Consider the following 1,153,433-nt stretch of genomic DNA (forward strand, 5'->3'; position numbering starts at 1 on the left):
AAAACAACCGCCACACCCACGACTCCCGGCGAGTGCTTGTAGTGCGGAGTTCCTCCACCTCATTCTCTTCTTCCTCTTCTTCCTCAATCTCTACATGCTCACCCATATATCCCTCTGCAGGCCCTTGGGAAGGTGGTGGCGGTGGAGGGTTTGGGGGTGGTGCTGAGGCTCATGAAGCAACAGTAGCCATGGATGCCATAACCATTAGTTTCCTATTGGTCGCTACAGCAGTAAAGGCAGCACACCTCAATCTGCTATAGCCAGAAGCACAATGAAGATGCGCTCAATGGTGTGGCCATTTATAGGGGTGGGGGGTGCGGCTCATGACCATCTTGATCACTGCAAAGCGTTCCAAAAATGTAAAACAATACGTCCACAGGTACAGCTATTGTATGGGACATCTAAAATGATGATTTTATACTGTGAAATGATTTCCCTTGTGTGTATAAGTTCTTTTGTAATGTTGTGGAAGCACACAAACTGCGCAAATTAGTCCTCACGCTCAGCGTGGGTGCGGTTACATGATGACGTCCTGAACACATCCGCGAGGGAAATGGGTGCCTGCTGGACAGCAAATGCAGACTAACAAACGTGCGCATGTGGGCAAGTGTCCTACGGACAGTGTTCGGGTCCTCAAACTAATTAGAAGTGCAACACAAGTAAGACGGACAGTTAGGGACAGGCGCGATGTTCGCTGTACTTATGGATGTACTGTGCATGCGCATACATGATCTCCTGACTGTACGGACAGGTCCAGTGTCCTTAGGACACCTTCATTTTGTTTAACTACGAACATGCCGCCCACCGCGCCTGTTCTACGGACGGTTCCATCTTGGCTCCGGACGATACGGACAGGTATAGTGTCCTTAAGACACTCCCATTTTGCTTATTTACAGACATCCCGGACACTTGGTGTATTCTAAGAACATGATTTATCTCGTTTGTGAGCAGTACGGAGAGGTATAATGTCCTTAGGACACCCCATTCTGTTTACTTACGCACAACTTCCACAGATGGTGCATTCTAAGATCAGACCCATCTTGGATGGCATTGGTACGGGTAGGTGTATTGCCGTAAGAACATCCATATTCTATTGCTTAAGGATAGCTCGAACAGGCGCGCTGTTGGCGAACATTTTAAGTCTTTTTTAAAAAAGAAATTTGCCTCAAACTCTTCAACTACAACTAATATACAAAAACTTTCCAAATACACACACACACTTCAATCAACAGAAATACAGGGGAAAGCAGATACTGACATGAATATAGGGGAATTAGGATTCAACACGGGCTGGTTATGAGGGGATGATTTGTGAGGGGAAGAAGGGATGGATATTTCATCAAAACGCCTATTTTCTCCTTGAAGGTTTGGGGATGGTTCAGTAGGGAATGAAGAAGGGGGGCAGGTACAGGTGGGACAGTGATAACGTATTTTTCCTCTCACAAACTCCTCCACAAACTGTCTTAAACTGTTAAAATGTTCATTTAGTACGTCCATTTTCAGTTCTATTCTTTTCAGCCTGTCTTCCTCTGTGTCGTTTGTTGGCCTTTCTTCTTTTTTTTCCTGGCCGTTAAAAATAAATATATATATACTAAATGCCCATAAAATACTGACCATTACTTTGCTTATGCAGAGCAGTGTATACCATTATTATCGCCATCTTCTGACATTTCCCCATGCGAAAATTCTCCTCCAGCCACTCCAAAGTACTGCACATTTCTGTGTCCAAACAAGAGAAAGAAATATTTTTTCCAACCCCCCATACCAAAAAAGTACACACACATTTAAGAAAAATGAAATTCACTTACTATTTCCTTGTAATTTGCCTTCCTTTTACTGCGTGCGTTTTTATTTCACACGTTTAGGTTTCCATATTAATTTATTAGTACTTATCATGTCTTTATGTGTCCTTTTTTGTGTAAAACAATAGTACAATTTCAGATACCCCCTGACTGTTTGGTTACTGTTGACCTCGTCCGCGCCCGTTCGCAAACAGGCGCTCAGTCCGTGCCTTACAAATATCAATAGCAAGGGGGTTCTGTATGTTCTATGTTACATGTGTATAAAGTCACTACATCATACTACAAATCTCCCAAGATCACATGATAGTGTATATTCAGCAAAAAAGCTTTGTTAATGCAATGTTACGATTAAGTTCTCCTTCCAAAAACCTGTGAAATTCAGTAACAAAAAAACTTTGTTAAAGGGACATTATGGTTAAGTTGCCCTACTAAAAACCGTAATATTCCCTACAAAAAAACTTTGTTAAAGCGACGTTATGGTTAAGTTGCCCTACCAAAAACCTGTGCACTTCACTAAAAAAACGTTTCACGCGCCATTAAGGTTCAAAGTAAAACCGAAAAAACCCCTGAAATTCAACAGTTATGGTAAGCTAAGCAACCATACCTGCCATCACCTCTCTGCACTGCTAACACTATAACCCAGGACATAAAAGATGCCATCCCAAATGTCATTGATGACATCACTGACGCCATCACATGTTTAGCCCCTTTGATTTTCTTCACTGCCATATATATATATTTATATTCAGTAAAAAAAAAACTTTGTTAAAGGGACGTTACACTTCACAGTAAAACCGAAAAACACTTGACGTTCCATAATTATGGTAAGCTAAGCAACCATAACTCGTGCCACCTACGTGCATTGCTAAGACTAACACCCAGGACATCAAACTTTGTTAAGGGGACGTTATGGTTAAGTTGCCCTGCCAAAAACCTGTGCACTTCACAAAAAAAACTTTTCAAACGCGCCATTATGGTTCAAAGTAAAACTGAAAACCCCCTGAAATTCAACAGTTATGGTAGGCTAAGCAACCATACCTGCCATCACCTCTCTGCACTGCTAACACTATAACCCAGGACATAAAAGATGCCATCCCAAATGTCATTGATGACATCACTGACGCCATCACATGTTTAGCCCCTTTGATTTTCTTCACTGCCATATATATATATATATGTATATTCAGTAAAAAAAAACTTTGTTAAAGGGACGTTACACTTCACAGTAAAACCGAAAAACACTTGACGTTCCATAATTATGGTAAGCTAAGCAACCATAACTCGTGCCACCTACGTGCATTGCTAAGACTAACACCCAGGACATCAAACTTTGTTAAGGGGACGTTATGGTTAAGTTGCCCTGCCAAAAACCTGTGCACTTCACAAAAAAAACTTTTCAAACGCGCCATTATGGTTCAAAGTAAAACCGAAAAACCCCTGAAATTCGCCAGTTATGGTAGGCTAAGCAACCATACCTGCCATCACCTCTCTGCACTGCTAGCACTAACACCCAGGACATGAAAGATGCCATCCCAAATGTCATTGATGACATCACTGACGCCATCACATGTTTAGCCCTTTGATTTTCTTCACTGCCATATATATATATGTATATTCAGTAAAAGAATCTGCAGGACATCACTTTCATACACCACAGCAATACATTCCATTATGTATCTGGTAGGTCTGACCAGGGCCTAGAGTCCTGTGTACAAATTGAGTACATGGTCCACTTACAATGTTTATTCAATGGGTGTGTTCGTGATGTATAAGCGACCATGGATGTAATATGCTGTGCTGGTTGTGGCCAGGGCCCAGAGTCCTTGGTGCATGGCTGTAGGCCGTAGGCCGTAGGCCATAGGCCGCCATACTTCCTAGACTCTAGGCCCTGGCCACAACCACCTCTGCATGTCACAGCAATGGATACACCTGTAGTATTGCTTATGGACCGTACTACGGCACATCAATGACGTGGAAATGGGCAGGACCTGCAGTCTTCGGTGCATGGCCAAATGCCATATACTCAAGCAGAAACCTATAAGCTCTAAGTTTGTAAGCCAACATGAATTTCATCTAGTGCAGTGGTTGTGGGCAGAACGTACCCTTTGTGGTGCATGGCTGAAGGCTGTAGGCCACACACCGAAGAGTGTAGACCCTGCCCACAAGCACTCCAGGACATCACTTTCATACATCACAGCCATACATTCAATTATGTATCTGGTAGGTGTGACCAAGGCCTAGAGTCCTGAGTATGAATTGAGTACATGGTCCACTTACAATGTTTCATTGTTTGGGTGTGTTAATGATGTATAAGCGACCATGGATGTAATATCATATGCTGGGTGTGGCCAGGGCCTAGAGTCTTGGGTGCATGGCCGTAGGCCATACTTTCAAGACTCTAGGCCCTGGCCACAACCACTGCACACCTGTAGTATTGCTTATGGATCAGGTGGTTGTGCAGAGTGTGTAGAGAAGTGGGTGCATGGCTGAAGCACTAGAGCTTTAAGCTACTGCACACCCACACATTGAAATATCTACAGAAAAACAAATAAGAGTCTATACTATGGCCTCATCCACTACAACATACCACAACTATACATACACCTGTAGTATCACCCATCTCTCAGGTGGCTGTGGGAGGGCCTGCAGTCATGGCCATGGCCATGCACCCAACAGCACATTTATACATAGTGTAGTTACAAGCCACAATGGGTGTGATATGGTGTGGTAGTACATTACTCAGGTGGCTGTGGGGAGGGGCTGCAGTCATGGGTGCATAAACGAAGGCCATGCACCCAACAGCACAATTGCACGTAGTGTAGTTACATGCCCCAATGGGTATCTTATGGTGTGGTAGTTGTGGGCCGAACGTAGAGTTTTTTGTGCATGGCCAAAGGCCATGCACCGAAGGACAAAGTTACGCACACTGCAGTTGTAAACCACTATGGATTTTATATACTACATACCCCTACATTGAAAAATCTATGGCCTCACCCCCGAGTCTGTAGCCTGTGGCCACAACTACTGCAGCATATCACAGATATAGGTACACTCGTACTGTAAAACATCATTCAGGTGGTTGTGGGAGGGCATAGCGTTTTTGGGGGCATGGCCAAAGGCCATGCTCCCAAAACCAACTTTATACGTAGTGAAATTAGAAGCCACAATGGCTGCCATATGCTGTGGTGGTTCTGGCCAGGACCCAGATTCTTGGGTGCATGGCCAAAGCCCATGCACCCAAGACTGAAGTCATAAGCAGTGAGGTTATAAGTGAACATGGGTGTGGTGTGGTGCGGTAGTTGTGTGCACGTCCTAGCGTCTTGCGTGCATGGCTGCACACTATGCACCCAAGAGTAAACTTATAAGTAGTCAAATTACAAGCCCCATGGTTTTGCTATGCAGTGATAGTTGTGGGTAGGACCTATATTCTTGGTAGCTTGGCCGTAGGGTGTAGGTGGCAGGTTATACAACAAAGATGCTAGGGCTAGCCTACAGCCGCTGCAGCATAGTAGTGCCACAGATTACACGTGTAGATTCGCATATGTATGAGATGACTGTAATATACTCACTGTTTACTTTGTTCAGAATCCATTTATGTCTTACATGCCTTTAGTACTTGGCGGAACTATCCTTTTCAAATTTGTGTGATAAAAGAAAAAAACATGTTAGTGTTTGCATTTTATGAGGACTTATTACATTGTATAATAGGCAGTTTAGCTTTTTTTTACCCTCATATTTAGTTTACAAACCAGTGTACTGTGCATTTTGCTCAGTTTCTGTGTTTTTTATTGAAATCATTGGGTCTGGGGGAAAAATCCTTGTCGGATTAAAAAAAACCTTTATTTGCTATGCTACACACTATTTCTTTGTTTTCTTTGAGTGATTCCTTCTTCTTTCTGATTAATGTTATTTTTGTTGCCTTGCTGCTGAATTTTAGCAAAAGTTAGATACCTGTTGGCATATTCTAATTGTGCATTTATGGTTATGGATCTGTGATATTCATTCACCTGTGTCGTTGTTATACACGCTTGGGCAGTTAGATACCTGTTGGCGTATTCTAACTGTTTGTAGTCTTTCTCTTAATTTTTCAGGTAATGTTGAAGTACACATTAGTTATTAAATTTTGGCTTTAAGAAGATTAATTATGCATTTGTGAGATTCGCTGGCAATCTCTGCTTTAGAGGATTGGTGCTATCATTACATTCCAACCATCCACATTTCTTTTTAATGTATGCAGTGTAGTGACCTGCATCGGTTGTAGCTCCTGCATGGTAGATTATACCTATTGTTGTAAAGGTTTTCTTTCCAAGTGACACTTGACCATGTGTAAATCCAGTCAGCTTGCAGTTGTTTTTGGTACCATCTGCATTATAACGTAGAAGCATAACTATTATGTAGTTACTATGTGTATGTATCAGTAAGGTGGAGCTATTGTCTGAATTGCACATAGCACATAATCTGCCATGATTTGCATTCTGTGCAAGTTGCTGAAATGGAATGGATTCACAATTAGGTATGGATACGTGCACAAATCGCTAATTTGGAATGTGTTCCTGTATCACATTGCTACAGAGAGTGCATGTATGTTTCCACATGTATGAAATTTGGAAGATTTCATTTATAGGTATGCTTTTGTTTTCCAGTATTTGTAGTAAGTACATTAGAAATTCTTGTGGATCTTCTTGTGTGTTTATAGTGAATCTCACCATTCCAGCACAGTAGTCCAATTCTTGTCTTATCCCGTGAACACTGTACGTGTTGTCAGGGTTGTTTGTTGCATTTCTATGCAGGACTAACATTTGCAAACACAATTGGTCTGTACTGTGTAAGTAAATATTGTTAACAATTGGTGGCAATTGAAATAGAATATTCATTGCTACATTTGCATAGCAACTTACACCACTTTCATTTGAAAATTTGAATGGACCAGCTAGTTCTGTATCTGAGTGCATTTTTCGGCCTTTCTGTTCCTTCTTTGAAGAAGTACCTGGTTTACTTTCCCTAATAGGTTCTTCTTTGCTTGTGGTACTTGATGAAGCTTTACCTTCTTTTGTTTTCTTTGAAGGATTTGTTATCAGATTCTGTTGCATTTCTGTTTGATTTAGTTTCCTTTCACCACGTTTTACTTTTTCTGGAACAGGATATTGTTTCAGATGTGGGGTGTACAGTGAACGCAGTCTATTGCATTCTAAAATGCGAGGAATATCAGCGTTCACTTTACTTGCATCAAAGTTCATTAGAAATAGACTGTCAAGTGTACGTAAGCGTGATAGCGCTACGAAGCTCATGCCTTCTTTAAAGACTGTGATTCCTATATCTATCAATGCTTTGTCAAGGGTAAGACCATGGGATTTATGAATGGTGACTGCATATGCAAGAATTAGAGAAAATTGTTCTCTACGTACACAGATGTCTTTGAAGAGAAGGAATCGAGCAGTTGAGCGCCCTATCCTTTTCACTTCTGAAAGTTTGTTGACAAACTGAATGTTGTTGTCACGTGGGTATGCTTGAAAGCCAACAATTGTACCCAGTGCCCCATTAACTAGCCCTTTCTCCATGTCAAGGTTACATTTAAGCATTACTCTACAATTTAAGGATACTTTTTATTTTATATGTGTTGGAGATTGAATTTTCTAAGCTGCTTAATCTTGTTGTGGCTGCTCATACATGGGTAGTGTCATACCATGTATGTCTAGTTTGCCTGTGGCGCTAATTTCTATTAGTGGTTGCATTTCTTTATTTAACATTGGTTCATTGAATTTGAAACAGCTTGCAAGAGTTGGCATTAAGGCCATACAATTGACATTTTTGTGCGCTAATTGTTCCATAACATCAGTAGCCCATGCATTATCGTCATAAAGTGCATGAATGTGTCTGTTTTTCAACATTGCCTGTGCTTCTTGCGATAGTACACCAACTCTAATACTTTTTAAGATGTTGGCATAAGTGAGATCTGCAGATTGCTGCATGTTTTCTGATAATTCTCTGTATTGGAAATGTTGCCAAAGGTTGACATTTCCTATGCTGCCAACAGTTTTACAGCAGAGTTTGTGTCCTAAAGTTTTAAAAATAGGTTCACCTTTCACTGGTGTCAATTGTAGAAGATCTCCGAAAACGATAAAGTGTTTTCCTGCAAAGAGTTCCTCATAATTTGTTTTAAGTACTTCTTGCAAGCTGAGGTGAATCAAGGCCAACATTAAGTTGGAGACCATGCTCACGTCATCTATTAGTAGCATTTTCATTTGTTTTAATACTCTGCGTAGTTCCATTGCAGCTTCTGCAGAAAGTTTGTAATAGTCTAATTTGTTTTGGTGCTCTACTGGAAGGAGTAGTAATCGGTGTAAAGTGACACCGCCTATGTTGTAGGCAGCTAAACCTGTGGGGGCAGTTAAAACAGCTGACAGTTTGTTGTTTGTCAATTGTTGAAGGAACTTGCTGATGATTTTAGTTAAGAATGTTTTTCCTGACCCAGCTTCACCACTGACGTACAGAAGAATAGGTTTGTAATTTTGGCAGGTACTTTCTTTATTTTCGTGTTGCACACCATGTACAATTTGTTTTGTTACGTCTTCAAAAATGGTGCGCTGATCTTTGTTAAGTTTTGCTTGTTGTACAGTTAGGTCTTCTATATCTTCTTGATAGTGACACAGGGTGTTTTCCACTTCTGTCATAGCTAATTCTGCCTCATTTGCTATTAGTGGCTGTCCTAGTGGTTCTTGGCTTCCTGTTACAGAAGGTTGACCACTGTCGGAAGAGTCCTTATCTAGTTGGGCCTGCAGTTCTTCTTCGTATTGCTGCTCATTGTGTAAAATTGTTTTGTACTGCGTAAAGTTCACATCAGTGATAGCGCTTTCATTTGTTTTGAAAGCATCTTCATAGCAGTCATAGTTATCTAGTAACTCTTCCTCTTTTCTCCACGGTTTAAAAAGTTATAGCAAATTCAAGTAATATAATTCTTTTTGTTGAGGAGTTTTTAATGACAATTTAACATCATTAATTAAGCTTTATTTGGTAAGTTTCACTAAGCTGCCTTCACAATCGGTTACTCCATATCTACCTTTGCTTTCATCGGGTTTTACATTATTTTTGTATGCAAAGTTTTGAGCTATGTGGTATAGACACATGCTTTCCAAAGTGCCACTCCTGTTCGGATAGTATGTGTCCAGTAAATGTCTTGGCTGTTGGGATCATTTCTGGCAATTGTTTCTATGTCCTAATATGATTTCAGAACTCTTTTTCTAGATTCAGCAGGACCAAGACTTAGCCATACTATGTTGTCTGGTTTTCCATACAAAGCAGTACCGGTTAAACGATCTGCTGCTTCATAGGCACCACATTCTCTATGAGAGAGCATTTTTATGCCTAGGCTGTACAATTTCTGCGATAGCGTTTTGTCTGATTCTAGGTCATCCTACAGGTCTTGAAGCTCAGTTTTTTCTGCTTTTGTTAAGTAGGCTGTAACATATTGTGCAACAGCAGTAGAATTGTCTGCAATGTACTGCACATCTATGTTTGCATTCCATAAGAGGGCAATGATTGCATTGTAATCATTGATATATTTTGATTCTTCTGTTCTTTTTATGTAATACATGTTCTTAGGTGATTTATCTTTAACACTATGTCGAACTGAAGACATGAAGTTGTTCACTTGACCTGTTTCTGTAACTGGTCTAGGAAAACCAAAGCAACATTTGGTGTAGTACTTACCTTTGTTTTTGTATTTGCGACAACAATATTTGCCACTTTTGTGTCTTTGAAATTGTAAAATCTGCCCATGCAGGTCACTATGTGTCCGTTGTGACGGGATTTCACAAGTGACATATTTTTGGATGAACTGCAAAACAGTGACATCACTGTCGTGACCAAATTTAGGTGCACCTTTGATCCATAAAAGCATGTGAATATGTGGTGCTCCTCTCGCTTGATATTCTTTTCTCCAAAAGAAGTGCTGCACTTCTCCGAGGGAGGAACAGTTTATTGCAAATAAAGTGTAGCATAGCAATGAAACGATGATGGAAATATCTTGACACATTAACTGGATCTAGAGAGCAAAGTTCTCCAGGTGTTAACATATCTATGTTGGTTTTGTTGTTGTTTGCTATGCGTAGGAACTCATGCAAATCTTCCCATGCATATTCTGCACAACTTAGTGTCACAAACCAAGTCGGTGGTCCAAGGTTTCTGATCATACAACGTACGTCTCTGTGCCGTCAAAACCAGTATTCTTTTGTACCACGCATGTTCGCAAACAAATTTGTTATACTTGATTGTAAAACCTCATCTTTTTCCTGTACTTTTTGTATTAATTGTGTAGCTGACATATTTTGAAAGTGGGTTCCAGATTTCCAAATGTGTGCAACTCCGTAACATAGCGTTGCTAGTTCACTTTCAAAGAGTAGGTGAAATATGTACTCCACATTTTGTCTAAATCTGAGATCTTGCGAATACATTTGTAATGAGCGGTATTCTGATGCCGTAATCTGAGTGGGTCTATCATCGTATCTTCCACCTTTGCCAGCAGGAAATAGCACTGGAAAAGCACGTGCTTCTGTACTTTTTTCCCATATACTCATTGGTGAACCTTTGGTTTGTCACATTTGGTAAGTTTCTAGTGCCTCATCTATGCTTTCATTGGAATGCAATGGATGAATTGTGTACTGGTCCGAAAGAGTGCATACTGCAGCAGGATCCAGAAGTTTGAATTGTCCAGTTTCTGATGGCTCTTGAATTATTTCAGTTGCTTCCCTTAAGTTCTCTTCAATATTTATTTCTTTGTAGTACTCGTTATTGTATTTCAGATATTGCAAGGCTTGTCTAACTTAATGTAAGTCCACCAGTTGTTGCCAATTTTTTTTATCCTTTGTTGGAACACCATTTACCAAGACAATTAAAGAATGCTCTATTGAACGTTGCACTCCTAGAGTGTGTACATTTTCGGTTAGATCTAATGGCAAATAAACTACTTTGCCACAAATGCCTTTCACCAATTCAGAGGGGGGTAATTTTGCTGTTTTTGGGTGAAGGCGTATAATTGCTTGAAATGGGTGAACTGTTTGAATTATGATGCTCTCATACAAATTGAGTTGTTGCAGGGTTTTTGGTAGTGTGAACAATTCCAAATTATTTGTGATAGCACATGAAGAAGTTTGGTTGTTGTCTAGTTTTGTAGTGCAGTAACTGCAACAAATTAGGGGTTCTCTTATTTCATGTTTGTTTTCTGCTAAAAGGTACAGAGCTAATTGAAACCATTTGGCATCTTCATTGTCTTCTATTTTGTATGCTATGTCTACATTTTTTGTGTTCCTTTTGTAAAACGTTCTGCGGCAACACACACACACATGGTTTGGTACTTCAGCCGATGCACTTTTAAATTTTAGTATTTCTTTTTTGTATGTGTGTAATAGAAGGTTGCTATGTGCAGATTTGTTGCTACTCTGTTCTAAAACTATTGCATTTTGTGAGTGGCTTTCACTTCCAAAATATTTTCTGTGGATACGGTCAATTTCTTCTTGTAGGTGTTTGGGTGTACCATGCAGAAGAGGGTTATTTAAATTGGCTAATTCTGAAGCTGGACTTTTAGCATAGTATATTTTATACACTTACATTTGAATGATGTATTGATATCCTTTTAATATCATGGAAGGTGCTTTTGCAAATAGGTCCAGAAATGCAGGCTAATGAATGTCCTTGCAGTCCTGTGTATTTGCGCACTGGACAGATATCCATATTTTGCAGCACTTTCATTTTAATTTTGTCTTTACCTTTTACATACTGATTGAGGAACTGACGCAAAGATTTGAAGGATTTGTTAGGAATGGCACACATTGATGTGCACGGCCATTAGTATACTGGACGGTCTGGTTCAGTCAAATCGAGAGATAATTCTGAGTTTTCCTACGACTGTCCACAGACTTTTTCAAAAATGCGCAGAGGCCTACATTGGTCACTTGATAGTTCTATTGGTAAACTACGAAAGGCGGCTCTGAAAAGAGACATTTTTAAAAAAAAATTGTACTTTTCCACTTCACTGCTTTTGGCCACACGACACTCTAGGAGAGGAGGTCAAAGAAGAGTAAGAAAGGGACACCAACCATGGGGATAAGAAGGGGCAGGAGGAGAGAGAAAGATATGGGGTGAGCTTTACTTGGGTATGAGGCACTTCTTCTGGTGCTCCGTGACCGTAGCCTCAAAAGCACGTTGAAAATTCTCCCCCCTGCAGAGTACTGCATCGCAATACACACAAAATATTGTCACCTTCGAAAGGTAAGGGTCAACAGCATTGTGAATGGCTTGTGAGGCAGCTAGAGGGATGCGCTCCCACACAGTAGTGTCTCTTGGGGTGAGAGGATCGGACACAGAGGATGCTGTGGAGGAACTCAATCTACTTCGTTCTTCACATGGCACCACCTTGCGAATATCCGCACTGTGGAACGAAGTTAGGTGTCGCTTCACTGTTGTCGTACCAAAGCTGTACACACCAGGTCTCCTGCGACTCAGCACCAACTGGCACTGGTTACACCTCACCAGGTTCGCATGTGCTTTTGGTACGTTCCTACAAACGGAAAACAACCGCCACACCCCCGACTCCCGTCGAGTGCTTGTAGTGCGGAGTTCCTCCACCTCATTCTCTTCTTCCTCTTCCTCCTCACCCGTATATCCCTCTGCAGGCCCTTGGGGAGGAGGCGGCGGTGGATGGTTTGGGGGTGCTGCTGCGGCTAATGAAGCAACAGTACCCATGGATGCCATGACGGATACTTTCCTATTGGTCGCTACAGCAGTAAAGGCAACACAACTCAATGTGCAATAGCCAGAAGCACAATGAGGATGCACTCGGGGGTGTGGCCATTTATAGGGGTGGGGGGTGCGGCTCACGACCATCTTCATCACTCAAAAGCGTTCCAAAAATTTCAAACAATACGTACACAGGTACAGCTATTGTATGGAAAATGTGAAATGATGATTTTATACTGTGAAATAATTTCCCTTTCTACATATAACTTCTTTTGTAATGTTGCGGAAGCACACAAACTGCGCAAATTAGTCCACACGCTCAGAGTGGGTGTGGCTACATGATGACATCCTGAATACATCCACGAGAGAAATGAGTGCCCGCTGGACAGCAAATGCAGAGTTACAAACGTGCGCATGTGAGGAAATGTCCTACGGACAGTGTTCAGGTCCTGCGACTAATTAAAAGACATGTGTGATGTCATCTTTGATGTCCTGGGTGTTAGTCTTAGCAATGCACGTAGGTGGCGGGAGTTATGGTTGCTTATCTTACCATAATTAGGGAATGTCGAGTGTCTTTCGGTTTTACTGTGAAGTGTAACGTCCCTTTAAGACATTTTTGTACTGAATATACATATATCGGTATGGGAGTGAACAAAAACAAAGGGGCTAAACATGTCATGTCGACAGTGATGTCAGCAATGACATTTGTGATGTCTTCTTTCATGTCCTGAGTGTTAGTGTTAGCAGTGTATAGTGGTGATGGCAGGTGTGGTTGCTTAGCCTACCATAACTGGCGTATTTCAGGGGTTTTTCAGTTTTACTTTGAACCATAATGGGGCGTTTGAAAAGTTTTTTTTTTTTAGGGAAGTGCACAGGTTTTTGGTAGGGCATGTATATATATATATATATATATATATATATATATATATATATATATATATATATATATATATATATATTGCACAGCCACAGTAGTGGCCGTGTAGTTATGGTAAGTTGCTGTTTCCATAGGAAGAGCACTTTTTGGGCGGCTTATAACTTTGCTCCCCCTGGACGAATCCTCACCAAACTTTTTTTCCAAAGTTTGGTGAGGTTTGGTCCAGGGGGGGCAAAGTTATAGGGGGGGGTCCCAAAACTTCTGTTTTTCCCATAGACTGAATTGGGGGAAAAACTGCGCACTGGACGGATTTTCACCAAATTTGCAGCAGGGGCTTGGTCCAGAAAGTGTGCTTTTGTAAATTTGGTGACCTTCCGTGCAGTACTTTTCATTACAATGACCAAAAAGTAGGTGTAAAAAAATTAATGATATCTATGTCCGCTTCGCGGTCACACTTCCCTGTTTGGTCCACGGACAAGATACCGATTGGCTAAGGGGCTGGCGTCATGACCACGGACATGCAACGTCTCTGCCAATTGGCTGCAGCGAGAAGTGTTCTGCGTCAGATTGTTTGGATGCGCCCGACACCTTGGATCCGCCGATAGCGGAGTGACAACCAGCGGAAACATGCTATATTTATAAAACTCTTTTGCTGTGTCATAGAGCGTTGGGAAAGGTTCAGACAGTAAGACTTGGGTGATGAATGCATTTGTTCTGGCGGTCGGTCTTCATGATGTATTTTCTATGGCCACCTTGTATGCACAGAAAATGAGGGGTCTAATAACGGTAGTATTTCAGTCCATGCAGTGGACAGGGAACTTGTAACTGTTGTAAGGACACGCGTGGTGTTAGCGAACATTGAAATTGACAACATGCTGTAATTGCATCGCTTTTTCCTACGGATATTGCATTCATGAATACGCTGCCATGGGTGTGACATGCTACGGTGGTTGTGGCCAGGGCCTAGAGTCTTGGATGCATGGCCGTCGGCCGAAAGGCCGAAGGCCTTACTTCCAAGACTCTAGGCCCTGGCCACAACCACCGCAGCATGTCACACCCATGGATACACCCGTAGTATTGCGTATCGATTGCCTGGTTGTGGGGAGTGTGTACAGTCTTGGGTGCATGGCCAAAGGTCATGCACCCAAAAACAAAGTTATAACCTCTTCATGATGTATTTTCTATGGCTACCTTGTACGCACAGAAAATGCGGGGTGTAATAAGGGTAGCATTTCAGTCCGTGCAGTGCACAGGGAACTTGTAACTGTTGTAAGGACACGCGTGGTGTTAGCGAACATTGAAATTGACAACATACCGTAATTGCATTACTTTTTCCTATGGGTATTGTATTCATTAGTATGCCACCATGGGTGTGACATGCTACGGTGGTTGTGGCCAGGGCCTAGAGTCTTGGATGCATGGCCGTCGGCCGAAGACTTCCAAGACTGTAGGCCCTGGCTACAACCACTGCAGCATGTCACACCCATGGATACACCCGTAGTAATGTGTATCAATTGCCTGGTTGTGGGGAGTGTGTGCAGTCTTGGGTGCATGGCCTAGGGCCATGCACCCAAGAACAAACTTGTAAGCACTGGAGGTCCCAGCCACTGCACACCCATACCATGTAATATCTATGGACATACAGCTAGGACTGCAGTCTCTGGCCAGAAGCACTGAAGGATACCACACCTATAGAAAAACCCCAACTTCCACAAATTACTGAGGTGGTTGTGGGGAGACCCTGCACTTTTGGGTGCATGGCCGAAGGGTTCCATGTAATAATGTCGCCACAAAAATATCGCTATGCAAAAATATCACCGAAAAATGGTCATTTTTTGTGGCGACATTATTGCATGGAACATGCGGGGGACACCCCCGCAACCCCCACATTTATTTTTTGAAACATTTTTTTTTTTTTTTAAACATTTTTTTTTTAAAACATTTTTTTTGCCCCTGTCGCCATATATATGGTCACCCAAATAATATTGCCACAACATTTTCCCGGCGATATTATTTACGGCGACCATATATATGGCGCTATTAATACCTGATAGCGGCCGAAGGCCATGCACCCAACAACAAAGTTACACCCTCTTCACTTACAAGACAACATGGGTTTTGTCTAGTTCGGTGGTTGTGGCCAAGATGTATACTTTTGGGTGCATGGTTGCAGGCTGTATGCCATACACACAAGCATGTACACACTGCCCACAACCACTGCAGCTTATCACATTTATTCTTCACACCCACATAACCGAAGATGTATCTGGCAGGTGTGGCCAGCTCCCAGAGTTTTGGGTACATATTCAGTACATGCTACATTTACAATGTTTCCTTCTATGGGTGTGCTACTGATTTTTAAGCAACCATGGGTGTAATATGCTGCAGTGATTGTGGCCAAGGCCTACAGTGTTGGGTGCATGGCCGTAGGCCGTAGGCCAGACACCATACTTCCAAGACTGTAGGCCCTGCCCACAGCCACCGCAGCATGTCACAGCAATGGGTACACCTGTAGTATTCATTATTGATCAGATGGTTGTGGGGAGTGTGTACAGGCTAGGGTGCATGACCGAAGGCCATGTACCCAAGAAGAAACTTCTAAGCACTGGAGTTATAAGCTACTTCACATCCATATATTGAAATGTATGGACATACACCTAAGATTTTAGGCCCTGCCCACAACCACTGCAGCATTTCACAGCTACGGAGACACCCCTAGTATTGAGCATCACTCAGGTGGCTGTCGGGAGGGTCTGCAGTCATGAGTGCATGGCCGCAGGCCATGCACCCAACAGCACAGTTATATGTAGTGTACTTACAAGTATCAATGGGTGTGATATGGTGTGGTAGTGCATCACTCAGGCGGCTGTGGGGAGGGGCTGCAGTCATGGGTGCATGGCCGAAGGCCATGCCCCCAAAAGCACATTTGTACGTAGTGTAGTTTTATGGCCCAATGGATGTCATATGGTGTGATAGTAGTGGCCAGGATGTAGAGTATTTGAACAAAATAATAAGCACTGCAGTTCTAAGCAACTATGGATTTTATATACTGTATACCCATACATTGATAAATATATGGCCTCACACTCACGTCTGTAGCCTGTGGCTACAAACTACTGCCGCATATCACAGCTATAGGTACACTTGTACTATGCAACAACATTAAGATGGTTGTGGGGAGGGCATATGAGTACCATAGATTAGACGTGTAGGTTCGCATGTGTACAAAATGACTGCCAATATATTTACTTTACTCCTTACTTTGTTCAGAATCCATAAATGTTTTAAATACCTTTAGTCTTTGCATTTTATGAAAACCTACTACATTGCATAATAGAGAGTTCAACTTTTTCTTTACCCTCATATTTAGTTTACAAACCAGTGTACTGTGCATTCTGCTCAGTTTCTGTGTTTGCTTTTCTAATCCTTGGGTCAGGGAAAAATAAATCCATGTCGGATTAAAAATAAAAACTTTATTTGCTATGGTACTAACTACTTCCTGGTTTCCTTTGAGCGTTTCCTTCATCTTTCTGATTAATGTTATGTTTGTTGCCTTGCTGCCGGTTTTTAACAACAGTTAGATACCTGTAGGCATATTCTAACTGTGCATTTGTTCTTACAGTTCTGTGATATTCATTTATTTGTGCTGCTGTTATATCCTCTTGGGCAGTTAGATACCTGTTGGCGTATTCTAACTGTTTGTAGTCTTTTCCATAATTTTTTGGTAGTCTTGAAATGCACATTATTTATTAAATTTTGGCTTTAAGAAGATTAAATACGCATTTGTAAGATTAGCTGGCAATCTCTGCTTTAGAGTAATAGTGCTATCATTACATTCGAACCATCCACATTTCTTTTTAATGTATGCAGCGTAGTGATCTGCATTGTCGTAGCTCCTGCATGGTAGATTATACCTATTGTTGTAAAGGTTTTCTTTCCAAGTGACACTTGACCGTGTGTGAATCCAGTCAGTTTGCAGTTGTTTTTGGTACCATCTGCATTATAACGTAGAAGCATAAGTATTATGTAGGCATTATGCGATTGTATCAGTAAGGTGGAGCGATTGTCTGAATTGCAAATAGTACATAATCTGCCATAGTTTGCATTCTGTACAAGTTGCTGAAATGGAATGGATTCACAATTAGTTATGGAAACATACACAAATCGCTCATTTGGGATTTGTTCCTGTATCACATTGTTACAGAGAGTGCATGTATGTTTCCACATGTATGATATCTGGAAGATTTCATTTACAGGTATGCTTTTGTTTTCCAATACTAGTAGTAAGTACATTAGAAATTCTTGTGGATCTTCTTGTGAGTTCATAGTGAATCTCACCATTCCAGCACAGTAGTCCAATTCTTGCCTTATTCCATGAACACTGTATGTGTTGTCAGGATTGTTTGTTGCATTTCTATGAAGCACTAACATTTGCAAATACAATTGGTCTGTACTGTGTAAGTATATAGTGGTTAGCTGCAGCAGCTTTCATGTGGCACAGAGCCGGCGTAGGTCCATGGCGGAGTCCGGTGCAGAGTCCAGTCTGCCTCCAGTCCTTGCTGTGTTGTGCTACATTGAGGAACTGCACTACGTGTTCAGTCCTCTTTCTTTCTTCACTGGGCTAACTGTTTAAAAACCCCTCCAGCGTGCGGAGCGCGGCGCGGAGTCCGGTGCAGAGTCCAGTCTGCCTCCAGTCCTTGCTGTGTTGTGCTACATTGAGGAGCTGCACTACGTGTTCAGTCCTCTTTCTTTCTTCACTGGGCTAACTGTTTAAAAACCCCTACAGCGCGCGGAGCGCGGCGCGGAGTCCGGTGCAGAGTCCAGTCTGCCTCCAGTCCTTGCTGTGTTGTGCTACATTGAGGAGCTGCACTACGTGTTCAGTCCTCTTTCTTTCTTCACTGGGCTAACTGTTTAAAAACCCCTCCAGCGCGCGGAGCGCGGCGCGGAGTCCGGTGCAGAGTCCAGTCTGCCTCCAGTCCTTGCTGTGTTGTGCTACATTGAGGAGCTGCACTACGTGTTCAGTCCTCTTTCTTTCTTCACTGGGCTAACTGTTTAAAAACCCCTCCAGCGCGCGGAGCGTGGCGCGGAGTCCGGTGCAGAGTCCAGTCTGCCTCCAGTCCTTGCTGTGTTGTGCTACATTGAGGAGCTGCACTACGTGTTCAGTCCTCTTTCTTTCTTCACTGGGCTAACTGTTTAAAAACCCCTCCAGCGCGCGGAGCGCGGCGCGGAGTCCGGTGCAGAGTCCAGTCTGCCTCCAGTCCTTGCTGTGTTGTGATACATTGAGGAGCTGCACTACGTGTTCAGTCCTCTTTCTTTCTTCACTGGGCTAACTGTTTAAAAACCCCTCCAGCGCGCGGAGCGCGGCGCAGAGTCCGGTGCAGAGTCCAGTCTGCCTCCAGTCCGCCTACATCGCTGAGGACGCGCCGAGTTGCAACTCGAGTCTGATAACCACCGGTAAGAGACACCATGGTAACTGACATTCGTCCGCAGACGCGCCAATCAACATTAAATGCTCGGAATCGTGGTGCGTTTTCTTACTCAACCGAACCTGTGCTGCCAGCGGTGGGTGCCGGTGCTTCTACAAACACGTCCGCACCTCTCCCTTTCCCTCCCTCTTCCCTACCCACCCCGTCTTCCTCTTCCCTCCCCCCCATTACAGCTTGTGCTCCTCTTCCACCCCCTTCTCCCCCCCCTTACCTAGATCAAGCTGGGGTTGAAAGCCTTCCACACAGTTCCACACAACTTCACGCTGACAGCACTAGCGACCTTGAAGCAAACTTTGAAACAAAAACATCCCTCGTTTCTATCAACCAAGCTGTGTCTGCGGTCGACGTGATAGCTGCACATACTCACATAGCGCAAGCTCAACCTACCTTCACGTCCAACGACGAGACCTTAACTCTTGAAAGTGCTGCGGTAAACACAGCGAGTCCGCGGTCTGAAAATACTGCGCCACATGTTGTTGTTTCCGACATGGAATCTCACCTGCCGCCTGAAGCAGACGGTGATGAAACTAATAAAATCAATCAAGTCGTGTTGGCCGACAACTCGACACAAGTCCTTCACTCTAATGAGCTAGACAATGTGTGCCAAAACATCATGAAATCGCACACAGTTTTGGCCGAACCAAACTCACTCACAATGACAAACATGGTGAATGAGCATCTTCCTCCAAAGTCAAACGTGATGATCGAAATCGATACTGCTTCCTTTCTTTCGCCGTTTGACGTAACGGACACAGAACTACTGGCCCTGAAGATACCAAATGGACCCGAAATTCAAACAAATTTTTCTTTCATTCCGCCTATAAATAATGATATCTCAGGTGACTCTATAGTCAGTAGAACTGCCACTGCTCCGACGGCTCCTGCATTCGAATTGGATTTACAAAGACGTGAAATCTCACGTCCATCAGAAACCACAGTATCTCGACCCCTTTTACCTCCCCTGCTTATGCCTACTCATAAAAAAAGTCAAGGAGTGGACTTAGCGGGACGAGAAGCGCGGCTGACGGAGCGGCTGACAGCGGACTATCAGGCCGTAAAAAACAAACTAATTCATAGCTTCTCGATGGCTCCGCAAATCACACCAACAACTAAAGTAAAGTCGCCAATTCACAGTGAAAAAGACGCGAAGATCACTCAAAAGTCAAATAGCATGTTTAAATCCTACACAAGCACACCTCAGCAAAAAGACGTACCAAGTATTCGTAACATAGGCACCCCTACGACAAAAAAATCACAACCGTGTTCCTCAAAGGACCCAATGGAAAACCTGCGTTTTCACCATAGTTCTAAAGCAGCCTCCGATTCTCCAAGAAATGAAAGGAGCTCTAGCAAAAATGATGAACCTTCAATTTCCGAATCTGAGTCAATTCCTTGCAACAAAGAAAATCTATCGGTTGCAGCCGGGATACAGATACACAATAATGTTTTGGCGGCCTCATCTTTAGCCTTGATTCCATTTATCAAACTTTTTGAAACATTAAACGAGTCTGTAAAAGATCAAAATGCTTTATTGCATAATCTACTAAACAAAGTTTCATCATTGGAAGAAAATAACACTCATCTAATGACTAGAGTGGAACGTGAAGCGGAGATCTCCTTTCAATGGCAAAACCGACTAGGAGACCTCGCAATGAAGGACCACACAGATAAAAATGATCAAATGGATGCGATCCTAGAGATAATGAAGTGGTGTCGACACTCTCGCCCCCTGAACAATATCGAATTTGAAGGTCCATTGAAAGAGAGACCTCCTCACCGCGCAGAGATATCAAACACCATCTCAAGAAGAAAAGAAGATCAAAGCGGTCCAAATAACATTCCTAATTCCAGTACCGTCTTGGACAAGAGTCCTGGTACATCGCAACTCGACAACGTGAACACCGAAATTGTCGTGTCGTTGGAACCACAAGTAGCACCACCTTTGGGTGACCAGCTTGACCGTATTCATTCGAATAAAGTACAATCGAAACCAGACGCATTACCACAAAATTCCAACTTGTCTGCGGCTGTTGTGGATGAAGTTCAAACTACACAAAACCCTCCTGTACCACTCTCAAAAGGACCTGTAAACACCTTCGACATTTTCAGTGGAGCTGCAAAACTCTTTGTTCCTTCGTTCCCATCCAAACCCTGTGCAAAATCCACAAAAACCCCTGCCAACAAACTGATAGTAAATAAGCGGCAAACTAAGATGAGCAACGCTCGAATAAAAACGAAACAGTTTGTAAGAAATCTTTCGACACCACAAAAGCTGGGACTTTTCTCTCGCAATCCATCAAATGTTCATCAGGGTGAGCGAGATGATGTTCTCTCAAGAAATCTTGTGTCGAAAGAAACCTCTAAAATAAAAGCAGCCGAACCACCAAATCCAAATAAAAGACGAAGATGTGAATCTGATTCTGGTTCAAAGAATTCCGATCTAAGTGTCACTGATTTATGCGATCTTTCGATATACTCAGACAAATCTGTCGAATTGATGCAATCAGAACAGGCAGTTGAAACCCCTCGCCATGTTCTAATTCCTTCCCAAGGTCCGGGAAAAATTCATCAGGCGTTCAGATCTAAAAATGTTGAAACAAAGAAGACCCCCACGTGTGCAAATGCCAGCACCTCTGGTGCAGCCTCACAATCCCAAAATCGAGAACGCGAAAAGGCTGCTGCACAACATCAAAAAAAATTATTCACTACAAAGCTAAATCCCAGGATGACAGCTGCACAATGGGAAAAGCAAAAGCAACGTCATCCAATAGCAACTGCACCTGTGAAATCTGTACAGGAACAAAATCTCTGGAGATTAAGACTCGAGAATATTTTCTCAGACTCAAACGAGGTCAACCTAAACCGTAGAAATGTGATGCGATTACTACATAATTTTCCATCCCTAAGAACGATAACGTCCAACGACATAACCATTGTGGAATACATCAATGAAGACGCTCTGGATATGGTCTATCTGCATATCACCTCTCAGGCAGTTGAAAAAGCCTTGCTTGCAGCAAAAGACGAGCTACTGTCGTACGGCTTCGATTTGACATTAGAAACCAACCCACAAAGAGAAAGAAGAGGCAATGATGTGCCTCACGATCGAGAGCAAACTCACGAACAACGCCGTGAAGTTTTACGACAACAATTTAATATCAGACAGAGATCAGTCGGACATCAAAATGCCGTCTTCGATCGTACCTCACAGATGCATTCGAACAGGACTTAGCTATCGCAAAACATTAAGGACGATGTGAATGTCCTTTTATCATGGAACACCAGAGGATTTCGGCATCTGTTCGAAAATTTTGAACCATCTTTAGAAAATTTTTTGCACTATGCCTTCAGGAAACATGGTTGAGGGAGTCGCCGCACAGAGACGGGTATTCCATCGTTCTAAATCCAGCTGGGAAAAACCAGTTTGGTCGACCATTCTCTGGGCTCCTGACCATGATAAATAACGCCTCCGGATGGGAGATTTTGCATTCTTTTTCTCCAAATTTGTTCGTCCAGGGAACAATTCTTCAAAACAGTTGTAGACCGAGCTCAACATTCAAGCATCTTCTGCTCATTAACATCTATTGGAACACAGCAATGATTTCCTCATGTCATTTTATCCAATCGATAACAAAACTGATTGATGATTCCATGGAATTGCTGTCCGACCTACAAGTACTTGTATGCGGTGACTTGAACTTTTCGTGGTATGATGATACCCTGAAAACGATTAAATTTAAGCAGAAACCACAAACCTCGTGTAGAGGTTATCAATTTCAGTCAGCAATGAATGCTAGGAACTGTTATATGCTCAATGGTCATACAAAAGGAGATTGTCCCCCAAACTTTACATGGCAGCGTGGTGGAAATGAAACTATTATTGACTATGTTTGGGCATCAAAAACTATGTCTCATGACATCGTCCAGTTGACGGTTCTGAAGTCAAAATTGAGCGATCACTATCCGCTCGAATTAACACTAAGGGCATTTTCGCCACAAAATGAAGAGCTTTTCAACCAGCCGATCGAAGTAAATCAAGGAGGAAATCGACTAAAAATAAACACTAAGCAATTGAGAAATCTAAACGAAATGATGTCCTCTGAAGAAATAGCTCCACATGACAAATTAAATTACACTGCCTTGCTGGTAGACTTTCAAATAAAATCTAATCATTCAAACAGATGTTCATATTTAAAAAAATATGAATTTAGTCCATTGGTATCTCTCAAAAAAAAACAACTGCAACGTGAATTAAGGAAATTAAAGAAAAACTTAGACCCCAATGCTATGGTGCAAATGAAACATCTGAAGGTGAAGTACCGAAATTGGTTGAAATGTTTCAAAACAATGAGAGATCAAGAACGAGGAGAACGTATTCTGAAGATCATCATTTGTCATCAGACAAAGGACCTATGGAATATCATAAACCACAAAGCAATTTTCCATCAAGCAAAGATGCATCATGGTATTTCCAAGGCCAGTTGGGAATCATACTTTGCCAAGGTCTTTGGAACTGCGGCAAATCGGCCAACAGACCAAAGGTGTGAAGTGGTCCAGTCTTGGGATGTAATTGAAACAAGAGAGGACATATCATCTGCAATTAAAAGGTTAAAAAACTCTTGAGCAGCTGGCCCTGACGGCCTCTCCAATGTCACTCTAAAAGCCAACATTGAGCATTGGACAACTTTTATCTACCATCTATTCCAAGCGATAGCTATCACAAAGCTAATTCCTGAAACTTGGAACTCGGCTATCATAGTTCCTATTTTTAAAAAGGGTTGCCGAGACGATCCGGCGAATTATCGCCCAATTGCTCTGTTAGACATCTTGGGTAAGATATTTGCGTCCTTCTTACAACAGAAGCTGGCAAAGTGGGCTATTAGCTCAGGACACTCTGATATAAGACAGTCAGGTTTTACAAAGGGCGTGGGAACTGAGGTAAATCTAACCATTCTGAACCTATTGAAATTAAAAGCATTTCATCAAGGCAAAAACCTGTATATCGCATTCATTGACATGAAACAAGCGTTCGATTCTCTGGACCGCACAAAATTGTGGAAAAAACTGATTACGTGGTCGTGTCCGCTTGAATTATTGTGCCCCATTATGGCCCTCCATAATAAAACATCAATCCGAGTGCGAATTAATGAGGCTGGTGAACTCACTGAGAGAATAAGTACGAACAAGGGAGTAAAACAGGTATGCCCCCTTGCCGCCTTATTATTTAAACTATTCATAGCTGATATATCTGAAGCATTCTCTCAGACTCGATGCTTCCCCCCAAACATCGACAATAACAGTATCAGTTGGACAATTTATGCAGACGATATTGTCCTAATGGACGCAACCCCAATTGGTCTTCAGAGACTCTTATTAGCCCTTGAAAACTATTTGAGTGACAACTCGCTACAAATTAATGTGGAGAAAACCAAGATCATGGCGATTGGAAATTCCTCCAAAAGACAAATTAAAAACTTCAGATGGAAACTCGACGCATTACAGCTACAACTTGTACCATCTGTTCGGTATCTAGGCATCATTTTTAACACCTCAATCAGAGAACATGATTGGATGTCTGATCTCAAACAACGTATGTTGACCTTCGCGCTACAAGGGGCTAAGCTTCATGCTGAATACGGGAAATTTACCCTAAAACCAGTACTAACCTTCTATATTCAAAAGGTGATCCCTTCAATCACCTTTGGAGCGGAGGCCGGCTGGAATCTTGACTATCATCTGTGGCCGACCCTCGAAGGCTTATTTTGGAGACGCATCCTTAAGCTTCCAAAGGGCACCTCAATGATTTCTATAAGACATGAACTTGGAATCGAATCAATGTACAACATAGTTGTCTGGAAATCGCTGGCCTTGTTACGGAAAATGTCAATGACAGACAAGGCTCCGGCTTATCAAATCTTTGCAAATGCAACCAAACAGCAATCTTGCGGTATCATGTTATCGTGGTGCAGCGGTTTAAAAAAGATTCTAGACTCTGCAGATATAAAGTGGGAAACATTAATAGCAACCCCCCAACTTGCGAAACAGAAACTAAGGAAGTGGAACTGGATCCAAAACTTAGAACATAGAAATCGTCTGTCTTCATCGATCGACTTAGGACCATTAACAAATCGTCTAGATCAATGACCTAAATATCTCCAAAAATTTCCATCAAGAAAACATCGTAATCAATTTATGAGACTTCGGTTGAACGTTATTACTACTAAGGAGATCCAATGGCGACGAAGAACCAATACTACTAAGATCGAGAATAACCTATGTAGGTTCTGTGGAAACTCAATTGAATCAGTAAAACACCTGATCATTGAGTGCTCCAACATATCTCAGCAACGAACTCGCTACCTTGGGCCTTTTGCCCCAGCTGATGAAGACATGGACAGATGGTGGTTTTGGATCCTATCTGGTTCAAATGTTTCGCTCACATGTGCAGTATGTGAGTTTGTGGAAAACATTTTGACTGAGGATATGCTCTAACCGGAAATATGTTGGCAATATGTTGGCAATATTCATTTATTCATTTATTCTTTTACTATTTTATTCTCCTTCCTGCGAATTCATAGAATGTGTGTTTCACTTTGGTTGTATTGTTGTTTTTCTTCTTGCTTTGCTGTATATGTGAAAATTGGATTCTTCTTATTGTAATTGAAGTTTATTTATAAACTAATTGTTACAATTAAAATAATAAAAAAAAAAATAGTGTTAACAATTGGTGGCAATTGAAATAGAATATTCATTGCTACATTTGCATAGCAACTTACTCCAGTTTCATTTGCAAATTTGAATGGACCAGCCAGTTCTGTATCTGAGTGTATTTTTCAGAGTTTCTGTTCCTTCTTTGAAGACGTACCTGCTTTACATTCCCTAATAGGTTCTTCTTTGTTTGTGGTAATTTATGCAGCTTTAGCTTCTTTTATTTTCTTTGAGGGATTTGCTGTTGGATTCTGTTGCATTTCTATTTGATTTAGTTTTCTTTTACTACGTTTCACTTTATCTGGAACAGGATATTGTTTCAGATGGGGGGTGTACAGTGAACGCAGTCTATTGTATTCTAGAATGCAAGGAATATCAGCTTTGACTTTGCTTGCATCAAAGTTCATTAGCAATAGACCGTCAAGTGTACATAAGCGTGATAATGCTACGTAGCTCATGCCTTCTTTAAAGACTGTGTTCCCTATATCTATCAATGCTTTGTCTAGGGTAAGACCTTGGGATTTATGAATGGTAACTGCATATGCAAGAGTTAGCGAAAATTGCTCTCTACGTATACCTGTCTTTGAAGAGAAGGAATCGAGCAATTGAGCATCCTATCCTTTCTACTTCTGAAAGTTTATCAAAGCTAATATTGACAAACTAAATGTTGCTGTCAAGTGGGTATGATTGAAAGCCAACAACTGTATCCAGTGCTCCATTAACTAGTCCTTGCTCAACGTCAAGGTTACGTTTCAGCATTACTCTACAATTTAAGGATAATTTTAATATTTTTTCCAACCCAGCTGTGTTGGAGATTGAATTTTCTAAACTATTTAGTCTTGTTGTGGCTTGCTCACACATGGGTACTGTCATACCATGTACGTCTAGTTTGTCTGTGGCGCTAATTTCAATTATTGGTTGCATTTCTTTACTTAACATTGTTTCATTGAATTTGAAACAGCTTGCAAGAGTTGGCATTAAGGCCATACAATTGACCTTTTTGTGCGCAATTTGTTCCATAACATCAGTTGCACATGCCTTATCGCCATAAAGCGCATGAATGTGCCGGTTTTTCAATACTGCTTGTGCTTCTTGCGATAGTGCACCAACTCTAATACTTTTGAAGATGTTGGCATAAGTGAGATCTGCAGATTGCCGCATGTTCTCTGTTAATTCTCTGTATTGGAAATGTTGCCAAAGGTTGACATTTCCTATGCTGCCAACAGTTTTACGGCAGAGTTTATGGCCTAAGGTTTTAAAAATAGGTTCACCTTTCACTGGTGTCAATTGTAGAGATCTCCGAAAACGGTAATGTGTTTCCCTGCAAAGAGTTCTTTGTTGTTACTTTTAAGTACTTCTTGCAATCTGAGGTGAATCAAAGCCAACATTAGGTTGGAGACCATGCTCACTTCATCTATCAGTAGCATTTTCATTTGTTTTAATACTCTGCGTACTTCCATTGCAGCTTCTGCAGAAAGTTTGCAATAGTCTCATTTATTTTGATGCTCTACTGGAAGCAGTAGTAATCGGTGTAAAGTGACATCGCCTACATTGTAGGCAGCTAAATCTGTGGGGGCCATTACAACAGCTGACAGTTTGTTGTTTGTCAATTGTTGAAGGAACTTGCTGATGATTTTGATTAAGAATGTTTTTCCTGATCCAGCTTCACCACTCACGTACAGCAGAATAGGTGTGTAATTTTGGCAGGTACATTCTTTATTTTCGTGTTGTACACCATGTACAATTTGTTTTGTTACGTCTTCAAAAATGGTGCGCTGATCTTTGTTAAGTTTTGCTTGTTGTACAGTTAAGTCTTCTGTATCTTCTTGATACTGATACATGGTGTTTTCTACTTCTGCCATAGCTACTTCTGCCTCATTTGCTATTAGTGGTTGTCCTAGTGGTTCTTGACTTCCTGTTACAGAAGGTTGACTACTGTCGGAAGAGTCCTTATCTAGTTGGGCCTGAAGTTCTTCTTCCTGTTGCTGCTCATTGTCTAACATTGCTTTGTACTGCGTAAAGTTCACATCAGTGATAGTGCTTTCATTTGCTTTAAACGCATCTTCATAGCAGTCATAGTTATCTAGCATACATTCCTCTATTCTCCATGGTTTAAAAAGTTGTAACAGAGACATGTAATATAGTTCTTTCTGTTGAGGAGTTTTTAATGATAATTTTACATGATTAATTAAGCTTTGTTTGGTAAGTTTCACTAAGCTCCCTTCACAATCGGTCACTCTATATCTACCTTTGCTTTCATCGGGTTTCATATTATTTTTGTATGCAAAGGTTTGAGCTATGTGGTATAGACACATGCTTTCCAAAGTGCTACTCCTGTTCGGATAGTATGTGTCCAGTAAATTGTTTTTTAGAATGTCCTGGCTTTTGGGATCATTTCTGGCAATTGTTTCTATGTGCTCATATGATTTCAGCACTCTTTTTCTAGATTTAGCAGGACCAAGACTTAGCCATACCATGTTGTCTGATTTTCCATGTGCGAATAATGGCTGATTGTCAAGATCCGTGTACCTGATGAAGGTGGTCTCCATCTATTCATATACCACCCAAACGCCGACTAGTCACAAGTGATAACTGCAGGCTCTATTTTTCCCCTGCTCTTTATCACTGTGGCCATGCACGCGTTATAGCGGTAGGCGTTGTACACCCCTTTCAGCCTGTGTCATGATTCATGCCAGCTTATGTCAACCACTATAAGTGTACATTTCATTTTCACAAATTGTGTGACACTGTTAATATTGTTGTGATTTCTAACTAAAAAGTATGATATTGCTCTATACATAGCAATCATTGTTTAGAGCATGACCTATGCCATTGATTTAATCTAAGTCCAATACACAACACTCTGTGTGTGAATGTTTATGCTGATGTTCTTTTTAGCCGAAATGAGGCTCTATACACAGCATTCATTGCCTAATACATGATCTGTGTCATTTCTTTTGATTCACATTTCCCCTAAAACAAGTAAGGGTCGCCAGGGTTAGCTCCATCTCAATTAACTATCTTGGCATATATATTTTTTCTGCCACAATTAAACCATTTTTTCGGCAGCATGCATATGCTATTTGCATATGTATAGTTCATTATGGGGTTGTACCCCTACTTTCGCTATTTTTTGTATAAACTTTGTTTCCATTGACGGAATTGGTCAACCAGTGTTCTTTCTTTGTTTGTATAAAATTGTGTTGTCTATTTATGTATGTTTTTTGTTACATTATGTACTCATTGAATTGTTATTCTCTTTGCTATAAACAAAAAAATAAAAGAAAGTTTATTTTTCTATACTAGTGTACCCACTTTACCCTCATAAGGTTATTTTGACTGGTGAGATACCAATAAATTCAATACTGACAATCTGATATATACTGCTGTTTAGGCTACCAGTTGAATAATTACTGACAGCTATATAAATGATGTTTTCAACTTAGTTCGATCAGGAACACCCTTGTGTTTTTAGATAGTCTTTTGCTCCATTTAGTTCCTGAACGTGTGGGAGTTCCTCTTTTGTATATATTGATTTTCCATACAAAGCAGTACCGGTTAAACGATCTGCTGTTTCATAGGCGCCACATTCTCTATGAGAGAGCCTTTTTATGCCTAGGCTGTACAATTTCTGTGATAGTGTTTTGTCTGATGGTAGGTCATCCCAGAGGTTTTGAAGCTCTGTTTTTTCTGCTTTTGTTAAGTAGGCTGTAACATATCGTGCAACAGCAGTAGAATTGTCTGCAATGTACTACACATCTATGTGTCACAACCCTCGCCCAAAACCCCCTCTAGCAAACCCATTGGCCAGGTGGAGTCAGGACTCAGGCCTTTAGAGCCTGGCATCCTCTTCAAATCCCTCATGGGGCCAGTCCTGGCGCCTATGGCGCCAGGCTCATACACCATGAAAAACAATGTGCTTGGGAACTACTTTATTGTATTGTCAGCCAACATGGAGGCATCCATATAGCTTGGTTCGTAAGAACCAAGCTATGCAGTCTAGTGTTTTGGGTGTGGTAGCCTAGGGACTACTTTACCTGGACTATTTTGTTGCGGCTATTTAAACCACACCAGAGCAAGACAACACGCTTCGCGTTACTTTGCAGCTTGCAACATGACGCTCACCGTGTCCAGCTATTCCCTCGAACCTCGGAGAAGCAGAACCTGCAAGGAGACAAAAGGAACATCATTAGCAGCAGCATCTTACCTGCAGTCTTCATCTTTAAACACTGCAGCTACTGAGAACAGCTTCCTCGAATCTGCACACCTCCCTGACAGAGCGACCTGAAAGAGGAAGATAGAGGCAACATTAAAGAAAGCAGTAGAGACATTTACAAATTACGAACTGCTCAAAATGCTTACCTGGCTGGTCGCCTCTCGGCTTGCACCACTCCGGACATTCCGCTCGTGCTGAAGAACACTGGGACCTACAAGGAAGGAAAACACAGGTTAGCAAAGGCAAGACTTCGCAGCGCTGTGCATAGCGCTTACTTACCGCATCATAGCGCTCTTAATACACCATCATTTACCAGCGGGGCTCAACCAAGCCAGTTCGCCGCGCTGAAGCTCCGCATACCTAAGAGAGAAAAAAGAGACATTTTAAACAAAGAAAGGCATGCAGGATAGCAACACAACTAAAAAACAGCAATAAGACCTTCCTGAACAATATCAAACGTGCCGGCTTCAATGAAGTAACTGGACCGCACTCGCCCATGAAAGACAACGCGCCCCTGCAAAGAAGGCAGGACGGAGAGCACACCTAATTCTACCACAAGGTGAGGAGAGGGCGCCAGAGGGACTGAAATCATACGGGGGTGAAGGGAGGATACTTACCCCAGTCGGTCAGTCTTGAACACTGTCCTCCTGTATTTTCAGGCAGAACCTTCCGCACAGACCACATCAGGGCAAAGCTGAGAAGCATACCAGCGAGTAACCCGGCTGGGTGGCGTCCCCGTGGATACCAGGTGAGCATAACACTATGTTTGCATTCCATAAGAGGGCAATGATTGCATTGTAATCATTGATATATTTTGATTCTTCTGTTCTTTTTATGTAATATGTGTTCTTAGGTGCCTTACCTTCAACACTATGTCAAACTGAAGACATGAAGTTGTTTACTTCACCTGTTTTTGTAACAGGTCTAGGGAAACCAAAGCGGCATTTGGTGTAGTATTTATCTTTGTTTTTGTATTTGCTGCGACAATATTTGCCACATTCGTGTCTTTGAAATTGTAAAATCTGCCCATGCAGCTCACTATGTGTCTGTTGTGAAAGGATTTCACAAGTGACATATTTTTGGATAAACTGCAAAACAGTGCTATCACTGTCGTGACCAAATTTAGGTGCACCTTTCATCCATAACAGCATGTGAACATGTGGTGCTCCTCTTGCTTGATATTCTTTTCTCCAAAAGAAGTGTTGCACTTCTCCAAGGGGAGGAACAGTTTTATTGCAAATAAAGTGTAGCATGGCAATGAAACGATTATGGAAATATCTTGACACATTAACTGGATCTAGAGAGCAAAGTTCTCCAGATGTTAATATATCTATGTTGTTTTTGTTGCTGTTTTCTGTGCGTAGGAAGTCATGTAAATCTTCCCATGCATATTCTGCACAACTTAGTGTAACAAACCAAGTTGGTGGTCCAAGGTTTCTGATCATACATCGCACATCTCCTTTGCCGTCGGAACCAGTATTCCTTTGTACCATGCATGTTTGCAAACAAATTTGTTATACTTGACTGTAAAACCTCATCTTTTTCCTGTACTTTTTGTATTAACTGCGTAGCTGACATATTTTGAAAGTGGGTTCCAGATTTCAAAATGTGTGCAACTCCGTAACATAGCGTTGCTAATTCACTTTCATAGAGTAGGTGGAATATGTATTCCACATTTTATCTAAATCTGGGAACTTGCGAATACATTTGTAATGGGTGGTATTCTGATGCCCTAATCTGAGTGGGTCTATCATCATATCTTCCACCTCTGCCAGTAGGAAATAGCAATGGAAAAGCACGTGCTTCTATACTTTTTTCCCATATACTCATTGGTGAACCTTTCGAATTATTCAGTTTCTGATGGCTCTTGAATTATTTCAGTTGCTTCCCTTAAACTTTCTTCAATATTTATTTCCTTGTAGTACTCGTTATTGTCTTTCAGATATTGCAAGGCTTGTCTAACTTTATTTAAGTTCACCCGTTGTTGCCAAATATTTTTGTCTTTTGTTGGTATACCATTTACCAAGACTATTAAAGATTGCTCTATTGAACGTTGCACTCCTAGAGTATGTACATATTCGGTTAGATCTAATGGCAAATAAACTACTTTGCCACAAATGCCTTTCACCAATTCAGAGGGAGGACATTTTGCTGTTTTAGGATGAAGGCGTATAATTGATTGAAATGGGTGAACTGTTTGAATTATAATGCTCTCAAACAAATTGAGTTGTTGCAGGATTTTTGGTAGTGGGAACAATTCTAAATTATTTTTAATAGCACGTGAAGGAGTGTGGTTGTTGTCTAATTTTGTAGTACAGTAACTGCAACATATTAGTCATTCAGTTAGTTCATATTTGTTTTCTGCTAAAAGGTAGAGAGCTAATTCAAACCATTTGGAATCTTCATTGTCTTCTATTTTGTATGCTATGTCCACATTTTTTGTGTTCCTTTTGTAAAACGTTCTGCGGCAACACACACACACATGGTTTGGTACGTCAGCCGATGCCCTTTTAAATTTTAGTATTTCTTTTCTGTATGTGTGTAATAGAAGGTTGCTATGTGCAGATTCGTTGCTACTATGCTCTAAAACTATTGCATTTTGTAAGTGGCTTTCACTTCCAAAATACTTTCTCTGAATACGGTCAATTTCTTCGTCTAAGTATTTGGTTGTACCATGCAGAAGAGTGTTATTTAAATTGCCTAATTCTGAAGCTGGACTTTTTGCATAGTATATTTTATACACTAGATTTCTTACATTTGAATGATGTACTGATATCCTTTTGATATCATGGAAGGCGCTTTTGCAAATAGGCCCAGAAATGCAGGCTAATGAATGTCCTTGTAGTCCTGTGTTGCGCACTGGACAAATAGCCATATTTTGCAGCACTTTCATTTTACTTTTGTCTTTCCCTTTTGCATACAGATTGAGGAATTGACGTAAAGATTTGAAAGCTTTGTTTGGAATGGCACACATTGATCTGCACGGCCATTTGTATACTGGACGGTGTGGTTCTGTCGAATCAAGATGTAATTCTGCGTTTTCAGGGAATACTTTTGTTAGCAGTGTTTCTTGTTCCATGATGGTACTATTGATTTTCTCATACCCTTGTCCACTGCTATGGATGGCAATTGTGTTTGTTTGATTTTGTTTGTATGCTTCTTCATTAAAATATGGTACTCTGTGGTTGTCGTGTGACTCCATTCACCTCTACAAACATTTAAGAAATTATTTTTGTTCACATTTCGTTTATTGCTGAGTTTCTTTTGTAGTTTGGTACTTAGTTTTGTTAGTGCTTTCATCCTACTTAACACTAATATAAACAACTTCCTTTTGAGAAGGATTGCACTGTCCACGGGAGCTTGTAAAATTAACTTTCTACGGTAGGTTTTAAGGGGTGAGGATGATTTTGGTCCTCTTCTTCGTAGATTCTGAAGCACTGTGTGACGAAACATTTTTGCTAAAATACTTTTTTTACTATGGGTTCTTGTTACTATATCAGGATTTTTAGGAGCATTGTTGGCTGTACTAGTAGCCGATTTTTTGCCACGCTTTTTGTGACACATTTTGATGGAGGAGATAAAGTTTCGGTAGTTGAGGCTTCCTTCGTTTTGCTAAACGAATGCATTAGCTGGTTTGTGCCAACGTTCTCTACAAGCTCTACTACAGATGAATGCTTAGATTGAACACTTTTATTTGTATTTCCTCTACTTCTGCGTTCCTTTCTACGAAGTTGCTTTTTGGTAGGCATTCTTTAGTGTCTTTTGAAAAAAGAAGGCATGCTTTGGTCTGTTCAATGTATGTGTGCTGTGTGCATGCGTGCATGAGTCTGATGGGGAAGCTCTTTGTCATGGTGTGTGAATGTGCATTGGGCTCTTACAATGATTTGGTAAGGCTATTTTACTGTTTGTATACTACTACAATGTGCTTCAGATGAGAGTAAAAAGTAGCCTAGTGGTGCTGAGAAGTATTATTAGTAAACAAAATGCCATAAACTTGAAACAGCAACTTCTTTTCTAGAACTAACCTTCTAATGATTCTGTATGTTATTTGAGTTCCAAACACACAGGGATTTGTGAGCCATTCTGCCTGGTATTCTCTGTTTAATAAATGGGTATTTGTAGGTAGAATGGTTCAGAAATCAATGTTTGCTTTGGTGTACAAATTAATCAAATAACCCACAAAGCCTCTTTGAGGAATAGTTACAATATAAAGTTAGTACTGTGCTTACTTTTTTTTGCGAAATGACCAGGTTTCTGTCATGATGCCTACCCCGGGCATCCGGATCAAGCCCATCAGCCCCGGGAGCAGGCATCCAGATATTTAATAAAACCCCAGTAGCCCTGGCTGGGGGCTGTCTGAGTTCAGTCCTGGTGCCCTAGGCGCCAGGCTCATAATAGAAATCAGACCTGGCGCCATAGGCGCCAGGCTCATAGATTTTACTTACCTCATGCAGACCATGCTGCAAATGAATCCAAGCCAACGTGAGGCCTGGATGGGACTATTTTACTACAGGGACTATTTTTTACTTGGGTGTGGTTCTAGGGACTTCTTACCTGGAACTACTTTGGAGGCTATTTAAACCACGCCCGAACAGCAGCACATGCTTCGCGTTATTCTGCATCCAGCAGCGTAACGCTCACCGTGCCTGCAGTCAGCATCCAGTCTTCAGCCACGCCCGTCTCGAATGCAGAGCTCCTAGCAATAGAAGAAAGAAGAAGGAAAGTTTAGAACACAGATATTATTTCAATCCTTACCTGAATTCCGGATCCATCAGATCTTCGAACTTGAAAAGGACATTATTCTACACGTGTCGCATCGCCAGCTGCAGTGCCGCACCATACTCACCAGTCCTCACAGCATTTTTCGATCCAGCGCAGTCTCCATCATTTTTCTTCGCCGAATTCCACCATCTAGGGGACAAAAGAATCATAAGGTGAGCCGAGAGAGCCAACAAATACAACCTCTCCACCATAGACTTACCTGATTAACAACCGGAGGCATTATTCTGTAACAAACCACAACTTCTTACACCGCACCTGTAAGGAGCGAGAAACCAGCAATTTAAATACACGCATCTTTTACTGGACAGTGTTGGGTAATACAGACTCTTATCTGAACACCATCAGCTGCCATAAGACAATCTTCCCTTGGATCCAGCTGCAACACAACAAAGGAACGTACAAGAGTGAACATTGGACATATTGAACTCTTTGAACTTTATACTTACGGGTTCTCGCCTGGAACCTCGGAGTCAATATTCATCCGGAACTCTTCCAACGCCTTCAAACCAGTGAAGTAACTGGTATCTATGCGCCCCTGCATTCCACGCAGGATGGAGAGCTCATCATTTAAAAACATAAGGTGAGCTTACTGAAAGTGAATATCGGTGGTGATTAGTGGGGAGAACAGTGGGGAGCCATTACTAGAATCCACGGGGGGCTAAATCCCTCTCTCCACTTGCAGAAGAATACTTCTACGGGTCAAGCAGACGAGATTCGGCGGTCCAGTCCAGTCTGTCATCTCTGCACTACGCTTCACGTTGGAGGAGGTCGCAGCTGTCCGGGTCCGATTGATGCCCCTGTGGGAGCCAGGTGAGCATAACAGAACGCGAAGCCTATCTACAAATCCCCACCCCGGCGTTATGGAAACCTCCGAAACAGACCAACTAGCCCAATTATTAAGGGAACTTAGGGCGGAAGTGCACTCTGCGCGCCAAGAGACTAATGCCCTCAGGAGAGAACTGATTGTGTCAAAGGAACGCACAGATGATCTTGCTAGACATCTGCTGCAAAATCAAGCTGGGCAAACACCCCTACCTGGACTCGGGGGAAACCCAGATCCTGTTTCATCGAGCAATCCTGTGCAAGTAATCCTACCAGGGGCTATTCCTTTAGCTCCACCCGAACGCTCTGCTGGGGACCCAAAAAGGTTTGCAGTATTTATGAATCAATGCCGCTTGCACTTTTTATGCAGACCCGGAGCTTTTCCAAATGACCAAGCCAAAGTAGCCTTTGTACTATCATATCTTAATGGCAGCGCAGCTGACTGGTCAATTCTACTAGTCAACCAGGATGACCCTCTTCTTCAGGAATTTCAGGGTTTTCAAAGAAGCATGGAAAGACTATTCGCCAGACATTCACAGGGACAGGCCCTGGATAACAAACTTTTATCCCTACGACAGGGTAATCAGGATCTGCTAAGCTATATCGCAACCTTCAATAGGTTGGTGGTGGAAACCGGATGGCCTGAGGAGAAACGAATTACATTATTTCATCGTGGGCTTCGGGGAGAACTCAAAGATGTTTTGGCTCAAGTTGTGAACCCACCTCAGGATTGCGCAGAATATATGGTCCAGTTAGACCACCGACTTCAGAATAGAAAGGCTGATCGAGCTAAATTTGAGAGTCAGGTATGGGTTAAATCCAATGTTACCCCCAAAGGAACAGATGCATCAGAACCTATGCAGATCGGGAGGGTTAAAGGACCCTTAACTCAAAAGGAAAGAGAAAAGAGACAGCAGATGCAATTGTGTCTGTACTGTGGAACGGCAGGACATTTTCTACGGGATTGCCCTATAAAACCACCCAAGAAAGTAGTGGGATTTGCTGACAAAAGTCAAATGGAGCCTGATTCGGGAAACGACCACGCCCGACAAGCGTAGAGGTCCGCTTGCCGAGCTATAAGAAGGACACTCAGAACTCCCACCTAATTACACCAATGGTCCTAATTGATCCAAGGAAGCCATCACGTATGCACGCAGTAAGGGCATACATTGAGAGCGGGGCCGTAGGAAACTACATGGACCACAAATTGGCCTCAAGGATGAATCTACCCCTTTACAAAAAGATTGCTTCGGATGTCATCACCACAGTCGATGGAACTGAAATTGCCTCTGGGCCTGTAACTCATTCCACTACTGATCTGACACTGTTGGGTCAAGATGGGCATCGAGAAACTATTGTGTTTGATTTAATCAAGGCCCCGCAATTCCAAATAATTCTGGGAATGCCATGGTTGGAAACACATAATCCTTGTATTGATTGTCGAGAGAAGAGAGTAACCTTCCCAGATTGTGCACACACCTGTTACCCGGAACAAACCTTGAACAAAAGCCTGGCCACCGTCACTAATCCAGTTGCGCAGTTACCTCAGGAATATCAAGAATTTCAGGATGTTTTTCAAAAAGAACAGGCAAATACCTTACCACCTCACAGATCATACGATTGTCAAACTGACGTAGTACCCGGTGCACAACCTCCATGCAGTAGAATCTACGCCCTTACAGAACCCGAAAATCTTCACCTACGACAATATCTGGACCAATACCTTGCTAATGGCTTAATTCGTCCATCCAAATCTCCTGCATCCTCAGCTCTATTCTTCGTGCCTAAAAAGGAAGGTGACCTTAGAACGTGCATAGACTACCGCGCATTAAATCAGATTACAGTAAAAAACCGATACCCATTGCCTCCGATCCCCGAATTACTAGACCAAGTAAAGGATGCTTGTATCTACACTAAGTTAGACCTCCGAGGGGCATATCATCTGGTACGTGTAAAGAAAGGTGATGAATCGAAGACTGCCTTTCGCACCAAGTACGGGTTATTCGAATACCAGGTGATGCCCTTCGGGTTGTGCAATGCACCAGCAGCCTTCCAGTATTTTATGAACGATGTCCTTCGTGAACTCATTGACGTCTGTGTTGTTGTATACATAGACGATATTCTAGTGTACTCCTCCTCAGAATCAGACCATGTGAAGCACGTTCGTGCAGTCCTTGAGAAACTACGCCAGCACAAGTTATATGCAAAATTGGAGAAATGTGTCTTTCATTCTACAGAAGTTGAATTCCAAAAGGAGTTTGAATGGACTCTCGAAAGGTGGACGCAATCCTCAAGTGGCCATCAGCCAGTTCAGTTAAAGGGGTACAAAGCATGCTTGGATTTGCTAATTTCTATCGCAGATTTATACCTGAATTCTCACATATTGTACACCCCATCACAGCACTTTTGCGAAAAAACAAACGTTTTTTGTGGACTGAAGAGGCTGAAAGAGCCTTCCAAGAGCTAAAATCGAAATTCACGTCTACACCTGTCTTAAAGCATCCCCGCCCTGAGCTTCCATACATAGTTGAAACCGATGCATCCATTTTAGCCATGGGAGCTGTCCTGTCCCAGAAGGATCCCGAAACCGGTCAACTTCATCCAGTAGCATTCTGGTCAAGAAAGTTCTCAGCACCAGAATTAAACTATGCGGTTACTGATAAGGAGTTATTAGCCATCAAGTCCGCCTTCAAGGCTTGGCGGCATTATCTCCTCGGTGCCAGGCATACCATCACTGTAATCACAGATCACAGGAATCTGCAGTATTTGAAAGCAGCCAAAGCCCAATCATCGCGTCAACTTCGTGGGCATTATTCTTTGCCGAATTCGATTTCGTGATCACTTATCGACCAGGTTGTAAAAACAGCAAGGCAGATGTCTTATCCCAAATAGGGATGGGAGAAGTATATTTGAAGCCGGAACCGGTGCCTATAATTTCAGAACAAAGAATTCTTGGCATAACTACTCTACAGACTCTAGAAGACATTCATTTAAAAATCCAACAACTTTTCGATCCAGCAGCCCTGCAGGACTGGGTAAAGAAAGGCCAAGATTATTCAGTCATCAATGACCTACCTTACTATCAAGGACGTCTATTTCTACCACACAAGGAACTACAAGAACTAGTCATCTCCAATTATCATTATGCCCTTATGGAAGGACACCCAGGTATCGCAAAAACTGAAGCTAAAATTAAAAGACAATTCTGGTGGCCCACCTGGCGAAAGGACGTAAAGTCATTTGTGATGTCTTGTGGTATCTGCGCCCAAAACAAAGTCAGAAGAAAAAACCAGCTGGCCTTTTACAACCTTTGGATATTCCACCAACACCATGGCACACCTTGTCTTTAGACTTCATTACAGATCTACCTCAGTGTAATGGATTTAACACCATTCTAGTTATTGTGGATCTTTTTTCCAAAATGGCCCACTTTATTCCTTTAAAAGGATTACCTTCCACTTCGATTTTGGCCAAGGAATTTCTCGAAAACATTGTTCGAATCCATGGATTTCCTTCGGTATTGGTCTCTGACCGAGGTAGTCAATTCATTTCGCAATTTTGGAAGAAATGCTGTCAATTGGCGCAAATCGACGTAAGGCTATCAACCAGTCACCCCCCCAAACTGATGGTCAGACGGAGAGGACCAACCAGACTCTTGAACAATACCTACGTTGTATGCTACACCAAACCGAAAGCAATTGGAAAGATGTTTTATGGATTTCCGAATACGCATACAATAACTCTGTACATTCAGGAACCGGACAAACCCCCTTTTATACCATATATGGACATCATCCTCGAACCTCAGAACTCGATTCGCCTCAACACTTAGAAATGCCTGCAGTGACTCATCTGCACTCTACTATTACACAAGCCTTTAAAGAAGCAATAGAACACTTGAAACAAGCAAACGAGAAATAAAAGAAATATGCTGATCGACATAGAAGTGAAACTCCACAATACCAGATTGGAGATCAAGTTTGGCTGGCTACAAAACAAATACCTCTAAAGGGAACTCGAACTTTCAATCCTAGATATTTGGGACCTTACACCATTAAGGCCATTATCAACCCCGTGGCCGTCAAATTGGAATTACCCTCTAATATGCAGATTCATCCTGTCTTTCATGTTTCACTTCTAAAACCAGTTCAACCTGGGACAAGATTAACCAAACCACCTGACCCCATCCTAATAGATGGAGAACCTGAATTCGAGGTAAAGAATATCCTGGACTCTAAGATGGTTAAATCAAGACTTTTTTTATTTAATCGACTGGAAGGGTTACGGACCACAAGAAAGGTCATGGGAGCCTAGTGACCATGTTCATGCACCTCGGTTGGTGAAGAAATTCCATCGGAACTTCCCAGACAAACCAGGACCAAGGGGAAGAGCAACTTTAGGAGGGGCCTTGGGGGGGAGTGCTGTCATGATGCCTACCCCCGGGCATCCGGATCAAGCCCATCAGCCCCTGAAGCAGGCATCCATATATTTAATAAAACCCCAGCAACCCCGGCTGGGGGCTGTCTGGGTTCAGTCCTGGCGCCTTAGGCGCCAGGCTCATAATAGAAATCAGTCCTGGCGCCATAGGCGCCAAGCTCTTAGACTTTACTTACCTCATGCAGACCATGCTGCAAATGAATCCAAGTCAATGTGAGGCCTTGATGGGACTATTTTACTACAGGGGCTATTTTTTACTCGGGTGTGGTTCTAGGGACTTCTTACCTGGAACTACTTTGGAGGCTATTTAAACCATGCCCGAACAGCAGCACATGCTTCGCTTTATTCTGCATCCAGCAGCGTAATGCTCACAGTGCCTGCAGGCAGCATCCAGTCTTCAGCCACGCCCATCTCGAATCTAGAGCTCCTAGCAATAGAAGAAATAAGAAGGAAAGGTTAGAACACAGATATTATTTCAATCCTTACCTGAATTCCGGATCCATCACATCTTCGAACTTGAAAAGGACATTATTCTGCACGTGTCGCATTGCCAGCTGCAGCGCCGCGCAATACTCACCAGTCCTCACAGCATTTTTCGATCCAGCGCAGCCTCCATCATTTTTCTTCGCCGAATTCCACCATCTAGGGGACAAAAGAATCATAAGGTGAGCCGAGAGAGCCAACAAATACAACCTCTCCACCATAGACTTACCTGATTAACAACCGGAGGCATTATTCTGTAACAAACCACAACTTCTTACGCCGCACCTGTAAGGAGAGAGAAACCGGCAATTTAAATACACGCATCTTTTACCGGACAGTGTCGGGTAATACAGACTCTTACCTGAACACCATCAGCTGCCATAAGACAATCTTCCCTTGGATCCAGCTGCAACACAAGATAGGAATGTACAAGAGTGAACATCGGACATATTGAACTCTTTGAACTTTATACTTACGGGTTCTCGCCTGGAACCTCGGAGTCAATATTCATCCGGAACTCTTCCAACATCTTCAAACAGTGAAGTAACTGGTATCTACGCGCCCCTGCATTCCACGCAGGATGGAGAGCTCATCATTTAAAAACATAAGGTGAGCTTTCTGAAAGTGAATATCGGTGGTGATTAGTGGGGAGAACAGTGGGGAGCCATTACTAGAATCCACGGGTGGCTAAATCCCTCTCTCCACTTGCAGGAGAATACTTCTACGGGTCAAGCAGACGAGATTAGGCGGTCCAGTCCAGTCTGTCATTTCTGCACTATGCTTCACATTGGAGGAGGTCGCAGCTGTCTGGGTCCGATCGACGCCCCTGTGGGAGCCAGGTGAGCGTAACAGTTTCTTAGGATATGTCATTTGCAGTGTAGATGCTATTGATTCTCAGGAGTGTAGTCTTCACTACGATTGAAAAAAAAAACATGAATTACTTTGTGTGTTTACAGCAGTGATGATACTGCAGACATTAATTGTGCATCTTTTGTCAGAGCATTCTCCTTTCATATTTCAAGCCAGTGCACATGTGCATTTCACTTCACTGTGTGCTGCCTTTGTATGTTACTTGCAATAGGTTACTTGCAAGTCCTTCTGAATTGAGAACAATTTTAAGGTTATGGTAATGCCTTGTTTTTTAAAAGGTATACTATCTATAGGAGCGAGGTTTTTAAGCGATAGGGCATAATAGTAGATGGGAAATATTTTTCTACTTGCAAATTATAAGCACGATGCCGACACATCGAAAGAGGGAGATGTCACCACAGCAATCAGGAGCCCTTATTTTTCTCATACGATCACATTGCAAGTAGCATTGCTGTAGGCCGTACACAGTACACAACTCCAACATTTTCTAATGCAAAATCGAGTTTCGCCCTAAATAGGCATGCTTGTAAAGTATGTATAGGTTATGCGTAAGACAGTAAGAAGTCGTGCCGTTTGTGAATGATAAATCGGACATCTTGCACTTAAAAGGGGGAGCGTTGGTATGTATTGCCTATGCACATTTAGCGGCATTCATTTATTTAAATTACATCATAAGGGTTGCACATGTTCTCTGATTAAAATATGCATACCTGTACTCTATAGATTATACTGTACTCTTAGATCTATAGATTATCTAAATTTTGGGAGACTCATGGATACATTGGTTGAAGGTGCATGCAGAAAGCTGCCGTCTATCTGCAGATCTCGGATTTCCTCATGTGGAAGTGCACTGCATGGCGTGCGTGGAATGTGGTGGCTGGACTTGGTACCTCTCTGTGTTACTTTACTGACAGAGCGTCCTCCACACATACTTATCATTCATTACGGAGGCAACAGTTTAGGCCATGTCTCTGGAATTTCTTTGCAATTTGCAATGAAGGAAGGACTTGCGAAGGTCATGGACATGTTTCCAAATTGTCAAATACTTTTTCCCTGTATTGCACGAAGACAAATATGGCTGCGTTCTTCTGCATTTGGTCCACAAATGGAGAAAGCGAGACATAATGTGAATAAGGCTGTTTGTGCCTTTCTAAGAGATGTTGGCATGTCCTCATTCCACAATGAAAACATTTTGTTTCGCAGCTCTTTCATTTTACGCAGAGATGGAGTCTATCTCACATATGCTGGCGATCAGATTTTTCTTCGCATTGTACAAAATGCATTGCGACCTCTTTTGCATTCGCAATAACGTATGTGACAATCCGTCTTCTCCAATCCACAGTTTTTGACCCACACATCACACCACCGAAAGGCTCTTTTCAGAGCCACCACTTACTCCCTGCGTCCACTTCATTGGGTTTGCTCCGCTTGCACCCTCCTTTTTTGAGTGTCCTACGACTGTCCGCAAACTTTTTCACGAATGCGCGGAGGCCTACATCCGTCACTTGATAGTTCTATTGTTAAACTGAGAAAGGCGGCTCTGAAAAGAGCCATTTTTTAAAAATGTTTTGTTGTTTTCCACTTTCCTGCTTTTGGCCACACGGCACACTAGGAGAGGAGGACAAAGGAGGGTAAGGAAGGGACACCAACCACGGGGATAAGAAAGGGCAAGTGGACAGAGAAAGATATAGGGTGAGCTTTACTTAGGTAAGGAGCAGATCTTCTGGTGCTCCGTGACCCTAGCCTCAAAAGCACTTAGAAAAACTCTCCCCCCTGCAGAGTACTGCGTCACAATACATACACACTATTGTCACTTTTGAAAGGTAAGGGTCAACAGCATCGCAAATGGCTTGTGAGGCAGCTGGAGGGAGGCGCTCCCCCACAGGAGTGTCTCTTGTGGTGAAGGATGCTGTGGAGGAACTCAATCGACTACGCTCTTCACATGGCACCACCTTGCAAATGTCCGCACTGTGGAACGAAGTGAGGTGTCGTTTCATGGTTGTCGTACCAAAGCTGTACGCACCAAGTCTCCCGCGACCCAGCACCACCTGGCACTGGTTACTCCTCACCAGGTTTGCACGTGCTTTTGGTACGTTCCCATAAACGGAAAACAACCGCCACACCCACGACTCCCGGCGAGTGCTTGTAGTGCAGAGTTCCTCCACCTCATTCTCTTCTTCCTCTTCTTCCTCGATCTCTACATTCTCACCCGTATATCTCTCTGCAGGCCCTTGTGGCGGTGGTGGTGGTGGCAGGTTTGGGGGTGGTGCTGAGGCTAATGAAGCAACAGCAGCCATGGATGCCATACCGTTTACTTTCCTTTTGGTCACTACAGCAAAAAAAACGGCAGTGCACCTCAATCGGCTATAGCTAGCAGGACCAGGGGTGCGTCTCGTGACCATTTTCATCACTGAAAAGTGTTCCGAAAATTTCACACATCATGTCCACAGATAAGCTATTGTCGGGAATATGTAAAAAGATATTTTTAGACTGTACAATATTTTGCCTTGTGTGCATAGGTTCCTTTTGTACTGTTGCGGAAGCACACAAACTGTGCAAATTAGTCCACACGCTCAGCGTGGGTGCGGTCACATGATGACGTCCTGAACACATCCACGACAGAAATGGGTGTCCGCTGGACAGCAAATGCAGACTAACAAACTTGCGCCTGTGCGCAAGTGTCATAAGGACAGTGTTTGGGTTCTCAAACTAATTCAAGGTGTGACACAAGTGAGACGGACAGTTAGGGTCAGGCGCGATGTTCGTTGTACTTATGGTTGTACTGCGCATGTGCGTACATGATATGCTCACTGTACGGACAGGTCCAGTGTCCTTAGGACAACTCCATTTTGTTTGACAACGACTTTGCCGGCCACCGTGCCTGTTCTATGGACGGCACCATCTTGACTGCGGACAATACGGACAGGTATACTGTCCTTAACACACTCCCATTTTGCTCATTTACTGCCACCCCAGACACCTGGTGTGTTCTATGAACATGTTTTATCTCGTTTGTAAGCGGTACACAGAGGTATAATGTCCTTAGGACGCCCCTTTCTGTTTATGTACGCACAACTTGCACAGATGGTGCAGTCAAACATCAACTCCATCTTACATGACATTAGTAAGGGTAGGTGTACTGCCTTCACAACATCCACATTCCATTCCTTTCGGATAGGTGGAACATGCGTGCTGTTCGCAAACATTTTAAGTCTTTTTAAAAAAAAAATGTATTCCTCACACTCTTTAACTACAACTACTATACAAAAACATTCCAAACACACACAAAAACTTAATTCCAAAGAAAAACCGGGAGAAGCAGATACTGACACAAATATAGGGGAATTAGGATTCAACACGGGCTGGTTATGAGGGGAAGATTTGTGAGGGGAAGAAGGGATGGATGTTTCATTGAAACATCTATTTTCTCCTTGAAGGTTTGGGGATGGTTCACTAGGGAATGGAGAAGGGGGGCAGGTACAGGTGGGACTGTGGTAACATACTTTTCCTCTCACACAGTCTTCCACAAACTCCCTTAAACCTTTAAAATTCTGATTCAATGGGTCCATTTTCAATTCAATCCTTTTCATCCTGTCTTCATCTGTGTCATGTGTTAGCCTTTCTTCTTTTCTTTCCTGGTCTGTAAAAAATAAATATATATCTATTAAATGCCCATAAAATACTGGCCATTACTTTGCATACGCAGAGTGCTGTGTACCATTGTTATCGCTCTCTTCCGACATTTCCCCATGCAGAAAGTACTGTTCCAACCACTCCAAAGTACTCGTCATTTCTGTGTCAAAAGAACATAAAGCCATTATTATTTCTGCACCACATACCAAAATAAATACAGACACATACAAAAAAAATTACCTTCACTTACTATTTTGATGTTATTTCCCTTCGTCCTACTGCGTCCGTCCACTGTCGGTCCAGGCTGCAAAGTTTCTGTGAAGTACTTACGATGGAGGCATCCTTTTTTTTATGGTACCATCCATTTCATTCTCCATGGTTATTAAATGCATCATTTTAATTTCAAACGTTTAGGTTTCCATATTTATTTATTAATACTTATAATGTCTTTCTGTCTTTTTTCTAAGTTCAACATTTTTTGTGTAAGAAAATAGTACATTTTCAGATATGCCTGCCTGTTTGGTTACTTTTGCACTCGTCTGCGTCCGTCCGCAAACAGGCGCTCAGTCCGTCCCTCTCTAATATCAATAGGGAGGGGTTTTTGTATGTTATATGTTACATGTACATCAAGTACGTACATTATACTACATTTCTCCCAAAATCAAATGACAACAGTGTATCTTCAGCACAACACCTTCATTAACACAATCTTACGATTAAGTTCCCCTTCCAAAAACCTGTAAGATTCACTACAAAAAAACCTTTCTTAAGGGGACGTTATGGTTAAGTTGCCCGCCCAAAAACCTGTGAAATTCACTACAAAAAAAACGTTGTAAAGGGGACATTATGGTTAAGTTGCCCTACCAAAAACCTGTGCACTTCACTAAAAAAAACTTTCCCCCTCCCCACTATGGTTCCAAGTAAAACCGAAAACCCCCTGAAATTCGCCAGTTATGGTAGACTACGCCATCATACCTGCCATCACCACTGTGCACTGCTAACACCAACACCCGGAACATGAAAGATGGAATCACAAATGTCATTGATGACAACACTGATGCCACCACCTGTTTAGCCCCTTTGTTTTCGTTCAATGCCATATATATATATGTACATTCAGTAAAACAACTTTGTTAAAGGGATGTTAGACTTCAAAGTGAAACCAAAAAACACTGCATATTCCCTAATTTTGGTAAACTAGACAACCATAACTCGCACCACCTACGTTCATCGCTAAGACTAACACCCAGGACATCAAAGATGACATCACAAATGTCATTCATGACATCACTGATGACATCACATGTGCATTTAATTTTCACGCTGCACCTCCACTAGCGATTGTCATTAGAATATTGGCCGAAAAGTGTAACAGACCATTGCAGAACTATCATATGCCAAATAGTTCATTAAGCAATGCATTGCTATAAAATTCCATTGAAATAGTGCGTTCTTTCAATACATGAACGCCCTAAAATAAACATAGGCATTGTCTGCAGCATGTGCTACAGAGGTGCAATATTCTAAATCTTCCCTTGTCCACTACTAAATTGATATATGCTTCCATTACAGATTTTTGCATACTGTGCTACATAAACATCTACGAATGCTTCCCTTACTGCATAATTGCTGTTACTCACAAAACACAAGGAGACCACAATGTATACCAATAGAAGCATATGCAAGGACGTAACGTAGGCAAAAAAAACTACTGTATTACCAGAAACTATTCATAACCGTCCTCATTACCTTCATGCACAGAAAAAATTGCTGTGTTTCAGAATTCCTTCTTATCCTATGTATATGTATGATATTGTGCATTGTACCCTAAGGAAAGTATTTTAGGAACATATGAGAAGGCTTACACCTACAAATATATCACTTTTAACCTTTTCACTTCCTGACTGATAGTGAAGAAAGGCACCGGGCTTACATATGTCAGTAAATAAAAAATGAGGGAGATACACATGTCATGTCATCAGTGATGTCATCAGTGATGTCATGAATGACATTTGTGATGTCATCTTTGATGTCCTGGGTGTTAGTCTTAGCAATGCATGTAGGTGGTGCGAGTGATGGTTGTCTAGTTTATCAAAATTAGGGAATGTGCAGTGTTTTTTGGTTTCACTGTGAAGTGTAACATCCCTTTAACAAAGTTGTTTTGCTGAATGTACATATATATATATATATATATATGTATTTTGTCTTTGGCCTAGATCCGGCGGTACCTCAAACGTCTAGCCCTGTACCACATCTAAGGGACCCCCTGGCTCCCACATCGATTTCTGCTCATCCCGCTGATGACGCTGTTGCCCAGACATCTGACCAAAGAAAACAACAACTGGGGGCTGAATCCCCTCCTCCTCTGTCACCACTACTCTCACCTGTGCTACAAGACAATCCAGGAAACACTTCGCTTAGTGCTAAAAAAAAGACGATTCCAATCTCTAGCGAACATGATAAATCTTTAAAGCGTCAGCAAATTGACTCTCAAATTCCATCTATTGCTGATCGCAAAGACAACAGAAAATCTTATCAAGATCTTGAACCCTGCCCTGACATACCAAATTCCTCTACCCATTCCACTTCTTTACAAGACTCAAGTCGTAAGTCCACTATATCCAGTAAAGAATCATCATCAAAAAAGCCAGACTTACTTTCATATATGTCGGCACTATCCATTGCCCTGGTCCCTTTCACCAAACTATATGAATTGCTGTATGATACTCTAAAGGACCACACTGTTTTACAGGCGATGATGCATACCAAACTCATCTTCTCAGAAGGCCAAATTACTGCTCAAAACGAAACAAGAAACCCATCACCCCCAACCGCGATGGCCATAGACGCGCGCCTTCAAGCAATAGAAACTACATTGACCCGTTTGGAGAAAAGAACTTTTCTAAACTGCCCTACGAGCGCACTTACCATCACTGCACCTTCGATTGACTTGACGTCCAGTACCCCGCAGATCCCTATCCCTTGTGCCAAAACAAAACTGGCCCATAAAAAAGCCCCGCCAATATCATCTCAAACCACAAACAGATCGTCCTCTAATATTGTTTTGGTGATTGACGAGGAAGAAAATCAAAATAAAAAATTAGCAGCACAACCAGATCAACCGTATTCAATTTTTGCTGCGAAATCAATACATGCCACCCCACTGCTGACTTTGGAAGCACCCAATACAAAAGCATCTTCTACAAAAACAATGGCTCAAGTAGACAAATCAGTTTCTGAATCCCAAACTCACCTTACCCCCCAAACTCACCTGTCACAACAAGAATCTGACCTTCTGAACTGCCTTCACTCACTTGAGAACCAAGATCTTAAAATCTCAGCAAAACTCACAGAGGAGTCTGAGCCCATTACAGACCAGATGAACCTCTCAGGACACCATGGCGAAGCAATCTCCCCTATGCCACCAGGCCAACGAAACCCATTGTCAGACAACTCCATTGCTGCAGTGTTGCATTCAAAGACCTCTTCGAAGAACACAAGTCTTGAAAATAGACATCATCAGTCACCATTCATGACCTTAGAAGAACGTCGAAAGAAAATCGAACTGTCTACTTTAATCAGGACAAAGGCAGTCACAACAAAAAAAATAGAGATCAAGCTCTGTCTCAGAGTGATAGGACAAGCTATAACACCAACAAACCCGGCCTGGAAAGGCGTACTCGACCCTCGACAGACTCTCAACAGTTCCCAGATTCTCATGAAACCCCCCGATACCATTCACAAACTTCATCTCGGGATCATCTACGAGAGGACAGTCCTAAAGAAAAAAAAACATCATGCAAGAAAGTCCTCTAGTTCTAAGACAATCTCTTACCAAACGCTAAAAAAATCGGCCAAACCATCGGGGAGATGGATTCTAAAATTAGAACAATCTAGCGAAAATCGAGATAAAGTTACATTAAACAGAGGAGGCATGCTGACGCTGATACATCTTATACCTAAATTAACACAGATTTCTTCAGATGACTTGTGGATAGTTGAACCAAGTCACCACCACGGAAGAGCGGTTTGCCATCTCCATATTATATCAAGAAAAGTTAAGGACAAATTGATCGACCAAAAAAAAGACTTCCTAAGTCTGGGCTATCACCTCTCACTACAAACGATGACAACAGAAGAAAAGAGCTACGAGCCCAAGGAAACTACTCGAACACTCAACAAGAACTCTAAAGAAAAAAATAACTACCCAAGGACACATCGAAACTTTGATACTTCTCCGCATAGACAAAACTCAGATCATCGACCAGTTCAACCTAAGCGCCATCACAGCCCAAAAGTGACCTTCTCAAATAAGACCCAACATAGGCCGATTCAAACCTCACTAACATCTAATGAGAAATCTGGCGATCGGGAAACAGAAGATCCTGAAGACAAAATCAATTTTCGTAAAGAACGACAAAACAGCAATAGAAAACTTACTAAAACCATCCAACTGGAAGAAAACGCTCCTACAGCTTTGCCTGATAGAAATCCAACTTCATCCAGCTTTTGGGCATGGCTCCCAAAGGCCTTAGCATCGCATCGTTCAAAATAGCAGTCCAAGAATCTGATCGACGCTCCACCTTCGACGACAAACCAAACCAGTAGCGTGTTTGAAATTAAGTTAGCCAGTTGGAACACTAGGGGCTATAAACATCTTCCTTCGATCAGTGATACAAACTTGGGCTCCTTTGATATATTGTGCCTCCAAGAAACTTGGCTGTCTAAAACACCCACACTCGATGGATACAATCTTTTCCTGGCCCCGGCGACAAAAGGCCAAATGGGCCCCCCTTCCTCTGGTCTGCTTACCGGTTTGCGAATGGATAGAGGCTTTGCAGTAACTAACATCATCGTCTCAAACTACTCTTTATTAGCACTTTTGCTAACTTGGTCATCGCTATCATCAGACGGAGTTTATTACCACCCTATCTCCGTAGCGATTTTCAATGTATACTGGAACCCTGCAGCAATCGACCAAAAGAAATTCTTAAAATTGATCGAAAATACGATCGACGAGGTACGAACGACTTACAACACCTTGCATATTATAATATGTGGAGACCTGAACGCTTGCTGCACCCAAAAAACAATTAAAAAACAATCCCTGAGTGAAGACCGAGGAAACCAATGGATGAAATTGATGAACTCAAGAAACCTACATAACCTTGACGTAGTATACAAAAAGAATAATCGATTACCAACTTGGACAAACGGGCAACTTAAGTCAACTATTGACTATACTTTTGTCTCTGAACCCATCCTGCTGCTAACGACCTCCTTTGACGTTGTTCACACAACATCTAGGGATCATAATACTCTTCAAACCACTTTGAAAACTTTTTATTCAAATCCTGATAGGTACGAAACTGCGGTGGAACAAACTCCTCAAGGTACTAGACTGCGTCTAACAGCACACAGTATTCGAGACCTCACAAACTTATACATAGACTCATGTCCCACATCGACCTTTGAATTGGTCGACTACGCCCCTTTGTTGAATACCTATAGAATACCAAGAGGGAAATTTAACAAAAACTCGCAAACATCCCTACACTCGTATGATAAAGTGCTGGTCCAGAAACGAAGGGCTTTCAGAAAAGCCAAAATAAATGCATTGAAACTAACGATGATGGAAAGATCTAAAACAATCAAAGTAATTACTAGAAATTACAAAAACTGGGTGAGATCATATAGATGGAAACTTCACCAACAAGATGCAGAAGCCATACTAAAATCGATTTGTTCCAACAACTCAAAAGAATTCTGGTCTCTGCCGAACAAATCATCTTCATCCAATGATTTGAACATGGCAAATAGTATTAGCGAATTCACCTGGGCTGCTCACTTCAGTTCGCTCTTCGAAAATCCTACACCAAATTCAACAGCTTGCAGCGCCTCTCAGATGACGCTAGCCGTACCTAAAAACACAGGAACAATTGACTCCTGGACGCAACTTGACGACCTGGAAGACATATTAGACATTCTTAAGAAACTGAAAAAGTCCAGGGCCCCAGGCCCTGATGGGATTACACATTTCGATTTAAAAACCCATCTGGACGAGTGGGCTAAATTTATAAGAACAGTCTTCACCAGATGTGTGGCATCTCAATCTGTCCCTCCTTCGTGGCTTTCTGCCATAGTGGTGCCAATTTACAAAAAAGGAGATAAACAAGATCCAACAAATTATCGCCCCATCGCTTTATTGGACCCCATAGGGAAAGTATTTGGAACATTACTTTTGAAAAAATTCCAAGTCTGGGCTGCCAACGCACCATGCAACGACAATTTCCAAACAGGATTCAAAAAAACGTTGGGAACAGCTATTAACATCTTTACGATATCTATTCTGAAAGCTAAAGTAAAGGAGGGAAACCTGAGAATATTCATGGCCTTTATCGACTTCTCTAAGGCTTTCGATAAAGTTGATCGATCTAAACTCTGGGAGAAACTGACAACGTGGAAATGCCCAAGGGCAATCTTAAATCCCATCATAGTCCTCCACTCAGACACCAACATTAAGATACGGCTGAACCAACAAGGAAGCCTTTCCACCGAAATCGCCACCAAGAGAGGTGTCAAACAGGGCTGTCCTCTGGCCCCAGCACTCTTTCTTGCCTATATGGGAGATTATCAGTATACAGAGTCTTCGATCAGAACTTTTCCACCAAAACTGCGAAAACGAACATCAGCAGATTATTCTACGCTGACGATCTCATTTTACTTGATATGACCCCCATAGGCCTTCAACGACAACTTTCTAATCTACAAGAATATTGCTCCGAAAACAATCTGGAAATCAACATCGAAAAGACAAAGATAATGGTGTTGGAGACCTCGACCAAAAAACAAGAAAAATTCGACTGGAACATCGATAAAATAACGATTGAAAAAGTCAAGCATTTTAAATACTTGGGTGTTGTCTTAGACACCACAACAAAAGAGCTGGCCATGCAAGAATTTCTCTGGGACAAAATTTGTAACTTATCTACAAAAGGGAAAGCTATTGATAGAAAGTTTGGAAAATTTTCGACAATTCCACTGCTAAACTTTTACAAATCAAAGGTGGTTCCTACTGTGACATATGGCGCTGAAGCCATGCCCTATCTGCCAAAAACACTCTGGCCTAAGCTGGAAGCTTATTTTTGGAGGTCAGTTTTCTCTCTACCGAATTAAACTCCGGTTCCTTTGATTTGTCGAGAACTAAGTTTGCTATCTCTCCAAGGTACGGTAGACTGTAACACAATCATGCTCTACAGAAAAAGTACACTCCCAGACTGCACCTATATCCACGGTCTGATATTTAAAGAACGTCAAGCATCAAGCGGTAAAATGCTCACCCGATGGAAAAAAGAAAATTTAGATCTGTTGAAAACAATAGAGTGTGCTGAAGAAGAACTGATAAATAATCCAACAAGGATACTTAAGAAACTAAAAGAGATGGATTGGATCAACACGCAAAATCTATCGACTGATTATAAACTTACTTCACATCTTCCCCCTATGGCAAGGAAACTGAACTTTCTGCAAAATTACATCAAAAAATTTCCGAGCCGACCAGCGCGTAACTTGATAATGCGAGCGAGATTGAACTTGCTTGACTGCAATGAAATACGCTACATCAGAGACCTGTCATTATCTAACAGCTGTAGATTCTGTAACGAAGACAAGGAAACAATTCATCATTTACTGCTTTTTTGCCCTGCCACAAAGGAAATACGTTTGCCCTATCTGAAATTCCTTCTGCAATATTCGCAAACGACTGATGAAGACACATGGTGGGCACGGATGATCAGTGGCCATCGAACATCATGGCAACTAGCTACTTTTAAGATTCTTAAACAGCTAACAGAAAAACTAGAGCTCAAACGAATTGAACATAATTAAGACCTTGTTTTGTTTTGGATCAAACAAAATAATTTCGCTACGAGACAGCCAGAGGACTAAAGAGAAAAGAGAAATGATAACCCATTTTACAAAGAAAAAATGTATTTGATAAAAAATGTCAACAATAAAAAAAATATGGCAGTGAACGAAAACAAAGGGGCTAAACAAGTGATGGAGTCAGTGATGTCATCAATGACATTTGAGATTCCATCTTTCATGTTCCGGGTGTTAGTGTTAGCAGTGCACAGTGGTGATGGCAGGTTTGGTGACGTAGTCTACCATAACTGGCGAATATCAGGGGTTTTTCGGTTTTACTTTGAACCATAGTGGGGAGGGGGAAAGTTTTTTTTAGTGAAGTGCTATATATATATATATATATATATATATATATGAGAAAAGCCCTGGCAGATATATATATTACATGGCCCGCGGTAGCGGGCGCGTAGTTATGGTTAAGTTGCTAAACTCATAGAAAGACTTGTTCTGCGGCTTATAACTTCGCTCCCCCTGGAGGAATCCTCACCAAACTATGCAAAGAAAGCATATTGTCCGCTCTCAATTATTCCTGCAAGTTCGGTGAGGTTTGGTGCAGGGGGGGGGAAATGTTATAGGGGGGGTCCTAACGTTTTTTTTCCTATAGACTGAATGGGCGAAAACTTTGCGCACGGCTACAGGCTGAACTGCTGGGCGGATTTGCACCAAATTTATGGCAGGAGCGGGGTCTTGGGTCAGAAAGTGTGCTTTTGTGTGTTTGGTGGAAATCCAACCAGTACTTTTGTTGCAAAGAACTGAAATGTATGTCTCGAAAATGAGTGACATAAGGCTCATTGGCTTGCAGTATGCCGTGCTGTCAACGAACTTTGGACGTGGCCGTGGTTGGCTGGAGAGAAGTGTGCTGTGCGTCAAAGTTTTTGGGAAACGCCGCCATGATGTATCGGAGGACAGTGCGCCGTCGAAAGGGACTGACAAACATAATGTACAGCATGTGGTGGTGGTGGGAAGAGGGAATGGAAAGGGTGGGGGCGAGAGAGGCGGAACATATGATATATTTGTTCAGGTCGAAGAAGACGGCGATGTGCGAGTGATGTATGCGAGCACTGTGCCAATATGGCCGGGCCGGAAGGGGTAGCAAAACATTGTTTGCAGGATCGGGTGGGTGAACATTTTGGGGGAGGGAAAAGTGACACATATTTCTTCAGTTCGAAGAAAAAGGTGGAGTGTGAGTGGTGTACGCAAGCAATTTGCGGGTAGCTTATTAGGGGGGAACCGTCTGAGGCGACTGCATGGACGCTGCATTGGGAACGTAGACTGCATTGCAGCTGATACGCAGAAAGTGACAACGTGTTGTGCTCTTGCATAAGGGTGCCGGTGCTTCTGTTGACTATGTGGGTTTCTCTTGCAATATGGCAGTGGGTTAGGCTGTCGGTGGTAGTGGGACGTTTGTGAAGTATGGTACGTGGCCTAGACTTTTGGGTGTATGGCCGGAGGCCGTAGGCCTCCGTTTGTACCCAAGAGCCTAGGGCCTGGCCACCACCCCTGCAATGGAATGCCTCCAGGCATGGGAGAGCAGTGAGGCATTTTACGGGTAGCTCATCAGGGACTACCTTCTATGGCGACTGTGTGGATGCTCCCTTAGGATGGGGACTACATTGCAGATGATGGAAAGAAAGTGAGAATGCGTGACATTGCCACATGGAAGGATTTTCTACCATCACTAGTTTGCAGTATGGACCATTCACGCAGCTACGCACATATCCTTCATTGGCGGGTAGCTGCACAGGCGACTATCATTTTTTGGTGAATGCAGGCAGACTCCATTGGGGATGGGGAGTGCTTTGGAGACAATATGGGAAGTAGGTTTGAGGATGGTGCCTTGTTTGGGTCCGTTAGTACACCCATACGTACCTGTTGGCAGGAATGCTACGTGGCCACATGTTACCATGCATTGCTCTATTGCCTTCTAGTGGGTGTGTGCACGGACTAGCCTCTTGGGTGAATGGGCGGAGGCCCTAGGACGGTTCGGGTTCCCATTGTGTTGTGGCGGTGGGTAGGGGTGGTGGAGGCAGTGGTACTTGTGTCAAGTATGGTATGTGGCGCCATGTTCCGCTGCCTGCCTCCATTGCCTTGCAGTGGTTGTGGACAAGGCCTAGCCTTTTGGGTGCATGGGCAGAGGCTGTAGGCCTCTGCATGCACCCAAGAGGTTAGGCCTTGTCTACAGCCTTGCTTCAGGGAGGGCAGTAAGACAATGCCACATGAAAGGATTTTTTTACCATCACAGTTTTGCGATATGCACCTTTTATGCAGCTGCTCAGATAAACTTAATTGGCGGGTAGCTGCACAGGCAACTATCGTTTTAGGTGACTGTAGGCAGACTGAATTGCCGAAGGGGAGTGAATTGGAGAGAATATGAGGATATTTGCAGTCGGTGTACTATGTTGTCTTGTGCCTGCAAAGCCCCTACCTTTAGTCAGGAAAGCTACGTGGCCACCTGTTCCCATGCATGGCTTTATTGCCTTCTAGTGGGTGTGTCCACGGACTAGGTTCTTGGGTGCATGACGGCCTAGCCCTTGAGTACAATCCCTGCAACGCAATGCAGCCATGTATGCGACTTCTGTGATATTGGTATGTGCATTGCACACATCTGTAAAAAGAGTGCATTCTGTTTGCCTTAGCTCATTTGGATAAGTTATTATAACCATACCTTCTGACATCCCATAGAGTTTTAAATATGTAAGTGTCCTAACGTACTCACGTTTGCAGAATCATTGTGGAGGACATGTTAGAGGTCTTACAGCAGCAGTGGTGAGACATGGCACAATTTGCCTTTGGAATGGTGGGCCGTGAACAGAGCCTTGCTTCAGGGAGTGCAGGAAAAAAGTGGAACATGCAGGGGAGCACTGTCATAATGGTATCATGAGTGCACACATAGGTAAACAGAGTGCATGTCATTTGGCTCTGCTAACTTCAGTAAATTATTAAAAACATTCTTTGTTCCATCCGATACACTTTGCAATATGTGAATGTCCTAAGGTGCTCGCCTTTGTAGATTCATTGCGAAGGACATGTTAGACTTGCTACATCATCCTTCATTGGCGGGTAGCTGCACAGGCGACTATCATTTTTTGGTGAATGCAGGCAGACTCCGTTGGGGATAGGGAGTGCTTTGGAGACAATGTGGGAAGTAGGTTTGAGAATGGTGCCTTGTTTGGGTCCGTTAGTACACCCATACGTACCTGTTGGCAGGAATGCTACACGGCCACAAGTTACCATGCATTGCTCTATTTCCTTCTAGTGGGTGTGTGCACGGATTAGCCTCTTGGGTGAATGGGCGGAGGCCGTAGGACGGTGTGGGTTCCCATTGTGTTGTGGCGGTGGGTAGGGGTGGTGGAGGCAGTGGTACGTGTGCCAAGTATGGTATGTGGCGCCATGTTCCGCTGCATGCCTCCATTGCCTTGCAGTGGTTGTGGACAAGGCCTAGCCTTTTGGGTGCTTGGGCAGAGGCTGTAGGCCTCTGCATGCACCCAAGAGGTTAGGCCTTGTCTACAGCCTTGCTTCAGGGAGTATGTGGCGCCACGTTGCCCTGCATGCCTCCATTGCCTTGTAGTGGTTGTGGGCAAGGCCTAGGCCTTTGGGTGCATGGGCAGAGGCCGTGGGCCTCCGCATGCACCCAAGAGGCTAGGCCTTGTCTACAGCCTTGCTTCAGGGAGGGCAGTAAGACAATGCCACATGAAAGGATTTTTTTACCATCACAGTTTTGCGATATGCACCTTTTATGCAGCTGCTCAGATAAACTTAATTGGCGGGTAGCTGCACAGGCAACTATCATTTTTAGGTGACTGTAGGCAGACTGAATTGGCGAAGGGGAGTGAATTGGAGAGAATATGAGGATATTTGCAGTCGGTGTACTATGTTGTCTTGTGCCTGCAAAGCCCCTACCTGTAGTCAGGAAAGCTACGTGGCCACCTGTTCCCATGCATGGCTTTATTGCCTTCTAGTGGGTGTGTCCACGGACTAGGTTCTTGGATGCATGAGGGCCTAGCCCTTGAGTACAATCCCTGCAACGCAATGCAGCCATATATGCGACTACTGTGATATTGGTATGTGCATTGCACACATCTGTAAAAAGAGTGCATTCTGTTTGCCTTATCTCATTTGGTTAAGTTATTATAACCATACCTTCTGACATCCCATTAAGTTTTAAATATGTAATTGTCCTAACGTACTCACGTTTGCAGAATCATTGTGGAGGACATGTTAGAGGTCTTACAGCAGCAGTAGTGAGAAATGGCACCATTTGCCTTTGGAACGGTGGGCCGTGAACAGAGCCTTGCTTCAGGGAGTGCAGGAAAAAAGTGGAACATGCAGGGGAGCACTGTCATAATGGTATCATGAGTGCACACATAGGTAAACAGAGTGCATGTCATTTGGCTGTGCTAACTTCAGTAAGTTATTAAAAACATTCTTTGTTCCATCCGATACACTTTGCAATATGTGAATGTCCTAAGGTGCTCGCCTTTGTAGATTCATTGCGAAGGACATGTTAGACTTGCTACATCATCCTTCATTGGCGGGTAGCTGCACAAGCAACTACCTTCCGAGCCCATAGAGGATGGGGAGAGTATTGCAGATTATATTTGGACTTTCCATTCACTGTACTATGTTGTGTTGGGAGTGGCAAGCCCCAAGGGCCTTGTGTGCATCGCTAGGGCCCTTTGCAATGACAGTCTGGACACTGGTTGGAAGTAGGTTTTCCGAATGTTGCCTTCTTTGGGTTCGTTCGTACACTGATATGTAATTCTAGCGTACACTCTTGCAAATATGCATATCTCCTTTGGGTGCTCACCATTACAGAATGGTTGTGGAAGACATTTTGCAGTTGGTACACCACCAGAGGTGACGTGAAGTGCCTGCTCTTGCATATGGCATACGTTTTGGACTTGTTGCCAATCATGGACTAACATGCCACCATTTGTGTTTGGTATGGTGTGCCCCTGATAATACCCTGTGTTTTGAGAATGAAGGAAGATATGGCGACATGACACGAGTTACTAAGCAGTGCACATTTACAGTATGGATAATGTACAGACCGACCCAGATACATTTTCACCGGACAAAACCATCAACGCCGTCACGTCTCGCAATATACAGGACGGCAGGACGTCTGACTGTTAGCTTTGTTTTGCTTAATTGTTGAGATGACCAACAAACGTGGTGGGCGGTCCTATTGGGTGCAATTGTAATGTGTGCATTGCTTTCTCTACCTATACGTGTGGGCGGCATAAACCATCGCAACATTCACTGGCATAGCTGACTTTACAGACTGACCCACATACATTTGCACCAGACAAAACCATCAACGCTGTCACGTCTCGCAATATACAGGACGGCAGGCCATCTGACTGTTAGCTTCCTTTCGCGTAATTGTTCAGAGGACCAACGAACGCAGTTGGCGGTCCTATTGTGTACAATTGTAATGTGTGCATCGCTTTCTGTACCTGTACGTATGGGCGGCATACATCATCGCACAGTCACTGGCATAGCTGACTTTAGTTGTGGAAAGTCGTTGCGCATGCCGTGCACTCCAGGTATTTTTGTTACGTGCATGCCAAGCGTAGCGCACTCTGTCACGTGAGGACCTAGCTCCGGAAAATAACAACACAAACAAAAGCAAAAGCAGACACACACACAGAGCGTACGGTTCCAAAAAATTCCCATACTTTGCCAAATCATTTACAACTTCTGATTGCATGAGCCTTCTTTTCAAACTTTTGGGTTTCTGAGGAACAGGGTACATGTTCAGATCGGGTGTGTACTGTGCATGTAGTCTATTGTACTCTATGATGCAAGGAATGTCTGTGCTGACTGCAGTTGCATCAAAATTCATTAGACATAGTCTTTCCAGTGTAGGTAGCTGTGACAATGCTACGTAACACATGCCTTCTTTGAAAACAATGGTGCCAATATCAATCAATGCTTGATCTAAGGTTAGACCTTGTGATTTATGAATAGTTACTGCATAAGCTAGTGACAGAGAAAACTGTTCTCTGCGTACATACATGTCTTTGAAAAGAAGGAATAGAGTCCGTTGTGCGTCCTATCTTTTTAACTTCTGAAAGTTTGTCAAACTGGATGTTCACAAACTGAATGCTGTTGTCCCGTGAGTATGTCTGGAAGCCAACAACTGTACCAAGTGCTCCATTAACTAATCCTTGCTCTACGTCAAGGTTACACTTCAGCATTACTCTACAGTTGACATATAATGTTAACATTTTCTCCAAACCTGCTGTGTTGGAGATAGAGTTTTCTAAAGTATGTAGTTGTGCTATGCCTTGTTAACACATTGGTATTGTCATACCTTGTAGGTCCAGTTTGTCTGTGGCATGAATTTGCACGAGTGGTTGCTTTTCTTTTTTCAGCATTGTTGCATTGAATTGTGCACAGCTTGCTAGAGTTGGAATTAAGGACATACAGGTGCCATTTTTGTGAGCTAATTGTTCCATGACATCAGTAGCACATGTGTTACGCCCGTACAGCTCATGGATGCTTCTAGTATTGAGGGTAGACTGAGCCTCCTTTGTTAGCACACCAATCCGTATGTTTTTTTAAATGTTGGCGTAGGTGAGGTCTGCAGACTAATGCATGTTTTGAGTTAGTTCTCTCTATTGGAAATGTTGCCAGAGATGTACATTCCCAATGCTTCCAAGACTTTTACGGCACACTTTGTGTCCTAAGGTTTTGAAGATAGGTTCACCTTTCACTGGTGTTAATTGAAGAAGATCTCCGAAAACAGTGACATGTTTTCCTCCAAAGAGTTCTTCATAGTCTGTTTTGAGGACCTTTTGCAATCTGAGGTGAATCCAAGCCAACAATAGGTTGGAGACCATGCTCACCTCATCTATTAGGAACATTTTCATTTGTTTCAAAACTCTGCGTAGCTCCATAGCAGATTCTGCTGAAAGTTGATAGTACTCTAATTTGATTTGGTGTTCTACTGGAAGGAGTAGCAATATGTGTAGAGTGACTCCATCTATTTTCTAGGCAGCCAAACCTGTAGGAGCAGTTACAACAGCTGAAAGGTTGTTGTTTGTTAATTGTTGGAGGTATATACTGATAATCTTTATTAAGAATGTTTTCCCTGACCCAGCTTCACCACTTACATACAGCAGTACAGGTTTGTAGTTGTTACAGGTGCAAGTTTTACTTTCGTGCTGTAGACCATGTTCAGTTTCTTCAGTTACTTCTAGAAAAATGGTACGCTACTCATTGTTCAGTTGGGTTTTCAGTACAGCCAAATCTTCTGGAGATTGCTCATACTGAAACATGGTGGTGGCTACTTCCGTCATGGCTAATTCTGCCTCATTTGCTATGAGTGGCTGTCTAAGTGGTTCTTGGCTGCCTGTTACAGAAGGTTCACTGGTCTCAGAAGTGTCTACATTTAGTTGTGCTTGGAATTCTTCTTCTTGTTGGCGTTCATTGTCCAATATGCTTTTGTACCGTGGAATGTTTTCATCTATGACTGTACTTTCACTTGCATTGAAAGCATCTTCATAGTAGGCGTGGGTGCCTAATAACTCTTCATTTCTCCATGGTTTGAAAAGTTGCAGTAGAGCCATGTAGTACAGTTCTTTGTGTTGAGGAGTTTTAATGACAATTTCATATGATTAATTAGGCTGCGTTTGGTAAGTTTCACCAGGCTGCCTTCACAACTTTCCACTCTGTATCTACTTTCTTTCTTATCTGGTTTAATGTTATTTTTGTATGCAGAGTTTTGGGCTATCTGGTACAGGCACAAGGCTTCTAACGTAATACTCCTGTTCGGGTAGTATGTGTTCAATAAGGTGTTCTTCAAAATGTCCTGGCTGGTGGGATCGCTTTTGGCTAGTGTTTCTATGTCTTTGTATGATTTAAGTACTCTTTTTCTGGATGCACCAGGACCAAGGCTTAGCCACACTATGTTTTCAGATTTCCCATATAAGGCGGTGCCGGTTAAATGGTCTGCGGCTTCGTAGCAGCCGCATTCTCTGTGGGACAGCATTTTAATGCAAAGCTGTACAATTTTTGTGGCAGTGTTTTGTCAGATGATATGTCATCCCAGAGGTCTTTGAGCTCTGTTTTCTCTACTTTGGTTAAGTAGGCTGTGACATATTGTGCAACTGCAGTGGAAGTGTCTGCAATGTACTATACATCAACATTAGCATTCCATAGGAGGGCAATTATTGCATTGTAACCATTGATGTACTTTGATGCTTCGCTCCTTTTTATGCAGTATATGTTCTTAGGAGATTTCCCTTTCACACTGTGTCTAACCGAAGACATAAGCTGTTTACTTGCCCCGCTGTTGAAACTGGTCTAAGGAAACCAAAGCGGCATTTGGTGTAGTATTTTCCTCTTTTCTTATATATGCATCGACAATACTTGCCACACTTGTGTACTTAATTGCAATTTTTGCTTCAACTGTTTATTACTCACTGTATGTAACTACCTATTCGTGTAACCAAGCTTCTTAAGTATCCTTTGCACTGTTCTGTAACTAAGTTGTCAATATTCTTGTGATGTTCACGCCCAGCTACCTGAGGGTTTCGGTCTTGCGCTATATTAAATAAACAAACAAACAAACAAACAAAATGTGTGCGTGTAGGTCACTATGTGTACTTTCCGAAGGGATTTTGCAAGTGACATATTTGTGAATGAACTTCAAAACAGTTTCATCACTCTCCTCACCAAATTTAGGAGCATTTTTAAACCACAAAAACATGTAGATGTGTAGTGCTCCTCTGGCCCTGTTATTCTTTTCGCCAAAAGAAGTGTTCCCCTTCTCCGAGGGGAGGAAGTGCTTTATTGCAAATGAAGTGCAGCATGGCAAGCAAGAGATGATGGAAGTACTGTGAAACATTTACTGGATCAAGACTACAAAGTTCTCCTGGTGTTTTCATGTCTACACCTGTTTTGTTTTTGTTTGCTATGTGTAGGAAAGTGTGTAAGTCTTCCCATGCATACTTTGTACAACTTAAAGTGACAAACCATGTGGGTGGGCCAAGGTTGCGTAGCATGCACCGTACATCTGCGTGCCGTCAGAACCAGTACTCTTTCGTACCATGCATGTTTGCCAAGAGATTTGTAATACTTAAGTGTAAAACTTCGTCCTTCTCTTGCACCTTTTGTATTTGTATTTTAATTTTTATATAGCGCTTTACTCCAAAGCTCTTTACAGCATAACAACCAGAAACATCAAACATGGAACATAGAAGCAATAAAATATACATGATTCAAACCAGAAAAACAGCATGTGGAACAATTTGCATTTGGGGTGGAAGCGAGGAGAGGTATGGGATGGAGGAAAGGGAAAGGGAAAAGGGAGTAGATAGAGTAGAAGTGAGGGTGGATATCATAGGGGAGACAGGGAGAGATAAAGGCACAGGAAGATGGAGTGGGGAGGAGAAAGAAGAGGAGAAAGGGGAGAGAAGTCAGGCAGGGGGTGAAGAAGGAGGGATTTTAAGGAGCAATGGAAGGAGGAGTAGGTGGACATGGAGGGGATAGAGAAAGGAAGGGAGTTCCAATGTAGGGGGGCAAGGAGCTGGAAGGAGCGGAAACCAGATGTAGCTGTGTAGCAGACATGTTTTAGAAATGGGAACCTGTTTTCAATGTGTGGACAACTCCATAGCATAGCGTTGCCAGTTCACTTTCAAAGAGGAGGTGGAATATGTACTCCACGTTCTGTCTAAATCTAGGGTCTTCAGAATACATTTGTTAACAACGGTATTCTGATGCTGTTATTTGTGTGCATCTTTCATCATACCTTCCACCTTTTCCAGTCAGGAAGAGTAGAGGAAAGGCTTGTGCTGCTACACTTTTTTCCCATATACTTATTGGCGCTACTTTGGCTTGCCTCATTTGATATGTTTCTAGTGCATCATTTATGGTGTCTTTGGAGTGCAGTGGGTGAATTGTATAGTGGTCTAATATATTGGAGGCAGCACTAGGATCTAGATGTTCAAATTGGCCAGTTGTTGAGGAGTCCTGAATTATTTTGGTTGTTTCTTTCAGGTTTTCATCAACGTTTATTTCCTTGTAGTAGTCATTGTTTTGTTTAAGATATTGCAAGACTTCCCTAACGTTGCTTAAGTCCACTAGTTGCTACCAATTTCTTTTGTCTTTTGTAGGTATGCCATTTACCAGGATAATCAAAGATTCTTCTAATGGCCTTTGCACTCGTAGACTGTCTACATTTTCTTTGAGATCTAATGGTAAATAAACTACTTTCCCACAAATGCCTCTCAGTAATTTGGTCGGAGGTAATTTTGTAGTTTTCGGGTCAAGTCGTATTATTGCTTGAAATGGGTGCACTGTTTGGATTTTAATGCTCTCATACAAATTAAGCTGCTGCAGTGCGTTTGGCGGTGGAAATACTTCCAAATTATTGCTGATTGCCCGTGAAGGCCTTTGGTTATTGTCAAGTTTTGCAGTGCAGTATGTGCACAATATGGAGGTATTCGTTATTTCGTATTTGTTTTCAGCTATAAGTTACAGAGCTAATTGAAACCATTGGGATTCCTCATTGTCTTCTATTTTCTGCATTATATTGACAGTTTTGGTGCTCTTTCTATAGAAAGTTCTACAACAACACACACATACTTGGTCTGGCATTTCAGCAGATGTGATTTTGAACTTTTGTATTTCTTTTCTGTATGTGTGATATAAAAAGTTCATAGCTGCACTGTTGTCATTAGTGTTGTCTGACAATGCTGGAGTTTGTAAGTGCTCTTCAGTTCAATATCTCCTTTGGATGTGCTCTATTTCTTCGAGCACTTGTTTGGCTGTACCATGTAGGAGAATATCATTTAAATGGTGTAGTGCTAAAGCTGGACTTTTTGCATAGTATAGTTTGTAAACTAGATTTCTGACTGTTGAATGGTGTGTTGCTAGCATTTTGATACGGTGGAAGGTGCTTTTGCAAGCAGGTCCAGAAATAGAGGCTAAGGAATGTCCTCGTAATCCTGTGTAGTTGCACACTGGACAGGAGGCCATAGTTTGTAGTATTTTTCTTTTTCTTTTCTCGTCTCCTTCGACATATTGATTGAGGGATTGCTGCAAAGATTTGATTAGGCATTGGCGAATGTTACACATTAATGTGCAAGGCCATTTGTAGGTGAGGCGTGCTGGTTTGCTGGAATGGAGAGTGACATCTAAGTTGGATGGGGGTATTTCTGAATGCAGTGTTTCTTCTTCCATTAGGGTACTTTGTATCTTTTCATACCCTCCGTCCACTCTGATGTAAGGCAATTTGGTTTGTTTGTACTTGTTTGTACGATTCTTCATTGAAGTATGGCTCTGTGTTGGTGGTGTGACTCCACTCACCTGTACAGATGGGGCCAAAGGTGTCTATGCTGATATTGCGTTTGTTGCAAAGTAGTGCTTGCAATTTATTAATTAATCTTGTTAGTGGTTTCATTCTGTTAAAAATTACTTTAAACAATTTCCGTTTCACGATCATTGCACTGTCTACAAGAGCTTCCATGATGACTTTTCTGCAGTAGGTTTTGAGGGTTGAACGTGATTTCTGCCCTCTATTTATAAGGTTCTGAAGGAGTCTGTAGTGGAACATTTTTTGTAAAATTAATTTTTTGGAAACAAATTGATGTTGTGGCTTGGTCGGTATTGTTTAAGGCGACAAAATTTTACAAAAGAAAAAGAAATGAACGAAATGGAAATATTCTTGTCCTTTGTAATTTCTGATGTGTCGCGTCTCACTGAGTTGTGGTTTGAAAAGCCACTTAAAACCCCTTGGATTGGTATACAGTATGAAAGATACTCAGAAACGAGACTGCGCCAAGTTAGTATTAAAAAAACAGTTGTTGGTTTTATTTAAACAATTGCCCTTGCTTATGACACGTGTTTCGGCTTAAGAACCAGCCTTTTTCAAATCAGGGCATTATTATCACTATTTTGTTGTTACAGTAGATAATCATAATTACAAATGCATTGTTAAAATTTCACATTTTTGTAATTGAAGGCAGAGGAAAATTATAAATATCATGTCACAGAGAGAGAGAGGGGTATGGGATGGGGTGGATTCAAGAGTTTCGTAGAAACAAAAATATTTCAATTATATTCATTGATAACATAACAGTAAACATGAACAATTGTGCACCAAATATAAAGTAACACAGTTTTTTGGAGATACGCATAGGTTAGATAGAAAAAAGACAAAGAGAATAAGTATGGAAGAAGCAAAATAATAAAGGGACAAAAAGATAAAGACAGAGTTAGTTGAATGGTCATGGTATATGGAATTGTTCTGTATCATCCCATTAATTCACTATTCTCAAATCGTATGAGTCAAATGTGATTATCTTAATAGATTTTTATTCCCTATATGGAGAGTCAGGTAAGTCTCAAGCAGTCGATGGGTTTGATCCCTTTAAAATTAAATTATGTTCATCATCTTCCAACATCTCCTTTATCATTTGCACTTGGTGGTACACTGATGATGTGTCATCTTTGAATGTGTCGAAAGATGACACATCATCAGTGTACCACCAAGTACAAATGATAAAGGAGATGTTGGAATTAACATTCAAATGCAATATCTTTACCTTTGACAACTGTTACTACCAGCAAACCAAAGGCGTGGCAATGGGCACTAAATACGCCCCAGCCCTTGCCAATATCTTTATGGGTTTTTTGGAAGATGAGGTCATCTATCAAGATAAGGCATATAGAAAGCAACCGATACGCTGGATGAGATTCATTGACGATGTGATGATTATCTGGGCTGGAACAGAAATTGAATTTCAGGAATTTACTAATCGGATCAATCAAAACCCATTTGAAATCGAATTTACAGGAAGCAGCAATGAACGGACAATGAACTTTCTTGCTCTTACCATATATACAGAAAACAAGGAAATCAAAACACATAGGTTCAGGAAACCAACCGAAGCTATCTCAACTTTACATGCCAGTAGTTGCCACCGCAGATCCACGATTAACAATGTACCCTCCGGTGAGTTTATTCGAGCAAGAAGAAACTGCTTAACAGAGGAATTATTCGACAAGGAATGTACATTCCTAGAGAATCGATTCTTAGCAAGGGGATATACGGAAGAATCTGTGAAACGAGCAAGAAATAAAAACAAACTACTAACACAAGAACAGACATTGATAAAAAAAAACACAAGAACAGCCCAAAGTAGGGTTTATCACAAAGAACTGCAGCAATCATAAAGTTCTCAATAGGATACTCTCAGAACACTGGTACCTACTGAAATTGGACGAAAATATTAAGAACTATGTAGACTCCACACCGAAAATAATCTACAGAAGAGCGGAACAATCAGGAACAAACTAAGCCCTTCGCTCCTGCCAGATGTGGCAACGATGAAACACACCACCTGGTTACATCCGACCAGTGATGGTTTCAGGAAATGTGGAAGCTGCACAATGTGCAAGTATGCACACGATAAAACAAATTTATTTAAGGACTCTTACAATAATGAGATCAAAATACACCAATCAATCAACTGCAAAACTAAATTTGTTGTGTACGGTATCATATGTATATGCAAATTGGTATACATTGGTAGCACGATTAGGGAGTTAAGAACCAGAATTAGGGAACATGTGGCGAAAATTGGAAGCCAGGACCAAGGCTCCCACTCTCCTGTCATTGGCAGAAATATCATCAAATGGCGAATAATCGGAAATTAAATTCATTGGACTACAGAAAATAACATTGGGTAAAAGAGAAGGGAACTGTTACGCTCACCTGGTTCCCACAGGGGCGTCGATCGGACCCAGACAGCTGCGGTCTCCACCAACGTGATGCGTAGTGAAGAGATGACAGTCTGGACTGGCCCGCCTAATCTTGTCTGCTGGACTCGTAGAAGTATTCTCCTGCAAGTGGAGAAAGGGATTTAGCCACCCGTGGACTTTAGTGATGACCCCCATCAACTGTTCTCGTTCTCCCCACTAATTACCTCCGATATCCCCTCTTGGTAACCTCACCTTATGTTTTTAAATGATGAGCTCTCCATCCTGCATGGCAAGCAGGGGCGCGTAGATACCAGTTACTTCACTGGTTGAAGGTACTGGAGGAGTTCTGGAGGAATATTGACTCCAGTGTCTATAAAGTTCAAAGAGTTCAATATGTCCAATGTTCACTCTTGTTCCATTCCCTCGTTAGGTTGCAGCTGGGTCCAAAAGAATATTGCCTGGAGGCAGCTGATGGCGTTCAGGTAAGAGTCTGTATTACCAAACACTGTCTGGTAAAAGTTGCATGAGTTTAACCCCCTGTTTTCTCTCCCTTTATAGGTGTGGCATAGAAAGATGCAGCGAATTAAAGGATAATACCTCCGGTGGTAAAGCAGGTAAGCCTGTGGTGGCAAAGAGATTGTCTTTGTCGGTTTTCTCAGCTCACCTTGTTATTCCTTTTGTTTTCCCCCCAGGTGCTGGGTTTCGACGAAGAAAATGATGGAGGCAGCGCCGAGTTGAAAGATGCGGTGGACTGGTGAATATAACGCGGGGCTGCTGCTGGCGAGGCGACGCATGCTGAAATAATGTCCTTTCCAGGCTCGGAGATGTGCTGGGTCCGGAATCAGGTAAGGAATCAAATAATGCCTGTGATCTAACCTCTTCTCCTTTCTTTTCCTTTTGTCTAGGAGCTCCGGATTCGAGGCGGGCATGGCAGAAGACTTGATGCTGACTTGCAGACACAGTGAGCGTTACACTGCTGGATGCAGAATAACACGAAGCATGAGCTGCTGTTCGGGCGTGGTTTAAATAGCCTGCAAAGTAGTCCCAGTTAAGAAGTTCCCCAGAACCACACCCGAGTAAAAAATAGTCCCTGTAATAAAATATTCCCATCCAGGCCTCACGTTGGCTTGGACTCATTTGCAGCATGGTCTGCATAAGGTAAGTAAAGTCTATGAGCCTGGCGCCTGTGGCGCCAGGACTGATTTCTAGGATGAGCCTGGCGCCTAAGGCGCCAGGACTGAATCCAAACAGCCCCCAACCGGGGCTGTTGGGGTTTTAATGAGTATCTGGATGCCTGCTCCCGGGGCTGATGGACTCGATCCGGATGCCCGGGGGTAGGCATCATGACAGGAACAAAGAAAAAGCACCGAGACAAGCCGAGGCAAAGACTATCTGCAAACTGAACTCGACTCTCCTCAGACTGAATTCCGACAATAAAATGGTGTCATTTCTATAAATTGTATGTGTTGCGTGTTAAATATATGTTCATGTTTCATTTCAATGCACCATCATGAAAATCACTCACTGTCATTAGATTAGGTTACAATTACTGATCACCAATATAATTGCCCGCTTTCTGTGGGAAATGTCGGTGCACCTAATTTGACTAATTACCAAAAGACAAGGAGTCATATACTTGGACTCACGCTGCCACATTATTAATTAAGATACGTATAGTTTATTAGAACCGAGCTAAAAAGTAACAAAAATAAAGAAAGGACATGTTCACAGATTAGTCCATTGAACAACCCATAACAAGGTCAGGCACACATGAGTTTATACACATCATGGCGCGCCTCAAGTGTAATAATAGTAGACACTAACAAAAGACTCTGGTGAGTCGCCAACCGTGACGCCACACAGCAACAAATTATTTAATTGATTCAATGGCATCTAGCGTTTCTAGGAAACGACAGCACGCGATTGATCGCATTTATCACTAAGCAAAGGTAAGGGATCATCAATGAACTATAGAAAACGTGCTGTTTTAAGCTCTCGCATATTAGCGAATCAGACACACTTCGTGTTGACATGAATGTAAGATTAAGATTACCAGTCATCGGTCCCTTTAGCGCCAAAATGAAAACATACGCACCCGCTAAATATACAATTTGTTGTACACTAACTATAATTTGATACAACATGCATTAGATTATGAATTTAGGATGTGCTGAAACAGTGAATTATTTGTGAGATACTAAAAAGAACATAATTTAATTTTAAAGGGATCAAACCCATCGACTGCTTGAGACTTACCTGACTCTCCATATAGGGAATAAAAATATATTAAGGTAATAACATTTGATTCATACGATTTGAGAATAGTGAATTAATGGGATGATACAGAACTATTCCATATACCATAACCATTCAACTAACTCTGTCTTTATCTTTTTGTCCCTGTATTATTTTGCTTCTTCCACACTTATTCTCTTTGTCTTTTTTCTATCTAACCTATGCGTATCTCAAAAAAACGGTTACTTTATATTTGGTGCACAATTGTTCACGTTTACTGTTATGTTATCAATTGTCATGCCCGCGCCGCTGGTGCACGCATTGGCAACCATCATGGACTACTTGGTACTCATTTATCCTCCTAATACTCCTTGAACAACTCCTTTTCACGCCTTGGTCTTTTATTTCCATTTGCTCAACTTTGGTTCTTTCTTATTTTATTCAATTAACTACATTTACCATAATGCACCTGGCTGCAGTCCTCAATTCCTGGCTATTCGCATTCATCGTTATTGGGACCACAATCCCCAGAAGCCCTAGCGGCCAGTGCTGCTTCCACCTGCTCAGGACCAGAGAGGGAGGAGGCAGATTGTCTTCAGGTGTGCTGCTACAGGTGCTGTCAATTAGCCTGCCTCAGAACACGGCAGGGCTGTATATAAGCAGCTGCCTGCAGGAGCACAGTGTCTTGCATCTTGAGTTCTCCCCGCTCCTGTTTGCCTTGACCCTTTACTTTGAATGCTGTTCCTGTTGCTGCATTATCCTGTTTTGTTCCAGTGCCCTTTCTGGGCTCCCTGCCTTGCAGCCGATCATGCTCCGCTGCCTTCTACCTACAGCCCTTGTCCTCTGGGCTTCCTGTCTTGCAGCCTATTACAGTCCTCTGCAGCCCTCTACTGTCAGCGGCCTTGCTCCTCTGGGCTCACTCCTTGCTGCCCTGCTCCTCTTGGCTCCTTGCCCTGCAGCCTGCCTCACTCCGGCTGCCTACAGTCCTAGTCCTCTGCTGCCCGCCTTGCAGCCTGCCTCACTCCGGCTGCCTACAGCCCTTGTCCTCTGGGCTCCCTACCGTGCAGCTTGCAACCTTCTGCTGTCTCCAAGCCCTTGTTCCCTGGGCTCCCTACCTTGCAGCCTGCACCTCTTCGCTGCCTACAGCCCTGCTCCTCTGGGCTCCCTACCTAGCGGCCCTATTCTTTTGGGCTCTCTGTCTGTTGCCTACTACTAATCTCTCTCTGTCCTCTTCTTCTGGACTCCCTGCCTTTCAGCCTACTACAGTCCTCCGCAGTCCAATACAGTTTGCCTGCACCTAGTGCCACTCTTGACTGCAGACCTGCTTCCTACTTTGCAGCCTTCTGTTTTCCTGACTGCTGCTCCTTGTTCTCTTCCTTGAGTCCTCGGTACTCCACCTTAGGTTATCTATTTCAGTCTAACTGCCTTTCCTTCATTTCCTTCTGCTAGATTGCTTATTGACGTCCTTTTCGCTGGATATTTCTGTTCTTGTCTTCTCATGTGTCTTATGTAATCCCTTTGTACAGAGCTTGCCTGTTGGTTTCCGGCAGGCAACCTCTGCCCCTTCCTTTGTCGCGTTTTCAGTGTTACAGACACCCACTGCTGTTGTTCCCAGCCATGAGCATACAGCGTGGGCCTCTGTTATAGCAATCTGTGCAGAAGGCTGGAGTTTCCTAAGGTTCGTGGAACACTCTTTCCCATTTCAGCATACACCCCAAGAGGGAATCCAGTTTGTTTGTACCTTTGTATCTTTTGCCCCTTTTGGCTCACAGCTACTGTTTCCTACTCCTCTTTCTTGTTAAACTTCCTGCTGTGTGTGCTTATCTGCTACCTTACCTCAGCACAGCCACCCAAACCCTACTTGGGTACCCTGTGCCACTCTTGACAGAGTGCCATTCTTGACATCAATGAATATAATTGAAATATTTTTGTTTCTACGAAACCCTTGAATCCACCCCCATCCCCCACCCCTCTCTCTCTCTGTGACATGGTATTTATAATTTTCCTCTGCCTTCAATTACAAAAATGTGAAATTTTAGCAATACATTTGTAATTATGATTATGTACTGTAAAAACAAAATAGTGATAATAATGCTCTGATTTGAAAAAGGCTGGTTCTTAAGCCGAAACACGTGTCATAAGCAAGGGCAATTGTTTAAATAAAACCAACAACTGGTTTTTCAATACTAACTTGGCGCAGTCTCGTTTCTGAGTATCTTTCATACTTAATTTTTTGGAATGCTTGCTTGTGGTTACATTACCATTTTTACATGCTCTGTTAGTAGTTGTGCGCGTTGCACTGTTTTTTGTGCTTTTCTTTTCATTCTCACATTTTGACAGATGAACTACACTATCTTTACTGGTAGATGCATCCGTTTTCCTTAATGACTGGATTAGCTCTTCTCTTTCGACTTTCTGTAGAAGTTCTGCTTGCAGTGGATGGCTACTTTCTATGTGTTTTGGTTGCATGGCTCTGTTTCTGCTATGCTTTCTATGGAGTTGCAGTTTGGTAAGCATTGTGTAGTAGGTGTTGGCGAAGAAAGGAAAGTGTGGGTGTGCAGATTATCAAATGTTTATGTGTGCAATGTGCATGAGTGGGTCAATAGGAGGGTAGGTATATAAATGGAAGTGTGTCAATGTGTAATGGCCTCTAACTTTCGGTTGGGGACACTGTCTTACTATGTGCGGATTAGTCTAATGGGTGCAACATAACAAACACTGAGCACATGTAGAGGTGGCATGAGGAACAATGAAGTACATACTGGTGGATTGCTGAAAATCTTTATGCTACAATACTACAACAGTACACTCTTCTAGTACGACGTACAACAGTATGATGGTATTGTACTTACTGTGATACTTGGTGAAAGTAGGTTTATTGCAGGTTGTATTTTCAAGTGCCCACGCCAGTGGCTTTTCCGGAGACAGGTGGGTACTGCACCTGTATGATAAAATGGTAAGAAAATATATTGGCTAATGGTATAGTGCTTACATTTGTGCAATACATTCTTTAAAACTCTAGGGGGATGGCTTTTCAGGAAGTGCAAGTGTGTGTGTATTTATGTATGGCTTACGATATGACTGGGGACTTGGGAGCATAAGCATGTTTGTGAAGGCGGCAGGTGGATTATTTGGGATTGTATTGTATGACGTCTAATTGAACAAGTGTGTGTATTAGTGATGGAGTATTTGCTTTCAAAATGGAGTACTGCGCATTGTGGCAGGATGACAAAAAGGTGCAGAAAGCTGTACAGAGTGCAAAGCAGAATGTTTTTGTGTGTGCATTTGCAAGTACTCCTCTGCATACATATGCTTGCTACATGAGTGGACACAAGGCGTACGTTCATCCACGCGACGCCTTGGTATCACCATGGCAACCAATAAATACCGCTCTTGTCATTCGCGCTCGCACTCCTGCGGCAGCATCTGACATTGAAGGAGCGTTTCTGCTGAGTAACGGTAAGCGGATTCTTCGCGCTCGAGATCAGAACATGTTTAAAGATTGACTGCATTCTGATACCTTTTTCACATAACCTTAACAGGATTGATTACTCAGACTGGATTGGTCCATAACGAACATTAGTGTCCTATGGATTATAAGGTACATTTGATTGATTAACCCTATTTTTAAACGCTACACTAAGGATAGTTCTATTGCATATCTTTGATTATGTTTCTTGTTTCTTTTTCTTTCCACTCTGACAACCACTACTATATCGTTGGAACACTTAAATGCATCTTGGAATTGGTATCTGTGTCTATATACGTTTGATTTTGAATTGATTGTGCAATGGTTGTTCCTGCATTATGTTGAATCATTGTTTTGTAAAGGCGACAGATTGGGCATATTAAAATCATTGTACGGCCCTGACGAAGGTTAAAATATCCGAAATGTATTGGCTAACATACACAATATTAGAGTTATTAGAGTCAGTATCTTAAAGCCCATCCACATTGAATATAAGAATGAATATTCAGGAGTGATGAGAACATTAATAGATGTGCAATAAATATATTTTTGAGAAAACAACAGGCTATGTCTAAATTGAATTTTTACATAAATACAGTATTTACAGCACTGAATTGGAAAGTCCCTACCATAAGGGCAAACTGAGAGCACCAGTCTTAATAGAGTTTATCCACTCTATTTTTCTTTATTCATATATTTTGGTCCTTATGCCATAGGACCTTCATCAGACTGGTTGCCCCAGGCTAAAACTTGATCAATGATTACAAAGTGAATTATGATTGATTAAAAGTACAGTAACAGGACGTGGTGCCCACCTTCAACTTCTTTGTGTTTGCTACATGAGTGGAGCCATTGTTTCCGGTCTTTACTTTCCTTATGCGCATTTATGCATGTTAGTGCTGTCAATGCAGACATACATTTTTTTCTTTCGTAAGTAATGTTGTACTCTATGAAGTGTGAGAGGTAAGTGGCAGGAAACTGTTGTTATGCATCCAATGTATGCACTTGGCTTACTTTGGTGGGATACGTTGCCTGATACTTTTGTGTGCGATTTTTACATATTTGATAGGAGGTACGTTAATGGGGAAAGCATCGTAAAAATTACGGACCAAAAGAACAGAGTAGCCGTTTGCATATAACAATGGCTGCTATGGGCAAATGCCAACTTTGCAACCACCTACCACTGTAGGAGCTATTTAATGGTAGCTGATGGGAGAAATAACAGAATGAATGTCGAGTATGTTATGGAGATTCAGTGGCAGGTACCCTGTTGGTACGAACGTATAACACAGTTGCAAATGTACTGTAAAAAACAGTAGTAATACCTACAAGGTGGGGTGCCGGTTAGGGATGCCGATGTATGTGGATGCAGAACGCATAGATCTTTTTACAGTATTTTCCTGTGCAGGTACTTTTGATTTACAGGACACTTGACCTCTGCGTGTTTAACTGTTGGTATGGACTGTTCAACAGAGGTGATAGCATTAGATGCAGAATTCTTGGATGTAATTGGTGGATGTGTATGTGACCATTTAACAGTAGCCAATGAGGGAGTCCTGGGAAAACACTACTGGAAAGGGAGGAAGGACTGGCCTAGCTGTACTGGGGCACGGCCCTCGCAGTAGTTGGGGAAAGCGTGCGTGCTACATGCTGTCCTTCTTCATATGCTTGCCATGGAAATGGGACTACGGATTATCGAATCAGGTATATGACTGCTTTTCTGTTCCATGGTAGGATGTTCTTCTGTGCCCATGAGAACCTTAGTGCTTCCAGTGTGACGTTAGTCAGTGGAGTTGATATTTTTTTTCCATCTACTAAAATTAGTCTTCTGTTCTACAATGTATAATGTACGTTGCAGACACTTGTGTAATAATTTAAGGAGGAAAAACAAACAGCAATCCCCAACAACTACCACACAAAAAGTGTTTCTTTACACGTCGCTTTACAAAAATAAAAATAAAACACTTTTCACAACTACCAACAAAGTGCCCATTCTCTATCATGCAAGTTCCGATTGGTCAATACGATTTTGTGGGTGTGGTGCGTAGCAACAGATTGTGCCAGAATGTGTGTTTGCAAATAGGAGTGCAGATGGCTATGGATACAGATGTGCCGTTTGGTAGGTGGACTATGTGGCTTTTGGGCGACTCCTGTATGCATTGGGTACAAGTTTACGCAGAACGCTGTGCACTGGCAGCACACCTTAGGTTCCATAATGTCGATGTGCGATGGTACGGAATACGTGGGATGAAGTGGCTCCATGTTGTTCCTCTTTGTGCCTGTTTGATGACGCTCGCTCATCCAGACATTCTTATTGTTCATTGTGGATGGAACTGTTTAGGGCATGTTAGCTGCATCTCACTGCAGTTTGCGATGAAAGAGACTTTACAGCAACTCATGGAAATGTTTCCTACGTCGCACATCATATTTTCTCGCATTGTCCAGAAACAGATGTGGCTGCATTCTTCCTCGTGTGGGCCACAAATGGAGAAAGCGTGGCGCAATTTGAACAAGGGTGTTTGCGCTTTCTTGCAAGGCGTTGGCATGTCCTCCTTCCACAATGAAAACATTACGTTTCGTAGTAGCAACATTGTTCATTCCGATGGAGTTCATCTGACTGATGCTGGCAATGTTCTGTTTCTGCGTAATATCCAAAATGCAGTGCAGCACTTCCTGCAAGTTTATCAACCATTTTTCCTGTGGGTGTTCTTCACTTCGAACGTTGCAAACACAAACAGCACAAAAATGCTCTTTTTGGAGCCACAACTTCGTTTTGAGAATGCGTACAATGTTTTTGACAGCGTCCTGCCGTCCAGTGCTCAAAACCGTGTACGCAGCGCTCATAGGCTGCGCCACTGCCTGCATGCTTTCATTCATGTGCAGGTAAGGCAGTGGTATCTTATTTTCTCCATAATATGTTGTTCTACAAAATTTTGCAAGACGGCAAAATTGTTCATCAATTCATCCATTTTGGCATCTAGGCGGTCTAGTTTCATATTTACAAATGTGTATTTCTTTCCCTTTTCACACTGCGGCAGATAGCAATGGGGTTATCGTCCTCACTCCTTTCTTCATGCGGAAAATTCTCCTCCAGCCACTCTAGGGTGCTTGGCATTGCTGCGCACAAACAGAAAACATCATGCTTTCCTACTAGTGTACACTACAGGGCCTGTGCAATTATAACATAAACTTTAGTGTACTTACCACGTTGAAGTGACGTTTTGCTCGCAGTAGTTGGTGTCCCTAACTCTGCCTCTTCATCCTTTGTTGCAAAGTGAAGCAGGTGTGCAATAAGATTGCTGAACGCAAACGTTACTTCTCTTGTTGGTGCATTCCATTATGCTGAATGACCTATGCCTTTGCGCTGTTTGTTTCCCCAGTACAGACTTTGTGCAGCTACTGCATTTTCCCTTCCCATTCCCGCACTTGTTGCTGTTTGTATATGTTTCTTGTCTTTGCTGCAAGGTATCACTTTGTGCAACCCCCCCTCCCTTGTTCGCCAGTTTGGACTCTACCCGCTGTCCGCGAACAGACGCACTGTTTGCAACCACTGTGGCTATTAGTATAGAACCACCGGCTTCAGTATGCTGTATAGTACATCTATACAAACTAAGCGTATCCTGTTAAAGACCTATGGAGTTCATTGAAAAAAACATTATTAAATAGACGTTATGGTTAATTTGCGCTACTAAAACCCTATGTCACTCACCGTACAGGGGTGGCCTGGATTGGCGACTACGTCTGTATGGTTGGTGATTTGCTTGAAGAGCTCAGGTTGGAGCCTCCACCCGAGCCTCCTCTGTGTGAGGGATAAAGATCTTTTTAATGATATGGCCCTCTACTGGTGAACAGTACAAAGGACCCGATCACTCAAAAGAGCGGGGAGAACACACCGCCACAGTACCAGCTGCAAGAAAAAAAGAGACCGTGAGTAACGGGTGACAGGTAAGATGACATAAACTATAGCCTTGCTCTGGTGTGTACCTGATAAGTCCTCCCCCCTGATTAGTGGCTAGAAACACATAGACGCCTTCCCACCTAATGGTACAAAACAAAAGAAATACCAATGTGATAAGCTGGAATATAAACTCTTGATGAAGTACCCAAAAAGGATGATGTCAGATCTTACCAATGAATGTACTGGCTCGACTTCCAGGGAAACAACGACAGGTATAAAATTAAAAAAAGTAATTAGTGATTAGTAGGGAAACTAGACCCGGGCGGCACGAGGGGCGCTCTAGTTCTGGGTTGGTGCACAATCCGCGTAGCGTCCCAAGTGCACGTAAGTAATCATGAACAGGAGAAATGCCAGTACAGGTTGGAAAAGGGAAGTTTAGGATAGGCAGTCCAATAACAGCAATAAGTCACTAATTAGCGAGTGGAAAATGAATCTCAAAGACAGGAAAAGGAACACTCACATTACCGGAGGACCCAGATCCAGAGGATGTATAGTGAGTTGCTGAAGATGGGATGTCACGGCAATCGTTATGTGGTGCAATCCGTGAGAGTAGCCAAGGGTCTGGTACACAAGCTGACAAGCCAATAACAAAAATCGTAATCAGAAGCTTTCCGTGGGAGTAGCAGGGTCTGGTACACGGTTCGGGAAGTCAAGGACAGAATCGTAATCTAACACAGTCCGTGAGAGTAGTAAGAGGTCTGGTACACGAGTTGAAATGCCAGGAACAGAATCGCAAAGCAGGGAAGTCCGTAAACGAAAGCAGGAATCAATTTGGCGCGGAAGCAAGGAAGACCTGACTTCGGGGAGTAACTTCAAATAGAAGCAGCGAAGAACGTTTCACAGCTGCTTAAGTAGGCGGAGCTTCTCCATTACTAGAAAACATAGGTCACCTGACACAGAGATGTATTCCCAATACAGGCATCTGTTGTCTAGTGACACCGAAGACACCATCTAGCAAAAAACGGTGCAACAAAACGGCGCACACCATGCAGGATGGCCACAGTTCTGTGTGCAGTCCCACGGCGCCCGCGAGAGTGTTTATCCAGGAGCACGGGGAAGCCGAACTGCCGCATGTGCACAGGGTGAAGTGTGACAACCTCTCACCTTTACTAAAAAAAACGATGCTAAAGAAACGTTATGGTTACAGTCTTGTACTAAAAACCTAGGACAAAAAACGTTGTTAGAGGGACATTATGGTTAAGTTGCGCTACTAAAAACCTATGCCCTTTACTATAAAAACGATGCTAAAGGAACGTTATGGTTAAAGTGCCATAGTAAAAACCTATGAAATTCACTGGCAAAAAATGTTGTTAAAGGGACGTTATGGTTAAGTTGCCCTAAGACAAACCTACCAAATTCAATGCAACAACTACTTCAAAGAGACATTACAGTTACTTTGCACTAATAACAACCTTTGCATATTATGGTTACATGTAAAACCGAAAACCTCCAGAAATTCGCCAGTTATGGTAAGCTAAGCAACCATAACTCGCACCACCACCGTGCACTGCTAAGACTCAAATGCCATTGATGACATCACTGATGAAATCACATACCTGGGCCACTTGTTTTTGTTAACTGACATATGTAGACCAGGTGGTTCTGTTCACTGACAGTCAGAATATTAAAAATCAAAAGGTGCCATATATCTAGACGTTAACCTGTCATATGTTTGTAAACTACTTTCCTTAGGGTTTGGTTGTAGGTCATGGTGCACATACATGGAGCAATAAGCAGGCCTGAAACACACGATGCATTTGTATACATGACGATAAACTGTAATGTTTTCAACATTTCCGAGGATGCTGTTTCTTTCTGCCTTACTTTAGGTTCCCAGTATGTGCCTGTGATTTGTATGCATTATGGGTCTTCATATGTATTGTTTGTACTAGCACAAGTGTGTGGTGAATACAGGCAGCCTTGGTTACGGCACAATTGCTTGTGCCGCGACCTCTTACCGTGCTGACTGGTGGTACCTGAATACCAGATGGGGAGTGCATTGCAAAACATATATTACGCCATGTGGTGGTGGGAAGAAGGGATGGAAAGGGTGGGGGAGTGAGAAGTGACTCATCTGAGATATGTAAATAGGTGGACAAAGGCGTTGATGTGCATGCAGTGTCCTTGCGTACAGAACCAATTCGCGGGTCTCTGCACAGCTGCCTCCCATGTGTGCTACATGCAGGCAGGCTTCGTTACAGCATGAAAGCTGGTGCGGAGACCTATTTCCGTGGTGACTGGTGGGAGCTCAATTGCAGAAGGGGAGTGCATTGCACATGACATGCACATTATAAGATAGCGTGTACTCCGGTGTGTTGCATGGATGGAGGCCTTGCAGCGACAACTATGTGCCGTGGTTGGAATAAGGTTTCACATTGTTCCCGTCTGTGTGTGTTACATCAGCATTGTATAGATGGTTGATTGCATGGGTGCGGTGCTTCTTAGCCCATCCTACAGTGTTTAATCCATGGCTGCAGCTACTGGAGTGAACAGTTGTGCAGTGAGTCCACTGAGTGTATTGTTGCAATACTGACAGTATTGAAAAGGGTAGGGATGAAGTACACCTTCTATGTGCATGGATACTGCAGTGTGTGAATTGGGCGCAATTCTTCATTAGTGTGTGCATAGAAGTGGAGATGGACTAAACTGCATACTGCATCAGATTGCATAGTGTCCATTGCGCGGAGTGGTGACTTCTGTACTGTACTATGACATATTGCTTTTCTGTATTGAATAGAGAGCTGGGAGACGTACTATGTCAATGAAAGTGGGTATGGGTGCTAGAGGCTGTGTTATGTTTCCATGAATAGTTGTATTACAGTGTAGAGGTTTGGTAGTAGTGTCGGTGGCTGTGGTACGTGTGTGCAGTGTGGTACGTGAGCACATGATGGTTTGCATGCCTGCATTATGTTGCGGTGGGTGTGGGCAAGGCCTAGACTATTGGGTGCATGGCCAAAGGCCATAGGCCATGCACCCAATAGTCTAGGCCTTGCCCACACCCACTGCAGCAATGCAGTTTACACTGCATCTGTCACAGACTCCTCACCTTTACAGAATGTTTGTGGAGCACATTGTATACTTGATAGAGCAACAGAAGTCAGCTGACATGCAAATACTGTTGGTTGGTTGGGTTGGCAGTAACACGATCGTATGTGAATGAAAATGGTAGGGGTGCCGGAGGCTGTGTTGAGTTTTTAGATTCTGGTAGAAGGTGAATCTTTCTATGCATAGCCATATGATAATGCAGAGCTTGGTTAGAAGTGCCGGTGGCTGCGGTATGTGTGTGGATTGTGGTACATGATGACATGTTGCCATGCATGGCTGAATTATGTTGCGGTGGGTGTGGTCAAGGCCTAGACTATTAGGTGCATGGCCAAAAGCCGTAGGTTGTAGGCCATGCACCCGAAAGCCAAAGCCTTAACCACATCCACTGCAGCAATGCAGTTTTGACTGCACCTCTCAGAGGGTGGTCACCTTCACAGAATGGTTGTGGAACACATTTTACTCTTCATAGAGCACAAGAAGTGAAACTGCAGTATGACGTATTGCTTTTCTGTACTGAATAGAGAGATGGGAGACGCACTATATCAATGAAAGTGAGTATGGGTGCTGGAGGTGAAAAACACAAAAGCAAAGAAAAAATAAAACCTTTGCAGAGGGACCACTAAAGACCCAATCGCCTACTCTGTTTCCCAATCCCCCCCCTTCCTACGCCGAAAACTCTGTGGATTACGCTGTACTTTCATGATTAGACGTGCCACATCCTGCCATTTTCAGGATGGGAGGCATGGAAATGGGACTGTGGAGCGAAAGACACTCCTCTATGAGGTTTGTGGTTGTGGTGTGTATGCAAAAAGTGTAGTCGAAGGTCTCTTTGTACAAAGAAGTGCAGAAGGCTATGGTGGAAGTGGGCAAGGTAATGGCCAGGCATCCTGGGTGTATGCGTGAACTGTATGTACTTGTTTGAACTTCGTAATATGAATGCAGTGCTGTTTGTGAGCTATAATTTTTGAAAAGTGTGCAGTAAGTGGGTATTGCGAAGAAAAAAAACCTGTGCATTGTACAAGGTAAGTGGCTGGAATCCTACTGTTATGAATGCATTCTGTGTATGATATCATATGATGTGCAATTGTATGCTATGGAATGCGTAATGCGGCTATACACACGTTTGGCAAAGCACAATGAGACAAGGGATGGGGGAACAGAGGGGAGACAGAGACAACTAACCAACTAGGCCAGGTGTGACTTACATCACCCAAGTGCATGGTTGGGGCGAGGGGAAGTTTCAGTACATGGGTAGAAGAAGAAATGACAATAAGTAAAAATATGGTCCGATTGTGCTAAGTGCAAGGATAAGTGCACACATCAGGTGGTGCAGGAACTGTTAGGGATACAGAAAACGGTCCCCAAGTGAGGGGTTTGCAAGAAAGGCAGTGCAGGGGTTCACCTGGTGGGGGAGGTGGCATGGGCCTGACATCACAGAGTCGCCAGGTAACCAGTACAGAATCAGTTTACGCCAGGCAGTCACCCGGGGAGAGGAGGAGAAGAAGCAGACGCAAAGACACTGGCTTTGAGGTGCTTCCGGAACCGGCGTTGGTTCTCCTCAAGTTTCAGGGAGGCAGGGAGGCTGTTGTGAGGGAGGCCCAAGCTGAAAATAAACATCTACCACCAACTGGTTGCTTGAAGAAGCGATTGACCCTGAGGGAGTTGGAGGCGGATGACGGAAGAGCTTGAGCACAAAGATATATAGGGCATGATTCATGAAATGTTTTCCTATGGGATTGCACCATTATAGAACACTTCCATGAATCAGGCCCATAGTAAGTGAGAGTTGAAGGTATTGAGGTCCCTGGGCCCAGCAGGCCTTGTGCATAATGCAGAGAGTTTTCACCATATTCCTCGCAGCCACTGGGAGCTATTGCAGACATTTCAGATCAGAGGAGATTCCATCTCAAGTTGCGCAGTCCTCTTCTCGATGCGTTGCAGAGGGCGGAGAGTAGAAGCGGGCAGTTTTAAAAAGAGCCTGTTGCAATAGTGCAGCCTAGCCAGAAGCACAGCTGTGCAGAAAGTGACCTTTTGGAAACTTGCTTTAGGTTGGTAAAATACATGCCGTGCCGTTTTTGGTGGCGTATCTGTACGGTTTATGTAGGAGATGGGTTAGTTAGGAAAACATTTCATAGCATTGCCGGAAGGAAAGTAGAGAGCTCCTGTTTCCATATTACAATGTGTGATATGGGTAAATTAAAACGTTGCAAGCACGTACCACTGAAGTGCCACTGGTGATGGGGGATGGGAAAAAAAGACAGTATGCTTTTAAAGAACGTAATGGACGCTCAGTGGCAGATACGTGCGCAGAAGCACTTATAACACAGTGGTAAACATACTGCAGTAAAGGTTTTCATACCTCCATTTTATGGTGATGGGTGCGCATGTGGAGGCATTTGGATGCACATATCTTGCAATCCTTTACTGAACTTTCTACTGCACGTGCTTTTGAGTGACAGGACACTTGCAGGCTGATTTTGTAATGGTACCTATGAAGTGTTGTGCCAAACTGACAATGTTAGATGCTAACTTCTTGGATGGCATTGGTGGAATCGTGTGTGCCTATTCACCCGTACCCAATGAGGTAGTGGTGGACAAAAGATAGTGGAACGGGAAGAAGGACTGCTCCTGCTTTACTGGGGTACGGCCCTCGCGGTACTTTGGGATGCGCATGTGCCACAATCTACGCTTCTCACCATGCTGGCCAATGGACATGGGACTTTCGGGATTATCCAATCAGGTACTGTGGGTGTAGTTCACAGGAAGGGGCGGTCATACTGTTGTATATAACTCTGTGTAGTGAGGCTGGCTTACATGATGAAGCGCATTGTCTTGACTTTGGGGGATGCCTTTGTGATAGATCTGCACAAGTATGCCCTAGAAAGACACTTTGATGGCAATTTCAGTTTGGAAGGAGTGGATACATTGTGGAACGCTGTCAACGAGCAAAGTTTTGCCGACATGCATGCACTTTGCAAAGACCTGGCCACTTTTGCTACTGCCAATGTCATCGTCATCCACTACGGCTGCATGCATATGGTTTACGTGTCTTGTATATGTTTGTTCCGTCGACTGAAGAGGTTGCTAAATCTAGTGAAGAGGCTTTTTTCTTCTGCCAAGTTGCTTTTCTCATCCATAACAATTCGAAGAGTATGGAACGACGCTCCTGGATGTTGTTCCGAGCCAGAGGCAGGAAGGTGTCTCATCAACAGGAGCATGTATACTTTTTTGTCTGCTATGACTAATGACCTCATTAGTTGTGGAAATGCAGAGTTTTCCCTAGCAAATGGCATTTAGTTGTCGCCATTGGTAATGCTGTTTTGTTTGCCGGTCTGCAAGATGCGGTGAAGAGTTTACTGTAACAATGTGAGCACAAGAAAACACAAAATTAAAATAAAACCGAAAAAAGGCGTTTCTCTAGAAGCATCTAAAAAAAAGGCTCTTTTCAAAGCCTCCCCTTACAACAAACTCCCCCTACCCTGGTTGCAAGTTATTCCCCCGCACGCAGCATGAAAGCCAAATCTGGGGATTTTGAGGATGGCGGCCATGGAAAGGGGACTGTGGGGATTGTCCAATCAATTGCTGAGGGTGTGCATCACAGAAAAGGGCACCAATAGGGAGAAGGACTGCTCCTGCTTTACTGTGGCGTGGCCCTCACGGTACTTGGAGAAGCGCACGTGCGACATTCTGCGCTTCTCACCATGCTGGCCAATGAAAATGGGACATTGGGGATTGTCCAATCAGGTGCTCAGGGTGTGCGTCACAGGAAAGGGCAGCAATATTTGTTTTCATTACTGTGTGTAATCAGGTTGTTAGGCAGAGATGGAGAGACGCACTGTCTTCATAGTCGGTGATGGCTTAGTGGAAGATTTGTTCCAGTATGCCGTCGAAAAAAGCTTTCATGGCAATTTCGATCTGGAGGGAATGGAGACTTTGTGGTGCTGTGGCAATATGTGCAGTTTTGGTGCTGTGCTTGCAGTATGTCGACGAGTGGCCACTGTAGCTACTGCACTGTTACGCTCACCTGGTGTCCACGGGGGCACCAAACGATACTGGATGGAGGTCTAAGCGCTATCCTGGACCCCTCTCTGCTTGGTTATGTGCCAGACATTGGGTAGCACTTATAACAGGAGAATGGAGGGTTAAGATACTGGTTCTGTGATGGGGGACTCCCACCTCCCTCTGGTCCGAATCCCCTCCCTTTGGGGTTATTGCTCACCTTAGTTCCCTAACAATGTCTCTTTTTGTTTTCACAGGGATGGTTGCGATCTCAGAGTTGCCCCGGCGATGGCGAAGACATCAGTGAGTTATTGATGCGTGGAGCACTGCACTGTTTATTGGTGTTAATTGCTAACCTTTGTTCTCTTCCCTTCTTTGTACAGGTTGCGGTGATGTTCCGGAGTGATGAGCGATCGAAGCGCTGCTTGCCCAGGTAAGTGCTTTGTTAATGCTGACCTTGTTCCTTCTCCCTTGCAGGTTGTGGTAAAACCCGGAAGTGGGTGAGGTAAGAGACTCACTTCTTGCCCAGGTAAGAATTGTTTTTAATGCGGTCCTTGTATCTTTACCTTTGCAGGTTGCGGCGAACTACGGAGATGGGTGAGGTAAGCGAAGCGCAGGATGGATTCAAGACCGGTTACTTCATAGGTAAGTGTTCTTGCTCGCTAATGCTGTTCTTGTTCTTCCAGGTTAGTAATGGAATCCAGATCTAGGGCTTCAGGATCGGGCAGCCGGAGAAGCAGATGAGCAGGAGCTGGACACAGTGAGCATTACGCTGCAGGAGTGCAGAATAACGCGAAGCATGTTCTGACGTTTGGGTGTGGTTTAATATAGCCCAGGTAAAGTAGTTCCAGGCCAAGTAGTTACAGGCCCAGCCACACCCAAAACACTAGACTGCATGGCTTGGCTCTAAAGAACTGAGCTGTATAATAGGCCTGCATGTTAGATTAAGGTCCAAAACTGGTATTGCTTTATTCCTGATAATGAGCCGGATGCCAAAGTATGTTTCTGATGGAGTTTTAAGGCCCTTGGGGCCAGTGTGAGGGGCTTTAGCCCCACTGCTGCCAGGGGGTCAGGGGCATGGATCGTGACAGCACTCCCCCCTAAGGTCCCACTCAAGGTATTTCCTCCGTCTGGCCCTGGATTGGTCGGATGATTCCGTTGAAATCGTCTTACCAGGCGTGTCGCATGGACGTGCTCGCTAAGCTCCCAAGTCCTATCCTGAGAGCCGTATCCCTTCCAGTCCACTAAATAATATAATTGGACCTGGTGAGTTTAGAATCTAGGATGTCCTTGACTTCAAATTCGAGTTTTCCGTTAACCAGTACTGGATTTGGTGGTGTTTTGACCCGAGTTCCAGGTTGAACAGGTTTTAAGAGTGACACATGGAATACGGGATGGATCTACATATTTGGTGGTAAAGCTAGTTTTGCTGCCACAGGATTTATAATAGCCTTGATGGTATAGGGCCCTAGATATCTGGGACAAAATGTTCGAGTTCCTCTTATGGGCACGTGCCGAGACGCCAACCAGACTTCATCTCCGACTTGGTAGTGTGGGGCTTTTCTTCAGTGTTGATCAGAGAATCTTTTCTATCTTGCTTTGGCTCGGATCAAGTGTTCTGCCTCTTTTTTGAAGGCTTGAGTGATGGTCGTATGTAAAGTCTTCACAGCAGGCATTTCCAAGGCCATGGGGGTATCTAATTCGGAAGTACGTGGGTGCCTTCCATATACGGTATAGAATGGACTCTGTCCGGTACTGGTGTGTAGCGAGTTGTTGTAGGTATATTCGGCTATTCACAGCACATCCTCCCAGCTTTCTTCCACTTGATGTAACATGCACCGTAGGTATTGCTCTAGTGTCTGATTTGTCCGCTCCGTTTGGCCATCAGTTTGGGGATGGTGACTAGTGGAAAGATGAATATCGATTTGGGCAATTGCACAACTCTTCCTCCAGAAGTTAGACACAAACTGACTCCCTCACTCAGAAATCAGGATGGAGGGGAAACCATGTAATCGTACAATTTGCTCTAAAAACACCTTTGCCAGACTGGATGCGTTTGGTAGACCCTTAAGCGGAATGAAATGGGCCATTTTAGAGAATAGGTCAAAAACCATTAGGATAGTGTTGAACCCTTGACAGGGAGGCAGATCTATGATGAAATGTTACGCTCACCTGGTTCCCACAGGGGCGTCGATCGGACCCGGACAGCTGCGGTCTCCACCAACATGATGCGTAGTGAAGAGATGACAGTCTGGACTGGCCCGCCTAATCTTGTCTGCTGGACTCGTAGAAGTATTCTCCTGCAAGTGGAGAAAGGGATTTAGCCACCCGTGGACTTTAGTGATGCCCCCCCCCAACTGTTCTCGTTCTCCCCACTAATCACCTCCGATATCCCCTCTTGGCAACCTCACCTTATGTTTTTAAATGATGAGCTCTCCATCCTGCATGGCATTCAGGGGCGCGTAGATACCGGTTACTTCACTGGTTTCAAAGGTACTGGAGGAGTTCCAAAGGAATATTGACTCCAGTGTCTATAAAGTTCAAAGAGTTCAATATGTCCGATGTTCACTCTTGTTCCATTCCCTCGTTAGGTTGCAGGTGGGTCCAAAAGAATATTGCCTGGAGGCAGCTGATGGCGTTCAGGTAAGAGTCTGTATTACCAAACACTGTCCGGTAAAAGTTGCATGAGTTTAACTTGCTGTTTTCGCTCCCTTTATAGGTGCGGCATAGAAAGATGTGGTGAATTAAAGGATAATACCTCCGGTGGTAAAGCAGGTAAGCCTATGGTGGCAAAGAGATTGTCTTTGTCGGTTTTCTCGGCTCACCTTGTTATTCCTTTTGTTTTCCCCCAGGTGCTGGGTTTCGACGAAGAAAATGATGGAGGCAGCGCCGAGTTCAAAGATGCGGTGGACTGGTGAGTATAACGCGGCGCTGCTGCTGGCGAAGCGACTCGTGCTGAAATAATGTCCTTTTCAGGCTCAAAGATGTGCTGGGTCCGGAATCAGGTAAGGAATCAAATAATGTCCATGATCTAACCTCTTCTCCTTTCTTTTCCTTTTGTCTAAGAGCTCCGGATTCGAGGCGGGCGTGGCAGAAGACTGGATGCTGACTTGCAGACACAGTGAGCGTTATGCTGCTGGATGCAGAATAACACGAAGCATGAACTACTGTTCGGCCGTGGTTTAAATAGCCTGCAAAGTAGTCCCAGGTACGAAGTTCCCCAGAACCACACCCGAGTAAAAAATAGTCCCTGTTATAAAATAGTCCCATCCAGGCCTCACGTTGGCTTGGACTCATTTGTAGCATGGTCTGCATAAGGTAAGTAAAGTCTATGAGCCTGGCGCATATGGCGCCAGGACTGATTTCTATGATGAGCCTGGCGCCTAAGGTGCCAGGACTGAATCCAAACAGCCCCCAGCCGGGGCTGTTGGGGTTTTAATGAGTATCTGGATGCCTGCTCCCGGGGCTGATGGACTCGATCCGGATGCCCGGGGGTAGGCATCATGTCAGCACTCCCCCCCAAGGCCCCTCCTAAAGTTGTTCTTCCCCTTGGCCCTGGCTTGTCTGGGAAGTCCCGATTGAATTTGTTCACCAATCGAGGAGCATGAACGTGGTCACTAGGTTCCCATGGCCTTTCTTGTGGTCCGTAACCCTTCCAGTCGATTAAATAAAAAAGTCTTGATTTAACCATTTTAGAGTCCAGGATGTTCTTTACCTCGAATTCAGGTTCTCCATCTATTAGGATGGGTTCAGGTGGTTTGGTTAATCTTGTCCCGGGTTGAACTGGTTTTATAAGTGAAACATGAATGACAGGATAAATCCACATATTAGAGGGTAATTCTAAGTTGACGGCCACCGGGTTGATAATGGCCTTAATGGTGTAAGGTCCCAAATATCTAGGATTAAACGTCCGAGTTCCTTTCAGAAGTATATGTCTTGTAGCCAGCCAAACTTTGTCTCCGATTCGATATGGTGGGGTCTCACTTCTATGTTGATCAGCATTTTTCTTGTATTTCTCTTTTGCTTGTTTCAAATGTTTTGTTGCCTCTTTAAAAGCTTGTGTAATAGTATAATGCAGATGAGTTACTGCCGGCATTTCTAAATGCTGGGGCGAATCGAGTTCTGAGGTTCGAGGATGATGTCCATATATGGTATAAAAGGGGCTTTGTCCGGTTCCTGAATGTACAGTTATTGTATGCGTATTCAGAAATCCATAAAATGTCCTTCCAATTACTTTCGGTTTGGTGGAGCATACAACGTAGGTATTGTTCAAGAGTCTGGTTGATTCTCTCCGTCTGACCATCGGTTTGGGGATGGTGACTGGTTGATAACCTTACGTCGATTTGTGCCAATTGACAACACTTCTACCAAAATTGCGAAATGAACTGACTACCTCGGTCAGAGATCAATACAGAAGGAAATCCATGTATTTGAACAATATTTTCGAGAAATTCCTTGGTCAAGATTGAAGCAGAAGGTAATCCTTTCAAAGGAATAAAGTGGGCCATCTTGGAAAAAAGATCCACAATAACTAGAATGGTGTTGAATGCATTACATGGCGGTAGATCTGTAATAAAGTCTAAAGACAAAGTGTGCCATGGTGTGGATGGAATATCTAAAGGTTGTAAAAGACCAGCTGGTTTCTTCTTTTGACTTTTGTTCTGGGCGCAGATGCCACAAGACAGTACAAATGACTTTACATCTTTTTGCCAGGTGGGCCACCAGAATTGTCTTTTAATTTTAGCTTCAGTTTTTGCAATACTTGGGTGCCCTTCCATCAGAGCTTTATGGTAATTGGAGATGACTTGTTCTTGTAGTTCCTTGTGTGGTAGAAATAGACGCCCTTGATAGTAAGGTAGGTCATTGACAACTGAATAATCTGGGCCCTTTTTAACCCAGTCCTGCAGGGCTGCTGAATCGAAAAGTTGTTGGATCTTTAAATGAATATCTTGTAAGGTCTGTAGAGTAGTTATGCCAAGAATTCTTTGTTCAGGAATTATAGGCACCGGTTCCGGGTTCGAATATGCTTCTCACATCCCAATTCGGGATAAAGCGTCTGCCTTACCATTCTTACAACCTGGTCGATAAGTGATCACGAAATCGAATTCGGCAAGGAATAAGGCCCATCGAAGTTGACGCGATGATTGGGCCTTGGCTGTTTTTAAATACTGCAAGTTCCTGTGATCGGTGATTACAGTAATGGTATGCCTGACTCCGAGAAGATAATGCCGCCAAGCCTTGAAGGCGGATTTGATGGCTAACAACTCTTTATCGGTAACCGCATAGTTTAATTTAGGGGCCGAGAATTTTCTGGACCAAAATGCTACTGGATGAAGTTGACCGGTTTCCGGATCCTTCTGGGACAGGACAGCCCCCATGGCTAAACTGGATGCATCGGTTTGAACTATGTATGGGAGCTCGGGGCGTGGATGCTTTAAGACAGGTGCCGACGTGAATTTCAATTTCAGTTCTTGGAAGGCTTTTTCAGCCTCTTCGGTCCACAAGAAGCGTTTGTTTTTTCGCAAAAGTGCTGTGATGGGGTGTACAACATATGAGAAGTCAGGAATAAATCTGCGGTAGAAATTAGAAAATCCAAGCATACTTTGCACCCCTTTAACTGAACTGGGTGATGGCCACTTGAGAATTGCGTCCACCTTTCGAGAGTCCAATCAGACTCCTTTTGGAGTCAGGATAAATCCAAGGAATTCAACTTCTGTAGCATGAAAAACACATTTTTCCAATTTTGCATATAACTTGTGCTGGCGTAGTTTCTCAAGGACTGCACGAACGTGCTTAACATGGTCTGATTCTGAGGAGGAGTACACTAGAATATCGTCTATGTATACGACAACACAGACGTCAATGAGTTCACGAAGGACATCGTTCATAAAATACTGGAAGGCTGCTGGTGCATTGCACAACGCAAAGGGCATCACCTGATATTCGAATAATCCGTACTTGGTGTGAAAAGCGATCTTCCATTCGTCGCCCTTCTTTACACGTACCAGATGATATGCCCCCCGGAGATCTTATTTAGTGTAGATGCAAGCATCCTTTACTTGGTCTTGTAGTTCAGGGACCAGAGGCAATGGATATCGATTCTTCACCGTGATCTGGTTTAATGCGCAGTAGTATATGCACGTTCTGAGGTCACCTTCCTTTTTGGGCAAGAAGAATAAAGCTGAAGATGCGGGGGACTTAGATGGACGAATGAAGCCATTAGCAAGGTATTGGTCCAAGTATTGTCGTAGGTGACGGTTTTCGGGTTCCGTAAGAGCGTAGATCCTACTGCATGGAGGTTGTGCACCGGGTATGAGGTCGATTTGACAATAGTATGATCTATGAGGTGGTAAGGTGTTTGCCTGTTCTTTTTGGAAAACATCCTGGAATTCTTGATATTCCTGAGGTAACTGACTGGATTAGCGACTGTGGCCAGGCTTTTGTTCAAGGTTTTTTCCGGGTAACAGGTGTGTGCACACTCTGGGAAGGTTACTCTCTTCTCCCGCCAATCAATACAAGGATTATGTGTTTCCAACCAAGGTATCCCCAGTATTATTTGGAACTGCGGGGCTTTGATTAAGTCAAACACAATAGTCTCTCAATGCCCATCTTGACCCAACAGTGTCATCTCTGTGGTGGAATGAGTTACAGGCCCAGAGGCAATTTCAGTTTCATCGACTGTGGTGATAACATCCGAAGTGGTCTTTTTGCAGAGAGGTAGATTCATCCTAGAAGCCAATTCGTGGTCCACATAGTTTCCTACGGCCCAGCTATCAATGTATGCCCTAACTGCGTGCATATGTGATGGCTGCCTTGGATCAATAAGGACCATTGGTATGATTAGGTGCGAGGTCTGAGTGTCCTTCTTTAAGCTCGGCAAGCGGACCTCTACGCTTGTCGGGTGTGGTCGTTTCCCGAATCAGGCTCTGTTTGATTTCTATCAGCAACTCTGACTACTTTCTTGGATGGTTTTATAGGGCAATCCCGTAGAAAATGTCCTGAGGCCCCACAGTACAGACACAACTGCATCTGTCGTCTCCTTTCTCTTTCTTTTTGAGTTAAGGGTCCCTTAACCCCCCCGATCTGCATTGGTTCTGATGCATCTGTTCCTTTGGGAGTACCATTGGGTTTAACCAATACCCGATTCTCGAACTTAGCTCGATCAGCTTTTCTATTCTGAAGTCGGTGGTCTAGCTCGACCACAAAGTCTATGGGCCTCATCACAGGGTAGGCGGTAAGGGTTTACCGGTATCGGTATTTTACCAGTACCGGTAAACCCTTACCACCTTACTACGAGGTCCCTTTGTGGGTTGGGGAATTTAACACCTGCTTTTTGCAAGCATTAAAAACCAACCCGCAAAGGGACCAGGGAGCTAATTAGGGTACCGCAATTTGCGGTACCGTAATTAGCGCCTTCCCCATTCCCATAGAGCCCTATGGGGCAAAAATGGGAATGGGGAAGGACAATGGGGGAAGGGGGAATTACCGCCCCACCAACCTTGGAATAGGGCGGTAATTCCCCTTTACACCAAGGCGGTGCCAGTATTTTACCGGCATGGACCAAGGTGCTAATAGCACCTTGGTCCACCGCCATCTGTGTAATGAGGCCCTATATATTCTGCGCAATCCTGAGGTGGGTTCACAACTTGGGCCAAAATATCTTTGAGTTCACCCCGAAGTCCACGATGAAATAATGTAATTCGCTTTACCTCTGGCCATCCGGTTTCCACCACCAACCTATTGAAGGTTGCGATATAAGTTAGCAGGTCCTAGTTTCCTTGTCGTAGGGATAGAAGTTCGTTATCCAGGGCCTGTCCCTGTGAATGTCTGGCGAATAGTCTTTCCATGCTCAATTGAAAACCCTGAAAATCCCGAAGAAGAGGGTCATCCTGGTTGACTAATGGAATTGACCAATCCGCTGCGCTGCCACTAAGGTATGACAGTACAAAGGCTACTTTGGCTTGGTCATTTGGAAAAGCTCCTGGTCTGCATAAAAAGTGCAAGCGGCATTGCTTCATGAACACGGCAAACCTTTTCGGGTCCCCAGCAAAGCGTTCGGGTGGAGCTAAAGGAATGCTCCCTGTTAGAACCACTTGCACAGGGCTGCTCGATGAAACAGGGGTTGAAGTCCCCCCAAGTCCAGGTAGTGGTGTTTGCCCGGCTTGGTTTTGCAGCAGTTGTCTGCCAAGATCATCAGTGCGCTCCTTTGACACAAACAGTTCTCTCCTGAGGGCATTAGTTTCTTGGCACGTGGAGTGCACTTCTGCCCTAAGTTCTCCTAACAATTGGGCTAGTTGGTCAGTCTCTGAGGTCTCCATTACACCCGAGTGGGGATTTGTAGATAGGCTTCGTGTTCTGTTACGCTCACCTGGTTCCGACAGGGGCGTCGATTGGACCCGGACAGCTGCGGTCTCCACCAACGTGATGCGTAGTGTAGAGATGACAGTCTGGACTGGCCCGCCTAATCTTGTCTGTTGGACTCGTAGAAGTATTCTCCTGCAAGTGGAGAAAGGGATTTAGCCACCCGTGGACTTTAGTGATGCCGCCCCCCCCCCCAACTGTTCTCGTTCTCCCCACTAATCACCTCCGATATCCCCTCTTGGTAACCTCACCTTATGTTTTTAAATGATGAGCTCTCCATCCTGCATGGCATGCAGGGACGCGTACATACCAGTTACTTCACTGGTTTGAAAGTACTGGAGGAGTTCCGGAGGAATATTGACTCCAGTGTCTATAAAGTTCAAAGAGTTCAATATGTCCGATGTTCACTCTTGTTCCATTCCCTCGTTAGGTTGCAGCTGGGTCCAAAAGAATATTGCCTGGAGGCAGCTGATGGCGTTCAGGTAAGAGTCTGTATTACCAAACACTGTCCGGTAAAAGTTGCATGAGTTTAACTTGCTGTTTTCTCTCCCTTTATAGGTGCGGCATAGAAAGATGTGGTGAATTAAAGGATAATACCTCCGGTGGTAATGCAGGTAAGCCTATGGTGGCAAAGAGATTGTCGTTGTCGGTTTTCTCGGCTCACCTTGTTATTCCTTTTGTTTTCCCCCCAGGTGCTGGTTTCGACGAAGAAAATGATGGAGGCAGCGCCGAGTTGAAAGATGCGGTGGACTGGTGAGTATAACGCGGCTCTGCTGCTGGCGAAGCGACGCGTGCTGAAATAATGTCCTTTCCAGGCTCAGAGATGTGCTGGGTCCGGAATCAGGTAAGGAATCAAATAATGTCCATGATCTAACCTCTTCTCCTTTCTTTTCCTTTTGTCTAAGAGCTCCGGATTCGAGGCGGGCGTGGCAGAAGACTGGATGCTGACTTGCAGACACGGTGAGCGTTACGCCTCTGGATGCAGAATAACACGAAGCATGAGCTGCTGTTCGGGCGTGGTTTAAATAGCCTGCAAAGTAGTCCCAGGTAAGAAGTTCCACAGAACCACACCCGAGTAAAAAATAGTCCCTGTAATAAAATAGTCCCATCCAGGCCTCACGTTGGCTCGGACTCATTTGTAGCATGGTCTGCATAAGGTAAGTAAAGTCTATGAGCCTGGCGCCTATGGCACCAGGACTGATTTCTATGATGGACCTGGTGCCTAAGGCGCCAGGACTGAATCCAAACAGCCCCCAGCCGGGGCTGTTGGGGTTTTAATGAGTATCTGGATGCCTGCTCCCGGGGCTGATGGACTCGATCCGGATGCCCGGGGGTAGGCATCATGACATGAAATCGAGGGAGAATGTGTTCCAAGGTGCAGGTGGAATTTCCAGAGGTTGAAGAATTGTTTCTGGGATTTATTCTGAGCACAAATGCCACATGACAAGATAAACTGCGTAATGTCCTTTCGCCAGGTCGGCCACCAATAATTTCTTTTCACCTTGGCTAGGGTCTTGGCAATTCCTGGATGTCCTTCTATCAGGGGGTTGTGATAAGCAGAAATGACTTGTTCTTGTAGTGCCTTATTCGGTAGATATAAACGCCCTCTGAAATATGGGAGTTGGTTCTTTGTTGTGTAATGTTCACCTTGAGTGATCCAGTCTTGTAGAGCTTCGGTGTCCATTAGGAGCCGAATTTCCTTTTGGAGTTTGTCCAGAGATAACATTGGTGTAAGTCCTAGTAGTTTGTCACCTGGAATAATGGCCATCGGGTCTGGGTTTGAATATGGGTTCTGATCAATACCCTTGCGGGATAGGGCATCGGCTTTTCCATTCTGGACTCCAGGTTAGTATGTGATTATGTAATCATATTCCGCGAAGAATAAAGCCCATCGGAGTTGACGGGATGATTGAGCCTTTGCCGTCTTGAGGTATGGTAGGTTGCGATGGTCGGTTATTACTGTGATAGTATGTCTGGCACCTAGGAGGTAATGCTGCCAAGCCTTAAAGGCTGCCTTGATCGCTAGGAGTTCCTTGTCTGTTATTGCATAGTTAAGTTCAGGTGTAGTACATTTTCGTGACCAAAAGGCCACGGGATATAACTGGCCTGTTTCGGGATCCCTTTGGGAAAGAACAGCCTCCATTGCCACGCTGGCGGCATCTGTTTCCACTACATATGGGAGATCTGGGCGGGGGTGTCTGTTACGCTCACCTGATATCCCCAGGGGCGTCTGGAAGGCTCTGAGATCTGGAACCCTGGATGCGTAGTTGCCCAGTGCTGAATAATGAATCTGCAATTACAGAAGGGAGGATTTGTGATAACTGTCTGTAATGGGTGAATCTCCCACCTCCCTCTGACCGATCCCCTTCCCACGGGGTCTTTCTCACCTTAGTTATTTGTAGGGTGAGCTATCTGTCCTGCGTTTCTTGTGCAGGGACGCTTGACATTCGTTGGCGAGCTGCCCGAGTTGCTTCACTGGTGCAGTGCGCCTTCCTTGGGCCCAGGCGTGCTGTGACCCTGAATCTGCTGATAGGCAGGTAGGTCTGTTAATTGTAAGTCTTTGTTCGTTTATGGTGGGAATTCGTTAAAGTCTTTATCTCCTTCTTTTCAGGTGTGAAGGTCTTGATGCTGGCGTGCCGGATGGAGAAGAGCATTCTTAGGTAAGAGAAAGTGCGAAGCGCAGCGCCATGATTGTCTTTTAAAGCTAACCAGTGAAAAGAAAACTGACCCCTGGAATCCGCTAAGGTAAGTAAAGCGCTTTGCGGTTGTTTAATATAGAAAGCGAACCTGAATATGTCTCCTTTTCCTTTGCAGGGTGTTGCTGTGGTGCTCCGGATGGAACAGCGCGGCGTAGCACGATGGAATTCAGGTGAGACTATTGTTTTCCTGTTCTCTTTATTCCAGGTCACGATGTTCGAGCAGCAGCTGTGGTAGCTTGTTCTTGCAGGAGGATGCTGGAGACCAGGATCTGGACATGGTGAGCATCACGCTGCTAGTTGCAGAATAACGCGAAGCGTGTTCTGCAACCTGGGCGTGGTTTATATAGCCCATGTAAAATAGTATCAGGTAAAGTCGTCCCAGGCCCCAGCCACACCCAAGACTCTAGACCGCATGGTTTGGTTCACAGGAACTGAGCCATGCGGTTGCTTCCATGTTGGATTTAAAGGCCCATATACATAAATGGGACCTAGTTTGAACAGTTCCTCCTTACCATATATGAGCCTGGTGCCAAAGGCACCAGGACTGGCTCCAGGGGCCCTTTTGCAGTGGTTTTAAGGCCCCCATGGTTCTAGTGGGAGCCTGTTTTTGGCACTGCGTGTGCCCCCTAACAGTGGTCATGACAGTGTCGTAGCACCAGAGCTGAGGTAAATCTTTTCTTGAGTTCCTGGAAGGCCTTTTCTGCCTCTTCTGTCCATTGGAACAGTTTGTTGTTTTTTCATAATAAAGAAGTGATCGGGTGCACAATCTGGGAGAAACCCGGGATGAATCGGTGATAAAAGTTCGCAAAGCCGAGCATACTTTGGACACCTTTGACTGAAGACGGTAATGGCCAGCTAAGGATGGCGTCTACTTTGTGCATATCCATCCGGATGCCTCTGAGAGTGAGGACAAAACCAAGGAAATCGACTCCAGTGACATGGAAGGAGCATTTTTCAAGTTGGCGTACAGCTGGTGGTGTCAGAGTTTTACAAGGATGAAGCGAACGTGCTTGACATGGTCCTGTTTAGAAGACGAGTACACCAAGATGTCGTCCATGTAAACTAGGACACATACATCGATCAATTCCCATAGTACATCATTCATGAAGTACTGGAATGCGGCGGGAGCGTTGCAAAGCCCAAAGGGCATCACCTGATATTCGTATAGCCCATACTTAGTACAAAAGGCGGTCTTGCATTCGTCACCTTTCTTTACACCCACAAGATGGTATGCCCCCCTGAAGTCCAATTTGGTGTAAATTTGGGCATCCTTGACTTGGTCCAGCAGTTCTGGGATAAGGGGTAGAGGATAACGGTTTTTAACTGTTACCTGGTTTAGTGCGCGGTATTCGATGCACGTTCTCCCTTGGGGTTATTGCTCACCTTAGTTTTTGTGCGTTGAACATTCCGTCCTGCGTCTCTGTGCAGGGGCGCGTGGTTGGTGCGGGCGTTCCGTGGACCTAGTTGCTCCACTGGTCCGTGTGCCCTTATGTCGGGTCCAGACCAGCTGTGACTCCGACTTTGCTTGCTGTCTTCCAGGTGAGCTATAATGTCTTTTCCGTCTTTATTCTGTCTCTTTCTTTCCCTCCGTTTTCTCTGTCTTCTCGGTGTCTTGCTCCACTACGCTGTTCCCTAACAATGTCTCTTTTTGTTTTCACAGGGATGGTTGCGATCTCAGAGTTGCCCCGGCGATGGCGAAGACCACAGTGAGTTATTGATGCGCGGAGCGCTGCGCTGTTTATTGGTGTTAATTGCTAACCTGTGTTCTCTTCCCTTCTTTGTACAGGTTGCGGTGATGTTCCGGAGTTATGAGCGATGAAAGCGCTGCTTGCCCAGGTAAGTGCTTTGTTAATGCTGACCTTGTTCCTTCTCCCTTGCAGGTTGCGGTGAAACCCGGAGGTGGGTGAGGTAAGAGCAGTGCAGGGTGCTGCCAGGACTCGCTGCTTGCCTAGGTAAGAATTGTTATTAATGCTGTCCTTGTTTCTTTACCTTTGCAGGTTGCAGCGAACTCCAGAAATGGGCGAGGTAAGCGAAGCGCAGGATGGATTCAAAACCGGTTACTTCACAGGTAAGTGTTCTTGATCGCTAATGCTGTTCTTGTTCTTCCAGGTTATTAATGGAATCCAGATCTAGGGCTTCAGGATCGGGCCGCCGGAGAAGCAGATGAGCAGGAGCTGGACACAGTGACCGTTACGCCGCAGGGGTGCAGAATAACACGAAGCGTGTTCTGCTGTTTGGGTGTGGTTTAAATAGCCCAGGTAAAGTAGTTCTAGGCCAAGTAGTTCCAGGCCCAGCCACACCCAAAACACTAGACCGCATGGCTTGGTTCTAAAGAACTGAGCTGTGTAATAGGCCTCCATGTTGGATTAAAGTCCAAAACTGGTATTGCTTTATTCCTGATAATGAGCCTGGCGCCAAAGGCGCCATGACTGACTCCATGTATGTTTCTGATGGAGTTTCAAGGCCCTTGGGGCCAGTGTGAGGGGCTTTAGCCCCACTGCTGCCAGGGGGCTGTTATACCTGAGGGCGTCAGGGGCATGGATCGTGACATGTACATGGTGTGGTCGTTAATTGTGGAGCATTCCATTTTGGTCTCATGGCTTGTTCCCGTGTGTACCGCCAACTGAAGAAGTTGATGAAAGCAGTGAAGCGCATTTTTCCCACTGTCAAGGTGCTTTTCTCATGTATAGCACCGAGAATAGTATGGGACTATTCCAATGATTCCTGTTGCCAGCCAGAGGTCGCAAGGGGTCTCATCAACAGAAGCATGTGTGACCTCATGAGTGCTGCTGGGATGTTCTCCTGTGAGAATGAGAACGTTGGTTCTCGATATATACACCTTTTCAAAGCAAATGGCATGTCTTTGTCGACCAGTGGCAATGATATTTTGTTTCACAATCTACAGGCTGCACTGAAGACCCTATTGTAAGAATGTGAGCTGACGTACAAAACACAAAAATATTCATAAAAACCACAAAAAAGGTGTTTCTATGGAAGCACCTTTAAAGAAAAGGCTCTTTTCAGAGCCTCCACATCTAACGACGTCCCCAGCCCTGATTGAAATGTATTCCCCCACTCTCACGCGTGCACAGCACGAAAAGTCAACGGATATCGCAATAGTTGCAGGGTTGCACATGTTACATACGCTCCTTTTTCAGATGACAGCCATACAAATGGGCCTGTAGAGGCTACGGGATTGGTCAATAAGGTTTCTGGGTGTGGTTTGTACACACAGACTGACAGAAATGCAGATGGTGTGGTTATGGCTGTGTGTTTCACGAGCCAGAGCATACGGGTTTTGGGGGAGTTCTAAATGCATTGCTTGAAAGTGAATGGAAAACACTGTGCAGTGGCTGCTCATTTTGGATTCTATCATGTGGATGTGTACTGCTATGGAGTACCTATCTTGAAGTGACTGATTTTGGTTTGTCTGTCTGACACTTTGGTGATGCGCGATCATGCCAACATTATTGTTCTTCATTGTGGAGGGGAAATTGCACAGCATGTTACACGAGTTTCAGTGCTGTTTGCGATGAAGGAGGCACTTGCCCAGGTCATGCGTCTGTTTCCGATCTCCTGCATAACTTTCTCTCGCATTCCGCAGACACTGATATGGCTGTGCTATTTTTCATTTGGTCCGCAAATGGAGAAACCACGGTACATTGTGAAGAAGTCTATTTGTGCCTTTCTACGACATGTGCCAATGGCGTACTTCACACATGGGACTATGACATTTCACAGCACGGACAGTTTTCCCCATCAATAACGTTCAACTTACTATTCCTGCCATCCCGATTTCTGCACGCCCTATCCAAATATTTGTAGTAAGTGTTGCGCACTTAAACTCTTCAAAACGCTCTGCAACACGTAATGAAACCTCTTTCTACAGCGAACCCCTTTCTACCCGATTCCACTACCGTGTTTTGCACAGTGCCACGCCTCCCTTTATTCTGCGCACATTGTGTGGAGCGTATACGGTGCGCTGCGCCTCTCATCCATTCATTGACAATTCCATTGTTCAACTCTGAAAGGAGCTTTCTTTATTTCCCTTTTTTCCTTTCCCAGTTCATTGCTATTTATTTTGGTCTTCTAACACATGCCACAGAGGGAACGGTATGGAAGGGGCAGCACCTGCATGGAAAACATAGGGGACATGCAGAGAGAGGGAAATATTGGTTGGCCTTCACCTACAAGGGCGCCAGTCATTGTCATGCTCCCGGACGGACCCTTCCAACGCACTTCCAAGTATCTTCCCTCTGTAGAATAGCGCATTGCAGTACATGCACAATACAATGCCCTTTGCTATTTAAGGGTCTGTAGCGCGGCATATGGTCTGCAAGGATGTTTTAGAGCTCTGCTGCCCTACAAGAGTGCCCCTGTTGTTGGCCGCAGCAGATGTGGAAAATGCTGGACGTGAAATGACCCTACTGCATTGTTGGAAGGGCAGTACCCTGCCCACTGGTCCCTTGTGCTTCCATTTCAGTTTTCGTCACATGCAGTACAAGACTTCATGCTACGCCGTTAGCCGTAGGACTCGCATTCACGGAGATGCATAAATTCTGAAATACAAGAATGCAAAGAACCAAGCAAAACACAGCTTCATTACATGGAGCAGGAAGATAATTATTCAGCGTGACCCATGCGGCTAGAGTACTTTTCTAACAACCACTGACATTGTTTGCGCTCTGAAGATTATGCTGTTTGCTTACTTGCCTTTACATGCACTAGTATGTGCGTGACCAAGCCGCACCGGCTTTGCCATTTTGCAAACTCACTACAAACTGCCACACCTGCAGTTACATGTTTTCTTCAACTGTACGACCCGCAGGCGACCCCTTGACACTGTTAAGGATTTCAATCAGGCGACACCCACCTTAGTCTCGGCCCAGTATGCACCATGCGATTGAAATGCTTATGTTAGATTATATTCAATATTTAGAAGATACACCACTCATGTCACACCCCCTTTTCAAATACCCCGGGTCACAATGGACCATGAACCAGGCTGGTTGATAAAATATAATATTTATTTATTTATTTGAAATTAAAAGAAATCATACAATTTTTAATATGGGGCAGCAATCACCAATGGGGTTATAAGAGCAACAGGAATGTAAGCAATGCACCTATTTTAACCTTCTATTTACGCATCTACAAAACATCAGGAAATAGGAGCACTTTTTGATTTGAGGTAAGATAGCACTTGAGTTAGAATTTCTCCCTGCAAGGTTCCCTCAACCCGCAAATAATCAATTTTAAGTGAATAAACAGAATCAGCAGGTAATCAGGAATGACAGACAAGAAACAGAATTTAAATCTGACCTTCCCTGAGAGAGAAACAGATTTCAAACTTGGCAATGCTAAAATGACACTCTGAAATGGATGAATAAATGAATGAATGTGTATAACTCTTGAAACAAAAACAATTATTTACTGGAGCAACACTGGAAAGATACTAGCAATAAAAAGCAATGGATTGAGCAAAAAGCATACAATTCGAAATGGAATGGAAGATTGAGAACAGTTTATAATCAAAATGACACGTTGTAAAATCAACACACTTTTGCAATTCCCGTCTGAATTTACCAAAACGTTTTTTAATAAAAATGGGTGAAATATGGTGAATAGTGTTTTTGTGTTGGGGTGTAGCTATGGATCCTAGGTATAATATGAAATTGAAATGAGGTCTCTAGCTGGTAAATTGAGTGAGTTATGCAAGATCTAGTGAGGTGCGTTTTTGAGAAAATGAATGTGCAAAAAAGGAACAGAAATCAATTTTGACAAAGACAGTGGGCCTCATGATGACCCAGGCGCTAAGTGTTTAACGGTGCCATAAAAGGCTGTGGCGCCGTTAAACACTTACCGCCTAATTACGAGGTCCCTTTGCGGGACCCGACCTTAACGGCTGCTTTTACCAGCCGTTAAAGTAGGTACCCGCAAAGGGACCTTGGTGCTAAGTACGGTACCGCAATTTGCGGTACCGTAATTAGCACCTTCCCCATTCCCATTGAGCCCTATGGAGCAAAAATGGGAATGGGGAAGGGCCATGGTGGCATGGGGAATTACCGCCCCACCAACCTCGGAATGGGGTGGTAATTCCCCATTCTGCCATGGCGGACTCCGGCATGGACCATGGTGCTAATAGCACCATGGTTTAGCACCGGAGTCCTAATGAGGCCCAGTTTTACTCTACACTAGGGCATTCAGGCTAGGCTACCAGATTGAGACACAGTAAGCCCCGGATTCAACCCTAGCACCTCCGTGCCCGCCCTGGTGGACCCAGTCCGATCACTCCAAACAGGATTAATAGCTCAGGATTTTACAAGACAAAATTATTAAAGATGTTGGCGCTAGCACAAGGAATCAAAGGCAGGGTTTTAAGAATGATTTTGACAATATTACAATTATCAGGATAAGGATAGGATGTCTTAGAGATTGGGATGGAACAAAGCAAGGCAAGGTTTACTATGGTTCTTTGGTTTCTGTTGATACTCACAGTCCACTTTTGGTTTAGATTTTGGACAGTCAGCACTCTGGATCACCACACGGATCTGGTCTAACACTGGACAGCTGGACAAAATCAGCGGGACAGGGTCAGCTGGGCAGGGACTGGACACTAAACTATAATTCTTCTGGACTGGCAATTCTGGGTACTGGATATGATAGGGCATCAGGAGAGCAGGATAGCAGCAGCATGCAGTGAGTGGCAAGCCAGGTTAGTTCAGGGGGCTTCCCAAAACACCACAGCGTTTCCCTTGGTTATGGGGATTATTTTAGAATTGAGGCCTAGCTGAACCAAGATCAGCAATGCTTGGCCTTGTGGTTGGGATCTGGAGTTTAGATGGATAAATGCAAGATTAAGACAGGAACAGGCAGGAACAGACGGGAGCAGGACGCCGGCGTAGGAATATCAGGAATCAGTGTGTCTGTGTTGTCAGGGGCTCTTATTTATAATGCCAGGTGACATCATCACAGTGTATGAGAGGGGCAGGCTTTACTACACACACCCTTAACAATAGGATTAGGCAATGGTAGTAATCTCTGCCTTGCTCTCTGCTAGTTGGATTTCTAAGGGAATGATGTCAGGTTTATGAGGTGAGGTTTACAATGTCCAGAAACTCCAACATTTACTTTACTGAAAATCTGATTTTGCCAAAAACATACATTTATACACTTGCAATCTCTTGGCAAATTATACCCACAGGTTACATATGATGTGCAGCACAGATTAGTCCAAACCTCCAGTCTGTGCAACCTTGTTTTGCCTTTCTAACACATTTTGGTAATTTTTGCACATTAAAAATTTGGCCTAAAATTCCACAATTTTATACATAAATGCGAATTGTCCCCAGGGATGTATGTACAAAATCTTATGTTTGCCACATTAATACTTTCCTGGGAATTTGTCATATTTCGGAACTTCTGTTCCCCATGTGGCAATGAGTTCTACCACGTTTTAAAAGATGGCCCACAAAATTAGGTTTAAAACTGCAACCTTTTTAAGTTTTTGCTAATTCTTGCTACAGAAATAAAAGTCTTTAAAGTTTCTTTATAACCTAGTCTCTGTAACCAAAAGGCAGTCCCTTTGTTACTTGATCCTGGTTTGTTTTGTTCTTCCTTCAACTGCAAGCAGCTGTCATTTCATTCCAGGCAAGGGAGTTTCCCGTCTTAATTCAAGGTTTTATGGTCCCTTCACACTTGATTGGTGAGTGTCCCAGGACTGCTATTTTCCCAGCCTGGAGCACAGACGAATGTCTGATGACCATGTGAACTTTCATTGTCCTATCCCATTCAAGGTTTTTCAAGTTGGCACTTCGCACCTACGTGTCCTGGATTTAGGGTGTATCTCCCTTTCTTGGAGGAGTTTCAGGGCTGGCAACTGGAATAACAGGTATTTCTGAGAGCTTGCAACTCCAGCCTATGTGTTTTAAACTGTTTAATTTCTTACTTTGGGTCTTGAATTAAACCAACATACGACAGAAGATATCCTATGTGTGTACTGTCACCACTTACATAATTCCTTTAAATTGCTAAGTAAGCAGGCTTTCATTAACAATGGAGTTTTAAACAGGTCAATTTTTTTCTCTTCAGTCAGCACAGCCCAGTTTTCCACATGTGTTAAAAACCGCTATTATTTCTGTCTTTAATTCGGTTTGCAGCTCCTCAGACTGCCACTGTCTTGGCAGCTGTAGTCATTTTCCTTGCAGCAGGACTCTTATCTAAAGTATAGATACATTTATCCTTGACCTGGCTCGGAGAGTAAAAAAAATTCTTTGAACTGCTGCTCCTGCATACATGTTGTCAAGAAATAAATGCGTGTTCCTGTGCAAGGGAAAAATGAAGTTGCTTTTGATTTCCCTGAGAGTTGCTTTGACTGGGCCTTTTTACTCACAGTAGTTTCAGAATGACAGGTGGAATTGGCACCAAAGCAGCATTTTGAAAGGGTGAAAATGTTTAATTCTAAAGGGGAATTTTTGGCTTTTGCGGCAATGCAGTGCTGCATGTTTCACTTAATTCCAGTTATGTCTCAGAACACACTGGCATACTTTTTCAGTGTGTCCCCTTGTTCCATTTTGCTTGAAGTGTGTGAGGCCAGATGGTGCAGCCATTTTCTGTTGCTGACAAAAATGCAGTTTTGAAGTCTTGGTGCACACAGGAGCCAGCACCCCAGGTTGCTGTTTCTTGCGCAAATGCAGCTCAGTGATGTGGGGCAATGCGGTGAGTGGGTCAATATATACCACACATCCCCCCTGGCTTCTCCTGGGCTTTCCAAGTCGAGGGGGAGTCAGGCAAGTGGGATTTCTACACGAGCCTCCAACAGGATCAGGCAGGTATGAGTCCCTCTTCCATCAGAGAATGGTGCGTCCTGCTCCTCTTGTTGTCTCTGGACGGAACATGGAACAACACTCCCCGCTTTCCCTGGGATCTTCCTTTCATGGCGTGGGGCGACACTCCCGAATCTCCTTTGGTTTCTCCCTTCCCGGCCGCCGGGGCGGTCCTCCTTGGTTGTTAGATAGGCTCAACCAGTATGAATATATGACAGAAAACACAAACCGGTTACGACAATCTCCCACTAACTGCCCACCAATTGGGTTGACAGCAGTGGGATATAGAGGCATTTAATAATAACAATTCATAATGGAGAAAATACTCCCTGTTATATAATCAGATCTATAAATCCTATCGGCTCCCTTATGGTTCTTCTTTTCCTCATTCTCATGTTTCCGATGTCTCCTCTGTTTGATTCTCTCCGGGCTCTTCAATTTGTTATAAAGTGTGCTTAGGGTGGCAGCTCTTTAGTTGATTAATATGGACCGATTTCTCTTCTGTCAAGTCACCTTTGGGGATGCGGATTCTGTAGGCGACTGGTTAGATTTTGTCTACAATTTCAAAAGGTCCTCGCCAGCTAGGCAAAAATGTGCGCTCTTTGGTCTGGTTCCTTTGGAAATTGTACAAGTAGACCCAGTCTCCTACTTGTTATTCCTTTTTGGTGGTCTTTAGATCATACTGAGTCTTCATGCCCTCTGCAGAACTTTCTAGATTCCGTTGAGCATATGCAAGAGCAAGTTGAAGGTGTTTTCTTAGGTTCTCAACATACTCATGAGTTGTGGAGGGGTTAATCAGTGTCTGCTCCTGTGTTCTATAGAGCAGATGCTGAGGTAGCACCATCCTTCGTCCAGTCATTAGCTCAAATGGAGACATCTTAGTTGCAGAAGAAGGTGTAGATCTGATGGCCATCAGAACAAGTGGTAATTGAATGTCCCAACTTGGCCCAGAATCTGCCACAAACTTTTTTTAAATGCTCACAATGGTTGTATTGTACCTCTCAACTCCACCACTAGAGGACAGTGGTGTGCAATGTGAAGTTTTGTTTTTACCCGAAGTATCTCCCATATCTTAGTCATCACTTTGCTGGTGAAGTGACTACCTCGGTCTGACTCAATCCTTTGGTGCAGTCCAAAATGCGAGAAGATGTGACTGATCATCAGGGCAGCTGCTGTTTCTGCCTTGCAATTTGGGGCCGGGAGGCATTCCACCCATTTGGTAAAGAAGCATGTTACAGTTAACATGTACTTGTTCCCCCTAGAGGAGCAAATCACGGGCCCGATGAAATCTACTTGTAAATCTGACCAAGGCAGGGTCATCCCCCTCTTCTGGAGGGGAGCTCAGTGTGTGAGTGAAGTTGGATGAAATTGTGCACACACAAGACACCCCTTCAAATATTGGTCGAGGTCCTGCCCCATGTGTGACCAATATGCAACCTCTCGCAAGATTTCTAAAGTAGTGTGAAAACCCTGATGACCGGCTGTGGCCGCATTATGGGTGTGACTTAGCATCAGGCTTCGGAATGAGGTAGGGACCACCCACTGGTCACAGCCAGATATGGATCTCCTTACCAACAAACTGTCTTGGATTCAGAACATTTTTGGACATTTCATCAACACTCTGAGGTCCTCTTTCCCAATGTAATCGATATCCGTCAGGGGAAAGTTCTCAGGGTCCTCAATGTGTTGATAAAACTTACCAATAATCGGATCCCCTTTTTGTGCCGTGATTAAATCAGCATCTGGGGTCTCCTTACTCCATCGGGCAGTTAAAAGTTCATTGTGAGCATTTGTCTGGGACCTAGTGATAGCAGTGACCTGGATTTCTTCCAATAGATGGTCATCCTGCTAGAGGTGACCAGATCATCAATATTTTGTATTAGCTTTCCATGTTTGAGTGGTTTGTTGTTAGCATATAGCATGCCTCTGGTTTTCCAATTTAGCAGGTGCAACACAAACCCGTTCCGGACATAACCTGAATCAGTGATTATGACCAGTTGGTGGAGTTGGTGTTGGACAGCAGTTAGGATGGCTTGATGAACTGCCATCAACCCTGCCACCTGACTACTACGGGGACTGATTTTGTACCCAGGGGAAGGTTGTGGGGCATCATTCACCCAAGCATTCCCAATGCCGACCACCAGTTCCTTTTCCCCGTTGTCAACATGATAGGAGCACCCGTCCACATAGACTGTGGGCATTCCCTCGCACTTGTCTTCTTCATAGACTTTGTGCGGGGAGTTCAGGTACCCCTCCATGTTGTCCTGGGTTTTAAGACTTTCGTCCTCTAGACAGTTTTCTCTGGCACAATCATGCAAGTCAGCCAGACCTTCCGCGAGGGGACTCTTCTTGTTTTGGCCATATCTGACCTCCACAGGAAAGCCTTGCATTGACAGAATCCAGGAAGTAATTCTGGAATTACTCACATTTCTGGCCTGGATTCTGTCACTTTGGAGATATTGCAAAGGCTGGTGTGGAGTCTCCACTATGATGTGTTCCCCCTGGATGAACGGGCAGTCATTTTTCAATGCCCACACCGTTGCCAGGAGTGCCTTCTCACAATCGTTGATTTTTCCTCCACCGAGGATAAAGTCTTGCTTGCATAGGAGATGACTTTATTGACCTTGTCATGCTTTTGATATAATACTGCTGTCAAGCATGTATTCAAGAACCCTGTCACCAAGAATAACTCCTTGTTTTTGACAGGGTAAGCTAGACAAGGCGCTTGTGAGAGGCTTCTTTTGAGTTGCTTTACTTCCTCGGCTTGTTCTGGACCCCACTCCCACTTGACCCCCTTCAACAGATCGATCAGGGGTCTTGTGATCTCTGCGTAATCCTCAATGAACTTCCTACTATAACTAGTCAGTCCAAGGAGGCTCCTTAGCTCACGCAGAGTTGTGGGGTCTTTGAGTTTAAGGAGTGCTTCCTCTTTCTTTTCCTGGGGACAGAGACCATCAGGAGTTATCTCATGCCCCAGGAAATTGACACGGGTCCTGCACCACTGTTCCTTTTGAAAGGAGAGTTTTGCTACGGCAACCCTCAATTGTGTCAGAACATAACAGATTTCCGCTATGTGTTCCTCCACAGTTGAGCTTTTGATCAGGACATCATCTACATAGGCCAGGTTACCCCTTTCACCCAAGTCGGGCATGGCCTTATACAAGAAGATGTTAAATTTGTCGCTGGAGTTGATGTATCCAAAGGGAGTCCGGGTCCATGTGTACTGCTGCCCCCCGAAGGTAAAGGCCAACTTGTATTGGTCCTCCCTACTGACAGGCACGGTCCAGTACCCATTGATCTGTTCAATGGCAGTGTATAGCTTTGACCCTTGGATCTGGGCCAGTCCCTGGTCAATGTAGGGGAGAAGCCATCAGGACATATGGACCCACTTGTTCATCTCCCTCAGGTCAGCACAGAGTCTCCACTGGCCGTTGGGTTTTAAAATCCCCAGCACCGGATTATTAAAGGGGCTGTGGACTGGACAAATTATCCCATGGGACTCAAGGTTTTTGATAATTTTCGTCAGGGACTCCATGGATGCGAGCGGCAAGCAGTATTGCTTCACAAACACTGAGTCATGCCAGGGTCCATGGGAATTGTTGTTGTATGGATTTCGGTGTGACCACAGTCATATGAGTCCACCGCAAAGAGATCTTGAAAATCTAAGAACACCTGCTTCAACTTTTGCTTTTGCTCCAGAGTCTCACATCAGCTAGATTGTCTCTCTCTTCAACCACTTGCCTGAAGCCTGGAAAGACGTCCGGTTTGGATATTTCAGCGGCCTCCTCCAGCTGGGTGGAGAGGTCCCTGGTTAAAGTATTGAACTGGACAGAGGGTTTCAGGTAGGCGAAGCTGTCATGGGGGACCTGGAAGACCACATCTTCCTGTCTGATGTCACAAGTCACCACTCCCTCCCCGTAAGGGCAGGAAGAGTACACCAGGAAATTCCCCCCGTGCCGGGTGAAGATCCTTTCTGGTGGTACGTCATTGTCACTATCATTGTCAAAACAGTCATTGGGGATTGGCCCTATCAGTTCATTACTTAGATCCATGGAAAAATGTCAGTCATCAACCGCCATTCCAATAATGGTGCCTGCGCCAGAGTGATACTCCTAAGGTCGCTGTTATCCATCACTATTGGAATGGTGTTGTGTTCTACATTGACTAATGGTGTTGGGTTTAACCCCAACCCTTGCTGGTGAAGATGGGCATTGAGGTGAACATAGGCATCAGGATTTAGCAGTTTCTGTCCTATTTTAATTTTTAAGTCAAGTGGGAATAGTTGTGTCCGTCCTGGGATGGTGACCTCCTCTCCAATTTGAACTTCAACTGCATACGGCAGCAATAGGGCTGACCAAAATTCTTTTTCTGAATCGTCAAAGTCCATGGAATTACCCCCTAGTCGGGACCAGGCTTTCTAATTGATCAGGTCCAAATTAATGGCAAAACCATTGAGAATGTCACTGCCTAAATAGAATGCAGCAGTGACATCTCTCACGACCCAACAATTATGTACTATGCTTTTGTTGCCTATAGAAATTTGAGCATACACCTGCTAGGCAGGAGATGTTTGGAATTGGGAGTTTCCAGGTCCATTTCCCATTTATCAATCAATTTAAATGTGGGAATGGCTGGATCTTTTGGGAGTTTTCGGAACATGGCTTCGCTGATGAAGCTCTTACCTTTGTTCACGCACACTCGGGCGAGAACATATTCCTTCCCCTCATTTAACTGAATGGGGATGAGTAGCTGTTCTCTAATTTTCAGAATGTTAGCTAAGCTTTGAGCTGGTTTCTTATCACTCTTGACTATGGAATTGGGATTTTCAGATTGTGGATTGGTATACAATTTCCAAGTATTTCCTTCCAGTGTGGAATGCCACTTGAGACTGGAAGGAAGGTTGATTTTCAGAAATGGGGAGGAGTTCCCATTATCAGTTTGTTGTCCTACAGCAATTACTGTCACGTCAGGTACTTGGTTGTTCTGAAAATGGAACTCAATATGATCAGGTTTTTGTTCAACCATGTGGCATGTGCCATTTAAACTAACATGGTTGACACTATGGCCCTCATTCTGAGTAGGGCGGTAAGGGATACCGGGCACCGGTAAGGAGACCGGTGCCGGTAATCCCTTACTGCCCTACTACGAGGTCCCTTAGTGGGTCCCTTCCTTAACGCCTGGTCTGACCAGGCATTAAGGACGGGACCCGTTAAGGGACCTGGGCACAAATAATGGGCTTGGCATACGCCGGCCCCTTATTTGCACCCTCCCCATTCCCATTGAGCCCTACGGGGGCTCAAATGGGAATGGGGAATGGTTTGGTGAATGGGGACTTACAGGTACCGCCAAGGCCGGACTAGACCAGTAAGTACCCATTGCACCAAACTGGACACGGTACCGTTATTGGTGGCAGTCATGGCGCAAATAGCACCATGACTACCACCAACCTCGGAATGAGGGCCTATGTTTTAATTTTATTGGCCTGTTAGTCTGGGTCTAGTGGACCTTGTTCACACAGTCTATTAGGGGGGACAACCTACGCAGGATGTCATTCCCCAGTAGACAGGGTGTGGCCCCTGAAGTTACAACTATGACAGGGTGTTTCACCTTATGTCGCCCAATTTTTATTTCCAAATCCGCAGTCCCCTCGACAGGAATTTCATTCCTATCGAAGTTCTGAAGTTGTCCAGGAAGAGGGGTGAGAGGGATCTGGTATCTTTCCCCCCTTCCTGAATTCAGCTGATCAAAGGCCCTCTTTGATAGAAGAGTAGCTTGGGATCCAGTGTCCACCAGTGCCGAAAATGTACATTGCCCTTGCACTTGCACTGGGGCATACAATCTACCCTCCTTCTCCTCCAATGGGCATTCTGGGCAAGTTTGGTGGTCAATTTCCTTATTTTGGACTCTGACACAGGGGTAGATTGGTCATGATTCAGTGTTGGAGTTTGGGGATCTGAAAGGAGAATTTGACATTGGGATATGTGGGGAGTTTTGGCCTCCCCTTCTTCTGATTCTGGGCCACCCCTCCCTTTTTGGAGGCAGTCCCCAGACTTGGTTTGGACAGTTTGGTTTCCTTGATGCCCATTCTGGGGTTCAATGATGGGAGATTCTGACTCAGTCCCCACATTGACCCAGTCTTCATTTGGATCTCTTGGGACACATTTTTCTTTGGGAGGATTTTCCCCATCCCTGAAGGAGAAGATTTTCTTTCCAGAATCCTCTGAGGATTCCTCTCCTTCAATTTGGAGGACACTAACCTCCTCCACAAAATGGGTCATTTTGGGTTCTTTATTTCTCCTACACACCCTCTGTTCCTTGGTTGGCAGGTTTTTGGGGGCAGGAGATTTTGGTTCTGGTTCCTGGGTGTCCAGGGGCTTTTCACGGGTGAGGAAGGAAGCTTCCTCTACGGCTTTACAGCTCCATTCCCCCCGAGCCTCCTCCGCTGGAACCTGTGAGTTGTCGGGGTGCTCTCCCCGTCATTGTTCTGGAGTACCAGACCCGTGGTTGGTGGGGTTCTGAGATGCCATGTTCATCTGAGGGTTCTGTTGAGCCCTCAACATGTGACCCAGATCCTGGGATAGGTTCTGGACCTGGCGTTTCAGTTGTGACACCCGTTCCGGCTGGTATGGGGGTCTCTGGTCAACCCTAGGTGAGACACAGGAAGGGTAACTATCCCTTCTTCCATAGTACCGTGGGTATTGAGAATTTTGGGAAGCCTCCACCCTTGGCCTCCCCTCTCCCGGATTGGGCTGTCTGTGCTCCTGAAAGCGGGGAAAGAAAGGAGGGTTGTCCTGCAGGTTGGGGATCTTGTGGGTACCGGGGAAAGAAGCTCAACCCGGCAGTTGGGGGATTACTGCCCTCCTGAGGAAAGTTAGGAGGGAAGTTTCCTCTGGCGGTACCTACCTGGTTGGATCCCCCCCCTTGGGCTGGGTGACTCCATACATACCCCAGGATGGGTCTGTTACCCTTGTATCGGGGGCTGATGTAATCAGGGGAGTTGGTGATCCCATTTGTGGGATTACCTCCCTGACTACCACCTGTCTGGGATTGACCCGAGGGCCTTCTGGGTCTTTGATTGGATTGATTTGGTACAGGTATATTTTTAGGCTCCCCATCTCCAGATCTAAAATGGGGGCAACCTTCACCTCCGCCACCTTAGCAGCAGCAGGGGTGTTGGTATGGTCTGGGGTTTTTATTTGGATTTTTGTTATCTGCAGGTTTTTGGACCTCATAAATGTGGGTCGCATGTCCTATGACCCAGTCCAGTGATCTTTTCTCATGAAAGTCCCTCACCAGCTGGGTCATTATATATTTTGGGAGGGCATGAAAGAAAGTGGTGATGAACTCCTGACTATCTGTTCGCACCCTCCTGGTGGTCTGTGCAAAGGCGCGTTTGAGCTCCTGCACAAAATCTTGTGGGGCCTGATCTTCCCCACACGGCAGATTGTAGGCTGCCTTGCATGACTCTTGGGTGTTTCTGTGAGCAGAAAAATGTTTTAAGATGGCCGCCCTATAGGTGGAAATAACAAAGGGGTCCTGGAGACTCTCTGCCAGACATTAGTCCTGGTTACAAGAGCCTTACCCAGAGTCTTTAGCTCACTATCTTTCACAGTGAAGAAATATCCCAAACTTATCAGTCTTTGCCCTGCCCTGGGGCAGTCCAGCACCGAAATGCTAGGCAATTCTCCTCCCTATAGGTGGACCATCTGGAGTGGTTCTGATCCTCCAGTCCTGCAAAGAAACTGGAGTATTCAGGGGAGAATGTCCATTTTACATACTCTATGCAATTCTGGCTGTCCTTCATATGAAAGGTATCCATAATTTGCTCATATAGTTCTAAGTGTTCCCAAACAGAATACTTTTCATTTTTATGATATGGAGTTATGACACTCCTAATGGCCTTAATCTGTCTAATGGGATCTTTGTTCATAGCTCTCTTAAGTTTGTTTGCCTTCTTTGTTTTAATCACCCAAGTCCACTCGCCTTCAGACTCAGAGGTGCTGCTACTGGAGGTCCCTTCTTGATCCTCTAGGCACTCCTGGATTCTGTGAGCTTGAGAAGGGCTTGCAGAATGTTGGGGGCTAGTTTCTCTACTCCTGTGGTGCTCAGAATAGTGTTGTGTTCTACATTGACTAATGGCTCTGACTCTCCCCTGCTCCCAGGGTTGGTAGAGTATCACCCCCACTGCTCTAACTGGGTAGAGGTCCTTAGGATGCTCTTTTTGGGCCTTATTTCATTTAGTTTCCCATCAAATTTAACCAACTGGTCCCTTGGAAGGCGGTATTTCAGTGGATCTGATTCCCTGACCCTCCCCTTATAGGAGTCTTCCTTGTCAGAGAGATCAGCCCTAACATTGGGGTATCTGTACAGGGACGCCCGTCCATCAATTTCTGGGGGGCGCTGATCTGTCAGTCCCATCTTACCAAACCTATTGAATTCTGCCAGCCCCATGGCTCCTGGCTCATGTGAGCCAGTAGACATGAAGTTGGCAGTATTCATGGTATTGCATGGGTTTGAGTCTCTGAGTACAGAGGTCCTGATGATATGATCAGGGGTTGCCCTGTCCCTCTCTACCTGTTCAAGGTTCCTCCAGTTAGGATTTAGTCTAGCACCCTCTTTCTCCAACCTTGCTAGCTTTTCTTTTTCAGCCCCTATTTCCTGGTAATAAGCAAAGATCTGAGCCTTTTGTTCATCTATCAAGGCCTTACTGGTCTCAATGATCTGCTCTTGTGCTGCTACTTGCTGGTGGAGCCCATCATTCTTTACACAGAGAGCCTCATTCTCTCTCTGTGCTTCCTGTGTGGTTGGGAATATTGGGACAATTTCTGCTGCAGGAGACTCACCTCCTGAGTTTTAGCATCTTTGGTCTGGGTGTTCTCTTCCAGAGCACCCGCCACCTGTCTGGCGTGCCCCAGTAGCTTCCCATACTCTGTTTTTAATTAATTGAGCCCTTGGAGGGCTAACTCTCTTCCCTCTAACTCGGTTCTGAACTTGCTTATTTCCTGGTCTAGGGCGTCTTTCTCTTGATTTAGGGTGCCCCTGTGTTCAGCCAGGTCATCCCTTTGTTTTTTGATGGCATTGGATTCATGGCGCTCCTGATCAAATTCTGTTTGAGAGTGGAGGTCTCGCAAGATTAACTTATTTTCCTCTTTCAGTTCATCTATTTGATTTGCAACATGGTTATTTGTCCTGAGCAGACCCTGTTATAGTTTAACTGTTGAGTTAGCTTCTGTTCTCCTGACACTCTATTTTTGCTGCTTCTAGTTGGGCCTCTTGGTCTGCATAAGTTTGCTGTTGGCGAGCCAACTCCTCTTTTAATTTTGTGACATAATCTCTAGATTCTGCCTCCAATTCTTGTCTCTTCCGTAATTTTTGTTCTGATGAATCTAGATCAGTCTGGATTTTATCTAATCCATCAATTTGATTCCGTGCCAGAACTGTGCTTTCAACATGCATTTCCCGTATCACTCCCATGTGGAGATATAGGTAGGCCGCAATTCTGGAAATTTTGATTTGCTCCTCTTTCATTTTTGGGGCCATGTATAATTCACTCAGAGCTTGGTGTAATAGGCCATTATCCTGCCATATATCCAGGTTTATGGCGGTGACCTGTTGTGTGATTTCCTGCAGCCAGACATTTTCATCCTGTTCTGGCCATTCACCCCTGACAAAAAGCTTGTGCAGGAAGTACTCCCTAGCCATACTGATTTCTACTGGAACAGCCATTTTGGAAATGTTCTTTCTTTATTACTTATTTCGGGGTTGATTTAATTTTACTTTTACAGACCGGCCTGGTGTTTAGAGTATTTGTTTAAGGAGGTGCTTGTACAGTTTAACACAGTATTCACCACACACAAAGTATTACTACTCTTCAGGTTAGTCTGCTATGTTAAACTGTCACCGGTGGTAACCAAACTCAATCCCCAGACTCGAGCCCCCAAATTTGTTAAGGATTTCAATCAGGTGACACAAACCTTAGTCTCGGCCCAGTATGCAGCGCGCTATTGAAATGCTTATGTTAGATTAGATTCAATATTGAGATGATACACCACTCATATCACACCCCCTTTTCAAATAGCCCGGGTCACAATGGACCATGAACCAGGCTGGTTGATAAAATATAATAATTATTTATTTATTTGAAATTAAAAGAAATCATAACATTTTTAATATGGGGCAGCAATCACCAATGGGGTGATAAGAACAATAGAATTGTAAGCAATGCACTTAGTTTAACCTTATATTTACACATCTACAAAACATCAGGAAATAGGAGCACTTTTTGATTTTAGGTAAGATAGCACTTGAGTTACAATTTCCCCCTGCAAGGTTCCCTCAACCCACAAATAATCAATTTTAAGTGGATAAACAGAATCAGCAGGTAATCAGGAATGACAGACAAGAAACAGAATTTAAATCCGACCTTCCCTCCCCAAACAATAGAGAAAAACTGATTTCAAACCCTGGCAATGCTAAAATGACAGTCGGAAATGGATGAATAAATGAATGAATGTGTATAACTCTTGAAACAAAAACAATTCTTTACTGGAGCAACACTGGAAAGATACTAGCAATCACAAGCAATGGAGTGAGCAAAAGCATACAATTCTAAATGGAATGGAAGATTGAAAACAGTTTATAATCAAAATGACATGTTGTAAAATGAACACACTTTTGCAATTCCCACTTGAATTTACCAAAACGGTTTTTAATAAAAATGGGTGAAATATGGTAAATAGTGTTTTTGTGTTGGGGTGTAGCTATGGATCCTAGGTACAATATGAAATTGAAATGAGGTCTCTAGCTGGTAAATTGAGTGAGTTATGCAAGATCTAGGGAGGTGCGTTTTTGAGAAAATGAGGGCGCGAAAAAGGAACAGAAATCCATTTTGACAAGGACAGTTTTACACTAGGGCATTCAGGCTAGGCTACCAGATTGAGACACTGTAAACCCCGGGGTTGACTCGCGAGTTCAACCCTAGCACCTCTGCGCCAGCCTTGGCGGACCTAGTCCGATCCCTCCAAACAGGATTAACAGCTCAGGATTTTACAAGACAAAATTATTAAAGATGCTGGAGCTAGCACAAGGAATCAAAGGCAGGGTTTCAAGAAGGATTTTGACAATATTACAATTATCAGGATAAGGATAGGATGACTTAGAGATTGGGATGGAACAAAGCAAGGCAAGGTTTACTATGGTTCTATGGTTCCTATTCATACTCACAGTCCACTTTTAGTTTTGATTTTGGACAGTCAGCGCTCTGGATCATCACACGGATCTGGTCTAACACAGGACAGCCGGACAAAATCAGCGGGACAGGGTCAGCTGGGCAGGGACTGGACACCAAAGGATAATTCTTCTGGACTGGCAATTCTGGTTACTGGATAAGATAGGGCATCAGGAGAGCAGGATAGCAGAAGCATGCAGTGAGTGGCAAGCCAGGTTAGTTCAGGGTGCTTCCCAAAACACCACAGCGTTTCCCTTGGTTATGGGGATTATTTTAGAATTGAGGCCTAGCTGAAGCAAGATCAGCAATGCTTGGCCTTGTGGTTGGGATCTGGAGTTTAGATGGATAAATGCAAGATGAAGACAGGAACAAACAGGAACAGACGGGAGCAGGACGCCGGCGTAGGAAAATCAGGAATCAGTGTGCCTGTGTTGTCAGGGGTTCTTATGTATAATGCCAGGTGACATCATCACAGTATATGACCAGGGCAGGCTTTACTAGGACAAGGGCACGCCCCTAACAATAGTATTGGGCAAGGGTAGTAATCTCCGCCTTGCTCTCTGCTGGTTGGATTTCTAAGGGAGTGATATCAGGTTTATGAGGTGAGGTTTACAATGTCCAGAAACTCCAACATTGGGCCTCATTACGACCCTGGCGGTAAGTTACCGCCAGGGCCGTGACTTTACCGCCATGGTGCTAACTACGTTAACGCCATGGCGGTAAGGGGATTTACCGCCCCATTCCGACCTTGGCGGGGCGGTAAATCCCCAATCCCCATTTACCCTTCCCCATTCCCATTTTTGCCCCATAGGGCATAATGGGAGTGGGGAAGGCGTTAATTACGCCACCGTAAATTACGGTGGCGTAATTAACACCAAGTTCCCTTACCGCCATGGTTTTTTACACCCGCTAAAAGCAGGTGTAAAAACCGCCATGGCGGAAAGGGAACTCGTAATTGGCGGTAAGGGGTCGGCGCAGCTAACGCTGGCGCTAACCCCTTACCGCCAGGGTCGTAATGAGGCCCATTTACTTTACTGAAAATCTGATTTTGCCAAAAACATATATTTATACACTTGCAATCTCTTGGCAAATTATACACACAGGTTACATATGATGTGCAGAACAGATTAGTCCAACCCTCCAGTCTGTGCGACCTTGTTTCGCCTTTCTAACACATTTTGGTAATTTGACACATTAAAGATTTAGCCTAAAATTCCACAATTTTATACACAAATGTGAATTGTCCCCAGGGATGTATGTACAAAATCTTATGTTTGGCACATTAATACTTTCCTGGGAATCTGTCATATTTCGTAACTTCTGTTCCGCATGTGGCAATGATTTCTACCAAGTTTTAAAAATTGGCCCACAAAATTAGGTTTAAAACTGCAACCTTTTTAAGTTTTTGCTAATTCTTGCTACAGAAATAAAAGTCTTTAAAGTTTCTTTATCACATAGTCTATGTAACCAAAAGGCAGTCCCTTTGTTACTTGATCCTGATTTTTTTTCTTCCTTCAACTGCAAGCAGCTGTCATTTCCTTCCAGGCAAGGGGGTTTCTAGTCTTAATTGAAGGTTTTATGGTCCCTTCACACTTGACAGGTGAGTGTCCCCGACTGCTATTGTCCCAGCCTGGAGCACAGACGAATGTCTGATGAGCATGTGGACTTTCATTGTCCTGTCCCATTCAAAGTTTTTCAAGCTGGCACTTCGCACCTACGTGTCCTGATTTTGGGTGTATTCTCTTCCTTGGAGGAGTTTCAGGGCTGGCAATTGGAATAACAGGTATTTCTGAGATCTTGTAACTCCAGCCTATGGGCCTCATCACGACTTGGGCGGTAACGGTAACGCTATTAGCGCGGGCGGTATTAGCCCTACCGCCGAACTCCCCGGCGCTAATAGCGCCGGATCACAAGTTCGGCGGTAATGTCTATCCCCATTCCCCATTGAGCCCATTCGGGAATGCCCCATTCCCCATTGGGCTCAATGGGGAAATTTCGCGCTAATACCGCCGGCGGATTTCCCGCAGGCGGTAATAGCGCAAATTTTCGGCGGATTTCCCCCCAGCTCAGAGCTGGGGAGAAATCCGCCGAAGTCCTGCTTTGGCGGACCCTTAAATCCGGCGGTAATAGCGCTACCGCCGGATTTAAGGGTTACCGCCAAAGTCGTGATGAGGCCCTATGTGTTTTAAACTGTTTAATTTCTTACTTTGGGTCTTGAATCAAACCAACATACGACAGAAGATATCCTATGTGTGTTTTTCTCTTCAGTCAGCACAGCCCAGTTTTCCACATGTGTTAAAAACCGCTATTATTTCTTTCTTTAATTCGGTTTGCAGCTCCTCAGACTGCCACTGTCTTGGCAGCTGTAGTCATTTTCCTTGCAGTAGGACTCTTATCTAAAGTATAGATACATTTAACCTTGACCTGGCTCGGAGAGTAAAAAAAATTCTTTGAACTGCTGCTCCTGCATACATTTTGTCAAGAAATAAAAGTGTGTTCCTGTGCAAGGGAAAAAAGTTGCTTTTGATTTCTCTGAGAGTTGCTTTGACTGGGCCTTTTTACTCATAGTGGTTTCAGAATGACAAGTGGAATTGGCACCAAAGCAGCATTTCAAAGGGGTGAAAATGTTTCATTCGAAGGGGAATTTTTGGCTTTTGCAGCTATGTAGTGTTGCCTGTGTCACTTAATTCCAGTTATGTCTCAGAACACACTGGCATACATTTTCAGTGTGTTCCCTTGTTCCATTTTGCCTGAAGTGTGTGAGGCCAGATGGTGCAGCCATTTTTCTGTTGCTGCCAAAACGCAGTTTTGAGGTCTTGGTGCGCACAGGTCCCAGGTTGCTGTTTCTTGTGCAAATGCAGCTCAGTGATGTGGTGCAATGCGTTCAGTGGGTCAATATATCCCACAACACTTTCCGTCACAGTGCTCAGTGCAGAGACGGTGTGTCTGTTCTATGGGTCATGGAAAGGCAAGCAGCACATCAATCAAATTAATGAGACATTTAACACGCCCACGTTAAACTGGAGGTTGCTGTTCGCTAGGCGTGCTGCAGCCATACATTGGTAGGTTTGCACAGCCACCCACGTAGTTGACAGGAGTACTTGAAATGCGGTAGTCTACCATATGAATCCGTAGGGCTGGCGACAGGGGCGGTGTTACCATAGCTGCGCTCCCACAACTAATTACAAGTGCATCAGAAAATGTGGCCATGCGGCCACTAATGGAGTCCTACGGATACCTGCAGTGTGATTGCCAGGTGCAGTCTCCCTAGGAAATGTCCATATTGCTCACCTGCAGACATTTCGAACAGTACTGTGTGGCACAGATTCACCCTGCAATGTTAACTCAAAAAGAGAAACCACTCAAACACTCACCAACACTTACCATGTACATCTGTAATTGCTAAGATACACCAACACTAGTAGGAAAAGGAAGGGGTAGCACATAATTATACATACACCAGAGAATTTGGCCTTTCTACAAGTTCATCATGAGGGCAGCCAAGGAATCAGTGACAAACAATTGTTAATGGGATGTTATGGTTGAGTTGCAGTACCAAAAACCTATCATCTTTACAGGAAACACTATGCTAAAGCAACGTTCCGGTTACAGTGCCCTACTAAAAACCTATGAAATTCACTAACAAAAACATTGTTTTGTGCAGGCTTTGCATGAAAGGTAAATGCACATGTGATGTCATCAGTGATGTCATCAATGACATGTGTGGTGTCATCTTTGATGTCATGGGTGTTCGTCTGAGCAGTGCACTGTGGCGGAGCGAGTTATGGTTGCTTAGCTTACCATAACTGGTGAATTTCTGGGGGTTTTCGGTTTTACTTGTAATCATAGTATAGATAGGTTATTGTTAGTGCAAAGTAACTGTAAGGTTCCTGTAACAAAGGTTTTTGCAGTGAAGTTGCTAGGTTGTTCTTAGGGCAACTGAAGCATAACGTCCCTTCACCAATGTTTTTTTCACTGAATTTGATAGGTTTTTAGTAGGCCACTGTAACCAGACGCTTCCTTTAGCATAGTTTTTTCAGTAAAGGGAATAGGTTTGTAGTAGTGCAACCTAACCATAACTTCCCTTTGAGAATTTTTATTTTTTTTGTTAATGAATATATATGTATATATATATATATATATATATATATATATATCCTATATCCAAATTACTGTTTCTTCTGTAGTCTGTTGAAAAGCACTCCCCCAGTCAATTAATTTCAGGAAACCAGTATCAAAAAGTAGTCTTTATTAAATAAAAGCGCGCAACATATGGCTCATGAAATCCACTAGCATCGTGGTTCTCCCAAAACATACAGCCCTTGCATAGCAGAGTTTACGTGTTTCGCGGTTTCCTCACCGCTTGATCACAACAGGTGATCCATGTTTCCAAACATTTAAAATACCTCATGTGGCACGGTTTTAGGCATAGAAAGAGGACTAATTCTTGTGTGTGGTTAGCTGTCAGCCATCTCAGAATGGGCAAAACCAAACATGAAAGAGAGACTAATTACTTGCAATTGCATCTATTTGACCAAATGTCCGCCATCTTTCACTGTGAAACCTCTGTTTTAAGATATAGTAGAGATCTTTAATTATTGTTGTAAGCCCATTACAAAATTACTTAGTGCTTACTCATTTTGCTGATAGGGTAATACGTTGTGCCTGCATAAGTGAGCAACAATATGTTGCTTTCGATGTTGCTTCATACTTATATCTATTGACAATATTGTATGTATTATTTTATGTCTTTGTCATTATCATGCCTATAACTTAATTTGCAAAATAAAGTGCATAGTGCAATTCCAATAAGGTGCATAGTGCCTTAAAAGTGCAACATACTCATCTGCTTCCAGACATTCCTATGTGCATACATTAAAGTGCATAGTGCTCCAGATATTCCTATGTCCATACATTAAAGTGCCTAGTGCTAGCAGCTATAAGGGACACAATCATATACTGGTTGGTAGACACTGGGTTATAGCTACCCAATATATGCACCATTTACACAAAATATTGAATATTACTCTAATATACATGATGATAAAAGCTTGCAACAATGGGTTTAAAACAGAGGATCTACAATTAAAAGTCTCAGTGGCCATATTTGATTTGCTTGTTAAAATACATGAGAAAAAAGATTAGTTTGTATCCACACTTCCTCGTCACTGCCTACTCTCACCATACACATGTAAAATTCACCAAAAATAGTTACAAATCACCATAAGTGTACCACTATAAAAGATGAACCCCCAACCGGGGTCCTACAAAGCCTAAAATTAGCACCATATTTGTTTACCCTTACGAAGACTTGAGAAGCTCTGACCGAAATACACCCTAGAGGAATTGGCCTTAGAGGACCAGAGGGGTTATAGGTACAAAAATCAGAATATCCACATATAATAATAATATTGTTCAATAAACTACCGAACAAAGAGGGGAGAACAAAATCCTTATAAACAGAAAAAAAAAACAAAAAGGAGGGGCAGAAAGAGAAAGAAAAAACACAGAAAAAAAGCGATAAAAATCAAGATACATTGGGAACATTCTTAACACATGGATTCCTTAGAAATGTTAGCCAAGAAAGGTATACATCTCTTTGTCTATATTATGCCCTTTGGTTACTTGATCTCGAAGTCCAAGATGCAACATGTCTCTTTCTGGCAGAGTTTCTTTTCTCTATCTCCGCCTCTTGGATTTTGTTCAATTTTGTGAATGCCAAAGAATTGGAAACCCTCCAGGTTGCATTGATGACAGTCATAAAAGTGTTTGGCCATTGGATAGTTCGGATCCTGATTTAGAATGGCCCTCATATGTTGCTGAATTCTTATTTTCAGTTTACATTTGGTGCTACCTATGTAACATTTCTGGCATGTACATGACAGTACATACACCACGTATTCAGTCTCACATGTGATTTTGTCTGTGATCATAATTGAATCACCTAAAATCGGGTGTATATAGTTTAAACAATTCTTGGAATATTTACAAATGTTGCATCTTTTGCACTTCCGAAAGCCTGGCTTCTGTTTTGTCAGCTATGTTTCTTGTCCAGGCATTAAAACTTGTGCTAGAAAGCTTTGAACGAGAGTGTCTTTGAGAGAACAGTTGCGTCTGAGGCTGATTTCTGGGTAAGTTTTCAGAATGAGTGCAAGGTCTTGGTCAGCTCGCAAAATCTTCCAGAGTCTCTGTAGTATATGTTTGATTTCGGGTGTTTCATTGTTGTAGGTCAAAATTATTCTTGTTGCATCATTATCATTAGTGGACTCATTTGACAGGCGAGGTCCTATCAGAAGGCAAGATCTTTATTTTTTCCTCGCTTTGATGTATGTTTTTGCAATGACCTTCTTAGGGTAGCATTGATTCAGAAATCCTTTTGCTGCAATTTTGCTGTTAGAGTCATAGGCCTTCAAAGTTGAGCAATTCCTCCTGATTCTTATGAACTCACCATACGGAATGCTCCATATCAGATTTTTTGAATTGCCGCTGGTTGCATGCAAAGGTGTATTGGTACCAGTTGGTTTCCTGTGTAATTCCGTAGTCAATGTCCCATCCACAATTCGAAGATTCACATCTAAAAAAGTTTTTAAAGTTTTACTGTGTGTTTCTGTGAATCTTAAATTGTGGTCATTGTCATTCAGAAGCTTTACAAACATTATCCATGCTTTTTCCGACCCTTTCCATATTATGAAAAGGTTGTCAATGTACCTGAGCCACAATACAATGTTTTCAGTAGCTGTATGATTTTGGTCTGTCCAGACATCCGAAGCCTCCCATGCTCCCATGGTAAGATTAGCATAGGATGGGGCAAAAGTTGTGCCCATCGCTGTGCCTTGCACTTGTCTAAAATATTAATTGTTAAAAATGAAAACATTATTCGTCAGACACAAATCGATCATCTCAAGAATCGTCTTCGTGTGTTCTAAAAAGTTTGGAGATCTTGTGTTCAGAAAACTTTCACATGCCTTTTTCCTGTATTCATGCCCTATGGATGTGTACAAAGAAACAACATCCATAGTGGCCATGATGTAATTAGTTTGCCAGGGCATACTTTCAATGTGTGTCAGGAAATCCGTTGTGTCTTTAATATAAGATGGGAGAGAAGACACAAAGGGAAAAAGAGTTTCATCTATGTACTTAGACATATTTTCGAGGGCTGAGCCCATCGAGGAGACTATTGATATCCTTATGAAATATATATATATATGGTATACTCTCCTGCCAGGACTTCTCTCATGTGGGTGCTGCACACATTTACATTCTTCTCATATGTGTTCTTGCACTTTTAGTCTGCCCGGTATACTCTCATGCCCAGGCTTTTCTCATGAGTGTACTGCATGCACTCACAAACTTCACAGTCTCTTTTTCTTATGCTGCATTGCATCTTTAAGAAAAGCTATAGCTGGCATATGTGCTTCCACTCATGGCAAGCCAGCCGCGGCCTCTCTGGGGTTTGTTCTCTCACGCATCCTCTGCTTCTCTGCTTCTCCTGTGGCTTCCGTGCTTCTGCGTTGTGTCCCTCTGGGCCTCGGTGGCGTGGAGGCTACCTTCAAGTACCTGCAAATGCCGAGAATCCTTTTGCTTGCTTCTGACATTCTCGCAGCATACTCCCTCTTGTAGTTTGCTCCCATTTTTCTTCTTGGCTAGCCAGTTGGCTCCATGGATAGCGCACCAGCCCCACGATTCCTCGGTCAGCACCAAGAAATACAGCGTTCTCCAACCAGCGTCTTCAAGTGCCTGTCAGATGGTCTGCTGGTTTAAATCTACCAGTTTCAGGTTTGTTGCTGTAACAACAAGAGCACAGTGCGTGCTCCTGGCTTACAGCACTCTTCCTTACTCTGTTCATCTCCTTAGTGACAGTACTTTCGTTTTTTTAGGGCAATGATAGTTGGTTTTTGATGGATTTTATGCAAAGTCTGAAAAGATGTTTTCAGTGATCTTAAAAGGCGAGTCAGTTATGGAAGATTTGTAGAAAAAGATATTTTCAGGAGTCTTAAAAGGTAAGTCAGATTTTAAAGACTTGTATCTAGAGTTTTAAAAGGTGTTTTCAGGAGTCTTGAAAGGCAAGTCAGATTTTGAGGACTTGTATCCAGAGTTTGGAAAGGTGTTTTCAGGAGTCTTGATAGACAAGTAATATTTTAAGGACTTGTACACAGATCCTGTGTCAGCCTTTCCAGTAACTTTCCTAGGTGGGTGAGGGAAGTTATGAGAATATGCCAGTAAGGCATGGGGAATGGCAAGATTATCCTCAAAAGAAAAAGAAAAGGGGCTACCATGTCTTATCCAATGATGTCATGATCACCTTCCCCACCCCCCAAGGGATACCTCCTCCTATGTGATCCTCCCTCATGTAGCCACCCCCAGGGTCAGCATTAGTTAGCGGCTGCTGTCCCCTGGCTACCTGGGGAGTGGTCACCACTGGGAAAGAAGTGATGACACCATCGGTTTCATCACATACTGTGACGAGTCAGGAATGAAACTCAGACACAAGTTAGCCATGTTTTTGGTTAAAGACTTTTATTGAAAACAAAAAAGTTGGGAAAAGGCCTCTATGACCCAGCTCTAAGAGGATTTTCCCTACCTAAACACAACAATGAAGGATCTGTCTGACAGGATATCAAAGTCACAATTGTCCTTGTGTCCAAAAGTTCTATTATGACCCTCAATCTATAAGCTAAACTATAAGGTGAAAGGGGAAATGTCTTTAACCTTAGGTGATTGCAGAAAGAGTTCATAAATGAAAATGAACAGCTCCAAAAGAAAAGGTCTCGAAGGTCGAAGACCCTTGGTTCCAGAGGATGGTTCCCTTCCCCTGGATTCGTTCTCAATATTATTGGCTCTTTGTGTAACAGCTGTTTGTGTCTTTTTTGGTCCACAACAGTACTGTTATTTGTAAAACTGCTTAGCCTTGAGGTTCCAAAAAGCTCCTTCTTGTTTAGTAAGCACAGTTATATATATGTTCTTGTCTTCTTTGTGTAGGGTCAGGAATGAAAGCCGAACACACTTTAGACATGGTTTTGGCCAAAGACTTTATTGAATAAAGGGGTTGGGAACAGGCCTCATGTCCCTGTGCTAAAGGTGTTTCCATATCTAAATCAAAATGTAAGGGCCTCATTACACAGTAGGCGGTAAGGGTTTACCGGTACCGGTATTTTACCGGTACCGGTAAATCCTTACCGCCTTACTATGAGGTCCCTTTGCGGGTTGGGGAATTTAACGCCAGCTTTTTGCAGGTGTTAAAAACCAACCCGCAAAGGGACCAGTGGAGCTAATTATGGTACCGCAAGTCGCGGTACCATAATTAGCGCCTTTCCCATTCCCATAGAGCCCTATGGGGCAAAAATGGGAATGGGGAAGGGCAATGGTGGAAGGGGGAATTTACGCCCTGCCAACCTTGGAATGGGGCGGTAATTCCCCTTTCCACCAAGGCGGTGCCGGTATTTTACCGGCATGAACCATGGCGCTAATAGCGCCATGGTTCACCGCCTACCGTGTAATGAGGCCCTAAGGGTCTTTCAGTGTCAGGATGTCCAAAACAAAACTGTCCTGTGTCCAAACTACTCTTCTTTCCCTCAGATTCTAATAAAATAAGTGGTAATGTTAAAGGGGTAATGTCTTTGGCCTTCAGTGTTTCAAAAGTGTTCACAAAGAAACAAACAACAAATAACTCCAACATAAAGTCTCTTGTTGATATAGTTGCTCATTGCAGTGGGTGCCACCCTTCCTCTGGATTCTTCTTCACTATTTATTCACAATATTAACTGTGTTTTCTTCTTGTTCAATATCAAAGACAGTTCTGTGTCTATCGTTGGCCTTTAGATCATCAGGATACCTGGTATACTCTCCTGGCAGGGTTTTCTCTGCTTCTCTAGTTTCACACATGTTGGTTAACTGATGTACTTTCCGGCCAGGCTTTCTTGTTTCACACACTTGCAACTGCCTGGTATACTCTCCTGCCAGGACTTCATGTAATTGTCTGTCTCTGTGACTTCACCTTAGATAATTCATCACATTAGCTCCCTCAGCTAATTGCTTTGTTTCACACTGTGTTTCCTCATTAGCATTTTGCTCATACTTCCAATCATTCCCCACCTTATCATTGTGAGTCATTGTACGGTGTCCATTAAAGACTTTCTCTTGAGGCAAACATGCTTTTAACATCTTACTTTCAGTATCACAAAATGATTTCTTCTCTTTATCCAACTTGCAAGGTCTACTGCTTAACATATGGCGTGTTTCTGAATATGCCACGGTGCTCCCTCTGTCCCAGTGTGGACTCACCGGCTCTTCGTGGTGTCTTGCACTCTGTCTGTGGCTTGCCGAAATCAGTTACTGGACTTTCTCTCCTTCGCACTGCTCTACTTTCACGTCTCTCATTATGCTGACTGGGCTTTTCCTCTTGTCACAGCTTTTCAGTATTTTTCTCTTGGCATCCTTCCACTGGCAAAAGCCCAGGAGCAATCTTCTCGCTTTTGGTGTTCCTGTATGAAAGCTTCTGCATTTCACGTTGGATCATGCTTCTCTCCCTTCTACAGCTTCTTGGAAATCTGCAGCCCGCTCAAACCAGCAGTCTGCATTTCTTTTTTCTGACCTTCTTTTAAACGCCCTATGCACAGGTAAATGCTCACAACAACTAGAGCATTGCCTGTGCTCAGGGCTCCCTTTGATCTGCATTCCTACTAGGGGTGTACCGAACTTCGGCTTCGACTAAGTATTCGACTGAATTCCGGCCAAATACTTTCTTGCTATTCAGCTCTTGCCGAATACTTTGACATTCTCATTTTAATACAATGTAACATGATCTCAGAATCCCAAATATAGACTTCAGTTTGCAAAACTGAATAGAATTACACCAGACAAATTGCTATGACAGAGCTGAAAAATATCTTATATTGTAATCTTCTCTTAAGGGCATGTTTTGTTACAGATTCTTAGACAAAAAAGGTGTTCATCTTTTATACTTAGCCTGCAACAATACAGGAACATCTTTTCTTTTGGCGAATGTTTATATTTAGTCTTGGGAGGATAGCCAGGGGCAACGTGCTCGCCTTGGGAGCAAGACGTCACGGAGCACCACAGGTTCCATCCCCGGGTCCGTGCTTAGAAATCTCTGGGTATTAAGCGCGTTATAAATAACCTATCATATCATGCTACTCATTAACCAACTTGTGAGAGTGGATGGGTGTTATGGAAAATATTCTCCTAAACCAACACTTAAATACTATGAAGGAAAGCTGGTGCCAAAAATCTTATATGGCATGGATATTTACTTATTACCTCTTCTTGATTCTTTGCCGCGTCTGGAAGCTTTAGTCTGGCGGCGAGAGTTGGGAGTGCCAAATGTGATTCCCATAGATACCATTAGGTAGGATCTGGGTATCATTTCTCTTCAGACCCGGGCTAATTGGAAATGGATCCTACTGATAAGAAAAATCTGATGCCCAGTGGGTGGCTCTTTGCTCCTTGACATGAAACCATTCTTTGAGGAGAAAAAGAGCACGTGCTGAATAGTGTATTTTAATATGTTTGTAAAATTCAAAAAAATATGTATTCCTCCCTTTTTGAATTATGTGAAAATCCTGAAAAGGTGAAAAAAAGTTTGCACCAGTTGGATTGCATTTCAACAGTTGAAAAAATGCACTCCTTCTCTTCTCTAGATCACCATAGATTGAGTCACAAAAAATTAGGATGGTTGGCCCCATATCTAGCCCTATAGCCAGCAAAATGGGTTTGAATAGACTTTTTGTGATTTAGATGGAACCTTAGTCCCACCAAGCAAATCAGGGTGAGAAGAGGATTGTTGGGTCCGACATCATGGAGCTGTCGCTATTGCGTAAAATGTATCCATCCTAGAAAACATGAAACACATTTTTGTTGCTTGTCCAGCTGTATTCAAAATGAGGCAGAAACATTGACAAATGTTTTTGAGAGAGGGGGGCAATGATCTTATGGAAAACTCTTGGGCTACTTGTGTATCTGGCCACTCCACCTCGACGATAATAGCTGTCGTTACATTTGTAAAAGCCCTAAGAATAGAGGACCAGGACGCCAAATAATTATGAAGGGGCCTGTGCTTGCCGTTTTGTTGGTGGAAAGTATTTTTCTGATATGATTTTAAGTCTAATAAGTTATTTATTTATTTTTTGGATGCTGATGAACTGATTTGACTATTGTCTGATTTGATTTAGCATTAACAATTGAATACTATTTTCTTTTTTCTGCCTGTTGTTTTTTCTCTTGTTCAACTTAACTTATGGTTGTAAAACGGATGATTAATTGTTGTAATACCATGTAAAATATTTGGTTTTGTACTTTGTTAAAGGTCAACTTATTTAACCAATAAACAATAAAAAAGAAATAAAGAATATGTGCAAGAAATCATTGTAGGAATGGTTTTGGCATGTTCTGAGTACAAGTCCATGTTGGAGAGCTGGTTTGGAGATTTGTTTGAGAAAAATCCAGAATTCTCCTTTGAGGAAACAAGGAACAAACCTAAATAGGCTACTAAGATGTGTATTTAAGATTCATCCTGTTTGGGGAAAGGGGGATACCATGTCTCATCCGTGGACATCACCAATCCTTCCCAGAGATTGTCTCCCCCATGTGATCTTCCCTCATGTAGCTGCCGTCAGGATCAGATAGCGGTTGCTGTCAACTGGTCACATGGGGAGAGGTCACCACCAGAAAGGGAGTAATTATACCATCGGATTCAATACATCTTGTACATGTGCAACTGACTTGTATACTCTCCTGCCAGGGATTCTTGTATTCACAATTATGGTTGCCTGGTATACTCCCCTGCCAGGACTTCTTATGCACTCCTGATCTCCTGGTATACTCTCCCGCTAGAGCTTCTTGCATTCACAAATATGGTTACCTGGTATATTCTACTGCCATGGGCTTCTGGTATTCACACACACTTGTAACTACCTAGTTTACTAGCCTGCCAGGACTTTTTATATTCACGCGTTGTTTCTCTTTTACTTCCACAGTTATGCATACCCCTTTTGGTATAGGAGATCTCCTTGATACATAACTTGTCCTGGGTTCCCCACATATTTGTATTCCATGCACTAATTTATCAATGGGGTTCCTGTTTGCCATAATCTGTTTTGGGTTTCAATCCGTCTCTTTTCTTTCTCTCCTTCTTTGGCTTTAATTATTATAGTTCATAGTCCCGGTCAAGTCCTGCTTAGCCGCTGATCGCTGCTGACCACATTTGGATTTCTGTTGTGCTGTGTGAACTTTGGACTCTGTTTACTACAACGCCCAGAAGGCTTTGCTGCCGTTTGTGTGGGCGGTGCTATAAAACACTGGGAGCGCGCGCACCACGCGTGCCAACCGGAGCAAGTCCCGGTCAAGTCCCGCTTAGCCGCTGATCGCTGCTGACCACATTTGGATTTCTGTTGTGCTGTGTGAACTTTGGACTCTGTTTACTACAACGCCCAGAAGGCTTTGCTGCCATTTGTGTGGGCGGTGCTATAAAACACTGGGAGCGCGCACACCACGCGCGCGCACCGTAGCAAGTCCCGGTCAAGTCCCGCTTAGCCGCTGATCGCTGCTGACCACATTTGGATTTCTGTTGTGCTGTGTGAACTTTGGACTCTGTTTACTACAACGCCCAGAAGGCTTTGCTGCCATTTGTGTGCGCGGTGCTATAAAACACTGGGAGCGCGCACACCACGCGCGCGCACCGTAGCAAGTCCCGGTCAAGTCCCGCTTAGCCGCTGATCGCTGCTGACCACATTTGGATTTCTGTTGTGCTGTGTGAACTTTGGACTCTGTTTACTACAACGCCCAGAAGGCTTTGCTGCCATTTGTGTGGGCGGTGCTATAAAACACTGGGAGCGCGCACACCACGCGCGCGCACCGTAGCAAGTCCCGGTCAAGTCCCGCTTAGCCGCTTTGCCGCACTTTTCGCGGCGTCGGACGAGATTATTTACTCTGTATTTTTGTTGCCTTTTGATATTGTCGTTGTTGTCCGCTTTTGACTGAAAATGAAACGCAGCATTTCAACATTAAAAACAGGCATGCCCCCAGCCTCGGTTCTACATTTCTCAAATGGAGAAAATCTTGCTGAAAACCTGTCATCTGCCAAAATCAAGAAACCACGCTTGAGTTCCACTCCTCGTGTGAGCAACGTGAGTTTAAAATCTAAAACCAAAGCATAAATATTAGCAGGGATGGATATTCGTCCTTTTTGGTGTGACTCGAGTGTTCCGTCCCTAGCTATACCGACGAAAGCTAACAATATACACAATCCATCTGGCCGCTCGAATGATTTGTCTGCTGCTGAAAAAATGGATTCAGTTGTCCCCACAATCAAGTTGGTAGCGGAGGGAGGCTCAACAAAAGACTCGGTTGAACCCGCCTTTCCGGTAGCCGGCACCGTCAGCTTTGCTAAAGAAAATGTGTCTCTTACAGACTTATTAACTTGTATTGACAGGTACTGTTGTTCCTCCCGCTGAAATTCTTGAGTCTGCTGGCATTTCTATAATTGCCTCTACCTGCCTCTACGAAGTCGACAACATCTCCTACTCCAAATATGGGGGAGATGCCTGTAATTGATCTTGACTTCAATGCTACTGCTTTCTCATCTTGCACTCGTTCAGAAAATGTGTCCAAATCCCCCATACTGTTCACAAATATAAGTGCTGCTCAGTCTGTAGCAAATTTGCCATTCATACCCCCTACTCCGCGTAAAATTCCTACTCAGGGCATCATAGAATCAGGGTCGATTGACCCCTCCAGCGTAAATACAGGGATTGCCCTCATGTCTATGAATACTGCCATTTTAGCCATAGCAAAATTGTTTGAGGCTCTAGTCACAAAGGCTGATTTGCATTCCACTCAACTCAATCAGCTATTGGCAGAGCATCTGACGCTTGCTTCCAAATTGGAGAGCTTTTCTCCAGCTGATAGCCCCCTGAGTAGCAAGAGGTCTATAGCCTCTCAGACTTACCTCCCGTTTCCTGTCTCCTCACATGCTTACCAGACTATTCTTTGTTTTTTAAACCCCATAACTGATCATGTGAGTGGCACATATGACACTGCCCTGGGTCTTCCTCAAAAAGCCACATATCCTTTGTTTGATGGAAATTCAAACCCTTTTGATGTTAGTAGATTGGGGTTTAAAAAGCCTCCCCCCGCAAAAAAATCTAAAATCATCAAAGCTGTGGCCAAACGTCCTTCGCAAATTAAATCCTTTGTCAAAAATATCTCTATTCCAGCTGCTAATGCTGTAGTTGCGGCCAAAGTGATCGCTAAAAAATACTCTGCACAATCGCAGACACTAAAAGCAGGTTCCCTTCTGGTGGCGGTAGCCCCGGTGGTCGATCATAGTCCTTTAAATGACCTGATTTGTGTTGCTTCTGACATATCTAAAAACTCTGAGCAAAATCAGGCATCTAATGATTCTTCATTTAATGCAGCCCCTTCGATGATTTGCGTAGATAAAGCAACGCGACTCAAAGGATTAAGGCACGCTATTGATGAATACATGGCACTTAAATCTGTCCCTAAAAATTTGACTTTTACCTCAAATTACCCTACTCATGCTGTAAAGTTAGCTGTGTCTGATGCACAGTGACCGCAAATACCCTCACAGAATGTTCCGAAGTCTGCGCCTAGACAAACTGTCCCTCAAGCGCATCCTCTGATTGAACCCAATGTCTCTGCATGTGAAACTGGTGCCGCTGGAGACATGGAATTGCTGATCCAGTCCTCTTTGACCAAGTTTTTCGAGAAATCTGTTTTTTCTCAAACTAGAGCTTGTTCAGTAGATCAGCAAAATTCTAAAACTTTGCCTCGAACAGACAATAAAAAGCGCAGGACAGTAGGATTTAAGCGCCCTGCGGTTCATGCATTGACACTTACCTGTCTGCCCGCGCCAGCCAAACAATACAATCTCATTCATGCTTCTGTCCTGGCAATTTTCGGAGAAATCCCGGAATTGGATGACATCGGCACTATTGATATTGAACTTGTCGAATTTATTAACCAAACAAACCGCACGTCTGTCAATCTTTGGTTCAACGCGAGGATTGTGGTAAACACCATATGGGCTGTGAAAACGCAATTGTTTGAGCTGGGCTTTAAGCTCTAGACCATGTCGGACTCTTCAGACTCTCTTGTAAATAGTCTTCGGATTCCACACCCAAATCAAACTTTAAGTAAAAACCAGTTCTCAATTTCCAAAACATGTAAGTGTAACGCCAAAATTAGTCAATGCTAGAATCAGGTTTTGATAAAACCAGCTTTGTCCTTCATTAGTTGGAATTCTAGAGGTCACAGTCATTTGTTAAATAACAAGAATGTGAGGTTAATTGATCATGATGTTATTATGTTGCAAGAATCCTGGTTCATTAATGTGCCATCATGGAACAATTTTGATGTTCTTTTAATCCCAGCAGTAAAAGGATTGTGGGGTCGTCCCACATTTGGCTTGTTGACGGCCGTTAAGCAGTCCTCATCCTTAAAAATCGAGCCCTGGTATTCTCCAAATTCTTTTTTACAAATGACAAAAATCTTTGGGAACAAGCTTTCTTGTGCTGCTATAAATGTCTACTGGAATCCGGCAGGCATTTCGGATGATTGCTTCCTGGATTGTATGGCTAAAGCCCTTGATATTGTCATACTCGAAGGCCTTACTGACCTTCTCCTTGTAGCTGGTGACCTAAACCTCCATTGTCTGGGGCCTCCACGTCATCTTGAAAGAATGCGGCTCGAAAAATGGTTAACCTTTGTGAAGTCACGGAATTTGCACATGTTAAATGGAGTCTTTTCACAGGACATTCCGCCGAGGTCCACCTGGCATCGAGGTGGGTCCTCAGGAATTATAGACTTCATGTATACTTCAGCACACATGTTCAATAATGTCACAGCCTTTCAAATAATTCAAACAGAAGCAAGTGATCACAATATTTTACATATGATTTGGACCTCAAAGTCTGAGAGTAATCAATCTCATTCTGCATCCATCCGTTCTTTTAGCGTAAATTCTGCTCGGAACAGAGTGACATGGACTGCGTCTTCCCTAGCAGCATTTAGGAACTGCTATCACGCTGAGGTGATGAGTGGAAAGAGAGGTCCTGGTGCTGATAACATACTATATTATGATCTAATGCAATTATTTCAACCAGGGTCCATTGCACACAAACATAAACAAACTCCTCATCTCCACACTTATGATCACGAAATAAGAGCTAGGAAAGCTAGGCTGCGTGCAGACAAAAGAGCTATTGCCAAGTTGCCGCTATCTAGGCGTACTGGCGCCCTATCCAACATCAAAACTAAATATAGAAACTGGGTAAGAGGTTTAAGCGCCAAGCTCTATCAAATTGATGGAAACAACATGTTGAAGGCCTTGGCCACTAAGAATACAGCTCAGACATGGAACATCCTAAATCAAGCCACAAAGCAGGGCATCAGGTGGCCATTCAGATGAATGATGTTCCGGAGGACAGGTGGATTCAACACTATTCTGCCTTATTTGCTGCTCCACCTGTACAGTCAGGTTTATTTATACCTGACGCCTTACCTACTTTCCACATAGCATTTGACAAAGACGATATCTTGTGTTGTATAAAACAAGTAAGCAATTCCGGGGCCCCTGGCCCGGATGATTTGTCGAATAGACACCTTAAATGTTTTCCAGATATTTGGGCAGATATTCTTTTTCTTATATTTGAAACCATCAATGCCACTCAGAAGATTCCTTTGTTATGGAAACAGTCTATTGTTATTCCCATTTATAAGAATGGTGAGAGAGCCAATCCAGCGAGCTATTGTCCTATTTCACTCCTTGACGTACCTGGGAAGATTTATTCCCGAATATTATTGAGGAAGTTGAAAACCTGGGCAAACAAAGGCTCCATTGTAGATCCCCTGCAATCAGGCTTTGTCAGTGGCCTAGGCACTCTACCCAATATGATCACAATAAACATGCTTAAGTCTAAATACACCATCAGAAAACAATCTTTATATTTTGCTTTTATTGATTTTCGTTCAGCGTTTGACTCTATAAATCGCAACTTACTATTCCACAAGTTAAACGCTCTTGGATGTCCCGCTTCCTTGTTGTCAATTATCATGCAGCTACTTACTGAGACCTCCATGCGCGTAAGGCTCTCCATTGAAGGCCATCTTTCTGCATCTTTTGCTACTTTTTTGGGTTTAAAGCAGGGGTGTATATTGGCGTCAATTCTGTTCAATCTGTTTATTTTTGACATGGGTCATTCCTTTCTTCGAATACTTTCGGATGCTCCTGAACTAGGTGGCCAGAGTATCCCGTGGCTTCTTTACGCTGACGATCTTGTATTAATATTCCAAACGCCAATGGGTCTTCAGAATTTATTATCTGCCTTATCCAAATATGCTCTGGAGAACCAATTGATTGTAAATCTTGAAAAATCGCAGCTTATGGTCTGTAGGCCCCCGGGGATAGCAATCTTACGAAATACTGTTTGGTATCTACAACAAGAACCAATGGATATAGTTCTGGAATACAAATATTTGGGATTATTTATCCAAAATAGTGTGGTTGACTCTAGATACTCAAACTTGTTGCGAGCAAAACTTTTGTCTCTTACATCACAGGCTAAAATTCTTGTCTACAAGTATGGCAAATTTTCGTTAAAGCACCTGCTATTGTTTTACGAGCAAAAAGTCATCCCCATTCTCTCATATGGCGCCGAATCAAAACTGTATTCCAATGATAAGGCTTAGGACAAATTGGAGGCGGCCTTTTGGAGAAAGGTACTCCACTTGCCAAACTGTTTGCCCATGCCTATCCTGGGCTATGAACTGGGTATAAAACCATTATCCAGCAGGGTCAAACGGAGCATGTGCTCTTTCTTTCGTAGGTGTTTGCTTGGTGTCACTCACAATAACATATTGAGCACGGTTGCCAGATATTTGTCTTCCTCCTCTCTGACCTTCCCCTCGAAATGGCGAAGTGCAGTGTTGAATACTCTATTGGAAGCTGATATTTCCTTACAGTATTTAATCGAAAATCCATCAAGAGCCAAAGCTAAATATTATCAATGGGTTTGGATTCAAAACTATGATATCTGTTTAAAATATAGAGACTTTAATATAAAAACTTTTGGCATTAAACGGTTGGGGCAAGCTGCGGCTATCTTGTGAAATGTCCTTCGGCAAAAATAAGGAATCAGTTTTTACGAGTAAGGATGAACTGGCCCACGCGGGAAGTACTGGTGAGGCGAAGAATCATTCCTGCTGATCAAAAATGTTGTCGATTTTGTGATTCTTCTATTGCAATAGATATGTTGCAACATCTGATAGTAACATGTCCATACTTAAAGGCCATACGCACTAAACAATTCAATAATTTAATGAACCTACATTTGGCATGGGATGAAGGTGAGACATGGAGCATTTTAGTTAATAGTTCTAGATTCACGGTCATGAAGTCCTTGGTACATTTTTTGGAAACCATTTTACCTACGGAAATTTATTTTTAAATTACTTAGTGTCACAATTTTATGTCTATGTACTTATGTGTGTTATCTTGTTTACATGAGAATTTTACTTAAACAATGTTACCTGGTTTCCTCAAAAGGTCTAGGCATGCATATGTGTTTTTGTGTTCTCTATGTGATTTATTAAGTTGCTCCAGTGTTTTTCTTTTGTCCCTTTGTGTTCCAATGTGAAATTCGAAATGCTCATAGTTTTATTTTGTATAATTAATTATGTAATTTTGAAAAGTTGATTTATTTCAGCTGTATCAAATAAAAAGAAAATAAAAAAAAAATATAGTTCATATTTGGCGCGGTCGCCAAATCATCTTGCGGTCCCCACTATGCTTGGGTCGACTCACCGCCCCACCTCGGCTTTCTTTGACCCATTCGTGCTTACGTGGTAATGGTGTACCACCTGCTTTCCACCCTGGACTGCTTTTGTGTTGTTCCGGTGTCTCTCATGGCATTGCTTCAGGACACCTGTCTTGATCCAGGTCCCGGTAAGTGAAACGCTGATTTTCTCTGCTGTCAACCGCTGAGGAGACTTCTTTGCGACACGTCCTGTCTGCCTTGCAGTGTTTCTCTGCTTCCTCGTTGCCAATCGGCTCGGTTCAGCCACACCGGTTTGTGCTTCCAAGCTCCACAAGCCTTGCGCAGAGGTGAGACGACTTCTCCCAAACATCAGCAGCCAACACTAAGACTTTGATTTCGGTTTCTAAAGGTCCCACCCAGATGTGTATTCTGAAAACAACTAGAATTCTCATTGAGCTTGAGGCTCCTTCTGCTCTGTATTGTTCTTTCCTTCTTCCCCGTACCAGTACTTGTGTGATTATGGGAAAAGGAGTCAATTGATGTTGATTGATACAGATTGCTTGCAAAACTATTTTCAACTGTTCTGAATGATAAGTCAGTTCTATATGGTGAATAATTGGAACTGGAAAAGGTGGTCTTGGGGCTTCCACATTTTACACCAGGGATGGACGTTTGGTGAATAGGTTTTTGGGAAAGGGTTTCTTTATTTTCCCTAGAAGGGTTTGCAGATGTACGGCAATAGGCCATAAGGGTATTGGGTATAAAGGGGTCTTCTTCATGGGCATATGAGGGATACCATCACCCTCATTAGGACTCCGGTGCTAAACCATGGTGCTATTAGCACCATGGTCCATGCCGGAGTCCGCCATGGAGAAAGGGGGAATTACCACCCCATTCCAAGGATGGCCGGGTGGTAATTCCCCCTTTCTCCATGGCCCTTTCCCATTCCCATTTTTGCCCCATAGGGCTCAATGGGAATGGTCAAGGTGGCAATTACGGTACCGCAAATTGCAGTACCATAATTGCCATCAAGGTCCCTTTGCGGGTACCTACTTTAACAGCTGGTCCAGACCAGCCGTTCAGGTCGGGTCCCGCAAAGGGACCTCGTAGTAAGGCACTAAGGGGTTAACGGCGCCGCAGCCTTTTACGGCAACGTTAACCCCTTAGCGCCAGGGTCGTAATGAACCCCCATGTCTCAACCAATGAAGCCATGACATCTCCCCAGAGGCTGTCCCTCCCCATGTGATTCTCCCTCATATAGCCTCCCCCAGGGTCATGTTCATGTAGCGGTTGCCGTCCCCAGGCCACATGGGAGCAGGTTACCGCCGGGAGATCAGTGATGACTCCATTGGATTCATCACATACCCTTCCCCTAATGCTGCTGGTTCTTTCAGCACCGATTGGAAAATGGGAAAGGAAGTCCACATTGCCCTTTTCTCTTCCTTTTCTGTGTTCCACTGTAAAACAATAGGGCTGTAAATCGAAGAACCAGTGCATGATTCTTGCATTTGTGTCTTTTCAGAGACTTATCCATTCTAATGGAGTGCAATCATTGACCAGCCTAAACTTCCTACCCGTCGGACAGTATTTAAGGAAAGTTATTGCAAACTTAATTGCCAAAGCCTGTAATTCAATAGTGGCATAGTTGTTCTCTTGTGGAAACAGTTTTCTACTGATGTAAAGAATAGGGTGTTCAATACCATTGTGATCTATACCACTAGCCCCCGCAGCGGAAACAGAGAACCTGGAGAAGGAGCCGCATAGACAAGGAAGGCCTGCACAACGCTCCCGAACAAAGCAAGACTCCAGGAAGAACCGGCAGAGCGTCACAAAGCCAGCAAAGTTAACGGGTTATCATGTGGGAACCGGAAGGGACATAAAGGTAATTGGAAATACTGAGTGCAAGTTAACTGAACTTGTTGATACGAGTAATCTTCCTCGTGGCAGTACTTGGCAGGAGACTGAAACCAAGTGGGCCTAGCAAAAAGGGGAGGAAAGAAAGGGTTTGGAACACAAGCAAGGTAAGGGCCTGGGATGCAAAGCAAAACCAAGCAAGTATTAGAGAGAGAATCGTCCTCAAGACAGTGGCAGCGATAAGTCCACTAGCCACCAGGGAATGGTCTGGAACCCTATCCACAATCACAGTAGGGAAGAAGAGCCCACTGGCCACCTGGGAAGGGTCTGCGACCCTCTCCACAATTCCAGTGGGGAAGAAGGGCCCACTGGCCACCAGGGAAAGATCTAGGACCCTGTCTGTCGCAAACAGTGAGGAAGAGGAAACCACTACTGGTGATATAAGAAGGATCTGGGACCCCAACAAAGAGACATTAAAGCCAAGAGGAAATCTTCCTCAGCATAGTTGCGGAGATAAGTTCACTAGTCACAAGAGAAGGATCTGGGATCCTAAGAAGATTCGGGACATTGTTGAAAGCAAGTTACAAAGGCAAAGTGTGTGCCAGTCTAAAAACTTTGAATATCAATTGATACCATGAGAAGGGAGTAATTCTGGTAACAAAGCAGATGCAGAGAGATGCCAGAGGAAGGGAGTCATTCCCCCTGGCTTTGTGTGTCAAGATCAGACCAAGCGAAGGGAGGCCTTGACATAAAAGTCAAGTTGGTGCTGCCAGGAGAAGGGAGTCATTCCGCTTGGCCTTGTTGTGCATTGTATCAAGACATACCAGGGGAAGGGAGCCATTCCCCCTGATTCTGTCCCCTAGAGAGACCATTGTGTAAAGACCATTTTGAAACCTGCAAATCAGGGGAAGCAAGTCATTCCCCCTGATGGTTATGTCTGAGGGAACCTTTTAGTTAAACAACATTCCAGAAACAGGAGATAGGAGTAACTCTCCTTAAGGAAGGAACTTTGTGTTAGTTTACTCCTTAGTTTAATAGTGTGAAGGATAGAAGTAGGTTTTGACACAGGATGGTGGTTTATTCTTGGACGGACATCCTGACAGACCCTTTTAATATTAGTTTTGAGGCAGGGAAACCCCTCTAGCATGGACCTCTTTTCCATTTTTGAAACTAAAAGTCTATAACCAAAATCATGCCACCTTTGTGTCAATCTCCTTCTTCGACACCCTTACATAACCCCAACCAGAGGGGTCCAGTAACTGAGAAAATGGCAGTGAATCACAGCCACGCAGTGACCAGCTTCCTAGTCACCAACCTTTTAATATCATAGCCCCAGGCTTCAGTCGAGTAACTTACGCCCTATGGAACCAGCTTCGAGTTCTACAAATAGAGCTTCTGCGCCCCGTCCAATGAGTGAGGACTTAATTAACTGTGGATTAGCTCCCCAGCAAGTGTGCAACTTGGTGCTTAACAATGAACATAGTTTTTCTAGATTAGATGGGGGTAACTAGAAGTAATGAGCTTCAGTCCATAAAAGTCATTGCTATTTTCTGTGATGAATTGGACTTTCCCATGAATAGGATTTTGGCTTTACTTTAAGGGATCCCCTCACCGGCTGAGATATCTTCTGCAGACATTTGATGGGTTGAACCTGATGATGATGACATTTATAATGCATGTACAGTCCATTTCTAATCTGCTTTGATAACTAATCTGTTGCTATGTGCACATGAAGAGCTGACTATTGGAGGGTATGACACTTTTTGTTATAGACCATGTTCCTCTTACGGACTCTCGTGCTTCAACCCCCAGTGTTTCTAATACTTTTTTTTATAAATAAACAGTGATGTTGGCAAGATACGCTGCACAATGGGCAATTTAGGTGTGAGGCATTTCTCTTAAGTGTCAGATGTTAAGGACCTTAAAGGGAATTGGGACTGGCTGCCTGTTTCCCTGTCCAACTTCAGTGGTCAAAGACCAGGGAGCTCATTATGAGTGCCCCAGTAACTCGTCCGTAATTCCGGCGGGATACCAGGGAACTACTGTAGAGTCTCTGCCACGCGATATCTCAGTATTACCAGGATATCACGGGCCACAGGGACGCTGGTAACTCCCCATTCCATGAAGCCCCAAAGGACTCCATGGGATGGGGTTGCCCAATCACCAGCACCGTCCGTAACAGTGCCAGTAATTTAGGCATTTATCTGCCGGTAGGGACCTGATCTGCCATCAAACTTGTAGTTTGCCGTTCCCGAAAGGTGCTAGCATACGTTATTACCAGCACCCTATTTCCGAAACGGGAAACTTGTAATGAGCCTCCAGGTTTCCGATCATTATCTACTGAAATTCTTAAACTGGAACACACAGGGATTTAAAAGTTTTATGAATGCTGCTATGTTTTGTAAGGGTGCAGAAGTAAGGCTCGGATACACTGGTGGCATGTTTTTGGCTACAAAACCTTTCATAATGAAAAAAGTACCTGAATCGGAGGATTAAAAAGAGTCTTCCACCATAATGGAGATAGGAGCTGCCATGCACTGCTGCGACTGAGACTTTGGTAAGCAGTGGTTTACTGTTGGGTATTAAGGAAGGGAGGAAGGGTAACATAGACTCCAACCTTCATATATAGATTAACTTGAGCACTCTGTATTTGCAGAGTGGCATGTCAGGAACCCCCAAAGAGAACACTGAAGAAAAGTCTGCACCACTACAGCTTCATATCAGCAACACAAAAAACAAATCCTATATCGTGGGTTGCAAACACCTGCGAACACAACTGAACACTGCATGGTTTGTTCTTCAAGAGGTGTGGATAAATTCATGGAACAATCCCAGAGCTTCCCTCTTCTACGACATCTCAGGTGGTGTCCATCCGTCCCTGCAAGACACCGGATAGTCATTACAGCAGCTACTACTCTGGCAATACCATCTCCATATCTTGCTTCTGCTTCAACTTGATGGATTACGAGATGCTCTGGGAGAGCCTCCAAGGTACCCATTATTTTAATTGGAGCTGTTTTTTTTGGTAAGATCCTTGATCTTCAGGTGGACCTACTCTTTCTGGGGTCTCTCCAGGTAGTAGGTGAAAAGAAGAAAATATTGGTGTTGTGAAGAGAAAAATGTCTTCTTCAAATTTCTAGATACATTCTACCGTCTGTAAATGTCTACAGTAATCTAACAGCCGCGTCTCAATAGTTCTTAGGGGCTCTTCTTCAGAACCTTGTTTGGGACTTCTGGACAAGGTAGAGACTGATACAGGTTCAGAGGAGGTTTCTTTAGACTTGGTTTTATATCTAAACCTCCTACTGATGGGACGTTTTTATGTGGTCTAATAACAAGAGTAAATTATTGGTTGGGACCAATGGAGTAGTCAGAAAGACGACCTCATTCAGCATAGGGGCCTTCCCTTAAATGGGAGTTTTTGTTGTGAAATGGGGACATTTAACTTTGCAAGGAGTCACTGTTTAATCGTGTATATAGATTCTGTCGGTGAGACTTTCAACTGAATTTCTTTGCCCTGTAACTTCTTTATATTTATTAACATCGGAAGAAGAGGAACACAAAAAAAAATTTCGGGGTTCCTCACAATTTATCAAGTGGACCAGAATCCAATTTCTGACACCATATAGAAGGGTGTAGAATTAAGGCTCGGACACAATGGTGGCATGTTTTTGGGTATAAACATTTATTAATGAAAAAAGGGTTGGGAAAATGCCTCTTTATTCCTAAAACTAAGAGCAGTTTCCCTGCCTCGAAGGAAACTAGAGAAATTGTCAGGAAGCCCAAAACTAAATTGTCTGTCACTGGCGTGTCCCAAAATCTAGTTGTATACCTAACAGTAATCTGAAACACCTGTGCAAGGATGTGAGGTAAAGGGGCATGTTTTGAGTCCGGCGGGCCTGGTTTCTTGCCTGGTCCAAGAAACTACAATTCCCATGAGGACATGGGGGAATTGTGTGTGCGTGCACGTAGGCGTGCCTTCGCTCGCTATTTAACCTCCTCCCTGGCCTGTGCTGCTTGTTGGTGATTGTTGGCTTACAGGCACGGGCTGGAGGAGAACAGGATGGAGAGCTGGTGGACAGGAGCATAGGAGACCCATAAAATCTGGGGGGAACAGGGGACACCTTGGGACTTTGCTTTTCTATTTATTTATTGTGTTTTAGTCAAAGAACTCGACTTTTCACAAAATTAAAATAGCATTACGTATTAAATCACATATATCATCACTGTATAAAACAAGAGAAAAGAAGAAAATAAAACAGAAGAAAATTAAGAAAAAGAAAAGCAGTTCAGTGTACAAAATCCTTTTATTTGGCGTCTCGCTTCAGAAGGCGCAGTTCACGTAAAAATGTTACCACCTCCCAGGTCAAAAGGCTTTCATGGCCTGCGCATAGCTAAGTCCCAAAAAGATTGGGTGTTCACCCACCATTCCTGGCTTGTCCACAAATCTCACAAACTGTACAACCCTTTTAACGGGGGCTTTGCTGCAGACACAAACCACAGAGTAAAATGATCTGTGAATTATTTTGTAGTGCGTGATGATCATGAGGATTTGTCCAAAATAACATATATTTGTTCTGGCGTTCGGTACGCATGATAAATTGTTTTTCTATTGTTTGTATGTCCACCAGATCCATTATATCTTTGTGTATATTGCACACACAAACATGATTGAGTCTTTTCTGAGTCATAGTTGTGCCCAGCCACGTTTTCAGTCGTCGTAAAGCACTAAAGCTCCTCTCAGCCTCACAGGAAGTTAGTGGAACAGTTAGGAGGATCCGCAGTAGCTTCTCAACTTGTGCAAAGAAAGCTCTTTCTGTGGGAGGCATCCGTCGAAATATCTCTACCAATTCTGAGATGGAAGAATATTCATGGACGCTTGACAATGCTGTTAATTTTGCCGAGAGGAGGAGATATTAAGTTTCTGGATACTTAACAATATTTTCAGTGCTTCTGCCCGTTAGAAGCAGCTGTTCAATGTGTTTATACATTTAGATGCCTTCCTGGTCAAAACGCTGCTTAAGTTGAACAGAAACGGTAGCGAAAAGTTCAAAATACTGTGGTCTATAGTAGTCCTTTATGGTTCTTGGATGAACATTTTCAGCTAATCCTTCATCAATACGTTTTGGAATGTGGTGTCGTCTGGGCAGTTCTATCTCCTTCAGTTCATATTTTGTCACCATATTGTTATTGTACATCAGTAGACTGTCAAAAGATTGTTTGTTGCAAAGCTTTAGGATGGCACTGTGTGTGTGATTCACAGCTGCAAGTAATCCAGATACTGTTTGTTGGTTTCCTTGCATGGCAATATTCAAGCACTCAAGGAGCTGCATGCATTGGACAACAATCTGCAGGCCTAAGAAAGTTATTCCCTCTTGAAATTGTTTTAATAGGCTACCGGTACAAGCTGGCACATCAACCCTATTCTTGGAAGCTGCAATTTCTTCTAATGTTTCCAGAATAGCCTCATAATTACCCATTACTTTTTGTACAGCTTTTACCCGAACTGTCCAGCGCGTGGGACACTGCGGCTTGATTTTGGCAACCTTGGCTGGACCTTCAGTTGATTGCTGGACAATATCTGCAAATTTTGTACGGCATGTCATAGATTGCCCAAACAGATTACTAAGCACTTGAACATAGACTATTGCATCTTCCATTATGGGACACTGTTGTGCTGCAGCCTGAATGACTACACAATGGACATACAATGCAACTGGTTGTTGTTGCCGTATTATTGCTTATGTAGCATGTTACTTCCCTGCAATATTTGCTGCACCATCATAAATTTGTGCTCTAAGCATTGAAAAAGACAGACCCTGACAACATAAAACATCCTTTACAATGTTAGCAATTGATGCTCCGCTGGTATCATCTGCTTGGTACAGTCCAATAAAATCTTCATGTGGCCAAAGATCTTGGTCAACATATCGGATACAAAAACATTCTTGTTCTTGACCAGATATATCTTGTGTGCCATCAACTATAACAGCAAAGGGATTGTCTCCAATACTATTACGGATTATATGCAAAATTGCATGAGACAATAACTGCAGAACTTAATTTTGGATGTCTGGACTCAAACATTCAGCTCTGCTGTGATTCATTGTTTCAGACAAGGCACATGATCTGCTCGTGCATCGAGAACTTGCCTAAAATTCACATCTTTGTCATCATTCCCTCGCAGGGCAAGACCTTGGGCCTCATCACGACTTTGGCGGTAACCCTTAAAATCGGCGGTAACGCTATTAGCACTGATTTTAAGGGTCCGTCGGATCACGAGACCAAATACCGCCGGCGCCATTACAGCCGGCGCAAGTACAGCCGGCTGTCCAAGCGCCGGCCATAATAGCGCCAGGAACCATTTGTGCTAAAACATCAGCAATCACGAGTCCGGCGTAGGCGCAATTAGCGCCAGAAAAGCGGTGGATAATCCGCCGAAAATACCTCCAGCAAAAAGCTGGAGGTAACAGAACACAGGCCACAGCAATAAGGCCCCAGGTGGAACCAATGCAAGTCAGAGGCCTACAAAGGAGCCACCCATGCACAACACACCCTCCCCAACACAATTACACCAGCAGGAGCAGGGAGGAGACAGCAATAAGGGCCCAGGTGGAACCCATGCAAATCAGAAGCCTACAAAGGAGCCACCCATGCACAACACACCCTCCCCAACACCATGCTGCAATTTGGAGCCGGGAGCCTTGATGTTGACTTCTACCTGCTGCGTCTGGAGCTACAGAGGCCAGCCAACCAGGCACAGGTGCACCAGCTGAAGGGTCAATTCTATGCCATTGCCCAAGTCCCAAATGTAATAGCAGCCCTGGACTGCACACATGTGTCACTCATACCACCCCAGGCACATGAGGTTGCCTACAGAAACTGGAAACAGTACCATTCCCTCAACGTGCAGATGACATGTGGTCCTGGCCTCACCTTCAGCCACTGCTGTGCCCGCTACCCAGGATCCACCCACGACTCCATGGTCCTGCGCATCAGTACCCTGCCGGCGTACATGGAAATGCACCGAGGCCAAAACACATGGCTACTGGGTGAGTACAAATGTATACCACAAAGCATGTCAATCCACAACTGATGGTGCCTGTCATGGAATCCATTATTCCCAATAGGTAGCACCATTACTGCAGCATTCACATTCAAGCACCTTGCATGATAAACCTTGGGCATGTCCAACACAACAGAACACACCCATGCAGGATGCAAGAGAAATGTGGCGGCACAGTGACATATGGAAGCCCCACCACAATAAAGCCTGCTGTGTGAGTAGCACCATGGCTCCCAACACTGACACAGTACAGAAATCCCACCCTGGCCACCCGACAGTAATGAAATTCTAAACCATAAGCTGGCACATCCACAAATGCACCACACATAAGTAGGCTAAGTAATGGCAATGTACATCCCACGAACACTGTCCCCAGAATGGCCTAGCAAATGTATGGAGAACAGTACAGAATAGTGACAACCAGCAAATGAAACTGTAGCCAATGGATTTGAGTACTGTTACATCCAGAAACATAGGCATACCAAGTGGAGAGTACCCCATTGATTCAATCGTGCCCATAGGACAGCACACTCCACAATGTTATAGACCAACTGACAAATATGGCAAAATCACACTGATGACAGAGCTCTGTACACCCACTGGACTTACCTTGTCCCCATACCGTGTTTCTCTCCCCTGCAGGTGATTCTGGCTATCCCCAGTACATGTGGCTCATGACCCCTGTGCGTCATCCACACACGGCAGCGGAGCGGGCATACAACCTTGCCCATGCCCGTACATGGATCTCCGTGGAGAGGGCATTTGGACTGCTGAAGGCACACTTCCGGTGCCTCGACCGCACGGGAGGGGCCATGATGTATGCATCAGAAAAAGTTGGCAAAATTGTACTGACATGTGCCATGCTGCACAACATCTGCTGTCGCAGAAATGTGCCACTGCCCCCTGATGCACATGTGCTGCCACCTGAGGATGGTAGTGAGGGTGATGATGTGCCAGAAGGTGTTGCACATGCACAAAGGTTTGGGCTGAGGGAGGGAAGGTTGGCCAGACAGGGATTGATTGATGTATTATTTTAGAAATGGGTAGTGGTTAAATTGGAAATATGTCACTTCAACATTAAATTGTATTTGTAACAATCACTACTGTCCATGCATTGTGATTTTTCTAACGTGATTTATTTACAGTCCAACAAACCTCCCTCCCCCCAGTGAACACCCAGCACACAATCCCCCCTCCCCCCAGTGAACACCCAGAACAAAATCCCCCCTCCCCCCAGTGAACACCCAGCACACAATCCCCCCTCCCCCAGTGAACTACCCTCAACTTTGCAGATAGGCACATGTGTTTTATCAGGGCACCAACAACGATGCCATGCACCACTAGGATGGCCGTGGGTGCTTTCGTTTTCCGGGCCCCTCTGGTGTGCGTGCCCTCAGGTGGCGCATAGACCGGCGCCTAGGAGATGGCTCGAGGGAACCCTCTGTGGGTGTGGTCGAAGTCGAAGGGACTGAAGTGGCGGCCAGCATGTGCTGTCGCATGAGGTTGTTTCCCTCCCTTGTTTGCTCAGCAAGTGCTGAGACTGCCTCGGTCAACTCCCTCACTCGTTGCCCGAAGCCTGGCAGGGCAGCGGTACATTGTTCAACGACTCTGCGTGTGCGCGCATTGTCACGCGCTATGTATTTGCATCCATGCCGTATTGATGCACTAACGGTCTTGATGTGACGACTCTGCATTCCACCCTGGCCTGTTTGGCCTCAATAATGTCGAGTCGGCCCATCACTGCAGCCCCTGTGACGAAGGGCACCCCTGGTGTGTCATGTGCTGGCCTGCGACTTGTGCGCTGTCGGGTGGGGGGACTGCATGGGGACATAGCGCCAGCTTGGATTGGGCTGCCAGGCTCTGAGTGCCGGTCTTCTGGGCTGCCATATGATGGTGTATCCTCGTCCGGCTGTGCTGTGCGGACACAACGCACAGGCAGATGTGGGCTTTGTGGAAGCTGTGTGCCTAGCCTTGGGCTCCCCTGGGATGTGACCATCCCTTCGGCGTCACTGCTTCTGGGAAAGTGCTGTCCTCATGCCTGATGAGCACGTGGAGATGTTCCTCCCACGTCGGGCTCTGATCCACTGCTCTGTCCCTCAGCATGGGGGCTGTGACTGGTGGCTTCCCTGCGGCCATGTGGGTGCTGCTGCTGTCTGGTAGGGCTGTGTTGGGTTGTAGTGGGGGTTGGCCTGGTTCGTCTCCCTTACGTGTGGCCTCTTTGTGGGGTGGTGGTGCTGGTGGAGGGGCAGTGCCGTGGGCGCTGTGATGTGTGGCCTCCTCCCCATCATCTTCATCCCGTTGGGATCTACGTGTTCCTGTGGGGTACATAGGGTGTGGTTTGAGTTCAATGCTACATATATTTGTGTGATGCAGTTCATGCCAACAAGTAGGATTGAAGACAGTATCATTCACGCATTCTCCTTGCATTCTGTTCTGTCGCCATGTGGTGCTTGTTGTGAGTGGGTATGGAGGTAGACTGCATGGGAATGTCGGAGTGACAAGATTGCATGCGTGGTTGGGGTGCACTGTGCTCAGGGTTTTCGCGGTGTATTCATGCGCACTTCAACTCTACGTAGCTGTCCTATGGCTATGCATGTCTATCCCCTGCCCCTGCCATTCATGCACTGCACGTGCAGCGTCGTCTAGGCAGCACTACGGTTCAATAGATGTAGGGCTCACTTATGGGTGTATGCAGTTCCTCACACACATTTCATCCCATTCATTCACTTAGGTTCTGCATGTGTGGTTCTTTCAGCTGCATGCATTTGGGGGTGAGACTCACATGCAGTTGGATCGATGCCAGTGCCTGCCTCCGCTCCGCCAATGCCCTCAATGGTGCCAACATCTATCAGGGCACTCATTTTCTCCTCCCATGGTGTGAGTACGGGTGGGGGTGGTGGTGGCCCTCCTCCAGTGCCCCTGCTTGCACTCCTGTGCTGTGACAGGATGCCTCGGACTCAAACGCGCTGGTCGTTCAGGCGCTTGCGGCAATCCTACCCATCCCGGGGCACGCGCCCCACAGCAGTGACCCTCTGGCTGACGTTGCACCAGATTTGTGCTCTGCGCTGGCCACTTGTTTTGCACTGCTGCAGCTCCTCATGGTGTGTCTCCGCCTTCTCCACCAGTACAGCTAGCTCCTGGTCACTGAATTTGGGCTTTCGCACCCTGTCCAGGACAGTCTTGCCCCTAGTGCGCTCCTGAGACATGTTTTGGGGTTGGATGGCGTGGATGGCTTCCTGGGGCTGTGATATCCACCGGATTGTGATTTCCAAGATGGCCGCTACTTTGTTTCCCGTTCCGGCGGTGCCGCGTTTCCCACTAGCTCTTAGCGCGTGCTATGAGTGCGCGCTATGAGCGCGATATGGCGGTATCGCACGGTGTGCAGAATTTAAAGGTTTGCGCTATTTGCGATAACGCCATGGACCGGGACACGTGCATGATAAGTCGTGATTTGGCGGATTGTCCGCCGGGGACCTTGGCGTTAGCGCTATTTACGTCCGGCAGACAATCTGCCGCATTACTGCCAAAGTCGTGATCAGGCCCCTTGTTTTGCCAGAAGAGCAATTGTGTGAATTATCTTGTTAAGGCACAACCAAGAATCTTGTTGTTATTTACTTGTTGCCAAAGTTGTGAATCAATTGGTTTACTTCCTTTATGGTGTGCCAATTGCTTTACCGACTATGCATGAGCAGAACTATGTTGATGCTTGTTGAACTTTTCTATAGACTTTTTCCAATTGTTGAAACCAATAGTAATAAATGCTTGCTCGGCGTTCTTCGTGAGATCAACCAGTTTCAATGCAGCAGACTTTGCACAGGGGAAGCAAATAACTCCTTCAAGTTTGGTACTGTAGTGCAACCATGGAAAATCTTTGAACCAGCTTTCCTGAAAGTGCAATATGTGCTTCTTCTGATTTTGTGACTGCACTACAATGGTTTGAACTGGTATACATTTCACAGATGGGTGATTTGGAACCATTGCACTTAGAAGAGCTCCCTCATCATTGCTATCTGAAAGGCTGGTTGATTTTTGTTCAACAAAGATTTCACAGTTGTCCTTGTCATCTTCAGCATTACCTGTTGTTGTCCCAAGCATATGTTCTGCTCCATAGATCCTTTTGTTATATTCATTTGTGGGTGTGGCTGGCAAACCGTCATGTGAAGTCATTGCAATGCATTCAATTGGAACCTCGTCAGTACATTCAACTTCTGATCCTACCTGTTGGTCAGTAGACTGCAAAACAGGCATGTTCTCTGCTTCACTGGACTGTTTTGTAACAAAGAATTTACGAATGTTCATTCTAAAAAAGAAAAAAAGAAGACTACATTTGGAAAAAAGAAAAAAGGAGACAATACAGCTATAGCAATTCGGCCAGACATGGAATTGGCAATGCAATGTTACCATTTATAAAAAAAAACATATTTGTTGTGTACAGTACATTGTACCTATCCAAGATGCCCACTCCTGTGACTTCTGTGACTTTCTCACAGATATGTTGATGCCCGGGGTGGATGAGGGTTGGGGGGGTTTAAAAGGCACACTGAATGCCACAGTGAAAGTTGATATAGAAATGAAATAAAAACATCCACTCGCCAATAAACACTGAGAGGTTGATCAATTTCTTTTAGGGCCATAATCCTATAGTATATGTCATTGTGTGTGGTATGTGTGTGTGTGGGTGTGTGTGTTATATGTGCAAGTGGCTTGCCAGAAATATTTTCTGTGTCTCACTCTCCACACAGGGCCATTCCAAGGACTTCTGGAGCTAAGTTCAGCAATTCGAGTGTGGGAGTGGGTCCATTGTAATGTGTGTAGGGAGACCACAGGAAATGACATCAGGGGGAATTACATCACTAGAAAAATAAATTACTTACCTCTATAAACATAGTTTCTCAAACAAAGCAAGGTGCCCAGGCACCATGCATCCCCAACCCATTTCATCCTATTCCCGTGCAGGGAGGGAAGGGCAGCAGGGAACACAGATTAAAGGCATTCTTAATTGGGCATTGGCAATGCCAGCAGTTTTGGCTTTTGTGTAGGTATTGGAAAGGCATTTGCCAGGCACTGTCATAGTGGTCTTAACTGGATTCTAGCAGCTGCAAGGTGTTGAGAGTACCTTTGCATTATGGACATATAATAGCACTGCTTGGTGAATGCCTGATATTGATAAGCAAGCTGAAATTGTTGGCTTTGCCAATGCTTGTTGTTTTTAACAGGACTTCAGTGAAGGACATGCATGGTGCTTATAAATCGAGTGGCTGAAGGTAGACCTGGGTACATCATTTTTATTACACCAGTAGCGGGTTTGCAGCTGCTTTCAAAAAAACACTGACAGCACTTGAGTGCAAATTTTGATGGTAAGGTTTGAATAAAGCGAGCACAAACAGTTCCCATGAGAAGGTGGTGTGGGTAGAAAGGGAAATAAAAACAGTAATACTTCCAACCAAAAACATCAGTACACACAGGATCCAGACAAAAGAGGATTGCAACATGTATGCCATTCTGTTAATCAACTTTACTCACTTGTTATGCTGTGTACTGGTCTGCTTTCCTGTGTGAGGTTCGGCTGCTGCAAGTAATCAAAAATCAGCTCTGGTTTTGCTTTCCTCAGGCACATGCGCTTCACTGCTTCAGGGCTTCAAAGTTCCTTTTTGAACCAAGCACAATGTTAGATGCACACAGCACAACATTCTTTATGAAGTTTTGGAACATGCACTTTGCTAGCTTTCCAACACCGGACATTTGCCTAACCCTGCTACGGGCACAAGAGATTTCTCAGAAATATATATTGTCATTTTAGAGTGCTAGGCTCTTGTTAACATCTCTCACTCTAGAAATAGCCTCTCTTTGGAACACATTTCGCTCGCATGGACTCGTGAGCATGGATCAAGCGTTAGAAGAAGACGCATTTGTGACTGCACCCTTTATCTCGAAACACATGAGGCGAGGCACCTGCACTTTAATTTTAAACAGGGAACCGCAACCTGCCCAGTAAAGAGGGTTAGGGTTCACTGAATTGCTAATGCTGGCAGCGGTTTCATTCAGAGTTTGGGAGTAGTTTGTGTGCTCCAACGCTGCACCTGGGAGGGGACTCGGGGGAGGACTGAGGACACCTCAACGAGAGGCATCAGGCAGGGGAAATGTTGGTATGTTTGAACTAAATTAAATCCTACACACTACACATAAACAGTCATGTTTGGTTAAGGACCTCCCCTTTAGGCACTAGATTCATTTATAAACTGTCATAAAGCATAGGGTGTTTGAAGGTTGAAAAATGTTGAAAAGAAAAAGCCGTACGCCCCTCCGCCAAAAGAAAATAATGCGACAGAGTATTGAACACAAACAGAGGAGGAAAACTTGCAAAGAGTTAAAACGTGTTGGATGCTGGATTGAGTGACTAGTGTGTTTTATATCGTTTAGGTCTATACAGTTTACATAATGGGTCCAATCAGAGTCTAGACCATGAGCTGGAGTTTCGTTTGACAAAGAGGAGGGACAGCAAAGAATTTTTTCATGGTTCGTCATCATCAATGCATTTCAATACGATGCTCTGCAAGTGCTTCCCAGGAAATGGGGAGAGCAAGTAATCACTCACTGTCAGTGGCAAACCAAGTGTGAGCGTTAGCTGATGAGCTTTGGAAAGGTGCAATTGCAACATAAGGCTGCCTCACCCAATTTCAGCATGCCTGTGTCTTTCTTCATGACAATGAACCCGAGTCAGAAAATAACCACCAACTTTTAAACCATGTAGCTTATTTCTATGGTGTCTGCTGGTTTGACAGAAACTAAAAAAGGTTTGATTTTTTACCTCACATTCTTCCACATTGTGCACAATAACCAGCTGAAAGCCTATCTCGAACAATGACTACAAACAGGTGATATTCCCACACAGTTTTGTGTTTAGTTGTTGTGTGTCTTTAAGTCTTGACCTCACATTTTTGCAGAACACAGAAGAGATTCTTTAGCCTGACATTAATTTCCATTCTAGTACTTCTGTTTTTCCAATCAGGATCAGGAAAATAAAGATGCAATTTTACTCCTTTTACGTAGAATAAGGATTGATAAATTAGTCAGCTTAATTTATATTCGATTTTTCCACTTTTCAAGAATTCTTTCTATTAAATAGAGTATTATTTCAACTTGTTACAGCCGCACATCACTACACATGTGTATGAGCTACAGCGAGAAGATATGTGGTCAAGTGTCTAACGTCCAGACTGGGCAGAAATCCATTCCTCTCCGCTTTACTAAAATGTGTGTTCTTGGGCAAATACATTTTGTCTGACTGTGCCATAGGCTCCAAAATTGAGACGCTAATTGTAGTTTAGTGGTATAAGGCAAGATACCTGGTTTGGGGTTTACATTGTGTGGGGAGAAAGGATGCAATGTTTGGGTCTTCTGTTGCCGAGGGTGCAGAAGCAGTATGATTGGTAGGGGTCTGTGTTGTGTGCGGTTTGGAAGGTAGGAAACCACGTGGGTTTTGTGCTCTTGGCCAGACTGGCAGGAAACCAGCCACAGGTTTTGGATAATGGAGGGTGGTGAAGATAGGGACCATATCTGGTTCATGTTTGGAGGGGGTTGGGTGAGGGCAGGAAGTCAGGTGTGTGTTGTCCGAGTCTGGAGGCAGGATACTTCTTATGTGTTTTGTGTTGTTTGGCATGGGTGGCAAGAGGCTAGGTATGGGATTTGTGTTGTGGTTATGGAGGAAAGTTGTCACATATGCATCTCGTGTTCTCTGGTGTGTGTGGATGGGGCGGAGGTGGGGGGGTGTACGGCAAAGAACTGAGTTTGTGTTTTGTGGGATGCTGGGGCATGGGGGCAGGTATGGGGCAGTTGGTGGATTGTTTCACTTTGGGATCGAAGAGCCAAGCCTGACATCCTCACTTGGCTCTGACTCGGCTCTGCCTAGGAGTCCTCATTGACTGCAGAAAATAGTAAACTGATGGACTTCCAAACAATCTTACTTGCAGGCAGTCGTGGCACTGAAAATGTCTCTGGTTGTTTGGTACAAGTTCTATTAAGGACCCAAGGCCCCAAAGGGCATTTGGGTGTTCCATTTTAAAATGTTATTCTACTGAGGTAGTGTTATGGGGCTACACAGTGTCCAATGTATCCTTATAGAATATATTGACTTAGCAACATGTCAATCGTGAATGTGGCTTGTTTCAGTACTTTATGTAGTGCTAACATGCCATCCAACTGCTACTTCAGAGCACTTTGAGACTGCACCATGCTTTAAAGCCAAAAAGGAAAATCCAGGTTCAGACGTGCAGGACATTGACTGTGGTGGGGCCTGAGCCCCCGGGGAGGTATTGTACCCTCAAACACCCTGTTCTGTAGGCAGGGGCCCAGAGGATACTCAAGGATGGGAGTTATTTTGTTATTTGGCAAATGGCTCTCCTGCCCTTCTTTCCTGGAATACCTTCTAGCATTGCAGATTTCTTTTGGGGTTCCACTGATGTAGAAAGACAGGAGAGTTCATCATAGTAGCGCTGGAGTGCATAGCTTTCAGGAGTTAGTTTGAGAATATGAGTTTCTTTGGCGTCATACAAAATGGGCACAATAATCACACACAACCAAAACACAAATGGAAAAGGGTAAACCATTTCCCCACCTTTAAAACATACAAACTGTCCAGCCGAATTCTACAATGTTCTATAGAATTTCTGGCCTATATTAGCACCTACCTACTTATTTTTGTATTAGTTTGTCTGGGAGCTCCAGCCAAACACCTGAGCAGATACAAACGGTGGTCATCTGTGCTCTCACTACTCACTTAGCCCTTTCAATTCCCCAGGACTGGAACTAATTTGTGGCCTACCTGCCCCTGTGCTCCGTTCAGTTTATGTATTTCACAAATACGCTCATATTTCTCTTCTGTACATCTCACATTCAATTGACTTAAATGGTTTATTTTCACAAACACAATTATTAAATCACTAGTCTTCTGCCACATTCTTTTGAGCTTTGTTCAGTCTATCAATTACACCCTCCCACTTTCTGGCATTAATAACGGGCACCACAGTGTTTTGCTGTTTTAATTAGTTCATTATGTTTCGTTCTGGTTGGGTCTGCTCTGCCCTGACTGCCTTCCTTTGATTTCTCCCATTTTGCAGGTCTCTTCCCCACCCTCCTCCAGCTGATATTCATTGCCGTTGCGGAAGTGATGCAAGTAAAGCATGCGCCACAAAAACAATACTGTGTGGCTAAGCCCATCCATTCAACACTTTCACATAAGCGCCAGCAGGTTTCGAGTAGACGCGCTGTGCCTGTTCAGGGCCATTTACAAACAGACCTTCTAAGAAAGGCAAGTATCACTACTGCCACATCCTTTGAGCACTGCCACATTCATATTCAATGCATTCATTTTTGTGCAATAAAAGAACTACCGTTACCTTAATGTGTGTTTAGTGTAGTTAAATATAAGAAACAAAACGAAGACGACCAATTACAATTCTATTCAGATCTACTGTAGCTCAAAAACACCTCAATCTATTGAGTGGTGAGTGGTGAAGCCATACGGCCTCTCTAGGGCTGCTTTACGATGCCATCCTAAGGATAACTCTGTGATTTAGTAGCTGGCCCTGGGCTCTTTTCCAATCAAGACACACTCTGCTCTGCAAATCAACGTGAAAGGGGCTCTCAATCCTCACGCAATGTCGCACCTGCATGCCATACACAGACTTTTGTCGTCGCCAGACTCGCCGCCAATGTCCAACCTAACTCACCATTCACAGTGACAGTCACACAACCCCACCCCCTGCTTAACTATGCACTCGCTCCACTGTTCCCCAGGCACACAACACCGCTTAGCACTCCTCCCAGGCTCCCACCTCCCCATTCCAACCCAATGCGCCCTGCCGGCGCTGCGGCCCGACCTGCACTCAGGGGGGCCACTTTCTTGGAATTGTTGACTTACCTTAGCTAACTAAGTGGTCTCGTCGGGTCTCTCTGCCTCTCAGGATTCCAGGAGGTCGAGTCGGCCTGACGGCAGGCCAGGGCCGTAGGAGACACATAAAATCTGGGGGGTACACGGGACACCTTGGGGACTTAGCTTTTTTAATTTATTTATTGTGTTTTAGTCAAAGAACTCGACTTTTTAGAACACTAAAATAAAAATAGCAGTACGTATTAAATCACAAATATCACTGTATAAAACAAGAGAAAAGAAGAAAAGAAAACAGAAGAAAATTAAAGGATGCAGCAGCAAAGAACATGGGGGTCATTACGAGGTTGGAGGTAAGGGATTACCGGCACCGGTAAGGGTGCCGATGCCAGTAATCCCTTACCTCCGTATTCCGAGTTCCCTTTGCGGGTCCTTCCTTACCTCCTGATTTTAGCAGGAGTTAAGTACGGGACCCGCAAAGGTACCTCAGAGGTAATTACTCCATGGTTAGCTCCGAACCCGGAATGAGGCCCCATGTCTTTATATGTTGCATTTCTGGATTTGTCATCTGACTATGAGCTCATGGTAAGAGAGAGGAAATAACAATTACTTCCAGTGGACCACAGCTAGGACGCCAGCTCGTTAAGAGACAGATCACCTGTAAGTGGACTCCTGCCAAATAAAGGAGTTGCAGCCTTTTCTACCAACTGCAAGTTGCTACTTTTTTTGTGTGGGGCAAGGAGACGTATGTGTCTCTTGGAATGGAAGGGTGGGGGTTTCAAAGAAAGAGGAAATCTTGCTTTTACCTCTGAGTAAGCCCTGTTATTGGAGTAGAGGGACCAGGTGTGTGATGTTGATGCTTTGACTGTCCTACGGGGGGCGGGGGGTACAGCAAACAAGGAGGATGAGCGATCGCAAGCCCACCCCCTAATAAGTACTCCCCAGGTCCGCGGCTGGATGCGTCGGACCCGGCGGATGCCTAGTAGGTGGGGTGTATGTGGACCCAGGGGTTTGGCCAGAGGGGTAGCCCGCTATGTGGGCTGCCCCTCTAGCGCTCCTGGGAGGGCCGGGCCAGCCTCTCACGATGAGTCTGGTCCCTCTTATTCCATCTCATGCTGCCTTTAGAGCCTAGCCTTTCTTTGCCGTTGTTATTCTGAATGCAGAGCTGGACTCTGTTCCTTTTTCGTTAAACATTTGCTGCAATGCGTGATCTATTTGCTTCTCTCATATGTTACTAGGACGGCGGAGCATGGGTCCTCTGCCCTGTTACACTATTCAAAAAGCCCCTCTGGCCTTTCTTTGCCTCTCCCTTGCCCCACTGCTTGCTTACTTAATACATACCTCCTTGCTTGAACACTCAACATATTCTCTCTAACACAGCAATGGCAGCTGCAGTCTGTCTTAACTGCTATTTGTTCCGTGTCTTGAATTGGCCTCTTATTTCCGCTTTACTGTCTGCCGGGGAAAGACATTTGCCAGTCACTGCTATAACGGTTCTACCTGGCCATGAGAGGGCAACAGCTAGCCAATATTGGAAGAACATGGGCATATTATGACAGAGGCTGGCAACTGCCTTCCTAATGCCTATACAAGAGACACAACTCTTGCCTTTGTTTCTAACAGTATTTCAGTGGATGAAGAAACGCGAGAACACACATATTGCTTATAAATGAAGGGGATGATGTCACACTTGGTTAAGACATTTTGATCACGCCAGGAGCTAATTTCCAGCTGCAATTAAGCGATTAATTTTTAGATTTCTGGTTTTAAATAATGTTAGTATCACATAGAGAGCACAGAGGTTGCTCAACAGATTCCTGCAGCACGAGGGGGACCTTACGCGTGGGCATGGATGATTGGAGGGAATTCTTGCCCTGGTTTGGAGCCTGGCCCTTACAGCCATGATGGGGGAGGGGCCTATTTCTTTTGGTCGTTTGTACCCTTTGAGGGTGGGCAGACATTGCCTCCTGCTTTAGCCCACTAACAGCTCTGCTTTGCAACTTTATCACACACACCTGTCAGATGGCATGTAACTCAATGCTACTAATGTTATCAGCCTCAGAAGTCTGGAATCCTTTGCCACATCAACTAGGGTACAGGCTTGCCACCTGAGACTTACCCATGTCTGAGTCGGCATCTGTCGCCCTGTGGGGAAGACACACCCAGAAAGAGCAGAGCACGGTGCCCTTGTGGGTTTTTCACACTTCTTCCGCGGGGTGGGCACAATTCACTCCGCAGAGAAAGTGGCACATTCTGGGCAACATTCTCCCACTTTGACAATGTCACCCAAAGAGCTAAATTGTCCATTTTAAATACCTCTGTCGACTTATTATTGAGCAATCCACACTGATGGGTTTAAGCACCTGTTTAATGTGAGACGGCAATTAAGGGCATTTGCCAATGCACTCAAGAAGCACAGGATACCCTCTTACCAGCGACATGCCATGCTCACTCATTCTGATCATGACTTGCCATTTATCTGGGGTCATGTTAAATGTATTTATTTATTACATGTGTAGCATCACGCAAAACCCCCAAGCATCAAGGCGGAGAGTAAACTGTATAGAGTGGACCACTTCCATTGGCGCAATTTTTTACTTTTCCGCCACAAAATGGAAGATTTTAGCGTAAAAGGCAGGTGAAACCACATTGCTTTTCCACTCTGGAAGAGTGTAAATACCTTGCGCAATTAGCGATTGCTGGCGGAATTGACAATGGCTTCCCCTGGACTCCACCCGCTTTTACCAGGTTTAATTTACAAGGAGATGCCAGAGGAATCCCTTTCCTTATTTCCAGCATGAGAATCTATGCTGGCAGTAAGGCCGCATTTGTCTGGTGGAGCGGGAAATACATGGGGTCCTGGTGTGTCCACTCGGCTCCCGAACTCCACCCAGAAAATGCATGAAAATCCGGCCAATTAGAAAAAGCGACCGTAATAGTGTTTTCCACCACTTTTTCTGAACCAATTGACCTGGAAAATGCTGTGTTGAATCGGAAGCTGAATGCATTCACTCCGCATATTATCCCACCGGAAGATTAAGCCAGGTGCTGAACACAGGTGTTACATATTCTTGAGCACAATCTGCATTTGGAGCATTAACTCACTGAGCTACCTTACAAATTATGGGCCTCATTACGAGGCTGGCGGTAAGGGGTTAACAGCGCCAGTAAGAATGCCGCTGCCGTTAACCCCTTACCGCCTCATTATGAGGTCCCTTAGCGGGTCCCACTAATGCCGGCTGGTAAAACCAGCCGTCCTTAGCAGGATCCGCTAAGGGACCAGGGAGCTAATAACGGGCCCATTATTAACAGGCCTGTTCTTAGCTCCCTGCCCATTCCCATTGAGCCCTATGGGGGCTCGAATGGGGATTGGTATTTTGAATGGGGACTTACCGGGTCCTCCAAGGTTGGAATGACCCAGTAAGTCCCCATTCAAGGAACCCGGACACGAGTTTGGGGGCAGCTATGGTGCTAATAGCACCATGGCTACCTCCAAACTCGTAATGACCCCCAATATCTCTTCTGGGGCTTTACCGTCTTAACCCATTAACTGCCATGGGTATTTCTGACAAGGCCTTTTTTGGTGATTTCGGTATGTCACCATTCAATCCCTTGTAACGGTTTGTTACATATGATATCCCCGCCAAATTTGGCCATTTTCTTCCCCGAATGTAGGTGGTCGTAACATTTCAGACTTTGATGGGGATTGTGGGTAATAAATTCTGGGGCGATTTGTGCAAGTCAGACCTCTGTGGATTCCCACAGGTGTCCTCTTTTCGGAAATGCATGAGGTTCGCTGTTTTCCTTGGTGGCTTCGACACCCTAGGCCCAAATCTGTATGTTGTCCACATGAGCAAAATCTGCACTGCCGAAAGGCTTGGGGTTACCAGTGGGTTACCTTTTTCCCTTTGTGCGCAGGTAGGTGCACCCACACATGTGAGGTACTGTTTTTGTTGGGGCACCTGTAGGAACGCAGGATGGTAGGACATGTGTTGTTGGCAGCGTGTTTCGGTGGGTGTCCAGAGTGAAATGTCTGAAAATTGTGTTTTTTCCCACCAAATTTCAGAGACATTTCCCTCTGCCCACCCACCAAAACACGCCGCCAACAACAGATGTCCTACCTTCCTGTATTCCCACAGGTGTCTCAACGAAAATGGTACCTCATATGTGTGGGTGCACCTACCTGGACGCAAAGGGAACAGGCTAACCCACTGATAACTTCAATCTAGCAATCTGCCCCCAGGGAGGGCTACATGAGATGCCCCCCATCCATTTGGGGTGGGGGGATAGGGCCACCACCTTCCACTAATAACATTCATGGTGGTTCAGTGGCCCCCCAAACCCACCCAAAACAAGTTATCATTTGTTTTATTTTTGTTTTGCCCCTTTCCTAGGGGCAGATAGGCACATGTATTTTTTTCTTTGCCCCCTTCCCTGGGGGCAGATGATCACCCATCTGCCCCCAAGGTATTGCCACCATTACTATGTAAGCAGCCCCTCCCCCCACTTCAAAAACAGATCCCTGCACGACAGGGGGGGATAAATGACATTACACCCCCCCACTTACAATTGTGGGGTGGATTTGTCCACCCTGTTCCCCCCATGTCCTACGCCCATGCGGCAGGCGTCGCAGAAGCAGTCAGTCACACTCTCAGGAGCGGAGCACGCGTTGCTGCCTGCTGGACTAGTGGCTTCTGGAAGGTGAGGAGGAGGCTGCGCCCCCCTGGGCACGTGACGCTCAAATGCGCAGGCACGGGGGGAGGGGGAACGCATGCACGAGCGAGAGTTCTGGTTGTTGTAACAAGAATCCAATACCCGGGCCGCTGCTGCTGAACTGCTGCATGCAAACTTCAGAGTCTGAAGTTTGCATGCATCAGTGCACATGCTGCAGACTCAGAGAGACACACAAAAGACACAAAAGAGACACACAAACTGGGGGGGATAAATGCCATTGTATCCCCCCCTCTTAAAATTGTGGGGGGATTTGTCCCCCCTGCCCCCACATGTCCTACGCCCATGATTAGAGGCGCACTCATTTATGCCCGATCTCTGGTCGCCCATGCTCTAGACATTGCAGACCTAATTTCCAGCAATGACCTGCACTTCCTGGCAATCAGAAAGACCTGGCTGCACCAGGCCGCAGGCCCAGCATTATCACTAGCTATCCCAGATGGCTACTCAATAATAAGGAAAGATAGAGATGACAGCAAAGGAGGCGGAGTAGCATTCATTGCTTAAACGTCCCTAGGCCTTAGAGCCACCCCCGCTGCCAGCCCCCCCCCAACGGAACTACTGTCAATCAAGATCCCCCTCTCAGCGTCCCAAATAACAAATAACTTGAGTCCCCAGCACCACCATCGGAAACCTGTGTGAAAGAAGCGCTTGCAGACAAAGTTGCTATGCTCCAATCTAAAATGTAACAAAAAAAGAGCAGCTTGGCCAAGAACGCCAACCTTTTTTTTTTTTTAGTTTTTATTATTTTGAAAACAAATAAACAATACAAACCAAACTTGCAGCATTATTTACAACAGACTCGTGAACATCAATTAGTGTACATTTCTGCTCCCCAAATCCCTCCCCCCTCAAGAGCTTGTTTGCGTTTCTCGTTCTGTATCTGCTGCGTGTGGCCGGATATCGCTTCCTTCCGAAGCTGCAGAATCCATTATTGTGCCAAACAGTCCTGTTATTAACACTCTCCATGCCATCAGGTTACCCACTTCTTCTTCCCCGCACTTGCTACATGCCTCCTGCCATACTACCGTTTCAGCCTCCGCCCATTTTTGCAAATCCTGCCACCATACCTCAACCCGTGGCTTGTGGCACTGTTTCCAGCCCATGGCAATCCTTCTTTTTGCAAGCACATATGCCAGGTCCCTCAATTTCCCAACATGTTTAGTATTCTGTGGTCTGGGAAACCCTCCCAACAGGCAGGCCCAGGCCGTATCTATGTTGAGCGTGACCCCTTTATCTTCTAGTTTTTGTGCCACCTCCCCCCAAAAACCTTCAATCACTGGGCAAGACCAGAACATGTGTGTCACATCAGCGTCTTCTTCATCGCATTTTGGGCATGCTTGTCTTCCTGCGTTCACAAACTTAGATATTCTCTTCGGGGTCATATAGGCTCTATGCGTTATGTATAACTGTATCTGCTGCAATCTGGCGTTTCTGGACACCTTCTTGTGGTATCCCATAGCACGCTCCCACATCCCATCGGTCATCTGTGCCCCCACCTCCGCTTCCCAGTCCAGCCTCAAATGAGTCAAATCCTTCCCCACCCGGGTCATCACCATCTCATACAATCTAGAGATCTCGTGCCCTCCTTCTGATATGTCATATATTGTTCCTATTATGACGTCTGGCTCCTCCGCCAGTACAGTCTCTGGCCAGGTTTTACGAATAATCTGCACTAGCCTAAGATACGTGACATATTGGCCTCTGTGCAAGCCTGCCTCTTCTCCCAGTTCTTCGAAATCCTTAAAGATCCCCTCTTGCTATACATCTCCCAATGTGACCAGCCCGACCGATTCCCAATAGGTCCTGATTATCATTCTGAGTTGGTTGTCTCCCCCAGCCAAGGCGACTAGCGGCACCTGTGGGGAACACGGGTACGGGTTCTCCATCAGTCGGCATACTCTGCGCCACATCTTCCACCCAAGCAACATCATACCCGGGCGTTCTCTCATTTCAAGTCTAGGCACCCAGATAATCTCCTTTAGGTAAAACGGAGTGCAGTCCTGTCCAAATAGCCTAAATTCAGGAGTTACCTCATCAGAAAGCCATTTGGTTACATATTGCAACTGACCAGCTTGTAAGAGGATTCAATTCAACACTACAGCTAAGTCAACGCCTAGTCTATAATACTGAATGAAAACCCTTATTGATATATCTTTATGTCCAGTTCATGCGTTCTGGATGACTACCCCTATATAACACCCCTCTCTTGGAATCCCCCTGACCCCACTGAGCCAAGAAGTAGTTCTGTTTTGCAAGTTTAAAAGGTTTATTTGATAATTTAAAATATATATATATCACACTTTATAATAAATTAATAATTGAATAGCACACTTAATCTGATATGATAAAGATCAACAACGGAGAATCTGGCACTAGCACACTTCTTATAATCACTAATGAGTTGACATGAAATGGATAAGGTAGCACACTGGTAAATAGGAACAAAAGTATAATGTGGTAGAGGATGCTTTATGTAAGCTCAGGTGGATGCAATATTCAATGAATGCAGTACAGAAAATACTCAATATGATTTCAACCAAACAATGTAATCACTTTTCTCTGGCAATCCCCTCCCCCCCTTGATGCAAGGCAAGGAAATGGAAGGAAAACACACAGTTCTCAGAAATGCAATCAATGTAAATCAGTTCACCCCAGCAAGCTTACACTACAGAAAACAGATAGGAGTTTTGAAAACACAGGCAAAATGCTTTGATATGTGCTAGCAATGGATGAGAAATATGCTGGAAATGCTTTTAATTCCCTTTCAGAGGTTCAGGGTGAGTGGTATCTAGTTAATATTAGTCCAGGCTCACACTAGCAATGAGGCAGGGATAGTTAGCAGGTTAAACGAATTTCTGGCAAATGGAAGGCAAGCAGCAGAAGTTTTTACATGTGAAGAAATTTGCAAATCGCGGTAAAATTCGCGAATGCGTGTTCCGCGATTGCGGTAAAACTATAATGCGGTTCTAGGTTCATAGGAAAGCCACGATTCTAAGCTTTCAGATAAAAGTTACTGCAAGTCTCAAACGGTTACAGAGTTATGACCGATTTAATAGAGGTCGTTTTTGGTTTTGCAAATTTTAAAAGCTCAAAATGACAAGTGCAGCATGCAACTAGAAAATGACAAGTGACAGCTTTACAAATGACAGGTGACAGTTAGGAGACAGTTCTACTTAGATTAAAATAGGATTGAATTATATTATTTTAACTAAGAGATTGGTTCTGCACAGTTTTGCTATGTACTCACACTATATTCTTGAGTGAAATGGGCCTCGCCATGGATCTGGTCAGGTTTTAAACTCGCCTCTGGTCTCTGCACTTCACAGTGATCTGGGTCAGCTCTCTCTGGTTCTCTGGTCTGGGTCTCTAGTTCTGGATAGATTGAAGTCTCTAGTTTGGCTCTCTGGAGGTTTGATGGAGGTAAAGTATGGATTTTTCCGGCAGAGCTTCCAGCGGCAGATGGATTTGAAAGTCCCTATCTGTCCTGTCTGTCTGCTTTTATGTGTTTAGAATGTGGGTGTGTTCTAGCATCACTGACCCTACCTCTCTCTCAGCTTCTAATTGGTCAAACTTCCATTTATCATTTGATTGGGGAAGGAAGTGTGTGCCAGCGTGATGTCATTTTATAGCTTTCAGATAGGACACTCCTCTGTCAGATTGCACACATTCTATATTTGATAATAAAAGACATATTTCACAGTTACACAGTTGCTTGAAATTACATATACATGGTATGGCTGAATTTAGCCATGTCTCTGTCCAAATCTGCTGTTTATAAGAGCTTGCATTCAGAAATGGCACATAATTGACTTTTTAACTGATTTTTCAATTTCTGACATTGACCCAACTTTACATACATGTGCGCAGGGAGTATGGACATTAACTGATGAAGTTTCAGATTTTTAACATGCATACATTTAGAGTAATATCCACTTTTCCGCTAAAACCCCCCTGAACATACCACCGGTTCTAAAAACCTCTTAAACTGTGGGCAGAAAAATCACAAGAATTATGGTATCATTTATAAAATGTTCACATGTCCGCTCTATGAATGATCCATCTTTTTCTAAACAATATTCTGGCTACAAAGGGGTGTGGTTTCCTCTCAGCACAAGGTAGAAATACTGGTTTATCCAGTTCTGCCAAGCCAGCTTGCTCTCACAGGCAGTGCCCCTCCCCGCTTCTGCCAAGAGGAAGCTACATTTTACGACTGCTGTAATAAAACCTTTGCCTGAGTCAGAACAGGCTTTGTTCAGAGCTCCTGTAGAGCACAGGTAATTCAATTATCAGATAGATGGCATATCCTTAGTGTGAGCAGCAAAAGGGCAGCTAGGCCTGGGAACACAGCTGTGACTCAAGTTTCACTCCTGATGGGGGTAGTTGCCAGGCAAATTGGAATCTCTTTAAGCTGTCATTTCTGTTCCCCAGTTTCTGCATTCAAATAAAACTAAACATTTTCACATATGCAGCTAGAAGGCTGATTCTAAGTTTAAAACTATGACATTTAAACAATTGCAACCTATGTGACACTCAAAAGTAGGTCACTCAGTCAATTTAAACATCTAGATTTTTTTTAGTGTCTTTCAGTCCAAATTTACTTAAACTGCTGAAATCCACAGCGCAGCCAGTCTTGTTATAAACCTTCAAGTCACTTCAGAATATAACTTTACATTGGATCCACCTCTCAGTAAGTCTTTCTTTAGCCTGCTTTGGGTTCATTCATTCAGTTTTCTACAAAATCTGGTGGTTTTAAAACGCCGGCTTTTGGATAGTGGTGAGTACTGGTACTGCACCCCTTTTTGGGATTTAAGAAAATGAATTCCCAACAGTTATGGGTTTGCTTTTGGCAATCAGCATTGCCATTCCCAATGGTTTCAGACTACTGTGTGGGTAGTCCAATGGTGGTTTTAGGCAGTGTCCTTCTGTGCCCATAACATCGGCAAAAATGAGTGGCAGCCTATTCTTCATGCATTTCCCTGTGCATTTTCTGGGAAGCTCTGGCCATCATGAGGTTTTCCATGTCAGTACTGCACAGTTTTGAGGTAGGGCTCGGATGCATGGGTAAATACATCCCACAAGCTACATAATAGGCCTCAAAATTTGGCAGCTTAATGCCTCCTCTATCATGGAAGTTCTGCAGCTTCCATAGCGCCACTCTATTGCGAGTGCCATGCCATAGGAAGTCTCTGCACATGCTATTCAGTTTGACAAAAAACTTTTTGGGTATCAAGTATGGTATATTACTGAAGAAATGTAACAGCCTGGGCAGGACCACCATTTTGAGCATCGCCCCCCGTCCCATCATCGCCAGCGGCAACTTCTCCCAAAACTTCATACTTGTTCGGATTTTTCCCACAGCCACCTCGGTATTATGCAAGTGCTCCCCCTCCACCGTATGGTACACATCTATTCCGAGGTAGCGAAAGGAATCAATCGCCCATGGTACGGACAACACCGGCAACCGCTCCAGAGGGGCTCCTCTGTAGCTCCCCAATGGGAACATGTTTGATTTTTGCGGGTTCACCGCTATGCCGGACAGTTCTGCATACCTTTCCATAAACTCTAGAATATATTAAAGATTTTCCTCCGGATATTTCAAGTATAGTAGTAAATCGTCAGCATACAAGGATATTAGATGTTTCTCTCCCCCTACCTCAATACCTACCATGTCATATTGTTGTCTGAGGTACACTGCCAGGGGCTCCAGGGCTAGAATGTATAACATCGGGGACCAGGGGCACCCTTGTCTGGTGCCCCTGCTGAGTTGCCATCTCTCAGATATCACCGATCCTGTGCGCACCCTGGCCAGTGGTTCACTGTATAGTAATTTTGCCCACCTAACATAGCCCGGCCCCATCCCGTATTCTTTCAGGGCCTCCAGCAACCATGGCCACCTCACTGAGTCAAAAGCTTTGACTGCATCTAGGGACACCACCGCCATTTCCCCCTCGCTCCTGTTTCCCTCTTCAATCACCCGGTGGAGTCGCCTATGGTTGTGGGTTATATTTCTGCTGGGGACATAACCTGTCTGGTCCCGGTGTATCAGTTTGCTAATAACTCTACGCAGCCTATTGGCCAGGACCGCCGTCAATATCTTGCTATCCTGTCCAACATTGACAAAGGCCTATAGGAGCCGCAGCTATGCCCTGGCTTGTTGGGCTTAGGAAGCGGCACAATTAACGCTTCTCTAAGCGATTCTGGCAGCCGGCCCATCTCAAAAGACTCATTGAGCATCTCTAGCATAGGGGGGAGTACTTCCTCTCTATATGTTTTATAAAACTCGCCAGGGAGTCCGTCCGCGCCCGGGGTCTTACAGGTGGGTAGCTGCTTCACCACCTCCTCCAATTCCTCTAAGGTAATCGGTGCATCCAGCTCCTCCCCTTCTTCAGCACTAATCTTAGGTAATTCCATGTCTTTTAGAGTTTCTCTAATCTCCTCTCGATTATCCCCTCTTCTGTCCTCATATAATGTCCTATAATAGTCTAAGAATGCCTTGTTGACTCCCTCTTGGGTGTCAACCAACTCCCCGTCTTCTCTAGTTATTGTCCTAATCGGGGGCCTGGGGGTTTCGCTCTTATATAATCACGCCAACAAGCAGCCAGTTTTATCCCCACCCTCATGTTGCCTCTCAACATACTTCTTATAGTTAAGGTTGCAGAGCCTTTCCCAAAGCTCTGCACACCTCTGCTGTAGTTCGAGTACAAGTTCCGCATCCCCTCCCTGTCATGATGCCTACCCCCGGAGCACCAGGCCAGGCCCAGCACCCCCGGGAGCAGGAATTACGCCCCCGGGTAAAAGCCCAGCGGCCCTTTATTGGGGCTCTTTGGACTCTGTCCTGGCGCCGTTGGCGCCAGGCTCATGTTGGACATCAGTCCTGGCGCCATAGGCGCCAGGCTCATAAGGGAAAGTGTTTGGTGCACTTACCTGAAGCAGACCATGCTGCACACTCACCTGATGCAGACCATGCTGCATGAAGAACCAAGCCAAATGAGGCTTAGGAGGGACTATTTTTCTGAAGGAACTATTTTGTTACTTGGGTGGGGCTGTGGAAGAATACTCACCTGGAACTTCTTCCAAAGCTATTTAAGCCACGCCCAGACAGCCACACGTGCTTCGCGTTGTTCTGCATCCCAGCAGCTGAACGCTCACCGTGTTTGCTCCTGCACCTGGACTCCAGCCACGCCCGCCTCGAACCTGGAACACCTGTAAGGGAATAAGAGAAGAGAAAGGTGAAAACCAAGAACTTATTCAATCTTCTTACCTGCATCCGGAATCTTCACGCCAGCATTCCTGAAGGAAGACTTCCATTTAAAAGCACCGCGTTGCTCGTTGCAGCGCTGCGCTTCACTCACCTGTTCCCGAGACGCCGCCCGGCTCCATCGTGGCTCTCAGCACCGGTCGCCACATCTCTGCACCTAGGGGAGAGAAGAAGAGACAAAAGATGAGCAAGGGAACACAAGAGGAAAGCCGAATTCTCAGCCATATTACTTACCGGCTTTTCTTGGTGAACCATCCCACATCTCGGGTCGGCGCCACATCTTTGGCAAGTACCGCACCCCGGCCCCTATGGGGAAAGGACATTTTCAGCCATATTACTTACCGGCTTTTCTTGGTGAACCATTCCACATCTCGGGTCGGCGCCGCATCTTTGGCAGGTACTGCACCCAGCCCCTATGGGGAAAGGACAAAAGACATTACTGGGGAATTATAAAGACATTTAGAGGGGTCGCCCTCATCACTAACTCACCTGATTTTACCACCGGCAATTTAACCTCTCAACGCATTGCCTTAGTTCTGCACCTGAAATAAAGGACAGAAAAGACAACATAAAAAGAGGCTCACACTTGAACTTTTGCATCTTCATACTTACGGCGTATCGCTCAGAAAAGTCAAGTGGATGTGCCAGCGCCATTCTGAAAACCAGTGGAGTAACTGGACGAACGCGTGCCCCTGCACCAGAAGCAGGATGGAGAGTTCATCCTTCCAAACCATAAGGTGAGCTTAAACCGGGGGTTTTGGAGGAATCAGAGAAGAACGAAGGGAGGAAGGGGGGAGCAAGCACACTATTCGGCAGACAGTTAATCCCCTTTCTCATCTGCAGAAGGATATTCCTACGGGCCCGGCAAGCAAGATTTGGGGGTCCTGTTCAATCGGTGGTCCGAATTCTGCGCATCACACTTGAAGAGGCCACAGCAACCCAGACCAGACCAGCGCCTCCGTGGGAGCCAGGTGAGCGTTACACTCCCGCTCTGTTGCTTTCCCGTTCCAGTTTCCCTTCCGCATCCTCTAGCTCCGTTAGGCCCCACCCTGTAGGCCTTTTGATTTAGCAATAGCAGCACCCCGCAATACCACCTTAAAGGCTTCCCAGAGCGTGCACGCTGAGTCCACGCTGCCTGTGTTTACCTCAAAGTACTGTGTGATCGCATCCCTGATATCTTCCCTGAAGACCGGGTCCCGCAGCGCCTCCGCCCAGAGGCGCCATGTCGGTATCCGCGCCCTGGGGCGGCAGTACTGCCAACTCAGAACCAGAGGCGAGTGGTCCGACAGGACCCTCGCTCTATAGTCTATTTGGGTGGTCTCTATCACTACATCTGGTGTGGCAAAGAAGTAATCAAGTCTTGTGTGCAGTTGCTGCGGAGCTGACTAATGAGAGTACTGTGTTTCATTAGGGTGTTTCAGCCTCCAAACATCTCCCAACCCGAAGTCGTCTAGTAATATCTGCAATACCCTGGCTGCTGGGGTGGGTCTATCAATCTTATCATCAGATCTGTCTGCCTTTGGGTTGAGCACGCAGTTGAAATCCCCTCCCCAGATAACCGCTCCTCCCATACACGCGCCCAGATGAGTACACAGGGTTCTAAAATATGCCGCAGTATTTTGGTTGGGGGCATACGTATTTATAATGCACACCTCTCTATTCTCCACCAAAGCCTTTAATATGACCAACCTCCCCTCCGTGTCCACCACTTCATGTGTAAGTTGGATCGGAACGTGCGGTGCCACCCAGACCAGCACTCCCCTAGCGTAGGCAGAATACAGAGAGCCTACTACAGTACCTCTCCACTTCTTCCCCACCAGTTCCAATTTTTGCCTGGTCAAATGTGTTTCCTGCAACAACGCAATATCAATCTTCTGTCTTTTCAAGTACATCATGACTTTGTTTCTCTTTAAGTAACTGTTGATTCCCCTGACATTCCATGCTACGATCTTAAGGTCCCCCATGGCTCATGAGTGTCTTCTTGCCTTCCGTGTAGCGAATCCCCCTTGCCCACGCGATACAGATACAGCTCTCCATCTTTACTTGTAGCTTCTTGTACCAGCTCAAACTATCCATAACTATGTACACAACAAATTCCCAACTTCCCTCCCCTCCCTCCACCCATCCCTTCCCCAACACCACACACCCCAACTGTTGCCCAGCTCCGTTCTCGGAACTCAGACACCCCCACATCTAGCCCTGCAAGCACCAAACAATGCACAGAGCTCAGTAGGGTGAAGTCGCCCCAATGGCCACTTAACTAAAATTATTGTGGGGTAAAGAGATCCGCTCTGTAAGGCTCCCATCACTTCAATAATAATTACAGTGCTCATAACATCTAGTGCAATAGTCTGACCTTCTCTACTGAAGGCTGTGCAAATGACTAAAAAAAAGGGGGGTCTGGGAATCTCTCTACCAGCACAAACACAGCCCAATGACTTGTTCTTGGGTGAATAACCCCTGGGAGAGACTCTACCAAGTCTTTAGCTCACTGTCCTTTTCACAGAGAAGAAATTTCCCCGCATATCAGCCTTTGTCCTGCCCATGACTATATTCAAGTCCCACAGGTCCGTGCCGCGCCATCTTGTGGCACCTTCCACGTGCATTACTTATCTCTTCCGTGCTCTCTCTCCGTCCGAACTGCTGACTCCTGGGGACATCCCTGCGCATCGAGCCATCCCATGGCAGTTTTGTGTTTATGTATAACTTTCAATTTTGCCGGATACAGTAACATGTATTTGTGGCCCGCCTCTCTCAGTCTCCTCTTTACCATCCCAAAGTTCCTGCGGCTACGCTGCACAGACAGGGTATAGTCCGGGTAGGCCGTGATGTTTGCCGCTCCTCGTATAATCGTTCCTCCCTTGCGGAAGTGTTCCAATATCCTCTCCCAGTCCCGGTAATTAAGAATTTTGACTATCACCGGCCTAGGCGGGTTTCCTGGCGGCGGCCTCCTTGTTAGAGCTCTATGTGCCCTTTCCACCGCAAATCCTTGAGATAGGGCTCCTCCGGGTATCTCTTGCAGTAGCATGGACTCAATGAACTCCGTGGGATCGTGGCCCTCCAATCCCTCCGGCAGGCCCACGATGCGGATGTTGTTTCGCTGGGCGCGTCCTTCCGCCTCCTCCGCTCTGCTCTCCAAGTTGCCCACTCTCTGTATCAGGGCATGCAATTCGGCCTTGTGGGAGGCACAATCCGCGGTATCACTGATCACCTGTCCACAGCAGCTGCCTTCTCCAGCAACGCCTCTACCTGGATACAATAATTCCTGTCCAATTGCACTACTAGGGTCGTCGCATCATCTGCCTCAGCAGACCCAATTCCCATCCACTGCGGCATACCACAAGGCTTGTGTGTCTCGCCAACACTCTACAACATCTTTACTAAGCTCTGTTTTGACCATCTTGATAACCTGGGTGTCACATACACGAACTACGCCAATGACACCCAGGTTCTCATCACGCTATCTGGGCACTATGAAGATTATTCTAAACAGGTTAACGAGATATACTTGGAAATCCAGACGTGGATGGCAGACCACAGCCTTGGCCTCAACGCAGAAAAAAACGAGCTCTTGATCGTCGGCTCCCAAACACGCCTTAACAAATCAGACCCCTGCTATGCATCCATCAACATCGATGGAAACCCAATCAGAGTGGCCAAAGAAATCAAAACCATGGGGGTATACTTAGACTCTACCCTCTCTCAAGAAGCAAGTGAATGCCACTGCTTCTACCACGGCTTACACTAACAAGCTGATTAACGCCTGCAAGTCATTCCTCTCGCATAGTAGTTGCATTACCTTCGCCAGGGCTCTAGTGTTGTCCAAGATTGACTACTGTACCACCCTCTTCCTAGGCACCTCTGAACAGAACATCAACAAACTCCAGGTCCTTCAAAATAATGCCTTAAGATTGGCATTAAGCATCCCTAGATCTACTCACATCATTAACTTCAGACAGGACGCCCACTAGCTACCAGTATCGGATAGAATCGCCCTTCACATGCTCGTCATCACCCACAAATGCCTTTCAAATTACGCCCCCAAATACCTGGCAGATAAAGTCAACAAACGGAAACCACTTACTCAACTACTCACACTGCCTAACCGTTCCTAGATTCCACCTAAAAAAAGCGGGGGAGCAAGCTTCCCTGTGTTAGCTGCCATACAGTGGAATGCCCTACCCCTCAGACTTAGAATGGAACATTCATTTTGGACCTGTAGAGCCAAAGTAAAGAGCTGGCTCTTCGGTAAGAAACTTGAGTGATCAGCTATCTCACCCTTCAAATACTTTTCCTGCTTAATCTCTTTATGTCCTTTGTAACACTAGCAGCGTGGTATTGTAATTGATTCTCTCAACTCTTGACCCCCATGTACCCATGGTCAACCTGCACTAATTGCTGTTGTTGTTTTTCTTTTTTGTTGTTGTTGTTGTTCTAAACTGTCTGTAACTCTTGCATAAGCTCTGGCGCCCAGTTACCTGAGGGTTCGGTGCATGGTACAAATAAAGAAACTAAACTAAACTAACTAAACTTGACTGTATGGATCATTTCAGGTCTTCCAGCCATGCCACCCATGACAGTCAGGAAGTTATTGGTCTAATAGCGATTATTTGTCGTAAAACTACATTCTCCTGGCATATCGCTTGTACTTCAGCTGTAAAGTTTTACACGGCACCCATAAACTGGCCCTGTTCCATGCTGGAGTCAAGAATTTTGGGATTGGACACGTTGGTGCCTTAATATGTCAATTTCTCATCTTACCTGGGAATTGAGGCGCTTGGTCTTGAAGAAATGCGGTCGACTGTCTGAGGAAGCCATGCTGTCTGAAGGCAAAACAAAGGCAGTGCCCAATTGCAAGGAAAATCTCAAAGAGGAAAACCCTGCGGTGGTACGAGAAGGTAAGTGGTCCAGATGGATATTGTGATAGAATGATGCAAATTGCAGCACAGCACACCAGTCCAGCAGTGGGGCAGTAATCGGTACAGCAATGGGAACCAGCACAGGATTCAGTGTCGGCAGGGACTGGGAGTAGATGAAAAAGGAAGGGAAAAAATGAATAGAAAGGAAGGAGGGTTCCAGGAAAAGAAGGAACAAGAATGCAAGAAATAGCAAGACCAAGGCACAAACTCATGCATTAAGGCGCACCACTATCCTCCTTTGCCGCACTGAAATAGTGAGAAACTTCACCCGACATGGAAGCGTAATCGCATCATTTGAAGTTCTTGGTGCCATCTTGGAATGGGCAGCTTGTCTGGGCGCCATGTTGGAGAGGTCGGCAGGACAGGTGGCCATGTTGGGGAGTCCGTTAGATGGGATGAAGTGTTCTGCGGCACTAGCGAGCATTAAGCCCATGCCAGGACATGACAAAATCTTGCCGACAAACCCCAGAATGTGCAGCCTTATACACTTGTTTTGAGTCAGGAGGACCAAACTAGTCCCGATTCCCTGAAGAAGGCACAATGTGCTGAGCATGCCCATAAAATGCCAGACTACAGTAAGGAATGTATCCTCCAAAAAAGAATCATCTAAGGTTGGCCTGATAGCCATCACGTCCCAGTTGTATGACGGCCAAGAACACCTAGTCTTGTACACCAGCAGAACATTTTTGCCCATGAACAAAACTTTGCAACTGTGGAACTGGAGGCTCCAGCAAATAAATGGACCATGACCTCCCCGAGATACTATCTAACAGGAAGGAAATTCTGATTCTTTCCCGACCGCTCACTTTTGACGTGGATGTATTTGAAGAAAGACACCAACATCAGGGTGATGAAGTGGTATTTGGATCTACAGCCTTTCTGTTACATGATAAAACATCGAAAGAGTAAATAGCAAGAAAATGGCCAGCTAGAGAATGGCCTAAAGCCAGCGGTAGGGGTATGAGACAAATCCAGGGATCGTGTCCCCTCTCCCAAAGGGGGAGACACCCCCTTTGGGAGTAGGGTGGTGAACCTCCCAGGCTTAACACCCTCTAATGATTAGAGCTAGCAGGATCACACTCAGGGTGATCCCCTTTAGAGGATAGAAGCTTCATAGGAAGGGACAGCAGTTATCCTCCTATACCCAAGACACTAATGCTACCTTTCTTGGCTACCTGGGAGTTACAATAACTGATAATAATAAACCTTCTGTGAAGAATAAGTGCCCATCATCATTTGAGGAAGGAGAAAAACATTTTGGGGGGCACTGGAAGTACAGAACCCTCACTTTGGAGGGGGTGGGACACGAAGGGGGGCGCACGCCATGTATTCAGACCCAAGAGAGGACGAGGAATGTTGAGAGCCATACTGGACGTGGGGTCGGGAATGCCCGGTCAAAGACTCCAGCAGAGAGCGCAGCCTGTGCACAGACCGGTAGCATGAGAGGAAGGTGTCGTAGAGTAGTGCGGAGCTCATGAGAGAAAGGCAGAAGTCCCAGCCAAAGAGAGGGAGGCAGAGAATGCCAATGAACTAGCAACATCGCCACCAAACTTCCCCAGCCAGCGAGGAGCCTGAGGTGGGGTGAGAGGAGAAAGTCCTGAAGAAGGGTTGCCAGAAACCAAATCCCAAGGTGGGGCAAAAGAGACTCGACCTCAGTGTGGAGTGAGAACAACTATAGCAAGGCACAGTAAGGGATGCAGAACCCCAAGCAAGGCCCAAGAAAACAAACCCCAAGGGGGAGAGGAAAGAAACCAGAGCACAGGGGACAGGAGACATATTACGCCAATGTGGGGTGTGAGAAACCAAACTCTTACACAGTGGGAAGTCGTGGAGCTGTCTCACGGACAAGAAGGTTCAGAGATTTCTGGTAAACAGTACCAGAAACTGTCTCATTGCTAGAAAGGAGAAGGTGAGACATTTGTGTTGTTGTTTTGAACTGTATGATGAACACTTGAACTGACCCTTAAAGGAACGTATGAACTATGTATCAAAGCCTGAGAACCCTTAGAGGATAAACCTATCCCAATGGGAGTGGGGTCAAAAACCATCCAACATTCACCTATCAGTGTTGAGGACCAAAACGTATCTTTGTTTGCTTTGCATATTTGGTTGTAAGTGGTAAGGACAGAATCTAGGTTAGCGTCAGCTTATGGACTGGACTTTATTATTTGTAATGACTTCTTGACCAGCAACCTTTGAACTTTCTGTTGCAGAATAAGGCCAATATCCTAGGTCCAGTGACAAAATAGTGTTATCACTGTGAATAAAAGAAAGAAGACATAACGCTGCCTTGTCCGTCTGCTGATTCTGGCTTACCACACTCAGAACACACAGGTGCCCCTGTGCTGGGGACATACCAAGGACAGCCATTTCAGGGGCCTCCACATAAGGTAAACAAAGTGGAGCAAAACAAAATGGTGCATGTTTACCTTTTGTTCTGTAATAACACAGAGCTTTATACAACCCAGTAAGTACATATAGTGAACAGGAAATGTCTACCAGTTATACACATTTCACTAGGGAACACATATATATATTTTTTAAAAGGCTAATTTAACAAAACAAAAATTAATACAATGCAGATTTGTGTTCTTTTCAAATAAAATAACGTAATTTGGAATAATAAATATGTATCTGGCTTTTTTCCAAATCACATAGTAATTTCACAACATTCAATAGAGATATGGCACACTGTTTTATTGTTAACTAGCGGGCATACCCGGCATTTGCCAGACTTTAATTCCTTCATAGGTACAGGTAACTGTGCACAATATGGTGCAGATTGGTGAAACGGTGTGGAAATGTATAAGGAATAACGATTCGCAACGCAACAAACCCACAAACACATTTTCCCTTTTGCTGAAATCGGGGGAAATGGATGGGGTGTCCAAATGTCATGTAGCCAGCAGTGTCCGAATGGTCCTAACAGGTGACTCTGCAAAATATGGTGCAGATTGGTGAAACAGTGTGGAATTGTATAGGGAAAATACGTGAAGCCACAAACCCACCCACACATTATCACTTTTGCTGAAATCGAGGGAAAGGGGTGGGGTGTCCAAATGTCATGTAGCCGGTAATGTCCGGGGATCATAACAGGTGACTGGGCATAATTTGGTGCAGATTAATGAAACAGTGTTGAAATGTATCGGGTACATATACAAAGCCACAAACCCACAAACCCAGTGACTTTTGCTGAAATCCGGTGACATGGATGGGGTGCCCAAATGTTATGTAGCTAGTATTGTCTGGAGTGTCCTAACAGGTGATTGTGCAAAATTTGGTGCAGATTGGTGAAATGGTGTGGAATTGTATAGGGAATATACGCAAAGCCACAAACCCACACCCAAATGTGCACTTTTGCTGAAATCCGGGGAAAGGGATGGGGTGTCCAGATGTCATGTAGCCAGTAATGTCTGGAGGGTCCTAATTGGTGACTGTGCAAAAATGTGGTGCAAATTGGTGAAACCGTTTGGAATTGTGTAGGGAACATACGCAAAGCCACAAACCAATACCCAAATATGCACTTTTGCTGAAATCTGGGGAAAGGGGTGGGGTTTCCAAATGTCATTAGCCAGTAATGTCTGGAGGGTCCTAACTGGTGACTGTGCAAAAATGTGGTGCAAATTGGTGAAACCGTTTGGAACTGTATAGGGAACATACGCAAAGCCACAAATCAATACCCAAATTTGCACTTTTGCTGAAATCTGGGGAAAAGGGTGGGGTTTCCAGATGTCAGGTGGCCAGTAATGTCCAGAGGGTCTGACCAGGTGACTGTGCAATGTTTGGTGCAAATTTGTGAAACGGTGTGGGATTGTATAGGAAACATACACGAAGCAACAAACCTACACATTTTCACTTTAATATTTATTGAAGACCTCTCATTTTATGATGGTACCATCAGTCTACAAATTCATCCTTAGTCTTAAACACAAAAGTAAGAAGTTTCTCATGGGAAGGCTCTTCCAGAGTTTTTATCACAGTCAGGCACCTCTGCTGGCCCCCCTGCTTTTGAATTCCTCATCCAGACCTCACCCATGTCCCTGGCTTCTTAGACTTCATGTCAGGTTTCACCGAAGCCTCTTTATTATCCAACTTGAGCTGAATTTGTAGTCAGCACTTCTTGCGCGGCCATTGAGGTACATCTCCAACCTCTGCCCCTTAACTTGAACAGATAGGTATTTTTTGGACCTTGGGATTGAATCTAGGTCTTCTCAGATTCAGGTCTGTCCACCACCTTGCTTCTCAATGTTCACATGGGTAGGTATCACCACATTCAGGGTTTACAGCATTGCTCCCTGGTATCTCAGCATTCATTGAGGCAAATCGAGTCGTGACTTGGGGTTTTCAGCACTCTGTGCTAAGGCTTTCCCTCATCCTCTGGTAGACCTCACACTTTTGCATCAAGGTCTCAATACTAAGCAATTCAGCCAGCATAGTAGCCACGTTACACCAAGTGGCGGTCTCCCTGCTGCTGCAGGAAATGATGAGGAACATGTGTTTCTGGTCCGGGTGTGCTGCGGCTACTACTCCGACTGCCACCGCAACTGGGCTGACCCAGCCTCTTTTATAGTGTCTAGTGCTGTGAGCAAGACACTCCAGGCTATTTTGAGATTGAACGACAGTCACTGGTCAGGACATCTTTATGGCAAGCACTATTCTATACCATTGTGAGGTTATCCACCTCTCCCCACTAACTCGGTGGAGTTCACAAAGTTTGCCTTTAGGACACACATGGGCAAAACTGAGCATGGCTACCTACTTGACCCAGTATTACCTAAATTGACCTTTTACAATTGACCTTTTGCACAATTGACCTAATTATAGTGGTCCTAATTGACCTTCTGCACAATTGACCTTTATATTATTTTAATTATTTTATATATGTATTGGGTTGGTTTTGGATTACAAATAATACAAGGGGATTGGGTGGGGGAATGCAGGGGGTTTTGGACTGGGAGGTGGGCTGCGGGGGTTTCCCCCGCACATATGCCCTAAGTGACCTTCTAAATTAGGTCAACTCTCCCGAGGTCAATTTTGCCGAGGTCAATTGTGAAAAGGTCAATTAGTATACAACCATTTATTTATTTATTTATTTATTTGCATTTGTTAAGCGCACTTGCAGCCCATGAGGCATCGAGGCGCTGTTACAGAGGAAACACAGATTAAGATTAGATTTTTTTTTTTTTATTTTTATTTGTCTTAGTTACGTATTTATAACGCGCTTAAACACTCGGAGGTTTCTAAGCGCGGACCCGGGGATCGAACCTGTTTGACCCCTTACCCCCACACTGGGACCATGGTGAGGTAAGGCTAGTGGGGAAGTCTATTTTTTGAGAAATTATGGCTGACGTTTGGGATTGAATTTATAGGAGACACGTGGAGAGAAGCAACAATGCTATCTTTGAGCGAGAGTACCAACTGCTGCACCGAACCAAAAAGGGGAGATAGGAAACCATCCACATTCAAGCCAAATCCGGAGATCAAAACCACTGATACAAGTTAAAAGGAAAGTGAACACCCTGTCTGAATTGGAGAATTCCACCTCACCAATGAAACAGCAGCATTGGACACTAAAGCATTGGGCGACCATTTATATTTCACTGAAAAGGCCTACAGTGATTGGAAAAGAGATGTGGACACTGACTTGCCAGCAGACCAGTGCCACATACTTCTGGAGACTGCCAGACATGTCAGCATGGGCATGAAACGGTCTACAGGCAACAAAGAATACAGTTGCAAAACGATTGGACACCAGCAAAAATGCACAAATTTCCCCTGATGGACAATGATAAAACCTGGAGGTGCCAAGCAACGGGATCTGGCGACAAACATCTTTATTGACTGTCCCAGCATAGCTAAGTTGTGGCGGGAAGTAGTAGAGAGACTCCAGCTCGTGCTCCAGCTGTGGAACTTGACCCCACAAGCCTTTTCCTCAATGACTTGTCTAAATTGGACCTGCGGCAAAGAGGATTGCCAGTGTCTTCAAAGAGGTATCCCAGCATGCAAGACGCAGATCTTAAAGAACCGGAAGAAGCGATGGTCTTTGGACTTGTAACGCTGGATTCCGCGGATGTTGGACTTCACACATGGAAAGAATTAACCTCAAGATTTGAGGGTATGAGGATATTTTCAACAGGTTCTGGGACCTCTTTTTGGATCTCTAAAACGGATTGATCTAATGCCCCCTCAGGTCTTGTTGGTAGCGATGACTCTGAGCCATATCTAGGCTAGGCCAGGGCTTGTTCTAGCCCTTTTGGTGGAGGCTTACTCTCAATAGCATGCTGGGTGCTGACATGTTCTCTGGTAAGATTCCTATTTATTCGTATGAGCATATGGTATACATCTGTTGCTATGTGCTTCTTCTTTTCATACACAATCTCAGTCTGTTTGAGTGACTTCTGCCAGGGCCTCTCGGTGTCTCTGGGGTGTTTATTTGATGTGGGGGGTGGGGGTGGGGGTGGTCATGGAGGAGTGGGGGAAGGTTAGCAATTCTTGCTTGGTGAAACAGTAATTTGCATTTTCTACTCCTATTATTGGTAGGCTACTTATCTATATTGGCTGATTATTCTGTGTTTTCAGGCTTATCTCTGAACAATATTTTGGTATAAAAACTTGTGAATGGGCGTGCTATAAATAAAATATCATATCATATCCTACACAATAAAACAAACAATATTTCTTTGAAGAAAGCCCTCGATGCTGGTATGGTCGACGATATCAAACACCGGTGACAATTCTAAAATCACCATGGCTGTAACACAGCCGACATTCGATGCCATCGAATGCCTCAATCAGTACTGAATTGGCGTCCCACATTGGGTGGAATCTGCGCGGGAAAAGGTCAGGAAGACTGAAGAAAAATACAGAGGTTAGGAGCGGCAGAAATTTTCAGCAGTTTAGCTGGGGGCATTAGCATAGATATGGCGCCAACATTGGAAGCGACAGAAGGGTCAAGCAACAGCTCCTTGGACAGGAATAGCTGATTTGAGGCCATCCGGAGCTACACCTTCTTGAGGCTGCGCATTCACATTAAGAATGGTTGTCAAGAGTAGAACCATGGTATCTGGATGGCCTGAGAAGGGTGAACAGAAGAGGGTCCAAAGGTGAACCTGATTTCAACTGAGTGAGAAGAAGGGAAACCTCTTCCTGTGACCAGGAGGGAAAAAGATGTCCAAGAGACCAACAGAACCACAAGTCGGTCAGGAGGTGTAGCCAAATTTACATTGGACACCTTGCTTCCACAAATTCGATAGTCTTCCTGCTACGTTTGGACTTTAAGGTCATGTCAGGCAAGCAGCTTCAGTCGCCCTCTGCAGGTGAATTAGGACAGTCCTTTCTCTAGCCTATTCTTCAAGTCAAGTCGTTACCACCACTACTTCTAGGCGTAGTTTTTCTAATTGCATTCCTAAAAGCCTGCCCACCCCATCCAGTCAAGGCAACGACTTCAACATAATTCCGTCTTGGGTACCACACAGTGGCATTTTAGGTGCTTTTATAATTGTTGTAGCCAGTGATAAGCCGGCTTCAAAGTCGAGGAGAAACGAATCCTGGGGCAAAGTGGAAATTGTAATGACTGTGACAAGGAAGAAAAGGTCTAGGAGAAATGGTGATTGCTGGTAGGCAATCAAGATATCCCTGGAAGCAGATATTGTGAATGAACTCGCCAAATCTATTGTCATGTTAAAACTCGGTTCACTCGGTATTCTTATGGGATAATGTGAAAGGTATATTATTTGTTACGGGGTGCCCTCTAGGGGCCTTTGGGTGAACTGCTGCCTTAGACAGCGTTCACGCATATCTGCATCGTTGTACACAAGCAGACTCTTTCGTTTCGGCTATTATGTAGTACTGGAAAGTGAAGATAGGAGAGAGGTGAATTGTGAGGAGGGACACACAGCCTGTGTGTACTATTTGGTGATTCACCCACCCATTGATGCCCCGTGGACAAGCTAGTTCCTATGGCCATTCCCACCCAGTACCTGTCCCTCCGCCCCAAAACACATCCTTCTGGATTCTCTGTGAGTTTAGCTCTCTACTGTCTGAGCAGCCTTCTGAAAGTTAATGGCTTAATTGCAGCTATCTTTCAAGTATCTTACCTTGCATGCATACTCGCATGTACTATATGTGCTTCAAATTCAACCAATTCCATACCCTGGAAAGGTTTAGGCATTGGGGAAGTGGCAAAAGCAATGGCCAACAGGAGAACTGCCGCTTCCAGATATGAGAAGCACCAATAGAAACACTCAAGCACTCAGTGCTTGAATGCCCTCATTTCAGGGTGGCAAGAACAAATCTTTTGCTCATATTCACTAATATCTGTTTCGAGGATTCTCTTGAATTTCTATGGGCAACGATGATGGTAGGCAACTACAAGCCTCAGACTTTCGCTCTGGCACAGTTATTAAAAATTATAGAAGCCGAATTAGTGTTGGGTTTGTAACTACTTGTGAAGGGGTAGACATGTCATATTTTCATGCAGTTCAATGTCTTTCACCTCCTCCCTTAACTCCTCCTCACCTCTCTCTCTTCTGTTGAGTCCGTGGACTGTTCAGTTTCCTTCTTCTTGCGGAGTCTTCTTGTCTTTCTTATGATGCGTGGCTCCTCAGAGGCCGTCGCGACCGGAAGGAACCAGGTCCCGGAGAACCCCGAGGAGCCAGTCCTAAAACAGGGAAAAAGCCGGTTGGCAGAAAAAACCCTGCGAAAGAGGTCTCTTCCTTCTTGAGGAATGGTAGGAATGAGATCCAAAGTAGAATATGATAGCTGTTTGGACAAGGTACCTATTTTCTCCTTATTGTCGCGATGGGATCGAAACAGGTAATAAGGCTGAAGAAGTCTTTGGTTACAGGAGAAGAACAGCAGTGAAGTTCCGCCCTTGGCCGGAGTAAATGTAGCTCTGGATCCGCTGCCTGGCTGGTATGGAGTGCAGCCGCGGATCTCTGCCGCCTGGCCCAAGTGGATGCAGCCGGGCGTGAGGTAAGGTATCCTGCTCAATGAATAGGAAAGAGGGGTGCACCAGAGATGCGCGGCTTCCTCCGAAAACACGACAAGGTAAGTGCGCTAGAAAGACACGGAAGATAGCAGGAGGCGGAGGTATGATAGAGAAAAGGTACGACGAAAACGGAAGAAAAAGGGTAGCACAGATAGTAAACAGATAAGCGACAGAATAACCCTTTCCTCATCCGTGAGTCTTGACAGCTCTCGATATACCCGCACCCGGAAAGCGAGAGACACCTAGAGAGTGATAGGAGAACAGATCAAACAAGGATTGAAGAAAGATAGAATTAGGGTAAGTAGTTGGCTAAGTACAGGGAAACGAGCGTTAGAAGTTTCTTGCAAGAAAAAAAACGACGATACAACGCATCAGTGCGCTTGTTCTTCTTCTTGCTGATAGATTTTTATCCATCAGCGGGGATTTTTGGATACCGAGACTTAAGCCTCATTACTCCATCTTCTCAGGTTGAGTGTGTAGTCGTGGGTTTGTATTCTTCTTGGTCTGTGTGGTCTTGTCACAGTAGGGCTGGTTTCACAGGGTCTTCGCAGTGATGGGCCACGGGTAGCGGTCAAAGGGGTTTGCAGTGGTGGCAGTGAGTCTTCTGATCAGAGGGTTCGGGTTCTGATCCAGTTCTTGGCAGAAGTTCTTACTCAGCTTCGCTAGATGTTCATCCAACATCTCGATGTCCAGGTCTCTGTGAAGGTCTGCTATCCTTGTGAAGATTGGAGCTCCAGATGATATCCGCAGGGCCTTGTTCTGGACTGTCTGAAGACTCTTCCGGTGTCGCTCATGGCAGGTCATCCATGCTGGTGAGGCATAAGTCCGGGTTGGTCTGATGATCGCCTTGTAGACGTTGATCTTTGTCCGGAGGGACATGGACTTGCTCTTCAGGAGTGGGTACAGCGCTGCCATCTTTCCTGTTGCCTTCTGCTGAGTATTCTCGATGTGGCTTTCCCAGTTGAGTTTGCTGTCCAGGGTCACACCGAGGTAGCGGCTGCTGCTCTCCCATTTGATGGTCTCCCCGTTGAGGCTGATGTGTGGGTGCTCCTTGATCTTCTTTCTGGTGAACAGCGTTGCAGTTGTCTTGCTGGTGTTGAGTTCTATCCGCCAGTCGCTGTACCACTTTGCGATGGTATCCAATGAAGCTTGCAGGTTCTTCGCCACTTCCTTTTCGCTGAAAGACTGGGAGATTACTGCAACATCATCTGCATATAGCGCCAGGTTCGTCTTGTGGAGATCTGTCGGGATGTCGTTGGTGAAGAGGTTGAACAGGAAGGGTCCGAGGTTCGATCCCTGTGGCACGCCTGCTCGGAGGGGATGTGAAGAGGACATCTCAGACCGCATGGCGACATGGAAGGTGCGGCCTCCCAGGTAGCTTGCAATCGTCTTCACCAGGTAGTTCGGAAATCCCAGGCCAATCATCTTGTGCAGCAGTCCCTTGTGCCAGACTCGGTCGAATGCTTTGGCGACATCCAGGAAGACAATTCCTGTGGACTTCTTGATGTTGAATCCATGGCTGATGGTGTCCACCACTCTCAGTAGCTGATGAGTCGTTGCATGCTCCTTTCGAAATCCAAACTGTTCCTTTGCTAGTAGATTTCTTTCGGAGGTGAAGTTGCTGAGTCGAGCGAGGAGGACCTTCTCCAGGAGCTTCGATAATCCAGAAAGCAGGCTGATGGGGCGGTAGTTTGCTGGATCCCTCAGTGGTTTGCCGGCCTTTGGAAAAACGATGACCCTTGCTTCTTTCCAGGAACTCGGGAAGTGCTGGAGCCTCATGCATGCATTGAAGATCTCTGTGAGATGTTCCATTGATGCTGGTGGGAGGTTCTTGATTGCCAGGTTGGTTATTCCGTCGCTCCCCGGTGCCTTGCCGTTCGCCAGTTTTTCTGCAAGTCCTGCTACCTCAGAGCTTGTGCACTCCTTGATGTCTTCTGCTCCCAGCCCGGTTCCGTGATCTGCGAGGTAGTTCTCAACTGCTTCCTCCACTCCGTCTGAGAGCCTACTTACCTTGTTCGGGGTGAACGAAGCCTCCAGTGTCTCGGCAAGGACCTCTGCCTTGTCCTTGTTGCTGCATGCAAGGTGGGTTCGTCCCTGGATTGGTGGGCTTGGCTCCTTCTTCCCAGTCAGGCGACGAGACATTCTCCACACCGAGTTGTCTGCCTCCTTCAGCTTGGCTGTTGCAGACTCCCACTTCTCTCCACGGTGCTGTCGGATCTGTTCCCGCAGGAGTCTTGCGAGCGTGTTGTACTTCTGCAGGAGATCAGGTGTGCGGAGCTTCTGCCACTGCAATGATGCTTGTGACGTATATACGTCGCGGCGGCCATCTTGGATTAAGGCATAGACCGCTGAATGGCACTTCTCGCTCCATCTTAGGTGTGTCTCCATCGGCTCCATACCTTCCATGGCTGATGCATTACACATATGGTGGTTCATGAGTCGCACAGGCACATACTCAAACATTTTAGCACCTTGGGTGATGGGTTTGTGATGTGATACTGTTTGTATGTGAATTACTGTGCTTATCGATTTTAATGCAGAGAGCAGCTATTCAAGCTTACAGTAAAATGTAGAGCCCTTACATGAGGAAGCGCTGTATTGTGCCTTTTTACCATCCAAGGAATTAACATGTATGTAGTGATGATACCTTGAAATTGATGTATTAATTGACAAGGAAATGATTATTAATATGTATTTTTACCACAAATGTAATTTACAAGTTTTTATGTTTTAGACGCATGTACTTAAAATTGCACATATGTAAACTGCTTCTTGTTTTTGTAGAGGTTTATTTTAACCATAAACAATAAAAAAAAATGCAGCTATACAACAGCTAAACCAAGTCCTGACGTGATGAAGCTGTCTTAACCAAGCCTGAGACATTTGATTTATAAGCAGTATGGGCCTCATTACACAGATGGCGGTAAGGATTTACCGGTACCGGTAAAATACTGGTACCGGTAAATCCTTACCGCCTTACTACGAGGTCCCTTTGCGGGTTGGGGGATTTAACGCCTGCTTTTTGCAGGCGTTAAAATCCAACCCGCAAAGGGACCTCGGAGCTAATTACGGCACCGCAAAATTGCGGTGCCGTATTTAGCGCCTTCCCCATTCCCATAGACCCCTATGGGGCAGAAATGGGAATGGGGAAGGGCAATGGTGGAAGGGGGATTTACCGCCCCTCCAACCTTGGAATGGGGCGGTAAATCCCCTTTCCACCAAGGCGGTGCCGGTATTTTACCGGCATGAGCCATGGCGCTAATAGCGCCATGGCTCACCGCCTACCGTGTAATGAGGCCCTATGTGTGTGCTTGTGTCTTTTCCTTGCACTGAATTTTTGGTGGAAAAAACAAGCATTGGTAATCATTTTGCTTCTTGTATAGGGAATTTTCAAGCGCTGACATTATATTCCCAGCGAGTCACGTACCATTATGGATGTGCTTGGAAAAAGTGAATACCATGCCTTCCAGTCCGGAAAGCATCCTTCTATTCAGGAACACCCTGGCTAGAATGCTGATTCTTCTTCATCAAACCTCTTCTGAAGAAACCCCAATATAGGCCTTTATGAGCCAAACAATAGAAACTGATAGCACCGGGCACCACTTATTTCTAAACATGTAATAGTGTAGTCAATCTTTCAAGATGCTGCAGTTAACTGCCAGTGCTTATTAATTGTGTGAGGGTGCTTGCCACGGCTGAGCCTGGGGACATATTGGGCCTCATATCGAGTGTGGTGCAGAAAATCTGGTGTTACTGTGATGGCGCTGGCACCAGTTCTGCCACCGCAGGGCACCGGAAACAAGATAGGATTCTGCCTTGTCGGCTGTGCGCATTCCCTATCTGTGAAACCGGTCCCACCACCATTGTGGTAACACTGGTGGAGATGGACGTACCGCCACCAATGTTGGCGGTGCATCCGCCTCCGCCACATGCATGCCAAACGTAGTGGTGCTGCGGACGCAGAGCCGGAAAAACGGATCCGGAAATAACGTCATCACAGAACCGGAAAGAGCCTGGCGGCCATTACAAAAATCACTATCCACTGCAATCTCCATGTTCCTGAAGCCATCACCCTTTCTGACAGCCAGAAGCTATCTAGGGGCATGTCATCCAGGATTCCCCAAACCTGCCAGCGAAAGCCACGCATCGATGAGGCCGAACTGACTATGCTGTTCGACCACATAGTTGACAATGCCGGGGAGCTATTCTCGGTGGACCAGTGCTTTAGCACGCAGCTCCGGAGGAAGGCAATCTGGGTGGAAGCTGTTCGGAAGGTGACTGCTGTGGGGGTGACAGCATGCAGTGTGATATACTGCCATAAGCGGTGTGATGACCTCCGGCTGAGGGTGCGCAACCTTCTTGCTGCACACGGTAGACACAGCACAGCTAAAGGCATCGAACCACCCTCACCCATCAAGCTGCTGCCCTGGGAGGAGAGGTGCAGCAGTGTGCTGCATTTGGAGGGTATTAAGGGAGTTGGTGCAGCGGAGGTGGGAGCTGGGACACCTGTTTAGGCTGGTAAGTACACAAACTGCACACTCAAGCTCACACCTGCCCACCTGTAACATCAGTGCACATAAATGGCCATAGCACTGGCCACATCACCCTGGCCAGACCTAGCACTCCCATGCCCCCCCAGTGAATGTTGCGCAAAGCAATTCACATGCTCTGCCCCCATGCATGCCCCATACCCAACCACATGACAAGGCACCACACATGACTGTGTGTGCACCAAAACAATGGTACCTGTAAATTGACCGGCACACATGTCACAGGACCGGCAAACACCACTGGTGTAACAGGGGCCCCCGCAGCCCCTGCGGTGTGGGGGGCCCCGTCAGCACATGTCCTGGGAGGGGGCCCCACTTGGAGAAAAAAAAATGAAAACTTATGTTTTCAAAAATTGTTTTTTTTTCTTTTTGAATTCACTCTGCATTCAGAAAGAAATCATTTCTGTAACAGAAATAATGTCTTTATGAATGCAGAGTGACTACAAAAACAAACTTTCTTTTTGAAGTATGGGGGGTTCCCTATGACTTCACAAAGAAATAGTTTATTTTTCAAGTCATTCTGCCTTCATAAAGAAATGATTTCCGTTATGGTTCGGTCCTTAACAGAAATAATTTCTTTATGAAGTCAGAGTGAAGTAATAGGGCTCCCCTCGATCCCATGATGTATGCGTGTCTGAGTGTATGGTGAAAGGGTGCAAACTTAAATGTATAGGTGGCTGATGGTGTGAGTGTATAGTGAAAGGGTGCACACTTAAATGTATGGGTAGGTTACTGGGTGTGTGTGCCTGTATGGTGAAAGGGTGCACACTTAAATGTATGGGTGGCTGACTGGGTGTGTCTGTATGGTGAAAGGGTGCACACTTAAATGTATGGATGGCTGGGTGTGCGTGTGTGTATATGGTGAATGGTGTGTGTGCTTGCGTTCTGGGCACAACAAAACCTACATTTTGGGGGGCTAACACTTCAAATGTTGGGAGAGGTGCTAACTTCACGGGCGGTGGGGGAAGGGCAAACTTATTGTGTGGGGGCATCTCATTTCTTTACACATTTTAATGAGACTATTCTAGTGGAGCTTCAATGTAACAAGCAGTTAACTCTCTCCTTTAAGGTTGAAAGCACCCACTTATGGAGTGCTGTGAGAATGAGCGGTATCCTGTTCCCTCTCTACCCTTCCAAACACTCCCCTGACAGGAAAGTACTAAACCCAGATCACGATTTCAATTGCCTAAAGAATTTGGCATTTGACTACAGGTACTAACAGTGAAATGCTTTATGTTAGTAAATGCTGGGCTCTTGTTAACAGCAAAACCCTGGTGCAGTTTAACAGCAGTGTCCTGTTCTGTCCGGCAACTGCTCTGAAGGTCATCCAGGTCTAGTCAACAAAGCCCACAATTTCAAGGGGGAGGAGTGCTGAATCCCAGTCAACTCAATAGTGCTGCACCACTAATTGTGTTAAATGCCTTGATTACTTATTGGTAACTTCATTACTCCTAGCCCTATTCTACCCCGTTCCAGTACTTGTGTATGAGGCAGTACTTGTGTACGAGGCAATCTACCTCATACACAAGTACTGGGATGAGGTAGAGGTTCATGGAGGTAATGCCTGACTTAGCTACCTGCAATCTTCTTTACTCCTAATCCCACGCTTCCTTGCCCCAGTACTTACCTATGAGACAAGGAGCCTCATACGTAAGCTCTGGGACAAGGAAGAGGGACGTGGAGGTAATTCTGGGCAAAGGAGCTGATTTTGGAGGTTGGGGTGGGAGGGAGAGGGGATTTGTTTGGGGGCGGGATTGTGCGAAAAATCATGATGGTTGTCCATGACCAGGCTAAGCAGGCATGATATGTGGTATTAGTGGCTAAAGAGGCATTTTGGTGCAGGCAGTCTAGTAATTCCTCAGTTTGGTATCACTTTTTTAACTGGGCATTTATGATAAAGCTGTCCTGTTAAGTGTAATTACCTGGCTAGACTGGCATTTAGGTGCTGCCAGTCTAGCTGTTTCTTACTTGGCATCTGTGATAAAATGATATGATAGAGAGAGGACCAGACAAACAATCTTACTAGGCCTTGTGTCCTTCAGATTGTGCAAGTGTGAGAGTGAGAAGTGCAAGGGGAAAGGGAAGGGGGAGTGCAACAGAGAGGGGAGGGACAAATACGGCAGCAATGCTCTAGGTAGTGCAAGGAGAACAAAGGACTGTAGGGTTACAGTTACAGCCCCTAATTGCGTGGTAGGCCCAGATGCAGTGCAAGTGTGACTGATCAAGAAAGAGTCTGGACTCAGTTAGATTCAGCCAAGCAACCAGTCGGTACAGCAGACAGGTAGGTCAGGTAGATCAGCAGGGGAGGGAGAGAGAGAAAGCAGAGGAGAAGAGGAACATTTTGAGCTGCTTTCGGAACTTCAGGTGGGCCGGCTCAAGTTTGAGAGTGGCAGGAAGGCCATTCCATAGGGAGGCACCTGCAGAGGAGTGAGACCTACCCACACTCTCTGCCTGGAGAAGCGTCTATTCCTTAGAGAGTTGGTGGTAGCTGAGCAAAGGGCTCACAAAGGAAGGTATTTTGGAAGAGAGCGTTGGATGTAGTGTGGGCCACGGGCCCCGGGCCCAGAAAGCCTTGTGGACAATGCAAAGCGTCTTGAACTTGATCCTTGCCGCAACCGGGAGCCAGTGGAGAGATTTCAGGGCTGGAGAAATACAATCCCTGGGCTTAAGGTCAAAGATAAGTCTTGTAGTCCTGTTCTGTATTAATTGCAGAGGGCGGAGATTAGAGGAAGGCAGATTGAGAAAGAGGCTGTTGCAGCAATCCAGCCTAGAGAGAACCAGGGCTCTGGAGACAGTGAGCTTCTGAGGGAAAGTGAGAAAGGGAAGAGTATCTTTGAGGAGGAGCAGCTGGTAGTGGGACTTTTTGGCGACGTCCGAGATGTGAGGAGAGAAAGAGAGAGTGGATTCAAAGATGACACCAAGGTTTTTTGCCTCGCAGGAAGGCAAAGGAAGAGGGCCCAAGGCAGGCAGCCAGAGTTAGAGAGGGAAAGCAGGGGCAGGGGTCCCAATGAGAAGGATCTCCACCTTACTCGCATTAAGGCAGAGATTGTTGGAGGCGTACCGATCCTGAATCGAGGATAGACAGTCAGGAATGAGCGAGAGAGGAGAGGAGTCTAAGGGGAGCATGAAGGAAAGCAGAGTATCATCCGCATGACAATGAAAGTAAGAGGAGAAGGTAGAGATCAGGTGGGCCAAAGGGGTCAAGTAGAGGTTGAAAAACCAGGGTGAGAGGATGGAGCCCTGGGGAATGCCAGAGGTATAGAGAGATGTGGTGGATAGGAAAGGACCAAGTTGGACCTGGGAGGGGCGGTCCAAGACGAAGGAGGTCAGCCACTCAAGGACCTGATCCATCATGCCTAGGCTCTCGATTGATCAGGATGGTGTGGTTGACTGTGTCGAAAGCTGAGGAAAGAGCACGGAGGATGAGGACAGAAGGAATGCTGGAATCAAGGTTAGAGAACAGATCTTCACTGGTGTTCAGGAGAGCAGTTTCCATGCCTCTGGCAGCTCTGAAGCCAGACAGATTCAGTGTGGAGAGTAAGCTGGGGAAGATGGCCAGCTTTTCCAACAGTTTGCCCAGGAAAGGGGTGATGGAGTTTGGGTGATAGTTTGGATCGGCAGACAGCTTCTTGAGGTGTGGGTGCACAAGGGGGTGCTTAAGGGGAAAGGACAACGTTCCAGTGGCGAAAGATTGATTACAGAAGTTGGCCAAGGCTGCAGAAAGGGTGTCAATATGGTCCTTGATGGTTTTGGAGGAGCAGGGGAGCACCTGTTTGGATGACACTTTCATAAATGGGACTTGTCTAGAAACCTTGTCAGGTGTTGTCAGAGAGAAAGAGGAAAAACGAGGGGGAGAGGTAGAGATGGCCAAAGGGGGGAGAGAGAGGCAGAGGGAGAGGAAGAGGAGTGTTTTAGCAGAGAAGTGAGAGGACAGAGCCATACAGAGGGCCTGCGAGGGAACAGGAGAGGTAAAGACCGCAACAGGATTGACCAGTTCCTTGCAGATTTGAAAGAGTTTGGCCCACAGAGACGCAGGCTTCAATGTGTGATCTCTTCTTGATGAGTGTTATTGATTCGACTGGCATTTTGATGCAACCAGTCTAGGTATGTCTAAATGTGGGCTGGCATGGTTTACTGTAATATTATTATGTGTCTACACTGGTCACATTGTGCAGCCAGTTGGACGTGTTTTCATTGTTGCATGGCATTTTTAATGGCAAAGCATTAATGTTACTGGGCACTGTTCATGATTTGCATGTCTTGGATTGGAGTTACCCTACAAAACAATTGTATACACTCCAGCTTTTTAGCCAATTTTTCTCAGAATGTGGGCTGTATATTGCATTAAAACACATATTTATATGTTTCTCCTAGTGCAGTGTACAGCATACCCCTTCAGCAGCACGTTTGTGCGTATTGCTCAGGCGAGATACTCTAGGCCGGCCCAGAGTGTGGCACAACCTGTGATTTGTAGCCGAGTTGGGGGGGGGCCCTCAGGCTTGCTCGCAGGGGGGCCCCTACATTTTGTGTTACACCACTGGCAAACACATGATGATGCCCCATTACAGTGGCTGCCAGAGCTGCACCGCCCAACAGGCCTGTCTGTGGCGGGTGCTGTGGTCCTGGTATGCTGAGTTGCCATGGACACACCGGCACCGTCAACAATCTTGCTGCTGCTTCTGCCTACACACTCCCATGGATTCCTATAGGACTCAATGGGAATGTGTATCAAGAAGATTATGCCGCCTGACTTCCCGACACCTGGACTTGGAATGCACCGGGAAGTCAGTAAATGATCATTGTTAATGGGTCCGGCAGCAAGCTGCCGGTAGCACTGGCAGAGTTAACACCAGATCCATAATGAGGCCCGGTGTCACCTGCATACTGCATCACACACACCCTTGCAGGGACACCCATACACAGCTGCATGTACAACATGGTTACGGCGTAGAGCAATGTTGGGAAGGAACTATGGTCTTTCCGCACCCCCAAGCACTTTAGAATTAGGCAAGATTTCTTTTAGGTGCTATAAGGGACCAGGTGGCAAGGAGGGGCACTGGGAAGGCTCTTTCATGCAGATATAGTCACATGCATAGACATGGGCAGACACTGAAGAAGGACATGGACAAACACTGAAGAAGGCAGTTATTGTCTAAAGATAAGGCTAAATTAACTATTAGCTGGATACATTTGTAAATCCTATGCATTTGTAAAAATCTTAGTACAGTAAAAAGGCAAACTCCCCCTCCCGTCCCAAAAATAATACAGCTTGTGCTAAAAATGAACTACAGGCTTCGATGGTGTTCGCTAGCACTGGCAGCATGAATTCACTCACCAGCTGTCTACTGTATGTCAAAGGGCCCAAGCAGGCTAAAATGGAATTTACATGATCGGTGAACAAAATGCAAAAAATGCAACAGATTATGAGTATTAAGGATGGGGGAAACCTACAGGGTTCCGATAAAATGAGTAGAATGAGTGGAATACGGATAGAATGAATGAAAATTGTTTATAAATGTTTAGGTTTTCCTGGGGCTAGGCCTCAAGGTTTGTAAAAGTCTGCAGAGCTACAGTGTGTTTCTATGTAAGTTAGCACAATGTAGAGCAGCATGTTCTGAAAGAAACCGCTAACAATAAAGAAATGAAGGCTTTGGAGCATCCCTTGTATGGAAGTAGGACGAATTGGGATGAAGCCAAGGCCTGTATCCACTGACTCTGTACAGCAAGACTGGGCTACATAAACCCCTGCCTGGGCTACTGTGGCAGGAGAAAGGAATGGAAGAGGGACAGAAGAAGACAGTTCAGGCAGCAGAGTTCTTTGCTACCATCCTCATGTTTGTAAGATTAAACTTGTTATCCTTACAAGATAGACTTTTAGCCGTATTCCTCTAGAGGGGTGTTATTATTCTGGTGTGAGTGTAATTAGGGACACCCTTACAAGTGGTGACGTTCCAGGCGTAATCTCAGTCTTTCCCCCGTACTTTGCGAAGACCCAGGCCTAGTCACCAGGAAGGAGTCACACCCATCTATAGCGACCGGTTCCCTAAATCAAAAAACATGTGTTTCCTGAAACAGTTTTAGTAGGAGCCATTTTAAAAGAAATCCTCTCTGCTCACTAAAGCGGGGCATGGCTCCAGAGAAAAAGACAGGCCAGTAGTGGGACTTGGTAACAGAGGATACTCGAGTGAACACACATATGTGAGTATATTCTTGTAAGAGATAACAACAAGGGGACATGTATGTATGACGTTGGTACAAATGGATTTAGTATGAGGTCAATGGAAATAGGTTGAATAGGACTTTTGGTGATGTGTTAAGGAATAGATTGAGTAGGACCTTTGGTGATGTGTTAAGTTATAGATTGAGTAGGATCTTTGGTGATGTGTTACGGTATAGATTGGATAGGATTTCAGGTGATATATTAAGGTATAGATTGGATAGGAGGTGGGTAATGTTTTGAAATTGTCACGTATTTCTGTTTTTCTACTTTTTATAATGGAAAAAGGGATAACGACTGAGAAGTAAGGGATCCTCAGCCATAATAGGTTGAGAAGGTAGTACCACGCAGTATTCTATTATGACGATAAAAGCAATGGGTTCCTCAGAATATTAAAAAAGCTGGGAAGGTGGTACTACAACGGCATAAGGGAAATAAGTAGTGGCTCAGTCTAAGGAATGGGCCTGGATTTTAGTCAATTATTCCTGTATATTTTCTCTTGCTGTCTTTTGTGGTAAACAAGGAAGGAAGGTGGATGAGTCGCGGTGTGTGTGTGTGTGTGCAACACATGCATAGGGTCCTGCCACTGTATTGTGGGTATTGGAAACAAAGGAAGGCGGGATGTCTTGCTCCTGGCCAGAGCAGGGCTCCCATAACAGAAACATGCTAGAAAAACATTCCATCGTTTTAGCAGCAAAATATAAGGGGAACAAATTCCAAAAAGAAAAGAGATTTTAGATCTGTGGCGACTATTCAAGGATATGGAAGATCAGGAAGATAGAAAAGAGATCCAATGTAAGGGGATATAGCCCGTAACGCCTAAACCTGCAGTTTGGTATACAAATACAGTCTATAAGCCTCCAGTGGTAGAGACAGTGTCAACAACAAGATTATAAGGATTAGCAACTGGGGGGGACTGAAGAGCTTTTGCACCTCCACCTCCATATAACCCATCCACATGTGCTGACATGCCCGTAGTATCAGTGTACTCAGGGGGGGTCACACTCAGATATAAAAAACGAGGTAAGAGCATTGCGGGAAAGGTTGGTCAGGTTACAAGAACCTGAAGAAGTACCACCAGAAATAAGGGTACTAGTGCAGAAAATAGGGGATTGGAAGTCAGGAGATTTTTTTGGTTAGATTCAACCCTGGGGTAATAAGAAATGTTTGTGTCAAAAAAGATGATGGGGAGAGGGTATGGACGGCCCTGGGACAAGAAGAAGAACGATCAAGAGAAAATGTATGGGAAGATCAGGGTGGCAGAAATAATGAAGAGGCAGCGCAAGAAAGAGATCAAGGAGAGGATGCAGCGAGAAATCTGTCCCTGCCATAAGAGGCAGTGAGAAGGGGTAGACCAAATAGACCATAGACCAGATTTCATGGTGGTAGTACAAGATCAGAAGAATACTAAAAAAGGGGTAGAAAACAAAATAGACATGCAGATGCGTCTTATACACAAAGAAGCAGGGTTAACGCAGTATGTGCCATGGCCTCAAATGGACACAAATAATTTGATTAAAGCTCTCCCCTAGATTACAGCCGCAGCCAGTAAATGCATCTATGAATTTGAGAAACAAACAGCAGGGGTAGCCTTTGCACTAGGAGACCTTAAGAGTTTACTGGTCACCATAGTTGGGGACCAGGTTGTGCCCATATGGACAAGGGCTGTGTACTCTGGGGTAAATTTTACAGATAACGAACATGATGGAGCAGCCTTTAATGATGTAAGGGTATGGGATGCCCTACGAAAGATGTACCCAGATACACCTGACTTACATTGTTAAATGCAGTGCACAATGAGTGATGATGAGGACCCAGTTAAGTTTATTCTTAAGTGACAGGAAATGGGGAGAGTTGAGACAGGAGGGCAATGGGACCATTCAGTACCATTTTTATATTTTATCGTAATGAGGGGATTACCAAAAGAGGTCCAGAAGGCACTAGATAAAATTGTGGGAGTTGAAGCCAAAGGGTGGGCATAGATACAAAGTATAATATAGTTCACCATTGTAAGAGAATCAAGGAGAGGGACAGGGAGACATCCCAGAAGCAGCAAATGGATGAGGCAAAACTAGTGGAAAAGAAACTAAATAAGGTTGTCATCCAAGCACTGGTGACAGCACCGACTCAGGGGGAAAGGACAGGAGACACTCAACAAATTGTGAATGCCACAATTTCAGCACAATGGGGTGAAGAAGGACAGGGACAGTGAGGTGGGGGTGGGCAGTACCCCAACCCAGAGTGGCAGTATGAAGGAGCACCAAGGGGAAGAGGAGGATTTTGAGGAGAAAGAGCAGGAGGCTTTGTGGAGATAGGACCCCAGGTAGGAGGATTGGGAACATCACAGTGCTGGCATTGCGGGAAATGAGGGCATTTTACAATGGAATGCAGGAACAGGCCTGGGATGGGATTTCATTGTGGGCCATCACCTCCAGGACAGGGATTCCAAGGGCCTCAAGGAATGGGACACCAGCAATTTGGGCGAGGGGTTCAAAATCCGTTCCCTTATGAGGCTGGCAGGCAAGGGCAACAACCACAGCAGGGTGGGGCAACACAGTTCAACAGGATGCCGGGGGAACAGGCGCCCCGTTCCAAGGTGCTACAATGGCGAGGGCCCTTTTTTCCCCAGGACAAATGCATATTCTGATTAGGGCAGTCCGCAGAGAGCACCCTCGTGTCCAATCCTATTGACAACCGCACACCCTGAAAAGGAGCCCTTGGTGGCGATGGAAATAGGAAACAAGCATTTTAAATTCATGGTAGATTCCGGTGCAACTAAATCATGCATTATGAAGGGGAACGTTCCTTTATCAGGCAAAACTCTTGACATGCAGAGATTCTCTGGGGTTATTTCTACGATCCCAGACACTGAGGAGCTGGATATAAAAGTGGGAGGGAAGGTAGTATGAGCCCCCTTGTTATATTCAGAGAGTTCCCCTGTTAACTTGTTGGGTAGGGATCTGCTCAGTAAACTAAATGTAACTATAGCATTACAGGTGAATCCACATCACTTACAATATTTAACATATTTAGATTGGTCTTTTTGGATTCCATGTCTTTCTTAATTAGGTCTCACCCTAAGTTGCTAGGGGAATCCAGACGTGGACCCCTTGCTCACTATTCTTAGAGAGGCACAGCTACACCCTACTGATGAGGTTCAACCAGACCGAAACACGTGTCTGGGGTTGCTGTTGGTACTCTTGTTCAGAGGAGAATTGCCTAGCATTTCGGTGCTGGACTACCCCAGGGCAGGACAAAGACTGATATGTTTGGGATATTTCTTCTCTGTGAAAGATAGTGAGCTAAAGACTCTGGGTAAGGCTCTTGTAACCAGGACTCATGTCTGGCAGAGAGTCTCCCAGGACCCCCCTTGTTATCTGCTTTCTTAATCCGCTGCAGTTTATCCATCATAGCATCCTGGATTGATGTGCACCAAGTGGCATCTTTCACAGGGGTAACATTACCCTGCTTGTGGGGAGTTCCTAAGCTCTCTCAGGATTTTAAAGAGTTCCTTAGCTTCAGATTGAGAGTTGATTATCCTATTATTCAGCAAATCTTTCTTGGCAGCAATAATTGCTGTTTTATATTCCTTTACCTCTATTGTGTATGCCTCCAAGCTAATGGAATCCTGAGGTGCCATCCAAGCTTAGAAGTATTTGGTTTTGACCGCTTTAAGTTTTTGCAGTTCAGCGCTGAACCAAGTATTACCTTTCCTTGTATGACCTAGCTGTTGTTTTATTTGTTTTAAAGGTGCCAACTTTTCAGTAATCACATGCAGAGAGTATAGAGAGAGATGTGTGATGTCTTCAGCTGTCTCTAATTTGATAATCTCTGGAACTAGAGTGGAAAGCCAAGGTTTAAGAACCTCCAGGGGGATTTTCTTCAAGTTTCTTAGTAGAACATAGCTTTTTTCACTAACTCTATTCCTTATAGGGATTTCACTAACAATATTAAAATGGACAAACGAGTAATAAGACCAAGGGCAGGGTAGGACTTGAAGGTCACTTGTTCACATATTATGGGTAGCAACCCGATCAAAGGTGTGCCCCTTGCAATGTGTCTGAGTTCTAACAATTTCTTCAAAGACTAGATTTCTAAGTGAATCTTCCAGCATGGTGGCTGAAGTATCAGTGTGACAGCCCAACCAAAAATGAACATCACACAGAACTACAAATTCAGCATTGGGTTTAAGGATGGGTAATAAAAGGTTACACAAGTGTGTGGAAAAATCTATACCTAAGGATGGAAGTCTGTATATCTATAGCATATTATTGGTAGTTTCTGCATTAATACCTATCTTAATATGCTTTAATTCGGTACCAACAATAGTTTGAGCATTTACCTCCCAAATTTCCAAATGAGATTTAAAAAAAATTGAGTTATGGCCTGGTGGGTGGTATTTCACATAATTATTACAGCCAGAGCAATTTGATATCACACTTGTGCCAGCCCTGTGAAACAAGCACAGCTGTAATGTAATATAATATGGCATTTGTATGGTGTCTAGTACCATTGGTATGGTTTCAAAGTGCTGTAGGTGAATTCCCTTGGAGGACTGAAGTCTGAGGTATGAGAGATTGGTCAGAGGAGTTTAGAATGTGTGTTTGGAAGGGCACTAGAGAGCCCAACCAAGATGGCAGTCTCTCATTGAGCTCTGTATGGGGATCCAGCATATCCTGTAAAAATAATTGCTTCTGAGGCAGCATAACCACCCTACGGTTGTGACAACCTACGGACCCCTGGAATTCTTGTCAAAAAGTGGCTGTGCCCGCACACCAGCCTTGACAGAGCTGCCGGCGTGAGGGGGAGCTGGCGAGCAGCAGGAGGCATTCCGAGCCCGGCGTTGCTCAGGGCGAGATGAACGCTGATGGGCCCACTCGCGAGGGACACAGCTGGAGGCGTTGAGGGCGAGGGCCGAGGAGCTCCATGACCCGATCTGGGTGCGGCAGCGGAGGCAGAGCCCTGAAAGTGTGCGGCCAATCCGGGAGCGGAGGAAGTCGGGAGCCCGCCCGAGACCGGTGATACGGACTGCAGCACCCTAGCAGGCCGGGCGGAGTGAGGTGAGCGGCACAGAAGGGCACTGGGTGGTGGGGGGCGCTTCCTGGCCCCCACTGGAGAAAGACCACAACACCCTCACGAGGAGGGTCTGTGGCCTGGCAGGAATCTCAAGGAGTAGCGAGACACGTGCCAGGAGCAGAGGCAGTTTGGAGCCCACCCCAGGGCCCGAAATCCCTTAAAAAAAGAAAATCAAATGGCCCTTTGGATGGTCCTGGCAAGACCTGGTGGGTTGCAAGACTGAGTGCTGGAGGGGCTGTAGAGGGACAGGCAATCCTGGCCTAATGGGACAGCAGTAGCACCATAGCTATACACTGCACAGCTAGGGAGCAGAGGCAGTCTGGACCCTGCTCCTGCCGTAAAGGTGACTGGTCAACACAAGCGTTGACAAAGGATCCCAGAGGCGGGGATGCTTGGTTAGTGATCCTTCCTGGCACCTGAACAGTGCAGTTGGGGTGCTGCTATGAGGAGGTGTGGGGAGACGACACACTGCATGCGCAGGTGAATGGGGCAGACCTGAGTGGGCGAGGGTACAGAAGGGTCCGGGAGGACGGCACAGAGGCGGCACTGGGTCTGAAGCCTGAGCTCGTAGAGTAATATTGGATACTTTCCTGCCGATAGCGGATCTCTCTAATAAACCTGACCACACGCAGCATCTTGTTGCCCCCCTCCTGGAACAGGGGGCTGGTTTGGCTGCTTCCTTTCCCTGCCACCCGGATCTACATTGCGGTGGCAGTGGCAGCTACCGGATCCCATGAGCCCAACTGGAACATCTCTATTTCGATCTTGCTAGAGGGCACTATGCAATTAGAGTGCCGAGTGGGTGCTGAGGTAGGCAGCCGGACAAGCCCACCAGCGGCGACAGACCCTGTGACAGTCCCCAACTGCCCCAAACTCAGCCCAATTGCCAGACCACCCCTCATTAACAGTCCTGGACCCTCGGTGATCCTCCCGCAACATGGGGAAGACACATACATGCCAACCCTACCGATTTAGTTGGGAGACTACCGATTTTTCAGTGAAAAATATTGCTATTTTTCACGTTCTCCCATTTAAAATAAATCTTTGCCCTATGCATTCCTATGACACATAAATCACAACGAAAGCCCACCTTTCAGGGGGGATCCTCCTCCAAGACTTCCAGGTCACAGTATCCGGCAGAGCCGCTGGAGCCAGCAGCAGAAGAGACGACAGAGGGGGGCCACCATGATCCCAGAAGCGGACATCAGGGAAATATTGCTCAACCTCAAGGCGGGCATTGCAGGACTCGACTCCAAGCTGGGCTCGCTCTCCTCCAAGGTTGACCTGCTCCAACACTGGCTGGACAAACACAGTGATCGATTGGATGAGGTAGAACAGGGAGTGTCCGGGCTGGAGGATGAATCCTCCTTGCTTGTCACCTGGGTATCATCTCTCGAGGTGCAGGTGAAAGCAGTGACAGCCAAAAATGAGGACTTGGAAGGAAGGGCCAGCCGCAACAACATCCCTCTGGTGGGGATCCGGGAAAGGCATGAGCAGCCAAAGACGGAGGAATTTGTTAAAGCCCTCTACAAAGAATATTTTGGAGGGGCAGAGTTGTCTCCTCTGTTCATCTTGAAAAGAGCCCACAACATACCGGTGGCCCGAATGAGAGATTGCAGTATTCCGTATTCTATGCTATTCCCTACAAAACTCTGAATCCAGCTTGATGGGAAAACACAATTCTTCACATTACCAATTGCAGCAAGCTTGTTTCTAGATGAGGTCGCAGGTGCCCTCCCTGCAATAACCCAAGACCACAAGAGCATGACCGAGAACAGGGTTGAAAAGATCGGAGAGACCTGGGATGATGGGACCTGGATCATTTGAAGGGGTGGAGGGATGTGTAATTAGTTAAACGATGACCATTAGCACATTAATCTTTAAGCAAGCCCGCCTCCATTTTTTCATGTACTACTTATTGGTGGCGGAGCCCAGCAGGCCTGGTTGGGCACTAGCGCCCCGAGCACAGCACTGTATTGGTTTACGGTTGAGAGGGTGAGGGGGGACCAATGGGCGGGTTGGGGGTTGCACATCGGGGAGGGAGATCTGGGAGGGTAAGGTTATGGGGGGATGTAGGGGATGAGGGAGTTGGGTTGGTGTTGGTTGTTAGTTCGGTTCTCGTCAGAGCGTCTCACCACTATATCCTATGGTGCAGCCAGACTTCATTCAGGGAAATGGAACAGTGGATGGTGGGCAACCACCCCTCAATGCTTGGACACTTTGGTGATTGCTGGGGTTACGGGTAGCAACATGGAATATTTGGGAGGGGAATAGCCCCTCCAAAATCTGGAAGGTTGCGTAGTACCTTAGAAGGCACCTGATAGGTGTGGCCTTTATCCAAGAAACCCATCCCACCCCCTCTTCTGAGAGCAGGGTGGGCGTGACCTGGGGATGTCATAGATATATTTGCATTTGATTGGATCATGATACACTTAGAGAGATGTCAGGATGCCACCATTGTGTGGAGAAGGGACCTGAATACTGTGCTGGACCCCCTTCAGGATAGGACCGGGATGGGACAGGGTGGTGTACGGAAGGCAAGCTTACAAGCAAATGTGTAAAACATACGACCTTATTGACGCTTGGAGACATCAAAACTGAGGGGAGTGGGACTGTACATAACACTCCTGGGTTCACAGATCCAGCTCCAGGCTTGATTATCTGTTGGTGTCCCGGGAGATGGGCTCTAATGGGGCGACTGTCAAATTCTCCCACAAACTCTTTCTAATCATGCTCCTGTTTTGTTGGAATGTGGGTTGGGGAGGCCGGGGGTGGACACTCCTGGCGAGTAAACTGGGCATGTTGCAGGACTCAGGGGTTCTGCCAGGAACAGCAGGAGGAAATCCAATATTACCTTCAGGACAACGAGGGCTCAGTTACTTCCGCTGCAGTGCTTTGGGAGAGCCTTAAGTGTTTTACTAGAGGGGAATGTATGTCCAAAGAAAATGGGATTCTCCAGGGTATCAGGAGGGAACTCACGGTGTGGTAATCCAGGATCATTGAGTTAGAAGAAGAGTATGCAGCGACCTCGGACCCACGTACCCTGGCAAAGCTCCGGGAGGATCTTGAGGGGTTCAGAGCCAACGCTAGCTGGGAGATTCCGTTCTTGGCCCGCGGCTACCAAATATGCCAATACGGCGAGGGGCAGAAGCCGGGGGCACTATTGGCATGTCTAATAGCCACTGATAAACACCCCCTACACGTGGAAAGCGCGAGGGATCCCCAGGATAAATTTGTGAGTTCCGAGGAGGGCACTGCAGCGGTTTTTCAGACTTGCTACGGGGAATTATATAAATCAAAGAATTTGCTGAATTCAGAGGCACTGCGACGCTACCTAGATGAGGTGGAGCTATACTGAGTAGGGGCACACCTTTACAAACCTCTTAACCAGACAATGGCCCTCAATACGACCCAGGCGGTAAATTACCGCATGGGTCGTACCCTTACCACCATGGCGTAAACTACGTTTACGCCATGGTGGTTGGTGGATTTACCGCCCCATTCCAAGGTGAGTGGGGCGGTAAATCCCCATTTCCCATTTTACCCTTCCCCATTCCCATTTTCGCCCCATAGGGCATAATGGGAATGGGGAAAGGCGATAATTACGGCACCGTAAATTACGGTGCCGTAATTATCGCCAAGGTCCCTTTGCGGCATGGATTTTAACGGCCTCAAAAAAGCAGCCGTTAAAAGCCATCCCGCAAAGGGAACCTTGTAATCAGGCGTTAAGGCTCGGCGCCGTTTACGGCGCCGTAAACCCCTTAATGCCTGAGTCAGAATGAGGGCCAATATCTCTGGAAGAAATTTTAAGGGTAATTAAGGAACTCCCGGGATCAAAGTCACCGTGGCCCTATGGACTTACCAGCGAGTTCTATAAGGCTTATGCCCCAACACTGGCCCCAATACTCCTCCGAGTATACAAGGAATCGCTCACGGTTGGCACACTTACCCCTACATTGCGTGAGGCAAATATAGTGTTGATACATAAGCCAGGGAAATCACCTGAGGATTGTGCCTGATATCGACCAATCTCCTTAATCAAAGCGACAATAAAATATTCGCCAAAATCCTTGCGAACCGACTGCTCCCACTGATGTCTGGACTGCTGTTGGTGGATCAGACAGGATTTATTCTGGGAAGGAGCACCACATTTGGTCTCTGTCGCCTCTTCGGGTTCAAGGAGGCACTCGATCGCATATCCCAGGTGAATGCTGTGTTTTTAGATGCTGAGAAGGCCTTCGACTTCGTCGAATGGCCTTTCTTGTTTGCAGTGCTCCAGAAATTGGGACGTGGCCCCAACGTTATTAAATTGTTTTCTCTTTCATATGTCAATCCCTCAGTGAAAATCATAGTGGGGCGAGCGAGATCGGTCGGCTTCGAGATGGGAAGGGGGACCCGACAAGGGTGCCCTCTCTCCCCACTCCTGTTTACCTTGGCAATGTAACCGTTGGCAGTGATTCTTAGGGAGCGACACATCCAGAGAGGACTCAACCTCGGACTACACAGGTTGATCATATCTCTATACGCGGATGATGTGGCCCTTTATATAAGCAACCTGGAGGAGAATCTGTGTCCCGGGATGAGGGAGGTGATGCGTTTTGGGAAATTTTCAGGCCTGAGGATTAATCACAGCAAATCTGTAGTATTCCCCCTTATGGAAGGAACCGTAGACTTTGGAGACGAGTTTGGCCTCAGGTGGGAGACCACTGGAGTCCGGTATCTTGGGGTGCTGGTATCCCGTAATTGGGAGGAGCTGTTCCGTGAGAACTATGGGAGGGCGACCGGGAAACTCCAGGAGGCGGTGACCAGATGGCGAATGCTTCCACTTACGTTAATTGGGTGAATATCTATTGTTAAAATGATCCTAATCTCCAAATTTCTATATCTTTCTCTTAATGTTCCCCTACTGCTGTCGGCTGTCTTCTTTCGATGACTGTGGGGGCTTATGCTTGATCTGATTTGGGCTGGAAGACCGGCAAGGGTTGCTTACACAACATTGATGCAACCGACAATAAGAGGGGGCCTGGCTCTACCCGACCTCAAGAGTTATTACTGGGCGGCGCAGGCACACTTTCTGGGGCACTGGTATGCCACAAACTTTGTGAGACCACATGTACAGCTGGAGAGGGCACTAGTGGCCCCTAACCTGCTACGGGCAGTGGTCATTGGGGAACCGCAGGTTACACCTAATAGTCTAAATGTGGTCAAAATGACCTGCTCGGTCTGGAAAAAGATGGCAGGAGGTTAGGCCTCACCACTCTGGATTCACCCCTCCTCCCGGCACGACACATCCCTGGCTTGTCTATAACTGGTGAACAGGTATATCTTTAATGGACAAACAAACTGGGAATTGAGACCCATGTCGATCTATTCATGGACCGGGTGTTCCTCATGGCCCAACAGACAAGAGAATGAGGGGGCAACTCGGCACTGGACATTTTTCTGTACTTTCGATTGCGGCATGCGCTTAGGGGGCTCCTCATATCGCTCCCGGCACAGCCCTCGGTGTAGCCACTATTCCAAGGGGTGATTCAGTCTCAGGGGGAGGGCCGCCTAGTTTCACAAATTTATAATGGCTTGTTGTCAGAGGTATTGTGGAAGGGAGGCGCCCCGAGGAGGCGATGGGAAACAGCCCCGGGGAAATCTATTAGTGATGAAGACTGGATGTACGTGCTGAGACAAACTCAAAAAGTTTCCCTAAACTCCAAATACAAGCTAATACATTTTAATTTTCTACACCAGGTTTACCACACGCCAGCCAGGCTCCATAAGCACTTCCCCGCTACCCCAGATGCTTGTGTCAGATTCAGATGTAATTTCGCCCCGGCTGGTTTTCTCCACTTGGCGTGGGAGTGCCCACGAGTGTATTAGTACTGGTTGGAGGTGTTAACTGAAACCTCTCCAATTATAGGGGAATCACTTGAATCGGATCCTACGTTGGCCCTCAAGGATGAACAAGAGCATGCAGCCCGCGAGAAGGCGGTTGGTGGGTCTACTGCTTGTGTTGGCGCTCAGAAGGGTGGCCATGGTCTGGGGGAGGGGGGCCCTCCCAGCATGCAGGGGTGGCTACAGGACATTGGGCCTCATTCCGAGTACGGCGATAACCAATGGCGCTATTAACGCCTTGGTTGACGCCGTACCCGGACCGGCAGCGCCTTGGTGGATGGCGGAATTACCGCCCCATTCCAAGGTTGGCGGGGCGGTAATTCCCCATTCACCAAGGCTCTTCCCCATTCCCAAATGAGCCCCCATAGGGCTCAATGGGAATGGGGAAGATGCAAATAACGGTGACCGTTCATTACGGTCACCGTTATTGGCTTGGAGGCCCCTTTGCGCCCTCGACTTTAACACCTGCTCAAAGCAGGCGTTAAGGGCGAGGGCGCAAAGGGAACTCGGAGTATGGCGGTAAGGGATCACCGCCACCGGTCTCGTTACCGGTGGCCGCTATCCCTTACCGCCATACTCGGAATGAGGCCCATTGTCTATTGTCAGGATGTCGAGACGGCCTTCATTCGGACTTTACCATTGCATGCACGTCCCCCAGAGACGTGGCACCCTTACATTCATTACCTGATTGCCAAAACGGATTGACAATATGGTGTGCAGTACTGACGATTTTTAAGCTTCAAATTCTGTCAGTTCATAATTTCATGCTTGAGTGGGCGTTGAGGGGAATCAGACTCCATGTATGTTTTTGTTTGGTTGTTGAAATACAAAAATAAAGTATTTAAAAAAAAGGATGTGTGTTTGCATTTTAGCCAGTACAAAAGTAAGTAGGGGTGGTTAAGTCCCTGCTAGCGACCCATGTAGAACTGGCTTGTGGATGGGTGCTGTGAAGGCTGTCCGGATAGTATGCGAGTCAAGGCGATGTATTATGTGCCCAGCTAGACCAGGGGCCTCATTACAAGTTTGGGGGTAGCCATGCCCTTAATAAGGGCATGGCTACCCCCAAACTCGGGTCCGGGTTCCCTGAATGGGGAAATACCGTGCCATTCCGACCTTGGAGGGCCCGGTATTTCCCCATTCAGGGAACCCGGACCCGGTCCATCCCCATTCCCATTTGAGCCCCCATAGGGCTCAATGGGAATGGGGAGCATGCTAACAACGGGCCCGTTAAGGACAGGCCCGTTGTTAGCATGCTGGGCCGCTCGCGGGACCTGCTAAGGACGTCTGGTAAAACCAGGCATCATGATCGGGTCCTGCGAGCGGACCTCGTAATAGGGCGATAAGGGGTTAACGGCTCTGGCACCTTTACCGGTGCTGTTAACCCCTTACCGCCCGCCTCGTAATGAGGCCCCAAATCTTTATCGTGGGACATAGCTGAATTCTAGTGGCAGAGGTGATGTACAACATAAGAACAGGTAGCAGATGATTTCAGACCTATTGCAGGTGGGTGGATGTGCCTTGGCCAGGATATGGCCTCATTACGAGGTTGGAGGTAATGGAAAAACGATGCCGGTAAAGGATTACTGGCATCGCTTACAGCTCCGGTGTATTATGACCCGGCAACCCACTATTAGCGGCACCCTAAATAACGGTGCCTCTAATAGCGGCATGGGCGCGTACACGCGCCCCTTCGGGGAGCAAATACCGGCATGCCGGTAATAGGAGGACATCCCAACCCACGCGGACATACAAATACCAGCATCCAGAAGCCAGTAATCACTGCCTGCACGATGTCGGCCATACAGGCATCGCGGACCACCCACAAACAGCAATCAGCAATCAAGCCAACTGCCACAGGAGGCTGGGCCAGTATTAAATGAGCACACCCACACACCACCCCCCTTCCAACACCAAAATGCTACCACTAGCTGTTGCAATCATGGCGCTGGAGGACATGCCTATACTGCTACAACTACAGCAACAAAACCAACTATAACAAAAACTACAGCAGCAACAATAGGCAGCACAGAGGAGACGCAGGAGGAGAAGGAGGGTGAGACAGGCCCAGCAATTACCACCAGCGCAGCCAGCAGTGCCTCGTAGGCAGCCACCAATCCCTCGCATCAGACCCAGGCCATTCAACCTAACCCCTGAGCAGATCCACACCCTGTACCGGTTGGACCGGGACACCATCACCACCATAGTGGACATGACACACAACGACATTGCCGGCCTCATAGAAATATGCACTGCCATCCCCCCGCTACTAAAGGTGGTGTCTGTGCTCCAATTCCTCGCCACAGGCACCTATCAACACACAGTGGGCCAGCTGCATGGCATTTCACAACCACTATTTTCACGCATGTTGAACCAAGTGCTGGACCCACATATCCCTACCACGGACTGCCCAGGACATAGCCGGCACCAAAGTAGGCTTCCATGCACTGGCAGGCATGCCCAATTGTATTGGTGCCCTGGACTGCACCCATGTGAAATTGGTATTCCCCCATGCCATAGAGGCGGTGTACTGCAATCGCAAGCAATACCACTCCATCAATATGCAAATGGTATGTGACTCCAGCAAGACCATCACACATTGCTGCGCCCGATTTCCCGGATAAACACATGATGCCATGGTGCTGCGCAACTCCACGCTACCCCGTCACATGGAGCGGCATGCTGGACCACGTGCCTGGCTGCTTGTTGAGTTGCCCAACTGGCCCATGGCAGTGCTTTGGGGTACTGATGTGTTGAGATGCATACTCCACCTGGGTGGGAAAAGGGGGGGGGGTGCATACTCCACCTGGGTGGGAAGGGGGGGGGGTTCATACTTCACCTGGGTGGGAAAGGGGGGGATGCACACTCCACCTGGGTGGGAAACGGGGTGATGCATACTCCACCTGAGTGGGATGGGGGTGCATACTCCACCTGGGTGGCAATTGTCAGTGATTGGAGAATGTATGCAGAGCTAAACACTCCTGACCTGAACCTCCCAAAAGAAACATGACACATCACTGGCACACATTTTACCAATTATGCATATCGATGACAACAAGTAAGAGGCACAACCAGGCCACCATGCTGATGGCAAGCAATGCATGACTGAACAGGATTGCAACTATGCCAATGTGGCTAGTGTGACCATGCACAGTGTAGAATACACAGCATGAATGGGAGGCTAAACATTGTCGTACTACCACAGTACATCCGCCTCAGCATGCATTATTACACCCTGCATCATCTATTGAACGCCATCCAGACTACCACACCTCATAACAGTATAGTATGCATCTAGGTAACAATTTTGACATACGTACAGGGACATGTGCATGTCCACACCAAATAGCTGCGGCCATGACTGTGCTTCTTGAAGGTGCCAGCTCAGAGTGACGCACACCTATTTGTATTTGCTTGCAGGTGATGGAGGATATCCCTTGAGGCCGTGGCTACTTACCCCTGTGCGGAAGCCGCAGAACAGCCATGAAGAGGAGTACAATTGTGTGCACACCCGTACCCGTGTTGTGTTTGAGCAGACCTTTGGCCTGTTGAAGGCGCATTTCCGCTGCCTAAGCAGGTCTGGTGGGGCACTCCTATATAGTCCTGAGAAGGTGGCAAAGGTCACCATGGCCTGTGTCATGCTGCACAACATGTGCGTCCGGAGAAGTGTACCACTGCCACCTGACATTGACATGCATGCCCCGGGTGAGGATGATGAGGGTGGAGACGGAGGTGAAGTAGACCCCCTGCCAGTACGTGATGCATGGGATGGCCATGCTGTACACCAAGCACTGATTCACGAATACTTCTGAACCACAGGGACTATGATAAACATGTGTCAGTGACACACTGGCTCCATGTGGACATGCACACTGGGATTGTTGGGAGTTGGCCACTGAACACCATCACACATTAAATGGATATACACAAAATGAACAATGTCCAGCCATTGAATTTTTTTGCACACAACGGGTGTATTTTTTCAAACAGGGAAAAATGTGCCCACTACCCCCCCAACCCCCAGGGAACTCCCTAACCCACCCTACAAACCCCAAAAACCCTCAGTGAATTCCCTAACCCACCCAACAAACCCCCAAAACCCCCAGTGAACTCCCTAACCCACCCTACAAACCCCAAAAGTCCCCAAATGTACTCCATGAAATGGTTCCCTTCACCCACAACCATGCGTCCCACTCCCATTGTCTGGGCACTCTACTTCCTGGACTTTTTGTGGCATCTCTGAGTGCGGTGCACTCCTCCGGGTCAGCCGCACAGGGCTTGCGGGGCCTGAGGATGCAGGTGCTGTGGCAGTGGATTTGTCCGAGGCAGGTTCCACACCTGTTCCAAGGTGTGGCCGCTGCATATGGAGCAGGATGGAAGTTAGGACTTGGGATACTGCCCCCAGACAGTCCCTCATGAGCACAGACGCATTCACGGCAGCTGTGTTCGCTGGGATGGCCGCTGTGGTCCCTGCAATGGCAGTTGCAATGCCCCGCCTTGTCTCCTCCCCATCGGCAATATACTGCTGCATTAGTTCGAGCATTGCCTCCTGTCGTGCCTCCACCCTCGACACGCATGACTCCAGGCTGTTGGTGGGAGCTGGAGTGGTGGGAGCTGGAGTGGTTGGAGCTGGAGTGGTTGGAGCTGGAGTGGTTGGAGCTGGAGTGGTGGATGGTGCATGCACGGGCCTACATCCTGGGTGCTGTCCTCCTCGAAGGGGCACAGGTCTGAATCCCTCAAATCAGAGTCATGGAGGCAGGGATCATCACTGCTGTAGGGCTCCATATGGGGTGCAGGGGTGGGGAGGGGGCTTGGGGTGGGTGTAGAAGTCACTACTGTGACTCCCTCGGGGTCCACATTGTCATCCAAAACGTCCTCGGTGGTGGGTGGCGCAGGAAGGGGCACCCCTCCGACTGTTGTGGGTGTGTACTGCTGGTCCTGATGTGTGTCGGGCACACTGGCAGCAGGTGTTGTTGGCTGGCTTTCCACCCGGTCAGGCACACTGCCTGTGGGTCTGGCCTGTTTGTCTGGTTGGGGGGGTGGTGGCGGTGGCCCTTGTCTTATGGTGTGATGTGGATGCCCTTGCGGTCCTCTCCTGACTGGCATCTTCCTCATCGGTGCCTGGGGGCTAGAAGATGCAGGTCATCAGTGATGGTGTCACATGCCAGCGGCATACAATTGTGCTGTTCAATATTCATAAATTCCTGCATCCATGTCTTACAGGTGTGTGGCACTTGGTGGCATGCCTTTGATATGGGGTTTGTGTGTTGGATTACATGGGCACCGTCCTGGTATGTTGCCAGTGTGTTGTTTATGGGATTGGCACTCAGCATGCATTTCTGTGTGGCAGGGCTTGGGCCGCAATCTGGACTTGGATATTGCTACATCTTGATATAAACGTTGGTCTTTTTGGCATCACGGCCGAGTTTGCCGTTCCGCGTTTGTGAGTCCTTCCAAGAGGTGGCTGATCTTTCATGTCATTCTTTGAGGACCGGCCTAGTTGTTTCACGTGCTTCCCCGACGTTGCCTGCCGGTCATGTGAACGAATATAAGGGATCGAGTGCACTGATTCAGTGCGTCGCTACCCCTAGCCCAGACGCATCGTAAGTAATTGCCATCTAAGGATCTTTACTTTCTGGCTCTTACCTGAATTCTAACCTCTTACCTCTTGCTTGCTTCAGATTTGACTATTCCAGATATCAGGGAATCTTTGACTTCCGCCATCCGAGACTCCTTCCCGTCTTTCTCCGGACTTCTGCCTGGAACTCGTCATTGCATTCCGCAATTGACTTCGTTCAGTGGTACATACTTTCCCGACATTGCACTTCCTCCCAACTGTATTTACCATCTCTCAGATTATGCCATTCAAATATCTGTTACTATAACTGAACCTTTCAACCTTCTATTTAGGATCGTTCATCCCTTTCTTGCAGCCTTCCGAGTTACTAAACGCAGCGAGTATAATTGATCTGCATTAGAATATCCGAAGCGGATCTTAGGTGGGTGGCTGTTTTCCGTGGGACTCCCTTTTTGCTCCCTATTCTACAAACCTTCATACCTGTCCTTTCTCATTCGCAGAACAACTCCCCTGCGGAAATCGTATATCTGAATCAAAGACAAAGGGCCTCATTACAACTCAGGCGTTAAGGGTTAACTCAGTCGTTAACCCTTAACGCCTGATTCCGATTTTAACGGCTGCTTTTAGCAGCCGTTAAAATCCATGGCGCTAATCCGCCTTGGTGCTAATTACGCCACCGTAATTTACGGCTTCCCCACTCCCATTATGCCCTATGGGGCAAAAATGGGAATGGGGAAGGATAAAATGGGAAATGGGGATTTACCACCCCACTCACCTTGGAATGGGGCGGTAAATCCGCCATCCACCATGGTGTAAACATAGTTTACACCATGGTGGTAAAGTTGGCGTACTTACCGCCTGGGTCGTAATGACCCACAAACTCCTGCAAGATTCCTGCTCTTGAAGGCCAGACGACATCAAACTGCCATCTCCACTACACAGGTTTTTTTTTCCCATAGAGGGTTTCCCTGGGGGCGCAGTCCTCTCTTCTCCTGGTTGTTTTAACTGGGTAGGGAGTGACTGGGCTTGTAGGGGAACTCTCATATTCGTCTGTTCCATTGCCTTCCCAGTCACTGCTGAATGTTCAGGTTAGTGCTATCATCCTGTATATCATAGTTGTAGATATTCTGATTATACTCAGCAAGGCTCATAACTATAACAGTTAACAATCTAACAGATAGCGACGCCCGCTGAAATTAGGTAAAAATAAATAAATAAATAAATAAATAAATAAAACCCTTTTTTATATTCCCTCTCTTTAAGCATACAGCAAGTGACTATGGAACAGAAAATGCAACAACTCATGGCAGCCATGCAATCTATGTCTCTGGAACTGCAAAGTGTCAAACAAGACAATGCCCAGCTCCGTCAGCAGATAGCTCGTGTAGTTCCTGAAAATCCCCCTGTCCTCTCTGCCATCTGACAAGGATGATGGGGATCCTCATAAATTAAAAGAGTTTCAATTGCAATTTACGTTTAAATCACAATATTTCCCTACAGACAAGGACAAAGTAGGGTTCTTGATTTCCCACCTTTCTGGCCCTGCTTTAGGGTGGGCTACCCCATTAGTTACCTCGGGGAACGCAATTCTGGATTCGTATCCGGCCTTTGTAAATAGCCTTAAATCCATGTTTAAAAGGCAAGATATGTCGGTGGCCTCCCAGGACCGACTCCTCGATCTTAGACAAGGAAACAAGGACCTCCTGGCTTACATTACCCTGTTTAAGCAGCTGTCTTCAGAGACTAATTGGACAGATGACACTCTTCTTACTTTGTTTCGAAGAGGACTCACTGAGGAATTAAAGGATGAAGTGTCCAGAGTCCCCCGTCCAGCCAACCTAGCTGACATGATCACCATCACCATGCAAATGGACTATCGTCTCCAAGAGAGATTGGCAGAACGCAAAAAGGGAAAGGTTTTTCGTCCTCGTTCCGAGAACTACCCATCCACTAGCAAATCACCACAGACAGAAGAACCCATGCAGATTGAGGCAGCCCAAGGTCCACTATCTTTGAATGAAAAGGAACGATGTAAATCTCTGGGTTTATGCATGTATTGCGGTTCCTCCACTCATGGGTTACGAGATTGCCCGACTGTTCCGCCCCGAAGACCAGGCTCCCAAACGTCGGGAAACTCCAGAACCCAGTCGTAAGAGGAACCACGGCTGGTGGAAACAAAGGCGGTTCCTCACCTCAGATAGACATGTCCCATGCGTCTCTCCCACAGGATCTTTCCATGGTGGTTTTGTCTCTGACATTAGTGTTCCAAGACCAAGTAATTCAGAGGGTTCCCGCTTTAGTGGATTGCAGGGCAGCCGGGAATTTCATTGACGATAAATGGGCGGAAGGCAATGGAATTGCCCGTGTCTCTAAGACCTGCATAACGCCTATTCAAGGGGTGGATAGGAGTCCTTTAAGCTCGGGTCCGATCCGGGAGCAAACTAAACCCTTAACTTGTATAATAGCCTCACATAAAGAAAACCTCAGATTTGATTTGATTAAGGCAGCACATTTTCACATAATACTAGGCTTGCCCTGGTTACGGTTGCACAATTTGTTTATAAACTGGTCTGCTTGCACCCTTTTCCTAGGATATGAATACTGTGTGGCTCACTGTCTCTCTCATGAATCTGTAGGACTTCAGGTCCCCTCACAAGTTCCCAGTCATACTCCGATAACTACGATTTCACAGATAGGAAACATCCCTGTATGTTACCAGAAATATCAATCTGTATTTTCCACCCCGCAATTTCCTACTCTTCCTCAGCATCGGAGGGATGACTGTCATATAGAGTTGATCCCGAATCTGCCTGTTCCGTTTGGGCGCATGTATATGCTATCCCAGCGAGAGAAAAACGTCCTCAAGGAGTACCTTCACACCAATTTACAAAATGTCCTTATTACCGAATCCACCTCCTCTGCCGGGGCCTCTCTGTTCTTTGCTCCGAAAAAGGACATGGAGGAGCTCAGACCTTATATTGACTATAGGGGCCTCAACAAGATCACGGTACCAGACAAATATCCAATGCCCCTGATTCCAGATATTCTTGAGGCAGTACAAGGGGCCACCATTTACTCCAAATTAGATCTCAGAGGGGCGTATCATCTCATCCGTATTGCTCCCGGAGATGAATGGAAGACAGCCTTCCGAACACCTTTTGGACACTACGAATATCAAGTAATGCCCTTCGGCCTCTCTAATGCCCCAGCCATATTTCAAAGATTTATGGACCATCTATTTGCAGATGTTCTATTACACTTTGTCGTCATATACCTGGATGACATCTTCGTTTTCTCTGCAAACGAAGCTGAACATATCCGTCATGTGACGTTAGCCCTGGATCAACTTCAAGCTAATCATTTGTATTGTAAGGCTGAAAAATGCGAATTCCACAAAACTCAGGTCAATTATCAAGGGTTTGTGCTATCGGCTCAAGGTGTGTCTATGGATCCAAGAAAGGTGTCAGCAGTATTGGAATGGCCATCTCCATCGAATATTAAAGAGATACAACAGTTCCTTGGCTTCACCAATTTCTACCGTAAATTTATACCATGCTTCTCCAACATCATTCTTCCCATTACCAGATTGTTAAACAAGGAAGTACCCTTTTCCTGGGATTCGAATGCTGAAGAGGCCTTTGATAAGCTGAAAAAATTGTTTTCGTCTGCCCCGATATTGTCTACCCCCGACCAGTCCAAGCAGTTTATATTAGAGACTGACGCATCCCATTATGCTTTAGGAGCAGTTCTCCTGCAAAGATCAAGTCAATGGGCCTCATTACACGGACGGCGGTAAGGGTTAACGGTCACCGTTAATGGCAACGGTGACTGTTAACCCTTACCGCCGTACTACGAGGCCCCTTTGCGGGTTGGAGGATTTAACGCCTGCTTCTTGCAGGCGTTAAAATCCAACCCGCTAAGGGACCTCGGAGCTAATTACAGCACCGCAAAATTGCGGTGCCGTAATTAGCGCCTTCCCCAGTCCCATAGAGCCCTATGGGGCAGAAATGGGAATGGGGAAGGGCAATGGCGGAAAGGGGATTTACCACCCCTCCAACCTTGGAATGGGGCGGTAAATCCCCTTTCCGCCAAGGCGGTGCCGGTATTTTACCGGCATGAGCCATGGCGCTAATAGCGCCATGGCTCACCGCCTACCGTGTAATGAGGCCCAATGTGTGGAATTAACGGTTGCATATTTATCCAAGACCTCTAATCCCTCTGAAGTCAACTACTCGGTTCTGGAAAAGGAATTGCTGGCTATCAAAAGATCTTTCGAAGAGTGGAGACATCTGTTGTTAGGATCTCCGTTTCCTGTGGAAGTCCGTACAGATCATCAAAACTTGAAAGTACTTCAACATGCCCAAACCACCAACAGTTGTCAGGCACATTGGGCACATTTTTTTCTTCCTTATCGTATTTCTTTTACCTTTATACCTGGAAGTCAGAATCTTAGAGCAGATGCGCTTTCACGGAAGGACCACCCTACGGCTAGATTGTGAGCTGAAAGCCTGTTTCCCAAGGCTCAATTTTTAACAGTCCTGACTGATTTTCTCAAGACAATTAAGCAAGACAAGGCTCTACACTTACGGTCCTGCGAAGATCTTGAACGAAGCTACCACCTAACTAGGAACCGTGGATTTTTCTTTCATAGGGAGCAAGTACTTGTGCCTTCCACTACTCTCCAGAAGGAGGTGCTGTATATGTGCCATGATTAAAGAGCTGCTGGACACCGAGGATATCAATCCACGTTAGAACTCGTCAAACGTCATTTCTGGTGGCCAAATCTTCTCTCCGATGTGTGGGACTATGTTTCAGCTTGCGTTACCTGTCTGCAATCCAAAACACCCAGACAACCTCCTTTGGGTCTACTTACCCGAATGCCTATTCCTGAAAGACCCTGGCAATTGATTTCTACGGATTTTATAGTGGATCTCCCTTCATCCTCTCATCAAACCACTATAATGGTCACGATAGACTATTTCACGAAAATGGCCCATTTCACCCCTTTGCCTAAACTTCCTAATGCAGATCAGATGGCCAGAATCTTCATTTCGGATATCTTCTCTCGCCATGGGGTACCAGACACAATTGTGTCAGACCGGGGTCCCCAGTACATCTCCCTTTTTTGGGACAAGTTGTGCGCCTTTTTGGGAATCAGAAGAGCACTGAGCTCTGAGTACCATCCACAGACTAATGGACAAACAGAGCGATTAAATCAGACATTGGAATGCTATTTACGTTGTTTTGTATCCGCTGCACACGACAACTGGGTTGGTCTCTTGCCATTGGCAGAATTCGCTTATAATAATGCCATGCATTCGGCTTTGAAAACTAGCCCTTTCTACTGTACCTATGGTTACCATCCGGCTTATGTTCTGACCATAGCACCATCTGCTTCCCATTGCCCTGGGGTGGTCTGGGTGATTGCGGACATTCAACTGGGCCATCAAGTCGCTCGTAAGGCTCTTCAGTCTGCTCAGGATCGGGCCAAAGAGTATGCAGACCGTCATCGAAGGGCAACACCAAAGATAACAGTTGGCGACAGAGTATGGTTGTCCTCTCGATTTCTTCCCCGCCACTTGTTTCCTTCTAAATTGTCTGCCCGGTTCTTTGGACCCTTCAGAGTTGTTTCCCTGGTGGGCACTGCAGCGGTCAGACTCTTGCTGCCTCCTTCTTGGTCTCGAATCCATCCCATGCTTCACCTCTCTTAGATCAAGATGGGGGTACCCGATCGTTTTCAACGCTCCACTGTTTTTCATCCGCCTCCTGTTTCCACTGCGACGGGACTGGAATTTGAGGTAGCTGACATTTGTGACTCCCTCTACCACAGGGGTCGTCTTCAGTTCCTAGTTGATTGGAAGGGGTTCGCTCTGGTAGATAGGTCCTGGGAGCCGGCTTCAGGGGTTCATGCTCCTCGTTTGGTGCGCAAGTTCTTCCGGCTCCATCCCGGGAAGCCGGGTTCCCCGCCTTTGCGGAGGGGGCATACTGTTACATCTTACTATAAACGTTGGTCTTTTTGGCATCACGGCCGAGTTTGCCGTTCCGCGTTTGTGAGTCCTTCCAAGATGGTGGCTGATCTTTCATGTCATTCTTTGAGCATCGGCCTAGTTGTTTCACGTGTTTATAATTGATCTGCATTAGAATATCCGAAGCGGATCTTAGGTGGGTGGCTGTTTTCCGTGGGACTCCCTTTTTGTTCAATATTCTACAAACCTTCATACCTGTCCTTTCTCATTCGCAGAACAACTCCCCTGCAGAAATCGTATATCTGAATCAAAGATGAACTCCTGCAAGATTCCTGCTCTTGAAGACCAGACGACATCGAACTGCCATCGCCGCTACACAGGTTTTTTTTCCCATAGAGGGTTTCCCTGGGGGCACAGTCCTCTCTTCTCCTGATTGTTTTACCCGGGTAGGGAGTGACTGGGCTTGTAGGGAAACTCTCATATTCGTCTGTTCCATTGTCTTCCCGGTCACTGCTGAATGTTCAGGTTAGTGCTATAATCCTATATATCATAGTTGTAGATATTCAGATTATAATCAGCAAGGCTCATAACTGTAACAGTTAACAATCTAACAGATATGTTGATGTGGGTGTAGGGACATGCATTGCCTTACCTAGTCTCACTTCCACGTCACTTGTGCTACGTCATGGTTTCCCCTACAGGGATGTGCAGGGTCACTCACCTCCTTCTGGGGATGATGCCGCACCCATCTCCATCTCTCCAAATCCCTCAATAGACTCAGGATCGATAAATGTGCTGGCAGTCTCCTCCCAGGTCATCAGCTTTGCAGGTGAGTGGGGACCCCCACCTGTCGCCATGGCCACGCTCCTGTTGCTTGACAGGATGTTTCTCACCCTCAAGCGGAGGTCGTCCCACCTCTTGCAGCAGTCACGCACAATACGTGGGGTGGTCCCCACGGCTGACACCTTCCGGGCAACCTCCTGCCAGATTTCCTTTTTCCTCATCTGGGCATCACGCTTCATGTCATTGGCTTTCATTATGTCTGCATGTGCAGCGAGAGTGTCCGCCAGCATATTTAGCTCTGCGTCTGAGAAACGCTGTTTCTGCTGCCGGGGGTTCGTCTTCCGGGTGGCATTGAACTTCCTCAGGGTTTTTCAACACAGCACAACATGAATAGACTGGTGGTTTTGGAGGATTGCAATGGATTGTGTTTTTAAAGATGGCCGCCGGCCAATTTCCCATTCTGACGCGATGACGTTATTTCCGGGTCTGGTTTCACGAGCCCGGTATTAGCATGTTGGTATTACCGGGTCGGTATTTAGGGGTTCCTCCTAGGCGGTGCCGATATCGGCTGGTCCTGTGATGCTGCTATCTGGGGGTTGGAGGGCCTTTTGCGGCATGCCGGTATGGCCATTACTGGCATGGGGGCTCAGGCGCGCTCGCGCACTCGTAATCACCGGCTATTAGCGGCATCATACGAGAATGGACCCGCTCTTACCTCCATGCCTGTAATGACCTCGTTTTAACCGTGCTACTCGTAATGAGGACCGGTGTGTGATACGTACCCGTGAGACATCGCTGGTTACTTGTTTCATTTACAGAGTGCAGGTCCTGACATGTGCGTCTAAGGGAATCCCTTCTGTGTGTGCTCAGTATTTTCTTGGAGTTTCTTCATGTGACTCATCGATGGCCCGCCTAACTGTGTTAGGTTTAATTAGGTCCATCAGGACACATGTGAGAAGAGCTAGGTCTTGAGTGCCTTCCAGAAGGCGAGGTGATCCTCTATGCAGCGGATGCTAATAGGAACAGATTTCCATATTGTGGGTGCTAGGACGGAGAAGGATGATCCCCTATTGTGGCCGATCTGGCGGAAGGGATGATAAGGAGGAGAGCTGTGTCTGATTTCAAGTTTCTGTTGTGTCTGTAGGGGGTGAGTTTGTGTTGTAGTTATTCTGGGCCTGTGTTGTGCAGAGCATGGTGTGTGATGCACATAGCCTTGAAGATGGACCGTCGACTGAAAGGGAGCCCTTGCAGGACACAGAGGGCGGTGTGTTTTGCTCCCTATGGCCTAGGGCCAGGAGGAGCCTGGCTGCAGTGTTTTGGACCTTTTGGAGTTTTCTGAATTGTGATGTTTAGGCACCCAGATAGAGGGAGTTTGCTTAGTCTAGGTGAGAGAGAACAATGGTCGTGATTGCGGCCATTGTGTGAGGGTAGGTGAGGTAGGGAAAGATGAGTCAGAGAATGCGTAGGTATGGGTAGCATGATTTTAACACAGAGTTGATGTGTTGTGATAGTGTCAGATTTGCATCCCTGGTGCATCCGAGGTTCTTTACTGTGTTGAGGGTGTGGGGGGGCCTAGGGAGGACAGCTAAGGAGTGGGTTAGGGAAAGAGGGCTATCTTCCCGCAGATCATTATATCAATTTTTCCAGGGTTGAGAAGGAGGTAGTTACCCATCATCCAGTGCTCGATTTTTGTGAGGCATGATGAGAGGTCGGGGGAAGGGTTGGAGGTGTCCTTTGGGATCTTGAAGATGATTTGGGTGTCATCTGCAGAGTTGTAGCAAGAAAGGCCATTTGAACGGATGAGAGCTGGGAGGGGACTCAGATAGAGGTTAAATGGCTGGGAAGATAGAGAGGCGCCCTTTGGTACTCCGTCTGTGACAGGGTGCTTAGTCGAGAGGAGGCTCTGTGTGTGTAATTTGGGATCTGTTGGAGAGTGTGAGGAGTCAGACATGGGAGGCGGGCACATAGATGGAGTTTTCTCACAAGTTGCCATTTATTGAAATGATAAAGGGTGAGACAAACGCCTATTTTTCCCTAACCCAACAAAACCAGGACTAAAGGAAAATTACCTTGTGTCTGAAAAATGTCTATCCCTCACACTATTACATATACCACAATCAGGTAGAAACAGGGGGGGCTTAGAGCCTTCTTTTTTGTTGAAGGGGGGCCTGACTCAAAAAGGCTAATAGTATAGGAAGAAAAAAAAAAAAAAGGAAGAGTCATAGGCTACCCCTAGTCTGACCATATAGAAAGGTAGGCTGAGAGAAAGCAGATAGCCAGTGTATAAATGCTGGCGAAAGAGTAGAGAGGCTGAGGAGATTACAGCAAAAACAACAATTTATTTACACATTTTTAAAAAACAATGGGTCTAAACACAAAACCTATTTAAGGGTTTCTTGAGCCAAAACCTCAACACAACATTAGTATTGTTTTTAAACGTCACAGTTTGGAATGGGTGGAGGTTAGTAACATATTAAGTGGAAAAAAAGGTTTGCATTACTACTTTGAACATATAGTAGTATTGGTTGCCGACACATAAATATGTTTCCAGTCCGGGATGGAAATATGACTTCACTTGAGCGTTGTGGTGTAGTTTAGTGAAGGGTCCGGACTTTCATCAGGACGTGGTTCAAGGGGGTGGGTATCTACAAAAGGATAGGAAAGGTTAAAATAGTGTTTAGAAAAAAGGGGGGGGGGGGGGAAGGAGCCTCAAAAACTGCGAGGTCGGAGCCTACCTTGTGCAACATGAACGGTCAGAATGGGTAATCATTTGAAGAAGGCCTGCGTAATGAGCTAGGCGGAACGCTGTAGCCGGAGTCTACAAGGAAAATGGATAACGGCAAGTTATCTGAGTGCAGAGAAATCTACAGGATGGCGAACATATCATATAATTTAAAGGGTTACCTTAGTCAAAAGAGGAAATGCGAGGCTGTACCGACATCCATGGAAAACAAAATTGAACTTGTTTCCTTTATAATTGTCTGACACTGCACCGACACAATCCAATGCTGCAGCTACTCATCTCACCATTCTATTGATATCTATGTGTGAGAACCAACCACAATACCTGACATACCTTTAACTCAATAACACTTACTCCCCTGTTTGCGACTCTTTCCATCGCGCATGCCCCGCTGACTAGTATCATTCACCGCACATGCGCGCGACCAGCTTCCTTGCGGTCCGATTACGCGCATGCGCAGTTTATAGCACCTCCTAGCTCCCCCAGTCGGAGACAGCTCATTCTTCGTGCACCGCTCTCGTCTCACGACCAGAAGCGCTACTTTCATCTGATACTCAGCCTCAGTTGGTAAGTTCTTACAGCCCTAGCTTCACCAACCGTGCGTCCTGGCCCCTTTTTTACTCGGACATAGGCTCTAGTTTCCATCAACTAGCGCCATTTTTATTCATTCACCAGGGACGGCCTTACTACACCGCCCTTTATATGTTAGTCTTTACAACATCCCACTGCAGTGACTTAATAGTGCACTGTTTATTCATTCATTTATCAATTTCTATTTCTATTTTATTTTGACCAATATGTGTTCGGTTGTGCACTTTAGGACACTTTTCCCTTAAGTAACTTTGTCACCACCATTTTTTCAGTACCATCAACGTTTGGACACGGCATTCAACTGTCTCCGCTTTACAGCCTCGCATTTCCTCTTTTGACTAAGGTAACCCTTTAAATTATATGATATGTTCGCCATCCTGTAGATTTCTCTGCACTCAGATAACTTGCCGTTATCCATTTTCCCTGTAGACTCCGGCTACAGCGTTCCGCCTAGCTCATTACGCAGGCCTTCTTCAAATGATTACCCATTCTGACCGTTCACGTTGCACAAGGTAGGCTCCGACCTCGCAGTTTTTGAGGCTCCTTTCCCCCCCCCCTTTTTTCTAAACACTATTTTAACCTTTCCTATCCTTTTGTAGATACCCACCCCCTTGAACCACGTCCTGATGAAAGTCCGGACCCTTCACTAAACTACACCACAACGCTCAAGTGAAGTCATATTTCCATCCCGGACTGGAAACATATTTATGTGTCGGCAACCAATACTACTATATGTTCAAAGTAGTAATGCAAACCTTTTTTTCCACTTAATATGTTACTAACCTCCACCCATTCCAAACTGTGACGTTTAAAAACAATACTAATGTTGTGTTGAGGTTTTGGCTCAAGAAACCCTTAAATAGGTTTTGTGTTTAGACCCATTGTTTTTTAAAAATGTGTAAATAAATTGTTGTTTTTGCTGTAATCTCCTCAGCCTCTCTACTCTTTCGCCAGCATTTATACACTGGCTATCTGCTTTCTCTCAGCCTACCTTTCTATATGGTCAGACTAGGGGTAGCCTATGACTCTTCCTTTTTTTTTAAAATTTTTTTTTTCTTCATATACCACAATCATACAGGAACCATTTGGCAGTTTCAACTGTGTAACTCAACATATATTCAAATATAAGGAAAAAAGAAACTCTTATTTCAGGGTTTGATCCCCTTCCCTTGGATCTATTCAGGATAATGTAAACCTAAGTTAATTTCAGGAAAGTTCTTTTCTGTTGCCTAATTCCACTTCAGATGGTATACGCAGTTCTTTATCGCCAAAATGTTCATCACTTAGCAAAGTGATTTTCCAGTTCAAAAGGTTTCTCTTTCTTAGAAGAATTGTCAAAGCTGTCACTGGGCAGTTAAAAAAAGTAATTTTCTTCATACATCAATTTGAAAAGTTAATGTCAAAGAGATTCGTTTCTCAGGAGACCAATCACTTTTCATAACATTATGTTTCTTCACGTAACTCATTCAGAAGTTTTACTTCAGTCAGCATGGTTAGACAACAGTTCATCAAACACAGAAAGTGCTGCAGGAAAAGAGATCAGTTAAGTGCACCGCTGCCGCAGGTAAGACTTATGGGTAAAGGGGTGGATGGGATGGGGATTACGGGGAGATGTGATCTATGTGATTATTGCACGCCACGCAATTCAAAGTCGGAATTTTCAGATTCTAGATTGTTGGCGCTGCAATAATCATGTAAATCCACTCGGTAGTATCATCTGTTTCCAACTTTCCACACTTGACTTCTCAATAGGGAAAGTTAAAACAACAACAGCTTCTGGGATAAGTCTTTGGACTTGTAACACCATTGTCTTATAACTTCTTTCATACACATGCTTGACAGAACGATAATGATTCTTACATGCATGTATTTGCCATTGGCAATGCAGGTTACAATTCTCTCCCACTTGATCCTTTCAATAAGGAGGGTTTTTCTCCTGCTGTCTCTTATTACTTTCCACACAACCTATTGGTTGTTGACAATGTGATTTACAACTCCTGTGACTGTTACATTCAGTCTGCCTCGACATCTCTTGGCTTTGGCAATGCAGGTAATAATGTCCCTTATTTGAATATCCTCCTTTGGGAAAACTGTATGCCCTTTGTTTGATATTTGCCCTTCTTTGGCTTGTGATATGCGGTTTAGAACGTTCTCTTACTTGGTCTCGCTTTTCAGGCAAGTCACGTCCACTTTGTTTAATAATTGCCACCTTTTGGTCTGGGAAATGTGGGTTATAATATCCTTTTGTTTGCCCTCTCCCTTTTGGGTAATCAGATTCAATCTATTTTCTTTTAAGTGTTCGGTATTCAATAATATTTGCTTTCTTTTGAAGCGGTCTATGTAGGAGCACCCCGGGGTTACCTAGTTCACGACAACTCACTGGTTTCTCTTGGTGTCTCTTCCGGACCCACTTGTTATACTTTGCTGCTTGTCGAGTATTCCTTCGCGGTGGACAGCTACTGTCAGCCTCTTGCTGCACACGCTGTCTCTCGCTGAAGCTCACTCAGCTCCACATGCACTCCAGTGAAGTCCTCACCCCGTAGTGCGTAGTTGGACACGGAGAGCGTGGTTATCTTTCGGGGCAGCTGGTCACACCATCGCTTTTTGTTGTGCGTTCTCCGCATCTCCAGGGCACTATGACCTCCGACAAACACTCTGTACGGCGTCCCACTATCGGCCAAGCGACAGCACCGACCTCTACTTTCTCCTGCTGCTTCTGGGACTCCTGCTGCCATGACTTTCTACTGATCTGTACCTGGCAGGCCTTTAAATATTTAAAGGGGTGGGTCATTAGAACAACTAGACCGCTCACTATAGTCTAGTGACTCAGTGCCCCTCTTCCTTGTCTCATTACTAAGAGCATGGCTCTTGTAGTCCATAATGTTGCTAGTTTCTTTAATGTCTCTTTGTAATCCACTTTGTTTATGTTTATGTGACGTATATTTAAAGGAAGATTTTAATGGAATTACAGGTTCTCTTTTAGGTTTATTACTTGAACACTTGGGAGGATCAGTATTATTAAAGGTAGTAACATTAACTTCTTGACTCTGATGTATATCATCTTCATGTTTACAAAAAAGGTTTTTACACTTGGTACCTGGGATAAGTCTGGGAGAGGAGGTCCTACAATGACAATATGCCATTAAATAATCTGGCATGAATAAACCTTTATTCTCAGAAGAGGGTGAATACCACGTCTCTCCTGATAGAGTCACCACCACATCCCCTTGATAGCCTTCACCTCCCGTGTGATCCACCCATCTAATACTGTTACTCTCACCTGACTCCCACGGAGGCGCTGGCCTGGTTCGCGCTGCTGTGACCTCTTCTAAGGTGATGCGCAGGGTTCGGAAGACGGACTGGACCGGGCCCCCGAATCTGGCTTGTCTGGCTCGCTACAGTATCCTTCTGTGGGCGAAAATAGGGGATTAACTGTCTGCGGGGTAATGCAATCGGCCTCTTACTTTCCCCTCTCACCCTCCTCGAAACCCTTCTGTGATTTCTCGTAGCATCTCACCTTAGGGTCTAGAAGGACGAGCTCTCCATCCTGCTTCTGATGCAGGGGCGCGTTGGAATCCAGTTACTTCACTGGATTTTCGGATTGGTGAGAACCAAACTTGCTTGGCTTCCAGGTAAGTTTTTTGATAAGAGGTTCCCCTTGTGTCCATGCATTAATGTACTAATGTTGGTGTCTTTTTCCCCATAGGGGCTGGGGTACGGAATGCTGGGGAACAGGCACCGACCCGAGATGAGAGGTGAAATCCTTGTAGAAATCAGGTAAGTCTTTAATGAGCGTTTTTTGGTAATGTCTTTTCATTCGCTCATTAACGATGATGTCTTTTTTCCCCTTAGGGGCCGGGGTCCGGAAATGCCAGGATGCAGCGCGGACCCGAAATGAAGAGGGAATGAATCAACAGGTAAGTTTTAACATGGAGATTTAGCTTTCCTTATTCCCTTCTCTCTCTCACCGTTTGTTCTAGTATTTTTCTCCCTAGGCGCTGGGGCGTGACTGCGAATCCGGATGATCGCTGCTGAACATGGAGGTGCCCTGTAAAGGTGAGTGGAATGCGGCGCTGCAGCGATCGACGCGATGAGCTTTTAAATTAAAGTCTTCCTTTTCAGGATTGTCGGCGAGATGTCTCCGGGATGCGGTTTTTAGCAGGTAAGGACTTTTCCTTCTTCTGTTCTCTTCTTCTCTTCCTTTGCAGGTGATCCAGGATGCTGGCAGGCGTGGCAGAAGTCAGGATGCAGGAGCAGACACAGTGAGCGTCCAGCTGCTAGATGCAGAACAACGCGAAGCACGTGTGGCTGTTCAGGTGGGGTTTAAATAGCCTTGGAAGAAGTTCCAGGTATGTATCCTTCCTCCAATCAGGTATGTATCCTTCCCCGACCACGCCCGGATGATAAATTAGTCCCACAGTTAAAGTAGTTCCTTTCAGGCCTCAAGGAGGCCGGGATCCTGCAGCATGGTCTGCATCAGGTAAGTGCACCCAAGCACTCCCATAATGAGCCTGGCGCCTATGGCGCCAGGACTGATGTCTTTTATGAGCCTGGCGCCATAGGCGCCAGGACACTGTCCATAGGGCCCCTATATGGGGTTGCTGGGTCCTTCCTTGGGGACTGGATCTCTGCTTTCGGGGACGCAGGGCTTGAACCGGCTCCCCGGGAGCGGGCATCATGACAGCACTCTCCCCCAAGGCCCCTCCCAAGGTTGTTCCCTCCAGGGGTTTTGGTTAGTCTGGGAAGAGTCGGTGGAATTTCCTGACTAATCGAGGTGCATGCACATGGTCGCTGGGTTCCCACGACCTCTCCTGAGGTCCGTACCTCTTCCAATCAATTAGGTAGAACAGTTTTGACCTAAACATTTTTGAGTCTAAAATGTTCTTCACTTCGAATTCGGGCTCCCCATCTATTAGAATAGGTTCTGGAGGTTTGAGTAGTCGGGTTCCGGGTACCACTGGTTTCAGAAGTGACACATGAAAAACAGGGTGAATTCGCATACTAGCTGGTAAATCAAGTTTAACAGCCACTGGGTTAATTATTGCCGTAATAGAATAAGGTCCCAGATATTTTGGGTTAAAAGTTCGAGGCCCTTTGAGTGGTAAATGTCTGGTAGCTAACCACACTTGATCCCCAATCTGATACGGAGGTGCTTCACTCCGATGTAGATCAGCATTCTCCTTGTATTTTCTCTTGGCTTGTTGTAAATGCATAGTTGCCTCTTTGAAGGCTTGGGTAATCGTAGAATGCAGATGTTCTACTGCAGGCATTCCGAGGTTCTGAGGTGAGTCAAGGTTTGAGGTTCGAGGGTGATGCCCAAACAAAGTATAAAAAGGACTGTGGCCAGTTCCAGAGTGTACTGAATTATTATATGCGTATTCGGCTATCAAAGAATGTCTTTCCAGTTGCTTTCAGATTGCTGTAACATACACCGTAAGTACTGTTCAAGGGTCTGATTTGTCCTCTCGGTCTGACCATCGGTCTGAGGGTGGTGACTGGTCGATAATCTTATGTCGATCTGCGCCATTTGACAACATTTGCACCAGAAGTGGGAAATGAATTGGCTTCCCCGGTCAGAGATTAGTATAGATGGGAATCCATGTAGCCGAACAATATTTTCGAGGAATTCCTTGGCTAGGACAGAAGCTGAAGGTAAACCTTTCAAAGGAATAAAATGGGCCATTTTGGAAAACAAATCCACAATTACCAGAATAGTATTGTACCCCGAACAAGGAGGCAGGTCCGTAATAAAATCCATTGATAGGGTGTGCCAGGATGCTGGTGGTATGTCTAGAGGTTGAAGGAGACCGGCTGGTCTTTTCTTTTGACTTTTATTTTGGGCACAAACACCACAGGACATCACAAAAGATTTAACATCTTTTCACCAAGAGGGCCACCAAAATTGTCGTTTCACCTTTTCCTCTGTCTTGGCAATACCGGGGTGTCCCTCTATTAATGTATCATGATAACCGGAAATAACTAGTTCGTGTAATTCCTTATGTGGCAGGAATAAGCGTCCTTGGAAATAAGGTAAACCATTATCTATGGTAAAGTCTGATCCCTTTTGTATCCAATCCTGTAAGGTTGTAGGGTCCAGGAGTTGTTTCACCCTGGCTTGAATGTCTTCAAGCGTCTGTAACGAAGTCAAGCCTAGAATCGTCTGTTCGGGAATTATTGGTACTGGTTCTGAGTTTGTATCAGATTCTCCCATTCCAATTCGGGATAAGGCGTCTGCTTTGCCATTCTTGCAGCCAGGTCGATAGGTAATCACGGAATCAAATTCAGCAAAAAACAAAGCCCATCGGAGTTGCCGTGATGACTGAGCCTTGGTGGTTTTCAAACACTGTAAATTCCGGTGATCAGTGATCACTGTGGTGGTATGTCGAGCGCCAAGCAGATAATGCCGCCAGGCTTTAAAAGCGGACTTAATGGCTAACAGTTCTTTGTCCGTGATTGCATAATTAACCTTGGGTGCCGAGAATTTTCTGGACCAAAATGCTACGGGATGCAGTTGGTTGGTTTCGGGATCTCTTTGGGACAGGACAGCTCCCATGGCTAGGCTGGATGCGTCAGTCTCGACGACATAAGGGAGATCTGGACGCGGGTGTTTCAATATAGGTGCAGAGGTAAACTTAGCTTTTAAATCCTGAAAGGCCTGCTCGGCTTCTTCAGACCATTCAAAACGTTAATTTTTCCTCAAGAGTGCAGTAATGGGTTGTACCACGCGTGAAAATTCAGGGATAAACCTGCGATAGAAATTGGCAAAGCCGAGCATGCTTTGAACCCCTTTTACAGAGTTAGGTGAAGGCCATTTGAGGATGGCATCCACTTTTCTTGAGCCCATTCGGACTCCTTTGGGTGTCAGGATGAAACCTAGAAACTCGACTTCTGTGAGGAGGTAACGTGTTGGCCTGTTCCTTTTGGAAGACGTCCTGAAAGTCTTGGTATTCCGGAGGTAGTTGCATGGAGGCAGATGTTACAGATGCTAGATTAATCTTCAGGTTTTCTGGGTAGCAGGTTTGTGTACAATCCGGGAAGGTTATTCTCTTAGCTCGCCAATCAATTCGAGGATTATGTGTCTCTAACCAAGGGATTCCGAGAATAACCTGAAACTGTGGAGCCTTGATTACATCAAACACAACACCCTCCCGATGGCTGTCGGGACCAATCAGAGTCACCTCAGTAGTGGAATGTGTTACCGGTCCAGAGGCAATTTCAGTTCCATCGACTGTGGTGATGACATCTTTGCTGGTTTTAGGACGGAGAGGGAGGTTAATCCTAGAGACCAATTCACGATCCACATAGTTTCCAATAGCCCCACTATCGATGTATGCCTTTATTGCATGCAACCGCTTAGGCTGTTCTGGATCTACGAGAACCATTGGCACAATGAAATGCGAGGTCTGAGAGTTAGTTTTCAAGCTCGGCAAGCGGACCCCTACACTTGTCAGGCGGAGTCGTTTCCAGAAACAGAGTCTTCATGGTTTTTATCAGCGGCTCCTACCGCCTTTCGGGGCGGTTTTGCCGGGCAATCTCGTAGAAAGTGTCCAGAATTCCCACAATAAAGACATAATTTTAACTGCCGCCTCCTTTCACGTTCCTTTTGAGTTAAGGGTCCTTTAACCCGTCCAATTTGCATAGGCTCAGAGACATCAACTCCCTTGGGATTAGCATGGGTCTTGACCAACACCCGGGTCTCAAACCTGGACCGATCTGCTTTTCTGTTTTGAAGTCTGTGATCCAATTGGACCACTATGTCTATATACTCTGTGCATTCTTGGGGAGGATTTACAACTTGGGCCAAGACATCTTCAAGTTCTCCGCGAAGGCCTCGATAAAACAACGTGACTCCTTTATCCTCTGGCCATCCCGTTTCCACAATTAGTCTATTAACCCTTTAAGTGCCAAGGGCGAGGTATCTCCTCCTTGACAGTGCACACGCAGTGCCAAGGACGAGATAGCTTGTCCTTTTCGGCACCTTGTTTTGAGCGATCCCTGCAAAGCAGGGATCGCTCAAAACTGTAATCCAACCCCCGGGCTATGTGAGGGGGAGGTCCCCCCTCACTGCCAGGGGGCTGGATTACCTTCAGTTTCACGTCGGCGTGCGTAACGCACGTCGGCGTGAAACTGAAAGTAAATTCCCCGCAGCAGCCATTTTCGGCTGCTGCGGGGAAGAGAGAAGGTAAGAGACCTTCTTTGTCCGCCTCGATCTCCGGCTGTATTTCAAGCCGGAGATCGAGGCGGGTATCGTTGGAAAGGGGAGATTCTCCCCTTTCCAACGATACCCATTGTGTGGCATTGCTGCCCGCGGATCGGGCGCAGGGCGTACGATCCGCAGGCAGCAATGCCACCGGATCAATACAGATCCGTTTGTGACGCAGGGGGAGGAGGGGGCTGCTTACTAGGTAAGCACCCCCCCTCCCCCGTGGCCCCAAGGCATGGGGCCACAGCGGCAGAGACCCCTGGGGGCAGATGATCACTGCTCCCAGGGGTGAATACGGGTGGGGAGGGAAAAAAAAATCAGAGGGAAGGGGGAGGTGGGAGGGGGTTTGGGGCCCTGGGGCCCACTAGACCACCAGGGATTTTATAAAAAATGATGTCCTTGGAAAGGGGGGGTTCCCCCCTTTCCAAGGACACCACATATATGAGGCATTGCTGGTCACGGATCGGCGCAGAGCGCTCGATCCGTGACCAGCAACCCACTAGACCACCATGGATCTGTTTGTGAGGGGGGGAGGGGGCTGCCTCAAGTAAGCAGCCCTCTCCCCCCTCCTGGCCCCCAAAGCATGGGGGCACATGCATGAGAACCCTGGGGCAGATGGCTGACCATCTGCCCCAGGGAAATGAAAAAAAATAAATTGAAAGTATGTGGAAAGGGGGTGGGGGAAGGGGTGGGGGTGGGGGGCCACTAGCCACCATGGATTTTTTATTGAATGAAAGGGGGGGGAGGGATGCCCCCCCAACCAAAGTAGAAAGGGACACCCCTTGTAACCCTCCCTGGGGGCAGATATCTGTTCCTAGGAAGGGGCATCTGACCCCAGGGAGGGATGCATGAGGTGGGGCCCCCCCTATCTGCCCCCAGGGTGGGTTGCATGAGGTGGGGCCCTCCATTTGGGGTGGGGGGGTTGAGGGCCACCCCCCATTGCGGTGGCCCTCAGCCCCCCCTAAAAAGCAGCCTGTGAATTTGTATTTTGTTTTTTGTTTACCCTACTTTGCTTGGTGCAGATGGCCACATTAGTGTGGCTATCTGCCCCCAGGGTGCCCAAACCCTACTGCCCCATCTATTGGGGGTCCTGCCCCACCTTTTGGGGTGGCCCTCTCCCCCCTCACCCCAAATGGAGGTGGGGTGTACCTCACGCAGCCGTTTGGAGAAGGCCCAGGGAGGCCTGCATGAGGTGTGTCCCCCAGCCATTGGGGGTCGGGGGGGCACCCCAAAAGGTGGGACAGGACCCCCAATAGATGGGGCAGTAGGGTTTGGGCACCCTGGGGGAAGATAGCCACACTAATGTGCCCATCTGCACCAAGCGAAGTTGGGTAAACAAAATAAAATATACAAAATCACAGGCTGCATTTTAGGGGGGCTGAGGGCCACCCTAAATTGGCAGCGAATGATGTACCGCAATGGGGGGTGGCCTTCAACCCCCCCCCACCCCAAATGGAGGGCCTCACCTCATGCAACCCTCCCTGGGGGCAGATATCTGCTCCTAGGAAGGGGCATCTGACCCCAGGGAGGGATGCATGAGGTGGGCCCCCCCCCTATCTGCCCCCAGGGTGGGTTGCATGAGGTGGGGCCCTCCATTTGGGGTGGGGGGGTTGAGGGCCACCCCCCGTTGCGGTACATCATTCGCTGCCAATTTAGGGTGGCCCTCAGCCCCCCCTAAAAAGCAGCCTGTGAATTTGTATTTTGTTTTTTGTTTACCCTACTTTGCTTGGTGCAGATGGCCACATTAGTGTGGCTATCTGCCCACAGGGTGCCCAAACCCTACTGCCCCATCTATTGGGGGTCCTGCCCCACCTTTTGGGGTGGCCCTCTCCCCCCTCACCCCAAATGGAGGTGGGGTGTACCTCACGCATCCGTTTGGAGGAGGCCCAGGGAGGCCTGCATGAGGTGTGTCCCCCAGCCATTGGGGGAGGGGGGGCACCCCAAAAGGTGGGGCAGGACCCCCAATAGATGGGGCAGTAGGGTTTGGGCACCCTGGGGGCAGATAGCCACACTAATGTGCCCATCTGCACCAAGCGAAGTTGGGTAAACAAAAATAAATATAGAAAATCACAGGCTGCTTTTTAGGGGGGGCTGAGGGCCACCCTAAATTGGCAGCGAATGATGTACCGCAACGGGGGTGGCCCTCACCCCCCCACCCCAAATGGAGGGCCCCACCTCATGCAACCCTCCCTGGGGGCAGATATCTGCTCCTAGGAAGGGGCATCTGACCCCAGGGAGGGATGCATGAGGTGGGGCCCCCCCTATCTGCCCCCAGGGTCGGTTGCATGAGGTGGGGCCCTCCATTTGGGGTGGGGGGGGTTGAGGGCCACCCCCGTTGCAGTTCATCATTTTCTGCCAATTTAGGGTGGCCCTCAGCCCCCCTAAAAAGCAGCCTGTCAATTTGTATTTTGTTTTTTGTTTACCCTACTTTGCTTGGTGCAGATGGCCACATTAGTGTGGCTTTCTGCCCCCAGGGTGCCCAAACCCTACTGCCCCATCTATTGGGGGTCCTGCCCCACCTTTTGGGGTGGCCCTCTCCCCCCTCACCCCAAATGGAGGTGGGGTGTACCTCACGCAGCCGTTTGGAGGAGGCCCAGGGAGGCCTGCATGAGGTGTGTCCCCCAGCCATTGGGGGTGGGGGGAGGAGGCACCCCAAAAGGTGGGGCAGGACCCCCAATAGATGGGGCAGTAGGGTTTGGGCACCCTGGGGGCAGATAGCCACACTAATGTGCCCATCTGCACCAAGCGAAGTTGGGTAAACAAAAAGAAATATACAAAATCACAGGCTGCTTTTTAGGGGGGGCTGAGGGCCACCCTAAATTGGCAGCAAATGATGTACCGCAACGGGGGGTGGCCCTCAACCCCCCCACCCTAAATGGAGGGCCCCACCTCATGCAACCCTCCCTGGGGGCAGATATCTGCTCCTAGGAAGGGGCATCTGACCCCAGGGAGGGATGCATGAGGTGGGGCCCCCCTATCTGCCCCCAGGGTGGGTTGCATGAGGTGGGGCCCTCCATTTGGCGTGGGGGGGTTGAGGGCCACCCCCCGTTGCGGTACATCATTCGCTGCCAATTTAGGGTGGCCCTCAGCCCCCCCTAAAAAGCAGCCTGTGAATTTGTATTTTGTTTTTTGTTTACCCTACTTTGCTTGGTGCAGATGGCCACATTAGTGTGGCTATCTGCCCCCAGGGTGCCCAAACCCTACTGCCCCATCTATTGGGGGTCCTGCCCCACCTTTTGGGGTGGCCCTCTCCCCCTCACCCCAAATGGAGGTGGGGTGTACCTCACGCAGCCGTTTGGAGGAGGCCCAGGGAGGCCTGCATGAGGTGTGTCCCCCAGCCATTGGGGGTGGGGGGGGAGGCACCCCAAAAGTTGGGGCAGGACCCCCAATAGATGGGGCAGTAGGGTTTGGGCACCCTTGGGGCAGATAGCCACACTAATGTGCCCATCTGCACCAAGCGAAGTTGGGTAAACAAAAAAAAATATACAAAATCACAGGCTGCTTTTTAGGGGGGGCTGAGGGCCACCCTAAATTGGCAGCGAATGATGTACCGCAACAGGGGGTGGCCCTCAACCCCCCCACCCCAAATGGAGGGCCCCACCTCATGCAACCCTCCCTGGGGGCAGATATCTGCTCCTAGGAAGGGGCATCTGACCCCAGGGTGGGTTGCATGAGGTGGGGCCCCCCTATCTGCCCCCAGGGTGGGTTGCATGAGGTGGGGCCCTCCATTTGGGGTGGGGGGGGTTGAGGGCCACCCCCCGTTGCGGTACATCATTCGCTGCCAATTTAGGGTGGCCCTCAGCCCCCCTAAAAAGCAGCCTGTGAATTTGTATTTTGTTTTTTGTTTACCCTACTTTGCTTGGTGCAGATGGCCACATTAGTGTGGCTATCTGCCCCCAGGGTGCCCAAACCCTACTGCCCCATCTATTGGGGGTCCTGCCCCACCTTTTGGGGTGGCCCTCTCCCCCCTCACCCCAAATGGAGGTGGGGTGTACCTCACGCAGCCGTTTGGAGGAGGCCCAGGGAGGCCTGCAAGAGGTGTGTCCCCCAGCCATTGGGGGTGGGGGGGAGGCACCCCAAAAGGTGGGGCAGGACCCCCAATAGATGGGGCAGTAGGGTTTGGGCACCCTGGGGGCAGATAGCCACACTAATGTGCCCATCTGCACCAAGCGAAGTTGGGTAAACAAAAACAAAAATATACAAAATCACAGGCTGCTTTTTAGGGGGGGCTGAGGGCCACCCTAAATTGGCAGCGAATGATGTACCGCAACGGGGGGTGTCCCTCAACCCCCCCACCCCAAATGGAGGGCCCCACCTCATGCAACCCTCCCTGGGGGCAGATATCTGCTCCTAGGAAGGGGCATCTGACCCCAGGGAGGGATGCATGAGGTGGGGCCCCCCTATCTGCCCCCAGGGTGGGTTGCATGAGGTGGGGCCCTCCATTTGGGGTGGGGGGGGTTGAGGGCCACCCCCCGTTGCGGTACATCATTCGCTGCCAATTTAGGGTGGCCCTCAGCCCCCCCTAAAAAGCAGCCAGTGAATTTGTATTTTGTTTTTTGTTTACCCTACTTTGCTTGGTGCAGATGGCCACATTAGTGTGGCTATCTGCCCCCAGGGTGCCCAAACCCTACTGCCCCATCTATTGGGGGTCCTGCCCCACCTTTTGGGGTGGCCCTCTCCCCCCTCAGCCCAAATGGAGGTGGGGTGTACCTCACGCAGCCGTTTGGAGGAGGCCCAGGGAGGCCTGCATGAGGTGTGTCCCCCAGCCATTGGGGGTGGGGAGGGGGCACCACAAAAGGTGGGGCAGGACCCCCAATAGATGGGGCAGTAGGGTTTGGGCACCCTGGGGGCAGATAGCCACACTAATGTGCCCATCTGCACCAAGCGAAGTTGGGTAAATAAAAAACAAAATACAAATTCACAGGCTGCTTTTTAGGGGGGGCTGAGGGCCACCCTAAATTGGCAGCGAATGATGTACCGCAACGGGGGGTGGCCCTCAACCCCCCCCCACCCCAAATGGAGGGCCCCACCTCATGCAACCCACCCTGGGGGCAGATAGGGGGGGCCCACCTCATGCATCCCTCCCTGGGGTCAGATGCCCCTTCCTAGGAGCAGATATCTGCCCCCAGGGAGGCCTGCATGAGGTGTGTCCCCCAGCCATTGGGGGTGGAGGGGGGCACCCCAAAAGGTGGGGCAGGACCCCCAATAGATGGGGCAGTAAGGTTTGGGCACTCCGGCGCCAGATTGGCACATCAATGTGCCCCTGTGCACAAAGGGGAGTTGGGTTACCAAGGGAAAAAAGTTAAAATGTTGGAACGTTTTTTGGGGGGGGCGGTGGTGCACCCCAAAGGGTTGGGAAAGTTTCTAAAGGAATGGGGCATTAACCCCCCCCCCCACCCGCAACGGAGTGGGCGCCATTTCATGCAGCCCTCCCTGGGACCAGATATCTGCTCCTAGGAACGGACGCCTGAGCCCAGGGAGGAGTGCAGGACAGCCTCCCCCCTTATCTGCCCCTTGGGAGGGCTACATGAGATGGGCCGCCCCTCAAATTGGGGTGGTGGTGGAGAGGTGCAACCCCCTTCACGTTAGAAAATTCCACAGCGGTGTAGGGGGCCCCTCCGCCCCCGCAAAAGGGCAGCCTGCCATTTTGAATTGGGTTCTTCGTTTACTATACCTGCCTTGGCGTAGAGGGGCACATTGGTGTGCCAGTCTGGCGCCGGGGTGCCCAAAACGTACAGGCCAATGCAACAGGGGGGGCCAATATGGGTGGTCTGGTATTTGGGTGGGCTGACACAGATAATATATGTTTTGTTATTCCCTTTACAGGTCTTGAGCAGTTCAAGCTTCTCCCTTGTTATGTACGTATGAAATTTTGCTTATTCCAACATTTTATAGTGGGTGGAGGGCACATTGCTATTGGGATGGGGGTGAACAGGGCTGTTGTGAAGGAAGTGGGTGCTCTGGGGAGGTATTGGGGTGACCAGGAACACACTTGCCCGGGTTGCGGACAAAACGCCCCCCAGTGCAGCTGAACAGTGCTGTTTCCCTGGGAGGGAAGTTTGCCACTTAGCCATCTGTGCAATGTTTTTTTTGTGTGCTGGGGGTTGCCATGCACCCATTGGTCTTATGCCAGTTTGCTATCACTGTGCAGTCCAGCCTTCTGTGGAGGTAGATGACTGAGAAGTTTCATGTATGTGGTGGAAGGAGCTGAAAAATGTACAGATATATGCCAGACAGTTTGGATGTGTTATTGGTAGGCAAAGCACTGAATGTAATTCTTTTATGTTTCCGTTGCAGTTGCGGCTACTGAAAAGCTTATGCTGACTTATGTAAGTACCACATATATTACTTGGTAATGTGCGGGTGGAGGGTTACTGTGGTGGGAGAAACTCTGGCTGCAGTGTCAGTGGTATGGGTGAGAAAGGGTAGTAGGGCGGTTCGGGGGCCAGTGATGGGAGTGCCTTGCATTGAGGAAGGTGGCTGCTTTGCAGAAGGAAAAATTGGCCGACATAAGTTGCAGCTCCTTTTCAAAAATGTTGCCGGTAGTAATGCAGATGGTCATTTTGTTCTGAGCATGGTACGCGTACTTGATACAGAGAACACTACTTTTACTGCAATGGTCACCATTTCTGTGGTCCTTTTCCAGCAGTCGTCCCAGTGAGCCCCGCCAGGCTCCCCATCCTTTTGCAAGGGGAAAAGCTATAACGCAGGGTAGCTAGAGGGGCAGGAGGGGTGGGGGGTGAAGTCATTGGCCTTGGGCGTCCATCTCCCAGATGGATATTTTGTCCCTCAAAAGCAGCAGTGGGTGCAGAGTGCCCCGGCACGGTCCCCATCCCGCCCTAGAGGGGAAAGCTGCAGTGCTGGCCAGGCAGAGATGTAGGGTGGTGTTGGTTGATGTGTGTGACCTTGGCTGCCTCTCTGCCTTGGTAGTCGAATGGCCCCAAGTTCACCAGTACTCTAGGAGCTGCGCCCCAATTTCTCACAATCAAAGTGTCCAAATTTGCATGCATGTGTAATGAATGGCGCACATTCTGTCAGAGTAACTATATTCGGAGAGGTTACAAAGCACCCTTGCTGCACAGGTCATATCCTCTGTCAGACTAGTCACCCTGCCAAAGTGTAATGGTGTAGCATGTGGAAGTCACCTTACCACCGTGCAGTGCAGGCGGTGGGCCACAGGAGCAGACAACCTTTACTGATTACAATTGCGCCAGCACAACTGTGTTATTGGCACAAGGTGACATACTGTCTTCTTCACCTCTTTCCCACCTCCTTCCCCTAAAACACAAGTGCCAATTACGTAATGACCTACTGTAAATTCACATGAGAGGTGCATGTCCGAATGGGTGAAGTGTGTGTCTGGGATTGTTACAAGAGCCATGTGTTCACGCAATCATTCAGCTAGTTGGTAAACTGTATGTATAGGCATATTCATGGGGGTTCACTTGTTTCCATATCATAGTGACGATGAGGGTTGTGTAGATAATTGCCTACTCTTTCACCCAAAGGGCTGCACGATTTTCCGAGGGCCAACCACATCTGGCTCTCAAAGGGATGCCCTCCTGGTGCATTGGTTTGGGGTTAGGGGGAAGTGCTTTCACCAGCTCAGAGGAGCCATCAGCGATGTCCATGCAAAAGGAGATGCAACCCCCCACCCTACAGTGGTGCACCTGGGAGGAAAAGATTTAGCGTCTGTGGGAGGGGAAGGGATACATGAGCTGCTAATGGAGGAACTGGAATGGATAGCACAGATGTTTCCAAACAGTGATGGTTTGGTGCCAGATTTCCGGGATTTATTTATTTTTATTTTTTTTCTGCAGGATGTCATATGCCCACTTGTCTTATTTCCATTTCCAATCCGTGTGCAGTCTAGCCTTCCGTAGTGGTAGATGACTGAGAAGTGTCATGGAACTGGTGGAAGGAAGTGAAAAATGTACAGATAGTTGCCAGACAGTTTGGATGTGTTATTGGTAGGCAAAGCATTGATTTTAATTCTTTTATGTTTCCTTTGCAGTTGCGGCTACTGAAAAGCTATTGCTGACTTATGTAAGTACAACATTTATTACTTGGTAATGTGCGGGTGGAGGGTTACTGCGGTGGAAGGAATTGTGGCTGCATTGCCAGTGATAAGGGTGGGAAAGGGTAGTGGGGAGGGTCGGGGGCCAGTGATGGGCGTGCCTTGCATTGAGTAAGGCAGCTGCTTTGCAGAAGGAAAGGTTTGGCCGACATAAGTATCAGCAAATTTTAAAACATTTTTTCCAGTAGTTATATAGATGGTCATTTTTTCTGAGCATGCTATGCACACTTGTTGCAGAGCTCATTCCTTTCACTGCAAAGTTCACCATTTCTGTGGTCCAATTCCAGCAGTGGTCCCAGTGTGCCCTGTCAGGGTCCCCATCCTTTTGCAGGGGGAAAAACTGTAACGCAGGGTAGCTAGAGAGGGGGGGTGTCATTGGCCTTGGGCGTCCGTCCCCCAGGTGGATATTTTGTCCTCCAAATTCAGCAGTGGGTGCAGGGTGCCCTGGCAGAGTCCAATCCCTTCCAGGAGAGGAAGCTGTAGTGCTGACCAGGAAGCTATGTAGGATAGTGGTGGGTGATGGGTGTGACCTTGGCCACCTCCCTTCCTTGGTAGTGAAGTGCCCCCAAGTTCACCAGTGGTCCTGGAGCTATGGCCGAAACACTCACATTGAAAGTGTCTGAAGGTGCACCCATTTGTGGTAAATGTGGCACATTCTGTCAGGGTACCTATATTCAGAGAGCGTACAAAGCACACTTCCTGTGGATTTCATATCCTGTGTGAGACTAGTCACCCTGCCAAAGTGTAACGATGTAGCATGTGCAAGTCACCTTACCACCGTGCTGGGCAGGCGGTGGGCCACAGGAGCAGACAACTTTTACTGATTACAATTGCGCCAGCACAACTGTGTTATTGGCACAAGGTGACATACTATCTTCTTCACCTCCTTCCCCTGAAAATAATGTGGCAATTATGTGTCGACCTACTGTTATCTCAAATGAGAGGTGGTTTCCGAATGGGTGAAGTGTGTGTCTGGGATTGTTACAAGAGTCATGTATTGGCGCAATTGTTGTGTAATTTGGTAAAATGTATGTGTAGCCATAATCATGGGGGTTTTCCTGTTTCCATTTCCTAGTGAGGATGAGGGTTGTGTGGATTTTCGGCCACTGTTATATCCAAAGGGCTGCACGACTTTTCCGAGGGCCACCTACATCTGGGTCTGGAAGGGATGGCCTTGCAGTGCATTGGTTTGGGGTGAGGAATGCGCCTTCTCCAGCTCCGAGGAGCCATCATCGCTGCCCAAGCAAAAGGAAAGGCCCCCCCCCTGACCTTATAGTGGTTCACCTGGGAGGAAATGATTTTGCGTCTGTGGGACGGAAGGGGGTACGGGAGCAGCTCATGGCAGACCTTGAATGGATTGCACAGAGGTTTCCAAACACTGTCGTGGCCTGGTCCCAGATGATTCCCAGGATGGATTGGAGAACTCAAGAGAATAGAAGGGCCATCAACCGCTCGGTGTGGAAACTGAATGGCTAGTTCACTAGACTGACAGAGGGCAACACCAGAATACGGACCATTCACCATGGCAATATCAAAGGTGCTGTGATGTTTCACAGAGATGGGGTGCACCTTTCCATAACAGGCATGGAGCTGTTCATTGGAAACATAATGGATTTTGCCCAGACGCTATTTTAGGGGGGGTTTGTCCAGTGACTGATGGACGCACTGGAAGATGTGAAAAGTGAATAAAAATGGTAGTAAGTATGTTGGCAGTGAGACTTCCACTTTCTAGCAATTGTTTACATTCATGGCATGTCAAAGCATTCAGTATGTTTCTGCTACTTATTTCTTAGGTACCCATCACTACTTGCTTCAGCCTACATCAATTTGCTTGGCCTTGCAATAATTTTGTCCTTGTGAGTTTTCCCCTAACAATAGACACCCCTATGTGAATGAGCAGGTGTTTTTGTCAAAAGTGTGCCAGCAGTTGCCCGGAAGGGCCAGCCGTGTACTTTATTTATCTTCCCTTTCTGCTTCTTCATTGCCTATGGCTTTTCAACTCACCCAATCACTAATACGTTGCATGGTTCCTTCTCACCTCGATTTCCCATCCACAAGCATCCCATGGAGGAGGGTATGGTGCAAAGCATGTTGGCTGTTTCTGAATAGGTAGTGTGACTGAAATCCTCGTCCCCACGCTTGTATTTCTGTACAGTTTAGCGGAATAGTACATTGTCCATAGATTTTTTGTTCTCTTTCTTTTAGGTGCAGGTGTGTTGTAGCTGTCTACCCACTTGTAGGAAAGCAGTCAGCTGGTCCTTAGCATTTCACGTGAGTGTTTGCAAAGTACTACTCCGTTTATTGTAGCGTGCAGGGAGTGCGTCATATTGCAGAGGGCTGCTACAGTTTGTGAGCAAAGTCTGGACCTTTTGGTGTACTTGTGTGGAGTAGGTTTGTGGCACTGAATACCACTTACTGTGCTACGTTCCATACTTTCAGAAGCACACATACTTCTTGTTTCAGTCTTCATCTGGTCTTTGGGCAGTGAAGGGTTCCATAGCGAAGGTACTCATGGCTTCTTGGCGATCAATGTCTGGTGCGGAGGCATTAGCTGCAGTGATGGAGTCTGGCTCAGAGCAAGGCACAGATGTGTACATGTATTCTGAAACAGATAGTGCTTCTGAGGGGCAGGAGGGAAGTGATTGGGGAAGTGAGATGGCCATTGACGAAAGTCCCTCCTCCCACTCATCATCGTCATCATCTGATGATGAAGAGGAAGGAAGAGTGCGTCCACCTTTTCGCACACTTCCCACACGCAGGGGACCTGTAAGGGGGAGGGGACGTGCAAGACGGCCACGCAATGTGGCAGTTCCTGACATGACTCAAGAGTCACTCTGGGTGCCTCCAGCAATGGCTCAGCCTGTTCTGCCCCCTTTCACTGGTATATCAGGGTGCACAGTGAATACAGAAGGGTTTCAGCCTATTGATTTTTTCAACCTTTTTGTTGATGATGGTTTCATTGCAGATGTGGTTCAGCAAACCAATTTATACGCTGCACAGTTCATGAGGTCTAGGGGTCCCACTCTGAAACCCTACTCCAGAGCACAAGCATGGGTACCCACAAACGATGTTGAAATGAGACAGTTTTGGGGTCCCATTTTGCTCATGGGAATTGGACACAAGCCGTCTGTCGCAATATACTGGTCTACTGTAGCACCACTTTATTGTCTGTTTTTTTCAGCTACAATGAGCAGAAATCGCTTTCAAGCACTGCACCGTATGTTGCACTTCAATGACAACTCGGCAGCATTACCCAAAACGGACCCAAACTTTGATAGGCTGTTCAAACTGAAGCCATTTCTGGACCACTTCACTCACCGATTTGCAGAGGTGTATGTTCCTAGCCAGAACATATCCATTGATGAATCGTTGGTGTTGTTCAAAGGTCGCCTTGTATTCAGGCAATACATTCCTAGCAAGAGATCACGATATGGGATTAAAATGTACATGTTGTGTGAAAGTACCACTGGGTATGTCAGCAGCATGAGAGTCTACACCGGTAAAGACTCTACCCTAAACCCTCCGGGCTGCCCAGCCCATTTAGGGACAAGTGAGAAGATTGTTTGGGATCTTCTCACACCATGGCTCCACAAGGGACATCATTTGTATGTAGACAATTTCTACTTCGGAATTCCACTGTTCAAGGAATTGTTCAATGTGGGCACACTGGCATGCGGTACAATCCGCAGTAACCGCAAAGGCTTCCCCAGACAACTTGTGTGTAACAAGTTGGCCAAGGGACAATGTATGGCATTGCGGCAGGATGAATTGTTAGCAGTGAAATTCTGCGACAAAAGGGATGTGTACATGCTAAGTACTATTCATGATGAAAGTACTTCAACTGTCCCTCTGCGCAGGCAGACTCAGCAAGTGTTGAAGCCCAATTGCATTCTGGATTACAACAAGTACATGGGTGGAGTAGACAAAAATGACCAAGTGCTTGAGTCATACCACGCTGAACGCAAGTCGCGTTTCTGGTACAAAAAGTTAGCCACACACATTGTGCATATGGCAACGTACAATGCTTATGTGGTGTACCGTGCAGCTACTCCAGAAAACAAGCTCTCCTTTTTGGATTTTGAATTAGAAATTGTTCAATCTCTGGCTAATGTTCATGTACAAATTCCCTCCTTTCCAGAGGTCGAAGATGTGGCCAGATTGCAAGAGCGACACTTTGGTGATTATGTTCCTCCCACTGCCACGAAGGCACAACCGTACCGAAAATGTAAGGTGTGTACAAAACAAGGAAAGAGGAAGGATACTCAGGTGTACTGTCCCCAATGCCCTTCCCAGCCTGCCCTCTGCTTTCAGCCTTGTTTCCTTTTGTATCATACAAAGGAAAATTATTGGGAGATCGACTGATTTCCGAAAATGCCCATCATTCCTTGAAAGGGGCCCTTAGACACTGAAATCGTGCATGTCTTGTAAAGGAATGGCACTCTTGCACCCTGCCCTGGAGGTGTACCTTCAATGAAAATGCAACAGGATGTCAACTCACTTCACTTGATTTAGCGTGCATTCACGAGCATCGCTAGTCCTGCTTCCTCCACTTGAGGCCTGCCTTGGAAAGGCAACCACAGCCGTAGCTTTCCCTTGAGGCCTGCCAAGAAAATGTACATCAGTCTAGATCCCTCAGCTCAAAGCGTGACTTGCAAAGGAACGCTAATCAGGCTCCTTCCATTGGAGGCGTGCCTACGAAATAGTAATCATTATGAGTCCCTGTACTTGAGTTGTGCCATGCGGGTCTTTCCCCTTTGGCGTGCTTTGCCAAGCAATGTTAGTCCTGCTCCCTCCACTTGAGGCCTGCATGGGAAAGAGACATCACCCCCGGTACCTTTCACTTCAGGTCTGCCACGTAAGGAAAAGGCAGTCTAGCTCCCTCTGCGCGTGGTGTGCCTTGCAAAGTAACGCAATGCTTGTTTCTTCCAAGGCAGGCACATCTTGGAAAGAAATGCCACTCTAGCTCCCTCCACTTGAGGTGTGCCTTGGATTAGGTGGGGACAGCACTCTGCTTTACTCCCCTTTGGCGTGCTTTGGCAAGCAATGCTAGTCCTGCCCCCTCCACTTGAGGCCTGCCTGGGAAAGAGACATCAACCCCGGTACCTTTCACTTCAGGTTTGCCTCATAAGGAAAAGGCAGTCTAGCTCCCTCTGCGCGTGGTGTGCCTTGCAAAGTAACGCAATGCTTGTTTCTTCCAAAGCAGGCACATCTTGGAAAGAAATGCCACTCTAGCTCCCTCCACTTGAGGTGTGCCTTGGAGTAGGTGGGGACAGCACTCTGCTTTACTCCCCTTTGGCGTGCTTTGGCAAGCAATGCTAGTCCTGCCCCCTCCACTTGAGGCCTGCCTGGGAAAGAGACATCACCCCCGGTACCTTTCACTTCAGGTCTGCCTCATAAGGAAAAGGCAGTCTAGCTCCCTCTGCGCGTGGTGTGCCTTGCAAAGTAACGCAATGTTTGTTTCTTCCAAAGCAGGCGCATCTTGGAAAGGAATGCCACTCCACCGCCTCTAGTTGAGGCGGGCCATGGAGAAGAAGGGTGGAGCACTCTGGGTCACTCCCCTATGGGAGTGCAGCTTGCTCCTGTTCGGGATTGCCTTACAAAAAAAACGTCTGGAAAACCCCATCCGCTTCCGGCGTACTTTGGGCAGGAACCCAAATCTGGCTCCTTCCACCTAAGGTTTGGCAAGCAAAGAAAGGCCAGTTCCGCTCCCTCTACTCAAGCAGTGCGTTGTGGAAGACCAGAACACCATTCAGGTTCCCTCCACTCAAGGGGTGTCTTTTCAAAATAATACACGCCACTTTGGCTCCCTCCCTTGAGGTCTAAGTGTCATGAAAGTGGTACTTGGACACCAACTATATAGCAGCGGTGTCTTGCGTACCTCGTAAGATCCTGCCTTGTTTATTGTTTTACTGCGAGTAATGTTATGTGTGGTGTAAGTGACACGTCTTCTGTAGGAATGAATTGGATATGATTGGTGTGTGAATTAGGTAAAGATACAAAGAACATGCAGATTCAATTTCTGTGAATGGACTTTTCCAGCACTGCCGAAATGATTGTCATGTTGCAGGATGGCTGTTTTGTGTGGGTACGGTGGAACATAAGAATGTTTGCCCATAGTTGCTATGGGCATACTCAAAGCTGGTGTGGAAGATAGCGCCTGTAGGGCAGGGTAGTGAAGTCAGCCAGTATGCACTTGCTATCACTGTCCACATGTGATTGCCGGCACATAAAGTTTGCATGCAGACACAGTTGCTATGAAATTGATGCCAAATGATAGTTAAGATATTGCTAGAGACACAGTTGCATTGTACAAACATGTCCACGTGGTATAAGTGTGTAGATATGCTCATGTGTAGATACACTTGCTCTGGTGCTAGTGATTTGGTAGAAGTGCAACTGCTGAAATGGATGCCAACTGACTGCAGACACGAAAGGGATACGAATGGCCAGTGATCCGGTGGGTGCCTTGTCGTGGCATCACTGCTCACAAGGACAAACCTTCTTGTGCTACACAAGGAGGTTTGTCCTTGTGCTAAATCCCACCTTGCGTGTCTAACTGCATTGTGTCTGGTATGTATGGGAAGTGTGAGGAAAGGTGCATGTGAAATGGCTTACTACCAGTACTTTACTGTTTCCTAAGCGCACTACAGCGAAGTTACTATACAAAAGATGTACCCATTGTCACTCAGGTACCACACCTGCACACAAGAGGTCAGCCTCTCATTGGGACACGTGTGGCGATGCGGGAAGGTAGGCCACGTGTTGTTGGCGGTGTGTTTCGGTGAGTGGCCAGAGGGAAATATCTGAGAATTGTCTGCATTTCCAGCCAATTTCAGATACATTTCCCTGTGTGCGCTCACCGAAACACGTCGCCACCAACAGATGCCATACCTTCTCGCGTTCCCACAGGTGTCCCGACGAAAATGGTACCTCACATGTGTGGGTGCACCTACCGGGGGCGCAAAAGGAAAGGGGTAACCTGCTAGTAACCCCAAGCCTTTCGCCACAGCACAATTTATTTCATGTGGGCAACCTACAGATTTGGGCCTAGGGTGTCGAAGCCAGCAAGGAAAACAGGGGACCCCATGCAGTTCCCAAAAGAGGACACCCGTGGGAATGCACAGAGGTCTGACTTGCACGAAGGGGCCCAGAAGTTTTCACCCAGAACCCCAGACAAAGTGAACATTGTGTTTTTTCCCTACCAAATATCACACTGAGTCGGGGATTGTGGCTCATAAAAACTGGGGCAATTTGCGCAAGGCAGACCTCTGTGGATTCCCACGGGTGTCCTCTTTTGGGAAATGCATGGGGTTCCCTGTTTCCCTTGCTGGCTGCGACACCCTAGGCCCAAATCTGTAGGTTGCCCACATGAACAAAATGGGCAGTGGCGAATGGCTTGGGGTTCCCAGTCGGTTACCCTTTTCCTTTTGCGCCCCCGGTAGGTGCACCCACACATGTGAGGTATCGTTTTCATCGGGACACGTGTGGGGACGCGGGAAGGGAGGCCACGTGTTGTTGGCGGTGTGTTTCGGTGGGTGGCCAGAGCGAAATGTCTGAGAATTGTCTTAATTTCTGGCCAATTTCAGAGACAATTCCCTGTGTCCACTCACCGAAACACGTCGCCAACAGCAGGTGTCATACCTTCTCATGTTCCCACAGGTGTCCCGACGAAAACGGTACCTCACATGTGATGGGTGCACCTACCTGGCCGCTAAGGGGAAAGCCTAAAACACAAGTAACTCCAAGTCTGTTTTCAGAGCGAAATCTCAGACATTCTGCCGACTGGCACAACGTACAGATATGGGCCTCGGGTATCCAAGCCACCGAGGAAAACAGGGAACCCCATGCATTTCCGAAAAGAGGACACCCGTGGGAATCCGCAGAGGTATGATTTGCGCACATCGCCCCAGATTTTATTACCCAGACAACCCCGCAAAGTCCGAAAAGTCGGGGAAAAAACGCTTTTTCCGCACATTTCGCTCGACGCACCCATCGAAACACGCCCCCAACAACACATGGTCTACCGTCCCGCGTTCCCACAGGTGTCCCGATGAAAACGGTGCCTCACATGTGTGGGTGCACCTACCTGGCCGCCAAGGGGAAAGCCTAAAACACTGCTATCCCCCCCAAAGGGTTTGGGGAGGCAACCGACAGATTTAGGCCTGGGGTGCTTCAGCCACCAAGAAAAACAGGAACCCCCATGCATTTCCGAAAAGAGGACACCCGTGGGAATCCGCAGAGGTATGATTTGCGCACATCGGCCCAGAATTTATTACCCAGACAGCCCTGCAAAGTCCGAAATGTAGGGAAAAAACGCTTTTTCCGCACATTTCGCTCGACGCACCCATGGAAACACGCCCCCAACAACACATGGCCTACCGTCACGCGTTCCCACAGGTGTCCCGATGAAAAGGGTACCTCACATGGGTGCACCTACCTGGCCACCAAGGGGAAAGCCTAAAACACAAGTAACCCCAAGTCTGTTTTCAGAGGGAAATCTCAGACATTCTGCCGACCGGCTCAACGTACAGATATGGGCCTCGGGTGTCCAAGCCACCGAGGAAAACAGGGAACCCCATGCATTTCCGAAAAGAGGACACCCGTGGGAATCCGCAGAGGTATGATTTGCGCACATCGCCCCAGAATTTATTACCCAGACACCCCTGCAAAGTCCGGGGCACCCACACATGTGAGGTACCGTTTTCATCGGGACAGCTGTGGGAACGCGTGACGGTAGGCCATGTGTTGCTGGGGGCGTGTTTCGATGGGTGCGTCGAGCGAAATGTGCGGAAAAAGCATTTTTTTCCCTACATTTCAGACTTTGCGGGGCTGTCTGTGTAAAAAAATCTGGGGCGATGTGCGCAAATCATACCTCTGCGGATTCCCACGGGTGTCCTCTTTTCGAAAATGCATGGGGTTCCCTGTTTTCCTCGGTGGCTTGGACACCCGAGGCCCATATCTGTATGTTGTGCCGGTTCGGCAGAATGTCTGAGATTTCCCTCTGATAACAGACTTGGGGATACTTGTGTTTTAGGCTTTCCCCTTGGCGGCAGGTAGGTGCACCCACACATGTGAGGTATCGTTTTCATCGGGACACCTGTGGGAACCCATGACGGTAGGCCATGTGCTGTTGGGTGCGTGTTTCGATGGGTGCGTCGAGCGAAATGTGCGGAAAATGCGTTTTTTTCCCCACATTTCGGACTTTGCAGGGGCTGTCTGGGTAAAAAATTCTGGGGCGATGTGCGCAAATCATACCTCTGCGGATTCCCACGGGTGTCCTCTTTTCGGAAATGCATGGGGTTCCCTGTTTGCCTCGGTGGCTTGGACACCCGAGGCCCATATCTGTACGTTGTGCCGGTCGGCAGAATGTCTGAGATTTCCCTCTGAAAACAGACTTGGGGTTACTTGTGTTTTAGGCTTTCCCCTTGGCGGCCAGGTAGGTGCACCCACACATGTGAGGTACCGTTTTCATCGGGACACCTGTGGGAACGCGTGACGGTAGGCCATGTGTTGGTTGGGGGCGTGTTTCGATGGGTGCGTCGAGCGAAATGTGCGGAAAATGCGTTTTTTTCCCCACATTTCGGACTTTGCAGGGGCTGTCTGGGTAAAAAATTATGGGGCGATGTGCGCAAATCATACCTCTGCGGATTCCCACGGGTGTCATCTTTTCGGAAATGCATGGGGTTCCCTGTTTTCCTCGGTGGCTTGGACACCCGAGGCCCATATCTGTACGTTGTGTCGGTCGGCAGAATGTCTGAGATTTCCCTCTGAAAACAGACTTGGGGTTACTTGTGTTTTAGGCTTCCCCTTGGCGGCCAGGTAGGTGCACCCACACATGTGAGGTACCGTTTTCATCGGGACACCTGTGGGAACGCGTGACGGTAGGCCATGTGTTGTTGGGGGTGTGTTTCGATGGGTGCGTCGAGCGAAATGTGTGGAAAAAGCATTTTTTTCCCCACATTTCGGACTTTGCAGGGGTGTCTGGGTAAAGAAATCTGGGGCGATGTGCGCAAATCATACCTCTGCGGATTCCCACGGGTGTCCTCTTTTGGAAAATGCATGGGGTTCCCTGTTTTCCTCGGTGGCTTGGACACCCGAGGCCCATATCTGTACGTTGTGCCGGTCGGCAGAATGTCTGAGATTTCCCTCTGAAAACAGACTTGGGGTTACTTGTGTTTTAGGCTTTCCCTTTGGCGGTCAGGTAGATGCACCCACACATGTGAGGTACCGTTTTCATCGGGACACCTGTGGGAACGCGTGACGGTAGGCCATGTGTTGTTGGGGGTGTGTTTTGATGGGTGCATCGAGCGAAATGTGCGGAAAAAGTGTTTTTTCCCCCACATTTCGGACTTTGCAGGGGTGTCTGGGTAAATAAATCTGGGGCGATGTGCGCAAATCATACCTCTGCGGATTCCCACGGGTGTCCTCTTTTCGAAAATGCATGGGGTTCCCTGTTTTCCTCGGTGGCTTGGACACCCGAGGCCCATATCTGTACGTTGTGCCGGTCGGCAGAATGTCTGAGATTTCCCTCTGAAAACAGACTTGGGGATACTTGTGTTTTAGGCTTTCCCCTTGGCGGCCAGGTAGGTGCACCCACACATGTGAGGTACCGTTTTCATCGGGACACCTGTGGGAACGCATGACGGTAGGCCATGTGTTGTTGGGGGCGTGTTTCGATGGGTGCGTCGGGCGAAATGTGCGGAAAATGCGTTTTTTTCCCCACATTTCGGACTTTGCAGGGGCTGTCTGGGTAAAAAATTCTGGGGCGATGTGCGCAAATCATACCTCTGCGGATTCCCACGGGTGTCCTCTTTTTGGAAATGCATGCGGTTCCCTGTTTGCCTCCGTGGCTTGGACACCCGAGGCCCATATCTGTATGTTGTGCCGGTCGGCAGAATGTCTGAGATTTCCTTCTGAAAACAGACTTGGGGTTACTTGTGTTTTAGGCTTTCCCCTTGGCGGCCAGGTAGGTGCACCCACACATGTGAGGTACCGTTTTCATCGGGACACCTGTGGGAACGCGTGACGGTAGGCCATGTGTTGTTGGGGGCGTGTTTCAATGGGTGCGTCGAGCGAAATGTGCGTAAAATGCGTTTTTTCCCCACATTTCGGACTTTGCAGGGCTGTCTGGGTACAAAAATCTGGGGCGATGTGCGCAAATCATACCTCTGCGGATTCCCACGGGTGTCCTCTTTTCGGAAATGCATGGGGTTCCCTGTTTTCCTCGGTGGCTTGGACACCCGAGGCCCATATCTGTACGTTGTGCCGGTCGGCAGAATGTCTGAGATTTCCCTCTGAAAACAGACTTGGGGTTACTTGTGTTTTAGGCTTTCCCCTTGGCGGCCAGGTAGGGGCACCCACACATGTGAGGTACCGTTTTCATCGGGACACCTGTGGGAATGCGTGACGGTAGGCCATGTGTTGTTGGGGGCGTGTTTCGATGGGTGCGTCGAGCGAAATGTGCGGAAAAAGCATTTTTTTCCCCACATTTCGCACTTTGCAGGGGTGTCTGGGTAAAAAAATCTGGGGCGATGTGCGCAAATCATACCTCTGCGGATTCCCACGGGTGTCCTCTTTTCGAAAATGCATGGGGTTCCCTGTTTTCCTCGGTGGCTTGGACACCCGAGGCCCATATCTGTACGTTTTGCCGGTCGGCAGAATGTCTGAGATTTCCCTCTGAAAACAGACTTGGGGTTACTTGTGTTTTAGGCTTTCCTCTTGGCGGCCAGGTAGGTGCACCCACACATGTGAGGTACCATTTTCATCGGGACACCTGTGGGAACGCTTTACGGTAGGCCATGTGTTGTTGGGGGCGTGTTTCGATGGGTGCGTTGAGCGAAATGTGTGGAAAAAGCGTTTTTTTCCCCACATTTCGGACTTTGCGGGGCTGTCTGGGTAAAAAAATCTGGGGCGATGTGCGCAAATCATACCTCTGCGGATTCCCACGGGTGTCCTCTTTTCGAAAATGCATGGGGTTCCCTGTTTTCCTCGGTGGCTTGGACACCCGAGGCCCATATCTGTACGTTGTGCCGGTCAGCAGAATGTCTGAGATTTCCCTCTGAAAACAGACTTGGGGTTACTTGTGTTTTAGGCTTTCCCCTTGGCGGCCAGGCAGGTGCACCCACACATGTGAGGTACCGTTTTCATCGGGACACCTGTGGGAACGCGTGACAGTGGGCCATGTGTTGTTGGGGGCGTGTTTCGATGGGTGCGTCGAGCGAAATGTGCGGAAAATGCGCTTTTTTTCCCCACATTTCGGACTTTGCAGGGGTGTCTGGGTAAAGAAATCTGGGGCGATGTGCGCAAATCATACCTCTGCGGATTCCCACGGGTGTCCTCTTTTCGGAAATGCATGGGGTTCCCTGTTTTCCTCGGTGGCTTGGACACCCGAGGCCCATATCTGTACGTTGTGCCGGTCGGCAGAATGTCTGAGATTTCCCTCTGAAAACAGACTTGGGGTTACTTGTGTTTTAGGCTTTCCCCTTGGCGGCCAGGTAGGTGCACCCACACATGTGAGGTACCGTTTTCATCGGGACACCTGTGGAAACGCATGACGGTAGGCCATGTGTTGTTGGGGGCGTGTTTCGATGGGTGCGTCGGGCGAAATGTGCGGAAAATGCGTTTTTTTCCCCACATTTCGGACTTTGCAGGGGCTGTCTGGGTAAAAAATTCTGGGGCGATGTGCGCAAATCATACCTCTGCGGATTCCCACGGGTGTCCTCTTTTTGGAAATGCATGCGGTTCCCTGTTTGCCTCCGTGGCTTGGACACCCGAGGCCCATATCTGTATGTTGTGCCGGTCGGCAGAATGTCTGAGATTTCCTTCTGAAAACAGACTTGGGGTTACTTGTGTTTTAGGCTTTCCCCTTGGCGGCCAGGTAGGTGCACCCACACATGTGAGGTACCGTTTTCATCGGGACACCTGTGGGAACGCGTGACGGTAGGCCATGTGTTGTTGGGGGCGTGTTTCAATGGGTGCGTCGAGCGAAATGTGCGTAAAATGCGTTTTTTCCCCACATTTCGGACTTTGCAGGGCTGTCTGGGTACAAAAATCTGGGGCGATGTGCGCAAATCATACCTCTGCGGATTCCCACGGGTGTCCTCTTTTCGGAAATGCATGGGGTTCCCTGTTTTCCTCGGTGGCTTGGACACCCGAGGCCCATATCTGTACGTTGTGCCGGTCGGCAGAATGTCTGAGATTTCCCTCTGAAAACAGACTTGGGGTTACTTGTGTTTTAGGCTTTCCCCTTGGCGGCCAGGTAGGGGCACCCACACATGTGAGGTACCGTTTTCATCGGGACACCTGTGGGAATGCGTGACGGTAGGCCATGTGTTGTTGGGGGCGTGTTTCGATGGGTGCGTCGAGCGAAATGTGCGGAAAAAGCATTTTTTTCCCCACATTTTGCACTTTGCAGGGGTGTCTGGGTAAAAAAATCTGGGGCGATGTGCGCAAATCATACCTCTGCGGATTCCCACGGGTGTCCTCTTTTCGAAAATGCATGGGGTTCCCTGTTTTCCTCGGTGGCTTGGACACCCGAGGCCCATATCTGTACGTTTTGCCGGTCGGCAGAATGTCTGAGATTTCCCTCTGAAAACAGACTTGGGGTTACTTGTGTTTTAGGCTTTCCTCTTGGCGGCCAGGTAGGTGCACCCACACATGTGAGGTACCATTTTCATCGGGACACCTGTGGGAACGCTTTACGGTAGGCCATGTGTTGTTGGGGGCGTGTTTCGATGGGTGCGTTGAGCGAAATGTGTGGAAAAAGCGTTTTTTTCCCCACATTTCGGACTTTGCGGGGCTGTCTGGGTAAAAAAATCTGGGGCGATGTGCGCAAATCATACCTCTGCGGATTCCCACGGGTGTCCTCTTTTCGAAAATGCATGGGGTTCCCTGTTTTCCTCGGTGGCTTGGACACCCGAGGCCCATATCTGTAAGTTGTGCCGGTCAGCAGAATGTCTGAGATTTCCCTCTGAAAACAGACTTGGGGTTACTTGTGTTTTAGGCTTTCCCCTTGGCGGCCAGGCAGGTGCACCCACACATGTGAGGTACCGTTTTCATCGGGACACCTGTGGGAACGCGTGACAGTGGGCCATGTGTTGTTGGGGGCGTGTTTCGATGGGTGCGTCGAGGGAAATGTGCGGAAAATGCGCTTTTTTTCCCCACATTTCGGACTTTGCAGGGGTGTCTGGGTAAAGAAATCTGGGGCGATGTGCGCAAATCATACCTCTGCGGATTCCCACGGGTGTCCTCTTTTCGGAAATGCATGGGGTTCCCTGTTTTCCTCGGTGGCTTGGACACCCGAGGCCCATATCTGTACGTTGTGCCGGTCGGCAGAATGTCTGAGATTTCCCTCTGAAAACAGACTTGGGGTTACTTGTGTTTTAGGCTTTCCCCTTGGCGGCCAGGTAGGTGCACCCACACATGTGAGGTACCGTTTTCATCGGGACACCTGTGGGAACGCGTGACGGTAGGCCATGTGTTGTTGGGGGCGTGTTTCGATGGGTGCGTCGAGCGAAATGTGCGGAAAAGCGTTTTTTTCCCCACATTTCGGACTTTGCAGGGGCTGTCTGGGTAAAAAAATCTGGGGCGATGTGCGCAAATCATACCTCTGCAGATTCCCACGGGTGTCCTCTTTTCGAAAATGCATGGGGTTCCCTGTTTTCCTCGGTGGCTTGGACACCCGAGGCCCATATCTGTACGTTGTGCCGGTCGGCAGAATGTCTGAGATTTCCCTCTGAAAACAGACTGGGGGTTACTTGTGTTTTAGGCTTTCCCCTTGGCGGCCAGGTAGGTGCACCCACACATGTGAGGTACCGTTTTCATCGGGACACCTGTGGGAACGCGTGACGGTAGGCCATGTGTTGTTGGGGGCGTGTTTTGATGGGTGCGTCGAGCGAAATGTCCGGAAAAAGCGTTTTTTTCCCCACATTTCGGACTTTGCAGGGGTATCTGGGTAAAAAAATCTGGGGCGATGTGCGCAAATCATACCTCTGCGGATTCCCACGGGTGTCCTCTTTTCGAAAATGCATGGGGTTCCCTGTTTTTCTCGGTGGCTTGGACACCCGAGGCCCATATCTGTACGTTGTGCCGGTCGGCAGAATGTCTGAGATTTCCCTCTGAAAACAGACTTGGGGTTACTTGTGTTTTAGGCTTTCCCCTTGGCGGCCAGGTAGGTGCACCCACACATGTGAGGTACCGTTTTCATTGGGACACCTGTGGGAACGCGTGACGGTAGGCCATGTGTTGTTGGGGGCGTGTTTCGATGGGTGGTCGAGCAAAATGTGCGGAAAAAGCGTTTTTTTCCCCACATTTCGGACTTTGCAGGGGTGTCTGGTTAAAAAAATCTGGGGCGATGTGCGCAAATCATACCTCTGCGGATTCCCACGGGTGTCCTCTTTTCGAAAATGCATGGGGTTCCCTGTTTTCCTCGGTGGCTTGGACACCCGAGGCCCATATCTGTATGTTGTACCGGTCGGCAGAATGTCTGAGATTTCCCTCTGAAAACAGACTTGGGGTTACTTGTGTTTTAGGCTTTCCCCTTGGCGGCCAGGTAGGTGCACCCACACATGTGAGGTACCGTTTTCATCGGGACACCTGTGGGAACGCGTGACGGTAGGCCATGTGTTGTTGGGGGCATGTTTCGATGGGTGCGTCGAGTGAAATGTGCGGAAAAAGCGTTTTTTTCCCCACATTTTGGACTTTGCGGGGCTGTCTGGGTAAAAAATTCTGGGGCGATGTGCGCAAATCATACCTCTGCGGATTCCCACGGGTGTCCTCTTTTCGAAAATGCATGGGGTTTCCTGTTTTCCTCGGTGGCTTGGACACCCGAGGCCCATATCTGTACGTTGTGCCGGTCGGCAGAATGTCTGAGATTTCCCTCTGAAAACAGACTTGGGGTTACTTGTGTTTTAGGCTTTCCCCTTGGCGGCCAGGTAGGTGCACCCACACATGTGAGGTACAGTTTTCATCGGGACACCTGTGGGAACACGTGACGATAGACCATGTGTTGTTGGGGGCGTGTTTCGATGGGTGCGTCGAGCGAAATGTGCGGAAAATGCGTTTTTTTCCTAACATTTTGGACTTTGCGGGGGTGTCTGGGTAAAGAATTCTGGGGCGATGTGCGCAAATCATACCTCTGCGGATTCCCACGGGTGTCCTCTTTTCGAAAATGCATGGGGTTCCCTGTTTTCCTCGGTGGCTTGGACACCCGAGGCCCATATCTGTACGTTGTGCCGGTCGGCAGAATGTCTGAGATTTCCCTCTGAAAACAGACTTGGGGTTACTTGTGTTTTAGGCTTTCCCCTTGGCGGCCAGGTAGGTGCACCCACACATGTGAGGTACCGTTTTCATCGGGACACCTGTGGGAACGCGTGACGGTAGGCCATGTGTTGTTGGGGGCGTGTTTCAATGGGTGCGTCGAGCGAAATGTGCGGAAAATGCGTTTTTTCCCCACATTTCGGACTTTGCAGGGCTGTCTGGGTACAAAAATCTGGGGCGATGTGCGCAAATCATACCTCTGCGGATTCCCACGGGTGTCCTCTTTTCGGAAATGCATGGGGTTCCCTGTTTTCCTCGGTGGCTTGGACACCCGAGGCCCATATCTGTACGTTGTGCCAGTCGGCAGAATGTCTGAGATTTCCCTCTGAAAACAGACTTGGGGTTACTTGTGTTTTAGGCTTTCCCTTTGGCGGCCAGGTAGGGGCACCCACACATGTGAGGTACCGTTTTCATCGGGACACCTGTGGGAATGCGTGACGGTAGGCCATGTGTTGTTGGGGGCGTGTTTCGATAGGTGCGTCGAGCGAAATGTGCGGAAAAAGCGTTTTTTTCCCCACATTTCGCACTTTGCAGGGGTGTCTGGGTAAAAAAATCTGGGGCGATGTGCGCAAATCATACCTCTGCGGATTCCCACGGGTGTCCTCTTTTCGAAAATGCATGGGGTTCCCTGTTTTCCTCGGTGGCTTGGACACCCGAGGCCCATATCTGTATGTTGTGCCGGTCGGCAGAATGTCTGAGATTTCCCTCTGAAAACAGACTTGGGGTTACTTGTGTTTTAGGCTTTCCTCTTGGTGGCCAGGTAGGTGCACCCACACATGTGAGGTACTGTTTTCATCGGGACACCTGTGGGAACGCGTTACGGTAGGCCATGTGTTGTTGGGGGCGTGTTTCGATGGGTGCGTTGAGCGAAATGTGTGGAAAAAGCATTTTTTTCCCCACATTTCGGACTTTGCGGGGATGTCTGGGTAAAAAAATCTGGGGCGATGTGCGCAAATCATACCTCTGCGGATTCCCACGGGTGTCCTCTTTTCGAAAATGCATGGGGTTCCCTGTTTTCCTCGGTGGCTTGGACACCCGAGGCCCATATCTGTACGTTGTGCCGGTCGGCAGAATGTCTGAGATTTCCCTCTGAAAACAGACTTGGGGTTACTTGTGTTTTAGGCTTTCCCCTTGGCGGCCAGGTAGGTGCACCCACACATGTGAGGTACAGTTTTCATCGGGACACCTGTGGGAACACGTGACGATAGGCCATGTGTTGTTGGGGGCGTGTTTCGATGGGTGCGTCGAGCGAAATGTGCGGAAAATGCGTTTTTTTCCTAACATTTTGGACTTTGCGGGGGTGTCTGGGTAAAGAATTCTGGGGCGATGTGCGCAAATCATACCTCTGCGGATTCCCACGGGTGTCCTCTTTTCGAAAATGCATGGGGTTCCCTGTTTTCCTCGGTGGCTTGGACACCCGAGGCCCATATCTGTACGTTGTGCCGGTCGGCAGAATGTCTGAGATTTCCCTCTGAAAACAGACTTGGGGTTACTTGTGTTTTAGGCTTTCCCCTTGGCGGCCAGGTAGGTGCACCCACACATGTGAGGTACCGTTTTCATCGGGACACCTGTGGGAACGCGTGACGGTAGGCCATGTGTTGTTGGGGGCGTGTTTCAATGGGTGCGTCGAGCGAAATGTGCGGAAAATGCGTTTTTTCCCCACATTTCGGACTTTGCAGGGCTGTCTGGGTACAAAAATCTGGGGCGATGTGCGCAAATCATACCTCTGCGGATTCCCACGGGTGTCCTCTTTTCGGAAATGCATGGGGTTCCCTGTTTTCCTCGGTGGCTTGGACACCCGAGGCCCATATCTGTACGTTGTGCCAGTCGGCAGAATGTCTGAGATTTCCCTCTGAAAACAGACTTGGGGTTACTTGTGTTTTAGGCTTTCCCTTTGGCGGCCAGGTAGGGGCACCCACACATGTGAGGTACCGTTTTCATCGGGACAGCTGTGGGAATGCGTGACGGTAGGCCATGTGTTGTTGGGGGCGTGTTTCGATAGGTGCGTCGAGCGAAATGTGCGGAAAAAGCGTTTTTTTCCCCACATTTCGCACTTTGCAGGGGTGTCTGGGTAAAAAAATCTGGGGCGATGTGCGCAAATCATACCTCTGCGGATTCCCACGGGTGTCCTCTTTTCGAAAATGCATGGGGTTCCCTGTTTTCCTCGGTGGCTTGGACACCCGAGGCCCATATCTGTATGTTGTGCCGGTCGGCAGAATGTCTGAGATTTCCCTCTGAAAACAGACTTGGGGTTACTTGTGTTTTAGGCTTTCCTCTTGGTGGCCAGGTAGGTGCACCCACACATGTGAGGTACTGTTTTCATCGGGACACCTGTGGGAACGCGTTACGGTAGGCCATGTGTTGTTGGGGGCGTGTTTCGATGGGTGCGTTGAGCGAAATGTGTGGAAAAAGCATTTTTTTCCCCACATTTCGGACTTTGCGGGGATGTCTGGGTAAAAAAATCTGGGGCGATGTGCGCAAATCATACCTCTGCGGATTCCCACGGGTGTCCTCTTTTCGAAAATGCATGGGGTTCCCTGTTTTCCTCGGTGGCTTGGACACCCGAGGCCCATATCTGTACGTTGTGCCGGTCGGCAGAATGTCTGAGATTTCCCTCTGAAAACAGACTTGGGGTTACTTGTGTTTTAGGCTTTCCCCTTGGCGGCCAGGTAGGTGCACCCACACATGTGAGGTACTGTTTTCATCGGGACACCTGTGGGAACGCGTGACAGTGGGCCATGTGTTGTTGGGGGCGTGTTTCGATGGGTGCGTCGAGCGAAATGTGCGGAAAATGCGCTTTTTTTCCCCACATTTCGGACTTTGCAGGGTTGTCTGGGTAAAGAAATCTGGGGCGATGTGCGCAAATCATACCTCTGCGGATTCCCACGGGTGTCCTCTTTTCGGAAATGCATGGGGTTCCCTGTTTTCCTCGGTGGCTTGGACACCCGAGGCCCATATCTGTACGTTGTGCCGGTCGGCAGAATGTCTGAGATTTCCCTCTGAAAACAGACTTGGGGTTACTTGTGTTTTAGGCTTTCCCCTTGGCGGCCAGGTAGGTGCACCCACACATGTGAGGTACCGTTTTCATTGGGACACCTGTGGGAACGCGTGACGGTAGGCCATGTGTTGTTGGGGGCGTGTTTCGATGGGTGCGTCGAGCGAAATGTGCGGAAAAAGCGTTTTTTTCCCCACATTTCGGACTTTGCAGGGGCTGTCTGGGTAAAACAATCTGGGGCGATGTGCGCAAATCATACCTCTGCAGATTCCCACGGGTGTCCTCTTTTCGAAAATGCATGGGGTTCCCTGTTTTCCTCGGTGGCTTGGACACCCGAGGCCCATATCTGTACGTTGTGCCGGTCGGCAGAATGTCTGAGATTTCCCTCTGAAAACAGACTGGGGGTTACTTGTGTTTTAGGCTTTCCCCTTGGCGGCCAGGTAGGTGCACCCACACATGTGAGGTACCGTTTTCATCGGGACACCTGTGGGAACGCGTGACGGTAGGCCATGTGTTGTTGGGGGCGTGTTTTGATGGGTGCGTCGAGCGAAATGTCCGGAAAAAGCGTTTTTTTCCCCACATTTCGGACTTTGCAGGGGTATCTGGGTAAAAAATCTGGGGCGATGTGCGCAAATCATACCTCTGCGGATTCCCACGGGTGTCCTCTTTTCGAAAATGCATGGGGTTCCCTGTTTTTCTCGGTGGCTTGGACACCCGAGGCCCATATCTGTACGTTGTGCCGGTCGGCAGAATGTCTGAGATTTCCCTCTGAAAACAGACTTGGGGTTACTTGTGTTTTAGGCTTTCCCCTTGGCGGCCAGGTAGGTGCACCCACACATGTGAGGTACCGTTTTCATCGGGACACCTGTGGGAACGCGTGACGGTAGGCCATGTGTTGTGTTTGTGTGGTTTTCATAACGTATTGACCCATTTGCTGGTGCCCTTTGTCTCACAACCCTTTCTTTTCCCAAATGTGACCTACATTTAGTCGCTGCTTTAGCCACCATACACTTTTGTAACCTGCACAAGTCACCTACCCTTTAAAAGGTCTGCCTGTGCTCTTTCAAAAAATGTATGGCTGCCGTTCCTCACCACATTGGTTTTCCCAATTTACACATGCTAAGTGCGTCTGGTCAGGCTGTGAGCATAAAACTCCTGTGTACCATGGCTCAGTGTTTGGCTTGTGGTATTGCTTGTTTTGTAAAAACACTACAAAAATGGTATGCTCTCCTAACTGCAAGAGTCGGGGGAATGTAGCGGAGCATTGCTTTTCTCAAAATTCATAGAAGCCATTGCCGTACCAAGCCAACCATGTCCAACACATACCTTTTTTTTCAGTCATTTTCCCGCTTTTCCCCCATTCGATGGAAGTTTCCTCTACCTAGTTGTTGCCTGACCTATGCAAATCACCCCTTCCTAAACTTGGAATTTTGTCTACTTTTCAGAAATGTATGCCTTTCTGTCCTCCAATTTGGCTTTCCTGCCCTTTTCTTCCATTCCGTCCATGCATGTCCAATTGGCAAAAATGGCAAAAATCGCCTACCTCTCACAAAAAACGGTTGATAACCCCATGAAAATAATTTTTTTCCATTTCCACTCAACCTGTTCCTGAAAGCCAACACATTGGGGAACTCAGCACAGCAAACCATTTGTTCCTAGCTCTTACAAGGAAAAAACCACAGGCTTCTTTGTACATCATTTTATTGGCATTTTTTGAAAAAACCCAAAATTTTCGCACTTTTTCCTTATTTTCTCTCACCCCCCTACAGCAACCTGGGATTCCTGGGTGGCGTTACGACCGCCTACATGTGGGAAAAAAGGAGCCAAATTTGGCCAAGATATCTCATGTAACAAAAAAAGTTACAAGCCATTGAATGGCCACATACCAAAATCACCAAAAAAGGCTCTGGCACTGGGGAGAAATACCCATGGCACTTAAAGGGTTAAAGGTTGCAATATAGGATAGGAGGTCCTGATTGCCCTGTTGCAGGGATAGAAGTTCGTCATCCAGAGCCTGCCCCTGAGAGTGTTTAGCAAATAACCTTTCCATGCTTGCTTGAAACCTTTGAAAATCACGGAGAATCGGGTCATCTTGAGTAACCAGTGGAACTGACCAATCGGCAGCGCAGCCGCTGAGATATGACAATACAAAGGCTACCTTGGTCTGATCATTTGGGAAGGCCCCTGGTCTGCATAGGAAGTGCAAACGACACTGATTCATGAATAAGGCAAATCGTTTGGGGTCCCCAGCAAAGCGTTCGGGTGGGGCCAGCGGCATGTTTCCAGGTAGATTATTCTGCACAGGGTTACTGGAAACCACAGGAGCGGGGTTCCCTCCGGAACTGGGTAGAGGAGTTTGCCCAGCTTGACCTTGCAAAAGCTGTCTGGCCAGGTCATCAGTTCTTTCCTTTGATATTATTAATTCCCTCCTGAGGGCATTAGTCTCTTGACAAGCGGCATGTACTTCGGCCCGTAATTCCCCCAGTAATTGGGCCAACTGATCAGTCTCAGAACTTTCCATAGCGCCTGGGTGGGAATTTGTAGGAAGGCTTCGCGTTCTGTTACGCTCACCTGACTCCCACGGAGGCGCTGGCCTGGTTCGCGCTGCTGTGACCTCTTCTAAGGTGATGCGCAGGGTTCGGAAGACGGACTGGACCGGGCCCCCAAATCTGGCTTGTCTGGCTCGCAGAAGTATCCTTCTGTGGGCGAAAATAGGGGATTAACTGTCTGCGGGTAATGCAATCGGCCTCCCACTTTCCCCTCTCACCCTCCTCGAAACCCTTCTGTGATTTCTCGTAGCATCTCACCTTAGGGTCTGGAAGGACGAGCTCTCCATCCTGCTTCTGATGCAGGGGCGCGTTGGTATCCAGTTACTTCACTGGATTTTCAGATTGGTGAGAACCAAACTTGCTTGGCTTCCAGGTAAGTTTTTTGATAAGAGGTTCCCCTTGTGTCCATGCATTAATGTACTAATGCTAGTGTCTTTTTCCTAATAGGGGCCGGGGTACGGAATGCCGGGGAACAGGCACCAACCCGAGATGAGAGGTGAAATCCTTGTAGAAATCAGGTAAGTCTTTAATGAGCGTTTTTTGGTAATGTCTTTTCATTCACTCATTAACGCTGATGTCTTTTTTCCCCTTAGGGGCCGGGGTCCGGAAATGCCAGGATGCGGCGCAGACCCGAAATGAAGAGGGAATGAATCAACAGGTAAGTCTTAACATGGAGATTTAGCTTTCCTTATTCCCTTCTCTCTCTAACCGTTTGTTCTAGTATTTTTCTCCCTAGGCGCTGGGGCGTGACTGCGAATCCGGATGATCGCTGCTGAACATGGAGGCGCCCTGTAAAGGTGAGTGGAATGCGGCGCTGCAGCGATCGACTCGATGAGCTTTTAAATTAAAGTCTTCCTTTTCAGGATTGTCGGCGAGATGTCTCCGGGATGCTGTTTTTAGCAGGTAAGGACTTTTCCTTCTTCTGTTCTCTTCTTCTCTTCCTTTGCAGGTGATCCAGGATGCTGGCAGGCGTGGCAGAAGTCAGGATGCAGGAGCAGACACGGTGAGCGTCCAGCTGCTAGATGCAGAACAACGCGAAGCACGTGTGGCTGTTCGGGTGGGGTTTAAATAGCCTTGGAAGAAGTTCCAGGTATGTATCCTTCCTCCAATCAGGTATGTATCCTTCCCCGACCACGCCCGGATGGTAAATTAGTCCCACAGGTAAAGTAGTTCCTTTCAGGCCTCAAGGAGGCCGGGATCCTGCAGCATGGTCTCCATCAGGTAAGTGCACCCAAGCACTCCCATAATGAGCCTGGCGCCTATGGCGCCAGGACTGATGTCTTTTATGAGCCTGGCGCCATAGGCGCCAGGACACTGTCCAAAGGGCCCCTATATGGGGTTGCTGGGTCCTTCCTTGGGGACTGGATGTCCGCTTTCGGGGATGCAGGGCTTGAACCGGCTCCCCGGGAGCGGGCATCATGACAAATACCACCCCCAGGGTTAGGATCAGGTAATGGCTGCCTTACCCATGCCACATGGGAGGGGACTTTAGGCTGGGATTCTGTGATGGCTCTGCAGTATTAATCACAAGAGGAAGGTGGATATCCACTTCAAAGCTGAATCCCTGATACTGAGTGAGTGGAGTCTGTCCGTGAGAGTGCAGTGGTCAATGGTGTCAAAGGCTGCCATGAGATTGAGAAGGATAAGTGCAGCACAACTTTCTGATTCTGAGGTTCTTTTGAGAACATTCCAGATGGAGACTAGGAATGATTCAGATCCTCGTAGGCGTCTGAAGCTGGACTTGGCAGGGTTGAGGTGGAGGTTAGATTCAGTGAAAAGTTATAGCTTTGTGTAGGCTGCTCAGTCAGTTGGTTTGGCTATGAAACGGTTGTATGAGATAGGTCTGTAGTTGGCTGGTAGAAGGGGGTCAAAGGAGGGTTTTTTGAGCAGGGGTTTGATGTGGGAGGTCTTGAAAACTGGTGGGAATTTTCCTGCAGTGAGGGACGTGTTAATGATAGAGTGAGAGTGGTTTGAGACCATCCACATTCGCACTAGGCTCTTATGGTATACAGTGAGATAGGTTTCTCTAATAAGGTTTCTGAGATTTGGATTCGTGGGTAGTAACAAGTGTTTATTGGTTTTGCTGGCACGTGTTTCGTCATTTTCAAGGCTGAATATTGTAAGGGTTACAACCAATATTTCATGTATCACCAATGTGTTTGATGTCCCAAGTTTAGTCAGTAATGGCAGTGTTATACATACATTAACAAAAACAAAAATATTATACAAAAATGGTGGTAAACATAGGTAAGTGATATTGGCCGGTGGCATGAATTGAAGGGAGGACATATAATCAGGGCATACAGAGTGGGAGTAAGGAGAGAAGAGAGAAGGTGGAAATAAGTTAGGAGCATTAGCAAGATATCCCCCTTTGGAAGGGGCAGGTGAGGTTCTGAGTTGATTACTGGTAGTTCACCTGGGCTTACCAAGATAAGTTGTGGTGAGACTGGTTAATACGTCTCTTCGTGAGTAAGGGGAATGCCCCTGTGGTGGTTCTGGTGATTAATCCACAGCCTAGGGTGTGTGTAGAACCTGTCTGGAAAAGGGGAGGAAAGTTAGGACCCAAGTGAGTGGGTGCAGAGTCTGACCAGTAAACAGGCAATCTTAGGCCGGCTGGGTGCTGGCTAGCATTGCACCTGGAGCTGAGGTGCAGGGCCCTGTGAAGCAGAGTTGTATGACTATATTAATTGAGGCAGGGTACCCATGGTCCACGGGGCAATTCTAGCCGGGTTGTGCATGAGCCCAGTTAGAGGATAGGGTGAGGGCCACGGAATAAAAACGAATGGGTGAGAAGGCTGGGTAACCCTGCTACAAATTGCCGATATATAAGTAATATATTGATATCCATTTTCCTGGCTCGCGTGTGTCTGAGACACAAGGCATTTTGGCAAAGTGTGTGGGTTCCCTTAGGCAAGCATTTGCATAGGCTTGTGAGCTGAGAGCTTCGGTTCAGGGCACGGTGTATGCAAATCTGGGACATCAGACACACACTGTCCATGAGTTTGCAGAGCACATATCTAATTGAGGCGTGGCAGAAGAACGGGCAGGAGCCCAGTGTTGTGTATACCTGGCTGCACAAAAAAAGCCACAAGTGCACGAGTCGAGGGCCATACAGGCAAGGGGCTGGCCCTGTGTGTGAGCAGAGGCCCGGAGTATCTGACATAAGCAGGGGCATATTTGGGAGCAAAGTGTTGAGGCAATGCCTCCTTACCTGGTGAGACTCCTACTGTTTGAATAAGGGGTGGACTGGATTCAGTGATGGCCGCCATGTTTCCTACATTTCAAATACTACGTTGAACGTGACCACGTGATAATGTGTGTACAGACTATGTGCTGATCAGTGCATAGATGTATAATTAGTTGATCAGGGTAGTAATACTGAACGTGCTGAGGGGCAACGAAGATGTTCCTCATTGGGTGTGCCCTAATTGGCAGCTGAATGGTGTCTAATGGTAGATGGGTGAATCAGAATGTTAACTGACACCTAAAGCAATGGCGAGTTCCCCCTCAATTACGGGGCAGAATCAGATGATCAATGGGTGTCAGAGTTGGAGGGTCATCCTCTGGTTGATTCTGGAGTGTGGAGGCGTTCTTCTTCACTCACCTCGAGATGTTGAAGGAGCTACTACTCTTTTCACTTACTAACAATGTGTTCATCTTTCATGGAACATACTACAGACAAATGAAGGGGGTAGCTATAGGAGCCATATATGCCCAGGCTACCGCTAATCTCTTTATGAACAAATTTGAAAAGGTCCATGCCCTATCAAATGATAAATACAGCAGGAGCATTGTTAAATGGTACCACTACACCGAGATTCCTATTTAAATGCATTAAATATACCTCAATTAACGGATGAAGAAAGGGCGTCCCTGGAAGGGGAAATTAGGGAAGACGAGGTATGGAAGGCAATAAGAGGGCTCCACTTAAATAAAGCTCCGGGCCCTGACGGTTTCACTGCGGCTTTATTCAAGAAATACGCAGACATCCTGAATCCATTTTTAACAAAATTATTCAACACATTTAAGAAAGAGGGGAATGTGACCCAGTCTATGAATGAGGCCAAAGTACTGGTCTTCCATAAAGCAGGAAAGGACCTGACGCTCCCTAGTTCATACCATCCTATTGTACTAATCAATTTAGACTCTAAGCTATACACAAATATTTTAGCATCTGGACTCTCACCGCTTCTCCCCAAATTGATTAATAAGGATCAGTCAGGCTTCATACCAGACTGTCAAATCCATGATAATATTAGGCGAATAATCCACCTGGTAGAGAAGATTGGGATCAAGCAAACCCCAGCAATACTCCTGGCACTAGACGCCAAAAGGCGTTTGATCGGGTAGAATGGTCCATGTTGTTTCGAACCCTAAGAAGTATGGGATTTGGGGAACAATTCTTGAAAATGATCAAGGCCAATTATAATACCCCTCCATTAGAATAGCCATTAAGGGGGAAGTCACGGTCAGAGTGGAGCTAAGGAGGGGCACTAAACAAGGATGCCAGCTGTCACCTCTCCTTTATGCTATCTTCCTAGAGCCTTTGTTGATAAGAATCAGAGAGCTGCCCTCCATCGCAGGGATAGAAATGGCTGGTATGCAGCATAGGGAAGTAGCGTATGCGGACGATATGCTGGTCGCCTTATCGGATCCGGCTCAAACCCTTCCAGAAGTAATTCAGGAACTTATGAAATTTGGGGCGATCTCTGGGCTGAAGTTAAACAGAAACAAATTGGAAATTCTAATCCTGGCAGGGCATAGTGGGGAGATTAAGCGGGTGGCGACCTCCTTAAATCTAAAGATAGCGGGTAAAGGGATAAAATATTTAGGTGTAACCCTTACGGGCAGGGTAGATGGTCTTTATGGGGAAAACTACCTGGAACTCCTGGTGAAAGTTAAGAAGGACCTGGAGCGTTGGAATCCGTTGGCGATTTCCTCGTGTGGACACATAACATCGGTTAAGATGACCGTCCTTTCAAAGCTGGTATATTATTTTCAGGCTATCCCGATTAGAGTCCCCAAATCCTTTTTTAGAGCACTTACAAAGGCAATCTCTGTATATATATGGACAAAGAAGCACCCAAGGCTAGTCAGAGGAGTGCTAACAGCACAAATTCAGGAGGGGGGGTATGTCTCTCCCGCATTTCCATAGGTACTATCAGGCGGCGCAACTATGGGTTCTAAAGGAATGGATGGGGGAGCTGCTGTGGAAAAGGAAACATTATAGACACCCTAATTTGCGTATTAGTGAAGTTATAAGGGCCACACTAGACTCCTGGGACGACCAAACGCGGAAGGGCACCTTGACTGGAGTGCCAGCCCCGTTTACACCTATGTTTGGGAACCCAGACTTTCCGCCAGGAATGGAGAAGGGGGGGGGCGTTCAATAAATGGGAGTTGGCAGGGTGGACGAAAATAGGAGAAAGGATTCAGGACAAGGAGGTCAGGTCATTTGAGGAATGCATAAGGCAATTAAAACTTAAAGAATCAGACAGATACAAGTGCAAGCAGCTCTGACACTGGCTGGCGATGCCAACTATCAAACAGGCGGCCTCAAGGGATCTCACCTCCTTTGAAAAGTTCACCTTGACCAATTCGGGGTCGAAGAATCTGGTGTCGGCTCTGTACAAGTTTATCAATGTGCAGACTGAGGATATCAAATGGAGCTATATGTTAAAATGGGAAGTGACCCTGGGGGAACCTGTCAGTAAGCCACAGTGGAAGGAGCTCTGGGGGAGCATGCCTAAACTGACCCGCTCAGTACAAATGAGGGAAATGTGGGTTAAGGTCCTTACGCAATGGCTCTACACTCCAGAGCGGTTAAATATGATGTTCCCACACGCGTCCAAACTCTGCTGGAGGGGTTGCGCGAGAGAGGGCAATTGGAGGCATATTTGGTGGGACTGTAAAGGGATTCAGGGTTTCTGGACACAAGTGAAGAACCAAATGCAGGGGATGTTTCCTAATGTGGCCCAATTGGGTGAGAAGGTCTGGCTGTGCGGGATAAAAGACTGAGTAGCCAGGGAATACACAAAAGCACAATGGAGACGTTTTAAGGACCTGGGTATTGCGGCATGGGCAACTATAGCCCAGAACTGGAAGCAACGAGACCCACCACTAGTGTTTAGCTGGCTTCAGAAGGTGTGGACACTTGTATCAATGGAAAATTTAACTCATACTCTGCAAGGCTCGAAGGGATCCTTCACAAAAGAATGGGGGGGTGGTGCTGGAATATCTCCAATCAGACTATATGGAGCAATGGTGCCCACACAAAATTAGGATTTTGGACATATTTGATGCATGAGCAAACCCCACAGGAACTATGGGGAAGTCCTCCGGAGGTGGTTAGGGGGGTAAGAGCTGGGGAAATGTTATGGTTTTTTCAGTTCTATATGTGTAAACAATAAAAATATATATTTTTAAAAAATGGTATCGCTACATCGAGGACGTCTTCTTAATCTGGTCCGGTTCAGAAGAATAACTTATTAAGTTCAATACCTACCTTAACTCAAGTGCCTTTGGCATTCATCTCACATACAAATGCAGCCATACCACCATGGACATCCTGGATATCTGCATCAATGTTATCGAGGGACAACTAGACACAAGGACCTTTTGCAAGCCAACATAAGTCAATTCTGTACTTCATGCAAGCAGCTGCCACAAGAAAAGTGTGATTCAGAATATCCCTAAAGGGGAGTTCATAAGAGCACGACGGAACTGTAAGAATGAACCAGCATTCAAATAGGAATGTGAACTTCTGAAACAAAGATTCATGTCCAGAGGCTACCCAACTGAAATGCTATCGAAGGCAGAACTTGAAACCAGAGGAATTGACAGAATGACCCTCCTGACACCCAGAGTCAGAGCTAATAAAGTTGATGAAATCATAGCCAGATGTGTGACTACATATAATCAAGACAGCCATAGGATCCAAGAGACCATTAAAAACACTGGCACATACTCCAGATAGACCCAGATATCAAAACATGGGTCCCAGACATCCCACTATTCTCTTTCAAGAAAGCAACAACTCCGAAGGACATGTTAAGCCCCTCATTCATGACAGCCACAACAACAGCACAAACCAACTGGTTTCAGTCTGCCCGAGCCCAAGCATTCTATAAACGTGGGACCTGCTCTATGTGCCCATATACTCCATCAACCAACATGAGTAAATTCGGCGATACAGACCAAACCATAATCAAACAGTTTATCAACTGTCACTCGAAATTTGTGGTGTATGTCATTGGGCCTCATTACGAGGTATGCGGTAGAGGGATAACGGGGCCGGTAGAGATGCTGGCCCCGTTATCCCTTTACCGCCCCATTACGAGGTCTGCTTGCGGGACTCGCTAAGGACGCCTGGTTTTACCAGGCGTCCTTTTACCAGGTGTCCTTAGCGGGTCCTGCGAGCAGACCAGGATGCAAACAATGGGCCCGTCATTAACGGGCCCGTTGTTTGCATCCTCCCCATTCCCATTGAGCCCTATGGGGGCTGGAAAGGGAATGGGGATGTATTGGGTCCGGGTTCCCGGGAAGGGGAATTACCGGGCCCTCCAAGGTCGGAATGGCCCGGTACTTCCCCATTCCGGGAACCCGGACCCGGTGCCCGGTATGGGGGTAGCCAAGCCGCTAATAGTGGCATGGCTACCTCCATACTTGTAATGAGGCCATTGTCTGTGTTTGTGGGCGCAAATATGTAGGCAGCACAATAAGGGAGCTGCGCATCAGGATCAGGAAACACCTCAACCTATTGGGCTCACAGGACACCAAATATGCCCTTGAACAGCACTTGCATACCCAACACCAAATGGACGACAATAGGGACATACGCTTTGCAGGAATCAACATCGTGCCACCTGTAAGGAACTCATGGTGGCAACAGCCAGCTTTCCAAGCATGAGACAACAGTTTCAGCTTCAGCTGTCAGGACCTTTGGTGGTTAAGTGTCTTTTCTACAAAAGTCTCTTGCCTCCGAGGACATGATGTACTCCAAGAATGACAAACAAAAGTTCCTTTCGCAGATATGTTGGGTGATAGCTTTTCACCCTTGTATCCCCCTATTCCGGACTTAGATCCACAAACAATTCCTTTCTATATCAGGACCTTCAGGGGTTGACTTTCTTGCTTCTGAGGGCCTGATAGGTTTATATATTACAAACAAAAAGTTTCTTTCGGATTACACTTGAGGTGAGACTTCTTCACCCCTGGGTCCCGCTCTTCTGGGTGTAGATCCGTCTCGAATATCATCCTCCCACCCGTTGGGTTCACTCTGGCTTATATTCACAAAGATTTCTCGATTGCATTCATATGTCGTTGGGGTTATGGCTTCTCACCCCTGGATCCCCCTCTTCCGGGCTCAGACCTGTTCAAACATTTGCCTCCCTCCGTTGGGTTCACTACTGCCTTTTGCAAATATATTTTCACCTTGGCGTTCACAAATCTAAATGTCCTTTTACACAGTTCACCGTGCACATCCCTCTGCCGGGTTCACTTTTGTCAACACACTGTTTGTTGGGATTTTAGACTTCACCCCTCTTTATTGGCATCCCTCTCTCAGGTTCACTCTTGCCATTTCACAATTACTTTTGCTTTTTCTTGATGTGGGATTCACTTTCCTTCCATTTCTCAATGATTTTTCGGTCAAAGACTTTCAACTGTACAGTGATTTAGCTAGACCCCTGTGTGACCACTTTGACCTTTCTTGGCGGTTCTCTGACGGCCTTCTGTTATCAGTAGTTTCCTTCAATCACAGGATCAACCAGAGTCTCTTGAGTGAGCACCAACGTGGTGCTGGACCCCTCTGCAGTTGGTCTTCCCTAAACAATGTATAGTTGTTTGAACTTTCCTCAATGTACCACTTTGCGACTTTCATTCAACACCGTTCGGTTTCTTTATCGGTTCTCCCTTCAACTTACCGGCTGTCATAAACCACTTGGCTTTTTTCATATCAGGAGTCAAGGCCAGTTCCACAGTAGCAAGCGTCTCCCACTGTCCGGCTTATCAGCATAGGCACGCTCTGTGTACCGTTGACATGTGCTGCAACACACTTGGGCTATTGTTCACGGTCTCACAATTCCTTCCACGGAGGTCCCCCAATGTGATCCCAGCCCCCCTGTACTTGCCGAGGTATCCAGCCGATCTCTCCGGAAGGGCCGTGCCCACCTACAGCAAACAGCCCCAAAACCGCATACTTCCCAGTGGCCGTGCCAGAATCCTGCTTGCTCTTTGGAGCGGGTTCCGGCCCCAAGGAGAGGTGCAGGCCGGTGTTGGAACCCTGTGAACGGAGGAGTTTGGGTCAACGCACGCACGTGAATATAGCCTTACAAGGGATTGCATGTTGGGGACAGGTGTATGGGGAAGTGTGAATAGTGTTAACATGCAGCAAATAAAATTGGGAGTGTGGCATGCCTGTGGATTGCAATGCTTTTTGGTTTTATTAATTTTTTAAGGAGAATAATAAGGAAAAGTAAAATGGAAGATAGGGAACCTCCCCGAGTGAGGAGGGAAGGTGGTGCCACAACCATTGTTTAACAAAGGAGAAAAGAGGAAATACATAGGAACTCTGTATAGTTAGAGAGCTTGAAGATAGTAGTGGTTGTTATTTTAGCTTGTTATTTTAGTTTGTTTTATTCTTGTATTTGTATTGTGCAGGGAGGAGGCCCAAGAGCAGAGTCACATGGGTTGTGTGTGTGTGGGGGGCAGAGGGGTGCGAGGAGAGTGTGGGGTGTGTAATTAAGAAGTTCTAACAGGGAACAGGGGGCTGGGGGAAAAAGGGCAAGTATTGTTTGATATTTTGTATGGGTAAAGAGGGGTTGAGGGAATGGAACTGTGTTTTTTACAACATCTGCATAACTGTGGCGCATTAGCACAGGCGTAGTTCGACTATGCAGGCACACGGGAGATGGGACCATGCGGGGAGAGATGCCCATAGAGCAGATGTGCAAGGCCCTGCCATTGTACTGCGAGAAGATTAAGCAGTATCACAACCGGTGGGTGACGCAAACTAGGGAAGGGGATGCCATGCTCCGGGTCAAAGCAGGTGTCTTTTGACAGAAGTCCTTTGAAACACTACCTTTTTGACAGCAAGGTATAAAGGGAGACCATTGCAGAATAGAAGGGAAATATTGAACCTCTGGAAAATGTTCGAGGAGACAGGACGACCATAAAGGGGAGGGGCACACGACGATAACAAAAATACAAGCCCAGGTGAAGATGGGAAGGGCTTGGCAGGGAAGAAGGGAATCTATCCTTTAGTAGCCCGCCCTGGAGAGGGATACACAAACCCAACGCATGTGTCGACGGGTGTGAATGTATCAACACAAGCGACAGCACCACCTCCCCCATATGTTTCCCCTCTGGAGGTCACGGCACACACAGTATACAATGGTGTAAGCCAGAGAGATTTAGAAATAGCACTGGCATCAACACTAACATAGTTAGACAGTCTGCGGGTGGCATGTGACGTAACAAAGGCAGAGACGCTGTAACAGCCAGTGTGGGATGAGTGGAAGTCAGGAGATTTCTTATTCAGAATGGACAACACGCCCATAAAGACCGTTTACGTAGAGCGTGACGGCGACATGGACAGTTTGGGTTACGAGAATGTTGGGTCCAGTAGGGGAGACAAAGGGGAGTGGAGCGAGTTTGAAGAGGTTCAGGACGGTGAGGATGGGGAGGCAAAGTTGGCGTCTCAACGTACACCTGAAGGTGGAAAGTTTGTGGGATGGCAGGTTGAGCGAGAGGTTTGGCCGGATGGCAGTAGCAAGAAAAAGGGAAGTGCAACTAAGGGCGGAAAGAGCAAGATGAGAATGCAAATGACCCCAATACACAAGAGGGCAGTGAGGCCACAATGCATACCCTGGGCACAGATGGACATGAACAACCTACTTAAGGCACTCACGTCACTCAAGGCGGGCATGGGGAAATGGATATAATCTTTCTAAAAACACACAGCAGGAGTACCCTAAGCAATAGGAGACATTAAAAGTTTATTGGTGGCTGCAGTTGGGGATCAGGCTGCCGATGTGTGGGTAAAGGCAGGATATCCAGGAGTAACACTGAGTAACGACGCTCATGATGGAGCATCATTCAATAAGATCAGAGCAACATAACAATCTCATTTACAGACAGCGGCATTGTGTGCGCCATGCCAGGCATGTGCTCAACGAGGGTGATGCTCGTGATACACGCCATGGCACGTGACGTGGTGGTGCGAGGCATCCCTGTGGACCCAGACATGTTCATCTATGGCATAACAGTGCTTGCACAGGCAGTACCACAAATCACCAAAACCTATTGGAGAGTGCCAACCAACTTAATTTTCTGCCCTGTAGTGTTGCCAGAGTTAATGGCAGGCACCATACTGTCCCTAGATCTGGAGGGGTTGTTGGTATCAGCCAAGAGAATTGTGCTCCTAGGGATGGACACTCACAGATGCCAATGGCGCACTGCCCTGTGCATTGATCCCACTGTACCCCTAAAAGAGTTATCAAATTCAGAACTTTTTGAGGATGATGACACCGACAGGGAAATAATACTTGAGATTTGCATCCCCTACGACATCCCCTACGACATCATGGTGCAGTATAGGAGAGTGCAAAGCCCCTCATGGCCGTTGTCGCCCTGCCCCCACTCACCAAAGACGACTTACAGCATGTGCCAACACAGTTATGGACAACTAACCCACATGATGTAGGGCTACTAAGAGAAGTGACCCACCTGAGAATCACTCTAAAGAATGGAGTAGTACTACCCGTACTACCCCAGGTGAAACAATACCCATTATCAAGGGAGGCAGAATAAAGGATAAAGGACACAATACAGGCCCTGCTACTCCAAGGGATCATAGTGCCCTTCACCTCACCATGCAACACAGCCATATACCCTGTAATGAAGGCAATGAGGGGTAGTTGGAGAATGATCCAGGATCTCTGGCCCCTCAATGACATAGTACAGAAGGAATTTCCTCTTATTCCAAACCTGGCCTCCAACTTGTGCAGCATCCCCAAAGAAGTGACGTACTTCACAGTGGTCGACTTAAACAACTCCTTTTTCTCAATACAATTGCACTCAGACTCACAGTATCTCACAACATTTATACATGGCGGAAAGCTCTACGAGCACACTCGTTTGCCCCAAGAGTATTACGGAAGTCCTAGCATATTTAACAGGATATTACACAAAGACCTAGGTAACATCCATGTGCCCAGCACGGTCATCCAATACGTAGATGACTTATTGGTGTGCAGTGAAAGTGAGCAGGACCGCCGCAGAGACCCCATCACCCTCTTGCAACTGCTAGCTCGCAAGGATTACAAGGTTAATCAGGCCATACTCCAATACTGCCAGCTTGAAGTACTCTATCTAGGGCAGCTCATCTCAGTCGGAAGGCAAGCAAATTATACCTGACAGAGAAGCGACAGTGCGCGCCATGCCTAAGCCAGTTGCAGTAAAAGATATGCACAAATTGTTGGTGTTGTGCAACTACTGCAGGGCTTGAATTCTGGACTATGCAGCATACACGAGGCCACTCTTACATGGCCTCAAGGAAGCCACAAGCTAGAGTGGACAGCAGACATGGTGCAAAGTTTCAATGAACTGAAAAAGGTGATTTCTACAGCTCCAGTTCTCGCCATCCCAGACTACACATAGGAATTTTACATATGTTCACACTCAAATGGTACACTCATGACAGCTGTACTAACACAGACAAGCACAATGGGCCACAAGCCACTGGTCTATTACAGTGGTACACTAGACTCAGTAATCTAGGGACCATTTACATGCAAACAAGCTCTTGCTGCAGCTGCCTTTGCTATCGGAAAAAGCTCCACAATTGTAATGGGGGCGCTCAGCAACATTGTACGTGGAGCACTCAGTATTTGCAATCCTAGAAAGGTCAAAGTCCACTCTCACAACAGAGAGGGCATCAGCGAACGAGATCATTATCTCAAGTCGTAATATCCACGTTGTAAGATGCAAGACAGTGAACCCTGCCATGGAACCATGCACAGGCGAAGACTTACAGCAACATGACTGCACCACCTATGAGGGTGAGGAGATTAAATCCCCAAAGCCAAAGACAGTTCACTAGAGGCGGGTAAAGTGCTCTTTGTTGATGGGTCCGCAACAATCGACCAGGACACGGGACAAAGACATATTGGCGCAGCAGTTGTGCGCCTAGAGGTGGGGGAGTATGAAACACTAATGATGGATGAAAAGATTACCCATGCATTACTCAGCACAAGCAGCAGAGCTCATAGCGCTCATAGAAGCACTTCAAGCAACAAAGGGCCATTATGTAACCATGTATTCAGACTCAGCATATCTCGCCACAATGGTGCACACTGGTCTTTCACACTGGAAAAGAAGGGGCTTCAGACAGGCAGACGGTTCACCCGTGCGACGTGCAGAGTTACTTAATGCCCTAATATCTGCACTGGCAGAGCCTTCCGTAGTGGTGGTTGTCAAAGGCGCCACCCACACCAATAGCACTGACAACATTTATTTGGGGAACGCAGCCACAAACGCAGCAGCCAAAGCGGCAGAGTATCTCCCAGTGCCCACACCTGCTGAGTATGTCATACCTACCACTTCTATATGGCCACAGAAGGACCCATACACAACACTTCCCACAGCACAAATAATAGAGCTCCAATGTAGAGCACCAGGGGAAGAAAAAGACAGTTGGCTCAAGGGAGGGTGCGTACAATCACCAACTGATCTCTTATGGAGACAGCAATGCATAGGAAAGGCAGTAATGCCCACTGAATTACTGCACACTGCATTTGAGCAATTGCACTACCCCTCTCACAGCTCAAAACAACACACCACAAAAGACATCCAGGAGGAGTGGTTCATACCAAACCTCCAGGAGCACCTCTCACCCATTGTCGTACAATGCACAACATGCAAAGTATTCAGCACTGCAATATCACTTTGCATGTTATGAGGCACCTTGCCCCGCCGCGTTGGGCCTTTCTGCGAGGTCCATATTACTATTCAGACATGGGTGAGAGATGTAACGGAACTCAATACCTCCTTGTAGTAGTGTGTCCATTCTCGTGGTGGGTTGAGGCTGGCCCCTATGCCCACCCAGACGCCAAATGTGCTGCAAAATTCCTCGTACATGAGGTCTTTCCCCGATGGGGAATCACAGTGCAGCTAGGCATCAAGCACTGCACGTGTTCAATTTATCACCCCCAAGCAAATGGTGTTGTGGAACAAATCAACTGCCTCTCAAAAGTAAGCTTTCCACACTCTGTAACACCCTAAAAAAGAGCTGGATGCATTGTTTGCCCCTGGCCCTGTTCAATTTACACACTCAGCCAAGTAAGGACCACCACCTCTCACCACATGAGATAGTGACGGGCAGGCACTGGCACACACTCATCTCCCCAGATGCCTATAGAGCTCTAACAATTCTGGGCGAGGAGTTCAACGAATACTTGTCCAATTTAACACGTGCAATCAAATGCGTCTCATGACAGATCGCACCACCTCACCCGGACAGCCCCCAAAACACTACGATCAACCTGCTTCAGACACAACGCCCACCCAACTACTGTTGCCGGGGGAGTTGATGTATGTAAGGAGTTTTGTGCGCAAGTGGCACAATCCTAGGTTGCACAGGCCCTATGAAGTGGTGTTTTCCACCCCTCTCGCAGTAGAGTTGAAAGGGCTTTGTTATTGGATACACCACTCAGACATCTGCAAGGCACCACCAAATTCCTTGCCAGCATCCTAAAACAAGACACCTAATCTACCTCACCATACATAGCTTAATGTTGTCAATATAAGTGCATGTACAAGCTATCAAACATTAATTGCCGCTAAAAGCATAAGCTTGGACAATTAAAACTTGCTTTCTCTCTCCCCCTCCCTTCCCTTTTCCTACCTTCCCTCCCTCCCTCCCTCTCCAAACCTGTTTTTGTTCCCATTACAGGAGAAAACAAATGAATCGTTCAACGTCGAATTGTTCATTGCATAACGATAGAAATGCCATTAGTCCTACCAGAAAGTATTCTTATCAATGCAGCTTCAACTTTACTGCCATCTTATTCATCTTCCTTATGCTAATGTTGGGAATATTTTGGGGTTCATCTTTTATCTGGTCAAGCCATTTAAAAGAGGGGTGGAGGGAGATCCTGAACAAAAGAACACATCTCCTTAAACCTCTTCTGAATGAAAGTACACCTCTCAATATAACCGAACTGCCAAACACAACTGTATATATGTATATTATGTCTCAAGCAAGTAACACCAGCTCCAGTATGACCATATGTACGAGTAAAATGATTGAAATATTACTTCCTACTATCAAAAGTCTTTTGTGTAGCACAAATAGTAGTAGCACCACTGTTAGCAGGAGTACATCACCAAGGAGGTATATATCGCACCATGATAGGATGAAAAGTCAAGCGCGTAGGCCCAAATATTATGCATACCATGGCGTAGGCCTGGATGCTGTTGAAGAAATCCATCATCCTGAGCACTCAAATAGTTGGTATTCTGACATAAGTGCAGTGGGTAGATGAACAACCAATAATAGTTGCTATGTATGCTCATTGATAACGCACCCATCGGGGGCACCCAACTTTCTAGTACCACAAGAAGTACCAATTATAGAGGCACAATGCCTGATCCATTTTGTGCTATGTAGGCTAAAAGGCACCTTCCAGGCACACAACGTGCATCTACAACTTGTCGATCCATTTGCGCAGAAATGCAAAGCCAATCCAACAAACACAAACTGTTTAAAGTGACCATATTTGGTGATCGAGTAAGCAAAGTATGTTAATAACAAGTGGCAGGAAATGGCCTCCACTTGCCGAGCTGAAGGCCTCCTGGGATTTCGAGAAAGAATTAGTGGCCCTTGTGAAAGAACGTGCGCACAAACATGGACAGAGCATGTTACAAAACTGACATGGTGTGCAGCAATGGAGAAGCCAGTAAAAGTGCATCAAGAAAGAACTATGAGTTGTGCGTTTTCAGCGCCGGAACTATCTTTGTCGGCTCCAACGAGCGATGCACCAGAACATTGTTGCTTCTAGATCTAAAGAGAGGCACAGCAGCACTGATGGACTACTAACGGTTGTGTGGCCAACAAGCGTACTTGCACCTCCCACCTTCATGGAGGGGCTATTGTTCACTGTTTACGCTACACTGAGCACTACTAGTAGTCCCACAAGAACACCTGAAAGGGGGCCACTGCCCAACGAGGCACCGACAGTGTCCCCAACGATCGCAGAACAAAACACTCTGCCACCACCAGAGTTTCACATCCTCCCTGGAAAAAAGACATATGCACAACTGCGAAGAAAAAAGAAAAAGTCAAACTATCTATCCAAAGACTCATCCACACTGCTTGAAAAAATACCTCAGCAGAAACATTTTTTGCATCACTATTTCTACCTGGCGTACAAGTACGAGCTAATTCCAAATGGCTCCAAATTGTGCACTGGAAACTGATCCAGTTGGCAAATGACACTGAGCAGGCGTTCAACGTCATGAGGGTTGAGCTGTGCGCACTGAGGCTGATGACAATGCAGAACCGCTACATCTTGGATATGCTGACAGCAATGGAAGGAGGTGTGTGCAAAAAGATTGGGAGTTCATGTTGCACATTCATGCCTTCTGAAGATGCAGAGAATATGTCCTTGTCACACGTCATAGCTGCAGTTTACGACCTGGGGCAAAGATGAAGAAAGAAGCTGGTGTTCAAGAGGAGGACTGGTTTTCAATGGCTTTCAGCTGGGCCCTGTCATGGTTAGGAGCGCCGGTGAAGACGTTGGTGCCCATCATCGTGTTTATCCTGGTTCTTTTTTACACATGCCAATTGCGGCTCCGATGTTGTGCCAAAGCATTACCTAATAGCGCAATTATGATGGTTTCAAATGGCGTTTCAAAAGTACCTTATAATACAAAAGAGATAGAAATACAAACTGACCTCCGTATCCCCCACATGGTCCCCATGCCCTGCGGAGACGAGGTAGATAGATTATACCACACCATTATTGTTCCTCCACCTGACCCTGAAAATTATAAAGATGTTTGGGTATATTTGGCAGGGAATGGGGGTTGTATCTACATCACATGTACTCCTGAAGAGCATGCGTAAGCCTACGGAATGTGTGTAGGGCGTGGATGCCAATAAAGAGAACACCACCATATGAAGTTACGGTAAGGGGAGAAAAGGAACACAAGTATGCGAGGGAATTCATTACTGTAGACGTAACGAAAGGGGGGAATGTTGGGAAGGAAATTAACACTTCCCACCCCCCTAGGTGCTTTAGAGTGAGGCGAGTCCCATAGACAGACGTGTGATTTACCAGGGGGGTGGTCATGATAAGAGACCCTGCACGAACACAATATTGCATGAATTACAGACATATAGGATTAGTGCGTGCATATAAAGAGACACCATTTTGTAGTTATGGTAGACACGTTTAGTCCTTATGGCTGCGCGGTAAACGTGGGCTTGATGGAGAAACCCGAACAGGCCCAAACGCTGATGGTAGAAGGACCCATGCTGCTACTTCCCATAGAAGCTTCCCCTTTGTTCTTTAACTGTTGCAATTACTTGTTATCCCGAGAAGGAATGTGCCCTGCAAGGCCACGAGGCAGCACCTGGCTCCTCGCTTTGCACATTCATCACAACCAGGCCAAAGCAGGCCCCCGAACCCCACCCAACCAACCATGAGTAATAACACCCACAACTGTCCCAGCCCAAGACCCCTGAATTCCACGATAGTAGGTGACCTCCAGAACACCAACCATAAACCCAATGGCCATAAAGGATCTAAATGAACACAACCATTTCCCTTTACCCCATAAATACACCCTTTATAGTGCAAGGTACAGGGAGGAATAAATGATAGCTCAAAACGAGGGTGAAAGCCTTGGGTGCGTAGAGTGCGATATGAACCGAGCAGAGGATGTGTGGGTCAGCATGACCATGTTCCTCCCCCGTGCCAACCCCCAAAGTTCCCAGGTGCATGTCATAATGATGTTGTAGTGTATTGTACAATAGTAACCCTGGAACAGCAACATGTGAAAAGCCTGACCTTCAGTCCCTGGAGAGACGAGCCCAGCTGACCCCACATGAGGGGAAACAAGCGGATGAAACTGGAGCCAATCATAGCATGGCATGCCCTATGGAGCAGGCCCATGCATAGGGTCTCACCAACCAGCTGTGCAAATTCCAACTGTATGTAATGATGTCACTGATGGCGCTGTGTCCCCTTATAATGTGTTGCTCATGCAGTATCTGGCAGAACGATCTGGAGCAGCAGAGTCCTTTGCTTGCACCTTTACTTTTTGTATGATTAAAACTTGCTATCCTTGCAAGCAATCTCTTGGCCTTTTTCCCTAGTGGGTTGTAGTCATTCTGGCCTGAGCGTACAGGGGCCTGCCTTCAAGTGACAATAACACTGACTGGGTGATCCACTGGGTGGGAGGGGGTGTTTGGGGAGGGGGAGAAGGGGCATATGGGTAGATGTTTGGGGAGGGGGCAGGGGGTGTTTGGGAGGGGGTGTTTAGGAAGGAGGGTTTAGGGAGAGGGTTGCAGGATATGGGTGTATTCACGTTTCTCTCAAAGGCATTCTTTTTACTTGAAGCAATGAAAGGACATTCACTTTTTTCAAACAAGTGTTTACCGTGATTTTGCACGATATACATCTTCAGGCCTTCCCCTGTGCTCCTGGGGTTGCCCCAGGATGCATTTGGTGACCCTAGGTGGCCATGTCTGCTAATACACTGCCATTGCATTTGGGAGGGGTGGGGGTTTTGCATCCTGGTACTGTAGTGCATTGTGTGTGGATGTCCTCAGTGACTGCTACAGCTCAAGTCATCTGCTACCTCTGTGTGTTGTGGCCTGTCAATTTAGGGGTGTGCCGGTGGGTCCTGAGGACATTCATTTGTTACATTGTTACATCACCCCCAACCCCATTGCCTGTCATTGAAGTTGCAAGGAAGATGGGATTGTACATGTACTCACCCAACATCCAGGTCCTTTGTCCTCTGTGACATGCCATGTACGCCAGCAGTGTGATGTTCTGCAGCATCATAGTGTTGTGGGTTGATCCTGGGAACCGGGCACAGCAGTGTGTGATGGTCAGGTCAGCGTCACAGGTCACATGGACAGTTAGGGAATGGAGGGGTGGGCACCAGCTCAATATGCGTGCAAAAGAATGCTGCCACTACATTGGGCATGCCCGAAAATGCATAGAAATCAGCCTTGGTAGTGATGATTTGTGCCAGGGTGTTGGGGATGACAATTTGCCCCCATGGCGCAGGAGGGCCTCCAGCACCTGCACCTGCACTCTGGAGAATTCAGGCTGCGATGTGCCATGCAGCTGGCTCACAGAGTGCTTGAACATGCCATAGGCCAGGAAGTGCAAGACCGACACCAGCTTTATCTGCAGTGGTATGGCTGTCCTGATGCCGATCCTTCTCTCAATGTCCTCCTGGATGTGAGTGAGGTGTTATCTGATAGTCTCCCTGTCAAGGCGGTACAGGGTGAGGATGTTATGCAGTGAAGGTCCACAGTGTGGCCCTTGTTTGAGGGATTGCCTCTCGCCTCCTGTTCCTCCTCCTCCTTGCCACCTGCATCTCTATCTGCTGCATCCCCCTCCTCCTTCTCTCCCGGGCCTCCTGTCGCCACTGCTGGTACTCCAGCCCCAGCTGCCGTTAATCAGCATTGAGCACCTCCAGTTCAATGTTAGCAGCAATGAGTGGCAGGATGGTTGTGTTGGTACGTTTTTTGGAGAAGGTGTGACCCGTTAGTGTTCTTCCTTTATGCATTGGGTGCACCTCGATGGATTTGGTGCACCTGTGACCTGTTTGACATCACCTTGTCCATTTTCAGGTTGCTCTGAGATGTTGGTATCTCTGCCTGAGATTTGCCGGTAATACCGGCTCGGCATCCGGTTTTCCATTGCGGGTAATACCGGCAATGGTAATTCCAGAAGGCCCAGATCTGGCGTTGGTATTACCAGCAACAGTGTTTCCGCCTAATTGTAATTTGGCGAAACATTAAAAGTGCTGGTAAACGGAATTACCAGCACTTTTAACGTTCAGCAGCAAACTTGTAATGAGGCAGCCCAATGCCTTAATTGGAGTTGTCAACCCTCTAATTGTGTAATCAAAATGACTTAACAGGTCTGCCTTCAGCCATTCGATTTATAAGCAATCTGCACGTCCTGCTCTGAAGTCCTGTTAAAAATAAGCATTGGCAAAGCTGCCAGTTTTGGCTTGTATATAAGTATTAGGCATTTGCCAGTCACAGCTATGATATGCCCGGAGACTCCCACCATTTTACACTTGTTACTATCAGTGGCCAGTTAATACCACCACGGCTGTGCCTGGCAAGTGCCTTTCTCGTGCCTACACGAATTCACCAAAGCCCAAACTGTTGGCATTGCCAATACCTATTTTGTGTTGGATCATGTTTGAGAACACATTTCCTTAGCAAGGTTTAAAGAGGTTTGTTTTCTGATGGTATGAGGAGTCATGTTTTATCGACTTAGTTAGGGAGACAGTGGTTCATTGATGGTGGTTTGAGATGGGGTGATTTAGTGAGGTGTATGGAATCCCTGATTGAGGTGGAGAGGTCCTTTGCTGTTGGATGGATACGTAAATGCGACCGTTCTACTTTATACTATGGGCGGAGTAATCTAATAGGATCGACTGTGGCACGGCTCTTTTCGTCGTCATGACGCTGGCGTGCCTCCACGGCCCTGCCCCATCCATCATGGCGGCGCTCGTTTGGATGCAGTAAGATCAGCACCGAAGGAGCATTGCTGACAGGATAAGGTAATGGTCACAGGTGGCAGGGATGACAGGGTATCGCGTGCTGTGTTAGAGCACACCCAGGGCAGGGCAGTTGGAGCATTGAAACAATTGACACTTGTAGGTTTTGTGGTACTGGGCTTTTTGGGCAGCACTGAACCGCATGGGGGCAGCAGCTTCCCCCATCCCAGAACACTGCTGACCTCCTACTGGCAGGCAAGGACAGCGGTAGAGGGAGCGCCGCTGCTGTGACCAGGCATGCTCCATATGGCATATACTTAACCTTGCCTCTGTACAACTGAAGTCGCATGGCAATGCTGCCTGTGTACTATGCACAGTACTGGGGCCGCAATGCCGCTATTTTTGGTACAAAAGCGCAACGTGCAGCCCTACATGTGCCCTCTGCGAACTGCTTATTCACTTGTAGCCCCGTCTCTATATTGAAGGCACTGTACGCACTGATCACTTTCTGCATGCACATGTCGTCGTTGTACTTTTATTGGTGCATGTACAGCTCCACTGTCATCTGACGCTCACTAGAGTGTATGTACTAGCTTTACGAGTTCCAGGAAGCACTTGTGTTTGTACATCCATATATTTGTATCATTTGCATTCACGTTTGTCTGTGTGCTGGGACGCTGCACTTGCAGGCAATGCAGCACCGTCTTTATCCTCGTGGCACCCCACGTGCATCGTTGAATAGAGGTACTATCACAAAGGTTGCCTCTCAACGTTTCTCGATTAAAAACATATTCTTTGTCACAATTTGTGTATGTTTGCATTTGGAAATTCAGTCATGAGAATGGTGTGTCTCCTGTTCTTTACCAACAGCCTGAAAGAAAGTTGCACTTTCAAACTCTTTCCACCCTGGTTAGATGAGCTACACAGCCACTGCAAAAACTCATGAAAAGTTGGCAGGGTGGCGTATTATTTTTTTAAGTGTTTGTAAAGACATTCTCAGCCCATTTTATGTATACTGAACAACAAGGCCATTTTTTTACAGCAAATATTCCAACCACGTTTTATGTTTAGTCAGTAGTAAACTCCAATGTACCAATGTGTGTGGTAGATGTAATCCCGTTTTATTATTTTCAAGCTTCGTTGTGTAGACATACATATTATGAGTACTGCATCGTTATTTATAAGTTGAATGTGGATCCTGAAGAAGTCCCAGATAATGAATTCGGCAAAGGGCAATTGAAGGATTTACAAAGCTTTGCCACGCTGTTTTGGAAAATACTGTAGGCAGCGATAATGTGCCCCAGCCTGTAGTTGTAGACGGGCAACAACCAGAGAACGTAGCAAATAAATACCTAAAACATGCCAATCTTCAAAAGACGTGTGTTTTTGCGAGTTCTAACATTCTACTGACACTTGAAAAAAGCTGACCTAATGAGGCCCCTGTTCAATGTCAACCCGGACCAATTGTGCATCATTCACGAAATGAATACCATGTATGTATGCTCCGATAATAATTTAATATGGTATATCGTCACCATAAAAGAAGCGCCTTTACTGTTGACCTTTCAATTGACGTGACAGAGCACGTTATTGGTATTCATTTTCTATATACATGTAAAACATCTGTTTGCTTATTTATCTTTATTTTGGAATGCGCTCCATGGAATGGAACGTTTGAAGTTGCAGCAGTTTCCATGTGCGCAAACCTTGAAGAGTATGCCTAACGAGAAGCAGACTGGATGTTTGAATATATGGCACCAAATAGGTTTCTTGTGTTGTTGTAAGCACATTGAATACGTCTTGTGAAATGATATTGTAAATCGGCGAGGATCTCAACTAGATTTTGTGATGGTTGCGGCAGAATGCGTACTAGCAGGTCCGGGGCTCTGCTCCCATCTAGGGCCTGATTCAGAGAAGCGTTTTATAATGGAAAAACACCATTGGAAAACGCTCTGTGAATTAGGCATAGTGTCTTGGAGCAGTTTTTTTTCCGCCAGGGCCAAGTTGGTAGATGTCACCCTCTGATTATCCCATAGCATGTCGGCTGCATCTGACCGTCTGTAAAATAACAATAGAGGGGGCACACTGTCATTGGTACTAACATACCACAGCACTAGTCGTGAGTTTGGCACTGCCAGTAGTATCCCAATATTGTGTAACTAAATGTAATAAAATGAAAAGGTAAGCATAATCGAGCAAAAAGTAGTTTTGATAATCACATTAACGGTAACTTGGATATCATTGGAACCTGACTGGGGGGTATGTATGTACAGATGTAGTGTTTTAGCAACATGGCGTTTTCTCAGGGAATGAACCAAGTAACAACTCAGTGACTCCAGAGCCTACTCGCCAGCCAACAGACAGAAAAGTTTGGCTGCCTTGAGGACCAAACATCTTTGTCTGCTGCCATCTGCATATCACCTGTTTCCTAGGAAAGAAAGGTACAAGAAGATCAGAACCAGTCAGCCATTCAATAGAAACAATATTAGCATCTTTTATGACTATGTGCCACCAGACCCAGTAGGAGTTTACGATAAAACATTTTTTGCCAAAGACCTAAAACCAAGAATCTTTTTCAGGGCCAAGTAGTGTGGTAGGAAGTAACCTCTGTAGATACTTCTTCGGTCCTAAATTGCTGAATGATGCTAAATACTGCCGTTTTTTTTAGAGGAACATTTTCAGCGATTGCTGGTCAAGAATGAGCCTGCTCAGCATTCCCCAGTGTCCACTCGCAACATTTCACAAGTACCGTCCATTCCTCGGACAGGAGTGTCCAGGTTGTGTAGTAAGTAATCCTGTCTTCTGCCTTGGCCTATCTGTAAGGACAGAACTGATGGGTGACTTATCCCATAAAAGAAAACATCCATGGGACAAGCCTTCCCAAAGCCAGAATCAAAAGCCCACACCCCTTCTCTGCTACCCCACTGCTGTCCCCTACCTGAGTGGGAGGGAGGGAGGAAGGAAGGAAGGAAGGAAGGAATGAATCGGAGAAGTTTGATGGAAATACCAGACTCATCCTGTGCAAGAAGCCACCCACAGGAATACGTCTGTTTTGTTGCATTAGAGTATGGTTGGACTTTAAAGGTTAGGTTCAGGATCTTTTACTTTGGACCAATCCTTGGAACATTTCGTGTTTGCAAAGGTAACTTGGAGGCTATGGTCATGTTAAGATTAGGTGTTGGAACTTTTCAATGGGTTTCTTTTTTTGGGACTTCCCTTTGTGGATTAGGTAGTCTCAGTGAACGATGGGGACTTGCAAGGTCATGTTACCAACTTTATGATTTATTAACTAGAACAACTTTGGGCGTTTAATACTTAACAAAAAAAAATAAATCCCACTTTTATGTTGCTATTCCTTGCACACAGTTTACTTTAGGCTAACTTTAGTATTCATTGTTTTATACCTAGAACCTGTAGGCAATTATCCAACCTGTACCTGGAGTGTATCAAATAATGCCCGATGTACAAACATCTTACAGTCGGGGTTGCGTGTCCCATTGCTAATTTTTCCCCTTCATCCTAAAAGTTCCCTTCTTCTCACAAAAATGTCTCCTCAATCATTGAAGAGTAGTAGGCATTAGCGCTAGTAGTGCTGGCTCTATCTTCCGCCAGGTGTCAATGGCCCCTTGCCTGGGTTTCATTTCAGAAGCTGCACTGAGGTCCATTGCAATTTCTCTATGGAATGTTTGGGCATGTCTTGTTCAGAAGCTCCAAGAACCCAGGTCAGTTCTCGTCTCTAACTGCTACTACACATTGCCTGAACTGCACTATGCATGTCTCCATCTTTAAGCACTGCTGCATAACTGACACTATGGCAGGAAGTATCGCCTTTTGGCAAATGTCCCACCTTTGGCAAATTTCCCTGCTGTGTGACCTCTGAGAGGAAGTAGTCTGTCAATGGTAGTAGTGGGTTAATGTCTAAGTGCCTATTAAAGCATGAAGCCACAAGGGCAAAGAAAACCTGGGTTGTGTGTTGTTGGGACAATGAAGTCAAAAATCTGCAAGTACTGCTCAACAGAAAGCCAAATATGTAGTGCACGGAGGTGTCTGATGGAATTTTCATGATTACAAAGTATTTTCCACATAGTTGGTCATGCCACTAGGGCAGACGTTTTGTTTCCCTTCGGCATTAATTGAGCTGCCATAGACAGCTGTATTTCAATTCCTCTGAAGAAAAGCCTTGCCTGCTGGGCCTTCCCAGGATTATTTTCAACATGATCTGCAGCAGATACTTTTGCCGCTGTTTGAGGCGATTAATGCACCAGTGGTCATATCCATGGAGTTGGAAAACCACAGTGATAGTTGCCCTGTTCACAAAGGCAATCGATCTTCCCTACCTTATATTACGTTGTTGGGGAGTTTTACAAAAGTCCACCAAAGGTACGACGTTAGAATACTCACACTTGGGGCACAAGTCTCCAACTCTTAGTATAGGCTTGAACCGCACAAGTATGTTAGTAGTTCTTAGGAGGGAGGGAGGGCTGTAGGTGGTACAAAGAACTTTGAGCATACACATAGGCCCAAAGAGAAACTGACACACTTTAATGGTTTATTTGAGATATACACTAAGGTAAGGTAAAAAATAAGTACTATAACACATAGAAGAACCAATGCAATTGCACAGTAAGCAACACTTTTATATACTTTGAGAATGGCAGTATGCAATTTAAAAGGTAAGTAAAATACTTTTATGAAATAAATGTTCCAGGTAAAATAAATGAAACCAACACACGGCAAGTAAATACTTTGAAATCTTTTCACAGAGGTCTAGCACTCTAGAAGGCCATCCCTATCTAATTAGGAATGTATCAGAGTTAGATTAAAGGACAAAATAGATGGGTACAAGCTGTAGAAAGTTCAAAGGTTCCATAGGAAGTATTCTGTAGCAAGTAGGTAAGTCTTTGTTGAAAAAAGGGCCTGGGACTTGGGAGAAGGCTCCCTGCAGGCACACAGGCATTTGGCCGGTCTGAATGTGTATGGACGAACTCCCAAACGCACACATCGTCACTCCAGCAACACAGCAGCAACAAAACAACTCTAGCTAAGTTCTACCTTGAGTCTTGCAGTAAGTACCATTAGTGGATGCAGTAAAAGATCTGGTCACCAGATACTTAGTCAGGCAGACGAAAATAGGAACACTGGAGGGGATCTCACAGCAGCAGTCGAGTGAAGAGGCTTCCAGCAAAGGATTCTTTGGGGTTCTGTGATTTGGTACCTTTCTGGAAGTACTGTTGAGGAATAATTACCGCCCAAACTTTCGCCTTGCTATCTCTGTCCAGCACTCTGGTGAGCTGACTTCAAGGAGGGGAATCTTGCCTCTGCAGGCCTGGAAGGCATCCACCAAAGTTCTGGGAGAAGACGATGCACTGCACAGTGGCCCCAGGTCCCACTGTATTGGCACTTTGCAGCCTGTGAAGGTCACAGCTTGTCGTGGGATGGCTCAAAATGTAATTCGTCCCAAGACTGACTGATCCCACCAGTCTAAGGGTGCAAGTCGCCCTCTTCAGAATTGACACTTGGTAGGAGGGGGCGCACAGCAATTGTGACACAGAAGCCATGTCCGGTCATCTGTAAGTGGCTGCAGGTGTCGCTCTTCTTACCCGTCGTCTCTTCAGTTCCAGTGGTCAGCTTGTCGTCAGCCTAAGGATCCATGCCTTTTATGCAGGAACCCAGGCAATCTGCACCCATGCACCATTCAAACAGGGGGGGGGGGCGGGGTGGATCACAGACCACTGCTTTAGTTTGCAAATGTACTGTCCATACCACCTGTATTTCGCAGGGTGTTACAAAACTCTCAGTTGCTCCCTATGGTAAATATGAAGGGAAGGATCTCTGGGAATATTCGTGTTCATATTGTGAGTCTGGAATAGTCGAGACAGGGGAACAAAGGTCAAGTTGTAAGCTACTCACCAGCCATTAAGTCACTTAACATGTCAATTCTATAGCCTGATAGACAGCAGCACAACACTCTTGTTTCATACTTGCCGCAAGTCCCTTTATCACTAGCGATTGGCCAAAAGAAATGTTCCGCCCTGAACTCCCAACTTTGGGTTTTATACTACTGTTGACTTTATTTCTCTGCATGGAAATATTTTCTAATTTCTCTATTAAGGGCTGGCAAATTTCATGTGTGACCAAGCAATTCACTGGGTCCTGTGGTAGGTCAAGAGAATGAGATGGATCAATAGATGGCATTTCAACTGTTTCTTTATTCAAATGATAAGGAAAAGCCATTCTGTCACTTCTTCAGGTTTTCCCCACCTAACACAAAACTAACTCGGGTACTTGTTGTCAGTGGTGTAGTCCAAAGCAAGAGTCTGTCCTCCATCCAAAACTAGTCTATCCTGACCCTACCACTAAGCAAAACAACAAAGAAGTCCAGGGGAATGACTCCCTTCTCCTGGACAGACTTTGTCAGTTTCAATAGCTGAATTTGAAATAGTTTGTGGTCATTTCCTGAACCAGTTCCTTTGATTCTTCTAGTGGACTATTCCACCTACGTTTAACAGTATTGCTCCACACTTTAGGAGACTGCGCCACACTTGAATAATGCTAGTGAGGTAAAGTATCTTTATTGTATTGCCCTTTGAGGATAACAAGTGTTTCGACACACAAGTGTCTTTTTCAAATCAGGACTAGTAACGTAACTATATTCCAAATCGGCTGTGACATTTTTTGAATTGTAAGGAAAACCAGGCGCATGGAAAATTTTACCGTTGGTATAATACTCCTCCCCCTGATCGTGGCATATTCCACCTACGTGTTGCCCCCTTTTTCTTAATAAATCCATGGTTTCTCAAATTAGGGCTTTTACTTTTATCCACGACAGTAACTGGAGTGTCTCTAACTTTCTCTACTGGGATGTTGCAATCTGTTTTCTTCATTCTTCTTAGAACCGGGACGAGTATGATTGGCCCAGTATTTATCTTCTCTTCTTAGTACTGACACAAGTATGATTACTACACACATTATTCGTCTTTGTAACTGTGACCTGCTCAGTTATTGCAATGATAGTGTTTGCCCTTCTCTCGCGTCTCCCTCTCTCCCTGTTACCTCCTTTTGAATGGGGCTGTGTCACCGGTTCAGCACTCACGTGTGCTCTTGAGGCTCCAAAGAGCAAATGCTTCAGCAGTATCGGTGTAGTTCAAGGATAGCATGGTCCACCCTCTTGCGTCACACCACTGCTTCTTCTGACCTAGAGCATGCATGATACAGCTTGCTGCCCTCTCTGCCGGTTGGCAGAATCCTCTTGACTTAGGATCCCCCGGGTTTCCGTAGCTTCTGCTTCCTTGTATGTTTGAAACTTCTGGGCTTCAGATTCCCCGGATGTTAGTCCTTCTTCACTTTTAACTTGCAGTAGCTGGGTCCTCCCCATAGTAGGACCATAGTCCTCTTATCTTTTCTCTAGAGCACTCTTCATTACTTGCTTATTCTTTTCAGTATGGTTGGCTTCCAGCCATGTAGCAGTCTTTTCCTTCTTTACTCTTCTTTTCAATATTTTTGGCTTCAAGGTGTGTGTTGTGATAAACATTACAATAGCAAACAGTGGCCGTTTTGTATAACGGCCTGATGTTATGAAGGACTTGTATGAAAGATGGTTAAGGAGTACCTTGAACGAGCGGAAGCCTTTTGTCCCCAAGATGGGTGTATCTCCATGTGAGGTCCCACTTACTGCCACCCCTAGGTGGAATATCGTGTAGCAGGCTCACCTCCCTAGCCTCACAAAGATTGGTTCCCCTCTGGGGGAAGTGACGAGATACCGCAATTCGTTGCAGTCCCTTAAGCTTTTTAACAATCGCTATTGTGAGGTGGGATAGATTTTTGGACTCTTGAAAATGGAGTTTCTGTTGTAGTATTTCTTTTCTTCTATCCAATAGAATCCGAAAGCTGTAAGGCTTTGACTTCATTGATGGATTATGTTTTGGCCGATGGGATGCTTGTCATTACCTTTTTGTTTTTTATTGATTTATATAAAAACCAAACACCTCATAAATAAAACCATCAGCAATTTTGAACATTTTACTTTTTCTTCTCCATCGAAGCCCCCCTTTTTGCACTGAGACAAAAACTTCTAAAATGAAAGATTACATACACCAAGCATGCTTATGAGTGATCATACAATTGAGAAGGCTCCAGCAACCCAATATCAGATTACATAGGGGCAGAGTATTTAGAATGGAGTCCCCGCCACCCCCGATGGCCCCGCCTCTTGCAGCATGCCTTTCAAATATTTCATCTTAAAATATTCACATGCTTTATATACCCTTTCCCATAGCAATATGTCCCATTTCTAGGAGATTGTCGGTCAAGCAGGCCTTAGCAGCCATGTGCAAGAAATGGGACATCTTTCCTCCAGCCTGAATAGAATGAGCATCGGTTCCACCTCCCTCTGAATCCCCCCTATTTCTCTAATCCACCCAAGCACCTCTTTATAGTACTTATGCACTGTTACACAAGACCACCACATGTGCAGATAGCTCTAGCTCCAGGTTTTCTCCAAAAGAGGGGATACGCACCAGGAAACTTCCTCGACAACCTGACTTGGTCAAATTGACCTCTATGAAGAAGCTTACGTAATGCTATCCATCTTATACAGACATGATATGGATGTTTTCTGTGCACAGACACAGAACTTCTTCAAGGTCTTATCATCCAAGGTCATACACAGGTTCTTTTCCCACCTATGTACTCCTGGCGAGCAGTTCCCTTTTACCTGTAATAAGGTTCGGATACATCTAAGAAATCAAACCACTTGATCCCCATATGCATATTCAGTACTGCTTCTGTAGGCGTCAATGCTTTCTTGAGGTGTGACCTCCATTTATTTGCCAATAAGAATCCCCTTCAACTGTAAATGGCTAAAAACTGAAAGCTTTTCAATATTCAGACGAGACTCTTCTTGTAGGGAAATGAAGTCCTCCTTTACCCAAAGTTGGTTTGCTCTTTATAACCCTGCCTCAAAGTGTTTTGAAATCGCAGAGGATCCAGAAATTCCTCTCGAAGTGGGGGTGCCCAAATAGGGCTTAATGCTTTTGCTTCCTCAACAAACCCCAAAGCACCACCAGTCTAGGGTGTTCCATGGTCTGTGTGGATTTACGCACCCGCGAGACACAGAGCTATTCACCCATTGTGAGCACTTCAACGAAGAATTTTCCAAAGCAACCTGTTTACCTATATCACTCCCCAGGTGCGGTACCCAGGCTCTCATCTGTGTAGCTCAATAATAAATTCTCATATTGGGTAATCCAGCACCCCTAGACTCCCATGGAAGAGCTAGTACATTATAACTTATTCTAGGTTTTTCACTTGCCAAAGGAAACGAATCTGCTCAGGTACCCTCACAAGCAACGTTTGGATCAAATACAGCTCCCTCGGGAGAATCGCCATTTTTTTAGGGCATTGTCTACCCATGCATGGAACAGTGAGTTTTGCCCACTTCATAGGCCAGGGTTCCAAATTGAGGGGAGCTGGCGGCTCCTTGTTGAAACCCAGAAGAGCTTGGTTAACTTGACACCGATAGCTACCAGGATTCACCTTTTGACTCCCTAGGTCAAGTGATGCCAAACTAACACATCTTTAAGAATTGAGCTCTGCTTAAACTGTAAATGAACATTAGCAGACATGTATAAAACATACAAAGCTTGATGGGTGAGAGGCGTGGCTTGCATCCATGGTGTGAGCTGAATCCTGAGCTCCTGCCTGATCTGACGTAGATCCGATCAAATAGACCGGTTCCCTGCGCTCATTCTGCTTTAAATTGCAACAACAAGGCTGCAATCATTGTGGGTGCGCTCAGGCAAATTTACGGATTTAAAACCAGGAGGGATTGCCAGAACTAAGCTTTGCGCGCTACGAGAGCCCCTGACAGGAATGGACTCAAGATGGTGCTTGAGACTGTGATGCGGAGCTAGTGTGCTGCAAAAAAGGACTGGTCACTGCGGCTGGTGTCGGAGTGCAGCTGCACGCATCTAGAAACTGTGGGCTTATTAGAACACGGCCTCCATTAACCAGTGAGGAGCCCACGCCTGCAACCCCGCTCCGAGACAAGAGATCCATGTGGTGAGAGAGGGAGTGCTGACACATGCAGGGGCCCAAAAATCCTAGCGTTGGTGCCTCACACGTGTGAAGAACGGGGTAAATGAGAGGTGGCACTGGGCGACTGGTGCACCAATGTGCTAAGAGGGTTAGGTGCAGATAACACAAAGGGAGAAGACCTCCCACAGAGCGTGTTGCGCAAAACAGACCACAATATACTGAGATAGGCTCAACTTCCCTAGAGCAACGTTCTCGCTTTGTGATCTTCACTGTGGCTGACCTACGTTCAGCGTGAGGATCATCAGCTGCAGCCCACTAATGGAGTTTAGCTCCTATTGAACTCGGGAGAACGCCAAGGCAGCATCCTTTTTACCACTGCACGAAACTGCTGCATCTAGGAGAAACGCATGGGGCGCACCGTTCCACTCTAACTAGACGACCGGAACCAGCCGCTCATCGAAGTACGCAGAGTGCGCTAGGCACAATCTAATACTGCTACATGAAAGCGCACGTGCTGTGTACATTATAAATGGTGCCTACAACAGACTGGATGCCCCCTTAGGCCAGCAAGCTGAAAAGCAGCCAAACGCTAGATGGCTACACCAAGAATAAGAAGCTGCTGTCCACAGAGATATGGCGGTGACCCAGGACAGGATTGGAGACATAATAGAGATGCACAACCAGGTATTACAAGCCATCGCGGACCTGGAATCTTCCCTTGGGACACAAATGGAGGAAGTCGAGGTGGATGTGGGCCTGTTACTCCAGGATGTAAGGAAGCTTTCTGAACGTACCATAAGCCTAGAGCACCAAACCAAGGAAAAACGCAACACTGATCCAGGAAACGCACACAGATGTCCACATCTTGCAGCAGAAAGTCAAGCTGCTTGAAGACAGAGCAGAGGATGCAGAAGGCAGGACCTGGAGGAACAACATCCGTATTGTCAGCCTTGCGGGGGTGGTGGGGGGGGGCGAATAGGGCCCAGACCCTCCTGCATATGTTGAAAAGATGCTCCTGCAGGAAATTGGTGTGGGGAACCTGTTGCAGGGCTTCACAGTAGAAAGGGCACATGGGGCCCTCACCAGAAGGCTTCCACCAGGCGCCCCTCCGCGACTGATGATTGCAAAAGTTCTCAATTACAGAGACAGGGAAAAGATATTGTCCTACTCAAGGCAAAGGGGTACGCTGTGCAGAGCATCAATAGACTTGTGCCCGCCTCCCAACATGCCCATTCCATCCGGATTGGTCCCCATACCCCACTTCAAGGACATCCAAGGGCAGCCCTCTGCCCGGCAGCCCTGCGGCGAAGGACCCCGAGGCAAAGGACAGCCCCAAGATGTGTCTGCAGGTGTCCGCAGGGGACGCCAAGGAAGCCAGCATCTAACAGACACCAACAAAAACTGTGAGTGTGACATGGGTGGGGAGTAGAGGATTCACTGTACTCCAGAAAACCCCTGTCACTCTATCTTACCTCCCTTATTAGCATGTCCACACCTAGATAGAATTGTGAATATTAGCCTGCGTTGCATCTAGATGGAATTGTGAATGTTAGCATGTCCACACTTAGATAGAACCGTCAATACTCGCATGTCCACACTTAGATAGAATTGTGAACACTAGCCTGCGTCGCATCTAGATGGAATTGTGAATGTTAGCATGGCATTGGCAGATGCACTGGCAACTAGAGTCGAAATGGAGGATAAGGGGAGCTATCGGAGAGCATGTTAGAGGCGGGGACTAGAGGAGTATGGAACCTGTATGCCAGTCGGACCCAGATCAGGACAGAGCCGCAACAGGGAGACTACGCTTCAATTCAGGATAGAGACACAAACTAACCAACCCTACTAACAATTTCCCTTTCTGCATACACCTCTCAAACTCCAAACCAAACACAACCAAAACCTACAACACAACAAACCGCACAAACTTCACTACATTGCATCAACAAAACAAAAACACACATAGCCTTGCACAACAGTACACGACGACTACCGGCCGCAAACACCCCAGGCCCAGCCAACGGACCCACCGGGCTGAGGCCGCCAACAGCACATCACTGCTCTCTTGCACTTTTCCTGCTTCCTCCCACTAACTCAACCTCCTCTCCCCTCCTCTTTCAGAACCGCCAGAGCGCCAAGGGACCACTACGGTGGTGATAGTGCGCGGTACAAATGTCCTTTAACATTAACATTAACATTGGCTGTCTACCCAGACTACACATTTCAAGTACAGCAGGGCAGAGCACACTTTTCAGCAGTGAAAGCTCTGCTCAGGAGGGCAGGCTTGAAATATATGCTGATGTAGCCTTGCCGACTGAAGTCCTGCATAATAATCGCACCCTGTTCTTCGACCAACCGGAAGAGGCTCAGACGTGGATAGAACAAAAGGGCATAAGCCCCATGACTGACGAGGGGGTGGGGGGGTGCACCACCGCCCCAAAAGGGATCCAAGGAGCTAGCAGCGGGCAATGCCTAAAGTCAGACGCACAATTCCTACACCCTGTTGGACCCGAGACATTACTATTGTGTACTGGTTAGAGACCCCAGGATAAGCGGGTTGTTGACGGAACATGGTCACTTGTGCTTTCATTAGCTTTCTGAGGTGAGTTTGCTTACTGACTTGATCATCGCCATTCAGAAAGGGGAACTGGCCCACCATTGTAAGGCCGGCCCGCTCGCCCTCACGAAATTCATTTTTGGGGCACTTGTTACTGAGCCCACCTGCTGCGCACAAGCTCCTGGTTAATGCGCAAGGGGTGTCTTTGAGAGGTGGATACACCTGAGCATGAGCGGCAATTGTGCATAGTTGGAATTGTTGGGGAAGTTAAAGTGGAGGGTTATGTTGTGCCTGAAAAACACTGTTACAATAACACGGGGAAATGCCTGTGGACCTAGAATTTCGAAGGGGTGGCTGATGGACTCCTCCATATTGACTATGTATTCATGGCCACTAACGTGACCTTACTTACTGGAATGCCGGGGGTTTGAATGCTTATGTCAAGAGAAGGAGAGTCCATTTGTATCTGTGCAGGGGTAAGATCTAGCCCTGCTGCAGGAGACCCACTTAACAGCAGACAGATAGGCGCTGCTGGCAAAGAAATGGAAGAAGCATTTGATTGGCTCAGCATATGCCAGAGGGGTTTTAATCTGGATAGCGCCCACTGTGCCCTTCAAGGTGATCCAAATTAAAACAGATAATGAGGGGAGAATGGTGCTTGTTCAAGGGCTCTTAGAAAAAACGGACACTTGTCTAGTCAACACGTACACCCCTAATCGCAACACAGTGGAATTCTTCCAAACACTATATTCAAGGCTCTCTCCCCCCCCCCCTCTCCCTCCGCAAGTAGCAACATCATTTGGAGGGGGGATTTCAATTGCGTCATGGATCCACTGTTGGACAGATCTGATACCAAGTTGCACAAATCAACTTCCAGGGCTCCAGATAAGGCGAGTACTAGGCCTTTTTACGCCTGAAAATCTTGTAAATACGCCAACTTTATTTTTTTCCTGGGTACAGTTACACACAGGTTTAGAGCAGAGGGCAGTGCAAAGGTCAGGTTACTTGACAGAAACCAGAAGGCTTTTTGTGATTTTTATCTACGTGGATGTAATTGCAGGCCAACTCTGAAACAGAATGCATTTCTCTGAAGCCTTTCAAAAAAATAAACTGCAAACTGATAAAAGGAATTGTTTCTTTTTCAGCTTCAGAAGCACTGTGTATGTTTTCCTAGAATTTTAGGATTGTTTAATAAGATGGAAAACTAAGTTGCAATTGAGAATTATTATTTTTTTTAACAAGTTATGCTTTTTTTTCAGTGAAAGCAAACCAGTATTGCACAATTGTATTTTTCAGAGTTCCGGTGCTGTGTGCATAATCATGCAGAGGCAGATCATTTTTACACTTCTAATTTAATTTACAGTCTAATTATAAAAACAGTGTGTAAAATGACGACTATGCACAGTCTAGTTTACATCCATTCAACCTTGCAGTCAATGGGGTATATTACTATAAATGGTCAGTGGCAGCGGAGTCTTTGCTCAAGGGTGAGAAATTGTCATTACACTGATCACAGGTGTTGTAGCCTCTCAAATCTTCAAGACTACAAATAAAACATCCAAAACCTGACTCTCAAGAAAGTGCAAGTGCTGTTCAAAAGCAAACCCATGAATTACATTGGTAATTGAAATAGAAACTCAGCAAAACCTGTTCCTGTGATTATCCAGATAGGTATTTAACTTTTATGTAGCGTTTCATAAATGGTTGGTCATACATCTAGGTACTGTGATCAATATACCTCAGTCGATACTCATTTAACCAACCTCTGAAGGATGTTAGCCAATAAGATAGCTCAGCCAGTTGAGCACTCGTTGCTGCAATCTCTGCGTGATCTGTGGGTTCGAATCCCAGCAAGTCAACTCATCCTTTCATCCTTTCGAGGTCGATAAAAGAGTACCGACTTTGGTTTGGTGGTAATTGTGATAAATATGTTCTATGTACAGCGCTTTGCCAAAAGAGCTATATAAATAACTATTTGACCACTAGATTAGATATAGAATTTAGCATGGAGTCCTTGTCTCTCTGCACTGCTGTATCATAACATTGGCATACCATTAGGTAGTAATAGCTCCAGGAAATTAGGACTTTCATTAAACATCAAAAGACAATTCTGCTATTGAATCTCAAAACGCACAACACAAATTCATGTATGCTTTACTATATAATTGGTAGGTTTTTGTGATTTTAACATTTAAATATATAAAGGATAGATCAAATGTCCAGAAATAATGAAAGGTGTATTCTGCCGCAATGCAGAAAGCTGCATCATAGTAATGATTTCCATACAGTTTTTTCACACGTCGGCTGGATGTCGCATACATTTTACTCTCTTGCGAAGGAGAAATGTCATTTTTATTCTTAAAATCATATTTACTCTCAAAGTTGAAAAATGGAGAGTAAAATACTCCCACCTCAAAATCTTATCTGGAGCACTGCCAACTCTCATCTCCCACCTGCTAGGTCCCTACAAACACTTCTGGCATCCTTAGTTCTGATTGACATCTGGGGTACGCTCCACCTGAACTCCAGACACTACTCGCACTATTGTGCACCACACGCAGTCCACATTAAATTCGACTACTTCGTAGGAAAGGAAACGGCCCATGAATTTGTCACTGCTGAGTATATAGGGGAGGAATTTATCACTGATGAGTATAAAGGGAAAGTTCCGTCGGATCATGCCCCGCTCCTGCTGCAATGGCAATATGCACCCCCTAAACCCCCAATACCAACCTGGAGACTCGGGAGTGAATCATTATATGATGTCCCTTTCCAGAGCATATCAGAGACAGTATTCTTGAATATTTTGCACAAAACTCTGGTGGTGTGCCCAGCGTTGGGACCTTATAGGAGGTCCTCGAAGTGGTCATTAGGGGTGCCGCCATTGCTAAATCAGGTGGCATCCATGCTATGATTAATAAAGAGTTGATCTCTACGGAAGAGGAAATTCAAAGGTTGACACAGACCCACGCAGGCCAAGGAGATGACGATGCAGAAGTACTAGCGCTGAGGCACAAATGCTGGGGACATTGGGAGAGGTTAGGAATCTATAATTACTCGAAATATATTGAAAGACAGCATGCAGAGGGAGATAAACTGGGCAGGTTGTTGACATGGCTATACAAACGGGAAGAGAAACGAGAGCCCATCCGTTCAGTCCACATACAACAGGGCACCACGTGTCACACACAAGATACACACTGGGCTGAGATTCCAGAAGACCATGTATGGGAATGCACGGCTACAATTGATCCAACTATTTGTAACGCACAGAGCATACGTGACCCCATTGAGAATCTCAAAGTTCCCAGGCTCTGTTACGCAACGCTTCCCTAGATGTGCTGCCACTGAAGCTGGTATGCTGCACATGTTTTGGCATGCCCCTATGTACAAGAATATTGGGCAGGAATAGAAACGAGAATGAATTGGGGAGGGCTCCAGATGAATGTGATGTCCCCTCCTGCTTGACTGTTAGGAGATTTAGGCGCCCCCAGTCCTCATGATACATACATAAAAGAAAATACTTGGCGTATGTACTGGCCAAACGCAGAATTGCCATGGCGTGGAAATCCCCAAGAGGTCCCAGCATAGAAGACTGGTGGTGGAACCTGAAAAAGTGGGCGCCGGGTGAAACAGCTGCTTGGAGGTGGGCGATACGACTGAGCCGGTTGGACAGCAGGGATGATATCTCAGCTTGGAACGGCCTGACACAGACATTATTTGCACCGGGAAATAGAAGTGGATAGTGAGAACACACCCCAGAAAACATGGCATGGATTACTTCTGCAGTAGGCAGCATGAACTCATGATTGGTGCTAGTAATTGAGGCAGGGTTGGGGGTGGGGGATTGCGGGAGGGTAGGGTTAGATGAGCATTGTGGACTAGGTTTGGTGGTTAGGTTTTATTGTAACAATATTTGATGTGCTAAAATGCAAAAGTACTCTAATGTTGTATATGAAAGTTTAAAACCAATAAAATGTTAAAAAAAAAATAAAAAACAAAGCATGATGGGTCAAGGGACAAAATAAGTTTGCATTTTATGTGCAATGTAAACTTGTGGAACTCTTTGCACTAGCCCCTGGTTTTCCAGTGGTAGTCCCTGGTCAATGCTGGATACCAGGATCTTGTTTTAGCTCCTGCTTATGCCATCTCAATTTCAGTCCCTGTATGTTGAGAACATCCAAGGTAATTAGCCTCACACACACCATTTTATTTTATTTTTATTTGTAGAGCGCACTACAGGCATCGAGGCGCTATATCAGAGCTTAAGAAGGCTTCATTAAGGGTTACAAGGAAGCTACCCAAGAGTGCTTGTTACAGTTCAGTTCAGAGGGAGGTGCATATTGTCATAGAATCCATGTTAAAGCAGTCAAAGAGGTTAGTTTTGATGGCTTTGCGAAAGGCTGAGTGGGATTCAATTATCCTGATGTGAGGCGGTAGGGAGTTCCAGAGTAGTGGGGCGATAGCAGGGAAGCTGGAGCTGCCTGCCCGGTCCTTACAGGTTCCAGGAACCGATAGGAGGTTAGAGTAAGGGGATCTGGAAGGTCTGAGGGTGGCGTGTTTGGTGATTCTGCATGACAAGTAAGGGAGGGGCAAGGTCGTGAAGGCACTTGTGAGTCAAGGCCAGGGCTTTGAATGTGATCCTCTCCTTGACTGGGAGCCAGTGGACCAGTCTTCTAAGTACCGAGATGTGTTCTCTACGTGTGAGGCCGGTGGCGGTTCTGAGCGTGTTATTTTGAACGATTTGGAGTTTGCCGACATTCTTGGCAGAAGTGCTGATGAGTAGTGCATTACAGTAGTCAAGCCTGGAGCCAATTATGGCCATGGCGATGGTGAGGCAGTTCTGTTGAGACAGGAAGGGTCTAACTGCTTTGATGAGTTTAGAATGATAGGCAGATGAGACTAGGGCGTTGACCTGCCTCTCCATAATTAGGTCCTATTCGAATTAAACACCTGGTGTTTTGATGGAAGGTGACACAGTGATGGGGATGTTGTCAATGGAGAACGTCCATCTGAAGTCCTAGAATTCCCCCCCCCCTAAATAACGGATATTGTCCCACTGAATCGTTACCCGGAGCCACACTAGGCCCCTATATGCATTCTGATCCCTATCAAAGTGCAAGAGGATGGACTTTTGTATGTTTACTTTGAACTCTGAGAGAACCGCCATACTCCTGAATCGAGTCTAGTGGGTTACACAGGTGTAGCAAATTGTCATTCCTGTAATCCCCAATTTGAATTCTTCCTCCCTAATCCTTTCGTAATTCTCTTTTTTGATTTGAATGATTTGAGAGTATTTTAAATTGTTTATTCTTAATATCTGTATGAGCTGGCATACCTATTCTTGATGCGTTTTGATATCAAATGTTAATAAGCAAAAATGACTATTTCTGTTTTAACAGTGCACTAGAATAGGGCTGCACTGAACTACCATATGCAACTTATTTTATATTGCTTGTTTTATGTGTCCATATTGACAAGTTACCCGGGTGGAAACTGCCCAAGTTAATAGTCGCGAGTGAAGCGAGGACCCCAGTCATTACCACCCGGTATGGCCCTGGTAACTCGTCATTATGGCAATTAGCCCTCCCGATTTATGTCCTGCGGTGATAATAGACCTTCATTACTTAGAACGGGTCGCGAAGAGCATGCAATCCGTTATTTCAAGAAAATAATAGTCCAACACGGCCGACTTGGAAATGGAAGCAAGGCTCCAATCGGGGCCACTCTCCCATTTCAATAGTGACCAGCAGACATGAGAGGAGCGGTACCGTGGCACCACTCCCCTATTGTCAAAGCTATTCATGAAAGTGGGAGGGAAGGGGGAGAGAACAGAAGACCAGGGGCGGGAGGGGCATGGATGGTGGGGGTGGGCGCCAGCCCTCGTGGTTGCTTGGAACGCAGGCTTATACGGTTAGTGTGGCGCTGCCCGATGATGGGCTTACGCGGCGGCGTGACGTGTCACGCCGCCGCAGTGTGTATAAATAAAGGGGGCGTTCCCGGCTGCGGCAGAGCGACCGGGAAGCCCGAACACGAAGGACTGGTGCCCGTGTGAGTCCTTTATGTTGAGGGGCTTACGGGACCGCGTGGGGGCTCCGACCCGCCCCCAACAGTGGCGACGAGTGGTGAGGGAGACCCGGGCCCGGCGGTGAAATCCTTTGGATAAAATTTTTTCAAACGAAGCTTCATCTCGCTTCATGCCGGGTCGCGGGACGCACACGCGGCCGGCGGCCATTTTGTCTTGTAGGCCGTGAAACTTCACGAGGCTCCGGTTTGGAGCGTGAAGGCAACACGGGCCTAATTTTTGGAAACATTGATAGCAGGATGTCTACCCTGCACGCCCATGCCTGTTTTGTGTTTTTTAACCCAGTTTTGGGACTCCTACGTCGTGTGAAAGCCAGGAGAAGGACTTACATGACAGGGCCTGTCTAGGCCAATCCATCGCCTCAGCTCAATTTTTGGAACTCCCAGGTCCATTTGGACTACGGCAAGGTGGATCCACAGTATTCTTTGTCCCCTTCATCATCAGAGTGCTGTGGCTTCTTCTTTGTCTCCTTCATCATCAAGTTTGGCTGCTCTGGGTGTCTTATTCTTTTGTGCCTCCCTTGGTGCCCTGTCCGGAAGCCTCCCCCTGTTTGAACTATTCGTGTGCCCGGAAAGGAAGGGGTGAGTTGCACTATGATGGTGGGAGTTTGAGTCGCGGCCCTCAGGACAGTAGGCGGGGGGTGCCTGTGCGCTCAAGCCCATGGGTGACTCTGAGGATTCAGACAGTGGTGTTGCAGCTGCGTCAATCCCCCGCGATCGTGGCCAGGCAGCGGCTCAACAACAGGCTGTCCTACCTCCGGTGATTCAAGCCCCTGCAGGACCGCTACCAGGACTTCCCATCATGGCTCAAGCACGAGCACCCGCTGCCCATGCCGCCTTGCAGCCCATCCCGGAGTTTGATGCATCCGGCCCACCCTCGAGCATGGGGCCCCGATGGAGAAGATGGGTGAGTTGCCTTGACATGTATTTCAGGGCTGCTCAGGTGACGGATGACAGCAGAATTGCCACCATGCTGTACTCGGCAGGGCCGGCAGTCCAGGAGATATTTGAATCGCTTACACCTATTAATAACTCTTATGATGCGGCCAAGGCGGCACTCCTTGCACATTTTCTTCCCCTTGCAAATGTGGATTATGAGAGATTCGTCATGCTCTCGGCTAAGCAGAAGGAAGAGGAGACCCTGGACACTTTTTATGGTCGCCTACGCCGCCTCTCCCTCGGATGCGCATGAGGGGGATGCAGACGACATGATACGCACGATGCTGATCCAGGCATGCTCCTCTGGCAAGCTTAGGAGGCAAGTCCTGAGAGAGCCGGGCATCACGCTGCCCCGCATACTGGAGCTGGGCAGGTGCCAAGAGGTAGCAGAAGCCCGAGCCAACAAGATGGAAGCAGGGTCTCGGTCGGTGAGGTCGGAGGAGGTGTGTGTCGTGTGGCGAGGTGGCCGAGGAGTGAGACGCCCGGGTGGAGGACCCCGAGACAGGGCAGGAAGAGCCGGGGAGTCGTGCCAGAAGTGCGGGTACGACCTCCCTCACATGGCAGAATGCCCGGCGGTTGGAAAAACCTGTGGGAGGTGTGGACTGGCCGATCACTTCTCGAGAGTATGTCGTGCAGCCATGCCGGTGATGGTGCCGAGAGGTCAGGCACGGACGTGGACTCCGCGCCAGAGCCAACAGCCCAGTGTAGCCCAGGTAGAACAGGGTGAAGTCGAGTCCCATGCTGAAGGAGCCGAAGAGGAAGACGAGGAGAACATCTTTTTCGTCTCCAGCGTGGGAATACTCAAAGGAAAAAGCAGGAGACAGCCGAGATGTGTGGTGGAGATCAACCACTCCCCAGTCCCAGTGCTCGTTGACACAGGCGCCTCAGTCAATGTGATGGCCAGAGGGCATTATGACTCTCTCAAACCCCTCCCAGGTCTGGTCACACCGAAGGCCCGCATATTTGCTTTTGGGGGTCAGGAACCGATACCGCTAGACGGTGCCTTCGTGGCAGATGTGGAGCATGATGGCTCACAAATAAAGGCTCGATTCTATGTGACCCCGGTGAGCAGCTGCGGAGGCCTTGGGTATCGTCAGCTTTGCATACTCCGTCCACCTGGAGGACATTAATGATCTCCTTGACAAATATGCTGCACTCTTCAGTGGGATCGGAAAGATGACTGGGGAACCAGTTCGACTACACATCGATGAGTCGGTGCAGCCCATCGCATTGAAACACCGCCGAGTACCATTCCATTTAAGGGAGCAGGTTGATAAGGAGCTGGACAACTTGGTGAGCCTGGATATCATCGAGAAGGTTGAAGGCCCAACCCCCTGGGTGTCTCCGATCGTGGTGGCCAGAAAGCCCAAGCAACCCGACTCGGTACGCATCTGCGTGGACATGAGGCTCCCCAACAAGGCGATCAAAAGGGAGCGACATCTTACACCAATGATCAATGATATCATTGCTGATGTTCAAGGGGCTCGAGGTTTCTCGAAACTGGACCTCCGAGCCGGGTATCACCAGGTCGTCCTTCATCCAGAGTCCCGGTACATAACAACGTTTACCACCCATCGGGGACTGTATCGATACAAGCGGTTGAGCTTTGGAGTATCGTCTGCCGCTGAAGTGTTCCAAAATATCATCAGGGGCGCCCTAGCAGATCTGGAGGGCGTCCTTAACATTAGCGATGATATTTTGGTATTCGCCAAAACCGAAGTGGATCACATGAAGAGGCTCGATAAGACTCTGAAACGACTTCAATCGTTGGGCCTCACCCTTCACAGGGAAAAGTGTGAATTCATGTGCTCCTCTAATGAATTCTTCGGCTTCATATTCAAGGAAGGGGGGGGTGTCGCCAGACCCAAAAAAGGTCCAGGACATCAAAGCGGCGAAAGCCCCCGAGTCTGTGACGGACGTGAGGAGCTTCCTGGGGATGGTAACCTATTGTGGGCGGTTCATCCCGAACTTAGCCTCGAGATCTGAACCACTCCGGGCGCTGACCAAGAAAGAGTCACCATGGCATTGGGGCCCTCTCGAACAGGCCGCCTTTGAGGACATTAAGGGTGCCCTCACAACGGGGGACACCATGGCGTTTTTCGACCCCGCATTGGAATCGGAGATCGTGGTCGATGCAAGTCCTTTCGGGTTGGGAGCAGTGCTGACTCAAGTGGACCGCAACGGGATTGTTTGACCTGTGGCATATGCTAGCAAAGCGCTCACCGAAACGGAACAGAGGTACTCCCAGATCGAGCGGGAGGCCTTGGCGGTGCTGTGGGGCTGCAGACATTTCCGGCTCTGTCTTGGGACGTCCGGTGACGGTGGTAACTGACCACAAACCACTGCTTCCAATACTGGTGGGCTCCTCTTCAAAATCACCGGCTAGAATCGAGAGGTGGATGCTCGCCCTCCTCGAGTATTCCGTCACCCTGGTGTATAGGCCAGGGGCCAACAATGCCGCAGACTACCTCTCTCGTCATCCGGGAGTGGGTGGGGGAGAGGGATATGACACCTGCGGAGAAGAAGCGGACAGTCATGTACGAATGGTGGTGGAGGCGGCGACACCAAATGCGATGTCCCTAGAGGAGTTGGAGGCTGCGGCGGCTGAGGACGAGTGTTTTCGAATCTTGAAGGACTCGATGCGTAATGGGTCTTGGAAGTCCATCCTCGGAGCTGTGTCCGGGCGCACGCAAGAAGCCAAAACAGTACTGGAGCAGTTGTGGAAGGTGAAGGAGGAGTTGTCGTTCTCGGACTCAGGGCTGCTACTCCGGGGTGACCGGATTGTTGTTCCACAGTCAAAGGTGAGCGATGTGATCAGTCTCGCCCACCATGGACATCAGGGCGCCGCCAAGACCAAGGCGCGGCTCCGTTCGAAAGTCTGGTTTCCGGAGTTGGAGAAAAGGGTGGACGACTTTGTGGCGGCAGGCGTATGGTGTCAGGCGGCCTCTCCTCTGCAACGAGAGCCTGCCATTGAGGCAATGCCCCGAGGAACGAGGCCATGGGAGATCGTCCACGCCGACTTTGGCTCAACATCAGTGGGCACCCACTTCCTGGTAATAGTTGATGAACACTCGAGATACCCAGAGGTCGAGTTCGTTGAATCTGTGGCCTTTGAGCATGTGGTGGTGGCGATGGAGAAAATATTTGCGGCCCATGGTTTTCCCCACACTCTATGCTCTGACAACGGATCGCCCTTCCAAAGTGAGCGGTTCTCCGAGTTGATGGAGAGCTGCGGAATACAACACAGGAAGATATCCCCACTGTGGCCCCGAGCGAACGGGGATGCTGAGAGACTGATGCGGACTCTGAACAAAACCTTCCGAATTGCTCAGGGGCAGGGTCAATCATTACAACGCGCCCTCTATCAGTTTCTGCGGTTGTACCGCACCACCCCACATGCCGCCACGGGAGTGGCTCTGGCAGAAGTGTTATTCAAGAGGTGCCCCCGGGGGCTGTTGCCGGAAATTGGGGAGAAAGAACCTGGGGTCATCGATAGTCAGCGGGTGGAGGCTGAAACGCGAGTCCGAACTGAACAAGAAAACCTACGCAGGGGTCTCCGACCTCAAAGACTTGAACCGGGATATGAGGTCCTCATCCGCAACCGACACCCCCACGGGAAGCTCTCACTCCCCTATGAACCGGAGCCATTGGATGTAGTGGCAGTGAAAGGGTCCATGGTGACGGCCTTGGATGGACGATCTGCTGTCACCCGAAATGTGAGTTTCTTCAAGAAGCTGGGTGATCCACGAACTGAAACCCCACCTGAACCTGATCCACCAGACATGCCTGCTGGCGGAGGCCTCTGTGACGAGGTACCCGAATCCCCCGTCCGGGGAGAAGCGGCGGAAGGACGTCACGTGCCGGAGGTAGGCAGGAGGTACCCCCCAGAGGGCTGGGCGAGGGAAACCTGCCTACCTCAGCGAATATGTCGTGGGACACTTGGTTAGTGAACTGGGGTGAGAGGATCTGGGTGGATGACATTAAAGGGGTTTTGGGTGTGCAGTAGTGTTTATGATAGATGTGTGGTTTTCTGGTTAATAAAGTTACTGTTAATCTGTTTTGTTGTTCCTCCCGGAAAAGGAGGAGTGTGGCGCTGCCCGATGACGGGCTTATGCGGCGGCGTGACGTGTCACGCCGCCGCAGTGTGTATAAATAAAGGGGGCGTTCCCGGCCGCAGCAGAGCGACCGGGAAGCCCGAACACGAAGGACTGGTGCCCGTGTGAGTCCTTTATGCTGAGGGGCTTACGGGACCGCGTAGGGACTCCGACCCGCCCCCAACAGTTAGGTTCAGCCCGAATTCCGAGCGACCTGATTGGCTAAGGCGCCAGCCCGGGGTGCTTATGATTAGGAATTGTTTTTAAATATGTATTTTTTGTTTTCTCTGTTTACTGTTTGAAAGTTATGCCGCTGCATGCAAAACCCATAGGACGGCTGATAGATTTATTTCCATTAAAGGCCTTCAACTTAAGTGATCCTAGTTCCGCAAGACAAGGGGCTTCTTAACAACCGTGAGAGTAGAGCAGTGTTTGTTGAATCGTGGGCATATCATCATCAGTGTTGTTAGGTAGCTGAGACAAGCATCTGTTGAACAAGGGGGCGAAAGGGGGTGGGGGGCACGTAGTTTACCAGTTGACATGTTGGAGGAAAATATGATGATAAACTTCAAAAGGCCCTCAGACCACACAACGGCGGAAACTATAAAGGGGTAAAAGTTTCTAGTCGCATATAGTAATTGTGTATAAAGTCACTTGCCCCCTCAATTATCCATATGCACAAAACGCACCAATTTTGTACTTGCAAAGAGTCAACTATCATTTGCCAGTACAAATTTAAGTTATCATGTTAGAGCTGCCTTCTAGGTAACTTCTTTGCTACGTTAGTAGTCGCCGATTACAGCAAGTCCCTCTGTCCTTAGCAAAGCCTGAGGGGAAGGGGGAAGCGCAATTGTGCATGCAGTTCCATTTTCTGAAGGAGCGTGTGCCCAGCTTGTCTGTAGGGCAGCCTGACAATCTGGGTAATACACCTGTAGTGCAGGGTGCGTTTGTTGTTTTGAGTGTCTAGGCAACCTGGGATCTGGGAAGGTTGTAGACCTTTTATAATGCCCACAAGGCCAAAGTTCTGCCACTTGCCTTCCTGGCGGCCCAGAACAAACTTGTGTACAGTTTTCAGAGTCTTTGCTGCTCCCCAGCACGTAATCGTCTCATTCATCTCTAGAAGCTGGGCGATTCCCTTCCTGGGGGTTTGGGATGAGCTTCAGATGTGAGGAATTAAGAACCTCACCTGAGCGAGTTGCTGCTGGTGGGAACATTCTTGGTCCAACCATGGTACTTGTTCCAGTGTAGCATTGCTTTTTAAATGGGACTTTAAGGCATTTGTTATTTGACCTGACTGCATACGCAAAGGCATTTGGTCGGGTTGGGTCTGTTTGCCAGTTGCACTGCATGTGTGGTGGCTTAGGCAGAAGTCTGCAGGTACACTGAATTTGAAATGGGGCACTTCTGAACACCGTGTTCAGGTGGAAGATGATGTAGCACTGATTGAACAATGGGAATTTGATGAGCATTTGTCTCTGTGATCACTCTTAGCTCTGCTGAATGAGGTGTTGGACTGGATTTCTGCACCTGGCATGGTGGACACGTGTAGGAGGCCAACCTAGTTTGTGAGTGGTGAAAACTCTGGGAGCTGTAGCCAAACCAATAGAGGTAGCGTGGAGCGTGGTCAAGGCTAAGTCTCAAGAGGGGTGCCCCTGGTAGAGTGTCCACAATGAGTCCACACAGTAAGCAATCGGGGATTGCAATTAGACCAGTAGTTATAAAAAAATATCTGTATTTATGGCCAAAGAACACACTATGAAAAATGACTACTAGCATGAAATACTATGGCACAACCCTAATAATAAAATGGATGTATACAACCACTTTAACCAGTGCAATAAAATCACCCCCCCCCCAATCCACAATGTTGAAACAAAAGTCAGTGATTAGAAATTGCAATGGCAGTCCACAAGAATAACAGCCCTAACTTGCTTTGTCCAATCCCAAGTTGACTGGGGCCTTATGCCGTAAACGTTAGTTTCCAGAAGTTTTTGAAGCTGGCATACAGTTAGGAGGAGGGTCTTGTGGATGGGCAAATGGTTACAAAAGTCAGAAGAGGACCCATTCTTGTAAATCGGACATGCCAGCTTTTGGAGGACTTTCGGCAACACGTTTTGCCAAATCCAAACAATTGTAAAAGGTTTTAATGGTCTTCAAACCTTTAAAAGAGTGGAGATAGGGGGGCAAGTAAGTATTGCTACAATTTACCACCTGTACTCCGGTTGTTCTCCAGACCTGGAAGGGCGATGGTGGGTCACCTGAGGTAAGTTTTCCCACCTATGCTTCCGGTCATAGGTCCCTAGGAGCTGTGGGTGCAAGAATAATTCTGGTTGGGTACAGGAGCTTGATGCAACCTCTTCTCGACGAACAATACAGCAAGCACCGTGCATGATGGGCGACTGGGCACGGCAAAGCCAGTTACAGGGACAGTCATTGATGAATTGCGACAAAGGGGACAAGGGGTGTTGCAAGTCCGCCTCCTATCCCGGGTCCCGTTGTTGCTGGAACACCTGAAAATTTGCATGAGGGACTCTGAGGAATAATATGAGGATCCCCAAGTTCTGAGCCGAAATGCAAAACTGCAACGCCTCTACCGAGGTAGCCCAAACTGGAGTTGATCAGTACACAGGATGGTCCAGGAACATCTCTGAAACTCAAGATGTCGAGCTCAGAGACGTCGGGCATGGTTGGTCCACCACTCCAAGGGTCAAAGCTCTGCTGAAAGATTTCTAAATATCACCAGCCAGACAAGGCTCCACCGGGACTGAAGCAAAAGTTTGAGGACTTCTTATGACGGGTCCACGGATCTTCCAATGTCTTCACAGCTGGGCAGGATACTTGGTTCCTCACAGGATCCCTGTGGAATGGCTGCAGGACTCCTCTTCATATCCAGAAACTCGGTGAGCTCGAAATTGAGCCCACCCAATGGAAGATCTGCCTCTCATCCAGGCAGGCAGAAGGTAACGGGGCAAGATGGCCAAGGAACAAACGAAAAACATTGTGGCACGGCCAAGTTGGGGACACTAGCCACTGTAGTAGCCAAATGCGCTAAATGCAGTAAGGCTAACAAAACTACAGTAAAATCATCAAAAAGTAACTGCTGCCACCAGTATGTCTTTGAGCTCATCGAAAGTAACTAACAAATCCCTTTGAGTGTAGTCTAGGGTCATACAAAAGAGACCCAATTGCACTACAGTGTGCAATGATAAAAGGTTACCCAAGAAATAACGTGTTAAAAGAAAAGGGAAACCTAGTGTCCCAGTACTGGTAGCCTAAAAGGCTGGTAAGATTACCCATAACAATGAGTAAAAGTGCAGTGGTGTAAAGCTGCAGGCTATACTTGACTAGAAAAAGTCAGGACCGAGTACAAAAACAAAACGTTTGGGTGTCCATAGAAATGGACGCAAAGTTGCTAAAAAGAGCACTTTCCTACGATAAGGTATGCTTAATAGGGGTCACATTGATGTAGGATAAGGGTGCCAAATAAAAATGTAGTTTCCTCATTCTGTGGGTTTCTTGTTTTTGGACATAACATTCCAATAACTGAGTGAAGTATTATGTGCAAGTTATTGCAAGCTAGTTGATGCGTTTTGTCAGACGTTCTGCATGGTCCGCCTCCTAGTAGCACCATATGTGTTTGCTTCCTACTTGTGTCCAGTGTAATGCTTGGATAACTTACAGAAATCCTCATTGCTCTGAGTCCTACTCTTCCTCGTTCCAGTCCTGTGAGGTGAGGGTGCCCTGCACCCCCAAACGGGTACACTGCAGCCCAAAAAATGTTTGTAAAGAGTGGCAAGTGCACATTTGTAGCCCTACTAAGGAGATATTGACAGGCTTGGTTTACTGCTTTTAGCAAATGTCAAAATGTGCACTTGCCGTTACCATTTTTTACTTGTCAAGAGTGAAATGGCTGTGCTGTGTGTGGACAATTAAGGGACAAGTTACTTTTTCATGGCTGACTAATAGCTTGGAATTTGTACTCCCACCTAAGTTTGGAGGTGGTTTAATAGCAAGACTGGGATGAGGAAGAATAGATCTTGGAGTAATGTGGATTACCCCTTTGTCATCCCAGTTTTAAGTGTTTGGGATATGCAAAGCAGTTTAAATTGATATTGATGCCATGGAATACAAACACCAGCTTGCATTGCATCATGCAAATTCAGCACGGTTTGTATCCTGCCCATTGGAGGCCTCTTTTTTTTTTTTTTAAAAAAAAGCTGTTTATTAATTTTGACTGCCTCGGTGCAACCTAAAACAGGTGGGTTATAGACATTAATCGGGGTGTTTAACCCTCCTGAACTCCCTGTACAAACGCCACAACCCTCCCTCGTGTCAACTAGCTGCCCCCACATCCCCTGCCGGGACTTGTACTCCACCCCCCTGCACCACCCAGAACTTTCCATGCCATGCCCTACTCCTTCCAAGCTGCCTACCTTCCAGTTACCCCTCGCACCCTTTCAAACCACTTTACTGCTCTGGAGCCCCTCCCTCCTGTCTTCCAGGCCAGCTTTTTTTCTGCCCTCATCTTCCATTACGGGCTTCTGTAGATGGTGTTTCCTGGTTGGCCTCTTTTTCTGGTTGGTCCAGGAAACTCATGTCCTTGACTTGCAACAGTAAATTCTAGTTAGTTATTGTCATCATCCAAAGCTGACACTACCAAGTGTGCTTTCGACCATTGGCAGTTACTTCCCAGCTGGTGCCCATGTCACAGTAGGCAATGTATCCGACATTTGAGGCATGCTTTAATGCAGCATGAAGGTGCTTACATTTCCTGTGTGGACTTACCCCAAAGGCCCACAGACCATGGAGATGGTCGATGTAATCCACCTACTCATGGTGTGTCCTGTTTACCTATTACGTAGTAGCCAGACAGCCTAACCTGAAGGACTCAAGGAGGGAATCTGTGATGCAAAGGTTGTCTGTCTACTCTTAAGTAAATCCTAACCAGCAACCAATACCCCATTCTGCTGCTTCACCAACAATGGTGACGCTAGAGGACCAGCTCTGCAGCAGATCCTTAGTAATGGTGCTCTGTGCAAACATGACTCATAGCTTTTACAACAGCTATGGGGGGACTGGAACGGGCCAAAGTCTGAGAGTGGTTGGAGAGACGAGCCCCCTCCCCTCCCTCCCCCCCCCCCCCCCCACCCAGCACTGATCCAGAATAACGATTCGCTGGGAGCACTACCCAGTTGCCCGGGCCATCGGCCACAGTAGTGCGATCACAGCCGCAATGCAGAGACGGCGGCAGGACTGGCGGAGGAGGTCGGCAAGGCGGTGCCAACAGTGATTGGAGGAGCAACAGCCGGAGTAGCTTGCGCCCTGGGAGCTCAGCCGATACGGGACGGGGTTGTGGAGCCACTGGCTTTCCAGCCTTGGTATGAGGCAGGGTTGAAAGTGCTGCTCAACTGTGGGAAGGGGGTGGCTTTTATCTCTGTAGGCCGGTTTGAGGAGTTGCTAGCGGTCAGTAAACTATCAGTATTTCCGCTACTTTCAGTTGAAGGACGAGCGGTGGGGAGAGAACCTGTGGAGGGGAGCAACTCCTGCTCACGAGAATGGGCTCGAGAGGGCTTATCGCTCGGCTGTATTGGGCAATACTGTTGGTGGAGCCTAGGGACCCACTCGCTGCTAGAATCAAATGGGGCCATGACCTGGGTCGAGGCATCGATGACGCCCTATGGTCATTGATGTGTAAAAGAGTCTCTTCTCAACAACCTCCCTGCAGTATAGGCACCAGGCCCTGAAACTGCTGCATAGATGGCACTTCCCACCAGCGGTGATAGCTAAGATGTCCAAGGGATCTGAATCGTGCTGTTCTGGGATTATAGTCATGTGGTGTGTTTGCCCTAGAGTGCAAGCCTTCTGGAGAGAGGTCTTGTCAAGGATTGACGGGGTGGATGGGATTCATAGGGGGCTCTCACCATGGTTTCTCCTTTTTGAGGTGTGGCGAGCGAAGGAGGATGAGATGGAAGACTGGCACATGGTAAGGGTGATGCTGGTGGCAGCTAGATGTTGTCTCGCCCAGTTGTGGTAAAAGTCATGAAGTTGCCGGTGGAGTGAGAATGGGTAATGAAGATTGGAGCCATTTATAATATGGAGCTCCTTACACATCTTTTGGATGAGTCCCGGTCCAACATTGAAGGCATATGGGTGCCCTTTTAATTTTTTTTTTAGAAGTATGGCCGGTAAACTGCACAGGGGGCGTGCCGTGAGTTCGAGAGGGGTAGCATGGAAGGAGTGGGAAGTGGAATGCCAGCCACAGACAACGGCCATGGATGCCAGGGGAGAAAAGAGTACTCCTTATGCATTTGTTGCACTGCCGGCCCTAGAACCTTGACTGTCCTATCCGGAGGGGTTATCACCCTTGATATGATTACATTGGAGTGGATTGAAAAATGCTGCATAAAGCGTCGGGGGGGTGGGCTGACTAACTGTTGAGATGGTTGCTATTTTGGGTGTTTTTTTTTCGAGGGGTGGGATACTTTGGGCACTGTCTGGTATTGAATTATTTGAAAATGTTAATAAAGATCAATTTTGAAGAAAAAAAAATGATGTCCATTAAGTGGACACAAAGTTTAAAATATGTAATTCAAAGGACTGTCAATGCCGGATATACAACCAATAAATGTTTCAAAGTCTCCAACTTGTTAGGATCGTTACAGAACCTACAAAGTGTCCTCTATACAACTGTCAGATTGAACTTTTTCTGAATTTGCCTGGTTGGATGTAAATTCCACCTAAATCTTAAACATTAATTACGCCCAAATCTATTAGGGTAGATTTTCATGTACGAGGCAACTACACCTAGTTTTTGTGATGAAAAGCAAGATGACTCGACGATTCCCATCTGTGGAGGTCATCCAGAACAGTGGTGCTCCAATCCTTTTGATGCAACAAGGACTTCATTTTATAAGGAAGGGCGGCCACAAATCCCTTTATTCTCAGACCATTCAGGAGTGCCCCACGGGTTGGTTGTTGGTCTGTGGTGAATTTTCCATGTTAGTGGTGTGACCATTAACAAAAGTAGGAATAGTATTATGAATAGTGTTAAAGTATCACTGTTTATCTTTGCATTTTGCACAATGGAAATTCTGAGTGAGGCAGTGTTAAAAGTAAGAAACACTGGGACAATTTTTTTGACAGTACAATATGACAAAGATGGAAAGGGATTAAAATAATTATTTGACCAGTCAATTGCAACTGGAGTTGCACATGTAATAAGAGAATCAAGATGCGCTGTCCCGATTCTTTTAGGAACTCAACCATGAATAAGGTCCTATTTGGACACAAATGGCTTAATCCTTCTCCAAGAATCATGGCTGGTAGATACTTTCCAGAGAGATGGTTTTGCTACCTTGCATCAGCCCGCCAGCTACCAAAAATGAGGAAGGCCATCTGGAGGTCTATCACAATTTGTAATTTCCATTCCTCTGAGATGGAACACATTGTATCAAACATAAAAGGGACTACAGGCTGTGATATTAAACCTACAGTCAGATGCCCGGGAGAAACCAATAGTGCCAGTGAATATCTATTGGCACCCTGCCTGCTCTGATCTCATGACCTTTCTGGAATATTTATCAGATTTACATCTCAAAATAAAATCTAAATTTGGGTCAGCTGGGATCATCTTGGCGGGGGATTTCAACGCACAATGTATTAGTTCACAAGATTTGCAGGGTAAAAGGGTGCAGAAAAGAGTGACAGCTAATGGGGAAAGGTGGTTATCCTGCCTGAGTGGAATATGTTAATGGCTCCATTAGAGGGGATGTATCTTCAGCTATCACATGAAAGAGGGGCTCCTCTAGTTCAACTATTGACTGTTATCCTCTCACCTGTCCTCTTTGAGTAGTGCTGATCTAGCCTCCAAGACTGTGAAGAGGGCAATAGCGATCATAATTGTGACTGGTTCCTTCCTTGGGGTGTCTTCTAGGGTGTCATCAGGGTTGTGCACGAAAGTGGTGGTAAGCAATGTGAGGAATGGAGTGGTGAAGGTTTAATAGTGGGGGATGGGTCTCAATATAAATGTAGTCGGGCATTGTGAGGTATGTCTGACAAGGAGTTGGCCAATAAGTGTAGCCCACTGAATTTCTCAGACATTGTATGGGCAGCAGAAGCTGCAAGGGAGTCTGGCTATCAAAGGCGATCCAGGCACACTCATTTATTTGATGAGGAAATCGGATCGGAAAGAAACTGCTCAGAGAATTAAGATCGGTACCTCTGTATGGTGCTGATTAGAGCACGAGAAAAAGGATTCTGGGGAAGGAATATAGAAATTGGCCCCGAAGTCAGAGATGCCTTCGCCATCAGAGGGACGGGGAGTCGATGCTGAGAGCTTTGGGGAAGGGGAATTCTCTTAATTTCTGAGGACTCCTTAATCGATCAGAGGCCTCCTAATCTGGTTTGCTGAGCAATGTTCTGACAGAGACCGAGGTGTGTAATCACTTTACATGTGTGTATAGATAATATATATTCTAGATAATAGAGTTCTTCCTCCTTTTAAGGCTGCGGGCCCCAAGGGTAATGTCATCCTGTGGCCTCTGTACCCTTTTGGGGAGCTTCTTCAGGGGGAGTACTCAGGCTGATCCAGGAACTATCACCTGATCGCCATCCTTGATGTTGAGAGTAAAATCTTTGCAGGGCTACTGCTCCTCGGAGAGCTGGAGACCTGGACAAAGCAGAATAAGTTCTTGTTGAGGCTCTAAAATGGTTTCAGGAATGGCTTGTTCGACCTCCCTGAATGGCCTGGTTCTGAAATTAGTTAGGGAAAGATCTTGGTCTAAAGGGGGTCCAGTGCTGTTTGGAGCTTGGATTGATCCAAGGCCTTTGACATGGTCAGCAGGCAGAGTCTTTGGACAAAGTTAGAAGCCTGCAGGATTCCAAGATGACTACTGGCAATAATATTGAGTATACATGAAGACATCTTCCTGAGGGTCAGGCTGAATGTCTTTGGCCAACTTTCAGCTCCAGTGGGTGTGGAGAGAGGGGTGAGGCAGGGCTGTCTATTAGCCCCCTGCTCTTCAGCCTGTATCTTGCAGACCTTGAGAAGGCCCTAGGTTCATCGTCCCTGCTTAGTCCAAAGATGGGCTGTCTAACCATTAGGTGGCTAGCCTATGCTGACGATATCCTCCTCCTGGGCCACTCTGCAGTCACCTTAGGTCTTTTGAGTGCTCTGGTAAAATGTGCAGCGGAAAATGATTTCACGATCAACACAAAAAAAATTAAAAAATAATGATCTTTAAACAGCCGGGTAAACGGGTTCACTGCTTTAAGTGGGTGTTGGATGATTACCTGATCCCAGTAGTTAAGACGATGGTATACTTGAGATTTCAATTATATTTGTTCCCCACTGTCACTCAATTAGCGTTGGACCTGATAGGAAAAGTATCCCAGTCGGCCTGCCAAATGAAGAAACGGCTGACTACATATTGCAAGTTCTCTTTGGTACCGCTTGTGAGATTCTATGTAGCAAAGGTGCTTCCTGCCCTGCTGTATGGGATAGATACAAGTCCACAGATGGGGGAATACAAACTGTGCTAGAGTCGAGGGCAAATTGTGGAAAAAGGTCTTGTCTTCCTATGAGCCTTCCCATTGCTAGCCTGAGATTTGAATTGGGCCTAAGTTCTATGAAGATGTGCTTGGAGTGGTGGCTCATTTCACTATATAGGTTGATATTGGTCCCCCAACCTAATTCTCTATATGAGGATATAGCCATTCTAGCAGCACAGAAGCGTTCCCCATTCATGTCGAATTAAAAAAAAAAATGTTACTAGGATCCTGTCGGAGTGGGATAGTGAAGTAGGGACCCTCATTATTAATCGCTTGAAGGGGAAGAGATCCTTGATCCGTATGGAATGGATTTGCACCATTGATGGTATATGCAAGTGTATCCCTGGATATTTGGAAGGGTTTACCAGCTCAAAAGTGAGGTATTAATTTCTAAGAGTGCGTCTTAATCTGGTCCTTACTTGCAAAGTTTTGACTTATCGTAAAAAGGCCTGTGTTCAATTTCTGTCAGCTTTGCAAATGGGTCACAATGCATTGAGAATGCAGATGGTCGTGGGATGTAAGGTTGCAGTTTTTGCTGTGTTTTGTAGAACGAGAAGATGGACTGGATTTAGAAATGTTTTGGGACAGGTTGTTCGCGGAGAGGAAGTTTGTCTAACGGTCCACGTTATACGAGCTCTTCAGGCTTTGGGGTTCTCGTCTGCTAAATGAGCTTCTCCCCTAATGCACCTGCCACACCCATCTCTGTCTGACCCCGTCCCAATCTGCCCCGAAAGAGCCCGACTCATCGTTCACCAGACCCGTCAGTTTCTCCATCAAGAAAATATTTTTCAATGTATTCATCCAGTTGTTTTTGTTTGGGCTCATTGGGGGTTTTCCACTTTTGGGCCAGGGCTAGTTTCCCCGCTCACAGCATTGTCTCCCACATTCGGGGGTACCTATATGTCTCCGAATCTCTCAGCGATATTCCCAATAACATTGTCATTGTGTCATGTGGGATTGATTTCCCCCACAACCTCTGCCATCCACCCCCTTAGGTTCTCCCAATATGCCTGTGCCCGCGGACAGTGCCACCACATATGCCCTCTCAAACTAATCTGGCTGCAGGCACCTTAGATATCTTTAGCAGGTCTCTATGCTATCCCTGAAGTACTTTGAAATTATGTTCCATGTCAGCGGTGTAGAGGTTCCCATGGAATGCTATCTTATATTCCTTGCCCCACACCTCCTCTGAGAGGTCCTCCCCTACCAGCTCGTTCCAATATCATTGAAACCCTTGCCTATCTTGGTTATCGCCGTTATTCATGACTTTGTACAATTTTGACACTATCCCTTTGCGGGAGCTGGCTAGGTCCAGTACCTTCTCAAACAGGGTTAACAACCCTTGAATTTCTCACCCTCTTTCTGATCGCTCAAGAGACCTTCAACCGAAGGTGTTCAAATACTGTGACCCTACCAGCCCCCAAGACTTCAACCACTGCCTCATATGTTTGGAATTCACCTTCTAGGAACAACTGTCCCACCCTTTCCAGTCCTCTCTCAGACCATTCATGTGCCTTGCGGAAACCCCTATCTCCCAGTCGTATGACGGGACCCCAGAGTGAAACCATTGGGGAGGGTCATGATGATAGGTTCCCTGACTGTGTGCCTTCCCTCCACAGGGCCCACAGTACCCCCAGGGTGGTGTGCTCGAGAAGTCTGCCCGGAATATCTTTGTGGGCAGCACCCCTGCCTAGTACCTCTTGTTAGGTTGAAGGAGGCCATAAGTTTCCCCATTCACCTGTGCTCTCACCGTGAGGGCTCTATACATTGCTCCCACCCATTTTCTCATGTGTTCCACAAATCCCGTTTTCTGTAGGAGAACCGCCATATGCCTCCACTCCACTCCACTCTATCAAAGGCTTTTTCCGAGTCGAGGGAGAGCAGGCTAGCATTGAGATCCGACTCCTGCACAAAGTGCATCAAGTCAATGGTCTTCCGGATATTATCCGACCCCTGTCGCCCCTTAATGAAACCGACTTGGTCTCCATGGCCCAAGGTAGGCATAATCCCCTCCATTCTCCTACCAATTACATTTGCCAGAATTTTGGCATCTGTATTTAGGAGAGATGCACGTATTATTCGAAAACAAACAAAAAATGCACCATCTGCATGAGGAGCATTCTGTTGGATCTTTGCCCTCCTTTGGCAATACCACTATAATGGCCCCCATCATCGTTTCAGGCAGTTTTTCCCCTTCTAGAACTGCATTAAAAACCTTGGCTAGGTGTGGGGCTAGGGTGGAGCGATATAGCTTGTAAAACTTCACAGAACCAGTCTTTCCCCAGTGCCGTGCCCCCCCTTAATTTCCTTAATTACCTGCACTATTTCCTCCTCCGATATCGGAGCCTCTAGTCCTTCGGCCTTGTCCCTCGTTAGGCCCCGTAGGGGTAACCTTGCCAGGAAGTTCTCTATTAGGGCTTCATCTCTGTTAAATTCTGATTTGAGTAGCTGTTCATAATACTGTAAACCATATGGTTGCCTTGAATGCGTCCCACAGAATCTGTGGGCTGACCTCCCAGTTATCATTTAATTAAAAATATTGTATGTTCTCCAGCACCGTTTGGTCTATTGCCTTGTTCTTCAACAGGGCGTTTTTACATTTCCACCTCCCCGCACGCCGGCGACTCCAACCCTCTCCCCCTCAATGTAATCCATACTAGATCATGATCTGACCAGGGTACCGGGTCCACCCTTAGGTCTTGTGTAAATGCGAGAAGGGCACTCTCCACCAAGATGTAATCAATCCTTGACATTTTTTGTTTGTTTTCGAATAATATGTGTAAGGGGGAATCCCCCATGGCCCTGCTAGGGAGTGTGTCCATTAGGCCCAGATCTCTATTGATTCTGCAGAAACTTTGAAGTGGAGTCGTCTGCCGCTACAGGTGTCTGAGATGTCATTCTTTACCTTTCCCTCACCGGGTTTAACACCATATTAAAATCCCATGCCTCTATGAGAGACCCTCCACAAACAACCTTAATTTGTCCCTGAGCCCCTCCCAGAACAATCTTTGTCCCTCATTCAGGCCATAAATTGCTCCCATCGTGAGAGGGGTTCCCTGTAATTTCCCTCTAAGGAACATATATCGGCCCTCCTGTTCCTTGATTGAGGCCTCTGTTTTAAAGCCCAGGTCATTAGCCAACACAATCACCACTCCCCTCTTTGGATTTGTAAGAGGCATGGAACACTTCCCCTATCCCACCACCACTGATGCCCAGTTCCTTTCCCCTTAGCCAGTGGGTTTCTTGGAGAAAGAGCAGGTCTAATTTTGCACACCTGAATTCTCTGCCGAGGAGGGATCTGTATGTGGGCGAGTGTAGCTGGTCCGCCATTGCAATATATGTTGGCCTCTCTTACCCTCACCTTATCAAATATCCCTGGGATGACCCCGTGCCCAGTTACACCTTGCCATTGCCCTGTTACCGGGGCTTGCCACGAGTTCGAAATCACCAACACTGCTCCCACTCCCCCCGAGGTGGAGTCTAACCCCAACTGCCCCCCCCCCTCCTAACTACCAATTGTTTGGTCCCTTCCTTCCGTTTCCCCCCACCCCCCTAACGAGGCACCCAGCCAATAAGTTTAATAATTCTTGGTACTTGACTGGACCACCAGTTGGCCCCTTCTTCAGGGCCCTTCCTCATGGGCACCTCACAAATTGAGCCCCTGCCTCGTCATCCCGTCCCTTGATTAAATCCCCCCTGATCCCCTCCCTCCTCCGCCACCAATGTTTCTCCATTTTGATCGTCACTTTTCTAACTTACTCTACAATGCATCCCCCCCATACTTGCTGTTAGCAGGGGGAGCAAGTCCTCCCCTGGATTGTATGTCTGTGCTAGTTCCCGCGTCCAGCCCGTGCCCCTGTGGGTTGGTGAGCAGGGGGGTTAGGGAGTATTCAGTTTCTTGAACTTTCTCGATCCTATCTTTTGCATTCCCTCTCTGGGTTTTTGATCTCCTTGCCTTCGCGGTGGGCTGTCTCTGGGCCTCGGTAGTGCCTACATACTCTCTTCAGTGACCTGCCCTGATCTTTGGCCCATATATTCGACGGAAAGCGAGAAGGGATAGCCCCAGCGGTATCCAATTCCTTTTTCTCATAGGCATTGTGTCGGTGGGCCACATAGCCATCGTCTGGCCAGGGTAAATGCAGCTAGATCTTGGAAGATCGTTATTCTCACATTGTTGTACGTGATGGTGCCGGTCTTCCTGGCTTCCTCCAAGATTTTCACCTTCTCCACATAGTAATGGAAGCGCACGAGAATGCAACAAGGCACCCCAGCCCCCGCCCTATGTGCCCTATCTATCGTGGGTTCAATTGTTGCATCGTTTCCAAACAGGAGGCGGATCACATACTTGACCGCTCGACGTATGTCCCTCTCTCCGTCTCACCTTCCGCCTCTGGGAGGCCGAAGGAACCGCAGGTTGTTCCTCCTTTCCCTGTTCTTAAAATTGTCTATTTGCAGTGCGCTCTCCTAATGCTTCCTTTCCAGGGCGGTCAGGCTGGTGTCAATCTGTGTTTCCAGGATGTCAACCGATGTCTGGTTGGCCTCCAATTCTTGTAGTAGGTCCTCTAACCTATCCAATCTCTGGTCCGTTTTCTCCAGTCTGTGACCGATGTCCGCTCGCATGTCTCTCATATCCTGAAGTATGGTAGCAATGTCTTTTTTTTTTTTTTTTTTTGATTTAAAAAAAAATGTCATGGCCAGGGAGTCTTCTGCCTGATCTCCGGACTGCTCCATCTTTCTACCCTTGGCCGGGTCGCTTCTTGACCCTGTAATTCCTACAGCGCCTCCCTCCAACTCATTCAGCTTTTCCAGTCTTGCCCCCTCCCCCCCCCCCCCCCCCCCAGCTACTGGTGTTTCTGGTGTGTAAAGGCCGGCCGCGTGGGGTGGTTCCTCCCACCCCCTCTCTGAGGCAGCAGATCCGTCTCTCTCCACTCTCTTCTTGGTGAGGGAAGCAGCAAGGTCATGTGATTTGCCCACACCGAGGCAGGCACTAGCACCAGAGGCGATTCCCGTAGGCCCTCCGGATGTTTCACCTGGTCTCGCCTCCGCCCCCCCGCCCCCCTGGATCATCTCCGTCGCTTAAAGGTGCTTTTAGTGCTGGCCCCCAGTCCATGGACAAGGAACAGTAGGGTGGGCACACGCCCCAGGAAGGAGTCCCCAGAGCTCTCGGCCTGTCCGATTCCTCTGGACCCTTCGGGGCCACTGAGGGCACACAGGGAGGGGGGTGGGGGATCTGGTTCCTGCGCCACAGGTCGTCCCCCCTCCCCTCCCCACCCCAACACCACCTGATCCGCTTGGACGCACCTCGCTCTGTGGGTTGGGGCTATGTGGTGGATTCTCTTCAGGGCGGGCACACGCTCCAAGAACAACCTTGGGGGCCCTCACCTCAGTAGGTTTGGACATCAAAACAACCCCTCCCCCAACCCCTGGAGCAGTACCAGAGTTGCATCCAACCTAGGCTGTCGATCTTCCATCTAAGACAGGAAGGCGGGCACACGCCCCAGAACTGGGGACCTACACCGCCTCTCGCCGTCTGCGGAGGTCCGTTTCAACCACTGGAGGCCATGCAACACTGGCCCACACTTTATCTGAGCTGTATTCCGTGGGGGGAGTCTCAGTTCCGTGTTTATTCTAGCTACTTCCACTCAACTGTGTCCCCCTGCCCTGCTGTAGGACTTGTCCCCTACTGTGGTTTGCACCAGGCGGGCTCCCCCTTCCCCACCGAATTATGGCCAGTAACCTTGTACGTTCCTGTAACACCCACTTATTTGCACCATTGATATTTGGGGGCCGCTGGAGGGAGGTGGGGGGGGCTTGTTTCTCAGGAAGCCTTATACTGGTAAAGAAGGGCAAAGCTGCACACAACCTTGCAGTTATGTCACCACTTTACTGTTCATGTGCATCTGATCCTTTGTATGGGGGAGGTATTTGTAATGGCATGCGTGCCTCTCTAGACCCCTATGGCCCAGCTGTCGCCTCAGTCCGGAATGTTTCATGTAGAGGAGAACGCCCGTAGGAAGGAGTCATCCCCAAGGCATCTAATCCATGTGTATTGGGCCATGAAATGCGACCTGCGTAGCTGAGACCACCGTGGGTGCAGAGACTAGGCTTCACTATGGTCCTTGCAGTCCTATATTGTCCATATGAGGACCTGTCCCTTATCACGTTCGACCCTCCATAGGGGAGTTCGTACTGCAGCGCTTTTATTTATTGCTTCCGTCCTGAGATCTCTGGGGCCCTGGACCTCTGGGCCTCCCACTCCTCTGCCTGTTTCATTTCCCTGTAGGCCTTCCTGCTCCAATCTGGCATCTCATCCGATGCAGTGTTGCCCGGGGTTCGTGGAGGCAGGCTCCTCCTCACATATCCGCACTGCGCACAAGTCTCGTTCTCAGCACTGCGGGGGCCCCCGTGCCCAGGACTGCACCTGAGGGGGTCCTCTGGCGCTCTCCTCCACTCTGCAGCAGTCGGATTGCCACGGGTGGGTGGGGGTCATGAAGAGGGGGCTCTGGTCCCTTCACGGCCTGTTAGATCGGGAGCTTTGCACTCAGGCTTCCATCGCTTGCTAGCCCCGTGGTGGCCTCAGTTACTTTGCTTATTTTGCACATAACCTTGCACCTTGCACTTTGTACAAACTGCTTTACCTGCATTTGTCGATACTGATGTATAGATTGCCTAACTTAGGAGCACAGAACTATTGGTGAATGCTGACACGCTATACTCGAGGGACTGCAGTATTACAAGTCACATCAGTGTTTGTACTTGGAGTGTTGTTAGGAACATTCTAAAATGGTTAAAACGAAGGCTACTCGAACTATCTCCCCTGCGGAGGGCCATAAACTGTTATTAAAATTGCTCAAACCTATTGATGAGGTTAATGTTTTGATCTCTGAGATCAAAGGTTTCCTAAATGACATTGAGACAATTGACTCTGGTAACACTGTTGTTGCCGGGGAAAAGTGTCAGTGATATCCGAAAGGTGTACCACTGCCAATAAGTGCAGTTTAAAATGTAAGTTCAAATTGTAGTGCTAACCCCAATACGTTTGAGTTGATGTCAATCTTATCAGAGTTGAATGTACAAAAGATCCAGACCTCTACTAAAATAGTGAGAGGGAAAAAAGTAGCAGACCCGTTGGAGCCTTTCAAGGTAGCGAGCCATCCAGATCAGAGTGAAGGGAAGAACTATGTGATCCCAATTTCAGGAACAGAGAAGTGCCCAGGAAGAGGTCCTATTGAATGCCGCCAACACCCCCCGCCATGGCCCCCATTATTGCAAACTGAATTGCTGGATGATCCCACAAGGGTAGTTCAGGTTAAAAGTGGTAGCTTGGAGGATGCCCGGGTGGAAGTGATGGAAACAATCCCACTCCTTCTCCCTCTCCCAGTGGTCAACTCTGCTTTGGTTGCACGTGGCGACCAAGTTGGTCTTGTGCACCCACGTGCAGCTAATAAGGGCAGGAGGAACCTGATTTGATCAACCTGTCTGACCTAATAGTGTGCTTTTGATCCAGCAATAAGTGTATCAAATAGTTTTGAAATAGTGGATACAGTGGGACAGAATCAAGAGGTGGAGGAGCGTTGGATGGTAATGTTAAAGGACATTTGTACCACGCACTATAACCGCCGGAGTGGTCCCCTGGCGCTCTGGCGGCTCTGAAAGAGGAAGGGAGGGTGAGTTAGTGGGAGGAAGCTGGAAAAGTGCAAGAAAGCAGTGATGTGCTGTTGGCGGCCTCAGCCCGGTGGGTCAGTTGGCTGGGCCTGGGGTGTTTGCGGTCGGTAGTCGCCGTGTACTGTTGTGAGAGGCTGTGTGTGTTTTGTTTGTGGTTTTTTTTTTTTTTTTTTTTTAGAAGTTTGTGCGTTTTTATTTTTTTTTTTTGTGCTGTAGGTTTGTGGTTGTGTTTGGTTTGGAGTTTGAGAGGTGTATGCAGAGTGGGAAATTGTTAGTGGAATTGGTTAGTTGTCATCTCTATCCTGAATTGACGTGTTGGGCTTGCGTAATCTCTCCAGCTGGGGTGCGGGGGCACCCTGCGCCTCTGTCCTGATCTGGGCCCGTGCGGCATTCAAGGTCCCTTTCACATCTCGCTCCCACCTCCACCAGCCTCCCTCACAACCCCCACCTGTCCTCCCTTCCCACTTATATGGCCAGTGCACCTGCCAGTGTTCACAACTCAGTTAATGTGGTGATTGGCAATATCCCAAGGGCGAGCGAAGATGTTGGATGGGATTGGCTGGGGTTGTTGGCTCCGTCTCCATGGGTGTCGCCTGTGTTCCACTCTACCCGGCGTCACCCGCAGTGGGTGCTTCTCAGGCGGTTCTGGGAGCTGGTCAGTGTCTTTTCCTGTTTAGTCATTCTTTTTTCCTTTCTGTTTCGGTTTTTAGCTTGAGTCTGTGGTATTGAAGAGCCAGGTTTTTAGTAATTTTCTGAATTTTAGGTGATCTTTGGTGTTTCTTATTTCTTTTGGGATGTTGGTCCAGGTTTTTGCGGTTAAGTGGTAGAAGGAGATGCCTCCACGTTTTTTCTTAAAATATGGTTTTATTTCCAGGCGGATTTCGTTGCTTGACCTGAGGAGTCTTGTTGGCTTGTAGATTATTTTCTTTTGTAGGAATTCTGCTCCTTTTCCACAGATTGCCTATGCGTTATGCACATTGTTTTGAAGGTGATGCAATGTTTTACTGGGAGCCAGTGTAGTGTTTCTAGGGCAGGAGTGATGTGGTCTCTTCTGGATACCTTTGAGGAGTAGTCTGGCTGCTGTATTTTGGATCCATTGTAGTTTCTTCAGGAGGTATTCTGGTATTCCGAGGTAGAGGCTGTTTGCATAGTCAATTCTTGACATGATGAGGGCAACGATAGTGGGTGTTTTGTGCATGAAGGAGAGGAAAGGTAGGATTCTTCTTGCCGTGTGTAGGAGGAAGAAACATTTCTTGACTTGCATTTATTTGTGGTTCTAAGGTTAGGGTGTTGTCCATCAAGGCTCCCAGATTTGTTACTACCTTAGATGGTGATGGTGCGGTTCCCAATTCTGTTGGAAACGGAAGTAAGAAAGGGGGTGTGAGGAGGGGAGGGAGTAAGTTCACCCGTGCAATAGGGGTGCTGACCACTGTGCACACTACAGATAATGAAATTAGCTGGCAGAGCCTACCCTGCTGTATGGTAGGCATTTTGTGATGAAGAGGGTCAGAATGGAATTGAGGAGGTTTTGGGCAATGTTATGAATGAATTGGCAAGCCTGAAGAAAAAAACATGATAGATCTGCTAAGAGCGACCAAGGCAGTTGGTACGGTTCCAATGGAACTGGAGAAGGGAAAGGACAAATCTAATGACATTACCTATTGCAATGTACGGTGTTCAAACAACCACGTTCAAGGCTACCCACAGTCAACTTGCTGTGGTGAATGGTGATCTCACCTTTTGAAAGATGTGTAAAAGTCTTGGCAATTTTACCAGAGGGGTTGAGGGTACCAATATTAGTAATGACTCAGCCGCCAAGGTTTTGTTGCTGGTACGGGCAATCCCAGCTGACCAAATATATAGGAATAGCAGTAACCCACGACATCAAAACAGTTATGGGGGCTCACAGGGATGCCCATAAGCCAGTACATCAATCACCCCAATGACAAACTAGGAATTAACTTGCCCAGTGCCTGGGGACCCCCGGAGTGGGGTAGAAGCGGGGGATATATACCTGTATGATGTGCCATAATTAGGGGCCGGCTGTTTTCAATATTGGCCATCACTGGTGAATGAAGTCATATATTGGATACCGTAAGGAAATTATGGTGGCAACAGTAAAGACAGACTCAAGTGATCGCAGTTCAAGGGTGTTAAACTGTATGCAGGTTGGAAAAACGCCTAATCTAAACCTAGCTCTAAGATGGGAGCAAGCATTGACTATGAAATCAAAATAAGGCAGTCCTAGGTGTGTTGTGTCAAATAAAAAAGGGTCTAAGAAACGTATTGCCAAACCTTACAACTAATAAAAAAGGGGTGTTGGATGGTTTTCAAATAAAAGAAAAATGTTCACAAATAATATGTCAGGATGCAGTAGCTTTGGGTCTTCCTTCCCCACGTTTTGTGCACGGGGTAAGGCGGGATATTGGAGCATATCACACTCTTGAGCTTCCCCAGCACAAGACAACAGTTCTGTTGCAGTTTATCAGGAGCCTCGATGGCTAAGTCTTCTACTTTCAAAGTCTCTTGCCTCTGAGGGTCGGACGCATTCAAATAACAAAACAAAAGTTTGTTTCCTGATTTTACTTCGATTGACGATTCTTCACCCCTTGATCCCCTGGGTCCCCCTCTTCCGGGTGTTGACTGCTCTTTACTTGGAGCCTACCTCCACCGGGTTCTTAATGTCTTTTTAAACCGTTCCAGTGGACATCCGGGTTCACTCTTGTCAACACACTGTTTCTTATGACTTTAGACTTGCCGCCTTCTCATCAGCATCCCTCTTCCGGGTTCACTCTTGCCAACTTTACATTCACATCTACCATAAATGTTTATGGGATTCACCTCCCTTGCTTTCGTTGTAGTTCTTAGGTCAAAGGCTTTCGACTGTACAGGGATTTTGCTTGACCTCCTGTGTAACCACTTCGACCTATCCTGGTGGCTCTGCTACAGCCTTCTGTTATCTGTAGTTTCACTCAGACAGGGATCGACCAGAGGTTCTCGGAACAGCACCCACGTGGTACTGGTACCCTTTTTCAGCTGGTCTCCCCTTTACAATGTTAGTTCTCTGAACTTATCTCACTTTGCGACTTTCATTCACCACAGCCCGGTTCTTATCGGCCTTCCCCCTGACTCACCTGCTGTGATGAACTGCTTGACTTTCCGATTTACTGGAGTCAAAGCTGGCACCACAAAAGCAGGACTCTCCCTCGCTCCATCTTATCAGCGTCAACACAGTCTGGGTACCGTTGACATCTGTTGCAGAAAACTTGGGCTATTGTCCTCGGTTACAATTCTCTCTGCAGAGGTTTTGCGGGTCTTTGTCGAAGGGCAAGGTCGTGTCTCCTTCTCTCGATAATCGCAGTCTTTATCCTCCTCTTGAACTGCCGGGTCTGGATAGCTGTCTCGTCATGCGGTCTGCCTTGCTTGTACTGTGCTCTCGTGCCCCACCTTTTATCCCTGTGGAGAAGGTAAAGGGCCGTCGGGTGTGTATGATTCTCGTTAATTGCCTGACTTTGTCTGACCCTTGTATTGGGACATGTCAAGTAAACGGCTCTGGTGTTAGTCTGTTGTGTGGAAGTGTTTGTGTTAGGAAAAGGGGGGGGCAGTGTTTTCGAATGTCCTACGTGGTAGGATACGGAAGAGGTATTGAAGGAAGGGGGATACCGCCTCTCACCTGTCTGTCTCCCACTCCCGAGGACCCCACCCATCCAGGTGATCCTCCTTTGCTGGTCCACCCCAGGGACTGGATCCAACAGCGATTGCCGGGTCCTGGCCATCTGGATGACAGATCCCTGGAGATTAGCTAGGGAGACACCTTCAGGTTTCTCACAATGCGCAATGTCAGATTGTAAATCTGTAATCGGGGATGACATTGCTCAATGTGTGAGGAAAGTTGCCCACAGCGTAACAAGACTACATTCAGGTCACTCTGGTCAATACGATGTTGGTCGAAGGACTCCTATCAGAATTCAGATCATGCCCCCAAGCCCATACTAGCATTTCTATGCGCCCCAGACCACTGATTGGCAGACTTTCTGCATCGGGTATGCCTAGAGAAACTAGTACTTTGCTGGGCGTTGCATTAGAACCCAGCAAAAGCCTGGATGAAGTAGAATGACTGACTGAGGTCAACAGTTAACTCCCCAGTTTGGTTTCTGACCAACAACTACCAGCAGAGGTAGAAATGGGTTTGACCAAATGGATCAAGGTCCTCTCATGGAATGTTGCAGGGGTGCATAAACTATTGACGGACACAGAGTGGGTCCGTTTTATTTACCAATTTGATCTGGAATGCCTTCAGGAAACATGGGCAACTGAGAATGTGGGGCTACAAGGGTTTAGCTCGTATTGGTCATGTGCAACATTAGGCCCTAGAGGCACACCCAAGGGAGGACTCGCGATTTTAGTTAGTCCGACATTGGATCTGTCACTTAAGTGTTGCCATCAGGCTCAAATGACCTCCAGTGTTTGGAAGTAACTAAACCAAAGGAGAAGGTTACCCTGATTTTTAACATTTACAATAGATCAGCTAGGCGGGTACCCATGGAAAGTCTTAAGATCAATGAGGTCATGAAATAGCTCGGGGTGCAAATTTGTACTCTACACTAGCCGTTGTCTAGTGATCCTTGACACATGGTGAGAAGGAAATTGTTTGCTGTGTGTATTGTGACGAATCACAGGTATTCGTCCCTGCTCCCCAAGGAGGTGCCTCCCCCATTTTGGGTAGTGACGTCAGCCCACTCCACAAGACCATCCTGGGGTGAGGGGTCTTTTCAAGAGCAAGCTCAATGGCTGAGACTCCCCATTGGGGAACAAGGACTCACATTCCTGCAAGGAATTCCCTAAGCCCTCCACCATCACCAAGAAGAGTATTGCAAGGGCTAAAGACCTGGCTGAAGGCAAAACTGAATTAACCCATTATGTGCAAGAAGAAGAGCATGTATTTTTAAGAGGAAACACAAAAATACATGATTCGAGGAGGTTGGGAGAGAAGATCAAGATGAGCCAAGGCACAGTGCTTAGTGTAGGGAGAAGCACGTATGCAGGGGAAACCCCTTTGGAGGTTATGCCCCGAGGAGGCTGGGAGTGAAGAGCATGCTGCGCCAATGGAGAAGTGTCCCAGAGAGCCAGGGAGCTTGCAGCATTCGAAGGAGTCCTCGGCTGCGTAATTAAGTGGGAGCAGATCAGCATTCTCAGGAAGCAGGAACCGGATGAGAAACAGAGTACAACAAAGATTGTGGCGTGGCCACAATGAAACCATGGGAGGCAGTCCACCCTTCTTACAATGCCGACAACTCCCAATACGGGAGTCTGAGAGGTGCTCTGCGACACCCAGTCGTATGCAGTCTCCACGAGAAAGCAGATGGAGTGCAAGATACCAACAAGGAGGCAAAGCAAAAGAGACTGAGACCAAGAAGAGAACACCAGAATGAAGACCAAGCCTAAAAGCATCCCACTCCAAACACAGAGGTAATTGAGAGAAAGGGGATACCCGGAGAGTGCTGGGGCATCATTATTGCGCAAGAGAAACTAATCCCAGTGCAATTGACAAAGTGCCAAGCTTGGAGCAGTTAAAGTTATAGTTTAACTAGCATTCAGCAAAAAGTAGCTCGGAGCAGCCGAGGAGGCAACAGAGTGGATCAGATACAGGCAAGATTTAACTAGCTGCGTGAAGATTACAAAAGCAGAACTTTTTTGTTGGGTGTACATTTTCCATTTTGCATTTTGAATTTGTATAGATTAGACCACATTTAAAATGAACTTGATAACTTCTGTCATAAGGTATATGGGCAGCATTTCTAGTAGGTGGCTAGGGGAGCAGACATGCACCCCTCTGGTCTACATGGATTTTATGAGTCAACCGGCAAGGATGCCTGCCTACTCTATCCATTCATTTTTATTTAAGCTTTGGAATCATTAGCCCAGAGATACAAAATGAAGCCCGGATTAAGGAGTATATCAATACTGCTCAGTGCAAATTTGCATTATTTGCAGATTGTCATCCTATTTGAGTGATTCCTGCCTGACTCAGCCCACACTTTATGAATACATTATCAGCATTCAACAAGGTGACAGGCTTTTAAAATGAATTCCCAAAAATCACATGTGCTCAGTGTTTGGTAGAAAGACGTGTTTTATTCTGTTGACCCCATGTATTGTTTGTTGGCTTTTGGATTTTTCCTCCCATTGAGGCTTAATTCAAAGCCTGACTATGGCTGTTTTGACCTTTTCCTCAGCAATACTTATGACTCCTTAGGCAGGGTTATTCAAAGTTCCCAATGTGTCCCAGAGAAGGTACCCCTAACAAGAATGATATGATAGGTTATTTATAACTTGCTTAATACCCAGAGGATTCCAAGCGTGGACCCGGGGATCGAACCCGTGTTGCTCCGTGTCATCTTGTTACCAGTGTCTCAGCATGCAGGCTTTATTCTGCTGGCAGTTTTAGCCCAGCTCCCCGGTGGCAAATCCACTTGTGGTGGATAGTCCCATCCCCAGACATCAATAAACAAAGCTTTAGCAGTTTGCAAAGGTCACTGGAAATCCAGTTGAATTAAAAGATATCAAAATTGATTTTGTCAATCTCCCCATACGCCACTAAGGCCTAAGTGATGTATGGTTATATGTTGGTTTATTTCAAACCTTTGCCACACACACAAACAGGAAAGATAATGCATTACATTAGAACAATCGGCATTTATCAGCGTTGATTACCTTCATTAAAATCATAATAAAGGTAAAAAGAACAGAGAAGAATAAACGAAATGAAAAACCCTGATATAAAGAACAATAAATAGCAAGATACTGCTTATTAAGAAAAGAAAATCAAATATAATAGCAAGAAAAGGGGTCCTTGAATCCTAGGATATATATATATATAGTTTTTTTTGTTTTTTAAACCTTTATTTTATTATGCTTGACGTTACAATTGAAGGGCAAGCAGTGGGAGACAATAGACGATTACAGCAATAGCAATACAGTAAGTGCAGAGCAACAGAGGGAACCAGAAGGGTACCATAACATTCGCTAGACGTTAAGCATAAGTGGCAGGACATTCAGAGCCATCCCTCAAGTAGGATTGGTGCGGGGGAAGGATTGTACAGAGGAAGAACGATCCGACTCAATGGCTATAGATGCCAGATAGGAGCGGAATCGGGGCCACACATCCCTGGGTCTAGTTGTTGACGGCAATTGAGTCGCCCATGCCTCTTCCACATGAGGCCCGGGTAATGGCAGATAGCCACTGCGCATGTGTAGGTACCCAGGAATGGAGCCAGCACAACAGGATACATCGTTCTGCAAGTAGCATACATAAACCAGCAAGCTTTCGAGAGTCACGGGGAAGTCCTTGAAGAGGCATTTCAACGGGAGGGAGTGAACGCATGGTCTAGCATAGATGAGTGTGGAGCAGACCTCTGATCAGAATTGGGTAAGACAGGGGCAGGTCCAAATCATGTGAACATAGGTTGCATCATCGGACCTACATCTGAGGGAGAGGGGTCCGGGAGCATTCAGCGCAGTCAAAGTGGCGTGTTGTGGTACCTGTGTAGAATTTTGAATTGGATCAACGAGTTAAATGAGACTTCACGAGTACGGGCACACATACGTTTCCAGCATTGGTCGGTCATTTCCAGCCCCAGGTCACCGGCCCAGGATTGTTGCAGCGCATCAAATGTTGGGGAGGTTTTAGATTGTAGAATAGAGTATAATCTAGAAATTTTCCCTCTAGTGGTAATGGTATTCATTATTTTCGGACAGAATTGGATAATCGGGGGGGTATAATTGGGGAAACTGTGGTATCTATTCTTCAAGATAAGACGAAGGGCTGAGTACTGGCACCAAATGGGCGACCACCGCCGCAGGGTTATCGGCAGGTCCGCCCACTCGATAAAGTTGTCCTGGTCAAAGATATCCCGGATTACTTCAAAGCCTGCATCCGCCCAACTTCGCACCACCGACATGGGAACGCTGGGGACCCCAGGAAGGGAGTTCCAGAGAGGTAGGCAGCTGTAGAATGGATGAGAGTTGCCAGAGAGTATCCATATTCTTGTAAGTGCCTTAAATGTAATGCCTACCGGATCCAGTGGACCACTATTGTGGCTGGGGTGGTGGGGGGAGAAGAGTACTAAGAGGCAAATATCACAGTCACCTACCGCACAGCGTTCCAGATGTATGTGCGAAGGGGGATTTTTGGTGGTAAACCAATACGATGCAAATTGTGATTGGGCAACCAGACAGTATTTCTCAAAGTTGGGGGCCCAAAATCCACGGTGTTCCATGGAAGTAGCTAGGGTACCGTATTTGAGGCGGGCGGCTCCGGAGTGCCATAGGAATTCATTGTATGCGGTTCAATGATTGAAAAAATTCTCTGCCCAGCCACAGGGGAAGATTAAGAAAGCGATAAAGGCTTTGGGGGAGCACTACCATTTTTAGGACACCAAGTTTGCCAGCAAGAGACAGAGGCAGTTTGGCTCAGCCCTGGCATTTCTTTGTGAGTGTGGTTAAGTAATTCAGGTAGTTGGCCTCATACGCCTTGTCACGTGTGCGAGCAACTACTGCACCAAGATATGTAATTTCCGATTGTGCCCATGCAAAGCCCATGGGATCAGGGGGAGGGCGGGTGGTGTCAGTTAATGGAAAGTGTTTATTTGGAACAATCAACTTTAAGGCTGGAGAATTGTTCAAAATGTATAACGTCTTCTAGGATCGGGGCAAGGTTGTTTTCAGGGGAACTGACGAATAGTAGGGAGTCATCTGCATATAAGGAAATAATATCAGGTGCACCCAACAGTCGTAGACCCCGGTCGGATTGTGTCTGCCGTATTCTATCCGCCAAGGGTTCAATGCTAATGGCTAAGATTAGGGGAGAGAAGGGGCATCCCTGTCTCGTGCCTCGAGATACACAAAAGGGTGGGGGAATATCTGTCTTCAGTGTGGACCCTGGCTACAGGGGCAGAGTACAACAGCTGTACACATGAGAGAAACCGGGGCCGAAAGTTACATTTCAAAAGCACTCGCCAAAGGTATTTCCAGGACATGGAATCAAAAGCCTTCTGCATGTTTAGAGCTGCTGCCACGGCATGGCTGCTAGGGTCGTTCCTGCTGATGTTAAAGAGGCGACATAGGTTGAGAGAAGTGGAGCGGCCAGGGATAAATCCCGACTGATCCGGATGTATAATATGAGGCATGTAAGGGGTCAACCGCATGGCCAGCGCCTTACCATACATCTTAACATCACAATTTATAAGCGACAGAGGCCGATATGACCCACATTGGGTGGGAGACTTGCCTGGCTTCCCATAATGCCAAGAGGTGGGGAACCAAACGTGATTTGTACTGCTTATAGAATTCAATCGGGGAAACCGTTGGAGCCAGGGGTTCTACCTGAGGCCAGAGAATCAATGGACGCAGATAATTCCTCAGAAGTAATAGGCAAGTCCAGGGCGATGCTAATGTCATCGGAGAGAACAGACGACAGAGGGAGGCCATCCAGATATGGATATATGTCCGATTCCGGGCTAGTGTCGGTGTTCGTGTATAGGGAAGAATAGAATGATTGGAACTGTTCATTAATGTCTTGTGGAAGGAGGGCCAGAGAGCAGTCAGGCTTTTCAATAGCAGGAATGTGTGGCAATCCCGTCTCATGATGGAGGAGCCTGGCAACCACCCAGCCCAGTAGTTTGCCCTCACCATAACGTCTCGCCGACCCGGGAGCGGCTATGAATTTCCTTTCCCTTTCAGCATGGGCACGAAATGTGTCCAGATGCTGGCAAGGAGAGTTGGAGACTGGTGTAGGGCATATTGGGCCTCGAGGGAGGAGAGTGCAGATTCACTAAATGATTTAACTCTGTGGGTAACCTTGAGAATCCCTGACTTTTTTGAGATGGCTGTTCCCCTGATGTAGGCCTTGAATGATTCCCAGTGGGTGGCTTGTGTGAGGACAGAGCCGACATTCAGTGTAAAGTAGTCCTCAATAGCCAATTCTAGCTCCGTCTTGAGAGCCACGTCTGTTAGCAACTGAGGCTTTAGTTTCCAGGACCGATTTGTGCAGTGACCCGCACCCCAGGCGAGAGAGATAGTCAGAGGGGAGAGATCAGAATGGGTTCTGGGAAGTATCGACATGTGCGTGACATTCCTGAGTAGTGTGTCGGATACGAGCCATCTGTCTATCCTGGAGTGGGAGTCGTGTTAGAGTACATTCTGGAGTCAGGGTGCACCATTCTCCACACGTCAGAGACCTCCAGTTGTGGAAGGGATTCAAGGATAACTTTGTGTTAGGGAGAATTATCTGTTTAGGCTGAATTTCCTAACCTAGTGAGTCCCCCAGCAGCTTTGCTGGATTTTTGGGGTTTATTTTTTTCTCCTGCCATGAGTGAGACTCTTTTTTTTACCCTCACTCTTGGACATGATTTGAGTGCGTTTCTTTGAATTTAGATGTGTTTGATGGGCTATGGGGTCTTTTACTCCATAGGGCTTCATGTGTTTTTGTGATGCGTGTCACACAGCACCCTCAGTGCAGTGACACAGGGGTGTCGTAGTGACCCACCAGTATAGACTCCATACCCTGGGACTGACTGTCTCCCAGGGCATGTAAAGTCATCATTGACTTTACTAGTCTTAAATTCTGAACAGAACCAGTACAAACCATCATATTGTGGCCGTACTGGCTGGGACAATTCGATTGCCCCAGGGTCTGTTAGTCGAGGGGGCACGTCTCCGTACCCTCTGATCGAGTTTTGGCTGGTGGCAGTGGATACTAAATATTTTCCTATGGGTTTTCCCATTGTTTTAGGCTACTATCTTTATTTAATTATTTACGGTAGCCTCGAACATACAGCCGGTTTATTTAATTAATATTAATTCTCTGGTTGATATTTTTTGCCAAAACGTGATTCTAAAATGGCGTTTGTGTTCTCTTCTGTGACTCCAACCCAAGTTGAGCCCTTTGTTCCACTTTTTGGCGGGCTTCTCCACAGAAGCCCTCCAAAGTGGTGCCACTGTCTGGGGTACTTAGGAGGGGTGGAGGGGAATTTAGGCACCCTGGACTGAGTTGCCTAGGTAACTCAAGTCGCACTCCATCCTGATTGGCCCAAGTGGTGAGCCGGACTGCTCACCACTTAGCATGTTTGAGTGACAGCTAGGCTGAGTGAATGGGGGTTTGCTGCATAAAAGCAGGGCTTTGGGGACTGGAACTTCAGAAGTCGCCACAGGACCTAAGAATCCGACGAGGGAGAAGCTGAGCCGACCTGCCACGACACCACCACCAGTGGAGCCCTGCTGGACCGTCTCACCACTTTTCCCAACGACAGAGGAGATCTCCCGCCGGAGAGTCTTCTTCCTTTGACTGGTCGGGATAACCAGTTTCACCGTCTTTTCGCCTTCCCGACGTACCTCGTGGCCGCCTTGCCTGTGCCAAGCACCCCGGCAACCGGGATGCCACGTTTTACCACGACCGCGAAACAAAGGTACCACCTTTAACCGGAAAACTCCGCGGCTGGTTTCTTCCCTGGTAGTGCAACGACCTTCATCTTTCCTCCAAGTCGAGATCTTCTCTTCCCCTGGACGACGACGCAACTGGCACCCATTACCAGGAACAACTGCCACCGCTGGAGGATCCTTCCCACTTAAGGTACCGTGTCCCGCCTGGCTTCCCTTGCTACCGACTGTACGGGGTAGATTTAGTCCCCGGCTTTCCAATCTGGGTTAGCCTGGGACACCCTGGCTAAACTTTCCTAAGCCTCTCTAAACTCTTTTTGAACCCTCTGCAAGACTTTCTAAGCCTAGTGTAACTGTGATCTTGGGCGCATTTGAGCTCTGCTCTCTCTAAGAGTGGGCCCAGCCTTTGGACTTTGGCTCACCAGTGACTTTTGCTCTTCTGCCTTGCTAATAGTGTTCCTGAATCTTAGAGTGGTGTACCTTTCCATATTCTGTCTTTTTCCCTCCCTTTTCTAACAAACTTATTGGAGTGCCATCTAGTTAAGCGCTCACCTCTGTATGAAAATAAGTGGTGTTTTACAGTGACTTATCTGATAAGGAAAAAGGGGTGCATATATTACAATAGTAACTGTGTTTAGAATATTTTACAATAGGAGTGCTGGAGTGTTTCAAACAGTGTGTTTTTAAATAAATAATTATATACTTTGATACCAAAGCTCTGGTCAGTGTATTATTGTATCTGAGTGCCTATTGTGTATACTTTGCATACTGCCTAACTCTTCTTGAGGGAAGTCTGACTGCTCAGCCACAGCAACCAGGTAAATCTGGGTGGTACAGACTGCTACCAAGTGGGTTTACTGCTAACACCTGTAGTCCTAAATCTTTTGCAGTGTTCCCTAAGGGAACTGCACAGGTTTCTGCCTAACACTTTGGCAGCTCTGGAGAGTTGGCGCAGCCTGGTACCCGATCGGTCCCAATCGACATTGAGGATTGTGTTGAGGTCACCCCTCCCCCCTAAACCACCCAGAAGAATGGGAACCAAAGGAAATCCAGTGAGTGGTGTAGTAAGGTTGGAATAGAACTCGCAGTCATCAATGTTGGACCCGTACACATTAAGTAGTACAATCTCATTACCATGCAGACAACCATGCAGTAAGACATAACGTCCTAGAGGGTCAATGCCGGAGGAAATGGTATGGAACTTGACACTCTTATGAAGTACGGTCATGACACCCCTGTTCTGAGTGGAATAGTCAGTATAGAATCTTTGTGAGCCCCATGACTTTGCAAATTGTAAGCATCCCTGCGACTTTGCATGCGTCTCTTGGAGGAAGAGAATTTTGACACCATGGCGTTGCACATATAGTTGTACATTCCTCATCTTTCTATAGTTTCCCTGTCCCCTCGCATTCCAGCTCATGCAGGTCAGATTAATGTGAGCCATTGTAGATATCCGGAAAAAGGAGCATTATGTAGTAGCGAAGACACACACTGTGTGCACATTTCGATTGGTACAAGAAAGGTCCATCTAACAAATAAGACCACAACAGCGTGATCCCATGCACCCCCTTCTATAAGAAAATGCTTGGCTTTTGCAATGGAACACCCCAACTCGCCCAACCCCAACGAGATACCTCTCCCAAACAGAGGGGCAGTATCTATCTCGCCCACACCCACCCACATCCTTCCCCCAAACGGAAGAATGAACCACATCCCGCGTCAAACCAACTCAAAACCATTGGCAACTTTGCTGGGGGGACTTAGCGCCATTGGAACATAAACTCACTCGTGCTGGGTTAGTGACTAGATCACTAGGGCACAAACAATACTATCAATTCAATAGCTTGGTATGACTCAAAGGGCTCTAGTCACTGCCAAGAGGAACCAGTTCCATAGAGGATACAAGGCACAGGCCTCCCCGCAGTTGGGACCGTGGAGGGGAAAACCACTGACATAGTGGGTAGCCGAGAGGCCTTTCACAAATAAGAGCACATCAGTGTTGGGGCCCCTCGCCAAGGGGATGGACGAAGGGAACAGTGTGCAGAGCAGGAGTCTGGAGAGCCTGTAGAGAAATATGCAAAGGGGGGGTGTCCATAATGAATGAAGTGTTCCTCTATAAACTTAGTCGCTTCCTCAGTGATAGTAAAAGAGGATCCGGTTTGCGTGCTCCATCCTGAGCTTGGCAGGGTACAGCATGGTGTACTTCACACCTAAGTCGCAGTTTCTTCTTCACGGATAGGAAGGTTTTGCGTTCCTGCTGGACGGCAGTAGAGGAATCTGGATAGAGGTGAATTCTGGAGGATCCCAACAGCAGCTCACCCTTGGCTCTCTCGGCACGCAACAGGGCGTCTCTGTTGCGGTAGTTCAGTACCCTCACAATGATTGGGCGGGGAGGAGCCCCTGGTTTAGGTTGGCCTTGAGGGCGTGGTTAGCTCTCTCAATGGCGAATTGCGGAGACAGTTTGGGGGAGTCCAACAAGGTAAGGAGGGTTTGTTCAATGTTCCTCTATAGGACTGTCAATGTTGTTCTCGGGGGATGCCTATAATGTGGATATTGTTGCACCTGGAGCGCGATTCGAGGTCATCGTTCTTCCTGATGACCTCCTGGACCCTGCCGGACAGGGTGCTCACCTCAGCACGTAGGGAGGCAATGTCATCCTCAGCAGTGCCTACTCTGCTCTCGACCTCCGTCACTCTGGCATCTCTTCTCTCCATATGTGCTTTAATCGAGCAGATCGTCACACTCATATCGGCCAACTTGGGGTGGAGGGCAATGAACCCTTCACACATGCATTCGAACATTTTAAGAGTCATGGTTATCGGGGTACGATGCCGCAGCCATCTCGGGTTCCGGTCGTGTCTCTACCGACTTTTGCGATGCTTTTGTGAACATATTCATTGTGCTCCGTTTCTTATTGTTTCTGCTGGGCATGCTGCCCAAATGTGTGTTTGCCGACCAGTAGTTCGTTAGAGTTCACAGGGCACAAAGGGTTAATCTGTGATGGTTGGGTCGGGGGACCCTGCCAAATACACCTACACTGAGTGGGGTGAGGAGCGTGGAAATTAGAGCCTCCGGTGCAGGAAGCGACAGCAGTCAAGAGGTGGCCCATCGTGTCTGTATTGTATGACTGATATTGTAGAATGGGTTGCAACCTCCCATGTTTACATATTGGACAGGCTTTGTGCTAGTCTTTATCACGTATTGGGGCTATCGTGGCTCCCCTAACAGTCCCCTGCTGGGCGACCAGGCAGTTGGTTAAATTATGCTGGACACAGGAATCCTTGGCAGACGCTGGTTGCATGGGGTGGTGAGATCCATGTGCAGGCCTATCTGGGTATAAGAATAATATCTTCAGCGTGGGGAACGCCAGTTGGGCACTGCACGAGCGGAGGATCGAGTAATTTGCCTCACCAGTGCACCAATAAATTCACTGTGCGTCTTCACCCGGGACCACAGAGGGCTTCGGAATAGAGTTTGTAGATTCAGGGAGAGCGGGAGGTGATCTTGAATGTAGTGCAGACGCTGGGGGGGGGGGGGGGGGGGAGAGACGGAGAGGGTACATAGGGACAGAGTAGGCAAAATGGAAAAGGGATGGAAATGTGGGATGTCCTCGGGTGTGCGAATAAGGTACCAAGGCAGGCTATAGCATGTAGGTGTTACAGATGTGGGTTGCAGGGTGGGGCGATGGATTTATCGCACTGTTGATCTCCGCTTGTCTCTCAGCGTCCAGACTGATCATGATTCATGTACTGTAATGCCCGTCCATGTATCGACTGAAAATTAAACGTTTGAAGAACAAAAATGCAATTTGGTAAATGTACATGGAGTGTTATTTGTAAACATACCTTGGTTTGTTTTTATCTGAAATACATTAACTAATTTTAATTGTAAACCTTCTGTACCCATGAAGAAAAAAATATGTTCGCAAAGTCACCATTTTAAAAGCTTCCCCAGTTACCTGATTGGCAACTTCACATGGTTGACCTCTTTGGTTGTGCCCTAGAGAGCGATAAGGGGGGTGTCTAATTTACATCCTGCTCAGCAAGGCTGCCCTTGTGTACCTGTACACTTCTATTACTGACTGAACAATGTGGGGGATTTGTCTCAAAAAGAGTGCCCTATTCCCTGCTGATAACTGGTGGGTCGAATTTGTAGATTTATTTATTCAGCGTGGTGCGTGGATAGCCTCTCTGGGTAACTCTGCCCCACCGGTAACTGGTTTATTTATTTATTTTTTATTTTTATTTTTTACATTTATAAAGCGCTCACACAGCCCGCAGGCATCGAGGCTCTGTTACAGGAATAGCTTGTTTTTCTTAGTTGCGTAATTGCGTATTTTTTTTTGTCTTAGTTACGTATTTATAACGCGCTTAAACACCAAGAGGTTTAAGCGCGGACCCGGGGATCGAACCTGTTGTTGCTTCGTGTCGTCTTGCTTCCAAGACGCGCACGCTGCCGCTGAGCTATCCTCCCGGGTTTGGTGAGGAAGGAGATGTAGACTGTAGTGTTTTGGCTAGAGATCTCCACAGATCACAGGAGGCCCTTTTCTGTGGGGAATAGAGGCTGCTTGCGCATCCCACTGGGACGCAACACGTCGCAGAGCATGCGTGTGATAGGTAGGCAAGGCCGACTGTACACTATGGTTCTCTGAGGGTTAGAGATTGTGGCCTACCCTTACCGCAGAGTGGTCGGGTGGCCTCTGATATCACAATTTGGCTCCTTAGCTATGAATATTTGTGTTAGTTGCCAGCAACCTTTTTTTTTTTATTATAATCAAAGTAGTAGGGTAATATCAAGATCACCAATTGCAGTTTAGCTAGTCTTGTGTTTTTATGAGCCAATTTGATATTACCTACTTTTGGCACTGTAAAGGTTGTGTTCTGTTGCCATTTATGTCGGGGAGTGGGAGGGGACTACATTTTCCATCTGGCCAGGGCCGATTCCAAAGAACTCGGGCGCCCCTGATCGCCTGTTGACCAGGCAAAGCCATGGTTGGAGACACTTAGGGCATGGGTTTGCAGGCTCTGTGGTGTTGTGTATGTAGCATGTACTTGTGCCCTATTGGTTTGATGGAAGCCTAAAGCAGAGGAATCACAGAAGCCTCCCACCTGGATTTTCCAGTACTCCAGGCTCCCCTCTTAATTGCAAAAAAGGACTTCAGCATCGTTCTTCCCAAGCACCTTTGAGCAGAAAGTGTGCACCCTTAACCCTCCTGCCTTATCTGGCATATCAGCCCTCAGCTACTGCCTCCTAGAAAGGGGCTTAACTGGGAAGGGAAGGGTCACAGCCTTCAGTACTAGCAGAACACTGCCTGCTTCACAGAAGCAGAGGGAAGCCCAGCACCAGCCTTTCTGGCTCCTACTCGCCCTCAACACATGGAGAGTCAACAACACTGCCAGGTCAACAGCAACAAAAAGATCCATCACACGGGAAGCGGCTGCTGTGCACCATCAGAACAAACGCAAAAGACAGCCCTACTTTCCTCTGTCATTTAGCAGCCTTCAACAGCATCCACCAGACTGCCCAATACAGCACATAATCCAGACATTGCAGAATGACGTGTAAGCATGCCCTTTCTTCCTATTTTTCATCATTTGAGATGCTCTTTTTTTGGCTTTTTGTGTTTTTTGTTGTGCGTATTTTTACTTTAGATAAACAGCAGTTGAATTTTAGGTAAGGAAAGACTTTTTACAAGTAGGTTTTTTAAACATTGGATCTCAGTTAAACAAATCAATATATATATGTACCTTTACTCCTAAATTTGCTTGTTGACGGCTTCTTTTTCCTGAAATTGTTCCTGATTTCCTGCCCTTCTTTTCGTTGTGGTTTTTGTGGGTTGAATTCAATCCTATTTTAATTAATTTTTTCTTTCTTTAGATGACACTCACATACATAGGCAATAATTGTACATTCAATTCGAGATGCACTTTTATGTTGTTTTGCTACATCAGTTGAAACATGGAGATCCGACTGTAGCTACATAAGAATATTCGAGTTTTTGAGGGTTGAAATATTAATTTTTGCATGGTGTTCCTGAATATTTACTTTTCATGAACTTTTCATCAATAATTTCAATTTCTAAGATCATAGAGATACTTTTCCTATAACAATTATGGCAATTTTATTTCTTCAAATTATATATCCAGTGCGAAACCCTATAACCTAACATTATCACTTAGGTTATACTGACTAGTGATACATGACATCAAAAGATAGCTGGGGTAATGGTATGCTATGTTGAAATATCGGTTTTATTAAGTATAAGGCACTTGCACATTGATTGATGATGGAGATGTAATACTCTGGTCATCTAACCATGCTGCTATGAATGTTTTGCCCTATGCACTAGCACTTTAACAGTGGTTTTACTTCCATAGAACTACATAATGCCATGCCATACCATTACCAAGCACCTTTATATCTCAGTCTTATGGTCTCGCATAGGATTTAGAAAATGGAATTTTACTTGCGTGTATGCAAATTCGATTCTAGTACATTCAGTTTCACTAGGCTGACTATTATAATTCTTCTATTGCTCGATAAATTATGCTGGCAACATTGAAACTTGGATTTTATAAATAATTATAATATTTTTACAGAATTTAGATTAAATATATTGGATATCTTTCTGTGAAACTTACCAGTGTCGGAACAAATCTCTCTTATGTTGATACTGTGATGTACTTGCACTTTGCAAGTTATTCTTTTTGCACTTTCAAAGATGGCCAAATGCAAAAATATCATTTCTATAAATCACCTTTTCCATGTCTGTTGTGTCATGGGTTAAATGAGCTCCCACTACAGGGCGGAGTTACTGTGAGCAAGCCACAGGAGTGTGACGAAACGTGTCAGTTAGCCTCCTTTTTCTACTGGGAAGCCGCTTTTTACTGCTATATTTCTTAATAAAGCTGAACTTTTTAATGCAAACCTTTGCTGTGCAGTTTACTGCTGTTTGTTCTCTACAATTGAATTCCTCGTTGGACAACTAATGCAGGATGCTATTGGATTTCAAAATTGGATGGGAGTGCAGCTTCTAAGAAAACAAGACTGTGGTCTTTGTTTGCTTCTCTCTCTATATATATATATATATATATATATATATATATATAATAAAACATTTCTATTGATATGTAAATGTTATTGCTAAACTGTGCTACCATTAGGAGCTGGATTCAATGATGCATCGTCTGCACTTGGAGACCTGTTTGAAGTCTTGTTTCTTTCCCATCTATGTCTCTTTTTAAGGGTAACAGTTTTGTTTCTTACTTGAAACAAATGTAAATAGCAACCACACTTTTCAGAGGTTAAAGCGCTAATTTAATTATTAGTTGTCTGTAGCACTACTTCATCATCAAGCAAATCGCATACGAACAACTCTAATATGCGCCATTTACAATTCATATACTGTTTTTGATGGACTTCCCAGCAGAGCATCCTATAGGTCTGTATCCTTGGCATTACAAATAACAATTATTTGCAACCTATGAATTGCTGAAAGCTGTACAACAGAAGAAGTAAGATGAACTTTGTTCATCATGGTGCTAACTTGTAGATAACATGTTGCCTAAGTTCCGCTTTATCATTTGACAGTGAATGTGGACCTGTGTTGTGAATGTTTTATTTCAAAGTTGCTCCTAAGAAATTTACATCTTGAGCAAGGTGTTTAATTGCAAATTCCAGTTCACAAATAAGTGAGTCCTTATGTATATAAACCGACACCCACTGTATCATCACTTTCCAGCCAGGCTGCTCCAACAGACACTATCAGGGTATGAATCCATAACATATACCTAACATAAAATTCACCTGCACACCGAGAATACCCATGTATCCGCCTGCGTTCAATCGGCATGCATTCATCGAGGCATCAGATGAGACGAAACAAAATTCCCTGCTGGTACCCCAGTGCCTCCAGATCATATTGCTGATGTTTCATGTAAAAGAGTGATTAAATTAAAAACTGGACCTCTGTGTTCCCTCTGTACTCTTAGGTCTGTGTTTGGGATGGAGATATCGTCTTTTCCAGGTTTGTGGCTGCAATAGGGATGTTCTAACTGAACTCTAAGGAAATTATATTGTTTGTTAATACTTTATTATTACTGTACTGCTCTAAATAGACGTATTGAGTTTTCAATTAGTGAAACACTTTGTGGAGAGAACATGGCTTAGCCTTGCCCTGATGACTGCCCTCACCTTTGATGATCCAGTAAGGGGAGCCAATCTAGATTTGCACTGCATGTAAATGTAGTGAGCTGGTGCAGAGGCTAAGATTGCCTATAGAGTTATAAAGGCTACAATGGGGGTGAGGAGCATAAATTAAAATTCCTTGGCGTGTTCTCCTTCTTGTTTTGTCTTTTCTTTTTTATACTCTTATTTATATTTTAAATACAACTAAAACTAAACAATTAACAAGCACAAGGATGGATGGAGACATTATATATATATATATATATATATATATATATATATATATATATATATGAGGAGTAATAAAACAGTGAAAACACATACATACATAGACAACAAGACACAGTACATAAACCCACACACACAACACTCCACACTCGCACTGGTACTCCAACCAAATGTAAAATTGTTCCCTCACTACAATTCCGCCAAAAGCCTGCCCTCAGCCATATTGCTTATTAAAGGGTCCCCCCATTTCCAAATAAGATACTTCTGGATCTTGTTTCTACATCTTTAATGTTCTATGCATTTTCTGTAACTAGCGCCTAGATGAATCTGGGTTTTGCATGCTGAAATAAATGCAAAAATAAATAAATGTACTTCTAGTAGCGGATAAAGTTTATAAGTGACAAACAACTCTTCACCATTGCTTTTTTCTTGGTTTTCCTTACTTTCAAGATTTGCTTGGTCACCACCACTTGTGCTTTATCTATTCAACATCTGAAGATACGAGCCACATTACATTTCCCCTGTGCCGAAAGTAAAACCACTGAGGAAGGTGACCTCTGGAACTTCACACCTAGAATTGTATCCAACCTGTCTAACAATTCCTTCTGAAAATTAACCCTCTGCCAGTCCCATAACCTGTGTAATACAGATCCTCTTCCCCCGACATGTCTCACCATCTTGCGTACCTAATATTCGTTGAGTCTAACGCAAACTCGAGTCCATCTTTGACTTCGCGCCCACCATCAATAATCTTTCCCGTTGTTTGGCAGAATTATCCCTTCCTAACTCCTCAATACATGTCTCCTTCAATTTTCCCCATGATGCCACATGCGAATCCTCCATAGGCATAATTTTAAGGAAGGTTGAAACCATTTGTGGCGGAGCGTCAAACAAGTCACAAGCTGTCGGTTTAATCGAACTGCGTGCAGAATCTGTGGTCAAACGTGCTACATCCACAAACATTAAGGAGAGCATTGCTTCTTTTGGCATAATTGTGGGGTGGGGGCTAGTGAAAAAATGCTGCCACTTGTGCTCGTTATCACCATAAATTGTGTCTCTGTTGGAAACAAAAACCAGCCTTAACAGAGTGCGAGTGATTTTATTTTTTTATTTATTGCTTACAATAAATTGGTTATTGAACACCTTAGTCTCTTCCTAAACAACTTATTCGCCGCCCTACACTTTCAATCTAAGGCTGGGAAATGTCATTTAAGGTAGTGCAGTGGCTGTGATGCAAACATACAAAGGAGAAGGCCACACCAACGTAAACGCATGCAAACATATTTCACAAACGGTAATTTGTTTCTAGCTTCTTGTATCATTTAATTGTGCTCCCAGTTAGTTTTCTGGTATCAGCATGCTATATTTAGGTTTTTAATTGTTCTTGTCTCATCCTTGTATATGTTGGCTTTTGTTTTACTTCACTTTATCACAACCCACTAACCATTGTACGGTCATATTTTGCACTGGTTCTTACTAGTAGGGCACCCCTTCTTTTGGAAAGCTAATATATATATGCACATCCAGCATGTCACACACAATAGCCACTTTAAGCCGTTATTGAAACATGAAACTGTTAGGTTTCTCTATTTCCTCCATTAATTTCCTCCTCTGTATCAATGAGCCGGTCTGCTAAGCCCTCCGGTATGCAGTTTCATATCCTCTTTCACTTCCTGCTTCCCTTCCTATACATGTGCACCCCATGTGTCTCCTCCCATGGATTATTCAGTCATAGCATATTTTCTAAGAGCATTGAACCACTTTTAGTGAACAAACGCACACAAATATTTAAAATGGTAAGAAAAGAGTTAGGATGCTTTCCTGACCAACACCCTGTCCTCGTCCTCTTCGTGGATGCCCCAGCCCTTGCCTGCTCACACCTACATAGCAGTACCTGTAGGTTTTCAAAAATATGCTGATCTTTTTAAGTTGTTTACTTTAATTAAAAGAAATCGGGTTTGAACATTTGATTGCAGAAAAATATCTGTCTCTATTGGAAAGGACATGGCTGTAATGACAAAACTTCAATCAAAAGGGCATCTTTTTTTAAATGATTTTAATATTTTTCTGTAGCGTGAACATGGCTAGCTAGAGCATCAGAGTGCTTTACAAAAAACATATACAATATAGTACATAAAATAACTAAAACAATGCAATAAATACAAGTACATATCCTAAAAATATCCTATACCCTATCTTTTAGTTAAACGATCTCAATAACACATTTAAATAACCTATCAAAAATGTATAATGGAGCATTTCATGAAGACATACATTGCAGTCCTACCCATCTAAAAAGCCTGTACCCAGCACCATGTTGTTGCTTTTTCTTTCTGAACTTAAGGAAATTAGTTCCAGAGTTGAACGGCTGACCCAGAAAATAATCTTTTCTGGGTGAGCGATCGCTCAAAGCTTGGGCCCTCCAATTGCAAACACTCTGTGCTCCGAATCCCTTTTAGCCGCCCAGAGCATTTTTGTTTTTGTTTCACATACTCTGGGGAGCGAGTATGAAGTGCTTTGTGTACAATGCATAACTTTAAAAATGTATCCAAAAATCGATGGGTATCCAGTGCAAATTCATTAAAAAGGGAGAAATGTGATCATATTTTCGAGCCCCACAGATTTAACCTGGGCAGCTGCATTAAAAACTTTTAGTGGAATGGAAGCAAGGTATTTTTTTGGAGTCCTATTAACAAGGAGTTGCCTGTATCAACCTGCGAAAGTACCAGCATGGACTAATATACGAAAGTGGGACTTTGGGATAAAAAGCTTTACTGCTTATAAAATGGACAGATTTTACCTTAACATTTCTGTGCGTATAAAAAATGATGCACATTCAGATAAAAACCTAAGGCTTTTACTATGTTGCAAACTGAGTAGGGATACCTAACATTTTTACTTCCTGAAACTTTAAACAAAATGAGGGGTCTAAATTTGTATGCGTTATGCTGTTTTAGGGGATTCAGCTTTAGAAAAATAAGGCCATCCACTCTTCAATATCCAGTAGGCACTTGGCCAATCTCGTTAGATATCTGTTGGATGAGAATTTCAAGTAAAGCTGGGTAGCCACCACATTTTGATGCATGAAGACAGTGTGCCTCATTACGAGTTTGGAGGTAGCCATTGTGTTTTTAGCGGCATGGCTACCCCCAAACTTGGATCTGGGTCCCAAAAAATGAGAATTACCGGGCCATTACGACCTTTGCAGGCCCGGTAATTCCCATTTACGACCCGGACCCGGTACATCCCCTTTCCCATTTGAACCCCCACAGGGCTCAATGGGGAGGATGCTAACAACGGTCCTGTTAATGACGGGACCCTTGTTGGCATCCTGTTCTGCTAGCGGGTGCCGCTCTGTACATCTGGTCTGACCAGGCGTACAGGGCGACCCGTGAGCAGAACTCGTAATGAGGCGGTGAGGCAACAATGGCGATGGTAGCACTACCGGCGCCGTTGTTGCCTTACCCCCAGGGTCGTAATGAGGCCCATTATGTTTAGCAATGATATCCCCTAGATGATCAATATAGAGGTTAAAAAGCGTTGGTGATAAAATTGACCCCTGTGCTACTCCAAAAGGGATGGGATCTGGGGATGAGCGTTTCTGATCAATTAAAATTAGTTGCTGGCGATTTCTTTTTTTTAAAAATGACTCTTATACATTTTAAGTTCTTTGCCATTGATCCCCATTTATTCAAGAAGGACCTCATGAATAATGGTGTCAAATGCCGCTGTCCAGTCCAATAAAACCAATACACAATATGCCCCCTCATCTAGATTCCTCATAAGGTCTAAAATCTGCAGTGTAGAAGTTTCTGTACTGTGCCATGGTCAGCAGCCTGATTGGGAGGCAGCAAATAGGTCTTGTGATCTATTCCAATCATTCAACTGAACAGATACCAATTTTTCTAAGAACTTGCCAAAGAATGAAAGAGATGTAACAGGTCTATAGTTAAAGATTAGCATCTAAGTTGGCTCCTTTTTTTTAATAAAGGAGCGAACATGCCCAGTTTTCAAGGAGTCCTGGAAAACAGCCCTGTATTAGTGACAAGTATAATATCTGCATAGAAATACATAGATTGTAGTTGTGTTTTTCATATTGGGAAGAACACTCCAGCAAAGTGCTGGTTTGGCAAAGTCTATTGCAGTCTACATCCGGTTTTATGATACCTCATTCATTTTAGAGAGAACCGTCTAGTCTTTGCAATTGAAATCATAGAGATGCCTATTGGTCGCAACTGAAGTGTTGAAAGAGAAGGTTCTGTTTGGGAATGATAAGGTCATGGCTTGAATGAAACATGCATGTTAGCAATTTCTAAGGCCATACACATTATATCTACCAGGGTTCACCACAACATGCATGGGTGTTAGCACTCCTCTTAGCGTAAGGAAAGCACTAGCAGGAGGTAGGATGTAAACCATTTCACGACCGTACTAGAAAAGCCCATCCTGTGTGCAAGGATGGTGAGTAGTAGGATGGTTTATTGCGTCAAACTCAGCTGAAAGGCCCAAGAGGACTAGCAGGCACAAGTCCCTTTTATCGATTATAACTGAAGCCCATTGTCAACTACTTGGATAGTGGCTATTTCAGTGCTGCCTTTGGTGCAGAACCCAGATTTGTAATGCAATAGCACATGATTTGCATGATGTTTGCTAGTAGTTGCTTAGCATTTACGATCTCAATGACTTTGCCGATTTAAACAGGAGGCACATGATTAGCCAGTAGTTTGCTAGGTCTTCTGGGATGAGGGTGGTTTTTTATAGGAGTTGTGGAGGAGGTACAAGCCCTGTTCTTAGGAAATCTGGGAATGCAGCAATGCTGAGGGATGCGTTGACTATCCTAAGAAGAACAGCGAGGGCAGCACCGTCAAGTTGATCATGTTAATAAAGAAATTCATAGCATCGCATGCTTCTTGGATTATGGTACCTCCTGGGTCTGATGTGGGGTTAAAGCAATGTTTGCTACGAATATTGCTTTGCTGCTGTAAGAGACTGCACTAATGTTGGTGGTGTAATACGTAGCCTTGGATTCGGATATCGGGGTCCATGTTATGGAATGTAAGGGCTTTAGGGATAGACTGTCCTCCAGTTTGGGGCCTTGTGTCAGAAGGCTGTACTTGGCTCTTTGTTCACCCTTCTGGGTTTCCAGACTTAGGTCTGTGGTGGGTCATTGAGGAGCTGAGGTATGATTTCCAGCCCTGCCTCATACCAGTCCTCGAACCGTGATGGATCCATTATACTGTCACGGATTGGTGGGGCCCATATGCAGCTCATAGGCGATGGCCACGTTGTGAGCCCTCTCGTCTCACTCTTCCGCCACCATAGTTTCAGTAGGGAACCCATTGCAAAATGGTTGACACTTTTCGGCAAAGCGTTCTTTGGGGCCCATAGCCATTCCCCTAACGATACCGGCCTCATTTTGTGATTTTTCGATGGCCACCCATTGTTTTTGCTTGTCTCCACATAGGTGGGGGACTAAGGCCCTGAACTGGGCTGAACGATAGTACGTGTACATGTCGGGGAATCCCGCCCCCCCACCCTTTCCTTGGGCTGGGTCAGCCTAGCATATGATATTCTTTGCTTTTTTTCCCTTGCCACAGGAATTTCAGTAATATTTTCTTTTTCTGCGAAGTGGGCCCCTGGTATAGCAATGGGAAGCATTTGGTATTGGTACAGTAACTTAGGTAGCACTATCATTTTTACGGCGTTTAGACACCCCAACCATGATATTGTCATTTTTGCCCATCTGGTAAGATCCTTTTGTTATTTCAATCACCAGAGGAGGTATGTTGGCATCGTCCAATTTTTCGGGGGATCTTGTGATGTTGATACCCAGGTGTTGCAGGGTTTGCTGCGAAGTCAGGATGCCTCCAATAGTTGCAGTCTCTCTGTTGCAGTGTTCTGTGTCCTTGTAGAGGAAAAGGGTCGATTTTTTTTTTTTTTTTTTAATTTATATATTTTTTTTTGGGGTTTACTTTCAGCCCGGCCCATCTACCAAAATTTCGGATCACATTCAGTACCGTTGGGACATCAGTTTGCAGATTTGCCAGATAGAGAAGGATATCATCCGCAAACATCGCTAGCTTGTATTCAGTTGCTCCCACAATGACTCCTCTAATAGTCTTTTCTCCTCTAATATTGTTCCCCAGCAGTTCCTTGGACCGGCATATAGGAGCAGTGACAGGGGGCAGCCCTGCCTGGTTCCACGTGAGGGCGATTTCTCTCGACACTGTGTTATTGACCACCACCCTTCCTTTCGGGTTTCTGTATATGGCTTGAATTCCTTCTATCACCGTTCCCCCAAACCCCATGTTGCTCAGCACAGCCCACAGGAACCCCCATTCTACTGTCAAAAGCTTTTTTCAGAGTCCATACTTAAGAGGGCTTGATTACCTTCTAGGGACCTAGTGTGCTCCATAATGTCAAGAGTTTTCCGCATCGCATCTGTCCCCTGCCTGTCCTTTTATGAAGCCTACCTGATCCGGGTGAACCAGGTGGGGCATGATGTCCTCCAAGCGGGTCTCTAGCACTCTGGTGTATATTTTTGCATCTGCATTCAGAAGTGATATTGGCCGATACGATTTACGTGTAGTATCTCCCCCCCCGCCCCCTTGGGTATCACTACTATGTGGCCTGTGGAGGCGGTGGAGCATGCCCGGTTTTTCTTATGTGATTAAACAGAGCAGACATCTGTGGAGCGAGTGTGTCCGCAAACTGCTTGTAGGATCCCAAAGTGACCCCGTTCTCCCCTGGGGCTCCTCCTGGTGGGAGTCTTTTAATAGCTGCCTTGACTTCCTCGGTTGTTATATCTGATTCGAGAAAGGCTTTCTCAGATTCTGTAAGGTGAGTGGCCTGATGCCTCCAATGTATTCCTTCATCTCCCTCCCTCCTTGGTCACCCTCAGACGTGTACAGCTGTTGATAAAAGTTTGCGAACACTCCCGCTATTTCCTGCGGAGCACGGGTCAAGGACCCCTCTTCTGTTTGGATTACTTCGACCCACCTGTCCACCCTCTGAGCCCGTAGTCTGGAGGCTACCATTCTGTCGGCCTTATTCCCCTTTTCATCGAAGGCTTGCTTAGGAGCCTCAACTTTCTTATTACATCCCCCTCTCCCAGGGCCTTCAATTCCTCCTGTTTCCTTTTAAGGGTTCCCAGGTGTTCTGCTCGGTAGGTTCCCTGTGCATGCAACTTCCTTCTGTTTCTGCAGACTCCCCCGCCCCCCCCTCAGCTGGTCTTCAAGCAGTTTGCGCTCCCTCTTCTGCCTCGCCCCCTCTCTAATGAGGTGTCCCCTCCACACCGCTTTACCCACCTCCCATACCGTATTTGTGCTCACCTCCCCGTTATTATTGATTTTGAAGTAGTCCTCTATCTCTTTACAAAGCTCTTGTGCGTAATTTTTGTCCCGCCACAAAGATTCATTACATCTCCATCTTGTATTCCTATGGCCCACCCCCTCCAGTTCTAGGAATGTGACCACCATACCATGGTCCGACGAGGCCGTATAGTGCAGTCATGAACCCTGGATTGATTTTCTTTGTCGACCAGTAAGTAATCAATCCTCGTAAAGGTGTTGTGCACCTCTGATTTAAATGTATATCCCCTTTTCCCCAGGTTGCAATGCCTCCAGATGTCCATTAGCCCCTCCCTCCTGAGAGTGGCTGCAAATCTACCATGGTCTTCCCTTATAACACTTTTGCTCTTCACCCTCGTTTGTTGCCTGGTTTGTATGGTAGTCCGCCAATGTATTAAGATCTCCTCCCACCATTACCAGGTCGCTCCCCATCACCTTCAGGGATGCTAGTGCACCGTCATTAAATTGGCCCTGCCCTTGATTGGGTGCGTATACCGGCACTAACATTATTTGGGAGGCTCCCAATGCGCCCCGAAGTATTAGGCGTCTGCCTTCCGGCGAGTGCTCCACTGTCAGTAACTCTAGTCTGATTCTTTTACTAAGGATGATTCCCCACTCCTACCTTTTTGGTTTTCCCCGATGCCCAGAATGATTGATCCACCGATTTGCCCCAGAGCACTCGTTCCTCTCCAGCCTTTAGTCTGGTCTCTTGAATAAATAAGATATCGAGCTCCGCTCTGTCAAATTCTCTCACTACTAGGGATCTCTTAGCGGGCGAATTGAGCCCCTTTACATTTAGCAAACCTACTTTTATAGTGGTCTTCCCTGGACGGACCTGATTTCTTCGCGTTTCCCTTACGTTGGATCCCATTCCATCAAGTGATGCTGCTCTCTTATGCAAGTGTGCTGTTGGATTGTCCCTCCTTCCCGTTCTTCCCCTTTGATTTTTCCCCACCCACTGCTTCCCCCCTGTCCCCCATCCCTTGTTTCCCCTCCTCCCCCCCCCCCTTTAACCATGTAACTAGTTGAACTTGAGAACTGGACCGGCACCATTCCCGGTAGTACAGGTCCTTAATTTGGAGACACCCTCCTTTAACTGAGGGCCACCTGGGGTTGTAACTCTGACCTCTGAGGGTAAATTCTAATCCTACCTTATCTTTTACCTTGTTCTCATGACACTTCTAATGCAGCTATGGTTGAGGTCGTACCAGTCCACTCGCTGTGGTGCCCATGAGTTCTTTGACGCCTCTTGTCTCACGGGGGTTTCGTTGGTGAAATTGGGTTCGGTTTATAGAACTTTCTTCCACCTTCCCCCCTTTTCTGCCTCTGTGGCAGTCCTGCTCTACCGCTCTCTTGGAAAGAGTGAGGGCTTGAGGGGCCTGCGGGGAGCCCTGGTGACATTGAGGTTTTCCAAATTGCTCAGGAATCGTTTCGCCTCCTCCAGTGTTGTAACCCTATAGTCTTCTCTTTGTACTCAAAGGTCAAGTCAAAAGGATATCCCTCTCTATAGCGAATAGATTGTTCTGTCAGCCAGGTTGTAAGAGGCCTGCATGCTCTCCTTCTTGCTAGAGGAAAGTTTGACAGGTCTTGGAAGATTTTTATTTTGACGTCGTTAAAAATAATGTCTTGCTTCTGTTTCGCCCTGGTTAAGATTTCCGTTTTTTCTTTGCATCTCAGGAATTTCACTACTATACAGCGGGGCACTTTTCCGTACGCTCTTCCCCCCCCCCCCCTCCCTGTGCGCTCTTTCAATTGATACTTGTCCCCCCCCCCCCTCTTCTTCAAACAGTTTGTTTAGTATGTCCTGGACTGTATTTTTCAACTTGGTGGGAGGTTTCTCCATCCTTTTCTGGGAAACCGAGAACCCTCCGATTCAGTCTTCGTTCCCGATTTTCCATGTCATCAATCTTGAGCGCCAATTCCTCCTTTTTTAGCTCAATATCCGTCATTCGAGTATTTAGGTTCATTTTGATTAAGTCCACATTAGTTTGGTTATGCTCAAGACTTTTGACTTTGCCCTCTATTGTCTTGACTTTTCCTCGTAGTTCAGAAATGGAGGTTTGGATGTCAGAGCGCAGAGCTTTTATTTCTGCCAAGATTCCTGCTATATCATCTTTGGTGGCTGCTGTGGCCATTGTGTCTGATTTTTTTTTTTGACTGCACTCCGTGGGTGTATTGTCACCTGCAGTCTCTGTGGCTTCACTCGTGTGAATGACCACTGTTTGGATGAGCCCCTGCGTGGAGTACTGCTGCTCCCCTTCGCCTATGCCACCCAGTCCCATGTCGGGGACCCAGAATCTTTTTGCACGCCTCTGGCTGTGGGGAGGGGGGGGGTCGCATGCACTCACCCAATTGTTACTAGTGTTGAGCCTGCTCTTCTTCCTGGGGAACCCCTCCATGCTGCTGCTCCATTCTCCTCAGGGGTCGCTGCTCCTCCGTGGTACTTCTTCGTAATTACTCCTCCCGTCTTGACGGCGTAGTATGCTCCGTCCCCAGTTGGGGACCTCAACTCCCTAACGCTGCTGTGGAAGGGCAAGGGGCCCACCTCTCGTGGCTCCCCTGCCTGCCGGGTGCACAGACCAGCCCGGACCTCCTCTGGTGCTCGCGTCCGGCTCCGCCACCCCCGGAACCGCGGCGCCGACTGAGTCCGGCCCGATGCTGCGCCCCAGTGGTGCTCTTCTTCACTTGGGCGAGCTTCCACTTCCCTCGGGCCTCAACCGCCTTCTCGGCTATGGGGACCGGTGCTGCCCCCCCAACCCTCCACAGGGCAACGGCCTCTCTTCTCACTGTGGCCGTACAAACCCGGCTGGGCGTTCAGGTCCTCTTCCTGGCTTGGCTTCCGACTCAGCCTGCAGCGGAGCCCGCTCTTCACTGGTCCGGTCTTCTGCTTCTTTTCTTGGCCACACTCCACCCCACACCACCGCATTGCCCCACGGTGTGCCCCCACTGCAGGCCAGAAGGCGCTTAAGAGGCACCTCAAATGGGCTAGTTTCTGGTCAGCTCTCACTTCGGCATCCCTCAGGCCAGGTACATGTCCCTTGGATCACGTTTGCTGCTGGACTGACACTCTGGGGTACCACGGGACTGGCCGCACCGCTTCCCTCGTCTGCCACGTTTCAGGCCCTCATCGATGCGGGATGGGCTGTTGATCCCTGTCTCGGTTTTTCGCTCCTCTTCACTTATTTTTGGGCCAATCTCTCTCACAATGACTTTCTACGCTTATAGAGGGTATTTTTTGATAGTTTTCCTTTCCAGGATCGCTCTAAATCATCGCAATTGGCACCTCGAGGCAAGAGCTGAGCTTCAGGCAGTCATTGCCTTCTGCGTCCCCTGGTGGTCTCCGTATGTTTATTTTTATTTGCACAATGCACTTTAGTTTGTACTAGCACCTTTTTGGAATAGTTAAGGTTGTTTAGTGTAAACTGTGGAGTATTCTGCTGATACTGACAACAGTTTGATTCATGTTGATGCCCTATAGGACTAAGCACCCCCGTTCCTATTGTATGGATGACATTTATTTTGATTATATGAGTGGATCTTAACAAGAGTGTTGTAAATGTTTTAATGTGACTTTAATAGATTTAAATGATTGTTGTAAAATGTCCTATGTGGTTTATAATGATTTTATGTGATTTAACTGTGTAAAATGTGTTAAAGGTTATTGTTTTAACCATATAACAATATAAACAAAAAATATGTGATTGTATGAGTGAAAGGATGGTGTTTGATAACAAGGTCAGTCATAGTGTGGAGGAGGGTGTCCCAATAGTGTATTAGAGAGAGTCGCAGGGAGAAGGTAGCAACATTAAAGGGTGGAAGCAAGGCTTGGGAGAGAGGGCCATCAGAGGGACAGAGGATGAAGATGCAGGATGTGGAAGGAGATGAAGGTGGGTGGAGTTGCAAGGAGGTGATTTGAGAGGAGAGTGTCAGCAAATGAGGGAGAGGTGTACATAGGCAGGATAGAAAGGAGACCAAATCATGCATTGTCTCTGTACGGCACAATCGCAACACCTTTTTAGATTCCCAACCACTTGAAAGTCTAGGGGCAGTCTACAAAGTCCCTGAGCAAGCCTAGACAAGCAATGCTGTCGGCCTTTAGGTCATTATTCCGAGTAACAGTAATAACTTAAACATTAGAAAATATTTATACTAACCTGAGGAGAGAGTGGGGATGCCTGGGCTGGAAAGGATTTTTAATTTTTAGAAGCAAGATAGAGAGAGGGATGCCCCTAAGGCCCTGAAAAATCAAATGACCCTTACAGTCTCTGAGACTTGTGTATTTCTTCAGCCATCTGTGAAAAACATGGTGTCATCCTGGGATCCTATAGTCCCTGATACAGAGGTTACCCACTGCCATTCAAAATTGTAGTCTGGCTTTATCCCCCAGAAGAGTAACGCCAGAAGCATCACGTGTGATTTCAAATGGGGGAAATGAAGAAGTCACTATTCCTCCACCAAGGCCAAGCCATGTTTAAGAGTTGAAACGCTGGAAGGAAGCTATGCAAGAGTCTCCTTCGTAGCCTGGGTGGCCCACAAGTACTCCATTGAGGTCAGAGCAGATGTTTTTGACCAAGATTACTGGGGAGAAGTATAGTGTAAGGGTGCAGAAGACGGACTCTTACACAATGGTGGCATGTTTGGCGCTAAAGACCTTTTGGGGCTAAAGAGTTTTATTGATGGGTTTTCTCTTGCTTTATTAATCAAGAAACTTATCTTTATCTATTCCTAAGAGGTGTTTCCCCGCCTCAACTAAAGATCTAAGGTGACTGTTGGGATGTCTATTAAAGTAAGTCTAACGAAAGGAGGGGCACCTGGCTATTGCCTGATCATTCCAGGTACTCTATAATATCAAAAACAGTAGATCTGGGCGAAAGAAAAGTAGTCTACTCTGTCAATTTTACAAACCCAATTGCTGTGTATTTGTTTAACAATGTGATGAAAATAACATACATGACCTACCATACCATCAGGGTGTAGTGAGCCGAACACATTCCCCATAAAGCAAAAAGTTCCAACATATAATACATTATACAAGCATCTGGAGATTTGTACATACACAACCTTGTTTTTGTCAAGGGTTTCCAGTAATACAATATACAAAAAAAACATACAATGTCTTTTAGCCTTTTTGCCGGGCTAAAACATTCTGCATAATCTATTATATCAGCTTTGAATATAGACTAGTAGATGCCCCTCCCTCCCTAGGGGTTCTCCAAATAAGGATGACATGACTCAATACATGCTGAGTTAAAACACTCATTATATTACACACATCAACAACAGATATTCCTTACTGGATCTATACCGGTCTGTGACTAGGAACGGTTTGTTTTGGTACATCAGACAGTGAAAATGTGTGTGTGTGCGTATGTATGTATATGTAATTTTTAAAAAAAACAAATATTCTGCATCAGCAGACGCCCTCCCTCCTTTGTGTTGTCTTTTCAAATAAGGATGGCATAATTCAAAAACACATTCTATCATATTAACGCTGCGATAGCAGCTGTTCATTCATTCCTGTTTTTCCCCGTTTTTGGAATAAGAACAGTGGAGGTACCACATTAAACCATGCAAAAGCGTGTCTATCTGTGTATATATATTTCTGAAGCTTATGGAGTCTGCTTAGATCACACGCTGTGCATAGGGCGACATCTAGTGGAAGCTGTAGAGTATTACAGTTGTTGTTTTCGAAACTCGAAAAGGGATGTCGACAGGGTGTGCCAGTAATACGATCCCTAGTGTGTGACGTCCACTGTATCCATGGTCATTCAAGCGTTGAGGTCCCTCAGATTGTTTTTTTCCGCCATCTTAGACGGACGCTTATAGCAGAGTATAGCCATTTACCATGATCAAATTACTGCTAGTTTCTTCTTACTATCCTTTATATCACCTCTATCGAAACACCAGACGCCGGTGAAGGAAGAAACGACCGTCGAAAGACTCCAGCGACGGATCCGTTTCGGCCTTGGAAGGCCGCTATAGGCTTCGGCCCACACAGTAGGGAGAGAGGGGGCATGTCATTTTACAATGTATATGCCCCTTTTCTTACACTACATTTGCATAGCTGCCGTGTCTTTCCGTTATGGACAAGACCCCCTTTAGATTTTGCCCCAAGTGCAATAGGAAATTTCCGTGGGTCGATAAACACCTTGTGTGTAACCTATGTCTCCCGTGAGACCACATCGAGGGTTCTTGCGAAGCATGCAGATTCTTCAAGCCCAAGAGTTTGAAGGACCGATCTACTAAACGCGGGGCCCACTACGCCACTACTCAAGGCCATGGAAGTAGAGGGTGCCTTCAGCGATGGCAGCAACGCTGCGGTATCTGACGGCAAAGGTAACAGGGTTACTCGGTTACCCAAGCGCAAGCTCTCAAACCTGGAGGACATGTCGCGGCCTTGTTATGGGGACAACACCCGGCGGCGGAAGCGCCATCCCTTCATCCTCCACTAAACGCACAACCCACGGCTGAGACGTAACACACGTGTCGAGCGGACGGCAGCGCACAGCGTCTAGGGATAGGTCAGTTGAATCTCTGTGTTCTGGAAACTCTCGATCTAGATCGCCACATGACCGGACCCGTCGAAGAATGGTACGGATCTCACACGAAAAATTCCTACCGGGGGCCGATCTTCCGCAGACAAGGCTCTGGTTTAGCCCGCACCCGAAATTCAACTTTCTGCATCGACTCGGGTACAAAACCCAGTACAGTCTGGTCTGGCCCACTTAGTCAAAACACACTTCAGGGGGCCAGGGAAAGAGAAGGAGTACAAAAAAAAACATCCTCTAAGACCCCTCATTCTGTCTTCCACCCTGAAAAAGAAGGCTCCTCCTTCTACTTTACTTCCTCCTACAAGATTTAGGGCTCCCTTCTCAATCATTGGTCATCCCTAGTTCTGCCCAATGGTTGGCTGAGGATATAGACTGGGTCATCAGGAGGATGTCCTTCATGGCCAACATCTATGGAAAGGACCCTCACTATTTCACAAGCTTACACTCTACCCCCCCTTAGATTCCCCCACTACAGCACCCTCTGGGTCGCACATCCCTGCTCAACCCCCGGCTAAGAGGTCTCGCCACGAGAATCCAGTGCAAGGCACAGTCATTGACCTTTATAACCCGGACTCTGATCATGAAGACCTCTCTAGTCAATGGGCAGCAGACCCTTATTTACGGGGATGATGCAGCAGACCCTTATTACGGGCATGATGAGGACCCTGAGGTTGACCCAAAGACAATATGTATGTCATGGACTCTCCTGTTAATCCGTACCCTCCTGGTCATGGACTCACCCATTGACAATCAACCCCTGCTAAATGAAGTGCTTGTCAAGGCGGCAGAGCTTTTTCAGATAGCTACTCAGGAAGAACAAGATAAAGATTTTGTAGACGAAATCTTGGGAGATGAGAAAGCAGTTACTCAGTTTATCCTTCTCCTCAGGTCCATTCAGTGAAAAATACAACCATTGCTGGAAACCCCTAATCTTCCGTGGGCAGTGAACCCCTGCATGGAGAAACTGTTTAGACCTACCCCTTCTGACCCATATCATAGGGCAACTGAAGCCTGATTCATTAGATACTACAACAAGGAAAAGGGCTGGTACTGACCTAGCTTCCTCCGATGCCCCGCCTGACAAGGAAAGCAAGAGACTTTACACAATGGGCAGAAAGACGGCTTCCTCCATGGCATTCCAGACCAGGATTGCTACCAATTCTACCTTCTTGGCTAGCTACACCTGCCACAAATGGGATGAAGTCTCGGCCTTAATGTCATCGGCCCTGGCACCACTTAAGTCTCAGCTTGCCCAAGTGGCCGCTGAAGGCAGAGCAGTGTCAAGCTGCTTATTTAAAATCAATCTTGACGCCGCGGACAACGCAAGCAGGATAATGGCAGAAGGGACAATTATCAAGCGTTGCGCTTGTTTGCGCCAATCATGTTTCAAACCAGAGACGCAAGCTACCCTTATTAACATGCCTGTTGAGTACAATGTGCTTTTTGGCAAGGCTGTCGAGGATCCTTTAAAGACAGCCAAAGAAGAATATGATACTCTCAAGTCATTGGGCCAACTGACCAATAAACCTACTGGCGAGAGGAGAAACAGGAATTTTCGTCGCTCACGTGGCGAGGAGAATGACTCCTCTCTCCTGGTCGGCTTCTTCTTTGGCCCACATGGTTCACTTTCCTGCCAAGTGCTGCCAGGAGGAAGATGACTCTTATCGCTCTCTTGGTTTGGGTCCCAGACCCTGATTTCCATTTTGGTTTGGCTCCTGGATTTACTTCCCTGCCAAGTACTGCCACAAGGAAGATGCCGTGCATCGGTCTCTTGGTTTGGGTCCCAGACACTGGTTTCTCTTCTTTTTTTGTCTTTGTGGCTGCCTAGCTTGCCAAGTAATGACACAAGGAGGAAGGTCCTGCTTTAGGCCTCCTGTACCTTACAGTCCCTACCGGTCCCCACACCACTTGTGTAACCTCGCCTTTTCCTGGGGTGCGTGGCCGGTTCTTCCTGGGGTCCCTCTCCTACCTTGTGTGCTGCACGGGCATCTCCATGTCTTGGGGCCTTCACCTCACGGATCTCCAGCCCGGCCTTTGAGCTAACAGTGTGGACCCTGTACCTTGCATGCGCATCACCGTCTGCCAGCCTCCCGGGTACCGTCTGGAGGCCCTCGAGCAAAGGAGGGCCCATTGTCCTCTTGACTCCGGGAGCTGACTGCTCTCGCTACAGCCTGGCCTTCTCTGCGTCTTCTTCGTGCTGCCTGGGCTTCACGGTTTCTTATTCTGTTTGGGTGCCTCTCCCTGATAGGCAGTCCTTCTTTAGTTTTTATGGCGTAAAAGGAACCATGCCTCTGCAGAGTCTATGCCGCTGCAGTTCCTTATTGGTATTGCTCTTCATTGTTCCAGTGTCCCACCTCGTAGTACTTGGGTTACCTATGTTCCTGATGTTGTTCTTCGTCTCGGTACTTTCCAGAACCTTGAGATAGTCCATGGATAAGTGCAGACCCTCCAATCATTAATAATACAATTCATGCGTAAGAACGCCACACAGTCCCTTCCGAACAGTGACCCTATTTAAATGATATATATCTCAGACAAAGCAGTCTATGTGTTGGATTTTTTTTTCTTCATCAGCTAAATCTCATCGTGACAAAACATTAAAAAAATCACAAGAAACATTGACTGGTCATCTATTAAAAAAACTAATCTAGAAAAATACATATCGCACCAATCAATGATCACATCTCACACATCGTCTATCACATGCGCTTTCACGCCCATTCAGAGGTTAGCAGGAGAAGGAGAGGCTAGAGTGTGTGGAGGTCTGACATTCCTATAAGGGCTATACCGTAGATGGTCGTCTTTCTCCCTGGGAGGTGGGGGCAGGGGGGTCCCTCGCCATGAGATCCTCCTGCATTTTACCAACCTCACGGGGACTATCGGGTAGCTGCCTCACCTCATGGGAAAGGGTCCCTGCTGGGGAGAAGTGATGACATCGGGCATTGGTCACAATAGGAAAACTGGTTGATCCTCAAAAGAACTGCATACATTGTGAGTCCAGGCCAACCTATAGCTCACCTCTGAGCTATAATCCTGGTCCTAGAGAGCAAAGTAGTAGAAATGCTGGAACCCAAGTGCAGAAGTAGGGCTTGTGAAATGAGGCACGCATGAAGAAAGCGTCCAACTCTGAGGGTTCCCAGGCCATGCCTCTGAGTTTGCTGATGCCTAGAGAAAGCATCCGCTTCTAGAGCAGCCTCAGAAGAACTTGGTATCGGGAGCTGAGAGCCGAACACTGAATACGCCACATTTTACTGACCAGAAAGGACTCATATATCAAGTCGATGTTAATTGAGAAGGCACCAATTCTAAAAGAATATTTGTACTCTGGCAATTCCACCAGGCTGTATTGGAATTGGCACACTCCAACCTGCCTGAACGACATCTCGGACTGAAGAAAACACAGAAAACTTTGCTCTGCTGGTCTGAGGTATATCCTGAGGTCAAGCAGTTTTACACCTGCTGTCTGATTTGCCAAAACACCTCTCCAAATGATGTGCCACAACCCCCTACAGCCTTTGCCAATTATAGATGTATCTTTCTTCAGGATTGGCATAGATCTAGTCGACCTGTTGGTACCTGCCAAGTCGGGGAATCTATCTATATCCTGGTGAGCGTTAACTATGCACCCGATATTCCGGACATTTCCTTTGAGAAGCAACTCTGCCAAAAGTATCCCGAAGGTTCATATAAGTTTCTTCATGGAAGTGGGTTTTCCATCTGAAATCCTCAAAGACCAGGAAAGTATTTTTATGTCGAAACTGATGGGCGAGATGAAGGTGCTGATGAACATAAAGACCCTCTGCTCCACCGTTTGTCATCCCCGAAGGGCTGCCTAGAGAAGCGATTTAATAAAACTCAAACTCATCCTTTGGAAGCTGGTCTCCATGGATGGATGGATGGATGGATGGATGGATGGATGGATGGATGGATGGATGGATGGGTGAATGGATGGGTGAATGGATGGGTGGAATTGGGATGCCCAAATCCCATGGGAATATTTGCAGTCTGGAAAAGGCCAGTATCGTCCATCGGCCCCTCCGCCTTGAGTTGGTGTATAGCAGGATCACCTGTGACATACTAGACCTTATGTGCAAAGAATCGGATGGACTCCACCGACTAGTGACCACACAATGGTGAGAAACACTAGTGAAGAGAGGGTCCCAAGAATGCCCCTCCTCACCCCCAGATCTGACTGGACGAGGAGCCAGAAACACTTACAGCCACCCATCTTATTTCGGACTAATTCCAAGTGCACCAATGGCTGACATGTACACAGAAGGGTATCGGTATCCCATCAGCCAGCCATACAGACTGAATCCAGTGCATGTCTTCACAGGCACAGGGGAAGAAACGGAGATAGTGGCCTGAAACACCTTGATGGACAGTCTCGATTAAGCACCAAGAAGCCACGATGCTGACGTCACTGGTGACGCCCCGACATAGCGGCGTTAGTCATGAAGCACACTCGCAGTCCTGCACCGCATTACACGGACACACATTTGCATACATGAAGAACATGCTTACACAGCCCTACAGCTAGGGGACGGATACAAGGCAACAAGAGATCCAAAGCAAGCTTGCTGATGCTTAAAACCAATAAGCCTATGGACCTACAGGTGTATATATGGAGCCTGGTAGGACCATGTGTGACTAACTTATAGGTTACTTAGAATAACCCAAGCATGTAGAAGTCGTAGTAGAAGTCTATGGGAAATTACAGAAGGCCTCATGCCTCAGAGCATGAGATGAGAGCTGATTCAGGTTGCACAGAGCGCAAAGCAGGCTCCCAGCCAAGGGCAGAGAAATTGGATACATCCTCGTAAATGCAAGCTCAAGAGCTCAACTTTGTGGTCTCCAAGCACATGATGCAACCAAGCCAGACAATGGGTATTCACTCGTAGTGGGAAAGCAGAGCCGATCCCACCAGACTAGACAAGGAAGGCAAAAAGTATTGCAATGTAGAAGCGCACTCATAGGCAAAGGTGGTACACTACATGTTACAATACAGACACATAATCGTTCAAATCACCTTGAAGAGGTGAACGGAGGTCTGAGAATCCAGTAAGAGTCCCAGGCCTGGGGAGGTCGCTCTAACCAATCACAGCATAGAAAATCAGGGGTAGATGGCAAGGGGCGAGAACCAATGGGTATGCCGATCACTCTGCAACAATGTAATTGCTTCTTTAGATAGTTTCTTGGGGACGCGACAGGCCAGCCACCTGACATGAAAGGACCAGCAGAATAACCTCTATAGGGTACTTCCATACGTGTTACCACTCTAGATAACCCAATTATTTGTGGTGATATGTTTTCGGGGAAGGGCCCAGGTGATGACGTAATACTGTACAAAACTGGAGCGCACACCATGGAATACTGAGAAGTCCTGGATAATCTTGATTGTCTTAAATGATCCATGTTGGTTTTTGTAATAATCCGCAGTTCTGACCATTGGCTGAGTCCTGCGGTTATTCTGGGGAAGGGTGTTGGGCCCTTGGGTCAGGTGGACCCTCAGAGAAACTGTTATACCTTGGAGAATTACCCCAACACTAGAGCATACGTGGAGGAGGTGCGCAAGCTGGTTAGCACACATCTGCATGATACCCAGGCCATACGGGAAGTGCGGGGGGAAGCATTCAACAAATAAGCCAGACTAAGCATTTTCCAATTGGTACATAAGGTAAAATGGTCTTACTTTCACCCATGCAGAACAAACTGCTAGCAAGGAGGCACAACCCTTATGAAGGTTCAGAAGTGGTGTATCCCTTTACCTACAAGGTCCAACAAGCAAACTGACGGAAAACATCCTAGCTGTTTACCATATCAATAAACTGAAAAACCAGAAAGAAAACAATCAGCTGCTATTATTCTATACTAACAACACAAGGGAGACACCCTTACCTGTTTGAGTCCATGGGGGGATAGAAGGGGGTAACCAGTGGGGCAGTCCACAACCGAATACTAAGAATTGGCCCAGCCGATTGATGCTTAGATGTGTTCTCGCCAACGCATGGGGAGGGGGGGGGGAGTAGTACACAAGAACCAAACTCGCCCAAATACACCCCCCACCCTCAGAGTTTGGCTAAAACCCTATAGAAAACTGGAGGCCAGAAAACCAATGCCGAATGAGTGGTCCTCTCCAATAGTCTTCATCCTTGAGCCCAACACATGGCAATTTTGCATCAGCTTTCGCTGGTTAAATGAAATCTCCACCCTCGATGCTTACCCAATGCCACGTATAAACTAGTTGACTGAGAACAAGTAAATCACATCTTATTTCAAAACTCGTTTCAATCAAGGTCTACTGGCAAGTGTCAGTGGGCGAGGAAGCAAATCCTTAGACTGCCTTTTACACTTTTTTGAGGTCCTGTTTCAATTCACTGTCTTGCTCTTCAGTTTTTATGGAGCCCCAGCAACCTTCCAGCGGCGGATGGACCGATTGCTGGCCCCCTGATGATCCTTTGTTGTGGGGGGGGGCCTACTTCATTGTCACCCACAGTTCGTTGTTCACAGACAGCAGTCTGATGGTTTAGAAATTCTCTAGGTGAAAGACCCGCCTGGCCGCTAATCTGGCAATGTGTTAACCTGGCACAGTACTTTGTAAAATGCATAGGTTTCCAAATTGGCAACAGAAAAGTCTGCCCCAAAGGGTCAAGGTTGAAGCCATCCAAAACATTCCCTGACCAATCCCAAAGAATGGCATGAGAGCTTTTCCCTTGGCTAGTTGGCTACTATAGACGGTTGATACCTAACTTTTCAGAGAAGGCTAGACCCTTGAACGACTGATTGGGAAAGAACCACTCAAATATCGTCCAGTAGGACTACATTGCCCAAACTGCCTTTAACCAGCTCTTACTGATCATGCCAGATTTCTCTATGCAGTATATTCTACAGGCTGATGCTTTCGCCATTGGCCTTGGTTCCATCCTATCATAAGTACAGGAGGGGAGGAGAAACATATTCTGCATATCAACAGGAAACTATTTCCCAGAGAAAATAACTATCCCACTGTGGGAGTGTCTAGCGATCAAATGGACGGTTTTCAGCCTGGCTACTATCTCGCAGGCCAGCATTCAAACTAGTAACATTTCACTCTCCCTTATTTTGGATGGCAAGGAATTCAACCTGAGCTGCCAGCTTTTTGTGTGGACTATTTCATCCGTATCCTTTCAAATACTTTCGGCTTCACTCAAATATCCCTTTGTTTTTCTGTGCTATTCTGCATTAAAACTATTCATGTTTATGGCCCATCATTTTGATGTTTTTTGGGGAGCTTTATCCACCTTTTTATTATTTTTTTGAAACAACTCCTATGTTCCATAATGCATGTTTTCACTTTACTCCCCGATCTGTAGAGACTTCAGGTTTTTATACCTTTTACAGCTACTTTAGTGGAGCTGCTCAGTGGTGTAACTTTTTTAGCAGTGCCCATTAACCGGAATCCATACATTCCTTTGCATACATCAGAATAAAGCCCAAACCATATTTTGTTTTATTGGCGATTAATGTGGAGTTAACATTGTAGAGCACCAGACTGCATCCATGCAGTTGGCATGCCAATGGATTGCCACAGGTAAATACGTTTATGCTACATGCCTGGACAAGCCTCAGTAAGTCTATTCCCCCAGCCTCATGAAGTATTATTATATTTAATACAATCTGTCGCAACTATGGGCCGTGAATTTCATGGTCTTTAAGATCACCCCCATCTTGAGCAAGCATGATTCAAGTTATAGCATTCTAGTTAATTCCTTTTCAAATAATTACTACATCCTAAAGCCAAACTGCCAGTATTAAATACAGGAGTCCATCCCGGGCACAGCCATCAACTCCTTTAATGACTCGCAATATCCGTAATCGGAATAAAAATAGTGCTTAATGGTAAAGGACGCTCTGCAGAAAATCAGTGAGAAATGCAGGACTGCACTCAAAATTATACTCCTTTATTAACTATTCCTTCGTGAAACATCACTAACTGTCAATTCAGTTTAGCGTGATATGATACGATACTTGGCTCAAATATAATTATTAAGAACCTGCAAGGCAAAGAGTGTGGGAACATAGCAGTCCTCTATTTTATTGGTATGCCCACTTTTAGCATAAAGGATACCTTAATTTTAGGATGTGAGCCCCATCATCTAAAATAAGTCTTTTGAGAGAAACCCATATTATTCTGTTACTGTACCAACCCACCCCCAGCTCTACTTCTAACTTCATAGACCTCATAGCAGATCTCACTTCAAGCCTAATCTTATGCTATAAACATTTTACAACATTGGCCAATCTTAATGTCTGTGTCGACCAACCATTGGAGTTTACCCTAAAAAATGTGATTGCTAATCTACTGGCACCACAAACAGTAAGGGACACACACTTGGTTTATTAATTTCCCTTGCCAATCTTTCACTGACAGTATCTAGCATATTTACCAATGATTTGGCTTCACAATAGTTCCTTTGTAAGCATGCCCAGTTTAACTATTCCTTACTAAGAATCCAGGCATGAAAAAACTTTGAGCACAATTGGTGTTCACATGATCTACATAAATCATTGCCTTTGACTGCCCAAACAGGTGCTATTTCCAAAACTGGACCAATACTGTGACGGCACATTGAACAAATCAACATTGAACAAATCAACATTTTGATACAATTTATTAATCTTCCTTCAGATAGGTCACTCAATCCCTATATCTTGGAAACCAAAAAGGAATGAATGTTTAGAGGAAAAACAGTGTCTCGTCTACAAGGCAATGGCCAAAAAAAGTTGCTGTCAAATTGGCTATTTTAAACAGTTGATAAAAAACACCATAAGTTTTATAACCAGGAAATATGGCATCAAAGTTCTCTCAAATGTACATACAGGTTTAGATCTCCTGGTGGTCACTAGCTGAGCAATGTGATTAAAGTGGCTCAGTCTATTGGCATGGAAACACTAAACCCAGGGGGCGAAAATTCAAGTTGCAAGTTACTAGCCAGCTATAAAAATGCCACTTGCTACCTCAAATTTATACAAAAACACAGCGTACCATATTTTACTTGCCATTAGTCAAATATCACAAGTCAATTGCTAGTGGGGAGTGCTCATTTTTCACCCTGAACGTATATGAATATATCATTGAGAAACTCTCAACTATTATCACCTAAAAAAAAAAAAGTTCTCTGATTACAGAATTCTGGATGCAGGACCTAGAACTACAAAGCTAATTTCGAAAAGAACAAATAATTATAATTCCCCCCCCCCCCCTCCCCCAGACTCAGTGCCTTCCTCCCCCAGTGAATAAATGGCAACAGCAATGCTTGAAGTTCTTACCTACTCATTGGTAACAATGGAAGTCTCCACAAAAATGAAGAGAGTGGTAATCCCGTACTTAGGTGGCCTGAGCCCAACTGACTCTGTAAGCCTCTGTATCTTGAACTTCAGTTCACGTTACATTTAAGGTACTTGAATAGTGATTTCCTAGTTTTCACTTTCCATTAAGGGTAATGGGTTTCCTTTTTTAATCACGTGTTATGAATAGTACAGCATTGTAAAGCAACTTAATTACCATAGGGTAATGTAAGAAGGAATCACTCTTAAGTAATACTCCTGAAGCAAGGCAGTGCATTATAGTTTTGATGAGCAAGAAAAACCATCTGTAGATTTTAAGTGCAAAGGGCTTAACTGGAGGAATGTGTGTGTGTGTGTGTGTGTGTGTGTGTTCGCGTGTTCGCGCCCACTCTCAGAAGCACAGCTACCTTTCCACATTAAAGGTCTGACAATTAAGCTCTTTCCTCCTTTACCAAGATGCCAGTGATTTGGTCATTTTTACTTTGGGGTTTTAAAGTTACTCTTTCAATTGTGAAAAGGTAAGACGGCTCTTCAATCCAGTTCTTAGTTTGTTTCCCTTCCAATGTTGCTGAATCAATTTTCATTCCAGTCAATATGTCTTTTTATCCATGGTCACTCCCTTATTTAAACATCCTAGACTAAAAGCAATACATTGAAGAGTATTGTCATCATGGTATATGGGCAGACTTCACACCCATTGATCATGTGGACACAGAAAAGAATATTGTTTGACTGTTCTGCCTAACAAGGGTAATACATCAGCATGTGGAAAATCTGAGGAATGATGTGTTATTTTAGTGTGGTTTTCCGAATAATGGACAGTCGTCAGGTGTCTGAAAATATTTTGTTCGATAGCTCTCTTGGGAGAGCCTGCTCTTTCTTCCATCCTAAAGACACTTGCCCAGAAAATAGATTGCACCACTAGTAGATTGCACCACTAGTATCCTTGTAGAAGGCTAAAGGAACAACAAAGCCTTCCAAGCTCAGACATATGGGAATAATGGTGAAAAACAGTTGGGTAAGTTGCTGCGCAAGGAAACGCAAATAAACGTATGTTTCAGGTACACGCTTTTTAGATATTTATTCTATGTTCCAAATTGAAAAGTAGGTGCTATGAACCAGTTCTATTTCGAGCCAACATAGTCCTGGTGGTAGCACGTGCATATGTTTCCCCCTTTATCGGGCTTTGTCAAGGCATTGCATCATATATTAGATACTTTGTGCATAAAGTTTCATTTGTTCATGACGGATATCAATCCAGTATATGTTACAATCGTATCAGGTTACGGATTGTCAGTTGGGTACATATCATAGCACTTCAAGTGTGCAATCATGCAGTTGTTTTACATGGGTTTAGTACAATACTATTTCACTCAAGGCGTCCATTCATGGAACATTTTAGAAACAAATTAGGTTACAATGTTATCTGTCGAGATATGGAGGAGGGAAGCAGAGGAGGGAAATGGATAAGAGAAACCGGAGAGTTAGAGAAGCATGGGAATAGACTGTGTAAATAGACTATCTAGCCTTTCATAAGGTGCCTGGTGGTGTTGGATCATTTAGTATTCTAATGTGGTGTGTCCTATTGTGACAGGTCCTTATTGGATCTGTGTATCTTATGTCCATATTTTAAGACCATGTGGTGGTGGTATGGTTTAAATATAGTTTGGCTGCCATTTTAGGCGTGCCCCGTGTACAATGTAAAGATATTGTGCCTAGGATTATTTAAAATTGCCAGATGCTCTGTGCAGTATTGCTGTGTGAAACATCCCAAAGTGGTATCATATAGCTGATGTTTTACCCGTCGGATCTGTGAGAAATCTGAAGGTGTCTCCCTAGCTAGTCCCCGAGGATCTGTCATCCAGGTGGCTAGGACATGGCCATCGCTATTGGATCCAGTTCCTGGGGGTGGACCAGTAAGCGAGGAACCCCTGGATGGAGGGGGGTCCTCGGGTAGTGGAAGTGGGACACTGACGGGCGAGACATGGAATCCCCCTTCTTCTAACACCTTTTTCCCATCCTACCACTTACGACATTCCGAAACAATTCTCCCCCCCCTTTTCTACACGAGCACTTTCTCACACCACGAAGAACTACGGACTAACACCAGAGTCGTTTACCTGACATGTCCCAATACAAGGGTCAGGCAAATCAGGTAATTGACCAGAATCCTACTGCTGACACCAAGAAGTATCCATGCACGGCAGTTAGAGGAGGAGAAAAGCGGCGAGAACCGAAGGGGCAATAAGGAGGGAAGAGACCTTGCCCGTTCCGACCCAGAACTGTGAAGCCTCAGCAAAAGGAAACCTGAGGCTGCAGACAATAGCCCAAGTGAGCTGCAGCAGATGTCAACGGTACACAGAGCATGCATACGCTGATAAGCAGGACAGAGGTAGACTTCTGCTACCGTGGTCTTTGCCACCAGATACAAGTAAAGCCAAGCGGTTCAACACAGCTGGTGAGTCTAGGAGAGAAACAATAAGGAACTGAACTGTGTTGAATGAAAGTCGCAGTATGAAAAGTACAAAGAACTGTGAACATTGAGGGAAAGCGTGCTGCAGAGGGGGGATATGGCACCGTGGGTGCTCACTCGAGAGACTCTGGTTAATCCTGTGTTTGTTGAACTAGCGATATCAGAAGGTCCTTACAGAGTCATAAGGAGGTCCTAGGAGAGCTGCAAGGAAAAGGTTAAAATGGTCATACAGGGCTCTAGCAAAACCCCCTGTACAGTCGAAAGTCTTTGACCTGCACGTAATTGGAAAACTAAGGGAGGTGAATCCTGCATAATGAACTCAAGGAAAGAATTGGCAAGAGTGAACCCGACATAGGGATGCAGATAGAACGTGGCGATGTCTGAAGTCCCAATGAACAGTGTGTTGACGAAAGTGGACCCAGCAGATGGGTGTCCACAGAGAACTGTTTAAAAAGACATTTAGGATTTGTGAATGTTACAAGATGAGCTTGTTCTCAAAAGCCATAGTGAACCCGACGAAGGGAGGCTGAGATTCGTGAGGGGTCTCTGCCCAGAAGAGGGGGACCCATGGGGGGGACCCATGAGTGAAGTTATCACCCAACGTACATTTGGATCAGAACTTCCTTTGTCTGTTATTTTTGAAACCCATCCGATCCTCAAAGGCAAGAGACTTTTTTTGTATAGAAAAGAGACTTAACCACTGAGGGTCCTGATACGTGAAGGAGAACTGTTGTCTCTTGCTGGGAAAGCTCGAGAGTGTGCTGTGCTCAGGTGTTGCACCTTGTCCCATGTCCAAAACGTGCAGAAGGGAGAACCCCGGCTAACACATCCTGACTTATCATTTGTGAACCCTATGCCACACTATTTTTGTATTTAGCGTAAGGATTAGCAATAGTTTTTTCTCATTATAGGCCCTTTTATTTGACACAACACCACTAGGACTGCCTTATTATTCGATGGTTGTAACTTGCTCCCATCTTAGATTTAGGTTTAGATTAGGCGTTTTTCCAACCTACCTAAACAGTTTAATAAACAACCTTGAACTGTGATCACTTGTCTGTCTATTCTTGATACCATGCCTTCCTTACAGATCCCAGTCTGTGGGTTGCCTGAGCGCCACGTTTGTACGGCAAGATATTGTTATATATAGTTATCCTGATGTCTTCAATAGAAAGGAGTATCTGTGTCTGTGATGTTTCAGATACTTGGAGGACTTATGATTGGTCCAGGTTTTCTTCCCTGGTTGGATCTAAGGTCTAGTACTAACCTACATAGGATGACAAAAGGTAATTGCATCACTTCTCTGAAGAACCTCAATCAGCACCCTAAAGCAATCAAACTTTGTAACACTAACCAGAACTTTGTTCATTTTTTCTTTACCCAGGACCACTTGGGATAGCTATATATATATATATATATAACAATATCTGAACGTACAAACGCGGCGCTCAGACAACCCACAGACTGGGATCCAATGGGTAAAACACCAGCTATATGATACCACTTTGGGATGTTCCACACAGCAATACTGTACAGAGCACCTGGCAATTTTCAATAATCCTAGGCACTATCTCTACATTGTACATGGGGCATGCCTAAAATGGCAGCCACACTATATTTAAACCATAACACCACCACCTGGTCTTAAAATATGGACATAATTCACAATGCACAGATCCAATAATGACCTGTCGCAATAGGGCACACCACATTAGAATATTAAATGATCCAAAGTCACCAGGCACCTTATGAAAGGCTAACTCGTATATTTATATGGTCTATTCCTATGCTTTTTATATGGTCTATTCCCATGCTTCTCTAACTCTACGGTTTCTCTTATCTTTCCTCCCCCTGCCTCCCTCCTCCATATCTCGACAAATAACATTGTAACCTAATTTGTTGCTAAATGATTCCATAAATGCACGCCTTGAGTGTAATTGTTTTGTACTAAACCCGTGCAAAACAAATGAATGATTCCACACTTAAAGTGCTATGATACGTACCTGAAGATCCATAACCTGATGCCATTATAACATATATACTGGATTGATTTTGGTCATGAACAAATTAAACTGTATGAACAAAGTATCTAAAATATGATGCAATGCCTTGACAAAGCCAGATAAAGGGTGAAACATATGCATGCGCTACCAGCAGCTCTATGTTGGCTCTAAATAGGACTGGTTCATAGCCCCTACTTTTCAATTTGGAACCTAGAGTAAATATCTAATCAGCAGGTACCCAAACTGTTGTTTATTCTTGTTTCCTAGCGCAGCAACTTGCTTAACTGTTTTTCACCATTGTGTCCTACCCCCTGACTTGCTAAAAGTGAATATCGGTCTCTGGCCACTGCAACAAGGATCCAGCAAATTCTCACATACCCACCTATCTGATACAGAGTGGCGCACAGGCACTATGTCCGCTTTACCCTCCTATTAATATGGGAGTAATGGTTACTAAAAATAAGTTGTGACAGCTGGTATTTGGGTCTGGAGGGGAGGAGCAAATCTGGTAAGGGGTTTATGCGAACAGTGGTACGAAGAAACCGAAAGAACTGAAAAATGGCCAGTTTCCACAAGTCTTGCAAACAACTATGTGACCACTTATGACCACGGGAGGGAATTCTTAAGTGACTATGGCTTACACAGTACCGATCCCAGCCTTTTAATGATATGAAAAAACAGATAATGATTGATTTGGAGCTGTGATATCTTTCAGCAGGCTTCCACACCGTCCTTTGTCGGCTATTCCAAGTTAGTCCACTTAGGTGGCTCTGTAGATAAATGGGTTGTTTTAGGTCTGTGCAAGGAGTATTGTCTGAGTAATCAAAATCTCATTTTGAATTTCGGTGATGGTAAAACCAAGAACAAGAATTAGTTTGCTTGCAAGACCGACATATTCCCACCTGTTAATCCAGTCCCTCCTGACTAACCGGACCTGTTCTCCAGACCATACCCTTTATAGGGGATCGACAACCTGGTCATCGAATGTTCGGGAAGGTGTAGATGAGGCCTTGCAGCACGTTATTCCTGACGCCCTTCTTAAACAAAGGGATCATTTATGGAAGGTATTGGCCCTACCTCAGTAATGGTGGCTAGAAATGGCAACATGACAGTCAAGGGAGGGTCTGAAAACATCCTCCCCTTTTACCACTCTAGGCCTTACTGAATGCTCCATTATTGAAACCGGCTTCTGTTGGTGCCATCCACTAACCTTCGCCTAGCTGCGTTGTCCCAGTGACATAGGAGAGTAGGAAAGGCTCATTGTCAGATTTAGCATATATGCACAGTCCAGTTCATATAGGATGGTACCTGCAGGTACTGCAGCGATTGTTGAAGCTTGCAGGATAGTTTCTACACTTTGCAGAGCATCAAAGATGGAAATAAGTCGTCTTTGATATTGCAAATGAATGGTCTGTTGGATGCCATATTCACTGCATACAATTCAGCTCTGGTACCACATGGTTTTCAGAGAATAGTTAACCAAACAAAATGCATCAGTTTGAGTACTGTGATGCATCTGATGTCATCACATCTTTTCCAGGGATGGCCTTTCCTGATCTGGCCAGGGGATGGCAGCTGCTACCTGATCCTGACCCTGAGGGCAGCTATGCGAGGGAGGATCACATGGGGAGGCGACCCTCATGGTGGAAAGTTGATCTCATCGGACGAGACTTTGTATCCCCTTTCTTTTATAGGGATGTTGTCTTCATTCTTCATGCCTTAATGGCATACTGTGATAAACCCTTTCTACAGAACACAAGACCTACTAATGACATTTTTCAATACTCCTTGAGTAAGCTACCAAGAACTGCCTAATCAATCCCATATGCATAGAAAAACTGTGATGAGGAAATGAACGGAGTAAGGAAGATCAATGAGTCTGAGAAGCACATCAAGTGGTCTAGTGTTTGCAATCCTGTGATAGGTGCCGGGACATTTAAAATCCCAACCAGCATGGATAGCAAAGAAAAGCTGTGGAAAGCTTTGTCCTCTCGGTGACAACCAAGGGACAACCGGGCCACAAAGCAGACCGTGGAGCCAGCCAGCTCGGGGACAGTGAAAAAAGGAAAACTGCAGATGCTGGTTTGCTGTATCAGAGCAATGACAGGAAGAAGAGGGAACGTCTCCCTGGCGGCCGTGGGAGCCTAGCAGCAGTACCGAAGCCACCCGAACATGGAGGAAAGGGTTCCACAGCAAGACTGGACGTGCGAACACCTGAGCGAAGCCAATGAGCCAGTGAAAGAAAAGCGGGACCCTGGAACCCTGCAACTTGTTTACTCCGCCAGAGCTGGAGAACACCAAAGAAACCAATGAGCCCAGAGAAAGGAAACTGGGACACCGGGGTGCTCCAGAAACATTATCAAGAACAAATGAAAGCATGCAAAGTGAAGGGAATTTAAGACCTGATGTCTTCGGATTAAAAGTGAATGTAAGAAATATACAACAAGGTAAATGTAAGGCAAAGTCAAGTTTGCAAGTGTGTAAAGTGAATCACATGAGATGGGGTCAAAATTAAGATTAGATGAGCAGGAGCTAAAAGCAGCTCCTGGGTATCTGGCATCAACCCATGAACTTGAGATGCCACTGGGGAGCCAAAAGCTAGTACATGGTGTTCCGCATATCTAACTTCAACATAAGATTCAAACTTCTATTTTGCCAATTTTGAACCCTGCATGAGGAAAGCCCTGGCAGGAGAGTATACCAGGCAAAGCCAAGTCTAAGTTATTTTGTTACAAGAGAAGCACCTCCCCTCCCCCCCCCCCCCACTCCCTGCAGGAAGACTCATACCCATAGGAGTTTGTAAGTGTTTTAAATAGACCTGGGGGAAAAAGAGACTGCACCCCAGGAGTGAACTGCGATGCCAAGAGGAGGGAGTTATCCTTTTGGGCTATAATTAACTTTGGGTGTGTAATTGATTCATTACGTTGGTGAAGAGAAACCTGGGGAAGGGAGCCGTCCCCTGGAACTCTGAACTTGTGTTGTTACCTTTTTCATTTGATCTTGAACATTTGTGCACTTTCAAGCCCAGACATTATCACATTAGAGTTACTTGTAGAGTGCGAGGGCTAGGATAGAGTTTCAGACACAGGACATCTTGCTTTGGACATCTTGCCACGGGACAGACCCTTAGTTTCTGGTTGAGGTATGGAAATACCTCTTGGGGTAGGGAGGGAATTTCCAACCTCCTTTTATTTTTTTAATACAAGTTTATAGCCAAAACAATGAGCTCTGTGTCCACATCTCATTCCTGGCTCATCACAGTACAGTGTGACTGTATAGTGAGTAATATGAAATGCTGCCTTCTGCTTGTTAAATACTACCTCCAACACCTGGAGATACTTTTTGATAGCTGTTAACTTATTTTCCTCTGGAATTAAGTCTAATAGGTTCTCAAAATTCCTAGTCGGAAGGATGGGTCATATTTTTTGCTATCGGCAACATTACTGCCTTTTTATCTACTGCTGGGCAAAATGCATCAAATTGTCCGATTGTTGTCTATAGTGTGAAATACATATCAAAAGCTGGGGTAGACACTAATTCAATGCACCTGTCTTCTACCGCGAACAACAGTCACGCTTAGACCAATTCCTTCAGCTCTACCATCCCAACATAGCATGTTTCCCACTAATACCAACTATCCTTATGTTGGCTTACTGATATATTGAAACTATGGAGGTTGTTTGGCCATAATTTCCTAGTGGGACCAATACCTAAGCAAAAGTCAGAAGTTAACCTGGTTAACTATTTTGCTGGACTTCGGGAGGTCGAACTTCCCACACATCTTGCGTCACCCAATCCCAGTTGTACCTGGCCCATGCGCCTTGTGCAATTTTGCTGGTAGGGGCACATATTCCTTTCACTAGCCCTTTTGCCTTGAATGTGCATTCTTCATGCCAAAACCTCCATCCTTTTTATTGCCAAAGACCTCGCCCTGGCCACAGTTTTTTGGGTGCTTCAAATAATTTCCGATGAGTCTTGGCCAGCTGCTGTGCAGGATAACTTTGCTGAGGAGCTCAGAATTTAGAAAAAAATTGTACTTCTTCACGGCTGATGTCTCACAGAAGCTTCTATCCAGAGGAGACCACACCTTTTATCAGCTGTATCTCGGGTGCTTGAGCTGAGTGTCCCCGTAACCTTTATTCACTGATATTAGCGGCTGCTTTGGTAAACTGTGCCCTAGAGATGTCCTGTCGCTAATTCTAATCGTCCCATACCAATGTCCAAAGACTGGCCCTGATATATACCCCAAGTCATCCCATCCCAAACCCGACCTACTACTTCCCTTTTCTCTTTCAGCTTGAGGAATTTCCCTTCAAGCTGCTCCAGCGGTATGATTGTACATGATTTAGTCTAATCAGGACCCCTTCCGCCCAGTTAAGACTACATTGTGCCCTGAAATGAAGACAAGGAGAAGGTAATACATAATGTGACAAGGGAGGTGTTAAACACCACATACCAAAGCTTGGATCTATCTATCTACCTAGCTTGTTGTTTCATATTTAGGGAAATATATTTAAAGAGAAGTATGCACAGAAAGAAAAGTTCAAGTTTAAAAACTAACATGCGAGTTAGAGCCTGCGCACAGCATTTAAAAAAACATGCAAAGAAATGTGCAATGTTTGCAGTGCACCTATAATCAGAATTTATGGTCCGACTAAGCACAAACATTAATATTTTCCGTCGCATGGAAGCATCCAGCAAACTTTTATTAAAATGGAGAACAGTCCAGTCTGAGATGAAAAAGCACAGCATATCACAGGAAATATTGTATTTATTTCCTTACAGGATTAGGAATCAGTATTTTGAAACCTACAGATGCTGAAAATATGTCTATGAAAGGAGTGCTATTGCAAAGAAAATTATACATCGCTATGTGAAAAGGGGGGGCGAGAAAATGTAACTTTAAAAGCTGCAATTGTAAACACTTTGATCCCTTTGTTGGCTTCCGCAGCCAGGATGCAAATCGGATATTCCTTTGGCTCCCTGGTCTACAAGACGTGTGTGCATATAAATCTCTCACTTTCTGATACTGATCACGGCTTCCCCAGCCAGTCTATATATTGCTTGTTTCTGGTCTCAACGTCAGTTGCTTGATGCCTGGCCCACCACTGAGCTTTTGTGGTTGCTGGACCAGAAAAGAGGTTTTTGTTCCTGTCTAAGCTCCTCTCTGGCTCAGAGCCTCCCGCTTGGTGAGGGTACCTGCTGCGTAGCATCCAGCTAGCTGGCTTCTCCCCCGCCACCCCTGGCACTGCGGTTGTGCGTAGCTCATCCCCCTCCAGGATATGTTTCCAGAGGCTCGCCTCTGTGTACTGTGGATTCTCCTCCTTGTGTAGGAGTTGTGCATGGCTTCCCCCTCCATTCACAATTCTTATTCTGTGCATGTACATCATGGCCATTAGCATTATCTGAAGCCAATGCGGTGGAAGTAGGACTGCTGGTTTCTGTAGTAGACATTTTGGAACTCAGTTCTGTCCAGCCCCATGTATGCGGACAAGGTAGTCCTTTGCGGAAGGTCCTCTTTGGACTGGGAGCCCTTGTACCTTAGAGGGAGGTTCCTACCAGTGATGTCCCACATGCCCAGACCCCTAGGTAGGGTCTTGCAGAGCGGGCTCACCTCCCTAGCCTCACAGGGGGTGGCTCCCCTCTAGGGAGAAGGGACAAATTGTCCAGATTCGTCATACAACTGAACTATAAACAACATTTGTCGAGGAACCAGCATTCACGAGGATCATCAGTGCCCAATCTCTGAACTAACAGTCCACCTGGTTTGGGTCGGTGGAAAATTCCACTCAATTAGATGTCACCGCATGACAACATCCTACATGTACCACAATGACTTCTGAGATACCTACATGCTATTGCGAAACCTGGCCACCTCAAGGGCAAGAGAGGCCATAAGGTTAATTAATGGGCATGTTCTAATCTCCTGCTGGGTAGTATGCCGACATATAGCATGTGTCGCATTAGAGCACGCACTTGCCACTACCACCTCACTGTCATTCCTGTAAGTCAATGTCATTACTAAGAAACAATACAATTAAATAGGAGTATTCTAATGCTTTCATAGAACTACACTTTGATCTTGTTTTCTACACTTGCCTGGCACAACCACTCTGTGAAAGCTCACTGGTAAGTCTACTATAGCAGCACTGTCGCTTTCATTTGAGTTTTGTAACCTCATTCTCACCACAACCATTATAGGTGAATCATATCCATGCCATATGATGGTCGTCTTTCCTTATCAATAGTACAGATCAGAAACACGGGGAGGCTCAGTGTAGATTTTAGTCAGTTCAGTATCCGTATTAAAGTATTGCCTTTTGGAACTTTCTGACTGAATTTGGGGCTCCTGGACTTCAGGTTGTCGTCTAGGGCCCAAAAGTAGTCCTTGTCGTACATCCAATTCAGGAGGTCTTCAAAAGGATAAGGGATCCGTCCTGGTGCATGTTTAGCAGGTTTTTGAAGAAATCCTAATAATAAACCCACACCTTTCTTCCAACTGCCTAAAAACCAGCAGTTGCCCCCTGCCAGCAGACATTATACCTCTCGCGAGGAAAGGGACAACACTGAATCTCTTAGGTGGTTATCACCTGCGAGTTGTTAAAGCCTTTTTCTGTTCTAAATGGACTTGGAGAAACGTATTGTAACCCATCTAGAGGGGCAAAATAAGACAAGTTGACAAACGGAGGAACAAAAGAAAAACAACATTCAGTGCAGACATCCTTTTCAGTTAATGCAGGAGATATTCTTCTTACATTGGGGTGCAATGCACCCAGGTAAGCCACTCCTTCACTGCAGAATTGGTAATCGGGATTGCCTGGAAGGGTCCATTCCGACATGTAGCTAATGTTACCTTTGGCTAATGGATTGTCAACATAACAAACTCCCCCCCACTGTAAGGTGTTGGCAGGGTTCTGTCGGCTATTTAGGCAAGGCAGCCATTACTTGTTATTGATAAAACTGACCAAGCATTAAGGGCCTCACATAATCCAGAGGTTTTTCATCATTGAAGTGAAGACTAGCATCAACAAACCTAATTGGTGGTCATGAAGAAAGCCTTAAAGGGTGTCTATAGAAAATGTCATGCAAATTGAGCCCTGTCTGCTAAATGTGGTTTTTTGAATAGTAGGCAACACAAGGGAAGGGCAGCCGGCCACTTCAGCCCTGTCTCCTGGCATAGTTTTGCCAATATGTTCTTTATACCCCATTTCCCCCTCTCTGCTCCTTCTGCTGATTGCAGATGGTGCAGACATTGTAGATTGTGTTGTACATTCAAGGCAGTTAACATTCTTTACCACATTGACTAAATGAGAGCTCTGATCTCGCTATTCATGCTAACGGTAAATCTAGGCACAACATTTCTAACCAGACCTTAAACGACGTTCATGTTGTCCGCCCTTTTACAAGAATAAGACTCCAATCCGGAGAACATGCCCAATGCCACCAGGAGATATTGACATTTATTGCAATGGTGAAGCTAGAGAAAATAAACTTGGAGGGTACCAATCGGACCATAAGGATGTTGCCCCCTCGGATGGCAAGGACTGCCCTTCCCACATTCTTTTTAAGCACATAATGCACCTCTGACAATATTCCTGAGACTTCTTTACCAACTTTGGTGCAAACCAATATTTGTTCTGGGACATCATTCCACTCTTTTCCACATGTTCTTGGTCATGATTGATATATTCCTTTAAGGTGTGACAATAATATCTTTGGGGCGCCAACCGACCCTGGTCATCTCTCCACAGGGAGTCCTCATGCATGCGTCATCCCTTTCTCAACTAACCATCTTTCCTATTTGAGGGTGTGTGCTCCTGCATCTGAACTAAACAGCAAAAATGTATCCTTCCGGTATACTCCCCTTCGGATTAGGTTTCTGCTGCTAGCTTTGATGTTGAGTTTGAAAAATCATTGCCACAGGTTCTTATAATCCAGGTGCTGGTGAGCCACACATTTAATTATAGAAATCTTTTCTGGGAGCATTATGGGGTATAAGAGCGCTCTCACATACTGGATGTTCTTAAAGGAGAAACACGTAGGGAAAGAGCGGTAGACTCCTGCAGACTTTGGGAGACGGCCCGGGCACCCTCCCCACTATCTGGCCGATACAGGAGATGATGGAGCCGGCTAAAACCACGAAGGAGAGCTCAGAATGAGGGGACTCATCACTCGAAGGGGAGAGTCCAATCACAATATTAAGGCAAGACCTGAAGGGGGAGATGCTCACCCTGCAGACTAGTTTAACCAAGACGTTCCAGGAGCAATTCCAACTGATACGGGCGGACCTCAACTCGGCCTTGGGGGAAATAAAGCAGGAGTTGCGACAGCATGGGGAACGGTCTGACCTCCTGCATGGGGATGGGATAGGGGGTTTTGCCCTCTGCATGCCCCTTCAGGTGGGGAATAGGGGGGGGGGATCTAGGCGCCATAGAATATGGTCGGGTTAACCCACTTTCAAGTGGCTAACACATATGTGAGGGGACTTAATACCCCTCTTAAGAGAAAGAAATTAGAGCACTTTACCAAGAAAGAGAAACCGGATATTCTGGGGTTACAGGAAACGCATCTTAGACGAAGGGACCAGGGGCGTTTGAAACTGCAGGGATTTGATCAGATCCTACACGCGTCGGGTGAGGGTAGGACCGGGGGGGTGGCCCTGGTTATTAGGAACACAGTGGACTTTAGGGAAATGGAAATTATACGGGATAAGGAGGGTCGGTATGTCATAGTTAAAGGAAAGTACCATGATAGTCCATTTACTCTGGCAGTGGTGTACGCCCCAAACTCAGGCCAGGAGCAGTTCTTGAAGCAGGTCCTGGGTCGGTTGGTAGATGAGGCCTGGGGGCCAATAGTTTTAATGGGGGACCTCAATATAGCCTGGGAGAGGGAACGGGATAGGGCAGGGCGTCCCGTGAGAGTGGGTGGAGCGGTGATGTCGGCAGACCTTAAAGAAAGAGTGTACAGTGCGGGACTCAGAGATGTGTGGCGAGAACTAAAAGGGGATGAAGAGGGCTTTACTTTTCTGTCCGGGGTCCACGGCTCCCAATCTAGGATCGACTACATTTGGGTAACGTGGAGTCTGGTGGGTCGGATTCGGGAAGTAGCGACGGGCCCCATTGGCATTGCTGACCATAAAGTGGTCTCCATGAGGATGGATCTAGGGTATCGGGAAAGAGGGGTGTGGACGTGGAAATATCCAGGATACCTTCTCAGAGACCCGGTAATTAGGCAAGAGATAGAAGAAAAGATTAGGAATTTCTTTGAGATCAACGCACGGTGGGAAACAAGGGAGGAGACGAGGTGGGATGCTTTTAAGGCTACATTGAGGGGGGAACTAATGGCGGCAGCGAAGTGCAGGGAGAAGCAACTGAGGGCATTGGAGAGGCAGCTGGAGGAGGAGGTCGAGACAGCAAGGCGGGGGTGACCCCGACTAGGGCTTCCCCGAGGGAGTATCGTGGAGCATTAGGTCAACTGGAGCTCCTCCGAACCAAAAAAGCCGAAGGGGCTCTTGCTTAGTGTTCGCCAACGGTTTTATGTGAAATCGAACAAGGCAGATTCTCTCCTCGCTCGTTTGTAAAGGGGAGCGTTTGCTAGGAATGCGATCACAGCTCTAAAATCAGGATCGGGGGAAAGGGTGACAAAAGCAGAGGAGATAAGGGAAGAACTAGTTGAATTTTATGAGTCGCTCTATGCGTCACAGCACCCCCAGGAATGGAGACAAATAGAGTTCCTAGCCAGGGTGGAATTGGAGGAAATCAGGGAGGAGGCATCAGAATTTCTCGACAAGGAGATTACAGAGGAGGAGGTAAGGAGGATGATAGGAGAATTACCCTTGAACAAGGCCCCTGGACCAGACTGGTATACCGCGGCTTTTTACAAAACCTTTGCTTCTCAGCTAGTTCCTCACCTGACTTACCTCTTCAACAATTTTAGGCTAACGGGGAGGATCACCCCCTCTATGGAGGAGGCCAGGCTAACCCTAATTTTGAAGCCCAACAAGGACCCAGAGGAGAAAACCTCTTATAGGCCTATAGCGTTAATCAATATAGACGCCAAGATTTTCACAAAGGTTTTGGTGAACAGGCTAGAGGGTTATCTTCCGGACTTGATCCTCCCGGACCAGGCGGGTTTTATAAGAGGCCGACAGACGGCAGATGATATTAGAAGAGTGGCTCACTTGGTGGAAAAGGCACATAGAACGGACACTCCCGCGGTCCTCCTATCCTTAGACGCAGAAAAGGCGTTTGACCGCGTGGAGTGGTCCTTTCTATTTAGGGTTATGCAGAGGATGGGAATAGGCGGGGGGTTTCTGCATCTAGTTCAGGCCAACTACCACAATCCTACCATGAGGATAGCAGTTAATGGGGTCATGTCTAGGTCCTTTAAACTTAGTAGAGGCACTAAGCAGGGCTGCCCCCTGTCACCCATGCTTTATGCAATTTACTTGGAGCCTCTCCTGCAGGCTGTGAGGGAGATGGAGGAGATAAAGGGCATATCGTTTGGAGGGGCGGAACATAATATAGCGGCGTTCGCAGATGACATGTTATTGTCACTAACAGCGCCGATGGAATCCATTCCTGCATGCCGCAACATTTTAGAGGAATTTGGGAAAGCCTCTGGTTTTAAGATCAAGGGGTAGGAGCCCATACCCCTCCTGGGTCCCTCCTGCCACCATTGCAGGGCCCCATTTGCAGGCCCACCACCTTCTTTGACATACAACCCGCTCGCGCCGACATGATGAAAAACAAAATGTCGGGCGCGATGCGGGATGAAAGCGAGGCTTGGCCTCGTCTTAGTTGCTAAGCAACGCGTCCCTGATCCATACCTACAGGAACTTCCGCCGGCAGGCGGAATAGCCGGCGGCCACCTTTAAGGCCACTATAAGGCCGAGCTGCCCTGTTAGCCCCTGTTCGCCGCTGGCAGGCGCAAGGCGCTCGCCCCCTTCGAACCCTGCCACAGAACTTGCCTCTATCCAACAGTACCTTTGATCTAGGTCTTATAAAGTGCCGAGTGCCAGCTCTTATGCTCCTTCTGAAACTTACTTACAACATCCTGATTATGCCGGCACCTATTCAGGGTAAGAAGCTCAATACCAGTATACATCCCTAACCATTATTGCAACCGTATTGCACTGTCAATGTATGGCTGTGTGACCTGAGTATACTCACCATTTCCAAACTGTATTGTGCCTTATGGTCGCTTTCAGACCACATTTTTAACTGTGCCTTATGGTCGCTTTCAGACCACTTTTTAACTGTGCCTTATGGTCGCTTTTAGACCACTTTTTAACTGTGCCTTATGGTCGCTTTTAGACCACTCTCAAATTGTGTTGTGCCTTATGGTCGCTTTTAGACCACTCTCAAATTGTGTTGTGCCGTATGGTCGCTTTCAGACCACTTTTTAACTGTGCCTTATGGTCGCTTTTAGACCACTTTTTAACTGTGCCTTATGGTCGCTTTTAGACCACTCTCAAATTGTGTTGTGCCTTATGGTCGCTTTTAGACCACTCTCAAATTGTGTTGTGCCTTATGGTCGCTTTCAGACCACTCTAAACTGTGTGTGCCTTATGCCTTTGTCAATTTCTAAGTGCCATGCCCCACTATATTGGCATTTTTAGCCACGATTAGAACTTCCCAAGCCTGAACCCTTGCTGTAGCATATCCGCCTTACAGATACTAACAGGATCTACCAACCTAGAACGATAGTACATTTGCACCCCTATCCCCTCCAAACTCACCAAATACAAGCATTACCTCATCGCTACCACAATATGCACACTACTACCTGCGTCTCACACCCACGTGGGACCATAGCCTGGACTCTCCTAACCATCACCATCATAATGGCCCTCACCAACTCTACACCCTGCAACTTGCATGAGAGAAACTTGCGACTTAGAGCTAGGCTCCCACGACTTTATGACATCAAAAATAAGAGAACTAACCCACCAGTATCCACGCGCACCCCCACTACCATCAATCTTAACCTCCCTTGACCTTGCGACGATAAATCGTCCTCAACCACTTGATTACCCATACTACAAACAGAGGAGACACAACCACCCCAATCCCAGAACTGCCAAAGATAACAAGATAAATCCAACACTATCAGGAGCACTCATTAATGCTAGGTCCATTATAGCACACAACACCGAAATAGCAGATATACTGTCTTCGGACAATTTAGATATCCTTGCTGTCACTGAAACCTGGCTCCATGATGCAGCTGGCCCTGCCCTCTCAACTGCCATACCAGATAACTTCAATATCCTTAGAGTCGACCGTCCCAACACTAGAGGAGGTGGCCTAGCCATCATAACCAAAACACATCTAGCTGCCAGACTCACCCCACACCCAGCTCTCACATCATGCAAACTTCTCTCAGCTAAAATACCTATCTCAAATAACAGCACACTAACTATACTTCTTGTGTACAGACCACCAGGCCCACTAGGCAATTTTGAGGAAGACTTATCTAGCCTCCTCACCGACAGCCTCAAAGACTCCACTCAGCTCCTTCTACTAGGCGACTTTAACTTAGGCTTCAATGACGCTGAAGACCAACAAGCACAAGCAATCCAATCTATTCTAGCCAATCACGACATTACCCAAAATGTCCTAGCTCCTACACATATAAAAGGCCGCACGCTAGACTGGATAGCCAACCACAACTGCAACATCACCATCTCCAGTATCCTACCTCAAATATGGACTGACCATCATCTTATTTGCTTCACAGCCAACATCGAACCTCCCAAACCCAATAAGAATAAAATAGCACCCCCCATGCCAACAAGAAGTAAAAAAGAAATCACAGCTGAAAAACTACTCCTACTCCTCCTACCAACTCTCATAGCTAGTCCAAATGATTCCAACCCCAGTGAGTTAGTCGAATCATTTAACAACGCCATGACCAAAGCGCTAGACTTGATTGCCCCTACCAAACTCCACAAAAGTAAACGGGAAACTCACCTCAACTCTTGGTTTACCCCCCATCTCAAAGAAATACGTATCCAAAAACGCAAACTCCAAGCTATCTGGAGGCATACTCCCTCTGCCGACAATAGAACCACACTTGCTAACTTTGCCAAAAAATACAAAAAGGAAATCATTCAAACGAAAAAAGACTCATTCAATCATAGAATCAGTAAAGCCAATTCTAACTCCAAAGAGCTCTTCACTATTCTTCGTGAATTGGAAAACCCTATTGCCCCCACAGACAATGTCCCCAAGGATAAATCCTGGTGCACTAGCATCCAAAATGCTCTTGCAAATAAAATCATAACCCTTCAATCTAAAATTGCTGAGAAAAAAGCCTCCTTGCACCCTCACGGTACCCACACCACCCCATTGAAGGAGTCACCCAGCACACCCCCCCAAAACAATGATAAACCCTTCAGGTTCACCAACATCTCTATACTGGAAACGGAAAAGGTCATTCTGTCCCTTAAACCGTCAAATTGCCAAGGTGACAGTTGCCCTGCGCAAATCATTAAGGATGCAGCTAGAGATCTAGCACCCTTCATCTCGAAACTTATCAATGCCTCCTTTAACACGAGCACTGTACCCACCAACCTTAAAGGATCCTGGGTTCTCCCCCTCCTCAAAAAACAGACACTTGACCCAGCTATCCCCACTAACTACAGGCCTATTACTACGGTCCCATTCCTCCTTAAAATCATTGATAGAGTAGCCTACCTCCAAATCCAAAACCACTTGGAGACGCACCAACTATTAGGTACACGGCAATCTGGCTTCAGACCACTGCACGGCACTGAAACAGCCCTCATTGACCTTAAGACACAAATTGACGAGCTGAAGGACAAAGGTAATACAGCTATGCTCCTCCTCCTTGACCTGTCAGCGGCCTTTGACCTGGTGGATCACGCAGTATTATGCAACCATCTAGCGTCTGCCGCTCACTTCTCAAGTGAAGCTATAGCATGGGTACAATCCTTCCTAGCCAACCGTTCAATGAGAGTGTTCTCCCCTGTAGCAGCAGCGGACCCAATCCAAATCACTTGTGGTGTCCCACAAGGCTCATGTGTCTCACCGACTATGTACAATATCTTCACTAAGCCTCTCTTCGACAAACTTGACAAACTAGGGGTAACCTACACAAATTATGCAGACGATACGCAGATTCTCATACCTCTATCAGGCAACTTTGTCGAAGATACAGCTCTAGTAAACAAAATCTACCTCCTCATTCAGGCATGGATGGCCTCCCACGGCCTCTGCCTAAATGACGACAAAACTGAGATACTAATACTGGGTTCCGACTCCAACCTAAAAAAACTGAGCCCCAACTATCGTAACTTTAACATAGAAGGCAATACAATTAAGGTGGCTACCGAGGTAAAAACCTTGGGCTTCTACCTCGACTCCACTCTATCCCTTAAAAAACAAGTCAACACCCTGGCATCCTCTACAGCGTACACCTGCAAACTAATCAGGACCTGCAGACCTTACTTCTCTAAAACCAACTGCATCATGCTTGCCAATGCGTTAGTCATGTCCAAACTAGACTATTGCAATGCCCTCTATGCAGGGGCCAACAAATCCATCATAAATAAAATGCAAATCCTTCAAAATAACGCTCTTAGAGCTGCCCTTGACATACCCCGCAAAGCACATATCTCAAACGTTAGGAAATACCGCCACTGGCTCAAAATCAGCGACAGAGTCCTGCTCAAGACACTATCGCTTACCCATAAAGGGCTCAACAACACTGCTCCCCCCTACATCTCAGCCAGACTAACTAGAAAATCATCTAGGCACCATACCAGGGCTACTAACCACTACCTGCTCGAAACCCCTAGATTCAGACGCTCCAAAGCGGGCGGAGCAAGTTTCCCTGTCAAAGCTGCCCAGGCCTGGAACGCATTACCCACTGCACTAAGAGCCAATTTACCCTACTCCAATTTTAGACGCAAGGTAAAAAACTGGCTCTGGACAAATGACAACTAACCCCTGAGGCACCCATGATACCGTTGTCCATAATGACTTCTGTTCTCAGACCTGCACACTCCCTCAAAACTACAATATGCTAGTTTTCTTTTTCTTCTGCCACACGGCAAGTATTGATCTGTCTTACGGTACTGTTATGTTGTTTCTCGCCTATACTCTGTATGTAACCCAAGTTTAAGTAACCTTGTACCTGCTGCGCCCGGCTACCCCTGGGTTTTGTGCGCATTATCAAATAAACAATACAATACAATACAATACAATCTTAGTAAATCGGAACTCTTGAATCTGACTTTAAAGGCAGGACACCGAGAGCTAGTGAGGACGGCTTCTCCATTTACATGGAGCCCAGGTGGACTCAAATATCTAGGAGTGAAAATTACCCCAACTCTTGCAGGGTGGTACCAGGCCAACTATCCTCCGATACTAAAGGACATCAAACAGGATTATAGTAGATGGAAGGGCCTGAGAGTTTTGTGGTTGGGCAGGATGGCCGCGGTCAAAATGGTGACGCTCCCCCGATTGCTATACCTTTTCCAAGCGATACCTCAGGCAATTCCCGCGGGCTTTTTTAAGGAGCTGGGTTTGCTGACTAGAGAATTTTTATGGGAAGGGAAAAGAGAGGGGGACTCGCTTTGCCGAATTTCCAACAATACTATGAGGCCACCCAATTGCGAGTAATCAGGGAATGGCTCCGGGAGGGGGAGGCTGCGGAGGATAAAAGATGGGTAGCAATGGATAGAGCTGTAATACATCACAACCTAGCAGAGGTTTTATGGCTTTCGAAGCATCGTGGGCCTAAACATGTGTACGAGAGCACCATTACGAAACTGATGGTGGAGAATTGGGATAAGTTAGTGAGAACAAAGGGAATTACGACTTTTCCCTCCCCCTTTACCCCCCCTGTTCCGCAACAGAGATTCAACCCCTGGGTTGGAGATGGGGCATTCAAGCAATGGCAAGAGGGGGGGTTGCAAGCGGTTGGGTGACATGTCTAGGGGGGACAGAGTTCTCTCGTTTGAGGAGTGCAAGAGGGAGTTCAGGATTAAGGAGGGGGAAAGACTACGCTACGCGCAGATTCGCCATTGGGTTCTGAACCCCGCAATCAAGAAGGCAGCAACAAGAGGAATGACGAGGTTTGAGAGATTTCTGTCCACTAACGATGGATCCAAGGGCCTAATATCTAACCTATATAAAATCTTGGACGAGGCAAGTACCAGGGGCCAGTGGACATATATGCGGAGGTGGGAACAGGTCCTGGGAAGGGTAATTGAGAGGGAAGAATGGGAGAGGTTGTGGAGGAGAATCCCGAGATTGATCAAAGCGCCTGCACTACAGGAAATGTGGTATAAGGTCCTGTTTGGGTGGCATTACACACCTATCCGCCTTCGAGACATATACCCCACCACCTCTGGTAGGTGTTGGCAGAAATGTGGGATGGAAGGTACGGCACAACACATCTGGTGGTCGCGGCCAAAAATCGGACCCTTTTGGCAGGAAGTGGAGAAAGTACAGGAACAGGCATACGGAATGGGAAGTAACAGTGCCCCTGAAGAGGTCCTTCTGGGTCTTAGGCGGGACACCTTGGTGTGAAAGGGGCCCCTAGGGGTCCCTCGTGCTATGGAAACAAGGCAGGAAAAGGCAAAAGCAATTCTTATACTTGTGGCTATGACTGTTGTAGCGCAGAGGTGGAGGAGTAAGGAGGTTCCCTTGATGCAGGACCTGCTGCGAAAACTTTGGGAAATCGTGGCACTTGAGTGGGCAACATTTGCTATAAACAACAATATCCAAGCGTTCACAAGGGACTGGGAAGAGACCCTGGATTTCCTTAGGGACGACTTTTGAATTGGGTGGCGCCCGCAACGTTTGCATTTGTTGGACCTGCAATGATCACGGGCGACCAACCCATGGAGATACTGGGCCGGGGACTACATCAGACTGCTCTTGGGGGAGGGTTGGGAGGGGGGAAAGGGGAAGTTGGGGAGTGCAATTGTTATGTACGTAGGGGCAAGTGATCCATGGAAGTAATGGACCAAGGACATAATGCAGCTGCTTTCAGGGGGGGCGGGTTGTTGTGGGAGTTGGGAAATGTATTTCTTGTTGAAAATTAATAAAAAAGTACAAAAAAAAAAGAAACGCGTAGATGTTAAAAATCCTCTTTGGTTTCAGGGTAGATCAAGGTTGTGGGCAACCCCAAATGCATACTTGGAGTCAGTGCAACTGTTAACAGATTGAGCAGCTAGCTCGCAGGCCTGAGTGAATGCCATTAGCTCTGCAACCTGCACTGAGGTGACCTGAGGCAGCCTCTTGCCCTCCACCAGATCCTAGATGTAAACACTATATACCCAGACACCAATTGTGATCCCAATAACATGACCCATCCGTGAAATAAATCCGATCAGCATGAGGAAAAGGAGTGTCTCATAAATTACTTCAAGGTGCCAGTAGAAAATCAGTAATGTGGTTCACCATCCTGGGAAGCGGGTAGCAGAGATGCCAGATAAAACACTGTGCACCTAGTTAAAGTAACATTGGAAGAGTTTGTCAACAGTATCACATATTTGCTGCCATGTGACATGGACATAGGTTGAGTCTTGACAAGGAGACTACTGAATGCGAGACGGCAACCTCACAATGGGAACCCAGGATTACGCGGCTGCCTCTTTGTACTGCTAGCAAGGTGTATACAATTGATCAGGGCGACCCCGGTTTCACAACAGAACACACTTAAATTTGATAGTGTTTATCACAAAACTTCCATCTTGTGTAGTGATACAAAAAGGCTTTTTTTGATGAGCATTACATACATGGCATGAGTCGATGAACCCAACACATTCCCAACGAAAACCTACAAAACCAAGTGAAAAATCTATTGTACACCTTAAAACGGTCTAATGGATAACAATGTACAGACCCTTGCATTTGAAAGGAGATATTTCTGAACAATATTGAATTAAACGTCAAATATTTGATGCCCGGTTGGTGTGGCGAACACAAATCTACATAAAGAGTGGACACAATACTTTTTCGGCCTATTGTAATTCAGATGGCGTTGAATACAACGGCCTTCATCAGGACCTGGAATTGTGGTTTCGGTTCTTCACAGCCTGTGGTATATATCTATGACAAAACAAATGTGCAAAATTGAGTGTTCTTTGTCCGGGATAAATGTGTGCAAAAAAGCTTTATATGTAGCTTAAGTGTAATCCCCGGCGGTGAAAATGTACTGTGCTGAAGTATCACAGCACGTGATGTAAAACGTCCCATTACAGGTGGCGACCACGCAACTCGAAGAAGGTATATGTGTGTGTATACACTGATTTAATTGCTATTCACCCTGTAGGAAACACTGGAATGAAAAAGCTATAACTGTTAGTCATCTATATAGAGTAAACTAGGTCTCTTTCCCTGGCTTATTAATGTCGGAGTGTTACAAGGGCTAGTAGTAGGGGCCATTTATACCTTGTTTGTGGGGTGATGGTTTCAGAGGGTACTGGGGAATTCAAGTTCATTTCTTGAAGGGATCAACCATGATTCTACAGGTTTGACAGTGTGGTTGGACCCCAACTCGTTATCATGCACGGACCTCGGGGAAGGTGGCACAGAGTCAAATCAATTCCCTCATATGCCCAGTCTGCCGTCTGTCTCCTAACAATTCTCCTTATGGAGCAATCTGAAGAGTTGTTGGAACAAGTGCAGCGTAATTATAGGGGACACTCAATACACCATGCCTAGGGTGCAATATATAGTGCATCATAGCTTACGCAATAAATCTCACCTTAGTGAATTGACAGGAGCTGAGAGAACTAAGAGGAAGTCATTTGTAAAAGTTATAGGATGTAACATGCTTGTAACCGTTCCTCTAACTTGGTGCACTACTGCGGAGGTGAAGATTGCTACTATTCTCACTGTGTCCACAGACAATGGAGCCTCTTGAAAAGTAGCTGCTTTCAGAAATGATTTATAAGCACCTGTGTTCACCAAACACGAATACTGATTTTCCTTCTGCTTTGCATTGCACATACAGACCCTCCTGATCTTTTTTGACCAAGTCCCAATCAGTATTTCCTCTCCTGTATTTAGTCTGAAGGAGTGTTTATCAACCTGAGGAATCGAAGGGGGTCCAGGAATGTAGGCTGGCGCGCTAGGGTTTGAAAAAGGTGGGGGAAGCCTTCAGATTCGGGTTGGGGAGAGGGGCTGACACCACCTTCCCTGTAGGCGAGCTTGGAACAGGGTTCTGTCCATGAATTTTAGGGAAGAAAGGTTGCTGCTGTCTTTTGGGGGACACATTCTTCCAGTGGCTGCTCTGTTTGCAAGAATGACACGCAAAGGGGCCTGTCTGACCTCCCGGTGGACTCTGATACCCAAACTGTCTCTGCGGATCTTGCTGTCCCTAATATCTTTGCTGTTCACCTTAGCCCCGTGTGTAGTATTCTTCACCCCTACCTGCTCCCAAATTCTCCCCTAAAGCCTCCCCTTTGGCTAGTGATTTGCACCTGCTCTGATAAGTGCATATTTTTCCCCCGATCAGACTGTTTTCAGTTGCACCAGGGTTCTGGGTAATAGACCAGGTACGAATGAGTTTGATATAGCTTCCTGGCAGGTCTCGTTGGGTTTGATTCCTGAAAGCTTAGTAAACTATTTTCTGAGTCATTTATATATTCTTTATTCTGCTTGCAGTTTGCCAATTATCAGTCTTTCTGGGGAAAATCACAGGGATTGCTGCCATCAACTTATCTCTAGGATACCGAAGAGCATGTCCATGCCTGGATCCACTGCCTGCTAATCTGCATACTTCGTGAGTCGCTGCCTTACCTTTGGCAACATAACTATCTTGTGTTCTGATTCATAACAGCATAGGCCATTGTGGTTCGTCCCTAATGCTAGGAAACTCCTTAACCAGACTTCATAAATCCCGGTGTCTACTTAAACATGGACAGTGAACAGATGAGGCTGCTCCTCCGGCAGCCCTGATAGCATCTGAAGGATTGTAGTGTCCCTCCTGTATTCCCATCATCTATCTCTCTCTCTCTACCTGTGGTGTTCCCCAGGTGTCTAACCGCTCACCCTGGCTTTTCAACCAATACCTGGCATCTCTCGCCCACTGCCTTGCCATTTTCTGCTCCAATTTCCAGTGCTACGCTGATGACACTCCACTCCATTTTTAGGCTGCCCTCGGCCACCTCCTCTTCTTCTCTCATCTCTTATTGCCTAACTGCCATTCAAGATTGGTGTGCCACCAGTGATCTTTGTCTAAATGCCAACAAATCTGAGATCCTCCTCATCAGTACACCTTCACCATCCTTTCCCCTCACTCTATGGCTGGCCTCCCTTGGCCCTCCTACCCCTACCTGCGAGGCTAAGAATCTCAGGGACATCTTTGACTCCACACTTTCCTTCTCTGCCCACATTTCTGACATCTATAAAAAGTCAAACTTCCTACTGCACCTCCCCAGAGGTACTCTGCCTTTCCTCTCCTTCCCCCAGAAGCTCATTGTCTCCCAAGCTCTGGTTCTCTCTAGGTTGGACTTTTGTAACCACCTCTTTCTAAATCTACCTGCCTCTACTCTCCGCCCTTTACAACTAATCCAAGAACTGCGAGACTTGTCCTTGGCCTCAAGCCCTGGGATCGTATCTCTCCAGCTCTGAAATCTCTCCATTGGCTCCCAGTGGATTCAAGGATTAAATTCAAAACCCTCTGCATTGTCCACAAGGCTTTCTGTGGCCTGCGTCCAAAATACCTTCAACTATCCCTCTGTAAATACCTCCCCTCTCGAGCTCTTCGCTCCTCTTCCTCTAACTCCCTCCAGGTCAGTCGTTTTTCAAAGAAGCAAGTTGTGGGTTGATCTGTCTTTGGCTTGGCCTCCCTTTGGAACAGACTCCCTACCACTCTGAAACCTGAGGAGACCTATCTACGGTTCCGTAAGCACTGCAAGACCTTCCTCTTTGCTTCAGCCTTTGCCCCCTCCTCTCCCTTGCTGATCTGGTTCTCTCTTGGCACCGTTCACCTGGCCACCCTCTGTCCACCGGGTCCAGGTACCTGCTCACCCTGCCACCCTCCTGCACTGCCTTCGGGCCACCCCTTGCACTGGGTTCTGTATCTGTACCCATACAGTCCCCAACCCCTTCCATTTCTTTCTGCACTTATCAGACATACCCTGTCTGCTGCCTTAAACCCATCAGTTGCCACATGCTGGCTGCACTACCACTGTTCATTGCCTTTTATTGTTTATTGTTCATATATATTTATCATTAGTTATATATTTCTCCTCTGCTCTGCACTTTCCACTTCGCCACCCTTCCTTGCACCTTTCCCCTTTTCCTTTCCCATGCACTTGCGCGTTCTCAATGTCACTGGGCCTAGTAAGATCGTTGTTTTGTTCTCCCCTGTTCCCCTCCCTTGCCATGTCGCGCTCTGAAACACTTGTGTATGAGTGCGATATAAATAAAATATATCCTACCTCCCCACGTAATAGACTGAGTGTAAGAGGGTGATGTGCTGAGCCCCCTTGAAGCCAGAGGCTTTGGGCCCTGGCTGCACCAGTGTGGTTTTCACTTGAATTTGAGGCTGGGCTGCACCTTGTAACAGCGCAACCTGCCTGGCCGGTCTCCATCCAGATGTGACGGTGTGTATGCTAGAAAAGAAGTCTACAATATCTTTTGCAGTCTCATTATCTTGGTCTTCCTGTCCCCTTCCATCTTCTTGTCCACCAGTCAAGGGCAAAGAAGCATAGGCAGCCCTGCCATTCCCTTTGGCCGCCAGAACTTAATATGTCCATGCAGTTTCATTTGTGTCTTTTAGTCCCCTTATCTTAGACTCGTTCTACATAGATGTTGCCCCAACTGTCTGGCTCACCTTTTCTTTCTGCTTCTTCAATGCCTGTCTGAAAGCTCCCAGTTTATCCAAATTAGATGTCCCTTCTACTAGGAACTGGGTATACACCTGTTCCCCTGTGTCAGCCAACAGATGCTACAGCTCGAGAAACTGGCACTGTTGAAATTGGTGTACATAAATTGAGCAGGGGTGCCCCTCGCAGGGGTCTCCACTTGCTTTAATTGTTCTCTGCCCATTTCTGTCCCTTGTTTCATTACCAAATGCCCCATTCCAAATTGTTCTCTACCATCCACCCCTGTACCACAAACTGTGACTCCAATTCATTGCTGGCCTGAGAAGCGACGTTTTACATTTTTTTTCTCACTCCTTTCCCTATTTATGTTGTAGGTGATTCAGAACCCCTCGGTTTGTCCCAGTTTTATTCTCTATCACAACAGAAGCAGTCCTTCTCAAAGGCTCTCAACCAGTCCAGGTTCAAAATATAAAATTTGAGGGGGCGCTGCAAACAAGATGGCCCTGTTTGGCAACCTAATTGCTAAGGAGCCAGTGGCAGATAAACGTGGATATAACCGGGTAGCGTTTGACCCACCGAAGGCTTTAGCCGCCATTGGTTTTTTTGACGGGCAGCCTGCGCAGCGTGATGGCAGGTCCGAGAGATACAGGGATTGGCGGTATATGCAGTCCATCAGAGCAGCCACTTAATGGACTGATGTGTGGTCCTTGCTGAGCAGAGAAGTATGTATGGCAGCTTCCCTGGATTAACTCGGCTATGGGCTGGTTGGAGTGTAGGTTTCAGAGCAACCCCCAATTTGCCTCTGTCTGCCATCTCTGGTTCGGCTAGTGTTGGTCCCCCTTTCTGGTGCTGGCTAGCCTTGGCGAACGGAGTGCTTGGAGGGTTAATGCTTGGCCCTCATTGGGAAGATAGCCGTGGATGCCAGTTACTCCTGATGAATGTTGCTGTGGGTGAATGCAGAACGGTGCTCCTGTTGGAGGGGTTGCGGCTTGGGTGGGCCTGGTCTGCTGTAACCAGTCTGTCGGACTGACGCAGATCCTTGCTGTGGTGCTGTTTGGCATCGCCGCACAAGGTGCATTGCGCTGGGGCTGCTGCACAACTCAATCCTGCACAGAATGCTCCCTTGAGTGGTTTGAACACTAGTAAGCACACCTTGTGTCTTGACTAAGCACACTTTGTGACCCCACTGCAACCTTTGCACCTGTCTTGTGCGGTGGAGCCTTTCCACTGAAATAAGTTGTTAGGTGGATCCTGCTGCTACTGCCCAGGTGCACACTAGGTTATGGTGAGACCCTAATCACCCATCCACGCACAAAACAAAATAGCATTCCGGGGAGTGTCTGTTTCATGGAGTGTGTGATTTGGGTCCATTGTTTGCCAAGATGCAGTGACTAAATGAGCTAATTGAAAACAGGTCAGCATGGCCAATGTCACCAAGGCTACACCAAAAAACCCAACAAGATGCCTGACTCGGACTCACTGCCTCCCCCTGATGAAGGTCAGAGCTACAGAAAGTAATGGCATGTATGCAGGCAGGTTTTTCTGCTGTCAATGTCTGTGTTTAGACCAAATAATAAAAAATGCATATGTGATCAATGAAAACATCGTGAAATGTATAGAGTAACAAAGCATGTACGTGAAAAGAGCATACAGTAAACAAAAAATAGATCATTTAATGGTAAGAAGAACTTATGGCAGTATCACCATCATACTGGAATGCAGAACAAAGTCTTTGAGAAAACTTCAATTCATAAAAAAATGTCTCCACTCTAGTTGTGGTAAATGTTCAATTAATTACTTTATACAGGTCTGCCAACGTGTAGGTGTCTTGGCATAATTTTTTTGACACGCAAACTAACTTGTAGGAGTCTTAACATAATTTTTAGGCACGCAAAATACTGACAGACATCAGGGAAACGTTTTGGCAAATAAGCCACCTGTCTGGCATTTAACTTCCAAAAATTGCCTTCCTCCGGGTGAAAGAAACAACTGAACCCTGTGGGGAAGCAGACAAAAGAATATTTTGATATTTGGTGAAAACATATGGTTTAAATGCAGAATCCAATCACGATTGCTTGCAAAGTAAGTTAGAGCCAAGAGAGGGGGGCAAAGAAATGCCATAAACTCTGACTGTAATTCTAATTAAAATGGCCAGATGAGGAGCTTACTGAAATTAAACTGGGCAGAACATCTGAGGCAGTAGGCCAGAAATAATCTCAGCAGCGGGGCAACATCACAGTAGGCGTGGCAGTAAACGCAGCCACTGTGAAAGATAGTTGGATATGGACTATTAGTTGAAAATGAATTCAGAACATTTAAAACCTTACTGTTTGTTAACCGATTCCGTTAGGTCAAATAATAAGTAGCCTATCTGACTGGCTGACTGTGCTTTTTCCAGATGGATAAGAGCAAACTTGGTCGGAATCAGTAATTTTGGCAAGTATCAAAAAAGGTCGCAAAGACTTTTGACTTCCGTGTTACTGACCTTGAAAGAAAAGTAATGCTTTAATAATAAACAAGAGGTGCATGGAAAGACATGCATGTGTCATAATTGAATTTTTAATTGGAAAGGGGATAATTAGCGAATAAACAAAGCTGTGCAGTAGTTAAAATCTTCCTACCTTAGGTTTGGTATTTGCAATGCGAATGCATTCACTTTGAATCATCTAGAAACCCAGTTGTCATGGTGCAAATATTTGATAGAAAGAGAGACTCGTGCTTCTGTAACGGTTAAACCATCATGGAAAGGGCGGCTAGGCAGAAAATGAAACAACATAGCGTTTTATTCAAAAAAGGGATTACTAAAACTGCTGTCGGGTTTCAAAATTAAGCTATTTTCCTTCTTACCTCGTTACGCATTCGGAGTTGCTCGGTTGCAGGACGCGACTAAATCAGTCAGTTTGTCTGTGCTGCCGAGGAGTTAAGTAGTTGAAATGGGGCTCGATTGGTGGCCACCATTGATGGTGCGGCATAACAGTCGCGCTGTGATTGGTTGTGGTGAGACGTGCCTCCCCACGTTTTATTAATTGATTGGCTAATGCAGACCAACCTTACTTCACTGCCATTGGTCTATGGGCGACGTGCCTTGCAATGTCTCGTAGTGGAGGAAAAAGCCTCACTATATTGCCGTAATGTGAACTGCTAGCAATTATTTCGAGCAGCCATGCAGCCTCCGCCGTTGTCGGTATGAACCTGCTTCAACAACACCTGCACGCCAAAAACGTAAAGATGGCCACCATGCTTTTGCTACGTACAGAGTGGGTTAACCAGAGTAGTCCTTTGTTCATTGCTGTGTAAACACTCACTGGCTGCTCTCTCGCGCTTTACACCCATGTTATAAACTCACTGGTTGAAGGGGGCTCGTGGTTGTGTACAAGCGGCGAGTTGTTCCGCGAAACGCATGAACGTCCCCAACGCGCACCTTCATTTGCATTTTGGGAGTGCCATAATCTGGCTTTTAACTTTTTTTTGCCGAGTTGTAAGGCTTTAATAAAGACAGTTAGTAATAAAGTTTTACTATTTGGCATCCATACATCATTTCATTTCAATGGTCAATGGCTGTGGAGAGGTGCCCTAAAAAAAAAAAGGAGGAGGCGGCGGCACCGGTCCGTGGAGGGACAGTTGGGGAAACGTGCACAGAAGAGAGAAGCTGTGGCTAGGAGATACCCAAGCCACAACAAAATACTGAGAAAGATTTCTTACCTGGTGGTGGCTGGGGAAGAGATGAGGAGAAATCACCTTTTCACACCGAGTCATACAAGGAGAATGACCCCAAAGCGTGTCGAAGCAAGAAGACAAATCAAACACAGAAGCCATTCCGACAAGCCGAAGAGGAACGCCAAAGGCAAGTGCCAACCCCGTGATGCAGCCCTACTACAATACAGGTAACTGGTATAGCTGGAAACCCATGGGACAAGGCACAGATCAAGAGAAACTGAATACTATTGCGCTTATTAGTACCCGGCAAGAGTCGAGCAGAATGCAACAAGCATTCTAATTGGCTCTCGCCGGTTCCTTACCTGGCCGTGAATCCTTCGATTCTCAGCCACGATTCCAGCCGCCTTGTCCCCGGCAGGGGGTGTGGCAGCCCCTCAGCCAATGAGGAGGCTCGAAGCAGGGCCATCCCCGCTCCGCACCTCCACACGGCTGAAGGCTTCTATCGTCCCCCAGCGGGGACGCAGGTACGCGTTTTTTATTTATTTAATTATTTTTTATTTTTTTAGCACGTCCGCTCCCGATTGCCGTCATGGAAAGGGAAAATGGACTCAGTTTTCCCTTTCCATGGCGGCCATTTTCTTGGTCGTTTTCTTTTTTTTCTTTTTTTTTTCTGTCCCGAAACACCACAGCGTTTCGGGAAAGAAAAAAAGGCTTTTTGTGCCCCGGTCACGCACATAATGCGGGCCGGGGTACTAATAGCAATATGACCCGAGTGGCGGGTGCCTTACTGACTTGGGTAATGCCCCGGACCCCGGGGCATTACCTGAGTCGGTAAGGCCCCCCGCCGCTCGGGTCATATTGCTTAAGTAATAACCAACAAATATGATTCTTCCAAGAAACCTACTTGTCATAGTAAATGTGAATACTTAGAGTGGGAATCAACAGTAATTGAGCAGAGTAAAGAAATGTGTGGAGGCCAGAGTGCCTAGAGAGGAATTTGAAAGTACAAACTGAAGTAAAGAAGGGGAACTGACGAAATCCCTTGAAAGAACTGAACTAAGTGGTACAGGAAATGGCAAGAAGCTATTCGAAAATCATATATTAAGAGACATTTGCTGGCTAAGCAATTCCAGGAGAAGTCATTCTCCTGGCCTTTAGTTATTTAGTTTAAGTGGCAGGGTCAGTAAGGATTTGTTTTTGGCTGGAGGGCAGATTTGCTTTGGACTTTAGACAAGACAACGAGCACCCTAGTTCAGTTGTGTTGTGTAGGCAAACCCTTAGAATAGGGAAAGGTAGGCATTTCATTTTTTAAAATAAAAATCTTGACTTTCCCATAACAATTGATGAGGTGATCCGAGCTATGGATGATTTCACCTCGGGGAAGACTGCATTTTTAGAAGCAATACAAATTGATCCTTGTCTTCTCGAAGCAAGACCTTAGGAAAATGGCTACCTCTGGCACCCATGCGGGAGGCTATTCTAACTATTCTCCTAAAACCTGACAAGCATGCTGACTGTTGTGGATCATGTAGACCATTCTACCTAATAAATACTGATATTCAAATATTTGCCAAAATACTAGCGAATAGATGAATGCCAATAATTACGCACTTTGTTCACCTCAATCGCTTCTTTACTGGTCACTCAACAGCCCTAAATTTACGAAGGATATTCAACATGATTTCCAGTTGGATGCGGAAGTACAGGCTGTTGGGGCTGCACTGGTTGTGCAAAAGGCTTTTGATTTGCTTCCTGGCAATATGTCTACTCAGTTCTTACCCAATTTAGGTTTGGGGCCAATTTCATCTTACTTTCAACTGCTATACTCCTTTCCCGATCCGATATTCTGCACAATGGAATTCTCTCTGACCCAATTGCAATAGAGTGTCGTACCTGGCAGGGGTGTCCCCTCTCCACTTTACTATTTGCCAATAGAATTGAAACCCTGGCTGATCTCATTAGGTACAAACACTCGCATATTGGCATCAGGATAGCAGGTGTCCCCGATGTTCTATCTTTATATGCGGATGATTTTATAATGTTCGTCAAAAACCCTATGGTTAATCTCGATCCCATAAGGCAATATATATTGGCCTTCGGTAACATTTAAGGTCTCCGCATAAAAGGTAGTGAATCTGAGCTATTTCCAGTAACAAAAGCAACTCAGAAACCATCAAATGCGGTAGAGTTTACCTTGTCTCCAAATAGTATAAAATAATTACATGTCATAATATCTAGGGAACCAGGTACTTTATATAACATTAACTTTGATAACTACTTGTCCCGTTACACAGCTAGGTGAGACTCCTGATATCCATGGTGGGTAAAATGGCTCTACTGAAATGGAGATAATTCTGAAATTGTTGTACCTTTTTCAAAGCATCCCGATCTGGCCGGGTTGGCTGTTTTTCAAGAAAATAGACTCTTTGATCCAGCTCTACATGTGGCACTCAAGGGCTCTGCACCTGAAGTGGTCTGACTGAAGTAAACCGTATGATAAGGGTAGTTTTACTGGCGCAAATGCGCAACTCTACTGGATGGCGGCGCAAGTCCAATATGCAGCTTATGTGTATTTGGAGGATTCCCCGTACCCACATGTGAGGATTGAGAAATTTGCAGATCAGAAGAGTGACATTAAATCCCTGATACACTCCTCCGATTACTCTTGAGGAAATTCTAGTTTGATCGGGTCAAAATCCCCCTCCTCTCGTGGAGAAAAATCCGGATGTGGACTGGTTCAGGGCCACCATGCTGCATGGATATCCCTCTCTGCAACGATCTGTCTTACCCTGCCATAATAGATGCCTGGAGTAGATTGGGCATTACGTAGCTATGGGACTTGTTTTTTGATGGCCAGTATATGGACAAACTTGATCTTCTGACTGCCTCCCTTCGACGTAGGGCTCTTCCCTGGTTACAATACTATGGGCTGAATGCATCATTTCAAGGGATCTGGCAGGTTTTTCCCGGATGTAGCACCAACTGATCCCTGTTTAGCCTACATAACCCATGTGGGTAGTTCTGGAAAGTTGTGTCAACATTGTATAGGTTGGTTCTTGGTTTAATACCTGATAAAGTGGCTACTATCTGTTGTAAATGGGCTTGAGATCTCAACATCACATCAGCAAAATGGCAGAAGATGTGCAGGCTTACTTGTGACGTAATCCTTAATTCACGTTTTAGCTTCATTCAACTCAAAATTCTGACTAGGTTCCATTACACTCCTGCTTGGTTAGTTGCGTGGGACTCTGCTGGCACCAGTCCCAGGTGTGGAGATGGAGAGGCTACAGGAATACACATGTTGGAGTCTTCTCCCCGGTTGGAAGAATTTTGGAAGGATGTGTGATCCACGTTGTCTGCTGTTGTGGGAATCCCCATTTATCCAGATCCTGTAATATGTTTGATGCCAAAGCCTTTACCACCTGCAGGTTCTTAAACGTTAGTCTTTTATTAGCCAAAAGTTGTATTTTACAGAACTGGACTCAGGCGAATGCCACGAGTGAAGATCTGTGGCTTAAAGATTTTGTATGGGCCAACGAGAAAGAGGAACTTTGGGTCTCTGTCAACCGTTACCAGCCACCCCAGAGACATCTGGTCCCATTTCAGGGTCTACTTATCTACACTGATCCTGCCCCACCAGTAATTTGTGCTATTGCCCCAGTGCACACTCTATTTTGTTTGCCATCACATGACTTGATGATGCAGTGTCCTATGTTTCTCCACTACGATTGCTAAGGACTGGTCGCATGATATGCATTGGAAATCTGCACACTCTGTCATACTTGTTTATTTCTTGTGCATGTATGTAATGCCAAGTAAGTAAATAAAGTTAATAAAAATATATAAAATCAGAGCCAGAATACATTCAGAATCAATTATACCAGAGAACCAACTGGCTTTTGCCAAACCAGCCTACCTAAATGACCATTGCCAATATTATGACAGATCTAATTCAGGGTAGAAGTAAAATACAATTGTCAATACCAGCGCCGTAAAGCAAGGCAAAAAGGAGTACCACAACAAAATACTCAACCCAAAACTGCCACAACATATTTGCGTATCCCAGAAACCAATCTTCCTGTCATTTGATCATTGTAGCAAAACCCTTGGCTCCCTTGAGCGGATAGTGCAGGCCCACCACCTTCGGGCTTCTCCCGATTACCCCTTAGTGTTTTTAACTTGGACTTCTTTCTTCTTTCAGCGTGCACATGGGTCATTCAAGAGGTCGGTCACAGGTATGGTTATGCACCCTTGTTGTGCTGCAGGTCCAAATCTTGACGCCAACTGTCTGAGTAATCAGACATTTTCATCTGGAATTTCAGTGATGATAAAGCAAAGGAGATTTGTTAGTTTGCTTGCAAGATGGACAGCATCCTCGTTCCCTCCTGACAAACCCAGCCCACCCTCAAGAACAATACCCTTTTATAGTGGATCAACCACTTGACCATCGAATGTTCAGAAGGTGTAGATTAGGCCTTCTGGCATGCTTTTCCTGCCTCCTGCCTTATGCAAAGTGATAATTTATGGAAGGTATTAATCCTATTTCAATACCAGTGGTGAAAAAGGAGACCTGATCATAGTGCTTCTGGTTCAGCATGGCCGCCTCAGAAAAGTTCACTCTCGTCCCCTCAGGCGAGGGGTGTAGGGCTTCCACTCCCATTACCACTTCCGGGCTTACTGAACAGTCAATTTTTTGAACCAGTTATGCAGTGCAATCTACTGGCCTTAGTCCAATGGCCTTATCCCATTTACTCGGGACTATAGGAAAGGCTCATAGTCAGAAGCTGCGGCACACATGTGCAATCCAGCTCATGTAGCACAGTACTTGTCCATTGCAAATAGAGCTAAGGCTTTCGCCCTTCGAAAGTCTGCTAAAAGAGGAAAAAAATGAAAACCTTGCGACTGATGTAGGGAAAAGAGATGTGTAGACCAAAGGAAAAAAAAATCACACCCCTCCTCCAGCTTCCCCAATGTTCACTTCCTTATTATTTATTAGTGTAGTCTGAGAACTGTGCATTACCACGGAACCATCCGTGTTGATTTTTCCCACCCTTTTTTACATTGCATACAAGCACCATAAACTACTGTTGAGGGCCTGCCCCAAGTTAGGGACATATGTAAAGGTTCTCCTCCCCTTCCTGGGAGCCTCTCAGTGCTCCAGTTAGGGGCTCTGCCTGCAGGACTTGATCTACTAAAGCCAGGTTCACCAGACAGCCATGGCAATCCTTTTCTTAGACTTTATATCCTTACATCCTAAGGGTGCTGAATGATGTATGCCCTTCCCATACTGATGTTGTTGGGCTGTGCCTTCCTTTAAGTGCCTATTGATGTCCAGCTTGAGTTGTTACTGTAATGTAACATTGTGCTTTGGTGGCATTTGGTTGTCATCTCTCCCACCCCTCCATGCCACTGGTTCCTATTTTAAAATGTTTGTACATCCGTTTAATATGCCTTTCCATGTCCCCCATTTATCGATCTTTGACCTTCATCTGGTCACACCCTTTCTGGCAAAACGCCTACTTGTCATGTGCTTCCGCCTATTGTGACAGGGTCCAGGGCTAGACCCGACCAGGGGCAATGGGCCTACTAGGGCACAAGCCAGTGTACGCCCTGTCCCAGAGTTGGGGGTGAGATAGTAGGTAGGAGGGCACAGTCCCTCTTCTCCCTCCCACATGCCATGAATGGTTTTTATACTGGTACCACACGCTGTCGCACAATGCTTTCCATTTCTGTTTCTGGCCTCGCCTATAGCTAGTTTTAGATGGTAGGGTGTACCACAAATAATGTAACATTTTAAGAATTCAAGGACTGACGAGAACCTCTGGGGGGAAAAACAAATCACTTACCTTTTAAGGACCAGTGCGCTTCCATGTGAAATTTGGGCAAGCAAATAAGTCTCCATATAAGCAAGATTAAAACATCATTTGCTCATAAAATGGGAATCTTATTTAAATTGCAGCACCTTGCACTGCATGTCTGGTATATAGTCTCCCAATTAATATTGGCAAGCATGGTCTTGTTTTAAAGGTTTCATGTTTGCGTACTGCTTTTAACTTTTATCGGCCTGCATCTGGAATTCTTTTTTTGTTTGTTCACATGTTTTTGCAGTGAACAACTTTAGCTTATGGCACTCTTTATAAATTTTATTGAATATTTGTAAGACCCCTGTAAAATAAATGGTGTTTTAAGGCGCCACAAGACAAAAAGCGGTGGGGTACAAGGGAGAAAGATACAATAATGCTCCTACTAGGCCTTGTGAAATTCGAATTGTGCAAGTGCAGAACAAGTGCTATGGTGGGAAGAGAAAAGGGTAAGGGGCAAAGTGCAAGTGCTAAGGGGAGGGCAAGTGCTTGCGAATATAGTGCAGTGAAAGGGGGGGGCAGGTGGACTTGGTGGGCAGGGCCTGGAACCCTGTAGCACTGAGGGAACCAGGCAGCCCATCACTGAGGCAGAAGAAGGTGTTAATAGGGTACGGGAGAGTGGAGGAGGAGGAGAAAAAGGTCTTGAGGAGCTTCCAGAACTCGGAGATCCTGGCTCAAGCCTGAGGGGCAGGGAGACCATTCCAGAGGGAGGCTCCTGCAGAAGTGACCTCTAACCCCCATGCTCGAAGTGTCTGACTCGCAGAGAGTTGGAGCTAGCAGACCGAAGGGTTCTAGCAGGGAGGTATTTGGGGACAGAGTTGGGTGTAGCCTGGTCCAAGGCCCCAGAAAGCCTGGTGGATGATGCAGAGGGTCTTGAATTTGATCCTAGCAGCAACCGGGAGCCAGTGGAGAAAATTAGAGCTGGCGAGATGCGCTCCCTGGGCGTGAGGCCAAGAATATGTTTTGCAGTCTTATTCTAGATTAGTTGAAGGGACTAAGGGAGGATGAAGGAAGACTGAGGAAGAGGCTGTTACAGTAGTCGAGTCTAGAGAGGACTGGCGCTCTGGAGACATTGGGCCTCATTACACGGACGGCGGTAAGGGTTAACGGTCACCGTTAATGGTACCGGTGACCGTTAACCCTTACGGCCTTACTACGAGGTCCCTTTGCGGGTTGGAGAATTTAACGCCTGCTTTTTGCCACAATTTGCGGTGCCGTAATTAGCACCTTCCCCTATTGGGCAAAAATGGGAATGGGGAAGGGCAATGGGGGAAGGGAGAATTACCGCCCCACCAACCTTGGAATAGGGTGGTAATTCCCCTTTCCACCAAGGCGGTGCCGGTATTTTACCGGCATGGACCAAGGTGCTAATGGCACCTTGGTCCACTGCCGCCCGTGTAATGAGGCCCATTGAGTTTATGGGGGAAAGTGAGGAAAGGAAGAATACCTCTGAGGAGGTGCAGCTGATAGTGGGCCTTCTTGGCAAGGTCTGTGGTGTGGGGAGAGGAATCGAAGATGACACCAAGTTTTTTTTTGACTCACAAGAGGGTGAGGGGAGGGGACCCATAAAGTGCAGCTGGAGGAAGGAAGGAAGCTTGCTAGCTAGCTACCTTGGAAGGAAGCTAGCTAGCTGGGAAGGAAGGAAGCTAGCTAGCTAGCTGGGAAGGAAGGAAGCTAGCTAGCTAGCTGGGAAGGAAGGAAGCTAGCTAGCTAGGTAGGTAGGAAAGAAGCTAGCTAGGTAGGTAGGAAAGAGGCTAGTTAGCTAGCTAGGTAGGAAAGAAGCTAGCTAGCTAACTAGGTAGGAAGGAAACTAGCTAGGAAGCGATCTAGGGTCCCAATGAAAAGGATCGCAGTCTTACTGGCATTAAGGCACAGATCATTGGCAGTGCACCATGACTGAATGGCAGTCAGTCGGGGCTGAGAGAGAAGGAAGGGGAGGGAAGCTTGAAGGAGAGGTGAGGGAAGCTTGAAGGAGAGCTGCATGTCATCTGCATAACACGAAGTGAGGATAGAAGGAAGAGATCAAGGGGGCGAGGTAGATGTTTGCCTATGGAGCATAGTTAACAATATCTAGCATTAACTAAAGCCCTATGCATATATTTTGTGAAGAATTAAATGAAAGGCTACAGTTGGATACCAGCAAGAAAAACAGAAGTGTGTTCATGATGCTTAGGCTTGGTCCCAAAAGTGCAACCAATGGTAGTATTGGTGTAGAAGGTTGGTGTGGACTTGCACCCTTCCTACCCTTAGCCACAACACTATTTATTTTGTTCAGCTATTGGCCACTAGGGCTTTTTCGAGGAGTTTGCTGCATTGCAAATATTGAAGCTAAAAAGTGGATTAATTCAATTTCAAATAAGCTGGTGCAGCTGTTTTGTTGGTGTGTATGAATTACATTTATTTCCAAATTTCTTTTTATATCTGCTTTAACTTGCAAAACCTAACGGGAGGAGCCCCATACAGCTGTGTAGTTAACTGAACTGGGCACATATCATTCTCACTTTGGGGCCCATCTGGTAGTCATCTAATACCAGGTAGGGGTGTGGAGTGTGGGGTGTGGGGGGGAGAATTACACAAGTAATATCTGTATAGGTGGCAACCACTTTTCTGGCCCTCTCAACCCAGCGGACAGCCTTTGCTCGGCCAAAGGACACATCATGAAAATCCACCATACCTCATGCATCTCCTAATGCATGATATTGTCCGAACCCAGACCCATTTCTAGTCTGTCAGGCAGAATTAAGACTCGGTTCTCCGGGAAAGGTCTGTGTCACTGGCTCAGACCTAGGCAACGATTTAGGAAATCCACCATGATAAAAATGTATAGTTCTCTGGAGAAATCACTTTCTAGACCCTGTGTGGATGAGTGAGCACAACCCGTGGGTGCCTGGTACATAGTTTGAGGCTATTATATTTCGCACATGTCGGAGACAAGTCTCGATAGTATAGATGAAATCGACTGTTCCCCCATCCCTCGGCCTTCGACTGATTCCTACCTTAGAGTACCCTTTCAATATGGTATAACATATCCTGTGGGTAAACAAAGTGATTAACAGAACCCCAGACAGCTGTGATGCAAAATCTTGGTGTATTGTGGGCCATGTAGGGTTAAGATTCTCGATCCATAAAAAAGATCGCTACCCCTGGCCTCCTTCACTACACTTGCATACAGCAACCCTGTTGCCCACAATAAGATGTCTGCCACGTCTTCAACCCGACAGATCTGCAGGTGATACTTGCCCCTCCACAATAGCACCAGGCTCATGGTGAAGTCAGTGGGAGAGCCGCTGCTCTCCGTGTGGGCCCATGTCTCTTTCAGTCATCTCCCTTCTTTTGTGCTGCCGATGGCCCCTTCTTGGAGCAAGGATGGCACCTCAGTGCGTGAATTCCGCCCATGTGCTTGCACCGTCCCACCAACACTGCTGGCTCCTGCTCCCCTTACGTGGCGACAGCCTTACCTCGGTTGCCGTACGCTACCTATACATGTATAGGAGGGTCACTGGTCCATATATGTCGCTGGTGTAAGTTATCAGTGATGGGGGGGTATGCAGGCTCGGATGAGATGTTCTGCGTCACCGCCATCTTGGACATCTATGAATACAATTTGAATTGGAATTGGCATATGAATGAGAAGAACAAAGGTATTGGTTAAAAATAAGCAGGTTTTATTGGTGAACCTTGGGGAAGGCAGGTGGGGTGAGATCAGAGGTGAACAAGGAAAATATCATCCAATATGATGCTTTAGCCAGCGAGAAAAAGGAGTGAAGGAATACTTGGATTAGCCAGTGATATGTTGAGCCCAACAGCTTACAAAACAACCCTGGTTCTGTGACCAGCATTAGACAGAAATCTGCCCCCTAATTTTGTATTCCTTTGGTGTAGGTTGGTTCCAGCTCTTTTAATCAATATTTTTTATTAATAGGGTGATTGTTAAATGGCTCTGCTAAATTGTATGCTGGCTTTCATTAACAAGGGTAGCATAATGAAATATTTCAATGTTAAGAGGCATTCCCTGTTGAAGATAACAATGTATTAATGCTGCTGAAGATGTTCGTGGATATACAAGACCTAAGTTTTGGTAAACTTCCAGATGTTCTAGCAGTTAATATTAGAATAGGCAGCCTGTATCAAATGGATGTAGACAATACAGCGGTTATACTGCTAGATGCGTTGTGCTTCTTAGGGACATCTTTGTAATAATTTTTATTTTTTATTTTTTACTGTGAATAGGGTTCAATGTTAAAGTTGTCGTTGAGTTTTGAAATCTAAATAATGGACTTACTAGTTTTTGGCCTGACAAGACTTTGTACAAAAATACATTTTTGGAGCGTGGCATGTGTAGAAATGTGATCAGCATATAAATGTTTGTTTACCTAAAAATAGGGTGCATTAAGGTTTAAAGGCTTCATTTACATCACTTAATCAATGGATATGTTGGACTTCTTACCTTTGAAATCTGAGCTCTTGTCATGCCTCTGAAAGAGTTGTTTTTCCTAGTAGCATAAAGTAAATGGTCTTTTTGCAACATTCTTGTTGGTGTAAAGGGCTACTGTCACACCAATATGAACAAGGTCAGATTCTAACGCAGGGTTAGAACAGTCGAGAGATTTGTAGCTGGTGGTGGGTCAGTGGAAAAGGATGAAAGGCTCATGCTTTCAAGTCATTTTGGTCTTCATGGATTGCAATTGTGCAATTAATTGTGCAATCAATTGTGATAGATTTGAGGATGCGAGAAATTAATAGTGTGTTGAGGGTATAGGCATGACTGCCTAGACAAACTGTATACCCTAAAACCGGGGTCTGCAACCTGCAGCTCTCCAGATGTTCTGCACTGCAACTCCCATTGACTATGTTGGCTTGGGCTGATGGAAGTTTTAGTCCCAAACAGCTGGAGAGTGTAAGATTTTGGACACATGCCATTTAAGAATTCTGACTCCAGGGCATGTACCCCAGTGTATTGGTAATTGGAAATGTATGTTAATATTCTGCTCAAAGCAGGGTTTTAAATTTGAGGAAAAGTGGTACACGGTTAGCAACCAGATGTTATAGTGTCCTAAAATGAGACTGATTTCGAGGGGATTGGGTCCTCAGACGTATTCCATATCTGACAGGTAATGACCACAGCTGTGCTGCTTCTGAAAATCTTTGGCTCCTGCGTCGATGCGCCGTCCCCGAGGACCTCCTCCGACGGCCGACGTCGCCTGATGTGATAAGTAGGACGCACAACGCCCATAGCCTCAGTTCCGTTTTTTCCGCGAACGTGTTCGCTTCGTGAATCTCGGTACGCCTCGACTCGGAGCTGCTGTTTTCTATTCTCGGTTCGTTGAACCTGTTCGCTTTGTGGTGAAGTCATGTTCGTGGCGATGTCTTTCTCGTCTTCAACCCCGCGTCCGGGCTTCAAGAACTGCGGGGACTGTGGGTCCAAGATGTCAGTCACGGACTCGCACGACGCCTGCCTCTGGTGCCTCGGGGAGGCCCCCGATACAGACGACTGTGTCGACTGCCAGTCCCTCACTGCTAAGGCCTTGCGGGAACGCAAGAAGAAGCTGTCGGTAGGCCGGGTGTCTAAGCCCCGGAAGTCGAGGTCTGCGGGGCTTTCGACCGATGACTCAAGGGGTGACTCTCTGCGTTATTGTCGGAAGTCTGGTTCGTCTCCTTCCAGGAGTCGGTCTCGCCACTCCTCCGCCTCTTCTAGGCATTCCAGGAAGTGCCGGCATAGGTCGCCTTCCCCGTCCTCTTCCGAGGACTACGGCCGTCGGCAGGTCGCTTATCCCTCCATGCAAGCGACCCCGGAGGAATGGGCTTCCTTCGGGAAGCAGATGCTAGCGATTCTGGAATCGCAGGGCACCGGTCCGTCCGCGCCTCCGAGTGGGGTCGGTCGGCACCGGTCGAGAGACACCGCCCGTGCGCCTTCGGGCTCGGGTGGTCGGCACGGCTCGCGGGAGAGGTCCCGCTCGGACAAGGGTAGCCGTTCTCGCCATGCCCGTTCCAGGTCCCGGTCCTCGACGCGCTCGAGACCGCGTGATCCTGTGCCGTCTTCGAAGAAGACGTCGACGCCTGTGGCGCCGAGGTAGTAGACTATTTCTCTCGAGGCTCCGCCTCCGAGGGGGTCGTCGACGCTGTCGGCGCCCAGGTTGTTGAGAAACACGCTCGGAGCTCCAGCTGGCGGCGCTGCAGCTGACGTCAACACCGATTCGCTCGACGTCAGCGCCTTTTCTGTCGATGCCGGCACCGACTCGTTCGGCGCCCTCGACGTCTTTTGAGGCGGTGGTGTCGGAGGGGCCCCGAGGCACGGGGTTTGCCCCTAGAAAGGCTATGGCTAAGGTCCGGCACTGCTTTGGTCCGCAGAGGTCTTCCTCTCCCTGCCTGGAGTACATTGCAGAGGGTGATGAAGGCTCTGATGGCGGCCTGGTTCCGGTTACGGTTCCAGATGACCTTATCTCGGGCCATAGCCAGTTTGATGACCTGAGGCAGTCGCTGCATGATGTCAGTGGACTGGACACCTCTCCGGAGGTGGAGTTTTGTCGGCCGGAGCCTGGCACTCATGCCGATTCTTCATATCAGTGCCTTATGTCTCGGGTTACCGAGTACTTGGGTTGGTCAGCTCCCCCAGGGGAGTTTGTTCAGGATGATCTCACGGACATCCTTGATCTCGGTCCACCCACTGACCTGGTTTTGCCTTTTCATATGGCTCTGCAGAGAAGGGTGGCGGCGGCTTGGACTGCTCCGGAGAGTCTCCCGGCAGTGGGCAAGTCTTTGTCGCGAAAATACCATCCAGCCAGTAGCGACCCCTGCTACTTGTCTAGGCACCCCACTCCGGAGAGTTTGGTGGGGCAGACGGCTACAGCCCCGGCAAAGCAGGCGTCGTATCCTACCATCCCTCCAGATAGGGACGACAAACATTTTGACGGCTGGGCGAAGAAAGTGTTTTCTTCGGAGGGTATGGCACTTCAGGCGGCCAACTCCATATGTGCCTTGTCTCGTTTCACACACACTCTGTGGAACTGTGTTGCATTAGCGGCTGATCATATTCCCGAAGGGGACGAACGGGATGGTTTCCTTGCTATGGTTCAGGATGGCAAGGATGCTATGTGTGAGGCCGTCAGTCGGGTTTGGCCTTGGCGGATTGTGTCATCCGGTCCATGGCGGCGAGCACCGTTATGCGCAGGTTTGCGTGGTTGCGGAAGTCTGGGTTCGCTCCTGATGTGCAGTCCCGGCTCCTCAAAATGCCTTTTGACGGTGAACACCTTTTTGGCAGCAAGGCTAACGAGAGCCTTGAGAGGTTGCAGACCTCCAAAGCTGCAGCAAAGTCGTTGGGCGCTGCAGTTCGCCAACCTCTGACTTTTCGTCCTAGGGGACACCAATGGAGGGGTGGTTCCTTTCGCTATTACTCGTCCTTGAGTAAAGCGAGGGAAGCTAGCAGTCAAAGAGGCCATCGTAAGAGTACTAGAGGTGGAAACAAAGGTACTCGAGGTGCCAAGGCCGCTCGGGCTGTTGCCTCTTTGCCCTCAGGCAACGCCGCAGCCGCTACCACTCAGTCATGAGGCCAGGTCCCATGGTTCGCCGGTTGGGGGAAGGCTGGCGCAGTATCTTGTAGAGTGGCATGCCATTACTTCGGATGTGTGGGTTCTGGCGATCATAATCCACGGCTACTGTCTTCCTTTTCGGCAGAGGCCTCACGACAATCCACCAGGGAACCTCTCTTTGAAGTGACCGGATCCGCTCCTTGCGCAGGAAATTCAAGCCCTGCTGGAGAAAGGCGCCATAGAACTGGTGCCTGTAGCGGAGAGGAACAAGGGATGGTATTCCCCTTATTTTTTGATTTCAAAGAAAGACTGGGGATTGAGACCCATCATGGACTTGCGCGGTTTGAACAAACTCCTCAGGAAGGACCAGTTCAAGATGGTGACTCTTTCTCAAGTCCTCCAGGCCCTTCAACTTCAGGACTGGTTGGTGTCTCTCGACCGCAAGGATGCTTACTTCCATGTGCCGATCCATCCCAAGCACAAGAAGTACCTGAGGTTCGCGGTTGGCGACTCGGGTCCTGCCGTTCGGATTGACCTCCGCCCCAAGGGTTTTCACCAAGCTCATGGTGGTGGTGGCAGCGCATCTCAGGAAAGGGGGGGGATTCACGTCTACCCCTACCTGGACGGTTGGTTGATCCGGGGGAGCTCTCCCGAGCAGGCTTGGATCATCTGTCCGTCACCTGCCACTCCCTTCACAGGCTGGGCTTCTCCCTCAATTTAAAGAAGTCCCATTTGACACCAACGCAGCGGCTCCAGCACATCGGAGCAGTGCTCGACACGTTCTTGGGGCAGTTTTCCTCCTCAGGTGAGGGCTCTTCACATTCAGCAGATGGTGCACAAGTTTCAGTTTGCCCAGAATCTCCCAGCGTCCGAGTTCTTGAGACTGCTCGGCCTCATGGCATCCTGCATTCTTCTGGTGCCAGAGGCTCGTCTGCGGATGAGATCTTTGCAGTGGGCACTCAAGCTCCAGTGGTCTCAGTCCTCCGGCAGGCTGTCGGACCCTGTTCAGGTGCCGCCCTCGGTAGCCCGGGACCTTCTGTGGTGGGCCGTCGAGGGCAATCTGATCAAGGGGGCCCCATTTTGGCTGCCCTGGCCGGAGGTGACGATCGTGACAGATGCATCCCTCACGGGATGGGGAGCTCATGCCAACAAGTTGACAGTCAGCGGTCGTTGGTCTCTGTCGGAGTCCAGACTCCATATCAATCTGTTGGAGCTGAGGGCCGTCAGGCTAGCCCTGAAGGCTTTTCTGCCGACTGTGCACGGAAAGAGTGTCCGGATTCTAACGGACAACACGGTGGCCATGCACTACCTCAACAAAAAGGGGGGGGGAGAGGCAGGGTCACTTCCACTGTGCAAGGAAGCGATGCAGCTCGAATTCTGGGCCATCCAGTAGGAAGTTTCGATCTCGGCTGTTCATCTGGCCGGAGACGACAACGAGACGGCGGACGCTCTGAGCAGGCAGAGCTCGATCTCTCACGAGTGAGAACTGGCTCAGGAGATTCTCTTGGAGATCTTTGCCCTTTGGGGGACCCCTCAAGTGGATCTCTTCGCCTCCAGTGTCAACCGGAAGTGCGAAAAGTTTTGCTCGCGGGAATTTCCTCCAAAAGTAGCCTTAGGAGACGCTTTCGTAGTGGATTGGTCATTCCCACTGCTGTACGCGTTTCCTCCAGACCCCGTCATCCCGCAAGTGCTGCGGAGGTTATGGAGGCTCGGTTCCCAGATGATCCTCATTGCTCTGGCGTGGGCCCGGAGGACGTGGTACCCGGACCTTCTAGACTTGTCCATCTGCCCTCCACGTCGTCTTCCCTACGATCTGCTCTCACGGGAAGGGGGTCAGGTTCTCCATCCAGAGGTCAGATCCCTCAATCTTCACGCTTGGCTTCTGAAAGATTGAGGTATAAGGATTGGGACCTCCCTGAAGACGTGATGGAGGTGTTGCTCTCGGCCAGGCGGCCGGCAACAAAGTCTCTGTACCGTTGCCGTTGGAGAAAGTTCTGCGACTGGTGCAGAGTTCAGAATGTGGATCCTTCTGAATGTGACATTCCCATGGTTCTGTCTTTTTTGCTTTCTTTGGCCCACAGGGGCTTGCAAGTGGGGAACATTAAAGGTTACCTGGCGGCGCTGTCCATATTTAAGCGCTCGTCTGAAGAGTGTTCCTATTTTAAAATTCCTTTAATTTCGCAGTTTTTGGTGCCAGGTTGGGATTTGAACCTTGTTCTTAAGTTTGTTATGGGTGCTCCGTTTGAGCCTTTACATTCTTGCCCTTTGAGGCTGTTGACTCTGAAAACTGTGTTTTTGGTTGCGGTTACTTCTGCTCGCAGAGTGAGTGAGTTACAGGCACTTTCAGTTAAGCCACCCTTCACTATGTTCCATAAGGACAGGGTAGTCCTTAGAGTTTGTCCTTCTTTTCTTCCGAAGGTGGTTTCGGAATTTCATTTGAGCCAGAAGGTTGTTCTTCCGGCGTTCTATCCTCCTCCACATCCTGGTAAGGAAGAGGAGAGGCTCCATAGGCTGGATCCTAGGAGAGCATTGAGCTTTTATATCTCGTGCATGTCCCGGGTCAGAGTGGACGATCAACTTTTCATTGGTTACGCTGGAAAGCGTTTGGGACAAGCTGTGACGAAACAGACTGTCTTGTTGGATTATTTTAGCTATCTCAGAGTGTTACCGCTTGGCGGGTAAGGACCCTCCGGCTGGCTTGCGGGCCCATTCTACCAGAGGAGTGGCTGCGTCTACTGCCCTGCAGAGGGGAGTTCCTATTCATCACATCTGTGATGTAGCCACCTGGGCTTCTGTACATACTTTTGTACGTCACTATTCCCTTGATTCCATCAGAGGGCAAGATCTGGTTTTTGGCAAGGCAGTTCTCTATTCCGCAATTTGATTGGGCATGCTAAATTTGTATTCTAAATTCTTTCCCACCTCCTTGCTTGGTACTGCTTTGGGAGTCTGTCATAGATATGGAATACGTCGGAGGACCCAATCCCCTCGAAGAACAAGTTACTTTCTTACCTGGTAACGTTCTTTCGATGGGATGGTCGGACGACGTATTCCATATCGCTCCCTCCCTGCCTTCCCCGCTGCAGAATTTCTTTTACGATTGCAGCTTGCATTCCGCGAGGCCTTGTGTGTCTGACTGGCAGAAAACTGGTGGCACACGTTCTGGGAAAAAACTATAACTGAGGCTATGGGCGTCGTGCGTCCTACTTATCACATCGGGTGACGTCGGCCGTCGGAGGAGGTCCTCGGGGACGGCGCATCGATGCGGGACGCAGACGCCAAAGATTTTCTGAAGCATCACAGCTGTGGACATTACCTGCCATAGATATGGAATACGTCGTCGGACCATCCCATCGAAAGAACGTAACCAGGTCAGAAAGTAACTTGTTCTTTAAGAGCAATAGTAAGATCTTTGTACCTTTTCTCTGGAAGTGTGGTACTACTTATAAAGTCTCTAGCGAAGAGATTACAAGCACATAAAGTGGGTGTTATTGCATTTCCAAGTGTAAAATGTTTGAGGGATCTAGTGACTCATAAATGGGTACAGATGGGGCAGGTTAGTAGCTGCAATGCTGCTACCGCCACCCAGAAAACATTTGAGCCAATGTACTAAATAACCATATCTTAACACTGTAAAAGCTGCGTAGTGAGGTATCCGTAAGCTACACTTCTGTTAGATATGAACAGCATTAGCAGCCTTTTAGGGATGTCTATCCTTTACATTTTAGTTGAAAACGGCAATAACTGGTTTAAACTTAACCCTAACAGAATAGCCGGAGATACGATGTACACTTTTAGCTGAAGGCATTTCAATGTATGCATGCAATGGTACAATGGAACCATGCCTAAAAATAAATTAATAAGGACATTTTAAATGAAACGCGATGATGAAGCCTGGCCTGGATAATTGCAGCCCAAATGAGAAGAACTATTGACTTCACTAGAAAGCACTGAAAAAGGTCAACAATTAAAGTGCCCGCTGGTGTTTCAACTGTGCAAAAGTGGCCTATGCAGCCTGGTGGTTGTTTACAGCACGTCTTTGTACTGAGAAAGTTTCGAGTGCTATTTCTTTTACTACTGGGCCACTGTTTTTTTTTTTTTTATTAACACAAGCCTCATTAATTTTTGTCTTCTAGTGGACCACTCTCTGCTGCTCCAGAACCCCTTGCCAACTGTAAACATTAACCTCAATGGCGACCTCTGCAGCTGTGCCTGTAGGATTTCACTACGAAACAAAGCATGTCATTCTCAGTTATCTAGGGCTGGCTTCTCAAGATAAGCCTGAAGAGCATCATCCCTCTTCCTCTCAAGGTAAGGCCATAAAATTAACACTTGCTTTTCAACAATATTGTATCCACATCCGAGTGTGGCGTTCCCCTTGCTCCAAATTTAATTGAAGGGAACACCTAGTACAAGTTGACATCAAACAATGTTTCCCCCTAGGTATTATGTCATTCATAAGTGCGCCAATGTGTCTGTTGCATGTTAATTATTCTGACAATGTATGATGGATGAGGAACAGAATTACACTCTAGGCGGTAATAATACAAGTCCATCGACTGCCTTGTAACATTATGTAGGAAAATAGTCATGTTGTGAACGCTCTTAAAATCTGTGCCTAATCTGCAAAGTAGTGAGGCCAATGCCACTTGCTGACATGTGTTGTCCCTTGCTGCTCCCCTCCTCCCCTGCTCTCCACCAAGCCAGTTTCACTGGTATGATGCCACAGTTGTGTTTCCTTACCAAGCCTGAAAGGTTGCATTTATGTGAGCTTCAATAGTGTATGGTTTACTGTTTTTCTCAACATACTCTTTAGTTTTCTCGCACCCAATTCCTGCTGCATTTGGCCTGATTGACGGTGTGTGAGAGAAGCATAGTTTCATATAATACATCCTGACAGGGTTTCCAGGCATTCATTTGAATGCTGGCAACCATTGTCAGGCTTCCAAATGGACATGTACATTTGTTGCAGGATGCAGTTAGTGCTTTTATTTTTAGAGTGAAGAGAAGTAGCTATTTCTCTATATGTCAGCGTTCTTGTAATTGTTGGACTCTAGCTGAGAAAGGAGTGCACCTAAGTTACTACTGGAAACGGAAATATAATAATCCGCTCCTGGTAGCCAAGCCAGCATGGAGATGAATGCAGACCAATGTAGGAGAAACTGTATACCCGTTTTTCCTCCACATGTCAGCTTCAGCAGTTTTTCTCTCATTGGTAAAAGCTTGCCAGATAAAAACTTGGTTAGCAATCTGCAGCAGACTTTCCTGTTCACAATTCTCCTTGATATGTCCCCCTCACCTTCCTGACCTTTCCAATTTAGGGAAGTTTAGTAGTTGGTCTGTAATTGTATTTGACTAGGATGACCCAGTAGAGGCATTTTCATACTCTATTTTAGAAGATGTTGCACAGTTCAATACACTCGTATCTACTCCCTCTCTTCAGGCGTCGACTTTCCTGCCATATGTTGCTTTCTAAGAAAAAAACCCTTGTTTAAAGGAAACAGGCCGATCTGTTTGTGAACTTCCTCTGATTAAAGGAGCAAGTGCAACACCTTTTCATTTTTTTGGATATAGCCTGGTTTGTGCTTCCCCCGACAGGCCTCCGTTGACCTCCAACGGCAAGGTGTTAGTCTGCGATACCTGCTTCTCAAACGTTTCCACTCTCCTGCTTGTTGAATATTTAGCACAAGCCTGGTTAATATGCTGTCTTCGGTGGTACCATAGAGCTATCCTCCAAAGTAGCTGCATTGGAAGATTTTCTCTGAGCCAGTGGAGTCTGCAGCTGTTCTTCAACTCTGTTCACATGCATTATTTTCCTGTACTGGATCCATCTCGGGACCTGGATCTCCGCTTGTGCCTATGTGCTGCTGGCTAGTGCGCTTTTCCACTTAGTGCGTTCTGTATCTCTCCCCTGTGATCGCTCAAGGTCTGACCGCAATCTTGCGCGGTTGGCGATATTGTAGTATTGGAGACTGGTTGGGGTGCTATCCTGTCACATTGGTTGCCTGCCTTTGCTGCAGTAATGGGAGCCAATAGCTACTTCTCTGGCAAAATGTATCGTTTAGTGGCAGTTGGAAATTCTGCAAATTCCTTTGATGTGGGAGTTTGGGCTGCACCGCCCCTTGCCTCTTTTCCACATGGTGCGGCTGGCCCATTTCTGCAGATGAGCTGTTGCCTTGGTCAGGTGGGGGCAGAGGTCTGAAGTGTGGTGGGTCATGGCAGACTATTCTTTGCTTAATATACCATATTGCTGCTTTTCACAGGCTTAGAGCACTTGAGGATGGCCCAGCGGTGGCTCACTATCGCTCGGAGTGCCCTCATTGAATGTCTGTTCTGCACACATTCTGCCTTTTCACTACCTGGTCCATCCTCCAATCCCATCTCCCACTTCTTGGTGCATTTCCTGGTACTCACAAGGAGGTTGGGCTAACGGACCCTTGCTTTGTGGGGCCATCATGTTTGCCTTTCCATAGTTTTAATGCTTTCAGTGTCCAGCTTTAAAGGCCTGAAATTTGGGGGCTTGAACTGCTTTTTATCTGCAGAGTGCGCTGGAGGCATGAGAAGTGTCTGACCGACATTTGACTTGTGTCCATTTGTATGGGGGCCCACTGACATTCCGTTGGTGCATGAAAGCCACTACGTTGCTGCTTGATGTTCTTTCTGGACCCGGTTCCCTGAGTACTGTTTATTTTTCGGGGGACTGCTCTGGAAGCACACTGTCTGCCACAGCCTACATCCTGTGTGATTACCTTCAGCTGTTTGTTGTTCTAACTGGAAGGAAGGTGGATAAGCTTCAGGCATGCCTGGACTTGGCCACAAGGTCTGCTTCTTTGACCCCTGACGGCCCATAATACAGCACAGCTATATGGACTCAACCTGGTGCTGGCGTTCAGGGCGAAAGTGTTCTTGGATAATAATAATTTTAACAACTTGGTCTTTAAAGAGGGCACTGTAAGGAAGTCATGGTATTAAACAGTAAGACAGACACAAGTGACCACAGTTCAAGGGTGTTTATTGAAATTCATTTGGGTTTGAAAAACGTGCACCTGATACTAAATCTAAAGATGGGTGCAAGCTTTGACCATCAAATAATAATAATAATAATAATAATAATAATAATAATGCAGTCCTAGTGATGTCTTGACAAAATAAAAGGGCCTATACTAAAAAAAACGTATTGCCAATCTTTACTTCACCATATAAATGGTGTGGGAAACAAAGCTATTTAAGATATGCTATGTCAGGACAGTTGAGCCGTTAGCTTCCCTTCCCCACGTTTTTAGCACGGGACAAGGCGGCACACTCTAGCTTAACACATACTCTGGCTTTTCTAGCACGAGGATGCAGTACAAAATCTTAGGAGCACGGCCGTCTGTGCCAAGTCTCTTTGCCATTCAAAGTCTCTTATTTCAGAGGGCCTGATGCAACAAACATTCAAAGTTCCTTTCTCTTCAGGATTCTCCTATGCACATCTTCTCTGGTGATTAACTGTTCACCCCTGGTCCCACTCCGCCAGGTTCAGACCCACTTTTACACAAAACCTTCAATTGGTCTCCCTCTGCCAGGCTCGGACCAAATTTATCTCACTTTTCAAACTTTCTTTAATATTTCAAAATCGAAAACTTTCAACTGTGCGCAGGAATTTGCTTGACCAGTCGCAGGACCACTTCGATTCACAATTCTTTGTTCTCTTCTTAACACAACCCTTAAACTTTCACTTATACCACTTCTTAGGTGGATACCTTACAAAGACCTTTGATTGAGCACCCACGCGGTGCCAGGCCACTCTGTCAAGGGTATTGTATTTTGCTTCTCAAAGTTCAAACCCTCATCAGCAGTTCAACTTTACTTGGGCCTTTGATCACATGCGTCTTGAATGGTTGCCGTAAGCCTTCCCTTACTCACAACGTGCATCGTCTCAGCAGGTCAAAGGAATACACCATTGTAAGATGGCGTGTTCTTCCACTCTAGTTAAGCTCATTCTTAATTCTGCATATAAATTCTGCGCTGAGAGTGGATAAGGTGGCACAAAGCTGCATGTGCACAATGATACTCTGGTCATTGGTTCATGTTTGTGTATTCTATGTTTACAGGTGTGTGGGTCTGTTCTTCATATTCCCCTTGTCTTTTCCATGATGAGAGGAGGAGACTTGAGTATGCTGTGGAGGTCTTAATTATGTAGATGAGTGTTCCATACAGTGTTACAAAAACGTAGTCCTGCGGGTTGTGTAGGTCGGGCTGTGCAGCGATAATTCCCAATGACTTCTACTGATGCCAAACAGTGGTGGCCTGACCGGCTTTGTTTATGTGAGTTTGGTTTATTTTAGGGCATCCGGGGGTGGTCTTATCACTACAGATTGTGGGTCAACAGTGTGGGTGTAGCTTTGTGTCTGGCACCCAGTGCCAGCAACATCTTGGAGTATGCTCTTAAATTTCCTCACGCTGCTTAGTTGGCATGACCGCAAATTGAGTAACACCAGTAAAGCTAGAAATGTAATGAAACATGTGGACAGGCCAGGACACCAAAGTAGGCATGCTTCTGGAGTCTCGCCCAGTGCTCCAGATAAGATTTTGTGGTGGGAGTATTTTACTCCCCATTTTTAAAATTTGGGAGTAAATGTGATTTCAAGAGAGTAAAAAGGACTTTTCTCCTTTGCAAGAGAGTAAAATGCATGTGACATCCAGCCGACGTGTGCAAAAACTGTATGGAAATCATTACCATGCGGCAGCTTTCTGCATTGTGACAGAATACACCTTTCATTATTTCTGTAAGGTCTGGCCATTTGATCTCCTGTATATATTAAAATGTTGAAATGACATAAACCTAGTCAATTACATAGTAAAGCAAACATGAATTGTATTGTGTGTTTTGAGGTACGATAGCAGAATTGTCTTTTGATGTTTAATGAAATTCCTAATTTCCTGGAGCTATTGCTACCTAATGGTGTGGCAATGTTATGCTACAACAGTGCAGAGAGGCAAAAACTCCATGCTAAATTATAGAACTAATCTCATGGTCATATGGTTATTTATATAGCGTTTTTGGCAAAGTGCTGTACATAGAACATATTTATCACAATTGTCACCAAACTGAAGTTGGTACTCCTTTAACAACCTCGAAATGAACGACTGAGTTGGCTTTGCCTGGGTTCGAACCTGCAACCTACAGATTGCAGCAAAGATTGCTCAACCGGCTGAGCTATCTTATTGGCTAAGATCCTTCAGAGGTCAGTAAACTGAGTATGGACTGAGGTATAATAATCACAGTGCCTAGATGTTGGACGAACCATGTATGAAGCGTGAAGGGGTAATGCGCTATCTCCAATTTGATTTGAGCATGGTCCCTGAAGAGGGTTAGAAACCATACTAACCTTATGCACTTGTAATTCATTACCGGTGTCAATTCCCATATAACCCACAAATGTATGGGATGACACACACCCCTATCTAGGGATTGCCTGCCCTCTAAAGGGGGGGTGGGGCACACCAGTGGGATCCTGCTTGTCCTGTCCCCTAGGGGTTAAGCTTAGCAGGCTCACCTCTCCAGTCTCAAATAGGGTGCCGCCTCCTTGGGAAGGTGGGTGGTGCGGGGGCTGGGGGGTGCAAGCTCCCTGGATTCGTCACAGTGCACAATATACATCCCAGCATGGATGGCTCCCTCTGTGCCTCTGCCAAAGGTTCCATGAAGACCCTTGTGGTCTCTGATAATTCCCAGGTAAACATCTTGTTCACCTTTATGGAAGGTGAGTTTGAGTGACTCCCTTATGAGATGTAAACCAGTGTGTCACACTAGTTTTGGGTTTAAAAGTGAGATAAGCTATAACACAATTCTTATAAACCACAATGGTGTCCATGCTGTGTGTGATGTGCACGATGTGTATATAGGCACATGCATGGGTGCAGAAGGCAGAATACTTAAATACTCTTGCTTAAATTATTCTCTACGGAAAAATGTCCCCCTAATCTCGAAAATGACTGAAATCATCTGACTGCTCACTCTTGCATTTCATATAAATGAAGTGGAGGAGTTCTAGGCCACCACGAGTATGGACGGTAAACTTCTTGGCACGTCGTTTATTGCTAGGAAGTACAGTAAAGGGGGAATACCCTGGGAGAGCACTTGCCTGACTTCTGAGGCGAGACGGGTCTTTTGCTGCTCCAGATGTGAATGGTGCTCTGCACTCACAAGATGAGCTTTGAACGATTTTACAGAGACATTTGTAGCAAACGCAATGTTCCCGCCACCAATAACATGGATATGGTTCTTGCTGATATCCACTTGACATGGGTTGATTACTATTCGGGGAGGACTGAACGCTCCCTTAACTGTTCAAGATATTTTAAATTAATGGAGTGCTATCTGTGGCTCAAGTTCCGGAGAGTGATGGCCAAGTTTAGGAGTTCTGTCAAGAGTTTGTCTGGCTGGTTGCTCTTTACCTCTTGAATGCTTGTGCAGAGGCCCTGGAGAAAGGGGTATTTCCAGTCATGCTGGGGCAGCAATAATTCCTTTTTTAATCGAAAACATCCATGAACCAGAGGAGTTATGGTTCCTATAGGTTGCTTTTAATAAAGATGGCTGATAAAATGTTTGCCAAGATTCTTGCAGATAATTTGCTGAAGAATGGTTCTCATCCAACAGCCCCCCAAAACAATTTGAGCTTGTACTGGGTAGATCCCTGGCTTGAACCTGCACTGAGCCTGACATGCAAGTGGTTGCTGCTATTTTAGGTGCTGAAAAAGTGTTCCACTCTATCTTTTTGAACTTTGTGTTTGTGGGGTTGCAGAGATTGGGGATTTCTGGGTACTTGTTCTATTATCTGCTTTTAAATGATGACCCTACTGCAAGGGTCTGTGCCATGAGGTGGCAGTAGACAAGGTTTGCTATGAACTGGTGTACCAGTGAGGAATGCCTGCTCTCACCTTAGTTTTCTTACCTTTGATGTTCTGCCCCAGACAGCCAGGATGGGCATCAATATGCACAATGGGGTCTGGCATTGGGGAGGACACCAGGCAATCATTTCTTAATACCTTGATATATCTTATTACAAATCTTTCCATGGCCCTGCACCCGTTCATGTGTGAAGGTGTGGCATTTGGTTAGTCCTAGGGGCTCTGAATCATTTCGTCCAAATAGAACTGTTTTCTGCTGAGAATACAGTTTGCCCCACTGAACTTGCCGATTATAAACGAGTGCAGTACTCCCTAGTTTTTCTAGGGATCCGTTTTTGAGAGGAATTCAAACTATTGTTAGTTCTTTCTCTGACCAAGCAGATTTGCAACATAAGTAAAAGGTGGGTGGGCCTTCCCCTCTCAATGAATTGTAAGATTTTGCTTGCCAAAAGCTGGTTGCCCCCATGCTGCCATACTATTTCCTTGGCTTCTCGTTTAGCTCCGTAAACGTTTCTTTGGGCAGCAATGTGCTCTCCTAATCTTTCTGGCAAGGCATCAGAGATACCCCCAGAACCGTACAGGGTGCGATACCTTGGTTCAACTCTTTGATTAAGGCAGGGATGGCTGCTGTAGGTATGGAATTGTATATGCACTGTTGCACAGGTGAAAATCACCCTACTATACTTACCTGGGATTTGTTCCCTCATGTGTGTATAGAGCATGAGGGTCTGTCTAGCCGCACTCTGTTCCCTCCCCTGCTTTCAGTAAAGGCAGAAGAGTGCTTCAAATTATACCGAGAGACACCCAGTTCCGACATGGGTAAACGTTGTCTGGTAAGTCAAACAGGACACCGATAACTCATTGTGGCGTGAGGCAAAGACTTTTATTTTGGTGCAAAACCCTGCTCTAAAACCATTGCTCTAGTTCCTATACTAAAAAAAAGAAGAGTCTAAAAGAGTTTACTGGGGAGGTGATGGTAGTGGGGAGGAGAGTGTAGGTGAGAGTAATGGGGAGAAGAGAGCGGTGGGGACAGAGAGAGGGTTGGGCTGGAGTGTAGTAGAGCGATCCAGTGAATTCTTATGCTTCAAGAGCCAACAGATGAAGCAAAGAATGAGGGGGTGCCCCTCTTCTTTTAAATGCAAAATGTCCCAGGTGATTGGTCCAAAGGAAGCCTTCTGAAAGGGTCCCATCTAGGTTATTGTAACAAGTTCCCTTTGCTTTATGGCATCACCCTCATAGTACCTTGCCTGCAGGAAATGTAGTGGCAGAAAAATGAAGAGAGCCCTAACAAACAAAGATTGTTGCCCTTACCTCAGCCCACCTCTCCTCTCTGGCTACTTTAAATCTGCCCCCTTCCCATTCCTGCTGACTTAAAGGAAATCCAGTGATCACCCTGACGTGAGATGTCTTTGTCAGTGCTGCCTTTGAAGTAAGTTCCTATACCCTGAGGGAAGGTGTTACCCTTTCTGCAGAGGAATCGGAGGCAGCATCCTAGCCATTGTTCCACATAGCGGCTGTAATGACAGTCATGCCAGACACAAATATACATACGTTCTGTCATAAACTGGGCCCTGCTCACAGAGCTGACCCTATTGTGATCTCCAATTGCTGTGTACTCTTGGTAGTCATCATTCTACTACTAGGCATGGCTTTTATGCGCAGACGTACGTGCCACCGGACTGATTAAGGTATACAATTATGAGGATTTAGGTCAGAGGTGCAGAAGATTAAAGGGCCACCTGTGCCTGCAGGAACATTGTGCTCCAGCAGCAATCGGAAATGCATATGTCACCTCTGAACCTGCCCTGCGCCTGTATAGATCTGGGGCTGAGGTTGCATGTAGGTTGTCTTGGCAAAGCACATTTTTGTATTATCTTTTTGGCATGGAACATTCATGCAAAAGGGGTGCGCCTGATTAGCAGACTTTCCTTTTCAGAAACTGAATTACCCACTTAATTTTGATTTTATAAAATAAAAAAGGCATGATCTTCACACCCTCGCAGATGACAATCCATCACACCCATCTTATTTCGATCTCACTCCTACCACACCACACTCACTGAACTTCTATGCATTCTTCTTGCTGCCCACCCTTCCTGTGCTCCAGTTGACTCCTTTCCACCACCTATTGTTAAGGAACTTGTACTCTTCACCTCCACTTCTTCCTGGCCACACTCTCTATGCCCCTGCCCACGGCAACCTACACTTCGGTGAAAAACGTCAGGCACACTAGACACAAATCTATCCCTTTCCCAGCACATCAACTCTGTGTCCAAAAACTGCTTCTTCCACCTACGCATCCTCGGACACATCTTCCCTTACCTATCCACACTGAATCTCTGCCATCTTCACCATCATCCTCTCCTGCTTGGACTATGCAAACTGGCTTTACCTAAGCGCCAGCGTTCCAAATTAACAAACTCCAAAGAATCAAAAATGCTGCAGCCCACCTGCTCATTGGCCTCTCTCTGGAAGGGCACATCAGCCCCACAGTGCGCCCTTCACTGGCTCCCTATTGGTCGACAAACTACCTTTTTAAAGCCATGTCAATTACCCAATGTGCCTTCCACAACACCGGCCCAGAGTTCCTCCAAGCTAAACACACACGCTACCGACCCTCCAGGACGCTCCGATCCAGCACTGCTTTACTCCTAGTTATTCCCCAACATAACTGCACCAGACTGCATGGATCCTCGTTCTCTGTCCAAGCTCCCACCATCTGGAACCCTATGCACCTCCACATCCGCAGCATTGAAAATCACCTTGCATTAAAAATGGCCCTAAACCATTGCTTTTTCCTTGCTCCCCTTGAAATCCCTTTCCCACTCTGCTTTGATTTCTCCTAGCACGCAAATACTGGCCCAGACCCAACAAAGCACCTACACTTTCACACCCCGTGGATGTGGGCAGCGTTTGCAGTGGCACTCCGTGATAAACTCCCCCTTCTCCCTTCCCACAGACAATCGGTCATCGCCATCGATCACATCTATAAACGGTGCTATTAATCTGATCGCAACTTGCATGGTGACACAAAAGTGTCTGGGTGGAATTCTCATTCAGTCAGACCGCTAGAGTTTGCAACGGTAATGGGACCAGTTTGAGTTGGGGACAGGTGAGGTCATGCACTCAGTTGTATGGCCCTACCTAATTATCAAGGGGCTTACCCGAGCACTCGGAACACTCAACCCCTTGGTCCCACAGGGGGTGGAAAGGAAATGCACCAGTCCAACTTGGGCTATTGGGCATGGAACACATTCCATTCTAAACAAACGGAAATCTTGAAATGACCCGGGTAATGAACGGGTTTGAGGATGGGTTTGATATACAAGGTTTTGAAGGTTTCCGGGAAGGTTCCCGATTTGAAGGACTGGTTGAGGATTGAGCCTCAACTGGTTGAGGATTGAACCTGCCGTCGCAGGTTGATGTTTGGATGCTTTTGAGGAGAGTGGGCTGGCAAGGGTCTTGGAAATCCAGACGGATGGCTTTGTGCTAGGAGCGAAAGGAACTCCTGGTGTGAGATCGGGGAGAAAGAGGCAAAAGTTTGCATAGGGATGGAGTTGGGACAGGGGACCGGAGGTGGGTGGGGAGCGGGCAGGGGCATTGTTGCATTTTAGAGATGAACAGGTATGTCTGTCAATAGCGATCTTGTGGAAATGTTCAGATAAGGCATCTCACAGGGATTGGGAGCTAACTGGGGGAGGGGGATGAGCAACCTGGCAACTTGAATTCAGTGAGATTCTATTCAATTGCTCGCTTGGGTTGCGAGAGTTCAAAATTCTGCTCCTGAAGAATACTTTTTTCGCTTTTAGGATTTCTAATCTGTAGGCTCTTGTTAGTCTTGCCACAGGCATTTTGTTTAAAGGGCTTGGGTTGGTTCTCCAGGTCCGTTCTAAATGGAGCTTGAGGGTTTTCAGGGATTTGAAGCAAGTGTTGTACCATTTCGGTGTAGGGCCTGATCTCTGGGAGGGCCGTTCTGTTGGAGTGAAGGGCGTGAGGGCAGTGGAGAGCTAATGGTCAAAGAACTTGATGGGGAAGGGGGGGGTTGCCTCCCTGCAGGGATGGTACTGGGAGTTAGTTGAGGAGGGAATTGGCTAGATCCGGTTGTGATGACTACTTTGTTGTAGAGCAGGGTGGGGGTGGCGGGTGGTGATGGTGGAGTCGTTGTGTGGCCTTGGTAGGGTGCCGCAGGTGAAGATGGTAAGGAGAAGAATATTGCTGAATGATCTGTCCATGTTAGTCAGTGTGGGGGCAGAGTGGCTATGATGTTGGTTGCTCTGAACATCAAGGGTGTGGCCTCCAGTGTGTTTGGGCAGAGAAATGCATGGTCGGGTTGAAAGCGTCTAGGTTATCTTTGAGAAAGTAGGTCATGTGGTTTTAGGAGGAGTTATAGTGAACAGGGTAACTCTGAGAGATTAGCCTCCAAAAATATTTCCACCAGGCAAGATTCCAGAAATCCATCTTGACATCTGCCCCTTTTGGTCTGAGGGCCTGCTAGCTTTTGGCAATGGCATTCCCATTCAGTAAGAATCAATTACAATGTCCATGTTCGTGTGAGTGCTTTCCAGCATTAATGGAATGCCAGATTGACAACAGGATCGAATGTGAAGCCCTGGAACAGGTACCTGCATGGTCCTTGCAGGTGAGCACGTTGCATAGCTGAACCCAGTGCTCCTTGGTCTGGTGTTGGTTGCAACCATTGCTAGGGGAAACAGTCTGACCAGCATCTTGAATTACAGGTATGAAGCAAGATAATGTGGTCCTTGTTTCATGCATGCAGGCGCAACAGGGACTGGGGGTCATGCCAAAACCCACACCGCGACACTTAACAGGGTCAGATCTCTTACCTAGTAACTCCCCCCTGCTGGAGCCGTTTTCTGATGAAATGCCACCTTTTCTTGTCCACAGTCACCAGGATAGATCTACATGAGTTCCCTTGTTTTTGCAGTCTTCCTCACCATATTCTTCCTTCCTGGCTTGAAGGTGGTTGTTGTGGGAAGGCAGTTTGTTTTTGTGTTCCGTCATGAAGTTCTTCTTTAGCTCAGTGTTCAAGCAAAACAAAGGGAAACCAAACCGCTCTTCCAGGGGATGTTGGCCTTCCAGCAACACCAAGCCTCACTCAGGTGCTGCAGGATGGTCCTTGCTTTGATGTAGCTCAATTCAAACCTGAAAATGTATCCATAAGTCTCATCACTTATTGATCTAATCAACTCCTTGAACCACCTGTACTGATCAAAACAAGTCATAACTCTCCCAATCTAATGTCCCTCTGACCGCACTTGTGTCTCGTGTCTTGTAGAAACCAGACTGAGGTCTGAAAAATTGTACCTCTGGCATTTCCCTTATAAGGAATTGGAAACGTGTGTTTTCAAAATCCACAGGTCTCGAGTGCTGTCTTACACTTACTCAATATGGTGGCCATCTTAAAAGGAGAACCTCTGTTCGATGGCTACCAAAGAAGGTTTGCTTAATGTATCAAATAAACTGATTGTCATTTTGCCTTATGGTGTCAAATCAGATGAAAATATTTTTTTCATATAAACATTGATTTTTTGTCAATAGCCATCTATGCAAATCTCATGATAACTTCAACAATTGAAAAGTGCATTCAAGCTGAAAATATTTTTTATACTGAGCTGTAGTGGTCATTATATGTACCAAATTGTGTAAACCATAATCTTTCCAATTTTATCTGGCAATTCTTATTAAGCAAAATTACATATCCATTTGTCTTGATGGAATTGTTAAATATCTTTTGTAACAAGTACAGATGAGAACACATTAAATGTAATATCCTAGGTCCCAATGATATTTGGTGCTTTCAGAGCTAGTGAAGACAATTTACTAATGCATTATTTTATCACCTTGCCTCTAATTATCTCCGACTGCATTCCAGTGACACTGCTGCACTTGTTCTCTTTACTAATCCGGTAGGCCTTGGGGTGGGAGATCTTTTTTATCAGACTCTCCTTTTGTGTTCCCCAGCACTTATTCTGCATGCAGCCATTTCCTGTCTCCGACACATCCGTCAGTAGACTGATTTTTATCAGACCCCTTTTGGCTATCGGCAAGAGAGAATCCAATAGGGTTATCTGGTTAGTCGCTCCATCATGCACACACAACACAACATAACGTAACACCACCCCCACGCTAGGAAGAGCCTCCATAAATGTTTTGCTGGCCAATAAGTGAAACTCTCATCCCTTCTTTTTGATTTACATTTTGTTCTTGTCAAATCACTGAAAACTAGACATTACCCTTTTGATTACTAAAATAAGTCAATTTGCACAACTCACTGTGTATGGTAGTTCCTTCCCGAGAATGGTACATTGAATACTCAATTTTAAATGGAGCACCAAACTAAAACATGGTTTTATTTAATTGTTTTGCATGCCATGTAAGTCTGGTCATTCTCAAATATACCCTGCCTGGTAGACATGCATTGGATGTATCATTGATATACCTGACGAATGTGCATTGATGATATTTACATTTTTGTATTTATTTGCATTATGGTTAATAAATAACCTTTTGGACTTCCAAGTTGGCTGCTGGGGTGAGGACACAGTGAACGAGCATGCTCTGCATCCCCTCGGAAAGGGCCTGGGGAAGAAACTGCATCAGTTGAAGGCTGTGTGAATGAAGAGGTGCTTGGGAAGTGGCAACCGAAAAAATCGGAGGAGCAGGGAGGCCGCAATATGAGAGGCGGTCGCGGGAAGGAGGCGTAGCGGACTTGAACCCATCAGGGTAGGAAGACACCAAGACCAGGCAGCCGTGCTCGGTGTCTGCAGCTTGAAGGCACGGGCGCCTTAAAAGGGGAGACCTCCAAGCCCCACACAGCCCGGTCGGAGGAGAAGAAAAGGACCTGACTGTGAGCAGCGGGAGAACGGGCGGGGAAGCGGACCCCCCGCAGTTGAGCTCCAGGAGGGAGAGCAGGTCCTGCAGAGGAATCCACTCTACAGGCAATAGCCGGACCCCGTGGGGGAAAGGAGACCAGCTGGGTCAGCCCCCAGGAGGAGTCGGGGTCCCCACGGAAGGGGGGAAAGAAAGTTTGGAATCCTAAGCCTGGTCTACAGAACCACGGAGCAAGAGTGGCATTGAGGTTCTACCACCCCACTCAAAACACGAGGCAACGGCAGAATAAAGCAAGTCTGGGCAGGGACACTAGGGTGGGGGACAGGAAGCTGCAGAGAAGGCGGCAGAAGAACGGATAACTCCCCGCCTGGATACATCAAAACAGAGCAAGATGTCGAAAACCAGGGGGAAAGAACCCTAGACTCGGGCGAAAGGAAATAAAAAGGATTATGAAGGGGTGAGTCAGAAAATATGGAGGAAAGAGGGTGGAGCTCTGCCGGACGGCAATATGGGAGCAGGCAGGAGCAGGGAGGATACCCCACAGGAGGAAGCACAGGAAGAAAGAGGGATCACACAAAGATTTATGGAGCAATGCTTCGAGGACTTCGGAGATAGAATGGCAAACGTGGACAAAATGAAGGAGGACCTGACTGGGGCAATATAGGGAGTCAAGAGCGAACTCCGTTCTCTAGAAGCAACAGTGGATACCAATGAAAATGCCCTGCAGGAGCTGGCGGACGATAATCACAAAGTGGAGGACATGATGGAGCACCTTACTACGGTCACGCACAATATGCAGATCCAGACGGAAGACCTGGAAAAACAGGTGTAGGGGGGCAAACATCAGGGACAAAGCTTTTCCCCGAGACATGGTGGTTTCTCTTTCTCACCATGCATACAGTGGTGTTCGAGGAGGCCTTTATGTCAAAGATGGCAGCCAATTACCAAAACCCAGCCCTGCGTTTACTTATAAACCTGGAACTCTCAGAACAGGTCGTGGTTTCTAAGGGAACGAAACAGGAATGCCCCCTGTCTCCGCTATTATATGCAATACACTTAGAACTTCTCTTGAGCAAGATTAGAAACACCCAAGAAATAGTAGGGGTACCATTCGGAGGGAGGAAGGGAGCGAGCTTAAAGTTGTAGCATTAGCAGACGATATGCTGCGAACACAACCAAATCCAGAAGAATCCCTAAAGGCAATGGACAGCGTTCTCGCTCAGTTTGGCGAGGTAGCCGGGCTGAAAATAAATAAGGCAAGTTGGAGGTACTGAGTTTACAGATGTCGGCTGAAAGGGAAGGGGAGATGAGACCTAGCATTCCCTTTAGGTGGACTCCTAATAAACTAAAATATTTAGGAATATACATTACAAGAACCATAGATAAACGGTATGAGGTAAACTACCCACCTCTAATGGAAACCATTAAACATATGCTGCACAGGTGGAGCCCCCTGTCTAAATCCTGGCTGGGCAGGATAAATGCCATTAAAAATGGTGGTGCTCCCGAAATTGTTGTATACATTTATGGCAATCCCAACAAAGGTCCTGATGGTCTTCTTCCGAGCCGTATGCAAACACACACAGGCCTTTATCTGGATGCAGAAGAAACCGAGAATCTAATATAGGTTGATGCTACAACCTAGGAATAAGGGGGCCGTGAGGGGGGGAACCGGACCCTATTGCATACTATCGCGCTGCCCAAATTAGTGTTGAGGGACTGGACAAACGATGACCGAGGGAAAAGGTGGAGAGATATGGAGATATGGATAGGGCTGTGGTGGGAGCTAATCTAGAGAAGGTGTTATGGCTACCCCAGGAGGACAGGCCCTGTAACATGTATTGCAGCGAGATCGAGGCCCTGGTGGATGAACTGGTAAAACACTGTAAGATAACCACTTTCCCCTCACTGCTAACCCCGATTTCTTATCTTTTTTATTTTTTTTATTTTTCTAAGGAACCCTCCATTCACGTCAGGGTGGGATAGGAAGGGCTTCGTCAAGTGGCAGGGAGGGTGATGTAGGGTGATGTAGTGGGCTAAAGGATGTGTATGAAGGAGAAGAGAGAAAATCCTTCCCCCAATGTAAAAGGGACTTTGAGCTAGATGAAGGGGAGAGATTCCACTATGCTCAGTTGAGACACTGGTCCCTGAGCCCTAAGATAAGGCAAGCAGCGACAAGGGATCTAAGCTCACTGGAGAAATTTGTGACCTCCAACATTTGGTGAGGGACCTCTATAGGCTTATTGAAGGTTGGGAGGAACCCGGGGAGAGGCGGTATATGACTAACTGGGAAAAGGAAACCGAACGGGAGATAGGCCTGGAACAGTGGGAGAGCCTATGGGCGAGAATACCCAAGCTGGCACACTCGCTACAAATCCAAGAAATCTGGATCAAAATGATGTATCAATGGCACCTCACTCCCAGTAGACTGTCAAAAATATATCGGTCTTTTGGGAAATGATTAAAGAAGCAATAAGGGGCATATTGGGGACAGAGAAGTCACCCGACATGGGGCTGTTTTATATTGGTACTTGATGGAGAGCTAGACAAATTTACCTCTAAGGCTCAGCCAAAATGTTACGTGATATTGGTAATGGCCGTGGCCTTCCTAGTAGCCAGCAAATGAAAAGCAAAAGTGGCGCCCGCAGAGCATGAATGGGTGGGCAAAATAAAGAACTTGGTAGCCATGGAAAAGTAACTTCTACGTTCAGGGGAGAGCATCAGAAATTTCTAATGGACTGGGACATAGTACTACGATTTCTAATGAAAGACTCAAGGAAAGCATGGTGTCCAATAAGGATGCAGTTCTTGGGCCTGGTCTGAGGACCATCCCTTGCATGATTCAGGGAGATGCCTCCATTGACAATTCAGAGGATCGACAGGAAAAGGAGGGTTGGCTTGATCCACAGGAAAAGGTGGAATGGACTGCACAGTACCTGGGAAGAAGAGGGAGGGGGTAGTTGGAAGGGCGTGGGGGATTTAAGGGGGGAATGTACAGATGTATGTATTTCTGAGGCTTCTAGAATCTGCTTAGATCCCATGCTGTACATAGGCCGACATCTAGTGGAAGCTGTGGAGTATTACAGTTTGTTTTTCAAAACCTGAAAAAGGGCGTCGACACAGGGCAAGTAGAGACGCGATCTCCTACTCTGCCTGTAGCTACGGAGACAAACAGTTTGTCTGTTTTCCTTAGCGGCCTGGTCTTGTCTACATAGTAGAGGACCGCTCTTCGCACATCTGGAGTGTGTAGTTTCACCTCAGCGGAGCTTTTGGGTTCTTGGAAGAAGGCCGGAAGCTCAATGGACTGGTTAACGTGGAATTTAGAAATGAATTTAGGTGAGAACCTAGAGTGTGTTTGTAGATCCAGTTTATCCTTATGAACAGTAAAGAAAGGATCCTGCACTGACAGAGCCTGAATTCCACTGACCCTTCTTATGGATGTAATGGCTACTAAGAAGGCAGTTTTATAGGTCAGGTGTGGCTTTATGTATAGGTTCAAAGGGTGGGCCCATGAGCTTAGCAAGCACCACATTAAGGTCCCATCAAGGTGGTGGGTTAGAAATTGGAAGGTGGAGCCTCTTTACCCCTTCCATGAAGGCTTTAACCACTGGTACCTTCCACCACGAATCCTTGTGGGAGGTGGTGGAGGCTGACAGCGCTGCCAGGTGTACCTTGAGCGAGTTAAATACCAACCCTGCATCCAGCAGGTGGAGCATGTATGTGACAATATTGGAAGGAGTGCAATTAACTGGGAACTGGGTTGATTTGCTTATTCTGGCACCAGATAACAAATCTTTTCCATTTATCAAACTAACAGTGCCTCGTGTTAGCTTTCCTTGATTCTTTTAGGATGTCCATAAATCTCTGTGGTAAGTTGAGATGGCCAAACTCTGACTTCAGGAGCCATGCTGCCAGGTTCATTGAGCTGGGTTGAGGATGCACTGTTTGACCTTGGTGCTGGGACAGTAGGTTGTACCAGCACGGGAGTCTGATGGGTTCGCACACCGCTAGCCTGCGTAGGTGTGGGAACCACGGTTGCCTCGCCCACATGGGAGCAACTAGGATGAGCGTCATCGATTCCCTGTGCATCTTGTTGACCACCTTCCTCACGAGAGGGGTTGGTGGAAAAGCATAGGCAAACATTCCTGACCGGTTCATCCACAGGGCATTCCCCTTGGAGTCTGGCTGAGGGAACCTGGATGCGAATCCTGGGTTTGGCTGTTTTCGCTTGTGGCGAATAGGTCTGTAATGGGGAAACCCCACTGTGAGAAGATGTCTTCTACGACTTCTCTGAGTAGACACCATTCGTGTTCTTCCAGGAGGGGGGATCTCTGCTCAAAGCGTCCGCTAGCGAATTGAGATCCCCTGGAACATGTTGAGATGACGGGTAAATGTTCCGTCTGAGTGCCCATATCCAAATTTTCTGGGCAAGCTTGGACAGATTTGGCGAACGAGTCCCTCCATGTGAATCTAAGCAGATACAAGCATCAGAAATACGATTATGGTGAGTAATGTATCCCATACAGGATTTTTTAAAATGCCAATAAAGAATATGGAAAAAAAATTCAACTAATAAATATACAAATACATCATAAATACAATGCAGAAATACCAATGAAAACAATACATACATTGTACACCATATTTTAAATTGAATCAATATAGTTTAAAACTGTAATGCTAAAAGACACAGCTTAAGATTTCCATAAAATCTTCAGAAAATAACACATGGTCAATAAATCTTGCAAACATTTGCTTTCTCAGAAGTGTAAGACTTGGGCATGACTCCACCAGATGTTTTAATGTCTCCACCTCTGCATAGCAAAACCTACAAAATCTCATGTCTCAACACCCAATCTTGCGCCAGACACTCCTTTTGTTAAGAAAAGATTTAATGTATACCTTTTTAAAAAGTTATCTTTAAACGCACGGGATGGGTGTTTGCACAAATACAACGGTAGTACATTAAAAGGCCTATTATCAAAAATTGGACAATTAAACAGGTGGTATTCAGAGACGATGGTCCTGGTTGAGATCCAATCTAGTTCATATAATGTGTGTTTAACCTTAGAGGGTGAAACTAACGGCTCCATAGAGGTGCACCCCAAACCCTCTAAAATATGCACACACCTATTCGCCAACTAGACAGCACTTTACAATGATCAAGTTCCAGTTCTACCTTAAAATTTACTAGTAATGAGGAAGATGGAGGCAACAGCAGTTTTGAATATAACTGTATTAGTTACCAATTTATACTCTCTTCTATCGAAATCAGACCCATGAGTCTGTGACTAATCGGCACCCCCTGAGGAGAGTGCCAAGGTTTTTCTCCATACAGTTGCCTCAATCTTGGCCCAATACAAATCTCACCCAAATGTTTGAGCCCCATAGGTAATATTTGGAAGAATCGTTTGCTAGTAACACTGCACAAGTGGGAGAATCAAACCTCTCCCAATTTGTTTGTCTAGAAGCTGTGTTTGGGGAAATGCAACCCTGGCTTGCGATTGCGTATTTTCCATTAAATCCTGTTTGTTTGGAATATCTTGTTTTAAAACACGGTCTCCACTTTGACACTATCCACCCTAAAACCAAATGCACTACCGTTTGACCGAAATGTTTTCCTCACCATGTGCATTGATATATCTGGCGAATGTGCATGTAATCTGCATGTGATTTCATGTTATTCATTGTGCCTGTGTTCTGCATGTCAAATAAAGTCGGCACCTGATACCTCCACTGTTTACAGTTGCACTTAGTGTTAGTGGACTGATTTTATACTAGCCCCCCTTCCACCTTTATTGCATATGTCACATAGAATACAACTGGGTCCAATGAAAAATGTGGTACAGCTGTCACATAACTAACATAGTAATCAATGCCACGCCTGAACATGTCATTCTACTGCTATCATAATTAATGTAATAATTGAACAGCCTCTTGATACTATAAAAACTGAATGCAATATAATGGTTTCTTTCATGTCTGTTCAAACTAAAGTCTGCTGAAGAGCCATTCACTCCAGCTGTTTCAATCCATAACAACGGCAGTAGAGCAATATAATGCAAATTTGCTTTTGGAAGTGTTTCATGCAGTCTGGAGGTACAGTCTGGTTTCCTTTATCAGCCTTCCCCATTAAAACGGTCCTTTTCGTTCTCTGTTGGCATTAAAACGTTTTATAATGGATAGGGGCACAGGACCGTTTGTGTTCTCCCGGTTTGTGAAGACCTGTGACCTTAAGATACTGAATGCTTCATTTCTTTAGTAGCAACCCCTCTGTGTGTGTTGTAAGGAAGGCATGGTATCAAGAATAGACAAACACAAGTGATCACAGTTCAAGGGTGTTTATTAAACTGTTTATGCAGGTTGGAAAAACACCTAATCTAAACCTAAATCTACGATGGGAGCAAGCTATGACCATCAAATGAAAAATAAAGCAGTCCTGGTGGCGTCATGTCAAAATAAAAGTGCCTATACTAAAATAAACCTATTGCCAATCCTTACAACTAAATACAAAGAGTGTGGTATAAGATTCACAAGAAAGAAGTATTAACAAATGATAAGTCAGGATGGGGTAGCCAGGGGTCTCCCGTCTCCACGTTTTGAGCACAGAACAAGGTGGGACTCCTGAGCACAGCACACGCTCAAGCTCTCTCAGCACGAGACAGTTCCAGCTTCAGCTGCCAGGACCTTTTGCTGGTTAAGTGTCTTTTCTACAAAAGTATCTTGCCTCCGAGGACCTGATGTGCTCCAAAAATAACAAACAAAAGGTTCCTTACAAATGTATGTTGGGTGATGCCTTCACCCCTGCGTCCCCCCTCTTTCAGGCTTGACCCTTCTCCACTGCTTGCCTCCCTCCATCTGGTTCACTATGGCTTTTCACAAATCAATGTCTCTTGGCAATCACAAATCTTAATGTCTTTTTAAACAGTTCACTGTGGACATCCCTCTACCGTGTTCATTTTTGTCAACACACTGTTTCTTAGGACTTTAGACTTCGCCCCTCTTTATTGGCATACCTCTGTCGGGTTCACTCTTGCCACTTCACAATTTCTTTTGCTTTCTCTTGCTGTGGTATTCACTTCCGTTGCGTTTCTCAATGCTTTGTCAGTCAAAGACTTTCGAGTGTACGGGGATTTTGCTAGACCCCCTGTATGACCACTTTGACCTTTCTTGGCGGCTCTCCTACAGCCTTCTGTTATCAGTAGTTTCTACACTGGATCAACCAGTCTCTCTCGAGTGAGCACCCACGTGATGCCGGACCCCTTTGCAGCTGGTCTTCCCTAAACAATTCCCAGTTCTTTGAATTTTCCTCAATGTGCCACTTTGCGACTTTCATTCAACATAGTTCGGTTTCTTTATCGGTACTGCCCTCGACTCACCGGCTGTGATGAACCGCTTGACTTGCTTTGTATCGGGAGTCAAGGCCGGTACCACGATAGCAGGCGTCTCCCTATGTCCTGCTTATCCGCGTAGGCATGTTCTGTGTACTGTTGACATCTGCTGCAACACACTTGCGATTCCTTCCACGGTGGTCTTGCGTTTCTGGGTCCGAAAGGGCAAGGTTGCTTCTCTCCTGGTCAGGCTTTCGGTTCCTCACGCCTTTCTCCTCTTGAACTGCTGTGCCTGGGTAGCTGTCTCGTCATGCGGTCTATCTTGCTCGTATTGTGGTCTCATGCTCTACCTTTTATCCCTATGGAGGAGGGAAAGGGCCGTCCGGTGTGTGAAAGATTCTGGTCAATTGCCTGACTTTGCCTGACCCTTGTGTTGGGAAATGTCAGGTAAACCGCTTTGGTGTTTGTGGTCTTTCATGGTGCGCAAAAGTGTCAGTGTTGGATGGGGGGGTGGTTTATAGAGTTTCTAAACTTCCTATATCGCAGGATGGGGAAAAGGTATTGGAAGAAGGTGGATACCGCGTCTCACCTGTCGGTTTCCCACTCCCCGAGGACCCCCATCTAGGTGATCCTCCAGCACTGGTCCACCCCCATGAACTGAATCCATTAGCGATGGCTGTGCCTTCGCCACCTGGATGACAGATCACCAGGGACCAGTCAGGGAGACAGCTCAGATTTCTCACAGTCCGCTTAAACGAGGCATTGCCACTGAATAACATAGTCAAGTGGAAGAGAAATCTAGAGCCATACCAATGTGCCTGTCCTCTCCGGAATAGGGTTGTGGTGCCAGGAGTACATTTTTATGAGGCCGATTTATATTCAGCAAGTACAGGAATGTGAGGTGCATCAAGGATGACATTAAAAGCCTGGCACCTGCAGGGATGTCCATGCACCCTGAACTCATATATGCAGAAGATTTACTTAGAAATATGCACCTAGAAGTGTAATTTGTGCGTCCTAAGGAATACTGTGTGCCTGCTAAGGTGTTCTGCAAAAGGACCATGTTAGGGTAGCTACAGTAGACTTTCAGTATATCGTCAAGGGGCTGCACCACCAGCATGAAATGTTTACGAGCATGGCCCTGGTATTCAGTCTTCTCGAATATAGCATGGATCCATTGCCCCTGCTTCATTGTTTCAAGGAAGAACATGGGTGCCCCTTCTAGACAAAACAATTTGAGCCATTACCCTGGTGGTTGAGCAGGTCATCGTTGGCATAGGCAGGCATTCCCCTTGTGAGATAGTACTTGTGAGATAGTACTCCTGCTATTGGAATAACTGGCCTCATTTATCAGTATCAAAAATGGTATTAAAGGAAAACTCAACTTTGATAGGTTGGAAAATAAGGCAAACCTGCCTTTTTATCTGAGGACCTCCATACTGTCCTTTGTGGATGCACGCTTCACACTGAGCACATTAAGGACAAGATAATTAAATACTAGCAGAAGCTCCACTGACATGCCTGGCAAGGTTTGCATCTCCACTTGCCCTCCTTTTGTCTTGGCAGGTTTCACTTGCATCCACCTCCGAATATCTAAAACACACCACCAGTCCCCTCTTGTCAGCCAAGACCCATATGATGAATGCAGACTAGTTTTGTCGTGTATGCCTTTATTTATATATTTGCTATTGGTATCTGCACATGAGGAAGAGGAAAAAACAAGCGGTTTGTTTCTTTGCATGTCGCTCAACCAGGGTGGTGGTGGCGGGGGGGCAGACATGTACGGAAATGAAAAAAGGACACGTCAATTGCAATGATTGAACCTTACTAAACACGCAGTTTAACTTACTACTGTTTGCTGGCCTATGCTCACCGAAGCCCCATGGTAACATTTATTTAGCTGCTGATTACTGATTAACCCCTTAAGTGCAAAGGACGAGGTATCTCGTCCTTGGGATTACCTCCACAGTGCCAAGGACGAGATAGCTTGTCCTTGGCACTTAAGGGGTTAATGAAGGAGAAAATGTTAGAAGGCTTTGCATGGTGAAATTCTGAAATCACCAAAAAGGCCTTGGCACTGGGGGAAAACCCATGGCAGTTTCTTTGCGGTGACTTTCCCTTCCATCTCTGCAAAGATGTTTTCCATTATTGAAGGATGAAGTATTGTTTCGTAATGGCACGTGTGTTGTGCATGGCGCGTGTGTTTACTCTGTTAGGTCACCAGGGTTCTAGCTGAACGTTAGGTGGTGACGGTTGGGAGTTAAAGATCAAAGGTGGCTTCAGTGGTGTGGGGAGCCCGGTGTTTGTCGTCCTTACATGTGTGTGATTCTTCATACTCTGAGAGAGAGAGAGCTGAACCAAAGGACAATTAAGTATTAACGTAACAGCTTACAGACGCGTCATCTTTGATTATAACATATTGTTTACAAACCTACTCTAATCAGACCCTTTGTCTGTTTGGACAAGAAAGACTGAACTGCACAAATCGTTCCTTTAGGCCAAAATCTAGGCCCACACTGACTTTATTAGTTCTGGATTTGACTCGCATTACTGATCTAGTTTCTCTCAATTTTAGTAATTTTGAGAGATTTTCATTTTATCAAGTGGATTCTCATAAGTAACTGCTTCAAGCCTCATTTGTCTGAATGAGGCACTACCGATCTTTGAATAACTCCTGGCATTTACAGGATTAGTATTAGCTCGAATCTCATCTCACCCCCCCCCTTTTTTCGAATTAGCAGGTTATTCATATCCCACCCTACTACTGTTATCACTACTTACATATTTGTTCATTGCAGTGAAATTTTTCCACATACTATATTTATCTATGAATAGAGTTTCTGACTTCACAGTTGAAGCATGCTCGGTCTTAATTACGTTTTCCGAAACGCTACGCGTGATGCGGCCCCACTATACAGCAGCAGCATTATTGGTTGCTATTATGTGCCACACTACGTGTGACCTAGTTTCGGTTGAACTCATATTGTGGAGACTACTGCCCACAGAACGTCAGGTGAGCGTACCGGTAACCTTTCCCGGAAGCTTTTACTTTTGCTCTACCTTGACTAGTAGCGGTTTTCATAACCCATGTTCCACCTTTCTTTTTAATCGGATGGTTCTTGCACATTAATGTGCACTTCACGGGCATCGAAACTTTTTACGGCGGTTAGTTAAATATACCGCGGATACCTGTGGCATCATTCTACTCTTCGAGGGCGCTACTGAGGTGAGCATTTTGGGCTATGCTTTTCCTCCCGGGTTAAGTGGTCCGACGGCAACTTTTATTTTCTTTCATGTGGCTAGTGTTGGTCTGTTATAATGTGTCTTCTGTATCTTTCTTTTGTTTCAGCGCCGCAGTACTCACTGCTTCATTTGTTTACCATTGCACTAGGGTTTACAGTGCTCTCCCTTTCCTCTCAATTGGCTCTTAGAGGAACAGGTACATCTCTGGGCGAATTCGCAAGTTATTTCTGAGTCCCGCAGGGAAACTATTCTGGGCTTTCATTTCAATTTGTCCTTTACCATGTTTTACTCTAGTGGTTCCATTGAAACTCCAATTCGTACAATGTGGGCCTCTTGAAGTGTTTGAAGTATTTTGTCAACTTCGCAAGTGTCATGGGCACAGTCATCATGACCTTCAGTTACTTGTCAGTTAAGAAATAGGTAAAATGACCTCTGCTCTGTATCTAGCAGGCTATGGTCCATGTATATCTCTTTACTGTGCAACTTTTCTCTAGGATCCTTATCCACTATCTGGGAACAGACAGATTTTCGTTTCAGAATACACATCTTTTGGGTTCTCTGTGTTCTACTTCCCTAGTCACACCCCATGGTGATAGCCTCTTGGTGGTGAGCGCGGTGCACAGCGCATGTCCCAACGGTGGTTTACTCTGGGATCGCCTGCTCCTCCTCACAAATCCATATGTTGTTCTGTAAATGGTACTCTGGTTCAATTGGATCTCTGGACAGTTTGACCATTGACTGTTTGAATTCATCATGTTGCATTCAATATTCTATTGTTATAGGGGCTGAGCAGAGACAGTTCGTCCTGAGGAATGTGGTTGTTTACTACATAGTCCACCGATGTTCATATCTATGTCCAACTACTGATACACCTGTGTCATCATAATAGTGATTTACGCATTACGCTAAGGTTCATTAGTCTATTAATGTTACTATAACAGCAGTTGGTGTAGATGATCCTTTAATTCAGACCTAATCAATGGGCTCTTTCCGGTATTTCGCTGGCAACACAATTTAAAATAACTCAAAGGTTGGCCGATTTTCGGTCTCTGGTGAAAACATGTTTAATCATGCATATGTATCGGTGTTACTCAGGGCAAGCTAGTAATTGTGCAAGTGTTATTGCATCTCAGTTGCCATTCATGTGTTTAATTCTTAATTTTTGTATTGAAATTGTTGTTTGTTTCAAGTTTTCACCCTCTCACCTTCTGCCCTAATGTGCGTGAGATTTCTTTTTTTGTTCTTGCTCTACTCTTTACATAAATGTGACTGTTGCAAATATGAGTTTCTCTTTGACGCTTTTCAAATATGTCTTGTTGTAGCTATTGTCTGCGTTTGGTTTGGTCCAACCAGAAATGTTTAAATATTAATTCACCACTTCATTTTTGTAAAATAAAACAATTTATAAAGAAAACAATTCATTAATTTTTTTTTCACTGGTGGATCAATTTTGTACACCTTTTACTTGTCAAATCATGCATTTGTATTCATACCATGTACATGACGAATTTGATGACCAAGTCTGGTTGCATTTTTCAAATGCTGAATAAATTCGACATCACATTTAACTTTTCCACACATGAATACATTTTGTAGTTCATGTTTCACTGCTCCTTTCATTTCCCGTGGTATAGGGAGACCCCTTTTGTTAGGCTCAAGCCTAATAGTAAACCTGAAACATATTAATGTATATCAAAAGGCTATTGGTCATACTCATCAAGCAGAAAATACTTGGATCTTGTGTTCTGCCAGGAGAACTAATTTGTATTTCTTTCCTTCGATTGTTAGCATGGTTTTATCACTCAGAATTTCAGTTTGATCATAGTAGCGCTGCTTCTAGGGTCTCTTCTCTTTCTCCCAATATGAAGTTCAAAAATAGTTGTTTGAAGCACCTAGACTTATGCACTTTAGCAGAGCATTTGACTTCTTCCTCGAAGTCTAGTGTGGCTGAAATGAACTTAAATGGAATGGCAGCGATTTCGACTATTATCTATCTTCCATTAGTTCTCGCTAAAGTGTACAGGGCAAGATTTAATGGACCCTGATGCTCATTCCCACCCCCGCAACTCTGGGGTCAAAGAACAGTTTGTTTCTGTGAATTCTGAGATTTGTTTTATTATTTAAAATAAAGTCAATACGGAGGTGGTCCCCAGCTTTATGCAAGGAAAGTCACCACAATATTACTCAATCATAGGCACTTTGTGCACAAAACGAAAATGCCCTGCCTGCATGATGCATGAATCTCAACAATATTATCGAAACACAACCATCGTTATTATCCAATCTGTATATGGCTTGATTTCGGACAAGCAATAGAGCATTCTAATTCTAACTCTGCCGCTCACTGAGCATTCTAACTCTGTCACTCACAGGCCATTTGGTTAACACGATTTGCAGTTTCACATGAATGTTAATAAACTATAAACATTTTTACATTTGCAAATAATATACAGAACTATCTTACCAATGTTACCAACCATTGCTGTTATAAGGGAAATGTTGCATATCTCTTTCCCATGTGATTATGGTGTCGAGCTCTGTGTGTGTGCATGTTAGAATTCACTCCATTTCAGCTCAGTGCAGAAGTATAATTAAACACCGAAAATCTAGATTGTATTGCAGATAATTGATCTAGAGTGTAGATTTGTTCCAGCTGAGATAGGGTTGAGGGGATAGCTGTAGTATTGGCTAACATTAAAGTGCTGAATTTGGTTCAGGAGATTTTTATGAAATTTGCTGGTGTCACTACAAGTGCCGAACAGATATTTTGTCATTTTAAGGAAAGGCATTAATCAAGTAGAGGATGATAGGCTGGATACATTGTAGGTTGACAGATTTCCCACTATGAGAAAGCTCAAGAAATAATAGCCCACTATGAGAATACTCTAGTAATAGTAGCCTTCAGAATAAATACAACATTGTAGCGCCATGCAGAGGTGTTTTTGCCAGAAGAAAGGCAGTTCCCTTTTTACCCCCTCCCCCACATAACTCATACTTGAGGATTAATTTCTTCCTGCCCCATTGTCAAGCGCCGTTAGGAGTTTCATATACGCAAGGCTGTAATATCTAATCATGCAGAGGTCTCCTTAGTGTGGGGATTTTCTGGCGGCATTGATCAATTGAGTAGGCAGTGGAGATTTAATGACACTTTTTGGACCCCCTTCTTGTGGATTTATTTAAGCAAGAAATTGCATTTTTTAATTGTGAACATTTGCATTCAGTTTGACTACTTTATTTTCTTGTATGCTATGAAGGAGTCATTGAGGGTAAAGTAGCTTCTTTTTTAATCCCATTTTATAACGAAATGGGAGAGGGAGTTAGAAGATTTGGAAAGGGACTTTAAGAAAGCAGACAATGAAAATGTGATCCACGCTTTGAGTGAGAGGAAATATTAGGTAGATGGGCTAATGGGGGAAATACATTACTTACACTTGGGGCAGAAAGGCACATGTTCTTTGATGTAGGCATTCTGGAAATCTGGGGAAATGGCTAGTTAACTGGTAGCAAGAACACTATGGAAAGAGGATAACACAATAATGTATTATTTGCCAGAGTGTGGTGATGTTTTGCTTGAGAATGAGGCACTATGTGCTCTCTTTTCTAAATACTTTAAAGCAGTACATGGGCATACTTCTTGCACTGATACAAGGTTACTTCGTTTCGGGTAGGCATTCACTTTTCACTTTGCAGGAAAAAATATAATGAACTCGTAGAAGGGGGAATTTAGATGAGAAACACATTGGAGCAAATGTGGGCCAATAAATGACTTTGAATGTACTGTGAAATTGCATACAAATATATTTCCTTTAGTCCAGAGGTTTTCAGAATCTTTTGAAAGAGATATTTCAGATTCTATATAATCCATAGTAGTTTGCCAGGTTTTGAAATCCGACTAAGACTGCTCTAGGTGAGAGAGCTACAGTCCCATTTTTCTTTGGAATTTGAATGGGAACCTTCTGGCTAAGTTCTTTGCAAGACAGCTATCGGGGTTAATGCCACACTTAATACATATGACTGCGACAAGGTTTCTAGTGGGTAGAAATAGTTCTTATAATGCGAGGGTGCTCCTCATGATTAATTTAAACCAAAACTATATTTCGAAGGGATTGTGTCCTCCGACGTATTCCTCATCTTAGATATCTCCTTCCAGCTCTGCTGGCCTCGGAAATTTTTTTCTCTAGAGGGCGCTGCGCGTCGACGTCCTCCGAGTCGATGTCCGTCGACGTCATCCTGCCTATAAAGGCCGCGCACAGCGTCCGTTGCTCAGTTCCGTTTTTCCGCGCTTACTCAGTGCCTCGGAATACCGTTGCTCAGTTTTTGTCAGATTAAATCTATTTACCTCGAGTTATTCGATCCGTACTCGATGGCTTCCTTGTTGGAACCGACAACTCCTGGATCCGGCTTCAAAAAATGCCGAGATTGTGGAAAAAAGATGTCACTGACTGACCCTCACAGAGTTTGTCTGTGGTGTTTGGGAGCTGAACACCATTGTTCGGAGTGCGAGGACTGTATGTCCATGACAGCTAAGGCCCCGAAGGAGCGTAGGGGGAAGCTGGAGAAAGGTAAGACTTTTAAAGCTTCTTCTTCGTCGACGAAGTCGAGACATTCGTCTCCTCGTCACCATTCGCGCTCCAGGTCTCGGAGTGGGTCCCATCACTCCTCGAGATCGAAGCACTCGAAGAGGAGACGTCGAAGATCCCCTTCTCCGTCTTCCTCTTCCTCTGTTTTCGCCAAAAAGAATCCCTTGCCCCATGAAACATAGTTCCCGGGCTGAATGGGAGGAATTCCGCAAAAATATGATGAGCGTCTTCGAGAAAGCGGCCTCGACCCCCTCGAAGACTGCCGAGAGCGATGCTCTGGTCAAAAGACTCGAAGGTCAAAAACGCCGCGAGTCGCAGTACCCGGCGAAGGAAATCTCTTTAGCGCGTCTCGAACCCTTGAGTAGGACTATGACCTCCAAACCTTCCTCGAAGGTTCCGTCGACGAGGGTTCCGTCGACGCCGAGGTCGGTGTCTTCGACGCAGTTGTCGAAGGGACCTTCGACACACGGGTCTGTCGACTCGACGCCAGCTTCGACACCGGCGTCGACGCCAAGAAAAGTCACGGTCACGACACACCCAGTGACTATCCCCAGGTCCTCGATGACGATGGCTTCGATATTGTCGAGTAGAATCCCAATTCTATCGAGGTCATCGAGGCCTCCGCCTTTGTTTTCGACGCCACGCTCGAAGCCTTCGACGTCGGCGTCGACGACATTGACGTTTTCGAGGCCGATAATGACAAGCTCGGCACCCTCTGCCTTGGAAATGGGATTTACTCCCTTTATGAGTTCAGAACAATTGAGAACTATGTCCTCAATTTTGGAAGAGGGTGAATTGTCTGAACAGGAAGACACATTTGAGTTGCAGGGACCTGTAACCCCAATTAGAGAGGAATTTTCCTCTGAAGAACGCAGGTTAAAGGATCTTCATGATTCCTTACATGAGGCAAGTGGGTTAGACACTTCCCCTGAGGTGGAGTTTGGTAGGCCGGACCCGGGGGAGCATGCTTAAACCCCCTATAGAGCCTTAATGGCCAGGATCACAGAGTTTATGGGGTGGTCTGCACCTTCACAATCTTTCCAACAAGATGACCTCACGGATATTCTTGATAAAGGCCCACAGGAGGATCCTGTGGTGCCTTTCCATAAAGCTCTTCAGAGGAAGATTATGACGAACTGGGAATCCCCAGATGTCGTGCCGGCAGTAAATAAAAAACTGTCTACAAAATACAGGGTATCCTCTACAGACCCGGAGTTTTTGTCAAAACACCCATCCCCAGAAAGTCTGGTGGTACAGGCAGCATCTTCTACCGATGTCAAGACGGCTTATCCTACCGTCCCACAGGACAGGGACGATAAAAAATATGATGCTATGGCAAAGAAAGTTTTTTCGGCATGTGGCATGGCGTTAAAATCTGTGAATGCTACTTGCACCCTTGCTCGATTCAGCCATACACTTTGGGAGTGTGCTTCTACAGCGGCTGACTGCATCCCGGAAGGAGAAGAAAGGGAGGCGTTCCTGAATATCATACAGGACGGTAAAGACGCTATGTGCGAATCCCTCCAGACGGGCATTGATTCGGCTGACAGTATCAGCAGAGCAATGGCGGCAAGTACAACAACCAGGCGATTTGCTTGGTTGAGAAAGTCTGGTTTTGCCCCAGATGTGCAAGCCAGGCTCTTGAACATGCCATTCGATGGCTCTTCTTTGTTTGGGAAAAAGGCGGATGACAGTTTAGAAAAACTGCAAACTTCAAAAGCAGCAGCAAAATCCCTAGGCGCTGCAATCCGTCAGACACCTTTTCGTCCCACAGGAACCTCTGCGAGAGGCAAGTCCTTTCGCTTCTACTCCGCATTCGGAAGAGGTAGAGGACAACTGGCTCAAAGGGGACAAAGAAGAACTACCCGAGGTGGACGGGGTAGATATTCAAAGGCTGCAGCAACAGCAGGTGCCTCTTTACCATCGGCATCTGCATGAGCCGCTCCAAAACCACTCTGAGGACTTCCCTCACAGGACACCTGTAGGAGGCAGGTTGACTCAACATCTGGCGGAATGGCAGGCTATCACGTCAGATGCTTGGGCATTGGAAACAGTTGCCCAAGGTTACTGCCTGCCTCTCCTACGCATACCTCAGAGTCATCCACCCGGGATCAGCTCTCAGAAAGCTCCAGATCCGCTCCTCTTGCAGGAAATTTTGGACCTGCTAGAGAAAGGTGCCATAGAACCGGTACCTGTAGCGGAGAGGAACAAGGGCTGGTACTCCCCTTACTTTCTCATTCCAAAGAAAGACAGAGGACTGAGACCCATCTTGGACTTGCGAGAATTGAACAAATTCCTCAGAAAAGACAAATTCAAGATGGTCACTCTTTCTCAGATCCTCCAGGCCCTTCAGTTCCAGGACTGGTTGGTATCTCTGGATCTTCAGGACGCTTATTTCCATGTGCCTATCCATCTCAAACACATGAAATACCTGAGGTTCGCAATTGGCAACTCTCAATATCAATTTCGAGTGCTGCCATTTGGGCTGACCTCCGCCCCGAGGGTCTTCACCAAGTTAATGTCGGTAGTGGCGGCAAGTCTAAGGAGGGAAGGGATTCATGTCTACCCCTACCTGAACGATTGGTTGATCAGGGCTGTCTCTTCGGAACAAGCTCAGATCCAGCTAAATCACGTGTGCCGGTCCCTTCACAGACTGGGCTTCTCCCTCAATTTAAAGAAGTCACAAATGATACCATCGCAGAGACTCCAGTTCATAGGAGCGATCCTGGACACTTCCCTGGGAAAAGCCTTGCCACCAGAGGTGAGGGCTCAAGATATTCTACAGATGGTTACCAAGTTCCAAGATGCCCAACGTCTCCCAGCCTTCGACTTTTTGAGGTTGCTAGGCCTCATGGCATCCTGCATTTTCCTAGTGCCAGAGGCTCGCCTGAGAATGAGATCCCTCCAGTGGGCACTGAGGACTCAGTGGTCACAATTCTCAGGGAGAATGACAGATCTTCTTCAGGTTCCCGACAGGGTGGCTCGAGACCTTCAGTGGTGGGTCTGTCAGGAGAACATTCTGAAAGGAGAACATTTTTGGCAACCCTGGCCGGAGATAACAGTAGTCACGGATGCCTCACTCACGGGGTGGGGAGCCCACGCCAACGACTTGACCATCAGCGGTCGTTGGTCTCCATCGGAGTCCAGACTACATATCAACCTGTTAGAGCTGAGAGCCATCAGACTTTCGCTGAAGGCGTTCCTGCCAGCTGTACAAGGGAAAAACGTCCTGATAATGACGGACAACACAGTGGCCATGCATTACCTCAACAAAAGAGGAGGCGTAGGATCACTAACCCTGTGCAGAGAGGCGATGCAGCTCTGGTTTTGGGCAATCCAAGAAGGAATCTCTCTATCGGCAGTTCAACTAGCCGGAGAGAAGAACTTGACAGCGGACGCTCTGAGCAGGCAGAGCACAGTCTTCCACGAGTGGGAACTAGCTCAGGAAGTCCTTCAAGAGATCTTCGCCCTTTGGGGAACCCCTCAGGTAGATCTGTTCGCCACCAGCGTCAACAGGAAATGCGATCTGTTCTGCTCAAGGGAATTTCCCCCGAGAGGAGCTCTGGGAGACGCGTTCATAGTGGACTGGGAGTTTCCGCTTCTGTACGCGTTCCCACCGGGCCCTGTGTTTCCTCAAATGATCAGGAGGTTGAGAAGATTCCGGAGAACCATGATCCTAATTGCCCCGGATTGGGCCAGGAGAACGTGGTACCCGGACCTTCTAGACGTGTCCATCTGCCCTCCAATTCGACTTCCACTCAGAGAGAACCTACTCTCACAGAAGGGAGGTCAGGTTCTCCATCCAGACATCAAAACCCTCAACCTTCACGCTTGGCTTCTGAAAGGTTGAGGTACAAGGATTGGGACCTCCCTGATGATGTTATGGAGGTGTTGCTTTCGGCAAGGAGGCCAGCAACAAAGTCTTTATACCGCTGCCGTTGGAACAGATTTTGCAGCTGGTGTAGAGAACAGAATATCGACCCTTTTTCATGTGGTACACCAATGGTTTTGTCCTTCCTTCTATATTTGGCGAATTCAGGCCTTCAAGTTGGCACCATTAAGGGCTATCTCGCAGCGCTATCCATCTTTAAGCGCACTGCGGAAGAACCATCCTATTTCAAATTACCCTTGGTAATACAGTTTCTAAAGGGGTTAACCAATGTTTATCCCCCAAGACCATTCCAAGTTCCCCTATGGGATTTAAACTTAGTACTACTTAGTACTACCTTTCGAACCACTCCATTCTTGTTCGTTCAGATTCCTTACCCTTAGAACTGTTTTATTAATAGCACTTACATCTGCTAGAAGGGTGAGCGAATTACAAGCTCTTTCTTGTAAGCCCCCTCACACAATATTTCACAAAGACAAAGTTGTCCTGCAAGTGAAGCCTAATTTCCTCCCAAAGGTGGTTTCTGAATTCCATATCACTCAGAAGATTACCCTACCATCTTTCTATCCTCCTCCTCACCCGGGGAAAGAGGAAGAGAGGTTACACAGGCTAGACCCTAGAAGGGCTTTAAGTTTTTACATCAGTAGACTAGCCAGGATAAGACAGGCAGACCAGCTGTTTGTAGGTTATGCAGGTCACAAGCTGGGGTTACCAATAACTAAGCAGACCATTTCCAGATGGATCATTCTAGCCATTCTGGAATGTTATAAACTGGCAGGGAAAGAGCCCCCTCAAAACCTTAGGGCTCATTCGACCAGAGGTATTGCAGCTTCATCGGCCCTCAAAAGAGGCGTGCCGGTTAAAGACATCTGTCCGGCCGCTACATGGTCGTCTGTCCATACCTTTACACGTTTTTACAATTTGGATTCCTCCTCCAGTCAAGAGACTAGGTTTGGAAGGGCTGTACTGCATTCTATTCATCAATAGAAGACAGCGTGAAGTCAGTACTCCCTCCTCCAATAATAGAATACTGCTATGGGAGCCTATCTAAGATGAGGAATACGTCGGAGGAACATCCCGTCGAAAGAACGTTACAAGGTAAGAAGTAACTTGTTCTTCTAAACCCTCTCTGCATTAAGTGTGGAGGCTGAAAAAAAAGGTACTCAATAAAAGTTGTAGGCCCTAATGGGTCTGTATTAAGAGACACAACCTGGGCCTCTTAATGTGTAAAGCTTTGTATGGTTAATGGGATAGTCTGAATCTTTTGATGTTTGTAGTATGCAACAGGGTTGGCCATTGTCTCCCAAGCCTTCTTTGATATTTTCATTGAATCCTTGATAGGTTTTCTAAGCAGAGATGAAGGTGGGGGGTGGTGGGGGAGTGAATATTAGATGGACCTATCTGCTCTAAAGTCATCCTGTATGCAGATGACCTCCTAGGTCTTTTATCTAACCAAATGATTGCAGCTACCAGTCTTTCAGGTTCTAGATATCTTAGTCTTGTTCACCTTTATAATTGCAAACTTTGCAAAGACTTTGATCTTCTCAATGACTCAGTTCTGTAAAAAGGGGTTGTTTGGAGAGTGTAATATATATTTCTTCATTTGTTCGGAGAGCGTAATTTCAGCTCAGCCAATTCATGAATATGGGAGTGAATATCATTAAAGTTTTTTTTTTTTTTTAATGAAGTGACTGTTAAGCTAATTGAAGTTGGCTCTGATTGTGCTCGATGGTACAAAAATATTTCCGTGGGGGAAGAAGACATTGCTTCCGAAATTTCTGTATTTAATGTGATTTAATTATAGTTAAAATATTTAAATGGATACACTCTTTAGCGTTTTGGGAGATGGGTAAGGAAGTGAAGATTTCAATCAAGAGGCCTCAATCCCTTTTTTAACTTTCAGGACCTGAGCTGATACAAAGGCATTTTTGCTGAAATTCTTTGATTCAAAAACAACAATGACTTAAGAAATAACTTAGATAGAAAGCTATGTTTCACAACCCATCCCAAAAAGTGGACTTTGGCCAATGGAATGCTCTTGCCATGAGTAAAAACCCAACAGTCCAACCAACTCACGTGCTGTAAGAAAAACAATTATTCTGCAATGTAACTATTTGGCGTCGCATATCTGTAATAAAATTGTTTTGTGAAAACATGCTATAAATACAATTAAGACAAAGGATAAAACATTGCTATCCACACGCCATAAGATGATTGCTTGTAAATACTTTTAGAAAATGGCGAGACTATCTCAAAATGAGATCGTTAACAGTATTACTCATTGTGATTGAACAAATTTGCCCCTAAGGTTTGAGGCAGCCAAAACCAAAATGGCCAGTCCATGAGGTGCAATTCAAGAAGTGGAGGCTATGAAGCCTCTTTCAAGATCTCTATAGGTAAAGTAATGTAAAGCTTGAATGTGGGATAGCAGCCATCTCTTCCTCCTCTTTGCATACTACCTATGAGTAATACATTGTGGGCTCTATCTTCTCTGATGCCTAAACCATAATAGCATGGTTCCTCTGCAGTTTACGACTGGCTTGTACCCAAGCAGTCACTGTTTTTAGAGATAATTTGGTCCAGACACAGCTTGGTTAATGATATTTTGTGTCATGCAATGATTACTAGGTCAAGGTAAACAAAGCAGAAGGTAATGCCTTCTAATTGTACAATAATTGACAGCAATAGTCTTGCAAACCCTTTCTCGAGCATGCATCAATACATTCTGAAATAAAAGGATTTTAGCACAGTGCATGAATTGAGACATAGTAGCTGGACTGAGAAATCAATTGTCCTGATGTGATAATAGGATTGCACTCATGTTTTCAAATAACCATGCTATCTTGTATGAGGATTCATGGGTCCACAATTCTGACACCAACAAATGCAATAGAGAAGTGCTCTTAACATACCATATTTTAGCCACGTTTTGCCCTTCTTAATATAAGATCTTTGGAAAAGAGAACACTAGTTTAATTGTGTGTGTGTGTATAACTCATTTACTGACGCCTTGGATTGTGGAGTGCAAAAATTGACAGCATTGTTGTTGAAAGAAGATGGATGGGGTCTGGATCTGTTGGTGCACTAGATCTGGGGTGTCGTCTGAAGGGGTGCTGGGCGGTGTAAGGATGCAACAGTTTAGTAGTGAGGAGTTAGTTGAGGAGGGCAGAGAGGGATGAGGGTGTTGCTTCATGCCTCTTGGTTATAGATTTCACTGAGTTTAAGGTGCGTACCATTGTTGTGCAGCAGAGGTTCAAGAATCAAATTGGTTTCCCATAGATGGTAGTGCCAAGAATATCGAAAATTGCTTGTCGGTTCACTTCCAGGCAGAAAGGTCTGGGTAGGGTGTTCCACAGTTTTGTGGCCAGAACTTGTTGATATTGGGGACAATTACTAGTGGAGCACTAGTCTGGTGCGAAGTTTTCTGGAAGGAGTGTAGTGTTAAAACTTACTTCTGAAGGAGGAAGGCCCCCCTCTGTTGTATGAACGACAGGCGATGCACAAGGTTTTGAAATTAACCCTTTTTTTGATGGGTAGAAGTAATGCCCTTGTGATATGTTCAAATCGCTTCATTCTGAGGAATAGTCTTGTCGCTGTAGTTTGAAGTGTTTGAAGTTTCGTCATTAGGTAATCTGGGAGTCCAAGATAGTCCTAGTCTAGTTCAGATAATATTAGCGAAATGATGGCCATGGTCCTGTGAGTGAACGTTTAACTAAGGTAAGATGTGCCATAGCATGCGTAATCGGGAGAAACTGCTACTGAAGATGGCTTTGATCCGTGGATCAAGAGGGAGGGTGTTGGCCATTATTACAAGATTCCTTACTGTGGTTGATGGGTTTAGGAAAAGGTCCACCTCGTCATGCCAAGGGGTTGTGGTGGAGTTACAAAAAGGGATTGAAATTGAAATTGGATAAGCTGGGTAGCCAGCATTAACCAGTGACTAGGAGCTACCACTGGAGAACTAGGAGATGGTACATCGCGTATGGGAGATCTAACTTCCATATAATCTGTAAACCTATCATTTTGCAGATGTTATTTATGACTCCTTAAGCTTTAAATGTCTTCTAGATGTGTCTGAATGCTTATTTATAGATTGTCCCAAATGCACAGAGTTAAATTCAAATAGATGTATTTGTTTGCCATCAGTAAACCTGGGGAACCAAAAGTAGTTCCTAGTAGCTGTTAGTGTCAAGCTAACCAGGCTCCTCTTGGCTAAGAGCAGGAGCTAAATAGCTCCCAGCTCCTCTAGGTTTTGCACCCTGTAGGATTACACAGCATTAGTCCTGTTTTGTTAAGGTTGTGTTTTAGTCTGTCTGCTGCTATGCATGCATCCACCTGTGCAAGGCAGTTTTTAAAGTCTGCAGCGTTTGGTGATGGGTGGTTCACAAATGTGTAGATGTGTTTTTATCTGCATAGTTGTAGCAGGAGATACCAGGTTTATTGATGGTCTAGTAGGGGTGTCCTGTAGAGGTGTGCAGGTAAAAGGGTGAGGTCGGGAATTGTAGTGGCCCTTGGTAGTGGTTTCTGCTCTACCCTGTGAGAAAGGATGAGATGCATTGTAAAGCTGTTTCGTTAATACCAATGTCTTTCAGTCTTTGTAGGAGAATTGTGGGTCTGATGGTGTCAAAAGTGGCTCAGATGTCTAGCAATACGAGTGCATGCTCTTGAGTTTTCATCTGCATTGTTTTTAAGTGTATCCCAGATAGAGCACAGAGCCGATTGTGTACTCCTAGAAGGTCTAAATCTGGGCTGTGCCTCATCCAGGAGTTGGTTTATTTCCATGCAATCCCACAGTTGAGAATATATGAATTTCTCCAGAATTATTTGATGAAGGGCATGTTTGAGATGGGGTGATTGATGGCTGGGCTATATGGCTCAGCCCTGGGCTGTTTAAGCAAAGGTCTGATGTATGCAGATTTCAACTGAGCTGGGACTCCTCCCGTACTGAAGGGGTTGTTGAGGAGGGCTAGGAAGATGTGTGCCAAGTCTGGAGATTTTGCAAATGATTTGTAAAGATTGGGGACGGGGGCATGGTTCCTCAGGAGATCCTGATGGGTTGTACAAGTCTATGGAAGCTTGTAGGTCCTCTGCAGACAGAAGGCGGAAAGACAATAGAGAGGTGGTGTTGGGATGAATCCTCAGATGTTATCCCTTCTTCCATTGGGGGAGCCCTTTTCCATGAGTCCAGGGAGGTGAGGCTGCTCCCCGATAGTCCCCCTGTGGCTGGTACTCAACAGTAGGATCTCATGGGAGGGATCCCCACATTATGGGACTAAGGACGACTATCGGCGGAGAACGAGATGGAACACCTGCTTCTCTTCACCTATCCCTGTTTACCCTATCTCTCCGAGTACATGTCTCACGCCCATAGTATTAACAGTTTTGGCACTATGAAGAGTACAACCGACCCAACAGAGATGAAGGGTTGAAGTACTAAGATGAAGTAGAACTCCATTCACTCTCGGGAGACTATGCAGATTAAAAGTACTGCGCCCAGAAGGCGGTGCAGAGCCATAAAGTGTACTCCTAAGAACCATAATGAGCAGTCTAGTTGTTATCAGCTGCTCATTGGTCAATGAAGAGTAGAAAAGGAAGAGCTGTCTACCCCGTGGAGGAGCGGCAGGAGCGAGCATGGTCCAGGAAGGTGGAAGGAAGCAGACCAGGGTGCCAAGAGGGGAGCCGGTCCAGAGTGGAAGGACCAGAAGGCGAGCTGGCAGAGCGAAGCTCCCGGTGTTCCCGAATCCTGAGAAGCGTGTGAAGGGAAGACCGTGCTGCCCAGAGGAAGATTGAGACTGCAGTGTTTCTGGACGGACCAGAGCCCACTGCAAGGCTCCCTAGGGGTAGGGAGAGCACTTGGGTTGGCTGGTGGAAAACTGAGAAGGTGCGATCAGCATCTTCTTAGTCACAGAATCCAGTATGTCTCACAACAAGAGAAGCTTAAGTGTCTGGAACCCACCAAACGAAACCAACACAAGTCATCTTCCTTGTGGCAGTACTTGGCAGGAAAGGGCCCCAAGTATTCAAAGACAGAGAGGGGTCTGGGATCCACCACTATATGAGAACACCACAAGGCATCTTAGGAGAAGAGGGCTCCATGTACCTACAGACGAAGAAGGGGGGTCTGGGACCCACTCCCATAAGAAGAAGAGAAAACGCAGAGCAATTTAGTAAGGACTTTACTTGGCAGGGAATTAAACCAATTTGGCCCTAGTAGAAAGCGAGAGAAGCAGAGCTCTGGGACTTAGGAGAGATTTTACAATTGAGAAGGAAAGCCCAGGGGAAGGGGAATCCTTTCCTGGCCATTGTGAACTGTGTTGTCATTAAAGCCTTGAGGGAAGGCCAGTGGAAGGGAACATGTGTTTTTTGTTTTGGGAGAATCCAAGAGCAGTTTGGGGAGGGAGTCCTCCCCCTAATGCAGTTTAACTTTATAAAGTCAACTTGCCTTGAGTGGAAATTTGCTTTGTTGACCTCTTGAGGAAAAGGGAATCATTCTCTTAGGCGGAACTACCCAGGGAGAATCTGGGTACCAACCTGCTGTACAGAAGGCCACCAACCTTTTTGTGTGTTGGAGTCCGATTTGAGTGTAAGGGACAGTGAGGTTTTTGAACACAGGTTATTGGACTTTATTGGTTTTGGACATTCCAACAGGACACTTAGTATTTACGTTAAGGCAGGGCACCACCTCTTGGAGTTAGAAAAAGGTAAGATTTTATTTTCCTTTGAAACCAAAAGATAAACCTGGATTTGTGAATCATGCCACGTGTGTCCTGTCTTCTCTCTGTTCACCCTTAGAGTGGGCTTTCAGTGCATGGGAGGACGCGACCTTTGTCAAGGTGATCCTGGATGTTGAGGATCTTTAAAGTGTGCAGCGATCTAGCTGGGTACAGAGCTCTTGTGTAGGTGTAGGCTGTCAGGTTTTTGAATTCTCTGATCTTATACGTTTGTCTTTCACTGTTGATGCTAGACAAATTTGCTAGTGTCTAGCTTGGAGAAAATCTGGAAAAAAAACGGTTTGCATTTTTTCTTACTTTAAGCAATTCAGTTTGGGGGGTGAACCATTTGGCTGGTTTCTTTTTTTGAGTGCTGAAAGCTTTCGTAGGGGCAATACAGTCCAATGCAGAAATAATCCATTTGTGAATGTGGTGGAGTTTTACATCCAGTTTGGTTGTCGGTCCATTTGCGGGAATGGTAGATTTGGTAGTTTCTAGCCTTTTTAGTAGGGAGTTGATGTGTATTTGTTTCCATGGTCTGCTTCTTTTGAAGGTCTACAAAGGCACGGTGTCTCAGTGAATATTGCGAACGGGATAGTTCCCAAGGGAGGTGCAATGGAGAGCCGATAGTGATTTAAGTTCATTAAAAAAATGCTAATCAGCTGTGTGGGTGGTACTCTTAACCATCTGTTTGAGGTGTAAAGCAGCAAGATTGGCTCCAAAGTGACTAATTGCCTTGTCTTCTTGCTCAACCCAGATGTTGAAATCTCCAAGTGTATTTGGCGATCTACGGATAGGTTGGCGGTAGTGAGTTTGTCGGCAAAATATGGGCTGCAGGAGGGAGTTCTGTAAATTAAGGGGAAATTTAGTGTAATCATGGCAGAGATGGAGCAAGTCATAGCGAGCAATTCAGTTTGGGATGATGTCAGTGGAGGATGTTAAGACTATGAAGGAGTCCCTGTGCACCAGAGTTATGCCACCTCTCCTATTGTTGTGATTGGCACAGATGTAGTGATGTATGGGGAATGAGCAGGCTGCTAGTATCCGTGCAAAACAAATTGTTGCACGCTCTGCCGTTTGTGTCTGCCGCAAATAGTGAAAAAGAGAAATGCAAATCAAGTGTTTCAGTTTTCACCAGCCTGGTATACTTATTGTACAGAGCAATCTATAGGCACTAAGATCGAGAAGTGTATGTGAAACGGTTAAACACCTGAAATACACCTGAAAAGCAGTATGGCTTGTAGTGGTTTACTCCCAATACCTGATGCCAGAGTGCATTAACACATTGCTGGTGAATACGCGATTCATGATAAATGTGTTTTCTGCTGAGTTTCTGCTTCCTTTAGTGAAGGGATTGTCTCTTTTTTGCTGTGCATTAAAATGCTTAAACACAGTTTATATCTGGTTTTGCTCTGGGGGTTTTTCAAGATTGTGAGCCGAAAATTGTTTAAATGATATTGTGTGCAAAGCTTTTGCAAAGCTGCACTTGTCTCATTCTAGTTGTTTGTTTCTGCTGCTATTTTTGTGCTTGTCAAGTCGATTTGCCCCACTTTCATTTCCAGGCTCATTTTGTTCCCTTGTGTTACTCACTTTAAGAGCATTGTTAACCACTGTGCTACATGATGAACTGGGTTGTGATGGAGCCTGGGGGCAAAAAAGTGATTTTGTTGCGCTTGGCTCAAGTCCTACTGCATTGTCACAACCACAAATTTCCTTTTTAAATGCGTTAATGTTTTAAAAAAAGAAAAATGTCTGAACCGGCCATCTTAGTGGGTAGAGCATGCCGTTGGGGGAATAATGTTTAGCGATGCTAATTGTCAGAGGCCCAGGCTAAGGTAGCCACTACCAGAAAACCCGTTGACTGCAGAATCTCTATTGCTGATTGTGCATTTTTTTTAAATACGGTTTAGTCTATGGTGGTGTCTGTCCAAAGAGACCTCTTTGTGTGTTTTCAGGAGCAGATTCCCCTCTCTTCACGTTTTCCACTTGGCTTGCTATGTTGTTGGACAGCCTGTCGTGAGCGGTTAGCATCACGTTAATTTGCGTGGGCAAGCTGTCGTCTAAAATGTGTTTTGAGCTGTCCAAAACGTGTTGCGAATAAAGCATTATGTGCTATTTTATAATGGTATATGCACCCGTGCTCCACTCAGTTATACGGAGTGGGAATCTCCCCTAATGTGTTCCAGACACATTTAGCCTCCACTACGTCCAGGGGTTTGTGCCACGTGTTTTGCGAGGTGAGTTTTATGTGTAGAGCTGCTAGAGCACGATTGCTGCTTTTGAAGTGCATGCTCAGCAAACTGTTAATCTGTGGTTTAAAGAGAACACGTCTCAATAAACTGTTTTATAAATGAAAGGCCTGCAAATAGGTATGTGTAGGTAGGTTTACTTTGTCGTCATTTTTGAGTATTGACATTTTAAAAAAAGGCTACTTTTGGAATGTTTTTTCACAAAGTTTTAACATGGATATAAACTTAATTTTTTAAAAAGGCATTAGATTTGAATTGTGCCAAGAGAATTTTAAACTGGAAGCATACTTGGATTTTGAAAACCATTGTGATTGTAATACACATCTATATGGTTTTACAAACGGAATGTGCTTGGTTATTGAAATTGTCAACTGGGAATAAAATAGGATTGTGAAAACTGGCAGTAGGCTGGTATTGTCCAAACTGGATTGATTTTCAACTAAGTGTATACTGGTATTATCCAGATTGGAAATATGCTAGGATTTTTCAATCTGGAACTGTGAGGGATCTCAAATAATCCTGCCCCATTAACATGAAGTGGTAAAAGGCGTAAATCCTGGATTGTTCAATATCCTGGCATGTGCAATCAATGCACATATTGGTATTGTGCAAAGCTGTATAATGGACATTCTCAACTGAAAATATACTTTGCTTGTTAAACTGTGAGGTTAAATTGGTCATACTCTTGGAGTGTGTACACAGAATGCGTATCAGGATTGCTGGTAGAGTACTGAGATTATGTAAACCATTTGATCAGATGTCATACTGTATGACGCGAGGTACATTGGGATTGTCCAGACTCCAAATATACCTTGATTTTGTGAACTGGGTGTTCACTGAAATAGTCACTGTAAACAAAGAAGTATACTGCAAACTGGCAAACACTAGGATTGAAGACATGGAGTATACTTGGAAAGTCAAACAAGGAATAGGGTGCACAGAACAACTAAGAACAAAATTATAATGTCTTTATTAAACTCAAATCGGGCGTGAAATGTAGTGGGTTTTTCTATAAATCCCAAACATGGATGAATCGGCAGAAAATAGTCCCCATGCTGATACATGGCTTGTAGTCTTGGTTTGTAGAGGGTCAGAATAGTTGAACTGTCCGGAAGGTTACATATAGAGGTATCTCCTAGCTCTCCCAAAATCCACTGCATTTGGTGCTATTGGGATGGAACTCGGGCAGACTTTATTAACCGCATTGGCACAGCTTTGAATGGGGTCACTGTATCTGAAAACCAATGAGACAAAATAGGACTACTGTCCTCTTTGGTCATAAACCTGACCGCTGCAAGGATCCCACATCATGACCTAACAAAGTGTATATGCTCTCGGCTTTATCACCTAGGATCACCACCAAGGGGTCCAATGGCCATTGGATGCTTCTGATATCTTTGACATGTGAGAATATCTGCTCCCAGAAGATATTGGCCTAGTGACGGGACCACCGCATGTGGACAATGTTCCCACATCCCCTCCAACATCGGTCGGATAATGACTGTTTCATTTTATGCAAGTGAAATATGTACATCTGTAAAGGATTTTAAAAAAGCATTCTATGTTAGCTATGCACGGGAAGATTGATGAGCCCTTTTCTAAATATTATACAAGAATGTTCTGTGATGTTTATATTCCTATGCATGATCTGGGCATAGCTGAATTGTTCAGTTTCAGAAAGATGGCATTTAGCCTTGCAATCAGCAGAAGTAAGGGGAGCCCCTTTAGTGTAGAGTTGAGATGATTCAGATATGCCTCTTATCAATTCTGGGAAATCTTTCTTGTGCATGCCTAGTGAGAAACTCGGTTACTCATTATCTGGGATTGCTAGACCAGTCCACTCCTCACCCAACCATAATCCAATGGCTCTGTCTCAATAATAAATAGCGGTTCATGTGGAGGGTAAAACCATTCCAAGTCTTTCTCTGTGTTTTGCTTATGTGATGTAGGTCTTGTAACCTTGGTTTTGTCATGAATTGCTGTACTTCTGCCCAGCAGCCGGTGTTGATAGTGTGACCCCAGGTTATTAAATGTGATAATTGTGCTGTCATTATCTATCTGAGTGGTTTGGGGAAAGCCACGCTGCCGTTGAATCAGTTTGTGAGCAGTAGGGTTTTGCTATCCCCTTTGTATCTGTTCCACGTGAACTTAAGCATTTGATTGAGGTGAGCCTAAAAAGGTGAGGGGGGGGTTAATATGTAGGGCAGAAATCACGTCAGGGGAATCGTACTCCTCTTTGTGGCCGCGATATTGCTGATACATCCAGGTTCACCTATTTAGCCAGGTCTTCCTTGAATTCTTCAAAGTGTGGGGGACAGGGGGTGGAAATTGGCTTGATAGTGTCACGGAAGAAGAAAGCTTTATGCTTAAGTCGTCCAGTTCTTTCATGGCCCAAAGGAACTGGAAGTTATGTTTCAGAAACTCCATGTTAGCTAGGGTTTCAGAGATGTTTAATCGCATGGATGATTTATTTGGAAACCAGATGTTTGCAAGGATTTGAGCACTTTAAGGATCATGGCAAAGGTTTGAATTGTTTTTCACGGCTAGCAGGACATTGTTCACATAGAGGGTGACTCTCTATTCGTTTTGATCCACTGCATGGTAGGATTTTCATTTAGCATTCTTAAAAGGGGATTCATTATTAAAACGAAGATCAGTGGTTAGAAGGGGCTTCCTTGCTGGGCTCTCTGGGATATTTGAATTTTGAGGGTAGACGAAAGGATTGAGGAGAGCCTCGTCCAATGGTTTTGGAAGTTTGTCTTTATATTGGTGACAAATGTGCGGCGGAATCCAGAAAGGTGTAAGGTTTATTTTATGTAGTCCCAATTAGCCCCATCGAAAGCCTTGATTGTGTCTAAGGCCAGGAGGATTCATCTCGTCCTTCCTTTTTCTATTCAATTCATTATCTTACAACTATTGTGCTGGTACTATGGTCGCTGATAAAGCTGGTCTGGTCAAACCTGATGAGGAAAGGGAGGAACATTATCTATCTGGTCACAAGGACCTTGGAGTATATTTTTGCATCAAGTTTACGGCACACTATTGGACTCTAGGAGTCACAACGGGAGGCTGCTTTGTCTGGTTTACGAAGCAAGGTGTTCGGGATGCACCCATTGTTTCTGTGACTGTGTCAGAATGTAGGGTTGTGTTGAATGGGAGAATGGTGGGCCAATAAGTTGAGGCTTTAAGGTTTTATTTAATACTGTACAGTTGTCTGGGGCTTTTGAATTGGTTTCTAAGCGCAGACCCGGGGATTGAACCTGTGTTACTACGTGTCATCTTGTTTCCAAGGCGGGCACGTTGCCGGTGAGCTATCCTCCCGGGACTGTGGTCTCCCCGTTATCATTCTCAAAAAATGATCTATTGATGTGGCTGTTTCTTTACAGAATATAGGATCTTTAGGGAGCGTCAGACTTTCCAGTCCAGTTTGGGTTGAGGGAATTCTCTTTAACATGCATACAGTGGCTCTGGTGTTTGCGTGATCCAATTAGATCATCAAGCTTATATCCACCTTAGATTATTTTATTCGAACTTTTGTTTAGAGCTGGCCCTACCCAGCGTGTCTCGGAGCAACTTATATGGTTAAAATATTTAAAAGGTGGGAGTTGAAAATAAAAGTTAAAAAATGGATAGGAAGATTAGGATAGACAAGTGATGGCGTTGGAGGAGACCAGGGTTATGTGTGGGGAAATAGGTATGTTTTAGGCTCTTTCTGAAAGTGGTTATGGAGGATGCAGTTTGTATGTGAAGAGGTAGGGTGTTCCGTACCCCGGGTGCCCAGTGGGTACATGCTTGACCTTGTGTACATGTGCATTTGCATCGCAGGGGTGATTTGTAAATGTTTGGGTAGTTGGAGGAGGAGTCTGGCTGCTGCATTTTGTATGGCTTGCAGCAGGACAAGGGGGTGTTGGGCAGTCCAGTGAGGAGAGCATTTCCATAGTCCATCTTAGAGAGAACCAGTGTTTGGACTGCAGTGCAGAAGTAGTTGGGAGGAAGGATATGTTTGATTTTGCGGAGGTCTAGTTGTAGATTGAATGTTTTGGTGACAGGGCTATGTGATATGTGAAGGAAAGGTTGGGGGTTGATGGTAAAGCCAAGGGATTTAACATGGAGAGGGATATGTGTGGGTTGTCTGTAGCGAGTTCCTGGATCCAGGGGGTGAGGTTTGGTTTGTGCTTTGGGGGGCCAGAGGCGGTATTCTGTTTTGGAATTATTGAGTTTGAGGAAGCAAGGAATAAATTAGTCTTGCAAAATTGATTAGTCGAGACTGCTAAATTAAAATATTTTGATTAGCAATTCAACGTATATGATTAGCAAATTTGTATATCCTTACTTTCAATCGGGGCCAATATGCAAGACATGTTTCACCTGTACGTCAGCAGAGGCCTAGGGACCTCACAGGCTTGTTTCACCACTGGTGCTATAATTAGAATGCCTTTTGTTTGACATGTGACAGGAAACCACTACCCTTGCAAATTCACCAGGGCTTCCCACTAGTGCCTCGTAAATAGTCACCATTTCCCAGAGCTGCTTACGCCAAGTGCATCACTTGGCCTAAATTCAAGAGGACCAAAGCTGGAGGCTCTAGTTTCCCAGCCACAGCTGCCAAACACTGGAACCTCCTCCCTCCCACCCTACGTGCTGAACTCTCCTACTGGACTTTCTGAAGAACTCTAAAAACGCTACTGTTTGCCTGAATGCTGGACACAGGCCCTTACCTGGTCTGAACTTCCAAACTACAGTCACTTTTACTGAATAACTATTACACTGTGCTTATCTCAATGTCTGTACATTTCTGAGTAACTGGTCATGCAACAGTGCCTAAATAATTTGTGGCTTAGTGCGCTATACAAATGTAAAAATAAATAAAATAAACAAGCCTCTATCGGCAGAGCCTTTATATGGCACACTCCTTATTAGAGGTGGTTCATTGATGAACCATTGTTTCTGACAAGTGTTCACTTTCCCATCACATGATATGCAGTAGCAAGTTTGATTCCGTCAACCAATGACTACAAGAAGGTGACCTTATCATACAATACCTTTTTATGTGTGTCTAAGTCCTAAACTTATATTTACCAAACTCCGATGTTTTTTAGCTTAAAATGACTTTGCGTTCTTGTAATTTTCCATTCCAGAATTAGTAACTAAAGATACAACCATAGTGTGTGTACTCAACATGGATTTATATATTTTTCAGCTTGGATGATTTTTTTTGTAAGTTTCAACGCACCTCTACAAAACAGAGGGTTATTTAAAATCAAAGTACTATTTCTACCAACTAAAGCTGGGAAGATATTTGGTTAAGGGCCTTATGTTGCAGACTGGTCTGAAATCCCGGCTTCACAATTAACTAACGTATGTGATCCTTGGCAAATCATTTGATCTCACAGAAGTGCCCACAAGCCATTCAGATGACATGTGTATGCTACACAAAAAAGCTCACTCGAGGTACTGCTTCATATATAATAATGATAATGCCACTTAATCTGCACAATACCTATGCAAATTAGGGGAGGCTACATGTATTGCACAGCCACTTAAATTATAAACCTGGCAACTTTCAATTGAAAAGAAAGTTCACGTTTGTCATGAGATTAATGCCAGCATGCATATCAAGTTCCCATCACATGGCATGTACATTCATTAAAAAAAGACTAGGCTACGCTTTGCATGCTTGTTTTCGGACTATAGAACCTGGTAATGGATGGGTTAACCATAATCTTAGCTTTTGGTGCAGTCTTTGCATTAAGATTGTGGCCAAATGGTAACATGTACAATACACACAGCAACACGTACCATGGCACTGCAACTTCGCATGAGCAATACACACTTTCACATGCACACAGACCTCAGCCTTACATGTGCACACCTAGCCTTTCATATGCAGCATAGCTTTTCATGCACAACCAACTGTAGCCTTTGACATGCATGCACATGAAAAATGCACACGTGCCCACTCAGCTTTTCACATCCTTTCAGATGCATGACAAAATAGCCTTTTGATGCGCACATGAAAGCCTATCATGTATAAGGCCATTGCAGTCTGAGTGGAATATAGAGCACAGCAAAGGTGGACAGCGAAGAGAAGGGAATTGGACAATTGATTTAGGAAGCAAGATGTGTGAAAAAGAAATGGATGAAATAAGAGCCTTTCAGAAGTGATGGGGGGGAGATGGACAAGAGGGAAAGTTATAGGGTCGGTGGATACATGAGAGCAAAGTGAACATAAAATAAAGGGATAAACCTATTTTACGGGAGTCAAAGTGAGCAAACAAATTATGAAATAGAAAAATGCTGAGGTACAGAGGTGGAAACAATAACAGATCAGCGAGAAAGCGCTCACTTGTTTAGTGCCATCCTGCATCCCTCAGACACCCTTCCACACAGTCACCCTTATCTGCAGTTTCCATCAGCTAAAGTGCTAATTAAAAATGAACTTTGGGGTCAGCCTGCAGCCTGGATCTCTGCTTACCCCTGTATAGGCCCTGTACTGTCCTGGAGCTTGGTACAAAGAATAATAAACATGTTCACCTTCTCAGAAATTACATCACAGTTAGTGCGACATGATTTATAAAATGAAAAGCAATTAATCATTCTTGTCTAGTGAATTGCGATGGGATGGAGAGGCAGGTTTTCCGAGGGTGTGGTGTTATGAAGAGAATGAAATTTGGAAGTATATTTGTGTGTCGTCTGTGTATTGGTGGAAATATACATTGTTTTGCGAGGGGTCTGTCCAAGGGTTTCGACATATAGGTTTAAGAGGAGTGGAGATAGGAAGGAGCCTTGTGGGACCCCATACTTGACAGAGGTGGAGTCTGATCGATAAGGGGCCATGGAGACCAAGCGTGTGTCGTCACTGAGAGAGGTGAACCAGTAGAGTACAGTGCCAGAGAGATTCATCCTGTGGGTTAGGATTTATAGTAGTATGGTGTGCTTAGTGGTGTTGGAGCCTGCAGAGGTCGAGGAGTAAGAGTAGTTCTGTGTGTACTTTGTCTGTGATGCAGTGTAGGTCATTGAGGATGTGAAGAGTAGCGGTCTCAGTTTGTGGTGATGTGTTGCATTTTGCTAGTTAAAAGTAGTTAAAAAGCTTTCCATGATTCTGGCGAGGTATGGTAGGATAGTAATGGGCCGATTAGTTTTCAGGAAGAGTGGGCTCGAGAGAGTTTTTTAAGGCGACGTTGGATTTGTCTAGTTTTGAGTGCAGTGGGGATAGTACCATGTGAGAGACAGTAGTTGATGTACCAATGGGGTACTAAGGTGGAGATGCAATTGGATGCAGCTAAAGGTGGGCATGCATCATCCAGTAAGTGTGCATTTTACTTTTTGCCAGTGAGGGTGATGAGCATGTCAGTGGCGATGGAGTGGAAGGTGTCCCATGGGTTGGAATGTTTGGGTGTGGTGTTGTGTGAGTGGGAGAGCTAAGAGGCGGGCTGTTGTAATGTGTGTATTTGGAGTCGAAGTAGTTCATGAGGGAGTTGCATACTGCAGTGGATGGTACGATTGGTGGCAGATTGGAGGATGTTGAAGTAATGGTTGGCTTTGGCCTTGCACATGGCTGTTTTATGTTGTTTGTAGCAGTATCTGAGGGGTTCTTTTGCCAAGCTCATTCTAGGCATCTGGCTTCCTGCTTTATAGAGAGGAGGGAACTGTTGAACCATGGTTTGTGGTGGTGGTTGTGGAGTTTTTGCAATTTGAGGGGTGCAATTTTTTCAAGTGCCTGTGTGATGGAGTTGTATTGGTGGAGTAGAATGGAGGGATGTGCATGTGGGGAGGAGGGAGCAATAAGAGCTGTGCTAACGCTATGTCTGTCATGTTTGGTTTGTCCATCTCGGGGGGGGGGGGGGCGGGGGGGTGGCGTGAAGAAAATGGCAAAGTGGTCAGACAAGAATTTTGCTTTCAATCGAAAGGTTCGCCGGTTGCCAGCAATGTGTATGTGAGATAGGTGATGAGTTGTGGGAGGTCATAAGGGGAGAATGGAGCGAGGTTTGTCTTAAGTATTGAATAGGCTTCTGGAAGGGATCTACCAGGGTTGAAGTCGCCAAGGTAGATGTTGCAGGGGGAGGTGTGGTTGTTAGTAGCTAAGTCAATCCATTCGGTGTGGAAGTTGGGATTGTGTATAGGAGGGTGATAAATGAGGTGGAGAAAGTGGGGGTTGGGTGCGCTGGAGGGGAGAAAGTAATAGTGCGCTTCAAAGGATGTGTATGGGGGTAGGTGGAATTGCTGAGTGTCTTTTTCTATGATGGCAGTGTCACAACCTTGTTTATGTGGGAGGTCTCTGTGGTGGGTGAGATGTGGGGGAAGCCACTTCGTGGATAATATTTGTGTGGTGGTGTGTGCGCCATATTTTGTTGTAAAGGATAGGTGCTCTGTTGTCCACCGCTTGGTTAATTGAATGGAGCGGACCAGCCTCCAGAGAAGCAGGACCACGCCCCTGCATTCAAATAGGTGCCCCAGGCCCCGTAGTGCTGAAGCCTGTGTTGTGAAGGGCAGGTGCAGTGTTATGCGCCGCTAGGTGTTGGGTGCAGCAAGGTGGCCGGTATCATGGAGGTTAGCTGACAGCTGTTGCGGGGCCCAGAGGACGCAGCTTTTTTGAGACCCTGTACTAGCCGAACCCGCAGGCCTGCTGATCATGCGTGCAAGTAAAAGATCAAGTTGAAGAGGGCTTTATGAAATGTGGTGCACAGGCGCTTCCTTTTGTTAGCTCCGGATACTCTGTCCGCATTTTGCAGATACCAACATAGTTTATTCTGGGCTGTCTGCCATTCTTATTTTATTGCCATCAATTGTCCCTCACTTTACCTTTTGTCTAAGCCACAACATGTGGAGTGGGGGAGAGATGGACTTTGGCAGCCCCTTGAGCCAGTCGGATGTAGCCTGCTTGCATCGCTTCCATGCCATTGTTATTGCGTTCCTGGCCATTGTCATTGGCAGTACCTGGGGCCAACGGCAGCACATTCGAGGGGTGGAGACACCTGGGCAGCTCCTCAAACCAGTCTGGTGTGCCTCGCTCACACATGCACAGCCACTCCTCTTGCCTTCAGTGCCATTGTTGCCCTATTATTTATTGCCTGCTGCTTTGATCACTGCTTAAATCACTGCTTAGAAAATTGCTGCACTTACTTTGGTTCTGTTCTTGTTTGATGTTTGGAAACTTATTGCTGTCATCTTTTTGGTTATCCTCGTTAAAATGGAGCAACGATTTTAGTGTAGACCGCCTGTGAGCATCCCTCTCTGTCATGTCTAAGCAGAAAGCTGTGTCCTCAATTTCACCCAAAGAACGGCAAAAAAATCTATATAAAATGTTGGAGCCGATGAAGGAAGTCAATGTCTTTACCTCTGAGATCAAGGATCTAATTCAGGACATTGACTGCTTGGACAGCTCAGGCCATGCGAGGGGCCTGGGGGAGAGGACGAACATGAATATTGGTGACTGTGCAGTCTCCAACTACGCGGTAGTGTGTATTGGTGTTGAGCCAATTGAGCCTCTTAGGGCTAACCATGCACCTAAACTCCTGGTCCATCTTGTCCCTACTTCCAGACCAAGGACCCACTGCTGGTTTATGAGATTAGGAAAAAAGTAGGTCTGGGAAAAGAGAAATGTTCTTCTCCCTGTTGCTTTAGTGAGACCGAAGGACACTCCAAATACCTCAAGGAAGTTGAGGTTCACCACCCCCCTCCCCCAAATCCTGTTGGCTGAAGATTGCAAAGATGCTTTGCTTAATGATTTGACAGTAGAGCGGCCCTCTTCAGCTGTGGAAGACGAGAATGGGTGGTCGTGATTGATCCTTCCATCGCCCTATCAAACAGGTTCTCTTCATTGAGTGCTCAGTGTGTTATTCGGTAGGACTTTGACAAAATTGAAGGATCAGTCAAAAAGACAGCTAAGAGGGGCATTACCAGGTCTTGGTCAAAAACTAGACGTAGCACGCAGAGAATCGGAGAAGGCTATTTCGGGGATCAGGAAAATAAATTCTGCATCAATGCTTGCCGTTAAATTACCCTCCTCACATTAGCATAAGAGGTTAAATTGCCCAACGGCCTTCCCCCGTCTAACGCGTTACAAGACCTGGCCAGTGGCATGGGGTGTCCTGCAAAATACAATCCTGTCCCTCGTCTCTAAATTTGACCAATGGGGTGAACATATGCACTATAAAAATTCACGTCCTGGGAGTGGGATTTTGAGGGAACCAGGTGGATTCAATTGTGAATCCCAGTGGGGGTGGGAGAGACGCTGAGGGGTAAATACTGCACATAATGAGTACTGCAAGGGACGATGCACTTTCTCTAACTGTGTATAATATGCCCAAGTTAAACGTTAGCATGTTTGAAAATCAGGAATCATTAATTAATGTACACACTGGATACGGTCTATCAAGTGGTGCACCTCTATCATTCGAGAGGATATAACCAGATGCAGGCGGATGAAAATGGCAAATAGCATTTACGGCTGGATCCAAATCTTCACAAACGGGGATTTGGTAGATTGCCTTTTACCCATTGACTTTCTGGCCTACCCCTCCCCAGGTTCGACGATGACTCTACGAGCGGACTGCCAGGGCAGGAAAATATTGCTAATCGCCCTGAGCCTGATCAAGGAAAGGGGACAGGAACCTTGTGGGAACTGTCACCACCACTTTTGTAGATTCTCTAAAAGCGATGCTAAAAAGGGCAACTTGACAACCTCTGAACAGGGCCTCAAGGGAGCGAATTGACGCTCTTCAAGCCCTAAGGGCGTTGCTTTGGCGACCCTGTGTACTTTCGTGGAACATCGCAGCTATTTCTAAGCACTTGAAGGATCCAAGTTGGTCTGATTTTAGAAGGGATTACTAACTCATCCTTTCCAAGAAACCTGGGCCACTGAATGGGTTTTTAGTCCTTCGAGATCCCTGCTCAGTAGGGCCCAGGGGTAGACCAAGCGGCGGCCTGGTCATTTTTTGTACTAGCGGGTGAAGCCCCGGGATACTGATCTGGCAGATTTACAATGTCTAGTTGTGTCAACTTTTGACGGGCAGCAAATGCTCCTGTTCAATGTTTATAATAGGTTGAATTCCATGATCATAGTGGACAAAATATCTGAATTAATCGGGTCCTGGGACTTATAGTTTTTCTAGGGATCTTAAATTCCAAATGGAGCCCCTAATAGATCTTGAAGGCCTTTGGGAAGATCAGGGTATAGCTTGGAACATTCTATCCCATCAGCCATATAAGGGGCACAACCTTGCTGTAGAAGTGGCCCATTCTTTCTACATGCTAGAACTTGGAGCATGCAATGGGTGGTTTGCCAGTGATCAGCCTGCTAGGAAAACGTTTTTTGGCCCAAATAGTTCCACTCTTATTGATTTCATCTTTATACTAGCTAGTGATTGGAAATGGGCCACCAATTTTGAGGTGATTGAGAATTATGAAAGCGATCCTAGACTTCTGACAGTTACATTGTCATTTATGCACAGCTCTCTTCTGGCCGACAGGGCTGTTGCACATAACCAAGCTATATCTGTTGTGGGCCATGCACGTAGAGCTGTTAAATTATCTAAACGATTGGATCATGCTATCAAACCCGGGCTCTGAGGCTATTCATCCACATATAGAAAGTATTTTCAGGTTGGGGGTTCCAGGCAACATGGTGGCAGCATCTTCCTTTTTCTAACCCACACCAAGAGGGTGGTAAAAAAAGCATGCCCTAACTAGGGCTGCTTGGTAAGATCTGGAGTGCCTACAGGCAAACCGATCCTTTGTTGCTTGCTTATCGGCTGGACCCCTGGTAGATAAGATTCACTTGCGCTCTCACAGATCTGACTTCAAAAGATTGATCAAAGAGAAAAAAAGAGTTTCTAAAATCAGAATGGAAGCGCCTCTCAAACGCACACGAGGAGAGGGATAGCGTGGCATTCTGGAAACTTGTTTCTGGCACCGAAGTAAACGGTGACTGGGAACTTCAAAGTAGCATCACCTCCAATGCATGGTGCAACCATTTTGCGGAACTGTATGGAGGAGGATCGGTCTCTGTAAACCCACAAACCCCTGCAACCCAAACCAGTCATGATTAACTTATAGGAGGTGGCAACCTGCAGATTGGACTAGATGAGATTATCTCTGTCGTTAAATCACAAAAATTGGGCAAGGCATCTGGTCCAAATAGAGCCCTGGCTGACACGTTTAAGGATGAGTTGTAGATTTGGGCCCCTGTTTTATGGAAATTGTTCACAGCTTGTATTAACACAAACACTATCCCTAAGTCATGGTTACATGCCGAAATAGTCCCCATACACAGAAAAGGAGGGAGAGATCAACCAGCTAGTATCACCCGATCTTGCTTCTCGACAACACTGGCAAGATCTTTGCCAAAGTGATCATCCAATACTTCCAGGAGTGGGTTGATGATCATAAAATCATTCACACCCTCCAGGCGGGGTTTCAAAAAGGCAAGGGCACAGTCGATCAAAGTTTTCCCCTTTTTGTGCTAGTGCGGAAATACTGTCTTGAGGAAGGCCAAATGATATGCCGTCTTCGTAGATCGTAAAACTGCCTTTAATGGAGTACCACAGGACCTACTTTGGCAGATCCTAAAGAGAAGAAAAATGCCAAGTAGTTTGCTGTTGATGGTGCAATCCCTCTATACTGAAAATGTAGATGTGTGCAATCCCTCTATACTGAAAATGTAGATGTGGTACATCAGTTTGGCTGGGGAGGTTACACCCCAATTCAATGTCATTGCCTCCCTTTTGTTCTGTGTTTATATTGAGGAGGTCATCGCAGGTTTACTGTTGGACTGTTCAGATCCTCCCAAGTTGGGCACTGAGAGATACCCAGCTCTTTTTTTTTTCTGCAGACAACGCTGTTATCTACGACACTGCATGGGTTTAGTGTAACCCTGGCGTAATTTTGAAAACATATGGGGACTTAAAACTCACCCTAAATATTGGAACAAATAAGCCCATGGTGTTTAAGCCAAGATTTGCTAAACCGAGCCTTGACGTTAAAGTAGAAGGCCATGGCCTAGAGCAAGTCAACTTCTATGATTACTTGGGGACTAGGTTTCGCAAGAATGGGCTCTGACCTCTCAAGTAGATAAAGAGCATGTCGGTCTTGAAAAACATAGTTGTGGGGTGCAGAGTTTTTTTCAATCTCCATGGTAGAGGCGCTGGTTCCCAAGCAATAGAACTGTACAGGGAACAGGCACTCACATTTGCCCCCTATGGGGCTGAAATTTGGGGCTACGTGTACGCTCATGGGCCTAGACTAGAAACAGTGGAAAATACATTTCTGATGGGCATATTTGTTACCTGCTGGACCCCAAATGCACTCATCCTTATGGAGGTCGACCTGTGCCCTATTTGTGATGTTCTTCTTAAACCCTGTCTTGTACTGTAGTACACACCAGGCCTTGAAATATATTATGAAGCCTTGGTGCATTTTATCAGCTTGGATGGGGGGTTCAGGTTTACCCTGGGCAAAGCATGTGAAGAAAGTCATGTTTTAATTTAATGAGAAATCGCTGGGTTCACCCTGCAACAATAAATAAGGCCGCTGCCAGCAGTGTCAAAAAGGCCACAGTAGTCTACAACAGGAAAAATATGGTAGCTTGTCAACATTTTAAGCTAGGCCCATTACCTTGAGAATATGCTGGAATTCGTGTTCTTGATGTAGCTTGATTTTCTTGAGCCACTGTATCCTTTTGCCCTGTACCTCGACTTCGCCTTCAACAAAATATGGAGTAGAAAAGTAACAAATATTTGCCTTTTATGCAACTCCAGTCAGGAAATACTGTAATTTTCTATTTTTTTGCATGATTATGAGAGCTTGAAGATCTCTTTATTTGAATGTTGAGAGCGGCTGGTGTACAGACCATCATAGAGGCAATGATCTTCCTCAGACGAACCCAGGACCCGGCAGTTCTTTGTATGGTGGCCAAATGTATACAATGGGCTTGGCTGTTGTGACAACTGCACCTGTGACCATAGTCAACCAAACGACGCAAAGCGTTCTTAGTTTTTTAATATGAATATGCATCGACGCTTATGCTTCAATTGAGTTTTACTAAGTTATCTTTGTCCAGGGCTGAGAGAATTCTCTCCCTGATTCATGATGGCGACATGTGTTCTCTCACTATTGTATCCCTTAATGATTTTGTATTGGTTGATGCCATCTTATTAACAGTGTATTTGAAACATAGACTCTGGTTAGTCTAATATTTTTAGCCTAATGTATGTATTTTATATGAATGCCCCGTTTGTTATGTTTTATCGTCTTTGTGTGTGTCAATCACGCCTCAATCCAGTCAAGGTAAACGTACGGCTCCCGCAGGCTCTGGGGCATGGGCCCTTTTGTAGTTCAGCATCGTGGAGCTTCCACGAAGCATGTCCTGCTCAACTCAACCATGCCCACCCTTTTATGCAAGGGCTACTATAAACTAGGAATAAACTGGGAATGCACTTGAATTATCAAACTTGGTGTATAATCGGATGTGAAAATTGAAACCTACAAAGATTATTTAAACTTTTAATGTACTGCGGTTGTCAAAATTAGTAAATAAGAGTTATCAAACTAGAAGTTTCCTAGGGTTTCCAAACTAGGAATATACTTGAGTGCCAATCTCTCCACCTGCAAGGAGGATATTGTGATGCAGGTAGAATCCTCACCACAGCAGGTTAGGTCCAACACCAACTGCAGCAGTTCCTCTGCCCCTCACCTTGCCTAATACCATCTTTTTTATTTTATTTTTTTATTGTTTTTATTTGATTTACAATTTTTACAAAATGGAAACATGTAAAGAAGACTTTTCTTCGGTCTCTCTTTGATTCACACTATTCACTCCATCGTCCTTAGTTGGTCGGTTAATTTCTCGTAGGACTTCCTACTGAGGCAGATTTGTTTTCTTGATCGTTATCCTACTTGTGTTCTGCTCTCCTTGTTGAGGGAGGCTCTTACGGATGAAAGACAGTACAGCTATCACCAGTACTGTTTTATCACCGGTCATCAGTTTCACCCACCAGGCTTCTTCGCCAGAAGTCCATAATTTTGAAACATGATGTTTAAAGTGACTTCCTTTCCTCACTTAGGCCGGGGCATTAGATTAACAGGAGTTTTAAGGTTTTCACCTGGTCTGATGTGTTACAGAACCGACACTTGTTTTGGTCCGACTTTACCCGTATTGCATTGATCTCGTTAGTGGGGAGAAGGTTAAGTCGCATTCTCAAGAAATTGTCTTGGTATAATCTGCTGGGGAACTTTGACAGATAACCCGGGAGCTGGTTTAGCTTTTTACTGTTGATTGGTAAATTAATGGTTAGCTTACAAGAGGAGGTCGTGCCAATGGTACGGATCCAGTCGCTTTCCATTAATTTTGTTTTTATCATTGACAGATTAGACTTGGGGTCTAGTTCGGTGCAGCTGATTTCTTCCAATTTAGACCTGTTTTTGTTTGTCCAGTTGTTCAGCAATTTACTTGCCCCACACAACTCCTTGCTAATGATCTTGTAAATTTCTGGGCAAGTTGGGCTTATGATTTTTCTATATAGTGCCAGGCTGTTCCATTCGACCACAGCTTGCAGCGAAAGAAGACTCTGTTCCCTGCATATAATTGATATTGCAGTGGAGTTCGGGAGTCCCAATGTTTTCTGCCAGAATAGGCCCTCGAGCCTCAGCTATAATTTTACTGGAATTTCTGGCATGGCCTCTGCTCCATAAGTCAAGTGAAGGGACTCATTTTGCCTTATAAAAGTTGGCAACAAGGAGAAGCGCCATATCTCCTGTCCATGACCTTTGCTTGACTCGCCAAGGTTTTTGCTTTCTCCAGGAGTGAGGCCTGCATCAGAGTCTCAACAGACCTGTTGAGTGTGACCCCCAGGTATCTAAATTGCTTCACTGGCTTGATCTCTGTCTGCCCTAAGGGCCATTTGAATTTCTCGCTATGTTTAGCAGTTTTATCGAAGCACATAACTTTGTCTTTTCTTGATTTATCTCCAGGGTGTTAAGAGTGGTATACCTCTGGACACTATCCAGTTTTATCGATTAGAATCAGATAGTTGGCATATAGGAGGCAGGGCACTTGGACTCCACCGATGGTGGGAGGAAAAGATGTGGTCAGTGGTTCGAATTGCTGGTGGTCCGTCAAGTAGAAGTTAAACAATGCTGGTGCAAGTGGGCAACCCTGTTTGACGCCTCTTGATGTAACAATTTCAGATGACAGTAAACCAGCATGGTTTAGGCATACTCTCATTGAGGTGTTCGTATGGAGAGCCATTAGGGGTTCCATTATTTCCACTAGACAGTTCCTCTCTGCCAGATTTTTCCACAAGAGTTTGTGGTTGACCTGGTCAAAAGCTTGAATCAGGTCAACAAATACAACAAAAATCCCAGGTCCTCCTTCAAGGACTTTTCCCTTCAGGATACTTAACAGGAGAATGTTTGCTGACGTGCCGTTGTCTTTCACGAATCCTGTTTGGAAGGGATCATTCCACCCTGCAGTCCTTGTCCAAGTCTGGAATTGTCCCAATAAGAGGGAACCGAATACTTTTTCAATCACATTCAGCAGGACGATCGGACGATAGTTTGGGTTTTCTTTCTGCCCTTTTTTAAATATTGGGACAATTCCACTAACTAGGGATCGATCGAGTTTGGGCAGCTTGTTTTAGGACCTTGTGGATGAAAAGGGCCCATTCCTCTAGATGTTCCTTCAGGATGGAGTTTGTTATGCCGCCTGTGCCGGGTGCCCTTTATGTATTTAGTTTTCGTATCTTCCCTAATATTTTATCCACGTCGTGGGGGATCGTCCATGATTTAATCGTGTTTGCTGGTAGGTTTTGTGGAAGTTCATTTGAACCTTTAAAGAAGGCAGCAAAGTGTTCTACCCAGGCTTTTATCACCTATGTTGTTATAGAGGGAGTCACTTTTGGCTGTTGTTGCAGATTTGACCAAAGACCAGAATTCTTTAGACTTACTGCCACATACTGCAGACACCGTTAGCCCCGAGTTGTTTTGATGCATTTCAGCTCTATGGCTGGCTATCAAGCTTTTGTAGGTTCGAGTTACGCTGGTAGCTTGAGCTCTGTGGGCTTGTCAGTTCGTCTTTGCTGCAAGACATCTTGCTTGCCTTCTCTCTTTTCGTTTCTCAAATAGAGATTTATGTCATAGACATGGGGACCTTGACGTACAGCTCTTCTTGGGCCCTGATTTTTTTCTTAGAAACATTTGACCAAGGGCATGTAGACGACTGTTTTGATTTCCTGGTCGCTTTTGTGGTTCCCACAAATGTAATCTAGTCTCTTGTTAGATTTTTTTAATAGCCGGTTTGCTCAATCGTCTCTATTTGGGCCATCATTGTTAGTTTGTGTGGCTCCGTTGTAGCCCTCCAAGTCGCGGTTGGCAAATTATGGTCACTGTTTTCGATCCTGATTACTTTGAAAGATGTGATGAGAAATAGATGTTCTCTAGACACGTAGATATGATCTATATGTGCAGCCTCTTTCCCAGAACCCCACTGATGGATTATTTTGATTTTTTCCAGCCTTTAAAGAATGGAGATCCTTAGAATCAATAAGCGAGGACCACAATCTTCCTCTCACCTCTGATGGTAAAATGTTGTTGTGCGCCCGTTTCTCTTGTTTTCTTTTTGGCAGGTTGCATTTAAATCTCCACATACTATTATGTACTTGAAATGGTCACTTCTGTGGGCATCATCAATTAAATTAGCAGCCATGTTGAGAAAATTGACATTCGTAATGGCTTCAGGGTTCCAGTAAAGGTTTTACCACCAAGTTTAACAACTTGTCTTGGTGAGAGGGGATTGCTGGATGCCACCAACTCACCAAAAGGGCGATAGAAAATAGACTTGAAGACAGTATCTTTGTGATTCATAACACTGCCTGATCTGACCGCCGTTAAAAAAAAAAAAAAAAAAACTATGTTGGGCGACTTTTATTCCTTTGGCTGCTGGGGAAAAAGCTAGGTCGTACCCATCAAGATAGGGTTTTTCTGTCAGCCAGGTTTCCTGGAGGCAAAGGATATCATAGTCGCCAAGATTTACATCGCTGTGGGCTGTTGGGTGATTAAAGCCCCTTGTGTTCTATGAGGCTATCTTTAAAGAAGTTGGTGCATTGCTAATAATCTTGTGATTGGCCTCTAATGCCGGGCATTGTCCAAGGACCCCGGGTGGCTATGTATGAGTCTGTTTAGCCAGTGCTTCCATGATCCATGACCACTTTTGTAGGTCCTGTTTGATGTTTTGACTAGTGGTTTCAGTGTCAGAGTCTGTTGCTTATACAGGATCCAAGGCTGGTTGAACGTAATGTTCAGATTTGATCTTGGGCTGCCAGGTGCACGACCAATACCTAGCGGGTCCTTGTATACCCGGATGTCTCTTGTGTTATCCACTGAATTTTGATCATCTAAGTGTTTATGGTTTTGCTTGACTAGAGGAGGCCTCGCCCTCTTAGTTGGTTAGTTGAACCATTACAGGCAGCCATCTTGGGCTCAGGCTGTTGGTTGGGCAAAAGCTGCCTAACCATTGCCCCTGCCAACAAAGCTCATGCAAGCTAATATATAGCCTTACCTTCCCACTAGCACCCGCCCCTCCCCATCCTCTCACTTGGACCCTGCATTGCCCAAGCTATCCCCCAAAACAATTTCCTCATTACCCACTTTTACACTCCAAAATACTCACTGGAGGTCGTAGGCAATGGTCCCTCACATTTGTTCTGCTGTGTGAGGCAATGAAAGGTTTTATGCACACTTTTCTTAACCTTAGGCGCAGCCTGCTGATTGGGTGTGGCACTAAGTGAACAAGCAAGCTAGTACATCTGAGGAGAGAGCTTGGTGATCAGTACTCGCACAAGATATTTTAAATAATCATTACAAAGTGAACAGTCTTAAGTAATTGTCTTCCTTCTGCTTTTGTATGGTTACTACAACTATTTCCAGTCTTCTCAATGTTACTTAAAACACCTGTTGCAGTCAATATTACGGCTAAATGTGCCTTTCCTGCAAGCCCGCTTCCACATACCTGGCAACAATTCACCTTTCAATGGTCCTCTTTGAATGGCTGATATTCTCCTTCTTGTCCACTACTTATGATTAAAAATGTGTTCTAGACTCCCCTTTATTGGTGGTATCCTCATTCCAGATATCACCTTTTTGTATGGCCGAGATAACCTGTTCCATTTTACCTCCTACCCTGGGAAGAGAGGTGGAGAGAAAGATATGGTGGTGCATTAAATTAAGCAGGAGCAAAAGACTGCCTGATTTAGTAATGCTACTGTCACACAATATGAATCCTGTAATACATTCTTGGATAAAATACATACAACTAGGATAATATTCACAATTGTCTTGCATGGTAAATTTCAACTGTGTAGCTTCGGCTGTTAACACAGGCAACAGATGTTCAACCATAAACCTTGAATTTGAATGGATTGTGTCCTCCAACGTATTCCACATCTTTGACATGTAATATCCCACAGCTGTGCTGCTTTGGAAATTTTTCGGCAGAGGGCGTCCTGCGTCCATGGCGTCGGGTCGATGTCCCTCGAAGGCCTCCGTCGAGGGCGACATCACTGGATGTTATAAATACGACGCGCATAGCCTCAGTTCAGTTTTTTCTGCAACCTGTTTGCTTCGAGAACGCGGCACGCCTCGTGTATTCCTCGTGATGGTCTTCTTCTACCTCTCTGACTCCGCGGTCTGCTTTAAGACTTGCCGGGACTATAAGTCTAAGATGTCGATTACAGTCCCGCACCGCATTAGTTTATGGTTTCTGGGCGAGAGTCATGACACTGTCGACTGTTCAAGATGCCAGTCGCTGACTGCTAAGGCCTTGCTGGAGAGTAAGGGGAAGTTACAGGTAGGTAGGGGTTCTAAACCCAGTAAGTCCCGTAAATCTGCGAAGGGGGGTGTTCATCGACGATTCGAGGGGTGAGACTCCTCGTCAGGAGGAATCCCGGGGATCTCGGTCCCGGAGTGGGTCCCGCCATTCGTCCTCATCTCGGCATTCCCGCAAGTGACGTCACTGGTCTCCTTCCCTGTCCTCGTCGGAAGATGGCACCGCGAGGTAAGTGGCTTGACCCACTAAGCCCTCGACTCCAGAGGAATGGGCAGCCTTCAGAGAGCAGATTCTGGCAATTTTTCAATCTCGGAGCACAGTTCCGCCCGCACCTTCGGAAGAAGCTGGCAGGGAGCGGTCTCAGTCCGATGGCTGCGCGCCTTCGGGCCCGGGTCCTTGGCGCGATACTCATCGAGGTCCCGTTCGGACAAGGTTCAGGTTGATCGCCAGAGACGTGCTAGATCCAGATCTTGGGCTTCGCCCCTGGCAAAACCGCAAAAATCTGGTAAGGGCTCGAGGTCGGCGTCGACTCCGTCGGTGCCGTGTCCGTCGGATTCGGACGTCAAGGTTTTGCCTTCACACCAGCCGTTGTCGACATTGACGCTGAAGCTGTCTGCGCCCTCGACGCCTTCGGGCCCTTTTGGCCGGAATTTGTCGATGGAGGTCCCTGGTACTGTGGATCCTCCAAGGAAGGCTACATCCAAGTCTGTGAGGCCTATTAAGGTTTCCAGACCCACTTCTGTCCCTAGGCAGGAGTTCTTTTTTCCTCTGGATAATATCTATGAGGATGAGGAGAGGTCAGATTTGTAATTTGACCCTGTTGAGCCTGATCTGGCTCCTGTCTTTTCCGGGGACAGTTGAGCTACGTCAATCACTCCATGATGCCAGTGGCTTGGACACGTCTCCTGAGGTGAAGTTTGGCAGACCTGAGCCTGGGGCACATGCTGAGTCCTCTTATAGGAGACTGATGGCTAGGGTTACTGAGCATCTTAGTTGGTCTAGTCCTCCGGAGATATTTTGGATCAAGGTATGTCCTCTGACCCAGTGTTAACTTTTCATTTGACTTTGCAGAAAGTGGTGGCGGCTGCTTGGCTGACCCAGGAATCTCTTCCGGCGGTTAACAAGTTAACTAAAAAATACTGCCCTTCCAGTAGCGACCCCAACTACCTTTCCTCTCACCCCACTCCCGAGAGTTTGGTGGTTCAAGCGGCTACTGCCATCTCGAGACAGGCGGCGTACCCTACCATCCCTCCTGATGGGGATGACAAACGCTTCAGTGGTTGGGCACGCAAGGTGTTTTCTGCAGGGAGCATGGCGCTGAAGTCAGCCAACTCCACCTGTGCCTTGGCAAGATTTTCACACACTCTGGGGAATTGTTTCTCTAGCGGCTGAGCATATTCCTGAGGGGGAAGGAAGGGATGGGTTCCTTGCTCTCGTGCAAGATGGCAAAGATGCCATGTGTGAATCCCTTCTGTCGGGATTTGACAGGGCCGACAGTGTTAGCCGGTCCATGGCTGCGAGCACCATTCTATGCAGGTTTGCGTGGTTGCGGAAGTCGGGTTTTGCCCGTCTTCTGAGCATTCCCTTTGATGGCACGCACTTGTTTGGCAGCAAGGCTGATGAGAGCCTTGAGAGGTTGCAGACCTCAAAAGCTGCTGCTAATTCTTTGAGCGCAGCTGTGCGTCAACCTCCGCCTATTCGTCCTAGGGGACAGCAGTGGAAGGGAGGTTCCTTTTGTTATTACTCTTTTGGTAGGACGCGAGGAGCTGCCAGTCAAAGGGGGCAACGTAAAAGTACCTGTGATGATCGGGGAAATAGAGGTGCCAAAGCCGCTCAGGCAGCTGCCTCTTTGCCTTCAGGCGCTGCCGCAGCTGCTCCAACACAACTGAGGCCATGTTCCATTGTTCGCCGGTTGGGGCAGACTGTCTCAGCATTTCGAAGAATGGCAAGCTATTACTTTGGATGTGTGGGTTCTGGATAAAATAGCCCATGGCTACTGCCTACCCTTCCTAAAGCGGCATCACAACAATCCACCGGGGACTGTCTCTTTGAAGCTTCCGGATCCGCTCCTTGTGCAGGAAAGCTTGACCCTGCTGGAGAGAGGCACTCTAGAAATGGCGCTTGTAGCAGAGAGGAACAAGGGATGGTATTCCCCGTATTTTTTTATTCCAAAGAAAGACTGGTGATTGAGACCCATCTTGGACTCCAACTCCTCAGGAAGGACAAGTTCAAGATGGTCACTCTTTCTCAGGTCCTCCAGGCCCTTCGACTTCAGGATTGGTTGGTGTCTCTAAAACTACAGGATGCTTAATTTCATGTGCCGATTCATCCCAAGCACAGAAAGTACTTGAGGCTTGCGGCTGGTAGCTCACACTTTCAGTTTTGGTTCTTGCCATTCGGATTGACCTCCGTCCGAGGGTCTTCACCAAGCTAATGGTGGTTGTGGCAGCGTATCTGAGGCGAGGGGGGGCGGGGGGGATTCACGTCTAGCCCTACCTGGACGACTGGCTGATCCGTGCGCGTTCTCCCGAGCAAGCAATGGATCATGTCAGTCTCACCTGCCGCTCCCTCCACAAGCTGGGCTTCTCCCTAAATTTTAAGAAGTCGCGTTTGACACCTTCCCAATAGCTCCAGTACATCGGGGCTGTGTTGGACACGTCCTTGGGGAAGTGCTCGCCTCCCAAGGTGAGGGCTCATCACATTGTGCAGATGGTGGACAAATTTCAACCTGCCCAGCGTCTTCCGGCTTTCGAATTCTTAAGGTTGCTCGGGCTCATGGCATCCTGCATTTTTCAGAGGCCAGGCTGAGGATGAGATCTCTGCAATGGGTCCTCAAGATGCAGTGGTCACAATTCTCAGCCAAGATGTTGCATCCTGTTCAGATTCCATTCTCGGTCTCGCAGGATCTTCTTTTGTGGGCCAACGATGGGAATCTGATGAAGGCGGAACCGTGGCCGGAGGTGACCGTAGTGACGGACACTTCCCTCACAGGATGGGGTGCTCATGCCGACGATCTGACCGCCAGCTGTCGTTCGTCTCCGTCGGAGTCCAAACTTCACATCAACCTGTTAGAGCTGGGGGCCATCAGGCTGGCCCTGAAAGCTTTTCTGCCGTCTGTGTGGGGGAAAAGTATCCTGATCATGACGGACAACACAGTGGCCATGCATTATCTCCACAAAAAAGGCGGGGTAGGGTGACTCTCGTTGTGCAGAGAGGCGATGCAGCTCTGGTTCTGGGCAATCCAGTAAGGAATATCACTCTCGGCAGTACATTTGGCAGGAGAGGAGAATGCGGCAGCGGACGTTCTGAGCAGGCAGAGCACGCTCTCTCACGAGTGGGAGTTAGCTCAGGAAGTCCTTCTGGAGATCTTTGCTTTTTGGGTAACCCCACAAGTGTATCTCTTTGCAACCAGTGCCAACTGGAAGTGCGAGAGATTCTGCTCAAGGGAATTTCCTCCGAGAGGAGTCTTAGGAGACGCATTCGTAGTGGATTGGTCATTCCCACTTCTGTGCACGTTTCCTCAGGTGTTAAGGAGGTTGCAGAGGTTCGGATCCCTCATGATCCTCATTGCTCCAGATTGGGCCAGGAGAGCGTGGTTCCCAGACCTTCTAGAAATGTCAATCTGCCCTCTACACCGTCTTCCCTACCGTGAGGATTCTCTCCCTCTCTTTCTTCATGCTTGGTATCTGAAAGGTTGAGGTTTAAGGATTGGGGCCTCCCGGATGACGTGATGGAGGTTTTGGTTTCGGCCAGGCGGCCTGCAACAAAATCCCTGTACCGTTGGCGTAAGTTCTGCGACTGGTGCAGGGGGCACAATGTGGATCCTTTTCAGTGCTCCATTCCTATGGTTTTGTCTTTGTTGCTTTCTTTGGCCCACAGTGCCCTTCAGGTTGGTACCATTAAGGGTTACCTGGTGGCGCTGTCTATATTTAAGTGCTTGTCTGAAGAATGTTCTTACTTTAAGATTCCTTTGATTTCTCAATTTCTTAAAGGACTGACTAATCTGTTCCGCCGTCCCCTTTCCAGGTGCCGGTTTGGGATTGAAATTTGGTTTTGAAATTTCTCATCGGTGCTCCGTTTGAACCTTTGCACTCTTGTCCTTTGAGGTTATTGTCCTTCAAGACTGTGTTCTTGGTCGCGGTTACTTCCGCTTGCAGAGTGAGTGAATTGCAGGCACTTTTTCTCTAAGCCACCCTTTACTGTGTTTCACAAGGACAGGGTTGTACTGCAGGTATGTCCATCCTTTCTATCTAAGGTAGTATCTGAATTTCATTTGAGTCAGAAGGTGGTTCTCTCATCGTGCTATCCTCATCCTGGTAAGGAAGAGGAGCAACTCCATCGGTTGGATCGTAGGAGAGCTCGGAGCTTTTATATTTCTAGGATGTCCAGGGTCAGAGTGGACGATCAACTCTTTGTAGGATATGCTGGACACTAATTGGGCCAGGCTGTTACCAAACAAACCTTTTCCTGGTGGATTATCCTCACTATTACGGAGTGTTACCAATTGGCGGGTAAGGATCCTCCTGAAGGGTTGCAAGCGCATTCCACTAGGGGCGTGGCTATTTCCACCACCCTCCAGCGGGGTGTTACTATTAGGCATATTTGTGATGCAGCTACATGGGCTTCGCTTCACACCTTTGTTAAGCATTACTCCCTGCATACAATCCATGGTCAGGATATGGCCTTTGGTAAGGCGGTTCTTTATTCCGCTATCTGATTTGGTACTCTAAATTCATTTCCCTCCATTTTCTGGTACTGCTTTGGGAGTCTGTCAAAGATGTGGAATATGTTGGAGGACACAATCCATTTGAAGAACAAGTTACTTACGAACTGGTAACGTTCTTTCGACTGGATGTTCTTCCAACGTATTCCACATCGCCTTCCCAGCCTGCCCCTCTGGAGAATTTCCTATGCGAATTGCAGCTTACGTTTCCGCAAGGCTATGTGCAGTCAAGCAGGCATGAGACTGGTGCCACACGTTCTGCAGGAAAAAACTTAAACTGAGGCTACGGGCGCCGTGCGTCCTATTTATAACATCCGGCGATGCTGCCCTCGACGGAGGCCTTCGAGGGACATCAACCTGACGTCATCAATGCAGGACGCCCTCTGCTGAAAAAGTTTACGAAGTGCACAGCTGTGGACATTACATGTCAAAGATGTGGAATACGTTGGAGGAACATCCAGTCAAAAGAACGTTACCAGTTAGTAAGTAACTTGTTCTTTCGGCTTCACCTACTCAGATGCATTCTCACTTTCCTCACCTTCCCCTAGAAACTCAATGTCTCTAGAGCTCTGGTTCTCTCCAGGCTGAACCTCTGCAATATTTTGGACAATATTGTATCCTTCCCGAGTTTATTCTTCCATTTAATAATATCAAAGTTTTTTTTTTCTTTGTGTTTAATCTTGAGGTCATTTATTCATCAACCCTCTTAAATCGTTGGATTGGAGAGACTTGTGCACTTCTTTGTGTTTTTAGTCTTCAGGAGTCACTCTTCGTTTCCTTTTAGTCTTTGTGACCTGCTTTTACATTGGACAACCAAAGCAATACATGCAACACTCCTACGGGCTCGTAAATTAGCAGGAAAAACTATTCATGCTTTTACAGACTCGCACTTTATTCAAAACCGCTCTTCTTTGTGTTACACTGTGTTTTCATGTTCAGTTATGTATTCGATGGGAGAACTAGCACTGGGATTACACTGATCAAATAGACTCATTGATTTATCACACTGCGATCTTCCATTTGCAGACTGACTGATATGGCCAGCGTTTCCTTGTTGTGGAAAGTGTACTAATCAGCGTGCAGTCTCCTCGTGCTAAGAAGATTTAAGGCTATACCTGGCTGGTTAATTGAACAAATGCGTTTCAAGCAGTGTGCATTTGGGGGCATACTGGCAGAATAGCGTCATTGACGCTTGTGACACTTGTTTCTGGTGAAACACTGGACTCTTGTCCCATGGCCTTTGCCCATGAAAGATGCTAGTCCAAAAGTTAGACTTTGTTCCTCCCTTTCTATCTTCTGTGTTCTTCGACTCTGTTCAAATGGCAACTATCTGTGAACCTTTAGGCCGGGTGTTCCCCTCGTCCAACCTGCCTCGGATATGTCACTACCAATAATCCCTTCTGTATTTAAAGTACACGTTGTGTAAGAAGGTGCATTAAGTGTTAAATGTGCAGGCGCTACTGGCGAAGAAGGACTCGCCTGATCTTGTGTGTTGTTGGGTGTGCCCCGGAACGGCTAAAGATTAGGCCGTGACTGTGTCAGTATTCACCCCAGAAGCGGCCACTCCTAGCCATGCCTATCTCTGCACGCTGAGAGGCTAGTTCTTCCTTCCACGCTGATCCTATAATGAGGCTCGAAGCCGCCTCACCCTAGATTAGCACAAGTGTGATGGTTGAGGGAAAAATACGAATTGGATTGAATGCCTTACAAACCAGGCTCGGAGAAAAATAAAACCCATCGCTTATCACTGTGCTTTGGCGCAAGGCTGCTGTCGCCCCTACCTTACACACGGGGGTACATTAAGTTCCCATCCCTTTGCGTCCGTTTTCCCGCCAATCGCTGGCTGTACTTAAAGTGTGACTGGTATACTGAACGGTGGCGCTGGAAGAGTTGAAGAGACTTTAACATCTAAAACGATTATCAAAACTAGTATAACATTATTTTCATGCTTTGTTTTCTTGTGGGCCCTTTAGTTTCCCTTCCTCATCTTTTGGAGTTGCAGTTCCGTGTGTGGCAAACGCAGTTTCCTGTAAACTGTTTGCCTTTGGCTGCCATAAACGTAAGGGCTGGGGGAGCGTGAGCTCTGTTTGTAGCCAGTCGGACATGAATATGCAGCCACTGCTTGAAATATGATGGGCTCTGCAGGGCAGTTTCTAGTTCATTCGGTGCCCAGGGCGAAACACTAGGAATGCGCCCCCCCCCCCACACCCCATCCCTCACGCCACTCCCACCGCACCCCGCGTATCACTCCCAAACCACACCATTAAGGGACTCCTATCCAAAGTCAAACAGTCGTCACTCAAAGAATGAATTGCCATTTGCATCTGTGGGCCACTTTTTCATTGGTGGCCAAGGCAATTGGATGCCCCAGTCCCACTTAGGCTGCAGATAATGAGGACTGGGCACAACAAGAGACCATGAATATGGCACAGGATGCATTATATACAACCAACAAAGAACACAAGATGCTGAAGGGGGTTTGGAGGCAAACTAAGCCAAAAGGGCAGTGACAAGGAGACACCTGAACCCAATAAACAATCACTTTGAATGGGAATCACGTGTCTGCTTTGATACAGTAAACTCTGACTATTGACTTGTTATAAGGACCCGGATTATTTATTTATTCATGCAATGTATCATGCAATGTTTGTCAGGTACCTGTATATTTATTTATGCAATGTTTGTCGGATACAGGTATCCGACAAACATTGCATAAATAAATAAATAAATTATCCGTGTACATGTACCCGACACACATTGCATAAATAAATAAATAAACCGGATCATGGCTTAAAGAATATTTACTCGGCAACACTGGTCTAAACTATTATCAGCATAATGAAGTAACTCATCACCAGTGCCATGGAAGTGGTTTAAAGTGTAATTTATATATAGTTTGGAAAAGAAGCGGCATGAAAGAAATAGCGGCGCTTTAAACTATTTTGGCCATTTTCTGAGCTTGCAGGGACGCACCATGGGTCCAGACGGGTCTCCGTGTGTACTGTGTTGGGTGTGGGGGGTGGGGGGGGGGCACGGTACGTCCCTGCAAGGCACGCCCACTCCCCACAGCACCTCCCCTCCCATCACAATGCCAGCACGAAACCATTCAGTGACTAATGAATGGCCCACCATTAGCAGTTTCCTGCCGGCATTGTAATGAGAGGGGCTGGCCTTAGCTGCAAGGGGACCTGAAGTGTTTTCACTGTTGTGCTTATGCCACCACCCCCCCCCCCCCCCCGTGAAAGTGGCCAGAGTGAGCCTCTGACTCATGTAATGCCACGTAGTACTTCACGCAGGGGGGCGTGTGGCATAAGCACAAAAATGAAAACTTCAGTCTGAAGGGGCAGCGCCAGCACCTGACCGCGAAACTTTCCCCACGGAAATGCGCCGCCCCACAAACTGCTCCAGGGACCGGGGCAATTGCGCCCCCCAGGGATATTGCGTCCCGGGACAGCTGCCCGCCTCGCCCGGGCCAAGAAACGGGCCTGGGTGTCTGTGAACTGAAGCCAAAACATGTGAGTTGAGAAACCTGCTTTAAAAGTAGAAGTGCGTTTTGGTTTGAAGTGTAGGGGTGAGGATAGTGGTTTCATTCTGTACCTGTGAAGGTGTTTCGTGAGAAAGGAAGGATCTCACCTGTACCATTTGAAACGTCGAGTTTTCACACGTGCAATGAAAGACCGTAAATCATTCTTCAAAAGATGTATTAAAATATTAATGTTTTGTAAAAATTACCAAAATAAATGTATTCAAATATAAAATAAAACCTCAAATCAAAATGTCAGTGCACCATGCAATCCCTGTTATTTTGAAAATAAATCAATGATTCTTATGTATTAGTTAAAAATAATTGTAAATTATTATAATTGTTTTTCTATTGTGCGCTTAATACCAAAGAGGTTTCTAAGTGTGGACCCGGGATTCGAACCTTTGTTGATCTGCGTCTTGCTTCCAACACAAGCGCGTTGCCACTGAACTATACTACCCGTGTCATTATAATGAAACTACTTAATACAATATGGTGCAAAAATACAACCATACATTATTTCCCTTCTGGTTTTTTAAAACAAACTAATTCCAAATGACTTTAACTTATGATGTTGTAGCTAAAAACCTGTCTCAAAGCCAGACGTTCTGCCGCAGCGGTTTGGGAGCTGTCGGTTTCCCCGCTGCGCTTTTGGCACAGGTCTCTTTTAGGTGCGCCCTGTTGGCCATGACCAGCAAGGTGCAGGGCTCTGCCTGCCGAGCTATTTGTTTTGATATAATATATTGCCAACCAAAGCACGAGAAAATGTAGTGCTTTGGTTGACAGTATATGTAGGCAAACAGTAGCCGCTCAGCACATGGAGCTGCACTGTGAGTTCACACTCGATGCAGAAATAGGTAGCTGTGTCCGGATGTTTTTGCTTGCAGGACGCAGCAACCTATTTCTACATGGAGCGTGCACTCAGTGGAGTGCCTCAACAAGTGCTGTGCACGCATCAGCACTAGGAGTGTGGAGAAGTATTAAGTAAGCAAACATTTTGTAGCAGTGAGATGATGAAGCGACTATTTGTAGGCCTGTGTGTACCCCCCCCCCCCACCTCCCGAGGTCGCTATTTAGGGCCAGTGGGACGTGCATGTTGAACATTGACTTGGCCACCTCTAAATGTCTCACACCAGAAGTGTGCCAGAAGTGTTTTGGCTGTTTGGGTGGCAGGCTGGCGGTAAGCGGGTACAGATGATTGAAATACTTTATACATTTTGCACTTTGTTATAGTGAAATAATCAAGGGATATCTGGTAACCCTATCTGAGTATGGTTAACGGGCTCCGTAGTGGGAGAAAGCTGCTTGATAACCCGAAAGCAGAAGAGTCAAGGTCCAAATCCATGGTTGATAAAATAGCTCAAGCTGACTCGACCATCTTGCAATTGTGCATACCTAATAGTGACATTGAGACTGCACAGTCTTCCAATGTTAAAACAATGGAAAATATTCCCACACTTTTGGACATTAACAAAACTACTATTGCTTTGAATGCTCATCCGGTAATGGTCCACCAGGCTGAATTTGAGATACCCGTGCCGGTAACCTTTACGTTACATGAACTAAACGTATCTGAGAATGTGCAGTTGACAATAGGAAGCAAAAATGTGCTTTTCAACAATTCTAGTGCTTGTCCTGTTTCTGAGGAAGTGTTCAATAACCATATATCTGACAAACCTATGCTAGCACCAGCCATTGAAGTTGAACTAGAAAGGAGAATAAGACTTTCTCTTGATCCCACCACACCGACCTCGGTGAGAAAGAGGGTTTGTAAACGTCTCTTTTTAACAAGACCCGGGATGAAAGTCTGGGTCTTGTTGGGCGAAAAGCAAAAGACAAGAGTTTGGAGGGCCTCATCCAAGTGCCAGCTCCCCTACCTTAGAAACAAAAGCCGATAGGGGGACAGATTTAGATGAGGGTATCCCCGATAGGGTGTTTGGTTCAAACAGCTTTGTTGATGAAAATCCCCATGTGGGCTTGACTCTTTCCCAGAGGAAATTATTGGTAGTGGTACGAATGATATGTCGTCTTTTCCAGTGATGACAAGGATCTTAAACTTGTTAGAGGCCATGAGCGCACACACTGGGAAATTCGGACAATGAAAATGGCATTGGACGATATTCAGGGGAAACTGAACAAACTTGATGGCCTGTTTTTTGCGTATGACTCGATGCTTGGGCTTTCTGTTGCTTTCAAAAAACGACCTCAAGAGACGCACGCAAACAAAAGACCATTTACCAACAATGACAATTCCTACCAAGTTATATTCTGAGGTTGCGACATGTGTAGTTCCTGAGAGTTTACCTCCTAGCAAAAATTAAAATGGTGCTATACTACAAGTAGTAGAGAATAATGCTGAAAAAATGAATTCCATGCATAATGAGTTAAGAACTCTACAAGCCTTTTTTGAGATCTCCCCAGGCCCTTCACAGCATGATTTAGAAATTGCAATTTCAAACGAAGATCCCAACAGCCCGTCTGCCCTGACTGACCTGTTAGACCAACAGGAAAAGGCTGCCGACATGCCCCAAAGACGAGATGCTATAGATGAAACAACCGAAGTACAGGAATCTGCGGGTTCCTATTTGTCACGTAGAGAAAAACGTCTGGTACAAAGAGCGCTAAAATGACAAGTGTATAGAAAAAAACTGCAAGTAGACCAGATGAAAAAATCCAAAAATGAAGCAGCTAAAGTCCCACTACGCAGACAAATGCTCCCATTTAACATCTCGAATAATGATGATGTTTTAATGGTCCTCAATGAGCTAGATGATGAATCTAAATCTTTGCTGGACATAAAAGAAGATGACAAATCTGCAGTTATAACATCGAGAGATTCCATTCAGACGCTAAAAAAAAAAAATGGTTCTAATATTGATCAATCTTCAAACGCCAGTTCTTATGTACTCTTGTGCGATCTACCTATTAATGAATCGGCGCTTTGTTTGGGAAAAAATAAACAAATCAACTTACTGCAATACTATTCAATAACTTGTACGAAAAAATGTTGCAGTTCTTTCGCAAGGAGGAGTGAAGCTCCTTATAGCCACAAAACTGGTGATGTGGATGATGCACTAAGTGGGCAAGAAGTAAATCGGAATCCTGTGATAACCCAACCAGGTTTTGTTAACTTGATTGCTGATAAAATGAATCCAAAAGCAAAAAGAACGGAACAGCGATCGATGGCACCTGTGACGGCTTATCAGAATGGAGTTTCAATGGAATCTGAGGGGCTGGGCAAGGAGGGTTTGCAGTCTTTGTCAAGTGGTTGCTCAAAACCTAGATGCTAAATGCGACGGAAGTCCCACATCCCGGCCAGATGTTAGCTCTACTGACCAGCCCAACTTGGTTGATTCGGATAAGGAAAATAAATAAAATATGATGTGGCCCAATAAATTAAACGGCACTGTAGAGAATGTGACTGTAGAACACATTTCCAGCGAGCTCCTGAACTCGCAATCTGCCATAATAATGGGATGGGTGAGTGACCAGAGATAAACGGGAAGGTTCCAATTAATAGAGCCTTTATTTAAAAAACTTTTCAAACCATCCCGTTGTTAAGAACATTGCGATCCGAGGATATCGTTTGGATCACGCTGGACATGAACATGAAACATTGTGCACACACAACCAATACCAGAAGAAGTGTTGCTGATTCAAATCAAGGAAGGCCTGCCAAAGGGTTTTGATGGTGAAGCTTTAAAACAATTAGCAGCCTTTGTCTCTGCAATAAAAGAACTTCCTTGACTCGAGCCGCTACTAAACACTTCAACTTCCCAAAAAAATGATACAGCCGAAAGCGTAGTGAAAAGAATCTGTTGATAATTTTGTGGATCTCTTGTGGCTATAGGAACTTTAAAAAATTGGCTTAGTTTACTTCGATCAAAAGAGAAACCTGATTTGATCTTACTCAAGGAGACGATGCTGATTTCTGCTTTCTCCTTGTACGGATATGATACTTGCACACAAATTGCTGTGAAAGGCAGTAAAGGCAGACCATCGCGTGGCCTTGCGATTTTAGTCAACAACACGTTGAGAGGGTCTACGGAACTTAATTACGATAATATACTGGCAATCGAATCATCTTTTCACGAACTTCAGACAAGTGTTCATTTGTATATATTGGAATTGCATCAACTACCCCCTAGCCTATATGTTTGCACGTTTGGAACAGATAATAGAAGAAGTGCTAATTAGGAATGTTGAGATCAGAATTATTATAGGGGGAGATTTTAACTCGAACTGCAGAAATATAGATATGGGCAATTTAGAGAGCAAAGGTGCAGGGGCCTTTCTTGGATGTAAATGGGGAGGGCCTGGGCCCATTTCTTTCTCAACTGGGACATACAGATGGTTGGCTCAGAAGACTCAGAATTTACATGGCATAGAGGAAATGCAGTCTTATATAGACTATTTCTTTGTTTCCTTGTGGGTGCTATGATTGCTCACCGGTCGCTATTGTTAACCCACTATGCAGTGATCATATGATCTTAAAATTGTTGCTGAAGTTACCTCATCTTAAATTCCAACAAGATACTAATTTGGTATTGACTGAATTTGATCGACATAAATCATCTGTCAGATGGAACACTCATCTTTGCCATAAGTTTTGAATTTAGCAATTAGCTCTGACAAGGGTCTGTTATCACACCCTGCTACCACAGACATGCAGTGTAATAAGGTAGAGAATCGGAATGTAAGCATTATTAAATACCATCTTCAAAAACTTGCTAATAAAACTTTGATTCTACCTCAAGCTATACCTCATCGGCATGTGTTTAACATGGCGGTTGCAAGAATTAAATATAATAAAAATAAACCGAGAACTAAAGAAATTCGCATTTACAGAAACTAACTACTTGAAACAAAAAAAATAATGTGCCAATGTTACAAAAATAAAATGAAAAATTGATTTACATCTGGCAGATAATCAGAAAATGATTCAGAATCTTTTTTTTTAAAATGTTAAATGCGGTCTACCCTACATGCAATAACAGGTAATCCACAAGAATATATAGAAGCTACTATTCCAGCAAAAACTTGGATGCTTTTCTTGCAAAAAAAGTACTCGGTTCCTGTAGAGCATAGGACGCCTCGAATCTGGGAATACGCATGTGCCATACCAGAGATTTGCCCATGGTCATATGAGGATATATTATGGGCAATCTCAAGTTGACATTTTCTAAATCGGCAGGCCCGGATGAGATTCCTCCATGTGCCTTGAAATTAAATCCGGACCTTTGGGCCACGATCTTTAAATTAATGTTTGATACTATTTTTCTAACAAAGACTATTCCGACATCTTGGCATTCTGCAACAATTATTCCTATCCATAAAAAAGGTGATCCTGCTAATTAGGCCTATAGCGCTCACAGATGCCGCCTCTAAGGCTTTTTCCCTGTTAATATTGGACGAATTACAAAGACACATTCAGCAACATAACCTACTGTCAAAATACCAGGTGGGGTTCCGCAAGGGAATGGGATGCCCTCTGAACGCCACTATTTTAGCCCATATTCTGTACTAAACCAAACGGACAAATTGCGGTCCGGTGTACATGGCCACTCTCGATATGATGGCCGCATTTGATACAGCCGTTGGAGAATATCTATGGGCAAAAATGCTAGACTTAGGTATTCCAACACACACAGCGCCTTAATAGCCATGCTCCACACAAACACCAACAATAGAGTTAAAATTAAAAATGAAGGAACACTCAGTGAATCAGTTTCACCCAATATAGGTGTAAAGCAGGGCTGAAATTTGGCAGCAGTGCGGTTTAGTCTCTATATGTCCGATGTAGATAAGTCATGGAATGCCCTCAACATTTATCCTGTGAAGCTTGGAGATGTAAGATTGAATTGCTTGCCCTTACCGATGATGTTGTCCTATTTGATAGGACCCCTTTTGGCTTACAGAATAAATTAAAATTATTCGCGACATTTGCAACCAAGTTCAATCTCAGGGCGAATCCTGCCAAATCTTTTATTGTAATTTTTGCAAATGGAAAACTCAATATGACAAGATTCACATGGTCAATTGATGACAGCCCGATTGAGCGAGTGCTCACAATATAATATTTAGGCTATACACTTAATGATATCAATTCAAAAACTATGTGGAAAGAAGCGTTAACAAGTTTTAGGTATACAAATGAAGTTAATACTGCGGCTGTACTGCAATTTCTCTTTGTGTCCCTTGAAACAATTTTATCTCTTAAAAGTTGAGCCCTTTATGTTGTATGGTTTGGATATGTGTATCATAGATATTGATACATTCTGGACTTCCTTCAAGGCACCCTATGGAAACAGACATTGAGTTTGGCTATGTCCATTCACAACTCAATGATTGTTTACGAATTAGGGCTCCTCCAACTGTCAGCAAAATGGCATAGGAGGTTGGTGAGCAGTTACATGGAAATCATTAATCCGCCCAAGAACTCACTATGAGGTTCTAAAAGAAATGATTGATGCCGCTGAATTACCTTCCATTGTAAGTTACACTGAGAGAATGCACAGCATATTGTGGGCAGGGATGTCATTTAGGGGTCACCAGAAGTCTGCCTTGCGACCTCTGTGGTCTCCTTTGCGACTTCCAAAAATTAAAAAAGATTTTTTTTTTTTTATTTTTTATTTCTTTTTTGTAATGCAAGCTCCTGGGCTGTGGCCAGCACCATGTGGCTCTTTACTTCTAGAGTGGCTGGCTTTCTTGTTCAGGCCCCTTAAAAAAAGAACAATAATAAGAACAGGAGTGCCACAAGTCTAACACTTTCAGCACTGACCCTAAATAAGAAAGAATAGGAATACCAAATGATGTGTCTTTCTGGAATTCTATACAATAATTGCTAGACTCATTAAAGGTTTATTTCGGGCACACTTCATGGATTGAGTCACTGATTTAGTCTGTTCTTAAATGCTTCCACTCAGCCTTTCATCCTTCTGTGGTCGATAAATGAGTACCAACACAAGTTGGGTGATATTGGGTGTATATTTTTTCTATATAAAGCGCTTAAGCGTACGTGCTATATAAATAAGACATCATTATCATTTGGTCATGGACGTCTGCTTGCATTCACAGTAATTTGGTAATGTGGGCCTATACACACTGATCTTAACGATACATATGGTGATCCTTTCTTGTATGAAATGTACATCATATTATAGTGATATCGTAACCATATTTCGAGGGGATTGGGTCCTCCGACGTATTCCATATCTATGACAGTAATCGCCACAACTGTGCTGCTTTGGGAAATCTTTCGGCGTCCTACGTCGATACGCTGTCCTCGAGGGCCTCTGTCGAGCTGACGTCACCCGATGTTAGAAGTAGGACGCACAACGCCCGTAGCCTCAGTTCCATTTTTTCCATGAACGTGTTTGCTTCGGAGATCTCGGCGCGCCTCGACTCTTCTGAGTTCTGTTCTTTCGGTTTCCCGAACTGTTAGTTTGTGAATATCTATGATGTCCTCGTCGTCTTCTACCCCGCGGCCGGGTTTTAAGAAGTGTTGGGAATGCGGGTCCAAGATGTCGTTGACGGATTTGCACGTCGCTTGCCTCTGGTGCCTCGGCGGGGATCACGACACAGATGACTGTGTGGAATGCCAGTCGCTTACTTCAAAGGCCTTGCGGGAGCATAAGAAGAAGCTTTCTGTAGTTAAGGTGGCCAAGTCCTGGAAGTCGAAATCCACCGGCCTTTCGACTGACGATTCGAGGGGCGACTCTCTGCATCGTCATCGCTCCGGAGGGGTCTCGGTCCCCGAGTACGTCCCGCCATTCCTCTGCCTCTTCAGGGCACTCAGGAAGTGCCATCACCGGTCGCCTTCCCCGTCCCCGTCCTTGTCCGAGGACTCCGCCCGTCGGCGGGTTGCTTGTCCCAACAAGCATTCCACTCCTGCCGAATGGGATTCCTTTCGGCAGGAGATGATGGTGATTTTTCATTCGCAGGGCTCTGGTCAGTCCACGCCGTCGAAAGATGCCAGCCGTGACTGTGCTAGAGACACCACTCGCATGCCTTCGGGCTCGAGTGGTCGTCGTGATCACCGGGCACCTTCAAAGTCCCGGTCGGACAAGGTTGGTCGCTCTAGACATGCCCGTTCCAGGTCCCGGTCCTCGACGCCCTCGAGACCGTCAGAGCCTGTGAAGTCTTCGAAGAAGACATCGACGCCTGCGGCGCCGAGGTAGTCGGGGGTCTCTCTCTCTCTCGGCTCCACCTCCGAGGAAGCCGTCGACGCCATCAGTGCCCAGGCTGTCGAAGGACACGCTCGGGGCTCCGCCCTCGAGGACTGTGTCAAAGCTGTCGGTGCCACGCTCAACACCGATTCCAAAGACGCCCACGACGCCTTTCAAGGCTGTTTTGTCAGAGGTACCCCGTGGTACGGTGGAACCCCCTAGAATGGCTCTGGCCAAGGCTAAAAATGTCTTTGTCCCTTTTTCTGTGCCCTCATTCCAGCCTCTGGATTATATTTCTGAGGTGGATGAAGGGTCTGTGGAAGGTATGGTTCCTGAGGAGGTACCTGACGAGATTTTGTCTGGGCATAGCCAGATTGAAGACCTGCGGCAGTCATAACACAACGCCAGTGGTCTGGACCCCTCTCCGGAGGTGGAGTTCTGTAGGCCTGAGCCTGGCACCCATGCCGAGTCCTCGTACCGCCGCCTTATGTCGAGGGTAACGGAATTCTTGGGGTCCTCGACCAAGGTCCACCAACTGACCCGGTACTGCCATTCCATATGGCCTTGCAAAGAAGGGTGGCGGCGGCTTGGTCTGCCCCGGAGAGTCTCCCGGCAGTGAGCAAGTCTTTGCTGTGAAAATACCGTCCAGCCAGTAGCGGCCCCTGCTACTTGACCATGCACCCCACTCCGGAGAGTTTGGTGGTGCAGGCGGCTATGGCACCAGCAAAGCAGGTGTCGTACCCTGCCATTCCTCCTGATAAGGACGACAAGCGTTTTGATGGCTGGGCGAAGAAAGTGTTTTCTTCAGGGGGTATGGCTTTGCAGGCGCTTCACGCACACTCTGTGGAACTGTATTTCGTTAGCGGCTGATCATATTCCCGAAGGGGAGGAACGGGATGGTTTTCTTGCCATGGTGCAGGATGGCAAGGATGCCATGTGTGAGTCCGTTCAGTCAGGTCTGGACATGGCAGATTGTGGCAGCGAGTCCATGGCGGCGAGCACCGTAATACGCAGGTTTGTGTGATTGCGGAAGTCGGGGTTTGCTCCTGATGTGCAAACTCGGCTCCTCAACATGCCCTTTGATTGTGAACATCTTTTTGGCAGCAAGGCTGACGAGAGCCTTGAGAGGTTGCAGACCTCCAAAGCTGCAGCGAAGTCGTTGAGTGCTGCAGTTCGCCAACCTCCGCCTTTTCATCCTAGGGGACAGCAATGGAAGAGAGGTTCTGTTCGATATTACTCAAACTTTAGTAGATCGAGAGGTGCTGCAAGTCAAAGGGGCCACCGTAGGAGTGCCAGAGGTGGAAAACAGGATACTTGAGGTGCCAAGGCCGCTCGGGCACTTGCCTCTTTACCCGCAGGCAATGCCGCAGCCGCTTCAGCTCAGTCATGAGGCCATGTCCCATGGTTCGCCGGTTGGGGGAAGGCTGGCGCAGCATCTTGTAGAATGGCGTGCCATTACTTCAGATGTGTGGTTTCTGGAAATCATAGCCCACGGCTACTGTCTTCCTTTCCGGCAGAGGCCTCACGACAATCCACCAGGAAATCTCTCTTTTGAAGAGTCTGGATATGCTCCTTGTGCAGGAAATTCAGTCCCTGCTGGAGAAAGGCGCCATAGAACTGGTGCCTGTAGCGGAGAGGAACAAGGGATGGTATTCCCTTTTTATTTTTTGATTTCGGAGAAAGACGGGGGATTGAAACCCATCATGGACCTGCGCTGTTTAAACAAACTCCTCTGGAAGGACAAGTTCTCCAGCATTGGATCTTTCATAGATTCAGATGCTTGAATATTCCCCGTCGTCAGACTGGGAATCCTCGGTGATAAATTTAATAATAAAATTTTTTTTTTTTAAAAAAAAAATATACACACACTGCTACCTAGCAGTGCATGTACATAGCCCATTATGGCCTATGAGCCATTTCATTGTGTAGTCCCTCCACCTCACTTTGGTCCTTTATGGCCCCAGCCAATGAGGTGGCAGGGCTTAAGCTCCGCCCCCGGCAGCCATCTTCAGATTTTTCACCGCAGTCTAACAGACACAGGGAATTCTCAAGCTCTCTGAGCTTTTTCAAATTCTTTCTACTTTTGTGTGGAATATATTTGGAAAAATATATTCCATCTTGTTCCCCTTCTTAGGGGCTTTGTTTTCAATTACCCTTGGAGACAAAACTTGTTGTTTTCCTCTCAAAATCGTCGACTGAACTTCTCTTCAGAAATAGAGGCACCTCAGGCTGTCAGGAAGCCTTCCCTGTTCAGGGACTGCACGAGGTGTAAGAAGAAATTGGTTTACTACAAAGACCCCCACGAGCATTGCATTTATTGTCTGTACCCGCATGACATTAAAAAATGCGAGATTTGTAGAACTTTTTCCACCAAGACCCTTCATGACAGGCATAGAAGACTCCTTTCATACCTGGAATCCAGGGATCAATCTTCGGACGAAGAGTCTGTCAGAACAGCTCCTGTCCAATCCAGCACTCCATCTGAGAGACAAACTTCAAAGAGAAGGGCCTCTTCAGTGGAAAGGAGTTCCTCTCCCAAGTCCAAAAAGAGGAAGCTGGAATTGATACCCTTTCTGCCTCCAGTTGACTTACCAAGCCAGAAAAAGTCAGCAAAATCTGCCTCCAGAGGTAAGGAGAAGTTTGCAAAAAACGGGGGGGGGGGGGGGCAGTCGTCGGCAGGTAAACCGTCCAAGAATGAAGGGAAAGGTAAAGGCCCGTCATCGGCCATACCGTCGACGAAACCATCATCGACGACGCTTAAGACATCGTCGACAATTAGATCATCGTCATCGGACATGTCGACCACGAAGCAATCGTCGACGAGCAAGAAACGCCACTCGTCCACGAAGCATTCATCCATGACGCAGTCGTCCACGGAACATACTCCACATTCGTCGACGAAGCCCTCGTCGACGGGAAAATCTCAGTCGACGACGAAGCCCTCGTCGACGGGAAAATCTCAGTCGGCAGCGAAGCCCTCGTCGACGGGAAAATCTCAGTCGTCGACGAAGATAGCATCGTCCATAACACCTTCAGAGGCACCACAAATTTCGGCAGTTACGGAGGAATTACTGCCGTCCACATTTGAAACTCCTGTCATTGAAAACAATATCATTGAGAAGAATACTGAGACTGAACCACTGGTACAGCAATTTTCACCTTTGGGGCACATGGCAGAACTTCCGGATGTAATTCTTCAGGAAGAATTCTCTGATGCGGAAGTGGTGGAAGAGTCCATCGGTCCCTTACCGAAACAATACAGCCCTCCTTGGCACCCGTCCACGGGAGAATCCGAATATCCTCATGACCCGATACTCATGTTATCCGTGCAGAGGATTGTAGAAGAATTTTACAAACGGCAAAGGGAGAAGCAAATCCCGATTAATCCCTTAGAAGCAGGAATTATTCCTAGAGAGTCATCTCCGATTCCAGGCACATCTGGTTGCTCTCCTCACAGGAGTAGACCGCAAAAACGGATGAGATCACCTGCTCGAAGACCGAGGAGCAGCACCCACAGTGCTTCACCTACAAGAGTCCCGTCACCACAGTCATCGCACAGACCGTGATCTCCGGACGTGGATCCTACGATGGTACAGTCCACCATCTCGGTATCAGACTGGCAGGAGGATCCTTTTGGAGAATTCTCGGAACCAGAAGAAGGAGAAATAACACAGGAGCCAGACGCACCCAGTGAGTGGGATGACTATGTAGTCGAGAAGCCCAGGAGGAGAGACTCGCCGGGCAAGGCCTCACCGCCGGATGATCTCGTCTCTTTCCACACCATTATAGGTAAAGCCGCAGAATTGTTTAAAATTCAGGTTTCTTCGGAGGAAAGGCTCTATGAGCACAGGGACAAACGAAGGAGGACAGTGACCACAATTCCTCTCCTCGATACCATCTGGGATTCCGGATCCAAGATCCTATCCACGCCCTTATCGACTCCGGCGTTGGTGTCCAGGCCAGAAAAGAAATATAAAGCTCCGGATTCGGCACCGCTTTGTTTGAGGGGTCATACGAAACCAGACTCGGTTGTTACAGTGGCGGCCAGAAAGAAACTCGCCAACCCCTCCTCACCGTTGTCGGCACCACCGGATAAGGACGGACGTAAACTGGAAGCCATGGGCAGGAAAGTATCATCTTCTGCATCCCTTACAATCAGAGCGGGCAATGCGCTGGCCATGACCGCAAGGTTTGATCGCGAGCTTTGGCTCCGCATGTCTAACTTGGCGAAGCAATTACCACCGGAGCTCCAGGAGGAGGCAAAATCGATAATCGCGGATGGTGAAGCAACATCGGATCACATGATCGACGCAGCGGTTGATGTGGCCGAATCAGGCTTCAGGCAGATGGCGCACGGCACAGTGCTCAGAAGGCATGCCTGGATGAAGGCTACTAACTTTAGACCTGAAGTCCAGGCACAGATATTAGACATGCCGTTTGATGGCCAAGATCTCTTTGGAAAAAAGATAGACGACCATTTGAAGGCAATCAAGACAGACACGGACACAGCCAGAGCCATCAGTTCTTTAAAGGACAAAAGTAAGGACCATCGGTCTTTTCGTCCCTTTAGAGGTTCATCTTCCAAGTTCAGAGGATACGGTCGTTCCTACTATTGTCAAAAAGCACAAGGCGGCACGTACCAAGACAATAAATATCAGTCATCCAACAGATACGCCCATAGAGGCAGACGTGGCTCCGCCCAAGGGAAGTCACAAGGCAAGCAAAACTGACGACCAATTTTCTCCCCCCCTTCACCACACCCCGGTGGGGGGAAGGGTGAGCCAGTTATTCCAGCGCTGGCAGTCAATTACATCGGACAGATGGGTGTTGCAGGTGATCCGAAAGGGTCACACCTTAGAATTTCTGGACCAACCTCCTTCTCTGCCTCCAACATCTCGCAGAGTGCATATGCTAAGACGGGTCATGTCCGAAGTGCAAAAACTGCTCCAGAAGGCAGCAGTAGAACCAGTACCTTATTCTCAGAGGGGAAAAGGTTTCTACTCCCGATTCTTCCTCGTCAAAAAGAAAAACGGTCAATGGAGACCCATCTTGGACCTGAGAGCACTCAACAAATTCATCAAGTGCATAACATTCAAGATGGTAGCTTTACAAGGGGTGCTACCTTGGTTAAACAAGCACGACTTCTTGGCCACTTTAGACTTGGAGGACGCATACTTCCATATTCCGATCCATCCAGCGCACAGACAGTTCCTCAGGTTCACAGTGGGAGAGCTCCACTTTCAGTTTCAAGTGCTCCCGTTCGGGCTAAAATCGGCTCCGAGAGTTTTCACAAAATGCTTGGCACTGGTAGCGGCAAGTCTCAGGAGGGCAGGAACGGACGTTTTTCCATACCTGGACGATTGGCTGATAAAGGCAAGTTCCGCTGCAAAGGCTCGCTCGGCAGTGTCGAGGACTGTCAACCTCCTAAAAGAGTTAGGTTTCTCCATAAACCAGACGAAGTCCTGCCTCGTTCCCAGCAAGGTAGCTCTCTTCCTGGGAGCCGAACTCGACGCCAGCATTCCCAGAGTGAGGCCATCCACAGAAAGAATAGCAGCGATTCTACGCTCAACTTCGAACTTCCTACAGAAAGAGACAACATCCGTACGCTCTTACAAATCCCTATTGGGCATGATGTCATCATGCATATTCCTCATACCGAACTGCAGGCTTCTCATGAGGCCGGTTCAGGAAGCTCTGGACCACCAATGGAAACAAGCTTTCGGATGCTGGGAAGACATTGTCCAGATTCCATCGACGTTGCACAAGGCCCTTCGATGGTGGAATGTTCCGAGGAATCTTCTGCAGGGAATGCTGTTTCAAGCACCGACATCGACCCTCCTGCTGCGGACGGACGCTTCCTTATCAGGCTGGGGCGCTCATCTGGCGGACCTCCAAACCAAGGGATCTTGGTCGGCACAAGAGTCCCAGCTCCACATCAACGTGTTAGAGCTCAGGGCCGTAAGGTTAGCGCTGAAAGCTTTCCTACCGGTTATAGCTGGTCAAGTTCTTACAGTCCAGACAGACAACACGACCTCCATGCACTATACAAACAAGCAAGGAGGCACGAGGTCTCAGATCCTGTCGCAAGAAGCCCAACAGCTATGGGCATGGGCCTTGCGCTACGGGATACAGATCAGGGCAGAGCATCTTCCAGGAGTGGACAATGTCCTAGCGGACAGACTAAGCAGAGAGTAAACAGCGTCACACGAGTGGGAGCTGGACGAAAAAGAAACCCAACGGATCTTTGCCTTATGGGGCCATCCGCAGATCGACCTTTTTGCCACCAGGAACAACAAAAAATGCAAGAGATTTGCTTCAAGATACCCGGAGAACCAATCACTGGGAGACGCGTTCTCAGTGGATTGGTCGGGGAAGTTCCTGTACGCCTTCCCACCCATTCCCCCTCATGTCGAGGGTACTTCGCAGGGTAAAAGAACAGGATTGTTCTTTGATTCTTATTGCACCGGATTGGGCACGGCAAGTCTGGTACCTGACGCTGAGGCACCTATCCTGCCGACCCCCGATTCGTCTCAAGTCACATCAATATCTACTGACACAACAGAACTGCAAGGTCCTCCACCACGACCCGAGGAGCCTGTCTCTCAAAGCATGGTTCCTGAGCAGCGCAAACTGATGCACCTAAAGTTACCATCAGAATGCTGGGATATCATCAGGGCCGCTAGAGCCCCGTCCACGCAACTTACCTACACCAGGAAATGGACCAGGTTTTCCAAATGGTGCGAGACCTCTGCGATCGATCCCCTCTCGGCCTCGGTTGATCAGATTCTGCCCTACTTGTTGCACCTGGCTAAGTCAGGGCTCTCACTGTCCTCTATCAAGGTCCATCTGTCAGCCATAGCGGCCTACACAGTAACCGCGGAAACGCAAGCCTTACTTTCCTTACCAGCGGTTAAGATCTTCCTGAAAGGACTGATGCGTACTTATCCGCCTACACCTACACCAGTTCCAGACTGGAGTCTCAACACCGTCTTAACAGCCCTCATGCAACCTCCCTTCGAACCCATACACAGATGCGATATGAAATTCTTGTCCTGGAAGACATCTTTCCTGATAGCCATCACTTCAGCCAGAAGGATCAGTGAGTTGCAAGCTTTGTCTTCAGAACCTCCGTTTACTCTGTTCCAGAAGGACCGCGTCATCTTAAGGCCTCACCCGAAGTTCCTCCCCAAGTCGGAGATGTCGTTCACTGAGCGCATTGTTTTACCAACCTTCTTCCAGAATCACGCTTCTGAAGCGGAAAAGACATTACATTCTCTAGACGTTGCTAGAGTGTTGAAGTTTTACTTGCAAAGAACCAAGAAGTTCCGCTCCTCAAACCGGCTATTAATTTCGTTCTCTGGCCGTACCAAGGGTCAGCATATATCTAAACAAAGTCTGGCACGCTGGGTATCGTCCTGCATCACCCACTGCCATCAGTTGAAAGGCGACCCTTTAACTAGACCGCCATCTGCGCACTCCACCAGAGGAAGAGCGGCGTCAACAGCATTCCACGCAGGGGTGGCCTTGAAGGACATATGCAGAGCCGCCACGTGGAGCACTCTGCATACTTTCGCGAAACACTACTGCCTGACTGAAGATACCAACAAAGAAGCTGCAGTTGGACAGGCAGTGCTCCGCCATCTCTTTGTATAAGGTAGGATCAGCCTCCTTTCCCACCTTTCTCGAAGTATGTAGCCGTTTTGTTGCTGCATGGTAAAGGTTTGACCAGAAATATGTTTTTCTGTATTTATGCATATATGTATATTATGGTGGCATGTTTTAACTGCTTGGTATTCTATTCAAGCATCTGAATCTATGAAAGATCCAATGCTGGAGAAGTCTTAGTTACTTACCTGTAACTGTATTTCTCCAGCATTGGTATCTTTCATAGATTCACATGCGCCCGCCCGCCTCCCCTGAGAGGCTGCTCCTATGCTCGGCATCCATCATACTGTAATCTCTACGGTTCAAAATCTGAAGATGGCTGCCGGGGACGGAGCTTAAGCCCTGCCACCTCATTGGCTGGGGCCATAAAGGACCAAAGTGAGGAGGAGGGACTACACAATGAAATGGCTCATAGGCCATAATGGGCTATGTACATGCACTGCTAGGTAGCAGTGTGTGTATATTTAAAAAAAAAAAAAAAAAAAAATGTATTATTAAATTTATCACCGAGGATTCCCAGTCTGACGACGGGGAATATTCAAGCATCTGAATCTATGAAAGATACCAATGCTGGAGAAATACAGTTACAGGTAAGTAACTAAGACTTCAAGATGGTTACTCTCAAGTCCTCCAGGCCCTTCAACTTCAGGACTGGTTGGTGTCTCTCGACCTCAAAGACGCTTTCTTTCATGTGCCAATCCATCCCAAGCACAAGAAGTACCCGAGGTTCGTGGTTGGCAACTCGCACTTTCAGTTATGGGTCCTGCCGTTCGGATTGATCTCCGCCCCGAGGGTTTTCACCAAGCTCATGGTGGTGGTGGCAGTGTATCTCAGGAAAGGGGGGGATTCAAGTCTACCCCTACCTGGACGATTGGTTGATCAGGGCACGCTCTCCCGAGCAAGTCCTGGATCATCAGTCCATCACCTGCCACTCCCTTCACAAGCTGAGCTTCTCCCTCAACTTAAAGAAGTCCCACTTGACGCCAACTCAGCGGCTCCAGTACAACGGGGCAGTGCTCGACACATCCCTGGGGCAGTGTTGTCCTTCCCAGGTGAGGGCTCTTCACATTCAGCAGATCGTACACAAGTTTCAACGTGCCCGGAGTCTTCCGGCGTTCGAGTTCTTGAGGTTGCTCGGCCTCATGGCATCCTACATTCTTCTGGTGCCAGAGGCCCGGTTGCGAATGAGATTGCTGCAATGGGCTCTCAAGGTGCTGGAGTCACAGTCCTCCGGCAGGATGTCGGACCCCGTTCAGGTGCCACCCTCGGTCGCTCAGGACCTTCTGTGGTGGGCCGACGAAGCCACTCTGATGAGGAGGGCTCCATTTTGTCTACCCTTGCTGGAGGTGACGATTGTGACGGACGCATCCCTCACGGGTTGGGGAGCTCATGCCAACGAGTTGACAGTCAGCGGTCGTTGGTCTCTGTCGGAGTCCAGACTCCATATCAATCTGTTGGAGCTGAGAGCCGTCAGGCTTGCCCTGAAGGCTTTTCTGCCGACCGTGCGAGGAAATAATTTCCTGATTCTGATGGACAACATGGTGGCCATGCACTACCTCAACAAAAAAGGGGAGGGCAGGGTCACTTCCTCTGTGCAGGGAGGCAATTCAGCTCTGGTTCTGGGCCATCCAGCAGGGAATTTTGATCTCGGCAGTTCATCCGGCCGGAGACAAAAATGAGACGGCGGACGCTCTGAGCAGGCAGAGTGCGATCTCTCACGAGTGGGAGTTTGCTCAGGAGATTCTCCTGGAGATCTTCGCCCTTTCGGGGACCCCTCAAGTGGATCTCTTCGCCTCCAGTGTCAACCGGAAGTGCAAAAGCTACTGCTCGCAGCAATTTCCTCCAAGAGCCTTAGGAGACGCGTTCGTGGTGGAGTGGTCCTTCCCACTGCTGTACGCGTTTCCTCCAGTCCCCGTCATCCCGCAAGCGCTGCTGAGTTTGCTGAGGTTACGGAGGTTCGGTTCCTGGATGATCCTCATTGCTCTGGCATGTTCCCGGAGGACTTAGTACCCGGACCTTCTCGACTTGTCCATCTGCCCTCCACGTTGTCTTCCCTACCGAGACGATCTGCTCTCACGCGAGAGGGGGTGGGGGGGGGGGGAGGTCAGGTTCTCCATCCAGAGGTCAGATCCCTCATCCTTCACGCTTGGCTTCTGAAAGGTTGAGGTATAAGGATTGGGACCTCCCTGAAGACGTGATGGAGGTGTTGCTAAATTCTGCAACTGGTGCAGGGTTAAGAATGTGGATCCTTTTTCATGTGACATTCCTGTGGTTCTGTCTTTTTTGCTTTCTTTAGCCCACAAGGGCTTGCAAGTGGGTACCATTAAAGGTTACCTGGCGACGCTGTCCATATTTAAGCGCTTGTCTGAGGAGTGTTCTTATTTTAAAATCCCTTTAATTTCTCAGTTTCTGAAAGGGCTCACTAATGTGTTCCCTCCGTCACCTTTCCAGGTGCATTGTTGGGATTTTAACCTTGTTCTCAAGTTTCTAATGGGTGCTCCATTTGAGCCTTTACATTCTTGTCCTTTGAGACTGTAAACCCTGAAAACAGTATTTTTAGTTGTCACTTCCGCTTGCAGAGTGAGAGTTACAGGCACTTTCAGTTAAGCCACCCTTCACTGTGTTTCATAAGGACAGGGTTGTCCTTAGAAGTTCGTCCGTCCTTTCTTCTGAAAGTGGTGTCGGAATTTCATTTAAGCCAGAAGGTCATTTTTCTGGCATTTTATCCTCCTCCGCATCCTGGTAAGGACGAGGAGAGGCTCCATAGGTTAGATCCTAGGAGAGCTTTAAGCTTCTACATTTCACGCATGTCCCGGTTCGGGGTGGATGATCAGCTCTTTATAGGTTACGCTAGAAGGCGTGTGGGACAAGCAGTTACTAAGCAAACCTTGTCTAGATGGATTATCTTGGCAATTTCTGAATGTTACCGCTTGGAGGGTAAGGACCCTCCGGTAGGCTTACGGGCCCATTCTACTAGGGGTATGGCTGCCTCTACTGCCCTGCAGAGGGGTTTTCCTATTCGTAACATCTGTGAAGCAGCGACTTGGGCTTCGGTCCATACTTTTGTACAACACTACTCCCTAGATTCTATCCATGGGCAGGATCTGGCCTTTGGCAAGACGGTCCTTTACTCTGCAATTTGATTGGGCATTCTAAATTTATTTTTTCTAAATTTGTTTTCCCTCCTCCATACGTTGGTACTGCTTTGGGAGTCTGTCATAGATATGGAATACGTCGGAGGACCTAGTCCCCTCGAATAACAAGTTACTCTTACCTGTTAACAGTCTTTTGTCAGGATTGTCCGACGATGTATTCCATATCGCTCCCGCCCTGCCTACCCTGCTACAGAATTTCTTATGCGATTGCAGCTTACGTTTCCGCAAGGCTTTCTGTGGTCATACTGGCAGAAGATTGGTGCCACACCTTCTGGGGGAAAAAACTACAACTCAGGCTATGGGTGTTGTGCGCCCTACTTATAACATCCGGTGACGTTGGCTCTACGGAGGCCCTCGAGGACAGCATATCGACATCATCGATGCTGGACGCAGACGCCAAAAGATGTTCCGAAGCAGCACAGCTGTGGTGATTAGTGTCATAGATATGGAATATGTCGTCGGACCATCCCATAGAAAGAACATTTCCAGGTAAGAGAGTAACTTGTTCTTTTCATAGTTTACAATGCTATGTGATGCCACTTCCTATTTTTTCGACGGATGAAAGGTCGTGTTCTATCACTTCACGTGATATCACTTGGGAGGGGGGGGGGGTCAAATGACATCACATCCTGTGATCAGTCATCAGGGGGTCAAGGGTCGTGTGATGTCACTTCCGCCACACCTGGCATTTTGGTGAAATGACATCCCTGATTGTGGGCAGCTGATATAACTGTAGATAATTTGGGGACCTACTTACCCAGTACTAAATGCAAGTTTCAAGACTTTTATTGGTGTATCTTCGCTAACAAAAATGCAGGATACAAAACATAGAAGGAATATCCTAAATTTACAAAAAAAAAACGAGGTTACAGACCACCGTACATTGATAAATTCCCCTGTAAAAAAGCATGAATGTTATATTTGCGATTCAAGTTGAGTCAATGTCAAAACAATGAGCGCCTACAATACTGGGCGAAGGGTGAGACCAAGACTGATGGCTGTTTTTGTTTAAATAAATGAGAGGTCGAATCTCTAAAACATTTGACCGTGTACTGCTCCTATTATGAAAGCAAACGTGCGATTACTCTGGATCAAACAAAACTGGTAATAAATAGTAAATTGGCAAAATTTGAACTGTTGCTGATCTGATGCACTATGGGTGGAATCGCCACTATTACTTTTGATGCGTGCTCTTTGTTTTTTGTGTTGTACTAAGCGAAGGTGGAATTATATACAAACTGAATAGGCTCGAACCATTTATGGATCGAATTAACATACAACAAACATATAGAGCCTCCATTGTTGTGTGTTTTATGGACTATTAAATGTGTTTTATATGTTTTTATGTTTATTGTACACTAAGATGTTTTATGATAACTTAACCAAAGACATGATGATGAGATTTGACTGTGGAATGGATCTGTCAAACTAATTAGAGTGTTGAACAGATGTTGTATGATCTATTAACGATCTAATGTCTTAAATGTTTTTATGTTTTTATATGTTGAGTTCTGTATCTTCTACTAAACATTCTATCAAAATCAACGGTCATCCGATCTGTAATGGATGTTAAATATGTGGACAATGGTAAATTTGGTATGATTGAATTTGCACAGCATTTTATCTAAGCTACATGTAATGTATTTGATCTCTTTGTAAAGGTTTATGTTTCATAGACCAAATACAATTGCCCTCTCCTGTGATTGTGCCTTCCTCCCCCCTCTCTTCCGTCAAGACTGCCCTTGCCTGTGGGACTTTGAACTGGGCCTATGCCTGGTAACATTAAATTGAAAATTCTGTATTGGAGCCACAGAGGCAGGTAAACTCCTATGGGGCCCAGTGAATCGCACATGTTCCATGAAAGGTGCTCCAAAGACAAAGAAGGGCAAAAAAGAAAATCAGACTATAGTTCATCAGCCCTTGGCTTTACAATCCAAGATCACAAGGTTCTATATTACCATAGACAAATTGCTGGACCTCTAGCAGGCATCTTGTTTTCTGACATTCATTCTAGTGTTGTGTTGGAATGGAAATGAGCCTACCCCTTTCAAGTTAGACAAGCCCCCCCCCCCTATGAAACGATATATCCTGCAAGGGGGGAGAAGCCCCCACTCATAGGTTGCATACAAAAGCCCTGTAGCGCCTGGAAGGAGAATAGCGCCAGCCAAATCCCTGCCCTGCGACTCCATTTTGTATTATGCCAAAGACGGACACACTTAGGGCTGCAGCGCTTGCATCATGGGTTCACACAGAGGTGCCAATCCATCTGCACAGCAGGCTAGTTCTGCACAAACCCTGTTCCCACGGACGCCCATTTTCCTTCTGTCCCTCCAGTGGTGCAATGATGTAGTATCACATTCAGGAATGTGCCCTAGTCCAGAGCGTGAGACAGTACCAGGCCCTGCGATGCACCCATCTGTCTCCACTAAACTGCCATGGGGGGCCCTCTGACCCCCACCCAGCCAGGCTGGAGCCAGCCACCCTCCACCGACCCAACCCCAGGCCCTAACCTCCCCAAGGTGCCCACCACAGATCTAAAGCTTGTACGGCTGTACGTCTTTCCAATAGCAACACAGGTCTCCTGTAATATGAGGTACTAGGAAGGATCAATCTGCTCGGGGGGAGACCTTGGGGGCAGGAACTGCCGTATTAACGAATTTCCGAAGTTAGGGGTCACCATAGCTGCATTTTGCCCTCCTTTCTCGCTGCCACCCCTTTCCTCGGATGCCCAGGGCCCGTCCTAATGGATGAATAGCCGGTTTCAGTTGTTTAGCTGACCCACGTGCTCCAGGATCGACGGGGAAGAACAAGCCAATTAGCGCCTGGCATCCCCTATGGAGCAGGCCTCTGTATATGTCACTCGCCAATCAGCCATGTCGATTTGTACCGTATGTGTTGTCACTGATGATGCTGTGGGCCTTCTTAATGTGCTGCTCATGTAATTTTTGTCAGAGCGCTCTCTTCTTTGCTGACACTTATATTATATAAAACTTTGTTATCCTTGCAAAACGATCTGTTGGCTTTATTTCCCTAGCGGGTTGTATTTACTTTGGAGTGTGCGTTCAGAGGCCGTGCCTTCAGTTGTCTTACAAGATGCACCCGCCTGCATAGAGGCATTCCCAATAACTACAGAATCTCCACAAGTTATTATTGAGGAGCCCGTTGAAGAATTTAAGCAGCCTATAACCCTTTGCCAGAAATAGATAACAATGGCTCGCTACTTAAATTATACATAGAACTGAGGCGTAACTCACTATGTCCCGGTTCTGTTACCTACGACAACATAATAGGGTCAAACCTATCAAGTAGCCCTAACCTGGAAGTCTTGCTCTTCTCAGTCATCAGGAGATGAAAGCTCTGACAAATCTATTCCTCTGGGCACTGAAATTTTTATATACAATAGGACCATGCCATTACTCTACTTGGTGAATACCATTCTATCCAAGATTGATATGCTGTTCAACCTCTGTACTGAAATTGCTAATTAACAGCCGATCTTAGGAATACCGCAGCGTAAGTTGTGGCTGTTGTGCTGGATAATAATGCAGACATTGTTATAAGGCCACATGGCAATCTTGAGTGTTGTTAGGTGCCTGAAATACAAAAAAAATGATGGGAATAGGGTTCCATTAATAAAACAAGGTACAATAAATATGGTGATTGGCACTACTGTCCTCTCTGACATCCAGGGGGTCTGCACTTTACCTCTGAACTCTTCAATTTGCCTTAGACTCGGTAAACATTGTTGCTTGTAATGAAGAGGATGCTTTAGAAGCCATTTGTAACGAGCTATCAAGGATGAAAGCCCTCCTGTGGTAAACAAAGATGAGTAAAAGTGGACCAACCCGCACTGTACGTAAATCTTAAAAACAAGATCTGTCCGGGACTTCGGTTACCCCCCATATGCTGCTCTTGTAAACTGGGAGTGGAGTTCCCAATGTGCGGCAATGATTAAATACATTCTGCCAAGGACCAGGGCGATCGGTCTATGAGGCAAGTGGCATTAAGAGGACCTCTAGATAAATGGATTTACTCCAACTCCTCAAGCACCTTGAATAGGGACCTGCATTCTTTTGACCCTGGCCACAAGGTGGAACACCTGAAGTTGGCAAATTTGAGTTGATGAACTTCTGCGATACTGTGGGACTCTGTAACCCAACATCCCCCCTCCATAGGAGACCTAACTGTGTTGTTAACCGGACAGAAGAACCTAAAGCCATAGGAGAGTAGCTCGACAGGCCCGGATAACAGTTAGGGGGAGGGGGTATTGAGGCTGATTTTAGTGTCCAAAATCCATTCGACCTGGAGAACGTGCTGCTGAAGATAGCAACTTGCAATTAATTTGAACTTAGTAATAATAATTATTTATTGTTTAGTTCACATGATTAACGTTTTGCAAAACATTTGTAAACAATTAACATCAGTTCAATTCATCATTTTATGCAGATTAATAAACATCTGTTCAATTATTCACAACTTTAAAACCATTATTTAAAATATCAATATGCTCATACCTTATTTTCAAGGGGATTGGGTCCTCCGACGTATTCCATATCTATGACAGTAATCACCACAGCTGTGCTGCTTCGGAAAATCTTTCAGCATCTGCGTCCTGCGTCGATGACGTTGATACGCCCCCCTCAAGGACCTCCTCCGACGTCACTGGATGTTATAAGTAGGACGCACGACGCCCGTAGCCTCAGTTCCGTTTTTTTCCGCGAACGTGTTCGCTTCGGAGATCTCGGCGCACCTCAACTCTTAGTTTGTTCTTTTGGTTCTTCGAACCTGTTAGTTTGTGAAGTTCAAGTCCTTCGTGATGTCTATCTCTTCTTCCCTCTTCTTCCACCCCGCGTCCGGGCTTCAAGAAGTGTGGGGACTGCGGGTCCAAGATGTCGTTGAGGAACTTGCACGATGCCTGCCTCTGGTGCCTCGGGGAGGCCCATGACCCGGATGATTGTGTCGACTGCCAGTCGCTTACGTCCAAAGCCTTGTGGGAGCGCAAGAAGAAATTGTCGGTCGGTAAGGTATCCCAGCCCCAGAAGTTGAGGTCCGCAGGGCTTTCGACAGACGATTCGAGGGGCGACTCTCCGCATCGTCGTCAGAAGTCCAGTGCGTCTCAGTCCCGGACTGGGTCCTGCCACTCCTCTGCCTCTTCGAGGCACTCCCAGAAGCGCCGTCATTGGTCGCCTTCCCCGTCCTCATGAGAGGACTCTGCCCATCGGCCGGTCACTTATCCCACCAAGCATGCGACACAGCAGGAATGGGCTTCCTTCGGTAAGAGGGCACTGGTCCGTCCGCGCCTCTGAGTGGGGTCGGTCGTGATCGGACTAGAGTCACCGCTCGTACACCTTCGGGCTCGGGTGGTCGGCACGATTCGCGGGAGCGGTCCCGCTCGGACAAGGGGAATCATTCTAGACACGCCCGTTCCAGGTCCTGGTCCTCGACGCGCTCGAGACCGTGTGAGCCTGTGATGTCTTTGAGGAAGACGTCGACGCGTGTGGCGCAGAGGTAGTCTAGGGACTCTCTCGAGGCTCCGCCTCCGAAGAAGTCGTCGACGCCATTGGCGCCCAGGATGTCGTGGGACACGCTCGGGGCTCCACCCTCGAGGACCGTGTCGACGTTGTCGATGTTGTTGGGGCCGCGTTCAGCGTCGATGCTGATTCACTCAACGCCCTCGACGCCTTTCGAGGTTGTTTCGACGGGGGTACCCCGGGGCACGGTGGAACCCCCTAGAAAAGCTCTGGCCAAGGTCAAGCATGGCTTTGTTCCCCATTCTGTGCCCTCTTTCCGTCATCTTGAGTACATTTCGGGGGTGGATGAGGGCTCTGATGATGGCATGGTTCCTGATACGGTGCCAGATGAGATTATCTCGGGCCATAGCCAGATTGAGGACCTGCGTCGGTCCCTGGACGACGCCAGTGGTCTGGACACCTCTCCGGAGGTGGAGTTTTGTAGGCCTGAGCCTGGCACCCATGCCGACTCCTCGTACTGGCGCCGTATGTCTAGGGTCACCGAGTACTTGGGGTGGTCTGCTCCCCCAGGGGAATTTCTTCAGGATGACCTCACGGATATCCTCGACCAAGGTCCACCAACTGACCCGGTACTGCCGTTCCATATGGCTCTACAGAGGAGGGTGGCAGCGGCTTGGATTTCTCCGGAGAGTCTCCCGGCAGTGGGCAAGTCTTTGCCGCGAAAATACCGCCCAGCCAGTAGCAACCCCTGCTACTTGACCAAGCACCCCACTCAGAGACTTTGGTGGTGCAGGCGGCTATGGCCCCAGCAAAGCAGGCGTCGTATCCTACCATCCCTCCTGATAGGGACGACAAGTGTTTTGATGGTTGGGCGAAGAAAGTGTTTTCTTCAGGGGGTATGGCTCTTCAGGCGGCCAACTCTGTATGTGCCTTGTCACGTTTCACGCACACTCTGGAACTGTGTTTCCTTAGCGGCTGAACATATTCCAAAGGGGACGAATGGGATGGTTTTCTTGCTATGGTCCATTTGGGCCAGAAGGTTATTCTTCCGGCATTTTATCCTCCTCCGCATCCTGGTAAGGAAGAGGAGAGGCTCTATAGGCTCGATCCTAGGAGAGCTTTAAGCTATTATATTTCACGCATGTCCCGGGTCAGTGAACGATCAACTCTTCATTGGTTACGCTGGAAAGCGTTTGGGACAAGCTGTGACTAAGCAGACTTTGTCTCGCTGGATTATTCTGGCAATTTCCGAATGTTACCGCTTGGCGGGTAAGGACCCACCGTTAGGCTTGCGGGCCCATTCTACCAGGGGTATGGCTGCCTCTACTGCCCTTCAGAGGGGTGTTCCTTTTCGTAACATCTATGATGCAGCCACCTGGGCTTCGGTCCATACTTTTGTACGTCACTACTCCCTCAATTCCATCCGTGAGCAGGATCTGGCCTTTGGCAAGGCAGTCCTTTGCTCTGCAATTTGATTGGGCATTCTAAATTTCTGTATTCTAAATTCTTTTCCCACCTCCTTGCATTGGTACTGCTTTGGGAGTCTGTCATAGATATGGAATACGTCGGAGGACCCAATCCCCTCTAAGAACAAGTTACTCTCTTACCTGGTAACGTTCTTTCGATGGGATGGTCCGACGACTTATTCCATATCGCTCCCTCCCTGCCTTCTCCGCTACAGAATTTCTTATGCGATTGCAGCTTACGGTTCCGCAAGGCTTTGTGTGGTCAGACTGGCAGAAGACTGGCGCCATACGTTCTGGGGAAAAAACTACAACTTAGGCTACGGGCATCGTGCGTCCTACTTATAACATCCAGTGACGTCGGAGGAGGTCCTAGAGGGCGGCGTATCGACATCGACGCAGGACGCAGACGCCGAAAGATTTTCCGAAGCAACACCGCTGTGGTGATTACTGTCATAGATATGGAATACGTCTTCGGACCATCCCATCGAAAGAACGTTACCAAGTAAGAGTAACTTGTTCTACTTCTGTGTTACTTCACACTTACATGTGCAATTATTTGCTTTTCGAGGATATCGATAATAGCAATACAGTACATTTCATAGGACTCAATCGTCACTCCACTTAGCATCCTTGGATACCAAGCGATTTGTGACTTTCTAATTTGGCTCAATTAAGTTCCGACTTTGCCTTTTATTTGACACCAATGACCATATAGCGCTATCTGAACTGTCTGTGTCGGTATTTAGGCAGTACTGCCAAAACTCCTCTATTTTAAGAGTCTTATCGACTAACACATTTGCCCAATAAGCACATTGGCTTCCTCTTCTCTTCCTTCTCTCTCCCTCTACCCTACTAAGCTAGTTCTGTTCTTTGTCTCCCCCTTCTCTTCCTTACAGCATGCTGATTGGCCACCTGCTGTACCCAAGTCTCACTGGTCCCTTGCACCCCACTAGTCCTCTCTTGCACTTACCTCTGGGCCCTACACCCCACCCACACTCAATGCACTGAGAAATTAACCCAAGAGAGTGGCTCTCTCTGCACTTACCCCAGTCTCAACCGACCGGGTGCACTTGACCCTCCCTGTGACCCCCTGTGCACTTTCCCGATCCGTACGCACCGTGCCTAAAGATAGTCTGTCTGTCCTCCCTCGCCTTCACCCCTTAATTGCACTGTTAAAACTGCAGAATTTGCAGTATCCCAAACTATTAAATGTATTTTTTATGCACGTACTCTGCCTGTCCAGACTATTATCGTCACAGAATTTCAGGGGCTCTGAGCGACTGTTGTTTTTTCCCCATGCTCCCACCCTCCTTGAGCGCTAAGAAACACTTGCCTGTGTATAGGCGCTATATAAATAAACCATACCATATACCTTGTGCGTATGTTGCTACATTGGGTCATAACGTGTCTGGCCGTCTCGAGTTTCTCTGGGTCCTTGCAGATACAGCAATTTTGCTGATCCGTGGGCATCTTAGAGTAAACCCCTTGGACAGTAAGTAAATGAAGCTGATTTATTCTAAGCCGTTCTGCAGAATCCCTGGCAAATGTATTAATGTGTGTTGGTTTTCTTGCTTTTCGTCTCCTACCCTCGATAATCAAGTCGTAGGTACCTCTAGCTGAGTGTTCCATTCCCGAATATGGGTAACTGCTCACATATTCTAATGTGCCTACTTCAAAGCCCAGTTTTACCCCGCCCCCCCAGCCATTACCTTCATGTTGGTCTTGTTCATATTGATCGTAAGATCATTTGTTTCAGGAAATTCAATAACGCCCCAAATTGATCTATCGCCCCTCTGACCATAATACCAGATCGTCGGCATAAAGGGCACTAGTGACTAAGGTCGAGCCCACTTTTACTGAACATTCTGAGCCAGGGCTAATCTCTACAGGGAGGTCCAACATATATGGGTTTTATATAACAGGTGGCCAACGCACAACCTTGTTTGATTTCCCGCCCCTCTTTCCCCCCCCCCCCCCCCCCCCCCCCCCACCCATAACCACTATGCCTTCATCGTCCAGGAGAACTCTCACCGTCGTGTTTGTATGTAAGTGGATGTTTGTCCATCAGCCAGTCTGGGCAGCCCAATTTGCAAACATTTTTCCAGAGCTTCTCTCGGTTTACTGAATCAAAAGCCGCCTTGAAGTCAACAGAGATCAAGTACGGAATGGGCACACCACTTCTAGTGTATTCTACCTTCATTTGGTCAAGCAGCCCAATATTGTGCAAGGTGCTTGATCCTGGGAGAAGGCCAGTTTGTTTCGTATGCAAAATATTGCAGTTTTCTGCCCATTTTTGCCGTTCTGCCTGGATAAATGAGGCAAATGACTTCCCTGTTACATCTAATAATGAGAGCAGAGGGTAGTTTTTGGGCTCAGTCTGTCCCCCTTTTTATAGACCGGCAACATCATTTCACTTTACCAGGAGGGTGGGACCTCCCTAGCTTACATAACTTATCGAATAGAATTTTAAGGATTTGCGCCCATTCCATTGGGTTTGTTTTTAATACCGCATTGGTGAGCCTGTTTGCTCCAGGGGCTCGAGAGCCCTTTAGTTTCATTATGGCAGTATGGATTTGTTCCCTCTTAGCGAACAGGGACCATTTGTCTTGTGTTCACCTGGAGTGGGGTTTATTTGGACATATTTGTTTGTAAGAAAAGTTGTCAATTTCCACGCCGGGATTGGGTTAACCAGCTTCCGCTGCCCATCACCTTTCATCTTGGACAGCATTTGCCAGATGTCTCTAGTATTTTTGTTACACAATGCGGTTAACATTGATTTACGCCTGGATAGCCAGTTTTTATGTGAGCTTTTATGCTTTCTAATCTGACTCACTTTTTCCTCTGCATTAACTGAAGATTTCAACACTTTCCTGATGTTTTTCCTTAGCTGTCATTTTTCACATTTCACCTCAGGGTCAAATGGGTATGTATACTTATTACCCTGGATCAGTAGATTCCTATGTCCCAAGGACCCAGTATTAAATGCAAGAGTGCTTAAACGATCGCCCATCTCAACCAGATCGTATGTAGTGAATCGGTGTAATTCATATCTAAATACAGAACGTGTTGCTCTAGCAGCTCTATGGATAAGAGTCCACTTTATTCAGTTTCCCACATTATTGGTCTGTATCCCTGCTGAGCCCGGTAGTATACCCCCTTCTACCATGCTAAAGGTCAAAATCAGCATGGAGTGGTCACTGATGTCAGTTTTCCCGATTTCTGAGGTTATCACTCTCTCTGCACATTTGTTACTGGCGGAAAAATAGTCGAATGTGGAACAGTTGTTATTCGTAGGCCACAAACATTTCCGAGGTTTATCACTCGTCGTTCTCCCATTTAACATAATGAGGCCCCACTCTTTCTATGTGGCTATCCATTTTTTCACTTTCGCATTTGCTCTACTTTTTACCATAACACTCGATGGACAGACCTGGTTATAGGCACCACATTCATCCCGATCCTGTCGGCTAGCAGTCCCCAAACCCCCTTATTGGGACATATTCATGCCCCTTTGTGGCCAGCCATTACCCACATACACCATCAATAGTTTCAAAGATCTCTTCCAAATTCAAAATCTTTGGGGGCACATATATCTTTACAAACAAATAACAAGACCGAGTTTTTCCATTTTCAACCATCACCTCTACCACCAACACATTTGTTTCTGTCAGGACATTAGTACTTTCAATTTGGATACTTTGTTTTAAACCAATTATCAGGCTGCCCTCTTGGGCCCTTTTCAGCGAGTCTCTGGATCAGAGTATATCCCTCCAGTTGTATGGGGGTTACAAGCCAAGTCTCTTGGTGGAATATTATGTTGTGTTTACAGTCTGGGTAGCAGGCATTTTTGGTCCAAGAAATGCACATGCCCTTTGGTGTTCCAAGACACCACTTTTAATCTTCATATGCGATCAGTTAGATTTTTCCATAAAGCTTTCAAACCACTCCCATCCTGCCGCATCTTCTGTTTTTTCGGGTAGTGATTTGACCCCTGCATTCGTGGTTGCTTTTGTTTCCATGCCCCCTGTAAGTTCTTGCGCAAAAGATTGAGCTTGAGCAATTATCTTTACTGGGACATGAGTTTTGCAGTCAATCAGGTAGTCCACCTTTTGAATGCTTTCTTAGTGTGCTCGGACTAGCTCAGACACTTCAGACATAGTTTCCACCGTCTGATAGCAGTGGCTCCACAAAGCTGAAGTCAGCCGAGGACAACACCCGGAGAGCCAGGACGTTCTTGCACACCAGCAATACATCTGACCTGTTTATTCTATTTCCAGTGAAGGTCTGTGGACCTCATCCCAGTCTAAAAATCTTTACTTCTTGAAACACCTGGACCTCCTCGTTCAGGGTGCCGCCTTGCCTAGGATCCACAGTCTGAGGCCTGTTTTCCGCCCCCTGGAACCGAATGGTCTGCGGTTGCTCTTTTATTTTTTACCTGGTTGTAGTTTGTTTGACTAAGAGACGCTTAGGTCCACATGAGGAATGCTTGCGTCTTTATTTCCTGAGTTTCTGGGGGCGGTCGGGTGTTCCTCCCCATCAACCAACTTGTCAGAGTTCCCACTGCTCTTAGAGGCTGATTTTGCATTCGTAACGCTTTTTTCTTAGAGCATCTTTTATTCCGTGGTACTAGAGGAATAACGGCAGAGTTGAGTAGCTTGAATGAAGAGGCTTTGTGGGTCTCTTGATGCTCAGTGTTTTGATTGACCGCAGCTCGTGCTTTTAGTACGTTTTGCCATCCTTCTTTCCCTTCTGGTCTAATCTGGAGAGATGATGTGCAAGCTAGCCCCCAGATTAATCAATGTTTCTAAAGGGGTTGGGGGTTCAGGATTTTTACATCTTTATTTGGGCCTGTGGATAATCTTTCAGGCACTTGCTCCGTGGGTCGCGTTTCATTTGTCAGATTGTCATTTGCAGTAATTTTTACCTCCATTAATTCTAAGGTCTTGCCTTGATTTTGAACCCCATCTAATGTCAATCCACATAGCTTGAGCAGTATTTTTACTGTGAAATGTACCACCCCTGTAGTTGATCTGTTTGAGTATGTTTGCTCCAACAAGACTGGTGTATGTGTCTTCCCGTACTGGGGCGTGGAAAAGATCTCGGAATGCTGAAAGCAGTGCTTTCTCAGTTTGGGTGCGCGCGGAAGCAGGGGATGGGTTTCTCAGCTAGGAGCGCTCAGGATTTGATTCCTGGTCCCTTAATTCAGTTTGACTTGCCCAGTTTGCCCCTGCCGCAGACTGAAGTGAGTAGCATAGTTCAAGCAAGGAGTTTTTGTCTAAATCTCTGAAGTCGCCCGACCAGGAAGTGTTTTTAGCCTCGCTCGTTTTTACCACTTCTTGGTCAGGGACATATTTGTCTGACTGATAAGTCTGTGATTTTTCCCTGTTTTGTAGCTGACCTATTAATCTCTAATTTGACTCAGGGGAGGCCTTCCTGTGGGCCATTAAATCTTTCAAGCACGTGTCAGCAGGGGTAACAGTTTTAGAGTAAGGCTTACCCTTTCTTGTGTAGTGCGTCCTTGATTTCGAGTCTACTTTTCCAGGCATCAAGTCAGTTGCAGGGTTTTTATCCCAGGGGCTGTTATGGTATACTGTTTCCTGCACCCGCCCCCAAACACAAAACACTAAGGCGCTCTGTGGGAGGCCAATGTTTTCAATGATAAGCCACGCTTTTGGCTCGATCCGCACTGTAGACGGACAGTTTGCTTGAAACTGCTCCTGCAGTCGATTTCGCAATCTTCCTGAACCTAGTACCGGCAAAACACAAAACACTCGGGCGCAACTTAATGGCACCGATCTTGGGCTCTCTGGTGAAGATTGATAATCCTACGGCGACTAGTCCTCTTCATAATCGTACGATTTTGCTTGAGATGTGGAAGACCATTCCTCGACTGTCGATTAGTAGTCGCAACATATTAATTATTGAATTACCCAAATGGGACATCCCTACAAACTGGGCTCTAGTCAAATTGCTCACCCATGGCAGCATCCCTATTGTGCTCTGGTGTGGGTACTTTGTTAAAATTAGGATTTAAATTGACCGTCTGCTATGAGCAGACTGCGAAGATGGCTAATGCTAATTCTGACCCCTATTTCCTACGTGTGGCCCCCCTGGGCTGTGTAAGAAACCCCAGGGTGTTGGCTCCTATTCTCCTCCGTATGTTACCATTCCAGATGGGAATGAGCTGACATGTTGGGCTACAGTGACTCAGAATGTGGGCCCACCACAAGATCATTGGAGCACGGTTAAATGAAATTATAGCATAGCGAGCTGGAATATGCTGGGTTTTAGTCACCTGCTAAGCGCAGAAGGATCTGCGTCACTGCTCGATACATTTGACGTGTTCCTTCTTGTGGAAACTTGGCTCGAATTCCCTATTCACTTCGATGGTTACCATCTTTATCAAGTCATGTCTAACAAGGGCGCCTGTTGTAGACCACACGGGTCTACAACATCGGTGTGAGTCAAATCATAGAATCCCGTTGCATTGATCTTCCCATTGTAAGTAGCACTATAGAATTTGTTGAACTGAGGTTGGGTGACGGAGAAGTGCTCTTTGTCGATTATAAATATATACCTGCCACCAACCACTCTTTACATAGGGCCCACATATGACGTTTTGGAGGAGGTCCTACTGATGGGAATGGGACCAAGAGATAGTCGGATAACTATCCTTGGAGATTTGAATGCCCATTGTGTAGATGAACAAGTGTTCAGCCTACCAGAATGTGACTAAATGATGAGATGATACAGAAAGGTTGTAATAGTAAGGGTACCCAATGGGTGAACTGAGTGGGACCTTAGCCTACTGAAAGGTAGAACCAAGGGTGACTGTCCGGGACAATTTACGTGGGGTATGGGTTATATTAGATCTTCCCTGGATTATTTATTTGGCAAAAATGTTTGCTTGGAAAAAGCAGCTTAGCTAAAGGTAATTGCTAATACCTGTAGGGATCACTCAATTTTAGCATTAACCATAAGAGGGCAGACCTCTTCTACCAACCCCAAAGCTATAGGGGTGTGTATCCAAAGCATGAGGGTAACCACATACGTTGGATGGCTAGCCACATTCACAAGGCGAATTACACTCTCCCAACTTGTGACCATTAATCTATCTGCACGGGCTTGGTTAAATGATAACCAAATCGACGACCGGTTGAGGGACCTATCCGCTAAAACGGGATCCGACACCTCTGGTAATCGTAGATAAACCTACAAATGGGTTTGATATAGCAATTCTAGATGCCAAGAGGGGAATGAGAGAAATTGAGAATGCTCTGCAGAGCTGGGTGTCCTGAAAGAGAGAGGTGGTGTAAGAGTAAGGCTATTAAGGTGGGTTGTTGGCAGAGTGTGGCAGTACATTCAGCAGAGAACAGTTTTTTTTTCCACAGTTCTCGTGGCTCGGGAGTATTTTTTTTCTGTCTATTGTCAGAGGCGGACCCTACCCACAAAAACTCCACTCCCAACGCTCAGTGTCAGAGTGTTGGCACAGTGTTTGCCTAGGTTGCCATGGACCAACACTTACAAAGCAATCCCACTGGCCTCCCACAGCGAACTCTGAGCCAGATAAAGCTAAGCAGCTCTGGGGAAATGCGAGAAACACAGTGCATGGAGGAGCCAGGTGAATACATTGAAGCTGCGAATCGACAGAACATGCCACTAGAAAAATTGAAAGAATAAGAGAACGAGCGAGCTACAACAGCGTTGGAAGAGCTAGAAGGTACTTTTTGCAATGCAAACTCCCCCTCCGCTTACCTAAATGAGCACGGCGCTGACTCTTTCCAACTCCCAGGCCAGTGCGACTCAGGGGAGCCTGCGTTGCCCAACTAGACGCTCTCGCCAGTGGTGCGAGTCGCGGCTCGCTGGGCTTAGTGGTGGGTGGGGTGAGCACTAGGCAGGTGGGAGCATGTGTTTTGCGCTCCTGATGAAGAGGGCCAATTAGTGCAATCGCTGTTAGCAAAAAGATCTGAAAAGGATTACTTAACCTTGATAGTGTAAGTTTATCAAATTACATTGATGCAGTGGGTGAAAACCCAGATAGGGAAGTCTAACAACGAACTGACAAAAGAAACAGCCTCTGGGCAGGTCCTGAATGAGCACTTGAGCATAGCAATGTACGATCAGGAAGCAAGAGATAATATACCAGCAAAAACAAAGTGCCCGATTCAGAAGACACCATCGGCTACTAACATAAACACATTGAGCTTTGTACCTGCAGGAGCAAAAAAGACACATGTGGCAAGACCAAAACAGCGAGCTAACTCGCTTTCAGACTCAAAAACAAACGCTGGCCTCAACGGTAACCATAACACTTGCTCAGTTTCTTAAGCTATACGAAGGTCTACATGACAATCCTAAAGATCAGACGACACCCTTGGCATTAATGCAATCAAAGTTTAACATTCATTGAAGCTTACATTGAGGCGTCAAGGGAAAAGAGCGTGAGAGAAAGAGTCTGAGAATATTATTCTCAAAACAATTATTGACTTGATCGAAGAAACAGAAGATAAAAGATCATTCTTGAATTGCTTCAGAGATACCGTCAATTTATTAAGAACACAAAAAGTGGGGACTGACAACATAAATGCAGAGGAACGTGTAACAATAGAAGCAGCAGACCCAAAAAACACTGCGATCTGAGAGATCGGTTATGGCACAAACCAACATAACTCAGTTGGGAAGTATTGCACATGCGATGGAACGCCCTGTGAGGATGTCAGTCCCCGCAAATCAGACTGATTCTGGACACCTACTGTCCGTAGAAGAAACCAACATAAGCCACAATGGCTAATTTCCCACAAAGACAAGCCAGTTGGAACCAAAAAGAAGTTCAGTGCAAACCAAAGAGATGTTTGCCATCTTTGAACTAGATACATATCATGACGCCAAACCCAAGGAACTGGAAGATAGACGAAAAGTACTAGAAGCACTAAACAAAAAGACTTAACTTCTTCCCAGATCTAAAGGCAAGCATCAGCACTCTAAATTTCATTCAAAACCTCAAACCAACTGTGGAACAAGCACAGAAAAAAGTGCTAGCCAAAGACCAAGAAAAGGACCCCACGCTGGATTTGACAAAAAGGCAACACAAGGAAGAAAGGCAAACAGAACTGTTTGCGCAGCATCCAGCCACAACAAGGGATTCAACAGAGAGAAATTGATACACTTCTACAATTATCCACCTACGAAAAAGACTGATCCCCCGAAAGTGAGAGTGATGGAGCTAGCAACAACACTTCAACTGACTCTGAACTAGAAGTAGATCTTGAAAGGTCAGTCGAAGACATCCCTCACTTTGAAACACTGAATTCAAGACGAACACTGTTGGATGCCAAAGCAGCGAAGGCAAACCTAAAGTGCACAGTGATGGAATCCATGATTGTACACTCGAGACAAGAGAGACTGACACAGCCGACATGTGCAGGAAAGCAGCAAAAATCATCCCGTCCAGACAATCCAAGGGAGCGACAACAAGCACGTCCGGCAAGAAACCCATTTGAGGACGATAACGCACATAACCTTTTACTAGAACGAGTCCTAAAGGCTAACGACTGCCTGATTATGACTAGTTCGAATTTAATGACTCTTGCACAGCGTGCCCCCATTAAGAGTAATTGAGCATAAAGACATCAAGATCGTCACCTTTCCCAAGGAAACAGAAAATTACAAAATCTGCTTGCACATTACAACAAAAGCAGTTACAAATCTATTAATATCAGCTACAGACGAACTCAGAGCCTTAGGATTGGGATTTGACCTCAAACCATGTCCAACGGAACACACACAACAGCTAAAAGAAATCTGACCAAAAAAAGTGTGGATGAAAAAGCAGACACCCTGGGATCAAAGCGATGAGGGTACATTTGAAAAACCAATTAGATTTTCCCCAACAATACTACGGGCCCTGAGGCTCTGCGCACTGTAACAAAGGGCAGACCAGTGGATAAAGCAACAGGAAGAATTGCACAAACAGATCACCTGGAAACCAGATTTAAACCGGGAAAAATCATGGAATTGGCTTGCAGGGACTCTAGCATGTTCAGCAAATAACTAGACTGAAAGTGCAATCCCATCAAGATGCTTGTGCATTGTCTCATGGAACACCCATAGCTTCAAACATCTATTTCAAGACTTAGATCAGGAATTAATAGAATCAGATGTTATATGCATACAATAATGCTGGCTTTGGGAAACACTAAGTCTTACGGATTCACTGGCTTCCTAAACAAAGCATCTAAAGGACCAACTGGAAGACCGCCGGCAGGATTGCTCGTGCTTATAAAAAATAGCAAACCAAGTAAAGTGTTGAGTGATCAACCCCTCGCTTCTCATTCAAATAGTTATAATACAACAACAAAACCACACTCCTTAAGTTAAGGAAATGCGAGCAATCGTCATCCTCTACTGGAATGCCAAATCAAAAGAAGGTGAGACCTTCTTGCAAATAGTTATGAAATGTATTAATGACTTGAGAGCAGAATTTGAAACGTACGGATTATCATCTGTGGAGACCTCAACATTGGCTGCTTTGAAGCCACAAAGAAAGAAGATCAATCTTGCACCAAAACCCAGAAAAAAGCCAGAACCAAAATGTGGCTATAGGGGACAGAAATTGGAGATTTACACATGGTCAATGGTCACGCAAATGGAGATCGAAAAGGAGCCAGAACCTGGGTCTCTACTAATGCGAGCGCCACCCTAGATTATTTTTTTGTCGATCCAATAACTTTCGACAATCGCTTCCCTAAATATTTTGACGTCCACAAAGAGTGACCATAGACCTCTAATCCTAACATGCTCTGAGATAAATGAAAAAGATCAAGCAATTGACAATAGAAAGCAGTGGCCACATAATATCGACCTAAATAATGGCCATAATAGACTCCGGCTAAACTGAAAATCACTTCCAGCATTGGCGGCAGTCATGGAAAAAATGGCACAAGTCCCTGGACCTGGGTGTTGAATATGAATCATGCTCATTTTCTTTTAGGGAAACGCAACCCGGGAAAAACAGAATGACGCTGACAAGATTGCACAAATCGGAACCGGAGATTGAAAAAAAGAAACAACAACTAGCTATTGAGCTACGGTCCTTGAAAGATGAAACACTAATTACCAGACTAAAGAAAAGGAGAGCCGTAAAGAAAAAACATCACAATTGGGTAAAATCTCACAGAGCTTACTTGTACCAAAAAGAGACTTTGCATATGCTATTGGCCCTAATCAATAAAAATGCTAACTTTTTTTGGTCTCTCGTGAATAATAAAACCAGCATGTGTTGCTAATAAACCCGATACAAGAAAGCCAATGGGTGGAGCCTTTTGAAAGGACTTATGATCAAAACATTCCAATAAAGCCCACATCGAAAGAGGTTGATTAATAAATCGTAGATTTCAGTAAAAGCGAAAAATCAAGTTACTAATCACAAAGGCAAGTACATTGAGAGCTCCGGGGCCCGATTGTATGACAAACATAATACTAAAAGATGCTTGGATCAATGGACAGACTTCTGCTTTGACCTTTTCACCAGAATCAATCAGTCGGGGCAGGTACCCGATTCATGGAAGAAGGCAGTAGTAATACAGATCTTGAAGAGGGGAGAAAACCAGAAAATTACCGTCCAATCTCCGTGCTGGATGTCCTGAGAAAAATGTATGCTGGAATCTTGCTCAAACGACTAAAGGAGTGGATAAAGTCCAGTGGAAATTTCGACCAAAGAAAAGCAGGATTTGTGGAGAAAGTAGACAGTGGTTTGAATTTATTCCTAATCGATCTACTGAAAATGAAAAGATCTTCCTAGCCTGCATTAATATGGCAGCAGTGTTAGATAGAGTGGACCGGGACATCTTATGGACAAAATTGAGCCAAAAAGGGTGCCCCAAAGATCTATTGGCAGCCATCATAGCCCTACACACGGGCACTACGCTACAAGTGCGACTAGACCAGAAAGGCATACTTACAAAAGAAATAGCTGCTAGAGTGCTGAAGCAGGGGTGCCCCCTGGCCTAAATCCTATATCATTTCTACATTCTAGATACGAAGGACGTCCTCAAACCGACTAGATTGTGTTCCCCATGTATTAATGAGTACCTAGTAGGGCACTTATTATACGCAGATGACTTGATACTGCTACACAGGACACCCCTCGGCCTCAAATGAAAATTAAATGCACTCCAGATGTATGTCGAGCAAAATGACCAGAAAATAAATACAGAAAAATCGGAAATCCTAGTCATTAAAAAAACAGCAAGCGCGAATAAAGAAACCATTCAAATGGTGCCTTGGAACTAAGCCTATACCGGTAACAAAGGTGACAAAATACTTAGGCATAATAATCAGTGCAGTGCAGAGGGAGGAGAGAAGCCCTGAATCGAAAACCTACAACTCATAATGAATCACCTAAAAGCACACGCTCTGATTCTCATGAGAACATTTGGCAAATTCTCCCTGCAACCAATCATAGACTTGTATAACTTAAAAGTGTTTCCTACAATGACCTATGCTGGTGAAACAGGCCTGGGAAGATCATGGGAGAAATGGGACAAACTTGATGGATCTTTTTGGAAGAGAGTACTAAGACTGCCAAAATCAGTCCCAATTGGTGTTCTTCGACATTAACTGGGACTGTATTCGCTGCATTGTCAAATTATTTGGAAAGCACGAAACACTTTTAGGAAAGTGTAGTCACCTGCCTGTCCTCCAAAATACAGCATCATCAATTCAGGAAGTGAAAGAGCAGATTTCTGGCAGTGTTTTTACGGGACCATCCTAAAAAAATAAAGATCCTACTCCTGTCCATTGACTGGACAGAAACAGAATCTTCACGATTTAACTCGAAGGTACACACTCTTTCAAGAAAATTAACGGGCTTCCCAGGGACCACGCCAGAATATTGCGAAATCTGCGAATCCAAAACCTAGAGATCTAATCTTGAGATTCAGCATAAATGTACTTGGAACCAAAGAAAACCTACTGAAGTATGGCATCACAAATAATAGCAAATGCCGCCTGTGTGAGCGGGAAGATGAATCCCTACGACACCTAACTTTGTTCTGCAAGGAATTGAGAACAGAAAGAACAAGGTTGCTTCATGACACTTTAGTATCTAGCTGTGGTTTGAATCCTGACTTATGGTGGGAAGCTCTCCATGGCGGAACAAATCAAAAAAATCATAAGAGCTCTGGCCATTTTCCTGGAAGTGATGCTAGACAAATTAGAATCTGCACCGATGGATCTCTAAAAGTTCAGAAAAATTGAATACTTAAAGAGCGCCGAGAGTATAACGGGATACGAGAAATGAGGAAACTCTACATAATATCTCTTACAAACTTATTTATAAGAAGGAGTAGGAGTAAAGTTGAATAATGATGTGATTGATCCTCTTTGCTCATGCTTGGTGGGAAATTAATTGAATCAAAAGTTTGTATTTTTACTGAATGCTTAAAAAAACATGAAAAAAAATTAAGGTGGAATATAAACTTTGGTTAAAGCGATGGCGATTTTCAATTAAGAATAGCCAATGGCAAAATACGATTGCAGCCCTACGTGGTCGAGAGAGTAGATCTATATGGAGGTGAAACTAAATACAAAATTGTGAATCCTATTACGGAAAAAGTGTGGCTGTTGCACGTTCAGAACTGAGAAAGTAGTCCCCCTAAAGTGACTTGCTTGGACTTATGCCTGGGGCGGGGGGGTTGGGCCTTGGATGTGACACAGGATGATATTGAGCTGATTATTCGTAAATTAAAGAGTTCTAGGGCACCTGGCCCAAATGGACTTATTATTTGAGGAGGTGTGTTTGGCACAAGAGATGCCTTTTTCATGGCAACAGTCAAATCCTAATCCCAGTCTCTAAAAAGGGAGATACTCTTACCTACAAATTATTGGTTGCTATCGCTCTTGGATGTGACGGGGAAAATCTTCTCGTCCCTAATCTAAAGGCCCTTCAGGCATGGGTGGAGGAAAATCATTTGTTCCAATTCATCCAGACAGGCTTCTGTCCTCCAAGCGCCACCACCCATAACCTCAGGGTTTTGGACAGATTGACGAGGTCGGCAGCTGCTAAGGGAGGGTCTGCTTTATACATTGTTTCTTGAGCTTTCCGGGTGGCTTTTGATGGAGCCAATCGTGAAAAGGTATGGAGTAAAGTGGAGGATGTGGGATGCCCTACGTGGTTACTGTGTATCCTGAAAGGCGTCCACTCTAATACGGGGGGGTGAGTGAGGTTGGATACAGATTAACAGTGGAGTCAAGGCGGGGGATGTACCTAGCTCCACTGTTAGACTAGATCTATTTGGCCAGCTTGCCCCTGCGCCTCTATAGGATTGGTGGATGCTGCCCAAAAATTTGGGGGAGTGACGATACCATGTATGTTATACGCTGACGACCTATTGATGTTTAATTACACTTATCATGGTGCAAGGGAAATTCTTGATCTTAATGTGTTTGCAATTGAAAACGATCTGCCGATTTAATATAGACCAAACGCAATTCATGCTCGTAACTGCAGAGAAGGTAAATCGATCTACCTTTTCCACATGTTTGGGTTCTTTGACTTGCGTTGAAAAGTATGTCTACCTTGGGCTTGAAATGAGTGGTAGTAAGGACTGCATACACAAAATAGTCCAAAAAGGGGAAGGCCTGACAGCTGATGCAAATGATTGATACATTTGCTAATAAAACAGCTGGATACTCCAAAGAGGTTAATTATGATGTATAAGAAAAGGTTTTGCCCAACAGTTTTGTATGGCCTTGAGGCATTAGTCCATCTTTCGGAGGATGATGGAAAACTGGGATTGGATTCACAACTATTCACATCTATTGACTTTGCAATCCTATAGATATACCTCCTAATGTTTACCCATCACTACTTAAAAACCCCAAACTTACCTTTGGCAGTGCTCGAGCCCAGCAGTCTGTAACCTAATACTTAGGATGCAAATTAACCAGCTACCACTCTTTGGTATCAAGGGTGCCCATCCCCTGATATAATTAGAGGCAACGGGTATATCATAATCTGTAAAGTTAGGGGAATGATAGAAATGCCACATCATGTATTCACTGAATGTAATATCTTGGGACCAGTTTATATGCGCATATTAGGAAAATACGTGCGCAAGTACAACTTGATTAGGACTGAGGCCTTTTGGAACTATTGACTCCATTCTGAGTCAGAGGGCGTGCACATTGACCTATACTGGTTGTGGTGTCATATTGTAAAATCATTACCTTAGGATAGGGTGGAAACTAGATTGAACTCCACCTCGGGCAGTAGACAATGAATGCTAAGTACTAAATAAGTAACTTTGTAATATGAAATCTAGATTGTTTAATTAAATGTTATATTAAACTGTTTTTCTATGTTCAGTGCAAAGTAGGTTTTAAAGAGAATGTAATTTGTTTTTAACTTTTGAATTTCAATATTTTAGTTCCCCCTTCCCTGTAATTATAGCGTAGCTGATTACCTAATTTGAAGTTTAAAAATGGATTCTTGAAAATATAGAATGCAGGTAGCGTTTTATGAGTACATACTTTATGCTATGCGACAAGTGATGGGAAAACTGCAATTCAGTACATTTAAATTGTAATCAAGCCTATGTATTTAAGTGTGTGTAGGTTTAAATCATTGTCTGAACATTTGTAATTGCATTGTTTTTGAATTGCTATTTTAAATTGACATTTTTGTAAAGGTTATTTTAGAACTAAATACAAACAAATCAATAATAGTAGTTTTACTGTGTTTCAGTTGACAGTATATTGAAGCAAATTATACATTTATCTCGGTGCGCAGGTCCCTGTGCCCTGCTGGCCTCGGGCAACAAAAGGACCTGTGCCAGAAGCGCTGGGACAAAACATGGCATACCAACATAACTGCTGTTGTGGTTATAAACATGGTTTTGAGTGACATCTGCTGGCTAGGAACAGTACTATAACTAATCTTTTTATTAACGGTAGCAAGAAATCTAGTGGGGGGTGAGGGGTTGGGGGGAGGGTGTAAGGGAGAATTCTCAGAAATGCACGAAGTCCCTTCTACCTTAGAGACCCCCAGCTCTTTTTGCTGCACTTTAGGACTTTTAATTTCTAACCTGGAGTTAGTGAGGCCTTTTCCCCCACTCTCGCATGTATTTTTCTGTGATTTGGACTCTGTTTCTTTTAACTTTGGAGTCTGACCTCCATAGGCATCACCTTTACATTGTGACACAAAGCACCTTCAGTGCAGTGGCACAGGGAAGTCTCTTAGATTTCCCAAAGGTTTAAATACCGTCTCTGGGTGAAACTACGGTTTCCAAGAGCAGTAAAGTGAAATTCACTTTACTTACGTTTTGTAACTTTCTAGACCCAGCACACACTATCTTACAATAGGGTGCTGGAGGGGTTACTTAGTATCCCCTTTGTCTAGTTTCTCATGTAACATTTATTTTTATGTTACCCTTTCTACAATTAATAGCTGGTGCCAATGGTTTACATTTTACTACCATTGTGTGTTTTTACCGAGGGCTGCAATCACAGCTCCAGTAAGGCACCCGTTGGTGCCCATTTTGTCAAAATGGCCCTGGTCTAGTTTTTTTTGCCATTTCTTGTTTGGAAGGTCCTTTTTGAGATTTACTCTGCGCGTCAAACCAGGTTTGGTGCCTTTGTTCATTTTGTCTTTGGTGGGATTCACGAGTGAAGCCCTCCTCTGGCTCCAGCGTGTCGGGCACGGGCAGGAAGCGAGGGAGGTGCCCGAAACTCCCTGTACTTAGTCTCCTTGGTTACAGGAATGCACCCAAGGGTAATTGGCTGGAGGGCTGTCCTTGGAGGACAGCCACCCTGCTGTGTGATTGACAGGTAGGCTGCAAATGAATGGGAGAAAACTGCATAAAAGGCAAGGCTTTTTGGCTTGGAAGGAAGAGTCGACCACTGGACGAAGGAATCCGTAGAAGAACTTGGAAGAGACGCCAGCTGCAAACCATGGACCATTGGTTTGCCCGGTGAAGCCCTGCTGCTGTGCTGAAGCTCCGAATTCGCCTCGACTAGAGAAGACCTGCAAAGGATGACTTCTCCCCTTGGGTTGACGAAACCATTTGACCCCAAGACTAGCTCATCTGGAAATCCTCTCAGAGCTGGCTGTACTTCCATTGCTGCTGCAGGAACCAACGTGCCAGGGAGAGGAACATCAGAATTGAGTGAGTATCTTTAAGTCGGGCCTGAGCTCCAGGAAGAGCCTCCGGACTCCCAGGAAGCAGGTCTGACCAAGCCTGTGCCACCACAACAGAGTGCTGGACCCCAGATGCGAGGAAAGTCTAGAGCGGTATCCGTGAGACTGCAACAGTGCTATTTGATATAGACGCAAGGTGCTGAAACCGCAAAGTGCCGCTGAATTGAAGTTTGCCCTTTGCTGCCGCCGACCTTCCCATTGAAGCGCAGGAGTCCCCAGACGTTCTCCCTCTTGTCCCCAGGACTGAGGCCCAGCAACAACGGGATCTGCAAACCTACACAGGAACAGAAGCCAGCTGGAAGCATTTCTTGTAACCAAGGGTACCGTTAAAATTAGGGGACTTACCTCTTGTTGTGTAGCCTTGCTTGTTCTCAGTTGAGACTTGTCTTGGTTGCTCTTGCAGAGTTGCTTACAGCTTTGCCCCCTCACAAGCCTCCCAGCTTGTGGCCATGCAGTGATTCTATTTTTCTACAAATACTTCTAAAACATTGTGCAAGACTTTTACTTACCTGCAAGAAGTACTTAAGCTCACCTAGACTTTTGCTCAATTAACATCGGCTGGGCTGACTCCCGGAAAGACTCTTCATACCTCTGACTTTGTGCTTTACCCTTTCCTGCAGGCAAGGTTTAATTTACTTTGAATTGGGGGTTAAAAGTACTTGGCTGCTTCAGAATATTAGTTTAACCTTTGTTTTATTCCCAATCCCTTTTCTTTGACACCAACTCAGTATTGCTCTAAATGTACTAGTGATTTCTTAATGTCCACAGTGTAATAGTTATTTAAGTCACCTCAGGGTGTAGGAACCATCTCTGTGCCATCCCAAATAGGTAATTGCTGATTTAGAGAAACTAAGGGTGTGTATTTTGAAGCGTATTTGTGTGTTGCTTGTATATTGCTTCCTTCTGAAGAAGGCTTATTCAACTGACTGTTAACTAAATGAATAATTGTTTAATCAAGAAACCTGAAATGTAAGAATTTATTTGAATACTTGTCGCTGTGAATCTGTGTAAAAACCCTACTGCTCACATTGACCCCTCTTGAGATATGCCTGGCTGCTCAGCCACACTACCAACCTGTGTAGTACAGACTTATACCAAAGGTTGGGTTCCTGTTGCCAGGAGGTCAAGGTTGCTGTAGTCTCCCAAAGGGTACTGCACACAATCATGCCTAACCGGGGGGGGGGGGATTGGGAGGGCGTCAGTTTGGTGATCCTCGGCAGAGCCTTGGCTCAGAGGCAATATTTGCAGACTGATGGAGTTTAAGCACCGCTAGCGCCGGGCCACTTAAAGCCCTGCTATTCCTCCCTCTTTCTTTCATTAATAATGACATGTTTAGTCCCAACGTCCCTGTTCCCTTTTCCTTTTCCGAATTACGATCCGAACAATCCCACACTGAAGAATTCAGACTTCAGTCCTTTTTTAAAATTAATTTAAAAATAGACTCCCCAGCTTGCCCCACACATTTTTCCACTGCCCTCACCCTATAACCCCAGTTCTCTCCACCTTTCCTTTATGCCTATCTGCTGTTTGGGGGCTGTAAAAAGCACGTGGGGGGAGGCCGTAGCAGGCTATCCCCCACGGTCTTGCCGCTTCCTGGGACCGCCTCCTGCCCACCTCCCAGACCTCCCCCGGGCCCTGATTGGTACCCTGCAACCTCATTAAGGACACCCCAGGGCAGCCCTCTGCCCAGCAGACCCTGCTGCGAAGGACCCCGAGGCAAAAGGCGTCTCCTACATTGGCGGCTCCAAGATGTGTCTGCAGGGAAAGCAAAGGAAGCCAGCAGTCAACAGACACCAACAGAAACTGTAAGTGTGGCATGGATGGGGTGTAGAACAATTACTCTACCGCAGAAAGCCCTTGCCACTCTACCTTACCTCTCCATAACATAGACTGCCATAGCATTACAACATGCATACTTAGAGCGATTGGTGACCATCAGTCCAAATCCATTCTTGGCTGGACTGTGAATGTTGCATTGCATCATGCACTAACATACTAGCCAATGTCAACCAGTGCTACATCTATATAGAATGGTCAAGATCAACCTGCGTCACCTTTAGACAGGGGCAATAATGTTAACACGTGTCCCACTTAGCTGAAAGTCTTAACCTTAGCCTGCGTCACTTCTAGACAGGATTGTGAAGGTTAGCATGCGCCACACTTCGATGGAATAGTGAAAGATTGCAGGCTCCACACCCAGACGTAATTGCAATCACAGCAATGCCAACTAACCAATCCACTAACCATTTCATCCCTCTGCATACACCTCTCAAACTCTAACCAAACACAGCAAACCACACACACTTCACTACACTGCAACAACAAAACAATCCCCACATAGACTTATATGACAGGACACAACGACTACCAACCGTAAAACACCCGAAGCCCAGCCAACGGACCCACCGGGCTGAGGCTGCCAACAGCACATCACTGCTATCTTGCACTTTTCCAGCTCATTCCCACTAACTGACCCCCCACCCCCCTCCCTTTTTCAGAGCTACCAGAGCACCAGGGGACTGCTCCGGTGGTGATAGTGTGCGGTACAAATATCCTTTAACATTATCAATAAACCAGTTGTAATGCTACATGTGATAGAGAAACTGCTAAATCCAGTTCTTATTTGCCCCACACTAGCCCACCTTTGCCCCTTTATGGCGCCTGTACTTGCAATTCTTTCTCTATAGCTCTTTTCAGCATCCACTTGTAGCTCAAACAACCACATGGAACAATTTACCTCACTTTTACAGCTGTATGTTTTACCCCTTCACTGCATTCAACGTTCTTTTCTGGCTCCTTGCCCCACCACACCCATTTCGCCCCAGCTCTCCTTCAGTTTGCCATCTCTCACACTCTCTGCATCCCTCTCTAGCTACTGTTTACCATGCTGGATCTCTCTTGTTATCCCTCTTTGACTCTCACCCTTTGACCTCCTACGGCACCCATTGACCTGTCGATGCACACTTTCCTCTTTGGTTCTTTTATTAGTTTCATAACTTTTAAGATTGACCTATTCCGCATACAGTGTTAACAACCAAGTGTAATGGCATCACCATTTAATTTCTTCCCAGTCGTCCCTCTCTGCCTCATGAACGCTGGGATCTTAGCATAGCAGCCATGATTGTCTATGTTCTACTACTAGCCTCTGCGAAAATCATCTGTAATGACTACCAAGACTCTTGCAGAAAGGACAGAATTCTGACACAAGGCTTAACTTCATGCTGTGATCACATGAACACCAGCTTTGCAATATTGTCTTCAATTTATATAGGAATTCATTATGTCCCAGTTTTATTGAACATCTGTTATTATAACTATCTGGCCCTCTTTTCCTATCATGACACACGATAATGTAATCCACTATGCTGTGACTATGTAATTAGGCTCAATCTTCGAGCAAAGGATGTCCTCACTTCGAGAGATTATCACACAGTGAGTTTTAGCTTTTTAGTGCAGCTCCTAATTCTCTGTGACTCGTTTCATACTATAATCGATTATTTTGCATTCACTGAAAAAATGGACATGTGGCATTTAATGCAGTTGCCTGATGGCTTTAAGTTCTAATAGTCATGACACTGCCAAGAGGCAATGATATACCAAACCATGTTCTCTATACATTGTCAAAAAAAGCAAACCTTTTTTCTCCTTTACCTACAACTCCCTCTTCGCATAGCTTATGCCTGTCTGTGTTCCCTCCTCCTCCACTCTTTTGCCGTCACCCCCCCTCTACTCCTACTATTGTTTACATCTCTCATAATCTACTTCTATGCCCTTACGTACAGCCACTGTTGGAAGAGATTCCTATACCTCCATTGACAGTCACAGGCGTCATGTCGGAAGCGGCGCCAGACTTAGGCCGGTGTGTGGCTTTACGTGAGGCAAGGTCCCTTCCTCTACGTTCCTTGCTCGCTCGCGGGCTCCTACGGCGTTCCTGGCACCCGCGGCTGTGTTTGCTGCTGTGTTTCCGGACCATCTTACGTCTATAAGGAAAAGTCCAGGTAGAGCCCGCCATGGTCGAAGCAGGAACATTCAGACTCTAAGGTCCCAAGGTCCTGAAATAATTCGGAATAACTTGCGTGGAGTCTTGAGGATAGTTAGCCTCTTACGAAGTGTGGATACCATTGTGGGTACTTCTTTCTCTCATGTGACCTTTTCTCGGGGAGTTAGTTGTGAACAGGCAAGGCAAGGCTATACCCTGCTGCCTTTCATTTTTAAACTGTACGTTTACTACATTTTTAGCAGGATGGCTGCTCTTAAGAAAACGGGCATTAAGCCATTACTAGGCATATGCATGGAGTGGTTTGGAGACTCTACGACCCTTTCCCCAGTGGCCAATAGAGATAGAGTACTTGAGGTCTTGGCGCTTAGTAAGCGCAGAAGATTAAGAGTGCAACACAACCAGAAGAAATCTTCAACTACTAAAATGCCTCCTTCTGAGATATTTATCTCTCCCTGCAAGGCATCAGAGTCAACATGGGTTATGGACAAACTCTCTCCGAAGGCAAGCCACTCAGTGCATGTGTTAATGGGTAGCCCTCTCAGGCCTATGGATGATAGGGAGCCTGTGCTGTCTGTAAATGGTCCATTAGTTACAAGTCCTGAGACACCTTTTATTCTACCATTTCCTGCTCCTCAAAGGAGTGACTTATTTAAACCTGTTCAACCTGAGTATATTGTACCCTCCCAATGGCCTGCGCTTATGGCCAATAGTACTAAAGAGCTAATCCTTTGCAAGGAACCTTTCGAGCTCAGTCTCCTGGTGTATGCCTTAAATGACTGGGTAGCGGTTCTACGGCCCCCGAAGGTTAATTCTGCCTCTCAGACCCATGAGCCTCTTAGTGGGGACACCCTGGCTCGAACCCTGATGGTAAATACCGCCTGTCAAACACCCACACAAAAGAAAGTGATTGACCAAGCCATGCAAACGGATGTAGGCACCAAGGACTATTTGGGATCCTTTGGACCACCTCTGCCAGAAAAGGAAAGCGCAAAAGTCTCCAGCGTGTGACTTTATACAGGAAATTGATCCATCTTTACCCTTACAGAAGACAAATGATGACCTTAAAGTGGCTAATCAGCCTTTAGCCATGAATTCAAAATTGAGAAGGATTATTTAACATAATCTACAAATATAAAAAAAGCACAAATACCATTGTTAAAAAACTTGAACCTTTCTGACTTTATAATGGATGAGAGAAACGTTATTATCCCTAATATTCAGAAATCCAATGAAAAGGAGTCCAAAGAAGCGCTGCGACATAAGACCCTTGCATGGCTGCGCCAGAGAACAGGCACGGGTGTAGTCAAACTCAACGATTTATTGATCATTAAAAGGATAGACCTGAGTGACTGGTGCTCATCTCCCAATAGTGACTGTATTTTAGTGGGCTGTGGGGAGAGCTCCCTACCTGTGTATGTCAAACGCTGCAAATATTTGCCCAAAGGGTCATCGAACTGTAATTTAATTTTCTGACTTTTGCCCGTGGAGCTAGTCATCTCTATAATCATATGGTTTATCTTCTTCTATGTTGTGCGTTTTTCTATTGTATATTTTGTATTTCTTATCTTTTGTTATGTCTGTGCGCTCAAGCCTTTGGGTTCGTAGGTGCGCAATATAAATTAATAAACAAACAGTGTGAAGAGGAGGAAATGAGAGGCACTAGGATTTATATCCCCAAATTTATTTTATCTTAATGGTGAATAAACACTGCAGCCCAGGTTAAAAAAAAAAGACAAAATAAGCTGGCTTGAGGTTATTGTCAAGATGGTGCTGTGACAGCACAGCTCTGTGTGGGTTCTGACACCGACCGTCCTAGTAACTCTTAGTAAACATCGGAAAAGAGTGTAACGGAGCAGGAAGTCAAAGGGGAGAAACCACATATAATAAGCAGTGCAGGACTGCATTCATAGTTGCATATCACAACGTTCTCTACTGACACGTTCCTGAGTTGGTCAAAGCCGGTCTGAAGCATGAAGTGTAAGACCACACATAATACACAGATAAACAAAGGCACTCTGGAAAGCTTCCTGCTGGGAAAGAAACCAAAGAAGTCTGTGACAGGGGCCAGTAACATTGGATCCTTAAAGCACATCCACTAACGGAGAGAGAGAAGGAATCCAAATCCCCCTCCAAAGGGCAAACCAATGCAATGCGATGGCAAAGGGGGTGCTGGAATTATCACTACAGCACTTCAAAGATGGTTTTAAAAGAAGTGCTAAAAGAGGAAATGGTGGTCTTGAGGACAGATCTTCATAAAGATCTAATGGAGAAACAAATAGAAATAGCTGTGGCGAATTGAGGGAATTTGTCCCTTCTCCCAAAGGGGGAGCCTCCTCTTTTGAAGCTAGGGAGGTGAGACCGCTCATAAGACCCTCTCGGGGTATGTGCAAGTGGGGCCTCACTGAGAGAGGCTCCCCTTAGGAGACAAGGACTCCCGCTCCGCTGAGGAATTCCCTAAACCATTCCCATGATGGCATACATGGAACAATCTGATATGCAAAGCACAAGCACATTAAGAAAATTGGCTGAATATGAGAATAAAGTATGTAATTGTCATCAAGAGTGAGGCTCTTTCGCTTTACGAGAAAATCTCCAATGGATTGTTCCAATGAGGTTTAAAGGCAGAGGACATGCCAAATGAAGGACAACGAGAGAGATGCTTATGCCATCAGGGGAGGCCCCCTGTAATATGAATATCGGACTTAGGCAGAGCCGAACAGAGCCCGCAAAGTTCTGATTCTCTCTGAATGTGAGAGACCGACACTAGAAAACCAGCGTGTGCATTTGGAGAGAAGCCAATAGGAGAACCCAGGTACTGGTGGTGACATGACCACGGCGACTCCGTGGTAGGCAGGCTGCCCGATCAACGATGCCGACACCCCCAAGTTTGAGAGTGCAGGAAGCAGTCCCGGTAGCAAAAGGAATACTGGGATGTCAAGTGGAACGAGAAAAGGATGCCGGTGAGAGCGAGCCAACAAAGAAGTGGAAGGAAAGGTGTGTCCCAGAGCAACTGCAGGCCCCAGAGGCATTCCACCGTAACGATAGAGGTCATGGGGGAAGAACGGGAGGACAAGAAGGCCACAGGGAATTTGTTATGGATTGCAAGAAACTTGTCCCAGTGAAATTGACCAAACCCTGAATATAAAATTGATGAACTTGAACTATAATAATCTGAGGAGACCCAGAGTTCATTGCAGAATAATGACATTAAAACTGGGGTAACACTACCATGGGATGAGAGAGAACACCACGAAGTGAAGGCAAGTGAAGCCTATGAGAAAAAAGGTACACAGGAGATGCCACAGCTGAGAAGGAGGAACATTAAGTATCCTGAAAGATACCCCACCCTACAGAGTATAACTTTCAAGTATACACAAGGCCCAACAGCCTGGATCAAAGGACTGAAACTAAGTTCAAGAAAGGACTTGAGGACAGTCCACAAAGATGGGGGAAAAGCCAAAACCCTTGTGAGAGAGTTGGTACAGAGGTGACCAGATACCATACAAAAATGTGATATTAAGAGGACCTCTATAAAGAAAACATGCACACCATCAAGAGTAGGGAGTCATTCTCTTGACCTTAGTTTGTTCGGTTAGTAGTAAGGTCAGTTACGGCTTGAGTTTTGGACAGCAGTTTTTTTTTCATTTGCACATTTCCTCATGACCGACGAGCACCTAGTTATTCTTCTAGGTAGGGAAAACCCCATAGTGTTAGGGAAAGATTGGCTTTTTTCATATTCATTAATAAAAACATATTGGGAATGTCATCAGTGTCCGCGTCCTTCTTCTGATCCACCACATAGCCTGATGAAATTAATCAATGCATGCGATATGGATGTGCGCCAAATACAACAGGCAAATCAACCGCGGTGAAACACTTGAAACCCTGTTTAACAAATGTGAAGACCAGGAGAATAGGTCATGCAGAGATGACCTCCAGATAAAATGTCTGGTTGAAGGCACAGACATAACTGAATGTTTGCTCGCTCTTGACAGTACGCACAAAAGGCCCCCTGGATGCGACCAACCGGATGGACAGGGTGCAGCGGGCAAGGCTCAGAGGATGGAAGTGGGAGTGCGCCCAAGAGACATATTGGTGAAGTTGCATGATTTCCAGACTAAAAGGATTTTTGCTGCCAATATGGGTATCCCAAAAAATCATCTTTAAGGACAGTACAATACAGACACTGGCACAAAGTAGAACAATGAAACCAGTCGTGGAAATAAATCCTGATTGGAAAACATTTGTTTTACAAATAGACTTGAGCTTTTAGAATGCAGTTTTAAATCTGGGAAGAGTGGGGGAAATGCACACTGTAAAAACAGAAGGATTGAACGTATTTAAGGAGAATGGAGAACTGTCAGCGATGAAGAGTGCTCAAGGAAAAGTGACATAAAAAAACACAGGGAATGGAAATAAAAGTTTTAACTGCAATTCGCAAGAACATTGGGGGATGAGTAGGAGGAAAGAACAAATATTGAACCATCATCACAAACTAAGGGCCTGATTCACAGAAGCGTTTTATAATGGTGCAGTGCCATAGGAAAAAACTGTGAATCAGGCTCTGTGAGTGCTGGTCAAATAGAATGTTATGCCCGATAATCAGCAATGCGACAGAGAAGGTGATCGGTGGGGGGGAGGGTCGGCGGAAGCCATGGGAAGCAATTGTGTTGAGAGCAATGCTGTCTAGGCTGAGAAGACATACTCAGTACTGTTGGTGGGGAAAGATGATAAATGTTGAGGGTGTGGGGCAAATTTCTTTTGGGGCAGTTACATGTTCCATACAAAGCAAGTTAGACCTTTACTAATCAACAAGACATGCATGGATGCAGATTATCTAAGGCAACATAGAGATGGGAGGGTCATCCGCAAGTACTCGTGGATCGATTAATGTATGGTCATGACATGTAAGGGATCTTTATTCCCCAAACAAAAGGTACAGATTTGCAAATGAGCTTAGCAGACAAGAACCAGGCAGTGTTATGCTCCAAGAGACGCCTCTGATAAAGCGGATACTCGTCTGATAAAGTGGGATGCCAATCGGTTATGGATTAAAAAATCCCCCTCACAGTTTCATGCAGATATAGATGATAAAAACGTAGGGTTGCAATAGTGATACAAAAGAATGTACTTTTTAGGATGACCTTGTCTGCAAAACGGAAGGGTGATATGTTATGTTAGTAAGGGAGGTGAATAATGGAACAGTCACACTATTAACAATGTATTCCCCCAATCAGAGACTAGAAATCTTTATGGAGAAATGTTTAGGTCTCTTGGAGGAGAAAGGGAAACCTCATTGTGACTTCAATTTGGTGTCTGATCCAAATCCGGATAGATTCAAATAATCAAATAATCATCATATAGTAGATACAATGTCAGTAAAGCAGGAAACTAGATTTAAAAAAATGAGGATATATGATGTGTGGAGAATGGTAAACTATGAAGACCAGGATTTCACTTTCTATTCAAATATCACCCACACTTACTCTAGGATCAACCATATCCTTGTGTCACAGGATACATACAAAGCAGTGGAATGTGGGCATAATTTCAGTGGCTGACCGCGCCCCAGTCAGGGTAACATTAAAACAAAGAGGGAGAAAACAGAGAGGGTGTTTGCTGGAGAGTGAAGGATTGCATACTAAGATATCCGATGTATAAAAAAGAGCTTGAAGAGATGCTATATAAATATATATATATAAATATATATATATATATATATATATATATATATGTGTGCACTAGCGGGGACCAATAAGCGTAGAAGTCTGGCAGCAAGGATGTAGTCAGAGGAAAGGTTGCAGAGCTAGAAAATGAATACCAAAAACGCCCCCCACCAGAACCCTTGAGAGATGATTATGAGAGTAGAACTTAACACACTGAAGAGCTAAACACTGGGCATTTGTTTATGTATGATAATAAACATGGAACAATACTTGCCCAACAATTACATTAACACAACGTTTATCCATTTATTTTAAAACCAGACAGGACAATAGTGGGGACGGTGCAAGATAAGAGAAGGGAGAGTCCCCCCCCTGGCCCTCCCCCACCCCCCCCCCAACCCTTTCTTCAGCAGATGTATAACTGAAGACGAAGAATCATACCTGGGAGGAGCATGCGAGAGAAAATTGACCAATGAACAAAAAGATTTTAGACCTTCCAATCTTGATAGTAGAAATAATGGATTTGATCAGGCTTAAACTAATTAAAAGCCCTGGGCAGGATTGCATTATTTTATAAAAAATGTGCTCCAATCCTGGGTCCCAAACTAGAGCAATAATGTAATCAAATGAGAGACACAGGGTGATTGTTCCCGGGAATGATGGACTCGCAAATTACTATCACCCCTAAACTGGGGGAAAATAACCATCTGTGCTTCAAATATAGACCGATAACATTGAGGCAAAATTATTTACGAGCATTCTTCAAGTGCATAGAAAAAGTCCTACCCGGCTTAATTGACCCCGATCAGATGGGTGTCATCCCCAATAGAAGCCCATTTGCAAATATAAGCAGGGCACTACATATCCTTGACAAGGTACATAGTTTTAAATTGAAAGCGATCTTTCTAGCTTTAGATAGTGAGACTTGATTGGGGATGCATCCAAAAGGTGTTGACGAAATATGGGTGTGGACCTGTAATTTCTAGGATGCTATTGGCCAATTATAAAGAAAAGGGGGCCAGCGTAAAAGTTAATGGAAGCCTCACTGGATGCTTTATGATAGAGCAGGGAATGCAACCAGGAATGAAATCAGGATGCTCCTGATCACCACTTTTATTTGGGTTCTCTATAGAAACCTTTGCAGCTTAAATAAGACAAAATTATGAAATCAAAGGTATGTAATGGGATTGAGATAAGGAGTATGCCTATTCTCCGCTGATGTGATATGGTGAGAGAACAGTAAAATACCTCCTGCATGTAATGGACGAAATGGGGAAAATGTACAAAGATATCGGAGTTCTGAGCCAATATGAGCAAGTCAGAAATCCTGGATCTTGCACATCAACCTTAGAAATAAGAACATTGGGCAAAAAAACATAAACTACTTGAGGTTAAATCTAACACATAAAGTAAATCAATTATACAATGCTAATGTTTGTTTGTGCATTTATATAGCGCTACAAACCCTCGGGTATCTGAGCGCTGCTTATTTCCCACGGTGTGTCATGCTCATTTATCAACCTCGGAAGGATGAAAGGCTGAGTTTGGCCCCGCCGGGATTCGAACCTGCATCAGCAGGCTCTGCACGGATGTCAAAGCGAGCGCTCTACTCGCTGTGCTATCTGACCGGCATTATCCCAGAGCGGTTAAATACAATTCAGCAAAATTGAAATACATGGTTAGAACTTACAACACATGGGTGGGACACTTTGTAGTACTGAAGAGGAACATTTATCCAAGGTCTTTATCACCCCCAAGGAAGTGTTCTTAAAAAGTCTAAAATAGTTTACATATGTGATGAATCCTACGGCATCCTCACAGAATCGCTGCCTAAAGTCTCCTCCCATTAGGCTAGGGGAAGGCAGCCCCTACCTGATCCTAACACTGGGGCTGGTATTATCTGGGTGGTTCACATGGGAGGAGAAAGCCATCAAGGGAATATGAGGACTCAGCCAGGAGATGCACAGTATTCATCCTCTTCTGAGGGCTCCCTAATGCCTGAATATCTGATGGTATGTTGTCATAGTAAGGCTTCCTCTGCCGGACCTACCCAAGATACAAAGTATAAGATGCCGATTGGTAAACTGGAAAAACAGTATATATAGTGAACAGGGAGACAATGTAACTACTTTTAGTTACATTACCTCCTTTTAAAAACGCCCCTTAAAAATATATCCTGTGAACCTCTTAAACATAGATTAAATGAGGTTGAAACGACTAAGAACTTTGTGGACTTCAAGTCCTAGTACTGGTACGAGGGAGAGGAATGCAGAGTTACTATACCGTAGTGAGCGTTCTAGTTTTTGTAACCACCCACACCTGAGCCAGACTTTTAAACATTTAAAGGGCCTTCAGGTGCAGGTTAATAAGAGAGAGCAGTTGGAGAAGGGGGAGCAGTGGAAGCTGTGTGAGCACCGTGAACAGCAGGAGAAAGCAGACACGGGGACTGACACGTTGCCAGCAAGCGGTGGTCAGACCACCACGTAGATGCAGAGGATGCACAGCGGGAAGCGGTGTGGAGGGCGGCTATCCCAGAGGAGTGATAGGCTCTCAGTGTCCTGCATCTGGCTTTGGTTAATAGTAGTCACCGAAGCACGAGTGGAGCAGTGGGTGCTCCATTAACGGCCAGTGTGAGTGGAGGAATGCGAACCAGAGCTGTCAAACATCTGCGAGAGCCCAATGTGTAATAAAGCAGTAGCAGCGAGTCTACAGGAGATACCAAGATAAACCGGTGACTTGGCCTACTAGAGGTAACCCCCGGGCGCTCCAAAGTAGACCGCTGGGTACGAGGGCAAACTTTGAATACTGAACCATTAAATTAAAACGAGCAGATTATTGTAACCCATTGTCAAAGCCAAGTGGGGGCAACAACTAAGCAAAGTAAATGTGATCTCCCAAAACAGTGATGGCGATTAAGAGACCACTATAACCGGTTTTGCCAAAGCCAAAAGGACACAATAAAAGAGCAAAAGGGATAACACTTAAAGAGGGATATCCAACAAAAGGACATTATAACTCAGATTACCAACAGTCAAGAGGTTTAAATTTGAAACTGCAAGACAAAGGCCCTCCTTGTAGCAAGGATCAAGGGGGAAGAGGAGTATAACCTGCATTGTCTAAGGCAAACTGATGCTCTCAGCACAAAGGCGCCTGTCGTGAGCCTGTCTGGCGACGGTCTGGAATTCGCCGTAAGTACGGAATACGAGGGCTCCCTACCCTAGGCATATTAACATTTGTATGTCCTCATGCAAGGTGGACCCCCGGTAGCTCCCGCTCAATTAGCTTATGCCGATGAGAAGTTCAGCCCTATAAGACCTGCTGTAAGGCAATGAGCAACGGCCCTACTCTATAAACACAGCGCCCTGAGTTTCACGCAATTGCTAACTTAAACATTTGTTCAGCCGAGCATCATACACGCCTGCAATATCGTTTCAGTTGAGCTTCTCTTAACCACTGAAACGTTGCATGTCTGTTACCCATACTATTGCTCACGAACACATCTCGTCACGCTTCCCTGTACTGCGCGTGCAAATTTACACCACCAGCTTCATCGCTCTAAAACTTTACATCAACTTCACCTTTCCGGTACCCTGTATTAAGGGCTACCTGTTTGTGGCGACCACTAACTGGACCAGAGAAACTGTATGAATACCTGGCGCATTCCACTACCCCAATAATGCAATTTAATATAATGCTCAGATCCTCTTCTTTTAGAATACAGCTATGCCAAGCTGACACAAACGTTTGCGCAACCCTATCTGTTTTTTGCCTAAACTGCACGTATCTTATCCTATGGGAACCACATCTATGCATTAAGTATATTATGAAGTTTACTCGCACTGTATTCTCACTAATTACCTTAGCCTCCCTGATTTAACTGTATCCATTCTAATGTCTGACTAGCCTATTTGTCTGATTGTAGCTATGCTAATGTGTGACTAGCTATCTCTGACTTGCAACTATCCCATCTTGCCCTATCCGCCCATTCAGGAGGGACTAGCCTACTTATGAGATTATATGCCAGAACTAGCCTACTTGACTGCTACCATCTCATTAATGCGAACTAACCGACTTGCCCAGCATCTGCCTCGTCCATGCCATGCTAGCCATGCCTAATTGGCAGCAAACCTCCCTCTGAACACTAAAATATCACGGCCAAATAGAACTATGCACACTAGAAAGGCCCTGCTGAGCAACACTCGACTGTCACTTCTTTGCACCCTTATGATAATGACGAGCATTAACTTCATACCATGCTCCTTGCAAGCCAGAAACCACCAACTACGAGCAAGACTACCCCATCGTCACAAGCCCAAGACAAATAGAACCAGACTCCAAAACCTTCACCGCAACTATAACACCACCGCCATAGATTACGAACCCCCCACATCAGCTGCAGAAGCCTTGCAAATAACACAGAACTGCGCCCCTCCCTCTCTTCACAGACACATGAAAACTAATCACTGCAAACGCAGACCCTCGCCTCCCCAAGGATAGAACACTAAGACAACAATCTCAGGCGCTCTTATTAACGCAAGATCCATTATGGCTCATACTACTGAAATCGCAGATCTACGATCTATTGATGATTTAGGCCTCATGACAGTTACTGAATCCTGGCTTCATGATGCAGCAGGCCCTGCACTCATGCTTGCCATCCCAGGTAACTACCAAATATTCAGAGCAGACAGACCCAATGCCAGAGGAGGCGGCCTAGCTATTCTAGTTAAAACTAACTTGGCAATAAGACTTGCCTCACTGCCTCAAATGAAATCCTGTGAAATACTCTGAGCCACACTACCTTTATCCAACAACCATACACTAACTATCTTTGTACTATATAGACCCCTAGTACCAATAGGCACCTTTTGAGGAGGAACCTATCCAGTCTCCTCACTAACAACACTAAGGATTCGACACAGCTTCTACTTCTAGGAGACTTCAATCTGGGCTTCAATGACACTGAGGACAAACTTGCCCAATCAGTTGAAGCTATCCTGACAGAACATGGCCTTACCCAAAAAGTCCTTGCGCCCACTCATACCAAAGCAAGAACACATGACTGGGTCACCAAACTTAATTGCACTATTGCCATCACAAAAATAACACCACAATCCTGGACGGACCACCACCTTATTCACAATAGAACCCCAAAGCCGACAAACGGACATGGTACCCCCCTCCCAGCTAGAAGTAAAAAAAGACATCACAGCTGAAAAATTACTTCCTCCTCCCTTCCCTCTCCTCTCTCGCCAACAACTCTGACCCCAACGCACTAGTAGAGATCTTCAATAATACCATGACCAAGGCTCTCGATATCATTGCACCAGTCAAATTGCGTAAAAGAAAACAGAAGGCCCACCTTAACACCTGATTCACCCCCCAGCTTAAAGAGCTATGACTTCAAAAAACCAATCTTCAAACTATATGGTGGCACTCCCCCACAGATGAAAAGAAAATACATTTAACTAACTTTTCTAACATGTACAAAAAAGAAATAATCCTTACAAAAAGGAATAAGTCCAATGACAATTTCCAAGGCCTACTCCAATACAAAGGAGCTATTCACCATCCTCCGTGAAATGGAAAGCCCCATTCCACCCACAGACAAATGTCCGTAAAGATGAGCATTGGTTGTCTAGCATCCAGAATGCGCTTTCTAACAAAATAGCTGCCTTGTAGACTAAAATAGCCAAAAAAAAGCATCCCTGACTGAGACACAACCTACCTCACCTACTATAATACCTAGTGCCGACAAACCCTTTAGGTTCACTAAAATCTCTATACTAGAAACCGAAAGTCATACTATCGCTAAAACCATCAAACTGTCAGGGCGACAGCTATCCAGCACTAATAATTAAGGACGGAGCTAGAGATTTAGCACCATTTATCTCCTAACTAATCAATGTCTCCTTCAAGACTAATACGGTCCCAAATAATCTCAACGAATCTTGGGTCCTTCCGCTACTAAAAAAACAGACATTCGACCCTTCCATCCCGACGAACTACAGACTAATTACCATGGACCCTTTTTCGCCTTAAAATAGACAGAGTAGCCCATCTCCAAATTCAGAACCATCTTGAAGCTAACCACCTACTAGGTTCACGCCAATCCGGCTTCAGACCACAACATGGTACGGAAACGGCAGTAATTGATTTAAAGACGCAAATAGACGAGCTGAAGGATAAAGGTAAAACAGCTATGCTACTTCTCCTCGACCTATCAGCAGCTTTTGACATGGTGGATCATGCAGTGTTATGCAAACACGTAGCGTCAGCCGCCCATTTCTCAAGTGATGCTATTGCCTTGGTACAATCCTCCCTAGCCAACCGCAAGTTGAGTCTTCTCCCCCTTAGCTTCCGCAGCCCCTATCCAAATTACCTGTGGTATTCCAAAAGGATCCTGCGTCTCACTGACAATGTATAACATTTTTACCAAACCACTTTTCGATAAATTGGATAGACTGAGTGTCACCTACACTAATTATGCAGATGATACCCAGATCCTCATACCCCTTTTGGGCAATTTTGACACAGATATGGCCTTGGTAAATAAGATATACCTCCTCATTCAGGCATGGATGGCATCACATGGCCTCTGCCTGAATGACGACAACACTGAGATTCTGAGCTTGGGTTCTGTCACCAATCGAAAAAAACATAGCCCCAACTATGCTGCATTCAATATCGACGACAATGTAATCAAAGTAGTAACTGAGGTAAAAACATTAGGTTTTTACCTAGACTCTATACTATCACTAAAAAAACAAGTCGGCGCCATAGCCTCATCAACGGCCTCTACCTGTAAACTTATCAGGGCTTGCAGACCTTTCATTTCCAAAGGTAGCTGCAGTACGCTCGCCAATGCCCTAATTATATCTAAATTAGACTCCTGCAACACCCTATATATAGGAGCAAAAAAATGCATTCTAGATGAAATGCAAATATTACAAAATAATTCCCTTAGAGCAGCCCTGAACATACGCAAGAGAGATCACATTTCTAACATTAGAAAAGATCAGAACTGGCTAAAAATTAGGGATAGGATTCTTCTCAAAACGGTATCACCTTCAAATACCTAAACAATACTGCACCTCCCCATCTCTCAGACAGAATGATTAGAAGAACTTCAACCCGCCCCACAAGATCATCTAACACCCATTGCTTATAAATTCACAGATTGGAACTCTCCAAATCTGGCGGATCCACCTTCCCAGTCAAAGCGGCGATATACTGGAATGCGCTCCCCAAGCCCTCAGAACCAAACAGCCTTACTCCAGATTTAGACATAATTTGCTAAACTGTCTCCGAGCCAATGACAACTAATACATGCTTGTTCTGCTGTACCCACATGTGTACGTGATCATAAAACCTACCCTTTCACCCACCCCTACCCACTGTAACTTCAGTTTGAATTGACCACTGCACTTGTTTTATATGTACCCTGTACCCATTGCACTCGCAAACCTTTTCATTGTACTTGTAATATGTTGTAACTAAGCCTAAAGTATACTTGTACCCAAGGGTTCGGAGTGCAGTACCGAATAAACAAACAAATAAACATACAAGAAGTATTGTCCTTTTGTACTTTGTACTAGCGTCTCAGTTGTGCTTGAAGTCAAGAGATTGAACCAAGAGGTAGTTGGAATTTGTGAACAAATGTGTTGAAAGCTAAGACATTGAATCCAAAAGCAGTTGTTGCGGTCTCTTTCCCCATTGAGGATTACATGTGGAAAGAAGGGATCAAACCTCACCACAGAGTACAAATAGTTGTAGGAGCTTTCATCCTAGCAGGCGAGTATACCAGGAAGGTGACAATTGGAGGTTAGTCCTGGCAAGCGAGTGGATCAGGAAGCTGATTTAAAGTACTATTAAGTGGTAGATGGTTCTGGTGGAAAAGAAGTGATCATTTCAGCAATGTGTTTTGATGAACTATTATGTAAACCAATCTGACAAAATGACGTTGCACATGAAGAAGAAATGTGAAATACATGATTTGCTTTCAAAGTGGAGAGTATTTACATTGACAATTGGTTTGACAACTGAAGAGAGAATTGAGCAAATATTGTGGTATTGTGAATTGTGAATTGTTTTCAAGGTAACAAACTTTGGCTGCAACATAATTAGTAAAAATAGCCAAGACAAAGGACATTTTGTAACTTTGCATTTTACTTGGCTAATGAAATTGGAGTTTGAAACAAACTGTTTTGATTCAGGGGAAAGGGAGCCAACCTAGATCACAAGGAGCCTTGTTTATTGTAATTTTCAGTTTGAGTTAGTGTGTAAATCTCACTTTGCCAGACCTAACCTATGTTTTGTTGTATGTATATTAGTGTGAGGGACAGCTACCGTTTGGACGTTGGGTCATTTTCCTTTAGCATTAGTTTGTTAGGTAAGGAAATCCATATTAGGCTAGGGAAAGATAGGCGTTCATCTCAGCTTTTATTATTTAATAAATATGGTTTCTTGTGAGAAAACTATATCTGCTTGTCCATCTCGCATCTCTGACCCCTTAAACCAGGTATATATGGGGTGGAAAACAAGCAAGTATGAACATGAAAACTTTGACTCAATGATCGAGAATTAATGGGAATATCTGACATACTGAATACCTCAAGGCTGGCCAAGTGAGAGTATTCGGGCAAGGGATCAATCTGAGTCTGTGAAGCCATGACTGTTTATGGAATAAGCAGTTGTTGGCTGGCATATTTGGGGCCAATCGTGGCTTCATATTAGAGAGTGTGAGATCACTATTGTTAAATCAGATTACCAACACTTCTATGACTATCTGGAACGAGATAACATGTTCAGCAATTACCTTATTTCCATCTCCGTTTACAGTTAGTTGAGAATCCAAATTTCATACTGGGAATGCAAGACACTGCTTTTATAGCATGACAATAAAGGGGTTATAATAGCATGGGGTGGGGTATGTGTTCCTATGAGAAGGGATTAAATGTTTTGAACATTGCATGTTTGACTCTGGAGTCACTGAAGTGAATCCAATGGGATCCAATGCGATACTTCCAATTACATCACTGGTTCTCTCACGCCATCAATGAGCAGAAGGCGAAGCGAGGCCTCACTTGCATGGAAAAGATTATCCAAGGTGCAGCCACATCAAGGGGGCTGATAACATCAATTTATAGGGCACTATCTTAACTACCGGCTTCATCCGGGATTTCAATTCTCAGATTCTGAAATCTCTGATCGGTAAGTTTCACTTTCTTCAGCAGTTTCATTGCTTTGTTTTTTAGCAGCACAAATTCTCTGATTAGTAAGTCTTTCTTCAGGTTCTCAAGCACTTTCATTGTTCTGTGTGAAAGCATGTTGCATTCTATCAGCTTCATGGCCTTCAGATCTTCCTTCTTCAGAATGTTGATCATGTTTCAGCTTTCAATGTTTTGTTTTGATTCAGGTGGGATTAAATACTGCTCTTTATTACTAGCTTTTCTGTAAAAATATATTTGTGGTATTAAAGCATTAATGAAAGGAGAAAATACAGAAGAAAAGTCTTTTTGTTAAACATGCAACCTGATTCAAATCCAACTATGCCATCTTCAAATTATAGCAGAATTCCATTTGCTGTCATGAGGGTTAAGTACCTGTCGTTTGCAAAGTTTTGCGATAGAAATTAATCAGATGTTGATCGTGTTTCAGCTCCGATGTGCGATGAGCACTTACTACAAATTACATGTAGATGGCGGTGTGACACCACAAACCGGAATGCCAAAAAACAAAGCTGAAATTCATAAATATTAATTATCTTGGGAACGGGATGATCTATCGAGCCATAAATAGTTGCATTAATTTGGCAATCAAATAAAGAATATTCCATGCAAAATTCATGACACCAGACCTCACCGTTCATGAGGAGTTGGTTCCCCAAGAACGCTACATACAAACCCACAAACAAACACGACTTTGTTTATTTATATATATATATATATATATATATATATATATATATATATATATATATATATATATATATATATATATATATATATATATATATATATATATATATATATAATCTCTCAAGCGTGATCAAGCTGTGTGTGTACCGCAAAACGAGTCGTTCTTCTGTTACTTTCTTAGGTCTGTGGCATATTTAAAATAAAAGGACATTTTGTTGCCAGGAATCCTTCAGGCGTGTCTCCCTCGTTGCTGGAAGACCATCAAGGGGGTGTGTGTGTGTGTGTGTGTGTGTGTGTGTATGTATGTATGTATGTATGTATGTATGTGTATGTATATATATATATATATATATATAACAAGGAAAGGTGCGCACTCCAGTTCTCTGCATAACCTTCCAGGCCACTGGTATTCGCCGACCGGTTTCTGTGCCAATACACGTCATCGGGGAGGCTGTGTTAACTTGCAGCTCACTGCAGGTGATAATAATCTGCTGCAAGGGCTTCTGGTGGATGTAGTCATCAGGTTAGCAAAGAAAATGCTCACGCCCAATCCCACAGTGGAGAAAGGGGGGGGGGGGGGAGTGTAGCCTCCAGTGAGGCACTCCAAAGCCGGGCATATATCATCCTGGTGCAGCACCCGGTCAGGTCTTGAGGATTCCACCCCTCAAGATCCTGCATAAATGGAAAAAACAAGGAAAGGTGCGCACTCCAGTTCTCTGCATAACCTTCCAGGCCACTGGTATTCTCCTCTGACCTGTTTCTGCTCAGCTGAACATTTTCTTTGCTAACCTGATGACTACATCCACCAGAAGCCCTTGCAGCAGATTATCACCTGCACCTGCGGTGAGCTGCAAGTTAACACAGCCTCCCTGATGACGTGTATTGGCACAGAAACAGGTCGGAGGAGAATACCAGTGGCCTGGAAGGTTATGCAGAGAACTGGAGTGCGCACCTTTCCTTGTTTTTTCTATAATATATATATATATATATATCCCATAGGAAGATTGGGCGGCGTATAACTTCGCTCCCCCTCGATGAATCCAAACCAATCTTTGCAGTATATGGCCCACTCTGAATTTGTTTTCAAAGATTGGTTGAGGTTTGGTCCGGGGCGGGGGTGGGGGGAGTTATAGGGGGGTCCCAAAATTTCTTTTTTTCCCATAGACTGAATGGGGAAAAACTTTGCTCACGCCTAGATCCCAAACTGCTGGACAGATTTTCACCAAATTTGGGCAGGAGCAACGGATTGGTCCTGAAAGCGTGCTTTTCTAAATTTTGTGAAAATCTGTCCAGTAGTTTTTTTTTAAAACAACCAAAAAGAAGGTCACAAAAAATTAGTGATATCTATGTCCGCTCCGCGGGCACACTACACTGTTTGCTCCGCGGACAGGACACAGATTGGCTAATCGGCTTGTGTTATTTCCGCAGACATGCAACGTGTTCGCTGATTGGATGGTGAAGAGCGTGAGGTGCGTCGGATTGTTTCGATGCGCCCGCCATCTTGGATCCGTGTTTGGTGTCCGCGGACATCGCGGTAATAACATATTAAAAACAACATTGCATTTGTCAAACTTATCAAATAATCTTTGGGGAGGTGAGGGGTGATGAGGATGGGATGGGATATTGCTGCAAGAAGTATAAAACAGCTGTTTTTTTTGTCGCTAAAGTCACACGGTAGATTTGGAGGTGTTCCACAATATGTGGCTAAAGTACAGACGAAAGAGATCGCATTTTGGCATTCAAGGGATGGAGATGTATAACCATGGAATTGTGGACTTGTAAAGATAGATTGTTGCTTCTGCAGTCTGCAACCCCAACCTTACCTTGTAGTATTAGAGTAATACTACATTCCGAATGCCCGTTCCTCTATATTGTTTATATTGGTTGCCCAATATTTATTAATATTAAATAGAAGCAATTTCAGGTTATTTTACACTCTTAATTGAAACGCTTGATGTTTATAAATTGATGTGCTGGTGCTACACCCAGAGTGCGGCAAATAAAGGGCTAATGATGTCTGTGTTCAAATGTAATTAAAATAATAATGGAGTCAGACCGCTGGCCCCTAGAACCTGGGACCTCAGGGAGCCACCTGCAGTGCCTGATGCAAAGATCGGCCCTCCACGTGTATCAGAATAACGGTTTTCATGGATGTGGTGAGGCAAGTTCTTGCAAACTAAGAATGTATGTTGATTCTGAGTGAAGGTCACCAGCTTTGAATTTTTGCTTGCAAGCTAAGGAAGCCCACGCATCGGACACACAGTATAAAGTTCAATTGTTTTTTTTAACCTGGAGAGAAAGGGACCATTCCGAAAGGAATTGAATGAAAGGAGGTTTGTAATAATGCAAGATAATAAGATAATGCAATAATCCCACACATGTGAGGTACCGTTTTCATCGGGACACATGTGGTGACGTGGGAAGGTAGGCCATGTGTTGTTGGCCGTGTGTTTCGGTAGGTGGCCAGAGCGAAATGTCTGAGAATTGTCTTCATTTCCAGCCATTTTCAGAGACATTTCCCTGTGTCCACTCACCGAAACGCGTTGCGAACAACGGATATCATACCTTCTCGCGTTCCCACAGGTGTCCCGACAAAAACGGTACCTCACATATGTGGGTGCACCTACCGGGGGCGCGAAAGGAAAAGGGTAACCCGCTGGTAACCCCATGTCTTTCAGCACAGCCCATTTTGTTAATGTGGGCAACCTACAGATTTGGGCCTAGGGTGTCGAAGCCAGCAAGGAAAACGGGGAACCCCATGCATTTCCCAAAAGAGGACACCCGTGGGAATCCAGAGGTCTGCCTTGCGCAAATTGCCCCAGTTTTTATTAGCCACAATCCCCGACAGTGTGATATTTGGTGGCGGAAAAAACACAATGTTCACTTTGTCTGGGGTTCTGGGTAATAAATTCTGGGCCGCTTCGCCCAAGTCAGACCTCTGTGCATTCCCATGGGTTTCCTCTTTTGGGAAATGCACATGTGAGATACCGTTCATCGGGACACCTGTGGGAACGCAGGAAGGTATGCCATTTGTCGTGTGTGTGTGGTTTTCATAACGTTTTGACCCATTTGCTGGTGCCCTTTGTCAAACAACCCTTTAATTTCCCAAATGTGACCTAAATGTAGTCGCTGCTTTAGGCACCATACACTTTTGTAACCTGCACAAGTCACCTACCCTTGAAAAGGTCTCTTCATAAAATTTATGCTTGCCGTTCCTCACCACATTGGTTTTCCCGATTTACACATGCTAAGTACGTCTGTTCAGGCCGTGAGCATAAAACTCCTGTGTACCATGGCTCAGTGTTTGGCTTGTGGTATTGCTTGTTTTGTAAAACACTACAAAACATGTGTGCTTTCCTAACTGCAAGGGTCGGGGGGAATGTAGCGGAGCATTGCTTTTGTCAAAATTCATAGAAGCCATTGCCGTACCAAGCCAACCATGTCCAACACATACCTTTTTTTCGGTCATTTTCCCGCTTTTCCCCAAATCTATGGCATTTTCCCCTACATAGTTGTTGCCCGACCTACGCAAATCACCCCTTTCTAAATGGAATTTTGTCTACTTTTCAGAAATATATGCCTTTCTGTCCTCCAATTCGGCTTTCCTACCCTTTTCTTCCATTCCGTCCTTGCATGGCCAAAATTGACTACCTCTCACAAAACGGTTGATAACCACATCAAAATAATGTTTTTTTCGTTTCCACTCAACCTGTTCTTGAAAGCTAGGAAATTGGGGAATTCAGCACAGCAAACCATTTGTTCCTAGCTCTTACAAGGAAAAAACCACAGGCTTCTTCGTACAACATTTTATTTGCATTTTTTGAAAAAACACAACATTTTTGCCCTTTTTGATTATTTTCTCTCACTCCCCTAGAGCAACCTAGGATTCCACATGTGGGGAAAAAAGGAGCCAAATTTGGCCGAGATATCTCCTGTAGCAAACAAGTTACAAGGCTTTGAATGGCCACATACCGAAATCACCAAAAAAGGCCCTGGCACTGGGGCGTAATAACCATGGCAGTTAAAGGGTTAAAGTACGGTTTAATATTTCAAATTGTGACGTGCTGTTGTGAGCCGATGTGTGTTGATTTTTGGATTCTGCGTCACGTCACGTAGGTGATTATGGGCGCGTTTGGCTACGCTGACAAGGAACAACACAGAGAAAGGTGGAGAATATCACTAGGTTTGGTGATGTGAAGCTCAAGGGCGGGGCATATGATTTAGTGACGTCAGGGCAGTTTACCTTAGGCCATGCAGCAGTGGATAAGATTAGCACAAGATGGCCGCGCCCTGCTGCCAGATTTCACATGTTTATAAAAGAGGAAAACTAAGGTAAGGTGAATTGGAAATTTTTGTGCGATAGATCAACGTATATATAAAATACATGCCCCAACCCTCGGGACAATTTTCTGAGCATTGCACTTGTCAAATTTAGCAAATAATTTATTTTAGCAAGTGATTTATTGCCCATTCTTGATCTAATTGCAAAATTTTAAATAAAGAATTAAAAAAATATATTTTTTGCAAATAATCTCTAGGGAGGTGAAGGGTGATGAGCTTGGAATGGGATATTTCTGACCTGATTTCGAATGAGTTTACAAAGTTTGGTGGGATTTTGTGCAGAGGGGGCAAAATAAGAGGGGGTGCTAAAATAATGTAAAGGCTTATAAATGAGGTGTCATTTGATGAATCTACACTTCTTTTGTGGCAAACTGATAATAGATATAGATATAAATGTTTTTGAGAAGTTTGGTGGGATTCTGTCAAGAGGGAGCAACATTAGAGGGGAGGTCCCAAAATAATGTAAAGGCTTATAAATGTGGTGCCATTTGAGAAATCTAAACAAAGGTTTGCAAAAAGATTATAGATGTAGATATGAATGTTTTCGTAAAGTCTGAATGGATTTTGTGAAGTTAGGGGTAGGTTATATGACAATTGTAAGTGCATTCATTTGACACTTTTGAAAAAATAAAACGTGGGTGGATTTCCAGCAAATTTGCATAAGGCGAAGGCGCATTGATAAGGATCTACAAGCATGGTTTTGCAAATGTGCCAGTGTTTTATTATTTGACAAGTGTCATAATGTAGTTATAAAAATAGCGGTATAGCTTTAGTGATGGAGGGGTAGCCTGTGGCCATGGGCAGTGGCCAGATTGTCCGGGTCATGGAATAATGTCATGATCCGGACAATCTTGGTACTGGCCATGACCATAAGGGACAAAACATAGGAGTAAAGTGGGCATGTGCACCTGAGACTGGCTTTGTGGAAAAGTTATTCGAAATTAGGATAGATGTGAAAGGGAAGAAAAATGTGCTTGTGGTAATATGGTCGTAGGGTTCTCTTTTTGCCTTCTGCAGGCTGCCATGGAAAGCGAAGAGGGGTCCTGTATGGAACCCCTGCCTTCCCTTTCCATGGTGACCATCTTGGAAAAGGATTTTCCTTCCTTAACCGGGACGCCACAGGTGTCCCGGTGTAGGATGAAAACTCCTCTTTTTTATTACTCCGGGTCCCCGCTTTGGGAACCTAGACTGTTAATGGCCTTCATCCCCCATTTCAGGGGCTGGAATGGGGGGATAATGGTCCAGAGACCTAGTTATCTACCCTCGCTTCGCTTGGGCTGATAACTTGGGCTGCTGGGCCGGTATCCACTGTTCCAGTCCCTGGAGCGGAGGATGAATGCCCCAATATTCCCATTAGCATAAAACAAAATGCAGATGTTGGAAAATCTTATTGAGTCTATGTACTTTACTCAGAAATATAAAGTAGATGGAGTCTATGCGTTTTATTTTTTAGTTCTATTTTTTAACTGTGAAAGGTGGTTCCTAAAGGAACATTTTTTTTTTGGATGGATTTTCTTTGGCAGGAGAGCTTAGAACGCAAGGTGGGGAGGGAAATGAGCGAAGAGGCACCAAACACTAATATGGAGGGGCAGGTGGACAGGGGAAAATGTTTAGGGTTGGTCGTGAGAGGTCGAGAGACACCGCTCGCAAGAGTGGTCGGCACGAGTCACGGGAGAGGTCCCGTTCGGACAAGGGGACTCGTTCTCGACGTACCCGTTCCAGGTCCCGGTCCTCGACGCGTTCGAGACCGTGTGCACCTGTGATGTCTTCGAGGAAGACATCGACGTCTGAGGCGTTGAGGGCGTCGACAGGCTTTCTCGAGGCTCCGGCTCCGAGGAAGTCGTCAAAGCCGTCGACGCTCAGGTCGTCGAAGGACACGCTCGGAGCTCCGGCTTTGGGGACTGTGTCGACGCCGTCGATGCTGGCGGCGCTGCATCTGACGTCGACGCCGATTTACTCAACGTCGATGCCAATCCTCTCGGTGCCGATGCCTGTTCTCTCGACGCCGGCGCCGATTCGCTCGACACCTTTCGAGGCCGGGGTGTCGGAGGTACCCCGTGGCACGGGGGAACCCCCTAGGAAGGCTCTGGTTAAGAGCAAGCACTCTCAGGTGCCTTCTTTTCGCCACCTGGAATATATTTCGGAGGTGGATGAGGATTTTGATGGCCTGGTTCCTAGTCAGGTTCCAGATGAAATTGTCTCGGGCCATAGTCAGTTTGACGATTTGAGTCAGTCACTGCATGATGCCAGTGGACTGGACACATCTCCGGAGGTGAAGTTTTGTAGGCCTGAGCCTGGCTCTCATGCCGATTCCTTGTACCGGCGCCTTATGGCTAGGGTTTCCGAGTACTTCGGATGGTCTGCTCCCCCAGGGGAGTTTGTGCAGGATGATCTCACGAACATCCTTGATGTTGGTCCCCCAACTGACCCAGTACTGCTGTTTCCTATGGCTCTACAGAGAAGGGTGGCTGCGGCTTGGACTGCTCCGGAGAGTCTCCCGGCGGTGGGCAGGTCCTTGTCGCGAAAATACCGTCCAGCCAGTAGCGACCCCTGATACATGACCAGGCACCTCACTCCGAAGAGTTTGGTGGTGCAGGTGGCCACGGCCCCGGCAAAGCAGGCGTCGTACCCTACCATCCCTCCTGATAGGGACGACAAACGTTTTGATGGCTGGGCGAAGAAAGTGTTTTCTTCTGGTGGTATGGCGCTTCAGGCGGCCAACTCCATTTGTGCCTTGTCTCGTTTCACACACACTCTGTGGAACTGTGTTGCGTCAGCGGCTGAACATATTCCCGAAGGGGACGAACGGGATGGTTTCCTTGCTATGGTCCAGGATGGTAAGGATGCCATGTGCGAGTCCGTTCAGTTGGGTTTGGACATGACTGAATGCGTCAGCAGGTCCATGGCGGCGAGCACCGCGATACGCAGGTTTGCGTGGTTGCGGAAGTCGGGGTTTGCTCCTGATGTGCAGTCCCGGCTCCTCAACATGCCCTTTGACGGTGAACACCTTTTTGGCAGCAAGGCTGACGAGAGCCTTGAGAGGTTGCAGACCTCAAAAGCTGCAGCGAAGTCGTTGGGCGCTGCAGTTTGCCAACCTCCGCCTTTTCGTCCTAGGGGACAGCAATGGAGGGGGTGGTTCCTTTCGCTATTACTCGTCCTTCAGTAAAGCGAGAGGAGCTGGCAAGAGGCCAACGAAGGGGTACCAGAGGTGGACGACAGGGTACCCGTGGTGCCAAGGCCGCTCGGGCAGTTGCCTCTTTGCCCTCAGGTAATGCCGCAGCCGCTACCACTTGGTCATGAGGCCATGTCCCATGGTTCGCCGGTTGGGGGAAGGCTGGCGCAGCATCTTGTAGAGTGGCGTGCCATTACTTCAGATGTGTGGGTTCTGGAGATCATAACCCACGGCTACTGTCTTCCCTTTCGGCACAGGCCTCGCGACAATCCACCGGGGAACCTCTCTTTGCAGAGTCCGGATCCGCTCCTTGCGCAGGAAATTCAAGCCTTGCTGGAGAAAGGCGCCATAGAACTGGTGCCTGTAGCGGAGAGGAACAAGGGATGGTATTCCCCTTATTTTTTGATTTCGAAGAAAGACGGGGGATTGAGACCCATTATGGACTTGCGCGGTTTGAACAAACTCCCCAGGAAGGACAAGTTCAAGATGGTTACTCTCTCTCAAGTCCTCCAGGCCCTTCAGCTTCAGGACTGGTTGGTGTCTCTCGACCTCAAGGATGCTTACTTCCATGTGCCGATCCATCCGAAGCACAAGAAGTACCTGAGGTTCGCGGATGGCGACTCGCACTTTCAGTTTCGGGTCCTGCCGTTCGGATTGACCTCCGCCCCGAGGGTTTTCACCAAGTTCATGGTGGTGGTGGCGGCAGCGCATCTCAGGCAAGGGGGGATTCACGTCTACCCCTACCTGGACGATTGGTTGATCAGGGGGAGCTCTCCTGAGCTAGTCCTGGATAATCTGTCCGTCACCTGCCACTCCCTTCACAGGCTGGGCTTCTCCCTCAATTTAAAGAAGTCCAATTTGACGGCAACACAGCGGCTCCAGTACATCGGAGCAGTGCTCGACACTTCCCTGGGGCAGTGTTTTCCTCCCCCGGTGAGGGCTCTTCACATTCAGCAGATGGTGCACAAGTTTCAGCATGACCAGACGCTCCCAGCGTTCGAGTTCTTGAGGTTGCTCGGCCTCATGGCATCCTGCATTCTTCTGGTGCCAGAGGCTCGCCTGCGGATGAGATCTTTGCAGTGGGCACTCAAGATGCAATGGTCGCAGTCCTCCGGCAGGATGTCGGACCCGGTTCAGGTGCCGCCCTCGGTCGCCCGGGACCTTCTGTGGTGGGCCGTCGAAGGCAACTTGATGAAGGGGGCACCATTTTGGCTTCCCTGGCCAGAGGTGACGATCGTGACGGATGCATCCCTCACGGGATGGGGAGCTCATGCCAACGGGCTGACAATCAGCGGTCGTTGGTCTCCGTCGGAGTCCAGACTCCATATCAATCTGTTGGAGCTGAGGGCCGTCAGGCTAGCCCTGAAGGCTTTTCTGACGACTGTGCGAGGAAAGAATGTCCTGATCCTGACGGACAACACAGTAGCCATGCACTACCTCAACAAAAAGGGGGGGGGGGCAGGGTCACTTCCTCTCTGCAGGGAGGCGATGCAGCTCGAGTTCTGGGCCATCCAGCAGGAAGTTTCGATCTCAGCAGTTCATCTGGCCGGAGACGAAAACGTGACGGCGGATGCTCTGAGCAGGCAGAGCACGATCTCTCACGAGTGGGAGTTGGCTCAGGAGATTCTCCTGGAGAGCTTCGCCCTTTGGGGGACCCCTCAAGTGGATCTCTTTGCCTCCAGTGTCAACCGGAAGTGCGAGAGGTTCTGCTTGCGGGAATTTCCTCCAAAAGGAGCCTTAGGAGACGCGTTCGTGGTGGAGTGGTCATTCCCGCTGCTGTATGCGTTTCCTCCAGTCCCCGTCATCCCGCAAGTGCTGTGGAGGTTACAGAAGTTCGGTTCCCGGATGATCCTCATTGCTCCGGCGTGGGCTCGGAGGACGTGGTACCCGGACCTTCTCGACTTGTCCGTCTGCCCTCCACGTCATCTTCCCTACCGAGACTATCTGCTCTCACGGGAAGGGGGGTCAGGTTCTCCATCCAGAGGTCAGATCCCTCAACCTTCACGCTTGGCTTCTGAAAGGTTGAGGTATAAGGATTGGAACCTCCCTGAAGACGTGATGGAGGTGTTGCTCTCGGCCCGAAGGCCAGCAACAAAGTCTCTGTACCGTTGCCTTTGGCATAAGTTCTGCGACTGGTGCAGAGTTCAGAATGTGGATCCTTTTGCATGTGACATCCCCATGGTTCTGTCCTTTTTTACTTTCTTTGGCCCACAGGGGCTTGCAAGTGAGTACCATTAAAGGTTACCTGGCGGCGCTGTCCATCTTTAAGCGCTCGTCTGAAGAATGTTCCTACTTTAAAATCCCTTTAATTTCACAGTTTCTGAAAGGGCTCACTAATGTGTTCCCTCCGTCACCTTTCCTGTTGCCCGGTTGGTATTTAAACCTTGTTCTTAAGTTTCTTATGGGTGCTCCGTTTGAGCCTTTTCATTCTTGCCCTTTGAGGCTGTTAACTCTGAAAACTGTGTTTCTGGTTGCGGTTACTTCCGCTCGCAGAGTGAGTGAGTTACAGGCACTTTCAGTTAAGCCACCCTTCACTGTATTTCGTAAGGACAGGGTTGTCCTTAGAGTTCGTCCTTCTTTTCTTCCGAAGGTGGTTTCGGAATTTCATTTGGCCCAGAAGGTTGTTCTTCCGGCATTCTATCCTCCTCCGCATCCTAGTAAGGAAGAGGAGAGGCTCCATAGGCTTGATCCTAGGAGAGCTTTAAGCTTTTATGTTTCATGCATGTCCCGGGTCAGAGTGGACGATCAACTCTTTATTGGTTACGCTGGAAAGCGTTTGGGACAGGCTGTGACGAAACAGACTTTGTCTCGCTGGATTATTTTGGCCATCTCGGAGTATTACCGCTTAGCGGGTAAGGACCCGCCGGCTGGCTTGCGGGCCCATTCTACCAGGGGTATGGCTGCATCTACTGCCCTGCAGAGGGGTGTTCCTATTCGCAACATCTGTGATGCAGCCACCTGGGCTTCTGTACATACATTTGTACGTCACTATTCCCTCGATTCCATCCGGGGACAGGATCTGGCCTTTGGCAAGGCGGTCCTTTGCTCTATTTGATTGGCAATTTTAAATTTTGATTCTAAATTCTTTCCCTCCTCCTTGCTCTGGTACTGCTGTGGGAGTCTGTCATAGATATGGAATACGTCGGAGGACCCAATCCCCTCGAAGAACAAGTTACTTTCTTACCTGGTAACGTTCTTTCGATGGGATGGTCCGACGATGTATTCCATATCGCTCCCTCCCTGCCTTCCCCGCTGCAGAATTTCTTTTGCGATTGCAGCTTACGTTCCGCAAGGCTTTGTGTCTGACTGGCAGTTGACTGATGTCACACGTTCTGGGGGGAAAAAAACTACAACTGAGGCTACGGGCGTCGTGCGTCCTACTTATCACATCGGATGACGTCGGAGGAGGTCCTTGAGGACGGCGCATCGACGTCATCGACGCAGGACGCAGACGCCGAAAAAAGTTTCCGAAGCAGCACAGCTGTGGTGATTACCTGTCATAGATATGGAATACGTTGTCGGACCATCCCATCGAAAGAACGTTACCAGGTAAGAAAGTAACTTGTTCATCTATGTTAAAAACCTTGGGACTGGTTCAGTGCACCTGCTCATGGGGAAGGCACAGGAATCTTCAGAGGGGAAGGACAAGTCTTCATATCGGTCTATAGGAAGATGCAGAAAAAATCACCAAGCGTGCCGGTGATGAATGTGCAAGATACAATATTTTATACATGGTATAAAATTCCAGAAGTATTGCACAATATTTCACTGAATAGGAGTCAAATGTGGTGGGAGGGATTGTAGGTTCGAAGGGGGTTGCTACTGCACATATGGTGGGAGTATCCAGCTCTCTGGAATTTCTGACTGAAATCGATCTGCAATGGTCAATGGTAGTATTGGGCAAGTATATTTTGCGAGCCTGACCGAAGTATAAATACATCCTCTGAGAAGACCTCTTACAATGTGGGTCCGGGAAGGCTTTCCGATTCTGTTAAGAGATATGTTATTTCCAGTCTCCGATGCTACAGTGATGGTCCTGTTTTTCAGACCACTTTAAAACCTATACTTTGTGTTTCAGGAAGTGACCAACCAGTTTTCTCAGCCCACCTGGACAAGAATGCCCTAGAAAAGGTCCATGCAGAAATCGAAGAGGAGCTAAAGCGCCTGGAGGAGGAGATTTCAGAAGGTGTGTATCTTCTTACTTGTTTATACTTTAATAGCATCTAAAAGTATAAAAGCCCCTCCTTTTCTGATCCCAGAATTATTTGCATCCCCTAGTGGTTCATCATAAGATCAGATCATATAGGATTTGAAGGGGAGTGGGCATAATAATAATTTTCAGTGCACAGATCAAATTTCCCAACAACCACCACCACATTGTGATTTCAATGCAGTACTTCTCCCAAATGTGGTCCCTAAAACATTCCTTTACATGTTGCTATCTGCTTATATCTATCCCATCCCCTGTTCCTTCAGGGTACATCTTCCTGTTTAATGATCTGTTCAGCAAATAAGCCAACAAAGTACTCTGTTGAGGCGTTTCTGCATCGAGGGCCCAACTGTAGACAAATGTAAACTGTAAAAAATGCATTGCCTGCCTGCTTTGTTACTGGAGATTCCTGTCGCGCATTCTTCCTGACTCATGCAATGTCCTGGCTACAGCATTGTGGATTAGTATTATGTTGACAGTAACATAAGTTTTACAAAATTGCAGCTGGCCCACATGACCAGTCAGTGTCTTACTAGGAGCCAGCAGACTCTCTGCAGCTTAAACCTTTCGTCCCCTACTCATATCTGCACATTTTTTACATAGTTTACAGTTTTTGCTCTCTTGTGGGTTTTCTTTCTCTGTGGTCAGCTGAACACACCAGAGACCACCTAGTAATCTGCTCCACCCCTGCAGACTCTGCCTATGGCCCTAGCAACTGGCACCAAGCAATAGCGCTTAAAACTTTTGCAGGTCTCTGAAAATGACCCTCATGGGTTGTCTACAGTGCACGTGGCTTGCACACCGGCAGATCAACTGTGTTGTGTTTTATTTTAAATCCAATAATTTCTCCTCCACTTGCACTCCTTTTGTGATTTGCAGATCTTTGATTTCATAGCACACATCCAGAAGAGGCAGGTATAATCTTTAGTGAATTAACCTATGTTTCTGTGAGCCCCAGAATGGGTGATTTGTCTTTCATAGACGTTTTAACTAGACAGTGTGAGAAAGCATCTGTAAGCCAGGTTTCCAGTCAGTTCTGTATTCTCTACATGTTCTATGGCAGCCAGTAGGTACACACCTTGTTCAAAATCTGGATTTGGCCAGAGATGTTTTCAAGGCCTTAATCTTACCCGGTTGGCCCTCGCCCTCGAGGTAATGTTGAAATCAAACAGGAGCAAGTTCAGATATACCTGCGTTATCCAAATCAATTTGGGCTTGGCGAAGGTGTAAAACAATCTTAACACTGATTCCTGAGCTGAAACCCCCCATGAGTGTATCTAGCTCGATGAGGACCACAAAGTCATTGTCAGGATAAATCTCCAGATGCAAATGATGTGTACCAGTATAAAGCCCATAAAGTCAGAAGATTACCAGATGAGTCTAGAATAAGTTTTTTGTTGTTGAATTGAAGTAAGCTACGTTTAAAAATCCCAAAATGCAGTTATTGGCAAATTGAAAGCCCAGGACTGAGGCATGGTGTCCCAGGTGACACAAGTCCTCTGTATGAAACTAGGTAAGTTTAGCTTGTGGTTCAGGGTGGTGAGGCTTAAAATACATCTGCATCATCCGTGGTATCACTTCCCAGGTTGTCACTCCACTCTATACCCGTGCTGCTTCTTTAATCTTGGTCTATTCTTGGTGTATAGTTAGTGTAGGCACAGCCTTAGCTAGGTTAAGCAATCTGACCAGACTCCAGGTTCCAGAGGAAGTCCTCAATACATTTATTTTCCATAGTACATACACAATGATATTGTAATGACATGTAGTAGCCTGTCGACTAAACAGTCGTTAAAGCCACTATATCAAGAAACACACAAATATTGTCACGGCCGGCATAGTCCAGAAGCTCTACCTTCCATTCAGACTGGGTCAAATGTCTGTCCAATTAGTATATGACTTCACCCTATACACCTTCACTTAGTTGGGGTTGTTTGGTGATGTGAGTAATTTGGGAGCTCTTGAGGGGGGCTCTTGTTGGAGTTCAAAGCTAGGCTTTACCATAAAAGTTAGGCTTTGTAGCGCGTTTGTTCGTGTGAGTGGTTTCTTGTTCCTCTAGTGTCCTTTTTTAGGTTTGGTGGTGTGGGATGCTCATGTCTGATGGGAGAATTTGGGGAGACTGTCCTGACTCTGGTCTTAAGAATGTTTTTGATTGAACGGTTATGCACAGACCTATTTCTGTGTGTGACGTAGAATCTTCCAAAATTGATACTCTTGTAAGTTTTTGTTTGCAAGCTTACTACTCTGCAGATTCATTAGGTTCAAACTGGTGATGGCTGTTGTGCCATAAGAGTTTTGACAGTATGGTTTGAGAGCTGCATGTATGTGCAAATCTGTTTCTGGCGGTGTTCATTGACTATCTGGGTTCCTTGTGAAAGGGTTAGTAGATTTTAAGGGTCTGCTTAATACTGTAAATGGAAGGTGCCACAAAGATCTTCCCTTGTATATCATCTTTTCTCCTTTGCCTTGACTCCATGCTCCCTTCACCAACCTTGAAAGTCAGACCGATGACTGGTGCACTCTGGGCTAATTTTCTGGAAACCATGAGTTTTTCTTCATGGGCCCTATCTGGTTTTGTTTTGGGCTGTTTTCTACTGGTCCAAATTTGATTAGATTTTCCCTTTGGATTTCCTTAATAGCCTGTCTTATTAAAGTCCATTAACTATACAGGTGAACTCATTCTTGCTCCTCTGGTTTGGGCCATTCCTGAAGCCATCTCCTGTCTTTAGCTTTCCCTGGCCAATACCTTTTTGGCTCAGGGAATTTGTCCTGACTGTTTGAAATCTGTCCAGATTGAAATTTGGCCTGCTCTTTTGAAAGATATGTAGACCAGCAACTGCAAGAACACCTTTCCTCCCACTCTTTGTGCAGATCCTATTAACATGGGCTATGGAGAGTACCCCGGGGTTAGTTGTCTTCCATATTATTTTACATCTACATAGACTGACTGGAAGATGTTATAGCTGGTTTGGGCATTGCCAACCACACATATCCTGATGACACAACTCGGTATCTTCAGGTGTACTCACTTGCTGACATACACTGCCTCAGAAATGTCTCCGTAACATCAAGGTCTTAGTGTTTTTTTTAAAAATCTAAACCCTACTCTGTTCCTCCTTCTGTTTAACACTATATTTCTGCAGGATCTTCTCTTGGCATTTCTCCTACACTGGTTTCCACTGCCCAATGTCCTGGATTCATTTATTTTCAATTCTGCAACTACCTTTGAGGCACACATTAAGAAAATCACTAAATCCTGTTGGTAATTTATTAATCTTCTTAAAGATACAAAGATCTCTTTATCTCCATTTTATTTACATACCTGCATCCAAGCTCTGTGCATTTCCAATTTGGGCAGTGGGAATACTATTCTAATGAATCCATGCTTCCTTCCTTGCTCTTGTAACACAATTAATTCAGTTTTAAACAGGACAATTCAGCAACCATAATGAATAAACTGCAAAAGTTGACATAAAATATAAACAGAACCATTCGGTAGTAGGCTCACCCAAATACCACAATTATAAAACGTCGGTAAAATACAGAAATGCATCAAGGATAATGTAATGACCAGGAAGTTATCCAGCTGTACTACATTCACTCCATATTGTTGCACTTTGTTCGGGGCATCCTTGTGCTCTATACACCCTTTCCTCCAGATTCCAGACCCTCTTCTAAGACCCTCTTTGCTTACGGATAATTTTGGTAACTCCTTAACTGTCTATTCCTGTTCGCCATGGCTATTACAACCCAAATAAACAGCCTTTCATGAGTGACAAAAGGGTTACCCCAAAACCCCAAACACCCATATTATCATTGAGGGACCTCCCATTATGGGTCGTTCCAGAACCGCTTCCATATGCCTCGGTACATTTTTCCAGAAAATCTGTATCCGGGATAACTCCACATTACGTGAAGAAAATGGCCAAATACATGGATGAAGTACCAATCTCTCTGGTGTACCATAAGGGCCTCTCTCCATTCATTCTCATCTTTAGGGCCAAGCTCCCTCTCATTTAGCCAACAAGTTCGGTAGGGCATGTATCCGCCTCCTCCACCGTAAGTCTGCAATGTGTCATGTTTTGTTCTTGGTTGCTTGTATTAGAAGGCACAAAATATGCTACTCCAGTGAGGCAGCCACAAACCAGCGATAGTTACAAGAACCAAATGTTTCAAATGACAAGGACCCTCCTCCCCGACCTTGATAGCTGCCTAGGAACGTATCATGAGGTTTTTCTCTTGGGTACCATATGAATTATGGTATCTAATTTAAGACCAAAATACCACAAGCCATCCAACAAAGGATCTTCCATACATAAACGATAGAGGGAAGAAAACACATTAACATTGTCTGAAGTAATGGCCTCAGCATGCTGTGATGGTCCAGCAACACAGAACATTCAAAGGTTACCTTCCTGGAAGAACACAAACTCAATTCAGCCTGAATCCTCAGCCTGAATCTTTTCAGGAAGTCACTTTGTGTATCACACCAGTTGTCAGTATGGCTTCAGATGCCCCACTTAATAGGAAGGGGAAGCACAGTTTAAAAAAAAGAAAACAGTCTTATTGTGACTTGTCTTCAGATTAAATTGTGTATTGAAGCATGCACAACTTAAGCTTTTGATACAGTATAAGGAACCGTATATGTCAGGTTACCGGATACAAGTTTGCAGAAATCCAGAAGTGCTGTGGGTTGGGTGTGGTGACATGTTACTAGGACATGGTAGGTACGCTGAACAGTTTGTTTTTACATATATGCATTGCACATTTACTTTGAGGCAAGGAGAAGGTGATTGTTATTCAGCATCTTAACATTTGTGGGAAAGTGAATGTGCTGAGATTGAAACCATGGTGTCTGGGTTCCAAAGTCAGCAACTTAGCCAGTAAACCACATCTCTTCCTGTTAACAAATGTTCTGATTTTGTTTTTAATACATTTTATTACAACTATGCGATTTAGCTCAGACTCACATCCTCCTAAGTGACAAGTGAACATCCATTAGTAAATCTCATCCAAAGTTGGATGTGCTGCTTCATATCCAACTGTGACATAATTAAATGTATTCCTCAAAAAGATAACATTTCATGATACTTTGTCTTCAATTGCTAGGCCTATCTATTCACAACTGTATCACCTCAATACTGCGCAGACCATCACTGCACATGTGAAAATATTGCATGTTTTACAACAAAACTATGCAAAAATATAGATGGGGTTGGGGTACTCAAAGTGGGGGAGGGATGCGAGGGGTCTCCCCCCGCATCCATTTTTGCTTAATTTAGTTATTTAAAAAATGCTATATTTCCACATTTGGAGTGATGAATGTGGTATCAGGCTGTGTGAAAAACCAGATGATCAAGTGAGGGGGGGACATGCTAGGGGTAGCAGTACATGTTAGGATGTTTTCCTTTTGTACGCCAGCCACCGTTGGATGTTTACAACGTGCCTTGCCACCGTCAACGCTGCTTTGTATTGAAAAACTGTGGTCTATTGTACCTTGACTAATTAAAGCCCCCGCAAGAAATAATTGTTTATAATTAATGACTTCGATTACATTCAGAATCTTGAGGAGTCTTTAAATTACTGAAATACTCTGCCTCTGCATTGGATTTCTCTTTTAAGAAACTGTTTTCAGCACTTTAGGTTTAAAAGGACTGCAACACTATATGCAGTCACTCATGAGAGTGAGTCACGCTTTTCAGCCACAAAGCTTGTGGTGTCAGAGGTTTGAACACCCTCGGTCTAATGTATGCTGACTTGCTTGCAATTTAAGGGTGATGGTTGCATCACTAAAAAAATGGAATTCGACTGTTGAACTTTGTTAGAATTTGATCAGTCAGCCTGTTGAGCTGCTTATCTCAAAAAGTAAACCATCACATTTTTCCCTTTTGAATGTGTCGAAGTTTGATTGTATTTCGGGGTATGGAAAATGAAGCACAGGATTGGGAAACTTTTTGTATCTTGTTTTCCCTATTTAGTGTTTTGGGTCTTCAAATCATGCAAGTTGAACTGAGCGCATTCAGACTGCCAGTCATTACTGTTGGTGAAGTTGAATAAACTGGTATTGATCACAGAAGGCTGAATGATGCTAATGTTTTAATAAAGGAAGCAGAGCAATGTGTTGTCTCGTGTGCTATGAAAAGCAGCACATAGTGAGGCTATGGAAAATGGCATCTGCTCATTATCTTGGAATACATTTTACAATTTCACTTGTGAACTTAAAAACTCCAGTGAATAAAAGCTACCTAGACTCGTCTGGCAACTTGATATGTTTTTCATTCTTGTTTAGCACAAGAAGCAAATGCAAACGTTTGCTTCAAATGGATTGTGTCCTGCCACATATTCCTCATCTTTAACACATTGTCCAGCTTCAGCTGCTTCGGAAAACATTTTTTCGACAGAGGGCGCTGTGCGTCGATTCCATGTCCCTCGAAGGCCTCCGTCGAGGATGATGTAATTGAAGGCATATATAGCACGCGCAGCGCCCGTTGGCTTCAGTTCCGTTTTTCCGCAATAGCTTCGAAGAAATATGGCGCACTTCCTCACATCTTGTGACGTTTTTGTTAATCTTTGACATCGAGATGTCTTCATCATCTACACCTACGACTCTGAAGTCCGGTTTTGAAAAGTGCAGGATCAAAAATGTCCCTGACTGATCTGCATCATAATCTGCTTGTGGTGCCAGAGTGTACCATGACACCTCTGACTGCTTCAAGTGCCAGTCTCTGACTGGAAAGGCCTTGAGGGAACGGAAGGGGAAGGGAGGCAAAATCCCCTACCCGATCCGTGAAACCTTTGACTGACTAGTTGAGAGGCGACTCTCCTCAAAGGAAGAAGGCCAATCTGTCCAGGTTGAGGAGCAGCTCACGCAACTCTTCTTCGCCCTCGAAGAAGTCGAAGACCAGGCAATATGGTACGCCCAATGTACCTGAGCGTTTCATTACCGAAGAGTCCAGGATGAAGGACCTTTATGAAAATCTGAAGACTGCAAGTGGGGTGGATACCTCACCTGAAATAGAGTTTAGGAACCCAGAGGCTGGGGAGCATGCAGATGCATTCTAAAGGCAACTCATGTCAAAGGTGGTGGATTACATGGGTTGGAGTAGGTCTCCATTACCAGATGAATAGGACAACCTTACCGACATTCTTGACAATGCTTCAGTCAGATCCTATCTTGCCATTCCATATGGCCTTGCAGAAAAGTGGCCAGGAACTGGGAGACCCTGTAGACCAATCCGGCAGTTGATAAAAACTTAACTAAGTACCACTGCTCTTCCAGTAGTGACCCCAACTACTTGTCAAAACACCCCACTCCGGGGAGCCTGGTGGTGCAGGCAGCTACTGCAACATCAAAACAAGTAGCGTACCCTACCATCCCTCCTGATGGGGATGACAAATGCGTAGGTGGATGGGCAAGAAGGTATTCTCTGTAGGGAGCATGGCACTAAAATCTGCCAACTCCGCTTTTGCCCTCGCAGAGTGTACAGTCACTATATGGGACTGCATTTCCATGGCAGCAAAGCACATTCCTGAAGGGGATGAAAAATATGGCTTCTTAGCCATAGTTAGAGATGGGAAAGGGGCCATGTGCAAAGTCTCTTCAGTCAGGTTTGGATTCTGCTGATAGCATCAGCAGAGCCATGGCTACTAGCACCATTATGCACAAGTTTGTGTGGTTGAGTAATTCCAGATGTGCAATCCAGACTTCTCAACATGCCTTTTGACGTGTCTCACCTTTTTGGCAACAAGGCTAGCAAGAGTATTGAGAAGTTGCAGACCTCAAGGCGGCAGCCAAATCTTTAGGCACCGCTATTAGACAACCTCAGCCTTTTTGTCCTAGTGGTGTAAGGAATTTCAATCAGGCACACACCCAAGTCTCACCCAGCATGTAGTTGCGCAAATGAAACCCTTATTTATTTTTGTCTATAAAATCAATATTCTGAATGATATACCACTCATATTACACCCTTATCAAAATACCCCCTCAGTCACACTGAACCAGGAATCAGGCTAGTTTGCAATGGTAAATAATTATTTATTGATTTAGAATTTAAAATCCTAATGTTTTTAATAGGTAACAACATCACCAATGGGTGACGAGAACAATAAATAATATCTCGAATGCACTGGGAATCGGATAATGAACACAAAAAGAATGCAGCACAGAAAGGAATACTTTTGGGTTGGTTTGGAACAGATAGCACTGTGGTTAGATAGCACTGTGGTTAGAGGTTCCCCCTGCAACACCCCTCAACCCACCAATGGGCGATTTAAATAGATGTGAGGAGAGAACATGTACTCGGGAATAATACAGATCAAACAGAATATCACTCCCACCTTCCCCCCCTTGAACACAAGAGAAAAACGGATTTGACTTTTCAACTGTCAGGATGGCTTTGAAACTGACTGAGCAAAAACACTAAATGTGTCCAAAAATGCTTAAATTATTATACATTTCTACGGGAACCGCTTTCAACAGATTCAAGCAAACAAAATCAATGATTTAATCAAAAGAAAACATTTGGATTCTCAAAGGCAAAGTGGGAAATAATTTAAAGACAATTCACACGTGTAAAACTTTTGCAATATGTAAATTTGCTGCAAACTTTTACTATGCAGTTTTTGATAAAAATGGGTCAACTACACTGTTTCGAATGCTGAAGGAATTATGGAGGTTATAGTGAGAGGTGTTTTTCGGAATAAGAAGAGTTTGGACAAAAACTTCAGTTCAAAATCAGAAAATATGGCTTATGCTTTTACTCAAGGCTAGAGCATGCAGACTAGACAACCAGGTCGGGACCAAGTAAGCTCTGAGACTGATTTATCCCCAGTGCCTTCCCCGGCGGAACCAGTCCAAACACTCGAAGTGGGATTTTTGGATAGTTACACAAATAAAAATGCCTATGAAAATGCTGCTTTAGCAAATACAGAATACGATAGCACTAAGATTTTGACACTGTTACTGGTTATGAAATTAAGGATAGTTCAGAGATTAGGGTGGGACAAATAATGCAAGGTATACAATAGTTCTCTAGCGTCCTATTAATGCTCACAATCCACTGGGATTTAAGATTTTAGGCCCATCAAGATTCTGATCAATGGATTGGGTCTATCAAGGAAGGACGCCACATCAGGTGTGGGACAGGATCAGCTAGGCCGGTCGCGAAACTGCACGGGATCTGCCCTTCTTGTTTCTGGATATTTCTGATCAGCGGGATGGCGAGTTCATCAGTCAAGCATTATGGTAGCAAGCCAGATAGTTTCAGGATGCTTTCCCACACCACAGCGCTCCACTGGGTTATAAGGATTAGTTGAGGATTAATTATTAAGGATTGAGGCCTAGTTGAAAATGGTTCAGCTACTGCTTGGCTTGGCTTGGTGATTGGCATCTGGATCTGGAAGGATGTTAAAGGCTGGATGTTGAATGCTGGATCAGAGTGCTTCGCTGGAATCAGAAGAGGGAGTCTGTGTGTGTGTTGTCAGCTGTCTCTATCCTTTCCAATGACCTCACAAAAATGGGTGTATGGCCCGCTTAACTAAACTCGCCCCTGTGAACTGGGATAGGATCAGAGCCTCATCTCTGCCTTGCATCCGAGTGATTGGATCAAAGACTGATGATGTCAAGTTTATGGTTTGGTTTTTACAATATTTAGAAACCTCCCCTAGCCACTAGTATCAAAAATGAATTTTATCCTAAATACATATTTATACATGTGTAACCTCTATGAAAATCACATACAAGGATTACATATTTTAGGGAGTATCTGTTCATCGAAATCTCACAGCTGTGAGACCTGGTTTCCACAAATATGCATGTTTACCATAGGAATGTGTGTGCAAGGTTTAACAATTCTAGCATAAATACAGTTCCCATAAAACAACATATACTGCTATTCCTGTTCAGAATATGCTACACAGTTCCACCACGTTTTGAAATGTCGGGCCAAAAATTAAATCAACAAATCTGCCCTTTTTATATTGTTCACCACTTCTGATAGCAAGTTATAAGTCTCTTAAAAATGTTCATTACATATTCTTAGCAGCAAATGGTCAGCCTTTTTTCTGTCTCTGGAGGCAAGGAGCGGCCCCCACCTTTGGGATTTCCTTGTTTACGACCTTTTCACACGTCCATTTCCTGGCCTGTAGAATCTGCCATTGTTCAGTCCTTGGCTGCAGACAAAAGTCTGGCCTACCCCACAATTATCATGTGTCCATGAGCATCTGCAGAGAGGAATGCCCACCCCCTTGGGTGAAACCTGTTTTTCAACCTCTTGCAGGCCCAGCCAGCCATTTCTTGACTAGAAATCCAGCACAAAACAAACGTGTTGCATCAGATGACATAGATATAGAAATTACATTCTTAGATTTAAACCTGTGGGATCAAAACAACTGAGATCCGTGTTGCTTTCAGCAAAAGTCGTTTTATATTTGCTAATCCGGCAGATCTTTAGTTTTAGACAACTTTAAAGTTTAATCAGGAGAGCTCATTTGACAGGGGCTGTCACTCACAGGCAGCCCAGTGTGGCTGCACACAGATTTTTGACAGGACCGGTCATTCACAGGCAATCCAGTTTTGCTGAGAAAATGTTTTGCTCTTAACATTTCAGGACCTTGTAAATTCACAGTGCTTCATTAGATTACATGCATTTTAGCACCAAGCAAGATTTTGAGTGTTGGAAAGTGTTATGTACAGGCATTTTGAAGTTTCAGCAGCAAAGTAAATGTCATTTACAGGCAAATTTTGGGGTTTCACTTGCAAAGCGCTGCTTCTCCCTCTATACTCCATGTTGACTTGTCATGGAGCCCACTGGCACTTTTTCTGCAGCGTGTGCTCTGTCCACCACACATGCACCATGGTTGGCAGGTTGTGCAGCCATCTTTTTGCGTGTTGAAAAACTCAGTTTTGGAGGTTTTGGCACGCACAAGGGTTTTGCTGCCATTTTGCTGTTTCTCGCACCATAGATAGCAGAGTGAGGCTGCATAGTATAGCAGAGTGGGTCGATGCATCCCACAGTGGGCAACCTTGTTGGGGTGGATCTTTTTGCTACTACTCAGTTGGAAGGACGAGAGGAATGGCCATTCAAACGGGCCAGAGAGAACTTCCTTATGGTGGACGAGGAAAAGGTGCAAAGCCAGCTCAAGCAGCAGCCTCCTTACCATGGGCCACTGCATCAGCTGCCTCAAAACCTCTGAGGTCTTGAGACACAGTTCACCCAGGGGGGGCAGACTGTCGCAGCATCTAGAAGAATGGCAAGTCATTACTTTGGATGCTTGGGCTCTAGAAACCGTAACCCACAGTTACTGCCTTCCATTTTTAAGGAGACCTCAGAGCAATTCACTGGGGAACCACTCTTTGAGGATTCTGGATCTGCTCCTTGTGCAGGAAATGTTAACCCTGCTAGAGAAAGATGCTATAGAACCAGTGCCTGTAGCGGAGAGGTACAAGGGATGGTACTCCCCTTACCACCCCTTCAGGCCCTCCAACTCCAGGATTGGTTGGTGTCATTGGACCTTCAGGATGTTTAATTTCATGTGCCAATGCATATCAAGCACAGAAAATACCAGAGGTTCGCAGTTGGCAGTTCTCATTATCAATTTTGAGTTCTGCCATTCGGGCTAACCTCCAGCCAAGGGTTTTGACCAAACTGATGGCGGTGGTGGCAGCGAGTCTTGGGCAAGGGGGTCTCAAACTGCAACTCTACCTCAGGGGGGGTGGACCACTTTGGCCCCCCTGCAAGTATATCTCAGGGCTGTTGTTCACTGTGTTACTGCAAATAGGACATACACAACAAACAAAACCAAATGCTAAGAAATAGACACGAGAAATAAGATCACAATAGACACAAATGAAAACACACAAGTCAATCTCAATTATAACAATGGAATACATGTATTCATACACAGCAAGACATGATGAGCACTTCTAGCAAAACCCGAATTTGCAACCCTTATGTTTTTGGGTGCAAACTGCAATAAATGTAAGCCTTTCAGGCTTCTAATGCAAGCAATTTAATAGCAATTTTCCCTGCTGGATCTATAATGCATTGCAGCTTAATTCAAATGCTAAATAGCAAAGTACATTGGACAAGCATTCCTCTTCAATCCACACCACACACAATCGCACTCTCTCTGAGCAATCCCATCTACAGTGTGTGCAAATCTCCCCTTCCCTTAGTATGTCAAAAACCCACTTCAACAGAACAGGCCTTTACTCCCTTTGCAAGAACTCTCGTCATCTCCCTGCTCCCTCAGACAGCTAGGCCCTCTGTGGTCTGGTCACTTGCCAACTCCCTGCCAGATCGATCTCAAACTCTGCTCTCATCTGCTCTCCCAGATTACTTCCAATCTCCCAAGCTGGTTTGCTTCTGCCCCCCTAAGCTGCATCCGAAACGCTTCTCCAAACACTTCTCCTTTCTCAATGCAAACCTCACCCCTGGATATACTATTCAATGACGTACACCCGTTCCTATGGTAACAAAACTCCTCTCCTGCAAGTATTCACTCTTTCTGTCAAACAAGGATTTCTAAAAGCGGACAACGCCTAAAGGTCTGTTAACGTCCTTCTTTCATTCCCTAGTTTGTTGTGTTCTAGTCATCGTGAAATTTCCAAGCATATCTTGTACATGTCCAGTGGCCTTCTCCTGTCTGTGTTACGAAACCACCATCCTCCCATTCCTTCATTGTCAGCTCTTTGCAAGCTAAAAATCCCTTTCTTGCTCCACACCGCTCTGTGTCTGTGTGCAAGGCAGCACTCCCTCCCACCTTTCTGTCTGTCTGCGAGCAGGCCCAGGGATGCTGATGAGCCAGCCTGTCTCATTTACTTCTACTCGGGCAAGAGTAACCTCTTATCTGTCTGATTGCCAGCCTTTGTTTACACATTCCTTCTTACAGCCTACCATAACAATCCTTCCGCGGACAAAGTGCAGCTGCTTCTCTGTCTCTCAATGAAATGGCTTCAGAATGGCACAGGCCTCATGCATTCATTCATTCTAGAGTTTAGCGCATTCTCTCAAACCCAAGGGCTACATAATGTGGACTCAATGCATACTAAGTGCACACATTCATGCGTGTGTCTAATTGCATACATAATAACATAATGTCTAAACATGTCTACACTGGGCCCTTCATATAAAAGCATATTTCTCTAGCAAAATGCATACAAATGGCAGAATAATATGGCTAATGGATAACTAATGTCACACATAGGAATTAAATGAATTACTAATAACATAATAGGCAAGCATAATATCTGGTTTTACAGGGGTATTCACGTCTACCCCTACGTGGACAATTGGCTGATCAGGGCGCATTCTCCCGAACAAGCCCTGGATCATCTCAAAGTCCCCTTCCACTCTCTTTAGACTGGGCTTCTCCCTCCATTACAAGAAGTCCCATATTAATCCCTTCTCAAAAGTCCAGAGCTGTACTAGATACATCCTAGGGAATAAGCTTGCCACCCGAGTTGAGGGCTCAAGACATTCTTCAGATGGTTACCAAGTTTCAGAATGCCCACAGTCTACCGGCTTTCGATTTCTTTTTTTCTTTTTTAGGCCGGTCTGAGAATGAGATCCCTTCAATGGGCTCTAAGAACTCAATGGTCCCAGTTCTCAGGAAAGATGTCGGACCTACTTCAGGTTCCAACCAGGGTCTGACAGGATCTTTAACAATATTCTGAAGGGAGAACCCTTTTGTCAACCATGGCCGAAGTTAACAGTAGTGATGGATGCCTCACTCACGGGGTGGGGATCCCATGCCAACGATCTAACAGTCAGCACTCGTTGGTCTCCATCGGAGTCCAAACTACATATTTAATCATTTGGAGCTGAGGGCAATCAGACTAGCACTGAAGGCTTCTGCCCTCTGTATGGGAAAGAATGTTCTGATAATGACGGACAACACAGTGGCCATATAGTACTTCAACAAGAGAGGTGGTGTACAGTCACTACCACTGTGCAGAGACGCAATGCAGCTCTGTAACTGGGCAGTTCAAGATGAAATCTCCCTATCAGCAGTTCACCTAGCCGGAGAGAAGCACACAGCAGCGGACGCTCTGAGCAGGCAGAGCACAGTCTCCCATGAGTGAGAACTAGTTCAGGAAGTCCTTCAAGAGATCTTCACCCTTTGGGGAACCCCTCAAGTAGATCTGTTCGGGACCGGGGGCCAACCGAAAGTGCAAACTGTATTGCTCTAGGGAATTTCCCCCAAGAGGAGCTCTAGGAGACTTGTTCGTAGTGGACTGGGAGCTTCCACTCCTGTACGCGTTTCCTCCAGTCCCCGTCATTCCTCACGTGATTAGAGGTTGAGAAGATTCAGGAATCACATGATCCTAATTACCCTGGATTGGGCCAGGAGGTCTTGGTACCCGGACCTTCTGTACATGTCCATCTGTCCTCTGATGCGTTTTCCACAAAGAGGTGACCTTCTCTCGTGAGAGGAGGGTCGCTTTCTCCATCCAGAAGTTAAAACATTCAACCTTCACGTTTGGTTTCTGAATGGCTGAGGTATAAGGATTGAGCCCTCCCGGATGACTTAATGGGAGTGTTGCTTTCGGCCAGAAGGTCAGCAATAAAGTCTCTGTACCGTTGCCGTTGGAATAAATACTGCACCTGGTGCAGAGAAAAGAATGAAGATCCTTTTCAACACCAGATGTTTTATCCTTTCTACTATCTTTAGCCAATCTGGGGCTCCAGATTGGTACTATTAAAGGATACTTGGCAGCGCTGTCCATCTGTAAGCGCTCGTCCGAGGAATGTTCCTACTCGTGACAGTTTCTAAAGGGGCTAACCAATGTGTTATCCACCCTCCACCCCAATCTCTGTTCCAGGTTCCAGTTTGGGACCTTAATCTGGTTCTAAAATGTCTGTGTGCACCTTTTGAACCATTACTACATTCATGTCCTTTAAGGTTGTTAACCTTCAAAACTATTCTATTGATGGCTCGAACATCAGCCCGTAGAGTGAGAGTTGCAGGCACATTCCTCCAAGCCACCCTTTACTATCTTCCACAAGGATAGGGTTGTTTTAAGGGTCAAACCTTCATTTTTGCCCAAAATCATTTCTGATTTTCATATGTCAGAAAATGATTCTACCTTTCTATCCCCTACCTCGTCCTGGCAAGGAGGAGGAAAGACTACATAGGTTAGACCCTCAGAGAGCCTTAAGCCTTTATAGGTCTAGAATGTCAAAGCTACGTATTGATGACCAACCTTTCATTGGATATACAGGACATAAAATGGGTTAGGCTGTTAGTAAAGAGACCTTATCCAGATTTATAATTCTGGCAATCTCAGAATGTTACAGGCTGGCAGGGAAGGACCTTCCTGAAGGAGCCCATTCCACCAGGGGCATAGTTACCTCTACAGCCCTGCAAAGGGGCGTACCAATAAAAACATTTGTGAAGCGGCAACGTGGTCTACTGGCCACACATTCACAAAGCATTATTGCCTGGAATCTTCCGTCAGTCGGGATGGCACCTTTGGTAAGGCAGTCCTGCACTCTGTCCATGAAAATTTATAACATCAAATTCTACTCCCTACTCCAAACCAAATACTGCTGTGGGAGTCTGTCAAAAATGAGGAATACGTGGGAGGACTCAATCCATTCGAAGAACAAGTTACTTACCCCTAGTATCGTTCTTTCTACTGGATGTTCCTCCTATGTATTCCTCATCGCCCTCCCATCCTACCTCTCAGTAGAATTTCCCGTGCTTATACAGCTTCCGTTCCATCAAGGCAGAGTACGGTCACTCCCGTGTTTTGCGGGCATCTCTGCTGTTAAAGGAGAAAAACAAAACTGAAGCCAACGGGCGCTGCACGTTCTATATATGCCTCCTTCGAGGAACACATCCTCGACGGAGGCCTTCGAGGGACATCTAGTCCATGCCATCGAAGCACAACACCCTCTGACGATTATTTTTTTTCTTCTTCTTGAAACGGCTGAAGCTGGACAACATGCGTTAAAGATGAGGAATACATGAGGAACATCCAGTCTAAAGAACATTAACAGGGGTAAGTAACTTGTTCATCTAGATTGCAGGACATATTGTCCCATCTATTGCCTTTTTTTGTAACTTGCTATCCACAAGCAGATTGATCATGCCTTGGGCAGAATCAAAGACCAGATCTACTTTTAAAAATATTGGAAAGGCCCCAATTACAGAGTACTAGAACCTTTTCTGAAAAGCCAAATCATGTTTCCATTATTCAGACTTTTTGTAAACCTTCATTTACTTCATGGTTTAAAAATAACATTTTCCTTGGCTATGTGCTAATAGATTGCGCTCCAGAAAAGTAGTGTTCATTGCTATAGAGAAGCGTGTTTAGACTCCTCGTTGAAAGTTATTCTTAATCTGTTAACTGACTGTTCACAGTAGAGGACCCACAACCCTTTTGAATTTATTCTACTCTCCATAGCATTGACAATGTTTTGTCATGGGTAGTCATTTCTTTGTGCTTAACTAAACTTTCTCCCTACTGCACTTATATTTTAATGTAAGTTAATTTCTCTTGTTTTTTAGCACGCTCTAGATGTCAGGGGTCTTCATCAAAATGCACACAACAAAAGGGTTTAAACAAATCTACATGGCCTATGTCTGTACTCTGAGAAGTCTGACAAAGAAATATGTCAGTTCAATGGTTGATATGATCATTTACCCCAGTTACAACATTTACAATGGAATGTTATGATACAACAATTCAACTATCCAACTGTTTACTATTTGAAAGATTTGTTTTCGAACCACCGCACTCGAGCACGAACACTTTACCTGAGATTTGCAAATCGCCCCCTTGGGAGCTAATTTATGAAACAGTGATGTTGAAATACCAACTCAATGGCAGATGCTCATGTTGGCTAGTCTATGCTAAAGAGCCTTGCCGTTTGTAGGGATCAGTTCTCTGTGCCCTCTTCCCTTTTTAATGATAATCATTGGAGCATATGAAGCTTCCGAATATTCTAACTTGCACAGGAAATATTAACTGTAGCAACACCAGCATAGGTAGCATTTTAGATATATATGCAGCCCTTCTAATCTTCCTGTTAGGTAAGATTATCATAGTAATGATGACCTGTGTCATCCCCAGAACGTTTTGCTGGACTGGTAGATTATTTTTTCCTATACCTCTGTAAGTGGGAATCTTTTTCCACACTCAGTCTTTTACTCTTTTTATGAGAGTCATTTGTAAGACTTTCCATAGTGTTTTTAAGTTATCCTCTGACAACTTTTTGTTAATAAGTGCCTATTATTGCTGCTTTGCACTAGGGTCTCCCCTTTTAACTTTCTCTGGCTAACATTTTGAGAACTACAGTTCCCAAGGGTAGAAAGGATCTTTGGATCCCTTTTACATTTAGGTGAGACCAGCACCCCCCAACTTATGTGTAGTGCTGGGGAGATACCGAGTATCCCCTTTATCATTGTTACTGTAACTTTTATGTTACAAGGTCAAACTGACCTTTAATGGCTGGTGGCAGTGAACCTTTTTTTATTAATTTGGTGCACCTTTACTGCAGGCTCTTTCCACATCCCCAGTAAAGGCACTTATGGGTGCTCTTTTTATAAAAATGGTCCCAGTCTTCTTTTTTTCACAATCACAGCATTCCTTGTCCTTTCTTGTTCTCTCTCCTGACATCCAGGGCAGGAAACTCCTTTGTGTTAACTTTATCTTTGGCAGGAATCCCGTGGATTTCCCACCCTGGCTCCAGAGTATCTGTGAAGGCAGGAAGCAAGGGAGGAGTCCAAAACTCTGCAGCCCTTTTGTCTTCCAGCCTGACTGCGAGAATCCAGTTCAAACTGGATGGCTGGCTGTCCTGAAAGGACTGCCAACCCCTCCACCCCCACCACCCGAAGTTTGAATGTTGCAAGGCTGTTTTATTGGCTGGTTCCTGCATAAAAGTCTGATCCTGGAAGCTCAAGAGGTAACCGGCCACTGGAACCAAAACCGAAGAGGAAGATGAAGAAACCACAGCTGAGATGATTTCCAACGACCGGAGAGCCTGCTGTGTAACTGGAGCCTGTTGTAGCCCTTCCTTCCAATCGACCTGGGGGCTCCCAAAACGATGACTCAGAGCCTGGTGAGACCCACTAGACTCAAGAGGACCTGCATTTTGAGCCATCCCAGGTTGTGCTGCGACCTTGCAGGGCTTCAATACCCCAATACCCTGGGACCTTGAGCCATTGTGCAGTGCACGGTCTTCCGAATTTCCAATCTCGCTCAAACTTCGTGGGCATCCTTCTGGATCTCCAGAGAGACTCTTCAGGTCCGATAAATCCCCTCATCAGAGTGCTGGACTTTGCAAACAATGAGAATCCGACCAGTGATATTCTGTCTTCTGTGTTCCTGAAATGGCGCCACATCCAGCCACGAGGAAACGCTTGCCTGGAGCCGCCTTCCATGATTCCTGCTGCAAAAGTCCTTCCAAAGTCCTGTCTTCCATCTTCTTGACAAAGGAATCCAACTGGGTTTTTGGCTGCAGATCCTGGAGTCTTCCTACTGCAACTCTTCTTCTGTGCTGAGGAACAGTGTTGGCTGGGGTATTTTACCTACCTTAAGCCTTTGTGATGTCTGTACAGCTTTGGGGTGTTTTCTCTGATTGGGAGGCCACTCATCCAGTTCACCCAGGCACACTGTGGAATCCTCCCAGGGTGTCTTCTCTGAAGTCCCCGGACAGACATCTAACTTTAAAGTGAAATACTTACTTGTTTGAACAGTCTTCCTCTGGAACTCTGACTTTGCCTGCAACCGAACCCTATCTCACCCTGTTTACAGCTGGCACCTAGACCACTAGGGTCCCTCTACTTCCTCCAAGTGAATTCATGCTATAGAATAAGGGAAGTACTGGATAAGAAAAGGGTTCTGCCTTGAAAAGAATAACAAGTGTACAAAAGTTACTTACTTGTAAAAGAAGTTGGTTGGTAACTTTAACTAAGAGTGCACAGTTACAAAAGTTCTTACGTACCTTGAATGTGTGTTGCACTATTCTAAAAAATATATAAACCATGGAAAAGAACAACATTGACTACATCATCATTTGCGGTGACCTCAACGCCACCTTACCGAATTTAGAGCAGAGGAAGCACGCAAGCCAGGGAGCCACTAACAACAAGACTGGCGGCTCAGGATCAATCTCTTCGGACCCCGCCCTAAGAGGGAAACTGTGGTCGTCCTTTATGGACGGAAGAGATCTGCACAATCTGCACTTATTAAAGTCTTTAGACACACACAACTTCCCAACATGAGAACAAGGTCGTGAAGCCACCCTAGATCACCTATACGTGTCGAGAGATTTCCTGGCTAAAGTTACATAATTTAAGGTGACCAGAACAACAAACCGTGATCACAACCTTCTAACGGCTGTTTGTGCGCTTCCAGAAAACCAGGACCTCAGCAGAAGAAAACCTATGCCGTCAAAGATAGAAGTCATCAACAGAGGCACGCGTTTGAGACTCAACTCCGACTCTATAAGAGAAATTGCTATACAATATCTAAAAGAAAAATTAGAGGACACAGTGAGCTCAAGAAAGGCTAAGACCGATTACTGCCCACTGCTGGTTCCGTATCAGAAACAGAGCCACAACATTAAATTCAACAAGAACTATCTCCACACTAAAAATCGGCTCCTGATTGCCAAAAGGAATGAAATGCAGAAGGTAAATGAGGAGAGCTAAACAATCGCCCTCATTGGAAAATGAAGAGGTGGCCAGAAAAGCCACGAGGAAATATAAAAACTGGTTAAAATCATTCTTTATCAAGAAGACTCGGAAAAAATGCTGGCAACCCTCTGCGGGAAACGAGCAAAAGCATTCTGGGCATTAACTGCCTTGTGTGGGAAGGCCAGACAGGATGCTTTGTTAAACAGCGTAGGGGAGCAACAATGGGTGTCCTACTTCTCTAATCTGTTTGGACCACCTACATCCACAACTCCAGACTGTTCAATCATTCCAGAACGCTGGGATATTAAGCAGGATAAGACCTCGATCTGCCAAAAAATCGGCAAGCTAAAAAATTCCCGAGCCCCAGGGCCGGATGGGATTTCAAATCTGGACTTGAAGAACAACTCTGAACCCTGGGCGAACTTGATCGTAGAAATATTCAAGACCTGCGCCACCTCCTATTCGATTCCCAAATCATGGAAAACAGCCATTGTGGTCCCATTTATAAAAAGGGGGACAAAGGGGAGCCAAACAACTAATTGCCCTCTTGGATACCATCAGAAAATCTTTTAGATCTTTTCTTTTAGACAAATTCAAAACATGGGTGATTCTATCAGAAGGATACAATCCCTTCCAAACTGGTTTCATTAAGAATATGAGTATGACGACTAACATAATGCTCCTCAGCATACTGAAAGTGAAAGTAATGGAGGGAAGTCCCCGAATATTTCTGGCCTTCATGGACCTTTCGCAGGCGTTTGACATGGTTAATCGTGAGCAATGATGGGTGAAGCTAAAAAACTGGAAATGTCCTGCCGCAATCCCATCAAAGAGCTATATACTGGTACATCCATGAGAGTGCGCCTTAGTGGCGCGGGCCAACTCTCCGAAGTAATAGCCACATTCAGAGGAGTGAAACAAGGTTGCCCCCTGGTACCAGCCCTGTACAACGCATACATAGGAGACTATCAGATCTCAGAAAAAACAATCAGAGCCTTACCGCCGAGTGTGGGAAAAGAATAAATAAGCAGAATGTTGTACGCAAACATCATTTTGATCGACCACACTGCAGTAGGCCTTCAACGAAAACTGGACGGTCTCCTTGCCTACTTGCAATCGAACGATCTGGAGATCAACTCCACCAAAACCAAAGTGATGACTTTTGAGAAAAATCCTAAGAGAAAAGAAAACCTCAGCTGGCAAATAGCAGGTGAGCGTCTCGAAAAAGTAGTTTCTTTCAGGTACCTGGGGGTATCAATCAATGCAAGCCGCCAAGAGCTCCCGAGGCAAGAAACTCTTCACTAAAATCAAAAGTCTGACTACACAGACGAGGATTCTTGATAAAAAAATGTGTCCGCTTTTCGTTGAAAGTAGCTCTACATTTTTACAAGGCCAAGGTGGTCCCAGCAATCGTTTACGGGGCCGAAGCTATGCCAGCACTCCCGACAGACATCTGGTGCAAACTCGAAGGTCACTTTTGGAGGAAAATACTAATTCTCCCGTCTTTTACACCAGTGGCCTCAATTCGAAGGGAACTTGGTCTGATGTCCCTAAAATGCACTGTTGACCTGAATGGCCTAATGCTATTCAGAAAGATCAGAGTGTCAAAACAAAACAATCTCGAGATCATTCTCGATTAAATGAACATGGGGACCAACAATATCCAGTCCACATGGGCATCTAGAGTCTACTTGCTTTTAAAAGAAATAGGAAGTTCAGTGTTGGAACTTGAAAATAATTCAACTAAAACAGCAAAAAAACGGAAAGAATCAGACTGGAGCAAAACTCTTGAAATGGCGGTGAAGAACAAACTCACCGCCCATTTACCAATCAATACTCAAAAAATAAACATGCCCATGGAATACCTGATCCAATTTCCAAATAAGAAACTGAGATCTACCTTTCTGAGGGCACGGCTCAACTTATTAAAAACCAATGAAGTGTACTGGCAATAAAAGGCAAATCCAGTCAAAACATCTGCCGGTTCTGTGATGGCAACACAGCAGAGTTATTGAGACACCTGCTCCTTACCTGCCCCAGTGTAGTAACAAAAAGAACGATCCATATGGGCCACTTGTTCAGGAATTCAGTGCCTAGACGAAGAATACTGGTGGAACCATCTGATGTGCGGTCTAGACACGAAATCAGTAATTGCAGTAGGGTAATATTTTCAGAGTCTTGACTTAGACACAGGACAAATCCTGGCATTTTAACTAAAGTAGATGTAGAAGAATGACTCTTGGTCCTGTCAATTTGGATCAGGATCAGATAGCAATGACTTGTAAAAACCAAGTATAATATAATAAAAGTATTGTTAAGTTACTCACCTGTGATAGAGGGCGCTAGAGGGCCATCCAAGATGGCCGCTTTCAAGTGAGCTCTGTGCTACCCGGAATGAATCCTGCAGAATCCTGATAGTTTCAGCTCCCTCCCGCCCTGACCGAGCATTAATCCTGCTGCCTGCCTAACTTCCCTACTGAATGGTGGAATTCCGGCGAAAATCTCAGTTCCGGAACCCCAGAAACCCGTCCACATATGTGAGCCCCGGGGCCCGTGGAGAGGCTCAGTCGGAATCTAGACACCCGCGCTCAATTTCGGCGCCGGGTGCAAAGAGGGCCAGGAGAGTCGAGGCAACCCCCCGCCCAGCCAGTGAGCCCAAAGAAGAATCTCCCGCGAGTGCGCCCGGATCGGGGGTCCTGTGGCGCTGCGCGCGGAGTGTTGCTGCCGGCCCCCCGCACCGAGCAGCGGTTGCGGTCGCTGCGCCCATCGGGTGGCCACGGTGCACGACAGGAGGCGGCAGGGAGCCCAGCGTTGTGGGAGCGGGCTGTGGGGGGGAGTGAGTGGGGAGACGCTGGGCTACGGCACCTCCCTGAGTCTGGCCAGACCGCCACAGCTGACTCCTCCCTGGCGGCGGACAGTGCCTGCCTGCGGCGCCGCTGGAGGTGAGAGCAGGCACAGAGACCCAGCGAACTCCTGTACCACGCAGCGAGGAGGCACACAGAGCAAATTGGAGGAAGCCCGCAGCATCTACAAAGGTTCCAGCTCATTAAAGGTACAGTGCACGCTGCATGGGCTCAGATGATCTCCTGCTCAGATAATAACACTGCTGGCAACCATCAATGCACACCCCAGCCAACCTGCCCACCAGCCTGCAAGCTAGTTCACTGGGCTGCACTCATCTACCCTGCAGGGCATAGCTGGGGACAAACATCCAAGCCTAAAGACTGAAGCACTCCAGTCACAAAACCCTCCTGCATGTCATTGTCTCGCAAGTTGATTTTCCGCCCCTCCACCACTCTGTCCACAGAGGGGGAGCAGGCAACTTCGCCAGTGGGAGACTCAAAAAGCCGCCAAAAAAAACGCAGCACTGGTTCCCAACACCCAGCCCACAGCGCTCTCATCTCCCATGGTGCAAACGCCAGCCAAGGTCCCCAGTGGAAAACACAAGCTCCAGAAAGCTTATGGTGTGACTCCCACCCAGCTGGTGGAAAATGGGGAAAACCGACAAGTCACAGAGAAGGCTGAATTTCGACTCCGGCTCAGCAGCCAAAACTCCCAGAATGCAGGAAGAACCAGAACCTTTGAAGCCCATCCCACAGCATACCAACGAGGAGTCAGGCTCCACCGATATCAAGGAACTCCTGCTAGATCTGAAGGCAGGCATAGGGAGCCTAAACAACAAGATGGACGGCCTCTCATCCAAGGTTGACCTCCTGCAACACCGTCTGGACACCCACTCAGAATACCTCAATGATGTAGAGCAACGTGTGTCCAGTCTAGATGGCACGAGTTCACTGACGACCAAGGTAGCCCAACTTGAAACCCAAATGAAGGCAACAAATGCCCGGTGCGAAGATTTGGAGACCCGGTCACTGCGTAACATAATAATTGTCGGAGTGAGAGAACAACACCACCAAGCAAAAGTGGAAGACTTTGTCGAGTCACTGTGCACCACGCTATTTGGGCAAGAGGCCTTTTCACGTCTATTTGTGGTGGAAACGGCACACAGAATCCCGTCCGCCAAGCCGATTCCAGGTGCGCCCCCCCCCCCAGGCCGATAATCGCAAAGTTACTCAATTATAAAGACTGAGATGCACTTCTCCGGCTCGCCAGGGAAAAGGGGGAGCTTCACCATGACTGAGATAAAATCCACTTTTACCCTGACTTTTCCCAAGCAGTGCAGACACAAAGAAGATCCTTTACGGCTACCAGACAAAGGCTCAGAGAAAATCAGATGGACTACTCCATGCTGTTCCCGGCACGGCTTAGAATACAACATGATGGGAAAATCCACTTTTTCCAAACGCCTGAAGAAACAAATGCATTTCTCGATCAGGTGGGGTGCCCCGGACTGAATCCCAATAATACACGCATGCAAAGAGGCGGCAATCAGAGGAATCGGAGATAGGTCATCTCGGTCATTGGTGGGAAGCCAAACCCTCTTACCTAAGTTTACATCTCTACTGAAACGAGAACCTGAGTTAAGTACCTCAGGGGACCCACAACTTGGGAGGCCCCTAGTGCCCCACGCACAGCAAAAGCTTGTTCACCATTTCCAGTTTTTACAAAAAGGGGGGGATCCAGGTGACGGACTTGCATCAATGCAGTCAGCACCCCACTTAAGTTACTCAATGGGCCAGTTGGGGGTTGCCCGTGGACATGAGTCATCATGGGAATTGGGAGGGAATTTCGCCACTCCGACACCTCCCGCCGACCCTTCATCCCTCATCCCTCATCTCTCATCTCTCCATCAAAGCTGCTGCGCCATCCAGCGAATGACCCCGCATGCAACGACCAAGCCGCAGGACCAAAACTTGCCTCAACATCACCCGTAACATGTACAAAATGAGAACCAATAGATGCTTTAATCCGCTCCATTCAAAGTCTTAACATGGAACATAAGAGGTGGTAACATCCCGGCTAAAACCAGGAAAATCCTGCAGTACCTGAGAAGACATGAGATTGACGAGGCCATATTAAGAAACGCATCTACTCCCGGGGAAAGAGCACCTCTGTGCCAGAAGTTGGGGTTGCCACAGGTACTTCTCCTCATACTCGTCCTACTCCAAAAGAGTCGCAATTCTTATCCACAGGAGAACCAACTTCGGGCTAGTCCACTCCGCAAAAGACGCCGTAGGCAGAGCTATTCTAGTAAGTGGCATTGTAGCTGGTCAAAGAATAGCCCTCGTCAACTCCTACGCACCGAACGTGGACGGCCCCGACAACTTTTGGGTACTAACTCATCTCTCCGCCCAGGACCAGATATCCATAATTTGGGGGGGGCAATATGAATACAGTGCTCGACCCGGCGAGAGACAGTTCATGGACTACACCACAGCCCAAGACTACACCTTCCACTCAGCAGTACACAACACGAGCTCCAGGATCGACTACCTATTCATCTCCGCACAGGGCCCGCTGGTAAGTGACTCGTGTCACATCCTCCCAAGAACTCTATCCGATCACTCCCCAATAAGCCTCAGCCTCAGGCCAGCCAATCCCAAATCCCCACTACAGCGCTGGTGTTTCAAAACTGGCTCCATGCAAGACGAGGTATTCGTGGCCGAACTGAGAGAGGAAATCAGCACGTTCCTGGAAGCCAACATTGGGTCAGTCCCCTCGCCCGGCACAGTCTGGGGAGCGCTGAAGTGTTTTACAAGAGGAGTTTGCCTTGCCAAGGAAAATGGCATCCTCAAACTCATCAGGCGGGAGTTGGCAACCAGCGAAGAACATCTGAAGGACCTTGAACGGCAAATCACAAGCACAGATGACCCCAAAATAAAAGCCGCCCTGAAAGAGGAAATACAGAACTTCAACAGTACAGGAGAGCGCGAAATAATTTTTTTTAATCGTAACAACCAAATTAGACAGTATGGCGAGGGCCAAAAGCCTGGTGCTCTTTTAGCAAACTTGATAAGAGGGTGAGCTAATTCACACAGACAAAGGAATGGCAGAGGAATTTAGGCTCTTCTACCAAGACCTCTACAGCACTAAACATAATGGAGACTCAAACTCCCCACTGGAGTACCTCGAAGACACAGAGCTGTATTGGGTCGAGAGACAACTGCGAGAACCACTCAATGAAATGATCACGCAAGAGGAGATCGGGGCCATCAAGACGCTCCAAAGCTCCAGGACCGGATGGCCTAACGGGGGAATTTTATAAAGCATTTGCTAATATCCTTACCCCCCTCCTAGCGGCAGTGTATGAAGAGGCACTCGAAAAGAAGGCCCTCCCCCAATCCATCTGTGAAGCCAACATTATCCTCTTACACAAACCCGGCAAGCCTCCAGAGGATTGCGCGTCCTACCGTCCCATCTCCCTTCTTAACCTGGACAACAAAATACTAGCAAAGGTACCCGCAAACAGGCTGATGCCACTGATGCCAGCCCTGGTGCTTGCAGACCAAGCAGGGTTCATTCCCGGCCGCAATACGACCTTCGGAATTGGAAGACTGTTCGGCGTCATCGAAGCGCTAGATCCCTCACAACAGGCAATTGCAGTCCTCCTTGATGCCGAGAAGGCATTTGATTCAGTAGAATGGCCTTTCCTGTTCGCAGTACTTACCAGGATGGGACTGGGAGCCCGATTCATCAAACTAGTGTCCCTACTTTACACCAAACCGCAGGCTAATATCACTGTGGGAACAGCGAAATCAGCCCCCGTGGAACTACAACGCGGAACCAGGCAGGGTTGCCCGCTATCAGCGTTGATCTTTGCCCTGGTAATGGAGCCCCTAGCTTCCAACCTAAGGGAACAACGACAACACAGGGGACTCGTCATAGGACCACACAAGCTCATCATATCCCTCTATGCGGACGACGTGGCGCTGTTCATACGCGACCCCACAGCCAACCTGAACGCAGTTATGAGGGAAGTCATTAAATTCGGAGCAGCCTCAGGGTTAAAAAGCAACCAGTCAAAATCCATCACATTCCCACTGACCCCGTCGACCATGCCGTTTACAGACGACTTTCAGTTCACATGGAAAGCTTCCAAAGTCTGGTACCTGGGGATACAGATGGCACTAACCTATCGAGGTATTCCGAGACAACTTTGAAGAGGTCACCAAATCCTTGCAGGAAAAAGTGGCTCGATGGAAGACCCTGCCACTAACTCTCTGGGGAAGAGCCTCACTGGTTAAGATGGTGATTTTACCAAAGCTCCTGTACTTATTCACCAACATTCCCATACTGCTTCCACAATCCTTCCTGAATAGACTGAAAAGCTTGGTCCTCGAGCTACTATGGGCAGGCAAAGCAGCCAGAGTGGCACACTCAACACTGTCTCTTCCGGTGGCAAGCGGGGGGGCTGGCCCTGCCAGATCTAGAAAAATACTTCTGGGCGGCACAAGCACAGTTCCTCAGCCATTGGTACGCCACACAAGCAGTCAGACCCCCACGTGCAAGTGGAGCGGGCCCTGGCGACGCCCAACCTGCTGAGTGCTGTCATCTTGAGCCAGACCCCGGTCCCCAACAATACCATGAATGTGATGCTCTCGACGTACAAGATCTGGAAAAAACTTGCCCAAAAATATGGAGTGCAAACGCGTTACTCACCCCTCCTTCCGCCAAGTTCATACCAGGGGTGCCGCTGACATCAGAGAAAGTTTTCCACCAATGGGTTGAAAAACTGCATATAAATACCCTGGGAGATTTCTTCCTCAAGGACAGCTTTATAACCCCACAACAAGCCAACCAGAGAGGCGGCAATACCGCACTTGACATATTCATCTACTTTACAACCCGATACACCCTGCAAGCACTCCTGCCTGACTTCCCACGCCAGCCACAGACCTGGCTATTACTACATAACGCAATACAAGCATAGGGAGAAGGCAGACTGGTATCGCAGATCTACAAATCTATTATCACCGACACAACCACCACCAACAACACCCGCGCAAAAGCCAGATGGGAAAAGTCCCTACGCATAATCATCCCAGAGGAAGACTGGACTTGCATTCTGAGACAAACGCAGAAGATAGCCCTCAACTCATGCTTTAAACTAATCCATTTTAATTTCCTTCACCAAACCTATTACACGCCAGCAAAAGCAAATAAACCTCATCCTGAAGCATCTGCAAAATGTGAAAGATGTGGGACACCCTCAGCTGACTTTGCCCATCTTGCGTGGGACTGCCCCAAACTATCCCTGTTCTGGAGCCAAGTTCTAGAGACGACAGCTGCGATTGTGTGGGAAGCGATACAACCCGCCCAGACAGCAGCCCTGCTTAGAATGACAAGGCTACTATCAGCACCAATAAGGAAACTGGCTGGTCTGCTGCTAACTCTTGCCCGCAGGAGAGTTTCCATGGCCTGGTGCAGAGGACCCCTCCCTACTGTCACGGCCTGGCGCAAAGACATTCTCTACTACCAAGTTGTAGAAACAGACTTTGTTAAACTGTTGCCCTTACATGCCTGTCCGCCAGATATCTGGGGCCCCCTGATACTCTTCCTGATGAACGAAGCTGTGCAAGCCCCTTCCTCCCCAGCAAACACTAATTTAAAAAATGCCACATTCCGGCAGGCCGCCTGGCCTAGCGCTCCCATCTCCCTGGGACATTGGACTGGAATGGTGCAATACGTATCAATGTAGATACTGAACTACTGGGTGGGAAGCGAGGGGTGGAGGTGGGGGGAGAATGGGGTTTGGCGCAAGTTAAGTCCACCCTAATGTGGGTGTGAAGTTGTATTATGTACGATACAAAACCCAAAAATAAAGGTTTTTTAAAAAAAAGTTACTCACCTGTGAATTGGTTGTGCCTCTTCCCCAAATGTAATTCTGTTGTTTGCACTTCACTATTCCTGTGAGAATAAATGTATGAGTGTCCCCAATTGGGTCTTGCTTCCCAGGACTTGCTGTTAGCATGTCCAGAATAAGTCGGCCAACGGTTATACTTACCTTTTAAGTTGCTCATAGCCCCTTTAAAAAGTATATAGGTTTTACTTACCTCGAGTTAGCTGTGTGCCATCCTAAAACAAGTTAAACAGTTATTGCTTATCTTGATCTGTGTTCCACTGATCTTAAAAAGTAACTGTAATGGAATATTACAAGATTAGGTCTTACCTGTCTAGAATAGCTGTGTGCCATTCCTGAAGTGTTCCTTTAGGTGTTGCTGACCTTGGGTTGCCTGGAACATCCAAAATTATTGTAAAGAATTCTTGCATATCTTAGACTGTGTTCCTCTGAGCTGAAAAGGAAGCAACTATAATTGTATATTACACCAAAAATGTCTTACTCACCTATTATAACTGTGTGTTATCACACACGTAGTAGATGTACATACTGTTCCTTTAATCTGTGTCAACTATTCAATTTCAATTCAACACGTTTATTCGGAAACAAGATTTCCATAAACAACAAGTACAGGATAAAATACAATGATACAAATGCGTAACACAAAAATAAAAACACATTACATAGGATATCATAAGATAACAAAGTTAAAAAAGTGCGTGTGTGTAGACCAAACAGTATCCTCCACAGGGGGATCAGAATAATCATTAGCTTATCAGTGTTCAGTCAAGTTTTGAGAAATTATTTTTGTTCTCTGGTGCCAAGCCTTTCTCAAATACTCCGAGCCCCAGGCCACGACAGCGTAGCAGCTGAAAGTAGATAACAAAGGGCCGGCCTAGCTTGAGACATTTTAGCAGTCCTCAGTAAGGGCAAGAGTATTTTCCTCCTAGGTCCGCATATAATGGACATAACAGCACAAAATGCAAAAGGTCCTCCACAGGGCACCGACAGCAGGGGTAAGCAAGAGATTGTATATTTTGAGACCAGTTTTTGGTTAGAGCCCCAAGCCATAGACAGTCAAATCGCGCTCTAGTGAGTGCCCAGCGGTCATAAGGTTTATCGCTATATAGCAAATAAGGCTGAATGGTGTCTGCACTAATTAGAACAACGTGCCTTCTATTAGCAGAAATACCTAAGGCAGGGGACTCTGTTTGACTCAAGGATGGATATAAAGTGTTGCTTATGGGCCCTTACAACACATGGAGTCAAAAAGGCTGGAGGACAAATAAGGCTTGGACAATTTAGCTGACTGACACATTTCTCTACGTAAATAAGCCACAGTATTTTTTTACAGCCGGACTTCTCACCAATGCTGCTATGATTTTATGTGAAAGGACGGCTTTCTGGTTTGACCATAATGCAAACCAGTGCGTGACAGGGGCCAATAGCCACTCATCGGCAATATGGGGGCACCCAAGTTCCAAATGGGTGCCATCATTTGGTGCAGACTGTGGTAGCCCAAGTAGTTTTTAAAAAAGTGTTCAACATTTTCAATGCTTGGGATCTTTTCCATGCCCCAAAGTGTGGCCCCATAGTTGGTGGCTGTTTTAGTTTGGGCCCTATAAACTTTGAGAATTAGCTTAAGTGGATGCCCCGAACAGTTATTTTGAAAGTGTGACAGGCCCCCCAATGCCCGTCTCATCTTTGTGCATTGTTTATCCACATGGCCAAAACCTCGCCAATTTTCAGTAAAGCAAATTCCTAAATATACAAAGCTAGTAACCCTGGGAATAGATTCTCCACCACTCGATAGCCTCCTCATCTTGAGAGGCCTGTGCTCCTGCAGGCCATGACAGCTGATTATTTTGAGTTTACCGAGAGTTTGTGAGTGGCCATAAATTCAGTATAAACATCCACCAGGCGTTGTAAGGCTATGGGAGTGCGGGTTATGATAACCATATCATCCACATAGCCTAGGACAGGAAGAGGAATACCTCCTATCCTGATGAAATCAGCATTAGAATTAGCAAGAGCCTGATAAACACCATATATATATTTCTGACGCTTGTGGAATCTGCTTAGATCACATGCTGTGCATAGGCCGACATCTAGTCGAAGCTGCGGAGTATTAGTTTGTTTTTCGAAACTCGAAAATGGGCGTCGACACAGGGCGTGCCAGTAATACTATCCCTAGTGTGACGTCCACTGTACCCAAGATCCCTCACGCGTCTATGATCCTCAGATTGTTTTTTTCCGCCATACTGGTCGGAAGCATTTTGCGGAGTCCCCTGGCCTTAGCCATACTTTTGCTAAAATATTAATTTATTTACATCCTTCCCCATCCCTACGTCGAACTTCGACACTCGATGCCGGCTGGAGAAGAAATCGACCGTCGGCTGCTGCACGACGGATTTGGGCCTCGGAAGGCATCTGGCCTCGGCCCGGGCCTTGGAAGGCCTCTGGCCTCGGCCCTGCAAGTAGGGAGAGTGGGGGGGTTGTACATACTCTACACTCTTGGTATATAGGTACACCTTATACATTTCCTACACTTAACAGCCCGCTGCCTCAAGGTGCGTATGGAGGGTACCCCTTTTCAATTCTGCCCCAAGTGCAATCGCAAATACCCTTGGGTCGACAGGCACGCCACGTGCAATCTCTGCTTGCCGAGGGACCACCCCGAAGCGAACTGCAGAGCGTGTAGTAGGTTTAAACCTAAGACACTTAAGGACCGTTCGACGAAGCGTTGGGCCCACCACGCCAGGCAAGCGGCCATGGCAGCGGAGGGCGCCTTCAGCGACGGCAGCGACGCCGTACTTTCGGACGGCGAGGGCATTACGGCGTCGAAAGACAGCCGAGCGCAAGTCCCCGACCTCGGAAGGTCATCCGGCAGGGAGGCTATGGGGAGGACCCCCGGCGACACAAGCGCTTCACACACCACACACTAAACACACAAAGTCCAACCGAGACTCGACGACGTCGAGTTCTCGGAAAGAGGCACAAACAGAACGGTCCGATTCGGTGCCCTCTGGGCGTTCTCGATCGAGATCGCCGCATGACTCCAGGCAATCATCCACTCTTGCCAAGAGTGCCTCACTCCCTAGGCTAACAGAAGTTCGATTGTCGGAGGACGAAGACGACTTCCACCCCCAGGCCGCGCTCCAGGAGTCGGAGCCCGCAGACAAAATCAGCGAGGCCCCACGCTCGAAGGACAGGGACCCTACCCCCGATCCTCGACGGCAGGCGTCGAAAACCTCCGGAGCCACAAAAGGACAGGGAAAAATTTTTCCACGCACGGGGAGGGGGGAAAACAGCAGAAGAAGCAGCCTTTGCACTCTTCCACACCTGTGAAACACACCACTCCCCCTAAACAGACAGACAGACAAGACCAGGTCTGCTGATATGTCTAAAACCAGCAAATCTACTCAAGATAAATCCCAGAGACTTGCTGAGAGAGTCATTCCCAGTTCCAAAAAATGGTCCAGTGAAGACATAGATAGGGTCATGTCAAGGATGTCTTCTTTGGCTGACTTTTACGATAAAAATCCAGGCCATTTCCTTTCGTATGATCCACAAGGGGCGACACCCTCAGGCTCTAATGATCCTATCCCCCCGAGTAAGAAGCCCCGGTTTGAAACACCGATGAGGTCTACAGACCCCTTCGAGGTACAACCATACTCGCTGTATCAAGGAGAGTCTTCCTTTGGTGAGGACCAAGAATTTGGCATGGTAGAAGAGCAAACCGGGACGGGATACTATGGGGATGATGAGGACCAAGAAGAGGAAGAGGAAGACCCTGAAACCTACAGAGTAGATTCCCCAGTAGAAAACGAAGCCCCGGTTACCGACTCCCCTGTCGATAACCAACCCCTCCTAAACGAGGTTCTCGCATGTGCAGCAGAACATTTCCATATTGACACCCACGGTGTCCAGGAGGAGAGGGACTTCGCAGAGGAGTTAGTGGGAGAAAGGAGGCCTGTTGCCCAGACCATCCCGATCCTTAAGTCCATTCAGCGAAGAATAGACCCGTCCCTCGTGAACCCGAACCTCACCAGAGCAGTCAATCCCAGGGTTGAAAAACTTTTCAGGGCAGCCCAGTCTGACCCTCTCTATATAAGAGGACATCTGAAGCCAGACTCCCTAGTTGTCACTAATACTCGTAAGAGGGCTGGAACACCCTTGTCATCGTCCGAAGCTCCTCCCGACAAGGAGAGCAAGAAACTATATGGTTTCGGCAGGAAAGTAGCCTCAACGTCCGCATATCAAGCAAGAATTGCAAACTCCACCACCCTGTTTGCCAGCTACAACTGCCATCAGTGGGAAGAAGTTGCGGCACTCATAGCCTCTGCTCCTGAACCTTTAAAGGGCCAGTTAGCTTGGATTTCCGCAGAGGGTAGAGCCGTGTCTGGTTGCATTTTGAAAGCAACCTTTGACGCCGCGGACAACGCAGGAAAATTGATAGCAGAAGGCACTGTTATCAAGAGACATGCATGGTTACGGCACTCTGGTTTTAAGGCAGAAACCCAGGCATCATTGTTGGACAAACCGGTGGAAGCCGATCTGTTGTTTGGTAAGGCGGTCCAAGACGCACTGAAGAATGCCAAGGACGAATACGAGACACTCGAGTCCCTTGGCCAGTTAACCAATAAGCCCCCTAACCAGAGAGGGAATAGTAATTTTCGTCGCCCACGCGGCCAAAATTCCCAGAGAGGATCCAACTATTCCCAGGGGCAGGGTACACAGTGGAACAACAGCCAACGGTCTACCCAGGGTTACGGCAGGGGTAATAGGAGAGGTCGTGGTAAAGGCAGAGGCAGCCCCAGCAAGGGAGGCGGCACGCCTCCCCCAAAGCAGTGACGCTCAGTTCAGGGTCCCTTCTCACGCAACCCCAGTAGGGGGACGCATTTCCAACTTCACCCAGGCTTGGGAAGGGATCACATCAGACAGATGGGTGCTGTCAACAGTATCCACAGGGTACTGTATAGAACTACTGCAGCGTCCCCGGAACCATCCTCCACGACAAAGAGTACACTCTTTAGAACATCAGAAGATTCTCCTCGAGGAGATCGCCATTCTGCTAGAAAAGGACGCAATAGAACTCGTCCCGGGACACCAGGTAAACAAGGGTATTTATTCAACTTACTTCCTTGTGCCAAAGAAAGATTTGACAATACGCCCAGTATTGGATTTATGGCCTGCCAACAAGTATGTCAAGCCCCAAAAGTTTTGTATGACTACGCTACAAGAGGTAATCCCCCTCCTAAAAAAGGGGGATTACATAGCAACCTTGGATATGAAAGATGCTTATTTTCATATTTCCATGTTCCCAGCGCACAGAAGGTACTTGCGCTTCAAGGTGGACAGTCGACACTACCAATTAGGACAAACATTCAAAGGACTATCGACCTCCTCCACGAGTTAGGCTTCTCAATCAACGAGAAAAAGTCAAGCCTGGTGCCAAGCACCTCCAAACAGTTCCTAGGAGCAATCCTAGATACTCAAGAGGGGTTGAACTTTCCTTCAGAGGAAAGAATTCGGAATATACTACTGCAAATTCCACGTTATCAGTCCGGTCGCCAAATAACGGTACGCAAAGCAATGCGTTTACTGGGCATGATGGCGTCATGTATTTACCCGGTCCCACACGCGCGCCTGCGCATGCGTCCCATGCAGGAATGGTTGGCGAAACAGTGGTCTCAGGCAAGTGGTCAGTGGGACGATCTAGTGGTCGTTTCGCCAAGACTAGTACAAAGCCTTCACTGGTGGACAAGAGAGAATCTCGCACAGGGGAAACCCTTTTACGATCCCGAAGTACAGGCAGTAGTCACTACCGATGCATGTCTGACTGGGTGGGGAGCTCACCATCTCCACCACACAGCTCAGGGTCTCTGGTCTCCCTCAGTGGCCAAGAACCACATCAACCTGCTAGAGCTTCTGACAGTATTCAGAGCGCTTCAAGCGTTTGAGCCCCACCTACTAAACCTGTCAGTGCAAATCCGGACGGACCGCACAACAGCCATGTTCTACCTGAACAAGCAAGGAGGGACTCGTTGGCCAAATCTGTCCAAGTTTGCCCAGAAAATCTGGATATGGGCACTCAGACGGAACATCTTCCTGTCATCACAACATGTTCCAGGGGAGCTCAATTCCCTAGCGGATGCTCTGAGCAGAGACTCCCTCCCAGAGGAACACGAATGGGTTCTACACAGAGAGGTTGTAGAAGATATCTTCTCTCAGTGGGGTTTCCCCACTATAGACTTATTCGCCACAAGCGAAAACGGACAATGCCCAGGATTTGCATCCGGGTCCCCTCAACCAGACTCCCAGGGGAACGCCCTGTGGATGAACTGGTCAGGGATGTTTGCGTACGCTTTTCCACCAACTCCTCTCATCAGGAAAGTGGTGAACAAGATGAACAGAGAATCGATGACGCTCATCCTAGTTGCTGCCATGTGGGCAAGACAACAGTGGTTCCCACACCTACGCAAGATGGCGGTGTGCGAGCCCATCAAACTTCCAGCCTGGTACAACCTACTGTCCCAGCACCAAGGTCAAACAGTGCACCAGCAACCCAACTCAATGAACCTGGCAGCATGGCTCCTGAGGTCATAGAGTTTGGACATCTCAATTTACCACAGAGGTGTATGGACATCCTAAAGGAATCTAGGAAACCAAACACAAGGCACTGTTACTTTGTGGAAGAGGTTCGTTATCTGGTGCCAGAGTAGACAAATCAACCATGTTGATTGCACTCCTTCCACTATTGTTACATACATGCTCCACCTGCTAGATGCAGGATTGGTTTTTAACTCACTGAAAGTACACCTGGCAGCCCTGTCCGCATACACCACTTCCCATAGCAAGGTCTCGTGGTGGAAAGTACCAGTACAAAGCCTTCATGGAAGGAGTAAAGAGACTTCACCCTCCTATTTCAAACCCACCACCAGGGTGGGACCTTAATGTGGTGCTAGCCAAGCTCATGGGACCCCCTTTCGAGCTCATGCATAAAAGCAGTCTCAAACACCTGACTTATAAAACGGCCTTCTTAGTAGCTATTACTTCTATAAGAAGGGTCAGTGAAATTCAGGCTCTGTCAGTGCAGGATCCCTTCTTTACTGTCCATAAAGACAAACTGGTTTTACGCACACACCCTAGGTTCTCACCTAAGTTTATATCAAAATTCCATGTAAACCAGTCCATCGAGCTTCCGGTTTTCTTCCAGGACCCTCAAAGCTCGGCTGAGGTGAAACTACACACCCTAGATGTGCGTAGGGCGGTCCTCTACTATGTAAATAAAACCAGACCGCTAAGAAAAACAGATCAACTGTTTGTCTCCGTAGCTACAGGCAGAGAGGGGGATCGTGTCTCTAAAGGTGCCATCTCGAAGTGGATTATTAACTGTATCCAGCTGTGTTACTCACTCTCTGAAAGAACTCTGCCTTTCACGCCAAGAGCCCACTCTACTAGAGGCATTGGGGCCACTCTGGCTTTCATTGCAAATGTACCCATTGACACCATTTGCAAAGCAGCTACTTGGAGCTCTATTCACACTTTTACTCAGCATTACTGCATTGACACCCATTCCAAGGCAGATACACAAGTGGGACAAGCGGTTCTAAGACATTTATTTGCTCATGACCCTTCTCACATCCCACCTCCTTCAGGTTCTGCTCGCTAATATATGCACAGCATGTGATCTAAGCAGATGCCACAAGCCTCAGAAGGGATACATTACTCGCCGTAATCGTATTTCTGATGCTTGTATCTGCTTAGATTCACATGCGACCCACCCTTCCTCCCCTCTGAGAGAAGGCGCATGGTTGCTTGTAGTCTTACCTTTCTATCTATCTGCTTGGATTATCTGTACTCGCGCTACTCCTCATGTCAGAAAAAATACAATCTGAGGATCCTAGACGCGTGAGGGATCTTTGTTACAGTGGACGTCACACTAGGGATAGTATTACTGGCACGCCCTGTGTCGACGCCCATTTTCGAGTTTCGAAAAACAAACTGTAATACTCCGCAGCTTCCACTAGATGTCGGCCTATGCACAGCATGTGAATCTAAGCAGATACAAGCATCAGAAATACGATTACGGTGAGTAATGAATATATACTATATATGTACTATTCGCTATATATATATATATATATATATATATATATATATCGAATAGTACAGGAGCCACAACACAACCCTGGCGATCGCCCAAAAAGGTCTCAAAGAAAGTTGTGCACTACCCTGGGTCACCAAATCTCACGCAGGCTGATGTGTTTTCATGAATTATTTGGAGCACCTTGACCAAATCCTCTGGGCAGCCCATAGACCTGAGCACAGCCCAGACCATCGCCCTGTCCACTTTATCAAATGCATTGCTCAGGTCCATGAAAGCCAAATATAATGTCTCACCCCTAACATAGATTGATGAAGCACCCACCAAGTACAGATTCAGGGCCTGGTCCCTAGTTCCCAAGCCCGGCCGGAAGCCATATTGGGCCTCGAAGTACCCGCAAATCAGAGATCCATTGTTCAAGCCGAGCCAAGACTGCCCTACCAAAGATTTTGAATGACGTGTCCAGAAGGGAGATTGGGCGATAAGAAAGAGGGCTGCCAAGATCACCCTTCTTGAAAATGGGGAAGGTTATAGCCTGTCCCCATGTTACCGGATAGGTGCCCAGTTCTAGGTATGCATTAAAGCACTTAGTCGAAAGTGGAGCCCACACGTTCACCTTGTTACAAAAATAGCGGGAATGGCATCCGGTTCAGGAGCACGATTAGGAAGTTGCTTACTTATAGCCAGCTCTACCTCTTTAATGGTTAGATGCAAGGAAGAACCACGTGTGCCATTACAGCTAAGAGAGGGAGAAGCTTCATATAAGGTGCTAAAGTGGTTGGACCATGCCAGGGCACTTAGAGTGTTCTCTTTACAGGTTTTTAATCTTTTATGGGGAGGCCCATTGGCCACAAATTTCCAAAATGTCTTGGAATCTCGTGACTGTACAGCCTGAAGAAGTTCCTCCCAGGCTTGGGCTTCTAGGTAGCACCTCCTTGTGGCAAGGGTGCTTTTATAATGCGCCTGGGCAGCAATTATCTCCCTTTGGGTGCCATCTTTGGCAGCCAGAGTGTCTTTAAGGTTTTTCTGTGCTGACCGACGGGGTGCATCAAACCAGGTTTCCAGGTTCTTCCTCCCAGTTTTAAAATCCTTTTGAAAGATATTAGACATGGTGTCCCAAATATTTTGTGATGCTGAGATTATGGAACCTTGGGGATATTCATTTGAGAGGATAAGAGTAAATTCCACTCTATGCGCTTTACAAACGGAGGACTGCGTGTCCACAGGATCCAACTTGGCCCAGTTTATTCTCCTTTTACACGGGTTTAAGGCTACAGTGATCCAATTGTGGGAAATTGACAGTTGGAACCGTTGGTGAATCAATTCCCAGGACCAGCCGCAAAGCGTGGTGGTCACTGCATAAATTCTCAAGGACCTCAAACTCCTTAATTAGGTGCCAATCTCTTACTTGAAGACAAAATTAATCAATCGTAGAAGAGCCCTGTGTGCCAACAAAAGTTGGCTTCCCGGGCTGGTCTACGCCTACATGGCCATTCAGGGACCGGACCCCCCCCACTCTAAAAACCACTCACAAAACTGCAAACCCCTTGCGCACATTGTCATCCACCATTATTGCGGGGCCTACCCCATGAACAAATTCTTCACCAGGGTCTAAATTTACTAACGGCACCCCCGGCTCTAGTTTCGCATTAAAATAGCTGGCCAGAATTAGCAATGAGCCCTGGTTCCCATTGTCACTACCATATGCTTCAATCAGATCTCTCAGCACACCAGGGCACCCTTGGTTAGCAGTATGTGGACTATTATAAAAATTAACCAAGTATAAGAGACGACCACCAGCAGAGCGTGCTGTATTGCATTGCACATTCCCATTCTTAGTTTCTTTCACCAACAACGTTAAGGCCAGGGACGCCTTCACCAAAATTGCCAAGCCACCAAAGCATCGCCCAAGTCTACCTTTCTCAGCTGGGACACATACTGAAACATAACCATCGAAACATATTGGGGAGAGTGCCCACGTCTCCTGACGGAACATGATGATATATTCTCTCAGGGCGACAGCAGTCTCCCTCTGCGAGAGCTTGGGCACAGCACGTGCAATGTTCCAAGATAAAAAAGACATAAGTGTTTGAGGGGACGCCCGTTCGTTTGGGAGGAGAGTTTGCCCCAATGCGCCACCTGTTCCAGATATTTCCTTCGGCTGACCTACCTCCCCCTCGGCAACTGGTCAATCTAGTTCTTCAATTTCACCCAGGACCTTATAGCTGTTTGTAAGATCTACCATGGCCGCTGGCGTTGTTGATGCCATCTGGCAGCCACCCCCTCGTCCCTCCAGGGCCACATGTGGATATGAGTTTTTAGTAGTAATCCATGATGCTGAAGGTGGGGGGGGGGGGTTGCAGGGTAAAATGCTCCTAGAGGAAGAAAGGCACTATTTTGCAGAATAGAATTGCGGGCCCTCCACTCTGGATTAATGGAGGTGACCACATAGTTAAGCATGGCTGGGGCAATCATGGACACCACCACACAGTCCCCCACAGTCCATTTTGGTTCCTTCCCCACCCAGGAAACCCTCCTAGCCATAAGAATGCCTCTGGGGTTCACCTTCATACCAGGCAAACGTGAATTAATCCATTGTGCCGTCTTATTTAGGAGAGAAGTAGTGGGTTCCACCTGGCCTATGGCCAGCGGAGGGAGGCCAGTGATAACTCCCACCAAAGGAGCTGCCTCTGGGGGAAGATTGAGTACTACCTGCTCACTAGTGGGACATTTGTCCTTTAAGATCTTGTGTGTGCCCACAGCTGAGACCCCTAACTGCTCTTGGACCCCTTTCAGGTGGTGCCTTCCAAAAGCGCGGCATTGTGCCGTATTGGAAGCACAGTTGGTAAAGCAGAGACAATAGGGTTGTGGGCCACCGTCCCACTCCTATGTAGGTTGATGGAAGAGTTTGAAAGGTGAGGTGCAGGGATTTCCATTGTGGTCCCAGTTGCGATTGGCCCCCTTTGTTGTGCAACGAGTTCTTTGATTTCCATAATATCTTTTTTTAGGCCTCTTATTAAAATTAAGTCATCCATAATACATAAAGTTGTGCTTAGAGAGGTTTTAAGGGCCCTTATTTTTTCTAGGACCGGTGCAAGCTTTCTGTCCAGTACAGCGTCCAGGATTTTAAAATTACTGGAAGCTGACTCCAAAGAGTCATCAAATGATGCCACAAGATGAGGGTTCTGGGTGCTGTCCTCCAGGCTGCCCATAGAGGCAACTGCTTTTGCTTACTCACGTGTTGGGCCTCCAACAGTAATCCCCATACTTTCACCTCCCAGTAAATCAGTTTCCAAAGGATGATTATTCAGTGTGGTTTCAAGACATTGTGAGAGGCTGGGGAAGTTTGGAGAGGGTAGGGGGGCATTCTTTTGTCACCAGCTGCACTAGATTGTAGACTGGCAACTTCAATGGCTCTTTCTGTGTGTTGAATGCGCTCTTCCAATTTACCTGCCACTTGCTTAAGGTATTCATTTAAAGTTGATTGATCGTGGTCGACCTGGGCGCCTTTCTTTTTTCTAGGCTTCAGTTTCGGGTTATTACTAGCAATATCCTGATCTCCCAGCACACCCAGAGAACTGGGCTTGCTTTTTTTAGTTTTATTTGGGACCAGTGGAGGGGCTTTAGCCTTACGTTTGGACATGATTTATTAGCACTGGGGGCAGCCCTAACTAAGGCAAAATAAGATATAAGGGAAAATATCCCAGTGTCTATGGGCCAAAAAAAACATATTAATAAGGAGAATAGGCTTATAGCTTAAAGTGCAAGTGCAGAAATATAAAGTGGAGTGATTCAATGGGAAAATAGTAAAAACCCACATGCACTAGTTAAAAGTACCCCACAAGGGGAAATAAAAGGTGCGCCACTAAAATATGTGTAAAGCGCAGGTTAAGCGATTTTGTACCGTGCGGCTAGGATGGGGGAGGGGAGAGATTCACTCGCAGCCCCACGCCCTAACAGCCTAAAGCTATTTGAAAACAGAACTAGGGCTAGGAAATAAAAACGGGAGGAGAAATGGCTCAAATGTGACTAATAGGTTACAGTTTCAGCAAGAAAAGAAAAAAATAATGCAATGAGAGACACAGGTCGGCTTCTTTCCAACAAGGATTATGGTAAAGGAGAAAAGGGAGGTCACCACCTCCAGGGGGAGGGACCGGGCACGCCCGGCAGCTCGAGGAGCCCCCTTAGTCCTACTCTCCCCCCGTCCCCTATCCCCAGTCCTAAGAATGGTACAAAGCAAAGCACAAAGCAAAGAACAGAGAAAAAGCAGAGAGTGCCGGCAGTGAGGACAGGGCACGCCCGACAGTTTAAGGAGCTGCCTTAGTTCGTCCCCCCACCCCCGACCTCCAAACTACCACAGACTATGTAGGCCGCCAAGTTTCAATTGCCAGAATAAGAGACAGCACCCACGGCAGAGCTGTAGCAATGGTTATGGCAGCAGGTTAAAAAAAAGAGTCTTGGTTAACAGCATCCAGGTTCAGGAAAAGTTCTGTGACGAGGTTGACTCGATTCTGCCACTTTTTAAGGTCTTAATACCAGAGTGCCACAATGGCGGCCACAGCTGTGCACAAAAAGGTGATTCCAGGAGTCAGTCGCACAGGCTAAGGCAGGCTAATGAATAGGGGGGCGGGCAGAAATGGAGAAGTAAATAATCAAATAAAAAGGCCCGCAACCTGCAGCCCTTCTCACAGTGCTTAGAAAAGTGGTGGGCCATGAGTGCCAAAATGCCAAATACCAGATACACCCAGGTCACACAGGTCAAACACAGGGATGGGCAGACAGAGTACAAGTATCACGAAAGGCCTGGGCGGGTGGGGAGGGGGGAAGCAGGAGGAGCGGGAGTGTAGTTGCAATGCAACTGTGAGCCTGCAACAGTCAGACCGTGCCTCACCTCCTCACCTCCGGGGGCCACCTTGATTACCTTCTGACGTCCACTGTCCATAATCCACGAGCCAAAGTGAGCCACCACCGCGTTTGCAGAATACTGCTGAAGGCAAATCACAGCCTTCAGGTCCTCGCAGTCCTGCACAGACTGCAGAGACTGCCCTTTTCCGCCCTTCCTCGCCCAACTATTCAGAAAAGTACATTTGCAAGTTGGTTTACTATGTGATATCCTTGTTGAGTGTCACTGCATAACTGACAGGTTCTAATACCCTTCTATTAGTAATCAGAGTAATCTATGGTCTTATGGCACTAGAAATACTGTTAGGTGTTCTAAATAAGGTCTGTGCTTTGATCTGGGCATTTAAAGCATAGTGTTGTGGTTTTATAATGTGTTTATATGCTTTATGATAGTCTTATTTACCCAAGAATCTCTTGGTCTTCTTGTAGCTTGTATATAAATTAAACCCTTTTTTTTACAATACATAGTGTATCAATGTTTCTTTGGACCATATGTAAAATACAATTTCTTTGTACTGATTCTACAGCCCTCGACCCCCCTCTCCCCCCCCCCCCCAAATACGCCTGGCTGCTCTATCTACGCTATCATGAACTCTGGTGGTACAGTCTTGTACTACGAGTGGAGTCTTACTGTCTCAGTTGAATCATTTTACTACTTCAGAAAAACTATACTGACACTCCCTTTTTGGAAACTGGTGCTTATGATCTAAAAGGAAACCAAAATATCAAAAGCATTTGAATCTTTCATACACCTTGCCTGCTCATAAATTAAGGAAACCGACCACCACTGATTTTTTTAACGCTTTAGTTTTTAACCATTTTCCTGCAACTCTTTTCATTGGTGCAACAGGATAATCTAGAGGATATGTTCATATGGTATTGTTTAAATTGGGTATCTTTCTCTTCTGAACTTTGGGTGTAAAACATCTTACATTTGCTGTTTCAGATACAACATTAACAAGTTCTTTTAATCTGCACACAAAATTAAAATTTAAGTCTGAGAAACTTACTCAATCTTTGCACAGCAGGAAATATTTTTGCAAACAGAGCAACTAATATTCAATGTTTAAGGTGAAATTAAATATAAAGTTTAGTGTTCACCTTTTGCGAGTGGCCACCGACAAATTTGTTGTGCCCCGTTATGTAATATATATATATATAGACTAATGTGCATTATGTTTACCCTTGGGGAGAAGTGTAAATTGTAATATGTTGAGAGGAGGCATTGCCATAGTACAGCGAACCCCATGGAAAAACATGTTATATTCGGTTGTTCTTTTGTGGTGGCTAAGAGGCAGACCTATGCATAGCAAGAGAATCGGGGCTCTGTGTGAAGAAATGATACTGTATGGCATGGGTCTGCAACATGCCACGTTTTTCGGAATGCAACTCGCATCAGCCCTAGCCAGCATAGCCAATTGTGTGGTATCGCAGGAATCCTAGTCAAACATAGCGAAGAGCCACAGATTGCAGACCCCTGCTCGTTTTGTGCATGTATAGTTTGGACACATCTGTTCAATTGCCATTTTAATATTTATATATTTTGTCAGTCTCTCATTCCGATCTACCGTTGATTATGAAACTGAGAAAAAGTGACAGATCAGTACATAGTCATTAACGCTTAAATCACCCAATTTATCTTTTCAGCCTTTAACAGCACTGGATTTGACTGCCACACCTCTCCTGTCTTCAGTCCAGCTAGCCCTGAGAGCTCAATAGAAGATTGCCTTGCAAACTTTGGGGACAGTGTCTCACTGGAGCTGAAGGACCCCTTAGACCAAGCTCTCCAATCTCTGCTTTGCAAGTGAGTCATAGCACACGTGGCAAAACTTTGGTAAAACAGTTTCAATGTGCTGCATTCATGCCCGTTCTTGGTCTAATTGGACTGTTGTAAATGTATGTCTCTTGGACAGTTATGAAGCAGCTTAAGATTGTGGACTAAAGGCTTACCTCCGTGTCACAAAGCTAGCCTTGATTACATATGGCTTTCAAGATTTGGAATATAATACTTTCCATAAACCATCATCCACTCTTCCTAGAGCTTTTTCCAGTTTCAGAATATCAATTTTATGTATTCAATCATATCCTGCTGACCTGCAGTGTGTACCATCCTTATACTAGGAATAGATTTGCTGAATTTGTAGTTGCAATATCAATTTCTTTGGCTGACGTGTGATTTTTTTTTTTTTTTTTTTCAATCCTTTCCCCCCATCCCAGTCTCAGGCATCTGGCTGCAGATCCCATACTTTGGGCGCTTGGTGTACTTGATATTTTTTTCATAACCTTATGGCATCTGTATATGCCACACTGACTGGGTAGTTCCATGTTGATGGGGCTCCGGAATGTTAGTTTTGGGCACTTATTTAACAAACTGCCAGTTTATGGGATTCAGTCTTGTGTCACAGATTTCATGTGAACTGATCAGACAAAACTGACACATTACAATGTTTTGTTTAAATGAAACCCTGAAACTAGAAACATGACTTTTGAAAATGAGACCTGTGATCTCTCAAGCATATAGAAGCCCACTCTTCACTACTCCTAGATCCTCTTCAACATTTCATTGTCTGCTTGGCATAAAACCTTCCCAATGAGCACCTTATACTTGGAGTAACATGGATATTGTATTGTCATGCCCAAAGGGTGGCTAATGCTTTCCATGTCTCTCTATTTTAGGTACCCAGATATTGCTAAACGAGCGCATCTGCTGTGAGATCATGCCCTTATTCTCACAGTGGGAATACAGTTCTCTGCCACGCCACATGCATCTGTCCTTTAAAGTGGGAGACTAATGGCCAGAATGGGGGCTTGATAGTAAAACATAAAGGAAATCTCTTCCAGCTAGCACAGAAACGTGTTCTCCATGTGAGTTGTCTTTTTGTATTTTTCCCCTTGGTCTTTTTATGGTTTTTACTATATAGTGCATGAGCCATGTGTCTGCATTCTCATACCATAATTTCATACAGTATTGCAATTGCATGGTTAGTGGTATAATGGGTCATCTAGTACTCTATGCCCCCTCTACTGTCCTCCATGTTCTTGAGGCATCGCACAGAATGGGTATAGGATCAGATTCCATTGCAAAGCAGCATTTGATAGACGTTTCCAGCAAGCACCAGCATGGGTGTGACCTAGCCAGGCCTTCACACGGCACCACCCGCACAACTGTCAGTCCCTTTTTGTGCATCAGACTGGATGGAGCTTTGCACTGCAATTGCGCCTCGTTGCACCTAAATTTACACATCCTCTACGACTCGTTCCCAATGGGTTCAAATGCTATGTGGGTTGTCCACGGAGTTATTCCTCAACCCGCACAGCCTTTGCTTGTTTTGCTTGGGACCGTCCCACTCATCGCATTTGTGCGATTTGTATGGCTCATTTTCAGGTCACTTTCTTCTCTGCACTCGAGCACAGTGGCGGAGGCCTTCAGTGAGCCTCCGCCCAAGCACATTGAGGACTTTGTTGCATCAAGAACAAGTCTAAAGTAAGTGAACAGTTTTTCTCAAAGGCACCTCACACTAGGAACTGCCTCCAGGGTTTCTCCTTGTGGCAGAGGGGACCAAAAGACCTGTCCCCCCACCCCTCTCACTTCCCTGCTCAAGCAGGAAATCGTCAAAGTCTGAGGTCCCACTGAAGATGTGCGCTGCACCATGCATTGTCAAATCCATCGAACCATCAGCCGGGAGTGAGTCCTCTCTTTTGTGCACAAGCGCTGCGTCCATGGCCCATGCCTGTTCAAAAGAATCCTGGTATGAAAAGGAGCATTCCCTCATCGAGCTAGGGCCTCAGCAGCACCCTGCCGCTGTTTAAAAGGAGATGATCCTGGGAAAGAGCTTTGATTGCTGTGCAAGCCTTTACACTTTACCTATGTGTTCAGAGGAACACCGGCATGAGAGGGAAGCGAGGAGCGCACTCAAAACCCAGTTCCGATGTTTCTTCTTTCCTTGGGAGCATGAGAGGTCATAGCCCTTTTCCATGCAAAAAACACAAGCACCAAGGTACCCCGTCTGCACGGGAGGGATCATCTGGAATTGCTACTGTGCAAACCACCATGCAGGCTTGAAGCATGTGGTTAACTACACCAGGCTCCTGCTGTGGACTGAGCAGCCTTCCACAGAGTCTAAGGTACCCTTCCAGACATGGGTTTGCATATGCATGCAGCGGGTATAGGGAAACATTGCAAAAGGCATGCATCGACCATTCGGGACTGGGACAACTCACTCCGCTTCTGTATGGCCACGGCTTCTCTGCTGTCATATGTCTTTGAGCCTGGTCTAGGGTGGACCACTCCTATCCAGGAGCCTTTCCTGGGTCCGCCTTCCTGGCCACCATAAATATGCATGTTTTCACAGCCAGACAGAATACACCGGCACTAAAACTGCCTTTTTGTGTGACCAAAGAACTTGACCTGGGCTAGAGGACAAGTGCCTCATTAACAGATTTGAGCATTTCATGGCCAGTCCAGATATTAGAACCCTTTTAAAGGGTATACTGCTTAAAAAAAATTCCCACCTTCCGGGGTCATCAGCCACAACAATTAGTGCGCAGACTAGTAGCTCCACAGCAAGGGGTTCCCTCGACCACCCCCTGCTCCGCCCTGGAAAATAGCATGATGGTCATTGGGCAGCAAGGAAGGGGTGTACCAGCTCTCAATATGCCAGCAAATCTATGTGCTCATGCTACTGGTGTCTAGAAAAACAAAAACCTTGCAAGTGGTCACAAATGAGAGGAGGACATAAAGTGCTAGTCTTTTCAACAGTACACATCTTTATTGAAAGAAAAGGGTTGGATAAAGGCCCCCTATCCCAAAGAGTTTCCGACCTAGAAAACTAAAGATCCATCTGTGTCTTGTCGTCAAAATGATTAACACCGTCCTTGTGTCCGAAGTATTAATCTGACCCTCACACTAGACGGAGTGTAAGGAAAGTGTCTCTGATGTAAATTTAGTGAAACCGGGTTCAAAATCAAATGGGTAAATTCAACAAAATAATCCTTAGATTTTAAATGAAATGGGGATTTACCTTCTCCTAGATATCTCTGGTAGAATGGGAAGTGTTCTTTTCAAATAAGGGCTCCTTAATGATGGCAAATTCTCTTTCAAACAACTGTTTCTCAAGGATGGCAAAGGTATTTTCCAAATATTAATTTCCTAAGGACAACAAAAATGTATTTTTTTTTTCTTTTTAAACAAGTAACTTCTTTGGATGGAAAGCCTCTTGGTATATTCCCCTGCCAGGAATCCCTTCCTGTGGTCTATAGATCCTCTGGTATACTCTTGTGCCAGGTATCTTCTGCCCAATTGCTTCTCGTATGATGTACTTTTTTCACAAGGACTTATTCTTTAATGTTTCCATTGTCTTTTAGTATATCACAGTTGCATTCCTTCACTGTATACACCTTCTTGGTTTAAGGTATTACTTGTCCCGACTTTCACCACATTGACATCTCGTATATGGAGACTTGTTCAAGTTTAGACCTTTTTACTTCAATTATATGAATTTGCTTTGGTAATACTTGCTTCAACCTTTCCCGTATTGGCATTTCACATAGGGGGACTTGGGCACATTCTGTCTTTGTTCCATGTTGCTTTTTCAATATTCAAAATGAGTCTCTAAAGCTTCACATAATGGTCAGGAATGCCTTGGAGTGGGGGGTGAGCGGAGCGGCAACTTCCCTGGGCAGACTCACTGTTGTCTGTCACTGCCTCCGACCTGTATAGCGTTGCTGCTATGAAGCATTCACCCGAGGATGGCGTCTTCCGTGATGCAGATATCTTTTCAGTTCTTCTGCGCATATTTGCCGGTAAACCTGCTTTTTCAGTGAGTTGCAGGTATTTTGCTCGCTGCTGCCGGTTTACTAGCGGTCTGCTGTCTCTGCCTGCGGCTTAACCCGTGGCCCAGAACCTCTCTGGTGAGCATTGCCTGCAGACAGCAACTTGGGAACACCCGATCCCTGCAGCATGACCTGTTCTTGCACCTCTGCCCTCTCCTGTGGCTCTGCTTTATTCAGCCTCCATTCGTATTCTCTCTCCTCAGTGAACGCAGACCTCCTTTTTAAATGTCCCGCTTAGTTGAGCCTCGGCATAACTAGCCTGCATATTCAGTTTAGTGGTTCTTCTGTTCCACATTGACTCCTTTCTTCTCCTCTTTGTCCCAGTACAATAGGTTTTATTGGAGTTGGAGTCCATAGAACCCATACGAATTTTGGAATGATTTTTAGTTGGCACAAAACCATCATAGATTGGTGGTGTTGTGTATGTATGCACATATGATGTGTGAATGTTATCCTGGCCGGAATGTTTGGCAAGATGGGTTCTTATAACTGGTGGAATTTGTAAAATGACGTGCCATTAGGAATGTAGGAATTATAAGATCCTCTTCACGTGGAAGGGGAGAATACTGAGTCCCTCCTAATGGGCGAGGTTGGGTGTGAAAAATCACTGGCCATCGCCAAGTGATCTGGTAGCCCCCGACAGCCATCTCCTCCCATGTGATCCTCCCTCATAATACCAACCCCAGGTTCAGGATTAGGTAGGAACTTTATGCTGGGTTTCAGTGATGACTCCATAGGATTCATCGCAACCTCCAGGGGCGATTTTAGATGATGTAATCTTTCACTACTTACTAGGCAGGGTAAAGTATGTTCCTGGATTCATGCAGGATGCAGGACTTGCTTGGCCCACCTGAATACCGGGCAAGAAATGGTTGCTTTGGCAAATCAAATTGAGCAAGGCATTTCAATGCCCTATCAAGACTTTCCCCACCCAAAGGGAAGTCCCATGGTACTTGGGACCTTAATGTGGTGGTACCTGTGCTTGTGCAAAAATCTTTTGAGCCAAGGGCTTCAGTGAGTGGCTCTGAAGAAACTGCCTTGGTTGCCGTTACTTCTCCCACAGGGTCAGTGTACCGCAGGACAACTATATGCCAAAATTGTGTGTCTTTTCAGATCAATGAGGAAATCCGTCTACCTGTTTTCTTTCCAGCATCAAGCTCGGAAACGTAAAGGGCTTTGCACACCTTTGATGTGGCAAGGATCCTAAAATTCGATCTCAAAAGTACAAAGGATCTCGGGAAAGGAGCTCAATTGTTTGTAAACTTTAGGGGTGTGACAGAGCTGAGCAGCACCAAAGGCCACACTGGCTCAATGCCTACTCTTTACTATTCTGCAGACCTATATATTAAAGGGCAACGCTCCCATTTAGGATCTCCATGTTTATCTTTTGAATGGAAAGTGCCCTTTGGTTGCCTTCCAGAGGCATGCTCTGTTACTGGACACATGCAAAGTGGCCAGCTGTGCCCTTGTTCCTTCTGTAAGCACCACTCAACTAAAGTTCAAGAAATGCTGCCTTCTTTGGGCAAGCTGTTTTGAGGAATATTTTTGCTTAATTTATTTTAAAGAAACATTGTATTTGGTTTAAAAGAAAGGTTCATTAAAACCAATTCAAACCTTTTACAATCTAAAGTCAAACAACCAGATACATTTAGCATTTTACAGCACTAGAATGAAAAAAAAAATCACTCAGCATTTTCCTAGCATTAAGGAAAAAAGAGAAAATTAAAATGGAAATAAAATATGCCATAAAAAAGTGAGACACATTAACATAAAGATACATCGATATATGCAATCTTCTTTGATCATGATCGCAATTTGCATTAAACCTTATATCAACGCAGTTTACAGTACTTTAGATATCTCACCACTGACAAATCATGTGGATTGTACCTCCATTCAACACGGACATCCTTAACTTTTCAGTAGCAATTCTTTCTAGATTTGGAACAAATTTACCAAAGGAAGTGATTCTAAGTTCCAACAGCCTGGGGCAGTCGACTAAAAGGTTTTTTAAAGTTTTCTTTTTTCCCACAGTTCTTACAAGACCGGCACATTGGTGACTCCAGGGTCCCTTTCTTCCTAATACTCCGTAGAGTATTTAACACATTGAATCAGAACTTCATGAAGGCATTTCTATAACCGACATCAGGGAAGCTATATGCACATTGCTACAGTAATCCGGCTTTCGTTGAAATTTCCGTTTAATGCCCATAGTCTTTTTTGCACAGTCACCTGTTTTAATCCAGTCAGTTATACGGATCAACACCTTCACCTTGATAGGGTTAGACTAAAACGTTTTGACTGCATGAGTCAATTGCATCTAATACAATCTGGCAATACGTCATAAATTCTCCCAACGCTTGGTTTCCCACTCGAAAGCCTACCTTACCCAGAGAAGTATACAACAGAGCCTACCTTACCCAGAGAGGTATACAACAGGTACAAAGCAGAGCAGTTTCCTAAAAAAGTGCTAGCTGGCAGCAAACAACTTGACTCTTCAAAGACTGGAGTCCTAATTCCCAGTGAATGGCTGTTAACTGTATACATTTGGGCAGCCAGTATAGAATGCGCCTCCATATCTCTGATTCAATGCGATCGAAGTCTTCCAGCTCAAAGCTAGGCAGAACCTCCAAGCCATACAACAGCTTAGGCACCACCTTCCCATTATAATACTTAATAACAGGATTTAGAGTACATTTTCCAAATGTGTTACTAATGTACAACATTTAACCGCTTTGGATTTCAGTTGTTCTTGGATGGGTAGTTTTGCTGGTTAAGCCATAACCTGGAACCCTAGGTAAACTGAGGACGCCCCGCCTCCAACTGTGTGTTATTAATAGAGCATGCAAAACATTGTTTCAATTTTCTCCCCACAAAAACATATAATCTTAGATTTCTTGGGATTAACTTTCAACGTATTAATATACATAAAGGCTTCGAATGCCGACAGGAGCTTCTGCAGGCCGATTGCGGTCATGTCGAGCAGAACAAAGTCCTCTGCATATGCGAACCAGTTCATTCTAAGATCTCCAATTTTGGGAGCCATAAAGGACACTTTGTCAAGATGGGCCCCAATAGCGGACACGTACAGGTTGAAGAGACGGGGAGCAAATACACATCCCTGTCTCAACCCTGCGAACGTCCATTTATTTTATTTTTTTAAAGTCTAACCTGGATGGTGGTATTCTGATGAAGGTAAATTAGGATATTCAGAAGGCGATGGTCGATACCCCAATGATCTAATTCCTCCCATAATATGTTCCTATTCACCATATTGTAGGCCGTGGACAGATCTGGCGACGCTGAATAGGTTACAAAGTTGTGTTTTATACATGCTGATTTTTGTATGCAGGACATGGCTAATCTGTTACAGTCCGTCCCAATTCCCCTTCTGAAGCCTGTCTGATTTGACATTCAATAGACCCCTACTGTCTATCCTGGCTTCAAGGGCTTTTAGTACCACGCCAGGCCCTCTTTCTTCCTGCAAACCGTACTCTCAACTAGAGTTCAAGAAGTTATGCCTTCCCGGGGAAAGTTGTTTTGAGGAATCTTTTTTTAATAAACTTCAAGCCACCCACCTGTCCTTAATGGATGCTTGAAAATCTCCCCAGAGTACGGAAGAAAAGGGTTGGGGTGTAAGACTATGAAAAGGTTGCTCACCATATAGTGACAAGGTTACTCTATGCCTATAGTCCCCCTTCTTCCATACACCCACCCATCTAACCCACTAAAAAGTCCAGTCTTACTTGATAATGTGACTGACAATTGGACGCAAAGCAGCGGCGGGGATGCCGCAGGTTGCTAGGGCATGTCTGTGCTGGTACTCTGTAAAATGCTCCTTTGCAACAGACTCTTGTAGTGTTCCTATTCCGTGGGATGTCTCAAAAGTATGATGGGAAGGGGGCTAGGGATTAAGATCACTGTTTTCACTACAGTGAATAACCTTCTGAATCTGCCAGGTTCTAGGTAAAATTGTCTTTTTCTGATGGATCAGTGCACCTTTTTAATGGGTATTGTGACAATTCCCTTGTGGCCAAAAATGCAGCCAATAAGAATAAATGCTTGAACACATGTTCACCCATCTACCACTTCACCGATCAGTTAATTACCTGGCATGTTGTCTTAATTCAAGAGTGAGTTGTGAGAATAAAATGTGGTAATCTGTATACCTGTGTCAATTTACATTTGCTTTGTTTTGTAATATCCATGGAGGTATCTGAGAGTTGTAGATACTGCAATCACCTGAGACTGAAAGGTTTTAGAGATGGAGGCTGAAAAATCAGATTTAATGTGCTACTGCCTTTAATGTAATCGTGCATCCCATTACCCTTTCACAGCATTGATGGGAAGTTTCCTTCTGGTATTGGTTTCCATTAGATCTCCTTTGCACAACATAGAACTATTTTAAAATTGCAGAGCCTAGTTAAATATGTATCCCCTTTTGGCATCAGCACACTTCTGGTTATCCAAATCCCACGTTATTATTCTCCTGTTTAAAGGTGGTAAGTTGTATTTTCACAACATCCCCATTTTTACATGCATTTTGAAAATGAAAAAAAGGTAGAAAAAAACAGAAGGCTGAAACTTTGGTTCCCCCATTATCTTATTAACTCTTTCTCTTTGCTGCAAGTAAGTCTCCAAGGAATGCTCATCTTGTTCCCCACTCCTTTCTAGAGACCAATCCTCACAAATACTGCCCTTAGTGCCTGCTGTGTGCAGTGCAATAGTCCCTTTAAACCGGTATTGCCCACATTGACATTTTACAATTGACCTTTTGTCCTAATTGACCGAATAACAGTGGTCCTAATTGACCTTCTGCACAATTGACCTTTACCTTTATTTTACATATAGATGTGTATATATGTATGTGTGCATATATGTGTATATATATTTCTGATGTTTGTTAATCTGCTTAGAATCGCATGCTGTGCATAGGTCCGACATCCAGTGGTCACTGCGGAGTATTGCATTTTGTTTTTCGTAGTCGAAAAGGGGACGTCGACAAGGCGTGTCTGTAACACTATCCCTATAGTGACGTGCGTTGTACCCATAATTCCTCACGCGTCGAGGTCCCTCAGATTGTTTTTTTCCGCCCAGCTTCTGGTCGCCTTACGTGGAGCTCCTAGAGAGACATTGCAAATACTTACTACGGACCTCGGTCCTTAATTATACTTATTATATTGTTAAAGATCCCTCCCCTCGACGTTAGCTGTGAAGCTGTTTCTCCGCCAAGCAAGTTTTCGACGGAGGGGAAGAGACGGAGGAGATCCTTCGGCGCTGCCGAACACGTGGCCTGGCCTCGCCGGCCAACATACAGTAGGGAGAGTGGGGGTTCGAACTTTATCTTCTCTTTGAGAATGTCTTTCTTTCTCCCCTATCTTTCCCTTGGGGTTGTTATCACCAGTTATTATTGCCTCAGCTATGGAGAGGACACCTTTTAAGTTTTGCCCAAGCTGTAGGGGCAAATACACTTGGAAGGACAAACGCAAGCTCTGTAATCGTTGCTTGCCCCTCGATCATAAGGAGGACAGCTGTGCGGCCTGTAAGGTCTTGAAACCAAGAACTCTTAAAGAACGCAAAGTTAAGAGGTGGGCGGACTACGCTATGTCGAAGTCAGTTTCCTCACCCGCCGCCGCTGTTACAGAAAGTGACGAGGAGGGTGATAACTAGACGTCCGTTACGGAAGTCATTAACCCCCAGAAGGAGCGCTCGCGCTCCTCGACGTCCGTCCCCGGCCCCGACGGGCTCGGCTCACGCCCTGCTCATGGGGATGAACACCCCGGCGACAGGGACGCACACAGACCCCATAGGCCTAAGCACACAACCCACGGCTCTTCTTCGTCGAAGACGAAGGATCCATCAGCGCCGAAGGGGACGCAGGGCACTCCGGCGTCTGCCTCAGACCGTAAGGGTCTCAAGCCCCACCCGCAAACGCAGTCGCGACCAGCGATTGGGCTTTCATCAAACACGGGCGCTACCCCAAAATCATCCGACGTAACGCTCCATAGAGCGGCCGTCGAGGAACAACGCGTAACGCAGGCAACGTCGACACCTGAGTCCTCTGCTGACAAACTCGTTGTCGAGAGCCTGGCGAGAATTGTTTCCGAAGACACACGTAAGCGGACGACGAAACAAACGTCGAATACCGCACAAAAAGCTATAGAAACGCCGAAAAAGCATAAGAGTAGCCAGGAACTGCCCCTTTCATCTAAGGGCACTTCGGAACTACCGGAGGGCTTTTCAGATGGCGATGGAAACCTTTCTTCGACGTTGTGGGAGCGTTCTAAGCGTTTTGAAGGTGAAAACACTGATTTCCCCCCTCTAGACTATTCAGGGGTCCCCCAGGAGACCCTTGAAAGACTCCATTCTTGTATGGAGAAAATGGAAAGGTTTTTGGGAAACCAAAACCCACCCACACCCAAAAGACCAAGAGAATGGCCCCAGGATGACGCTAGGGTCAAAATTCCTAGGCTGTTTCCCCCTTCTACAGACGTATATGACCTCACTGAAGAGGAGCAATACCTCCAGGAAGATGATGAGTGTTTGGGTGGAGAGGAAGAACATGAGGAAGAGGGGTTTGAAGAAGATCCTTACACTAGTGCAGGAGCTTTCGAAGAAGATACAGCTACCTCGCAGCCCTGGCAATCCCCATCAGTGCAGCCTTGGCAATCCCCATCAGTGCACTCAGACCCTGATGTCTTTCACCCTTCTCCTCCCAAGGATTCACCTATTGGAAACACCTCTCCCATAGATGACCAACCTTCACTTAATGCACTATTGCGCAAGGCAGCAGCGCATTTTGAAATAGACACAGGGGAGACTCTTCCTGACATAGACTTTGTAGAGAAAGTTATTAAAGAAAAAGCCCCTGTTAGTCAGTCTATTCCGCTCCTGGCTTCTATAAAGAGAAGAATAACTCCTTCCCTTTCCAATCCTGCCTTAGTCAGAGGGGTCAACCCTCGGATAGAAAAGCTCTTCAGCCCTTCGCCCTCTGACCCTTTGTACATCAGAGGCCATTCTATTCCGGACTCCCTCGTAGTTACTAATACAAGGAAAAGAGCAGGGGTACCACTATCCACTAGTGAGGCACCACCTGACAAAGAGGGCAAAAAGCTCTACGCACTTGGGAAGAGAATCACGACGTCCGCCGCCTTTTCAACTAGGATTGCAAATAACAATTCCCTACTAGCTAGCTACGCAGATGCACAGTGGAGCAAGCTGCGCAGCGAAGCAGAGGACGCACCAGAACCCCTGCGTTCACGCCTGTTAGCTACAATCTCAGAGGGAACTCTTGTAAACCAGGGCATCGTAAAGAACTCCTTAGATGCCGCAGAGACGGCTGGCCATTCCCTGGTTCAGGGAATACTTCTCAAACGCCATGTCTGGCTGTGCAATTCGGGATTTAAGCCGGAAACCCAGGCTTCCCTGATAAATAAGCCCATAGAAGAAACACATCTGTTTGGGAAAGCAGTTGATGAGGCCCTAGAACATGCGAAGAAAGAGTTTGATACCATCAAAACTCTTGACCAAATTTCTAGGCCCCCTAACAGACGCGGCTATGGCAATAGATGCTCCTTTCGTGGCCAACGCCAGCAGCAAAACCAACAGCAATTTTACTCTGCTACCAACTGGCCCTCTAACCAGGGTAACAACACCCAGTTCAGTCAAAGAGGCCAACGCCGTGGCAGGGGAAGAGGTCGCGGCTCCAGCCCCAAAGGTTCCACGCCCAATACCAACAAATGACCTGAAGATTCGGGTCCCCTTCCATGCATCACCAGTCGGGGGCCGGCTAACATCGTTCCTTTCAGCATGGGAGGGAATATCGTCAAACCGCTGGGTATTATCCACCATAGCCCACGGATACTGCATCGAATTCAACGGTTCCCCGAAGTACAGACCCCCACGGAACCGGCGCATGACACCGGAACACCTCACCATTCTTCTACAAGAAGAGCTACTGAAAAAAGAAGCTATAGAGGCTGTCCCCCTATCTCAGGTAACAGAAGGTATTTATTCAGTGTACTTCCTTGTACCCAAAAAGGACTTAACCATGCGCCCTGTATTAGATTTGCGCCCAGCGAACAAGTTTGTCAAACCCCAAAAGTTTCGTATGGTGACCTTGCAGGAAGTAATCCCACTGTTATCACAAGGGGATTACATGACAACACTAGACATGAAAGATGCATACTTTCATATTTTAATGTTGCCAGCGCACAGAAAATACCTCAGGTTCAAGATAGAGAAGAAACACTACCAGTTCAGAGTACTACCCTTCGGGATAGCATCTGCACCAAGGGTATTCACGAAAGTACTGGCAGTGGCAGCGGCCCACCTGCGCAGGTTATCCATCCCGGTATACCCTTACCTCGACGACTGGCTCATAACAGGGGATTCTTACGAAACATGCTTCTCCAATACCCAAAAGACTGTAGACCTTTTGTTCCAACTGGGCTTCTCCATCAACGAAAAGAAGTCCAGTTTAGACCCCAGCCAAATCAAACAATTCCTAGGGGCTCTAATTCGAACAAAGGACGGCCTCGTCTTCCCCTCCAACGAGAGGGTCCAAAACATGCTGTTTCAGATCCCCTATTATGTGGCAGGTCGAGAGGTGACGGTACGCAAAGCAATGCGCTTGCTAGGGATGATGGCGTCATGTATTTATTTGGTACCTCACGCGCGCCTGCGCCCAATGCAAGAGTGGCTCAACAGCCAGTGGTGTCAGGCCAACGGACAATGGGACGATCTAGTGGTGGTCTTGCAGGCCTTGGTTCTCTCGCTACGGTGGTGGACAAAAGAAAACTTTTGCCACACCCGCAGTGGAAGCCACTCTAACCACAGATGCATCCCTTACAGGATGGGGGGGCTGACCTATCCCATCAGACTGCTCATGGAGCGTGGACTCCGAGCTTAGCATCCAAGCATATAAACCTGCTGGAACTACTAGCGGTGTTCAAAGCACTGAAAGCCTTTCAGGAACACCTACAAGGAAAGACAGTGATGGTCCTCACAGACAGCACCACAGCCATGTACCACCTCAACAAGCAAGGGGGCACTCGCTCTCCAGGACTGTCCAAGCTGTCCCAGAACATCTGGAAGTGGGCTCTCAAACACAACATGTTCCTACTATCACAACATGTACCGGGGGAACTCAATCTGCTAGCAGACAAACTCAGCAGAGACTTCCCCCTGCCCGTAGAGTACGAATGGCGGTTACAAGAAGACATCGTCTTCGACGTCTTCACACAGTGGGGTTTCCCAGAAATAGACCTGTTCGCAACTCTGGAAAACTCTCAATGCCAAGATTACGCCTCCAGGTACCCCCAGAACCAGTCCAAGGGGAACGGTCTATCGATTCCATGGTCAGGGAAATTTGTTTACGCTTTTCCCCCCGACTCCCCTTCTCAACAAGATAGTGCACAAGATGCACCAGGAACAAGTTACCATGATACTGGTGGCCCCTATGTGGGCCCGACAGCCATGGTTCGCTCACTTGTTGAAGATGTCTCTATCTCCTCCAGTGAAACTGCCCTGCCCGTACAACATGCTGTCACAAGACAGGGACAGGACACTGCACCCATGCCCTCAGACCATGAACTTAGCAGCCTGGCTCCTGAGGTCATATAATTTGGACATTTACAACTTCCACAGAGGTGCATGGACATCCTCAGAGAGGCCAGAAAGCCTAACACTCGTCACTGCTATTCTAGCAAATGGAAAAGATTTGTCATCTGGTGTAGAGGGAAGAGTATCAACCCCGTTGACTGCTCTCCCACACAAATTATTCTGTACCTGACCCATTTACTGGACTCGGGTCTAGTATTCAATTCTATTAAAGTACACCTGGCAGCGCTTTCGGCTTACACCACTTAACAACTCAAAGTATTGTGGTGGAAGATCCCAGTAATCAAAGCCTTCATGGAAGGGGTAAAGAGAATACACCCTCCAATAGCAAACCCAGCTCCTGGCTGGTATCTAAATGTGGTACTCACCAGGCTCATGGGGTCACCCTTTGAACCCATGCACAAGGCAACTCTTAAAGACCTCACTCTTAAGACTGCTTTCCTAATCGCTATTACCTCCATTAGGAGAGTAAGTGAACTACAGGCCCTTTCGGTTTTAGACCCCTTTGTAACAGTTCACAAGGATAAAGTGGTTCTACGCACACACCCAAGGTTCGCACCGAAATTCATCTCCAAATTCCATGTCAACCAGTCTATAGAACTACCAACGTTCTTTCAAAATCCTTCAAATCTAGGAGAAAAAAGCCTGCATACACTTGATGTGCGCAGAGCTGTCATGTTTTACATGGAAAGAACTAGTCCACTGAGAAAGACTAATCAGTTCTTTGTCTCGGTGGCAGCAGGAAGAGGAGATGCAGTTTCAAAATCCACTATATCTAGATGGATTGTACAATGCATCACTCTCTGTTACACTCTTGCTGAGAGAGAACTACCCTTCAAGCCAAGAGCACACTACTCGAGGCACTGGGGCATCCATAGCATTCATTGCAAATGTTCCCCTTGAGTCCATCTGCAAAGCGGCAACCTGGAGTTCTGTACACACCTTTACAAAACACTACTGTCTAGATGCCCACTCTAGATCTGATTCCCAGGTGGGACAAGCAGTATTAAGACATCTTTTCTCTAATGTTCCTTCTCACAACCCACCTCCAACTCCGGGTACTGCTCGCTAGTCTATGCACAGCATGTGATTCTAAGCAGATTAACAAACATCAAAAGACAATGCATTACTTACCGTAAAAGCATTTCTGATGGTTGTATCTGCTTAGATTCACATGCGCCCACCCTTCCTCCCCGCTCGGATGGAAGGAACATAGACATCCTTTTCTATATCTCTCTCTTTTCTGTACTCACTCACGTCTAGAAGGCTCCCTCAGGGCAGAAAAATACAAACAGAGGGACCTCGACGCGTGAGGGATTATGGGTACAACGCACGTCACTATAGGGATAGTGTTACAGACACGCCTTGTCGACGTCCCCTTTTCGACTACGAAAAACAAAATCCAATACTCCGCAGTGACCACTGGATGTCGGACCTATGCACAGCATGTGAATCTAAGCAGATACAACCATCAGAAATGCTTTTACGGTAAGTAATGCATTGTCATATATATATATATATTTCTGAGGCTTGTGGAATCTGCTGAGATCACATGCTGTGCATAGGCCGACATCTAGTGGAAGCTGCAGAGTATTACAGTTTGTTTTTCGAAACTCGAAAATGGGCGTTGACACAGGGCTTGCTATTAATACTATCCCTAGTGTGACGTCCACTGTACCCATGATCCCTCACGCTTGTAGGACCCTCAGATTGTTTTTTTCCGCCATACTTGTCGGAAGCATTGCGCAGAGTTCCCTGGCTTTAAGCCATTTTGTACAAAAATCAATATCTATTTCCCTATTCTTTCACTCCCACGTCGAGACATCGAAGATCGACGCCGGTCCGAAGAAAAATCAGCCGTCGAGAGCTGCACGGCAGACTTTGGGCCATGGAAGGCCTCTGGCCTCGGAAGGCCTCAGACCTCAGCCCTACAAGTAGGGAGAGTGGGTGGTGGACACATACTCTACACTCTTTATTTTCCTACACACACTAGCCCGCTGCCATAAGGAGACATATGGAGAGTACTCCATTTAAATTTTGCCCCAAGTGCAACCGCAAATACCCTTGGGTTGACAAACACGCCACCTGTAATCTCTGCTTGCGGAGGGACCACCCCGAAGCTAACTGCAGAGCGTGTAGGCTTTTTAAAGCAAAAACACTCAAAGACCGCTCCACTAAACGTTGGGCCCACCACGCCAGGCAGCTCGAGGCCATGGAAGCGGTGGGTGCCTTTAGTGATGGCAGCGACTCCGCCCTTTCAGACTGCGAGGTCACAGGGATGTCAAAAGACACCCAAGTGCTAGTCCCGAACTCGGAGGATTGTCCGGCAGGGCAGTTATGGGGAACACACCCAGAGAATGGAGCACTGAGGACATAGACAGGGTGATGAGGAGAATGTCTTCCTTAGCTAATTTTTGTTTAGAAAATCCACAGCATTTTCTTAGCTATACCCCTGACAATGCTACTTCTTCAGGATCCTCAGCCTCCTAATAATAGATCTCGGCTTGATACTCCAGCTCAGGGACTGTCTTCAGACCCTTACTATATTCAGCCTTACCAACAGTATGAGGATGACCGAGACGTACTGGTGCTGGACGACCAAACTGGGGTCGAGTATTATGGAGATGGCGAGGGCCAGGATGAGGAGGAGGAAGATGTTGCGGAAGTCTACAATATGGACTCCCCAGTTAGCAAGGAACCACAGGTTAGTGACTCACCTATAGATAACCAGCCCCCTTCTAAATCAGGTCTTGGCTAAATCTGCAGAGCACTTCCACATAGATACTCGGGGGGCGCACGAAGTGAGGGACTTTGCAGAGGAGCTAGTGGGGGACAAAAGACCCAATGCTCAAGCCATTCCTATTCTCAAATCAATCCAACGTAGAATTGATCCTTCCCTTCTCACTCCTAATCTCACCAAAGCTGTGAACCCCAGAATGGAGAAGATGTTCAGGGCCGCCCAGTCAGACCCTCTTTACATAAGGGGTCAACTGAAGCCCGACTCCTTGGTAATCACAAACACCAGAAAAAGAGCGGGGACACCTCTGTCATCCGAGGCTGCCCCAGACAAGGAGAGCAAAAGAATTTATGGGTTAGGAAGGAAAGTAGCCTCCACTTCTGCTTACCAGGCAAGGATCGCCAACACCACCACTCTGCTGGCAAGCTATAAATGCCACAAGTGGGAGCAGGTAGCTGCTCTCATTGACTCCGCACCGGAACCACTAAAGGGTCAGTTGGCCCAGATCGCGTCGGAGGGTAGAGCCGTGTCCGGTTGCATTCTGAAGACAACCTTTGACACTGCAGATAATGCAGGCTGGCTCATAGCAGAGAGCACTGTCATTAAAAGGCACGCATGGCTAAGACAGTCAGGGTTTAAACCCGAGACCCAGGCAACCCTTATTGGCATGCCGGTGAAACTGAATGTCTTGTTTGGCAAAGCGGTAGAGGACGCACTGAAAACTGCCAAAGACGAGTATGATACTCTAAAGTCCCTGGGACAATTGACGAATAAGCCCACTAATCAAAGAGGGAATAGTCATTTTCATCGCTCACGCGGCCAAAATTCCCAGAGGGGCTCCAATTATGCACAGGGACAGGGTACTTCATGGGGTGGCAACCAGCAGACTACCCAAAGTTACGGTAGAGGCACCCCCGGCAGAGGCGGTACGCCTCCCGCAAAGCAGTGACGTTCCGTTCAGGGTCCCTTCTCAAACATCCCCAGTAGGGGGATGCATTTCCAACTTCACCCAAGCTTGGGAAGGGATCACTTCAGACAGATGGGTGCTTTCCACAGTGTCCGCAGGATACTGCATCGAACTTCTAGAGCGCCTCCGCAACCACCCTCCACGACAAAAGATACATTCACTGGACCACCAGAAGATCCTCCTCGAGGAAATCGTCAATCTTCTTGCAAAGGACGCGATAGAACTCGTCCTGGGCAACCAGGTAAACAAGGGTATCTATTCAGCCTACTTCCTTGTGCCAAAGAAAGATTTGACAATGCGTCCAGTATTAGACTTGGGCCCTGCAAACAAATATGTCGAGCCCCAAAAATGTTGCATGACTACTCTCCAAGAAGTAATCCCCCCTCCTAAAGTGGGGGGTGGGGCGGGGTTACATGGCAACATTGGACATGAAAGATGCCTATTTTCATATTTCCATGTTCCCAGCGCACAGAAGATTCTTGCGCTTCAAGGTGGACAGCCAGCACTACCAGATCAAGGTGCTGCCCTTCGGTATAGCCTCGGCTCCAAGGGTATTCACCAAGGTACTGGCGGTGGCGGCGACACACCTACGCAGGGAGGCAGTCCCAGTGTACCCTTACCTGGACGACTGGCTCATCACAGGGGAGACCCCAGTAATTTGCAGATCAAACATCCAAAGAACGATCGACCACCTCTTCGAATTGGGTTTCTCGATCAACGAGAAAAAAATCAAGCCTGGTGCCAAGCACCTCCAAGCATTTCCTAGGAGCTGTACTTAACACTCAAGAGGGGTTGGCCTTTCCATCAGAGGAAAGAATTCGGAATCTACTACTGCAAGTTCCTCTATATCAGACCAGTCGCCAGGTAATGGTGCGCAAAGCGATGCATTTGCTAGGCATGATGGTGTCATGTATTTACCTGGTCCCCCACGCGTGCCTGCGCATGCGACCCATGCAAGAATTGTTGGCGAAACAGTGGTCTCAGGCAGGTGGTCAGTGGGACGATCTAGTGCTCGTTTCGCCAACACTCATACAAAGTCTTCACTGGTGGACAAGAGAGAACCTGTCAAAGGGGAAACCCTTTTACGTTCCGGAGGTAAAAGCTGTAGTCACTACAGACGCGTCCCTGTCCGGGTGAGGAGCACACCTCCTCCACCACACAGCTCAGGGTCTCTGGTCTCACACAGTGGCCAAGACTCATATCAATCTGCTAGAACTCCTGGCAGTCTTCAGAGCGCTTCGGGTGTTCAAACCCCACCTGTTGAACCTGTCAGTACAGATCCTAACAGACAGTACGACAGCGATGTTTTACATAAACAAACAGGGAGGGACTCGTTCACCAAATCTGTCCAGGCTTGCCCAGAAAATTTGGACATGGGCACTCAGACGGAACATTTACCTGTCATCTCAAAATGTTCCAGGGGATTTCAATTCACTAGCAGACGCTTTAAGCAGGGATCCCCTCCCAGAAGAACACGAATGTTGTCTTCACAGAGAAGTCTTAGAAGACATCCTCTCACAGTGGGGTTTTCCCCACTATAGACCTATTTGCCACAAGCGAAAACAGGCAATGCCCAGGATTCGTATCCAGGTTCCCTCAGCCAGACTCCAAGGGGAGCGCCCTGTGGATGAACTGGTCAGGGATGTTTGCCTACGCTTTTCCACCAACCCCTCTCATGAGGAAGGTGGTCAACAAGATGCACAGGGAATCGATGACGCTCATCCTAGTTGCTCCCATGGGGGCGAGGCAACTGTGGTTCCTACATCTACGCAGACTAGCAGTGTGCGAACCCATCAGACTCCCGTGCTGGCACTACCTACTATCCCAGCACCAAGGTCAAACAGTGCGTCCTCAACCCAGCTCAATGAACTTGGCAGAATGGCTCCTGAAGTCATAGCGTTTGGCCATCTCAACTTACCACAGAAGTGCATGGACATCCTGAAGGAATCTAGGAAACCAAACGTGAGGCAGTTATTTTGATAAATGGAAGAGATTTGTTATCTGGCACCAGAATAAGCAAATCAACCCGGTTGATTGCACTCCTTCCAATATTGTCACCTACATGCTCCACCTGCTGGATGCAGGGTTGGTATTTAACTCACTCAAGGTACACCTGGCGGCGCTGTCAGCCTACACCACCTCCCATAACAAGGTTTTGTGGTGGAAAGTACCAGTGGGTAAAGCCTTCATGGAAGGGGTAAAGAGACTCCACCTTCCAATTTCTAACCCACCACCAAGATGGGACCGTAATGTGGTGTTTGCTAAACTCATGGGCCCACCCTTTGAACCCATGCATAAAGCCAGTCTCAAACACCTGACCTATAAAACTGCCTTCTTAGTAGCCATTACATCCATAAGAAGGGTCAGTGAAATTCAGGCTCTAGTGCAGGATCCTTTCTTTACTGTTCATAAGGATAAACTGGTTCTATGAACACACCCTAGGTTCTCACATAAGTTCATTTCAAAATTCCACGTTAACCAGTCCATTGAGCTTCCGGCCTTCTTCCAAGAACCCAAAAGCTCTGCTGAGGTGAAACTACACACTCTAGATGTGCGAAGAGCGGTCCTCTACTATGTAGACAAGACCAGGCCGCTAAGGTAAACAGATCAGCTGTTTGTCTCCGTAGCTACAGGCATAGAGGGAGATTGCGTCTCTAAAGGTGCCATCTCGAAGTGGATAGTCAATTGTATCCAGCTATTTTACTCCCTTTCTGAAAGAACTCTGCCTTTTACGCCAAGAGCCCACTCTGCAAGAGGCACTGGGGACACTCTGGGTTTCATTGCAAATGTACCCCTTGACACCATTTGCAAAGCAGCTACTTGGAGCTCTAGTCACACTTTTACTCGGCACTACTGCATTGACACTCATTCCAAGACAGATACTCAAGTGGGACAAGCGGTTCTAAGACACCCGTTTGCTCATGACCCTTCTCACATCCCACCTCCTTCTTCTAACACTGCTCGCTAATCTATGCACAGCATGTGATCTAAGCAGATTCCACAAGCCTCAGAAGGGATACATTACTCACTGTAATCGTATTTCTGATGCTTGTATCTGCTTAGATTCACATGCACCCGCCCTTCCTCTCCTCTGAGAGAAGGCGCATGGATGCTTGTAGTTTTATCTATCTGCTTGTTAATCTGTACTCGCGCTACTCCTCATGCTACCCCATGACAGAAAAAATACAATCTGAGGGTCCTAGACGCGTGAGGGATCATGGGTACAGTGAACGTCCCACTAGGGATAGTATTACTGGCACGCCCTGTGTCGACGCCCATTTTCGAGTTTCGGAAAACAAACTATAATACTCCGCAGCTTCCACTAGATGTCAGCCTATGCACAGCATGTGAATCTAAGCAGATACAAGCATCAGAAATATGATTACGGTGAGTAATGTATCTTATATATATATATATATATGTGTGTGGTGCGTTTGGGGTAGTAAATAATAATGGTATTGGGTCTGAGGTTGCGGGGGGTGTTGGATTGAGTGGGGGGTTTCCCCCACATATGTCTTAACTGGCCTTCGTTTCAAGATCAATTGTGAAAAGATCAATTCTCCCGCGATCAATTGTGAAAAGGTCAATTAATATAAATCCTTTAAACCAGAACAATTTAAAAAGAATAAACTTCTGGCTTGACCCCTGCAAGGCACCTGCACAGGAAAACAAAGATGTGAGATCTTAGCAAATTCTGCTTCCTGCTTAGTTTCTTCTTGGTCTTCCTCTGACAAGCCAGTTTAACCACTTCTGCACCACTGGTGACAGCCCCTGTGATACTTGTCTGGTCTTGAACTGTGACTCATTTCAAGGTACCTGAAGGAACCTGTACCAGTGCCCCTCCAGACATACTGGTGAAATGGTTTTATATCAGAGTTGGCTCAAGTGACTAGTAATGTTCCTACTTTAGAGGAAACTCAAATATGCATGGCCTGCCAAGCTCTGCGAATATCCAGAGGGGACGCTACCTCCTCCAACCAGGATCACTCAATATGCTAACTGAGCTGTACACTGCCCCTCCCCCCCTCCGCCCCTTGGCTGTAAGGTAGTACAGCATAGATGAGGTAAGGCGAGCACTGTGATGCCCAATCTCTTTGCTGTTCCAGCATTGAAAGCACAAGCAAAGTGCAATCCATTCCCTGAGAAATGTGTACCCATTGGAGGATGCACAATTGCCAATGAAGCAACATTGTGAGCAAAACGTATTGGAAGCATAAGAATTCTGTACATTTTGGCAGCATAGCTGGTTTCTCACAAAGAGTCAGTTTCAGATACTTTTGCGTCAACAGCAATTCCCCTGTTTGAGCTTCCACCAAGATCCTCGCATCTGGCAAGCTTGATTTGCTGTGCAGATCCATTGCAACGTCCTGAATACCTCTGGGTGGTGATGCAATGAAAGAGGCTGCAAAGATTCCACCAAAGCTACTCTACTGTGGTTACAGTTGGGGCAGGGTCGCAAAAGCTTAATTTCTCATCACAAAAGTTCTGCTTCTGGTACACTTAGCCCAGAGAAAACAATTCCGATATCTACTACACGACCAGAAAATCAATGGTAGAATTAAACATTATATAGGTCTGAGAAACCAATACAAGCGCAAACCACACTAAAGATATGGCTGTCAATTTGAGAAGACCGGCAAGGATGGAAGGCCACCCGTTTCTGATTTGAGAGACAGAGTAAAAACAGCATTTGCCCAAAACGTCCTGTTCTGCCTACAACTGGCCACTGATGCCCAGTGCCCCTTCTGACTGTGAGACAATCTCATACCTAGAAAGTTAAGTACTATCACAATTGGCAAACACAACATAAAACCAGTGCAGTACTTCTAGTAAGTAAACTACAGTGTGAAAAGATTTGTAGGTAAGTAAAAACCACATTGAAGTAAACTTTGTAGAATATTCTGTTTCAGGAATAAAAAATGAAGTTACAAGACCAACATCAGTAGGTAAGCACTTTTCAACACGTGTAATAATTTTTTTTAGATAGGGCTTAGGCCTTCAAGTTCTTCCTTATGTAGGTATGAGATTTTCTGAGTCAAAAGGGGACACTGGGCATTTGTAGGCAGAACAGGATAAGGCACAAGCTGAAGAAAAGTCAAGAGATCCAGAGGATTGTTCTGCAACAAGTACTAAGCTTTTAGTCAGGTCAGACCCTCCAGGATATTGCAGCATGAAATACTTTGTGGCATAAAAAATTCGTGTTTTGCAGCATTTTTGCGGGGCCTCTTAATCGGGTAAAAAATCTGCAATAAATGCAATTCTGTGCTGAAACTTTATTTTTTATGCCACAAAATCATGCAGGGTCTGTTTAGTAGGTCCAAAGTGATCAGGGACTTTGTAGAATGCTCGCTGTGTGCGTGTTAGGCCTGGGCGAATGTGTATGGGTCAACAACAAACGCACAAATTACCACCTCAGCAATACGAGAGTGGCAGAGCGACTGTAGTTGAGTATTACCTCGAGTCTCACAGTACCTCAGCAGTGAAGACGTTGATGCAGGCGGACCCCCTCATGATGCAGCAGCTGCAGGACCTAGTCCCCGAATTCTCGGTCTTCAGACGAAAGAAAGGACACTTGAAGGGATTTTGCAGCAGCAGTCGAATGGAAAGGCTCCCAGAAAATGTTTCTTCATAGTTTCTTGTGGCTCTGTGAATTTGTTGCCCTTTTTGGGATACCAGATGGACGTTACTTTTACTTTATTATATTTTATATAGCTCAGCCATGGACCCTTTAGGTTGCGTAACAAGAAGGACAACAAGAAACACAGAGGGGGGGGGGGAGTAAGAAGTAGGTGAGGTCAGAATACAGAACTAGTCGGATAGGAGGGAGGCAGTGGATGTGACCAAAAGGCGGATGCGGATTCGGGCTTCCACCGGGAGCCAATGCAAAGCCCGCCTCGACGCTGAAACATGGTCACGGCGGGAGAGACTAACTACGACTCGGACGGCTCCATTCTGGACGAACTGGAGTCTGTTAAGGTCCACTTTAGGTAGGCCCACCAGAGTACTACTACAATAATCTATCTTAGAACAAGTAATGGCTCTCGCTATGGCTGCACCGTTATCCTGGGAAATAAAAGGTCTCTAGTGCGCCAGCATGCTACCATAATAAACAGCTGCCGAGACCAGACAAGCCATGTGAGACCTCCTATTCAATAGTAAATCAAGAGTAACCCCTAGGATTTTTACTTTTGCCTGTGGATAAAGTTTCACTTCACCAAGCATAAAGCGGCAATAGTCAGGGTGCAACTTCGCTAGCATCGATGCAGTGCCCTGCAGTCATCAACTCCGTTTTACTTCTGTCGAGGGAGAGATTATTGCCGTCCATTCAATTCTCAATCGGAGAGTAGACTCTATTAAGTTCACCTTCATCTGTGGCATGTAAGCCAGTCAGCGGGATGACACATTGAGTGTCATCCGCATAGTTAGAAAGCATGACTCCCTCCTGCTCCAAAAGGGCAAAGAAGGGAGCCATGAAGATGTTATAAAATCATGGGGAGATGCAGGCCCCCTGTGGCACCCCGAAGTCCACTGGCACCGGAGCAGCCTCTACCTCATCAACAGAAGCTCTACTTGCTCTATTGGCTAAAAAAGACCCTATCCATTGAGCATGCGAGAGGTGAAAGATTTGCCACCTCCACCATTCTGGAAACCAGAATGGCATGGTCAACCAAGTCAAATGCAGTGGACAAATCCAATGATATTAAGAGAGACGGAAATCCTTTATTCAATCACGCCTCAATTTCAGTAATGTTGTCTCAGTTCCAAAACCCCATCTGAAACCTGATTGATAGGGGTTCAATATGGGTAATTCATCGAGGTGGTTCAAAATTTGATTATATGCAACACGGTCAAGGATTTTCAATAAGAACGGCATATTGGAACTGGGCCTATAGTTAAGGGGAACCTCTGGATCAAGGCCAGGTTTTTTCAGTATGGGGATGACCCAGGCTTTTTTTATGTCCACTGGAATGGACCCTTCTGATAAGGAAGAGTTGACGAATTTGCAGATAGCATCCAAGAAGACGGGGTGGGTGGGAACCTCCCCCCACCCAGCACGACAGAAGGACCAAGAAAGGACAAACAACCAAGCAATGGCAGAAAAAGAATGCAGTCACCATTTTGGGTCAGTGGTGACCCTTCTGTGCATTACCGTGGCTGTGAGCACAGCCAGCGAGTACAAATTACACAAGTCGTTAGAACACGTCCACTTCCACTAGCCATTCAGGTATGCTTGTCACAGGAGCAGTGAGACTGGGAACACTGTGTAACCCCTCAGCACTCCACATAAGGTGGTGTGTGCTGATCTCAAATTTTTTTTTTTCCACTTTGTATTTATTGGTTTTATTCAATAACAATAGCAACATATTCTCAACTCAAGAACCAGCCCAAACTGGACCACAGAAAAACAACCCAACCCCCCCCCCCCCCAATCTCAAAATTTTAAATGAGGAAAGTATAAAAAGTATCCTTTTACTCTTGGGACCATGTGTCTAACAAGGAGAATAAAATAAAAATGGAAGCCAAAGTGGCTCCGCAGCAATAATGCACAGAAAGTGCAGCGTGCTGCAAAAGTAAATTACAGATGCCTAAACAGTTGGAGGAAAGCATGACCACAAAAATAAAGTATGAAGGGACACAAAAATGACTCCCATAGCCAGAGTAAAAGAATGGGTGAGTGGACTCACCAAGGAACATAGACATAAAACCCACAAGTTCAGCAGAAAGTGATAGGGGTCTCAGACGTGAAGGAGATTTGTCATACAATTGTAAAATCTACCTAAAACTATCTGGCCACAGCGGCCCAACAGCAGTGTACCCAAACCTCTCCACCTGGAAGTGAACCATCTTACTTTCAGGAAACCTATGAAAGCATGACTTTTCGACCAACCAGTTTGAAAGGTAATATCAACCGACTGAATACTGTACAATAGGAACACAGACTACTTTAAGACAGGCAATTGCAAAACTCTCAAATACCATCTGTGTGAATCCAATTTGATTGATGGATACTCTACTAGACGATAATGGTCTCCACCTGAATCTCCGTGAAATGTACAACGAGCCAGGAAGCTAACCTAACTCATCCGTCAACTAACTCCTCACTAGTACAATCTTGCATGCTTGCAGTACTCACTTGGTTTAGTGCACTTAACAGGCTCAGATCCTATTGGTCTTCTCTCAACAACCATTCTGTAAAATGTTTGCACTTCTTAATCTGAGTGCTGCCTATACAGCTAACCTGCTGGTCCGTGCCAACCACAAAGAAAGAGTTTCATATCTGCACACAGGTAACGGTTCCTTCCAGACCCTGCATCAATCAACACTACAGGTTTCTGCATCTGCCTTCCAGCTATCTTACTAACGCACTGTGCTCTCCTTTCTTACATAGGCATGGACAGAGAGGCCAGCATGTCTCCACACTCCTCGTTATGACTGTATGTAATTACTGTGTGTAATAACTGTAAAGCACGCATTGAAAATACTTACCTGCTGTAATGATGTACTCATGTATTTTATGTACCAAGTGAGTTTACTTTAACAGCGCCACGATGCCTCCGGGCAGGTGTGCGCTATACAAATTCAAATAAATAAATCCTTGTCAGAAGAGCTCTATTTTAGACCACTTTGCATTACCTAGAGATCTGGTCTGGGAACTGCTCTTCTTGTCTTTTTTTCAGTAATAAATATATAACTGTGTGATTTTACAATAAAATGAATATAAAGCATGCACAGCGGTTTGGTGCCTCTCATTACTTTTTAACACAATTCAGGTTTAAGGCTTTTAAAGATTTCAGAGCTTTATCCTCAAAGGCTTGTTTTTTTTGTTGCTTTTTCAATTAAAAAAAAACCTTTTGCAATACTTTTTTAACCTTGTTCTCACGTTTTTTCACTTGCTTCAAAGTATGTTTCCAGGGCATGTGCCTGTTCTTGGTTGCCAACTAGTACATAGCCCGTCAGGTGCCTGGGCAATTTATGCCCAGGCACGCGAAAAGCTTGGGCAATGTGTCTGAGCTTCCCACGGCAGTCCCTTAGGACCCTACATGAATAAATGCATGTGAAAGAAAATTGTCCAGTAATGCAGACAGTGGTCCAGTATTGGAGGCAATGGTAGAATTGCTTGAGATCTATGTAGGGAGTTTCTGTACTTGTTTGGTGTTGGCACCAGGCGGAAAGCCACATCCTCAGTTCATTAATTTTCAGAGGGTTGTCTAAGGACTGTTGGTTCGTAATCTTAAGAGTGGACTCATTTTCTTGCTCTTCAAAGGTCTCACACTACCAAAGTGGGGACTTAAGACCTAGTTTCGGCTCTATTTGTTTCACTTGCTCTAGGGTTGATCGAGTTCTGGTTGTATCTCCTGGAAAGGGCAAGAATAATACTGTAGGCTCATCTTGTACAGGTTGAGGACCACTGTCATTCTTAACCCCGTTGTTCGGCTTTACTCTACGGGTGGTGCCAGCACCAGAGTCTTTTTATTGTGCGAGCACCAGAGTCTTTTTATTTGAAAAAGAGGCATCATAGAGGTAAGTGAGAGTCCAAGATGAATTTGCCGATGCCTTCAGTTTAACCTTCATGCACCACCGAACCTGGTTTTGGTTAGGATGAAGTGTCCTCTTTGTCGGCTCAATTAGTGAATCCTCGGGAAGCTCTTGTTTTCTGATGATGGGGTGGAATTCCTTTTGGAAACTATTCTGTATCGCCAGAGCTTTCTCTGGAACTGAAGAGCTTTACACCATCTCCTATAGTGCCAAATGAATGTCTTACCAATCTACTCCGTATTATGCCAGTGATTTATCTTATATTCAGAAACTCTTGTTCTTCGGTGCATGCTCTGACATGAACATGCTCTGACGCGTGCATGTTAACAAGCTTGCACATGCTCTGTTTCAGACAGTTGACTGCGTTGTCGTATGCTGGTGGATTCTACTTGCTTTCCTATGTTCTTTAGTTTTATCTTTGATGAGAAGGAGATGAGTCTTCACAGTCCATAGTCAAAATCTAAGCAACTCTTTGTTGGTTTGTCCTCTGTTTCTTTTGGTGTACTAGCTGATAAAGCTTAGGGACAGTTATTCCAGTTTAGCCTCCACCGCCAGAAGCAACGGATACTCTTCCTTGCATCCTATAGTAAGTGAGCATATGACTACACCTAATAGGGATGTCTCTATGAATGCTACATCCTCCTTCATAGGAGAAGCAGGCTCTTTCCCAGCCATCCAGTTTCATGAAGTTCTCAGTCTGAAGCTCCGGGTGTGTCTGACTTGGCCCCACCTGAAAAACGGAATCTATGATTTTTTTCAATAATCCAAAAAAGACTCTTCAGTCCTTGTAACCCTGGAAGCCTTTGTCTGGCGTCTGCAGATCTTCCATGCAAGACAACCCAACACTAGCCTGCTTTTTCGAAACGACTGGGAAGCTAATATAAAGCCTCTGGTGATGAACCGTTGGTGGTACAAGGAACTGTTTCCGCTGAATCCACTATGGTTACTGATGTTCTTGGCAAAGGTAAAGTCCTGCATCACAAGTTTTTTATTCCCAGCATAAGACTAGCAAAGCTTGGGAGGGTGGCATGTAAAAAGATGTTTCAAAATGCAGATCTTGCATTACGCGGGTTAACTATTTATTTTGTTCCTTCTTACATCTTGGATGAGTTGGACAAATCTTCTGAACATCTAACTCCAGAAGCAGCAGCAAGCTTTCCTGTGAGTTTTCTTGTGAACTTAGCCAAGAAGTCATCTTTTACAATGCTCTGTCAACCAAGATATGTTTTTTTGTCTTTCATACTGAGCACATCGCCACCGTAGTACTCTTAAAGTGCTGAGGCTGGTCCTCGTAGAGGCTAATTGTGACCACGCTCAGGGTGATGGCCAGACCGTGGTCTGTTGGGTGAAAAGGAAACTGGGCTAAGGAGAGCGGGAAAGGAGAAAAGTGGGAAATGTCTGGAGACAAAAATGTACAGATTTCGACGCAAAACATGGAGGGAAATTAAAACCAAAGGTGGGGTGATAGTTGGGATGAATATATAGTTTTCAATGTTTTGACCAAAAGAAAATGTAATCTGAAGGGACTAGAGCTACCCATGCGTTCATGGAGGTTGTTACCAGTGTGGTAATGTTACATGTGAGAAACCTGAGGGTATTCTCCCAAGCAGACCTCGAGAATCCCTTTTCAGGTGTCCAGGGAAGGGCTGGCGCTCTCAGAGCCCAACCCTGGGGGCGGACGAGCGGGGGAGGATCACCTGGGTAAGGAAGCCTAGGGTTGTGCTTGTGGAATACCCCAGATGAGACACGGTATTATACTGGGGAAGGAGGGGAGGACGACGAGATCCCCGAGACCTTTGTAGGCTGTACCACATCTGCCTCCCTTCCTCCCAATAAATCTCTCTTGTCCAGATCCAACAACCCCTCCGTATATGAGAAATCCCCTAGGAACCCAAACCCTGTTGCACTCGGAAACTATCTCTCCCAGAATCCCTGTTTTCCTGTGTCCTACCCGAACACTCCTAGTCATTCTCCTCCGCGTCCCTCTTATTTACTGAACTCGCAATCTATTGTGACAAAACACTACCCTTCCCACGATCTCCCCTATGCAATTCACAAACCCTACAAAGCTCAACTTTCCGAGTTAACCAACCACCCCCTTCCTTATGACACCCTTTCCCCATCCTACCCTGTAGGATGCCTAGAAAATCTACCTCCCCTCTTTTCAGACACAAACACTCATACACAGTGAAAGACAACAGACTAATACCAGAGCCTTTTACCTGACATGTCCCAACACAAGGGTCAGGTAATTGACAGTAACCACACACACCCGACGGTCCTTTACCTTCCCTACAGGGATAAAAGGCTGAGAGCACACTACGAGCAAGGCCAACCGCACAAGGAAGCAGCTATTCTGGACAGGCAGTTCTAATGGAGAAGAAAGGTGGCGAGGCCCAAAAGGACAAGGAGGAAAGTGCCCTTGCCTTTTTCAACCCAGACCTGCAAAGCCTCTGCAAAAGGAAACCGAAGACCGGGATTTACAGCTGGCGTGTGGTGTAGCAGATGTCAACGGTGCACGGGGGCCTCCCACATTGATAACCCAGAGGGGAGGCACGCTTGCTACGGTGGTACCGTCCTTGAAGCAAGATGAGCCAAAGGGTTCAGCACATCCGGTGAGTCGTAGAAAGCTGATAGCAAACCGGACTGTGTTGACCCCAAGGTTGCGAACGGCAACATTGTATGAACTTATGAACAAAGGGCTTGTGTGTGAAAGCTTGAAAGAAAGGCAAGTGAAGGATCAGCGGCAGAGTGGTCAGGCACCACAGGAGCACTTATTCGAAGGATTCTGACTGGTCCCATTTGTTGAAACTACAAATGCCAGAAGGTCCTAGGAGAGGCTGGCGTGAGGAGTCTGAGGGGTCATACAAGGGTCGAGTCAAAACCCCTTGTACAATCAAGTCTGACACGTTGACAAGAAGGAGAGCGTGACCGGGAGCTGAGATCTCGACAGAGGGATGCCAAGAGAAAGCTAGGGGAAGGGAACCCTGCTTTCTGATGAGATGGGCAAATCATGAACTGTTAGAAGGGCAATGTGAACCTGACGGAGGGATGCCAAGGGGAAAGCTAACGAGAGTGAATCCTGCATTGTGACAAAGCAAAGTGAACTGTGTATTTGGCAAATGTGAACACGGTGGAGGGATGCTTACGAATGGGGGGGGGGGCAAGGCCCATGAATGTGCTGTGCTCAGGATTCCCACCTTATCCTCTATTAAAAACATGGGGAAGGGAGACACCAGCCATACCAGCCTGACTTATCATTTTGAGAACACTTTCTTTTCTGATGAACATTATCCCACACTATTTTGTAACTTAGCGGTAAGGATTGGCAATAGTTTAAAAAAATAATAATTTGTATTCGTTTTTTACAACAATCAACAATAAACAAACAACCCCAGCAGTACTTTGTCATAGCATTTTATCATTACGGACAAATCATCAGTGTCTGATGCTTACCCTTATCCCACCCTCCAACTGAAGCCTACCCCCACTTCGTCCCTCCTGCTCTTTATCCTTAGGAGGTATTTCCTCATCTGTATTCTCAGAGGAATCATCGCTTGGGCCGCCCTCAGTTGGCTGCCTCACTCCATACTACCGTTTCAGCTTGTCCATTTACAGAGATCGTTCCACCTGACCTCTATCTTGGGTCTATTGCATGCTTTCCAATCCATGGCAATCCTGTGCTTGGCGAGTATATAAACCAAGTCTTTGAGTTTACGGACATGTTTCAATTGGCGCGCGGTCTTGGAACCCCCTCCCCCCACCATGCATGCCCATATTGAATCTACGTTTAAATTGATCGCTTTTTCATTCGATCCATGGGCCACTTCTACCCAGAACCTCCCAATTTCTGGGCAAGCCCAAAACATGTGTATCAGCCCTGCGTTTTCTTCACCGCACTTGGGGCATGTTTGTCGTTCCGCACTTTTAAATCGGGAGATTCTCTGGGGGGGTCATGGGTCATGTATGCTCTGTGGGTTATATATAGCTATAGTTGTAGTCTCGCGTTTGTAGACATTTTTTATGATACCCTTGTACCCGCTCCCATAGCCCATCCGTCATCAGTTCCCCTGCGTCATCCTCCCAGTCCTGCCTTAGTTTGGTCACTTCGCTTCCTACCCTGGACATCAGGAATTCGTAAATTCGGGAAACCTCGTGCCCCCCCTACGCCATGTCATACAGTGTTTCGATGGCCATGTCTGGTTGTTCGTCTAGCATTCTTTCCGACCTTGTCTCCTTTACTCTCCGCACCAGTCTGTTATAGGTAATGCACTGCCCCAAGTGTAAACCTGTTTCTTCCACCAGCACATTACATTCCTTTATTTCTCCCTCTTGCCATATGTCTCCCATCGCGTTGCAATCCCCACCAGTTCCCAATGCCTGCTAATAGTCTTCCTTAGTTGTAAGTCTCCTCCGGTTCGTGCCACTAGCGGCACTTGCGGGGAACATGGGGTCGGATTCTCTATGGTCTGGCAAACCTTAAGCCATATTTTCCATCCCAGTTCCAGCATCCCCAAGCACCCTTTTATTTCTCGTTTAGGGAGCAATACCCATTCTTTTAGGAAGAAGGGGGCACAATCAGATCTCAACAATCTGGATTCTTAAGTTGAGTCTTCCGCTAACCGCTCAGTCACGTATCGTAGCTGAATGGGCAGATAATAGATCTCAAAGTTATTCATCTTATTACCCCCTTTGTCATATGTGTTCTGTAGTTTCCATAGGGCTATCCTATTCCTAGTTCTAGCCCATAGGAAGCCTCTGCATATGCTTTGAAGTTTAACGAAGAAGCGCCTAGGTATTATGTATGGTATGTTCCCAAAGAAGTGTAGTAGCCTGGGTAATACAACCATTTTCAGTAGTGCCCGCCCTCCCCATCATGGCCAGTGGGAGTCTAGTCCAAAACTTCATGCTATTCTCGTCATTTGTCAGTGCTTTTTCAGTGTTCTATGTGTATTCTGCTTCTGCCGTATGGTAGATGTCAATCCCCAGGTCTCCCAGGGTATTTATAGTACTGGTAGTTTTTCTTACGGGACCCCTATGTACCTTCCTAGGGGGAATATGCACGACTTTTTAGGGTTGACTGCAATGCCAGAGAGCGATGCGAATCGCTCCATCACTTCTAGGATATATTGCAGATTTTCTTCCGGGTACCTCAAGTATAACAACATATCATCTGCATACAATGATATTAGGTGTGGTCCCCCTTTTGTGTAGAGCCCCCCTTCCTCATATTGTTGTCTCAGGTATATCGCTAGAGGTTCTAATGCAAGAATGACAACATGGGGGGACCAAGGGCATCCCTGTCTAGTGCCCCTGCAGGGTTGCCACCTCTCCGAAATGATCGCTCCCGTTCTGACTCTGGCTAATGGTGAGCTGTACAGTAATTTCACCCTCTTCAGGTACCCGGCTCCCATCCATATTCCCTTAGGGCTGCCAGCAGCCAAGGCCATTTGACCGAGTCAAAGGCCTTCACTGCATCCAAATATACAATAGCCAACTCGCCCGAGGCCCCTTCTGTTTGTTCTAGGACACAGTGAAGCCGTCTGAGGTTGTTGGATATGCTTCTGTGTGGAACATATCCGGTCTGATCATGGTGTATTAGTCTGCTAATGACATTCTTCATTCTATTTGCCAACACGTCCGTGAGTATTTTGCTGTCTCGGTTTAGCATAGATAGCGGTCTGTACAACCCGCAGTCCGTGCTTGGTTTGTTGGGTGTGAGAAGTGGAATGATTATCGCTTCTCTAAGGGATTCTGGCAATATCCCTATTTCAAATGCTTAATTTAACATTACCAGCAGTGGAGGGAGCACTTCCTTCTTATACATTTTGTAGAATTAACTAGGGAGTCCATCCATTCCCGGGGTCTTACTGGTAGGTAGTTTCTCCACCACTGCCTCTAGCTCTTCCAGTGTGATTGGGGCTTCTAGGTTTGCTCGTTCTTCAGCGCTTATTTTCGGTAAGCCAATATCCTCCAGTGTTTCTGCTATCTCACTCTCTTCCTCACCTTTTGTGTTGCCATACAATCGTTTATAAAATTCGAGGAACCCTTCATTCACACCCTCTTGGGTATCTAATATTTGTCCACCCTCTCACCATATCGCTCTGATCGTTTGACTGGGTGGTCTCACTTTTATAAAGCAATCTCCCCGGCTTGTCTCCCCCAGCGTGTTGCCTTTCTATGTATTTCTTATAGTTTAAATTACATAATCTCTCCCAGTGTCCCATACATTCCTGTTGCAGCTGGGTGAGGTTTTCAGCGTCCTCCCGGGAGTTACCTCCTCTGCTTAGGATTGTCTCTAGTTTCTCCTCTGTGTTCTGTAGTTGCAGTAGTATGCCCCCCCCCGCAGTCCTTTAGATTTGGCTATAGCTGCTCCTCTCACCACCACCGTAAATGCTTCCCATAGGGATCCAGCCGACTCTACACTCCCCGTGTTATTTCCAAAGTATTCTATAATTTCATCTGAGGTCTTCTCTGAACACCATGTCTTTCAATGCCTCTGCTCTGAGTCGCCAAGTGGGGATCTTAGCTCTCGGAGCCACGTATTGCCATATTGAGACCAATGGCGAATGGTCCGAGAGGACCCTCGCTTTATATTCTGAATGCACTATTTCCCCCTTGATCTCTTTTGAGGCGATCACGTAGTCTAGCTGTGTATACAAGTTTTGTGGGGCAGAGTAATGTGAGTAGTGTCTATCATGTGGGTGGTGTGGCCTCCATGTATCTTCTAATTGAAGGTCCCGCAGTAGACTATTCAAGGCTCTGGCAGCGGGGATGGGTTTGTCGAATTTCCTATCTGACCTGTCCACCCTTGTGTCCAACTTGCAGTGTAAATCGCCACCCCAAATGACCACGCGCCCTAGGTCGGGCTCATTTTGCTATATAATATCTTGAAATAGGCCACTGTGTCTTGGTTCGGGGCGTATGTATTAACAATGCATACTTCCCTATTTCCTATCAATCCCCGTAATACTACCATCCTCCCGTCTGCCTCGGCCATGAACTGTAGCAGCTGAAAGGGGGCGTGTGGTGCCACCCAAGTGACCACCACCCCTGCCCTAAGCCGAGTATGTTGCACCTATGAGGGTTCCTTTCCATTTCCTCTATCATCTCTAGTTTTTCTTTCGTGAGGTGTTTCTTGCATTAGGGCGATGTCTAATTTCGGTCTCTTTAAGTACATGATGATCTTATTTCTCTTTAAGTAGCTGCTGTTGAGTCCCCTGACATTCCAGGTCACTATCCTGAGGTCTCCCATGTTTCAGCCATACCCCGTCCCCCCCCTCTGACCCTCCTCATTATCCGCTTCAAGCTTAGCTGTGCGCGTGTGTAGGCTTGTTCCCTAACTAATAACACCCCAAATCCCCCAACTCCCCTCACTCCCTCCCCCCTTCCCAATCCCAACTGTTGTCCAGCTCCATCCCTGGAACTCAGCAGGAAGTTACCACCCTATCGGTAACCTATCTAAACTATCTATGGGGGAATGGGATTAGGTCCACTATGTCTCCCGTTATCATGTCATAATATACTATGCACGCCCTTATATTCTATACAGCACCAAACCTATATGTAACTTATGTTGTTCTATCCTATATTCAAGTCGCAATGTATGAAATTGTACAGCACCTCAATCCTTGGGTCCGCTGCTACACTTTTATGTTCCATGCTCTACTTGTTTGTCGCTCCCCGACGGGCAGTTCTGTGCTTTAGCCACTCTGTCGTGTTTTCTGGGGTTTCAAAGAACAGTGTCCTATTCCTGTGGAGCACTTTGAGTTTCGCAGGGTACATCAGCATGTACTTGAAACCCGCTTCTGGCAAACTCTTCTTCACTGTCGCATAGTTCAGTCGCCGTCTTTGCACTAAGAGTGTATAGTCCGGGTACGCCATAATCGACACGGATGCTCTTTGTATTGTGCCCCCTTTCCGGAAGAATTCCAGGATCTTCTCCCTATCTAGGTAGTTCAAAACATTGGCAATTATCGGCCTTGGTGGGGCGTGGGGGGGGAAGGGGGTTTTGAGAGGGTGCAACTGGTGGGGGTTAACTCGTAAGGGCTGTGTGTGCTCTCTCGACCGCAAACCCTTGGGTGAGCGCCCCGCCTCCAATTTCTTGTAGTAGCATGGTCTCAATATAGTCCGTGGGGTTCGGTCCTTCTCCTTCCAGGAGCCCCACGATACGTATGTTGTTTATTCGGGCCCGTCCTTCCGCTTCTTCCGCTCTGCTTTCTAGATTGCTCACAGGCCACCAAGTTCGAGGTTACTTCTTTCTCCAGTTCGCCAGTGCACTCCGATATTTTCTTGACATCCTGTCTGAGTAGGTTAACATCTTCTTGCACTGCCCCAATTTTAAGATCCAGTGATGTTTTGAGTTCCGCCATGGCTGCCTCCAGTTTGGTTTCCATTGCAATTTTCAGATCCGCGATTGCGTCCAGGATCTGCTGGTCATTGCGTGCTGGTGTGGAGTCTATTGTCTGGTTCTTTTCCTTGTTCCTGGGATTGTCCGCCGATGGTGGTGTTTTCGTTAACTCTTCCATTGTTGGCTGCTTCCCTTTTGTTTTGGTTAGCTTGGACGCCATTTCGGTATCACCCGGAGTTGCGGCACACCTTGCTTGGGGCCTGTCTTGCGGGTCCTTCAGCTTGTCCGGCTCGTCCGGTGTTTGATTCAGTTGCGGGGCTGTCCATCGCGCCCATGGAGTCTGAGGGGGGGGGGCACAGCTTTCAGTGCGTATGCAGGTGCATTGATTAAATATGAGAGCTCGATAGTAGGCTTTGCTCTCACCAGGTTCTATCCTTTACTTTTAATATGCCTATTTTGTGTTGCACCAGTGTCAGTCTTGCGGCCTGGGGCCTTGTTTAGACGCCGGGTCGTGCCGCTGCGTCTCCTACTTGCTTTGTGCTGGCCCTATGTCTTGGTGCACTACTGCACAGCCCTTCTCAGGGAAGTCTCATGGTTCCTACACCTCTTTCAACCATCTAGCCCGTGCCTATGTGGGCCTTTGCTTTGTGCGTGCTCACGTCTCCCAGTTCTTGTGCACGGATATTCTGCTTGCGAGTTGATCCTAGGCGCAGCAAATACTATGCATCTGTAAATAGTGGCGCTGTTGTGTCCCATCTTTGATCTTGCTACACATGCACCCGTTTCTGGTGTTTTAGGGTGCTGTTCCCATTGGTTTCAAATGCATGGGGCTATTTCAGGGTCTTATAATCCCGTTTTTTGCGCCAAAGTGGGCGTGCTTTCCAGTGTTTCCTTAACTTAATTCCAGCTGTGCATCTAGCAGTCACCGTCATATGTATTCCGTGTGTGTTTTGTGTGGCGCATCCTTACATGTCCGTGTTGTGATGTGGATCTCACGCACTTAAATGGTTGTGCTCTGTGATCAGCTCTGATGCTGCGCTGCTTCCTTTTCAGCCCCTATGCCGGGCCGGCCGCACTGACGCCCCACCAACGGCTCTGTGTCCCGGTCCGCGTTAAAGTTCGGTGTATCTCCTTGCGGATACACTGTAGATTCCCCCAGCAGGCGACCGCCGGTCTGTTGTCGCACTGCTGGGGGGCTGCATGCAACAGAGTGGGCTGGGGCCAGTTTACAGGCGCTGCGTGTTCAGCACAACAGATTCCGCCCGCTCGCCTTTAGTACAACAGGACCGCGGGGGGTTTCAGCCTCTGAGCTGCTCCTGCTCCCTTTTTCTAGCAATGGGGCAGCGCGGTCATCAGTCATGGTGCGCTGCAGTGTTGGGTTGTGACGCACTGTAGCTGCCGCAGGTCCTTTGTTCTATGTGTGCCGCCATTTTCTTCTCCTGTCGCCGTCTGGTTCCCTCGGATGTCTCGTCTTTTTTGTTGCATCCAGCTTCTCTGGGCCTCTGAAAACACGTTCCTGATGTGCTCCGTGTGTTCCCACAAGAGAATCTTAGTTTCTGGTGCGATTTTATTATCATATAAAATTCGTGTGGTGCAGGATATTGTCGGATCGACGGGAGCCTCGAGGAGAAGCGTCCTATCCAATGGCTGCTTAGCCACACCCCCAAGGCAATAGTTGTTTTTAGTATAGGCCCTTTTTCTTTGATAAGATGCCACTCGGACTGCCTTGTTATTATTTGATGGTCATAACTTCCTCCCATCTTAGATTTAGGTTTAGATTAGGCGTTTTTCTCACCCATTTATACAGTTTAATAAACACTCTTGAACTGTGATCCCTTGTATCTGTCTTTACTGTTACCACAATGAGTCCCTTACAATACAGTAAGTCATGTTGTGGTTGCGTGGTGGCCTTGTGGTGGTCTCAAACATTCCTTGGAGTTGTGGAGGCTACTAATTAGATAATGTTAGGAAAAGTTTATTTTTGCAACTTCCCCTTCATAATTTCCTATGGAACCCCATTCTTTTTGCTCTAAGGCTTGAAGAGACCCTTAGAGAAGAGATGCATCTGGGCCGCAGAGCCCGGCAACTGCTGCAGCCTATGAAGGATAATCGGGCTCATGGGGACGGAGGTCTGGAGATGGTTGTGGATTGACCGCCCTCATTAATCTCAGAGGACCGTTGGAGGTGAGTTTGGCCGTACTAGTGGCGCTCTTGCTAGCCTCAGGTGACTGCCAGAGTCGATGGGGGAGAATAGGACACTTAGAGATACAGGCCTGCGCAGCCTTGTGGTGCCTGTTGACTGAAGGAGGTCCTGCAAGGGACCACGGGCAGCATTAACGCACACATTCGCTCACGTATTACCCAAGACATGGGCTGGGGGAGGAGTATCGTGCCTGTTTGACCTGAGGATGCAGTGGGATAAAATGGAGCAATTGTAGCAAACAATACCTCTCACAGAGCCACAGAGGGATGGAATGCTGCCACCATTTCACTCTTTCCTCCCTCTCTAAAGGAGGGCATAGATGAACATGTTGCTCTTGAAGGGATGAACATACTGGAGCCTCCGGCAGCAACAGTCTGAGGAGCACTGCTAGGTAGCAGGTGGACACTGAGTATTCTGGAGTGTGTTGCATTGCGATGGCCACCTTTTTGCACTATTCTGTGCCATAACACACTTTAAGTGGACGGAAGACGAAACCTGACGGTACTCGCTCACTACAGAAATCTTCAAAACTGTATCAAAATGGCGCAAGAAGAGGGTGGCTCAAAGAAGCCATTCAACATGGATGCGTATTCCAAGCACATGCCCAAACCTAGAGCAGAGTTTAATCCAACTGCTGGACAGGGTACGAGCCACACGGAAAAGGATCCTCGTGAAATGCACCAGCTGTTGAACAGCATGCGCGTTGGATTTGCATCAGTAAATTGAAAACTGAACGACATGATGGTTAATAGCAGCAGCCTGAAAATGCAGTTAGACAATGCCAGAATTACGGATGCCATGCTAAGAATCGTTGGAGCAGAAAATGAACTATTCTTAAAACGGGCACTGCAGAATCGCGCTCCAGGATGAAAAATATTTGCATTGTGGGGGATCCCTGAAAACAGTAGTAGGGGTTCAATGGAGGAACTGGTGCTACTGCTGAAGCAGATACTTGAAAGTCCTATGCTGTCTCCAAGCTTTGTGGTGGAAAGGGCACACTGTGCACCAACACCCAAGTCCAGGTGTGGAGGGCCCCCGTGGCTTATTATAGTATGCCTGTTGTATGACAGAGACCGGGCAAAATATTGCAACTAGCACGTGAACAAAGGATATACAGTATGGCTCCAGCAGAGTACACCCATACTAAGTGTATATGGTGAATGGGTTTGAAAATGTGTTTGTGCGCTACTAACTACTGTGAATGTTTTTAAATTGTTACAGGCTGCGTCCACCACTCCCCAGAGCCAACCCAACTAAAGTTCTGAAAAATTAAAGAGAGAATTGGATTGGATTGAGATGAATCGCACTCTGTTTAAACAATATTACTGAGCTACAAATAATCAACTACTTCCAAAGTCCTTCTGATAGGTTTATAGATGTGTTTAATTTGTGATATGGTCAACCAGAGTATACGTATACCCTAACTTTTCAACTGATGTGCAGGCTTAGCTCAAGTCCTTCGTTGGAGCAAAGACGCTCCTGCTTGAGAGGTCGGCCCAATACGCCATGTTGTTTTTCGCCAGGCTCGGGATACAATTTAATGTCGAGCCCCTTTTTTCACGATTACAGAAGAAGCAGCAAACTTTGTGCCACGTGTTTCACAACCCTTGGGGAAATCTGGCCAGTCAGTAAACTCCAGCAACGCCGAACCAATGGACATTCACAACACCTGAAACCAACAAGCCATACATACTTACTATAGGAATAATTAGTCAAAGTGAATATTTGTCAGGACCCGGTACTCAAGCAATGTATGCCAAGTTTTACATTTTAATGTGCGAAAAATACTGTGCGGTTGTGACAAAGATAACAAATGGGGCGACTCTTCTCTTTGTTTTCCTTCATTTCTCTTTCCCGCATTCCACCTTGTTAGGAGGTTTTACACAATACTTATGTGATAAGACTTTAGAAAGCCTACCTTGGACGAACGGGGGTCGGGCACCCTTTAGGTTTAGCCTGAACTACCCAAAGGTTTGGTAGCTATGGCTGAGCAACCAGGCTTAGTCTAGGAGGGATGATGGCTGTGGTTAGATACACAGTACTCTGAGCATACAACTGATTCAAGGAAACACTTACATACTAGTAGTTATATAAAAATAAGCATGTATTTTATATACATTAAAGCTTGTAACTTTTAAATAAGGAAGTACTATCACACATTGGCATTAAACACATGTATATGCAGTATCAAAAGGATCCAAAGATACTTTAGAACACCTTTAAAGTAATACAAAAGTGGTAGAAACTTCTCAAACAGATAAGTAAACTGTAGACCAACTTGTGTTCTTTAGTTAACCCTCTCTTAACCAAATCTTAGGAAGTCCATCCCTATTCTAAGTGAGTCTCTCAGAGTCGAGTTGGGAGTGGGAGGGCTGGGGGGGAGGTCCAGTGACCAAGGGCAAAAGACGGAAAGCAGGTAAGCAGCTAACAAGGCAGAATCTATAAAGAGTTCTTCATGTTTACAGGTAAGTAGCAGAAGGTTTCTTTGGTAAAGAGCACAATGGGTTGGCCACCCCAATGTAGCTCAATATAAGCACAGGAACAATGCAGGCTCCAGGTAAGTATTAGGTTCTGAACATTACCCTGTGCAGCAGAATGGTGCCCACGGAGAGGGGACAACAGACCCCGGTTCGGGCTTCTTGGTCTTGATGACTGAAAAACATGCGAGGGATCTGATGGCAGATGGGAAGCAGGTGCAAATGGATCTAGGTCACCTGGCCTAAGCCCTGTCCACCTGGCACCTTCCAGGTTGCCTTTTTCCCCACTTAGCAAGCCCCGCCCACCTAGTGCCTTCCTGGTTGCCGCTCTTTTCCCCTACTTAAGGAGCCCTCCAGCCTCTTTCCCTTTGCATATGGGGAGCAGGTGCAAGTGGATCTAGGTCACCTGGCCTAATCCCCACCCACCTGATGCTTTACAGGTTGCAGCTCTTTCCCCCCCCCCTAAGCAAGCCCCGCCCACCTGGTATTTTTGATGTGTTGCAACTAACCAACGTTCCACAACCTTTCAGAGATAAGCCTGCCGTACCATCCACATTAACAACATTGACAAGGAGGTTTTAATTTGCTTGTTTTTCCAATCTGTTTGGATCCCTTCTGGTGTACTAGAGGTGTGGGGGCTAATTGATGGTTTAGAAACCGATATTCATCCCTGAACCACTGTTGCCATGGAAGTTGATTAATCACACCCGGGCACACATCTTAAAAGTACTTTAGTGTGGAAAAGTGCACATTTTATTGAAAAAATCTTCAACAGATTTAAAAGCTGAATATTCCCAAAGGCAGAACGAGAATGAAACCTATGAAATGTTCATGAAAGCCAGGCGTTCCGTCCTAAAACAGGATTTCCTCAGGCAAGTGTAACCATGTAAAAGCAGCTCTACATATTTAAGGGAAGAACATGCTACTTCCTTCTATGACATCATTGAACATCTTTTCAATGAAAGCAAGAAATCCTACTAATCACGCTTCAATCACAGCACCATCCTGGAATTTCAAGGAAACATGAATTTAATACAAAAATACATTTGAAAACTGTAATGGCATATTCCGTATCTTTAAATCATTTTGCAAAAAGTAGAATGAAAAACGAATGAACAAATATATAAGCTGCTAAAGTGCAAGTGCATTAATACCGTAAATATACAAACATTGCAAATCCTGCAGATGAAGCACGATTAATTCATAGGACTCCTGAAGCATCATATAAGGCAGCACACATTATTTCATCAATGTTCTAAGGAATCAATAATGGTTAAACCATCACAAAATAAGGTTTCCTGGTGGAGAGTAACTGTTATCAAGACCTTCCTGAAAGAAGTTAAACAAATGCATCCACCTGTAACTAACCAACCACCAGGTTGGGAACATTATATATAATTGTTTTTTTTGATAACACGCAAATACCATAGATTGGTTTCTAAGTGCGGGATCAGGATTCAAACCAGTGTTGCGCTGCGTAGTCTTGCTTCCAAGAGAAACATTTGTGCCCCTGAGCTATGTTCCTTAATATTGTGCTAGGAAAACTCATTTGTCTGCCTATTGAACCAAGGCATAAAGCTTACCTAAAAGACCTCACATGCGAACTTGATTTTCTTGTGGCGATCACTTCAGTTAGAACTTCAGACTTTTATATGTGTCTGAACCATTTGTTACAATACATAAAAACAAAGCTGGAAAGGGGTACTTGTATGCTACCTCTAAAACAAGTGATAGTTGCAAGTCAAGTAATCCATTTCTACTCACCCATTCCGATCAAAGGTTTTTTTAGTCGGATGAAACTGCTCACATTTAGACTTATTAGAAAAACGTTTGACTGGCCCAGCGCTTAATGTACTCTTCAGCATCAATGCCTCCTTTCAGAAGGATAATTCTCGGACACCCTCAAGACTGGTCTCATACAACCTCTTTTCAGAATTAAATACCTAGATCCAGACAACCTGGCCGGCTACAGGCCCATTATGAACCTCCTTTTAATTGGCAAGATCTTGGAAAAAGTAGTTGCTACTCGAATACTCGCCAGAATCGAACAACTCCACCTCCTAAATGACTATCAGTCAAGGTTCCACCCCAAGTGTAGCATCGAGACAGCCACCATCCAGATGGTGGATGATGCTCTCCAAATCATGGATAAAGGTGGCTCGTGCCTCCTCGTTCTCCTTGAACTCTCGGCTGCATTCCAGACCATCAACCACTTCATCCTTCTCTACCTCCTTGCTGACAGGATGGGATTCTCTGGCACTATCTTGAATTGGTTTACCAATAACCCTCACCAAAAGTCGTAGTTGTCCTGGTCTCCCCTCGGTGTACCCCACACATTTGGATTTCTCTCTGATCTGGGTTTCACACAAGCAATTAAGTAGGGGCCACAGGGCATGTTCTCTAAGCAGATCTTGCAAACCTCCCCTCCTGAACCACTGTTGTGATTTAACACGTTTCATTGGCTCCTTCCCTGTCGGGTCCGCCAGTGACTTTCTTCAACTTAGTCAAGTGTGCAATCAAAACTACAAAAACAAAATCTGGGCATACTATGGAGCTCTTTAAGGGGTGCTTGTTGCGCACACGCAAGGGATGTGATGGGGGGGATCATGCGTTTTTCTTTCATAAAACCCTCAAACTAGGCCAGGCCTACTTCACTGAGTAGGTGGCATTCCCATCCTCTAGCCGTCAGCCTATGTTTTTCACACCTCTGTTCTCACTGCCGATTTACAGCTCACATGTAGTATGAAAATACTATGCAGCTGAACAACCAACATACGCTTGCAGCTGTCATAGCTGACACAGACCACATTGCAATAGCAAACACCACAACCACAGTATTACTATGTTAAAGATTTCGGTATGGGATCGTCTATTATATTCTGTTGATTTTGTTCTGTGTTGAGTGATATTTCACTTCTATAAACATTTAGATCTCTTCTGTGACGATTCCATAGATGTCACTTCTCCTCGAGGGGGGGGGGGAGCTTTTTCCCATGAGGCCAGGGATGTTGGGCTGCTCCCTGATGGTCCCCCTGGGCGGTGGTACATAGTGGGAGGATCTCATGGGGAGGTACTCCCCTCTGGGGACAAGAATGAACATCGAGGGTGCAGCCCTTTTAGGAGCATCCCACACCTCCACACATTGGCCCCTCTTTCTTCTACTAACCTCTCTAGACAGCAGATCAGTGTATTGTTGCAAGGTAGAAAACCGGAGTGTCCTTAAAACCACTAGGATGAAAAATTACTACAGGAACCCAATTAATCCAGGTACTGGAACAAGTTGGCCACACAGAGTTATGAACATGGATCCCGTGAAAGAGAAGGACTTCTACAATGGGCCCATACCAATCTGGCAACAGACTTGCATTGTTGTGAAGCCGGCCCCGGAGTAGAAGCAGGTGCGTAAACTGTCAGCCCGCGGGAGCAATTGCATGGCGAAGACCGGCGAGCAGAGAACACAGGCAGAAGGTGACTGCAGGATTTGAAGTCCACAGGTCCAGCAACATAAAGGCGAGGCTGTGGTTTGAACACTGTGAGAAGGGGGACCGCGCGGTTCCACCTTAGTACCGATGTTGCAGGGAGCCAAACCATGCAGAGCAGACAGCTGCTGGAGCCCAAAGCAGATGACCGAAGGAAGCAGGCGGAAGACCAGCTCCAGTGCCAGGAAGTGCCGCCATATGCAAAGGTCCTTGAAGGTAACGGAAGGTACGAGCGGGCCGGCAGGGGCATGGAGGGCAGAAGGGTCTCCGGAGCATGCCGCAAGGGTCGCTGGATTGAGGAAAAGACAAAAGGAGTCTGACTCTGAGAAACCGACAGCATACTTAAGAGGAAAGCTTCCACATTGTGGTAGTCAAGTAAATCCCACTGACCACCAGGGAAGGGTCAGAAAGACCCTGAGAAGCCTCATTACGAGTTGTCTTCCTCGTGGCAGTCTTTGGCAGGAGAGTGAACCAAGGGGGACGGGTAAAAGGGTGGTGATCCAAACACTAAATCTTTATTGTGAGAAGTCCTCTTCTTCATGGCAGCAAATTATTATTTTTATTATTAGTACTGGGCAGAGGGTTCAGCCAGGTAGCTAAAGTGCGAAGAAGAAAAGGAAGATCCAAGGGAGTCATTCCTACTGGACTTGGTGATCGTAGCAATTCATACGAGGAGAAGGGAATCATTCTCCCGGTACTCACCAACCAAGTGCAGTTGTTAAGAAGCAAGACGAAGGGACGCTTTCCCCATGGTTTTTGCCTGGTAGAAGAAACTCCTTGTTTGATTTGTGACTTTTTGGAACCTTATACCAGGAGAAGGGAGTCCTTCGCCTGGGAATGGAACTTGGAGTTGTTAAGATTTTAGTTTAAAGTGTAAGGGGCAAAGGTAGGATTTGGCACACAATGGTGGACTTATTAAGTTATTGTAGTATTTGGGGTTCATCAGGTATGCAGGAAACAGGTATTTATAAAAGGAAGTAACTTTATTTAGTTACAGGGCAAGCTATTGAAAGGAGTTAGGAGCTCAAGGTATATACATCTTCTCCAGTCATCTCTCCCATCCTGTCTGTAACAACTGACACTCCTGGAACCTTGGTTTAATATAATGTTCCAGGCTACTCGGCTACATTCTGATACTTGAAGTGGTGCACTCAATCCAAGTCAGATACTACAGTTATGGACTCAGAAAACTCCTAAAAACCTGGCCTCAACTCGGAACTGGCCAAAAACGAATGAGCAACACCCACACCCCACCAAACGCATAAATGGCAAGAGGGGGGACATACAGCACTCCCTTGCCACTATAGATTTTTTGTTTGTCTTAGCCATAGCTGTGTGATTAGTTCAAACGGAACTATTGTGCCGTCCTATACAGTAATTTTTTTATTAGATTCTTTATTATTCTATTTATGACTTGATTGTTCTGATGCCCTCATATATGTGTGTATGTGTATATGTATATGTGTGTATATATATATATGACATCAGTTGTCCGCGGGCACACTTACGAGCATTGGCCCCTGCACCCATGCGATTCCCTTCGCTTGGGTTCGGAGTCCTGCCTTTGCAGCTGTCACTGCGTATCATGGACGCCATGCCTTGGTCCTACATCTAGTTTCTATAGGTATCTGAACCTACATAACAATGCAAATCTATTTTGCTGTCAAATCATTGAATGAATTGAGTGGGTTGCATAGGTTTCCATGAAATACAGTAATTTTCTGAATTTTTTTTTTTCAGTATGCTAGACATCTTTTTTACACTATGGGATATTGCATAGAATTTATAGTGTTTTGTATGCATAGTCTTTTATTGAACAAGGCCCAATATGCATTAAGGGCCATCAAGATTTAATATGTATTTTATCCATCTGTTTAAAAAATAAAAATGTGTATTTTTCCTAAATGTCTCATGGGTTTTTGGTCCAATTGAGTTTTCTCCTCCCAGTGTAGTCTGGAGGTTAGCCTTGCCACTGTGTTAAATTCAAGGTTTGTTGTCCCGCCAGACAGGCCCACTGTATTTTACATTGTTTATTTCCTCCCCCCTGTCGGCGAAGTAGGGGATACCCATCCTTTTTTTGAAAGAGGGGGGGACTAGGCCAGACCACAACCAAGTGCAGAGAAGTAGATGGACCTCTGAATGGGAGGGAGACCCAGTTACACCCGTTCCCATAGAGAGCCCTACTGGAAACTAAGGAGAGACATAGGACCGACCTGAATTGAACCACAGACAGAGGTCCTCAGACTTAAAGGGGAAAGAGTGGTGACTGAACAGATAAACCACAGGGCCCAGGGAGCTGAAGGGCACAGGGAAGAGGTGCCCCACCCTCAAGGGGTCCAGCGAGGCGACGATAGTTGCACACCAGGATGTGCCAGGATGCAAAGCAATGTAGACATCCTTTGTTCAAAACGGGGGCAGTGGGGTGGATGGGGTATCCCCACTAAATAGCCCTGCTAACAACTCACAACTCTGCACAGAAAATAGAAGTGTGACTCCTAGCACACCACAATGCTCGACACTGACAGGGATATGGGCCACAGGTGGCAAAAACTGAGGGTGTACAATAAAGTATCACCACTAAGCAACCCCACTAAAAAAGTCATCCTCTGCTTACACATCTCAAACTCTATACTAAACGCAACCATACCTCTTCAGCACAACAAATCGCACGCACTTCACTACACCCAACAATGAAACAAATCACACATCGCCTTGCACAACAGAACATGACAACTACCGACTGAAAATTCACACATACGCTCAGCGAACGGTGTAAACCAAACTGAAGCTGGCAACAGCACCTCACAGCTCTCTTGCTCTTTTTTCCCCACTCAGTCCTACTAACTTACTCCCCCCACCCCACCCACATATCTAACCCTCTTGCTTTTCAGATCCACCATAGAGTTAGGAGACCACTCAGGTGGTGATAGTGCATGGTGTAAATATCCATTAACATAACATTCTGACAGACCATTTGTATTTTATTTTAAGTTAGGTGTCCTTTTGCTTTTCATGTGACTAATAAGTCTGTAGCCCCAATCATGACAATTATGCCACCTGTGTCAGTGTGAGGGGTCAGAAAGGAGAGACAGACACAAAGTTATACTTTCCTTAACATTTGCCATGTTTATTATAAATAAAATGGGTTGGAATAAAGGCCTATCCGTTCCTATCCTAGCAAGAAGGTCCCCGCCTAGCAAACTAAAACTAAAGAAAGTCAAATTGGTGTCAAGTGTATCTGACCCTCACACTAACTTATACAACCAAATGTGCAAGGAACATGCATCTGTTTCCAGTTCAATGAAAAAGTGCAACAGTTCAAAATAACGCCAGTAAAGTAATCCTTGTACCAAGGGTTGGGTCCCCTTTCCCTGGATCAATTCAGGAAGACCTTTGAAGAAGTTCTGTTCCAACGCTGGTCTATTTATTTCAAGATAAATTGTCTTTCATCCCAAAGGTCTCTCAAATTGGCAAAACCAATGTCTCTTCCATAGAACGTTGATGCAAAATCATTATTTCTTTCAGAACAAATTCCTTTTATGATGTCAATGGTTACTCCAAAAGAACAGTCTCTTATAGAATACTTTTGTCAGAATGGCAAAGCAAGTCTCTCGTTATGCAATAGTTCATCACAATCGTAAAGCAAATAGTTTCTTTCCACCACACTCGTTCATAACACCAAAGTGGTTCTCCTTTAAATAGACTCCTCTCCTGGTTTACTAGTCTCCCAGGAACATCTACTTCACACAGCTTGTACCTGTTCTGGTTCACACTCCTGCCAGGAAAGGTTTCACTTTTATACAACTTTTCCTCTCCTGGTTTACTCGCCTGTCAGGAAGGATCTCTACTTCACAAAATTAATTCCATTCCCTGTTCACTCTCTTGCCAGGAATGGTTCCTACAACATTTAATGTTCCTTTAATTGTGGCAATGGGGTTCCCAAGTTTCCCCAAACTGACATCTCATGTGGGGAGATTGTACCCATGTGCTCTTATTTCTCTTCTGAGTCTCTCTTTGCTGTTGGCGGTGTTGGTTCTCAGTTTCTCCAGACTGACATCTCATGAGACTGTACCCCTTCAAGCCTCTCTGTTCAACTTGGTAGAAGTTCGAAATTGTTTCTCCAAATGTCTTTTAGCCTTCCCACCTGTCCTGGGATCCCAAAATCCTTTCGGTTCACTCGGGTGAAAGCATGGCTGTAACGGAGCACTGTTACTGGGCCGATTGCCCCAGTTGCCAAGAATCTCCCATGGCGCTCTCGCCAGCCTCTCATGGTGCCACCAATGGAATGTCCGTCGTTCCTCCAGCCCGCGTCTCCTTCGGTCTAGCAGCTGCTGCCTTCCACCGGAGTCTCTCTGCTCCAGAATACGACACCTCCAGGTGGGGGGGTACCTGTGAGTGTCTCTCTCTACCAGCGCGGCTCATTCCGGTGTATGTGGTTCAGAGCATGTCTTCCGCTCTGCATCCTCTGTGACTCTCTGCTCGCGCTTCTCCTGTCAGGCTGCAACCGCTGCCTCCTCTCCTGCCGCACCTCTGTGCACAAGGTGCACCATTTTTAAATCTCCTGCACAGCTGATCATTATTGGAACAACTAGCCTGCACCTTTGGCTTGCAGTTGTTCTTGTTCCACATCAACTCCTCGTCCCAGTACTATGGGCATCATAGGAACTGAAGTCCATAATGTTTTCACCACTTTTAAGGCAATATTGTTGCAATTGTTGGTTGCACTTAAGTTTGATATACAGAGGATGTTATGTGAATTCGATGTGCAGTGATATTATGTTCTGCACATTTACCCATAACAGAATCATCATAGTCAGCAGACATTACATGTGACTTATGGATTCCAAGGTGGTAAGATTTATTCTGTTCAGGTGGTTTCTCAGAAAATGCCTTTTGGATTTTACCATGGGAGTGGCTTCTGCAATTACAGCATGCCATGAAGTATTTGGGAATTCTAGAATCCTCATAAAGAGAGACTGTGTCTCTCCCAAAGGAGTCGCCACTTTATCCCGAGCCATCTCCTCCCACGTGATCCACCCTCCTAACACCGCACCCATGGTTCGGATCAGGTAGCTGCTGCCTTCCACTGGCCCCATGGGAGGAGACTTTAGGCTGGGGAGCAGTGATGACTCTGCAGGATTCATCAGCCAGTCTCCTCCTTCTACACCCTTCACCTACCCTGACCAGCACCACACCAACTCTACAATAATGCCCTCCACTTGCTTCACACAAATCAAGCACCCACTATTCCCCTAACTCTATCAGCTCACTCTTGCCACCTCACCACCCCTTTGCTAATCTGCATGCAAGGGACTGGACCTAGCTTGCTGAACACAAAAATCCAGTAAAACTTAACGCAAACGCAGCTCACAACCTTGCAGGCAGCTGTAAACCATGACCTTCCTCATCTGATCTAAGCGCAACTACTGCTCTGCTCCTACTGGCACCAACTTTTACTTGCATAACCAGAAGCGCTAAGAGTTCATGCAAATGGATCAAGCTGTGCTATAGCAAGGTCCATTATTGTAACATAATATCATGTTTGTTTCATCCTTCAGGGCTCTGACGTATGAAGAGTTCAGACAGCGGACCCTGGATGTGGCAAGTCTAACAAGTGGATGGAGTAAGGTATGACAGACTTATTGCTCACTTGAAGTGCATTTTGCACTAAATGAAATCACTTTTGTCTCTTATCATGGGAGTGACTTAAGTCATTAACAGTCGGATCACATTATGTAGGTGGACAGATTCCAAACTGGCCTCATTAAATCATCGCAGTCGAAATTGTATGAATTTTAATTATTTTGAGACAACACAAATGGCTGCTATGCATGGTATCATTTTCTTGTGCCCAAAAAAGTAAAAGGCATACTGCAGTGGTGTGGGATTCAGACAGGGTTAGTGGGAAGGATTGGAGAAGACGGATTGCCTATTAAACAGACCAGGTTATCCAGCAGCATCAAGGTTTCCAGTACCTACTCCTGCTGGTTTAGAGCTGCCTTTCCATATGTATCATTAATCCAAATTACCTCAAGACCAGGCCATTGTTGAAATGGGTGCTAAAGCTTTCCTTTTATGGGGCAGTTCTTCTCTGCCGAATGTATTCGTTATTGTGCGTGGAATGGTATTTATTCGTAAATTTGCCGATGAAGATGGGAATGCTCTATTTTTCACAAAGTGATAATAAGATGCTGTAAACATGTGAACACTTCTATCCTTAAATGCTTACTTTCACATCGCATTGTACATTTGCAGTGTTAACAAATTGTTCCAGGTCTGGAATGTCACCTTCTGTCCTTTGCTTTGTATTCTGGGAATTGTATTAATTAAATATTCTTTACATACAATAGAGGAACCGGAATGGATGGGCTACCCCATCTGATTTGGAGCACCTTGAAGGCCCCGCCCATACCCTTCCTATGTGATTTGATTTGGGAATAAAAAAATGTTTAAAGTAAAAATGCTGCAAATTTACTTTGGCTTGAGATAAAATATTGAATTCATGCATACTTCATTCAGTAAATGTCATATTTAAATGTGTGAAGTTGTACTACATGTGTCCTAACTAAGAAACACATGTTACAACTGTAACATTGATGTTAATTGGTCAGCATGCTTTTAGATTTGGCCTGGTATTTGGGTCCACTTTGCTATAAATGGTTTTCCATTTCTTACATTCCTGTATGTAATTAAGGGGGCAATGCTGGTATGTATGAAGATCTGCCTCATGTTTGCGCCTTATAAATACAGATGCTGAGGTTTTGCGTGACAATCCTTCCCTGTGTTGTGTATCTGTGTTTGTGTCATTTCCAGTGCTCAGTGTTTTTCTGGCCCACTCCACGCTTCCTGTTTTCCCCGTCCTCTTTCCTAACTCTGTTCTTGCCCACATATGACAATTTTGGGGCTCCAGCCTCCAATGATCCCATCTTTTTCATCCCAATGCACCACCATCCCCTTGCTTCCGATGCTAGTTTTAAAAAAAAGACATTAACAGTTTCATTAGTGCTGGAGACCCCTGCACGAGCTGAGCAACTCGATGCAGGCTCTGATCGCTGGTTGCTAGAGAACCAAGTTCAGATTCCGGCCGCGGTTGCATGCGTTTTTAACTGCTACCGCCAGACCACCTGTTCAGGTTCTCTTTAACTTTGCTGCCCCAGCAATATAAGCCTGAATATTGCATGCAAATTTACCTTTTTGTAAAATGTATGTGTGCAAGAGTTTGAATGAGTGTGCATGTTAGTTTTACAATAGGAATGCTGGCATACATTGTGGGCACAGGCATCCTGAATAGGTTGTGAAATGCTCCTGGTTAGTTTTGGTGACCTGGCATCTATTCGTTTTTTTTTTTATTATATACATTTAGTGGAGTACATTAACAATCCACGTCCGGGCAGACCATTCCCCTGTAGTGTTGCATGACCAGTGCAGGTTATGGAGATTTAAATCCAAAGTATTACAAGACATTGGGCCTCATCATGAGTTGGGCGTTATCCCGGTGGTAATTGCGCCGGGATACCGCCCAACGCAATTAGCTTTACCGCAACAGTGCAATAGAAAAATAACTTCACCACTAAACAGGATTGCCCATAGCAGATTCTTCAGGTATTGCTACAACCAACGCCCATCAAAACTTGTTACTAGCAAAACATTTGAAATGCTTGGGCCACCTCACCAAGCCGTCTGATCTGTGCTGGGGTTTCACAAACACCCAGCTCCAAGGTTGAAAATGGTGCCTCTTTTGAGAGTGCCCTCCATACTGGTTGCTAAATGTATTTTACAACTTTGACAAGTTCTTATCAGTACTGCAATGTAGCATCAGTCTGCCAGTGAGGATTTAAGGCAGGCTCTCTAAAACAGTTTGCAGTTTGTCACATGCTCATCATAGCAAGCTGCAGTGCACCTGGCTACTTCGAACCCAGTTTTCTGCGCATGTTTTCAAAATTTTATTTTTTAGGATCTATTTTGTCTTTCCACTGCCCCTGCTGATTGCGAGTGATAAGGTCAATGGAGCGTTTGCTGAATATTCCGTATTTTACAAAGCTTCTATATCATTTCCCCATGAAGTGAATTCCTCGTTACCTTTTAATACCCACTGTCACTTTAAAAACAGGAGGCAAAGGTGCATATCTGAGCCTGTCCGCTTTACGGATCATATATTCCTATACCCATCTTGAAAGCAGATCAATGGCAAGGATGTTCTCTGATGTACTCAAAGCCTACCATTTTTGGCAGCTGAAAGAATTTGCACTCTAACTGGGGCTCAGTTTGTTCCCCATTCCACTTTTAGGCTCTTGCCCAAGTTCGGTTGTTGGCAGATTACACTGGTAGCATAACCTGTCCTGCCATGTGCAAAAATGCCTGGGGCGTACCATTCCTTCAGTAATTTCACTACCATCTGTGAAGGCATAAAGTAAGACACGGACAACAGATTCAAAGTTCAAACAAAAATGGTTTATTAACTAAACCTAACTTGCCCTATGCTAAAGTGGGATTTCCCTAAAGAAACTAAGGATAGTCTGAGTTAGTAAATTCAACTTAAAAGCACATCTGTGTCCAAAACCTATACTTGGCGTCACTACTAAAGCGAAAAAAAAAATGTGTAGTGATGTTGGCAACAAAATAGTGTTCCAAACAAAGTTATGAGCTGCTCCCAGCTCCTGGCCTACTCTCCAGCTCCCCTTCTCCCTTCCCCAAGTTCAAGATAGTTCCACAACATCTCTGGGTTCCCTTCCCCAAGAAGACAGCACAGTTCCAAACAAAGGGTCTCGAGGTTCCCTTCCTCGAGACAACCATAAAGTCTTGGGTACCTTTCCCACGAGGACAACAATGTTTAAAAGGAAGTTCAGAGTTTCCTTCCCCAATAATACGATACAGTTCCACAATGGCCTCAGGGTTCTCTTCTCCTAAGGCTTCACCAACACTTGCCCACGCAAGTTCTTTTGTATCTGTACCTGTGTGCTGGTTCACGCTCGCTTGGCTTTTCTTTGCCAACCTCTTGGCTTTGCCACAATGTGTCCTCCTCTTTGCTAATCTCTCGACTTTGCCACAATGTATTCTTTTCATACACCTCTTGACCAGTCTTTGTCACTGTGTTCTTTCCATACATTTCACTTTGTGGTGCTCTTTCCTTCACCACCTTGCTTTAACACTCTTCATCAAGATTCAATACTAGCTTCCTATTTAATTTCATAATATTCATTCTTTATTGTACATGTAGTTCATAACAACTTGTCATCTCATAGGCTTTTCAAAAGGTTTCCTAAGCTTGTAAAAAGCTTTCTTTTCAGATCGTTATTTAACAGTCCATAGCTTCATGCTTTTGCTCACAGTTCATATTGTTTGCATTATTTATTATGTCCCTTTACTTTGGGTTCACTGCATCTTGCACACCATCATTCATTTATTCAGCATTTAATTTTGCCCTTTTTCAGCCCCCAGGAGCGCCCCAGTTAAAGTGCTCTTTCCTTTTCACTCACCAGCACCTGGTGTCTCCTTTTCCTTTCTTCACCTTCGCACAAGGTTCCATTGGATTGCACACAAGGTTCCATTGGATTGCGAGCCCCACTAGCACTAAGCTCATAAGAATGGTTCTTCGTTTGCAATATATTGTACGTGTAGATCATAACAACTTGTCGTCTGTTCATAGGTTTTTCAGAAAGCTTTCATAGGCTTGTCAAAAGCTTTCTTTTTAGATTATTCAATAGTTCATAGCTTCATGCTTTTGCTCACAATTCATATTGTATGTATTATTTATTACGTCCCTTTAATTTGGGTTCACTGCATCTTGCACATCATCTTTTATTCATTCATCATTTACTTTTGCCCTTATTCAGGGCCCACTCCTTCCTTTTCACTCACCGTCCCCTGGAATCATCTGCTGGCGGCTGCTTTTCCTTTCTTCGGCTTTGCACACAAGGTTCTGTTGGATTGCGACCCCCGCTCGCACTTGGCTCCTCTACCACTCTGGGTTGCCGGCAGCTACACTCGCTTCCCGCGGGCGCTGCCAGTTGCTTCCAGCTATCAGATTTCTTCTGTGTCCACAGCTCCTGCTGCGGACACCCGACTAATGAGGCACCCACTGCTGTGGCCCATTCACGACCCGCTCGGGCCTCGGCTCCACAGTTCCTTCGGGATACTTGCCAGCGTCCTGTCTTTCCTGCAGGACCCAACTCGGCCACCTCCTTCTGCACAGGATTCTCCCCTCAGGCCCACAGCGCTCGGCCTGGCTTCCCTCCTGCTGGTCTCTTGCCTTTTATACACCTGAAACCATTTGACAGGTTGTAGGTGTGAGTCTTCAGCACCAATTGCCTGACCATTACACCACTCTGTAGGCTTCTTCCTCATGTCAGTACTAGAGTGGTGAAATGACATGTTGGTGTGTACTACTCCTAGTCGCCTCTTCCTCTTACCAGTGCTATAATGCTATGAATGAGGGGAAATGGTTTGCAATAGCCTATGAAGGCAGGGGCAGGGAGAGGTTGGCTCTCACAAGGAAAAGGGGATACCATGTCTTGCCTGCGGATATCCTTTTCCCCATTGACCCTCGACCCAGGTGATCCTACCTCACATCTCCACCCCCAGGGTCAGGATCCAAAATGAATGGCCTTTCCCTGACTATCTGAGCAGAATATCCAAGGAGAGTAGGTGTGGGATACCCTCAGGTTTCTCACATACCCTTCCCCTATGTGGGTTGGATCAGGGGTTTCACATGGAAACTGGGAGAGAAAGTCCATGGTGCCTTGCTCTCAGACCTCCCAGTGTTCCACCGTGAAGCATTATGGTTGAAGGTCCAAGAACCACTACATGACCCTGGGATTGGATTGTTTCCTCTAATCCAAACCAAAGGGGAGTGGTCTGTTAGCAGTCAAAACGTACAACCCAATATTTAACATGTATCCCCACCAGTTTGATTGCCAGTGCTTCTAACTCGATGATTGAGTAGTTTTTCTCTTGAGGGAACAACTTCCAACTGATGTATAATATCGGGTGTTCCTATCAGTTGTATTTTTGAGATGAGACGGCTCGCAGTCCGGTTAAGGAAACATCAGTCTGGAAGGTGAACTCCTTAGTAAAGTCTGCACTTTCAAAATGGGGCCCTGGCATAGGGTCTGTTTTGAGGTCATATAACGGATTTAGTCATCCTCCTCCCATCTGATCTTTTGGGGCTCAGTATTTTTCAACTTGTCAGCTAATCGTGCGGTTTTCCAGGAGAAATTGGGAAGGAAACATCGATAGTAACCATACGGGTAAGCATCAAAGTTTTCACCTTTCGAAAGTTTATACAAAACCTGCAACTTCCATCGGGTTTTGCCACCAACACGATAGGGGAGGACCAGGGGATATTACAAGTCTTGATGATGTTAGCTTCAAGCATGGTTTTGACTTCCTGGATGATAGCTTTTCTAGACTCTGGTAATCGGTAAGATTTTAAATGTACCACTTTGCCTTCTGGAGCGTGGATGAGATTAATATCCTTCACTCTTCCGGGCACCTCTCTAAACACGTCGGTAAACTTTCGTATAAGGTCATACAGGTCTTGCTTTTGGTTTTTGCTAAGATCAGGGGAAATTAATGCACTATTGTCTGTATCCTCTGGCAACAGACAAGATATTATGGTGGCCTGGGATCCGGAAGGATTTTCTTTCTATTCCTTTAACAGATTTACATGGTAGATTTGGGTTTTTAAACAGCGATCCGGTTGTGAGATTTTATAATTACACATACCCATTTGTTCCAGCACCTCATATGGCCCATGGCAATTAGATATAAGTTAATTTTCGGAAGTGGGAAATGTCACCAGTACTTTTTGACCTATGGAAAAGGACCTTAGTGAGACCTTTTTGTCATAAGAGGTTTTCTGTTGTTCCTGTGCTTTGATCATGTGAGTCTGAACCAAAGATCTAACAGCCGTCCTATGTTCTTTAAGCATAGTTACAGTTTTGGTGAGTGGGATTGGGGCTGCTCCTGTCTCCTAGCAGGTTTCACTCAATGTATTTAGGACATCGCGGAGTTCCATACAGCAATGTGAATGGGGAAAATCCTGTGGAAGCCCGAGGGGTCTTTCTAACTGCAAGCAAAGCCCATGGAATCATTTCATCCCAGTTTCTACCATCCTGTTCCACCAACTTTCGCACTTTGGTCTTGAGAGTTTTATTAAATCTTTCCACAAAGCCATCTGTCTAGGGATGATATACTGATGTTCGTAGTGTGGTGATATATAACAGTTGTTTGAGGGGATTGGGTCCTCCGACGTATTCCATATCCATGACAGGTAATTACCACAGCTGTCCTGCTTCGGAATATTTTTGGCTCCTGCGTCATTGACGTCGATACGCTGTCCTCGAGGGCATCCGTCGAGCCAACGTCACCAGATGTTATAAGTAGGACGCATGACGCCCATAGCTTGTTCCATTTTCTTCCGCGAACGTGTTTGCTTCGGAGATCTCGGCGCGCCTCGGTTCTTCTGAGTTCTATTCTTTCGGTTCTTCGAACCTGTTAGTTTGTGAAGATTTCCATGATGTCTTAGTCTTCTGCTACCCCGCGACCGGGTTTCAAGAAGTATCGGGACTGTGTTTCCAAGATGTCGCTGACGGACCCGCACAACGCCTGCCTCTGGTGCCTCTGTGACCACGCCACGGACGATGGTGACGAGTGCCAGTCGTTAACATCGAAGGCCTTGCGGGAGAGTAAGAAGCTTTCTGTCAGTAAGGTGACCAAGCCCCGGAAGTCAAAATCTACTGGGCTTTCGACTGACAATTCGAGGGGTGACACTCTGCATCATCGGCATAGGTCCAGGGGGTCTTGGTCTCGGAGTGGGTCCCGCCGTTCCTCTGCCTCTTCGAGTCACTCCCGGAAGCGCCGCCACCCGTCCTCGTCCGAGGACTCCGCCCGTCAGCGGGTTGCTTGTCCCAACAAGTATTCCACTTCTGCGGAATGGGATTCATTTCGTAAGGGAATGATGGCGATTTTTCAGTCGCAGGGCTCCGTTCTTTCCGTGCTGTCGAAAGACGCCGGCAGGGAACCTGCTAGAGACACTGTTCACATGCCTTTGGGCTCAAGCGGTCGTCGCGATCACCGCGAAACTTCAAAGTCCTGGTCGGACAAGGTGGATCGCTCTAGCCATGCCCGCTCCAGGTCCAGTTCCTCGACGCCCTCAAGACCGTCGGAGCCTGTGAGGTCTTCGAAGAAGACGTTGACGCCTTTGGCGCAGAGACCGTCGAAGGACACGCTCGGGGCTCTGCCCTCGAGGCCTGTGTCTAAGCCATAGGTGCCACGCTCGACGCTGATTCCGTCTACGCCTTTCGAGGAGGCTTTATCAGAGGTGCCCCGGAGACCTGCAGAAGTCAGTAAGGCCGGTATTAGAGCCTTTTTCTGTGCCCTCATCCAGGGATTTATTCCAGCCTCTGGATTACATCTCTGAGGTGGATGAAGGATCTCATGAAGGTATGGTTCCTGACAAACTCATGTCTGGTCATAGCCAGCTAGAAGACCTGCGACAGTCCTTGCACGCCGCGAGTGGTCTGAACACCTCTCCGGAGGTTGAGTTCGGTAGGCCTCAGCCTGGCACGCACGCCGAGTCCTCGTACCGGCGCCTTATGTCGAGGGTGACGGAATACTTGGGGTGGTTTGCCTGTGGATTTTCTGCAGGATGACCTGACGGATATCCTTGACCAAGGTCCTCCAACTGACCTGGTACTGCCATTCCATATGGACTTGCAAAGAAGGGTGGCAGCGGCTTGGACTGCTCCGAAGAGTCTCCCGGCAGTGAGCAAGTCTTTGCCGAAAAAATACCGTCCAGCCAGTAGCGACCCCAGCTACTTGACTACGCACCCCACTCCGGAGAGTTTGGTGGTGCAGGAGGCTGCGGCCCCGGCAAAACGGGCATCGCACCCTACCATCCCTCCTGATGGGGACGACAAACGTTTTGATGGCTGGGCAAAGAAAGTGTTTTCTTCAGGGGGTATGGCTTTGCAGGCAGCCAACTCTGTGTGTGCCTTAGCGCGTTTCCATCTCTTTGGTGGATGAACATATTCCCGAAGGGGAGGAACAGGATTTCTTTCTTGCTCTTGTTCAGGATGGCACGGATGCCATGTGTGAATCCATTCAGATGGGTCTAGACATGGCAGATTGTGTCAACCGGTCCATGGCGGCGAGCACCGTAATGCGCAGATTTGCGTGGTTGCGGAAGTCTGGGTTTGCTCCTGATGTACAAGCCCGGATTCTCAACATGCCCCTTGATGGTGAACATCTTTTTGGCAGCAAGGCTGATGAGAACCTTGAGAGGTTGCAGACCTCCAAAGCTGCAGCAAAGTTGTTGAGCGCTGCAGTTCGCCAATCTCTGCCTTTTCATCCTAGGGGACAGCAATGGAGGGGAGGTTCCTTTCGATATTACTCATCCTTTGGTAGATCGAGAGGAACTGCAAGTCAAAGGGCCCACCGTAGGAGTACCAGAGGTGGTAAACAGGGTACTCAAGGTGCCAAGGCCGCTCGGGCAGTTGCCTCTTTACCCGCAGGCAATGCCGCAGCCGCTTCAGCTCAGTCATGAGGCCATGTCCCATGGTTCGCCGGTTGGGGGAAGGCTGGCGCAGCATCTTGTAGAATGGCGTGCCATTACTTCAGATGTGTGGGTTCTGGAGATCATAGCCCATGGCTACTTTCTTCCTTTGCGGCAGAAACCTCACGACAATCGACCAGGGAATCTCTCGTTTAAGAGTCCGGATCCGCTCCTTGCGCAGGAAATAAAATCCCTGCTGGAGAAAGGCGCTATATAACTGGGGCCTGTAGCGGAGAGGAACAAGGGATGGTATTCCCCTTATTTTTTAATTTCGAAGAAAGACGGAGGATTGAGGCCCACCATGGACTTGCGTGGTTTGAACAAGCTCCTCAGGAAGGACAAGTTCAAGATGGTTACTCTCTAAGTCCTCCAGGCCCTTCAACTTCAGGAGTGGTTGGTGTCTCTCGACCTCAAGGATGCTTACTTTCATGTGCCGATCCATGCCAAGCAAAAGAAGTACCTATGGTTCGCGGTTGGCGACTCACACTCTATTTCGGGTCCTGCCGTTCGGATTGACCTCCGCCCGAGGGTTTTCACCAAGCTCATGGTGGTGGTGACAGCGTATCTCAGAAAAGGGGGATTCACGTCTACCCCTACCTGGACGATTGGTTGATCGGGGCGCGCTCTCCCGAGCAGGTCCTGGATCATCTGTCAGTCACCTGCCACTCCCTTTACAAGCTGGGCTTCTCCCTCAACTTGAAGAAGTCCCACTTGATGCCAACTCAGTGGCTCCAGTACACCGGAGCAGTGCTCGACACGTCCCTGGGGCAGTGTTTCACTCCCCAGGTGAGGGCTCATCACAATCAGCAGATGGTGCACAAGTTTCGGCATGCCCAGAGTCTCCTGGCGTTCGAGTTCTTGAGGTTGCTTGGCCTCATGGCATCCTGCATTCTTCTGGTGCCAGAGGCCAGGTTGCGGATGAGATCTCTGCAATGGGCTCTCAAGATGCAGTGGTCACAGTTCTCCGGCAGGATGTCGGACCCTGTTCAGGTGCTGCCCTCGGTCGCCCAGGACCTTCTGTGGTGGGCCGTCGAAGGCAATCTGATGAGGGGTGCTCCATTTTGGCTGCCCTGGCCGGAGGTGACGATCGTGACGGACACATCCCTCACGGGATGGGGAGCTCATGCCAACGAGTTGACAGACAGTGGTCGTTGGTCTCCGTCAGAGTCCAAACTCCATATCAATCTGTTGGAGCTGTGGGCCGTCAGGCTTGCCCTGAAGGCTTTTCTGCTGTCTGTGCGAGGGAAGAATGTCCTGATTCTGGCAGACAACACAGTGGGTATGCACTACCTCAATAAAAAAGGGGGCCGGGGGGGCAGGGTCACTTCCTCTGTGCAGGGAGGCGATGCAGCTCTGGTTCTGGGGCATCCAGCTGGAAATTTCTATCTCGGTTGTTTATCTGGCTGGAGACGAAAATGAGACGGCGGATACTCTGAGCAGGCAGAGCGCGATCTCTCACGAGTGGGAGCTGGCTCAGGAGATTCTCCTGGAGTTCTTTGCCCTTTGGGGGACCCGCAAGTGGATCTCTTCGCCTCCAGTGTCAACCGGAAGTGCAAAAGGTTCTGCTCGTGGGAATTTCCTCCAAGAGGAACCTTAGGGGACGCGTTCGTGGTGGAGTGGTTCTTCCCACTGCTGTATGCGTTTCCTCCAGTCCCCGTCATCCCGCAAGTGCTGCGGAGGTTACGCAGGTTCAGTTCCCGGATGATCCTCATTGCTCCGGCATGGGCCCGAAGAACGTGGTACCCGGACCTTCTCGACTTGTCCATCTGCCCTCCACGCCGTCTTCCCTACCGAGACGATCTGCTCTCACGGGAGGGGGTCAGTTTCTCCATCCAGAAGTCAGATCCCTCAACCTACACGCTTGGTTTCTGAAAGGTTGAAGTATAAGGATTGGGACCTCCCTGAAGACGAGATGGAGGTGTTGCTTTCGGCCAGACGGCCTGCAACAAAGTCCCTGTACCGTTGCCGTTGGAGAAAGTTATGCGACTGGTGCAGGGTTAAGAATGTGGATCCTTTTTCATGTGACATTCCTGTGGTTCTGTCTTTTTTGCTTTCGTTAGCCCACAAGGGCCTGCAAGTGGGTACCGTTAAAGTTTACCTGGCGCTGTCCATATTTAAGCGCTCGTCTGAGGAGTGTTCTTATTTCAAAATTCCTTTAATTTCTCAGTTTCGGAAGGGGCTCACTGATGTGTTTCCACCGTCACCTTTCCAGGTGCCCGGTTGGGATTTGAACCTTGTTCTAAAATTCCTAATGGGTGCTCCATTTGAGCCTTTACATTCTTGTCCTTTGAGACTGTTAACCCTTAAAACTGTATTTTTAGTTGCGTTTACTTCCGCTCGCAGAGTGAGTGAGTTGCTGGCTGTTAAGCCACCCTTCAGTGTTTCATTAGGACAGGGGTTGTCCTTAGGGTTCGTCCTTCCTTTCTTCCGAAAGTGGTGTCGGAATTTCATTTAAGCCAGAAGGTCATTCTTCCAGCATTTTATCCTCCTCCGCACCCTGGTAAGGAAGATGAGAGGCTCCATAGGTTGGATCCTAGGAGAGCTTTAAGTTTCTACATTTCACAGCATGTCCCGGGTCAGAGTGGACGATCAGCTCTTTATAGGTTACGCTGGAAGGCGTTTGGGACAAGCTGTTACTAAGCAGACTTGGTCTAGATTGATTATCTTGGCAATTTCTGAATGTTACCGCTTGGAGGGTAAGGACCCTCCGGTAGGCTTACAGGCCCATTCTACTAGGGGTATGGCTGCCTCTACTGCCCTGCAGAGGGGTGTTCCTATTCGTAACATCTGTGAAGCAGCCACTTGGTCTTCGGTCATACTTTTGTACGACACTACTCCCTAGATTCTATCCATGGGCAGGATCTGGCCTTTGGCAAGGCGGTACTTTACTCTGCAATTTAATTGGGCATTCTAAATTTCTATATTCTAAATTCTTTTCCCTCCTCCATACGTTGGTACTGCTTTGGGAGTCTGTCATAGATATGGAATACGTCGGAGGACCCAATCCCCTCGAAGAACAAGTTACTCTTACCTGGTAACGTTCTTTCGATGGGATGGTCCGAGGACGTATTCCATATTGCTCCCTCCCTACCTGCCCCGCTACTTAATTTCTTATGCGATTGCAGCTTACGTTTCTGCAAGGCTTTCTGTGGTCATACTGGCAGAAGATTGGTGCCACACGTTCTGGGGGAAAAAACTACAACTGAGGCTACGGGTGTCGTGCAACCTACTTATAACATCCGGCAACGTTGGCTCGACGGAGGCCCTCGAGGACAGCGTATCAGCGTCATCGACGCAGACGCCTAATATTTTCCGAAGCAGCACAGCTGTGGTGATTACCTGTCATAGATATGGAATACGTCGTCGGACCATCCCATCGAAAGAAGGTTACCAGGTAAGAGAGTAACTTGTTCTTCAACCTCCCCCATGAGTTTCCTCATGAAAGTAGAGCCCTGGTTGGTTAATATTTCCTTTGGAAACTCAACTTGGGGGAGGTGGGGAATGGAGGGGGGCAGGGGAGCAGGTGCTTCAAAATGTGCTGTGTGGTAGTTGCTCTCAGGTGAAACTCCTCTGGGTGTCGTGTTGCATAGTCCACAATTACTAAGATGTTACTATTTCCCAGTTTGGAAGTTTCTAGGGGGTCCCACAATATCCATACCAATCCTGGCTAAAAAGATTTCAATTATTGGTAATGGATTTAAGGGAACTGGCGGTGGTATACGAGTGCTAGTCTTCTGGCAGAATTCACAAGCCTGAATTAAGTTCTTAATATCCGCATGTATTCGTGCCCAGTAAAATGTATTCATTATTGTTAGGCCCGAGTCTTGGACTGCGATAGATGCCTCCCTGTGGATGTGAATGGGCTATCTCTATGACCACCTACTTATGATCTTTAGGGACAACCAACTGTGTTTTTATCAAGCCCTCTGAAATGGTCTATCCTCGATATAAAAGCACATGTTTCAAAAAGAAAGGTCCCCCTTTCTCATGACCCTGTGGCTCATATTGGACTTGTAAAAATGCTTCAGCCAATAAGGGGTGGTTCCTCTGGACAGAGGCTAGATCTGGGAGTTTCTCAGGTTTTCCTCTTTTCCCTTTTTGGGCTCTGGATTGGGAGGGACATCCGGTGTCTCGTCTGCCTCTCTGAAACCTTGAGTACCTCCATCTGTTCCTTCTTTCCCGGACTCCTCTTTAACTCTAAGGAACATTATTTTTTCATACACCTCTTGGGTAATTTTAGCACCTTGATGGATTTGGAAGGGATCCTTCCTGTGGTTTTGCAACAAGACCTTAACATCACCTCTAAAGTCTGGGTCTATGATTCACGTTAATACATCAATTCCAAACCTCAACGCCAGCCTAGACTTGGGTGCCAGTCTGATATCAGTACCAGGGGGTGGAATTAGAATCAAATCTGTAGGTATCAGTCTTCTTTCACCTGGAGGAATAATCGCGTTCCTACTTCTGCAAATATCAAACCCAATAGATCCCTTTGTGGATACTGATGGGTCTGATGCTCTGGTACTTAGCTTTGCATATTTTAGGGTTCCCAACTTGTATCGGTTGAGCTGCATTCCACTGCTGACAACATTTGTGAAGGCATCACGAAGCAAGTCACAGACAACCGATTCAAAGTTCAAACAATGGTTTATTAACTTAAATGTCAGCATGGTTGAAGGCCTAACTTGCCCTATTCTAAGGTGTGATTTTCCTCAAGAAACGAAGGATTGTCTGAGTCAGTAAGATCAACAAAAGTCTGTCTGTATCCAAAACCTATACTTGCCCTCACAACTAAAGCTAAATCATGTGTAGGTGATGTTGGCAACAAAAAGAATAGTGTTCTAAACAAAGTTCTGAGCTTCTAGCAGCTCCTGGCTTTACTCTCCAGCTCCCTTTCCCCAAGTTCAAGATGGTTCCACAACGTCTTGGGGTTACCTTTCCCACGAAGACAACAATGTTCAAAAGGAATCTCAGGGTGCCCTTTCCTTAGAAGACGATAGTTTCACAATGGCCTCATGGTTCTCTTCTCCAAAGGCCTCACCAACACTTACAAGGTCTCGGGTTTCCCTTCCTCAAGACTTCTGCTTACTCAGTTTACCAACTTCTACTGAAGTTCAGTCTCCCAATATTCAAAACCAGTTCCAGGTCAACTTTACACTCCTTCTGGTGCAGCAGGCATGTTCTACGCTGTTCACCGGTGAGCTGGAGTTTAAGCTCCGTAATTCCGGGCCAACGCTACATTATTGGGCTGCGGTTGAGGTATTACGGTCCAGTACCTGCTTAGTCCAACGTGAGAACCGGTAAAGAATTAGCAGTTTCTGCCAACGCGCACTGAAGGCATTTGATGTCAATTTAACAACTTGCTGTGGATTTGAAGGCTTGTCTGGTATTGAGCAGAACCCAATGTGCTCTACCCCTTAATTGTGTAAACTGTAAGCTCTTTTTAATAATGCTGGGCAAGTTGCGCCCTAGGGCTAATAATTATAACCTGCAGATTAATTATCCCTACGTGAAAGACTATGCCTCCACTGTATCTTCCTCTAAGGGCCACAAAACTGGTATACAGGTGACCAGCTCCCCATGAAACATAACATTAAAGGACAAAGGGGCTGGCACTATAGTTTTTTTTCCTTATTGAACTTACCACACAACATATTGATGTCCCTGAGGACCCGCACGAATGTCAATCGCAGATCCAAGATGTTGCGAATAGTACCATTGTTAATATTTCGGACCCTTCCCTGGCCGCAATTGATAACAGCGACTCACTGCTGGCCCTATTTTATACTTTGCGTGATACCTTTGGTACGGAAAAACAGTCAGGATCTGTAATGCTTGAGGAAGTCCTAACTAGCCAAGTAGCCTGGAAGTAATTAAGCCTCTGCCACTCCACCTAACCTACCTTTTGAACAACAGTGGAACACAAAGACTATCTGTTTCACCTACTTTGTGCCCTATGGATGAGGACTCTTGCTCAATAATTGAGGTCACTGATACGATGAGCGGTAAAATACTGGATGAGGTTATGCGTGCTCCCAGTACCAAAATAAATTTAGCAGACAGGGATATAGATCTGAACAACCTTATTGCTGCTATCGAAGCGCAAGCAAACATTTCGGAACTTCAGTTGGGGAAACTTGCCTTACCAGGTCATTAGACCAGAGGATGCAAGTTTAGTACAAATCGAGTACGGTGACGTAATTATTGACACTTCCACCATTTACTTAACAAGGAAACGGCGCTGACAAAAGAAACGTCAGAATCATCAATTACCTGCTAATCTACAGGCACCAGAAGCTACGGCTGTATCGAAGAAAGTTAATATATTAGAGACTGCCACTAGTAAGAAGACAAACACTAAGATCAATAGAAAGAAGAAAGAGTGGCAGAACTAAAGGCATCCTAACTAGTTGGTTGATAAATGACAAGTCGGAACGAGTCAGTAGTGATGGCACCAACTACCAGTGAACAGCCCGTCCATGATCCTCTGTTAAATCTAGCATTAGAGCCACCTACTGAGCTTATAAAATCTGCTAGACCTGGTTAGCCTTTACTGACTGGGCCTCTCTGCATGGTAAGTACAGATCATGCCAAAAGTGTTGAGGAGGTGGTAACTAATACTGTCCCAGTGTTTACTATCAAGCGGATTACTCAGAGCATTACAAAACACATTCCTTACTTTAATAGATCTGCTATTTTTAAACTGACTCACAAGTTCTTGCCTCCCAAGGATTCTGGAAACACAGGATTTCAACTATTTTGAGCCGATTAAAGACTCTAAACACCAATTTAGCAGAGTTCATTGCTCTACGATTGAGACTGCCAACATGGTGCGGTTATACAAGAGCAGTTTTCGCAAACTCTGGTATGAGCTGGATGCAGCAGTTGAATCAATATTCCCTATAGTTGCCCAATCACAGATAACGGGTTCCTTGTGGGAGTCTTTGAAGACCGTTGGAAATAACATGGGGAACAAGAGCTGTACCACCACCTTGCAAGAGAATATACTAGGAATCTTGAGAGGGCCGATTCAGAATAATGAACCTAGGGTTATGCCGGACAGTAAGCTCTTTGAACACGTGTTTTTTTTCTTCACTTGCTTGATAGCCTTGCTAAGCATTCTGCTTCAAAATGATGTATTTCTCCTGCAAGAGTGTTGGCTGCTCTCGCAGCTTAGCATAGATGGATACCAAATATTTCAAGTCATGGCCAAAGAAGGACAAAGGGGGCGCCTATATGGCGGCCTAATTATTGACGTGAGAAGTTGTATAAAAGCCATTGAAGTTAAATCTAGTGGAGAAAATACATCTATGCTGGCCAAGAGAGTTTGTCTAACAAATAGCAACATACCGCCATAATAATTAACGTTTATGATCCACCGGGCTCACAATGTACTGAAAACATTGCTGAATCCATTGAAGAGGTTATCTTTGGCACTGAGGCAGCTGGGGCTCGGGAGCTAATTAAAGTTGGCAGAGACTTTAATTCTAGGTGTTGCTTTAAGCATGAAATTATAGAAACTGACCATATGTGAACTGCACTACTGAAATGGAAGCTCACTGTGTGACATTGGAGGTTAACACATGGATTGAAAACTTGTTTGACTGGGATTATTTTATGCTTAACGGTCGAGTGATTGGCGATAGGCTACGTTAGATAAGTGGTGCTAACGTAGCCACATTAGATTATTTCTTTTGTAACAAGCTTTCTGTTCCCATTGTTATGAAGCTGGAAGTGAAAGGTAGCAAATTTAGCGATCACGCAGTTCTCACTCTCACAATGGCAGGCTGAAATTATCATGATGAGCAAAACCTGATTGGTGATCTTGGGGTTAACACAGGGGTAATAGAATCAATTGGACAGAGAACTCTTGTCGGACTAATTCACCTGCATGTCGGTGGATGGAATACAGACTTGGTTACAGGAAAATCTGACCATCCAAAAAGGGTATTTTACTTTTCTGACCAACCATACAGTATTATGATAAAGCCATCCAGGATGCTAAAAGGGTCATGAGAGGCGATCTGCGAAGTATTAAGTAACTGTTCTCCCCCCCCCCCCCAGGGTGTGGTGAAGGCAACCCGTTTGGTGAAAAATAGATACAGGAGATGAGTTAAGGGATGGGTCCACTCCAATTGAAATGCACAATGGCATTATTTAATGATGGCTGCCAAAACTAAAGATGCAAGAAAGATGTGGAAATTATTAGGGAAGTTCAATTCTACTAAAGCTAAGCAAGTCGCATGCTGTATTGGGGAGCAGTACTGGGTTAGCTATATTTTTGATCGATTCAATGCCCCAAATGCACAAACAGTGAAGAACATTGTTTAAGTGAAAGTTTTATTATTCTCTTCGACCAGGAGGATATTGAAACAAAAATAAGCCGACTTAAGGACTCTAGAGCCCCAGTCCCAAATGATCTCCCCACTGTGGTATTGAAGAGATCCCCCGAAATCTGGCCAGAACTGTTGTATATTCTTTTCACAAAGGTCTGCGAAGAGGGCAATATAACAACCTCCTGGCAAAGATCGATGTTGGTTCCCATTTATAAAAAAGGTATGAGATCTTTGCTTGAGAATTTTAGACTTTTGGCGATGCTGGATGTTTCTGGAAAAAATGTGGCATCTTTGGTTTTTGGATGGCTTGGAGAAATGAGTCCAATCTGTCAACCTGTTCGGTAAATTCCAAATGGGTGGGCTCAGGCACAGTGCACCGCCAATGGCTGTTAGATACTCTCGCTGGGGCGGCAAGAGTCAAAGGCAATCCTGGTTTACATATTGGCACAATTGATTTCTGGGCTGCCTTCGATACAGTAGACTGGCAAAAACTGTGGGTAAAGATGGAAGCATTTGGTTGCCCTAAAGATCTTCAGTCTGCTGTACGCAGCTTGCAAGAGAAGCTCAAGAATTGTTCAGGTTAGGGTGGATAGTGGGGGTGCTGTGACGCTGCCTATAGAGACTCAGAGAGGGGTTAAACAGGGCTGCGTTGTAGCGCCACTTCTATTCAACATGTACATGGCTGACCTACCTGCCCACCTGAAACACTCAGATATCTGTCCACCTAGTATTGCGGGCGAGAATGTGTTGTGCCTATCATATTCTCACGATTTGGTCCTGTGTCACCACTCTTACTCGGGTCTGAAAAGATCACTGCTCGAATTAAAAACATATGCAGATACTTATGGGTTGAAAATGAATTTCGAAAAAACCAAGCTAATGCATTTCACCCATAAAACAGGTTTGTATACCAGGGATGGTGGTGGCAGGAAACTATATTGAACATGTTGCCTGTTTTAAATATCTGGGTCAAAAAAATGGTATTATAAAAATGCAATATGGTAATAAAAAAGCTGCCTGAACTGTGGGGTGCTGCACTTGTACTCTTGTTTAAACAAATAGGGGTACTTGGTGAAATACCTTCATCATGGAAGACTAGCCATATCCTTACTGTTCATAAAAAAGGATCATGGGATAACCCGGCTAACTTTCGAATGTTGGCAATGCGAGACAAATCAAGTACCGCACACAATTTGTTGATGTTTACATCTTCGATTGAACATGCCTGGAAAAAACGCAAGTTGAATGTCTACTGTGCATATATTGATTTTTCTGCGGCATTTGACACCATACTTCGTAACAGACTTTGGAACAAATTAAGCTTATGGGGTATCCCTCAAGGTCTGTTAAAAATGTTAATGTTGTTACACTCTGACACATCAGTACGCATTAGACTCAACGCAGCTAGTAAACTTTCAAAATGTATGGCTACTAGTTGCGGTGTCAAGCAAGGCTGCATGATCGCTGCTATCCTTTTTAATCTGTACTTGGCAGATATGATGAAAGCATTCTTTATCCCAGAAGCTAACCCTGTGAGAGTTAATGGAGTAACTGTTGGTTGGCTTGCCTATGCTGATGACTTGCTATTGTTGGATTATACCCCGGCGGGCCTTCAGCATATGCTTGACTCCTTGGTTATCTACTCAGCCGAGAATGGTCTGACTATTAACATCGATAAGAGCAAAATAATGGTCTTCTCAAATAAATGTAGACCGAAGAAATACTCATGGAGCCTCGAAAGCAAAAAAGTGGAACAGGTGAAATCATACAAATATCTGGGAGTTGTTATTGATGAAAAGATGAATTGGGAGGAACAGTGGTCTACTATCAAGAGCAGATGTATTGTGGCTGCTAACACCTTAAGTGCCTTTATTGGTCGCAATTGCTGTTATTCGGTCATTGCAGTTCTTAATATTTACCTTGCAAAAATTAGATCCATGCTGCTTTATGCTGTGAAATTTGGGGGCACAAGTTTGTTAAACGTAGTGTGGTCTTTGAATCTATCCTCCTAAGAAAACTACTACGTCTCCCTCCAAGAGTGAGTGTGGAATATTTGTATTTGGAATTTAATATCAAAAGTTATTTGTATGCATACATATGCCAATGTGTTTTGTCCTATGAGAAAGCTGTCACACTTCGCATTGAAACTATTTTTGTGCCATTTGTAAAAGCATATCTTAATCTGGAAGGTAATGTGCTGATTGGTCCCATTGGTATCATTCAAAGACTACACCGCACATGGACCAATGGGTCGTAACCAGGTACTCTCTCTCTTCTATCTTTTAAAAATGAGACTTAAGCTCAAGGTGCAGGACTACTGCCATGAACAAAATATGATCAATCTAGCATCTAAAAAGTTCAGTGGCAGGTTTCTTGATGAATATTTGAGTAGAGTGTCGTCTCCCTCATATATTCTTGCTTATCCCAATGCTGGCACATTTCATACTTATTTAATGATGAAATTTAATGTGTCTGTTGCATTAGAAACTGACTGTGCTAACATTGGATCCACACATATGTTAAAGCATTGTCGCCTGTGTGGAGTAAATGTTGTTGAGTCCCTTCATCATCTAATGAGGTGCTGTGAAAGTTTAAATGATTTGCGAACTACATGTTTTAAATCTTATAACAATGACGTTGTGATGACTGAGATATCTGATCAATGGATGAAATTTATGCGAGGCAATGATATTAACCTGATATATTTTATTGTTGCATTTTACTTGAAAATTTTGGCAATTTTAAACTGTATTGTATAGGATATGTAAAAATGAAATATGTTTCTTAGATTTTGTGCATTTATGTTGTATTGTCAATGTGTTATACAAAGCCAATTGGCTATATGTATATCTATCCAATAAATAAATAAATATCTGGGTCTGGAATTGACAACCAGATGCGATTATGCGGCTGCTTTTGTGGGGGAAAAGCACAAAGCCATAGCGAACATGTTATCTAGATGCATCAGAGAAGCCTCCGGTTATAGCTTATATGACATATTGACATTATTTAAGCAGAGTTTTTGTACGTCTACTATATGGGCTGAAAGCACAGAGTATGAATGACCTACCCTGGTTAAAGACTATTTAGGGCAACATTTGGAGAAGAATTTTACAATTAGGCCCAAATGTACCCATCGAAATGATCAGGTTGGAAATGGGTCTTGCATCCCTGGTTGCCCTGGTCATGGAAATGCGCTGCCTTCTATATTTGAAAGCAAGACTAACTCTGATTTGCCCATTACTACAATTGCTGGGAAAGGAAATCAGCGCTAATGCTCAACGTAAATTCACCATTATGGCGAATAAGACCTTTGAAGCAATAAATTGGGAACCAAACTGGAATGAAGATTTGCACATGCTAAGGAAGACATTTGTTATAAAACTGGATTGCTGGGATTGGTCTTCCAACTACAATCACCTGGCGACATTGAAGTGTTATCTCATATTGATGGAGAAGCGAACTCATTCATTTAAAGAATCGCAGAGCTATCTTAAAATATGCCTATCTCCCGCACTGCACAGATTTCTTCTTCTGTTACATGAAAATAAACTACCAGTTTGGGCATCTATTTTCCCAGAACTTGCTATTGATAAGGAGGCTAGGATTTGCTGCCTATGCAGTATTGCTGGGAAAATGGAAACTGCTTGCCACGTACTTACTGAATGTCTGGCGCATGACCCCCTTTATGTTTAACTGTTAGGGTCTTTTGTTATGAATCTTGATAACATTCAAAAAGTGATACATTTTGGTGTAACTGCCTAAATACAGATATAGAAAATCACGGTGTAAAGCACTTTATAGCGTGTGGCTTAGCATGATGGCTACAGGGAAACTTGCCAAATTTACCAGGAATTGTGGGAAATGGCCTTTCTGGTCTACAGTGGACTGCTTAATTTTGTATTACATGATGGTCTGCCTTTAAGTAATCTAAGTGTTACTACATTTTAATTGTAATTCATTTGATATATGTAAACTTTTATTGTATATTAATTGTATGTTTTTGTATCTGAAAGTTCTTATGAACTATATGCATAATAAATAAATAGTTCATACAGCCTACTTTCTTCCGTTTCACTTGAGCAATCTCTCCCATACACTTTGATTGGTTCTCTTTGTGTCTTTGGCTTTCACAGATGGGGTATCCCGGGTCTAGGCACAGTTGTCGGACCACACAGGCCACCCATTACAGGGCATGCAACTGGTAAACCTAGGCTTTCTTGCCCACACAGGTAATTCTTTATATGTACTTGTGTGCTGGTTCACACTCACTAGGCTTTTCCTTGCCAGCCTCTTGGCTTGGCTACAATGTGTTCCTCTTTGCCAATCTCTGGATCTTGCCACAATGTATTCTTTTCATACACCTCTTGATCAGTCTCTTGACTTTGTCACCATATGTTCTTTCCAAACATTTCACTTTGTGGTGCTCATTCATTCACCACCTTGCTTTCACACTCTTTAAGATTCAATACTAGCTTCCTATTTAATTTCATAATATTCATTCTTTATTGTACGTGTAGTTCATAACAATTTGTCATCTCATAGGTTTTTCAAAAGGTTTCCTAAGCTTGTAAAAAGCTTTCTTTTTAGATCGTTATTTAACAGTTCATAGCTTCATGCTTTTGCTCACAGTTCATATTGTTTGCATTATTTATTATGTCCCTTTACTTTGGGTTCACTGCATCTTGCACACCATCATTCATTCATTCAGCATTTAATTTTGCCCTTTTTCAGCCCCCAGGAGCGCCCCAGTTAAAGTGCTCTTTCCTTTTCACTCACCAGCCCCTGGTGTCTCCTTTTCCTTTCTTCACCTTCGCACAAGGTTCCATTGGATTGCACACAAGGTTCCATTGGATTGCGAGCCCCACTAGCACTAAGCTCCTCTCTCTCTGTTGGTTGCCGGCAGCTCCACTGGCTTCAAGCAGATGCTGCCGCCTGTCGGTAGCTTCCAGCTATTGAATTTCCAGCTCCTGCTACCGACACCCAATCAGTGAGGCTCCCATCGCTGTGGCCCATTCATGGTCTGCCCAGCCTCGGCTCCACAGTTCCTTCTGGTTACTTGCTCGTGTCCTCTTTCCCGCAGGACCCAACTCGGTCGCCTACTTCAGCACAAGGTGCTCCCCTCAGGCCCACAACAATCGACCTGGCTTCCCTCCTGCAGATCTCTTTTCCGATGCTCTCTCCTCTGCCTTTTATACACCTGCAACCATTTGACAGTTTGCAGGTGTGAGTCCTCAGCTCCAATTGCCTGACCATTACACCAGTCTGTAGACTTCTTCCTTGTGTCATTACTAGAGTGGTGAAATAACATATTAGTGTGTACTACTCCTATTTGCCTCTTCCTCGTCCCAGTACTATAATGGTAAGAATAAGGTGAAATTAGGAAAAATGGTTTGCAATAGCCTATAAAGGCAGGGGGCGGGGGAGGTTGGCTCTCACAAGGAAAAGGGGATACAATGCCGCTCCTGCGGATATCCTCTCCCCAATCCCCAAGGAACCTGCACCCAGGAGATTGTTCCTCGCATCTTCCCCATGGTCAGAATCCAAAAGTGTTTGCCTTTCCCTGGCCACCTGAGCAGAGGATCCAAGGGCAGTAGGTGTTAGGATACCCATGGGTTTCTCACACATCCTCCCTTTCACAACATGTGCTATGCTATGGAGCACAGGGTTTGAAATTGAGGTGGGCTGCGAGTTATTTAGCTCCTGCTTGTAGCCTACAATAGCAGGGTTAGCTGGATACCAACAGCTACCAGGAGCTACTTTTGGCTCCTCAGGCCAACTGATGCTGAATAAATACACCTATGTGAATTGAACTCTGCAGGTTTGGGACAGTTTATAAATGCACATTGGTACACATCTATACAACATTTAAAGCATAAGGGGTCATACATAATGGACAATGTTATGTTTGCATCTTATGTGGACTTTGTATTTGCAGAACTCTGTGCACTAGTTCCTCATTGGTAGCTCCTGGTCATTGGTGAATGCTGAATACCCTGGAGCTGCTTTTAGCTCCTGCTTATACAATCTTAATTTCGAGCCCTGGAGCACATGTGCAAAATAGTAAAAAAGTGCCTTTGGCTCAAGTAAATGACCTACACATGATCACTAAAGCTTATCGCTGTGAAGAGAACACCATGCATTTTTTTCAGTATCTGGGGTTAACGCTCACCTGGTATCCACGGGGACGTCACTCAGCCTGTTCTGACCTCTTATTACCTCGAACCCTTCCCTGGAGGCTACTCGGCTGGAGACTGGGCCTGAAACACAGGATTGGTAGAGTTTAACTCCCTATTGTCTCTGTGTGCTTGAACCCCTTCTTCCCCGGGGTTCAACCCTTCCCTTTGATCCACAGCTCACCTTGTTTTCTTGGATAGTGTGCTCTCCGTCCTGCTTTCAGCGCAGGGGCGCGTTGATTGATGCAGGCTCGTTGCTGCCTAGTTACTTCACTGGCAAGAGTCCGACAAGTAAGTGTAATGAGTCTTTTGAACAGTTCGCTAACTTCGTTCCTTTCCTTCCTTAGATGATGGCCGGCGTCCGGGGATGGCGGCCTGCTGCTGAGATGAGTAGCGCTGAAGGTGAGTGAGAGCGCGATGCACCCCTTTTGTATTTGTATTGAACTGAGTTCTTTTTCTGTGTCTTTAAGGTGCCGCAACATTTTCAGCATGGATGCCGGTTATGAAGAACAAATGCGGTGAGTAAGCGCGGTATGCGGCGCCTCTATATGTTTCCACGCTAACCTGGAGTGTCTTTTCCTTCTTGCAGATGGATGAGAAGTTCCGGAGACAGAGTTCCCCCAGAGCGGCTGGGATTCAGGTAAGCGTTTGAAGCTCGTATAGTCTTTAAAAATAAGCAAAGATTTGCAGAATGCTTAATAATGCCTTTTTTCTGTTCTTTTCCCTTTACCTTAGGAAGCGCTGTGCCGGGATGGGGATGACACCACCGAAGATGCCTGCAGAACAGAAGGAGCGATGAATGATAGGCAGAACCGCCGCAAGGTAAGGCTGTTCCGAACGGTGTTCTTGTTCCTGCAGGAGCTGAGCGCAGAAGAAAGATGCCAGCCTACTGGAGACCGATCCGAACACGGTGAGTGTCACGCTGCAGGTGCAGAAAACGCAAGCCATGTTTCTCAGCCTGGGCGTGGCTTAAATAGTCTCTGGGTATCCCAGGTGTCTCTGGGCTGAACCACACCCAAAAGACTAGACTGCAGATGCAGTTCTGGGAACCGAAATATGTGGGGGCATCCATCTTGTTCCCATCAATGCCCTACAAGTCCAATCCCCAATGTTATCCTATGGGAGTGAGTGAGTCTGGTGCCACAAGCGCCAAGTCTGACTCCAAGTGGGTCTTTGGAGGGATGGAGAGGCCCTTGAGGGCCATGTAGGTGATCGTGGCCTGGCTCCAGCCTGACATCTTGGAGGGCTGAGGACATGAGGGGCAGGAATCATGACACTGGAGCAATTTGTATTTTTAATAACTTGTCAAGCTATGGGTTATCAGAACAATACACTGCACTTTTTTCTAACAAGGTAAGAGTTAGGACTATTTCCTTGGCTGATTGTGTCTCTTGGGGCTTGGTGCCCAATGCATTTCACTATCCCTAACTCTGTGGGCATCACTAATGATTCTAGAATGGCATTAGCATATTGTGTTGGTGTACCTGCAGCTGTCAAGAAACATTTCTCTTCAAATCTTTCTGTAATCATGCACTATGCCACCCTCGTAGCGGGAGCCAGTAAAAGGTTGCCCTCTTGCTCTTTGCTGTAGTGCACCCCTTGTTAAGGTGATAAGCTCAGCTATTTGCACCAGGTATACGTCTGGGAGTTCTCCACTTTTAATCACTGTGTACTGTACACTGCATAACCTGATTTCAGCTCTTTTCTCTCATCTTGTTCCTCAAACAAGAGCGGTCCACGTAGTACTCCTCATTTAAATTTGTCAATGGGATTTCCGACAGCTCTGAGTGGTTTGAGTGCCGTTGTGGTTAAACAGTCATGGGGCACCCCATCTCTCGGTCAAAGCAGCAGTTAGACTGGATTTAACACTGAACATTGTGTGAAGGTCGGATTGGCTGAATTTAACAAAATGAGATCATGTTTAGTAAGTCTGGATGCTGAAAGAAATGTTTTTGTTTCGAGCAACATTGAGGTTGGTGCATGTTGCATTGCCGCAAAAAGTGATCATTCTAGCGCTATGTTCTCAACTTTGCACCACTAACGCATCAGTGGCCACTGACCCCAGGTTTGGTGAAGTCACAGGATCGAACACTGTGCTGTAATACGCATGATGTTTAGTACCATTCTTTCATGTCAATACCGCCTGTGTATATCCCTGTAATCTGGTAACCCAAGAGCACTTGCTAGGGCTTATGTCATTACCACAAAGGTTTTCTCTGTCATATCCGACCACTGCAATGTGTTTGGTATGTGCAAATGAGTCTTGCACTGGTTTCACAATCTTGTCGTAACCTAGTATCCACTGATGGAAATGCAGAGTTGCCCTCAAAAGAGACCTCATTTGACAAGTTGTGGTTGGCCTGGGCAATTTCAAAATGACTTCTGTACATCTATCTGTAATACTCCTACTCCCTGCTGATCCATAATGCCCTTGATAATGCACTTTGTATCTACTGCACTGCAATTTTTGGTTGAATGCCCTACTCCCTTTCTCTGCCAGTGCGTTCAACAGCGCCATCTTGTCCTATGTTAGACCTCGTTGGAAGGCGGCGTGATTAGTAGATATCCACCTATTGTAATAGCACTGAATCTCCTGGGAATCGAACATCATCTGGGTCATACTCCTATGCCCCGTCGCCTTTCCTCCATACTGTATGGGCGTCCCTCTCTATGGACGGGAGACCAGAACCTTTTTCACCAGAAAAATAATCTTCCCCCTTCAATTTAAATGCGCGCAGGGGCGCGGCCCTGGGAGCATGCGCTCCCTCGACTCCTTTGGGTTATCTCTGACTTCACACTTTCTTTCTCCTCATACATCTCTGATGTCTCCAAAAAGTCAAACTTTTTACTGCACCTCATTAGAGGTACTCTTCCTTTCCTCTCCTTCCCTCAAAAGCTCACGGTCTCCCAAGCTCTGGTTCTCTCCAGAATGGATTACTGTAACATCCTCTTTCTAAACCTACCTGCCTCCACTCTCTGCCCTTTACAACTAATCCAGAACAGGACTGTGAGACTTGTCCTTAGCCTCAAGCCCTGGGATCGTATCGCTCCAGCCCTAAAATCCCTTCATTGGCTCCCATTGGATGCAAGGATTACATTTAAAATCCTCTGCATTGTCCACAAGGTTTTCTGGGGCCTGGGTCTAAAATATCTTCAACTATCCCTCCGTAAATACCTCCGTGCTCGAGCCCTTCGCTCTTCTACTTCCAACTCCCTCAGGGTTAATCGTTTTGCAAAGAAACGAGCTGGGGGTATCTTGGTCTTCGGCGGTGCCTCTCTTTGGAACAGCCTCTTACGGAGAATTCTCATTTTATGGATAATTTCCCTCACCTAGTGAGTCCCCCAGCAGCGTTGCTGGATTTCTGGAGTTATTTATTCACTTGGTAAGAGTGTGCCTCTTTTTCCCACTCTTGCCTGTGTTTTTGCCATGTGTATTTCATCTGCTTTCGTGATTGTGTACACCACTTCAGTAGCCCCCTTCTTTTGTGTGTTACACAGCACCTTCAGTGCAGTGACACAGGCTTTGTCTTTTACACTTCCCACCGACTCCATTTCTGAGGCTGACTACTGTCCCCCAGAAAAGGGTAAAGTTGCCATTAACTTTACTTAGTCATTTAACCACAGATCCAGTACACCCCATTTTACATGGAGTACTGGAAAGGGTTAATCCTTAGCCCTTTTTATCTGTACCTCCTAGAGCATTGTTTTGCTCTTTTAACATTTAGACTTGGCTGGTGGCAGTGGTATCTACCCTAACGTTTCTACCGCGATTATACTATATAAACGTGGTATTGTTTTAGGCTATTATATTAGCCTCGAACTTAAACCCACTTGACCATATACTTTTTCTTTTGGCTCCGGTTGGGTTTATTCGCCATTTCTTTTTGTTAAAGTCCTTCTTGTGTTTTACTTTCCGCTGCAAACCAGGTTTGCCTTCTTTGTTCACTGTCTTATGACGGGCTTCTGCCAAGAAGCCCTCCTCCAGGCGCCTCGGTAAGGGAGGGTTGTAGTCACCCCCTGCACAGGGTATCCTAGGAAACCCAAGTCGCACTTTGCCATGATTGGCTGAGGTGGTTGTTCGGGCTGGACAACCCCCCTGCTGCGTGATTGACAGCCAGGCTGTGTGAATGGGGGATTTTCGCATAAAAGGCAGGTCTCTTGGGCTAGAAGTCGGAGTCGCCACTGGAACTGCAAGGAACCGAAGAGAAGCGGAGAAGAAGACGGCTGCTGCAACTACCCCGTCGCGCTGAAGCCCTGCTGCAGTCCTGAGCTATCTACCCTTCGACGACCAGAGAAGATCCAGTCCGGAGTCTTCTTCCCTTGAGCCTGGTGGGATAACCAGCTCATCTTCCACAGCCAGAGGATCCTCTTCTTGGTCGAAATCGCTGCACACTGCTGTAGAGGTCTGGATAGCCATCTGAAGAGCCTCTAGTGTTTTTAAGGAGTGCACCTTTTATTCACCGTCGCTGCTGCCGGCCTCATCCCTGTGTGGTGCAGACCCCTCCATACGTCCTCCTTCGTACTGAAGCTCCAGGAACCGTGGGTCTGCAGGAAACTACCAGGAACAACTGCTGTGGCACCAGCTTCTTCATAGAATAAGGTACTGTGTTCTGCTTGAGGAATTGGGGTGAATCCCTTTTCTTCGCCTCCAAGGCTTGCCCTTGTCTTCCCTCCTTCTTATAACTTTTGTTTCCTCTGTTGACAATATCTAAGTACTCCTGGCTACGTTGAATCGTGAACTGCTTGACTGTGTGATCCTCGACAACAGGAACCCCGTTCCACTTGACACTGGCTCCGGCCTATTGACTCTTGAATTTCTGTCTGAGTGTTCTCTGATTCTGTCTGCCTTGACAAAAGTATTGGCTGTGATTTTTGCCCTCGACTCTCTCTGGTTAACTCAGGTGCTAAGTGCGTTTTTGCCCTAGTAACATTTCTTGCCGCGGATACGCGATACTTTAGTAAGACCGAACTGTCAATACTGTCAAAAAGTTATCGCATACGTATTCCTGGTAACGTCTTTTGTTTCACAGCACTGGTCCGTTAAAACATAGGGTACTTACCTTGAGTTAGTGTACCAAAGTGAATTGGTTGGTTGTAGTGTATTTTACGTGTGATTTTTGAATGAATAGAAGTGTTGTGTTTATAACAAACGGTTTAAAAATAAATGTACTTATATTTTTTACCTGATACCTTGAGTCAGTGTTTGCTTGAGTCACAGTAATTGTGGTCCCTTTGTGTAATCTCTGCAACTGCTCATAAGATAAGCCTGGCTGCTCCACTACTGCTACCACTTTAACATAGTAGTACAGGCTTGTATCAAAGGTAAAACTTGTATTGCCACCTGTAGTCTTAATTGTGTGTAGTGGTCCCTAAGGGCACTGCACAGGATTCTGCCTAACACAGCTTCCTAGCCACCTTGAAACTTGAGGAAAACCATCTCCGTTTCCGGAAGCACCTCAAGACCTTACTCTTTGCCTCTGCCCCCATTCTCCCCTGTTGATCTGTTTCTTCTCTTGGTATCGTGCACCTGGCCACCCTCTGTCATTTGGGCCCAGGTACCTGGTCACCCTGCCACCCTCCTGTACTGCCTCCAGGCCACCCCTTGCATTAGTGCTCTGTATCTGTACCCATACAGCCCCCTCCCACTTCTGCACTTATCAGAATTACTTTATCTGACTAACTTTCACCTGCCACTTGCTGGCTGCACTAACATGGTTTATGGCTTTTATTTATTTTATTGTATTATTTATTCTGTTCTCTCCTTTGTTCTGCACTTTCCACTCTGCCCCCCCCCCCATTCCATGCACTTCCCCCTTTTCCATCTTCCATGCACTTGCACTTTAATGTCACTGGGCCTATTAAGATGGCTTCTTTTTTTTGTTCTCCCTTGTTCCCCTCCCTTTTTGTCTGGTCTTGCTCTGAAATGCTTGTGTATGAGCGCAATATAAATAAAATATAATTTCATTAATTTCATGGTCTCGCCAGGGGTTTGGGCCAGGATTGGCTTTGATTTATGTGTCTCTTGGGTTTTTCTGCTTGTGGAAAGGGTCCACAGGAGTGCTGCATGTGATTGTTTTCTGGCATCAGAAAAAGACGGGCAACTTGTTTGCAGAGCAGTACATCGTCTTTCATGCCGACAATGGTTCTTAGGACCATCCTCCCTTCATGCCGACAATGGTTCTTGGGACCATCCTCCCAAGTTCCTGTCTGATGTTGCTTAGAACCAGTAGGTTTGGCCTCGTGGTCCTCCAGCCGAGGAAGCCCTCAGGAATTGGGTGGTGACAGGAACACTGAAGTTTTGCTTGAAGAGGTCTAGACCTTTTCTTGGATCTGAATCTTTATATCACTCTTGGTGGTATTGCACTGGGACCATAGACTGCCAAGGCCACCATTGCCAGATTAATTTGCATACGTCTCAGTGGGATACACCCTGCATGATCTTTCCATTCTAGGGCATCTTCATAGGCATTCCATCAACTCAAAGTAAGCATCTGTAGCTAAACAATGTGGTGTGCCCATTTCTGAGATCTACCGATGGTCACTTGGGATTCACCACAGGTGTTCTGCAAGCATCATTTTCTGGATCTTTCCCTCCTGGTTGGATTCTTCTTTCAACCAGGCAGGGTTGCATACCTTATTTGTTTGAAACCCCCTTACACATACGTCTGCTTTTCCCCAGCAGTGTTTTTCTGTGTAATCTGTCTCCAACAAGTTGGCAAGAGGGTGGAGGGGGAGCCTAATGGGCTGAAGAGTAAGACCTTTCCTTCATAGCGATTCAGGTGCAGCCGGTGGCTCTTTCGTAATCACAAATCCCGGCCAGCCATCCCTTGATGCATATGCCAGTGTTATTTTTCCTCATGCTTGGATTAAAATATAGGCAACTGGTGGTTGGGGCATGGTTATATAGGGTAGCATGGTTATCCAGGTGTGCAATGGAGGTTTTGCATACCTGGGTTCTGCATTCTTAATTCTATTGCTGCTTTATGCAGCATCTTTAGAGTAGTTTTTCAGACCATTATGCTGCAGGAGCAGACCTGTTCCATAAATTGTGAAGGAGAGGAGAGCACCTGAACCAAGAGTATCTGAATAGCAATGAATGTTATTTTTAGTTTTGGTTAATTGGTGCTGTAAGTACTGCCTATAAGCCAAAACTGCCATAACAAGCCCAGATACTAACACCATTTGTCAGCCGTTGCCATTTTATGCTTCTCTGTATGTATTAGGAGATGTTGTACTGTGACAGTGCCATAGTGCATTCACTTTAGAGTGCCGACTCCAAATATGAGGCACAATATTCTTTTACCGCAACCTTGTGTTGAAAGGTCTTCATCTAATATCAAATTGAACCTTCAACTTGTAGGTTTTCTGAAGTTACTTTCTTCGTCAAATGTGGTACAGCCTATTCCAGAGTTGGGATTTTTGGACTCCCAGATGTCTGCCTCCTTGTTTGAAATGTTTCAAAGTTTGTTGGTTCATCAGGTGTGTGTTGGTTGACCAAAGGTTCCCGGTTGATTTGCTGGTACTTTCACGCCCGATTAATGGAAATGTAGGTTTGGCTACGGAAACCTACATATACATAGCCTTAGCTATGGCTATGGCTATGGGTTTGCTTTTAAGGGTAGGAAACTGAAATCTATAACTGAGAACCAAATACAGTACTGTGCGACTGAATGCGTTTCTAGATGTTTACCTGTAAATGGAACATGTTTTCTGTCAGTCTTCGTTCACGCTTTCATTTTTTATTATTTTTCTTCCCTTCGTGTACACAACTGTGCTAACAAGAAAGATCCAAGCATGGTCCTGCTCTGGATAATTTACTTTAGAATGTTGTAGGTATTTTTAGGTTAAAGAGCCCAGTTCTAAGTTCACCCCTAAATGTAATAAAGTAAATGGATTTCTGAGAATGGCAAGATAAAGAAAAAAGTAAAATTCAGATTTTCTAGATCTGCAGTTTCTTTTGCGTATGGCAATTGCCCAGTTTCCGTTGGTTCTTTTTCTCTAGTGAAGTATTGCCATTTTTGTAATCCTCCTCATTCACGTGTCCCATGTTGCAGGTTTTGGTGCCTCTCATTTTGCTCCAGCATTTACTGAGGACGCTAACGAGAAGGGGTGAGCAGCCACTTTCTACGCTGGTGCAGTACGGAGTGATGTATATTGAGGATGCTGCTGCAGATTACATAATCAAACAAGGAGGATGGGTAAGAGTTCAGAAATCGGTTTTCTGGGGATTAATTCTATTTATGTTGTGGACTGTCTTCTCCACCCAGCATGTTATTTTTCAGGTTGGCCAAGTGGGATAAGCCACAAATGCAGACATCTGGTGCAGCACAATCGACATGCTTGCAGTGCGCACAATACAAATGCCAATCTCAATTTAGCAGGATCAGTGGAAGCTGAAATGTACTCAGTTAAGCCATATCTGTGCATATAAAACTGTACAGCATTTTGCACAATACAGCCACTGTACCAAGCAAATAATAAAGTAAGAAATAAGCATGCAGGAAATCTAATAGCAACAAGCAAAGCGGGTACACATACAGTTGCACGTCTGTATCTGACCTGAGAACATGTCCCGGATTACCCAACTCTGGAATAGTTAACCAGCTCAGATTGTACACATGCACACACCAGCCCAAACCTGCACCCATCTTCCCCATGTGCACCCATACACAGCTCCACCCACAGCTGCCCTCCACACACACAACTCCAAAACCCAAACAGTGTTCCCCAGAGAGCTCACCCTCCTCTCTGACACATCTACCCCTTTTTCATCTCTTTCTCGTGCACTGCTTTTGAATGGTGTTCCGGCTATCAGAGCAGTTTTACAGGTGCAGTGAATTAGGGGAACTCAATGGTAGCCATAATATAAGTGAGCAAGTCAGTGGTTTCTCCCCTGTTCTACGCTCAATTGATATGGCTTTTTTCCAACTGGTGGGAAAAAGAAATGTTCTGACTGGTGTCCTGGGCCAAAGTCTCATATATACCAATCTAGACAATATCATACTATAGCACTTAGCAATATATAGACACATAACTTCAAAGCAAAAGTTCATGTTGTGCCTTTTGCCCAGATATGTAGAGAAATACCTAGAAAATAAAATCACACTTGCATGCACAAACTTCATGCAGGTACTCCCTCGCACAGTCAGTTGGCTTCAGGCCCGGTAACAGGCTGAATATCCTTTGTGTTTGATTGGATTCAGCCCTGGCTCAGCACTCGCAGCTACCTTTTCCTGATGTTTCCCAGAACTGAATCATTGTTGCTCTGCAGTTCTGCCTTTCAGCGTTTGTAAAAATTGAAACGTACACAATATTGAAAAATTAGTGCTTGTAGGAAAATGAAACATGGAAAATATAGCAGACAAAGGTTGCGGAAAGCGAATGAGTTGGTCTCCCACCTTCACACAGCGATTGCAGGAGATGCCTTAGTAGCAGGCTCAACCACATGCCCATTGGCAAAGATAGCAAGCGGAAGAACCGACAAACGGCGAAGGTCGTGAATTAGAACAACCTTTATTAAATCGCTGCAGTTTAAAAACACAATCTTGGTTCCCCAGTAAGGTAAGGGCCAGCGAGGCAACATAACATGTTTTACCACGTACTTGTGGCTTGATCACAGTTGCTCCTGCCAAGAAGGGCAAGCCTATTTCAACACACATAAGTGATAAACTGTGAAAAGGTGACTTACGTGGCATATTGTACAACGTTCTGGCATGTTGGTGAAGACTTAACATCAAGTGTGTAATGCATGATTCTTAACATTTTCATGATAATACAACCTACAAAATATATATTGTTGTAGTTTGTGCCCGGCAATGCAACTTAGTTCTATTAACGCATTGCATTCATATGCGTTGGCAATTCCTTCATTTATCAGTGCACAGTGCGCTTCGGCAACCACAGCAGCTGCATATTTTTTCACGAGTTAAAGCGTACACTATAATTAGTATAGTGTGTCGTGCAAAATATATGTAGCAAACTTTTACACAATCCCTCTTTTTCAAACATATAATGTGTATTGATAGACATGTTTGTTCTTTATTATGGAGCCAGGATTATTGGCTTTAAATAAAGTGCTTGGTGCCAGCTTAATTGAAATACATGCAAATACCACAAATGCAATGCACACATATATTATTATTATTATATAAATAGAAACATATAAGTCATAACTGTCAGAGCAATCGCATGTGTAAACACAACGCACTTGCGGATAGTGTTGGGCCTCAAATAGGGGTTGTGGTCTCATATATACTAGTGATACATTTACATTTATGGACAATCAGATCAATATAATTGTTGAATACATGATGTTATACTGTTTTGTTCTTAATTTTGTGTGTGACAGATTAAAAGTATGTGAAAGATGTTATACTATATCATATTTAGTATCTAATCCCATAATAATGCAGTATCACCCTTCAACAATATATATAAAAAGTATCATCTATTGATTCGTTATTTGATAAAGTGCATTGTGCTTTCCTATAAAATTGGACCCATACATGGTTTTTAAAGTGCATAGAACATTCCTATGAAATTGAGAGCTCACACAATTTTTAAAGTGCATAGTGCGTTCTTCTTAAATGTGCAAATATGAGGACCAACCCGCCCTGCATCGCAGTTGTAAACCTTTCTTATAAGAAAGTGCAACTGCATCTATAAAATTAATATCCCACACAGTTCAATAAATGCAAAATACATCTTGCATTAAATGTAAAACAATTGGGTCTTATATTTTCATATGCTCTGTTTTTTGGGGCCTAGTGTATTATCTACAGATTATAGATTGTGGTAGTGCATAGGCTGGCTTTTTTTCCCGAAAGAAGGAACTCATTTTGATAATACAGCCAAATAGTTGGATAAGAACTACATCTTAAAATATTGTTGTTCAAAAAATGCCATAAATCAAGAAAGTGAAGTAAATGTGTGTAAAAAGCCCTAGGACGGAAAGGCAAGGAACATCAAAAGTCTAACAAATTTCAATTTCTAACATTGTAATTACGGTATTCAAGACCCCCAAAAAAGTATATAGTTCTTCATCAACGTTATGGCCGACAGGGTTTTTTTCTCTCGAAAACAATAATGTATTTTGTTTCCTCCTTCCGCAGTAATCTTTCACTGTCTCCTCCCCTCAGGCCAGTTGTTATTTTGTGAATGCCAAAGAATGTTAAGGTTTTGGGGTTTCCATCATGAAATTCCGAGAAATGTTTGGCCATAGGATATGCACAATTCTTATTGATGATGACTCTTGTGTTTTGTAAGATTCATACTTTTATTTACACTGGTGCTTCCGACATACTAATAGAGGCATGGACAGGACAAGACATAGACCAATAGTTCTTCACATGTGATCTTGCCCTTAATTTAGATTGGAACTTTTAAAATCTGATGGGTGTAGCTATTACAGTTAAGTGCATATTTGCAGATTTTACATCTGCTGCACTTGAAAAAGCCATCACCCCCACTAGAGAGCCAATTGCTACCTACATTGGTGTCATCTGGAACCATGTAGCTATTTACTACTAAATCTTTGATGGAGATACTTTTACGAAAAGTTATGTCAGGGCGGTCATGTAACAGTTTTCCTAAGTCTTTATCAGCTTTTAAGACTTTCCAGTATTTATTTACGAGGTTTTCAATAATTTGCGAATGGCTTCCAAATGTTAAGATCAGTCTTGTAGTATTTTCTTTTATTTTGCTTTGCGATATCATGCTTTGATTAACAATTTGTCTGTCCATGTGTTACACTCACCAGGTTCCCACAGGGGCGTCGATCTGAACTGGCCAGCTGTTGTTTCCACCAGTGAGACGCGTAGTGCTGAGATGATGGACTGGACTGGCCCACCCAGCTTCGTTTGTTTGACTCGTAGGAATATCCTTCTGTAATGGAGAAAGGGAATTACCTACCTGTGGAGTTCGCGCGCTAACCCCACCTTCCCCTCTCCCGTAGTTCTTCCCACAGGTCACTTTTGGATTCCCTCTATGCTCTCGCCTGGTGGTTTGGAAAGATGAGCTCTCCATCCTGCTTCGAGCGCAGGGGCGCGTAGATGACCAGTTTCTTCACTGGCGCGGAGGAGTTGGGGAGTTCCAGAACGGTATTGACTCAAAGAATGCCGGCAAGACGCCGTAAGTCTGTAGTTCGTAATGGTTCAAAACACGTCTGACCTTCACTCTGTCCAATTCCTTTTAGGTTGCTGTAGTGCCCTTATGAAGAGTTCCACGTGGCAACCGGTAAGATGCAGGTAAGAGTTTTTACTATCCGGCTCAGTTCGATACAATGGTGTCAATGTATAACATGTGGCTTTTCCCCCATTCAGGCGCTGATGTGGTATGAGGTCTTGGGGATTGATGCCTCCAGCGGTAAAACCAGGTAAGTCTATTGGGAAAAAATCGGTTTCCCCTTATTGCGCCTTGCTGTTCTGTTGTTTCCCCATAGGGGCCGGGGCACGGCGGAGATGCAGTGGAGGCTGCGCCGACCCGAAATGAGGTAAGTACCCCCTGTGGTAAATCAGGTAAGTCTTGGGGGTAGCTTGTACAGTCTTAGAGTATCCCCTTGGCTCAACTTGCTGTTTTTGTCACCTTAGGTGTCGGAGAGCGGCCGCGAGATGGAGAAGAGCATGATGGAATGCTGAAGTGCTGCAAGGCAGGTGAGTACAGCGCGGCGCTGCAGGATGCGAAGTAAGGCATTTTTAAAGACTTCTTCTCCAGCTCCGTGGCGTGATGGATCAGGATTCAGGTAAGGATTAAAGGTAAAACTCCTGTTTTGACCTTTCCTCCTTCTTTCTTCTTGTTTCCAGGAGCTCCGGACTCGAGGCGGGCGTGGCTGAAGACTGGAAGCTGCTGCAGGCACGGTGAGCGTTACGCTGCTGGATGCAGAATAACGCGAAGCGTGTGCTGCTGTCCGGGTGTGGTTTAAATAGCCTTGGAAGTAGTCCCAAGTAAGTATTCTTCCACAGCCCCACCCGAGTAAAAAGTAGTCCCTTAGGTAAAATAGTCCCTCCTAAGCCTCATTTGGCTTGTGGCTTCTTGCAGCATGGTCTGCATCAGGTAAGTTTGCAGCATGGTCTGCATCAGGTAGGTTTTCTACTATGAGCCTGGCGCCATAGGTGCCAGGACTGCACCCAAACTGCCCCTAGCTGGGGTTTTTGGGCTTGCTCCAAATGGCATGATGCCTGCTTCTTGGGTTGCTGGGCCTGGTCTGGTTTCCCGGGGGCAGGCATCATGACACCATGTCTCGAACTTTTAGCTATGACCTTTCAATTACTTTCTTTGGATATTGTTGTCTTAGGAAGTTTTGAGGTGTGACTTGACTAGCCGAATCAAAGACTTTAATTTCACTACAGTTTCGTCTAATGCGAATAAATTCACCATATGGAATGCTCCATAAAAGATTCTTGGGATGTGCGCTGTTAGCATGCAAGGGGACGTTGGCACCTGTGATTTTTCTGTGTAGCTCGCATCCAATTTTTTGTCAAACAATTTTAACTTGTACACCCAAAAATGTAATCGACTGTTGGCTATGGTGTTCCGTGAATTTGAGATTTAAATTGTTCTTGTTCAACAACCTTACAAATTCACACCAAGATTGTACAGTACCATTCCAAATGACAAATAGGTTGTCTATTTAGCGTAGCCATAGTATTATATTCTTTGTGTATTTCTCATTCTCTTCTGCCCACACAATAGATTTTTCCCAGTGGCCCATCATTAGATTTGCGTATGATGGTGCAAATATTTTACCCATGGCTCTGGCGAAATATCTCATTGTTAAAGATAAAGATGTTGTTCTCCAAACAGTTTTATAATTTCAAGTACCATGTTTGAGTGTTGTAAATAGTTGAGCGTGCGTGTGCTTAGGAAGGTTTGACATGCTTTCATATCATCATTGTGTTGAATAGACATATACAGGGATACTACATTCATGGTCGCTAGTATGTATGTAGGTTCCCATGGAAGATAGTCTATCTTGGATAGAAAGTCAGTAGTGTCTCTTACATAAGAGGGTAAGGTAGATACAAAGGTGCAAAGCACTTTGTCCACGAATTTAGATATGTTTTCGAGGAGTGATCCGCAGAGGGTCACAGTAGGTCTCCCTGGTGGTTTAGTGGGGTTCTTGTGGATATATATAATTTTTTTTTTTTTTAAATGGAAAAAATGGGTAGGGGTGTTTCACAGGGTCGGACTGGGGCTTGCAACTGTCTCTGGCACCAGTGAAAAAGTGGTCCACAGTTGCAAATGGCAATTCATTCCTTTAGTGACAGACTGTTTGAAGAGTACCCAATGGTTAAAATGTAAGCAAATGGTGATATTTAAAGAATATTTATTCAGCATCAGTGGTCAAAACTACTAGCTGCATAGTGAAGAACTCATCAAACTGGCCCATTTTGACCAAAAAAACTGGCCCACACTAGCACTTTGCATTTTTGATTCGGACATTGCCCTGTTGCCTTACAGGTTAGTTCGAGCCTGGCGGATCATCAGTTGGCGAGGGGGCATCAACCCAGTGTGGTCCCCTCACCCATTATGAATGGTGAATAGTGAAACACTGAGCACTACTTCAGCTGAATTTTTTCCAGCTGAGGAATTTCTCCTGGCCTGGCTGCACTGTCAAAGGGAAACACGGTTTCCCTTATTTGAATTTTATTTTTAAAATGATATAGTTTATACATAAACTTTTCATTTGGATTGCATAAGACATTTCACATTTGGGTTAGATAAGGCATATCAAAAAAAAGAAAGAAAAAAAGAAAAAACAAAAAAAAGAAACAAAAAAGTCACTTTAAGTAGCTTGGGTAAGCTCCAAAATATTATCAAGAAATTGTGCAACTGTATACATCAACTTGTTATTTTGTCCTTGCAGGAGTTTTAGCCATCTGGAGTCGCCTTGTTCTTGTTGAGAAATCCTAAATAGGTCTCCAAAGAGGTTTCTCTTGTCGACTAGTGCAGGGCATATCATGATTAGATGATTAAGAGACTCTGATGTCTCTTTATTCTTGCAGAAGTGACAGAAATATTCCCCTTTTGATAAGTATCGAATTTGAGACAGTCTTTGTCTGGTGGGTAGGTAGGATATTTAATCGCAATTTCATGAAAATTGTTTGTATAGTTGGGTCTGGAAAAAGTTCCAAATAATGTGGAAGTTCATTCAATGCTCGTATGTCGATCGGGCATTGTAGATTCATTGAATAACATGCCTTCTCTCCCATTGGTTTCCCTTTGACAGTTCAGTTCCCCAGCCACACATGCTCACTGAGGAATGCAAGGCTGGGGGGCAGTTTACTATGCAAGCCTTGCACAGCTCATTGGAAATGCTGGCTGGGGAACTGCATGTCTATATGTGCGAGGGGGTGCTCCTGCTCCTCCTCGCACATAGGGACAGAGCAGCCTGGAACGGGGCATTTCGGCACCCACACGCAGGCCCCTGCATGCATGTTCAGTAACCAGGAAGCTCTTACTTTCCGATTCCTGTTCATGATGCAGGAGCTGGAGTGCTGGGGAGGAAACATCAGGACCGGGACAGAAGGTACATTTATGTTCATTTAAATGTGTATGGATGTGTGTATGCTTGTGTTATGAGTGAGTGGTGCTTGTGTGTGAGATAAAGTGCTTGCTGTGTGAATGTGTGTTTGTGTTGATCCGTGGAGCTGCTTTTGGCGAGTAGGGAGGGAGGAGGGTTGTAAAACAAAGGCATTTTAAAAATGCCTTTGTTGCACAATCTCCCTATCCACCTGCCAAAATCGGTTCTCCTGGTGCTGTGGAGCACAGGGGACATGGATGGTATTTTATTACTGGACATCTATCATAGATGTCCAGTAAAAAATATCATGCCTGCCCTCTGGGCCCCCCCAGTGCAAATTGCAAACTATTTGCCTTTTTACACGATTTTCTTTTAAAAGTATGCTCTAAAATGCAACGTTTTAACCCACTATAAAAATATTCCACGGGAACCCCCCCCCCCCCCCCGAACGTCCCTTGATTGGTTCGGGCTCACTCGCTATGCTCGGTTGCTATGGCATATCTGGGGGAAATATTTATGCCACTCCACTTCAAAAATTCACCTGCCGCCACTGGCCCTGCAATTTTGCTGGGAGCAGGGTGGGGGAGCACAGGGACCGTGCTGGGAGCCATGGGGCTGGGTAGGAGTGGGATGAAGGAGCCCAGAGATTGTGATGGGAGCAGGTGGGGGAGCCCAGGGACTATACTGGGAGTGAGGTGCGGTGACAGTGCGCAATAGTTCATAGCCATTTGGACTTGCTGTTCATTTGTAATTTTTGAGATGGCACAGCCCGCCCACATTTTGCTCGAGGGTGGAGGGGAGGGGGACTCGGGCCTAAAAGGTTTGAAGACCACTACTCTAGAGTAACACAATTACGTTTGTATATTCACTTGGAGGGTACATGCACGGATACTCGCTATAGAACTCGGCCAACGTCAAACAAAACTATACTACACTGGTCAGCAGTGATCCATGTGAACCTTAACCCTAATTTATCAAACCATGTAGAAGTCTTATACCAATTGGTTGTTCAAAGTCATAAAACAATATGTTTGAAATACAAATAGTTGAATTTAACACAGCAAGCCTCTGGGCTTTTTCAAGAATTTAATGTTAAATTGATATACATAACCAGCCGACACGGGTTTCCACCTCTAAAACGTCCTCATCAGGGCTATGTCGCAGAATATTGGTTTCTTCTGAGTTCTGATGTTAAAGTCCACAAACACTTGTTCAACATGAGGTCTGCAATCAATCTGTTAGAAGTATGTCCCCAAATGGCTTAATTCATAGTTTCTCAATGTAAGATATAACATGCCATCCTCTCCAGCTTGTAGCTTCCGTCTTTCTTCAATTGTTTACTGGTATTTTCCAAATGGTTACAAAGGTTTCCGTACATTTTTAAGTAATGACGCCTATCTTCATGTTGGAATAGCCATTTTGAAATTCCCAATTTCCAGTGTGTTTATCAAGCACACTGCGTCTGCATTCAGAAATGCGGGCAATCCCGTGGTCTGTCGTTGCGGTACAACAGACTGCAGGGTTGCCCTTATTTCTGAATAGATATTTCTCCTCTCTGAAAGGGGTGATGTGAGCTAAAACGTGGTTGTAGGCTCTCCTGAGTGGAAGAAATTTCATAGAACAGGGTATTTGTCCCACGTTCGTTCTCTGTAAAGGGGCTCCAACGCTCCATTTCAAACTTCTAGTTCATAGTCTCCCTTTCTCCGACTGCTGCCCCCTGCCCACTCTCTAAGATAACACAATGGTGCTCATGAAGAGCGAAGGAATGGGGAGATCAAGCCAACATATGTTGGGGTTTGGAAGGCCCCCTTAAAGCATGCTTGCAGACTAGCTTTCCCTTTTATTTTTGCTTATCTCAGTGAAGTTTCTCAGATTTCACCGCTGCAGATGTTAACACTTGGAACAGGGGCAACATGGACTAGGATAAGAGAAGTCGCAACAGTGAGGAACTTTTTAATTAACCTGATTAATCGGATGAGGCATAATTCAGGAAACAATAGACCAGAGCGGCCAAATTTATACATAAATAACCCACAAATTCCCCCCCCCCCCTCCCAATCACACACACACAATCCATGTTCGAATGGATTGTGTCCTCCAACATATTCCCCTTCTTTGATATCTCGTCCAGCTTCGGCTGCTTTCAGAAAAGAAATTCTCGGCAGAGGGCGCTGTTTGTCGATGGCGTCGAGTCGATGTCTCTCGAAGGCCTCCATCGAGGGTGATGTCATCGGGTCTATAAGTAGCACGTGTGGCACCCGTTGTCCTCAGTTCTGTTTTTCCTCAAACATGTTTGCTTCAGAGACTCAGCGTGCCTCGTTAGTATTTACTTACTACGCAGTTCTTCAAAAATCAAAATAAATCATTGACAATGTCTTTGTCAATTGCCCCCTCCTAACCCCCCCCCCTACCCCCCACTACACCTTGGTCAGGTTTCAAAAGGAAGGGAAAATTGCAGGTAGGCCGTAAAACTAAAACTGGTCGTTCCTCGACTGTCGAGTCTGGAGATCGTTCTCCTCGATGTGAAAAAAACAAAAAAGATCAAGAACCCATAATGGCTCCCGCCACTCGTCCTCGACGAAAGGATCGTAGAGACGGCACCATCGGTCGCCATCTTCATCGTCAGACGAATCCTGCAGAAAATGTAAGTGCCCCACAAAACACTCTTCATCCGCTGAGTGAGAGGCATTTAGAGTGAAAATGCTAGAAACTTTCGAGAAGGTCAAGCCTCTATCCGCGCCTTCTTCGGAAGCCAGACGAGAGTGGTCCCGTACCGACACTTGCGTGCCCTGGAGCGATCGAATAAAGACCCATTGAGAACCTTCAAGGTCTCCGATGAAAGAAAGTCACATGAGTCGTGACGTGCACTTTGACACCAAAATCATCGGCGCAAAAAATTACTTTGGCTTCAACTCAGCCTTCTGAGCATGTTAAAACTGCCAAAGAGGCTAAATCAAAGCCTCCCCCAAAGCCTACACCTTTGGTGGTTCCTGACAAATTGTATACTCCTTTGCTTAGAAAGGAGTACTTTAAATCCCTCTATTCCATTTTTGAGGAAGAAGAGCGGTCTGAGTAAGAGGAGGTTCCTTTTGGCCTGGAGTTTGGAACTCCTAATGTGCCAGAATGTTTAGTCTCAGAGGAGAGTAAGGTGAGAGATCTGGTTTACCCACTGCACAATGCTAGTGGTGTTGACACATCACCGGAAACTGAGTTCGGTAGACCGGAGCCAGGGGAACGCGCTGATTCCTTGTATTGGCACCTGATGTCAAAGGTAGTTGAATACCTAGGTTGGGCTAAACCACCAGCTCAATTCATCCAGGATGACCTTACTGATATACTGGACCAAGGTCCACCTACAGACCTAGTCTTACCCTTTCATGTGGCCTCACAAAATAGAGTAGCCCGAAATTGTGAACCCCCCAGATTCTATACCTGCAGTGAATAAATCCCTCACGAGAAAATACTGCCCTTCCTTTAGCGACCCCGGCGATCTGTCCAAACACCCTACTCCCGAGAGTCTGGTGGTCCAGGCAGCCACAGCTACATCTAATAAAGCAGTGTACCCTACCATCCCTCCAGATAGGGACGACAAGCGTGTGGATGGATGGGCGCACAAGGTATTTTCAGCTGGGAGTATGACCCTTAAGTCGGCCAACTCCACATGTGCCTTAGCCAGATTTTCATACACTCTGTGGGAGTGCATATTCAATGGCAGCAGAGCACATTCCAGAAGGGGAGGGTTTCCTAGCTATTGTTAGGGATGGCAAAGAAGCCATGCGTGAATCCCTCCAATCTGGACTAGACACTGCAGACAGTGTCAGCAGGTCTATGGCTACAAGCACGGTTATGCACAGATTTGCATGGTTGCGGAAGTCGGGTTTCGCACCAGATGTGCAGGCCTGTTTTCTAAACCTGCCTTTTGACGGGTCTCACCTTTTTGGAAACAAGGCTGACGAGAGCCTTGAGAGGTTGCAGACCTCAAAGGCGGCTGCCAAATCTTTAGGGGCTGCTGTTAGGCAAGCCTTTTCGTTCTCCAGGTCTATGGATGGGTGATCCTATTGTTACTACTGCTCATTTGGAAAAGCGAGAGGAATGGTCAGAGGCCAAAGAAAGAACCCTTGTGGTGGACCAGGAAAAAGTGCAAAGCCAGCTACAGCTTCCTTGCCATCGGCAGCTGCAACAACTGCTCCAAAACCACTTTGAGAGATTGTGTCACGAATCACCAGTGGGGGGCAGACATTGCTTCAGATGCTTGGGCTCTGGAGACAATAGCCCAAGGTTACTGCCTTCCAGCCTTGCAACAATCCACCGGGGAAACACTCTTTGAAGATTCCAAATCCGCTCCTTGTGCAGGAAATATTAACCCTGCTAGAGAAAGGTGCTATAGAACCAGTGCCTGTAGCGGAGAGGAACAAGGGTTGGTATTACCCATATTTTATGATCCCCAAGAAAGACGGGGGACCAAGACCCATCTTGGACATGAGCTACTTGAACAAGTTCCTCAGGAAGGACAAATTCAAGATGGTCTCACTTTCTCAGATCCTCCAGGTCCTCCAGTTACAGGATTGGTTGGTGTCATTGGACCTCCAGGATGCTTATTTTCATGTGCCAATCCATCTCAAACACAGAAAATACCTAAGGTTCGCTGTTGGCGGCTTGCACAATCCGTTTCGAGTCCTGCCATTCGGGTTGACCTCCACCCGAGGGTCTTCACTAAACTGATGGTGGTGGTGGCAGCGCATCTCAGGAGAGGGGGTATTCATGTCTACCCCTACCTGGACAATTGGCTGATCAGGGCGCGTTCTCCCGAACAAGCCCTTGATCATCTCAGTCACCTGCCACTCCCTTCAGACTGGGCTTCTCCCTCAATTTCAAGAAGTCACAGATGACACCTTCTCAGCAGCTCCAGTACATTGGAGCTGTATTAGATACATCCTTGGAAAAGAGTTTGCCACCCAGGTGAGGGCACAAGACATTCTTCAGATGGTTACCAAATTCCAAGCTCCCCAGAATCTTCCAGCCTTCGGTTTCTTGAGGTTGCTCGGCCTCATGGCATCCTGCATTTTTCTGGTGCCAGAAGCCCGCTTGAGAATGAGATCCCTTCAATGGGCTGTAAGAACACAATGGTCCCAGTTTGCAGGAAAGATGACTGACCTACTTCAGATTCCAATCACCGTCGCACAGAATCTTCTGTGATGGGCCTGCGAGGACAATATTCTAAAGGGAGAACATTTTTGGCAGCCATGGCCGGAGATTACAGTAGTGACGGACACCTCACTCGTGGGGTGGGGAGCCCATGCCAACGATCTGTCAGTCAGCTGTCGTTGGTCTCCATTGGAGTCCAAACTACACATCAACATTTTGGAGCTGAGGGCAATTAAAATAGTGCTGAAGGCCTTCCTGCCCTCGGTCAGGGGAAAGAATGTCCTGATAATGACTGACAACATAGTGGCCATGCATTGCCTCAACAAAAGAAGTGGTGTAGGGTCACTACCACTGTGCAGAGAGGCAATGTAGCTCTGGTACTGGGCAATTCAAGAAGGAATCTCCTTATCAGCAGTTCACCTAGCCGGGGAGGAAAACACGACGGCGGATGCTCTGAGCAGGCAGAGCGCAGTGTCCCACGAGTGGGAACTAGCTCAGGAAGGCCTTCAAGAGATCTTCATCCTTTGGAGAACCCCTCAAGTAGACCTGTTCGCGACCTGAGTCAAGCGGAAGTGCAAAAGGTATTGCTCAAGGGAATTTCCTCAGAGAGTAGCACTAGGAGACACATTCATGGTGGATTGGGAGTTCCCACGACTTTACGCGTTTCCACCAATCCCCGTCATTCCTAAAGTAATCAGGAGGTTGAGACGGTTCGGAAGCCGCATGATCTGAATTGCCCCGGTTTGGGCCAGTAGAACGTGGTACCCAGACCTTTTAGATATGTCCTTCTGTCCTCCGATTCGTCTTCCGCAGAGAGAGGATCTTCTCTCAGAAAGGGAGGGACAGGTTCTCCATCCAGAGGTGAACACACTCAACCTTCATGCGTGGTTTCTGAAAGGCTCAGATACAAGGATTGGGATCTCCCAGATGACGTGATGGAGGTGTTGCTTTTCGAGAAGGCGGCCAGCAACAAAATCTCTGTAGCGTTGCCATTGGAACACATTTTGCGACTTGTGCAGAGAAAAGAATGTTGATGCTTTTCTGTGTTCAACCCCAGAGCTGTTGGCACACAAAGGTCTCAATGTTGGGACCATTAAAGCTTACCTGGCAGCGCTCTCCATTTTCAAGCGCTCTTCCGAAGAATGCTCGTACTTTAAATATCCCTTGGCGATTCAATTTCTAAAAGGTCTCACGCACGTGTTCCCACCTTCTTCTTTTCAGGTCCCAGTTTGGGATCTTAATCTGGTTCTAAAGTTTTTAATGTGTGCCCCATTTGAACCCCTGCACACATGTCCATTGAGGTTGTTGACTTTTAAAACCATATTGTTGATTGCATTAACATCTGCACATAGAGTGAGCGAGTTGCAGGCACTTTCCTCTAGGCCACCCTGTACTGCAGTCCACAAGGACAGGGTTGTGTGAAGGGTAAAACCCTCCTTCCAACCTAAGGTTGTATCTGATTTCCATCTAAATCAGAAAATTGTTCTGCCGGCGTTCTACCCCCCACCGCATCCCGGTAAAGAGGAAGAAAGGCTCCATCGATTGGACCCTAGAAGAGCTTTAAGCTTTTATATTTCTAGGGTCTCCAAACACAGAGTTGATGACCAACTCTTTATTGAATACACCGGAAGGAAATTGGTTCAAGTTGTTTCAAAGCAGACCTTATCAAGGTAATTATTCTTTGCATCTCAGAATGTTACAAATTGGCAGGCAAGGGCCCGCCAGAAGGCTGGAGAGCTCATTCTACCACAGATATAGCCTCTTCTGCAGCCCTTCAAAGGGGCGTACCTATTAAATCTATCTGTGATGCGGCAACTTGGTCATCGCTGCATACATTCACAAAACATTACTGTTTAGATGCTTCCCACTCTCAAGCAGTTGCCTTTGGTAAGGCGGTACTGTATCCGGCCTTATAAGATGCCGGCAATTTCAAATTCTACTCCCTCCACCAAATTCTGCATACTGCTTTGAGAGTCTATCAAAGATGAGGAATACGTTGGAGGACACAATCCATTCGAAGAACAAGTTACTTACCAACTGGTAATGTTCTTTTGACGGGATGTTCCTCCAACTTATTCCTCATCGCCCTCCCAGCATACCTGCTGTAGAATTTCCTATGCTATTGCAGCTTCCGTTCTCACAGGGCTAACTGCTGCTTGTGACAGCGCAACACGAACAGGAGGGAAAAACAGAACTGAGGCCAACGGGTGCCGCACGTGCTGCTTATACACCCAATGACGTCACCCTCGAGGGAGGCCTTCAAGGGACATCAACTCGATGCATCGACGCACAGCGCTCTCTAGCAAAAACTTTTTTGCCGAAAGCAGCCGAAGCTGGACCAGATATCAAAGATGAGGAATACGTTGGAGGAACATCCAGTTGAAAGAACGTTATCAGTTGGTAAGTAACTTGTTCTTCTGTCTCACGCAACCCCCACCTGTTCTTGCTTAACTACTCATTAAAATCAGCCTTATGTGCTAGGTCCACTGTACACACAGGTTTGGGTGATAAGTAGTACGCATCCAAAGTCCATCAGCCCTTTTAAAGGCTGTAGTTAAACCCATTTAGAAACAATTCAACCCCCTGCCTCTTCGACTAGGGTTCAGACGCGCTTAACCTCACAAACTCAAACCCTCCTGTAGGTGGGTAAGAGATAGTCCTACCTGTGATATAATATATTTACTTTACTTTAAAATATTTATACCGCACACATTGGACTTCTTCCCCTAACCAATCTGGCACTGACTTGCAGGCAAAATACATAAAAAGGGGCTAAGCAAAGCCTCTTCCTTTCGCATGGGGCTGCCATGCTGGAAAAATGGCAGGCTGCCTACGAGAGCATTCGAGTTTGTGTTAGGGCGCCATGCTGCAGCAAAGTCTGTGGAAAGTATGAGATATAGTTTTTTTGGTAGCTGCTTCTTAGCAGGACTTGTCTTGCTTCTTGCTGGCCGCAGCACTCCATGACCACAGTTGTTTTGAACTGTTGGGGGTGGGAAATGTATATCATCTGGAGGGTTTGTTGGGTGTAGGAAATGTATTGCCACTAACCAACCAGACTAAAAACTCAACTTTCTGTATGCGCACACTCAAACTCTGAACTAAACACAACCACTCCTACCGCACCACAAACCGCACGCACTTCACCAGACCTGAAATCAAACCGCACAAATTCACACCTCAACACATGACGTCTACCGACCGAAAACACACCAGCGCTCAGTGACCTGTTTCTCCGAACTGAAGCTGCCAGCAGCACATTTAAAGCTCTCTTGCTCCTCTCCCTCTCAAAACCTGTAATCCGCCTTTCTTTCCAGACCTGAAAGAGTGCCAAGAGACCACCCAAGTGGCAAACGTGCACGCCACAAGACCTACTAACATTGACATTGTTTGCTGAGAGGCTCTGGTGCGCTGTTTCCTTGCGTGCCATCTGCTTAGACCTTGACTGTATGTTATCAAAAAGAAAAGGAAAGCAGCTTGCCAGGAATGTGGTGTGGATATTTGGACTTCTACACAGTGGTACTGTTAAGGTACATACAAGCACTTAAGGTGCATACAGGAACTAGGGCCCTCCCAACTGCCACCATCCCCCTCTGTGGTAGGAATGGCTCTGGCTTGCACCTTGTTAGGCCTCCCACTGCGAGGGGTTCCCAGCTTTGATCAGGTCAGATTACTGACTTTGACACAATTAATATTTGTAGTACTAAAGTTTTCATGTATATTACAAGTATTAAGTGTGCGAAGGGACAGACTTACCTGGTGCATCTCTGTATAGACATTGTTTGTGATCTGCACCCATTCATATATTGACATACACTTTCTTGCCCTGGAGTTTGTGTACAACGGTTGATATAAAGTTGCTACCCATTGCGGCCTTACTGAGTACTGCTTAGTGAAAGCCCCATGAGACCTAATCAGCAGTCTTCTGTGTGTAGACAAATAATAGCTATCGCCTGCTTCTCAGTCTAAAGATCCAATTGAGTAACCATACTATTGCTATGGTTCAGTGAGTATTCCACTGGATACAAAATGGTGTTTCATCATTTAACTTTATTTGGCCATAAGGCCATCAAAGTACACAGAAATACATAATCATACATGTTACACATGAATCCTATGCAATAAGAATGAGGAGCACCAACCAAGCTCCCAGTTTGTAGGGCAATATCTACCCCCGTTTACCGCCCCATAGCATTTCTGGTATTAACTGCCTCCAAGGGTATGAGATACTACATAAATAACATTTTCCGATACCCCCGCATCCAAAAGTAGCCTCCTCAGATATTTTCCCCAATGGAGTTAAGTTGGCTCCAGAGAGCAGCAGGTGCAAGGTCCTCATTCCTGTGGAGTACATGGTTCTAAAAGGGTTGTCATTTTTACAGGGGGGGGGGGGGGCACTAATTACAATCGAGCCACTGGACGTTGGCCGTCGTCTCATTCCGATTCCTAGTAGGTCCATGGTCAGTCTTGGATCCCTTAGTTCGATGCAAATAGTGTTGTAAATGCTTCCCTCTTTATGACTGTCTTTTGCAACTTAAGATGCCCTCTCTAAGTAAGGAACAGCATCCATAGACTGATCTACGCCAATGGGTACATTTGTTTTTAAGAATCTCCCTCACTTCCATCTGATTGCTGGAACATTTGGGGACTCTGTACAAAAATAGTTCTCCTCCTCCCCCGCAAGGCTCCCTCGTAATTCCACTCCCCATACCCCTGCTATGTTGTGGCTTTGGGGCTCTTTGGGTGACCAAGCTGTAGGGCCAGTCTTTGATCTGCTTCTTCCACCGCACACCCCAACTACTCTATTTGCATTTTTAAAGTGCTCACACAGCCCGCAGACATCGATGTGCTGTTACAGGACTTCTTTGTTTTTAGTTGCGTAGTTGTTTGTCTTAGTTGCGTATTTATAACGTGCTTAACTCCATGGCTATCCTCTGACGGTTGTACTGGTCCCCATAGTTGATTTCCACAGAGGCAGACCGCCCGGGCATTTGCCTTGGTTTATACAGTAGTTGGTTAACTATGAGGGAAATACCCGGGTCAGATTGTTTCCAAATCCTCTTTTTGACGTCACTCTGGGTGGGGTTTGGGGGCAGTTCAAAGTCACCAGGGGGGCCATTTGCAGGAAGCTGGATATTATGGGACTTCTCTGCTACTGGTTCAGGCCTCCTTAAATTGGTCTGTGCTTAAATGAGGCTCCCCTGGGGTACCCCTGCTATGCCTCTACTATTTATGAAGATATGTATTAGGAGGTTCTTCATAACCGCCAATTCAGTGATGACAAGAGCATTGACATCCCTGTGCTAGTTCCTCAAGAGTGTCAGCAGGAGTGGGAACAAGGGCAAGAATGGCTGGTGTTCCATGTGGGGTCCCTACATTGGAAAGAATAACACACAGGTGGGATCCTTTCCCAGCTGTCAACCACCATCCTTCCGTTACATAAGACAGGGACTTAATAATGAAAATGTACTGGTTCTGGGCGGCGAAGTGCTCTTCACCTGTGGCCCTCTTTCCAAAAAAGAACTGGGTATTTTAATTCCCTCTGGGGTTGTGTGTACAGAGAATATAGGTGCCGCGATAACGGGATCATTCATACAGGTCTGCAGGGGCTTAATCAAGATTGCGTGGTACTCCATGGGGGGTTGCAAATAGAGGCAATATGGGTGCCGGTAGGGGGTCATTTGCACAGAGAATGTAATGTGCTTTAGTTCAGGAACCCCTAAAAGGTTGTTTGCCCAATCCGGCATCGCATGGCTCATCAAGTCCAGTGGTAGCACCTCGGTTTTCCCAGGGCTAGCTGCGAAGTGAGCTAAGGAGCTATTCCCAACATTAGTTTTTGTCGCTGCATAATCCCTTTTCCTGTCACTCTTGTCAAATTTGCCTTCTGAAATTATCTCCCTTGCATTATTCCCCTTCAAAGCTGTTAATTTCATTAATTAAATTATATGCATCCCCTGTAATCATTCTGCGACCCCCTACATCACTAGCACCTGTATCGGTGGCCAAAGTAGACACATTTTACAGTTCGAAGTTTCCTCTTTGTTGTGCCAAGCGTATGAGAGCTTTGTGTTAAACAGGGAAAGGGGGTAGCAACGTCCATGTCAGCAGTGGCCTTCGGCCTAATGAAGCACGTGCAGGGAAGAAGGGCAAAAATGTAATCCGGACAATGGTCAAAGGCAGAAAAGGCAGTTTGCGTAAACCCCCCCACACCCCTGTCGCACTCCTCACCATCATATCCCAATGATTCGATAGTCAGCAACCTTTGCGTATGGAGGGTTACATCAGCAGATGGCACATTTGCGCTCCAAATACCCCTGCGGAGCTCAACACCCCACACCCTTAGTCCCCTGTGGGCTTCAGCCCCGGTGGGGGAATACAGCTGGTGAAGTGGGGGAGGGGACGTGGCCTGCAGCCCAGTTCTGCAAAGCATGCAGGCCCTACTGGGCCAAGAAGAAGCTGGAGCGCAACATCCCGCGCCCTTGGTCCTCGGCGAGTGTTACCTCGGTAATGCAATGTGAGAGATCCCTTTGTTTAATCTGTTAGCCAACAAATTTTAGTACACCTCGCTATCCAAATTCAATGTTAGTATTTTTTAGGAAGAACGCTATATGTATTTTCTTTTAAATGTTCTTTTTCTTATCTGTATGAAAATAAATAATATTGCTTGGGCTATTCTGTAGGTGTCGAGAGTGGCTATCACAGAACACAGATCTGCTTAGGTAGGTTTCATCACCTTTATTTATTGTAACTAACTGGGAGTGTTGTAGGGAGTCTTATTGGATGGGGATTTAACACAAATTGAGATGTCCAAGCAAACAGTGGGAGGAAGCTGTGATGAAGGCAATTCCATTGAGGTCTTACTCTTCGAGGACTGAATGTCGTGCACCCAGTACCTACTCTAAAGAACGCATTCTGGGGTTTATGCCCAGAATAGTGTTCTGCAAGTCATTCTGATGTATTATGTTGTTCCCCAGCACAATTCTTTGTCTTGATCTTTGCATTTGCCTCCGACTCGGTCCTCTGCATAAGATGGCAGCCTTGAGGCTGCTACTTGCATTCCAGTATCACCCAGGAAAGGACTGGTTGATCTGTGTATTCCCTTTATACCACCTCTTTGGGGAAAGGGGCTCTCCTTATGGAGTGGGTGGCTACCCCCTGTCCCTCCGAGTTCCCCACTCTCCTGGAGGAGAACAGGTGACCTTGTAACCTTTTTTTTGTTATCATTAGCTTGAATAAACAACACATTTTTAACCCATTTTTTAAAACATAGAAAATGTATGCAGATATCTCTTCTAAAAACAATATATGGATCTCCTAAAATATAATTTCCTCAAATGTCTAGTAGACGAGCAGCTCAATAGCCAATGTTTAAGTGTCACTGTGGGGTATCGTTACCACAAATCCTACATGTCCACTCTGTCTCTGTTCAACCTTTTGGGAACCTTGGATAGATGGGGTCAGATAAAAGGGTTAAGTGGAATCGCATATATACTAACCGATGGTTACAATTTGGAAATGTTATAATGTATTCCTGTGAGGCTCTGGTCAGGATGATAATGCTTGGCCAGCTCGGTTTGCAATTTATATCTGCTCAGTGATCGCTACTCCACTGGTCTAACTTCATCTCCTTAAATACTCTCCCTGGATTCTTGATCGGACATCTTTGATACAACCCGCCAGTTTCAAAGATGGTCTCGCACTCAATTCTGATTTCATCAACGGGGCTTAAAATAATTCAAATCTAAGATCCTCTAAAAAGGAGCATTTTGGTGGAAGTAAGATTGTACTAAATAATCTCAATTTGGAGATTTGGACTAGGCTTCCCCAGGATACCACTCCCAACTCGTGGCAAATGAGTATGTTTGGCGTAGCCATCGGAAGCCAAAATAGTTTTTTCCAGAAAGTACCTTCCATACTTTAAAGCTTCTTCCAATCCAGATCATACAGTTCCAATCCATACAATATTGTTGTGAGTACCTTCCCTTTTGAATAACTAATGATTGGTTTCAAAGTATTTTTGCAGTATTTCAGTTCTTTTTTGGCTTTGTGCATACAATGAAGGTTTCTGTTGCTATCCAACAAAGTGCCCCTATGATCCTTGTTTCATATTATATAATCCAAGTACTTAATTTCAGTGATGACTTCCAGCTTGTGTTCCTATAAACCATATCCCAGAATGCCAGATTTTAGTTTGCGAGACAGCCATTATAGCAGTTTTTCCAATATTTATAACCAAGTTATTTTCCATCAAATACTCTGGAAGCTGGCTCAATGAACATTGTAATCCTATTAAGGTACTATCAAAAAGAAGCATATTGTCGGCAAAGGGGAGAATTGTTATCGTAAAATCAACAAGATCTGTCCAATAGAGATTGAAAGGACAGGGTGCTAAAACATACCCTTGTCTAAGGCCCCTGTTGGTTATTACTGGTAACCCCAATTTCCCATGGCTATCTAGCCATACTTGAATGCTTGTATTGGTATGTAACTCCGCCAACAATCGCAACAAACCTTCCGCAATCCCCCAACCATAAAGCTTATTCCAAAGCCTGTTGCAATCAATTTTATCTATTTATTGGACATTTATATGGTGCCTGTGCACAAGTGTTTCCAGGCGCCACAAGACAAAAAAAAGGGGTGGCGGGGCTAGGGAAAAAAAGAACCAACAGTGACGGTCGTACTAGGCCTTGTGACATTCTTACCATGCAAGTGCAGAGACTAAAAGAGTGAGGGAGGAAGTAGGGGGTAGGGCTTTGGAACGGAGACTGGTAGAGGGGAGGAGGTGAAGTACAGGAGTGGGGCAGTCCAGTGGGCTGAGCAAGTGCTGAGGGGAGCCACAAAGGAGAAGTAAAGGGGAAGTGGAAAAGGGAGAAGTGTGAAGGCGGGGAGGCCCAGGTTCAGGCTAGTCCAGGAGGGGGTGCCCATGGTCATGTGCTTGTTGGAATACTGGGACGGGACTGGTCCTTGTAAGACTCATAACGGACCAGTCTCATCAGCAGAGGGAAAATTAGCAGGGGCAAGGGAGGGGTGGGGGGGCAGGGAGGCCATTCCTGGGGGAGGGGGGGGGCAGGGAGGCCATTCCAGAGAGAGGCTCCTGCCAAAGAAAGGGATCTACCTCCCACTCTCTGCTTGTAGAAGTGTCTTACCTGCAGAGAATTGGTGATAGACGACCAAAGAACTCTAGCAGGGAGAGAAAGCTGGATATAGAGAGTTCCAGGGCCCAGACAGCCTTGTGTATGCTGCAAAGGGTCTTGATTTTGATCCTTGCTGTGTACATAACATGTTTTATACAGACTGGTGCATTGTATCTTTTTGAATGGCTGTTTATTTTGAGTACTTGTATTACCATATCATCAGGTGGTCTTGCATCCCCCATCCCGTGATCTCACAACATTTAACACGCATTATGGGACATTCCAGTTCAAGAGAATACCCTTTGGCCTAATATCAGCTTCTTCTTTTGTGTGTGATGAATGCCATTCTAGGAGAAGTAAAAGCATAATATTTTATCAGGATGACGACATGATCACGGGAGTTCTTGAAAGGGATTATAACAAATTAAGCTTGGCATTAGAGAAGTTACAAAAAGGCGGCCTGATGCTTCAGAGGCGCAAATGTAGGTTTAGAGTCACTGACGTGTTGGTCACAAACTGACTGGTGAAGGCATATGTCCTAAAGAGTTTGGTCAAAATAATTCAAAAGCTAAAAGCCCCCAAAAATAAACAATGACTGTTGTCATACCTGGGGGTTGTTGGATATTATTCAAAGTTTGCACAAAATTTCTCAGATTTTTGTGTTAACATCAGAGCATTGTGCAAGAAGGATGCTGTGTTTGAGTGGACAGAGGTTTGTGGGGAGGTGTTGCACCCATACTAGCATGTTAGGAAACCATAAAATAAGTGTTTATTACAACTGATGCTAGTGCCACAGGGTTGGGTGCTGTGTTGCTACAAAAGGATAAAGGCGTAGACCGAATAATTGCGTTTACTTCAAATGTTCTGAGAGGGGGGGAATAATCTTGCCATTCAGTTATTGACAAAGAAGTGTTGGGTTGTATGTGGGCAATACAAAATGTAAAGCTATGAAATGAGCATGAAATGTCTGGTTTTGAGTGATCACCAGCCGCTGGTTGCTGTATTTACATCTCAAAGGTCTGGATGGCATATCCAGGAGGATTGCTAAATTCTTTACACATATTTCAGAAGGTTTTGGGGAATACAGCAGGCAAAGAAACCCACAAGGACTTTTCAGGGAGAATTGGATATGATCAATTCGTCCAAGATTGAGAAAAGAAATTCAAGAGCTTGGTTAGGCCGTCATGCATCTAGATGAAAGGAGGCCAGCTGTAAAGCTGTTGAAACAATAATATTTTTACTGGGTCAAATTATATTATAGATTGGATGATGTGGCAGCTCAAAACTTGTTGGCATAGGTTACTGAATGTTAATGCTACCATCTTTTGGAAGTCTGTTAATAAGGTAGATAGCTCAAAAAGAAGGAAAGAGGAAGCAATTGACGATGGTAGATCGTAGGGTGTATGGAACAAACCTATAACAGTAAAGATCTATACGAATGATTTGACCAGTCGTGATTTTATGAAGAATAAGTTATGGAAGTGGGAGCGCTCTTTTGACTTCTTAAGATATTAAAGTATTAAGTACGAGATCTAGGGGCTCAAGGGCAGCGTCCCAAGTAGGGTTCTCAATTTAATTTATAAATCTAATCTCAAATTGTGGGCAGAAGTGTTATGTCGGGTGTTCTCGGCCATAACTTGAAGGGGGTGATCCCAGACTCCTGGCAGAGGGCATACGTTGTGCCTATATTTAAAAGGAGACATAACTCCAGGAAATTATCAATCTATAGCCATAATGGACTCCTGTTATGTCCCAACTCATAGTAAGACACAGGTAAGTTCTTAACATTTTTTATTAAGATGAGTATTACAAGGCCCTCTGCCACAATTACCCCATCAACTGACACCAGGGATGTTGGTCAGCGTACTTTATACTGCAGGGTGAAACTTTGAGTTATGGAGTCATCATCTAAGCAACCAGAAAACATTCATGAGATGCTGCGACAACAATATGAACTCAAGTACTGAAAATAGACATTCACAAAGATACAATGTACCAGCCTGTATAAAACTTGTATTGTACAATATATACATAACAGTTACATACTACTAAAGCACACCTCCCTTCCTAATACATACAGCATACAAATATGTAACCGTTTGGAAACTTCTAACACACCTCTCTTCCACACATCCTACCACCATCCAAAAACACCCTTCCTCCATTCACTCTATTACAAATTGATCTCCATGCCACCTTGCTCTTATTCCAAGTTCTTCCAACTTCTAATTGTACAGCGTCCTTCAACACTCCCCTCACATTCAGAGTTCCTGTAAATTTGCTTTCACCCTTCAGCACGCCACAAGGCCTTCAAATCCACACACTGTCTCCTTCATCGATTCTTGTAAGACTTGCTTTCTTTTCACTTTCATACCTCACATTCGTTTTTCCATTCCCTGTCCATTACACGCTCCACAAGCACTTACTCATCCCATGATACAAATGTCATTCTTCCAAGCCAAGTAGGACACTGAGCCGTGACCAGATTCCTCCTTCTCAATAACTCAGAGGGAACTAATCCCATCGTGGCATGCGGTACCCTCCTGTACACATACTGTGGTGGCATTGTAGAGGAGGTCCCAAATAAAGCCTGCACTCCAGTCGCCCATTTTGAAGTACCAGGAGCATTCACACTGAAATGTGTGACGTATGATGAGGAAATAAACCAGCAGAGAGCCGCAGTGGGGCTCTGCCAGTGCCTATCAGAAGAACAATACCTATTGAAGTACCGATACCTAGACAACCATGGACAGTAAGGTACCCATTGAGAAAACCCTACCAGCAAATGAAACGAAATGAAGATTGCTTAAGTACTGTCCTGGAAGAAACCAAAAAGTCCTTAATGGAAGACTAACAGTGACGTCACACGGGCCTGGACTAACGCACCCATAGAAGATATGACGACCCAAGAATGACACAAAGAGACGAAATGACATGAATTAAGATCTCGTGAAACTGAAAGAAGAGAACGTTGATGAATGACAGAGGAGCTTAAACTGTAAGCCGGATGAAGATATTCAACCAGCTAATGCCTGTACATATGATTGTAACCGCAAGAAAGCTAAGAAAACAGTGCCGCTTGCTATGCTTAGTAGAAGATAGACCGCGGCAAGCGCCACCTATACATATCTACCTCAACGAAGCACACTATACAAGTGAGAGTCCACTTTACACAAAAGCAGAATTAACTCAGGTTACTAGAGGTCAAACGGGACAGGATTCGTATTTCAGCTAAAACGTGAAGAGATGGATGAATCAAAATTAAGCAGAGGCAACGCGAGCCAGGAAGAGCCAAGGTCAGACCAATAGAAGGAGCGAACCGTAGCTTTGCAGAATCGAAACTTAAGAACAGAATAGCCTATCTCAGGAAGGCCGAGATAAGGAGGCGTAGGCAGGTGGCAAGCCGAATAAGAATTAAATGCACAAATTGAAAGAAACTAGGCAGATTCACGGTGTGTGCAGCATGCGACCATCCGAGCAAGAAGCACGGGTTCACACCTACGCCTGGCTGTCGCCCAGACAGAGATATCATAACTTTTTCTGACAAGAAGATAGTTTCGAGGCCAACCACAGCCAACTAATTGACACATAGCCACTAAAGTAATGATTGATTGAAGGGAGATGGGGTGAATCTTGGGCCCCTCTGCACCTAGCTGACCATTCTGCGTGCTGCTAAGTAAAGTGGAGATTTATGCATGGGGTTGAAGCCGACCTAATCACAATGGACCAAATAATCTAGAGTCCTATAGATAGTAGAACCAATGGGACGTCGTACTCTTAGTGACGTCTACAAGAATAATGTTAGAAGGAAGGTCTTAGACGCCCACCTGATAGTGTTTATCCAATACTCTCACTCTGTTACCTTATGCAGATATAGTACCTATAGTAAAGTTACCTTTTCCTAACCAATAGAATTGCATGTTAACTTTTGAGTGTTACACGTCAATGATGACAAGTTTTGGGTTTAAATTTTACTGTTTGTATGAAGTTCGAGGGAGTTGAAGCGAGACGGACTATCGCATCACTGTTGATTTCCATGTTTCCCCGTTTTTTGTACTAGTTATTTAACTGACTCCCCTTTGCCAAACTATTGAGTTGTCCTTATTGATTGGTGTTGGAGTAATACATCTGCACCCCATCCATCTCAAGGTGCAGACATCTTGTCTTAAAGTACTTCGGAGCAAACCCCGACTCTATGGGCCGGCCGGGGGTCTCCCCAGAACAGCATCAAAAAGCAGACACATAAAACTGAGTACAGCTTGGGCTAAGAACGTGTATTCAAATTAAAAGGGCTGGGAAAAGGCCTAACTTTCCCTATGCTAAGGTGGGATTTCCCTATATTACTGAAACTAATAGTCTTTCAGGAAGTCCAAAGTAAATGTCTGTTCGTGTCCAAAACCTGCACTTGCCCTCACATCTACTTGTACATAAAGTGTAGGAATGTCAGCATCAAAATGAAAAGTATTCAAATACAAATTCAGAGCTTCTTCTGGTCTTGGCTGCAAAGGGGTTTTCCCTTCCCCAGGATTCAAGCTAGTTCACCTTACCAAAAAGAGGGGTTCCATTCCCCAAACTTTCAAGTCTCTCAATGTTTAAAACCAACACAATTCCTTGGGATAATTCCAAGCGTTTCAGGCTTCGGTGCCTTTCCCCAATTTCACCAATATCATAAAGTTCAGTTCCTTCATTTCAAAATTGACAAGTTTTCCTTGACTTTCAATTACAAACTTATTGATGAGTTAAGTGGCTTTTCCTTTAGATGGGTGTTCTCGGTCTAGGCGCAATTGTTGGACCACACTGTCCACCCATTACAGGTCACGCAACCTACACACCTTACTTGCTTGACAGTTACACTGCCACTGTTTCAGCTTCACAGTGATGTGGGACGTATCCACTTGCAGCTTTCTCTGTGCTTGTTTTGCCACCATTCACTTGTTAGATTTTCAAATCTTCTCAAAGCTTTTGCCACTGCTTATTCTTTCACATTACACAGTTCCTTTTATTCTTATGGCACTTGCCAATGCTGCTTGTTTTCAGCCTAAACAGTTCACTGTTCCTTTTTATCAGGGAACTTCACAAACTGCTTTCAATTCAATTAGTATTCAGTCACACTTGCTTTCCTTCTGTTCGATATTCAAAAATACTTTAGTTTCCCTCCAATCAGTCACATTGAATAAAGCAACCTTAAACTTCCAGTTTACAATCCTGCTAGGAATTTGCACCATCTTCACAGGCACATTCACACTTTCAAGGTACACTGCTTTCCGAGCCCATCATTGGCCTTGTCAGTTTCATTTCATTCACATTTACACAATCGTTTAATTCATCTCTTTCGCCTTCAGGTTATCTCAGTTATCCGTCATCTGAATATTAAACTGGACCGGCACTCCGATTGCCTACACAGTGCCTCGCTCACTTGCAAGCAATCAAACGTGCATAAACCACACAGGGTTCTCACCACAGCTTCCCAGAGTCATTCAGACTGCTTTGACTCACTGGGTACGCTGTCTCCAGGTGCTGTTCTCCACTTCGGCAGGCTCTCTGTGGCTGTCGCTGCTCCGGGCTCGGCACGCCTCTTCCAGGGTCTCCTCTGCCTTGGGTTAATAATCGTGGCAGTGGTGCAATTACACCATCCCTCTAATTATAGAGAGCCCAAGCTAAAGCTGCAGCCTTGTATGGAGTTGACATTTGGGGCTATGCAAATGATAAGCTTGCAGTAGCCGAAAAAAAGTTCCTGAAATAGCTACTTATGCTCCCTTCTAGCTCCCCGAATGCTCCGATTCATATCGGACAATTTGGGATGAGACAAGTATAAAACCTGTATTATATCGAGTTAGAATTTGGGGTTGCCCAATTTTTCTTCTTATAGTCTAATCGATTGCCCACATTATGAGCCTGGAAGGGGTGGGGGATGATAATTGCCATGGTTGGTGCATGTGAAGAACATTTTATGCGATTTGAATTCGGATACATTCTGAACCAATCCGGCATCTATTGATAAATCTTGTGTCCCTCTGGTTCAAAGAGCGGCCCTTGAACTTTCCATGAGTAAACTTGTGGATGCATGTACGCTGTTACGCTCGGGCCAAGAGTGCTTACAAGGTAAAACAGAACTTTGGTTATTGGGATAAGATCCTACCACCCCTTGCACGCTCACTCTATTTAAAGATGAGACGTAGTATTATTAACGTAGCTAGCTTTACCAGTCGATGGGCACCATAAGCTGACAATTTATGTCCAGTTTGTGCACAGAAATGCGTCACATTTTCTTCTGTTTTGTAATGGTTATAGGTGTCTACTATCACAATACTTGAAGACATTATTTTATGCTGCAAATAGTTGCAGTGTTAGGCTGTCTTGCTTATCAATCGGACAACAGATGTTGATACAGTGTATTGTACACACCATGTTGATTTATGCTGCTGTGGGAAATGTGCAATATGAATTTCTGCATTTTTCATGATTTATTGTGGCTTTTTACCAAAATAAAGTGTATATGATGATTTCCCACATTTCTCCAATCACTTTTTAGTTCATGTTCTTGGGCCAACTTAATTTTAATTTTTTTTTTTTTTAATTAATGCTTTTAGTTTTATATTCAATCAAGAACAAACTTTTGCATATAGAAAAACACAATTAATATAGTATTTCCTAAAACAATTAAAAATCACTTTCCCTACTATGTTTGAATAAAAAGAAAAAGTTTGTCAATGTCAAAAGTTACAAAGACATGAACCACTATTTATATATACTGGTACGATGGCGCATTTCTACTTATGACATCTGAGTTTGCTATATGGAATCCCCTTTTATTGATAAAAAATGACAGTACATATCTACTCCATCGCCTTTTGCCATATGTGATGGGCAGCTGCATTATATACTATAGATTCTGCCCCTATCCGGTTCGACCAGAATTGGTCCCTACTTATGTTCTCGATATTCCTGATATGCCCGCCATAGCCTTTGATGTAGAGCGGCTTCAAAGCTGTGCAGTCAGTCACTAGATGTCGAGTTGTTTCGACCTCTATAGCACAATGTCTACACATTATGTCGTCAACTTGGTGTTCAGTCCTGGTCCACTTGTTCATATATTCTTTGGTCCCCAGTATATTTAATCTTAATTGCAATGTAAAATGCCTCCGAGATGAATTAGACCATTTTGTTAAATAGGTTCTAGGTTGTCTACCTTCAAATCCTTGATGAGTACTCTCTGCATCTACTCAATTTACACAAGTTGTCAATGTCTTTTATCTTATCCACTTCCCTGGATTTCTTTTTGATTACCGACTCATAATCCGGTTGTTCGCATATTGTTTCTATATTTAGACCCAATGACTGTAAATAGGGTTCTGCAAAAATACTCCTATTATTATTGAAATAATTGGGACGTGCGCCTTTTATTATTTTTCCCATTAACTGAAGCAAGGGATTTGTGCCAGCTCCTCTTTACTGATTTTTAAATGTAAGAGTGTTTTTCTAATGGCCCATATTGAATATGACGACTCTAATCCATACTCCAGTCTCAGGGCCTCCGCAGGCACTCCCTTTGGCATGTTCATTATGGAGCGAAGAATTTTACTTTCCAGTTTGGGTAACCACCAGATTTCTTTTTCTGGCAGTGTCTCAAGTGCATACAGTATCACCAGACTCGCACTGGATTTGTAGATTTGTAGGAAGCCTTCTATGTTTCCTCCACCCTTTTTCTCCACATAGGTTTTTATAGCTAACCATCTTCTCCATATCTTTGTTACAATGTATTCTTTGTATTGCAATACTGATGGTGCTGCCCATATGGGAAAGCCCAGAAATAGCACATCCTTTGCCCTTTCCAATTTCGTACCTTCCATGATACTGTTTTTAACTTTCTGTTGGAGTCTTTAAGACACATTACCCTTGTTTTATTCTTGTTTATGGTTATGGAGTTTTCTTAAGGATATTTCTCCAAGGCATTCAAGTAGCGCTGCAGGCCTATTTGTGTCTGATCTAAGATGATTATATCGTCAGCATAGGCCATTAAAACCACTTTTACGCCATTTATAGAAGGTGGAAAATTTCTTATATCAGTTAGGGCTCCGTACATTTCCGCTGTGTAGAGATTATACAGGATAGGACCCAGGACACATCCCTGTTTCAGTCCCTCCGTAGTTGCAAAGAATTTTGTCATTACGCCCTCTTGATTTAGTCGGATCGCCACTGTAGTGTTTTTGTATAGCTCCTGTAAAAAATATAGTAGCACCGGGTCAATAACCCAAACCTTCAATTTGAACCATAATCTATTTCTGGACTGGTCGAAAGCGTTAGAAAAGTCTACGTAGCTGCAATATAATGTTATCATCTTTAGGGTGTATTGCTCTCAGAAATTGCAGAGTTGCGATATTGGTTGTTCCGTAACTCTTCCTGAAACCCGTTTGAAATTGACTCAGTATATTTTTTTTCTGCCCATGTATTCAATATTTCCAATAGGACTCCCGCAGATAGTTTCTGACTGGCATCCATCATCGCCAACAGTCTGTAATTGGTTGTTAACAATCTGTCCCCTTTTTTTAGTATTGGCACCAATATAGCTTTTCTCCAGCTCTCGGGTATTTGGCCAGACCTTAGAATTTCCCCAAGTTTGGTATACCGTCCGGCCCTGTTGCACAGGAGGCTTTTGATTTTATTATTAATCTTTCTAGCGTAGTTTCAGAAAACTCTTCTTGTAATTCGATTTTTGCAGGTACATCCAGCATATGCCAATCTATTTTTACTTCTCCTCTTGATGTTATGAGTAACAAAGCCTTTGGTGAGTAAAGGTTTTGGATGTGGTTTGCCCATCCTTCCTCAGATATTGGATTTAAATCAATCTTTGAAGTAAGGTTTTTGAAACTGTTGTAATTTCGCCAGAATTTAGCTTTGTTGTCTTGTCTTAACCAAGTAAACCGGTTTGTCCAATTTGCCGTCCTGATGGAGAGTCTGTGTGTTCTTTGCCAATTTCTATATTTTGTGCCCAATTTAATCTATTTTTACTATTTGTTTTTAGATTAACAAGGCCAAAACCAAATGCTGCTGTTTGAATTCCTACAGACAATTGCACCAACAAGTAGGCCTGGTCCCTAGCTGAGCAACTCCTCTCCAATCCAGGAATGTTTGCGTTCAATTTATGTAAACCCCAGCTATAAATCGTTTCAGACCCCTGTTGACCCCCCCCCCCCCGTGGCCTAGTGGCCGCTGATCTCTCTGGAATGCCAAGCATTTGCCCTCCATCTCTGAGAAGCCCCCAAGTGAACACCTCTCCATGTGGAATGTTTATCATGATCATCCACACTAGAGTTTAAATCTCCCATCAGTATCACTCTTATGGGGCCGCCATTAACAAACCGTTCAGAGAATAATTAATTTATATGATTAAAAGATGTTCTTAGTTTGTTCTATAAAGGTTAAAATAAACATCCTCTCCCTGGACCCAAGGCCCTCTTCTCTGGGCCAAGTCAATTTCACTGAAATCAAGATTTATCCTTTCCATCTTTGGGCATAAAGAGTTGTGAATTACTACCAACAACCTCTCCCCCCACCTCCATGGTAGCCCATAGGTCACTTAACGGCCTCATTCAAAAAAATACAGTATCCCTCCAACCTTGGTACCACCAGTAACCATAATTTCTGGAGTTCAAATGTTTCATAGGATGTCGCACACAAGGCATAGCCTACTGGATTTATGAAACTTTTCTACCCCCTGCTATTGCAGGACATTATGTTTTGTACAACCAATATACTTGCTAAAGTGACTGTTTCGGCACCCCTGAATGTGATGTCACCAGAGCCGAAGCCAGCCAGGACCAATCCTCCTGGCCTGAACAACACCTCTTGTCCATTTCCAACACCCAGATCTGCCCCCATTATTTATTGTACATATAAGTGTTACATCTACTTCTTTAGAACCCTCTACCACAGAGGATTCCCGAGGTTTGCAAAACACCTGCATCATTGAGACCTTAACAGGAACAATGTCATAACCCATCTCCAGAAATGAACCTTTATCACTTAGGATAAAATTATAAACCACTTGACGTTTTATTTGTAACAATACAAAATCCATCTGCCCTTCATGAATACATTGTCTCCTGAGCATATCGACCTGAGTGGGTGGGTGTCCATGAACAGATCCAATTCCAAGGATCTATTCAAAGCCAGTTCTTCACTAGATTTAAAAAGTGCAAACGGAACCTGGGAATGTTTCTCTTTTGGAGTGGGTTTTGCCCTTGACTTGTCTTTGCCTAGATTCATTAACTCCGAAATGTTTGTTCCGACGTATTGAGCTTTTTCATGCGACTGGATATTGATCTTTGTCTCTCCATTCAATGGATTAGTACTGTGAAACAGGGTCAGAAGTAGAAGACTGAGTCAGAGGTGCCAATGCAAAAAATACTTTATTTCACTTATATGAAAACGCCCATCTACCCTTAATTCTAAAGGGTTATCCCTAGAAGAGAAAAGAAAGCTTTGGTTCACGTCGTCAGACTGTCCAAAATGAATGTTCAAGTCCTCCGTCCGTACTTCCTACTCTGTCCCTGTCACAACTACATCAAAACAAAAATAAAGAGGGTTGACCAGGAGGATGACTCCCTCCTAGTGTAACCAAGAAGATTTCAATGCCTCTCAATCTATCTTATTTGTTGAACCGGGAGAATGGCTCTCTTCCCCCAGTTCATTCTCACGCAGTCAACCAATTGACTCAGTTCCTTTGTAATCTTTTGTAAAGATATTCTGTAGTTTACCAGGTTACTTGCTTGACTGTAGTGACCTACTTTTCTTTCCGACAGTTCAGTAGACTTAAGACTGCCGCTGCATAGAGGGACTCTCTCTCCCGCTAGTTCAAACATGAACTAAAGACTGTTTTATTTAACTGATTCCCATCTGGCTTTTCCCCATGCACCTGCCTTATTAGGTCTGTCTGTCTGTGCTACTGTTCCTGCAGGCCTGTTTGCAGCGCTATACACATTGATAAAGTAAAGTTCATACTTCAGGTTAAGGTTCACTGGACTGGTATTGTCACTTGACCAAGCCTGAAGTAGGGACCAGTTTTTAACCTTCCGCCCCTGCTGGACCGCCCATACTCTGTTACCTTTTGGGGACCTATTTGTGCAGTGTCCGATCTTCCTGTGCTCGATGGGAGTCTCTTCCCACCTTCCTTAGGCCTTCCTCAGCTTGACTGCTACCACGGCAGCCCCGCGGCTCAAGGCTCCCTGCAGTAACGACACGGTTGTTGGACCATACAGTCCACCTCCCCCTGAAGGCCGTAGCACTGCCTTCCCAACTGCTCTCCATCTTTGGTCCTGCCGACGCAGGACTGGCCAAGAATATTCTCTCCTAAGCATGAAGGCTCTCCACCCAATGATTTGTTTCGGCCTCCTGAATGCCACGGTCAACGGCTCCCCACCATGCCACTCTTTTGGCTCTGGCTAGGCCGATTCGACGGCTAGGTTGGTCTGTTTTCAGTTTTTATATGGCCTGCTGGATGAGAACGAGGCCCAGAGTTTCTCGTTGGTTTTCCAAATGTAATCCTTCCAACTCCTTGGTTCTTACTCGTCTCAGTAGTTGGGACTGGATTGGAGTCCTCATACAACATATGGACCCTTTCGCGTTGCATCGCCCCCAGGGGGAATTGTGATTAGCAGTTGCACCGCCCTGGCCTGACAGGAGGTGGCTCCCCCATGGGGGAACAGTGACACCATTCTTAGAATGGTCACAGTCCCCTTAGTCGACCTCAATATTTTGGAGAATAGTGTCTTGGGCTATGGCTGACCTTTTAGCGCCTCTGGATGCAATTTTTAGGATTGCCGTGTCACCTAGGACCACCCAGTCCCCCGGAAGGAAGCGGTGGTACAGCGTTTCAGGCAGTCGAGGCAGAGGCTCTTAAAGAAAGAGGCTGGGAGGTTGAGTTAGTGGCAGAAAGCAGGAAAAGTGCAAGAGAGCAGTGATGTGCTGTTGGCAGCCTCAGCCCGGTGGGTCCATTGGCTGGGCCTGGGGTGTTTGCGGCCGGTACTGTTGTGCAAGGCTATGTGTGTTGTTTTTGTTTTGTTGTTGCAATGTAGTGAAGTTTGTGCGGTTTGTTGCGCTGTAGGTTTTGGTTGTGTTTGGTTTGGAGTTTGAAAGGTGTATGCAGAAAGGGAAATTGTTAGTAGGGTTGGTTAGTTTGCGTCTCTATCCTGAATTGAGGCACTTGGCTTGCGTAGTCTCCCCTGATGTGGCTCTGTCCTGATCTGGGTCCGACTGGCATACAGGTTCCTTACTCCTCTGGCCCCCACCTCTAGCATGCTCTCTCATAGCTCCCCTTATCCTCCCTTCATACTCCCGTGGCCAGTGCACCTGCCAATGTCAACCTCTCAGGTAGTGTGGAGCCAATATCTCGATAATTCCACACCACTGTGGCGGTAACTAAGGGGCAGGCGAAAGTGTTGGTGGGATTGTCTGGGGTAGTTGACTCAGTCTCTGTGCGTGCCGCCTGTGTTCCAGTCTGTCCGGTGTCCCCCGTCCAGGTGCCATGGGAGTTACTCTCTCGGGTCGGGGATGTCCGTGTCTTTTCGGTTTAGTCATCCTTTTTCCGGTTTTGGTTTCCAGGTTTAGTCTATGGTGTTGTAGAGCCAGGTTTTTAGTGATTTCCGGAATTTTAGGTGATCTTCAGGGTTTCTTATTTCTTTTGGGATGTTTTTCCAAGTTTTTGCGGCTAAGTGGTAGCAGGAGGTGCCTCCCAAGTTTTTTCTTAAGGTATGGTTTGGGTTCCAGGGGGATTTCGTTATTTGATCGGTGGGGTCTCGTTGGTTTGTAGACTTATTTTCTTTTGTAGGAATTCTGCTCCTTGTCCGCTGATTGCCCTGTGCGTTATGCACATTGTTTTGAAGGTGATGCGATGTTTTACTGGGAGCCAGTGTAGTGCAACGCGATCCGCGGCACGCAAACCTGTGATGGTATCACGTGGTTAGCTCACGTCCTCAATTCACATTCGGGATCCGTGAAACTGACTACAGAGGCTCCGAATCCTGCAGCAACTTATCGGTCGGTGCCATTCGATAGAACAAGTGCAGATCGGAGGGGCAGATGCTGGACATCTTGCAATGCACAGCACGCGGTATCCACCATCCCGTGCTTGTGCCGGTTCACATATATACGGCGATTTTCTTTATTTTTTTTGACCGCGTTGGGCTTAATACATGGGAAGAAAACGTATCTACAATCTACGTACGATTTAGAAGCGGCCACAAAAAATGCCCGTAGGCTATAACCTGCTCCTAAATTTACCAACGGGGCATAACTAAGCTGTGATAAACATTGATGGAACGCAGGGGGCAGGGGTGGTGCACCAACTAGAACTACTCTGTTGGTGATGGTGCTCCTTTTTTGTCCTTTCCTTCTTTCTCTGTGTCCTGTAGAGCAATCTGTTTCGTGATGCTGTTTACTGGACAAACGTACAACTGCCATTCTTTGCATCAAATCTCTGAATCACATCTGACCAATGGCAGCTGGCAGGTCAGTACACGATTGTCCTTGTTTATGACTGAACTTTGTTTTGGTTGGATTACTCTACATTAAGCTACGAGAGTAAACTACTAGCAAGAACTTTGGATTGACGGGTAGTTTTGCACAGGGATTTCTGTCCCTGATGCAAATGCTAACCTTAAAGTGTGACGAATGGATGGGTCTCAACTACCTTGAACTGTAGAGAGACACAAACTTATATTGGAGTCTCTGAGCATCTTGAGCCTGTGGCAGTGACTGGTAAGTGACTATGGATTATATCTTTGTGTGTCCATGGGTTCTCTTCTCGAACTTGCCTGCGATGGCGATAAGAAGCAGGGTAAAGTATAAGCCCTGTGGCAGAAATTGGTGATTGAACGTTGAAAACCACCAACATCCTTGTTTGTTTTTTGAGAAGACTGTCCTGATGAAAGTGGTTTTACTAAAATATACACCACTGAAACCGGTAGACAGTTGTCGTTACATGGTGGAGGCCAAAACCATTTCTACCTAGACCATGAACAACCTTGTACATGTTTATCTGTCCTACACTTTGTCCAATACATAGTACTTTCTGGACGGTTGTTGTGGGCTGTTTGTATTCGTCTTGAAAAAGCTCACCCTGAATAGGGAACACCTGCTATAGCACTGTATTGGCTATCTGCAGGATTTGTTTTTGAGCTTTGAGTTCTTAATCAGAGCTACCCTAGGTTGGTTCGATCTGTCTACGGGATATTAAAATAATTTGGACCCAAAGTAGAAGGTCGACCCCCCCTCCTTTTCCTTGTGTTTCAGCCCTAGGTGTTTGACTCTTTTTAAACACTTTTTCACCCATACCTAACCAGGAGGACAGCAGTGACTTGGGACATACAGAGGAATAACAATTCTGAAATTGTTATGATTTTTTCAAAAATGATTTCTCTTTGCCATCTTTTCCTGTCCCATTTTTGTAAGCGTTGCACCAGCGCCACCTAAGGTAAGTTCTTACCTTAGGGACCAGGTAGGGACAGAAAGTTTTTCCGATCTATCCTTCTGTCTTCTAGACTGACCCTGTATTTGCCCAGTCACTGTGCACCTATATTCATCTCTGGATGAGGGATTATTCACTGCTCTTTTGAAAACCATACACAGTTGTGTGTTGCCCTCTTTTGTGATGCTAACAGTAGGCCTTCCATGTATTGGATCCTAGTGGAACGCCCTGGGAAGATGACATCCTCCCAGATTCTGCAGGAAGACCTCTAGAAGAGATGGGTAGTCAACATCCATGGATGGGTATGGGGACAGAGAAGAAGGCAGAGGCAAGATGCAAGTGAATAATTTGGCATGGGAACATGGAAGTCTTAGTACAACAAACACAGAAAGCTGCAGGCCTTTGGCCTACAGAGTCATGTGGAGGACAGCAGCCAGAAGATGAATGGGATGGGCAGGGCATGGAATAAAAGGGGGTGTACGAAATGAGTAGTGAAGTAAAGGAGGAGAGCCTGAAAGAAAAAGTGAACGGCAACAGAACACATAAGAAAACTAAACAAGCAAGAGAAGCAGGCATAGTAACGAATATAAAGACGCAAAACAGGGGTAGGATACGACCTGCAGGCAGAAGGCTTGAATCAGGAATAAAAATGCTACAGGAAAGACCAGAAGTAAGAGACAGGAAGCATGACCCATAGAAACAGTGTGCGGGGGAGTTCCTGGAGACACATCAGGAACACGAGAACATCGTGGGACAGTTTGTCCGGACCAAGCGAGAGATGCAAAATTATTGGGGAGGAGAATAGATGGACGGATGGAGCGAGTCAAAATCATTGAGGGGAAACGGGAATAAGAGACAGACTGGTCGTAGGGTGGTTCGGACACACAGGGCGAGGAGGAATAATAGAAGTGAGTGAGTCTGGAAACCGAGAAATACCAGAAATAAGAGAAACACAAGTGTGGGGTGGGTGGAGTGTTTGGAAACAGGATAAAAATGAATAAGAGAACGAGAGGTGATGGAAACTCAGAAATAAGGTATGCTTATAATGGATTGTGTCCTCCCACGTATTCCTTATCTTTGATATTTCCAATATCCCAGCTTAGCTGGCTCATAAAAAAAATGTCAGCATGGGTCGCTGTGCGTCGATGCCTTTGGAGGCCTCTGTCTCTACGTTAACGTCACTGCAGGTATGTGTAGCACACGCAGTGCCTGTTGGCCTCAGTTTAATTTTTCCGCGCTTGCAGCTTCGGATGCAGTGCACCTCGTTCCGACAGGAATATTTTCGAAAATGGCTTCGCCTTCAGCATCGTCTACTCCTTAATCTAGCTCCAAGAAGTGCCGTGACTGCGGTGCAAAGATGTCCGTGACACACCCTCATAGGATCTGTCTCTGGTGCCCAATTCATCCGTCTTCGGAGTGCGAGGACTGCCCGTCTATGACAGCCAAAGCCTTGAGAGAGCTTGGAGGGAAGCTTGTGGCAGGTAAGCCCCAAAAATCCTCTTCTACTCCATCTAAACAAACCTCAAATTAGTCGAGGACAGTTGCTCCTCGTCGAAAAAGTTCCAAACGTTCCCGTTCACAAAGTGGTTCACACCATTCGTCGACTTCGAGGCATGGAAAGAAAAGGCGCCGTAGGTCGCAATCTTCCTCGTCTAGTTCACCAGAACAGATAGTTTGCCCCACCAAATCTAGTTCACCGGCCGAGTGGGGGGAGTTTAGGCTCAGAATGTTAAAGGTTTTCAAAAACGCAAGCTTGCCCCCCTCGAAAAAACCTAAAGGCGATGCTCCAGTCGAAAGACCTCAAAAGCAGTGCGTCCTTGGACCCGTCTGCCAAGTCTCCTCGAGAGCAATCCCATCCCTCACGTCGAGAAAGTCTCCTCAAAGACTAAAATACTGACGTCATCGACAATGAAGGATTTGGCTATGATGGGACTGAAAAGTTCATCATCGACGCCACCGGCGCCAATACCTGTGGAGAATCCAGTGATGCCTCGAGTGTCGACCTCCTCGACGCCACATGTCGATTCCATCGACGCAACCGTCGAGACCATCAGTTTTGTGGAGGCCATTGACGTCGACAATTTCTACTTCAGTTTAAACAACATATACTACTCTACCACGTTCAGACTTCTTCAATCCCTCTCTTCAATTTATGAAGCTGCAGAGGAGTCCTCTGATGAAGAAAGACCCTTTGGGTTACAATATGGGACACCAGCTGTTCCTGAGGCACTCGTATGAGAAGACTTGTGCATGAAGAACTTGCAAGAATGCCTTCATGAGGCTAGTGGGATTGACACCTCTCCTGAGGTTGAATTTGGAAGGGCAGAACCTGCTGACAACGCTAAGGTAACATACAGGTAGCTAATGCCAAGGGTCATGGAATACATGGGATGGTCGAGACCCACACTTGTTTTTGAGCCGGATGATCTCACCGACATATTGGACAGAGGGCCACAGGAGGACCCAATTGTTCCTTTTCATCAAGCCTTGCAAAAGAGGGTGGTTTCTAATTGGGAGGCTCCAGAGGTTATTCCAGCTGTAAATAAAGAGCTGACGCCTAAGTACAGAGTTTCTAGCTCTGACCCTTTTTACCTCTTCAAGCCCCCAATACCAGAAAGCCTTGTAGTGCAGGCAGCCATTTCCACGGGTAGACAATTTCTATCCTACGATGCCCCAGGATGGGGACGACAAACACTGACGCTATGGCCAAAATGTTTTTTTCGTCCGGCAGTATAGCTTTAAAATCTGCCAATGCTACGTGCGCGCAGGCGCGGTTCACACACACCCTTTGGGAGTGCATTTCTATGGCGACTGACCATATCCCAGAGGGGGTGAAGCGAGACGGTTTCCTTAACATCGTCAAGGATGGGAAAGACGCAATGTGCAAATCCCTCCAGGCTGGTCTTGATTCTAGTACAGTGATGCACAGATTTTCTTGGTTTGCGAAAGTCAGGATTTGCCCCAGACGTACAATCCAGGCTTCTCTACATGCTCTTTGATGGCACACATGTATTTGGAAACAAAGCTGATGAGAGTTTGGAGAAGCTGCAAACTTCCAAGGCGGCAGCAAAATCCCTTGTAGTTGCAGCAAGAAAAACTCCAAACCACCCCACAGGTACGCCCTGGAGGGGTAGGTCCTTTTTTCATTACTCTACATTTGGAAGAGGCAGAGGACAGCCAGCTCAAAGAGAACAAAGACGGTTCCCCCATGGTGGACGGGGAAGAAGTACTAAGACTCCAACAGTAGCGGCTGCCTTACCTTCAGCCACTGTGTCAGCCGCTCCAAAACCTCTAAGGTCTTTGTTCACAAGACTGCAGTAGGAGGCAGGTTGTCACAGCATCTGACAGAATGGCAGGCTATTACTTTAGATGCTTGGGCATTCGAAACAGTTGCCCAAGGTTACTGCCTACCTCTCCTGCAAAATCCTCAGTCATCCACTGGGGAACAACTCTTTAAAGGTTCCAGATATGCTTGTTATGTAGGAAATGTTAACCCTGCTAGAGAAAGGTGCTATAGAACCAGTACCTGTAGCGGAGAGGAACAAAGGTTGGTACTCCACATGTTTTCTTATTCTAAAGAAGGACAAAGGATTGAGACCCATCTTGGACTTAAGAGACTTGAACAAGTTCCTCAGAAAGGACAAGTTCAAGATGGTAACCCCTTTCTCAGATCCTTCAGGCCCTCCAGCTTCAGGATTGGATGGTATCATTGAACCTCCAGGATACTTACTTTCATGTGCCGATTCGTTATAAGCACAGACAGTACCTGAGGTTCTCCGTTGGCGGTTCTCATCAGTTTCGGGTTCTGCCATTTGCTGACCTCTGCCCGAGGGTTTTCACCAAGCTAATGGCGGTGGTGGCAGCGAGTCTCAGGAGTGGTGGGATTCACGTCTACCCCTATCTAGACGATTGGCTGATCAGGGCCAGTTCCACAGAACAGGCCCTGGAACATCTCAGCTCCACCTGTCACTCCCTTCACAGGCTGGGCTTCTCCCTCAACTACAAGAAGTCCCACATGATACCATCACAAAGACTCCAAATCATCAGAGCAGTCCTGGATGCATCCCTGGGAAAAGCCTTGCCACCATAGGTGAGGGCTCAAGACATTCTGCAGATGGTGACAAAATTCCAGAATGCTTAACATATACCGGCCTTCGATTTTCTGAGGTTGCTCGGCCTCATGGCATTCTGCATTTTTCTTGTGCCAGAGGCTCACCTGAGAAGGAGATCTCTCCAGTGGGCTCTCGGCACCCAGTGGTCTCATGAAAGAATGTCATATCACCTACAAATCCCAAACAGTCTCACTGGATCTTCAGTGGTGGGCCTGTCACGACAACATCTTGAAAGGAGAATCGTTTTGCAACCATGGCCAGAGATAACCGTAGTGACAGACGCCTCACTCACGCAGTGTGGAGCCTGTACCAACGATTTGACCGTTGGCGGTCGTTGTTCTCCATCGGAGTCCAAACTACATATCAACCTTGTAGCGCTGAGGGCAATCAGACTAGCGCTGAAGGCCTCCCTGCCATCTGTACGGGGAAAGAATGTCCTGATAATGACGGACAACACAGTGGCCAGCTACTACCTCAACAAAAGAGGTGGTGTAGGGTCACTACCACTGTGCAGGGAGGCAATGCCTCTCTGATTTTGGGCAATACAAGAAGGAATATCTCTATTGGCAGCTCACCCAGCTGGAGCGAAGAACACGACGGCGGACGCTCTGAGCAGGCAAAGCACAGCTTTCTATGAGTGGGAACTAGCTCAGGAAGTCCTTCAAGAGATCTTCACCCTTTGGGGAACCCCTCAGGTGGATCTGTTCGCGACCAGTGCCAACCGAAAGTGCGAACTGTACTGCTCAAGGGAATTTCCCACAAGAGGAGCTCTAGGAGACGCGTTTGTGGTGGACTGGGAGTCTCCACTCCTATACGTGTTTCCTCTAATCCCCGTCATTCATCACGTAATCAGGAGGTTGAGAAAGTTCAGGAAATCCATGATCCTATTGGCCCCGGACTGGGCCAGGAGGACGTGGTCCCCGGACCTGTCCATCTGCCCTCCGATACGTCTTTCTCAAAGAGAGGGCCTTCTCTCGGGAGATGAGGGTCAGGTTCTCCATCCGGATATCGGGACTCTGAGCCTTCACGCATGGTTTCTGAGAAGCTGAGAGACAAGGATTGGGACCTGCCGGACAACGTAATCGAGAAGGCCAGCAACCAAATCTTTATACCGCTGCTGCTGGAATAACTTCTGCAGCTGGTGTAGAGATAAGAATGTTGACCCTTTCTCATGTAATACACCGATGGTGTTATCCTTTCTATTACATCTGGCAAATCTGGGGCTCCAGATTGGTACCATCAAAAGATATCTGGCAGCGCTTTCTATTTTGAAGTGCACTTCAGAAGATGTCTCCTCCTTTAAGATTCCATTAATAATACAATTCTTAAAGGGACTGACTATCCCATTTCAAGTTCCACTGTGGGATCTCAACTTGCTGTTAAACTACTTGATGGGGCTCCTTTTGAGCCTCTACAGTCTTGTCCATTAAGACTTCTAATTCTGAAAACTGTCTTCTTAGTGGCAATTACATCAGCCCGAAGGGGGAGTGAGCGACAGGCTTTATCCTGCAAGCCTCCTCATACTGTCTTTCATAAAGACAGAGTGGTACTAAAAGTGAAGCCTACTTTTCTCCCCAAAATTGTTTCAGAGTTTCATATTACTCAGAAAATAACCTTACCTTATTTTTATCCTCCCCCAAGTCCGGGGAAAGAAGAAGAAAGACTTCACAGGCTTGACCCTAGACGTGCACTGAGCTTTTACATCTCCAGGTTGGAAACATTGCGACAGGATGACCAGTTATTTGTGGGCTATTCAGGTCATTACCAAGCAAACTATATCCAGGTGGATTATACTAACGATATCGGAATGTTCCAAACTGGCAGGTAAAGACCCTCCAGAACATCTAAGAGCCCATTCGACCAGAGGCATTGCAACTTCATCTACCTTGTAGAGGGGAATTCTGATAAAAGATATGTGCAGCTGCCATATGGTAGTCTGTGCACACCTTTACTAAACATTACAGTTTAGACTCCTTCTCGGGCCAAGATTCTGCTTTTGGAAAAGCAGTATTGCATTCAGTGTATAGACAACCATAACTTATTGATGCCACATGCATTTCTACTCCCACCTCCAAATTACGTAAACTGCTTTGGGAGTGTATCCAAGATAAGGAATACGTGGGAGGACACCATGATGAACAAGTTACTTACCCGTGGTAACGTTCTTTCGACTGTATGTTCTTCCCATGTATTCCTTATTGCACCTTTCCTTGCAGTCTACAGTCTCTCAAGGGGTGTAACCGTCGAGCACAAGGTAATGCTCCACTCAAAAAAACGGAACTGAGGGCAATGGGCGCTGGGCGTGCTACACATACCTGCGGTGACGTCGAGACGGAGGCCTCAGAGGGACATCGACTCGACAGGTATCGACGCACAGCACCCCCTGCTGAATTTATTTTTCAGAGGCAGCAAAGCTTGGATATTGGAAATATCAAAGATAAGGACTACGTGGGAGGAACAGTCGAAAGAACGTTACCAGGGGTAAGTAACTTGTTCTTCTGGACCATGGACAAGCAAAAGAGAGGGAGTACTAGTCTGTGAAAAGACAGGAGAGATGACATGCTTGATATCCTCCTCTGCTTGAGGTTATATTCAGTACTTGGGTGAAATGTGGGAGAGGCACCCCTGCACTGAGTAAATAATGTGTTGTACCTGTGTAGCTTGTGCAGGTGTTGGCAGTAAAGAAGGCTCTGTAGGATTCTCCTCGTGAGTCGGCTGTTGGAGGGAAAACCAACATTCAGCTTGCCTAGATTGAGAAACCTCTAGATAAATACCAACAGGAGAACAATAAATGGTATAATGCATCTTGCATAGCAGATCAATGCTTAACACAGTAGGTGACGAAGAGCTTTACAGAAAGGCATGGTGTTCAGTGATGTGACCAATGGAAACAGATAATTCAGGTGATTACGGGTGTGGGATAGTGGTGCCAGATATTTAGAAATCTAGCAACTCACAGTATGGAACGCCGAGCACTAGTGTAAAGTAGTCTAGTGGTAGCAAAGCAGCAGACCGCATGGCAGTGTCCCTCTGGCAGTGTCATTGTTGACCATAGGAGAACTGAATGTCCTGTTAGACACACACCAGGAGGAGGTGGTGGTGGAGCGGCAGGTGGTGTGGGTGTAGAGTAGCAAAATAGAACTTTTAAGAGGAATGAAATCATTGCGAGTAGGCTGGTAAGTTTGATAGGATATTGTAATACAGACCAAGAGGTTGCTCTAGCAGGGGTTGATGGGCAGGCAAAAATGGGTGTGCAGAAATCTACTGTGGCTGGTGTGCCTGGAGAAAAGGCGGCAGAGGATTCTGTTGGGCATAGGTCTGGTGTGAGGTACCCGAGCGTCCCCGGCCCCCAGAGTTAGTCTTTTGGTGAGCCTGTTTTATCTGCAAAGCCCTGAGGTGGGTAGCCCCATCTTGATCCTGGTTTTTGGAGTTTGCCATAGAAATCTTGAGCTGCTTGTTGTGCTTTGTAAATATATTAAGCTAGGCCCCCACCTGAACATTTTTGCATATTGTTAGAAATGCATGCAAGTAGACCAGTCACAAACATTTGGTAAAAACAGTCAGTCACTTTAGATAGGCAGTCATACGGTATTCACATTGGTTCTGTTTGAAAGATGTGATCTTTGCCCAGTTATATTTGACCCAGTATTTCCTTTGATGAGGGCGGCAAGAGAGGTAATATTAGCAGTAACAGCCTCACCTTCCGCTAGTGTGTCAGGCCATTGCAGTTTGTCCATAATTTGTTTTTGTATAAAGTATCTTTGAGCACAGCTCCTAGGAGTTGTTTAAGGCCCCCAATGGTGGATCACAACAGGCAATCACTGTGGCCAAATGTTCCATAAAAGCAGTGGTGGTTGTCAGGCAACGCAGGGAATTTTTGTAAGTCAGTGGAGCTCCAGGGAGTGTGAATCCTCATAGGTTCCGCATCAGTATTGACCTTAGGGAATGTGCGCATAGGCATAAGGGTGGATAGAGCGGAGGATGTTGGGGCGTCCACAGTGTGTAGCGATGATTGCTCAGACATAAGTGAATGTGACATTTGAATATCTTATCTGGTAAATTGTCCTGGCTTGCAGATAACAGCATAGGAGTCGGCCAGTGCTTGCAAGTCGTCCATGTATTTCTGACAGGTTGAGTCAGACATGCGCCTGTAGGACCGGGGGGTAGGCAGGGAAGTGGATGTAGACTGGGGTGGAACCTACTTTGCTGAAAGTTCGTCCATGGTGGCATGTAAGTAGAGGACGCTAGCGACAGAAGTGGAAGCGGGGAAGGGGGAGGAAGATGAGGTTGTGATGTGAGAGGAAGATGAGGGTGGTGGGGTGGTAGCAGGTCTGGCAGCCTGCTGTGGCATCGGCGGTTGGGGGGGGGGGGGGGAGGAGTGTGACAGTTGGCAGTGGTGAGTGGAGGTGTTGGCTGAAAAGGACATGTGCGGGCCCTCAGGCGAGGCGAGCATGTCATTAGTTAATCTAAAAGGTCTACAGGTGGCGCTGTAGGTGCTTCTGAAAGGGATTCTTTAACAGTGTCTGCAGAAACACTTTGGTATAGGCCTGTTTCTGCAAAAGTGTTTACTGTTTGGCCAGCAGGCCTCTGAGCAATGCCTGTACTGCTCTAATTCTTTCTCTAACTTAGCCTGAGAGTTCTTAAGCAATCTAGTCTGATTGTCGCGCAGTCTGTCTGTAGACACTTTGTACTAGGCAAAATAAGTTGACCAATGACCAACAGACATCTTATACTTTCTTTGTTCAAGTATAAGCGAGAGGATTCAAAACATGCTGTTCCTGATACCTCACTATGTAGCCAGTCACCAGGTGACCGTATGCAAAGCCATGCGACTGATGGGGATGAAGGCTTCCTGTGTCTACCTAGTTCCTCACGCTCTTCTGCGAATGCGCCCCATGCAAGAGTGGCTTTCGAGCCGATGGTGTCAGGCCAGTGGCCAGTGGGACGATCTAGTAGTTGTCTCAGCAGCCCTGATTCAGTCTCTGCAGTGGTGGTCAAGGGAAAACCTTCACCACCCTGCAGTAGAAGCCACTCCCCACAGAGGCAGCTCTGTCAGGGTGGGGGCTCACCTCCTTCAACAGCATGTGCTCACCAGCAGTAGCGTCCAATCACATCATCCGGTTGGAACTGCTAGCAGTGTTCAACGCCCTGAAGGCTTTCCAGTCACATCTCCAGGCGAAGACCCTTATAGTCCTCTCAGACAGTACCACGGCCATGTACTACTTGAACAAACAAGGGGACACTCACTCTCTGGGGCTGTCCAGACTGCCCGAGAACATCTGGAAGTGGGCACGCAAACACATGTTCCTCTTCTCACAATGTGTTCCAGGGGATTCAATCTTCTGGCAGATGTACTCAGCAGAGACCCCCCCTCCCACTTTCCCCCTAACTGTAGAGCACGAGTGTCGACTACTAGAGTGCATTTTACTCAACGTCTTCGCAGGATGGGGCTTCCCAGAGATCGACTTATTTGCCACCCAGGAAACGCCCAATGCCCAAACTACGCCTCCAGATAACCACAGAACCGCTCCAAGGGGAACGGTCTCTGGATAGATTTTCCTATGCTTTTCCCCCGGTTCCCCCTTCTTAGCAGAATAGTGCACAAGATGAACCAGGAACTAGTCACGATAATCCTGAAGGCCCGATTTGGGCCTGCCAGTCTTGGTCTACCATCTCATGGCATTGTCAGTCTCCCCTCCTAGGAAGCTGCTATGCCCGTACAACATGCTGTCGCAAGATCAGGGAGAGACCCTACATCCATGCCCCCGAACACTCAATTTAGCAGCCTGGCTCCTGAAGTCAGTTTGGGCACCTTCAGGTTCACTTAGCAGCTCTTTCGTTTTACACCACGTCCCAGAGCAAGGTTTCATGGTGGAAGATTCCTGTAATCAAAGCGTTTATGGAGGGGGTAATGAGACTTCATCCCCTATCTCCAATCTATCTTTACTGCTGGAACGCTTCAGGATGATTATGCCCGTGCACATCGCAGTGTCTGGATATGTTACCTGGACCTGAAGGATGCATACCTGCATGTTCCCATCTACCAACCGCATCAGAAGTTTCTGCGTTTCACGATTGTCTTATCACTTTCAGTACAAGGTGCTGCCTTTCGGTCTGAACTCGACTCCTCTTGTCTTCTCGTAGTTAATGAATGCAGTGGCGGGTCTTCTCCGCTTGGAGGGCCATCATCTGTACCCTTATTTGGACGACTGGCTGGTGAGGGCGGAGTCACCGTAGGGGGTGGTGCACTCGGCCAGAGATTAGCAGATATCCTTCATCAGCTGGGGTTCTCCCTCAACCAGAGGAAGTCACATTTGTGCCCATCTCAGGAACTGGTCTTCCAAGGAGTGCGTTGGAACACTACCGTTCAGCGGGTGTCTACTATGCCCGAGAGGCTTCTGTCCCTCTGCAAGGCAGTGGGGCACTTTCTGGCCAACACAACCTCTTCGGTATGGTGGTTCCAGCACATGCTGGGCCTGATGGCCTCCTGCGTGCTCACTGTACAACACACCCCCCTCAAGATGAGGGGCCTCCAGCTCCACCTGGTAGCCAATTTGGATCAGGAGACAGGGTTTCAGTCGGACAGGATCCAAATACCACCGCTTCTACTACCCGATCTTTGCTGTTGGCTGACTGATGGTAATGTTTCAGTGGGAGACCCCTTCACCCGACCAGAGCCTACCCTAGTGGTGACGACTGACTCTTCTCTTTCGGGCTGGGGGGGGGGGCTATTCTGGAGGGCTACGAGATGCATGGTCCAGGACAAAGCCCTCCTGCAGATCAATCTGCTCGAGCTCAGGGCTGTGGGCCTGGCCCTTAAGTTCTTTTTGCCCCTCATCAAATGCAATCTCTCCACCATAGACATACCTGATTAACAACCGGAGGCATTATTCTGTAACAAACAGCAACTTCTTACACCGCACCTGTAAGGAGAGAGAAACCAGCAATTTAAACACACGCATCTTTTGCCGGACAGTGTTTGGTAATATAGACTCTTACCTGAACACCATCAGCTGCCAAAAGACAATCTTCTCTTGGACCCAGCTGCAACACAAGAAAGGAATGTACAACGACAGTTTCACGACGACCAGGTAATCTTGCTCACTCATCCAAACTTCTTGCTCAAGATGGTCTCTCTATTTCATCTGAATAAAGAGATCTGCCTGCCGGTGTTCTTCCCGAACCCGCAGTCAGAGGCAGAGAGGGCCCTGCATTCCTTAGACCTCGAGAGGGCCCTCAAGTCTTCTCTCTTGGGCAAAATCCTTCAGGAAGTCAGAGGCATTTAGTGACTTTTGGGGGCTCCTCCTCCGGCTCTCAGGCTTCCAAGACTTCCATCGCCCGTTGGATGGTTCAGGCCATCTCAGAGGCATACACGGGCATGGGCAAACCTGTCCCTGAGGAGATTCATGCCCATGCAGTCAGAGCCAAGGCCACGACCGCCGCGTTTCAGACATACTTCTTGGGATATGATATGATAGGTTATTTATAACGCGCTTAATACCTAGTGGTTTCTAAGCGTGGACCCGGGGATTGAACCTGTGTTGCTTCATGTCGTCATGCTTCCAAGGCGAGCACGTTGCCCCTGAGCCATCTTCCCGAGATATCATCAGCAAGGCTGCTATTTGTCCAAGGTGGTCTCTCCAGCATGGGAACTCAACGTAGTGCTGACAAGACTCACGGGGGCACCTTTCGAACCTATGTATCAAGCCCCACTCAAGTTTCTCTTGTGGAAGACTGCGTTCCTTGTGGCTATCACCTCAGCCAGACGAGTGGGTGGGGATCCAGGCCTTGTCCTGCAAGCAGCCGTATCTGACTTTCCACGGATAGTGTGGTGCTGCGTATGCATGTTGAAGGTCCTATCAGAATTGCCTGTTTTCTTCCTGAACCCTTCGTCGCTAGCAGAGAGGACCTTGCATTCGGTGGACGTTGCTCGTGCCTTGAAATTCTACGTGGCACGCACTAAAAGTTTTCAGTAGACTTCTAAATAGTTTGTGAACGTTGGACCTGTGAATCATGGGAAGGCCTGTCCAAGGCTTCCATCCCAAGATGGCTCTCCAGCTGCATCATGCACTGTCATCGGCTGGCTAACTAGCCTCTGCCGGGCCGTCCGAGAGCCCACTCCACCAGAGCGATCACTGCAACGACGACGTTCCTTTCTGGTGTGCCCCAGCTTGACATTTGCAGGGCTGCAACGTGGAGGTCCATGGATTCCTTCACAAGGTTATACTGCATCGATAGGGATTCCAGGGAGGAGCCCAGAGTCGGCCAGGCAGTGGTACGCAACCTTTTCGCTTGATGTGAGTCTGTTCCAGGGGTAAGTGTTTATTGCTTCTGTTCAGCGTTGCCACCTCCCGTGGTTGTGTAATGTGTACTGCTGTGTATTCGTTATTCATGAGCATGCAAATCCATGCCAGACAAGGTTTAAGTTACTTAACTGTAATGATTGTTCTCCAACATAGGTCTGTCATGGATTCACATGCAAACCCTCCCTCTGGCTCCTCTGCGGCTCTTGTTGGTTATACTGCCACTTTACATGCTTACCAAATCTGAAAATGGCTGTCAGAGGCAAGGATTAGAGAGAGGACGGTCATTTGATGGGGGCAGTATGACCCAGAGGACAGTGATTGGTTTAGAGGAGAAATACAGTTTTAAAGTGAAACTGTTTTTTTCTTTTACCGAGGATTCCCAGCCTGATGACAGGAATATTCATCAGCATGTGAATCCTTGCCAGACCATGCTGGAGAACAATAGTTACATGCAAGTAACTTAAACCATATTCATTGTGGTAGGCCTGGTAGGAGAGACATGGGCACAGCCTATCTGGTGCAAAACATTGTTAAAAAGGCAGTTAGTGACCGAGGCTGCATGTCTATAGAAGACTGGACACACTTCCGCCTTCCAGCGAGCTGCCTCGCGCTGATGAACATATGCAACCACTACACCATCCTGGAGCTTCACCCAGTGAGCTGATCTGTTAATCTGAAGTTAAGGAGAAACCGGCCCATTACCAGTATGCCAAAAACACATCCTTAATTAGGAGTATACCAGCTCCCAAAATACTCACTCAAACTCACATCCACAAAGGATTGAGGGCCCACATAGTCCCCTGACCCCAGTACCCTAACATGGCCAATAAAAGGACTACAGTAATGGTGTGTGGCTGAATACTTTCAGGCACCTTGCAGCGCGACAGCCTTTCTTATCTAAGTAAATTACTATTATTTGTCTAAAGTCGAATGCTGCCTTCAATTCAATTTCAACTTTATTCTGCAATTAAAAAAGCCCTAAAAGTTCATTGCACCTTTACAAAATTACATTTGGTTTAAAACCAATATTAAAAAACATAAAAGGTAGGGAGAGTATACACGCAGACCTTATCAAAATAAATGTATACAAATAACTCTACATGCAATACAAATAACTCTACATGCAATTCATATATTTCCTGCATTACTTAAACAGTTTTCGCCTGCATAGCCATGCCCGATGAACATATTGTTCTACACACGTCACAGAGCTAGGGTTGGTAGTACTTTTACACAATTCTAGAGCATCTGCAGTTGTCCCAATGCCCTCCCTCATCCGCTAGGGTTTCAAATACCAAACTCTCAGGGGTTTCAGCGATTCACAGACAAACAAGAAATGCACAATGGTTTCTTCTCCCAAGCTATATAAATGGCATGTACCATTCCCACCATGAGTCCAAGATCTGGTAAATGCAGCAGTCTGTAATGTCCCAAGCCTGAAGCTGACAAATAAGGCTCTCACATAAGATGAACTCAGGTAGTCAAGATTATCTTCTTGTCCAAAATCTACCTTGCATACAAAATATGCTTCATTCAAATTTTACAACCATTTCTTCCCATGAACAATCCAGGGGCTACTTTAACCGCCAACCCCCCACCCCATTCCCTCCACCCCTGCTAAATCCAGAATACTGCCTTCACAGTTTGTTTCTATTCACAGCTAGGTCAATTTTTGAAACGTTCAGCACGATTTCCTAGTTCAGAATCTGGCCAATACTGCAACTGTTTTTGTTGGTGTCTACAGTTGCCTCCAACTAGCCTGCCAGTATGCCAAGTACTGCTCCTTGAAGAAAGGACTGAACAAGTTTTGTAAACATGGCTTCCTTTGTCTACGACATCTTATCTACAGCGTAGATATATTAGCCTGTGCAGTAACAGCCTGCAGCAGCACAATCTGCTTCAGAATGTGAATCCTAGGTCACATCAAATCCTGTTCGTGATCATTATGCTTACCCACAGACTTATGTTTTGAAATCCTGTTGATTTTAAAAGTCTTTGCTTCAACATGTTTTTGCAACATTGCAAAACCAAAGGTTGCAAGCAAAGTCTGGGCGTTGGCTTGCTTCCATTACTGTTACAATTGTCTATTTGTACAAACAATATCTCTTCCTGCTGCAAGGAAAAGAGTGAAATGGCTCCACATTCCGATAGAATAACAATACTGTCAGGTTCTCTGGGTCCCCCGAGTAGGTTGAAGCGGGCCTATGGGTAGTAGTAATACACAAGTTGGGAGGAAGTTTTACCACAGAAGATATTGAGCATTCGAAAACATGTTGGAACATGTTGGAACATGTTGGAATACGTTTGATCAATTGTGAACCAATTGGGGAATAAGTACTGGAAGGTAATTTCTCTGTGTTTTCTACAGGAGGTTGAGGCTTCCCCTTCCAAAGATGGAAGACATATGGAAGAGTTCAAAGACGAATTGTGATGTCAGCAGATCAGATAGTTGGAACCATGGGATGTTTTATAGAACTGCCTTTCATCTTTCATCCAGTTCTGGAAGGCCTACTTTTTTGAAGATCTGCTTGGCCCTCATAGAAAACTGCCTAAGGGCCCTACATGCCCCAAGAGTTTAGTTAGTTTGGCTTGGTGTGTTGAAGCCAGGCTTTTGGAGGTATTGTGGGTGGAAAGTGTCTAGGATAAGCAGAATTTGTCAGTGTTGCGTGCTGAAGGGTTCTGAGGGGATAGTGAGGTTAATGACTTCCATGGAATCTGAAATTTGGAAGGTCCAGATAGTATGAATGGCCCAAGTGATTATTTTGCCTGAGATGTCAAGGGTCCCCAGGTTCCTACGAGTTCCTTAGCAGAGATTTAGAGAGGAGTTTGCTGCTAATCGGTGAGCGGGCTAGCTCCGAGTCAAAGGGTGAAGGAACTAAGTTAGACAGGTAGAGAGTTAAGGTTGCAAGGGGTGCCTAGTTTTGTTAGTCCTCTAGACTCCGTAATCCCCCCAGATCTCTGTACAGAGAGAGTTGTCAGAGGAGGTAGTTACTATCGGTGAGGGAGCGTGCTTGGATAGTACAAAATGTACAAGATAGTCATTTGGCCACTAGAGCGCTTCAACAGAGGTTTTAAGAAATGTCTTTCTTTTTTTGGACACATTTTATGTTTAGGCTTGATGCTTTCTCAACAGATGCCACAAAAGTGGCATTTATTTTATTTTATCTTTCTGGATATGCTGCTTCGTGTCACAAGATAGTTCTGTACTGAAGAATTTAACTCTACTGAAGAATTTAACTCTGTTTTGCCTCTGTCCGAGAGACACCAAATCTGTCAGCCACTGGATGGTAAGGCGATAGACCTCAGCCAGGTTGGAAAAGGTGCAATTCGATGCATTACACAGTTCAATACACTGGTGTTTGAGTGTAGTTGGCAAGAGAAGTGAGCCTCACTTTTATACCTAGTTTTAGGGCGGAGCTTCAGGATGCATTAGCGGTAGTGGTGGTTTGACCCTCCTCTTGTGAAGAACTGATAAATGTAGTAATGCAGATTGAATTTAGGCTAGGGGAACGGAAGGGTGAAAGCAGACGGGACTTAAACAGAGAGTAATATTGGTTTAAAAGAGGAACAGATGTAAAAGTGGGATTCAGAGGGCTGTTGTGTAATCAAGAGAATAAGAGGACAACACATGTTTGTATTGTAGGAGGAAGGGCATTTTCTGAAAGGTTGTCCATGTTGTCTAGGAAAGTATTTCCCTTCTTGAAGATCAGAACAGGCCACCGACACATTACAAGATTCAGTATCACACATAATGTTAAAGTATCCTTGTTAGATAACAGAAAGTTAGTTTGCAGGAGTGAGGTATTAGGAAATTTCATGGACTGAGGGTTGGCTGAGACAATTGGAATACTTGCAAAACCTAAGCTGCAGGTAGAGAAAGTGCGAGCAGTGGATGGCACACACTGATCTTCTGGCCTGATTACGCATCAGAAAGTTCCCGTAGGGTTAGAATTCAGGGAGACGACTGGGGATTTTTAGTTTTTGAATTGATAGATGCTCCCCATTTGAAAATGATTCTATGAATGCCCTGGTTAACCACCCTTAATCAGAGTATTGATTGGGTAAATAAGTCAGTAGAATGTAAGTCAACCTTTTGTGAAGATAATTGTTAGCTGAAGGGGCCAGAAGAGCAGGTCAAGTGTGGTGATGTCTGCCGGAGTTTGGCGGATGCTGGTGGTTTGTGGTAATCAATTGGGGCAGTTCTGGGACAGCTTCCAGTTTGCCATCAGGAATTTGGAGATGTTTTTAATGAAAAGAAAGCAGAAGAATTACCACCCCATTGTCCCTATGATTTCAAGATGAATGGAGCCAGGGGCATTGATTCCTTGTTGTAGGATTTACGCGTTCACTGAAAGGGAAAATACTCAGTTGAAGAATTCTTAAGAGGAAAATTTGACCAAGGGATTTAATAGGCACTCAACGCTCTGCAGCAGCATCGCCCTTTATTTTTTGTGCCCAAGAAAGATGGAACATTACCAACTTGTATTGATTACAGGGCTCGGAACAAAATAACCATCAAGAACTGATAACCAATACCATTAGATTTCCTTGATGCTAGATCAAATCCAGTGAGCAACCATCTTTACCAAGCTTGATTTGCAAGGAATTTACAATATGGTATGAGTGCAAGAAGGGCACAAGTGGAAGGCCACATTTAGAAACACATGTGGATTATTTGAATGTTTAGTAATACCTCTTGGTTTGTGCAATGCCCCTGTAGTTTTTCAATTTTTCATTAATAACATTCTCTGAGAATTCATGTATGTGTTTGTAGTGGTTTACATAGAGGATACTGTTGTTTTCTCTCAGGACCTGCTCCAGCATCAGGAACATGTTAAAGTAGTTGTTAGGGAGAATTCTCTTATTTTTTTTTTTTAAAACTCTTTTTATTAGGCAGCATGGCAGCAAAACAACAGGCGAACAGCGCCCAGCAGGTACAGATTGACAATACGCATCCTGATACAGTCACGCGGAGATTATACATTAAATGATTACAAATCAGAGTTACAAACGAGATGCGAGGAGGGGAGGCTGATCAAGTAATGTGGGGGGTGTACCCAGACTAGTGAGAAAAAGCAGGTGGAGGAGAAGTAACCGGGGTCATGTCAAGGTCGGACAAGTAGGAGCGGAATCTAAGCCAGATGTCCCTGGGCCTGGAGTGGGTAGGTTGCATGCGGGACCACATTTCCTCGGTGTCAGAGGCCCAAGTAACCGCCTTTAACCATTGGGCATGTGTGGGGGGAAAGGGGCGAAGCCAGCAGAGAAGGATGGACCGAACCGCTAAGAGCATGCAGAGGCCAGTTAGTTTTTTGGAATCACGAGGGAGACCAGGGAGGTCGTTGAAGAGACACAGTGCTGGAGAAGGATCCATGGGGTACTCGAGCATAGCAGATACCGTTGAGCAAACCTCTCCCCAGAACCGTGAGAGGCGGGGGCAGGACCAGATCATATGGATGTAGTCCGCGTCATCTTGCCCGCATCGAGGGCAGCTAGATGGGTGCTCACTGGACATGCGATGTAATCTGACCGGGGTATAGTGGAACCTATGCAGCACTTTTAACTGAATGAGCTTAAAACGGGAATTAAAGGACACCCGGTGAGTGCGGTCGCAGATATGTGCCCAACGGTCGTCCGACATTTCCACCCCCAAGTCCCTCTCCCAAGCCCCCCTAAGTTTAGAAAATTCTGGAGAGGATCTGGACTGCAGCATGGAGTATAACCTAGAGATTTTGCCTTTCATGGGTGAGGGGGAAGTGAGTTCCTCAATGGCCGGGTCGTCCGGTGGTAGCGCAGGGAATGTTGGATAACTACGCTTAAGGGTCTTACGGAGAGACGCATACTGGAGCCAGACACTCCGGTCACTCCTCAAGGATAGGGGAAGATCAGCCCACTCGATGAATATGCCCTGGTCAAACACGTCCCGCAGTAGCTCATAGCCCGCCTCGGCCCAGCGGCGAACAGTAAGTGGTGTAACCTGGGGGACCCCCGGGAGGAAGTTCCAGAGGGGAAGGTTGCCGTGGAAGGCACGGGCCACTCCAAGCAGCTTCCATGTTTTGGCTAATGCAAGGGATGTACAGGCGACCGGACTCTGCGAGTCCAGCACCTGGGGAGCGGGTTGCACAACCAGAGAACAGATATCGCGATCACAGGTCGCAAGTTTCTCGAGTCGGACATGGGGGGGGGGGGGGGGTCAGCTGTACTAAACCAATGGGAGACATATTGGATCTGGGATACTAGCCAGTATTTGTAAAAGTCATGGGCGCCAAAGCCCCCCCTGGCCATGGGGGTGGACAGGGTCTCATACTTAAGCCGAACCGCTCCCGAGTGCCAAAGGAAAGAGTTAATTGTACGAGTCAGGCCGCGAAAAAAGTCTGTACCTGGCCACAAGGGAACATTGGCAAACTTGTAAAGCAACTGAGGTAACACCACCATTTTCAATAGGCCCATTCTGCCCGCGAGAGAAATCGGGAGCTTGTCCCAGGCTAGGACCTTGGCGGACAGATGTGTAAGGTATTTCCGGAAGTTCTCTTCGAGGGTTAGTGGCTGTTGGCGCGTAACTGCTATCCCCAGGTACGTGAATGTGGATTGAGCCCATGTGAATCCCAAGGTATCAGGGGGGGGAGAAGTGTATTCCGTGAGTGGGAAAAGGGTGGATTTCGAGCAGTTCACCCTGAGGCCCGAGACCCGGCCAAAATAAATGATATCCTCCAGCACCGGAGGCAAATTGAGGGATGGAGATCGGATGAACAACAACGCGTCATCCGCGTATAGGGAAACTATGTCCGCTCTCCCGGCAGTGCGGAGGCCTCTGTGGCGATGGCGAAGCATGTCCGCAAGGGGCTCTATGGCAATTGCAAAAACCAAGGGAGAGAATGGGCAACCCTGCCTCGTCCCCCTGGCAATCCCAAAGGTAGGAGAGCAATGGTCACCTGTACGGACCCTAGCCACAGGGGACGAATAAAGTAGCTTAACCCAAGAGAGAAAGGAGGGACCAAATTTACAGCTCTCGAGAACCCGCCAAAGGAACCGCCAGGAGACCGAGTCAAAGGCCTTCTGCATGTCCAGTGTAGCCGCCACGGCCTGGGTCTCTGGGCTAATCCTGTCAATTATGTTAAATATGCGCCTTAAGTTCAGGGAGGTAGACCTCCCTGGGACAAAGCCCGCTTGGTCAGGATGAATGATGGCCGGAAGAATGGGAGCCAGCCTGAGAGCCAGGGCTTTTGCGTATATTTTGGCGTCGCAGTTAATAAGGGAAAGCGGCGATACGATCCACAATGCGAGGGAGGTTTGCCAGCCTTTAGCAATACTGTAATCGTGGCCTCACGTAGTGAAGGGGGGAACACCCCTGTCCCGACCGACTCCTCCCACACAGCCAACAGGTGGGGAAGGAGAAGTGACTTATAGGACTTGTAAAATTCGACTGGGATACCATCGGAGCCGGGGGCTTTCCCCGAGGATAGAGAGTCGATAGCGTCAGAGAGCTCTTCCAGTGTGAATGGGGAATCAAGAGAGCCCGCAGCCTCAGGGGATAAAGTTGACAAGGGAAGGGATTCGAGAAAGGAGTCGATTTCCTCCACCGACACCTCGTCCGAGTTGGAATATAGGGACTTGTAGAAACTAAAGAATTCCGTGTTGATGTCCCGGGAGGTGACGGCCAAAGAGCCGTCCAGTCTCTGAATCCCGAGAATGTGTGGGGAACCCGTCTTGTGTCGGATCAACCTCGCGAGGAATCGACCAGGGCGCTCGCCCTCCCCGTATTTCTGTGCGATACCAGGGCTGTCCATAAACCTCTGTTCGCGATCAGCCAGGGCACGGAATGCATCCAACTCCACCCCAATGGCCGCTAGGTTACCCGGAGAAGAGTGAAGTGAACATGTAGCCTCCAGGGTCGAAAGCTTGGACTCACTCTCGGCCAGTCCCCTCCTAATCGATTTGAGGACTCCATTTTCCTTGGAGATTGCAATCCCTCTAATATAGGCCTTGAAGGACTCCCATAGTATGGCCATTGATGGAACCGAGCCTGCGTTTATCTCGAAGAACTCCTCAATAGAATCCTCGAGCTCGGAATGAAACTCTGGATCAAGAAGGGCGAGTGGTTTCAGTTTCCAACAGCGGGACCGGCCGGGATCAGGGGCCCAACTAACAGTAATGGTCACTGGGGAGTGGTCTGATAAGGTTCTGGGTAAAATCATTAACTGTTTCACGTCTTTAACCAAGACATTGGAGATCACCCAGCGGTCAATTCGGGAGTATGAATCGTGGACTGAAGAGTAAAATGAGTAAACGCGAGAGTCGGGATAAAAGAACCTCCATGCGTCCACCATGGCCAACCGGGGTAGAGATGATAATGCAGCATAGGCTGCCCTGGAGAGATGACGGGGCTTGGTCCCAGATCTATCAAGGGCCACATCGAAGATAGTGTTAAAGTCCCCCCCCCCAGAGAATAGGAACAAGGGGGAAGCCATCTAGAAGGGACGTGATCTGTCTATAGAACTCTGGATCATCAAGGTTGGGACCATAAATGTTCAGCAAAACCATTTCTTTCCCTTGAAGCGTGGAATGTAACAGCACATACCTGCCCAGGGGGTCAATATGTGAAGAGATGAGGGTGAACCGGAGACTCTTGTGTATAAGGGTCATGACCCCCCGACTCTGCGTAGAGAACTCGGTAAAGAATCTATGGGGGCCCCAGGATTTGGCAAAACGCACGCATTGTTCCTTGCGAGCATGTGTTTCCTGCAGAAAGAGGATCTTGGAGCCGTGGCGCTCAGCCTGCAGCTGGAGCTGCCTCATCTTTCTATAGTTCCCCAACCCACGGACATTCCAACTCATAAAGGTTAAGTCACCCTCAGCCATAGGTGTGATAGTGGTATAGTCAAAAAAGGTGTCCAAGACCAATGAGTGAGTGCTGCGCCCCCGTCCGCCCTCGCCGCCAGTGCCAATTTTCTGAGAAAAAAACCCCAAACATGTCCCACCCCCACCCACATCCCCCTCCCAAACAGAGGAATGACAATCCCAAACCCCCTCAACCAAAACCAAACTAGAGGCATCAGCGCCTGGGGGCCTGTAGGCCGGGCTGACCGCAGCGCTCCGGGCCGCAGCAGGACCAGTAGAGCTCAAGGTGCAACTGCAAACATTGAATGTAACTTAGAGAGGGTATCTTGCACTCCGCAGTGTGGCACATCATTGAGATGAAAGGAGAGTTTGAACAAGCCGAATCCGAGAAAGAGGATCAAAGCGGTGCCAATGACGGAGAAGGGCCGGACACGGCCGCCCCCCCGCAGGGCTCGAGGGGGAAGCTGCTGAGTTGTGTACAAGAGAAGGAAGAAAGTCAGCCCAGGAAGTGTTCGTCAATAAACTTGGAGGCCTCCTCCGGGATCGTGAAGAAGAACACCTGATTAGCATGTTCTATGCGCAGTTTGGCGGGGTAGAGCATGGCATATTTAATGGAGTGATCTCGCAGTCTCCGCTTCACATCCTGGAAGGTCTTGCGCTCACGTTGGACGGCAGCCGAGAAATCGGGGTAAAGATGAATCCTCGCACCCCCGAATAAGAGCTCGCCCTTGTCCCTTGCAGCTCTGAGTAGGGTATCGCGATCCCGGTAGTTCAGGACTCGGGCGAGGCGGGGCCCCGGGTCTGGGTTTTGCAGTAAGGGCACGGTGCGCCCGCTCAATAGCGAAGTGGGGGGAGAGCTTGGGCGAATCCAGGAGAGACATTTATGTATGTTCAACGAAGTCCTCCATTGGTTCGTGCACCTCGTTCTCAGGGACCCCGATGATGCGAAGGTTATTGCGTCGTGAGCGGGACTCCAAGTCCTCGTTCTTCTTCTCCACCACGAGGACTCGGTTCGAGAGGGCGACAACCTCGGAGCGCAGTGCCCCCAATGCGTCCTCGGCGGAGCCAACCCGTGTCTCGACCTCCGACACGCGGCTATCGGTCCTCTCGATGTGGGCTTTGATTGAGGATATTGTGCCGTTCATATCGTCCAGTTTCGAGTGTAGGGCAGAGAAACCCTCCCTGATAAAATCCATCATGCCCTGGGCCTCAGGCGCCACCGCCGGTGACGACACCGCCGGGGCCTGTTCAATGGGGTCCTCCGGGGATCTTGCAGCTGCCCTCGCAAACATGTTAATGGAGCTCTGCTTCCTCGCGCCCCCCCTGGTCATTTTGCCAGTGGCGATGGATGAGTGGGGTGAAGGGGAGCCGCCAGTAGCCCTGAGAAGGCGACAGGGGGGAACCCAGGCCATGAAAGTCAATAATCCAAGTAGGGTGCGTGACAAGTGAGGGAAGCCGGGGGTATCGTGGCCACGAGGCTATGCAGGAGAGGTGTAGGCCGCGGGCACCCGCCCGATCAGGAAGGTGTGGGAGATACCCAGAGATGGAAAGGTAGGGACCCGCGGTATTGACGGATCCCTTCTGCAGAGTGTCGCTCCGGGTGGAGTGGCAACAGCCTCCAGAGAAATGAGAGGGGGAGAGGCCAGCCCCCAGTGCACGGTGGGGCCAAACAGAGCGAGGGATTCCGGCCGAGGTGGTCACAGTATAAGGCTGGTGTAGATCGAGTAGCCCCCCGAGGGGGGGGAGAGCAAGAGCTGCGGTTCAGTACAGGAGAGCCAGGGAGGGCAGGGCTCACCGGGCAGAGCTGGACGTCGTTGCCCGCGGGCCTCGGAGCCCCTCGCCGCAGAGAGCAAGACCCTCCAAGGAGGGGCGGTTTCAGAGAGCCGGGGCAGGGCGGCAGCGGGTCCGGCAGATCAGTAGAGCCCCCCCGGCCCGCACCCGGGGGCCGCGCCGCCCCCACCCGCACAGGGCTCGCAGGCGGTGGAGGAAGAGTAGAAGTTCACCAAGCTGGGCCGAGGGTTCAGCCCGGGTAGTCAACCAGGCGCGGCGAGGGCGGCGCACCCCAGCCCGCTCAGCACCAGGGGGAACGAGAACCCGGTCCCCCCAGCCGACCGCGGCGGGAGAAGGAGCCCAGCACGGCCCCCAGGCGGGTCCGCTCGGCAGCCGATCACAAGAACACCCCCACAGGAGAGGGGCGGCCCAGCAGGGCCCGAGGTCCGCAGGAGCACCAAGGCGGCCGGCGCGGGACCGACTCCGGAGACAGCGGGGTCCCCCGCGGCAAGTATCCGGACACCGGGGGGGGGGAGAGGCTCCGGCGACCCCACCGCAGGCCGAGGAAGTCCTCCAGGAAGGGCAATGTAGATGTAGTATGCAGCCGAGGGGGAGAGCGCCGCAGGTCCGACGTCCCTCCAGGGACACGGGGGCAGCCCGCCCCAGACCTATCCGTACCAATCGGAGCAGCCGCGCAGCCGGTGGATCACACTCCCGGGGCTCCGACGACCCCGCCGCCAACAGGAACGAGGCACGCCGGCCCCCGCCGATGCCCGGTAGATGTGGAAGGCAGCGCCGCAGGGCCTCGGGCGGGAACGACACCCACCGCCCGGGCCTAGTTTTGGGCGCGCAGGAGCGCCGTAGGCGGGGGGATGGGCGCTACGGAGTCGGGGAATGTCCCTCCCGGCTCCGAATCAAAGCAGGATTGGCACCGCAGGATCACCGGAGCCGCAGCAAAAGAATCGTGCACTCCGTACACGGCGGCAGATAGGGAAAGTGCCAAAAAGCAGGATTATGAGGTCCGCTCGCCGCGGAGCTCACGCATCAAGCGGCCATCTTGCTCGGCGCACAACAGCGCCCCCCGGGAGAATTCTCTTATAAGGCTAATTTCCCAAACCTAGTGAGTCCCCCAGCAGCTTTGCTGGATTTGGGGGGGGGTTTGTTTCTTTCTCCTGCTAAGAGTGAGACTATTTTTCTCCCACTCTTAGGCATGATTTGAGGTATGTCTTTGACTTGGTATGTGCTTATGGGCTATGGGGTCTTTTATTCCATAGGGTATCATCTGTTTTTGTATATGTGTTACACAGCACCCTCAGTGCAGTAACACAGGGGTGTCATAGTGACCCCCAAACATAGACTCCATACCCTGGGAGTGACTACTGTCTCCCAGGACATGTAAAGTCACCATTGGCTTTATTAGTCCAAAATTGTGAACAGAACCAGTACAAACCATCCTATTGTGGAAGTACCATCCTATTGTGAAAGTACTGGAAGGGGTTAATTAGATTACCCCTGGGTCTGTTTCCAAGAGGGCACTGTCCAGTCCCCCCTTGTCGAGTTTCTGGCTGGTGGCAGTGGTTACCACGCAAAATATTCCACCAGAATATTTCCTATGGGATTTTCCCATTCATTTTAAACGCACCACTTTTTTGGTGCATTGTAAAGATACCGCCGGTTTATTAAATTAATATAAAATCACCGGTTGGGTCTTTTTGCTAGAACTCTTTCGCAAAATGGCGTACGTGTCTCTGTAACTCCAACCAAGGTCGGGCCCTTTGTTCCACTTTTTGGCGGGCTTCTCCACAGAAGCCCTCCAACTGGTGCCACTCTGTCTGGGATTCACAGGATGTGTGGGTGAGGGAATTGGCACCCTGGACTGCGTTGCCTTAGCAACCCAAGTCGCACTCTATCTTGATTGGCCGAGTGGTGAGCCGCCCGGCTCACCACTTAGCATGTATGAGTGACAGCTAGGCTGTTTGAATGGGGGGTTTTCTGCATAAAAGCAGGGCTTTTGGACTGGAACTTCAGGCGTCGCCACGGGACCTAAGAAATCCGAAGAGGGGAGAAGCTGAGCCATCTGCAACGACGACACCATCAGTGGAGCCCTGCTGCAACGACCTCACCACTTCCCCGACGACAAGAGAAGATCTTCTGCTGCAAGAGTCTTCTCCCTCTGAGCTGGTGGGGACAACCAGTTCGACATTTGCCTTGCAGGATGCCCCTTGGTCGAATCGCCAGTGCCAAGCACCCTGGCGGCCGGATAGCCAAGCTTCAGTCCACTGGGACCGCGAATAAAAGGAGCACACCTTTTAACCGAACGAACTCTGCGGCTGGTTTGATCCCTGGGCAGTGCAACGACTCCAAGTTTCCTCCTCGACGAGATCTTCTCTTTCCCTGGTCGAAACCACGAACTGCACCCGCTGCCAGGAACAACTGCCACCGCTGGAGCTTCCTCACTTTTAAAGATACTGTGTTCCGCCTGGCCTCCCTTTCTTCGGCTCGCTAAAGGTGACCCTTAAATCCTTGGCTTTCCAACTGGGTTGGCCCCCAGACCTTCTAACTTTATCTTTCCCATCAAACCAACCTCTTTTGAACATTTTGCAAAGACTTGAGTGCATTTTTAAACTGTGTGATGTTGGGCACTTTCTGCCTTGCTCCATTTAAAGTTGTCCTGGCCTATGAACTTTGGCTCTACAGTAGATTCTGCCTTCACTAACTTGCTGTGGTCTTAGAAAAGTGTTGGGAACTGTTTTATTTTCATGACTTGTCTTTTTCTCTCCCTCTAACTTAATTATTGGAGTGCCATCTAGGTTAAGCGCTCGCATCTGTTTTACAGATAGTGGTGTTTTGACCTAGACTTGTCTAATAATTATTAAGGGAGGTGTGTCCACTTTATCTGACGGTATTTTGAACTTGCTTTGATTTAGAGTGCTTAGTGTATTTCCTGTGTGTTTTAAATAAATAATTATATACTTTTGATACCAAGCTCTAGTCAGTGTTTGCTCCACTGTGTTTTTGGCCCTATTGTGTATGCTCTGTATACTGCCCTGCTCATCTTGTGAGACGTCTGACTGCTCAGCCACAGCTACCAGATAATTTGGGGTGGTACAGACTGCTACCAATTGGGTTTACTGCTTACTCCTCTAGTCTTAATCTTTTTGCAGTGTTCCCCAAGGGAACTGCACAGGATTCTGCCTAACAGTAGTATTACATCTACAAGAATATAATTTGGTTGCAAAATTAGAGAAATGTCAATTCGTTACCACCAAAGTAGTCGTTTGGGTTTATTTAATCTCCTCATAGTTTGGAAATGGATTCCAAAAAGGGGAAATCGGTGCAGAATAGGCCATCCCCTACCTGCATATAGGGCATACATTTTTTAGGGTTTTCCAACTTTGATCGAAGGTTGATTCAAGATTTCACTTGATGAGTCAATCACCACCGTAGTAGTCTCAGTGTGTTAACCTGGCCGACCTAAGGTGCATTTAGTCCCACTTAGCCTGCTTAGGATTCATTGGCTGGAAAAAGGTGTTAATAAAAGAATTGGGGGGGGGGGGGTGTTCATTATTTTGCTCACAGGAAGTGGAGGAGGCTTTCCAGCAAATGAAAGCTTCACTGTGGTCCCAATTCAATTGCTTCCAGATGTTTAACAAACATTTTTTTGTAGAAGCAGAAGCTTCCGACCAAGCTGTGGGAGCGGTGTAATCTCAACGTCAGCTTGAAACAGGACAGCTCTATCTGTAGCTTGTTTTCTTTAAAAAAAACTATCGCTGAAAGGAACTCCCCTCCACTCCACACCCGACCAGACACTGAGTGACCCGATCCGCAAGGTTAACTCCCCTGGTTGCTTGTTGATTCCTTGCTGACAAATTGCGCACCTTCTCTCCCTTTGTCTTGGGTACCCACTCACTTGTTTCTCAGTTCCCTTCAGCTTGTTCTTCCCCCTATGATAGTAAAGCTCTACGTTGCTTCTCGAAGCTAGGTTAACGCTCAATAAATACCCTAATAATAACTATTTACGATAGTGAATTGCTAACTATCAAATTGGCGTTGCAACATTATTTGTTGGGAGCAAGACACACCATTGCTGTTTTGACAAACCTTAGAAATCTACTATTTTTTAGATTGGTTAAGACCTAAACTCGGCAGCAGTTAGTGATTGGTATTCTTTGCAGATTTTGACTTTACCAGTATGCCCAGGGGGTTAAATGGGAAGGCTGACACCCTACCTCAACAAGTTCCAGGAAGTAAGAGAACAGATATAGAGATCCCTATTCCTGTGATTCTGGTGGGATGGTTAATTGTAGGAAGTACTAAATCTGCGAGGTTAGATTATCAGAAGATTTCTATGGAAATTACTCCTGCTATGATGCACCTGTGGGCCAGTGGATATCCTACTTGGCAGGTTCGAGACAGAATCCCTTTTAATGATGAGAAGTTATATTTACCCACTGGTGAATTACGGGAAGCATTAAGTGAATGTCCTGCTTCAGAGTTGGTCGGGCACCCTGGTTTCCAAAAGACCTTGGAACTAATAAGAAAAACGTTTTGATGGGAAGGCATGCATGTGGATTTGTTAAATTATGTAAAGACCTTGGAAATCTGTGCTTGTTCGAAGTTTCAAAAACAAAGACCAGATGGTCTGTTGATACTGGTGCCAATTCCACCTCATGCTTGGCACGGCACACTGCATCTATGAATGTTTTTGTTGAATTACGCCGGGATAAGGGATTCTCTGCAATTCTGGTAGTGGTAGATCTTCTGACCAAGGCCTTTTAGATCAATCAAGGGGTCAGTGACAGCTGCTAGTTTAGCAGAGAGCTCCCTACAAAATGCAGATCGGTTACACTGACTGCCAACTCATGTAATTTCGGACAGGGATCTCAATTTGTATCTAAATTTTGGCAGACGTTTTGTAAAAGCCTGGTATTGAGGTGCATCTAATGTCTGGTTACCTTCAAGCACATGAATGGACAGAACGAGCCAATCAAGAATATGAAAAAAAAGTCTGCTTTGCCATCTTAAAGCAGGAATTCTCTAATCAATTATAAGTACCTGTATTTTCATATTTTTAAGTAGTACTGTTAAAAGGATGTTTCTAAATGACTTTCTAATGGACGGCATCCTCGCACCAATTCCTCATTTTAGTGGCTTCGTAGACATTAGCAGCTTGTACCGGAAAATATTTAACTAGCAGGGGGTGAGGTGTGCATCAGTGCTAATCCTCGACCACTACTTGGCTCTGGAAATAACTGTCTATCCCATACGGAGGGCACATGATGCCCTATATCCTCAGTTCCTTTTTTCTGCATGCCCAGCATACTGTACTAGCATTACGTTCTCAGAGAATTTCTACAAACTGTGTACATTTCAAACCAATTTTGCCAGCTTCTTCCACAGCGGCGAAACCTCCTTCACAAGCCGCTCTTCAGAAAAGGGCATGATGACTAAACAGCCCACCACTGAAAGAGTCTTTCAGAGAGGGAGGCTGTAAATTAACCCACAAAATGAACTGTAATAGGTCCCACTTTAGGATTAGCTTGTGACCCTCGTCCTTTTCGGCACATAAGAAAAAACAAGAAGCTCCATCCTGTTGGGATGAGAGTGAGGAACATTAATCGGACTCCTCAGAGAAAAAAAAGGAAAATGTCCTCTGGCCTCTTCGGCAGAAGAGTGGGAGGCATCCAGGCAAAATATGCTCTACTTTTTTTCCCAGGCATTGGCATCGACAACCTAGATCCCTGCTAAAAACCACCACAGAACCATTGAAGAGCAGCACACGCAAGCCAGAAGGCGTGGATCCAATTCCTAAGAAAAAGGCACTTGTGAAGTCGAGTGGAGTAACTTCAGTAGCCACTTTCTCTGCATCCTCAAAGCAAATTAGGGCAGACGCTCCCCTGCTCGAGGGATCCCTATTTTGAGGCGATACAAAGAAGGGAAGGAATGTGACCTCATTACATTTGGTCTCAAACCATTACAGCTTACCAGATTCAGGCAAACTAGACCTTACAGAACTATTTGCCGACAAGGTGATGCCAGCAGGCTTGACACTTCACCTAATTTGGACATTATAAAGACTTCTCCATACGGCCACCTGAATGTGGCTTTTCAATGCACCATAGAGAATGTGGTTGAGGCTCTAGACCTGGGGCCCCTGCCAAGCTCGATCCAGCAGTATGACTAGATATACATCTTCGTTATCCCAGCTCCACTTCAACCACAAAGGGGGGGGGGGTCACCAGTTCAGTAATGGGTTTGTGGCAATACCCTTCCTCTGCTATTAATTTGATAAGGGCTGGCAAAATAATATGGAGCAGCCTCCTCTGTCCCAGTTTACTTATCCAACACGCCGCCCCCGAGGCATCTAGTGTAGGAGTAAAATCAAACGAGGTGCTATATCACCTGCCAGAGGCAGAGGTGAGAGAGATTGCGTCAATTCTATTTTGGAGGGTGGCAGGAAAGCGACATGTCAGGCACTACAAACCGGTCTGGATACCTTGGACTGTGTGGCCTAGGTGATGGGAACAGATTCTGTTTTTGGAAGTTACTCATGAATTATGACATTTGGCTTTACTTTCCATGCAGGCCAAACTCTTAGAGATGCCCTTTGATGGCATACAACGTTTTGGGGCAAAGATAGAGTCCTTGGTGAAGTTAAAGGCATTTAAAGCAATGGCAACATTCCTGGGGCTTGCAGTCCAACAGACACCACCACCCTCTTTTTCTTCAACCCCTTCATCATTTGCCAGTAGTCATATCATTGGGCATTACTCTTCTCCTGCCCACAGAGATCAGGCCCTTCCACAAAGTGTGCTTAAAGGTGTTTCACCTGTCCACATAGAGCTAGGCCCAATGCTCTTCCTTGCCTTGCCTCACACTGGTAAACTAACCTCCAGACCTTTCTCTGCCCTGGACAATATCTCCGCCAAATCCTTCTCTATTGGAGGAAATGTGTCTCCTCCTGAAAGTGGCCAAAGAACCGGTTCCCAAAATGTTTGAGGGTGTTAGTCACATCTTGGACCTGAGGCTCCCAAGCATGTTTAAGGAGGAATAGGTTCAGGTTGGTGGTGATGTCCCAGATCCTTCAGGCCCTAGACTTCATTGGTTTGATAGTGTCACCGGCCATCAGGTTGCTTATTTTCATGTGACTAACCTTTTGATGCACAGGAAGTACTGAATGTTTGTGATGGGTGACAAGCGCACCAATTTTGCTTACTGCCTTTAGGCCCAACCTATGCCCTGATGTTGGCAGCTTCGCAGGTGGGAGAAGATTCAATTTTCCCTTACTTGGACAGTTGGCTCATCAAGTCTCGCTCAGTACAGCAGGTGATATCTCATCTTCATTGCCACTGACACCACCGTGACAGCATGGGTTTCTTGCTCAACTTCATGATTCACAGGCACCCTCTCAAAAAGCTCCATTTCATTGCAGCGGTACTGGATACTCGCTTAGGAGCAGCTTTTCTTCCAATGGAAAGTGTCTCTAATGTTTTTCAAATTGTCAAAGGTTCCAGAACTCGGACTACGTCAGATGCAGGCTTTCTACACCTTATAAAACGAATGGCATCCAACATTGTTTTGATACCATTGACCGGGCTTCTTTAGGATTTTTTAACTTGGTGATACCCAATTCAGAGGAATTTCCACCCATCCCAAACCAGGTATCCACAATACTCCTTTATTTAATAGTTATTTTTATGAATCTGGGTCCCCAATTTAATATTGATTCCCCCATAGCTTGCCTCCCCTTTTGGGACAAGAAACACACAGGGTTCTATAGAAGGTCTATATATTCACCACATAGAAATAATTGGATCAGATTACAGATAAACAGATTGTTTCTTTAAATAAAAAGGCAAATGGTAAAAAAATTATCAACACACTAGTCACTTTAGATTTCAATGCCTCTGATATGGAAATAGAAACTTTAGTAATACACACTTCACCATTAGTATCTTTGCATTTAATTCACCCTGAGCACGCAGGCACCATAAATGAGATGCATTAGAGTCCAGAAGGATTGAAAGCAACAAATTAGTTACAATATTCCTGCCTATCCACTTCTTGCTCCTTCCCATTTATTCAAAATACCACCCCTTTATTCAATAGACCATGTTTCAACTCAATTGTAACAAGCTATTGGACCTTTGATATGCGAATTCCTTGTAAACCTAGAAAACATATGTGCGGCAATGTGTTGGCAAAAGTCCCTTCAGTGATGTTTCTATTCAATTACTGTGTAAAATGTACATTTCTCCCTTTCAATGGGCACCTTAAACAGCAGAAGAAATTGGACAGAGAAAAATCGCCATCTCCCTTATTATCTTAAGCAACCCTGCATTCATAACAATATTCTGCTTGATGGTATACCCAGGAATTACTTCAATGATCATCTTTTTCTAGGTATGCACACAGTAAGATGACCTTTTCAACCCCTGTTAATAGTTAATCTGTGCTCAACGCCAAAGGGTCAGGTGGATCTCACTGTATATGCACCATAGGAACTAATCTATCAAATAATATATTTTTCCAGAAGCACAACTCACTTCTGAAATGCTCTCCAACTTCTTGGGATGTACAATCAATGTATCTATTCCCACCCCTCAGTACTAACAAACTATAGGGACCAGTATGTATTGCAATTCCCTTTATAGGATCACTCCCCACAAGATGACTTCACTTTTAGATAAAACTCACCTCAGGAATTGTTTTGGCTGAATCACAGACAGGTGGGCACCCTTTTATTAATGACTGGTTCAATTATCCCCCTCTAGGAACAGGTGGGCATTAGCCAGTAAGATAGGTTGTGAGAAAAAGTTGATCTTATCTGTTTTCTATTCTGCTGAAGACGGATTGGGACTTTAACTCCTGGTATACCCCACATTTAGTTCTACCAATAATCCATCAGAGGGCCCAAAAGGAGAGCAAATCTATTCCTTCTCCTTCCTGTTATCAATTCTTCTTTTTCTACGGTCCATGAGTAAGCAAGTAAGTCCCTTCTGTAAGTGCCCATGAGTGATTCCCAGTGTCTCCCGTGCTTGAGCTTTTATAGAACAGAAAACCACACCTTTTTGAGATGTGTATACTTCTCCCAATCTAATTGGTCAATGTATTGATTGGACATTTTTCCAAAAGTGACTTCACAGTAGATCTACCCTTGCAGTTATTGGACATATTAATGAATGATGTATCTAATGGGAGTAACTTCTACACCCAGTTTCCCTCACATTTAATGTTATGTCATCTCAGGGATTTCTTGCATTAAATATTACCACCTTCTCAAACATTACATTCCAACTATGTGACCACTTCAAGAATCAGCTCACCAGAGTCCTCCCTCTGGTACGACTCAATTGATGCAATTCTTATCATTATATCATGAACAATTTCTGAATTATAGATGTTTCCCTTAACTCACTTCTACATTCGAATTCTCTTTCCATCTGGCTTGTCACTACAAATGCAAGGACACATTGTGTGCCCTTAGTGATAAAATTTGCTGAATTTGCATAATAAAACTACATTTACAAATCCTAGTTTTGGTCCATCACATAGAGGGTTTTCAGCTGAATGTGTCAACACCCAAATGAGTTCTCTAGGATGTTTGGTTCCGGAGATACAGGTGATATAAACAATTCATTGCACATTAAAAGGGAATTTTCTTTTTTACAAAATTATGGCGCTGTGAGTCGGGGCTGAAAATCTGCTCTGGTTGACTCAGACCTGGCCCATATGGTCTCTATGTCACAGTACCAGGCTGATAAAAGAGCCCATCTGTGGATTTGGGTGTTAATTCGGTCTCCTCTTGAGAGTTTCTAGTCCAAAGTGTTAAATGATTCCCTTCAGGAAGACCTGCCAAATGGTGTTGATAGAATAAACTGAAGCAGACCACAGATTCATCTGAATTTAATTTTTTTTTTTTTAATGTTCATCCACACAGGGCAAGTAATAAAATTCAACATTTAGACTTTATGATGCAGTCTTATTTGCTGTGGCTTTTTGAAGAAGGTTCCTTATCTGCAATGGGCTGTTTAAAAAAGTTTATTAGCATGGGAAGCAAACCTTTCGGTCCCCCCATCCTGTATGCTGGGGTTTGGGGGTGTCTTTGTGAGTTAACAAATTGCCATGTCAGAATTCAGTGCTGGCTCCATTTAAAGTTGGTTTCAATTACAACTTTGAATGTGTATATTTTCTTAAATCAGTTCATATTGCATTGGTTTATCTGACCCCTATCAACAGTCAATATTGTTAACATCTGAAGGTTTTCTAATCCTGACTTTTATTTCTGTACAAGATAATGAACACACAGAAACAACGCAAATCATTTTCTTTATGGAACTTCTGGTCTTTTGTCATCAGCTTAAGCAGTTCCCCATTTAAACAAAAATTGCAGGTTATTTTCAGGTACTTGAAATGTTCATCTCTGTCCTTGTCAGTGAGTTTTCGGGGACTGCAAAACATTGTACCTTTCGTTTACGCCTCTGTTTCCCAACTGCTGTGCGCAGGCTACAGTTTACATATGTGTATTACAATCGGGCCTTGCTCTGCATCTTTTCTCAGAAGTCCAACATCTCTACACTGAGGAGGTCTTTACAATGGCTCCTTTGTGTTCAGTGGTCCCAATTCTCTGGTGACACGCAAGACCTGCTTCGAGTCTAGACTTGTGTCTTGCAGGATATGTCATGTTGGGCCCAATGAGCGTAATTTGGTTCTTGACGAAAATCGGGTTGAACAGCCTGCTGGAGCTGTGAGCAATCAGGCTAACCCTACAAACTTTTCTCCCTTTATTCCAAGGGCAAAAAGTCCCGATTCTGCCGTACAACAAAGTGGCCATGCATTGATGCAACAAGAGAGGGTGTGTACGGTCACTGGACCAGCTCTGGGAAGTAATGCAGCTTTAGTTCTGTGCCTACGAGTACACAATTTTCCTGTCGGATGCCCATCTGGTCTGGAAGGAGAATGTATTAGCAGAGGCCTTGAGAGAGGCAGAGCTCTGTCTCCCACTATTCGCAGTTGGGCAAGGAGGTGCTTCTGGAAGTCTTTAGCCTTTGAAGAAAGCTTCATGGGTACGTGTTCGCCTCAGGTGTCAACAAGAAGTGCAAGCTTTTCTGCCACCGGAATTCCCCCCATTGTTTTTTTTAACAATTTCTTTATTGGTACACTTGGTAAAACATGGTACAAATTCAAAGAAATCACATTATCGACGGGGGCATTGGTTCAGTTGACAATTACATTCAGGTTGTATCAGACAGTTACTGAGGATATAGGGGTAAACCATAAGAGTGGGCTATGAACTGGGTAGGTTCAATTTTAGTCTGGGGGGGCGGCAGGTAATACTGGTATGCAGCTCATGTGGACGGTGTGCTTGTGGGTGAGGCCGTAGCGGGTCCGCAGTGCAGGAGAAATTACTTAAGTGGAGTCCATATATGAGTCCATATATTGATGGGGCGGGATTGAGGTGATTGCAAAAGCGCCCACTGGTCCTCCATGTCACTCGCCCACACCACATCCGTTAAGCTGTGGCCCTTATTGGGAGGTAAGGGGGGGGTATGAACTAGTCCATCGTAGTAGGATCCATCTTTTGTCCAAAAGAAGACCGTTGTACATTTTTACACATAATTACTGCTGGGGGGTAGTAAATATGGAACAGAAATGTTAATGGTGAAGGGTCAACTGTTTTACATACAATTTTAGACAATATCGCACATATATCTTTCCAAAAGGTTGTGAGCTGGGGGCAATCCCATATCATATGAAAATATGTGGCGTCAGGAGATAAGCAGCATGGACATGCCCCAGTACATTCCCCAGAGAAAAATCAAAGCCGTCTTGGGGTGTAGTGATACTGATGCAACACCTTTAGCTGTATCAGTCGGAATCGGGAGTTGTATGATACTTTGTTTGTGCGCACATATCAGCCCAAAGGTCGTCGCCTATATCTAATTGGAGGTCTGCGGCCCATTTAGTTTGTGTGCTTGCGTAATGTGGCATATTGAGTTTGGATCAGGCGGTACAATGATGAAACTTCTCCACTATTACCCCCAGGAGCGACTACGTATCTCAGCATGGGTCGTTCTTGGGTTTGACTGGGAAGCTATCCCATAATTGCTTGGAAGCGTACGAAGGCCAGCATAATGCAGCCTTTGTGAGGATTGACCACACATTATTTCAGGCACGTCGGAGGGATGTATGAAGTTGCCCTCTATGAGCATTGACCCTAGTGTAGAGAATCCATGTTGCCTCAAAATATTACTGGTCCTGGAGTCAACATGCGACAGGAAGGGGGCACAATTCAAAGGGAAAAGTCTTTGTGGAATGGAGCTGCCATGTGTAATTCCCTCCAAATCTTACGCCAGGCCAATGCTGTGACGCTGACGGGGTCAAAGCCACAAACGTCTCCGTCAGTGGGGAGGCGGGGGGTGGAGTAACAGCGATCAGAGATCCCCGTCTCTCGCAGAGAGTTTCTTGAGCTGTACGTGAGAAGGGGGGAAGGACATCTGTGAACCAGTGGATCGCGAATTGCGCCTGGGCAGCCATCCCATACAGTCTGAAATTAGGTGTGGCAAACCCTCCCCTGTCAAATGGTTGAGTCATCGTCTCCCATTTCAATCTAATTGCGCCAGAGTGCCAGACGAATTTGCAGATTTTGTAGTCTAGTTCTTGAAACAGCACCCTGCCCGGCCATATAGGCACATTTAGAAACAAGTATAGGAGCTTGGGAAGTATTTTCATCTTCAAAAGCGCTATTCTACCAGCAATTGTAATGGGTAGGCGGGACCAACTAGCGAGTTTAGTTCGCAGCTGCGCCATGTAGGTCCTGTAGTTGTGGTTATACAGAGACACAGTTCCGTGCCATCATCACCCCCAGGTATCGATTAGGGTTAGGGGATTTTGTTGATTGTAAAACAATCAAGAACTTTTTTTTTTTAAACCCTGAAGGTCCGGAGGTGGTTTAGTAGCGTCAGTAAGGGGGTAAAGTTCTGATTTGCTGCAGTTTACTTGGAGGCCCGAAATCTCTCAGAAGGTCAGAATGTCTTGCATAACAGGTGTCAGATGCACCTCCGGATCTCAGAAAAATAACAGTGCATCATCTGCATAGAGCTAAATTATTTGATGGTCTTTCGACATTCTGACCCCCACCCCCTCTCCCCCCGGTGGCTGTGTTTAAGGCGAATCATATCCACCAAGGGTTCGATGATAATGGGGAATACTAGGGGGGGGGGACAGGGGCACCCCTGCCAAGTACCCCTGCCTATCTTACACTGTGGAGATAATAACCAGTTTGTGTTGACCCTAGCCACTGGCGATGCGTAGAGGAGGGAGATGGCATCTAGGAACCAAATACTGAACCCGCCAATAAAACGTACATGAACTGCCAGGACACAGAATCCTTCTGGATATCTAAGGTGGCAGCCACGGCCTGAGTTTCGGGGACTATTTGTGCTAAAATGTTGAAAAGGTGTTGCAGATTCAAGGCCATGGATCTGCCGGGGATAAACCTTGATTGGTCAGGGTGAATAATGTGCGACATGACTGGCATAAGTCGAGTAGCGAGTAATTTTGCAAACACTTTCATGTCGGTGTTAATTAAGGAGAGGGGGCAGTAAGATCTGCATTGGTCAGCACGCTTCCCGGTTTTGAGCAAAACCATAATAACCGCCTCCCGCATGGTGAGGGGAGTGAGCGGGACTTGAGTGACTCCTGCCACATCTGCAAAAGGTAGAGGGCTAGGGTTTCTTTGTAGCGTTTATATAGTTCAGCAGACAGACCATCAGTGCCAGGGGCTTTCCCGGTAAGCAAGAGCTCAGTAGCGTAGGGAATGTTGGCAAGGGAGATCAAGCAGGGTCTTAGTGTCATGGGAAAGTTGGCAGAGAGGTAAAGCGTTGAGGAACCTATCAATCTTTTCCATCGTCCATCTGTCTTTGTTGGTGTAAAGGTCCGTATAGTCCGTATAGAACTGTGTGTACACCTCGTTGATAGCGTTGGGTGTATGCACTGGAGCACTGACCGTATTGGTCACAGCCGAAAATGCATCTGCTGCCATTTTCATGGCGCGCCATGCGAGCAAGTAGTTTGCCTGGTCTGTCCCCCTCCCTATATCTTCTAGCCACCGCTGTGTTGTCGATGAACTTCACCTCTCGTTCAGCTTGTACTCTGAAGGCGTCAATGGCCTCTTTAATTTGTGACGTTGTGGCCAAAGGGGGGTCAGAAGGCCCTGCTCCAGTTTGTCAGTGTCTTCTCGCATTGTGATATGTTTCAGTGGATTGATTTAAGAATGCTAAACTGTGAGGACATCGCGATTCCCCTAATGTAGACCTTGAAGGTCTCCCAGAGCATACCCGGCGAAGTCACAAAGCCTACATTTTCCTCGAAGAACAGTCGTACATGGTTATCAGTAGTGGGTGCGAATGCGGGGTCTTGTAGAGCAAGAGGCTTAAACCTCCAGGGATTGCAAGGTCTAGTCAGTGTTGGGGTAAAGATTGGAGCGTGGTCGGAATAGGTGCGAGGTAGCATTCGTGTTTCCAGGATCCCCCAGGAGTGTATCAGAGATGAGCCATAAATCAATACAGGAAGAGAAACGTTGAATAGAAAGAATAGGATCGATTCCCCCACATGAAGCTACCTCCAAGCATCCACAAGTTGCAGTGAGAGCATGCCGTCTTTGATAGAGGAGGCCGCTTGCAAAGGGGCTCTGCGAGTGTAAGTGGACCTGTCCAGGATGGTGTTAAAATCACCTCCCCATATTATTGGTATCACGGGGGGCACTGCTCAAGTTCGCCGACTACGGCCCTGTAGAATTGAGCGTTGTCGATGTTTGGGCCATAAATATTCATTAGAACCAACTCTCTCCTCGCTAGGGATCCATGGAGTAGGACGTATCTACCCATCGGGTCTGTTTTGGAGTATTTACACTGGAATGAGAGTGACTTGTGGATCAAGGTCATGAAACCCCTGGATTGTGAGGAATAGGTTGTATAGAAGCGGTGTGCGCCCCAGTTTTTAGCAAACCCATTGCAAGTTGCAGAAAGAGCGTGGGTTTCCTGCAGAAAAGGATTTTGGCTTTGTGTCTTTCCACATATAGCTGCATTTTACAGCATTTGATCGGGTTGCCCAGTCCCCGAACATTCCAACTAAGGAAAGTTATGTCTCCCATCGCAGTAAAAGTTGTGCAATAATTCTGCCCTCAATGATGTGAACCAATTTGCGTCTCGTCTGTTTCATCTAGTACCCAGATCTCTCTTGCCCTTGTGTATGGCGTATACCAAGTGCTTTTAACATTTATAGAACAACCCCAACGTTCCTTCCAACCCCCACCCGCATCACCCACTGAAATGGAGCAATGATAACCCACAAGCAATTCCCACAACTTGCAGCGCAACTTTTAATAGGGGAGGCCAGTGCACGAGCTCACCTGGGCCATCTTCAGACTTGTGTACAGAAACAAGGCAATATACCAACGTAAGACCTACAACAAGAAACAGAAGAGTATTGCGGGCACCGCCACCACGACTATATGTAGGTGGAGACCATCGACTATAATTCTTGAATAGTGTTGGGGCGGTAGATCAGATCGACACTGTAGCAGGTTCTCTGTGAGAGTGCGGATATTGATATGATTAGACAATTAGGACAGGTACCACAACTGAGCTTTGTAGTCAGGAATTAGGGTGGTGGCAATGTTTTGTCCAGAAACCTCATAGCTTCGCCAGGTAGAATGAAAAACAAAGTTTAATTGTTCCATTCAACCCGCAGTTTGGCAGGATACAGCATAGCGTACTTCATGTTATTGTCTCGCAGCCGCTTCTTCACCGCCAGGAAATACTTCCTCTCCTGCTGGACGGCTAACGAAAAGTCTGCATATATATGTATTCTGTTAGAGCCCAACATGAGGTCATCCTGCTCCCGGGCGGATTGCATCACGGTCACAGTAGTTCAGAATGCGGGCTATAATGGGTCTCGGAGGAGCCCAGGCCTGGATTCGGGAGCTAGGGATCTGTGAGCTTGTTCAACTGCAAATTGTGGTGATGGCGAGGAGTTCTCAACGAGCAGCAGTAGAGTGGTCTCGATCCAGAGCTCAAGGGAGGGTTCAGAGCCGCACTCTGGGACTCCCAATGATGCAGATGTTGTTGCGGCAGGACCGCGACTCAAGTCATCGTTCTTCTCCACCTGGAGTACTCGCCTGAATAGTGTAGCTAGTTCCGCTCTCGTGGTGGACATGTCCTCAACCATGCCAACTCTTGTCTCAGCCTCAGACGCAGGTGCGTTTTGTCATGCGTTTTGTCAATACGTGTCTTGATTGTGTCAATGGTGCTCGTCATATCGTCAGGTTTGCTATGCATCTTGGCGAATTCCTTCTGCTTGTACGCCATCATATGCTGAGTCTTGGAGGGCTCAATCAGGGCATACTCAGGTTCCGCTTTGACGGTTGCCACGGCTGTGGCGACAGCCCTAGGAGCAGATTTGGTATATTGGTTCTTGGATCGCTGGTTCTTGGCTCCTCCTTTGGTCATCCTGTGTAGTAAAGCAGTAATAGGGGGAAACGTGGTGGGCTTTGCAATTATGTTAATTGCCCCCCCCCCCCGCTAGGTCTGTTCTGCAATGTAGCGCATGTCAAGGAGTGATAACTTGTGTCCAGCAGCAAGGCGAACAAGGGGGAGGAGAGCAGGGCCCAAGTTAATTGGGCAATGGGCAGTACAGACAAGTATAGCAAAGGGTTGACAATTTGTAGTAGGGGGCAGGTGATGTAGAGGGATACACGCCCACTTTCACATAGGCTGTGCCAGAGTAAGTGAATGTGGCTGGAGCCATTCTTCTGTTTAGGTGGGGAATCTTTAAAGACACTTGGGCACTGTAGAAGTGAAGGAAAGGAGGTCTGAGCTGGTTGAGCGGAGGAGCAGCGCAGGCATACAGTACTTGGTCTATCACCCAGAGCACTCAAGTTGCCGTGTCGGGCAGAAGAGCCGAGGGTACTGCAGACAGCCAGATACTGAGGGCAATTACAAGTGGGTGGCCCCGGATGTCCCTCCCCCACCCCGCAGGTGGGCGCCGCGGCCTTCGGCAGCCCCACTAGGGTGGAACGGCGTGGATGATGTACTCGCCTCAAGTATTGTGAGCCATGTCGTTGCCTGCCCCAGTTCGGCTGTCCGAGACCCAGAGAGACGGCCACTTGCAGGAGCCTCCCAGGCCGCACGACACTCAGCACACAGGTCGGGTTGGGGGGGTCGCCAGCAGCCCGGGGGTGTTGCAGGTCATAAAGCGCGCACACCAGGCGATGCAAGGCCTCACAGGGAGGCGGGCAGCATAGCGCGATCCCCGCTCGGCATCCCACGTGGCGCCAAAAGTCCTGCTCCCTTTTCGGAGTAACCGGGAGCCGCTGCTAGGTCGGGACACAATCTCTTAGCCGATGATTATACAGGGAATCCAGGGGTAGCCTCCAAGTCAACCTCAAACCTTTGGCAAAGCGTATGTCAGCCCTCGATTAGTGCCAGGTGTAGGATCCCTAGGAGAGAGCTGCCATCTTGGCCTCAGCGCACCAGAGCACAGTTCTAAGGCGATTAAGGCACTTCAGTACCTACCCCCGTGATCCTGATCGCTCTAGATGGGGCTCGGAGGATGTGGTACTTTGATCTCCTTGACGGTCTGTCCTCCTCAACGGCTTCCACTCGATAAGGAGGCAGTGGGGGTTACAAGTCCTACATCCTCTGCATTCTCAACCTACATGCCTGGCGATGGAGTGAAATGCAGAGAGTGAGATTTACCAAAAGAGATGTTGGAGGTTCACCCCTCTGCCCAAAGACTGGCTACCAAAGTTATCTACAAAGGCGGATATAAGAAGTTCTCTTTTTGATGCAGATAGAAGATTCTGGACCTGCTCACTGGATCTGAAGCTGCTGCAGTTTCTGTTGTTTCTGGCCAGTTTGGGATTACCAATTAGCACAGTCAAGGGTTATCTCGCAGGAGTTTCTCTTTTTAAGAGGACGCCGATGGACATATCCTATTGTTTCATCCCCACTGTGATCCTATTTTTTATGGGGTCATAAACCTATTTGCTGTCCCCCAGTCAGAATGGGCGACGAGAGAGGGAAGGAACAGACACACACACAATGATGTTTGCTTTCACATGATTTATTAAAGGACTAACAAAAGGAAGGTTAAATAATAGGTGAAAGTGGGTCGGGATAGACACCAAAAAGCTCCTAGTATTGTAGACTGAAAACACATGTGTCCTAAATTACGGATAGATATATTGAAGGAACGTGGCCAGGTCAGGAGGGACAAGAATAAACTTAAGGCTGAAAAATACACATTGAAGTCCCAAAGTTTCTTCCATGGCTTCACCAGGTTAGTGACTCTCTGGCTTTGGGGATCTCACACCACACACCCCGCTTCTCGCCTTGATGCCACCCAGCCAGTGTGTCCTTTGAGCTTAGTTGACCTGTACCCTGTTTCTCACTGAAATGCCTCACGGACCTAATGTCCTTTGGGGGCCTTGCCAGGGCCCCACCTGACCCAAATGTACCTTGTGTTCCTTGCTTTGTACTCGGAAGACAAGGTAGTCAAGGCAAGGTGTGTGCAGAGGGGAGGAGCGTCCCCAGTTCTTTGCCCCTCCCCTTTTCACCTCTCTGGCCCACACTGTCTATTGCTGCTTATTTCTTTCTACACTTTCAGTCCCTCCTTTTGTCCCTTCTTCGTCCCCCTATGCCCCAGCGTGTTGACGTCTTGGGCACCTCCTCCTTTATCTCCCTCTGCTGCTTCGGCTCCTCCCACTCTAGCTTACTTGCATCTCCCTGTGCTTGCAGGAGCTTTTTAGAGTAGGACAGGGACTTTTCTAAGCCCGAGAGACTCAGCAAGTTTCTCAACTCTGTTTCTATAGAAGGCCTCCCACACTAATACATACCAAAGTCTAATCACCCAACTGCAATCATGACTCCCTGACTGCTCTACTCCTCCAACTTCATTCCTTTTGATCACCTGTTCAACTTCCTGCATCCTTAGAAGCTCCTTCTGGGGATTCTTCCATACCTGCTTTGATTGTATGCCCTCAGTGGCACTTCCTCACCCCTCTGTTAACTTCTCCCCAATCTCATTTGCTCTAATCTTCTCAACCTCCTCAATGAAACTTCCACCATCCTCATGTATCTTTTCTACAAGGTCCTGTGTTTCATTTACCTTCCTGAATGCCAGGCTCTGTTTTCCCTCCACCTTCCTTCGCTCTGGTGTTGGTTCTTGCTACTCCACTCCTGATTTTCCTTGGTCCCACCTTTCTTTCACTCCTATTCCTTCAGCTCCTATTCCTTCCTTCCACCCCACTCTAGATTTTACCCCTATCCACTCTTTCTCCCCTCCTGGTTTCTCCTTCCTCCATTCTCCATCGATTCTCTCCTCCATTCCTATTTGCCATTCTTCAATCACCTCCTTTCCCCAGCTTCATGCTATTTCCTCCAGCTCCAACCTTTCCTTACTCCTCGCACCGCCCCTAGACATCGACTCCTTGAATGGAGCTGGAGCGGTTTCTGATGGTTTCTAATCACACACGTACTCTCAGTGCAATAAGCTGCAGAGGAGTATTTGGGAGTAGACCCGCTGGTGATTGGTTGACTTTACTTCCATCCTCACATGATTTTTTCTGTCTTCCTGACCCCCAAAACCAAATATTTGATTTTTTTAATGATTAGGTTTTGCATAAAAATAAACATTCAGTAACTCTCCCATCCCCAGTTAATATCAATGTGTTAGGTACGTTTCCTGTTTAGCATATCAAACGCATGGTCAAGAAAGTCCATTAGGTGTTCAGAAACCACAGTTCATGAGTCCCCTTTCTGTCATAAAGTCCTTTTGAAGGGATGAGAGAGTAGGCCCCCAGGCTTCCTGTGCTCTTATGAATTCCTTGTATGTTATAGGTCTCCCATTACATTGCGACTAAATGCCAGACTCGTGAGGCCCATCCAAACCCTTCGGTACATTGCACTATCAAGAAGGTGCTGCTTTGTCACCCTTTTAACATTTTAGCAATAACTTCACCCCCTCCCAGTTGGCGCTAAACCTTGTGCTTAACGACCTATGAGCAACCATAACTACAAAAACCGACATCCCCAAAAGGGGGTTCCTACAGTTCCCCCGCCATCTCTTTCGGTTTCATATATGAAACAGGGGCTCCACTATGTCCCATCCTGCGTAGACAGCTCTTCAGATGGGGGCCCAATCGTTGGCTGGGTTAGCGCATTCCAAGACACCTCTGCGCTCGCATCTTAGACCCCTATACACAGCTCCACAATTGCCCACCTTTTGTAAATCTCCCCACCATGCTTCAATACTAGGGCCGGTCACTGACTTCCAGGCCATGGCAATCTTGCGCTTTGTCAAAACACAGATAATGATGTGTTATTTATATAGTGCCTTTTATCCAAAGCGTTTTATAGAGCACATATTTACATACAATATCACCCAACCGAAATTGGTACTCATTTATCGACCTCGGAAGGACGAAAGGCTGAGTTGGCCTTGCCGGGATTCAAACCTGCGACCTGCAGATCGTGCTCAGATCGCAACTGCAAGCGCTCAAGCTATCTTAACGGCTGAGGTCTTTATTTTCACCAGGTGTGCTGTGTGCCTCCTTTGTCCCCCCTACCCCCTCAAGGGAACATGCCCAATAGGCAAGTCTCAGGGGGGCCAGCTGTGCATCTCCACCCCACCCCTAGCCACCCTGTCTGCGATCAGTGCCCAGAACCTCTTGATTACTGGGCAGGTCCAAAACATGTGCGGCATGTCCGCTCCCTCCCTTTTGCATCTGAGACAACCCTGTCTACCTGCGCCTTTGATCTGTGATATCCTTTGCAGTGTAACGTATGTGCTGAGCATCGAGTACAGCTGTACCAGCTTAAATCTGGCATTTCTCGAGACTCCCTTTGCATAAAGGTGCACCCTCGCCCATTCAACACAGGTCTCCCTCCCCAAGCCAGCCCAGAAATAACTTGTATAGCCGGGATGCAACCTGGCCCCTCTCTGACGTGTCGTAAATGGCTTTTAGTATCTGGTCCCCTTTGATTCGGATCAGGCCTCAGGCCACCGTTTTGTAATCTTCTGAACCAGGTATGTCATATGGATATTCGTACATTCTTCAATAAGGCTACCCTGCCGGCCATTGACAATGTTAACTTCCTCCAGAATTGCATGGATCTCTCAAGGCCGTCCAGCGCCACCTGCGTGTTCTGCTTGTGGGTGGCGTAAAAGTCATGCCTGATATTCACCCCTAGGTACCTGAATGTCTGTGGGGTCCACTTTGGCCCCAATTCCCTTAACTGCTCCCCTCTAAGGCCCCTTGTGTCACCCAGCGGGAAAAGGCAAGACTTCTCCTGGCTAATCCTTATTCCTGAGAGCTCAGCGAACCTGTCCTGGATGTCTAACATGTATGGTAAATGTATGTCAGGCTGTCAAAAATAAAGCAGCATGTCGTCCGCATATAGCAAGACCACGTGTCTAATCCCTTGCACTGTTATACCCGCAGCCTCATAATCCGACCGCAGGAAGGCCACCAACGGCTCGAGAGCTAAGATGAACAGCATGGGGGACAGCAGGCACCCCTGCTTTGTGCCCTTTTTCACTTCCCAGCACCTAGAGATAGGCCTCCCTGTCTGCACTCTTACCATGGATTTTTTATGAACCATACGCACCCACCTTAGAAAGCCAGCTCCGATGCTAAAACGCCCCAGCCTCTCATAGAACCAGTCCCACCTAACAAGAGTCAAATGCCTTGACCGCATCCAGGGAGGTGACCGGGCAGTCTGCTCGCATGTTGTTAGTACAGTCTATAATGTGATGCAGCCGTCTCAAGTTTCAGGAGGTGGTCCTCCCCGGGACATACCCCACCTGGTCTGAGTGAGCCAGAGTACCTATCGAACTTTAAGTCTGTTAGCTAAGACTGCTGTTCGTATCTTGCAGTCTAAGTTCACCATGGAGAGAGGCCAGTGGAGATTTCCCAGGTTTTATAATCGGTATTATAATTGACTCCCTTAGACTCTGTGGCAGTACCCCCCCCTTCTCCATACTTCTTCTAACATCTCCAGTAGTCTAGGAACTAGGGCCTCTGACTATTCCTTATAAAATTCACCGGGCAAACTGTCCATCCCAGGCGTTTTGCCTGTTTGTAGTGTCCTAATAACCACCTGAAGTTCCTCTACTGTCAGGGGGCCTCAAGAGTTTCCATCTGCACCGTGTCAAAGCTCAGCAGCACAATCTGTGATAGAGCCTAACGGATATCTAATTTGTTCCCTGCTACATCCTGGCAGTACCAGGCCTCATAATAACTGCAACATCTTGTTGACGGCCTCCTGCATTCTCCTTGTTACCCTCCTCCCCTCTCCCCCCATCGTCAGTGGCACAAATCATTTCTCTTCTCCTCTCCACGGCACAACCATGTGAGCAACCTCCCTGGTTTATCACCCCCCCCCCACATGCAGCTTTTCCGTATATGTTGTGTAATCTAAGTTGCCCAGGCTATCCCAGTGCATCGTGCATTTCTGCCGTAGCCCCACCAGGTCGCCCACACCTGCTCCCTCCGTCATGTGTCCTTGTTCCGCGTCAGCTATCTCTGCCTCAGTGTCTGAGAGAGCCCTCAACAGGTCCTTCGTGATGCCGCTCATCCTGCCTATCGCCTCGCCCCTCATCACAATCTTAAAACCTTCCCACTGTGTGCACACACTAGCTACGCTGCCCACGTTCTTCTCAAAGAAATCCTCAATACTATCCGTTGTGCGTTTGCTGAATGTGTCGTCTAGCAATGCCTCTGCCCGCCTCCTCCACACTGGGCGCAGCCTCCACACTGGGTCTATGCTGCGTCTTCCGCCACGTGACCAGCAGTGGGGTGTGATCTGAGAGGACCCTCGGCAGGTATTCTATCTCTTCAAACTCACCCAGCTTCTCCGCTACGGTGAATAGGTAGTCCATGCGGGTGAACACATTGTGTGGGGCTGAGTAGTGTGAGTAGCCGCAGGTCTGCCCGTGCGCAGATCTCCATACATCTGCAAGTGTGAAGTGTCCCAGTAAAACCAACAGCCGGCTTCCTCTACTTATTTTTGGACCTGTAAATGGAGGGATTTAGAGTGCAATTAAAGTTGCCCCCCTCCCCCCCAGATCCACAAGGCCCCTCTATACTGAGTCAGACGCAGATACAGCGAGTTAAAAAAAACCTTGTGGTTGGGGGCATATGTATTGACAATGCACACCTCCCAGTTTTCCAAGAAACCATGCACCAGCCTCCCCTCCTCATCATGCTTGGTCTCCAGGACCTTAAATGGGACAGTGGGTGCCACCCAGACAAGTTCACCCTTAGCGTATGCCTTAAAAGGAGATCCAAACAGCTTTCCACCCCACTTTATAGCCAATGTATTCTGCCGCTCCACTGTGAGGTGGGTTTCCTGCAGGTGCGCTATTCCAACTCCCTTCCTGTGCAGATACAAGTGAACTCTGAGCCTTTTTATATAGCTATTCAGGCCCCTCACATTCTAAATAACTTCTCTCTCCTGCTAGCCATCCCAGCCAGCCTCATGGCCTATTTATTCCCCACAGGCCCAACTCTGTCCAGAACTCCCTCGCCCTCCCCGCTCACCTCTCTCCTGGATATTCCAGCCAGCAGAGAATGCCCCCTTGATGTGCGGCAGAGTGTCCTCTAATAGAGCCCCACTCAACCAGTTATACAAACCTTACCCCAAACAGAAGGGGGAGACCAACCAACCCCCAAACCGTGAATAACAGCAAGTGCAACAGCGCCCCAGAACAGTTTTGAAACAGAAAAGGTCACGAAAAAGCCAACACAATCCTTTCTCCTGGCCCGAAAACCAAAGACCCAGTGACTAGACATTCACTCGGGGCCCCACGCATCTCCCGCTCCCTCCTCCCCCACCAAGGGCAGCGCACAAAATCGTGATGCCATAAAACGTGCATCCAAAATTGTTTGGGGTGTTTCAACGGCCAACACAGGCCTGTGCCCACATCAGCAGTGATTCGGCTTGCTGCGTACAGTTGGAACCCGCCAATTATAACAGAAATACTCTTACGTCCCGTCCCCTTTCCTCCCATACTGTATGGGCGTCCCTTCGAAGGGACTTGATGCGGAACCTTTTTCACCAGAAAAAACCTTCTTCCCATTTAAATTTAGAGGCGGATGGGGGTGCGGCCCAGGGAGCATGCACTGCCCTGACTCCGCCCTCCGGCACCACACCTCGGTCCCCTTTTCCACGTCGACAGGAACGGACCGAATTCGCCAGCGCTCCTGGGTTTGGCTTCGGCCATGTAATTCCACGCGGGATACTTCTTCTCTTTGTCTTTTTTGTCTTGTTTATCATTCAGGTCCTCAGGCGTCATGCTCCTCCTCGGCGCATGTCGACTTCTACAGGGTTCAGCAGGTGTCCATCCTGCAACGGGCTCTTCCCCACTTCAGACCCCCACGCTCTGCCTACAGTGCCTTGGCCCAGACCCCAGTTGGCAATCATGTTTGGCGTGTGACTCGCTGTCCTCGAAGGCGCTGAAGAACAGACTAGCCAGGTGGAGGGAGCTCTTCCAGAGGTCGCCTCCAGAGGATCTCAAGAACTTTGTGAAGCATCGAACCAGGCCCAAGGTAGGGCCGATATTTTCCATCGCACCCCGCAAGGGAGACGCCTTCCCAGGGATTCTCCCGCGCTGGAGGGACTGACCGGTTCTCCTACCAGCACATGCACCAAGGCTGCTTCAGCTGCTTCAGCTACCGGCCTTCGGGCGCAGTGTTGAGGGACAGGAAGGTTCTTTTACTGGGTCTCCACCCAAGGGGATCCGCCCTTTTACCGGCACCATGGCCGAGGGGCTATGCCCTAATACCGCCAATACGTCCGAGGGGCTGCTTAAACGCAGCTCTACCGACCCCCGGGTCGAGGGTGTCGGACATACCAGGCCTAAGCCCGAGGAGCAGGGTAGGCCTCGTGATCCACACGCAAGAGTCTTGGAGGCCGGGCCCAGCGGGCCGAGCAACACGTCACAGGCATGTGGCAGGCAGCTCGACAAAATGGCAGCCGCGCCAGAAAGAGGTACCCGTCCAACGCCATTCCAGGAATTTGGCGAAGGAGTGTCAAGGTGGGACTGGCCTCAATCAGGTACGTGGCCTACAGTCTATCCCTCATTTATGCAGGGCAGCTTTCCTATGCGTCCATATGGACAGGGTATGCAGCGGTTCCAGCAGCTCCCCGCTACCCCGTCGGCACCCCCTGCCACCTCTTTGGCCAGTGAGGAGGTGCTCTTCGAGAAGTTCCTCGGCCTCATGAAGTCACCTCAGATGAGGGTTATCATCAAAGACGCCATTGGGGAAGTCCTCCCCACAATGCTAGTGGCACCACAGATCCCTCTGCCGACGCCCAAGCCCCGGTGCAGCCACCGGCTCCCCAGCCGACAACGCAGGGTGCTCCATCTCAGCCTTCTCAGCCTCCGGCCGCAGGCTCTGTACCCCAGCCTCCGGCACCAACTACTACTCCTCCACAGATCTGCAGGATACGGATGAGTAGGAGGATCCAGACACGCCATCCTCAGCCAGGGCCTTCCACAAACGTCTTGCTAGTCTGGCGGAGTACCTGGGCCTCCCCCAACCCGAGGTCGAGCAGTCAGCAGAGGGGGGTTCTGGCTGAAGTCCTCATGTGATGCCCCTCTGCCAAATCGGGGATTCCTATGCAGACCGATGTCTCCCTTGCCAAGAAGTGCTGGCTCAATCCCCACGGTCCCAGCGGTCAATCGATGCTTGGACGCCAAGTACAGGAAGGTGGCGGGGGATACACTCTTGCTTTTGGCCCATCCTCAGCCACACTTTTCGGTGATCGCTGCGGCATCACTATACTCCAAGCCCCAGTCGTCCTGCCTCTTCCTCTGTGCCACTGCTAGGCAAGGAGGAGAAGATCTTTGGGGCGTATGGCAAGAAACTCTATTCCAGCGCCTCTTTACATCTATGTCAAGCCAACGCTGATGCCATGCTGGCTACCGCCAACCAGAGATTATGGTGGGAAATTGCGGACTTCCTCCCGGAACTCCCCACCCAGAGCCAATCACGCTTTAAGGCGGGGCTAGCGGAAGCCAGGCTGGTGGCGCATGACCTCATGGAATCAACAGTGGCTCATATTGATACCTCAGGCCGTGCCATCTGTATTGCCACGGACATGAGAACAGCCTGGCTCCGGGCAACAAAATTCCACCCGGATGTCAAGGAACGCATGCTAGATCTACCGTTCGGGGGGGGGGGGGAGGCCTCTTCCACTGCTCTACGGACGAGGAGCTGGACAAGAAGAAAAACAGCTCACAAACAGCAAAGTCTTTATCCATCCTTACGAAGACCAGGCCCAAGTACACCCAATCTCAACAGCGCTCGGAGAGGGGTTGTACATATGGAGGGTTCCGCGGCTTCCAGGAACGCAGATCCAGGCAGCCGGACAGCTCGCCGTCTGAGCCAGCACAAGCAACAAAAAGGGAGAGTGGAGGGTTGCGGGGGGGGGGGATTAATGGCTTTTTCAAGTCTCCCTCCTCAGCGAAAGCCTCCAAGGGGAAGAAAGCATGACATGCCTCTTCGGGTCCACGTGTCTCCGGTGGGGGACAGGCTTGCTCTCCATGCACATTTCTGTCACCAGAATTTCACGGACTCCTGGATCCTCTCCGTAGTATCCACAGGGTACTGCCTTCCTGTCCCAGCCTCTCCTGCCTACTCCCCTCCACTCCCACAGGTTGGGACAGCAACTCTTTTGGCGGGGATCCGGTCGCTCGTAGAGAGCCAGGCAGTGGAGGAAGTCTCAGCTTCCCAGTGAGGCTTTGGCTTTTACTCCAGGATGTTCACCATTCAGAAGAACCACCAGGCAGGCCTGAGAGTTGTGCTGGACCTTTCCACCCTCAACCTCTCCTTACCCCTGCAAAAACTCAAGATGGTTATGCCAGCTTTTATAGCAGAGATATTGGGCAAAGGAGACTGGATGTGCTCCCTGGATCTGAGGGACGCATACCTACACGTCCGGGTTTGGCAGCCCCATCGTTCTTTCCTACGGTTCAGGATCATGGGCTATCATTTTCAATACAAGGTCCTTCCTTTTGGCCTCAACTCGGCCCCCAGGGTCTTTACCAGACTCGTGAATGGCGTGGCAGCCCTCCTCAGAGCACAGGGCCTCCACATCTGCCCATACCTCAACGACTGGCTCGTCAGGGTTACATCTCCGGAAGTGGTTCACCACTCTTCCCATGCCCTTATGAACACACTGCACGATCTGGGCTTCTCACTGAATCTCAAGATTACGCAGACTCAGACATTCCTGGGCCTCATCTCGGACACGTGCTCAGAGGTGGTCTTCCCGTCGGAGGACAAAATCTCGGCCATCAAGAGGGCCACCGCCTACTTCCTCAGCAGAGAGGTGACCTCTGCATGGTGGTACCAAAATCTCCTGGGTCTACTGGCAGCGGTCCTATTAGCCGTGCCGCACACAAGACGAAGGATGAGGAGGATTCAGCTGCACTTCGCGGCCTAATGGAATCAGGAGCGGTTCTCTCATTCCGAGATGATCAACGTTCCTCCATCTCTCCACCCGGACCTAACATGGTGATCCAGGGATTGCAACCTACGGACGGGCAAGCCCTTTTGGCCGCCCTCTCTGCAGGCCACCATCAACGCAGACTCCTTGCTCAAGGGCTGGGGAGCCACAGTGGATGAGCTCTCTGTCCACGGCACCTGGACTCCACAGGAGCAGGAACCATATCAAATGGTTGGAGCTGAACGTCATCTGGCTAGCACTCAGGGCATTCGTACCACTTCTCAGAGGCAAGGTTGGCCTCATCCAGACAACTCGACTAGCATGTACTACGTCAACAAGCAGCAAGGCACCAGATCCCCCACCACTGTGCAGACTGGCGATCAGTATGTGGGAGTGGGCTCTGGAAATCAATATTTACCTCACGGCAGTCCACCTCCCAGGGGAATCCACATGGAAGCAGACAGGCTCAGCAGGCTGGGAGCGGACAATTACGAGTGGTAGCCAAACTACCTCGTTATTCAGGAGATCTTCAACAGGTGGGGTCACCCCCACGTGGATCTCTGCCACCTGGCACAACCAGAAGTGCCCCCAGTTCGCATCCTGGCAAGGTCAGGGCACTGGCTCTCTGGGCGACGCATTTCACCTCCAGTGGTCCGGCATGAAAGCCTACGCCTTTCTGCCCTCTCCCTTGATCCACAGGGTAATTTGCAAAATCAAGGAGTCTCGCCGATTCCTCATCATTCTAATAGCTCCATGGTGGCTGGCTAGGCCATGGTTTTCGGAGCTACTCAGCCTCTCGGAGGTGCCAGCGATTCACCTCCCGACGGGCCCAGCACATCTTCTGGCACAGCAGTAGGGCAGAGTCCTCCACCCTGCGCCAGGGAAACTAGCCCTCACAGCGTGGTACTTGAGCAGGTAACGCTTTGGCACATTAGCCCCTCACAGGCCAATCTGGAAATCATTCAGGGCACCAGGAGCAAAGCTACCAGGGTCCTGTACAAAAGCAAATGGACCAGATTCTGCTCCTGGACAGACTCCAAGGGAATCGACCCCTTGGTGTGCATTTTGGACGATGTGCTCTCCTTTTCGGCACTCCTCGTTCATTCAGGCGTGCAGGTGGACACCGGCTGCACATACCTTGCAGCCATTGGGGCTTACAAGAACTCGGAGGAGGGCATTTTCTCCTCCTCCAACACTATCGTCAGGAAACATCTGACTGGTCTTACTGGGCTCTACCCAGCCGTCAAGAGACTGCACCCGGTGTGGGACCTTAACATAGTCTTGTTAGGCAGAAACCTGTGCAGTTCCCTTTGGGAACACTGCAAAAAATTTAGGACTACAGGTGTTAGCAGTAAACCCACTTGGTAGCAGTCTGTACCACCCAGATTTACCTAGTAGCTTTGGCTGAGCAGTCAGACTTCCCTCAAGAAGAGTTAGGCAGTATGCAAAGTATACACAATAGGCACTCAGACACAATAGCACAAGCAAACACTCACCAGAGCTTTGGTATCAAAGTATATAATTATTTATTTAAAAACACACTGTTTGAAACACTCCAGCACTCTTATTGTAAAACACTCTAAACACAGTTACTATTATAATATATAGAACCCTTATTCCTTATCAGACAAGTCTTAGTTAACACCACTTATTTCCAGACAGAGGTGAGCGCTTAACTATAGAAGGCACTCCAATAAGTTCATGAAGAAGGGAGGGAAAAAGGCAGAATATGTGAAGATACACCACTCTAAGATTTAGGAACACTTTTTAGCAAGGCAGAAGAGCAAAAGTCACTTGTGAGCCAAAGTCCATAGGCTGGGCCCACTCTTAGAGAGAGCAGAGCACAAATGCGCCCAAGATCACAGTTACCACTAGGCTTTGAAAGTCTTGCAGAGAGTTCGAAAAGAGTTTAGAGAGGCTCAGAAAAGTTTAGCCAGGGTGTCCCAGGCTAACCCAGGTTCGAAAGCCGGGGGCTAAATCTACCCCGTACAGTCGGTGGCAAGGGAAGCCAGGCGGAACACGGTACCTTAAGTGGGAAGGATCCTCCAGCGGTGGCAGTTGTTCCTGGCAGCGGGTGTAAGACTCGGCGTCGTCCAGGGGAAGAGAAGATCTCGACTTGGAGGAAAGATGAAGGTCGTTGCACTGCCAGGGAAGAAACCAGCCGCTGAGTTTTCCGGTCAAAGGTATTACCCTTTATTTCGCGGTCATGGTAAAACGTGGTATTCCGGTTGCCGGGGTGCTTGGCACAGGCAAGGCGGCCACGAGATGCGTCGGGAAGGCGAAAAGACGGTGAAACTGGTTATCCCCACCAGTCAAAGGAAGAAGACTCTCCGGCGGGAGATCTCCTCTGTCATTGGGAAAAGTGGTGAGATGGTTCAGCAAGGCTCCACCGGTGGTGTCGTCGTAGCAGGTCGGCTTCTCCCTCGTCGGATTCTTAGGTCCTGTGGCGACTTCTGAAGTTCCAGTCCCCAAAGCCCTGCTTTTATGCAGAAAACCCCCATTCACTCAGCCTAGCTGTCACTCAAACATGCTAAGTAGTGAGCCGGCCGGCTCACCACTTGGGCCAATCAGGACAGAGTGCGACTTGAGTTGCCTAGGCAACTCAGTCCAGGGTGCCTAAATCCCCCTCCACCCCTCCTAAGTACCCCAGACAGAGTGGCACCATTTTGGAGGGCTTCTGTGGAGAAGCCAGCCAAAAAAGTGGAACAAAGGGCTCGACTTGGGTTGGAGTCACAGAAGAGAACACAAACGCCACTTTAGAACTAAGTTTTGGCAAAAAATACCAATCGGAGAATTAATAATAAATAAACTGGCGGTATGTTCGAGGCTATCGTAATTAAATAAAGATAGTAGCCTCGAACAATGGGAAAATCCCACAGAGAAATATTCGCGGTTGAATATAAAAAGTAGTATCCACTGCCACCAGCCAAAACTCGATCAGGGGGGACGGAGACGTGCCCCCTCGACTAACAGACCCCGGGGCAATTGAATTGCCCCAGCCAGTACGTCCACAATATGATGGTTTGTACCGGTTCTGTTCAGAATTCAAGACTAGTAAAGTCAATGGTGACTTTACATGCCCTGGGAGACAGTAGTCAGTCCCAGGGTATGGACTCTATACTGGGGGGTCACTATGACACCCCTGGGTTACTGCACTGAGGGTGCTGTGTAACACACATCACAAAAACACATCAAGCCCTATGGAGTAAAAGACCCCATAGCCCATTAAAAACATCTAGAGTCAAAGGAACACACTCAAATCATGTCCAAGAGTGAGGGTAAAAAGAGTCTCACTCTTGGCAGGAGAAAAAAAATAACCCCCAAAAAAATCCAGCAAAGCTGCTGGGGGACTCACTAGGTTAGGAAATTCAGCCTATACAGAGAATTCTCCCTAACAAGTCTTGGGCTCACTGGCGCACAAACCATTCAAGCTAATGGCGTTCGTGGACATCTGGCTGGTCACCATCAAGACGGCCTTACTAGTCGGCCTTACCTCGGCTCGTAGAGTCAGCGAGATCCAAGTGCTGGTCGCCTCTGAGCCATATACCACCTTTCTCAAGGACATGGTAGTCCTGCGGACGCACCCGGCATTTCTGCCCAAGGTTCCGTCTGCTTTCCACTTGAACAAGGTAATAGTCCTTCCTGCATTTTTTCCCGATCCCAAGGACGAGGCACAGTGAGTGCTGCACTGCCTGGATGTCAGGCGCACCCTGAAATTCTACTTGGACAGGAGCAAGGTCTTTCGCAAATCAGACGCCCTGTTTGTCACTTTCGGAGGCTGAAGACCAGGCTATCAGGCCTCTAAGGCTTCCATATCCCGCTGGATGGTCTCTGCCATCAAAGAAGCGTACGAGGGCCAGCACAAGCTGCTTCCGGCCAACATGCATGCCCACGCAGTCAGGGCCAAGGCAACGGCCATCGCATTCCAGCACCATAACCCTTGGCAAGTCATAAGCAGGGAGGCCACTTGGGCCTCTCCCTCGGGCTTTCTGCAAGCATTACTGTTTGGATGCCGGCTCTAGATCTGATGCGGCTTTTGGACAGCGGTTCTCAGGAACTTCTTTGCTTAAGGAGGGTCGCCTCTCCACCCTGGGGCTACAATCAGTTGAAATCGCCCATATAGAATGGAGGAAAGGGGAGGGGACGTAAGAGTAATTATAAGTTACTCACCGTAGTGACTAACGTACTCTTAGTCCATAGTCCCCTTTCCTCCATACGTCCCACCAACCTCCCCCCTAATCATACTGGTGTCATTAGGCAATGTTAAATCTATTGTCGATGCAATAATGGGGACTGAGGTGTGGCGCCAGAGGGCGGAGTCAGGGCAGCGCATGCTCCCTGGGCCGCAACCCCACGTGCCTCTAAATTTAAAGGGGAAGAACGTTTTTTCTGGTGAAAAAGATTCTGTCTCCCGTCCCTTGGAAGGGACGCCCATACAGTATGGAGAAAGGGGACTATGGACTAAGAGTAAGTTAGTCACTACGTTGTGTAACTTAGAATTATTGCCCTTTGTTTTTATCTTGAGGCGATATACCGCCACCATCAGCATTGCAGTGTCACAGGGCATCATTTCCCCTCTCCGGAAGCAGTTGTATCCTAATACCATACATCCAGGCATGGGCAGCAGCAGTGTCCTCGAAGAAGTGGGATTGGCCATTGTGCAGCACCTTGAGTTTTGCTGGGTAATTGAACATGTAGCAGATATTTGCTCTGCACAGCCGTTCCTTCGGGGGACCAAACGTAGCCCTACACTTCTGGACCATCATTGTATAGGCAGGGTATAATGCCAGTTTTGACGATGCCAGCAAAATGCTCCTCGTCCCAGTTCTCCCCTGGCCCCTCACACGGCCCCCGTCACCCCCACCCCTCTGCTGTAGAGAAAGCAAGGATTTGTTCTGTCCTTAAAGTTCATAATCTTCCCTATCGGTCTGTGGGCAGCCTCCTGGCCAGCGACCTGTGCGCTCTCTACTTCGTAAAGCTCTGCATCATTGTCCCAGGGCCTACTTCCTGCAGGAGTAGATTTTCCACATAGATGGTTTAATCGTTCCCTTCTTCCCCCTCTAGCATCCTGAGGATTCTGATGTTGTTCCTCCGGCCGGCCCTCAAGAGTCCTCCACCCTGCGCTCCAATACGCTGACTCTGTTCATCGACTGACACCTGCACAGTCATGTTGGATATATTTTCTTGCACCTGCGTCTCTACTGTCCTGATCCGTTCTGACAGTTCACGCACGTCCTGCCCCGGCAATCCAGCGTCCACTATGACAGCATCCACTTTCTGCTCCAAGCAAGCTTTCGGGGATGCAATGGCCTCCAGAATATGGCTCTCCTCCTGTTGGCCCATTGGCTGTCCATGCCCGCTCTTCTCTGTTGTCGCTTGAATCTTCTCTGTGCCAGTTCAGTCCGTACGGGCATAAGTGTCTGTCAACTTTGTTTGCCTGCCCTTGCTCTAATGGTGCTTGTCTGGCATTTGGATGCAGGGCGAGAATTGGCTTGCTAGGAAAGCGAATACATCCCAACTTCCACTGTAGCAATATTTGGTGTCTCCTATTTAAGTCGGGTCCAGACAATGAAGCTCCCCCGAGCCGCAGCAGGATCACCCGCCAGCCTTCACTGGTTATAGGGGCAGCCGTAGTCCCACTGCACCAGGACAGGCGTAGTCGTAGAGGTGGAAGCCATCCCCGCCCTCTACACTTTCAAATCGAACGTTCCCCTCTTCCCAGTGATATATTGGCCAGGAGCCCCCAGCTTTTGACCCAGTGTCAGCCCTACGGTCCAGTCCAAGGGGTTCGCTCACTCGCCCAGTGTTCTTCCCGAGCTCCGCAAACCGCCACCCCAACCAGGGCAGAGCGTACAGCCAAAGAGAGGGGGGCTGTTAGTCCCATTGTCTGCTCACTTGGATTATTTACTCCGGGGGCACCTGCCTGCTCCCCCGCCTCCGATGGTGCCTGACCCCAGCGAAGAGGACAGTCCTGCTGGGGGCCAGTACCCCCCAGCCGCTTTGTCAGCAAATGAAGGACAGGGAAGTCCTCACCTCTGGTGCTTCTGGGCAGTCTCGCTCGTGGGCCGCCTCCTCGACCACCGCAGCAGTTCAGTTTGCCAAGGATCCTCACAGTATGATCCAGCCTGGGCTCTCTATGGCTCACCCAAGGGCAGGTGTGCCGCTTCCCGTTTCCTGCCCAGCATCCCTTTCCACGAAACGCATGTCTGTAACCCCCAGGCACGGCTAGTCCCAGCCTCCCTCGGTCCTGCAGCACAGCATCTGGGAGACGGCCAGCCTCACTGTCTCCTCTGCCGAGAGCAGCCCCTCTGGGGATCCTCAGCAACTGCTTCTTCTGTCTCCAGGCAAAAACTGCTGATCAACAAAGGGGGAAACGTGCCTCTCTCTGCCTTTCCATCGGCCGCGGACTCAGGCAATGCCCACATGTCAAGAAGCTCCCCGCACCACTCAGCTCCTTCCAGTGTTGCGTTGTGTGTCCCGGCCTGGTTCCAGCACCTGGGTCACAGGCCGCTGTCTCTGCTCCTCACAATATGCAGAGGCACCTGCCTCCCCTGGCCAGCGGGCTCTTACGCAACTCCCCGCCGACGGCCCTGATAGCCTGTTCCACCGGCTCCCTGCTCTCGCCTCCTCTCCCACTCTTGCCCAAGGACAGGCACCCCTCAGGCTGCCACCGCCACTGTCCCCCGGGCTATGCCGCCTGTGCAGAAATAGCGGCTGCCATTTTATCTCCCGGACCTCTGCGTTTTCACAGCCGATTTCGCCATTAAGCTCCTTGTTTCTGTGTCAGTGGCTCCACTGTTTCAGTCAGGGCACTGTCATATCTCTTTTCCTCGCCTCTGTAGCTCTGAACAGGCAATATTAGAAGTATTAATAAAGGATCTGGCGGGAGCCCTTGGAAAGAACAGCCTCACTGCATGGCTGCTGCCCACTCCCGTCACCCCCCAAACCACCTTACTGGGTTGGTGTGTGGCTAGGGCTGGGCTTGTACAGGTAAACACTTTGTTATACCTTCTTGTTTATTAAAACTTGAAGGGGGGGTGTTTTCTCACCTCCTATGGATAAGGGATATGGGTGCTCTTGTGTGATCTCCCTGGAGGGGTTGAAAAAACATCTTTGTAGGTTGTCCCACTCTCACTCCAAGTTCCCCAGGCCCTTTCACCTTGATTGTAATTGCTTGATCCGGTCTGGGTTTTTCTTTAGAAAGCCCAAGGGATTATGAGAGGTGTAGTTTCTTCCTTCTCTTTGAAAATAACCTGGACGGGTAAGTGTTTCGCCCTGTGAACCCCCCTCCCCCCCCGCTGCCAAGCCATTTACCTCATCACACTTTAATACAGTTTGTAGTCCTACCCTGGGATTTGAGTCCACTAGTTCCTTTTGGGCACTCACCTCGGCTCCTACCTTCCTGTTCACTAAAACTTTGGCTCTGAGGACTGTTTTTGTAGTGGCCATAACTTCGGCCAGGGTTATCAGTGAGTTACATGCTTCATAGGTGAGGCCACCATATCCGATGTCTTATAGGGAGAAAGTTTCCATAAATGTACGACCTTCATTGCTATCACTGATGGTGTCAGAATTCCACTAGAGTCAAAAAAAAAATGTACCTGTTTAACAACCTCATTTATCTAGGAGGAAAAACCTGACTGTCTAGACCCCTAAGCGAGTTTTAAGTTTTTATGTGGTTAGATAGAAAGATTACAGGAATGACTACCAGCTTCTAGCTCTGCAATTTCCAAACAGAATTTATGGTGGTGTATTATCCTTTGCATACCTCCAGGTGGCTTTACACAGATGGGTTTGTGGCCTCAAATGTCTACCAAGCAGCTTTGTGGGCTTCTCTTCATACTTTTTCAAAGCTTTACTATCTGTGCTCATTGTCCTCAGAGGATGCTCGTTTTGAGAAAGGAGTCCTTTTTTGAGTCTGACTGGGTTTCTCCACCCCTCTGTCTGCCTTTCGCCGGTTTTCCCTCCCTCACTCTGTTATCTCTGGTGGATTCCCCTCCCACAGATTCCTCATAGCCCTCCCATCCTGCCATCCTCACACAGATATCTCCTGGGTTACATCAGAAGAGCAAATATCGCTTATGTTTTGATTTGCTGCAGCTGAGTATGGGGTAGGGGTGAGTTGAAAGGGGGTCCCAGGTGTGCTGTTCCCTCTCTATTTTTTCTTTATTTTTTTTATATCAGTTTGTTACAAACTTTTAAAAGAACTTCATCACGTTTGAACCAACACAAGAAAAAAGATCAATTGCAGAAAGGACAAGAATACTAATCAACTACAAGTCAAATAAACAACTCCAGCATTCCACAGAGCTCAACTCTTCATAGATTCCTCAAATTCAATAGTTTTTATGCCGGAGTGTAACTTCAGAGTTCCAAATTCCAATGGATCCATCCCCAAGTCCCAACCCTAGTTTATTCCATCGTAAATTAACTTTTTGGTGATTTCAAGACTCTAGAGCGTCTTTCACATGAGTTAAAACATGGATCAGAGCATATGTCAGTTTATTATTTACTCCTTCAAATAAAGCTGACCACCAATCATCAAAGCTCCATGTAGATCTTTTTCCAATTTCAGTTCCAAAGGTCAAGGATCTTTTTTCTCATAGTGCCGGACCAAAAGCTACCAGATGTTTTAGAGTCTCTTTTTCATTTTTACAAAACCTGCAGAGTTGATCATTTTCTGCTATTTGGTTCCTTAATCTTACAATCTCCTTAGTTTCAAATTGATTTAGCCTAAATCTTAAAAATACATCGCGGTAGTTCTTATCTGGGAATTTTAGAATGTATCTTGCAGGTTTGTTATAAACTCTAGCTTCTATTGGCACAATTTGCATGCATTTGTGTAAGGATCTTTGATGACAGGTTTCGAACCAATCGCATCGCCATAATTTCAGTTTCACCTTGTTTGGATTGCGCCACAGAGTTTCCTCAGGTGTGTTAAGAGTTTCCAGCACCTTCTTACAACTTCTTATCCCGAGATTTAGAATCGCTCTATCATCACTTCCGTGATTTAATTTGAGAATTTGAAATTGAGGAGTTGAGTTCGGATCTGTTATTTTGCCATAAAGCGATAGAGAGTTCCATGTGATTTTCGCTGTGATTGATGTTAATCTGAGCTCATACCTTATACATGCTTTGGGCACTCCGTCTCCTAGGCGGTGGACTTTTTTCCAAAAGAGATGTTCACATACTTCCCAGTTGTAAGAGCCTCCCAAAGCAGTCTCCGCACCGTGTGTTAGGGCTGGTACCACCTTAAGATTATAAAAATCGATGACTGGCTTTAGGCTAAATTTACCATACTTTTTGTTAACAAGCAATCCTTGTGAAGTCAGTTGCTTAGCTCTTGCCTTTATCGCTTTTGCCATCAGGTCATCATTGATGTTTGCGCTTATTGTGGAACCAAGGTATCTTACTTCAGCAACTCTTTTTAAGGTATCTGAGCCAATTTTCAATTGGAAGTTTCTTTTTCGAATGCTTTTTTGACCCTGTAATTTCTTTAGTTCTATGATCAGTTTTGTTGCTGTTAATTACCATGTCATTCTATTTAATATAAGAATGTAAAGCGGATAATTTCCGTTGTAAGCAAATTTCTGTTAAGTCAATAAGCACAATATCGGCATAAAGCATCCAGTCAATATTGTTGTTGTTAATTTTTGGCGAGGAAGATCTTATATCGTCAAAAGCCGTTCCCACATCTGCAATAAAGAAGTTAAAGAGGACCGCTCCCAACAGGCATCCCTGTTTCACTCCTCGTTCAGTTTTTATAGCACAGGAGAGTGAGCCTTTTCTGTCAAGACGGATTCTTATATTAGTACCTGTGTAAAGTTGTCTTATTGCTCAGATAAGTCCTTCAGGGCAATTTTTGTTTTTCAATTTTTCCCATAACATATTACAATCAACAGCATCGAAAGCGTGAGCAATATCTATAAATGCTGCAAAGATGTTTTTTTCTTTCGTATTGCTTCCATTTTCAAGCAATTTATCATAAATAAGTTCAGGTTACAGCCAACACCTTTGATGAAGCCGGATTGTCTTGTATCAAATGCTCCAGAGATTTTAATCCATGATGTCAGTTGTTTCTGGAGTTGAGTTGCAAAGATTTTTCCTACATATGTTCCCTCTCTATGGGATGCACAGTCATCTCTGGAGAAATAGTCCACAGAGGAGGTTGGTGCTGAGGCACACTTCACCCCCTGCTGGTAAAAGCTTTTCCGGTACCAGTTGTATCGAAGACTAGGAATCTGTGCAAGGAGAATCCATCAGAAAGAACATTACCAAGCAGAAGTAACTTGTTTGTGTGGTACTGCAGAATGAATGTAAACAAAATATTTACAACATATTGATGATGACCATAGACCCAACATAATGTTTCAGCTATATGGATTCAAACAAGCCAGTATAGCTTGCAATGCACACAACCTGAATACATGTATACAAATATAAAAATATTTATGATTTAAGCACCAAATTCATTGTATAGCATTTCAAATTAGATCAGGAATGTGAATGGTTGACTTATATTTTGGGTATTGGGGTTGTTGGTAATGGCCTAGCCTTCTTTGGGACCATTCTGATAGTGCAGCATTTCATTAGCCAAAACTGGTTCTGAAAGGGGATAATACTATTGTGCCCATTTTCAACAATGTGTGCTCAGTCTTTTTTTTTCTTCCAAAAAACCTTTATTCAACATACTTTGGCAGTCTCAATGATTCATTTTATTGCAGAATGTTGACATTACTTGTTAACCTAACATTTGCACTTAATTGCAGGTTTGAACCCAGTCAGAAGCCAGAGCTATAAAACAGAATAAAAAAGATATAGCATCTGGATATAATTGGTGGTAATTGGTAATGATGGCACAATTCAGGGAATGGACTTGGAACCTTTGCGTGTGACCATCCAAAAGCTTCTATAGATGGGTTGCTGAGGCCATCGAAGTCTGCTCGATCCAATAATTTGTTTGCTTTGGTCTTAAGAGTTCTAGTTTACATTGTGCAAATACATGGCCTTTTGCTACCATATCATATATCGAACTGTATCATTGATTTGCGTATTGAATGATCCGTACATTTTGCTAAAGAATACCAGAGTTTGTGATGTAGGGTTGGGCTAGATATCTTGGATGGATGCTTTGCTTCAAATATTTGTCAATTAAGAAATGATCTGTTGAGAATGACTGATATGATATAATGAAATTTAAGTATGGGTCTGGAAAAGCCCAAAAATTAACACCAGCCTCCCAGATCAAGTAAACTGCAACTTTTGTGAATTTATTAGACCCTTGATTTGCCACTTGCTCTTCATGCAAGGAACCTTTATTATCAAACTATGCATGTTTGTTGTGAAACATCAGTTCTTTAGTTGGCAAGAAAATGCATATTTAACTGTCATACTCTAATATTTTGTGGCTGGGGAAGAAACAATCCTGTGTTTAGGCACTGGATCTGTGACAACTCTGTCCTTTCCCACTTATCCTTTCAGACGGAAACTTTCCATGTGACTCCCTGTTCTCCAGCCATCATAAATTGTATCACTCCTCAGATATTGTATTGAATCTGGCCCAGCCCCATCAGCTTTTCCAAGCCACTGTTCTATTTCATAATCTCCAATTTGCCAGGGAAATGTGCGGTGCAATACAAAGTACTTTATTGGCAGTAGAACGTAGGCAATTATTGCAGTAGTAAATAATTGATGATGCTCTCAAAGTGATCCATAAACAATTTTGTACATATCCATTACAGGGCAGCACATTCATTTCTCCACTGACTTATTTCATTTTAACTTTCTTTGTTGTGTGGCCGTATACAATTTGCGTGGCCTAAGTCACATAGCGCATTGGAACATTTAGCAGAACTTTAAATAGGTTATTTAGTGCAACAAGAGCTGTATGTATGTTCAGGCGTACATGGCTCATACTCTCGCCTGCACTACCTCCTAACGGGGAGGGAATATTGCCAGTACTTTAAGGAACTGGTATACTTGGGCCGCATATATATACAAAGAGGAGTGCCACCATGTAGCAGCAGTGGTCTGACCCAGGAGTGACACACCAGGGGGGTCAAAAAACATCTGTAGGTTACAACAAAACAAGGTCCTGGTGTATCAGAAGGTTGGCCCATATAGGGTATAAATGAATTAGAATTGTTTATCTGGTCCAAAACCTATATAACTAGTGTAATTTATACACATTACATGCTGTAAAAAGTAGAAGTCATTCCTTCACAAATGAGACATAAACATTATGGAAAATGCAAAGTAAAAGCTTTGTCAAAAAAAACAAGAATAACATACATGGTGAGGTCTAACATGTACAAACATATAAAATCAGTGATATAAATGGTACATACAATTATTTGGTGTAGATTCATTAACAAAATGAGAACACTTAGTGGGGAACATTAACATAAATTTGTTCTTCGTCACTTTTGGATTACAAATAAAGTCTTAACAAGTGAAAGTATAGAATTGAAAAGACAATTGTGTTACTGGTAAACTGTGTTCTTACTAGTTGATCATAAGGAAAACAAATGCTCCTTATTGTTGTACAATTGTAATAAAACAAATGAATTAGTTGTTTTTATATCCCAAAATCAAAAAGTTATTATATATTGGGATTGGGTCTGCCTACGCATCAGGGGGATGAAGTAAGGAAACAGATTGAAATGAAAGGAGCTTTATGAAAAAAGTATCCTTGTCCTTCAATTGGTGGTTGCAAATGAGAAAAGATCCTAGATGACACAGTATTGTGTGATGGATCTTGTATCCCCTCTGGTTAACAATGCGTTTCGGCGGTACAGACTTCAAAAGAATAATAATCTGCGTATCTGGAGAGAATACTCCGCCTTCATCAGGGCAATAAATAGCAGGACCCTGTAATTATGAAAAAGGGGGAGAGCCAGTTAAATGAAGAGAAAAAGACAGGATGTAAAAGTGTTATACAGAGTTGTAGGAACAAGTGAAGGGTAACAACTTATACATCAAAAATCCGCATGCAGACTAGAGTGTCATGCTAGAATATGGGCAGAGCAAAAGACATTAGTCTTGTCTGCCTTGTGTCTCATGTTACCAAGTCTAAATGTTTATAAAGGTAGGGAGTCCTCAGAAAGTGCTGATGGACCAACCCCTCCTGAAAACGTAACAAAATAATGGTATTGGGTCCCCTTCGGAAATGCAGTGCAAGGGTCTCCGTACAGATCTGTCGGTCCGGCGGCACACAAGGGGGGGAGGAGAAAAGGGGTTGGGGGGGAAAAGAGAGAGAGAGAGACCGGATATGGTAAAACAGGCACTCACCACAAACGCTTCGATCAAATGAGAGTAATTCTGGAAGGCTATTATTGTGGTAAGGTGTGTCTCTGTGGAGCACGTGAGTATAGGTATTTATATTCCCTACAATTTCCGGGATGTTCGTGAGGTTCATAGATTCTTATCATAGGTCCGAAGGACCGGCTGGGATCTAGAACAAAAATATGCCTATATTGGAGAACTGAAATAGAAAAGAAAAGCATCAGAACTAATCGAAAGTAATAAGTGTTATCCTGCCCTAGGGGACATGGAAGGTACGTGAATGATTACCTGCAAGGGTGTCTTGTCAAGGCAATCTGTCGTTGAGAAGACAGAAGATCTGGGGGAGCAGAACCCGGAAAAACAAATGTCCGCCTGGGGGCACCCTCTCACGGTCCGTCTTGAAGTGGTGATCCCTGGGCGCGTGGCTGTGTGGGAGGGCGAGACAGTGAACCAAAGAAGGAAATGAGTTAAATATATATTTTTTGAAAAAATGGGGCCGAAATAGAAAAGCGTAATAAGACCCACGTTGTTACCCGTGCTGGGTAAACAGGATATGTCAGGTCTGGTGGTATTCACATGAAGTTGGGGAGGGCAGAGTCGTCCCTGCACGTCAAGCCTCACGGGCGCGGGGAGCTCGAATGCAGGCTGTAGCTGGGAAGTAGAGGCAAGGTAGCGGTTGTCTGGGCAACCGGACTGTGCGTCAGGCTTCGACGGGGAGGAGAAAATGTCTCCAGAGAAAGAGATATCCAATGGGAACCCAAGCCGGATCGAGTGACGAGGGGTGTGTGCACTGTGTCAGACCAATGGTAAGGCCGGGAGGAGTGTCGTATGGCTGGGCCGGCGCTGATTGTCAAAAATGCTTGCAACCCGGGAAGCAAGTGATTGAATGTTTGTTCCAGTTGTCTGCAAGCTCCATGAGCAGCAGGGGAGGATTCTTTGCCCGTGTGCAGAGGACCTGGGCCTGCGAGAAGCGTGAGTGGAAAAGAGTAGAGAGCCGCTATGGCTAGAGGACTGCTTAACACAGTGTGGTCTTAAAGACCTGTTTGTCCCGTTTGGCGGGGTGCCGAACTGAAAACCGAGGGAAACAGCAAAAGTGTTCCGTGTGTCCCTGTGCACACACGGAGGACAGATGTGTGTGCCTGGGAATCCAAGTTTGGGAGTTAAGGGGAATGCGTCACGCGGACGCATTGGTTAGTTCTACTCAAGTGAGTATAGCGTCAGAGTGAAAAGTTTAATGCGCTGGGTGCCTGCCCGAAAAATGCACCTGTTAAGACTCTGAGTGTGAGAGTCAAGGAGATGCAAGCGGGGGGGGGGGGTTTGTGTTGGGATAGTGGGGGGGGGGGGGAAAGCAGAGTGAGACAGTGCATCTCAGAAGGTGATTGGAATTGATGCGAAGCTGTGGTATGGCCTGGGGTGTCTAATATTGAAGAGTAGACAGGGGAATGGAATATTAAATATTAAAAAGGAGATTGTTCGTTGAGTCTGTGTTCCAAGGAGTCTAATCTGTAAATCCATCTCTTTTCAAGTTCCAGTAATCTGGTCTGTATGTTCTGACCAGAATTTATTCGGTCTTGGTCTTGTTGCTCAGTGGTTTAAGAAAATAATCGATGAACTGCCCCAGAGGTTCCAAAATGGAACCGCACCCTGAGACGATGGGTCTCCCCGGTGGATTTTGTGAATTTTTATGATTTTTGGGGAGAGCCTGTCGGATCACTCCCCCTTAGTGGCCACAATGTTTGGGACGAACAAGAGACCTCCACGACGGTTATGGCGACTGCAAAACGAGGCACTAGGGGATGGGGCGTTTGTTGGCGAGCTTAGAGAAGGGATTACAATGTACTTTAAGCTAAATGATGGGTCGGTAGAGTCAAGGGAGTCGCTTTGGGAGGCCTTCAAGGTGACTATGAGAGGGAAGTGCCTATCCATGACAGTAGGTATGCATAGGCGGCTCCTCGACACGCTATGGCGAATGGAAGCCCAGGTGGCGGAGTCAGATAGGGAGGCGGCAGGGGGCGTACCGGTGGGGGAAACCCTGGCGCAGAAACTTAAAGTCCACCCTGGTGAACCTGTCGCAGTTTTATAGTAGTAGGCGGGATGTCAGATTACATGGGGAAGGGGATAAGGCAGGTAAACTACTGGCTTGGCTGATCAGCAAGGAAAACGCGATTCAGGCTATCGCCTAAATTAGGACTAACTCGGGCGAGATAGTGGGGACCCAGGGGGAAATTAATGAAGCTTTTGTGGCATTCTACAAGGAACTGTATACAAGTGAGCATGGGTATGTAGATGTAGAAGACCTTATGGAATCACTGCAGCTACCGAAATTGGGGGAGGAATTGGAGGCCCCAATCGAGGAGGGAGATATCCGCTGGGCGATCCACACTGAGGAAAGGCACAGCGCCGGGTAGTGACGGATTTCCGGTAGAGTTTTATTCCATGTTTATCGAGCTCCTGGCGCTGCAGCTCCAGAAGGTGGATGAGGAAGGTTTTCAGAAGGGCCATCTCCCGGAATCGATGAGCGAGGCGGTGATCACTGTGATACTAAAGGAGGGGAAGAACCGATGGATTGTACGGCGAATCTGCCGATATCCTTAGTGAATGTTGACAGGAACATTCTGGGGAAACTCCTAGCCACCAGACTGGCGAAGGTAGTGCTGCACCTGGTCCACCCGGATCAATGCAGGTTTTATGGGAGACGGAATATGTCTGGTAACATCTCCCGCCTTCATCACGTCATGGATCTAGTCAAGACACAGAAGCACGACATGGCGATATCCTCATTTGACGCCATGAAGGCGTTTGATTCCTAGAATGAAAATGGATATTCCGGGTGCTGAGGAAATTCGGATTTTGGAGATAACATATATAGATGGTTGGGCCTGCTATATAATAGACCGACAGCGATGGCGAGGACCAAAAGTTGGATGTCTGGAACATGGAACTGGGTAGGGGGGACTCCGCTCGGTGTGTAGCCTCCCCAATTTCGTTTGCCTTGGCCCTGGAGCCATTGACTGCATTCCTACGACAAGAAATGAAGGAGGCAGGGATTGTAGCGGGAGGCCAAAGGCATGTAGTCTCCTTATATGCCGATGACCTATTGCTGTATGTGACAAACCCCAGGATCTATCTCCCAGAGTTGCTCGAGATACTGTGGAATTTCCGGTTCATGTCCGGCTTTCGCATTAATGCGGAAAAATCGGCGCTGTTTCCGTTAGGGGGTTACGGGATAGTCCATTGGAGGACCTACCAGGGTTGGGAATAAACTGGGAGCGGGAATCATTTCAGTACCTGGGTATAAAGATATTGCATGATAGGGAGGATACGTTTGTACGTAATATAGGAAAGGCGCTGTAAAAAATAAGAGACTTGGTTCAATTCTGGAAAAACGTACCCCTCTGTTTGATGGGCAGGGTGGCACTATGTAAAATAGTGATCCTACTGCAACTACCTTATTACCAACATACCATATGTGGTGAAAAAAGTGTTCTTGAAAAATGCTGGACGTTAAGGTAAGGGAACTACTGTGGAACACTGGGAGGAGGAGGCTATCCCTAGACACGCTACAGAGATCTAGAGAGGAGGGAGGACTTGCCCCCCCCAAACTATGAGAAATACTTTATGGCGGCACAACTAGAGTCGATACTGGTGTGGGACCAACCCGGGGGTGGGGGGGAAGGGGTGCCCTTAAAGGGCTGATGGGTGATCTGCCACCGAATCGTAGAGCGGTGGAACTGCTGTTTCATCCGTTGGGTATTAAGGGGAGAACCACAGTGTTTGAGGCAGTGAGAGGGACGTGGAAGAAATATGTTGGCATTAGAGGAGCCGGGGGCAATATGATGGTAAACTCCCATGGGGCGTGGATCAGCAACTTCGTCATGTGATTGGAAGGGCAGGAATACAGAGGCATCTGGAAAAAGGGTGTAAGACAGTGGGGGATCTTTTTGAGGGTGGGAAGCTGCTTACCTGTAAGGACTGGTGTTTGAAGTTCGGCCTCCCACAGGGTCTCTTCCTGGCATACGGTGCAGTGGTCCGAAGACTGGCAGAGATTTGGGAGGGAATCCCGGAGGAGCCGGAGCCGAGTCCGGTGCTGCGAATTCTGCTAGACCAGACGGGGGGGGGGTAGGGCACAGATCTCATGGATCTATAAAGCCCTGCGGGAAGGGAATCCTGGGGGGGATTTGAAGGTTAAGGAGAAATGGGAGAAGGACATGGGATACCAAATATCGGAAAAAGAGTGGACACAGGTATGGGAACTCGTCCGGAAGACGTCACGTAATGCCCACTTCCAACTGTCCAATTTAACATCATACACAGGACATATGTGACCCCGGTGAGGCTGCAGGCAGTGAACAAAGAATTGTCGGATGAATGTCCTAGATGTGCAACGGGCCAGGTGGGAACAAGATGGGCCAGTTCCTATTGATACTGGCCAAACACTGAATGGTGATAGCATGGACAAGCACACAAGGCCCGGCGATAAATGGGGCGGGCGGATGTCCGTAGGTGGGGTATGGCAGAACTGACAATTTTGCAGAAGTCAGAAACTGAAATGGAAGGGGGAGGGAGTGACGATACACTGGACCCAACTGCTGAATGACTTGTCAAAGGTCAATGACCTACGGCTGCCGTGAAGGGTGGCTTGTCAGACGTCGGAGGTGGGGGGCAATAGGGAAGATATGGACCAAGGGTGCTGCAACGGACCCGCCCGGCTCTCAGGGACACTACAGACCACGAAAGATTATCCGCTGTCAACCATGGAGCGAATGGAGAGGCCTGGAGGGCACAACCTGGATACTCGAATGTGGAGGGAGGGCGGGACGGTGAAGTGGGTTCTTTGGGGTTGTGATCACGGATACGTTTAAAAAATGTTGATAAAAAGTGTTTTTTTTTTAATAATAAAAAAAAGTCAATAAGCAACCAGCAGCTCAGATAATATACCATAAATAACCAAAAAACGTATGGAACGATAAAGCCCCTGAAATGAATTTAAAAAATCAACATAATGAATGTGATATTGAAAAACCAATGTGTCCTTTGTAACAAATGGAACAAAAATTTCAAAAAAGGAATGACGCTGTTAGAAAACAAATGAATTCCAATGAGGGACAAAATCAATCAGGGTTACATTTTAAAGTCAACTTCCCTCCTTTAATTGGCATATATTTTGTCTGAATATTATTTCCTCTCCTAGAAATGTGGCTTTGCTTCTTTGGTTGCACTCCTTTTCACCCCACCCTGTCGTTCTAACATGGCTTTTTGTGTGCGATCTGTTAAAATGGTTGTTCAGGAGCATTACTTATTGGTACTTTAGGGGGCCTTCTTTTTTTAATCCATGTTTCTTTCTTTTCTGATTAAGAACTTGTGTTTTATGACGTGTTTTACTTCCCTTTTAGCCTGTTTACCTTTGGTGAGCTTCATAGGCGTACAGTGGAAGGATGCAGTTACCATCCGTTCTGTATTTGGAGATGTATGCTTTTGTTAATCTGTTGTCTTTTTGTGCCATCTAATATTCCAGCCTTCACATCCAACATGGCTGCCTCCTGTGGCTCTTGTAGGATGACTGATAATACTAGTGCTTGTATTGCTCTACCAAGATCTTCCCGTTTCCCTTGTTTTGTCAATTTTATATTATTGACTAGTGTGGTTGTTGCAGAATTAGCGTGCTACTGTGGCTGGCTACCGTCTGTGGAATTGACACCGTGTTTATGCCATATTGCTACAGTTGAGTGGGTTTACATTAGTGATTTTTCTGTACACTTACTGTTATTTAGGACTTGAGAAAGGGTTATTTGCGTTTCAGTGATTTGTTTGTGAGGCAATTATCTGGCTTTAAAATATGTGGATAGATGTTGCCCCTCGGTGGAATTCAATAGTCGTTTTCCTGCTTTTTTCAGGGTTTTTTTCTATTTGTTTTGATAGGACATACAGGTTTTGGGATATTACATTCATTTCCTAATTATTTTAATGAATGTATACTTCCACATGTTATATTTATGGTATATTCTTTTTAGCAGAAACATTGTCGCTTATTCAGTTAAGAATGATGAAAATGACCTGCATGGTCCTACAGCTGTTCTGGACAGGCACATTCCATGTGTATTGCATGCCTCTGTCCTGCTTTTTAGTGGATTAGACTTTATATCGCCTGTCCAAGTAACCAATATGGGTGCATGGGATAATTGAGGTTTGACCTTTATTCATAAACCTTTTCCAAATATGTATGAAAGTGAAACTTGAGGTGCAAGACTGGATAGAGACGTTGGCCAAAGCACAAACTAACAAGCTGACTAAAGACCTGCCACCCAACTTCAACAAACTGAAGGAACCCATCCCATATTGTACCAAATTCCCTAATCAACAGCGAGGAAAATTATATATGAGAGCGTGTTTCAATCTCCTCCCGACGTGCGTTCAGGATGCAATCAAACATCAACACCTGTCGGCTCTGCACTGAACCCTCCAACGCAGAAACAATAAAAAAACACCTGCTCAACTGCCCGGAGCTAAGAATAGTAAGAGCCACATACCTGTCCAACCTTCGTACAGATTATTTGGGATATCTAGAAGAGGAAGATGCAACATGGTGGAACAGGCTAATGTCAGGGGAGAAAATGAGATGGACAATAGCCACTGTAAAAATCTTAGACGGCTTTCCATATGATCACCCTTCGCGCCTTAACAGTAACCACTCACCAAGACCCTGATGAGAGAGGTTGTCCTATAAAGATACCCGAAGCGGAACGCTCTCCGGAACGATAAATTGGGTGCATGCTCGGTCGACCTAAAGTCTGCCTGGTCTTCCTGCCTTAGTTCAGTCTCTCTTTCATCGGGTTTTCTCCCTTCTTATGTGGCTCTCTCTCTTTTATGTGGCTCTCTTATGTGGCTCTTCTGAGACGTGCAGCAACAGTTTTGTAAAAATTTGCTAAAGCAATTATAAACAAAGTAAATAAAAAAATATGTATTAATAGTATATTTTAGATGTGTGTATGTAAATGGTGTCATGGAGACGAGGCTATGGGCTTAGGAGTGCTGGCATTGCATTTAGTCCGCTGTTATTGCTTGAGTGTACTGCCTTTTCCCTTGTATCGTGTTATTTTTTCCTTTGAAAATTGTGATTTTATTTTTTTGCTGAGTGTTCTGTGGATAATATTGTGTTTATTTAAAAAATATATATAAATAGTTTAGCATAGTTCTGCATCATTAAAAATGGCAGTGAATGTCTGTCAGTTATTGATTTTCTGTTTCTACCCCTGCACCCATACTTGTAACACCTGGGTGTGTCCCCAATGTAAAGCGACCTGTTGCTTCTCAGCTAAATGTGCCCTTTATAAATCCATACATATATTTGTGATGCTGAATGATTCCTTTTCTCCTGAATTGCATTACTTGTAGTAATTCTGATTTTCTGCCGATAAATCTTTGTATTTCTTTTTATTGTGGCTTGTACACTTTTTTAATTGTGGTCTGTGCTGCTCCACCATGCTCAGCTCAGATATTTCTGTGTTTTGGGCATGAACAGCTGGTGGGAAAACGCATGCTATTGCAGTGCTGCTCACTGTTGATATTGTGCCCTGCAGATGGTTCCATGTCTTAATATCCCCGCAAAAATATTGCCATATTTTTGCGGCGACATTAAGGCATGGAACCTGCGGGGGACAACCCTGCAATCCCTGCTCCCAATAACCCCAAATATTATCCCCACAAAATGTATCGCCTATGGTTGTTCCCGTCGGCCATATATACGGCGATATTTTTGGTGGGGATAATATTACCAGATACCCTGCAAGATCGAGTCGAGGTGTGTTCTTTGAACCTATGTCGACATCTTGTCCCGGGTTATTAACTGGCTGCACATCCTCCTCCTACGCCCCCGCTAATGGAATCTCCGTCTATTTAGTAAAAAACTGGTGATGTATTTATCTCCTTTGAAAAGAACTTAATCTGGGATTAGTGAAATGATTCCAGTAAATCTGCCTTTCATGAACAAGGGGGGGGTAAAGCCAACCACAACACCCGGCCATTCGAATGAAAACCTTGTCCAAAAGTAATTTAGTTAGGACTTGCATTATTATAATTAGTTTTTTGGTATGCCATTGCTGTTCTATTTCTAGCACTGGAGCAGCAGAGTGCACTCCTCTCTCCCCGTGCCTTGTCTGCCTTTCTGTGTTATCCAGGTCGGCACGTGTTGAGCCGTTCAGAGCAAGTATCAGAAAGTTTTGCCCTTTGCGACTTTGGACCAGTACAAATCGGGTTGAAAAGTCAGCATAAAAAAGTTAATTATTAACCATTCTCAAAGGGCACTTAAGAGGACCTGCTTATGTTTGGTGTTGATATGTCTGCTACCATATTTCAGTCAACAAATCTTTTTTCCTTTCGTTTAATATTCAGTTTTTTTCCCGGCGTTATGCATTTGCTGATAATAGCATACGGTTGGTTATTTTTCCATAATCGCTTAATAGCAGTAAGGAAATCTGCAACTTCTACCAAAAACGTTTGATTTCCTCCCTCTGGCCTTCAAACCTGAGTATCTGGTGAGCAGAGATTCCCTCTGAAATCAAGAGCTGTGGATTGGTGGTAATTTAAAGCCACTAGTGCCGGGCCCAGAAAGGGGTGTCATCCTTGTTTTACTGCACAAGGCCTTTCGCATTATGCCTCTGTGGGTTGCTTGGAGTGCTTACTGGTTGCACACCTTGCGTTTAGTCCACATATTTCATGGTTTGAACTATTTAAGAACTTCCCTCTTGGTCCAGTTAAATCTAATGTCTTCAAGTGCAGTACTTGTGACATAAGTTTATTAAACTCAGCCGGAAGTGTCAAAGTCATGGATTACTCAAAGTCCATGAAAAATTATTTGCGTGGCAGTCGAACCGTATTGTGGTTAGTGCATTGCTGCTTCTAACAGCCGTAAGTGGACAGTGGTTTTTTAGAGTATACAGGGAGCCAGTACCAGTTCCTGTCACGACAGACAGAAAGAATAAACCGAAGGGGGGAGGGGAGGGTCTTATTTACCCCGTACTCATGGTAGAAGATGCATAGGATATTGTGGGGGTCTGGTGAGCCCAAGCCTCAAGGGGCTGGTGTCATGAATGCATTGAATGGGTTATTAGTAATTTCCACACTCCCAAAAAGTCTGTGGTAAAATTAGTCTCATCTATGGAGGCCAGCTTCAAGGTGCTTGAGGGGATGTCTCAAAGGCACCGAACAGGAGGTGAAGAAGTTTGAGGACTGTTGAAACGAACAGTATTTTATTTCCGATTAGTCGTGTGTATATATGGGCTATGGACCGAGCAAACTGCTGCCTTACCTGGGAGCAGAGGCAGTTACCAAAGCCATGTTTTAGGTAGGAGGGTTGGCAAGGTATGTGATTGGTTGGCACACACATAAAGACCTATACGGCTGTGCAAGAATGACATTTGAGAACTGAAATCATCTTGTATGTAATGGAAAGAGCTGCTAGAGTTAGTGGTCTGTATCACGTGGGCAGGCAGAGCGGAATTATGCATGTCTCGAATGCTGTTGTAAAGCCATGCCCTCCAAAGTAGGAGGATGATCCGTTGGGACGTTCCTTGTTAATGAAACAGACTAAATATGGCATACAGACTATTCTATATAAGGCTAATGATGTTAACCGCTATATTAAACCTCCAAAGTTTCTGTCTTCAGGGAACACATTTGTGTTAAAGGGACGCTCTGCTGGGTTCCTTGTCTATTTCTGCACAGCTGTATGTACATTAATTCTGTCTCGACCTTTGCTACCAGAGGTTGCTTATTGGATTACTTGGTTATGAGTAAGTGAAGAGATGGTTTTACTGACCGAGGTATAGCTCATTTTCAGTTATTAATGGCCAACAGGCAAGCTGTTGAAATTGGAAGTAGGACAAGCCAGCAAGAGATGCCTACTAATGTGCTGTATAAATCTGCTTAACGACAAGGGTAGAATATGCAGTACATTTCTACTAAAATCTATAAACTAAAACTTTAGTAGTAGTACGTTCATTTTCACGAATTTTCAAGGAACATTGGTGTTGGCTCTAAATTATCGCAGCATCGCCAATACATGAACATCTACTTTGTTGCAATTTTCGAAATTGGAAAAGGCATTGCAAAAAAAAATGGGTATCTTTAAAATAGCAATGTATCCATTACATGAGGAGAGATCACAATGCTTCTGTAGCTGGAATGAGGCTTGTGTACCAGCGCTGGTTTCAGACCAGGCGACATGCCACACTCATACTGGCACTGCTGAGAGTGAGTGAGTGCATGCGTGCGTGGATGGATACCACATACATGTAAGACAAAACAGAGGTGATGGCTGAAAGGTTTATAATTCATTTTAACCTCTGGCATCGCTCTGGGCAACCCTTCAGACCAGCTTTTATAGCTTGGAGCTCTAGACCCAGCAGGCGCCTCACTGATAATGCCCACTGAGGCCGAAACATGACTCCTGGTGATTGTGGTCTTGTGCAAGAGGTACGTGACCAAGCAGTTCGGGCTGGACTAACCCTTTTTGGGGTGTCTTTCCCCATTCTGTAATAGCTTGGCAGGCGTAGACATAGCTCTGAACTCTCCTGATTTTGGTGCGTGTCACTGGCATTGCAAACAGCTGACTCACCCGCCAATCCTCCTGCTCGCCCATTCACCTCAATGGGCTCTCACCTGGCAAAAACAAAATCTGGTGTTTTCGCCCGCCTTGTCGACACAAATGGTTGAGAACCTTGCATAAAACAATGGTCTGAAGGGTTGCCCAGAGCAACGGCAGAGGTCACGATTCATTCTAAACCTTCCATCTACCACTGCTTTTGTTGTGTCTATGCCACATACATACATTTATTTACCAGCCCTTTCCAAGAAGCTGAAATCGCTGTTACGTTATTCATTGTATTTATTGCTATGCTGGTCTGTGCTTTAGTTGAGGGAAAACAAAATAGGTGTATGGCAGTGATTGCCTGGCTATCAATTTATAGAAGTAGTTTTGAGGATCATGTGGTATGCAAGTGTGGGCCTACATCTTCTTTTGGAATGTAGTTGGGGGGCGAGAGGATTGCTTTGACGGATTCCCAACCAAAAATTGGTAATTTTCTTACTAAAAATAAATGTATAGTCAAACTTACATCTGTTCCTCAAATTGTTGGGCCATTCGGAGAGCTGCAATGATCACTCATAAAAGATCAGCAATGTAAGTTTAAATGGTGTGTGCTTTTCTCTAGTCTCTTCCCTTTCTCCATCCATCTCATTGTTCATATATTGCTGAGTGACTTTGTGGGCCCATGTGTTTGTCAGCCCGAGTTGGATGCGCATGGGCAGACATGGATCCCAAAATAGCTGTGCCTAGAAACATAAGCTGCATCTCACCAATGTCAAAACATGTCTGGGTTCCTTGTAATGATGTGCAGAAAAGATGAAGCCAAGCATTTTGGTTGGACTGCACTTTTGGGTGAGACCAAGTCTAATTTGCGTATGGGAATTACCCTTCTACCATAGCATGAGGGCAGGCTGTAAAACGATGCCCGAAGTATTCCCGAGAGCAACACCTGTGGTTTTGAACCCACCATCACCTTCAATTTTGTTTGTGCGCATGTGCAAGTTCAAATAGTCGACCTAACTTTGATTATCCAGTGGCTGGTCTGCCCAAAATAGCTGCAGAAAGCTATGAGAAATATGAAGTATTTGGAAACGTGTCACAGCAGCCCTGTTAATTAACGGTTGGTACTCCTAATTTCTTTATATTGTTTGCCGTGTCTTAACAATATTATTTAAGTATTTGCAGTATGTTTTGATACTCGCGCTCTGAAACACTTGTGTACGAGCGCGATATAAATCAAATTTCAATTCAATACTTACTAAGTAGACCGAATCTGTTAATTAGTGACGCGGTGGAGGGCTTCCCCGTGCTCTTTCATTGCCAGGATACTTGATGATAGGGTCGTGCCCTCTCAGCCTTGCCCCTTTAAGGACCCAAGCGCCTGCCCACTGCCTGACGCTCTCCAGACGGCTCAATAAGCGATGCTTGTTATGATTTGCCCCCGGAGAATGCTACCCATCTGACTCTGCTTATTGCAACTGGAAGAGCCAGGCTTGCGTTTCATTCCTCTCTTGACCCAGTGCACAGCACGGCGCTGATTTGGCAGCGACTAAGCTTTTCTGTTTGCCCTGCAGCCGAGTTAGGGCATAAACTGGGTCACAGTGTGCACGCTTCGTCTGACTACGCTGCTGCGCTGCTCGGGGTTTCTTGTGGCTTCTCGTCGAAAGAGCCGGCGCAGAAACAAGATTGCGATATTGACTAGGTAAGGCGTTATCCGTAGAATATACCGTTATTTTGTTAGTTTAGACCTCCGGTGCCCATGCTCCATGTGGAGGTCTTGATAGACCGGGGTATTGGGCATTGTTTTTATGCTGCTTCAGTCTAATTGCTGTTTCGTGCCCAGTATTCCTGAAGCTTTTTCAAGTGAATTATCTGGGTGGGTGGCTGTGTGAGGAAGAAGGAAGCATCTGAAATGGACATATCTTTTGTGACGCAGTTTGTCGTGTCTGCTTCTGCGCTGCTGGTGCAGCTTGGTTTGTATCCTGTGTCTTTTTAACATCACCTCCTTCGTAATTTGATGACCTTCATTTCTTTTACTCTCGATTCAAATGCTGAAAGCCACTCACTGCTGATAACTTAACACTCGCTCTCGGCCAAGATTTAAAGGCCTTTCATGTAAACTGAGCATGGAAGTTAGGCTTTTATCTTTTGTTCTTAGCCGTCCTTTTGAAAACATCAGAACAGGATTTCACATAATCGCCACACTTCTACCACTAGGCTTCTTTTTACAAACAGTTGACTCGTTTTAAAGTTTCCCAGCTACACTAAGGGTGGGGAAAAGGTTAATTATTTAAGTGGTTATAAATAAAATGAAAATGGCAATACAAAACCCGCAAACTGGCAAGACGAGGACGAACGTGGATTTGTGCACTACGCGCGACGTGTCCAACAGACGGCTCATTGCTGCTCTGATGCACAAAATTCCATATGTGGGTGAGGTGTATTAGATGTACTAGCTCGCGAATGACCCCATGTTATGGTACGGAGACTTTGATTGCAGAGGACTACCAGGGTTAAATCCAGACTGCCCGTTTCTCCCTACATGTTATTGAAGTGTAGATTTAATCTTTTTTCCATCTTTTCCTTTACCCTTACCATGTCATAAATGCACAATCTTACTTCATAATCTACTCGTCTATTGACCTAGGCTCAAAATCTCCAGCCCTTGAAAATTATAGAAGACCTGCATGCCACCACTTAAGGGTCAACTATTTCTCTTTGGACGAGTGTCTGCCATGAATGTCCTTAGTAAAGCAGCATTTTGTTTCTTCAGGGCACTGAACTAGTTGCATTGGTGAGGGATAGCTCCTGTCAAATCACTTTTCTGGATAAAGTTCTTGTACCAGATGGTCTGCTGTCATTACACATCCTGCGTTTGGGGTCCAGTTGATTTTTTTAAAAACTTTATTACAAGTACACATTATGTACATTTACATAATGTGAAGAAAGCAGAATTACAAAACTGTCATGTTAATTGGTACTTTGTGTCCGGCCATATGCTACAAGGCGGCTTCAAGGCACTTGCTTGAATTGTGTCAAGGAAATGGAGCCTGGTGGTTTTGCCACTGGCCAATGTCTTCAGAGGTTTTTAAAACACCAGATTTTTGACAGTTTGGGATCATTTTCTTCTTTCTGGTTACTTAACTGATTATTCTGTTTTCATAAGCATCTAGGATCCCAATAATAGAATGTCAAAAGTACCATGAAATTACCACACACACAGCCCACTCAGAATGCTGAACAATTGACTTAAAAAAAAAAACAACTTTCGGGCTGTATATTCAGTTACATCTCAACGCATTTAATGTTAGTGACGTGACATTGGTGAACACAGATCTAATATCTAAATATTCCTTCTCCATAGAGATTCTTATTTCATCTCCTCCGGTTCCTCGTGTCGCCCTTTTTCTCTTGAAGGCCAAACAGCTCCGCCAATACACCTATTTAGGTCTAATGATTGCTTTCCTTTTTCTTTTACTTTTTTTGTTTTAAATGTATTAAATCTGAAAATGTATTGTTTGCAGAAAACCGAATTCCTGCCATTTAGATCCAGTCATCACTACCTTTTCTTTAAAAACATGCATTCTGTATGCTTTATAAAACTGTGCATTTTTATAAAGTAAAAATACTTTTCGCATTGAGCAGCATTGATGCATTTAACAAGATTTCCCCCTTGTGCGCGCACACATGTTCCCCCTCCCCACAAACCCATCTAGTCACACCTCCTGCCACATATCATATTGCCTGTAGGAACAACCACATTGCTTTTTCGCACACAAATATACTTTACCCAACCCCTTTTCTGCGCACTTCCATTCCCTTTTGCAATGCAATCACTTATACAACAGCATACTTCTGTACATACTTTCTTTATGGTTGCTTACTCTGGCAGAAATGGATGAAATATTTTGTTCTCCTTTTATTAAAACATTATGGGTTGCTTATCTTGAAAAGGTGATCATTGGTTGTATTTAAATACTCAAATGTTATTATAAATCTGGCATATTGAACCTTTACTGTACCATGTAATTCTCTGAGCATAGAATATGGAATTAACATTTTCCATGACCTTGTGCAGAGGCAGCCTGCAGAAGCCTGCTGTGGCGTTCAGATTTTAATGTAAGGAATACTTAGCCTAATGAAACTAGTCGATTCTCATCTAACCATTTGCTAATCTACTGTGATGAAGTGAAAACAGCTTTGCCTTTTCTGGCTCTGTGCCTGAGCGCTTTCACCGAGCTGCCTGGATGAATTATAATAATTTTCTGATTTACACAGTGATCTTTGCGTTTGTCCTCCCACACCCAGCCCGAATAGTGTTGGGAGGAGGTGGTGTAAAAATATTGGTGGAAAAACGTTGACTTGGTTGCAACCACTGGCGATTAGAGCCTTCTAAACCGTTATTGTTCAGCTTCCTGGCGGTCTATATCCACGTCCAGGGCTCGCTGTGGAAGCAAGCAAAGTAGATAGACTTGCTGGAAATTACTGACATAGGAGACGGTATGATTCAGAGCAAGCATAGCTGAATGGTCCCATGTTGCACCTTTTTATATCGGAGTTTGCATGTAGACCATACAAGCATCACATGTACGCAGTGCAAAAGAGCAGAAGGAAATGAACTGCTTTGCACACAGATGGCTTGCATCAACGCCAGGAGCGCACACATTTCACTGTATGAAATAAGCATGTAAAGACTGATAAGTGAAAATGGGAAAGTACATAATATGCTAAAGAGGGTTGGTGCCTCTGAATCTCCTGTGCAGAAGGGAAGTAGAGGGGCTACCCTTGTCGGCTTCAGATCCCACAGCATCCTTCAACCTCTTGGAGCCAACTCGATCAACTCCAGACACTGATTCACCTGGTTGTCTGTCTGCATCGCTGTACTGTCTCGAGCTGACTAGTCTTTCTCATCTGCTGCAATTCATTGGAAACAATTGACTCAAAAGGTCTCTACACCAACTGCAAAGTGCCTAGAAGTCTGGTGCGACGCTGTTAAACCCAAGACAAAGCATCAAAGGTTTTTGATATAGTTCTGCCCCCCCCCCGCCTGCCTTAAAAGGCCTTTGTGACTAGTAAGACCCACTCTCTAACTTTCTCAAATGACATCTTCAGTGAACTTGACTTTACTGCTCAAATGATTGCCTGTGCACCCCTGTCTTCAGACAGAGTCCCCCTTGCATTACAAAGTCTGCATAATCTGTCTCTTCTCTTATAAGGATGGGATTATAGTATAGTGTTTTTGATTGGTGTATTTATTTTTTTAGTTTATCATAGCCTAGTTTTGGACTTATATTTTGGTACCACATTACTCTAGTTGATTGGACTGTTTCTGTACTTGCTCACATACTTCTTGAAGAGTTTAGCCTTCCACATTTCCAAAAGAGGCAAAGGAAAGGGTACCTTTGAGACTGTGCCTGATTAACTTTTATGATTCGAATCATAGATATTTTCTAAGTAGTATGGGGCAGAGTAGTTTTTATTCAATTCTCATCCCTGTATACATCCCTGTTGTGCACTTATCTTTTGACACAGTAATTGTCCTAGCCACATTTGGGGATGAGGTTGTGGCCTCTTTGCGTGTGATGGTAGGTTTACCTGTTTCGAAAAAATACTTTGACCACTGGGGGTTAACAAACAGGAATTATGTGGAGGGCACTTGATTACTAAGGCTTTGTTTTTTTGCCAGAACAGTTATAGCAGCATACCGGAAATCCTGCACCCCTTTGTACTCCTGACTTACATTCCTTTTTTACCAAATTTGAGGGATGCCTATGTATGATAAGCCGACTTGCATCTGTGACAATCTCCCAGCCTACTTTGGGGTTTAAAATGGTTAGTCTCAGAAGAAAGGGTTTTACATATTCTGTTAGGCTGAGAGCACTTGTTTTTAGTTTTGGAATTCTAAACAGTGGTTTGTCATAAACTTATCTTCTGTCTAAAAGTGACTGTGGGGAGGAGCTTATTTGAGACAGTTAACTACATGTTTGTGAGGCAGTACTGCCAATTGTATGCTAACCCCGGTTGCCTCTGGTTACTTCTTGTTCATATTCATAAAAAATATCTTGCCCTGAAAAAATAAATATTCTATCCTACACTCCTCTCTACCATTGCTCAGCTGGAGCCTACTGCTCGATGACGTAGTTCATGATCAAGGGGGGATTTCTGGGCCCAGCATTCAAATTGTTTGCTGCCAGGAAGGATTCAGCTAGGAAACAATACCAAAGCAAGTGCTTGGGCTTCTATCTTTGGGCCCTGGATAAGAATTTCAACCCTTTGTCTGTGTCCTTAGACAATGTCCTGTCCTTGGCAACATTTGGCCAACAGAGGCATCAAAATGGACTCTACTAAGCACTTTGTTTTGTTTATTGCTTCCTACTTAAATTGTTTTATTTTTTTTATTTGCTGAAACAAATCCAGTTGGCATCACTTTAAAGGTCAGCTTCGCCTTGTCGCCCCCAATCAGAAACTCTCTCCTCAGTGAGATGTCTGCTTTGTTCTGGATTCCTTAATGAGGAAACCTTTCTAGCATATGGCTTTTTGTGACCTTAAGTTTTCTTCAGACTGGATTACCTTTTTGTTACTCAGTGAAGTTTCACCTGGACTCAAGCCAGCCTTGGCCATCATTATCAGATGTATTATGCCATTCATTTCTTAGGCATACACTTTACATGGTCTTCCTGTTCTTGAGACTACATAGACATTCCACAAAATCGAAGGCCGCTTCTGTAGCTTTCAAAAGGCATCTGTAGGGTGACCTTGTGTGCTAGTGGTGGAGCCAGTTGGGCAAGGCATTGGGGGTTAGTCACCTACACGTGCACCTCACAATGCCCAGTTTGCCCCCTGCTTCCTGCAGGACTGGTGCATTCACTGTGCTAACATTTGTTATATATATATATTATATATATTTTTTTTTTTAATCAAGCTTGCGCCTGGGTGTTCGGCGTGCACTTGCCCCAAGGTTGCTAAACAACCATGTCATTGATCAGCGCTAGTGCGCCTTGCATGTTCTAGTCCTTCTGGGGTATGTCAGCACTGCCAGGATTATCTTGTGCCCAGTGCCTGCTCCCTCCTGTGCCCGAAGAGAGGATTCAGAGCAGAAAGTTTAACAGTCCGTATTTTGTAATGTGTGTGTGTGTGCGCCCATGTTTGTATGTAATGCATGCAGTGTCTTTTCACGTGCAAATGTTGGGCGAGCCCTTAACCGTGTGTATGTATGTTAGTTTCCGATTTTGTACATGTGTATCTGATGGAGTATGTGGGTGTCTGGGAATGAACTCAAACATGAATGCAATGCATGTATGTGATGGGTTTGTATGGTGGAGAACCCAGTTCAATAGCAATTCTGATTTGTGGACTCCGGCTGGTGATTTACAGTGACCATTATTGACATTTAGTATGTTGCCGCATCCTCATGGAAGTGATTTACAGTGATCTTTATTACTGGCATATATAGCGTCATTAATGTTTTCATTAAAATATTGAAAAATGCTCCTGTCAACTGTTAGTTTTTCTGTTACCCTAGAGACCAATTGTATGGTTTTTTTGTGTTTATTTCGGGGGGGTAGGGGACCCATAAAATAAAAGCATATAGATCATAACACTATTTCATGTTTATTGTACATCAATTTAAAAATAAACATAACATCTCTTCACAATTTGATACAGTTTTTATCCTATGACATCGAGTTAAGGTTAACTGTCTCTTGAACAAAATCTACTTGCATCTGTGATAAAATACTCCCAGGGAAGTGTTTCTAATGCTTGAGATAAAGTATGAGTGCTAAACAGTAAATGTTATGATTATGATATCCAAATGGCATTTCTCCCTTCCTTGCTTTGTTGGACACAGCATTTGAAACTAACATATTTATTGACCACATTATTTTGTTCGAGACAAATCGGTGCTCAGTGTTCATAATATGGTGGTTGTGGCAGAAATGTAAGGTTTACATACAAGAAGTAACCATGAGTATGCACTTTGGTGTTCATAGGAATATACATACACAAGGAGCTTGCAACACCTGAGGGTGAAGTTGGAATCTCATGTGTGTGAACGCAAAATGCTAGTGAACTAGCAGATTTTAAAGATGAAATTGATGCATTTTGCAAACTGGCTGATGGGGGGGAAAAAATGTTTTCTCCACCAGTGATGACCAGGCGGTAAGGTGGATAGGCCGTTGGCGAGGTTGATGAGGAATTAACTATTAAATAACTGTGCTATGTCGGTCAAAAAACGACATTGGTGAAATATACACGCATCATGTGGCTATTTTAGATGCGTTCCTCCAGTTTTATAAATCTTTATACTCTTCTTATTTGGGCAAATCCGAGGCGGAAAACATGCATTTTCTGAATTCCTTACCTGTATCGGCACATTCAGCTGAGGCAGCTTTGAAGCTGGATGAGCCACTAACATTAGCAGACATTTTTGTGGCCATCGACATGTTTCCCAATAATAAAGCACTAGTGGCTGTCGCACTCTTTTCAGAATGTTTTAAAATGTACAAGCAGATGCTTGGCGCCGTGTATTCTGCAGCTTTGGGAGTAGTCACTCACCATGGGTCAGAGGCGTTGCTAGGGGGGGGGGCTAAGGGGGCTATAGCCCCTGATCTTTTGTTTGTCGCCCCGTGATAGAATCTCAGGCGCTACAGCCAAATGACTAGCCCCCAGTCCCAACAGATCCGACATAAGCTTAGCCCCGGGTCTTTTCCAGACCTAGCAACTCCCCTGCCATGGGTTATCTTCCCTCGGCACTAAGAGAAGCAGTAATCACGTTTTTGATGAAGCCTGGCAACCCCCAACCGATCGAGGAGCGTATTGCCCTTTGTCACTATTAAATGATGAGACACAAATATTTGCGTGCATTCTGTCGTCTTGTCTACAACGGTCTATGCCCCCCTTCTTTTTGGTTTCATTATAGAGCAACTGGGTGATCTGCTTAGGCACAGCCACACAGTTATACAGTTGAACGTTGCTCCTGCTATAGCGTCATCGTACATGGAAGATGTGTTATTAGGACCCAATCATCAATCTATGACCTGTAATGAAGGACATTATTGAAGTTGGTGAGTTTTCAGGTCTTGCCATCAAGAGAGAACCTTTTTTTCAGTATCTAGAATGAATCTTGGGTGAAAGCCCCAAGTGATAACCTATTGAAGCCGTGGTTGTTGTATTCGAGCAACGTTGGGAATGATCTGAATACATTTCAATATAAACTGTCCAGATGGGTGAAAATACCTGTTTTACCCAAAAAGAGAGAAAATAAATGCTGAATGTGCGTTTACTGCATTTTCGGCATGGTTGAAAACATTGAATCCTTTAATGCCGAACAAGGGGTGCAGTGGTTATGGGGGTGTCCCCCACTCCCGTAGATCGGCATTATGGGTTCGGGGATGTAGGGGTGTCCCGTGCTAAAATTACATTGGAAAGCTGGAGACAGTTGCCACTTCAGTGCTTGCTGCATTTTGTAAATACAAAGCTTTCAGCTTCACAGTATTGAGCAGTGTTGTCTGCTTTGACGTTATAACATAGAACCAATATCCCTAATGAGTAAAATAGCTTTACTTAAAATAGTTGTGTTGCCGAAATTGCTGTACTCTTTGCTCAATGTCCCCATTATGTTGAGTGGTTCCTTTTTCAAAACCCTGAATGTATTACTCCCCCAGTTCGTATGACACGCTAGAGCGGTGCAAATGAACATTTTAGATGTGTCTAAACCCTATTTGAAGTGGGTACTGAGGGTAACTGACTTCGAGCCGTATTATCTAGTGGCTAAGGTCCGCTTCAGCTCCTACTTTGGCGAGAGCGACCCCTCTTTTCCCCCTGCAAACATTGAATAGAAAGCAGCTGATAGTTTAATGAATTTGGAAACTGCCATACTGGGCAGTGTTTTCTGGTCCATGTCCCTTTCACCCTTTGGGGCACCATTCATAAAGCATGGCAGAAAATGCTGTGATGCATGAAGATGGGCCACCCTTGCGGTGTTAGAGCGCCAACACGGGGCACGTTGGAGTCAAATGCCTTCCAGCTTTCAACATAACTTTTGGAAAATGTTGCTTGCAAAGTTTCCTACATGTACAAAAACAGATGTAAGGGTAAACACTCAAAGTGCAACCTAAGATGAAGATGAGTGATTAGGTATTACACCACTGATTACAATGGGTAAACCCAAGCTACACAATATTTGCGTGGGTCAGACGATGTCTCTAAAAGGGGTTCTGCTGCGCATCATCGTGCTAAACGGCACTTGCCTATCGCATTCCTAGTTACCTCAGCCCCCATCATGTTCCCAAATGATCCCTGCAAGTTTTAGCTTTGCAACCATTCTCCATCACACTGAGCAGGCCCCTCGGCTTTATTATACTCTTAAATGTCTCTTCATCCATTTCTGTTTAATTGTCCAAGCCACGTTGTATTCCTAAATAGCCCTGGCACATCATACTAAATGAAAACGCTATATAACAAAATGGTAGTGGCTCTATGATGCTCATTAATAGCCTCAGGCCCATCGCTTTCTAAATGGCTTTGAGCACCTTGTGCTCCTAATTGGCGCTGAACACATGCTCTTATATTCTCTCAGCCACGCCGTGCTCTTAAATTCCATCAGCCCATGTTGCTCCTGAAGGAGGCAGCCCAATCACATGTTTAATGTTTTTATTTAAAACAAACATTGCACAGAATGCAAGCACATACATCTAAATGTATTTATGCAAACACCAAACCATCATGTAAAACAATAAGTTACCGCTTGTACCATTCCGTGTGCAGAGTTGCATTGATTGTAACAGTTCAGTGTCTGTTGCCAAAATTAAGTACCAGCAGCACAGCCTTTTCGCCTCCCTAACGTGAACCCATACACCTGATTTTAACTAGGATCTTCCTGACCCCTTCCCCCTCCAATCTTGCATCAGGTGGAGAAATGTACATATATTTGCCCATTTGTACTTGGTTTTATTCTTCATAGCAAATCATGCACAATATGCTTCAACTTCATGAACATAAACAAGATCCCGTAATCAATAAGAGCTTTTTGGCTTCTTCTCTGCCATCCACAACACAGCAACCGTATGCTTAGCTAGCACCAATGCAATCCTAATCAACTTGGTGTTAAAGTCCTAGGTGCCTGCAAAGCCGCCCAGCATGCAAACAATTAGGATGGTGAGTTTTAGGACACTGACCATCCTCCCCACTTCCCCTGTGATACCTTTCTAGAAGTCTGATAACCCGGGGCAGTCCTATGCAATGCTTTGGAAGCAGGCCAGCCAAATCATATTCTTGGTGGGTTCAGTGGAGGCAAATGAATGCCTCCTGTGCCCATTTTTCTGTCTAAATCATCCAGGACACATTCACACTTCTAAATATTCGGCAACCTTTACACTCCTAAATATGAACACGGCAGCAGTAGCCTCTGTTTCTAGACTGCTTTGTTTGATCCTTGCATTCTGCAGCTTTGGTTTTACAGCATGTCTACACCACATGGATGGCTCCTGGCTGGCCACTGCGGGCCATTGCAAGTGGCGGGAGCTGCCAAATAGCCCCCAGCCTGGGGCTGATGGCATTCAGATAAACTAATGCTAAATGTGCTAGTCTAATCTAGACTTCAACCAGTGAACAGTTTGTGAGATTTATTTCTTAACTGTTTGTTATTCGGTTCAACTGTCTGGAACCTTTATAGTCCACTCCGTTCAACTAGTCAGTAATAGCTATATGTCCCACTCAAACCCTTCACTCTTGTCAACTCAGGAAAATGTCAGGCTGCAGGCTAGTTTTATAAGAATGTGAACTTATTTTAAGCACTGGAGCTTCCCTATAAGTTAGAGGGACGGGTTACATGGTTTATTCCATGGCTGGAAAGGATTTCTGTTGCCAGTGAGGACGACCACATCTAGTCCTATTTTATACCCTTCATGGATACAGCCCAGTCCTGGATTAATTCTTTTTGCTGCTGGAGTAATACTTTCTGCTGCTGTTAGTTCATTTTACTGCTAGATAAATTCACTCGATCTACATTTCCCATCTTTTTTCTGTAAACCAGATTAATTGCTTGGACATATTTCTTTCCCTTTTACAACAAATGTAATAAATAACCCAGATTAATTGTTTCTTCATGCTAGATACATTGAATCATTTTGCTGCTACGCTAACTAATTTTGCTGCAGGTTATTTAACTCATCTAGATAACCTAGTGTAGCAAAATGACTTTATATGTTTAAAGGAAATGCATTGATACCGGTCACTCCCCGTTTGATTCCTTTCACAGCTAGATTTCATTTGGCTGCCAGATTGTTTAACTGCGTAGCGAAATGACTTAATTGTGTAGATAACATTTCATTTTTTTTTAAAGTCGATTATTTCATTTGATACTAGATTTCATTTTGCTAGCCGGTTATTTCTTTTTGTTGCCAGGTTATATATTTTCGTTGCCAGATTTTTATTCTGCTAGACAATTTTATTCTGCTAGATTATTTCACTGTCTAGATACATTACTTCATTTTTCAAAAGTAGATTTCATATTGCTGCTATATTATTTTTTTTGGGCTGCAGGTTATTTCTCTGGGCTGCCGGACTATTTCATTGGGCTGCCAGATTTTCATTCCGATAGATTTTGCTTTGGCTGCCAAGTTATTTAATTGACCTGCTAGGGTACCCCACCTGCTCCTCCTTACCACTACTAAATGTTCCATCATACTCCTCTGTCTCTTGGACAGTCAAAAGTGCTGTGACACTATGAACTGTGGCAGTAGGCACTATACAAATAACACTTTGCTGCTGGATTTCTTCCATTTGGCTGCTGGATTATTTCATTTTGTTGCTAGATTTTCGTTTTGATTACTTGTGTAGTTAAATGCGTAATTGTTTATGCTAATTTACTTTATTTTGTAGCTAAATTACTTTGTTTTAAAGTGGATGATTTGATTTGACTGCCAGATTGCAGCCTCAGCCCGGTGGGTCCGTTGGCTGGGCCTGGGGTGTTTGCGGCCAGTAGTCGTGTGCTGTTGTGCGAGTCTGTGTTTTTGTTTTGTTGTTGCAATGTAGTGAACTTTGTGCGGTTTGTTGTGCTGTAGGTCTGTAGTTGTGTTTGGTTTGGAGTTTGAGGGGTGTATGCAGAAGGGTAAATTGTTAGTGGAATCAGTTAGTTGGCCTCTCTATCCTCAATTGAGGCGCTGGGCTTGTGTAATCTCCCCAGGTGATGTGTGGTGGCAACCCTGTGCCTCTGTCCTGATCTGGGCCCATTCGGCATTCAAGGTCCCTTTCACAACTGACCCCAACCTTTTCCAGCCTCCCTCACAACCCCATCTGTCCCCCCTGCCCATGTCCACAACTCAGCTAGTGTGGTGAATGCCGATATCCCGACAATTCCACAACACTGTGGCACTTAGTAGTACCTAAGGGGTGAGTGAGGATGTTCGGTGGGATTGGCAGAGGTTGTTGACTCCGTTTCTATGGGCGCTGCCTGCCTGTTCCACTCTACCTGGCGTCACCTGTCCAGGTGCCGTGGGGGCTCTTCCATCGGTACTGGGGCTGTTGGTGTCCCTGCCAGTTTAGTCATTTTTTTGGGGGTTTTCAGTTTGAGTCTGCAGCAGAGCAGGTTCTTAGTAATTTCCTGAATTTTAGGTGGTCTTTGGTGTTTCTTATTTCTTTTGGGATGTTGTTCCAGGTTTTTGCAGCTAAGTAGTAGAAAAAGGTGCCTCCAAGTTTTTTCTTAAGGTATGGTTTTAGTTCCAGGCGGATTTCGTTGCTTGACCTGAGGAGTCTTGTTGATTTGTAGATTATTTTCTTTTGTAGGAATTCTGCTCCTTGTCCACTGATTGCCCTGTGCGTTATGCACATTGTTTTGAAGGTGATGGAATGTTTTACTGGGAGCCAGTGTAGTGGTTTTAGGGCAGGAAGTGATGTGGTCTCTTCTGGATAGTTTGAGGAGTAGTCTGGCTGCTGAATTTTGGATCCAATGTAGTTTCTTCAGGAGGTATTCTGGTATTCCGAGGTAGAGGCTGTTTGCATAGTAGATTTTTGACATGATGAGGGGGACGATAGCGAGTGTTTTGTGCGTGAAGGAGAAGAAAGGTAGGATTCTTCTTGCCGTGTGTAGGAGGAAGAAACATTTCTTGACTGTTGCATTTATTTGTGGTTCTAAGTTTAGGGTGTTGTCCATCGGGACTCCCAGATTTTTTACTACATTTGATGTTGAAGGTGCGGTTCCCATCTCCGTTGGCCACGGGATGACTGTTTCGCTCTCTTGGTCTCTGGATATGATCATGATTTCTGTCTTTCCTGGGTTGATTTTCAGGTTGTTGGCATTCATCCAGTCGAAGACTTCTTTTAGACAGTCGATTAGGGTTGAATTATCATTTTGGTTGTCTTTGAATTTGTAGATGATTTGAGTATCATCTGCGTAGTTGTAGCATGTAATGTTGTAAGATATTAATAACTGGAGTCTGGTAGATGTTGAAGTACAGCGGTGATAGTGAGGGTCCTTGTGGTATTCCACAGTCGTTAACTCGTGGGGTGGATTTCAAGGGTTTGATCCATACAGTTTCTGTTGTGTCGGCTAGGAAGGATTTAGTCCAGACTAGTGCTGTGTCTGATATGCCTATGTCTTCTAGTCTTTTGGTTAGGGTGTCATGGCTAACTGTTTCAAAGGCTGCTGAGAGGTCGAGCAGAATCGGGGCTGAGGTGGTGTTTGAGTCTGCGTTAGTTTTTAGGTCATCCCAGATGGATAGTAGTGCTGTTTCCGTTCTTCTTGCAGGTCTGAAACAGACTTGTGCTTGGTCTAGCAGGTGGTGTTTTTCTACGTGTCCTTGGGTTAGTTTATATACGTAGGTTTCCAGGAGCTTTGCCAGGTAGGGAATGTTTGAGATCGACCTGTAGTTGGAGAGGGCTTGTGTTTTTCAGAAGTGGTTTGATATATGCTGATTTGAAGGTCCTAGCTACAGTTCCTGTTAGTGATATATTTAGAAGGTTTCTGCACTATTCTGCTGGCGTTCCTTGTCGAGGATTGATTTGTAAATGTCCGGGGGACAGGGATCCATGGGTGATCCAGCTTTCTTGCTGTGTTTTAACAGCATTGCGAATGCCTCTACTGATATTTCAGGATAGTTTTTGAGTTTGTGCTGTGGTTCTATGTTATGTTCGTTTGGTTGTATGTTGTGGTTGGTCGGTCCGTTTTGTATGGTTTGTCTGATGTCATTGATTTTTTTTCTTGAAGTGTTCTGCCAGGTCGTTGCATAGTTTCTCTGAGGGAGTTGGGGTGTTATCGCAGCCTGGTGGGTTTCTCATCTCTTTAATGATGTCAAACATTTCTTTTTGTGTGTTGGTGGCATTTGTGATTCTGTCATCCTATTGCCTTCTCTTCATCTTTTGAATTTCCTTTTTGTATGCGTGGATTTGTTTCTGGAATAGTGTTTTTTTTGTTTGGGTTGTATTCTTTCCTCCATTCCAGTTCCATCTTTTTGTTTTCCTTTTTCATGGTGCTTAATATTGGGCTGAACCATTTTGCATTGCTCTTTTTTTCAATGGGGTGAATGGTTTTTCTGGGGCGATCATGTCAATTGTGTCTGCAATCCATTTGTGTAGTAGCTCTGCTTTCCCGTCTAGGTCAGCTAGCTCTAAATCTGTGGTTGAGAGCTTGGTTAACTCCAGTTGTTCGAATAGGTTGCTTTCTTTGACATGTTTCCAGTTTCTTTTTGTGGTGGTTGTGAGTTTAGGAGGTTGGATGCAGAGTTGAGTAGGCAGAGTGATCACGAATGGGATGATGAGATGGTTGCTCCACAGTATTTGTATTGGTGGTGCTATGGTGATGAGTTTTTCCTTGGCAAAGATTGCGTTGAAGGTGTGTCCTGCCGAGTGTGTTGCCCCTTTGACTAGATGTCGTAGTTTCATGGTAGTTAGTTGCTCATCAATAACTAAAAATGAGTTTGCATATATGCATTTTTGTGAATTTAATGAAGCATGTGTGTTTACGTGTCCGTGCTTGCCAAAATTGTTGTCCCAAATATTGATGTATATAGCAAAAGTGAAAGAAGCCTTAATTGTTGGTTATGATTTAATGTGGTTTTTATTTTGTCTGCCAGTGCTTAATGATTACTTTCTATGTGGTTTTGGCATTTACAGAAATGTTCAAAAAATAAATTGTCTACATGCTCATCATGGAGCATTCAATAATGTTAAAATCGTCAGTACATCATCCTTGTTTTACCACACTTCATAAATCTGTTGCATGCATAACACAATTGGTGGTAACCACAGTTACAAAAACCGATCAAGTGAGGTTCCACTGTCGCAGAAGGTGGGCATATCATCGCTAACAATGGTGAAGTAGCTATCCAGGACAATGTTCATCTGTACTCAACCTAGGTGGATAAATATGCCAATACTTCCACCCCATGTCCACTGTACCATGCCTGTTGCCACACTGATGAAATCACACTGTTTCACCATGGACCCTCAGCTCCCCAATCCTAGCGTTCATTGTATATACATACTGCATCCACAAGGCTTTGTTTACCCTGTGGAGTCAGGACGTTTCTGTTGTCTGAAATGCCCTTATGTAGGAGGTGTGTGCACTGGTGAAAGGGAATTGAGCAGAGGTTTTCCAGGAAGCATCCTGTATTAGTGCACTACTTCCCAGGAGTTTTCTTTTGGTTCCAGTAATGCAACGAGTTTAACAAATACTATCCATTCAATGTAAAGTCAGCCTCGAGCCTTTAGCGAATGCAGAACAGTTTAACCTCCCCCAACTGTGTGGTTTATGACTGACGTTATATAGGCCACTGCCTTTCCTCTTCACATTCCAGAGCTCAGGGTGTGGCTGCAAAAGACGCAGTATGTACTCATGACCAGCGAACCTTGACATTCATTTATACTGTCATGGTATTATTGCACACTCCACCCAGTTCCCAGGCATCTGCAGTGTTAATCTGAAGACTGAGGCTTCTGCAGGTTTGAATACAGGCTTTTCTGCTGTTTGAGAATGGATTTAACGAATGAACAGCTGTCGAGAATAGATCCACACGCCAAGGTGAGTGCTACGCAGTCTATGAAAGGCAAAATTCAGGTTGTTTTTAGGGGATGGTACCTTTGGGATCGTGTGGCTGGGTTTAATGTTTCCTGAAAGCGAGGGAGGTGCAGGAGTTCGTAGAGGGTTGTTCATGTTTGGTGGGAAATCAATAAAGAGATTTAACAAACCAAAAAAAGTAACCCTCCCCGACCTCGTAAGGACCTGGAAATCGTCAGTCCTCCAGAGCTCTATAGCCCTTTTTCTGCGTGTGACAATGCCTGGTTTAAGTAGGCACCCAGGACAAATGCAACTTTCACCTCTGAATACATCAGTAGAAAGATCATAGCAAGTCTATGTCTGAAACAACTATCGCAGAGTATGCTTATCAACCAGGTCTTCCTAAGATCTGTAAAGATGGGACAGAACAAAATAAAATGTTAAGTCCTCTGTTGCCCTACATATGCACAGGTGACTACCTCGCCCTTTCTGTCTACAGGTATGTGGCGCAAAGGGCAAAACATCTATCCTTGCTATAGTAAGCACAGTCCGATGTTGATAACTCAAAGGTCAGATACTTTGGTAAGCCTCCCCAATGTTTTCATTATGGAAACCTGGCAGATGCAGAGAGAAAATTGGTAGCCTAGATGCCTCTAATCCAGTGATGCTATTACAATATATAAAAATTGTCCTCATTCAGCCTAAATTAATGCCTTATGCGTACATAAGTAATTAGCTGGCTGTTAAAATTAATCATAAAATAATACATTAAGTGCACAAATACGGTGTATTCCAAATAAGAAATAATATATTGAAATCCTGACTGCAAAGATAGCTGGCAACTGAGGAATCATACTAGTCGTTCGGTAAATGTGTAAGGGGGACATTTGTGTTTTTCACCCAATATCCTAAAAGGACCCAGGGCGTTTGTTTTACTGTCTCTGTTTCACATACGCAAAAGACTCGGGTACTGACCGTTGGCTGAAATTAATTCTAAACTATAATACTTTTGCCATGAATTTGCGGTCTCATACCTAAAATGGGGCCCAAAGCACAGTCCTGTTGTCATTGCTTCATGCCCTAAATGTGATTTCTGTTCTACCCCTCAGCTTTGACATACTTATTCTTCACTCCTTGCCAGTGAGTGGTGGATTCATAATTAAATTGAAAGTTCACTGAAATAGGGAATGTTGTGATTACTGCAGACAAGCCATGACCAGCTGTGTTTTCAGCAGATGGTTTACCCAAGGAAGGATGAAAATTAGTTCACAACACAATTGTTCAGATTTATAGACTGTTGCTGTGATGAGTAATCAGTCCTTTGTTGCCTTCCATTCACAGAGAGTTTTGTCTTATAGTGACACCCCACTTCTAGTATTGGGCTTTTATTAAGCTGATCAGTGTATTCTGCAGGTTGTCGTCTTGGTTTTCCTCCATTGAACCAACGTGGCAAAGTCACCAAATGCTTTGCATTCCAATTTAAAATGTTTAATTGTAAGCTTCACAGGGATTAGTTTTATACCAAAGCCAGAGAGGAGATCACATGATCACATGTTCTCAAATACCTTCCCTGCCCAAACGAGAAAGGATCCTTTTATTTACCTATGTTTTACAGGGCGGTCGCGGGGGGGGGGGAGAGTAATGCAATATCTATTTCGAAGGGATTGTGTCCTCTTTGATAATACGTTTCTAGCTTGCTGGCCTCGGAAATTTTTTCTGCAGAGGGAGATGCGCGTCGACGTTCGCCGAGTCGATGTCCCTCGACGGCCACCGTATCGGCGCCGACGTCACCATGCCCATAAATAGACCCGTGCTGCGTCCGTTGGTCAGTTCCGTTTTTCCGCGCTTCGTGGGGCCTCGGAACGTCGTTGCTCAGTTCAGTCAGGTTTATCTAAATCTATTTCGACGAATATTCCTTATCGTTCTCGATGGCTTCTTCATCAGAACCGACGACGCCGCGATCTGGCTTCAAGAAATGTCGAGACTGCGGTAAAAAAATGTCAATAACGGATCCACACAGGGTCTGTTTATGGTGCTTGGGGTCCGAGCACCATTGTTCGGAGTGTGAGGACTGCATGTCCATGACAGCGAAAGCCCTGAAGGAGCGAAAGGGGAAGCTCGAGAGAGGTAAGTCAGCCAAATCCTCCTCGAAGGTTTCGTCGGCTGAGTCGAGGCATTCGTCTCCTCGCCGTCGAAAACACTCCCATTCTAGATCTTGAAGCAGCTCCCACCATTCGTTGAGATCTAGACACTCAAAAAAGAGACATCGAAGGTCCCATTCCTCGTCTTCGGTGTCCCCAGAAAGAGTTTCCTGTCCCACCAAACACAGTTCTAGAGCTGAGTGGGAGGAATTCAGAAAGAAAATGTTAAGCGTCTTCGAGAACGCGGCCTCGACCCCCTCGAAGACAGCTGAGGGTGATACCCCAGGTGAAAAACCCCAAAAATCAAAACGCTGCGAGTCGCAGCACCCGGTGAAACATTCCACCCGAGAGCGTCATGAGCCATCGGGTAAGAAGGCACCGTCTTCGCCGTCGTCGAGGGTTCCTTCGCCGTCGTCGAGGGTTCCTTCGCCGTCGTCGAGGGTTCCTTCGCCGTCGTCGAGGGTTCCTTCGCCGTCGTCGAGGGTTCCTTCGCCGTCGTCGAGGGTTCCTTCGACGCATGGGTCGGCGCCATCGACGCCGTTGTCGAAGGGTTCCTCGACGCATCGGTCGATCGACTCGACGCCATCGTCGATGAAAGAGAGGACCAAGGCTCCACAGCCAACAGTGTTTTCAAGGGCCTCCGGCACGACGCCGAGACCGTCGTCGATCCTCTCAAGTTCTTCGAGACCCCTTCCAGTTTTTTCGGCGCCTTCAAAGCCGGTTACATCTGCGTCGACGACTTCGACATTTTCTCGTCCAATAACGACGAGTTTGGCTCCTTCGGCCCTAGAAATGGGCTTTACTCCATTTCAGAGATCAGAATACCCTGGTCTTTCTTCAATTTATGAAGAAAGAGAAGACTCTGACCAAGAAACGTTTGGTTTACAGAGATCCACACTGCCTGCTGCAGAGGATTTCACCTCTGAAGAAAGGAGGCTGAAGGAACTACAGGACTCACTTCATGAGGCCAGTGGACTTGACACTTCCCCAGAAGTGGAATTTGTAAAGCCAGACCCAGGGGAACATGCCGAAACACCATATAGAACCCTGATGACAAGAATAATTGAGTTTATGGGTTTGTCTGCGCCTTCACCTGTTTTCAAACAGGATGATCTAACGGATATATTGGACAAAGGCCCACAAGAGGACCCGGTGGTCCCCTTCCATGCAGCCCTACAAAGAAAAATTGCATCCAATTGGTAGACTCCCGAAGTCGTCCCAGCAGTCAATAAAAGACTGTCGACAAAGTATAAAGTAGCGGCTGCTGACCCTGAATACCTGTCAAAACACCCGACCCCAGAGAGCCTGGTGGTTCAAGCGGCAACTTCAACCAGCAGTAGGACTGCTTACCCTACTGTCCCACAGGACAGGGATGACAAGAGGTACGACTCTATGGCAAAGAAAGTCTTCTCTGCCTGTAGTATGGCGTTGAAGTCCATCAACGCCACCTGTACGCTCGCCAGGTTGTCACACATTATGGGAGTGTGCTTCATCAGCGGCTGACTGCATACCCGATGGAGAGGAGAAGGAAGCCTTCCTTAACATCATTCAAGATGGCAAAGATGCCATGTGCGAGTCTCTTCAAACTGGCATTGATTCCGCTGACAGTATCAGCAGGGCCATGGCGGCTAGTACAACAATCCATAGGCATGCATGGTTGCGAAAGTCTGGCTTTGCTCCAGATGTGCAGGCCAGACTTTTGAATATGCCCTTTGACGGCTCTTCATTATTCGGAAAAAAGGCTGATGACAGTCTGGAAAAGTTACAAACGTCTAAAGCAGCAGCAAAATCCTTAGGAGCTGCTATCCGCCAAACTCCTTTTTGCCCATCAGGAACCTCTGGGAGAGGAAAGTCCTTTCGCTATTATTCCGCATTCGGAAAAGGCAGAGGACAGCCGGCTCAAAGAGGCCAAAGAAGATCCACCCGAGGTGGACGGGTCAAAGGTACTAAGACCGCAGCAGCAGCAGGTGCCTCTTTACCCTCGGCATCTGCATCAGCCGCCCCCAAACCACTCTGAGGCCTTCGCACACAAGACACCTGTAGGGGGCAGGTTAACTCACCATCTGACGGAATGGCAGGCTATAACGTCAGATGCTTGGGCGTTGGAGACAGTTGCCCAAGGTTACTGCCTACCCTTTCTACACATCCCTCAGTCATCCACTGGGGAACAGCTCCCTAAAAAGGAAATTATGGACCTGCTAGAGAAAGGTGCCATAGAACCGGTACCTGTAGCTGACAGGAACAAGGGCTGGTGCTCCCCCTACTTTCTCATACCAAAGAAGGACGGAGGACTGAGACCCATCCTGGACTTACGAGAATTGAACAAGTTCCTCAGGAAGGACAAGTTCAAGATGGTAACTCTCTCTCAGATCCTTCAGGCCCTCCACCTCCAGGACTGGCTGGTATCTCTGGACCTTCAGGATGCGTATTGCCATGTGCCAATCCATCTCAAGCACAGGAAATACCTGAGGTACGCAATTGGCAACTCTCATTATCAATTTCGAGTTCTGCCATTTGGGCTGACCTCCGCCCCGAGCGTCTTCACCAAGCTGATGTCGGTAGTGGCGGCGAGTCTAAGGAGGGAAGGGATCCACGTCTATCCCTACCTGGATGATTGGCTGATCAGGGCTGCATCTTCGGAACAGGCCCGGACCCAGCTAGATTATGTCTGCCTCTTCCTTCACAGACTGGGCTTCTCCCTCAATTTAAAGAAGTCACAGATGATAGCATCACAGAGACTCCAGTTCATTGGAGCGGTCCTGGACACTTCCCTGGGAAAAGCCTCGCCACCAGAGGGGAGGGCTCAAGATATTCTACAGATGGTCACCAAGTTTCAGAATGCCCAGCGTCTCCCAGCCTTCGACTTTTTGAGGTTGCTAGGCCTCATGGCATCTTGCATCTTCCTTGTGCCAGAGGCGCGCCTGAGAATGAGATCTCTTCAGTGGGCACTGAGAAGTCAGTGGTCACAATTCTCAGGGAGAATGTCAGACCTCCTCCGGATTCCGGACAAGGTAGCTCACGACCTTCAATGATGGGCCTATTCAGAGAACATCTTGAAAAGAGAACTGTTTTGGCAACCATGGCCGGAGATAACGGTAGCCACAGATGCCTCGCTTACAGGGTGGGGAGCCCATGCCAACGACTTGACCATCAACGGTCGTTGGTCTCCATCGGAGTCCAGACTACATATCAACCTATTAGAGCTGAGAGCGATCAGACTAGCGCTGAAAGCTTTCCTGCCATCAGTACAGGGGAGAAATGTCCTGATAATGACAGACAACACGGTGGCCATGCACTACCTCAACAAAAGGAGGCGTAGGATCACTGCCACTGTGCAGAGAGGCAATGCAGCTCTGGTTTTGGGCAATTCAAGAAGGAATCTCTCTATCGGCAGTCCACCTAGCCGGAGAGAAGAATTTGACAGCGGACGCTCTGAGCAGGCAGAGCACAGTCTCCCACGAATGGGAGCTAGCTCAGGAAGTCCTTCAAGAGATCTTCGCCCTTTGGGGAACCCCTCAGGTGGATCTGTTCGCCACAAGCACCAACAGGAAGTGCGATCTGTTCTGTTCAAGGGAATTTCCCCCGAGAGGAGCTCTAGGAGACGCGTTCGTAGTGGACTGGGAGTTTCCACTCCTCTACGCGTTTCCACCAGTCCCTGTTATTCCTCAAATGATCAGGAGGTTGAGAAGATTCCGGAAAACCATGATCCTAATTGCCCCGGACTGGGCCAGGAGACCGTGGTACCAGGACCTTCTAGATATGTCCATCTGTCCTCCAATCCGTCTTCCACTCAAAGAGAATCTTCTCTCGCAGAAGGGAGGTCAGGTTCTCCATCCATACACCAGAACCCTCAACCTTCACTCTTAGCTTCTGAAAGGTTGAGGTACAAGGATTGGGATCTCCCTGATGACGTCATGGAGGTGTTGCTTTCGGCCAGAAGACCAGCAACAAAGTCTTAATACCGCTGCCGTTGGAACAAGTTTTGCAGCTGGTATAGGGAAGAGAATATCAACCCTTTTTCATGTGGTACACCAACGGTGTTATCGTTTCTACTCTACTTGGCAAACTCTGGCCTTCAAGTTGGCACTGTAAAAGGCTATCTCGCAGCGCTTTCTATCTTCAAGCGCACTGCAGAGGAACCATCGTATTTCAAAATTCCTCTAGTGGTACAATTTCTCAAGGTTCTAACTGTTTACCCTCCAAAACCATTCCAGGTTCCATTATGGGACTTAAATTTAGTCTTAAACTTCTTAATGGGCACTCCATTCGAGCCACTTCGCTCTTGCGCATTGAGATTTCTCACACTTAAAACTGTCCTACTTGTAGCACTAACATCTGCTAGGAGGGTGAGTGAGCTACAAGCTCTCTCCTGTAAACCCCCACATACAATTTTTCAGAAGGACAAGGTTGTCCTTCAGGTGAAGCCTAATTTTCTCCCAAAGGTGGTTTCTGAATTCCATATTACACATAAAATTACCTTGCCTTCATTCTAACCTCCTCCCCATCCGGGGAAAGAGGGGGAAAGGCTACACAGGCTGGACCCTAGGCGAGCTCTCGGCTTTTACATCAGCAGAATGGCTAGGATCAGGCAAGCAGACCAGCTGTTTGTAGGATACTCAGGTCACAAGTTGGGACTACCCATAACAAAACAAACCATCTCCAGGTGGATTATCTTGGCCATCCTGGAATGTTATAGACTAGCAGGGAAAGAGCCACCACAAAACCTCAGGGCTCATTCAACCAGGGGTATCGCAGCTTCTTCGGCTCTCCAGAGAGAGGTACCGGTCCGAGACATATGTGCGGCTGCCACATGGTCGTCCGCACATACATTCACAAAATTTTACAATCTGGATTCCTCCACTGCTCAAGAGACCAGATTTGGCAAGGCTGTATTACACTCGGTCCATCCCTAAAGGGATACATAACACTATCACTTCCTCCTCCAATTACATACCACTGCTATGGGAGTCTATCAAAGATAAGGAATACGTCAGAGGACACATTCCCTTCGAAGAACAAGTTACTTCTTACCTGGTAACGTTCTTTCGACGGGATGTTCCTCCGACGTATTCCTTATCGCCCCTCCCATCCATCCCGCAGTGATAATTTCCCTTGTGGTTGCAGCTTTCGCTCCTTCAAGGTTACTACCCGATTCAGGCATGTCTTTTCTTATACTACAAAACGGAACTGAGCAACGGACGCAGCGCATGTCTATTTATGGGCATGGTGACTTCAGCGCAGATACGGTGGCCGTCGACGCGCAGCGACCTCTACAGAAAAAATTTCAGAGGCCAGCAAGCTGGAAACGTATTATCAAAGATAAGGAATACGTCGGAGGAACATACCGTCGAAAGAACGTTACCAGGTAAGAAGTAACTTGTTCATCTGCAGGTAAATGGAACTCATCACAGATGTAGCAATGCAACCAATTTCAAAAATGCAGGTTGTCGTTGGGTTTGTGTATGAAAGGTAGCCACGTTGAGACATTTATGGTGGTCCCCCGTTAAAGCAGTAGTAGTTATCCATTGCCAGGACATTACAAAATTTCTCCCAGCATACTTGAATCGTTGGGTGGTGGGCAGACTAGGAGCCTTCCAATTCTGGGTGATCAGCAGAGCTGGTAACATTTGTGTAGCCAGCCGAGTGCGGGCATGACAATTTCTTAACTTTAGCATCTTAAACTTCCCCCAAGAGAATTCCCTTTGGATCCCAGGCCAACTCTGATTTAGTGATTTGTTCGAAATGGGTGGGTACTTCATGCTAGAATGGTTGTATCATACAATAGGACCACCAGAGGTTTAATAGGGTGCTTTGAGCCAATAACCATCTCCAGCCGAAAGGAATGGACATTGGCTAGATCTTGTGAAGCTGCCTGGTGCAAGGTACCACTACATCATCAATTAATGTTTGTTTTCATCTGTGTACAAATAGTAATTATATGCTCTAGCACAGACATTAGAGCAAAATGTAGTTCTGTCTACATAACAGATTTTCAGTGGCTCAAATAAGGATTTTGAAATGACTGACACCTTTCAGCACCTGTATAGTCGTGAAAAATTCACAGTGGGAAACTGTGCAGCAAATGTTCGAGCCCCATTAAATCATTACTGCTTTGGCGTAAATTGACGGGCTGAGAGGCCCAATGTTTCAGCAGTAAGTAACGAAAATTAAGCATTAGTTTCCCATTTTCATGTAAGTCGCCTAGTTGAAACAAGCCAGCAGCTTGCCAATGCCTACGGATTGCAACCTGGAAGATGGTCTGTATAGACCCATAACAGAGTTAGAGAAAACTGTATCTTCTTTTGCAAATCATGTTTCATCTTGTCCTAACGGGCGAGAAAGTTCGATTGGGGAACATTTTTTTCCCACTAAAATATTCCAATGCTTTGCTTTAGTGCTTTCCTGCCTGCCTGCTAAGCCTTACCATACATATTAAACCACATACCGAACCACCAGAACATAGTATGTTTCTGTAGAATTTGGTTGTCTCAACTTTGTCCTGGGTTTGGTTGGGATGGTCCGGGCCAAGATGGTACAAGTAGGGCTTGCATGGTTTAAATCTGTGATCAGTCTTGTGGAGGCAGAGTTAAGCAGTTGCACAGCAGATTAGGATGTCGGTAGAACATTTAATAGGATTTAGTTGAGGGATAGTTCAAAAACTAAGGATAAGATAGTCTATCTCATCCATAGTGATTGCTTACTGCTAGTGGTAGAGAGTTTCCCAGTGATCACCGTTCACGTCATAAACACATGGGACTTCTCTTATCAGAGGGAGGAACAGAGTATCCCAGAATTCTTTGCCAGTCTTCTATCCTATTCAGTGCCTGTAGCAGAGTGCCATGTTTGTGATGAAAGAAAATACTAGTTGCAGGGAAGGTTTTCCCATTGTTTAGAGGAAAGATTAGAATATTTTCAGTGGCTGTGAATCGGAATGCCATCTTTTTTGAGACTACAGAAAATACCTGCTGATTGTGAAGTAAAGGTCTTTTGATTTGAGGCAGGAAGCGATTTATATTCAGTGGTTGTAAATCTGTTGGAAACAAACTATCATCATCTAGTGGCTACTAATACTAGAAACAAGAGAATCCCAATGACCACCTTGCATTACGTACAAATGTGACCGCTCTTGTCAGTGGGAGGACGACAATCTTGTGTGCCAGTATGTCTGACGCACCTAAATGTCGGAGGAAAGGCATTGCGGTTGGAGGGCTTTTTAAATCAGCCGAAGCAACTGCTGTGTGCACTGAGGAGGCAAGGATTGTCTGTTCTAAATTGAAATCATTAATAGCCTGCATTCAGCAGTGCATACAGGGTTTTGTTGTGATATTGCCAGTGGAAAACGCACCACTTCACTGATTTCTGTGGGAGGAAAAAGGCTGATTTAAACATTAACAATCCTTCTAACACATGAACGGTGCAAAACACTGTCCAACTAATTACTGCCTGAAACCCTGTTCTCCTGGTTTTTGGACATATGCAAAACTCTCAGCACAATGAAAACAGTTCACCATTTCGCTTGTTTTGCCTGGTCTTGGTCCCATGACTTGTGCAACACTCTTTAATGGGGGAACACCTCCTGTACCACCCTGCTGTGTTTATACTCGGCACCCACCTGCCATAAGTTATTGTTCATTAGTACCAGCCTATCACATGCAGCGCCCCTCCACCCCCAAAGTACTCCCCCGCTTCAGTCTGCTGCCCTGGTCCCACCCAGATGTGAATGATGGCCAGCTCCCGGGTGGCAAAGTATGCCATATACAAACAAATGGTATTAAAGAGAAAGTATGTGTTTGTTTGGCCGAGCAGCAATAGCACTGGTTTACGCACATGAGGTGTAGGCATTGTGGTTGGAGGAGATTCACTCCATTGTTGTTAGCCCGAAGGGTTCGATTGCTTCAGGATATGGAATGTTCCTGTTCTCCAACACCACTTCTTTCAGCGAGTCTGGGAACAATTATGATGCTGTGCCTTTGAAGCTGCAATACCCGACCCTGGAAAACAGTTATTGAGAATGCAGACCATTCCATAGTTGGCAATGAATTAATCCCACACTTGTGTATTGTCTTTCAAACACAACCTGTAAGATATGGAAGTACAAAATGTCAGCATGTAGTAGCCATGCCACCAACTCCACCACCACCTTCGCAGGCAGATGTGTAGTCTTGTCTCAGAACACCATGAAAATTCCAAAGTGCAACATTTTTTTCAACCAAATCAACATGTTGCCATCTGTACTCTGCAACAAAACTGTGCGCAGGGTGAAGTCTGTAAATGTGGATAGTATATGACTTAACCACATATGATAGTGCACCATGCACAGGATTGCGTTGAAAATGCAAGACTTCACCTCCAGCCCTCCCCCCCAGTATCCAATCACCACACCACTCCTAGATTGCACAGTCACTTCAGAAAACACAATGCTACTGTGCCAGTATTCCAGATTCTGTGTTCTAGCTCAGCTTTCTGCAGTCCCTAGGCACAAGGCAAGTGTGATGGAGGCTTTTGAGTGTGGACAGTTACATGACTAGTTGAGTTTGCTCACTGCTAATGTGGAGGAAATGCAGTCTATGGACTTCCTGCTGTGTTCTTTTGTCAGATGCCAGTTTCCATCTATTCATGAGTAAAGTCGATCACTGCAGGAAAATTCCCAGTTGGTGATTTTCAAGCAATTCTGTGCTGGATTTGTACGGTAGGTTACTTTTCCCAGTGAGGTAGGCACTAGATCAGTCAGAAGACTAGAAAATCCTCTTCCTCATGGACATGTGAGCCAGTGTGCACAGAATGGACTCCATGTCTGTGACCGCACAAGGTGACCACCTTTTTAACAGCCGACTGGGTCACAGTCCCTAAGTAATTATAGAGGGCAGCAATTGAATGCATTTTGACACTAGGCCAATGTTTGTATTCAAGGATTTTTTGCTGATTCCAGAGGTCAGTTTACATGTGATATGAGTTTGAGAAGGTGGTGCTGTGAATATGCCTGCCACACCTAGAGTAATTCAGACACAGTGGATCGAATATTCTTGCCGCCTTTTTATTTTGCATGGTGATGCATATGCCTTGCTTTGCACATGATCTTCAACTTGCATTAGAAATTGCCAGCCTGTCAAGGAAAGTATTGCTGTGACCCAGTTGGTCCGGTCCTACTTCCAACAAACCTGTAGCGCAAGGAGTTTGATTTGCCAATTGAGGGTGTGCTACAGCACAACTTGAAAACTGCAATTGCCACCCTGTGGGATTCTGCTTTGCATATGTTGGACGGGCATTGCAGTGCCATCACTAATTAATTCAACTGTCACAGCCAAGCCTTGGATTGGGAATTTTTTTGCCGAGATAGTGGAAAGTGGCTGTGTTCTATCTGTATGTTAGAACTTTTTGAGGATGCTACAAAGTGCGATACCTGGCTTGGTCCATCGCAGTCAGATCTGTCATTGGTCTACCAGGTAGAAAGCACAGAGAGCCTCAGGGTAAGAACACTGAATATCTTTCTCACGCACCCTAAAAAATGCAGATTTCGCCTTAAAATTTTATATCACCATGTTTTTGTAGTTATATTAACAGACCGAGAATGATTGTGGGCCAGCGAGTGTGTATACCTTTTTCAGCTTGAGTGTTCACCACGATATTATTGAAATTTGAACAATTACATTATTAAGGACAGGCACTGATTGATATGTGTGGACCTGTAGCAGATACTAGATGTGGTAATTATGATTATAATTTATTAGACTTTCACCTGAGTGATTTATCAAATAAAACACATTGAACATTTCTTGAAGAGAACATCTGAGGCATGTTCTATACATTATTGAAAATAATGTGATGTATACTCCTGAAGAAGGGTCTTTTGACTTACGGTCAAGATAGAATTAAGACCTTGAATTTGAGGATGTCTATAACGAAGATATACTACAACAACTTATTTAAATTTCATGTTTGATTGAATGCATTAAAAATGTTGATTATTTGAATACACTAGCACATTTTTGTGAATATATTTGTGTGAACTCACTTCTAATTTCTTTTTAGGTTAGGGGTTCCCAAAAAAATACATCGAAGTATTTTTTTATTTGAAAATATCAATGCAACAACTTGTATGTAAGAATAATACATTGTTTTTTAGTAGACCCTTTTGATTGGACCCATTATTTAATGCCCCTAATGCCCCACAACCACATCTTCATGTGCGCTGACATGCCATCTCTGCCTTTTCTTGTTCTACCTCCTGCTGACTCTCCATCTCTACTTTCTCATTCTCCCCCTCCCAATGACCCTAGGTCACATTCGAAGATATGTTTGCAATGAAATCTGTTTTGCTTTTCTAGACAAAAGCTGCTCCCTAATTGTGAAAGACACAGCACTCTATACAAGCTCATACTTTATATATATTTGTCTTGGGGTCCCTCAGATGTCCTAATTGTCATTGGGTAGAATGCTGGGGGGGTTCAAACTATATGAAACCAAGTAATTGTATTGCTTTAAATGTGATCTAGAGCAACAGAGTACAATATTCCCTCTGTATTCCTCCCTAAACAGGCAATGTCATGATAAATGTTTGGGAAAACCCAGAGATTCGTGCATGCAGCCATTTTCCCTGTGCCTGACACAGGTGATGTCACATAGATATATTGTTATGACACCATTGGCATGCAAATGTATCTTCTGGTAGCTGTTGGATGCAACCTAACCAGCTATAAACAGGAGCCAAATAGTTCAGTCGTTTCTAACCTTATATTTATTAAATGCACACCACAAACCAAATGTTTTTTTAATGCATACAGGGAGAAAGGAAAATATAATTGAATAATTAAGAGAATGAGTGTTCTAACTAGTGGGCACCTTTCTAAGCTAATACTTCGAATAATGTTTTATTCCAGGTCTGAAGAAAGGGAAGACTACTGCCGGTCATTAGGAAGGGCATATACTTGATTGTGACGATGATATTTTGTGACAGGAAATAGTTTGTCATTATTTTTGGGAAAATGGCAAATATTTTATTTCGATTTGTCAGATCTTCCATTGTATCATTCACTTGACGATTGAATAGATGACCGCTAGAGGAAGATTAATGCAGTAGAGATTTTGTTCTGACCGAACAAATGTGGAAGAATGGGAAAGTGGAATAAAAAGATGGAAATAAATGAAAGCATTCAAAAATGTAAGGGTACTTGGAAAGGAAGGAGAAGAAAAAGAAATAAGAAATTTGACAGAAAGAGGATAGAAATAATAATTTGGATGTTTGTTAATCTGCTTAGAATCACATGCTGTGCATATAGTCCGACATCCAGTGGTAACCGCGGAGTATTGCGTCTTGTCTTTCGAGAATCGAAAGGGGACGTTGACATGGGCGTGCCTGTAACACTATCCATACATGATGTGTAGTGTACCCAAGATCCCTCGCGCGTTCCGGTCCCTCAGATTGTTTTTTTCCGCCCAACATACTGGTCACCTTATGCAGAGCTCTTCAGAGACATTGCCTATTGTCCCTTCGACCTTTGGTTGAATAGTTAAATAAAATACTTAAGATCACCCTATCCGTCCCTTAGTTCGACGGCTGTTCCAGATCTCCGCCGAAAACTGAACCTTCAGAACTTCGACAAACGGTGATCCAGTCTGCGCTGCTGACCACATGGCCGGGCCTTCTGCTGGCCTACACAGTACGGAGAGTGGGGTCGGGGTGGACATTTCTGTACAATATGAGAATGCCTTTCCCTTTCCTTCCTCTTTCCCGTTTGGTCTTCTTCACTCTACCCATCCTCAGCTATGGAGAGGACTCCATTTAGGTTTTGCCCCATTTGCAAAGGCAAATTTCCTTGGAGAGATGAGCATAAACTGTGCAACCGTTGCTTGCCCCTCGATGACAACAAAGTAGATTGCGTGGCTTGTAAGCTCCTCCATCCTAAGACATTAAAGGAGCACAAAGTCAAGCGGTGGGCGGCCTACGGGATGTCAAAGGCCAAGTTTTCTCCTGCTGCCACCGAATGCGACGACGGCAATAGTGACGGACAGACCTCCTACCCGGAGTTGGTTGACCTTTCGATGGAGCTCTCCCGCTCCAAATGGTCTGTCCCCGGCCCGCCATGCACAGCTCAGGCACTGCTATGGGGAAGGTACACCCCGGCGACAAAGATGAACATTTACATAGCACTAAGCACACAACCCCAAGTCAATCCTCGACCAAGTCAAAGAAGACTTCAGTGCCAACGGGTACACCGGACGTTCCGGCGGCACCTGCCAAAACCGCCAGGATCGGCAGCCCTCCCTGCAGCCGCATATGCGCATAGCGACTGGGCCATCAAAAACAAAGGGCGCTATCTCTAATATCCCAGGTTCCATTGAGACGCATCGCAAGAAGGTGTCCGGCGACAACAGGGTTCCGGCTCCGACGAAGAAGGCATTTGCCTAAGACAGGGCCCAGGCTCCGTCGAAAAAGGCTCCTTCACAATCACAGGCCGAGGCTACACGCTTCCCGTCTGCGAAGGACGTCGCCGACAGCATAGCGAGAATTATTTATGCCGATTCTCAGAAACAGCAGTCAAGAGATTCTTCGAGGCCTATGGAAAAGGCCAAGGAGTTGTCGAGATCCAAGGATGGCCTAAGGGGAGTACCAGAACCCTCCCCTAAACTGAAGGAAAGGCACAGGGACGCCCCACCTTTGTAGGTCCCCCAGGAGGAGTTTTCGGAGGGCGAGCAAGGAATGTCTTCGACGTTGAGACAAAAATCTCGACGTTGTACGACAGAAGAGCTTTTTCAAGACCCTTTTCCACCTCTAGACCATTCTTGGTCTTCTCTTTGGACTAGAGAGAAGTTTGAAAATTGCATGGAAAGGCTGGACAGGTTTGTTACCCATTCAGAGCAACCCACGCCTAGAAGACCACAGGATGAGAGCCCTTTGAACCATGTAGCAAAATTCCCAAGACTCTTTGACCCCTCTCAGGAAGTGGATAGATACACCTATGATCTCACTGAGGAGGCGATTCCTGCCGACACTCAGGATGAGGATCAATTATCCGATCCTGAGGACATGCATGATCCCATAGAGGGGTGGGGGGAAATTCCGGATATGGGTGACCCTCAGCCATGGCAGTCTCCAGATCCTTCACCAGATCCTGATGCCCTGGGTTTGGATTCCCCCCAGACCACTCCCAGTAGACAACCCTCTCCAGTAGATGATCAGTTGACGTTTAACATCATGTTGGGCAAAGCAGCTGAACACTTCAAAATCGCCCCAGATGAAGCTGTCCCTGAAGCTGACTTTGTGGAGGACATCCTCAAAGAGAAGCCACCGGCCAGCCAGGCTATTGCTCTCCTCAATTCAATTAAAAAATATCTGGCTCCCTCCTTATCAACACCTGCTCTTACAAGAGGTGTTATTCCGAGGATAGAAAAACTCTTTTGTCCTTCTCCATCAGACCCCCTTTATATCAGAGGTCACTCCACCCCAGACTCTATGTTGGTGACCACTACACGAAAGAGGGCAGGGGTCCCTCTGTCAACTGGCGAGGCACCCCCTGATTAAGAAGGTAAAAGACTTTACGCCCTTGGAAAGAGGGTCACGGCCGCAGCAGCTTTTTCAACACGTATTGCCAACAATACCACCTTATTGGCCAGCTACGTGGATGATCAATGGGCCTTGCTACAAGAATGCCTACAGGAGGTTCCCGAACCACTACGAACCCGTCTCCTGGCCACAGTGACTGAGGGCAGACAAGTAAACCGAAGCATACTTAAAACACTTTGGATTCTGCCGAAACAGCTGGCCGATCTCTGGCTCAGGGCACACTCCTGAAGAGACACGCGTGGCTAAGGAACTCTGGGTTCAAGCCAGAGACGCAAGCGTCGGTTATAAATAAACCCTTGGAAGAATCCAACTTGTTTGGGAAGGCGGTCGACGAGGCCCTGGAGACAGCAAAAAAGGAGCATGACACCCTGAAAACGCTAGGCCAAATTACACAAAGACCCTCTACAAGACGAGGATCTGGGTCCAGGTGGGTTTTTCATGGCCAACGCTTCCCTCAACAAGAGTGCACCTCGGAAAACACAGGGAACCAGCGGATAGACTGCCCGGTATCCCCAGAGGGGTAAGCGTTGTGGGAAAGGAAGGGGCCGGAACTCTACCCACAGAAGCTCCCTGGCCTCAGGTTTAAAATGACCCGAAGATTCGGGTCCCCTCCCATACCTCCCCGGTCGGGGGCCAGCTAACATCGTTCCTTCGGGCATGGGAGGGGATAACTACAGACCAGTGGGTGCTAACAACTGTGACCCACGGGTACTGTATAGAGTTTAACCAGTTCCCAACATTCAGACCTCCACGAGCAAGACTGACACCAGACCATCTTCGTATCCTCCTTCAGGAAGTTGACACACTACAAGAAAAAGGAGCCATAGAAGTCGGACCTCTGTCACAGGTAAAAGGTTTTTATTAAGTGTACTTCCTTGTACCCAAAAAGGATCTCACCATGTGCCCTGTATTAGATCTGCGCCCAGCAAACACATTTGTAATGCCACAAAAGTTCTGCATGGTCACTCTGCAGGAAGTTATTCCCCTGCTATCACAGGGGGATTACATGGCAACACTGGACATGAAAGATACATACTTTCATATGTCAATGTTGCCAGCGCACAGACAATACCTCAGATTTATGATACAAGACAAGCATTATCAGTTCAAGGTACTACCCTTCGGCATAGCATCTGCACCAAGGGTATTTACAAAGGTACTAGTGGTGGCAGCAGGACATCTGCGCAGGCAATCCATCCCGGTCTATCCTTACCTCAACGACTGGCTCATAGCAGGGGACTCTTACGAAACCTGTCTGTCAAATACCCAAAAGACGATGGATCTTTTTTTCAGTCTGGGATTCTCTATCAACAAAAAGAAATCCAGCCTAGACCCCAGTCGGGTCAAGCAGTTCCTAGGGGCTCTAATTCAAACAAAGAACAGCCTCGTCTTCCCCTCCAATGAGAGGTTCCAAAAAATGCTGTTTCAAATCCCTCAGTATGTAGCCAGTCGAGAGGTGACGGTACACAAGGTTATGCGACTGTTAGGAATGATGGCGTCATGTATTTACTTTGTTCCTTGCTTGTGCATGCGCCCAATGCAGGAGTGGCTCAACAGCCAGTGGTGTCAGGCCAGCGAACAATGGGACAATCTAGTGGTTGTCTCGCCAGCCCTCATTCTCTCACTGCGGTGGTGGTGGAGGGACAACCTCCTGAAGGGGAAATTCTTCACCACCCCCGCAGTGGAAGCCACTCGAACTACAGACGCATCTCTCACAAGGTGTGGTGCTCACCTGCTTCAACAAACAGCGCACAGAGTTTGGTCGTCAGACATCGCATCCAACCACATAAACCTGTTGGAACTATTGGCAGTGTTCAAAGCACTAAAAGCTTTCCAGACACAACAGCAAGGAAAGACAGTCCTGATCCTCACAGACAGCACCACGGCCGTGTACTATCTGAACAAACAGGCGGGCACTCGCTCTCCAGGGCTGTCCAAACTGTCAGACCATTTGAAAGTGGGCTCTCAAACGCAACATGTTTCTGTTATCACAACATGATATGATATGATATGGCATTTATAACGCGCCTATACACACAAGTGTTTCAAGGCGCGTCAAGCAAGGGAGGGGAAACAGTGGGAAGACGGACAACAATCCTACTAGACCAGGTGTCATTCAGATCGCACAAGTGCATGGGTAGGGAGAAAGAGAAATGTGCCTGGGGGAATGGAGAGGGGGCGTGCAGTACATGGGATAGAAGAATAAATAAAAGCGGCCAGGTGGTGGCAAGTGCAAGGTAAGAGCAGACATAAGTGTTGGTAGGGGGTCTGAAGGGATACTGAAAAACATTCCCTAGGTGCGGGTGTATCCAGGGAGGCAGGGCAGGTGTGCAAAAGGCACCCAAGATCAGAAAGGGTGGCCAGGTAACCAGTGCAGTTTCAGCCTGGGATTTCAGCAGGGGAGAGAGGCAGAGAAAGCAGGGGAACTCAATCTAGCAGACATACTCGGCATTACACGAAGACATTGTCTCCAATGTTTTCGCAGAATGGGGCTTCCCAGAGATAGATTTATTTGCAACTCTGGAGAACGCTCAATGCCAAGATTACGCCTCCAGGTACCCCCAGAACTGTTCCAAGAGGAACAGACTCTGGATAACATGGTCAGGGAAATTTGTTTACGCTTCCCTACCCCCTCCACCCCCCAACTACCCTTCTCAGCAAGATAGTGCACAAGATGCACCAGGAACCAGTCATGATGATACTGGTAGCCCCCATGTGGCCAGCTAACCCTGGTTCTCTCATCTGATGGAGATGCCCCTATCTCCTCCAGTTGAAACTGCCTTGCCCGTACAACATGTTGCAAGACAAAGGGGGAGAACTTGACCCATGCCTGCAGACATTGAATTTAGCGGCCTGGCTCCTGAGGTCGTTTGGGCACCTGCAGCTCCCTCAGAGATGTATGGACATTCTCAGGGAGGCAAGAAAACCGCACACTCGATATTGCTATTCCAGTAAATGGGAACGGTTTGTCATCTGGTGCAACTAAGAGCATTGACCCAATTAACTACTCTCCACACACATTTTGTACCCAACTCATTTGCTTGACTCAGGCCTGGTCTTTAACTCTCTAAAGGTTCACTTAGCTGCGCTTTCAGCCCATACCACATCACAACATAAAGTGTCATGGTGAAAGATACCAGTCATTAAGGCTTTCATGGAGGGAGTGAAAAGAATTCACCCTCCCATTTCTAACCCTGCTCCTGGATGGAATCCAAACGTGGTGTTAACTAGACTTATGGGACCTCCCTTCGAGCCCATGCACAGAGTGAGTCTTAAAGATCCCGCCTATAAGACTGCTTTTTTTAATAGATATTACCTCCATTAGGAGAGTAAGTGAACTACAAGCGCTCTGTCCTTGATCCCTTTGTAACAGTTCACAGAGATAAGGTGGTTCTATGCACTCGCCCTAGGTTGCGCCTAAGTTCATTTCTAACTTCCATGTGAATCAATCTATAGAACTACCAACGTTCTTTCAAAACCCTTCAAGCATGGGAGAAAGAAGCCTGCACACACTGGATGTACGCAGAGCAGGCATGTTCTACCTGGAAAGAACTTGACCACTAAGAAAGACTATCAGTTTTTCGTTTCAGTGGCAGCAGGAAGAGGAGGAGATGCGGTCTCCAAATCCACTATCTCTAGGTGGATTGTCAAATGCATCACACTCTGCTACACTCTTGCTAAGAGAGAACTGCCTTTCAAGCCTAGAGCACATTCTACTCGAGCCACTGGGGCTTCCATAGCATTAATTGCAAATGTTCCCCTTGAGTCCATTTGCAAAGCGGCAACCTGAAGTTCTGTACACACCATTACAAAACACTATTGCCTAGACACTCACTCTAGGTCTGATTCACAGGTGGCACAGGCAGTACTAAGACATCTTTTCACTGCTGTTCCTTCTCACAACCCACCTACTGCTCGCTAGTCTATGCACAGCATGTGATTCTAAGCAGATTAACAAACATCAGAAGACCTGCATTACTTAACGTAAAAGCATTTCTGATGATTGTATCTGCTTAGATTCACATGCGCCCACCCTTCCTCCCCGCTCGGATGGAAGGAACATAGACGTTTTACTACTTTCTCTCTTTTCTGTACTCACGATAGTCATAAGGCTCCCTCACAGCAGAAAAAAAACAGAGGGACCTCGACGTGTGAGGGATCTTAGGTACACTACACGTCACGTAGGGATAGTGTTACAGGCGCGCCCATGTCGACGTCCCCTTTTGATTCTCGAAAGTCAAGATGCAATACTCCGCAGTTACCACTGGATGTCGGACTATATGCACAGCATGTGAATCTAAGCAGATAGTCATCAGAAATGCTTTTATGGTAAGTAATGCATGTCATACAGATGGATCTAAGGCCGAAATATGATTGCAAAATAGCATTATAGGTTCTTATTTATGAATTGGTCCATTTAAGAACCATGCCATTGTAAATAATCTGCAGTTAAACCAGGTAACAGCAGCTGCTGTTTTGCGGTAATCAGTCAAGTCCCATTGACACATCTGAGGCAGTTGTAAAGATGGCTGCCTCAACAAGCGAACTGGAAGGCTTGTTTGTGTTCTCTAGGCTGCCTGCAGTGAGTACTTCAATGGTTCAAAATTGAATGATGCATGACTGTGACCTTGCAACAGCATTATCTCACCAATGGAACGCATCATATATTCAAAGTTTGTGTCAATTAACATCTGTTTGGAGCAAACACTGGCTGACTTTCCTATAACAAATGGAAAACTTTAAAGCATTCTGCAAAACCTGCATTTCCAGTGAGAACCAGACCCACAATCTTCTGGTGAAGTCAGGCAGAACTAAGGGGGACGTGGCTGAGAGGGGACAGCAGCCATTTTCTGACTGAACTGAAAGGACATGGCAGTTGAGATATTTTTTTCGATCTACAAGTCTTGCTTAAAAATGGAACACGGTATTGAACATACAAGTAAAGATTGGTTTGGAAATGTTAGTGGGCTTTCTGGTGCTAATAAGGGACCCACATCTTTTAAGTTCTTTTCAGTTTTGTGCTGCTGTGTGTTGCTTGATGATCCTGACGGCTTAAGTGAGCTCATTTTAGTGCACTGGTATAGAAACCTTTCATATACAATTTAAAAAATGTTTTAAAAGTGTCATGCTCGCTTGATGTAATGTAATCGTAATGAAGAATGCTTAAGCAGCTGGTGAAGGGCCAGGTCCTCAGTCAACCATACCTTGGTTTATCGGAGCTCCTGATAATGAAAGAGTAGCTTTCTGCTGATTTTAAAAAACATTTGCATTTGGTAGAAATTAGGCTTGTTCGGCTAATATCAAGCTGCACAGTTTGAGCAAGGATTTTCTGCACAGGACCAAATTAAATCCAAGTTGAGCAAATCACTTGTTTTGTTTACCCTGTGTTTCCACTCCAGCAGCAGTTGAATACAGAATCTTCTGTGAAGCGACAGCTTTTTTCAGATAGGAAAAATGCAGTGGTGGATTTGTGCTAGCGAAAGAGTGTAACGAATGATTCGAGGTGGTTCTCACCCCCAAGAAATGTTTTGAAACAGTGGGTTAAAAAGGTGGATTTTAAAGTTCTTTTATGAAAGAAATGGTAAAAAGCTTTACATTTCCAATCTGTTATGAAAGGTAATGCATGAAAATAATTCAATGAATACCAGGTGGCTAGCAGTACTGAGGAGCATTTTCTAGAGCAATTTCATGATGACTTAGTCACACTACAGGCCGTATTATACCAGTGCAAGAAGACGTTTTCATGTTTGCTTTGCCACCAATCCCCCTATAAAAAGCCCTTCATGTTCATGCTGGCTGCCCCAGTATATGCCAGTAGCCCCACTTAAGTACACACTGTTGTTGGTTTTGCCTAAAAGCTCAGTGATGTCACTGTAGCAGACCATATCCATACTGGGATCACTAATATATTGAAGGTGTCACTTAAAGACCGCTCTATGCTGGCTTTGTACCACAACATTTGTATTATGTGGCTTCCAGGTTTTAAAGTTTTGTCAATATTGTTCTTTCTCCTTTAACAAATATCCAGCCACACCAATTTGCCTGCCCTCCACCCTTTAGTCTGCACACACACAAATAGACTGCACTCACTCGTACACTACACCTACAAGCACACACATTAATAAGTGTGAATTCACACAGAACCCCTTACATGTATGCATAAATACAGTTTTTCCTTCACTTACTTTCTCCTTGCTTCCTCATTTCCAGATTTCTGCCTCCACACACTGATGCTCCAGATGGCCCACTCGGGAAGCATAGAAAAGTGTCAATTTATCACCTTCCGAGTCCTATTTTCCCATGTGTTGCTTAGGACCTTACCACCCTTTAAAGCTCTATAAAATGTGGGAATGCCCATGAGCACCGCCTTCACTATTTTGGGCCTGCAGTACCTAAGCCTGCTTGTCCAATGGGCCACGCAAGGCTGGGAAAGCAAAACACCACAGGCCTGGCATGACCAATTGGGCTTGCATAGATTGGGTACTTGGACCCATGGAGAAACCTAGCACATCCAACAACGTTGAAAGCCCAGTAATGCTTCCTCAGCTGCTTGCTACAGCTGAAGGAGTGCTTAGTTTTTTTACTGGGCCGGCTTTCGCACGTTAATAATGGATGGTAGGTTGACGCCCTTTCGCCAGCTTTGGACAAGCTGCCACTATAGAAAGTGAAGGCCATATTAATCTTTAAGGTCAGGTGATGGTGACAATTTGACAGCTGGTATCAACAGTGGTTCAGTATGCTTGGAAAGTTGTATATTGTATTATGGTCCATAGGATTTAGTTTATTCTTCCCAAGAAATATAGTTCACCCCACGAAATATAGTTCACTAATGTATCAAGGTTTACATGTCAGTTCACTGCTGCTGAGGCCTGGGCACAACTGGGACAGCCATCTACTTGCACAACAGTCTGAGAACTAGTTTCAGTAGTCTGTCTTCAAAGTTCAACTAAGCAGACTGGAAATAGGAAACACAATTGAATGAATCGCGGATTTCTGTATCTTTATGATCGAAGCTTGTATCCTTGTAGTTAAATTCTGAATATCCAATAATGTTTAAAATATCCCACAAGTTGATAAAGATGCATTTTTGGTTTAGTGGTATGAATCATGTTAATTGCATATGTATTTACTTCAGAACTAATATGTTCTTATATGCTAAAATGTGTCTGGAAGACCAATCAACTAAATGAAAATACGTCCGCAAGGTCTGGGCGAAGGAGTTAAAAGGTACTCTTTTAACTACTACAACCACATCTTCTACAAAAGAGGTCAGTGTGTTTTGATTTGGACATGTCAATAATTCAGAAGAAAATAAACTTATTTTAAATTAATCATTTATTCAAAATGAAATAACTAGATTATTCTTGCTTAAGTGACACTTTTTTAAGACTCATTTCCGATTGACTGATCAGTGTAAATTATTCATAAAATTGAGAGGAAACTAAATGAGTATGGTTTGAGCCCCACTTCTGCCCTTTTTGTTGTTTTTTTGCATCCCTTACCATTATTACAGGTCATAGTGACCAAGGAACTGATGTTTTCAAGGGGGAGTGGGGGGCATTGAGGCTCATATAGTAAACAATGTGATAGGGGGTGGGGAGTGCATGAGTTATTACCTGCTCATCAGCAACCTTCCTCTCAAGTTTCTAGTACTCAGAATTTCTAGGGATTACATAGAAAACTAGGAAGAAGGAACTGAAATGTGTATCTAAAGCTAGACGGATGCTGGATGTGTTCAGAAATGGTGTCTGTATTCATCCAATACTCCTAACAATGACCGCTCCCCACAGAACTGCTTTCCAAATGGTGTCCTTTAATGGGATACTGGGCTAAGCAAGAAACCGTGGCAACAAGCAGCTACCCCTTTCAGATCTACTTTACCTCTGGAAACCAGTCTTGCAGGATGAAACTTTTTCTGCTTTGCATCTGACTGAAAGAAGCCATCGCATGGTGCAAGGCCTCCCTCCTCCTTCAAAAACCAAAGCTCAAAGAGTTTTTTTTGCGAAGTCGTTTTTGCTGAGTTTTAAGTTTAGAAGTGCCAATGCAGGTATTACCCACTTTTGCTGAATTATGCTTTCACGAAATGTATTTCTTGCTGCATTTTTACCACTTTTATGTATTGCGAACATACAGGTTGTTAGTTTAGATGAAGTGTATAGAAAGGTGGGTCGTGAAAGGTGGGATGCAGGGAATATTTGCCCTGCTTTTTGCGGTAAAATAAAGTGCTCAAATTGGAGCCCAAAAATTTGGCACAGTGTAATTCTGAAAGAATAATAGTAGGGCTAGACCAGTCACTTTCCCCATCACCCAGAAATGTGAAATCAAATCCAGAAATGTGAAATCAAATCCACCTCATGACTTGGCAGTACTCATGCAAAATGAGTTGTTAGCCCCTTGCATTCTGAAGCTCCCTAAGTCACCCCATACCTAATAATCATGCACATAACCATCCCCCATTCTTTCTGTCGGAATTTCATTTTTTTCAACCACCAGGACACAGTTGTTGGCCCATTCTTTACTTGCTGTACAGTTTAAAGTAAGGCATAAATTAGTTTTCAGAAATTGATTAGCAGAGTTTGCTAATTAAAATGTTTTTGATTACCAAACACACCCATTTGATTAGCAATGTTGTACTATATTGTTAATGTCACCAGAAGTTATTTGCATCCAAAACATTAAATCGGCATCAATACAGCATTTTTGTGTACGGCTGAAGTAAGGTATTGGTGAGACAAATCAGGCCTTGCAAATACTTTAAAATTCCACTAGTAGACCCATAGGTTAAGTAATTTAGTTTACGTACTAGAACTTAAAGAAATGCACACGACCTATAGCAACAGGTGACAATGTAAATGTGCTTTCTGTAAAGTGGTGCATGTCAACACAAACCCACTTTGTTTGGCACACTGTCAGCTATGCGCAGTGAAATATTTGACATTTACTGCAAAAAAGTCAATGTTACATAAGTTTCAAACATCCCCTGCAAATGGGAGTGGGCGAGTGGACTTTACAAGCTTTGGCTGAGTGTCTGTAAAAGGTCGGGTGCAACAAATAGATATGATAAAAAAGGGTCTGGAAACAGGTAAGCCAGCTCTCTCCCGAAGGTGCCAATATGTAATGCAATCATAATCATAGAGCAAAGTGAGTTCTGGGGCTAACTACAGGGTGTGATTGCAGTAGATGTGTCGATATACATTTTGGATGGAACTATTGATCGTTCTTTTGCATAAACATCTAGTATGCCTCATGTATTCATTATGTTAGAAGAAATAAAGTAAGAGACTAAGCAGAGTAGAGGGCATAGCAGGCAGAGACATGGTCAAACGTGATGGAATATTGTAGTTAGCTGCCATTTCGCTTTCAGGGTAACTGGTGTAAAACCGTGTGCGTTGAGCACCAGTTGCACAGATATATGCAACCAGCAGGTCACAGAACTAGATGTGCCATTAAAAGCAGTTGGCCATGGGATCATGTACATTTTGAAAAGTGTTCACTCGTCAATGTGATGCAACTTCCCCAACAAACAAAACATCTAGTGGACACTATGAGATTAAGATACACTAACCTAAACTTTACTGTCATGGAGAATATGCAGTGTTTTACAGCAGCAATACTGTAGTTATGCATATGCAACAAATTAAATTGTTAGGAATGGAAATGCATGACAGTTTTTAATAAAGTTACACATACTGGTCTTTGCCAAAGAGGATATAGTTAGCTAATAAAAGTATCATCCCGATTACTTCTGGTTTTCAATTGTTTGGAGAAAAAAAAAGAAATCTTACCCACACGGCCCTTTTGGCACTTAAGAGTGAAGGAGATGATTACTATTGCACTCTCTCTCCCCATTTGCCCCTTTAAACTTGCAGTGAACAGAGAAGAGGGTGGCAAGAACCTTGAGAGTCAGAGAGGAATTCGGGGTGAGCAGTGCTTTCATTGAACTGGGTAACTTAAATAGCTAACTTTGCTACACAAGTGTCAATTTAATTAGCAAACTGACAGAATTACATTGCAAATTGCTATGCGACACCGCTTATTTTATGCCTTGTAAAGCATCTAAAGATAAGCTTTAGAAAGAAACAAAGCAGGAGCTGCAGCCTAGAAAAGAAAGGTGCCTTATGTTATAGTCCAAGATTGTAAAAACGTTCCTAGACATATCGGCCATGCCATTAGCAGCTCAAGGTTCTGAAGTTTAAGATTCCAAAAACATAAAATGGAGCATTTCCCGGCAACCTTCTCTCTGCCAGTAGAGATTAGAACTAATTTGGAACTAAACATTTGTTGCCAGCATGGCTGTTCTTTGTATTGTTTGTATTGTATTGTTTATTTATATAGCACCTATATACATGAGTGTTTCACAGCACTCAAGGAAGGTGGGAACAAGGGAAAAAACAGTCGCTCAGAGCCTTTGAATTTCTGAGACGATAATAGTCTGCACAGGCAGACTAAGTGTGTGAAATACATTCAGCAGTTGAGGCACAGCAAATGGGCCTGACGGTGATTCTGCAGTTTTGCCAGTGCAGTTAAGGGGAGAAGACAAGAGAGAGCAGACAGACAAGGGTAAGTGCACAGAGAGCCACTCTATTGGGTTATTATAAGCACAGTGAAGGTGTGTGGGAGAAGGGCCCTGAGGCAAGTGCGAGAGAGGACTGGCAGGGGTGCCTGGGACCGGTGAGACTGAGGTACAGAGGAGAGAAGGAAGAGGAGGAAGAGGAAGGAGAAAGAGGAAGGAGAGTTGGAGAGAGCAGAGGGCTAGGTTAGCTGGGTAGACGAAGGGAGAAGAGGAAGGTCTTGAGGAGTTTCCAGAACTTAAGAAGGTAAGGCTCAAGACAGGGGCGGCAGGGAGGCTATTCCAGACGGAGGCACCTGCTGAGGATAATGATCTCCCTCCAAACCTCTGCTTGGAGAACCGACTCACTCGCAGAAAGTTGGAGGCGGATGAGTTCAGGGCTCGTGAGGGACAGTATTTAGGTAGGCAGTGTTGCAGGTAGGTAGGTGCCAGGCCCAAGAAAGCCTTGTGGACAATGCAGAGGGTCTCGAAATTGATCCTTGCAGCCACATGGAGCCAGTGAAGAGATTTCAGAGCCGGAGAGATGCAGTCCCTGGGCTAGAGGCCAAGGATAAGTCTTGCGGTTCTGTTCTGGATGAGTTGCAGAGCAGAAGACGGGAGGTTGAGGAAGAGGCAGTTGCAGTAGTCCACGCTAGAGAGAACCAAGGCTCTGGAGACAGTGAGCCACTGGGGGAAAGTGAGAAAAGGAAGAGTGCCTCCGAGGAGGTGTAGCTGATGACTTTTTAGAGATATGATAGGAGAAGGAGAGAGTGGAGTCAAAGCTGACTCTTAGATGTTTTGCCTCACAGGTGGGTGGGGGCACATGGCCTGGGGATGCCGGCTAGAGAGAAAGTGGGAGTAGGGGTCCAATGAGAACGATCTCAGTCTTACTGGAATGGAGACAGAGGTTGTTTGCAGCACACCATGACTGAATAGCGGACAGACCGTAAGGTATGAGCAAGGAGGAGGAGGAGGAGAAGGCGGCGGTTGAGGGTAGCCCGAAAGATAATTGCGTGTCATCTGCGTAACATTGCTGCTCACAACCAGATTTGTGCTTCAAGTCTCATATACATTGGTATCTTTCTTGGACCACGAGAAGTAACTAATTAAGGGTTTGGGTAAAGAAAATGGGGCTATGGAAGCAATTTACTGCAGACATTATTATTTTATTGGTATGGCCAAGATACTGTTTAGTACTCTTCTTAGATGGAAGGACATAGTGGATTTATAAGATTGAGGAAATGGCATAATTTGAAAAAGGTTAAAATGCCTAATACATTTGAAATGAGACCAACCACAGTGAGCAAGTGCAGCCAAATGAGCATCAAAAGATTAAGTTGCATTGACATGTATGATCTTTTGGAATGCAATTTCTGAATTTTCTGACAGATGAAAAAGGTTAATTAAGAGAGCTAAGATGCTTTTTTGGAGGGGTAGATCGCCAATTGGAAGGCAGTTCATGATGACTAAAGAAAAAAGCCAATAGGAGGAGCAAAGCTACTCTAGTAGAAAAGAGGCAAGAATGAAGGATTCTATGATTGGGAAGGAGTGAGCTTAAGATGAAGCATTAAGCAAAAGGAATGCAGTTTTCTGTTTGTTAAGCAGTTTTATGAAAAAAGGCCAGAAGTAACAATAGTCAGTCCGTCACAGATGTAAGTATTAAGCAAAAGGTTGGATTTGTATAGTGGTTTCAGATGGAGAAATGGCTGTGGTGAAAATAGATACAGTATTGGAATGTGTGGAATGACAAAATTGAATGTAACGGATGATTAGAATGCCAGAAGTTTGATCTTTCGAAATACAGGAAGGAATGATGAGGGCCAGCAGAGTGCTGGTTTTTAGGGGCTGATAGAAGAGTGGGATATTGTAGAAGTTAAGAGGCACTTATATTTTAAAGTTAGACAAGTGAGTGATCAGGAGGAGAAAAGAGACTGCTGATGAGGCTAAGCAATGTTAAGTATCACTAGCGTGCATCAGTGGTTTGTAATTGGATATGTACCGTACCAAAAAACCCTTGCCAGGAGTGCCAGTATTTTGCAGTAACTAGATAAAACCATCTCAGGAGCTCCAATCACTTGATGCATAGTGCAAGAAAAGATACATAGCAACCATGTGCTCTTCTGTGGACGTCACAATGATCTCTATAGAATTGTTCTGCTAGGAACCATGTAAAATACATACTACAATTCAGAGCTATAAAGAATTGACCGTAGATCTGCAAGGAAGATTTTCAGCTGTGTGACAGGCAAACATAGTCTTCCCGATTGCTGGAAGAGAGAGCAGGGTTTTAAGCCATTGCAATGGTATGTCTCCAGGGCTGGAAAATGTTTGTAAATGTGACTGGGTATATATCGCTGGTAATCTTGTTATAAGAGTCAAGCATAGGACATCTATAAGGAATTTGCCCTGAAGTCTCCCATCTACCTCGCAGGGAAACTTAGCATCTCTGGCGGACAGGGCACCACCAGAAGCAAGGACATGTGCAGACTTGAAATCTGCCACTGGAAAAGGAGAAGGTGCAGAAAACAAGCCTTTGAATGGGCTGTGTCCTCCCACGTATTCGTCATCTATGATATTCGTATCTTGCCAGCTTTGGGAAAAGAAAATCTCGGCAGGGGGCGCTGTGCATAAGGTCGTGGCGTTGATGTCTCTTGACGGTCTCCGTAGCGTGTCGACGTCACCAGCAGTATAAGTAGCTTGTGCTGCACGCGTTGCCTTCAGTTCCGCTTTTCCGATAGCTTAGCAATCGAGTTAACGGCACGCTTCGTGTTTCCCCACGAAAATGTCATCTTCGACCCCTTCCACTCCTAAAACAGGGTTTAAAAAGTATTTCGACTGCGATTCTAAAATGTCGATCACATACCCTCACCGTGTCTGCCTTTGGTATTTAGGTTCGGGCCATCGGACCGGTGACTGTGGCTCCTGTCAGTCGATGAAGGAGAAAGCTCTTCATGAACGAAAAGGTAAATTGGCGGTGCGGCGCGAAGCTTCGAAGGCCTCTTCGAAGAAGCATAGGAAGTCCGGTGAGTTGACTCAGATCGGCATACGCACTCTAAGAGGTCTCGTTCTAGGAGTAGATCGAGACCACCTTCTTCCAAGAAGGCGAAGAGGAGACATAGATCTCCCTCTTCTTCGTCAGATACTTCTACCGAGGTTGTACGATGTCCGACTAGGTCGGATTCCCCTAGAAAATGGGAAGAATTTAGAGTGCACATGATGAAGATGCGGCCCAACCCCCTCAAAGAAACCTCAAAAGAACCAGACCCCGGTCGCTCGTTTGGACGATGCAGGAAAGACCAGTAGTAAGGCGGAAACTCGACATTCTCGACCCAACTTTAAAACGTTGAAGGTTCCTTGAGGTTTGAGTGATTCTCCGACAGCGGCTAAGAAGCATAAACCATTGAAGCACTCGACGAGTTCATCGGCGCGGATTGCTTCGAAGCTGAAGCCAAATGAGACATTGACTCTGTTATCGAAGACATCATCGATGCCTTCGAAGGTTCCTTCGATTCCCTCGAGGCAAATTCGAGAGCAAGAGAAAAGGTACACACCTTTACTGAAATCAGACTTTAAGTCTGTCCTCTATTTTTGAGGAAGAAAGCACCTCAGAGGAAGATATTTCTCCATTGGGAGTAACATTTGGTACTAGAGATGTACCAGAGGAATTGATTGACCCTGAGTCAAGAATGAGAGATCTATGTGACACCCTTCATTCTGCCAGGGGCCTTGATACGTCACCAGAGTTAGATTATGCAAAACCGGATCCTGCAGAACATGCAGACTCTGGTTACAGGAACCTGATGAACACGGTTGCTGACTATATGGGTTGGGGTAGGTCCTCCCCAACCTTCAAACAGGATGACATGACCGACATCCTGGACCAGGGCCCCCAAAAAGACTGGGTTCTTCCTTTTCATGGTGCTCTTCAAAGAACAGTGGTAGCAAACTGGGAGGCTCCTTAATCTGCGCCAGCAGTCAATAAGAACTTTCCCAAAAAGTATAGACCATCATGCTGTGGCCCTGATTGTCGTAGTAACCACCCTACTCCTGAGAGTCTAGTGGTCCAAGCTGCAACTTCTACAAGACAGTCAGCATATCCATCTATCGCCCCGGATAGAGATGATAAAAAAGTGGACGCTTGGGCTTGCAAGGTGTTTACCTCGGGCAGTATGGCCTTTAAGTCCGCTAATGTTCGCCCATACCCTGTGGGACTGTGTTACGGCGGCGGCTGAACATATTCCAGAAGTAGAAAAAAGGGAAGGCTTTCTGAATATTGTTAAAGATGGCAAGGAGGCAATGGGAGAGTCTCTCCAATCTGGACTGGATACTGCTGACCGCATCAGCAGGTCCATGGCTTCAAGCACAGTACTGCGCAGATTTGCGTGGTTGAGGAAGTGTGGTTTTGGACCGGACGTGCAGGCCAGGCTACTCACCATGCCTTTTGACGGCTTGAGTCTGTACGGCAGTAAAGCTGATGAGAGCTTAGAGAAACTGCAGACCTCCAAAGCGGCGGCTAAGTCCCTTAGCGTCTCATGCGACAGCCTCCAAAAACTTATTCAGGCTCATCTTCCTGGAGAAGGTCGTTCTTTTCGATACTGCTCCTCATTTGCTAGAGGAAGAGGACAGGCCGTGCAGAAAGTTCAAAGAAAGTTCCCTCGTGGTGGACGATTAAGAGGTGCGGAATCAGTCCCAGCAGCGGCATCTTTACCCAAGTCACTCTGAGACCTTGTCACACAAGACCTTGGTGGGAGGCAGAATCTCTCTGCATATGAACGAATGGCGGGGAATTACTTCAGATGCTTGTGCACTGGAAACAGTAGCTCAAGGTTACTGCCTTCCCTTCCTAAATGCATGTTCCTCCCATGTATTCCTCATCGCCCCTCCCATCCTACCCCACTGTACAATGTACATAGTAGTTTACCCTTTGCGTTTCACAACGAGCTTACAGTCTGAGGCATGACTGAATGATTAGTTAATTATATGAAAAAACAGAACTGAAGCCAACGGGCTTGGCACAAGCTACTTTATACGGCTGGTGATATCGGCACGCTAAGGAGACCGTCGAGGAACATCGACGCCACGACCTCGTGCACAGCGCCCTCTGCCGAGAATTTTTTTTTTCCGTAGAAGCGAAGCTGGTGCGATACAAATATCATAGATGAGGAATACATGGGAGGAACATCTAGTCGAAAGAATGTTACCAGCTGGTAAGTAACTTGTTCTTCACTGCTTATGCCCCAAGACTATGGAAACTTCTCCTCGTCTGCATCAGACTCACTCCTACAATTCACAAAAGAACTTGAGACCCACCTCTTCGAGGAGTTTCTCCTCAGCACTTAGGCCATCATGTCAAACTCCCCCCCCCCCCACCACCTCACTTGCTAGATGCTGTCTGCTCCTCTCCTCCACGCCACCCTGTACAGCTGTACCACTCCTCTTTACCTCTGTTTCCTATCCCCTGATGCATCTGTTCTGTTACTTCTGCAAAGCGCTCTGTTATGCATCTGTACTGTTGTATACCTCTGCAAAGCACTATGTTGCTTCTCAAAGCTAGGTCAGCATTCAATAAATATAATAATATTCCAATTTCATCGGCCTCCATGCATAGTCTCCACCCCCCCACTCCATCCTCCACAAATGCAATGCACACTCGCTCTAGCAATCCTACTTTTGTTAATTTAAGAGACAATTAAGTTGTGAGATTTGAATTTTATTCTTTGTATTTTGTAAACCAAGGCTGTTGAGTCCAGCTGCTACTGAAAAAAAACAGATCAGGGTAGCACTTGAATGGTGAATGTGTGATGATGATAAAGCTGTATCATACAAGTTAATATGTAAATCAACCCCCAAGACTAGAGGAGCATTACCTGGAAACATAGGAATGTACAATATTGCTCAGTTTCACATGTTTTTGGAGGACCTTTTGATGGGCTAGTAACATGTAATAGGAATCCTTACTCTCCATCTATGATCAACCACCCCCGTTTCATTAATGGATTTTTAAGTGAAGCTCTTGAAGATGGCGATTCTGGTGACTGTTCTATCAACTTGTAAGATTACAAAGCAGCAGGGCATGTCAGTTGTGTGAACTATCTGATTTCACTATCGTAAGGTGGTCCGTCAAGCACATTTTTGTAAATCGGTTTTTGCAATAATAAGGGTGATTTGTCTTCTACCATCTCTATTTCAAGTTAGAAAATATCTTCTTTATTTTGGATCTACGTGGACAGTGGGGCTCTATTTTAATCAAACCAGGCCACTAAGCATGCCATCCTTATACCTGGCAAAGAGGTGTCCATTCCCCTGTCACTGCTGGATCATAGAGTGCTTCCCCTTTAAGACATTAAACTTCTCATTAGTCCGTAGGTTAAGATAAGGTTCCGTACAGTACCAGTGTCATTTCAGGGACTTGTCCCTATTTGATTTGATTTGTTTTGCACAGCAGCCGTTTTGCCTTTGTCCCACATACCGTGGGTAAACTATGCATGGGGTGACTAAGCCGTTAATAATGCTCAGTTTGATCAAGCCACAACTAAAATCACCTTTCAGTAGGGGAGATTTCTACATTAAAGCGTTCATACGTAAATCGGGGTATGTGGATGTAAGAATAAGTTACTCACAATAGTAATTTCAGTCCTAAAGGTGTGAAGAGTATTGGAGGAAGGGCAGATTTCCCATGTCAGTCCACAGGAGAAGATGCTTACTTATCTGTTGGGTAAAACAGTTTTAATGTTTTTTCTGTTAAGCTGTTGTGACTTTGGATAAATACAGGAGGGCAAATGCCAAGGCACCAAAGGAATCCTTCGAATGGATTGTGTCCTCCCACGTATTCCTCATCTTTTGATAATTCGTTATCGCCAGCTTCGCTGCTTTGGATATTTTTTTTGGCAGAGGGCGCTGTGCTCGAGGTTGTGGCATCTAGTGTCCCTCGACGGGCTCTGTACCACGTGTACATCACTGATGGTATAAGTAGCTCAAGCCGCGCCCGTTGGCTTCAGTTCCGTTTTTCCGAGTGCTTCGCTCTCTTGAACGGCGCATTTCGAGATTTTCTGTCAAGAAAATGTCTCCTTCATCGACCGCTTCGAATCCCAAAACTGGCTTTAAGAAGTGTATTGACTGCAGGTCGAAGATGTCTATCACCAATCCTCACCGTATCTGTCTTTGGTGTCTGGGCTCAGACCATCGAACCGACTGTGGCTCCTGTCAGTCGATGACGGAGAATGCCCTCTGTGAGAAGAAAAGTATGTTAGCGGTGGGGCGGGAGGCGTCAAAGGGCTCTTCGAAAGCCTCGTCAAAAAAACATAAGAAATCGTCCGATTCAAAAGAATCGGAACGTCATAAGAAACATTTTGAATAGATCCCGATCTCGTAGCAGGTCGAGATGATCTTCTTCGTCTCCTTCTAAAAAGCTCAAAAGGAGACATAGATCTCCATTGTCCTCATCCGATACATCAACGGAATTGGTTCGATGTCCAACAAGATCGGATTCCCCTTCAAAATGGGAGAGCTTTAGAAGAAAAATGATGCAGGTCTTAGAGAACACGGCCTCGACCCCCCCTCAAAGAAACCTCAGAAAAGCAGACCCCGGTTGCTCCACAGGACGACGCAGGGAACTCGGGAACTATGGCCGTAAAGCCCAGTAGTACCCATAAAACTCGAGTCGACAAATCGTCGAGAGATCCTCGAGGATAGAGTTTCTCCGATCCCTCATAAAAGGCAGAAATTGTCGAAGTCGAGTGCAACTTCGTCGACGCCATCGGCGCCGACAGCTTCAACAACGAAGCAGATATTATCCCTGATGCCTTTATTGAAGGCTTTGTCGAGTGTGTCGAAGGTTTCTTTGACCCCTTTGAAGAAAACACCTATTCCTTTGACGAAAAAATCAGGAGGGAGAGAGGTTTACACCTTTACCAAAATCGGACTTTAGGTCCATGTCTTCAATTTTTGAAGAATCTGGCTCGGAGGATGAAGATGTCACTCCTTTTGGAGTAAAATATGGCACTAGATAAGTTCCAGAGGAACTTATAAACCCTGAAACAAAAATGAGACCTATGTGAAATTCTGCTAGTGGTGTGGACACTTCACCTGAATTGGAGTTTGCTGTACCTGATCCTGCAGAACATACAGACTCAGGGTATAGGAATTTGATGAGTAGGGTGATTGAATATATGGTTTGGGGAAGAGCCTCCCTTACGTTTGAGCAAGACGATATGGCGAACATTCTAGTCCGGGGATCCCTGAAAGACCCAGTTCTCCCTTTCCATAGGGCGCTCCAAAGGACAGTTGAAAGGAACTGGAAAAAACCTGATGGCATTGCTACAGTAGACAGCAATCTTTCAAAGAAGTCCAGAACTTCTACTTCGAAGGGATTGTGTCCTCCGACGTATTCCTCATCTTAGATATCTCCTTCCAGCTCTGCTGGCCTCGGAAAATTTTTTCTCTCTAGAGGGCGCTGCGCGTCGACATCCTCCGAGTCGATGTCCCTCGACCGCCGCCGTGTCGACGTCATCCTGCCTATAAAGGCTGCGCGCAGCGTCCGTTGCTCAGTTCGTTTTTCCGCGCTTACTCAGTGCCTCGGAATACCGTTGCTCAGTTCTTAGTTAGATTAATCCTATTTACCTCGAGTCATTCGATCCGTACTCGATGGCTTCCTCGTCGGAACCGACAACTCCTCGATCCGGCTTCAAAAAATGCCGAGATTGTGGGAAAAAGATGTCGTTGACTGACCCTCAGAGTTTGTCTGTGGTGTTTGGGAGCTGAACACCATTGTTCGGAATGCGAGGACTGTATGTCCATGACAGCTAAGGCCCTGAAGGAGCGTAGGGGGAAGCTGGAGAAAGGTAAGACTTGTAAAGCTTCTTCTTCGTCGACGAAGTCAAGACACTCGTCTCCTCGTCACCATTCGCGCTCCAGGTCTCGGAGTGGGTCTCATCACTCCTCGAGATCGAAGCACTCGAAGAGGAGATGTCGAAGATCCACTTCTCCGTCTTCCTCTTCCTCTGTTTCGCCAAAAAGAATCCCTTGCCCCACGAAACATAGTTCCCGGGCTGAATGGGAGGAATTCCGCAAAAATATGATGAGCGTCTTCGAGAAAGCGGCCTCGACCCCCTCGAAGACTGCCGAGAGCGATGCTCTGGTCGAAAGATCCGAAGGTCAAAAACGCTGTGAGTCGCAGTACCCGGCGAAGGTAACCTCTCGGGCGCGTCTCGAACCTATGACCTCCAAACCTTCCTCGAAGGTTCCGTCGACGCCGAGGTCGATGTCTTCGACGCCGTTGTCAAAGGGACCTTCGACACACGGGTCTGTCGACTCGACGCCAGCTTCGACACCGGCGTCGACGCCAAGAAAAGTCACGGTTACGACACACCCAGTGACTATTCCCAGGTCCTCTACGTCGATGGCGTCGAGATTGTCGAGCAGAATTCCAATTCTGTCGAGGTCATCGAGGCCTCCGCCTTTGTTTTCGATGCCACGCTCGAAGCCGTCGGCGTCGACGACATTGACGTTTTCGAGACCGATAATGACAAGTTCGGCACCCTCTGCCTTGGAAATGGGATTTACTCCTTTTATGAGTTCAGAACAATTGAGAACTATGTCCTCAATTTTGGAAGAGGGTGAATTGTCTGAACAGGAAGACACATTTGAGTTGCAGGGACCTGTAACCCCAATTAGAGAGGAATTTTCCTCTGAAGAACGCAGGTTAAAGGATCTTCATGATTCCTTACATGAGGCAAGTGGGTTAGACACTCCCCTGAGGTGGAGTTTGCTAGGCCAGACCCGGGGGAGCATGCTGAAACCCCCTATAGAGCCTTAATGGCCAGAATCAGAGTTCATGGGGTGGTCTGCACCTTCACAATCTTTCCAACAAGATGACCTCACGGATATTCTTGACAAAGGCCCACAGGAGGATCCTGTGGTGCCTTTTCATAAAGCTCTTCAGAGGAAGATCATGACAAACTGGGAAACCCCAGATGTAGTACCAGCAGTAAATAAAAAACTGTCTACAAAGTACAGGGTATCTTCTACAGACCCGGAGTTTTTGTCTAAACACCCATCCCCAGAAAGTCTGGTGGTGCAGCCAGCATCCTCTACCGATGTCAAGACGGCTTATCCTACCGTCCCACAGGACAGGGACGATAAAAAATATGAAGCTATGGCAAAGAAAGTCTTTTCAGCATGTAGCATGGCGTTAAAATCTGTTAATGCTACTTGCACCCTTGCTAGGTTCAGCCATACACTTTGGGAGTGTGCTTCTACAGCGGCTGACTGCATCCCGGAGGGAGAAGAAAGGGATGCGTTCCTGAATATTATACAGGACGGTAAAGACGCTATGTGCAAATCCCTCCAGACGGGCATTGATTCGGCTGACAGTATCAGCAGAGCAATGGCGGCAAGTACATCAATCAGGAGATTCGCTTGGTTGAGAAAGTCTGGTTTTGCCCCAGATGTGCAAGCCAGGCTCTTGAACATGCCATTCGATGGCTCTTCTTTGTTCGGGAAAAAGGCGGATGACAGTTTAGAGAAACTGCAAACTTCAAAAGCAGCAGCAAAATCCCTAGGAGCTGCAATCCGTCAGACTCCTTTTCGTCCCACAGGAACCTCTGCGAGAGGCAAGTCCTTTCGCTTCTACTCCGCATTCGGAAGAGGTAGAGGACGACCGGCTCAAAGGGGACAAAGAAGAACTACCCGAGGTGGACGGGGTAGATATTCAAAAGCCGCAGCAACAGCAGGTGCCTCTTTACCATCTGCATCAGCCGCCCCAAAACCACTCTGAGGACTTCCCTCACAGGACACCTGTAGGAGGCAGGTTGACTCAACATCTGGCGGTATGGCAGGCTATCACGTCAGATGCTTGGGCATTGGAAACAGTTGCCCAAGGTTACTGCCTGCCTTTCCTACGTATACCTCAGAGTCATCCACCGGGGATCAGCTCTCAGAAAGCTCCAGATCCGCTCCTCTTGCAGGAAATTTTGGACCTGCTAGAGAAAGGTGCCATAGAACTGGTACCTGTAGCGGAGAGGAACAAGGGCTGGTACTCCCCTTACTTTCGCATTCCAAAGAAAGACGGAGGACTGAGACCCATCTTGGACTTTCGAGAATTTAACAAATTCCTCAGAAAAGACAAATTCAAGATGGTCACTCTCTTTCTCAGATCCTCCCGGCCCTTCAGTTCCAGGACTGGTTGGTATCTCTGGACCTTCAGGACGCTTATTTCCATGTGCCTATCCATCTCAAACACAGGAAATACCTGAGGTTCGCAATTGGCAACTCTCACTATCAATTTCGAGTGCTGCCATTTGGGCTGACCTCCGCCCCGAGGGTCTTCACCAAGTTAATGTCGGTAGTGGCTGCAAGTCTAAGGAGGGAAGGGATTCACGTCTACCCCTACCTGGACGATTGGTTGATCAGGGCTGTTTCTCCGGAACAAGCTCAGATCCAGCTAAATCATGTGTGCCACTTCCTTCGCAGACTGGGCTTCTCCCTCAATTTAAAGAAGTCACAAATGATACCATCGCAGAGACTCCAGTTCATAGGAGCGATCCTGGACACTTCCCTGGGAAAAGCCTCGCCACCAGAGATGAGGGCTCAAGATATTCTACAGATGGTTACCAAGTTCCAACATGCCCAACGTCTCCCAGCCTTCGACTTTTTGAGGTTGCTAGGCCTCATGGCATCCTGCATTTTCCTAGTGCCAGAGGCTCGCCTGAGAATGAGATCCCTCCAGTGGGCACTGAGGACTCAGTGGTCACAATTCTCAGGGAGAATGACAGATCTTCTTCAGGTCCCCGGCAGGGTGGCTCGAGACCTTCAGTGGTGGGCCTGTCAGGAGAACATTCTGAAAGGAGAACAGTTTTGGCAACCCTGGACGGAGATAACAGTAGTCACGGATGCCTCACTCACGGGGTGGGGAGCCCACGCCAACGACTTGACCATCAGCGGTCGTTGGTCTCCATCGGAGTCCAGACTACACATCAACCTGTTAGAGCTGAGAGCCATCAGACTTGCGCTGAAGGCGTTCCTGCCAGCTGTACAAGGGAAGAACGTCCTGATAATGACGGACAACACGGTGGCCATGCATTACCTCAACAAAAGAGGAGGCGTAGGATCACTACCCCTGTGCAGAGAGGCGATGCAGCTCTGGTTTTGGGCAATCAAAGAAGGAATCTCTCTATCGGCAGTTCACCTAGCCGGAGAGAAGAACTTGACAGCGGACGCTCTGAGCAGGCAGAACACAGTCTCCCACGAGTGGGAGCTAGCTCAGGAAGTCCTTCAAGAGATCTTCGCCCTTTGTGGAACCCCTCAGGTAGATCTGTTCGCCACCAGCCTAAACAGGAAATGCGACCTGTTCTGCTCAAGGGAATTTCCCCCGAGAGGAGCTCTGGGAGACGCGTTCATAGTGGACTGGGAGTTTCCGCTTCTGTACGCGTTCCCACCGGTCCCTGTCATTCCTCAAATGATCAGGAGGTTGAGAAGATTCCGGCGAACCATGATCCTAATTGCCCCGGATTGGGCCAGGAGAACGTGGTACCCGGACCTTCTAGACTTGTCCATCTGCCCTCCAATTCGACTTCCACTCAGAGAGAACCTACTCTCGCAGAAGGGAGGTCAGGTTCTCCATCCAGACATCAAAACCCTCAACCTTCACGCTTGGCTTCTGAAAGGCTGAGGTACAAGGATTGGGACCTCCCTGAAGATGTTATGGAGGTGTTGCTTTCGGCAAGGAGGCCAGCAACAAAGTCTTTATACCGCTGCCGTTGGAACAGATTTTGCAGCTGGTGTAGAGAAATGAATATCGACCCTTTTTCATGTGGTACACCAATGGTTTTGTCCTTCCTACTATATTTGGCAAATTCAGGCCTTCAAGTTGGCACCATTAAGGGCTATCTCGCAGCGCTATCCATCTTTAAGCGTACTGCGGAAGAACCATCCTATTTCAAATTACCCTTGGTAATACAATTTTTCTAAAGGGGTTAACCAATGTTTATCCCCCAAGACCATTCCAAGTTCCCCTATGGGATTTAAACTTAGTACTAACTTTCCTGATGGGTACACCTTTCAAACCTCTCCATTCTTGTTCGTTAAGATTCCTTACCCTTAAAACTGTTTTATTAACAGCACTTACATCTGCTAGAAGGGTGAGCGAATTACAAGCTCTTTCTTGTAAACCCCCTCACACAATATTTCACAAAGACAAAGTTGTCCTGCAAGTGAAGCCTAATTTCCTCCCAAAGGTGGTTTCTGAATTCCATATCACTCAGAAGATTACACTACCATCTTTCTATCCTCCTCCTCACCCGGGGAAAGAGGAAGATAGGTTACACAGGCTAGACCCTAGGAGGGCTTTAAGTTTTTACATCAGTAGACTAGCCAGGATAAGACAGGCAGACCAGCTGTTTGTAGGTTACGCAGGTCACAAGCTGGGGTTACCAATAACTAAGCAGACCATTTCCAGATGGATCATTCTAGCCATTCTGGAATGTTATAAACTGGCAGGGAAAGAGCCCCCTCAAAACCTTAGGGCTCATTCGACCAGAGGTATTGCAGCTTCATCGGCCCTCAAAAGAGGAGTGCCGGTAAAAGACATATGTGCGGCCGCTACATGGTCGTCTGTCCATACCTTTACACGTTTTTACAATTTGGATTCCTCCTCCAGTCAAGAGACTAGGTTTGGAAGGGCTGTACTGCATTCTATTCATCAATAGAAGACAGCGTGAAGTCAGTACTCCCTCCTCCAATAATAGAATACTGCTATGGGAGCCTATCTAAGATGAGGAATACGTCGGAGGACACAATCCCTTCGAAGAACAAGTTACTTCTTACCTTGTAACGTTCTTTCGACGGGATGTTCCTCCGACGTATTCCTCATCGACCCTCCCATCCATCCACGCAGTTCTACTTCCCTTGTTGTTGCAGTTTACACTCTTTCAGGGTGATTAGTTTAGTCCAGAAAGTATTATTGTGGGCTACAAAACGGAACTGAGCAACGGACGCTGCGCGCGGCCTTTATAGGCAGGATGACGTCGACACGGCGGCTGTCGAGGGACATCGACTCGGAGGACGTCGACGCGCAGCGCCCTCTAGAGAGAAAAATTTTTCCAAGGCCAGCAGAGCTGGAAGGAGATATCTAAGATGAGGAATACGTCGGAGGAACATCCCGTCGAAAGAACGTTACAAGGTAAGAAGTAACTTGTTCTTCTGATCCAAAATACCTGAATAGACACCCTACGCCAGAAAGTCAGGTTATTCAGGCCGCTACTACTTCCAGGCCGACCGCATACCCAACCATACCTCCGGACAGGGAGTACAAAAAGGTTGATGCCTGGGCTCGTAAAGTTTTTACTTCGGGTAGCATGGCCTTGAAATCAACCAATATCACCTGTACCCTGGCCAGGTTCACACATACCCTCTGGGAATGCATTTCGGCGGCGGCTCAACATATTCCGGAAGGCAAGGAAAGGGAAGGCTTCCTGAATATAGTCAATGACGGGAAGGAGGCAATGGGTTAATGTCTCCAGTCTGGACTGGATACTGCTGATAGTATTAGCAGGTCCATGGCATCAAGCACAGTGCTACGCAGATTTGCGTGGTTGAGAAAGTCGGGGTTTGCACCAGATGTGCAGACCAGACTTCTCAACATGCCCTTTGATGGCTCGAGGCTATTTGGTAGCAAGGCTGATGAGAGCCTAGAAAAACTACAGACCTCGAAAGCGCCAGCTAAATCTCTTAGTGCCTCCATGCGACGGCCCCAGAAACCCTATTCGGGCTCATTTTCCAGGAGGGGTCGTCCTTTTCGATACTACTCCTTTGTTGGTAGAGGAAGAGGACAAGCTTTTCAAAGGGGCAAAAGGAATGTCACTCGTGGTGAACGAGGAAAGACTACCAAGCCATCTTCAGGAACAGCATCTATGCCCTCAGCCGCTCCTGCAGCCGCCTCCAAATCTCTCTGAATCTCTCTGAGGTCTTATCATACAAAACACCAGTGGGAGGCAGAATCTCTCAGCATCTGAAAGAATGGTGGGGCATTACTTCAGATGCTTGGGCACTGGAAACAGTAGCCCAAGGTTACTGCCTTCCCTTCCTAAAAAGACCTCATGATCATCCACCAGGAGCCAGCTCTACCAAAATTCCAGATCCGCTCCTTTGGCAGGAAATTATAACCCTGCTAGAGAAAGGTGCAATAGAACATGTACCTGTAGCGGAGAGGAACAAGGGCTGGCACTCCCCCTATATTCTCATCCCCAAAAAGGATGGAGGATTGAGACCATCTTGGACATTAGGAAATTTAAAAAAATTCCTCAAAGGACAAGTTCAGGATGGTAACCCTTTCTCAGATCCTTCAGGCTCTCCAACTCCAAGACTGGTTGGTATCATTGGACCCTCAGGATGTTTATTTTCATGTGCCAATCCATCCCAAGCACAGAAAATACCTGAGGTTTGCAGTTGGCGGTTCTCACATCAGTTTCGAGTTCTGCCATTCGGGCTGACCTCCGCTCCAAGGGTTTTCACCAAACTGATGGCGGTAGTGGCAGCGAGTCTCAGGAGAGGGGGGGATTCACGTCTACCCCTACCTGGACGACTGGCTAATCAGAGCACGTTCTCCAGAACAAGCTCGGAACACCTGTCGATCACCTGCCTCTTCCTCCACAACCTGAGCTTCTCCCTCAATTTCAAGAAGTCCCACATGATACCATCCCAACAACTCCAGTTTATCGGAGCAGTCTTGGACACTTCCTCGGGCAAAGCCTCGCTGCCTGAGGTGAGAGTTCTCCACATCCAGCAGATGGTAACAAAATTCCAGAAAGCCCAGCATCTGTCGGCCTTCGATTTCCTGAGGTTGCTCGGCCTCATGGCATCCTGCATTTTTCTGTTGCCAGAGGCCAGACTGAGAATGAGATCCCTCCAACGGGCCCTCAGAACTCAGTGGTCCCAATTCTCGGGGAATATGTCAGATATTCTGCGAGTCCCGAGCGCAGTTGCTCAGGATCGATCATGGTGGGCTTGCAACAACAACATTCTCAAGGGAGAATCTTTTTGGCAACCATGGCCGGAGATAACCGTAGTGACGGATGCCTCACTCACCGGGTGGGGAGCTCACACCAACGATCTGACAATCAGCGGAAGTTGGTCTCCATCGGAGTCCAAACTACACATCAACCTATTGGAGCTGAGGGCAATCAGACTGGCGCTGAAGGCCTTCCTGCCCTCCGTACAGAGCAAGAATGTCCTGATCATGACGGACAACACAGTGGCCATGTACTACCTCAACAAAAGAGGAGGCGTAGGATCACTTCCTCTGTGCAGAGAGGCAATGCAGCTCTGGGAAATACAAGAAGGAATCTCTCTATCAGCAGTTCACCTAGCCGGAGAGCAGAACACGGCGGCAGATGCTCTGAGCAGGCAGAGCACAGTTTCCCACGAGTGGGAGTTAGCTCAGGAAGTCCTTCTGGAGATCTTTGCCCTTTGGGGAACCCCTCAAGTGGATCTGTTCAAAACCACGGTAAGCCGGAAGTGCGATCAGTATTGCTCAAGGGAATTTCCCCCGAGGGGAGCTCTAGGAGATGCGTTGGTAGTGGATTGGAATTTTCCCCTACTGTACGCGTTTCCTCCGGTCCCCGTGATTCCTCAAGTAATCGGGAGGTTGAGAAAATTCAGGAAAACCATGATCCTAATTGCCCCGAACTGGGCAAGGAGGGACGTGGTACTCGGACCTTCTGGACATGTCCATCTGCCCTCCAGTACGTCAACCACAAAGAGAGGATCTTCTCTCGCGAGAGGAAGATTGGGTTCTCCATCCAGAGGTCAAAACACTCCACCTTCATGCATGGTTTCTGAGAAGTTGAAATACATGGATTGGGATCTTCCAGATGACGTAATGGAGATTGTACTTTCGGCCAGGAGGCCAGCAACAAAATCCTTGTACCTGTGTTGTTGGAATAAGTTCAGTAACTGGTGCAAAGATAGGGATGTGGACCCTTTTCAATGTAGCACACCAATGGTGCTTTCTTTTCTATTACATCAAGCCAATCTGGGACTCCAGATCGGAACAATCAAAGGATATCTTGCTGCGCTGTCCATTTTTAAGCGCTCCTCTGAAGAGGTTTCTTACTTTAAAATACCATTAATAATACAGTTCCTGAAAGGACTTACAAATGTATATCCCCCAATACCATTTAATGTTCCAACTCGGGATTTTAATTTAGTTCTTAAATTCCTAACATGTATACCATTTGAGCCTCTGCACTCCTGTCCATTGAGGCTTTTAACACTAAAGACTGTTCTTCTTGTGGCATAAACATCAGCCAGCAGGGTTAGTGAACTACAGGCTCTCTCATGTAAACCTCCATACACCACATTTTACAAGGACAAGGTAGTTCTGAAAGTTAAACCATCTTTCTTACCGAAAGTAGTTTCCGACTTCCATTTGTCGCAGAAAATTGTTTTACCAACATTCTATCCTCCTCCTCATTTGGGAAAAGAAGAGGAGAGATTACATAGGCTGGACCCCAAGAGAGCCCTCAGCTTTTACATTTCAAGAATGACAAAATTACGTCAAGACGACCAACTCTTTGTGGGTTACAAAGGTCGTAAATTGGGGTTAGCCGTGACAAAACAAACTATATCCCGCTGGATCATTCTAGCTATATTGGAATGCTACAGATTAGCAGGAAAAGACCTGCCGGATGGGCTACGTGCTCACTCACTAGGGGAATGGCTACTTCTGCAGCTTTGAAGAGGGGAGTCCCTGCAAAAGATATTTGCTCGGCTGCAACATGGGCATCAATGCATACTTTTATCAAGCATTACTGCTTAGATGCCGCCTCCTCCAATGAGGGGCTATTTGCCAGAGCGGTACTTCACTCTGTCCATGATAACAAAAACTAGCACTCCCACCTCCAAATTAATCACTGCTACGGGAGTCTATCACAAGATGAGGAATACGTGGGAGGACACAATCCATTCGAAAAAACAAGTTACTTACCAACTGTAACGTTCTTTCGACTGGATGTTCCTCTCACGTATTCCTCATCGACCCTCCCAGCCTACCCCGCAGTACAGTTTCCTTTCTTACAATTTCCTCTCACGATGGGCCTATCAGTCACAGCACACGCCTGGATGTTCCACGAGTATTTTCTCGTAAAAACAGAACTGAAGCCAACGGGCGTGGCTCGAGCTACTTATACCATCAGTGACGTTGACACGGTACGGAGCCCGTCGAGGGACACTCGATGCCACAACCTCGAGCACAGTGCCCTCTGCCGAAAAGAAAATTCCAAAGCAGCAAAGCTGGCGATAACGAATTATCACAAGATGAGGAATACGTGGGAGGAACATCCAGTCGAAAGAATGTTACAGTTGGTAAGTAACTTGTTCTTCTGCCCCTTCCCTCGCTAATTTAGTTCTTGACTAAGTGCTTAAATACCAAAGAGCCAATTTGGTATGCACTACTAGCTACAACCAAGCTTCGAGCTCGAGGTGGTAGGGTTTGTGAATTAACGATTTTCAGTGAGTTTTAGTCACAAATGCAATGCTCAAATCCCAAAAGTCTTCAGTGGCTAAATCATAGAAAGAGGTGCTCCACAGAACCCGAAGTAACTACTGCGTACATTCATGCCTTGGACAAAAGATTTTGACAAAATAATATACTTCAGTGACTTCTTAGTCTGTGCTCTGGTCACTGAGGAAACCTAGACTGTGATTTGTTTCTCCTAGACAATAAACTGTTTCCATATGATCTTAAAATATTACTAGTACATATCTAGATTTGCATGAAAACCTCCTGTAAGTTGGGTGTCTCCTTTCAACTAATTTATCTGATACTTCGAGGCAAACGGTTAAGAATTCCTTGTTTAAACAACTGGTCATTTTTCTGTTCTGCAGAAACTGCTAATTTAGATACTTCCGCTTGACTAATCTTTTATTAAAATGCATGTCTCTACTGAATTGTATCTGACGAAAAAAACATTATGCTCATTTATTTGAGTGAAGGATAACTCATTTGCTACATCCACTGGTAAGTTTAATTCAAGTAGTTGGCAGTGTCTTCTTTGTGCCCCTCATCCCCAACTTTAAAAACGCTAACTATCCCCATCACTACATTAGGCTATATATGCAAAGCAGTCCTCACAGCAAGCTGAAAGAGGGGCTACTCTAAATTGCAACAGAATCTGGTTTGAGGGTTCACTACACATGCCTGGACTCTGGATTTTAAGGTGCCTTTATAGAACACCGTACATTTGACTTCTACAGTCTGCAGTGCTTATCACCTATGACTTTGTGGCACTAGCTTGCTGGTTTCACAGTTACAACAGACGTTCCCACAGTAACTTTAAACCATCATCTCCAGGTCCTGTGGTGCTGGTTTTCAGGAGTCACTGTAAACTGTTGAAATCCTGTCGTTGTTAAACTTCACTGCAGTCAAATGGAGCCTCTCGAGCTTATCTGCAGTGTGCTGTGGGGCCCCTCGTTCTTGGACTGAGGAACCTCACTGATAATTTAACTAAAAAAAGGCATTTGCAGCAAGGATTATTTTAAACCAGTCTTTTCCCACTTGGCCTCGCCCCTTTCCTGTATTGGCCAACAACCAAGGTTTAAACATATAACCACCAACTTCCCAGAGAAAGTCTAAAACCCCAACATCAAGTGCAGAGTCTATGGCTCTTGTGGATTTTGGCATTCTAAATTTTGAGATGCTGACAACCTAGCAGCCTTTTATTTCACCATTTGACCCACTCTTCAGACCTATTTGCGTTGTTGCTTAGCAACACCAACACCTGCGTGCATTTCATTGACCACCGTGCACATTTCTGTTTATGTCCTTCCCCTCTGGACCTAAGACACAGCATTGTGTTTCACCTCTTAACTTGATGTATTGGCATGTGCTTTGTTATGTAACTTTGCTAACATCTGCGTGTGCATCATTATTTGACCCATACCTCCAGCCAGACGTTTGTGCTTCATCACCTAACCTCACCACAATGCCTTCATGTATAAATCCTCTAACCACTCCCAAGGATACTATTTAGAAGTCGATTTGCTTCACCTCTTCCTTTCACAGTCAGCCATTTGTGCTTCAACTCTGCCAGACTCCTTGATCCATTGTGCTTTTCCCAAGTCCTACTTGCTGCCTGATGCCCTTTGATTCCACTTCTACCCATATTGACTTCACCACTAGATCCTACTTCCCAAACTGTGTACTTCCCTCTTTGATCCCAACTTTCCACTATGACTGTGTACATCACTACTCGCACATGTTATTTTTCTAAAGCGCCTTGCTGAATCTTACATACTGTACCCTCCAGTTTTAGCACTATATAGAAAATAGCTAATTGTAATGTGTTCACCACTTCACGTGTATGGTCTGTATTCTTCACCAGTAGCTCTCACTTCCAGCCCTCTGAGTTTAAGAAATGCACTTAACCTTCTGTCCTTTTTATGCTCTACCCATCTTTAAATCTTTGTTTCCCTTCATGTATTTGGAGAATTCCATAAAGGTTTGCAATAGCCCCATGAAAAGAGACATTCCTATGCAAAATAAGTTCAATTCAGCATCATCGGACACACAACTCATATTGGTATGAATGTAATCTAAAACATATTGCAGCATTCCACAGTTACTGCAATCGTTTTTACAAAGGAAATGTCAAGAAGACGTACCTTTTAGTGTGCTAGGGACATTTTTCTAATCTAGGGATCTGAAACCTATTTTAGCTCTCTAAATGTTTTGGATTACAACTCCCACCAGCACTTGTTAGCATAGGCAATGGTGACTCACGAGTCTGCCAGGGGACGCGCCGAGCAACATGAAGCCTTTGGAAATGTATTTTCAAGGCGTTTAACAACTTGTAATGCATGAAGTGGCTACCTCGTGTTTCAGTGTTTGACAAATAAAGGGTTCAGCTAGGATGTGATGGAAATATCACGTTACCAAAATACACTTTTGTGTGTTCATATGAAAATCTGAAAATAATGTAGCGAATTTGAAACTGTTTTGTTTCAGATATTGTAATTGACCTGGATGAGAGTGTAGGTTTAGGTATCTAACTGGTGCTTGGTGTGTGCTTTCTGAATGAAAGTGCCTTTTGCGTTTATTAGCACAGCAACGTAACCAACCTCTCCTCCAAAACAATGGGTTCTTAAAGGGGAAGTTCACGCAAAACTGTTATCATCTCAAAAGATGGGCCATAATAAAGAATATATATAAAAGAACAAGTTACTCTTACCTGGTAACGTTCTTTCGATGGGATGGTCAGACGACGTATTCCATATCTATGACAGTAATCACCACAGCTGTGCGGTTTCAGAAAATCTTTCTGCATCCTGCATCGATGACGTCGATACGCCGTCCTCGAGGGCCTCCGTCGAGCTGACATCACCGGATGTTATAAGTAGGACGCACGACGCCCGTAGCCTCAGTTGTAGTTTTTTCCCCAGAACTTGTGGCACCAAACCACTGCCAGTATGACCACAGAAAGCCTTGCGGAAACGTATGCTGCAATCGCATAAGAAATTCTGTAGCGGGGCAGGTAGGGAGGGAACGATATGGAATACGACGTCGGACCATCCCATCGAAAGAACGTTACCAGGTAAGAGAGTAACTTGTTCTTCGAGGGGATTGGGTCCTCCGACGTATTCCATATCTGACAGACTCCCAAAGCAGTACCAACGTATGGAGGAGGGAAAAAGAATTTAGAAAATAGAAATTTAGAATGCCCAATCAAATTGCAGAGTAAAGGACCGCCTTGCCAAAGGCCAGTTCCTGCCCATGGATGGAATCTAGGGAGTAGTGTTGTACAAAAGTATGCACCGAAGACCATGTGGCTGATTCACAGATGTTACGAATAGGAACACCCCTCTGCAGGGCGGTAGAGGCAGCCATACCCCTAGTAGAATGGGCCCGTAAGCCTACCGGAGGCTCCTTACCCGCCAGGCGGTAACATTCAGAAATTGCCAAGATAATCCATCTAGACCAAGTCTGCTTAGTCACCGCTTGTCCCAAACGCCTTCCAGCGTAACCAATAAAGAGCTGATCGTCCACTCTGACCCGGGACATGCGTGAAATGTAGAAGCTTAAAGCTCTCCTAGGATCCAGCCTATGGAGCCTCTCCTCTTCCTTACCAGGATGTGGAGGAGAATAAAATGCCGGAAGAACAACCTTCTGGCTTAAATGAAATTCCGACACCACCTTCGGAAGAAAGGCAGGACGAACTCTAAGGACAACCCTGTCCTTATGAAACGCAGTGAAGGGTGGCTTAACTGAAAGTGCCTGCAACTCACTCACACTGCGAGCGGATGTGACCGCAACTAAAAACACAGTTTTAAGGGTTAACAGCCTCAAAGGACAAGAATGTAAAGGCTCAAAAGGAGCACCCATAAGGAATTTCAGAACAAGGTTCAAATCGCAACCAAGCACCTGGAAAGGTGACGGCGGAAACACATTAGCGAGTCCTTTGAGAAACTGAGAAATTAAAGGAATTTTGAAATAGGAACACTCCTCAGACGAGCGCTTAAATATAGACCGCGCCGCCAGGTAACCTTTAACAGTACCCACTTGCAGGCCCCTGTGGGCCAACGGAAGCAAAAAAGACAGAACCACAGGAATGTCGCATGTAAAAGGATCCACAGTCTGAACCCTGCACTAGTCGCAGAACTTTCTCCAACGGTACAGAGACTTAGTGGCCGGCTGTCTGGTCGAAAGAAATGCCTCATCACGTCTTCAGGGAGGTCCCAGTCCTTATACCTCAACCTTTCAGAAGCCAAGCGTGACGGTTGAGGGACCTGACCTCTGGATGGAGAACCTGACACCCTCCCGTGAGAGCAGATCGTCTCGGTAGGGAGGACGACTTGGAGGGCAGATGGAGAAGTCGAGAGGGTCCGGGTACCACGTCCTCCGGGCCCATGCCGGAGCAATGAGGATCATCCGGGAACCGAACCTCCGTAGCCTCCGCAGCACTTGTGGGATGACAGGGACTGGAGGAAACGCGTACAGCAGTGGGAAGGACCACTCCACCACGAACGCGTCTCCTAAGGCTCCTTTTGGAGGAAATTCCCGCAAGCAGAACCTTTCGCACTTCCTGTTGACACTAGAGGCGAAGAGATCCATTTGAGGGGTCCCCCAAAGGGCGAAGATCTCCAGGAGAATCTCCTGAGCCAGCTCCCACCCGTGAGAGGTCACGCTCTGCCTGCTCAGTGTGTCCGCTGTCTCCGGCCAGATGAACTGCCGAGATCGAAACTTCCTGGTGGAAGGCACAGAACCCAAGCTGCATCGCCTCCCTGCACAGAGGAAGTGTCCCTGCCCCCCCCTTTTTGTTGAGATAGTGCATGGCCACTGTGTTGTCCGTCAGAATCAGGACATTCTTCCCTCGCACAGTCGGCAGAAAAGCCTTCAGGGCAAGCCTGATGGCCTGCAGCTCCCAACAGATTGATATGGATTCTGGACTCCGACGGAAACGACCACTGACTGTCAACTCGTTGGCATGAGCTCCCCATCCCGTGAGGGATGCGTCCGTCATGATCGTCCCCTCCGGCCAGAGCAGCCAAAATGGAGCCCTCATCAGATTGCCTTCGACGGCCTACCACAGAAGGTCGTGGGGGACTGAGGGTCGGCACCTGAACGGGGTCTGACATCCTGCCGGAGGACTGTGACCACTGGAGCTTGAGGGCCCGTTGCAGAGATCTCATCCGCAACCTGGCCTCTGGCACCAGAAGAATGCAGGATGCCATGAGGCCGAGCAACCTCAAGAACTCGAACGCCGGGAGCGTCTGGGCAAGTTGAAACTTGTGCACCATCTGCTGAATGTGAAGAGCCCTCACTTGGGGAGGGAAACACTGCCCCGGGGATGTGTCGAGCACTGCTCCGATGTACTGGAGCCGCTGTGTTGGCGTCAAGTGGGACTTCTTTAAGTTGAGGGAGAAGCCCAGCTTGTGAAGGGAGTGGCAGGTGACTGACCGATGATCCACGACCTGCTCGGGTGAGTGCGCCCTGATCAACCAATCGTCCAGGTAGGGGTAGACGTGAATCCCCCCTTTCCTGAGATACGCTGCCACCACCACCACCATGAGCTTGGTGAAGACCCTCGGGCGGAGGTCAATCCGAACGGCAGGACCCGAAACTGAAAGTGCGAATCACCAACCGCAAGCCTCAGGTATTTCTTGTGCTTTGGATGGATCGGCACATGAAAATAAGTGTCCTTGTGGTCGAGAGACACCAACCAGTCCTGAAGTTGAAGGGACTGGAGGACTTGAGAAAGAGTAACCATCTTGAACTTGTCCTTCCTGAGGACTTTGTTCAAACAGCGTAAGTCCATGATGGGTCTCAATCCCCCGTCTGTCTTCGAAATCTAAAAATAAGGGGAATACCATCCCTTGATCCTCTCCGCTACAGGCACCAGTTCTATCTCGCCTTTCTCCAGCAGGGATTGAATTTCCTGTGCAAGGAGCGGATCCAGACTCTTCAAAGAGATTCCCTGGTGGATTGTCGTGAGGCCTCTGCCGGAAAGGAAGACAGTAGCCGTGGGCTATGATCTCCAGAACCCACACATCTGAAGTAATGGCACGCCACTCTACAAGATGCTGCGCCAGCCTTCCCCCAACCGGCGAACCATGGGACATGCCCTCATGACTGAGCTGAAGCGGCTGCGGCAGTGCCTGAGGGCAAAGAGGCAACTGCCCGAGCAGCATTGGCACCTCCAGTACCCTGTTTTCCACCTCTGGCACTCCTACAATGGCCCCTTTGACTAGCAGCTCCTCTCGATTCAATAAAGGACGAGTAATATCGAAAGGAACCTCCCCTCCATTGTTGTCCTCTAGGACGAAAAGGCAGAGGTTGGCGAACTGCAGCGTCCGACTGAACAGACTCGCACATGGCGTCCTTGCCATCCTGCACGATAGCAAGAAAAACATCCTGTTCCTCCCCTTCGGGAATATGATCAGCCGCTAAGGAGATACAGTTCCACAGAGCGTGCGTGAAACGGGACCAGGCACAAACTGAGTTGGCAGGCTGAAGCGCCATAACCCCATACCCCCATAAGAAAACACCTTTTTTGCCCAGCCGTCAAAACGTTTGTCGTCCCCATCAGGAGGGATGGTAGGGTACGACGCTTGCTTTGCAGGGGCCGTAGCCGCCTGCACCACCAAACTCTCCGGAGGGGGGAGCGTGGTCAATTAGCAGGGGTGGGCACTGGCTGGGGGATATTTCTTCGGCAAGGACTTGCTCACTGCCGGGAGACTCTCTGGAGAAGTCCAAGCCGCAGCCACCCTTCTCTGCAAGGCCATATGGAATGGCAGTACCCGGTCAGTTGATGGACCTTGGTCGAGGTGAAAATCCCCAGGGGGGGCAGACCACCCCAGGTAATCCGTGACCCTCGACATTGGGCACCGATAAGAGGAGTCGGCATGCGTGCCAGGGTCAGGCCTACCAAACTCCACCTCCGGAGAGGTGTCCAGCTCACTGGCGTAGTGCAATGACTGGCACAGGTCCTCAAGCTGGCTATGACCAGAAAGGAGTCCATCAGGAACCTCACCTTCCTCAGAACCCTCATCCACCTCAGAAATATAATCCAAAGGCTGGAAAGGGGGTACAGAAAAAGTAACAAAGACATGTTTAGCCTTGGCCCGAGCCTTTCTGGGGGGGTTTCACCGTGCCACGGGGTGCCCCCGACAAAGCTGCCTCGAACGGCGTCGATGGAATCGACATCGAGCGTGGCACCGACAGCTTCGGCGGCATCGACACAGGTCTCAAGGGCGGAGCCCCGAGCGTGTCTCTCGACAGCCTGGGCACCGATGGCGTCGACGACTTCCTGAGAGGCAGAGCCTCGAGAGAGTCCGTCGTCTATCTCGGCGCCGTCAATGTCTTATTCGAAGACTTCACAGGTTCTCACGGTCTCGAGGGCGTTGAGGACCGGGACCTGGAACGGGCATGCCTAGAGCGACCATCCTTGTCCGACCGGGACCGCGAAGGCGCCCGGTGGTCACGACGACTGCTCGAGCCCGAAGGCGGACGATCGGTGTCTTTAGTACGGCCACGGCCGGCGTCCTCACACAGCTCGGACGGGCCGGAGCCCTGCGATTGAAAAATCGCCAACATCTCCTTTCCGAAGGAATCCCATTCCTCAGGAGTGGAATGCTTGTTGGGACAAGCAACCCTCCAACGGGCAGAGTCCTCGGACGAGGATGGCGACCTGTGACGGCGCTTCCTGGAGTGCCTCGAAAAGGCAGAGGAATGGCGGGACCGACTCCCAGACCGAGAACCCCCGGACTCAAGACGACGATGCAGAGAGTCGCCCCTCGAATCATCCGTCGAAAGACCAGTGGAACGCGACTTCCGTGGCTTGGCCACCTTACCGACCGACAGCTTCTTCTTGCGCTCCCGCAAGGCCTTCGATGTGAGCGATTGGCAGTCGACACAGTCATCCGTATCATGGTCCTCCCTGAGGCACCAGAGGCAAGCGTCGTGCGTGTCCGTCAGCAACACCTTGGACCCGCACACCCGACACTTCTTTAACCCGGACCGCGGGGTGGAAGAAGCCAAAGACGACATACAATATGCAATGAAGAAACAGGTTCGAAGGACCGAAAGAACAGGATTCAGTAGAATCGAGTTGCGCTGCGATCTCCGAAGCTAATATGTTCGTGGAAAAAACCGAACTGAGGCTACGTGCGTCGTACTTGTAACATCCGTTGACGCCGGCTCGACGGAGGCCCTAGAGGACGGCGTATCGACGTCATCGACGCAGGACGCAGACGCGGAAAGATTTTCCGAAGCAGCACAGCTGTGGTGATTACTGTCATAGATATGGAATATGTCGGAGGACCCAATCCCCTCAAATATTTTTAAAGAAAGTTCCTATGTTAAATTTTGAGCAAATGAGGCTCAAAGTTTTGACCTGGGGGCATCAATTTTGTGAAATGATCAGCCTCCTCTGTTCATGTTAAGCTGTGCTCTGGCGGCACTAATCAAGCAAATGCCCCCTACTGGGAGCTTTTGCTTACTGCTGCCAAAGAGCAAAGCATAACATGGAGAGGAGGCTGCCACATTATTTACAATTGCCTTGACTTTCATTTTACGTTTTCTGTGCTCCCCAAGCCCAGGGAAGCACAGAAAACGTAAACGGAAAGGCACAGCAATTATAAATATTTCACCGACCCGCCGGCAGAGGTTTCATAATTGCTGCGACTCTTTTCTAGTTTCCCGAGCACGGGAAACTGAAAACTAAAGTCACAGCAATTAACACTCTGCCGGCGAAATATTCATAATTGTCTGGACTTTCTTTTTAAGTCTCCCACGCTCCCCCAGGCTCGGGGCATCCCAGGACACTTAAAAACATACCACAGCAATCATAAATACAACGCGGTTGTATTTATAATTGCCTGCACTTTCGCTTTGTCTCCCAGGCTCCCCCGGCTGGAGGAGTCCGGGAGACTTAAAGCCAAAGTACCAGCAATTAAAAGTACAACATTGTATTTATATTTGCAGGCGCTTTCATTATATGTCTCCCAAGCTCCCCCGAGACGGGGGAGCCTGGGAGACTTGGCACGGCGATGATAAATACAACGCTGTTGCATTTATCATTGGCTGGATTTTTGCTTGAAGTTTCCCGGGGTTCCCCAGCTCAGGGGAGCCTGGGAAAGAAGTAAAACAAAGAAGCACTGACTAGCAGGGCAGGAAGGAGCATGACGGAATTCTCTGCTCTCCGGCTGTAATGAGCAAAAGCTACCAGTAGGTGGCTTTTGCTTCATTATTGCCGCAAGAGCAGAGCTTAACACAAGCACAGGAGGCTCATTCATTACACAAAATGGATGCCTCCTAGTGCTTGACATTTTTGACTCATATGCTCAAAATTTTACATAGGAACTGTCTTTTTAAAAAAATGTTATATATATTTTTTATTATGGCCCATATTTTGAGACAATAACATTTTTGAGTGAACTTCCCCTTTAACTGGCATGCCAAAGTCTTGACGCTGGAGAAGGGACAAAATGGCAGGCACATCCGAGGGAGTGGAGAGGGTGCACGGTCCCCGACACCGAAAGAGCTACCAGTGAGGCGCCAGAGGTGTGTGAGCCTGGTTGGAGGAGTGGCAGACCCCTGCTCCCCGCAGTGTGAGCGGCATAGCGGGGAGTGAGAAACCGGATCTGGGCAAAGGCGAGAAGTATAGCGGCAGGGCTACAGGCGGGAGTCCGCCGCGGCGGGTGAATAAACACAGAAGGCAGATGGCACGGAGTGGGGACCTGCAGATCATAGACGAGCCTGAAGGAGGTGGGCAGGGCAGCAGAGAACCCTCGGTGACAAGGCTACTCGCCGGAGGAATAAAAGGAGGAGAGAGCAGACGAAGTGGAGGAGGGGAGCAGGCGCCAGTATGGCAGCAATAACTGGACTGGTGGTAAGAAGCCTCAAGCACGTTGGGAAAGCAGGAGAGAGGAGACTGAAGGGGGAAGTACCCAGGCCCCTGGTGGTGAAACAAGTGCTGCGCTCGAGGGAATCGTGAGCTCTGGAGGCTGCTATGGTGGCGAGTAGGCAATTGGCAGTGGGATTAGCCTAGAACCAGGCAGCTGCTCCAGAGTAGCCAAAGAGAAAAACCTCCCCCTTAATATAGCAGGAGAGAGGTAGCAAGTCCATCTGGTCGGAATAAAGTGTGCACTAGTGGAGCCGAAGGCACAGAAATTGCAGAGGGGGCTCCTCCCCTCCTTTCATACCTACACAGAAGATCCAGGCGCGAAGTGTCAAGGCAAGAGCGCACCCAACACGGCAGCATGGCATCTAAACAGTCAATGAAACAGAGGGGCCCGCAATCAGGGGACATCAAGACGCTCATGATGGGCGCAGAGGCGCCTAAGCGTGCCCAACAGCAAACTAGCGCGCAAAGCCACTTGCCACTGACCACTCATCAGGAAGAGGAGAATCCTCTGATTAGGAGATCAGACCTGCAAGCCATGCTGAAGAAGGATATCAGAGAGAGTACCGTAGATCTAACAAAGGCCATTTCAGACATTAATAAGAATGTCATGGCAGTGGAGAGGCGAGCGGGTGAGCTGGAGATGGTAAAATGCGAACAGGGACATGACCATGAGGTGCAGGTTCAATGTGTGGATAAGAAGCGGCAGGTGCAGGTCATCCTAGATAAACAGGAGGACACAGAGAACAGATCATGGCGGAACAACAGAAGAATTAGAGAGGTTCCTAAAGCATTATCAGACGGGGACCTAGCAGAATATGTGCATAGCCAGCCTGTGCCAGACCATTCTAGGTGTAGAGGGTGAACGAGAAATAATGTTGGATTGTACCCACTGAGTGTACTCATTTCAAATGAGCAGGAAGCTCACACTGGATGTTTTAACCACGGAGCACTTGTATCAAGTGAAGGAAGACATAATGAAGGAGGCACGTAAGCAGGAACCAGTGAAGTTTAGAGACACTCCACTAGTTCTCTCTCAGGACTTGGCACAGGTGACGCTGGTCAAACGAAAGTGGCTGTGAATGGTGGTAAGTTGGTTCTGCACCAACAAAATAAGATATTGCTGGACTTTTCCATGTGCCCAGCGCTTCGAGTGGCGAGGACAACAGTTTTCGATCTCCATGGAAAAAGAAATGGCCGCAGTGATGGAAGAGGGGGAAGAAGGGCAGCCCATAGAACCGAAAGAAAGCCAGGAGGACAAAGCGGCTACTTAACCGATGGGGAGAAAGGAACATTGGTAATCAACCCAGCCTCAGCCAAAAGTGAGAAACGGACACAACACTGCCGAAGTGGGGGTTGTGAGGGGGGCACCAATGGAAATGACCCAGAATAGGAGCCAGAAATCTCTGGTAAGAGATGGGCCAAGGTGACGAGTGGCTCTATAAAGGAGGAGCATGACCCTGAGATAAAGTTTGGGGGAGAGGGGGAATGCGGATCGGATAAGCCCTCATCGTCCTGGGTGGTGGAAATACCCAGCGGATGAGGAACAAGCGGTTATGGGGTATTTCAGGCGGTGGGGAGGGGAACATAATTCTCATGTTGGGGTTGGGAATGAGGGAGGGAATGATAGTACAAGAATCACAAGCAGGCACTCAAGGGAGAGTGGCAAGGAGAGAAGTCCTAGGAGGGAATCGACCAGGGATAGGATGACGACCAATCTACACATGGTATCCCTTAATGTCCAATGCCTAAATTCCCTGGTTAAAAGGCACTCCATCCTGAGGCGCTTGATAGAGTTGCATACTACGGTAGCCTGGTTACAGGAAACACATTTATTGCCGAAAGATGAAACGCGCCTCAGACACAAATTCTTCCCAAAACAATTCTTTGCCTCTCGTAGCGCTAAAAAGAGGGATGTGGCGATTCCAATTACAAAAGAGGCAGAATTCATCAAACATTGTGTACACAAAGACCCAGAGGGTAGATGCCTGGTGGTAGGAGGATCATTAAGGGGTCAAGTGGTGACGCTGGTGGAAATCTACGACCCTCATGAACAACAGGAAGAGTTTCTGAGCAAAGTGGGGCAGAAAATGTTGGGGTGGTGTGTGGGAAAGGTACTAGTGGGGGGGGGGGGCTTTAACTGTCTAATGGACCCAAATATGAATAAAACTCTCTCCCCCCCCAACACGATCAGATGGCAGACATAGACGGGCTTTGGCACCATTTCTTAGAGAACTACATCTTATTGCGACCTGGCAAATCTTTCTACCTCAAGCAAAGGTATACACACATTACTCTGCAGTTCACAGGGGATTCTCCCGCATAGATATGATTCTGGTCTCAGACACGCTTATACCCCAGGTGACGGACAGGATTCCTTTTCGGATCATGCACCAGTGGTTCTACACCTGGAACCTCAGACCATGGCATTGGAGCCGGAAACCGTGGCGTTTGAATCCCTTCATACTAAGAGATCCAATGGTGAGGACTCACATGGAGGACACCCTGAGACATTACTTTAGAGAAAATTATACAGAGGGAGCGAACTGGAGAATGGTATGGAACGCGAGTAAGGCCGCCATGAGTGGGAGAATTCATTGTGCAGACGGTGGCATACATGAGGGAAAGAGCAGGTGAGACTGGCACTTGAAAAGGAGGTCAAAAAAGCAGAGGGACTACATATGTATAAAGGGTCAAAGAGGGCGTGAAAGGCCCTGATCAAGGTCAGCGCCAAACTAAAAGCGCATTTGGTGGATAGATCAGCGCAATTAATGATTCAGACCAAACAATCATATTATGTAAAAGGGAACAAGGCAAATAGATTCCTGGTAGCGAAGCTTAGAAAACAGCAGGCGAGGAACTAGATCTCACAGCTGAAGAATGGGTAAGGGAAATTGGAAAGAGAGGGGCGAGGGGCTGGAAATCATCCATGATTTCTATTCTAGGGCTTTAGCGGGAGAGGGATTAAGGGAGGCGGACCAAAGGGAATTTTTGGAGGGCCTCAATATGCTGCAGTTGACGGAAGTGGACAGTGACGCTAGAGACCCCCTTTACGGAGGAGGAAACGAGTAGAGCGAAAAGCTTGTTAGTTAGGAACAAAGCTCAAGGTCCAGATGGGTTTCGGAATAAATACTATGACACGTTTCAGCCCATCCTGACGGGCTTCTTGACCAGATTATTTAACCATATAAGGGACACCGGGGAAGTGTGTGGGGACATGGGCACCTCCACGACCATGCTACCACTAAAGCCAGAAAAGGTCCCCACTCTGTGCTCTGGTTACTGCCCAATCTCCCTGCTCCAGGGCAATGCCAAGCTATACCCAAAAATGATCTCCCTCAGGCTGATGAGGAAACTACCCAAAATTATTCACCCAGACCAGGCGGGGTTCAAAATGGGCAGACTCGCACAAAATAACACCTGTAGGGCAGTGAATGTTTTAGAATGGGAAAGAACAACGGGGCAGAAATGTTCAGTTCTGGCGTTGGATGCCACAAGAGTGTTGGACAATATATGGATTGGAACTACCTTAAACTCACAATAGCACGGCTGGGGTGTGAGGAAACCTTTACGCGGATGTCCTGGCAAGTTTTCAGACCCCCTCCATGAAACTCCAAGTGAATGGGAGAAGCTCGGAATCAATACCTATTCGGAGTGGCACCAGACAAGGGTGCCTGCTCTCACCCTTGGTATTCACCATGGCTATGGAGTCTCTGGCACAAGCGATCAGGGCCGATCCAGCAATAAGGGAGTAGTGCTGAAAGGAACAGAAAACAAAGTGGCATTGTATGCCGACGATGTATTAATGTTCCTGAGAGACACTGGGAGCATTTGACCGAACATGCCGGCTCTCATGGGGAACTTCGCTGGGATCTCTGGATTCTGTGTCAATTTTGCGAAGTCCAGGGCACTCATCAAGCAGATGTATTGAGGTGGCGCGGATCCTACCTACTGGTATGGGAGCGTGATCATCTGCAATACATGGGGGTGAAACTGACCCCCACGCACAAGGGGATCTTTGCCAACGTCCCAGGCCTCCTGGGAAGCCTTGGGGGGGGGGGGGGGGGACTTAAAGAGATGGGACCTGCAGGAGTTATCCTGGTTTGCAAGAATTATGTCTGTCAAAATGACACTGCTAGCCAGATTTCTACACGTCGTGAGTGCCCACCCGTTGTGGATTCCCTCTAGACTAATAGCACGGCTACAGAAAGAGATATCTCAGTTTATCTGGGTAGTTAAGAAATCTTGGGTGGCTAAGAAAATCTTGTTTAGGAGCCCAGGAATGCGGTGACTGCGGGTTCGAGAGGTGTCCTGCTACCTAACGGCAGCTCAGTTAGCACCAATGCTACACTGGTCCTCACAGGACACCGAAAAAGGGTGTTGCCTGTTGGAACAGGCTACGGGCTCTCCACTGGGGTGTGTAAGGTTTCTAAAATTTAAATCAAGAGAAGCTGGGGGAAGCCTGCTAGAATCCACAAGAACCACTCTCCACTATAGAGACAAAGCTCTCCTGGCAAAATAACCCGGGGAGGGGCCCCTCACTCCAATGAGCTACAATAAAGAGTTAACTCCGAGAAGAGCTCTGGCGCTTTTGGGAAAATTGGGAAGGGGTACCACCCTGACAGGTCGGTGCCCCTTTGCAGTTCGAAGCATGCAAAATAAAATGTTCGCTTACGGAATGTGAAAGGTTCCAATATGTGCAATTCAGGCACTGGGGCACATCCAAAGAGTGCAGAGAGGCGGCCAATAGAATCACAGTGGGTCTGGGAATTTCCATCTCAGAAGAGGAATGGGGGCAGATTTGGGGGCGGGTGCAGAAAAGCTCTAGATGATCCATGATAAAGGAGTCGGCATATAAGATATTCATGCACTGGTATATGACCCCACAGAGGCTGCATATGGAGAATCCAGACATCTCAAGGGATTGTTGGAGGGGATGTAAGCCGGTGGGGACATGGGGCATATGTGGTGGACATGTCCAAAGGCAAAAGTCTTTTGGAAGGAGATCGAGTCATATCAGGGAGATTCTGGGGGTGCTGCTACCAATGTGTCCAAAGGTGATCTTGTTGGGGGCAGTAGCGGTGGGCCTATTTGATGCAAATGGGGCAAGGGCCACACAAATTACTCACATGCTTGTTGCAGCAAGGATAACGTTTGCACATAATTTGAAATCAGAGCATGGCCCAATATTAACAATGTGGTGGGTTAGAATGTGGGTCATCATAGCCATGGAAAAAGTATGCCTCCCATTCCATGAATTCGTAGCCGAAAGAGCCAACCAATTCCACAAACCAGCCATATTCGGGAACGCTTCAATGCTGTGAACTAAAAAGGGGCCGAATTGGACATCAGAAAGGGGTACCCTTGTAAAGATAGGCGATGCACTAGGCCTGATCCTTAGCGTGCATTGCGAGAACTACTGGACAATGGCTTGTAAATTTACTACCAATGTTAAAGTTTGTTGGGTAGTTGGGGAAAAGGGGGAGGGGGCAGGAAGGCAGGCGGAGTGGGGGGGGGACTGGCACCTGAAACTTGACTGAGTCGTATTGAATGCATGAATACATTACATGTTGGTGCTCACTTAAAAACAAAATAAAGCTTGTTAAAAAAGATTTAACACGGTCACGGCTTTGAGGGTTAGTTTAGGTTCTTGTCCTGCATTGTGTGGTCTTTGGGATGCGGTTACGGGGTACGGGCGGGGCAGGGAATGGCCAATTCCTTGTATTCAGTGGCTCACATAGCCCCTTGTTTAACACCCTCCCTCTGCTCACCCAGGTTTGGGCTGGTTGGGGGGGATGGGGTTTGCTGAGTGGATCGTGTTGCATAGCCGGGGATCGTTGGGAGGAGTTGTTTGGCCACCATCAGTGTTGTGCTTTCGTACGTAGAAATAAAATTTTCCTCGTTGACATTTTCAGTTTCTGCTCCGTGTTATGAACGATGGAGAGCTGCTCGATGCATCCACACTCCCCAATATTGCCAAAGACGCTTATTTGAATGAGAGCAGCATGGTTTTGCTTTAATGCCCTGCGAGGCGCTGCTTAATTTAGTTTGCTTTCTTCTTTGGCTGTGAGTTAGCGATGCACACTATTTAGGTTTCAGCCACCTTGGATGGCGCCGTCTGTCAGTTTTGATATTGAGGGTGATTGCCAACTGGGGACTTAAAGAATATGTGGGGCTGCGTGGGACGAGGCCTAGCATCACACCTTTTGTGAACAGGTACAGCCCAGCCAAGTGGTTGGCATTTACTGGTATGGCTATTTCCCTATATTACACAATCCAGGCATGATGGGGGGAGGGGGAGTGGGCATCACAACTCCTGCTCCCGAGCTACAACGCTGTTGCTGCATGAAAGCGGATGATAGGACGGTTTCTGTGACTGAAGATAGTCTTGTTAATGGGTCGGGATTAAGGAAACTAGGGGCTTTGTTCACCTATTCAACTCCCCTTGGATGCACAATTTAGACCTGATTTGTCTACAGGAAACTTGGCTGACAACCTGTCCGCTGTCGCCTGCCTTTGAGATAGTGGCAAATCCAGCCATTAAGCCACCCAAAGGTAGGCCAATGTCTGGCCTTTTGACAGCGGTCAAAAAGGATCGTGGACTCAAAATAATCGAGACTAAAAATGTTTCATCGTACATACAAATTGCTAAAGTGGGTATTACCTCCCTTGACAAATCAGAGTACATGTACATAATTAATCTTTATTGGAATCACACTTCCACCGGTGCGGTCAAGTTTATAGATCAGGCGACCGCTGTATTGGACAATTTAATGGAAAATTCTAGCAGTCCATCGATTCTTCTATGCGGTGATCTCAACGTAGACTGCTTGAATTCGAATACTGTGCCAAAAAAAAATTACGCGAATCACAAGGTCAACGAAAAAACGGGACAGCTTTGGATGAACGAAATGAACCTAAGAAACCTTACACTTTTGAATGGGAACACACCGGGTGACATCCCGGCACAGCCCACATGGAGACGAGAAAATCAATTTTCAACAATAGATTATCTCTTCGTGTCTGAAGACCTTGCAGCCAAAGTACATCGGCTCGAGATTACCGAAATGAAATACAGCGATCACAACATGCTAAAGATGTCGTTCAATGCCTACAGCCAGACATCCCGAGAATTATGGCCCCATGATATTACGTACCGATCCGGAAGAATTCGTCTTAACCTCAAAACCAAAGACATAAACTCGGTAACATCCGCTTTGGAGGACGCTCAAGGCGTGATTGAATATCAACACCTGCTGATCCAATTTGCGGAACGTAAACAAGGCCTTAAACAACAAAAAACACTACACAAACATAAGTTTGATTTACAAGTATTGCAACAAAAACGAACGTTACGTAAAGAAATAAGGACGCTACCTAGAAGTAACAAGGAACTATACGCCGCAGAGAAAAAACGTATAACGCAAAAATACAGAAATTGGAGAAATAACCACTATGCTACAATCCTGCAGAATGACTCCGAAGAGATGATGAGCAAGCTCAAAAACAAAAACTCAGCTGAATTTTGGCGTATAATAAACAATCTTTCCGCACCACAAATAGCGCTACAGGTATCTCCAATTTGCCAAGAAACTTGGGTCAAACACTATACGAACCTCTTTTACACACTTGAAGTGGAAGATAAAAGTACAAACGAGCATAAAATCCCATGGACACTGGAGTTCGACATTAATGACATCACAAACTCAATTAAGAACTCCAACGCTTCAAGAGCTCCAGGGCCTGATGGCCTCACAAACTATACAATGAAACAAAACCCGAATGAATGGGCAAAGCTCTGTTTACTCCTCTTTGAAAGAATAAAAATAAAACGAGCTACCCCAAGATCTTGGAAAAATGCCATAATTGTGCCAATCTTTAAAAAGGGGAATAGATTGGACCCGAGAGACTACCGACCTATCGCCTTGTTAGACGTAATAGGAAAAATCTACGCAACTCAACTTCAACAAACCTTAAAATCGTGGGCAGTTAAAAATCATCGTAATGATCCACGACAAGCGGGTTTTGTCAAAGGCGTAGGTTGCGGTCTTAACACCCTTTTGCTGAATCTCTTAAAAATGGAGTCAATACGAACTAACACTTCCATCTATGTCGCATCTATCGATTTTTCACACGCTTTCGATAGTGTTGACCGCCTTATTCTGTGGGAAAAACTCAAAGCTTGGAAGTGTCCTGCGGATCTTATAGACGCAATAAAAGAGCTCCATTCTAACACTACTGTGCAAGTCAGACTCGGCCAGGGAGGTTCCTTATCTCCTCTGATTCCAACTTATAAAGGAGTGAAACAAGGATGTCCCTTGGCTGCAATTGTGTTCAACCTCTTTATCTCTGATATAGGAGACGCATTAAACGAGGTAATAGCTTTTCCACCCAAGATTCACGGCTCGCAGTTGGGTCACTTGTTGTATGCTGATGACTTATTAATCCTGGATGTCACACCGGTTGGCCTACAGCGAAAACTAGATGCCTTAGAAAAATACGTAAAGGAAAACAAGCTTTGCCTAAATAAGAAGAAATGCGAAATCTTGATATTGCGTAACCTGTCAGCCTACAAAAAGAGATCAACCAACTTTGTGTGGCACTTGGAAAAAACACCGCTCAGAATCTCCACTCACATAAAATACTTGGGATCCATAATAAGTGCACACATAAATGATAATCCTTGGGTTGAGGCCACAAAAAGGAAATGTCAACAATTGGCTTGTCAGGCAGCGATCATAAACAAAAAATTCGGGAAATTCTCTATAAAACCAGTGATCAACTTTTACAGAAATAAAGCAATACCGGCCCTGATCTACGGTGCTGAAAATATGTTCGGTTGTTCACACGAGTTATGGAACACACTCGAAAACAATTTTTGGACTAGAGCGTTACATATCTCTAAAGGATGTCCGACTAGCAACATAAGATTTGAACTGGGACTGACCTCCATACAAGCGAGAGTTTGCTGGAATGCTTTAACTCTATACAGAAAGTCACAGCTCGCCAATGCAGCCCCTCAATTCAAAATAATACACAAGCCAGACTCAGAGCCCGAATACACAATGCTTGCTAAATGGAATCGGCAATGCACTGAAATTCTGGACGTAAACGACATTACCATCACTACCCTACTTGAAAATCCTGAGAAGGCCAAACGTAAATTATGGAATGCGGATTGGCACCAAACCTGTATCGACAGATCTAGCTCTCGTCTTCTAAGAGAAGTTCCACCAGAAGCCAGAGAGCTAGACAAACTACAACCGTATCTGATACAATTTCCCGATCAGAACTCAAGACTACTATATCTGCACTTCCGGCTCAATCTGTTTATGACAAAAGACCGTACAGGCACTTGGCAACCTAAGGAACCTGGAGATTTAATCTGCCGCTTTTGTAAATGTTCGACAGAGACATTAAAACATTTGACGCTACTTTGACCTGAATTTCGCTCCTTGCGAACAAAGCTATTTGGACCACTCTTTGAGGCACGAAGTACCTACACAGCTGATGATTGGTGGAGGGTTATGTTTGAGGGTGCTGACCGAAAAATTATGTTTGGTCTAGTTCAATTGTTAAAGGAGCTGAAAATCCGGCTAAAAGAACTGATCTAGATAGTAGGAAGAGCCGACCGACAAAGTGTTTAAACAACGCACATCTGGTGAAAGAAGTAGGAAAAAGTGTATTTTGCTATCTGTTTTAAAGGTTTTTTTTATTGTAAACCATATAAAACTAATAAAAAAAAAAAAAAGAAACTAAGTATTAAAATGTGATGGTTACACATTGGCATGGAGATTTTATGGTTAAATGAGGGCTTCGGTGGGATCGGACATCTTTGCATGTCTATAGGGCGCACACAGATCTAGAGAGTTACAGGGAGCATTTGGAAGTTGCATGCTGGGAGCTGTAGTTTCCATTCTTAAGGGAGTTGATTGCCAAGCACTGGGAACTAATTGGTAAAGTATGGTCATTCGAGATCATGGCCACACAGCTTAGTTTAAAAGGAAGGTGCATTCCTTTTCAGGGCAGCTGTGATGTGAGTATTCCACCTGGGCAATGGGAGCAAGTAGTCAGTGTGACGTACAAAAAAGGGTGCGAGGCAATGAAGGGACGGAAACTGGTGAGACCAGTGGAGAACTGGCTTAAAGCCTTCAAGATATTGGCCCATGTAATGGTAGAGAAATTCCCAGAACAGTGGGCAGCTCTTTTTGGCTATAGGAACTATATTATGGACGAGTTCAAGATGTTTGGAGGTTCTGGATGGTTACTAAGACTGCAGAGATTTAGGATGCGGATGGCAGGAGATGCACTCCTGCGGTGGGAACACAAATTGGTGGAGGAATGATTTGACCCAAGGGTAAGTACCTCAAGGCACAGTGGGAACGGTAACTTACCGGGGGAGGGTGATGGGGGAGAAGACCAACGGCACTGCGTGGCGGCGGGGGGCAGAACCAGCAGTGGACAGGGCCTGCGAGGTCAGTCACCTAACTTAGTGACTGGGGGTTAGGGGAGAGAGGTGGCTATGGGCCAAGATAGATGGGCACAGGGTGTAAGATCAGGTTATGGAGGGCAAGGGGCAGGGAGCTCACAGCGAGAGGGGAGAGGCAGAAGGACAGGAGAAGAGGGGAGAGGGGCACAGGAAGCCGGTAGGACAACAAATTAGTGCAGGGATTTCAATGAAGGAACGTGCACCTTTGGGAATGCATGCCACTTTTGTCACACATGTGCAAGCTGTGGGGCAGAGGGGCACCCAGAAACATTTTGCAGCAAAGGGGCATGGCACGTGAGCAGGAATCGGGCAATGGGAGGACCAAGGAACTGAGCGGGGTGTAACGCAGGCAGGGACAGTGGGCGGTAGCTGTCGTGGGGAAAGATGCTTCACCGGATCGAGACATTAGTGTGTCCTATATTGTCTTTTTTTAAATCATGGAGTGAGAGCATTTGGCAGTCCAGCTGTGCACAGTCAACCACGGCAGGACAGAATATGGGACGGGGTACTGCACAGTAAAAATATCAACAGATGACATGGTGTAGTGCTACAGCCGAGGAAAGGGAAATGGGTCCCCACATTGTGGTCCGACCTGTCAATTAGGGGGCCATCACCAATTCACATAGAGAGGTTGCTGGGCTTGCTGGCCAAGCACCCTTTGGTGAAGGAGAGGGACTTGTTGGCAGAAGGGCTCTTGACAGGCTTCAAAATTCCATACGAGGGCCCACTGCAAGAAAGGTGGGCCAAAAACCTGACTATTGCATATGAACATCCAGCAGGGGTGACAGAGAGGATCAGGAAAGAAATGTGCTTGGGTAGAGTGGCTGACCCATTCAAGGATCCACCACTAAAGAATCTAATGATTTCACTGTTGGGGGTCGTGCCAAAAAAGAAAAAGGAAAAGGGTAAGTTACACTTTATTCACAGTCTGTCCAACCCAAAAGGGAATTCAGTTAATGATTGGTTGGACAAGGAGGGATGTTCAGTGCACTATGCTTCATTCGACGAGGCAGTGAACGTGACGAACAGCTGGGAAAGGGGTGCTGTTGGCAAAAGTAGATATAGATGTGGCATTTAGAGTAATTCCCGTGCACCCCGGAAACTTCCACTTTTTGGGTTTTCAGCACAGGAATGGCATTTTTGACGGGTGCATGCCAATGAGTTGTGCCACCTCGCACACGTATTTCGAGGTGTTTAGCTCATGCCTAGACTGGATATTGTCAGAACTAATGCCAGTAGTCGGGGAGAACTCATTATTTAGATGATTTTCTGTTTGTTGGGGAAGTGGGGTCAGCCGCCTGTGAAAAGTTATTAATGGCTTTCATTAAACTATGCAAAGAATTGGGGGTGCCTCTGGTGGAGGGGAAAACAGAGGGCCCATGCACAAGCATAGCTCTCAACTCACCTGCTTTTGGCGGGTGTCACCCGCCTTGCAAAGGGCTGACTCACCCGCCAAGCCTCCTGCACGCCCATTCATTCCAATGGACGTCTCACCCGCCAGAAACAAAATAGGGTGATTTCACCCGCCTTTGCGAGGCAAATGGTTGAGAGCTATGCACAAGACTCCCATACTTTGGGATCGAGAGAGATACCATGGAGGGAGTGTCAAGATTACCCCCTGAAAAGGTGTCAGCATTCACACACAGCATTGAGTTGTTGCTAGGAAAGGAGAATGCGACCCTGAAGGAGTTACAGGTACTGCTAGGGAGACTAAATTTAAAAGGGCTTTTGCATGTAGATTAGCAGCAGTCACGCGGGCGTGACAGAAGGGAGGCACTTTATTCATTTGAAGGCAATCCTAAAAGAGGACTTGAAGATGTGGAGGGATTTCCTAAAAAACTTCAATAGCGCACAATTATGGCAGGCAGCATCGGTCCCCTGCGATCAGGTGAAACTGTGTACAGACGCATCTGGTAGGCACGGTTTCAGGGCAATCCTGGGGCAGGAATGGTGCAAGGCCAATTGGCCAAACAAATGGGTGAAGAAGGGTTGTGTAAGAACATGTGTACTGGAACTCTTCAGAGTATTGATGGCCCTATATGCTTGGCCAGATGAGCTAGTGTGCAAACGACTTATGGTTTGATCTGACAACATGGTACAGGCGATCAACAATCGATCAGCGCAGTGCATGACAACTATGGGACTGGTCAGACGCCTGGTGCGTTTAGGGCTAAAACTGAACACGGAACTGATGGACAGATATGTGCCTCGGGTACACAACGTGGCAGCTGATGTACTTTCTCATTCACAGATGGCAAGGTTCAGGCAGGCGTGGCCTCATGCAGTGGGGGAGATGATGAAAGTCGACGACAGACTGTGGGAATTGGTGACATGGAAATAAGAATGAGGAAATTGGCCGAAGAAACTGACATGTGGGACAAGAGGGAGTTACGAAAGTTGCAGCAAACTATTTAGGGATGTAGCACCGGCTTTGGGGGAGAAAGCATTGGAAAAAAAGGGTAAATGTCTTCATGCTGTGGGCAAAGGACAATGGGAAGTTGAAGTGTTGGATCAAGAGCCACTTGACAGCGATAGCATTCCATGCACAACTGGGGGCATGGAGATCCAACTAAGGGTTTTCAGATTAGAGCAGCGGTGGAAGGATGGGGCAAAGGAAGCACAAGAAGGAAGGATGATAGGCTACCCATCACAGTGTGTACCTTGCAAGCATTGATGGACAAATTAGGGGAAGTTTGCAGCTCAGCATTTGAGGTTATCCTATTTAAGGTATGTTTCACTCTAGTGTTTTTTGTAGCATTAAGGATCAGTGAGGTGGCACCCTGATCAAAGAAAGATGGCAGCAATAGGGCGCTACTCTGGGAAGACATAAAAGAGGAAGGGAACAAGATCAGGGTGAAGATGAGGAAATCCAAGACTGACAGGTGGGGCATGGGAAGGAGCCAATACCACACAAATTGGGGTTGAGCAAATAGTGTCATGTGGTACAAAGGAGGGCTTTTCTAGAAGTAAGACGAGCAGTGGCGGGTTACTTCTTGGTATACAAAGACAGGACACAACTGACTCAGTACCAGTTTAGGAGGGTATTAGACATGATTGTGTGCAAGACTAAACTGCCAAGTGGGAAATACACAGCCCAATCTTTCAGAATTGGGGCGGCAACAACTGCACATGACGAATGGCTAAGGTTGGAGGAAATGAGAGCCATCGGGAGGTGGATATCGGGCTGGTTCAGACTGTATATCCGACACATGGACCCCCAAAAAGGGTGGGATTGCGAGTCAGAGACCACAGGGGGGCGGATAAAAAAATGGAAATGAGCAAGGAGGAGCTAGGAGTAGAAAAAGCAGATGCGTTAACATCAAAGGAGCCAGTGGGCCGCAAAGCCCAGAAGGAATACTTTGGGAACGCTGCCAGGTCATGGCTGGTTAAGGGAAAGGAAGGGTCGGAAGCAACAGAAGGAAAATAAGAAAACTCATGAGAGGTTAGGGATGGCTGGGTGAGGGGACCTCGTAGAGCAAGAGAATGGAAGAAAATATACAGGAGAGGGCCGACACTGCTCAAGAATAGCTTAGCGTTAGTTAGGCCTAGGGGGTGAATACGGTTGGAAGAATGGATGCGAGGAGTGACTTAAATTGGATTCTTACATTTTCTCCTCGAGGGCAAGAGTGGTGTAGGTGATGGGCCACTCTTTTATCACGAGAGGGGCTCAAGGAGCAGGAATAAGAGTTTGGAGGCGCAACTTGGGCCTTGACAATACAGATTTGCGTTGGTTTGGGAAGGAAGGAATGCTCTGGGACCAGTTGGAGATGGAAGTGAGGGAGAAGTTCAAACTACACAGAGCACCAGACATATTGGTAATACATCTGAGCGGGAACGACTTGGGAAGGGAGGAAAGGGCTGCTGCAACAGATGCAGGGAACGATGGTAAAGTTGAGCAACATATTAAGATCTACTGAGTTAATATGGTCTGAGATTATACAGCGGCAGAGCTGGAAGGGGCCTGCAGCCAGAAAGGAGTAGAGGCATTCAGGAGGAGGTTGAATACAGAGTTAAAGAAATATTGAAAGGGGATGGGCATGGGTTACATAAAGCACAAATTAATAACAATGAGAACGCCTGGCTACTGTGCAAAAGACATGGTGCACCTGTCCGATGTGGGAATGGCAATCATGAGACTGGGCATCAGGGTACTGAGGCCAGAAACAATGGCGGCAAGGAAAGGGATTAGAGGTTGAGAGAGAACAGGTGAAACCAAGGAAGGCATGAAGAGGGCAAGAAACAAAGGAACCCAAGGATCGGGGGAGAGGTCCAGAGACCCTGGCACGCAAGGAGAGCATAGACGAGGACAGTGGTCCCGGGAAACGATGGGAGGAACACCACTGGGGGGGGGGAGCAAGCAAGTGGGAGATAAAAAATCACAGGGGGTAACGGGAATGGGGCAAGGGCGGGACACAAGGGCAACATCAGGGAAGGAGCAACTGGGTAAGAGGACAGGAACCCTGGGAAAAATGGGCACTGCGCTAGAGGTCCAGTGGCTTAGGTAACTGGGAATGGGGTAAGAGGTCAAGAGACCAGGGGATAGGTGTATGAGGTGTGAGAGTTCAAGATCCCTGGGCAACAAGGACTCATGGAAGATGGCTGTAGACCCGGAAGAGGTCAAGGCACTGGGGGATTGGAGTAAGGCACCAGGGAATAGGAGTGAGCGGGATAAGAGTGCAAGACACCTGGGCAAGAGGGAATTGTGCACGAGGACAGGGGACACAGGAAATGAACGATGTAAGAGGTCAAAACACCTGGGAAATGTGGTAATGTGAAGAAATGTTCAACAACTGAGGAAAGCCACTGATTGAAAGAGGAAACTGTCGGGGAAAAGTTAAAATGTGTAAGGGTGCCAGTTTAGAGCAGAAACCTGCTGCTGCTCTGCCAAAAGTGGAACACCGGTAAGTTACCTCCTGCCTAATAAAGCAGCTGCAGTCGTTCCCACCCACAATTTGAGTCCGGTTGCCATTATTGTTGGGGGGGGGAGTGTGGGGGGGGAAGCAGGGGACATTCAAGACTAAAACAATGAGACCAGAAACGGGGGAAAAATGAACTGGCACTCAAACAGGGACGAGGGGCCTAGTTTGGGCTGTTGCGGCCAAGTCCAAAACATCTGATGAGTCACAAATTAGACCCCTGATGTACTTTAACCAAATTGTACAGGCACAGTTTTTCATAAGTGATTATTTAAGTGTTTTAGACCATACCTGAGGGCCGTTCTTTGGAATTATGTGCACCAAAGACGGAGTTAAAGGCCAGAGCGCAACAAGGGCAATAAATAAGGTTTCCAGGCACATAGCTTCAGTGGCGTCGCTGGGAGAGCCCTGGGGGGGCTGGGGCCTATGAAACCCTGTGCCCCCCTACCTAAAACGAGCAGTGACCATGTCCCCCCCCCTACTTTTGTCTTTGGCCCCCTCTGTGCCCATCTTAAATTTGATTCCTGGCGACGCCACTGCATAGCTTCCAATACAGCCTGATGGGGTGGGGTCTATAAAGATTTTATGGCCTCTGTGGCGCGGGTGTTTGGTTTAGAAAAGAGGCAATCTGCCTTAGGTTCCTAGCAAACTGAGCACGCATAAATGTGCTGAGGGAGGGAACAGGCTTTCTAAACAGGGCTGGGCCGCATCTGCCAATTGCGGCCCAGAAAATAGAGTGGTGGCTTGAGGGAGAGAGGGCAGACCAAGAATAGGATGCGCCTGCAGGGAAAAAGCCTGGTGCAAATTGGGTGCAGCGGCTGGGTGACACAGAGCTTTATCAGAGGTAAGGAGTCTGGGGAAAGAAGGGGAGGCGTTATCGGCATGCCTGGGCCGTGTCTGTCAGGTGGGGGAAGGGAGCAATGCAGCCGACAGGTTTCTCAGCAAAGCAAACCCGCGATGAGCGGGAATTGTGCGCGGAGACCCCTGCCTGTGTCTTGGTCACATGAACACATGTGGTTACCCCTTGGCCAATTCCCGGGCCCATTATGAGATTTTGGAACCATATTGACTAGTGCCAAGTCACTTCTCAGGGGTATAAAGTGGTCATTTAACAAGAAGGGTGACCTAAGCAGTGTTCAACGTGCATCTGGCAAACATTTTTAAATCGCTTCATTTCTGCAGCATCTCTTCTTCCGAACACATGCGCTTCAGCATGCCCATTTGTTTCTCATAATTCTTCTGCATCTCGAATTCAGTTGGGGTTTTATTTATTATTATAATGGCTCTGACGGTAAGTAACGGATATGCTGTTTGGCAGTCGCTTCCCATTTCCCAGGCGCCCACTCACAATGTTTGTTGAGTGAAGTTAATGGAGATGAGCATTTAGCTGCCGTAATGCACCATTAGTCTGGTTTTGCAAAGGGTCTGTGAGCTTGCTTGTTCTCGGGTTCATGTAGGAACAGAGTGCACAGTACACCTCAAAGGGGATGCACCATCCTCTTTCAAGTGTAGTTTCTTTCAATATGAGAATGCTCATTTCCGTTTCTTTCTATAGTTTGCAAGTTGATGATTAATGAACTGAACAGAAAATATGCATGAAATGGAACCTGGAATGACTAGTGTGCATTCTCACGTATTACCCAATACAAATGTATGATGAATGATAGGACTGAGTCTATCGAGGAAAAGCAGCTCTAACCTTGGAAAAGTTAGTGTTTTCATGAATCTGTGTAAAAGCTGTACCTTGGCTTCGCAGAGTGTGGCACACCAGAAGGTTTTTTGCCAAGATTGTGAATATCCATACAATGTTATGCATATTGCATGTATCCCCCTGATGAAGTTGTTCGGGTTTTATCCCCTCAATTTAATCCTGCTGGTATGTTGGTCAAAGCAACACATGGTGGCAACAGTAAAGACGGTCTCAAGTGATCACAGTTGAAGGGTGTTAACTGAACAATGAATGCAGGATGGAGAATGCCTAACTTAAACCTAAATTAAGATGGGAGCAAGCGTCGCCCATCAAATGAAAAATAAGGACGTCCTAGTGTCGTTGTCAAAATAAAAGTACCTATACTAAGAACCTATTGCCAATTCCTTACAAGAAATGGAGAGGGTGTCGGAAAGGATTTCAATAAAGAAAAGAAGTGTTCTAAATAATAAGTCTGGATGTGGTTGCCAGGGGTCTCCCTTGCCCACGTTTTCAGCACAGGACAAGGTAGGACCGTGTAGCACAGCACATGCTTGAGCCTTCTCAGCACAAGCCGACAGTTCCGTTCAAGCTATCAAGTTTTTTGATGGTAGTCTGTTTTGAGCCTGATGTTTTCCACAACAAACAAAAAGTAATTTTCCACGGTTCCTTTAGGGTTTTGGCTTCACCCCTGGGACACCCTCTTCCATGCTCCGACCCCTCGCATATCATATTCAACCAGTCAATTGAACAGTTCCTTTCTCAGTGACCTTTGGGTGCTAACTTTTCAACCCTGGATCTCCCTTGACCGGGCTCGGACCCACTTGACTAGGGGGACAGTTCACTTCCCCTGGTTTTCCAATACCTGTTACATTCACAAGTCTTTTTTTTTTTTATCAAAGATTTTATTGATTTTAAACATAAAACAACATTACACTTATCTCTCTGCAATACCGGGTAGGGACGTGGGAAAGGAGGGGGAAAGTTTGGGGCAATAGCGGAAGGGAAGGGAAGGAAAGGGGTGGACTGGAGGGGAGAGGAACATATGCAAAATCTACATTTCCAGGTACATGTGATAGGATGTGGAGAGAGAGAAGCAATCAAGAAACAAAGAACATTCAAAAACTCAACTTCCGGGACCATGGTCCGACAGACCGTCAACTTGACAACAGATGATCTCGTGGCATAGGCTATTCTCGGCAGAGGCATTTCCCCCACTCTCCCGGGGCAACTCTCAGTCACAGAGGCTGTGGAGCCATCCTTGTCCTTTAGCTAGCCTCTTCCCATCTTCTCCATATTTTGTCCGCTTTCTGCGGGCAACCCCTCGCCGCGTACTCTATGTTCCATTATAGCGCATATGTCCACCTCCGTGACCCACTGTTCAAAGCTTGGCGTACGTTCCGATCCCCACAGTTGCACAATGTTCCGCCTGAGAACTGCTACCGCAGTCGATCAGAACAATTTCTCATAACTGGAAAGGTCAGTGTCACTGGAGATCCCCAGGAGAAGGAGTTTTGGGCATCTCTGTATCTCTTTACCTATAACGCTATACAGTTTATCACAGCATCTCTGCCAGAGCCGCTGTATCCTACTACATTCCCACAAAATATGGAAAAAGGTACCTTCACTTTTGCAGCGTAGGCATCGTGCGTCCGAGGATTTGCCCCAGCGGAAGAGAGTCACTCTTGGGTAATAGGTGCGGTGCAGGATCTTCAGTTGGACCAGTCTAAGTCTTGAGGAAATGGTTGTTTCTCGCGGGTACATCAGAGCCTCCACCCAGTCCTCCGGTTGAAGGGGACCCACATCCCGTTCCCACTTTTCCTTCAAGCTGGTTAGTTCCGGTGTTGCAAAGGATGTTATCACATTGTACATGGTAGAGGTGACTTTCCGGTCCACCCAGTCCAGAACTATGTTTCTCTCTAATGGGGAGCTTTCCGGCATGTCTCGTGTTGTGTCTGTCGGTTGTCCAAGCGTGTTCAGCTGCATATAGTGGTACCTCTGTGTCTGGGAGGGAGAACTTTTCATGCAATGTCTCGAATGGTACCAGGTTGTCCTCGTGAACCACATCTCCTTTACTGGCAATTCCTCGCTGGGCCCACTCAGGCCATCTGGGCAGCTTTCTTATTTCGGGAAGGTTGCAGTTGTTCCACAGGGGTTGTGCCAGCGTTCGCTTCCCGCCCCATCCTAGGTACCGATGTGTTTCCTTCCATATTCTCACTATATGCGTTGCCATTTCCGTATGTGATGTGCGGTTCAGGCCTCCATTCAGATGCTCTAGAGGCGTGGTCGTGGCATTACAGATAAGACCTTTGATATGTGGGAGGCTTCCGTCTCCGGGGAGCATATAATTTACTACCGCCATCTGGCTGGCCCAGTAATATGACTGTATCCTGGGCAGTCCAATGCCTCCTTCCCAGATAGACCTTTGGAGCGTGGCAAGAGCAATTTGTGGGGGTCCTCCCCCCCCCCCCATAGCAGCTTCCGAAGGGTGCTCTCTATTTTGTGAAATTCTCGCTGGTGAATGTATAATGGCGCATTTTGCAGGATATATAAGAATTTAGGAAGGGCAATCATTTTGAACAGGGCCGCTCTGCCCATCAGCGTTAATGGCAAGGAGATCCAATGGCGATTATCTTCTGCAAATCTTGTTATGAGGGGGGAGAGATTTAGGGTTGTGTATTCAGTCAAATGCTTTGTGATACGTATCCCCAGATACTTGAACTGTTCTCTTTCAATCTGGTAAGGACCAGCCGTCAAGTTTGCCAACGAGGTGTCCTCTAGAGGGAAGAGGATGGATTTGGACCAGTTCACTCGCAATCCGCTGAATGCCTCATATTGCTCTAACAGGTGCATGACTCTGGGACAGGCATTGCTCGGGTCTTTCAGATATACTAGAAGGTCGTCTGCATAGAGAGAGATTCTGTCTGCCCAGGTCTCGGACCAACGGAAGCCTTCCCAGGTTGGCGTGTTTCGCAAGAGGATTGCCAGTGGTTCGATGGCGATAGCAAAAATCATGGCCGACAACGGGCAACCCTGTCTCGTGCCCCTCCCCAGATTGAAGAGGTCCGAACGCCAGCCATTAACTCTGGTCCTGGCCACCGGGGATTCGTACAACAGGCGCACCCACTTCATAAAGTTATCACCGAAGCCCATGCGCTGCAGTATGGTCCAGATGGCCTCCCATCTCACTGAGTCGAAGGCCTTCTCGAAGTCGATTGCTAGCAGGGCTAGCGGGCCCTGTATGCTGTTGGCCCTTTCCAGGGCCGAATATAGCCTGTGGAGGTTCATACGTGTTGATCTCTGGGGCATGAAGCCGCACTGGTCCGGATGTATCAGGGTGGGAATAACCTGTTGCCAGGCGGTCAGCAAGTAATTTCGCCAGAATTTTAGTTTCGCTATTGATGAGTGAGATGGGCCTATATGAGCTGCATCTTTCCTGGGGCTTGTCCGGCTTGGGTATCACTATTATTGTTGCTTCTCGCAGATCTGGTGGGAGAATGCCCTCTTCTAGTGCATGTTGGTACATTTGGAGTAGTTGGGGGGGCCACCACATTGGTCCCCACCTTTCGCCATAGCTCAACCGGGAAGCCGTTAGGTTCTGGGGATTTACCGGATCGGAGGCTCGACATGGCACTTAGGAACTACTCTTCTGTGAGCTCCCTCTCCAGCAGTTGCAGTTGCGTTTCAGTTACGGTGGGGATGTTAATTTATTCCATGATTGTGACGTCCATCTGTGTTGTGGGCTTTCTGTACAACTCAGCGTAATAATCCGCGAAGCCTTGGCTTATTTCCTGATCGGTCACCCCTGGATTCGGTCCTCCTGTCTCGAGCCTTCCGACTTGACTGCGTCCCTGCTCCATCCTTTCCAGCCAAGCCAGCATCTTGCCAGCCGTGTCACCTGTTTCATAAATTCTCGCCCGCATTGCAGTATGCGCTTGTTTCGCATTGTCCATAGCTATGTTTTGCAGCTTTTTCTGTGCTAGTAGCAACGACCGATTCGAGGCCGGTGTGTCCTCAATTATGTGCCTCTCCTCTGCTTGCTTGACCTGTTGTTCGGCCTCAAGAGTCTTGCTCCAGTGCTGTCTTTTCTTCGCGGTCGTCCACGATATCAGTTCGCCTCTTAACACCGTCTTGTAGGCCTCCCACAGTGTTCCTGGGTTCATTGTCGTCTGTGAGTTGAGCTCGAAGTATGTATTGGTAGTCTCCTGTAGCTTGTCCACAAGCTCAGGGTCACCCAAGTAGTAGCTATTTAGGCGCCCGCTCGGCGGTGGAATCCGCCTGGATGTTATGAGTGTCAGTTCTAATGGGGAGTTGTCAGAGATGCCTCGGCGAAGAATGTTTATTTCTTGCGCCCTATGTAAATCAGTTGCTGGGATGAAGAAATAATCTAGCCTGGAGAGCGAGGCATGTCCCCTGAGTGGAAAGAGTATGCTCTCGTGTCCTGGTGGAGTTCTCTCCACACGTCACATAGGCCTAGTGCGTTGGCAAACGTGGCAAGTCTGGTGGGAACATTGGGGTTTCTGTTCCTCAAGTGTGATCTATCAAGGGTTACGTTCATGACTTCATTAAAGTCACCTCCCAGGATCATGAGGTTGGATGTGTCGTTTGCGATTAAGGGGGCAATGTCAGTAAGCAGCGGCTGAAGCAGGGTAGGGGGTGCGTAGGTAGCTATCAGAGCGATGGAGTGATCCCATAGTTTGCCTGTCGCGTACACATATCTGCCGCCTGTGTCATGGGTCACGGTCGTGAGCTGGAAGGGGAGGTTTTTGTGTACCAGGATCATGCCCCCTCTTGAGCCCATCGCAAAACCTGAGTGAAGTGCCAGCTTGTAGTATGTGCGTCTGAATAGGGTACAGTCTGTGCCCGCAAGATGGGTCTCAGACAGGAACACTATGTCAGCCCCCTGCCTGTTGAGAAATTGCAGCACCAGCTGACGCTTGACTACACTGCCCAGCCCATTAACGTTCCAAGTCATGAGCCTCAGTGTTCTGAGAGCGTCGCTACTACCACTATGTGATGCCATGAGTGCTCGTGATGGTCACTGCCTGTGTTGCCACTGACGGTGTTATACGCCAGCTGCAGATACGCCCGTAGGCGAACTCTGTCTTATCTAGCCTTATCTTATATGTTTGACTGGTCCTGTCTGTAACTAAACTTAACAAATCTCCAACCCCCCTTCCCATACTCCTCCCAACCAGAAGCATCGGTCGCCCGAACAAAAAACCACCGGTGTCAACTGGACACCTTACATGAGTTTAACTTGACTTAAGTACAGGTAGCCTCCCCCGGCTTGGATCCCAGGGGGAGAGAGCCCTCTCTTGCGGGGGTGGCTAGGGGGGAACCGCCACAAATAATACCCGTGGAGGGGGCTGTCTTTGCGTCGCGGTCTTGGGGCATACCGCGACTGCATCAGGTAAGTGTGTGTAGCCTACTGTTGCGAATGTGCGTGTAGACAGAGTAAAACAGTAGCTCAACCTGGGTGACCCAACGGGACCTCGGGCATCTGGCAGGCCTCGGGGCAGTGGTCAGCCTCCCTGCTCTTCCGGTGGGTCCTGCAATGGTGGTTGGCAGACCTCCCGCTTTTGGTCTGGTGGAGGCCTTGGGGCCTTCCCCTGTTGTCGCGGGGGGTCGACCAGTCTCCGTCTGTTTTGTTCAGCCCAGCGCCGAGCCTCATTGGAATCATTGAAGTGGACTGTTGTCCCTTCATGGTAAATCTTGAGTTGCGCAGGGAAGAGCAGGCCATACTTCATTCACCCCCATTGTTTTCAGTTGTTTTTTGAGGTGGTCGAAGGAATGTCTCGCCTTTTGCACATCCCTGGTGTAGTCAGGGGGGGGGGGGGAGGCAATTTTGGAACTGTTGAATGTGACAGTGCCTTTTGCGCGCGCATGTTGCAGTAGGGCATCGCGATCCCTGAGTTTTGCAATTATCGCGCGTGGAAGTGCACCGGGTGGAGGTCTGCCCGTGGGCACTGTGTGCCCTCTCAATGGAGAAGAACTTAGAGAAGGCGTCTGGCTCGTACAGATCAGTCAGCCATTGTTCTAGAAAAAGTTCCATGCAGGGGCCTTCGGCCTTCTCAGGTATACCGAGTATACGCACGTTGTTACGCCTTGATCTGCCCTCTCCATCTTCAATTCTGTCCTCCAGTACCTTCAGTTTGGTTGTTACGTTTTGGAGCTGCTGTTGCATATTATGCATTCTATCCTCTGTGTTGGATATGCGATGTTCCGCTTCCCCGGTGCGTGCTGTTCGCTTTTGAAGATCGTGTCGGAGGAGGGATACATCCATGCTTATCCCATCCATTTTCTGCTCCATTGATGTGCGGGAATTGGCTATCGTGGCCATAATGTCCTTCAATGAAATTCCCTGGTCCGTTTCCATCTCGTCCGCAGATTGCGGATGGGGATGTGCCACCAGGGGCGGTTGGATGGTATACTGATCCATCCTGCTTTGTGTGGGAAGTTTCCTTGCCATGTCTTTCCCCATGGTACCGATATCACTAGCTGCGTATGGGGCTGCGTGCTTGGCCTGTCTTGCACGCCGTCGCCTCCTGAAACAGAGCTCGGGGGTTGGGGGTCTCTCCGGCACCTCTTCACCGTCTGTGGCTCATAGGTTTGCCTCACACGCTGGGTCGCACGGGAAGGGTGCCCCTCGTTCTCAAGTAGCAGTGCTGTCGGCGGGGTCATGGCGTGCCACGCGGGTGGATACGCGCTCCGCTCTCACCTCCGAACTGGTCCGCTATAGTCCACCTGTTGGGAGGGACACCGCCCCGCCGGGACCACTCTTCCTCCGATGTCGACTGCGGCACAGTAACAGGCTGGATTCCGATGCCGCACAGACTCACTTCAGGGCATTCGTCCGTGCGCGCCGGCGGCCATTTTGGAAGCTGGATGACGATCGCCTCGAAACTTCTCGTGGTCGTATTTCTTGGAATCGGATGTGGTTTCCTCTGCTCTAAGCCTAGTTTGTGCCCAATGGTATCCGACACCCTATACAGGGTTGTTATCAGCTCTTATGTCGTCGAATTTCAGGCTATTTTATCAGGATATTTGCTGCGGTCGCAGGAGCCGAGGAGACCTACGTCTTTCTCATCCCGCAGCTAGCCACGCCACATTCACAAGTCTTAATGTCTTTTTAAAAAGTACTTCAGGCTTCCGTCCTGATTGTCGGCTTCCCTCTTCCGGGTTCACTCTTGTCAACTTTTACAACACACTGTTCATGCGCTCATTTCACCAAGCGGTATTCATTTCCCTTAGCTTCTCAATCATCTGTAGGTCAAAGACTTTTGATGGTACAGAGGATTTTACGAGACTCCCGTATAACCACTTGGACCTCCTTTTGCCTCTTCCCAAGGTTTTCTGGTTCCGGTAGTTTCTACCAACGGGTAATCGCCCAGAGTTTCTAACCTGAGCACCCACGTGGTGCTGGACCTCTCTGTTACTGGTTTTCCTACTCTTTCTCAATGGTAGCGCTAGTCTTTCAAATTTCATATTAGCCATTGGCTACTTGTCATTCAACACAGTTCGGTTTCTTATCGATTCTCCCCTCGAATAACCGGCTGTGATGAACCGCTTGCCTTTCTTTATCCTCAGAGCCAAGGTTGGTACCATCATGACCAGTGTCCTTCTCAGGCTTAGTTATCATCGCAGGAGGGTCTAGCATACCATAGACATCTGCTGCAACACACACTGGCTATTGTTTGCGGTCTTATGATTCCATCTGCTGAGGTTTCACAGGCCTTGATCGGAATGGGCAAGGTTACTTCTCTCCTTGTCACCCTCTCGGTATTTGCCGTCTTTCGCCTCCTCTTGAACTGCCCTGCTGAGTTAGCTCTCATGTCGTGCGGTCTGCCTTGCTCGTCTTGTGCTCTGGTGCTCCACCTTTTATCCCTGTGGGGGAAGGGAAAGGGCCGTCAGGTGTGTGTGATTCTGGTCAATTGCTTGACTTTGCCTGACCCTTGTATTGGGACATTTCAGGTAAACCGCTCTGGTGTTAGTCCGTTGTGTGAAAGGGGTTGTCGGAAAAAGGGGATGGGGGGTCAGTGTTTTGGAATATCATACGTGGTAGGATGAGGAAAAGGTGTTGAAAGAAGGGGAATACCGCGTTTCGCTCATCTGTGTCCCACTCCCCAATGACCCCATCCAGGTGATCCTCCCTAGCTGGTCCACCCCAGGAACTGGATCCCATAGCGATGGCCATATCCGGGCCACCTGGATGACAGATCCCCTAGCACTAGCTAGGGAGACACCTTCAGGTTTCTCACAATGTTGACGAAAGCGCTGATCAGGAAATGTACTTTAACCTTCAATTTTTTTGAAAATGTGCATTTGCAGTAGCTGTTAGATATTGCTGAGAGTTAGAATATGTTAAATGTTTCCCTACTCACTATACTCTTTCCTATCATCCAGCCATGCATTTATTTCTGCAGCAGGACCAAACTTTGACTCTGTCCAAATCTTTTCTATTAATATCAGGCAGAACTAAGTTTCTTATTCTATTCTTGTGGTGTTTAAAGGCGCACCCAATTGACTTTAATATGTAACCACTACGGCACCCTATTCACCTTTCCTCACATTGAGAAATTAAGATGTTCCTATAGTTTACGATGCTGCTTTGGTTTCTAAAATTAATTTGGTTTATGAACTGTTTAAAATCACTTCAACTTTTGTTGCTCAATTCACGTTTCAGACATAAAAATATTTTCATACAAGAATGTGAACACCCCCCACCCCCCCCAAAAAATCTTCAATTTTTCCTTGATTCACCCTATAACTGAATAAACCACCAATAATAGCTAAAAGCTCAAACAGGATAACGCAGGAGTCCTCGGAGATTTTGATATAAGCACCATAAAAATGTGATGTAAGAATTTTCAAGACTATACTTAAGGGGAGATGCTAGTTATTTTTTTCAGAAGATGCTACAAGCTCTAGAAAGCACCGAATAGCTAAATTCAAAGCTAAAGGGCAAGTCTTCTGTGCAGTCATTTGCAAAATATTCCCATATATGCAAAATAAAGCATGTGCTGAATCCTGCAATCTTTCACCAAATGATCCAAATTGCTACCCAGGTAGCAAAGGTAAAGACGAGGTTAATTTCAATACAGCTGTGCAAAAATGTTTTGGGAAACTGCCATAGTATCCATGTCCTAAAATCGTGGCCCCCAAGTGCGCAAACCTCAGTGATATTTCTAATAGGTAATACGAAATGACCCTCATTCAGAAAGTTAACACCACACATTTAAGCAGTTACTTTAACCATGAACTTCTAAATGGTACGTCTTCCAACCTGGTAGGGCCTGGCTTTACAGCCCCATTCAGGGAATGTACAATTCTGCTTAGCATACCCGTGTGATACAGACCACTGCCTCCGCCTTCAGCAGATCTTTCACACAACACGTAATGATGCCTTACTCAGCAACCAGAGCATGTGGATGAAAACCTACCTTCAATGTTGATGCAGAGTCAATAACTGGACATGCACGTGCCTTGTACAGAGCCTGACGTAACACATAGGCTCATGCATGCGGTCAGCCAATTTCCATTCTTTCTGTGCTACCTTCCTAATGATGGCTGCAGCTTGGCTTGCTCCTTGTATGTCTAGGACCCTATACAGAAATATACTGGGGGTGTGGCCAGCAGCGTGCAATGGCATATGACATTTGAGCAAGCTCTGAGGCACCATGCTCACACCATGAACCAAGCCCTAATCCAGACCCAGGTTATCGGTGGAAGGCAGCAGCAGGAGGCTGGGCGAGGCTACGGGAGAACAGACTACTCCTAATTCTTCAGCTCCTGGGCTGAGTGGGTGGCGCAGAGGAGTAAGCTGCAGTGGCTGGGAAGCAGCACATGCCTGCATCCGGGCGGTCCACTAGAGCATGGAGTACGCAAGACACGATCTCCTGGTCCCGGGCTCCCGGGTGGCGGCAGCAGGCATCTCGCTGGGGCAGTGGGTGCCAGAGGGTGCAGTGCAGCCTGTGTGATTCCCCGGCAACTCCTCGCCTTAGAAACTGGGGGAGTGTGGATCCACACTCGCGACCGCTGATCCTGCCCTTCACTTCCAACATCTAGCAGTCCGGCTGCTTGGATTCAGCCTCACGGGGGGACTGACGGGAGATGACTGGCACCCACAGCTTTTTGCAGTGGAGAAAGCTCCTCCCCCTCATCTATTGGTCCCCGAGGACTACCAGACATGTGGGGTGCACTGGGGCTCCCCGTGCCAATCTCCTTGCCCACCTGTGCAATATGGGGACACTTCTCCCCTGGAAGGGTGGACCCCTCAGGGTGGACACATTGCTTACTGTTTCACCGCCTTGGTAAACGCATCCTCCTTTGCATCTTCTCTCCCCACTATTAAGCTGTGCAAATGGCCAAACATACAAAGCAGCCCAAATCTGGTGATGTATTGGCTATGATGGGTGCAGCAGACAAAATCCAAGAAACAGGATACAAATACCATTGCCCAGGTCCATGCACCTCCCTTTCCAGACTCTGGGATACACTCCCTGGCAACTAAGCTAGACCACCAGAATCTCCTGGCAGAGCTCAAATCCAAAATATACAACAGTGTAGCAGAGCTCTCTCAAAAGGTGGCCTCCGTGGACAAGCAGCTCACGGAAGTGGGCAAACGGGTCGCAAGCTCAAAAACTCCACATGCGACCAAGTGTACGAACTCTGAGTTCTCCAACAAAGTGGATGCGGTTGAGGATCTGGGTGACTCCCGACAGCAAAACTGGAGGAGCTCTGGGAGGAATATTCTCAGACTACATGGGATACGCAGCAATATTCCAGGCCATACACTGGAGTGTTACGTGGAGGACATCTTTCGTGAAATCCTTGAATCTCATGGAGCTGCTGATCCAATTCAGCTGGATCGGACCCATCCGGTATATCCTACCTTTCAAAAACAGAGAACCTGTACCCAAAGTCCTCACAAGGGTGCATATTTTCAAACTAAAAGAGGAGATCCTGAAGGGGGCCAGGCTAAAAGGGATGATAACCTTCCGATATGCAAAAATCACACTCTTCCAGGATCTTTCACCATCCACTCTCAATAAATGCTGTTCTCTACACAACGTAACTACATGGCTCCAAAACACAAAATCAAATACTGCTGGTCGCCACTCGATATCCTCCCATTCAGTCACGAAGATCACACCTGGTACATATCAAACCCACGAGATGCAGAGGACTTGCTTCTCTCTGAAGCCCCATGCCCACCAGAAAACTCATCCACACCAGAGCCTAAGCCCAGAAGACCCACAAGGGCCCCCCAGGGTTGGACCTGGACAGCTGGAAACCCAATGAAGAAGAGCCTCACAGGCCGGCCCAACTCCTGGGAGAAGCATTGGATCCCACACGACTGTCTCTTTGGGCCTTCGTATAGAAGGGCTGACATTGTTAACTCTAGGGTTGCCTCCCCCCCACCCAAAGGGGAGCCAACCAAATGATAAACTCTGTCAAATTCCCATTTAAATGGTGCCAAAGCCCTATCCCTTTAATAGCTACAAATTATCCCTGAGGCTTGCCAAGCTCCTCTGTTCCCCCAGGCCCACTCTTTTCTGTTTTCTTCCTACGTTACATGTAAACTGTTACCAGCTGTTTCTTGCAGATTGTAAGGTATGTTACTTGTTAACACTCTTTAGGTCATAGAAGCGATAAAAGCCTCTATGGTTACACTTGATACTAGAAATGCCCACAATGGGACAGATAATTATCCTATCTCTCCCCCCGTCCCCCAACAGCTTACCCTTCTCGAATCCTGACCGACTTCCAGATAATCTTACTCTCCATCGAAGCACATAGGAGAGTTAGGGGGAGGTGTTGGGGGTGGGGGCGGAGGTCCCTTCTTCTGGCCAGAGACCTACCTTTTAAGAAAATCACACTTGGTAAAGAGTCACAGGGTCGCCACCTAATGGTCAAAGTCGTCCTCTGTGGCCACCTCCTCACCAAAACTGCAATTTATGCTCTCAATGAACAAAAAGACAAGTTTTACCTTGAACTACTCTCTGGAATAGCAGCATTTGCAGAGAGGCGCAGACTGATCGGAGGAGACTTCAACGCCAAACCTAATCCCATACTAGACAAATCACATCCGACTACTGCTCGAGACTATAAGAACGCCCAGTCCTTGTTAAATTTCATGAAAAACCTGAGCTTGCTGCTCGTGTAGAGATCTCGGCACGAAGATGAGGATTATTCCTTTTTCTCCTTCAATAACTGGGGCCATTCTCGTATCAGTCTGATTATGGTCTCCTTCTCCTTTAATAACCTTTGTCATTGAAACTAAAATAGGCATTAGAGCCCTCTCAGACCACTCCCTCATAGAGGCCACCTTATGGGTACATCTGCCTATCTCCCCCCGCCAACGCCTCTCTCGTACCTTCTTGACTCGTACTTTTTGCTTAACGATACACCAGATCTGTCACCCAATACCATCTTGGACACCTTTAAGGCAGTCATCCGAGGCGAGCTGGTCTTACAAACTACAGTTTATATCAAAGCTAGAGACCAGATTTGCGTGGACCTGGAGGCAGAGGTGGAAAGACACAAGATTTCCCTCAAGTCAAAGACCTCCCTGATGGCCCAGAGAGACCTGAACTGAACTGCGCAATCCTTAATTTGAACCAAGCAAACCTGTTCCTACCGCTGAAACATGGCAAATGGATTACTCGCGCTGAAACTACTTGGCATTAAAAATCTAAATCGTGTAGCCGAATTAAAAGAAAAGTGGAACCTTTTCTTCAAAGAGTCAAGAATGCAAATTGTATTCCACTACTTCTCATATATTATGGCGGGTGACCCTCCATCTCTGGGTATCACAAATAACTTCTTACAGCAGGGTACCCCACCACCCCCTCCTATCAGACACCTGCTTGACTCTTTTCAAAGCTCCCATCAACGCAGAGGAGATTGAGAACACAGTTGAATATGGGCCATCCCACAAGGCCCCTTGCCCAATAGCTTCACACCGACTTTCTACAAACTGTTTAGATCGCAGCTTACTCGCATCCTGTCCAAATTATTCATCTCATTCCAAGGCCCTAATTAGTTCCTCCAACAGAGAATCTTTGATCACCCTATATCTTAAACCAGGCAAGGATGAGTTTGATTGCTCCTTGTATCGTCCAATCTTGCTCTTGAATATAGATGCTAAAATGTATGGGAAGATCCTTGCAAATCACCTTGGAGTTGCCCTCTATTCGCTCATACACCTAGAACAGGCTTGTTTTGTCCAGGGCAGATCTCCATAGGCCAACATGCGCAGGGCCATCAACATAATGGACCACAACCCACGCACCAACACCTTGCTTACCTTGGTACAACTAGATGCAAATAAAGCCTTCGATGAGGCCGATTGGGGTTTCCTCTATAGAAAAATGGCAAGGATGGGCTTTGGATCTAGATTAATAACACAAATTAGAGCAGCGTTCGCCCCTCCCTACCGCCAGGCTGAGGATCAACCAAACACACAAAACTGAGGTTATCCCACATAGACAATGAAGTCTCAGCGGGAATCAAATTGAACAACAAAGGAGACGAGCCCAAGCACAATTTGATTTTTTTTAAGTGTTTCCAATAGTGTATAAAAAATGTAAGTTCCATATTTAATGCTCACAAACGTGAACCAATTATAATCAATGTATTGATTTGTTTATAGCATGTGCAAAAGGATTCAAATACAAAATTGGACATGACATAAAGTGCTGTTTACATGTGCAAGAAAAATGCAAAATTAAACGCCCTTCACACAAACGTGTGAAGGGCGTTTAATTTCGCATTCATTTTGCATTTATGTATTTTTCATGCACAAGTAAAAAGCACTTATGTTCAATTTTGTATTGAATCCTTTTGCACGTGCTATAAACAAATCAATACTTTGATTAGAATTGGTTCACGTCTGTGAGCATTAAATATGGGACTAACATTTTGAAACTATTGAGAACATTCTTTTCAAAATTCATAAATTGTGCTTGAGGCTGCTTTTCTTTATTAGACTGACAATCAAAAGCTTAATTTCTCCCAAGATTGAATTCTCTAGGGCCGCCCGACAAGGTTGACCCCTCTCTTCTATGCCCTCTTTATATAGAATCCCTTGCTATAAAGATGCAATCCAACCAGAACATTGAAGTCCTGACCATAAGAAAACATCCCCATAAAATTGTGCTCTATGCAGACTATTTCCTCCCCTTCCTATCTCAAATAGACTCCTTCTTGTTGAGAGGGTGCTGGGGTTCTCAATTAACTGCTCCAATTCCAGAGGCCTGAATATCTTGGAAAGCGACTCCTGCATTGTCACACAGGGGGAATAGATTCAAACTGCTGCTATGGAAACCTTCTTCCTTAGAAAACCTGGGTGTTAAACTGACTAGGGACATCACTTCCCTCCTTTATAATAACATCTCAAGCCACCCCCCTCCCCCCGCCATTTCAGAATCTCTCTGCAGCGATGGTCTACCCAAGAGAATCCCCCGCTTGGTAGAATTCAAGATATAAAAATAAATCATCCCAAAGCTGCTCTACATCTTGAGTAGCCTGCCAATTAAAATCCCTACCTGCCTCCTTGTCCTGCTGCAGCAGAAAATGTTCCACTTCTTTTGGAAAGGGAGACCCCCATGCATTGCCCTGAAAAGCTTACTACGTCCATGTGCCTTCGGAGGCTTTGCGGTCCCAGACCTCAAACCGTACTTATTGACGACTCAGGTTGCCCCCATTTTCGACTGGCTACATAACTTATCAAGCTGCAACCTGTGTACAGGTAGGTCGTCCAGGCTCACTCCCAAGTTGCATGAAAACTGTTAAGCAGGTTTTCCTTTGCCCACAAGATATATGGGATAAACCAGTCATATGCAGAAAAATCATATCTGAGGAACAAGTTCACTTACTATCAATGAAGAAAATTTTATTCATAGAACAATCCATATTCACAAAATTCATACCAAAAGACAGCAAAAAACAGGAGTATAAAAATCACATAATTCAATTAGAGGTGTATATTATTTACAAATGTTTAATTGGATAGAAATGCATTTGAAAATCTGATAGAAATACATCCAGCATTAGTGAAAATAATTCGCATATACATAGATACAAAAAGCTAAAAGTGCAAGGCGTGCAGAGGAGAAATGCAAAAAAGTGCAAAAGTGATAACCATGTAAAAGACCAACATATACATCTAAATCTATAAGGACAAAATATGACCATGAAGTTCTATCCGGCATTAATTAAACATGTTAAACCTTTTATCGCCTCTAGCAAATTAACTTCAACGTGCATGTATTTTTTGGAGTGTTTTTGGCACCATCACCACTGACCGGTTTTGACGTATACGTTAGCAGGTCTTCCTCAGGGTGAGATGCACAAAAGTATTTGGATAATGTTATCCAAGGCAATCAATTATTCGGCGCACCACTAAAGCCAAGTATCAAATCTGGTCGTGGCACAAAGATGGAAAGGTCCATCGAGTCCATGAGGAAAATTAGTCCTGCATTTAAAACGGGAGGTAAATGCCTCTCTTTGCTTAAACATAGATGTATAAAGATAGCCTACACAGACTGTGGATCTCGCGTTCATTGATCTGATCGCTGGCCACACGTAAACTAGAAGCGCTGGCTAACAAGTCCCCATCTGACGGGGATAACCTACGGCTAAAAAAGGGTTTGTTAAGGCCTGTCTGAGTCCGAATTATACAGGTACAATCAAATCCACCACTGTATTATGAGCCAGCCCATTAAGAGAGCAGTATCTAGACAACGCTCCCAACCCTCTTCAAACTAACCATGCAAGCCAATACCAACAAAGGAAGTTCGCAAAATGATGTTGCTTATTTAATACAGTGAATATTGAAGACACCTTCCTATACATGTTGAAATGGGATGCAGACCGTAACATCGAAATCCCCCTTGACGTACATTCATCAATATGGTCCAGAGCCGCTAAATCCTGCAAATGTACTACCATAAAGGAATACCTCCATAAAATAACTGGGATCCTGTTACCTCTCCAGCCATTGATTCTAATCCTAGGCAGCGCTAAAGACTCAGCGCTCAGAAGGTAACTCTGTAATGGGACTATACCCCAAATGTCTCCTACATGCCCTAAACGTCACCAGACTTGTTCTGTATGAAAGGTTGAAGGACGCAGAGGGCCCCTTTTCTATTTGGTGGACTAAGCTGTGGAACATTTGGGCCATTGGAGAGATTGACTGCTGCCTTGGAAGGAAATATTGCTAAATTCCTACTGGAGTGTGGTGCCCATTTTCCGATTACTGCAGCTAGCTTTGCCCTTTCCAACTCGTTCAGACCAGTTTGGTTTAAATCCCTCAGCTTGTACTATTTCGAATCAGCAAATCCATCCTGGCTGCGATGGCAATAAACTTGTCCCGGCCAGTACATTTTTGATGGCTCCTCCTCCTCTTGCTCCCTTTACCCTCCTAAGAATAATCCACCTAATCAACATGCCTTAAAGCCACCCTCTTGTTTCTTCCCCTAATGTATCCCGTATGACTGAAAGATCAATTCGAGGGGATTGTGTCCTCCGACGTATTCCACATCTTTGACAGTAATGACCACAGCTTTGCTGCTTCAGAAAACTTTTTTGGCGTAGGCGTCCTGCGTTGATACGCTGTCCCTTGAGGTCCTCCGTCGACGTCACCGGATGTTATATCTAGGACGCACAATGCCCGTAGCCTCAGTTCCGTTTTTTCCGAGAACGTGTTCGCTTCGGAATCTCGGCGCATTCTGTTCTTGTACTTGGAATTGTGAAAATGTCTTTGTCGTCTTCTACCCCGAAGTCGGGCTTCAAAAAGTGTTGGGACTGCGGTTCCAAGATGTCCATCATGGACGCACGACGTCTGCCTCTGGTGCCTCGCCAAAAGCCCGCCACCGATGACTGCCAGTCCTTGACATCAAAGGCCTTGTGGGAGCGGAACAAAAAATGATCGGTAGGTAGGGTATCTAAAACCTGTAAGTCGAAATCTGCTGGGCTTTCGACCGACGACTCGAGGGGCGAGACTCCTCGTCTGCGTAAGTCCCAGGGGGTCTCGGTCTCGGAGTAGGTCCCGCCATTCCCCTGCCTCTTCTAGGCATTCTCAGAAGCGTCGTCACCGGTCGCCTTCCTCGTCCTCGTCGGAGGACTCTGCCAGACGGCGGTTGACTTGCCCCACCAAGTCTTCATCGCCGGCCGAATGGGTCGCATTCCGCCAGCAGATGATGGTAATTTTCGAATCGCAGGGCACCATTCTGTCCGTACCTTCGCGAGAGGCTGGCAAGGAACGAGCTAGAGCCACCGCTCGCACGCCTTCGGGCTCGGGATGTCGGCGCGATCATCGGGAGCTGTTGAGGTCCCGATCGGACAAGGTTGATTGCCATAGCCGTGCCAGGTCCCGGTCCTTGACGCCCTCGAGACTGTCGGAACCTGTGAGGCCTCCGAAAAAGTCATTGGCGCGGAGGCCGTCGAAGGACACTATCGGGGCTCCGGCGTCAAAGCAGTTGTCAAAGTCATTGACGCCTTTTGAGGAGAATTTACCAGAGGTGCCCGGGAGGGCTGTGGAAACTGAGGAAGGCTCTTAGTAAATCAGTGAGGCCTGTTTTTGAGCCCTTCTCTGGTCATCCCCCCCAGGAGGGATTTATTCCAGCCTTTGGATTACATTTCAGAGGTGGAAGAAGGGTCAGATTAGGGGGGGATTGTGCCTCCTGAGGTTCCTGATGACCTGTTGTCTTGTCACAGTCAAATGGAAGACCTACGTCAGTCCTTACATGACGCCAGTGGTCTTGACACCTCTCTGGAGGTTGAGTTTGGCAGGCCTGAGCCAGGTTCACATGCCGAATCCTCGTATAGGCGTCTCATGTCGAAGGTGACTGAGTACTTGGGATGGTCTGCTCCACCTGTTGATTTTCTGCAGGAAGACCCGACAGATCTACTGGACCAAGGTCCACCCACTGACCCAGTGTTGCCATTTCATTTGGCTTTGCAAAGAAGAGTGGCGGCGGCTTGGACTGCTCCGGAGAGTCTCCCGGCAGTGAATAAGTTGCTTCCGAAAAAATACCACCCAGCCAGTGGTGACTCCTGCTACTTGTCAACGCACCCCACTCCGAAGAGTTTGGTGGTGCAGGCGGCTATGGCCCCAGCGAAGCAGGCTGCATACCCTACCATCCCTCCTGATAGGGATGACAATCGCTTCGATGGTTGGGCGAAGAAGGTGTTTTCTTCTGTGGGTATGGCTTTAAAGGCAGCCAACTCCGTTTGTGCATTTGCAAGATTCACTTACACTCTGTTGAATGTGCATCTTTGGCTGCTGAACATATTCCCGAAGGGGAGAAACGGGATAATTTTCTAGCCCTCGTCCAAGATGGCAAAGATGCCATGTTCGGGTCTGGACATGGCAGACTGTGTCAGCCAGTCCATGGCGGCGAGCACCGTGATGCGCAGGTTTGCGTGGTTGCGGAAGTCGGGGTTTGCTCCTGATGTGCAATCCCGGCTTCTCAACATGCCCTTTGATGGTGTCCATCTTATTGGCAGCAAGGCTGACGAGAGCCTTAAGAGGTTGCAGACCTCCAAAGCTGCAGCAAAGTCTTTGAGAGCTGCAGTACGCCAACCTCTGTCTTTTCGTTGTAGGGGACAGCAATGGAGGGGAGGTTCCTTTCGGTACTACTCTTTCTTTGGTAGATCGAGAGGAGCTAGTCAAAGGGGCCACTGTAGGAGTACCAGAGGTGGAAAGCAAGGTACTCGAGGTGCCAAAGCCGCTCGGGCAGTTGCCTCTTTGCCCTCAGGCACTGCCGCATCAGCTCAGTCATGAGGCCATGTCCCATGGTTCGCCAGTTGGGGGAAGACTGGGTTACCTGGCGGCGCTGTCCATATTTAAGCGCTCGTCTGAGGAATGTTCTTATTTTTAGATCCCTTTGATTTCACAGTTTCTGAAACGGGTAACTAATGTGTTTCCACCGTCTTTCCGGGTGCCGAGATGGGATTTGAATTTGGTTTTAAAGTTCCTAATGTGGGCTCTGTTGGAGCCCTTACATTCTTGCCCGTTGAGACTGTTGTCCTTTAAGACTGTATTTTTAGTTGCGGTTACTTCCGCACGCAGTGTGAGTGAGTTGCAGGCACTTTCCGCCAAGCCACCTTTCACGATGTTCCATAAGGATAGGGTTGTCCTTCGGGTTCGTCCTTCTTTTCTTCCGAAGGTTGTGTCGGAATTTCATTTAAGTCAGAAGGTGATTCTTCCGGCGTTTTATCCTCCTCCGCATCCTGGTAAGGATGAGGAGAGGCTTCATAGGTTGGATCCTAGGAGAGCTTTGAGTTTCTATTTCTCACGGATGTCCCGGGTCAGAGTGGACAATAGGCTCTTTGTTGGTTATGCCAGAAGGCGTTTAGATCGGGCTGTTTCCAAGCCAACCTTGTCCAGATGGATCATTTTGACGTTCTCTGAATGTTACCGGTTGGCGGTTAAGGACCGTCCAGTAGGCTTACAGGCTCACTCTACTAGGGGTGTGGCTGCCTCCATGGCTCTACAGAAGGGCGTCCCAATTCACAGCATTTGCGAAGCATCCATGTGGGCTTCTGTCCATACCTTTTGTGAGCCACTATTCCCAGGACTCTATCCATGTGCACGATTTGGCCTTTGGTAAGGCAGTCCTATATTCAGCAAGTTCATTGGGCATTCTAAATTGATGAACTTATAAATTCTTTTCCCACCTCCATACGTTGGTACTGCTTTGGGAGTCTGTCAAAGATGTGGAATACGTCGGAGGACACAATCCCCTCGAACAACAAGTTACTTATCTTACCTGGTAACGTTCTTTCGATGGGATGTTCACCTAGTTCACCTAGGTCAGATGTATCTTTTTTTTGTTTGTCTTTCTTTTACTTCCTGTTTTTATATTTCTCTCCTTCCTTGATTGTACCTTTCCAAAATTAAATAAAGTTGACAAAAAAAGGAAATACTGCCAGCTTCGATACATTAGAGGCATGCACTTTTTCAACAGACGCATAGTTAATTGCAACAGTATTGATTATTGCCTCTTATAAATCAATGTATGGGGGTGCATGTACCTTTTTACGACCTTATCTTGACTGTGTTTCCCAGTGCTCCCCTTTTCACATCAACAGTTTATGAAACCACTCTAGTTCTATGTGATGAGGGATGAGAGCATGTTTTTAATGTATTGCTAAGAGACGGGGTGAAAGTTAAAAGGAGGGAGATCAACAATTTGTGTTTCGTAGGCTATATGTGCTGTCATAACCAATCCTAATCAGTTGATCATATGACTTTCATAAAACCAATCTGCCATCTGATTTTTAAAATTAGATTTTTATAAAACTCTGAATTTCATTAGGCTGTGTTTGAGAATTAATTATTGATAATGGAGGGATTGGAATTGAAGGAACTACAAAGAGGGTTGGTAATTCGAAGGATGTGACCCAAAAATATCCACCTTTTGAAAGTTCGAGTGAACTGCTCGATGGCATCTGTGCCGGTGACCCAAAGAGCATTAAAATCAGGCACCACAGAACTTAATGAGCATGATTTGTCATGGCTACCGGGGGGCGCTGACTATCACTCACAATTACTAAAGCCAGGATGTGAAATGTGTCTCTGCCCTGAGAATTGGGTTCTGGAATTCACAGGGCTTCATTAATCTATTCAAGAACGAGGACCTAGGACTGCAAAAGTATGATATTTTATCTCTCCAAGATATTTGGCTTAGATCAAACCCCTGCTGCAAAGGATATGATTGCTACTTAAACTGCACCAAGAAAGGAAGATCTGGCAAATCATTTTCAGGTCTCCTAACACTTGTGAGGAGGGGAGTGGGGCTAGTTGTGAAGGAGGTCTTTTCTCAAGTGGCGATAGTTGAAAGACGAATATAGTGGGGTGGGGAAAATGATGATTGTATTTAACCTACACTGCATTGTGAACGTGTGTGAACAAGGGATATTTTCTAGTACAGTAATGGATATCCTAGACAAGATATTAGTGACCCTAAAAAATCCACATGTACTCTTATGCAGGGATTTAAACATGAAATTTGCGGACGAGCAGGGCTGTATTGTAAGCAAGAAGAATCGAGACAAAATGCCACAAAAATGGCCTGAGGAAGTGCAGGAGCACGCTCTTCATATGTTGAATCCACAAACCAAGCGAGACATCAAAGGCAATTGGACCTGGTCTAGCGGGCTTCGAAAGCATGCCTAGACTATGCATTTATCTCGCCTAATTTTGTGCATTTGATAGAATGGTTTAGAGTCATACAGATGCCCACAAGTGACCACAATCTGCTCGAAATATGTGATAATACAATAGTGCAGACCTTTGCATTTCTTTGCACATGTTTTGCTGTTTCAAATCTTGCATGGCACATTTGTTCATATTTTATTTGTGTGTTTCAGGGAACAGTTTTCAGTTTGGAGTCGGAAGAAGACGAGGACCACGGACTTATTGCAGAGGACAGCAATGACATTTACATCCTAACTAGTGATCACTCTGGACAAGTGAGCCCCCCTGAATCCTTGGCAGTGACTTCCTCCTGGCAGACGGAGAGCTTGCCAGCTTCTTTGTCAGCCAGCCAAAGCTGGCATACTGAGAGCTTGCCAGTATCCCTAGGGCCAGAGTCTTGGCAGCAAATAGGAATGGAGCGTGAAGAAGTCAAGAGCTTGGACAGCAATGGAGGTGGAGAGGAGAGAAGTGAGAACAACTCTTCCAACTCTGACATTGTCCATGTAGATAAAGACGACATTGCAGAGGTGATGGAGGAAGCAGCAGTTATTGCTGCAGCAGAAAATATCTCTGTTGCTAGGGATGAGGAGGCAGTGGCGTTTCCAACGTTGCCTGAGCTTCCACATCCAACCCCAGAAGCAATTCTCAAGTTCCCACAAATAAAACCTGAAGCTGAAATTCAAGAAGAAGAGCAGGCTAGCTGCCCTCCACCGCCATTTCTAGGCCAAGCACATAAAGGGCAGAGAAAAGCCACAGAGGCAATTGAGCCCAACCTCCCTTTTCTGAGCAAGCACCTAGAAGACCAATCTGAGGAGGTATGGATCCCAGAGAAGAAGCTTGAAATAATCTCTCCATTAGTATCGGAAATCACTTTGGGGAAGAGTGAGAGTCAGAAGACATCCCCAACCCTGTCAGAAGACAAAGACCTCCCACCTGAAGATGATGTGAAACCTATTCAGTTGCCTGAAGGCAAATCTATACTACTTTATGGTGGGGCAGCAGCAGTCGCTATATTGGCTGTTGCTCTAGGAGTTGCACTGGCATTAAGGAGGAAATAGGGGTCTTTCACTAAGACTTCATCGTACCTAGGTGCATCTAGTGAAGCACTGCTGGTTGGATATTTTGTGAATTGGAAGAAGAAAGACAGACATATGATCACGGATGATGGGGTTGGGAGCTTGGCTGGAAGGGGGGTATATTATCGCTTGGGACAGTTATTTTTTATAAAACTCTAGCAATGTATATAGGGCAAGTGCAAAAAAGGTTAATTGCTACATAAAAATGGAATAATATTTTCATAAAAAGAGCAATGGGATTAAAGTTAATGGGGTACAATTTGTAGTTTTCTCCTTTTAAGTGTATCTTGTCTCCCCTTATTACAATTCCATTTCAGTACTTTGTATACTTTCTCTTACTGGGAGAGATGTCCCTTTTGTGCTTTGTTTGGAAGGTTTCTTTAGAGAAGAACCAGCATTCTTGATTGCGTCATCTCATTTATTAAGCCCAAGCTGCAAACCTGTAATTTGCAATTTCCCTCTATTAATCAGCAGCTCCCTACATCCTCTCCCATGGCCCTTTTCAAGCAGTATTGCTAATCTGTATGCCATAATCCACAGTATTCTTCCTTGGTAGTCAAACCCAGATGGTCCTGTTGAACTGCAAGGTTACTTGGCAGATGTATGCAGTGCACTATTTAAAATCTGGAGTATGTTTTAAGTGTTTAAATGTAGGTCTTATTAGTAGCATACTATAATGACTGTAAACAGTACCATAGGTATTCTGTCCTTCCCTGTCAGTGCTCTGAACACCTATCAATAGGATAATGCCAGTCTTCCCAAAAGGCATTAACACACACATGTTGTGTACTGTCGGCTGTTGACTCGGTATTGGGTGTTACCTAGGTCACAGTAGGGGATTTGATAGCTTTGGTGATGATGGCCTTCGTACAATGTTCTATAAATCCTACAACAGACTATTTGGTCATTAGAACTAAATCCCTCGACCTTTGTGCTCTGTCTGGGGAAAACATAGTTTTCCACATTAAAACTATCCAGTTGTAAATGTATGCCTTTGCTTCGTTACTAATGTGATTGCACACATGGTGCTGCCGGGCTCTTGCTTTCCTTCTCACCACTGCCCTATGGTTTCCTAACCACTTCTTTTGCAAATGTTACTTTCTCCCAGATATAAATAATATGCACCTCTTGTTTGTGCCCATCACACGAACTCCCACCTCCCCCACCACCTCTTCCAAGCAAATGAGGCCCTCATCACATGAATTGCTTGTCACATGCACTTGAACTTTGGTGCAACCTGGAGCCTCAAGTGCACTCTGTAATGTAAAAAATCCCAAACGCTGTTTTGCTTGAATTTGATCCGTTTTTGCTGCCAAGCTGGCCCGTTTTCTTTTTTGTTATATGGCTTAATAATAAATACCCCATTTAAGGGTTAAGGTTTGAGCAATGGGCCATACTCCTTTCCCCATATTGGCTGAACGCACATTGCATATACTGATAAACACTGGCAGAAGAGGATTTACTGCAGTGGGTGTTAGTTCAACAACCTTTTCAGTTATCCTGAAATGTCATTTAAACTGCGAAAAAGCTGGATTAGCAAGGATTGGTTTAGTTGGCGCTTTCCCTCCATTTGTCCCAAACTCCACTCTGTGTCACATGTTAGTAACACTTTGGCACTGCTTTATTCTTGTGCACCATCACTGTACACTTGTTTCTTGAGATTTTGCACCACAAAACACATTTGTTTTATTGTTCAATTCCGCAACGCAAAATGAAACCCACTCAATCCTGTAGTTATTTCCTGCAGGTAGAGAGTGACCTTTGTTAAAAACCTCCATGACGTTCCACCTTGAATACACTTACTGTGCTCAACTCGCACACATTTGTGGAATACTGTGATAGTGCGGTTTGGGAGCTCCCCTATTTTATTCAGACTACAAAGTGTTTGATTGGCTTGTAAAAGCTATTGTGAACTTTTGTTTATCAAGCATTTATGGACTCTGTTTCTTTATGTATTTTGAAAACTTGTTTTTGGACAGTCATAACAAATGCATTTTTAAGCCACTGCCGCTCGTTGTAGGATGGATGTTTGATTCATCATTCAATAAGAATAGTCCTTTTCAATGTTGAAGCTTAAATCAAACAAACACTTCAGGCACTGTGTAAATTGTTCAAACTGCTCTGGCTAGACATTGGATGATTATAATCTGTATTTAGCCAAAGGGAATAGTCACTAGTAAAATTGTGTCTTTGTGAAATCCCCCAGTTTTCTCATCAATGAAGTGAAGTCCTGTTTCAAAGCAAACGATAATTGTTTTCAATCTGTATGAGATGAAAATCAATAATGCATCAATTTTTAAAATGTTTGTTTGGCTGCTATGCCCACTGAGTGTCTTTCTAGACTCCCCTAGGGGGCTGTCATGTCACTCACAAGAGTGCTATTCCGCATCCTCTGAAGCTATTATTCAACTTATCGACTCCATGTACACACTTGATATTACAAGGCGGGGCATACCATTAGTATTGAGAGTAAGACCAAGCCACTTGGTTTTGATGCAAGATTCTTGAATTAAACCATAGGTGATGGTGACACGGTAATATATGCAGTAAATCTCTCATTCTTCCCGGTATAATATCTGCATTCTACAAGTTCAGATAACTGCCACTAATAGTATATTGTATGCCAATGCATATTTATGTGGGTTTTCATCGTTCTTGGCTTGGAATCTGAGCGCGACAACAGACCCTCTAGAATATTCCATGATAACATTGTTGCTCATATTCCTCTTAGAATCCCACACCTTCACATAGAACACAGAAGTGCACGACAATACAGTATGCTTAAAATCTTACATTGTATATTAAGGTACAGCAGGGATTGTGTGCCTGTTTTGCTGTGTGAAGATACCATCTATGAAATCAACGAAATGGGTACCAGTTATACACTCATTCTGATTTACCTAAAGAAAGCGGCTGCACACAGATGCACAACTTAACGCAGTCACATTCCTCTAAGCTGAGACATTGGATTTGGGAGGGATCATAATATGTCGTACATTTCCTATGGTTGACAGGGCAGCACAGCTTTTTACTTTTGTATGAAACTTGTTTGTGCCTTTGGTTGTTGATGAAATGATGCGAACTGTGCTACTGCTGCAACGTCAGACACAAAATAAGATTTTATCACCAGTTATGTTGGTGTATGTTGAACTTGTAACATTGAGAGGTATGTATATTTGTTCCGCACGTGACATGCCCCAGGTTGCACTTAAATAAATGAAACCGTTTTCAATGACCAATAAAGGGTTGACTATCTTCTTTCCAGGTGGATATATTATTTGTTGATTCACTGCCTACATTTGTCTGAAACATGTTTATATGGTACTCATGAAATATTTGCCCTGAATGCTTTTCGAGCATTGGGAGTGCTCTCTATTTCCTAGCAAAATTCTGAGTTTATTTTGGATTTATTTATTTTCTTGGAAAATGTAAAGTATAATCGGAGATAAATGTGAGAGATGCTAACGCTTAACGTTGTTTTTTTCTTCATGGTCCCGTTCCCTATCATAGTGAAAATACTGTTCCATGGAGCTAATTTGCATGAGATAGGATTCCCACTCGACTAAGCTTGATTAAGGATAAATTTAATATGTGGAATAATCATGGGCAGAATAAAATATCCTTTACATTTAAATGTATGTAATACGGCAAATGGGAAAATTAACCCCACCAACTTTTTGATATGAAAACTTAACTTTTCATGACTTTGTTTGAAATGGTGCAACTTATTTTGAATAAGATTTTATTTTTCTTTAGGAACATTTTTCCACTACTACCAAAATCTAGATAATCTCATCTGTACCCTAGTGTTAAGATTGGTGTATTATTATGACAATGGTATTAAACAAGTAAACCTTGCACAAAATGGTTATAGGTCGAAGGTTCAACTGCAAAGGATCGAATGACAAAAGGGTTGAATCAAACGGACCGAAAACAAAAGGGTCATTTTTTTTTTGGGCGGGGGGTGACCCCTCCACCCCCCCCAGCCCTCTTTTTGTGGTAAAAACCACTTTTTTTTTCCTATACTAAAACCCCCAAAAAATTCGACCCTTTTTGTTTTAGGTCCTATCGACTCGACCCTATTGCATTCGATCCTTTTGGATTCGAACCTTTGACCGGACACACACAAAATTGATGCACAATGTAATCAAGTAAAATAGAGAATTAAACTACATTGTTAAAGTGGAAATGTTAGTATATAGAACGCAAAACAGTGCAAAATACTAAAACATGAAAATTAGTAATATGTACAATAAAATCAGACACTTAAAATGTACATTCAATGTTTAGGTTTCAAATTGCTTCTTACCATTTTATAGTAATAAGATTAATTCTGTATAGAAATTTTAAAACTGCGATTGTTTGTCAGATTTTATTCCCACTGGTCAAATGTGCCAGAAAGTCTGGCTCCAACAACCCTTTGTCCGAATTAACAAACCCTTTGTCCGAATTAACAAAGGTCCTAAACAAAGTTAATCATAAATTGTGCAATGTAGGACACTGGCCTCCCAAGTGTTTAAGGGATTGGGGGGTATGCAGTTGACCACAGAAACCGTGTAGGTGAAATGGAGCGCTGAACGAGAATTTCTTCTGTGGGACATAAGTATTTCCAAGTCAATCATTGATTTCTGATGGCTACTTTACTCCTAGATCCCTCATCTTTGAAATGACTCCAGACACAGACTTGTGTCTCTGTGTGTCTTTTGAAGTGCGTGTCTATTTTAGTTTCACTTGATGTGTTTGGGCCCCCTAGTGGGTTATCTAGTATATCAATATAGATTAACCACATTTTTCTCTGCATCGATGTTTAGTGTGATTGTGGTAATTATCCACATGCCTGCCTGACTTCCAGTGGTAATTCCAAAGCTGCACACAAGAGGAAAGCAGGGTGGTTAAAGTTACAATGACCTGTACTAAGGGAATGGCAACGCGATATATTCCTCAAACTATATCATAATCTTTGTTGTGATATAAAAGGAAATGACGGGGGCGTCCCCAGCCGAGGATGCTGACGGATGCCTCCTCTGTGAGCTCTGGGACGCCTTCCCTATCCTGAGGCCCCTATAACCCCCTGTTCATCCCCAAAATGGCTCCGGAGGTGACTGAGGAGCTGTGGAACCTGCGGGGCTCCTGCGGAGGCACAGCGATCTGTCACGGCTGAGCCATGAACAGTTGATCTAAAAGCGCACCGGCCAAACCAAAATGATGGACGGGAGCTAGTGGCGGCTTCCAGGGACGTGCAGTACAAGTCCAGTCACAGATACGGCCACAGGAGAGGTCGGGACATCAAGAATGCAGTGGCCGGAGACAGCGAGAGGAGATTCCCCCGAACAGAGCTGAGGCGCACCATCGAAAGGCCCCTTCCCCTTCCGAGCCAGAAGCCGTCTCCCCTACGTGGATGCGGTCAAGGAGGGGGTGACACGGCAGTGGCGCAGAACGGGTGAGGGGCAGAGGCAGGTGACCATAAGTGGAAGCCCCTGGCTGGTGCTGGGGCGCCGTGCGGAGAAGCCTCACTGAAGGGCATTTCGCCCACCCCTCGGCATGTGACGGTCTCCCCTACAGCACGCCCCGCAGATACCGGAGGGCGGTGGGAGCGCCTAAACTGGGGGATAAATGGAGAAGGGGGGGGCCTACACTGCCGAAGCAACAGGAGGTCAGCCCACACCAAACTCATACGAAAAGTGCACATGGATGGTCAGGGGCACCCACGATGCATGTAGCGGACATGGAGGCCATCTGGGGCTATTAGGCTCTTAATTACGCCCAACACTGCAACTCCTTCTTGGAGACACCCTCCCAACAATAGAAGCTGGGCTGAGGCGGAATCTGGCGTGAGTGGGCCTGAGGGTCTATGTCCCCTGGTGAAGTACCCTACAGGGCCACTGTATGCATGACAATTAAACAGCAGTGCTACAGGCCTTCAAATAAGCACATCTGTTTAGAGCCTGTGTCAGACTGATCTGGGGCCCTGCGCCTAGTGGCAGAAGCGACAAGAGAGTGAGAGAACAACATGAAAACACGGAGAAGGGCTCCCGTGGCAAAGGTATTCCCCCGTTGGGGGGAAAAGCAAAGTCTCCTAACTGGCGAAAACAGCAGCATTCCTGACACATCAGGACAAGTAGCCCAGAGGCAGCGGCAAAGGGGGGACCCTGGGCACCTGAGAAAGGGGGGATACCGACCAAGGATGCCCCTGAGAAGTGCAACCCAAGGCGTCGGGACATAAGGTACTTGGTAGCCCCCGCAAGCATCAGGGGCCCAGCGCAGCAACACCAGAGGGGCACTACAGGCCAGAGGTGGAGACCTTGGGGAGATCGAAGTGTACCCGGCCGCAGACAACAGGAAGGCGCGAGCAGGGACACCCAGTCTGGAGGCAACTGCCGAGAATATTTCCCTCCCTCGCCCCACCGAATCAACATGTCCAAGCAACTCACAAAGTCGAAGAATTAAGGCTCTGGAGACATCAAATCCATGATGCAGTCCGCAGAGCCCCAGAAACGTAATCTACTACAGGCTATGGTCCAGATTCATTCCCCCACTCCTCCAGAGGGCTTAAGAGAGCTTGAAGACCCATTGATTCGTAGATAGGACCTACCAGCAATGCTGCAAGAGCTCAAAAAGGACATTAAGGACAGCGCAGCTGATTTAGATAAATCAATTGCGGATCTCAACAAAGGGGTCATGGCGGTGGAGAAAAGAATGGACGAAGCGGAAACTGCGATGACTGAACATGGTCCTGGTCAGGAGGTGCTATCCAACAGGGTGTATGAACTCGAGCAAACAAATGGAGCGTGTCCAGAATAAACAAGAAGACGCTGAAAATTGGTTCAGGCGAAATAATGTTCGGTTCTGTGGGATCCCAACATCGGTGATGGACTCCGATTTGCAACAATACGTGACAGATCTATTCCGGCAAATCCTGGGCGAAGACAGAGAAATCATGCTAGACCGGACGCACAGGGTCTACGCCACATTTCAACTAAATCAAAAGCTAACTCCGGATGTGCTGACTCAGATACATCTATTTCAACTGAAGGAGGACATAATGCCGGCTGCCTGGAAAAAAAAACCGCTAAGCTTCCGAACCACATCTATCCAGCTATTTCAAGACTTAGCTCAGGCAATGCTCGCCAAGAGGGAAACGGCTGAGGGTGGTCCCAGACTGGATGAGAAATAGGGATGTGCGATACCGCTGGGGATACCCGAAAAGTCTACACTTTGAATGGAAAGGCAAGGCCAAAGGTTTACAGTCACGAAAGAGGAGGACATGGAGGATCTTATGAGGGAGGACGAGGGCGTTGAAAGCAACAACAAAGGGGTGTCCTCATCCAGAAATGGGGGACAAGAAGGCAGACCTGAAAGAGAGCAATGGAAGCCGGCACGCCCCTGCTCGCGGGGTCGCAACAAGGAGCCCAAATTCACCTATCCCACGTGAAGAACAGGGAGGGAGGAAAAGAGGCCCTTAGGGTAATAAGAAGAGCTGATATCAATAAGGGGAGCGCAATACTGGAGCGCAAAGTGCTGTGATGGGGAGTAGAGGTGAATTAGATCAATAATGTTAAACCAATGGGGGAGGGGGGTTCTGAAGGGCGGGAGACCAGATCCCGAAATTCCCGGATGGATGTTAGACCCGGTGAGATGCCGTGGTAATACCACAGTGAAAGTTCAATGGGAAAGTTCAAGTTCAGGGGTTGGGAGGGAGGGGGGAAAACATGTTGCATGGGGGGACACTACAAACGATAAATACGTGATAATCGGAAGGGTGGAGGGGCTTGAGTGCACTGAGAAAGGAACAAGGTCAAGGCGTGATAATGGATGACTTGACACTCGTTACATTAAATGTTCAGGGGCTTAATTCCCAGATTAAACGGAAATCTATTTTGAACAGGTTGAGGGATATGCGAGCCTCAGTAATATAGATGCAAGAGAAACAGCTGCACCCAGGGCCGTTCAAATACAATGCTTTGCCTCTAGTCCCAACAAAAAAGTGGGGAGTGGGCATCCTGCTAGCGAAGGGCATCAGCTTTGAGAAACACTTCGTAAAAAGAGATCCGGAGGGCGGCTACTTGGTCCTGGAAGGGAAACTGATGGGTCAACAAGTCACATTAGTGACGTTCTATGCCCCCCATGCTATTCTTAATGCCTTCCACTGCCCTTTCCGTGTTGTGTTTGTGTTCCTCCGCAGCCGTGTGGTATATATCAATTCCCAAGTATCGGAATGTCCTGGTCTGCAAGGGTACCGGCCCACCTGTATCTACCCAAAGGGAACATGCTTGATTTCTTGGGGTTTACCGCTATGCCCGAGAGGGTGGCGTAGCATTCCATCACCTCCAGGACATATTGTAGGTTTTCTTCTGGGAAGCGCAAGTATAGCAGTATGTCATCGGCGTACAATGATATCAGGTGCGATCCTCCCTTCATGAGGATCCCTATCTCCACGTACTATTGTCTGAGGCAGAGTGCCAATGGTTCTAGAGCGAGGATGTACAGCATGGGCGACCAGGGGCAGCCCTGTCCGGTGCCCCTACTAAGTTGCTATTTGTCTGAGATTATTGTGCCAGTTTGGACCCTGGCGATTGGGGAGATATATACCATTTTGACCCACCTCAGGTACCCGGGCCCCATCCCATATTCTTTCAAAACCGCTAACAACCACGGCCACCTCACAAAGTCGAAGGCCTTAATGGCATCCAACAAAACTATTACCATTTTGCCGGGGTCCTTCTCTGTCTGTTCAATAATGTGGTGGAGTCTCCTATGATTGTCTGTTATATTCCTACCTGGAACGTAGCCTGTTTGATCGGGGTGTATGAGTTTGCCAATAACTTGTTTGAGCCTGTTTGCCAGCGCTGGTGTGAGGATCTTGCTGTCTTGGTTGAGCATAGATGGGGGGTCTCTATGACCCACAATCCGTGTTTGGCTTACCCGGTTTTAGGAGTGGAATGATCACTGCCTCCCTCAGGGACTCCAGCAGCCTCCCTCTTTCAAGCGCTTTATTCAGCATAGCGAGCAGCAGGGGGGGGGGGGGGGAACAGAGTACCTCCTGCTTGTATGTTTTGTAAAATTCACTTGGGAGCCCGTCCGACCCCGGAGCCTTACACATGGGTAGGTGCTGAATCACTATCTCTAATTCTTCTAATGTGATTGGGGAGTCCAGGTCCTCCCGTTCCTCATCGCTTAATTTGGGAAATCCTATGTCTTCCAATATTTCCTGAATCTCCCGTCCCATCTCCTCCCCTGTGTCATTATAAAGGCGTTTATATAATCTAAGGAACCCCTTGTTAACTCCCTCCTGGGTGTCCCAGGTCTGGCCTTCTTCCCCCCCTTTATCTCCCTGACCACTGGTTGTGGTGTCTCATTTTTGTATAACCAAGCTAGCAGCCTTCCCGGTTTGTCTCCCCCTGCATGTTGCCTTTCGTATAGGTCAATTTACATAGCCTGTCCCAGTGCTCTCTGCTAGTTTGTTGTAATAGGTTCACCCGCGCAACGTCCTCCTGTGAGGTGCTCCCCCTCCGCATCATTGCTTCCAGCTCCTTCTCATTCTCCTGTAGCTCTTGCTCTATGTCCCCTTGGAGCCCTCTGTATTTAGATATGGCTGCACCCCGTACTACCACCTTCAACGTCTCCCATAAGGTTCCTTCTGACTGCACACTCCCTGTGTTAATATCAAAGTACTCAATAATCACCTCCCTAAGGTCCTCACAGAATCCCGAGTCCTGCAGGGCCTCGGCTCTGAGCTTCCAAGTCGTGATTGTAACCCTGGGAGGCTGGTGCCTCCCCTCCAAGACCAGGGGGCAGTGGTCCGATAGTACTCTGGCCTTGCATTCCGAGCCTGTGATTTCCCCTACCAACTCAGAGGCAACAAACCTATAATCCAATCTTGTGTGCAGATTCTGTGGGGCCGCGTAGTGTGAATACTGACTGTCTTCTGGGTGCAGCCGTCTCCAGATATCCTCTAGTCCAAAATTTCTCAGCAGGGCGTATAGTTCTTTTTCAGCCGGGGTGGGTATATCAAGTTTACTATCTGACCTATCCATTTTGGGGTGTAACATAAGGTTAAAAATCCCCTCCCCATAAAATCTCACCACCCAGTAGGGGGTTAATTTTGCCGTACAGAGCCCTAAAATAGGCTGCCATGTCTTGGTTAGGGGCATATGAGTTTATAATGCTCAATTCTCTGTTTTCCAGCATCCCACGCACCACTATCATTCTACCATCCGAGTCTGCTGTGGACTGAAGCAACTGAAACCGTGCATGGGGCGCCACCCACATGACCACCCCCTCGCATAAGCAGAATGTCGCTCCATTGGTGGTCCCCCTCCACTTTTTCTTAACCACTTCTAGTTTCTCCTTAGTAAGGTGGGTTTCCTGCAGTAATGCTATGCCCGCTTTCAGCCTTCTCAGGTACATCATTACTTTATTCCTCTTCAGATAACTGTTGAGGCCTCTCAAGTTCCAGGTTACAGTTCTAAGGCTTTCCATTTCCATGCGTGGTTTGTCCCCCCACCCCCGGGTTTCCTCTCCAGTTTAATTTGGCATGAATTTGGGCTTGTATCCCTCCCTCTTTCAACATAAACTCCCCAACTAACCCCCCCTCACCTCCCTTCCCAACTATTATACACAGCACACAACCCCTTCCCTTCCTACCCATCTCCAACTGGTGCCCAGCACAATCCCTGTATCTCAGGCTCCCCTGCGTTTGGTCCTGCCTCGCGATGCCAAGATCAGGAACTCTGCAGGGTGTCACTGATCTACCAGTAACCTAACTCATTTACGGGGGTGTGAGAGCAGGTTCCTTTAGGCTCCTTTACTTAGCATTATGTTCCCATGCCCCAAGGATCATATTTGTATGGCCTTTATTGTGCCTATCCCAGCAACCATAGCCCTATCTTATATTCAAGTCCCAATGTCTGAGTCTGCCACACCGTCGGCGCCGCAGACTTCCTTCTACTTATCTGCGCTGTCTTCCTTCTGGATTCCCGCGGGACGGGACGGATAGCTCTGCATATCTAGCCACTCCGACGCATCCTCCGGGTTGTCGAAGAACAGTGCCCTGTTTCTGTGGTACACCTTCAGTTTTGCCGGGTATATCAACATGTATTTATAGCCTGCTTCCCGCAGTCTTCTTTTCACCGAGCCATAGTTCATGCGTCGTATTTGTACCAGCAGTGCGTAATCCGGGCATGCCGTTATGTTTGCCGATGCCCTCTGTATCGTTCCTCCTTTCCGGAAGTGCTCTAGGATTTTCTCCCTGTCTCGATAGTTCAGTATCTTGGCTATTATCGGCCTCGGGGGGGCTCCTGGTGGTGGCCTCCTTTTATCAGGGCCCTATGCGTCCGTTCCACAGCGAATCCTTGGGCTGTGTTCGGGGCTACTTCATTTTCCAATTCACCTGTACGTTCTGCTAACGTCCTGACATCTTGTCTGAGGAGGTTCACCTCCTCCTGCACCGCACCTACTTTAAGTTCTAGTGCCGCCTTCAATTCAACAATGGCCGATTACAGTTTGGTCTCCCACGCCAGTTTCAGGTCCGCTATTGCTGCCAGGATTTGCTGATCTTTGCTCGTAACGTCAGAACCTGTGGTGGGAGACCTCCTTGTTCCTGGCTCCTTCCGCTGTGACCGGCGTTCTGGCACACTCGTCCAGCGTGGGTTGTTTGCCCTTTGTTTTAACCTGTTTAGCGGCCATCTTAATGTCATGCGTTCCTCCGCGGGCACCCTGCTTTATTGCCCTCAGCTCCTCAGGGTCACCCCGTGTCAGCGTTGGCCCACAATGGAGGCCGCAGTGGGGGGTCCCCACGCCCTGTTAGTCCGCGTCTGGAGTGGGTTGTGTACTCCCACGTGCTTGAGCACTATCGCTTCTCCTTGTGTTTGTGCCCCGGCCGCCGATATTTCAGGTCACTGTCTGCGCCCCTGGGGCCCGGGGTCCTTTTTGGGAGGTGATGTAACCCTGGCTGCCCTCCACCTGCAAGGGTAAGCTCCCGCGGGTTCCCCGCTTCGAGATGTGCTCTGGGTTTTGCCCTCAGTGCCTCTTGTGTGCGTGGGGTGGCTCTGCTGGTGTACCCTCTTCCTGTAGTGCAATGTTTAGGGGTTCCAGCTCCATGTGATGGACTTCCACGTGTCCTGCTGCTAGATGTTAAGCCAATGGCCTGGTTCTGGTATCAGGATACCAGTGTTACTGGTCCTGGCGCTACTTTGCCCACATCAATGGGCTGTGATCAGTTCCTGTCCCCAGTGCTTGTCTCCCATCACAGCATGCCATGTTAGTGATCCATCTTGCATTGCTGTATATGAAGATTCACTAGGAGTTTTGGATCGAGTATGGCAGTTTGCAACTGATTCTAATATTCAAGCTGTCTCAGGGCGTGGGTCATATCCCCTCGTTCTGGACCATAAGTAATGAAAAGCACACCGTGATTGCAGGGGTGAATCAGGGCTATTGCTTCCCAACAGAATGGACAATCTCCCTCCAATTGCCAAAACAAAGAACTGGTATCCGTCTCTGTGGGACTCCGGTTTAGTGCATTGTGTTACATACAATGCTCCCCCTCCGTACACATTGGCAGGGAAGCGTTTATTTTCTTGTTTCCCACTCTGGGGTGCAGCTCCCCAGGCCCCTCTTTCACAGCATGTATACCGCAAGCAATATCCGGGCACCCGCGTGAGATCTCGAGTGAGGGAGTAGTTTGTATCAATGCTGCGTCAGCTTCTCCTGCTTTCCCAGTGCAGCTCGCTCATCGGTGTTCCTCTCTTGCAACAGTATCCCATGTGCTCAGACGTGGTGGCTGTGCGCTTTTTATAAATCCATCAGGGCTGGTGCCGCAAGCTGTGTCTCTTCTCATCTCCGCCAGGGAGATGATTTGAGAATGACCCCTTCCCGTCCTGGTCTTTGCTATGCTCTCACGGGCGGGTCGTTGTGAGCAGTGTTATGTCCTTCCTTCTGTCCCCTGCCCGGATGCTAACGTGGGGCTGGGGACTCGGACCTCACTACCGCTGTGTTATGCCCCATTGATAGAGTTGCTCGCAGGCCCCCTTAACACGATTGTGGCTGAACTGGTTCTCCGATACGCCGGCACTCTGTGGTCCGCAGCATGCTCTCCCTTGGTCTTGCTTCGGTGGACCTACTTCCATCCGCAGCTGTCCTTCGCCATCGCAGAGCATGTCGAGCTCCTCCAATCCTGCGTGGATGCAAGGGGTTCGCCTTTCGTTTCATTTCGCGCTGCACCTCTCACTGCAACGCAACGTTCTTTCTGCATGGCCCTTTGTTCCACCATCCGCCATTTTGTTGTGCACCGAAGATCGGGCTCTTCGAACCTTCGTTTACTCAATGCTCGCCCCTCGCACCACGGATCACTCCTTCTTTGCGGTCCTTATATGCCCATGGTATTCATGTATCCATGGGTGTTAGTCATGCATGGCAGGTTTGAAGCAAGGTTGCTTCACAGGATCATCGAAGGATCTGCAGGAGCCATCCGGGAATGCGTCCTCTCACGCAGCCATGTAGCCACGCCCCCCATACTATGCAATAAGTTATTGTCACTTTGCAACACTCAGTGACACAATACAAGGTAGACTAAAACATAAATTACATGTAAATCCCACCGTCTTATTTTAGATTATAAAATGCAACATTTCATTTGGTATTATCCATTATTTATATAAAAGTTCCTGTCTGTATAATAAATAGTTATCCAAATTTGCATGGCTTGTTTTTAAGAACTGAATTCTTTATTCCAATAAAATATTGTCGATACTGCAAATTATTCAACTTGGTGAATCGGGTTGTCAAAAATGCATCACTCCATCAAAACTGACATTTGCCAATGAAATATGTGACAAGGGTAAATATTCTGTGCAAAAGTACTTACCATCAAAATTTGAGTCGGACACTTTGCAGATTCCTTCTGCCAATGGTCTGGGCCCAGAACAGCCTCCCTCTCTGCCTATTGTCAGTTGACTGCTCTCACCAGGGCATAAACCACTTGTTCTCTAGTGTGAGATATAACGCTAGTTTCCCTTTGTTCCCAGCACTGTACCGCCAAATCCCCACAAATATCACCAGCAAAGGACTCCGAAGTGTGGATTGGGGACCAAACTTGCAGTAGGGCAAGCTTCAGCCATAGGCCTTAAGTCTTAGTTGAACAGTCCCATTAAAGAAGCAAATGTGACAAACTCTACTCCAAAACAAAGGAAAAGACAAACCAAAAATCCCCCCACTCAACTTGTCTATGGCTGTGTTTAAGCCTGTTCCTCTTGTGACAACCCACTTTACATTTTTGCATATTAGCCTGTGTAAGGAAGGCATGGTATCAACTGTAAGACAGACACAAGTGACCACAGTTCAAGGGTGTTCGAACTTCAAAAGGGTTTGAAAAACGCCTATCTAATCCTAAATCTAAAGATGGGAGCAAGCTACGACCATCAAATAATAACGCAGTCCTAGTGGTGTCTTGTCAAAATAAAAGGGCCTATACTAAAATCCTATAAAATCCTATTGCCAATCCTTACCTCTAAATGCAGATAGTGTGGGAAACAATGTTATCCAAAAGAAAGAAGTGTTTGAGAAATAATATGTTGGGAAATTCCGGCCGTTGGCCTCCCTTCCCCACATTTTCTGTAAGGGACAAGGCAGCACACCCGAGCTTAGCACAGTATATGGCTTGCTTCTCTGGTCCTTTTTCTGATTTACCTTAACAGGGGGACTCCTTTTAGCGGCATACAGCCAACTGCATTTACCAAATAAATCCAAGTGCCTATCTATCCAAGATGTTTGGTGAAATGGTACATCAGAGAGGTAAGCTTTCATAATCTTTCTGTGAACCTAGTCAAGATAGGTCAACTAACATGGACACTTGATTAGATATAAAAATAAGGACTTTTATACTGGTTTTAGATTTTGTATAAACTAGCAGATGGACCCATTAATGTTCCTTTTTACTAGTTAAACCTACAGGCTCCCTCCTTTCTAGACGGTATACCGTTACCAACATTTACCATAACAACATATTGCCCAACTATCAAAGATGATTGGGAATAAGGTATATCACAAAGATAAGCCTTTGTAATATTTCTACAAAATAAATAAATATAGGTCTACCAGCACTGTAATCAGTTGGGCTTCCAGCAGATGAATCTACACTGACCCCATCCATCCTGCTTATTTTCAGTTACATCTTTCTCAAAAGAATTGTATAACAAGGCTACAAGAAACAGATGGAGGCCAAGTTGAAGATTTCTTTACATTCAGCATCTTAGCACTGAGGACCATCAACAGACTGGTAAACCTCCTAACTTGACTATGCTGGATTACTGTGCAGTTTCCCTATAACAGATGTTGTACATATATCTCTCCCCAAATCCTCTTTCCAGTGTGATTGTGTTGAATAGGGCCAACCAAAGATGTTTTGAGTTATATAATTAACAGGATGCTACTTTTAAACAAAGTCTTTTTATTAACCCACAACACTTCTCCTATTCACAGGAGGAATCATATTTTAACCAAGTTATTTGGATTTAAGAAAATTCAAGAAGAACCTGTACACGACAATATCATCCAGTTGATTATCCGAGCCGGTTACATGACAGAGATTATCAACTTCTAAATATGATGTTAAAAACAGCTTGAGTCTAATATATGTTCTATATTATATTGTTCTATATTCTATATTATAGAGAAGAAAAGGATTGACAGCATACAGAATAGGAAGCTCCTGAAGAAGGGGATCATTCCCCGAAACCCGTAGAGCAAATAACCAAGAAATTGTAAACACTACCAATATGAAAAATTGTTTAGGACTCATTTATGAATAACCAAATTGGTGGTTGTGCAATAGACTCTGGAGATGGAGCTAATGTCTAAGCAGAATTGGACAAACTTGTTTTTGAAGTAATTGATTTATGTTTATAAGTTTATGAATATGATCAATAATTGTTCACATGAAATGGTGTGTATGAAAATACTAAAATCAATATTTTCTTTTTACAAATCTCATACCTAATGGTGTTTTCTGTAAATAATCATATAATTAAAAATGTGGTTGTCTTCACAACATAAAGCGTGTGCAAGGGATGGAAGGGTTCACAAAGGTGTGGACCACTGCTGTTCTCTAGCGTGAGGGTGCAGTTCAAACATTAGCATCAGGTTCTTCTGTGCCCAAGTCTCTTTGCCATTCAAATTCTCTTCTTTCAGAGGGCTTGATGCGACAAACAATAAAGTGTCTTTCCTCTTAGGATTTCACACTCAATTTCTCTGGTGATTCACTATTCGCCTCAGTGCCCCCTTAGCCGAGCTCAGATCCCCTTTAACACAATGCTCATAGGACTTTCATGTATCCAATTTCGTGGGTGATTAACTATTCACCCCAGATCCTCCTCAGCTGGGCTCTGATCCGTTTTAACACAATGTTCAATCAGTCTCCCTCTGCTGGGCTAGGACCAATTTAATTTGCTTTAACACAAACATGCTTTAACCCAAGGATTTCAATTGATTTCCCTCGTTGAGACTCGGACCAACTTTATCTACTTTGTCATCAACTTTCTTGCCAGTATCAACATCGAAGACTTTCAATTGTGCACAAGATTTTGCTTGACCCGCTGCAGGACCACTTTGATGCACTGTTCTTTGCCACTCTTTCACCTTTGTCAACTCTTCGTTTGATATTTTACAGAGACCTTCGAATGAGCATGCACGTGGTGCCGGACTACTCTGAAAACAAGATACAATACCTTTGACAAAGTTCAATCACTCATCTGTTGTTCAATTTTACTTTCCTCTTGGTTAGCACACGCATTTCATACACTGTTCGCTTCAGTGCTCACCATACAATGTTGCCGCTTGCAACCTTGGCTTCAACACAGACCAACCTGGTATCGGTCTCCCCAACTCACCGGCTGTGTTGATTTCACTGTCGTGCTTTGTTGTTGGAGCCAAGGACAGTGCCATGGCAGCTGCTGATTCTCCCTGCCTTGATTATCGATGCGGCAGGGCTCCGGATACATCCGATACACAATGCAAGATTATCCAGCCTGGTTTCCTGGTCTTATTCTATTCTCGATGTTTCGTGAAAGTAATGGTTCCTTGTTGAAAAGGGCACGAGCACTTCCCTCCTTGCAATCCCCTTTTATTTCGCCGTCTTTCTCCTTATGTTAAACTGCCATCTTGGAACTGCTGTTTCCTCGTGTGCTTTGCCTTGCTCAGAGTGTGCTCTCAAGCTCCACCTTTTATCTGTGTGTGGAAGTGTAATGGAAGTCAGGTGTGCATGATGGTCAGTAATTGCCGGACCCTGCCTGACCACTGTATTGGGACATGTCAGGTATACGGCTCAGGTGTTAGTCAGTTCTCTATTATAGCGGGCTGTCCATGGGAAAGTTTTTGTGTTGTTAAGGGGGTGAGGTTGAGTTCCCAAGTATGCCACCTGACAGGATGGGGCAAAGGTGTCACAGGGAAGGGGATACTGTTTCTCACTATTCAGCGTCCCACTCCCCAAAGACCCATCACCCAGGCAATCCTCCCGCAGTGGTCCATCCCCAGGAACTGGATCCAAAAGTGACAGCTGTGTCCTGGTCACCTGAATGACATATCCCTGGGGACTAGTGGGTGAGACACCTTCAGGTTTCTCACACCTGTCCCCCTCAGCTCATGACCCCTACTTGCCAAACTCCCATCAGCATGTGACATTTTCCTTCTTCTCCCAAGACCAGCCCTGTCTTTAAATCCACATACCTGTCATGAGCACTGCTCCCGAGAAGCCAAGTCAAGCCCAGCATCCCCGGAAGCAGGCTCACGACCCTCGTCCCCGGCTCCAGCAAACCCCTATTGGGGCCCTTTGGACCATGTCCTGGCGCCTCTGGCGCCAGGCTCATAAGGAACCTCAGTCCCGGCGCCAGGGGCGCCGGGCTCATAATTCTTGCAAAGGTGCTTGGGTGGACCTACCTGTAGCAGACCATGCTGCATACTCACCTTTGCAAATGCTGGCAGGATGAAGTCCCCAGCCTTCTGCTGGGAGGAACTATTCCCTGAACTGGGACTACTTTCTTACCTGGGTGGGGCTGGTGCCACTCCTTAGCTCTGGAACACAGGAACTCTTTTACCTGGGCGAGGCTGAGGAAGAAAACACCCAATCACTCCAACACTATTTAAACCACACCCGATTGGGAAAACGTGCTTCGCGTTATTCTGCATCTGCAGCAGGACGCTCACCGAGTCAGCTCCAGCATTCCAGTGACATCTCCAGCTTCAGCTCAGCAACCTGTGGAAGAAAGACACGAGAACTATACTTACCATCCAGGAATCCAGACACCGGCAGAACCTGCAAGCAAAAGAAACATAAGGTTAGCAAGTTGCAACACGTTCGCAGCCGCGCTCGCTTACCTGATCCATCTGTGCTTTCACGGATTCTTCGCGGCCTTCTCTTCAGCAGCCTATCGGCACCTGTAAAGACAAAGAACATTATTAAGTAGGAATCGGGTGAAGGCGGCCGCATTTACTTTTCTTACCTGCTTTTGTGCGCGTATTACGATCTCTTCAACCGCAGCAGCCCGGCACCTGAAAACAAGAAAAGACATTATTTAAGTGCCATTAAAGACTGCAAGAAAGCCTAACACTTACGTGTTTCCCCACGTGCATCCGCGACAGGGAAAAGAACATTGTTAGAGGTGCTATAATAAGGTCACAGATCATTATACTCACGTACTTCGCACGTGCAACGGCAACGGACGAACAACGCCCGAAACATCTCAAGATCTGAAAACAGAAAACAAGGGACATTATTGAGGTGTCATTGAAATTCCCATACCTACGTACTACCGCACGTGTCTGGCTCTCAGTGACCACGCCCTCAGCATCCAGGCACCTGAAAAAGACAATGCAAAGACTTCATTAAAGGTGCCCATCTCTTCAAGACTATAAACTCTTTATGCCTACTGGCATCCACTCGTGCAGTAACGGCGGCATCACCTTTTGGCATCTAAGCACCTGTGCCACTTCTAAGGCCACAAAAGACTTTGAGGACCTCTAGTGACGTAACTGGAACCCACGCACCCCTGCATAAGTCGCAGGATGGAGAGCCCAGCATTTATACGCCTAAGGTGAGAGCTCACCAGGACATTGGACTTTCGGAGAGTTGGCGATTAGTGAGGAGGAAGTCCAGCCAAACGGTCATTGACCCTTTTTTCTTCCGCCTGCAGAAACCTTACCCTGCAAGTCAGACGGTCAATAAGAGGAAGCCCAGTCCAGAGAGTCATCCGAGCTCTACGCTTCTCAATTGAAGACTATAACAGTTCAGCCGGGACCAGCGCCTCCGTGGGAATCAGGTGAGCGTTACAATACCTCAAATGGCAGCAACTAACATCTGCTGTTCTTCGTGCACAGAAAGCCTGGATCGCTTTTCCTCCTCAGCTAAGACAACACTATGTTCAATTCAGAACAATACAGCGTACTCTTATACAGAAATGCCTTTTCCCCTTCAACGTTTACACTCTTATAGTAGCAAGCCTAAAATGCCTGATTGTTCTTTTCTTTATTGCATTGAACAAAATCCCTGTTTGTCCAGATATCAGCTCTCCCTTCTCAAAGGAATCTTACCTTTTGTCACTTTGCATCTGAGGCTCAATGTGACTCAAGCCCTGGTTCTCTCTAGACTAGGCTACTGTAACAGCCTCCTCCTGGACCTTCCCTCATCAACTCTGCGACTCCTCCAGCTTATCCAGAATAGGGCAGCAAGACCTATCCTTGGCCTTAAGCCCAGGGACTGCGTCTCTACTGCCCTAAAAAGTCTTCACTGGCTCCAGGTTGATGCACGGATTAAATTCAAATCCCTCTGCATCATCCACAAGGCTGTCTAGGCCCGGGGACAACACTATCTTCAACTTTACCTCTATAAATACTCACCCGCTAGACTACTTTGTTCGCTGGCATCAACTCTGTGTGTAAAGTGTTTTTGCTAAACAGCGGGCAGGTGGTCACTCCTCTGCAGGCTCCATCCTCTGGAATAGCCTCCCCCTTCCTCTGCGCCTCGAGCAGGATCTTCTCAAATTCCAGAAGCTCCTTAAGACCTTCGCCTTTTCCTTCTCTTTCCCTCGTTCTCTCCTCTGTTAATCCTACTGTTGCTGAATTGGTGTATTTGGACCTTGTGCATCTTCCCAGCACCTGTCTATCCACAGCACTTAGCATCTGCACATCGTCTGCCCTGGAGGCTCGCACTTTTACCTGCCGCGGCCCAGGTTGTGCAGCTCTCAACATTCCTAGCACTTCGTCTATGGCTCTCCCCGAGCTCGGACCCCCAGCACTTTCCACCTCTTCCTTTCTGCACTTGCACGTTCTGAATACTCACAAGGCATAGAAGGGTCCCCCCCAGGACCCTCTGTTCTTAAATTTTGTGGTGTTGTAATCCATTTCCCTCCCCTGCTCCCTCCCTTCCCTGTGGGTGCTTTAAAACAGTATTTTCTTATTGTATAAGTGCCTAATAAGCAAACAATAAAATAAATAAATCCCTAAGCCTGCTGTTTGCATTTCAATACAAATGTGAGTTGAATTAGAACTAAACCCTGTTAATTGTTTACGTACCTGAGGTGGAGAACCCATGTGAGTATTTTCATTAACATGCATAAGATTAGTTCTGTAACACTATACTTAAAAATCTGATATTCACTTTAAGGTCTATGTTCCTGCAGTATAGAACGTCTATTAACATAGAATTCCCCCAACCTTAAAATAGTTGTTGAAGCATTAAAAACCAGAAGTGTATTCAATTTGCTCAAATAAGAAATGGTGACTTTGGTGCTTTTATTTTGCAGTATTTTAGTGATGCAATAGATATGTTTGCATGTTTGTCCCATAGATGTTCTCACATTTTTCCCAAATTTTGGAAAAAGTTGCATTTTGTGAAATTAGTGGAATTGCAGACAATATCGCAGTTTGCATGAAATAAATCGCTGTGTCATATAAGCCTGCCTTTTTGAAGAATGTCTTTTTTTATACATTGCTGTAAAATTGCAAATCCTTAAGAAACCACCTGTCAAGTTACAAAAAGGTATTCCCCTTTCCAAAGTACATTTTATTGACATTGCGCTATTGTGTTTGTGTTGGAAAGAGTTCATTGACCACATAAACCTATCTGGTGCTGCAGTGATGCAAGAAAACATTAATGATAAAACTCCATTTCTCCTATACTTATTTTGGCTGTTTTGTCAATCTCTGAAGTTTTTGCTATGCTTCAACTTGAATGAAAATGAATACTTTCTTGTGTTTGCCGATGTTAATACAGAGATTTTAACTTCAGATCTCGGTGGCTCACTTCTTAAGTATCCTGAAACAAGATAAGTCATTTTATGGCAGGTACAGTGTTCCTAAGACATGGCATTTCTCACAAGCTACCACCATCCCTACTTACACTGGGAATTCCATTTCAAGGTTTATATTGTGTCACTGAAACGCTTACAATATCCTAGTATTCTTTACTACTTTGCTCTGTATCCTGAGAATTGTCAAAGCGATTTCTTGTGACCTAATCAATTCTGTTTGGATTTGTTTAATCAGAAATGTTGGACTCCTAATTTGTTTTTTTGTACCCTTATTCTGTAATACTTGAAGATTTTCTTTTTGCCATCTCCACCCTTAAATCTGTCTCCTACAAATCCTCTGAAATCTGACCTCCTCCTTTCACACGCCCTTTAACTCCACTATATTTGCCAATTTAATGAACAATCACATCCAATTTGGTGGACCGGACCGGGTGGTGAAGCCGATGGGCACACATTATAAGCCTTAATGATGGACCCCTGCACCGTTCCCACCCAATCCTGCCTTCCGGATCAGGTGTTATTGCTATTAGTACCCTGAATTTGCAATTGGGAAACCCAGGGTGCTGACAGCAATTTCTTTGTATGAATGAACGGGATGCGCTCACGGCTTCTGGTTCATTCATACAAAATACTTACCTAAGATGATTGCTGAGGAGCTGGATGGCAGAGCCTTTCTTCATTTCCTTGGTGGCCTGGGATGCTGGAGCGGCGGTTGTGTTGCCGCTAACAGAATAAGGTGAGTGGGGTAGGAAGTTTGGGAGGGATGGAAACAGTGGGCAGAGGGGAGGCGAGAGTGGGAGAAGATTGCGGGACGGGAGGGCAGCCTTCAGGCTGCTCAGAACGCAGGCTTGGATCGCGGAATTCCACCCCCAATCTGAGCTACCCGATTGGTTGTCTTCCCCGCCACCACCCCCGGATGGTCATTTTTATTTCTGTGCAGGTTTGCATCTAGGAGAAGTTTGGCCATGTCAGTAGCAATTTATGCTTTTACTAAATCAAACTATTCCTGAATGTGTCCCAGCTAATCCACCCTGCTGCTTTTCTGATTTCAGACTTGCCCCTATCACTTCTATATTCTTTAGTTCTTTAGCTATGTGTTTCATTTAGTCAACTAGATTGTTAAATTGGCCTGCATTCCTGTCTTTGTCAGTAATGCAAAATTTCAAAAATCTTAAAGGAGGGTGGTGCTTTTGCTTCTCAAAGGTCTTATTTCTCAAGGATTTACAACTGTAGATTTGCCATGGTGGGTTTGCCTGACAGTCCTGGCATTGCTTAAGATCAGCATGGCTAGAAGACATCCTAGGAAAGAAGAGCTGCATTTTCTAACTGGACAATGGCCAAAGTAAATGCCTTCCTGGAGGCCACGGAAACCAAACTGGAAAAGGTGGGGCCAGAACTGGCACATGTGGAGGTTGCTCTACCGTAACTGGTATCTAACTCCAGATATTCCCCACAATACCAAAGAGACGATGAAACCGATTTCCCAGAAGATTTTGAAGAAATTAGTTTTAGACTTGGAATGACTTTTAACATTAATCACCAATGTTGGTGCTCCTGCTTGGGAAAAGCAGTGCAACAGGAAATGTCTGTGGTGGCTCAGATGTGCTACAGATTGCCCAAGCAAGACACCATTGGTTTCACTAGGGCCATACTCCCAAGTGCATGTGTTGATGAGGTTGACTAAAGGAGAAGAACGTTACCAATAAGTAAGCTCCAACCACAGGAGAGAAAAACCTAATGGTAAGCTAAGAGAAAATGCAGCCCTCTGCTGAAAAACTCAATAATGCGGAATATTCAATCACTGCAAAGGAGATGCAAATAAAGTATCTGTACTGTAAGATGTATTTGGCAGAACATGTACTAGGGACGATGAGCAATCAGATGGCAGTCTTTGGGAGGGGAACACATATTTGAGCAGGTGCCAGCTTTAGAAGGAGCTCTGCGTTTCAGTAGTGCTGGAGCTATCACCTGCTTTTAGGCCCAGATGGAGTAAATGGAGATTGCATAGATAGCACTGAATCCATTTACCCTACGATTACAGGCTACAAGGAGTATAACAAGCTGAAGGAGTCCTTGGTGGGGATTCTTGTACAACACTTTTGTATCTGAAGTGCTGATTCTAATACAAATCAAGTAAGTGTAGGCCTTTTTCATAGGGATTGGTATTGTTTGGTTGGAATGGCAAACTGTTTTGTGGAGCCCACAGTGGCCACTGGTATGGTTTCTTGGTACTGTATGATAGCCCAAAAGTGAATTGGCTGCACGGCTCGGGTGTCTCATTTGGATAGATAGATGGATGAATGTCTGTGCTTATGAGAATGTTAGTGGGAATAGTTAGCAGGTGGATAAATCAGCGATGTCTTCTTTTGTGGATGAGTTAGTCATGGGTGAGTGTATTCTTGTGTGCATGAGTCAGCAAGAGATACTTATTTAAAAGAAAATTTCACTATATAGAGACAGGTGTGCTATAACTTAAGTGGTTTCCCATCACATTGCATATTATAATGAGGGGGCCCAAAACGCGAACACCATCAATCAAGTTTTGAAAAGACAGTTTAAAATGTTATACTTCGTGTAGCTGCTCGGAGAAAAGATTGGCCTTCACAAAATAGTCTACAAAGTGGAGACACTACTTTTAGGGTAAGCCATTCAGGAAATGTGATGCCTCCCCATATGAGTGCAGTATTTCACCTTAGTGACATTTTTCCTCATCCTTGAATTCTGTACGTTATCACGCAATCTGTTCATGCCAGCGATGTCGCCACAGGAACTAGGCTCTTAAATCGATGCGCAAGAGCTGTGTCTACTTCAGTAGTAGCGGGCAATGAGCTAGAAAGTGAACAAATAACTCAAGGGCACCTGAAACACCAAGATTTGTTTTGCTGGTAGAAATTCAAAGTGGGTGGCTTACTTACTTGCCTCAAATGTTGATTTAACTCTGTAGTTTACGGATACCGATTTCTGTTTCCTTGTGACAGAATCGTAAAGAAAAGGAAATTGGCGCACCCTAAAAAGGAGAAAGGGATGTAAAACAGAACTATATGTAGCGTTTAATTCAAAATGACAGTATGCACCAACTTAATTTGGTTAGCCCTTTTCCACAAATAATGTATTTAATGGACCAATTCACTGAAAACTTTAAAACGATCATGGTCAGCAGTTTTGTTTTGATGGCTCAAGTCCAGTTTAGTTATAAAGTATATAACAAGAGAAGATGCTTCAAGCCCCTGTACTAACAGTTCAGAGGTAAGGGGTAAATCAGTGTAAAGATTAAGTAAACTCATTTGCATGATTTCTGATTTTCAGAGCTTTGGGACATATCAGAAGCCGATATGCTGCTTTTTTCAAATACAGAATGGTGAGTTTGTAAGTTTAGAATTGCGAAGAAATAGAGTCCTACCATCTAAACATCCAAGAGTTATGAGGCGACCCTCTAAAGTGTTGACCTGGCAATATGGCGAGGGTCTGCACTTGTTCCTAGTTTGGAATACTTTTGAGACAATTCTTGATTTAAGTAGCCAGAGAAAGATCTGGTAAATTACTAGCTTAGAGGTTGCCAGCCATTTTAATCATGGACTAGCTGGATGATTATAAACTTTCTGAGATGTCTGTTTGCACTACCGAGCATGACGATTTGGGGTCCTAGGCTGAGGGGAGTATGCTGATCATGAAGTCTGTGGTGATAAAGGATGATTCTGTCATACTTTTCGTGCAGTCTACTACCATTGCACCCTCCCAAATGAGCCCCAATACTATAATTCTGCTTTCTGGTGTTGCAAGAACCTGATGTGCTGAAAGATGGGCTACCACCCCTTTGAGCTAATTACCATAGTAATTAAAGGATGCTTTCCAAACCTGCCTTGTTCTAATACTGTGGGTTGGCTAACATTGGTCAGAGGAAGGTAACCAAAGCCCAAGTCACAAATAAAGCCTATTTAAATTAATCTAAACACTTGCGCCACACCACACTCAAAATCAAATAATTTGGTCAATCACATTGACTAAATATATAGGCCAGTCCATTCAAAAATAGAATTCTTTTACTCAATAGCCAACACATGTTTTGACCACCTACAGGAGGCCTTCCTCAGTGCTTTAGCATAAAGAGATAAATGTCTTTCTCCAGCATGGGGTCTGGCATGGATTCACATGCTCATGAATATTCCCCGTCGTCAGGCTGGGAATCCTCGGTAAAGAAAAATCAGTATCAGTTTCGTTTCTGAACTGTCTTTCGTAGTAGTAACCAATCACTGATCTCTGCGTCATACTGACCACAGCCAATGACTGCCCTCTCCCTAAGCCCCGCCTCTGGCAGCCATCTTCAGATTTTTACCGCACGTTCAAGTGTTGGGAGTCCTCGTGCTTAGCTCTCGAGCTTTTGCTGCGTTTTCGTGCTTTTTCAGGTGAATTTTCACATTTTTTCGGTTAATCGAGCCTCAAGATCCACTGTTTCTACTCCCGTTAACGGGTACCCGTTGCAGGATTTTCCTACGCCCCTCAAGGGTGAAGATTTCGTCGAATCAACCTTTTGGAGGATTCCAGAAGATTTGCGGCCTACTTCGGGATGGCCCAGGACGCGAGTTCGTCACCCGGACCCAAGCTGTTTCGCAGCTGCCCTGGATGCGGGCTGCAGAATGTGTTTAAGGAGGACGAGCATTCGCGATGCCTCTACTGTCTTCATGGGGACAAGACTCATGTAGAGAAGGACTGCCAGTTCTGCAAGAACTTGTCGGAGCGGACCATGAGGGACCGTCGATCCCGTCTCGCCAGCTGGTTGGAGAAGGGCTCAACGGTTGAGAAGAAGAAAGGGTCCGAGCGGGCTTCTAAGTCCTGTGCGTGCGCCCCGGCGATGGGGGCCCAACACCAGGCCAAGCGCCGCGAGTCCGCTGGCTCCGGGAGCGCCGAAAGATCGGGCGTTTCGGTCGCCAGGCAGGGCGCACCTTCCCCGGCACCGTCAACCACAAGCCAGCGCTCTGATTCGGGGAAGAGGAAGTCCGAGACCCCGGGTAAGCTTCGGGAGAAGCCCCGTCCGATCTCGGGAGAGGGGGAGCGAGGCGTCGGCCCTCCCCCTAAGGAGAAGGCCCGGGACGCACCTAAGGTGGTGAAGGCCCCTACCCAGCAGGCAAAGGCCTCTATCGAGGCGATCGCGGCGACTCTGGCCAAGCCGGCAGAGACCCCGCCAGCGGAGACTGCCTCCGGGACTAGAGTTTCCCTGCCGCCAAGGAGGGAATCCTCTTTTCAGTCCATCGTCATGGCCACCATGATGGAAGAAGCGAGGGGGGGCACGGTAGCCTCCTCGAGCTCGGAGTCAGCCTCGGAGGAGGAAGTGACCGACGCCGTGAGGAATCTCGAAGTCCAATTCGAGAAGGTTCGATCCCGTAAGGAAGATCCTCGGGAGATAACAGAGGAAGACGACGATGGCGAGGAAGAGCAGCCTTCCCTTCCGGCGCAGCCGGAACCTAGGCCTCAGGATAGCTCGGCGGCCATTTTGTCTGCGATCCAGTCCTTATGCTCTGAGATAAGGACGAGATTACCACGGCCCAGGCCGGGGGACCCGCAACCTGGCCCGTCGGGAAGTCCTCAGAACAAACGATGGAGGACCCAACCCTCTCCTCCACTCGCCCCCGTAAGGCCTACAGTTCCCTCCTCATCCTCCCACGAGTTGGGAGATGACGGTGCGGTGGGCTCAACGACGGGTTCTGAGGGCGACGACGGCGGAACGGGTCTCCCGTCACACGGGCCTCTCCGCCAGACGCGATTGGCTCATTCCACGCCATGATCGCCAGGGCGTCCGAATTGTTCCAGCTCTGCCCGGAGGAGCAGAAAAAGGAAGGTTTCCTCTATCAGCGCCGGGAGGCCAAGACGAAGACTGTCATCGCGATGCCTCTAATCCATGACATCTGGGAGGAGGGCCTGTCGGTACTCAAGAACCCCTCCACGGCACCAGCCAAACGGGACCGGTACGAGAAGAAGTACCGGGTCCCCGAGACCGCCCCCCTGTGCCTCAGGGCCCAGCCAATGCCAGACTCGGTCGTCTCGGCAGCGGCGAAGAAGAAAGCGGCTGGGTCAGGAGCCTCAACGTCGAATTCCCCTCCGGACAGCGAGGGTAGGAAGTTGGACGCCATGGGGTGACGGGTCATTTTGTCGGCGGCGACGACGATCAAAGCGGCCAACGCCCTGGCGATCATGGCCCGTTACGACAGGGAACTCTGTTTTAAGCTGGCCCCCATATTGGACTTCCTACCGGACGACGAGGTCCGAGGCCCTGGAAATACTTCAAGAAGGCGAGATGGTGTCGGACCACGCCATAACAGTGGCAACCGATCTTGCCGATACCGGGTTCCGCCAGCTGGGCAACGGAGTTTGCCTACGACGACGGGGTTGGCTCCGGACGACCGACTTCTGTCAGGACGTCCAGACCAGGGTGTTGGACATGCCGTTCGACGGCAGCAACTTGTTCGGGAAGGCGGTGGATGAATCCCTCCAAGCCATGAAGACGGCCCATGCCCTAGGAGCCCTTCAGCAACGACAGCCCTTTCGGAGCTCCGGAAGCAAACAGGGGGCCTCCAAGGGATCCAGCGGTGGCTTGTCGTCCTACCGCCAGGCGGCACACTCCTCGTCTCAGGAGGCCTACAGGGGTCGCAGAAGCAGGGAGCGCCTCGCCGCCGTCGGCAAGGTGGCCAGGGCGGCAAGGCCACCACCTCCAAGCAGGACTGAACTGGCCGTGGCCTCGGGCCCCCACCGAAGCACCCCGGTGGGAGGCCGGCTGACAAATTTCGTCGGCGTGTGGAAGTCCATCTCCACCGACCGTTGGGTGCTGGATACCCTGGCAAGAGGACACTCTATCGAATTCCTGAAGAAGTGCCCTCACGTTTCACCTGTGGCCAGGAAGGAAAATCACATCCCGCAACTGCTGTTGGAAGTGCGGGCGATGCTCAGGAAAGGCGCCATCGAGCTCGTCCCAAAGAGGCTCTGGGGTGTACTCAAGGTACTTCCTCGTCAGGAAGAAGACGGGCGACTGGCGCCCCATCCTGGACCTTCGTCGTTTGAACAAATACATCAGGTCACAAAAATTCAGGATGGTCACCCTCCAGCACGTGCTGGGACAGCTGGAGGAAGGCGACTTTGTATCGTCGTTGGACCTGGAGAATGCATACTTCCACGTTCCCATCCTCAAAAGTCACCGAAAGTTCCTCAGGTTCGTCGTCCAGGGACGCCACTACCAATTCAGAGCACTGCCGTTCGGATTGAAGTCGGCCCCTAGGGTCTTTACCAAGTGTCTAGCACCTGTGGCAGCGCAGCTGCGCCTGCAGGGGATTCACGTCTACCCCTACCTGGACACTGGCTCATCCGCTCAAGGACGAGGGAACTCATCGTCGAACACACCGCGAGGACCGTCCAGCTACTCACAGACCTGGGATTCGCCATGAATTACCCAAAGTCCCACCTGGTGCCGTCGCAGGTGGCCCTGTTTCTGGGAGCGAAGCTCAATACAGTGAGGCGCCTGGCAGCACCGTCGGAAGAACGGACGAAGACCATTCTGGGCAAAGTGCAGCGCCTGCTAGCCACGGACGTGGCCAGGGTGAGGTCCATCAAGTCCCTCCTAGGGATGATGTCCTCTTGCATCTACCTGGTGCGCCTCTGCAGACTACAGATGCGCCCTCTTCAAGAATTTCTCGACGCCCGTTGGACGCAGGCGACGGGAACCTTCGAAGACAGGGTCCCCCTCAACGAGGTGTTCCGGCGGGCGATTCAGTGGTGGGGCGTTCAGGCGCACCTCACGGCGGGCAAGGACTTTCAGACTACGGTGTACCAGGAGACGGTGATGACGGACGCCTCCCTGGAAGGTTGGGGCGCCCACACCGGAGATCTCCACGCAAGAGGCCTCTGGCTCCCGGAGGAGAAGCTCCTGCACATCAACATCCTGGAAGTCCAAGCCGTGTTCTGGGCTCTCAAATCGTTCCTCCCGTCGCTCAAGGGCAAAGTGGTGCAGATCTTCACGGACAACACCACGACAATGTTTTACATACGGAAGCAGGGAGGCACCAGATCCCCAGCCCTATCCAAGGAGGCACAGGATCTGTGGCACTGGGCGGTCGCCCAGGGGATGTTCCTGGTTCCCTTCCACCTGGCAGGAGAAAGAAACACCATCGCCGACTCGCTCAGCAGGGAGCTGCGTGCGTGTCACGAGTGGGAACTGCGCCAGGATCAGGTGGATCAACTCTTCCGACGATGGGGCAAACCCCAAATCGACCTGTTCGCAACAGCGACAAACTCGGAGTGCCAGATGTTCGCCAGCAGGTTTCCCCAGCCGAGAAGCATGGGCGATGCGTTCTCGTTCCCCTGGGACGGCCTATACCTGTATGCGTTCCCTCCGTTGCTGCTTCGACTCATCAACCAGCTCAAGAGGTCCCGGTGCAGGATGATCCTCGTCGCACCGGCGTGGCCGAGGCAGATCTGGTTCCCGGACCTTCTGGACTTGTCAACGTCCCCTCGCATCAAGCTGTCAGCGGACGTGGATCTTCTCTCCAGAGAAGGAGGCGCCATCTTCCACCACGATCCGGCGTCGCTGAACCTGCAGGCTTTGCTCCTGCAGCGCTAGAGTTTGGAGGGTACGATTACGATATACCGGCCGACTGCAGAGAGGTTCTTGCAAAGGCCAGGGCGTCCTCGACTCTCAAATGCTACGGTCACAAGTGGAAGAGGTTCTCTATCTGGTGCCGAGCACAGAAGATCAACCCCCTACGGATTACGGCCCCTCAAGTGCTGCCGTACCTGCTATCGCTGGCAAAGGCTGGGCTAGCCCATGCCTCCATTAAGATTCATCTGGCGGTGATCTCCAGATATACCAGAACCACAGGACGGACGTCTCTGTGGTCCCATCGACTGGTAAAAGAGTTCATGAAAGGACTGTTCCGGTCGTTCCCGCCAATGTAGGCCCCGGCCCCGGCGTGGGAACTTAACGTGGTGCTGACCAGGCTCATGGGGCCCCCATTCGAGCCGATGAACTCCGCACCAATGAAGTTTGTGTCGTGGAAGACTGCATTCCTGGTGGCCATTACCTCCGCACGACGAGTGGGAGTGATCCAGGCCCTATCCTGCTAAGCACCGTACTTGACTTTCCATGCCTCGAGGGTGGTGCTTAGGACGCACCCCTCCTTTATGCCCAAGGTGCCGTCGGACTTCCATCTTAACGAGCCCCTGGTGTTACCTGTTTTCTTCCCGTCTCCTTCGTCGCCGGCCGAGAGGACTTTGCACTCGCTGGATGTGGCTAGAGCGCTGAAGTTCTACGTGGACTGCACAAAGAGTTTTCGGAGGACATCACAGCTATTCGTGAACTTTGGACCTCAAAGTCAAGGGAAGGCTCTCTCGAAGTCTTCTATTTCCAGATGGCTCTCCGGCTGCATCATGCACTGCCATCGGTTGGCTAACCGACCGCTGCCAGGCTGTCCGAGAGCCCATTCGACCAGAGCGATTGCTGCTACTACGGCGTTCCTATCTGGTGTGCCCCTGCTGGACATCTGCAGGGCTGCTACGTGGAGGTCGACGCACACCTTCACGAGATTCTACTGCGTCGATCGGGATTCCAGAGAGGAGTCCAGGGTCAGCCAGGCAGTGCTGCGCAACCTGTTCACTTAAGGTGAGCCTGGTGAGGAGGTAAGAGATGCTTAATGTTGAGTTTTTTGTATTGCTTAATGTTGAGCCTTTTGCCACCTCCCGTGGTTGTGCATGTGTGTACTGCTATGTATTCTTATATTCATGAGCATGTGAATCCATGCCAGACCCCATGCTGGAGAAGGAACAAGTTACTTACCTGTAACTGTTGTTCTCCAGCATGGGTCTGGCATGGATTCACATGCGAACCCTCCCGCCTACCCCTCTGCGGCTCTTCACTTGGTCATACTGCCACTTCACGTGCTACCAAATCTGAAGATGGCTGCCAGAGGCGGGGCTTAGGCAGAGGGCAGTCATTGGCTGTGGTCAGTATGACGCAGAGATCAGTGATTGGTTACTACTACGAAAGACAGATCATAAACGAAACTGATACTGATTTTTCTTTACCGAGGATTCCCAGCCTGACGACGGGGAATATTCATGAGCCTGTAAATCCATGCCAGACCGATGCTGGAGAACAACAGTTACAGGTAAGTAACTTGTTCCTTACAAAATGTAATCCACATTTGACAATGAATAATCCAAAAATGATATGTCAAAACAAGTTATAAAAGAAAGAAAACGCAAACCAGAAAAGGGAACGGTGAAAGGGAAGAGAGAAGAAACAAAACAATTACCAAGTTTCCTTCATATAGATGATAACACTTGCACATGTTAAATTGTTGTATATAAAACAGTGTTCCACCTCCAAAGACACAACTGCACCAAAACATCTTGTGACACCACCAAAACACAAGAGGTATCTCCTCAAACAGTGAGCCAATGCACAGTGAAAAATCATCAAAAGATGAGAATCAGCTAAGGAAACTTTATAATGGGTAAAGATAATGACCACTTGGGGCCGCTAGAGAGCCAGACAAAGATGGCCGTCGACCCATGAAGCGCTCCCGCACCATAGAAATCCGGTCCGTTATCCGGCTGCCCCGAGGTGGAATCGGTGATCACGCCAGGTGTCTAGCTGCCTGGTTGTATTGTGGACCTGGGGGCGCTATTTTGGGCCGAAACTGTGCTGAAATTGCCGCAAGCTGGCGTGGTGGAGCTGAAGCCGCGGGCCGTGCTGCAAGGAGTGGGGGAGGTGCGATCCCACTGTGTACCTGGTGCAGCGGGCGCCTGTTCCCATCACTGGAGCGGATGGCCGTCTCGATGTGAGGAGGTGTTTGTTTGCGGCCCCGAGGAGGTGTGTGACCTCCGCCTGTGGAGCCGAGATGCGCCGCTGCGCCCTGTGACTGGTGGTGAGCTGGGGGAGGCTGGAGTTAGGCCGGCTCGGAGCTGCAGAGTGTACCGGAGGAGCGGAGGACTGGCCCGGCGGCTGAGGGGAGGAGTGCTTTGGTGAGGCTGCTCGGCTTGGACGAGTCTCGCGGCAGTCACGAGGGTCCTGCCTTTGGAGGTTGGCGCTGGGGGAGGCCCTTGCCGGATCGTATTGATCCCCGTGGGGTGGCTGGTGTGTGTGGGGCTGGGCCAGCGGGGCCCCTGGGGGGTGGAGGCCCTCAGCGAAGGTATGGTGGGAGAGGATCTGGCGTGGGCTCCGGGTCCCGCTGTGGCCCTTTGAGAGCAGGCGCAGTGAACACGCTGCAGATGGGAAATCCAGGCGCAGGAGTTTACTGGTGCTGCTTCCTGTAGTTGCGGGTGTTCGGCTGACAGAACCTGTGTCAGACCTGAACTCAGCGGGTGCTGCAGCCAGGATTCCGGGATATGGACATTGCATACGGATGTGAGGGCACTGCCCAGCTATCAGATACTGCTGGGCTAAGTGGGTGCTGCTGCCAAGACTTTGGGATTTGGGCACTGCCCAGCTATCGCATGTGGGTGCATTGTGACAGTGACTGGAGGGCGCGCGGTACCCCCGGAACCCGGGTACACATTTGGTTGCTTGCTGTGTGGGTGGAAGGAGCTGGCCATTGGTGGGACTGATTTGGAATCCTAGGAATCCTGCCTTTCTAAGTGTAAGGACATTGTAAGTTTCTGAGCTTCTTCTCCTCTGATTGTGTCAGCTGCAGCAGAACTGGGGATTAGCCGTGGGATTGAGCCTGGTCCCCTGAGAGGAGAGAGGTGGTCACTACTGCGGTGCCGTCAGCCTGGCCATTCCATTTGGTGGATTGTTCTGCTCACCCATCTGTCTCGTGGGCCATGTCTAAATCGGGCAAAGGTGGCAAGCAGCAGTCAAAACTGCACTTCGAGACGGCCACCCCAGTCAAAAATAATGGGACAATGGATATCTCGGTGGTGTCTGAGCCGGACCTTGTGTCTGCTTTCCAGGACATAAAGACATGTTTACACAGCTGTAGTCCGGAATACAGTCTCTAGATGGCAAGCTTGACACATTGACCCTCAAGGTGGACCATATGCAGGTCCGCCTGGACAAGCATGGGGAGAGACTGGATGAGGCGGAGGGGCGAATATCCGGGGTGGAAGACGTGGCAACTTCAGTCTCGGGAGAGATGTCCGCGGTTAGGAAGGCCCTGCGAGAACTTGAGGAGAAGCAGGAAGATCTCGAATCGAGATCTCATAGAAATAACATCAGGATAGTGGGGCTGCCTGAGTCGGAGGGCCAAAGGAACATGGAGGTCCTGGTGGAGGACATACTGCGAGAAGCACTGGGGCCTGATGGCTTCTCCCCGTTGTGTGTTGTGGAGAGAGCGCATTGAATCCCGAGTGGTAGGAGACCAATTCCGGGCTCCCCTCAGTGTTTGCTGATCGCCCGGCTATTGAACTATCGGGATAGGGATACAGCACTCAGAAAAGCTAGAGAGAAGGGGACGGTATCCTACAAAGGCGATGTGATCAGGTTCTTCCTGGACTTTTCGGGAAAAGTGCAAGCGGCTAGGAAAAAGTTATTGGAGGTTAAGAAGAGGTTATGGGACAGGGACATAAAGTACGCTATGTTATATCCAGCCAAGCTGCGAATTGTGTATGAAGGAAAGTCACTGTTTTTTCAAACCCCATATGAGGCTGCCTTTTTTCTTGATAAGTTGCCAAATTCCCCCAGGTCAAGAAATAACAATGGTTGAGGATGTCTATGCATGGGTGTAGCATGAGGGGCGTGATGTCACTGTATGACTTGAACATATATCTGTGGGAAGACGGGGCTCCTGCATGGTGCATGGGAGGGTCGAGCTCGTAGCCGCCCCTTGTGCGAAAGCCAGCTGTTTACATGCTAAGGATGGTGGGAGCGCTGGAAGGTTGGGGTATCCAGCGGGGGTTGGAGGGGGGTTTTGTTGGGGGACAGACAAGGGTGTGGGGTAGTTGGGGTGGGAAGTCACCGACAAGTTGGGGGGGTGTTGGTTGGGGTGGGGGGAGGTGGGGCAGAGGGTGGGGTGTAACGGTGCAGAAGGTGTGGATGTGCAGGGGGGTAGGAGGTGCCGGGTTAGTATGTAACGCAACATTCCTTAATGTCGATTGTTGGGGAGAATTCTCTGTTAAGGCTAATTTCCCAAACCTAGTGAGTCCCCCAGCAGCTTTGCTGGATTTTTTGGGGTTTATTTATTTTTTTTCTCCTGCTAAGAGTGGGACTCTTTTTCTCCCACTCTTAGACATGATTTGAGATATGCTTTGACTTTGTAATGTGTTTAATGGGCTATGGGGTCTTTTACTCCATAGGGTTTCATGTATTTTTGGTAAGTGTGTTACACAGCACCCTCAGTGCAGTAACACAGGGGTGTCATAGTGACCCCCAAACATAGACTCCATACCATGGGACTGACTACTGTCTCCCAGGGCATGTAAAGTCACCATTGACTTTACTAGTCTTAAATTAAACAGAACCAGTACAAACCATCATATTGTGGAAGTACTGGTAGGGGTAATTAGATTGCCCCTGGGTCTGTTTTTCGAGGGGGCACTGTGCAGTCTCCCCTCGTCGAGTTTCTGGCTGGTGGCAGTGGTTACCACGCGAAATATTCCACCGGAATATTCCTATGGGATTTTCCCATTCATTTTAAACGCACCACTTTTTGGTGCAATGTTAAAGATACCGCTGGGTTATTTATTTAATATTTATTCCCCAGTTGGGTCTTTTTGCCAGGACTCGGTTTTAAAATGGCGTTTGTGTTCGCCTCTGTAACTCCAACCCAAGTCGAGCCCTTTGTTCCACTTTTTGGCGGGCTTCTCCACAGAAGCCTCCAAAAGTGGTGCCACTCTGTCTGCGTCTACAGGATGTGTGGGAGGGGGGGGGTTTAGGCACCCAGGACTGAGTTGCCTCGGCAACTCAAGTCACACTCTTGTGTGATTGGCCCAGTGGTGAGCCGCCCGGCTCACCACTTAGCATGTTTGAGTGACAGCTAGGACTGATGAATGGGGGTTTTCTGCATAAAAGCAGGGCTTTGGGGACTGGAACTTGAGAAGTCGCCACAGGACCAAAGAATCCGAAGAGGGAGAAGCTGAGCCGACCTGCAACAACGCCACCGGTGGAGCCCTGCTGAACCGTCTCACCACTTCCCAACGACAGAGAAGATCTTCATCCCGGAGAGTCTTCTTCCTCTGAGCTGGTGGGGATAACCAGTTTGCCCTCTTTTTCACCTTCCTGGATCGTCTCATGGTCGAATCACCCGTGCCAAGCACCCCGGCGGCCGGATAACCACGCTTCACCACTACTGCGAATAAAAGGGTAGTACCTTTTAACCAGGAACCTCCACGGCTGGTTTCTTCCCTGGCAGTGCAACGACCTCCAGATTTCCTCCACGTCGAGATCTCCTCTTCCCCTGGACGAAGCACCGACTTGCACCCGCTGCCAGGAACAAATGCCCCCGCTGGAGCTTTCTCACCATTTCAGGTCCTGGGTCCCGCCTGGTCTCCCTTGCAACAGACTGTTCAAGGTGTCCCGTAAATCCTCGACTTTCTATCCTGGGGTGACTTGGGACCTACTAACTTTTCCTGACTTGAGCCAACCCTTTTTGAACCCTTTGCAACGACTCTTTAAAAGTACTATTCAACTGTGTGATCTTGGACACATTCCGCCTTGCTCTCTTCAAGAGTGGGCCTGGCCTATGACTTTCGTGCTCCTCAGTAGATTCTGCCTTTTCTGACTTGCTCTGGTTCGCCTAAAGTGTTGGTATTGTGTATGTTCCTAATTCTGCCTTTTTCCCTCCCTTTTTCGTTAACTTATTGGAGTGCCATCTTAGGTTAAGCGCTCACCTCTGTCTGAAAATAAGTGGTGTTTTAACTAAGACTTGTTCAATAAGTGATCAGGGATGTATGTATATTAGTGACTGTGTTTGAACTTGCTTGCCATATTAGTGTTAGTGTATTTTACAAAGTGTGTTTTTAAATAAATAATTATATACTTTTATACCCAAGCTCTGGTCAGTGTTTGCTTGTACTACTGAATTTTGGTACCTATCTTGTATACTCTATATACTGTCTAACTCTTCTTGGGAGAAGTCTGGCTGCTCAGCCACAGTTAACAGGTAAATCTGGGTGGTACAGACTGCTACCAATAGGGTTTACTGCCAACACCTGTAGTCTTAAGCCTTTTGCAGTGGTCCCTAAGGGAACTGCACAGGTTTCTGCCTAACAGCGATGTTGAAACTTATGACGTGGAACGTCAGGGGCCTTAATGGCCAGCCTAAAGCTTGGAAGGTGCTGCAATATCTGAGGCGACATCGGGTTGAGGTGGCCTTCCTCCAGGAGACCCACTTGACAGCGACTACTGAATCTAAATTTGGCAAAAGCTGGGGTGCCATAGGTACTTTTCCTCCTATTCCAGGGATGTCTGTATTTTGGTGCATGGCTCAGTGGGATTTCGATTGACTAAAGTTGTGAGGGATCAGGAGGGCAGAGCCCTGGTGGTACAGGGGGTTATTCGAGGGAAGCTCTATGTGCTGATTTGCTATTATGACCCCCATTTGAATACCACAGACTCGTTGGACTGGGTGGAGAGGCAGTTGGGTGAGCTTCCAGACGGGGAAATTATATGGCCAGGGGATTTTAACTCTGTTTTAGACCCGCCACAAGAACGCATGGGCAGTACAGCACGATTGAGTAGCAAGGGCTCCGAGAGAATCCGGAGCATGCTCACAGTGTGGGGCATTGAAGACATCTGGAGGGTGAGACATCCAGGGGTGAGTCAGTTCATGCACTACTCTACACCACATAACTCAGCTGCCCTGTTAAATTATTTTTTGGTATCTCATGCGGTCATGGGCTGGTCTGCGGGGGTGGATATCATGGCCTGCGCTCTCTTGGATCACGCCCCCGTTCTTCTGTCTCTCCGCATGGGGGATCAAGGGGCGGAGAGACCTCCTTGGCGATTTAAAAGAGACAAGCTCCTAGATGTGATCTTTAGGGAGGAATTGGCGAGGGCTATAGATGGGTATTTTGAGGTTGACGGGTCAGTGGCTTCGGCTGGCATCTTATGGGAAGGATTCAAATGCGTGATAAGGGGGGAGTGCATAGCTAAGGAATTGGGGATTTTGAAGAAGATACAGAGGGATCTGGCTGTTGTGGAGGGGGAGCTGCGTGCCTTGCAAGGGGGGCGGGGCATACCCCGTCCAAAGAGCAGCAGGGGGACATTATGCGGAAATTACAGGAATTTCATGTCCTGGCCCAACGGGAGGTGAAATATATGTGGGATAAGGCAGCCCCCCGGAAGTATGGAGAGGGTCAGGCCCCTGGGCGGTCGCCTACTAGAGCCACCCGGCTGCGTGGCCAAGAGAACAGGGTAGTGGTGATCACAGATGAGCAAGGGGTGGAACACTTTGAAGATGAGGGGGATAGTTCATGAGTTTCAGAAATGTTACTCACTTATATGCATCCCAGCTTCAGTCGGCACAGATTGATATAGACGGTTATCTTGATCAAGTGGGGCTACATTGGTGTTCGGAGGAGCAAAGGGAGTGGTTGAATAAGCCTTTGATGTTAGAGGAGGTGGTTGAGGCCATTAAATCAATGCCGGGCGGGAAGTCCCCGGGTCCAGACGGCTTTACGGCCGAATTTTATAAATGTTTTGCTGACAAGCTAGCACCATATCTGTTGCGAATTTATCAGGAGGCAGTTGCTATGGGTCGGTTGCCAGACTCTCTCAAGGAGGCGGTTGTGGTTGTGCTGTTGAAGCCGGGGGGAGATTGTTCTTCGTATCGCCCGATATCGCTTATCAATCTTGATACTAAAATCTTGGCCAAAATCCTAGCGGCAAGGCTTGCGCCGTTGATGTCAATTATGCTGAGGGCGGATCAGGCGGGGTTCATTCCTGGTCGGTCGACCTCGTTTGGGCTGCAGAGGGTGTTTGGCTTAATGGCGGCATTGCCAAGGGATGATCCTGGAGTGGCTGTCTTGTTGGATGCCACTAAGGCATTTGATTCTATTGAATGGCCGTTTTTATTCACGGTTTTACGCAGGATGGGCATGGGTAGATTCTTTATCTCCTTGGTGGAACTATTATATACAAAGCCGGTGGCTAGGGTAAGGGTGAATGGGCAGTCCACCGGGTTAATACCACTTGAACGGTGGACACGCCAGCGTTGTCCACTATCCCATCTATTTGCCCTAGCAATAGATCCTTGGGCTGAGAGGGTGAGGGAGCTACATTTACACCGGGGGAGTCCAATTGTTTACTCACAAAGTGGTGATCTCGTTGTATGCGGATGACATGGTCCTGTTTGTTTGTCATCCGGAGGTTAATTTGGACCCAATTATGGTAGATGTTCAGCAGTTCGGTGAGCCTTCGGGGTTGAAGGTGAATACCAGCAAGTCAGTTATATTCCCATTGATGGGAGGGGTGTGTCAATTTCAGGATTCTTGGGGATTCCAGTGGGAATTAACCAGCACGCGCTATCTGGGGATTACAGTGGCCCTGGAGGAGTAGGAGGAGGTGGTGGTTCGGAGCAATTACGGGGACGCCCTTGAGTCGGCCAGATTGGCAATGTTGCGCTGGGATTCTATCCCACTCAACCTATATGGTAGGATCTCTGTAATTAAGATGACCATTCTGCCCAAGCTTCTGTATGTGTTTCTTAATGCGCCTATAAAGGTACCCAAAAAATATTTTTGGGACCTTTGCTCGCTGGTGACGAAATTTATTTGGGCCAGTAAGATGGCTCGTGTCTCCTGGGATGAACTCATAGTGCCGGTTCGAGAGGGGGGTCTTGCATTGCCGGATTTTGAATTATACTACATGGTAGCTCAGGCTAGTTTTCTCTGGTATTGGTATGGGATGGCGGCGGAGCGTCGGCATGTCGAGATGGAGAGGGCCATTGCATCGCCAGCGTTACTGACGTCGGTTATTCTGACCGCTCCGAGCCGCTTGCTGACACTGCGGTATTTAGTGGCATTGACATGTAAGGCCTTGTCTCTCTTGGAACATGCGCCCGCAGGTGGTATTCTTTATTCGCAGGAACCCCCGACTATATTCATCCCTGGTGTTCCCCTGTCTAGTGAGGTAGGGTATGTGGCGATGGAAAAGAGGCTGGGTGTTACTGAATTTGGCTACCTGTTCCCGAGTGGAAGGTTTATTTCACTTGACCAATTACAGGAGAAGGGGGCCGTCTCAGGGTTAGACATGTTCTTGTATTATAGGATGCGGATAACATCACAGCGGCTGTTTCCATCCTTTTGCGAATTGCCCCCAGTGGCTGCATTGCTTGATAAAATGATAAGGGGAGGTATGGGGCAGCGAGTCCTATCGGAATTATATGCAATGGCCCTGAGAGGTAGAATCGGTGCCGCAGCGTCGTCCCGGGAAGTGTGGGAGAGGATATTGGGTAGGGAAATACCAGCCGACACGTGGAACTATTGCTGTGAAATGACGAGGAAGGGGGCTGTCAACACCAATTTCAAGCTGATTCACTTTAAGTTTTTGCATCAATGTTATTATACCCCAGTTTAGCTGAAAGATTACTTTCCCCATAGGTCGGTGGCCTGTATCAGATGTGAGCGTGAAGAGGTGGGATTTCTGCATGTGGCTTGGAAATGTATGGAGTTAGAGCACTTCTGGGCACAGGTGTTTGCAGTAATTGGTGACTTTGTGGGCCAGCAGCTTGCGCCTGATCCCATGCTTGCTCTGCTGGGGTATACCAAACAAATACCTAAGGACACCAGGAGTTAATTTGGGGAGTTCTGTAGGTTGTTTGTATTGTTGATTAAAATGCCAATAATGAAAGTTTAAAAAAAAAAGATAATGACCACTTCCTCTATATAACCGTTGAGATCAATTCCCACACAACAATGCAGCTACTTTCCAATTCTCAAATATGCTCTGATACCAAAATGACACTAAATATACTGCATTAATGGAACCCGAAGTTACATTCCAACGCATAACTCTATTAGACTCCTTGTGAACAATCCTGTGTGACCCCTACTCACCAAAGTTAAAGTGTAGTGATTTGCACACATACCTTAATTATACACAAGATTTCACTTGATCCTCAATCTGTACTTCTCATAAATTGTAGTAAAGAAATCCTTATTGGGGTTCAATCCCCGCGAAACAGTCCATAAAAGTAAAGATTAAACAATGCTAAAATCATCATGTAAATCATAAATCTACTGAACTCATTGCATACAGGGCGATTAGGCCCATTCAACTAGGCAGTGTTGTACGGCAGCGTTCCATGTGGCTATGCAGCCAACCTTTTTTAAATTGTCATTTGAGGCCAAACTGATTTGTAAATATAGAAGTGTGCAAAGTGGTTTGAAGAGTTGGGAGTCTTTCTGTAAATACGAACTATTGAGCTTCTTGAGGGGCAGATCTCATTGTATAAATTGCATTTCTCCAACAGAATCTGGGTGGAGGATGCAATCCCTGGTAGATTGTTAATCAGACTGGTATTGAGGGACAAATATATTTCATTTCGAGTGAGTATGCTCAGTGTTTAATCTTTACTTTTAGGGATCAAACTGTGACTACAAAGCAGAAGTGTTTGTACGCAACCTCTTCTTAGTGAAGATGAAAGAGAAAGAGGGTCCTAAGGGAGTTGGTGACGACAGTGGGAAGACTTGCTTCGTCCATTCAAGCAATCTTTCCCGGGCCCCTCCACTACAGAGCGTTGCAACGTCTGAAAATAAAGCACTTGCGCATGGCCTATCATATGAACACAAGGTGCCGCTATCACAGGAAGCAAGGATGGAATTACACTGATGGGTTCAGCACATGGATGGCTGGAACGGGAAGGCCATATTCGGTTCCCTACCGCACCTTATAATCGAGTCGGACGCCAGCCACAGGGCCTGGAATGCAGGCACAGAGACGCAGCACTGCCCTATACATGAGCCTTGAGCGATGACTCAGTGTTGCTAAGCAACAAACGGCCTCGTCCTCAACTCTGACCCATAAACCACAGAAGAGGCAACGATCAGCGTGTCTCAACATCCTTGTTGGTACACGCTCCTGAATTCTTCCTCTGCCTCTCCGTCCCCCATTCCGGGTGATTCTTGTCTTGCTTCCTACCTTCTTCCTCTTCCTGTCTCTACCTTTCTGCCTACTTGCTGCATCTCTGCTTGTCTTCCTGTTTTCACTTCTAGCTCTTCCTCTACCTTGTTTGGTGTTGCAAGACCTGCCTTCTACCTTTACGGTGCTCCAGTACAGTGCTTCGCACTGTCCCTGTGCCGCAATAATCTGGGGCATAATCACGTGGTGCAGGGAGAACTGCCCTGTCTTCCCCCCCCAAGTGTTTATCAGTTCAGTTCAACAAGCTTTTGTTCAACATAAAAGTCACACAGGCAACAGTTTATCAAAACGGGTACAAAACAGGCCTTGCAGAAAAGTTAAAATTATCACAATAGTAAAACTACAATACAAACATTTGTATTTTGTATTTTATTGAAGTTATATAGCACTTTAATCCAAAGTGCTTTACATAAGAACAGGCAAACTGCAAGCAGCATAAAATGGTAATTGAATCCTAACACGAAATCAGTTTAAAGAACAATTTACAACATTGCAGAGGAGGGAGTAGGGAGGGGCAGGGTGAGCGAGGGAAAGGAAGGGGTTAGTGGGGGTAGGAGCGGGAGAAGGGGGAATGTAAGAGTGAATGAGGAAGAGGAGAGGAAAGAGTGGGACTATATGAGAGCAGGGGGTGAGGAGGAGGTGGTAGAGGGAAGGTAAGAGCAGTGGTAGGAGGAGAGGAATGAAGGTGAGGGAGAAGAACGAGAGGAAACGAAGGGTGCTAGGGAGGTGAGTGAAAAAGGTAATATTTGAGAGAAGAGCGAAAGGAAGGGAAGAGCGGATGTGAAGGGGGAGGCGGTTCCAGTGGAAGGGAGCAAGGAGTTGGAAAGATCGGAAGCGGGAGGGGGCACAGGGAGGAGGAGAGAGTAGGAAAAGATTAGCACAACAGAGAGAACGAGAAGGGGTATAGAAAATTAGAAGGGAGGAGAGATAGGGGGAGCAAGACCACAGAGGGATTTGAAGAAAAGACAGAGGAACTTGAATTTAAGATGGGAGTGAAACTGGAGCCAAACTAAAGAGGAGAGAGAAGAGGAGATGGAATCAAGAAGTGAGAGAAGGCGGAGGGAGCGGATGGCAGAGTGGTAGATGGATTTGAGTGGGGAGAGATGAGGAGGGGAGTCCAAAGAGAAGGGAGGAACAGTAGAAAAGTGTGGAGAAGATGAGGAAGGTAATTAAAAGTTTAGTAGCATGAAAGGTAAAGAGGGGTTGAATTTTTACGAATGTTGTAGAGGTGAAAGCAACAAGATTTGGCAGTAAGAGAAATGTGGTGGGATAGAGAGAGGTGAGAGTCAATATGGGGACCATCAGTCTAAAATCCACAATTTCAAAATTCCCAAGGAAGAGTACAAAATCAATTTGGATCCAAGTTTACAGTGATTTTGTCAGGCTAAGTGACTCATGGAATTACATGTTTAAACCATAAAACTGGATAAAACTGAACCGTGATACCCAAGATGCATTTTTGAGCAATCGAGACCTTTGGAGCCATGCTCAATGAAGATATTTTACGACAAAGTAAACAATGTTTAGATCATTTGATAACTTGCAGGAGCTCATAGCTTGCGCAAGGCTACGAACGTTATTAAGATTTAAAACTGGCTTCAAATATCTGGCTATTAAGTCTTTGCAACCTGCACATAATCACATGGAATAGGTAGTCATCTCCTCTCCAGAGCCACACGTTTGACAAAGGCAGGTTCCGCTAGTTTTCCAACTATAGGGAAATGTATCCACAGCGCTCAGTCTAAATTTTAAATAAAGTGCACGTGCATATTGACCACATCCAAATATATTTCATAGCCAAAGTCTAGCTTAGGTTTGAGGTACTGCTGCCCCGTCGACAAACGAGAGCATGCTTCACTCATCCTAGTTCATGCTAAAACAGGAATTTTGGGCTCTTAGCACCCTTTTATCCTGAAAGTTGGCTTATTGGTATATTTTCAGGAAGGCATCTATTACAGGCCCTCATTGCTGAATTTGTGCATAACAATGCCACAGGCATGGTTGTTTTATATGTATGGGGAGATCTTAATGATTGAAGATTTAGTATCCCAAAATCTCATACTCTATATTTGGGATAACCTTTAAACTATTAAGTGGATTAAATCACACATTAAGATCTCCAACCAACAGTATAGCCGCATCCTGAGTGATCATAACACAGTAGTTTTAACACTTGGTATTGTGTTAAATGATCACTAACCCTAAAATTCACCATGCAGTCTAATCATATCTCCTATTAATCAGTGCTCATTGAAATGGGGCCAACTGTAACAAACAAATGTGTTCCATAATCTCTATGAAAACAAAATTTCACTGCTGATCACGCTCCTGTCTGATAAAGAGGCCCCAAAACTAAGGGTTTGACCTTTTATGTTAGGCTAGCGACACTAGTAATCCTCTCTCATCTTGCCAATTGGCAAGAGCGGGATCTACGGGTGGGGGACAGTGGAACAGGTTCAGGGGGGTTAGTGTGGTGAGGGCGGGGAAAAGGAGGGGGTGAGGGTTGCACACGGAAGGTGCACAGTGGTAGGGGACTGGGCTGTGTGATGGCGGGGGTTGGGAATGACTGTGGTGGGTCTCATTGGGCCTACTGGTGCACCAACATGCTGCTCTGCTTTGGCCAGTATGTGGCATGGTAGCTATCTGGCCTATGGCACTTAATTGGCCGAATTGCGCGGATGAGGCTAGGTTTCACTGAGCGTTAAAATCTGGGTGTGGATATCGCACTCCTATGATGGAACACTTCTCGAATATTAGGGTCCTGTATAGTGGGAGAGGTTTAGGAATCGGTGCAGTTTAAGTACAGGAGAAAATTATAACAAGAGAAAACACAGCTCGAGTTGAGAGTCCTTTATAAAGGAAGAAAGGCCCAGTTTCACCATGCAGCCAGAGCACAATACAAAGACGCACCTAGGTTTGAGAAACTTTTAAAGTGGGAGAGAGGCCTAGGTTTTGCAATGGATTTTAAGTACAGGAGAAAACTGGAGAATGTTATGGGAGAAATCACAACTAGATTTGGAAGGCCTGTACAGTGTGAGAGGCCTAGGTTTCAAAATGCAGCTTGAGTACAGGAGAAAGACACACCTAGGTTTGCGAGACCTGCATAGTGGGAAAGAGGCCTAGGTTTCACAATGTGGTTTGTGTACAAGAGAAAAGCACACCTACACCCGAGTACTGTACAGTGGGGGAGAGGCCTAGGCCGCACAATGCGGTTTGGGCCCTACCCACCCATTACCCACAAGGGCAACCCACCAAATATCATGCTCCCTCATCAACGCCAGGTCAGTTTCCAAAAATAAACTCCACATCTATGACCTCATCACAGATGAAAATCCAGACATCCTATTCATTACTGAGACCTGGTTCTCTGACGACTACGAACCCCTCGCGCATGAGACCTTCCCACTTGGCTACATTCTCACTGCACTGTACGGAACAGATCACGAAGGGGAGGGCGGCTCGCAATATTAAACAAACACCAATTCAAGCTAATAACCAAGGACACCTCCACCAGCCCCACAGACTACGAGTCCCTCCTGGTAAAACTCCAACTCTCACCCGCCACCTTACACAGCTTCCTACTCATCTACAGACCCCCCCGGCTATAACAAAAACTTCGCAGACACATTTGGTGAGGCACTGGCCGCCAACCTAATCCTTCACCCAACTCTCACCATCCTAGGGGATTTCAACATATGGTTTGACTCCCCGTCAAACCCTATGACCAGGTCGCTCACAATCTAGAATCACTCAACCTTAAACACCACACCTCCACACCCACCCACACGAGAGATCACACCCTTGACGCAATATGCAGCACCACAATCATATCTACCCAGCCCCCGCGCCCCCTGTCATGGACCGATCACTCAGCACTATATTTCTTCATACCTCTGAGCATAGCCCCTCACGGCCACTGCCAACCTCCGGAAGGACCCCCAGCAATAGAATCCTTTGACTTCTGGCTTACAAAGGCCCTCACGCCCCTCACCCTGTCAAAATGTACCTCGCAGAGATCTCAAACCAATCAAAACTCTCAAGCACCACCTGGAACGGGCTTTGGAGAGCCGACCCGTCAGCCCAGAACAAAACCGCCCTAGCAAGGACAACCAGAATATACAGATGGGAAATCAAAAAAAGGAAGAAATCATTCTATGGGAACCAAATCCGAAATGCTTGCAACCCGAGTAAGGAACTACATAGAATCATAGCAGAATTAAAATCCTCCGCATGCTTGCGCTTGCCCACTTCAAGCTCCCAAACCCTGAGACACCCTTTTGCTCCACAATGCCACCAACGAAAGACACTCCGCCATCATCTCTAAACTAAAACATATACCGCGCCTCCCTCCGACAGATCTCCGCTCAAAATCCCTCACAGACACATTTTCTTGACTCATTCTCTCCCATCCCACACCAAGAATGCCTCTTGCTTTTAGAAGTCAGCCGCCCGTCGGGCTACCCTGAAGACCGCTGCCCACCCTCAATGCTTAAAAAATACTAACCTCCACCTGTGCAGGTAACGTCGCACGCACAATCCTTAATTATTCACTCGCATCAGGATCTTTCCCGAAAGCCCTAAAAACATCCTACATCAAACCCATTCTCAAAAAACCGACTCTCGACCCACTCCTCCCCCACATCTATCGGCCTATCTCCAACACAGGTTTCATCGCCAAACTGATGGACCGCCGGCATACAAACAGGTTGGCCAATTTGCCGAAACCTACAACCTCCTAGATGCAGTGCAATCAGGTTTCAGACCACTAAGGGGAACAGAATCTTCCCTAGTCTCTATCTGGGACTACCTAAAAAGAACAGCCGATGCAGAAGGCTGCGCGGTTCTCATCCTGCTAGACCTCTCCGCAGCCTTCTATACCATCAATCACTGCATCCTAATGGACAGATTACAAACACTAGGAATCAGAAGCACAGCCCTTTCTTGGATCTCATCTTTTATCTCTAATTGGCCACAAATCATGCACCTCGACCAGTTCACATCCACATCACGACCAGGAAGTAAAGGTGTCCCACAAGGAGCATCCACATCACCCCTAATCTTCAACTTCTACATAAAACCCCTTCCCGCAATCACCCGCTCGTACAATCTTACCTGCTGCAACTACACAGACGACACCCAGATCATCCTCAAAATCCAAAGGCTCTGGCAGTCCAGACCTGTCATCATGCCTCTCGGATATCGACCACTGGATGAAGACCAACCACCTCATCCTCAACCCTGGGAAAACCAAAATCCTAGTTTGCAGGAAAACAGTGCTCCTCCCCCAACCAACCCTGTGCCCAAACCACTAGGACAAACAGTCAATCTCTAATGTGGTAAAAAACCTTGGATGCACGGTGGACTCAGACTTATCTCTCACCCAACACACGACCAACGTATCCAAAACCTGCTTCTACCACCTACGGATTCTCGGGCGCATTTTCCATTACCTCACCTATCACCCCCATTTCTCGGCCATCAAATCCATCATTCTGTCCTGCCTAGACTATGCAAACTGCCTCTACCTAGGAGCCCCAGCAACCCAACTAAGGAAACTCCAAAGAATCCAAAACGGGGCAGCATGTCTGCCCATTAACCTGCCCGCCAGAGAACACATCAGCCCTACCCTGAGAGTCATCCACTGGCTCCCAATTGCTTGACGCACCACCTTTAAAGACATGTATCACCCACCACACAGTCCACAACACCAGCACGGAATTCCTCAGAGACAAAATTGTCCACCTACCATCCCTCCAGGAACCTATGATCTCGCACAGTATTTCGCTTTGTGATCCCACCCCACAGCTCCACAAGGCTTGGCGGTTACTCCTTCTCTGTCCAAGCACCAATCATCTGGAACTCCCTACAACTACACATTCGCAACATTGAAAAACACCGGAAATTCAGGAAGGCCCTTAAATCCTGGATTTTCCCAATACTCCCCTGATCCATGGTACCCCAAGACTAAACCACTGAAACAACTCCCCTGCACCAATTACAACACAGGGGCCAGCAGCGGTTTCACCTGACACACCATCACCCCATGCACAACAACACTCCCATCCGACAAGTACTCCAGGTAAACCAGCAGCCTTTGCTGTGGCACACCCACAATATTCTCACCGCACCCGCCAATCACCAGATCTGTCCACAAGAGATACCATGAAGAATGAGATAAGTAGCCCAGGGTTGCCCACACCCATCACTTAGGCACAATTTAATATACCCATCCACGCCAGGCGCATCCTAGGACCCTTTTCACTAGAGAGACCAAGAATAACAAGACCACGCCGTCCGCTCTGAACGGGGATTGCACTAGCCATACAACTCCAAAGCCTACACCACATCTGAGGGCACCGGCATGACCAAGCACCCATGCACCATATAATGCAGCTACGGCTATGCTTTCCGGACTAGCAGCACACATAAACATCCACACTGAAACACCAGACGTACCTCAACATCTCTACCACTAGTATACGACGACTACCAACGAAAAGAAATTTGGTATAGCCAGCCACACATCGAATCTCTCAACAATAGCTCTCTATCGCAACCTTCAACAGCGCCCTCCCATGTCCCTGGAACATTGGGCTGCTTAGTCGAGCCTAGCCAACAAGCCAAGTCCTAGAACGGCAAAAATGCACACACGCATCTCCTAAAACTAAACTTCTAGAACTTTCCTTGACACATCGACTACGGTCACCAAGGGTGTTCCAACCAGGAAAAAGCACATTGAGGCCATACAAATGGGGAAAGAGCGCTTTACAAATAACTAAATGCAGTACAATACAATAGATCTGTCACTGTGCACCAGTAAAGAGAGCAACAACCCCCTGCAGTGGGCGACTACTCTTATTTAACAGCACAGTAGAGGATTACTAATGTCGCACATTTTATTGATGGCCCACTGGTCATACCTTCCAGTAACAGTTTATATGTATATTACATGTATGCACCATATATAACATATCAATACACAATACATTTACATAGATGCCCTACACATCATGCTCATATCCAAAATGCTTCTGACAATATTCTCAGAAATGAACACTCAATGAATGCTCTTACACTCGCCTGTATGGTGTAAATGGTTTAAGTTACCCAACTGTAACTCTCGCTCTCCAGCATGGATCTGGCATGGATTCACATGCTCAAGAATATTCCCCGTCGTCAGGCTGGGAATCCTTGGTAAAAGAAAAAACTGTTTCACTTTAGCTTTAAAACTGTATTTCTCCTCTAAACCAATCACTGGGCCTCATTTCAAGTCGGGCAGTACGGTAAAAAAAAGTGCCAGTATTTGTGGTTCCCAGCACTTTACAGGACCGCTCGACTACAGCTTTGCCGGTGGGGCACGTGTTACGTCCAGAGCCCTACTGGCAAAAAAAGCCTTCATTACCAGCACCAGCATTGTCCTATGGGACTCCATGAATGGTGATTAACTCCGTCCCTCCAGCACCTGTAATCTGGCGGCAATGTTGCTGGACCGAGTGCTGGAAACGGTACTAACATTTGCTGGTATCCTGGCGACTCTACCGCCAGGATACCAGTAGAGTTAGAATGAGGTCCTCTGGGTCATACTGCTTCCATCCAATGACAGCCCTCTCCCTAAGCTCCACCCCTGGTGGCCATCTTCAGATTTGGTAAGCACGTAAGGTGGCAGTATGCACCAAGAAGAGCCACAGAGGGGAAGGAGAATCCCAGATCTGTCAGCAGATGGAAGGTCCTCGTCGTGTATTCGCTCGCCAACGCGTGGGAACGGAATCGGACGAACCAATCATCCAGATAAGGGTAGACATGGATGCCCTTGAGACGAAGGTGTGCTGCTACATGAGCCGGGCACTTTGTAAAGACCCTTGGGGCCAACTTCAGGCCTAAGGGGACTGCCTTGAACTGATAGTGTTGTCCATGTACCGCGAACCGCAGGAATTTGCAGTGTTTTTGGTGGATGGGTATGTGGAAGTAGGCGTCCTCCATATCCAGCAATGCCAGGAAGTCACCTTGTTCCAGTTGGCCGAGCATGTGCTGCAACGAACTTCTGGGACTTCAAGTACTTGTTGAGGCATCTCAGGTCCAGGGTCTGCCTCCACCCTGCTGTCTTCTTTCGGACCAGAAAGTATCTGGAGTACACTCGGAGCCCTGAAGGCGCTGGGGACCTCCATCATCTCCTTCTTTAACATGGCGTGGACCTCCTACAGCTGCTGCGCCACATGCTGTTCTTGTCGAGCCACAGCGGGAATAGGAGGACCCCTGTGTAGGAACTCCAAAGTGTGCCCCGAGAACATCCAGCACCCATCTGTCAGTGATGATGGCCTTCCACGCGCTGATGAACTTCGCCAGCCGGCCTCCCACTGAGGTGCACAAGTGGAGGTCTGAGTCCATGGCCGGTTCAGGCCCGTTTTGTTGTCTGGGCTCTGCCCTCCGGACAGTGCCGATGCTGTCCTCTGCTACCATATGCCTGTGAGCGACCTCTGTACACCTCTTGCGTCGTGGAGTGGAAAGGTTGTCGGTAAGAGGTGTTATATCCCTTGGAGGACCTGCCGTGCTTTCCTCTCAAGGAACGAAAGGACAACGACCAACATTGCTGCAGGTTACCCAGTGAACATGTCGTCTCCGTGTCCGTCTTGATCACTTGCAAGGGCTTGTTGACGGTTTTGCCAAAAAGGTCCTCACCATCAAATGGCATGTCCAACACTTTGGACTGAACGCCCGGTCTGAATTTGGTGGCTCTGAGCCATCCCTGCCGATGAAGAGACCCTCCGTTGCCCATTTGCCGGAATCCTGTGTCTGCAATGTCTACTACCACTGAAATGGCATGGTGCGAGGCCCCTTCCCCTTCCTGGAACAGTGCCAGAGCTTCCACTTTCTTATCATTGGGTAAGAAGTTCAGAATAGAGCTCATTTTATACCATGTCACTCCTTGAAACACTTGTGTATAGGTGCGTTATAAATGCCATATCATATATCATAGTTCCCAGTCATAGCGGGACAAAGTGGCCAGGGCGTTAGCAGCTTTAATGGTGCTGGCAGCAGTGTATATGATCCCTATCCCCATCACACCCAGCTTCTTCCCCTCCTGGTCCGGGGGCTACCATGGACGAAGACGACGGGTTCGCTGATCATTTTCTGGCGGTGGTTGAGGCCACAGTCTGGTGAAGGCTGGGACCTCATGCATTTGGGGGCAGAGTCCGGGAACCTGTATTTCATCTCGTGTCTATCCGGCCTGAGAGGTAAGGTGATCGGGGTCTTCATCAGGGCCAAGCACTCCTCCTAGATATCGTCCAGCAAGTGGACGAACATGGTCTTCCGTCTGGGCTCACATCTTTGGTTAAGGAATCCTTCCTTTATAGTTTTCTCGGGTACCAGATGAAACAGCTCCGAGACCCTGGACATCGTAGCGTGAAATAGAAAGGAGAGGCCCTGGTGGGATCATCCACACCCAACGGTTCCCCGTCTGCTGGTACAAAGTCATCTGCCTCGTTTGAGGTGTCGGTAGACACTTGGGCTGGTGGGTCTTTTGCTTTGCGCTTGCGCTGGAGTGGACTCGCGGACTGTGGTCTGATGCTCCTAGATAGTGCAGGGCCCAGTGTAATTGTTATTGGATTGTAAGTGGTTATTTATAATGCGCTTAATATCCAGAGGTTTCTAATCGCAGATCCGGGGATCGAACCTATGTTGCCCTTGCTTCGTATTGCTTCCAAGGCGAGCGCGTTGCCCCTGAGCTATCCTCCCGGCTCAAGTGTGGGAGACAGTCTCTGCTGGATTTGCAAGACCAGCATGTGCAGCATTGTCAGTATGTCCAAGGAAAAATCCCTCGGTTGAGGCAAGAAAAGAACGAGTGGTGGAGGTTCAGGACTAATGCGTCATATTCGGCGAGGCAACAAACTGGGCTCCCTCCATGGGGATCCCATCAATGAGCCGGGTCCATGAACCCCCTTTGTGGTCCGAATAATAATCTTCGGGCAGATTATCCTCGCCCAAGCTGGTATAAATCTGCACCGACTTCTCTGGAGCAGCCCACAGGCCCGTACCCTTCTTATGGTCATCAGAAGCCCCCTCGCCAGAGACCTTTGGGGTGGAGCGGCCAGGGCAGCTGTCCCCATTCTAGTGTCCTTCGCAGGCGCCGCAGCAGCTACCTCACGCCTTGGTGGCAGAGGCACTCTAGGTGTAGCTTTCGTGACCATGGAGACCACCATCGTGGCCAGCTGCCCCTTTGATGAAGTCGTGGCCGTCGACGAGGTCATCGACAGGGTGGTTGGAGCATTAGTTGACGTGGCCGTGGGCACTGTTGACGAAGTTGTTCTGGCCGGATGAGCTGCCGATGATTATGGTGTCACTGACAGGGGGTAGAGAAGGGCCACCTTTCGATCTCTTCTTCGATGTTGTTAGGCAGAATCCTGTGCAGTTCCCTTGGGGACCACTGCAAAAAGATTAAGACTACAGGAGTAAGCAGTAAACCCAATTGGTAGCAGTCTGTACCACCCAGATTTACCTGGTAGCTGTGGCTGAGCAGTCAGACTTCTCTCAAGAAGAGTAAGGCAGTATATAGAGTATACACAATAGGGCCAAAAACACAGTACAAGAAGCAAACACAGAGCTTTGTATCAAAAAGTATATAATTATTTATTTAACACACTTTAGAAAATACACTAGCACTATAAGTCAAAGCAAGTTCAAAACACAATCAGAAAAGTATTTACACCTCCCCTAGCAATTACTAGATAAGTCTAAGTTAAAACACCACTTTTTGTCAAAACAGAGGTGAGTGCGTAACTTAGATGGCACTCCAATAATTAGGTAAAAGGGAGAGCATAAAAATAAAACAATTCCCAACACTTTTCTAAGTCCAAAGCAAGTCAGTGAAGGCAGTATACACTGTAGAGCCAAAGTTCAGAGGCCAGGCCCACTTTAAATGGAACAAAGCGAAATCTGCCCAGGATCACACGGTTTAAAATGCACTAAAAGTCTTTGCAGAGTGTTCAAAAGAGGTTGGGGTGATTCGAGAAGTAAAGTTAGAAGGTCTGAAGCCAACCCAGTTGGAAAGCCAAGGATTTAAGGGTCACCTTTAGAAATCCGAAGACAGGGAGGCCAGGTGGAACACAGTACCTTAAAGAGAGAGGAAGCTCCAGCGGCGGCAGTTGTTCCTGGCAGTGGATGCAAGTCATGGATTCGACCAGGGGAAGAGAGGATCTCGTTGAGGAGGTACCTTGTAGTCGTTGCACTGCCCAGGGAAGAGACCAGCCGCGGAGTTTGTCGGTGAAAGATGCGTTCCTTTTATTCGCGGTCAAAGTGGTGAAGCTTGGCTATCCAGTCGCCGGCGTCCTTGGCACGGGCAAGTCGACCAAGAGACGACTTTGGAAGGCGAAGGGGCGAACTTGTTGATCCCACCAGCTCAGAGGGAGAAGACTCTTCCAGCATAAGATCTCCTCTTGTCGTCGGGTAAGTGGTGAGGTCGTTGCAGCAGGGCTCCACCGGTGGTGTTGTCGTTGCAGATGGCTCAGCTTCTTCCCTCTTCGGATTTCTTAGGTTCTGTGGTGACTTCTGAAGTTCCAATCCCAAAAGCCGTGTTTTTATGCAGAAAAAAACCCATTCAACAGCCTAGCTGTCACTCACACATGCTAAGTGGGGAGCCGGGCGGCTCACCACTGGGCCAATCAGAATAGAGTGTGACTTGGGTTGCTAAGGCAACGCAGTCCAGGGTGCCAATTCCCCTCCCTACACATCCTGTGGAACCCAGACAGAGTGGCACCATTTGGAGGGCTTCTGTGGAGAAGCCCACCAAAAAGTGGAACAAAGGGCTCGACCTTGGTCAGAGTTACAGAGACGGACACGAACGCCATTTCAGAAAAGAGTTCTGGCAAAAAGACCCAACTGTGAATTTAATATTAAATAAATAAACCAGTGGTATATTTAACATTGCACCAAAAAGTGGTGCGTTTAAAATCAATGGGAAAATCCCATAGGAAATATTCCGGTGGAATATTTTGCGTGGTAACCACTGCCACCAGCCAGAAACTCGACAAGGGGGGGACTGGACAGTGCCCCCTTGAAAACATTCCCAGGGGCAATATAATTGACCCCTTCCAGTACTTCCACAATATGATGGTTTGTACTGGTTCTGTTCACAATTTAGGACTAGTAAAGTCAATGGTGACTTAACATGCCCTGGGAGACAGTCAGACCCAGGGTATGGAGTCTATGTTTGGGGGTCACCATGACACCCCTGTGTTACTGCACTGAGGGTGCTGTGCAACACATACACAAAAACAGATGATACCCTATGGAGTAAAAAGAAAACCCCATAGCCCATAAGCACATAACAAGTCAGAGACATACCTCAAATCATGCCTAAGAGTGGGAGGAAAAGATTCTCACTCTTAGCAGGAGAAAAAAACAAACCCCAAAAATCCAGCAAAGCTGCTGGGGGACTCACTAGGTTTGGGAAATTAGCCTTATAAGAGAATTCTCCCCAACAGATGTCTTATCTGCCAACGGTAAGCAGAGTTTTGACGGAGTTAAAGATTTTCTCTTAGAGGGTGCACCCCTCACTGATAGGCTCCCTGTAGAAGTAGTTGGTGACAGCGACCTTGTCCTTCCTGAGCTGGGATCAGCAACCGCGGAAAACCTAGTGGGAGCAACGTTGTGCAGCCTGGCCTTCTTTTGGACCCCATGGGAGTCGGCCCCTTATTTGCACCTTTCAATTAACATTTATTCAAAAACCATAAATCATGATATGTGCTTAATTATTCAACTTTTGCTTAATGGTTCAAGATCTTCACACTGCCACAGTATAAATCAAACACTGAATACTGATATTCATCTCCAAACACGTGTTTCACTTGGACTCAACAAAATCTTCCTAGTTGAGACTTGTGAGCTTCTTCAAGGCTGTACAAGTATCCTCTGTGAGGGGTCAGAAATGCAAGGCAGACAAGTAAATAGTTTTTCACAAAAAGCCATTTTATTAAACAATAAGGTTGTGAAATACGCCTTGCTTTCCCTAACCTTACGAGGACTTCCCTGCCTGGAAAACTCTAATATCAAAAGGTATCTGTCCCTCACACTTATACAGAAAACAAAATCATACATGTTTCACATGGCTGTTCAAACTCAACAAAATAACAATTATATTCAAACATAAACTGTATATCCATGTATCCTTGTAACCAGGATCAGGTCCCCTTCCCCAGGATTAATGCAGGATTTTCCAAATAAAAGTTCCAAACAAGAAAGTTTCTTTCAATAGCCAAGTTCTGCTTTAAATGCAACACAAAGTTCCTTTCACTCCATAAGTCTTCCACTTAGCACTTGGATTGCCTTATTGCTAAACTAGATTTATCACTCTTCAAAATGATTGTCCAACTTTTACACAAGCTCTTGCTTGATAAACCAAAAAGTCAATATTTCAATAGAACGCCTCCTCTTTGAAGAACAACCACTTTCACATTTCTTCTCCATAAACACAATGGGCCTCATTAGGAGTGTGCCGGTCGCTGTAACAACGGTGCTGGTAAGCTACCAGCACCGTTGTTACCAGACCGGCACACTCCGAGTTCTGCGGGCGGCTGCCCTCCCGCCTGCCAGGTCTGACCTGGCGGGCGGAACGGCAGCCCCCCCCCAGACTTTGACGGATGCACCGGCACTGTTCCACACAGTGCCGGTGCATCCGTCCTCCCCATTCCGATTGAGTCCTATAGGACTCGATTGGGAATGGGAAGTTACTTTTTCCTGTAATGCCCCGGTGATTCCCCATAGCCAGGCGCCGAAAAAAAATACATGACTCCGGCGGCAGCCTGCCGTTTCTACCAGCATGGCTAGTGCCGGGGTCGTAATGAGGCCCAATGTTTCGTCAGGATGTTGTACCACAGTTCATCATAAACACATTAGTGGACTTGCCACTTTCTTTCCACCACAATGCAGCACTTCAATGTCCTCTTCCTGGTATACTCGCCTGCCAGGATAACACTCATACCACTACTACAAGTAGTGCAGTGAGGCTTGCTTCAAACTTTAGAAAAGTCTTTGAAAAGACTTTGACTTTCAACAACATTGAGATTCACTACTTCTTCCATAAGGATACAATAAATATTGATGCTGTTTGTTCTACTGATTTGATTGCCACATGCAATGCAGGTTATGTTCCTCCCCCCTTGATACTTTCTACAAGGGCTTTTCTCCTGCCACCTTTGGGTTCCTTCTATCACACCAGTTAACTGCTGTTAATGTCTCTTATTCAAGTTTCTCTCTATAGGAAAACTGTTTCCTCATTTCTCTCAAAATGAGTATCACGCCAACATTGCTTTCTTTCATTAGTTTGGTATTCAAAATACTTGCAAGCAGCTTCTCTGCTGCTCCCACTGCTATTGGCTACTTCTAATGGCCTGCACCTGAAGGGGCTTTAAATATTTCAAAATCCCACTCAGGTGTGGGTCATTAGAACCACTAGACTGCACACTGCAGTTCTGTACCTCTGAGCCCCTCTTCTTCATCCAATTACCTAGAGCATTATGAGACTTGAAGTACCTAATGTTCTGTTTCCCTTTTTATAGCAAAGCCTTCAATTCTAACCTTATGTAATTTACTTTGTTTATAGAATACACCTTTGGGAGGAGGGGGTTAGAGGAATTAATGGTTGGTTTTTGATTTTATAGCTCAAACCTAACAGGGATTCGTAACTATCAGAAGCAATTGTATTAAGGCTCTGATTCTTAGATGTATCATTCCCATGTTGATGATAAGGGTTTTCACTGCTAACAATTTGGGTATTTTTGGGAAGGGAAGCCTTACTCTGAAATCAAGCCATTCGTCATTCTGGTATTATGGAAATTCACCTTCCGAGGAAGATGAATACTGTGTCTCTCGTAATGGAGTCATCCTATTCCCTTGGTGGCTGTGAGGAGGTGCCTACAACGGACAGGGGGGGTGGAACCTACAACTCCCGGGAAACGGGCGGACACGGGGAACAACACGGAGGCAAGACCAGCGAAGGAACAGCAATGACGAGCTGCAGCATGGCCGGATTCGCCAGCCCGGGCCAGGAGAAGGGCGGAGGCAGTACCAGGGAGGTCCCCGCGACCAACATGACCAGTGGCGGAGGTCGAGCGGAGCCGGGGTGCAGGAGTGGGAGAGCGCGCATAGCCGCCACAGTCTGCGGGAGAGGTCGGGAGGAGCCACGAACGCCCGAACCCGCCCATATGTGCTCGGGTCCCGGCAGCACTTCGTCGGCGCGGGCAGGGGCACCACAGGACCTCCCACTATGCTACAAGGGCAGGCGGAAGTGACGGGGGCGGGTTCTGACTTTAAGGGAGGCGGGCCAACGGCTTCCCAGCCAATCACAACCGGGAAGGTCCTAAACCCTGCTGATTGGTGGGGCTTTGAAACCTCAGGGAAGGATAAAAGCCTGCGAATTCTAACCAGCTCTGTCATTTCCACAGGACGCCGAGACGGAGAGTGGAGCCGACCCAGAGTGGTGGGCCTATCCGGACCTCACACATTAGGAGACAGTCCCCTTTCTCAGGAGCACACAAGGGAAGAAGAGCCTACGGTGAAGGAAACCGTTTGAACTTTTCAGTTAATGACTTTGGCACTTGATTTAAAAATAAATATACTTTCAGCAAAAACACCTTGACTCCCGCGTCATACTTCCACAAGTGGCGACGAAGGTGGGATTTTCGGCGGCGCGATGGAGGCATTGATAAAAACCCTGTCGGAAGGACTGCAACAGTTGGTGCAGAAACAAACCCAACAAGCAGCTGCCGACCGGCAAGCCTTTCAACAGGCCATGCATTTACAAAGCACTGTAGAAACAACTGCCCAGGATAAGCATCATGAAACCATCTCTAGGCTCACGGAGGTGGTAGCTAGCTCCAGAACTCAACCAATGGTCCCGTCCGCCCTACTACAGAAATACAAGGACGGTGGGGACCTGGTCTTTTTCTTTACCACTTTCGAAAGAATAGCGAGAAACGCACAGTGGCCACCAGAGCGTTGGGGACAATATGTACCCCCCCTTCTATCCGGCCTCATGCAGGGAGCCTACCAGGTGGTGAACCCCACCGGCAACACTCCCTATGGGGACTAAGGCAGCAGTGTTGGATCGCCTTGGCCTCGATGAGGAGGCCTATCGCATCCAATTAAGGGACAGCAAGTTAAGGGCCGGCGAGAGCCCACGGCAATTGTATTACCGCATAAAGGACTTGGCGGAAAAATGGCTGTTGACCCCGACTCCCGCTACCCAGCCGATCCTTGAAAAGATCATCCTCGAACAGTTTGTGGACGCTCTACCTGGACAGATGCAGAGATGGGTGAGGCAACATCACCGACCATCTCTGACAGAAGCCGTTGATATCGCCTCGGCATACCAAAAGGCTGGATATCACAGAGCACAAACCCCTGGCATAACAGCTTGCATAGCAGTTACAATAACTGACCCCCACTTGACCCGGGGAGCCAGACCCCAACAGCTGAGATGGCGACCACCGGACGAGAGCATCCGAAGACCAGATGATAAGAAATACGGGATGGAAGAAAAGCCCGCAGAGACCAGTCCAGGATATCAGCAACCTCAATGCTTCGAGTGTAGCGAATGGGGGCACATTGCCTGAATCTGTCCCAGGAGAAGAGCAGCTGAGCCCATGGACATCGGATATCTAAACCCGCTACCAGCAGAAGGGCGGGCCGGTCCCTATGTGGTCGATATACGAGTTGACGGCCGACCCACATGCGCTCTACTCGACAGCGGCAGCAGGCAAACCACCATATCACCCACTGTAAGTAATAAACCTAACTTGCCTAATGTGTCTATACCTATTAAGTGTATCCATGGTGATATAAAACTATATCCAATGAAGAAGGTAGCTATTGAAGTAAACGGGGAAATGTCACCCCTAAGGGCTGCTGTTTTGCCTTTTCTGCCTGCCCCGGTAGTCATAGGTACGGATTTACCTAACTTTGGCCAGGCCCTGACCGGTCGGGAGGGAAGGAGGGAAGCAGGATCCAAGCCAGACATAGGAGAAGATACGACTACCCCAGAAACCCCGATTAACAAAAAGAGACGAACTCGTTTAGAGTGGTGTCAGGCTAGTTATATGACTAGACCCATTGACTGGAAATTAGAAGACAACGAGGAAAGCATTAGGGGAGAGACCCTAACAGATAACACCCTCAAGATAGCCCGGGAAAGGGCAGCCCAAGAAGGGGATCTAGATGTTTCCAAGAGCCCAGGCTTTGTTCTACGGCAGGGCTTGCTATACCGCAGATACAAGGGGGACGATGGGTCGGTTAAAGAACAGTTAGTGCTACCGAAAACCCAACGTAGCGTGATCATGCAGTTGGCCCACAACCACCCCTGCGGTGGCCACATGGCTTCCCTAAAGACGCAACAAAACATACTCAAACGGTTTTACTGGCCAGGACTCTATGGCGAGGTAGCCCAGTTCTGTAAGAGATGCCCCACCTGTCAGCTAACCAGCGGGGTAAAGCCAGCTAAGGCTCCCCTACAAAATATGCCCCTTATCGCAGTACCATTCCAAAGGATCGGTATGGATATTGTCGGACCGTTAGAACCAGCCAGTAGAGGGTATAAGTATATGCTTGTCATCGTAGACTACGCCACCCGCTATCCAGAGGCCTTTCCCCTCAAAGGTACGTCGGCCAGACATCTGTGTGATCAGCTCATACCTTTCTTTGCCCGAGTCGGTCTACCCTCGGAAATCATCACTGACCAAGGAACAAACTTCATGTCCGCTCTACTCCGACAGGTGTGTGAACGCCTACAGATTAAGCAACTCAGAACATCTGTGTACCATCCCCAGACCGATGGCTTGGTCGAACGTTATAATAAAACAATAAAGAAAATGATGAGGAGAGTGACAGGACCAGACGACAAGAACTGGGATAGGGTGATACCCCTTGTACTGATGGTCCTAAGAGACACCCCACAGTCCTCTACCGGGTTTTCCCCCTTTGAGCTGTTGTTTGGGAGACAACCCTGTAAGTTCCTAGACTTGGTTAAAGAGGAATGGGAAGCCACTGATGAAATGTCTTTGACCGAATATACCGAAGAGTTGAAAGAACATTTAACTACACTGAGAACTCTAGCGGAAGCCAACCTCTCTCGGGCACAGACAACTCAAGAAAGGAACTACAACAAGGGGAGTATGATGAGGAGTTTCAAACCAGGTGACCAGGTACTCGTTCTTTTGCCTACCAGCGCCAACAAGTTACTGGCCAGATGGAGAGGACCCTACAAGATCACTGACGTTCTCAGTCCTGTGACATATAGAGTCCACCAACCCGACCGAGGTAACCCGGATCAGATATATCACATCAATCTACTGAAAAAGTGGAACGAACCTCTAATGGTGGCCCTGGGAACCACCGGTGACATAGAAACCATCGAAACAACGGACACTGGTTCTTTGGATCACGTCCAGTGGGGGAATGCATTAACCCCTGCTATGAAAGTAGAACTATTGGACAAACTGCTGCCCCACAGAGAAGCCTTTTCCACCTTACCAGGGCATACCGAATTAATCGAACACGAGATAAGGACAGAGCCCGGGAAGATAATACGTCTCAGACCCTATCGTATACCTGAAGCCCGGAGGCGCGTCATAAATACCGAAGTGGATGAAATGCTGCAAATAGACATCATCGAACCATCAAACAGCACCTGGTCCTCACCTATAGTACTTGTCCCTAAACCAGACGGCTCCATACGCTTCTGTATGGACTACAGACAACTGAATGCCGTCTCCCGGTACGAGGCTTACCCGATGCCACGGATGGACAAGTTACTGGAGGGACTTGGCGCCACACTATTTCTGAGCACCCTAGATCTAACTAAGGGATACTGGCAGATCCCTTTACGACCCCAGGACAAGGAAAAGACCGCTTTCTCTACTCAACGAGGATTGTACCATTTCAAGGTCCTTCCCTTCGGCCTACATGGTGCACCAGCCACCTTCCAGAAGCTTATGGGCATCATACTATGACCTCATGAGGGGTATGCAGCGGCCTACCTGGATGATATAATTGTTTATAGTAAGTCCTGGGAAGACCACCTAACCCACCTAAAGGCGGTCATAGCCGACCTACATAGGGCGGGATTACACATAAATCCCCGAAAAACCACAATGGGAGCTCACGAAACTAAGTACCTCGGACATCTAGTGGGGGGTGGGGTTCTAAAACCACAGATGTCCAAAACGGACGCCATCCACAGGATCCCAAAGCCAGCGAGCAGGAAGCAGATACGAGCCTTCCTGGGTCTCATCGGCTATTATAGAAGATTTATTCCCGATTTTTCCTCTATAGCCGCCCCGCTCACCGACGCGCTGAGGCTCAAGGGTAACCCAGACTTGACAAACAATGATACTGCCATAGGGGCCATTGCCCTGCTAAAACATAGGATCACGTCAGATCCCGTACTGTGTTGCCCGGACTTCCAGAAACATTTCTTCCTTCAAACTGACGTATCAGACCAGGGCCTGGGCGCCGTTCTCTCCCAAGAACAAGAAGCAGAGCTACGACCCATATGTTTCATCAGTCGAAAACTACTGCCACACGAGTCCGCCTACTCCATGGTGGAGAAGGAGTGCCTGGCCATCAAATGGGCCGTTGAATCGCTCAAGTACTATCTGATGGGACGCCGATTCACGTTGTTCTCCGACCATGCGCCCCTCCAATGGCTGGTCCTCCGCTGGTTTCTATCCCTACAACCCTTTGACTTTCTGACTTTGCACAAACCGGCCAGGTTCCAGTTGGTAGCAGACTACCCGTCCAGATGTTCTCACTGGCCCGATCGGCCTGTACCCGGGGTGGGTATGTGTGAGGAGGTGCCTACAACGGACAGGGGGGGTGGAACCAACAACTCCCGGGAAGTGGGCGGACATGGGGAACAACACAGAGGCAAGACCAGCGAAGGAACAGCAGTGACGAGCTGCAGCATGGAGGGTTGCTTGCCATATGGGTGTTCCAGCGCGGTGCAGGCGACGTTCCGGATTCGCCGAGCCAGGAGAAGGGCGGAGGCAGTACCAGGGAGGTCCCCGTGACCAACATGACCAGTGGCGGAGGTCGAGCGGAGCCGGGGTGCAGGAGTGGGAGAGTGCGCATAGCCGCCACAGTCTGTGGGAGAGGTCGGGAGGAGCCACGAACGCCCGAACCCGCCCATATGTGCTCGGGTCCCGGCAGCACTTCGTCGGCACAGGCAGGGGCACAACAGGACCTCCCACTATGCTACAAGGGCAGGCGGAAGTGACGGGGGCGGATTCTGACTTTAAGGGAGGCGGGCCAACGGCTTCCAAGCCAATCACAACCGGGAAGGTCCTAAACCCTGCTTATTGGTGGGGCTTTGAAACCTCAGGGAAGGATAAAAGCCCGCAAATTCTAACCAGCTCTGTCTGTCATTTCCACAGGACGCCGAGATGGAGAGTGGAGCCGACCCAGAGTGGTGGGCCTATCCGGACCTCACGCATTAGGAGACAGTCCCCTTTCTCAGGAGCACACAAGGGAAGAAGAGCCTACGGTGAAGGAAACAGTTTGAACTTTTCAGTTAATGACTTTGGCACTTGATTTAAAAATAAATATACTTTCAGCAAAAACACCTTGACTCCCGCGTCATACTTCCACAGTGGCCTTCTCCTCCCAGGTGACACAACCACTAATACCACCCGCAGAGTTAGGATCATTTAACGGCTGCCATCCCCTGGCCACCTTGGAGGAGACCTTAGGCACGGATTTTGTGAGGACTCCACAGAATTCATCACACCTCATTCTCATAACCAACTTTTTAATCAAGAGATCACCATTAAAAAAAAAAAGATTTTACAATAGTGCTACATTTTATTATTCTCACTATCAACCCTGAGCATAACTTAGCCATATTTCTTTCAATCTTTTCTACGTGTTAAATTCTTCCTTATCACAATGGACATTCTGTATGCTCACCATTTCCAAATCCTAAATGGAACTTCTAATTCGACCATTCTTAATTAAATTCAATACAACTTGTCTCTCAAATCATCTGTAAAAGAGAAACACCTCATAAATATCCAACTAGCCCTCCATTATTCCATCAACCTTTCTATTTCCCTCAAAAAAATTCAGTACCTCTTGGATGACCTTAATTCATTATAGCTTCATTCTTCTTTACAGAAATCTAGAGATTTCCAATCTTTTTTCAAATATCTGCAAATAACAAATCACCACTTAAAGAAACTGTTGTTTTTAAAAAGACTAACCACCCCTGTCAATCTGCAATTTCCCCTAAACCTTACCTTTCTTTCAAAAGGATTCCTGTGCCCTGATAAGCACATGGTTCTCAGCATTCCTTTCTAAGCGAGCGCCACTTTGAAATCCTCTGATATACACATGCTTGTGAACAAAGAAAAAGGACTCCATTTGCTAAAAACACAAATAAAGGACTACTCTTAACATCGTTCATTGGTCACAAGGTGTCTGCCAGTACTTCACCTCATTGAATACACTTGCTTATGAACATCAACAGAGAACTCTGTTTGCTAAATACAAGCAAAGAAATAATTTTATACTCATTCCCTAATTACATGCTTTCTCAAAAGGTTTCTGTCATTTTCAAAGTACTTCATTAATTCTCTAACACATTCCTATCCATTCAACTTGACATCAGAATTGCCTACATCCACTGATACCAATAACTTCATGTTTCCCCTTGAGTAAACATCAACAAAAGACTATTCTTAACACAATCCTCTAGTTTTTTGCTTTCATCAAAATTGTCCAGCATTTTGAAGACGCTACTCTTATTGTCCTCAAATGCCTTTTTTAAAAAAATAAAAAAAACAGGTTTCATTAAATCTATGCCAGATCATACTATATTTTTCACATTCAAAAAGCATGCCCAAACAAATTATCACTCATCTTCTTTTCACTTCATATTACAAGTTAGTCCCCCATCTTTAACATTTCTTATACCACAAATGTCCTATCTTTCCTTCATCTAATCGGTGTGGGGGACGACATATTTGATTAGATGAAGGATACGAAGTTTGTTGTATACATTTAGCGGAGTTCAAAATCTGCTCACATGGACTGATTTTAGCAATATCCTCGCATTGTACATTGTGTTCCACCACAACCTTTCAGGGAGTGCAGATGTACTGTAGAGTACTCATGCACCGCACAGGCATGGGTATAGGGCACCGCATAGATGGTTTGTATCCATTGATCAAATATTTGGTGTATGGTGCCCCATGACTGCAGCTTCTCACACAACAGAGGTGTATTTGCCGGCACAGGAATGTTCAGGATCCCATGCAGCGTCCATGACAGTCTTTGTCCTACGCCGATATTCCATAGAATGTCTTTTTGAAGATAACCAACAGAGTCTAGGTGGACTCTGAAATGGCCTGTCTCTGAGCCTGTCTTGATAGGTTCAGTTCTGTCAGTTGCTCTGGCCATGTGAGGGTAGTCCAGTATGGAACACAAGTAGATAGTGTGTCCAGGAAGGAAGTCTGCGATCTTCGTAAGTTCAACAACTGCTTGTCGTTCAGCTTGCAAAGTTTCCAAGTCCTCTTGGATGATATGCACCATATCCACTACCACATCCCTCAGTTTATAGATTCCTTGCTATAACGCACGGACAGCCCTGCACAGTAACCCCAAGTGCCCACAGGCACTTGACCGCATCTTGGTGGGGGGGGGGGCTCCAACATCCTCCCCACACCACTGGAGTCAAGCAGAAGAAGCCAGTCCAGAGACATTGAGTCTAGGAGAAAGGCAACACTACACCACAGATGGGGTATTGGAGTATGCCCCACGAGGAGGCCTGAGTACGCCTAACAAAAGAATTGGAACGAGGCGGGGAGGAAAGGGGTCAGATTGCTGCGGGGGTACGGCGGCAATGGAGGGACTGAACCCAACCCCACCAGCAAAACACACTTCCCCCTGAAGAAGATTAGCAACCTCCAGAAAATAACAAGAGGGGGACCACTCCACATCCCCTACCATGAGTGAAAGATACATTGAGGCTAAGAGAAAGGCAGCACTGGACAATAGCTAGAGTGCCGGGGATGCCTCATGGGGAGCCCCAAGCACACCCAACAAAAGAATTAGATCGGGACGGAGAGGAAAGGGGTCAGACTGCCCAAGAGGTGCTGGGGCACGGCAGCAAAGGAGGGACTAAACCCAACCCCACTAACAGAACACACTCCCCCCCCCCCCCCTGAAGAAGGCTATTATTATACACCCCCCAGAGAATAACAGGAGGGGGGGGTACACCCCCAATCACGAGTGATAACGCACACAACACCATAGACCCACCTGGATGAGGTGGAAGGAGGCCCTACAGGAATTTTGCTTCCAAGAAACTCTGGGAAGACCAGCAGGCGCGACCCCCCACGAAATGGCGGCTGAAGCAGCTGACGCCATGTCCACAAAAAGTGACATTGCAGCGCTTAGGCAAGAAATTAGGGACATGAGAGCCGAGATGGCCACAAGCTGTAGAAGATGGAGAAAAGAGTGGACAAGATGGAAGATGGAATACATGGCTTGGAAGCCAACCAATCCTCTGTGGACATACTGGAGACACAGATCGACACTAGACTGTACACCCTGGAGAAGAGGGATGAGGAAAAGACCCTACAAATGAACGGCTTCGAAAATAGGAAGCGGAGGAACAACCTCAGGTTCTTTGGCCTTCCAGAGATAGACACGGAGACAGAAAGAGACATCTGCCGAGCAGTTAAAGAAGTGGTCCGCCTACTGTTCGGTGATGAGGCGACAACCAAGCCTCCCATAGATGGAGCACACAGGGCAGGAAAGCAGAGTCAGACCACGCTCAGTTCTGGTCCGCTTTCATGACTATGCAGAAAAGGTAAATATCTTGGAGGAAGACAGGAAATCCGCCACGATCACCTATAACAACGTGCCAATATCGATCTATCAAGACCTATCCTCCCTCACCCCGGCTAGGAGAAGGATGTGTGCCCCATTAACACTTTGCCTATGAGAAAAGGGGATACGTTATCACTGGGGTTTCCTCTTTTCACTAACCTTTGAATAAATGGGGAGCAATCCAGACTGGTCTCTGAAGAAGACATCAAAGGAGCAATTCAACACTATGTGGACACCCCGGACGATCAGAGACAGCCCACAGGAGAAGCGGCAGAGGGGAGGAATGGAAGATGGGTCCAGGGCTTGAGGAAATTAAAAAACTGAACACGCCACCACACAATTGTGGCCCCTGATGCCATTGAGGGGGTCACACCACTTTAAGCTTAGTCCTGTTGATGCTCAGCTTGGCGTGGCAGAGGGGGACCCCTCCGTGCCTGTGCTGTCTGCGGGGGTGAGCCGAGCGCTGGGAATAGGGGCCGGAGGGAAATGACACACCGGTCCGCATTGGGGATGACTTGAGGGGAGGGGGCAGAGGAGTGTTAAGGGTGGGGGGGCCACAACACGCAAAAGTATTGCTGAAGACTAACCCGGGGTGGATCGGGCAGGATGGTGGTCCAGTCGGGTAGCAGGAATGGCTAGTTTCCTTGACTGGGCACCTGGGGAAGGGTGCGGGGGGAAGACAAGGGGGAAGGGAGGGAAGGGAACCTTCAGAGAGATTCAAGAGGATTCAAAGGAGAGGTTGGGGGCTCGCTCCTTCCAGCGGTGTGGGGGAAAAGTTCACAGGGAGTTGGGGGAGGAGGGGTTATAGTTTTCATGGTTTCCAGCTTGCGGAATAGTTCATACTCATGGCCACAGGCAATAGTTAGAAGACCCAGGAGCGGCATAGCAAACAGTAAGGTACCAGGGGAAAAAGAGAACCCCCAGCGACCCGATGGCTGATGGGCTAGCAACTTTGGGGATAGGCTTCTTGAATGCTACGTGAGTCAACTCTCTGACAAAGGGATCTCTTCTGGTCAGGAAATTCTCACGGGCTAAGCTAGACCTGCTTTTCTTACAGGAAACACACTGGGTTAGGGGGCACAAGCCAACTCTCCGGGGGGGCGGGATGAGGGAAGACGGGTGGCAATCATCATGTCCAATGCACTTGGGTTCAAAATAGAAGCAACATTAAGGGACCTGGAGGGGCGCTACCTGTTCATCAGAGTGGAAATCCAGGGAACCCCACTAACACTGGGAGTGATATATAGCCCGAACGAAGGACAAATACCCTTCTGGGAGAATGTCCGGGACAAGCTGCAACTCTTTGAAGGGGGTACCCTCATAGTGGGAGGAGATTTCAATATGGTCCTGGACCCCTACAAGGAAAAGAGGAGGGTGGGGGCGCAGAACACCCCCCCGGCTAGAAGATACCACACCATGGAACTTCTGTAGGATCAACACAGACTTGGGCTTGGTGGATTCCCTAGCCCCCCCCCCCCACTGCCTTAGGGGACCCCCCCTTCACATATTATTCAAGAGTTCACAAATCCTTTTCAAGGATTGACTATATCTTAGTAGATAGTACCTTAGCAGGCAATGTGGGAGAGACCCGAGTGTACCCAGTCCCGTGGTAGGTTCATGACCTTGTGCAAACTGCACTAAAAGCTGGCTGGAGACTCTGGAGAAGAGGGTGATGGAAGTGTAATGACTCCCTTCTGAAAGACAAAGAAATAGCCCAGACAGTGCTCACTAATATATTAGAGTACTTTGAACTGAATGACAATGGGGAGGTGGGCCCACATATCCTATGGGATGCATTCAAGGCCACGATTCGTGGGGTGTTAACAGATAGGATCCCAAAGAAAGAGGGAGTGAAAGAAACAAGAAGACCTCCTAAGGGGGCAGATTGCGGAACTCTAGACAGGGCGAGTCCCGGGAGGTTCTATCACCCCAAACCAGACGAAGACGCTGGAGAATTATAAAGCCCAACTAAAAGATGTGTTGCTGAGCAAGACAGAAAAGAAATTACTGTTCTTAAAACAGAAATATTACGAAAAGGGTGACAAAGCGGACAAACTACTGGCATGGAAGTTGAGAGAAGCCCATAAAAGTAAGATGGTTAGGGCGGTGAGGTCAGACGAGGGGACAAAGTGTTTCGACACCAAGACTATAGGGACGGCCTTTAGAGCAGTTATACAAATTAGAATTTGACGGAGACAAATCCCAGATAGAGGACTTCCGGGCACAACTTCCCATGCCAAGACTGGGCAGAGCGACCGCTTCCGACCTGGAAGCCCCAGTGATTGAAGAGGAATTCACCCAGGCAATTAAGGGGCTCAACGCCAGAGGAAGATGGGTTCTCAGTGAAATGCTTTAAGGCATACCGGTCCACCCTGGATCCACACCTGGCGAGAGTTTTCAACGCAGTCCTAGAGGGAGGGATACTTCCTGAGACAAGGATGGGGGCTATAATAGATAATGGTGGTACTACCAAAAGAAGGCGAAGACCCGACCCAGTGTGAATCATACCGACCAATCTCCCTACTTAACACAGACATGAAAATCCTAGCGAAAATATTGGGCAAAAGGTTGGAGGGGGTTATGCCATCTTTGGTCCACAGTGACCAGGTCGGCTTCATTGGTGGTCGCCAGGGATCTGACAATATTTGGAAGACAATCGACCTAATGCACTATGCGAGACAGACAGACTTAAATGCGTGCCGCCTCTCCCTCGATTCGGAGAAGGCCTTCGATAGGGTGGAATGGAGGTACATGACTATCCTAGAAAAAATGGGATTAGGGGAGAATGGGCCTCATCACGAGTTTGGCGGTAACCCTTAAATCCGGCGGTAGCGCTACTACCGCCAGATTTAAGGGTCTGCCAAATCGGTGCTTCGGCGGATTTCTCCCCAGGTCTGAGCTGGGGGGAAATCCACTGAAAATTCATGCTATTACCGCTGGCGGGAAATCCGCTGGTGGTAAGAGCGTGAAAATTCCCCATTGAGCCCAATGGGGCATTCCCGAATGGGCTCAGTGGGGAATGGGGAATTCCATTACCGCCAAACCCGTGATCCGACGCTAATAGCGCCGGGGGGTTTGGCGGTAGGGCTAATACCACTGGCTGTAATACCGCCGGCGTTACCGCCCAACTGGTGATGAGGCCCAATATCTGGAAATGGGCGGGGGCTTTATACAGGTCACCAGGTGCGAGGATTCAGGTTAACGGGGAAATGACTCTTTCCGGCTCACAAGGGGAACAAGACAGGGGTGCCCTTTGTCCCCCTTAATGTATGCACTCTCGATGGAACCCCCGACAATAGCAATAAGGAAGCACCGTAGCATAAAGGGCATCCAGAGAGGCGATGTAGAGTTCAAGCTCTCCCTATTTGCGGATGATATTCTGGGGTACCTCGTAGCCACGCCTCCATTGCTCCCATCCCTATTCTCACTCATCGACTCCTTTGGTGCCTTCTTGCGCTTACGCATAAATAAATCTGAATCGGTTCTGATGCCACTCCACACAGACGACCCAGACATTGACCAGAGAAATCAAATGCTAGGGGTAAGAGTGGAAAAATCAGCCATAACCTACCTAGAGGTTCAGCTTGCACGGAATCTATCAACACTCGCAACAATTAATTTCGAACCGCTTATGGCGGCCATAAAGGATGACGTGAAGCGATGGGATAATATGATAATATCCTGGTATGGGCACATTACAGCGATAAAAATGAACATCCTCCCCCGACTTCTGTATCTGTTTACGGCTTTGTCCACCAAAATCTCAGTCTTTCTTCAAAGACCTCCACAGCAGTGTACAGAGGTTTGTCTGGCAGAATAAGACCCCGAGGAGCAAACGATCTACCCTCACCTTTCCCAGGGAAGAGGGAGGCTACGGCCTCCAAGACTTTGCCCTATATCATAAGGCAGACCAATTGATCGTGATCTTGGAACACATGCAGGACGATCTGCGAACATACTGGACTTACCTAGAGGACATGGACGCACTCTGGCAAAAGTAACAGATCTACTCTGGGCCCCATATAGGAACATACCAAATAGGCTTAAAAACCACTCTAGTCTGGGAGTGTTGTGGTCTCTTTGAAGGGAGGAAGACGCACAGAGTACCTGTCCACGTGGCCCTCACCAGTGTCATCAGTTTGGGGCCCAGACATAAGATGGGAGGACAAGGGCTTCCCCAAGGCAAAAGCATGGTCTGAAAGAGGATTGTAAAGGATAGGCCAGCTGTTCAGGTATGAGGAGTTCCTATACTACGGGTCAGTGGCAGAGGTACTATGCATCGATAAGATCACTATATTCAAATACCTACGTCTGAAGGGAATCATGACCGACCCTAAATGGGGGGAAAAGTTAAGACATCCGCTCACACCATTTGAGAAACTACTAGACCCCTCACAAACAAGAAGGGGAATTGTGTCCAGGCTTTATAAGGTGCTAAGCACAACCGACGAAATGAGAAGGCAATGTTTTACAAAATACTGGAACGAACTAGCTGGTAAGGGACTCTTAGAAGAGGCTTGGGGGAGGATATATAAAATAGCTTTTCACGGGAACCTCTTCACAGCGGCCATGGATCACAACTTTAAAGTAATACATGGGGGGCATACAGATCCCTTGAAGATTTCCCGAATGTATGCAGGGTCATCTTTGTTGTGTCCGAGGTGGTGGAGAACTCATATTTACATGTGCGAGTAAATAATCTCTGTACACAGTGGCTTGGAGTATCTGGATGCTAATTGACGAATTGGCCATTTACCTGGTGCACTACTAAAAAGAGATTAGCAATCACTTTCCGTTATTAATTCGAATTTATTTCTACTTGTTACAGGAAAACATTTCTCTTGCATACTTTGGACGCTATTTGAGGCAATTGGCCATTTCGATGGTTAATAACTAAAGAGACCAGAGAACACTCTCTGAAATTAAAGAACACGGAAGTGGGTGAGTAAGATCCCTTGCATTCTAAAATATGAAAACAAAAAAAGAGGGGTTCCCTACTTTAACACACATCATTGTCTCTTCTGTAGATAAGTGCGGGCGGTCTACAGCCCGCACCCTCTGGCTTTCAAGCACGGATTGATGCATTGTGCACCGAGATGCAAATGGGCCCTATCCTGACCATGAGATCAGGTAAGGCTTTCTCTGACTCGAGCCACTATGTTCTCCCGTTCGCAATGTATAGTGAAGCTCATTCTGTGCCTCATCTTCTTCTTTCAGGCCTCTGTTAATTTGACCATAGGAGGGCTGAGGATATATTCTAGCGTTGACACTACCTCCATTACTGCTGATTGGCGGTGAGTGCCAGCGCATGTACACATTAATGATGGTATACACACAAGCTTACTGTGTCATTTAAATTAGAGATTGGAGCCATTGTTTGTTGCAATATTTGTTTGTCCATAGATGTATGCTAGATGACATCTCCTACCTGATGACACATCCGGCAGGTTGTATCTATAACCTACCCGCATCCTGAAGAAGGTCGCCCCAGAATTGTGGCTTTATCCATAGCCATCACCTGACGACCGAAACATATGTCGATACTATTGAATAAGCAAAATGCGATTTGATCTATTTTTTTGTGTGAACGCCCATTTAGAATGGATATAGTTGTAAGGAATTGTTTCAATGTATGAGTATTCTTGGGATCTTGAATAACCCACTGTTGTAGAAATTTACATTATTGAGTGTGTGAATGAATAGTGATATGAATGGTGGAATATACATGTAGATGTTGAACAAGTTATCATTTATGAGATATGGGCCCTCATTACAACACTGGTGGTAACCTATGGCGCTATTAGCACCATGATTGCTGCCGGTGTAACGAGTCTGCCAATGTTCAATGGGGAATTACCATCCCATTCCAAGGTTGGCGGGGCGGTAATTCCCCATTGAACATTGGCCCTTCCCCATTCCCATTTTTGCCCCATAGGGCTCAATGGGACTGGGGAAGGCGGTAATTATGGTACCACAAATTGCGGTACCGTAATTACCTCGAAGGCCCCTTTGCGGGTCCCTACTTTAACGGCTGGTCCAGACGTTCAGGTCGGGTCCCGCAAAGGGATCTCGTAATTAGGCGCTAAGGGGTTAAAAGGCTGCAGCGCTGTTAACCCCTTAGCGCCAGGGTCATAATGACCCCCATGGTGTATGAACAAACACTGAGAATTTGTATATCATGTGGTTGGATGCCACTGCTAGTGAGCACATGCTGTGCATCGTCTGAAGAAGGTGAGCCCCGTCTGTGGTGAGAGTGGTTTCTGCTGACTGCGGGGGTGGTGAAGGTTTTCCATTGCTGGAGGTTTTTCCTTGACCACCACTGCAGAGACTGAATGAGGGCTGCCGAGACAACCGCTTGATCGACCCATTGACCGCTGGCCTGACACCATTGGCTCAAGAGCCACTCTTGCATAGGGCGCATGCGCAGGCATGCGTGTGGGACTAGGTAGATGCAGGAGGCCATCATCCGTAACAGTCGCATGGCCTTGCGTACGGTCACCTCGTGACTGGCTACATATTGAGGGATCTGGAACAGCATGTTCTGAACCCTCCCATTGGAGGGGAAGGACAAGGCCATCTTTGGTCCAAATTAGAGCCCCAGGAACTATTTGACTTGGCTGGGGTCTAGGGTGCAGTTTTCGTCATTGATCGGGAACCCTAGACTGAATAGGAGATCTACCGTTGTCTGGGTATTTGATAAGCATGTTCTGTATGAATCCCCTAATATTAGCCAGTCATCGAGGTAAGGGTAGACTGGGATGGACTGCCTGCGCAGGTGAGCAGCTACTACCACCAGTACCTTCGTGAACACCCTTGGAACTGAGGCAATGCCGAAGGGAAGAAACTTGAACTGATAGTGGGTGTCCTCTATCATGATATGATATGATATGGCATTTGTAACGCGCCTATACACAAGTGTTTAAACCTTAGATACTTTGTGTGCTGGCAACATTGAAATATGAAAGTATGTATCTTTCATATCCAATGTGGCCATGTAATTCCCCTGCCGCAACAGCAGGATTACCTCCTGCAATGTTGTCATTCTGAACTTTTGTGGTTTGACATACTTGTTCACTGGGCCCAAGTCTAATACAGGGCGCATGGTGAGTTCCTTTTTGGGTACAAGGAAGTGCACTGAATAAATACTCTCATTTACCTTGTGAATGGGGACAACTTCTAAGGCGCCCTTTTCCAGAAGGATCTGCACCTCTTCCAGCAGGATTTGCAGGTGTGCTGGTGATAGGCGTCTGCTCTTTGGTGGGTGGTATCGAGGTGGCCGGTGGAATTTGATGTAGTAACTGTGGGTGATGGTCTTTAATACCCACTGGTCTGATGTGACCCTCTCCCATGCGTGGATGAATGATGACAGACGTCCCCTGACCGGGGAGGCATGGGAGGGGACCTGAACCGGTGAGTCACTTTGCGGTGGAGGCCAGGGAGCCGCTTGGGGTACAGTTCCTGCCTCTACCCTTGCCTCTGTGTTGACCTCTCTGCTGGCATTGGCTGTTTCCGGATGAGCCTTGCCTGGAGGACCATGGGGTACTTCTGGAGCCATATTGGTTATGGGGAGACCGTGAGAAAGACTTGGCTGTGATTTGGCTGAGGGACTTCAGTGTCTCATGCTCTTTCTTAGCAGTCTGCAGGGCCTCATCAACTGCTTTGCCAAATAAATTGGAGTCTTCGACAGGTGTGTTAATCAGAGAGGCCTGAGTCTCTGGTTTGAAGCCTGAGTTTTTCAGCCAGGTGTGCCTTTTAAGAAGAGTCCCCTGGGCCAGAGTATGTCCCACAGTCTCAGCCGTGTCTAGAGTGTTCTTTAGAATATTATGGGTGACCTGCCTGCCCTCAGTGACGACCACCAGCAGGGGTGATTGTGTGGGCTCTCAGACTTCTTGAAGGCCTTCCTGGAGCAGGCCCCAATGGATGTCGCTATAACTACCGAGTAGAGTTGTATTATTAGCTATTCGGGTACAATAGGCCACAGATGTAGTAATGTGCTTCCCTACAGCATAACGTTTTTTGCAGTCTTTATCAGGGGGAGCTTCCGCTGTAGATAGTGGAACCCCCTGCCCTCTTTCTGGTGGTTGTAACAACCAGGGAGTCCCGAGTGGTATGGCCCCGAACATACATAGGGTCAGGTGGAGAGGGGCGAAACAATTTCTCAACCCGAGGGTTGACTGCCCTTGTGAGGAAGGGTGACAATAAAGAAGGAGCGAGACGTTTCTTTATTGAATTAAGTAGCAGAATAACCTAGCTAGTGGGAGGCTTCTCCTTGAGAATATCTTCTACAAAGTCGCCATCAGGGGCTTTCTCCTGTGTAGCGATCTCAAAATGATCTACGGCTCTTTTTAGGATGGCATTAAAGAATATATGATCATCCACAGGCGAAGATTGTCTTTGTTTAGGTGAAGATGGTGGGTCGAGACAAATAATGTCAGAGTCAGGGGTATGTGTGGGTGAAAGCCAAGGCCCCTGATCTGCTAGCTGGTCCTGCTCCCAGTCTTGGTCAGCTGTGTCCTGATCAAACGGATTATCCTCATATGTATCCTCCTGTTCAGAGTAATCAAAGGCCTCCTCTTGGTGGACTTGTGTTCAAATGGGAAGCTTTTGCAGCTTTTGTGGGATTCTTCCTTCCTATGTCTCTTGGGAGTAATACATTTATCAGAAACGTCTATAAATTGGGCCATCTTGTCCATGTAATTCTCAAATCTTTGCCTGGTCCACAGGGAAAATGCAGAGGGATCTGGAGGTGGAAAGGGCTGTTCAGAAGGGGGAGATTTCCCTGACAAAGCCTTTGACAGAGTCTAGGGGGCCTCTGAATACTCCTCTGACGAGAGGGGACAACCCTTTGTTCTCCTGCTGCCGAAATAATAGCTGTGAGACTCTCGCGTATTTTCGGCGGTTGACTACTCTCCTGCTGCCGAAATAATAGCTGTGAGAATCTTGCGTATTTTCGGCGGTTGACTACTAGGTTTTGACGTGCCTTGCGGCACCGTCGTGGTTGATGACTCTACCGAAGCCTTAGGGCTAGCGCGTCCTTGGACGGCATGTCAGTGACAATGTGTTTTCTGGGGGGAACGCCCTTGTGAGAAGAAAGCCCAGTCGCATGCTGAGGGTTGCGCGGAGGGCACCGAACCGCAAGGTTCGGAAGACCCCGTCAAAGATTTCAATGGGCCTGTTGGCGTTACACGCTTCTTTGACGTGTCCGTCGAAGAGGCCTTAAGGGTTGTGTGTTTGGGCTTAGGTGGTGCGTGTGTTCCTCTGTCGCCGGGATGTGAACTCCCCATAACAGCGCTGATAGCCTGTCTGTCGGGGACGGGCATCTGGGAACCGTAAGGTTCAACTGAAAGGTCTATCGCTTCTAGGTCGGAGCCACGGCTGCTGCTGAAATCCTCATCATCTAAAGCGACGGCACCTATGGGGGAACAACTTTCGGCCTGCATTGTGTAGGCCGCTTACTGTTTGGTCTGCCTGTCCTTTAACGTCTTGGGACGGAAAAGCTTGCACGACTTACAGGAACGCTTGTCGTGAACACGAGGTAGACACTTATTGCAACGGGGATGGGTGTCCTTCCAGGTGAATTTGTTGTTACACGACGGACAACATTTAAAGGGTGTCCTCTCCATAGCAGAGGTAGACGGCAGCCAGACTGAAAAGAGAAGGGAATATGAAATTCATCTCGAAAAAGAATAACCTCTGGGTCCCCCTCTCCCTACTGTAAGGGCCTGGCCGGAAGGCCGAGGCCACGCGGTCGACAGACGTCGATCAGTACACCATTTGCCGAGCAGTGGTGGATGTCTTCGGTGGCAGGAAGTTCATGCGGCAGTCGTCAAAAGAAGTAGTCAGAAGACTAGACGACCGTAGGTCGTGCGACAGACTAACAATATTGAGCAATACAAACTCTTGCGAGCTCTGCATAAAGCGACCAACTAGTTGGGCAGAATAATACAATCTGAGGGACCTTGACGCGTGAGGAATTTTGGAAACACTACACGTCACATTAGTGATAGTGCTACAGTCACACCCATGTCGACGTCCCCTTTCGATCTTTGAAAGAAAGATGCAATACTCTGCGATTCCCACTAGATGTCAGACTATATGCACAGCATGTGATTCTAAGCAGACTAACAACCATCACTCTTTTACAGTGTAGGCATATGTGGTGGGGGAGCACTGGCGGGTTAGGGCTATTTGCATCTATACATGATTTTATGTCGTCCTCTATGTATGTGGTGGAGCATGTTAACACTGCTACCATCTTTTGTATAGTCCGCTGCCCACCAATATCTGTCTCGCAATAGTTTTGTAGTAACCGACAACCCAAAGTGGGTTGTGGACACGCTTGCATGTGCTGCACAGATTAGTTTTAATCTATCCTGCTTATTTGGTAGTACCTTGTTAATAGGGCCTCAGTTTGACCTAGGTATAGTGACTGTTACTGTATTCTCTTTTACAGTTTAGGCATATGTGGTGGGGAACACTGGCGGGTTAGGACTATTTGCATCTACACATGCTTTTATGTCCTCATCTATGTATGTGGTAGAGTGTATTAACACTGCTACAATCATTTGTACAGTCCGCTGTCTTGCAGACTGATCAGCAAGCACATTGCCTGTACTATGTACAGAATCTTTTCTGTGTGATTTTGTATGCATAACCCAGATGAGGTCTAGCCTTTTTGATGTTCCATACTTCATGACAGCTGTTTTGAGAATATTGGCTTGCCTTTAGAACCTCTGAATGAGTTGGCTTGCCACCATTGAAGGTCAAAATGATAACCTCATACCACATAGTCTGAATCAGACACAATTAAAGTGGGCTTATGTGGGTCAATCTGTCGCAGCGCAAGGAGGAGACCTTGTGATTCATCAACCTGAGCTAATCTATCCGCTAAATGTTTTGTTTGGATATCCTGGTGTTCAAACTCCTTTTTATGATTTAATCGCCCTTTTACAGCACCACAGGCAGCAGAGTACTAAGAGCGTGTACCAACTGCTGGAACAGTACTTCCATCACAGTATATTACATTTTCAAACATCTATAGCGTATTGTCTAGTACGGCTACATCTGCTACTAGATTTAAGGACCATTCCAGTTCACAAATTCTTAGTAGTTCTGGTTTATAATGTTTTTTTTAAATATCTTGTGCTGTCTGCGTTGCAGCCCATTGTACCCATCTGACGTGTAGTGCCTTTGCATTTACAATACTAGAGCGTGTAGCTGCATAGTCTTGTTTTCAGCTAGCTTGCATTCCTTCTGCACTATTATCTGAATTGCAGTGGCAATCTTCTCTTCTGCAGCAAACGTCTGCTCTGGAATTGTATAGACATGTGAGTGGTATGTTATGGGTTTTGTCTCTCCATAGTTACACACTACATATGTAAAAGATTTTGGACCAGGAAACAGTGTCACTTTTAAATCCTTATCAGTGTTTCTGTCCTGGAGAGGACTGACTACATTGAGTAATCTGTTAGTGTTACGCTCACCTGATCTCTGTGGAGGCATTGGGGCACAGTTACAGCCCTCCCAAGGGTGAGGTCGCTCGGGTCCGACTTCGCCCTCTGCGCTTATGTGGTGACTGGTGGTAATAGGTAATACTGCTCGGGACTGCTCCTGCGTGGAGAATAGGGGGCGTGAGTATGCCAGCTTGTGCACCTGATCCCCTTCCAGACCCTTTCTCCCAAACCGTGGTACCCGTGGGATGCGCTGTCCCAGGAAAGCTCACCTGTTGATTAGTTTTGGCAAGCACTCCGTCTGCTGCTTCTGGCAGGGGCGCTTATATGATCTGGACCAAGTTCCTTCACTGGTCCCTTGCATGTGGTAGTCCAGTCCTGCTGCGACTAAGCCACTATACTTCAGATAAGTGTTCCTGTTTGCCTTCGTCTTTCCTCGTCTGTTTTTGTTTGTTTGTAAAGTTTGTTGTCTTGTATTGCTGTCCGTTCCACTTTTGATGATTGCTCTTTTGCTTTATTCCCTTTCAGGTGATGTTGACGGCCTAGCAGAAGCTGCGGAGCTCGAGGCGACAGCCGGAGGGAAATGAGCAACGAAGCTGCAGCAATACAGTAGCTGGTAAGTTGTTAACTATGGGGCGCGCACGGTACAAATGCGGCATGGCCCTAGGACGTATGTTCTAACCTAGTCTTTCTTCTTCACAGGGTCAGAGTTTGTGGATGCGGAGTGCGGTGCTGCGGCGTCGGGATCAAGATCACTGGATGTCAGGAGATGAGTCTGCAGATGAAGCGATGAAGCACTGGTTTCCTGGAGGTGAGTATGCAGGAGAACGCCTGGTTTCCAAAGGTAAGTAAACTGGTCCAAGCAGCGGTGAGCATCACGTTGCACGTGAGTGCACAGTAACCCGAAGTACCGGCCTTAAGGATGGAGCAGCTTATATAGCTGAGCTTCTGAAGCCACGCCTACCAGGTTCAGCCTGCCTGCCACACCCAATGAGTCAGCACATGAAGACCAGGCCTAGGGAGTCAGCACATGAGGATGTTCTCTGGAATAAAGGCTTTCATCTCCTGGCAAGTTCTTGTAAAATAAAAGCACTCCTGCACTGAAATAAAGTGTTCCTGCTCACATCTCTATATGAGCCAGAGTCCAGCCAGGACCCCTGTGTTTATAGGTCCCAAAGGGACATGGTGAGTCAAGTGACCCATTGCCCCATCACTAGATGGTGCGGTTTTTGTGTTCTGGGGCCTGTGGTCATGACAGTTAGGCGTGGTGCATAATGCATGTGTGCTCTCCCTTCGTCTGCTGGACGGAAGCTGGGCTTGAACAGGTCTTATAGTGGTTTCACTAATGCTGCATAATCAGCAACATATGAACGGCTAAAATGAAAAGGCCAAGTATGGCCTATAACTGCTTAAGTGTACGTGGGCTCTGCAAGTGTGCATCTTTCTTTAGGAATTGTTGTGCAAGTTCCTTTCCCCCATCGGATAATGAAAATCCCAGAAACATGATTTCTCTATGGATTATTTTAGATTTCTTGAAATTGAAAACATAGCCTTTAGCTGCCAGTGTCTTAATGATTAAGCCCACCTTCTCTAAGTGTACAATCAAATAATGATCTGTGCTGTATATGTCATCTACATATGTCCAGCATGTCTGTATGCCTTCTAAGAGGGATTGTATTCTACTGGAGCATAGCCCTGTACTGTTTTTGTACCCTTGTGGAAGCCTCCTGAAGCAAAACCGTTTTCCCCTAAATGTTATTGCTGTGTATGTATAGCTCTCTGGATCCAAAGAATGTGTAAAGAATCCATTCCCCATATCCATCACTCTTATATTTGTATCTCTATATTACTCAGAAGGTCTGAACTATGCAAGTTCTGAACGGCATCTGTGTGTGTACTTGCGTTTAAAATCCTAAAGTCAACTACCAGTCGGTAGGAACCATCTGGTATAGACACTGGAAGTAGCGCTGTTTTGTATGGGCTGGCCTGTTGTATCAGAACCCTTTGGTCTAATAACTGACCCACAATTATTTTCAAATGAGGTATAGCCTGTGCTTTGATTGGATACTGTCTCTGAGGCTTTGTTGTTGCAAACACTGACAATTTACGTGGAGTGTAATCTGTGTCAAGTCCTACATGATTCTTGAATAATTGTGCTGCACCTAAAACAGCCCGCAAGTCTGCATAAGTGTTCACTACATGTTCCTCAACTTTATCTGAAAAATCTGGTTTGATTACTTCTCGCCCACCCCCCAGGGTTTTCCCTAACATATAGCCTCAGCCAATCATGCTCTGCTAAAAGGCTATTGTGTGTTATATGCAACTTAGACCACAATAGGGCCTTTATTGCCTTTGATGTTCCCCTTCAAGATGTATGGTAACTATGTATACTTTATTTTCCTCAACCATTTCTCCTGTGAGTAATAACATCTACCTTTGGTCAGTAGGAATATGTTGTAAAAGCTGCTTGTGTCTTTCTTTGAATATGCAGACTTGTGTGCCAGAATTCAATTGCACTATTAGCCAATCACTTGGTTCTTTAGTCACTGGTAATATTCTATGAGTCTGATTTTGAGCTATTGCCATTGAGTACTCTTAAAGCTGCAGTTTTCTTCCTTTCTCCTTTCTTCTCTTCACTTTTGGCAGGTTCTGCCCTCCCTTGGGTGCCAAGCCCTGTTTCTTCTCTTTCTGTGAAGGAGAAGAATAGTCTTCATCTCTTTATATTTGTGGTTGCCTACTTTGTGGTTGCCAATGCTGTGTCCCATCTCATAACTGATAGCAGGGACGTAATTTGGGGGTCGTCGGGGGTTGCAGTTGCGACCCCTTGTGGCCACAGTTGCAACCCCTGGGACTCACTTCCGATCCCAACTTAAAATAAATATTTGTTTGCCCAAAATAACAGGGGCTCCTGGTGTAGCAGGCCCTCACACGGCATGGGGGGACCCGCCACACCAGGTCTGGTGGGTCCCCGGGCCAGTCCTCACCCATCAGGGTGAAGACTGGGCCGGGGAGGCACTCAGTAGGGGTTGGAGCTGACAGTGACATGTGGCACATGTCACATGCCATGTTCAGCTCCAACCCCTCCTCCCTTGGCTTCCTTGCAGCTCACATACAGGAACCAGGAAGCTCTTGCCTCTTCCTGGTTCCTGTTTGTGAGCACCACAGAGGAGCCGAGAGGACCTGGAAGGACGGACCGAAGCTGCAAGAAAAAGGTAAGAAGGCTTTTTTTGTTGTAATTTGATGTGTGAAGTGCATGTCAGATGTATGTATGTGAATGTAGGGTGAATGAGAAGTGATGTGTGTTTTTGAATGTCCTGGGTGGGTGGGTGTGTGCCTGTGTAGAGAATGCAATGAGTGGATGTAAGAGAATGTGTGTGTGTGAGTGACTGGACTGGTGGGTGAATGAGAAGTGATGTAATGTGTGTTTTTGAATGTTCTGGGTGGGTGGGTGTGCGCGGCACCGGTGTAGACAATGCAATGGGTGGAGGTAAGAAAAGGTGTATGATTGAGTGACTGGTGGGTGAATGAGTATGAATGTGATGCCGTGTTTTTGAATGTTTTGGGTGGGTGTGTGCGCCTGTGTAGTGAATGCAATGAGTGCATGTAAGAGTAGGTGTCAGTGAATGAGCATATATGTGGTAGTGTGTGTTTGAATGTTCTGGGTGGGGTTTGGTGTGTGCCTATGTGGTGAATCCAGTGTGAGTGAGTGCGAGAGGTGATTTATGGGTGAGTGACCGGTGGGTTAAAGGGGATGCATGTGTGTGTAAGGCCATGGGAGACTCAGAATCACTGCAGCATTTTTGCCACATCCTTTATTGACTTTGCATGTTATACTGGTATTTTTGGGCAAGGGCAAGTTCATGTGTGCCATTGCTTACCGTGCCATGACATTTATTACTCTGCATCTTTAAAAAAGTAAGCATGATAAGTAGCGTTACCTCGCTAGACTGATGTTTTGGCGTAGCAGCCTGTATATTCTTCCCTGTAGCATGACTTTTTATTAACTGAGCATCTATGATGAATCAAGCAAGATATGTGTTCTTATGGGTCTAGACTGGCTTACATTGGAACCAGTTTGGACAGGTTTTCCTATTGTGTCATGTCACTTTTAATGGCCAAACCAACGGGAGTATGTACTTACATGGGGTACTGGCATATATTGGCACAGATAGTTTTGTGCCCAGTGCCAGCAATGATACTATAGAAAAACCTCTTAAAGCAAACATAAGGCATGGTCTTATATGGGAATACTAGCATATGTTAGTGGAGCCAGCATGGAAATGTATGGGCACAGCCAGCATACTCATGTTTTTTTATACTGGCATATATTCCACCCTGTGCACTTTTGGTGACTTGCAGCTATTGTACTTTTTTCATGATTTACCCTACACCCTACAAAACCGATTGTTGGCCTTTTACCCACATTGTTGGCCTTTTACCCAAATTTTCCCAGAAAGTGTGCTTTGTAATGCACCATTTTAACCCATTATTCAAAACATTTACACTGGGGAGGGAGAAAAATGTACACGCCCCGCCCCCAAACCCATTTTTGTTAGTTCGGGCTCCCTCGCTATGCTCAGTCACAATCACATTCTTGTGGTAAATATTTACAACTCACCAGCCACCACTGGTGGCTGTTATATTTGTGAACCAGGCACCGCCCCCTTCTCTCTGTTACGTTAAAGATTTAAGCTTTTATTGAAAGGCCTATTTACTTCTTTCACTTGCAGTAGTGCATGCCCCTGCAGCAGCATAATCATCATGGACATTCTGCATACGTGATGGTCCAGACCGGCTCGGGGTATGGCATGCCCTGCGCTTTAAGGAGCTTGTCCCCCCCACCCCCCTAACAGCATGGCTTGCAGGGCAGCTGCCAAATGTTGTGCTACACCATTGGGCACCACTGGGTCTTTCAAAGGGATAGTGTGCACAGTACATGCCTTGAAGTCTGCCAGCGAGTCCCCGGGTAAGAAGCAACTCGTGGGTGTTTTCAATTTTAAATGACTGTGAGGTGCTCTGAATTTGTGTGTATCAATATTACATTAAATGGTGTTTTTTTTAATTTTAAGTCCTCTGGCACCAGTATTACGCTTAGATAATAAAAACGATGGGAGGCTCTTGGGTATATTGAAATAATCTTTCCCAGGTATTATACTGCAGCAAAGATAACATTATCAGGTGCACTCCCCTCTGTGCACGCAGACCAGTCTAATAGGTTTCTTCTAGCGTAGTGGTAGCTGAATCGATACCCCTGGCATTTTGGTGAAATGACGTCCCTGACTGATAAGTACTTGTCTCACCATTCCCGCCCTTATAGGGACTTCTACCCTAGCCAGCTACTTGCCTGGGGCCTGTACTGTCTCTTTCCATAGATACTGTTCTACTATGAAAGGTCTCCCTTTCTTCTTTGACCGGGGCTTACTGGAAGCCTGTGTCCTTCCTTTCTGCCATTAGCTTAGTTGGTTCTGCCTGGTTCCTGTCTGATAACAGTGGTACTAGTATGTAGTGCCCTTTTAGAGTGCTTACTCTCACCTAATTCTTTCTTTGGCTCCTCTCTGGGTTATCTACCCAGGTGATCTTTACCTAGGGATCTGTAAGTAGCTGTCACAATTGAGCAAACTGGAATGTTCTTTCCTGTTCACTAGGCAACATCGCTAGGTGTCTGAAAACTTGTAGTCTCACTGACTCCTTTTATGAGGGGCATGAGTACTCCGTCTACCATAGGATAATTGCCCCTGCTATTGCCAGTCCTAAACTCATTGCCGCTTCTACCCCCGGGGAGTTCAGTATCTCTCCCAGAATGGAGGTTAATGTTGTAATTGAAGGTGTCCCTATTAAATGCAAGTATAACCATCTATACACTGAAACCCAGCTGTCATAGTGGTCCATAGGTGGATTACAACCTGTTGGCATTATGATTGCTGAAGCCCTCTGTCTCTGCTGAGGAGTGAATTGACAGTGTGCTGACGCGACCTAGATGAATACCATCTAGGAATCTCCTCCTGCCTTGTGGGGCAGGTTCCAAATATGGCTTTGAGGGTCTGGAATGGAAGTGTTCCTTCCTCCCCCCACAGATCATTAAGCTCTATATTCTACAGGTTTGTGCAGACAGTGTCACAATGTCTCCTCAGGGCGTGGCCAAGATGGCGGAATAAGTGGATGCGGGCTGTGTGAGCTTAGTCTCTGTGTAAGAGCAAATACAGCATTTGCCTGCATCCCTTGCAAATTGGAGGATCCCTGGTGTATGGGGAAGCTGTGGCAGTGATTAAGGTCCCGTGCGAGCGGTGGCGAGCCTGAGGGGTGGGGGGGTGGGAGGGGACGGTTGCCAGCGGCCGAGGGCGAGCGCTCGCAAGACAGAAGTGTGGCCGGATGGAAAATGGTGGGTGGCCCAGAATGGCGGGCTGTTGAAGCGGTGTGAAGAAAGCTGCATTGCGCCCAAGCACAGTAATGGAGGCAGGCCGGTCCGGCAATTGAAGCATACATCGGCGCAGGCTGGGGAGACACTGCACCGTATTCCTGAAGGTGCCGGTAGGGAGGCCAGTGAAGAGAGCGTGCAAAGCGGCATGCGAGAAGCCGGTGCCTGTCCCTGCTGCCCTAGATCTTCAGGCTGGAGGCAGTGCGGCCGAGGGGCTCGCTGCGCCTGCTGCTAGTAGCGTGGAGAGGGAGCAGTGTGGGTCATGGAGGAGCTCCTGTGCGTGCGTGGCAGTGGCAAGGTTGTAGAGGCTGGAAGAGCCGGCTACATTACCTCCCCAAAGTGTGGGCCGTGCAGGAGTGACCCGTAGGGGAGTGTAAGCACTGCAAGTGGCACTGGCTTCTGCCATGCAGCTCAGGACTCTGGGAAGTAAGGAGGAAAGATTCCGGGAAACAGTTTACGGCTCCGACCAGGAGAAAGTGTCTTCCCAGCAGATCGAGCAGGAGCAGCTCAAAGTAGAACCCCAGGAAGTGGCAGTAGAATAGTGAGCAGCAGGAGGAGCTCCCCACGAGACTACAAGACTTTTTAAGAGGAAAGTGTAAGTACATGTATAGTAGGGAAGCTGGGTCTGCGCCTGAGGAGGAGGAGGAATGCTAATGGAGGAGGAATGCTGACAGTCAAGGAGGCAACACAGGCACATGAGAGGGGTGCAGCCCTTTTGAAAGGTGACAGAGAAGGGGCTTTGGCTTTCGAGTGGGGGGATCCAGAGGCAAGAAGGAGCCCTCCTTGGTTCTGGTGAGAGGAAGCTGTGATGACTGAAGTGCGAGGCGGGTGTGCCGGTAAGGGCCTGCGAGCTGGGGCCTTCAAGTGTTGTTTGCGGGCCAATTCGCTACCAGAAGCAAGCAGAGTGGAACAAGTAGAGGGCGCAATCTCAACACCTGAAGGGAGTCCAAAGGAGGAGCCCTCCCACCTACCGTGAGGGTGAGGAAGGGTAACAGTGGATGGTGCAGAAGAGGCACTAGGAGGCGTTGTGGGAGTAGAGGGTCATCTATGGAGTGGTGGAGCCTGCTACTGGAGGCAGCTCGGAAGATGTAGATGGGACCGAAGAGGAGGGTCAGCACATCTAGAGCCCGAGAAACATCAGTGGGGGCACACCCAGACCATGTTATGTTTCAGGAACCAGGCGTTGCAAGGCATGGAGGAGATGGCATTCAGCAAGGAGGATCTCCATGCGGCCCTGGCTAAATTTAAAGGAGAGATAACAGACAGTCAAAGCAGGGGCAGCTAGTATCAGGGAGGAGCTCTCACAGGCGATCACAGCAAATCGTAGGGACAGTGATGCGCTGGGTGAGCGAGTGATGGAAGTCACAGGGTTGGCCGAAAAGGTACTTGAGCTGGCACAACAAGCGCAAGGCGCAGACGAGCAGGTCCGGACCCTGGAAGAAAAGTGTGAAGATTTGGAAAACAGGTTGCTGAGGGACAATATCCAGATCAAGGACCTAAAGGAAGGGGTAGAAGGCTCGTACTTGGAGGGTTGCATCCAGGAGATGTCTGCGGACCTTGTGGGGGAAAGCAAGGCCGAGACATGGAGATTGAAAGAGTGCACAGAGTGGGCAGCCAGAGAGAGGAACCAGGGGCACGGCCACGGGACATCCTGGTGAAGATGCACAGCTTCAAGGACAAATCGCGGCTGATGAGTACGGCCAGAGGGAAAGGGAAAATTCAATTAAGGGGGAGTGGTGTCCAGTCATAATGTCGAATACAATAATGTCGAAAGTCAAAATGTCGAAAATATTTAGTCGAAAATAAAAATGTCGAATTACAAAAATGTCGATTTTTTTTTTTCCGATTTTTTTTTTCGAATTAATGTTTAAATAAATAATTATATTTTATAAAACATAATTTTTTTAAATGGTTAAAGGTATATCCATGGTGAGTTGGGGGAATGGGGAGGAGGGGGGGTTGGGGTAGGGGTTTGGGATGGGTTTTTTTAATAATTAATTATTTAATTAATGTTTTATTAAATACTTTTTTTTAAAAATTAAAGGTATATCCATGGGGGGTGTTGCGGGGGGGGGGGGGATGGGGAGGAGTGGAGGGTTGGGGTAGGGGTTTGGGGGGGACCCCCCCAATAAAAAACGTTAGTATGTGTGACATTTTACATAGTTATTTTAACATTGGTTTTTCGATTTTTTTTTCGACATTTTATTTTCGAATTAATAACTTTTTCTATTATATGTATGTGTTTTCGACATTTTTGAATTCGACATTTTTGAATTCGACATTTTTGTAATTCGACATTATTTTTTCGATATTATGACTATAAACCAGGGGGAGTGACATTCAACTGCATGATGACTTGTCCCAACTGACGCTGGCGAGGAGAAGACCATTCAAGCCACTCACAGAGGAGCTCAACAGGAGGAAGATGAGATACCAGTAGCTCTTTCCGACGAGGCTTCAGTTCCGCATGGGGAATGAAGAATAAAATGGTATCTCAGGCTGAGGACGGCTTGAGACCTCTGGGCATGTGCCCCTGCGAGTCTCAGGAGGTGGTGGTAGAGGGTTGGTGGGAGGAAGCCTCGAGGGCAGAAAAAAGGTAAGTTGTGACTTGGGCAAACAAACCCTGGCAGGGTCTGCAACAGATATGAATGCTGCCTCACTACTGGGGACAGAGGAGATTGGCGCAGGGGATGAGGGGTGCACAAGGGTGAGCGGGGTGGATGAGCACTACACAATGTTTGTGCATGGGGGTCATGTTACGAATCTGGATGGAGGATCCAGGGATTGTTGTGGTTGGGGTATATGATGCTAGTCTTGGGGGACAACAGGGGAAGTGTGGGAGAAGGGGCTTGGTCTGGGAAGAGAAGTTGTTTGGGGAAGTGAGAACACATGCAATTAATAAGCAATGCATAGTCTAAAATCATGGAATGTAAGGGGGCTGAACAGCCCGAGCAATAGAGTAATGGTGTTGCCGGATATTAGGAGAAGCAGAGCAAAGCTAGTCCGCCTTCAGGAAACACATCTGAAAAAAGCGGATTCGGGGCATCTACATAATAAGAAATACCCATGTCAGTACCATGCAGTAGTGGGGTGCAAGAGGGTCGGGGTTGGCCTTCCTTTCCATAATTCAGTGATACTAGAAGGGGCCGGTTGAAGAGTGATCCTGATGGGCAATATGTGATGGTGAAGGGAAAACTGGGGGGGTCAAATGTACACATGGGAATCGGTGTATGCGCCTAATCAGGGGCAGGAACAGTTCTTGGAGGGTTGTCTGGCAGAACTGGAAATGTTTGAGGTGGGAGAACTGCTGCTTGCAGGTGATTACAATTTAGCTATGGATCCAGACATGGACAGATCGGGTGGGGTGCGAGGGCATGCAATGGGAACAATGTCCAAACAACTTAGAGAGAGGATTGATTAAATGGGAATCAAGGATACATGGGGAATACAACCACCACGGGATAGGGACTACTCGTTGTACTCACATGTCCGTAAAACATATTCTCGGATTGAGTATATTATGGCAACGCAGAGGGTAGTGCAGGCCGCTACCAGAGTGCACATAGGGAGCATGACATTGTCGGATAACATGCCGGTCATTTTGGAGTGGGGAGAGGGAGGCCTAAGAGGGGGGCATAGGGTATGGAGGCTTGAGGAATACCCCCTTAGAGATAAGGGGGTACGTGCACAGGTGGAAGGCGAAATTAAGAGGTTCATAGAGGAAGATGGGGGGAATAAAGAAGCTATAGGGGATCAGTGCGATGCCTTCAAGATCAGGATGAAGAACCATCTAATAGAAGCATCAAAGAGGCTAAGGGAAGCTAGGAGAGAGGCAGAGCTTAACCTGGAAAAGGAAATACAGAGACTGGATGCAGCCCACAAGTTGAAAGGATCGAACAAGGGCGCTAGGCAACTGGCCCATGCAAGGTGACAACTTAAGCAACTCGTTGGCAGGGCAGTTGAGAGTACTCTACTGAAAATTAGGCAAACATTCTATGAGCATGGGAATAAAGTCAGGACAGTGCTAGCGAGGCAGTTGAGGGCGAAGGAACAAATGGTTTATATCAAATTTGGAGGATAAAGGGGGAAGACTGGTGGGGACGAAGGGAGGCAAACAAAAGGAAATTCAGGCGTTGTTTGCCGATTTATATAGGGAGGAACGATGCGACACAGAGGGGCAACGAGCATATCTGGCTGGATGGTCAGGACCGCGGTTGACAGCCACGCAAATGGAGCGATTGGAGTTGAAACCGAACAAGAGTCTGGGGGAGCAGGCAGTGGCAGGTGAATATCTTTGGAAAATGCCCTGGATGTGGCAGGACGACAGGCCGGGCGGATTTATGGATAATCCAATCACGAAAAACACACTAGGGATATGGAATCGGCTGAACAAGAGGTTCCAGTTAGCACTGTCTGTCACCACACACCTCCATCTTTTGGAACCCTGCATTCCCGCCAGGAACGGACTACGATAGGTTTAGAAAGTGGATAGCGGGAGGGGTGAGGGAGATCGGGGTTGTATGAAGCAGCCAATCTCAAATCCTTCTAAGAATGTTGCAGGGAGTACGACTTGGGAAATGAAGAGTTATACGCTTACCAGCAGGTAAAGCACTTGGTGCGAACCCCAACGATGATGGAAGGGGTCACGAGGAGCTTGACGGAGTGGGGAAAGTTACTATCCTTCAGCGAGAATAATAGGGGCTTATTGTCAGCCATCTATAGGATCCTCTCAGATAAGGACGGGCAAGGACTCTTGGAAGTGAGGAATAAATGGGAGGTGGGCCTGGGGAGGGCAATCAGATAGGGAATAGAAGTCGGCTCTCAGAGGATGGTACGGCCCATACACTTCGGTACAGCAAGCACTGCGATCAGCAGTGCAAGTTACCAAAATACACCAGAGATGCTCCATAACATGTGCATTTCACACTGAGCACTGTGTTGGCGGGACTGTGTGGGGGCGGGGGATGACGTAACACATCTGGTGGGGATGCCCGCAGCTCAAACACTTTTGGAAAGAGGTGAAATTGACGGTAGGTGGGGTGCTAGGATTTGACCTAAAGTTGGATGGGCTCTGGCACTCCTGTACATTTCAAAAGTAGGGGCCAGTCGACTGGGAGGGCGGGCAGAAACTCTGTGTGCGAACCGGTTAATGTGCGCTAGGCTCTGCATAGTGAAACAATGCAAGCAAAAAGACCCACCCTCTATTGTACAATGGGGCTACTCGCTTTGTGACACTGTTAGTGTGGAAAAAATGCCGCCAATTGTATGGGGCACAATGGGAGGTTCAGTAAAGTTTGGTCACACTTTCTTAACTATGCTCTTGAAGACTATACACGCTTATATATACCGAAGAGATTGCAGATACTTGGTATACTGCCAGAGGATGAAGACTAAGCCGTGTGAGGGAGGGCATGTGGAACTGGAGTCCCTAGACTAGAGGGAGATGGATAAGAGGGAGAGTTGATGCCGTTGAAATTATCGATAAGTCCATTTGTCATAAATTATGTAAATTCTATGTTAGTGAAATTGCATATGCAAATGTGCTAATAAAGATTTGGTTGAGCAAATAAAATGTCTCCTCAGGAGTTCATAGTCTTCCTTGGTATATGGGTCATTTGCCTCCCTATTTGGGTGGAACCTAAGGATGTGTTCTAAGGTTGACTCTTCCATTGCAAATGGGCCATGTCTAGCCCTTGTGGTGGGATATATCAAACCCCCTTGAAACCAGTTCTGGTGGTCTACTTGCTGCAAGGATAACTCAGGATGCCTATATGGTGTGTACTGTATTTGGTCTTCATCCCTTCTGATGTGTAGGGTTTCAAATCTATACCCTGATTTAACAACAGGTGTCTTCATATATGTAAACGGGGTTTCCCCTGGCAATCCTCCAGGCACAGCCACTGCCACTGTAAAAGTTAGTGTTGACATGTGTAACTCTACAACAAGATGGAGGTCGGAGGGTAATAAACGGACCCAGTTAAGCAGCCTCTTTATAGGTTACTAATCTTGTCCCAAACAACAACGCTTCTAGGTCTATGTTGTTTCAAAAGAGTGCGGGTCGAGTACAGTCATTATGTACAAGAAATTTAACAAATCAAACAGTTTCATGGTATACTAAATATAATTTTATTATTTAATTTGATTTTGTTTAAAAACAGTAAAACACATAGAAAACAGCCACATTACTATAACATGTCTGAAATAGGTAAAGTGCTTCGTGCTATACAGTACAATGTGGAAAAATACACAACACTACTCATTCACTCTAAAAACTCAATTTCACCCTTTCATACAATTCAAACTTATTTTACGCAACATGTTTCATTCCCTTTAATCTATTAAATCTTCAGGGGCTTGCTGTCTCCTGTTTCCGTTATTAACAATATCTAGAGTTTATTTCTCAGTCCGGAGACCACCCTATTGTCTTCCACTCAATACATTTGGGTGTCTTCAATTCTAGCAGACCCAATTTTTTTTCCTGAAATGACAGGAAAATTTGTTTTATTACCATATGTTCATATAGTTGTAAATATAGTATACACGTTATTACTACTCAATTTCTAAAGATTACATCTGACTTGTAAAATGTTGGAAGTTCTAGACTTCTATAGTTGCTATTAACCTGGTATGTGTATTTGTCTCTGCCTACATTTGTCCATTACGTCCCCACTCAGGGTATCTGTCACCTATGATAGTATATTTAACTGGTAGTGAAGTTTACAAGGCTGTTGTATTGAACTTCACTTGCTTTGGGCTATTTACTCCAATTAAGCATTAGGCTATTTCGATTGCTTCAGTCTAGCAAGTCTTTAGCTTAGGTATTCGGCTTCACTAGTCTAAGAGTGTTTCATCAAGTGTACTGCTTCGTTTGTCTTACTGACCTAGGTCTAGTGGGACAAAAATGTGTATTTTTGTGGCTCTTGCACTCTTACCTAGTTTGGTCTTGCATCCGGTCTGAGCGCTCCTACTGTTTTCGTTTGGGATTTGCTCAGGGATTAGACTGGATGCAGAAATCGAATCTCAATGCCTAAATCAAGAAGGAGCCTAATTAACAAGACTGCTTTTTTTTGGTTACTTGGTTAGCACATGCACAACTAGCAATAATTAACTAACATTGGGGCAAGGACAGATAACGGGCAATATTCTTACCTACTGTAACTGCCCTGGTGGTCACAGCACTATTTGTAGAGATGGTTGGTGATGCAACTCAACTGCACGTCTTCCTCCTGTGTTGCAGGGTCCACAGGGATTTGTGTCGCTAAAGAAAATGGAAATAGAGCAGTCTTATGTTACTCTTGACCCTTCAGGCGATGTCAGTAGCCTCAAATAACTGATGCGTCATCGCATTCTGTGTAGGCAGTTTGTACTTACCTAATTTATGCTGGCTCATCCTCTTATTTTCCCAGGGTCACTCTTCCTGTTCCTAGGGGCTCTCTTAGGCACTGTTGCTCGCTCTCTTCTAGTTTCCTTCTGTTGGCGGTTCCCATTCGTACAGTGTGTAATTTCAAGTGTCGCCTCCATTAGGCAAAGCGCGTTAGTCCTACAACTATGTTCGTAACTATCTTCGGATCACACATGAGTTCCCTAACGACTTGTTGTACCTAGGGCGTTGTAAGTCCTCTTTCTTTTTCTATCTTCACCCCTCAGGAACGGCGAGCCAGCATGAGGCTGAGAGCGTCCGGGAATTTCTTAGTTGTGTGTATTGTATTATTGGTATCCCACCGTGGATCGGCCAATGAATAAAGGTGAGCTATGTGGATCATACTGATCATAAATGTTGTGATTTTGAATCTTCACATTAAGTCTTCCTGGCATTTTATTTTTACAAATCAAGTGTGCTCGACTAAATTATATACAGTTGGCATTTAGTTAGGTATAAGTGCTGAGTGTATAATATAGAGCTCAAAGCTGTTGACAACACCTCTGACAGGGTTATAATTCCATCGATTCCATTTTTCCATTGAGGCCTCTCTACACTTTTAGCTAGGAAAATTAATTGTTGTTCTTTGGCTAGCAGTTTTATTTTAACCAAATGTGTGTAATTTCCTGTTTTCCATTGGAAGATAACTGACCATTTTATTTTGCTATTGTGTGCATGAATTCAACCCAGTGGGCTACTAATGGTGCATTCTGTACCCAGTTCTTTGAGCAACTTTTATGTTCTGTTATTCTTGTTTTAATTGTCCTCTTGGTTTTCCCTATATAGATTTTTTTTACACAGACACCATATTCCATAGATGACCATTTTAGAGTTGCAGTTAGTAAAGCTGGTCTGTCTCCATGGTTTAGTTAACCCAATGTCGACTTTCATACTCTTAGTTGTTTGGGAACCACACAATCATTTACCACACAGGAAGTGACCCTTCATTGGTGGAATACTGTGATGCTGGAAATGCATTGGAGGGACAAGGCCTCCCTGTCCTTGTCCTGTACTCCTTTTTCATGTGTGTTCTGTATTGTTTTCTGCCCAGGAGTCCATGTGGGACTCCTGGCAGTGCAGCGCTTCCTCCTTTTGGTGATGGTGAATGGACTCTTGGGATACCCTTATGGCACCCATGGGTGGGGGTACAACCCTGTACCCCTAGAGTATGTTTTTGGGCACCTGTGTGTGGCCCACAGAGCAGGATATGGGCTGGGCTGGTGGCTGCTCTATGCTGAATTTGACAGGTGCTCCGAGTATCCTCCATTTTGGGATACCCAGTCCCTGCCATTGGAATCTTCCAGATTGAAACTTGTTCCATCTTTTTCTTTGATCATCAGTGTAGTGTCTTGGACATATGAGGACATTCTACGTACCAGGGGTGGAGAAATGCATCCGTAAATCTTGACAGAGGCTCTAGAATGGAGTTCATCCCAGATACAATTGGGCGACCCGGGGTGTCTTTTAAGGACTTATGAATCTTTGGGAGTGGGTAGAATTGAGGTATTTTTGGTTTATCCATTACCAACAAGTCTGCTTCTTTCAATGAGACCCAGCCCCTTTGTTTTGCCTTTTCAATCTTGTGATTTATTTTTTGTAGTCTTTCAGCTGGGTCAATGGTCAGTTGTTCATAACCTGTAGCATTCATTAGTTTTTCACACTCTTGCACATATGTGTCTCTGTTCTGGATTACTATTGCACCACCCTTATCAGCCTTCTGAATTATAATCGTCCCATTGTTCAGCAAATTCTGCATAGCTTGATGTTCTTTCTTACTTGTGTTGTGGAAAGTAGAGGTCCCTATGTTGCGTTTTTCCAATGTCTCTGTATCTCTTAGTACTCTATTCTCAAAGACCCTTGCTTCAGCACTTTGTGCCTGCACCAGAACACAGTATGTCGATTTTTTTTTGTTGAGGCCGGTGTCTGTTATTTTGTCTGAACTTTTCTCATGAAGCCAAAAAAATCCTGCCAAAACAGGAACGTATTGTGGGGGTTAGTTGTAACAAAACCCATCCCCTTTTCAAGAACTTTGTGTTCCTCTGTGGTAGGTGTATATGTAGAGGATTTACCACAAGGCTCACATGCTCTGTGTTATTCTTGGTTGCCATCCTTTACACTCGGGCTTCCGTCCACTGAACGGGACAGAGACTGCACTCACGGCGGTCTGGGATGACATGTTGCAGGCAGGAGATGCTGCGAAACTTTGCATGCTTGTAATGCTCGATCACTCAGCCGCATTTGATACGGTGGATCATAGTATTTTGCTAGATTGCCTAAAAAACCTAATCAATGTGGGTCCCGGGGCACTCCAGTGGTTTACATCTTTTCTTACCGACAGTCAGCAAAGTGTTCAACTAGGGGGATTTCTCTCAGAACATTTCTCAGTGTTATGGAGTGCCACAGGGATCGTCTCTCTCCCCACTCTTGTTTAATATTTACCTCTGTGCTTTGATGAACATCTTGGAAAAATATAATCTCAGGTTTCACTCTTATGCTGATGATACACAGCTGTACATCAGACTTGATGATGTAGAGGATGCTCTTACTGTGGTCACTAATTGTCTAGACGAGATAGGCACCTGGATGGAGGAAAATTGGCTGCAATTGACCCCAAAAAACAGAGGTGATTTTGTTTGGGCCTAAACATCTCCTTGTAGGAGGAAAATGTCCCCCTCCTTCTCAGTTTTTGGGGGCTAGCCTGAAATATTCCACCAAGGTCAAGAATTTGGGCTGTATTTGGCAGAGTGACCTGGGATGTTACACCCAGGTCTCAGCCAAGGTACAGTCCGTATTCTATAACATCCGCCTCTTGCGCCAAGCTCTACCCTACGTGCCTAAAATAGATTGTGCTGTAGTGGTAGGAGCACTGGTTAATTCAAATCTTGATTACTGCAATGGTCTTCTGTCCGGAGCACCAAGTAATCAAATCCATCGTCTCCAGAAAGCACAAAATGCTGGAGTCAGACTGGTCTTTGGTGTACCTAAAAATACTCATACACCCGGTCTTCGTCGATCACTACACTGGTTGACGATCGGATTCAATTTAAGACCGGTTGTCTGGTTTATCGATGCCTGCATGACATGGCACCAGCATATCTAATAGAGAAACTGAGACAATACCAACCTACTCGCACTCTTAGGTCGGAGGATCACTTCCTTCTTGTAATTCCTAGGATGAAGTATAGGTCTAGGGGAGATCAGTGTTTTTCAGTGACCGGGCCCAGATTGTGGAACAGTCTTCCGTTATATCTGAGACAAGTCAACTCCCTGATGACCTTTAGAGCAGGTCTCAAAACTCATCTCTTTAAATAAATCTGTGATCCTGACTATTTTTGTTTGCTGTATAGTTTTGTCTACTTAGTTGGTCCTTCTGGCCTTCTGAGTGTCATCTTTTGCTCCATCTGCGCCAGGATACGATTCGGTTCGTTGTGTGCGTGTTTATAAATGCTTCAAAATCAAATGTCCCATGTCTGGTTGCCCCTTTCTAAAAAGATTTCACTGTTTCCTCTTCTTCCTTGGTTGGGTCGGTTGCCACTCCTTCTGCCTCTGAATTTGTTCCTTCTTGTATGCTAGCTTGAATTATACCCTCTAAAGTTGTTGCCTACTTCATCGCTATTGCTACAATCACTGGAGCTGAAAGACGTCTCTCTAAAGCTTACTCTTTTCTTTTGTGCATTTCCATAGTTACTTCGCGGTTCGTCTTTTTCGTTATGGTTGTAGTTTTCCTGTGTGTAGAGAAAGGCCTTCTCGTGGGTAAAGTTTTGAAGGTCCTTTATCATTCTACGAACCCTATCTTTTGTGGTCTCATCTTTGAATTCATTCATTTCAGTCGGCAGTGCATCAAATCGCTTTTTGTAAATGTCCAGTGGAACTATTTTCTTAATTACTTCTTCTAAAGAAGTCTGTAGGTCAATGATGATTGTTTCAGTCATCTCTGTGGCTCTATCTATTATAAGAATCACCCAATCTCTCCCACACTTGTTCGCAATGTAACTCAACTGTAGTACAAAGTTCTTATTGTCCAGGAACAGTCTGGGTTCATTCCTAACTACCAGCCCTTTGGGAAGGGCCCCTTTCTGCAGATATTCTAGCATAATGGAGTGATGTAGCTCAGTTCTTATAAATCTTTTTTTGAGTTGTGTCAATTCGTCCCAATTGGATATGTTGGGGGTATCTTCAACTGGGCCGCCAAAAAGTGATGACATTTGTAGCAATTCTGTTACAGATTGGTCATCATAACTTTTGCAACATTCTACCGCCATCTCGTGTTTGATGTGGTGAATAGGGTAGAGGTAATTAAGATGCTAAGCTCTATTCTAATCCTCAGCGGAATAGTCTGACTTTTTATCGGAGCTCTTAATTCCAATCTGGCGAGTAACTCGAGAATGGAGGGAGAGAGCGGCTATACACATCCTCGCATTTTAATCCTTTAGCAACAAAGGATTGTGCCTCATGACCAAGCGGCCATTCATGATACTCTACAACAAGATGGAGGCTGCAGGGTAATAAACTGACCTGATTAAGCAGCCCCTCTATAGGTAACTAACCTTGTCCCAAACAACAATGATCCTGGGTCTATGTCATTTCAAAAGAGTGACATTTCTAACACCTCCTTCCTGTAATCATCTGGTTACTGCTCAGCGGCAGTATACAGGTATGGGGATATCAACATGCGAGTTAGACATTGTAGTATCCTTTAGCTAGTTAGCTGTTACTTGCTTAAAAAGACACCCTGCTCTCCACTAGTGTGTTTTAAGATCATCATTTAATTTCATTTATTTATTGTGATACTGGTTGATACCGATCAACCTTACACAGCAAATTAGAAAAATAATCAATTAAAAACAGCAATAACAAGTTAAGATCATTATATGTATTATACACACTGCTCTTCACTAAAGTGTTTCTCAAGATCTGAAATTGTATTCTTTGCATCACAAGGCCTGTATCAACCCCTTTAGCCCCTCTTCAGTAGCTAATTAGGGAGAATATTTTAGAGTGTAGGATTGTCTGGTGTGCCAATTGCGATGTGATTCTTATCACCCCTACCTTCCAGAGCCTTCCCTCCACCTCCAGGGGAGCGTCCCAGACCCCCCACACCAAGCAGGTGCTGTGGCAGGAGTAGAGGAAGAAAAAACATATACCTGGCACTGTGCATCAGTAAAGAGAGTAAGCAACAACCCACTTCAGTGGGCGACAACTCTCATTCATCAGCACAGGAGAGGCTTACTAATGTCACATTTTATTTTATTGATAGTCCACTGCTCATACCTCAGTAACCTTTTTGTGTGTATTAAAGATATGCCCCATAAATAACATATCAATGCACAATACATTTAAATAGATGTCCCACACATCATGCGCATATCCAAAATGCTTCTGACAATATTCTCAGTAATAAACACTCAATGAATGCTCTTATACCCTCTAGTGTAAATCTTTTAATTATGTGAACAAAATGTTATAAAAACGTTGCTACTATTATTGTCACTAAACATAATACACTTAACATACAAAAAGATATTGAGTAAGGAGCTAACATTATCACTGCCTCAAGATCAATCATTTCACAAGCATAATAGCCACTTCAAAAGCAATTATCTACATCCTCATATTTCACTAGGCAACCTCATAGAATTATCTGCCCTCTCAATACCTGTCCTCTTTCCCAATGTGATATTAAAGATGGGTAAAACAATTCATACTCACTACTCCTTAGAAGGCAGGGAGCTGAATGGATGCGGGAGCCCAGAGGCCTGTTGAATATGTGTTGAGCTGGTTGCCAAGAGTAGGGATATTCCCCATACTGCAAAAATAGTTCTTCCACAAAAATATTAAGTCTGCTCAAAAAGCCCAATAATGCAATTTCAGGAGCTTTAAAATCCAGCCAGTAAAAAGGATGAATATTCCTCCCTCGCCTCTGCATTGGTTTGTATGAAGGGAGCTTTCAGTCTGCTTCTGGGTGTCCTCCAGCCTCAAGTCTGCCAGCTCTGCCTCATCAGCCAGCCTCTCCAGGTCCATATACAGCTCATCTCCTGCCTCCACCCTCTGAAGCTAACCTGTCACGAACTTTACCCCTGGCCTGGGAACTCAGGGCCTCTGGCCCTCGCCCCAGTATTCCTGCAATGCCCCACAGGCCCAGTCATGTCCCTCTCGGCTGTCTTGAAGCCAGTCCTGGCGCCTTTGGTCATCTCCAGACTTTGCTACTTACAGAAGCTCTCCTGGAAGTTCAACTGCTACCCGGACATCCTCCATCCTACACTCCGCTTCCATCTGGCCGCATGCCTTCCAGGACTTCTCGGCGACCTGTAAGGAAGGACAGCACAGGTTAGCCTTACTCAAAGACGCTCACAGCGCCGTGCTTTGCGCATTCTCTTACCTTCTCGAGCACTGCCCTCGTCATCAGCTCGACGTCTCCATCACCCTTCTGCATCAACGAGAGAAGGAGAAGGTCAACAGGGCAATAGCAATCGTGGACACTCTTTCTTCAAAGACTCAAAACTTACCTCAAAAAGGGAGTCGCAGCCGGCCCGGACTCCCAGGCCCAGGCCAGTGAAGTAACTCCGCGAAAAGCGCCCCTTTACAGAACAGCAGGACGGAGAGCGCACCTCAACGAAATTCAAGGTGAGAGAGGCTCCAAGGGGTTTGCAAGGGGAATACTTAGGAGGCGGGCCCCTGAAGGAGGTGATTATAGCTAAACCCGAACTCCTGTCTTCCAGGATAAGCCCACGGCAGCGCAAATCCCTGGGGAAGTTGAACCAGCTTCAGAAGCGCTCCGGACCAGTTGGGTGGGGTCCCAGTGGATACACAGTGAGCGCTACATAACCTTCATACAGTACTTGACTGTACTCTCTACCTATCAGTGTCCAGAGCAGAACCCAGTTTAGGTCATGTTCTACATACCACTGGTAGCAGCAGGTCGCAGCTTAGGTCATCCCTTACTGTCGGCATTAAGGAAGGCCAACAGTGAATTACTTCAACCTTTCACCCGGTCATGAGTTGCTACATCCTCTGGAATCACAGGAAGTGCTGTATTTATTTGTAGTTCTTTCAATAATTGCTCTTTTAGTTTTGTTTACTATTACTGAGGCACTTGGCGCACTTCCCAGAAAGTCTGTAGTGCATACCAATAATATTGTTTGTTTTGTTTGCAGTATTCCATAACATTGGCGCGGATCCCAGAAAGCTAAGCTAAACGTACTCCTGTGTTCGTCATTGTGAACTCATTTGCATTGCCTCGCCTCAATGTAATTCAAATGCATTTCAAACAATGCTTGCGTTTAAAAAAAAATATGACTACACGGCTTGGAAATATGCTCAGACATCAACATAGGTAAAACTGAAAATACATGTCACCATTTTAGTAACCTGTATAGTGTAACTTTGGTAAAGAATACACCTTTGCAGAGTAATCGGCTACATGACTCCAAATATCAAAATTCATCGGTTTTTGTTTTCATCAACAACAGAAGTGGGCTGTGCATTTAACACCAAGAAAAGTGTTAAGGCTCCAGGACCAGACCTCCTTTATTTCAATTTATTGAAATCTGAGCCTGCGATCTATGTCCCAGTTTTGACACAATTATTCAATTGCATTACTGATAAAAATCAAACCCTACAATCATGGAGGTCTTCAGAGACTGTTCCCATTTACAAAAAGGAGGTCCGAAAAATGTCAGCTCATTATCGTCCTATCTCCTTGATTAACAGTGCTGGTAAAACATATGGGAAGGTTTTAGAGATGAGATTGAATGAATGGGTAGCTTAATACAAAACCTTAAATCATGTCCAACTGGGATTTAGAAGGGGGATAGGATTTATAAAACAAGCTTTCAGGAACATCACTGACAAATGTATAGCTTTATGCATGAGTAAAGACCTTGTGATCAACTCGGATAAAGCTACGTTCATGGTATGCCACTCAATGACATCTTGTATTATGCATCTTACATAAACAGTGCGCCAATTGAGAACATTGATTGTTTTGACTAACAAAGCATCAGTAATGATTGTAGTTGGCGCCTTCATCAACTAAAAACTGAAGTAACAAACTGGTGGCATCTTAGCTTCTTCCTCCCGTTTTAGGGAGAAAGCATTAGCGCAATCATTAGTGGTATGTATGGCCCAATTAAAGTCAGCTACCTTGTATGGTGCCGACATTTGGGGTTACCAATCTAGTAAGGCATTAGTTATATGGGAAAAATATTTAGTCAAGAAATGACTAGCGCTCCCGCAGCGAACCGCAAATATCCCCTAGAAAACTCAAATGCGTTGGAAAGGGATAACAGTATGATGCTGCTATAAACCTGTTTTATTGTGGTATAATCCTAATCTTTCATGTTATTGGGTTACTGTTCTGTATGTTCTTAAATCTAACAACAAAAACTCTCGACCTTCATATGTTTTTGTTAGGGATGTTCTGAGGAAAATTAATAATTTGAGCCGATTTGGGGATTTTGCAGAAGAAAAATAACTAACTCAGTTAATTGTGTAAAACATAAATATAATGACTAGATTTTAAAAGGCTTAGTGACCAATGCATGTAGAAAACCTTCAACAACAAACAGTGTAAAGCACAAACAGTTTGTCAGTTATGAACCTTACCTGTCGAAAATGAATTTTATTTATGATAAATCTTTATTTTAAAAATGTAGATCAGGTATCCTTGCTCTCATGAATTTTACATCTTCCTGGAGCACCTCAAATTCCAAGTGTTGCCCGATGTGCCATCATTTAATAGAGGTTTACATTAATTTCATGTTCTCATGTCCTGGACAAATATTTATTTTTATATGGTTTTTAAAAAATAGCCTTACAGGGCTATCATAAACTTTTTCCTGCCTGTGGTTTTCGGGGAAAACAATTTTAAGGCATCTTACAAAAACCTCATACATTAACTCTTTGCATTGAGTATGAGGTTTTTGTAAGATGCCTTAAAATGGTTTAAAAACCATATGACAATAAATATTTGTTAATGTGTTACATGCAAATTGGGTGATCTCTTATGTACAGACCACAAGTTGTGATTTGTGAAAAGGTACGGTGGATCCACACCCGGCAAGTGTCAGAAGGTGGGGTAGCCTATGTCCCCGTATTCCTAAAATTGTTCAACACCCTCATGACATAGGCCCCCTGTATCCAAAAAGAGGGCACAATACCCCATACATACAACAAAGATATAATCCCCAGTCAGAACAGAAGCCCAGGGGAGGAAGGATAGCTTAGGGGCAACACTTTTGTCTTGGAGGCAAGACAACAAAGCGCAACACAGGTTCAGCGCTTCATGTTATAAAAGAACAATTATAATAATAATAATACATGACAACAAAAATTTCTGCACAACATTTCATTTAAGAAAATTCATAACTGTTTATTTTCTGGAGCGTTCCAAGTGAATTAACTTAACATTGAAAATATGGCAGCTCTCCAGATAAACTGCGTAGATGCATCTGCAAAAATGTGGTCAGCGTTTAGGCTCCCACAGCGTTTCAATTATATTTTCCAGTCTTTAATTGATCAAAAGTCCACTGGCTGAAAAAATAAACTGTAGTCTTAACAGGAAACTAGAATGAGAGGAGGTCGAAATGTAACACTTTGCCTAAGAAACATTTGTGCATGAGAGTGCAAACCAGTAAACCTTGAGACTTTTCGCTGTATATCAGAATTGCGGTTTGCCCCCTTGCTCACCAAACATCTCATTCATCGCCCTAAAGTGGAGAAAAAACAAAATAGCTTTTTTACAAATGGGCTGGAAACGTTGAGAGGCCATTTTTCAAATCACATTCTCAGTCACAGCCGTGTGGTTTTTATTTTTTTGTTTTTACAAATGTAAGGTGTTTTAAACATCATGGAACATAACTTGGTTTTCGACAATGCTTTAGAAAGTAATGAAAGGAAAAAGCTTTTCCTTTTTGGAAGCTGTTGGTCATATGAAGTATACTAAGTGTCTCCTACCAAAAGGCACACACGCTAGTCATTTTGAAGATCCCTGGAGTGTGAAAGCATTTGTAAAAACCATGGTTGATTTTTGGACGTGCATTTCCACTTGGGGGATTTTCCTTACATTGACATGGCACAAAACAAAATTTACATTTCCGCCTCCCAAAATCGAACGCACATACACATATACTGACATTCAACATCCTGTACAATACACAAGGTAATTTTAGGTGTGTGCCACTTGAAATAAAATGTCACTTGCATCCATAAAAGATATAGATTTTCTGCAGTTTTGACTACTGCTTTTGTTTAGATATAGATATAGATTTTCTGCAGTTTTGACTACTGCTTTTGTTTAACACTAGTATGAACCAGTTTATGTATGTGGTATTGAACGTGAAAACGTGTGCCCCGTGCATTTAACCACAGCGAAGCTGAAAAAGAGTCTACTTGAAAGCATCAGCTTAGATTTTGCCAAGTCTGGCAGTGGGTACAGAAAAAGTTCCATTTCATTTGGATTTAAATTAGATCATAAATGAATGTCAACGCCTGATTTAGTGGCAATGGTTCACCATTTTGTTCCGTATAGTGATTTGTTCAATTCATTTATTTTTCTGTGCTTTTAGAAAATACAATTTAGTGTATACACCGCAGAGCATATGAATTTTTGTGCAAAAGTCTGCTGATTGATCCAAGACCCTATAGTTTGTATTCATTCTCATATGACATTTACTCAGGACATGTGTGTTTCATTTCTGTACTGTTGATTTTATGTGTTGCCAGCAAGGGATTTCGTAATTGAAGGTCTGGGTTACCAACCGACTCCACAGTACCGGCACATACTTTTTTGGAAGGCGAAACTCTTCGGTGCATCTACATTCTATCACAAGACTGGAGGCAAGCATTATGGTTCAACTTCTTTTATCACTACTCCTCAGCAGTTTCAACAAAGCAATAACAAAACACTGAAAAACTTCCAAAGTGACTTTTCCCTCTTGAAACTACAATCCCCATAGTCGCTGTAGTCCATCTCCTTGCATGCTCAGCTATGACCACATCCTGTCCCTGAGCTCCTCCTCTTCTTTTACTGTTCTTCAAGCAGATAAGTACATTTTTCTCATTTCCCTGTATGATATGCCATATTACGATTTTACTATGCAGATTCCAGTGTGATATAGGATAGGGTTGCATGTAATAATGTCGCCACAAAAATCTCGCCATGCAAAAATATCACCAAAAAATGGCTATTTTTTGTGGCGACATTATTGCATGGAACATGCGGGGGGACACCCCGCAACCCCCACATTTTTTTTTTAATTATTTTTTTTTGTTTTTACATTTTTTTTTGCCCCCGTCACCATATATATGGTCACCCATATATATGGGGATAATATTACCTGATACCTAGGATAGATTCTAGTGCGATATAGGATAACAGCAGTAGAGTTATAGGCTTCGAATGTGTATATCCGTTTATAACTGTAGTCACAGTTTGTACTATACCCAGAATACGTACATAGTTGTGGCTGCAAGCAGTTTCGCTCACTTGGATTTATACGAGTTTGTTTAATTTGTGTGAGGTAACCGTATCATTCTACTAGTTATACGGGCTTCTGCGGTGCACCCGTGCCGCATGACCGGCATACCAGGGGTTTGCCAGGCGCCCGCGGAAGCCCTCTGAGCCCCTCAGAGGAGGGAGGTAAGCACTGGGGCGCTCCAACCCTCACCTTCATGGAGGTGGAGCCGGAGCTCGTGGCGCTGAGTCTCTGCATCACATTTATATTACGACAGCAAACTTGTGAGAAGCCGGACCCGGCGGCGGTTGTTCTCTCGCTACGATGATAGCGTTCCATGAGATAGTGGATTTATCTAATAAATCCAAAGACAGTGAATATATTTAAAGCTCATGCTGCTCGACGCCCGCTGCACTAAGCAGCCCTCGAGCAGAGCACGAACACGGGAGCAGAAGAGCTCCGTGGTCCACTACAAGGAGGCCCATCTGCCTCCTAAGAGACACCGAGCCCCCGGGGGCGATTTTGATATACATATATAGCCCATCACAGGCTTTTGAAAACAAGTTCAAGTCCGGTACAGCCACACATACTCCAAAAAACCCCCAGAAAAGACAATTTTAATCAAGGAAAAGGGAGTATTGATCACAGTGGGTTGGCCACGGTTACCTGCATTAAAAGCATCAGACTAGGCAGTGGCCGTGCTCGCACACCTTTACCAGGTATCCAGGCACACAGCAGCCTCCCAGAATGTCGGAATTTGAATGGAGTGAAGAGGGGCAGTCAGTGGACCTGGCCGCCAGCTTCAAGGAGGTGCTGGGAAATTCCCTAGTCGTTGCTGTGGTTCAAGGGGTGAAACCCCTACAAGAAAGGCTGGAGACCCTAGAAGCTATGCTAAACCAGCCCAAGGATAGCACCGAAAGGACTGAGCGCACGCCCATCGAACCCTCTGAGACAGGGTCTAAGGGGAGTACCAAGGCCCGAAAGAGGAAAGCCTCTGATGACCCCCAAGGCCCTTCAGAAGGGGCGAAAGGAAAGGCCCCAGAGGTTGCTGACGCTTTCGCAAAGCTCGAGGAAGCGTACTTGAAGCGCCAGGCGGTGCCGAACCTCACAAACCCCACCCCAGGGGAAGACATTGGTGGAGGAGATGACACATGTTCGGAAGAGGAGCCAGTAGAAGATGACCTGTCCTTCCACGAGGAAGAGACAGTGGAAGAGGATTGGCTAAGTCAAGCGTGGGAAAGAGGACCCGCAAGGTGAAACACCTCAAGGAGGACCAAGAGGACATGTTTGACCCAGATAGCATCCGGAACCCCAGATCTTCGGATTGGCAACTGTCCCCCAGAGAGGCACAGTACATGATCGTAAGATTAAGGAAAGCCCTTGATAAAGAAGTTAGGCAGTGCCTCCGAGCAGAATGTCCAAGGCCAGACCTTCCGGGAAAGGTGGCAGAGACCCCGAGCTAGATCCCAAGATGCTAACTTTCGTATCCAAGACCAGCAAAGATCCCCAGAAAGGCATCGACAGATCTTGGAAGAGTTGGCAAGAGAAGGTGCTAGATTTAGCGGGCCCGCTAGCTAAGATCATAGACTTAGCAGAGAGAGCTAAGGATACGGGGGAGGAGGTAGACCCCGACGCCCTAGCGGGCTGGGCACAAAGAGCCGTCTGCATATTAGGAAATGCCAACTGCGCCACTGCCTCGGAGAGGAGGAGAGGCTTGCTGCTGAAAATCGACCCCAAGCTCAGCGACCTCGCTTCGTATGAAGCAGGAGAAGCGGTGCAGGGTCTCCTTTTCGGCAAGACCTTTGAGAAGGAAATGGGCCGTTTCATTGGCACCTATGCATCACTGGAAAAAGGCCATGCTTAGATCCAAAATTTTTTCGCAAACAGAGTTTTTGCTGGGACCGGTCGTTCCAGGGGTTGTGCGGCTGGTCGAAACCAAGGAGGCAGAAGACCCCCCAATCCTAGGGCACAGTACTGGGAGAACAGACAGTAGGATTCCTTCTTCCCGGCCAGGGGACGCTTCCCTAGAGGACGCAGAGATAGAGGAACCGGTCGAGGTCAAGGATTCACGCAAGGTGAGAAAAGTTCATTACCTTCCGGTGGGAGGGAGGACTGGTATGTTCTGGGGAAAATTGGCGCGCACATTCCAGCAATGCTTGGATATTGCAAACCGTAAGGGGTCTGCAACTGGAATTTATAGAGCCACTCTAGTACAAGTGCGTAGGCCGCATCGGCAGCACCTAGCAGGCGCAGAGCAGAGTCGTTTAGACCACGAGCTGGTGCTGCTGGCCCAGAAGAATGCCATTGAGAGATGCCGGGGACTCCCAGTTTCGTGAGCAACATGTTCCTAGTACACAGGACGGATAAGGTCAGACGGTGATAAACCTGAAGAAGCTAAACGGCTGGGTAGTCTACCGCCACTTCAAAATGGAGGGCATCCACCAGCTCCTAGACTCCCTCAAAGAAGGATACTGGTTGACGAGACTGGACCTGAAGGATGCATAGCTGACGGTACCAGTGCTAGGAGAGTTCAGAACGTTCCTTGCTTTTCTTTGGAAAGGGCAGTGTTGGCAATTCAAGACAATGCCCTTCAAAATGGAGGGCATCCACCAGCTCCGAGACTCCCTCAAAGAAGGAGACTGGTTGATGAGACTGGACCTGAAGGATGCGTACCTGACGGTACCAGTGCTAGAAGAGTTCAGGACGTTCCTTGCTTTTCTTTGGAAAGGACAGTATTGGCAATTCAAGACAATGCCCTTCGGTCTTGCATAAGCACCCTGGGTTTTTACCAAGCTGATGAAGCCAGTGGCAGCAGCGATTCGCGAGAAAGGAATAAGACTGATCGTATACCTGGTCGATCTGCTGCTACTGGGTGAGGACCGAGAGACACTGGTCTACCAGACGAGATGGGTGCAGGATCTGCTCCTGTCACTGGGATTTCTGGGAAACATAAAGAAATCGGACACCACCCCAGCGCAGAAATTGGATTTTCTAGGATTTATCCTGGATACCAGGAAAGCCACACTAGAGCTTCTAGCCCGGAAAATAGGAGACATCAAACGAGAAATCCGAGGATGTCTGCAGAAGCAGGTAGTTTCGCTCTGAGTACTGGCGAGGATCGTGGGGCTATTAGCAGCCTCCATTCAAGCCATATTCCCAGGACCTTTACACTATCGTGCGGTGCAGAGATTGAAGATAAGACACTTGCAGCAGGGCTTGAGGTATCGTCAATTAGTACCTGTGGATTGAGAATTTGTCGCAGAACTGCAATGGTGGTTAAAGAATATGGACGTCTGGAATGGGCGGGCCATTTTCGGAGATCGACCAGACCTAGTAATAGAGTCGGACGCCAGTCGCCTGGGCTGGGGAGCTCGATGTGGGGACCTGCAGACAGGAGGAAAGTGGAGCGAAGAAGAGCTTCGCCTTCACATAAACTGTCTGGAGCTGTTGGCAGGGTCCTTCGCGATCAAGGCCTTCACAAAGGGGAAGATGAAATCATGCGTTTTGCTAAAAATTGACAACATTTCAGCAGTCTGATACATAGACCACCTAGGAGGGACAAAGTCCAGGATGCTAGCTGAGCTAGCAAAGGACTTTTGGCATTTTTGCCTTCAGTCGGAAACGTCAGTGATGGCGGAGTATCTGCCCGGAGCACTGAACGTAGTAGCCGACTGGAATTCACGTTACCTCACGGACTCCAGCGATTGGAAGCTGGATCTGACAGTATTTCAGGCGCTAAATCGGAGGTGGGGCCCATTGCACATAGACCTCTGCATCTCGTCTCAGCGCACAGACAGCCGATTACTTCAGCTGGAAGCAAGATCCGGGAGCGCGAGGAACGGACGCTTTCCTGCAAGAATGGACAGGCGGGCCGCTCTACCCTTTCCCCCCCTTCATGATGCTGAACAGAGTTCTAGCAAAGTGTCGGAGGGAGAGAGCAGAGTTGCTGTTAGTCACACCTCAAGTGTGGTTCCCTACTCTGATGGAGTTGTCGGTGGACCTGCAGAGGACTCTACCGGCAGGAGACCGACTTCTCACGGACCCAGTTGGGTTGTGTCATCCTCTGAGAGTAAGAAGTACACTCCCACTCATCGCGTGCATGATATCAGGAGAAGCTGGGCGCTGCCAGGCATTTCGACACAAGCTGCAGAGCTTATCGCAGAATCCTGTTCACCCTCCACTAGAAGGAGCTACGACGTGGCTTGGGCCAAGTGGACTGCCTGGTGCAAAGGAAGAGGTGTTCATCCCATTTCAGCCCCTGTAGTTGTGATCCTGAGCTTCCTAGCGCAATTGTTGCAAGACGGGAGAGCTTTCTGCACTATAGGATTGTACAGGTCTGCGATCTCGGTGGGGCATTTACCGATTGAAGGTATGCCGGCAGGTGAACATTCGGCAGTGGGGAGGCTCATTTGGGGAGCCAGATTTAAAGTATCCCCAGAGCCTCGTTATAATACAATTTGGGACGTGACAACAGTCCTTCATCTTTTGGAAAGCTGGCCTTCAAACAGGCTACTTGTCGCTTAAGCAGTTGTCCGGTAAACTAGCAATGCTTTTGTGCCTAGTATCTTGCAAACGTGTGTCGGATGTCAGAGCACTAGAGATAAATTGGAGGTCATTTGGACCAGAGGGAGTCACCTTCTCGATAGTCAAGAGAACTAAGACGGGGACCTCCTAAATCCACTATCCGTATTTCCCAAATAGAACCAAATGGTGTGTAGCAAGCTGCATCAAAGAGTATGAGAACAGGACAGCAGTGTATAGAGAAGCTGTTACACCGCTCCCCGCACGAGCTGCGACTCTTCCTACAAAGACACGCCCCCCCACGTCTCTAGCCTCTTCCCATCCAGCACCCAAACACACACGTCCCGACAGGGGTACCTCATTACCTTATCTGGTGTCACGCTATGGGGCACGACGTGGCATGCTTGGCAGGACTGGGGTTTATCGCCCTTCATGTGTGTGGCAAACGAACTGGCGACTCCATCACAGACACGCACGAAGAACTGCGCGACCCAGCGCAGCCCGGAACACGTGACTCGCTGCCTAGCAACTCTCAACGCTTGGGTATACGTGTCACGTGATAACGGTCACGTGTTTCCTTTCCATGGTTAAAAGGAGCCCGGTTACGGAAAACGTTGCTTCACAGCTGTTCTCTCTGGATCACGTGTTGCTTGCGCTTCGTTTTCAAGTCTCCTTGCTTCGCCAGGCCCCTGCTCTGTCTAACGGACTGCTCTGTGCCTAACCCTTGTCTGCTTTGTCTACCTTGGAACTGTGGATTATTGGTTGATGAACTATTTTGCCCAACGGATTGCTCGTGTCTCACCCCTTTCTGCCTTGGAATTTGGATCCATCAACGCCGACCTACGCTTTGCCTACGGACTGCCTTGTGTCTATCCCCTTGGACACACTTCTGCTACTCGCTACCTTTCTTGTTACGAAGACCCCGTCCTGGGTGGTCACCTGCCTGTCTCTGCCGCCACGTCTGTCCCCCCCTGGTAACGCTTGCCTCCGACTCCCTGGGACTACGTTCCAGCATACACAATGCTCCAGCATACCCAACGCTCCAGCATACACAGGTATATCGTGTCTTGGTTGTATTCACGTGATTTTGCATATTGAACAGTTACATAACCTTATACCTTCCTTTACAGCGCTCCAGGGGTTTTTCCGGTTGTTCCTGAGTCCTGGCTCCACGGACTACCTTCTTTGGTCCTAAGCATCACTCTGGCGGTATTCTTGTGGTTGTCAGTCCGATACTTGGGAACAGAGGGATAGCCCATACTCTGCACGACCAACAGCTGCGTAACAGAAGCCCATAACACGCTTTTTGCTCATAGCTCGTAGAAAGCCTTTCCATGCCGTATCCACAGCCACCATTGCTAGATGGGTTAAGGAGGTTATGCAAGCAGCGAATATTGACTTAAGGAGGTACGGAGCGCATTCAGTGCGCGGAGCAATGGCATCCAAGGCCTTTACGACAGGAGTGTCATTGAGAGAGATCATGCTAGCGGCAGATTGGGCTAGTGATCGTACCTTTAAGGAATTTTACTTTAAGCCAACAGAAAGCCTAGCAGTTACTGTGTTGGGGAAGCTTTGAACAAGCATAATGCTTGCCTCCAGTCTTGTCATAGAATGAAGATTACCCCTGCTATCTGCGCTGGGAGTATTAATTCTATTAAAGACTAGGAGGCGAGCATTAATTTCCCTCCCATTCATGTATTGTTGATGATAATGTTTTCTTATAATGTTGTCAATACATGGACGCCATCCTGATTCTTCTACTTTGTATCATCTTTAGGAGAGGAGCAGAAGAACAATTGAAAAGAGGGATAGCGACAGTGGTCGACTGAAGTCGAGGAGGATCGACGTTTCAGTTTGGAGTGGTTTACGTCTTCGCTCAGCTGGCAGGACAGTGTGGAGTTCGCGAGTGACAGTGCAGAGCATGTAAAAGAGAGGAGGAGCTCAGGGACAGGATGTGGTCATAGCTGAGCATGGAAGGAGATGGACTACAGAGACTATGGGGATTGTAGTTTCAAGAGGGAAAAGTCACTTTGGACATTTTGTCAGTGTTTTGTTATTGGTTTGTTGAAACTGCTGAGGAGTAGTAATAAAAGAAGTTGAAGCATAATTGTCGCCTAGTCTTTAATAGAATACTCCCAGCGCAGATAGCAGGGGTCATCTTCATTACTTTATTCACTACAAGATCTACATGCTACATTGAGAAAAGCCCACTCAATTTCACATAGACCATGTTCATGTTGTATGTCCTTACAATTTACACAGTTGGAAATCTGTGGCAAATCCAACACCTTTATGGATGTCACTCTGCACAGCTCTATATATTTAATAATCTAACAGTTTTCTATGCTTTTACACTGGCACAGCAAAATATTTTGTGAACAATAGGCACTGATGTCTGCAATTAATCCCAGATTGTCACCACTTCCAAAAGCATAGCATCTAAAATTATTAAACACGTTTTCTGATGTAGCTATGAGTATTCTTCCAGAAAGACATTTTATGTGGGAAGGCTTCATGGAAATGCTCCCGTGCACTTTTGGTGACCGGAAATTATTCAAATTTTTCATGTTATCCTACAAACTGATTGCAAATTGAATGGCAATTTACCCAATTTTTTTTACTTCATGTGTTGCACAAATGTACAATTTTAAGCAATTATTAAAATACAAAAGTGCCCCTGCACCCTCCTTGGTTGGCTAGGGAAAAATTTATGCGCCTCCTCACTATGAGAAAATGTGCCAGTGTTCACTTCCAGAGGGAGGCATGCACATTCTATATCCTACTGAAAAAGAGGACACAAAACTGCATCACCACCAGCACTAGGGGAGGGGAAGCTGCACAGTGGTGTTTGTGCACAATTGGGACTCAGGGGTTTGCAAGACTGGGAAGTGTTCCAAACTGTCATTTTTTTTTTGCCATCCCCAGTCAGGTCGTAGACTACCTGCCTATTCACTTTTAGCAGAGGGGTCAATTCTGACTGGCAGAGGAATAGGCGGTCTAACCTGTAAAGGAGCCATTGTGCTTAGGAACCATCATTCCCACAGGTTTGAAAGCAATCTTGTCTTTGTAAAAAGGCAGCAGAATATAAGGCAGGCGGATTATTAACCTCAAACGAGTCAACAACTAGACTGGGTATCGCCGTTTCAGAATTGGGGTGTGGGGGGGATTCACAGGCTCACAGATAGCTTACTCCCCGGAGACTGTATAGCTTGACTCATATCTCCAGGATGCCTAACATTTAGTTCCAATCTACAGCCCTGTCATTGCTGCTTCCTTGAATTTCAGTGTGCATGGTGATGATTCTGGGAGTTCATGAGCCTGCTCTTTGGCTCTCATCAATGCACTGATGTATCACAAAGATTACGCAATCTGTGACGTCATCTCTCGGGGAACGCAAGGTGCATAAACACGATTTTTATGTCCCAGGGCAAAGGGACACAATTTAGTCACTTGTGCATGGTGGTGAACCTAACCCAGAGATGAAAGGGCACTAGTCTGCCACCTCCACGACACTTGGCATACTTCTAGCGACCTGCCAAAACCTGTTGGCAGCTCCACATCCCTTGGGCCAGGTTCTTTAGCACACTCCAACTGGCCTGATGGTCTAATTATAAATCTGACAAGGGAAGAACTAGAGCACAGATTAGCTCATACATCTTCTCTAAAGATTAATATATGTTAACAAGCTAAGGAGAAAGTGTACAGCTTTGCACAACAGAGTACACCGGCTGGGTCACTTTAGCTGTAGCAAAATCAGTGCTGAGCTGCACCACCAAGGATGTGCTTAACCTTGCAGAGCCCAGTGCTGGTATTAGCGGGAACAACTACAACGTACTTTGCAAGAAAAAAGACCTGTCTAACCTCTGTTCATTGTAGCACAACTGCTTGGCTGGAATGTGGCTGGGGTTGGCAACCAATTAGATGATCCGGATTGGTTAAATTGTGTAAGAAACTACGATATACTGTGTTTTCAAGAGACGTGGCTGTGCCACGATTCTTTGCAGGTGAAATTCTTCCCCGAATAGTGGGCAACTAATTGCCCGGGTATCCGAGGCAGGGGTGGTAGGACACGCAAGGGTCTTGCAACTTTGGTCTGCAGGACTTGTGATTGGAGCTTAGTCCCTGTCCTCTCAGACCAAATTCTATTAACATCTATTAACATGGGTAACTAGGTAGATGGCAGGCTCCTTATAGGCAATATTCACCCGCACCCAAAGTAGGATTTAAAAAATATATTAACTCAAATCGGGTGGCTGGCGGATGTTCTAATATCCGAGAGTGAGTCAAGTATAGACATTGGGGGTCATTATGAGGTTGGAGGTAAAAAACTGTTTTTACCGGCATGGAGCAAATACCGTGTAGGAAAGAGGCCGCTAACAGTGGCGTATTATGAGTTTGCGTGCACAAGCGTAGCGGCATGGCGGTATCGACAGTACCGGCATGTTGCTAAAGTCTCCAAAAAGCCCCTTAGCTGCATCATCGGAAGCGCAGATAGCACTACAGCCGCCATCTACCTCTAAATAACGGGCCCGGCATCAATGGATATGGCATTAGCGGGCACCGCTATTAGCGGGCACCGCTATTAGCGGGGACCGCTATTAGCGGTGACCGCTATTAAGCAGAACCAGAAGTGACGTCATCGCGCTGGAACGGGAAAGGGTACGGGGGCCATCTTTCCAAACACAATCCATTGCCATCCTCACTACACAGCACCTGGAGACTCATTCCGACAGCAGAAAAACATCATCACCACCACCAGCATCATGCGAAAGGCAGTGAAAAAAGGGGCATCCCATCAGCGTAAAGAGAGCTTCACAGAGGACAAACTCACAATGCTAGCTCTGGCAGAAAATGCTGAGGTTGTATTTGCGAATAACCTCGAGAGAAGCTTAGATCAAGAAAAAAAAATCTGGCAACCAGTTGCACAGAAAGTGAGTTCAGTTGGGAGCCCCCCCCCTCTGCACTGTGAAGGACGTGCGCAAAAGATGGGATGACCTGCGCCTCAGAGTCCGAAACATCATGTCGGCAAACCGGAGCCAGGGCCTGGCTACTGGCGGTGGGCCTAGCTCCCCAATCAAACTAAGCCGCTGGGAGGAAACCTGCGCCAGCACTATTGGCATTGAGGCGATTGAAGGTGTTCGCGGCATGGAACGTGGCACCACCTCATCTGCAGATGGAGGTGAGTGTCCTAAGAAAACACTGTAATGCAAAGTATGATGATAGTCCACCAATTTGACCGTGCCATGAGGCAATGCATGGCCCATTACAGACAGGACGCATCATTGCCTAGATGCCGTCCTCAGCATTGACACATCCACATGCATGCAGCATGCCAGTGCCATACCCGAGACACACCCCACAAACATGGAAACTGCATTAGTCACACTGCACGCAGTCCACAACAGAAATGCATGTCACACAGCATACACCACCTCAAACATGTGTGACCCTGACGTATGCCTGCATGCTCCCCCCATATAGCAAGCAACCTGATTGTCAGAACTCCAATACCGAATCCCCTCTAATGTGTAGAACCGCAATAATACCAATGTATGCATGATGCTTGTAGAACCATCACTGATGCCGTCCCTGTCTCGGTCCCCCACAGGCTCAGATCCTGACAGCGAGGCCCGGGACTCAGCCGCACAGACAACAACTCCCCGGAAGAAGGCCAGGGGCAGGGAAGAAGGCAACAAGCCTTCAACATCAAAAGGGCCAGGCAAGCCACCACAGGATGCCACGTCACTGGTGCGCTAAGGACCACTGCTACAGCAACTGTCCCCACAACAACTGTGTCCCCTGCACAGGAGCCAGTGGCCGATGGGGCTGTTTCCGCTGCCAACAGCTCTCTTGGGGAGGCGGCAGCCACGGCGCCCCAGACCGACGAGGATGTGCAGAGCCAAGGCCAGGTGTGTGTCCTTGTGGAGGATGACTCATCTGACTTACCTGCCACACCCAGTCCCCCACCATCACCCCAGATCACATTGTGCTCCACCAATGACAGCACACAGGAGCAGTCTGGAGGGGAGCCAGGGCAAGGGAGCATGAGCCCCACAGAGGAGCCACACGATTTTGGAAATTTACCACATGCAGCATCCACCTCCACTGGTGTCCGGGATGGGGTGCAGCAAATGGCACATACGGTGCAGCGCCAGGAGGAGCTGACAGGACTAGTCAGGCAGTTTGTAACGGACAGCGCCCAGGCAAGGCATGAGGGGCGGGACAACAATGCGTCCCTGAGACAGGCCATTGAGGCCAGCACTACTTGTATCTGCGAGGAGGTGTTTGCTCTGAGGCAGGTCCTTTCCCGCATAGCGGATGCCTTGGAGGCAGAGCGTCCTGCCCCGAGACTGGAGCAAGCGGGCACAGCATCTTCATCAAGCTCCACTCAGACCAGCCCCCTTTGCAGGTCTGCGCGCACCTTGCGGCGCTCAGACATGCCGCCACCAGATGCGGGAAGTGGACAAAAGTAGATGGGGCAGCCTGATAATGGCAAATGACGCAGGAACCTGCAGCATTTGTTTGGAGACCATGTGTGGGGGAGTTGTGGGGGGAGGTGAAGGGGGGAGAGGGTGTGTGGGGGAGTTGTGGGAGAGGGGGAGAGGTTGTGTGGGGGAGTTGTGGGGGGATGGGCAGGGGGGAGACAGTGTGTTTGAGGCAGAGGGCATGAGCATTGTTCATTATTTTACTATTTAATACACATGTTGTATACCAGAAAAAATACTTGAGTGGACATTCATTATTGTATATGTGTCCTTTATTGGTCTACAGTGCATAGTGTACATGTACTCCCACACCCAGTGCCCTCCGTCCCACTTTCATGGCACCCTCTGCACCCAAGTGTCTTAGCAATATTGGCCAATCACAGACTGGCGCACAGCACGTCCCTCCTCTGCATCTGCACCGCAATGATGTGCGCCCACATCTTCTTCTTCCTCTTCATAATCACCTGGTGGTTGCAGTGCAATGTCAGGGGAACGTTCCGTCGGATACACATGTTGTGCAGCATGACACATGCCATGATGATCTTGGCCACCTTCTCATGCCTGTAGAGGAGTGCTCCACCCGACCGGCTGAGGCATCGGAAACGTGCCTTCAATAGGCCAAAGGTCTGCTCGATGACCACACTGGTACGGGTATGGGAACGACTGTAGTCCTCTTCGTGCCTGTTCTGCGGGTTTCGGACAGGGGTGAGGAGCCACATCTTCAAGGGATAGCCGCTATCACCTGCATGGGTGCAAAATAAGGTATGTTTTAGTCAATTAATGATGGACTTCTGTAGTTCTCACACATGCCTGCAGATATTTGTTGGTCACATGCACATGTCCCTGGTTGTATGCACACATTTTAGATTGCCTCAATGTGTGCTGTGCCATGGTCTTGTGGTGTGGATTGAGTCTTCAAGATGATACACGGTATATACTGCCTTGATTTGGCTCATGCATTGTGGACGCATACCGCTGTGTTTGTGTTATATACGTGATGTGTAGTGTTCTGTATGATTTCCTTACTGGCAGCGTTGGCAGTAGTCTCTGCATTATTTGGCATTCAGCGCTGATTATTCCCATGGTGACATGCTGCACTACTGTGGTGGTGGCCCTGTGACAAGCAGTGGATTCCCTTGGTGATTTTGTTTTGTGCACTCTCATGGATGCTTGTCCTGAGTAGTGATTTGATGCTGACATTTACACTGTGTATACTCACAGCATGTTGCTGGATTGTGTTACAGAGGGTGAGGTCTGATGATGGGTGGTGCACGTGTTGTGGGATGTGGACATAGTGCAGTGACCACAAAAATGACACCATGATGGTGTGTGCATCTCTCCCCCATTTCACTTCCATGTGCCTGTCATGCAATTTACCAAGCAGCCAGGCATGTCGTCCTGCATGCCGCTCCATGTAGCGTGGAGTTCCGCAGGACCATTGAGTCATGAGTTGATCCAGGAAATCGGGCACAACACTGTGTGATGATCTTGCTGGAGTCACATACCATCTGTACATTGAGTGATATAGTTTATGAATGCGGTACACCACCTCCGTTGCATGCAGAACCACCAATTCCACATGGATGCAGTCAAGTGCACCAATACAATTTGGCATGCCTGCCAGTGCATGGAAGGCAACCTTCGTGTCAAAGATCTCCTGGGCAGTCCGTGGTAGGGATATGTAGTTCCTTGCGTGCTTCAGGAGGGCATTCAGCACTTGGATCAGCATGCGAGAAAATAAGGGTTGTGAAATGCCATGCATGTGCCCCACTGTGTGCTGGTAGGTGCCTGTGGCCAGGAAGGGAAGCACAGACACTACATTCAGTAGAGGTGGGATGGCGGTGCGTATTTCAATCAGGCTGACCATGTTGTTGTGTATCATGTCCACAATGGTGGTGATGGTGTCCCGGTCCAGCCAGTACAGGGTGAGGATCTGCTCAGGGGTTAGGTTGAATGGACGGGCTCTGATGCGAGGGATTGGGTGTTGCCTGCGTGGTACCACTGGCTGCACTGGTGGGGCTTGCTGGCCCTGTCTGACCCTCCTTCTCCTCCTGCGTCTCCTCTGTGGTGCCTGTTGTTGTTGCTGGTGTAGCAATGCAAGCATGTCCTCCAGCCCCAGTATTGCTACTAGAAGTGGTAGCATTTTGGTGTGGTAAGGGGTGTCGTGTGTGGGTGTGCTCCTTCTGTGCTGGGCCCGACTCCATGCCACCACCTGTGCTGATTGTGTGCACCTGTGGCATTTGGGAACACAGCACATTGCTGTTTGCGGGTGGTTCGTGATGCCGGTTTTGCCAGCATCCCGGTATCCCTCATTACCGCCTTCATGATGCCGGCATTTGCATGTCCGCCTGACTTGTGATGTCCTCCTGTTAGCGCTTTCCCGCTATTGCCGGGCCCAAGGGCCACGTGGCCACGCGCATGCCGGTATGGGGGAGCACGCTATCAGCGGTAGCGCTAATACCGGGTTGTTGAGTCGGAATAGCCCGGAGCGGTATGCAGTGCCGGTAATCCCTTACCGGCATCATTTTTCCATTACCTCAACCTCGTAATGACCCCCATTGTGTCCGACTTCAACACTAAATTGTCAGGCCTGAGGACGCACTCAGACAGGCTCCTTCTAGAAGCAGCTTGTGGGATTCCCAAGACAAATCAAAATGTGCTTATTGGTAATCCACACGGGGCTCTACTGGAGACCGTTTTGCACACTAATTCTCTTGTTGAACTGAATGGGCGTTGTTTGGGTGACGATCCTGGTAGAAATTCCCTGATCGACTATTTTTTGTTCAATTGTTAATCCTTTTGGGGGGTGCAAAATTTCGAGGTATGACCCAGTGTCCATTTTAATGGCAAATGAGAAATTAACTGGATTCATCTCTGAAAGGTGTATGCATCCCTGTATCCCTTTTTGTGGCAGTTGCACAGGAGCGTGCTATGATGCTCCGTGGTTTGATGCAGAATGTCGCAGAGCAAAGTTTGGTTTGTTGTCTGCTGCTAGGACAACAAAATAATACACCTGGGTTTAGGCATGTGCTTAAGCGTGACTATAAAAAAACTCCTGAGGTTGAAGGAAAGATTTGTATCACAGTGGGATAGGCTAGAAGAGCCCATATGTGTTAGAGACTTATAAAAGGCTTTTGGAATTTGATAGCAAGCAGATTCCACAAGGGTGCATAGGATGTCGTCTGCCAATATCAGATCCCGAGTGGGTGCATCATTTTATGTCCATTTTGTTTGAAGATGGTGCACTTTCCATTTCTTCACCCTTTTATCCCTTCAATGATAATACAAGCCTTATTTTCTCAGCAGACGAGATGTTGACTGCTTTTACAGGTGCTATGCCAGGCAAGGCACTGGGTCCAGACGGCATTAGACCAGAAATATATCAGTGGTTTCCCGAATGGTGGACGCCGGTATTGTCAAGGGTGTTTAATTTGATTGCTGCATCTCTGATTTTTACGAGGTGCTGGACACTGAGCATAATTACACTGATCTTTAAAAAGGGCTTACGGTCGGATCCTCACTGTTACCGCCCTATATCATTACTGGACAGTATGTCAAAATTGTTTACTAACTGCCTGCTTGTTAGGATAGAGACGTGGGCTGGGGAAAAAAATATATTACCCATCTATCAGGCAGGGTTCAGGAAAGGCGTCACTACATCCAACCACGTTTTTGTGCTTTCGACCGTCATAGACAAATATGTGAGGCTAAGAGGGGGTGTAGAATATGCAGGGTTTATGGATTCAGCAAAGGCCTTTGATTCTATCAATCGTCCCCTTCTCTGGAATAAACTCCAGAGAATGGGCATCCCAATCCCCCTTCTTCAACTGATTGTCTGCCTATACTTTAACACTATAGCTTCTGTTAACGGTCACTCTAGATCTACTAGGCCTACTAGTGAATTTTCAACTAATAAAGGTGTGCGCAAGGGTTGTCCACTGGCTCTGTTGCTGTTTATCATCTTGTTCTATCTGATTTAGTGTCTGGCCCACTTCAGATAGGCACAATTCCTCCATGCCTGAATGTGGTCCTGTACCCTACTCTTTTATATGCAGACGACACCATCCTATTGGGTTTGACGCCAAAATGACTTGTCAATAGCTTGAATTATGCATCTGGTTATTTCAAAGCTAACGGCTTAAAACTGAATTTGAAGAAAACAAATATAGTGGTGTTCAGCACTAATAAAAGTAAGCATAATTGGTCTATAGACAACGTTAATGTAAATGTGGTGGAATCATGTTGCTGTTTGTGTGTTATGTTTCAAGCAATTGCCTGTGGTCTGCTCAATTAGCTTTATTAGAAAATCACTTACGAACTAGGCTGGGAAGTTTAAAAAGATTTGATCAAAAATATGGTGGCTTCCGTTTCGATAAATGCATTCAGGTGCTGGAAGCTAAGGTTTATTCTTCCATCTTGCATGCCAGCGAAATCTGGGGAAGTGCAAGTTGTACCGTCTTGGATTGCAATTTGGATATTTATCTGAGAATGTTGCTGGGTTTGATTTCTACCCCCTGGGGCTCTTTACTGCCAGGGTTTTAAATACTGGTGTTCGGGCTGAACTTAGGTTGCTCGAGTATTTTCATAACCTACACTCGTGCCCTTTGGAGAACCCTATCATCATGAATGTGATGGAAGAGTTTGCAAAAGCCGAGACCTGTGCCACATACTCCTGGTACAAGAAAAGTTCCATATTGTGTGTAAAGTGGGGGATAGATTTTGACGAACTGACGGTGGGTTTGATGACTAAACAGTTGAACATGAAAGCAAGAGATTTTGATCTTGCTATAAACAGCATGAAAAACGTATGCTCACTAGGACATCTAATGGTGTCACGTCGCACCTACCAAAAGAGTTTCTCAGTGAACTCCATTCGGTCACTGGTGCAGAGACGTATCATGGCTTTGGTGCGGCTGAATGTTTTACCATTAAGGGCTCGGATGTCGTGGCAGTTCAATACTAAGCTCTGTACTTGTGGTATTGGGGCTGTAGAGGATTGAACTCACTTTTTATTTATCTGTGAATTCTTTTTAGATCCGAGACAGCAGCGGCTGAGAAGACATTTTATTGCTAAGAATACTAGGCGTGTCTCTGATGCATTGAATTGTGTCCTGTCTTGTGTTGATGCTTGCTTTAACTATTTATGTAAGTATATTATCGCCCATTTTAAGCGCATGGCAAGAACATTTTAAGTTTATATATTTTTTTCCTTTGATCAAGTCTTGCTGCCAATTGCTGTACTGTATATTTTAACATGGCTGTTTTAATAATGCATTTTGTATTGTATTTTATTGTGTTTGAAAATGGTGAGAACCGAAATAAAGTATGTACCTATCTAATCCAGGATCAAGGTTTACAGACAAATGGAGACAATTCAAGCCCCTCGTCTCAGGTCATGGAGTTCCTCAGTCTCTCCGTGGGCATCATATGAGCCATGCACAAGCTCCAGTCAGAGAAAATGAACCCGATAAGTAGGGAGATACACCTCCTCTTGGTGAGGAGGAGTATCTCGCTCAGGAAACTGACAAAAGTGGAAGGCCTTCAATCTTTGTCTATCCAGCCCGTTTTTCTAGGCCACTTACACTGCCAGGCTCTCTAACACCTCAATAACTCCTTTATTCCTGGCATCAGGTCCTACACACAAACAACAATTCCCTAGGAGAAAGAGTGTGGAGTTGAACTGTTGGCTGGAGAACATCGACTCTTAAAACCAAAGAGCGATTTTTATACAAGTCCCAGACTCAGTGATCGTGTTGGAAGTATGCAGGTGATTTTGGGGGGGGTGTTGTGGGCAAGTAGCCACGGGGGGCAAGTGGATCTCTGGCCAGAGACAGAGTGGACACATCAACCTTCTTGGAGGAGCTCACTCTAGGTTTTTGGTGGAGCTGACAAAGGATTTCTGTCATTATTGCCTAGAAAATGGCATCACTGTGACAGCAGAATATATCCTGTGGCTATCCAACAAGCACATTTTTGACATATTATGCTGCCACTGGGGTGCATTACAAACGGACCTCTTTGCAGCATGCCACGATGCTTAATTTACGCATTTCATTAGCAGAAAGACAGCTCAGTAGCAGCAATGGTCACTTTCCTGCAGTACTGATTCTCAAGGATACACTATGCGTTCCCCACGTTCACAATGATCACCTGATTGTTGGCCAAGGACTATTGAGAGCGAGCAAAGGTAGAGATTAACACCTTTTCATACAACGTAAAGTTTGTTTTGGGTTCTTGTGGAACCTATTGTTCAATCCAACTTCCTCAGAATCGTCTTTTATTGAGGGATCAAGCCAGCATTACTCAACTCGTGATGCAGGACATGTCTCTCGTTCCGACAATTTCGAGGATTAATGGCAGTCAGAAACATCACTCCCTGGCTTTTAGGCAAGGCAGGAGAGCTATACCTACTGTGAGAAACCTGAAGGTGTCTCCCTGACTAGTCCCCAGAGATCTGTCATCCAGGTGGCCAGGAAACGGCCATCGCTATTGGATCCAGTTCCTGGGGGTGGACCAGTGTGGGAAGATCACCTGGATTGGGGGGGGGGTCCTCAGTGGCAGTGGGACACCGACGGGTGAGACGCGGTGTCCCCCTTCTTATACAACCATTTCCCCATCCTACCACATAGGATACTCAAACTCTAACCCCCCACCCCCTTTTCCAACACAAACAGTTTTGCACACTACGAAAGACAATGGACTAACACCAGAGCCGTTTACTTGACATGTCCCAACACAAGGGTCAGGCAAAGTCAGGCAATTGACCAGAATCACACACACACCTGACGACCCTTTCCCTTCCCCACATGGCTAAAAGGTGGAGCACGAGACCACAATACGAGCAAGGCAGAACGCGAGAGCTAACCAAGCACAGCAGTTCAAGAGGAGGAGAAAGGCGTTGGGAACCAAAGGGGCGACAAGGAGAGGAGCAACCTTGCCCTCTCCCTTTCCGACTGAGACCTACGAAGCCTCCGTGGAAGGAAACATAAGACTGCAAACAATAGCCAGCGTGTGCTTCAGCAGGTGTGAACGGTACACAAAGCCCTCCTACACTGATGAGCAGGACAGGGAGAGATGCTTGCTGCCGTGGTACCGTCCTTGACTCCAGAAGCAAGAAAAGCCAAGCGGTTCATCACAGCAGGTGAGTCAGGGGAGAAACCGAACTGTGTTGAACGAAAGTGGCAAATGATAAAATAAGGAAAGTTCAAAGGACTGTTAACGTTTTACGGGAAGACTAGCTGCAGAAGGGTCCGGCACTACGTGGGTACTGATTTGAGAGACTCTGGTTTATTCCCCCTTTCGTTGAAGTCTCGATACCAGAAGGCCTTAGGAGAGCTGGCAGGAAACGGTCGAAGTGGTCATACAGGGGTCTAGCAAAATCCCCTGTCCAGTCGAAAGTCTTTGACTGGCCAACCATTGGAAGACTAAGGGAAGCAAATCCTGCGTAGTGAGAAAGCAGAACGAAGTAGAAGAAACTGTGAGGCTGGGAAATGTGAACCCGACGGAGGGATGCCTGCCGAACGGGGCGAAGCATGATGCCCCAACGAACATTGTGTTGATAAAGAGTGGACCCCACAGAGGGATGTCCACAGTGGAGTGTTTAAAAAGACATTAAGACTTTTGAATGCAACAAGTGAAAGTGTACACGAAAGGGCCATAGTGAACCTGACAGAGGGAAGCCAACATTCGAGAAGGGTCTGAAGCCCGGAAGTGAGGGATCCAGGGGTGAAAAGTCATCACCCAACATACATATGGAAAGGAACTTTTTGGTCTATTATTTTGAACATATTAGGTCCTCTGAGGCAAGAGACTTTTTGTAGAAAAGAGACTTAACCACCAAAGGTCCGGATAACTGAGAGCGGAACTGCAGTCTTGTGCTGAGAAAGCTTGAGCGTGTGCTGTGCTCAAAACGTGGGGGAGAAGGAAAAAGTTACTTACCTGTAACTGTTGTTCTCCAGCATGGGTCTGGCATGGATTCACATGCTCATGAATATTCCCCGTCGTCAGGCTGGGAATCCTCGGTAAAGAAAAAACCAGTATCCGTTTCGTTTCTGATCTGTCTTTCGTAGTAATAACCAATCACTGATCTCTGCGTCATACTGACCACAGCCAATGACTGCCCTCTACCTAAGCCCCGCCTCTGGCAGCCATCTTCAGATTTGGAAGCACGTGAAGTGGCAGTATGACCAAGTGAAGAGCCGCAGAGGGGTAGGCGGGAGGGTTCGCATGTGAATCCATGCCAGACCCATGCTGGAGAACAACAGTTACAGGTAAGTAACTTGTTCCTTCTCCAGCATGGGGTCTGGCATGGATTCACATGTTCATGAATAAAGAATACATAGCAGTACACACATGCACAACCACGGGAGGTGGCAAAGGCTCAACATTAAGCATTACATCAAACTCAACATTAAGCATCTTACCTCCTCACCAGGCTCACCTCAGGCGAACAGGTTGCGCAGCACTGCTTGGCCGACCCTGGACTCCTCCCTGGAATCCCGGTCGACGCAGTAGAATTTCGTGAAGGTGTGCGTCGACCTCCACGTAGCAGCCCTGCATATGTCCAGCAGGGGCACACCAGATAGGAATGCCGTGGTAGCTGCGATCGCTCTGGTGGAATGGGCTCTCGGACGGCCAGGCAGCGGTCGGTTTGCCAACCGGTGACAGTACATGATACAGCCGGAGAGCCATCTGGAAATGGAAGCCTTCGAGAGAGCCTTCCCCTGATTGACAGGTCCAAAGTTCACAAAGAGTTGTGACGTCTTCCGAAAACACTTTGTGCGGTCTACGTAGAACTTCAGCGCTCTAGCCACATCCAGCGAGTGCAAAGTACTCTCAGCCGGCGACGAAGGCGACGGGAAGAACACAGGCAACACCAAGGGTTCGTTGAGATGGAAGTCCGACGGTACCTTGGGCATGAAGGAGGGGTGCGTCCTGAGCACTACCCTCGTGTCGTGAAAAGTCAAGTACGGGGCCTTGCAGGAAAGGGCCTGGATCTCCCCCACTCGTGCGGAGGTGATGGCCACAAGAAACGCTGTTTTCCACGACAGAAATTTCAACGGAGCCGAGTGCAGAGGCTCGAACGGAGGTCCCATGAGCTTGGTCAGCACCACTTTGAGCTCCCACGCCGGGGCCGGAGCCTTCACCGGCGGGAACGATCTGAACAGTCCCTTCATGAACTCTTTCACCAGACTATGAGACCACAAGGACGTCCGCCCCGTGGTTCTGGTGTATCGGGAGATCGCAGCAAGATGAATCTTGATGGACGCGTGTGCCAGTCCAGCTTTGGCCAGCGTCAGCAGGTACGGCAGTACTTGGGGAGCCGTAATCCGTAGAGGGTTAATCTTCTGTGCGTGGCACCAGACAGAGAACCTCTTCCATTTGTGTCCGTAGCATTTAAGAGTCGAGGACGCCCTGGCCTTTGCAAGAACCTCTCTGCAGTCGGCCGGTATGTCATATCCTCCAAACTCTAACACTGCAGGAGCCAGGCCTGCAAGTTCAGCGATTTCGGGTCGTGGTGGAGGATGGCGCCTGCTTCCCTGGAGAGTAGATCCGCGTCCACCGGCAGCTTGATTGGCGGGGACGCTGACAAGTCCAGAAGGTCCGGGAACCATATCTGCCTCGGCCACGCAGGTGCGACGAGGATCATCCTGCACCGTGACCTCTTGAGCTGGTTGACGAGCCGGATTAGCAGTGGCAAAGGAGGGAACGCGTAGAGGAACAGGCCCTCCCAGGGGAACGAGAAAGCATCGCCCATGCTCCTCGCCTGGGGAAACCTGCTGGCGAACCTCCGGCACTTGGAGTTCGTCGCCGTCGCGAACAGGTCGATCTGGGGTGTGCCCCACCGTCGGAAGAGGCGATCCACTAGATCCTGCCGTAGCTCCCACTCGTGGCACGAGCGCAGCTCCCTGCTGAGTGAGTCGGCGATGGTGTTTTTTTATCCCTGCCAGATGAAACGGCACCAGAAATATCCTTTGGGCGACGGCCCAATGCCACAGGTCCTGCGCCTCCTTGGACAGTGCTGGGGACCTGGTTCCGCCCTGTTTCCTGATGTAAAACATGGTGGTGGTGTTGTCGGTGAAGATCCTCACCACCTTGCCCTTGAGGGACGGAAGGAAGGACCTGAGGGCCCAAAACACTGCACGGAGCTCCAGGACGTTGATATGTAGGGATTTCTCCGTCGGGAGCCAAAGGCCTCTTGCGTGCAGATTTTCGGTGTGCGCTCCCCACCCTTCCAGGGAGGCATCCGTGGTCACTGTCTCCTGGTGGGCTGGGGTCTGGAAGTCCATGCCTGCCGTCAGATGCACGCGGGTGCCCCACCACCGGATCGCTCGTCGGAAACTCTCGTCGAGTGTGATCCTTTCCTCAAAGCTGCCCGTCGTTTGGATCCAGCACGCGTCCAGGAACTCCTGCAACGGGCGCATCCGGAGCCTGCACATGGGAATGAGGTAGATGCAGGAAGACATCATTCCGAGGAGGGACTTGATGGACCTCACCTTGGCCGCGTCGGCCACCAACATCCGCTGCACCTTGCCCAGGATGGTCCTGGTCCTCTCCTCCGACGGGGAGGCCAGAAGGGACACTGTGTTGAGCCTCGCTCCCAGAAACAGAGCGTCTTGCGCGGGTACCAGGTGGGATTTGGCGTAGTTCACGGAGAATCCCAAGTCCGTGAGAAGTTGGACGGTCCTTGCCGTGTGAACCACGGCGAGCTCCCTCGTCTTGGCTCGGATGAGCCAGTCGTCCAGGTAGGGGTAGACGTGGATCCCCTCGCGGCGCAGCTGCGCCGCCACCGGTGCGAGGCACTTGGTGAACACCCTGGGTGCCGACCGTAGTCCGAAGGGGAGGGCTTTGAACTGGTAATGACGCCCTTGGACCACAAACCTGAGGAATTTTCGGTGCCCCTTTAGGATGGGAATATGGAAGTAGGCATCCTCCAAATCCAACGACGACAGGAAGTCTCCTTCCTCCAGCTGACCCAGGACGTGCTGGAGGGTGACCATCCGGAACTTTTGCGCCTTGATGAACTTGTTCAGACGTCGCAGGTCCAGGATGGGGCGCCATCCCCCCCGTCTTCTTCTTCACGAGGAAGTATCTCGAGTAAACTCCGGAGCCCCGAAGCCTCTTTGGGACGAGTTCGATGGCGCCCTTCCTGAGCATGGCCTTTACCTCCAGGAGAAGTTGAGGGACGTGAAGTTCTTTCCTGGCCACGGGGGGGACGCGCGGACACCTTCTTTGAAACTCGAGCGCGTGGCCCCGGGCCAAGGCGTCCAGCACCCAACGGTAGGTGGAGATGGACTCCCACACGCTGACGAAGCTCGCCAGCCGGCCTCCCACCGGGGTGCTTCGGTGGGGGCCCGACCCCACGGCCGGTTCAATCCTGCTTCGATGAGGCTTTGCCGCCTTGACCTCCTTGGCGACGACGGTGGGGTCCGCCAGACTTGCCTCGTCCTCTGTAGGCCTCCTGAGACGACGAGCGGGCCGCTTGACGGTAGGTGGAGAAACCGCCGCCGGAAGCTTTGGAGGCGCCCTTGCCTCCGCTGCTCCGAAAGGGCGTCCGTCGTTGTTGCAGAACTCCAAGGGCCCGGGCCGTCTCGGTGTCCGCTTTAATGGCCTGAAGGGAATCGTCCACTGTTTTCCCAAACAGGTTGTTCCCATCGAAGGGCATGTCCAGGACTCTGGTCTGAACGTCTTGACGGAAGTCCGTAGCCTTGAGCCATCCACGCCGCCTAAGGCAAACGCTGTTGCCCAACTGGCGGAACCCAGTGTCGGCGATGTCCGTTGCAACGGTAATGGCGTGGTCCGAAGCCACCTCACCTTCCTGCAGGATCTCCAGGGCCTCTGCCCTCTTGTCATCCGGCAAGAAGTCCAGCAGGGGAGCCAGTTTGTACCAGAGCTCCCTGTCGTAGCGGGCCACGATAGCCAAGGCATTGGCCGCTTTAATCGTCGTCGCTGCAGACGAGATGACTCTGCGTCCCATAGCGTCCAATTTCTTTCCCTCGCCGTCCGGTGGGGAAGTCGATGTGGAGGCCGCACCCCCCCCCCCCGCTTTTTTCCTGGCCGCCGCGGAGACGACGGAGTCCGGGGTAGGCTGCGCCCGGAGGCACAGGGGGGCCGTGTCCGGGACCCGGTACTTTTTCTCGTACCGGTCTCTTCTGGCTGGCGTCGTGGAAGGGTTCTTGAGGAGGGTGAGGCCCTCATCCCAAATGTCGTCCAATAGAGGCACTGCGAGGACCGTCTTCCTCTTGGCCTCGCGCCGCTGATAAAGGAAACCTTCCTTCTTCTTCTCCTCAGGGCAAAGTTGGAAAAGCTCGGATGCCCTGGTGATCATGGAGTGGAACGATCCAATCTCGTCGGGCGGAGAAGCCCTGGTGGGAGGCGACGACGGTACATCCTCGTCGTATACCTCGTCGTCCGTACCCGTCGCTGCCGTGTCAGTCCCCGTATCATCCCCTCGGGTGGACGGGGAGGAGGGCTGGAAGGGGCGCGACGGCTGAGAAGGAGGCGGAGGGTGGATCCTTCTTTTCTTGGTAGGGGGAACACCAGTAGGTCCCGGTTCTGGGTCCCCCGACGGGAGAGGTTCCGTCGGCAACGGTAGTCTCGTCCTTATCTCTGAGCATAAGGACTGTATAGCCAACAAAATGGCCGCCGAGTTGTCTCGCGGCGCTGGCACAGGGGAATCAGACGGGCGATCAGGGGCCCCGTCGGTACCCTCGACGATGTCGTCGTCACCTGCGTCGGGATCCATCCCGACGGGCCGGTCTTCTTCCACGCCGAGGCCGCGGCTTAAGACCTCGACCAGCTCCTCCTCCGAGGTTGAGGCCGAATCTACGACGACGCCCTGCCCCCCTTTTTCTTCCCCACGGGGTATTTCACGGGGGTCCTATCGATGGGCACAAAAGAGGACTCCCTCCGAGGTGGCAGGGAGACTCTGAGCCCCGAGGTCGCCACCACGGGTGTAGCCTCCACAGGCTGAGCCAGGGCCGCCGCGACAGTTTCGATAGAGGGCTTGGCCGGATGGATTAAGGCCTTCACCACCTTAGGTGCGCTCACCGCCTTATCCTTGAGGGGGGGGACACTGCCTCGCTCCCCCTCCGCCTTCGAGCTCGACCGGGGCCTCTCCAGGAGCTTCGCCGGGTGCTCGGCCTTCCTCTTACCCGACCCAGAGCGTTGGCTCGTGGTTGATGGTGCCGGGGAGGGTGCGCCCAGCCTGGCGCCCGTAGAGCCCGACCGTTCGGCGGTCCCGGTGCCAGCGGACTCGCAGTGCTTGGCCTTATGTTGGACCCCCGTCGCCGGGGCGTCCTCAAAGGTCTTAGAAGACCGCTCGGATTTCTTCCTCTTCTTCTCGCCGGACGGGCTCTTCCCTTCCAGCCAGTTGGCGAGACGTTGATGGCGGTCCTTCATGGTCCGCTCCGACATGTTGCCGCAAAACGCACAGTCCTTCTCCACGTGCGTCTTGTCCTCATGTAGGCAGTAAAGACAAAAAGAGTGTTCGTCCTCCTTGAAGACGTTCTGCAGCTGGCATCCAGGGCAGACCCTGAACAGCTTTCCGGGCGTCGAGCTTCCCTTCTCCTGGGCCATGACCGGGCCTGAGAAACTTCTGGAGTCCTCCAAAAGCGTAGCTCGACGAAATCTTCACCCTTGAGGGGCGCAGACGAATCCGACACGAGTCCCCGTTGATCGGATGGAGAGTCGGTGGAGCTTGAGGCTCTTTTGACTGAAAAAACGAAGTTTTTGAGAAAAAACGTGAAAAAAATAGCACTAACGCTCGAGAGCAATAGCACGAGGATCCCAACACATGAACGTGCAGTAAAAATCTGAAGATGGCTGCCAGAGGCGGGGCTTAGGTAGAGGGCAGTCATTGGCTGTGGTCAGTATGACACAGAGATCAGTGATTGGTTATTACTACGAAAGACAGATCAGAAACGAAACTGATACTGGTTTTTTCTTTACCGAGGATTCCCAGCCTGACGACGGGGAATATTCATGAGCATGTGAATCCATGCCAGACCCCATGCTGGAGAACCCTGGGTACCACATCCTGACTTATCATATGTGAACACTTTTCTTTCTTGTGAACACTATCCCACACTCTTTTTGGTATTAGTTGTAAGGATTGCAGTAGGTTTTTCTTAGTATAGGCACTTTATTTTTGACAAGACGCCACTGGGACTTGCTTATTATTATTATTATTATTATTATTATTATTATTATTTTTTTTTTTTTTTTACTTTTATTTTTATTGGCAGCGGTTTACAGCAAACACACGTCTGAGCACACAGCGATTTCAGTACACACACAGGACATAATACAACCACAGGTAGCATAATACTTTTCCAGTAATAAGCGCAAACAGTTGTGGGGCCTCATGATACTCAAGGTCATTTCCTAGGGGTATGGGTATGGGGTGAGCCACTTCCAGATGCACCCTCTTCCTGATTGATAAGGTAGCTATTAAAGGCAGACCATACATTTCTGGGGCGAGAGTGAGCCGAGAGCATGTTGAGATAATCTTCTTCACAGTTTCGGCCCCACGTAAGTGCAGCAAGCCACTTTTGGAAGGTCAGGAGGAGGGGCTCTTCCAGCATTGAAGTATACACTTCTTAGCTATCATGCAGCCTATGTTCAGAAATTTAGCCATACGTCGGGTATCTCTACTATTCCACACCCCGATCAGCACCCACAAAGGATGAGGGTCGATCACTGCATCAGTGATGTCCGTAAAAGTCCTCAGAATCCCCTCCCAGAAATCTCCCAGTGCGTGGCATGCCCAGAACATGTGTAGATGGTCCGCACCCTCTGACTTGCAACAAGCACAGGTGTGTGTGGTTGTGCGAGCAAATTTAGAAATCTTGAGAGTAGTGTAATACAACCTGTTCAGTAATTTGAACTGTATGATACGGTATCGGAAGTTGAGGGATACTCAACTAGTGTGGGAGCACATCATTTCCCATAGATGATCAGAGATCTCCAGACCCAGTTCACCTGCCCATTTGTTACGTACTTTGGAAGACCGGAATGGAGCGGCCGCTAGTAACATTTTGTATAGTGAGGAGACGACACTGCGGGTGCCGCTTGAGTTGGCAATATAAGCAATTTCCAGGGTGTCAGGGGGCTCCACAGGAAAAGTGGGCCATCTGGCGCGGAAGGCAGCGCAGAGCCTATAGTACTGTAACATCTCAAATGCAGACCCAGAATGTCCCTGTCTCCATGTTTGTGGATTGATGAACCTCCCATCAGGAAAGAGATCAGTCAACACATGGTAGCCCAGCGCCCCCATCGGATGGCCAGGGCTGTGTCATGTGTGGGTTCCAATCCTGGGAACCTCCATATTGGGAGCCATTTATAGTAGGGATGGGCTGCAGCAGTGATATGTAATAGGTGGTGCTAGGCCAGTAGGGTAGTGCCACAGGGTCAATGGGGGAATCTGGCACATAACTTTGGTGGCACACAAGGGTCATAGTGTTAATTTCAGCCACAGCCAGGGATTCCAATTTGACGTGCGGGTTAAGGAGCTTGGGTACCAGTAAGTGGCATACTGAGCCTGTGCCGCCATCCAGTACAGTAGTAGGTCGGGAGCCGCGAGTCCCCCCTTTTCGTATGGGAGCGTCATATCCAACCATTTTTTACATAGCGCACCTGAATGCCACAAGAACTGAGCACATGATTTGTGTAGTTGTGTGAAGTATTGCTTCCAGGGCCAAATGGGTACATTGCTAAAGATTTAGAGCAGCTTGGGGACCAAAATCATCTTGATGAGGGAGAGTTTACCAGGGAGAGATAATGAGAGAGGGCGCCACCGTGTCATCTTAGATTCCGCGAATTGTGCTACGGACGAATCGTTATCCGCTAGCAGGGTAGGTTTGGACAGACACTCAGAAACCTAAATATCTGTTACCACCGGGGGACCAGCGAAGTGGATATTCAGAATTAGGCTGCTGGGTAGAGATGGTGAGTGGGAGTATTTCGGATTTAGAGTAGTTTATTGTGAAGCCCGAAAGGGTACCTACATGTGTAATGTCTCGCAATATGGGGTCTAGGTGGGTGGCGGGCTCCCTAATGTATAATAAGACGTCGTCAGCCTACAGGGATATGATCTCGGGGGAGTCTTTCAGTCGTATTCCCCTGTGGGCATGGCATGCTCTGATGGTGTCCGCCATCGGTTCCATCACAAGTGCAAAGAGGATCGGGGAGAAAGGGCAGTCCTGTCGGGTACCTCTGAAGTGTGTGAATAGTGCGGATGTCAGGGAGTTGACCCGGACTCTTGCCATCGGAGTAGTGTACAGTAATTTAATATATCCAATCATAGTGGGACCAACCCCCATCGTTTCTAGGACCAGCCACATGTATTTCCATGACACCATGTCAAATGCTTTCTGAGCATCAAGTGTAACTGCGATGGCACTAAAGTCCTGGTCGATTCTGGCCATGACATTGAAGAGGTGCCGGATATTATGAGAAGTGGACCTCCCGGGTACAAAGCCACCCTGGTCCTCGTGGACCAGGTGCAGCATTATTGGAAGAAAGCGGTTCGCTATAACCTTAGCAAAGATCTTGGTGTCTATTTTCATGAGGGAGAGGGGCCTGTACGATCCGCATTCATCACCTGGTTTGTCGGGTTTGAGCAGTAATATTATAACGGCTTCGCGCAGGGAGGGGGGGAGAATAGAGATACAAAATGACTCCTCCCAGATCTCCAGCAGCTTGGGAGCAAGAATAGCCACATGCTCCTGATAAAACTCGGGAGTAAGTCCGTCAGGGTTGGGTGCTCTGCCCTTAGGGAGGTCTGAAATGGCTTTAACTATTTCGTCAAGCCGGACCGGGGAGTCCAGTTAGTCCCTAGTTGAAGAGGTGATGTATGTTGTAGGGATCTGCTCAAGCAGGTCTCTCATGTGGTGTTCATCGTGTTCTGGGGGCAGAGCATAAACATTAGTGTAGAATTCGGCAAAGAGGTCCAGAATTCACTGGTCGGACCATAGCGGTATATCCCGGGGCATCGTTGACCAGCGCAATCTGAGCCTACCCACCCTCCCCTCTCATGAGTTTCGCCAGCGTTCTGCCGGGTCTTTCTCCCTCCCCATATTTACGTGCAGCTTGCGGGCGGCTGAAATACCGAACCTCCCTAGTGGCGTGCGTGTGGAATACCTAAAGTTCTTCGCTGATTTGAGCGAGTTTGGCATGGTCAGCTGCTGATGAACAATCCTGCTCCAGTTCACGCAGTTTGGCCTCAGAATGATTGAGGTCATTTCTTATCGTTTTTAATACTCCCGGTTCTCTCGAGATGGCCATCCCTCTGATATAAACCTTAAAAGCTTCCCAGCGAAACCCCGCTGTAGTTACTTGTAAGGGGTTACATTCAAAGAAGGTCTCAATGTCCGCTAATATGTCAGCCTCAAACTATGTCGAGGAGGGTGGCAGACTTGAAGCGCCATGTACTAAAGGTAGGCACAGGGGCATTCAACTCCATCGATAAGGTGATTGGGGCATGATCGGACAACGTGCGAGTGAGTATTCGCGCCTCAGTAGTCCTCCCCATCAGGCTGCTGGACACCAGGAAAAGGAAAATCCTGGAGGAACTATCATGAACAGTTGAGTAAGAAGTATATTCACGTAGCTGAGGGTGGAGGGCCCTCCATACGTCTCGGATGTCAAGTGATGCACAATGTAAGTGTAATCTACAAGTAGCCCGTGACATGGTTAGGTGCAGCCCCGGTTCTGTCCAGCCCGGTGTCAAGAATCAGGTTCATGTCACCTCCCCAGTTGATCGGAATACCAACATATCTCAAGAGTATTGAGGCAATGTTATCAACGAACTCTGGGGTGGCTACATTGGGACCGTACGTGTTGACAAGAAGATATTCCCTGTTCACTATCGTGCAGTGCAACACAATGTATCTGCCCTCGGGGTCGGTGTAGCTCTTGTGGAGTGTGAATTGAAGAGACATATGGACTAAGGTCAGTACACCTCTAGCTTGTGTGGAGTAGGTCATATAGAATCTATTAGACCCCCAAGATGGTGCAATATGCTTTGCCAAGCTATCCGTGGAGTGCGTTTCTTGCAGCATAAGAATCTTAGTACCATGTCTCTGGGCATAGGCCATGATTTTGCAGGACTTGGTGAAATTACTCAGTCCCCAGACATTATATTTGTAGGCATTGCATTGTCCTAGTGTGCATCGCAGATGGTGTTTCGCAGTGTACATCTGCAAATGCAGTTATTCGCACTAACATACCTCAGCGTGACCTGAAATACTGGTCTACCGCCGCCATTTTCAATAAACTTACCCCCAACAATACCTCCCCCTCCCTCACCACTCCATCGCAGCTAGTAGTGAACCCCCCCTCCCTCTTACCAGAATTAACAACAACCCTTTCCAACCAGGGTCTTGCAGGCAGCTCCCAACCTGAGCTGACCATGCTATAGGCCTAATGGGGGCCAATAAACAATTCCACTAGAGTAACTATTGCGACCGCAGCGGGGAGTGCTGTTGCCGTGCAGTCGACTAGAACCGGAGTAATGAAGTACCAGGAGTGGCACTATTGATCAGCAGTTGAACAATTCAAGCACATTTCTACCTCGCCAATACATATGGTGGCATACGCCAGATCTATAGCAGTTACAGGTAGGGACCAACAATTCCAGGTGTCTCAAATAGTTGTAATGTAGCTGTGAGTGTGGGTATAAATTGATGTACTATTATACTAAGTAGAACATGTATCAAAGCTCCTAGTAGCATTCCGGGCCATAGAGTGTACCTCAATTGAAATGGTACCTGCACACATGGGGGAGAGGCAATGAATCTGACGTTACTGTCAATGCACAAAATCAGAGGATACTGGGTACTCGGGCCCTATGGGGCCCGAGGGCATACTGAGTGTAGGTCAATCATTGTCCATTATATCATCGGCCGGATTGTTGAGCGGTATCTGCACCTCAATAAACTTTACAGCCTCCCTGGGGACAGTGAAAAAGTAGAGTTTCTCCCTAAAGGTGAACTTTAGCCATGCCGGGACCAATATTGCATAGGGGATGCTGCGCTCGCGCAACATCTTCTTCGCCCCCAGAAATGGACGCCTCTCCTGCTGCACTCCCACAGAGAAGTTTGGAAAAATCCTAATTATCTGAGAGCCGAGGCGTAGTTCCCCCTTCTCGCGCGACAGGTAGAGAATAAGGTCTCCATAGCTGAGTATTTTAGCAATGACCGGCCTGGGGAAGTCCCCAGGCTTGGGGTGCGTGGATAAGGCACGGTGAGCCCGCTCTACGGTGAAGAAGGGGGACAGTTCGGGATTATTCAACAGATCTTTAAGTAGGTTCTTCACAGCCAGCTCCATGCAGTCTTTAAGGGTGTTTTTTGGGATGCCGATGATGCATTTGTTGTTTCTACGCGATCTGAACTCTAGGTTGTCACACTTAGCTTTAACCAGTGTCATGCCGCGTGTAAGAGTGGCAACCGTGTCTTGAAGTGTGTGTAGATCATCCTCATTAGTACTGATTCTTGCCTCTGCTTCAGTGATTCTGGTTCCCGCGTGGTCCAGCTGGGACCTGAGTGATGCAACGTTCGCATTGATATCGTCCAATTTCTTGTGAAAAGAGGCAACGTTTTTAGTCATCGATTCCATCATGGCCGGAAGGTCCGGAGCTGGAGTGAATGCGGGTGCAGGAGGATTCTCCTGGACCGATGAGGTATGCCCCTGTTCTGCCTGAAGTGTCGCCTTAGCAAATTTATCCATGGCACCCATTTTGTTGGCCCCTCAGGATTTACTAGAAATTTCAGTGCAGTTGGCAGTGTGGCGGAGTGCAGTTCGCCGCCGTCCAGAGGTAGGATCCGTGTCAGTGAGCCGTATAGGGCCTGGTAGTGCACAGTAGAACGGTAGTGGAGGGTCAAGGTTCTGGACAGAGGCAGAGTGCGTTGCCGGTGGTAGATAGTAGGTGGCGAGGTGGGTACAGGCTGGGCTGCATTTCACCCCAGTGATTGGGTATGAGAGTAGGCCGGGTCGCCAGCAGTATACAGGACAGGCAGAGGAGCCTTTTATAGTTGTGTGACGCCCCCAGCGCAGTCGCAAATGTTGGATGAAGGGTGTATTGTCAGGCTGGCGCTGATACAGACGTAGAGTTTGGCTCACACACGGTCAGTAGAGGTGCACACAGTGGGGCTCCCTGGGCACAGCCGTAGGGGGGTGGGGTTGTGATTCCTCCTGATCCCCTGGGCCCCGGGGGGGTCAGGTGTGTGTGTCTCAGTCAGATCCGATTGTCTCTGGCAGGAGTAATGTGGGGCAATGGAAGGCCGGAGCAGAGGCCCAGCAGAACAGGAGAAATGCAAAGCTTGCAGGACACTTCATGTGCAGGGACACCAATGAGGCAGAGCAGTTAGGTTGGTCACCAGACCTCCAGTAGCTAGCTGCCTGGGACAGATACAGTGGCATGAGTGCAGCAAGTGGAGTAAACCAGTATCCCACAGTTTGTACCAAGTATGGTTGTAGGCAAGGTCGAGCAGATAAGCCACACTCCGTTTGTCCGTGGCGTATATAAAGAGGTATGCGGTGGGGCTGCCAAGGTGCGAACAGTTGAGGACAGCAGGTGTAAGAACTGCAGAATCCTAAGTGCGTTGAGCCAACCAGGTAGGTAGGGGGCCACTCACCCCACCCAGCCCACGCAGACTGCAGTGAAGGGGCCAGGATTCCAGCAGCCCTCCGAGCACGGTCGGGAGCCACGCAGCTTGGTGCAGGGAGGATCAGCTGGCGATCAGGGAGCTGAAAGGAGGGGCCGGCGTGGGCAGCCCAGGCCCGGGTCTTCCAGCCACCAGCACCGCCAAGAGCAGCCCCGGTCCCAAGTCCTCACCTGTTGGGCCCGGGGGACTCCACAGCAGTTCTTGGTGAGTGTCCCGGGACAGGAGTTCAGCGGCAGTGGGCACGGGCGGCTGCGCAGCCCGCAGCCGTGTTGCAGGGCTCTGTACTCAATGGAGCTCCAAGCAGGTCCCAGCGCCGGCGGCTCAGCAGGGGCTGGCCATCCAGGCTATCCCACGCTCGGGTCGACAATGGCACACTGTGGTAGGTGCCGCGGACCGACGGGCCCCAGCTGCAGCGGCGAACGCCGGCGGCCACAGGCTGTCTGCCCGCTCGTCTCTGGGCAGCCACAGGCCAGGTGGGGCACAATTTCCCACGCACTCATCTGGGGGGGTGGCTACAGCAGGGATAGCAGCGGCAGGCACGTAGGAAGACGAGAGTGAGGAGTTAGATATTTATGGTCCCAGTTGACAGCGGCTGTAGCGGGTTCTAAGGATCAATCAGCCACGGTCATGTAGCAGGGTGAAGGTCCGGTGCAGAGCACATGTGACGGGCCGGTGGCCAGGCCCTGCACTCAGTACAGCATCCACCAGTGTTTCTGAGGCTGCAGGGCACCGATTTCAACCAGGATTGGAAGCAGTTGTACTCCAGACCATCCGCTGCCACTGATATAGTCAAAGGACGAAGAGCCAAACCGCCGATGAAGCCAGATTTGTGTCAGAACTGCACAGAGCTCAAATGCTAAGCAGCCATTTTCTAGGCTGCTCAACAGTGCCCCCGCCTTAGTATTATTTGATGGTCGTAGCTTGCTCCCATCTTAGATTTAGGTTTAGATTAGGCATTTTTCCAACCTACCTATACAGTTTAATAAACACCCTTAAACTGTGATCCCTTGTGTCTGTCTTTACTGTTGCCACCATGAGTTCCTTACATTACGGAAGCAGGCCCCGCTCTACCTGCAAAAGTTACAGAAAAGCTTGCTACAATTGGAATTGTTGTTGTTCTATGCACTGAGACATACATTTCATTTTAGGCCCTTTAGTGTCCATCCCGAATTTTTTAGCGTCTCTGTGCAAGATGAAAAAGATTACAGGAGTGGGAAAATGTACCACTCTGCCTTACCAGCGTGGTATGACATAGTGAACAATGTTCCCTTCGGTGAAAATCTACTGTTTTGTTGTATTGTTATGCCATCAAAAGCTTGGCATTCAATCTGCTGGGAAGTTATATGTGACGTAGGAACTATTTCAGAGTATGGCTTTGTCCTGCAAGCTGATCATGCTGCTGTGCCTGGTAGATTGTTACAGGGTGTTGAATGTGCATGCCCTTGATCTGGCAGGCAAGTGTTGTTTGCTTGCTTGAAATACTTTGATTTGAGTCAATGATTATATGCTATATTTATATTAACAATATTACTGGATAATGGCTATACATGAGTGACAGCATGTTTCGTGGGGCATTTATGTTGCCCTCTCCATACAATGCTAAAAATGGTTTGACTGCAAGATCGGAGGTGAAGCCGTAATGTGGAATTGAACACGAGGGAGTGGTTTTGTGGATCATAATGTCTGGGGGCACAGACAGGTAAAAGGGTGTTGGCTCCATCCTGTAATTGGATTGTCCAGTTGGTTCTTGGGTTGGCTCAAGTGGCAATATGGCATGCAATTGCACAGGCTGGAAATAGAGAAACTCCTTGGCCGGAGCTTTAGCTTTTCTTTTCTGTGTCCTTTCCTTGGCCAGAGGTACAACATTTTCTTTGACTACAGTCTGCTTTTACTTTTCCGGACAATTCACAGGCCACAACCTTTGGCTATTCACGGGCCACAGTGTTTCTTTCTTCTCTGAAGCTAAGGCGCCCTGCTAACTGTCTTCTCTTCTTGTGGAAAGCTGCTTTTCTCTCCCACTTCTACTCCTTTTTGGTATTTTACTCTCCATATTTTCTCGTTCTTGCCTCCTTCCTCCACTCCCATATTTGACCTTTCTCCACTCTCTGGGTTTTACTTGTTTCCCAGACACGCTCTGGGTTTCCCCCTATGAGTGAGCGGGCAATCCTGTGAGATTTAGACATTACTTTTTTGGTCTTTCCAAATTGCCTGGCAAACCTGTCCTGTGAATGTGTACCATGGCCCTTCCTGGCCATGAGAACCTGATGATAACAGTCCCCAGACCCTTATGATGATGACCAGAAGATCACTTTGTCACATTATAAAGAAAGATCGAATCCCATGGAAATACAGGACTTCCTTAAGGGAACATTTGATCCAACTCCACTGCCGAAGGAGCTGCACTTATTCTAGTAGAATAAGCTGTATATTTAAAAGAAATACACTGCAGTCACAATATTGCTCTCAGAATGATTTGTGATAACATCTATTGATCTAGATTAAGATTCTTGTGGAGCAGATACTGAAAACTGCACATGGCTGTGTTTAGCAACTTTGATTAGGCACATAGCCTGCAATTTGTGGCATCATTTTTTTTTTTATTGATTAAAAATATTTGCACGTTTTTTTTTACAATATCTGTCTAGCCAGTCTACCTCATGACCCAATACATTTAAAAAATGACAGGAATGGTGCCACATACAAGATCTTACCTCGTTCCACACAGCAAAAAGAGCTGCAAGCAGGTTTGGTCAAGATACATGTTCACCAAAAGGGTAATATCAAGAGGAGGAAAGGGGCACCCTGCCAATCAAGCAGAGGTTCTTACGAGCAGTCCATCAACATGTAGCCCAGCAAAACATGAATATAAGAACCCACTTCCTATGATTTTGGGAAATCGATATGGTGCAGGAACTGGGTCACTGCAATGGTTTTGCTTGTATTCTCACCCTCCATTAAACGATTCCACCAAATCTCCTCTTTGTAATAATGAAGGTACTTAAATATATGGATCATGTGTATAGTTCTTTCTTTTGTGAGACCTGTACAGTTCAACAGGAGATGTCTCAAAGTTTCTTTGAAATCGGCTCTCCCACAAAATCTACATCCATCTGTATTTGATGTACCTCTGATTGCCCTTATCTCATTCGTTGTCAGAATGTTGAGGCGTGCTCTCATAAAGGTTTGACGATATTGTTTATTTGGGGAGATCTTCAAATATTTCCTTGTGTCGTTTAGTTTTCTGCTGACTGAGGTTATGTGCGCAGCCAATTTATATGATCCCACTAGGTCTTGAGTCTTTATCCAATCCCAAGTTTCCAGCTTCTTGGCCACATTTGTTGGATTGTGCACTAATTCATCTTCTGAGGATCCTATTTCTTCCAAAGTCAGAATAGTTCTCTCTCCCCAAGCCTTTAATGCTTTTGAATTTGCATCAAAAATTTCTTTGTGAATTATATTGAAGATAGGTGCCCGGTCTGGTATGATCACCTTTCTGAAGAGCATGGCTTGCAAGGATCCAATACATAGTTCCCTTCTTATTAAAGCCATTGGAGTAGAAGATGGTAGAATCAATAGCTCTCTCCAAAAATAGCTTTCTAATTTCAACCATAATCTTTCTTGTAATTTTAGATAAGCCTCCGCCCCATACGTTAGTGATGGAATCACCTTTGCCCGATAGTATTGAAGTGAAGTTTGGTCTCATAGAAAACCGGCAGAATTTTCTCTCAATTGCCTTGGCTTCAGATGTCAGTTTTTTGACTTTGTCCCCCCATAGGTGTTCTTGCATCTTGAGTTTCGCTGGATTGTTACTCATGATAACTCCTAAGTATTTGATTTCAGCGATCGTCTGTATTTTCCCACCTTCCAGATGCCAAGTAAAGTTACTGATTGATCTGGTCACTTTTTGGGGGGACATTATCTTCGTTTTAGTTGTATTCATTTCCAGATTGTTCTTTCCAATATACAGACTCAGGTTATCCAGCTGTCTTTGTAGACCTATGGGCATTTGGTCTAATAGGATTAAATCGTCTGCGTATAACAGGCGAGAGATCACTTGGCCTCCCATTTTTGGTGGGTACGATCTAACCAAATTCTTTGAGTCCTTGAAATCCCATAAGTATGCATTAAACAGGGTGGGGGCCAAAGGGCAGCCCTGCTTAACTCCTCTTGATGTTTGTATGGGCTTGGAAAGCGTGCCCTGCTGGTTTAGGCACACTGACGTCTCCGTATGCAAGGCTTGAATTTGTTCCAGTATGGTTCTCGGACATTCTTTGGCTTCCAATTTCTCCCATAAAAGCTCACGATTGACCTGGTCAAATGCTTGGACGAAGTCAATGAAAGCCATATGCAAGCCCGGTCTTCCTTCCCTGGTCCTCACTTTCAAGATGTTAATTAGAAATGTTTGCCACCGTTCCTACATTTTTTACACAACCAGACTAGAACGGGTCCCTTAGATCTTTGTCTGTTGCTCACTTTGAAAACGTCCAACAGAGTTGAGCCATAAACTTTGCCAATAACGTTTAAAAGCGCTATTGGCCTATAGTTCTTTGGGTGGTCTCTAGGTCCATGTTTATAGATCGGGACTATAATGGCTTTTTTCCACGAAAGCGGGATCGTTTTGGTTTACGTGATGACAGTAAACACTTTGCTAATAAATGTGGCCCATTCTTCTGGGACTTCTTTTAAATGGGTGTTTGTCAAGCCATCAGGCCCACGGGCTCTTGAGCTATTCAATTTCTTAATTTTCATTACAATTGATGTTATATCCGTGGGCAGATCCCATTGAGACTCACTCACGTTATAGGGTCTTGTGCTCTCTGTGTTTGGATTTTTAAAGAACGTTGTAAAGTGGTTGTTCCACTTATCCTCTCCCACATAATTATGGATTACATTAGAGGGGCTACTTGCTAGCGACTTAATCACTGACCAAAATTCTCTTGAGTTTTGACCCTTCAGTAATCTTAACATGCTTTCTGAGTCTGCTTGATTCATAGTGGTCTTATGTGATGTTAGCCAGTTTTTGTACACCTTTTTGATCTGGTGTGCTTCTTCTGTGTCTTTTTTGTTACGCGATTCTTTTGCTACTTGCACTGCCCTTCTGACTTTCTTCCTTTCTTCAACTAGGATTTTATCATAAGTGTGCTTGTTTCCATTTGGGTTCCTCCCAGGGATGTTGGTCTTGTGTCTGTAGATGTTTAAACACTGGTCATAATCCACCACCATCTCACAGTGGGTTAAAGTTCTGTTGATGTATGACAAAGTTAAACTCCTCACCTCATCTTCGTTAACTCGAAGTCTTATTCTTCCACCTGATTCTTCAATATCCGTTCGCATTGTTTTGCGTATTTCATGGTGGGTTTTCCAGTCAAATTCAAGCAAGTTATGATCACTGTTCTCAGTGCGTACAACCTGAAATTTGGTTATATAGATTAGGAACTCACGTGATACAAAAATGTGGTCGAGCGTTGCCGAAAGAGAGTTCTTTTCCCACATTGGTATAGAGTTGCCATCGTCGTCTTTCAAGAGATGAAGGTTGTGTAGATCTCTTGCTTTCATAAATTTTGCCCATTTTATACCTGTTTCCGTCGCTGGAGTCTTTATTGATGGATCCTTAATATTTTGTTGTACTTTTGGATATTCAAATTAAGATCTCCGCAAACAATCAGATGACAATGGTGATATTCTGATGCAATTTTGTTCATGATTTCATTAGTTTGCCTTAGAAACTGATCATCGCTTAGCATTAGTGGGTTCCAGTAACAGTTTACTATTATCAGATCTTCTGCTTTTGTTGTTCTTATAGTTTGCTGCGATCCTTCCCACTTTAGATGTAATGCTTGAAGGTATAATGACGACTCTATTACCTTTATTACACGTAGTTCTTTGTTTGATCAAACCATAGTCAATAAGCCGAAAAAGGGCGGCCAAAGACACCTTTAGCTGCCGGGGCAAGGTAGGTTTTGTACCCGTCCATAGCTGGTTCATCTCTTAACCAAGTCTCCTGGAGACAGAGTACATCGAAGTCTCCCAAGCAAACGTCACTTGGCTTTAGGAGATGTACAAAACCTCTTGTGTTCCAGGATCCAACTTTAGGGGAGGTTATAGGTCCGGGGGGAGATTCCTTAAAGGAGTCATCCTTCGTTCCCTCATTCCGGATTTGCTAACTTCGTTTAGTCTGATTCAGAGCTTTTGAGATCCATCTCCATTTTTGTCCCTCTTGTGATGGCATCTGTTCTTTATCATCAGCTACGGATTTCAGATCTTCCAACTCACTTTCTTCTGGAACAAATGTTATCTTTAGTTTGGATAACAGACCTTTAGGATATCGACCCACCCCAGTGGATTTTCAAGGATTGATTTTCCTTCTTTCTGTACCACTGACGGCATGAGCTCTTCTTGTTTTTTTTGGTTTTCCTTTAGTGACTCAGCTCGGCCTCCCAGGCCAGTCTCGCTGGTAAGGTTTGATTTCGCTGGCTTTTCATTTTCACAAGGTTCACGGGATTCATCTTTTTTATAGACTCTGTGTCTTTCTCCTGTTCTGATTTTTGTTTGTTCATTCCGTGACAGTTCGCCAGTTTTTCGCTCTTTAGGTGTCATGATCTCTGCTTCCAAAAGGTCAGGGTTTTCCCAACTCCCTTGGAAGCAGATCCATAACCCAGGTTCCGAGTGCCAACCAGTCCCAATTGGGACCTTTTGGACCCAGTCCTGGCGCCAGTGGCACCAGGCTCATAAATATGCCCAGTCCCAGCGCTGGAAGCGCCGGGCTCATAATGCTTGGGTGGACTTACCTTCAGCAGACCATGCTGCTTACTTGCCTGCCAGTTGAGCCTCTGATCCTCTTCTGTTTGGAACTACTTTTCCTGTTGGGTGGGGCTGGAGCCACTCCCTAGATTCAGAACACTGGAACTCTTCTGGAAGGCAGGAACTCTTTTCTTACCAGGAACTCTTTTCTTACTTAGGCGTGGCTGTGGAAGGAGACACCTAAGCACTACAGGAGGCTATTTAAACCACACCCGGTGGATGAATCTTGCTTTGCGTTATTCTGCAACCTCTGCAGCAGAACGCTCATCGTGTCTTCTGCATCCGGTCCTGGGCCTAAGGAAAAAGGCTTACCATCCTGAATCCAGTCTTCAGCAACACCTATAAAGCCAAGAAAGAACAGGTTAGCATTCCGGCATCTGAAAGGCAAAGGCTTACCTACTCTTTGTGCGCTCCGGAGGTCTTCACACTGCATTCCGGCATCTGAAAGACAAAAGTTTACCAACTCTTCGCACGCTCCGGAGGCCTTCGGCGCTGCATCCCGCATCTGAAAGACAAAACAAGGTGCGTTTAAAGACATTGGGGAACTTTAATACTCACGTGCCATTACTCTTTTCCACATCTAATCCAGTGGGTATTCCGGCACCCTGCAGCCGCTCCGAACTCGTACCTGCAAAATAAAAAGACAGAGCGCATAGTGAAGCAGGCAACAAGCGCTTACTTACGTGCTTCCAGGCGCTTCTATTCATCACACGGGCTCCATCTTCAACTCACTTCAGCCCGTCATCCGCCATCGCCGGAACCCTGCAAAACAAGAGACATCATTACTAAAGACATTTGAATGACTCGAAACTTACCGTTCGTGCAGTAAACGACGGACAGCAGTCCTCTGAAGTCAAGAGGCCTGCGCTACCTATCCAGTGAAGAAACTGGTTACAGCACCCTGCCCCGAGGCAGATGGAGAGCTCGGCATTCACTTACCTAAGGTGAGAGCGTTAACCTTTGGGGGTCTACAGGAGAGAAGAGGAAAGAGATAGGGACACCCCAATAACCCCAGTTCATTAACCCCATATTTTCTATCTGCAGACATCTTACTCTACACGTCAGGCATACAGTGCACAGAGGTCCAGCCCAAAGAGCCAACCGGGTGCTACACATCACCTTTGAAGATACGGTAGTCGCCCAGTCAAGACCGGCGCCTCTGCGAGAATCAGGTGAGCGTTACAGAAGGTCTGTCTCGAAGTTTTTCCTCCAACATCCTGTGTATCCTCGATAATTAGATAATTCATACCCCAACATTAAAAAACCTTCTGCAGCTTGTGATGTCTTCGCCCTCACAACCGGTGATGGAATGTGGAGATAGACACTGTCTAATTTTCTACTCACTCTGAATTCAACGATTTTAATGTCATCCGTAGAGATTGTTCTTAGAGTGGGTATACATTGGAGTAGGATCATAACGTTTTTCCTATTTAGGATTATTCTATCAGAGTTTCCTATTATTTCAAGACGAAAGTTTGTTGCTCTTGATCTTGTCCATATAAGTGACTCTTTCACCTCTTTTCATTTTTGAGGTTTCTTCAGGCTTATTTGGAACTTGTATGTGTCTAAGATTTTCTTTCTCCTTCTGTATCTTTTTGTCCCATGTTACTCTTCCACCTATTCTTTCTCTCGAGTGAGCTCTTCTAGCTTTGTCATCCTGCTTTGTTGAATATCCGCTGGGAGAACACAGGTTTCTTATGTCTCCATGGGATGACTTTTCTTGTTGTTTCTTAGAATCAACGCATCCCCTCCTGTCCGTTTCGATTTTGTCTCGTCAGTCAGTGAAAGAAAGGGAGGCAATGTGATTTTGGGGCTGCCAATTGTGTTGTTTATCGATGAGGTATGTAATTGTTGGTGATTGTCTTCTATGCAATGAACCTCGGAATCCATCTCCTCTACAGAATATTGTGATAGCTCCACCAAGTCGGTTATTTCTTCTGAGTCAACAGTCACAATTTGCTTGTTTGTCATTGAGTTTTGGGAAAAGTGACCCTCAGTTCTTTTAGAGAAGATTTTGGGTGCAACCTTTGAGCCAGCACGGAAAGGGCTGCTTCCTCATCCGTCTCTTCTACAGACCCTTCATTTGTATTTTGCGGTAATTCTTCAAGTACGACCCGCCTTTTTTCTGCAGGGTTTCTACCCAGGGATTGGGAGAATACCGGGTACAAGTCTTCAGTAAGATTTGAGGAATTTTGACGTTTTAAGGGGTGTCGGTCTTGAAGGGACTTAGTTTCAATTGCCGTGTGTAATTCCATGACAACGCAGCCGTTCAAAGATGTCTTTGTTGACACCTGCTGCGTTGGCGGCTTGACTGTTCCCATCCCTTTGCTTTTGCCTTGAACCTGGCTGTCTGCTCAATAGGACTGTTGTTGGCCCTGAACTACTGAGCTTTTTCTCGGCTCTAGAAGTACTTTCTTCCTTGATGTGTTTTCTTCGATCACTGGTCTGTTGGGGGCCTTGATGACTCCTTTTGTCCTCCTTTCAGAGAACATGTTTGGGAACTGTTATTTGATGATTCCAAGTTTCTAGTTTCTGTACTTTGATTCTTTGAAAATACTTTGTGATCAGCTTTTATTTGGCAAGGGCTATGCCCCGATGTTTCTCCTACTGCAGGTGCAGCGCTAACAAAACCCTCCGGGAAGGTTAGCTTGGTATACATCATTGCCAACAGATAGGTGTGGTCCTTTAAAGTATCATTTAACGCCTCATACAATTTTGAAAAAGGGGCTAACGGAATTGTTATGGTAGACATAATTGCCATCAGATCTGGATTTTTTGTTGGGGTTTCCTTAGGTAAAGTTTCCACAAGTCTTGATGATATTCGCCTTCTTACAGGCGAGAAAAAAGGGGACTGTTTCGGTTCCGCAGTGTCCACTCCCTTCGGGCTTCCATTATTTGAACCACTAGCTGGTGTTAAGTTTTTATTATTGGATGCTGGTTTTGGTAGTATGCTGCAAGGAAGGCTTATTGCCTTTTTGATTGTTTTCCATACTTGAAGACTCTATAGGACGAAGTATGTCGTGGTTGGCTCTTTCCTTCAATACTTCTCGATCCGCACCATGTATATATTCGCGTCCACCTCCCCGGTGTTCTTTATGTGCAGTGTTAACCCCATCTGAGGGAACTTCACCCACCGGTGGCACCTCACGGGCGATCATTTTTTCACTTCGGGCGGGACTGACTCCCATCACTGTATTCGGCAGTTTAGTCGACGGCTCGGCCACTGGTAGCATCGGCTTATTGCTATCACAGGGGCAAGTACAGGTGCATTTGTTTTGTGGAGATCCCTGTTTTAAGTCTGAAGGCCGAGGTGTTTATTTGCTTCTATTGACAGACCGGCCCACGAAAACACTTGGAGCCCCGGAAGCTGTATCCCTGGGATAGCATCAGCCCCTTGCAGGATTTCCGCATCCGATAACTCTCCCAAAGGTAAGTTCTTTTCGTGACATTTTTTTGAAAAGAAGAAAAGAAGTGTGAAAATATCGATTGGTTCGGTATACCTGGTTTTGACATCGAATTCATCTTCATATATTTACAGTGTTTTCTTTTCCCCTCCTTGTCGTTGGATTTCACAAGGGTCCCTTTTTTCTTTGGGAATGTCAAAGGTTGCGTCGAGCCATTCTTTTTCATGAGTTTTACCGTCGTCTTTTCCCTTAGTTTTAATTTCTTTTGAATGGAGGGTTTAAGTTTAGACTCCTTTTTATTCTCGTTTAGTTCATCCAGGTCAGTCGAATTTAGCAGGTTTTCCGCGTCTTTCGTTTGCTCCATATCATCACCGGGGCTCAAAATAGAGTTTGTCCCATCCGGGACTACCATAAGAGATTGTGATGAGCCCAATCTATCTTCAGTGTCAAGGCTGTTCGTTTTATCCCGCAAAGGCGGGCTTGGAAGATTTTCCAAATCTGGCCTTGGTTGAATATCAATTTCTATTGTCGCGTTGTTACCACTTGGGCATTCCAGTTCTAATTCCAATACAGGGGTCTTAGAAATGTTCTTATTGCTTGACGCTTTTGGAGTTCGGACCCTCTGTGTATTTAGTGGGGAGAGCTGTGTATTTAGTGGGCAGAGCTGTTTCTTTATCAGCTTTTCCTTCTCCCCCCTCCACGATCGAACTTTGACTTTGACGTTGCTGGAACCAAGTGTGCATCGCCACTGCAGCTCTAAGGCAATCCCGCTATGGTCCCCACACGCCAGAGCCCCTATTATGTACCGAGGCCCTGGGGCCATCCGGCCCATCTTCCTCCACCCCCTCCACAATCACTCCATTGACAGAGATCTGCTCCTGCTCCGCTGGAGCTGCCAATAAGACCACGGTCGGCGGGGGTACTCGGCTATCAGAATTTAAGTTTGTAGCAGAGGTAGCTGCTGCAAGTCCCTCGACTGGATCTAGAACAAGAGGGGGCGGTGGAGGGGACCCTGCGAGTCTCTGCTCACGCCGGGCACGTGGGGTAAGATCTTCTATCGAGGTCTTACCTCTTTTCAATGGGCTACGATGTTCAATTCCATTTTCCTCCATGCGGTGTCTCTGGCTGCGGAAACGTCTTCCTTCTTCCTTGTGGGTTCGTCCTGGGGCCATCTCCCGCCGTGGACTGCCAACTCTCCTGCCGAACTCCGCGGCCGCTCCACGGAGTCAAGCAGGTTTTAAAAGTTGGCTCCTCCTTTCAATATGTACAGCAAAAACAGACCTTACAGCAAGCAAGGTAGATTGAGGGCAGACTGCCGTAGACTGCCAACTCTCCTGCCGAACTGGCATAATGTACAGTGGCTTAATCAAAGATGAATTAATTTGAAATCCTTCTGTCGTCTTGCATGCTCAGAATTTTAACACGGCCCAAATGAGGAATTTGTTTTTGCAACTTATGTTGCAATTTATGTTGGTGAATATTAACCTTGCACCGACCAAAACCTTAAGAACCATCTTGACAAAACAAATGAAATTTAGTTTGTTGTACGTGCCATTTATATCGCCTCTTCACTGTACGTTATCATACAACATGTTTTTGAAAAACATGTATTCATTTGCAGATAGTGGAACTTTGTGTCTGTTCAACTTTCCATCCATAACTAAGTTTCCAAATGTACTATTAAAGGAAAGTCTTGATTCTATTAAAGGAACAGCTGAAAGCATTAATTTTGTCCTCCTTTATTAGAATGTCAAGCAGCATGTTTGAAACTCCAAGAAATCTACATTTTCCAGATTACCATGACAATTCTGAATTTCAAAACTTTAGTTTAAATGCCTTTAGTTCTTATGGAATGGGAGAATGTCCATACTATCAGCATTCCCCCTACAAGTGCACACACTTATTTCTTTATTTTTATTTGTACAGCATTTATTACAAACCTTATACACAGCAATGAATAAAAATAAAACAATCTTCAAGTTTTAACACAATTCATAGAAACCAATTATAGTCCAATTTACATTTAATCATACAAACAACTAGAATTTAAAACTCATCAATCAATTTCAAGATCTTTAAAAAGGCCACAACTTTAATAGCAAAGTCGGATGACGAGATAAAATTCTATACCAAAAATAATTTGTGTTTAAAAACATAACAGCATGCACTTAATCCTTAAACATGTTTTCTTGTCATGATGCCTACCCCCTGGCATCAGGACCAAGGCCCTCAGCTCCGGGAGCAGGCATTCAGACATTTGTTTAAACCTCAGCAGCCCCGGCTAGGGGCTGTCTGGGTTCAGTCCTGGCGCCTTAGGCGCCAGGCTCATCATTAAAGTCTATGAGCCTGGCGCCTATGGCGCCAGGACTGATTTCTCTTACCTGATGCAGACCATGCTGCAAAAGAGTCCAAGCCTACATGAGGCCTGGATAGGACTATTTTGTTACAGGGGCTATTTTTTACTCGGGCGTGGCTCTAGGGAACTTCTTACCTGGAACTACTTTGGAGGCTATTTAAACCACACCCGAACAGCAGCACATGCTTCGCGGTATTCTGCATCCAGCAGCGTGACGCTCACCGTGCCTGCAGCCAGTCTTCTGCCACGCCCGCCTCGAATTTGGAGCTCCTAGAATAAAGAAGAAGGAAAGGACAAGGTTAGAAAACTAACGTATTTCAAGTTCCTGACCTAATTCCGGAACCATTTCATCTCCTCAGCCTGCACGCGTCGCTTCGCCAGCTCCAGCACAGCGCCATACTCACCAGTTCTCACAGCATCTTTCGATCCGGCACTGTCTCCATTTCTTCGCCGTAATCCGGCACCTAGGGGACACAAGAAAAAACAAGGTGAGCCAAGGGAATCAACAAATACAACCTCTTACCACCAAAGACTTACCACGGCGGTATTATTCCATAACTCTCCACATTTTCATATGCCGCATCTGTAAAGGGGGAGAAAAACAACACGTTAATGCATGCAATAGTTACCGGACCTCGTTGGCTAACACAGACTCTTACCTGAATGCCAGCAGCAGCTACGAGACCACCTTCTCACGAACTCAGTTGTAACTTAAGGAAGGGGACAAGAGTGAACATCGGGCACATTGAACTCTTTGAACTTGATACTTACCAATCCCGCCAGGGACTTCAGAGTCAATACTTACCGGAACTCTCCCAACGCCTTTAAACCAGTGAAGTAACTGGTATCTACGCGCCCCTGCAAGACACGCAGGATGGAGAGCTCATCTTTTATGAACATAAGGTGAAGTTACTAAGGGGATATCAGAGGTGATTAGTGGGGGAGAGCGAGAACAGTTGGGAGGCCATCACTAAAACCCACAGGTGGTTAATCCCTGTCTCCACTTGCAGGAAAATACGTCTTCGGGTCCAGCAGACAAGACTAGGCAGGCCAGTCCAGACAGTCATCTCTGCACTACGCATCACGTTGAAGGAGACCGCAGCTGTCCGGGTCCGATCGACACCCCTGTGGGGTCCAGGTGAGCGTAACATTTCTTCTCTTTTCGACAGGCACAATGTATAAATATATGTCTAAGAGATTCTTCGGTTTGTTGACAAAATCTATATAAATTATTCACATTAAGGGCCTTATTATGAGTTGGGCAGTGGTAAAGTTGGCACGAACACCGTTACCGCCAACTTTACCACTACGCCAAATTATGACTTCAGAATATTTGGCAGTAACACTGCATACGGATTTACACGGGCGGAATCCCCTCCAGCGGTAACTCAAAAAAAAATAAAAATCACCAGAATATGAACCAGAGGTAATTCCGTGTGCGGAATTACCTCTAAAAAACAAAAACCCATTACCGCCATATTACAAGTTGAAAAACTGCAGAATTACCTCCAACACATCACAATTACCACCACCAAAAAGGTGGAGATAAATGCAAACATGTGTCACAAATCAAGGCCCAGGTGCAGCAGATCCACTCACGTGGAGTACAAAAGGCCCACACCCAACACACATCCAAGCAACATGCAGCCACAAGCACATGTAGAGGATGGGCTCCACAACCTGCTACTTTACATTGAGCTACAACAGCATGCCAGACCACAGCAGGGAATGAGATGGGCACAACCAAGGTGTAGGAGATGCCAGCAGCAGAGGGCACCAATCCCACATGTCTGACCATCCCCATGGACACTGATGGACAGGCAACTAGTCACCTCATACAGATTAGACCGTCCAGCCATCGCAGACCTGCTAACCCTGGCACAGGCACAACTACAGAGTGCCATTACCATCAGAACAGCCACCCCCCACCACTGCTGAAGCTTGTGTCCGTCCTACATTTCTGTCTCACAGTTGCCTGCCAGCACACAATAGGGGCACTGCAAGGCATGTCTCAGCCCACATTTACTAAGGTGCTGCACCAAGTCCTGGATGCCCTAATGATGCAAGCACCCCAGCACATCTCCATGCCCATCACACCGGCACAGTTGCATGCAGCAAAGGCGAGGTTCTACAGCATCGCATATTTGCCAAACACAATAGCGACATTGGACTGCACCCATGCAGCGTTGGGTCCACCTCAGGCAACTGAAGAAGCATATCGCAACCGGAAACAATATCACTCCATCAACGTGCAGATGACCTTTGGTGCCGATCTCACCATCAGTCACTGTTGTGCCTGATATCCTGGTGCGACGCATGATGCCCTTATTCTGAGCAACAGCACCCTGCCTGCGTACATGGAGAGGCAAAGAGGACAGCACACGTAGCTCGTGGGTAAGTAGCACTCAGACCTGACTGACAAAAACACTCACATGCACATGGGGCACATCAGCAGTGAAGTGAATGAACCACAAGTACCATGATGCAACTACAATGACACTCAGAATATGCCAGGCACCCTGAATCACCCACACCAGGACACAGACTTGACACATGGGATAAATCATGGCATCCAGTCATGCTAGGCAGCACTACGCAATCAAGTCAACATACAACCCATGTAGGCATATCCATGTACCCCACATGGCTTAGTGCCACACCATAGTTGACCAGTCCATTGCCAATGTCACACATTGACGGACTACACATGACTGGTGACTCCCACAATGCATATGACTGCAAGGTACTCATGTTGACCATGCCCCAACAACCCCTATGCACACAAGGTGCCCTTTGCCCATACACTGAGACATGCACATAGGAGTATGCGCGTCATGACCATGCACTTGTACCACGATCAATACACCGCCATGTCTCACACAGTCCATTACTGTCTTGCAATTGACGCTGGATACCCGCAGTTGCCATGGCAAATGACCCCTGTGCGAAACCCAGTCACGCCACAGGAGATGACCTATTATGATGCACAGAGGAGAACATGATCTTGCATTGAGAGAACATTTAGCCTTCTAAAATCCCGGTTCAGGAACCTACATCCCACAGGTGATGCACTGATGTATAGCCCCGAGAATGTAGGGAAGATCATAGCCGTCTGCGCCATGCTGCACAACATGTGGTGATGCCTGCAGATGAGAACCATGACCCCCCCCCTAGCTCTGATGAGGAAGAGGCTGGAGGAGTGGACCGGGCACCCCAGGCCCTACGTAGGGAAGGATGAATGGTCTGCCATGAGCTGATAGGAAATTATTTTTGACACCAGAGACAATACATGCAATGAATGCATCTGTCTAAATTGCATTAAATTGATACTACACACATGAAAAAGATTCAAGTGTGTTTAATACTGGCAATAAGGCAACAACATCCCCTACTACAACCACATCCCGCCACCCCCTTTCCAACCCCTACTACAACAACCCCGCCCACCAACAACCACCACCCTCATCCCCTACAACAACCACTCCCACCAACAACCGCCACTCCCCATCCCCAACAACAACTACCACTCGCATTAGCGCTTACGCTTATCCCCCATCCCTTGTCTGTTGACCTGTCAGCATTTGCGGCATGCCGTTGTCTAATGTGATGAGGACATTTGTTAAGCCAGCTCTCGGACCCTCTGGCTGGAGAGACACAGGCTTGCATTACAGTTGACTGTGTTCCTGTATAGACAGTCGATTGAACGCGCCAACTGCCTTGAGGACCCCTGGATGCAGGCACGATTGGACTTGACATGCCCCAAGTGTTCCTGAGCTATGTGGCGCATTTCTGCCTGCCTCTGTTCCATCCGGTCCAGACAATCCCATATGGCCTGGAGTGTGGGGGCAGGCACTGGCGGTGTTGTAAGCATTTCCATACGTTCCTCATTCTGCCCATGATGCTGAGCCTCCGTGCCCTGATCGTCTGATGAGTCCTCTGCATAGCGCAGGGCACGGCAGACATACCGCTGCAAAGGTGGTGAGTGCAGTGGTGAGAGGCTGCGCAGGGGGGAGGACTTGCGGGGGGGGGGGTAAATATTGCATGCAAGGGAATGTAGGTAGCTGTATGCAGGGGGGCAGACTCATACTGATCTACATCTGTTCCTGCTGGAGCCTGCTCTGATGGCTGGCTTTCATCCTCACCCTGACCCTCATGTGTGTCAGCAGTCGGGTCTGCTGTGGCACTGTCCTGGACTCTTCTTGGTAGCACAAATTGCACACCTGGTGTCTGTGTTTGCCCTCTGGTTTTGTTCGTCGGGATGGCAGGAGTGTCTGTCGGTGGCCTGGTCCCTCTTCTTGGGTGGCACACTCCCTGAACTGCCTTGGCCTGGCTGCCTGCTGCCAGTGGTGGTTGTTGGGTGTCCTGGATGGTCCAGCCTCCGGGAACATTAACATTTCCTGGGTGTCTTGGGTTCCGGTTGGGACAAATTGACAAGTGCGTTACCACATTGTTGTTAATGTGCTTTGGAAAACAACATTCACTGTCACTTGTACATTGTCATCACTGTGTGTTATGCCTCCTGGGGGGCTGGCATCATTTGTCGGCCACTGTGTACACGGCATACATTGCATATGGACGGTCAGCTGTGGATTGGCCTGCTCGTTTTGGAGGTGCATCAAAGGGATTAGTTGGCCCATGGGCTGTCCTGTGCAGTGGTGCGTATGGACTCTTGGCGGCAGCTATCTGGTGGTGCAGTTAGGTGTGTGGAGTGCATTTGGTTGTGTGTGGGTCAGGTGGGCATGTTGTCACGTGTACACCTTGGTGGCCGAGGTGCATGTGCCTGCGACGCAACTATCAATTGTTGTACATCCATGGGCAGGGACAAGTTGCAAGGTGGCTATGTTGGCAGTGCATGGGTGAACAAAAGCAAAAATATGGACCAATAGGTTAAGAGATAACAGGAATCGTTTGTGGTTTTTTCAAAACTTATTATGATATGGTATTTATTTCACATAACATAAAAGGTAAATATTTAATTATACAGCATAAACACACTAAAAATAAGCTCAACCTTTACAAAACTTTTCCCATCATTCATCATTCATACTTCACTCGTACAGATCATCTTCATACTAACACAACTTCAAAAAATGGGTAATGATAGTTCCCAAACAAAACATTGTTTGTTTATTCATTTGTATTGCGCACCAGACCCGAGGGTATGAGGGCGCATGAGCAGCAAGATTATTCAAAGCTTGGTTACAGGTTGCTTATAGTTACATTGCATAATTATGGTGTGGCAATGAGGAAAATGTGTGCAGTTTGGCAGGAGATAATGCAATACGTATAATTAAAGAATTACAAATATTTACAAGTTTAAAATTACAAATTTACAGATTTACTTAAGGCATGCAATGCGGAGAGCAACCGAGTGCTGTTAGAGGTATTAATGGTTCGTTTTCTTTAACCAATGGATGTAGTTGCGCCTAAAAAGTGAGTAAGTTTGGAGAGTTCTGAGTGATGGTGGTAAGGAGTTCCAGTGTTGAGGTGCCTTCACCTGGAAGCTGTTGCCACCCATTTTGGTGCGTTTAAACCTGGGGACAGTGAGCAGATTAGCATTGGAGGATCTGGTGGGTCTGATGGGGGTGTGTTTGCATAATCTGTCTGCCAGATAGCGTGGGGCAGCGTTATTCAGGCATTTGTGGGTGAGTGATGCTACTTTAAGCAGTATTTTGTCTGTTGTGCTGAGCCAGTTATGGGATTTCCTGATATTGGAAATGTGTTCCCTCCTGGGAATGTTAAGCGCTGCTCTAAGAGCGTTGTTTTGTAGCGTCTGAATTTTGTTGGTGATTTGCTTGGTGGCTCCTATATAAAGGGCGTTACAATAGTCCAGTTTGGATAATACCAAAGCTCTGGCTAGTGTAGTACAACTCTGGGTGGAGAGGAAGGGTTTGGCTGCTCTTATAAGCTTACATGTGTAGGCCGTGGAGGATGCCATCGAGTTGGTTTGTAATATTAAGTCCAACACTCTGGTGTCTTGTAGATGTGACCCTACAGGGGGTTTCTTTCTTGTCTACACGTGTTTCGGTTGTAGTGTACTGTGGGCTGGCAGTGCGTAGCCCCAAAAGTTATAGCCAACCTTCCTCAGGACAGGATGCAACACCCTGGTCCGTGTTGTATCTTGATAGGATTTGTGAGCTTTTCAATCTCCACTGTATGTTCAGCGGGTGGTGGTCTTGAAAACTTGGATGAATCCCTGCTGTGGGTAAATCTTCACTCAATGTATACCCAATAGGTGTAAGTATATCTTTGCTTGACACTTTTCTGTCAGCTAAATCCAAATAGATTTCTAGGTTTAGTCCAGATTGACAATTTTATAGTTGTCCTTGTATAGATGGTAGGATTAATCGCCCCGATGGAGCCCCAGGGTCTTAATTGCCATGGGCAGTGTTCTACTAGTGGCAGTGTTCTACTTGTGTTCTACATGTTTACACAGACGGCCATTCCGACACGGAGGTGAGACGTGCGCAATACCGACTCACATTCTAAGACGGAGAGATCCTGAGTCAATAGGGTACCGCATGCGCTGATGTCCACTAGTAGAACACTGCACATGGCAATAAAGACCCTGGGGCTCCATCGGGGTGCTTAATCCTACCATCTATACAAGGACAACTATAAAATTGTCAATCTGGACTACACCTAGAAATCTATTTGGATTTAGCTGAAAGAAAAGTGTCAAGCAAAGATATACTTACACCTATTGAGTATACATTGAGTGAAGATTTACTCACAGCAGGGATTCATCCAAGTTTTCAAGACCACCACCCGCTAAACATACAGTGGAGATTGAAAAGCTCACGAATCCTATCAAGATACAACACGGACCGGGGTGTTGTATCCCGTCCTGAGGAAGGTTGGCTATAACTTTTGGGGCTAAGCACTGCCAGCCCACACTATACTACAACCGAAACACGTGTAGACAAGAAAGAAACCCCCTGTAATAACACAGAGGGTCCCATCTACAAGACACAAGAGTGTTGGACTTGATATTACAAACCAATGTTTTGTGTTGGAACTATCATTACCCATTTTCTGAAGTTGTGTTAGTATGAAGATGATCTGTACGAGTGAAGTATGAATGATGAATGATGGGAAAAGTTTTGTAAAGGTTGAGCTTATTTTTTGAGAGTTTATGCTGTATAATTAAATATTTACCTTTTATGTTATGTGAAATAAATACCATATTGTTATTTGTTATTGGTATTTTGCATTTATATAACGCCTTATATACCATTGCTATGGTCTGAAGGCGCTGGTAAGTTTAACGCCCTTGGGAACCGAAGTTCAGGTCATTAGAGAGAGTAGAGAGAGTCAAAGGTGCATGTGAGCACCGGGTATGTGTGCAGCTGGTGCGGTATTAGTGTAATAGCTGCTTCTTGGCGGTAGGTGTGGTGGTTGAGAGATCAGGAGTACGTGTTTGGTCTGGCAGGATTTATCCAGACCGAGTGTGGCTGCGTAAGGCCTGAGGAGAACGCCTGGCTGGGGGGTTTGTAACCAGCAGTGTTTTACTTAGAGTGATGTGGAGTATGCAGAGGATGTTGGTATCAGAACAGTTATACCAAATGTTGTCATAGTATCTCTGTGTTCTAGTTGAGTGGTGGCGTAGAGGGAAGAGTAAGCATGGTGGTGTGATATGATGGGTTGTATGCTCTTTCAAAGCGTTCTCTGCATTCTAAATCATACTATATACGTCACGCAATTCAATGTCCTCCAGTCCGTTCCATGCACTCCTATCCACTCCATACGTCACAATCTGCTCCACACACTCCGGTTCACTCGACGCACTCATGCGCTCCAGTCCGCTCTGCGCGCTCCAGTCTGCCCCACGCATGCACTATGCATTCATCTCTTTTGCGCACTCGCCCCCTCTACGTTCTCAGCCCCTCTACGTTCTCAGCCCCTCTACGCATTCACCCCCCTCTACGCGCTCATCCCCTTCTACGCGCTCATCCCATTCTACACACACCTTTTTTTTCATATGCACTCTTTTGCTCAAATGCACTCGTCTGCTCTTTGTATTTGCCGGCCCTATACACTAGTCTGTTCTATGCAGCCCTCCATTCTATACGTTCTTCTGGTCCGCTCATCCATCCTGCTTCGCTCATCAATCAGTTCCCTGCACTCATCCGTTCTACGCACTCATCAGCTCTGCATGCATTCTGCACTCATCCGTTCTACATGATTATCCGTTCTGCGCACTTATCCGGTCTATGTAACTCCTCCGCTGTAGGCATTTGTCCGCTTTATCCCCTTGTATGCACCATACCTTCATCTGCTCTACGCATTCATCCACCTTACGCAGTCACCTGCTCCCCGCACTCATCCGCCCTCTGCACTCATCCGCCCCCCCGCACTCATCCACTCCCGCACTCATCCACTTCCCGCACTCATCAGCTTATCATAAGTTTTGAAAAAACCACAAAGGATTCCTGTTATCTCTTAACCTATTGGTCCATGTTTTTGCTTTTGTTCATGTATACTCACCTGGAGGTCCATAGGGAATGACCAGGTCCCCTTATATTTTTTGAAATTGGGCAGTGCATGGGTGTCATGTGAGGGGGGGTGTGGTGGTCGATGGTTGCTGTCAATGGGGCCTGGTGCCTCACATTCGGGAAGATTGCTTTCTGCCTGCATGGTTGTGCAGTCATCGTTGCATGTGTCACTGTGGTACTCGCCACATTTGGCTTGGCTTCTGGCTCCTAGCTCTGCCATGCCCATGCCCTCCATCTCAACCATGTGCAGGATGCCACTGACCATCTCCTCCCACGTTGTCCGTAGCAGGTGTTCTACTGTGCCACCTCCAGTGGCAGCGGTTTCCTGGCAGTGATTGGCGATGAGGGTCCTGACCCTGCACGATAGGTCATTTCACCTCTTCTTCATGTCCTCTACGTCACGTTGGACGTGCCCTACAGCCACCACCTTGTCCCAGATTTTTGCACATATGTGGTTTTTGCACTGTTGACTGGTCTTCCTGTGAGATCAGCCATATAGCTCATCTGAGTTGGCAACCACTTGCTCTACCAACACAGTGAGATCCTGCTCGCTGAATTTTGGCTTCCGCTGTCTCAGATCAGGCACCCTGGATTTGCCCTTCCCTGTGGACATGTTTGCCCTTAGCTGGGTGTCTGGATGGCACTCCTATCTTGAGATATTTGATGGATTGTGTTTTTCAAAATGGCCACTGTGGAACTTCCTTTTATAGCGATGGCGAATTTCCGCACGTGGAATTACTGCTGGAGGAATTTCCGCAGACCGCTATGGCGGTAACGGTAATTCCGCAAAATATAGACTGATTTACGTAGAACTACAGGTTTTTCGCTGTAACTCTGCGATGCAGATTTAACAGTACCACCATTACTGTGTGCGCATGCCCGCTTGGTTGTAATTCGGCAGAGAGAAGCATGGCGGTAATGATGAATCCGCATCAGTTGATTTACCACTGATTTTCCACCGAACTCGTAATGAGGCCCCAAGTTCTCTAACGAATACAATTTCATGTGTATGTATCAAATTAAACCTCGTCCTTAAGAAAGTTCTAAGGATTCTGCCATCTGGATATTGAGTAACATAACCTGGAGCCGTTTTCTACTTTTTTATTCTCCATACTTGGATTACTCAACATTTTTTACAAGCTTTTCCGATTACAGGTTTCAATCCAGTCTGATTTGTAAATGTTTTCTTTTACTGCATCGGGATTATTCATAAGGACCACAATGGATAGGTTTCTTTTCTCCATAGCAATGTTACATTTGCTTTTTAATTTTGATAGCCTGGATTGCCACTCTCCAGCTGTTTACAAATTACATAATATAAGGAGTCTGATTTTGCTGTCATAAGTTTGCTATATAGTGACAAGGCTTTCCATGTAACGATGCAAAATAGAGGTCAGGCCCATCTCATATCTTATTAATGCCACAAGCACACAATTTGGTAGGTTCAGTGCTTTCTGACATATATTAGCATCTAGCCTTCCAAATTCGAAATGCTCAAAAAACAAATTTATTTCAATCCCATATTGAATGGCTGGGAGTATCTGCAAATTGTAGTAAGATATGAGTGGGATCAAGGTAAAACAGCAGTATTTTTTAAATGTATATAATATCCGAGTTCCCAGCTGTAATCCCTTCTCCCTTAGTTTGCTTTCCAGAAACACACTTCATGTAGTCCTAGCGAGAGTGAATCCCAGATATTTCACAGGTTGCATGACTTCCAAGGACGTCCCGCCCAGCTTCCGAACAAACCTAGGAGGCTTAGTTCTTTTTCCATTAAAACACAGAATGTTCATTTTTGTAGGATTTGCTTGCAGCCTATTCAGTGTAGTATATTCAGAAAAAACATGTTAAGAAGCCGCTGAAGCCCTATTGGGGTCTTATTTATGAGCAAGATTTGCTTGCAGCCTATTCAGTGTAGTATATTCAGAAAAAAATGTGTTAAGAAGCAGCTGAAGCCCTATTGGGGTCTTATTTATGAGCAAGACATCATCTGCATAGCTCTCTACAAGTAGCATTGGAAGAACATACGATGCTGATTTTAAAAATTCCCCTAAGTCTGATAAATATAAATTAAATTGCATGTTGCGAGCACACACCTCTGCCTTAGCCCTCTTGCTGTTTCAAATTGGGTCAGTTACCACACCCTGTGCATTTAATCTCACTTTGATTTAACTTGTGGTATGGATGTGGATCAAAATATCAAAAAGATATTCCGGAAGATGCCAACTTTGGAGCTTAGTCCACAATCTAGATCTACCAACCATATCAAAAGCGGGGCTCATATATAATAGGTTGGCATCCTTTCCACTTGCATGCTCTATTGGTGCATTTATCGGCAGGCCAGTTGCATCAGACACGACCCCCCTCCAGAACCCTGTTTGAAATTTGGAGAGCTTGTTAGTTTGGTTAATCCACTTTTCAATTTCTTTCAATATACAAATTGAGATGATTTTGCTTGCCACATCTAGGAGGGCGATTGGGCAATAACTGAGGGGATTAAAACAATCACCTCTCTTGTATATTGGTACAATTAGAGAGGTGCTTCAAGAGCGGGGCAGAGTTTTAGATTTCAAGATTTCAATATGTTTGTAAAAAGAATATATAAAATCAAAGCCCAGAAATTACACAGGCCTTTGGGCCCTGCAGCACGTGAATTGGAGGAAGCTACAATAGCTGCATGAATTTGTTGAAATGAAATCTCATGGTTCCATGGTCCGTCATAATTATATGCAAATGAGTTAATGAAGTTGTTACTGTATAATTCCCCAAAATGCTTACTCCACTGATATTCCAAAATCGGGTTTGTTAATACTACCACACTCTGTGTTTAATTATTTTGGACAAGGTGTTACACTCACCTGGTATCCATAGGGACGCCACCCAGCCGGGTTACCCACTGGTATGCTTCTCAGCTTTGCCCTGATGTGGTCTACGGGGAAGGTTCTGCCTGAAAATACAGGAGAACTGTGTTCAAGACTGACCGACTGGGGTAAGTATCCTCCCTCCACGCCCGTATGACTTCAGTCCCTCTGGCGCCCTCTCCTCACCTTGTGGTAGAATTAGGCGTGCTATCCGTCCTGCCTTCTTTGCAGGGGCGCGTTGTCTTCCATGGGCGAGTGCGGTCCAGTTACTTCACTGACGGCAGCCCGTTTGATATTGTTCAGGTAGGTCTTATTGCTGTTCTTTAGTGTTGTTGCTATCCTGCATGCCTTTCTTTGTTTAAAATGTCTCTTTTTTCTCCCTTAGGTATGAGGAGCTTCAGTGCGGCGAACTGACTTGGTTGAGCCCCGCTGGTAAAGGATAGCGCATTGAGCGCTATGATGCGGTAAGTAAGCGCTATACGCAGCGCTGCAAAGTCTTGCCTTTGCTAACCTGTGTTTTCCTCCCTTGTAGGTCGCGGTGTTCTTCAGCGCGAGTGGAATGTTCGGAGTGGTGCCAGCCGAGAGGCGACTAGCCAGGTAAGCCTTTGGAGCAGTTCGTAATTTGTAGCCCCAACAAAATAGTCCAGGTAAAGTAGTCCCTAGGCTGCCACACCCAAAACACTAGACCGCATAGCTTGGTTCTTAGGAACCAATTTATGTGGATGCCTCCATGTTGGCTGATAATACAATAAAGTAGTTCCCTTGCACATTGTTTTTCATGGTGTATGAGCCTGGCGCCACAGGCGCCAGGACTGACCCCATGAGGGCTTTTGAAGAGGATGCCAGGCTCTAGAGGCCCGAGTCCTTGACTCCACCTGGCCAATGGGTTTGCCAGAGGGGGTTTTGGGCGAGGGTCGTGACAGCACTCCCCCCCCCCCCCCCCCTAAGGCCCCTCCCACGGTGCTCCTTCTATCTGGCCCAGGTTTGGTTGGGAAGTTCCGATGGAATTTCCTGATTAGACGTGGTGCGTGGATATTCTCACTGGGCTCCCAGGATCTATCTTGTGGTCCAAATCCTTTCCAATCGACGAGATAATATAGCTTGGTCCTAGAGTATTTAGAGTCCAAGATATCTTTGACTTTGAATTCTGGTTCTCCGTCAACAAGTATGGGCTTAGGTGGTGTCCCAATCTGTGTGCCGGGTTGCATTCCAGTTTCACGGCTGCTGGGTTGATAATTGCTTTAATGGTATAGGGTCCTAAGAATCTGGGATGAAAGGTCCGGGTTCCCTTGATGGGTACGAATTTAGCGGCTAACCAAACTTTGTCTCCTACTTGATAATCAGGGGCCTTTTTCCGGTGTTGGTCGGCGAATCTCTTTTGTTTTTCTTTGGCATGAATAAGGTGTTCCTTTGCCCTTTTGAAAACCTGAGTAATGGTTGTGTGTAGAGTCTTTACCGCTGGCATTTCCAAGCTGGCTGGAAGGTCTAGTTCAGAGGTACGTGGATGTCTGCCATAAAGGGTATAGAAGAGCGTTTGTCCCATGCTTGAATGCAAAGAATTGTTATATGCATATTCGGCTATCCATAGTAGGTCTTTCCAATTCCTTTGTTCATGGTGCAGCATGCACCGTAAATATTGCTCGAGTGTCTGATTGGTTCTCTCGGTTTGGCCGTCCGTTTGGGGATGGTGACTGGTAGATAGCCGAACGTCGATCTGCGCCATTGCACAACATTTTTTCCAGAAGTTTGAAACAAAATGGCTGCCTCGATCAGAGACCAGAACCGAAGGGAAGCCATGTAGCTTAACCACGCCCTCCGGGAACACTTTTGCTAAAGTGGCTGCGTCTGGGAGGCCTTTGAGAGGAATAAAATGGGCCATCTTCGAGAATACATCCACAACTACAAGGATGGTGTTGAACCCTTGGCTTGGAGGTAGATCACTGATGAAGTCAAGGGAAAGAGTGTGCCATGGAACTGGAGGAATGTCCAATGGTTGTAGGAGACCAGATGGTTTTTGTTTCTGTGATTTATTTTGTGCGCAGACACCGCAGGACTGAATATACTGAATGATGTCCTTACGCCAGGTAGGCCACCAAAAGTTCTCTTTCACCTTAGCTAGGGTTTTGGCGACCCCAGGATGCCCTTCGATCAGTGACTCGTGATAGTTTGAAATAATATGCTGTTGTAATTCCTTCTTGGGTACATATAGGTGATATCTAAAAAAGGGTAGATGGTCCTTGATGGTATATTATTCTCCTTGAGTTTGCCATGCAAGGTAGGCATCAGGATTCATTGTCCGTTGGATTTATTTTATTTTCGTAGTTCTGCTTGTTTCAGGCTATCGTGATACCCAGGAGTTTGTCTTCAGGTATAATAGGCACTGGGTCTGCAGTTGTATATACTATTTCATCTATGCCCATGCGAGATAAGGCATCCGCCTTTCCGTTTCTGACTCCTGGTCGAAATGTGATTACATAATCATATTTGCGGAAGAAAAGGGCCCACCGTAATTGGCGTGAGGACTGGGCCTTGGCTGTTTTGAGATATTGCAGATTTCAGTGGTCTGTGATGACTGTAATGGTGTGTCTGGCCCCCAGAAGGTAGCGCCTGCAGGCTTTAAAGGCGGATTTGATAGCCAGGAGTTCCTTGTCTGTGATGGCATAATTCATCTCTGGAGGTGACAACTTTTTTGACCAGAAGGCCACAGGATGTAGCTGGCCGGTTTCCGGGTCTCTCTGTGAAAGGACAGCCCCCATTGCGAGACTGGACGCATCATTTTCAACGACATAAGGGAGGTCTGGACGAGTATGTCGCAGGATTGGAGCGGAGGTAAACCTTCGTTTAAGTTCCTGAAGGGCTTCTTCTGCTTCTTCGGTCCAAGCAAACTTTTTATTGTTTTTTCATAATAGTACTGTAATTGAGTGCACAACCTGAGAGAAGTCTGGGATGAACCGGCGGTAGAAGTTTGCAAAGCCCAGCATGCTTTGTACCCCTTTCAGAGACGTCGGTGAAGGCCATTTCAGAATGGCATCTACCTTGTGCACGTCCATTCTGATGCCTCCTGGAGTAAGGATAAAACCAAGAAATTCTACTTTGGTGACGTGAAAAAAGCATTTTTCAAGCTTTGCAAACAAGCGATGTTGACGGAGCTTGGTGAGGACTGAACTAACGTGCCTGACATGATCTTGTTCCAAGGCTGAGTATACTAAAATGTCGTCTATGTACACTAAGGCGCACACATCAATTAACTCCCTTAAGACGTCATTCATGAAATACTGGAATGCCGCAGGAGCTTTGCATAACCCGAAGGGCATGACTTGATATTCAAACAAGCCGTACTTAGTACGGAAGGTGGTTTTCCATTCATCTCCTTTTCTGACTCGGACCAGGTGGTACGCTCCTCGAAGGTCCAATTTGGTATAAATCTGGGCATCTTTAACTTGGTCTAGCATCTCAGGGATAAGTGGCAAGGGGTAGCGGTTCTTCGCGGTGATCTGGTTCAATGCGCAGTAGTCAATACAGGTTCTCAAGTCTCCTTCCTTTTTCAGTACGAAGAACAAAGCACTGGCTGCGGGGGACTTCGAAGGACGGATAAATCCGTTTGCAAGGTACTGGTCTAAATAGGATTTCAAATGAAGGTTTTCTGGTTCTGTGAGAGCGTAGATCCTGCTGTAAGGGATTTGTGCACCAGGAACAAGGTCGATCTGACAGTCATAGGGCCTGTGCGGCGGCAATGTATTGGCTTGGTCCTTTCGGAAAACATCCTGGAAATCATGGTATTCACTTGGCAAGGTATTAGTTGCTCCCAGGGTTGATACTGTCACTCTGGGAGTCTTGGGGATACAGACGTCTGGTTTCTCCTCTTGGTAATAGCAGGCAGGGGAGCAGTTACCGGGGAAGGTTAATTTTCGTGCCCGCCAGTCTATCAAAGGGTTGTGAGCAACCAACCATGGCATCCCTAGTATTAGCCTGAACTGAGGTGCCTTGATGAGATCGAATGAAATGGACTCCAGATGTCCGTCCTGGCACAGCAAGGTTACCCTGGCTGTGCACTGGGTTACTGGTCCGGAAGCGATTTCTGTCCCATCCACGGTGGTTACCTTGTCCATAGTTGGCTTATAACACAAAGGAAGCCCCATCTCTGCTGCCAGTTCTTGATCAATATAATTTACAACTGCTCCGCTATCGATGTATGCTTCAACGGCATGCATTCTTGACGACTGTTGGTGGTTAATTAAGATCACTGGTATTGCAAAGTGCGAGGTCAGCAACTCTTTCTTCTCACTCGACAAACTGACCTCTACGTTTGTCGAGCTTGGTAGTTTTCCGATTCCTTAGCTTCATCCTTCTCTGTGGCCCTGACTGTTCTTCATGGGGGTTTTACTGGACAGTCCTTCAGGAAATGTCCTGGTTTCCCACAATACAAACAAAGCTGTTGTTGTCTTCGTTTGACCCGCTCTTGTTTTGTTAATGGAGGCCGTATCCCTCCAATCTGCATGGGTTCTACAGCATTTTCAGGTACACGGGATGTGTTTTCCCTTGGTCGAACATACACGGTCTGAGGGTCCGTCTTAGAGACCGGTCTGCCTTTCGGTCCTGCAAACGGTGGTCTAGCTGCACGACCAGATTTATGAATTCTGCACAGTCTCTAGGTGGATCAACCACCTGGGCTAAAACGTCCTTTAATTCGCCTCGATGGAATAACGTGGTTCTTTTGATTTCTGGCCACCTAGCTTCTGCAACCAGTCTGTTGAAGGTAGCAATGTACGTTAACAAGTCCTGATTCCCCTGTCGGAGGGACAAGAGTTCATTGTCTACTGCTTGTTCCTGGGTATGGCGAGCAAAACGTTTTTCCATTTCTCTCTGGAACCCCCCAAAGTCATGTAATAGAGGATCGTCATGGGTTACCAACGGCACCGACCAATCTGCTGCACTACCACATAAAACAAAACGCTACCCGAGCTTGGTCGATTGGAAATGCTCCAGGCCTACAAAGAAAATGAAGGCGGCACTGATTGATGAATGCCGCATACTTCCATGGGTCGCCTGAGAACATTTCTGGTGGTGCCAGGGGCACTGTTCTAGGTAACGTGATCTGTACCGGAGTGGGTGGTATGGCAGGGTTTTGCATCGTTGGATTGCTTCCAGGTAGAGGCACCTGTCCTGCCTGTGATTGCAAGTATTGCCTGCTAATCTCTTCAGTGTGTTCTTTGGTCACTATTAGGTCTCTCCGGAGGGCATTAGTCTCTTGTCGGGCAGAATGAACCTCAGCACGAAGCTCTCCTAGTAATTGGGCCAATTGGTCCATTTCTGATGTCTCCATGGCGCCCAGGTGGATTTGTTATGGTAGGCTTCACGTTCTGTTACGCTCACCTGGTATCCACAGGGACGCCACCCAGCCGGGTTACTCGCTGGTATGCTTCTCAGCTTTGCCCTGATATGGTCTGCGGGGAAGGTTCTGCCTGAAAATACAGGAGGACTGTGTTCAAGACTGACTGACTGGGGTAAGTATCCTCCCTCCACCCCCGTATGGCTTCAGTCCCTCTGGAGCCCTCTCCTCACCTTGTGGTAGAATTAGGCGTGCTCTCCGTCCTGCCTTCTTTGCAGGGGCGCATTGTCTTTCATGGGCGAGTGCGGTCCAGTTACTTCACTGACGCCAGCCCGTTTGATATTGTTCAGGTAGGCCTTATTACTGTTCTTTAGTTTTATTGCTATCCTGCATGCCTTTCTTTGTTTAAAATATCTCTTTTTTCTCCCTTAGGTATACGGAGCTTCAACGCGGCGAACAGGCTTGTTTGAGCCCCGCTGGTAAATGATGGCGCATTGAGAGCGCTATGATGCGGTAAGTAAGCGCTATGCGCAGCGGTGCGAAGTCTTGCCTTTGCTAACCTGTGTTTTCCTCCCTTGTAGGTCGCGGTGTTCTTCAGTGCGAGTGGAATGTCCGGAGTGGTGCCAGCCGAGAGGCGACCAGCCAGGTAAGCCTTTTGAGCAGTTCGTAATTTGTAAATGTCTCTACTGCTTTCTTTAATGTTGCCATCTTCCTCTTTCAGGTCGTTCTGTCCGGGAGGCGTGCAGATTCGAGGAAGCTGTTCTAAGTAGCTGTGAGTGTTTAAAGATGAAGACTGCCGGTAAGATGCTGCTGCTAATGATGTTCCTTTTGTCTCCTTGCAGGTTCTGCTTCTCTGAGGTTCGAGGGAATAGCTGGACACGGTGAGCGTCACGTTGCAAGCTGCAAAATAACATGAAGCGTGTTGTCTTGCTCGGGTGTGGTTTAAATAGCCCCAACAAAATAGTCCAGGTAAAGTAGTCCCTACGCTGCCACACCCAAAACACTAGACTGCATAGCTTGGTTCTTAGGAACCAAGCTATGTGGATGCCTCCATGTTGGCTGACAATACAATAAAGTAGTTCCCACGCACATTGTTTTTCATGGTGTATGAGCCTGGTGCCTTAGGCACCTGGACTGGCCCCATGAGGGCTTTTGAAGAGGATGCCGGGCTCTAGAGGCCCGAGTCCTGACTCCACCTGGCCAATGGGTTTGCCAGAGGGGGTTTTGGGTGAGGGTCGTGACACAAGGGACCAAAAGTTCTTTCCATTGTGCTTCACCACCGCCCGCAGCATGCACTCTCCATCCTGTTGCGCTATTAAATATCTATGGGACTTTAACCTCTGCTTTTCTTTTTTGATCATACAGAGTTGTTTATTTTTATCAATGTTCTTTATTCTCAGCATGGTCTGCTTCATTTGACTTTTCCTAATTTGTACCTGATGATTATAATTGTGAGGACGGTTAATGGATATTTTTTATCACATGTATTCAAACTGTATGAGGTTAAAAATGTAGGAAACGTTTTCACTGATATCACCCTCAGTTTGTGGCTTAGTGTGGTATAGCGCCAAAGAGAGGTAATCTCAACTTTAAATAGTTATAAACTTCCCGGATTCCAGGAAATACGATTTCTTTTGAGAATTTGTGGATCTACACAAACTTTGCTCAGAGGACTTTAAATGTATAATTAGAGCAAAGTGGCCACTTGCTCCAATTTAAATCATCTCAAATTTAGAACAAAAGTGGAAAATTGATTCAGAGAGCGCTACATAATCTAAGAAACTGCATCAGCCCAGCGTCAGGTGGGCCTACTTGGTATGACCTCCTCAACCTGTCCATTAACAATAAAAAGCCACCAGTCATCAGAGAATTCACTCCAGGTTTATCCCTGTTCACTTTGCTTCAAATTATAACATGAATCCCAGTTTGTGTCAGTATCCAGGCATACAGTTGGAGACAAGCAATTAGAGTTCCAATCACCCACAATTATTATTTTGCCTTCTGTTACTGCGACCTTATAGGCCTCCAAAATGTTACCAATTTAATTTATAAAATCTTTTAACATTGAGTGGGAAGGATGCCAAAATACATTTGTAAGGTTAGTTTTGGTCTATCATCATGCATAAACTCAATAGCTAGAGCCAAAATGTCCCTTGTATCACTAGAAAAGTAATTCCAGAATAGTTATCAACAGCTATAAAAAGGCCGCCAGAGTGTCTTCCACCATGCGGACTCATCGCAGGTTGCTGGAATATGTGATAACCATCCCATAGCAATACAGCTAGAGCATATGTTTCCTGAAGGAGAACAATAGGAAAAGCGCTGAGTGTTTGGCTAATGCTTGTATCTCGTTCCAGCTTTCCAAAACCCCTTATTTTCCAGGACAGAATGGAAAGCCTATAACCTATCCCGGTGAGATCGTGATGTATTTCAAAAGCCCTGCGTAATTCTGCCCATTCATTAGATAATAAGGCTAGGAACCAATTCCGGTCTTCCTATGCTTTCGGTACCATCACCTGAGAGTCTAAAAAACATACTTTCCTAGTAGGACATTGTAAAGGGCGGGAGATTCTCAAGTTGTCTGCCAATGCCATGTCCCCTTTTTCACCTAAAGTGCTTATTACTAATGAACTCTTGTTCCTGCTCCTTTTCTCTGGTTTTATAGTACTTAGGACTCAAATCAAAGCCAAGTGATCGTATTGCCTTTCTGACACTTGTAGGTTTTTTACTTTATCCAGCAACCCATAGGATACATAAAAATAGTCCAAACCTCTAGACTGTGTTCCATTGGACCAAGTTGGGGCGCCTGGAATGTCACCCACTGTTTGCCCATTCAGCACATGCATGTCTCTTATGTTCATCACATTAGCCCATTTTCTGATTTTCGAATTGTCTCTATATGAACCGCCTTTGAAATGTTCAACCCCCCCCCCCCCCTTCCCCCAAAAGACCCAGCCAGGAGATGTTCAAGACCCCACACAAAACTATCTTGGGGTCATCAAATTGGACACAAACATCATCAATTATTTCAGAGACTGAATTAATGAAACAATCCATGTTAATCGCAGCCGGGTTCCAATAAACATTCATGAAAAGGATTGTCATATCTGCATTAGGTGCCGGCAGCTCACATTGCAACACAAGAAACTTGCCAAAAGGGATCGGAGCACCTTCAGAAATGACCAACAACCCAGACCCATTTTTCACCAATGTCAGGATGCCTGAAGCCAGCCTCCCTTTGAGACCCTGGTAAGCCGATTTTAGAAAGGTAGAGTAGGACTCCGCCAGCAGGAGGGATTGTAGCCATGTCTCCTGCAGGTACAATACATCAAAGATTTCACTGCTCAGTTGATTATTGGTGAACAGATGTTTAAAACCCTGGGTATTCCAGGATCCAAAACTCCATCCATCCTCTTGGCATGAAGCTGGCTGTTACTTTTTTCTGGATTGGCGGCCTTCAGCTGACATTGGGCAGTGTTTTTGTTCCGTGGTTGTGTGCTTAAATCAATTATCCAGAACTTCATTGAGCCTTTGTGGTGGCTCTAGTTGACAGTTAAATGCCACTTTTATCCTTGCATTGGAATTTGTAACTGGGTCTTCCTGGTTCCCTGTAGTGTGATCTCTCCTCGGATTGGTGTTAATGGGTCCTTATAGTTTCCCCTTGAAACGAGGCTTGTCTGAGTAGTAATCTTTATTTAGTAGGTTATCATTGTAATCACTGTTCCACTTCGATTTTCTGTGAGCAAGAGGGCTCGCTAATTCAAAGCCCAGAGGGAAGAGTAGATGTGCTACCTCCAACAGAAATTATTTGATCGTGGGCGAAATCAAGTGTACACAGACCTTATTCGCAACTCTTTCTCTCGGGAATCCAATAATTTTAATATCATTTGTTTTGATAAATCTAAGTGGTGGAATATGATGGAATAATGATATGATATGGCATTTATAACGCGCCTATACACAAGTGTTTCAAGGCGCGACAAGGCAAGAGAGGGGGAACAGAGGGGGAGACAGACGACGATCCTACTAGGCCAGGTGTCATTCAGATTGCGCAAGTGCATGGGAATGGGGATAGTGCGTGGGAGGGGACAGTGCAGTGCATGGGATAATAGAATGAATAACAATAAGTAAAAAATACGGCCAGCAGGTTGCAAGTGCAAGGGTAATTGCAGAGATCAGGTGTCAAGTGCTGGTAGTGGGACTGTAGGGATACCGAAAACAGTTCCCAAGTGTGGGGTTTGCCAGGAAGGCAGTGCAGGTGTGTGTCACTGGCGGGGTAGGGACCTGGGCCCGAGAACAGAGGGTGGCCAGGTAACCAGTGCAGTTTCAGTTTCAGACACTGGGTCAGCAGGGGAGAGGAGGAGAAAAAGCAGAAGCAAAGAGAAAGGTTTTGAGGTGCCTCCGGAACCGCAGATGATTCTCAAGTTTCAGGGAAGCAGAGAGGCTGTTCCAGAGGGAGGCCCCAGCCGAAGAACTAGATCTATCACCAACTCGTTGCTTGGAGAAGCAACTGACCCTGAGGGAGTTGGAGACAGATGAGCGAAGAGCTTGAGAAGGAAGATATTTAGAAAGAGAGAGTTGGAGGTATTGAGGCCCCAGAAGGCCTTGTGGACAATGCAGAGGGTTTTGAAACTAATCCTTGCAGCCACTGGGAGCCAGTGTAGAGATTTCAGTCCCCAGGAGATACGATCCCTGGGCTTGAGGCCAAGGACAAGTCTTGCAGTCCTGCTCTGGATGAGTTGCAGAGGGCGGAGAGTATAAGCAGGCAGATTTAGAAAGAGGTTGTTGCAGTTGTCCAGCCTAAAGAGAACCAGAGCTCTGGAGACAGTGAGCTTCTGGGGGAAGGAGAGTAAAGGAAGAATACCTCTGAGGAGGTGCAGCTGGTAGTGTGACTTTTTAGAGACGTCAGAGATGTGAAGAGAGAAGGAGAGTGTGGAGTCGAAGATGACCCTGAGGTTTTTAGCCTCACAGGTGGGAGCAGGAAGAGGGCCAAGAGAGGCCGGCCAGAGAGTGACAGGAAAGGAGGGAGCAGGTGTGCTGATGAGGAGAAACTCCGTTTTACTGGCATTAAGACAGATCATTGACAGCACACCACTCCTGGATAGAAGACAGTCAGAGCTGAGAGAGGGAGAAGAGGTGGCTGAGGGTAGCCTGAAAATGAGCTGTGTCATCCACATAGCACTGGAAGTTTGGGCAGAGAGTAGCAGTGTGGTGGGCAAGAAGTGCCAGATATTGGTTGAACAGCCAGGGAGAGAGGTTTGCTGGGGAACACCACAGGTGGAGATAGAGGAAAGACCCAAGTTGAACCTGGGAGGGTTGGTCAGAAAGGAAAGCCGTTGAATCTTAGAAGATTCGACCTATTGAGGATCAAGCCATCATCAGGCTTTAAGACTCGCTTCAGCTGTAAGTAAGGGCCCAAACAGGACTTTCTATCATCCTCAGCCAGTGGGCCCAGTGCTCTATGCCCCCTGCATTCAGATCTCTCAGCCATATCGAGGGGTTGTTTTATTAGGAGCAATCAAAAGAGAGGTTGTATCATTCCTGCTGCCCACGCTTGTTGGCCAAATTACATTTTTGATCAGCCCCCCTTCGTTTCTCATCTAATGTGAAAAATAGCGTGCCCTGATTCTTCGATCCATTTTTCCCATATGTTTGCACCCTCAGGAAATGGCTCTCTTCAAAGCTCGAGTTTTTTTCTAACCCACTATTCAACCTCTGTCCTGAAAATTAAAGTAGGGGGACTCATCAACAAACGCGATGGGATGTGAGGTCGCCAGAAATTAGCATATTGAGGTGAAATATGGACAATTCACTAAATTGGCTTTGCATAACCACCCAAATTGCACAGGACGAATGGCATTAGCCTTTCATAAAATAAACGCACACACAAAACCAAGAGAGGATATTTTCTCCTATAGTGTTTTTGAAAACGTTAAAAGGTGTGCATGTTTTAAACTCCAAAAACCAATCCAAATGTTTTCCCTGGAACTTGCAGTACCAAAATGGGACATTTCACCTTTAGTTTTTTTTGTTTTCATCAGGTTATAGTGCAGTATTGTATTGTATTTGGTTATTCATATAGAGCTCTTTCCCCATTTGTATGGCCTCAATGCGCTTTGTGGTTGGAACGCTCCTGGTGACCGTAGTCAATGTGCTGGAAGTTCTAAGAGTTTTAGATTAGGAGATACATGTGTTACTTGGACGGAGAAGGAGGATCTGCCCAGCCTGGAATATTAGGAAAGATTTCATAATGGTAGGTAATTTTCCTTCCATGTGGCAACCCCCAAACTTTTTGCTGCTGTTTTACCCCCTGATCTAGACTTTGCCAGAGAAGCGCAGCCTTCCGCCGCACTCCTCTGGGCTTTCGCTCAATTCTTACGGGGAAACTGACATGCCTTTAAGACAGTCAGTAACGGGAGACTGTTTCCCTTAGTCCTTTCCTCATGTTGCAGCTTTTGAGCAACATGGAACGAGTGCACTGTAACTTACATTACCGCGCTCTTGGGTCTCTAGTCATTCCAAAGACCCTAGCAACTCTTGCTGGACTTATTATGATATGTGCAAGTGTGTCACGGAAGGGACTGGTGGCAACTATCGTTTCTTTGTGTTTTGAACCCCTTTTCGCCATGTTAGCCACGCTTCCCGTGTTTGGCCCAAATGGGTGGCCTGGCCTCCAAAATGGCCATGCCGGTGTGCAGTCAAAATGTCGAAAGAAAAAGGTAAAAAAAAAAAAAGTTGAATTCCCTTTTTTTAATTATATATTTATTTTAGGGTCCGGGAATAAAACAAAAATGGGTAAAAAAAAAAACATTTAAAAAGGGGGGTTGGGGAGGAAGCCCCCCATTTCGAATCAAAAACGTATTAAAAAAATGCGACCTTTTTTTTTCCGACCTTTTCTTTCGACATTTTGACTTTCGACCTTTTTGTTTTCGATTTTTTCACTATGAACCGGCCATGCCACGAGGTTCTTTGTCCTGTATGCTGACTGTCTTGCCCCTTCACCTTCACCCAGGTCGAGCCGACCCTGGGCAGTCCTTATTTGGTCATGCACTTTCCCGCAAAACACAACGCTTACGCGGGCCTCTGCATGCCTTGTGTGCGCCTCCAGGATGTGAGCTGGGATGTCTGCTTCCAATACACATCCTGGGTGCCAGAGAGTCTAGTGTGTCCTGAATGCCTGGGACCACCGTGGTCTGTGATAGGTCCACGTATGGTGTGAGCGGATCTCCCATTGGGCCCTCTCCGTTTTGGCGCAAAGGGAACTTTGGATAAGAGGAGGCTAAAAACACCACTACCATGTCGACCTCCTGAGTTCTCACGAACAAAGGATAAGGAGCCAAGTATCCTGCAACTAAGAAGCTGAGTCGAGGAATCGCTGGTGACCCGCTGAAGGTTTGGCACCCTGCACTGCTGTCGTCCTGCGAGACCACTCGGCCTCTGATCGAACGAGAAGGTCTGCAAAGGCGCTTCGACCCTTTAGAATAGTGGGAACAACTATTCTCGGCATCTTCACCAAATCCTGTATGTAAGCCTTCAGAAGCATCTCTGGGCCATTCAGTGGACTGACCAGCCTACACAGGAATCTTGCTCTGTCACCACCGTCTGGCTTACTGCTAATCCTGCGTCCTCGGCACTCTCATACGATTCGTACACTTGGCGTTCCCAGATCTGAAGTGAGACGTGTGCTTTGGGACCGGAATACACGTGGTTGCCGAGTTGCACTGCTGTGGAAACCATCTGTACGTGTTCGCTGCATTTGGGACACCCTCAACCCTGACTCCTGCTGTCACGGAATCTACACGGCGTCGAGACATCCTGCTGATCGCATCTGAACCTGCCAGTACCGAAAATGAACCGGAGAAGCCTGCGTCTGCCTGCATTGGGGACCGGTGAGTAGTCAATACCCTAACCGGTCGGCCTCCCGCAGGAGACTGTGGCTTTCCATCGCTGTTGTAAATAGCAAACCCTTTCCCGCACTCACGCCCTGCTTCTGCCCCTAAGCGGAGGCCTGGCCTGAGTTACAGGGATTTGTTCACCATCTTTTCGTCCATCTTTCTGAACTGCCTGATTTCCCTGAAGAGACTCTTCTTTGCCCGTTGGCACCCGCGTGTGCAGGTACTTTTGAGCACAAGGCTCCACTCTTCGTAGGGCTCGGACTTCCTTCTAGTTAGGTGGCCTCTGATGTCAAACTGGGTCTAACGATTACTTGCACTGCCTGTTTTCCTCCCCATCTAGGTGGTCTGCATATTTCGTGCTTCTAACTCTTTAGACCCCTCGGTCTTGTATATATATTGTATTGATTGTGATGTGTTGGTTTATTGGACTTTTGCCATGATTCTTTACTACGGTCGATGTTACAAAGGACTTGTAATAAATGTGTCTATATTTTTAATATAACACCTGTCTGGAGTAATTTGTAAGCGTCCTTGCTTTGTGTGCTCATTGCAGGCTTTCAGTCACCCTCACCCCTCTTGAGACCTAGTCTTGACTGCTGCCATCGCTACCTTGATTGGTCTGGCTTGTCCAGAGGTTACCCTGTTCCAAGAAACTAGGCTGGCCTTCTGAACCTCTGTCCCTCCAGGACAGAGTTCACAAATCCATCTTAACATGGAGGAATTGTGAGGTGGGACTACAATGGTGAAGTGTCCAACCTGCAAACCTGACGACTGCGGTTTGACCCCTGAGGTCGGCTTTAATTCATAAATTCAAAGAGGACATTCACTGTCTCCTTTTAGCTGGGAGCGGGGGGAGGACCGAGTCCACCCTCTGAAAAAAGTGGGTGGACTCTGTCCACCCACGTGTACCCTCGACTTGTGCCCAGGGGTCAAGTCTGAAAAATTCAAGTAGGGGGACTCATCAACAAACATGACGGGATGTGATGTCGCCATAAATAAGCATATCGAGGTGAAATATGGACATTTCATTAAATTGGCTTTGCAAAACCACCCAAAATGCACAGGATGAATGGCATTAGCCTTTCATAAAATAAACACACACACAAAACCAAGAGAGGATATTTTCTCCTAATAGTGTGTTGGGCAGAAACCTGTGCAGTTCCCTTGGGTACCACTGCAAAAGATTTAAGACTACAGGTGTTTGGCAGTACACCCACTTGGTAGCAGTCTGTACCACACAGATTCACTTGGTAGCTGTGGCTGAGCAGTCAGTCTTCCCTCAAGAAGAGTTAGGCAGTTTATAGAGTATACACAATAGGTACAGAGACACAGCAGCACAAGCAAACACTGACCAGAGCTTTGGTGTAAAAGTATATAATTATTTATTTAAAGACACACTTGTAATTTACACTAGCAAAAAAAAAAGTGAGTAAATTCAGCACACAGTCACTATCATATATATCCAACCCTAATTACTCATTAGACAAGTCTTAGTGAGAAACACCACTTATTTTCACACAGAGGTGAGCGCTTAACATAAGATGGCACTCTAATAAGTTATAAAAAAGGGAGGGGAAAAGGCAGAGTTATGGAAGCACACAAGTTTCAATACTTTTACAAGAACCACAGTAAGGCAGGATAGGCAGAGTTCTGCCGGAGAGCAAGGAAGTCAATTGCAAGGCCCACTCTTGGAGAGAGCAAGCAGAAGGGGTCCAGGTTCACACAGTGGGGTTATGCTCAAAGAGTCAGGTAGATAGTTCCCACAAAAAGGATGAAATTAAAGTCAGGAAAAGTTAGCTAGGTTGTCCCAGGTTAGCCCAGGTTAGAAAGTCGAGGCTTTACTGTCACCCCGAACGATCTGTCACAAGGGAAGCCAGGCGGGACACAGTACCTTAAGTGTGAAGGAAGCTCCAGCGGGGGCAGTATTTCCTGGCAACGGGTGCAAGTCGGTGTTTCGTCCAGAGGAAGAGGAGGTCTCGCCATGGAGGAAAGATGAAGGTCGTTGCACTGCCAGGGAAGAAACCATCCGCGGAGTTCTTCGGTTAAAAGGTACTACCCTTCTCTTCGCGGTAGTGGTAAACCGTGGTATTCCGGTTGCCGGGGTGCTTGGCACGGGCAAGGCGGCCACGAGATGCTCCAGGAAGGTGAAAAGAAGGCAAAACTGGTTATCCCCACCAGTAAAAGGAAGAAGACTCTCCGGACTGGAGATCTCCTCTGTCGTCGGAAAAAGTAGTGAGACGGTTCAGCAGGGCTCCACCGGTGGTGTCGTCGTTGCAGGTCGGCTCAGCTTCTCCCTCCTCGGATTCTTAGGTCCTGTGGCGACTTCTGAAGTTCCAGTCCCCAAAGCCCTGCTTTTATGCAGCAAACCCCCATTCGTTCAGCCTAGCTGTCAATCAAATATGCTAAGTAGTGAGCCGGCCGGCTCACCACTTGGGCCAATCACACGAGAGTGCGACTTGATTTACCAATGTAACTCAGTCCAGGGTGCCTAAACCCCCTCGCACACCCCCTGTGGTACCCAGACAGAGTAGCACCACTTTTGGAGGCTTCTGTGGAGAAGTCCGCCAAAAAGTGGAACAAAGGGCTCGACTTGGGTTGGAGTCACAGAAGAGAACACAAACGCCATTTTAGAATCGAGTTCTGGCAAAAAATACCAACCGGTGAATTAATATTAAATAAATAAACCGGCGGTATGTTCGAGGCTATAAGAATTAAATATTTAAAGTTGATAGCCTCGAACAATGGGAAAATCCCATAGAGATATATTTGCGGTCGAATATAAAAAGTAGTATCCACTGCCACCAGCCAAAACTCAATCAGGGGGGACGGAGACGTGCCCCCTCGAACAACAGACCCCGGGGCAATCGAATTGCCCTGACCAGTATGTCCACAATATGATGGTTTGTACTAGTTCTGTTCATAATTTGGGACTAGTAAAGCCAAGGATGACTTTACATGCCCTGGGAGACAGTAGTCAGTCCCAGGGTATGGAGTCTATGTTGGGGGGTCGCTACGACACCCCTGGGTTACGGCACGGAGGGTGCTGTGTAACCCACATCAAAAACACATGAGACCCTATGGAGTAAAAGACCCCATAGCCCATAAAACACATGGAAAGATAAAGGAACACCTCAAATCATGTCTAAGAGTGGGAGTAAAAAAGTCTCACTCTTAGCAGGAGAAAAAAATAAACCCCAAAAAATCCAGCAAAGCTGCTGGGGGACTCACTAGGTTTGGGAAATTAGCCTTTACAGAAAATTCTCCCTAACATAGTGTTTTTGAAAACAATAAAAGGTGTGCTTGTTTTAAACTCCTCTAACCAATACAAATGTTTCCCTGGAATTTCCTGTACCAAAATGGGACATTTCACCTTTAGTTGTTTATTTTTCATCAGGTTATAGTGTAGTGGCGAAGCGTCCAACCTGCAAACATGACAACTGCGGTTCGATCCCTGAGGTTGGCTTTAATTCATAAATTCAAAAAGGACATTCACGGTTTCTCATTTTAGCTGGGGGGGAACCAGGTCCATCCTCTGAAAAAAGCGGGTGGACTCCGTCCACCCAAGTGTACCCTCGACTTGAGCCATGAACCTAATGCTGCTTGTGGGTGTCAGCAGCCAGCATTATATTTTGGGGTGCTTTAGCGATGAAGGCCCAGTTTATGGGCGGTGCAGAAGGTTGAGAGGCTGGTATCATCGAGGCCTTCCCATCCACCTCCTGTTCATCTTCCAATTAATAAGTTGTCAAGTTCAAAAGATCAATGTCCACCGATGAAGCTAGGGTTTGGTTTCCCTTCATCAAGGGAGCACCCTCAATTTTTGGATGGCCAATTTTCAGTGTACATTGGCCCTCGTGTTGATTTGGGTTGTCTTTCATATGATTTACTTCAGTCAAAGTTGATACAGATGGTAAGTTGCGGAAGAGGATTTTTTCTTCATTGGAATATTTATATTTTTGGTGCGATATGTTCCTTGACTTTTTTTGCTGCAGTGGCTCTTTTTGGGCCTTATGACCTATTTTCCTCTTCTTTCTTTTTTGGAAAACTGGAAACTGTGGTTCCATACCTCTTTCATTGCAGATTCTCCTCTCTGGATTTCCAAAGGCGGTACTCCCTCCAATTTGCTCCTTGCGCCTGAAATCGTGTGTGAAGGGTGGACCATCAATGTCAATACATTTATATTGGTCTTAAGTTGCTGTAAAGGAGCATTTCGTGTATCCAATTTTGAGGAATCAGAGAGGCTCGTTAGATCTACTATGCTGGCCTCGTTTCCTATCATAGTTTTAGTTGTGCCTTTTGTCCGTAAATCAACTGACTTACCCGATGGTAAAGGGGCCTGATAAAAATCAGGTTCCAAAGAGCGAGGAGGTGGCGTCTTTTGGTTAGATTGCCCCTGCATGCTCTCCAAAAGAGAAGCCAGTATATTTATTTTTAAAGTCCAGCGCTTCCTCCATTTTCTTTTGCACATAAGAAGTAGACGCTGCCTCATTATCCACCCTTGCCTGAAGAGATGTAACAAACGATTCAATAAAAACTCATTTGTGTGAATCCTTGCCAAAAGCGTGGCTTGGTCCTTAAAGGATTCATTTACTGACTCTCATAATTTTATGAATGGGGCTAGAGCAATGCTTGCTGCTAGCATTACACTTGCTTGAATATTAGAGGGGATAAGAGTAGCCGAGTGAGCCAGTCCCTGAAGCGTTCCTGGTGAAAATAGATCATCCTCAAGCGTTGATATAGAGGAAGGTGTAGATGGTTGCTTTTTGAGGGTGACTGGTGGTATATCAGAATGTTATCAGCTGTGGAGGTATTTCCGAAATCACTTCTGTGCCACCGATAGTTGACCTCATGTTGCCCAGGCTTTTCACCCAAACTCTGTGGATTAAGAGTAGTCAGATGTCTGGATGTCTCGTCGCTATGTAAGCTGAACTTGTTGGAGAGTTCATTGATCAAATCCACATTTCGCCTCTTCACCTTTTCATCCAGGTCCTTATTTATCTGAGCAATGTCTCTAACCAGATGTGCCGCAAGTGCCGAAGGGGTGGCTATTTTCCCAGAGGACTCCTCAGTCACATTTGCCGTCTGGGGTTGTCGATAAGTTGGCCTTGATCTCCCTGTAGGGTAAAGAAAGGGCAGAAGGACATGACCTCTGAACTCCGCCAGAGGCATTTTCTTTTGGGAGTGTTCACTTATCCTCACGATTGGAACAATACAACAAAACCTCTAATTTGTGCTCTGCCGCATTTCCTGATTCCGGTGTTGGGAGCTGTGGAAGGATTGGTGACAGATCTGTCTCCAAAATGTCAGCATCCATTAGATCGTTGGTGTTTTTCCTTAAGCGGGAATAATCAAACATTAATACTGATCAGTGAGGTTCATTTCTTGTATCAGTGGTTATAGCTGCATTGGATTTATCAAAGAGTCGAGGTGCCACAATGTGAGTTGATTTCTTTGCCTTTAAAGCTCTCGAAAAGCCTAACACATTAAACACCTAATGTCGAGTCACCTGCCCAAGTGTTAGCATCTTTCAAGGCAGCCTCCACGGAGGACTGCCCCACCTTGTTGATCGGATCAGGGAGGGGCTCCTGAGGCTTTGTTGGTTGCGCTAGTGGCAAGCATGTAAAAGTATTTATCAGCGTTTGCCTTTCTTCTACAAGAGATCAAGTTTGTTGCTGTGTTCTTCTGCACGACGACATTTCTTCTTGGAGCGTGTTCCACTTAGACATTAATTTAGACCCAGTTGTAAGTGTTTTGGAAGTAGAAGCGTGTCACGCTATCGTCGGGTTAGTTCCCCAAAGGCCACAGAATGTGTCAGTATAATTGGAAAGAAAAGATAAAGGTCTTACCAGTCACCAAAAGCAAATCTGTATGAGGTTCACTCCCCCCGGCCCCAAGGTGTCACAGGAGGCAGGGGGGACACCAGAAACACTCCTGGACACTCCTGGACACTCCGCAATGCTCCACGTCCAGAGGTTAGTTTTTAATAAATTAGTTCTGCCTCCAGAAGGAACAACCAAGAAAAGGAGACCTCGACAAGGCAGCACCACAGCCAGGAAAGGAACCTCTTTATGGGCAACACTCCTGGACACTCTGATGCTTCTTTATTAAACATATTTTTTTGTCAATCATCAGCACTAAGCCTTGGTTCTACATAATTAAACTGGCATTTAAGTTGTGATAAATAATTTAGCTCCAAAAAGTGTCATCCAACAGATGATTTAGTATTCCTTTCAAATTTCTTTTGTTTAATGTTCACTGATTCTTTAGTTTGTTGGTCTACTTTTCTGTCTTGCATATATTGTGTGGGACAAGGGCGCTGCTGTCGTGTTCCCGGCTACCTCTGGGGGCTCTTTGCGGCTTGTTCCTTCACTGCTTCTTGGCTAAGCTCCCCTGTACTTGAAAAAGGACCTGGGATCACCTGCAAGGCGAAGCCCGCGGGACAAGGGTGCAGGTGTTGTGCTCCTGGCTCCTACTGGGGGCTTTTTGCGACTTGTTACTTCACCGTTTCTTGGCCACGCCCCTCTGCTTGAAAAAGGACTCGGGATCACCCAAAGGGTGAAGCCCACAGGGCAAGGGTGTGGGTGTTGTGCTACTGGTTCCCCCTGGGGGCTTTTTGCAGCTTGTCCATCACTGCTTCTTGGCCACGCCCTGTGCTTGAAAAAGGACTCGGGATCACCTGCAGGGCGAAGCCCGTGGGACAAGGGCGCAGGTGTGGTGCTCCTGGCTCCCCCTGTGGCCTCTTTGCTGTTTGTTCCTTCACTGCGTCTTGGCCACGCACCCTCTGCTTGAAAAAGGACTCTGGTTCACCTGCAGGGTGTTAGGCGCCCACGGTGGAGGGGCACGCCCGCCGAGACTTGCAGTGCAGAAGCATACATCTGCCAATGTTCAGAGTTGTGATAAGGGGGGGGGGGTGAGGAGTACATTGAAGTGCTAGTTGTTCAACCATCGCCCTTCATCTAACCCGACTTGGCAGACTTGACTGCAACAGCTCAAACGGAGCAAAAATGCTGGTGCCACCCCCTGCATCAGATGCCGACCCTGGTAGCACCAAGGCGCAACCCCGCTGCCCCATCAGGATCACTATAAGCTCAATTACTGACCATAACGCAGAGGGCATTTCATCCAGCAGCGACGAAATTAGCAATGCTAGCAGAGCGATTGCATGCAGCGCAGGGAGAGTGGAGGGTCAGATGACACCTGCAGCCAGTCCTGATACCTTTGGTGCCATATTCAAGGATTTACCCAGGCGAGGGGGGCACTGACCTGGGCAATGAGGTCAACCCAGGAGGTCTTTAACCAACCATTTCCATCCTTACAGCTGCAATTTTGAAGAGTCCCACTGATGATAAGATCTCAGTGAACTGTATTAATGGCCTTAACATTGCCATAGCCATAGCCATAGCCTCACACCCTGCCATATCCAGCTCTGAAGCAGTCCATAATGACCACAAAGGCGAGGTGTTGACCATGAGTGTTGAAAATGGGCATCAGTCTGATGTTGACTCACGCCTACCATCCCCGCCCCGGACAAAGTGGATAAGGGACCACCAACGGATGCAAATGTAACCTTGTTCTAACTGAAATAGCTTAAAAGAAGCTGCTTTTGCTCATTCTTTAAGGATGGTTGAGGAGGAGCAGCCATGGTTGAGTGCGAACCAAGAAAGGAGATAACACAAGGGCCCCCAGTCACCTACAAAGAAATCCCATACTACCTGGGCGATCTGCCCTCATTTGATCAACACCAACGGTCATATCACTGGTCACACCAATGCCCTGCCCGTGCTGTGAAGGGGCTCCTGGTGCAACCTGATCTCGCAATTTGTATCCAAACTTTAATCCAGCAGCAAAAAAGCATTCAATCTCTGCAGCAGGTAATACGTGGGAAGGCTGACCAGGGGCCCAGAGCCACTCTTTTGGGTGGCAAATTTCACGGATGGGCAGGCTATGTACAAACCAAACTGGCTTACAATACCAGCCACATGGGCGTTGATTCAAGATTATATAAATTGTACAATGGGGAGGGGGTGTGTACCTTTGACTCCATACATATTGAACTGAAGGCTCAAAGTGCGGCCAATGGCATACTGGACATTGCAATGAGACATCGCCACGTAGTACGTCTGAAATCAGTCCCTATCCCTATGATGATAATGTTCACCTAATGGGAATCTGGGGAGTCACCAATGGAAAGCTTTTCCACCTGGCTATATGATTAAACACCAACTGAATCATGGGCTCCCGTCACCAGAGAAGGCCAGTAAGTGGGCATTTTAGATGTGGCAATTGCTCGGTATGTGAATTGACAACCTTAAATCTGTAAACTTAAACGGCTTCACCTGGCATCTCAAGAATTTCACAAATTGTAACACACCATGGGCCATTTATGCCATCACGTGCCCATGTGGACTTATATATATTGGCAAAACAAAGAGACCGATCAAGCGGAGAATCTGTGAACATCGCTCATGCGTTAAAAACGCAGTGCCCGAAAAACGACTAGTAGCTCATTTTGTCAAAGCCAAACATACTGTCAAAGATATCCAGTGGGTCATAATTCAAACAGTGCCACCACACCCCCATGGGGGAGAGAGACCGAAAATTGAGACAGCTCGAGCAAAAATGGATTTATAATTTGAACACAGTCCAAGCTGCTTTAAACATTGGGATAGAATGGAGTTTGTTCTTACACAAGTGATCCATCAGTTTTGTCGAGTTATAGGAGCTGCCTGCACTAGTCGTCCCCAGGTATACATAGTGATCCGTATTTTTTGGTAGTGTGACAATATTAACACTCATCACATTATCCAGTCCGCTAACACACGTGCGTAGTCCATCTTTGCTGTGTCTTTTGCGTGTATGACACCATCTTCAGCCTTTAGGAAATCATTCCAGTTTTTCTGGCTGTGGTCGCCTATAAAGTGAAATTAAAAAACTTTTTTTCATTCCTAAAGAACCCATTCTTGTGCGCCATTAACAATGCGACAAGAATAAATAGAATGTGTGCAGTTTCATACGCTTTTTCACTCTTTTCTACCACATTCTTTAGCATTGAGATCCGCCGTTTTTGTTTCCAAGATGGCGTCCACTGCGACCCACTCTGACAGCACAACTACAGTCTAGTGTCGGGCATTCAAACATAGTTACACCCGGCAACTACTTCGAGTTCCTCACTAAGCGTTCGGCACTTCGGCAGTCAGCAAGCCTCTGGCAGTGAACACCGAGAGATTAAGTGGTAAGCGGACGCACACTCGCGCTTTTGCAAGCCACAAAGAGATATATCAAAATGCTTCTAGTCACTAACCGCTAGTCTCCATTCTCAAAAAACAGACACACAGCAGACTTTGCATCAGCTGCATCCATCTCGCTAACATCGCGGCGACCGATATCAACGAACAGGCACACATCCCATTGTGCATGAAGGTAACAGCGTTTTTCAGCCCGTTTCAATTTCACACGTGAAACTGTAGGTTTGTCAAAAATCAAAGCTTACGTGAAGTGATTAAAAATTAAATCAAAATCTAACGCTGCACACTTAGTGAGCATGCATTACTTTTTATAAATTAAATGAAAAGTATACTTCACATTTTATTTTTAAAATAAGCAGTTAAAGCTTACATTTTCATTTCAGTCACCTCAACTGCGAGCTCCTACAGTTAAAACAAATGAATTCGGTCTACATGGTCACCCAATTCGATGCCACACACGGCTACTAAGTAATTGCAAGGTCAGTGTCAACAGTTGCACGTGTACATTAATAGAGATTCCCACCTGGTTTTTAAGACGCCACTAACACGTTCTTTTGTGTTTTTGGTTTTTAGTCCAACCATTGTGCCCCTGACATTTAATCTGTGGTGCCACCATTCATCGTCCTGAAGACTGGTCCAGCACACTTCCCATAGCAGTTCAAGTCAGCTATAGAGTGTTTTGTAAAAACATCTGCTGGTACCCAGAAACACATTTTTCTGTATCAACAGAGTCAAGGACAAACTAATAAGAATTGAGGATATATGAAATGTCTATACCACACTTTTACTAACCTCACAACACTGTCTAAATATGGCGACTGTGGTTGTTGTTTTTTGGTTAGGAAAAAATGTTCATTTCCAAAACATGTTTTTATGTTCTGTGTAAACAAAATGCATTGTTGTTTTTTAACGTGTTGAGTTTTTTCACGTACTAATTAAAATATGTTTATCTCCATTTTTTCCTGTCTGGATCTATTGACGGACATGATTGTTAACACTTGGTGCAACTAGACACACCTAGCACGTGTGTAGGCGGGTAGCTGTTTTAGTGGCATTCCTGTATCTACATGTTTGCACTTGGTCCTCAGCAACACAGCCCCCTAAAAAAGAGGACTTTTCTAGCTCTAATTGCTTGATTTACTAGTTTCCAAATGAAGTCACCCAGGATTGGTGCAGTTCTGCCACAGAGAAATACCTGAAACAACCAAAGCATTTCTCATGCCAAGCTCTGCTGCAGGGGGGGGCAAAAGCAGATGAAGTAGAATGCCCAATAAAAGAATTGAAACACCGAAACCCACTCCCTCAAAAATAAAACGGGAAGTGACAAAGACAAGGAAAAAGACGAGGCGACAACAGAGAGGGTCGTTGTCACATGATTTTAGGTCAGTGTTTCCAAACATTTTATGAGCCCTCCACCTCTTCAGTAAAAATAAGGTGGCAGGGGCAGGGGCCCACCAAATGCCAGAACTGCCTGTATTTTCTATATAAATTAGTAAACTGCCGCCCTTATAAAAGAGCCTTTAGCCCTTGCAAAAGTTTGAAGACCACAGAGTTAGGGAGAAGAAACAAGATTGGGTCCGAGTTGTGACAAAGTGCCATGTCGTAGGCTTGTTGGTGGTCCTGGATTGAAAATCGGTGGTAGGATGCCATCTCCTGCTCCATGATGTAGGACCTGGAGAATGTAAACTCAAAATCTCTGAGATGCACCCAAACCATCACCAGGCTTAGCAGAAATACCCTGCCATTGAATTTTAAAACACCTCAATTTAAGAGAAGACAGGACGAGGGACCTCTGCATTCGCAGTTCATCAGGAACAGGAAGGTGGGAAAAGTACACGAAGAATGCTCTCCCTACCAAAACAACCTGGAACTCTGTGATCCCCCTCCAATGAAATGGGGTTGTCCCCCCCCCATTTCAGAGAGTTGGCCTAATCCTATACTAAGTGGTGTGCCTAGTCTCCCTAAACCGGACTTGTTTTTTCACCCTCTTAACCCCTATGTCTAACCCAAGCTGGCAACCTTCTTGTCCCCAAACAACCCTGCTTGTTATCTGACTTTTGTGGAGCAATGGCAGTCCTCGGATAAAAGCATGCATTCCAGTAGGCGATTCAGCTTTGGTAATCTGCTGCCGGAGATTGCAAGGTCAGCATGTGCCAACGGAAGTGAATGTGGAAGCTCACCGCCTGGGACACTTTTTAATACAACAGCAATTTGAATCATAGAAGGCGCAAGGGACAATCACGATCTCACCAGTGGGAGCCTGCAAGCTAATAAGAATGTGTGTGTATATGTGTATGTTAGAGACAGGCTGTCATCTGTTACACAGATAATAAGTAATACCAAGAGCAATGCAGCTGTGTCTATCAACATGGCGTACAGACATTTGAAGGTTCAGTCTGTGGATCTGGGCCATCGTAGGCAGATCAATCCGGAAAAAAAGAGAAAAAACAACTGGTGGGAGAACACAGCAGAGAATGGTTGTATGTTCATGGGCCCTAGAGGCGGGTTCACATTGGGATAAAAGGGCCTAGCATTCACTCCTGAATGAGGGAGTTAATGCAATGAAGGCGGTGGTGGCTAGGATTGGAGAGTTAGATGAAGAAAGTGGCAGAGAATAAGGAGTAGAGGTGATGAGGAGAGAAACCATGTTGAGTGGGAGGAGGCAAATAGCAAGGAAGAGAAGGAAGAGAGAAAGAGACAGGATGAGAGGAAGAGAGGAAATAACTGGAGAAAGGGAAGAGAAGGAGGAAAAGGAAAGTAGCACAAGTGTGTGAAAGGCTCAGAACAATTAAAAAGGAGGTAGTGGAAGAAAAACAAAACATTGGAGCACAAGGGAAGGACAGAGACATATGCGTAGTGGAGGGCGAGGAGCTAAGAACATCTGAAGAGGAGGATTTTGAAGGACAAGTAAACGAGAGGTTTGAAGGAAGAAGGAAAGCAATACATAGTTAAAAGGGGTGCAGAGAAAGGAACACCTGGAGGAGAGGTATTTGGTAGAAAAGCATTCAGGTGGCAAGAAGGTGCAGAGAGTGAGGCAAGAAGGAGTTGAGGAGGGCAAGAAAAGAGCAACACCTGAAGAAAAATAGAGAAGTTGAGAGAAAGAAGTAGCCTCTCTGTCACCCTCCGTCTTGTGCCTGATATTCTCAAGTTCCTCAAGACCTTCCTCTTCTATTCCTTCTGCCTCACCCTACCCAGCTAACCTAGCTCTATGTGTTTCCTTCTCTCTCTCCTTTCCATACAGTTTACTGACTGGCCGCCTGTGTACCTCAGAGTCTCACAAGTCCGAGGCACCTGGCCAGTCCTTTCTGCACTTGCCTCGGGGCCTGCACCCCACCCATGCAATGCATTTGCAATAAATCCTTGAGAACTTCTCTCTTCGCACTTCCCCAGTCACTACTGACTGGGTGCACTTGGTCCCCTGCCCCTCCCTGTCCTGTCTGCACTTGCACGATCTGTATAACAGCTCTGCCTGATGATCGTTCTGTCTGTTCTTCCTTGTCTCTCCCCTTAATGTGCACTTGAAAAAACTGCAGAATCGCTGTCAGGCCTATTTGCTGTATCTAAACTGTTAAATGTACCTTATTCACTAAATCTGCCTGTGCAGACCATTATCGCTTCAGAAATTCAAGGGCTCTGAGCGACTTTTTTCCCCGTGTTCCCACCCTCCGTGAGCGCTTTGAAACCATACCAGGTTGGCACTGTGTCACTGAGACAGAAACATGCAGTAGGAAAGAGATTTTAGGAAAGAGAGAGGAAAGACTGGAAGTTAAAAGGGTAAAGAGGGTAAGCAAAGAAGGCCTGATTGTTGCTGGGTGTCGGGGAGCCAAAAGGAGTGAGCTTACAAGCTGAGGAGAAGGAGAAAGGGAGGTGAGTAGACCAATGTAGGGTTCACCCAAATAATTATTTTCCCTAAACAGCACCCCTTCCCATCCTGTGTTAATAGAGACTGCAGCAGAGTCTGCCAAAGGGACTGTGGTACCTGTGCCCCACAAGACGCAGGTCTAGGAAAGTATACTGCAATCTGAACGGGTGGATGAGGCCACGTAGGAGATCAGCATTTCGACCACGTGACAAAAGTGTAACCATTCAGCCAGGAAAAGAAAGAAGTGCAGGGGAAACCTCAAACCCCATGGGCTGTAAGGGATTTTCATTTGACCACTGGAGACGTAGTCAAAGGCTAGAAAGCGATGCACCTCCCTGCTTAAACTCGAATTGCTCTTTTATGTTTTCTTTGATTGCCCCCATTTTTACAGCCAGTCCACATTAAAACTCTTGACCTATTCTTATTTTAAAATAAATCTTTTGAATGACACCACTAGAGTTTTGGTTTGTCTGTTGCTTCTTCGGCATTGACAGAGCACAGCAAACTGGGGTTCAAGTAGGAAATGATTCTCGGAAGCACTGGCTTTAGTGAGCACACAGAGCCGAACTATTTGATGTAGATAAGAGTACCTCCCCTTCTGCCGCGGAAGAACAGTGGGGTACTCAAAATGTTACCCATTTGTATTCTTCTATGGCGATTTAGACCCACCAGACAGTGAGCAAAGCTGAAACGGAGCCACTTAGGATTTTTCTCACAAACTGAGGTGTATGGGGAAGTATAAGATAAAAAAGAGTCAGGGTAAGGCCACTTGTAAGTGCATTTGGGCCCTATAGTATATGTTGTGGCATGCAGCGTAACTCTTATTTTGAGGTTACACCCCTAACCTCTAACGTATGTATGGAGACAGTATATGCTTTGAGCAGTCACAATCATGTTGGAGTTCTTCCAAAGACCTGAGGGAACTGATGGCCTGTGATAATGATGCATGGTAGGTGCTTTGCATCAACATTACTTTAGAGGTGTTCTCTAAAGAGGAAGGTGATGCACTATGGCAGTATTCACAGGTCTGAGAACTGTGGCGGTGGTGTAGAACTTCAGAAAAATTGAAGATATTAGATCCCCTGGTGTGGAACTCATGCTGGAGAAATTGCCAGAGCAGCACCAGATAGTGAACCATACTTTTATCTCGACCCCTGGGGTGTTGTAGGACGTTGAGCCTGTGCCTGAATTTGTTACTGCAGTAGCACCCTGATGCCCAACAAATGAAGATAGAAACAAAGGCAAATAAGAGCAATAAGAGAGGCAAATAAGCAGCAAGGGTGCTCGAGAAGATTGAAATTCACCACCATTGCATGACTAGAGACGTGCTACACTTTCAGCCCATTTGAAGTCAAGGCAGCAGACAGTGTGGTTGCAGTCATCGCCATGCTGGGAGTCAAGTTGATGGGGGTTGGTGAACACAGGCATCGCAATACAGGTGTATTGAGGCAGCCTGTTGGATTCTGCTGAGAACCTTAATTTATGTCAGTGCTCTGGCATGAAAAGGGGATATTTGTTTAGTTTGAAAACTTGTGTTTACAAAATGTACATTTAAATGTGACACAGATGATCTTTAGCAGTTCTTAGGGGATCCTCAGGATAGCAGTCATGGGGAGAAGGCCCTTCCCCCACATGCAGAGCCTCGATACAGGAGACGCTACACTGTTTCCATTTGTTGGTGTTCTTAGCGGACACACAAAGGAATGAAAATAGAGGCTTAAAGTGGGTGGCATGTGTGAGGGATTGTCATAAGCATTTAACCATAAAGATGTTGCTATGTATGCAAACTGGCCATGGGGGCTGGAGACCCACGTATAGAGGGGCGTGGCTGGCATATTTTGGTTACCCAGCACCGAGGAGGTTCCCTGCTTTAGCTCTTAAAGAAACAATTTATATTTACAATACCTTTCTCTGGTGAAGCCAAAATGTATTAAGTGAACAGGTAGTTTTACTTTAGCCGGGGAAAAAAATATATTGATTTAGAAATATCACATGGAACCAGCCAAACGCCACCCAGTCTGGAAAGTGTGAGATCAAAATTCCAGTATACAAGTATTACTCACTGGCCTCTCTATATAATGGATTAAGGCACACATCTCAAACAATATTAGGAGCAGGCGTTTTTTTTTTTTTAAAGCAATCCTGCAGTCAGCATTCTTTAAAGCATTATTTTATGAGGTTAACACTGTGTTCTTCAAGCAGGGATCAAATTAGAGTTCCTCTTTTATTGTCTGTATTATTGCTTGCCATCTCTGTTAATACAAATAATCGGTTGTATACTAATTGACCTTTTCACAATTGACCTCGGGAGAATTGACCTAGTAGAATTCACCTAATTTACCCTTATATTATTTATAATCCAAAACCACCCCAATACATATATAAAATAACTAAAATAATATAAAGGTCAATTAGGACCACTATAATGGGTAATACCAAATAATCCACAGTTCAGACCAAAACTATTTTTTTAGGCGATATGTCAATAATCTGTTTCAGAATAAGAATACTGAGCTGTCTTCATTACGGCAGCCTGAGGTGACATACACAATTTCTTCTGAATTAGTTGGGCCCTCAAAACAGTGACTCAATAGCACAGAAATCGATATAACATTATAAATATATCGTTCTTATGTACTCTTTCATGTCGAATTTCTCATAAGGATGAAGGACTCAGTCAGTGCTACTGGGATTCAAACCTGCATTGTGAAGTATGCTCCCCTATATGAGGCAAGCACAAATCTTGCTTGGCTGTTCTCCTCACCATGTAGTTTCATGCCCCTATAAAAAAGCTATCATGCTATTTATTTTTATTTTATTTTATTGTATTATTTATAGAGCACTGAAACAAGACCCAAAGGTATAGGAGTAATGACAAGACAGACTACCTTAAACAGGAATCCACAAACTGATCAGATTAGGGGGCAAGATGGTATTAGGCTGGGGGCAAGAGTAGTTACTTAAATAGCAGTATGTTTAGGCAATGCTTAAACCTGGTAAGAGAGTGGCAAGACCTCAGGTCAGGTGGCAGGGTATTACAACATTCAGGTGCAGAATAGGGAAAGGCCCCTGGGACAACGTAGGTCAGTTTAGCCCTGGGGGCATGCAGAAGCCAGGAATTATTGGATCTAAGCACACTGCATGCTGGTTGCCAAAGGAGCCTGTCCGATACATATGCTGGGCCAGTTCCATAAAGGCACTTGTGTTTGATGGTCGGCACACAGAAGGCAATTCTAGATGCAACATCACCACTGAATACTCTTGCTGACCGTCCAGTGAGAAAGGATTTGACCAAGCCAACCACAGCTGGAGAGAAAGCGGCAGAGTGTAATAGCCTAGTGGCCAGCTGTTCATGGTCAACCAGTTTGAAAGCTGTTGACAAGTCCAGAAGCATCAGTAGAGCTGTTCTGCCTTTCTCAAATATCTGGATAATGTTGGCTTTCAGGTCGAGTAGTGCCGACCATGAGCATCACGAAAACTGGATTGCCTTTGACCCAGGATGTTGTATCTGGATAAGAAATCCTGCACTTGAATGTAGGCTGTCTTGTCTAGGATTATTAGCAGAAATGGCTAGTTGGTAATGGGCCTGTAATTCAAAGGCACATTTGGGTCCAATGACAGTTTCTTGACCAGCAGCGAAATCCATGCCTGCTTATGGCATGGCGGCAGAGTGCTTTCCCTAAACAAGGCATTAATACATTGAGTGATAATAGGAATAAGCTGCTTTGCACATGCCTTGACGGTAGTAGCTGGGCAGACATCTCCCTTGCAGTTAGTTGGTTTAAGTTGTTGGAGTATAACAAAGTTACTCACCGTAGTGACTACCCTACTCCTAGTCCACAGTCCCCTTTCCTCCATACTTGTGGGACATTCTGTCCTTCGGGACGGGACCGGAGCACTTTTGTCAAAAAGCAGCAAAAATGAAAATATTGGTTGTCCTACTCATTTTATGCGGGGTAACGCACGCGGCCGTAACCCCGCCCTCCTTTGCTCGGTCCCGCGCATCGCCCTTCAGTCTTTTTCTATCGCCAGGTCTGAGACCATTTAAGCAATAATAGAGGATACTTATTAGAGGGGACGGGGAGCGGACGGGCATATGGGGGAAAGGGGACTATGGACTAGGAGTAAGGTAATCACTACGGTGAGTAACTTATACTCCTATGTCCCGTCCCCTTTCCTCCATACTTGTGGGAGATTCCCAACGGGTGGATGGAAACTCCTTACTGAAAAAGGTTTTTAAGAACAGCCTGGCCGAATTGAAAATCGGCCCTGGAGCTCAGGTCCAAGCAGTAATGCTTACAAAAAGCTGATGGGGAAGGCAACAGCAGCCGCTTGGCCATGTGTAAGATGGCCATGAATGCCCTTCGGAGGTTGAAGGCCCTGAATGGTATACGCCTCAGAAATACAGGAGACAATCCAACGGGAGATGATAGCCTTTGAAGCAGGTTTTCCTTTCGGATCTCCGATCGCAACAAAGAGTTGTGAGGAGCCCCTGAGATCAGTCGTTCTGTCAAGATAGAACTTCAGGGCTCTTCTGACATCTAAATTGTGTAATACTCTCTCAGCATCTGAAACCGGGTTCGGAAAGCAGACAAGTAATGAGATGGATTGATTCAAATGAAAATCAGTCATTACTTTAGGATGGAAAGAAGGATGAGTGTGGAGCACAACCTTATCCTTATGGAATGTGAGGAACAGATGTTCCACAGACAAAACCTTGAAGCTCGCTTACTCGCCTTGCCGAAGTCACTGTAATCAAGAATGCAACCTTCCATGAAAGGTACTTTAGATCCGCCGTAGCCATGGGTTCAAATGGTTTATGGCATAAGGCGGTGAGGACCACATTTAAATCCCATTTTGGATGAGGATTGCGTACCAGTGGAAAAAGATGTAGTAGACCTGTGAAATGCCTTTTAATGACTAGGTTCGTAAAAGAAAAGGAACATATGTCAGTGGACAGATAGGCGGCAATAGCCGACAAGTAAGTCCTACAAGACAATACATGAATGCCCGAAGTTGCCAGATGAGATATGAACGAAAGGACAGTGTTAATCGTAGCCTGTCTGGGGTCCAGCTGCTTAGCTAAACACCAGTGGCAGAAACTGAGCCATGTGCTCCTATACTGACACCTTGTAGATGGCTTCCAGGCCGCTTGGATAATGCGCATATTGTCCTCTGACAAGTTAAACTGCGCTAAAGATTTGAATTCAGGCACCAGGCCGCCAAGCTGAATGATTGTGGGGAGGGGTGCCGCATCTGCTGATGGCACTGGTGAAGCAAGTTGGGAATCAACATCAGTCTGATCGGGGACAAATCGACAGATTCTGAAGTTCTGAGAACCAGAATCTGGCTGGCCACCACAGAGCTATGAACAGGAGAGTGCTATTTGATGTATTCCTGAGCTTGCAGAGTGACTGATGAATCGGAGGAAGAGCCGGGAAAGCAGAGGCCTTCATGTTGTGCCACAGAATTTCGAGAGCGTCCCCTGGGGAGGAGGCCCCGAGACCATACCTGGACGCATAAAGAGGAAGTTTCCCGTTTGTAGAAGTCGCAAAGAGGTCCACTTCTGGAGTGCCCCATCAGCGAAAAATGGTGAAGAGGACCTCCGTGTTCAGTTCCCACTCGTAGCTGGCTGCTGTTTGTCAGTTGAGTGAGTCTGCAGTCACATTGAATTGACACGGAATGTGTACCGCCAGCAGCCAAATGGCATGCTGGATGGCCCATTCCCATATCTGAATGGCAAGGCCACAAGAGGTGGTGATTTGATAACACCCTGCTTGTTGATATAAAACATTGACACCGAGTTGTCCATGCGGATACGGACCACCCTTTTGGTGATGGACGGTTGGAAAGCTTTCAGCGCCAGAAATACAGCCAGGAGTTCCAAATAATTTATATGAAACTGCCTGTCCCGCTGTGTCATAGATCGAAAACCTGGAGATGATCCAGCGTCGCGCCCCTCCCCAGAAGGGATGAGTCCGTGGTAATTGTCCCTTGTGGCAAGGACGCCTGAAAGGAGGTTCCCACTGTAAGATTGCTGGTCGAAGAGCACCATAGAAGATCCATCATCATGCAGGATGGAACTTGGATCATCTTGGAATCTGAGTCCAAAGCCTGACACCAAGAACTGCGAAGAGTCAGCTGAGTAAGCCTCATTTTGAGACGCGCAAGAGGAAAAGCAAGTACGCACGAGGCTATAAGGCCCAGAAGTCTCTGGTACCACCAAGCCGTCGACCATGTTCCAACAGAAACCCAGGAAAATCAGGTCTTGGGAGACCGTCATGGAAGATTTCCGCCAGATCACCATCAACCCGAGATGGAACAGGAGCTGGAGGAGGGACTGGAGATTGCTCAAAGCCGTCGGCGGACACGGGCTGCGTAGGAGCCAGTCATCCAAATATGGATATACATGAACACCCTGTAGCCGGAGGAAAGCTGCGATGACCGACATCATCTTCTTAAAGACACGTGGCGCCGAGCTGAGACCAAACGGGAGCACACAGAACTGGAAATTCTCCTCTCCAAGGGAGAACCGCAAATATTTTCGATGCGGCCTCCATATCAGGATGTGCATATACTCGTCCTGAAAGTCCACTTCACTGAGCTAGTCACCTTTCCGAAGAGAGGACTTTATTTGGCAGGGCGTGATCATCTTGAATTTCTCTTGGGGAAGAGAAAGGTTGAACTGGGAAAGGTCGTGGATAGTGCGCAGGCCAGCCTGGTTGGGTTTCAGCACTGTGAACAGATGAGAGTAGAAGCCCTCTCCTTGTTCCCCGAGGGGAACATGTTCCACTGCCCTGAGGTGTAGTAGTTTCTGAATCTCGGCTCTGAGGCAGGGTGTCCCGATCTGTTGGAAGGGAGGGTTGAAGGTGGGGTAGAGGGGAGGGGCAAGCGAAAGCCCACCCGATGAACAAAACCCACCAGTCTTCAGTGATGGTCTGGCACGCCTACAGATGAGACGAGATTAGTCCTCCCACCGGAGTCTTGTGCGACCGGCAAAAAATATAATTTTGCAGATTTGTCAGCAGGGAGACTACCTGTCCCTGGAGAGGAAGCTGATGGTTGAGAGAAAAACCTACCACGTTCTTGTTTTCGACAGGTGCCGCCAACCGGAAGTTCAGTTCTGCACACTCGGCGGTCCTGAAACCCCCTGAAGCCAGAGAAGGATCGAGACTGAGACCTTGATTTCTGTGTATAAGGGGCCTTAGCTGGGACCTTCGCCAGGACCTACAAAGATTTGGCGGTTTGGGTACTCGCCTTAGTCTTTGTAAGTTCCTCATCCGTAGCAGAATGAAACAGTTCCTTGCCGTCGAAGGGAAAGTCCAGAACTTTGTCTTGCACCTCCTTCGAAAACTTTGTCGCATGGAGCCATGCCTGGCGGGAGGTGCCAGCACCCACCATAAGGCCTCGAGCTGAGGTATCTACCTGGTGTGCCGCAGCTTCCAGCAGATCTTGTGCCAACACCCTGGCGTCCGACAAACCGGCTTTGAAGTCGTCTAGCCTATCCGCAGGAATACACTCTTGGAAATCAGCCAACCCCTTCCACAGCCTCTTATTAGCTGCAGCCAGGATGAGCTCGGTTTTTGCGTGACGAAGTTGGCGTGCTGAGTTGGCAAAGACTTTCTTGTTCAAGGAGTCCAGAATCTTGTCTTCCTTGGACAGAATCTGAGCCGCAGCCGTTGAGGTCGCAGAGGCCAGCTTGGATTGAAGCAGCTACCGCCGTCGAGAATGGGAGCGGACAGGACGCCAAGGCTATCTCCTCAGACTTGTGGAGCCTGTACAGGCGTCAATTCTTTTATTGATATGTAGCCCGGTGTGGGGCTTATCCCAGACCTTACAGGCTTCAGCCAAAATGTCCTTCTGGAGGAACAGGCCGGTGTGCTCTTGTGGTGACAAGGTGAACGCTCCCGAAAGCACCCCCTCCTGCGGAGCGAGTGCCTCAGGTATTGGAATGTCAAGGAGGGCCATCATATCCAGGACCTGGTCAAGGAATGCTCTGACAGAGCAGGCTGCTCATCGCCATACTGAGCTGCTTGAGGATCGTCCAGCGAATCGGAAGAAGACAGCTGGACCGGCACAGGTTTTAAAGTCCTATCCCGCTCTGCTGGTGTCTACTCTACTGGAGACAGTGGAGGTAGGGGAAGAAGAGTTGGAGGCGGGCCAAGAGGGAGAGGTGGTACCACCGCAGGAGCTGTTGGAACCGCCCCGGGATGGGCAGAGGCCGCTCATATGGGGCATAACCGTATGAACGCAATGAGGATGGTTGCCAGGAAGGTCTACCACCAACCGGGTCTACATAGACCAACGGAGCAGAAGCAGGAGGAAGCAAGACAGTATGCGGCAGCGGCATCCGAGCACGCCAGTCGTAAAACGGGCGGAACAGATTTTTACTGTCCACCTGATGTGGAAATAGCTGCTGAGCCCCAAAAAGAAGGTTCCCAGCACCCGACGTCGAGAGCCTAGGTGTAAGGGAAGAATCCAAAATGGCTGCCGTGGACCATGAGGGTTGGGCTGCCATTTTGTCGATGCCTGAAGAGAACTGCGTCACAATTGTAGATGAAGCAACTGTCTCCTCAGGCTGGTCAGGGGCCTTAAGCAACACTTTAGCCTTGATACAAGGATGCTCGGCAGAGCCGGTACTGGCGGGTCTCGGATGTTTACTGAACATCTTGGAGAAGGCCCCAAAATTATCCTCCAAAAGAGGACCCTTGGCCGAGCCGGTAACAGAGGAGTTCTGGTCAATGACCACCCTCTTTGCCCCCTTCGACAGAACCGGTATCACCGCGTCCCTGAGCGCGGGAATGCTGAGGAATCCACCTCACAGACAAGACCTTCCGAGCAGGTCTCTCGGTTTTGTCGGTACACACCTTAGCCTCAAAGAGAGGAACCTCGGGCTTTCGCCCGGTATGTGTAGCTCCCTCGAAAGGGGCCTCAAGCCGTGGCTCAGTACAGAAAGCTCCAGGAAAGGAGACATCAGGGGGTACCCCGGTGTCTGTGTGGAAAGCTCCAGAAACTGAAACCTCGGAGCGAACCCTGGTATCGCAAGCCACAGATGAACTGGGCTGAAGTTTAGCACCTGACAGGTGAACCTCGGAACGTGGTCCGGTTTCGGCATTTCCATCGTGGGAACCCTCAGAGAAAACTCTGGTACACCTGTTAGGCACCTCAGGGGAACCCCTGGTAGCAGAGCTGCTCAAGCCCCTCCTGGACCTGGAAGACCCCGGGATGGAGTCCCCCCAGCCGGGGCACTCTAAAAAGTAAGGAACTTACCAGGCGTCTCTCCTTTTCGTCAATGAAAAGCTGAAAATGAGGTGGAGGAACACGCTGAAAGACTTCCTCCCACCGAATCAGACAACGCTGGAGTGCCCGGACGGAGAGGGAGTTGCAGTAGAAACATGAATCCCAAAGATGGTCCGGCCCCCATACACTCCAAGCAGAGAGAATGGGGATCCGCCCTAGCGAAGCGACGTTTGCATGAAGAACAAGACACAAATCCCAGATGCTCCAGCATAGACGGAGGACTACGTGACCACAGAACCGGAGCAAGAAAGAAGGACAACGGGAACAAAGAAACATTTTTTTCCCAGTGATGCAAGCGCATCTAGCCCCGACCGCGCAGAGAAAAGGACTGCCAGGGCCAGTTATGGGCCGGCCGCCTCATGTAATCATGTTTCTGTCGCAAACATAACATCAATTCTTTTGCTTAGAACATAGTCCTCCACCTACGTGGCATGCTTCATCAGGGAGCAGGTGTTAAGTAGCAGGCCATTCAGAAAATGTGGTATCCCCGACTGATGGAATGTGTACTCTCTGCTGTTATGACATTGGCTCTATCAGTTTTTGGGGCATTCGGCCTTAAGTCTCGTCCCTTTTTAGTTTGGTGTCTTGACCATGCTCAGCTATGATGTTGCTGGCATAGCTGTTTTTTTCAGTATTTACACAGTTGTTCATCATCTTCCCTTGTTGGATGGAGGTGGGTGGAAGAGACGTGTCGAGTGGTATCTCAAGTGTATGGGTCGTATTATGTATATTCCTGTCTTTTAATTGGTTTAAATTTAGAAATGCCAGGCGGATTCACTGTACTGGGCTGGTATAGTCATGCATGGGTTGGAGGTAGCCTCCATTTCAATCTGGCAGACGCCCTTGCATATCGGTTATAGTGGTGGTGCAGGTATTGCAGCGCTGTCTCTGTTGAGGTAGCCATTAAGGGGGTTGTTAGTGAGTTGTCACGGCATGGCTCTAGTGCCATTGCTTGATGCATTTCAGAATTTTGTCTGATCTATTTGCTTTAGTAAGTGCCAATTCCTGCGTATCCTGCAGGTGTGGCATCATACCATAGGGCCCCGACATAAGTGGAAGAGCACTTTTTTTGGATGCTAAGACAGTGCCCATCGTTAGCACCCCCTGCGCAGGTCCCAGAGCAGCAGCAGCAGATAATAGACAGGGCAGCAGTACACAGTGAGCCAGGGCCCTAAATGAAATCGGGTGGAAGCCGTGGGAAAGAGATTCCTACTTTGAGGGGATTCTAGATTGATTAGCGAAGGAGTGTAGCAGTGATAAAGATGTTGGTTGCATTACACTATGCTGACCGAGTGAGCAGAGGGTCGGCGGAGAAGGGATGGTAATTAAGAGCCAGATGAAGTGCTAAGTAGTTACACAAGCACGTCAGTTGTTAGGTGATAGAAGACGGGGCTGAGGAACCAAGATGAACAGCCAACGTTTCAGTGCAGACTGGCGAAGACTGGATTGACCCTGATGCGCCGGCGCTTATGTGCCTGTTACAGGTTTAAATGGCCGCTCGCTATGTAGGCTGGGAGATGGAGTCCCAATACATTTCACTCACCCAAAAATTATTTTTAAACTCAAGCGCTCACATAAATGAAATGAAAGAAGTTTCCTGGAACACTGCTTATATCCTTCAGTCACACCAACGTAATTTTAAGCACACGCACGCATAAAGATTAAATGAAAGGTTTGCTGGAATGCTGTATCTGAATCGGCAGAGCTTTGTGATACGATGTTAATAAACGGAAAGCAAATGCGGTTGCAAGGTGTCTATAAATAGCCGGCAAATACCTTTTTACAGGGTTAAATGGCCGCTCGCTGTCTGTTCCATTTACAGCAATAAGGGTCTAATGGGAGAATCCCTTGCAGGACTCTTTTCTGAAAGGTAGAGGCTGTTAACACAATGAAATATGTATTACCTGTTTTATTTTCCTCTTCATCTGGGGATCAAGGCTGTGTGATATGTGTGCTCTTCAACCAGCCCTACGAAATATTACCAGGGCGGATAGAAGATTTTGAGAAGTACCGATGTTCTACTATACACGTTTACACTAATTTTATTAAATAGAACTCACTCTACATAACGTACATAGATCTCGTTTTGAGGAATTACAGGACGCAGCACAAATATTTTTCACATACAATTGTTCTACTGTTCTTACCTGTCTTGTTAAACGATTAATGGAAGAGGGCAGGTTCTGGTTAATAAACATTACTGTCATCTGGAAGACACGCTGAAGAAGGTTTGGTATGTAAGTTGCTACTTTTTTAGTCAAAACCATTGAAAGTAACAGCTTGGCTTTCTCTAGTTCCATTCCAGTTGGGATGTAGGCCATCAAATTATCAATGATCTCACATAAACGCTGATCTTTCTCCTTAACGAGGAAATGTGGTAGTGGGGAGGAAAAAAAAGAAAAACTATTTAACTTGTTAGTTCTCAGATTATTCATCTCCCAACAGACTGTATTTTCCTTTCCTTGATTTCATTTTACTGACTACACTCAAAACTGTCTCTCATAATGCAAGGTTTACATTTATACAGCTACAGTGTTTTAACATGGGTATGTGCCACCATCCAGACTTTAGTACATTTAATTCAGGGATCCCTGAGGCATTTATGCTAGTGCAACCTGATTCCATATGGCGCGGCCTTGCTCGCAAGTTCAGAAATACTGGAGGTAGGTACAGGATCCAATACAAGAGCTAACTAGGAGAGGACATGCATTACTTACCGTAATATCATTTCTGATGATTGTATCTGCTTAGATTCACATGCTGTGCGTATAGTCCGACATCCAGTGATAACTGCGGGGTATTGCATCTTGTATTTCGGGGACCGAAAGGGGACGTCGGCATAGGCGTTTCTGTAACACTATCCCTAGTGTGATGTGTAGTGTACCCAAAATCCCTCAGTCGCCGAGGTCCCTCTGATTGTGTTTCTTCTGCCATGTGGGAGCCCAAGGCTATAGTCAGTGAGTACATAAAGAGAGAAAGTAGTAAGACGTCTATGTTCCTTCCACCCCGAGCAGGGAGGTAGGGAGGGCGCATGTGAATCTAAGCAGATACAATCATCAGAAATGCTATTACGGTAAGTAATGCATGTCTTCTGATGCTTGTTAATCTGCTTAGAATCACATGCTGTGCATAGACTAGCGAGCAGTACCCGGAGTTGGAGATGGGTTGTGAGAAGGAACAATAGAGAAAAGATGTCTTAGTACTGCTTGTTCCACCTGAGAATCAGACCTAGAATGAGTGTCTAGGCAATAGTGTTTTGTAAAGGTGTGTACAGAACTCCAGGTTGCCGCTTTGCAAATGGACTCGAGGGGAACATTTGCAATGAATGCTATGGATGCCCCAGTGCCTCGAGTAGAATGTGCTCTAGGCTTGAAGGGCAGTTCTCTCTTAGCAAGAGTGTAACATAGTGTGATGCATTTGACAATCCACCTTGAGATAGCCGATTTACAGACAGGATCACCTTCTCTAGCAGCTGCCACTGAAACGAAAAATTGGTTTGTTTTCCTCAGTGGTTTGGTTTTTTCCAGGTAGAAAATGACTGCCCTGCGCACATCCAGTGTGTGTAGAGTTCTTTCGGCCATGCTAGTGGGATTCTGGAAAAAGGTAGGTAGTGCAATGGACTGGTTCACATGGAACTTCGATATGAATTTAGGCGCAAATCTGGGGTACGTGTGCAGAACTACTTTATCTTTGTGGACTGTAACAAAGGGGTCTAGAACAGAAAGTGCCTGTAGTTTGCTAACTCTTCTGATAGAAGTGATAGCTACTAGGAAGGCCGTTTTATAAGTCAGGTCTTTCAGACTTGCTTTATGCATAGGCTCAAGGGGAGCTCCCATGAGCCTGGTCAAAACCACATTTAGGTCCCATCCAGGAGCTGGGTGAGAAATGGGAGGATACATTCTCTTAACCCCTTCCATAAAGGCCTTAATCACTGGTATCTTCCGCCACAACACTTTTTGTTGTTGTGATGTGGTCTAGGCTGACAGAGCAGCCAGATGAACCTTTAGGGAATTGAAGACTAACCCAGTGTCCAACAGATGGGTTAGGTACAGCACAATGTGTGTGGGTGAGCAATCAATGGGATTGACGCCCTTGGAATTGCACCAGATGACAAAATGTTTCCATTTGCTGGCATAGCAATAACGTGTGTTTGGTTTCCTAGCTTCCCTGAGTATGTCCATGCACCTCTGAGGGCAAACTCTATGACCTCAGGAGCCAAGCTGCTAAGTTCAGAGTTTGTGGGCATGAGTGTAGGGTCTCCCCTCTGTCCTTAGACTACATGTTGTACGGGCAGGGTAGTTTCACTGGTGGGGAGAGGGACATTTCCATTAGGTGAACGAACCAGGGTTGGTGGGCCCAAATGGGGGCCACCAGTATCATTTTAACTGGTTCCTGGTGCATCTTGTGCACTATCTTGTTGAGAAGGGGAGTCGGGGTGAGGGGGGGGGATGTAGTCAAATTTCCCTGACCATGTTATCCAGAGACCGTTCTTCTTGGATCGGTTCTGGGGGTACCTGGAGGCGTAGTCTTGGCATTGCCGTTCTCCTGAGTAGTGAACAGGTCGATCTCTGGGAAGCCCCATTCTGCGAAGACATTGGACACAATGTCTTCGTGTAGACGCCATTCGTATTCTTCGGGTAGAGGAAAATCTCTGCTGAGCACGTCTGCCAGAAGATTGAGTTCCCCTGGAACATGTTGGGACAACAGAAACATCTTGTGTTTAAGAGCCCATATCCAAATGTTTTGGGACAGCTTGGATAGCCCTGGAGAGTGAGTGCCCCCCTATTTGTTCAGGTAATACATGGCTGTAGTGCTGTCTGTTAGAATCAGCACTGACTTCCCTTGTAGTTGCACCTGAAAGGCCTTCAAAGCCTTAAACACCGCAAATAGCTCCAGTAAGTTTATATGGTTGGACGCTACTTGAGGGGACCACACTCCATGCGCTGTCTGCTGAAGCAGGTGAGCCCCACACTCCGTGAGAGATGCGTCTGTCGCGAGAGTGGCTTACACTGGAGGGGTGGTGAAGGTCTTCCCCTTCAAGAGGTTTTCTCTTGACCACCACTGCAGAGAGAGAATCGGGGCTGGCGAGACAACTACCAGATCTTCCCATTGTCCGCTGGCCTGACACCACTGGCTGTTGAGCCACTCTTGCATGGGACGCATGCGCAGCCGCACGTGGGGAACCAAGTATATGCACAATGCCATCATTCCTAGCAAGCGCATGGCTTTGCACACCATCACCTCCCAACTGGCCACATATTGAGGGATCTAAAAAAATAATGTTGTGAACCCTCTCGTTGGAGGGGAAGACGAGACCGTCTTCCGTCCGAATTAGAGCTCCCAGAAATTGTTTTATTTGACTGGGGACTAGACTGGATTTCTTTTCGTTGATTGAGAAACCCAGACTGAAGAGAAGATCTACTGTTTTTTGGGTGTTCGAAAAAACATGTGTCGAATGAGTCCCCTGTGATGAGCCAGTAGTTGAGATAAGGGTAAACTGGAACGGACAGTCTGCGCAGGTGTGCTGCACCCACTGCCAGGACTTTGGTAAACACCCTTGGCGCCGAGGCGATGCCGAAGGCGAGTATCTTGAATTGGTAATGCCTGTGCTCTATCATGAACCTTAGATATTTTCTCTGCGCTGGCAACATTGAAATATGAAAGCATGCATCTTTCATGTCCAATGTTGCCATGTAGTCCCCTTCTTTCAGCAGTGGGATCACCTCCTGTAGTGTTATCATGCAAAACCTCTGGGGTTTTATGAATTTGTTTGCTGGGCGCAGGTCTAGAACAGGGCGCATGGTGAGGTCCTTTTTGGGTAGAAGGAAGTACACTGAATAAATACCCTAGTTTACCTGAAGAATAGGGACGGCTTCTATGGCGTCCTTTCCCAGCAGTGCTTCCACCTCTTGATTCAGGATCTCCAGATTGTCCAGGGAAAGGCGCCGTGAGCGCGGCGGTCTGAATTGTGGAGGTCGGACGAATTCCACGCAGTACCCATAGGCGACCATCTTTATGACCCACTGGTCTGAAGTTATCCCCTCCCATGCCATGAGGAAAGATGTTAATCGCCCCCCGACCGGGGTGACATGGGAGGGGACCTGGATCTGGTGGTCATTTCTGACCAGAGGCTGCGGCTCCTCTGGGATTGGGGCCTCTACCTCTGCCTCTGCCTTTGCCGCTGACCCCTTGAAGGGTAGTATGCAGGGCTTCCCGAAGTTTGTCCTGTGTTGAAATTCCCCGTGCCATAGTAGTTTTGACCAGCACGGGCCTGCCCTCGAAAGGACCGCCGAGAGTTATTACCTCTCTGGGGGGGGAACGTTTCTGTGTGATCTGTTGCAGAGACTTAAGAGTCTCATGCTTTTTTTTTTTAGCTGTTTGCAAGGCCTCATCCACCGCTTTCCCAAAGAGGTTAGGTTCCCCAATAGGCTTATTGATGAGAGAGGCTTGTGTCTCCGGTTTAAAACCTGAAGTACGCAGCCAAGCGTGTCTTTTAAATAGGGTCCCTTGGGCCAGAGACCTGCCTGCTGTTTCAGCCGTGTCCAGGGTATTTTTGATCACATTCTGGTTAACTTGTCTTCCCTCAATTACAATAGAGAGAAGCTTGGATTTGGCGGGTTCAGGAACCTGTTGGAGGCCTTCCTGGAGCAGGTTCCACTGAGCGTCAGCATAGCTTGCCAATAGTGTGGTATTATTAGCAACCTGCATAGTGTATGCGGCAGCCGAAGTGACTTGTTTGCCTAGAGCATAGTCTTTTGGATTCCTTGTCCGGAGGTGCTTCCCCAGTGTGGTAATCACTACAAACGCATCTGGGATGGCGTGACCTCTAATGTATAGAGGGTCGGAAGGAGAAGGGCGAAATAATTTTTACACTCTTGGGATCACTGCCCGAGTTTGAGCTGGTGACACCAATGAGGGGGCTAACCTTCTCTTGATAGAATTAAGGAGGGGGATGGCTTTGCAAGATGGAGGCTTCTCCTTGAGGATATCCTCTACAAAATCCTGCTCAGGCACAGCCTCTTGAGTGGAGATTTGAAAGTGTTCAGTTGCTTTTCTCAACATGGAGTTGAAGGCCATTTGGTCATCTACAGGTGAGGCCTGGCGAGCCGGAGTGGACGGAGGGGAATCTAGGCACAAAACATCAGTGTCCTGATCTTGATTTGTCATGGGTCTGTTCCTTCCTGCTGGGTTTCTTCCCAGTTGTCTGTGGTACCCTACTGTTCCTCCTCATAATTCTGCAGAAATTAAGCTTTTTCATCTTCATTATAAATGTCCCTATATGTGTCCATGTGGACAATGGCTTCCTATTGGATAGGGACAGAAGGCTGATATTCTTGAAAATGAGAAGAAAAATGGAGGTTAGGCCCTACCCGAGACCTTTTCGGGGATGGATGATCAGAAAAACTGATAATCTTCCCCAGCCGATCCATACACCCTTCAAATTGCTCTTGCGTCCATTTAGAGGACCCAGGCGGAAAAACGTCGTTTTCCGCCCTACGGCACCGAAAAGAGGCTCTTGACTATCTTCATAAGTATCGCAAGAATCGGGGTCCCAAACCGCATCCGAAGATTTTTCTGCGCCTTGTCCCATGATTTTAGGCGGAACCGGGGTAAGACCCACCGCCGCCGTAATTCTTTTGATGCTGTCTTCGATAGTTGCAGAATCGGCGTGAGATAGTTGCTCCAATGGTCTATCGGTAAGTGTATTACCTTCTGCCGCGCTAGAGGGCCTAGCGGTCGGTTTTTCAACTAGAGGCCTAGTTGTAGTTTTTGCGCCTACCGTGGCCTTCGGGACCGTCGAAGCGTCGGATTCCCGGGCTTCGACTTGTGAAGTTTTAGGAGTAGTGCCCTTACTTAATTTTGGTTGCCCAGTCGCAAGACGCTGCTGCGGATGCGGGGAAGGCTTTGGATCTGAGCGATCCCAGGAAACCATCGAAATTGTCGGCGGCCCTGTTGGTGCTTTCACCTTTTTCGACGAAGACGTTGAAAACGGGGTAGGGGTTGTCTTCTTAGTTTGATGCGTTTGTACGCCCCTGTCGCCGGGTGTTGTCCCTGAAGCGAGACCAGAGTCAGACCTCAAAGGGTCGGGGACGGGCGTGTCGGACCTAGAAGTGTCCGCCTCGAGGTCTAGAACATCCACAACGGATGTTTGGTCATCCGAGGTGCCCCCGTCATTCTCAGCGGGTGTGGCGGTGGGGGTTCCACCCACGACATACTGTACGCGCCCCACCGCTTTACACGGCACTCCTTGAGGGTCTTAGGCCGAAGGAGTTTGCAGGCCGAACACTGCTTTTCGTTGTGCTCTAAGGGGAGACAGGCATTGCACGTCCTGTGTTCGTCCTTCCAAGGATATCTGACCCTACACTTAGGGCAGAATCTAAAAGGAGTCCTTTCCATAACCAAAGGAAAAGGTCACCAGACCAAAAGGGTAAAGAGGGGAAAGGAGGAAAGACATACCGAAAATATGGCCACCCTGACCCCACTCTCCCTACTGTACAGGTTGGCCGGAGGGCCCGACCACGCGGAAAATCCGACCGCCGGATCTTGGGCACCGAAATCCACAGCCGTAGATGAATCCCCTGCAGTCTTCGTCGAAGATGTTCTTGTGACCGAAGTGACTTAACGGGGAATAACCGACAAGTCAGTATAAGATAAACAATGGGCCTCATTCCGAGTCATGCCGGTAAGTATCGGAATTTTCCGGCATGGCGTAAAGTCCGACACCGTGCCGGTTGTAGGTCGAAAATTACGACCCATTCTGAGCTCTCGGACACGCGCTTTCCGCCATGCCGGAAAAGGACCGCGCGACCTTCCGCAAAACCCCCCGAAAAACCCCTACGGCATGCAGCGACACGTAAAGTACAACACCGCCCTGTAAGCATTAGCGTCAGTGTATAACGGTGACCGTAAATTAGGGTGACCGTAATTTACGTTGACCGTAAATTATGGTAACTGAAAAAAAAAAAGGAACCGGAAATTACGACATCACACAGGAACGGGAAGGAGAGCGGCGGCCATCTTTAAAAACACAATCCATTGCCATCTGCAGCTGCCAGCAGCCCTGTGAGGGAAACAAAGTTGGAAACCGGACCAGGCACCGCAGGACATGCCGAAAGCACCAAAAAGTGCGGCGGATCGCATCCGCAAGCAGAGATTCTGCCCCGATGAACTCCAGGCCATGGTAGACCACCTGGCAGAGCATGCTGATGTAGTCTTCAGTGGCGACATGCGGAGGGAATCGACCCTCTGCAAGAAGACCATCTGAGCGGAACTGGCACAGAGGGTGAGTGCTGTTGGCAACACCCCCCGGGACTGCCGCAAGCGGTGGGACGACCTGCGGGTGCGGGGCCTCCTATCCAGCAACCGCAGCCAGGCCCTGCAGACGGGAGGTGGGCCAAGCACCGCAGTACAACTCGAGCCCTGGGAGGAGGCCTGTGCGGAGCTCATTGGCACGGAATCCATTGAGGGCGTGGGGACCATGGAGTGGGGGGAACGACTTCTGGAGAAGGAGGCGAGTGTCGACAGTGTACACTGCCAATGTCCATTGCATGATGTAAACTGACCCAGGGGCCATCGAAGGCACCCTCTTGTGTTGCCCTCCTCCCATCTAACAAATGCTGAGGCAAGTGCCGCCTAATGCTGGGCCAAGTGCGAGTACATAACGCACATCAACCATAGTGCATTGACTTGCACAGGCCATCATGGACATTCTCCAGCGTGGTAGGCATAGTAGCAGCCAAAATGTACATGAACAGGGCACAATGAATCACTCCCAGACATGTGTATATGTCATCACCATGCACATGTACCACTGCTATAGCTACCCCCCCAAACGGAACAAACCGTAAATGACCGAAATGTCCATGCAACCATGTATGCAATAGGGACTAATGTCCCTCTCTCCTACCCCCACAGGCACAGACCATGACAGCACAGAGTCCCAAGGAAGCCGCCCAAGCACCTCCGCGGGTACTGGCAGGGCAAGACCGAAGCCAGCAGCCAAAAAAACCACCCCCCAGAAAGGCCACTTGAAGCTGGCAGACCAGCAACCAACACAGCATCGGCGGCAGAAACTGTGCAAACCCTTAGCTCGGCACAGTCGAGCGTCTCAGGGGAGGCTGCCGTTACCGCACCGGATGAGTGGGAGCCCAGCCCGCCACCCATCCAGGGGCCCATGTTGGACGACGACCAGGACAGCATGCACATGCCGGAGCCATGCCCTGTGACCCTTGCGTCATGCAGTGACTCCGGGGATGCACAATCACCTGTGCACAGTGTTGAACTTGACCCGCAGGGGTATGACGTCGTTCCCCCAAGTCCACCCATACCACCCCCTGCAGGGCATGCTGGTGCCAGTGGATCCTCAGATGGTCCCCCTTCCCATGACCAGCACCAAGTGCGCCAGTTGAGCGATCTCATTGAGAACTATATTGAGGACAATCGCCAGGCCCGGGCTGAACTACATGAGGAACTAAATCAAATGCGGCAGTCCCTCACTGACTGCACCACCAGATTGTGCGACTCCCTGACGGACAACACGACCCGGCTATGCCATGTCCTGAATCGCATAGCAAATGCCCTTGAGGCAGGCCAAAACAATACCGAGGAGGGCACATCCGCGACAAGTGAGGCCACGCAATGCAGCCCGGAGAGACGCACTCGGCGTTCCTTGCATCACCGGGATTTGCCTCCCCCAGACAAGGGGGGCAAGAGACATTAGCCATTCGCCAATCCTGCCACATGTGTGGCCCACACCCTACATGGGACGACTGCACTGGAGTTGGGGGGGGGGGGGGAGGGGGGAGGTGGGTGATGGTTTGTTCTGGAGTTGGGGGAGGGGCGAGGTGGGTGATGGTTTGTTCTGGAGTTGGGAGGGAGGGGGGAGGTGGGTGATGGTTTGTCCTGGAGTTGGGAGGGAGGGGGGAGGTGGGTGATGGTTTGTTCTGGAGTTGGGGAGGGGTGGGGGGAGGGGGCATGGACAGTTGCTGATGGAAGCACTATTTTGTTTTCCTTTTTTTATCACGATACACAATTGGTGTTGCGAAGTTCAACCGTTGTGAACATTCATCATTGCACATTTGTTCATTGACTACTGCCAGTGTATGGTGTACAAGTATGCACGAATCCGTTGCCCTGTGTGCCCATGTCATGACACCCTCTACTGACTTGTGTCCTGGAGACCTTGTCCACTGTAAGTACAGAGCATTACATGGCCCTCAAGTGCACAGCCTCAATGGACCTTTGTTGGCACTTCACCCTCCGCCTTCACCGCATCGTCCTGTGGCAGTACCATGTCAGGGGTGATAGCCGCTCACGTAGGGATGCACTTTTTGTCCATCTGCACATATGGCATGGGCCCATTTGACACCAAATATCATTGGAGGGGTCAGCCACCAGTCCTGGTTCGCCGGCAGATATGTGCATCACGCAAGCCTGGTGACTGCTTCATCTACACACATGCACGTGTATGGCCATAGTCTGGTTGCCCCATGGCCCTGTTCAGGGGGTTCATGACAGGGGTCATGTGGCTTGCTGTCAAGGGACAGCCAACAACAGCTGCATGTGTCGCCAAATGAGGTTGGTGTGTGGACTGTCATGGTGGAGGACAGAACTCGGATGTAATGGCAGGGTTTCTATGATGGCCATCTGGACATGTCCATAGATGTATTGGGCACGGTCAGGGACACAAATATGTGTACGATGAAATGTAATGCAGTGGGGTGTTGTGTCTACATGACGGTCCGCGAACGATGGTGTGGACATCTTGAGGTACATGTTCCTTTGTTGCATGTGTCAGGAATGGCACTCTGTCAAGAGTGGCACAGGGTACCCAGGTAGGGTTTGGGTGGCTGTGCTGAGGTAAGGTAGCAGATAAGCACACACAGCAGGAAGTTCAACAGGAAAGAAGAGTAGGAAACAGTAGCTGTGAGCCAAAAGGGGCAAAAGATACAAAGGTACAAACAAACTGGATTCCCTCTTGGGGTGTATGCTGAAATGGGAAGGAGTGTTCCACGAACCTTAGGAAACTCCAGCCTTCTGCACAGATTGCTATAACAGAGGCCCACGCTGTATGCTCATGGCTGGGAACAACAGCAGTGGGTGTCTGTAACACTGAAAACGGGACAAGGGAAGGGGCAGAGGTTGCCTGCCGGAAACCAACAGGCAAGCTCTGTACAAAGGGATTACATAAGACACATGAGAAGACAAGAACAGATATATCCAGCGAAAAGGAAGTCAATGAGCAATCTAGCAGAAGGAAATTAAGGAAAGGCAGTTAGACTGAAATAGATAACCTAAGGAGTACAGCGACTCGAGGAAGAGAACAAGGAGCAGCAGTCGGGAAAACAGAAGGCTGCAAAGTAGGAAGCAGGTCTGCAGTCAAGAGTGGCACTAGGTGCAGGCAAACTGTATTGGACTGCGGAGGACTGTGGTAGGCTGAAAGGCAGGGAGTCCAGAAGAACAGGACAGAGAGAGATTAGTAGTAGGCGACGGACAAAGAGCACAAAAGAATAGGGCCACTAGGTAGGGAGCCCAGAGGTGCAGGGCTGTAGGCAGCGAAGACGTGCAGGCTGCAAGGTAGGGAGCCCAGGGAACAAGGGCTTGGAGACAGCAGAAGGTTGCAAGCTGCACGGTAGGGAGCCCAGAGGACAAGGGCTGTAGGTAGAAGGCAGCTGAGCGTGATCGGCTGCAAGGCAGGGAAGCCCGGAAAGGGCACTGGAACAAAACAGGATAAAGCAGCAACAGGAACAGCATACAAAGTAAAGGGTCAAGGCAAACAGGAGCGGGGAGAACTCAAGATGCAAGACACTGTGCTCCTGCAGGCAGCTGCTTATATACAGCCCTGCCCTGTTCTGAGGCAGGCTAATTGACAGCACCTGTAGCAGCACACCTGAAGACAATCTGCCTCCTCCCTCTCTGGTCCTGAGCAGGTGGAAGCAGCACTGGCCGCTAGGGCTTCTGGGGATTGTGATCCCAATAACGATGAATAAGAATAGCCAGGAATTGAGGACTGCAGCCAGGTGCATTATGGTAAATGTAGTTAATTGAAAAAATTAGAAAGAACCAAATTTGAGCAAATGGAAATAAAAGACCAAGGCGTGAAAAGGAGTTGTTCAAGGAGTATTAGGAGGATAAATGAGTACCAAGTAGTCCATGATGGTTGCCAATGCGTGCGGCAGCGGCGCGGGCATGACAGCATGCGGCTGTCCTGACGTCGGATCATTGTGGTGCTGTGTACTGAGTTTATTCTTATTTTGGTGTGATGGCTGTAGTCTGTGGAGCATGGTATTCATCCTGCTCTGATCCATGCTATGGTGATTCCCAACACTCCTATGGGGATGCCATGCCGGTGACGTGTTATCGTACCCCTGCTGCCCTCCGTGAATTCCACTCCCAGGGATGGGTCTCCAATGTGGTGCAAGGCTGGGGGATGCCACATTGTGCATGTGCAGTGTGTCCTCCGATATGCGCTTACGGTTGTGGTGTCCGCCAATGAGTGGTGCTGGTGTAGTGTGCTTAGCCCTTGTCAGTTGGTGGAGATGTAGTGTGATGTGGGTGCCTTGTTCTGGCAAAGTGGGAATCTGTTCACATGTGCCGTTGCACTGGTTCTGTGGCAGGTTTGTTGTCTGGGTGAACACCGTACAATGGCTTCATTGTTTCAACGCAGTTGGTTCATGCAGGCACCCACCCCGTGGCACCAGTGCACTTGCAGGACACAGTCAGACGACTCAACAGCCAGCCAGACAGGTCGTCCTGCATGTTGGGCCATGTTGCGCGGTGGCGTGGTGATTAGCTGGCCCTTTGAGTCATGTGTAGTTGTTTGGTGTTGGGCCCACCCATGTGTGCGGTTCTTGGTGGCGTTGCATTCCATCTGCATGTAGGGGGAGTGGTATTGTTTGCAGTTGCTGTCCGCAACGTGCATGCCAAGCTGGTCCACATACGACCTATGGGTGCTGTCAGGGGCAGCATTGTCATTTGGCATGCCTCCATTTGCATTAGGTCCAGCTTTACTGTTGTGTATCTCATGGGTGAACCATGTTGGGTATTGGTGGACCCTTGTGTGCTTGGGGAGGTGTAACGTCACTTGTATATGTGGCCGCATGAAGGACGGTTGTGACATGCCACTGTGTGCTGGTGGGTGCCTTTGCCATGGGTGTGGGGCACAGGCAACACCATCACTTGTGCCGGGTTGGCACTGTACATTTGTATAGTGCTCGCTTTTCTTGTGTCTGTGGCGCAATATGGTGGTGACGGTGTCACAGTCTAGGTGGTCAGGGGTGTCTATCTGGTAGGACTTCTCCTAGAGCGGCCGGACATGCTCCGTGTGCATGGGGGCTGCTGGGGTGGTAACGGAGGCTGCACTGGTGCTGCGTGCAGGGCCTGTCTCCCCCCTTCTTCTATTCCCTGTGTCTCCTCAGTGGAGGGGCGTGGTGTTGTAGGGGTTTGTGTGGTTGTGGCCTTGCTTGTTCGATTGGTGTCGTCTTGGTGTGGGAGGGGGGTGGTGTGTGGGTGTGTTCCTTTTCTGCTGTGGCAGACTCCTGGCCTCTGTATGTGTTGCATGTGTGCACCTGTGGCTCTGGGTCCCACTGCTCAGGGTTCTTTACTCCTTCTCTGAGATGCCTGTATGTACTCCATGCCGGTAAGGTACTTTACGGCCATGAGGAGGCCGTAATTTACGTGTGCTCCTTACTTGGAATCAGCTCCGGTTTACGCCATGCCGTTAATTTCGCCATGGTGGGGCGCGCGCGCGACCCAAGAATGTAAATTACAGCATTGTAATTTACGGTGCCGTAATTTACGGTCTGTGGGGTTGGAATGGCATGGAGCGGAGAACCATGCCGGTAAATCATTACCGGCATGGTTTGGACCTTACCTCCATGCTCGGAATGACCCCCAATGTTTCTTCTGTAAGAGCTCTGCTATAGGGCGACCAGTTATCTGGGCAGGAAAAAACAATCTGAGGGACCTCGGCGAGTGAGGGATTTTGGGTACACTACACGTCACGATAGGGATAGTGTTACAGACACGCCTATGCCGACGTCCCCTTTCGGTCCCCGAAAGACAAGATGCAATACTCTGCGGTCACCACTGGATGTCGGACTATATGCACAGCATGTGATTCTAAGCAGATTAACAAGCATCAGAAACATTATTCACTCATCTAAAGTTTGCATACTGGGGGAGGTCATCCCAACTGTTAGTAAAAACAAAAAGCAAACATTGCATTTGCGCACATTGCCATTTTACAGCAACACAAAAGTTGGCAATAGTTTGTTAGGTAAAGGGGAGTCTTCAGATTGAAAAATGGCAATCAAACCTGCTACTACGGGCCTCAGAGGAACTAGAGGCTCTGGGGCAACAGAAAATGGCCAAGGGTGAGGAAACAGGGCGGAAATGTTGCCCCTTAGTTGCAGTAACATCACCCCCCCTAATGAAAGCCGCCACACATGTGCCCAACGAAGGCCCACTGTTCGGCAGAATTGCATGCCATACCCTCTGGGACCACCACATACAATTAGGACTACAGGTGTAAGCAAAAACCAACCTTTGGTATAAGTCTGCACTACACAGTTTTGTGATAGCGAGCTGAGCAGCCAGGCTTATCTCAAGAGTGAATGTGAGCAGTACAAGCTATTACACAGAGGACTTTCAATCACAGTGGTTCAAGTAGACACTTATACTCACGGTTTCTTGGTAAAACGCTTATGAATTTATTACACAATCATTTAGAAACCATTCACTAGAAGGAGGCAACTTCATATTATATACCAATACACTACAATACAAAACTCTAAGTTTTGAGACAGTTTGAGCTCCCCTGAAATAGGAGCGAAATGGCAGTTTAGTTACTTAGAAGGGAGCAAAAGGCAGAAGGTAAGTAGAATAGATTACAAGTACTTGTTAGACAGTGCAAATAGTTTCAGTTCACCAGAAGAGTTCAATTCAAGTCAATAGGCCTAGGCCAAAGTCAATGGGCTAGCGTTCGGGATAGGAAAGAGCAGTTCTGGTATCAAATGGTAAAGTCTTTGCAAAAGTTCTCCAATGTAGTTTAGGCGAAAAGGAATCATATGTTTGGTCTCAAGCTGATTAGGCCTACAAGTTGGGAAAGTTTCACAAACTTTCACCGCGAGAGTGGCGTTCTCTCAATCGGGTTGGCACAGTACCTTAGTATGAAGAAACAAATGCAGCTGAAGTTGTTGGTTCCTGGCAGTTCCTGCAGATCTCACTGTTCCTGAGCCTCAGTCATGGGGACAAGAGGGAGGACGTCGGGGGACACCTGCACTGCACGGGATCGTCGGAAAACGCAAGCAAAATGGAGTGACTTCAGTTCCAGTAGCTGTAGATTCAAGCACACAAGCTGGTGTCCCACTCCCTGGTTAATCCTAACCAGCCTTGATAATGGTATCCAGGTGTCTTACGAGTTGATTGGTCCCACCAACTCAAAGGAAGAAGTTGTCCTTGAAGGGCTTCTCTGTCGAAAGGAGCTTTGGCGATTCAGACCTGCAGCAGGGCTTCACCGGGCAAACCAACGGTCCATGAGTTGCAGCAGTCGTCCTCTTCCAGCTCGTCTTCGGTACTTTTATTCCAGTGGTCGACTCTGCTTTCCAGTCCAAGCGACTCGTCTTTTAAACAGTTTTCTCCCATTCATTCCAGCCTAGCTGCCACTCACCCAGCAGGGTGGCTGTCCTTGCCAGACAGTCAGCCAGCCAATCACACCAGAGTGCATTTGGGTCTCCCAGGAGACTAAACCCAGGGAGTTTCGGGCACCTCCCTCACTTCCTGCCCACCCCAGACACTCAGACGCCAGAGGCGGTCTTCAATCCTGAAGCCCGCCAAAGGCATGGAAAAAAAGGGACCAAACCTGGTTTGGCGCTCAGAGACAAACACTAGAAGGACCTTTCCAAAAAGAAATGGCAAAAAAAGAAGACCGGGACCCGTTTAAACAAAGGGGCTTAGGGTGCCATCTTGAAAAACATGGCTCCCACGATTTTTAGCTACTGCTGATTGCGGTCAGGAAAAATCATGGTAGTTTGTTCTAAAACCATTGCCACCAGCCATTTCTATAGAAAACGGTAACATTTGACTGCTACATGAGTTTCTGGACACAGGGGATATTAGGTAACCCCTCCAGCGCTCTATAAGAAGATAGTGTGTGCTGGTTCTAGGAATTTGAAAAGACTAGTAAAGTCAATTTAACCTTACATTCTCTGGGAAAAGGTAGTTTATCCCAGATAAGGTATTTAAACCTTTAGGAAGTCCAGAAAGACATCCCTGGGTCACTGCACTGAGGGTGCTGTGTAACCCGCATGAAAAGATGCATATGGAGTTATTTTAAAACTCCATAATCCAAGAACACTAGTGTAAAACATACATCAAAATACATGAAAAAGTGGGAAAAAAGGCTCACACTCTTTCCAGGTAAAAAAATCAAGTCCTCAAAATCCAGCAACGTTGCTGGGGGTGTCTAAGGTGGAGGGAATTAGAACATTTATATTATTCTCCCTAACACTCGCCCCCCCCCCAGACTAAGGGACAGGAGGATTTAATCCACCCCTGGATGAATCTCCTAACTCCAGTCGGTCAAACATTCTGGAGAGACCATCAGCATTTTGGTGATTACACCCTGACCTGTCTTCAATGGTACAATCAAACCCCTGTAGGCAGATTGACCATCTTAATTTAGGATTCACCCCCTTCATCTGTATTAACCATCTCAAGAGTTGGTGGTCAGTCTGAATCACAAAAGTAGATCCATGCAAGTATGGTCTAAACTTCTTGTTGCACTCCTCATTCCACCTAACCTTTTTAGGCAATTTGGGTGAGGAGACTACATTCAAAGGAGAAGCTATGGACCCATAGTTCTCCATGAAGTTTCTATAATAACTAGTGAGACCTAGGAAGGCTCTCACTTGGGTTGGAGTAGTAGGGGTGGCCCATTCTTGTACAGCTTGTACTTTGCTAGGCAATGGCCTTATTTCACCTCCTCTTACCTCATGTCCAAGGTAAACCACTTTGCTCTGACCAATTTCACATTTACTTGCCTTTATGGTCAGATTGGCCTGCTCAAGAGCCTGCAAAACCTATCCGAAGTGGTCAACATGTTCTTTCCAAGTAGGGCTGAACCCTGCAACGTCATCCAAGTATGCCATGCAGAAGTCCTCCATCCCATTCAGAACTTGATTAAACATCCTTTGGAATGTTGCAGGTGCCTTCTTTAGTCCAAAAGGCATTTTCTTAAACTGGTAGAGGCCTGCTGGGGTTGAAAATGCAGTTTTCTCCTTGGCATGGTCTGTCAAGGCTATTTGCCAATAGCCTGACGTTAGGTCAAATGTACTGAGGTACTTGGCTGAACCAAGTTTGTCTGCCAGAGATGGGCCTGATTTTTGAGGGTGGGGAGGGGGGGGGGAATAGCCGAGAGACTGTTGTATTGAACTGTCAATTAAAAATGTTTGTAAGAAGGGATGTTAAGGGGGAGGGGAAGTTGGACCGGTTTTTGGCTGATGTGTTTATGAAAAGGCAAATAAAAAGTGTTTAAAAAAAAAAGTTTGTCCACCAGATCATCTGTCCTAGGTAAAGGATGGGCATCAGTCTTCTTGACTGCATTTAGAGCTCTATAGTCCACACAGAATCTCAACTCTTTGGTTCCTGCCTTTGGTACTAGCACAACTGGACTAGACCATGGACTTGTAGAGGTTCTATTACCCTGAGATCAAGCATCTTGTTGACCTCTTCCTTTATGTGGGTTCTGACATTATCTGACATCCTGTAACCTCCTCTGCTTTTAACAGGTAAACAGTCACCAGTGAGTATATCATGTTGGGCCCAAGGGGTCAAGCCTGGTGATAGTGAAAACAGGGAGGCAAACTCATTTAACAGAAACTTGCACTCCTCCTGTTGTTCCAGTGTCAGATTTATAGAGAGATTAACTCCTTCTATTTTCTCATCTAAAGGTTGTCCCCTGAGGAGATCAGGTAGAGGTTCACTCTCTTCCTCATCTTGAGCTGAAGATAGAAGCAAAGCTCCCATTTCTATTCTTGAGACATAGGCTTTTAGACGGTTGGTGTGAAAGACCCCGGGGGGGGGCCTCCTTAGGATTGCCTAAATCCACCAGATAGTTGACCTCTAGCAGTATACGTTAAAGGTGGCGGTAAGGGTATTACTGCCACTTTTACCGTTCAACCAAATTAGGAGGCAACATAATACCGCCGATCGTAATTACCGTTGGCACAATTAACGTTGACGGTATTACTGCTGATGAAATGACTGCCAAGATCACAAAACGGTATTACCGCTGCATTGCAAGCTGGAAAATGGCTGTAATACAGTTGAAATTGGGCATTAATACCAAAAGTACAGTGCAGTTCCCTCCACCTTAGAGGTGGTGGTAAATGCATACAGGTGATTGAAATGAAGCCACAGGTACACCCAATCCACTCAGGAAGGTTCCATAAGGCCCACACCTTACCCAAGCACACTTTTCCACTCCATCATGTTGCCATGACTTCTGTGAACATGGGTGGGAGAGGAGGAGACACCATGTAAGGCAAACGCTCATACCCCAGGTCAGGCCCTCACCCTGGACCTTCACCGACAACCAGCTAATGGCCCTGTAACGGCTGAACAGGATGACCATCGCTGAGCTGCTCACCCTGATCCAGGATGACATAGAGAGTAGGATCAACATTAGTACAGCCTTACCACCACTGCTGAAGCTTGTGTCTGTCCTGCATTTCTTGGCAACGGGCACCTTCAGGCACACTGTGGGCATGTTCCACAGCCTGTCCCAGCCCATATATTCAAATGTGCTTTTGCAGGTGCTGGAAGCACTCCTGGGCCATATCTCCCAGCACATCTCTCTTCCCACCACCCCGGCACAGGAGAGTGCGATGAAGGCACGATTCTATGAAGCCGCACACATGCCCCAAGTGATAGCTGCACTGGACTGCACCCAAGTGGCTTTGGTGGCCCCCCAGTCAGCTGAGGAGGTATACCACAACCAGAAGCAGTACCACTCCCTGAATGTACAAGTCACCTGTGATCCTGACCTACTCATAACAAACTGCTGTACCTGCTTCCCCAGTTCCACCCACAATGCCATGACCCTGCAGATCCGCACACTGCCGGGATCAATGGAGAGGCACAGTGGCCAACGGACATGGATATTGGTGAGTACAAGTGCCATCAAACAGACTAATCTTCCAGCACAATTGACATGCCAATATGAAGGGGGATTACATAACTGAAGAATGCATGCCCTGTCAAGGCCCTGTACATGTAGGATCTGCCCGCACACCCTGAACATGACAGACTACAATCCACAGAATTAGGCCATGAGTGGCAATGCTGCAGTAAATCGCCAATGCATATTCGTCCAGCAGGCTTGCAACACACACACATAAGACTACTGGAACCACAATGCAACATTAAATATACTATCTGAGTGAACTTTGGGGGCGGCTGGGGGATTGAATTTGGACAGATTTTAGGGGTGGCCCAGGTGTTGCATCTATGAATTTTGAGGGTAGTGTGATGAATCGGTGGAGTCATCACTGATCTCCCTTGGGTAACCTCCTCCCATGTGGCCAGGGGACGGCACCGTATATGAGGGAGGATCACATGGGAGGAGACAGCCTCTGGGAAGATGTCATGGCTCCATCAGGTATAGTATCCCACATTTCCCCTTGAAAATAAAATCCCCATGTCTGAGACCCTCATGGCCTAATGTCATGTATCTAGTCCTTTTCCTATGAAGAACAGGGAACCCCTTTTACCCAGTCTATGAACCAACCTTCCAACGTTTGTCAACCTTGCCAATCTGATGGAATCAACTTTTCAATTTTACTTGTTAACCAGTCAGAACTGACTTGTATGAAAACCTTTTAAAATGCTTATTTCAATTCCACAAGTCAATTGTCAACAATGGACTTCGGTTCCCAGAATCCCCGAAATACTGGGACAAAGAAGAGAGATCGAGCAATGTGGAGCCAAAGAGACTGCAAGCTCAGCAAGCGCTGTAGAGTTTACTGACAAACACCCATGCCTGGGAAATTTAAGCAGCCCAAACCGATAAGGACAGGAGTTGTAGCGACTGGTGAGATAGAGCTACACCTCTCTACGAGGAGCGGAAATCCGAAGAGCCGGGACCAGCATGGTGGAGCCAGGTTGCTCAGCGGCAGAGAAGAAAGAAGATGCTGAGGCGAGAGAAGCTGTGGGCACACCAGGAGTCAGAGGGATCCATGGGCATTAGCAGACAAAGGAAAGCAGCATTTCACTTACTGAAGCCAAGTTGAAAGCAGGCATGTCCAATGTAAGCCGCGTAGGACTGGCGAACAAAGGCATGGTGGCCACGAGAAGGAGGCAGACAGGAATCCTTTTCTGCCGACTGCAAGAGAATTCATCAACGCCAAAGAAAATTGGTGAGCCACTAAGAAGCAGCAGGGACACTGGGGTGAATCGGCTAGCACGACGAGTACGAACATTTGGAAACCACTTAATCGAGAAAGAGATGTTTATTTCTACCGCGACATACCCCTTGGGCGTCAGGGCGCCACACAGAAACATCGACATTTCTGAGATGGGACAAACATGTAGCTGGTAAGATATTAGCCGACAGCTTATTAAAATAGCAGGGTTTACAAGTGTTTCTGGAAAGTGTCCTGTTTTCTCTCCTGCCTTACTTTTACCAGCAATTAATTCCACGCCCTCGCTAGAACAGGAACTGATATTACATTTCCCCTTGTTCTTTTTACCCTTGGGACTGCGAGGCATTATTTAGTACTTGAGTGTAATCATCTGCCTGTTTTCTGGTGGGCTAGCCTTTGCTTCAAGTATCTCAGGGCTTCCCCAGTAATACATTTATGGGTTAGTGCAAGGACTTTGAAATGTACCCTACCAGTCACGGGCAGCCAATGCAATTCCTTTTGCGCCTTTGTGATGTAATCTCTCCTTGAGATGTTACATACAATTCTCATAGCCTCATTTTGCACTATCTGTAGTCTCTGTAGATATTCTTTGCTAGCCCCTACCAACAGGGCATTGCCGTAGTCCAGTCTTGGTATTATCATAGCTCTTACTAGTGTTTTGCAGTTTTCAAGCGTCACCAGTGGCTGAACTTGCCATAAGACTATGATAATAATGTGAGTTCTTCACAACACCATCAACATGGGCATTTAGATCTGGCCGGTGCTGAACCAAATACCATAAGCTCAGTGTTTGAACTGTTCAGACAGATCCAGATGTTCTGCATCCATTTCTTAATAGAGCCATATGTGTTATTCAACTTTTCTGTGTTTTTTTTCATTTGATCCGCTAAGGTCCATCTCCAGTTGGATGTCGTCTGCGTAATTAGTAAAGATAATGCACATTTGGTCACATAGTGGCTTTATATAGATGTTAAAAAGCGTGAGCACGGACCCTGCGGTACACTATATTCTATTTGAATTGGTTCTGAGGTAGCGTCCCCTAAGCCAATATTAAGTTCTGTCACTCAGCAATAATTTCAGCCATTCAATGGCATTTCTGGAACAGTTTCCTGTATCTGAAAGATTTTGTAGTAGGCATATGAGGTCAAGTAAATCGAATGCCACAGGTAAATCCAAGAGGATTAACATCCCGGCTTTACTTTCCTCAATAGTACCTAACATCTGAGTTTGCAGATCCAGGAGTGCAGTTTCTGTCCCATGTTTGACCCTGAACCCCGGCTGTTTTGCATGTAGAGATTCTGATATTTCAAGATGGTCCTGCTTTGTGTAGCTGCTATTTTGTCCACAATTTTAAGTAGGAATGGGGTGTTTTTAATCAGTCTCAAATTAGAGGGGACTTTTGGATTCAGTCCTGGTTCCTTAACAAGAGTTGTTACCACCAAATTGTTGATCTCTTTAGACACTAGATAGAGAAACAATGAGTTGACAAATCGCCTAAGGAATGGGACGAAGATTTTGATGTTGCCTAGGATGATTTTTGATGATAGGAATTCACTGGGCTATGAGGTGGGGTGCGTGCTTTTAAGCGTCATCTCCATGTCCAAGATAGATGTTGGCTGAAAAGTAAAGCATTGAACTCCTCCATCTGCTCCTCATATGTTTCCTTAGCCTCCTTAATATGGGGCTCCTAATTGTTTGGGCTCTTTTTAATATTATTTTGTGCCTAGCAAAATGTTGTCCTGGAAGGCTTGTTGCACCTCATGCAATCCTAGTTATTTGGTAACAGCCTCTTCAGGGCCTCGGGTTTCTCTAGCTGTTTAGAAATATCAAAATGTTTCCTTGTATTGTTATCATCCTTCTCTATTTGAATATTATAAAAGCATTTTTTTGTTTTGTAAATTTCTGTTTTGTATCCTTTCTCCAGTTGCTTCCATGCCTGTTAGTTTTTGCTAGTCTTGTTCATTGCGCATACTCTTTTAGCTTTTCTTTTAGCTTTATTGAGGGTGGTCAAATCTGTAATAAACCAGTTTTGGTGTTCTGGTTTATCCCAAACAGTTTTAATTTGAATAGGGGCAACTATACTCATAAGTGACTTTATGTGCCTACCATATATTTCCACCATTTTTAAATGGCATTTCTGGATACAGTAAATCTTATAATTTAAACTAACTTTTCCAGTACGTAGGATGCTGCAAGTGGTCTGACCAAATACAGGGGGATGTTTTAACTGTCACTATACCAATATTCCTGGCTGCGAACCAGTCCAAGGCCTGTCCCTTCACATTGATGGGCTCTTGGTTAAGGACCTGTATGCCTACATCGTTTAGTTGTTTCAATATCACTGCTTCTTTGTCCTCTGTATCCCCTCTCCACCTGTTCAAATTCCCTAACATAATCATGGCACAGTTAGGGCTATTCATAGGGGTTAAAAGCAATACTAAATCCTCATTAAAGGAGGGCATCTCCATGGGTGGGTGATAAACTGTTTGGGGATGTTTGATCAATTTTTTTTATTCAAGGCAAACTGACAGCAATTTGTCACTTCATGTTGATAAGGAACTCATGGTGGCAACAGTAAAGACAGACACAAGTGATCACAATTCAAGTGTGTTTATTAAACTGTATATGCAGGTTGGAAAAATGCCTAGTCTAAACCTAAATCTAAGATGGGAGCAAGCTACGACCATCTAATAATAAGGCAGTCCTAGTGGCATCTTGTCAAATAAAAGGACCTATGCTAAAAGAACTATTGTCAATCCATACAACTAAATACAAAAAGAGTGTGGGATAGAGTTCATACGAAAGAAAGAAGAGTTCACAAATGATAAGTGAGCATGTGGTAGCCGGGGCCTCCCCTTCCCCATGTTTTGAGCAAGGGACAAGGTGGGACTCCTGAGCACAGGACACACTCAAGCTTTCCCAGCACGAGACAACAGTTAGTTCTCCAGTATCAGGATCTTCGGCGGTTAAATCTCTTGCCTCCAAGGACCTGATGTGTTAAAAAAAAAATAACAACAAAAAGTTCCTTTCCAATGTACGTTGGGCGATGACCTCACCCCTGGGTAACCCTCTTTCGGACTCAGACCCTTCTCATATGTTAGCTTCCCTCCGTCGGGTTCACTATGGAATTCACTTGTCTTTGGGTGATGGCTTTCCACCCCTGTATCCCCCTCTTCCGGGTTCAGATCCACAAAAGGTTCCTTGTGATATCAGGACCTGCGTGATTTAAGTATCTTGCTTCCGAGGGCCTGGTGTGTTCAAAATAACAAACAAATGTTCCTTTCGGATTGCACTTGGGTTGATGATTCTTCACCCCTGGGTTACCCCTCTTCCGGGCTCAGACCCCTCTCTAATATCAGCCTCCCTCTGTCGGGTTCACTCTGGCTTGTACTCAAAAGATGTCTATGTTGCAATCACATATCAGCTGGGTGATGTCTTCCCCCCTGGATCCCCTTCTTCTGGGCTCAGACCCTTCTCGACTGTTTCCCTTCCTCTGTCGGGTTCACTATGCCTTTTGTCAGTGGGTGATGGCTTTTCACCCCTGGAACCCCCTTTTCCGGGCTCAGAGCCTTCTCAAAAGTTTGCCTCCCTCTGTCAGGTTCACTACGGCTTTTCACAAAACACCCTCGCTTGTTACATTCAGAAGTCTTAATTCAATTTTAAACAACGCACTGTGGACATCCCTCCGTTGGGTTCACTCTTATCACAATGTTCGTTAGGGTATCATGCTTCGTCCCTTCCTGTCGGCATCCCTCTGTCGGGTTCACTCTTGCCAACCACACAGTTCCTTCTCCTTTCTCACTAAGTGGGATTCATCTCCCTTAGCTTTCCAATCGGTCACTTTCGACTGTACAGAGGATAGAGCCCTGTATGACCACTTTGACCTTTTCCTTGTGGCTCTCCCAGGACCTTCTGCTTTCAGTAGTTTCAACAAACGCAGGATCAACCAGAGTGTCTCGAGTGAGCACCCATGTGGTGCGGGGCCCCTCTACAGCTGGTTTTCCCATTAATGTTAACAGTTCTTTGAACTTCCCTTAATTTGCCACATTTTGCGACTTTCGTTCAACACCGTTAGGTTTCTTATCGGTCTCCCCTCGACTCACCAAATGTGATGAACCGGTTAGCTTTCTTGTAGCTGGAGTCAAGGATGTACTACGGTAGCAGGTGTCTCTCTCTGTCCTGCTTACCAGCGTAGGTATGCTCTGCGTACCGTTGACATCTGCTGCAACACACGCTGGCTATTGTTTGCGGTCTTACGATTCCTTGTGCGGAGGCTTTGCGGGTCTGGGTCGGAAAGGGCAAGGTTGCTTCTCTCCTTGTCACCCTCTCAATTCTCGCTGCCTTTGTCCGATTGAACTGCTGTGTTTCGATAACTGTCTTGTCGTGAGGTCTGCCTTGCTCGTCGTGTGCTCTCATGCTCCACCTTTTATCTCTGTGGGGGAGGGAAAGGACCGTCAGGTGTGTGTGATTCTGGTCAATTGCCTGACTTTGCCTGACCCTTGTATTGGGACATGCCAGGTAAACGGTTTTGTTGTTAGTCCCTTGTCTTTCGTGGTGTGCAAAAGTGTTCGTGTTGGAAAGGGGGGGGGGGTGGGTAGAGTTTCTGAGTATCCTGCGGGGTAGGATGGGTAAAAGGTGTTATATGGAATTAAAATCCTCATACTAGGGGGGTTTATAAACTCAGAATGATGAGATTGGTAGCGTAAATCTATATTGCAAAGGCATTGCCTTCTTTGCTGTCAGAATGGACACAATGATATGATAAGTCATTTATAACGCGCCTGTACACAAGTGTTTCTAGGCGTGACAAGACAAGGGAGGGACGACAAAGGGAGGACAAGCCAAACAAGCTTACTAGGCCTTGTGTCATTCAGATCGTGCACATTTGAGAATGAGAAGTGCAAGGGGAAAGGGAGAGGGGAGGGGAAAACAGGGCAGCAATGATCTGAGTAGATTTATCCAGGGCAGCGCAGCTCTGGGTAGTGCAAGGAGAACAAGGGACTGTAGGGTTACAGCTACACTCCCTAAGTGCATGGTAGGCCCGGAAGCAGTACAAGGGTGACTGATCAAGAAAGAGCCTGGTACCCAGTGAGACTCTGAGGGTAGCCAAGAAACCAGTCGTTACAGCAGACAGTTAGGTCAGGTAGGTCAGCAGGGGAGGGAGGGAGAGAGAGAAAGCAGAGGAGAAGTGGATTTCTATACAGAACACTGAAATGAACGCTCCATATAGACTCTGGCACTGCATTACTTTGCAAATCAATTTGGGTAGCTTTCTGGCAATTGATAAGTGACCAAAAATTCCTTGAATTGTTTTTACTCAAGGCTCCGAACATCAATTTGCCGCCTCTTTGGTGTCAAAGATATCTGTGCGATCGAGAGCAGTTTCTGTAGTTGGTCCGCAAAGTCATCAGCTTCTGTTTGTAGTCCTCTACATTAACTGACTCCTGTTGTAGGGACCTGACTGCTTTTCTCAATTCTCTTTTCTTTTGCTAAGTTTCTTCATCGAACAAATGATTTCGATTTGAGCGCCTATGTGAAACTTCACATTGGAGCTGTTCCAAATCCCACAAGAATTCCATAAAGTTCATTGGATCACAGGCTTGTACAAGTTCTTGATCGGACATACGGTTGACCGATCTTTGCAAACTTCAGTTCAATTTATCACCTCTTCTTCTAAATTTTACGATCCTATTTTTACAACTGTTCATCAATATGTTGGAGCAGAGCCCCTTTTCTGCACTAAGTGATTCCCAAGACAGACTCCCCACCAGTGGCTTATGGTCACTGCTCCCCTCTTCAAGGACCTAAAAACTGCTACACCTTCTAAACAAATCTGTTGAGAGAAATAGGTAGTCTATTGTTCAGCCCGCTAGTCCTCTCCTCCAAGTCTGTGCGGGATATCCCCCTGCACATTTCCATTAACCAGCATCAGATTCCATTCAGACATATAGGAAAGCCATTTCTTCCCATTTGCTGTTCGCCTTTTAGTGATGTTATGCATACAGGGGAGAATGCAGAAATGCATTGGGAATTTAACTCTCGTGTTAAAATCAAACCAGCTGATGCGTCTAACGTTTTAGTCCTCAATAACAATTCTGATGGAGACTTCAAGAAGGATGAAAGAGTCGAACAGGCGGGGTTCCAGTATTTACTACCACTAACAATTTATTTTGTATATGTTGCCCCTCAGGGCTAATTTCACTGCCCGTAAGCCCTTGTATTGGCAGATATCAATTCAACTCCTTTTATTTGTGAGTTACGAATTGCTATGAGCAGTGCTCCTGACGTGATGCCTGTTGGTGCACAATAGAGAAACCTTCCAACTGGAACCGATCAATCAGCCACGTTTCCTGAATGAGGACTAAATCATAACCACCAAATATAAGATTTTTCATTGGAGTGTTTCTAAATGAATTGGAACCCTGTATGTTCCAGTTCAAGAGCCGCAGTTCCCTAATCACTAGAGCTGCTCCTCTGAAGACCCCAACTTCTGAAAAATGTGATTGAGGATTTCCGGGAGCAATGACCACACTTGCTTCTTTGTATCACTGAATAATTTTGAGTTGCTGGAGCTACTGCTGGGCGTATTAGTACTTGAGGAGTTAACCTGTCGGAGAGATCCTCCCCAGCGAGATTAGATTGTTAACATCCTCCCTGGTGCTCCTCGAGCACACCCCCTGGTCACCTTTTTCGTATATTATGGCCGAAATCTAGTAACCAAACTGGCTCAGCCCAGAACTGACCGCCAAAACCGCTTTGGCCCCTAACTTAGTTTTCAAGCCCATTTCAACTATATGAACACAATCCTCATGTGGGACCAGAAAATATTCAATCTCAGTTGAATAAAAAAGATCTAACTCCAGAATTATCTTAAAAATAACCAAAATGGCACTGCGATTTAGGCGATCACGCCTCCTTCCTTTCGTTGAATTCTTCATCCATGCTCTTGGAATGGTGAAAGGATGGAGCTCTGAATCCTTCAGGTCTGGGCTTGTTTGGGGGGTACTCTTGGTGTTTATGTTGGGGCCATCCTCCACTCCTGAAATCTCTGGGCAAGCTAGTCGAGGAAGTCCAACATCGACTGTCCTCCTTTCTGGAAGCCTTAATGAAATAGGGCCATTGTCAAATCATGCTTCTACTGAGGTGGGGATTTCTAATGCTATTTGGCCGCTTTGAGCAGCCCCAGAACCAGGTTTCTTCCCCGGATAGAAGATTGACTCCCATTCTATTAGTTCCATAGCCATATCTGTTTGCACCCCAGTATTAGACTTTAGGGGTATTTGTGAACTAAGGGCCACCTCATTTCTTTGCCTTTTCCCCCTGGTAGAAAATTGGCTCCCATTTTTTGGGTGTTTGGGCCTTGTCCGTTTGAACCCCTATATTTCATTTTTATTCAGGCCTGTGCGTAGACAGCGGTTACTCGTTAATGGGCTGGGAGAACTCTGTGTTACATCAGCTATCAAAGTCCTGGTTTCCTGTTGCGCTTCCTTAGAATTACAGGCCCGTGTTTAACCCGTTCTTTGTGTGCCTAAATCAGTTGCGTAATGTGCAAAAGAAGTTCGATTTTACTGAGTTCTTAATTTTACACCTTTTTTGATTCTTCAATTTAAGTTCATTTACAGTGTGCGGGATCTATTCCCCTTGTTTTAGATTTCGTCTTCCTTTTTCCTTTTGACCTTACACAAACTCTGTTGCTTTTGAGCTTAGCCGTCTGACTCCATGACTTCTGGAGTCTCAATTTGCTCTATCGCCTCTTTCAGCTCCTCTTCACCTCCTTCTGACTCTAAAACCTCAACCACTTGTGCCAAGCGCCTGAATTCTTCTAGTACTGATTCTGATAGCAGCGTGTCGTCAAACGGTGAGCTGTCCTCCTCCACTATTTACTGAAAACTTTCTGCCTCCAACCCAATGACGTCCTTCTGGATGTTTTCAATCATAATAGAAACCTTAGAGTTTAATTTGTAGATTCTTTGGCTGGAATCTGCTGACTGTGAGGATCATTTAAGCCGACTGTCTGCCTTTTTGCTTCTGTCTTAAGCTCTTCTAGGGCGTACAGTACTGCAATATTTAATGCGGTCTTTAGACCAACCAAGGACAAGTCACAGGATCAGACCTCTTTAGTGAGTTCCATCAAGATCCCTGAATAGACCTGGACCTCGCCTTGGATTAACTCAAACACATTTACCAACGAATTGAGCACTCTGGATATTAACTTCTGGGAAGTGCATGAACTCATAGTCCAAGTGCTGTCGAGGGGGACTTACTTCCAGTTGGGGCTGTGTTGCAGGAGCTGCATTGGTACTTTTCAACAACACTTGAGTTGGGGGACTCAATACCAGGGGAGGTAGAGGACCCCTACCCAAAGGGCTGATAGATACAGAGCGACATGGCTCACCGATACCGGGCTCACTCATCTGAAAAGAGCCGCCAAACTCAGTTATTTCAAATTGGTCTGCGTCGCCCATACTCAAGCATTTTTTGGGGAGAAACAGTCAATAATTTTCCTTTTCATTGTCGTCGCGCTTAAGGTATATTCCAAACCATTTTCCAACGAGGCCTTAAGTTCCTTCGATGCTTTACAAAAATTAGGAGACATCCCACTGCTGTCTAAATTAACAGTCTCCTGTATTGCTCCCTTTGACCAATTTCCATGGACTTGTGCAATAACCACCTGCCCTCTGATATTCACTGGGTTTTTTATTGGCGTTGCTATAAGCAGGGGCTCCCTGCCTCCCGCAATAGGTGATTCCTCCAACTCTGTTGCCTGTAAATAATCCTGCAGTGCACCACTGTGCAGACTGTAGATCTTTTGCATCGTGCTAAGCTTCTACTGCAACACAGGCCCCCACATTCAACTTATCAATGGCTATCAAAGTACAATCTAAAAGGGGAAATGGGGTATATAAAGTGCTTCCCACACTAAACTGGCCTAACCTGTGCCTCGAAACCCCCCCCCCAAAGAAATTGAACAAACACTGAGGATGCTAAGGACACTCTGCCTTCGAAGCCTCCAAAGCAATGCCCTGGTGTCACCAGCCAGGAGCTGCCAGCCAAAACCAGGGACTGAACAGATGCAAAGCCAGGGCCAGCTGGTACCTGGCAATTTCCATAAAAACCTCTGAATCTCCAAATCTCTTGTCTCTAGTGAAGAGCCGGTATGAACCGGTATAAAACCGCTATAAGAATAGCCTTATTCCAGGTATACGGAAAGACCCGTCTGTATGCAGCTAAATGCAACTAAAACGTTTCCTCCACTGTTGCACGTAGCCCACTGCTGGTTACAACGGTCACAATGGATCACTACTCATGGCTTGCGATTTATTGGTTTATCGCTCATCACTCATGGATCACGGCTCACTTATGCCTGCTAAGGTCATGTTAAGTTGGCTAATGCACACTAAATAAATATGCCTAGTTAAAGCTATCACTTTCTGTCCTCGCGTGCCCCTCTGCAAGACTTAAATGCAGCTAGATGTGGCTAGAGGAAAAGAACTAGGGATGTGTCAAGCCGCACTGCTCACAGGTTTCTTGGTCGTAATCACGATCAGCAGCTACTTCCAACAGACTCTTGGGGTGGCACTACTCGAGATGGTGAGGAGGTCATGCTGGTGTCCTGACGTATAGGAGCCAGAACAGGGACTGCAGCCGCGTGGATTGCCATAGTTGCGGGTGTGGTTGTGGCAGCTTCAGTGGCAGCCGTGCCACCTGCATGGCCGTTAGAGGGCCCATTAGGCACCGCTGGTGCTATCCTTTGAACCTGCCGGAGGTTTCACTGCAGTGGTATGTGGTTGCCTTGCTCCGCCGCTTACTGCCGCTGCCTTTGGGTCTGGCCTGTGCTGGGGTGGAGGTGGATGGTGTGGCAGCAGTGGAGGGTCCCACCTCTTCACTGTCTGTGGCCTGTTTACCAGTTGGGAGCACAATGACATGCTGTCAGTCATCCTGCAGACATGTCAGCTGGGTTGCAAGACACTCATGCAATATTGTAGGTGTTCTACACATTTTGGATGATTGCCATGGGTGGTATTGGGCGAATGAGTGCTGCTACTATTAGGTGGTGGTAGTGCCTGCTGAGGGTGTACACGGTGCATGCATGTTTGCATGCCATGGTTGCTTGTTGCTGTATGCGCTGGGACTTCACTTGCCAAAATGGACTATCATGGCACACACGGGTACTTCTCATGTTTCCATGTATTGGCATGAACGTTTCACCTATATTGCATGTGCACTACTACATTTCCCTGTCTCCCCTGGCACATGCATGTATACTCAATGTGCATTTGCTGTGATTGCCATGTGTTTTCCTATTCCCTCGCCCATTGAGCTCAACTATGCTGGCGGACACATGCTTTTGGCTAGTGCATTCACATGTACGTGGGGTCTCAGACTTTCCACCATAGGCATGGCTTCCTGCTCTGGCCTCTGCGCTACCGGTCCCCTCAATGCCCTCCATGTGGAGAATGGAGCTGGTCTTCACCCACGACATGAGGGTGAGGGAGTCATGCGCCCGCTCTGTGGCGCCTGTGGCACAGATGGAGGTTGGGCCGCCATTAGCATGTTCGATTACGTGCTTCTCACGTAATGAACTGCAGTCTAGTTGTTCCCCAAGATGGCCTCCTGCCGGGAGGTTCATTATCTGCTCCCTTCTGGCAGCCGGTGCGTTGCAACCGCTCAGGTTCAGTTCCCTTGCTTTTGTTGCCACGCTTAGTGTTTTTCTTACTGTTCCCTGTCGGAACGCTCTGCCTTTCTCCCCACCACTCGGCTCTCCGCCTATGGCTCCTCCGCTTCTCATCGCGGGCTCTCTCGCGGGCATCCGCTTGTCCTCCACGCTACCCTCTATCTCCTGGAGTTTCGCGTCTCCCTCCTGGTTCCCGCTACGTTCTAAGGTTTCTCCTGTTTCCTTGCTATTCCTCCTCGGTGTCCTCACGTGCCCCTAAGTCCGTTATTGATCCCATCTTACGGACTCTCTTCTGGCTCCCCCCTCGCATTGCCTTCCGTTCTGTTTCTCATTTGCATCCCGATTTCAAGGATCCTGTGTGAGAGCTTTTCCGCCCTCGTGCTGAGAACCTACCGGATTCTCCTTCAGTCCTCATGCAGGAAAGCACTATACCATCCGCATCCGGCCTGCCATCCAGTTGGGATTCCTTTGGACCTCTACTGTCTGCTTGGAGGACCTACCGTCTGGGATTTTTTGTGCCCGAGTAAGGCTTTTTCCCATCTCGGGAGAGGGGCCGCAGGTCTGCGCACTTATTGGCAGTCACTGTGGCTTCCTCTTGAGGTAGGCCTTACCTTCATAAAAAAAAGGATTACCAATCCCGAAGACGCTTGGAGTGGGAGATTCCAGTCACCAGTGCAACTGCCGAACAGGTTCAGGAACTCCTGTCAGCTGTCCCAAGGCCTAACCCTGGAGGTGCAGAATCTCAAAACCGAAAACGTGGTGCTGCGCCAGCTGATCACAGCACGAAAACATCCTGCGGAACTCCCAGCCATGGTCCTACTCCCTGGGAAATTCAATGGTACGGCTAAAAGACTGAAGGAGTTTCTAGACGCTTGCATGATTCACTTTACATTCAGGGCAAATACTTATACTTTGGAACATGCCCACATCGGATTCATGATATCCAACATGACAGGGAATGCGTTGGCATCGGCTATGCCTTTAGTCACCAGCACTAGTCCCATTCTTCACAACTTCGGAGGCTTCCTGACACAACTCAAACAAGCCTTTGAAAGACCAGAGACCACATACACAGCATGCAGAGATCTGCTGGAGGTCCGTCAAGGTACAGCGGATGTCGCAGACTTGGGGAGGAGATCAAAGATGTGTTGGCCCGAGCATCACGACCTACCACCTTCTCCGATCTTCTTTCCACTACACTGCAGATAGAGTACCGCTGTTCTGATCTTGATGGTCGAGCCGATTATTGAATACCTCCGTCCCCAAGTACCACACAAACAGAATGACCAAATACTGTCTGTGCAATCTTTGAGGCCACAGGTGTAGTGAGCCGTGAACTGGAACCAGGAAACTCCGGAAGAACCCCTTTGACCACTGTAAGGCAATAGACGGTTATCAAACTAATGCAATATGGGCACAGCAATAAGGAACTGATTGTAGCAAGGCTTACCTAGATGAGCTGTGGGCCAGGTCGTAATGAACTAGGGGCAACCAGCAGGGACAGTGGGCCGGGTTTCAGAGAGGCTTGGGTAGTAGTTCCACACCTGGGCAAGTTGGCACAAGAGGAGTCCAAAAACACGTAATGGGGTCAAAAACCAGTTCAAAGCACAAGGTCCAAGCAAAGGGACAGTCCGTTTAAGCAATCCGTGAAGTAGGTGCAGGGTCGAATATCTTTAGAAGCAAGCAAGAAGAGTTCAAGGGCAAAGGTAACAGATGAATCCAGGAAGAAGTAGGGTATCCAAAAACAGTCTGTGGTCGTAGAGCCGATGAATCCTTGATGAAAACAATAACGCCAAACAGTCCTTACGAGAAGCAGCTGAGACAGGCTGCCACCGTGGTTTCCGGCGCTTTTCACTGTTAGTTGTAGTCACATGATGCAAGAACACGGCAGCGTGGAAAAATCATGTGATGGCAGAGGATGAACGTGATTGGCAGCAGTTCACCTCACGTGACGCATGAATCGCTGTGTTCCTCGGCGGTGCTGCGAGGCATACGAGAGTTTCCACGAGAGTTTCCACGGGAGTTGCCAGGACAATGAAGGTCGGAAAACACCTGGAAAACCAGTCAACCTTCTCCAGTGTCGGGCAAAAGGTTGTGTTCTTGTGCCCCGATGTGCAAGTGCGGGCTGATCGTGGGTTGCCTAGTAGTGGGCAAACTGGGAGACGTGACAACCGCCTGCCGGAAAGGAGGGTAGAGAGGAGACAGACCCGGAGTAATGTTCCGTCTAGCTACTACCCTCATACTGCTCCTTCCTCACCTCCACGAGCAGCACGAGAGGAACCTATGCAGATTGGTGCCGCTCACCCCTCATTGATACCTGAAGAGCGGAAGCATCAAAGGGAGAAGGGTCTCTGTGCATATTGTGATTCAGATGAAGTTCCCCCTAGGCGTCCGGGAAACGGGCGACCTCGGTCTTAGGAGGGACGGGCTACCGGGGTCACTCTTACAGTCCCTATGTTTCTCTGTGTATTCCATCCTCCAACATAAAGGAGGACTCCCGGCCGATGGTACTGGCCATACAAGTCTGATTTGACCAACAGAAATTTGATACTCTGGCCCTCTTGGACTGTGGGGCCGCGGGGAACTTCATAGACACCATCTGGGCAGACAAGTTGGGTCTCCGAAGGCTTGAATGCAAAGAAGGGCTGAGGTCAAAGAAGTCGACGGAAGCCCGCTTAGTTCGGGTCCCATCACCCAGACGACTGAAGATCTGTTGGTCACAATTAAACAACAGTTTGAGGTCCTCAGATTTGATATCATCCGGCCAGCCCACTTTCCGGTCATCTTGGGTATCACATGGTTATGCAAACACAACCCGAAGATTGATTGGACCCAGAACCAATTATAGTTTGACTCACCCTTCAGCAAACAACAATGTCTCTCGGGATTCTCCTACCAGACAGTCCGCACGGTTCCATCATAGTCGGACAACACCATTGGGGTTCATCCTATACCTTTTGATCCATCGCCCTTCGACACAGTGTGTTCTCCGACCAATCTCCGCTGGAGCTGCCATCTCACAGACCGGAAGACTGCACGATCGACTTGGTACCTGATGGCCCGGTTCCTTTCAGTAGGATGTTTTCTCTCTCTCAGGTCAAGAAGAAGGTTCTCCGGACTTACCTGGACGACAATCTGCCATCAAAGTCACCTGCAGGTGCCTCCTTATTTTTCATACCCAAACGGGATTCGACCAAACTCAGCCCCTGCATCGACTATAGGGGCCTCAACAAGGTAACGATAAGAGACCATTACCCCATGCCACTCATCACTGACATCATTGAGGCGGTCCAGTGAGCCAAAGTGTTTTCCAAGCCAGACCTTCGCAGTACGTATCATCTCTTGAGAATCCACTCTGGAGATGAGTGAAAAACAGCATTCAGAACACCTTAAGGGCTCTTTGAGTATCAAGTGATGCCGTTCGGCCTGGTGAATGCCCCAGCTGTTTTTCAACAGTTCATGGACTGACTATTTTCATACCTGATGTTTAATTCAGTCATAGTGTACCTGGATGATATCCTAGAGTTCTCACCTACTCTGAAGGAGCACCAATGCCACCTACAGGTTGTCCTGCACCGTCTCCAAGATCACCACCTGCTCACCAAGAAGGAGAAATGTGAGTTTGGGGTCACATTGGTGCCCTACCTTGGATTCATACTTTCAGAGCAAGGCATCAGGATGGACGGAAAGAAAGTGTCAGCCATTCTCGACTGGCCCGCTCCAAAATCCATCAAAGAGGTGCAAAGATTCTTAGAGCTAGCCAACTTCTACCAGCGTTTCATGCCTGGATTCTCTGAAGTGGTCCTACCCATCACTACCCTTCTGAAGAAATCCTCTGCTCCGTTCTGTTGAACTCCACAGGCAGAAGACAGTTTTAACCACTTGAAAGACCTGTTCTGCTGCACTCCCACCTTACGCCAACCAGACCAGGGTAAACCCTTCATAGTTGAGTCAGACGTTTCAGCAGCAGCAGTCGGTGCTGTCCTATTACAGGAGATTGACGATGGAACAAGTTACTTACCTGTAACTGACTGTTGTTCTCCAGCATGGGTCTGGCATGGATTCACATGTTCATGAATATTCCCAGTCGTCAGGCTGGGAATCCTCGGTAAAGAAAAAATCAGTATCAGTTTCGTTTCTGATCTGTCTTTCTTAGTAGTAACCAATCACTGATCTCTGGGTCATACTGCCCCCAGCCAATGACTGCCCTCTCCCTAAGCCCCGCCTCTGGCAGCCATCCTCAGATTTGGTAGCACAAAAAGTGGCAGTATGACCAAGTGAAGAGCCGTAGAGGGGCAGGTGGGAGGGTTTGCAAGTGAATCCATGCCAGACCCATGCTGGAGAACAACAGTTACAGGTAAGTAACTTGTTCCTTCTCCAGAATGGGGTCTGGCATGGATTCACATGCTCATGAATAAAAGAATACATAGCAGTATACACATGCACAACCACGGGAGGTGGTAAAGGCTCAACATTAAGCATTACATCCAAAACTCAACATTAAGCAATTCTTACCTCCTCACCAGGTTCACCTTAGGCGAACCGGTTGCGCAGCACTGCTTGGCCGACCCTGGACTCCTCCCTGGAGTCCCGATCGACGCAGTAGAATCTTGTGAAGGTGTGCGTCAACCTCCACGTAGCAGCCCTGCAGATGTCCAGCAGGGGCACACCAGACAGGAACGCCGTAGTAGCAGTGATCGCTCTGGTCGAATGGGCTCTCGGACGGCCGGGCAGCGGTCGGTTTGCCAACCGGTGACAGTGCATGATGCAGCCGGAGAGCCATCTGGAAATGGAAGTCTTCAAGAGAGCCTTCCCTTGATTCACAGACCCAAAGTTCCCAAACAGTTGTGACGTCTTACGAAAACTCTTTGTGCGGTCCATGTAGAACTTCAGCGCTCAAGCTACATCCATCGAGTGCAAAGCCCTCTCGGCGGCGTCGAAAAGAAAACTGGTAACACCAAGGGCTCGTTGAGGTGGAAGTCCGATGGCACCTTGTGCATGAAGGAGGGGTGCGTCCTCAGCACCACCCTCGTGTCATGAAAAATCAAGTATGGAGGCTTGCAAGATAAGGCCTGGATCTCTCCCACTCGTCGTGCGGAGGTGATGGCCACAAGCAACGCTGTCTTCCATGACAGGAACTTCAAAGGCGCTGAATGCATAGGCTCGAATGGGGCCCCCATGAGCCTGGTCAGCACAACATTAAGCTCCCACGCCGGGGCAAGAGCCTTCACCGGCGGGAACGATCAGAATAGTCCCTTCATAAATTTCTTCACCAGGCGATGAGACCACAAGGATGCCCGTCTTGTAGTCCTGGTATATCGGGAGATGGCAGCCAGATGTATTTTGTTGGAGGCGTGAGCCAGTCCAGCTTTAGCCAGCGACAGTAGGTACGGCAGTACTTGAGGGGCCGTAATCTGCAGAGGGTTAATCTTCTGTGCAGGGCACCAGACAGAGAACCTCTTCCACTTATGACCGTAACACTTAAGAGTTGAGGATGCCCTGGCTTTTGCAAGAACCTCTCTACAGTCAGCGGGGATATCGTACCCTCCAAACTCTAGTGTTGCAGAAGCCAGGCCTGCAAGTTCAGCGACTGTGGGTCATGATGGAGAATGGCGCCCCCTTCTCTGGAGAGAAGATCCGCGGCCGCTGGCAGCTTGACGAGTGGGGACGTTGACAAGTCCAGAAGGTCCGGGAATCAGATCTGCCTCGGCCATGCCGGTGTGACGAGGATCATTCTGAACCTGGACTTCTTGAGCTGGTTGATGAGGCGGAGTAGCAACGGCAACGGAGGGAACGCGTAAAGAAACATGCTGTCCAAGGGGAATGAGAAAGCATCGCCCACGCTCCTCGGCTGCGGGAACTTGCTGGCGAACCTCTGGCACTTGGAGTTTGTCGCCGTCGTGAAAAGGTCGATCCGGGGTTTGCCCCATCGTCGAAAGAGCCGATCCACCTGGTCCTGACGTAGTTCCCACTAGTGGCACGAGCGCAGCTCCCTGCTGAGTGAGTCAGCGATGGTGTTTTTTATTCCTGCCAAGTGGAAGGGAACCAGAAACATCCCCTGGGCGACGGCCCAGTCCCACAGATCCTGGGCCTCCTTGGATAGGGCTGGGGTTCTGGTGCCCCCCTGCTTCTGTATGTAGAACATCGTGGTGGTGTTGTCGGTGAAGATCCTCACCACTTTGTCCTTGAGGGACGGAAGGAACGACTTGAGCACCCAGAACACTGCTCAGAGCTCCAGAATGTTGATGTGGAGAGATCTCTCCTCCGGGAGCCAAAGGCCTCTTGCGTGGAGAACTCCGGTGTGGGCCCCCCAACCCTCCAGAGAGGCGTCCTTCGTCACCGTCTCTTGAAACGCCGGAGTTTGAAAGTCCGTGCCTGTAGTGAGGTGAGCACAGGTACCCCACCATAGGATCGCCCGACGGAACTCCTCGTCGAGAGGGATCCTGTCCTCGATGCAGCCCCTCACCTGAAACCAGCGGGCGTCGAGGAACTCTTGTAGCGGACGCATCCGAAGTCTGCAAAGGGGTACAATATAGATGCATGAGGACATCATCCTGAGGAGGGACTTGATGGACCTCACCCTGGCCACGTCCGTGGCTAGCAGGCGCCGCACCTTGCCCCGGATGGTCTTAGTCCTCTCCTCTGACGGGGATGTCAATTGCCCCACTGTATCGAGCTTCGCTCCCAGAAACAGTGCTACTTGCGACGGAACCAGGTGGGATTTGGGGTAGTTGATGGCGAACCCCAGTTCCGTGAGCAGCCGGACGGTCCTCGCTGTGTGTTCGCCGGCGAGTTCTCTTGTCCTTGCCCGGATTAGCCAGTCGTCCAGGTAGGGGTAGACGTGGATCCCCTGCAGGTGCAGCCGCACCGCCACTGGTGCCAGGCACTTGGTGAATACCCCGGGTGCCGACTTTAATCCGAACGGTAGGGCTCTGAATTGGTAGTGGCGTCCCTGAACCACGAACCTGAGAAACTTCCTGTGACCTTTTATAATGGGGATGTGGAAGTAAGCATCCTCCAGGTCCAACGACGATAGGAAGTCGCCCTCCTCCAGCTGTCCCAGCACGTGCTGGAGGGTGACCATCCTGAATTTCTGCGCCTTGATGTATTTGTTTAACCGACGCAGGTCCAGGATGGGGCGCCAACCGCCTGTCTTCTTTCTGACGAGGAAGTACCTTGAGTACACTCCGGAGCCCCGGAGCCTCCTGGGGACGAGCTCGATGGCACCTTTCTTGAGCATCGCCCTTACCTCCAACAGCAGTTGAGGGACGTGATTCTCCTTCCTGGCCACGGGAGGAATGTGAGGGCACTTCTTTTGGAATTCCAGCGAGTGCCTGTTGGCCAAGGTGTCCAGCACCCAACGGTCGGTGGAGATGGACTCCCACACGCTGACGAACTTCGTCAGCCGGCCTCCCACCGGGGTGCTTCGGTGGGGGCCCGACGACACGGCCGGGTCAGTCTTGCTTGGAGGCGGCCTTGCCGCCCTGGGGACGACGGCGGGATCCCCCTTGCTTGCCGCAACCTCTGTAGGCCTCCTGGGAAGAGGAGCGGGCCACCTGGCGGTAAGTGGAAGAGCTACCGCTGGATCCTTTGGAGGCACTCTGTCTGCCTCCGGAGCTCCAAAAGGGCCGTCGTTGTTGAAGTAAACCTAGGGCCCGGGCCGTCTCCATGTCGGTCTTGATGGCCTGGAGAGACTCGTCCACCGCCTTACCAAAAAGGTTGTTGCCGTCGAACAGCATATCCAACACTCTGAGTAACCTAAGGGATAGCCTGTGGTCGGGCAGGACGTTAAGGCTAGAATGATATTTAGTACAGGGGGGGTAGTCCTGACCTCATAATTGTTCCTACAGCAAATCACTGTAATGTAAAAGTTTAACACATCTCCATTTTCAATACATCTTCATAAGTATGCATCCTAGGAGGCAAAACGTACAAATCCAAATTCTAGAAAAAACTGGAAAAACCAGTTGTTAAGACCTTTATTTAATTAGGCCGTATGGTTCAGCATGGATAGTTCAATTTTACTGGCTGAAAGACTTATATACAAACAATAAACAGTAAACATAGTCACTAGCTTGCTAAGTTTTGTAGAGCGAGGACACAAATGTTTAACACACAGGTTACTGAATGCAACCTGTTCTACTTGAAGTTGTACTTATGTTCCCCTATTCTCTTGTTCACTTGCCTCGATGTTTGCCCTATGTATCTTAAGTGGCAGGGGCATTCAATGAGATAAATAATGTTAGATGTCTTGCAGTTGGAGAAGTGACAGATTTCCCATTCTTTTCCATCTATCAGAAAGGAACATAGTTTTTTAGTTTGGCTGCAGACTGAGCAGGTCCCGCAGGGATGGTGTCCGCGGATCTCCCGCATATTCCACATGGTCAAAGTTCTGGAACATTCAACAATATTTTATATATTGTTTTTTAATCATAGGGAGACCTGCTTTTCCTGGCCCCAGAAGAAGGCTGCCACCCTTTCACAGCCAAACGTCCCACGTCATTGTGTCTTGAACCTACAACATTGAGACCAATGGCCCACATCATCTTTACCACCTTAAATGTTGACGTTGCCTCTTAGCAGACCCTATTTTTAGGTTTCTTGAAACAAAACATTGTATTGTACAAAGTATTGATTGCAAAAGTGTTGACAAATATGAAGCAATATCTTGTAATACAACACACAGATAACACAACAGAGTAATAGTATAGCAGTGTGGAGTTAACACACTATACCTATCTTATGAATGTGTTCGTTTTTTGATACGTTGGCAGAGTGCCTAAAAGTTACTTTAGATTTCTGTACAACTTCAAGTAGAACAGGTTGCATTCAGTAACCTGTGTGTTAAACATTTGTGTCCTCGCTCTACAAAACTTAGCAAGCTAGTGACTATGTTTACTGTTTGTTTGTATGTAAGTCTTTCAGCCAGCAAAATTGAACTATCCATGCTGAAATATGCGGCCTAAATAAATAAAGGTCTTAACAACTGGTTTTTCCAGAATTTGGATTTGTACATTTTTCCTCCTAGGATGCATACTTATGAAGATGTATTGAATATGGAGATGTGTTATAATTGTTCCTACAGCAAATCACTGTAATGTAAAAGTTTGAGGTCAGGACTACCCCCCTGTACTAAATATCCAACACTCTGGTCTGGACGTCCTGGCGAAAGTCTGTCGCCTTGAGCCATCCTCGTCGTCGGAGGCAAACTCTGTTGCCCAGTTGGCGAAATCTGGTATCAGCAATGTCCGTTGCCACCGTTATGGCGTGATCCGACGCCACCTTGCCTTCCTGCAGAATTTGTAGGGCCTACGCCCTTTTGTCGTCAGGTAGGAAGTCTAGCAGGGGAGCTATCTTAAACCAGAGCTCCCTGTCGGCGCGGGCCACGATCGCTAAGGCATTGGCCGCCTTAATCGTCGCCATCACCGCCGACAAGATGACTCGTCCCATGGAGTCCAACTTCTTGCCCTTGCTGTCCGGCGGGGAAGTGGAAGTTGAAGCCGCCGCACCCGCTGCTTTCTTCTTAGCCGCTGCCGAGACAACAGAGTCCGGCGTGGGCTGGGCCCTGAGGCATAAGGGGGCGGCATCAGGGACTCGGTACTTCTTCTCGTACCTGTCCCTCTTGGCGTGTGTCGTGGAAGAGTTCTTGAGGACAGCAAGCCCCTCGTCCCAGATGTCGAGCAAAGGCACAGCGAGGACCGTCTTCCTCTTGGCCTCTCGTTGTTGGTAAAGAAATCCTTCCTTTTTCTGTTCTTCAGGGCAGAGCTGGAAGAGCTCGGATGCCCTGGTTATCATGGCGTGAAAGGAGCCAATTTCGTCGGCTGGAGAAGCCCGGGGGGGGGGGGGGATGACGGGATGTCTGCTGTGTCATCGCCGCCGTCGTCCATCCCCGTTGCTGTATCCGTCGCCGTATCCTCTCTAGGGTCCGGCGAGGGGGATGAGGGGTCCACCGGCCTCGCGGGCACGAAGGGCGGAGAGGGGTGGACTCTCCTCCGCTTGTTCGGAGGGTTTCCCGACGGGCCTGGTTCTGGATCCTCCATCGGGGTCCGTGGTAATCTCGTCCTTATCTCGGTATATAAGGATTGGATCGCCAACAAAATGGCCGCCGAGCTATCCTGGGGCTCGGGTAATGGCTGCGACAGACGGGATGGCCGCTCCACTGGGCCCTCTTCGTCGCCATCGTTGCTATCTTTGATCATGTCAGCGGGAACCGTCCCCTGGGATCGAACCTTCTCAAATCTCTCGTTGAGGCCTACGAACCTCTCGTTGAGGCCCTTCTCGGTTTCCACCAGCTCCTCCTCAGAGGCTGATTCTGAGTCTGTAATGGCCACCGCCCCCCCATCTTTTTCCGCCGGGGACTTCACGGGGGTCTTAACGATGGGCTGGAAAGAGGATTCCCTCTGCGGTGGCAGGGATACTCTGGGCCCAGAGGCCGTTTACACTCCCGTAGTCTCAGCCGGCTTCGCCAGGGTCGCAGAGACCACTTCGATAGAGGCCTTTGCCGGCTAGATCAAAGCCCTCACCACCTTGGGTGCGTCCTGGGCCTTTTCCTTGGGGGGAGGGTCAGCGCCTCGCTCCCCCTTCGAGATCGACCGGGGCCGCTCCAGCAGCTTACCCGGGTTCTCGGACTTCCTCTTCCCCGAACCAGAGCGCTGGCTCGTGGTTGAACGTGCCGGGGAAGTCGCGCCCTGCCTGGCAGCCGAAGAGCCCGACCTTTCGGCGCTCCCAGTGCCGCGGACTGGCGGTGCTTGGCCTTCTGTTGGGCCCCGTCGCCGGGGCGCCCTCACAGGACTTAGAAGCCCGCTCAGACTTTTTCTTCGCCTTCTCACCTGCTGTGTCCTTCTCCAGCTAGGCGGCGAGGCGGGAACAACGATCTTGTTTTTGGTCCGTTCCGAAAGGTTCTTGCAGAACGCACAGTCCTTCTCCACGTGCGTCTTGTCCTCATGAAGGCAGTAGAGACATTGCGAATGCTCGTCCTCCTTGAAAACATTTTGTAATCCGCATCCAGGGCAGCACCTGAACAGCTTGGATCCGGGCGTCGAGCTTCCCTTGCCCTGGGCCATGTCCGTTGAGGTAGGCCGCAGATCTTCCGGAATCCTCCAAGAAGCGTAAACTCGACGAAAACTTCACCCTTGAGGGGCGTAGAAGAATTCCGAAACGGGTCCCCGTTATCGGAAGTAGAAACGGTGGAGCTTGAGGCTCGATTAAACCGAAAAATAGAAAATCTCCTAAAAAAGCGCAAAAACGCAGCAAAAACTCGAGAGCTAAAGCACGAGGGCTCCCAACACTTGAGCGTGCGCTAAAAATCTGAGGATGGCTGCCAGAGGCAGGGCTTAGGGAGAGGGCAGTCATTGGCTGGGGGCAGTATGACCCAGAGATCAGTGATTGGTTACTACTAAGAAAGACAGATCAGAAACAAAACTGATACTGATTTTTTCTTTACTGAGGATTCCCAGCCTGACGACGGGGAATATTCATGAGCATGTGAATCCATGCCAGACCCCATGCTGGAGAAGTAGAGCATCCCATTGTGTACCCTCACAACCAGCCAACGTAATTACTTGGTCATAGAGAAGGAGCTCTTGGCCATGAAGATGGCATGTGAAGCGTGGCCACCCACAAAGCTTCCTGTCCGGAGCCTGTTCCCCAGATCGAGGAAAGAGCCAGGAGGCACAGGTCCCCTTCCACTGCTGGAGCAGTGCGGACCACTGCCCAGGTGAGGCTAGGATGAGCCCCCCTGCTTCATTGACCACCGCACCCAACTTTGCTTCGCGCCGCCACAAGCAGTTTTGAAATCCGCATTGTGGGCCACATTTGTCACGAAGCTTCCCCGTGTATCCTAACTGCAAATCCGTGCAGTAGCTTCTTAAATATATTCACGAATCGTGACCGCTGCCATTAGCCTCGAGGAGATTCTGCGGAGTCCAAGATGGCCGACGGCAAAATCGAGCCGTGCCTCAGCTCACTGCCAATGATGCAGGCCTGATCGGATTGGCCCACCGTTTTCTTTTATCCAACCCCCGTCGCCGGCAGGCGAACGCCGGCCCACCCCTAAGTACACCCACAAGGCTTCCTGTCCAGAGCCTGTCAGGAGCTAAAGGAGCCAGGAGCCACAAACGCTGTCGGACCCTAGCTGACTGTTCGAACCTACTAGGGTAAGTGCTTACATGGCATCCAGCCAAGCATGACACCGTACCACCTGATTAGAGCTCCATAACGCTCATTTGCGCTCAGGATGATCCCTTGACCTGCCTGTTGCCACCCCCCACTCCGACCGTTTCCCTGGCAACAACCTTCCGGCAACACTGTCCAGCTCTTCTTTATACTGATGTCCTACCATTTTGCACACTATGGCAATTTAATTTAATACCATATTCGCCTCACTGCGTTGTACTATTCTTGCGCCTGATCCTTTACATCCATCCTGAATTAATCCTAAATTGCGACCCACCTACGGCAGACTCAGCTATGTCAGCATTGTATATTACACTGTCCTGGATGACCCACGCTACCATAAATACAACTGTAACCGCATGATAAGCTTACCTGGGTGAATTTTAGGTTATGCATGTGAATTGCTACGTTTTAGCCCTAATGCTAGAATTTGAACCCTGATGTGTTACTGCCCTGGTATTTGAGCTACTGCCGCTCTAGCCCCACTGCTAAACCGAATCTAGATGGGCTACTACCTCTGCACTGAACTGTTGCCTACTAGACCTTAGTGCTAAACTTGCCTAGTTTAGATATGCCAACGCCCTTGTATTGAATTGCTGCCTGTCAGACTCTAGTGGTAAAATTTAATCTAGGTGTGCTAATGCCCATCTACTGATTTGCTGCCAGCCAGACTCTAGTGATAAATCGAATCTAGAGGTGTTAATGCCCATGTATTGAACTGCTGTTTATTAGACTTTAGTGTTATAACTGAATTTAGGTGTGCTACTGCCCTGCATTCGAACTGCTGCCTCCTCAGACCTAGGTGCTATCCGACTGCATGCCAACCACCAACAATTACCCTGCATTAATCCTATCCTGCCCACGCATACAATGTATCTCCATACGCTCTATACTGTGATACTAAGATTACTTCTCTATACCATGAATTTCCATTACCCGACCACATGACTTAACTTGCATGTACACGAGTCCCCGCCTAATTTGCACAAACCTACTGACATGATCACCACACCCTGCACTGTCCTCCAAAGGAACCTCAAATTACGTGCAAGGCTCCCAAGGCTTTATGACCCTCTAACCAAAGTAGCTCACAGCAATGCTACTACCAGCCCCCACAGCCCCTCCCAGCACCCTCTTCAACTAAACAGTAGACTCTATCGCGAGTCTATTCGCGCCCAGAAAAGTATGCATAAAACCTCAGCACCACTGTCAAAACGAGCACAACCTGGGACCAAGGGAGCACTGATAAATGCCCACTCCATGGTAGCCCACGCAACAGACATTGCCGACCTACTCTACAATGAAGACCTGGACTTAGCTGTTACTGAATCCTGGCTACACCCAACAGCAGGCCCTGCAATTATGCTAGCCATTCCAGATGACTATACTCTACTAAGACTTGATCGTACAACCTCTCGAGGCGGAGGTCTTGCCATGATAGCTAAAACTAAATTCCTCCTTACTATTGAGACACCTCCCAATGCAGGATCTTGCGAATCCTTAACTGCTAAACTAACCATATCCAACACACAATCCATCTTCATTAACCTTATTTACCGACCACCTGGCCCCCTAGGGTCATTTGAAGAAGACCTTACAAATATCCTATCCAATAATCTCAAGAACTCCTCACAAAGCATTTTATTAGGAGACTTTAACCTGGGCTTTAGTGACCTCGCAGATGCTAATGCCATAACAATTAATAATACCTTAGAGGAACTGGGCTTTACCCAGAAGATCATGGAGCCTACTCATACCAAAGGTAGAACTCTGGACTGGCTAGCTGTGCACAATTGCCCAGTCCTGATCTCCTCTATACTTCCACAGCCTTGGACAGATCACTACTTGATCTCGTTTACCCTAGAGACGACACCAGCGCAAATTAACAGTATAGCTCCAGCTGTCCAGACTAGAAATAAAAAGAACATTACCCCTGAAAATCTGATCCCAATGATCGCACCGACCTTGAACGCCATCCCGGATCACACGGATCCCGCTATGATGGTAGATATATACAACAAAGTCATGCTCTTGATGTCATAGCCCCACTGCAACTGAAAAAGAGCAAACCTAGAAAACACTTCAACTCCTGGTTTTCTCCCCATCTTAAAGCCCTCAGACAGGAAAAGCGACGCTGCGAAAAAATCTGGAGATCACATCCCTCGGAAAAAAATAAGAATAACCTAAGTAGACTAGCCTCCCAATACAAAAAAGATATTATCCTGGCCAAACAAACGTCCTACAGCACCCGAATCCTACAAGCCAAATCTAACACCACAGAGCTCTTTACTATACTATACCAGTAGTCTCACCCCTAAAAAGACTCACCCTACTCAGACGCACCCCCATGTGCACAATCCCCAATTTAACTTGCACAGAGAATCTACCAAAGAGGTAGAAAAGGTCATTCTCACTCTCAAACCATCGAATTGCCATGGGGACCTATGCCCTGCACAATTGATTAAGGATGCGGCTCGTGATCTAGCACCATTTATTACCAAACTAATAAATGTGTCATTCACATCAGGCACCGTACCTAACAATCTCAAACGATCATGGGTCCTCCCCTTGCTCAAAAAAACGAATCTAGACCCTTCCACTCCCACCAATTACCGCCCTATCACCACAGTACCGTTCCTTCTTAAAATCATCGACAAAGTAGCATACCAACAAATCCAACACCACCTCGAGCACTTCCAGTTCTTAGGAGTCAGACAATTGGGCTTCAGGCCTCAACATGGCACCGAAACTGCACTCATAGACCTTAAGGCACAGATAGATGGGCTGAGAGATCTGGGCATGACTGCACTATTGCTACTTCTTGATCTCTCAGCTGCCTTCGACCTGGTCGACCACGAGATCTTAAGTGATCACCTTCAAAAAGCAGCCCATTTCTCTCAAGAGGCTACTGACTGGATCCAATCCTTTCAAAATAACCGCACAATGAGAGTCTTCTCCCTACTAGCAGCAGCCGACCCAATGCCCGTCACCTGTGGCGTGTCCCAGGGATCATGCGTTTCCCTGACACTGTACAACATATTCACAAAGCCCCTTTTTGATGATCTAGATGGTCTGGGTATGACCTACACCAATTATGCCGATGATACCCAGATCTTCATCCCGCTGACGGGGGATTATGACAAGGATTAGGCCTTTGTCAATAGGGTGTACCTCATCATTCAGGCAAGGATGGCCTCACACGGTCTATGCCTGAATGATGACAAAACAGAACTCCTCATTTTGGGATTGCCAAATAACCTTAGCAAATTGGACCAAAATTACTCCTCCTTCGTAATTGACAACCATAAGATCACGGTAGCCAAGGTCAAAACCCTAGGCTTCTACCTAGACTCTACTCTTACCTTCAAAAACAAGTTAATGCCATGGCTTCCGCCACATCCTATACATGCAAACTCATCAGAGCAGCTAAACCTTTTCTCTCTCCATCCAATTGCTTCACACTAGCCAGGGCATTGATCCTGTCCAAGCTGGACTATTGCAACATACTATATGTAGGCTGCAACAAATATATCACTAACAAAATACAAATCCTTCAAAATAATGTCCTAAGAGCGGCCCTCAGTATCCCGAAGAAAGCCCACATTTCTGACTCTAGAGGATCTGTCAATTGGCTATCCACTAAAGACAAAATATTCCTCAAATCGGTATCCCTGACTCACAAATGTCTCCACCAAGCAGCCCCTCAATACCTTATCACTAGATTCACCAGACCTACTTTCTCTCGCCCCTCCAGAATGGCCAACTCTAATCTCCTTCTGGTGCCTAGGTTTAAACGTACAATGTCTGGAGGGAACAGCTTCCCGGTAAAAGCAGCACAATTCTGGAACTCCCTTCCTCCTACTTGCAGGGAGGACCTTCCCTACCGCCACTTTAGATCTAAGACCATCCATTGGCTCAAGGCTCACGACACATAATGACCGCCAGATCTCTTGTTGCCCTGATGCCCCACACCACTATATTTGTAAATATGTACATTTAGGTTATCATCTGTTTGGCATAGATATCTTTCATGAGACAACCGGCATCTTGTATATAATAGTGCCTATATTGTTTATCGCTGTAATTTATGCCTCCTCGGCGTGTATTGTTTCTATTTTACGCACTGTAACCACAGCTGGACCACGTACCTTTGTATGTAACCAAGCTTTGCAATCCTCTTGGTGCCTCTGCGCCTTGCTACCTCTCGGTTAGGTGCACAATATAAATAAAATAAATACTAAAATACCTCCTCCAGGGGGTAAGCATCCTTTTCTGATCTGGACCGACCACAAAAACCTACAAGTCCTACAGTCCAAGGAGTGTGTGAACTCTCGCCAAGCACAATGGACGCATTTCTTTGCGCAATTCGACTTCCAGATTACATACCTATCAGGTGGCCAGAATACACTGGCAGATGCCTTATCTCGCAAAGCCACTTCCGAGCTTATGTCTACTCATCAACCAGAAAGGTTATTCCCGAGGAACCGGATCATAACCCAAGTGTCACCCTTCCTACAGAAAGTGAAAAAAGCCTCTGTCCAGGCTAGACCCTTCATTCCGAGAACAACAGCCGCATCACGGCAAGACAAGGACGATATGTTGTTTTACAAACAACGGTTGTTCTGGCCCACTGTCCCTCTGCGTCAGGCGGTCCTGACCTGGTGTCATGACAACAAGACAGCAGGCCACCGTGGTCAGGCGGGTACTCTGAAGCTGGTCAGGCATACATTCCATTGGCCTAACCTGAATAGCTAAGTCGAAGAACATACAAGGTCCTGTCCCATCTGTGCGAGAAGTGAACATCCTACCACTAAACCCATCGGCCTACTGGAACAAGGTCCCTTGCCCACTCGACCATGAAGTCAAGATACCACCGACTTTATTATGGATTTACTGGTGTCGCACTCTTGTACGTGTATAATGGTCACCACTGACTCCCTGTCTAAACTGGCAAATTTTTCCCCATTACCTGGTATTCCTTTGGCAGCGGCTATGGTCGAAGTCTTCATCAGGGACGAATTTTGTCTCTATGGGTTACCAGATTAGGTAATTTCAGATAGGGGAAGTCAGTATATTTCCAGATTCTGAAAGGCCTTGTGCGCCAAGTTGGGTATCGTGCAATCTCTCTCGTCTGGCTTTCACCCTCAAACCAATGGCCAGACGGAGCGCCTTAACACCATGTTACAACAATACCTCAGATGCTATATTAACAACCAACAGGATAACTGGGTGAAGTTGTTACCCACAGCTGAATTTGCGTACAATAACTCCCGCCATTCAGCCACCGGTCTCACTCCCTTTTACTGTACCTATGGAAAACATCGCCACAGCATCTATCCAACAACCACCAGTCCGTCCAACCTACCTGCCATCAAAACCACTCGGTCTCAGATCAAGGAGGCCCACAAGGACGCTGTACTTAGTCTGGTAGACAGTCAAAAGACTTACAAGTCACAAGCTGATCAGCATCGCAGAAGGGGTCCCTACTGGAAGGTCAGTTCTAGGGTCTGGCTATCCACCAAGTTTTTGCCCCGATGGGTTTGGACCTCTAAGCTGTCGCCACGCTTCCTAGGGCCTTATCCCCTCACAGCCAAGATCAACCAGGTGGTCTACAGGCTTAGACCACCACCGAGCCTTAGCCGCGTACACCCTGTGTTTCACTCTTCTCTTCTCAAACCAGCTTTCGCTGATTCGACCAACCAGTCCATCCCCCGGCAATCTCGGGTCAAAAGTTGTCCTCCAAATGAATACGAGGTATCTCAGGTTTGCGATTCCCGCTACCATCTGGGTCGTCTTGAATATCTGGTTAGTTGGAAGGGCTATTCGAGATCAGAGGACTCATGGGGAACCAGTGTTGTTTGTACATGCCCCAGCCTTGGTTATGAAATTCCACCGGGCTCATTCGGGAAAATCTGGTTGCCCCCGGAATGCAAGGGGACATACTGTCATGCGCCCCGCTCCGTGGCGCCTGTGGCATAGATGGAGGTTGGGCTGCCATTAACATGTTCCATTACGTGCTTCTCACGTAATGAACTGCGGTCTAGTTGTTCCCCAAGATGGCCACCTGCCGGGAGGTTCATTATCCACTCCCTCCTGGCAGCCGGTGCATTGCAACTGCTCAGGTTCAGTTCCCTTTCTTTTGTTGCCACGATTAGTGTTTTTCTTACTGTTCCCTGTTGGAACGCTCTGCCTTTCTCCCCGCCACTCGGCTCTCCACCTCTGGCTCCTCTGCTTCTCATTGCGGGCTCTCTCTCTACTATTCGCTTCTCCTCCACGCTACCCTCTATCTCCTGGAGTTTCGCGTCTCCCTCCTGGTTCCTACGTTCTAAGATTTCTCCTGTTTCCTTGCTATTCCTCCTCGGCGCCCTCACGTGCCCCTCAGTCCGTTATTGATCCTATCGTAAGAACTCTCTTCTGGCTTCCCTCTCACGTTGCCAGACTTTCTGCCTCTCATTTGCATCCTGATTTCAAGGATCCTGTGTGGGAGCTTTTCTGCCCTCGTGCTGAGAACTTACCGGATTCTCCTTCGGTCCTCCTACAGGAAAGCACTATCCCACCCCTCTGCAGTGCATCCGGCCTGCCTTCCAGTTGGGATTCCTTTGGACCTCTGCTGTCTGCTTGGAGGACCTACCATCTGGGTTTTTTTGTGCTCGAGTAAAGCTTTTTCCCCATTTTGCCCATCTCTGGAGAGGGGCCGCAGTTCTGGGCACTTATTGGCAGTCATTGTGGCTTCCTCTCGAGGTAGGCATTACCTTCATAAAAAAAAGGATTACTGATCCTGAAGAAGCTTGGAGGAGGAGAGTCCAGACACCAGTGCTACAGGTGAGGAGGAGGAGGAAGAGGAAGATTGGGTGTCTGGGACAGAAACCAAGGGAATTGACAGAGGGGTTCCACAGAGTCAACTCCTGTGGCAATACTCTCCCTCCTGTGGCGTGAGAGGAGGCTGCGGACCCTCGACTTAAAGTAATTCCAACATTTGCGGCAGTCCTCCACATCACGTGGAACGGTGCCCACAGCCGTCACCTTGTCCTTGATGTGGGTCCATATTGCTGCCTTCCTCTGTGCAGAGGTTTTTCGCTGCGTACTGCCGAACAGCTACTCTGCGTGCTCAGTGACTTTATCAGCCAGAGCATTAAGCTCCGATTCAGTGAAATTTGGCATACGTAGCCTAAATTCTGGGAAGCAAGCCTTTGATGACTTCCCAAGTATAGTGCCCGGATGGCGACAGGAAATGGGAGATTCAGAGTGGATCAAGTTTTTCAAGATGGCCGCTGTGCTTCCTGTTCCAATGGGGATGTTATTTCTGTCAGCGGTAATACTGCCGGGTGTGCCGGCGGTAACAATAATACCATTGTATCTGGGCGGTATTACCACCAGATGACCATCATCGGCAGTAATACCATCTGACGGTATTTCTGTTACCGCCGGGGGTGTGCATGTGCCCATCAGGTCATGATAAACCTGTAATTCCGCCAGACATCAGAGGGGTAACGGTAATACTGTCGGGGCAGATTTACTGCAGTATTTGCTCCAAACCCATGATGAGGCCCTCTGTGCCCGAAGAACAAGTTCAGGGGGAATGTCTGCCCAAGTCTGCTGTTGTAGCCAAACTAATCAGCAGATTGAAATAAAATAGTGTAACGTTTTCAGATTGTAACAATGTCCTATTAACAATATGTGAATATATTACTGTTATAATGAGCACACATTTCCTCAAAACTATTTCCAACATTTGTATCAAACATTTTGCTATCTACCATGATGGAAGCTTGAACATTCATCAATGGCCTTTTCAGCTAGAAGGCGAGGGAAAGTATAGTAACTACAGAAAATAATCTATGATTTAAAACTGTAATTGAGAGTATGACACTTTGAGGCAATAATATTGCAAGAGGTATGTAAAAAAAGAGGCAAATCACATAGTGTACAGCATAAACAATTATTTGCCCCACATTGCTTCATGTGAGAGGTGTTTTACCCAGTCATGCATATCAACAGTATAAAGCCAAAGAGCACATGTACGCTTCCACACCACTCATTTTGCCTTAGGGTCTAGTAATGGGCAAGTTTCTACAATTGCAATGGCGGTATAAAACTGTATCTTTGTTACTGACAATCCTGCACACCGGCATCTCCCCTGTCTTGCACCAATTTGGCAACCCCGGGGCGACCCGCCGTTGGCACCTTTGTATGTTGAAAAGCCAGTAACCTTTGAAATAGGAGCATAGAGCGACTGCTATCTCTGTCTCCTTAATCGACCTTATGATAGTAGGGCGTGATCTACATGAAACCAAACATTGGGCCTCATTTAGAGTCTGCCGGTTCGGAAACAACAGTGGTGGTAAATCCGCCGTCACCGTTGTTTCCGGACTGGCTGATTCCGAGTTCTGCAGACGGGAGGTGTTGCTCCCGCCAGGTCTGACCTAGCGGGAGTAATGCCACCCGCCTGCAGGTGGAAATGGAAACACCGGCTCCGTCATAGACGGAACCAGTGTTTCCATTGTCCCTTCCCCGTGGAGTCCTATGGGACTCCATGGGAATGGGGATTTACGGAATTCCACCTCCGGAATTACCGGGTCACCGGGGTTGTAATGCCCCAGTGATTCCGGCAATCACGGAGGCGGAATGGTATGTCGGGTCCGGCGGCAGCCTGTCGGTTTTGAGGCCCATTGTATTGGCGCCAAGTAAATGTGTTGATGTTTATCGGGCAATTTTAAAGTTACTGCGTTCTTATTGCACTAAGATTTATGGAGCAGCTGTAGCAACTTACGGTCACGCCTAGAAACACTTGTGTACAGGTGCGTTATAAATGACCTATCATATTATATCAAAAGTATATGTTATACATACTGTATTTGGAAGGCTCAATTCTAAAAAAAAAGTTAATGTTTAAATGTTGACGGTGCACTGTAATCTTAAAAAATAATGGAATGGTTAACTTTTCTTTCATCATGTAAAATTAAGTTTGTCAATTAGTTTAAGGGGGTTTGTGACTTCAAAAGTAAGTACTTGGAGGAGGAAGAGGTACATGGAGCAATGATGCACACGAAGATCATGTCCAATATATATACTGAAAACGATTACCTTATTTGTTATCAGTATGATTCTACTGCCATGTTTTCTTTGCACTAACTTAAATTCGTCGGAAGGAATACTGAAGGAATAATTGTGTTTATTGTGTATAACAAATTATTTGATTTGTTGATGTTTTGAATAATAGTTACATAAATCGATACAGTTTGAGATATCAAAATTAAATAGGTTCTCACAAGAAAATAAACATACATTAATATAAACACACAGAATGGATATTGAAGTCGATTACTGCATTGAGGAATTTCATGTATTGCAGTGCAGTGAGTTTGAACACCTACAGGATCTCCATTAACTGGTGGCAGGAGACCAGTGAAGTATCAGACAGGAAATCAGCAGGGGAGAGGAAGAGAGAAGGCCGAAGCAAAGAGGAAGTTCTTGAGATGGTTCTCTTCAAGTTTCAGAGAGGCAGGGAGGCTGTTCCCGAGGGAGGCCCCAGCCGAAGAAAGAGATCTACCACCAACTTGTTGCTTGGAGAAGCGACTGACCCTGAGGGAGTTGGAGGTGGAAGAGCGAAGAGCTCGAGTAGGAAGGTATTTGCGAAGAGAGTTGGAGGTATTGAGGACCCAGGCCCCAGAAGGCCTTGTGGACAATGCAGAGGGTCTTGAACTTAATCCTTGCAGCCACTGGGAGCCAATGCAGAGATTTCAGTGCTGGAGAGATACGATCCCTGGGTTTGAGGCCAAGGACAAGTCTTGCAGTCCTGTTCTGGATGAGTTGCAGAGGGCAGAGAGTAGAAGCAGGCAGATTTAGAAAAGGGGCTGTTGCAGTAGTCCAGCCTAGAGAGAACCAGAGCTCTAGAGACAGTGAGCTTCTGGGGGAAGGAGAAGAAAGGAAGAATACCTCTGAGGAGGTGCAGTTGGTAGTGTGACTTCTTAGAGATGTCAGAGATTTGAGGAGAAAAGGAGAGTGTGGAGTCTAAGATGGCCCAGAGGTTCTTAGCCTCACAGGTGGGAGCAGGAAGAGCGCCAAGGGAGGCCGGCCAGAGAGTGACAGGAAAGGAGGGTGCAGGTGAGCCGATGAGGAGAATCTCCGTCTTACTAGTATTAAGGCAGAGATCGTTGGGGCATGCTACTCCTGGATAGCGGGCATACAGTCAGAGATGAGAGCAGAAGAGGTGGCAGAGGGGAGCCTGAGAACAAGCAGAGTGTCAGCCGCATAGCACTGAAAGTTGGAGCAGAGAGCAACAATGCGGTGGAGGAGAGGTGCCAGGTATTGGTTGAACAGGGGAGAGAAGTTAGACGCCTGGGGAACACCACAGTTAGAGTGTGAGATAGAGGCAAGGAAGGACCCAAGTTGGACCTCGGAGGGTCGATCAAATAGGAACAAGGTCAGCCAGGCCAGGGCTTGATCGGTGATTCCCAGGTTATCACGGAGACGATTGAGCAGGATGACATGGTTGACCATGTCAAAGGCAGAAGAGAGATCGAGTACGATGAGGATAGGGGAGATTAGAATCAAGGTTAGAGAGCAGGTCTTCACAGATGTTCAGGAGAGCAGAATCCGTGCTTCTGGCTGCTCTGAAGCCAGACTGATGGTCATGGAGACAACAGATTAATTGTGAAAATTAAGCTGGGAGATGGCCAGCTTTTCCAGGAGTTAACCCAGGAGTGATGGAGATTGGGCGATAGTTAGCTGGGCAGCAGGGTTCGGCTGATGGTTTCTTGAGAAGAGGGTGCACAAGAGAGTGCTTTGGAGGGGGGGGGGGAGAGGTAAGGCTCCAGTGGCGAAGGAGTGGTTGCAAAAGTCAACCAGGGCAGGAGCAAGGGTGTCAATGTGGTCCTTGATAGTTTTGGAAGAACAGGGAATAACCTGTTTTGACAAGACTTTCATAGATCGGACTTGTCTAGAAACCTCGTCTGGGGAGAACCGAGGAAAGGAAGAGAAAGAGGGAGGAGGGGCGGCCACAGTGGGGCTGGTGGTAGAGGAGAGAGTAGAGGGAGTAGGAGGAGAGGACGAGAGGGTGGACAGGATGTCCTGGGTTTTAGAGATGAAATGAGAAGCCAGGGCCACACAAAGGGCCTGGGAGGGCACAGGGGAGGTAGAGACTGCAGCAGGATTGGCCAGCTCCTTGCAGATTTTAAAGGGTTCGGCCGAGTTATTAGGTGCCGCAGAGACACAGGCTTGGATGTGGGCTCTCTTCTTAATGCGGACAGAGAGCCGGTATTGCCTTTGGAGCAGGAGGCAGGTCAGTTTGCCAGAGGATGCACAAGAAGCTAGCCATTTCCTCTCAGGAACCCTGCACTTGGCTTTAAGGGTGACAAGGTCTGGGTCATACCATGAGTTGCACTTGGGCTTCAAGCGGATCCTCATGACAGGGGCAAGAACATCAAGAGTATCAGAGATAGAGGAGTGGAGCATGGAAAGGGCTGTGTCAGGATGTGAGTCAGCCAAAGGAGGAGGGGGAGAGAAAGTGGCGGCGAAAGCCTCAACTGACACAAGTTTCATGGGTCGGATAACCAAGAAAGTAGGTGGCAGTGATGGAGTTGGCGTGGCCTGAGGGGGAGAGATGGGAAGAGTGGTGAGGGGGATAGAGAGAGAGAGAGGTCTGAGGAGATCAGAACATCCAGAGTGTGCCCTGCAGAGTGAGTCGGGCCAGAGGGGAGAATAAAAAGAGTCAGTCGCAGAGGTCGCGAAAGAGTCCAGAGGAGGGACAGGAAGCATCCAGGTGGATGTCAAAGTCTCCAAAAAGGAGGAGTTGAGTGGTCGAGGCCAGGAGGGAGGAGGAGAGGTCCGCCCACTCAGAGAGGAAGGAGGTGATCTGACCAGGTGGCCGATAGATAGTAGCCACAGTAAGAGAGTAGCCAGGAGAGAGAGAGAGAGCCTGCAGACAAGGCATTCGAAAGAGGAGTAGGCCTGCGTAGGAATGAAAGAGGCAAGAATCCACTCCAGGAACATCAAGGCTACACCCACTCCGGAACGGTTGGATCTGGGCGCGGAAAGGAACTTGTAGCCATCGGGGAGGAGAGTGTCAAAGCTTGTGACATTGCTGGCCGTGAACCATGTCTCGGTGAGACCAAGGACATCGAGATCAAGTTCTGCCAGGAGGCGGCAGATGTCAGAGGAGTGTTTGGCAGCTGAGCGAGAGTTGAGAGTGGCAAAATGGAGAAGGTTGCCAACCTTGAAAGACTTCCGGAGAAAGGTACAAATCAGAGGTATGCCCTTCAGAGGTGTAGAAGGAGAACAAGGGGAGGCAGAAGAGGAAGGAGGAGAGGGCAAGGTAGCCAAGGAGGAGGCAGAGGGGGGAGTCAAGGAAGCCAAAGAAGGGAGAGCAGGGACACCAGGAGAAGAACAAGTTACTTCTTACCTTGTAACGTTCTTTCGACGGGATGTTCCTCCGACGTATTCCTCATCTTAGATATCTCCTTCCAGCTCTGCTGGCCTCAGAAAATTTTTTCTCTAGAGGGCGCAGCGCGTCGACGTCCTCCGAGTCGATGTCCCTCGACAGCCGCCGTATCGACGTCGACGTCATCCTGCCTATAAAGGCCGCGCGCAGCGTCCGTTGCTCAGTTCCGTTTTGTAGCCCACAATAATACTTTCTGGACTAACTAATCACCCTGAAGGAGCGTAAGCTGCAACAACAAGGGAAGTAGAACTGCGGGGATGGGTGGGAGGGTCGATGAGGAATACGTCGGAGGAACATCCCGTCGAAAGAACATTATAAGGTAAGAAGTAACTTGTTCTTCGAAGGGATTGTGTCCTCCGACGTATTCCTCATCTTAGATAGGCTCCCATAGCAGTATTATATTATCGGAGGAGGGAGTACTGACTTCACGCTGTCTTCTATTGATGAATAGAATGCAGTACAGCCCTTCCAAACCTAGTCTCTTGACTGGAGGAGGAATCCAGATTGTAAAAACGTGTAAAGGTATGGACAGACGACCATGTAGCGACCGCACATATGTCTTTAACCGGCACGCCTCTTTTGAGGGCCGATGAAGCTGCAATACCTCTGGTCGAATGAGCCCTAAGATTTTGAGGGGGCTCTTTCCCTGCCAGTTTATAACATTCCAAAATGGCTAGAATGATCCATCTGGAAATGGTCTGCTTAGTTATTGGTAACCCCAGCTTGTGACCTGTGTAACCTACAAACAGCTGGTCTGCCTGTCTTATCCTGGCTTGTCTACTAATGTAAAAACTTAAAGCCCTCCTAGGGTCTAGCCTGTGTAACCTCTCTTCTCTTTCCCCGGGTGAGGAGGAGGATAGAAAGATGGTAGGGTAATCTTCTGAGTGATATGGAATTCAGAAACCACCTTTGGGAGGAAATTAGGCTTCACTTGCAGGACAACTTTGTCTTTGTGAAATATTGTATGAGGGGGTTTACAAGAAAGAGCTTGTAATTCGCTCACCCTTCTAGCAGATGTAAGTGCTATTAATAAAACAGTTTTAAGGGTAAGGAATCTTAACGAACAAGAATGGAGAGGTTCGAAAGGTGTACCCATCAGGAAAGTTAGTACTAAGTTTAAATCCCATAGGGGAACTTGGAATGGTCTTGGAGGATAAACATTGGTTATCCCCTTTAGAAACTGTATTACCAAGGGTAATTTGAAATAGGATGGTTCTTCCGCAGTACGCTTAAAGATGGATAGCGCTGCGAGATAGCCCTTAATGGTGCCAACTTGAAGGCCTGAATTTGCCAAATATAGTAGGAAGGACAAAACCATTGGTGTACCACATGAAAAAGGGTCGATATTCTGTTCCCTACACCAGCTGCAAAATCTGTTCCAACGGCAGCTGTATAAAGACTTTGTTGCTGGCCTCCTTGCCGAAAGCAACACCTCCATAACATCATCAGGGAGGTCCCAATCCTTGTACCTCAGCCTTTCAGAAGCCAAGCGTGAAGGTTGAGGGTTTTGATGTCTGGATGGAGAACCTGTCCTCCCTTCTGTGAGAGTAGGTTCTCTCTGAGTGGAAGTCGAATTGGAGGGCAGATGGACAAGTCTAGAAGGTCCCGGTACCACATTCTCCTGGCCCAATCCGGGGCAATTAGGATCATGGTTCGCCGGAATCTCAACCTCCTGATCATTTGAGGAATGACAGGGACCGGTGGGAACGCGTACAGAAGCGGAAACTCCCAGTCCACTATGAACTCGTCTCCCAGAGCTCCTCTCGGGGGAAATTCCCTTGAGCAGAACAGGTTGCATTTCCTGTTTAGGCTGGTGGCGAACAGATCTACCTGAGGGGTTCCCCAAAGGGCGAAGATCTCTTGAAGGACTTCCTGAGCTAGCTCCCACTCGTGGGAGACTGTGTTCTGCCTGCTCAGAGCGTCCGCTGTCAAGTTCTTCTCTCCGGCTAGGTGAACTGCCGATAGAGAGATTCCTTCTTGGATTGCCCAAAACCAGAGCAGCATCGCCTCTCTGCACAGGGGTAGTGATCCTACGCCTCCTCTTTTGTTGAGGTAATGCATGGCCACTATGTTGTCCGTCATTATCAGGACGTTCTTCCCTTGTACAGCTGGCAGGAACGCCTTCAGCGCAAGTCTGATGGCTCTCAGCTCTAACAGGTTGATGTGTAGTCTGGACTCCGATGGAGACCAACGACCGCTGATGGTCAAGTCGTTGGCGTGGGCTCCCCACCCCGTGAGTGAGGCATCCGTGACTACTGTTATCTCGGGCCAGGGTTGCCAAAACTGTTCTCCTTTCAGAATGTTCTCCTGACAGGCCCACCACTGAAGGTCTCGAGCCACCCTGCCGGGAACCTGAAGAAGATCTGTCATTCTCCCTGAGAATTGTGACCACTGAGTCCTCAGTGCCCACTGGAGGGATCTCATTCTCAGGCGAGCCTCTGGCACTAGGAAAATGCAGGATGCCATGAGGCCTAGCAACCTCAAAAAGTCGAAGGCTGGGAGACGTTGGGCATGCTGGAACTTGGTAACCATCTGTAGAATATCTTGAGCCCTCACCTCTGGTGGCGAGGCTTTTTCCAGGGAAGTGTCCTGGATCGCTCCTATGAACTGGAGTCTCTGCGATAGTATCATTTGTGACTTCTTTAAATTGAGGGAGAAGCCCAGTCTGTGAAGGGAGTGGCACACGTGATTTAGCTGGATCTGAGCTTGTTCCGGAGAAACAGCCCTGATCAACCAATCGTCCAGGTAGGGGTAGACGTGAATCCCTTCCCTCCTTAGACTTGCAGCCACTACCGACATTAACTTGGTGAAGACCCTCGGGTGGAGGTCAGCCCAAATGGCAGCACTCGAAATTGATAGTGAGAGTTGCCAATTGCGAACCTCGGGTATTTCCTGTGTTTGAGATAGATAGGCACATGGAAATAAGCGTCCTGAAGGTCCAGAGATACCAACCAGTCCTGGAACTGAAGGGCCTGGAGGATCTGAGAAAGAGTGACCATCTTGAATTTGTCTTTTCTGAGGAATTTGTTCAATTCTCGCAAGTCCAAGATGGGTCTCAGTCCTCCGTCTTTCTTTGGAATGAGAAAGTAAGGGGAGTACCAGCCCTTGTTCCTCTCCGCTACAGGTACCGGTTCTATGGCACCTTTCTCTAGCAGGTCCCAAATTTACTGCAAGAGGAGCGGATCTGGAGCTTTCTGGGAGCTGATCCCCGGTGGATGACTCTGAGGTATACGTAGGAAAGGCAGGCAGTAACCTTGGGCAACTGTTTCCAATGCCCAAGCATCTGACGTGATAGCCTGCCATACCGCCAGGTGTTGAGTCAACCTGCCTCCTACAGGTGTCCTGTGAGGGAAGTCCTCAGAGTGGTTTTGGGGCGGCTGATGCAGATGACGATGGTAAAGAGGTACCTGCTGTTGCTGCGGCTTTTGAATATCTACCCAGTCCACCTTGGGTAGTTCTTCTTTGACCCCTTTGAGCCGGTCGTCCTCTACCTCTTCCGAATGCGGAGTAGAAGCGAAAGGACTTGCCCCTCGCAGAGGTTCCTGTGGGACGAAAAGGAGTCTGACGGATTGCAGCTCCTAGGGATTTTGCTGCTGCTTTTGAAGTTTGCAGTTTCTCTAAACTGTCATCCGCCTTTATCCCGAACAAAGAAGAGCCATCGAATGGCATGTTCAAGAGCCTGGCTTGCACATCTGGGGCAAAACCAGACTTTCTCAACCAAGCGAATCTCCTGATTGATGTACTTGCCGCCATTGCTCTGCTGATACTGTCAGCCGAATCAATGCCCGTCTGGAGGGATTCGCACATAGCGTCTTTACCGTCCTGTATAATATTCAGGAACGCATCCCTTTCTTCTCCCTCCGGGATACAGTCAGCCGCTGTAGAAGCACACTCCCAAAGTGTATGGCTGAACCTAGCAAGGGTGCAAGTAGCATTAACAGATTTTAACGCCATGCTACATGCTGAAAAGACTTTCTTTGCCATAGCATCATATTTTTTATTGTCCTTGTCCTGTGGGACTGTAGGATAAGCCGTCTTGACATCGGTAGAGGATGCTGCCTGCACCACCAGACTTTCTGGGGATGGGTGTTTAGACAAAAACTCTGGGTCTGTAGAAGATACCCTGTACTTTGTAGACAGTTTTTTATTTACTGCTGGTACTACATCTGGGGTTTCCCAGTTTGTCATGATCTTTCTCTGAAGGGCTTTATGAAAAGGCACCACAGGATCCTCCTGTGGGCCTTTGTCAAAAATATCCGTGAGGTCATCTTGTTGGAAAGATTGTGAAGGTGCAGACCACCCCATGAACTCTGTGATCCTGGCCATTAAGGCTCTGTAGGGGGTTTCAGCATGCTCCCCGGGTCTGGCTTAGCAAACTCCACCTCAGGGGAAGTGTCTAACCCACTTGCCTCATGTAAGGAATCATGAGGATCCTTTAACCTGCGCTCTTCAGAGGAAAATTCCTCTCTAATTGGGGTTACAGGTCCCTGTAACTCAAATGTGTCTTCCTGTTCAGACAATTCACCCTCTTCCAAAATTGAGGACATAGTTCTCAATTGTTCTGAACTCATAAAGGGAGTAAATCCCATTTCCAAGGCAGAGGGTGCCGAACTTGTCATTATCGGCCTCGAAAACGTCAATGTCGTCAACGCCGACGTCGAAGGCTTCGAGCGTGGCGTCGAAAACAAAGGTGGAGGCCTCGAAGACCTCGACAGAATTGGAATTCTACTCGACAATCTCAAAGCCATCGACGTCGAGGACCTGGGGATAGTCACTGGATGTGTCGTAACCGTGACTTTTTTCTTGGCGTCGACGCCGGTGTTGAAGCTGGCATCGAGTCGACAGACCCGTGTGTCGAAGGTCCCTTCGACAACGGCGTCGAAGACATCGACCTCGACGGAACCCTCGTCGACGGCGTCGACGGAACCTTCGAGGAAGGTTTGGAGGTCATAGTCCTACTCGAGGGTTGGAGACGCGCTCGAGAAGTTTCCTTCGCCGGGTACTGCGACTCGCGGCGTTTTTTACCTTCGGTTCTTTCAGCCAGAGCATCGCTCTCGGCAGTCTTCGAGGGGGTCGAGGCCGCTTTCTCGAAGACGCTCATCATATTTTTTCGGAATTCCTCCCATTCAGCTCGGGAACTATGTTTCGTGGGGCAAGGGATTCTTTTTGGCGAAACAGAGGAAGAGGAAGACGGAGAAGGGGATCTTCAACGTCTCCTCTTCGAGTGCTTCGATCTCGAGGAGTGATGAGACCCACTCCGAGACCTGGAGCGCGAATGGTGACGAGGAGACGAATGTCTCGACTTCGTCGATGAAGAAGAAGCTTTAAAAGTCTTACCTTTCTCCAGCTTCCCCCTACGCTCCTTCAGGGCCTTAGCTGTCATGGACATACAGTCCTCGCATTCCGAACAATGGTGTTCAGCTCCCAAACACCACAGACAAACTCTGTGAGGATCGGTCAACGACATCTTTTTCCCACAATCTCGACATTTCTTGAAGCCGGATCGAGGAGTTGTCGGTTCCGACGAGGAAGCCATCGAGTACGGATCGAATAACTCGAGGTAAATAGGATTAATCTGACTAAGAACTGAGCAACGGTATTCCGAGGCACTGAGTAAGCGCGGAAAAACGGAACTGAGCAACGGACGCTGCGCGCGGCCTTTATAGGCAGGATGACGTCGACGTCGGTACGGCGGCTGTCGAGGGACATCGACTCGGAGGACGTCGACGCGCAGCGCCCTCTAGAGAAAAAATTTCCGAGGCCTGCAGAGCTGGAAGGAGATATCTAAGATGAGGTATACGTCGGAGGACACAATCCCTTCGAAGAAAGGAATTTGATGAGGCATGGGAAGCGTCTATCAAAGAGGAGAAGGTTGACCTGAGGGCCTTGGACCAAGACGGTGCCATTCAGGTAAACATTAATGATGACCTTAGAGGAGTGGAAGGGGGCCAAGAGGGCCTCCCATCGGGTGCCACCATTAATGGGAGAAGAAGAGAAAGGAGAGAGTACAGAGAACATATGAAGAGTCCATAGGTCTGGCGAGGGAATGGCAAAGAGGATGTTGGTGAGGGTCTGTCTGGAGGAAGCACTGGTATAGGTGTCAGGGATAGGGAGGCCTGGGTTGGAGACCAGGATATCCTTTTTGAACTTCTTCCTACCAGGCTTAGTGAGGAGAGCAGGAAAGTCGATAGAGAAGCAGTTTGAAAAGATAGGAGAAACAGAGAGCACCATAGAGTAGGTGGAGGAAGAGGAAGAGAGGAAGGGGGTGGAAGGGAAAGGTGGGGGGAGACACTAGTGGAGGAGACAAAGAGGGGTGCAAGCAGATGAGACAGAGAGGGACAAGACAATAGTGGACAATTGACTTAGTAGACAAGAGCTCAGATGGAAGAGCAGGCAGAAAGCAAGGCAGTCCGGTAAGCAAATCAGGTTAACAGGGCATCAGGAACAGAGCAGTCATTAAAAAGAGAACCTAAAGGAGGGTGGAGCACAGCAGAACACAGAAAAATATACAAAAGAACAAAACAGTCGACAAATGATAGCCTAGAAGAGGGAAGAATGCAACAGAACACAGAGAAATACAATACAAAACACAGCAGTCAATAAGGAAGAGCAAAGGGGCGCATGGGTGCAGCAGGCTGGAGAAGGAGGGGCGCGAGGCACACATGATAGGGAGTTGCGAGGGACCACACAGTCAGGGGCACGCAATGCGACAAACCAATGATGGAAAGTGCAACAAACGCGCGGTCAGGGATTGTGAGGGACCATTGAGGCAGGGGATGCGTAGCGCGTACGACGGCAATGCAATGGAATATTGCGAGGGGCCACGCAGGTAAGGGAGGTGAAGCGCGAGAAATGCAAGGATGGAGGTGGCAAGGGCGTGCGCGTAGCAAGCAGGGATAGAGGGGCGCGGATGGGTATGTGATCAAGGAATGCATGGGGCAACGGAGGGAAGGGCATGCCTCTGGTCCTTGGACAAGTAGGCTGTCATTGCAGGGGGTGACTTGGTTGGCCGATTTAAAGGGCCTGCCAACCAAAGACAGCGGGGTGGGATGGAGAGAGGGGGGAAGTGGGCACACAAGTGCTGCAGTGCGAGAATAAAACTTTTACAAATGCACAACTTACTGTGCCACGGAGCACCTGTCCTCACCCCAGCACCGGAGAAGTGGACTTTGATGTTGCCTGATGATGATGGGGATGCCCTGTTGGGACAGAGGGAGTAAACCCATGTTGGTGCATGGTTACCTGCTGCCTGGGCAGGGGTTCGGGTCCTGGGTCCTCCTGGTCCAGACAGGAATTGCCCTTTTCTTCGTCTGCCCTTCACTTCAGACACCTGGGCGAGAGACGCCCTTGACCTAAGAGTTAAGAGCAGGAAGGAAGAGGCAGGGCTAAGAAGGTGGGTGGTGCTTAGGCCAGGTGACCTAGATCCACTTGCACCTGCTCCCCATCTGCAAAGGAAAACGGCTGGAAGGCTGCTTAAGTAGGGAAAAAGATCGGCAACCAGGAAGGCACCAGGTGGGCAGGGCT

General features: G+C 46.6%; 1 protein-coding gene across 2 annotated transcripts; it reads left to right on the forward strand.

The window, feature by feature from the left end:
• Positions 1–275,036: 275,036 nt before the first annotated feature.
• Positions 275,037–899,258, forward strand: BCL2L13 (BCL2 like 13). Of its 2 annotated transcripts, XM_069628662.1 has the most exons (8): positions 275,044–275,154; positions 383,218–383,335; positions 406,566–406,740; positions 550,538–550,645; positions 593,713–593,869; positions 642,827–642,896; positions 674,389–674,532; positions 895,113–899,258. In XM_069628662.1, the coding sequence occupies exons 3-8, from the start codon at positions 406,620–406,622 to the stop codon at positions 895,995–895,997; spliced, it is 1,485 nt and encodes a 494-aa protein (XP_069484763.1). In that variant the 5' UTR covers positions 275,044–275,154; positions 383,218–383,335; positions 406,566–406,619; the 3' UTR covers positions 895,998–899,258. The 2 variants fall into 2 exon arrangements, with proteins under 2 accessions (XP_069484762.1, XP_069484763.1); XM_069628661.1 differs by lacking the exon at positions 383,218–383,335 and having other exon boundaries at positions 275,037–275,154.
• Positions 899,259–1,153,433: the final 254,175 nt, after the last annotated feature.

The sequence above is a fragment of the Ambystoma mexicanum genome, chromosome 12 (genome assembly GCF_040938575.1).
Source record: "Ambystoma mexicanum isolate Mex_15411 chromosome 12, UKY_AmexF1_1, whole genome shotgun sequence".
In the NCBI taxonomy this organism is placed as follows: Eukaryota; Metazoa; Chordata; class Amphibia; order Caudata; family Ambystomatidae; genus Ambystoma; species Ambystoma mexicanum.

Coding starts and splice junctions, on each gene's coding strand:
- BCL2L13 (XM_069628661.1), top strand. CDS start 406,620: ATGGCGACCTCTGCAGCTGTGCCTGTAGGATTTCACTACGAAACAAAG. Junction 642,897..674,388: donor TAACAAGTGGATGGAGTAAG/GTATGACAGACT, acceptor CCCATGTTGCAG/GTTTTGGTGCCTCTCATTTT. Junction 674,533..895,112: donor TAATCAAACAAGGAGGATGG/GTAAGAGTTCAG, acceptor TGTGTGTTTCAG/GGAACAGTTTTCAGTTTGGA.